Source organism: Symphalangus syndactylus, chromosome 12 (assembly GCF_028878055.3).
Source record: "Symphalangus syndactylus isolate Jambi chromosome 12, NHGRI_mSymSyn1-v2.1_pri, whole genome shotgun sequence".
Lineage (NCBI taxonomy): Eukaryota > Metazoa > Chordata > Mammalia > Primates > Hylobatidae > Symphalangus > Symphalangus syndactylus.
The window spans coordinates 23766637-24920069 of record NC_072441.2 but is presented as its reverse complement, the minus strand read 5'-3'; the positions used below and the strand labels follow the sequence as shown (position 1 = coordinate 24920069).

Here is a 1153433-nt window from a genome sequence, read left to right as displayed (position 1 = left end):
GCTTACTACAGAGGGCTGAGAAGTAGTGCAGATGATATCTAAATACTGTTTAATGTTTTATCGGACATGAAAAAGACAATAGAAAAATCTTTACTTGTTCTCTGTCCCTTGGTGTCCTGAAAATTATTGCAGGTCAAGCAAAAAAAAAACAGAGAGAGAGGCATGCCAGGTTTTGACACAGTCCAAAAGTATACCTTTCTCAAGTATTTTAACTTTTCTCCTTGATATCTAAAAATCTAATAAAAAAATGATAATCTGTCTAATAAATTGTGAAATGTTTTGGAAAACACAAATATAAAAGATACAAAACACTACTGATAGTTATGTCAAATAATTTAGATGGTTTCAATCTGACTGATAGATTATTGGATTCTGACTTAAACATCAGACCTCTGGAATCAGGGCTATCCCAAGATGACAATTATTTTACCTGTACAGTCCGTTTGCATTGGCCTATGGCTCAAGCGTAGCCACCTTCACATCTATCATCCTAGAACAGTTTTCACCTTTTTGTTAGGCGACATGTAAAATATCTCATCTTGGTATGCATCTGAACATGGGTAAAAGATCCAAGTGTCAATGTGTAGAGTAAAATCCTGATCCTTCAATGCTTTAGGAAATACTCTATTATGAGGGGAATGCTATAAGACGCTCTGTCTCTGAGCTTCACATGTATAAGAGGCCTCAAGTTTAAACTTTTGGAATTATCTCCAAATGAATGTATACATGTGGCTATTTGATTTGTATATGTGTTTTAGACAAAGTAACTTTCACATAAACCACGATTTTTATAAGTTTGACTTTTTTGTGTGTTTTCCAACTCCCTGCGAGCCACCACTGTTGATGTGTGGAAGATTGCAGGATCCCATAAGCATGAGGGGGGGCCCCCACCCCAAGACAAAGAGTGAAATTTGATAAGTCAAATTGATTTACCCTATCTCTCCTAAAATGTTCTATCTAAACCACTGACAAAAATTATAGGTAGCAGTAGTATTCTGTCTAGAGAAAGGAAAATATATTGTAATGATGTACTAGAAGGAGGGGTTTACTTGAAATTTTAAAAATGATTTTTACATATATACCTTTGAGACAGGTTTAAAACATCATATTGCCATTATCCTATGTATTTCTTGCAAAATACACTGATTCTTGTCTTCTTTCTAATTACCCTGGAAAACTAAAGGGCCATAAAATCACATATAATTTTCTTGATTTAACTCTTTTTCTTCTATCTACTCTCTGAGACCTGCCAAGCCTGCTTTGGAAACCAAAACCTCCCTCTTGCATCTTTTTATCTCAGGAAAAAGGTACTTCCCATGACAATTCAAGACCATGGACCTGAATCTTAGGGTAATCATCCCTTCAAGAAAAGTGAAGTAGGCCAGATGAGGTGGCTCACGCCTGTAATCCCAGCACTATGGGAAGCCGTTCACTTGAGGTCAGGAGTTCAAGACCAGCCTGGCCAACATGGTGAAACCCCATCTCTACTAAAAATACAAAAAGTAGCCAAGTGTGATGGTGCATGCCTGCAAACCCAACTACTCAAGCTGAAGCACAAGAATCGCTTAAACCCAGGAGGTGGAGGTTGCAGTGAGCCAAGATGACACCACTGCACTCCAGCCTGGGTGACAGAGCAAGATTCTGTCAAAAAAAAAAAAGAAAAAGAAAAATGAAGAAGTGACAGCATTTATAATTAAGAAATTTGAAGAAAAAATTAAGACCTACAAGTAAACAAGATAATCAAAGGAATCTGAAATCACAACTGAAGTAAAGCAATATTATTTGAAATTCTTGTACAGCTAACAGGACTTTTGACTATTGCACAGGAATAATCTCAGGATAATTATATAACAGAGAGAAGGGAAGATTTTGCATTCCAGATTAAAGCTCTGGAAACTAGATAGGGAGCATGACAAAAAGGAAGATATAGCTGAGAGATACAAACATGATTGTTAAAAGTAAATATAAAATTTAAAAGGGATGAAGTAAAGGAGGGAGGAAGAGAGAAGCAACAGAGAAAAGGAAGGAGGAAGAAAAGTAAAGGAACATTACTTTCAAATAATACTGGAAGCAAATACCTGGGACCAATGCTTTCATATTTCTAGGGCTTCATATGTGAAGTTACTACTCCTATATTTATAGGTATATACAAACTCTGGCCTTGTTTCTAGGCACCATTTTTGTCTATTACAAAAGTGGCAAATATGTGCCAACTCTTTTTTTTTTATATACTTTAAGTTCTAGGGTACATGTGCACAACGTGCAGGTTTGTTACATATGTATACTATGTATACATGTGCCATGTTGGTGTGCTGCACCCATTAACTCTTCATTTACATTAGGTATTTCTCCTAATGCTATCCCTCCCCCCTCCCCTCATCCCACAACAGGCCCCAGTGTGTGATGTGCCAGCTCTATCTGGATTATCAGGTTGAGTAAGATAGTAATATTGAATTCTACTTTGGCAAACAACAGTGAGGGTAAAGGTGGGGTTGGAGATAATTGGCATTCCATTAACTTTTGGTTCCTCTTATGATGGGACACATAGGCAAGATGACAGACTGAGGATAGAAATTCAGTCTGCAGTCGTGGTTGGTGATTCCGTGTGAAGATAAATCATCCCCCTAGATACTCGTCTCTTTAGCCTCATACACTGACACTGAGCTGGTGGTTTTCTTCCTATAACAATGATTGATAAGACATATTTAGAGACATATTAAGTCAGTCACCATTACAGAAACAAACTCCTCTTCTTTATGTGCACTACAGCAGTGATTCCCAACTTGGAATGACATAGGGGAGAGAGATCCATGAGAATTAACTGGAGAGCATCATCACCTACAGCTGAAAAACTGCTCCTAGCCCTCTAAATTCCTCTTGCATTTGCATGACTACATTATGACAGAGTGCCCTAAAGGAAATTGCAAAACTCAAGACTCATAGCAAGAATTCTTTTTTCTGTTTTAGAAATTTTTTAAAAAAGAGTGTGTATTAGCTACACTCAATATTATAGAAAAAAAGCCCTATAATTTAGACAAGGAGCTTGTCTGAGTCAATTTTGTACTGCTACTACAGAGTATCTGAAACTAGGCCTAAGTTATAATGAACAAAAATTTATTGGTTTATGATTCTAGAGGCTGGAAAATTCGAGATTGAGGGGCTAGCAACTTCCAAGGGCCATCTTGCTGCATCACCCCAGGGCAGAAGGACAAAGAGAGGGCAAGAGAGAGAAGCAAAAGGAGGCTGAACTTGTTGTTTTATAAGGGACCCACTCTGTGACAGGGACAATCTATTCATGACAGAGCCCTTATGGCCTAATCACCTCTTAAAGGTGCCACCTCTTAATATTCTTACAGTGGCAATTACATTTCAACATAAATTTTGGAGGGAATGAACATTCAAACCACAGCAGGACTTCCCACCTAGCTGTACATTAGAATCTCCTAGGAAGCTTTTAAAATACATTCATGCCTAGTCTTTATCCCAAACCAATTTAATCAAATATCGTGAGCGAGCTCTATAGTTTTCTAAAACTCTCAGATGATTCTAATATATAGGCAAGATTGAGAACCACTGAATTAGACCAAATAGCATAAGGAAATGAGCACTTGATCATAAACTCGATCTATATTCTAGTCCCAGCTCTACTATGAATTTGAGACATGACCTACATGGTAGGTTACCTAATCTCTTGAGTGCTTAGTTCTTTTCACAAAATTAGAGTGAGAGAATCAGACAAGATGATTCAACAAATGTTTTCTTTTTAAAGGTACATCAGACACATCTTAACATGCCTTATAAGATCCCCTGTCTTCTGCACTGTTTTGGACCAGGTCTGCCACTCAGCTTTCCTCCGTTCACTGTAGCCCTACTGAACCTATTTTAGCTCCTTGGCCCCCTGCAATGTCTTCATTACTTCCTAGTCTTCATACACTGTAGTCTCTCATTAGGAAATACTCCTGGACCCTCTTCCTCACTCTACCAGTCAACAGCATCTGTCTAACCACATACTCTTTTGTCTTAAGGCTGTTCTTCTTACGGTCATAGATGTTTGCCCACAACAACTGAGTCAACATGATTCCTTGTTCATATCCACTCTAGTTCTTTCCAGAAACCTTGAGGAAGCCTCTTCCTCATGTTACCTTATATTGGCTAAGACAGGCCAGTTTGTGAATCAATCTGTCCAAGGAAGGATGGAATTACTACGACCAACTTATATTGATCGTCTGCAGTGGAGTAGACGTTAGTGAGTCAGTAACAATGCCTACCGAAAGGGTTATGAAATATTTGTTTAATGAATGTCAGAATGAGCTGAACTAGGATGTACAGAGAATACAAAAATGAATAACTCAGAGTTTCTGCCTTTGAGGTGTTTGCAGTCCTGTGGAGGTATTAAAAATGTGAACAGTTTACAGGACAAATGGTAAGTTCTATAATGAAGCAAGAAGAAAGTATTCTGAACACAGAGGGAAAGAGCAGCTAAGGTATCAGAAGAAAGAAGGATAGTTGCTCAGAGAAGCAGGCATTTGAACTGGCATGTAAGGTCTCTTTTTTCGGATTCTACTCCACCAAACATTTGGCCAACTCCAAGATATATAAATAAGACAGGTTAAAGGCTTCCATTTTCCAAATATTCAACATATAAAACAATAATATCAATAAAGTAAATTTGCTGAGTCTCAGTAAAATAATTTCTCATGTTTAATAACTCAATTATGTCATTAGATGTTTTCCTGTGTTTTTCCCCATAATACTGTTCTATATCGATCAACTATTAAAACACACTAATACAGTAAACCTTTATGTGCTGATAGTGCTTGAGCCAGCAGTTGAAGTCCTGTGGCTTCTATTAAATATTAGCTATAAAGAAGAACAGCATGGTGACTTTTCAGTGAAGGGCAGAAAAAAATTCAGAGTTAAGACAGTAAGAAGAATGTATGAACATTTAGAACAGTCTGTTAATTGTGCTTCCCTCAGGAAAAGGGGCCATTGACTATTACAGCAATAGTTACCAAACTTGCTGTAAATCAAAATTATCCGAGAGATTTTTAAAACATGTATCCCTTGGCTCCTCACCTCCAGGTGAATCAAACCTGTGGGATAAAACTGAGGAGTCCTTTAAAAAGACAGAAGATGCACATTGATGGATCCTTGCATAATACATTAATATAACTATGTAATAAAGAGTACTCAGAAATAGAAGTTTAAAGATTTGTGTTCTACCACCAGGTTCTGCTCTAATTAGAAAGCTGCCTGCAAGTATCCCAAGTAATTCCAATAACTTAACCTCTTTCAATCTGTTATCCTCCTTATATGACTCATAAAGTCATTTTCAGAATGAAAGGCAATCATAGATGAGAAGGCACTTTAAAAGATTTTAAAATGTGAACCTAAAATATCATTAACACATACTAGAGGAGATGAGATAGAACACAGACCTTTTTAAGTAATGCTTTACAAGGAATTCTGGCAGCCATAATTCCCCTCCATGGCTAAACCTGTCACAAGAAGAGTCTTTTGAGGGATGACTGTGAGGCTAATTTTGAGGCAGAATGTGGTAAAAAGTTTTTGTCCATAATACTTCCCATTCCCGACAATTATTGCTTCTGAAAGGTCACTTTTGAAAGGTCAGGAAATGGAAATACATGCATCCGAACAGACTGAAAATGGAGAATCTCCTTTCCCATAAATTCTACAAATGAGTACTTCAAGGTCCCAATGAGAAAAGACCTTTAAACTCCTTCTGCCTCCTACATCAGGATAATAACTGTGGGAAGGAGGAAAAGTACAGATCTTATTTTAAAGAGACAAGGGTGCCTGTACGGACAAGGAGAAGAATACTGTTATACTTTCCCACAAATGCTTGATAATTTTAGCAGGAAAGCATGTTATCTAATTATAATATAGATGAAGGGCCAGCTCTCAGAACATTTGAGAAGCAAAGGTGTATTCATATCCTCCCTCTCTTCTTTCCTATCTGTTTTTCCCTTTATGGAGCCTTCACGGGCACAGAGTGACACTGGGTTACCCCAGCTGCCCACAGCAACATATTGTGATGTCCATATGGCACCACCCATTCTTCTCCAGCTTACTCAATCCCCTTGCTATCATACTCAACAAGACAGAAAGCAAAAGAAACTAAAACAAACAACAAACAAACAAAAAAACAGCATTGGCCCAGCTAGAGTGTTACAATCTGTTTGTGATTGAGAAAAAGAGATATGAAGAGCCAGTGTGGGAAATGCATGGCAGACACGTCAGGTGGCAAGTGTAAGGTTTGGCCTTAGGTAGTGGTAGAAGAGGTTTAGTGTTGTGAGAGAAAAAGAGGAGCATATGGATAGGAAGGAGGTTACAGTGAAAATTCGGTAGTGGAGAGATAAACTAGTTGTATTATGGCGGTTCTTATTTCCTCAAGAAATTCATGAGTTCACCACAGGGGAGTAGAAAATGCATAACTGATATTGGGGGGTTAATGGAGAAGTAAGGTGTGAAAGCACTTCAGAGATGGAAAACAAACTTGTTAGGGAACTCTGAGGAGATGGCTGGAGAGTTTTGAGGCCCCACTTGAGATCTGTTGTCATAGACTCAAAGTGAGATCAATTGGCAAATGTATGCCTCAGTAACTGCAGCCATTTTCCAGGCTGATTAGAAACAGTATGCAGTGAGCAGAGAATTTGTTTTGTCAGTCAAGTGAAATGGAAGGAAAGAGCAACAAACAGCTACAGTCAATTATAATGATTGTGACAGACCTTGGAGAGCAGAAAAGTAGGAAGGAGGAACAACTGGAAAGTAGAAAGTGTTGAGATCAGTGAGTTCCTCATGGAGTGATAAAGTGTTCAGATGGGCCTATTGGAGTAAGGGAGCTCCAAGGGGAAGGGGCAGTGAAGAAATGAGTCGGTTAAAATTGAGATTTCAGAGGCGATTAAGTTATTAAGTCATATTTAACAAACTTTTAGACCACAATCCTCAGAAAGGAATTTTACACAGACATTTAATGGACATACACAAGCGTTCACAAAACAATACTTAAACGCACTCTGATACCTGATATGTTTAATTCTGCTCCATTCTTATTTAAAATGTTATTACTAAATTATTAAGACCCACTGATAGGTCCCAATCTGGAGCCTGAAAAACACTGGTCTGGAATAGATCCATTGCGGGTAGCTCAAGTGGGATAGAATGAAAGAACTAAGGAAGTCATGGACCTCAGAGGCCAAAGTGTTGAACTGACCATTTTCACTGATATTGAAGTTGCCAAAATAATGATAGATGTAGTGGAATAAAACAGTCACATGTGAAAATTTTACACTTGATCTTAACAAAAAGGCCAAGAAGTGATGCAGATGTGAAAGCTTTCTAATGGTTGTTTCAATAAAAATAATCTTCATAATAAATGAATGAGTTAATTAATTAATTAATTAATTATACATTGCCCTTTATCCACTTCTAATCCTTTTTAAAAGTTGGTATGAGTAAATACATTAAAATTAATTAGTTAATTATTTTGATGTTCATTCACTTAAGAAATGTTTGAGATCCTTCTTTGGGGAAAAATGACTTGATTTCTGTATTTCCATTCTTATATACTTTGTAATCTAGTGTGTGATACAGACATTGAACAAATAAACATATTAATAAATATGGAGTTACAGCTTGCAATAACAGCTCTCTGCTGTGAGAGATAACATGGAATAAGGAAATAGGTGTCTCAAAAATCCTCTTCGAAGAAATGATGTATTAGCTGAATCCCAAAAAGATGAGTAAGGGATGACCATGACAGAATTAGCAAATCTCTTTATCTTTCTGTACTTTAGCATCTTTATCTTTGAAATAAGAGTTAAAATAATAGCAAATAACAATGTAGTAGTGTATATTTCAAGATAGCTAGAAGAAATGATTTTGAATGCTGTCACCACAAAGAAATGATAAGTGTTTAAAATGATGGCTATGTTAATTATTCCTATTTGGTTATTATACAATGTATACATGCATTGAAACATCACACTGTACCCCATAAATACGTACATTACCATGTGTCATTTATAAAGTTACAAATTTATTTTTTAAATTTTTCAAAAAATAAAATAGAATCTCAAGGTGGGATGGAGACTTAAAGTCCATCAAATCCAACAACTCTTTCAATTCTTGAATGTTTTCCAAAATATTTCTGCCCAAATGTTAATATTGTGGTGAACTTGCTCTCTTTCAAGGGCAGGTAATGAGAACTTTTCCTATTTTTACTTTAGATATTTTCTTACACACTCACTCATTCAATTCTCACAACTACCCTATGAAAAGTAATGCCATCTCTAATTTGTAGAGGAGAAAAACAAATGGGTTTGGCCTTGATACACAATGGTACTAGTATCTACCACTTCCCAATTCATCCGTTGGGCTGCTAATAGTGGCAGCATTTTTCCCTGATGCACCAATACACACTAGCAGCTAGTTAGGATGAAGGGGCAGCTGCAGGGTCATGGGACAGTATCTTAGAGTAACCATCTGGTACTGCTCCAGCCTGAACTCACATCTATGACCTCATTGGCTTCGTGTCCTAGCCAAGTCAGTGATAGATGTTTTATTCCTTACTTGACCTTGTTCCTTCAGTCAATCCCTGTTGAGCGTCCCTAGCTACTAAATGTGAGAATAAAGAGATAGGGTTATAAACCATCTCCTCTTTAAGGGCCTACAGATTAATCAGGGGAAGAGAAAAACCAAGCAGAATTGTCCATACCATATGTTGTGAAGAGTGCAATGATAAAAGTAAGTACATACAGGCTGCTTACGGAGCAGAGAGAAGGAGCATATACACAATTTTCCAGTTCTAGGGGCAAAAGCAGTGTTTTACAGTCTCAAACACATGTTGGCTTTTGATAAACATTTAAATTTCAAGCTCCTCCCATAAAAAAAAAGAAAAACAGTTCTAGGAAACCCAGAAGGAGCTTGCCTCCACTGAGAATTGCAATGTTTGGTTTTCCTAGCAGCATTTACTTTTTGTAACTTGAGTTACACTAAAAATATAATTTTTTGTTTTCCAAATTTTAAAAAAATGTTGATTATATTTAATATATTTTTTAACTACCTGACCCACCGTCACACCATATTTCCAATAGAAAATTCCACTAAGCTTCTGTGGCAGGAGAATCTTACGTGTCCTCTTGCTAACGATACCTCCTGGAGAATCACTGGGGATGTCAAAGAAACAGCAACAGAAGAAATAGCACTTAAACCAGTGATTTTCAACCTTGACTGATCCTTAGAGGTTTCAGGAGTACATTTAAAATATTTCAATACCCTATTCCACAACAGATCAAATGAAATCAGAATGGTGGGGTGAAATGTATACAATTATGATTTGTCAAACAAAAATAATACTAATAGTAAAATAAATATTTTTTAAAAGAAAGAATGAATGAATGGTGGGATGAGGGTGGTGCCAGGAAAGGATGTTGGATTTAACACTCTTGCTGATTTTAATGTGCAGCCAAGATTGAAAACCACTGATGGAAATATAAGGCTAGTTTTTTTCTTCAACTGGTTCTTGGAATTTTTCCAGTGGTTCTCAGACTCTCCTGATTTGATTCATCTTGGGAGAAGTTATTCATTTCTACTTACCAGCCATCATCACCTCATTGATGATCTATGGCAATTACCACCTGTCCGATCTCTTTGTTGTACATCTTTCTGCCTGCACCTGGCTGTTCATTTATTCATTTATTCAATACAGCAGTCAACAATTCAGTATCAGTTGGGCACCTGCTTTCTATACAAGGCAGTGCTAACAACATATAATGATGAAAGTCACAGTCACTAACCTTTGGGACTCCCAGTCTAAGAGGAAAGGCAAAAAATATAATAGTAGGATTAAACTCTGATAGAATATGGGAAGTATGTACAAGGAGGTATAGGGGCAGAGGAGGGAAGCATTAACTGTACCTGGACACCTCAGGCTTACCAAAGGAAATGATACATCAGTTGAGTATTATCAAAAGTGGACATGGGTTGCCAATTGTCAGTGTCCTAAATGTCAACAGGAAAAACCTGTAGATCAGGCAAAGCTAAACCTGCTAGATTTCCTGCAGTGAGATAAAACTGCCTCAACAAAGCCTTAGTAGTGAAGGCAGAAGAAGATGGAGGATTTTGAGACCTGGGCTTGATGACTTTAAGGTAGGTTTAGCAAGAGAGAAACTAGGTGGAAATGGGATGAGTTTATTACATAATGATAGTGGACTGGTTTTGAAGCCAATCTAGGGGATGCCCATTTGTCTTGGTAAGTAAATTATTTTAGCTAGTTTTATAGTTTTATATTCCAGGCATATATATTTCCTGAAGCAAATGGCTAATTATTTTTGTTTGTTCTCAGTATTATAGAAAATATACCCAGTCACAGTATTGTTTACCAAGTGTTAGGTTCTGATTGAGGTCTGAGGGGAGTCAGTGGGGTGACAGGTAGCTGGAAAAGCACTTGAGGAATTGTAGACAGTTTTGACATGGCTTTACTCTCTATCTCTGGGCACAAGTGAGCCTGGATGCAAGCCGTAGTCTGGGCATGAGCGAGCATGGGTGTGAGCCTGCGTGCAAGCCAACCCAGGTGCAAACCACATGTACAGCATCAGCAGGGTAATTAGACATTTTATAGACAATAGTGGCTCCGAACCAAGCATGAGCTTATGTGAGTGGTTACATAATGCACCCCGCGTGGCGTGGTTACATAATGTGCAGAGTTGTGTGCCTGCACCCTGAACTCATTGAGTCATGCTGGACTGGATATCTGCCTCGGCCTATTCTTGACCACAGTATATCCATTTTCCTTACAGTCCACCTTCTAGGCCAACGGAGGCATAGGCCTTGAACACACAGGTTTGGACACATCAGTTTTGGGTATACAATCCAACATGGGCTTGACTCATAGGTCTGACACATAGGCCCTGGGCACATAGGCCTGATACACAGGCCCCAGACACACAGGTCCAACACATGTGGGCAACCATCCCATGGTGACGTTACCCCAATGTTGCTTTACATATTAAGCCAGGATTTTTGTTCCCCTACTTTTAGGGGCATTGGGGGAGACAACAAGAAGTTACCATTCATCCCTATACCTGGTCGGAGGAGGTCATCCTTCCTCCCATAGGTTCTCGCCACATGGCCTGCTCCCACATGGGCAGGTAATCAACTAGCCAATACTGTAACTTCCAGGTAGTTAACCACAAGGTTAAACCTTAATAAACTGCCCAGCTATGGGTGCAGACTAACATAGGTGTCACCTCCTTGGTGATCACCCTGTATACTGCTCTAACTTCAGCCCATTGGCTACTTTGCCCACACCCAGTTTCAAACCATATGCTGTCAGTACTAGGGTGGAGTGCGACAGTGGTTCAATCAAAAGTGGCACTTTGGCTAGACCCATCTGTGTATCATGCTTCATCAGGAATGTGGGGACAACCTTCCTTAAATGGTGAAGGCTCAGGGTCTAGAGGTGCCTCAGGCCCCATGGCCTTATCTTGCATTAGGACTACGGTTCCCAAGATCTCTTGCAACTCTGCTGCTAAGGGACTTATACCCAGCATACTCTCCTGCTCTAAGTAGGTGCCTTACTTTGCTAAAGTGGAAGTCTGCACCATCCCAGCCTGAGGGGTCGTTATCCATGAATGCACCCCTCCCACTTTCAAGTAAGTCATCGGCACAACGACTGTAGCCCGTCCTGCCATGCTCTCATGAGCCTAAAGGGCAACATACGCAGTTACTAACTCCTTCTCTATCAATGAATACTGGAACACAGCTCCTTTGCAAAGTTGGGACTGAAAGCCTATTGGCATTCTCAAGCACTCCATGCACTGCTATAGGCCCCAGCCAAAACTATCTGTGGTCACATGAACATCAAGTTTAAATGGATGCCCTCATTAATTAACCATAGGGCTTGTGCCTGCTGAATAGCCCGCTTGGCTGCCAGGACAGCAGTCTCAGCAGCAGCACCTCAATCTCAGGCCAGAGGAGTACTGCAGCTTCTAAATCTGCAAGAGAATCAGAGGTTAGCATAATATCATTAACAAGACCTCGAATAATATTAACAAGACCACAACATACGGTGTGGCTATGCACATAGTCCTGCAGCAACACTGTGAAAGTCTACTGTCATCCTGCCATAAAGGCAAACTGTTCCTGGCTCTCTGAAAATGCATTATCCAAATCCATTATACAGTGTTACTGTCCCAGTTCTGTCAAGCAGTGTATCAGGTCCATAATAGACAGCACAGCAGCCAAGCCATGTAAAATATCCACCCCCAGAATGTATTCCGGTATGGGAGAGACATACACAATGCATAAGCAGGGAGTCGAGCAGCCAATGCCAAGGTGCAAAGATACAGGTTTCACTTTCACTGACTGGTTTTCATAACCGTCTATGCAGCTTTGCCCAGAAACTTATACAGGTGCAGGAACCAGTCCACACGTGGCCTCCAGTAATCCGGTGTCCCCCCAAGCCAAGCACCTTGGCCAGTTCCCTAATCAAACAGAAAAGGCTCTACATTTCCACTTGGCTGCAGTATGTAGTATTTGAGCTGGAACACCCAGGCAAGACTGTGTCACACAGCAATGTCCTTCTCTCCCTTTGGCATTTTCTGGAATTGCCTCTCTGGAGACAACTGTCTCCACAAAGTTAAGGGTACTTCATTGAGCTCCTTTTCAATTTTCTCTCAGTCAACCCCAGCCAAAATAAAATCTATCCACATCTGTGAGTGTGTCACTCATTGGGGCCCACTTTTCTCCCTTGGGGGGCAGCCCCTGCAGGTGGGGCATCTTCCCCTTCTTCACAGTGTGAACCCAGACCAAGTGGGGGGTCTCTGGCCAAGAAGACATACCCAGGCCTGCATTCACAGCAGCCTCTAATTCCTTTTCCAAGCTCTGTAGCAGGACCAGCAGGCACCCCACCTGCACCTGAAGGTCCCCATTCATGGCAGCTTCTCTTTTGCTGAGCTGTGTAGCCGAGCCTCCAGGCACCCCACCTGTGCCTGGAGGGCCCTTACTTTTCTCTTGCATCCCTCAGGGACTGGGTGTGTACTTCTTATGGTGAAGTCAAAAATGCCCATCCAACTCTGGCAGCAAAGGCTTATTCCTTCTTGGTGATCTCGTGCTTCCAGCTGCTCCAGAGCCTTCTCCATGCTCACAGGGAACCCATCTACCGCCGCCCCAGTTTCCACTAGAGCCCATCCAAGCAGCAGAGCTGCCACCAGTTACCACAACCCATGTTGCAGCCACATGGCCAACCCAGAATCAGTGGGGACCGAAGGCTCACCCACCTTGGGATCCTGTTTGTGATGCCAATTGTTAGGTTCTGAAGTCTAAGGGGAGTTGATGGGGTGGCGGGTAGCTGGAAAAACACTCAAGGAATCATAAACAGTTTTGACATGGCTTTATTCTATCTCTGGGCATGAGTGAGACTGGGTGTGAGCCCGGGCATGAGCTGACCTGGGCACAAGCCATATGTACGGTGTTAGCAGAGTAATTGTACCTTTTATAGACAGTAGTGGCCTTGAGCCAAGCACAAGCTCATGTGAGTGGTTGCTTAATGCACTTCACGTAGTGTGGTTACATAATGTGCCTCACATGGCATGGTTACATAATGTGAAAAGTTGTGCGCCTGCACTCCAAACTCACTGAGTCATGCTGGACCGGATGTCTGCTTCAGCCTATTCTTGACCACAGTACATCCATTTTCCTTACACCAAGAATACAAAATCTTTGTTTCAATACTCACAAAAGCAGGCAAACAAGTGGAGAGATGGGAACTGGCAATGAGATAAGCCTGTGCAAAGACAAAGCTCTAAAACCAGAGTATGCTCTAGAAATCTCTCCTGCTTTCCAAATCAAGTCCACACTTCTCAACTTGGCATTTAAGGCCCTCTAGTATGTGAAACGCCTTGCCTTGTCTCAGCTGACACTTTGGACTTGGACTTTGGGTTAATGCTGTAATGAGTTAAGACTTTGGGAGACTGTTGGAAAGGCCTAATTGTGTTTTGAAATGTGAGAACATGAGATTTGGGAGGGGTTAGGGGCAGAATGATATTGTTTTGCTCTGTGTCCCCACTCAAATCTCATCTTGAATTGTAATAATCCCCACATGTCAAAGGCAGGACCAGGTGGAGGTAATTAAATCATGGGAGCGGTTTCTCCATGCTATTCTCAGGATAGTGAGTGAGTTCTCATGAGATCTGATGGTTTTATAAGGGGCTTCTCCCTTCACTCAGCACGCATTCTGTCTCCTACTGCCCTGTGAAGAGGTGCCTTCTGCCATGATTGTAAGTTTCCTGAGGCCTCCTCAGCAATGTGGAACTGAGTAAATTAAACCTCTTTTCTTTATAAATTCCCCAGTCGCAGGCAGTTCTTTATAGTAGTGTGGGAACAGACTAATACAGGGACAGTTTTCCTCATGCTGAGGGAGTTCTCACAAGATCTGGTTGTTTGATAAGTGTCTAGCGCTTCTCCCTTCTCACTCTGTCTCTCTCCTGTCACCTGTGAAGAAGGTGCTTGCTTCTCCTTCACCTTCCTCCATGATTGTAAGTTTCCTGAGGCCTCCCCAGCCATGCAGAACTGTGAGTCAATTAAACCTATTTTGTTTATAAATTACGCAGTCTCAGGTAGTATCTTTATAGCAGTGTGAAAACAGTCTAATATAATCATTGAATCTGTACCTTGCTGTGGGCACTGTGGCCATTTTAACAATATTGATTCTTTCTATCCATGAACATGGAATATTGCTCCATTTGTTTGTGTAGTCTCTGATTCCTTTTAGCAGTGCTGTGTAGATCTCCTTGTAGAGATCTTTCATCTGCTTGGTCAGCTGTATTCCTAGGTATTTCATTTTCTCTGTGGCTACTGTAAATGAAATCATGTTCTTGATTTGACTGTCAGAGTGGATGTTATTGGTGCATGGAAATGGTATTGATTTTTGTGCATTAATTTTGTATGCTGTAACTTTACTGATGTTATTTATCAGTTCTAGGAGTCTTTTGGTGGAGTCTTTAGGGTTTTCTAGGTGCAGAATAATACCCTCTGCAAAGAGAAATAGTTTGACTTCTTTTCCTATTTGGATGCCTTTCATTTCTTTCTCCTAACTGATTGCTCTGAATAAGACTTCCAGCACTATGTTGAATAGGTGGAGTGAGAGTGGGCATCCTTGTTTTGTTTCAGTTCTCAAAGGGAATGGTTCTAGCTTTTGCCCATTCAGTATAATGTTGGCTGTGGGTTTGTCATAAATGGCTCTAATTATTTTGAGGTACATTCTTTCAATGTATATCTGCTCAATGCCTGCAGTCTGTTGAGGGTTTTTATCATGAAGGGATGTTGGATTTTATCAAAAGCTTTTTCCACGTCTACTGAGATGATCATATGGTTTTTTATTTAATTCTGTTTAAGTGGTGAATCACATTTATTGATTTGTTGAACCAGCCTTACATCCCAGAAGTGACATCTATTTTATCAAGGTATATTAATATTTTATGTGCTGCAGAATTTAGTTTACTAGTATTTCGTTGAGAATTTTTGCATCTATGTTCATCAGGGATATTAGCCTGAAGATTTCCTTTTTTATTGTGTCTCTGCCAGATTTAGGTATTAAGCTGATGCTGGCTTCATATAATGAGTTAGAGAGAAGTCCCTCCTCTTTGATTTTTGGAAAAAGTTTTGGTAGGATAGGTACCAGTTCTTCTTTGTAAGCCTGGTAGAATTTGGCTATAAAGCCATCTGGTCCAGGGCTTTTATTGGTTGGTATGCTTTTTATTACTTACTCGATTTCAGAGCTCAATATCAGTCTTTTTCAGGATTTCAATCCCTTCCTAATTCAATCTTGGAAGTTTGCGTGTTTCCAGGGATTTGTCCATTTATAGATTTTCTAATGTGTGTGCATAGAGTTCATAATATTCTCTGAGGATCTTTTGTATTTCTGTGTCTACTCTCCAGGCAGATCCCTCTGCCAGCTAAAACATTCATAGGAGATATGGGGTCCCCTGGAGCTAAAACCTCAAACATCTGTAGCAAGAGTGGGCAGTCCCACAGTCCCTTTACTCCCTCCTTGCCCAGGAACTGTTTGGGACTGGGAACTAGCCCTGGCTTTGGGGTACTCTGTACAGGGTTCCCAACTTCTTCCCTCTTCAGTCTCAGTGTCTGTGTTGCATCTCCCCTTACTCTTGGCATTTTTTTTCTGAAGATCTTCTCAAATTATATTGGTTTACTAGAAATTCTGGTCTTTATCAGTGGAAGTAGTACTTCCTGGCTGTGTCTGGTTATCTATCTTGTCCTCTCTCCTGATGTAAGGTCTAAGTGGAAAGTTGGGCTCAGAATAAATTATTGATAATAAGAATATGCCATTATAATTTTTAGACAAAAATTAAATGTAGAAATAAGATTTGTCTCTGAGAAGTTATTGTTAGGGCCTTCTGAAGGAGGCTTATCCTGCTTATATAGAGAGGGCTTTCTTGTTCCTGAAATCAATTAAGAATTATACAACATTTAATATGTTCCAAAAAAGTTGATGCAGTGTGTACTCTCTCTCTCTTAGGCTTACACTAAGAATTAATAGTTTTGCATTCACAGAATGGGCAATAAGCTCATTACTCAAGATGATTTTTCTACCCAAAGGGAAGAATGGTAGAACAACTGCATTCACCTTCTGCCAAAAAAAAAAATTACATGATGTAGAATGTGTCCTTGTGTTTGCCTGAAGACATCATCTGGTCAAATGACATCAAAATAATAAAATCTGGCTTCAATATAAATTCTAACGATTTTTCAAACTCTGCAAAAAAATTAATTTGACTCTACCAATTCTTTCCTCAACTTTACCCTGATAACATACTTTGTGTGTGTGTATATATAAATATATAAAGTATATATACAACTACATAATTACTGAGTTATTATTAACAGTAATGCTAAACACTTTACTTATCTAATTTCATTCCCACAATAGCCTTAAAGGATATACTATTTTATTCTCTATTATAGGTAAGAAAACTGAGGCCCAGCAGGACTAGTTACCCTATATGCCTGAACATAAAACCACCCAGAATACAATGTGATCCTTCGATATCCATATGGGAAGACATATACAATAAAAAATGATGATAAGAGCCTGACTTGAAAATATATACTAATAAAAAAATAAATTTTATAAGTTAAATATGTACACATTTGATTTAGTTGCATATTTATTTTAAATAACACACCCTGTAAATGAATGCATTACATTTAAAATATTACTTTTTTCCATCCTCAAATTTTATGAAATAATTTTATTCAAACTCTTCACGTGCCTCTTAACATCAAAATCTTATTAATTACTGGAGCCGCTTTTCTGAAACAAGTAACAGTTTTCCAGAGTTACCATTTGTATTGATCAAGGGTTTTCTGGAGGAACAATTAATGTATATATGTGTGTGTGTATATACATGCCTATGTGTGTGTATGTATGTGTGTGTACATATACACATATATACACACATACACATATATGCATACACACACATACATATATATATATATACGGAGAGAGGGAGAGAGAAAGATTTATTACCAGAAATTGGATCAGACAATTATGGAGGATGGTAAACCCAAAATCTGCAGGGTGGGCCAATTGACCCAGGGAAAGCCAAAGTTTTAGTTCAAAGACCGTCAGGCAGTAAGAGTCAATATTGCAGATGAAATCAGAAGGTAGTCAGCTAGAGAATTATCTCTTACTTAGGGGAAGATCAGTGTTTTTGTTCTATTCAGGTCTTCAGCTGTTTGGATGAAGCCTGACATTACGGAAGGCAATCTCCTGTGCTCTGCTGATTAAAATGTTAATCTAATCCAATGTTAAAGTCTACCTATTGAAGTATTTATCTCATCCCCAATGTTTAGAACATCCTCACATAAACACCCAGAATAATGTTTGACCAAATATCTGAATACCCCACGGTCTAGTTGACACACAAAATTAACCATCAGAGCATCTTACCCTCTAAGTCATTAGAGATACACACTTTTTTAACATATGTGTGATACAATCAGAATAAATCTTATTTCAAGGCATAAAAACACATTTATATAATAATACTACTTTCTTTCTATTTAAGTGCAGGTAAATGATTGTGATCCACAAAGTAATCACTCAGGGTATTATTTTTAAGCTGTGCTTCGCAAACTTGGTTGCATTTTGAAATGGCCTGGGAAGTTTTTTAAAAGATGCTGTTTTCTAGGTCCCAGTCCCAGAGAACCTGATTTCATTGATGTGGAGTGGGACCTGGACATGGAATTTTTAAAAGCTCCCCAAATAATTCCAACCATTGTTTCAAAGTAATCTTTAAAAGATTCTTTTTACCACATCCACCACCTGCAATTATGAGGTCATGCCCTAAGAAGAATCCAAATATAAGTTATTTTTTATCTTTTTTTTAGACACTAGAAGTGTGTATTGAGTGAACTCCATAAGATTCCAAAAGTAGCACTGATTGAGATCATATTGGGTTAATGTGCCTCAATCCAGGAGCCATAAAAACACCAATATTTTTGATGTTTTGCCATCTTTGGCTTCTACTAAATTCATAGTGGAATAGACCTTTTACAGACTCACTGACTCCCATGAGAGAGTCTTCCCACTCAAAGGCCTGTAAGTTCAAGGAATCAGACTGAAGTCCAATGTGAAAATGTAGTGCTGTGCTCAGTAGCCTTCACCTTTTAACAGAAGCACAATTTCTTAGGTCTAAACTTTAATACTTACATTTTCTCTCCCCTAGGCTCCCATAAGAATTCCATGGAATTCCCTCCCATGAGGATCCCTGGTTCCCTATGTAAATTGAACCTTGGTTGTGACAGATACAGTTGATGCTCTGCCCAGACCCCCTCAGATCTCTCTTATCGGCAATATGTGTCCATCCCCAACCCCTGCATGCTCTGCTACGAAGGGCTATCACCCGGGATCCTCAAAGAATTGCCCGTGGGCACTAAAGCCTCCTTGCCCACATGGAGAACAGAAGGATCTGGGACTTTGCATCCCCCACCATGCTGGCCCTTAACCAGTGACGGACTGTTGTGAAATACAAAAGCCCAGCTCTTGTGAGATGGGGAGAGGAAGGGAACAAACTCTGAAATGTCATTTTCTCTCCAAAGCCTCCTCAGAGTCAGGCTGAGTCTGAGACATCACATGAAATTGGACCTTTGCTTGGCTTTGTCACATTCCTTCCTATCCTGCTTCTTTTACGCTTTTACTGGTTTCTACTGGGAGAATTAATATATTACTTACACCTGAACCCTTGGCCCAGCATTTGCTTCCAGGAAACTCCAGCCTAAGATAATGTTTCACACCACTCATCTTCCACCATTCCTCAAGACCTAAAAGCTCTAATTTTAAAATGAGCACAGGTGAGACATGGGCTATGCGGTGGTGGTGGCGGGGAGGGGTGGGGAAGAGTGGGGAAGTGGCAAGCAAGAGAGAGAGGGAGGATGGGAAATAGGAATCATCTTTCCATTCTTTACTGTCTGCCCTCCTATTCATTTCCACATTACCTTCTAAAACCCACTGTGTACATGTCACCTTCTCTTCTACCCATTTTAGGGTGCTCCGTTACTTAGAAATATAGTAAAAATTCCATAGCCTCATGAATGTTGACAAAATGATTCTAAAGTTTTTATGGAGAGGCAAAAGACCCAGAACTGCCAAATCAATGTTGAAGAAGAACAAAGGTGGAAGACTGACACTACCCAACTTCAAGACTTACTATAAAGCCACAGTGATCAAGAAAGCATGTTATTGGTGAAAGAATAAACAGATCAATGGAACAGAATAGAGAGCCCAGAAATAAATCCATATAAATATAGCCAACTGATATTTATTTTATTTATTTATTTACTGAGACAGAGTTTCATTCTTGTTGCCCAGGCCGGAATGCAATGGCACGATCTCAGCTCACCGCAACCTCCACCTCCCAGGTTCAAGCAATTCTCCTGCCTCAGCCTCCCAAGTAGCAGGGATTACAGGCATGTGCCACCATGCCCGGCTAATTTTTGTATTTTTAGTAGAGAGGGGGTTTCTCCATGTTAGTCAGGCTGGTCTTGAACTCCCGACCTCAAGTGATCCACCCGCCTCGGCCTCCCAAAGTGCTGGGATTACAGGCGTGAGCCACTGCTCCCAGACAGCAAGTGATATTTAACAAAGAAGGAAAGGCAGCCGGGCGCGGTGGCTCACGCTTGTAATCCCAGCACTTTGGGAGGCCGAGGCGGGCGGATCACGAGGTCAGGAGATCGAGACCACGGTGAAACCCCGTCTCTACTAAAAATACAAAAAATTAGCCGGGCGTGGTGGCGGGCGCCTGTAGTCCCAGCTACTTGGAGAGGCTGAGGCAGGAGAATGGCGTGAACCAAGGAGGTGGAGCTTGCAGTGAGCCGAGATCGTGCCACTGCACTCCAGCCTGGGTGACAGAGCGAGACTCCATCTCAAAAAAAAAAAAAAAAAAAAAAAAAAAAGAAGGAAAGGCAATACAATGGAGCAAAGATAGTATTTTCAACAAATGGTGCCAGAACAACCAGACCATGCAAAAAGAAAAGAAAAAAACCTAGAGCAGACCTTATACCTTTTACGGATCACAGATCTGAATGTAAAATACAAAACTACAAAACTCCTAGAAGATAACAAAACGTAGATGACCTTGAGTGTGGCAATGATTCTTTAAATCAACATAAAAGGCACATCCATGAAAGAAATAATTGATAAGCTGGCCTCATTAGAATTTAAGATTTCTGCCTTATGAAAGATAATACCAAAAAAATGAGAAGACATAGACTGAGAGAAGTATTTGCAAAAACACACCTGATAAAGGACCATTACATAAAATATACAAAGACCTCTTACGACTCAAAAATAAGGAAATGAACAACCTGATTTAAAAAATTCACAAAAGACCTAAAAAGACATCTCACCAAAGAAGATATTCAGATAGCAGGTAAGCATATTAAAAGATGTTCAATATCATACATCATTAGGGAACTGCAAATTAAAACAATGAGATACCACTACACACCTATGAGAATGATCAAAATCTAAAACACTGACAACAAAAAATGCTGGCAAGGAATTTGGCAGAGAGAAACAGGAACTCTCATTCATTGTTGGTGGAAATGCAAAAGAGTATGCCCACTTCGGAAATCAGTTTGGCAGTTTCTTGCAAAGCTAAATACAATCCTGCATAGATCCAGGAATTGTACTCCTTGCTATTTACCCAAATGAACTGAAAATATCTCCACACAAAAACCTGCACACAGATGTTTGTGGCAGCTTTATTCGTTACTGCCAAAACCTAGAAGTAATCAAGATGTCCTTCAGTAGGTGAAAAGATAAATAAACTGTGGGACATTTAAACAATGGGATGTTATTCAGTACTGAAAATAAAAAGAGAGAGAGAGCTTTCAAGCCATGAAAAGACATGGAGGAAAATTAAATGCATATTATTAAGTGAAAGGAAGCCAATCTGAAAAGGCTATATGCTATATAATTCCAACCATATGACATTCTGGGAAAGACAAAACTCTGGAGATCGGAAAAAGTTAAGTGATTTTTCAGGGTTAATGAGAGTGGGAGATATGAATGGGCAGAGCACAGAAGATTTTTGGGGCAGTGAAGTTATTCTGTATGATATAATGGTGGATCCATGTCATTATGTATTTGTTAAAACCTACCAAATGTGCAATAACAGCGAACCCTAATATAGACTATAAACTTTGGGTGATAACGATGTATCAGTGTAGGTTCATCAATTGTAACAAATGTACCACTCCGATGGAGCATGTCAATGGTCAGGGTGAAGCTTGTGCATGTGTCAAGACAGGAGGTATGTGAGAACTCTCTGTACTTTTCATTCAAGTTTACTGTGAACCTCAAACAGTTCGAAAAAAATAAAGTTTACTAACTAAAAATAATCCATGGTCTCACATTCTCATTAGTTTCTATTGATTTTTTTCTTCTGGCAATAGGTCACATTTTCCTACTCCCTTATATGTTGACTAGCACTAATTATCCATTGCCTTCTGATTATTGTGAATTCTGTATTGCTGAAAGCTTGGATTATGTTGTCTTTAAAGAATCTTGAGTTTTTTACTTACTATTTATAATGCTCTTCATTGCTTTTTATATATCCAGATTTCCATCTGCTATCATTTTTCTTTAGCCTGAAAATGTTCTTTTAATATTCCCTGTAGTTTAGGCCTGCTGGTGATGAAATCCCTAAGGAATTTTTTGTCTGAGTAAGTCTTTAATTTTGAAGGGTGTTTGCCTAATATAAAATGTTAGGTTAAAGGTTTTACTTTGTTTTCTTTTAGCACTAAAGATATTGCTCCATTGTCTCTGGCTTGCATGATTTCTGAAGAGAAATCTGTGGTAATTCTTTTTTATTCCCCCATATAAACTTTTCTCTGGATGTGTTTAAGTTTCTCTTTGTTACTGATTTTCAGCTATTTGATTATGATTATCTGTAGTATTGTCTTCTTCCTTTTTTTTAATGTAGTTTCCTTAGCTTTTTGAGCCAGCAGATTTATATCAAGGAATTTGGAAATATTCCTACCATTATACTTCAAATGTTTTTGTATCTCCCACTGTCGCCAGACAGGTCTAGGACTCCAAGTACATGCATGTCAGACTGTTTAATATTATCCTCTAGTCAGGACCAGCTACATAGTTTGGAGGGTCAGTACAAAATAAAAATGAGAGACTCCTTATTCAAAAATTGTTGAGAATGTTAAGATGCAATGACACGGCACTAAACCAAGTGAAGGCCCCTCCTGAGTATGGAGCCTAGGTGACTGAAAATGTGCATGCCTATAAAGGCTGTTCAGAGGTAATTGAGGCTTTTTTTCATATTATTTCAGTCTTTTTTTAAAAGGCTTTATCTTGGATAGTTTCTGTTGCTATGTCTTTAAGATCACTTATCATTTTTTCTTCAGTGTCTAATCTGTTGTTTAACTCATCTAATGAATTTTCCCTTTCGTTAATTGTATTTTTAGCTCTGTGAGTACCATTTGTTTCTTTTTTACTTTACCCATTTCTTTCCTTATTATATTTATTTGTTCCTATAAAATTTTAATCATATATATGTACTTTCTAAACATATATATATACTATTTCTATATAAGCTTTTTCTAATGATTCCATCATCTGTCATTTCTTGATCTGTTTATATTGACTGATTTTTCTATTTATTATAGGTCACATTTTTCTGCTTCTTTGAATGTTAACTATCTTTTAGGAGACGCCAAACATTGTGAATGTTATTGCTATGGTGTGAATGTTTGTTTCCCCACTTCTAAAATTTATATATTGAAATCCTAATTCCCAAGATGATGGTATTGGGAGGTGGCCTTTGGGGGCGATTAGATCATGAAGGCAGTGCTGTCATAATTAGGATTAGCACCCTTAAAAAAGAGACCACATAGAGCTAGTTAGTCTCTTCCATCATGCAAGGACACAGCAAGAAGTCACCCTTCTATGAACTAGGAAGCAGGCCTTTGTCAGATACTAAATTAGCCAGTACCTTGATCTTGGGCTTCCCAGCTTTTAGAACTGTGAGAAACAAATGTCTGTTATTTATAAATCACCCAGTTTATGATATTTCATTATAGCAGTCCTAATAGGCTAAGACAGTCGGGTTGTTGTGTGACTGAATCATATTAAATGGTGTTGAGTTTTGTTTTGGAAGGCAATTAATTTACTGGCAAGTCAAATTGACAGTGTTGATGCTTTGTTTTAGCTTTGCTAGAAAAGATCAGGAGTAGCCCTTATTCTAAGGCTGGAGTAAACCTCTTAAAGTATGGCCTTTCTGGGGTTTCAACTAATGTTTCTGGTGTTCTAGCTGGTCAAAAAACCAATGTCCCTCAGCACTTTGCAACCTATGGAGTCTCTCCAGCTCAAAAAAAGAACCCTGTAGCTATTCTTTGGAAGACCTCATGGAGTCACTCTTTGCATGTGCAGCTTAGCATTCAGCCAAAATTCAAGGGACCACTATAAAGATTCTTGAAGCTCTACTATACAGAGAAGGACCCTTCTCTGGGACTCTTTCTGACAAATTCTAAATATATCTGCATTCCCAAACTCTAATCCCTGCTTCTCTGCTCAGTCAGATTATTGCTTTTTGGGATCCACTTCTTTGTGCCATGATTTGGAAAGGCAGAAAACCTTTATGAATGTCAAGCTCACCTCTAGTCTTTACCTTCTCTCAAGGATGGCTACTCTGCTCTGTAGGTTGCTCAGTTCCTGAAAACATTGCTTTATATATTTTGTCCAGTTTTGCAGTTGTTTATTACAGGAAGGTAAGCCTCATCCTATTGCTCCAACTTAGACCATTTCTTCTTTTCATATGCCATCTCCCAGCCTGGGATCACCTTCCCAATCTTTTCCTCTTCACCTTTATAGCTCAACTCTAATCCTTTCTGTTCTTTCACATAAGTGTGCCTTTGCTCCCTGATATGATTCAGCTCTGTGTCCCCACCCAAATCTCATGTTGAATTGTAATTCCCAATGCTGGGGGAGGGAGCTAGTGGGAGGTGATTGGATCATGGGGGCCAATTTTCCCCTTGCTGTTCTCATGATAGTGAGTTTACATGAGATCTGATGCTTTAAAGTGTGTGGCACTTTCCCCTTCATTCTCTCTCTCTCTCTCCTGCCACCATGTGAAGATGTACTTGCTTCCCCTTCATCTTCTAACACGATCATAAGTTTCCTGAAGCCTCCCAGTCATGCTTCCTGTTCAGCCTGTGGAACTGTGAGTCAATTAAACCTCTTTTCTTCATAAATTACCCAGGCTCAGGTAGCTCTTTATAGCAGTGTGAGAACAGACTAATACACTCCCCAAGCTCACTTTACTCTGTCCCTGAACACCAGTAGTTCTTGTTATATTATCATTTGACATTTATTACATGTATTAGAAACGGAAATCCAGAGAGCAAATATAAAAAATAATAGTACTACAATTTTTTAGAAGAATATTATCTTTAAAAATTTTCCTCAAGATTACAGAAGTCAGAATAACTTATCTACATCTTTCTTTATAATAAATATCATTTCCTGGAAAAGCAAAACACATGCTATATATCTGTGAAAATGACAGTTCAAATCAGGTACAATATATGTAATTCTTTTCATTTTTAGAGAGTATATAAATGTTTGATTATATTTCATTTATGCATCATGGATAGTATATGAATATATTTTTAAAGGTTTGCTCAAATGTGTTATGCATCTATTTTCAAACATATTAGAGAATGTAGCTTAACAAGGGCTGCCAAGCTAACTTTTCTTTGTTTAGAGGCCAGAATACAACTCTTCCTGCCAACTTTATGCACATACTTAACCTTCTTTTAAGTGTGTCATTGATTAGCCTTTGCACTGTTCCTTTTATGAATTGCATGTTTCCTCCTATAAAGCTATATAAACATGTTGCTATTACTCACTGGGAGGAATCAGTTGTTTCTTCATACTCTACAGTATGAGAAATAAAATGGATGCTGAGACTTAACATTAGATGGCAACTATCATCCACAAAACCTAGTGTCAGGTTATTCATTTCATCAAAACTCTCTCACTCTTATTAATTATTTTAAGTATGTGTTAAGAATCTGAGTTTGCCAATTCAAGCATTATTAATAAAATACCACTTTATATATTTTATAAGTTTTATATATTAGGAATCCATATAAGACCTCATTTTCCATTAAAAAGATTTCTCCTTACAAAAATCACTTTTAAAAACCAGTATTTAAGATAAACAAAAAGCTTCAATGTCCAGAAAAATCCTAGATTGATAATGGCTTAAATGATTTGCTTTTCCCTGGCCCTCGCTGTCTTTATCTTTTTTACCTTTCTATAGTCTCTTTTTCCTCCGTTTCTACCCCTGTGATATGCAGAAAGACTCTCTTCGTGAATTTTTATAACCATCACTTTTAATAACTGCATGAATAAAATTTAATTCACATGTCATCTACTGATGAACATTTTCTGTGTTTTCAATATTCATTATAATTAACACTATCATTAAAATATTCAAGATTATCACTTCATATTTTGAATTATTTTTCAATAATTCAACTGAAGAACACTTACTGTATTTTTAATATTCATTATAATTAACACTATTATAAAAATATCCAAGTTGATCAATTATTTTAAATTTTCAATTATTTTTCTATGACAGATCCAAAGTAGTGGAGTATAGGATAAAACCTATGATTATATATTTCTTAAGAGCCTTTTTTTTCCTTTCTCCTGTCTATTTTTTTTTTTAAATTATACTGGGATACATGTGCAGAACGTGCAGGTTTGTTACATAGGTATATACGTGCCATGGTGTTTTGCTGCATCCATCAACCCGTCATCTACATTAGGTATTTCTCCTAATGCTATCCCTCCCCTAGCCCCCCACCCTCCAGCAGGCCCCAGTGTGTGATGTTCCCCTCCCTGTGTCCATGTGTTCTCATTGTTCACCTCCCACCTATAAGTAAGAGCATGCAATGTTTGGTTTTCTGTTCTTGTATTACTATGCTGAGAATGATGGTTTCCAGCTTCATCCATGTCCCTGCAAAGGACATGAACTCATCCCTTTTTATGGCTGCATAGTATTCCATAGTGCATATGTGCCACATTTTCCTTATCCAGTCTATCATTGATGGGCACTTGGGTTGGTTCCAAGTCTTTGCTATTGTGAACAGTTCTGCAATAAACATACGTGTGCATGTGTCTTTACAGTAGAATGATTAATAATTTTGGGGATATATACCCCATGAGATTGCTGGGTCAAATGGTATTTCTGGTTCTAGATCCTTGAGGAATTGCCACACTGTCTTCCACAATGGTTGAGCTAATTTACACTCCCACCAATAGCGTAAAAGCATTCCTATTTCTCCACATCCTCTCCAGCGTCTGTTTCCTGACTTTTTAATGATTCTAACTTGTGTGAGATGGTATCTCATTGTGGTTTTGATTTGCATTTCTCTAATGACCAGTGATGATGAGCTTTTTTTTCATATGTTTATTGGCTTCATAAATGTCTTCTTTTGACAAGTGTCTGTGTGCTTCATCTACTTTTTGATGGGGTTGTTTGGCTTTTTCTTGTAAATTTGTTTAAGTTCCTCGTAGATTCTTGATATTAGCCCTTTGTCAGATGGACAGATTGCAAAAATTTTCTCCCATTCTGTAGGTTGCCTGTTCACTCTAATGAGAGTTTCTTTTGCTGTGCAGAAGCTCTTTAGCTTAATTAGATCCCTTTTTGTTTTTGTTGCCATTGCTTTTGGTGTTTTAGTCATGAAATCTTTACACACGCCTATGTCCTGAATGGTATTGCCTAGGTTTTCTTTGAAGAATTTTATGGTTTTAGGTCTTACATTTAAATCTTTAATCCATCTTGAGTTAATTTTCATATAAGGTGTAAGGAAGGGGTCCAGTTTCAGTTTTCTGCATATGGCTAGCCAGTTTTCCCAACACCATTTATTAAATAGGAAATTCTTTCCCCATTGCCTGTCAGGTTTGTCAAAGATCAGATGGTTGTAGATGCATGGCATTATTTCTGAGGCCTGTGTTCTGGTCCATTGGTCTATATATCTGTTTTGGTACCACTACCATGCTGTTTTGGTTACTGTAGCCTTGTAGTATAGTCTGAAGTCAGGTAACGTGATGCCTCCAGTTTTGTTCTTTTTGCTTAAGATTGTCTTGGCTACATGGGCTATTTTTTGTTTCCATATGAAATTTAAAGTAGTTTTTTCTAATTCTGTGAAGAATGTCAATGGTAGCTTGATGGGGTTAGCATTGAATCTATAAATTACTTTGGGCAGTATGGCCATTTTTCCCAATATTGATTCACAGCCAATATCATACCAAATGGGCAAAAGCTGGAAGCATTCCCTTTGAAAACTGGCGCAAGACAAGGATGCCCTCTCTCACCACTCCTATTCAAGATAATATTAGAAGTTCTGGCCAGGGCAATCAGGCAAGAGAAAGAAATAAAGTGTATTCAAATAGGAAGAGAAGAAGTCAAATTGTCTCTTTTTGCAGATGACGTGATTGTGTATTTAGAAAACCCCATCGTCTCAGCCCCAAATCTCCTTAGGCTGATAAGCAACTTCAGCAAAGTCTCAGGATACAAAACCAATGTGCAAAAATCACAAGCATTCCTATACATCAATAATAGACAGAGAGCCAAATCATGAGTGAACTCTCATTCACAATTGCTACAGAGAATAATATACCTAGGAATACAACTTACAAAAGATGTGAAGGACCTCTTCAAGAACTACAAACCACTGCTCAAGGAAATAAGAGAGGACACAAACAAATGGAAAAACATTCCATGCTCGTGGATAGGAAGAATCAATATCATGAATATTTCTTAAGAGACTTGTAAAAACTTGTTTTAGTAGATAGTAAGAGCCACCTTAAAATGAAAAGTAAATACTACCTTATGATCATCTGCTCAAATTTAATTTCACTAAAGATTCACTGCCTCTTAAATTGTAGAAACTAACCTATTAGACATTTATCTTTCATTCCTTGCTCAAGGAAGCCTTCATCTCCCCAAAGCTGGGGTTGGGTGTCCTTTCTGGGTCTCCCTTTGCTTTTTCCTTTTATAACATTTATAATACTATTTCATAATTGCCCATTCAGATGTCTGCCCCATCTCTAGACTGTATATTTCTGCCAACAGAGACTTCACCTTGTTCACAGATATATTCCTCAGAACCTGGAATAATGTCTGGCACATGGCAAGGATGCAAAGACACTATAATTTGTGGTAATTAATTAGTTATCATTATTAAGGTATTGATATATCCTTCTCTATGTCCATAAAATGTATTATTATGCTTTAATTTTTGTCCTATCAAGTTCAGTGATGCTTAGCAGCCACTTGATGGCATACAGACAATAATTACAAGTTTTGAATGCATGAATTAGCTAGTTAGTTCATTAGTTTTAAAAGGACAACACAATATTTCAGAACAAATCAAATCTAATCAAGTTTACTATTTCAGAAGCTGGGGTCTAGAAATAAATTTAGCAGCCAGGTTATGTATTTGCTATTTATGTCCCTTTTCCCTCCCATATCCTTTGAGAGGTGGGTGATAATCACCACCAGGCTCACAAATTCACTGGCCTGTGTGGTCCCTCTTCTTCCATGTTACAATCTGAAGCAAGGCATGACAGCAAGAACAAGAGCCTAGAAGTCATCATTCAACCTGCAAGGGATCCTGAAGTTTAGGTGCTGAGAAGGTTTGTAGAACATGAATACTGACTGGCCCTCCTGGGACTGTCAATGGCCAGTAAAATTACAGATGATGGGAGAACAGGAGGTACAGGAGCCGTAGGATGGGAACCTGAAGGAATGCCCTCCAGGATGTCTCCTTCAAAATGTACATCTTTTACACTTTTCTTTCCATAGTTAACATATTTAAAACAGCTAAAATCATGTCAATGACTAGCCAAATGCAAATAAACTTAAATACAGAGGGTAATTGAAAAAGAGCTAAATTCCTTGCCTTAGTAGTGAGGATCCTCAACACTCTGGCTCCAGAATAATTTCTCAGGTTTATTGACCTCTACAATCCAAAGATATTCAGTTCTCTAGGGACCTCAGTAAGTATTGAGAATTCAAACATAAATGAGACACAGGTTCTATACAAAGGGAGGTTTCCTAGGGGAAAAAAAAGACCAATTTACTGTACAGACTATCATGCCCACACTAGCACCACCCCATTGTCACACCTCATTACCCTCTAAGGTAGTGCCGTTATAAAGTACACTTTGTGGGTTATGTTTCCAGAATCAGGGAAAAATAGTCTAATTGGTAGCTGTGTTCATGCTAAACTCTCTCTCAACTTTACTCTTTCTTAACCCTGCATTGACAACAGCTCCCCTTCAGGATAATCTCTTAAAAGTTACTGCACTTTTACTTTTAAAGTTGTTCTAAGAAACACAAAGGTCTGAACATACCGTTGTGCTAAGAAAGAGAAAAAAACTCTTAATCTAAGAGGTTTTACTTCTTTAAGTCTGGAAGACACCTGAAGAGCAATATGTTATTACAGGGAGGACTGAAAAAAAAAATAGATGGAAGTCAAGAAGAAAACAAAAAAGTAAGAAAGACTAGATTCACGTCAGGATATCTGCATTTGAGGTTTGACCCTACCAGTGTCTGTAGGACCTTGAGTAAGTCTTTTACTCTTCTCAGCTTGTTTCCTCATATGTAAAATTATAAGGGTAGACCACATGATCAGTATATTTTCTTCCAGTTCATTCTTACCTTGGAAAGAGATTTATTGAATTGCAATTAAGACAATACAAAGCACAGAGCTTAATAACTCTTTATTCTTCTTGTTCTGATTTATTTTGTTTTACTATAATTTCTTAATTAAAATATTCCTTTGGAAAATCATGAACTACTTATGAAAGCCTGAGGTAAAGATTGTCCACTGATAAGAAATAGGAAATCGTTGTGCCCCTAACGGTCATCAAATATATTATTTGGGCCCAGAATATTTCTTTGTTCTGGTAGGGGGATTTGTTATGGTTGTTATTGTATAAGCAACCGACATTAAAGCTCAATGTAGCTTTTCCAAGATTGTTGTTGACTTTTTAAGCATAGGGAGGAAAGAAACTTCAAGCACCTCCAATCAAAATAAAGACTATCTACTCATGTGACGAAGGGCTAATATCCAGAATCTACAAAGAACTCAAACTTACAAGAAAAAAACAACCCCATCAAAAAGTGGGTGAAGGATATGAACAGACACTTCTCAAAAGAAGACATTTATGCAGCCAACAGACACATGAAAAAATGCTCATCATCATGACCATCAGAGAAATGCAAATCAAAACCACAATGAGATACCATCTCACACCAGTTAGAATGGCCATCATCAAAAAGTCAGGAAACAACAGGTGCTGTAGAGGATGTGGAGAAATAGGAACACTTTTGCACTGTTGGTGGGACTGTAAACTAGTTCAACCATTGTGGAAGAAAGTGTGGCAATTTCTCAAGGATCTAGAACCAGAAATACCATTTGACCCAGCCATCCCATTACTGGGTATATACCCAAAGGATTATAAATCAGGCTGCTATAAAGACACATGCACACGTATGTTTATTGCAGCACTATCCACAGTAGAAAAGACTTGGAACAAACCCAAATGTCCATCAATAATAGACTGGATTAAGGAAATGTGGCACATATACACCATGGAATACTATGCAGCCATAAAAAAGTATGAGTTCATGTCCTTTGTAGGGACATGGATGAAGCTGGAAACCATCATTCTCAGCAAACTATCGCAAGGACAAAAAACCAAACACCGCGTGTTCTTACTCATAGGTGGGAATTGAACAATAAGAACACTTGGACACAGGAAGGGGAACATCACACACCAGGACCTGTTGTGGGGTGGGGGAGGGGGGAGGGATAGCATTAGGAGATATACTTAATGTAAATGACGAGTTAATGGGTGCAGCACACCAACATGGCACATGTATACATATGTAACAAACCTGCACGTTGTGCACATGTACCCTAGAACTTTAAAAAAAAAGAAAGAAAGAAAGAAAGAAAGAAAGAAAGAAAGAAAGAAAGAAAGAAAGAAAGAAAGAAAGAAAGAAAGAAAGAAAACTGCCCCAGGTGGGGTCTCCCATGCTTTTTTTTTTTTTTTTTTTTTTTGAGATAGAGTCTTGCTCTGTCACCCAAAAAATAAAAATAAAATAGAAACATAAAGCCTATCTGCTCCTAGGACACAGCAAGGTCCTGTAGTCTTACCTACTTGGAAGGCTGAGGTGGGAGAATCACTTGAGCCCAGGAGTAGTTTGAACAGATATGGTTCAAGTCTAGCTTGAGCAACATAGGGAGACACTGTCTCTACATAAAAATGAGAGGATCCAAGGTCACTTTTCCCTATAAGAATTGGGAACCCAACATCTCTCACTCATGGGAAATTTGGAAGCAAAAGTAACACATTGAAGATTCAGATTCTTATTCAAGATTGTGTGGCACAAACATGAGTGCCACATGGGGTGTTGGGCATAGCTTTCCTATTAGAAGGGAATAATTTTCTCAAGAGAAGTAGTGGAGTTTCAACTAAATTTGAAGTAGCTCTTTTCCCCTGAGCCCACAAAACCAAAGCGAGAGGATCCAGATTAAAAATAGGAAACTACCCACACCCCTCTCCTTTTGAATGGTCTAAGTCATTTTGATGCCTTTTAAGACTCCAGGAATAAATTCATATTATCTAGTAATTTAACAGTTTTTCTCCTACACTGTAATTCCCTTTTCAAACTGCACTAATTCCTCAGTAGAGCAATGGATATGTATTATTGTGTATGAATGTGCTAGTCTTGGGAACCCTGAATGAGTAAATATACTCCTCCATGTGCCCCAGGTTTCTCATAGAGATAAGGCACAAATATATCACATGAAGTGCAAATTAGTGATTAGTGGCACACAGTAAGTCAGGAATTGCCAGATAGATCCATGTGCTAGAGGGGCACTCCAGAGAGGGCACAAGGAAGGAAGGAAAACTAAGCATTCTGCTTATCATAGATTAGAAGACATTGCCCTTTGAAAGGAGAAAAGACAGAGAGGGTAGCAAACTCCACATATGCACATTATTATAGTTACCATTATTATTATTAAAAGTGTGTGCCTCTGCTCCAATGGCTTGAGAATGTGACTAGAATATATGTACTCTGATTATTGAAGAAGGTGCCTCAGATTTCTTCTATTCCTCTCCCTCTTTACTTCCTCCTCATTATTATGCTTTTTTCCACACCTCTCCACTACCATCTGACATAAAGTTCAGTCTATTGATTTAGTTATAGCTTTTGGATATTTTGTATGCAGATTTACAGCTTTGTTCACTATTTTTTATCTTTTTTTAAAAAATAACGATTGCTTTTATAATCATATGGGCATTTAAAAATATTTTTATCTTATTTTTATTCTAAGTCATTTGTTTACATTTGTAACCAGGAATTGCCATGATAAAGGGAAATATTAATAGCTTGTCCATGTCTCAAGTAGCAAATCATAAATGCCTTCTTTCTTCCAAGTTAACACCTCAGAGAGACATATACTATCTCAAAAACACTTCCAATCTGTCTTAGATGGCATAAAGAGCCCGAGAGGGGAGGCTAATGGCTTCACACTTAAAATATTCTCCTAGCAACTCTGGAAATTCAGGTATGTTTCAGGTAAAATTTCTCCCCTAGGAAGCTATAAACCTAGGCCCAACTTGTCAGAATTTCAAAAACAAAATAATTTTATCCAAATCTCTTTTCTGCTGGATCTCTGTTACTGCCTTCTTCAGCACACTTACTTCTTAATCAAAGCCTCTCTCTTGTCATACGAATGGCCCAGGAAGCCCTCAATTGTAAAGAAGCCCTTCTCAGTACATACTGGTCTGGATGAGGTAGGCTATGCTATAGCAACAAATAACCTCACAATCTCATTTTTATAACACACTGAAAGTTTAGGTATTGCTCACATTAATATGGGTTGCTCAGCTCTCCTCCAAAGAGTGATCCAAGGGCCCTCATTAGGCATTTTTTAGCGGCACATGGAGTTGACATAAAGGGCAAGAGAGAGCTGGAATAAATGACGTTTTTAAAAAGTCAAGTCTAAGAAGTGGCTTACATAATTTCTGCCCGCATTCTATAGCACCAACCTAACTGCAACGGATACTGGAAAATACAGCCTTCCTGTATGGGCAGAAACAGAAATTTATGTGAAATTGTCACTGTCACACATTTAATTTCCAGGATGCAAACATGGAATTTCATAACCACAAGCCCCAAGAGACACATAATTATGGCTTTTATTAACTCTGAAAGGATTTGGAAATCAATTTCCCAATGATTTCCCTAAAGGCTGGAAAGATGAAAAAATAAATGTATTTATGCATACATATATATATACATACACACATATATATCATTATTAATCTACTCATTCAGTCATTCAACACCATTTTTTTAGCAAAAGCAAAAACATGTGTTTTGTGGTCTGGTTGGTTTTTTTTCCGTGTAACAATACATCTTAAAGATTGTTCCATATCAGTACATATATTAGCATGTGCTATAGAGCTATATCATTCATTGTTATAGCTATAGTCACTCACCATACTCCTATACTGAAAAACAGATTGTTTCCACAGAACATACTTAAATATATCTCTTTGAGTACACATGCAATTAGATCTTTGAAATAGATTCCCAGGAAGGACTCCTTGGAAGAAATTTAAATGATGTTTTCATATTATTTTTCCAAAGCAGAATAACATTGATACCAAAACATAATAAGGACAGCATGAAATAGAAAACCACAGACTAGTCTCACTTGGGAAATTAACCCGAAAATCCTCAAAGAATTATTGGCAAATAAAATCCAGCAACATATTAAATAATCGTTTTCCACAACCTAGTGAGATTTATACTACTATAAATTCAATACCTAGATTTCCTAAATACCTCAGCATCCTTAAGGGTGTACCTAGAATAGAAACAGTGCTTTTCACTTTGAGTAAATATGTATTAAGTTGATGAATACATGAATAAACATAGAAAACATTTGACATAATTCACCATATTAATAAATATAAAGAGAAACTTTATGTGATCATTTCTATAAGTTGCCGAAGAGGCATTGGAAATTCATCATATGTTCCTGATCTTTTAAATTTTATATAAAAAGGAATACTTTCTTAACATTATTTTAGATGATTGAGAGATCAATAAACGCACACACATACAATATCTACTTCAAATCAAGTCAGTATCATGTTTAAAAATGAAACTCTAGTCTGTGCGTGGTGGCTCATGCCTGTAATCCCAGCACTTTGGGAGGTCGAGGCAGGTGGATCACCTGAGATCAGGAGTTTGAGACCAGCCGGGCCAACATGGTGAAACCCCCATCTCTATTAAAAATATAAAAATTAGCCGGGCATGCTTGCATGTGCCTGTAATCCCAGCTACTTGGGAAGCTGAGGCAGGAGAATCACTTGAACCTAGGAAGTAGAGGATGCAGTGAGCAGAGATCGTGCCATTGCACTCCAGCCTGGGTGACAGAGCAAAATTCCATCTCAAGAAAAAAAAAAAGAAGCACTAATGATTTCATGTTAAAGTAATGAATAAAATGAAAACACTAGACAATGTAATAGGGGATATGAGTCACAAAAATTATAAAGGAATAAGTAAAACTGCCATTATCTTCAGATGGTATAATTTTACTCCTGAAAACACCAAGAGAATCCATTAAAAACAACAAAATTCGGCAACATGGATGCTACCACATTACTATAAAAAATCAATAGTTTTATAAAATATAAATAAAACTAATTACAAATATGATAAAAGAAAATATCTAATTTACAATAATAATAAAAAGATAAAATATTTTATCTTTGTATCAAAAAGACAGGCAATAAATGCTGGTGAAGATGTGGAGAAAAGGGAACCCTCATACACTGTTGGTGGGACTATAAATTAGTACAACCACTATGGAGAACAGTTTGGAGGTTGTTCAAAAAACTAAAAATAGAGCTACCATATGATCTAGCAATCAGCAATCCCACTGCTTATATACTCAAAAGAAGGGAAAGCAGGATATCAAAGAGAGATTTGCACTCCCATGTTTATTGTAGCACTATTCACAATAGCCAAGATTTGGAAGTAACCTAAGTGCCCATCAACAGACGAATGGATAAAGAAATGTCATAGATATACACAATGGAATACTATTCAGCCATAAAGAAGAATGAGATTCTGTCATTTGCAACAACATGGATGGAACTGGAAGTCATTATGTGAAGTGAAATAAGCCAGGCACAGAAAGATAAACTTTGCTTGTTTTCACTTATTTGTGGAAGCAAAAAGGTAAAACAACTGAACTCATGGAAATAGAGAGTAGACAGATGATTACCAGAAGCTGGGAAGGGTAGTGGGGAGTGGGGTGTAGGGGAGTGTACAAAAAACTAGTTACAAAGAATGAATAAGACCTAGTATTTGACAGTACAACAGGGGGACTACAATCAGTAATAATTTAATTGTACATTTTTAAATAACTAAAAAAGTATAATTGGAATGTTTGTAATGCAAAGGATAAATGTTTGAGGGGATGGATACCCCATTTACCATGATGTGATTATTACACATTGCATGCCTGTATCAAAGAATCTCATGTACCCCATAAATAGATACACCTACCACGTACCCACATAAATTAAGAATTAAATTTGAAAAAATAAAATATGTGGCCCCACCATTATACATGTCATTACGCATTTGTTCAAATCCTTAGAATCTACAACACCAAGAATGAACCCTATTATAAATCATAGACTGTGGGTGATAAGGATGTGTCAATGTAGGTTCATTGTGTGTAACCAATGTAACATTCTGACGAAGGATATTGACAATGGGAGAGGCTATGCATGTGTTAGGGCAGGTGAGAAAGGGAAATCTCTGTTCCTTCCACTCAATTATGCTATGAATCTAAAACTGCTCTAAAAATAAAGTCTATTTTTAAAAAAGTAAAATACTTAAGAATGCCTTTAACAAATAATGTATAAGACTTCTATCACTGAAAATTTTAAATTTTTATGGGGGCATTTTAGAATATTTAATAAATAGAAATATGTACCCTGTTTTTGAACAGAAAATCTAACATTATTATTATGAGAAAACAATTTTTAAGCCACCCTAATAAAATTACATATATTACATATATACATATATATGATGGTAGTGGTGGTAGAAAAGGGACTTCAGAGACTATAGTATGTTTCAAAAATATATATGAAAAGATAACAAGAACAGTCAGAAAATTACTGGAAAAAAAGGAATAATGATTAAGGCCTGCTTTTATCAGATATTGAAACTTACTATCCAATTACTACTGCAGCATAACAAACCACTCCAGTTCTAATGGTATAAAATACCCATTTTGTTATGTCCATGAAATCTGTGGGTCAGGAATTCAGTCAGGGCACAGGGATGGTGGAGGGTTTCTGTGAAGCCTCAGTTGGGGTTGCCTCTGTGGGTGGGGAACAGAACAGGGGCAGCTTCACTCACGGGTCTGCCGCCGGAGCTGGGATGACTTGTAGATGCAGCTCAGCTGTAGCACCTACACGTGTTCTCCATGAAGCCCAGCTGGACTATTCCTAGGAGGAAGCCACCAAAACAAACTGGTTAGAGGAGTTGCCTGTGAGAGGAGCAGAATAAATGGTAGAGATGGGAAGAGTAGGAGAAGAGGAAGCAGATGAAGAATATGAGTCTTGAAAAAGATAGACAATCATCCTGTTTATGTATTAACTTTTAATTTTAAAAATAGCTAATTTTGTAAAATAAGCCTAAGTGAAATTTTATTTTTATTCATGATATGCTAGATACAAAAACATCAAGATTCTTGATGTTTGGCTGGAATTTTTTCAGGATAGTATAGTGAAAAGAAAGTATTTCTTGATGATCAGAAGCTCTAATTTTTTTAATTTAATTTTTTTTTTTCTTTTTCTTGAGACAGGGTCTCACTTTGTCACCAGGCTGGAGTGCAGTGGCACAAACACAGCTCACTGCAGCCTCAACCTCCTGGGCTTAAGCAATTCTCCTGGCTCAGCCCCCCAAGTAGCTGGGAATATACATGCATGCCACCACACCCAGCTAATTTTTGTACTTTTTCTAGAAATGGGGGTTCACTATCTTGCTCAGGCCGGTCTCAAATTTCGGAGTTCAAGCAATCCGCCTGTCTCAGCTTCCCAAAGTGCTGAGATTACAGGCGCGAGCCACTGCACCTGGCTTGTTGTTGATTTTTAAGATGGGAAAAGAACTATTGTTTAATTTTTTCCAAATGTATGATGATATTGTCTGTGAATGTTCTCACTCCTCCTGCTGCCTATGGATTTCATTATAACTGCCTTCCAGGAGAGACCACAAGAACACACTCATAGTCCAACACCAGACGAGACATGAACTCATCAAGTAGGCAATGTGCAAATTTCATGGATGAATGTAAATTCTAATACACAGAGCAAGCTGAAGGTTATATGCTTATTATATGGGTAAAGTCAAAGTAAATTTTTATTATTGCTTCCAAATATTCATGCTCAGAACCAAGTAAATGCCATATTTTTCCCACTTAAGTTAACAAATTTGATAGCAATGTTTTTCTCAGATTTGTTTCATGGTTAACACTATTGCTTCTGGTTTAGCCCTAGTAAAGGCCTCAACTGCAGGTGGGACTGTATATACAACATATAGAGATACTAATCAGAACTTTCTATCTAATGCAGAGTCCAAGTCATGATGGCTTTAGCAACTGAAAAAAAAAATCAGAAAGTGAACAAGGCCTAATAAATAGGCTCAAGTTGGTAAATTGGGGGGCGTTTGAAGACAGACATCAAGTCATCACATTTTGGGTCTCTAGTGTCCAGCATGGTCCCCAGCCCACAGAAGGCACACTCTATTAACTTTTGTGCCTCTACTTGCATTAGACACTGACCACCACCTATTATAAACCTAGCCCTACCAGATGTACCACCTATGCCAGTCACCTGTCCTGGCTTTTCCCAGCTGGACTGCCTAGTCTGCCTCAAATGCGTCCTAGACTAGCAGCTCTTTCTACAGACAAGGTCTTGAAATACTTTAAACTCGGTTAAGCCTAGATTTTTAAAGAAGTCCAACCTGGTGTTTTGAAAAACATAGGAGTCTCTTGGTTACTACCGCATAATTTGTATATTTCCTATGTGATTCATCACCATCTGAAATGCAATAGTAACAGTCTACATTGGTTTATCTCTTAATTATTCGTTTATCTTTGTTTCAGCCAATAAAAATGACATTATCTGTATGCTCTATGCCTCTCAAGTTAGTATTTGCCAATTCAACACATTTTTTTTAAGTTCAATCAATTAGCCAGGCACTAAGCTGGGCATTACAGGTGATAGAAAAATGAAATAAACACAGTCCCTGCCTTCAGGGAGCTTAAAATCAAATTATAAGACACCAAAAAAAAAAAAATCGAAGTAACTATAGTATAAATATAATGCTATAATTATAATAAGTAGTATGCCATGGAATTATGGAAATTTTACAGCAAAAGTAGTCTTTGGATTACTCAGGGAGGCATTCAGAGAGACAGGAAAAGATACTCTATTTCCCTGAAAAATTTGGGAAGAAGGTGAGAATAAATGAACTAACCACCCAGTTAAGACAACCCCAATTACTGGCAACCTTCAAATAGCAGCAGATGTAAGTAGAATGTCCCCAGAAGATTACTACATGAGCCTCAGGAAGGCAGCAAGTGGAATTTTTAAAAATTGAAATTATAAATATACAGAGATTTAGCCTTGGGGTCAAACTCACAAGATCAAGAATTTAATGTCATAGGGTTTCCTAGTTTTACATATGAATGCCATAGTCGTGTTAAATATTAATTATATTTATGAATATCATTCTGTAATGAGTTTCAGTCTGTGTTTCAAATTTCCAAAGAGCTCCAAAGGAGACTATCACAAGAGTAGAAATTTTCTACAAAATGATTACCTAGAAATTGTAAATAAGCACTAATATATCAATTACACAAGCTGTGATATAAATTCCATAACAAGTATCATGAAAGGTCAATAATAATTTTGTTATAAAAATGTCAAACCCAACCTTAGTCTGGGCTTATAATTACTTTAGCCGTGAGGTAAATAAAAGCCATCTCCACTGGGCTCTTTTTGGAATGAGGAGGAGAGTGAGCCATTCGGAAATTTTCCAAATTACAGCATCCTCAGAGTTCCCTTTGTTCAGTCCTCACCACTGTTGCCATCTGGGCCAAAAGCTCTCTTGTTTCTATATTGTTCACAGTCATATCCTGAAGCTGAATACAGTGCTTGGCACATAGTAAGCAAAAAAACAAGTATTTATTAGTTGAAATTAATTGGAATATGATGATAAAACTTAATTTCCTTAAGGGCAAGTCTAGAAAATCTGTTCTTTGCTATTACCAGGAATTATGCCAAGCCCTATGTATTTACTATCACATGTTACACTCAATCGTAAAAAGTACTTATGATCATTTCCATTAGACAACTTCAAACAATTGAGGCTTACAGAGGTTAAATAACTTGCCCACATATATACAATAAATGTGACAAAATTTGAACCTCTGCTCAAACTCCTATGGTTCTTCTCCACGGGGCTCTGTACAGGACTATGTACTGTCTATAAGCCCACAGTCAGCCTTCCAAATCCAAGTACTTACATTAAAGGTGACAAACAAAAACTACTAGATAAATGCATATAAAAGAAATCTCATGAATATGTATCAGGCTTTTTAGAAATGCTGACTCCCCTATTCTAAAAATGGCTCTGCATTATCTGGCATCTTCCCATTAATGACTAAATTTTTGCTTCTTAATTTCTACAAGGAAATAAACATGGTGCTGCTAGAGCACCAGCATCAAAATCACTCTGAACTTTGAGCCTAGAGGGAGAGGCCAGCAAAGGTAGACTGTCTTCCAAAGGGTAATGCACTAATCACTTCTTATTTTATGCTTATTATTATTTTCCTAAACTAGGTTATATAAGAAAAAGAAAAATAAGATTTTTGTATTAAAATGAAATGACTAATATGCTTTTATGCATCATTAAAGTTCTGGAGCTATATCGTTACCTCTGGCTTGTAAGCTCCTTCAGCTTCTTTGAACCAGAAAGCCACAGAAAGAGATTTCTGTGTTGGTTCCCAGAGAGAAAGGTAGTAAGGCCCAGGAAGGACCATGGTCAAAAAGCATGCTCTCAGGACACACTGAAAAACAAATTCTAGTGGTTAGATCTATTCTCCTGCTCAGGTGCGGTTTTACTGGTGTACGGCCCTCAGAGTGGTCAAGGGTCAAGAGAAATGAGAATCTGGGAATTGGTGCTTGATAAAGTCACCTCTCACCCGATTTAGTTTGTAATACCAAATAATCATTTACAAAACATTATTTGAATGCTTTCAATTCATTCTGAGTGACAATATATTTGCATAGCTAGGTCTTTTTGTGTAACATTTACCGATGTTGCTGTAATGGGGTTTTGGAAAAGAAGTGCTACTTTTCATTACATAAAGGTTAATACCTTCATTAATAAAGGTTAGTGCCACGTCTCAAATTTTTTCTGACAAACCATGCCTAAAAGCGAACTAAAGTAGGCAGTAAAGTTAAACCATCTATTGCCTCCTGGGACCTAAACATCAGTTTTCTGGCACCTCATATTTACTGGTGAAATTACATTAAGTGGCAAGATGTTTGCTTTCTTGGCTTTCACTTGCTTCCTACAATGTAGTGCTGAAGTACTAGATCACTTAGCCTGCTTTCTTCCTTCTACCAAATCCTTTTCTAAGTGTTTCTGGCAGCACCGAAAGGATGTAGCAGAGATGATTACTTTCATGGGCCTCGTGTGAAGAGACCACCAAACAGGCTTTGTGTGAGCAATAAAGCTTTTAATCACCTGGGTGCAGGCGCGCTGAGTCTGGAAAGAGAGTCAGTGAAGGGAGATAAGGGTGGGGCCATTCTATAGGATTTGGGTAGATAAAGGAAAATTATAGTCAAAGGGGGGTCGTTCTCTGGCGGGCAGAGTGGGGGTCACTAGGTGCTCAGTAGGGGAGCTTTTCAGCCAGGATGAGCCAGGAGAAGGAATTTCACAAGACAATGTCATCAGTTAAGGCAGGAATCGGCCATCTGGATGTGTACGTGCAGGTCACAGGGGATATGATGGCTTAGCTTGGGCTCAGAGGCCTGACATTCCTGTCTTCTTATATTAATAAGAAAAATAAAATGAAATAGTGATAAAGTGTTGGGACGGTGAAAATTTTGGGGGGATGGTATGGAGAGATAATGGGCGAAGTTTCTCAGGGCTGCTTTGAGCGGGATTAGGGGTGGTGTGGGAACCTAAAGTGGGAGAGATTATGCTGAAGGAAGATTTTGTGGTAAGGGGTGATATTGTGGGCTTGTTAGAAGAAACATTTGTCGTGTAGAATTATTGCTGATGGCCTAGATATGGTTTTGTATGAATTGAGAAACTAAATGGAATAAGAGAAGGAGAAAAACAGGTATAAAAGGTCTAAGAATTGGGAGGACCCAGGACATCTGATTAGAGAGTGCCTAAGGAGATTCAGCATAGTTCTGCCAGCAACGATTATTTATTTACTTCAAGAGTTTAGAGTGGCAGTTTGGGGATAGCACAAGGAGATATCAGCTGTGATGGCTTGGAGAAATAGTGTAAACCGGCAGTGTAAACAAGAGCAGGGCATGTATGAGTAGTTGAGAATGGTGAATAGGAGTATGACTAGACAGAAGATAGTAGGGATGAAAAGTTTTTTGGCGGCACAGTGTAAGTTGGTCTGGTGTCTGGAATGAGACTGGGGCCTAATAAAAAGGAGCATTTATACAGGAGCTCAAATGGGCTGTACTCTGTAGCATTCTGAGGACAGGTCTGACTTCTGAGAAGGGAAAGTGGTAAAAGTATTGTCCAGTCTTTTTTAAGTTGGTGGCTGAGCTTGGTGAGGTGTATTTTTAAAAGACTATTAGTCTGTTCTACTTTTCCTGAAGACTGAGGACTTTAAGGGATATAAAGTTTTCACTGAATACTAAGAGCCTGAAAAAATACTTGGCTGATTTGACTAATAAAGGCTGGTCTGTTATCAGACTGTATAGAGGTGGGAAGGCTAAACTGAGGAATTATGTCTGACAGAAGGGAAGAAATGCCTGCGGTGGCCTTCTCAGACCTTGTAGGAAAGGACTCTGCTTATCCAGTGAAAGTGTCTACCTAGACTAAGAGGTATTTTAGTTATCTGACTGGGGCATGTTGAGTAAAGCTAATTTGCCAGTCCTGGGTGGGGGCAAATCTTCAAGCTTGATGTGTAGGGAAGGGAGGGGGCCTGAATAATCCCTGAGGAGTAGTAGAATAGCAGATGGAACACTGAGAAGTTATTTCCTTGAGGATAGATTTCCACGATGGAAAGGAAATGAGAGGTTCTAACAGGCGGGCTAGTGGCTTGTACTATAGCATAGCGTGCCTTTGCTGGTGTGTGGTGATTAGGCCTGGTGGAACTGCCATCAACAAATCAAGCGTGATCAGGGTGAGGAACAAGAAAGAAGGAAATATGGGGAAATGGGATGAATGTCAGGTGGATCAGAGAGATACTGTCATGGGGGTCAGGTGTGGTATCAGGAATAATGTGGGAGGCCGGATTGAAGTCTGGGCCAGGAACAATGGTAATTGTGGGACTTAACAAAGAGTGAGTACAGCTGAAGGAGCCGGGGAGCAGAAAGTATATGCATCAGGTATGAGGAAGAAAATAGATTTTGGAAGTTATGAAAAATTTAGAGAGTGAGTTGAGCATAGTTTGTGATTTTTAGGGCCTCTAAAAGTATTAAAGCAGCAGCCGCTGCACACAGATATGAGGGCTAGGCTAGAACAGTAAGGTCAAGTTGTTTGGACAGAAAGGCTACGGGGTGCGGTCCTGGCTCTTGTCTATGAATTCTGACCGCACTAACCATGCCTAGGAAGGAAAGGAGTTGTTGTTTTGTAAGGGACTGAGGTTTGGGAGATTAATCAGACATGATCAGCAGGCACAGCACGTGTGTTTTTATGAGAATTATGCCGAGATAGGTAACAGATGAGGATGAAATTTGGGCTTGACTGAAGTAATGGGGTCTGTCTGTGAAGCCTTGTGGCAGTACAGCCCAGGTAATTTGCTGAGCCTAATGGGTGTCAGGGTCAGTCTAAGTGAAAGCAAAGAGAGGCTGGGATGAAGGGTGCAAAGGAATAGTAAAGAAAGCATGTTTCAGACCCAGAACAGAATAGTGGGTTGTGGAGGGAGGTATGAGGATAGGAGAGTATATGGGTTTGGCACCATGGGGTGGATAGGCAAAACAATTTGGTTGATATGGCACAGATTCTGAACTAACCTGTAAGCCTTGTCTGGTGTTAGGACAGGTAAAATGGGGGAATGGTAAGAAGAGTTTATAGGCTTTAAAAGGCCATGCTGTGGCTGGGCGCGGTGGCTCACACTTGTAATCCCAGCACTTTGGGAGGCCGAGGCGGGCGGATCACGAGGTCAGGAGATCGAGACCACGGTGAAACCCCGTCTCTACTAAAAATACAAAAAATTAGCCGGGCGTGGTGGCGGGCGCCTGTAGTCCCAGCTACTCAGAGAGGCTGAGTCAGGAGAATGGCGTGAACCTGGGAGGCGGAGCTTGCAGTGAGCCGAGATTGTGCCACTGCACTCCAGCCTGGGCGACAGAGCGAGACTCCGTCTCAAAAAAAAAAAAAAGGCCATGCTGTAACAGGCAAGTGATAACAGGCTTTAATCCTTTTAAAGTGTGCTGTGGGATGGGATATTGGTGTTGAGTGGGATAAGGGTGATTAGGTTTTAATGGGATGGTAATGGGCATGTGATCGGTTGCCAGGGAAGGAGTAGAAATGTCCCATACTTGTGGGTTAAGGTGGGGGGATATAAGAAGAAGACGCGAAGGAGGCTTTGGGTTGGGGAGAAGGGCAGCAATGAGATGTGGCTGTAGTCCAGGAATAGTCAGGGGAGCAGATACTTTAGTTAAAATGTCTTGGCCTAATAAGGGAACTGGGCAGGTGGGGATAACTAAAAAAGAGTGCATAAAAGAATGTTTTCTAAGTTGGCACCAGAGTTGGGGAGTTTTAAGAGGTTTAGAAGCCTGGCCGTCAATACCCACAACAGTTATGGAAGCAAGGGAAACAGGCCCTTGAAAAGAAGGTGATGTGTAGGCCGGGCGCGGTGGCTCACGCTTGTAATCCCAGCACTTTGGGAGGCCGAGGCGGGCGGATCACGAGGTCAGGAGATCGAGACCACGGTGAAACCCCGTCTCTACTAAAAATACAAAAAAATTAGCCGGGCGTGATGGCGGGCGCCTGTAGTCCCAGCTACTCGGAGAGGCTGAGGCAGGAGAATGGCGGGAACCTGGGAGGCGGAGCTTGCAGTGAGCCGAGATTGCGCCACTGCACTCCAGCCTGGGCGACAGAGCGGAGACTCCGTCTCAAAAAAAAAAAAAAGAAAAGAAGGTAATGTGGAGTGGGTAGCCTCCGTATTGACTAAGGGGACGGACTTACCCTCCACTGTGAGAGTTATCTAGAGCATCTGTGATGGTCCTGTAGGCTTCTGAGGCGATTGGGCGGCGTCAGTCTTCAGCTGCTAAGCTGAGAAGATCTGGGAAGGAGTCAGAGAACCTTGGGCCAGAGTTTCAGGGCCGCTGGAAATGGCTGCCGGGTGAGTTGAACAGTCCAATTTTCAGTGGGGTCCCGCACAGATGGGACGCGGCTTAGGAGGGATCCCGGGCTGTGGGCATTCCTTGGCCCAGCGGTCAGATTTCCGGCACTTGTAGCAAGCTCCTGGGGGAAGAGGTTCTGGAGGAAACCCTGGCAGCTGCGGTTCAGGCGTTTGGAGTTCTTGTGTGCTGGAGATGTGGCTGGGGTTTGTCTCACAGTGGAGGCAAGGAATTGCACCTCAGAAATACATTGCTACTTGGCTGCCTCTACTCTATTGTTGTACACCTTGAAGGTGAGGTTAATTAAGTCCTGTTGTGGGGTTTGAGGGCCGGAATTTAATTTTTGGAGCTTTATTTCATGTCGGGAGTGGATTGGGTAATAAAATAAAATGCATATTGAGAATAAGATGGCCTTCTGACCTTTCAGGGTCTAGGGCTGTAAAGCATCTCAGGGTTGCTGCCAAACAAGCCATGAACTGGGCTGGGTTTTTATATTTGATGAAAAAGAGCCTAAATGCTAATTGATTTGGGGAGAGGTCAGATAAAAAGGAGCATTAACCTTGAATATGCCTTTAGCTCCAGCCACCTTTTTAGGAGGAAATTGCTGGGCAGGTGGGGGAGGGCTAGTCACGGAAAGAAACTGTAAGCTGGACCGGGTGTGAGGAGGGGAGGTGATAAAAGGATTATAGGGTGGGGGAGCAGAGGCTGAGGAAGAATTGGGACCTAGCTCGGCCTGGCGAGGAGGGGAGAGGTCAGATGAGTCTGTAGAAAAGGAAGATTAGAAAGACTCAGCGATGCTTGGGGTTTGGACTGAGGGGACAGGCAGGAGGGAAAGGAGGAGGATCTGGGATGAGTCGCATTGGGAACAGAGACTAGGAAGGGAGCAATGTATAAAAGAATGCTGGACATCAGGCACCTCAGACCGTTTGCCCATTTTATGACAAGAATTATTTAGATCTTGGGCCGGACGTGGTGGCTCACACCTGTGATCCCAGCACTTTGGGAGGCCGAGGTGGCTGGATCACAAGGTCAGGAGATCGAGACCATCCTGGCTAACACGGTGAAACCCCGTCTCTACTAAAAATACAAAAAATTAGCCGGGCGTAGTGGCGGGCGCCTGTAGTCCCAGCTACTCAGGAGGCTGAGGCAGGAGAATGGCGTGAACCAGGGGGGCGGAGCCTGCAGTGAGCCGAGATCGCGCCACTGCACTCCAGCCTGGGTGAAAGAGTGAGACTCCTTCTCAAAAAAAAAAAAAAAAAAAAGAATTGTTTAGATCTTGTAGGATGGAAAAATTGAAAGTGCCATTTTCTGGCTATTTGGAACCACTGTCGAGTTTGTACTGGGGTCAAGCGGCATTGCAGAAGAAAATAAGATGCTTAGATTTTAGGTCAGGTGAGAGTTTAAGAGGTTTTAAGTTCTTGAGAACACAGGCTAAGGGAGAAGGAGGGAAGCCCAGAAAAAAGAGAGAGTAGAGACACAGAGGGAAGGGGTTCGGGGGTTCTTACCTTCCAGGAAAGCGGGAAAGGGGTCGGGGTGCAGAAATAAGGGGTTGGGGCGCAGAGATAAGAGGTCAGGGCATGGAAATAAGGGATCAGGGCACAGAGATAAGAGGTCGGGGTGCAGAAATAAGGGATGGGGCACAGAGATAAGAGGTTGGAGCATGGAAATAAGGGATTGGGGGTTCTCATCCCCTAGAAAAGCGGGACTTGCCGCTAAGGGTGAAGGAGAAGGGGTTGAGGGGGTCTTGCCACTACCTCAGAAAAGTGGAGAAGGGGTAGAGACATGAAGAGAGGGGGTTGGGGTTCCTGCCTCTTCCCCAGAAAAGCGGGACTTGCTGATAAGGGTGAAGGACCAAGGCAGGCATCCCTGCGTGGTCTGACACCCCTGAAACGTGGGTGAATAATCAGAGAGGTGTCCCTGCAATGATTAAACACCAAGGGAAGGCTGCCTTCCCAGTCTGTGACAGGCGCCGGAGTTTTGGGTCCACAGATAAAACGTGTCTCCTTTGTCTCTACCAGAAAATGAAGGGAATGGAAATTAAGAGAAGGGAGAGATTGAAGAGTGGCACCAAGATTGAAAGGAGAAAGAGGTTGAGGGATAGTGAGGGAGGTTGGAGAAGAGAGTAAAAAGAGGCTGCTTACCCGACTTGAAATTTGTGAGATGTTCCTTGGGCTGGTGGGTCTGAGGACCAGAGGTCGTAGGTGGATCTTTCTCACAGAGCAAAGAGCAGGAGGACAGGGGATTGATCTCCCAAGGGAGGTCCCCAGTCACGGCACCAAATTTCATGAGCGTCCGTGTGGAGAGACCACCAAACAGGCTTTGTGTGAGCAATAAAGCTTTTAATCACCTGGGTGCAGGCGCGCTGAGTCCGAAAAGAGAGTCAGCTAAGGGAGATAGGGGTGGGGCCATTTTATAGGATTTGGGTAGATAAAGGAAAATTGCAATCAAAGGGGGTTGTTCTCTGGCGGGCAGGGGTGGGGGTCACAAGGTGCTCAGTAGGGAAGCTTTTCAGCCAGGATGAGCCAGGAGAAGGAATTTCACAAGACAATGTCATCAGTTAAGGCAGGAACAGGCCATTTTCACTTCTTTTGTGGTGGAATGTCATCAGTTAAGGCAGGAACCGGCCATCTGGATGTGTATGTGCAGGTCACAGGGGATATGATGGTTTAGCTTAGGCTCAGAGGCCTGACAATTACTAATGTGTTAGATTATTAAAAATTAAGTCCCGCAGAGTTCTCTTTTACATTCATTTTCTAGGAGGATAGTCCAAGGCACCTGATTTACTTTCTGACCATCTTATCCTTGAATTGCCTCATTCTAAAGACTAAAGTTTTATTGCACAGTCTAGGAGTTTTAACAATGATATAAATTACTGACTGTAAACAAAGAACCAGTTTTACAAGGAGCAGCTGACTGAATCTTGGAATAAATTAGACTCAATGTTAAAGACATGTGATAGCCGACAACCAATGACTAAGCGTTCAGTCTCTGCATCACATATACTGTATCTTCACCAAAGGTAATTTTATCATGGTAATTGGCCTGGGCTGAGTAAAGAGATTTAAAAACAGATGGATAAAAACCATAATAAAAGCAAAAATGAATTACAAAGCTGCCCTAAACATAAACATCTGGAATTTAGCCCTTTTATTATGCCCTAGGGAAGGTAGAAGATCCCAGGATACGCATAACAAAGATGTTTAATATTCTCCTCCTATAGTAGAAATCATCAAACAGCCTCTAGTTCATGTTCTGACATTAATTGGGTGACCTTGTAGGAAGTTACTTAAGCTTAAGACTCCAGCCTGTCTATTTTGTTGCAAAATTAGGGGATTATACCATTTCTTCATCACCATACAGCTATAAAACTGCAAATTTCAGGCGATGATTACACTAAAAGCCCAGACATAACCACGATGCAATCTATCCATATAACAAAACTGCACTTGTACTCCTTAAATGTGCACAAATTTTAATAAAAAATACAACCTTACAAATTAACAGAATAATTCATTATGAGGCATGTAAAATAGAAACTTTTTTGTTCATTGCTGAATTTCAGCATCCAGAAGAGTGCCCAGCACATAGTAGATTCTCCCACAACTATTTCTTGAATTTAGGCATCAAATAAGTGTTTATTGTGAAGAATGTGTTGTGAACATGTACTGAAAATTTTTATTTATATTGTGAATATATTGCAATGACTATATTGTGAAAAATGTTTGAAAACTCCCAGAGTACCGTGAACTAAACTCCATGGTATTAAAAACAAATGAATAAGGACAATGTTCTCAACCTTTTTTACTCCATAATGGGCCAGAAATTAATGTATGACCCACCACTTGCAGTGTAACAGGCCAAGATCAATGAAAATGGATGAAAGTTGAGGAAAAGCTGAACTTTTAAGTGTTTGAATCTTTTGGACAAATGTTGCCCAGACATGTGTCAACCTAAAATAATCGAAAGGGTCAAAATCTAATTTAAAGAGTTTATTCAAGTGCAAAGTGTGAGGATGGACCACCTAGAAACACCAACTCCAAAGGAATGGGGTGAACACTCTGAAGTAGGGAAGTTAAGATTCCATTTAGATAGGCAGGGACAGGTGTTTTAGCAGGATCACATTTTTCATACAAAGTTGGCACATAGTTACAGCAATTCAATTGATTATAGGCAGTTTCTTTTTGGGAAGGGTACATTAAATATAGACCTTTTATAGAGGATATAATGGTCCTGGGTTTTCTGCCATCTGGTCTAGCAAAGCAGGACAACAAAGGAGAAGTTAATCTTTAGCAAGAGTCATTAACAAAAAGACGAGAGGTTTTTGTCCCTGACATCATTTAATTCTCTCTAGTCATTGTGAACAAGAAAAATACAAAAGTAAGCTAATCGATAATTTGAGAACAGAAATGGTAACCATATGTGGCTCAGATCACAGTCACATCTCTCTCAGGGCTTAAAGCACTTTTGGCAGGGGTGGGGGTTCCAACAGCTTTTAAATTTTACTTATTTTTACATATTGAAATGAACACATTTTGAGATAGATATTCAGGCATCTAAACTGCAAAGGAATTTTACCATAGCTTTGGGAATATCTATTTGACTCCTATTGCCCACTTGCTTCATATATGTATTCCAATCTGAAACTAGGAATATGATGATGTAGGAGAAATATGTAACCACAATAGGTTCATTGCCTGATGTCCACAGCAAGTCAGTGTGCTGAGAAACTGGGTTGCAGCAGACAAAGAGGTTTAATCCTAGGGACGCTGAATGAGGAGACAGGAGGAAACTTCAAATCCATCTCCCCAAGGAGTTTGGATCTAGGGTTGTTAAGGGTTTTGGAGTTGGCTGAAGTGTAGCTATCATTGATTGGTGAGAGTACAGGGTGAAGTCATAAGACAGAAAGATGAAGACCCTGCATTCTCAGGCTGATTCAGTTCCTCTGTGGGGGTCTTCAGACTGGTTGGTGTCAGCTGTTCTTCTGGAATTCAGGATCTGAGAAACATCTTAAGCAATTCATAAGGAAATGTTTTATGTTATAAGGAAGTGGACCAAAGTGCAGCCTGATTAATGCTTAATTATAACTATATTTCCGTCCAGGATTCTTGTCAACCCTGTGAGGATAGCTTCAAAAACATCTTGTTCAAGCTGGCAGAATGAGCTAATTGTTGGCTAAATGAGTTCATCTTTTGAGTGAAATAACTTATACTTGTCTATCTAAATGTTAGAAAATGCATCCCAAATGTTGGTTTCAGTAGAATTAATATCAGACTTTTGTTGCTGACAATAAATAAATCATACATTCACCTTCCACTTAGAGCCATTCCTTGTTTGTAATTATAAAATGTCATGTGTATAAAAGAGACAATTTAGAAAAGAAGGTGGTAGAAATGATGCAAGAGGGGAAAGTAGAATGTCAATGTGAGAAAACATCATAGAGATTAGAAAGGCAAATGAAGAGACAGAAAATAATAGTCATTGTCGAATACCTACTATGTGCAATAAATTACACAATTATCATAATCATTAAATAATAGATATCATCACCATCTTATAGGTGAAAGAGTTGAGGCTCAGAGAAAGTAACTTGCCTAAGGGCAGACAGTAAGTCAAAATTTAAACTAAATTTTTTTGATTCCATTGTCCACACTGTCAGGTATATCCAACTTCTAAGAGAGAAATTTTGAGATATTAGTGATATATTCACAATGCCTTTTTGATGAGAAACATTGAATTTGAGTTTGATTTACATTTTACAGTCAGGGCTGATCATTGGTCTATTTTATTACATATACTACATTTATGAGGCCTTAAGTCAAAATGTGCTTAAGTTTCCATATATCTCAGTATCTCAGAGCAGACAGAACTTTCAAGAGTGAATTCCATTTTTTAGAGCTAAGTTGAAAATGTGCCTTTTAATTCCTTTCTCTACCTTTTAAATCACATTAATTACAATATTAAATCCATACTTCTCAGAGGTAATAAGCTCTTACAACACAGCGCCACAGCTTGCCTGCATATATCTCATGTTTTAGAAATAAAAATTCACTACATTCTTTTGAAGAACCCATGGTTTTTTATTTCTAATTTGTCTTCTTTAATTTTACTTCCTTCCAACTGAATTGAGGTCCCTGGACTTTTCGAATGATTTTTTTTCTGTATTTTTTGCACGCCCAACTCTCTTTCCATGACCCCTCTTACCTCCCTCTGCATTCCCTACGTCCCTCAACCTTTCTCACTCAGGGGTGGCACCCCAGCCTTCATGCCTTTCCTCCAACCTGCCAGAGCACACATGCCTAATGACTTTTGTATATATTGCTTAATTTTAGCTTTTTTCCTGGAATGCTTTTCTCTCTCCTACCAGATGTCATAGCTATGTGACTAATTCCCTCACCACCTTTAAGAATTTTCTTGGCTGGGCACGGTGGCTCACGCCAGTAATCCCAGCACTTTGGGAGGCCGAGGTGGGTGGATCACGAGGTCAGGAGATCGAGACCATCCTGGCTAACACGGTGAAACCCCGTCTGTACTAAAAAAACAAAAAATTAGCCGGGCATGGTGGCAGGCGCCTGTAGTCCCAGCTACTCGGGAAGCTGAGGCAGGAGAATGGCGTAAACCCGGGAGGCGGAGCTTGCAGTGAGCCGAGATTGCGCCACTGCACTCCAGCCTGGGCGACAGAGCGAGACTCTGTCTCAAAAAAAAAAAAAAAAAAAAAAAGGATTTTCTCAAATGGAAACTGCTCAATAGAATTTCACTAAAAACCATACTTACTTTTATCAACTGCTTCCCATACTCCCTACTTACCATGCTCTGCTTTTTTCAAGCATTTATTACCTTATAACCCCTAAATAATTTACTTTCTATTTTGTTTATTGTTTACTGTCTGTCTGCACCCTCTTCAATGAAAGCTCCATGAGAGCAGAGACCTTGGTTTTCTTTCCTGATATATTCTAAGGGCCTGAAACAGTGTCTGTTGCGTAATAGGCTCTCAAGCATTAGCTCAATGAATAAACATCTCATTAAGATAAATCCTTAGGGTGAAATGTTTTAGTCAACAAGTAGGCAGATTTTAAATTCAGATGCTTATTAGTAAATTAAATAATTTATACTTATTATAAAGATAACCTAAGCCAGGGGTTTCCAATCTTTTGACTTCCCTGGGCCACATTGGAAGAATAATAATTTTCTTGTACCACATATAAAATATACTAACACTAACAGTAGCTGATGAGCTAAAAAGAAAAAAAATTTGCAAAAAAATCTCAGAATATTTTAAGAAAGTTTACGAATTTGTGCTGGACCGCATTCAAAGCCATTCCAGGCCACAGATTAGACAAGCTTGACCTAAGCCAATGATTAACTTTAGCCTTAAAATAGAAGTGCTTAAGACACTACAGGCTTCCTAAAGGACTCAATTCCTCTCAATAGTTACCCCTCCTGTAACCACCAGCCACAGTCCATTATATATCTATACTTTACCTCAGTAGAAAAAAATTTAAAAACAACAACAAAAAAAAACACTTCAGACCAAGGAAAAGGTAAAGATTACCCCTGACTGAATGGTGATTACTAAAAAGTCAAAAAACAACAGATGCTGGAGAGGATGTGGAGAAATAGGAGTGCTTTTACACTGTTGATGAGAATGTAAATTAGTTCAACCATTTTGGAAGACGGTGTGACAATTCCTCAAGGATCTAGAACCAGAAATACCATCTGACCCAGGAATCCCATTACTGGGTATATACCCAAAGGAATATAAATCATTCTATTATAAAGATACATGCACACATATGTTTATTGCAGCACTATTCACAATAGCAAAGAGATGGAACCAACCCAAATGCCCATCATTGACAGATTGGATAAAGGAAATGTGGTACATATATACCATGGAATACTATGCAGCCATAAAAAAGGGATGAGGTTATGTCCTTTTCAGGGACATGGATGGAGGTGGAAGCTGTTATCCTCAGCAAACTAACACAGGAACAGAAAACCAAATACCACATGTTCTAATTTATAAGTGGGAGCTGAATGATGAGAACACATGGACACATAGAGGGGAACAACACACACTGGGGCCTGTCAGGCAGTCAGGGGGCAGAGGGGGAGGGAGAACAAAGAACCAGTTTTACAAGGAGCAGCTGACTGAATCTTGGAATAAATTAGACTCAATGTTAAAGACATGTGATAGTCAACAACCAAGGACTAAGCATTCACTCTCTGCATCACATATACTGTATCTTCACCAAAGGTAATTTAATCATGGTAATTGGCCTGGGCTTTTTTTCTTTTTAGGATGAATAGCTAATGCATGCTGGGCTTAATACCTAGGTGATGGGTTGATCTGTGCAGCAAACCACCATGGCACACGTTTACTTATGTAACAAACCACGTCCTGCACATGTACCCCAAAACTTAAATGTTAAAGGAAAAAAAGATTGCCTGTGACTAAATCAGCACGGCCTATTTAGAATATGTAGATAAGGTTGTATTCCGTAAATCATATTAAAAACAGAAACTGCAACCAGATCGTGTTTAAATTTGGCTTTTTTTCTTGTTATGCTTCAATAGCAATATATCTTGCAGTAATTAGGATTTGATACCATTTACTTACTTAACGCTGTCTGAGAGTCACCTAGATACAAACCTAGTTCCACAGTTACCAGTGACAAAGCTGACTTTCTGTGAGAACTTGCGGAAGTTGTTTACCCTTTCTCAGCCTTAGTTTTCTAAACTGCAAAATGGAAATAGTGACTGTAGCCTTTGGAGGCCGAGTAGAATTTAACGAAAAAAATGTACAAATGTACAGACAGAGTTTAGAGAATGCAAGGGGGTGAAATGCAGTGCCCAGTGTTATTAAAGGCAAGAGTCCCAGCTATCCCTTGGCCTAAAGTGGCGAAGAGAGTGAGCAGTTACCAGAGCCCTGAGGGAGGGCTGAGTGAGGCCTCAGTTGGAGGAATGCACCCACCCATTGTAATCTAGCAGAAAGAGAGCTGGCAAATAACTATACTGACATCACTTCCCTCCCTCATTCCAGTATCTTGCCAGTGCTCCCCTTGCCTGAACCCAGCTAAGCTAGAAGGCAAAGGCATCCATTTGATGTTGTCCATAAAAGTCAGCCTCCTGAAGCACCCAAGCAGGAATGGAGGGTGGAGCATAAATCTGAAGGAGCAATAATAGGTTTCCATCTTAGTCTACTCATTTTACTCCTCAGCATCTACTCATCATTTATCTGGGTGGAAAAAAAAAACCCATTCCCTAACATAGATGACAAACAAACCATTAGTTACTTCACTATTACATTATTACAGAATGAGGTCATACTCTTACCTAAAGTATAAAACATTAGCCATGAACAGCTCTCTAAGGAGGCAGGAGGAGGCAGAAAAAGCAATAATTAACATAAAATGTAGCTGCTATGATCACTGCTTTTCTAATGAGTTATGAAGCCTACATTGACAATTACAACTTCCTTTTTCCACCACCAATTTCATGTTTATCTTACATTCTGCGACACCCCAGGGTGGAAGGTGTGACCTAAGCTTCAATTTCTGTAGGATCTCAGTCCTTAGGGGGCAACTTCTTAAGTTGCTAGAACTTTCTATTGACCAGGACTATTGGGCAAGAGAACATTAAAGGACACTCTACTGAATCCCCTGGGTTCAGACATAGCCCTCCTTGCCTTGATCGTGAAAAAGAAACCCACGTTTTCCTTGGTATTTGGGCCAAATCATCCTAGTAAATACACCATAATCAATATGACAGTGCCTGGCCCTGCAGGGTGTTCTCTCCCAGCCAGTACTGTAACTGCTTCTGGGCCATTGAAGTAAGTGGTAAAGTCAGAAAATTCTGTGGTCATGAACTCATTGCTACACTTTATTTGCTGCAAAGTATGCCCCCAAATGGAGGCAGTGTTTTGAAGCATGGTGATGGGCACAGCACTCTGTAAACCCATGGCTGGTAGGGCTGGTAGAAGCACAGTGGGCAGGGAAGCGATTCTTTACCCAGAACATGTGTCTAATCGAGTGGGAACAAAGCACCGACCCTTCCTGTTTAAAGAGGGTCAGTGTAATCAATATACAATTGTCGGGTATCCCTGGGGAATGATACCAAGTCAGGGATCTGCCTTGGTGAGGGAAAGTCTATGTTTTGGGCTATGTGGAGCTTCCCACACTGCTGTCATCGCCACGTTCGTGCCAGGATGTAATAGTTGAAGAAAGCAATGATGGACAGCCATCTTGCCAGTCCAATAGCTGAGGGCCTCCTCCACAGTGGATGCATGGGAGTGGAACACAAATATCTCCCCATTCTGTGCCCACAGTGAGAGTTACATCACTTACCTCTCTCCCTTACCTTCTCACTATCAGACTCCAGCCTTGGAGTTCATCAAAGCTGCCCCTCAGCATTTCTGATTTTGCACTTATTCCAGAGTTGGGCATCCAGCCACTTCAGTTTCTTCCTTTTCTCATTTCCCATGACCAGAGTTTATCTGTGAATGCTGGATGTCAGAATCTCCTTACAGGGATGTGAATTCTGGAGCCCCTCCTGGAATCAATTACTTTACCAGACACAATCATGCCGGGTAACTAAGTCTGTTTAACAGGATCACTCTGACTGCTTATTGAGAATGCATTGCAAAAGACAAGGGCAGAAGCAGAGAGACTAGTTAAGAAGCTATAGAAAATACACACACACACACGCACACACACACACACACACTAGTCTACTTATAGAAGTTTCAATCATTCATTTATTCATTTTTATCATTTAATAGACTTTTTTGAGAATTTATTATGTGCAAAGAACTATAAGTGATACATGGACCCTCTGCCCCACTGCCCACCCGTACCCAAGAACTTGAATAGAGGACACCTAGCAAGTATTGCACAGGCATCTTGCCTTCCAGGAAGACTTGACAAAGCCTAGAAATAATTCTCGAATCTTTAATGCTAATCAAAGTAAAGATACCAACAAAAGAGACCAACTTTCTGAGTTGCCACACAATCAGCTTACTGCATTTGATGTTCTCAGAACAGCTGCATGTTTCCAAAGAAAAACTGTAGTGTTCATAAAAGGATAACTGCAACTCTTAAAAAGACCCAGATAATGTCAGCAATTATTTTTATGGAAAGGGAAGATTTCCACGGAATTTAAGAAAGAACTGCAGTAATTTTCTCTAATAGAAAATATACACAACATTATTCAAACTTTGTTCATCTTAAGATTCCAGGAAAATGAGCTTTGTTTTTAAATACCACTGAGATGATCTGAAGGCCCAAAGATCTTCAATAATCCTGACACTACCCAGGGTTGAGGTTATATAACAAGAATATCTAATCAGAAAGGAAGATCAGAGAAGCATGTGTTGGAGTCTCTGGAATTCTTGGCTTTAACAGGTTTCCTGTATTGAAATATCATTCTGGAAAAGCATTGACCTTAGAAACTGTGTATACTCTCACTTCTCCTGTGATCTTAGGAAAAGGAACAAATCATTTCTATATTTGTCTCCTCCAACTTTGAAGTAAGAGGTGGAAAGGAAATAAATAAGGTTTTGGGAAAAGGTATGGATTTGGAGGTTGAGTACCACCTGTTTCACATCTTAATGCCTTGTTAATGCAATTTCCTTTCCTATCTCTTCTCAACTGGCTCACCCTTATTTCACCCTCAGGACTCCTCTTGTGCACATTTCCAGCAGAAGTCTTCACTGAACACTGAACCACCCTGAATCTCTCTACCACCTTGTACATTTCTGTCTTATCACTACCGTGAATTGTGTTTGTCTTGCCCAGGACAGTATAAGCCTCCTGATAAAAGGGATTCTGTCTGATTTATCTTTGTGCTCCTAGAAACCAGCCTGATAACCATTAAAGAAAAAATTATTACAGACACTTGTTAAAGCACAGTAAGGCAGACTATTTTCAGGACCAGGAAAATAGATTTAGGGACCACTCCAATGAGGTTTTGCAGTGAGGGAGAGAGATTGTGCTCAACTTCAAATACAAGTAGGAAAAGTGGGAATTGATAGCCAAGGAGCCAATTGGTAAGGGGAGAGGTCAGTGGATGGAAGATTACCATGAAGAAATATCAGGAGTACGCAGAGGTCTCGGCTAAACTGACCTAATAGGGTTCTTGCTGAAGGCAGGCTGTGGTGATTAGACCTCATCTGCAGGATGATGGAGGATGAGGAATCCAATCAGATATCGAGGGTGATCAGATATCTAGGCTGAAGGATTATGGTGAAACTGACTTAGAAGGATTCTTGCTAAAACTGGACAATACAGAGATGAACATGAAAGCCTAAAAGTCAGGGATTTGTTGAGAAAAAAGTTCAGAGCATCCTGACTAGAGTTGGGCCATGGAGAGAATCTTTGTCAGTCCTCCCATTTTCATTCAAGGAAAGAAGAAACACTCTTCTTTCTTTTGAACAATTTAAGTCCGTTTTCTTGTTTGGTCATCCTTTGTCCATTAAGGACGAGCTAAAGCATTTGTTGGGTCTTGGTAGTAGAAGATATTTGCTGGATGGTGCAAGTAGTCAGGCATTTAATGAGGGGAATTTCTATGAAAATAAAAGAAAAACGAAGATTCATTGTTGGAAATCCAGTTTCTGGGTCTAGAGGTCAGCCAGTTGAGAAGATTTCTAGATGTTGGGCCCAATAATGACAGTGGCAATCTGACAGATTTCCTGGTTGTTTGCAGTTTGAATGCTTTTGGCAGTGGTATCAGATATTTCTGTGAACTTTCTTAGTGGCCCACACAACACCAGGCATAGAGGTTGCCCATACACGATCTATGGCAGTGACTGCTTTGAAGTTCATACCAAGTTATCTAGTTTCAGCTTACAGGGCTTTGGGAAAGGATGGTTTTAGTTATCAGTGATGCCAGATTTGGAGGGTGGAAAAAAGTTTAGAAATGTAAGTTTAGAGAGTTAGAGCCAGATGTTGGAAGAAACTAGAACTGAGAACACACAAGAATGAGCTACAGTTTTCCATTGAACCAAAATGTCTATACTCACAGCCTTCCCTGCTTTTTGATCATAGATAACAAAAGTAAGGTTATGATTATTCTTGTTTATAAACTAAATCTGGTCTCATTGCATCTGACTTGATTATTTGCATAAATGCCACAAGAATGCTAATTGAACACATAGGCCTTTTTGGGTTTACTTTGCTAGAACTTTATAAGATATCTCAGATTAAACTATTAAAAAACCTCTCAAGGCTAGAAAACTAGGACAAGAACTTACCACCAGATTTCACTTTTAGTACTTACAAATTTGGATAAATTCCTCTATTCTCAAGGTCCCCAAGGTATACTGAGGTTCTCGGGCCTACCAGAAAGTAACCTTATTTACCTGTAAGGCTGGGAACTCTACAGCTAGTTATCAGGCAAGATGTTCCAAGAGGGTTTTGGAAGCATCTGCTCCATAAAGTCAATTTTAGTTCCTTAAGTCAGGTTCTATGCACATCATTCTCACATATGACATTTAGGTTAGAGCCTCAGGCATATAACTAATGTCTCCAATGAGGTCCTGTTACAAGGAGAACAGATTCTTATTGGGTTATGCAAACAGCCATATTGCCATGAAAATAAGAATATGCAATAAGAGTTTCTAAATTCTAGAGGAATCTGGTAGGGAGAAGAAATAAACTTTTCACTTCCATTGATAAAAATGTAAGCTATTAAATTTTTGTAGCTTATAGATAATTTAAGAGAAAAGGTAAAAGGGTACCTTAAATCTAGAAAATAGAACATTAAGGAACCAGCAATGTTCCCAGTCGAAAACTATAGTCTCATGTAACTAATTCTCTTTCTCCTTGAACTTCCATTAGCAGTTTTGTGAACTCGTCAACTTCTAAAGATCCGATAAGAGATCACTGACAAGATAAATTGTTTATTTCAGTTTAAAGTAATAACTGATTAAAATTGATAGCATTATACTGAATATATCATGGACAGTGAGAGTATTGATGAATTTCTACAAACTTCATATATTATTGAAATAATGTTTAGAAATTACTCAAACAAATATAACTTCAAGAAGGTTAAGCAACACTTACTTGATAATGTTTCCTAGGCAATTTAGCATATCGAATGAACCAAATTATTTTTTATTTTTTATTTTTATTTTTATTATTTTTTTTTTTTATTTTTTTTTTTTTTGAGACGGAGTCTTTCTCTGTCCCCCAGGCTGGAGTGCAGTGGCGCGATCTCGGCTCACTGCAAGCTCCGCCTCCCGGGGTTCACGCCATTCTCCTGCCTCAGCCTCCCGAGTAGCTGGGACTACAGGCGCCCGCCACCGCGCCCGGCTAATTTTTTGTATTTTTAGTAGAGACGGGGTTTCACCGTGTTAGCCAGGATGGTCTCGATCTCCTGACCTTGTGATCCGCCCGCCTCGGCCTCCCAAAGTGCTGGGATTACAGGCTTGAGCCACCGCGCCCGGCCCCAAATTAGTTTTTAACATTTGTCTTCACAAGATTATAGAACAAATCCTTAGATATTTTCTGGGGACCCTCTGGGAAATCTCAAGGTCAGTTTGAGAACGAAAATATTTCACTTAGGACTTTATTTTGGAAGGTCTTCAAAAATGTCAAAAGGTTTGAACACTTTTAAATAAGATCACAGATAACTATGAAACAATACCTAGTTTCACTTAAATAATCAAGAACATGATAAAGTTTAACATAAAGCACGGAAATAATTCTGATATAGCACAAAATCTTGGTTTTTGTAGGCAAATTATTTAAAATATTTTTTAAAAACTCTTTTACATCCTCTCATTAAGAGCAGACCAATAACCCAAGAAAAGTTTGTTGTTTTAACAGAGAGAAAATGAACTTACAGTTTTCCACCAGTTTTTTTTTCTTTCTTTTTTTTTTTTTTTCTTTTGAGACAGTGTCTTGCCCTGTTGCCCAGGCTGGAGTGCAGTGGTGCGATCTTGGCTCACTGCAACCTCTGCCTCACAGGTTCAAGCAATTCTCATGCCTCAGCCTCCCGAGTATCTGGGATTACAGGTGCGCGCCACCACGCCGGGCTAATTTTTGTATTTTTAATACAGACAGGGTTTCACCATGTTGCCCAGGCTGGTCTCCAACTCGTGATCTCAAGTGATCCACCTGCCTCAGCCTCCCAAAGTGCTAGGATTACAGGCATGAGCCACCACACCTGGCCCAGTTTATTTTTTCATGTTAAAGCTCGTTTCTAAAAACAAACAAACAAACAAAAAAAACTTATAAATAAATCAGTTCGAATCTTAGCCAGCTTTCCTACTTAAGATTTCTTTTCCCCAAACCATTTACAACTTCATAAAATCCATTCAGTTTTTCTTCCCTACATTTTCCTCTTTCTCATTCTGGCACAACCAGTCATCTTACTCTAGAAGAAAATTATTCACTTAACAGGACAAAACTCCCTCAGCAAAACACATTCTGCATGTTTTGGTTAGCTTTTATACACATTTGTCTCCCTTTACTGTTATTTTTTCTAATAGTTTTAATTACATGTGTTGATTATAATTTTTAACAATCAGTAACCTTTCTTTTACAAGAAAACTAGGAGGTAGACAATTACGAGCTCTCACATACCAGTAATGGATAGCAGACTAGCAAATGTATGAACACATCATTTTGCAATCTATAAAATCAATAGATAGTATAATTTTTCATGCTTATAAACAGACCCAAATATATTTAGCTTCTCTACACCATGTAAAAACAAGATGTCAAAAGAATATAAACTTAAACTTACTGCTCAGTATAGAATGTTTCAGTAGCTTAGTTTACTTAGAAATGATTTAGATATTTAGTGAATATCATATAAATGACTATTTAACTTACAATAACTCTAAAGTTGCAAGCTGACAAAAAGGTTTTACAAACTTTTCAAGTAGGCATACTCTAATACCAAACAAAGCTAACCATTATCTCAAATTAATTCTCTGTTAACTATTTCTATAGTACATGTGAAAAGTTACTCTGTTTTTTTGTTTTACTACAAGTACTTGATATGAAGTAATGAATAGCAAACAATTTCCCTTTACTGAGTCTTTACTTACACATTTGTTTTTTATTGTATGCATAATTGTTATAATCTTAAGTATCCAGTAGATAAAATATTGTTGAATGAGTAAACCCATGAAGAATAAAATGTATGCTTATATTATACTTAATGCTGATAACTCAGGAGATATAGCTGCTTTTATTAAACCAACAATATTAAACTAATCTTATTTGCTAAAGATTTACTCAAGTCATATGAACTTAAAAAGTATTTGGGTTAGTTTCTGTATTTCTGGGAGTTTTAGGAATATTTAACTTGTATAAACTGTATGTAAGCATCCATTTATCTCTAAGCCAATCTGAGTAGAACTCCTTTAAGAAGTTTTATAGATGAATTTGGTAACACCATCTGAAGGTAGAAAAATATCACATATATATAACATAGATATATAGACATATAAAAACCTATAGACAGCTGCAAACAGATATATTATAGCTTTCATTCTAAAATTTTAGCCATGAATCAGGCAACACAGTGATACAAAACTCACTCTCCACTTCCTATTTTTATCTGAATTGTGCCTCTGACCAAAGTGGGACAAGTTGAGGTTACCTACTGAATAGGGGCTAAAGCTTTTTACCAATATTTTTGGAGAGGATTTTCAGAGTTTTTATTTTCCCTGATATGTAATCTTGTGGAAACCGGACTACACTTTGGGTGAGTGACTGAAGAGACATCAAGAAGCTGTCTGAATGTCTCCAAAGCCCATTTCAATGGATATAATATTATCTATTTCCAATTATCTTTTTATCCCTTTCTCTTTTCTTTCTTTTCAGCCTTAGGTTGCTTTGGGGGAATCTCTGAGTCCCTTGAGAACCCTGATGGGCACAGGGGGCCTAAAGTTCAAGTGACTGAGGGGCTGGAGCAGAAAGGGAAACAGCCTGGCAGGGTGACAGAGGGATGGAGGAGGCAGGAGTTTGAAGGGAGACATATCAAAAAATTCACAGGAGCTAAGGAGAAGATCAAAAGTGGTAAAAGGAGGAAAGAGGAACAGAGGTAACAAGAAAGAAGAGGTCTTAAAGATGCCAGTTTGAGGATATCTTAAGTTTCCCAAAGAGCTATTGAAGTTCCAAATTATCCTCAGCAAAATCATACCAACAAGGAGGTGGGCAGAGTTACTGGAGCATATCGTGAGCAGGGGTTCAAGAAGCGGTGTTGAGTCAACTGAGGAGCCCCATGGGAGACACAGCATGAAACAGGGAAAACAGAGAGGCCTCACAAAGTGCCAGAAAAAAAATTCAGCCCAGGGAGTCAGGAAGTAAATTCCTACTCAACAGAAACAGCCAGGAAAAAAAAAATCTTCCAGTACTGCAGATACCTTTCTAACAAAGAAGCCCAGACCTCTAACCCAGCTTCTGCTTGTCTGAGACTCTATGCTAACTTCTTACAAACAGAGAAACCTAAGACCCTAACCCCATACTTAACAAATAACACATACCTAATACACAAACTAATATGGCACTTGTATTCCCACGTCAATATCCTAATATATATTTTATAGATGATGATAATATTGTGTTCTTGGGCTCTTTCTACTTATCCTTTCATTCGTCTTACCTCATAAGGCTGTTCTGATGATACTATGTAGCAATTAATGTGAAGGAGTGAGAACAATTGTTAAACATGTAATTAATGCTCTTACTGCAACATCAAACACTAGATCAGTGAAATAGCCAAAAAAAGATGCAAGATATTATAGGCATTACTAGCGTCTGTCTAATATATATAGTATTGCTCTCTGAATTAGTCAGAGTTCTCCAGAGAAACAGAACCAATAGGAGATAGATAGATGATAGATAGATAGATAATTGATAGATAGATGATATATAATCATGGATAGATAGATAAGATAGGTAGGTAGATATAGACAGATAGATGATAGACAGATGGTAGATAGATAGATACAGAGATATGAGATGCTCTACTGTGGGTACAACTATGGAGGCTCAGAAGTCTCACAATCTGTCACTTACAAGTTAGAAAACCTGGAATTCAAGTTGGCACATACAATTCACCATCTCACATCCTTTCCCAGTTGTTGTAAGAACATCCCTCTCAGTCTGCTTGAAGTTGACTATAGTTTTAGTCAGTGGGCTATGAAGTGACATGTGTCACTTGCAGGCTATGGTGGTGAAGTTTCACATATAATCTCTCCAGTCTGTTTTCCCCTCCAGTGTGATATGCCCTATGTTGAGAGGTTCAAAGAAGATTAAATCTCTGAGTTACCACAAAGAGGAAAACTGTCTACCAGAGATCCCATCAGTTTGCACAAATAACACACATTCCTCTATTGCATTAAGATTAGGATATGGAGACATGTTTCTTACCCCAGCACAGTTTGGCTTAACCTGATTAATACACAAATTCAGGGGATAATTCATTTCCTTCGCTATCCATAGGCAAGACGTCTTTGAAGGTATGTGACAGGAATTCATAGACTTTGTTTTTTTCCAAATTTTTTCCAAGTCTTAGAAAGAGACTACATGCATTTTGTGAAGCCACAGCCTTAAAGCCTTAAGAAAACACCTGAAGGTAAATGTCTTGATCTATGCCACAGGAGATTGACCCAGATTCTCTCTAAAGTTTTTTTTTATCTGTGAGATTGTCAAGAGAGTTTGAAAAATTCATTTTAAAGAATATTTGCTCAGCCAGGCACGGTGGCTCAAGCCTGTAATCCCAGCATTTTGGGAGGCCGAGGTGGGCAGATCACAAGGTCAGGAGTTTGAGACCAGCCTGGCCAACATGGTGAAACCCCGTCTCTACTAAAAAAAAATACAAAAATTAGCTGGGCACGGTGGAGCGTGACTCCATCTCAAAAAAAAAAAAAGAATATTTGCTCAAAAAATACTGTATGTAGACAGTAATCAGTTTGAAGGTGACTGCTGCCAATTCACTTTTCTTAAATCATTTGTGTAAAGTAGACAAGTCAGTTCTATAAGAACAAGTGTTGTATATGTTAATTGAAAATGTCTTTTATTCCTATAAAATCCAGTGAAAAGGATAAGAGCCTTATAATATCAGAAACCTTATTTTCCCCTTTTATAGAACATATTTGGGGCTTAACACTGACCTCTCAGATTAAAAAATTGAAATCAGAATAATTCATAAAATAATTTACCTGGAAATCAGTGACTCCCCTATCATTTAATTCTCTCTAATGAGTAGCATTAGAGGAAAAAAATACTGTATCTAGCTGGTCTTTAGAGCATCCCAACTTGCCTTCACGTGTGTGGCCACTGAGATACTCCTCTTAATGAGGTATTACCACTAAAGATGTTTTTCAGAAGTCTCTTTTACAAGGTTAATCTTCATATAGCACTAAAGCTTTTAGCTGCATCTGACAAATTTCCTCATACATTTTGTCACTATAAAAAAATGATGCACATATATTCTAAACTGGCTAAAATCCAAATTATTTTTCCAAATTAATACCTGCCTAATTTAAGCCAATTATTTTAAATTACCACAATAGCCCACTCCCTCATCTATTTCAGGACTTCCCTCAAATGTCACATGTCTCAGCAATGCCCATCTACTTAAAAATTACAGCCTCCAGCATACACATTTTCCCTTTCCTGCTTTATTTTTCTCCATAGAATTTATCACATTCTAGGAATATACTACGTATTTTACTTATTTATTGTCTATGTCATTCCACTAGAATGTAAGTTTCCTGAGGGCAGAGCTCTTCGTTCACCATTATAACTTCTGAACCCCAAAGAACACCCAGCACATAGTAAGTGCTCAATAAATATCTGTTGAATGAATGAGCAAAGAAATGACCCCTCTTCCAGGAGACCCTTAAATACAGACCAGACAAACCACTGTGTAATAGATTCTCTGTTGGCTAAATGATAAACACCCAGAAAAATGAACTGGCACACCTCTCGGCACATTTTAGCTCTTCCATACAAATTCCAATAGACAGCAACACAGATGCCAGTGAACATAGGATGATATTATCAGACAATTGCTTTATAAGTAGATCTTGGAATGAGAAAACAGAGATGGTAAGTTAGCCAACTTCAATATATGCAGCGTCAGATAATATCTGACGCTGCATATTTTGAACAACAACAAACCATTACCCAGAATTTGACAAAGACAAACTGCTTCGGAATCTGGGCCTTCTCTCTCAAAAGAACTATGTCTGACACTTTTCCAAGCTGTACTTGGTGTAAATTCTTTGGATAACCTAATCATGAGGTTAATGTGTAGAGCTATCAATCTTATAGTGCCCTAGAAAAAACAATAAATGAATTTCTCACATGATTACAACTAAGTTTAAGAAAATCTGCTTTGCCTTAGCAATTTCTATATGCATGTTTTCAAGAACTTAAAGATTGTGTGTAATAAACTGGGTCTTGTGACTTTGCCTAGTCCTACCTATTACAAGTCCCCCTATGTGCTATGTTCTGGCAGTACAGTGGTGAACAAGTTTCCTGGTTACCTGTTTCTTAAAAGAATAATTCCCCCAGATAAGCTTAATCAGGGTCAAATTCAAATCAAGTAAATAAGTTCCAGGCACTCCAAAAACGTTAAGTAAAGAAATAGGAAAGGGGCTATAAGAATTAAGGCACAATGAGCTGGGCGCGGTGGCTCACGCTTGTAATCCCAGCACTTTGGGAGGCCGAGGCGGGCGGATCACAAGGTCAGGAGATCGAGACCATGGTGAAACCCCGTCTCTACTAAAAATACAAAAAAATTAGCCGGGCGTGGTGGCGGGCGCCTGTAGTCCCAGCTACTCGGAGAGGCTGAGACAGGAGAATGGCGTGAACCCGGGAGGCGGAGCTTGCAGTGAGCCGATATCGCGCCACTGCACTCCAGCCTGGGCGACAGAGCGAGACTCAGAAACCAATTTTTTTAACAAGAATTGAAAATGAATCAGAAGAATCTCCTTTCAGGAAGAGGAACTTTCCCCAGGCTTATTATTCTGAGTTATTTGTGTGAGACTAAACATGACCACAGAAAGATTCACTTGCTTTTTCATATAAAATTGACCACAGTTTCTTCACTGTTATCCATTTATTTGACTTAGATGTTTTCTCCAGAAGCTGTCCTCTGAATACTTGAAAACTGGATTTAAACAAACAAATTCATCTTAGTTTAAGGAAGATTAACGCAACCTTCTTCTAACATCTTCCTATTATTTGGTCTCTATTAATAGGGTGTTTAAAATGTATTTCAAAGAAGATCACATTAATCCTAATAACAACTCTTAAGACTGATTTTAAATGAATTAATAAATAAATAAGGAGTGCCCAACTGGCAATACCCATGTGAAAGCAGCAACTGTGTGACAATGCTGAGGGGTGGAACTGAGGGGACGAGAAGGCTTGGATAGGAATGTCTTACTAAACAGCATCAGTTACTGCTGAAACTATACCCTTGTCACATAAATGTCCATGTACTGGGTTGTTGCATTACTACCTTTGTGATTGCACTGTGTTCCCAGCACTCAAATGCTCAGATCATACTTTAAGTGGGCAACGGACAACTCATAGACTTCAAACTCTTGATTGGTGATCCAAGGGTTTTTGTTATCAAAGCAGATTTCTCTAAGAGCTAATAAGTGTTAGAAGATAATTGTCCATGTATATCTTGCATTTCTGTATATCTTGTAAGTAAGGCATTGACTGCCCTTTGTTATACACTATGTTGATATAGGAGTTGTACAGATAGTGGCTCCCTCCTAAGCAAAGGGCGGGTTTGCTTATAGCCTTGGAAGATAGAGATAGCGTCTCTCACTGAAGCAAAGGGCAGGTACGCTTTCTGCCCACTATAAAAGATGCAGTTCCTAACCTGATGTTTCCTCTCCTGCAACGTAACCCACTGCAAATGCCAGTGTCATCCAGCACTCTTGTCTTGTCATCAGTGTGTGGAAACTAGGGCTTCAGGAACCAGCAAAGAAATGTTGATTGATATTCTAGCTACTGATATTGCTGTGAGTTATAAATTGTTCTTTTTCTCTAGTCCAGTAGTTTTATGTCTTCTGCTATCATCCTTGAGAATGTGGCAGGCTAACTTGTTAGTTATAGAAAGGGTAAAACCTCAGACTCTTCACAGTTCCTGAAAATAAGATGGGCAAGAATAAAAATAAATATTCTTTATTCATTTCCATAAAGTATTGCTAAAAATACAGGTATAACTAGATATGTTTTGATATATTAACTCTATTACCCTGTGACTCTTGCTAAGACAACATGAGTATAACGATGCCTTGTCTCAGGGAAGGTGATAAATCAGCTGAAAGACAGAAACATGACTTTTGAGGTGTGAAACCCATGACATTTGACTTTTAAATATTCGAGTTTCTTGGGTTCCAAAATCTAAGCCCTCAAAAAACATAAAATGGATTATTAAAATGATAGATTGGAAAGAATAAAGGAAAAGCCAAATTGCATCACCTCCAGACTAGATAAAGACTCCCTTTGACAGTAGGGATGTGGGGCAGAGGGACGAAGAAGAGAAGAGACAGTGAAAACAAGAAGGCTCTATGCTGGTTCCCAAAGAAAGAGGTGGGACACAGAGAAACCCTGGATGGATGTTTGGAGTCTGAGAGGAGAAAGTATCTGTGTTCTCTGCTTTCACATAAAACAGAGAGGAACTGGACAGCTATGTCCTCCTTCCACAACACGTTAGGAGAATAGTAGATAGAATGGTTGTGAGGCTTGCGTAGATGGAGGGAGTTTCCCCTTCACCATTGGTGTCCAGGAGCAGAGCCAAAGGTTTTTTTATATACCAAGTGGGGTACATACAGTGCTATGTGACTGACAGGAGAATACAACAGTGACACATGTGGACCAATTGCTGCTGCAAGTAGGGAAAATACATGTCAGCTAATATCACAGTAGATAGATGACAATAACTGAGGATGAGAAGTCCCCCTCTCAGCACCCCCTTAAGCCCTCTGGAACTGAGATACATCTGAGAAAAATGTATAGGAGGGCGGGTACACCTGAAATGACTAAACTGACTAAGATTTAATCTTCACCAGCAGGCAGAATGAGGGTTTACAATAAAAATTGTTATGAAAAATAAGGCATGTAGTTTTTTTGGTTTGCGGTACTGTGTGTGGCCTGAAATATGTACTTGCTAGACCTGCATTCCTAAAGCAATAGGATTTTAGGAATGCATATGCTGTGCCATCATTTTTAAAATGGGAAAATCATGTCTTCTTTTATGTTCTTGGCCAGTCTCCTGAATTGTCCAGCTTTCATTATTTATGGGTTCCCAGAACTGCGGGGAGATTTGAAACTATGATGCAGTCCACCTGACATTATTTCTACAGCTAAAGCATTTTTTTAGCTACCTCTAGCTAAACAACTAGGAGTCATATAAATAATGAAAACTACCCCTCATTCCAACCTATCCTCCTCTAACTATTACTACTTTGCAGACACAGGGAACTGGCAGGTGATACGCTGTATAAGGAGAAGGTAAAAGAAATTTGACTTCAGAAGTCTCAATTTGCATGAAAATTAATACCTGTATTGTATTACTCAGATCCTGGAGAACTTTAAGATCACATATAGTTTCTAAATCTGTGCATCCTTCCAAAATAAGGCCTTAAGGGGTTAGTTTATATCTCAATATATTCTCATAACAGTTCATGTTAAATGAAATTGGAAAACTAGATAAATTTGTGATCTTCTATAAAACTTTTCTATTTCAGAAAAATTTAATCCGTTTTTGTAACAATCAAGCAGCAATTCCAAAGGTCAGATTTCTAACAAGATTCTAAGTCAAGACATGCTAAAGAGGTTGCTCATTTAGCTACATCCACAAAGGAACTCAAGGTGACCAAATCAAAAGAGAGAGATATATATGATTTAACCAGGGCACTTGATAGAAAGCAGCTGTCAATCCCAGATAAAGTTATGTCTGAGAGACAAAAAGAGAGAGAGAATAAAACTGTACTACTCCAGCACAAATCGTCCACAAACCAGCCTTATACAGGAACCTCTTGCCTAAGTATCTATGATATTCCTGCATCACACTGATGTTGTAACCGTAAAATCCTCTTTGCACTTGCCCCAATTCTGACCTTATTATACATGTATACATTTTAATAGTCTCTTAACACCTAAACCAAATACATTTCACACAGACTTCAACCCTAATTGATTTCTCCTCACTGATAAATCCAAAAGAGCTCTATAGTTCATTGCCAGGCCTGTAACACCTTTTTTATTCTCCTATCTGTCATCTGTGTCTGACTTATCCAATGGACCTTGACTCTCTTTCAGGGTCGGGAATGTGACTAATATGATTTTCTTTTTCCCAAAAGAGCTCATCCCCTTATCAGTACTCAGTAAAGCACTTGTTGAATTGAAGCAATCTGACAGTTTCCAGAGTATAAAAATTAAGTTCCTTGACTCTGCCAAGAAAGTGTCTTGCAGTCATCCATCAAGAAGAATTCACCAGAAGAATGACTCCCGTTTAAGTTATTGACTATGGGTATGAACTTTATATAAGCATTTACTTGAAGCAACACCCATAGATAAAAATAACAATTTTTTTTTTGTTTAGGGCTTTGAAACTCTGATTTTCTGTGTTTTTCATTATGACAAGTAAAGGAAAACTGATTTTAGCTGTTCATGAAGCCTTCTATTTTGGAGATTAAGTTGCAAATAAAATAGTAAGTTGATGAGTAGGTGGAAATAAATCAGAAACAGGGATGATATATCCCTCAAAATAGACATAATTTTTAAAGTTTAAGACAAAAGTGGTTGGCAAAAAAGCAGGATCCTGAGCATATTACTTGCCAGAAACTTGTACAAGATGTCTTCATAGCACAAAATCATTTGGTCTCATCCATCCCTGACAAAAACAAATGCATAAATATAGCCTGTAATATCTTTCTTCTTTATTAGCCTTCAAGATATGTTTCTCCTTGAGCAAATGCACATTCTTCCCTTCTAATCTAATCTCTCCAACTCTTTCCCAATTGTACATTTCTTGCGCTTAGCATCTTGACATCTTGGTAACCAGTTTTACAGAGAAAATAAACTTAAAAAATTTAAAAGCCAGAGATTTTTTTTTCTTTGTAATTTGATTTCAACTGCAGTTCCGTACAAAAAACTATGTATGAAGGTCAATTCAATCCACATAGGCTTATTCTGACTCCAGCTTTTGGGTAAAAAAAAAGTGTATGTTCTCTCATATTTTAAAAAATATCTATCACAAGTAAAAACAACTATTCATGTTCACTGAAATTTATGTTAAGAATTCTTCTTATCTTGGTGAAACACTTCTAGTGCAAACATGATAATGAAACAAAAAAATAATGCTATCCCTGTAACAACACTAATAATGGTGATGATTATATGAGGTGTCAAAGACCAGGTTTCATAACCAAGCTCCTCTGTATAATAGCTGTGCACACCTACTCTGGATACTTAATTTCTGAGTATCAGTTTTTTCACATGAAAAATGTTGTTAGGAGAAATAGATAAAATAATATATGTGAAGCTTGTAATAAAGAATTGTTGATAAAAGTTTGTCTCCTTTAGTATCAGTTAGAGATTGCTTATGGTCTTCTGATATAATATCATGGTTTACTTAAGTAGAGGTTTATTTTTATCACATAACAAGAAAGCTGGAGGCATAAAGTCCAGAGCCAGTGCAGCTCTTAAGGACATCATCTAGGACCCAGGCTCCTTGTGGCTCTCTAATCTACCAACTTTAGTGAGTGGCTTTCATCCTTATGACCACAAGATGGTTGATCTCATCTCCAGACAACACTTTTGATTCATGTTAATACAGTATATCTTTCTCCATCCCTTTACTTTTATTCTATCTGTGTCTTTGTATTTAAAGTGAGTTTCTTGTAGACAACATACAGTTGGGTCTTGTTTTTTCTTCCATTCAATAGTCATTGTCTTTTAATTGGTATATTTAGACCATTAACATTTAGACTATTAACATTAATGGTCTAAATATACCAATTAAAGTGAGTATTAATGTAGTTGAATTAATATCTACCATATATATTATTTGTAACTGTTTTCTATCATAGCCTTGGATATTTTTGTTGTTATTTGTTTTGCTTTGTTTTTTGCCTTTTGTTTTATGCCTCCTCTGGTTTTAATTGAGTATTTTATATTTTTTCTCCTTTTTAGTAAATCAACTATGTTTTTTAACTTTTTATTATAGTTATCCTTGAATTTGCAGTATACATTTACCATGAATCCAAGTCCTTTTTCCAATAGTGCAAGTGACTGATAATACTATTCCCAGTTCCTCCCTTCTGTCCCTTACAGCATTATTATTATTAATTTTACTTATTCATAAGGTTTAATCACTGAACACATTGTTACTATTCCTATTTAGAGAAACTTATCTGTTATATGAATTAAAACATTCAAAAAATAAAATATTTTAATTTTGTTTGTTCTCTAATGTTTTTCCTTTATTAGATCCAAGTTTTTTTTCTTTTTTTAATTATTATTATTATACTTTAAGTCTTAGGGTACATGTGCACAACGTGCAGGTTTGTTACATATGTATACATGTGCCATGTTGGTATGCTGCACCCATTAACAAGTTTTTGACCTATATCATTTTCCTTCTTTCCGAAGGATTTCTTTTAACATTTCTTGTAAGAAAGTGTCTCTGGTAACAAATTCCCCCCTCAATTTGTCTGACAAAGTCTTTTTATTTCTCCTTCAATTTTGAAGGATAATTTTACTGGATACAGAATTCTAGATTGGTAGGTGTTGTTGTATTTTGTTCTCCAACACTTGAAATATTTCCCTCAACTCTCTTCTTGCTTGAATGTTTTCTGAAGAGTAGACCCAAGTAATTCTTATTCTTGCTTCTCTAGAAGTAAGCTAGGTTTTTATTTTCTCTCTGATGCCTTTCAAGATATTTTTCTTTTTCTTTGACTTTGTGGAGTTTGAGTTTATGTCTTGGTGTAGAAGTTTTTGGTATTTATCCTGCTTGGTGTTCTCTCAGCTTTCTGGATTTGTGATTAGGTGTCTATCATTAATTTTGGAAAATTCTTGGTCATTATTACTTAAATATTTTTTCTATTTCTTTTTTTTCTATTCCCATTATATGCATGTTACACATTCGGTAATTGTTCCACCTTCTTGAATATTCTTTTCCATCTTTCATTATACTTTTTCTTTGTATTTTAGCTTTGGAAGTTGTTATGATGATTTCAATGTGTTTCCCAAATTAAGTGTTGGAAACTTAATCCCCAAATTCACATATTGATTAGAAGTGGGGCCTTTGCGGGGGTAATTAGGATTAGGCAGTCATCAGGGTGGAATTTCCATAATGAGACTGGTGGTTTCATAAGAAAAGGAGGAGAGATCTCAGCTGACATGCACTCTCTTACCATCTCACCATGTGATGTCTCCCACCAAGTTATGATTCAGTATGAACACTCTCACCATATTCTGCTGCCATGACCTTGGACTTCTCAATTCCAGAATGTAAACAAATAAATTTATTTTCTTTATAAATCACGCAGTCTGTGCTATATTTTGTTATAGCAACAGGAAACAAACTAAGACAGTTGCTACTGAAATTTCTTCAAGCTCGGTGATTCTTGATTTGCCTGTGTTCAGTCTATTGATGAGCCCATCAAAGATGTTCTTCAGTTTTCTTACAATGTTTTTAATTTCTAGCATTACCTTTTGATTCTTTCTTAGCATTTCCATCTCTCTGCTTAGATAATTTATCTGTTCATGTATGTTGTCCACTATTTTAATTAGAGTCCCTAGCATATTAATCATTGTTTTAATGACTTTATGTGTTTATCACAGCCATATATGAGTCTGGTTCTGATGCTTGCTCTGTCTCTTCAAACTACGTTATTTGTTCTTTAGTATGCTGTGTGATTTTTTTTGTTGAAAGCTGGCCATAATGTACTGGGTAAAAGGTATTGACATAAATAGTTCTTTAATGTGAAGTTTTATGTTTACCGGGCTGCAAGTTAGGCTTTGTTTACTGTTTGCTGTGGCTATTGGTGTCAAAGGCTAAAATTTTCTTGGATGTCCTTATTTTTGTCTCCCCTGTTATGCGTAGGGCCCTCCAGAGACTTGTTAAATAAGATCTGAGATGTGCAGTTCTTTCAGTTGTATTCCCATGTTATTATACCAGAGCCCTGTTGATATGACAGTAAGGTATGGGGTGAGGGGAAGGATTCTCTAGTTTTATCACTAAATCTCAATCTTTTCATGAGCCTATGCCCCTAGGTAGTGACCTTCACAAGCGCTTCTCAGTACCTCCAACTTAAGTGAGACAGGAAGGCTAGAGGGAACTATAGTTGAGTGTTTCCTTTCCCCATGTGGAAGGCTATGAAGGGCTTGTTATGGCTTAAATTGTATCCCACTGAAATTCATATATTAAAATCCTAGCCCCTGTACCTTGGAATGTGACCTTATTTAGAGATTTTATCTTTACAGAGGTAATCAAGTTAAAATGAGGTCATTAGGATGTTCCCTAATCCAGTATGATTAGTGTACTAATAAAAAGGAGGAAATTGAACAGAGAGATATGCATTGAGGGAAGATGATGAAGACACATGGCGGGAGATGGTCATCTATAAGCCAAGGAGAGAGACCTGAAACCAATTCTTTCCTTAAAGCCCTTAGAAGGAACCAACCTTGCTGATGCCTTAATTTTGAACATCTAGCCCCTAGCGCTGAGACAATAAATTTCCATTGGTTAAGCCACTAAGTCTGTGGTACTTTGTTGCAGCAACCCTAACAAATGAATATAGGGCTAGAGTTGAGCATTTCCCTTATTCCACTTGGAATGCTAGAGAAAGCTACAGTTGGAGAGTTCCCTTTCCCTAGGTGATTTAGACAATGAAGCTCTAAATCCCCTAGGCTGGTCAGGCTCTGGTAAAACCTCAGTCAGTTAGGTTCTGAGGAATTATTTGCTGTTGAGGACCATCCTTGTTAAAAAGAACAGAATATTCTGGGCAAATTTCAGAATGGCTACCCTTCCCCTCTCCTTGCAGGAAGCACATGAGGATTTCCCTCCAATCACTGTGAGAATTTGGTAGAGCTCCTAGAAGCAAAACTCACAAAAATGTGAAAGCCCCTTTAAGACTGGGCTCCCACGAAGTTTCAACTGTCCATACTAAAACAGTTCATCCATTACAGTTTAGGCTTTCCTACTTTCACTGTTTCCCATGGGGGTTTCTGTCCATGAGCTTTTGTTCCAGTAACTTGTGATTCTCTGAATCTGCTAGTCTGTCTCTCCAATTTTGGAAACAGTAGTATGCCCTGCAACTTCCATTCTCTGATGGATCTAAGAAGAGTTTTTGATTTCCAGCCTGTTCAGCTTTTTTTTGTGTAGATGGGAGCAATATTTCTAAGCCCCTTATATGCTGGACTAGAAACTGAAATTCCCCCTCCAGACAACTATATTCTATATTCCAGTCGGGAAGAAGTACGGACAAAGGAACTGTGTGCCATCCAAGCACATGTTTCTTTTTAATCAGTAAAACAATCATTTTCCCAGAAACTACATAGACTTTCACTTACATCTTGTTGGCCAGAACTAGGTCACATCACTCCCCTTGTTGCAAAGGAGGCTTAAAGCATATGTATTTTCTAACTGAGCATGTGATAACTCCATAAAAATTAGGGGACTGGTAGCAAGAAAAGTGAAGGGAATGGATACATAGCAGACTACAGTGTTTTCCTCAGTTTAGTATTTTGGCTGTCCAATATCCATTCATACATGGCCCATCACAGCAAATGCTTATCCTCTCTCCTATGGAAAAATTTCAAAGTCTCATCATCTTCTTTTTTTTTTTTTTTTTTTTTTTTTTTGAGACAGAGTCTAGCTGTGTCACCCAGGCACCCAGGCTGGAGTGCAGTGGCGCGATCTCGGCTCACTGCAAGCTCCGCCTCCCGGGTTCACGCCATTCTCCTGCCTCAGCCTCTCCGAGTAGCTGGGACTACAGGCGCCCGCCACCACGCCCGGCTAATTTTTTTGTATTTTTTTAGTAGAGACGGGGTTTCACCGTGGTCTCGATCTCCTGACCTCGTGATCCGCCCGCCTCGGCCTCCCAAAGTGCTGGGATTACAAGCGTGAGCCACCGCGCCCGGCCTCATCTTCTTGCACCCAGCTGAAGCGAGGGGATTGCTTGGAGATATTCAATGATCTCTGTCAAATATAATGACTAGTGAACTAAGTGCCTCTAATAAACTAACAGATGAGTCAAAGAAGGAATAACCAAAGTCAAAACACTCTAAAGAAGGGAAAACAGGAAACATACAGCAGTCACTTATCCATAGGAAATATTAAATTATTCTGAGTAAGAATAGCAAGAACTCCCTGTTCTGCAATAGAGTAAAATTTTGAATATTCAATCTACCAGTTCTACATCTAGTTATGCTGTAAGTCAGCACCGTCCAAGAGAAATATAGCATGAGCCACAAAGTCCAGCCTCATATGTAATTTCAAATTTCCTAGAATTCTCACTTAAAAAATAAGTTGGTATATTAACATTAACAATATATTCATCTAACCTAGGATGTCAAAAATCTTAATTTATAATCAACATGATCAAAGTATTAATTATATATATTATATCCTTTTTAATACCAGGTCTTTGAAAGCTAGTGTATTTTTTACATTTATAGCACATCTCAATTTGGAATAGTCACATTTCAAGTGCTCAATAGCTGCATATAGCTAGTGACTACAACAGCTATATAGACAATGCATCTTTAAATCCTCTCTCTGTCCACTGCCCTCCACGAATCTTAATTCTACTCCCAAGGGGATTCTGTTCATTTCTTACCTTTCCAGGCTGTACATGAAGTATACATTATGGAAAATGCCTTAACTGGAGCTGCACGATTTTCACAGCACACCTGCACATGGTGTATGTTTGGCAGGCCCACAGACAGCCCTAGGGGTTGAATAATCAGACTGTAACTTGCCAAGTTTGTATATTGTTGGCAGTGGAATTCCCTCAAAAATCAAGCATTAGTTCTGTTCCATGACTTGTAACCACAACCAAAGATTATGTGTAGATGTCACCTTAAAATGTCTCCAGAGAGGCTTGGGGCCCCAGTATAATCTCTTGCAAAGAGTGCAGCTTTGCCTGCGTTGACCTTAGTGATGGGCACAGAAACAGTGGCATTTTTATCCTTGAAAAGCTCTCAGTCAACATAGATTGCAGGCCTGAGCAAATGCAGATTGCAGGCCTGGACAAAGAGTGTCTCCTTTATTGAAATTCTAATTCCTTCTACCCCTACTAGCAGTAAACTGACAAAGGATCTCATTTGCCCAAGACTAAGATGGTTCCCAGGATGTAGAGCTTTCAATTTTAAGACTGGAAAAATGGTTCTAGGAAAATGGATGAGTTTGCCACTCTAGCTTACAGATAGGCCAAATCCAGACCTGGTCCCTCTCTCTCAGAATTTTGCTTTCCAAAGCTCCATTTTCTCTACATTTTAGGATCTGTTATTTGCAGCAATCCATTTCCAGATTTCAGCTTCTTTATTATGGATTGCATTTGGCTGCATACATCAGAAAACTGACTAGAAGTTTAATCAAATAGAGAAATATTTTTCTCAAGAAATGGAAGTATGAAAGTGGGTAAACTGTCTGACATAGTAACTCCATAAAGTGGAAAGAACTCGAGTTCCATCTAGCTTTCATCTTACTCAACTTTAGCATGTGACTTTTGTCCTTATAATCAAAAAATGATTCATCTATCTGCAGAAGCTGCATATTCATTTTAGGCAAGATTAAGATTAAGGGTAACGTACAAGAAAAGCAGCACACTAACTGAGGCTGAGTTTAATATCAACCAAAAAAAAAAAAATGGCCTTCTCAGAAGCCTTCCATCCAGTAGAATTCCACATACATCTCATTATTTTGGTTGTGTGGCTACTCCTAACTTCAAGGGACTCTGAGAGATGAGTATGAGTATTTTTCATTGATTTATTGATGCCTCAAAAGAATAAGGCTGGCCGGGCGCGGTGGCTCACGCTTGTAATCCCAGCACTTTGGGATGCTAAGGCAGGTGGATCACGAGGTCAGGAGATCGAGACCATGGTGAAATCCCGTCTCTACTAAAAATGCAAAAAAATTAGCCGGGCGTGGTGGCGGGCTCCTGTAGTCCCAGCTACTCCGAGAGTCTGAGGCAGGAGAATGGTGTGAACCCGGGAGGCGGAGCTTGCAGTGAGCCGAGATTGCGCCACTGCACTCCAGCCTGGGCGACAGAGCGAGACTCTGTCTCAAAAAAAAAAAAAAAAGAATAAGGCTGTTGTTAGTAAAGAAGGAAAGAGAAAGGTAAATCGGTGAATGCTGAATAATATAGATAAAATATATATTTTATTGGATTTGAGAGAAAATATATAAACTTCTTTTTTTTTTTTTTATTATACTTTAGGGTTTTAGGGTACATGTGCACAATGTGCAGATTTGTTACATATGTATCCATGTGCCATGTTGATTTCCTGCACCCATTAACTCGTCATTTAGCATTAGGTGTATCTCCTAATGCTGTCCCTCCCCCCTCCCCCCATCCCACAACAGTCCCCGGAGTGTGATGTTCCCCTTCCTGTGTCCATGAGTTCTCATTGTTCAATTCCCACCTATGAGTGAGAACATGCGGTGTTTGGTTTTTTGTCCTTGCGATAGTTTGCTGAGAATGATGTTTTCCAGTTTCATCCATGTCCCTACAAAGGACACGAACTCATCATTTTTTATGGCTGCATAGTATTCCATGGTGTATATGTGCCACATTTTCTTAATCCAGTCTATCGTTGTTGGATATTTGGGTTGGTTCCAACTCTTTGCTATTGTGAATAGTGCCGCAATAAACATACGTGTGCATGTGTCTTTATAGCAGCATGATTTATAGTCCTTTGGGTATATACCAAGTAATGGGATGGCTGGGTCAAATGGTATTTCTAGTTCAAGATCCCTGAGGAATCGCCACACTGACTTCCACAATGGTTGAACTAGTTTACAGTCCCACCAACAGTGTAAAAGTGTTCCTATTTCTCCACATCCTCTCCAGCACCTGTTGTTTCCAGATTTTTTTAATGATGGCCATTCTAACTGGTGTGAGATGGTATCTCACTGTGGTTTTGATTTGCATTTCTCTGATGGCCAGTGATGATGAGCATTTCTTCATGTGTTTTTTGGCTGCATAAATGTCTTCTTTTGAGAAGTGTCTGTTCATGTCCTCTGCCCACTTTTTGATGGGGTTGTTTGTTTTTTTCTTGTAAATTTGTTTGAGTTCATTGTAGATTCTGGATATTAGCCCTTTGTCAGATGAGTAGGTTGCGAAAATTTTCTCCCATTCTGTAGGTTGTCTGTTCACTCTGATGATAGTTTCTTTTGCTGTGCAGAAGCTCTTTAGTTTAATGAGATCCCATTTGTCGATTTTGGCTTTTGTTGCCATTGCTTTTGGTGTTTTAGACATGAAGTCCTTGCCCACGCCTATGTCCTGAATGGTATTGCCTAGGTTTTCTTGTAGGATTTTAATGGTTTTAGGTCTAACATATAAGTCTTTAATCCATCTTGAATTAATTTTTGTATAAGGTGTAAGGAAGCGTTCCAGTTGCAGCTTTCTACATATGGCTAGCCAGTTTTCCCAGCACCATTTATTAAATAGGGAATCCTTTCCCCATTTCTTGTTTTTGTCAGGTTTGTCAAAGATCAGATAGTTGTAGCTATGCGGCATCATTTCTGAGGGCTCTGTTCTGTTCCATTGATCTATGTCTCTGTTGTGGTACCAGTACCATGCTGTTTTGGCTACTGTAGCCTTGTAGTATAGTTTAAAGTCAGGTAGCGTGATGCCTCCAGCTTTGTTCTTTTGGCTTAGGATTGACTTGGCGATGCGGGCTCTTTTTTGTTTCCATATGAACTTTAAAGTAGTTTTTTCCAATTCTGTGAAGAAAGTCACTGGTAGCTTGATGGGGATGGCATTGAATCTATAAATTACCTTGGGCAGTATGGCCATTTTCACGATATTGATTCTTCCAACCCATGAGCATGGAATGTTCTTCCATTTGTTTGTATCCTCTTTGATTTCATTGAGCAGTGGTTTGTAGTTCTCCTTGAAGAGGTCCTTCACATCCCTTGTAAGTTGGATTCCTAGGTATTTTATTCTCTTTGAAGCAATTGTGAGAAAATATATAAACTTCTTAAAGATAAGGTAATAATAAGAGGGCCTACTTTACACATAATTCTTCACAAATAAATTTTGCTTGGTGATTCAATTAAGTTCATGGCTTACACATTAAAACTTCAAGGCCGGGCACAGTGGCTCATGCCTGTAATCCCAACACTGGGAGGCCAAGGTGGGTGGATCACCTGAGGTCAGGAGTTCGAGACCAGCCTGGCCAACATGTGAGACCCCGTCTCTACCAAAAATACAAAAATTAGCTGGGAGTGGTGGCAGGTGCCTCTAACCCCAGCTACTCGGAAGGCTGAGGAAGGAGAATCACTTGAACCCGGGAGCAGAGGTTGCAGTGAGCCGAGATCATACCACTGCACTCCAGCCTGGGCAACAAGAAGGAAACTCCATCTCAAAAAAACAAAAACAACAACAACAAAAAAAACTTCAAAAAATATGAATGACCCTAATGGAAATTAGACTGAGCCGAAGAGAACATGGGTAACTCCAGCCCTTGTTCCTTTTTGTTAGTTCTTGAGAGTCTGTGAATTTTTTTAGGCTTGCTCTAAAGCCAAAATCATGAACTCCATCACCAGGCAGGTAACATAAATCAGTGAAAAATATTGGTATAAGGAATACTATTTTTTTTTTTTTTTTTTTTTTTTGGTGAGACACGGTCTCGCTTTGTCACCCAGGCTGGAGTGCAGAGGTGCCATCTCGGTTCACTGCAGCCTTGACCTCCTGGGCTAAAGCAATCCTCTCATCTCAGCCCCCAGAGTAACTGAGACTACAAGTGTGCACCACCACACCTGGCTAATTTTTTGTAATTTTTTTCAAGGCAGGGTTTCGCAATGTTGCCCAGGCTGGTCTCGAACTCATGGTCTCAAGCAACCCACCCGCCTCAGCCTCCCAAAGTGCTGGAATTGCAGACGTAAGCCACTTTGCCCAAAGGCACACATTTTGATTGCATTTTAAAGATTGCTGAATATTCTGTATATCTAAAGACAAATATGCTTTCTTCCATTTTTTTGAAGGACATTCACCTTTGGGTCTATATTTCATTTTCCTTCTCTTGAAACATAATATAGAGAAAGACTTCTCTACAATGAGAAACTAACAGTGTACACACAATATGAATGATAACTAGCATTTGACCTAGAACTGGAAAGTCAATTGCGAGTGATATGTCTACAGCAAACGAATAGGGGCTCACCCTATCTAAAGGAGCACCTACTAAGTAGAGCTAGGCCACTATTATAATAGCATGCAAAAGTTTAGACCCGGTGCTGCCAGATTATGATTAGGATCCAGATATTTTATATGAAATATCCTGGGTTTGAACTGTTGGCTCAAAAAAAAAAAACTTACAAACAATATACAGAGTAAACATATCAGGTCTGTAATTTATTATAGATTTGGATAATGGACCATCAGATGGATACTTTTGCTCTAGGAAAAAACCCAGAAAGTTTCCCTAATGTCAAGTCATTGAAAGCAGTACAAGAGCATAAGATGTGTGGACATGGGGCAGAGAGAAAATAAAACTGGTAAACCAGATTTGGGGGGAGAAGAAAAACAGAGATTATATATGATATGCCCTGATATCATGAAGGTGTATTAGGTGTTTTAATTATATTGTGCAAGGATTCTTTGTATAGACTTCAGACTCATTTTAAATACTTTTCAAGTAATAGTAGCTATCAAAACACATCAGTAGAAATAGGGCCATCTAGAGTAGTTGGCACCAATAAATACTAATGAGGGTCAGTAAGTGTTTTGCAGGTCAAAATGCCAAGACTTAACTTTTGATCTGCAAAATCTCCAAGGCTATGAATTAATTAGGAGAAAAAACATTGTGGGAGCAGAAGGAAGGGTGAACTACAGTTAGACTAACGTAATTTTAAACCTTATAGCAGGATGGCTAAGAAGATAGGCTTTGAGGCCAGGCACAGAGGCTCATGCCTGTAATCCCAACAATTTGGGAGGCCAAAGTGGGAGGGTTGCTTGAGGCCAAGAGTCTGAGACCAGTGTGAGCAACACAGCTAGATCCCCGTCTCTACAAAAAAATCGAAATATACGTATAGCCAGGCATGTGGAGGGTGCCTGTAGTCCCAGTTACCGGGGAAGCTTAGGTGGGAGGGTCGCTTGAGCCCAGGAACTCAGGGATGCAATGAGCCGTTATCACAACACTACGCTCCCAGGCAACAGAACGCGGCCCTATTTCCAAAAAGAAGTAAAAGAAGAAGATAAGTTTTGTAATTAGGCAGATCTGATTTAAAAGCCAATACCAGCCACTTAATAGTTCTGTGAAATTGAATATGTTGTTTTATTTCTTTAAGCATCAATTTTTTCACCTGCAAAATCTCACTGATGATAGTCCCTATTTCATGAGTTGCTGTAATGTTTAAATAAATGCGTAAACAGCACCGTACATGTAAAGCACTGAGCAGTCGCTGGTACAAAATAAGATCTTCAACACCTGATATATAGAAAGACTTTTATGAAGACATGTGTATCTTTTGTATATATATTTTTATATACAATATACAGGAAAGCTACCATGTGCAAGGAAATGCCACCAGTTTTATTTTACTCACACCTAAAAAAAATAGTGTTATAATAATGTATGAGCTCAGCTCAAATTATCTTTTCTTGATTAAGTATTTGTAGTATATTCATTCTGTAGAACTTAGTTTTAACAGCAGGGTATTGATTTAATATAAGTTTTCCCTAGTTACACCAGAATTTTTTTCACTTTAGAAGAAAAATATGTGCCCTGAAGAATGGCATAAGTTTACTGTGTTTTAACCACAATCTCATTTTTGCATTGATTTAATAAACCAATTGTGTTTTATTCAAATGTAGGATGAGAACCTGAATGGGAGCATTTGACAGATGTTGAGTCAAATGCCCCTTCAGGCCTGGAAATCAATCACTCATGTTTCTCTCACTGAGCAAACACAGACAAGGCAGAACATGCCTACAATCACAGGTCTCCCCTTCAGAGTCTCCTGAGCATAGAAGAGTACATTAGTCGTCGTCACTTTTTTGACATCTCAGAAATTGCTTCCAGTAGAAGACACTATTCCCTCTAAAACTCTTTTCTATGTTTTTTGCAGCATCATATAGGCAGGTACTATCTCTGTGCTGTTCACAACTATATCCCATAATTGATGAGTGCTCACCACGCACTTGTTGTGTGAATTAACCAAAGTCCAATCTTTCCATGTTGATAATTCTCCTGGTTGACCAGAGAGAAGTTAAGATGTCCAGAATAGCACTTAGAGTTAGCACCATCAAGTTGAACAATTAATTACTTGTCAGTTTTGAGTAAAATATGCAAAAGCATTTCTTACGGTTCTTTTTCCCTCACAACAGTGAGCACATATTACATATTCAATAAATGCTGACTTAATTTCTAATCTTTCCATTTTCTTTTGGTAATAATTAGCAAAGCCAATTTTATTCAAATATAATCTAAAGGGTACATAGCTTGTTCTTGAAAATAAAGTGGCAACGTAATGAATTCATGAGACTGGAAATCTTCAGGTCATGACAGCAGAGCTAATTCTAATGAAAGAGGCAGAGTACAAGTTTTGAGTTGAGAAAGAATAAAACATTCTTCTAGATTAATACTCATTTTCCTTAACTGTGAAGCAGATTGAAAAGAAAAGATAACGAGCCCATTTAGTTTAATGTCCAAAGTGATTGCATTACGTAAGGGTACCAGAATATTCTATGACTGCAAAACTCATTCTGTTACCTATTTTACAGCCTTCAATGGCAACCTATTTTGAGCCATTTGAACAAGGGAATCAAGGTTCTATAGAGGAGAAAATGACAGCAATTCCAGTTATATAAATGTAACTAACTCAATAAAATACAATCTTTCCCCTAGAATTCATCAGCAGATCAGCACCTAGATGAAATAAATCCACACAAAGACAGTTCCCATTAGTAACCTTGCTATTTATAAAATAGATGGCAGTATTCTTCATAATGTCAAAGGCTTGGCTATTTAAAAAAAAAAAAAAGCCAGCGTCGCTTCAAAACAATAAGGTACAACTAAACAAAACCTGAACCCTGAAATTTAAGAAAAATGTTATTTATTAGGTACATTCCACCAATTCTTGTATGTATATCTGAAACATACCATACGTGGTTCAACTCACACTAAGCAGGAATTTGGTTTCTGGTGTATGCTTTCTACTTTATTTCTCTATGAGCAATGTATTATTTTGAATTAAATGTACGTATGTACATTTATATTTAATTTAGCCTTCATTATTTTGTTTTGACTTTGTAGTAGGACGGGCATGCTTAAGAAAATGCAGTAGGAAATTTATTTACTACATAAGCCATGTGAATCTCAATTGTGACAATATTTTCTTATTTGTCAGAATGCAAGCTAATGGTGGAAAGTAAAGAAAGGAATACATCTATATGATTAGACAACATGATAACAGAGACTAAACGTATGTGGAAAAATTCTGCAACCCATCTCTTCGAATGCACCTCTCTATATTCTTTCCACCTATGACAGAGAATTCATAAGACAATATTTTATGTATACAAAATTTTATAAATACAGTCTAAATCTTAATTAAGAACCAGCTTTTGCTTTTGTTGATTCTCTCTGGTTCCTAGTTCATTCATTTATCTTATCTTTTTTCTTTCCTCTTGTCAATTTTCTGTAGTTTTTTGTGTTAATGCTTAACCCAATTATTTTCAAATTAAGCTGTAAATGAACCTCTACATAGCTTTTTTTGGCAACTTTGATGAGTAAAACTTTCATCATCATTCAACTCTAAATAGGTTGCTATTTCCATTGTTATTTCTTCTTTAACTCTCGTGCAGCGGTACTTTTTTAGTTTACAATACAGAGAGTCTTTCTAAATGGCTTTCTATTCTTGACTTCGAATTTAATGTACTGTGTTCAGAGAGCACACTCTGACCTTCACAGGGACTTCTTTTGAGACCTAACACCTGGACAATGCTATAACTTTTTCATGTATCCTTATAAAAGAATGCATATTTTCTATTTTGAGGTCCAGGTCAAGCCATTAGTTTTGTTCAAGATCATTACACTATTACTTGGTCTACTAACTTCTGATAAAGGTTTATTTAAAATATCCTATTATGATTATGAATTTGTCAAATTTACTTATAATTATGTGGAATAAGATAATTATAAGATAAATTTGACAAATTCATAATCACAATGGCTTGGTTTTATATATAAATATATACTTATATTTATATTTAATAAATATATATTATATAAATACATATATTTATATTTATGTGAATATATAAATACTTACATTTAAATTTATATAAATATATAAATTCTTTTTCTGAGACTGAGTCTTGCTCTATTGTCCAGGCTGGAGTGCAGTGGCATGAGCTCAGCTCACTACAACCTCTGCCTCCTGGGTTCAAGCGATTCTCCTGCCTCAGCCTCCCAAGTAGCTGGAATTAAAGGCACCCGCCAAGCAAATTTTTGTATTTTTAGTAAAGATGAGGTTTCACCATGTTGGCCAGGCTGGTCTCGAACTCCTGACCTCAAGTGATTCACCCACCTCGGCCTCCCAAAATGCCGAAATTACAGGCATGAGCCACTGTGCCCAATCGGTTTTATTTATGTTGAGACAATATTGGGTACATAGAAATTTATAATTTTTATATCGAAAATTATTATTATTATGTAGTGGCCTTTATGTCTACTAATGTTTTTTGCCATATTTTCTACTTTGTCTTGTTTTACTTTGCCAGTTTTCATTTCGTTATAATTTTCTTGATATATATTTTAGTTATTCTTTTGTTATCTTTCTTTGGGGTTTAATTTCATATTTGGCTCTTGGATATATCATATAGCTGAATTTTGTAATATTTGCCCAACCGAGTTATCTTTTAATAGTGATAACCTATACACATTTATTGAATATTCATGTGTAACAAAATGATCATCTTTCCACCATTTTTGTTTTTGTTTTCATTTTCTTCCTTGGCTGAATTCTGTAGGATTGATAGTTTTAGATAATAATAATTAACATTGATTGAGCATTGAGTAGGGCTAGATATTTTATCGGATTTACACGTATGATTTTATTTAACCTTCACAACAACTCTGTAAAGGAAGACACTATTAATGTCTCCACTGTATATTTGAGGAATCTGAGGCACTAAGAGCCTAAGTAACTTGATCCAGTTTTATGACGAGTAAGAGGTAGAGATAGAATTGAAATTGGCAGCAAAATTCTAGAAATTATGCTCTTAACCAACATATTGTACCCTTCTTAAAGTACCTTCTACAATCATTTTAAATGACTTTTTGTTTTCAAAAAAATTTATACTTGCATCCATAAGTGTTTCTAAAACTTTAGAATCTGACATCAACAATGGAAAATAAGCAAAAACTTTCTGAAAACCTGCTATATTATTATTTTTCTATTTATTGCCTAAAACTGAAAAGAAATTACTTGAGGAAAAAATCAACACAAATAATGTTCTAAGACTTCCTAGCCTAGCCATTGAGAGGTCTAGCCATCTTCTGCTTTCCTGCTCTTTGGACCCTAAGCTGGCATGTAAGAAAGCCAACTTACCCTGCTAGAGAGAGAGGCCATATGGAGTGGCCATGAAGGATGGGATGCAGCATGGAGCAAAGGTCAGATGAAGAAGCAGCACCAGGTGCCAGAGATGTGAGTGAAGAAGCCATCCTGAATATTCCAGCCCCTAGTCACTGTAGGCATCCCAGCTAAGGCCCCAGACATCACGTAGCTGAGATAAATCATCCCCACTCCATCCTCTTGAAATGCTTTACAGAGTCATGAAAAATATTTGACTGTGTTCCTTTAAGCCACTAAGTTTTGAGGTGGTTTGATATGTAGCAATAGATAACCAAAATAGGAGGAATACTTGGAATTGGATGAGAGATTAAAATTTTTATTTAGATCTGATTAAGACCTTTAATATCTGAAGATGAATATTTCCTTTTAGATCAAAGTAACTAGAAAAGTTACGAACCCAACCTAAAATGTCATCAAGGGGAGGAGAAAGGATTGTCAATTTCATGTCCTAAAGGCAGGGATAAGAAAGGAATAACATTTCTTTCACATTGTACACTACTGAGTACCATTCATCGATAATTCAATTACAGAAATATAAGTATCTGTATAATAACCATATCACGCTGTTTTATATCTGTAGATAATCATAGGTTACAGATAGAAAGTAGCTCACAAGAATTATAAGGATTTATAAATGTTTATCTCTTAATCTTTTAAAAATGTAGTTTTGGCTTTCTGCAATGTATAATAATACATATACCATCAATTCTAAACTTATTACTAGGCACAAAGATGTTTATAAAATTTTTATGGGTTTCTCAACATTTATTTCCTCAAAGAATTTTTTATTTCTTGAGTGTTCACTTACTTGGTCAAAACATTAAGTGTTTTAAGAAGTTTTAAAAAATCTTGTGGAAGAAATCTGAGACTCAATAGAAGAAATGCAAGCAATATATTAGAGAAAAAATATAAATTTTAACATGAAATAAAAATTTACCAGATGAAAATAGAGCATTGAAGAAAACAAGAATGATTAGATAGAAGAGGGTAAAACAAGGCAGACTAATCCAATAAAAATATTAGACACAGAATGGCTATTATTAAGTCAAAAAATAACACATGCTGGTGAGGCTGTGGAGAAAAGGGAATGTTTATACACTGCAGGTGGGAATGTAAATTAGTTCAGACCCTGTGGGGAGCAGTTTGGAGATTTCTTAAAGAACCAAAAATAGAAGTACCATTCAACCCAGCAACCCATTACTGAGTGTATATCCAAAAGAAAATGAATCATTCTGCCTAAAAGACACCTGCACTCTCATGTTTATTGCAGCACTATTCACAATAGCAAAGACGTAGAATCAACCTAGGCACCTGTCAATGGTGGATTTGATTGAGACAATGTATATAACTCTCATGGAATACTATGCAGCCGTAAAGAAGAAAATCATGTCCATTTTAGCAATATAGATGCAGTTGGAGGCCATTTTCTTAAGCAAATTAACACAGGAACAGAAAACCAAATATTGCATGTTCTCACTCATAAGTGAGAGATAAACATTAGGTATACATGGACATAAAGATGGGAACAATAGACACTGGGAACACCAAAGGGGGAAATAAGGAGGGAGAATGGATTGAAAAACTATTATTGGGCATATATTCACTATTTGGGTGACAGTTTCACTTGAAGCCCAAACCTCAGCATCACACAATATATCCATGTAACAAACCTACACTTACACCCCACAGATCTAAAATAAATATAAATAAATATGTATGCCCAAATTAGGAATAGATCATATTCAAAATTCTGAGAGAAAAAATATTAGACACAAAAATAATACACTGCATAAGCACCCTGTATTAATCCATGTTTTTAACTGAATCCCCCCAATTACGCAGAAAAGTATTTTATTAAAAGACTGAATTTTGGAAGGCCTGGAAAACCAGAATGAGGTTAATCTTTCAGGAAGAATGTCCAAAACAACACAACAAAATTGGCAAATTTTATCAATGATTAAATCCCCACTACCGCTGCTAATCCAAGTACCAAAGGAAGTCACTCTTGGAACTAATGAAAAATTGCTGCTGTTTCTGCTTTGGTCACCAAAGACAGCCAAACACTAGCACTGCCAGAAAAATAACAGAAATGTCAAGTAAAACCTCCTCCTCCTCTGTCACTTCCACATCAAATTCTCACTCTCATACATATAAGTAGCGAAGCCTATGTCACATGCCTCTGTGGTAGCTGCAAGGGTGTCTGGGAATCTGCATCCTGCCTCCTCCATTAGAGGGTCAGACATAGCATGGAATTGTCTCCAATATGTGCAAAGATAATGCCCCTCCCCACCCCCAGAATAAGACAGATGAGCACTATACCTACCAAAAAGCCATGATATGGAAAATGTGTGTGATGAACAGTGGACAGTGCAATAAATGTGGATGCTACTTGAGAACAGGGACTTTATCTTCCTAGTTTGCCTAGAATAGAATCTGGCAAATGCATAGCAGAAATTAAATGAATGACTCAGTTATGGAATGCTGGCCACATTTTACATATCCATCATTCCAATGTATATTAATATGCTTTGTAAATTGAGAAGAGTTTCCTATATACTTTTTCTTTTTGATGACTATAATGGGGTGGGGATGATGAAAGTAGTAAAAGCTTCCAGACACTACTGATTAAGTGCATGAAATGAAAATGAACATAGAATAATTAATATAGCCTAATTAAATTATTAAATTTCAAGGACGCAGAAATAATACTTCAGTAACCCAAGGGAAGAAAACAAACCACTACAAAGAAAAAACAACATCAAGCTGACCTCAGACATCTGCATGGTATTTGAGTCTAGAGGGCAACAGAGCAAGTGTCTGAAAGAAAGAAATTCAATGTCTAGAAGGTCTGGAGAAAATGCAACCCAAGTTCATGTGCTGCTAAGTTGTTCTTAAAATATAAAAGTAACAGATATCTTCACATGTGCAAGACCTCAGGAACACAATATCTGTGAATTTTTCTGGACAGAAAAAAAAAACTACTTGACATTGAAACCTAACCAATAGACCAATCAAAATAAAAATGTTCTTAGAAAAACTGTGGAGAAACAACTAATGACAAGACTCATGGTTCCAGAACAGAATCGAAACGTCACTTGCTTAAAAACATGAAAGCAGTAACTCACCTAAAAAAGACTGGCCGGAGAAAAAAGGCAGATGTGGTAAATGTAATAGTACAAATATTCTCATTTTCTTAATAGCTAAATAATAGATAATGTTTTTAAATGACACACATCATAGAAATATGACTCCAAAACCTTTTTTCATAGGCTTATTGTTAGCCCTAGTAGGATTTTGTATCTTGTAGATACAATTTTGTATCTCTTTTGGTGGAGAACCACTCGTTTAAATTTAGCAATTACTTTGGTTTCACCTATTTCTTTTTCTTTCTTTAAAATTATGTGAGCTTAAATGTAAAACTTTCAATTTAAGAAGTAGTGATGTAATCTTATTATAAAAATTCTTTCTATCTCCTATAGCTAAGTGTGCATAAAAAATTGGGGGAGCAATTTGTTGTTTCTGAGGGAAGGAAAGTGTCCTCTAAAAACATCATATTCCACCAAAATGTTTTCCAACTCAAAAAAAAGCAATGAACATTCTCAACCATGAAATAATCCAAGAAATTTAACAGACCCAAGATTTTGCTGGGGGAAACATATGCTTTCATTTATGCCAGTAAAATTAAACCAATAAAGAAATTACTGGAAAATATGTATGATTCAAATTATTTTTATTCAAAAAAGTGAGAGCCAAAATCATCTTCACTCACACAACTTACTGTCTACATTTACATGACTTCATTTCCCCTAAAAACATCATATTCCACCAAAATGTTTTCCTCATTAAGAAAAAGCAACGAATGGCCGAGCGCGGTAGCTCAAGACTGTAATCCCAGCACTTTGGGAGGCTGAGGCGGGCAGATCATGAGATCAAGGGATTGAGACCATCCTGGCCAAAATGGTGAAACCCCGTCTCTACTAAAAATAAAAAAATTAGCTGGGCATGATGGTGCGTGCCTGTAATCCCATCTACTCGGGAGGATGAGGCAGGAGAATTGCTTGAACTGGGACCCAGGAGAGAGAGAATGCAGTGAGCCAAGATCGCGCCACTGCACTCCAGCCTGAGGTAAAGAGAGAAAGAGAGAAAAAGAAAAAGGAAAGAAGGAAGGAAGAAGGAAGGAAGGAAGGAAGGAAGGAAGGAAGGAAGGAAGGAAGGAAGGAAGAAAGAAGGGAGAGAAAGAGCAACGAACATTCTCAAGCATGAAAGAATCTAAGAAATAGTACAAACCCAAGACTTTGCTGGGGGAAAAATGTGCTTTAATTTATGCCAGTAAAATCAAACCAATAAAGAAATTAATGGGAAATATGAATGATTCAAATGATTTTTATTCAAAAAAGTGAGAGCTAAAATCATGTTCACTCACACAACTCACTGTCTACACTTATTTACATGACTTCATTGTTCCACTGTTGTCATCGATAGAATTCTACTCTTCCAGGAAACTCTTACTCAGAAAGTTAAAAGTTGAAAATAACTTTTTTGTTAATTCCAGGAATTTCATGAAAGACACAGCAACTCTTCAATAAAAAGCATAAACAAGAGTTTACACCTCCAGACTCTCTAAACTCCTCACCTCAAAATCTACCAGTGTTAAACTGTTATACCATGTCCTTACCGAATTCTAAGCAAGTCGCCATGTTGAAAGCCCAGGCTTAACCTAGACTTTAAATCGCTCATAACTATAACCTGACTTTGGCCCACTTCCTCTGTGATGCTAAGACACTATCAATACAGTGCTCTTCTTACCATGGTAAGAACAAATTCAGCTTTGTCTTTTCGTTGCTTTGGTAACATTTCTAGTGGAGCTAGCATTCAACAAAAGTCAAAACTGGAAAGAAGAAAAACAACATAAATCAAGACAAGAAAATACGTGAAAACCCAAGCATACCTCAAAAGGTCAGAATAGGGGAGGAGGAGTATGGTGTATAACAGCGAGAGGCAAATAAGACTATGAAGAACAGCTGGGCGCGGCGATTCACGCCTGTAATCCCAGCACTTTGGGAGGCCGAGGCAGGTGGATCACAAGGTCAGGAGATTAAGACTATCCTGGCTAACACGGTGAAACCTCATCCATACTAAAAATACAAAAAATTAGCCAGTGTAGTCCCAGCTACTCGGGAGGCTGAGGCAGGAGAATCACTTGAAACTAGGAGGCAGAGGTTACAATGAGCTGAGATCACCCACTGCACTCCAGCCTGGGTGACAGAGCAAGACTCCATCCACCAGACCAAGATTCTGGTCTGGTCAAGGTCTGAGATGGACCTGGCTCCCTTAAGAATATGGTCCTGCCAGATCTGGTGGCTCACACCTGTAATCCCAGCATTTTGAGAGGCCAAGGCAGGAGGATTACATAAGCCCAGGAGTTCAATACCGGCCTGGGCAATACAGAGAGACCCCCATCTCTATGAAAAGTAAACAAATTTGCCAGGCATAGTGGCGCACACCTGTAGTCCCAGCCACCCAGAAGGCTGAGGTGGGAGGATCACTTGAGGTGGGAGATCAAGATTGCAGTGAGCTGTGATCACGCCACTGCACTCCAGCCTGGGCAACAAAGCAAGACCCTGTCCCAAAAATTAAAAAAAAAAAAAAAAATATGGTCCTAAGAGGTAGATATTGCATTCCTACTTGAGGAACTAAGGAAAAAAGACCAATATTATACCTTTGCCTTCTATTTTGAGGAGTTATTCACCAAAAGTGTAGATCAAGGACTGCCTACTTCAGAAGCATATTTTTCCCTGGGCCCTATCCTTAATCAGAATCTCTGGGAAGAGGTATGGAAACTAGCATATTTAATAAGTCATGCCCTTTAATAAACTCTTACACCAATGTTGGAGAATCACTGAGAAAAATGTCCAATCATCATATTAAATTACCCTTTTCAACACTGGGCATCTTGACTCTAATTAAAACAGCTGCGTGCTTCTGGATGGAATAGATAGCAGTAAGGTAATTCAGTAAATCAAAGGCTAAAACTTTTTCTCCCTGAATCCAACCCCTCTTCTCAAGTTCATGTACTGCATTCCCCCGTCCACCCTCCCCTTAATGTATAAGTTGACTGATTAGATAGAAATATTACTAGTAATGCACAGCAACCTGACTTCTTCTTTGGAGCATTTATCACAACTGTAATGCCTTTCATTGTTCAATTATTTGCTTAAAGTCTATTTTCCCTGCCATATTGTAATCTCTATAAGCATAGGAAACAAGTCTGTCTTATATACAGTCATAGCTCCAAATCCTACCACAGTGCTAAGATGATAGATCTTCAATAAATAGTTGTTCAATTAATTAGCAAAATAGTGGAAAATATCAGTCAAATACAATAATTTCAGTTCTAGTGAAATCGATGGTGAGATATTCTCTCTCTAACAGTAATCAGTCAACAAGTTGTATTGTTTCCTAGGATTACTCTGTGAAAATAAAGCCATCAGCATGAAAGAGAAAGTCTGGGTAGGAATTAGCACAATGGAAAGAGTAAATGGTTTGGAACCTTATAGGAACATTTTTAAATCCAAGATAATACATTTGTGTAACCTCAGGCTCTCTGTGTAACCTCAGGCAAGCTGATCCTTCTGAGATCCCAGTCGTCAGTAAATTGGACATTATATTAGCTACTTCACTGACTTGTGGGCTAGAAGGATTGACAGACTATGACCCATCGGCCAAATCTGGCCTAGAACCTGTTCCTGTACAATCTGGGAGCTAAGAATGGTTTCTGCACTTTTTTTTCAAAAGAATTAAGCTATTTTATCTGACATGTAATAGACAGTCATAAAGCAGGTCCATGTATTTAGTTTTCTGATATCCTAATGTATTTCCACAAACCTTCTAAGTCTACAATTTCATATAATTTTCCATCAGGGAAGCAAGATATATATAATTTTTTTATATTTAACTAGTTAAAGGTTTTAAGAGGGTTTAGTCTCTAAATCAGGAACAATTTAGTCATAACACCATACAGACACATTTAAATATTCAGGAAAGAGATTTTTAAGATTATTGCTTAGTCTTATAAAATGGTGAATTTTAACCAAATTGATGCCTCTGTATTCTTATTTATGTCTCCTCTACCCTTACATCATACTGCTTGGCAAGTAATGTAAGTTTTGACGTAATTTAAAAATTAAAGTAGGTGTAAACAAATTCCAATTTGTTAAACAATTCATATATTCCCCTTTACTTACCTCACTATCTCAGGATTAATTCTCCTTAAAAAACTAATCATCCCACATAGAAAAAAAACTACAGAGCTTCGTCTCTTCCGTAAATATTTTCAAGTACTTTAAGAACACAAATCCATAAAAAACTGATTAAAATTTAACATTTCATCTTGCTTTACTAATTATGTAATAATAGAAAGACGTAAAAAACATGTTCCTTAATACGTATCTACTTAACAGAGAAATAAAAAGAAACACTGCAATTATGGTTATGGGCTATTTTCCAGCCTCTTCAAGTGCAAGACACAACTACGGTTCCTACCAGTAAGGAGAAATGAATAATCAATCTCACATAACACAAAAGAAAGATGAGAGGCACAAAAAGACAAACTGACTTTGGCTTTTAAGAACCTAATATAAACCCTGAAATGCCAGATTCAGTAACACAACAACAAAACAAAAGATTACGGCAGCAAGCCACCACTTCACACGGTATTAAGAATTCTGAAATACGTAATAGCCTTCCGCCCACCTCCCACTCAGTCTGTTGGGTCGTCTTTTTGCTTTTCCTGCTTTTTCGCTGCAGGCAGTTCGAGGCTTGCCCACTGCATCGGCTCAGCTTTTCTCATAGTAATCTCAATCTTTGTTGCAGTCGTAGTTACGTAACTTCACTTTACATCAATCACACCCCATATTTTCACATTTTGATCAAATTCCTTCTCTCCTTCAAATACAACGTGCACATTTAACAATGTGCTATTTGCTTCTACTCGACTAAGTTCTGAAAGTGAATCTTTAGCATGTGTTGAAATGGTAACTTCACCTCCAGTCTGATGCCAGTTATGTCTACATGGAACAACTTTTTTCCCAGCATCCTTTTGAGTCCACATGTGTTTCCCTGTTGTACAGCCCTCTTGTGCTAAGAATGTATTAACATCAGAAGTTTTTCTTCTACGACAGCTTAGGTATTTCATTCCCTCATGGAAAATAGGTACTCCAGAATGATATACACAGACTTCTTCTAGACTTTCTAGACCTCGATATGTCTTTGAACACCCTCCATTTCACATGAGGTCCCAATCTTAATTTCATCATTGCCTTCTTCTTTCTTCTTCATTCCCTGATGACGGTTTATCAAGAGCTTGTTTTAGAGAGGCAGATATTTTTAGTTCCAAATTTGTCATTGGTTCATCTGGGCTTGGCCTTTTTATTGCTTCTACTGGCTTAGGGGCTTGAATGATGTGTTCCTGAAATTTGGGTTTCAATTCAGATAGTTCCTTCTTCTCAGTAGTCTTGACTTCAGGTTTGACTGGCTCAGGTGGTTTCTCACTATCATGTCTACCTTTGGTACAGCCTACAATGCTTAAGAAATCAGAAAAATCCGTTGTTCTTTTACAGCAAGACCAACCCTTTAATGCACCATGAAAGACTGGAACACCTGGGTGGTGTGTGCAAGCATCGTCGGAATTGGTCTCAGGGTAGAAGCGCTGACCACAGCCCCAGCTGTAGCATAGCAAGGCCATTTTCTTCTCCCACCATCACAGGCAAGGCCCAAACACTGGGAACGGCAAGAGGATGCATTAGCCACTCCCGTGTCACTAGCACCAGTCTGACAACTGAGGAGGCTGCCAGCTTCTGGACTACACTTTTTTTTTTTTAGTAGAGACGAGGTTTCACCATGTTGGCCAGGCTGGTCTTGAACTCCTGACCTCAGGTGTTCTGCCCGCCTCAGCCTCCCAAAGTGCTGGGATTACAGGCGTGAGCCACCATGCCCGGCCGGTTTTTACACTTTTAAAGCATTCAGAAGAAGGAAAAGAAGGAGGACATAAAGGAGGAGGAGGAAAATGAGGTAAAGTTTATGAGGCCTGCAGAGCCTAAAATTCTATTATCTCGTCCTTTATGGAAACAGTTTATTGATCTAATGATGATAAAAGGCTACAGAGTGGATATAGGTAGTTGGCGTAGGATAGTGAAGGTGCTAACTCAAAGCAAATTGGTTTTGATGGTCTTTATTAACAAGTATAAAGAAAAAATATTCACTAGGTCAATAATTGCATACCAAGTGCCAGAGAGAGTGTTTTCTCCAATAACGAAATCTCCTCCAGAAAAGTAGCTGTAATTGGAGTCACCAACAGCTTAAGTTTACAGTGATCCAATTTTATTCTCCAAGCTCTGGCTGTCTTCTGAACAGGCCGAAGATACAAATTAAGAGGGGACATAGTATGAATTATCATCCCTGCATCTGCCAAGTCCCCAAAGGCTCTGATTTCTCTAATCAAGTCAATGCTGTCATAAAACAGTTCAGTGAATATAAGTTAGGTGACCAACTCATCCCCGTTTACCTGGGACTTACTCAGTTTTAGCATCTGAAGAACCCCCTCAGTTGTAGACAAACGAGGGTCGTTGCTCACCCTAATATACAGAGTATAAAGGAGTGACTTAGCTGCTTCCAGATGAGCTGGAGAACTTTGCAGAAAAAATTATAAGCTCAGGATTTTAAATTCCCCACCTAAAGGGAAAGGACCTGAAGCTGTCTATGACTGCTCAAAATGAAAGTTGTGCCTTATATTGGCATTGGATTACAGGTGTCTGCAGATGATAAGTAACTGCTTTGCCGTTGCATGCTATAAGCAAGTGTCCTCCTTACCAATGCAAACACAGCTATTACTGCCTGTAGATTTAACCTCATCCAAGAACCAATTCCAGATAATCCAGAACCAATTCATAATAACCATCCTTAAGATTTTGTTCTCATGGAACCATTACAAACCTCAACTCCTAGAGCCATCAGAGTTCAATTAGAGAATCAGAATCTCCATGAGTGATATAAAATGGGGAATTTATTAAGGAATTAGACGTTACACGATTCTAAGAGTTGGTGGTGCTGCAGGATACATTCAAAAGCAGAAAACAAAATTGTACTGCTTTAAGAGTGGACTCATTCATTCCAGGTTAAACACAACAATTTAGTTTGTCACGTTCTGCCTTTCTCCCGGAGATGGCATAGAAGTTCCTGAAGAAGGGTCATGGCAAGGAGCAGTGGTGGGAAATGTGGGGTTGGGGGTAAAGGGAAGATAGCTGATCATCCCTTCATATCCTGGGCCTTACACTCTGCTGCCATCTAGTGAGATTACGATCGCACTCAGTGCTCAGAAGATGGTCCACACAGGCATTCACTGAGTTGCTTCCCTTCCTACACATCTCTTGTCTTATGGTCCACACCTTTTTCCTCTATGTGTCTCTCATCAAGAATATGAGACTTTCACAGGTCCACCAGGACTCTCTGTCTCTCTCTCTCCTAAAAGCAGTGCCCTTCTCAAGGACATGGGAAAAACCGGCAGCTCTTCCATGCCACCTCTCAGGGCAATCAAAATTCCAACAGACCATTTTCCCTTTGACGCTGTATTTTATGGTCCTTCTTTCTTAGTGGCATAGGATCCTCATATCATCATGAAACACCTCCTTGTGTGGTTTCAGGCAGAAATTCGTTACAGGACAGATGTTCATGCTTCCTGGGACTCTGTCCCTCTCCTTCAGAGAGCACACAGGGCTCCTCCTCAGAGACGTTCGCACACGTTCAGCTATGTCTCTACCTCACCAACCCCTCCCCCTTTTCCAGACCACACAAGGTTTATGGCTTGTGTTTTGTCTTCTTTTTTGTTTGTTTTTGCTAGATTCATGTTTCACAACTTTGGTGGAATATTCTGGCTCTTCTGTACAGATGGGAAAGACTGTATCATGTTACTAACATGTAAGAGCAGGCAAGGCTGGAGCGTTCTCTACAGAACATGGTCACGGTGTCAAGGTAGTGCTAGAGCTCTGCTGACAGACTGGTGTCATGTCCTTTGACGTCATGCATGTCAGTCAAGAAACAAGCTGCCCCAATCTAGGGCTTCTGAGACAAAGTAAATAGTGAAACCAAGACATGAGAGTGCCACTGATAAAAACAAGACTTTATAATACAAAATTGAAAGTTTATACTTTCCGCTCCAAGCTTGCCAACACTAGTTGAGAAATCAAAAAATTAACAAATCCTGGCAGGGCCCAATGGCTCACACCTGTAATCCCAGCACTTTGGGAGGCCAAGGCATGAGGATCACACTGTCAATAAAACTTGCTGCAGTAAGGACTGAATCGCCAGGCCTACAGTCCTGACATACCCATTGTAATGTTTTCAAGCCCAGCAGAGAAGTCCTTGTTTGTCCTGCTGTATGCATTTAGCAGGCCAAGTTGCTTCTTGCTAGAAATGTGTGAAAAGAAAAAAGTCTCACTTTATAATAAATTAAGCTCCCTCTTCTTATATACCTGCCATATCTCATTATGGGTATTTGATATCCCAACAATGGGAAAAATTAGATGGTCAAATTTTGTTAGAGAAAGAAATAAGCTAAAAACACTGAAACATTTCAATTTAACTAGCATAGAAAACTCTACTACCTTAAAGTTTATTTATCAAATATATCATATCTTAAACCTCCTATGGGAATTACTTCTCAGGTTAAACACAATGCAAATTTCTAACACAAACACAGAAGAAATCCTCATGAAGAAAGATTTCAGCAGAAACAAGCAGACATTGGTACTGTTATTTAACTAGGAGAAAGGACAAGCTGCCAGGTTTAGAGCTAAATAATGTTTGAGGCATCCGATGTTTAAACCTAGTATCAACTTTCTTCTTTGTCTACCAGAGTCAACTATTCCCTTCACTCCCAAAGACACCTCAGGTCAAACTCAACAAACATGCCTCAGCAACATCCTTCAGGGGGAGATCAAAGGAAACAAAACCAAATACTAAACTTTATTATTTTCAGAGAAAAAGCATTTAGGAAGCTTCTCCACCTAATTCTTTCATTTTTTATTGTTAGATATTGTTTTAGGAGGTGGAAAATGCAGTCTCACCTTTGGGATCTAGGTTTCCTCAAGTGCAGAGCGATGTATTTTGTGTTTTGAATTTTTGAAGTCCTGGTAGAAAAAGAATTAGGGAGATGCATATGAAATATTCACTGCTTTGCATCCTCTTAGATTTTTATATTCCTTGGTTATTTCTACTTTATTTATTTTTAAAAAGTAATAAAATGTATCATTCTATGAAACTAACATTAAAGACAATCAACCACAGAATATCATAAAATTAATTTCCTCTGAAGTGAATCTTTAATTTTTATTGGTTAAGAAGCAGTGCTGAAATACACATGACACGTGAGACTCAGATCAGCCTAAAACAGCTCTTCAAGGACCAGGAACTCAGAAGAAGGCTGTAACTCTAAATGAGCAAAAATGCACAATAAATTTCTCTTTCACGCTGTTTCTGAGTCTCTGTGCTGTTTTAGTCACCTAATTCCCCAAACCTGAAATTTAACTCATTCAAGTTCCTGAGCATAAGAACCTGAAAAGCATAATTGTGTTCTTTTTTAAATATTTAATTAATACATATTTCATCATTTTGGTATTTTTATGACCAAATAAGGATCTTTATCTTGCAGCAGTTCTGTTTGATCTACTCTTTTCTTTCTTCAAGAGCACAAGAGTATAGTTTACTTTAAAAAAAAAGGGGGGGTGGGGGAAGAGAATCATCACAGAGTGAAAACACTAACAGAAGTACTTTAGGAGGATGGTATAATGGAAGAAAAAATATCTAAGTAGATAGTTTCAATTTGCCATTTTTGTCCTCTTATTTAGTAGAAAAGATCCTCAATCTCCCAAGAATAAGTTTTTGTGTATCAAGCAGATAAACAAAAGAATCCAAAATTTATTATGTAAGAATGATAGCAATAAACTAAAATGCCATCGTGTGTGTGTTCCCTGTGGCATTATTTTTATCTAGCAGTTGGCTCCTCTGTCTCTGCTAAGTCTCAAAAACGAAAGTTAATCTAGATAGTCCTCTTATAAATTATAACATATTTCTGGGAACATAGGAAAATTCTTAGCTATGCTGCAATTGGTGTCACAGTATATATAGTAAGAAAATTATTATATTTTTGTTAACTTCCTGGTAACTGTTGGAATTAAGTCAGGCTTATTTAGAAATCACCCAAAGATATCAAATTATTAAATTACCAATTGAATAACTAACCATAAATTCTAATTTTCTTTAATATTCTGCTAATTTTTTTTAAAGAATTAACACCATATTGCTGGGCATCAATGGAAGCACTTTGTAGTGCTTAGGAAAGCACCTGATAGACAGTAGACATTCAGTAAACTATTTTTAGTATTATTATTATTTTTAATACAGACCAAGTCTCGCTCTGTCACCCTGCCTGGAGAGCAGTGGCACAATCATAGCTCGCACAGCCCAGAAGCCCTGGGCTCCAGCAATCTTCCCACCTCAGCCTCCGTAGTAGCTGGAACTACAGGTGTGTGTCACTTTACTCAGCAACGTTTTTTAATTTTTTTTAGAGATAGAGATCTGGCTTTATTGCCCAGGCTGGTGACAAACTCCTGACCTCAAGCAATCCTCCTGCCTTGGCCTCCCAAACCGCTGAGATTACAGGCATGAGCCACTGTGATTGACCAATAAATATTTTTAAATAAATGAATAATGAAAAATATATTCCTGACTTTTCTTCATCATCTACTTTTATGCCAATCAAAGTTGCATTTTCTCCTTTTAGGTATAATAGAATACTTGAAATTTTAATACATTCTGCCTGATTTGAACCATTGGCCCTACCCACAAATAATCTGAATCTTTAAATATAGCCACTGTGATTTGTCCAGATCTGTCACATATTTATTGAACGTTGATCATGCAGAAAACAATTCAGGGATATAATAGCCCCTGCCCCCAAAGAGCTTACAAAATAGAAAAGACAAGTACATTAATAGTTATAAGGAAAGGTATAAACATCGGAAGACTAGGAAATATACAACTGTTAACTGAAAGACAAATTTTAAAGAGAGACATCTGCTGGGCGTGGTGGCTCATGCCTGTAATTTCAGCACTTTGGGAGGCCAAGGTGGGCCGATCACTTGAGGTCAGGAGTTTGAGACCAACCTAGCCAACATGGTGAAACTCCATCCCTACTAAAAACACAAAAATCAGCCAGGTGTGGTGGCAGGCACCTGCAGTCCCAGCTACTTGGGAGGCTGCAGCAAGAGAATTGCTTGAACTCAGGAGGTGGAGGTTGCAGTGAGCCAAGATTACACCACTGCACTCCAGCCTGGGCAACAGAGCAAGACCCTGTCTCAAAAAAGAATAAAAATAAAAATAGAGACATCATATTCAACTGGGAGCTTAGGAAAAGTGTCATAAAAGAGGAGACACTTGAGATAAACATAAAAAACGATAACAAGGCTTTGACAAATGACATTAGAGAAATAGGGAATTCCAAGCAAAGAGAACACAATATACTCTTTTATGTCTATCTGGGGGATTGCGATTAACCCAATCTCACTGGAGCAAACAGTCAATGTAAGGATGAAATAAATGAGTAGCTTGAAACTTGGTGTTCAACTTGAGCTTGGGAGTCTATACTTATTGGGTAATTAAAAGACATTTAAGGTTTATTCCAGTCGGGGTTTGAAGAAAGTAGTCCATTCGAATGGGATCAATGAGTGGCATTTAATGTGTCCACAAAGGTGTGGACAGAGTAAGTGACACCAACAAGAGACAATGAAAACATTCTGCCAGCAACAGCAGGAAGAGTTACCATCACTGAAGCAGGAAGGAGAAGCAGGGAAGAGGAAGGAAACATTACTGGAAGCCACAGAGAAAAGCTAGAACTGTAAGAAAGTGGCCCCGCACATGAGGGAAGGCCTTCTGTGGAGGAGCACAGCTAACCTATGGCCAAGCAAGGAGACAGCCAGAGGAATAAATACTCAGCTTAACTCCTGGCTTGCTCCCACCAGTGCCCTGCTAGAGCTCACTATTGGCTGAACGCAACTGGAAGCCAGAAGGCAATGAAGCCAAGGAAGGATACAGTTTATCTAGGTTCTCCTCCCAGGGGACAGAGCAGGGCAGAGAAATGTAGGGAGCAGACCTGAAGGGGGAAAAAGAATAAATATTCAGCTCAAGGGTTGTAAGCAAACAAGAGACGTACCTCTCCTTAGAAAATTGTGTCCAACAATAATGGAGAGAATCAAGAGAAGGGTAGATGATAAACCCAATTAAGAATATAATGTACCAGGCACGGTGGCTCACGCCTGTAATCCCAGCACTTTGGGAGGCCAAGGCAGGCGGATCACGAGGTCAGGAGATCGAGACCATCCTGGCTAACACAGTGAAACCCCATACTAAAAATACAAAAAGATTAGCCAGGCATGGTGGCGGGCACCTGTAGTCCCAGCTACTCGGGAGGCTGAGGCAGGAGAATGGCGTGAACCCGGGAGGCGGAGCTTGCAGTGAGCCAAGATTGCACCACTGCACTCCAGCCTGGGCGATGGAGCGAGACTCTGTCTCAAAAAAAAAAAAAAAAAAAAAAGAATCTAATGAACATGTCTGGTGAAGGTGAGGAAAGTGAAGTGATCATCTGTCTATGAGAAACATTACAGAGATAAATTCAGGGATTTCTAAAGGATTAGATGTAGGAGAAAAAGAACATTAAAGTCCAAAATTTTGAATCTGATTTCTGGAAGAACAAGGCCATGATTAAAATCATAAACAGAGCCAGGCTTGGTCACTCATGCCTGTAATCCCAGAGACTCTGCAAGCTAAGGCAGAAGGATGGGTTGAGGACAGGAGTTTGAGATGAGCCCGGGCAACTTTTTTACAGATGAATGTCTCTAAAATGCAAAAATGTCATCCAAAATGGAATGCAAAAAGGTCAGTCATAGAGGGGGACGAGTGACAAGTATCAAACCCGTTCTAACACAGAGTGAAAACCAAATGACTGTAGTAATTGTAGCTACAAAACAGACTGCATGGTTCAATATTAACATGAGATTTAATATCAGTGCCCTTATAAGAAGAGAAACAAGAGAGCATCCTCTCTCTCTGCCCTCTGCCATATGAGGATGCAACACGAAGAGGACCCTCACCAGACACAGTATCTGCCAGCATCTTGATGTTGAACTGTGTAGAATAAATGTTCCTTGTTTAAGTCACCCATTTTATGGTAACTTGTTATAGCAGTGCAAACTGACCAACAGAGTTAATTAAGAATGCCTTCATTTGCTAGTAGGAGAAACTTCAGCTAGCTGTTGCTTAAATAAATAAGGGTTTATATGGCTCGTCAACAAGAAGCCTGGAGATAGGCAGTTCAGGACTGACAATGGCTCAGTGACATCCTCCAAGACCCAGATTGTTTGTCTTCCCACTCCACTGTCAGTACCATGCTGGCGTTTGTCCTCATGCCTGTCACCTCAGGATCTAGATGCCTGCTGATATCGTGACCTCGTGACATCAAACCTGTGTCCTAGGCAAGAAGAAAAGGAAAAGGAAAAGGGCAAAATGGACATTCCAATCACACATATATCAAAATTTTAACAGTGGTGGTATCTGGTGACTGGATCATTTTTAGTTTTAGTTTTTTGTGTCATTTAAAATTTTTACAATGATTGTGCATTGAATTTTAACTCAGAAATAAGTTGTGAACCTGTTTTCTTTGTGCAGAAAGATTAATTGATCAAGGAAATCATAAATTCCCTTGTAAATCAGTAGGCCTCTATTGCTCTGTGATTTCCAGTATTGTGAATCATCTTAAATTTTATTTTTAGACAGACCACTTACTAGATTTCTTCTTGTATTAATAGAAAATCTGTACAGAAAACTTACTTTTATTTCCAGAACCCCTGGGACACAAAATTATACGTTGTCTCAGCAATAGTGCTGAGTCAATAAGAACATTAATGCATTTAGGTAAGCTTTGTATTTTCAAGAATCTAATTGAAACTGTTAAAAATCATTCAGCATGATCTTCCAAGAAAGAGAAGATGTGGGGGTGAGAAGAGAAAAATCAGCCAACAAGAGACTTTTTAATACTTATCTCTGTTTTCAGATATTGCTAAAATGTTCTGTTCTACTCCCAAAATCTTTCCATTTTTGCCATACAAACATAATCTTCAAGAATCCAATACTAGAGTCTCAAAATATTTCTGAATTTTGGTATCAAAAAGATAGCGTCTGTGCTTGAATCAGAAATAAATCTTTACTGTTCCCTAAACTAAATAATTTCTCTGGTTAACTTGTATGATATACCAAGAGTTTTAATCAGGTTAATTACCTTTCAGTGTTTAGACTAATCATATTAACATTGTGGATGCAAAAGCAATTAATTTTGGGTAACAGATTTTTCTTCATTTCTGGTCTTCAAAGTACTAGGGAAAGCTCATTTCTACATGCCATTTGTTAATGAGTTAATATGCAACCCTTTAATAAACTCCTCTCAACATCCTCCAAATTCCTAGGAAGAAATCACCAAGTGGTCACCCAACCAGGGTGCACTCCAGCCCCTAATGTGTCATTCAAAAATCACTCCTTAAGAGTAGAAAGAGGGTGAGAACTGACATTTCTTTTCTCTCTTACTCTCTTCTCTACCTGTGGGATTGCACTCATTCATAAAAGAGCAATTTACTACATTATCAGAAGCTAGTTCTGTTACATTCTACATTAGTTTGAATCCTATCTCTCTACTCAGGCGGTGTTTGATCTTTAACAAGTCATTTAATCTGTTTGACCCACAGTTTCCTCATCAGTAAAATAGATGTCATTATAAAAATTAAGAAAGATTATGCTTCATTAGTGCCTTGCACATAAGAAGTACTCAATATATTTTAGCTGTAATATATCTTATATATTACATTAATTATATTCTGTCCATTTTTCTTTTTTAAACAATTTTTATTTTGTTTTTAATTGACACATAATTGTACATATTTATGGAGTACAGTGTGAGGCTTTGATACATGTTTACATTCTGTAATAAATCTAGGTATTTAGCATATCCATCACCTCATACATTTATCATTTCTTTGTCATGATGACATTCAAAATCTTCTAAGTGTTTTGAAATATACAATACATTATTGTTAATCATAGCCACCCTACTATATAATAGAACACCAGAACTTTTTCTCCAATCTAACTGTAATTTTGAAACCATTGCCCAATCTCCCCCTATTCCTCACTATGCTCCCGGCCTCTGGTAACCACTATTCTACACTACTTCTATGAGATCAACTTCTGTAGATTCCACATATGAATGAGACCATGTGATATTTGTCTTTCTGTGCCTGGCTTATTTCACTTAACATAATGTCCTGCGGGTTCATCCATGCTGCCTCAAATGTCAAGATTTCATACTTTTATAGCTGTATATATATATATACATACATATATATAGCTGTATATATATAGCTATATATACATATACATAAGTATATATAGTTACATATATACTTGTATGTATGTATATATCTAGCTATAAAAGTATGAAATGTATATATATAAATGTATATATAAATGTATATTATGTATATATATAGCTGTGTATATATATACATACCTATGTTTAGATATATACAGCTATATATGTATGTATATATACAGCTATCAAAAGTATGAAATCATATATATATATAAAATATATACACACTACATTTCTGTATTCTTTCATCCATTGATGGAAACTTAGGTTGCTTCCGTATTTTGGCTATTGTGAATAATGCTGTAATAAATATGGCAGTGTGGCTATCTCTTTGGCATACTGACTGCATTTCTCTGGGGTATATAACCAACAGTGGGATTTCTGGGTCACATGATAGTTCTGGTTTTAATGTTTCTAGTAGCTTCCATAGCGTTGTCCATAATGGTTACGCTAACATTTCCACCCACAGTGTGTAGGTGTTCTTTCTCCACATCCACATCAGCACGCTATTTTTTCTTTTTATAATAGCCATTCTAACTGGAGTGAGGTGATACCTCATTACCTAGATTTTGACTGGAATAGACTTAAAGCAGCGCCATCAGACAGTGTCCAGTTTACATTAATGTTAGTTTCTTTGTAAGAAAAATGACCTCTTCCAGGACCATGAAACAAAAAATAGATTTGTGGTGAAGATTGAAAATAACCAAAGTTCAGGAACAAAAAAGCAGCAAAGTCAGTGATGTAGTCAGATGGGCTTTTTGTTCTGGGGGAACTTGATTTCCACTGTGTTTTGTGTAATATATAACTACAAAATAGTACATTTTGTAGCAATTCAAAACCAATTTTGCTAGCATCATTTCACTGTCATGCCGGTTAATCATAGAATCCCATTAAATGTGAATACACTGAAAACATCAAATATAGAAGAAACAGTCTGGTAAATAACATCCCAGCAGGAAAAGAAAAGAACGATGCTCCACCTCTGAGCTTCATCACTTCTACCCTGGCTGGACCAGTCCTGGGTTTCTGTCTTTGACTGGTGGAGTCCTGGCTTGGCTTCTCGGATTCCTAACTTCTGGCATACAGTAACTGTTAAATAACTCTTAAATAACTTAATAACTATTACATAACAGTTATTAAACAGTAATTTACTGTTTAATAACTTTCTCCAGGATATTTTTCTTCTTGTTTCATAAATAATCATGTTTTCTAGAAGACACAAAAACAAAGGGAAGAATATTTAATCACTGAGCAGAAGTAAATACTATTGATATTTTGGTAGGTAACTTTCAAATTGTTGTATGCATGTTCATTATTTTTTAATTTTTTATCAAAAATTAAGTCATCCTCTACCCACTACTTGTAACCAGCTTGTTTTATAACACATCATTTTCCTGTGTCATTAAATAATTACATGAATTTTTAAGAAAATTTTGATTTGCATTCCTCTGATAATTAATAATATTGAGCATTTTTTCATATATCTGCTGGCCGTATATTTTCTTTTGAGAAACGTCTATTTAAGTATTTTGCCCATTTTTTAATTGGATTATTTGTGGGGGGTTTTGTTGTTATTGAGCAGTTTGAGTTCCTTTTAATTGTGGATATTAATCCCTTGTCAGATGCATAGTTTGCAAATATTTTCTCCTATTCTGTATGTTGTTTCTTCACTCTGTTGTTTCCTTTACTGTACAGAAGGCTTTTAGTTTGATATGATCCCATTTGTCTGTTTTGGCTTTTGTTGTCTATGCTTTTGAGCTCATCTCCAGCAGAGCTCTTGGATGACCAAGCACATTGCCAATGAGCAGTAATATTTTGAGATGAGCCTTTTTTTTCTGAGCAGTAGTTCTTAACAGTGGACTTAAAATATTCAGTAAACCATGTTGTAAACAGATGTGCAGTCATCCAGGTTTTGGGGTTCCATTTCTAAAGCACAGGCAGAGGAGATTCAACATAATTCTTAAAGACCCTAGGATTTTAGGAATAGCAAATGAGCATTGCCTTCAACTTTAAGTCACCAGCTGCATCAGCCCTTAACAAGAGAGTCAGCCTGTCCTTTGAAGCTTTGAAGCCAGGCACTGACTTCTCTCTAGCTATGAAAGTCCTAGATAGCATCTTCTTCCAATAGAAGGCTGTTTTGTCTACATTAAAACTGTTGTTTAGTGTAGCCACCTTCATCAATAATCTTAGATAGATCTTCTTAATAACTTGCTGCAACTTCTACATCAGCACTTGCTGCCTCACCTTGCACTTTTATGTTACAGTGATGGCCTGTTTCTTTAGACTTCATGAACCAATCTCTGCTAGCTTCAAACTTTTATCTCATTCTTCATAGAACTAAAAAGAGTTGGGACCTTGCTCTGGATTAGCCTTTTGTTTAAGGGACTGTTATCACTGGTTTGATCGTCTATCCAGACCACTAAACCTTTCTCCATGTCGGCAATAAGGCTGTTTCACTTTCTTACTATTCACGTGTTCACCAGAATAGCACTTTTCACTTCCTTCCAGAACTTTTCCTTTGCAGTTACAACTTGGCTAACTGGCACAAAAGGTCTAACTTTCAGCCTGTCTTGGTTTTTTACATATCTTCCTCACTAAGATTAATCATTTCTGGCTTTTAAAGTGAGCAACCTGTGACTCTTCCTTTCACTTGAACACTTAGAGGCCAGTGTAGTGTTATTAATTACTCTAATGCAAATATAGTTGTGTCTCAGGACATAGCAAGGCCTGAGGAGGGGATGGTGACTGAAGTCTCATGCTCATGTTTCTCTGGGCCTGATAAATTTTGCACACCTCACATTCCTCAGACTGCTCTGAGCCGCTTTTCTTTCTCAATCCCATCCACTTTCAAGACTCCTACATTCCCATCCGGATTCTCAATAACGCCATCATACCCATAATGTAGCCTCAGCGATCTATTCTTGCTGATTCGTTCTTATATAATAAGACACTTTGGCCAGGCACGGTGGGTCACGCCTGTAATCCCAATACTTTGGGAGGCTAAGGCAGGCGGATCACGAGGTCAGGAGTTCGAGACCAGCCTCACCAACATGGTGAAACCCTGTCTCTACTAAAAATACAAAAATTAGCTCAGCGTCGTGGCGCTCATCTGTAATCCCAGCTACTCGGGAGGCTGAGGCAGAAGAATCACTTGAACCCGGGAGGCAGAGGTTGCAGTGAACCGAGATCATGCCACTGCACTCCAGCCTAGGTGACAGAGCGAGACTCCATCTCAGAAAAAAAAATTAAAAAATGAAAAATAAGAACGTTATCTGTATTACTTGAAAATTTAATTACATCTTGCTTATAAGTCACACTTTAGCTCTCTTAGTCTTCCAGGATGGGACTTTGTTCCTACAGGGTCTAATGTCCTGCCCTAATTCTTACCAAATCAGAAGAAGAATACACTGCAATCCAATAGTCTCTGTGGTCTGGAATAAGTCTCAGATTCCTTACTTTGTATACATGGGTGAGACCCATCCAACTTGCTTATCCATTGTGCAATTTTGTGTGCGTGTCAAGCCTCAGTTTCCTTGCATATATACCCAGATATCCAAAGTCTGGTATCCTGCCTTGAACCCAGCCTCTTCCTTAGCTTGGATCTGTCCACTATCTCCTGCCAGTCTTCTCCCCAAAAAAAGGATGGAGTTATTTCTCCTTCCTGCCCCCACCAGACCCCCAGCCACAAGTAAGGATTATGTTAAAAATGTACTGATCACTTAAGATTAAATATATATCCTAGCAAAGCCTATTTAAGCTTTTCTTGGTTTCTAAGTTCTTTTTGTCACACCCTATCCTCCCAATTGGTTCTCCCTTAATCAGATAACTTGTAATGTCATCCTCATGACCTTTGGGCACTAGACATGTAACTTGTCCACAAGCTCACATAAGGCCAGGCCCACAGCCTGACAAGAAGCTGTGATGGAGGATTGAGATTATACAGGTCCTTGAGGACAAGTAACAAGGTTTATACTGTATCATAATGAGAAGCCCCTGGGAGCAATAAAAGGGAAGGGACAGGATCAGGTTTGCCTTTTAGAAGGCTGAGTGCAGTGGGAAGACATCTGGATAGTATCTTTTTATTATAAACATCAAACCACTTATGAAAGGAAGGAAAAACCTTAGGGCAGGAAGCCCTAAAGAGGCTGAGAGAAAAAGGCTTGACGTAGGAAAGTAATTGTACAGGTGGAGAGAAACGGAAGGAAAATGTTTCAGAGGTAGAATCAATAGAATTTGATGGTTACTTTAATATGTTGTGGGATAAGGAAAATGAGAGCAGTTTAAATAAGTCACTCAAGGTCAAACATTATATGTATGTTTCTTGCCTCATCAACTTGTTTATATATTTCTTAATGGCAGAAACTATCTCAAATGTTTTCATGTACACTTTGGTACACAGTAAACAGATGCACAATTAATCACATAAATCTGCCATGTGATTTGTCATAAGCCTGTCTACAAAAAAATATTTTATGGAAATCTAGAACCTAAGCTGTCAGGCAATTTTAACCATTTTTTCCAGGTGCACATATAAAGCAACACTAACAAAAATTGCACAAATGCCTGAAAACTAGAATACGAATTCACTCATAGTTTTAGAAGCTAATAATGCTGACCTGATTTTTTATGTTATTAATCATTAGAATTACTTTAGATAAGTACTAACTAATCTTATGTAATTTAACCCAAACAAATTACCTAATTTAAGATTTTAGCAGTGGTTCTTAAACTTTAGTGCATATCAAAATCACTTGGAGGGTTTTGTTTGTTTGTTTGTTTGTTTTTTGAGACAAAAGTCTCGCTTTGTCACCCAGGCTGGAGTGCAGTGGTGAGATCTCGGCTCACTGCAAACTCCACCTCCCAGGTTCAAGTGATACTCGTGCCTCAGCCTTCAGAGTAGCTGGGACTATAGGCGCATGCCACCATACCTGACTAATTTTTTGTATTTTTAGTAGAGACGGGGTTTCACCATCTCAGCCAGGCTGGTCTCTATCTCCTGACCTTGTGATCCGCCCACCTCGGCCTCCCAAAGTGCTGGGATTACAGGTGTGAGCCACCACCACACCCGGCCTGTATTTTTTTAAAGTGCCTCATGTGGTTCTTACAATTCAGCCAAGTTTGGGAAGCACTGCCTTGAAGCAACAGTATGCAGTAGATACTATTATTACTGTTATTTTACAAAGGGGAAAACAAAGGCTTAGGCAGCTTCAGTACCATCAAATGTATTTAACTCCACCCCCACCCCCAACTAGAGGGCTTAAGTCATTGTTCATGCTCAAATATAAAATGTTTCTTATGTGAGTATAATTACTGAGAGCGTTGTGATGGCAGGTACTTGCTCATCCTAGTATCTCTAGAAACTGACAAGCTGCATACTGAAACCAGCCCTGTAAAATAATGCTTTACCTACATAAAACTTAAAACACAAAGTACTAACAGCAAATAGACAGACAACATAATCGGTTCAAACAACTAGTGAAATGGAGGAAGGCAAAGTAAAATCATTTAAATGAATTGACTCAATAATTAAATCAAAATTCTCAACTCAGTAACTATTGGTAAGTAGAGGAAAAAAAAATAGTTACTAACTTTGATACCAGAAAAGGTATTTTACTATATATCTTATAACTGGTTTGATATTTATAATAAAAAGATATTATCCAGGTATTTAAAACTTTAAAAATGTCTTGTAAATTGTTTTCCTAGATATTCAGTAAATGAAACATTGCTGTTTGCAACAGAGGTATTACAAATGCAAACTGTCCATAAAATTGTTTCCTCTGAAATGTCTCACAATTAGATTAAATGACCATTTAAGTATACAGTATTTATTTGATTGTAAACTTAGGTAAATTATAATGGCTACCATTTATTAAGTGCTACATCGATTAACACATTTAATCCTCATAACAAACATTAGAGGTAGTTACTATTATTTTCACCATTTACAAAGAAGGAAACTTAGACCCAGAGAGATATTAGTTGCCCACTGTTCACATAGCTAGCAAGTGGAAGAGACAGTCAATAAAGCCAAGCAGACTGTTTAGAGTTCACACACTTAACCATAGTATTATGGCCATCCCCTATATATCAAATATAAAATAGATATCCTAATTTTACTTGCTTATTTGAATTTGCATTTGCAGTTATTATCTGCAATAATAAAAGCAGGTACTAGATGAAATGGGGGCAACAAGGAAGAAATGATAAAGAATTACATCTCAGAAGAGGTGCTTAATTTGGGCCATGTCTAATCAAAGAAGGGACAAGTGGCCATTACAGTTATAGGGCACAGAAAACTGGCTGCCAACTATTTTTCAAAGAGCAGTTCTACAGGGAATAGCAAATTCTGCCAAACTATTTAGAAATGTTTCACAATACAAGGCTTGCTATGATGCTTTCCTTGAGAATCTATTCAAATGATCCCGTTACCAACAGATACTGATCTTCAGTGTTCAGCCCTGCACTCATTTGTCCTTTGAGTTGTGGGATCACAGTGGAATCTGAAACCACTGCCTCTCAGAATTGGAATGGAAAATTTGAGTAAATTCAAATGATCAAAGAATCTTAAATTACCAAGCCCACTGTGCTTCCCTTGCCATCAAAAGCAGTCTTTCCATCTAAAAAAACCACTTTCTCTTACTTGAAGACCCTGAAATGTCCCCCATCCAGAGGATGCCACTCCTTGGTTTCTAATTTCCTCACTGAAAACACACTGACATAGGTAGAATAATATCTTAATAATAGTAGTACATTTCATTAGCTTTACAATGCCAGGTATTCAACACAGTCACAATAAATATTTGTTGAATAGACTTAGAACCTTAGATGAGCCCACGTGGTATCAAATTCCAGACTATGGCAAGGCATATTATAGCAAGATTCTGTTAGTCCCCAGTATTTTTTTCTAAGCTTATTTTTCTAAGTCCAATCTGATTGAAGAGAGAATAATTACACTAAATTTATAAATGTCAGATCTTCTTTCTGATCAAAGAGCTTTCTACTTTCAATTAATAAAGAAAAGAATTAAGACAGATTTTCCTAATATAAGAAAATTCCTACAGTAAAATTTATTCATTCAACCTACAGCTGCTTTTTTTTTTTTTTTTTTGAGACAGAGTCTGGCTCTGTCACCCAGGCTGGAGTGCAGTGGCATAATCTCAGCTCACTGCAGCCTCCGCCTCCTGGTTTCAAGTGATTCTCCTGCCTCAGCCTCCCAAGTAGCTGGGATTACAAGCATGCACTACCACACCTGGCTAATTTTTGTATTTTTAGTAGATACGGGGTTTTGCCATGTTGACCAGGCTGACCTCGAACTCCTGACCTCAAGTAATCCCCCTGTCTTGGCCTCCCAAAGTGCTGGGATTACAAGCTTGAGCCACCATGACCATCCCTTTTTATTTTATTTTCTAAAATATTTTTTATTTTTATCAAACTAATATATGAATATAGTTTAAAAATGAAATGGGACCAAAGGCTCATAAAGAAAAGCAATATTCTTCCATGAAATCTCTCCTCCCTCATCTACCTCACTCTCTAAAGGGAAACACTTGTTAATTCCTTGATTTATTTTGGTTGTTTACATCAATTCTCAAAATATTTCAGGCTGCTTTTTTTTAATCTTGCCATTTATTTTTACTATAATATATGAAAAAGTTAGATCTCTTCTACTATCTTCCAACTGCTCTCCATCTTCCTCCCAACACAGTTATAATAAAATTTTTGTTAAAGCCGTTAACCTCCGTTTACAGCTTTAGGAATTTGTGAAGCTAAGAAGTTTACAATTATATTTCCTTTCCCCTATAGATTTCCTGGAGTTTCTCCTTGTTGTTCTTTTGTTCATACAATGTATTTTTCATAATACATTGAATAATAATAATCCTCCTTTTTTTAGGTTTATGGGATCTGATTGTCTATAAAATCTTCATTTTTTCAGAGACCTCCCTTCTGGAGGCATCTTTTTTTTTTTTTTTGAGACGGAGTCTCGCTCTGTCATCCAGGCTGGGGTGCAGTGGCGCAATCTCGGCTCACTGCAAGCTCCGCCTCCCGGGTTCACGCCATTCTCCTGCCTCAGCCTCCGAGTAGCTGGGACTACAGGCGCCCGCCACCACGCCCGGCTAATTTTTTGTATTTTTAGTAGAGACGGGGTTTCACCGTGGTCTCGATCTCCTGACCTTGTGATCCGCCCGCCTCGGCCTCCCAAAGTGCTGGGATTACAAGCGTGAGCCACCGCGCCCGGCCCACTTCTGGAGGCGTCTACCTTCCTGTTAGAAGCCAGGCTTCTTGTCAGGCTTCTTGCATGATTATCATCCTAAGGACTTTCTCAGACTGCCTTTCTGCATCCCAACCTTTGTCCCTGTTTACTTCTTCATTTTTCTGGAGTATATTTTCATGAAACTTCATTGAAAAAATAAGTCATTCAGGGCAGATACACTCTTACATACCTAAAAATGCATTTGATCTACCACTGCACTTGAATTACAGTTTGATTGTGTATAGGATACTTAGTTGAAAGTCATTTTCCCTCAAACTTTGAAGACTATTGCTGCTATCTTCGTTGCACCTCCTAGAACAATTCCTTACACATATTTGCACCCAATAAAGATTTGTTTCATGTATGAATGGATTTGATATGTTTCAAACCTCTTTTTAATTCCCTTCGGTTTCCTGCCATATCTCTGGCTTTACTTTTATTTTATTTTTTCTCTTTTATTGTTGAAGTCCCCTCCTGATCCTGCCCCACCATATATATAGTTATTCTTCTTTGCCTTTTCTGTTTGTGGAAGAAGGTTTTAAGTTTGTGGTTCTCAAAATATGCTTACCCCCACCAGAAGCATCAGCATCACCTGGTAATTTGTTAGAAATGCAAATTTTCTGGCTCACCGGTCTTAGTGAATCAGAAATTCTGAGGATAGGATGGAGAAACCTGGTTTAATAAACCCTTCAGGTGACCCTAATGCACACAAAAGTTTGAGAACCACAGAGACTGAGCCATGACTTGCAGGCTTTACTTTGGCGTTACCTGGAGAGGAGTGAGCATTCACGCAGTGAGATCTTTTCTATGCGACTGTTTCATTTCTCCAGAGAAGAAATCTTGGGTCTCTTGCCCAGAGGGCAGGTATCTAACTGCTAATGTTGTGTTGGAACATTGAGAGTGGGACACAATGACCCATATCTCTGATAGGAAGACAAGATAAACAAAGTGACTTTTAGATCATTAGAACTGCTATAGTTCTGAACAGGAAGCCCTTGTTTCAATTCTCTAAAAGGCCTGGTTATATGGCCACTAATTCAATTTCCCACATTTCCTTTCTTAGGCATCCTTGCCATAAACTCTTATCACCTGAGGTCACTTGAGTGTGTCTCTGTTCTTGCCACCTGCAAGAACCTGACAAATACAGTTTGAAATTACAAACACTTTATTATGATGTGCACGATACGAATTACTTGCAACTCAAAAAAACTAAGCAAATGGCCGGGCGCGGTGGCTCACGCTTGTAATCCCAGCACTTTGGGAGGAGGCCGAGGCGGGCGGATCAGTGGAGGTCAGGAGTTCAGACCAGCGTTTCCAACATAGTGAAACCCCGTCTCTACTAAAAAATACAAAATTAGCCAGGCGTGGTGGCGCACACCTGTAATCCAGGCTACTCCGGAGACTGAGGCAGGAGAATCGCTTGAACCTGAGAGGTGGAGGTTGCAGTGAGCCAAGATCACGCCATTGCACTCCAGCCTGGGCAACAGAGCAAGTCTCCATCTCAAAAAAAAAAAAAAGAAAAGAAAAGAAAAGAAAAAAGAAAAAAAAAAAGAAAACTAAGCAAATGTGGCATAAAAGTTTAGAAAATAAAAAAAAAATTTCAACTCTGCTTTAGGAAGTACATTTTATATATTTCCCTCAAGGACCACTAGATGGCACTTTCTGCTCTGTTTATAATCACTATTGACTCTTCCCCTGGAACAAACCATTAATGAAGTTCCTTGGGCTTCTTGCAGAACTTTCTCAAGATCTTGCTAGAGAATGATTGTATTTTAGTGACTCATTCACTTAGTTTTGCTGTAATAACAGATAATTGCATAATGTCTTGTAATTGTTCACCACTCTGTCACCAACTGCATCTATTTTTATTTTGCCCAGTGGGAAGTCTAAATACGAAATTCCAAATTCAAAGAACACAGCACAGTTGTCTTAGTCTAGGGTTTCAGTAAAAAGTAAACTAACCTTACGGCTCTAAGGATAATTTCCCCCTTGCAATAGGGTTCAATAAAATGAAGTCCAAATTAAAGATGGTTCCTGCAATGAATACTAGAAGTTCCCTACAGAGTAGTAACAACGATTCTTTGAGATTTATAGAAATTTTATTCTTGAAAGTTTAAATAATATGCAAATAAATATTTCAAAGACCAACGGAGGAATTTTTTTCTTATTTGAGAGGATTTCCTGAAAATTTGTCTTCAAAATTCTCCTCTAAGTTTTACTGCTCCTAAAATCAGTTTATTGTCCAGTCTCAGTGGCTTAAGCCTATAATCCCACACTTAGGGAGGCTGAGGCAGGAGGATCATTTGAGCCCAAGAGTTTGAAACTAGCCTGGGCAACATGGTGAGACCTTGTCTCTACAAAAAGTAAAAGAAAAAAAAAAAACGTAGCCAGGCTTGATAGTGCACTCCTGTCGTCCCAGATATTCAGAAGGCTGAGGAGAAAGAATCACTTGAGCCCAAGAGGTAAAGACTGCAATGAGCTGTGAATGTAACACATTCTGCAGTGAGCTAGAATGTGTTACATTCTAGCCTGGGCAACAGTGAGAACCTGTCTGAAAAATAATAACAATAATACTATTTAAAAAAAATAAGTTCATGCTTCATGCCATCTGGCCAATCTTTATCCAACCTCCATCTTAAACTGAATCAGGAACAGAAAAGTATTCACAAAGAAAGGCTCAGGACCAGATGGCCTCACTGATGAAATTTCCCAAATATTTAAAGAGAAACCAACTCTACTCCTTCACAAACTCTTCCCAAAAATATAGAAGAGAACATTTTTCATTTTATAAGGCCATTTTTAAATTAATACAAAAATCAAACACTTCAAAATAAAATATGAATGCAAAAGTTCTCAAAATTTCCAACAAAATACTAGAAAAACAAATCCAGCTATACGTCAAAAGAATTATACATCACGATCAAATGAGATTTATTCCATGAATACAATGTTGGTTGAACATATAAAAGAATCAATAACATGTAATGCATTATATTAATACAATAAAGGACAAAATGCACAGGATCGTCTCAAAAGGTGCATAGAAGCATTTGAGAATACTCATTATCCTAAAAAAATAAATAAACTGAACAGGGGACCCCTTTTCAGTGGTCTGCATACCTCTCTCATGGCACGTATCACACATTGTTTTAGCATATTTTTCAGTGAGTTATGTTATTCCTTCTTTAGAGAGAGCAGCTGTCATAATTTCTATACCTCATTTCTGCAGTGGACATTTTTATAGTGCACAGTAGAAAGTCTGGCACAGAATAGGTGTGCAATAAATATTTGCTTAATGAAAGAGTGAAGTTTTTCTTTACCACTTTAAGCAGGGAGAAACCAAGGCATAAAAAAATTGAAGAGCCTTTCTTCATTCCAGATTCTGGAAGCCATGATTTCTAATTGCCCAGCTAAAGCTATCCCAAGAAACTGCAATTCCTCATAATGGATTGAGGAGAAGGCTGTACTTATTATGTTCAAGCTACTATAGAAAAGCAATCCTGGCTAGCAGATTAGGGTCCAACATCTCTCAACAAAGAGATGTTAGGATACCACCAACTGTAGGAGTTTTGTTTTGGTGTTTGTTTGTTAGAGACCTGTTTGTTTGAGACAGGGTCTTGCTCTGTCACCCAGGCTGGAGTGCAGTGGTGCAGTCTCAGCTCACTGCAGCCTCGAACTCTTGGGTTCAAGGGTTTCTCCCACCTCAGCCTCCCAAGTAGCTGAGACTGTAGATACAAGCCACCATGCCTGACTAATTTTTATTGTTATTTATTTATTTATTTATTTATTGGTAGAGACAGGGTTTCATCATGTTGCACAGGCTGGTCTCAAACTCCTAGACTCAAGCAATCCACCTGCCTTGGCTTCTTAAAGTACTAGGATTACAGGCATGAGCCACCAAACCCAGCAACTCACTGTTTACCTAATATGAACCTGGCATTATACTAATGTGGGTTGGTATATAAAGATGAGTACATATACTAAGCCAATTTGGCTAGATGAACAACTACTCACTAGTTATTCCTTTGATCATCTTTTATATACCAATGTGAATAGTCATCTATCTCATAAATAAAGATATACACTTGATTCCCATAGCTTGATAGGGATGGTGGGGTGGACTGGCCTGTCATGAGAATTCCTCCAAATCAGGTTATCAACAGAAAAGGTCTCCTACCCACAATCATGGATTTTTGGATCTACGGGGCAGTGTGAAACTGTGACTTGGATAGACCATATACATTTAAAGAGCCATAAGTGGAAATTACTAACACCACAAATCCAAATGCCCTTCCTTACGGAGACAAGGTTTTTCTGAGTTTGAATTGTCGAGGCCCTAACATAGTCTGCTATAATCATAACGTAAGATGAGTTTCTGTTCCTATTCCATCATCACAGATGGTTCCTTTCAGACGGTGCTGCTCTAGAGTTTGAATTTCTGGTCTTTGACCTTGAGCAGTTTTCTGTTTTGTGAAACATGGATAATAATAGTGGTTTCATTTCTACAAGGTTGCCGTGAGGATCAATTAAAACAATTGATACAAAGTGCTTAGCATAGTGCTTACATAGTAGAAAACTTTCAATAAATGTTAGCTATGATTGTTATAATTCCCATAGAGTCAGGCATTGTGATTGGCATTTATGGGAGTTCAGTACCATTTCCACATCAAATTATATTTCTTGCATTAGCTATTGGGGCAGATATTGAGGTAGGGATAGAAGGCCGCCCTGTGAGAAATTGGGACAGTGGACATGAACAGAACAATTGAAGCCAGAAAATCTTTGAGTTGATAAATGCATTGTATTGAATGCTCCCAAAAAATGATTCTTGTCATATGACCAAGGCCACTAGTTCATAAAATAGTTCAGGAAAACAGATAGTATCTCTTGCTTGTATATCCTCAGCTCCTCAGTGGCAGTCAACAAAGAAAGTGTTAGAATGCTGGAGAGTAGCCTAGGTCTAAAATGCCAGGAGGGAACCAACCATGAGAAAACCTGGGAGAAGAGGTTCTGGGAAGGGAGAAGAAGAGACAAACTCCCTAAGGCAGAAATAAGATTGGCATGTATGATGAAGAAAACAATTCCAGCTTGGCTAGGGTACATTAAGTGCGTATGGAGTGGGATAGATGGAGTTGGAAAAATTGTTAAGGGACAAATCATTAGGGCCACGTAGGCCAAAGTGAAAAGTTTGGATTTTATGCTTAAGCACCATGAGAAAACTTTGCAGAGCTTTGGAGTGAAATAATCTAATTTTTTTAAATGACCCTACTGGCTGTTATGTGAAGAAGGGATTCATGCGGAAGTAGTAACGATAGAGAGATGTGAGTAGATTTGAAGGTTTTTGCTGATGAATTGGATATGCGCGTGAGGAAAAAAGGAAGCCATCTAAAACACAAAGGGCCCTGTCAAACTGCATCCATTTATTTCCTACCTTATCTACCATAACTGCTTTGATCATTTCCTAGACTGTCTGTACTTACAGTACATTTCTATCCGGACTTGCACCTATTGCTGCCATTTGTTATCTGACTACATCTTCACCAAAGTAACCTCTTTCTATAACCTTGCCTCACAGACTCCCCAGGTTTGCCTTGTCTGTTGCTCTGGCTCTAACTTCTACCCAGAGACGGTTCTGTAGCCTGCCAACCCCATGTTCTACTTCTCTAATCATACTCACCCTGAGTCCAATCCTTACCAAGATTCTAGCTAGAGTATGGCTTACTGGCTTTTCTCTAAGTTTGGATTTTATGCCTGACCCAAGAAAGGGTAATATGGATTAGCTCAGTCTGTAGTCTGTACTCTGGGTTTTTAGAAATCTAAAGCTAATTAGATTTAATTTGAAAAGCAGTACAGGTCTTTAATATTTCATCAGAATTCCTTAAAGTTCTTTTTTTTTTTTTTTTTTTTTTTGAGACAGGGTCTTGCTCTGTCGCCCAGGCTGGAGTATAGCAGCATTATTACAGCTCACTGCAGCCTCGACCTCCCAGGCTCAAACAATCATCCTCCAACCTCAGCTCCCAAGTAGCTAGGACTACAGGCACGTGCCACCATGCCCAGCTAATTTTTTGCATTTTTTTTGTAGAGACAGAATTTCACCATGTCGCCCAGGCTGGTCTTGAACTCCTGGGCTCAAGCAATCCACCCACCTTGGCCTCCCAAAATACTGAAATCAGGCATGAGCCACCACATCCAGCCCATTCTTTTTCTTGAAAAGGCAGCAATCCAGTTAATTTAAAAGGTATATTACTAAGCAATACTAGTTAATAGAGGGTGGAACTGGGCAAGAAGAGACAAGCTTACTGGAATGCTAGAGATGGCCAGAAACAGACTCGGATCTTGCATAAGTGACAGGTTATTTGGTTGCTTTCTATCTCTAAAATGTGATGAGAGACTCTTTTTAAGACAAATATAAGTCCCAGTCTCTTTGGCTATTGTTCTTAAAATTCTTACTTTATGTCATTCATTTGTAACTTACTTAAATGACATAACATGAAGTATTGTAATACACTCATAAAATTGCCACAGTTTTCTAAAAATTCAATGTCATTGAAAGGTCAGATATATAAATTATCACCCACTGGCTGCTTCATAAAGTAAAATGTAAATGCACTTCTTGTGAACTTCAGCTAGCTATCTATTATTGGATTGGAGGATCCTATCTATTTTTAGGGAAATGTATAGAGACATTCAAAGCAGAGATAGTGAGACCTGGTCTCAATATAAAAGAAAATTTTTACAATGAATTATGTTTTAACATCTCAGAGGATTTACTGTTAAAAAAAAAAAAACCTGACCAAATGACTAAGTAAAAGGAGAAAATATTATTAATTACTCCATCTCTGTCTTGTCCAATGAAAAATGCTGAGCCTGTCGGAAGAGATGCTAAAGGAAGACAAGACAGTAACCAGTCTTCTTTTTTGGCCAGAAAAATCCCTGATTTCAGTTTACAAAAATGTGTGAAAGTGACCCAGAAAAGACCCTTGGACTGGAAGGTAGCCCAGCTTTCCACCTCTTATGCCTGCTTCCAGGCAGCCTGACAGCAACACTCGATGAGAACCAGAACTGAGCTGGGGAGAAGAAAGAATGAAGAATGTGAGTGATCAGAACTTTACTTCTGTTTACATAAAATGTCCGTTTCTCAAGTTCTTCTCAACAATATATCTAGTATGAACCTACATGGAGTAAAACTAAGTAAAAATAAATAAACTCCTTATTTGGTATCAATCACATCTTCTCTAAGAGGCTTAGACAGATTTAAATATCATTTAATTTCATTTCCCTGAATTGTGCCATTTGGAGGGGAGACAAGGATCTGTATAATCCCAATTCTGCAATGGACTTTGATCTCCCTAGTGACAGCAAAAGCCATCTCTTTTAATGATATGAGTCACACAGCCCACATATCATGAGTTCCAGTCCGGGTGTTGACATGACTTTAGACTTGCGCAAGTCATTCCGTAAGTTAAGATCTCTCTAAAATGGGGATGATGAGAATAACTACTTCACAGAACTACTGTAGGTGTCAGAAAAAATAATAAAAACAGCCAAAATTTATAGTCTAAATAAATCTCTAAAGAGTCAGATGGTCAAGGTAGCTCACGCCTGTAGCCCCAGCACTCAGAGGCCAATAGGGAGAATTGCTTGAGGCCAGGAGTTCAAGGCCAGCCTGGGCAACATAGCAAGACCCTGTCTCTCCAAAAAAAAAAAAAAAAAAAAAGGCGGGGCACGGTGGCTCACGCCTGTAATCCCAGCACTTTGGGAGGCCAAGGCGGGCAGATCACCTTAAGTTAGGAGTTCAAGACCAGCCTGGCCAACATGGTGAAACCCCATCTCCTACTAAAAATACAAAAATTAGCCAGGTGTGGTGGCACACGTCTGTAATCTCAGCTACTTGGGAGGCTGAGGCAGGAGAATCACTTGAACTCGGGAGTCAGAGGTTGCAGTGAGCTGAGATCGTGCCATTGCACTCCAGCCTGGGTGATAGAGTGAGACTTTGCCTCAAAAAAAGGAGGGGGGGGTAATTATTCATTGAGATTTGGCATTATAGACTGCTCTAATTGATTTAGTCAAGAGTTCCCTTTGACAACAACTTTTCTTTTTTGTAGAACAGGAAAAAAGATGAAGGACAAAAAAAGGTTGATGGGATTTGGTTATACATATAACTAATGTACCCAAAACAGGGGTAGGCATAGCCTGGAAACAAAAGTCACAGAAAGTCAGTGTTTTAATAGGGAAGAATAGGATAAATTACAGCTTTGGGCTTTCTATTCAAAATGTATGCCACTGGATGTGCACTGCTGAAACCTGACCTACAAATTTATTCAAAAAGTCTTAAGCCCCACCCTCTACTCATATTGACCACTCAGAGAAATTAGTCCCTTGTGTCAAAGGACTAAGGAGTCAAAACTAGATCATCCAGCGCCCCAGAGGCTTTAACCATACAGAGATGACTAAGATTTCCAAAAGAAAACTGAGACCTTACTTAAGAGTGCTGGTATCCTGTGGCGTATGAATGTTTACCTGAAGAGATGGACAGCAGAAGATGCTGGTCTTTGAGATCCTTTACTTGAGTAGTTTATACCTGAGTGAACCTGGATGAACTAGCATCTTCTGTTTCACTTCTTAACTTATTCCTCCCATTTCCAACAATTTAAGCGGACAAGAAAAACTTGGAGGCTTCTTAATCCTTAATCCTTCTTGTTTTCCAAGGTAAAATAAACTGGAGTAAATATCAAACTAAACCAAGCATCCCCTACCAGCCCAACATACATTTTCTCTCTTTCTGGGTCATCTGTACTATTTCAGAGACAGGTTGAGCTGGAAATCAGAATCAGTCACAAGAGAGGACATTTTTTGTCTAAATAGTAAGTTCCATTTGGGAGCTCTTAAATGACAGCTGTTGCTAATCTCTTCATATAAATTATCACATTTTAATTTTTACAATCCTGCATGGCAAATGCTATGATAATCCCGTATTACAGATTTTAAAGATCTGAAGCACAGATTTTTAAATGTTAGATGTTACTTGCCTAAAACCTCAGAGCTCTTAAGTGGGAAGGCTGAGATTTATGCTAGGTCTGTCTCTTTGCAAAACTTATACCTTCAAATGGCAACATGCTAATAATTGTTTTGTAAGAGTGTTGAAAGCCATTTTGTTATTTGTAATATTTTTATTTGCTAACTGTAATAATATTTTATTTTGGAAATATATGTATATAGAATTTCTTACATACTCTCATTTTGGTGATAGCAAAAACTATCCCAGCTGTGCCCCCTCTCCTCTGGGGCTTGGGCAGTTTCTCTCCTCGGTGTGACCTGAGGATGCGACACTGTCTATCTGAAATGTATCGGTAATAACCCCCATCAATTTCAAATCTTCCAGGTTTGTACCTGCATCCAAAGAGAAATTTAAAAGTAAAATTACAGTCATCTCTTTGTAGAAGGCTTTCTGCAGACATAATTCAATTTATTCCTGATAGACTTGAAGGAAATAGAATTGTCACCAGGAGCCTCTTTTTTATCACTTACTTTCATTATTGATGAAAGGTGAGGCGTAAAGTGAACACTGTTGATTAAAAAACAGCCTGAGTCACACAGAACAGTACGTCACACATTCAGTAAAAATACATTGTTTAATAGGCTGTATTGATGCAATGGTTCAAGGTACCAACTGCAACCCTGACAAGGCTTCAGCATGTAGAACTTACTACAATGGACTGGTATCATAGAGAGCTATTTGGTCTCTGTCTCTGGTTCTCTAACACCCTTGGAGCTTCATAAGTAATAAGGGTAATAGGAGCATCTTTTGTGCTAATGAGGGAACTCTTGGTGAGCCCCTAGATGGCTTCAAAATGGTGGCTGATTACCAGGAAAACCAAGCCTTGTTTAGAAGCTTGGAAATTTCAGTCCCACGTCCCAGCCTTCAGGGTTGTAAATGGAAGAGGGACTGGAGATTTAGTTAATTAACAGAAGCCAATGATTTGATCAATCACTCCTACATAACAAAACCTCCATAAAAACCCCCAAATGGGGTTCAGAGACCTTCCAGATTGGTGAAAACATCAAGGTTCTGGGAGACTGGCACATCTGGAGAGAATATGGAAGCTAAGCTCCACACCCCTAATTTCCCTAGCCCCTCTTCCCCACATACCTTGCCCTCTGCATGTCTTCCATTTGGCTGTTCCTGAGTTATATCCTTTCTTTTTTTTGAGACAGGGTCTTGCTATGTTGCCCAGGCTGGAGTGCGGTGGTGCTATCTCAGCTCACTACAACTTCCACCTTTTGGGCTCAAGCAATCCTCCCACCTCAGCCTCCTGAGTAGCTGGGACTGCACGCCACCATGCCTGGCTAATTTCTGTATTTTTTGGTAGAGATGATGCTTCGCCATGTTGTCCAGGCTAGTCTCAATCTCCTGAGCTCAAGTGAGCAACCTGCCTCAGACTCCTGAGCTCTAGCAATCCACCTAGCACTTTGGGAGGCTGCAGGACTGAGGACTACAGCCTCCCAAAGTGCTAAGATTAAAGGCATGAGCACTGGCACCCGGCCCCGAGTTATGTCCTTTCTAATAAACCGGTAATGGTAAGCAAAATGCCCTCTTGAATTCTGTGAGCCATTCTGGCAGATTATCAAACCTAAAGAGAGGGCTGTGGGAAGCCCCAATCAATAGCTGGTCAGTCAGATGTACAGTGGCCTGAAACTTGTGATTGGCATCTGAAATAGGGGCAGTCTTGTGAGACTGACCCCTTAAACTTGTAGAGTCTGAGGCTAATTTCAGGTGGTGTCAGAACTGAATTGAGTTGTTCAACACCCAGTTGGTGTCTGGAGAGTTGGAGGATGGTTAGAGTGAGGGAATAAAACATACACATACTTGGTGTAGTAAGTGTTGTAAGTAAAAACAGCTAGCTTGGTCAGTAAATTTTTAAGGAAAATAGTGTTTAATATTTTGGAGCTTAAAAATAAGGTTTGAGTGGAAACTTTATGTGCACATAGAAACCTGTACATGAATGTCCATAATAGCTTTATTTGTAAGAGCAAATACTGGAAATCCAGATGTCTTTCAATGGGTGAATAATTGAACAATGGAATATTGCTCGACAATAAAAAACAGTAAACAGTTGTTACATGTAACAACCCAGAAGGTTTTAGAGGGTAGTATGCTGAGTGAAAAAAAAAAGTCAATTTCGAAAGGTTGCATTCTGTACAACTCCATTTATAAACGTTCTCAAAATGGCAATGGAGAACAAATTAGTGGTTGCCAGGGATCAGAGAGTGTAAATATAAAAAAATAGTATGATGGAGTTCCTAGGCTGATGGGACAGTTCTGTATTTGATTGTGGTGATAATTACATGAATCTATACATGGGATTAAGTTGCACCAAACTAGACACACACACACACACACACACACAAGCAAAGGCACACACACAGACAAGCACAGTCATATGTCATTTAACAACAGGGATACATTCTGAGAAATGTGAACATCATAGAGTGCACTTATACAAACCTAGATGGTATAGTCTACTACACACCTAGGATACATGGGACAGCCTATTGCTGCTAGGCTACAAATCTCTATAGCATCTTACTGTACTGAATCCTATAGGCAATTATAGCACAATGGTAAATACGTATCTAAGCCTAGCTAAACAGAAAGGTACAGTAAAAATATGGTGTAAAAAGTTTAAATGGTATTCCTGTATAGGGCACTTACCATGAATGGAGCTAGCAGGACTGGAAGTTACCCTGACTCAGTGAGTGAGTGGTGGGTGAATGTGAAAGCTTAGGGCATTGCCACACACTACTGCAAACTTTACAAACGTTGTACACTTAGGCTACACTGCATTTATTTAAATTTTTCTTTCTTCAGTAATAAATTAACCTTGGCTTACTGCAACTTTTTAACTTTACAAACTTTTTAATTTTTTAAGTTTTTGACTCTTCTGTAATAACACTTAGTATAGTATAATAAATATGGTAAAAATATATTTAAATCCTTATTCTATACTCTTTTTATTTTAAAATATTTTTATTTTTTACTTTTTCAACTTTTTTATTAAAAACTAAGGCACAAATGCACACATTAGCCTAGGCCTACAAGGATTAGAATCATCAATATCGCTTTCTTCCCCCTCCACATTTTATCTCACTGGAAGGTTTTCAGGGGCAAAAATATGCATGAAGCTATCATTTCCTATGATAAAAATGCCTTACTCTGGAATAATTCCTGAAGATCTGCCTGAGTCTGTCTTACAGTTAACTTTGTTTTCATAAGTATGAGGAGTACACTCTAAAATAATGATAAAAAAATAGAGTAAAGTAAATACTAGGGAATAGGAATCTTTCTACTCCATTGTAGTCTTACCGGACCAACATCATATATGTAGTCTGTTGTTGACCAAAACATCGTTATACAGCACATGAGTATAAATGCAGGTCAAACACTGGTGATAGCTAAATAAGGTCATGGTCTAGTTAGCAGTACTGTATCAGTGCCAATTTCCTGGTTTTGCTATTTTATTGCAGCAATACAGGATGTCACCATGTATCTTCCTCTGTTTGTGCTGCTATAACAAAATGCCACAAACTAATTTATAAATTATAGAAATTTATTTTTCACAGTTCTGTAGGCTGAGAGATCTAGGATCAAGTCACCACAGGTTTGGTATCTGGCTAGGGCTGATCTCTTTGCTTCCAAAATGGCATCTATTGCCACGTCCTGTGTCCTCACACGGTGAAAAGCAGAAGGGCAAGAGAGCACTCTCTTCAACCCCAAGCCCTTTTATAAAGGCACCTCATCCCGATCATGAGGGTTCCAGCCTCATGACTCTATCACCTCCTAAAGGCCATACTTCTTAATGCTATTGCATTGGTATTAAGTTTCAACATGAATTTTGGAGAAGATAAAAACACTAAAAGCATAGCACGACAGCAGCTGAGTGAGGTGCACAGGAGATGACTATTCTGCAACTTCTCATCAATCTACGATTTTTTCCAAATACAAAATTAGTGTTTAATAGTTAAAATAATATTTATATCAACAGAAATTTTCATTTTCATCTTTAGTTTGTTAACATTTGCTTTTAATTTAATTCCTAAGAAAATAAGGATTTTTTTATATGTTACACAAATATGGCTATCTTTCTATAAACTCTCTGATTTCACTTCATTCTGAGCTAAAAGTAGGATATAGCATTTCATTGACTTTCTCATGTTTTTTTAAAACTTCAATTTCATGAAGCATTGGTGAATAACACAAATTTTACTAAAATATTCATATGGGAAACATTGCATAGCAGGAGTTTTACTAATCTCTCTCTCACACACACACACACACACACACACACACACACACACACATGCCCCTTCTCAAGTCAGCATTCCCTGCGGTCCTTACCTGCTCATAACCCAGCTTGTACTCACACACCATGCATCAATGACTGTGGCCCACGTATGGCCCGGTATAAGTCAGCAGATTTAGTTTTTTTCCCCCACAAGTAGTCCAATCACACTTGTAAACTGTGTAATTTTTGTAGTTTGAAAGTTTCTAATTTTATTAAAAATTGAGTTGTTAGATGGATAGTTTTATATGCCACATAGTCTTTAGCCAACTCACTAGTTCTGCCCCTCATACTTCACTTGCCTTTCCAAAGCCAAGTTTCCCACACAAGTCCTTTCCTGTAGCCTGTAACAAACAGCCTGGGAAACGCCATCTTTCTTGAACTCGTTCTCATATTTTTCTCTTGGGAAAAGCTGTGCCATGTTACGTGCCACTCCAATCACTCCTGGAATTAAAAAAAAACACATTTTTCTCCATCTTATTTCACATATAATTCAGGTCTCACAAGTTAATTTATCAATTTAATTCAACAGGAAATATCAAACTCACAATTTTCACATGTGGCATTAAATCTCCAAGGAACTTTAGAGTTAACATGTCTATTCAGTAAGCTAAAACAATATTGCGTCATATATTATGCTATTACCTTAAGTTTTAAAAATGAGTAAAAACACATGATACGAAAGGGAAATTATAGTATTTATTATACCATGTAGGCTGTGCTAGACACATTGATTTCTTTGCCCAAAGTATCCTGCCTTCATAAGAAATGATCTCTCATCCACATAGTTACTACGGGAGTAGCCATTATCAGAGCTGCCTCATATTATCTTACAAAAGTTGATCGTTAGCACCTCTTCCAACCCACATTCAGTGATATCATGCTGGTCTCTTGAAATCAGCCATCGTGAGAATATTTACACCTCAAATTAGCAAATTGGTGCACATCCCCTCTCCTCACCCCAAGAGCCAACTGTTACACATTGTCACCACATCACTGCATTAACATGCTGTGACTGTCCCTTAGGTTATAATTACTTACACAGAGTTAGACACTGGACTCCTGCTGAACCAATCAGACCTTTTCATGTAATTTGTGAAACTGGAGCTGAGAATAAAAGCCAATTTCTCTCCAGTGGCAGACACTTTAATAAGTAAATTTTAGGAGATGTTGGAGAGGAAAAGGGGGATTTTTTTTTTTTTTTTGTCTTTAGATCAGAGAACTAAAAACAAAAAGAGAACAAAATAAATGTACAGAGGTGAGCAGAGATGAGAGATGATGATATAACTTTGGGATATTTAAGTCCCTCCTTCTATTTATTCCAGAGTAGCACCTGCATTTCTATCCATGGGTTCAAATAGACACTTCATTTTCATTAGGACAAATTCCTCTGTGCTAATCAAATTTAATTACAATTTCAGAACTGTTATCTGAAAGATTCCTAACTAATATTTGAGTCCTCAAATATATGCTACTTTAATCTGAACATCTCGCAAAGCCTTTCATATAGTGGTAGCTGAAAAAGGTTTCTCTTGGCTTTGGCAGCAGTCGTGGCTATCGAATGGGAATTTGATTGCAGTGTGTTTCTGTGAATCAGATGGAACCAATCCTACCTCTTTGCAATTTGATCTCTTATCATCTTTTTACAAAATAACACATTAATTTTCTCTTACTTAAAAATGTTCTTTTATTAAAAGTATTTTTAATTTTCTAAAATGTAAATAATGTCTTTTCTATGCTTGAAGTGTTACTCTTTCATATCATAAACACACCAACTGGATTACTAAAAGGAGGAATAATTTTTATAACCCTTTTGCTCAGCTCAAAACTGCTGTTTACATAAAGTCATTACCCAAAGCCAAGACTATAGGGTACAGTTGTGCAGGTTGTGCCCTGTACAAAGGTATTTAGCCCATGGAGTGAGTAAAAGCCAGCCATGGGGAAAGGTGCTCAAGCTCTCCAGCTGTGGCAGGGGCCTAGCCGCCTGCCTGATACTACCCAAGAGTGAAATTTCTCTCCTGTGAATTCTTGTGACTCATTTACCATCCTTTATAGCACATTCATTTTGCTAACTTTCTTATCTCCTTTATTACATAAAAAAATATTTTGAGGTGGGAAACTGCATTATACTATCCTTTCAAGTGCCCCAAACGAAAACATTTGATTTGGCCAATGAACACCTGATAAATGACATAATGTGTTTATAAGTGAGACTTTACATGCCAAAGTAGCACAAATCTTAAAGTTTCGTATTTTATTTAATGTGTAAACTTCACTTTCACTACAACTGTAGAGGTCTATATTACAGCAATATCTATGAGCCAAAACTCTGAGCTAAATAGGCCATAAAAAATGGTTTCAGGAAATATCCAACTTATAAAAGAGTAATGCAGACACAAGTTAACCCCAAACTGAGACCAAAATATAATTAGTTATTTATTGAAACATGAAGTAATTTGTCTCTTGCATATATAAGTGAGCCAGATAAGGGAAATGAGCATTCTAATGAAACAGCAATGCAAGATTAGAGCAAATCAAAAGAAAGAGCAATCATTTGTGAATGGAGGTAAATTAATTCTATTAAGTATGCCACAGAAATCTAGCATTAAAAAATTCAAAAATTCTAGCTTTGTGAACTTGAAAGATATTTAGAATCATTGTTCTAAGTATCGTGAAGCAGAAGTGGGCTCCAAATCATGGCCTACATTAAAACCAGCATGTGTTGATTTAACTCCAAAGATTAGACTACTGGGAGCCATATAATCAATAACCTCCAGGGATCATATTTCAATATCTCTGCCAATTTAATTATCGTACTCAGGTGCCAGCTTTCTTGTTAGGTATATATTTCTGTGACACAGCCCTCGGGAGATCCTGAGAACATGTACTCCTATATTGCACAGTTTAAAGCCAAGAATTAGCTTGAATGCAGGTGCGCAGAGTTAAATTACCTAGTTTGTATCATTAGAGTAGTTGAGAATCAAAGTCCCTAAAGTTATACCATATCAATTTCATTATACAGTTGACTCTTGAACAACACAGATTTGGACTGTGTATGTCCACTTATACCGAGATTTTTCAACCAAACTTAGATCGAAAATCCAGTATTAAAGAAATGCAAAAGCTACCTATATGGAGGACCAACTTTTTGTATATACTCAGGTTCTGCAGGACCCACTGTGGGGCTTGAGTATGCAAGGATTTTGGTATGAATGGGGGCCTGGAACCAATCCGCTGCATATACCAAGGGACAACTATACTTAAGAGCAAATAAACATATAAAACAAATAATTTTCTAAGTACAAATAAAACTTTTCCTGCAGGGGTCACAGCTGGGCCCTAAACTCAATTCCTTGATATGTGCCAGTCTGTCACAAGCAGTAATCAATGGTCCATGGAGTCCGGTCCTACTTATCAAAGAAGTGGGTGAAGTTTCTCTATTATTCCTTCCTTCTTTCTGCAGTCTTCTCTCACTGCTCACCCCTTTTTAGAGATCCTTCTTTCTCTAAATGCCTGGATTTTGATGCCCAGGACATGGAGCAAATCAATACATAAATGAATTCACATTAAGAGGGTAATGACTAGCTCTTTTTACCAAAGTTGCTAGACTTGCGTCAGCTTGGCTCCTCCAGAAGGAGCTCCCAGCCCTCTGAAGGCACCTGTACGTAGTCTGGAGTTTCTGGAGATATCTTACATCTGACTCATCTGTAAGAGGCTGGTTCTGCCCTGCTCCAGTGGAGTCTCAGCAGTGTGAGAACTGTCAGGTACAGAATTAGAGGCAAACTGAGTGAGAGGAGATTCCCAGGACCCAGAGACACCCATCTCAGCATGAATAACACTCTGCAGTTTTTCTCTCTGTAACATTTGTCATCTTATAGGCTCAATTCCTGTGAACTAATTTTTTTTGAAACCCTACCCCTAACCTTCCTGCCCCTACCCCTACTCCCATAAAGGCAAAGTGTCTGTCCTTGCAATATACTAAGAATACTCTTTTTTTTTTTTTTTTTGAGACTTAGTCTCACACTGTCACCCAGGCTGGAGTGCAGTGGCGCAATCTTGGCTCACCGCAGCCTGGACCTCCCGGCTTCAAGCAATTCTCCTGCCTCAGCCTCCCGAGTAGCTGGGACTACAAATGCATGCTGCCACACCTGGCTAATTTTTGTATTTTTTTAGTACAGACAGGGTTTCACCATGTTGGGCAGGATGGTCTTGATCTACTGACCTCGTGATCCACCCGTCTCGGCCTCCCAAAGTCCTGGGATTACAGGCGTGACCCACTGCGCCCAGCCTAAGAATACATATTTTAGAAAACTCTTTCCTCCTAGGAAACTATGATCCTCAAGGAAAAGAACCAAGTCTTATTTTTTTCTTAATGCCCCATTTTCTGACATAGTACCTTTGATAATTATGTGCATAATAAATGTTTTCTGGCTGGGCACTGTGGCTCATGCCTATAATCTCAGCACTGGGAGAGGCCAAGGCAGGAGGACCACTTGAGCCCAGGAGTTTGGGACCAGTCTGGTCAACATAACAAGACTCTGTCTCTACAAAAAAAAAATAATAATAATAATAATAGTTTTCTGAAATTTTGAAATCTCAGAAGTATTTGCATGTTTAGAGGGCAATATTTAATGTCTTTTTAACCCTTCATGCTTAATTATTAATCAAGATTTAGTTCAAATAGTCTCCTTTCTATGAAAGTTTCTCTGGCTCCCTACAATGCTTTATTCACACCTTCATTATGGCAATGCAATCTTTCTTACAAGTTGTTAGACATCCTTTTGCCTGACTAGGCACTGAGCTCCTTAGGAAAGAGAACTATGTGTACTTTATTACAGTACAAAGAGCTCCCCAACTCTTACGTTGCTGGATTATAAAAGGCATTCAGTAAATATTTATAAAAGAAAAAGTGGAATACAGGAAAGAGGGAGAGACAGTGGGAGGAAAAAGAAAGGGGAAGGGAGAAAGGAAGGGGTGGGTAAGTGAAGGAGGAAGGAATTAAGAGGTTGTCATATTGGTTCTTTCCGGTAGCATTTGACATGGGAGGTGTTTAGGAAAAGGCAGCTTTTTCAAGGCTTTAGAAATCAAGTCATATTGCTAACTACTTATTATGTATAAAAATAACTTCAGTCTGAAAGTTGATTGCTCATTTAACTTAATAGAAAAATATATGTATTTCGAATGCAGAATTTTCATGATAAGCATCTTGAAATAAAATCTCTATCCAGTTAACTAAAACGAGATCACTTTTTAACAACACACAAACACATACAACTTGAGCAGAAGAAGGCAAATGGACTAAATGTTTGGCAGAATTAAGTTGGTGTGCCTGCCTTATACCAAGGCACCAAAAAATATTTGTTAATTTAATACGAGAAACTCTTTGATAAAGCTTATGTGTAGTATTAACTGAAAATTGTGCTACTGACATGCCACGGTAAAATGTACCATTTCTATTTCATTTATAGGTTAGAAAATAATTTTCTCCCTTTTTGCAGTTCTCACATCTCAAATTTTAAATTGACAATTTATGCTACTATTTGTTAAATGGTGTCACATGAACCAATCTCTTCGTTTAGAAAACAAGAAATAAAAGAAAAAAGAAATAGAAATGTGGCTACCTGGTTTTGTCATTTTGCATACATTTGCATAAATATTATACTAACTCACCAAAGATGTACCTTGATTAAAGAAACTCAGTAAATAAAAGAAAAATGCACATTTTGTCCAAGGGTCACCACTCTTATTGGGTCCTGAAAATAAAGGGTAAGAGTCAGGGCTCTGAGAGACATTACATTCTGGTCCCAGCACTACCACTTACCAACTGTATACAGCAATCGGGACAAATTGCCTAACCTTCCTAAGCTTCTATTTCTTCATCTATAAAGATAACAGGCCGGGTGCTGTGGCTCACACCTGTAATCCCGGCACTTTGGGAGGCCGAGGCGGGTGGATCATGAGGTCAGGAGATCGAGACTATCCTGGCCAACTTGGTGAAACTCCTTCTCTACTTAAAATACAGAGTGAGACTCCATCTTAAAAATAAAAATAGAAAGATAACAATAATATTTATTTCATAAAACAGCAAAGAGAAGTCAGTAAGAAAATCCGTGAAAAGTTCTTAGCACAGAGTGTAGGTAATCAACAAATGCTAGCTATTATAATAATGGTATTATTACTTCATTATTATCATGATTCTTGTAACAATCTCTTGATTAGGCTCCTTAGGGCTGGCCTCACCCACCTTCACTACTCAAATTATCTTAAATTCCACTTCCAAGTTAATATTCTTAAATTTGTCCTTTAGACTTATCACTCTCCAACTCTAAAATCTTGAATGAGTCTAAATGATTCATTGAATAAGTTGTAACACTTCAGACTAACATTTAAAATCTTCACTATGTGGCCTGAAACTGCCCTTCCAGGATGGCTAATTACACTCTGCATACTAAACATGGGCCTTCCCTCTTTGCCCTTAGCGTCTATCTGCCTCCATTTCTTTGTCTTGTTTTATTGATGTATAGTACTTGTACATATTTTGGGGAGAGCTGATACTTTGACACAATGTGTAATGATAAAGTCAGAGTAATTGGGATATCAACCACCTCAAACATTGATCTTTTCTTTGTGTGGGGAACGTTACAATTTTTTTCTAGCTACTTTAAAATATACAATAAATTATTTTAACTAAAATTTTTCTGTTATCAAAAACTAGAACTTATTCCTTCTAACTATATTTTGTACCCATTAACCAACTTCTCTTCATCCCTCCTTTCTCCCTTCTCTTCCCAGTCTCTGCTAACCATCATTCTACTGTCTACCTCCATGAAATCCACTTTTTGACCTCCCACATATGAGTGAGAACATACAAAGTTTGTCTTTCTGGGCCTGACCTCCATTCCATCCAAGTTTCCACAAATGTTAGAATTTCAGGGTTTTTTGATGGCTAAATAGTATTCCATTGTGTATATATACCACGTTTTCTTTATCCATTTATCCATTGATGGGCACTAGGTTGATTCTAATTCTTGGTAATTGTGAATAGCGCTGCAATACACACAGAAACACAGATATCTCTTTGGTATACTGATCCCTATCTTTTGGGTATATATGCAATATTGGGATTGCTGGATCATATGGTAGTTCTATTTTTAGTTTTTTGAGAAACTTTCATACTGTTTTCCATATGGAGTCTACTACTTTTTTGTTGTTGTTTGTTTTTGAGATGGAGTTTTGCTCTTGTCTCCCAGGCTGGCGTGCAATGGCACAATCTTGGTTCACTGCAACCTCTGCCTCCTGGATTCAAACAATTCTCCTGCCTCTGCCTCCCAAGTGGCTGGGATTACAGGTGTGTGCCACCATGCCTGGATAATTTTTTTCTTTTCTTTTCTTTTTTTGTATTTCTAGTAGAGATGAGGTTTCACCATGTTGGTCAGGCTGGTCTAGAACTCCTGACCTCATGTGATCCACCTGCCTCGGCCTCCCAAAGTGCTGGGATTACCGACATGAGCAACTGCACCTGGCCAACTTTGTTTTTGTTTTGTTTTGCATTTTAGCAGTCGTAGTATAATATATTCAATAACGTATTTCTGTTAATACATGATTCTCTTTCACATATGCGCTGAGTTATCCTAAAGACGAAGCTGCTAGGGGAAAAGTTACCTTTCCCACATAACTGGGGAAAAATTCACGTCTTTTCTGGGTTTTTGGTTAATTTAAAAATAGAAAACATTAACCTTTATTTTTGTTTTATAGCCTACTTCTCAAAATTGTTATTTGTTTGATTAGTGACAACAGGGGAATCTACAATGCTCATATCACAGAAAATGACCACTGACTTAACAGGATCTTAATAGTCTCACAATCCCAAACAAAAAACATACTCATTTCACTGATGCAGTACCAGCACTTTTTGAGAAGGTTATGGTTCTCTTATGAGGTAAATCACACAAATATAGTGACGATTTTTTTTTTTTTGAAACGGAGTCTCACTCTGTTGCCCAGGCTGGAGTGCAGTGGCACAATCTCAGCTCACTGCAACCTCCACCTCCCGGGTTCAAGCAATTCTCCTGCCTCAGCCTCCCAAGTAGCTGGGATTACAGGCACCCGTCACCACACCCAGGTAATTTTTGTATTTTTGGTAGAGACAGGGTTTTACCATGTTGGCTAGGGCTGATTTCGAACTCTTGACCTCAAGTGATCTGCCCACCTCGGCCTGCCAAAGTGCTGGGATTACAGGCGTGAGCCACCACGCCTGGTCTCATAGTGACAAATTTTTTTAAAATGTTTTCTAGAAATAGAAACTTGACTTCATCCTTTTCAAAAGCAACTAGAGGAGATTGGGGAGGCTTTGTGCCGGTCTCTTTCCTAATTACACTCACCCTGACAGGGGCAGTTCCTTGATGTGATGATTGAAAAGACTACTGTCTGCACAGGTCCTAGGGGTGCCATATGAGAACTTGTCGCCTTTATAAGGCACTAACTCTTATTTTTCTAATAAATTAGCCCATTTCCCCTTACATTGATCAGGTAAATATTTTTTTTAATAATTTGTTTCAACCATCCCCAAATGCATTTAGTGCTAATGTCAAAATGGAAAAAAAAAAAAAAAGCCTCCGAACTACAATAGAAGCATCACGTCACGGTGGTGCCCAATGCAGGATGGCACTGGAGAGCATCATAAGGCAAATAAACACACAGGGGCAAGACAAGGGTTGTACTGCTTTGCATTCCCACCAACAGTGTATGCGTGATCCCCTTTCTCTGCATCCTCTCCAGCATTTGTTATTTTCTATCTTGTTGATAACAGCAATTATAACTAGGGTGAGATGATAGTTCACTGTGGTTTTGATTTGCATTTTCCTGATGATTAGAAATGTTGAGTATTTTTTCATATACCTGTTGGCCATTTGTACATCTTTTTTTAAGAAATATCTATTTGGGTCTTTTGTCCATTTTCTAATCAGATTATTTGTTGTTTTCCTATTGAGTTGTTGAATTCTTTATATTTTCTGACTATTAGCCCCTGGTCAGATAGATAATTTGCAAATATTTTTTCCCATTCAGTAGGCTGTCTCTTCATTTTGTTGTTTCCTTTGCTGTGCAGAAAATTTTTCGCTTGATATACTCTTAGTTGTCTATTTTGGTTTTGTTGCCTGTGCTTTTGAGGTCTATCCAAAAAAAAGTCTTTGCCAAGACTAATGTCCTGAATTGTTTCCCAATGTTTTCTTCTAGCAGTTTCATAGTTTCAGGTCTTACATTTAAGCCTTTAATTATCTTGAATTGAGTTTTGTATATGATGAAAGATGGGAATCTAGCTTAGTTCTATAGATGGACATCTAGTTTCCCCAGCACCATTTATTAAAGAAACTGCCCATTTCCTGCTATCTGTTCCTGGAACGTTTGTCAAAAATGAGTTGACTGTAAATGCATGGATATATTTCTGGCTTCTCTATTCTGTTTCATTGATCTGTGAGTCTATTTTTATGCCAGTGCCATGCTGTCTTGCTTACTATAGCCTTGTAGTATAATTTGAAATCAGGTAGTATGATGCAACCAGCTTTGTTCTTTTTGTTCAGGATTGCTTTTGCTAGTTGGGGTTTCTCATGGTTCCACAGAAATTTTAGGATTTTTTTTTCTATTTTTGTGAGAATGTCATTGGTACTTTGATAGGGATTGTCTTGAATCTGTAGATCGCTTTGGATAGGAAAGACATTCTAACAATATTAATTCTTCCAATCCATGAACATGGAATATCTTTCCATTTTTTGGTATCCTCAATGTTTTTCATTACTGTTGTGTGCTTTCTCTTTTATGGAGATCCTTCACTTCTTTGGTTAATTGATTTATAGGGATTTTTAATAGCTATTGTAAATAGGATTGCTTTCTTGATTTTTTAATATTGATTCCTGTTAGCCTATAAAAATGCTACTGATTTTTGTACACTTCTTTGTATTCTGCAACTTTACTTAATTCATTTGTCAATTCTAAGAGTTTTTTGGTAGAGTATTTTGTTTTTTCTAAATATAAGATTATATCATCTGCAAATAAGGATAATTTGACTTCTTTCTTTCCAATTTGGATGCCCTTTATTTCTTTCTCTTGCCTGATGGCTCTGGCTAGGACTTCCAGTACTATGTTGAAAAAAAGGGGTGAAAGTGGGCATCCTTGTCTTATTCCAGATCTTAGTGAAAAGGCTTTAAATTTTTCCCCATTCAGTATAGTAGATGTGGGTTTTTAATAGGTGGCCTTTATCTTGTTGAGGTATGTTCCTTCTGTACCCAATTTGTTGAGAGTTTTTATCATGAAGGGATGTTAAACTGTATTCAATGCTTTTTCAGTATCTATTGAATGCTCACATAGCTTTTGTACTTACTCTGTTAATAGAATGTATCACATTTATTGATTTGCATATGTTGAGCCCTCCTTTCACCACTTGGATGAATCTCACTTTATCATAGTCAATGAGCTTTTTAATATATTGTTGAATTTGGCTTGCTAGTATTTTGTTGATGATTTTTGTATCTATTTTCATCAGAGGTATTGGCTTATACTTTCCCTTTTTGTTGTGTTTTTGTCTGGTTTTGGTATTAATATTGGCACTGTAGAATGAGTTTGGAAGTATTCCTTCTTCAATTTTTTGAAACAGTTTGAAAAGTATTGGTATGAGTTCTTTTTAAAATGTTTCGTAGAATTCTACAGTGAATTTATCAGGTCCTTGGCTTTGCTTAGATGGGAGAGCTTTTGTTACTGCTGCCATCTCATTATTCATTTTGGTCTTTTCAAGTTTTCTATTTCTTCATGGTTCAATCTGGATAGGTTGTATGTGTGCAGAAATTTATCAGTTTCTTCTAAGTGTTACAATTTCTTGATGTATAAATGTTCATAATACTCTCCAATGATCCTTTGTATTTCTACACTATCAGTTGCAATGTTTTCTTTTTCATCTGTGATTTTATTAATTTTGGTCTTCTTTTTTCTTGGGTTTGTCCATTTTGTTTATCTTTTCCACAGGAAACTTTTTGTTTTTGTGATTTTTTGTATTTTTTTAGTCTCAATTTCATTTATTTCTGCTCTAATTGTTATTATTTCTTTTCTTCTACTGATTTGGGGTTAGGTTTGTTCTTGCTTTCCTAGTTCCTTGAGGTGTGTGTTAGGTTGTTTATTTGAAGCCTTACTACTTTTTCGATGTTGAAGTTTATTGCTATAAACTTCCCTCTTTGTACCACTTTTTCTATACCCCATAGCTTCCTGTATGTTGTGTTTGCATTTTTATTTGTCTCAATAAATTTTCAAATTTTCTTCTTAATTTCTTTATTAACTCATTATTCTTCAGAAACGTGTTTAGTTTCCACATATTTGTCCATTTTCCAACATTCCTCTTGTTATTGGGTTCTAGTCTTATTCCATCATGTTCAGAAAAGTTAATACGATTTTGACATTTTTGAATTTATTGAGTCTTGTTTCATGACCTAACATACCTTCAAGAATGTTCCATATGCTGATGAAAAAAATCTGTAATCTGCACCAGTTGGATGAAATGTTCTGTAAATATCTGTTAGGCCCTTTTGGTCTAAAGTATAGTTTAACTCCAACGTTTCTTTTTTTTTTTTTTTGAGACGGAGTCTCGCTCTGTCGCCCAGGCTGGAGTGCAGTGGCGCAATCTCGGCTCACTGCAAGCTCCGCCTCCCGGGTTCACGCCACTCTCCTGCCTCAGCCTCTCCAAGTAGCTGGGACTACAGGCGCCCGCCACCACACCCGGCTAATTTTTTGTATTTTTAGTAGAGATGGGGTTTCACCGTGGTCTCGATCTCCTGACCTTGTGATCCACCCGCCTTGGCCTCCCAAAGTGCTAGATTACAAGCGTGAGCCACCACGCCCAGCCCAATGTTTCTTTAATGATTGGTAATCTGATTATTGCCAAAAGATGGGTGCTGAAGTTTCCTACTATTATTGTATTGCATCCTATATCTCCTTTTAGATTTTTTAATATTTGCTTTATATATTTGAGTGCTCTGATGTTGAATGCATACATGTTTACTATTTTCATATCATTTTGCTGAATTGACCACTTTATCGTTATATAATAACCTTCTTTGTCTCTTACAGATTTTGATTTAAAGTCTATTTTATGTAATATAAGTAAAACTACTCCTGCTCTTTTATGATTTCTATTTGCATAGAGTATCTTTTATCATCTCTTCTCTTTCAGTCTATATGTTTTTAGAGGTGAAATGAGTTTCTTGTAGGAAGCATATAGTTGGATCTTGCTTTTTAATACATTCAGCCATTCTATGTCTTTAATTGGAGAATTTAGTTCATTTACAGTTAATGTTATATTGATAGATAAGGCTTTACTACTGCCATTTTGTTACTTGTTTTCTAGTTGTTTTGTAACTCCTGTCTGTCTTCCTTTTCTTACTGTCTTCCTTTGTGGTTAATTGACTTTCTCTAGTACTACGTTTCAATTTGTTGCTTTTTATTTTTAGTGTATCTATTATAGATTTTTGCTTTGTTATTACCATAAGACTTGCAAAAAAAATAGTTATAACAATCCTATAGGCCAGGCACAATGGCTTACGCCTGTAATTCCAGCACTTTGGGAAGCTGAGGCAAGAGGATCACTTGAGCCCAAGAGTTCAAGACAAGCCTGGGTAACATAGTGAAACTTCATCTCTACAAAAAAAAATCAAAAAATGAGGCAGGAGGACTGCTTGAGCCCAGAAGTCGAGGCTGCAGTGAGCCGTGATCTCACTGCACTCCTGCCTTGGCGACAGGAGTCACACCCTGTCTCAAAAAAAAAAAAAAAATCAAAACTTATCATTATAACAAGTTATTTAAAACTGATATCAACTTAATTTTCATTGCAAACAATAATAATAATAATAAAGACAAACAATCCTCCCCCAAGAAAAACTTGTACACATTAAATCCCTTCTCCCACAACATTTAAAATTTTTGATGTTACAATTTACATTTTTTATATTGCGTATCTCTTAACTGATTGTTTCAGTTTTTTGGTTTTTGTTTTTGTTTTTTGAAATGGGGTCACGCTCTGTCACTCAGGATGGAGTGCAGTGGTGTGACCTTGGCTCACTGCAATCTTTACCTCCTGGTTTCAAGCGATTTTTATGCCTCAGCTTCCCAAATAGCTGGGATTACAGGTGGGATTACACACACCACCATGCCTGGCTAATTTTTGTATTTTTAGTAGAGATGGGTTTCACTATGTTGGCCAGGTTGGTCTCAAACTCCTGACCTCAAGTGATTTGGCCACCTCGGCCTCCCAAAGTGCTGGGATTACAGGTGTGGGTCACCGTGCCTGGCCGTTAATATTTTTAGTAGTTTTCTTATTCTTTTAGTCTTTTTACTAAAGATATCCATAGTTGAAACACTATGATTTCAGCATTAGTACAACAATCACATTAGCATCCTTTCTGCTCAGATTGAAGAACTCCCTTTAGTGGTTTCTTTTAGGACAATTCTGATAGCAATAAATTCCCTCAGGTTTTGTTTCATTTGTTCCTCTTCATTTCTGAAGGATAGTTTTGCTAGGTACAGTGTTCTTGGTTGACAGGGTTTTTTTTTTCTTTTAGCACTCTGAATATATTTTGCTTCATCCAAGCCTATAAGATTTCTGCTGGGAAGCCTGTCGCCAAGTGAGTTGGCTCTTCCTTATATGTTATTTGCTTCTTTTCTCTTACTGCTTTCAGAATCATCTTTTTGTCTTTGACCCTTGAGAGTTTGATTATAATATGTCTTAGGGTAATCTTATTTGAGTTTAATCTGATTGGTGACTTTTGACCTTCCTGTACCTGGATATTTATATTTTTCTCCAGATTTGAAAACTTTTAATTGTTATTATTTCAATCTTCCTATTAAATATCTCTGATTAATTTCTGAATTATCTCTATTTTCTTGAAATTTGTTGATCTTCCTAAAAACAGCTTTTTTAAATTATTTGTCTGAGAGATCATACATCTCTACCACTCTAGAGTCAGTCTCTGGCACCTTATTGTCTGGGGAGGTCATATTTTCCTGAATGTTCCTAATACTTGTGGATCTGTGACAATGTCTGTGCATTCAGGGATTGGATGTTTATTTTAGTCATTGCAGTCTGGCTTTGTTTGTGCCTGTCCTTCTTCAAAAGACCTTCCAGGGATTCTAAGTATACTGACTGTATCAGTTCATTCTCATACAGCTATGAAGAACTGCCCAAGACTGGGTAACTTATAAAGGAAAGAAGTTTAATTGACTCATAGTTCCACATGGCTGGAGAAGCCTCAGGAAACCTACACTCATGGCAGAAGGCGCCTCTTTACAGGGCAGCAGGAAGGAGAAGAGCAAGCAGGGAGAATGCCAGGCACTTATAAAAACCATCAGATCTCATGGGACTCACTAATTATCATGAGAACAGCATGGAGGAAACTGCCTCCGTAAACTAATTACCTCCACGTGGTCCCGCCCTTGACACGTGGGGATTATAGGGATAATGGGGATTGTGGGGATTACAATTCAAGATGAGATTTTGGGTGGGAGCACAGCGAAAACTTATCATTGACTGTTGTGTTTTTTGAGACTGCGGCCATTGCAACCGTGTCAACACTAGAGGATGCTCTAAGCCCAGGTTTGCTATGAGTCTCATGAGAAGTTGGCATGACTTTTTGGCCCAGATAGACCCAGGGAAGACCCAAGGAGGGTACTGGGGCTGTATGGGAATTCTGGCCAAGGTCTTGAGTCCAGAAGACTGCCCCGGTGGCCCAGACAGGTATGCCTCCCAGCATGCCTGTGCACAGTCAGTATGTGTCCTGATTGCAGCGTGAGGGACTGGTGTTGAAACTGGGCCTCTTTGGGATCTGCTGGCAGGCCCAATTCATTGACTCTAATGTGCATGCATTACCCAGAAGGTCCCTACGCGACTGGGGTCATTCGTCAAATACAACAGCAGTGGCTGGAGATGAGACTGGGCCCCAGCGTGGAAGGGATAGCACGCCTTCCACATTGACTCAGACAGGCATGCATCTCTCAGCATGTCCCTGCACAAACAAGATAGTTCCTGGCTGCAGCAGGAGGGGCTAGAGCTGAGACCGGGCCCCCTTGGGATCTGCTATGAGACAGATGCTAGAGAGCTCCATCTTAACTCAGAGGGGTGGGTGTTGCCCAGCAAGTTACTTTGCAGATGCAGTATTTCCCTGACTGCAGCTGGAGGGGCCAGAGCTGAAACTTGGCCTCCTCAGGTTCTGCTGTGGGATAGAGGCTGAAAAGCCCCAGCTCATTGGCTCGGAATGTGCATGTGCCTCAGAAAAACCCTGAACAGATGGAATAGTTCCCTGATTACAGCAGGAGGGGTCAGAGCTGAGACTGTGTTTTGGCAGGAGCTCCTGTTGGACAGAGGCTGGAGAGCTCATCTCACTGGGCCAGAAAGGTGCTTGTCTCCCAGCAGGTCTCAGTGCAGGCAGGATAGCTTCCAAACTCCAGCAGGAGAGGCTAGAACTAAAACTGGGCTCCCTCAGGGTCTGCTGTGAGGCAGAAGCTGGACAGCCCAGTCTGTGACTCAGAGGCGAGTGTGTGTGTCTCCCAGGAATTCCCTGCACAGATGAGATAGTTCCCTGATCGCAGAAGGAGTGCCCTGAGCTGGGACTGGCTCAGGATCTGCTGTGGGATCAGGTTGGCAAGCACATCAGGGAGGCTCAGACTCCCAGGCTGCAAGAGATGGGCGAGTATCCCTCTGGGCCCTTTTATAAGCAGCTCTGAGCTGGGACCTCAGCTGAAGAAGGCTGGGCCAGAGCCATACAGCAACTTTCAGGTTCCATGCCCAGACTGATATCAGCAGGCAGACTAACCTTTCTGCCAAGGAGCTAGTGTGCTCAATTCCTTCTGGACCCCTTGGCAGATGGTTTTGGTTGCAGGCTCAAAGCCAAATGGAGCTAGAGCCAAGCCCCTTGGAGGACTAGGCCACGTCTGGGCTTGAACCCAGGTGCAAACTTTATGAATCAACCACTTGACGGCACTGTCAGTCTGGACTCTCAAAATGATCCTTCTAGGTCTTGGCCTCCATCAGGGTTTCACAAGCGTCTACCTGAATACTGAGGCTCTTACAGAGTGACTTTTAACTGTGTCTTGGTATAGATTTCTTGTTGTTGGGAGGATATGAGAGGGTTACCTTCTATTCCACTATCTTGGTGATGTAATCTGCCTCCCTTTTTGCTCATTGTTTTTTTGTTTGTTTGTTTGTTTTTTGACACATGGTCTCATTCTGTTGCCCAGACTGCAGTTCAGTGGAGTGATCTCAGCTCACTGCAACCTCTGCCACCTGGACTCAAGCAATCCTCCCACCTCAGTCTCCCAAGTAGCTGGAACTACAGGCATGTGTGACCACGCCCGGCTAATTTTTATATTTTTTGTAGAAACGGGGCTTCACCATGTCACCCAGGCTGGTCTCAAATTCCTAGACTCAAGTAATCCGTTTGTCTTCGCCTCCCAAAGTGCTGGGATTACAGGTATCGACCACCACACCCGGCCCATTTTTGCTTGTTCTTATCTTTTCATCAGACATACCACCATCCCCACAAACACCTGCTGGTTGAAATGTTGTTCATACTAGTTTTTTGTTACTGCTGAAATAAATGACTGCAAGTTTAATGGCTTCAAAAACACAGATATATTATCATAGATTCTTTAAGTTCACAGTCTTACATGGTCTCACTGGGCTAAAATCAAGGTGCTGCACACCTTTCTGAAGCTCTGGAGGAGAATCCACTTTCTTGCCTCTTCTGGTTTCTAGAGCCTCCTGCATTCCTCAGCTTATGTCCACTTTTACTCTCTTCTAAGCCAGCAATGTCATATCTCTGTGATCCTACTTCTGTCTTCTGCTGTCACATCACTCTCTGACCACAGCCTCTCCCCGTCTCAAGGTTCTTAACCTTAATCACAAAGTCAAAGTCCCTTTCACCATGTAAGATAACATATTCACAATTTCCAGGCATTAGGATGTGGACATTTTTGGGGTCCACTATTCTGCCTACCATACTGCCCATTCATTTGCAGCCATAACATTCTAACACATAGTTAGTGGAATTATAGTTGGGAAATTGGATGATAGTTCTGAACATACTGAAATTAAATGTATACATTCATTTTAACTCCATGTAACCTCACATCTATGAAGTGTATGCCACAGAAATACTTAGACATTTATTCATTTAACATACTGAAAATATGTTACACTCCAGGTATTTTTCCAGTTGCAAGGAAGAAAGAGAAAGCCCTTGACCTCAAACCACTAGTGAAAGAAGGCAAAGAATAAGCAAATAAATATGAATTATGTTACATGATTATAATAGATACTTTTTTCAGTTGATGAGACCAAAATATTTAGTTTTTCTTGACTCCTCTTTTTTCTTCACAACCCATAACTAATTCATCAGCAAATTCTAATGGTTCTATTTTCAAAATACTTCAGAATCCTACCATCTTGTGTGTGCCAATATACATTTACAAAAATGTTTTCCCAAGTAAATCAAGGCACTATTACCAGATAAAGGAGGATGAATGATCAGAAGGAGAAAACAAACCAACAAACAAGATCTCTACTATAACGTCTTCTACACCTAACGTGTAGCAAACACAAAGTCTAGCCAAATAGTTAGCAGTTATAACAATACACTGGCATATTGTAAATTCTTCACAGCTATCTAACAAATTTGTATTGTTGTGTAAATACTTTTTTGTGTGTGTATGACAGAGTTTCTGTTCTGTTGCCCAGGCTGGAGTGCAATGGTACAATTTTGGTTCACTGCAGCCTCCACCTCCTGGGTTCAGGCAATTCTCCTCTCTCAGCCTCCCAAGTAGCTAGGATTATAGGCGCCCACCACGACGCTCAGTTAATTTTTGTATTTTTAGGAGAGATGGGGTTATACCACATTGGCCAGCCTGGTCTCCTGAACTCAGGTGATCCTCTTGCCTCAGCCTCCTAAAGTGCTAGGATTACAGGAGTGAGCCACTGCATCCGGCCTAAATGCATTTATACCCTACCTGAAGATACATTCCACTCTAATGCTATCTGTTGAACAGGTCATTAAGCTGAGTAGATGATGGAGAGCAGTATCCATGTCTCCATCAATGGCAGTGTATAAATTGCTGTATGTAAAACTAGACTGAAAATGTGATTTTAGGCTTTCCAGGTATGGATTATATGGAATCTGACGAAATGCCCCAGCCCTGCCATGATAGCATAAAAGTTGCTATGGACAATACATACACAACTGAGTAGGATATATTCTGATAAAATCCCAGATATCATATCATTTTATCTAGAAAAAATTTTGCATAGCTTTCTAAAAGACTCACTTTTAAAAACATAGTTGTGTTTTTGGTAGACAGCCGGCCAGGCCTAGAGTGTGCTGATTGTTGTTTTATTCAAACAACATAATATTGAAAAGCATAAAAGTACATAGTCCAACATGGGTTAAATGCAATTTAATCACATCATGTGCCTTAAGACTTCCTATATTTAAAAGTATGCTGTGAATGCAGTGCAGAACCACTCCAGCCCACATGTGGCCTCTGTTAATGTAATCTTCTTTCTTTTTTTTTTTTTTTTTTTTTGAGACGGAGTCTCTCTCTGTCTCCCAGGCTGGAGTGCAGGGGTGCGGTCTTGGCTCACTGCAACCTCCACCTCCCCAGTTCAAGTGATTCTCTTGCCTCAGCCTCACGAGTAACTGGGATTACAGGGGCCTGCCACCACACCCAGCTAATTTTTGTATTTTTAGTAGAGACGGGGTTTCACTATGTTGACCAGGCTGGTCTCAAACTCCTGACCTCGTGATCCGGCCGCCTCAGCCTCCCAAAGTGCTGGGACTACAGGTGTGAGCCACCGCACCCAGCTAATGTGACCATCTTTCTAAGGACTTGCTGCTAGAAACCAGAACAGTTAAGTGTCACCAAGTAAGAGCAGGCTCTAATCTTCCGTCTAAATGCAAAACAAAAATACATTGGCTCTCATCAAAAGAACGTCCTTTTTGAAGCTCAGTAATTATCTGCAAAGTACTTTACTTTAATATAAGTTCCCAGTTGATGAATAGCCTTAGTTGACACTAAGGAAATGTGTTTGAGATTACGTGTACTAATTATTCTGGAATCTGGATTCTTAACTGACTTTTCAGAGTAATAGGATTTAATTCCCAGATATGATGGGGATCGTGTGGTAGCTAGAGGGCACGCAAGAGCCTATAAAAAAATTTTGGATAAAAGTTGAATTTTTACTTTATTCAATAGCTCAGACTTATTTACTATGATATACTAATTTAATTCAAACCATAATTTGCCTACCAAATATGGGGCAGTAAAATTATTTTTATTTAATGACAAGACTGCCAAGTGAAAGGATTAAGATATTTAATCGACTTCCACAATTTTGGCCTAACAGCTAGCTCAAACACAGATGCACCAAGATAAATTACACAATTTAAGTCATTAAAGTAATTAGATCAGGATCAAAGTATCTGGAAAGATTCCATATTAATTTTATTTTACTTAAAGCGCATTTCAAAGCAAACAGGCATTGAAAGTAAATATCTCTACGGAATGGCAATTGAAATTTTCCACGGAAGTCATTGCTAAGGCCCTCAGAGTCCATTGTTTGTCTTCCTTTAGTTTGGTGTGAGATAAAATGAAGGCCAAGTGCCCAGGGAGTATCACGTTTGAAAGAAGGTCTCTTTTTTTTTTTTAATCACCTACCTTGAAGCTTTTTTTTTTTTTTTTTTTTTTTTTTTGATACAGTCTCACTCTGTTGCCCAGGCTGGAGTGCAGTGGCACAATCTCGGCTCACTGCAACCTCCGCCTCCCAGGTTCAAGCGATTCTCCTGCCTCAGCCTCCTGAGTAGCTGAGATTACAGGCGTGCACCACCACGCCCAGCTAATTTTGTGTTTTTAGTAGAAACGGGGTTTCACCATGTCGGTCTGGCTGGTCTCCAACTCCTGACCTCGTGATCTGCCCACCTCGGCCTCCCAGAATGCTGGGATGACAGGTGTGAGCCACGGCTCCTGGCCCACCTTCAAACATTTTCTATCCTCTCTTCAGAAGCACCTTTTTGGGGCTTCCCTTCCCCGTGGTATCTCAGGCTTTGATGTTGCCCAGGACTCTGACTCCTTGCTTTACATAATACAGCAGCTGATAACCCACTTCCAGCAAAATATTGGTGACTTAAATACATTAGCTTCATCCTCCTTGTTGACACAGGTAATACCAATTTAACCTACATGTCAGCATCCCCAACCTGGATCCTTCCTTCTAGAACTTCTGTGCAGTCTTGAAGTTAACATTCTCATGGCACTAATGCATGGGAGTTCTTACTCCCAAGAGTCCTTCAACATCACCTCTCATGACTAACATGTTCCATCACGTGGAACTCAGGTTTATTTTCTTGTTTTCTGCAAAAGGAAAAAGAGAAAATGAAAAAAAAAAAAATGACAAATTATATGTGTGGCAGCCTTTTGTGAAGGTCCAGGGGCAATGGATGAGGTTATATAACAACACCACAAACAGCCCCACATGATACCCACCAACTCGACAGAGCATCGCAGAATATCACTCAGCTCATTCTCACACCCTCTCCCCCGCTCCATCCCCTTTACAAATACCAGCGTTTCAAAAATATGCCTCTGGGCTTCCCTTTATATATCCAAAGACTCATCCTTATGCTCTGCTAAACACAGTTCACCTTGTCTGAATCTAATTTTTCTCCTCCCAAGTCTTTAAAGAGAAGGAAGCTGTGTAGAGATTTTTTACTCACTGATATGAATTATGTACACTCCCTACTTAGTAGGAGCAGTTAAGTTCTTTATTTTAAAGAACTATTATTTTATTCTGCAACATTATGTATCCTTTCATATTGGGTTTAATGTATTAAAACTATCTCTTAAGAGACCTCTCTTCTCAAGAGACTATGAGCTCTTCAAAGTTAGGAAGCAAGTCTTATTTTTTTATGTTAATTATGGAAAATACTCTATTCATAAGTGAAACCTCTTTTTTACAAAAAGGAAGTAAAGAAAGTATTCTAATGAACCCTTGTTACTCATCACCCAGCTTTACCAATTATCAATATATGGCCAGTCTAGCCATCTATACCCACCCCCATGTTCCCCCCACACATACATCATTTTATTATTTTTTTATCCTGTTTAGTGTAATAATTTTTACTACTATACCGCTTAATCCACAAATGAACAAAAGAGGAGTCAAAAGTTTATCCTGTTTAGTGTAATAATTTTTACATTAAATATATAGCAATTCACTTCTCAAAATGGCACTGGTAACTTTTAGAAGAAAGAAGTTTCCATTATTCATTGACTAAAAAATCTCAAAAACAGCTAAGCAGCTATGCTATAGCTCAGTAAGTACCATTAAACTGTTCTGGGCTAGTGTACATTTCAGGTCAATAGAGAACTATGTTGTGGGTTTTAGAAAGGCAGCAATAATTATATTTTGGCTTTTAGTCTAGATGCTTGGCATAGTTAAGGCGACAGTTCAAGCATGTTAAGTGAAGGTAGTTAAAATGTAAGAACAACCATCACAATCTCTTGCAACGTAAATACACTCTTTAATGCTTACATGGAATGAAACCAGTGTTTTTAATTAACATTTTACACACACACACACACACACAGACACACACACACAGAATTTTTTAACAAATCAAAGACAATCATTCGAAATGTACTATGGTAACATGTTAAAAATGTAAATACCAACGCATAATTTTAAAGAACACCTCAAATGTTCTATAATTTTATCTTTAAAAATGTAAAGGTAGTATAGATCTCTAAACAATAAAGACTCACTTAAGAAAACATAACCATAATACCACTATCACAAAAAAATATTAAAAATAATATCTCTATTCAATCATGATTTGTTTTTTAAGTCTCCACTCTCTTATACAGCCACTAGCTCATGGAAGTGCCCAATCACTGTGTCCCAAACTACTGGACTTTCAGAAGTTTTCATGTTGAGGAGGTAACAGTCAGTCTCTCCTCTTCGCTGACAAGTTCTCCCATCTGTTCAAACCTCAGTTCAGTATTACCTGCTCTGTAAAGACTTCCTTGATTCTCCCAAACACAGTTAGTCATCTCTTCTTGAGGGCTTTCATGATGCATCATTCATATCTCTAGCACGTATCTAAATATTTGGTATTATAATTATTCATTTTATTGTCTGTGTCCCCAAATTTAGGCATGCCTTTAATAAACATTGTAATCAGTGCTTATTACAGTAATCTCAATTCCCAGAGACGCTGCTGATAAGACAGATCATGTATATGTATTTGAAGAAAAGAAGGAGGAAGGGAGGGAGAACACAGACAAGAAGCTAGCCATCAATTATGGTCTCTGTAGTAGGAAGTCTGTGGGCACATTCTCATGGTTCTCACATTCCCCTCTTCCACTTCTAGGTTATGTTTATATGAACTGGGAATTTTCTCTGTTTTACTTATTGTTTTATCTTTAGCACTTGAAACATTACTGGGCACATAGTAAAAGTTTCATACATGTTTATGGAAGGAAAGAAGGAAGGAAGGGAGGGAGGGAGGAAGGGAGGAAGGGAGGGAAGGGCGGGCCTTGGCCCCATACAAAAGATTGATGACTTGAATGTTCATAAGTTAAAATGTTTACTATGTTATCATTCATTTATAATTACCTGCTTTCACAAACTTTTATGATAGATAAACATTTATATAAGCAGCCATCATTTGTGTCCAAACCAGGATATATTTCTCTCAGAATAAATCTATGCCATTTACTGCCTTAAAGAACTGCCTAATAACCAGTGACCTACTAGGAGCTTTATTTCAGTGCCATCGATGTAAACAATGCTTTGATTGCCAGATCCAAAAGCACAGGATACTTCTGGGAACACTGGTCTTTATGCAAATGGTGACTTGGCCAACAGAATTCTTGTTCCTTATTTCAGGGTAACTGGACCGGTTACCCAGACCTGGCTAGGAGAGCATGTAGCAGGTGAGCAAATCAGGATAACTCAGTTTACTGAGATGGAGGCTACACTCTGCTTATCCTCGGCTCGATAGCTCAGTCTGATTTACTCTGACCTGGAGATGTTATTTGTGTACCTTGGTTGTCAATGTTATAGATGCTGGAGGCCGGGCGCCGTGGCTCAAGCCTGTAATCCCAGCACTTTGGGAGGCCGAGGTGGGCGGATCACGAGGTCAGGAGATCGAGACCATCCTGGCTAACAAGGTGAAACCCCGTCTCTGCTAAAAATACAAAAAAAAATTAGCCGGGCGTGTTGGCGGGCGCCTGTAGTCCCAGCTACTCAGAGAGGCTGAGGCAGGAGAATGGCGTGAACCCGGGAGGCGGAGCTTGCAGTGAGCCGAGATCGCGCCACTGCACTCCAGCCTGGGGGACAGAGCAAGACTCCGTCTCAAAAAAAAAAAAAAAAAAAAAAAAATGTTATAGATGCTGGATATTAGACCTTTGTCAGATGCATAGTTTGCAAATATTTTCTCCCATTCTGTAGTTTGTCTGTTTACTCTATTGATAGTTTCTTTTTCTGTGCAGAAAGTACTTTAGTTTAATTAGATCCATTTTTCAGCGTTCACTTTTGTTGCAGTTGCTTTTGATGTCTTCATCATGGGATTGTTGCCCATTCCTATGTCCAGAATGGTATTGCCTAGGTTGTCTTCCAGGGTTTTTATACCTTTGAGTTTTACATTTAAGTCTTTAAGCCATGCCGAGTTAATTTTTGTATATGGTGTAAGGAAGGGGTCCAGTTTCAATCTTCTGCATACGGCTAGCCAGTTATCCAAGCACCATTTATTGAATAGGGAGTCCTTTTCCCATTGCTTATTTTTTTTTTTTTTTAATTATACTTTAGGGTTTTAGGGTACATGTGCACAATGTGCAGGTTTGTTACATATGTATCCATGTGCCATGTTGATTTCCTGCACCCATTAACTCGTCATTTAGCATTAGGTGTATCTCCTAATGCTGTCCCTCCCCCCTCCCCCCACCCCACAACAGTCCCCGGAGTGTGATGTTCCCCTTCCTGTGTCCATGCGTTCTCATTGTTCAATTCCCACCTATGAGTGAGAACATGCGGTGTTTGGTTTTTTGTCCTTGCGATAGTTTACTGAGAATGATGTTTTCCAGTTTCATCCCATTGCTTATTTTTGTCAGCTTTGTTGATGATTACATAGTTGTAGGTGTGTGGCTTTCTTTTTGGGCCCTCTATTATGTTCCATTGGTCTATGTGTCTGTTTTTCTACCAATAGCATGCATTTTTATTACTGTAGTCCTCTAGTATAATTTAAAGGCAGGTAGCATGATTCCTCCAGCTTTGTTCTTTTTGCGTAGGATTGCCTTGGCTATTTAGGCTCTTTTTTGTTTCCATATGAATTTTAAATTAGTTTTTTCTCATTCTGTGAAGAATGTCATTGGTAGTTTAATAGGAATAGCATTGAATCTATAAATTGCTTGGGCAGTATGGCAATTTTGATGATATTGCTTCTTCCTATCCATGGGCATGAAATGTTTTTCCATTTGCTTGTGTCGTCTTTGATTTTTTTTTTTTTTTTTTTGAGCAGTGTTTTGTAGTTCTCCTTGTAGAGCTCTTTCACCTCCCTGATTAGCTGTGTCACTAGGTATTTTATTATCTTCATGGCAGTTGTAAATGAGATTGTGTTTCTGATTTGGTTCTTGGCTTGATCATTCTTGGTGTATATGAATGCTAGTGATTTTTGCACATTGATTTTATATCCTGACACTTTGCTGAAGTTGTTTACCAGATTGAAGAGCTCTTGGGCAGAGACAATGATACAGGATATTCTAGATACAGGATCGTGTCATCTGCAAACAGATAGTTTGAATTCCTTTCTTCTTCTTTGGATGTCCTTTATTTCTTTCTCTTGCCTGATTGCTCTGACCAGGACTTCCAATACCATTTGAATTGTACCATTTTTCAAGGGGAATGTTTCCAACTTGTGTCCATTTAGTAGGTTGTTGACTGTGGGTTTGTCATAGACGGCTCTTATTATTTTGAGGTATGTTCCTTCAATACCTAGTTTATTGCGAATTTTTAACCTGAAAAGATGTTGAATTTTATTGAAAGATTTTTATGCACCTATTGAGATAATCATGTGGTTTTTGTCTTTAGTTCTGTTTATGTGATGAAACACATTTATTGATTTGTCTATGATGAACCCACCTTGCATCCCAGGGACAAAGCCGTCTTGATTATGGTGGATTAGCTTTTTGATGTGCTGCAGGATTCGGTTTGCCAATATTTTGGTAAGGATTTTTGCATTAATGTTCACCAAGTATATTGGCCTAAAGTTTTCTTTTTCTGTTCTGCCTCTGTCAAGTTATGGTATCGGGATAATGCTGGCCTCATAGAATGAGTTAGGGAAGAGTCCTTCCTTTTCAATTTTTTGGAATACTTTCAGTAGGAATGGTACTGGCTCCTCTTTGTACATCTGGTAGAATTTAGCTGTGAACCCATCTGGTCCTGGGATTTTTTTTTTTGGTTGGTAGTCTATTTATTACTGCCTCGATTTCAGAGCTCAATATTGGTCTGTTCAGGGCTTCAGCTTCTTCCTGGTTCAGTCTTGGGAGGGTGTATGTGTCCAGAAATTTAGTCATTTCTTCTAGATTTTCTAGTTTATGTGCATAGAGGTGTTTATAGTATTCTGTGGGGTCAGCGGTAATATCCCCTTTGTCTTTTCTAATTGTGTTTGTTTGGATCTTCTCTCTTTTTTTCTTTATTAGTCTAGTCAACATTTTATGTATTTTATTAATTTTTTCAAAAAACCAGCTACTGGATTTACTGATCTCTTGAGTATTTTGGGAGGGGGTCTCAATCTCCTTCAGTTCAGCTCTGTTTTTGGTTATTCCTTGTCTTCTGCTAACTTTCAGGTTGGTTTTCTCTTGGTTCTGTAGTTCTTTTTGTTGTGATGTTAGGTTGTTAAGTTGAGATAGATCTAACTTTTTGATGTGGACATTTAGTGCTATAAACTTTCCTCATAACACTGTCTGAGCTGTGTGCCAGAGTTTCTGGTATGTTGTATCTTTGTTCTCATTAGTTTCAAAGAACTTCTTGATTTCTGCCTTAATTTCATTATTTATCCAAAAGTTATTCAGAGCAAGTTATTCAATTTCCATGTAGTTGTATAGTTTTGAGTAAATTTCTTAGTCTAGATTTCTAATTTGATTGTACTATGATCCAAGAGATTGGTTGTTATCATTTCAGTTATTTTGCATTTGCTTAGAAGTGATTTATGTCCAATTATGTGATCAATTACAGAGTATGTGCCATGTGGCAATGAGAAGAATGTGTATTCTGTTGTTTTGGAGTGGAGAGTTCTACAGATGTTGTATTAGTCCATTTTCACACTGCTATAAAGAAATACATGAAACTGGGTAATTTTTTTTTTTTTTAAAGAGACTTAATTGGCTCCCAATTCTGCAGGTTGTACAGAAAGCAAGGCTTGGAAAACCTCAGGAAACTTACAATCATCACAGAAGGTGAAGGAGAAGCAAGCACTTCTTACATGGCAAGAGTAGAAGGAAGAGAGGGTGGGTGGAGGTGCCACACACATTAAAAAAAAAAAAAACAGATTTTTGTGAGAACTCACTCACTATCATGAAAACATCAGGGGGGGAATCTGCCCCCATGATTCAGTCACCTCCCACCAGGCCCAACCTCCAACATTGGGGATTATAATTCGACATGAGATTTGGATGGGGACACCGACCCAAACTGTATCAGATGTCTATCAGGTCCATTTGATCCAGTGCTGAGTTCAGGTCCTGAATATCTTTGTTAATTTTCTACCTCAATGATCTAATACTGTCAGAAGGGATGTTAAAGTCTATATTGCAAAGGAGTCTAAGTCTCTTTGAAGGTCTCTGAAAACCTGCTTTTTTAATATGGGTGCTCTTGTATAGGGTGCATATATATTTATGATAGTTAGGTCTTCTTGTTTAATTGAACCCTTTACTTTTTTTTTTTTTTCGAGTTGGAGTTTCACTCTTGTCACCCAGGATGGAGTACAGTGGCATGATCTCGGCTCAATGCAACCTCTGCTTCCTGGGTTCAAGTGATTCTCCTGCCTCAGCCTCCCAAGTAGCTAGGATTACAGGCACATGCCACCACATTGGTTAATTTTTGTATCTTTTAGTAGAGACAGGGTTTCACCATGTTGGCCAGGCTGGTCTAGAACTCCTGACCTCAGGTGATCCACCTGCCTTGGCCTCTCAAAGTACTGGGATTACAGATGTGAGCCACCACACCTGGCCAAACCCTTTACTATTATGTCATGCTCTTCTTTGTCTTTTCTTTAATCACTGTGGGTTTGAGATCTCTTTTATCTGAAGTTAGAACTGCAACCTTTGCTTTTCTCTGTTTTTCCATTTGTTTGGTAGATTTTTCTCCATCCCTTTATTTTGAGCCTATGGGTATCATTGCATGTGCGTTGGGTCTGTTGAAGACAGCATACCACTGGGTCCTGGTTGTTTATTCAGCTTGACATTCTTTGCCTTTTAAGTGGGTCACTTAGCCAATTTACACTTAAGGTTAGTACTGATATGTGTGGATTTGATTCTGTCATCATGATGTTGGGTGGTTGTTATGCAGACTTGTTGATGTGGTTGCTTTACAGTGTTACTGGTGTGTGTACCTCAGTGTGATTTTGCAGTGGCTGGTAACGGTCTTTCCATATTTAGTGCTTACCTGAGGAACTGTTGTAAGGCAGGTCAGGGGTGACAAATTCCCTCAGTATTTGCATGCCTGAAAAGGGTCTTCTTTCTTTTTCGCTTATGAAGCTTAGTTTGACTGGATACACAATTCTGGGTTGAAATTTCTCTCTTTTTTTTTTTTTTCTTCTTGACAGAGTCCTGCTCTGTCGCCCAGGCTGGAGTGCAGTGGCACAATCTTGGCTCCCTACAACCTCTGCCTCCCGAGTTCAAGCAATTCTCCTGCCTCAGCCTCCCAAGTAGCTGGGACTACAGGCTCACACTGCCACACCTGGTTAATTTTCGTATTTTAGTAGAGACAGGGTTTCACCGTGTTGCCCAGGCTGTTCTCGAGCTCCTGAGCTCAAGCAATCCACCCACCTCGGCCTTCCAAAGTGCTAGGATTACAGGCGTGAGCCACCATGCCCGGCCTGAAATTTCTTTCTTTAAGAATGTTAAATATTGGCCCTCAATCTCTTCTGACTTGTAGGATTTCTGCTGAAAGGTCCACTGTTAGTCTGATGGGCTTCCCTTTTTACCTGACCTTTCTCCCTAGCTGCCTTTAACATTTTTTCTTTCATTTTGACCTTGGAGACTCTGATGATTATGTGCCTTGGGGATGATCTTCCTGGGGAGTATTGTACTGGGGTTATCTGCATTTCCTTAATCTGAATGTTGGCCTCCCTAGCTAGGTTGGGGAAGTTCTTGTGGATGATATCCTGATACGTGTTTTCCAAGTTGCTTATACTCTCCTCATCTCTTTCAGGGATGACGATGAGTCATAGATTTAGTCAGTTTACATAATCTCATATTTTTCAGAGGTTTTGCTTTTTCCTTTACATTCTTTATTCTCTATTTTTGTCTGACTGTCTTATTTCAGAAAGCCAGTTTTCAAGCTCTGAGATTCTTTCCTCTGCTTCATCTGTTCTGCTATTAATACTTGTGATTGCATTATGAAATTCTTGTAGTGTGTTTCTTCAGCTCCATCAGTTTGGTTATATTCTTTTAAATGCTGGCTATTTTGTCTGTCACCTCCTGCATTGTTTTATTGTGATTCCTAGCTTCCTTGTATTGGGTTTCAACATACTCCTGCATCTCAATGATCTCTGTTCCTATCCATATTCTGAATTCGATTTCTGTCATTTTAGCCATCTTAGCCCAGTTCAGAACCCTTGCTGGAGAGATGGTGTGGTCATTTGGAGGAAAGAAGGCGTTCTGGCTTTTTGTGTTGTCAGGGTCCTTGAGCTGGTTGTTTCTCATCTTTATGGGCTTATCTACCTTCAATCTTTGAGGTTGCTGACCGTCAAGTTTCCATTTGATGACCTTTAGAGTTTGTTTGTGGTATAAGGTGGATTCAGCCAACTGCCTTCATATCTGGAAGATTTTAGGGGACCAATGCTCACCTCCCAACTCCTGTTCTACCTCTGGGGAACTTGTATTGGACCAGACTTTGTTCTCTGGCTCCTCCAGGTTAGAAATCCACTGTGTTGTGGGGGGACCCTAGGTGCTTCTGGATCTCTGGTCACTACACTCTGATGGGTGGTGTCAGCCAAAGCGTTTGTAGTATAATGACAGTGGGATCCCTCTTCATTTGCCCTTCTCATTGGGGCAGGAAGGCCCTGCTGGCAACTGTGTGTGCAGTCACACTGGTGGTGGTGTTAGCACAGGGGCGGGGTGCTGGTGTGTGCTTTTTCTGTGCATCGCATGCAGGGGCAGTTGTTAAGTGTTGGGGAGGGTCTGCTGTTCTCCGTGCCTAGTTTTGCTCCCTTGGCAGTGTTGATGCATGGGTGGGGTGCTGGTGGGGCTGGGGCTGGCAGTGTTGATGCATGGGCAGGGTGTTGGTGGGGTTGGGGTGGGCCCTCAGTGCCCACCAAGGCTCTGACTGCAATGGCAGTCAATAGGGGGTTGGGGAGAGGACTGCACTTCTGCTGCAGCAGTGGCAGGGCAGGGTACATGCACACAGCTGCATCAGCAGGGCAAGGAAAGCAAAACCCACTTATGCACATACTGCCAGCAAAGATGTGGGGCATTGCCATGGGCTGGGGGGAAGCTGCAATGCGGGGAGAGAGCAGGCAGGCTGGCTTGTGGCTGTGGGGGCCACCCCGCTGGAGTTCTCTGCCAGTCAGGCACAGTGCACCAGCACAGAAGCTATGATGCAGGCCCCCAGGGTGCTCTGGATCACTTGCAAGCCGGTGTAACCAGGCTGGAGCTGCAGGAGAGACCAGCAGATCAAGGGCTGCTCAGGTCCGACCAACCCCATCTGATGGGCAAGACTGCTTTGCAGAGTTCAGGTCCAACAGTTCTCCTAGGGCTGAAGTCTCCTATGGGAGCAAATCAAGCCTAGGGGGATGGGTGTCCCTGGCCATGCTCCACTACTGACACTCCCACACCAAACCCTCTGGGCTTCATATTAGCTGGCCTGCTGCCCCATCACTTCTCTAAGCAGCTTTCCCTGCCAACTCAAGTGTCCATGGTGGTCAAGGGGTCACCTCCTGCCAGGATTCCAGAGGCCTGAGGGGACAACAGGTTGCTTCTTGCCAGTTCAACTCATCTGTTGCCCTAGAGTTGCTGGAGGCCAGGAACAAGTCCTGGTGTGTGGTAGCCTCATGCAAGATTCCTGGTTTCCTTCCCCTTCAATTCAGCTTCTGTGTTTTCCCTCCATCCACTCTTGGTGCCTTCCCTCTGAAGATTTGCTATTTTTGTTCCCTAAATGATCTAATAACCCTATCTGAAAAACAGAGACAATATATATCCGTAGTTACACAGAATTGGGCCCAAAATATCTTTATTTGTCTTTGTTTCTTCTACTCCTAGCACAGGCACAGTATGTCTGAAAATTTTATTACAAGTCTGTTATATTAACCTAGAGACTGAAGGGATTTAACCATAATACTAAGGAACTACAGCTAGCAAAGGATTTTTAATCTCATGACATCTGTGATTTTTACATAGAGACAGGATTGTCTATTTTCAATTCAGAATCCAAGCAGAATTTTCCAAAGAAAATTTAAAATAAGCCCCTCACTAACACAACATGTAGAACAGAACTGTAACATCAGGAAGTCGTTTCTATATGTTAATGCAAATAAAAAGGCAGCCAGTGGTTTTGCTGAATATATTAGAATAAAGCATATCTTTTTATAAAATACTTTTTTTGATACTTTTCTTTACAACACGTCATTGCTATGACTGATCCTACAGTCCAAGTACTCATCTTTAAATTCCATGAACTGCCTGGATCCCTACACACTTTTCTTTTTAACTACCCAGGGAGTGTAGTATGGATTTGTTAATTAATATTTACAATGTACTTCAAGATTCCACCAGAAACTAGATTCTGGGTACAAACTACAGAAAATAAGGGTGTTTACATAAGAAATTTATAAGACTGTTTCATTTCAAGTGGTTTCCTTATTTTTTCTTTGTTTTTTTTTTTTCATTTGTTTGTTTTGTTTCTTGGGTTTTTGTTTTTTTGGGGGTTTTTTTGGCTTTAGCTGTGGACAAGTTTCCTTTGTACAGGCATTTTAGAACTATCACTACCACTTTTATAATGTTACTCAGCTAACATTTATTTTGTGTGGCTTGTAGTTGGACCTTACGCTGTTATGGAAATAAGTTCAACATTAATCTTCTGATTCTGTGTACATGTAGGTCAATTGCATGATGAGATGCATGGAAAGAAGAGCTTTTTATCTGGATCATGAAAACTTAAGAAAACAGATGCTGTTTTTAAAAAATGAAAAAAGATAAATAAAATAAATAGTTAAGCTGATGTCCTTCATAGAAAAGTATTCTATCTTAAAATAAGATTTGTGATCTCAATGTATTAATTATCGAGATCTGAAATAAATATGGGAATACTTGCATTTAAAAATAAATAAATAAAATAAAAGACTTTTTTTCCTTTAAGCTCTGTTGGACTTGAAAAATAGACTGTTAATAAGAAGCTGATACTTGAAGACTGCACTTTGAGTAAGTGAGTAATCAAAGACTGGCTTTGTAATAAAAGCCCTAGAGGAGAAAACTGACAGATCATATTATGTGGGATGAGACTCACATGGGACATACAGTACAGAACAGAATAAAGATAGCACTAGAGTGGAAATTGTTTCTCTGCTACAATAGGTACTAGGTTCTCAGCAAGAAGAATTAGGGATTATTTCTAAAATCACTGAAAATTCTTTAAAATCTGTTAGAGTAGTCTTTCCTTATCCATGAGGGGTACATTAAAAAAACCCTCCGTAGATGCCTGAAACCACAGATAGCACCACACCCTAAAAATAATATGTTTCTTCCTATGCATACATACCTATGACAAAGTTTAATTTATAAATCAGGCACAGTAAGAGATTTACAACAATAAGTAGTAATAAAATAGAGCAGTTTTAACAATGTGCCAACATCACCACTCTTGCGCTTTGGGGATATTATTAAGTAGTATAAGGCTTACTTGAAAATAAGCGCTGTGATACATTGACAGTCAATCTAAAAACTAAGAGGGATAACACAGTGGGCTACTAAGTGACTAAGGGGAGGATTACAGACAGCATGAAGATGGTGGACAAGGAATAACGCATATCCTAAGCAGGACAGAGTTGGGTAAAGTGGGGTACTGTGATTTCATCACACTATTCAATATGATGTGCAATTTAAAATTTACAAATTATTTATTTCTGAAATTTTTTATTTAATATTTTTAGACTGTCATTGGCCACTAGTAACTGAAATTGGAAAGTAAAACCACACATAGGGGAGGACTATTGTATATGTGTATGTAAGTACATGAGATAAGCATTTCTTGTTACTTAATCTGGGTTTATTTATTTGCAACAAACCATTTTATTATCTTTATGTTCCCTGTTGGAGTTAGCAAAATAATGAAAGTCATCTTACTATGTGGTTGCAATCAGGAAACAGCCTATTTTGCAGTATCGTCTTGTAATATAGCTTATTTCCATCTTGAAATGGAACATGTAATGCTAATTTACATTTTTTCATAGTGTATTCTTTAGAAATGTGTCATTTGGTTTCAGGATAAAAGAGACAGGGTCTACGGAGAAGATGGGAAGTTAGATCCATGGTCCAGTAAATGCTTATTATAGCCCTCTCATAGAAATTGATAATGCACAGTTGCTTATTAAAGATGGAGAGTTGCTGGAGTAAAGAAACCTCTTTAACTTTAGCATAGCATTTCTCAAATGTAATTGCTCAAGGAAAGGTTTTTTCACATAGTATTATATAATACACCCAAAGACCTAATATGCATATTTAAAAAAAAACAAGGTTTGAAAAGAGTGTACTACATTGTGGTAATTATATATGGAGTAAGATGTGTGGAGTAAGACCTCAATAAATGGGAACTATTTTCTCCCACCCCAAATTATAAACCTATTGAAGATGGAGACTGATGGTTTAATAACCAATATCTAGGATCAGGAGTATAATTTGAAATATCTTGATAGGATGACTTCTTGGGGGAGTCTATTTTCTTTTTTTCTTTCTTTCTTTCCTTCTTCTTTCTTTTTTTTTTCCAGAGTCTCACTCTGTCACCCAGGCTGGAGTACAATGGCATGATCTAGGCCTACTGTGACCTCCACCTCCTTGGTTCAAGATATTCTCCTGACTCAGCCTCCCGGGTGGCTGGGATTACAGGCGCCCACCACCATGCCTGGCTAATTTTTGTATTTTTAGTAAAGACTGGGTTTCACCATGTTGGCCAGGCTGGCCTCGAATTCCTGTCCTCAGTTGATCCACTCACTTCAGCCTCCCAAAGTGCTGGGATTGCAGGTGTAAGCCACCGCACCTGACCTGGACTTAGACTTTTGAGTTAATGTTGGAATAATTTAAAACTTTGGGGGACTGCTGGTTTTGAAATGTGAAAAGGACATGAGATTTGGGAGGGGCCAGGGGTGGAATGATGTGGTTTGGCTCTATGTCCCCACCCAAATCTCATCTTAAATTGTAATCCCCACTTGTCAGTGGAGGGACCTGGTAAGAGGTCATTGGATCATGGAGGCGGTTTCCCCCATGCTATTCTCATGATGGTGAGTGAGTTCTCATGAGAGCTGATAGTTTTAAAGTGTGGCACTTCCAGCTGGGCACAGTGGCTCACACCTGTAATCCCAACACTTTGGGAGGCTGAGGTGGGTGGATCACGGGTCAGGAGTTCAAGATCAGCCTGGCCAACATGGTGAAACCCGGTCTCTACTAAAAATACAAAAATTAGCCAGGGGTGGTGGTGGACACCTGTAATCCCAGCTATTTGGGAGGCTGAGACAGGAGAATTGCTTGAACCCAGGAGGCAGAGGTTGCAGTGAGCTGAGATCATGCCACTGCACTCCAGCCTGGGTGACAGAGCAAGACTCTGTCTCAAAAAAAAAAAAAAAAAAAAAGTGTGGCACTTCCTCACACTCTCTCTCTCCTGCTGCCATGTAAGATGCACCTTGCTTCTCCTTCACCTTCTGCCATGACTGTAAATTTCCTGAGGCCTCCTCAGCCATGTGGAACTGTGAGTCAATTAAACCTCTTTTCTTTATAAATTACCTAGTCTCAGGTAGTATCTTTACAGAGGCCCATAAAATCAAAAGCAAGTTAATTACTTCCAAGATACAATGGGGGTACAGGCGTTGGGTGAATGTTCCCATTTCAAATGGGAGAAATTGGTCAAAGCAAAAGGGACACAGGCCTCATACAAGTTCAAAACCCAGCTGGGAAGTCATTAAATCTTAAACCTCCAAAATCTGCTTTGACTCCATGTCTCAAATCCAGGGCACACTGATGCAAGGGTAGGGTTCCCATGGCCTTTGGCAGCTCCACCCCTGTGCCTCAGCAAGGTACAGGCCCTGTGGCTGCTTTCACAAACTGGTATTGAGTGCCTGCAGCTTTTCCAGGTGCATGGTGCAAGCTATCAGTGAATCTACAGTGCTGGGGTCTGGAGGTTGGTGGCCCTCTTCACACAGCTCCAGCAGTGTCCCAGGGGGGACTGTCTGTGAGGGCTCGAACCACACATTTCCTTTCCATTGAGGTTCTTCACGAGGGCTCCACTCCTGCAACAGACTTCTGCCTGGCCATCCAGGCATTTTCATACATCTTCTGAAATCTAGGTGGAGGCTTCCAAAGCTCAACTCTTGTCTTCTGCACACTGCAAGCCAAACACAACATTAAAGTTGCCAAGGGTTGGGGCTTGCACCCTCTGAAGCAACAGCCTGAGCTGTAGCTTGGTCCCTTTTAGTCACAGCTAGAGTTGGAGCAGCTGGGATTCAGGGCACCAAGTCCCAAAGTTGCAAAGAGTCATGTGAGCCCAGCCCACAAAGCTATTTTTTTTTCCTCCCAGGCCTCCAAGCCTATGATGGGAGGGGCTGCCATGAAGATCTTTGACATGCCCTGAAGGCGTTTTCCTTATTGTCTTGGCATTAACATTCAGCTCCTCAATTAATTATGCCAATTTCTGCAGCCAGCTTAAATTATTCCCCAGAAAATGGGTTTTCCTTTTCTACCACATGGTCAGCCTGCAAATATTCCAAGGCTTTATGCTCCGTTTCTCTTTTAAACATAAGTTCCAATTTCATACCATCTCTTCGTGAATGCATATAATTGAATGCTTTCAGAATAAGCCAGGTCACTTCTTGAATGCTTTGCTGCTTAGAAATTTCTTCTGCCAGGCTGAGTGTAATGGCTCACACCTGTGATCCTAGTACGTTGGGAGGCCAGGGTGGGTGGATTGCCTGTGCTCAGGAGTTTGAGACCAGCATGGACAATATGATGAAACCCCATCTCTACTAAAAACACAAAAAATTAGCCAGGCATGGTGGCGCACACCCGTAGTCCCAACTACTGGAGAAACTGAGACACAAGAATTGCTTGAACCCGGGAGGTGGAGGTTGCAGTGAGCCAGGATTGCACCATCGAACTCCAGGCTGGGTGACAGAACAAGACCCTGTCTCCACAAAAAAAAAAAAAAAGAACAGAACAGAACAGAAATTTTCTTCTGCCAGATACCCTAAATCATCTTTCTCAAGTTCAAAGTTCCACAGATCTCCACAGATCTCCAGGACAGGGGCAAAACGCTGCCATTCTCTTTGGTAAAGCATAGCAAGAGTGACCTTTGCTCCAGTTCCCAATAAGTTCCTCACATGTATCTGAGACCACCTCAGCCTGTACTTCATTGTCCATATTGCTATCAGCATTTTAGTCAAAATCATTCAACAAGTCTCTAGTAAGTTCCAACCTTTCCCACATCTTTCTATCTTCTTCTAAGCCCTCCAAACTGTTCCAACCTCTGCTCAATACCCAGTTCCAAAGTCATGTCCACATTTCCAGGTTATCTGTGTAGTCCCGGCTACTCAGGAGTCTGAGGTGGGAGGATCCCTTGAACCTGGAAGATCAAGGCTGCAGTGAGCTATGATTACACCACTGTACATCAACCTGGTTACAGAGTGAGAGCCTGTCTCGACAAAGAGTAAAAATCTCAGGAAAAAAAAAGGCTCTAAAAAGGAAAGAAGTTATTCAAGCAGCCATAAGAAGATTCCTGAGATTAGAAAGGTAAAAGTTAATTATAATGGGCAGGATATCACCAAAGAAATAAATTATATTTCACAAATGTTTACTGATAAACTGAACTTATATTTCAATTTGCACCTGGTGTCTTAGTATAACTACTAACTGCATACCCTTTTGTTCCCAGAAGTGTCTCACTTTGGATAATGAATTATGTGGGGACACCCTACCAAGTGCCAGGTGTACTAAGCAGTAACAGAAAATGAATATAAAAATTATTTATATTAATGATTTAATATTGGGGTATTGAGCCAAAAAAAAAAAAAGGCATGTGTCTTGCCATCAGAAAAGTGCTTCATTTCATTACAGAGGCAAGAAGAATATGTCTGAAAGAATCTGAAAGCAATGAAACTTTTTTTCTAATTTAAAGTCAGTGTTAGGTAGAGCAAATAAACTGTAGATAAAAAAAAAAAAAAACAGGAAAGGGGAGAGGGCGGAATGAACTAGAGGAATTAGGAAAAGCAGATGGACACATTTGCAAATTGATACCCAGAACCGAAGCTTGAATCCCTTTGTCATCGAGTGGAAAATGGGTGCATACAAACATGACTGACTACAAGCTAGTGACTTTTAGCCTGCCGCTCTGGCAGCAAGGTAACGAAGACTACATCCCTCAAAGGAGTCTTAATTTTTTAACCAGTTTCTTCAGAAGATATTTCTTAGAAGATCAGATATTGCCTTCACATAAAATATTCCCCAAGACTTTTTTCCCATCTCTTTCAGACCATCAATGTAACAAATTTGGAATTTTATTTATTTATTTCTCTAAGAACATTTTAACTTCCAGAGAAGGGCAAGTCTGGGTGTCTGCAAAACTAAACTGTAGGACCGCTTTGCACTCAAAACCCTTTCCGTGTTGAGAGGAGTTCTGGCCCTTGCTCTCTGCTTTATTTTTCAGCATTTTTCAGCAATCGCCTGCTGCACAACAGCATACTAAGTTCAGTTTGCCCAAAGTGCTCTGAGGGTTTTAAACTGTGCTAGTTTTCTAAAAAGTAATTCATTTTTAACAGGTCTTATTTCTGAGTAAACCCACAGAAGAGCAGTTATGGGCAAATAAAGGCAGATTTTATTTAACATTCTGTGAAATCTGGCAGCCTGGGAAGAAGATGCATGCTGGGCCTGGCACAGAACTTCACAGTCAGTTTCCATAGGGGAAGAAGATGAATAACTCACTGCAGTCAACCCCTCTGTGAGCACAGAAGTAATGAACAAAAGACTCATTTCATGTGGGTGCTTCATAACACTTTACACTGACTTCATGCAGCAACTTCAAAGTACTTCTCTGTTCAGAGTAATTATCTGCAATTTGCAGAGTAGCACACACAGGCTTCTCACAGATTGTACACTCGCCTTCAGACCCCAAGCTGGCTGGATGTGAACGTGACAACACTCTATTTCTAGACCAGAAACAGCTTCCTGATCCAGCCTACAAAAAGGGAAGGAAAATATTTTAAATTAAAAGCTTTCCGAAGAGCTGTGTCCTTGGTGTTGGCGTGCTACCCACCGTAATCCAAGAACCCGGGTAAGTACAACTGGAAATTAAAAGAAAGTCCTAATGATCAGATCACTAAAATGGGGTCCTTTTATAAGAGCAGCTCATATATTAACAAATCAATCCTAATGTTTTATAATATAGAATAAAGGGAAAACTGGTGGTATGAATTGAGTTATTTTTGTCACACCCAAGTGAATTGGAATCGAGGAACCAGGTGAAAAAGCACTCAGGGTACATAGTACCTGCTTCAAGAACTCTCCTGCAAGCTCAGCTGCTGAAATGGCCTGTGCAATGTTAAGACCATTTTTACCTAGCAGCTACCTAAATGACCTGCCGTGACTCTAAGATTAGTTTTTCCTACTGCCAGCATTCACCAATCAGAGCTTGCCAGCCCCCAGAAACTTCACAACTGCCAGTGAGCTTCCTTACAAAACAATATGTAACGTGTATCTTTCTAATAAAACACTCAACCTTCTCTTTGTTCTTCAGACATACCAAAAACCACACCAGTCTGTTTGTATACCACAAATTGCAATTCTATTTTCTCAAATTAAACCTTTTGTTTATAGATTTGTCTCTACATTTTTATTTGACTTTGACAAAACTAACTGATGAAACAGTAACTTTCTATCACGTAAGTTTTTTTAAAACAGCAATATTTTTAACAAACCACTTGATTTTTCATGTAATCAATTTGTCTATAAAACAAAATATGATTCACATTTTTTTCAAGGCAATAGGATGTTTCTTCAATATAAAATGTCTTTTTTTTTTTTATGAGATGATGTCTCACTGTGTTACTCAGGCTTGTCTCAAACTCCTCCCAAAGTGCTGGGATTACAGGTATAAGCCACCGTGCCAAGCTGGAAAATGTCTCAAAAAAACAAATGATAAAATATATAAGGACTTCTAGGATCCTCTCTAGTTATAATATGCTATCTGTTACATAGGAATTTTGATCATTTTAGTATATCTTGTTGATATGGTTTGGTTGTGTCCCCACCCAAATCTCATCTTGCATTGTAGCTCCCATAATTCCTGTAGGTCATGGGAAGGGCCTGGTGGGAGATAAATGAATCACGGGGGCAGGTCTTTCCCAAGCTGTTCTCGTGATAGTGAGTAAGTCTTATGAGATCTGATGGTTTTATAAATGGGAGTTCCCCTACACAAGCTCTCTTGCCTGCCACCACGTAAGACATGACTTTACTTCTCCTTTGCCATCTGCCATGATTTGTGAAGCCTCCCCAGCCATATGGAGCTGTGAGTCCATTAAACCTCTTTCCTTTATAAATTACCCAGTCTTAGGTATGTCTTTATTAGTATAAGAACAGACTAATACACCTGCTAAATGGTATGAAAAGTGTATGTTGGCTCTTAACCAACTTAGGAAAGTGTAAATTGACTTTCCTAAGATTTTTAGTTTTTACTTTTAATTATCCAGTGTATCTTTATATCTAAATTCTAAGGATAATTGTTAAATTTCTACCACCATCTATTTTAGGTAGAACTGACTTGACACTAAGCAAAGCAAAAAATTATACACAGAACTTTTCCTCAATAGATTGTTTTAATTAATACTAATTTTTGTTTGTTTGTTTGAGATGCGGTCTCACTATGTCGCTCAGGCTGGAGGGCAGTGGCACAATCTCAGCTCACTGCTGGCATGATCTTGGCTCACTGCAACCTCCGCCTCCCAGGTTCAAGCAATTCTTCTGCTTCAGCCTTGCGAGTAGCTGGGACTACAGGCATGCACCACCACACCTGGCTAATTTTTTAATTAATACTAATTTTTAATCAGAGTATTCTATTTACAAAATTTTTTTAGGTTTATGCAGAGCTAAAAGGCTTACAACAATAACAAAATAACGGCTCCAATTTCTCCTTGCCTGCCAACCTTCTTGTCCTACTTGCAGTTTTAACATTAATATTACTTTTAAAACTCTAAATAGTATGTATGTATCACTATCTCTCAATTCATCACATTTTAGTTATTTACTAACTTTCCAATATGATAAATGATTTCACTCACCATCTTCCCCTTCTTCTATTCCTCCCAATATAATTCTCTCTGTCCTTCTGTTTCTGTCTCATTTAGACCCAAACACAGAGGTTTCATTCTTATAATTATGTAAATATTCATTACTGTTGAGCCAAGTGGAGTATTATGACTACATTTACTTTCTTGTACAAATTTTTTTTTCATTTACTTTATTTCCCACACATTCCAACACTTCTATAAAACGCCTCGCATGGCCAGGTGCAGTGGCTCACACCTGTAATCTCAGCATTTTGGGAGACCGAGGTGGGAGGATTCTGTGAGCCCAAGAGTTTGACACCAGCCTGGGCAATGAAGTGAGACCCTGTCTCATTTACATATATATAGAGAGAGAACTACAGTCTTGAAGAAACCCACTCAAGACCAATGTGTTCTGTAACGTAGATTTCCTAGAGACATAATTGTTGTTAACTACAGAAAGAACCCCATAAAGATAAATAGGGGTAGAGATATACACATTGGAAGAGAACCAGAATAAAGCCATCTGGTAGTGATATTGCCAAACGTTATCTAGACAATAATTGGACCTTTGTTTAATGATCTTTGAGAGCTCCAGGGAATGGTTTTTTCTGTCACTAAAGAAGGATGTCACTAATCACTGCAAGTAGCCATGAGTATGTCCAGAGGAAGGATTTTCTAGTTAAGCAGAGAGTTTTTTGAGCTTTCACATTAAATTAGGCTTATATTAGAGGGGCTACAAGAATTAAAATCTTTGCAAATGTATAGAATACTAATCCAATCCTGCAAAAACTGTTTTATGCATACAAGACAGACAGAGAAAATAATAGAGACAGAGACAGAAGAAAAATAATAGAGATAGAGGCAGAGAAAGAAACAGAGAGACAGAGAAAATAATAAAATCTAATTTCAACATCCCTCTCCAGAAATATATATCTATCTATATCTGTATATATGTATATATGTGTCTATATATAGATGTATGTGCATATACATACATATATGGATCTATAGATATATATGTATCTATATATCTGTATATATATATGTGTTTGTGTGTATCTTTTTTTAAAGTCTTCTTTATGGCATTTATAAAGGATGGATTTGATTTTGAGAGATGGCAATAAAAGCAAGGAAGGAAAATTCTGATTCAAAGAAAAGCAGTGCTTCTCACCGGTCAAGAGATATTTCAATTTTGAGGCTCTTAATATATTTTTTAAAAGTAAAGAAATGCAAAAATACTAGTTTACAGAATAGCATTGTTTATGTCTCTATTCCATTTGAAAATAATGAAGTCTAAATTTAAAACACTTTTTGAATGAAACTCCCAGGTCAAACGGTCTTTTTGACTCCCCATCATCACTCACCCCACATAGATCCTGAGATACAAAAGCAAAGAGAGACAATGTCATAAGGCACATTCAGAGGAAATAAATGTGATCTTGATCACAGAAATAGACAACACGGTTATATGAGGTTTTTTTTTCTACATGGTTAAAAAATGTTTAACAAAGTTCTTTTAATATAAAGGATGCACAAAAAGTGTGATTTTTTTTAACTGCTTAAAAGCATTTATCTATGCCCCTCATGTATCATGTATCACTCACCTTGCCAGTTGTAATAACAATTTATCTTCTTAGCAAACTATGGTATTATTATATATGTTGGTTTTTGTCCATGGTTCCTGGCTTACAACTCCCATAGCCCTTCTTACAGTCTTTTGTTATAACGTTGGGTATGTTAGGCCTCAGAAAACAGACTTTCTCTGACTTTCTTCCTTCTTTTCACCTGCCCCAAGGCAGAACTCTTATCTGCACCCCCATCTTAAGACTGTCTGCAGACAGGATCCCACCCTATACACTGAGGGAAGGAATGCTTGTCTGGAAATTTCCATAAAAACCCACATGGACTGGGTTCAGAAAGTTTCCAGATGGCTGAACACATGGAGGCTCCTGAAGGCTGGCGTGCCCCCAGAGGGCATGGAAGCTGCGTGCCCCTTCCCACATACCTTACCTTATGAAGGTATACATGTCTTCATTTATGTCATTTGTAATATCCTTTACAGTAAACCAGCAACCGTAAGTGTTTTCCCTGAGTTCTGTGAGCCACTCTAGCAAATTAATCAAACTCAAAGAAATTGATTAATTCCAAAGAGGTGGGAGCCCAACTTGAAGCCGGTCAGTCAGAAGTTCCAGAGGCCTGGAGTTGTGACTGGGTGTAAGGAGGAGGTGGTCTTGTGGGACTGAGCCCTCGACCTGTAGGCTCTGATGCTATCTCCAGGGAAATGGTGTCAGAGTGAAATTGGAGGACACCCAACTGGTGTCTGCTGCTTAGGTGTGGGGGAAAAAACCCACTCCTACTTTGGGAGGCCAAAGCAGGTGGATCGCCTGAGGTCAGGAGTTTGAGACCAGCCTGACCAACATACAGAAATCCCGTCTCTACTAAAAATACAAAATTAGCCAGGCGTGGTGGCACATGCCTGTAATCCCAGCTACTCGGGAGGCTGAGGCAGGAGAATTGCTTGAACCTGGGATGTGGAGGTTGTGGTGAGCCGAGATCACGCCATGCACTCAAGCCTGATGGGCAACAAGAGCAAAACTCTGTCTCAAAAAAAAAAAAAAAGAAGTAAAACCAGGATTCAAATTCAGGCAGCATGGCTCCAGAATCCATACTGGTAACCTTGACTTGTTTTTTTTCAAATGTGTATTTTAGAGATAAACATAGCATGTGAGGTATGCTATGAGGTATACTTCACAGTATTACAAAATATGTAGTTTTACAAGTTAAAATCAGTATATTTTATAATGATTATATTAAAATGGTATTTGGATCAATTTTTCCCTTCTATACAATATATTTTTCAGCAGCTCGGTGAATGAAGCAAGGAAAGGATTTCCAGATCTGAAAATTCTAATATTCCCACCACAGTTATACCATTTTCTCCTTGAATTTAGGAAATCTGGCCTTTGGCATCCAGGTTAGAGAATTAAGCTGATGGTTTCAGACTGGTTTTCCTCCACCAAAATGGGGATTATAGTCTGAACAGCACAGCCCCTCCCTATCCCCAGGTGCCTTACTCAATATAGAGAGGAGGTCCTGGCTGTTGCAGATCTGACGTATAAGAAGAATCCCCCAAGTTCTCAGGCATATCTTTAGACTCAGTTGACCTTGGAGATGACCTGGGCATAGGAAGGAAGTAGTACTGCAGGCCATTAGCCCCACTTTGGTGAGGGATAACCCATCGAAAACATAATCAGCTTGATTCTGTAACTTAGAGACCAGAGGCCAGACTAGAGAATACACGGCACTTCGTAAATCTTTCCAGAAGGACCTACTGAGCCCACCTCTCATTAGCCAGAACCCCATCCCTACCTTCTCCCAGCTATTTATAGACTCCTAGAATACTCCTAGAAAAACAAAGACCTTCCAGTTTGTAGAAGCGTCGAGGGCTCCTCCAGATTATGACCTTCTGCTAGAGAAAGAACTTTGACTTATAGGTGCAGACTACTTTAACAATTGTTTCTAAGCATTTGTGAGCAAGGTGCTGTCTCTCCAAATTACCACCGCCTTACTTTTGTTCAAATTAGTTCCCATAAAATAAGAAAATATTAAAATTGGAAAGTGTGGTAAAGCAAAACAATGACTGCCCCCACCCCCTGCAAAGATGTTCACACCCTAACCCTCAGAGCCCATCGCTATGTGACCTTACATGACAAAAGGAATTTTGCAGATGTGATTATGGTTAAGGATCTTGAGATGAAGATCATCTTGGATTATCTAAGCAGGCTCAGCCTAACCACATGTGTTCTTAAAAGTGGAGAATTTTTCCAGCTGGATCAGAGAGAAGGCTAAAGGAGGAAAGATTCAAAGCATGAGAGGAAGTCGACTCATTGTTGGCTTTAAACATGGGGGAAGGAGCCAGAAGATAAGGAATACAATGGCCTTTAGAAGCTGGGAACAGCCCTCTGATAACAGCCATCAAGGTCATGGAGATCTCAGTCCCACAATCACAAGGAACTCAATTCTCCTATCAGTCTAAATAAGCAAGGCAGCCGGGTGTGGCGGCTCACACTTGTAATCCCAGCACTTTGGGAGGCCAAGGCAGGTGGATCGCATGAGGTCAGGAATTTGAGACCAGCCTGGCCAACATGGTGAAACCCTGCCTCTACTAAAAATACAAAAATTAGCCAGGCGTGGTGGCAGGCGCCTGTAATCTCAGCTACTCGGGAGGCTGAGACAGGAGAATCGCCTGAACCCGGGAGGCAGAGATTGCAGTGAGCCGAGATCGCATCACTGCATTCCAGCCTGGGGGACAAGAGTGAGACTTCGTCTCAAAAATATAAAAATAAATAAATAAGCAAGGAAATAGACTGTCCCTTAGAGACTCCAGAGAGAAACACAGTCTTGCTGATTTTAGTGCAGTGGAACCTGCATGAGATTTTCAATCTACAGAACTACAAGACAATAAATTTGTGTTATTCAAGATAAGTTTGTGGTAATTTGTTACGGTAACAACAGAAAAAAAATACAGAAGAGATTTTCAAGACAGTTCTTCAGTTCTAACACTCATTTTGCCAGTGAGAAAATTGGGTCCTAGTTATGCTGTAAAAAGTTCTTCTAACCCTATTCATTTGGCTGGTATCTAGTCTACCCTCAAAATTCAACTTGGATGTCTTTTCCTCCTGTAAGTTTTCCCTGGCCCTCCAGGACTAGGTGTTTGTATTATGTGGTCTCAAAACATTTCATGCATGCTTTAGCACACTGCCTATTTCTCTGAACTCCCTACTGGATTTTGAGGGCAAGGACTTTGTCTTACTCAACATGGTATTTTTTTAGCTTAACACATCCCAGTAGTTATTATAGCTCAATAAACACTGAATGAAAAAAAATTATCAGTTATAGCTCAACAAACATTCATTCATTCAATTCAACAAACATTGAATGTTTGTTGAGCTATAACTCAATAAAATGATATATTTTTTGAGCTATAACTCACTATAACTAAAAAAATAAAAACACTGTCTCCAGAGTACATTTCCCCTATGCTGTTAGAGTATTCTCTTAAAAGTGACCAAAGCATGGCAAACAGATTTGCAGCCCTGGAGTGGCAGCATAGCTTGTTTGCTAAGGACATGGATTTTGGAATCATACAAACCGGATTCATGCCGTGCCTCTACCAATTATTAAGTATATGGCCTTAAACAAGTTTCTTTCTTTCCTTTAGTGTTAGTTCCTCAGTTGTAGTAATAGCACCTGCCCCAAAGGATTGCATGAGAATTCACTGAAATGAGGCTTATAAAATGTTTATCTGAGGCCAGGTATGGTGGCTCATGCCTGTAATCCCAGCACTTTGGGAGGCCGAGGTGGGTGGATCATCTGAGGTCAGGAGTTCAAGACTAGCCTGGCCAAGATGGTGAAACCCCGTCTCTACTAAAAATACAAAAATCAGCCGGGCGTGGTGGTGGGCGCCTGTAATCCCAGCTACTCAGGAGGCTGAGGCAGGAGAATCGTTTGAACCTAGGAAGTGGAGGTTGCAGTGAGTTGAGATTGTGCCACTGCACTCCAGCCTGGGCAACAGAGCAAGACTCCATCTTGGGAAAAAAATAAAAATAAAAAATAAAACGTTTATCCAGGTACTTACCAAATAGTAAGAGCTAAAACAGAAAAATTGGCCATTATTATTACTAGATATCTGCAATGGCTAATTTTATGTATCAATTTCTCTAAGCCATGATGCACAGATATTTGGTCAAACAATTATTCTAGATGTTTCTGTGAGGGTGTTTTTGGATGAGCTTAACATTTGGTGGACTTTGAGTGAAGTAGTTTGCCCTTCATAATCTAGTGGGCCTCATCCAATCAGCTGAAGGTCTAAATAGAACAAAAATCAGCTTCTCTGAGCAAGAAGGTTTCATGCGCGTCTGTGTGAAGAGACCACCAAACAGGCTTTGTGTGAGCAACATGGCTGTTTATTTCACCTGGGTGCAGGCGGGCTGAGTCTGAAAAGAGAGTCAGCAAAGGGTGGTGGATTATCATTAGTTCTTATAGGTTTTGGGATAGGTGGTGGAGTTAGGAGCAATGTTTTGGGGGCAGGGGGTGGATCTCTCAAAGTACATTCTCAAGGGTAGGGAGAATTACAAAGAACCTTCTTAAGGGTGGGGGAGATTACAAAGTACCTTCTTAAGGGTGGAGGAGATTACAAAGTACATTGATCAGTTAGGGTGGGGCAGGAACAAATCACAATTGTGGAATGTCATCAGTTAAGGCTATTTTTACTTCTTGTGTGGATCTTCAGTTACTTCAGGCCATCTGGATGTATACGTGCAAGTCACAGGGGATGCGATGGCTTGGCTTGGGCTCAGGGGCCTGACAGAAGGAATTCTCCAGCAAATGGCCTTCTACTTGAACTATAACATTAGCAGTTATCTGGGTCTCTAGCCTGCTTGCAGATTTTGGACTTACCAGCCTCTGTAACTGTGAGCCAATTCTATACCCACATGTGTGCACACACATACATCCCAGTGATTCTGTTTCTCTGAAGAATCCTGACTAATACACAATACCTGTAAAGATGATGATATTAGTAGGTACAACTTGTAAAAATGAAAATTGAAAGATATGTAGATTCTTATTATCCATTATAAGTAAATGTTCCTTTAATTTCAATATCACATGAGACTCTTTCAGTTATTAAGAGCAGCAATAACAAAAACAACAAAAGAAAAACGGGCTTAATATAAGAACTAAAAAAGGAGAAGAAGAGGAGGAAGAAGAGAGAAGGAGAAGAAATGCATTGGCTCATGTGACTGACATGTGCTGGCATATATCTAGCTTCTGGGATAATTAGATGCACATCTCAAAAAGTATCACCACCAGGCCGGGTGCGGTGGCTCACGCTTGTAATCCCAGCACTTTGGGAGGCCGAGGCGGGTGGATCACAAGGTCAGGAGATCGAGACCACGGTGAAACCCCGTCTCTACTAAAAAATACAAAAAATTAGCCGTGCGTGGTGGCGGGCGCCTGTAGTCCCAGCTACTCGGAGAGGCTGAGGCAGGAGAATGGCGTGAACCCGGGAGGCGGAGCTTGCAGTGAGCCGAGATTGCGCCACTGCACTCCAGCCTGGGTGACAGAGCAAGACTCCGTCTCAAAAAAAAAAAAAAAAAAAAAAAAGTATCACCAGGGTCCAGTTTCTGTCCACCTCTCAGAGATGCCTCTTCATGGGGTTTCATGCTCAGATAGAAGTTCTTCTTGTGGTGGGGAGATAGATATAGCAGCTCCACATCACACATTTTCAGGTTCAAGTCACAAGTGAATAACAATGTATCTTTTCTGATAAGTCCCATAAAAGTTATGAGACTCACTCTTCTTTTCTTTTTTTTTTTTTTTTTTCTTTGAGACGGAGTCTCGCTCTGTCGCCCAGGCTGGAGTGCAGTGGTGCGATCTCGGCTCACTGCAAGCTCTGCCTCCGGATTCACATCATTCTTCTGCCTCAGCCTCCCAAGTAGCTGGGACTACAGGTACCCGCCACCATGCCTGGCTAATTTTTTGTATTTTTAGTGGAGACAGGGTTTCACCATGTTAGCTACGATGGTCTCGATCTCCTGATCTCCTGATCCACCCTCCTCAGCCTCCCAAAGTGCTGGGATTACAGGCATGAGAGACTCACTCTTAATGGACTGACCTAGAACAAGTGTTCATTCAGAACCATCACTGTGACCAGACTAGATATGTAGATTGGTCTTGGTTAATCTGTGCTCAATGCTGGGACTCCCCACCAAACTAGTGATTGAAAATGAGGACAGAGTAGCTTTCCACTGGATATATGTTGCCTGAAGAAGTTTAAATGGATGCTAGTCAGACAAGAACAATTGCTTAACGAAATCACTCTTTGCAATTTCTGTTATTTTGCCTTCTACAAAGGGTATTTGATTTTTGAGAACCAAAAGCACAAGAGGATACCTGGCATTAAATATTTTTAAATGTTCCATGCTAAAAACTCATGCAATATGAAAAATGTATAACAGGAAACTTCCTTTCTTAACCCTTTTATGACAGGAACAATTTCAAACCTTTCCATAATATTACAATTATCATTGTTGCTATTTGGTGATGATTAAGCTTTAAGCTTGCTTTATATTTTCAAAGCGATCTAGTATCATTTGTATTAGCTACACATATGCATGTATATGTAATTTTATGTATCAATTTCTCTAGGTCATGGCATCTAGAAACGCCAGTCAGGTCCTCTGGCATTTCTTTCTCCACTATTCAATTTTTTACAAAAAGCCAAAAAATTATCACACCAGTTGGTTAAAACAGCTTGTAGCTAGGCTAAAATAAGAACCACCCTCCAACCCAGGATAACCAGTCTGTTACTTAGTAACAACAACAGAATATTCTAAATCTAAACCACAACAAGATTTAGATGGACAGTTTTATTTGCCATGATTCCAATATTCAAAATACTGTCTATATAATTTAGAGAAAACTTAAAGTCAAATACACAAAAACTTTGACAATGGTTTTTACTAAGCTAAAGGGATAGATAACAATTATTGAGCATCCACGCTTTAAATGCATTATGTCAGGAAACATTATTAGCCCCATTTTTCCTATGAGGAAGAACATTAAAGTTTAGATAGTTTAAGTTGCTGAAAATAAGGTCAGCTAGCTGGTAAGCACCAGAGCTGGGTTTTGAACTTAGAAAGTCTGATGTCTACTTTTCTGTTATGAAAGCCTATTAAAGGCCAGGTGCCGTGGCTCATGCCTGTAATCCCAGCACTTTGGGAGGCTGAAGCGTGTGGATCACCTGAGGTCAGGAGTTCGAGACCAGCCTGGCCAACATGGCAAAACCCCATCTTTACTAAAAATATAAAAATTAGCCGGGCATGGTGGCAGGCGCCTGTAATCCTAGCTACTCGTGAGGCTGAGGCAGGAGAATAGCTTGAACCTGGGAGGCAGAGGTTGCAGTGACTGGAGATTGTGCCACTGCACTCCAACCTGGGTGAAAGAGGAAGAATCTGCACCCCCCCACCCAAAAAAAGAAAGCCTATTAAAGACCACCTTTTCCTTCTAAATCTCTAAACTCTCTAGAAAAAAAAATTACTTTTAGTTTGGGCAACATAGTGGGACTTCATCTCTACAAAGAATTAGCCAGGCATGGTGGCACATGCCTGTAGTAAGCTACTCAGGAGGCTGAGGCAGAAGGATTGCTGGAACCCGGGAGGCTGAGGCTGCAGCAAACCATGATTGCACCACTGTGCTCCAGCCTGGGTGACAAAGCAAGACCATATCTCAAAAAAAAAAAAAAAAAAAAATTACTTCTGCAAAATAGAAAAACATTATTACAGAAGGAGGGAAAGAAGGAAAGAAGGAAAGAAGGCGTGAGCAATTTCATTATAGACCAATGACCACAACATTAGAGCCACGGTTACTTTTTTTAGGCTAGTTTCTAGAAGTTGTTAGATAAAATGGGTGAGACATAAGTTACTACCTATAGTGGATGCTATAACACACCATTAAGGTTCCCTTTACCAGCCCACAGCACCTGTCTGCCCTCCACCAGAGAACTGCCATCCGCTGACTGGAGCCAGTTCACCAGTGAGGTTTCCCATGCCTCCCTCTTCAACTTCCCTGTCCCTCCCCATCTCCAGCTCATAACTAATGGTTGAATAATACAGGGCTATAAAAGGCCAGCCCCCATGTCCCCAACTCTGCAGCACATTTATTTCAGAGATCACCTCCACAGGAACAGGCCAAGGATAGAGTTTGCTTGGCTCTTTCATTCAAAATAAAATAAGCTATGTGAATAAAATATATGTCCATCTTTTACTACAAAGTCTCCATCTTAATCTCTTTCCCAACTAGAAACTAGGGTTTGCATTAATTATGATGCCTTGATCACATGGTAACAATTCTTGCAATTTAAAGAGGGTGGTTTGCTAATCTGTTTGAGAATTGTCTGTGCTGGACTAAGAATGGTGCACTAGCACACAGAAGTAAGAGGTCTGAAGTCCAACATTTTAGCCCCGCCTCTGCCACTTATTTTTGCTAGCCAAATGATGTGGAATGGTCACATAATCATTCTGAACCTTCCTTTCCTTCTCTATAAGAGTCCTGATTTTTTTTTTTTCTAATTGAAGAAACCAAGATATAAATTACTGTAAAAATAGTAATGAAGTCAGAAGACTCTAATCCCTAGAGCTATGCTATATGTGTTCTATTAAAGGCACACTATTCAAAAGACACAGAAGTTTGCAGTATCTGACAGTTCTCACTGTATCAAATATAAATTTATTTTGTGAGCAATACGTCAAAATTGAATCAAATGCGTTTATTTAAAAGAAGACATAGCAATCCTTTCTTCAATTTAAAAGCAATTTCATTTTTTCTTGCACTCATTTTTTTCTAAGTAAATGTGTATTGTGAAGTAAATGAAATCAGGGTTTCTTTTGTTGTATGGAAGTGGACATTCTTTTTTAAACAATTACTTGTCTTTGGATAATTCCTAAGAGAAGTTTTATTTTGAGTAATACTTTTGTTAGTCCTTGATGACATTTTCTTTAATCGTGTTTACCATCTTTTGTTATTTCTTTCAATAATGGCCTCCTAAGAGATTTGTTATGAAGCTGAAGGGGTGGGTTGCCCCTCCACACCCGTGGTGTTTCTCGTTAGGTGGAACGAGAGACTTGGAAAAGAGAAAGACAGAGGGGCAAAGTATAGAGAAAGAAATAAGGGGGCCCAGGGGACCGGTGTTCAACATATGGAGGATCCCGCCGGCCTCTGAGTTCCCTTAGTATTTACTGATCATTCTTGGATGTTTCTCGCAGAGGGGGATGTGGCAGGGTCATAGGATAATAGTGGAGAGAAGGTCAGCAGATAAACACGTGAACAAAGGTCTCTGCATCATAGATAAGGTGAAGAATTAAGTGCTGTGCTTTAGATATGCATACACATACACATCTCAATGCCTTACAGAGCAGCATTGCTGCCTGCTTGTCCCACCTCCAGCCCTAAGGCAGTTTTCCCCTATCTCAGTAGATGGAACATACAATCGGGTTTTACACGGAGACATTCCATTGCCCAGGGACTGGCAGGAGACAGATGCCTTCCTCTTGTCTCAACTGCAAAGAGGCATTCCTTCCTCTTATACTAATCCTCCTCAGCACAGACCCTTTATGGGTGTCAGGCTGGGGGACGGTCAGGTCTTTCCCTTCCCACGAGGCCATATTTCAGACTATCACATGGGGAGAAACCTTGGACAATACCTGGCTTTCCTAGGCAGAGGTTCCTGCAGGCTTCTGCAGTGTTTGTGTCCCTGGGTACTTGAGATTAGGGAGTGGTGATGACTCTTAACGAGCATGCTGCCTTCAAGCATCTGTTTAACAAAGCACGTCTTGCACAGCCCTTAATCCATTTAACCCTGAGTTGACACAGCACATGCTTCAGAGAGCACGGAGTTGGGGGTAAAGTTACAGATTCACAGCATCTCAAGGCAGAAGAATTTTTCTTAGTACAGAACACATGGAGTCTCCAATGTCTACTTCTTCTACACAGACACAGTAACAATCTGATCTCTCTTTCTTTTCCCCACATTTCCTTTCATGCGCGTCCGTGTGAAGAGATCACCAAGCAGGCTTTGTGTGAGCAATAAAGCTTTTTATCACCTGGGTGCAGGCGGGCTGAGTCCGAAAAGAGAGTCAGCAAAGGGTGGTGGATTATCATTAGTTCTCATAGGTTTTGGGATAGGCAGTGGAGTTAGGAGCAACGTTTTGGGGGCAGGCGGTGGATCTCTCAAAGTACATTCTCAAGGGTAGGGAGAATTACCAAGAACCTTCTTAAGGGTGGGGGAGATTACAAAGTACCTTCTGAAGGGTGGGGGAGATTACAAAGAACCTTCTTAAGGGTGGGGGAGATTACAAAGTACCTTCTTAAGGGTGGGGGAGATTACAAAGTACCTTCTTAAGGGTGGGGGAGATTACAAAGTACCTTCTTAAGGGTGGGGAAGATTACAAAGTACATTGATCAGTTAGGGTGGGGCAGGAACAAATCACAATGGTGGAATGTCATCAGTTAAGGCTATTTTTACTTCTTTTGTGGATCTTCAGTTACTTCAGGCCATCTGGATGTATACGTGCAAGTCACAAGAGATGCAATGGCTTGGCTTGGGCTCAGAGGCCTGACATTTCCCCCTTTTCTTTCCGACAAAACCGCCATCGCCATCATGGCCCATTCTCGATGGTCGCTGTCTCTTCGGAGCTGTTGGGTACACCTGCAGACTAACAACAGACAAAACAGGCACACAAGGATTAATATGAAATTTATAATCATAGTACTTATGATGGTCTTAACCCAAGTGACAGAGTTAAGATTTGGGAGGCCATCAGCAACTCCTGTGATTGCCTCAGTTCCTGGTACCAAATTTAAATGGGCTTTTGATGTTTCGAAAATTTGTTCTTTTAATTTGGAAATGTCTAAAGCGAGATTATCCTCTCTTCCCTGTAGGTGGCGTCTAACCATGTCCCAGTGATGCTCAGACTCATTATCAGCTTGGGGTGTAATACAAAAATCTGACATATTCCAGTCACACTGTAACTGGAAACCATGTGCTAAGCTCATGAGCCTGTCTCCCATCCAAATGATAGTTTGTCTAAGATCATTAATTTGATTTCCCAATTTTTGATCAATACCAGATTGTGAATTCCACAATCTTGTAGAATTTTTTTGCCAATCATTAACAAAGTTTACTGACTGAACAGCAGAGTGCAATGCAACTCCTGCCACAGCAGCCGTAGCTGTGACTGCAATTAATCCCATAATCACTGTAATTAAAGTAAAAAATGAATCTTTTGAATCTATTTAAAATGCCTTTTAATACTTCAGTCAAAATATGGACGGATGGTGAGGCCTCCCACGGTCGGTCCATGGACACAGGGATCCATAATGTGGGGAAAAGAGAGATCAGGTTGTTACTGTGTCTGTGTAGAAAGAAGTAGACATAGGAGACTCCATTTTGCTCTGTACTAAGAAAAATTCTTCTGCCTTGAGATGCTGTTAATCTGTAACCTTACCCCCAACTCCGTGCTCTCTGAAGCATGTGCTGTGTCAACTCAGGGTTAAATGAATTAAGTGCTGTGCTTTAGATATGCATACACATAAACATCCCAATGCCTTAAGAGCAGTATTGCTGCCCGCATGTCCCACCTACAGCCCTAAGGCGGTTTTCCCCTATCTCAGTAGATGGAACATACAATCAGGTTTTATACCGGGACATTCCATTGCCCAAGGACCGGCAGGAGGCAGATGCCTTCCTCTTGTCTCAACTGCAAAGAGGCATTCCTTCCTCTTATACTAATCCTCCTCAGCACAGACCCTTTATGGTTGTCGGGCTGGGGGACGGTCAGGTCTTTCCCTTCTCACAAGGCCATATTTCAGACTCTTACATGGGGAGAAACCTTGGACAATACCTGGCTTTCCTAGGCAGAGGTCCCTGCGGCCTTCCGCAGTGTTTGTGTCCCTGGGTACTTGAGATTAGGGAGTGGTGATGACTCTTAACGAGCATGCTGCCTTCAAGCATCTGTTTAACAAAGCACATCTTGCACAGCCCTTAAGCCATTTAACCCTGAGTTGACACAGCACATGCTTCAGAGAGCACAGAGTTGGGGGTAAAGTTACAGATTAACAGCATCTCAAGGCAGAAGAATTTTTCTTAGTACAGAACAAAATGGAGTCTCCTATGTCTACTTCTTTCTACACAGACACAGTAACAATCTGATCTCTCTTTCTTTTCCCCACAGAAGCATTTGTGTTCCCTTTTGTGTTTTTCTAAAGTGCATTCCAAGCTTTATTTTTTTTCTCTGAAATTTTCTTCAGATCCACTTGAGTAATTAAGTGATCATATTGTTTTCACTTTATAAAAATACTATTAAGATTTCCATATTTCTACAAAATAAATTTGTAGTTTCACACTGTTTCCTGGCCCCTCTGTGGAATCAGGTCATTTAAGGCTACTCTGCTGTTAAAAACGATGTCTTAATTTTTAAAAGATATTCCAGATTTTACTGTTACTTTCTTATTTACTCCTCACATCTCAGAGCTGGTCATTTCAGCAAAATAATCCAAAATAATGAACAATCTTACCCATTTTACTTACAACAGAATTCACTGAAAAACTAAAGGAAAATGCACTACCAGGACACTGAGAAGAATATGACGCATTTCTTTTATGTTTTATGATGTAAATTGAAAGCAGCGAGAAGTTAGCTATGTAGTGAACTCCCAGGTACAAATAGAGCAAATTGAGTCACAAACAAATGTCACACTTTACAGAGTCCACAATAAAGTTTTCTCTTACATGTCCTCTAGCTGGATCAAATACAAACATGATGCTGTGTGCCTCCTCAAGATAGTACCCACTGGCTTTGGTGTGAGACAGCAATCTCACTCTTAGAATTTCAACAGTGAATGTAGTCAACAGAAGAGCTGATGCAATTTTTTTTTTTTTTTTGAGACAGAGTCTCGCTCTGTCGCCCAGGCTGGAGTGCAGTGGCGCGATCTCGGCTCACTGCAAGCTCCGCCTCCCGGGTTCACGCCATTCTCCTGCCTCAGCCTCTCTGAGTAGCTGGGACTACAGGCGCCCGCCACCACGCCCGGCTAATTTTTTGTATTTTTAGTAGAGACGGGGTTTCACCGTGGTCTCGATCTCCTGACCTCGTGATCCACCCGCCTCGGCCTCCCAAAGTGCTGGGATTACAAGCGTGAGCCACCGCACCCGGCCGAGCTGATGGAATTTTGTATAATGTGCCTTATAAAGCAACTCAGTGAAAATAGCGTCCTGAAGGCCTGACCTCACCTAACCTGACCAGAATGTCCAGTTACGTTCCCTCTACAAAACCAGATGGACTGTGAAGAAGGTGGGCCCAAGTGTTAAACATAGAATCCTCATCTCAGTGTGAACTACATTAATGGTGGGAGACATAGTTGCAGATAGATAACCAAAAGCTGTGGATAAACCTCAAAAACCCTAATAAACATAATGGTGTCTTCTCAGGCAGTGAGGAACAGTGCCTAGAACATGGCTGTGATGGTTAATTTTATGTGTCAACTATGATGCTCAGTTGTTTGGTCAAACACCAGTCTAGATGTTGCTGTAAAGGTATGTTTTAGATGTGACTAATATTTAAATAGACTTCGAGCAAAGGAGATTAATCTCTATAATGTGGATGATGAGTTTCATGCAATCAGTTGAAGGCTTTAAGAGCAAAGACTAAGGTTTCCCTAAAGAAAGCAATTCTGCCTCAAAACTGCATCACAGAATCTCTGCCTGTATTTTCAGCTGAATGGTCTTCCCTGCAAATTTCAAACTCAAGACTACAATAGATTTTAGATTTGCCAGCCTCACAATCACGAGCCATTTCTTAAAATAAAATTCTATCTATCTCTCTATTTTTCTCTATACACACACACACACGCACAGGCCCTACTGGCTCTGTTAGTCCGGAGAACCTTGACTTAACACGATGGTAGTTACTTACTGCTCACCAGAAGCCCTAAGAGACTGAACATAGAAAGGGACAGTGGCCATGCCATATGTAAAATTAGAAATTCGACCCACAACCTGCAGCAAGCTGCCTGAGAAACCAACACCCTCATCAATAAACAACCCAGGAGATCAGCCTGCTGTAAGTCAGAGTTGCAGGAAGCCAGATTGCTTTCTTTAGTGACAATCCAGGAAGCTAAACAATAACTTGTGTAACAATTGGCCCAGAATCGTCGGGAAATGAATGACTGAGTTTTCTCTAATTTTGCCCCTGCTTCCAACTTAGGACCAGAGAAAGCCAAATATGCACCTAGCAAATCATACAGGATGCCCCATCTAGAGGCCAAAGCAACTCCATCTTAGATGCTAATCTGCCCTGTTGGCTTCTGATTAACCCTCATTCCAATTTATCTATTGCACCTTGTTTAAGAGCAGGTACTTATTGTAAATCCTGCCCTTAGAGTAAGTCACCTTGATAAACTCATACATACAGTAAATCCTGCCCTTAGGTCAAACAGCTTTGATGTTATCATAATTGTCTTACAAATTACTTTTCAACCACTCCTCTCCCTATGGCATAAAAGTCCCAGGTCTTGGGGGTAATTATGCGGGGATCCACCAACTTGCCTCATCACTGCCCAAGATATAGTCATGGCTTCTGTTCCTAAGTCCCTATTAAATGTTTCTTTCTAAGAAACTGGGTGCCTCTTTGGCCTCTCAACTTCCTTAGACTTTGATGTAGGATTACACAGACCTGCCCACTGTGAAACACTGACTCCAGTCAACCTGCTTCCGGCTTCCCCATGCCAAGTCTTCAACCAGGGCATACCTGAAGGCTTCCCTTTTTTCCACTATAAAACTTTTCCACCCATCTGCCCGCCTTTGACTTTCTGCCAAAACCCAGGTGATGGTGGCTAACTCCCTTGCTATAGTAAGCTAAGAATAGCCTTTCTTTTTCTCATTTGGTTGATCTTCATTAATTTCCACAGCCCTAAGGCCTTGAGATGGCAAGAAATCAGTTCTGGCAGAAACCATAGTGAGATAGGACCTGCCTCAAAATGCTACTGCCTCTAGAGACAGAATTTCCAGACTCAATAGATAGAACTCAAGAGTGTGGACAATACAGAAGAATGTATATTTTTATGTATTCTCCTCCTGAACAGCACTGTTATTCATCAGGCTGTATGATATTATTTTAACCAAAACAAATGGCAATATCAAGATTTATTATACGATGAAAAACCTTTAGTATAAAAATAATTTTTAAGATTTAATTTTTGACTTATGGCTCACTGATGATAACTTGCTAACTATACACTCAACTATAAAATAGTCTATTTTATTATTTTTTTTAGAGACAGGGTCTCATTCTGTCGCCCAGGCTGGAGTGCAGTGACGCCACTGCAGTCTGGAACTCCTAGGCTCAAGGAGATGCACCAGCTCAGCTGCCCAAGTAGCTAGGACTATAAGCACGCTACCACCAGGCCCAGAAGATTCTATTTTTAAACACATCTTCTTTTATTCTCAACAAATGTACTATTTCAGATAAAAATATAAAAAGTACTATTTCTCTGTAAAAAGGTGGCCTTTAACCTGCCTTGTATAGGATTTATAACTAATCTGCAAACACTAAGATTTGGGAATAATAGTTATTTAATTGAATTTATAAAAATTAACATCAAAGGCTAAGACCTCTAAGAGCAGTAGTTGGGAATTAAAAGGACCCAAGAATACAGGTTAATGTCGCATAATGTAGGAATATCACAATGGGATGCATTTGATAATTAGATTTTTTTTTTTTTTTTTTTTGAGACAGAGTCTCACTCTGTCACCCAGGCTGGAGTGCGGTGGGACAATCTCGGCTCACTGCAAGCTCCGCCTCCCGGTTTCATGCCATTCTCCTGCCTCAGCCTCCCGAGTAGCTGGGACTACAGGCACCCGCCACCACACCCGGCTAGTTTTTTTTGCATTTTTAGTAGAGATGGGGTTTCACCGTGCTAGCCAGAATGGTCTCAATCTCCTGACCTCGTGATCCGCCCGCCTTATCCTCCCAAAGTGCTGGGATTACAGGCGTGAGCCACCACGCCCGGCTGATTTATTATTTTTTTTAAATATTAAGTATAGTCTTAAATCAGTAGAATTTCACAGTAAACTTTTCAAGTATTTGATTTTCGGCTTATGGTAACTAAGTGTAAACCATTGCTTTTAATGTTCTTTTCAATGATATGCAAAAAAATCACACTTGATTTAAGAACATTCGTTTAAATTTAAATTCCTCACAAAACATCACAAATGAATTACCATTATATTATAAACATGATCAAAATAAATCTTTGACTTGAAAAAAGAACATAATCTCCCAAAGTAGCACAAATCTCACCTCCTTCAGAGGCAAACATACAGGAAAATTAACAAAAAAAATTAACAGAATTGACCTGTAATTGTAACATGACATACAGAAAACTTTTTAACAGAGATGACCCCTAAGAAGATTACAGTTATGAAAGATAATGAGGTGCCTTAAAATTTCCACTTGAAAATTTTGCAAAGGCTCGTTGTTTGTCCATTTAATTACTCAGGAAGATCTGATCTTCACAGGAAGCAGCTTCTAATAGCAGCTCTGGAATACTAGCTGTGACTTCCACTTGGAGGGTGCTATAATAACAGTGCACAAGAAAAATATGTTATTAAACGTATAGGCCATAGCTTCAACGCCTCAAGAAGTCCTTTTTCTGAATACCACCATCCTTTAAATATGCACTTTGACTGAGCCCCCTATACAGTTATTTATACACCTGGTCTATTATAGGAACAGAAAAGCTTTAGAGTTCACAGTGAGACCACTCTTTGTAAATATAGTGACCCCCATGCCCAAGATAAAGCAGACACACACACACACACACACACACACACAAAATAATAAGACTTACTGCTGCCTTCAAAGCTTGATCTAGATCTTCCAGTAGGTCTTCCTCATCCTCTAAGCCCACAGAGAGTCGAATCAGTGTGTCACTAATTCCAAGGACATGTCTGTCACTCTTAAGAACTGACGCATGAGTCATGATTGCCCTGAGAGAAGACATGAGCAAATTTTTGGTCACTATATTGTGTCAGGGGAGGCATGTTTCTGTCTCATAAACTGCAATTACCCTCAACATTTTTCTGCTCCAAATATCAAATTGTGCATACCCCTATAATTCACAGGCAAGAAAAGAGAAAATTATGAAACTTATCTTTTCTAGCTATGATTTTAAATGAAAAGCAAGATATTTTTCATCCTGTTTATACCATTGGAAAGATATGCTCAATCCAAATACTGAAAGCGTGTGTCAAGTACCCCCATGCAGTCGGGTAAGGTATAGCCTCCCCAGTGTGTATATTTCAATACCTGCCTAAATGAGGCTTTGGCCAGAAATCATGTACTCCATGACCAACCTACTGGATTGCTACTTATAAGAGGTCTCTTGGACCAAGAGCCTGTCATAATTAGTTTCCTCTGGATCAATCCAGAGCCAGACCTTCTGAGGCAGATCGGAGAAAGACCACCAAGAATCACTAGTAGCAACCAGTAAACATTCAGAATTCCACAATATAACTCCTGGCATAGAGGCCTGGAAGGAGTTTTCAAATGGTCTAGCAGCCCATTACCATCATCAACAGATGTGAAGGAAAACCACCCATAATATGTCAAGCACTGCACTAAAAATTGGGAAACCAAGAAGAATGAGATATTTTCTTTACCCTAAATAACAAAGCAGGAGCTAAAAGCAATGACAATTCACAAAACAAAATAGTCTGTATAAACAATGCCAAACAAGTATAGACAAAAAGACTGCCAAGTTCCAGGGAAGGAGAAATTTCCGTGAAGAATAATGGAGGAGAGGCTTAGCGTCTTAATTAGCCCCAGTATGTATATTACAACCAACACTCTTCCTTTCCCTGCACGCCACCAGCAAAATCAATACCTAAGCTGCTTTCTCCTCTCTTACATGAGAGCCATGGGGGAAAAAAATCTCAGTTGTGGTCTGAGTGATGGATGTCTTCCTTTATCACAGTACTAAAGTGTTTAGACACAAACATTCACCTTGAAATGTTCTGCCCTGGGAGACTCGTAATTCCTTAAAGGAGTGTGTACATGTAGAAATAAGAACTCAGGTCTCAGAGACCAACAAACTTGGGTATGAGTCTTAGCCCTTCCACATACTGGCTATGTGGCCTTATAAAAGTTACTCATCCTCAGTGCCTATTTCCTTATCTGAAGTAATAATAGATGCATCTACTGTGTGCTTACCATGAGGCAGATACTCTACTAGGTGGTTTGTGTGCATTCATTCATTTTTTTAATGAACAAAAATTGGATATAACACCTGTCTTAAAGGTTTGTCACAGGCATTAATTTGAAGGAACATGTATAAAGCACTTCTAAGCACTTGGAATGTAGTAGAGATGCCTAATAAAAGATAATAGTTCATAGTAGGTGCTAACATTTATTGGGTACTTAGTATGAATGAAGGCATTAGCTTAGAGATTTTTTTTCCCCATGTTCTCACAACAAACCTAAGGCTATGTAGAGTGTTGTTCACATTTTAAAATTGAGGAAACTGAGATTTAGGGAGGATGAGTAACTTTTCTAAAGTCACAGAGTTACATGTGTTGTGAGGCTGGGAGACTAAGCTAATACACATTAGCTTCACTTCCTTCCTCCCATATTGCAATGCTGCACTAGTAGCAGCAGAGCTGGGAGACACAGAATGAAGGGTGATAGAACAGACAAGCCCTGACCTAAATCCACTTATCCTCTGGCATCGGGGTTATAGCCTAAACCAGAGTGCCTGGGGGCCAAGCAACTTTAAACAAAAATCCCTAAATAAATCAGGAGAGATTTATTTTAAGACAATTTTTTTAAACAAGAGAACCTTAAGGTAATACACATTTCGTTACTATGAAAAACAAACCTGTTTCACATGCTGAGTGTGCCCTCTTGTGCATCCAAACTTACTAGCAGGCATCTTCCGGAAAGACTAACAAAAATCTGCATTACATGAATTATTTCAAGTCATTATTTAGACATCTTTTTTTCTTTTTTTTAACTTGGTGAGACTGCCTGACTTTTGGTCTAACTGTAAACTCCTATACAAAGACAGAAAATAGGCCTAAACTTTGGTTGGCCCTGACACTTCTGTACACAATGCTTGCAAAACAAGTTATTCCACAAATGTTTATAAAAATGAAGACACAGAAATACACCGTATACATTTAGTACAGTTAAAAATAGTTCGGTTATGACGTTGACTTAACCCTGCAATAATTACAACATATGGTCATAGTAGCATATAATAAAGGTAATATATATATATATATCAGGAATGCTTGGGGGGACAGGTAATCAATAAATGATAATCATTAATTTTTTTTTGTTGTTTTGGTTCTTTTTTGAGACAGAGTCTCACTGCATCACCCAGGCTGGAGTGAAGTGGTGTGATCTCAGCTTGCTGCAACCTCGGCTCACTGCAACCTCCATCACTTGGGTTCAAGCGATTCTTGTGCCTTAGCCACCCAAGTAACTGGGATTATAGGTGTGTACCACCACACCCAGATAATTTTTTTTTTTTTTTTTTTTTTTTAGTAGAGACAGAGTTTCACCATGTTGGCCAGGCTGGTCTCGAACTCCTGACCTCAAGTAACCCACCTCAGCCTCCCAAAGTACTGGAATTGCAGGCGTCAGCCATTGCACCAGGCTGAAAATCATTAATTATTAATCTCATTTTATGTGTTAAAAAATGGAAGTTTAAAAGTTAACTAATTGGTGGAAGCAGATCTCAAATCTAGATGCAAGCACCTTTTACCTCCCCTCGCTGTTTCTGATGCAAATCCAAGAGTGAAGCTGCTAACATGTTGTTGTGTGACACTTGAGTCAATCAGCTCAACCCTCTGGATCTTTGTTTCCTTGCCTGTAAAATATGCTGTTGGACTGTATGATCTTAGGCTGCTTCTTGTACCAATATCCTCTGATGCTTTGATAAAATTAGATGAATTGATTGGGTTAGATACCGAAGGGCCTGGTACCAAGTTAGAGTTTGGATTTATCTTGTACACAACATGAAGATATTAAAGGTTTATCCTACAGAGAACAGAAAACAAAAGATTTGACAGTATCTAGTACGGCTCTTCTCCAATAATCAAGGGCATGGAGGAGTTTCATCAGAGACACATTTTCTGTTTCCCAAAGAGCCTTGAAAACAGCTTTTCTAGTACAAAGTCTCCAATCCGCTCTAAGGCTGAGTAGGATAGAACATGTGGCCCTAGGTTAGAGGTCAGAGGTCAGAAATCCTAGAATACAGTTCCTGCTGGAATCTCTTTTTGACAGAGCAGGGAAGGAAGAAACATTTGGGAGGACACCGCTGACTAACAAGAAGCCCTCCAGGAGATTTCATCAGGGTCTCCATTCTGACAGGGTTAGAGTCCATTCTGATTAATGTCATGCTATTCTTATTGTTAAATATCTTGAATTATCCCTGATCTTATCATATTTCTTTCCCAATCATTAAAGCTGACATCAAATTTAAAATACTGAGAAAAACAGAACTATACTTACGGAAGCTCAACAAGGCTTTCGAACCCTCCCAAGCTCTCGGCCAGAGTAAATAGCTATAGCAAAGAAAACATGAATTTAGATTTTCTAGTAAAATGAAAATACTAAAATCTAAAAATAAATGTTTTTAGGCCAGGCACAGTGGCTCATGCCTGTAATCCCAGCACTTTGGGAGGCCAAGGCAGGCGGATCACCAAGGTCAGGAGTTCGAGACCAGCCTGGCCAACATAGTGAAACCCCGTCTCTACTAAAAATACAAAAATTAGCTGGGCATGGTGGCACGCACCTGTAATCCCAGCTACTTGGAAGGCTGAGGCAGGAGTATCACTTGAACCCAGGAGGTGGAGGTTGCAGTGAGCTGAGATCATGCCACTGAACTCCAGCCTGGGGAAAAGAGTGAAACAATGCCTAAAAAAAAAAAAAAAAAAAAAAAATATTGCATTTGAGACTTTGCTCTGTGGTTACCACTTAAATAAAAAAATCTCTAAATGCTTCCCAAGTTATACATACTTCCTTGTTAATATATATCACTCATGAAATACATCCTTTAACTCCCTACTGGAATAGGGGAAAAAAAACCACTGTTTTTATGTTGAGTGTGATAGTGTCATAAAACTTTACAAATGTTTTAAAAGTTACTTTGGTAAATGTTTTAAATTAAGGTGACACCAGGAACACTGACTAATCTGGCAGCTTTCTGTTAATCTATTCTGTAGTATTTAAACTGCATGAGCTCAAGGTTAAGCCCAGTGTATGGAGTTGAACAGGCGGCCTCTTGCTCAAGGCCCCTGAGAGCCGCCTCCTGGCTTTTTGAAAATTAGACAAAGGCCTCACCCCAGTCAGATGCAGCTTAGGAGGCACAGGGTTTGGAAAGCCATTCATAGGATGGATTTTAGAACAGCCCTTGTGCAGTGCACTAACTGCACACTACTTCGAGGTTTTACCTATTTCATCTGAAAAAAGGGGTTCACTTTTAAATAAATGCATTAGAATACTCTGTGTCTCCAAGTTGATAGTAGTATGTGGAGAGTTAAGAAGTGAACGTATTTAGATGTCTGCTACATTGTTGTTTAAGTCATTTTCAACCCAATGCATTTCATGATAAAGAGGTTTATGAGTGTAACCTGCAGATACAAAAACATTATCTGGCTTGAGTAGAAGTGAGAGATAGTGAACTGCTGTAGGGCCTTACCTCCTACAATTTTAAACCTATTTTGTAAGTTTACCTTTAGGTTCTTGAGGAAAATCTCAGCATGCTGAAGAGTGCCCTTAATATAAAAGGTGACCATCCCTGTACAACCTGTACACTGACGCTTCGCCAACTCATGCTGTGGATGAGAGGGCAGCCCTGTAATCATAAGGTATCATAAAAGTCTCATTTTAGAATCAAACATGTAAATTTTTTGGGGGGGGTGGTATTTTTCACTGTCTGCTTAAGTAAACTGCAAATAAGCCTAAGATGAGAATTATGCCATGCTCACATCTGACTACTTGCTCGGGCCCCTATCTCTCCAGCTTCGTGTTGCCTCATCTTTTCTACCCTCTTCAGCTTTCTTTATGCCAGCACCACTGCACTCCCTTTCATCTCAGGACCTTTGCATATGCTGTCCCTTCAACCTGGACTTCCCTTGTTAATTACATCCTGTAATTTCTCATGTAGCACCTGTCTTAGCCACCAGACTTCCTCCACGAGGGCAGATCCATTTCTTTTGTTACTAATTGGATCCCAGTTCCTAGTGCAAAGCCTGGCTCATAGCTGGCATTTAATAAACATTTCTTGAACAAACCTCCAATACCTTGTCTATGCCCTTTTAACCAATGCTGCCCATTCTTCATGGCATAGCTCAAACCTCTTCTCTCTCCCTCCATCCAAAATATATATCAATCAATAGCTCTTTACCTAAAGTACATTTAGGGCATTTAGTTTCATATGTATTTCGCTTTGGTTTCTCTAAATCCCTTGTGAATTTCCTAGTGAAATTCCAGTTTTAATTTTTCTATATATTTTAGATGCTAGAACCTTCAAAAGAATCTAAAAAGAAAAGAACTACTTAGGACCACCACAGCTTAAAAGACTGGTAAAAATAAATTCAAAAAGTAAGATGTAAGTCAGCTAACTCCACAGAAGCCTTTCTAGATGCTGGAAGAGGTGAAGGAATAGAAATACAGAAGAGAAACTCAGGGGGCCGGGCGTAGTGGCTCACGCCTGTAATCCCAGCACTTTGAGAGGCCGAGGCAGGCAGATCACCTGAGGTCAGGAGTTTGAGACCAGACTGGCCAACATGGTGAAACCCCCGTCTTTACTAAAAATACAAAAAATAGCTGGGCGTGGTGGCGGGCACCTGTAATCCTAGCTACTCGGGAGGCTGAGGCAAGAGAATCACTTGAACCCGGGAGGCAGAGGTTGCAGTGAGCTGAAATTGCATCATTGCACTCCAGCCTGGGCAAGAGTGAAACTCTGTCTCAAAAAAAAAAAAAAAAAGAGAACCTCAGGGGAATTTTGGCACTTAATATCACGTCTCAACTGGGACAAACCTCTATCAGATTAAAGTGACAGCTAATGCTGAATAGCAGACTGACAAGATTATAAGCAAATCAACTGTAAAGTCTAATGTTAAAATCTTTCAATAGGTATACACAAGCCTTCAAATCACGGACCACTACAGGAACATTTAATGCATAAAACTGATTTTCTAATATCCAAGCATCCACTAGACACCACCACAGGAACATCTAATGCATAAAAGTAATTTTCTACTATCCAAGCATCCACTAAACTAGAGGCAATACTACGGTACAGACCAGGTCTATCTTCTTTCCACCTGACCCACCACAGAGCCTGACACACGGCAGTGCTCAATAATAAATGAACATTATACGTGAAAGCACCTAACTTACAAATAAATGTTACATAAACACGATGCTCAGGATAACTACTGAAATCCTAGTGTATCTGCTTAGAAATCAAATTAACATACCAGGATAAATAACCTTTTCTACGCAAGGATTAGATTCCAGGAACTGGGCAACTGCCATTCCATTTTTGAAATGCTTTTCCATTCGGACATGTAGAGTCTTCAGACCTCGATTGCAGAGGTAACAATCAATAGGAGATGGAACTGCTCCAAGAGCTGCAAAATGAACACATCCTGGATAAGTTTGAAGGCAGGGTATGGCCGATAAATTATCTGGCTTCTCTTTTCCATTATAGTGACTCTCAGAAGCTAGGTGTAAAGCTCAATGTTTGAGTTCTAGGAGGAAAATAATATATCAAATCAGAAGCAGGAGAACAAAGCACAGAATGTGCTTAGAGAAATTTACTTTAAAACGGGGGGAAGCAAATATGCTGAAAACTAAGTAAAAGCACAATGATATAAACTTCTCAAATATGAAGATAAATAGTCCTTTCTATGATTTTAATAAAATCATAAACTGTGCATAGCCTAACCTTGTATTTCTTTGAAAAATTATTTTAACATACAGAGAAAAACAGCAGTTCAAGTCCTATTATTACTGAATATTCTACTAATATTCTATTTAGCCTTTGTGCAAAGTGGCCAATGATTTCACATGCCTTCAGGATATATACTTCATTTCTACTTTTTATAAACCAAATGACACTTATCAAGCAATAAGTTTCAGTTTCCCTCCTGGAGGACATTTTTTATGTTCTTTTTTTTTTTTTTTTATTAATTTTTTTTGCATACAAAAACAATAAACATTTTCTAAAAATACATACAAACAAAAAGATGCGTATCAAACATATTAGGAAGGTTGCACATGGGAAGTCGGGGAATAGAAATGGGGGTGGGAGTTAAAATAAATGAGAGAGGGACTTTATATGGATCAGTGATAATAACTCAATCCTCTATTTGACAAAGAAGAGGGAGAAGGAAGAGGAAGAAAAAGAAAGTGGGATAAAGGATCAGAAAGGGAGGAAAATAGAAAAAATTAGAGTATGACTCCAGGGTAGACCTGTTTTGTTGTCATTGAGTTGGTTGGTTGGTTTGTCTGTTGTATTCTTCATGTTTCGCCAAGTTGGCCAGACTGGTCTCGAACTCCTAGCCCGAAGTGATCAACCCGCCTCGCCCCCCAGAGTGCCGGGACCACAGGCGTCAGCCACCACGTCCAGCCCCCACATTGCTTCTGGCCTCCGTGGTAGACCTCCCAGACGGAGCGGCCAGGCAGAGGAGCTCCTCACTTCTACCTAGACACGGGGCGGCCGGGCAGAGGGGCTCCTCACTTCCCAGACGGGGCGGCCAGGTAGAGATGCTCCTCACTTCTTCCCAGACGATAGGTGGCCGGGCAGAGGCGCTCCTCACTTCCCAGATGATGGGCGGCCAGGCAGAGGCGCTCCTCACCTCCCAGACGATGGGTGGCCGGGCAGAGGCACTCCTCACTTCCCAGATGGGGCAGCCGGGCAGAGGCGCTCCTCACTTTCCAGACGATGGGTGGCCGGGCAGAGGCACTCCTCACTTCCCAGATGGGGCAGCCGGGCAGAGGCGCTCCTCACCTCCCAGACGGGGCGGCCGGGCAGAGGCGCTCCTCACTTCTTCCCGGACGGGGCGGCCGGGCAGAGGCGCTCCTCACTTCTTCCCGACGGGGCGGCCGGGCAGAGGCGCTCCTCACTTCTTCCCAGACGGGGCGGCCGGGCAGAGGCGCTCCTCACTTCCCAGACGGTGGGTGGCCGGGCAGAGGCGCTCCTCACTTCTTCCCGGATGGGGCGGCCGGGCAGAGGCGCTCCTCACTTCTTCCCGGATGGGGCGCCTGGGCAGAGGCGCTCCTCATTTCTTCCCGGACGGGGCGGCCTGGCAGAGGCGCTCCTCACTTCCCAGACGGGGCGGCCAGGCAGAGGCGCTCCCTGGAGGACATTTTTATTCCTAATCATGTTTATATTTTACCTGTCAAGTTACAATGGCTTAATCCTAAACTATACTGGAGATAAACTAAGCAATGTAAATAGGAAATGGTGTTTAGACATCTATTGAAAAATGTAAGTTTATACTCTAAGTGCTATTGAAAATTAACCATCATTCCTGATATAAAAGGTATCATATATGAAAGCCCTCATTTCAAATGTAATTTAAAAAAAAAAAAACCCATTAAGTCTTGAAACTAAAAATTCACTAGCGCTTTATCAAATTATGATTATAATTAGGATGGACATGAAAATTAAAAAACTCATTTCTTATATCATGTCATAAAGCCTTGCTATGCTATAGTTTTTGTTTTTTGTTTTTTGAGATAGGATCTCACTCTGTTGCCCAGGCTGGATTGCAGTGGCACGATGTCAGCTCACTGCAACCTTCGCCTTCCAGGCTCAGGTAATCCTCCTGCCTCAGCCTCCGAGAATCTGGGACCACAGGCACGTGCCACTGCACCTGGCTAATTGTTTTGTATTTTTGGTAAAGACAGGGTTTCGCCATGTCGCTCAGGCTGGTCTCAAATTCCTAAGCTCAAGTGATCCGCCTGCCTCAGCCTCCCAACGTGCTGAGATTACAGGCATGAGCCACTGTCCCCAGCCTGCAATAACTATTTTTATAACACTTTCCTCTAAAATTAGAAAAAATTTTTTTGGTTGGGCACGGTGTCTCATGCCTGTAATCCCAACACTTTGGGAGGCCAAGGCAGGTGGATCACCTGACGTCAGGAGTTTGAGACCAGCCTGGCCAACATGGTGAAACCTCATCTCTACTAAAAATATAAAAAATTAGCTGGGCATGGTGGTGGGCACCTGTAGTCCCAACTACTCAGGAGGCTGAGGCAGGAGAATTGCTTGAACCCAGGAGGCGGAGGTTGCAGTGAGCTGAGATCACGCCACTTCACTCCAGCCTGGGCGACAGAGTGAAACTCCATCTCAAAAAAAAAAATTAATAAATAAAAAATAAAATCAGAATTTTTCTCCTCTATTTTTCATTTCTTCGTAAATTATTAGAATGCCATCACTTCACAACACTTAGTGGAAATACAAATATCAAATGTAGTCATTGAGAGCATCATAGAGAATCTGGACTTTTTAATACTTACAGTTTTGCAAGAAACGAAGCCTATTATGAAGGCTTTCACAATTAACAGACACCAGGCCCATCACAACATCACTGTGGCCTAAAAACAAAAGACAAACAAAAATTTCAGTTAGAAACAATTTATGTTTACTCCTTATTTTATAACTTCCAAAATGTGATTTTCACTTGAAAAAACTCTCAGGGAAAAAGCTCTATAAAATAAGTATAAGTAAACTTTATTCAACTGGACAGTAACAAAAGCTATGTCTAAAACAATAAAATAAAAATTATATAAAAACAAAATGTTCCTTTAAGGTGTCAGCAAGATAAAAGCATAACTTTTTATGGCCAACTTTAATCCTCTTCTCATAAATCATGAGCATAGTTTTGTGTACTATTAATGAAACCCTACATTTAATCAAAGGATTTTTTTTTTTTTTACTTTCTACATGAGTCACAGAAAATAATCTATAAAATAATAAAAAAAAAGGGATCAAAAGCCAAGCCGTATGCTATTTTCACCTATCCATGAAAAAGAACATTCAAAGTATGCATCTTACCATTCATGTATTTTGTTGCAGAATACATACAAATATCAGCTCCCAGAGCCAAAGGGCGCTGAAAGAACAAATTTTTTACTTTAAATGAGAAACCATTTGAAAATATGCTTCATTACCTGCCTATTTGCAATTGTAAATTCCATTCTTATTCTAATCAATACTAACTTTGCAAAAGTATGTGCATCTTAAAATTTTCCAGGGTCTCTGATATTATTTCTCCTTTGCCTCCCTCCCACCAAAGAAAAATGTAAAGTATTGAATCCAGTATTTAATCTGAAGGCAAAAGTTTCTTGGAAAGAGCAGATAAGCCCAGGTCAACTCTTGAACCTGTTTCTTTATAGCAATTGCTGAGACTCTAGTATTTTATGACTCATTAAACATATAAAATAGTTGACATGAACATTCAGCAATTTTTATGTAGAGTAAGTATAACTCATCTGCTGAGATTTTTCACCAGTAAAACCTCATGACGCATGCTGTGATTATTCACATTTAGGGTTTGTCATGATCTTGATTCCTAATTACTCAGCCCTTCCTATGCGTGGGATTCACATCCATGGATTCAACCAACCATGGATAAAAAAATACTTGGAAAAACAGAGGAATGGTTGTGTCTGTACTGAACATGTACAGACTTTTTTGTCATTAGTTCCTAAACAATATAGTGTAAAAACTATTTATAAAGCATATACGTTGTATTAGGTATTATAAGAAATCTAGATGGCCGGGAGTTGGGGAATGGCTGACACCTGTAATCCCAGCAATTTCGGGGGCTGAGGCAGAAGGATCACTGGAGATCAGGAGTTTCAGGCTGCAGTGGACCATGATCAAGCTGCTGCACTTCAGCCTGAGTGACAGAGCAAGACTTTATCTTAAAAAACAACAAGAAAGAAAGAAATTTGCTGGGCGCAGGGGCTCACACCTGTAATCCCAATAATTTGGGAGGCTGAGGTGGGTGGATCACTTGAGGCCATGAGTTTGAACCCAGCCTGGCCAACATGGTGAAACCCTGTCTCTACTAAAAATACAAAAAAAATTAGCTGAGCATGGTGGCACGCGCCTGTAATCCCAACTACTCAGGAGGCTGAGGCAGGAGAATCACTTGAACCCAGGAGGCAGAGGTTGCAGTGAGCTGAAATGACACCACTGCACTCCAGCCTGGGCGACAGAGCAAGATTCTGTCTCAAATAAATAAATAAATAAATAAATAAATAAATTTGTCTGAAACTGGGAGAATTAAGAAAAATAAAAAAGAAAAGGAATTTTTTAAAGTGTTTTCTTTCACCTAATTTTCCTGTAAATTAATCCTTTAAGTCGTGGAGTATAATGTGATGTTCAATACACGTGTAATTGTGTAATGATCAAAAGCAGGGTAATTAGCATGCCCATCATCTCAAATATTTATCATTTCTTTGTAGTAGAAACATTTAAAATCCTCTCTCCTATTTTGATATATACAGTATCTTATTGTAACTATGATCATCCTTTTGTGCAGTAGAACACCAAAACTTATTCCTCCATTCCTCCTTCTAATTATAACTTTGTACCCATTGACCATCCTCATTCCTCCCCACCTCCACCCTCCCCTCCCCAGACTCTGGTAGCCACTGTTCTATTCACTACTTCTATGAGATCAATATTTTTTACATTCCACACATGAACGAGATCATGCCATATATGTCTGTCTGTGCCTGGCTTATTTCACTTAACATAATGTCCTCTAGGTTAATCCCGTAGTCTTAAAATGTATTTGTTTACAAGGAGAGTGAAAGGTGTAGACTTTCCACCTAATAATACATTGTCAGGCCGGGAGTGGTGGTTCACGCCTGTAGTCTCAGCACTTTGGGAGGCCTAGGCGGGTGGATCACTTGAGGTCAGGAGTTCGAGACCAGCCTGGCCAACATGGTGAAACCCCATCTCTACTAAAACTACAAAAATTAGCCGGGGGTGGTGGTGGAAACCTGTAATCCCAGCTACTCGGGAGGCTGAGACAGGAGAATTGCTTGAACCAGGGAGGCAGAGGTTGCAGTGAGCTGAGATCGCACCACTGCACTCCAGCCTGGGTGACAGAGCAAGACTCCATTTCAAAACAAACAAAAAAATACATTATCAACATCCTTCTCTTTACATTTTCCTAAACATAGAACTGTGTGTGTTTATTTCACCCTCACTAGAGCTGTTTAGTCTTTGGAAGATATTAGTATAGGTGGCTATGGGAACTTTTCATTTAGGGTATTTCAAAAATAGGATGCTTTAGGTAAAATATTGCCCAAAGCACTCTCTGCATATGTGTTTGCACATCTCTAAAGGGATGGGGTCAAAGTAGGTGAGGCCTAAGGTCTTTTCTAGTGCTAACATTCTGTAAACTCTACAGCCAAAAGAGAAGGAAAAATAAAAACCAAATCACTAACACCTCTGATCTCATTATCTTCTGAGAATCATGCTACGTACTTTATACAACCCAGGGAAGCACTGTACAAAATACTTTACCTAACTCAATAAAATCAGTACCTTAATGGCTGTCATCATACAGGTGAGGAAAGGGGACTAAGAAAAATGAGATAGATCCTTCAGATTAAAAAGCTGGTAGAGCCAGGACTCACACCCAGAATGCCTGACTCCAGAGGTGCTACTCTGAAACTTCATGTTGGTAGGTCTATTTTGCCTTTCGTGAGACTTACAGAAGATCCAGAGGACAAAAGACTGGGAAGAAAGAGAACATATTCCATTTTCATGAAGGTAAGACAATGAGAAGATTTTTTTCAGGAAGATTTGCTTCATGGAAACAACACATGTGGCTACTTAGGGATGATGTGATTCTAAGTAATTCAACTGGAATAAATCCAAATTGAAATGAAGCAAATTCCAACCATTGGCATGAGGAATGTGATGTGGGCTTCAAAAAGGTAGAAAAACTAGACCTATGTTAGTGACGGTAATAGGAGAAAGAGGGCCAGGTTTGATGAGTAACCCGGGCAGATCCACGCTACAAAACGTTTGCAATCTTTTTGGGAATATACAGGACTCACTGAGTCTCAGCTAAAGCTATCCTACGCTGTATTAACTGGCCTAATGTAAGTGGCATATGGACTAAGGAGTTGCGATAAGGAATCTTACACTGAAAACAACCTGGGACAAACAGACGATGCCAAATAGACAATGCCAGAAGATTTTTCACTTGGAAACAGACTGCTTTACCTGATAAAATCAGCAATCAAAGATACATTATGAGCCAAAGGCAGATGGCCCATGAAGCTGTCTGAATGCAATGTAGCCAGGAAGTATGCTTCAGAAAGGAAAATAAACCATGACAATGTCTTCGAATAAAATGGAGAAAGGTGAAGAGCAGGTTTATACAAACTGCCCAGGGAGTCAGCCAGTCACATGGAGGCAGCAACCTGGATCAACTTCAGGGACCCAGAACAGAAGGGGGGAAATGTAAACAATAAAACCTGTAAACATCTGCCCAATTGAAGAGCCAGAGAAAATGAGCTGGGTTTCAGGAACTCTGCAGAATAAAGATGAACTACAGGAAGTGTACTAGGTACGACAAGGTACAGGCAGGAAGAAAAGAGCAGGAAGACGGTAACTCCTAACAAGGAAAGGAAAGAGTTGGGTTACCCAGAGGAAAGAGGGAGAACCTGTGTGGAAAAGGCAGGAAACAAGTTAATTATAAAGAGATCCCAAAGTGATCTACAAAAGAAAGTGAAGCAAAAAAGAGGATGAAACTAGACACAAGACAGAGAAAAAAGGAAAGGACAGAGGATGTATGGGGGGGGTGGTCTGGGGAGGAAACAAATGCAGAGGGCTAGGTAGGGAAAGACATCTTTCAAGAGAGCTGCTATGGTCTGAACATTTGTGTCCTCCAAAATTCACAGATTGAAATCTAATCACTAGTGTGATTAGGAGGTGGGCCTTTGGGAGGTGATTAGGGTGATTTGTGTCTGATATGGTTTGGATCTGTGTCCCCACCAAATCTCATGTTGAATTGTAATCCCCAAATGTTGGAGGTGGGGCCTGGAGGGAGGTGATTAGTTCATGAGGGTGGATATCTCATGAATGGTTTAGCACCATCTCCCCTTGGGACTGTCCTCACAATTGTGAGTGAGTTCTTGGGAGATTTGGTTGTTTAAAAGTGTGTAGCACCTTCCCCCTCGTTCTCTCTCTCGCTCCTACTCTGGTCATGGGATGTGCCTGCTCCCCTTTGCCTTCCGCCATTACTGTAAGTTTTCTGAGGCCTCCCCAGAAGCCAAGCAGATGCCAGCATCATGCTTTCTGTACAGCCTGCAGAACTGTGCGCCAATTTAACCTCTTTCTTTATAAATTACACAGTCTCGGATTATTTCTTTATAGCAGTGTGAGAATGGACTAATACAGTGCCCTGATAAAAGAGGCCCCAGAGAACTGCCTTGTCTCTTCTACCATGTGAGGACACAGCGAGAAGGCTCCATCTATGGACCAGAAAGTGGGTCCTTACCGGTACTGAATCTGCTGGCACTTTGACTGAGGACTTCCCAGCCTTCAGAACTGTGAGAAATAAATTGCTGCTTATAAGCCACCCAGTTTATGGTATTCTGTTATGGCCACCCAAAGAGACTAACATAAGAGCGCTATAAATACTTACAGCTATAATGTAAAATAAATAAAGTAAAAGTTCAAAATAATAATAAGTTAAAGAGATCGAGGCATAGTATATGGAGTGCTGAAGGAATAAAAACTAGAAGAGAAATAATATATATAATATATACTGAAATCATTGAGCATCACTTTTCTTTTATAATATATATAAAAATATTCAAGGTGACTGAAAAATATGACTGATTTGTAATCAATGCATAAACATTGAAGTCCTTACTATGTATAAGGTATTAGCAGATACAATCACATAATAAGGCCATTTCTTCAGAGTTTACACATCCTAAGAGAACTGGTAAACTGGTAAGATTTTTTTTTTTTTTTTGAGACAGAGTCTCACCCTGTCACCCAGGCTGGAGTGCAGTGGTGCGATCTCAGCTCACTGCAAGCTCCGCCTCCCGGGTTCACGCCATTCTCCCGCCTCAGCCTCCCGAGTAGCTGGGACTACAGGCGCCCACCACCGCGCCCAGCTAATTTTTTGTATTTTTAGTAGAGATGGGGTTTCACCGTGGTCTTGATCTCCTGATCTCCTGATCCGCCCGCCTCGGCCTCCCAAAGTGCTGGGATTACAGGCGTGAGCCACCGCGCCCAGCCTTGAGAACTGGTAAGCTTTAATAAATAAAGAACACAAAGTAACATGCAGGATATTAACATAGGTTTGAAAAGATATTAACTAATGGTAGAAGAGGTCCAAATTTAATTCTCGGTCCAGTAAATAATTAATTATGATTAGATTTCATGAATTTGATCATGATTTTAATTTAAGCAAGTCCTTTCTTTCCTAATTACAGATATATGTGGTCTGCTAATTGTGCCAAAAAAATTATTTTCATTTACCTGGAAATATGGCGACATAAAAGTGTTATCCACGACCAAAATAATGTCTCCATGCTTATGGACAATATGTGCACAGGCTTCAATGTCAATCATCTTCTGGGTCGGGTTTGTGGGGGTTTCGATCCAAACAAGCTAAAATAATTCAGCAAATAACAGTAGTTTGTAAAAATAAACTTTACAAACATACATCTCATATATTATAACAATCTGGGAAGCTACATTATATAATGGAAACACATGGATGATGATGTTGGAGGTTCAAATGTGAATCCTAGCCTTACCTGTAAATTTCTGAAGCCATAGGTATGTAATGTAGCCTATTGATCTGTATAATTGGGTTGGTAATACCTACCTTACAGAATTTTTTGTAAAGATCAAGTGAGATAACGTACATGTAAACAGAAAAGTACTAAAGTTAATTACTGTACTTTTCTTAAAAAAGAAAGTGTATTCCAAAGACACAGCTCAGTGTCTGGAAATTTTGTTCTCAAAGATGAATAACATAGATTGTGTAAGAATACATCCTAGAATTTTAATGAAAGAGAATTATCCCTATGATGCCAAAAATATATTTAACATGAACTTAATGCCAGAAACCCTAGAAACTATAGAATAAGTACCTAAGACTTGAAGAGCATGGTCTTTAGACTAAAGAAGAAAAGTGACACCCACAACAGAAAACCTGGTTACCGCCTACTTTAAAAGTAACAATGACCTTTATATCTCAAAACCTACCACAATTCAGACACATGGTAGACGCTTGATAGTTATCAAAAAGACCAAAGAAAAGAATTCCATTTGTTGAACGAAATGCCATTGTACCGAATTACTTTTTTTTTTTTTTTTTAAGTGGCAGGGTCTCACTTTGTTGCCCAGGCTAGAGTGCAGTGGCATGATCACAGCTAACTGCAGCTTTGACCTCTCAGGCCCAAGTGATCCTCCTACCTCAGCCTCCCCAGTAGTTGGAACTACAGGCATGTGCCACCATGCTTGGCGTTTTTTTTTTTTTTTTTTTTTTTGCAGAGAAAGGGTCTCGCTATATATCTCGAACTCCTGGTTCAAGTGATCCTCCTGCCTCAGCCTCCCAAAGTGCTGGTATTATAGGCATGAGCCACTGTGCCCAGTTGATTCTTTTTTTATTACCTGTTATTTAAATGGGCAAGAGATCTGGTTTAATACTCTTCTGATTTTAGAGTTTTACTCTGGAAAAGATAAGATGGTTAAATAATACATATTCTACAAAAATCTTGAATTATTTAAAGAATCTATAAAAATTATTCCTGGTAAGAATTTATCAGTCCTACTGATAGTAAAAAAAATAAAAATTACCAAATAAATAAAAAGTAGGTTTTACATGGACTTAAACATTCTACTTCAAGTGAAAAACCTGATATTTTAGGAGGGAAAATGTATTAATTCAAGTTGGTAGAGTCTCTATATAAAATTCTGTTGACAAGACTTACTATACTCATAATTTGCTTTCCTCCCTTAGAAAGATTCAGACCAGGGCCAGGCACGGTGGCTCATGCCTGTAATCACAGCACCTTGGGAGGCTGAGGCAGGCGGATCACAAGGTCGGGAGTTCAAGATCAGCCTGGCCAACATGGTGAAACCCCGTCTCTACTAAAAATACAAAAATTAGCTGAGCATGGTGGTGGGCGCCTGTAATCCCACCTACTCGGTAGGCTGAGGCAGGAGAATCGTTTGAACCCAAGAGGCAGAGCTTGCAGTGAGCTGGGATCGCGCCATTGCACTCCAGCCTGGGTGACAGGGTGAGACTCCGTCTCAAAAAAAAAAAAACAAAAAAGAAAGGCTCGGACCAGCTATTTTAATGTGTCTTTTCTCCCAAGCAAGATAAAAAACAAGTTCTTCTGGAAACAAACCTTAATTACCAAAAGCTCAACCACGTTAATGTGCAAAGTAATTATTTGTACATGAAAAGATATTTATTTTTTAGCATTCATTGCAACATAATCTTGGGTACAATTCTAACCTTTTAATCATTAGCACAAAGTTGTAAACAGCTGACTTATAAAAGACACTGGTCCTTCTTTTATCCACACAGAATTTAAATGAAGTCCCAAGAAAGAATATCACATATGCCATTCACTCAGACACAGAACATCTTCCGGTGGCATACAAACTTCCCAGGATGGAAGCTAAAGATTGCTTGTGGCCCATTCTCTACATCTAACTAGTATCTGGGCAGCACCCCTTACAGCCCGGCAAAGCCACTGTGCTTAGAGTTTGGGGGTTTGGCAGGCTTCTTTTTCTATAATCCAATCTCTGTGATGACTTCTGTTACCAATACTATTTTGGCTATGCAGTTAAAAATTAGGTTCTCCTGCATAGAAATTCTTTTAACAATTACCATGTATCCAGGAACTACACTAAGCATTTCATATTCATTATCTCATTTGATTCTCACACTCCCCTTTCTAAAAAACCGGTATAATTATCTCCATTTTGCAAATGAAGAAATTGAGACTTGGTTAAATAATTTGCCCAAGATAATACACTAACTAAGATACAAAATTAAAATTTGAATTCTACTCCAGAAATCATGTACTACCATTATGCTATAATACCCCGGAGATGACAATCTATCTTAATTTTGTTGATGTTTCCAATGGCATATAATAAAATTTGTTATTCACATTAAATTATATCCTCTAGTAAACAGAAATGATGAAAACAAAACATCGAAGGAAAAACAGGCAAAACTGAAAACGAGCTGAGTTACCTTGGTTTCTGGTGTAATTGCTGCCTCTAGTAATTTGATTTTGGAACAATCAACAAAAGAACTCTTTAATCCAAATTCGGACGCCACTTGCCTGAAGTACCTGTTTGTACCTGAGACAGAAGGGAATCAGATAAATGAAAAGAACATTGCATTAAGAAACATTCATTCCTTTACGTATAAACACTTATAAAATATATGGAACTCTCAGTCACCAAGAAAAATGCAACTAAAAGCAATTCTAGTTTGGTTAAATAGTTTGGCTATCTGATATAGTAAAGAATAATAAGGTTTGTTCTTTAAAGTCTCAAGAGTCAAATAAAACACACTTGAGATCCAAAAGTAGCATGAAGCAAATAATGTTTCTCAAAACATCCAATCGCCACTAAGTGACATGCTTCCTGAAACATCATATCTTTTCAAACAATTTCTACCTAGTTCTCAACTCTAAACTAAATGAATCAATGTCAATGAAAGGTTCGAAATAAATTTCAATATACTTTGTAATGGAAAAGAATTGGTTACTATTCTTTGTACTTTTTCGATCTTTTTGTTATGTAGTTCTGAAAGTTTTAATCGATAAAATGAGACAATATAAATCAAAGTATCAGATTTTTACAGTGAAAGAAGGTAAATCATTTGACTTAAAATAATTTCTTTTATAAATACACCTAGATTTGATTTTTACACATAAAAACTTAAAGAAAAAATTGATATTGATACTCAATAACAACAACAACAAAAGAATATTCTGTCATTAAAGAGAAACTAGACTTTTGATGGTATGTAGACTGACCCTAGGTAATATAAAATTGAAAAATAATGTAAAAAGTTCTTTAAAATCAACAATTTTCAGGATTTTATACCTACGTTTGCCATGAGACTTTTATAATGCATTATAAAAGTATCTAAAGGTTTGAGATTTCTATAATTTCAACTCAACAAGCTAATATAAGAAACTAAGATAAAATACAAAACATTGTGCAAATTTTTGAGGGATAAAGTGATTACTAAGAATAAGGCCCTTCCTTTAAACCAGGGGTCCCCAACGCACAGGCCACAGACAGGTACAGGTTTGTGGCCTGTTAGGAATCCAGCTACATAGCAGGAGGTGAGCAGTGGGTAAGCATTATAACTCCCTGAGCTCAGTCTCCTGTCAGATCAACGGCAGCATCAGATTCTCACAGGAGGAAACCTACTGTGAATTGCTTATGGGAAGGATCTAGGTTGTGCAGTCCTTATGAGAATCTAACTTTCGAGGGATCTAGATTGCATGCTCCTTATGAGAGTCTAAATAGCGCCTGATGATCTGCGGTGGAACAGTTTCATCCTGAAACCATCCCCCTGTCCCTGGAAAAATTTTATCCTATAAAACCAGTCCCTGAGGCCGGGCACGGGTGACTCACACCTGTAATCCTAGCACTTTGGGAGGCTGAGGCAGGTGGATCACCTAAGGTTGGGAGTTTGAGACCAGCTTGACCAACAAGGAGAAACTCTGGCTCTACTAAAAACACAAAGTTAGCCAGGTGTGGTGGCGTATGCCTGTAATCCCAGCTACTCGGGGGGCTGAGACAGGAGAATCGCTTGAACCCAGGAAGCAGAGGTTGCAGAGAGCCGAGATCGTGCCACTGCACTCCAGCTTGGCAACAGAGCAAGACTCCACCTCAAAAAAAAAAAAAAAAAAAAAAAAAACCGGTCCCTGGTGCCAAAAAGGTTGGGAACTGCTGTTTTAAAGGACTTAGTGATTTAACTTTTTGTTCAGATAGGAAATAGACAAAATGATGATGTTCTAGAAATCACATTTTAATTATTTGGAAGCATCTGGAATATATGTATATGTATATTCACAAAATTCCTTGCTTTTGTTTTAAATACAAAAATCAGTGGGCTTAAAGGCAAGGGCAAGCCTGTCTTCTCCACATTCACCACTTTAAATAGCTAACATTTAATTTCTTTGGAATGGAAGTTCTTAATTTTTTTTTTTTATTATTATACTTTAAGTTTTAGGGTACATGTGCACAACGTGCAGGTTTGTTACAAATGTATCCATGTGCCACGTTGGTGTGCTGCACCCATTAACTCGTCATTTAGCATTAGGTATATGCTCATCATCACTGGCCATCAGAGAAATGCAAATCAAAACCACAATGAGATACCATCTCACACCAGTTAGAATGGCCATCATTAAAAAGTCAGGAAAAAACAGGTGCTGGAGAGGATGTGGAGAAATAGGAACACTTTTACACTGTTGGTGGGACTGTAAACTAGTTCAACCATTGTGGAAGTCAGTGTGGTGATTCCTCAGGGATCTAGAACTAGAAATACCATTTGACCCAGCCATCCCATTACTCGGTATATACCCAAAGGACTATAAATCATGCTGCTATAAAGACACATGCACACGTATGTTTATTGCGGCACTATTCACAATAGCAAAGAGTTGGAACCAACCCAAATGTCCAACAATGATAGACTGGATTAAGAAAATGTGGCACATATACACCATGGAATACTATGCAGCCATAAAAAAGGATGAGTTCGGCCGGGCGCGGTGGCTCACACTTGTAATCCCAGCACTTTGGGAGGCCGAGGTGGGCGGATCACGAGGTCAGGAGAGCGAGACCACAGTGAAACCCCGTCTCTACTAAAAATACAAAAAATTAGCCGGGCGTGGTGGCGGGCGCCTGTAGTCCCAGCTAGTAGGAGAGGCTAAGGCAGGAGAATGGCGTGAACCTGGGAGGCGGAGCTTGCAGTGAGCCGAGATCGCGCCACTGCACTCTAGCCTGGGCGACAGAGCGAGACTCCGTCTCAAAAAAAAAAAAAAAAAAAAGGATGAGTTCATGTCCTTTGTAGGGACAGGGATGAAACTGGAAACCATCATTCTCAGTAAACTATCACAAGGACAAAAAGCCAAACACCACATGTTCTCACTCATAGTTGGGAATTGAACAATGAGAACTCATGGACACAGGAAGGGGAACACCACACACTGCGGACTGTTATGGGCTGGGGGGAGGGGGGAGGGACAGCATTAGGAGATACACCTAATGTTAAATGACAAGTTAATGGGAAGTTCTTAAATTTAGAGCCATAGGTGGGCTTCAGGGGTTCAATCCATGAGAACCCTAAAATTAAAATGCTATTAATCACTGAGTGTAGTCTTAAGAACATTTTTTGGGAAAAGAGGCCCATATCTTTCAACAAATTTTTGAAAGTTTCCCTGGTGCCAAACAAAAAATAAAAAGCAAAAGGGGACGTGTGGGGTTGAGCTGTTGAGAGTAACCTGAGTTGTATTTCACCTTTATTACAGGTAAAAATTAAGTTACACGAGAACACTGTCTCTCTAAACCTTATCTTCTCTAGAGCAGAATATGTCTGCAAGTTGATCAAGTGCTACGTATTCATTCTAGCACCTTAAATACTATTCTTATTAAATAATCTCTGGCCAGGTGAGGCAGCTCAGGCCTGTAGTTCCAAAATTTTGGGAGGCTGGACCGGGAGGATCACTTGAGCTCAGGAGTTCCAGACCAGCCTGACCAACATGACAAAACCCCGTCTCTACAAAAAATACAAAAATTAGTCAGGTGTGGTGGCATACGCCTGGGGTCCCAGCTATTCAGGAGACTAGGGCACGAGAACCATTTGAACCCAGGAGGCGGAGACTGCAGTGAGCCGAGATCGTACCACTCCACTCCAGCCTGGGTGACAGAGTGAGATCCTATCTCACAATAAACAAATAAATAAATAAATAATCTCTCTTATAAGCAGTTCCAGAACATGGACCCTAAGTGTTTATGCTCCTCTTTTGCCAAGTCTGAGAGAGCACAGAGGTACCCGTCATACCTGTAAACTATAATAAATAATCAAAAATACTGGCAACATTGTTAATATTAATTCAGGGCTCACTTTATTATCTGTAAAATACAAGTTTACACAATATAAATGAGAGGGGTCACCTACCTCCATACACATCATCCATACAAATAATTTGGTCTCCTGCTTTTAAAAGATGGGTAATAGTTACAGTGGCTGCTAAACCTGAAGCAAAGGCCAAACCTAAAATAAAAATCAAGTTAGAGTAAGCTGAAAAGTCAGGCCTATAGGTTACAACACACCTCCAAGTATTTACCTGACTGACTTCAATGCAGATAGGAAGCCATCACCGCTGAGTTGCTAGAGGCCCCTGATTAACGCCATTACAAAACCTCCTTTTCTATTTCAAGAATAAGATATCTTTAAAATAAAAAATATACAATGTGGACAGATACTTTTGTGTTAAGTCAATTTTGCCTTGGTAATAATATTTCTCTGAAACACTTCAAGAAAATAATTCTTTACAAATATCTGAGATAAAAAGCCTATTGCCAGTTAAATTACAGTTTAAAAATAGCAAACTAAAGGAATTTCAGGGCAGGCGTGGTGGCTCATGCCTATAATCCCAGCACTTTGGGAGGCCAAGGAAGGTAGATCATTTGAGGTCAAGATTTCGTGACCAGCCTGGCCAACAGGGTGAAACTCTGTGTTTACTAAAAATACAAAAATTAGCCAGGCATGATGGCACATGCCTGTAATCCCAGCTACGAGGGAGACTGAGGCAGGAGAATCACTTGAACCCAGGAGGTGGAGGTTGCAGTGAGCCAAGACTGCACCACTGCACTCCAGCTTGGGTGACAGAGGGAGACTCCATATCAAAAAAAAAAAAAAAAAAGAAAGAAAGAAAAAAGAAATTTCAAACATAAAGAATAGAGCAAAGATATGATTCATACATTCATTATATGAATATGCAATTCAGTAAATATTTTAACAAAACTCGCAATCAGACCTGAGATTTGTCTGATAAGTGTAATCACAGTGAATACACAAGACTCTCTTCATGCAAAAAAAAGTTTAGGGAGTTAATCTCTAATCTCTGACAGCACATTATCAGGAGTTATTGACCACTGAAAATAACTTTAGTGCTATTCTTAGGCACAAATTATTAGGTGAATAAACCAGAGGATAAGCAAGTTTAGGCCAAGTGCAGTGGCTCACATCTGTAATCCCAGCACTTTGGGAGTCCAACGTGGGAGATCACGAGGTCAGGAGATCGAGACCAGCCTGGCCAACATGGCGAAACCCCATCTCTACTAAAAATACAAAAAATTAGCTGGGCATGGTGGCAGGCAACTGTAATCCCAGCTACTTGAGAGGCTGAAGGAGAAGAATTGCTTGAATCCAGGAGGCAGAGGTTGCAGTGAGCCAAGATCCTGCCATTGCACTCCAGCCTGGGCCACAAGAGCAAGACTCTGTCTCAAAATAAAAAAAAATATTAGCTGGGTGTGGTTGTGCGCACCTGCAATCCCAGCCACTCAGGAGGCTGAGGCAGGAGAATCGCTTGAACCCTGGAGGAGGAGGTTGCACTGAGCAGAGATCGTGCCACTGCACTCCAGCCTGGGCAACAGAATGAGAGACCCTGTCTCAAAAAAAGATTTTATATTCTAATAGGTGGTGTTATTAAATTTAATTTCCATTTATTTCTTTATACTGACAGTTTCAGATGAAGATCATTTTCACATGAATACTGCATGATAAATGTAGTATTAATAAATGTAGTATTCATGTGAATTTTTTCCTTTATTCATTTGTCCTCTATTCATATGTATTTTTACCTGATGATTACACATACGCATATTATACCAACTGAGGGAACTTGGGCAAAGAATTCAAAGTCAGTAGAACAGGAATTTTGAACTAGCAAATCTGTTTCTTTTCAGTTCCACATTCTGTGCCTCTATGGTTTTCTGTATACATTTAAAAATAGATTCTAGACTGTGAAATGGAAGTTACTTACAGTACTTAGCCCCATCCAGTGCTGCCACTGCTTTTTCAAGGCAATTCCTAGTGGGATTTCCAGAACGGCTATATTCAAAACCCTGAAAAAAACAAGTTCGAGTTCATCCTAAGAGATTTAAGTTTATTATCAGAGTCCTAACATAGACAACTATAGTTTCACCCTACCATAACGAGCTTCTATTCTTTAGTCATGATATATCTTGCTTTAATACAGAAGCAGAACAGTGCTGTGGCTATATCAAGATGCTCTGAAGTCAAACAAACTCTGTGTGAATTCTGTATCTGCCACTTATGAGCTGCATGACACTAGGTAAGTTACTTCACATTTCCAAGAGTCAATCTCAATATCTGTAAAATGGGAATAAAATACAGATATCTAGTTCATAAAATTGTTGTGAAGATAAAATGAGATAATGCACAAATTCACTACCTGTTTCCTGGCACATGCTAATCACTGAATAAATGGCAGTTTTTATTATTAGTATGTTTATTATGTTAGATTCACCTTTTGTCATTAATCTGGAAACATTAGGAAAAGGGACTTGCATGAGCCAACAGAATAAACCTAATTCTAACCTGTATTTCATTTCCTAAGAAATAAGTGATTAAGTGATATGAGTTTCTTTTTTTTTTTTTTTAAGGATAGGACCTCACTCTATTGCCCAGGCTAGAGTACAGTGGGGCAATCACAGCTCACTGCAGCCTCAAACTCCTGGGCTTAAGCAATCCTCCCATCTCAGCCTCCTGAGTAGCTAAGACTACAGGTGCACATCACCATGCCTAACTAATATTTTAATTTTATTTTTTGCAGAAGCAGTCTAGCTATGTTGCCCAGGCTGGAGTTGAACTCCTGACCTCAAGCAGTCTTCCCACATTGGTCTCCCACAGTGCTGAGATTACAGGAGTGAGCCACCTCATCAGGCTGATTCAAGTTCTATTTAGCATACAACAGGAAGTTATGATCATATCCTACCAATGCTCAACATTCATTCACATCTTGGCTCTACAGAAGTGGCTCAAAGCATAGGGAGCAATTCCTGGCAAAACAGCTCCACACAATACTTTTTAAAAATTTGCATTCCTGGCCGGGCGCGGTGGCTCACGCTTGTAATCCCAGCACTTTGGGAGGCTGAGGCGGGCGGATCACGAGGTCAGGAGATCGAGACCACGGTGAAACCTACTAAAAATACAAAAAATTAGCCCGGCGTGGTGGCGGGCGCCTGTAGTCCCAGCTACTCAGGAGGCTGAGGCAGGAGAATGGCGTGAACCCGGGAGGCGGAGCTTGCAGTGAGCCGAGATCGCGCCACTGCACTCCAGCCTGGGCGACAGAGCGAGACTCCGTCTCAAAAAAAAAAAAAAAAAAAAAAAATTTGCATTCCTGTAATCCCAGCTACTGGGGAGGCTGAGGCAGGAGAATTGCTTGAGCCCAGGAGGTGGAGGTTGCAGTGAGCCGAGATCGTGCCACTGCACTCCAGCCTGGCCGACAGCGAGACTCTGTCTCGGAAAAAAAAAAAAAAAAAATTGCATTATTCTCCTTTTACATATATGGCACCCTGCTAGCTATAGTCATCCAGTCATTCTCCTAATCCTTATGACTGGCTTTGAGGAAAGTGAAGCCAAATGTAATTCGTACCTAGGGAGAGTCAAAACTGGATTGATTGCGAACCAAGGATTTGAACATTAATTAGAAGTCCTATAATTTTCTCCCTCTGCTTCACATAACACATAACAAAACACAACCACTCTTTCACCTTTGTTTCTGATTCAGAAGCTCCCAGTATTAATAATAACTTTTAAAAGTTTTGTTGCTATGTGCCCTTGTTTATGACAAGCTGAGCAGACTTTTTTTTTTTTTTTGAAAGGGAGTCTCGCTCTGTTGCCAGGCTGGAGTGCAGTGGCGCAACCTCCACCTCCCGGGTTCAAGCGATTCTCCTGCCTCAGCCTCCAGAGTAGCTGGGACTACAGGCACGCCACCACACACAGCTAATTTTTGTACTTTTTTAGTAGAGACGGGGTTTCACCACGTTGGCGAGGTTGGTCTTGATCTCCTGACCTCATGACCCGCCCGCCTCAGCCTCCGAAAGTGCTGGGATTACAGGCGTGAGCCACCGTGCCCGGCCTGAGCAGACATATTTTATAGGGTTCCAGGACATCCTTACCACTCCCCACTATCACCTTCCTATCATGACCTGCCGCTGTACCCAGCAGATTAAAAAAAAAACAACTTTGGATTCATGTGGCTTCTGCCACAGAAAGGTACCTCACGTTTCTCATTCAGCTCTTCAAATTCCCTTTAGTGGTCTTAACTAATTTTTAAAAAGGGCCGGGCGCGGTGGCTCATGCCTGTAATCCCAGCACTTTCGGAGGTGGATCACCTGAGGTCAGGATTTCCAGACCAGCCTGGCCAACATGGTGAAACCCCGTCTCTACTAAAAATAAATAAATTAGCTGGGCATGGTGGCAGGTAGCTGTAATCTCAGCTACTCGGGAAGCTGAGGCAGGAGAATCGCTTGAACCCAGGAGGTGGAGGATGCAGTGAGCCAAGATTGCACCACTGCACTCCAGCCTGGGCAACAGAGGAAGAGTCTGTCTCACAAAAAAAAAAAAAAAAAAAAAAAAAAAAAAAAAAAGACATTAAGCAAAGTTTTTGTGGATTTAACCATCCCTGCTGGCTTCCTGGAAACATTTAATTATTAATATCACACCTGAATGGTTAACTTTTGCACTAGGTTCCAAAGCTTGGGCAGCTACACATTCATTAAACCCTAAACAAGAAACGAACTGCATGTTTGAAAGAGAGGCTGTGAGCCGGGCGCGGCGGCTCACACCTGTAATTACAGCACTTTGGGAGGCCGAGGCGGGTGGATCACGAGGTCAGGAGTTCAAGAGCAGCCTGGCCAACATGGTGAAACCCCGTCTGTACTAAAAAAAAATACAAAAATGAGTCAGGCGCAGTGGCAGGCGCCTATAATCCCAGCTACTTGGGAGGCTGAGGCCGGAGAATCGCTTGAACCCAGGAGGTGGAGGCTGCAGTGAGCTGAGATCGCACCACTGCACTCCAGCCTGGGCGACAGAGTAAGACTTTCCCTGAAAAATAAAAAAAAGAAAGAAAGAAAGAGATGCTGTGTACATATTTTGATTCTAAAATACAGTAAAGAGTATTCTAAACCAGTTGTAGAAATGGCCTTAGAACTCTATCTCACAAAACGAAGGACTGTCTATAAGGATTTTCCTCAACTTATATAACACACTGAAGTGGTTTCCAAAGCATAATCAAGGCTTTGGACTTACAGACTTTAACTAATTCTTACAAATCTCAGCAACTTTTAAATTCTCCAAGATCCATCAAGTATGCCACCAAAAGGGGGAAAAAAGCTATGTGATTAACAAAGACGGCTCCTTCATATGTTTTACAGATCATTCATGTGTGACTCTGTGTCAGTTCCTTTTCTATAAAAAGTACATCATACCTGTCCTGCCCTGTGACCCGGTTGTTGTGAGGATCAAATGGAAATAGTGTAAATGTGAACATCATGAAAAAACAAATTACCATAGAGTAATTATTGTGTACCATACAGCCTTAAATGCATCTCAACAACTTATGTGGTAGATACTATTATTATCCCCATTTGTACAGGATCAGTCAGAGGCTTTGACAGGTTAACTAACTTGCCCAAGGTCCCCCAGCTCAGAAGAAGTGGTGTCAGAATGCAAACCTAGCCTTTGACTATAAGACCTGTGTTCTCTTTTTCTGTTGTTGTTTGAGTTGGAGTTTTGCTCTTGTCGCCCAGGCTGGAATGCAATGGTGAGATCTTGGCTCACTGCAACCTCTGCCTCCTGGGTTCAAGCGATTCTCCTGTCTCAGCTTCCCGAGTAGCTGAGATTACAGCTACTGGCTAACTTATTTATTTTTAGTAGAGATGGGGTTTCACCATGTTGGCCAGGCTGGTCTCTAACTCCTGTCCTCAGGTGATCCACCCACCTCAGCCTCCCAAAGTGCTGGGATTACAGGTGTAAACTACTGCACCGGGTCATGACTTGTGTTCTTTATCACTAAGCCAACAGTGCTTAAATGATGCAATAGGCTAAATTGTTACTAGCATTATTAGAGATAGCATAGTGTAGCTGAGTGCCTAGGAATTGGTTCCTAAAGCAACCTCAAGTTTCTAAAGTTTGAATCCCAGCTCCAATACTTACTAGCCTAAGGCTAGTTACTTAACTCCGTAAATCTCAGCTGTTTTATTGGGAAAAAAATGAGAATTTGGTTCAGACTAGGATTGTTAGGATTAGATGAGACAATACATTTAATACACATGATATATACAAGCATGTATTTGGCACATAGTAGATACTCAATAACTATTAATACAGCTACTGGGAACAATCTTAATTCTAGTCAAGTTATCAGACCCTTAATATTCTCTAAGCTGACTCCATACTACATCTTTAAAATTTATTCTGCTAAAAGTAACTCAAAAAAGTTGTGACCTTCAATTTTTAATTGCAAATTTGTCAAAATCACGTGAATTTCAGCCCAAATCTATATGGCAAGATGGACAAACGGCTCCTTCCAGTCCTGCTTATCAAAAGAAATACGATCCCTAGACTATCCGATACAAATCTGTACTGCAAGAATTACAGCGTAGAAACATCTTTCGGTTGCCTTCCTAATTTATAAGTCATATTATACATTACTTACATGTCTGTCAAATTCATAAGCCATCTCTCTTTTCCCGCCCAACTGTGGACAGCCCCAGACAGACCCAGCTCACCGAGTGCTGGCCAGGCGCCCCTTGCTTGAACGTGGTGGACAGTGAGATGGGGGGCACTAGAGCTCTGGAGGTCCATTGCTCTGGTTCCTGGCCCACGTGGATGGCCTGCGTGGCGAAATGTTGGAAGTGAGGCAGGAAACCTTGTGAGGAGGCCTCTTTTTCCTGCATGCTGAACCGCGAAAGAAGGAGAGAGGAAAAGAACACCGAAGATATAACCAGAAAGCCGGGTGTCCGCGGTTGGGAGAGACAGAAGGATCAGGTGAGAAGGAGCTGAAGCACCAGGGCAGAGCCGACCGCGAGCGCGCTGAAGTGGGACACCGCGATGGTGGGGTGGATTTTATTAGGCGGCCGGCCGGCCCCTCACGAGCACAGCGGGGCGGGACCAGCGCGGCCCATTGAGAATAGGCCCGACGCGTCTCCCGCTCCTCATTGGCTGACAGCAGAGGCGTTGCCGGAAACGTCACCGCGACCGCCCCGCCCAGTGCGCAAAGTGGAGTGAAGCCGGAGTCCCCGGGTCCAAGTGGTGTTAGTCCCCGCGGGCGAACTTCCTGAGCACCTGTCCTGAGGAGTCTGCCATGCTGGCTCCTGAGAGCCACCCGGGCGTCTGTGTGACCTCAGGCCGGAGGTTCGCCCGAGACCTGGCGGAAAGCTGGCTTAGTGCTGAAACCGGGGAACTGTAAACAGACCACATAAATAGCCCTCTCTTGTTGTGGGACTTACCTCTGACCGTCATCCTTTGCCCTGAGGGCGGTGCTAAAAGACGTAAGCCACAACGTGGAGATTGGTTAAGAAAACAGTTGCCCAAGCCGCCCAGTTTGCAGCTTGGATTCTCATCAGTCACAGCTTGCGTTTTAGGTACACTGAACTCTGTAATGACCCAGTGCTTACGACGACCAAACGATGACTAGAAGTGAAGGTTAAATTGCTCTTAAGACATAACGAAGCTACTGTAGTGAGGACGTCTGTGCAGAACTCTGGCAGCTTCCTAAAAGTTAGTCAATCTTGAGCTTTTTCAAGCATCATTATCTTCTTTTAAAGTACAGAGAGAAACTCCCCCTAATGAACAGGATAATGTGGCTTTGAAAAACTTACTGGAGCCTAATATCCTTACACAAAATGCTTTTGCTTTCACACAACTAACAGCAACATCCCTGCAGGAAAAAGGATTGTTTACCACTCACCTGCGCCTAGAGCCCTACTCTCAGAAGAATCACTGCTTTAAAACAAACAAAAATCTCCCTGTTCCCTAAGCAATACAGACTTGACCTACTTACTATTGTGGCTGTTTTCTAGCACCAGGAAATTTGGGGATATTTCTGTTGTTGCAAAATATTCGCTAAAGATCTAAAACTTTATTAAACAAATTAAGAACAAGGAGAATAAGGAATAAACAGCTCTTAAAATTTACAGTTTGAAAGAAAGATATGAAGAGAAAGAATGAGGCAATTTGCTTTTCAAATTAGCTTTAGGGACATTTAACCCACTAAGCACTAGAGGAGTGGTGCTTGAGGGCCTACAAGCTTTTAGAATCCTACCAAACTTTGTATGGCTGGGGGAAAAAATGGATAGACTTCAAAACACTAATGTATATTAATACATATTTAATTAATATTTTTCTTTTAAAAATATAACATCAACTGCAACTCACCTCAATATTTATGTATAACTATAGGTGGGTATTTTTGTGTAATATGATATGGCATTTAGGGGCCAAAAGGGTCTAAAACAGTTCCAATTAGTTTTACCTTCTAATATTTGCTGACAAACCCTGAGTTGCATAAATACAGACATTTTATTTAGTGTACTGTAATAAAGAATCATTCAGAAGACAGCACCAGGCCGAGTGCATTGGCTAACGCCTATTAATCCCAGCACTTTGGGAGGCCGAGGTGGGCGAATCACCTGAAGTCAAGAGTTCAAGACCAGCCTGGCCAGCAGGGTGAAACCCCGTCTCTACAAAAAACACAAAAATTAGCTGGGTGTAGTGGTGCACACCTGTAATCCCAGCTCCTTGGGAGCCTGAGACGGGAGAATTGCTTGAACCCAGGAGGCAGAGATTGCAGTGAGCCGAGATCATGCCACTGCACTCCAGCCTGGGCCACAGAGTGAGACTCCATCTCAAAAAAAAAAAAAAAAAAAAGATAGCACCCAATACAAATGCTATAACTAAGGCCTTTTTTACTTTCTTAAACTGAGAAAACTATTGGATGACAGCTTATTATGTATCAAGGATTTAAAATATCCCCTTTCTATGACTCAGCAATTTCTTTTGTAGAAAATTTTACTTGCAGGAATTTATCCTTTAGATATATTCTTAATATGTGTACAGAGATGAGCAAGGATGCTTTTTAAACCTACCTTACTATTTTTAATAGCAAAAGAGTGAAAAATGGCTTAATTATTCATTCTTAAAAGACTGGTTAACTGGTTATGATACTACTCTGTGATGGCTACAGTATGGCCAAGAAGTAGGAAGAGATTGAGATGTGCTGGTATGTCAGAGTCTCGCTCTGTTACCCAGGCTGGAGTGCAGTGGTGCCATTTCGGATCACTGCAACCTCCGCCTCCAGGTTTCAAGAGATTCTTCTGCCTCAGCCTCCCGAGTAGCTGGGACTACAGACACAGCCACCATGCCCAGCTAATTTTTGTATTTTTAGTAGAGATGGGGTTTCACCATGTTGGCCAGGCTGGTCTCGAACTCCTTGCCTCAAGTGATCCACCAGCCTTGGCCTCCCAAAGTGCTGGTATTACAGGCATGAGCCACCACGCCTGGCCTATTGATCTCTAATATCTAAGACAGCAAAGCAAAGTAACGTATATATCATGCTTCCACTTTTTCAAAAGAATATATACTATGTTGCATTATTTTTAAACAGATATTTATGATTTAATATATAAAAAAATCCTTCTGGTCATAGAGACTATGGATCTGCAGTGGAAAGGTGATTTTCTTTACATTTTATTCTCTTTTGTGTTCAAGTTTTATATCATGGGCACATATTACCTTTTCAACAATAATAATACTACCAAAAACCCTAATTTAAACATTTTAGAAAGACAACTTTATTTAGAAAAAAAGCTTTTTGAATGATTAAATGATAGCCACTTTAAATCCAATAAATGGTATACAGTTTGAGGTGTGTGCTAATTTTTCATATAAATTAGGTTGCATACAACAAAATAACTATCATAACACTTACTGAAGAATTATTAGTTCTTCTTGGGAAGGAGGTTCAGCAAAAGCAGATATTTTAGAGGAAATGGGAGACTTCTCGTTTTTTATATTTCTTTACTGTTTGATCCTTTTATAAAACACAGAGTGCATTATTTTATAATAAGTACTTCTTAAACACTATGAAAATAGAACTGTACTTCTTGTGTATACTCACAAAGACCTCTACTACTCTCATTAAAGACAGGCTATGAATAAAGATACCGTGACTGAATATTAAAACAGTGCAATCGGGACTTGGGAGGGATGTTCATAAAATATATTATTATTATTATCAAGCATAAACATACGCAATTATTAGATCTGTTTTGTTTTACCTCAAAGGAAAACAATTTGTTCATCCTTGGGCTTTTGTCAATGAAATAATGAGAATTATGAAGCGAATTTGGGGATCAGGGGAAAGAAGATATTACAATATAAGATCTAAATTTGGTACACTTGTAGATTACTACAATGGTCCAAAGCCTGTCCGATAGCACTTTTTTTTTTTTTTTTTTTGAGACAAGGTCTCAGTCTCCCCCAGGCTGGAGTGCAGTGGCACCATCTTGGCTCTCACTGAAACCTCTGCCTCCCAGGTTCAAGTGATCCTCCCACCTCAGCCCCGCAAGTAGCTGAGACTACAGGCACGCGCCACCATGCCAGGCTAATTTTTGTGGGGTTTTTTTTGTAGAGATGAAGTTTTGCCATGTTGCCCAGGCTGGTCTCAAATTCCTGAGCTCAAGCGATCTACCTGCCTTGGCCTCCCAAAATGCTAGGATTACAGGCATGAGCCACTGCACCAAGCCAGATAGCACTTATGACACCTACCTTCACTTCCTGGTGTAAACATTTTTTTAAAATAGTAACAAAAAGATGTTATGCAATCATATTGAGAGGTGACAGCGTGCTGGCAGTCCTCATAGCCCTCGCTCTCTCTCGGCACCTCCTCTGCCTGGGCTCCCACTTTGGCGGCACTTGAGGAGCCCTTCAGCCCCCCGCTGCACTGTGGGAGCCCCTTTACAGGCTGGCCAAGGCGGGAGCCGGCTCCCTCAGCTTGCAGGAAGGTGTGGAGGGAGAGGCGCGAGCGGAACTCGGGGCTGCGCGCAGCGCTTGCGGGCGGAACTTCCGGGTGGGCGTGGGCTTGGCTGGCCTCGCACTTGGAGCGGCCGGCATGAGGGACTTAGCACCCGGGCCAGCGGCTGCGGAGGGTGTACTGGGTCCCCCAGCAGTGCCGACCCACCGGCGCTGCGCGATTTCCCACCGAGCCTTAGCTGCCTTCCCGCGGGGCAGGGCGCGGGACCTGCAGCCCGCCATGCCTGAGCCTTCCCCCGCCTCCGTGGGTTCCTGTGCGGCCCGAGTCTCCCCGACTAGCGCCGCCCCCTGCTCCACGGCGCCCAGTCCCATCGACCACCCAAGGGCTGAGGAGTGCGAGCGCACGGCGCGGGACTGACAGGCAGCTCCACCTGCAGCCCAGGTGCAGGATCCACTGAGTGAAGCCAGCTGGGCTCCTGAGTCTGGTGGGGACGTAGAGAACCTTTATGTCTAGCTCAGGGATTGTAAACACACCAATCAGCACCCTGTGTCTAGCTCCAGGTTTGTGGATGCACCAATCAACACTCTGTGTCTGGCTGCTCTGGTGTGGCCTTGGAGAGCCTTTGTGTGGAATCTAACTGCTCTGATGGGGACGTGGAGGACTTTTATGTCTAGCTCAGGGATTGTAAACGCACCAATCAGCGCCTGTCAAAACAGACCACTCGGCTCTACCAATCAGCGGGACGTGGGTGGGGCCAGATAAGAGAATAAAAGCAGGCTGCGGGAGCCAGCAGTGGCAACTGGGGCCTCCTTCAACAGCGTGGAAGCTTTGTTCTTTCTCTGTTTGCAATAAATCTTGCTACTGCTCACGCTTTGGGTCCACGCTGCATTTATGAGCTGCAACACTCACCGCGAAGGTCTGCAGCTTCACTCCTGAAGCCAGCGAGCCCAGGAGCCCACCGGGAGGAGCGAACAACTCCAGAGGCGCCGCCTTAAGAGCTGTAACACTCACCGCGAAGGCCTGCAGCTTCACTCCTGAAGCCAGCGAGACCACAAACCCACCAGAAGGAAGAAACTGGGAACACATCCGAACATCAGAAGGAACGAACAACTCCAGAGGCGGCACCTTAAGAGCTGTAACACTCACCGCGAGGGTCCGCGGCTTCATTCTTGAAGTCAGTGACACCAAGAACCCACCAATTCCGGACACAATATCAAGTATGTTTTGATATGGCATAATTGAAAATTATATGTCTTGAGAATAAAAAGGTCTAGATATTGATGGAATTATTAAAGTTAATAGCAAGAGACACTGGAGAGCAAATTGCTAGCACAATTGCTTTCTTTTAGCGACAGATACAAAGAAGATAAGCGACATACTCATAGTAATACAGCGAGTATCTAGGCTGAGAATTGAGTACAGCTTCAGACATTTAAGATGAAGAAGTAATCCCAAAATCATTTGGATGCATTCCCCAATGATGTAAAAGGAGTCAAATATGACTGAAAGACATAAATAACAACTCAGACGTAGCAGTTAAGCACCTGAAGTTTGGAGTCAGAATGCTTGGGTTTGAAGCTCACCTCTGGAACCTGCTGTCTCTGTGACTTTGAGGGAGCAATTGACTTAATCTCCGTAAGTCTCACTTTCTTCTGTAAAATGGGTAAAATAATACTTGGCAGTTCTCAAAAATAGGTTATTAAAAGCTTCTGGCAGGCCAGGAAAAGGGTATAAGGCAAGTAGAATAAATGGGAAGCACTTAGGTCAGAGAGCTACTTTTGATATTTTTCTGTCAAAACTGATATTTGCAGTACCTTTGAAGAGGAATACTATGCAGAAGTCGTGGGGTCCAATACAGAAAGTAAGCAATGTTTCTAACTGGCACAGAGATTAAAAAAAAAAAAAAAAGATAGGTAATTTGCACTATCCAGACATGCAGATGTCTTGTTCAACTAGTAATGCAGCAATTGAAAAGCTCTTGACTTTTTTTGCTTATAACTTTATATCACAGAGAAAACATTTTAGGGGGAGCAATTCTCCATGTTGCGGGACTGTTTGGCTAATTGCAGGGCATTTAACTTCCCTGGTGGCTAGTTGCACAACCCCACATCTTTCCAATCACAAAACAACAACTCCAGTTGAGAACAATGATAAAGGAATTAACGGGGTGGCTCTGAATTTAAGCTTATCAACAAAAAGAATGGATTGACAATGAAGACATATAGAGAAATCTGGGAGAAAATGAACTTACACTGAAGATTGTGGTATCTAGGAAAAAAAGCCAGCCATATAAGACATATTTAATAGACCAAACCACCCCAAACTGTGTCCCTAGAAAAGTCTGTAATGAACAAATGGCTCTGTGGCCAGAAATGTTAGTGAAACACTACATACAGGCATACCTTGGCGGTATTGCTGTTCAGTTCTAGTAGAGATCTTTGTTACCAACACGTGTTTGCTTTGAAATGTGCTTTAAGTAAAATGAAGTCAATGTGGAATCCCTCCAGAAGTTTTGACACTTATCCAACTACTTTAATGATTTAGATTGTGTAATTTAGCTTAGTGCAGCTGTGTTTGAATAGGCCCTTACGCCAAAATTGGGAAGGTTAATAAAATTTCTAAATTCATTCATTTGACAACCTCGTCATTAAAGAAAAATAATTTTGGCCAGGTGCAGTGGCTCACACCTGTAATCCCAACACTAGGAGGCCGAGGCTGGTCGATCCCTTGAGGTCAGGAGTTTGAGACCAGCCTGACCAGAATGGTAAAACCCCGTCTCTACTAAAAATCCAAAAACTATCTGGACATGGTGGCGGGTGCCTGTAATCCCAGCTACGCCAGAGGCTGAGGCAGGAGAATCGCTTGAACCAGGGAGGCAGAGGGTGCAGTGAGCTGAGACTGCACCATTGTACTCCAGCCTGGGCAACAAGAGCAAAACTCTGTCCCCGCCGTGCCCAGAAAAAAGAAAAGAGAAGATTGTATTGTTATAATAAAGGTGGGAATAAAGTATTATAGCGACTCAGAGAAAATTTCATGAAAGACAGAAAATTAAGCTAAATCTTGATGAATAATTAGGAGTTCCAAGGGTTAAAAAGACATTAAAGATTGCCCTCTCGACATGCAAATTTTTCTAAGGTATGAAAATTTTAAAACACATTTATTACGCACATAATTATCAAAGGGATGTTGTCAGGAAACGAGGCATTAAATAAACAAATAAGATTTGGTTTCTTTATTTGAGAATTATGTAGTCTTCTAGGAGAGAAGAGGTTCCTAAAATGTGTATTCTTAGGATCTTGCAAAAAGAGAGCCACTTTACCTTGATGAGAATAGGGTGGAGATAGGAAGGTTAGGGGTAGTGGGTCAGGGAAATTAGTTCGGGGAGCCAAACCTGTACTAAGTCTTAACAGTGACCAAAGTTGCAAAGGAAAAACAATGTGACATGAAACTGAAATTAACTCCAGGAGAGGGGTGGCATACTTCATATCGGCAGAGAAATAATCTCCACATTGGTCACTTTTCTTTGCACAGGTGGATGGAGGAGAGATCATGCCATGGGGAAGCAGAGCGTATGGAAGGATGAGCCTTGGGATGTGAAAAGCAAGGTCTCAGGTAGGGTAGAGGCTACAGGGAGAGACTTGGAGGCCATGAGAGGGAGGAATTGCCAACGGCAATCAAGCAGGAATGACAGAGGGAAAAGCACACCAGCTGAGCAACACAGCTAGAGACTGCACCCAAGTCAGCAGGCATATTGAGGGTACATTTTTAAAAACAAGCCTCGTAGCAATTTTAGATTATTCATGCAGCATTGACATAAACCTTATGCATTTCCCCAGAACCTCCACTAAAGTCTGCAATATAGAAATGTTTTTTAATAAAAATCAAGGAAAAGTGGCTGAATTCCACACTTGGGTTCCAATGGAGCTGAGAGGAAAAACTGTAGGGGGTAATTTGAGATTTGCTTGGTACTAGAGATTGGAGAGTAAAGTGACCATAAGAGGGTAAATCTTGGGAAACAGATATCCTGGGAAGCATGTGGCATTGGCAGGGGTGGCGCGCAGTTAAATTATCATCTGTGTTGCCAGGCGCAGTGGCTCACGCCTGTAATCCCAGCACTTTGGAAGGCTGAGGCGGGAGGTCACTTGAGGTCAGGAGTTCGAGATCAGCCTGGCCAACTTGGTGAAATCCTGTCCATACTAAAAATACAAAAATTAGCCAGGTGTGGTGGCGTGCACCTGTAATCCCAGCTACTTGGGAAGCTGAGGCAGGAGAATCTCTTGAACCCAGGAGGTGGAGTTGCAGTGAGCCGAGATCTCACCATTGTACTCCAACTTGGGCAACTGAGCCAGACTCCCGCTCAAAAAAGAAAAAAAAAGAATTAGGGATGTGAGAGGGAGATAATATGTTTTAGTTATTAATGTCTTTTTTCTTTAAAAATCACATCTTTATTTTGTTATTAGATATTCAAATTGAATTAGTAATTAAAATCAACTCCACAAAAACTTAGGAAAGAATGATAAAGAGAAGAAAATACCCCTCCCTTCAAACAGTCCCCACCGTTTTCTAGGTTTCTTTGTGATGTTATGTGCATGTGTGAGTTTGTACCTGTGCCTGTGTGTTTGTGTGTATATTTTTCTTAAGTGTCAGGTTGAGTTTAAGAGGAAGCCAGGTATGTTTGGCTGAGCTAGGGAGAGAGGGCTTGCCAGAGGGCTGTTTGTAGGGGGAACAAAAGAGGTGTAGGCTTGGAAAGTCATCCTGAGAGAGGCCCAGGTGTGCATTTGGCTCACTAAGGGAGTGCTATTCATGCTAAGGTGCGTGCTTCTAGGTCCTGGGGTCCCCCTGTCACTCACTTCAGAGGTCTGGGAGCTTCTTCCGTAATAGTACAGGGGACACAAGATCAGAAACTTTAATAAATATAATTAGTCATTACCATCTTAGTGAATTAGTTTGTTGATTTACTCTGTTTTTCACAGTATCAAGTGTCAAAATGCAGGCAATTGGGAAATGGAGGATCCCTAAAGAGGAGTGGGCAGTGAGAGAAGATTATAGTCAGAAGGAAGGAATAATAGAGAAATTTCACATATTTCTTTCATAGGTAGGACAGGACTCCAAGGGCCATTGATTACTCCTTGTGTCAGACTGGCATGTACCAAGGAATTGAGCCCAGGGCCCAGCTGTGGTTCCTGCAGGAAATTTGACATTTTTGCTTAGAAAGTAGTTTATTTGATGTGCTTATTTGCCTTTATATATAATGAAATTGATATTGTTCACCTTCAGAGACTTTGATTCTCAATGAATTACTTCTGTGACACAAACTAGGTAATTTAGCTCTGTGCACTTGGGTTCAAGCTAATTCTTGGGCCTAAACTGTGGAATTAAAATAAAATTATCTGAAAATTCAGAGCCCATTTTCTAGGCAATCTTCCCATCAGAAATAAAGTTCACTGGCACCCAAGTAAGATTCTAACCATCAATAGATTGCAGTTAGTCAACATGAAAATTTTGGCCAAGGGAGAGCGGGAGAAGAAGCTTCTATCCAAATAATTTTTATCCCAGTGACTCTCTATTGCCCATGATATCCTGGTATTATATCCTAGGAATCTAAAATCAAGATCAAGCATTCAGGTCTATCTAGAGTGTTTGATGTTCCAGTATGCACATATGGTACACAGAAGTCCGTGCCCAAGGACGTTAATTAAGTTGGCAGAGATGCTGAAATATGATCACTGGAGGTTATTGATTATATGGCTCCCAGTAGTCCAATCTTTGGAGTTAAATCCACACATCCTGCTTTGAATGTAACCACAGATTGGAGTTGTTCCTGCTTCTAGATACTTACTGATCAGAATCTTAGCATAAGACCTCAGGGAGAATGGCCTATCAGTAGAGCCCACATAAAGAACTGACTAAAATACGCCTATTTAGAACAATGGTTCTAGATATCTTTCAAGTTCACAGAGCTAAAATTTTTGAATTTTTCAATGCCAGAATTTTTGTGGCATACTTAATGGAGTTAATTTCCTCTATTTGCAAATGATTGCTCTTCCCTTTGACTTGTTCCAATCCTGCATTGCAGTTTGATTAGAATGCTTATTTCCCTCACCTGGCACGTATATATTCAATGAGGCAAAGTACTTGATGTTTCAATAAATAACTAGTTATATTTTGGTCTCAGTTTGAGATTAAGTTGTGCGTGCGTTACTCTTTTGTAAGTTGGATATTTTCTTATACCATTTTTCATGGCCTATTTAGCTCAGAGTTTTGGCCCATAGATATTGCTGTAATATAGAGCTCTTCAGTTGTAGTGAAAGTGATGTTTACATAGTAAACAAAATATAACACACCTAAAGGTTTATGCTACTTTGATGTACAATGGCTCACTTATAAACACATTTCATTTATCAAGTATTCATTGGCCAAATCAAATGTCTCAGTTCTAGGCACCTGGAGGAATAATAAAATGCAGTTTCCCATCCTCAAGATATTTCACTATGTAATAAAGGGGAAATGAAACTTAGCAAATGAATGTGCTATAAAGGATGGTAACTAATTTATAAGAATTTATAGAAGAGCAAGTTCACTATTGGGTAGTGTCAGGTAGGTTGGTAGGCCCATGCTAAAGTTGGAGAGCTTGAACCCATAACCCCATGATGGGCCTCTACTCACTCACAGCCTGAACAACTGTACCAAGACTGCAGGGTAGTCCTGTACAGGACACAAAGTCTTCTCTTTGCACAGAACACAACCTGCACAACTGTACCCTGCAGTCTTGACTTGGGGTAAGTATGGCTTTATGTAAACAGCAGTTTTGAGGTGAGCAAAAAGGTTATAAATATTATCCCTCTTTTTCTTTTTTTTTTTGAGATGGAGTCTCGCTCTGTCGCCCAGGCTGGAGTGCAGTGGCGTGATCTCTGCTCACTGCAAGCTCTGCCTCCCGGGTTCATGCCATTCTCCTGCCTCAGCCTCTCCAGTAGCTGGGAACACAGGCACCCGCCACCACGCCCGGCTAATTTATTTGTATTTTTAGTAGAGTTGGGGTTTCACCGTGTTAGCCAGGATGGTCTGGATCTCTGGACCTCATGATCCACCCGCCTCCGCCTCCCAAAGTGCTGGGATCACAGGCGTGAGCCACCGCGCCCTGCCAAAGCCAAAGTTTTTAAATTGACCTACAATATCCTCTCTGCTGTTATCTCCTACTCTTCTGTCCTCCGTTCAAAGTGGGCTCCTTGCCTATTCCCTGAACAAGTCAGGTATGCTCCTGTGCGGGGCCTTGCCACAAACTACTTCCTCATTCCTGCTACTGTGGGAACACCTTTCCCCCAAATAGCCCACAGCTGATTCCCCATCACCTCTAGGTCTTTGCTCAAATGTCACCTCCTTCTCAGTGAGACTACCCTGACTATACTATTTCAAATTTCAACCCATTTCCTTGTAAATTTCCTTTCTTGAGACAGGATCTCACTCTGTTGCCCAGGCTAGAGTGCACTAGTGTGATCTTGGCTCACTGCAGCCTCAACCTCCTGGGCTCAAGCAATCCTCCACCTTGGCCACCTGAGTAGATGGGACTACAGGTATGCGCCACCATGCTTAGCTATCTTTTAAAAAAATGTTTATAAAGATCAGGTCTCACTGTGTTGCCCATGCTTATCTTAAACTCCTGGCCTCTGGCAATCCTCCCATCTTGGCCTCCCAAAGTGCTGGGATTATAGGCCTGAGTTACCACATCCAGCCTCCTCCCCAAATATTGATGTCCTTTATTTTGCTCTAATTTCCTCATAGCACTTATTACTTCCTAGAAGACTATACATTTATAAACTACTTATTTATTATGCTTCTTAGGTGTTATGTGTCTCCTCACTAGAATTAATGTCTATAGGGACAATACCTTTTTTGTTTTGTTTCCTCATATGTATCAGCACCTAGAACAAGTTCTGGTACATAGTAGGTGTGTAATAAATATTTCTTAGTAAATAAATGTTTTTTAAAAACTCTACCTCCTGCTTGGACAAAAGGAAGGCTAGTGTTTATTCATTTATTGACTCAACCAAATGCATTGACCATAAGCTATGATTCAGACACTGTAAGTAGAAGATGAATAGAACCATGTCCTTGTCCTGGAGGTACTCATATACTAGTGGGGGAGACACATAAACATATAATTCCATTTTGTTGGATTAACTATCATAATAGAGGAATGTACAAGATACCATAGAAGCAGAAAGTGAGAGGAGCTAAGCTTTGGAGATGCTCATAAAATGCAGAGAGTTTTCTAGCTCCTAATAATTACATTCACGGTGTAGCTGTTTGTGGTGAGGTGGTATGTGTCTTGCTCTAGGGAGGCTGAATAGAATACTGATTGAGCACCTGTAATCCCAGCACTTTGGGAGGCCAAGGTGGGTGGATCATCTGAGGTCAGGAGTTCAAGACCAACCTGGCCAACATGATGAAACCCCATCTCTACTAAAAAATACAAAAAATTAGCCAGGTGTGGTGGCGTGGGCCTGTAATCCTAGCTACTCCAGAGGCTGAGGCAGGAGAATTGCTTGAACCCAGGAGGCGGAGGTTGTAGTGAGCCGAGATCACACCACTGCACTGTGGCCTGGGCAACAAGAGTGAAACTCCATCTAAAAAAAAAAAACAAAAACAAAAAACTAGTGATTGAGCTACTGATGTCTGGAATTAACACACCTGGATTCAAATTTTCGTTCTACTCCTTACTAGTTCTGTGATGTTGGGCAAATTACTGATCCTTTCCAATTACAAAACACAAGAACAATTATTACTGATCTGTACACCACAGGTCTTAGAACAGACTCTCACACATCAATTTAAAATAATGACTCTGGCTGGGGAGGGTGGCTCATGTCTGTAATCCCAACACTTTCAGATGCCAAGACAGGAGAATTGCTTGATCCCAGGAGTTTAAGATCAGCCTGGACACAGCGAGACCCTGTCTACACAAAAAATTGAAAAATTAGCCGGGCATGGTGGCTCATACCTGTAGCTCTACCTCATTTACTTGGGAGGCTGAGGCAGGAGGATAGCTTGAACCTAGGAGTTTGACGTTGCAGTGAGCTATGATTGTGTCATTGCCCTCCAGCTTGGGTGACAGAGAGGGACCCTGTATCAAAAAAAGAATTTTTAATAGGTAAATAAAATGAAATGAGGAATCTATTAAACCATAAATTTACTTTTATACATAAAAAGAAAAGGACATATTCCAAGGTTTTTCTGTCTAAAAAAGCAATATTCCCGGGCGCAGTGGCTCACACCTGTAATCCCAGCACTTTGGGAGGCCGAGGCAGGTGGGTCACTTAAGGTCAGGAGTTTAAGGCCAGCCTGGCCAACATGGCAAAACCCCATCTCTTCTAAAACTAGAAAAATTAGCCAGGCATGGTGGCGCACACCTGTAGTCCCAGCTACTTGGGAGGCTGAAACAGGAGAATCGCTTGAGCCTGGGAGCCAGAGTTTGCAGTGAGCTGAGATGGCACCACTGCACTCCAGCGTGGCTGACAGAGAGATTCCATCTCAACAAAGAAACAAAAAGGCAACCTGACTAGTATTTATTTCTTAAGAAATCACGGATGTTCATTTGATTATTATTACTCAAGATAACCAATTAACAAGTGGAACAGGAATTCAACAAGAAAAATGCTTTAGAGAATAAAGGATACATTTGCCTAATAAAGCCATAATCTTTGAAGCTCAAGCATCTCGAATAACTTATTTTTCTATCAATACTAAAAGGATATTTTTAAAGTAAAAGAAAAGTGAACAGGATGGTTGAAGGTATAAATTTTCATTCATGTCTCTATACTACAAAAGAGAAAACTGATATTTTTGAAAATGTTCTCAACTTACTGCCTTTTTAGAATCAGTAACTTCAACTAGTTTTATCTTTCAGAACTCTGTCTGCCCTCTGCAGCCTCAAAATAAAAATTATCTCTTCTTTATCTCTATAAATTCCTTTCACTTATAGTTGTTCACCAGGATGCCTTACAATCTTAAATGCCAAGTATAAGAATTCTTTTTTTTTTTTTTTTTTTTGACAGCGTCTCGCTCTATTGCCCAGGCTGGAGTGCAGTGGTGTGATCTTGACTCACTACAACCTCTGTCTCCTGGGTTAAAGCGATTCTCCTGTCTCAGCCTTCCAAGTAGCTGGGACTATAGGCACGCGCCACCACATTCGGCTAATTTTTGTAGAGCCAGGGTTTCACCATGTTGACCAGGCTGGTCTTGAACCGCTGACCTCAGGTGACCTGCCAGCCTCAGCCTCCCAAAGTGCTAGGATTACAGGCATGAGCCACGGCTCCCAGCCTTGGAATTCCTTTTGTTAACATTGAATGGTAAGTATAGAATAAAATGAAAACCTTAAATAAACTTCAAAATATATTCATTTGAATACATTTGAGATATGTCACACTTGATAAACAATTGATGAACAATTGAGATAAGTCACATTTAATCCTCTGATTCTACATTTGGTTGTTGTATTAAGTGAATTAACACAAGTAACGTTTTTAGAACAGTGCTTGGCACATAGTAAATGCAAAATAAATGTTACCTATTATAATAATGCAAATTTGTTTCCCCAAAAATACACTCTCAAAGAGGTAGAATATTGCTTACAAGCCCATTCAAAATGCTACCAAGAAGTATCAATTGTTTGCTCATCCTGATTTTAAAAATCAAGTCAAGTCAAAAACATTTACTTAGTACATATTATATACAGGGCACTGTGCTTGGCATTGTATATAATGTATCTACTGTATACATGGCACTGTGCTTCACTTTGTATATAATGAAGTAGAGATATAATCTTACCTGCCTTCAGTCCAGACATGTCTTTTAAAGTCTGGAGCTATATAGCCAAGTGATGATTCAGTACGTCCAAAGTAGGGTTCATTATCCTTTACCTCAAAACTGCAATTCTTTCTAATCTTGGTTGGAATGATCACCACCAGTCTAATAACCAAAGTCATTAATCTAAGTCACTCAGGGCTTTTCCCACTTCTTCATCCCACACCCAATTAGCCAACTAAGCCCTGCCAATTTGACATCCTCTCATTAGTCTTCTCTCTCATTTGTATCTCTTCCAGTAGTCTTCTTGTTTTCATTCATACTGCCACTATGCTGATTAGAACCCTTACTATTTGTTATCAAAGCTATTGCAGCAGCCTTCTATCTAGCTTCCCTCTCACTCCTGTGATTAAAAGTCTTCAGTATTGTCTTTCACTGACACAATATAGTCAAGGATCCTTGATAATGTCAAAGAAGTAGTAAATCCTGCTTACTTCTTAAATTTCATAATCTAGCACTTTCCAAAAACTCCTCTCCATCCTCCTCATATTCAAACTTACTTTGCTGTCTAGTAATATTCAACTGCTAATAGTCTCCTTAACAGATAGAGATGTTTCATAATTCACACCTTCGACCTGGAATGTTCTACCTCATTTTTCCACCTAGCAACCTCCAATTTTTGTTTCAAACTTCAGAGTCAACATCAAGTTATCCTCCTGCAAGCCTTCTCTCTCCATGCCCAATTCCATCCTCCTTACAAGCACCCCCTACAACAAACCCACAGATGTTATTTGTTAATCTTTTATTTGTTTCTATTTTTGCACTTACTAAACTGTATTATAATTTACTTGTCTGTATCTTTGCCTTTCTTATTGGACTCATATATCCTGGAGGTCATAGATGACATATTATTTATCTGTTCATCTTCATAGTCTGTCAGGGCCTGGCACAAAGTAAGTTCTCAACAACTGCTTGTTAATGGAGAGATGGAAACAAGAAAGGAAGGCCAGAAGAGAGGGAAGGAGAGAGGAAGTAAAGCAGAGAGGAAGGAAGGGAGGGAGGGAGGAAGGAAGGAAAGGAAAGGAAGGGAGGGAAGGAAAGAGGAGAGAAGAGAAAAAGAAGGAATTCACAAATCCTAATCTCAGGGATAGGTAGAATTTTAATAGATATGGAGGAGTAGGGACAGTATTCTAACTAAAGAGATTGAAGGGGAGAGCTCCTTCAACTCTAACTAAAGAGACTCTAACTAAAGAGACAGTCTCTAACTAAAGAGACTAAAGGGGAGAGCTCTAGAAATCTGTAGAAGGCATTTCCTTGTGTCTTTGGTTGAAAACTAAGCTGTACGTGCATTGCTTATACTCCATAAGGCTAGGTAAAGAACAATTGCTAAGTAGCTGAAAGATGAGCAGTTCCCAGAGCTCATAATCCTGGGAGACTTTTGAGTTCATACCAGGGTATAAAGACCTCAAACATCTGGGGCATTCAGCAATGACCCTGTATCTTAGTCTGCTTGTGCTCCGTGTCTGCTCAGGCTACTGTAACAAAATACCATAGACTGAGTAGCTTATGAACCACAGAAATTTATTTCTCACAATGCTGGAAGCTGGGAGAGCCAAAATCAAGGTGCCTGCAGATTCTGTGTCTGCTGAGGACCTGTTTCCTGGTTCATATAAAATTTTAAATGTTCAGCCGGGTGCAGTGGCTCACTTCTGTAATCCCAGCACTTTGGGAGGCCAAGGCGGGCGGATCACCAGGTCAGGAGTTCGAGACCAGCCTGGCCAGCCTGGTGAAAGCCTGTCTCTACCAAAAATACAAAAAATTAGCCGGGCATGGTGGTGCATGCCTGTAATCACAGCTACTCGGGAGGTTGAGTCAGGAGAATCACTTGAACCCAGGAGGCGGAGGTTATAATGAGCCTAGATTGTGCCACTGCACTCCAGCCTGGGCAATAGAGCGAGACTCTGATTCAAAAAAAAAAAAAAAATCAAATGTTCATCAATTTTCTAGTCTAAAGAAAAAGTCACCATAGAGTGAGCTGCAGTTAGAAGGCAAGCTCATTTAAAACCATTCACTTGTTCTACCTGGCTGTCTCGGGCCCATTAACCTCAAAAGAAGACTAGTGTTGGCCAATGACAAAAAAGATAAACTTATTTTTTTATCAATACTTACCAATTGAGAATACAATAGTGCATCAGATATCAAGGGTGTAGACTTTAAAAAATTATTTTTTAAAAAAGAAAATACAGTAGTACATTTCATATTTTTCAAGGGAGGAATAATTTGGTTCATTGTGGAACTCAATTATTCTTGTCAAATGAAACAGTAGAGATGAGGTGTTAATTTAGTTGAAAAAAAATTGTGTCATCAGCATGGAAAAACTGGTGCTGATGTTCTAGATTGATATACATAGCTTTTTTCAAGTGCAGATGACAGCAATAATAATTTTTAGAACCTAGCCATTTGTATAGTACTTTTAATTTTCAAATAATTCTCATGCACATTATGTTATATAATATTTACACCAATCTTTTGAGATTAGTATTATCATGATTTCATGATACAGATGGATAGCTGAGGCTCAAAGCAGTTAAGTAGCTTGCTTGAATTTATACAACCAATAAGTAAATGAATGTGTCCAAACTCAAACCCAGGTCTTGTGATTCCAAATGTTAATGCTTATCCATAATGCTTGATCTACCTATAAAAATTACAGAAAAATTAAAGAATTGAGTAAGAAAAACAAGTAGATAGAAATGTCTACTTCCCATCTGTATTTCAGGTTAGATACACAGGTGGGAAGTAGATATTTGTTTAGGAGTCAGTAAAGCGTTATACATACATATTGAATATCACATGTGAATCAGTTTTACTGGTCATCAGGATAGCTGTTCACCGGATTCCTTTCTGGTTGCATGTTGAGTCGTTAAGAATTGGCCTTAGGCTGAAAACAGAGCTACCAGACCGTGCTCCCTATTTGCCCTGCTCATCACCTTCAGCACTGTAGCCATTGACCAGTGGCTGGTATAAGATCTTTGTCTGGTTTCCATCCATTCTGTGCATATCTACCCAAACCATGCTAGAAAGAAAAGAGCACATTTCAAAATGCGGCAGGTCGTTAGACTAAGCTGAGGCAATGGTGAGACATCCAGGGGTTTTTCCAGGTTATATAGAATTATTCATAAAGGGTTTGGGGGTGACATGGCTTGGCTCCGTGTCCTCACCCAAATTTCATCTCCAGTTGTAATCCTCGTGTCTAGGGAGAGGCTGGTAGGAGGTGATTGTCTCATGGGGGTGGTTTCCCCCAAACTGTCCTGTGATAATAAGAGAGTTTTCTCATGAGATCTGATGGTTTAAAAGTGGCGGTTTTTCCATCCTGGCTAGCACAGTGAAACCCCGTCTCTACTAAAAATACAAAAAATTAGCCGGGCGTGGTGGTGGGTGCCTGTAGTCCTGGCTACTTGGGAGGCTGAGGCAGGAGAATGTCTTGAACCCAGGAGGCAGAGCTTGCAGTGAGCCGAGATTGCGCCACTGCACTCCAGCCTGGGCCACAGAGCGAGACTCCGTCTCAAAAAAAAAAAAAAAAAAAAAAGTGGCGGTTTTCTCTGTGCTCTCTCTCTTCTCCCGCCACCATGTAAGAAGTGCCTTGCTTCCCCCTCACCTTCCACCATGATTGTACATTCCCTGAGTCCTCTCCAGCCATGCAGAACCGTGAGTCTATTAAACCTCTTTTGCTTGTAAATTACCCAGTTTCAGGTAGTTTTTTATAGATGTGTGAAATTGGACTAATACAGGGGGCAAATGGTGAATGGTTGCTGATGCATACAGTATTTACTTTTGTGGTGATAAGAGTGCTCTGGGACCAGGCGCAGTGGCTCACGCCTGTAATCCCAGCACTTTGGGAGGCTGAGGCAGGCAGATCATCTAAGGTCAGGAGTTCGAGACCAGCCTGGCCAACATGGCGAAACCCCGTCTCTACTAAAAATACAAAAATTAACCGGATATGGTGGCAGGTACCTGCAATCCCAGCTACTCGGGAGGCTGAAACAGGAGAATCACTTGAACTCAGGAGGTGGAGGTTTCAGTGAGTCAAGATCACACCACTGCACTCCAGCCTGGGCAACAAGAGCAAAACTCCATCTCAAAAAAAAAAAAAAAGAAAAAGTTCTAAAGTTGATTGTGGTGATGATGATTCTCAATTATTTGAATATATGAGAAAACATTGAATGTATAGTTTAAATGAGTAAATTATATGGTATATAAATTATATCTCAATAAAGCTGTAATTAAAAACAAAGAACAAAAACCAAGAAGAATGGGACAGAGTCAGGACACAACTTTGACTTCCCAGGGATCAAAAACCCCGATTGACTTTGCAGTGACTTCATTGCTGAGCATTGAAGGCACAGATCTATAACATACTCTTAATTACTACAAAATAATGACTCCGCTGTATTTATGTACAGCCCTTAGAAACATACGCTGAGACACCTGAATGATGTTTGTGCACTGTTTGAGAGAAAGAAAGAAAATTAACATTTATTCAGTGCCTACATTGAAAGTGTCAGGCACTTTGACATATATTTTTCATTTAATTCTTGCAAAATTCTGTAAAACAGGTATTATTATTCCTGTTTTTAATTTTTAATTATTTTTTGTATCATTATTCTTGTTTTATTTATTTTTATTTTATTATTATTGTTATTATCTTGAAACAGTCTCGCTTTTTCACCCAGGCTGGAGTGCAGTGGCATGATCTGGGTTTACTGCAACCTCCAGCTCCCAGGTTCAAGGAATTCCCATGCCTCAGCCTCTCAAGTAGCTGAGACCAAAGGCCTGCACCACCACACCTGGCTAATTTTATTTTGTATTTTTGTAGAGATGGGGTTTTGCCATGTTGGTCAAACTGGTCTCGAACTCCTGGCCTCAAGCAATCTGCCTACCTCAGCCTCCCAAAATGCTGGGATTACAAGCGTGAGCCACCATGCCTAGACTTATTCCTGTCTTAAAGCTAAGAAAACTAGTGCCTATAAAGTTTACATGTTTTTCCAGGGTCACAAAGCAAGTGACAGAGTCTAGATTCAAATCCAACTTGTCTGATTATAAGTTTAGTGTCTCTCCTACAATATCATAAAGGTACCATACATTTTGCTTAGCTGTCATGTTTGGCTATCACTAACAGCCTTACTATTTGTCTTTTTAATGTACATATTTTCTCTTCATTAGTAGATTATAAGCATCTTACTGGCAGAAACCTTTTTTTAAATAAATTTTGTATCACTTTTGTAGGCAAAGGGAGATGTGTAACAATAATAGAATTATAACCTATTGCAGGAGTGCTAAACTACCCTCATAATATTGTTCTTAATAAAACAAACAATAAGTCTAGTGCCTTGACCCCATAAAATTTTATTTATTATGATGAAATGCTAAGCTTGGGATGATAATTACAAGTTTGGAATGATGATTAACTTGGGATGTTTGAGTTGATGCTATAACCTATGTATGACATATATACCACTGACGAGCCTCACAATCTGCTGTGCAATAAAAATAACAAAATGGGATTGGGGAAGACCACTCAAAACCTATGCAAATCTATGGCCAAACTACTATAAAAAAAACAAACTCAAAAAACAATTGGTCCCTCCCTACCCTTCTCCCCTGAGAAACTTTGGACAGTCAAGTAGGCAGCTCGTTGTATCTGCAAACAGCTTCAGGGGATACTAAAAATGCAAAAAAGCAATAGAGTACAAATGCTGGCATGCAGTTGTGAAGACAGTGTAGATGGAAGACCACTGAGGTATAGAGGGGCAGCTGTAAAGGTACGCAGAGGAGAAAGTACAACCTCTACAAGCTGATAGCTCAGCAAGGCTAGAGGTGCACCTCTTTGAGGAGGGGCTGTGAAACCAAGTACTCATTTTTCTATTTCTTAAAATAGAGCTGAAAGGATTCCTGCCTGTGCAGCATCCAAGCTGAGGGTATTTTATCACTCCTGCAATAGGTTATAATTCTATTATTGTTATACAGCTCCCTTTGGCTACAAAAAATTGCTCTGAATTTATTCAACTTTCAAATTAGATGTCCTATATGCCAATTGTGTATTAGCTAATTGTTGTTACATACATATGCTATGAGAATAGACTGTATCTTGCTGGGGTGAAGACAGTAATAAGCACATCACTCTGAACCCAGACTGCCCAACCCAAACCTGGTTCTACCATGTATACCTTTTTTTAAATCTTGAAGCCCAATTTACTTAACTTTAAATGAGGGTAATCATGGTATCTAACTCACAGGAATAAATGAGTTAATATAGGCAAAGCCTACGTAGTAATACCTCAATAAATGTTGCCATAAACTTGAAATAACTAACAAGACCAGTGAAAGACACAGGAACGAGTGCAAAGTAGCCCTTAGTTGCAAGGTCCTGGGTGACAGCAGGCTGCAAAAATCAAGGAGGAAGTGAGAATTTGATCTAAAGTTAAAGATTCACCACAAAAAACCTAGTAGAAGGAGAAAGTATTTAAGGAAACAGATCATGGATACATTCCCAGAGGCAACTGTAAGTGGAAGGCAGGGTTCATTGGCAAGCAGTGAACAATTACAGGAGATTGACTTAATTAAAATTTAAATGTATTTTTAGTACAGAATCCACAGTCCAGATCCAGTATGTAAAGACTGGTCAGTAACTGAATGAGAGTAATACTTTTATTTCTACAAAGAACAATGAAGATTCCCAAGTTAAGGAAAAGTTACCTACTTTTAGGGTCCTGTGATAGTGTGCTAAGGGTTGCCGCTGTCCAATCTTTTTACTTTGTTTCTTTGGTTGTCATTGTCATTTTGTTTCCTTTAAGTCCCTGAAATTATGTTATTGTAGATTTCAGGTAAGAACAACAAAACACATTTTGCCCAGATAAAGAATTACAACCCACTACCTAAGTACTCTGAAGTTCCTGAGAGTGCCTTCTTTGGAAAGCAGAGAAGATGGAAGACGGATAGAGGGTTGGAGGGTGGGGGAGCTAACTCCTGAGAAAGTTATCCGAGATGGGGAAAGAACCCTGAAGGAGAAACCTATGAAGGGCATGCCAACAGCTGAAAAAATTACACTTATCCTCTCAGTTGGCCACTAGTATTGGAATTAGGGGTGGTGGTTTGTTATTCACTGCGTGAGTCCTGACACCAGTTCAATAAGGTGTTGCATTTGTTTGCCAAATAGTATTTTCACACTCTAAGGTTGCAATAAACTTACCATATTCTTCTGACCTCGCTGCACATCCTTCAACAATCTCATATCAGTTGCGGTTCACTGGTTCTTAGTCAGGATAGAGCCTTGTATAGTCCAAGGGAACTCATATCCAAGCCATGGTCATTAGACAGACATTAGACAGAAGCTTTTTTTTTTTTTGAGAAGAGTCTTGCTCTGTCGCCCAGGCTGGAATGCAGTGGCTCGATCTTGGCTCATTGCAACCTCTACCTCCCGGGTTCAAACAATTCTCCTACCTCAGCCTCCTGAGTAGCTGGGGATTACAGGTGCCTGCCACCACACCTGGCTAATTTTGTATTTTTAGTAGAGACGGGCTTTCGCCATGTTGATCAGGCTGGTCTGGAACTCCTGACCTCAAGTGATCTGCCCACCTCAGCCTCCCAAAGTGCTGGGATTACAGGCTTGAGCCACCTGAACCCGGCCATTTGCTTAGTTTTTTTTGAGCTGTGAGTAATTTAAATAGTGCACTTTTTAAAATAAAGCTTCATGAGTCTTCTCAATGAAGCTGTAAATGCACACGGTTATACAGATTTCAGTGTTTTCAGTAAAATGTCTGGGTCTTTCCCAGAAATCACGATAGTTAACACATACTATGCACAAAGCATTATTTTAAGTGCTTCATATGTATTCACTTGTTTAATCCTCATAATAACCATATGAAATGGAAACTACTATAATTCTTTTATAGATAAGGAAACTGAGATACAGAAAAGTCAAATAACTTGCCTAAAGAAGTTAGTCTGAGCACAACCCAACTAGTTGTGAACGACAATTCCCTATTCATACAATCACTGACCCACTCTGCTCTGTAAGATGATGTCATTGTAATATACTGGATCTGGTCTGAAACAAATACTGGAAACTTTATAGGCCATATCAGAATCTCACTTATAATTCAGTAAATAGGGCCATCTAAAGGTCTTTTAAAGGTTTTTATCTACCAGAAGATCAACCTTTCAGTTAATTCTTATATTTGGGACAGCTGGTTATATAATATTTTGGAATATTATATGAATCCCCTTCGAGGTAGTTATTATGACCACTACTAGTACTAATCACTTGCTAAATCTACTTTCTGCTTGGTTATCATATATTACCAATGGGGCTGATCAGTCTATTTGATTCCGACATAGTATCTACTTTTTCAGGAAGCATTTAGGTCAGTTAGAGTTCTCTATGTAGTTATATCTTGTTTACACAGCTAGAAAAAAGTAAACACCTATATTTTATAAACAGATGCATACTTAAAATACGTGGTTTTTTCTTTTTATCATCTTTTCCACATGTTCTAGAACACCTATATATTAATGTTTCCTTTTTAAATTAATATCTGTAAAAATTGGCCTGGCGCGGTGGCTCACGCCTGTAATCCCAGCACTTTGGGAGGCTGAGGTGGGCGCATCACTAGGTCAGGAGTTCGAGACCAGCCTGGCCAACATGGCAAAACCCCATCTCTACTAAAAATACAAAAATTAGCTGGGTGTGGTGGTGCATGCCTGTAATCCCAGCTACTCAGGAGGCTGAGGCAGGAGAATCACTTGAACCTGAGATCGTGCCACTGTACTCCAGCCTGGGTGACAGAATGAGACTCCATCTCAAAAAAAAAAAAAAATCAGTAAAAATTGAATATCTCCTATTCACACTTTTATATTAAAACTAACTTTTGCACATATTATACTAATCTTTATTTTTCCAGTATAATCATTAATTCATGAGCTTTATATACGCAATTTGTTCCAATTAACAATAATGTGGTGGGTGGGAACTGCTTTAAGATGTCTCCTTTGTCCTTTAAACATTGTCACTAAAATTTTGGAAATTATCCTTGCTTTTTAGTAATACTATTAATAGACAGATGAATAGACAGATAAATAAATTTCAATTTTTTTTTCTACCCCAAGACTTAGAATCAGTCACCCTCTATGGAATCTTTTTTTTTTTTTTGAGACAGTCTCATTCTATCACCAGGCTGGAGTACAGAGGCACAATCTTGGCTCACTGCAACCTTCGACTCCCTGGTTCAAGCAATTCTCCTGCCTCAGCCTCCTGAGTAGCTGGGATTACAGGCACATGCCACCACATCTGGCTAATTTTTATATTTTTACTAGAGACAGGTTTTCACCATGTGGGCCAGGATGGTCTTGATCTCCTGACCTTGTGATTTGCCTGCCTTGGCCTCCCAAAGTGCTGGGATTACAGGAATGAGCCACCATGCCCAGCCAGGAATCTTATTTTTTTCCCTAAAATAACATGGGGGACAAAAGTCTGGGCTGTTAGGAGTGCACATGAGTTCTGATATTAGGCAAAAGTGCTACTACTGGTATAGCTGCTTTTAGTACAGAAATGGAAAATGGCATTTCTTTGTAAGGTTATGAATTTGCACTGATTTTTCCCATTCAATAGTTTATGGTGTTGTACACTACTTTTCTTGTATTGAGGTAGAAATTTAAAAATAAATATGCATTCACTCACTCCAAGAAAAGTAAAAAGCAAGGTAAGAGTTAAAAAGAAAAGAATATGTTTTCCTCTGCCTAGCAAGCTCACTTCAAGGACAGTTATAAGATAATGCTGTTTGAGAAGCCAAGGCCAAAGGAATGGGCTCCAGACACCCCGCCCCTCCAGAGCAAGGTTAAAAGAAAAAAAAAAAGAGAAAGACAAATTCCTTTACTGTTACTCCTGTCCCTGGCTTCTTAAGCATGACTATGTTTTACAAATGTCTGTATTTAGTCAGTTCTTGTTTTTCTTTCAATGCAGCTACAAGGCCACCAGCTATGCAAGGCCACAAGTTATGCTATGCTATAGATTATGTGACCTATCATATAATTAACTGCCTCTGTTTTGCTTTTGTAAGCCTGCTCATAAAAACCCTGCTCGGTCTTTGTTCAATGCTCAGCTCTTTAGATGTGAATCCACTGAGCCGATATGTACCTTAAATAAACAATCCTCCTGTTCTCCATATCGGTCTCTCAGGTCCTCAATTTCCCACAACAGTAGTATGAAGTTTCAGCAACCACCAAGGCTTTTTAACTATGCCTTATAACATTCTGTAAGTCTCAGTTGCTTCATTTCCTTCATTTATAAACTTGGGATTGTTTGGATCTTTGGATGAAATAACGAATGTAAAATTTAAAAATGTTTTTTAGGTAGGCCAGGTGCTATGGCTCACATCTGTAATCCCAGCACTTCGGGAGGCCGAGACCAGTGGATCACTTGAGGTCAGGAGTTGGAGACCAACCTGACCAACATGGTGAAACCCCGTCTCTACTAAAAATACAGAAATTAGCCAAGTGTGGTGCCTCACGCCTGTACTTCCAGCTACTGGGGAGGCTGAGGCATGAGAATTGCTTGAATCCAGGAGACAGAGGTTGCAGTGAGCCAAGATCTGCCACTGCACTCCAGCCTGGGCGACAGAGTGAAACTGTCTCAAAAAACAAACAAAATAAAACAAACAAACAAAAAACCAACATAATTGGGATTAGCTAATTAGCAAATTAGTAAATTATTATTACTTTTTCACCAGAGTAAATTACTTAAAAATCTCTGTACATTTTCTCCTAAAGATAAAAGACACATGTATCTGGCTTGGCGTTAGCTGGTTCAATCAGCCATGACTGATGAGATGGGTCAGAAGTCATGGAAGATAAAACCTGCCTTGTTTTATTGTTTAGGGATGAAAGGGAAATTTCATGAAGAGGGAGGGAGTGTTGTTGTGTGCCAACCATGCAACCCAAAAGTATCTAACACAAACTTATAAGTTAAACAAATGATCTCTAAGATAAACTATTGATATTCTAGAGCAGGACAGTCCTATAGAACGTTCTGTGAGGATGCAAATGCTATCTGTACTATCCAATATGGTAGCCACTAGACATCCATGCTTTTCAGTAATTGAAATGTCACTAGCGCAACTGAAGAAATAAAATTAGTTTTATATGATTTCAATCAATTTAAATTTAAAAAGCCATGTGTGGCTAGCAGTTAGTGGGCAGCACAAGTTTAGAATTCTTGTCGAACCGTTAAAGAACAGAATTATTATATCATGCTTATTTAAAACTTCAGAACCTGGAATCAATCCTGGGTACAAATTTGGTCTTTGCCATTAATTATCTGAATAAATGCAAGTAAGCTGGGCCAGGTGCGGTGGCTCATGCCTGTAATCCCAGCACTTTGGGAGGCTGAGGTGGGTGGATCACCAGGTCAGGAGTTTGAGACCAACCTGGCCAATATATAGTGAAACACCGTTTCTACTAACAATACAAAAATTAGCTGGGCATGGTGGCATATGCCTGTAATCCCAGCTACTTGGGAGGCTGAGGCAAGAGAATCACTTGAACCCAGGAGGCAGAGGTTGCAGTGAGCCAAGATCACGTCATTGCACTCCAACCTGTGCAACAAGAGCTAAACTCTGTCTCAAAAACAAACAAACAAACAAAAAAGAAAAACAACAAATGCAAATAAGCTACTTTACTTATCCAAGCCTCTGTTGTTGTTGTTGTTTTTAACAAAAAATAGAAATAATAATCCCGATTTTACAGGATAGTGCTACTCAAAATGTAGTTTGGACACCAGTACCCATCAAAGAACTATTTGTTACTGATCAGAAGTTAAGAATAAGTATTGAGAAAATTTTATAGAAATTTAACAGAGTAATTTTATGTCTTTTCAATCTAATACAATTTTGGGGACTGGGTGCTGTGGCTCACGCCTGTAATCTCAGCACCTTGGGAGGCCAAGGTGGGCAGATCACCTGAGGTCAAGGAGTTTAAGACCAACCTGGACAACATATAGGGAAACACTGTCTCTACTAAAAATACAAAAATTAGCTGGGTGTGGTGGTGCACACCTGTAGTCCCAGCTACTTGGGAGGCTGAGGCAAGAGAATCACTTGAACCCAGGAGGCGGAGGTTGTAGGTAGCTGAGATTGTGCCACTGCACTCCAGCCTAGGCGACAGTGCAAGACTCCATTTCAAAAAAAAAAAAAAAAAAAAAAGCAAATCAATCTAATACAATGTTGTATGACATTTAAATTTTTCATTTTCCTAGCAAAAAAAAGGCTTCAGTGAAGATAAAAGTAAAGAGATGCTGAAGTAACATAAGCTGGATGTTAAAAAAAAAAAAAAAAAAAGGTACAGGCCAGGCGTGGTGGCTCACGTCTGTAATCCCAGCACTTTGGGAGGCCGAGGTGAGCGGATCACCTGAGATCAGAAGTTCAAGACCAGCCTGGCCAACACGGCGAAACCCCATCTCTACTAAAAATACAAAAAAAATTTAGCTGGGCATGGTGGTAAGCACCCGTAATCCCAGCTACTCCTGAGGCTGAGGCTGGAGAATTGCTTGATCACAGGAGGCGGAGGTTGCAGTGAGCCAAGATCAAGCTGTTGCACTCCAGCCTGGGTGACAAGAGTGAAACTCTGTCTCCCAAAAAAAAAAGAAACTAGGTACAGCAAAACAACACATATGGTAAATAGCCATAGCATCAAACTGAAATTATGTTCAAAATGAAATAATCCTTGTACAGCAGACAATAGAGCATCAAAAGAAACAACAGCACATATCTAGGACTTGTTAAAAATTCAGAAATAAAGAACAATAGAAAATGCTTGTTAGGCCAGGCCTGGTGGCTCATGCTTGTAATCCCAGCACTTTGGGAGGCCAAGGCAGGTGGATCATCTGAGGTCAGGAGTTTGAGACCAGCCTGGCCAACATGGTGAAACCCCATCTCTACTAAAAATACAAAAATTAGCCAGGCGTGGTGGTGGGCACCTGTAGTCCCAGCTACTCAGGAGGCTCAGGCATAAGAATTGCCTGAACCCAGGAGGCCAAGGCTGCAGTGAGCCGAGATCATGCCATTGCACTCCAGCCTGGACGACAGAGTCACGCCTGTCTGGGAAAAAAAAAAAACGGGCCAGGGAAGTGGCTCACACCTGTAATCCCAGCACTTTGGGAAGCCAAGGCAGGTGGAACACCTGAGGTCATGAGTTTGAGACCAGCCTGGCCAACATGATGAAACCCTTTTTCTGCTAAAATTAGCCGGGCATGGTGGCACACACCTGTAGTCCCAGCTACTTGGGAGGCTGAGACAGGAGAATCGCTTGAACATGGGAGGTGGGGGTTGCAGTGAGCCAAGATCTCACCATTGCACTCCAGCCTAGGCGACAGAGGGAGACTCCGTCTCAAAAAAAAGAAAAAAGAAAAAAAGAAGAAAAACATGCTCGTTAGTATGAAAGGATACTTGGAAAAGATGGTGTTAAAAAATTAGATGGGGGCTGGGTGCAGTGGCTTATGCCTGTAATCCCAGCACTTTGGGAGGCCGAGGCAGGCAGATCACTTGAGGTCAGGATTTCGAGACCAGCCTGGCCAACATGGTGAAACCCTGTCTCTACTAAAAATACAAAAATTAGCCTGGCGTGATGGCACACACCTGTAATCCAGGTACTGGGGAGGCTAAGAGAGGAGAATCGCTTGAACCTGGGAGGCAGAGTTTGCAGTGAGCAGAGATTGGGCAACTGCACTCTAGACTGGGCGACAGAGTGAGACTCCATCTCAAAAACAGACAAACAAAAAACCAGCTGGATGGGGCTTAAATATTAGAGACTGATTCGTCAAACTGAAGCTATACACACATTGCAATATATTTTGTTTAATACAAATCTGGATGATTAAGTTTCTTCTTCTTTTCCTTCCCCTTTTCTTTCTGCTCTCCTTCCCCCTCCTCTTGTGTTATCTGTGGTTAAGAGCTAATTAGAAAAGCTTTAAGAACTAAGAATAATTGCCCTATATTGTGTGCATATATGTGTGTGTATATGAATGCCCATGCAGAATAGTTTAAAATATCTAATAAATATTCTAATGAGTAGATCCCATCATTAGTAATAGTCCTATTCCCTAAGATGAAACATTAAAAATATTCTGCTTTTAATTTTGTGTTTTCAGTGTACAGACACTGAAGTGAAATGCTTCCTCAAAATATAAGAATCATAGAAATAAGCAAAGTTATTTGAAAGTTAAAAATTTGAAATGATCACACAGTGAATTGGAATAGAGATCTGCAAAATCATCTAAAGAGACATAATGGCTTCCTGGGACCAACTCAGCAATAACCACACTGAATGTTCTAATACAACAAAAAGAAAAAACTGACAAGCAGATGCATATGAGATTGGGGGATGGGATGTTATTCATCCAGGAATGCAAAGAGAAAGGGGTCACAGATGCCCAAGCTGTCACTGGCCATCTGGCAAGGTGTGGTTGGTGAAGAGGGGGATGGTGCTTCTCAGGTTTTGTGAGTCTTCATCTGATTCACAGAAATTTCATTCTCATGGAACAGGACACATCAGGCTTTCAAAATGCAATGCCATTAAACATTATAATGAAACAACTGACTCCTGTTATTCTGCATCCCATGTTCACCAAGCAGCCTTCTGCTTATTTGGCTTTGTATGCAGTTTATCTACAGGGATGTGCTGATGAGTGATTCCAGTCCACTCAACCATTAATTTTAGATTGGAATTCTGATGTATTAGTCTTTTATTCTTGCCTATCTCGAGCCCATCCCTGGAAAATGGACCCATTGTTAATATGCTGACAAAATTAGATTTCTTTACTTGTTACACTAAGGACCGGCTTATGGAAAATGGTAAGTCCATTGTAGTAAGAGCCACCATATAAGTCTCTTGACTGTCAATCACTATTCTCCAAACAATAGCTCTTTGCATTCCCTGAGCCAAATGTTCATAGCAAGTCAAGGATCCACATTAGGTTTTGATTTTAGCAACAGGATGCCCTCATTAACTGTATGATCGCTTCACTTATTTTTCTACTCTTGATCATGCCTCAAAATGACCCAGATAATACCATTTTGGAAGCTGCAAAATAGAGTGTGATGAACACTTAAATGATGTGCTAATCCTAATAACTAAATCAAGATGTAGTTTAGGTGACAGATGATGTTGAAACCAAACTTTGCAATACGAATGACAGGAGAGAACTTTATTCCAAGTAGTGATTTCTAATCTACACACTATGGGATAATAGGACTTTATGATTTCATCTAAATACTGATTATAAAATGGCTTCACATTAAAAGTAAAATTATAGCTGCCTCAAGAATGTGAAATAAACCATCCCATTATTAATTAATTCCTAGAGCAAATATTTATTGAGGTCATTAGTCCAAGACACTAAGCAGGGGCCAGGGATATTAGGGTGAATAAGACACAGTCTGCATGCTTTTGACACTTATATTGTAATGGGAGATACAGAGAAGAAAGTCAGCAATTACAATATATGAATAAGTGATAAGTGACGGTTAAAGTAATGAATATTCTGGGCCGGGTGCAGTGGCTCACACCTTTAATCCCACCACTTTGGGAGGCTGAGGCGGATGGATCACCTGAGGTCAGGAGTTTGAGACCAGCCTGGCCAACATGGTGAAACCCCGTCTCTACTAAAAATACAAAAAATTAGCCGGGCACGGAGGCGGGCGCCTATAATCCCAGCTACTCGGGAGGCTGAGGCAAGAGAATCGCTTGAACCCAGGAGGCGGAGGTTGCACTGAGCTGAGGTTGTGCCACTACACTCCAGCCTGGGCAACAAGAGCAAAAAAAAAAAAAAAAAAAGAAAAAGGAAAACAACAAAAGAAAACAATGAATATGCTGGGAGTACATAGAAGTACTTAACCTAGACACAAACAAGGTGCCAGAGAAGATATTGACAATTAAGGTGAGACTCAATGAGAAGAGGAAGAGAAACAGAGCAGAGTACAGGCACAGGCTTGGAGATCTTCTGAGGAATAAATGCGAATGACCCAACTATAGTGTACAGACTGGAAGTGGCAAGATTAGAGACATAAACAAGGTCAGCAAAACTGGGGAGGCATTTGTAATCCATGTTAGATTCTTTAGAGTTTGTCTAGCGCTCTATTGAAGACTTTAAAAAAATATTATAAATATTTCACAGACACAAAATGCACAGTAATATTAAAAATCTGCATATACATTGTCATGCACGTCCAGTGAAGAGACCACCAAACAGGCTTTGTGTGAGCAATAAAGCTGTTTATTTCACCTGGCTGCAGGCAGGCTGAGTCCAAAAAGAGAGTCAGCGAAGGGAGATAGGAGTGGGGCCGTTTTATAGGATTTGGGTAGGTAATGGAAAATTACAGTCAAAGGGGGTTATTCTCTGGCGGGCAGGGGTGGGGGTCACAAGTTGCTCAGTGGGTGAGCTTCTGAGGCAGGAGAAGGAATTTCACAAGGTTAATCTCTCAGTTAAGGTGGGGCAGGAACAAACCACAATGGTGGAATATCATCATTAAGGCAGGAACCGGCCATTTTCACTTCTTTTGTGATTCTTCACTTGCTTCAGGCCATCTGGATGTATAGATGCAGGTCACGGGGGATATGATGGCCTAGCTTGGGCTCAAGAGGCCTGACATTCCTGTCTTCTTATATTAAGAAAAATAACATAAAATAGTATTGAAGTGTTGGGGCAGCGAAAATTTTTGAGGGATGGTATGGAGAGAGAATGGGCGATGTTTCTCAGGGCTGCTTCGAGCGAGATTAGGGGCGGCATGGGAACCTAGAGTGGGAGAGATTAAGCTGGAGGAAGATTTTGTGGTAAGGGGTGATATTGTGGGGTTGTTAGAAGGAGCATTTGTTGTATAGAATGATTGGTGATGGCCTGGATATGGTTTTGGATGAGTTGAGAAACTAAACGGAAGACACAAGGTCCGAATAAGAGAAGGAGAAAAACAGATATTAAAGGACTAAGAATTGGGAGGACCCAGGACATCTAATTAGAGAGTGCCCAGGGGGTTCAGCATAATTACTTGCTTGGTTGGCAAGTTTTTTGGCTCTATCCTTGAGTTTTTTATCTTGTCATATACCAGGCCAGATTGATTCAGATAAAAACAACACTTTTGATTTAAAAATATAGAGTCCCCCCCCTTTTTTTTTTAGCAGTAAGTCCAGGCCTTGGCAATTTTGGAGGAAAGAGAAATGCAAAGCCAGCAATTGTTTGTTAAAGGAGGATTAGAAACGGCTAGGAGAGAGAGAGTGACATTGATAGTGTAGTGGAGATAGCTGGGGAGAGGTAGAGGGTGGCATAAGAACTGGAACGAGAATAAGAGTGAGTATAAAAGTAAAGAACAGGACTTCATCAGGGTGAAAGTATTGGAGTGTACCCTGTCAGCAAAGACTATCTATCCACTTTAAGAGAGACTTAAGGGTGGCAGTTTGAGTTAAAACCAGGAGATAACAGTTATGATGGTTTGAAGGGAAAGTGTAAACCATCAGTGTAAACAAGGGAAGGGTATTTACGAGTAGTTGAGAATGGTGAATAGGTGTATGGCTAGACAGAAGATAGTAGGGATGACAAGTTTTTGGGGCACAGTCCAAGTTAGGCTGGTATCTGGAATGAGACTGGGGCCTAATAAAAAGGAGCGTTCATACAGGAGCTCAAATGGGCTGTACCCTGTAGCATCCCGAGGACAGGCCCAAATTCTGAGAAGGGCAAGTGGTAAAAGTATTCTCCAGTCCTTTTTAAGTTGGAGGCTGAGCTTGGTGAGGTGTGTTTTTAAAAGACCATTAGTCTGTTCTACCTTTCCTGAAGATTGAAGACGGTAAGGGGTATGAAGATTCCACAGAATAGCAAGAGCCTGAGAAACTGCTTGGGTGATTTGACTAGTAAAGGCCGGTCCGTTATTGGACTGTATAGAGGTGGGAAGGCCAAACTGAGGAATTATGTCTGACAGAAGGGAAGAAATGACCGCGGTGGCCTTCTCAGACCCTGTGGGAAAGCCCTCTACCCATCCAGTGAAAGCGTCTACCCAGACCAAGAGGCATTTTAGTTTCCTGACTCGGGGCATGTGAGTAAAGTCAATTTGCCAGTCCTGGGCAGGGGCAAATCCCCAAGCTTGTTATGTAGGGACTGGAGGGGGCCTGAGAAATCCCTGAGGGGTAGTAGAATAGCAGATGGAACACTGAGAAGTGATTTTTTGAGGATAGATTTTTATGATGGAAAGGAAATGAGAGGTTTTAAGAGACAGGCTAGCGGCTTGTAACCTACATGGAAGAGGTTATGAAATGACGACAGAATAGAATGGGCCTGTGAGGCTGGAAGGAGATATTTTCCTTGGTTCAAGAACCATTTGCCTTGTGTGGGAAAAGATTGATAGATGGAAGTTTCAGTGGGAGAGTAGGTGGGAGTGACCGATGAGAAGGAGAAAAACTGGCCATGAGGGACAGAAGCTGGAATGTTAGCTGCTTCTTTGGTACAAGCGTTGTCCTGAGCGATGGGATCTGACGTCTTTTGATGGCCCTTACTGTGAATGACCCCAGCTTCCTTTGGAAGTAAAGCGGCCTTGAGAAGAGTTTTTAGTACAGAGGCATTAATGATGGACGACCCTTGCGTAGTGAGGAAACCTCTTTTTGCCCATGTAACAGCATGGTGGTGCAGGATATGGAAGGCATATTTAGAGTCAGTATAAATATTGACACATAGTCTCTTTGCAAAGTGAGGGCCCCAGTTAAGGCAATGAGTTCAGCTTGCTGAGAGGTAGTGGAGGGGGGCAGCCTCAATGATAGATGTGGGAGATACTATAGCATAGCCTGCCTTTGCTGGTGAGTGGCTATTAGGCCTGGTGGAACCGCCATCGATAAACCAAGTGTGATCAAAGTGAGGAACAGGAAAGAAGGAAATATGGAGAAATAGAGTGAATGCCAGGTGGATTAGAGAGATACAGTCATGGGGGTCAGGTGTGGTATCCAGAATAATGTGGGGCCAGCCTAAAGCAGTAAGGTCAGGTTGTTTGGATAGAAAGACTACAGGGTGCAGTCCTGGCTCTTGTGTAAGAATTCTGACCGCACAGCCCTGCACTTTGGCTCTGTGTAATGAAAAAAGGGTTGGGATGAGTTAGGGAGACCTAGTGTGGGAGCAGCTTTTAGGGCTGTTTTTTAAGGAATGGAAAGGGGAGTGGGGAAAGGATTTAGGATTTATGGGGTCAGCTAGGGTTTTTTTGTGTGTGAGTTTATATAATGGTTTTGTTAGGGTGGTAAAACCAGGTATCCAAAGGCAAAAGTATCCAACCATGCCCAGAAAGGAAAGGAGTTGTTGTTTTGTAGAAGGGGTTGGGGTTTGAGAGATCAGTCAGACACGATCGGCAGGGAGAGCACGTGTGTTTTCATGAAGAATTATGCCAAGATAGGTAATGGATGAGGAAGAAATTTGGGCTTGACTGAAGTAATGGGGGCTGTTTGTGAAGCCTTGCGGCAGTACAGCCCAGGTAAGTTGCTGAGGCTGATGGGTGTCAGGGTCAGTCCAAATGAAAGTGAAGAGAGGCTGGGATGAAGGGTGCAAAGGAATAGTAAAGCATGTTTGAGATCCAGAACAGAATAATGGGTTGTGGAGGGAGGTATGAGGATAGGAGAGTATGTGGGTTTGGCACCATGGGTTGGATAGGCAAAACAATTTGGTTGATAAGGCACAGATCCTGAACTAACTTGTAAGACTTGTCCGGTTTTTGGACAGGTAAAATGGGGGAATTGTAAGGAGAGTTTATAGGCTTTAAAAGGCCGTGCTGTTAACAGGTGAGTGATAACAGGCTTTAATCCTTTTAAAGTGTGCTGTGGGATGGGATATTGGTGTTGAGCAGGGTAAGAGTGATTGGTTTTAATGGGCTGGTAAGGGGTGCATGATCGGTTGCCAAGGAGGGAGTAGAGGTTTCCCATACATGTGGATTAAAGTGGGGAGATACAAGGGAAGGATGCAGAGGAGGCTTTGAATTGGGGAAAAGGATGGCAATGAGGTGTGGCTGTAGCCCAGGAATAGTCAGGGAAGCAGATAATTTAATTAAAATGTCTCGACCTAATAAGGGAGCTGGGGAGGTGGGGATAACTAAAAAGGAGTGCATGAAAGAATGTTGTCCAAATTGGCATCAGAGTTGGGGAGTTTTAGGAGGTTTAGAAGCCTGGCCGTCAATACCCACAACAGTTATGGAGGCAAGGGAAACAGGCCCTTGAAGAGAAGGTAATGTGGAGTGGGTAGCCTCCGTATTGACTAAGAAGGGGACGGACTTACCCTCCACTGTGAGAGTTACCGAAAGCATCTGTGATGGTCCAGGAGGCTTCCGAGGTGATTGGGTGGCATCAGTCTTCAGCTGCTAAGCCGAGAAGATCTGGGAAGGAGTCAGAGAACCTTGCGCCAGAGTTCCAGGGGCTCTGGGAGTCGCTGCCAGGCGAGTTGGACAGTCTGATTTCCAGGGGGGTCTCGCACAGATGGGACGCGGCTTAGGAGGGATCCTGGGCTGCGGGCATTCCTTGGCCCAGTGGCCAGATTACTGGCACTTGAAGCAAGATTCTGATGGAGGAAATTCTGTAGGAATGCTTGACCGCTTGCGGCTTAGGCATTTTGAAGTTCTTGTGTGCTGGAGATGTGGCTGCGGTTTCTCTCACAGTGGAGGCAAGGAATTGTAACTCAGAAATATGTCGCTACTTGGCTCCCTCTACTTTATTATTGTACACTGTGAAGGTGAGGTTAATTAAGTCCTGTTGTGGGGTTTGAGGGCCAGAATCTAATTTTTGGAGCTTTATTTCATGTCGGGAGCAGACTGAGTAATAAAATGCATATTGAGAATAAGACGGCCTTCTGACCTTTCAGGGTCTTGGGCTGTAAAGCTTCTCAGAGTTGCTGCCAAATGAGCCATGAACTGGGCTGGGTTTTTATACTTGATGAAAAAGAGCCTACATGCTAACTGATTTGGGAGAGGTCAGATAAAGAAAAAGGAGCATTAACCTTGACTATGCCTTTAGCTCCAGCCACCTTTTTAAGAGGAAATTGTTGGGCAGGTGGGGGAGGGCTCCTCACAGAATGAAACTGTAAGCCGGACCTGGTGTGAGGAGGGGAGGTGATAGAAGGATTATAGGGTGGGGGAGTGGAGGCTGAGGAAGAATCGGAGCCTGATTCAGCCTGGTGGGGAGTGACCTGAGGAAGAGCAGTCTGGGGAGGAGGGGAGAGGTCAGATGGGTCCGTAGAAAAGGAAGATTGAAAAGACTCAGTGACACTTAGGGTTGGGACTGAGGGGACAGGCAGGAGGGAAAGAAGGAGGATTTCAGACAAGTCTCATTGGGAACAGAGACTAGGGAGGGACCGACGTGTAAAAGAATGCCTGGACATCAGGCACCTCAGGCCATTTGCCCATTTTACGATACAAATTATCTAGATCTTGTAGGATGGAAAAATCGAAAGTACTGTTTTCTGGGTATTTGGAACCATTATCAAGTTTGTATTGGGGTCAAGTGTATTGCAGAAGAAGATAAGGCATTTAGGTTTTAGATCAGGTGTGAGTTGAAGAGGTTTTAAGTTCTTGAGAACACAGGCTAAGGGAGAAGAAGGAAGAATGGAGGGTGGAAGGTTGCCCATAGTGAAGGAGGCAAGCCCAGAGAAAAGAGAGGGTAGAGACACGGAGAAGGGGTGGGGGGTGCTTACCCCCCAGGAAAGTGGTGCTTACCACTAAGGGTGAAGGATCAAGGCAGGCGTCCCCATGGTGATCAGACACCTCTGAAATGTGGTTGAATAATCAAGCAGGCATCTCCGCAGTGATTAAACACCAAGGGAAGACTGTGTTCCCTAGTCCGTGACCGGCACTGGAGTTTTGGGTTCATGGATAAAACGCATCTCCTCTGTCTCTACCAGAAAAGGAAAGGAACTGAAATTAAGAGAAGGGAGAGATTGAAGGATGGTGCCAAGATTGAAAGGAGAAAGAGGTTGAGGGATAGTGAGAGAGGTTGGAGAAGAAAGTAAAAAGAGGCCACTTACCCAACTTAAAATTGGTGAGATGTTCTTTGGGCTGGTTGGTCTGAAGACCAGAGGTCGCAGGTGAATCTTTCTCATGGAGCAAAGAGCAGGAGGACAGGGGATTGATCTCCCAAGGGAGGTCCCCTGAGTCATGGCACCAAATGTCATGCACGTCCCTGTGAAGAGACCACCAAACAGGCTTTGTGTGAGCAATAAAGCTTTTTAATCACCTAGGTGCAGGCGGGTTGAGTCCGAAAAGAGAGTCAGCGAAGGGAGATGGGGTGGGGCCATTTTATAGGATTTGGGTAGATAAAGAAAAATTGCAATCAAAGGGGGTTGTCTTCTGGTGGGCAGGGGCAGGGGTCACAAGGTGCTCAGTGGGGGAGCTTCTGAGCCAGGAGAAGGAATTTCACAAGGTTAATTGCTCAGTTAAGGTGGGGCAGGAACAAATCACAATGGTGGAATGTCATCAGTTAAGGCAGGAACCGGCCATTTTCACTTCTTTTGTGATTCTTCCCTTGTTTCAGGCCATCTGAATGTACACATGCAGGTCACAGCGGGTATGATGGCTTAGCTTGGGCTCAGAGGCCTGACACACATCACTAAGCTTAAGAAGTAAAACATAAGTACTCGTGTTCCAGTGAACCAACAGCACTCCCGCCTGGGTGACAGAGCAAGCCTGTCAGAGGTGTTCGAAACAGGGTGACTCCATCTTGAATAGGGGCTGGGTAAACTAAGGCTGAGACCTATTAGGCTGCATTCCCAGGAGGTTAAGGAGGTCGGCACAATACAAGTCACAAAGACCTTGCTAATAAAATAGCATGCGGTAAAGAAGCCAGCCAAAACCCACCAAAAGCAGGATGGCGTTAGATATGAGTTCTAAATTTATTTTCAAAAAATTAATATGTCAGCATGTTCAATTCTTTGCCTTCTACTTTTAAACTTAGCTTCCTCATAAAGCAATCTTTTTCAATCACCTCCTCCACCCTGACTCATTCTGATCACCTGCTCCACCCTACATTCCAATCACTGGCTCCACCCTAACTCATTCCAATTACCTGCTACCTGCTCTGCCCTGACTCCCGCCAAAGCACTCACCCCATCATTCTCTTTAAATTAGCCAATTGGAATTTGTTTAGGCTGTGCAGTCTAACCCTAGCCAATAGGGGAATGACACAGCAACAGGGACCATGGGCTTCAGGGATAAGAACCCCTTCCCCTCCCTTGTCCAAATGAGCGCTTACCATTGTTCCATCTGTAAGGGTGCACCCTTCTATATAGAAGTAACTTGCCTTGCTGAGAATTAAAAAGAAAATTTTATATTCGAGCGCTACTTCTTTTGTGGCACCAAAACTTTATATATAACACAAGTGACCTCTTGGTCACCTTCACCGCTCATTATATACTAATTATAATACATTAGCATGCTAAGAGACACTCCCACCAGCACCATGACAGTTTACAAATGCCATGGCAATGTCAGGAAGTTACCCTATATGGTCTAAAAAGGAGAGGAACCCTCAGTTTCAGGAATTGCCTACCCCTTTCCTGGAAAACTCATGAATAATCCACCCCCTGTTTAGGGTATACAGAAATAACTGAGTATTCCTAGTTGAGCAGCCTGTGCCGCTGCACTGTCTACGGCATAGCCATTCTTTATTCCTTTACTTTCTTTTTTTTTTTTTTTTTTTTTTTTTTTTTTTTTTTTTTTTTGAGACAGAGTCTTGCTGTGTCACCCAGTCACCCAGGCTGGAGTGCAGTGGCGCGATCTCGGCTCACTGCAAGCTCCGCCTCCCGGGTTCAGGCCATTCTCCTGCCTCAGCCTCTCCGAGTAGCTGGGACTACAGGCGCCCGCCAACACGCCCGGCTAATTTTTTGTATTTTTAGTAGAGACAGGGTTTCACCGTGTTAGCCAGGATGGTCTCGATCTCCTGACCTCGTGATCCGCCCGCCTCGGCCTCCCAAAGTGCTGGGATTACAGGCTTGAGCCACCGCGCCCGGCCTATTCCTTTACTTTCTTAATAAACTTGCTTTTACCTTACGCTACGGATTTGCTTTGAATTCTTTCTTGCAAGAGATCCAAGAACGCTCTCTTGGGGTCTGGATAGGACCCCTTAACGTCGACGACCTATCACAGAAAAAAAAAAACACATAAGTACTCTTTAAAAAGAGGAAAAACCTAAAAAGCAAAAATTGAAAATACATACACAATACAAACACACACAGTAGAATTTTCTTATATACCCCTGATGGTGTTTTTCTCCTTCGTGCTCCATTGAAACCACTATCTTGAATTTGGTGCTATTATTCCCACACATTTGGCTTTGTACTTTAACTACATCCGTAACTAAACGGCTCAAACAAATGGTTGAGGGGTGAGTAAGGTTGCCAGATGAAATAGAAGGTGTCGGAGAAAAGAGTCAAGCTGTAAAATATTAGAAGAGATTTATTCTCAGCCAGATATGAGTGATCATTGTCTGTGACACAGACCTCAGGAGGCCCTGAGAACATGTGCCGCAGGTGGTCGGGGTGCAGCTTGGTTTTACTCATTTTAGGGAGACATGAGACATTAATCAAATACATTTAAAAAATACATTGTTTGGTTCGGAAAAGCAGGACAACTCAAAGTGGTGGGTGGGGAGGGCTTCCAGTATGATTTAAACATTTTCTGGTTGACGGTTGAGTTTATCTAAATACCTAGGATCGATAGAAAGGAAATGTCTGGCTTGCAGAGCCACAGTTTTATCATATGCAGATGAAGTCTCCAGGTAGCAGGCTTCAGAGAGAATAGATTGTAAATGCTTCTTATCAGATTTAAGGTCTGTGTTGATGTCAATGTCTGAGAGGTATCATGAAGCAGGTCCGACCCCCACTTCTCATCACGGCCTCAAGCAGTCTCTTAGGTTAATTTCTTTCTTTTTTTTGAGACAGAATTTCACTCTTGTTACCCAGGCTGGACAGCAATGACACAATCTCAACTTACTGCAACCTCCACCTCCTGGATTCAAGCGATTCTCCTGCCTCAGCCTCCTAAGTGGCTGGAGTTACAGGCGCCTGCCACCATGCTTAGCTAATTTTTGTGTTTTTAGTAGAGGCGGGGTTTCACCATGTTGTCCAGGCTGGTCTCGAACTCCTGACCTCAGGTGATCCACCTGCCTCGGCCTCCCAAATTGCTGGGATTACAGACATGAGCCACTGTGCCCAGCCTCTCAGGTTAAATTTTAAGAGCACCCTGGCCATGCAGGAAGTCCATTCAGATGATTGGGGGACTTTACAATTTTATTTTTGGTTTACAGAAGTGCCCAGGTAAATGTGAATTTCAGATAAACAACAATTTTTTTTTTTTTGAGACGGAGTCTTGCTCTGTCGCCCAGGCTGGAGTGCAGTGGCACCATCTCAGCTCACTGGAAGCTCCACCTCCTGGGTTCATGCCATTCTGTTGCCTCAGCCTCCTGAGTAGCTGGGACTACAGGCGTCCGCCACCACGCCCGGCTAATTTTTTGTATTTTTTAGTAGAGATGAGGTTTCACTGTGTTAGCCAGGATGGTCTTGATCTCCCGACCTCGTGATCCACCCACCTTGGCCTCCCAAAGTGCTGGTATTACAGGCATGAGCCACTGTGCCTGGCCAACAACAATTTTTTTTTTTTTCGTGTAAGTACATCCTAAATATTGCACGGGACAATATCTCAAGTATTACAAATATCCCTGTCCTATTTGGGATACACTTATACTAAAAAGTTGTATATTTGAACTTTAAATTTAACTGGGTGTCCTGTAATTTTATTTGATACATCTGGCAATCCAAGGGATGAATGATGTGAGGTTTTGTGTGTGCAAGCACAGGTGGGAAATGGGAGTCACAGATCAGTTAGGAGACAGTTTCAAGTGACAGTAGCCTGAATCCAAATATGGCTAGTGGTATAAACCAAAAATAAAATTCTAAGATCCCCCTTCCAACCATCTATCTGAATGGACTTCCTCCTCATTCACGGCTCTTTTAAAATTTAACCGCAGAGACTGTTTCAGGTCCTGATGGGAGGTGGTGGTCGAACATGCCTCATTATACCTCTTCATCATTAACATCAGCACAGACTTTAAGTCTAATAAGAAACATTTTACAATCTCTTCTCTCTGAAGCCTAGTACTTGAAGGCTTCCTCTGAAAATAAGAACTCGGGTCTCCACAATCCTTTATCTTAAGCCAGACAATCCTTTCTATTAATTCTAGGTCTTTAGACAAACCCAACCAATTGTCAACCAGAAAATGTTTAAATATACCTATAAGCCGGGCACAGTGACTCAGCCCTGTAATCCCAGCACTTTGGGAGGCCAAGACAGGTGGATCACTTGAGGTCAGGAGTTCAAGAACAGTCTGGCCAATATGGTGAAACCCCGTCTCTACTGAAAATACAAAATTTAGCCAGGTGTGGTGGCACATGCCTGTAGTCCCAGCTATTCGGGAGGCCAAGGCAGGAGAATTGCTTGAACCCAAGAAGCTGAGGTTGCAGTGAGCCGAGATCATACCATTGTACTCCAGCCTGGGTGTCCCAGGGAACAAAACAAAAAAAACCCGTTCCTGTCTCTGTTCTAATTCTCTCATTTCTGGCCTTTGTCAATCTAAAAATAATTTTAATTATGAATGTTTTACTTTATCTTTTCCTTTTCATCTCATTGACTCAGGCTTTCACTGTGCTCCTGGCATTTTTTCTCCCTCTTCCTCCAAATCAGTCTGTAGGTTTTATCTGTCTCAAAGGAATTTCTTCCTTCAGGAACTTCCCGCTGTTATTGGCTCTGGTTTCCTTGGCAACCCCTGCTTCTCAGATTTTTTTTCTGATTACTTAAGAGAAATTTTACAAAATCACTGATAACCACTGATCAGAAACTGTAGAAGAAAGGGAAAGAGGCCGGGCGCGGTGGCTCACACCTGTAATCCCAGCACTTTGGGAGGCCGAGGCGGGCGGATCACGAGGTCAGGAGATCGAGACCATCCTGGCTAACACGGTGAAACTCCATCTCTACTAAAAGTACAAAAAATTAGCCGGGCGTGATGGCGGGCACCAGCTGCTCGGGAGGCTGAGGCAGGAGAATGGCGTGAACCCAGGAGGCGGAGCTTGCAGTGAGCCGAGATTGCGCCACTGCACTCCAGCCTGGGGGACAGAGCAACACTCTGTCTCAAAAAAAAAAAAAAAAAAAAAAGAAAGGGAAAGTGCTCTGCATTGCCTCTGAGAAAGGAAGGGGGCAGATATAGAGGAAAGAGAAAAATACTGAGACCCAGGGAGATGGAAGTAAAATGTGTGAAGAAAGTATTGATTTACATGGTTTGTTATTTTCATCTGTCAGTGTACTGCTGTGTCGTCAGATTTCAGAGACAATTACCTCATTAGTTAGATAGCTCTATCATCTATCAAACAAAATACTCCTAGATCTTGTTCAACCATTGTGGAGTGTAGGAAATCATATTCCACATTATTGTGAGAATATAAAACACAAATCTTCAGAGAAGATGAAAGAAAAAAGATGTAGACTAAACTTGCACTAATGTTTACATTAGAAACATTATTGGTATGCAATGCAATGAGAATTGAGTAAGGTTAGTAACTACAGATCCTAAATGGAAGTCTGTTGATACATTTAAAAAATATAACGAGTGAGATTTTATTTTGTACAGTACTGCTGTACTGTATTTCATGTTACCATACTACTGCTTTTGTTAAATGAAGACACCAGGACAGGGATTAGGTGCTTTGTGTAGGGCTAATACAGATACATAAATTTCTGGCAGAATTCAGCAATGATCAGCATGATTCCAGTGCTCAGAGAGCTCCAAGGATTAGTTGAGACCAGACAAGAATATGAAGGAGGCATGCAGAAGTTACAATGGGAAATCAGAAAGAAGACAAAGGAGGGACACCTAATTCAGAACGATGGGTTTGTTGGGTAGGAGAGAAAAAGAGACGAATGGGCGGGTATCATCAAAGATTCCTAAGAAGTTGCTAACTTCTGTTTTTGTGTCATTGACTCTTTGGCAGTGTGGAGAAACCTAGGGACCCATTTTCAGAACAGTGTTTTTAAATGCATAAAACATTTTGGATTAAAAGGAAATTCTGAGTATTGAAATAGCTAACAAAATATTTTAAAAGCATATTTGTAATACAGTAATGTATATGCTTCTTTATTAACTAAAGAACAAGATACAGCAATGAGCATACCTATTAAGATAATTTTAGAGGTACTAATGACTATAAATGAAATTTTGAGTTGTCTGCAGCGACTGGTATGTGAAATGAAAATACCTGTGGTTTTTTTGGTTGTGAAGTCACAGGTACTACTAACGCTAATACTATCGTGGTTGGTGGCATATGTTCATAATAGAACGACATGCTAAATTTTATTGGGAAAGTTAGTTCAACACAATTTCCTGGCTCTGAATTCTATGCCAAGTTAAAAAAAAAATACTTGTGCTAAGAAGAGATAAAATTTGATGTAATTCTTTTTTTTTTTTTTTTTTTTTAGACAGAGTCTGGCTCTATCGCCCAGGCTGGTGTGCAGTGGTACAATCTCACTGCAACCTTTGCCTCCTGGGTTCAAGCCATTCTCCTGCCTCAGCCTCCCGAACAGCTGGGACTACAAGCAGACGTCACCATGCCTGGCTGATTCTTTTTGTATTTTTCTGTAGAAATGGGGTTTCACCATGTCAGTCAGGCTGATCTTGAACTCCTGACCTCAAGTGACCTGCCCACCTCGGCCTTCCAAAGCGCTGGGATTACAGGCATGAGCCACCACCCCCAGCCCCAGAAAGCTTTTCTGATCATCCAATTTCTATTTTCCCCAAATAGAATTAATGACTTCCTTTTCTATATTGCATTGGGAGCTTATACAATTTCAATCCTTGTATTTTTCATAATGTATTACAATCATATTTCTATCTTTTTTTATGATATATTGTAATCTTACATTTCTGTCATTTTTACGAGCCCTTAAAAATAATGGATGGGGCCAAGTGCAGTGGCTCACACCTGTAATCTGAGCACTTTGGGTGGCCGAGGTGGAAGGATCGCCTGGGCCCAGGAATTCAAGACCAGCCTGACCAACATAGTGAGACACAGTCTCTATAAAAAAAAAATAATAATAATGAATGGGCTGGGGGCAGTAGCTCACACCTGTAATCCCAACACTTCAGGAAGCCGAGGTGGGTTGATGGCTTGAGTCCAGGAGTTTGACACTAGCCTGGGTGACATGGCCGAACCCAGTCTCTGCAAAAAAATACAAAAATTAGCCGGGCCCTGTAGTCCCAGTACTTGGGAGGCTGAGGCGGGAGGATCCACTTGAGCATGGGAGGTGGAAGTTGCAGTGAGCTGAGATCACGCCACTGCGCTCCAGCCTAGCTGACAAAACGAGACTCCATCTCAAAAAAACAACAAAAAATAAGTCTTGGGGTGGTGGCTCATGCCTGTAATCCCAGCACTTTGGGAGGCCGAGGTGGGCAGATCACCTGAGGTCAGAAGTTCGAGACTCAGGCTGGCCAACATGGTGAAACCCCATCTCTATTAAAAATACAAAAATTAGCTTGGCATGGTGGTGGAGACCTGTAATCCCAACTACTTGAGAGGCTGAGGCAGGAGAATTGCTTGAACCCAGGAGGCGGAGGTTGCAGTGAGCTGAGACCACACCATTGCATTCCAGCATGGGCAACAGGAGCAAAACTCTGTCTCAAAAATAAAATAAAATAAATAAAATAAAAAATAAAAAAGGATGATATTTATATATTTATTTTTAAAGACAGGAAAAAATAAAAAAAAGGATGATATTTATTTATTTATTTATTTATTTTAAAGACAGGATTGCACCACTGCACACCAGGCTGGTGTGCAGTGGTGCAATCCTAGTTCACTGCAGTCTTGGACTCCCAGGCTTAAGTGGGTCTCCCACCCCAGCCTCCGGAGTAGCTGGGACTACAAGTGTTTAGCACTACAGGTGGCTAATATTTTATATTTTTTGATAGAGGTGGGTTTTCACTATGTTGCCCAGGCTGGTTTCAAACTCCTGACCTCAAGTGATCCTCCTGCTTTGGCCTTTCAAAGTGTTGGAATTACAGGTATCGGCTATCACACCTGGCCTGAATATTATTTTTGATATGTATGGTGTTTGATTTTACTGGAGGGATACTTATGAGTTTCCACATTCCATGGGTGACATCCATGGGTGACAGCCACCAATAAAGAAATTTCAAATTCAGACTCTAGTGATAGAATACTTCACAAGTATAATGGGATATTATTTGGTGTAGGCTTTTAGTAACAGGATGCTGGCCACTTTCCCTATACACACGCTTCGAATATTGGTGTTTTCAAGATTTTGTTCTTTATAGACCTTCTTAATTTCTCATTCTATAAACTTTTCTTTGGGGAACTCACCCACTTCTGGAGCATTAATTACTGTGTAATGATAACTTCTGAATCCAGCCTAAGGATCACTTGCAAATATCTAAAATGTAGACCATCTAACTCCCTACAGATAAGCAACTTTCAACTCAATATGCTAAGATTGAACTCATTTTTAAAAAACTCTTAAACCTTTTTCTGCCTCACTGTTACTAACTTGGTTCATGCTATCATCTGATTTACTGCATACTTCATTAAAGTTCTGTTCTTGATGCATACCTTTCTAAAGTATGAGTGACTACATTTTCTTTTTATTTATTTATTTATTTTTTTGAGACCGAGTTTTGCTCTTGTCACCCAGGCTGGAGTGCAATGGCATGATCTTGGCTCACTGCAACCTCCACCTCCCAGGTTCAACAGATTCTCCTGCCTCAGCCTCCCGAGCAGTTGGGACTACAGGCATCTGCCATCACGCCCGGCTAATTTTTGTATTTTTAGTAGAGACAGGGTTTCACCATGTTGGCCAGGCTGGTTTTGAACTCCTGACCTCAAGTGATCCACCCGCCTCGGCCTTCCAAAGTGCTGGGATTACAGGCATGAGACACAGCGTCCAGCCTGAATGACTGAATTTTCTAAAAAGGTACTTGCATTATGCTATTCCCTGTTTAAAGATCTCTAAAAAGACTATTCTTTTTTTTTTTTTTTTTGGATGGAGTCTCACTCTGTCCCCAGGCTGGAGTGCAGGGGTACGATCTCAGCTCACTGCAGCCCCACCTCCAGGGTTCAAGCGATTCTTCTGCCTCAGCCTCTCGAGTAGCTGCGAGTACAGGCGCAAGCCACCACGCCCAGCTAATTTTTGTATTTTTAGTAAAGACAGGGTTTCACCATATTGGCCAGGCTGGTCTGGAACTCCTGACCTCGTGATCCGCCCGCCTCAGCCTCCCAAAGTGCTGGGATTACAGGCGTGAGTCACCGCACCCGGCCAAGTGTAAACTTTTAAGATGACATACAAAGCCCTGCGTGACCTGGCCCTTCCTCTCTCTCTAGCCTTACTGTCAGATTTGACTGTACCACATTCTAGCATTGAAGTATTGGGCAAGTTTTTTAACTGTCAAGTGAGGATATTAATGCTAATCAGGGGGAGATAACAGCATATAAAGTGCCAAGCATACTGCCTGGCTTAGCGTTAACAATAAATATTGGCTATTGTGGAAGAAACAAATATTATTGCACGTATTTGTTCAGTCTCTACTGCTGTCTCAAGAGGATGCTTTGAACTGCTGATTGGGTAATGTTTTAACATAAACGGAACTCTCCACTCCACCGAAAAAGAAAGATGAGGAAGAAGGAGATTTATCTGAACAGACTGGGAAGAAAATTGGAGGTGAAAAGTTGAGTGACCCGGGAGCATTAAGAGCGGCCCATAGAGTTGTTTGTTTGCGGAGATGAGTTAGCGGTAGTATAAACTTTAAGAAAGAAGAGATCTGGCCGGGCGCAGTGGCTCATGCCTGTAATCCCAGCACTTTGGGAGGCTGAGGCTGGCGGATCTCTGAGGTCAGGGGTTCAAGACCAGCCTGGCCAACATGGTGAAACCCCGTCTCTACTAAAAATACAAAAATTAGCTTGGTATGGTGGCGCGGGCCTATAATCTCAGCTACTTTGGAGGCTGAGGCAGGAGAATCGCTTGGACCTGGGAGGTGGATGTCGCAGTGAGCCGAGATTGTACCACTGCACTCCAGCCTGGACTACAGAGACTGTCAAAAAAAAAAAAAAAAATCTTAAGTATTTGCTCTCAGAATATAGGGGGACTTTGGAGAGTTAAATGGGTGAAGATCTTTAGGATGTTTTGCTAACTCCCATCCTTACGTCCTCAGTGGCTAGCTTTAGTTACTTTGTTAAAAGTTTTATGGTTGGCAGGTTTACGTTTCTTCAGAGTTTGACACTAGGTTGAGGTGGGCCATGAACTAATACAATTGTATTTCAGTTACATGATTCTTTGCCCTCCTTGAGTGTCCCCACCCTCATATATGTTAACTCTGACATCTGCCCGAAATTCATCCATCTAATAAATATTTGAGTGGCCTCCCCTCTTTCCGTTTGCTGGACAGCCCATCATTTTCCAAAGTCAGCACCTAAACTCTTCTATGACTTTACTGACAACTCAACACTAAAATTCGTCCCTCCCTTTTTTGTATGCAACCCACCTCCCCGCCTCCGCTTTTAATTGTTTGGCTGTCATTCCTCTTCTACAGTGCTCCTTGCAATCAGTACTGGTGCTGTACATATTTGCTAGCTTCGTACATATGGCACGAAGTAGATGCTCAGTAAATGTTGATTGACTGAGTATCCTATGCATCTCAGTGACATCACATCCTGCACTCCTCTGCGGGAGGCTCAGATCCGGAGGGTTTAAGTGGTTGTTTTTAACATGCACCGAACATATCCAACGCCGGCTGTGGTTTCCGACCGCCCACAAAAAGCGCGGTTGGCGGGAGTGCGGCTTCGGGGTTGGCTGGCAGCTGGGAGACTCCAGCTCTGGGCGGAAACACGCTGCCTCGGAAGCGCCGGCGCCTAGTGATTCTGGGAATAGAAGGTGCGAGGGAGGGAGCGGGTGGCTCACTTATCGCGGTGTTTCCTCTCTCTTCACTCCCGGGGGAGCTCTCGCGAGAGGAGCCAGAGGAAGATGGCCGTGCCCTGTTTTTCGGTGTGAGGCAGCGACGGCGAGACGGAGATCCTGGTGTCGTGGGCACCTGAGCTCTAGCTCCCCCCAGCGAGCGCGCGTCCCTTCGTGCCTAGGCGAGAGCCGGCTCTTCCCCGGGAGATGCGTTTGTCCCAGGCTCGGGGGCTCGGTGGGAGTTCATGCTGCGCTGGAGGCTCTTGGCCACCGCTCTAATCGCCTTGTGCCGCCGCAGCGCCAGCTCCGTCGCCAGCGGTGAGCCTCCCGATTCCCCCCCTTGCCCCTGGCGGCGGCGATGACCGGGGAGAAGATCCGCTCACTGCGGAGGGACCACAAGCCCAGCAAAGAAGAAGGGGACCTGCTGGAGCCCGGGGATGAGGAAGCGGCGGCTGCCCTCGGCGGCACCTTTACCAGAAGCAGGATTGGCAAGGGCGGCAAAGCTTGTCATAAGATCTTCAGTAACCATCACCACCGGCTCCAGCTGAAGGCAGCTCCGGCCTCCTCCAATCCCCCCGGCGCCCCGGCTCTGCCGCTGCACAATTCCTCCGTGACTGCCACCTCCCAGTCCCCGGCCCTTCTGGCCGGCACCAACCCCGTTGCTGTCGTCGCGGATGGAGCCAGTTGCCCCGCACACTACCCGGTGCACGAGTGCGTCTTCAAGGGGGATGTGAGGAGACTCTCCTCTCTCATCCGCACGCACAATATCGGACAGAAAGATAATCACGGTGAGGAGTGCTAGCCCCTCTCCACCTCTCTCCTTCCCCGAGCCTAGGGTGTGCCTCCCCAGGCTTCTGGAATCCTAGGCCCCCTCCAGCGGACTCTTCTTTTTGCCCATCATCCGGGCCATTCGGTAAATCATGATCGACTCAGTAATAGCGTGCCAGTGGTCAGGGGGTTGGTTCTTGTGGGTGCAAAGGAATGTATCCTCCTTGCCCACTTCAAAGTTTGTCGTGAGAAGCTGTTTTGTTTGAGACAGGCCTTCGATTTGCTGATTCTGGACTGTCAGAAATTTTAGGTTGCCTCTCACCCAACCTGATTTTCTCCCTTTGTTTATGGAGCTATATATGTTTATTTCTCTCCCTTCCCCCCACCTTGGCATTTTAAATTTTGAACACATAAATTGCCCTCCTCCCTTCATTGCTCACATGCAGATCCCGTCTTGACTGCAACTGGTTGTGATTCTGCCTGCCACCGGGTTGTTTCTTTTTTGTCTGCTTTCTGTAAACTTAGAATGTTTGATTTCTGAAAGCCACACGGTAGAAATTTGTTGGTATTTGATACCTAGAACAGTTAAAGTGACTTCTCAACAGCCGATTTTTGTTGGAGTAGAGATTTGATTTTTTGCTTGTTTTAAGTAGATAATTGCTAACAGTAATGTCTCATCTTGATGACTGTGACTAAAAATAGTATTATGATTTTTATAGTAATTTTATCTTAGTCTATATTGACCATTCCTTTTTGCCTTGTCAGCTGAATTTTTTGTTTATTTCTAAAAAATAATGTGACTGAGTTGACTTTTAAGCAACAGTAAATTTATTGTTGAAGACTAATGTGAACACTGACATTTTAACATTTAATAGGCCGCTTTAAACTGGGTAGTTGGCAAATATTGTTGATCGCTCTGCTATTAATATGAAAATTGTATACACTCAGTTAGAACACAACCAACTTTGTGCCCAGAATGATATACATATCAATGAAATATTTGCCTGTGAAATAAGCTCCCTTAATTCCATTGGATCGTAGGCTTTTTAGGACAAAAATTCAGATAAAAAAACGAGTAAGATTTCTCTTGGCTGTATAATTCTCTAACAACTGCATTTATTTTCAGAATTTACAATGTTGTAATTGTAATAGAATCACCACCTATCATTTATCGTAAATCCCCAAAAAAGTATGTTAAAGTTGCAGCCAGTTTTTCATTCCTACATTTAAATTACTTAATTATTTTACTATTATAGTAGAAGGATAATGTTGTTTGTTGATGATGGTAATTCTATGCTAACTCTTTGGAAAACAGTTGTTAGTGGGAGATGGGTTGTAGCTTCAGTTTATTAGTCAATTATTGGGAAGTTTTTCAAATTTGGTCTACATAGTAGCCATAGTTACAATACCTTGAAATATCCCTAAAACAGATAAAAGGTTTGAGAGTTAACTCCCTTTGAAAGAAGAGATGGATGAATATCACTGAAGGTATTGAATTACAGGATTATTGGGCTTCCGTGTCTTCTTCAACCCAACATTTAGGAGTACATTTGTTTAAGTTCAAATTCTGTTCAAAGTAATTAGAATCCTGTATACTCTTAAACTCTTGTCCTTAGCCCACTGAAATTCACCTTTTTTGTTTGTTTCCTTTTTGAGACAGGGTCTTGCTCTGTTGCCCAGGCTGGAGTGCAGTGGTGCAATCTCTGCTCACTGCAAACTCCACCTCCCGGGTTCACGCCATTCTCCTGCCTCAGCCTCCCGAGCAGCTGGGACTACAGGCGCCCGCCACCACGCCCGGCTAAATTTTTTGTAATTTTAGTAGAGATGGGGTTCCACTGTGTGAGCCGGGATGGTCTCCATCTCCTGACCTCGTAATCCGCCCGCCTCGGCCTCCCAGAATGCCAGGATTACAGGCCTGAGCCACCGCGCCTGGCCTTGAAATTCACTTTTTTAAAGGAAGGTTTTATTGTGTTTAGCTGACCTTATATCGTTGATGTTTCTGATTAATGTAACCAGTGGTTCACATACCTGGGGTAAATATAATTGTTTTCCCCCCTGCAATGTGTACATGCTCATCTCCTACAGTGAGGTGTCCTAGGAACTGTGGCTTCAATTTAATGTGCTTCTTATTTAGTCTTTTTTTCTCCCATAGCCTATAGATTTTTCTGATACATTATTACTTTTAGTGTTGACATTTTACTAACCTGGATGCTTTTAGATTTTTAGGATATGTTTCCTTTAAAATTATAGAAGATAAATACTTATAAAATCACTTAAAAGCAAGCTTGGCCAGGTGTGGTGGCTCACACCTGTAATCCCAGCAGTTTGGGAGGCCGAGGTGGGTGGATTACCTGAGGTCAGGAGTTCAAGACCAGCCTGACCAACATAGTGAAACCCCATCTCTACTGAAAATATGAAAATTAGCCTGTCATGGTGGTGCATGCCTGTAATCCCAGCTATTTGGGAAGCTGAGGCAGGAGGATCACTTGAACCCACGAGGCTGAGGTTGCAGTGAGCCAAGATCGCGCCGTTGCACTCCAGCCTGGGTAACAGAGTGAGACTCGGTCTCAATAAATAAATTAAATAAATAAATAAATAAATAAATAAATAAATAAAATAAATGCTGTATATTCTCTTTGGATTGTTTTAACATAAGTGCATAGCAGAATAAGACACTCATACAGGTACGTAGCAGAGCCAGACAATTATACCATGTATTACATAGTTTTACGTTCACCAGAAGGATTCCTTTCACAACATGATGATGATGACAGTGATGATTATTGTCCTTATTGTAGATACAATTTATCCAGTGGGTCAGCAGGGTGCTAAGTGTTTACATACACTGTAACATTTAATCCTCACAGCAGCCCTGCAAAGGAGTGCAGTGGAATGATCTGCTCTTGCTGTAGTCTCTGCCTCCCGGGTTCAAGCGATTCTTCTGCCTCAGCCTCCTGAGTAGCTGGGACCACAGGCGTGTGCCACCATGCCCGGCTAATTTTTGTATTTTGACTAGAGACTGGGTTTCACTGTGTTGTCCAGGCCTATCTCAAACTCCTGGCCTCAGGTAATCTACCCACCTCAGCCTTCCAAAGTGCTGGGATTACAGGCGTGAGCCACCGTGCCCAGCCCAAAGCAGATAGTTTTATATTCATTTTAAAAATAAGAAAAGTAAAGTCTAGAGAGGCAAGGAAATGTCACTAAAGTTATGTAGTATAAATCTCAAAGCTATGACTCATAGCAAGGACTCCAAAGCATATCATGAACCTCTTTGTAAGTATTTCTATTGATTGGGACCCACTATATTGCAAGGAAGTCAATTCTTATAATGTGCGTTTGGTGTTTTATAGCAAAGTTCTTTAATGTATTTTTTAAATATATTTGGTTCTCATTTGTTCCTTACAAGAGTCTTGTAAAGAGATTCTACCATTGGACAGCTCAGGCTTTTCTGTGGAGCCCAGATCTCTTAGCCCTGTTTGTTATTTCTTTTTTATATAACGGCCCAAATAAATGGGCTACTTTGTCCACATGATAGCCCTTTAGATACTTGGCAAGATTACCTTCAGGTTAAATATTCCTAACTTTTGTATCCATTCCTCATCCCATTGTTTGTAAAGTATTTAGAATAGTCCCTGAAACATAGTAAATACTTTATGTGTGTTAAATAAGTAAATGAAAATCTTCATCATCGTTTAGTAGAACTTGTTTGTTAATTCTTCCCTTAGAAGATGGTGCCCCGAACTAACTTTATTGCTGGAGATATATTAGCCTCGTGAGCCAAGACAACAGGGAGACTATATTGCTGTAAAGCAACACATACTTAGTTATGCAGTGCAAGAGTATGTTAATTCATTTATTATTTTTTGTGATGGAATCTCACTCTGTCACCCAGGCTGGAGTGCAGTGGTGCAATCTTGGCTCACTGCAACCTGCATCTCCTGGGTTCAAGCAATTCTCCTGTCTCAGCCTCCTGAGTAGCTAGGACTACAGGCATGCACCACCACACTGCCTAATTTTTGTATTTTTGTATTTTTAGTAGAGACAGGGTTTCACCATGTTGGCCAGGCTGGTCTGGAACGCCTGACCTCAAGTGATCTGCCCACCTCAGCCTACCAAAGTGCTGGGATTACAGGCATGAGCCACCATGCCCGGCCAAGAGTATGTTAATTTTTTAATTATGTTTTTTTCTCAAGTGATCTGCCGTCTTTCCATTCTATCCCTTCTTGTATTTATTTATTTTTTTAACCTCAATGCAGGACTTTAGATCTATTACATTTTATTTTGTTAGTTTTGGTCCTTTATTGTACCTGGAGAGCTTGTTGAATCCTGATTTGGTCACTGTTTAGTTCAGTTCATAAGCTATTTCAGTTTAAACTATCTCTGATTTGGTAAAATTTTTTGGTGTGTGTGTGCATTTGCAAGTTATTGACTTAAATTGAATAGAAGAAAGGATAGAGCTTTTACTTTAGTGGTAAAATATTGGTGGAGTAGGAATTTTTTTTTGAGTCATCAATTATTTTGTGAAGTATTGTATTCTGGGTCCAAACATATTTCTTGAGGTACGTTGAGTACAGTAACAGCTATAAAATCATGTATACATTGTATTCAAATATGCCAAATGATTGTGACTCATCACTTAATAACAGCTGTTTTTTGGGTGGGGAAGAAATATTAAAAGTACACAAAATTATGGAACTCTATGTCTTTGGTTATATACCACTTTTTTCTTTAGTGTAAAATTAAAAGATCGAATCTAAGCCTTTTTCCATAGTCAAGAGTGTAAGGATTTTTCTGAATCAATTTTTGCCATTGATAGTTTGGCAAAGGATCATGATGACAAGACATTTTTTATAATTGGTAATAATTTTACTTATTGAGAATTGAGAATTGAGAATATGAAACATATAGAAGATTTTCTTGGTTTGACTGTACTTCTGATTGGTTAGACTTGTAATTTTGTTTTTTCCCTTGAGTTAAATGTCCTTAAGAAGCTAAGCAGCTTCTCTTGGATGCTAGTCAGAAGCTTTTAGGTGCCAAAGTGATGAAAGTCCTGAACATATGAATTGCTCAAGCCAGCCTTTCCTAGATGTGAAAAATTTCTGATTTATTCTGAGAAATTTGGTAGTTTCTCCTGCCTTTAATTACATTGCCTGGCAGGTGACAAGCCATCTTCTCTATATATGGTTCATTTTCATTTTTCCTTGTTAATTTTCATATTTACTTGTAATATTTTCATTGTAATATGTTCTTGAAGCTATTTCACACAATGTTAGAGATTTCGAATTTAAGTTAAAATTCAGTTGAGAATATTCCTGCTGATGCAGGTACCTCAGGGAAGTGACAGTGAAATGATTAACGTGTAAAATCTCTGCCTCATGGCTGGCAGATTTCTTTAGCCAGCGATTGGAAAAAATCTCAATTTCAGTAAGATTAAAAAGGTGCAGGCTGGGCGTGGTGGCTCACGCCTGTAGTCTCAGCACTTTGGGAGGCCAAGGCGGGTGGATCACCTGAGGTTGGGAGTTCAAAACCAGCCTGGCTAACGTGGTGAAACCCCGTTTCTACTAAAAATACAAAACATTAGCCAGGCATGGTGGCACGCACCTGTAATCCTAGCTACTCGGGAGGCTGAGGCAGGAGAATCGCTTGAACCGGGGAGGTGGAGGTTGGGGTGATCTGAGATTGCACCATTGCACTCCAGCTTGGGCAACAAGAGCTAAAATCCGTCTCAAAAAAAAAAAAAAAATGTGCATTTGAGGATTGAGAAGATAGGATAATCTATTTGATGGCCATACGGTATGTTTATTTTGGTTTATTCTGTATAAATCTCGTATCTTCCTTTTGATATTTTTTTCTCTACTTTTAGTCACTAAAACCTTCATGATGGGTGGTACAAAAGAATAATACGTAATAGATCTCTTTTAGAAGAGGTGACTATAAAGCTAATCTCTGCATGGAAAAAAAAATTTAAGCTACTGGTGAACAATTTTAACCAGGAGAGGGTTAAAATTATGGCTTGTGTTTAAAAGAACATTAGTAGTTTTATGTTTGTTTGTTTGCTTTATGTTTTGTAGGGTTTTTTTTAAACTTTGTTTCTGTAGGACAGACCTCAGTTTCCCTTAGGAAGAAAGTGGTGTCTAGAGGCTCAAGTTTATAACACATTAAAGTGTGTTATACACCTTACCTGCGTGTGGGGGTGATTTGATGGTGAAATGTTACTCCATTGATGAGGGTTGATTTAGTTGATCGTCATTATTAGATGAATGTCATCTTCCTTCTTTCTTGTCTTTCTTCCCCATGTGCATCTCCAACAGAGTGGGACTGTCCTTGGGTTAAGTGGCTGTGTTTCCTGATGGTGTCACCATTAGTACTATAGAACTTCACCCACTGCTTACAAATGTTGTGATAAGAACACATCTGCAGAGCTATGTCTTAAAAGGGAGGGAGGATCCTCTTCTCCCCTTTTCTGCACTGGGCTGCAATAGGAATAGAAATTATTAGCTTTGGCAAAAAAGGTAGCAGAAATGGGTGATTTTTGGTGATGTTGGGTCCTGGGCATCCTGAGTGATGTAGGAGAATTCTAGAGGACTCATTGGAGAATTGAGTTTTCGGTAGGATAGCTGCCCCAAGTTAATGCCATTCTTAAGTCATAGAAATCTACTTTAATTCAGAGTACAATGTAATTATCAGAATGCTTGGGTTGCAGAAAATGAGTGCAGTTCCTAGAGAATTGGATGGGGGCCAGGCAGACAAACAGTATGGTTCTGTTCCTATACCATTTATTTTCTTGAGGGAGAGCTGGGTGATCAGTTTTAGAGCAACACTGAAATATGTAAAATAGGGATAGGAAAAAGGGAAAATGTCTTTTGCCTTTTCTGTATTGATCAGAGTCAGATCTGAGTTTGAGACCATGCTTCTCTATGAACTATCTTTTTTTTTTTTTTTTTTTTTTGAGACGGAGCCTCGCTCTGTCACCCAGGCTGGAGTGCAGTGGCGCGATCTCGGCTTACTGCAAGCTCCGCCTCCCGGGTTCACGCCATTCTCCTGCCTCAGCCTCCTGGGCAACTGGGACTACAGGGGCCCGCCACCATGCCCGGCTAATTTTTTTGTATTTTTAGTAGAGACGAGGTTTCACCGTGTTTGCCAGGATGGTCACCATCTCCTGACCTCGTGATCTGCCCGCCTTGGCCTCCCAAAGTGCTGGGATTACAGGTGTGAGCCACCGCGCCCGGCCATGAACTGGTTTTAATGATATTATTTAACCTCTGAAATAAGCAGATATAATATCTGCCTCTTGGAGGCAGTCTCAAATGGGAAAATGGACTGAAATATTTTAACTCTGAAGGTTCGTATGATACCAATTAATATCTGTATGTGGCTTTCATACTGGTATCATATGTTGGTATTAAGTACAATCCTTCAGAAGCTACTCTTGCTTTTTGAGGTTTAGATAGGACTTCAATTGAGGGTTTTTTGTTTTTTTTTTTTTTTTGAGACGAAGTTTTGCTCTTGTTGCCCAGGCTGGAGTACAATGGCGCAATCTCAGCTCACCAAGACCTCCGCCTGCCAGGTTCAAGCAATTCTCCTGCCTCAGCCTCCCGAGTAGCTGGGATTACAGGCATGCACCACCATGCCCGGCTAATTTTGTATTTTTAGTAGAGACGGGGTTTGCCCATGTTGGTCAGGCCGGTCTCGAACTCCTGACCTCAGGTGATCTGCCCGCCTTGGCCTCCGAAAGTGCTGGAATTACAGGCGTGAGCCACCGCTCCTGGCTGTGAAGTTGGATTCTTGGCTGCAAATATCTTATCAGGCAGTTAATGCGTGCCCTTTCTTAGCACTGTAGTGAGTTCTGTAAAAACTTGTGCTGTGTTACGTATCCTCTTATGCATATATAGCTTTTGTTTGGTTTTCATACAGAATTAGATGGAGACCTGCATTGTCCTAGTATGAAATGCTTTTTGGAGAGTAAAATCAGATTTTGACAATGCTCTTCTGGTTCTTTATAGTTTCTTTTTTCTTTTGTTTCATTCATTCAGCAGATACTAAGCTTCTAATAATATGTGATGGACAGTGTTTTATGTACTGAGGTTACAGCAGTGAACAAAACTGACAAAGTATCTATTCTCATGGAGCTTACATTCTAATGGGAGAGACAGACAAACAGACTAATAAATATATGATATGACTGATAATGATAAGTATTATAGAGTAAAATTAAGCAGAGTGAGGATAAAGAGTGTTGAGAGTATGGGGAAGGAAAAGTAGTAATTATTTCCTTGAGGTCAGAGTCAGGAAAGATACCAGTGAATAAGAAATGTAAGCAGTTACCTAGAGAAAATTGGGGAGCAGATATCTGGCAGAACAGAGTTTCAAGCAGAAAATAGCAAAAGCAAAGGTACCACATTCAAGGAAAAAAGAAGGTTGAAGTGGCTGGAACAAAGTAAGGGGGAGGGTGGTAGGAAATAAGAGATTTGAGAGGCACAACTTTTCTAGACCCTTGTTAAGGATTTGGGGTTTTACTCAGAGCAGTGTGGGAAGTTGTTAAAGGGTTTTGAGCAGAGGAGTGACACGATTTGATGGTTTTTTTTTTTTTTTTTTTTTTTGAGACGGAGTCTCGCTCTGTCGCCCAGGCTGGAGTGCAGTGGCGCGATCTCGGCTCACTGCAAGCTCCGCCTCCCGGGTTCACGCCATTCTCCTGCCTCAGCCTCTCCGAGTAGCTGGGACTACAGGCGCACGCCACCACGCCCGGCTAATTTTTTGTATTTTAAGTAGAGACGGGGTTTCACCGTGGTCTCGATCTCCTGACCTCGTGATCCGCCCACCTCGGCCTCCCAAAGTGCTGGGATTAGAAGCATGAGCCACCGCGCCCGGCCACACTGCAGACATTTTCATTGGTGGTTCAAAAGCATTGGTGAGTAAAATTGTTGACATCCTAGTGCAAGTCAAAGTACCAAACTGGACTGGTGGTCATTGTATTGTTCACTGCCATGCAAATTAATTTTTAATTTTTAAAAATTAAAACAAGCCAATTTTACTTAATGTTTTTGATGAAACTGTAAAAATTATGAATTTTATTACATCGTAATCTTGAGTACATGCTTTTTTGGTGTTTGTGACATAATTGGGATTGTGCCTTTTGCTCCTCTGCTGCATACTGACTGGGTAAATAAGGGAAAACATTGTTAAACTGAGTGGGGAAGCCAGGCACAGTGGCTCACACCTGTAATCCCAGCACTTTGGGAGGACGAGATGGGAGGATCATCTGAGGTCAGGAGTTCGAGACCAGCCTGGGCAACATAGTGAGAACCCGTCTCTATTAAAAAGAAAGAAAAGAAAAATAGAAAAAAAAGTATTAGAAAAAAGTTTGAGGGGTATTTGAGTGTAAGCTGAGCTAGCCACCTTTTTCATGGAACACCATTTTTACTTTAAAGAAGTTTGCAGACAAACTATAGTTAATCACAGTTTGAATATATGGCAAATATTTTTTGGAAAATAATGAAGTAAACCTATGACTTGAAGGAAAACAAGTGACAGTTATTTGTTGTGAATGAAAAAATTGAAGCTTTCAAATGAAAAGTAGAAATTTGAAGAACTTACTCTACCATGATACGCTTGATGGGTTCCCAGTACATAAAAGACTGTTCTAGTCAGATTGGAGGTGATACTGCCAAATACGGTTTTTTTGCTATTATACAGTGAAATATGAAAACATTTGAAGATTTCCATAACCTGGTCAACCGGTGTTTTTCAAATGATCAATGCATGGTGTTACAGAATCATGCATCAGTACAAGATCCATTCAAAGCACAAGACAGACCAATATATTTCATTGTAACACAGTACAAAAAACTTATTTATACGATTTTAGATTTCACATTGCAGTCTTTTTTTTCGAGACGGAGTATCGCTCTTCTTGCTCAGGCTGGAGTGCAGTGGCGCTCCATCTCTACTAAAAATAAAAAATTTAGCCGGGCGTGGTGGCACATGCCTGTAATCCCAGCTACTCAGGAGGCTGAGGCAGGAGAATCGCTTGAACCCAGGAGGCAGAGGTTGCAGTGAGCCGAGATCGCCCGTTGCACTCCAGCCTAGGTGACAGAGCGAGACTCCAACTCGGTGGAGGGGGGAATAAAAAAGAGGAGACGTTTACAATCAAATGTATAAATTCCTGAATATCCCTTTTTGTCTCAATAGTGGAAGAGGTAGCAATAGTTCCCTTTCTTCACTTCTCTATCTTTCAGGGTACTTCTGCCACCCGGACTCAAGCGATTCTTCTACTTCAGCTTCCCAAGCAGCTGGATTACAGGTGTGCGCTACCGCACCCAGCTATTTTTAGTAGAGACGGGGTTTTGCCGTGTTGGCCAGGCTATTCTGAACTCCTGGCCTCATGTGAGATGTTCACTTCAGCTTTCCAAAGTATGGTGGCTGTTTGGTTTTTAGGACTACTTTTAGGTCTTGGTAAATTATCATCGAATGTGAATGCAAACTTAGGAAATTTAGTTCAATATTTTGAAAAGAAGGAAGAGGACCTTATTCTAGACCAATCAAATTGGAAATTGTTACTTGCTGATGTTGATTTTTTTAACCTTATATTATGCTAAAGACTGGAGGCACTGAATAGTTTATGAATCTGACCCACAGACAGCTCCTAATCTATCAGTGTATAACTGTGTTTAAAATTGTTCTTAAGGGCCGGTCGTGGTGGCTCATGCCTGTAATCCCAGCACTTTGGGAGGCCGAGGCGGGCGGGTCACCTGAGGTCAGGAGTTTGAGATCAGCCTGGCCAGCACGATGAAACCCCATCTCTACTAAAAATATAAAAAGTAGCCGGGCGTAGTGCCACTCGCCTGTAATCCCAGCTACTCGGGAGGCTGAAGCAGGAGAACCACCTGAACCCGGGAGCAGAGGTTGCAGTGAGCCCAGATCGGCCTCTGCACTCCAGCCTGGACAACAGAAGGAGACTCTGTCTCACAAAAAAAAAAAGAAAAAAAAAAATTGTTCTTAAACATTTTCATTTTATTTGAACTGAACATATTAGTTAGTAGTAGGAGGAAAACTGTGCTTTACTGAGAGTTCCTAATGCGGAAAATTCACTTGAGTGTCTCTAACTTTATAAGTCCTTTGGATAAAATTGAAAAATTGCAGACATAGAGTTGTTTGTGAGGGGAGGGGTGGTTTCTTTAATGTCTTCATGAGATAGGTATGCAATTTCTACGTGGAAGGAGAGAGAAATCAATTTTACTAAATTCATATATAAAACTGCCTATAATGAAAGATGCTTTTCTTTTTTTTTGTGAGATGGAGTTTTGCTCTTGTTGCCTAAGCTGGAGTGCAATGGCGCCATCTCGGTTCACCGCAACCTCCGCCTCCCAGGTTCAAGCGATTCTCCTGCCTCAGCCTCCTGAGTAGCTGGGATTACAGGCATGCGCCACCACCCCTGGCTACTTTTGTCTTTTTAGTAGAGAAGGGGTTTCTCCATGTTGGTCAGGCTGGTCTTGAACTCCCGACCTCGGGTGATCCGCCTCCCGAAGTGTTGGGATTACAGGCGTGAGCCACCACGCCCGGCTGAAAGATGCTTTTGTTGGTCAGGCTGGTCTTGAACTCCCGACCTCGGGTGATCCGCCTCCCGAAGTGTTGGGATTACAGGCGTGAGCCACCACGCCCGGCTGAAAGATGCTTTTCTTCATTGCATATTTTCATATTAAAGTACTAAGTACCAATGGAAATTTGTACCTCCAGTTCTTATTTCTGAAAAACATAATGTCACTTATATCTCCAAATCCGTCTTATTTTTTTGTCCCTAGTTAAGATCAAGAGATTTTCTGTAATCCAGGGTTTTGTTTTTGGTAAAATTACTTACAGAGATGACGTTATGTTATGTTATGTTATGTTATGTTATGTTATGTTATGTTATGTTATGTTGTTATGTTATTTTGAGACAGAGTTTCACTCTTGTCGCCCAGGCTGCAGTGCAATGGAGTGACCTTGGCTCACTGCAACCTCTGTCTCCCGTGGTTCAAGCAATTCTCCTGCCTCAGCCTCCCGAGTAGCTGGGATTACAGGCGGGTGCCACCATGCCTGGTTAATTTTTGTATTTTTAGTAGAGATGGGGTTTCACCATGTTGGCCAGGCTGGTCTTGAACTCCTGACCTCAGGTGATCCGCCTGCCACTTTCCCAAAGTGCTGGGATTACAGGCGTGAGCCACCGTGCCCGGCCATGGAGATGACTTTAGTGTAGTGAATTTATTTGTGCTGTTTTCTAAATTTTGCTCAAGATAGTATTTTGCTGACTTTGCCAGCAATTCCCATTCCATTCTGCATTTAGTGAGCAAAAGTCTGTGTGTGTGTGTGTGTGTGTGTGTGTGTGTGTGTGTGTGTTTGAATCATGGCCGATGTCTTGTCAAGCTGAGAGTGCAATTTATCACATGCACATCTCTTATGTCCTGCATGTGATCCCTTGATAATGTTTCACTTATTATTTTGGTCATAATTGTTAATGTGATGACTTTTGTAAAATTGCTAATTGTGAAATTTAGCAAATTTTATTTACTGACTTTTTAATTTCAAATATTACTGTTTAATATTTAGATCATAAGTATGGCTTAGGGTATCATTTTGAAATTAAATTAGTCATTCTATAACATCAAATATAGGATGTAGTCCAAACTTCATAGCACAGCTTTCAAGTCTTTGTCTTTTGCTCATCATTCCAATATCATTCTTTACTGTTTTCTGTAACTTCTTCACCCCCACTAATAATAACTTTTTGTTTGTTTGTTTCCCAAATATAAATTGTTTCTGCACTTGAGTGGTGATTTGGATAACTTAAAAAAAAATCTGGAATGCTAGGCAGTGTTGCTTTTGTTCGCCTACAGATTTCTAACAGATTCTTTACGGCTCATTTCAGTGTGGTCCATTCTTCAATATTGAACTCTCTGCAAAGTTATGAGCGCTGCCCTATGTTCCACGGTCAGGCTATACTCCCTTCTATTTAGTAAATAATTATTATTATTTATTTTCATATTTGTCTCTAACAGAAGACTTTCTGAACAACTTGAAGACTGGGATTCAGTCTTACTGATTTTTGTCCCCAAGGATGACTAGATATTTAAATTGTTTGCTAAATGAACAAAGAATAATGTGAAAGAGAAATTAGCAGCAAAAGGAATCTATGAAATCTGTTTGAAAAATAAATCTCAAAATGGATATCCTTTTTTTGGAGGGGTTGGAGAGTACATTGTACTCAGAAATCATGGTATCTTCTGACTTTAAATTTGCTATATAAGCAATATTATTTTGCAGTCACAGTATTTTTGCTTAAAATCTGCCACTGAAATTTCTGAAGGAGCTGAAACCACTTTTAAGTAAATGTTCTTATGTTTTTACACCTTCTAATTTATTTATTTTTTTTTTTTAGGAAATACTCCTTTACACCTTGCTGTGATGTTAGGAAATAAAGGTTAGTAAATATTTTCTTTTTTATGTTTAACTTCATTTATGTATAGTCAGTTTAAAATTTTTAAGATCAATTTTGTCTTTTGAGTTTTTAAAAATCGTTTTATTTGTTAATTGAACTTAGAATTTAGTATATTGAAATTAGTAAATATTTTCTTGTTTTCCATAGCCCTTTTTAAAAAGTGTTGGTGGAAATCCTCTACTAACTTTTATGTCTTTTGAAACTATGTTTTTTTCCCCTTACTAGGTTGTTTTATCAAACAGAAATTTATAATTTTAGAAGACATTTCCAAATATTAAGATTTATTAATTATTATACTTTTCATATTAGAGTTGTATATGATTTTTAATATATGATATTTTATATATATAAAGTCATAAGTTGAGCCCTTTGTATAGTAGATAATTGCAAAAACTTAATACTTGTTTATTAAGTATTTATTAAAGTATTCATTATTTAATTAAAAAACCTTATAGGCAGGTGATTTAAAAGATACCTACTTTTATAGGTTATTCCTAAGTGCAGTAAAACTTTAGTTATTTAGATCCCTGGTTATTCTGGAAAGTGAGGATTTTAGATAGCTGAATAGCAATCCTTTGAGTACTAGATTTTTATATTTTAAATGTGTTTGGAAAAATTTTTTTTTTTGGAGGCAGAGTCTCGCTCTATTGCCCAGGCTGGAGTACAGTGGTGCAGTCTCAGCTCACTGCAACCTCTGCCTCCCAGGTTTAAGCAGTTCTCCTGCCTCAGCCTCCTGAGTTGCTGGGACTACAGGCGCGTGCCACCACGCCTGGCTAATTTTTTGTGTTTTTAGTAGAGACAGGGCTTCACCATGTTGGCCAGGCTGGTCTCGATCTCCTGACCTCATGATCTGCCTGCCTCAGCCTCCCAAAGTGCTGGGATTACAGGTGTGAGCCACCGTGTCCAGCTGATATGATTTTTTAAAGAAATATAATTGTATATTTTTAGACAGGCTAATGAACTTCTATTAAGATTTTTTTTCAATGATCTAGAAGTACCATTATGAGCATCTGTTGTTGTTATATGGTATAATGTATCTGTCAGTGTAAATGTTTGATCTGAATGTATGGGCCTAGGGATATTGCTAGAACTTGTTTTTATTTTATTTTATTTATTTATTTATTTTGAGACAGAATTTCATTCTTACTGCCTAGGCTGGAGTGCAGTCGTGCAATCTTGGCTCACCACAATCTCTGCCTCCCGGGTTCAAGTGATTCTCTTGCCTCACTCTCTGGAGTAGCTGGGATTATAGGGCTAGTTTTGTATTTTTAGTAGAGATGGGATTTTTCCATGTTGGTCAGGCTGGTCTCGAACTCCCAACCTCAGGTGATCTGCCCACCTTGGCCTCGCAAAGTGCTGGGATTACAGGCATGAGCCACCGTGCCTGGCCTTTATTTTATTTTTGAAACATGGTCTCGCTCTGTTCCCCAGGCTGGAGTGCAATGATGCAATCATGGGTCACTGCAGTCTTGAGAACTCCTGAGCTCAAGTGATCCTCCTGTCTCAGCCTTCAGGATGGCTGGGACTGTAGGCACATGCCACCATGCCTAGCTAATTTTTTCATTTTATGTAGAGACAGCTTCTCACTGTGTTGCCCTGGCTTGAACTTGTTTTGTTGAAAAACAAAGTTCTTTTGCTAGTTTGATTTTTAAGTTCAAATGTTTAAATGAAGCATGTGATCCACAGGATAATATAATTTTTATTTTAAAGACAGGGTCTTGCTCTGTTGCCCAGACTGGGGTATAGTGGTGCGATCCTAGCTCACTGTGGCTTCAAACTCCTGGGCTCAAGTGATCCTCTCGTCTCCAGCCTCCCAAGTAGCAAGGACTAGAGGCGCATGCCACCATACCTAACTTTTAAATTTATTTTTAGAAATGAGGTCTCGCTATGTTGCCCAGGCTATTCTCAAACTCCTGGCCTCAAGCAATCCTCCCTCCTGGGCCACCCAGAACACTGGGATTACAGATGTGAGTCACTGTGCCTGACCTTAATTTTTATTTTAATTCTATATAATTGGTGATTCATATCTGTATCTTCAATGTTACAGTTATGGCTTTTTTTTTTCTTCTTAACAAGGAAGATTAACTAGAGTAACTTCTAATTAAAGAAGTATTCATTAAAAGGCTACATGTTAGAGAAACTCAAGAAGTAGGGACCAGCCAGGTATCAGGAAGAGTGGGAACCAAGATGTTTGGAGGCATCAGTCATTCTCCTATTTCCTTCTCATCTTTCAATCTCTTATGGTTTGTCTGCTGTTCTTTATATACGCGGTATTCTCTTTTTTCGTGATTGACTTTTTCTGTTTACTGAAATTGAACAGACCTAAAATAATTCTTTTAGGATCCTAAGTTTTAATGACTTTCTGGCTAGATGGGTTTCTTAGGTTCCCAAATTTCTGACCAAAAAGTTTGATTGGTCCAGTTTATCTCCAGCCAAGCCACAAGTGATGGGTGATGGCAGACTTATGAATTATCTGTCTTTAAGATAGGTATTTGCTTCTGTGAAATTAGCTTTAGCTAGACTGACTTGGGTGAGATTTGCGGGTAGGAGAGGGAATCCGGAATACAGAGGAGGTATGTTTACTTTAGCAGGAATGTGGATAGGGCAGGCCATGATCGACATCTCTAGCAACCTTGGTGAAAATATGTCAGGTATAGTCAGCTGAATTTGATCAATAAAAACTTACGCTTTTTTTTTTCAGAGAACATTGGATTGGAACTTTAGAAAATAACTAGAATTTATTATTTACAATATGCCAGATGCTTTTCCTAGTTCTTTACACATATTTACTCATTTAACTCTTACAACAACCATGTGAGTGAAGTGCTATTATTATTGCCATTTTATGGAAGAAAAACATTAGCCCCAAAACTTGCCCAGAGTAAAGTAGCCAAGTTTTAATTTCAACTTGGGAGTGCCTGGCTCTAAAATCTGTTTTAATGGTGTATTGCTTTGCCCTCTTTTTCACTAAGAACCATTCAGAAAGGATATGGTCTAGATTTGCCCTCTTTTTCTCTGAGAACCATTCAGAAAGGATATGGTCTAGATCAAAGTTGGCCAACATGCAACTTGCCGAATCTGATTGCTATTCTGGAATCCTTCCTAATTTAGCACTTTAGTAGTTAATATGGATTTGAATGTGAAATGAAGCCTATCTGCCATCTCTGTTTTAGGGTTCTAATTTTATTTTATTTTTCCACTCAAATATATTCTCACAGAGGGTATTCTAATTTTAGATAGATGTGCTATTATGCTTCATCATAGGTTTATATCAGCCTGTTTTAAAATGTATTTCAGCCAGGCGTGGTGGCTCACGTCTGTAATCCTAGCACTTTGGGAGGCCGAGGCGGGCAGATCACTTAAGGCCAGGAGTTTGAGACCAGCCTGGGCACCATGGCAAGACCCCATCTCTACTAAAAATACAAAAATTAGCTGGGTATGATGGCACATGCCTGTAATCCCAGCTATTTGGGAGGCTGAGAAAGGAGAATCACTTGAACCCAGGAGGCAGAGGTTGCAGTGAGCCGAGATCATACCACAGCACTGCAGCCTAGATAACAGAGTGAGACTCCGTTTCAACAACAACAACAAATTAAAATATATTTCATAAAACATTAGTTTCTTTGTATCCATTGAAGTACAGGAGAAAAGCCACATTAGTTTTATGGGATATTGAAAGGTATTTAGAAGAAAATAGAGTTTCCAGAGCAAATCAATTTGAAAAATATTAGGTAAATAAAAGTTAAAAAGTTTTCTTCGTTGTGGAACTTGTTAGAAATTTGATATGCTAATATGCATTGTAATGTTTCAAGTTGGGGCATGTGTTGGACATAGTGGTCAGAGTTCCCCACAGTTATTTGATGTTTGCTCTTTTTTATAAGTATCTTGACAGATTAGAGTTCTGTGGGATGTATTTTGGGAAACACTTGGTTAGATGATTCAGGATCTGCAAATAATGTTGGTATTTGTTGTTTCTGAATCCTTTTCGAATAGAGTAGACACAAGCGATTACATACTGATCCATTAACATTTTTCCAGTTGTGCACCCTTTTTTTGCTTTTTTTCTTATGATCTTTATGTATGTGTTTGTATAATTCTCTTTTTAAAATAAACAAACTTGAAAGTCTGTTGATATTTTTTATATTTGGTTGCACAAGAGTGAGATTGGAATATGTAGTGGAAAATAAAACATCTACTTTATACTTAGTGTTCTTTTTCTTTTTTTGAGTCGGAGTCTCACTCTGTTGCCCAGGCTGGAGTGCAGTGGGACGATCTCGGCTGCAACCTCTGCCTCCTGAGTTCAAGCGATTCTCCCACCTCAGCCTCCCTAGTAGTAGCTGGGATTACAGGCTATTTTTTATATTGTTAGTAGAGACAGGGTTTCACCATGTTGGCCAGGCTGGTCTCAAACTCCTGACCTCAGGTGATTTACCCACCTCAGCCCCCAAAGTGCTGAGATTACAGATCCACTGTGCATGGCCTACTTAGTGTACTATACATTGCTTTTATATTATATCATTGTTCAGCCTAGATAGCCTATTCCCTTTTGTCTTCTTTTAAGATACACTGTAACTTCAGTGATTTCATTTAGTAGTAGCTGGGATTACAGGCATGTGTTACCATGCCCGGCTAATTTTTGTATTGTTAGTAGAGACAGGGTTTCACCATATTGGCCAGGCTGGTCTCAAACTCCTGACCTCAGATGATTTACTCACCTTGGCCTCCCAAAGTGCTGAGATTACAGGTGTGAGTCACTGCGCCTGGCCTACTTAGTGTTCTATACATTGCTTTTACATTATATCATTGTTCAGCCTAGATAGACTATTCTCTTTTATCTTCTTTTAAGATACACTGTACCTTTAGTGATTTCATTGTTGAAGGGCACGTTCTGTTTCTGTACTTGTCTGTAAACACAACAAAATTTCCCAGGGCCTTCACATAATATTTTGATTGAGGTAAAGAGAATCTTTTATACTTCTACATGCTTTCCTTATCTCACTCATCTTAACCTACTGAATAACGTTAGTTTTTCACCACAGAAGACTGATTTTTTTCTGAATTTCTGAGTCCATTGACTAATATTAGTGATGTCATGTGGGAGATTATTGAACTGTGGATTTGGATGGAGATGAAGAATATTATACTTAATTAAGGAAGGTTTCAGGAAGTTTTACGAGATGATATAGAAAAACTAATCTTTAATTATTATCCTTTTGGTTGAAAATATGAGAGAAAGATTTTTCAAACCAGTTGCTGCAACTTTTAATTCATTTTCAGTCTTTTTTGGATCTGCAATTTTTTATTTTTTCCTAAAGTAACTTTAGAATTAATATGGTTTCTAACTTTAATAACTGTAGATATTCTGTTGTTTCCAACTGTCCTATTTTTCTCACTGGTTCTCTCTATATTTGATTATCTTTATAGTTCTTACTTATTAATGTGTGATTTCTTTTTTTTTTTTTTGGTTTGTTTGTTTTTTTTGAGACAGAGGCTCACTCTGTCACCCAGCCTGGAGTGCAGTGGCATGATCTCCGCTCACTGCAACCTCTGCCTCCCAGGTTCAAGCAATTCTCCTGCCTCAGCCTCCTGAGTAGCCGGGATTATAGGTGCATGCCACCACGTCCAGCTACGGTTTTTATTTTTAGTAGAGACAGGGTTTTGCCATGTTGGCCAGACAGGTCTCAAACCCCATACCTCAGGTGATCCGCCCACCTTGGCCTCCCAAAGTGCTGGGATTATACGCATGAGCCACTGTTCCCGGCCTAAATGTGTGATTTCTATTCCTCATAATTTGCATTTTTCACAGTCCTTTCCTTGAGTTCTTCCTGGCACATTTATGCATTCTTTAAGCCTTAGTGCCTAGTTGTTAACTACCTTCTTTTAGTATTATGCGTTGTTAACATTACTGAGAGAAGACATTCGATTGATCTAGTTGTTTTTTTTTTTTTTTTGAGACGGAATATCGCCCTGCCACCCAGGCTGGAGTGCAGTGGTGCGATCTCGGCTCATTGCAACCTCTGCTCCCTGGTTTCAAGTGATTCTCCTGCCTCAGCCTCATGAGTAGCTGGGACTACAGGCATGCGCCACCATGCCCAGCTAATTTTTTTGTATTTTTAGTAGAGACAGGGTTTCACTATGTTGGCCAGGCTGGTCTCGAACTCGTGATCCACCTGCCTCAGCCTCCCAAAGTGCTGGGATTACAAGTGTGAGCCACTGCTCCTGGCCCATTTTTTTCTTTAACGATTTTTTTGGTTACTAATACATGCATGTTGAAACAGTTGAAATCATACAATACATAGATATATAAAAGCATCATCTCTCTACTTTTTTTTTTCTTGATGTAGTTAACATTAACGCCTCATGGATATCCTTTCATATTGTACTCTTTACTTACAACACAGAGACTTTGTTTGTTTTCATGTAAGTAGAATCCCTACAGATGGTAATTTGCCATATTTTTCCTTTCTTTCAAAAGTCTACCATGAAATAGCTATAGAAATTTGTAGATATCTTACATGTTTACATTCCCCTATGCATGTATACATACAAACATATTTACAAAACCCAATGGTTTTTTGGGAGATGGGTCCGTTTGTTTTTATTCTTTTAAAAAAAATTTTCTTTTTATCTTGGCTATCATGCCCTCTTCTTACTAATCCCCTTCCCAATAAATACGGTAACGCATGTTAAAACCTGCTGGATATTCTTACATACATTTCTCTATGCTTATTATTATATAGAAATACTTGTGCATGTGTCTGAACATACACATTCATGTATGTAGTTTTTTACTCATTCCTTTTATTTATTTATTTATTGACTCAGAGTCTCTCTCTGTTGCCCAGGCCGGAGTGTAATGGTGCTATCTCAGCACACTGCAACCTCTGCCCCCGGGGTTCAAATGATTCTCCTGACTCAGCCTCCGAGTAGCTGGGATTACAGGTGTGTGCCACCACACCTGGCTACTTTGTGTATTTTTAGTAGAGATGGGGTTTCACCATGTTGGCCAGGCTGGTCTTGAACTCCTGACCTCAGGTGATCTGCCCACCTTGGCCTCCCAAAGTCCTGGGATTATAGGTGTGAGCCACTGCACCTAGGCTTACTCATTCCTTTTTAAACCATGCAATCATTATATACTTCTGTGTTGAGCAGATGAATTGTATCACTTAGCAGTACACCGTGACAATTCCTTTAAGCCTGTTGGGATGGCTCTAATTGATTCCTTTTTAGATTTATTTAATTCCTTTGTTCTCAATATTTTATTATAAAAAAATTTAAATATACCCCCAAAATTGAAAGATTATCACAACAAACACTCAAATGCTTTCCACAGACTCAATAATTAACATTGTTTCATATTTTATCTTTGTATGTTTTATATATATAAATTTTTCTGTTGTTATTTGTCTTATTTGTTTGTGTTTTTGAGTCGGAGTCTCGCTCAGTGGCACAATCTTGGCTCACTGCAACCTCCGCCTTCTGGGTTCAAGCAGCTCTCCTGCCTCAGCCTCCGTAGTAGTTGGGATTACAGGCCAGTTCCAACATGCCTGGCTAATTTTTTTGTATTTTAGTAGAGACAGGTTTCACCATGTTGGCCACGTTTGTCTCGAACTCCTGACCTCAGATGATCTACCCCCCTCAGCCTCCCAAAGTGTTGGGATTACAGGCATGAGCCACTGCACCTGGCCTTTATTTCTATATATTGTTTTTGTTATACCATTTGAAAACTAAATATAGATATCATGATACTTTACCCCCAAATACTTCAGCATGCACCTCTAAGAATACAGATATTCTCCTTCATGAATAACCACATTATCATGATCACACCAAGGAAAATTAATGATATTGTTAAAATACCATCTCATACCCAATGCATATTGAGATTTCTCCAGTTGTTCCCAGAATATCATTTATAGGTTTTTTATACTGAAACATGACCCAGTTGAGGGTCACTCATTGCATTTGGTTGTTATGTCTTATAATCTAGAGCAATTTGCTCACCTTTTCCCCACCTTTGTGCCCAACTTTTTGAAAAGTCTTGACCAGTTAACTTGTAGAATGTCCTTTCTCTCAGATTTGCCTGATCATTTTCTCTCCATGTTTCTTAACCTGTTCTTTATCCTTTGTTTTTTCTGTGAATTGAAAATCAGCTATAGAGGCTTTATAGATTCAGGTTAAACATTTCTGGATAGAATATTTCATAGGTGATATTAGGAGCTTTACATATATCACATTGGAAACACAATATCAGATTTTTTCATAATTAATTGCCAGTAAGTTAGATCATTTAAGTGATAATCTTCAAATATATCCATTGTAAAGGAACATTTTTCTGTTATTAGTAAATATTCTTGGGACAGTACCTTGGTTCCATGTGAATATCCTATTCCCAGCATAAAGCTTTTTACCTAGTGGCTTTAGCATTCAACAAAGACCTTTGCCTAAACCAGTTATTACATGGGGTATTATGTTAAATTTTCTAATTTTATCATTTCTTCTACATTTATTAGGTAGCATTGCATTATTCTGTAAGTAAGAACTTATTGCCCTCCCTTTTATTTCTTGATGTTGTTATGGGCTTATCAGTTTTTTTTTTTTCAGTGTGTTATAACTAGTCAGCGATTATTCTTTTTGATGCTAAATTTCCCAAATTTGGCTAACCATTCAAGCTGCCTTCTCTGTACTTTTGATATGACTCCAGCCTTAAAAAATGACTGTATATTATTACTGTAATGTAGATGCAACATGTCTATTATTGCCCTACTGTGTACATTCACTTCGTTTCCAGTATAATCGCCATACAGACAACACTAAAATAAACATTCGTGTACTTATATTCTTATATAGTGTTACTGGATTGAAACACTGCTATGAAATTTCTGTATTTATTTTACATGATTGTAATAAAGTTCCCTGCTAGTATATTTATTTCTTCTATCACTAGGAATAGTGCTAAAGTATAAAATAGTGCCATTTGCTCTCCACCTTAGCCAACCCACATTACACTATCTTAACACTCTTATTTCTTTTAAAGCACTTATCATTATCTTGCATTAGTTTTCTTTTCTAGTTATTAATTTACATGCTATATTCCAACATAGGAATTATGCTCTTCGATAGCAATACCTTATCTAGTACCTGGTATTTAGAAATTGCATATAATAGACATTTGGTAAATATTTGCTGAATTATTGATTGAATGAATGGATGGATGGCTGTCTTTTTTTTTTTTTTTTTTTTTTTTGAGACGCAGTTTGGCTCTTGTTGCCCAGGCTGGAGTGCAATGGCGCAATCTCAGCTCACTGCAACCTCCACCTCCCGGGTTCAAGCGATTCTCCTGCCTCAGCTTCCGCAGTAGCTGGGGTTACAGTCATGCGCCACCATGCTCTGCCAATTTTGTATTTTTAGTAGAGATGGGGTTTCTCCATGTTGGTCAGGCTGATCTGGAACTCCCGACCTCAGGTGATCGGCCCACTTCAGCCTCCCAAAGTGTTGGGATTATAGGCATGAGCCACTGCGCGCAGCGTGGGCCTCAGTTTTTTAACTTTTTTCCTGTTAAATAAACTTTTTATTTTTTAATTTTAATTTAATTTAATTTTATTTTATTTTGAGATGAAGTCTCACTGTGCCATCCAGGCTGGAATGCAGTGACGCAATCTTGGCTCACTGCAACCTCTGCCTCCCGGGTTCAAGCGATTCTCCTGCCTCAGCCTCCCAATTAGCTGGGACTACAGGCATGTACCACCATGCCTGGCTAATTTTTTGTAGTTTTTAGTAGAGATGGGGTTTCACCGTGTTAGCCAGGATGGTCTCGATCTCCTGACCTCGTGATCTGGTCGCCTCGGCCTCCCAAAGTGCTGGGATTACAGGCGTGAGCCACCACGCCCGGCCAACTTTTTATTTTTAATTAAAGAAAAAGTTTTCTCAACCTATAGAAAGGTCTATACATTAGACTTCTTTTGATTATTTGAATAACTATCTAGATTTGTCATTGTATCATAAGCTGAGTTTTGCCCTTTATCTGAACATTTTTCCAAACCATAGCAATTATAAAATTTGAAAAATAAGTGTTTATTGGAAACATTACTGACTCTTTTTGAAAGCACTTTTGTTTCTGAAATAAAAAATGAACTTTCTATTTGACATTGTGGGCATACAAATCCTCTTTTGGGTCTTACTAGCTGACAGGTATTTGCATGTAAATCACTCTTGAAGTTCTTGAGTTATCTTTTAGAGTATGAAAACATTAAAAAAATACTCTTGGGAATAATTATTAGGGAACATGATACCTTCTTTGCAGAGAGATCCAATTTATTTTTAGGTAGTAGAATGGATACTTTTTAAATCTAGGGATCTGAAATTACCTGATTTAGTTAGATACATAGAAATTTTTCAAATTACGTAGTTCTACATGGTACAGTGTTTATTTCATCTATTTATGTTAATTTGATATATTAAACTTTTATATATTTATATTTAGAGATTCTAAAAATTGCATGATGTTTCATATTATTACTACTTTATATTGCAGAATGTGCCCATTTACTTTTGGCTCACAATGCTCCAGTCAAGGTGAAAAATGCTCAGGGATGGAGCCCTCTGGCGGAAGCCATCAGCTATGGAGATAGACAGATGAGTAAGCAGTATGAATTACTGTTGTTGATATATCTTCTAAAAATATGAAGTGATGCATTTGAAATATTCTTCATTCATTGTAACTTGTCATAATATGAGCTTTTGCAATTATGTATAAACTTACATGTGAATTATTCATGACTTAGGAACTTGAACATTGAGTGGAACACAGAATTGAAGAATCATGTTTAAAATTATGAATTTTTTTTCTTTTGCAGCATTCTACCTTACTGATGTTCTCTGACTTTTTTTTATTCATCCATAATACAAGACTTTAAAAAAAAATTGATACCTAACTGTCCTTTTTGGCAACTGCTTAATTATTTAGGCCATTATTAGAACTAAAAATAACCATAGTGTTACAATAGTTATCTGCTTTAGTTGGTAGGTATAGATTTTGCTGGAAGCAAGGAAGAAGACTGTTTCTATTTTTAGTCATTAAAAGAGTATTTCCAAAACATGTCATATTATTTTTGATAATATGCTGAATGTTGAGTTATTCCACTCTCCCTCCTCCTACCCATAATTTTTTTCAACTTCACATACAGATCTTATTTTTGTCAAGTATATCTCAATCGTGGAAAATTTTATAAAACTTAATCTGGATGAATGGGAATATTATCTTGCTGATAATACTATCTTTATAGTTTTAGGCTGAAAATGATCAATTAAATCTAACTTTGTGGAAGGAAATGAAAAAGTTGGCAGTTTTATTAAAGAAATGCATAATGTGGAACTCTCCTAGGATGTTACATAGATTCAGTCTTATTTTGATGCTACGTTTTGGGCTCCTCTGGGCGCTTTCTTAAGATTTGGCAGGCTGGGTGCAGTGGCTCACGCCTGTAATCCCAGCACTTTGGGAGGCCGAGGTGGGCGGATCACCTGAGGTCAGGAGTTCACCACCAGCCTGGCCAGCATGGTGAAACCCTGTCTCTACTAAAAATACAAAAAAATTGCCGGGCATGGTGGTGGGCGCCTGTAATCTCAGCTACTCGGGAGGCTGAGGCAGGAGAATCGCCTGAGCCCAGGAGGCAGAGGTTGCAGTGAGCTGAGATTGCGCCATTGCACTCCAGCACGGGCGACAAGAGCAAGACTCTGTCTCAAAAAAAAAAAAAAAAAATTATTTAGCTGTATATTGTACCGCGCATACATTTCTGTGGACTTCCTGAACTTTATAAACAAAATTTTTTTTTTTTTTTGAGACGGAGTCTCGCCCTGTCACCCAAGCTGGATGGAATGCAATGGCACAATCTTGGCTTACTGCAACCTCTGCCTCCTGAGTTCAAGGGGTTCTCCTGCCTCAGCCTCCCAAGTATCTGGGATCACAGGTGCCTGCCACCACGCCTGGCTAATTTTTGTATTTTTAGCAGAGACAGGGTTTCACCATGTTGGTTAGGCTGGTCTTAAACTCCTGACCTCGTGATCCGCCTGCCTCAGACTCCCAAAGTGCTAGGATTACAGGCATGAGCCACCGTGCTCAGCCTATAAACAACTTTTAATGGTGAAGTTATATTTGGGTCTAAGATTTACTAAGATAAAATTGTAATATTTTAACAACTAAAATGAGTGTATTTTTTTTTTATTTGTTACACACTGACAGTTGTCCTTTCTGGACAAATATCAGGAGACCCTTATGAGAGCAAGAAACAATGCTGAACCTAGAATTATTTCAAGGAAAAGATAAAAAATGTGCAAATCCAAAAGAAACTGATAATAAGAGTTGCAACAACTGGTGTGAAGAAACTTCCTCTGATTTTTCTAACTAATTAACAGAGTGGAGAGGAAATGAGATTGGCTTCTGGGTTTCTGTCTAGTGTGACTTTTGTGGCTTTCAATTATTCTTTTTTTTTTAAGACGGAGTTCCACTCTTGTTGCCCCGGCTGGAGTGCAATGGCACAATCTAGGCTCACCCGCAACCTCTGCCTGCTGGGTTGAGGCGATTCTCCTGCCCCAGCCTCCCAAGTAGCTGGAATTACAGGCATGCATCCCCACGCCCAGCTAATCTTGTAGTTTTAGTATAGATGGGGTTTCTCCACGTTGGTCAGGCTGGTTTTGAACTCCTGACCTCAGGTGATCCACCAGCCTCGGCCTCCCAAAACGCTGAGGTTAGAGGTGTGAGCCACTGCGCCTGGCCTCAAGGATTCTTTTACTCAGAATCAGTATTTACTGAGTCCTTACTATAAAGCATGTGTGTATTAAGATGTAGAGAATAAAAGACCTGGTCTCTTCTGTTTAAGAATTCATAATTATTGGGAAGGCCAGTAAACAAAATTTTCCTGGAAAATCAGTTAAAGGATATTTAACAATCAATTTAAAGGTAAAAGATTGAGGCTCAGATAGTTGAGGTCTGTTCTTAAAGTGATTTTCTTATGTAGAGTGATATCTAAGCCATTCTAAATAATATCCCATTGTCCATTATTATGTAATTATATAACCATAATTGCTCAGTGCTTTTATTTTCATTACTTTCCATCACATGAAACAAATACTTAACTGCTAACTTAAAGGATAATTAATTGAATATCTCTTACGGTTTATTAGAAATATTAATATAAATGTATAATGGTATTAAACGTATGTCTGTACTTATTTATTAATTTTTTTTTTGAGACCGAGTTCAAGTGATTCTCCTGAGTAGCTGGGACTACAGGTGCCTGCCACAGTGCCCAGCTAATTTTTGTATTTTTAGTAGAGATGGGGTTTCACCATGTTGGCCAGGCTGGTCTCGAACTCCTGACCTCAGGTAATCTACTTGCCTCGGCCTCCCAAAGTGCTGGGATTACAGGCGTGAGCCACCATGCCCGGCTATGTCTGTACTTTGAAATTATCTTAAGCACTGTGATTTAAGTTTTTGATTTTTTGACTTGTGTTACGTTAACATTTTCTGGGCTCAGAAAATTATGTTTTTTGAAAAATCAGAGGTAATCTAATATTATTATTGGCAAAAACTTTGTGACCTATTTGTCCATTTTTTCTGATTTCTGATAATTTTGCTAACATCCTTGTACCACAAGACAGACAATGCAAACTACTTGTCAGAGACTGTTTAGAATCATTTCACTAATTAGTAATAAAATTTCAAGATTATGTTGCTTTTCTGCCTTACAGTGGTTACCTGGTAAACAGTGATCAGCCCAGACCAGTATGAGATAGAGATATGGATACAACTAAAAAGCCTTTTTTTCCCACAATTTATCCCTCACCCATGGTTCCTAGCTTTCTCTGATCTAGACAGCTCTGGTTTCTTTATGCAGTCTGGGATCTAGTTGTCTTTTGTCTCTCCAGAAGTTGCTCACAGTTTGTGCAGATTTATGTCATGGTATACTTATGGTAGTTTTGGGAATTCTGTCGGCCTTTGTCTTATTTCCGTGGCACATCAAAAGTGTTAATGTGGAGGGAGAGACAGCAGTTCGTATTGGTTTGCCATCTTACATTGAACTAGAAGTCTTCATTTAGCCTTCAATTTTATATTTCTTTTTGAGAGAAGGCTTTCCTCAACTTCTAGAGTAGGTTAAGTTCTTGTTGTACATTTTCATTGTGGTTTACTCTTTTCCTTTGCAATATGTTGCATACTTCTAATTAATTTTTCAGTATGTGTTCCCTACTCTGTATCTTGATAACATAAGCTTTGTGAGACTTCAAGTCATGTATATGTTGTCTTATTCACCCCTTTATCTCTGGTACAATATTTGTTTAATGAATTAATGAAGAGATGAATAAAAACTGCAAAGAAAATTCGAGACTGTGTATCAAGAATCAAAATTTTTCTTAAAAGTATTATATTAGATGCCAGTAATCCCAGCACTTTGGGAGGCCGAAGCAGGCAGATTGCTTGAGCCTGGGAAACATAGGAGGATCCCAACACTACAAAAAGTACAAAAATTAGCTGGTGTGGTGTGTGCTTGTAGTCCTAGCTACGTGGGAGCCTGAGGTGGGAGGATTGCTTGACCCTGGGAAGTGGAGGTAGCAGTGAGCTGAGATCACGCCACTGCACTCCAGCCTGGGTGACAGAGTGAGACCCTGTCTGAAAAAAAAAAGAAAAAACTAAGTATTATAGTAGGACTTCTATTTATCACAACTCTCCTGAGTTTTCAAAACTTTGTAATGTTTTTTCTTATAAGAAAATGATGACACTCATCGTAGAAAATTAGGAATTATAGGAGAAAAAAAGAAAATAATATCACTCAAAGATAACCACTGTTGGGTCAGGTGTGGTGGGGCATGCCTGTAATCCCAGCACTTTGGGAGGCCGAGACAGGTGGGTCGCTTGGGCCCAGGAGTTCAAGACCAGCCTAAGCAGCATGGCAAAAACCTGTCTCTACAAAAAAGTACAAAAATTAGCCAGGCATGGTGATCTGTGCGTGTGGCCCCAGGTACTTGGGAGCTGAGATGGGAGGATCCACTTGAGCCTGGGAGGCTGAGGCTGTGGTGAGCCGACATTGTGCCACTGCACTCCAGCCTGGAGCCTGGGACAAAGCGAGACCCTGTCTCAAGAAAAAAAAAAGACGACCACTGTTAATATTTTGTTATATTTTAGTTTCGTCTTCTGGTCATATTATTCTCTGTGTAAAATTCTTTAAAACCTCCTGTTCTGAGGACAAAGACCAAAATTGCTAACTTTGTTTATAAGGTCCAGTATGATAGTATCACTTCTTTGTCTCCTTCCTCATCTTGTTCTTTCCATCTGGCTTTCTATGTGTCAGCTCTGCTGGCTTTTTGGTTTCTCATACTCCTCATACTTATATATCCCCCTCTTTTTGTCACAGCTCCTTAAGATTCTTCAGATCTCAGCTCAAGTACAAGGAAGTTTTCTCTGCTCATATACTGTGTCAGAACTCTGCCCATTCCCTTTAGGCAGAGTGTATGAGGCCAGGAATTGTCTCTTTGTGTTCTGAATACCTACTAGATGTGTCAGAAACATAGTCAGGATGTGCCATTAACTTTGATGTTGAAGAAGTCATCCTACTCTAGGGAGAGAGACCAGTGAATATTCTGTGGCATTCTGAAGTATTTACAAAGTCCCGGGGGAAACAGATGAGTGGAAAAGTTATTCAGGTTCTTAGCAAGGTGTTTGGTTATTAAAGCTGTTTCAAAGGATTTTAGGAGTTAAAAAGGTGGGTAAAGGCATTCTACTGTGCGAGAATGGAATGTGTATAAAGCATGGAAATATAAAAAAACAAGGCATATGCTAGGGAACAATATGTATTTGGTTTCTTTCTTTCTTTTTTTTTTTGTTTTGAGATGGAGTTTTCCCTCTTGTTGCTCAGGCTGGAGTGCAATGGCGCGATCTTGGCTCTCTGCAGCCTCCGCCTCTCAGGTTCAGGCAGTTCTCCTGCCCCCGCCTCCCGAGTAGCTGAGATTACAGGGACCCGCCACCACACCCAGCTAATTTTTTGTATTTTTAGTAGAGACCGGGTTTCACTATCTTGGCCAGGCTGGTCTCGAACTCTTGACCTCAGGCGATCCACCCAGCTCGGCCTCCCAAAGTGCTGAGATTACAGGTGTGAGCCACCATGGCCCTCTGTTTGGCTTCTTAATGATACATGGCAAAGATGGATGAAGGGGCAAAGACTAGTGTTGGGAAATGAAGTTGTAATGATAAAAGGACCAGGTTGATAACAGCTTTATGTGCTATTCAAGATTTTAATCCCAATTTCCAGTCTCTGGAAAACCCCAGAAGACTTCAAAGCAGGGATTGATATTATTAGATAAGTGAAAAGACTTTCTAATTAATACAGTGGAGTCAGGGAGGCAAGAGATATTTAGAAAAAAACATTTTTGGAACAAATGAGGTAAGCTTGACTTAAAGACATAGTGTTTTTAGAGAAGGAAGGGATAGATCAGAAAGTAATTAAAAGAAAGATTTAGCCGGGCGTGGTGGCTCATGCCTGTAATCCCAGAACTTTGGGAGGCTGAGGCGGGTGGATCACCATGTCAAGAGATCGAGACCATCCTGGCCAACATGGTAAAACCCCGCTTCTACTAAAAATACAAAAATTAGCTGGGCATGGTGGCGTGCGCCTGTAATCCCAGCTACTCTGGTGGCTGAGGCTGGAGAATAGCTTGAACCCAAGAGGCAGAGGTTGCAGTGAGCCAAGATTGCGCCACTGCATTCCAGCCTGGCGACAGAGCGAGACTCCATCTCAAAAAAAAAAAAAAAAAAAAAAAGATTGATTTAACCGAATGGATTATCTCTTGGGTATGGGTAATGATAGAATGATTCAGAGTAACTCTAAGGTCTCTATTATGGATTAATGGTGATTTCATTAATTAATTGATATATAGACTATAGGAGCAAGAGCAGTATGGTCTTTAATTTGTGTTAGATTTGTTGGGTTTGAATCAACTGTAGTACATCAGGTAGAACTGTCCAAGTGGGAAGCAGGAAATAGATTGGAGCTTAGAAGGAAGAGGAGCACAAAAGATAACAGATTTAAGTAATACCTGGAGCAGTAGGGCATAGTTCCAAAAGCTTTAGGTCAAACTGTAAACTTCAGTCGGAGAAGGAGGAAGGAGAAAGTAAAATTAGTTGTGGTTTATGGACTTTTGCATTTGAGTCTTTGTATGAATTCTTTTATCACCTAAATCCTCTAAAGCTAATTTTAATCTTCATTATTAATCAGTATTAGTAAAATTCTTACAATATGGGAATACAAATACTGATCCCTAAAAAGGATACTGATAATTTTGTGTAATTGCTTTCTGAATGTGCATCCATAGGAAGTTTGAGTTTATGATATTTTTCAATATGAAGCCTTATATAGAAAAGGGAATCTCTTTGCATATGTTGTTATACTATGCTATATACAGTGGTTGCCATTACCTTTTTAATGACGTTTGGTCGTTATTTATTGAATGCCTTCAGCTTTTTTAATGATGTTTGGTCATTATTTACTGAATGCCTTCAGTCAGTTACAATTATATTTAGTTAATAAAATCAGGCTGATAAAAAAATATGTAGTCTCTGCTTTTTATTGAAAGACCCTTTTATCTAGGAATTGAATTCTTTTCATTCTCTACGTTCAACCGAGGTCCATTTCAATCTGAAGGCAAGGTAGATTGAATAAGATTTATTAAGGTACTTGAGCTTATAGTGGAAAACAATGACTATTAAAAAGAATTGTACTACATTTGGGTAATATAACTTTGACATTAAATTATAATGAACAGGAAGGTTTGTCAGATTCATACTTGAATCTTTAAATGATTATCTAAGTCATTGATTCTCAGACTTTTTGGATTTCACAGACCAGAAAAAAAATTTTTTACTGGTAATTGATATAAGGAATCTAACTTTTCCATTTTAGACTATCAGAACTTTATAAAAACGGTAACTACTGTCTTTTGTGATCCACATTTTATTTTTAAAAAAAGATATTTGAAACCAAAAGTAGGAAGAATAGTCTTTAAAAAAATTTATTAAGAAAAAACTCATTCTAGTACACATTTTTTCTCATTTTCTGCATATCATTGGAAACTCAAATAATGGGGCACAGAAATGTAGGTTCGTATTTGGGAATTATTGATTTAGGTCACCGAGCTAGTATATGGTAGAACTGAAACTAGGTCCTGTGTTTCCTGATTTCTGTGTCTCAGTTTTGATTATTTTGAGATACCTTCAGTAATTTAAACATTGTTCTTTGATTTTTGGCTGTTTAAAATATACTGGAATTTAGTTAGACCTGTGGTTAAAAATAAGAATAGCTCCTACTATTTTTACATGCTTCCCTAGATTTTTCCTAATTTTGGGCCTATGTGGACAAAAAAAAAATCTAGTCCAAGCTTTCACTACCTTCTTTTTTTATTCGCCTTCTGCTTCTGCATTCCACATGGGACTTGAAGTGGTTTATAAGAATGCATACTGTGAAATAGTAAAAGTGATTTACTGATTTTTAAAAAGCCCTCAGAATGCATATGTATATGTATGTATATGAAAAATATGTTAGAATCAGGAGGAAATTAGCATGTATAGATGTGTATATTTCCCCCGATGCACATTTTTCCATGTTCTTATTTTTTCCTGTGCTTATTTCATTCAAGTCTAATATTTTTTCTTATTTTGACAAATATTAAGGATTAATTGATTGATTTTGCCAGTGAATTTTACACCTTCATTCTAATAGATAAAAATCGTATTTAGTTAATTACAGGCACAGTGTCTTGCTCTGTCACCCAGGTTGGAGTGCAGTGGTCATAGCTCACTGCAGCCTCAAACTCTTGGGCACAACCAGTCCACCTGCCTCAGCCTCCCAAGTAGCTAGGATCACAGGTGCACACCATCAAGCCCTGGCTAATTTTTTTTTTTTTTTTTTTAATAGAGATGGGGGTCTCACTATGTTTCCCAGGCTGGTCTCAAACTCCTGAGCTCAAGTGATCCTCTCACCTTAACCTCCTGAGTAGCTGGGACTACAGGTGCAGACCACTGTGCCCTTACTTCTATTCTTACTTGACAAAGGAGAGGAAAAAAAAAGGAAGTTTAGAGAAATTAAGTAGTAACTTGTCCAAGTTTACACACAACCACTAAGTGGTAAAGCTGGGGTTTGAACTTCAGCAATGTGCTTAAATCTCAGTAATTGAAAATACACTATGGAGGACTTTAGGTTTTCTTAGATTCAGAAGTTCTTTTTCCAGGTACAATAAGATTCATTTTTGTATTTTTTATACTGTGCTGGTAGTATGTGAAGGTATATCCTCCAGTGATAAAACAACAGATACACCTGGTAACAATTGCAGGTAATTACATGTTTTTAGAAAAGTGGCTTCCAGTGGGATTTTTGAGATCTGTTGTTTTTGAGATCTTCCTTGAGGTCAGTGTTCTATTAGGACATTGCATCATTTGAATGAGTTTGGTTATCTTGGCACAGTTAGGTAAATCGTTACTGATAATTAAAAACTAGTAAAAGCTAGTGTGAATATGGTGTAGGTTGATGTTGAAATATCTCTTCTCATTATTCTTTGGGGATCATACCAGTTTTATTAAACTTACTAACTTATTCTATCTGTATAGGTCCCATGTTCTCTGACTTCTATGTCTCAGCTTCTTTTACTGTTCCAAGAGGCCTTCAGTAATTTAAACATTGCTCTTTGATTTTTGGCCTTTCAAAATATATTGTAGATGTAGATACACACACACACATACACACACACATGCACATGCACATATGTGTACGTGTATTATCTATATGTATAATAAGCCAGTGGTGTTTTTATTGCATGATGAAAATTTAAATTAGTTATTTTTAAAATTTAAACTTTAGTTACAGCTCTTTTGAGGAAGCTTAAGCAGCAATCCAGGGAAAGTGTTGAAGAAAAACGACCTCGATTATTAAAAGCCCTGAAAGAGGTAAGCTATATTTCTTTGTTAATTTTGCACCTTGGGAGTAATTATAAGTGAGTTTTAAGCATTTTTTTCTTAATACAATTTAAATTCTCACTTATTAAGGGCCAAAAAATGGTAAAAATCATGCTTAAATTAAGCAATAATTATAGTGTATGAATGTGATCTTAGTAGAAGCACCTCACTTTGAACTAGGAAGATAAAGATTTATTACTTTCAATAAATTAGGTAAGAGCTCTAAAGAAAAAAAGCAGGTAAGTCACAGTTAATGGCAATAATTTTCCTTTGCCTTTGAATTAGAAGATTCTCTACAGCTAAAGCCATTGCTACGAGAAGTGGCAGGTTTTTTTGTTTGTTTGTTTTGGAGATGGCGCCTCACTCTGTCACCCAGCTAATTGTTTGTATTTTTAGTAGAGATGGGGTCTCACCATGTTGCCCAGGCTGGTCTCAAACTCCTGGGCTCAAGCAGTCCGCCTGCCTCAGTTTCCTAGAGTGCTGGGATTATAGGCGTGAGCCACCGTGCCCGGCCTGTATATTCTTTATGTAACAAAAACTCTTTTTATCTGTCCTATCTCCTTGTGCTAAGAGCTGGGTATGCTGGCACACAAAAGAGAGTGGTTTGTTTTCTATTGTTACTCTCTTCCTCTGTATTTCTGCTGCCTGAAAGAACTGTGGGAGAAAGAAAGACCTGTCATGATGATATGATGATAGCTTGTCTCTGTTAGTGGTGCTTTTTTTTTTTTTAGATCTGAAGAAATAGAAAAAGCCAGAAAAATGTTTTACTCATATTGCAGTGATATCTAATATTAATATTCACTTTTATCACTTTTTGAAAGAGACTAACTTGTTGATGTTGCTGTATTTGTAATGCTCTACTTATGTTTAGAACATATACTCTTAACAGTTATAATCTTTGGTGTCTAGCTTCTAATTTGCAAAATAAAATTTTTTTTCGGCCAGGCATAGTGACTCATGCCTGTAATCCCAGCACTTTGGGAGGCCGAAGCGGGTGGATCGCCTGAGGTCAGGAGTTCGAGACTAGCCTGACCAAAAAGGTGAAACTCCGTCTCTACTAAAAATTAAAAAAAAAAAAAATTAGCCAGGCATGGTGGCAGGCGCCTGTAGTCCCAGCTACTTGGGAGGCTGGGACAGGAGAATTGCTTGAACCCAGGAGGCAGAGGTTGCAGTGAACCGAGATCGTGCCACTGCACTCCAACCTGGGCGATGGAGTGAGACTGCATCTCAAGAAAAAAAAAATTTTTTTCATAGATATTATATGATGACATGTTTCAGATTTAATAAACTTGTATTATCCCTTTACAGAAAAATATCTTCTATTACAATGGGCCATTTTTTAAATGCCATTATTAGGTTATACAAATAGTCATTTTGGTAGTAATTTTTAATAACACTTCTAAAGTTAACTATTTAAAAAATATTTATTATTGTTATTTTGTTTATACTGGGAAGTGTAACATTTATTGATACAAATTTAAAGGCTTACCAGTTTCAGATATGTTACTATGTAGTTAAAATATTCTTATAAAATATACAGGTGCATATTTTCCTTTGTAATTAAGTATAGTAATGCATGTATTATAATGTTTTAAGGAATAGCCATATTTTTAAAGCATAAGAGCTTTTAACTAAGGTGCATTTAGTAATTATTCATATTTCATTTTTCAGCTAGGTGACTTTTATCTAGAACTTCACTGGGATTTTCAAAGCTGGGGTAAGAATATGCTATGTTTTACTATAAAATATGTACTCATGCAGAAATGCAAGTACAAAAATACCTATCATATAGAAATGTTAGGATAATAAATTTAATACTTGCTGTGAGGAAAAGTATTTTTCATGACATTGACTGTAATCATTATAAAGCCCTATAATATTTAATTATTCCAACTTGATTAGTAACTTTAATAAATCTTTTTTTTTTTTTGAGACAAGTTCTCACTGTTGCCGAGGCTGGAGTGCAGTGGTACGATCATAGCTTACTACAACCTCGAACTCCTGGGCTCAGGCAATCCTCCCCGCTCAGCCTCCTGAGTAGCTAGGACCACAGGCACATGCCATCACACCTGGCTAATTATTTTTATGTTTTGTAGAGATGGAATCTCACTGTGTTTCCCAGGCTGGTCTAGAACACCTGGGCTCAAGCTATCCTCCTACCTCGGCCTCTCAAAGTGCTGGGATTACAGAAGTGAGCCACCACATCTGGCCAATAGTTTATATTTTTAAGGTTGAAAATGGTACTTTTAGTTTTAAAAATGTTTTACAAACAGCATTTAAAATTTAATAATAGAACGCAAGGAGTTTTCAGAAAAGAAAATAATTATGGGATTATGGGACTACTGAATTTAAGGACGTTTGAAATCTAGTACTTAGATCTCTGAATGTGGAGAATTTAGTTAACATTTTTTATGTATATTTTGTTGTCTTTCCGTTATTTTGCCTCTTGCATACTTTATAGCCACTTTCTTTACATACTATTTGGTTGAACATTGATTCCAGTGACTTATGAAAAACCCTAATTTTGCCCTAGATTTTTTTGCAGTCATTTATTGACTTACCTTAACAAGGTTTTTCTCCTTCTCATTTTAAACATGAGTCCACTAGAGAGAAAACTTTCATATCCAAATATGAAGTTTGATTCTAGTGACCTTTATTTTACTAACTAAACAACTAAATTTTGTTGTTTTTAAGTATTTAAAAAAATGTAATCTCTAAAGGTTTAGACATAATGAGCTTATTATGTGAGTTTTTGTTAAAGCATCTAAATTAATTTTTTTTTTTTTTTTTTGAGACAAAGTCTCACTCACTCTGTCGCCCAGGCACGTATGCATATTATACCAAATGAGGAACTTTGGGCAAAGAATTCAGTCAGTAGAATAGGAATTTTGAACTAGCAAATCTGTTTCTTTTCAGTTCTACATTCTGTGCCTCTATGGTTTTCTCTATACATTTAAAAACAAATTCTAGACTGTGAAATGGAAATTGCTTACAGTACTTAGCCCCATCCAGTGCTGCTACTGCTCTGCCCAGGCAATTTGTAGTGGGATTGCCAGAGTAATAGAAATTTCAGTTTTAGGCCTGGTCTATGGGAGGTCAATAAATGCAACTTAATTTAAAACATTACATTCTGACATTTGTTAACCTTGAGGAAGTTATGATATTCTCACAATACAGTTGAGTTTGCAAATTCAGCTTCAACTCGTCAGTAAGAAAATAGGTTATACAATATACCATATAGCAGTAAAATGCCTAGGAAGTTACCAGATTTAAACTTTAATTAACAATTATGCTTGTGATTTCTTCTAATTCTCTTACATCTTCTGATTTCTTCTGAAAAAGTAAATGCAGCCATAAATCTGAAGTCCATTAACACTTATTTCTCTCTACTGTATGAAAAAAATAGTAGTTTTCTATTGTCTTGAGAAAGAATCTGGCCTCTTTTCAACAAGTAATAATTTTCTACAAATTATATTTTTGATAAACTGCCTTCTTTATTTGGAGCTTTTAGATACAAATCAGACTTCCTCCCCAGCTTATGTAAATTACAGCTTATGTAAATTTTAAACATTGATTTTATAACATCTGTGTACATTTCTAAAAATTGTATTATGCTTTTTAGTTAGCTTTGACTAATACAAGTTATCATTTAATACTAAAATTATCCTCAGTTTACTAAGATTTTAATCTATTTTTAATAGAATATTCACTGTAAAAGTTTTGAACATTATAGAAAATTAATCCGGTATTTCTAAGTTTCCCTGTTACCACTTTCCAGAGGTGACTATTGTTAACATTTGGTATGACTACTTTCAGATGCTTTTCAGTGCTTACTAAAGTGTTTGTGTATATATCTATGCACACACAACCCCTCAGAATTAGGTTTTTTTTCTCCTGTGGAATCATACTGTTATATCATTATGCAAGTTGACATAGTTATTTATTTATTTATTGAGAGGGACTCTCACTCTATCACCCAGGCTGGAGTGCAGTCACGTGATCTCAGCTCACTGCAACCTCACCTCCCGGGTTCAAGTGATCCTAACACCTCAGTCTCCAGAGAAGCTGGGACTACATGTGTGCGCCTTATGTTTTTAGTAGAGACAGGGTTTCACCATGTTGGCCAGGCTGGTCTCGAACTCCTGACCTCTGATGATCCACCCGCCTCGGCCTCCCAAAGTGCAGGGATTACAGGCGTGAGCTACTACACCCAGCCGTCATTTTTATTCAACCCATAATAGGCATCTTACCATATTTCAGGTGGAAATACTTCACTAATTTTAACAGCTGCATAATACTTTATGGCATGGATGATTAAGGGTTTTCTAGTGTGTTTAATCCTTGTATAGAGAATTTTAAATTCTAAATGTAATCAGTTTTTTCTGACATGTGTATAACTCTAGCTCATCAGGATAGTTTCTCTCTATTAAAGATGATGCAGTCTTGTTACTCTGATAGTGCCATCTTGCTTTTATACCTTCTGTATCATTCAGGAGTCCTGGTGTCCTAGAACACGTAGAAGAACAGGTTGACAGTAGCCTTGTGTAGTAAAGGAGCTCCAAGGTAGATTGATCTAAAACCTGAATACTATCTTTTTTACCCCATTTTTTTCCCATCTGGGGAGACCCCAGTCCTGCTTTGTGATCCTAAACTGGGTTGTCCCTTGAGTATTTTGGCTCTTTAACTGATTCTCTTAGTAATCATTAGTGGTTTGAATTCTAAAATAGTCAATGTATATTGCTGAACAAAATGTTATAAAATGTTTTAAAAGTGGTATTTTAATTATACTAAAATATAAATACATGCAATCACTTCTAAAATTCTGTATATATCTACAGTTATAAACAATACATTATAAATGTTGCATAATTGAGTTCCTGAAGTAACCACTGAGACAGCTGTCCAAAGTATTTCTTCTTTGAGAACTTCGATGCAAAAAGTCAGCACATCTGTTTCATTGCTAGTAAAGGATTATACTGATTTAAAGTCACAACTATTAATACGTGATGATTAGATGTCATGTATAATTCTAAAACGAAACCCATTGGCTTATACATAGCCTAGATCTTTTATTAGATTTTATGATCAAACTTTAGAGTTTTGGCATATTTCTTTCCCTTGTCAAAACACATAATATTTTTTAAAAAGGCAAGCGAGAAATAAGGGGAAGCCAAGAAATACTGATATCAGGGTGTTTTCTTTTTTTTTTTTTTTTGAGACGGAGTCTTGCTCTTTTGCCCAGGCTGGAGTGCAGTGGCACAATCTCGGCTCACTGCAAGCTCCGCGTCCCAGGTTCACGCCATTCTCCTGCCTCAGCCTCTCCGAGTAGCTGGGACTACAGGCGCCCGCCACCACGCCCGGCTAATTTTTTGTATTTTTTAGTAGAGACGGGGTTTCACCGTGGTCTCGATCTCCTGACCTTGTGATCCGCCCGCCTCAGCCTCCCAAAGTGCTGGGATTACAAGCGTGAGCCACCGCGCCCGGCGGGTGTTTTCTTTTGAGATAGTAGAGCACGCTCTTTTTTATGCTGTTACTTATATTCAGACTTTGGAGAAAATAGCCACAGACTTACTAACAAGTTTGAAGGTAACTGAAATATTCCAGCCTGGGTTTTTAGGTATAGAAAAGCTTTGAATTGGAATCAGAAATACCGGCCCCTAAGTATTTGACGTTGCAAATCACATATTTTATATGTTTTCTGAGCTTGGTTCTTCATTTTTAAAATGAGGATAATACTAACTACCCCACCTGTTGCAAACTTTCTTTTGGTGTATATGAAATAAAATTTTTTGAGAAAGCCCTTTGTATACTATAAAGTGTCAAATAATTTATAATATGATCACTACTTTAAATTTTGCATTATGCATATAGCATGTTTTAACTAAAAAACTAATTTTCTATTTTTATTCGTTGTCTGCAGAATCAATCCATCCTGTATTTGAGACTATTTGTATATTATTATTATTATTATTATTATTTTATTTATTTATTTATTTATTTATTTTGAGATAGAGTCTGTCTCTGTCGCCCAGGCTGGAGCGCAGTGGTGCGATCTCGGCTCACTGCAAGCTTCACCTCCTGGGTTCACGCCATTCTCCTGCCTCAGCCTTCCGAGTAGCTGGGACTACAGGCGCCCGCCACCACGCCCGGCTAATTTTTTGTATTTTTTTTTTTTTAGTAGAGATGGGGTTTCACCGTGTCAGCCAGGATGGTCTGGATCTCCTGACCTCGTGATCCGCCTGCCTCGGCCTCCCAAAGTGCTGGGATTACAGGCTTGAGCCACCGCGCCCTGCCTATTATTTGTGTATTATAGATGGAAAACATTAATCTTAGAAACTCTTCTGAAAATTGGGGAGTAGTCTGGGCGTGGTGGCTCACGCCTGTAATCCCAGCACTTTGGGAGGCTGAGGTGAGTGGATCACCTTAGGTCAGGAGTTTGAGACCAACCTGGCCAACATGGTGAAACCCAGTCTCTGCTAAAAATACAAAAATTAGCTGGGTGTGGTGGCGGGCGCCTGTAATCCCAGCTACTCAGGAGGCTGAGGCAGGAGAATCACTTGAACCTGGGAGGCAGAGTTTGCAGTAAGCTGAGATTGCACCACTGCATTCCATGCATTCCTTGCATTCCAGCCTAGGTGACAGAGCGAGACTCTGTCTCCAAAAAAAAAAGAAAGAAAGAAAGAAAGAAAATTGGGGAGTAAGTGGTAGCTAAATGAAAATTTAAATATAAAAACTCTCTTTTTATTTTCTGTTTAGTGAATTATGCTACTCTTGGAATACTGTGCTAAACTTATACTGAGGTAACTTAGGAGATAGGTTGGTTGTTTAACTTACGTGGGGGAGAAAAAGAGTTATTTCGGACTTGGGAAAATATAAATTGATATGTTTTGGAATGCATTAAAATCTATCAGAAATCTTTTTTTTTTTGGCTCAATAATTTAACTTCTTTAATTTTTTTTTTTTTTTCTTTTTGAGATGGAATCTCGCTCTGTTGCCCAGGCTGGAGTGCAGTGGCACAATCTCGGCTCACTGCAAGCTCCGCCTCCTGGGTTCATGCCATTCTCCTGCCTCAGCCTCTCCGAGTAGCTGGGACTACAGGCGCCTGCCACCACGCCTGGCTAATTTTTTCTATTTTTAGTAGAGACGGGGTTTCACCGTGTCAGCCAGGACGGTCTTGATCTCCTGACCTCGTGATCTGCCCTCCTCGGCCTCCCAAAGTGCTGGGATTACAGGCGTGAGCCACCGTGCCCGGCCCTTTTCTTTTTTTTTCTTAGCTTTTGCTCTCAATCCTCAACTTGTTTTCTCTCTGCCTTACCATTTTCCTCCTTTCCTGACTTTTAATAAAAGTATAGTGTATGATATTAAATTCTGTTTTTGTAGGGTGTTATAATTACTTCAAAAGATATAATAAAGTTGGCTGGGTATGGTGGCTTGTGCCTGTAATCCTAGCACTTTGGGAGGCTGAGGTGGGAGGATCGCTTGAGGCCAGGAGTTCAAGACCAACCTGACCCATATAGGGAGACTCCCATCTTTAAAAAAATAAATAAGTAATGAGATATAATGAAGTTAAATTAACTTAAGTTGGAGTGCTATCTACTTTTAATCATCTTTGGTTCATGCTACAGCAAATACTTCAGGATAGATCTCAATTAATGAGCATGAAAGAACTTTGATCATTTATAGAATTACACTATTATTGCTCTTCTCAATTTTTGTTGCAAAAAAGTTTTTTCTTTCTTTCTTTTTTTTCCAAAGAGATAGGGTTTTGCTGTGTCACCTGGGCTCGAGTGCAGTGGCATGATCATAGCCCACTTCAGCCTTCAATTCCTGGCCTCAGGTGATCCTCCTGCTTCAGTCTCCCAGGTGGCTAGGACTACAGGTACCTGACACCACACCTGGCTAATTTTTCTATTTTTATTTTTGTAGAGACAGGGTCTTGCTATGTTGCCCAGGCTAGCCTCAAGCTCCCGGGCTCAAGCAGTCCTCCTGCCTTGGCCTCCCATATGGCTGCAGTTATAGCCAAACCGTGCCCAGCTGAGAAAGGAAAAGCTTTGTCAGAAGAAGATTTCTTATATTCTTTCACTAGGGCAACAATTCGTTGATATTCTCTCTGGACAATAAACTTTTCTTATTTTTGCACTAAAATTCAGAAAACAGTTTTCAGTGCTGAAAGTCATTTTGGATTAAATGGTTCCTAAGGATCTAAAGGAGTCATGAAGCATTAGTTACTTTTTTTTTTTTTATAGCGTTTAAAATTTTTTTTATTTTAAAATTTTATTTATTTATTTATTTTTTTAAGACTGGTTTATGAGACTGGCTAATTTTTGTATGTTTGATAGAGATGGGGTTTCGCCATGTTGCCCAGGCTGGTCTTGAACTCCTGGGCTCAAGCAATTTATCCGCTTTGGCCTCTCAAAGTGCTGGGATTACGGGTGTGAGCTGTCATACCGAGCCTGCATTAGGTATTTATCTTTAATGTTAATTAGAAAATGTTGATGCTTTTGAAAAAGTTAACTATGAAATTAGCCTTTAATTTTCTCTACAATCTTTGTTTTTAACTCAGCTTAATTTATCACCCATTTTAAAAACACTTAATTTTGTAAGATATATCTGCTATATCTTATACACACACAGATACACACACACTTATGTACACATATACCTCTGATATGGTCTTAATTTCAAGAATTTTGAGCTTCACACTTTTTTCATTTCTTTGTACATGGTAGTTTATTATAGCCTGTTATGCAGCTTTATTTATCTGTAGAATAACTCATATCTACCCAAAATAGCAGATAATAAATAATAAAAAACTATAAGAATATGGCTTATAGCATGTATATGAGCTATAGATAGCAACATAGGAGTGTAGAAATCTGTAGATAAATAGTATGATTCCCATTTTACAGATTTTGAAACTCAGGTGCATTGAGTCTAAATAACCAAGGCACATATTTGGGATTCAAACTCAAATTTAACTGTCTCACTTCCAAGATGTCTCTTTCTATTATACACATTACTTTACTGCAATTTTTCCAAATTTTATTTACAAAATTAGATAAGGTTCAGGTCTATCTGGTTACCCATTCAGGAGGGTTTAGTTACCATACGGTATTGTTTACTCATCTGTAATATGCAGTCTGTACCTGAGTGGCATCATATTGACTCTGCTACCGTTGTTTGTGGGTGGGATGGGAGTACAGTAAACTATACAGAAATTACAAGTAAATAGTAGATATTTGAAGTTGCTCAAAATTACCTTTTATATTTTTTTATTTTTAAATGGAAAAATACTATTTGAAAGGAAATTATTATAATTTGATAACAAAATGTCACATTACTCTTTTAATTTAAAAGTTTGTAAATATCTCAAAATTTAGGTAGTTATTTTTTACCTTTTGTTTTTAAAAATACAGTGCCTTTACTTTCCCGAATTCTGCCTTCCGATGCATGTAAAATATACAAACAAGGTATCAATATCAGGTAAGGTGATTTGATTTTTTTCTCAGTAAAAGTTGAGATTTAGAGGAAGATTTTTTTCCCTGTAATCATAACTTACATGTGTTTTACGACGTTAAAATGCTGTAACAGAGTCACAATATTTTATCTCGTTTGAGACATAATAGATAAAAAACCAAAGACATAGAACCTTTTTTTATTTTTTTATTACTTAGAGAACAAACTCAAAATGGAAAAGATACAAAATCTTGACTAAAGCAAAGATCCTATTCTTATTTAACTACAGACTATCTAGAAGGCAAACAGTGAGGATCTTGATGTAATATTAAGAAGATTTACAGTGGTTACCTTCCTGATCCTGGATTTATTAAGGAATAAGGGACACATAAGGAAGACCCAATTCTTGCCTTTTTCTCCATCTCTTTCATATCTTTCCTTCCCCTGTTTACTCATCCATGCATCCGTTCATCTGTTCATTCATTGATCTATCCATTCCAGTGAATACTTTGAGGCTAATTTTAATTTCCTTCTATTCTTTTCCTTTTATAACTAAGATTAATGTTTGAATCTGATGGAAAATACGTCTATTTAACTTACATGAGAATTTTACATTTATCATTCTTTATTTTGCTTTATAATAATAGAGCCATATCTATAAATTATCTATTTGTAAAGTATATATAATGCTAGTTAATATGCCAACTTATATATATGTGCATATATTGATATATTTATAAATTGTATACATGTATATATATAATTTTGTGTAAGTGTGTGTCTATATATCTCCAGAATATTAATTTGAATGTTTAAGGATCTAGAACTAGAAATAACTTGAAGGATTATCTCATATAAAGTCTTCATTTAGAGATGAGAAAGCTCAGAGAAGTGAAGTGATTTTTTTTACAAGAGCATTTTACAAATTAATGGCTGAACCAGGACTTCTGACTTCTCGTTCTTTGTTCTTCTCACCATGACACAAAGCAGAAGTTTTTAAAAATCAGCTATTTCTGAGAAATTTATTGTTTAGTATTTTGAATTAGTGAAGCAATAACTTTTACTTGGAAGTAAATTCTAGGGTAATTATCCTTAAGCAATAGAATTTGGTTAAGGTAGATATTTGGTTTTTGTTTTTTTTTTTTCTTTTTTTAGATAATAAAGATAGGGTCTCACTATATTGCCCAGGCTGGTCTTGAACATACAGGCTCAAGTAATTCTTCCACCTTGGCCTCACAAAGTGCTGGGATTACAGTGTGAGCCATCACACCCAGCGTATGTTTTATAAAACGTCTTCAGGTGTTTCTAATTATAAAAGTGCTCATGTACCTTAAATGCATTGTCATTACAGAAAACTCGGAAGATACAGAAAAATAGAAGAAAAATTAAGTAGAAAAGGATTTTTGATGTGGATTTAATTCAGCAGCCTTTTGTTAGCAATTATTATGGTTTCATTAACTTAGACATTTTTAATATAGGCGCTTGCGAAAGATAGTAGGCAATTTTGGAGGATACTATTATCTTCCATGTGATAGTTTAAAAAGTTAGTTTTAGGCCAGGTGTGGTGACTCATGCTTGTAATCCCATTACTTTGGGAGGTTGAGGCAGGTAGATTACTTGAGTCCTGGAGTTCGAGACCAGCCTGGGCAACATGGCAAAACCCCATCTTTACAAAAAAATATTAACAATTAGCTGGGCATGGTGACACGTGCCTATAGTCCCAGCTACCTGGGAGGCTGAGGTGGGAGAATCACCTGACCCCAGGAAGTTGAGGCTGCAGTGAGCCGTAATCACAACACTGCACTTTAGCCTGGGCAACAGAGTAAGACCTTGTCTCAGAAAAAACAAAGTTTTTATTCTGTTTGAGTCCTAGGTTTAGGCAAAAAGGAATCTCTTTGAAAAAAATTGTTTCACATTTATATGTGACTTTTTAAAGTAAATGTTTTGGTACACATTATATAATAACTGTAGGTAATAAAACCAAAAAGGTTAAAACACAACCTGGGCAATATGATGAAATCTTGTCTATACAAAAAATACAAAAAATTAGCTGGGCATGGTGGCACACACTTGTAGTCTCTGCTACTCAGGAGGCTGAGGTGGGAGGATCACCTGAGCCCAGGAGCTTGAGGCTACAGTGAGCCGAGATTGTGCCACTGTATTCCAACCTGGGTGACAGAGTGAGTCCCTGTCACACACTCACAAAAGCTAAAACAGGAACATGAGGGCAAAAGCCTGGGGGAGAAAAATTGTGACAAAGGTTGTAGGTTAAGGGGAAGTTAGTAACTTAGCAAGATACTAGACATAGGGCTTACTAGTAACTAAGGATGAAGGACAAATGTGATAGGTTCTAAAGCTCTCATCAAACAAGGCTTACCAGATTAATGGAGAGGATAGCTTTTAGAATGTATGACAAAAGGTTTTTTGCCTAGGTGATAAGAATCTAAAGGAAAAAACCTGTTAACATTAAATAAAAACTTGCTATTTTAAATATCACAAGACAATTTTTTAGCACCATTTCAATAAAGCTAAATTTTAAAATATATTCAAAGAGAAATCTTTAAGTTGACTTTTATTTCATGGCAGCCATGTAATCATTTGAAATGTCTTCTCTGGTATCAAAGAGAAACTAATACTTGAGTAGAAATAGGAGAGTGTGAGCACCATTACTCTTGAGAGTACTAACAAAGATTTTGACCAGAAATACAAATAATTAAGAGGTAATCTGTAACCACTGATGCAAAGTATATTTGCACACTTTGTCTTACTTCAGAATTTTCTTGTCTGAAGTGAAGCCTTTAGTTCCTTTCTTCAGTGTTATTTGGCATTTTTTCAGGCTTTCTTCTTAAAAATAATACTTTCTATTCAAATCTTTGCATTTGTATAAAGAACTTATTGTTCTTCATGGCTAATTACATGGGAAAAATTAAAAATATTTAGGTTCATAGGCTTAAAGCCAAGGACTAGTGAGGACTTTAAAATGTCATCATGATAATTAACATTATTTATTGAGGCATATGTGATGCAGATTACCAGATCATCTAATATGTCAGGGATATACAGAAAATGTATTACCCTTTTTATTGCAAAATTGTAGAAACACAGATGAAATTAAAATAGGCTGTATTAATTTATATAACTGGGAAGTTTCTATAACTAATTTTACATATCGCTAGATCTAAAATCTCAAAGGTCACCATGTCAGTCTGTCTTTGTCTTTCTTTATCTGTCTTTCTGTGCATCTCTTTACTCACCTTTTCATCCCCACTCCTGACAACCCACTACCACTTTCACCTACGATGGGCAAGCAGGGAATGGAGGCAGAAGACTATTTTAGCCCATTTCTTCTTTTATGTAGAGCATTACATTCCCTGATAGCTGAAGCTTGGAGCCCAAATAGTGCACTTACATATAAAATGATCTGTTCCTTTTTGGTATTATCAGGAGCCCACATCTTATAGAGATAGGGGAAGAGTCCCTTTTAATACTATTTTCTTTTAGGACACATGCTCAAGCAATGGTAGGTGTTATTTAATAGTATAGCTGAATTCTAGCTTCTGGGAGTTGACTAAAAGCTAGAATTCAGCTATAAAGCAACAGGCAGGCCCCCACCGCTGCCCCCGTGTAAGTTGATGAGTTACTTTTTTAGGGCTTCTTGATACATAAGGCAACCATACTTCCCTCTTTGCTCTGGCTCACCCCTGTTTTCCTGGCAGAATTATCAGTAGTGTCACTTTCATTCTTAGATTTATTAATTTTGATGATAAATTCTATGTAACCCTAGTTATTATTTTCATGCAGCATGTGAGGCATGTTTTATTTCTGTTTTTCCTGTCTAGGGAAACCAAGAACACCAACTCACTTTGCCTTGTCTGTGATGAGAACTGAAAAACGTACAGAGTAACGAATTCTTACAGTTGCATTAGAAATTCAGTAGCCAGGGTGGATCTTTCACGGAGCCTTAAAGGAGCTTCCTGGGGATGTGATCAGCATCTCTTGACAGCAGGGCCAACCAGTTTCTTGGCTTTAGGACAGTGTGTTTTGAGCAGCCATTAGCTGGAGTGATCCTGATCTGGTGATTTATAAAGCCGTGTGCAAGATTGAAGCACGTCAGTGTATTGTAAACTTTTTATTTTCAGTATTTTTCCTAATTTCAGCAAGTAGTGCTTTGTGGAATACTGTTTGACACCAGCACATTAGGCTAGACCACGACAGGTCCAGGTTACCAAAGAGCACAGTAAACACACAAATGTGTGAATCCACGAGTATTAGATACAGAATGATCTGTAAGGTTTCCAGGGTGTGGAGATATTGGCTGGGAAAGAGAGTATTAGTCCAAATCTGAGAAGTCAAATAGAAAGGCCAAGAATTTAAATGGTTTATCAAGTTGAAGGATAAAGCAAGGTTTGGTATCAGATGGTTAGGCATAAGGTATGGGTGTATATCAAAAAGAGGAGTTCTCAATTCCAAGAATGTGGTCCATCCATTGCTGTCTGGTCTTAAATACTCTGCTGAGCTAGCAACCTGGTCTTAAAGGAATCGAATAATGTCAGACAGGTCTGCGTTCCTTTTCTTCCTTCCCTGTTCACTTTTATTGAGTAGCTACAGTAAAGGGAAATGGTAGGAAACAAGGGAGCAGAAAGAGAAATACCCGAAATATGGGGAAACATCTTTTTTTCTGGGTCAATGAAATATGTGTGTGTGTGTGTGTGTATATTCAGAAAATATATATATATATTCAGAAAAGTGAAATATAGCTAAAATGGATTATATCTTTAAGTAGTTTTTTTAATAGAATATTTTACATTTAATTTTTATCTATAAATTTGTTTTTATCTATAAATCTGACTTTGCAATATGGTATTAGCATCTTGGTTTGAGTTTAGAAGGAACAGCTTATTTAATTATTAGTGAAGTTTTATCAAAATTATATTTGTCAGAGTTTTTCATCTACCCATGTTTCACAGGCTTGACACAACTCTCATAGACTTTACTGACATGAAGTGCCAACGAGGGGATCTAAGCTTCATTTTCAATGGGGATGCGGCGCCCTCTGAGTCTTTTGTAGTATTAGACAATGAACAAAAAGTTTATCAGCGAATACATCATGAGGTGAGCATGTTGTCCTATCAATATTCCTTTAAATCATTAAAAAAAAAAAAGTACAGGTTTTTAGCCAAACCTCAGTATAATTTGCTTAAAAGCTCAAAGTATAATTGAGATGGTTTGTTCCTAAAGCTATAGTTTCCTGACCACTAGCTTTCTTTTCTTTTTCCTTTTTTCTTTTTCTTTTTTTTTTTTTTTGATACTGGAGTCTCGCTCTGTCACCCAGGCTGAAATGCAGTGGCGTGATCTAGGCTCACTGCAACCTCCGCCTCCCAGGTTCAAGCAATTCTTCAGCCTCAGCCTCCAGGGTAGCTGAGACTACAGGCGCCCGCCACCAAGCCCAGCTAATTTTTGTATTTTTAGTAGAGGCGTGGTTTCACCATGTTGGCTAGGTTGATCTCAAACTCCTGACCTCAAATGATCCACCCACCTCGGCCTCCCAAAGAGCTGGGATTACAGGCGTGAGCCACTGCGCCCGGCCTATTTTCATTTTTTATATTTCTATCCTCTGGTCTCCATCTTGACCAGTCCATTGAGCCTGCTGAGAATTCAACTGATTATCTCCTAGATCAATGAACTCCAGCTTCTCTTCATTCTCATTTACAGTTTTCATTTGTTGAACCTGTGCTGGACCTTTACCATATATTATCTTTTTATCTTACCTTCTTTTAATGTTGTTGACCATCTTTATTTTATCTCCTTAATATGAATACTTCTTTTGGCTCTGTCTGCAGTCTTACTTTTCCTAACTCTTTGGCTGCCTTTCCTTTCTCTGTCCTTTCCCTCTTTGAGTATGACATGATTTTCCTTCTCTCATGCCATATCTTTGTGTTAAAAGACCATTGATATGCCCTTGATGTGGTTCTCATTTTTACAAACTGCCAGAATAATCCCTTCCATTCCCACAGTCCTATAGGTTGATGATTTACAAATATACGTTTGTGTCCGGACAGTTCTGAGTAGAGGCTTATCTGTTTAAATGCCTAATGGATATCATGTGTGTCTCCCAGGTACCTCAAAATTCACCTTATTTAAAACTAACCTTACTACTTTTCCTCCAAACCTGCTCTTTTTCCTGTTTTTCCTCTTTTGAAGAATGATGTCATTCTTTATTCAGTCAGAAACCTAGGAGTTATTTTTGATATCTTTTCTTGTACTCTATGTTTTCTCATCAGAGCACATATCTGGTCATTTCTTTCTCCTTAATGTCTCATTATTATTCCTCTTTTATTCACACTGTCACTACTGTAATTTAAATATTCATTATTTCTCAACTGGACCATTGGAAAGTCTTATAAATGATCTTCCTGGCTCTCTTCTCATCTGCTTCTAAATTATCCCACATGTTGGAGATACATTAAACTTTAGAAACACATTTATGAAACCTTACTTACTTAAAGATACTTAAAAAGTTCCCCCTTACCTAAAGAGTGAAATCTAATCTCCTTAGCATGGCATGGTTCCTTTGGTCACCTGAGTTTTGCTCACCTTCCTAGCCTTTTTCTTACCTTGCTATTTTAGATATCCTCATACTGCACTCTTGGCAGTTTGTCAGATGTGCCAGGCTATTTGGGCCTTTATTCCTTTGTTCATGTTCTTTCCACTTCCTGGAATGCTTTTCTTTTTGCACCCTCACACCTGTAGGGCATGCACTTGGTGTTACTTTCTCTCCTGCCAAATGACTTTTGTTGTCCTTATGCTCCTATTAAATCTGGAACCATAAAGCTTCCACTGTTATATTTACTGACATGGCTTTTTTCCCTTCTGTTGGTCTAAGCTCCTCAAGGGCATAGGGTTCTTTTTGTTGTATTCCCTGGTATCTAATACAGCATCAGTACATTCTACGCTATAGGTTGGTAAACTCTTTCTGTGAAGGAAGAGATAATAAATATTTTTAGATATTAAAATATATTTGTGGGCCATATGGCCTCTGTCACAACTACTCAACTCCGCTGTTGTTAAAAGCAGCCACAGACAATATGTAGATAAATGAGTATATTCCATTATGATTTTATTCGTAAAAACAGGCAGCTGATTATAGTTTGCTTACTCATGTGTGAGACTCTCAGATATTTATTAAATAATTTGACCTCTTACTTAGGAAATGACAACAGGATAGCCAACTAGGCAATAAGTGAATTGGAAATAGGGTCTTGAAAGAGAAGCTAGAAGTTAAGGCTAGTAGTGCATAAGTATTTGTGGATGTCATAGTATTACCAAAGAACTGGTATTAAGGGTACCAGTTTTAAGGTATTAAGGTATGTATGTACTGGTATTAGGGTATGTATGTATACATACATATATGTATTATGTATTTTATAATGCCTACAATACAGGAAAGATAGATTTTGAGCAGTATTCCTCAGGGCAGAGAATACTTGTTGTTTATCCTAATATGTATGTATGTATAAGTAGTAACTTCATTAAATGTTGATGCAATGTAATTAATTAAAACAGCAGATCTTTTTCAGTGATGTGGTTAAGAGATAGTCTCTGATTTATGTAAGAATTCCGTTCCAAAAGTTTATTGAAAATAGGATGTTTGAAATGTAAGGCAAATTTGCTCACAGACAATGGGTTATACAGTGTTCAGTTTGCAAGCTAATATATAAAATTCTAGTTGATTCATAATACATTTGAAGTATAGTGTTTAACAGTTCTGTTTAACTACTGCAACCTAACTTTTTTTTAAAGAAAATTGTGTTCACGCCGGGCGCGGTGGCTCACGCTTGTAATCCCAGCACTTTGGGAGGCCGAGGCGGGCGGATCACGAGGTCAGGAGATCGAGACCACGGTGAAACCCCGTCTCTACTAAAAATACAAAAAATTAGCCGGGCGCGGTGGCGGGCGCCTGTAGTCCCAGCTACTCGGAGGCTGAGGCAGGAGAATGGCGTGAACCCGGGAGGCGGAGCTTGCAGTGAGCCGAGATTGCGCCACTGCACTCCAGCCCGGGCGACAGAGCGAGACTCTGTCTCAAAAAAAAAAAAAAAAAAAAAAAAAAAAATACAAAAAATTAGCGGGGCGTAGTGGCGGGCGCCTGTAGTCCCAGCTACTCGGAGAGGCTGAGGCAGGAGAATGGCGTGAACCCGGGAGGCGGAGCTTGCAGTGAGCCGAGATTTCGCCACTGCACTCCAGCCTGGGCGACAGAGCGAGACTCTGTCTCAAAAAAAAAAAAAAAAAGAAAATTGTGTTCAGAATTAATTTGGGTTACCAGGAATACATTTTCACCTATTACGGCTTTAGCAGTAATACCAAGATTTTGCATTCTTTACTTGTAGGGGTAGAGGAAATGGTACTGTCCCAGGCCCAAGCCATTGCTATTTTTTTGTTTGTTTGTTTTCTGTTTTTTTGAGACGGAGTCTCTCTCCGTCTCCAGGCTGGAGTGCAGTGGCGTGATTGATCTCGTGTCACCGCAACCTCCACCTCCCGGATTCAAGTGATTCTCCTGCCTCAGCTTCCTGAGTAGCTGGAACTACAGGCGCGTGCCGCCATGCCCGGCTAATTTTTTGTATTTTTAGTAGAGATGGGGTTTCACCATGTTAACCAGGATGGTTTCTGTCTTCTGACCTCGTGATCCGCCTGCCTCAGCCTCCCAAAGTGCTGGGATTGCAGGCGTGAGCCACCTAGCCTGGTCGCCAATGGTATCGTTTTTGGAAATTCAGAAAGGGACTATATGGGCCGGGCGTGGTGGCTCATGCTTGTAATCCCAGCACTTTGGGAGGCCGAGGCGGGCGGATCACGAGGTCAGGAGATCGAGACCATCCTGGCTACCACGGTGAAACCCCGCCTCTACTAAAAATAAAAAAATTAGCCGGGCATGGTGGCGGGCGCCTGTAGTCCCAGCTACTCGGGAGGCTGAGGCAGGAGAACGGCGTGAACCCAGGAGGAGGAGCTTGCAGTGAGCCAAGATTGTGCCACTACACTCCAGCCTGGGCAACAAAGCGGGACTCCGTCTCAAAAAACCAAAACCAAAACAAAAACAAAAAACAGAAAGGGACTATATGTAGGTTAAAGTTAGATGGTGAAGAATAGAAAATGGGCCTCTTGGGAACCTACAAATAAGGAGGTTTGGAGAATGGAGCCTCTAACTATTGTAAACCCTAGGGACAGTTATTATTCTCCAGACAACTCCCTAGGTTTTGCCTGTTTTCTTCCTTATAACGTCTTAAATATTAGGGTATCTCTCTTGGCCTTTTATGGAATAGAATCTCATCTTATACCTGCTCACTTACTCTTCTATACTTGATCATTTACTCTTCTGTCCCTGAAGCAAGCACGAAACTTTCCTTTTTTCTCATATAAAAAATAATTATTGCTCAATTATTATATACCAGCACTAGGGAATAGGTACAGGATAAAACCTGAAGCATGGCTGCTCATTAAGTTTAGAAATCACGGTTGATATTTATGGATTCCTTTCCATTTTATAAGGAATACAGAAAAGAGTCCTTCTTCTTTTCCTTCCTTCCCTCTCTGCTGCTTCCCTTCTTCTATCCCTCCCTTCTGTTCTCTCCTTCCTTTCTTTCTTCCACTTACAATTTATTGGGAAAGAAAGGCTCAAATGACAGTGGTGGATCTTTGCATTAAAAAGAACTAAAGTAAGATTAATCTGTATTGAAAGAAAAATATCCTTTATCTGGGCTTTTTTCTCAGATCTGTCAACTTAATTCTTGAAGTTGTTTTTAAAAATTGCTCTATGGACTATATAGTTTTATAATGGGTAATCTAGTACTGCTTCCATTACATATCTATAACAGGGTAATAGTACTGTATTTCATGTGTCCTGCTTTTATAGATTCATAATTAGTCATAATGCTAACTTAGAGAAGATATTAATATGTACAATTTAAACATCTAATTCTTTTTAGAGTAACACTTCACACTATTTAGAAACTATCCTTTTTGTCTTTAAAAATTGGTAACATTATAATTGTTGATATTTTCGTATGTAGCACTAAGAACTTTTGAAAAACCTAGATTTTTATATTTAACTTTTGCTCCCATCCCAGGAATCAGAGATGGAAACAGAAGAAGAGGTTGATATTTTAATGAGCAGTGATATTTACTCTGCAACTTTATCAACAAAATCAATTTCTTTCACACGTGCCCAGACAGGATGGCTTTTTCGGGAAGATAAAACAGTATGTGCAAATCTAGATTTTTAAGCTTTAAGCATTGTTCGGTATTTAATATTTCCAAAATAATGTGATGGAAATGCAAGAAGTAGCTTACAGAATTGTCTCCAAGTAGTTTTTTTCTCTCTTCCTTGAATCCAGATAAGGGATTATAATGGATGGTTAGAGTCAGAATGTGTCCTTGGAGAATTCAGGAAAGAAAGCGGAGCTCATTTGAATTCTGTGTCAGGAAAGACTCTTACTGCTAGCTGCTTTATTATTATACAGGGGACAATGTTTTCACATGATTCCATTATATTTCTAGTGCTTTATTTGATAAGAAGACTACAAAAAGGGATAAATTTGACTTCATTTCCCTGAACCTGTTTTTCTCCCTATTTCAGACTTCTCATTTACTTAATATTTGTTTCTTGTATTCTATACATATGACTAAGATTAAATAACCTTACATTTCTGCAACACTGTAGAAATGTTAAATCAAATCTCAGTGGAAGTTTCCCCATTAGTGTAAATTATTTCCATAATTCCCATTGTATGTCAGCAAGAGGATATATAAGACTATTCAAATATATATTCGAAAAATTTTGAGGCTAGGCACAGTGGCTCATGCATGTAATCCCAGCACTTTGGGAGGCCGAGGCCGGCAGATCATGAGGTCAGGAGTTCGAGACCAGCCTGGCCAACATGGTGAAAACCTGTCTGTACTAAAAATACAAAAATTACCCGGGCGTGGTAGTGCATACCTGTAATCCCAGCTACTTGGAAGGCTGAGGCAGGAGAATCGCTTGAACCTGGGAGGTGGAGGTTGCAGTGAGCCGAGATGGTGCCACTGCACTCCAGCCTGAGACAGAGTGAGACTCCGTCTCAAAAAAAAAAAAAAAAAAAATTGAATGAGCTGTGTGAAGAAGCATGTTTATAAAATTCTAAATTTAGCAATAAGTGACCACATCAAGTCAGGGTCATGATTGACTTCTATTAAAAATTATATTTATTTGTATTATACACAGTGAAATGAATATATTCTCACTGGATAAATAAAAAAATAGCATTATTAGGGTTCTCTGAGAAACAAAACCAATAGATAGAGAGAAGGACAGTGGAGAGAGGAAGAAAAAAAGAATAAGGGGGAGAGGAGAAGGAGGAGGGAGGAATTGATTTATTTTGAGGAGTGGTTCCTGAAATTGTAGGAGTTGGCAAATCTGAAATGTAGAGCGATCTAGCTGGCTGGAAATTTAGTCAAGAGTGGATACTGTGCTCTTGAGTTAGACATGTTCAGGCTTGGCCTCCTGGGCAGCATAGCAAGACCCTGACTCTACAAAAAATTTAAAAATTAGATGGCTGAGGTGGCACAAGCCTATAGTCGCAGGTGCTTGGAAGGATGAGGTGAGACGATTACTTGAGCCCAGAAGGTTGAGGCCACAGTCAGTGATCACACCACTGCACTCTAGCCCAGGTGACAGAGTGAACCCCTGTCCAAAAAAAAAAAAGAAAAAGAAATATGCAGGCTGGAAACTCAAGCAGGGTTTCTTTGTTGCAGTTTTGAGGCAGAATTGTTTTTTTTTTCCTGGAAACCTCAGTTTTTGCTCTTAAGGCCTTCAAACTGATTAGATTAGGCCCACCGACATTATGCAGGGTAATTAGCTCTACTTAAAGTCCATTGATTGTTAATCACATCTAAAAAACACCTTCACAGCAACATCTAGACTGGTGTTTGACCAAACACCTGGCATCATAGCGTAGCCACGCTGACACATAAAATTATCATTTAACTTTATACATAAAGCTAAAAAGCCCTCCTTGGCCACTGCCCACTGTCCCACATCCCCTTGCAGAACGTCACCAGTTTTGATATCCTCCAGACCTTTTTTATGCTCTCCATACATAAATATGAGCTCATAATAATAGATAGCCTTTTGTTGTTGATGCTTACTTTTTCATAAAGTGTCGTGTCGTATCGTATCTACTGTTTTGCAGCTAGCTTTTTTCCTTGTTCTTTAGTATGTCGTAGAAGTCTTCTCTTACCAGTACATGTAGTGCTAGTTCACTCTTTTTAGCAATTGCATAGTATTCTGTATGATGGGTATACTGTAACTTATTCAGTCTTGTTTTTGGACATTTAAATGAATAGACACATTTGTGTTCAGTTTTCTGCCATTATAAATGACATGTTTATCATCCTTTTACATGCCTTTGCCTATTGTAAGTAGCAAGAAATTAAGTGGCTGGATAATGGGGAATACACACTTAACATTTTGTTGATATGACAATTTACATTTACTAAGTGGTTTTTCATTATAAGGTTTCAAAAACCGATGATTACCACCTGGTTATTTCCCAGCCACAGATAAATTCCGTTAGGAAATCTAAGCTCACTGATTTTCCTCTCTAAGCCTAATGGCATTATAGCATTCTCAGTTGTGAGGTCCTACCTTGCAGTCCATTTGTTGGCTTTAAAGTCTTACTTGTTTGTACTTTGTTCTTCTGGGCAGCATTAGATGGATCACTTCAAGAGAAGATAAAAATTGAAACTGCTAATCATCTAGTACTACTGCTAAGCAGCTCAAAGCTCTTGAAGCATCTAGGTGATCTTCTTAAATCTTTGACAGGTAAGGAGGGAGTCAGTAATACTTATGGTTCCCATTTTGTAGGTAGAAACAGGTGCAGAATGCTTTGTTTTTTTTGCAACAACTCTGAACATGTAGTTTTGTAATGTCAGTAAACAGCAGCAGGGTGGAGACATGTGATTTGCATGCAGATAGAAATGGGAAGCTTGTTTTCAGTGAGTTATTTATCTTTTTTTTTTTGTTTTTTTTTTTTAAGTATTTCAAACTCTGAATACCTGTGGGTCTGAAAAAGGTAAAAGTTAATGTTGAAGGTTTAAGAGGACTTTATTGAAAGAAAGTAATGACTTTTCTTGATGTCCTTTACACCACTTGAGTTTCCCTAAAACACTTTAAGTGTGTTGGTGAGCAAGGGTACGCTTTTCTTTGTTGAAAACAAGCAGCTATAACTTGAAGTTTGGTGCCTGTTAGAGGATAGAGAATTTGAACAGGTCATCAATTCTGGTTGTACTAGAGATTCTTATGTGACGTGGGCTATTTATTTCTTTTTATTCCACTTTTTTTCTATCTATAAAATGGGAACAGTGTTATCCCTGACCCCTCCTTGTTACTCGTGATATTTGACTGCCAGCTTAATGGTTTTGAGATAGCTTTGTGCTACTTGGGAGTAGGATCTAAAGAAATGCTATGTGGCAATTTTATTTAAAATCATTTGCAAATGAACTACCATACATTTTTGTGTATTTTAAATTTCTCTTTACTGATTTGAAATGTATGCTTTTGTGTATTTTTTAACTTATTGAATAACTTAGATGTATATGTTGTATAAACCTAGAAAATGTAAGATAATTTGATAATTTCAAGTACCAAAGGAATATTTATTTTCATCTACATGTTACATAGTTATGGAAAAATATATTACCTTGACGCTTTTTTTAACTTAGAAATTTTACTTTTAAATATTTGGTTTTGTTTTAGGAAAGAGTAGGAAACTTTTTGGCAGACTTTTATCTGGTGAATGGACTTGTTTTAGAATCAAGGAAAAGAAGAGAACATCTCAGTGAAGAGGATATTCTTCGAAATAAGGCCATCATGGAGAGTTTGAGTAAAGGTGGAAACATAATGGAACAGAATTTTGAGGTATAATTTTTAATTCTCCTAATTTGTAGTTTTCTAAGAAGAGAGGGGATAGATTTCATTCTTGGTGGCATTCAGTAAGTATATAAATATACTCACAGCTTTTATTTGCTATGTGTTAACTTTTTCTGTGAATCTTCATTTCGTTGATGTCGTTATTATGAAGACGGCGAAAAAGAAAAAAATGTCCTTTGGGATTTTTTTGTGAATCTGTACTTTATCTTTGAGTCTTCATTAATAAATAGATTAAAAGCATGAAACCTAATGTTATTATTATTATTTTGAGATGGATTCTTGCTGTGTTGCCCAGGCTGGAGTGCAGTGGCTCGATCTCAGCTCACTGCAACCTCTGCCTCCTGGGTTCAAGTGATTCTCCTGCGTCATCCCCCCCAGGTAGCTGGGATTACAGGCCCTGCCACCAGGCCCGGCTAATTTTTGTATTTTTAGTAGAGACAGAGTTTTACCATGTTGGCCAGGCTGGTCTCAAATTCCTGAGCTCAAGTGATCTGCCTGCCTCGGCCTCCCAAAGTGCTAGGATTACAGATGTGAGCCACCGTGCCTGGCCCCTAGTGTTATTTATTTATTTATTTATTTAGAGATGGAGTCTGCCTCCGTCGCCCAGGCTGGAGTGCAGTGGCAAAATCTTGGCTCACTGCAACTTCTGCCTCCCGGGTTCAAGCGATTCTCCTGCCTCAGACTCCCGAGTAGCTGGGATTACAGGTGCTTAATTCTTTCTGCTTTGCTAATCAAAACCTGCTGCTTTGAAGGCCCAGCTAAAGATCCACCTACTTTATGGTGTCATCTCTGACTTATACCTTCCCATATATTTCTTGTTTACCATATGTTTACTGAAAGCATGCTATATGCAAAGAATTGTGTGACAGTAAGGAAAGGGGAGGAGAAATTAGGAGATAAAAGATGTATGAGACATGGTAGCTGCTCCTTAAATCTTATTCCTCTGTGAAGTGAATTAGATGCATTCTTAAGTTCATTTTTTATTTGTATAATTTTATATTTCCAAAAAAATACTAGAGTCATACAAATAATTCTTGGACACCTTCATCAAGATTTTCCAGATGGGCCAGGGCGCTGTGGCTCACACCTGTAATCCCAGGACTTTGGGAGGCCAAGGTGGGCGGATCACCTTAGGTCAGGAGTTCAAGACCAGCTTGGCCAACATGGTGAAATCCCACCTCTACAAAATTAGCTGGGCATGGTGACGCATGCCTTTAATCCCAGCTACTCGGGAGGCTGAGGCAGGAGAATCGCTTGAAACTGGGAGGTGGAGGTTGTGGAGCCGAGATTGCGCCATTGCGCTCCATCCTGGGCAACAAGAGCGAAACTCCGTCTCAAAAAAAAATTTCCCAGATGTTAACATTTTACTGACATTTGTATAGCACTCTTTTTCAAACTGCAATATAGGGATCTTTTAGTAGATTATAAGAAACTAATTTAGTGGGCCATGACTACTTTTTTTTTCTTTTCCTCCCTCAGTTGTTGGCAATACTTAAAAAAATTAGTGTCTAAATAAAAATGGTAGGCCAGGCACAGTGGCTCGCACCTGGAATCCCAGCACTTTGGGAGGCCAAGGTGGGAGGATTGCTTGAGTCCGGGAGGTGGAAACCAGCCTGGGCAACAGAGCAAGACCCTGCCTCTACCAAAAAAATAAAAATTAAAAAAATTAAAAATCAGCTGTGTGCAGTGGCATGAGCCTGTAGTTCCAACTACTTGGGAGGCTGAGGCAGGACGATCACTTGAGCCCAGGAGACTGAGGCTACAATGAGCTATAATCATGCCACTGCCACTGCATTCCAGCCTGGGTGACACAGTGACATCTTGTCACAAAAAAAAAAAAAAAAAGAAAAATCAGAGCACATCACACGTAATGAGAGTCATTACTACATCATGAAACAATAGTTTCAAGAGTGTGTGTGTTGTATAAACATGCTTATGTTTGAGTGCCGGATTGTAATATAAATTGTGAGTCACAGTTATAAAGAGGTTAAAAGGCTACTACGTACTACAAAGAGGCTTGAATTCCTGGAATGTTTTGTCCTTTCCCTATAGTATTGTCCTGGATTCTATGTTTTAGTGATGGTCAAAGTTTCCAGAATAGTATGCCAGGTTTCAACTAATTCATGGTAATACTGTGTTTGTCAGTAAAACATTTTAATATTTAGAAAGATTGTATGTTGAGGGAATCAGCCATAGTTTAGTTGAGTACATTATGTAAAATGTTTAAAATTGTGATCATGCCACTTCAGTGTGATCCTATCCCCTTCCTGCCACATCTCATTTGTGCTCCTCAGTTTTCTTCTGACTTTGGGATAAAGCGTCACCAGACTTCGTTTTTCCAGTCTGCTAGTATTTACTGATCTCTCAGTCAGTAGGAAATACTGGACAAAATGCACTCAGGAAATAGAAATGGAGATGAATTAATAGCGGGAATGCTGAGCTCAGTCTTTGACAGGGCTGCTATCTTCTCCCATTGTTGACCAGACAAAAGCCCATCTCTTTGGACTTATATTGTGATTTAAATTTTATTAGAGTTCTTTTGAAAAAAGTGATTTTGTTGTGTTGGTGGTTATTGCTACTTTTTAAAAAATGTGGGCAACACAGGCTGGGCATGGTGGCTCAGGCCTATAATCCCAGCACTTTGGGAAGCCGAGGTGGGTGGATCACAAGGTCAGGAGATCGAGACCATCCTGGCTAACATGGCGAAACTCCGTCTCTACTAAAAATACAAAAAAAAAAAAAAAAATTAGCCAAGCGTGGTGGCGGGCGCCTGTAGTCCCAGCTACTCGGGAGGCTGAGGCAGAAGAATGGCGTGAACCCCCGGGAGGCAGAGCTTGCAGTGAGCCGAGATCGCGCCACTGCACTCCAGCCTGGGTGACAGAGCAAGACTGTCTCAAAAAAAATAATAATAATAATTTGGGCAACAAACTAATTTGGGATAAGTATATGGAAGTAAGACTTTATAGAATGCCGTTTCATGGACTGTTTGCCAGTTGCCTCTTCTGGTCTGATTTATGTACCTTTAAACTTATGATAGACAACTTGATTTTCTTAAGGGCAGAGATTGTAACCGGATGTATTTGAATAGTTAAAGAGGTCTTTAAGTAGCATTTTAAGCAGCTGTACTTTGCAAGTTGAAATTAAAACATAGTTTAATGCCAGACAGCCACATAATGGAACAAATTAATATTAATTAAGTTAAATAATTAAGCTTTCAACTTCTAATCAGAAATTAAAGGAAACACTTCCCATATGAACCACAGGATTTTGAACTTTATAGTTGATGAATATTTAAATTCAATTTGTCAGTTTCTATGAAAGATAAAAACTAGTGGGATTTTGATTGGGATAATGTTGAATCTGTAGATAAATCAGGTTCAATGTAAAAGCCTGTTTGGATTTTTTTTAATTAAACTTTTTATTTTGAAATATTGTAAATTCACATACAGTTGTATGAAATCATACAGGGATTCCATGTATGCCTCCCCCAGTTTCCCCCAATGATAACGTCTTACCAAAGTGTAGAACAGTATCATGGCGAGGATATTGGCATTTGTAGTCAAGACACAGAAGATGTCTACCATCATACGATCCCTCATGTTCCTCTTTTATAGGCACATTTGCTGCCCCCTTAGCCTCGCTCTGTCCCTTATGCCTGGCAATCACTAATCTGTTCTTCCATTTCTTTAGTGTTGCTGTTTCAAGGATGTTCTATAAATAGAATCATATAGTACTTAGCCTTTTGAAATTGGCTTTTTTTTTTTCACTTAGCATAATTCCCTGGTGATTTATCTAAGTTGTATGTATCAATAGTTTGTTCTTTTTTTTGTTGAGTAGTATTTCATGGTATTAGTGTACCACAGTTTGTTTAACCATTCACATGTTGAAGAACATCTGGGTTGTTATGGGCCATAATGAATTAAACTGCAAAAAACATTCACATGTATTTTTTTGTATGAATGTAATGTAAGTCTTCATTTCTCTGAGATAAATGCCCAAGAGTGCAGTTTCTATGTCATATGGTAGTCGAATGTTTAGTTTTGTAAGAGACTGCCAAAGTGTTTTTCATTTTACATTCCCATCAGCAGTGTATGAATGATCCAGTTTTTCTACATCCTTGCCAGCTTTTGGTATTGTCATTATTTTCTTTGTTACTCATTCTATAGTGTTTAGTGCTATCCCATTTTGATTTAATTGCGTTTTCCTAATGGCTAATGATATTGAATGGTCATCTCTTCATGGCTTATTTGCTATCTGTATATCCTCTTCTGTAGCATGTCTCTTCATGCCTTTTGCTCTTTTCCTAATTGGATTTTCTTTTTTTCATTACTGTTGAGTTTTCAAAGTTGTTGTTTCTGAGACAGGGTCTCACTGTTTTGGCCAGACTGTGGTGCAGTGGCACAATCTTGGTTCACTGCAGCCTTGACCGCCTCAACTCAAACAATCCTCCCACTCAGTCTCCTAAGTAGTTGAGATTACATGCATGCATCACCATGCCTAGTTAACTTTTTATTTTTATTTTTTATTTTTTTGTAGAGACAAGGTCTCACCATGTTGCCCAGACTGGTCTCAAACTCCTGGGCTCAAGGGATCCTCCTACCTCAGCTTCCCAAAGTGCTGGGATTATAGGCATGAGCCATTATGCCTGGCCCAAAGTCCTTTATATTTTCCAGATGTTAATTCTTCATCAGATAGGTGTTTTGCAAATATTTACTCTCACTCCATAGCTTGTCTTTTCATCTTCTCAAAGTGGGCTTTCATTGAAAAAAAATTTATCGCTGGCCGGGCGCGGTGGCTCACGCTTGTAATCCCAGCACTTTGGGAGGCCGAGGCGGGCGGATCACGAGGTCAGGAGATCGAGACCAGGTGAAACCCCGTCTCTACTAAAAATACAAAAAAATTAGCCGGGCGTGGTGGCGGGCGCCTGTAGTCCCAGCTACTCAGAGAGGCTGAGGCAGGAGAATGGCGTGAACCCGGGAGGCGGAGCTTGCAGTGAGCCGAGATTGCACCACTACACTCCAGCCTGGGCGACAGAGCGAGACTCCGTCTCAAAAAAAAAAAAAAAAAAAAAAAAAAAAAAAAAAAAATTTATCGCTTTTATGACATCCAATTTATCATTTTTTATCTTATGTCACATGCTAAATCTGAGAACTTTTTGCCTAGCTCCAGGTTCCTAGAATTTTCTCCTGTGTTTTTTTCTAAAAGTTTTATATCTTTATATTTTACATTTAAGGAAATGACCATTTTGAGTTAATTTTGTGGAAAGTATGAGGTGTAGGTCAAAGGTTTATTTTTTTTTTTGCCTTGGATGCCCAGTTGCTCCAGCATCATTTTTTGAGAAGTCTGTTCCTCCTCCGTCGTACTGCCTGCTGAGATTTGTATAGGGATGGTGTTGAGTCTATAGATCAATTCCATTGTACTGCCTGCTGAGATTTGTATAGGGATGGTGTCGAATCTATAGATCAATTCCATTGTACTGCCTGCTGAGATTTGTATAGGGATGGTGTCGAATCTATAGATCAATTCCATTGTACTGCCTGCTGAGATTTGTATAGGGATGGTGTCGAGTCTATAGATCAATTCCATTGTACTGCCTGCTGAGATTTGTATAGGGATGGTGTCGAATCTATAGATCAATTCCATTGTACTGCCTGCTGAGATTTGTATAGGGATGGTGTCGAATCTATAGATCAATTCCATTGTACTGCCTGCTGAGATTTGTATAGGGATGGTGTCGAATCTATGGATCAATTCCATTGTACTGCCTGCTGAGATTTGTATAGGGATGGTGTCGAATCTATAGATCAATTCCATTGTACTGCCTGCTGAGATTTGTATAGGGATGGATTGAATCTATAGATCAATTCCATTGTACTGCTTGCTGAGATTTGTATAGGGATGGTGTTGAGTCTATAGATCAGTTCCATTGTATTGCCTGCTGAGATTTGTATAGGGATGGTGTTGAGTCTATAGATCAATTCCATTGTACTGCCTGCTGAGATTTGTATAGGGATGGTGTTGAGTCTATAGATCAATTCCATTGTACTGCCTGCTGAGATTTGTATAGGGATGGTGTCGAATCTATAGATCAATTCCATTGTACTGCCTGCTGAGATTTGTATAGGGATGGTGTCGAATCTATAGATCAATTCCATTGTACTGCCTGCTGAGATTTGTATAGGGATGGTGTCGAATCTATAGATCAATTCCATTGTACTGCCTGCTGAGATTTGTATAGGGATGGTGTCGAATCTGTAGATCAATTCCATTGTACTGCCTGCTGAGATTTGTATAGGGATGGTGTCGAATCTATAGATCAATTCCATTGTACTGCCTGCTGAGATTTGTATAGGGATGGGTTGAATCTATAGATCAATTCCATTGTACTGCTTGCTGAGATTTGTATAGGGATGGTGTTGAGTCTATAGATCAGTTCCATTGTATTGCCTGCTGAGATTTGTATAGGGATGGTGTTGAGTCTATAGATCAATTCCATTGTACTGCCTGCTGAGATTTGTATAGGGATGGTGTCGAATCTATAGATCAATTCCATTGTACTGCCTGCTGAGATTTGTATAGGGATGGTGTCGAATCTATAGATCAATTCCATTGTACTGCCTGCTGAGATTTGTATAGGGATGGTGTTGAGTCTATAGATCAATTCCATTGTACTGCCTGCTGAGATTTGTATAGGGATGGTGTTGAGTCTATAGATCAATTCCATTGTACTGCCTGCTGAGATTTGTATAGGGATGGTGTTGAATCTATAGATCAGTTCCATTGTACTGCCTGCTGAGACTTGTATAGGGATGGTGTTGAATCTATAGATCAATTCCATTGTACTGCCTGCTGAGATTTGTATAGGGATGGTGTGGAATCTATGGATCAATTCCATTGTACTGCCTGCTGAGATTTGTATAGGCATAGTGTTGAATCTATAGATCAATTTGGGGAGACTTGATATCTTAACAATTGATATAGCAATATCAAACAATTGAATCCTCTGTTTGATGAACATGGTGTATCTCTTCATTTATTTAGGTTCTCTATAATTTCTCTCAGAAGTGTTCAGTGTATAAATCTTACATATATTTTATTAAATTTATCTTGTAAATTTTTAATATTTTTGAGGCTATCATAAAAGATTATCTTTAAATTTCATTTCCCAGTTGGTTTTTATATATAGAAATAAATGTAATTTTTATATTTCTACATTTATATATTCTATAGTTTTTATTTTATTTTATTTTTATTTTTTGTTTTCTTGGAGACAGAGTCTCGTTCTATCCCCCTGGCTGGAGTGCAGTGGCACAGTCTCAGCTCACTGCCACCCTGCCTGCCATGTTCAAGTGATTCTCCCGCCTCAGCCTCCGGAGTAGCTGAGATCACAGGTACCCACCACCACACCCGGCTAGTTTTTGTGTTTTTAGTAGAGACGGGGTTTCGCCATGTTGGCCAGGCTGGTCTAGAACTCCTGACCTCAGGTGATCTGCCTGCCTCGACCTCCTAAAGTGCTGAGATTATAGGCATGAGCCACCGTGCCTGGCCTATTCTATAGTCTTTTGTATATTACTTAGGATTTTCTACAAATGCTTATGTCATCAGATAATAAAGATAGTTTTACTTTTCTCTTGCCTGTTCTTATTTCTTTTATTTGTATTTCTTACCTCACTGTACTGGGAAGTAACACCAGTATAATAGTGAATAAAAATGGTATGAGCAGGTGCACATGGCTTTTTCTTGATCTTAGAAAGGACTTTTTTATACTAACATGAATTTTTTTATTTTTTATTTTTTTATTTTTATTTTTTCCATTAATTTTTTTTTAAAACTTATTCTTATTTTTCAACCTGACTTAAGTCATTTAATAATTACTAGGAACCAAGATTTTGTTGTTATTTGTCAGCATAGTAATCCTTTTAAGATTATATTTTAAATTTTTTTAGAATAAAGAAAATGTGCCTTGTTATATGTTATTTGGACTTTTGATAAGGAGGAATCGAAGAATTGCATTTGAGAATCTTCTCAGAGTTCAATTATAAATCTTTTTAGAAGAAATTTAAAGAAAATAATAATAGTAATTCTATCAGATATTCATCAATACATATAATTTGATTTGGTTTAATTAGGTAAGGTATAGGATGCAAGAGCAACAAAATAGAATTGATAGGTCTGATTATAGAAAGATACCGGTAGCTGTATGTTGTTTTTTCTCTTCGACACAGACACAGAATTTAACACCTGGAAAGCAGCATGGAACTGTTAGCAGTTTATATAACAGTGGGCATTAAAGAAGAAAATAAATGTTTGTATGCATTTTGTTTATAATTTTAGGAGTACAGTTCTTTTAAGCCTACATAATAAGCTTTTTAAGAAAGGTATATATAAGTTTAACTTGGGCGGCACGGCGGTGGCAGGCAGATCACTTGAGGTCAGGAGTTCGAGACCAGCTTAGCCAACATGCTGAAACCCCGTCTCTACTGAAAATACAAAAATTAGCTGGGCGTGGTGGCACGCTGTAATTCCAGCTACTCTGGAGGCTGAGGCAGAATTGCTTGAGCCTGGGAGGCGGAGGTTGCAGTGAGCTGAGATCACTCCACCCTACTCCAGCCTGGGCGACAGAGCAAGACTGTCAAAAAAAAAAAAAAGTTTATTATTTAATGTAAGGTTAAACAATAGGGGGTGAAAGAGGAGAGACCTATCAAATAAATTCAAGAGACATTCCCATTTTAATGGTGAACTAGATTTAAAAATTTAAAGTTTTAAAAGACATCATAGCTGGGTGCGGTGGCTTACGCCTGTAATCCCAGCACTTTGTGAGGCTGAGGCGACTGGATCATTTGAGGTCAGGAATTCGAGACCAGCCTGGCCAACATGGTGAAACCCCATGTCAACTAAATATACAAATAAAATTCATGAGCATGGTGGTGCGTGCCTGTAATCCCAGCTACTCGGGAGGCCGAGGCAGGAGAATTGCTTGAACCCAGGGGGCAGAGGTTGCAGTGAGCCGAGATCATGCTACTGCACTCCAGCCTGGGCAACAGAGTGAGACTCCATCTCAGAAAAAAAAAAAAAAGATATTATAAATCAGTATTGAAAATTGATGTTTTCAAGGTCGCAGCTGACAATATAAGAACAAATCAAGTGTAGAAATAGACATATGCTCTATTCATTTTTAAGTCATGGTGAATTGTAGGTTAGTAACTCAGATGTATTTAATTAATGACAGTCGTGTGGAAAGCATTATATTTTATCAGAGAGTAATGAAGGATTCTCCAGTGGCCTACTCTGAGTTGAGTGCCATAAGCTCAATTTCAGCTTCTGCAGGTTAAAAATGACATTTATTGGATGTCTTTCGTAGCTGGCTAAAAAAAGAAAACAACAGCAACAAAAACTGAATTCATATACACCTCAACAAAGTTTTCTTTCTTATTGATATTGGCTTAAAACATTGAAGTTGTTAGCATGGGCCTTGTACTAAGTACTGTCCATATATTATCTGGTTTAGTTATTGTAATGACCTAAAGAGGTGAATGCCACTGCCCATTCTACAAAAAAGAGATTGAGGTTTAAGTAAGTTAATTAGTGTGAGTTACGAAGATAGAGAAGCAGAGATGGGCTTTTATGTTAGGAACCTGACTGCAAGCCTGTTCTTGCTCTAAGTTCTTGGCTTCTTAGTCTGTCTTTGTTATAGTTTCTTCTTTCTGTATATCCAGGTATTAACACATCTTAGCAATTCTTTCAAAATACTGGCAAGTTGAAGTTGGGAAAGAGTGAGGAAAACCTTAAGAAATAATCCTGGGAATATGTTATTGGTAAATGTAGTAAAAACTAGTAGAGCACATAATAGTAAAAAATATATTTTTGATTTTGGAGAATTAGTAAAAGTTTCAAAAATCTGGAAAATATATGTGATTTCTTATTTTTTTCAAAATACATTAAAATTATGTATTTTAAAGCCATGTTTTAATAGAATTTCCATTCTTGAAAATAAATGTCTACTCCTTTTTGGAATGAATTTATATGCTTTATTATAAATAAATAGGTTTTGGGTTTCTTCTTGTCCCCCATCCCCAGCCAAAATTTTATTTCAATTTCTGTAAGAAATGGCTTATAGGTAGTATTTAGAAGGAATTATTTGCCATTTGACTACTTTTACTGTGCCTCTTCTGCCTTTTTTTCTCTTCCTTCCCAGATGTGGTTCTAGTATTTAGTATATATTTTTGACAAAATTTTTGATAGCAAAATTTAAGTGCTCAGAAATTCTTAAATCATGGGTAGTTGCTCTTGTATTTTTGGCTCCTTGTTGTAACCAGTTATCATTGGAGTAGGGAACAATGCTCCGTTTATACCTTAGAGTCATTGATAATAGCACTTTACTGTGCCAACTAGATGTTCAGAATATTGGGTTAAGCCCTATTCATGATTAAGGATTTTTTTTTTCTTTTTTGAGATGGAGTCTCGCTCTTGCTGTTGCCCAGGCTGGAGTGCAATGGCATGATCTCAGCTCACTGCAACCTCCGTCTCCTGGCTCCAAGCAATTCTCCTGCCTCAGCCTCCTGAGTAGCTGGGATTACGGGCACCACACCCTGCTAATTTTTGTATTTTTAGTAGAGACGGGGTTTCGTCATATTGGTCAGGCTGGTGTCGAACTCCTGACCTCAGAATCCACCCGCCTTGACCTCCTAAAGTGCTGGGATTACAGGCGTGAGCCACCGCACCCGGCATGGATTTTTTTTCTTTATTTAAAAATCTAAATAGGAATACATAATAAAATACATGAATATCTTAAACTTTCAGAAAGCTTTGCCGTATAAAATATTAGAATAATAACAAACGTAGAAATAAAGTATTTCCTATATGCTTCAAGGAAAATAGTCGTCAGAAGTTTTACATTTAATTATGAGGGAAAGGCTTGAAGGCATTTCAGTTACAGAGCCAGTTGATTTGGCAAAATAACATTAAAGAGTTACCTGGTATCGCACCAACCTTTATGTCTTCCTGTTTCATTAGATAGCCATGGCATCAGTATAGAGGAGGCACTGAAGGATTCAGCTAGAAGTGTCAGTATATAATAAAGGACTTTGAATCTATTTGGGATTCCTTGAAAAAAAAAAAAAAAAGACTAGTTAGAATAAACTTAAACTAGAAAGACATTTTTGGAATATGATAATTGATATTTATAATGATGAGATAAAGTGCTCAATAAAAGGTTAAATTACATTGATTACAGTCTTTACTAAGATGGGGAATGTATAATTTACTGTTTAGAAACAATTTATTTGGAAATGGTAGAAACTTACTTGGAAAAGTTATTACCTGAAAAAATATAATGATGTGACATGCCATGTTATCTAATCATGTGACAAATGTGTCTTTACCATGAAAATGTTATATATGTAATATTAAAAATATTAATAGATAGAGATTTCAGTGGGTATGGGATTAGTCTTTGCTGTGGTTCTAGGTTGGAGCAGCAATCTTAAACGTTTCCAACGGTTTCCCCTAAAATTAAAGGTTCTATTAACGCATGTCTCTCTGCTTTCTAGCATATCACTAAATACTATTTTACCTAATGTTTTGCCACAGCATTTGTGAGGGTCATTAACTAGGTTTTAAGCCTCTTCATCGTTCTACTGATAAGCCATTGCTACATGTCATAGGATTATGTATAATCTCCCACTGTAAATTTGGAATTTGGTATTGGTTATGGTACAAGTTTGGCTGCTTATAAGAAATCTCAAAAGAACAGTCACTTAAACAAGATAAAAGATTATTTTTCTCTCATGTAAAAATCTGAGTTTGTGTGGTTTTTCTCTGCTCTGTGAGTTAATCCCAGACAGCTTTTTTTCTTTTGTCTTCTCTGCCATTCCTAGGATGTGGCCTTCCATCCACATGGTATAAGATGATTTATATTGCCGGGCGCCGTGGCTCATGCCTGTAATCCCAGCACTTTGGGAGGCTGAGGCGGGCAAATCACGAGGTCAGGAGATCGAGACCAGCCTGGCTAACATGGTGAAACCCTGTCCCTACTAAAAAATACAAAAAATTAGCCGGGCGTGGTAGCGGACACCTGTAGTCCCAGCTAGTCAGGAGGCTGAGGCAGGAGAATGGCGTGAACCTGGGAGGCAGAGCTTGCAGTGAGCCGGGATCACGCCAGTGCACTCCAGCCTGGGTGACAGAGCGAGACTCCATCTCAAAACAAAACAAAACAAAAAAACAAAAAGATGATATGTACCAGTTTCATATTCCAGTCAGCAGGAATAGTAATTCTTTTTTTTTTTTTTTTTTTTTGAGATGGAGTCTCCCTCTGTTGCCCATACTGGAGTGCAGTAGCATGACCTCAGCTCACTGCAACCTCTGTCTCCTGGGTTCAAGCGATTCTCCTGTCTCAGCCTCTTGAGTAGTTAGTAGAGACGGGGTTTCACTGTGTTGGCCAGGCTGTTGTCGAACTCCTGACCTCAGGTGATCTGCCTGCTTCGGCCTCCCAAAGTGCTAATTAGAAAGGAGAAGACATTCCTATTCTGTTTGAGAACCCATTCTGAAGTTGTACACATCACTCTGCTCACATCCCATTGGTTAGAATTTAGCCCGGGCGTGGTGACTCATGCCTGTAATCCCAGCACTTTGGGAGGCCACGGTGGGAGGATTGCTTGAGCCCAGGAGTTCAAGACCAGCCTGGGCAACATAGTGAGACTCTGTCTCTACAAAAGAAAAGTAAAAACAAGCTGAACATGGTGGCATGCATCTGTAGTCCCAGCTCCTCAGTAGGCTTGAGTGGGAGGATCACTTGAGTCTAGGAGGTCATGGCTACAGTTTGGTGTGATTGAGTTACTGCACTCCAGTGTAGGTGATAGAGCAAGACCCTGTCTCAAAAAAAAAAAAAAAGAAAAAAATTTAGTCACATGATAACACTTAGCTGCAAGGATGACTAGAAGTCTATTCTAGGAAGTCACATGCTCATCCAAAAATTTGGAAGAGAGGTTCTTTTACAAAGATTAATGGGAGAACAGATACCAGGGAGACAACTGGCAATCTCTGACATCTCATCAGGGAGTACATAAACACTGGTAACTCTCAACCAGATATGTACCTTTAACTCTATTCTTCCTTCATATCACCACATCTATAGTGCTTTTGCCTACCTCTACTTGGATAAACATAGATGTCTAAAATTTAGTGTGTCTAAATCAGATAATGCTTTCTTTCCTCCTTCCTCTTTTTTTTTTTTTTTGAGACAGAATCTCGCTCTTTTGCCCAGGCTGGAGTGCAGTGGCGCTATCTCGGCTCACTGCAAGCTCCGCCTCCCGGGTTCACACCATTTTCCTGCCTCAGCCTCCCGAGTAGCTGGGACTACAGGCGCCCGCCACCACGCCCAGCTAATTTTTTGTATTTTTAGTAGAGACGGGGTTTCACTGTAGTCTCAATCTCCTGACCTCGTGATCCGCCCTCCTTGGCCTCCCAAAGTGCTGGGATTACAGGCGTGAGCCACCGCGCCCGGCCATCCTCCTTCGTCTTTTCTCTGACTTAGGTAGTAACCCCATCATCTCCCTATTTACCCCAGCCGGCCACCTGAAATTTCTTCTTAGACTTCTTAGCTTTCCTGTTATCTCTATATCTGATCAATCACAAAATCCTAAGGATCTCTTGAGTCTATTTAGTCTATTTTCTGTCCTTCCATTTTAAAACAACATACCCTTATCATTTCTCATTTGGATTACTGAGATAGCTTCCTAAATACACTGCCACCAGAGTGATCACCCAGAAATAGACTGAATCATGTACTGGCTATGCTCAGTAACTAAAATGTATACAGTACTTGCTATGTGTGAGGCACTGTTTTAGGCACTTTACATTTAACAGCCCATTTTTATCGTCACAGTAAACCCTCTGAGGTTATGTAGTTGACTGAACTGAGGCAAAAGAGGTTGAATAATTTGTTCGAAGTCAGCTAGTCATTGTCAAAGTCAGAATTGGATCACTCTGGCTCCACAATTGGTGCTTTAGCTACTATATTGTGTTGCTCAAAATATTTGTCCATTGCTTCCTGAGTAAAATGTGATCTACTTCATATGTAAAACCCTTTCAGGCTACTTTTTCTCTTCTGTGTCTGGCCACTTTTATCTCTTACTACTAATCTTCATGTATACTACTCGTACAACTAGATACACCACACTTGCAATTTCCCAGTATGTCATGCTTTCTCTCACCATTCTCCTTTCCCCAGTTCCTTCAACGAGTTATTTTATTCTTTTAGACTCCTCAACTCAGGAGTCAACCAGTCCACGTCTTTTGGCTACCCTAGTCTGTCATAAACCTCTTCTGTGCATGTTTATATCATTCTGTAGCCCCTATCACCCTCAATTGTATCATAGCCCCTGCCACCCTCAATTATAAGTATTTACTTTTTGTGCCTCTTGTTAAGCTTCTCAGGGAAAGAGCATTGTCTTTCATCTTGCCTGATACTCAAAAACTCTGTTTCCTTTCTTTCCACATCCCTCAGCTGCTGCTCAGAGATCATCAATGACTTCTAACCAACAAAATGTATGGCCTTTTTCAGGCTTCTTGCTCCTCAAAGTCTCTGTAGTGTGATATTGAAACAGTCTTTTCTTTTGGCCTCCATTATACTGTAAGGGAAACTAAACTTTACCTCTTCTAAACTTAGTTCTTAGTTGAGATGGACTCTCGTACCAAAAGACAGATTTGTAAGAGAAAAGCAAACAAGTTTGTTAATGCGTGCTGCACACCACACAAGAAACCCCAGTGAAAAGTAACTCAAGGGCTGGGCACAGTGGCTCATGCCTGTAATCCCAGCACTTTGGGAGGCTGAGTTGGGCAGTTCACTTGAGGCCAGGAGTTTGAGACCAGCCCGGCCAACATGGTGAAACCGCATCTCTATTAAAAATACAAAAATTAGCTGTGCTTGGTGATGCACACTTGTAATCCCAACTCAGGAGGCTGAGGCAGAAGTATTGCTTGAACCTGGGAGGTGGAGGTTGCAGTGAACCGAGATTGTGCCACTGCACTCCAGCCTGGGTAACAGAGCGAGACTATGTCTCAAAAAAAAAAAAAAAAAAAAAAAGTGACTCAAAATAGTGGCTTAGAACTCTACTTATATAGCATCTTCAACAAAGAACAATAAATTTGTAGAGAAATGACAGGACAAATGAAAGTGATTTTAGGTTTCCAAGGACAGGAAAGGAGTAAGGTTTGTTTGCAGGTTCCTCTGGTGCTGTCACTGGGCTAGTAAGAGTATAGAGTTATCTCCAGTGAAGCAAAATTTATATTCTGTAGTTAGGCAGAAAATGGAGGGTAGAGAAAAAGCTTTTCCTCCATTTACTGCTTCTCTCTCTTTTTTTATTTTTTTTTATTTTTTTTGAGACAGAGTCGTGTTCTGTCCTACAGGCTGGAGTGCAGTGGCATGATCTCAGCTCACTGCAGCCTCCACGTCCTGGGGTCAATTAATCCTCCCACCTTGGCCCTTCAAGTAGCTGGGACCACAGGTGTGCACCACCACGCCTGGCTACTTTTTTTTAATATTTTTTATAGAGATGGGGTTTTGCCATGCTGCCCAGGCTAGTCTCGAACTCCTGAGCTCAAAGGATCAACCTGCCTTGGCCTCCCAAAGTGCCGGGATTATAGGCATGAGCCACCACACCTGACCTTCACTAAGCTTTTTACCTATGTTATCTCCATTAATTTTTAACTATGAGTTAGTGGCCCAGTTCCCATTTTGCAAGTGAGTTAAGTTGACATAATAGAAAGTAACTTGCCCACATTCACACAACTACCAGGTATTGGAGCTGGGATTCTAACTCAATTTTGTGTCTTAACAGTCCTTGATTTTAACACCTCTAATGTATGGCTCATTAACATCTTACACTAATTGTATGTGAAACCAGGTTTCTTGAATGAGACCCTCTCAATGTTATTAACATCTTATTATTTATATTAGTCTCTCGCTTATTGTCTTTTTCTCCATAGTCCTGTTAGGTTTTCATTAGCAATTGAAAAAAATTTTTTTTTTTTAATTTATGAGGTTGTTTTTTGTTTTGTTTTCTTGAGACAGAGAGTCGCTCTGTTTCCCAGGCTGGAGTGCAGTGGCGTGATCTCAGGTCACTGCAATGTCTGCCTCCTGGGTTCAAGTGGTTCTCCTGCCTCAGCTTCCCGAGTGGCTAGGATTACAGGTGCGAGCCACTACGCCTGGCCAATTTTTGTATTTTTAGTAGAGATGGGGGTTTCACCATATAGGCCAGGCTGGTCTTGAACCCCTCACCTCAAGTGATCCACTTGCCTTGACCTCCCGAAGTGCTAGGATTACAGGCATGAGCCGCCACGCCTGGCCTGACCAGTTCTTTTTTTTTTCCCTGTGAAGCAGCTTCTTATTCTGTCACCCGGGCTGGAGTGCAGTGGCATAATCATGGCTTACTGCAGCATCACTTCCAGGGCTCAGGTGATCCTCCTGCCTGAGCTTTTCAAGTAGCTGAGACCACAGGCATGCACCACCACACTCAGCTAATTTTTTTTTGTGTGTCTTTTTTTTGTTTGTTTTTGAGACGGAGTCTCGTTGTTGCCCAGGCTGGAGTGCAGTGGCATGATCTTGGCTCACTGCAGGCTCCGCCCCCCAGTGTTCACACCATTCTCCTGCCTCAGCCTCCCGAGTAGCTGGGACTACAGGTGCCTGCCACCACGCCCGGCTAATTTTTTTGTATTTTTAGTAGAGACGGGGTTTCACTGTGTTAGCCAGGATGGTCTCAATCTCCTGACCTCGTGATCCGCCCGCCTCGGCCTCCCAAAGTGCTGGGATTACAGGTGTAAGCCACCATGCCCGGCCTTTTTTTTTCTTTTTTTTTAAAGGAACAGAGCCTCATTATGTTGCCTAGGCTGGTCTCAAACTCGTGGGCTCAAGTGATTCTCCTGTCTTTGTCTCCCAAAGTGTTGGGATTACAGGCATGAGCCACTGCACCTGGCCCAGGAATTCCCAATTTCCATTTCTGCTCCAGAGTTTAGTTCCTTATTGCCAGTTCATCTTACAGTGATTGAAATTCTATTTGGCAAAGATAGGGTGAAAGTTTTAAAATCTGACCTTTGCAATTTTTACCATATACTGTTGATCTCCATTTTGAACTTCCCATCTGAGTTTAAATCAGTCTTCTTGTGTTTTTTACCTTTAATTTTCTCTGTCTTAAAAACACTCGGTTTCATCTTCATTTAAATCTGAAGTCCAACTGCATAGTCTTGATCATTACCCACAGAAGATTGCTCTTTTCTGATATATTTTCTATTTTCTGTAATCTCATTTGGCCTTTATTAATATGCTCTTTTATATTTCTGGTTAACTGTTCATGTCTGTATTTTTTTTTTCTTTCCAACTGAATTGTAAATTCCTTGAATCAGAGTTTTTTTTTTTTTTTTTTTTTTGAGGCGGAGTCTTCCTCTGTCGCCCAGGCTGTAGTGCAGTGGCACGATCTCGGCTCACTGCAACCTCCACCTCCTAGATTCAAGCAATTCTCTGCCTCAGCCTCCTGAGTAGCTGGGATTACAGGCACTCACCACCACGCCCGGCTAATTCTTTTGCATTTTTAGTAAAGACGGGGTTTCACCATCTTGGCCAAGCTGATCTTGAACTCCTGACTTTGTGATCCACCTGTCTTGGCCCCCCAAAGTGCTGGGATTACAGGCATGAGCCACTATGCCTGGCCCAGAGTTAGTTTTTACACTTATCTGTAGTTCCCATGTTCAGCAGCTAGTATAATGCCAGGAACATTTTAGATGATTGAAACATTGAATGAATGGGTGTTATTATTTTGATATTTGTCTTTTTGGGATTTTAAAAAAATTGATAATAAATATTACCAATAGAGCTTAAACCACCATGGAACGATCTTGGAAGGAACCTTTTCAAGTATTATATTGAAGAGATTAAGTAAATTGTTAGTTTTAATAGTTTACAATGTATTTTAATCTTATATTTAAAAAATAACATTTTTCTTTCTTCCCCACCCCACTTTCTTTCTTTCTTTCTTTCTTTCTTTTTTTTTTGGCAGCCGATTCGAAGACAGTCTCTTACACCTCCTCCTCAGAACACTATTACATGGGAAGAATATATATCTGCTGAAAATGGAAAGTAAGTTTTTTTCTTGTTTATGTATTATTTGGTTTTTAGAAAGAATAATTTGTAAAAACTGATTATGTGAATATTTTGGAGATAATTATTGGTATATTTTTGACTGAAGCAGTTCTTCTACCTTTTAAAAATATGGATTAAATATGATAAGGGCAAAGTGTCCCAAATTATGTACCCTCTTTGCAAATGGTTGTAGATCTTTCTGTATGCCTCCTGTTAATTTATACACACCTAAAAAACTAAAGGACACTGTTCTAAGGAAATACGATGTAGGAAATTGTGCAGGACAGTTGCTTATTTGAGATTTCCCGTTGTAGGATGAGCTTTCTATTTTGTGATTATCCTGATTTTTTAGCATAGCGTGCAAGGCCATTCATTATTTATCTTCTTTTTGCCTTTCCAAGCTCCTCACCTGTCATTATCCTTTACTTTCAACCTGTGCTAGACTACTTCTCACTGTCCTTCCATAGGACCTTTGCTGAAGTAATTTACTAACAGTAGAGTGCCTACCACATGGCTCATACTAAGTTTATATTTATTGACTAAAAGAATGATGAATGAATAAAGGGTTTATTTTTAATAAATAGATAAATAGATAAGTAAATAGATAAATAAATAGATAAGTAAAAAAAAGTATCCTGGCCAGCCATTATTTCCTTTTGGTGGAGAATAAAATGTAAAATACGACTTTCCTACTCCTATTTATGAAGAAGTTGTCATTTTTTTTTTCTTATTGAAAGTTTTGTTGTATTTTTCTAAATTCTCCAAGATGTTTCCATCTTAATATTTTTATAGTTTTTTTTTTTTTTTTGAGATGGAGTCTTGCTCTGTCGCCCAGGCTGGAGTGCAGTGGGTGTGATCTCAGCTCACTGCAACCTCAGCCTCCCAGGTTCAAGCCATTTTCTCACCTCAGCCTTCCGAGTGGCTGGGAATACAGGTGCACTCCACCATGCCCAGCTAATTTTTATATTTTTAGTAGAGACAGGGTTTCCACCATATTGGCCAGGCTGGTCTCAAACTCATGGGCTCAATGATCCACCTGCCTCGGCCTCCCAAATGCTGGGATTACAGCTATGAGCCACTGTGCCTGACCTTAATATTTTATAGTGTTAAACAAAATTTATGAGGGTATTATTGTATTAGATTAGCCTCCTGCATGCACTAGGCACCAGCAGGCCATACCAAACCAGAATGTAGTTACTTCTGCTAAGTTCTTTTTTTTTTTTTTTTTTTTTTTTGAGACGGAGTCTCGCTCTGTCACCCAGGCTGGAGTGCAGTGGCACAATCTTGGCTCACTGCAAGCTCCGCCTCCTGGGTTCATGCCATTCTCCTGCCTCAGCCTCTCCGAGTAGCTGGGACTACAGGCGCCCGCCACCACGCCCGGCTAATTTTTTTGTATTTTTAGTAGAGACGGGGTTTCACCATGGTCTCGATCTCCTGACCTCGTGATCCGCCCGCCTCGGCCTCCCAAAGTGTTGGGATTACAAGCGTGAGCCACCGCGCCCGGCTACTTCTGCTAAGTTCTACATAATTAAACTGAACTTTGAAATGGGCCAGTTTAAAATGAAAAAAAAAAAAAAAAAAAAAAAAAAAAAAAAGGACATTCCAGGCAACCTGAGTCAACATAGTAACTAAGTCTTCTGTTTTTTTTAACTGTTTGAGGAAAGCAACTTTGAAATAACCAGATCACCTTTTTTCCCCACTGTTTCCACTTCAGCCTTTTCGGTCTATAAAGCTAACCTCCTCTTTTCAGCTTATTGGAACACTCATTCTATTTTACAGAATTAGGTATTGTCCTGTGATAGAATTGCAAATAAAAGCCAATTAGATCTTTATGCTAAATTGATAATTTTCTTTTGATGATAGTTAATATAGAATTCCTTATTCTTCACAATATTTCTTATTGATCAATGCAGAGGCTGTAATAGTAAAGAAGATTGAATTGAATAAGTGACTTTAAAGATATACAATGATACCTTAAAAATTTTTTTACTAATGATTTTCTTTATTCCTAAAAATAGTGATTATTAAAATTATATTCAATGTGAAATTAGTTTAGATCTGATAATTTCTGAACTTTTACTCTTTGCTATTCTTTTTTATTGCCCTTGTCTTAATTTCTTATACATATCTTATTCCCTTTTAGCATAATTTTATTTCTATAGACAGAGTAAGAAAAATTGAAATATTAATGAATGTAATTGAAAGATGACAGATGCTTCTTAGGAAGGTGATAGACTATGGAAAAAGTTTCCTAACATTTTTTTTCCTCCCATTTTAGAGCTCCTCATCTGGGTAGAGAGTTGGTGTGCAAAGAGAGTAAGAAAACGTTTAAAGCTACGATAGCCATGAGCCAGGAATTTCCCTTAGGGATAGAGTTGTAAGTTTGTTACTAACTACAAATGTTTATGAAAGAAACTATTAAACCCTAAAGGTTGTAATAATATTTGCACCCCAGTGGTGCATTTGAGACCTTTGAAATGAAAAGCAAATAGCCATTGCCTTGATAGTGTGTGCACCGTTCTAGAAATTTTCTGGTTCACAAAAGTAATGATTTTTACTACTTTCACCAGATAAAGTTTTGAGTAGATTTTTTTTTTTTTTTTTTAAGATGGAGTCTTGCTCTGTCTCCCAGGCTGGAGTGCAGTGGCGCGATCTCGGCTCACCACAACCTCCACCTCCCAGGTTCAAGCGATTCTCCTGCCTCAGCCTCCCGAGTAGCTGGGATTATGGGTGCCCACCACCGCGCCCGGCTAATTTTTGTATTTTTAGTAGAGATGAGGTTTCACCATGTTGGCCAGGCTGGCCTCAAACTCCTGACCTCAGGTGATCCACCCACCTCAGCCTCCCAAAGTGCTGGGATTACAGGCGTGAGCCACCGTGCCCAGCCGAGTAGGTTTTTAAATTATAAAAAGTAATACGTGAATACATGCTTGTTTTAAAAAAATCCAAAAGTATGGAAATTTACAGAATAAAATGTGATATTTTAACACATCAGTATTAATGACTATTTGTTGTATTTTTGTCTAGAGTTATCCATGTTTTTGCATTTTTAAAAATAAAAATGGGGGAATGGTTCATGTTTTCTTCTGTGTATTTCTTGTTTTCATTTAAAAGTGAGTGTATCTTGGCCGGGTGTGGTGGCTCACTCCTGTAATCCCAGTGCTTTGGGAGGCCAAGGTGGGCAGATCACCCGAGGTCAGGAGTTTGAGATCTGCCTGGCCAATGTGGTGAAACCCTATCTCTACTAAAAACACAAAAATTAGCTGGGCATATGGCGTGTGCCTATAATCCCAGCAACTAGGGAGGCTAAGGCAGGAGAATCGCTTGAACCAAGGAGGCAGAGGTTGCAGTGAATCAAGATCGTGCCACTGCACTCCAGCCTGGGGACTCCATCTCAAAAAAAATTAAAAAAAAAAAAGAAAAGAAAAAATGAGTGTGTCTTGAAGTTTTACAGTGATTATATTTTCGTCTATTCTTTTTCCTTGGTATTTTGTAGTGTTGATATACTGTTGTTTATTTTATCATTCATCTACTGATAAACATTTTGGTTATTTGTAGTTTGTCACCATTTTCAACAATATTGTGGTAAACATATTGAATATATCCTCTCAAACATGTACTCATTGGATGCTCCTTTTTAAAAATACTGAATTTGGAGAGATGGCTGGAGTGAGAGATGGGTAGCAAGAGCTGACTGATACAACTATAGTTTTAGGCTCCTCACTAAAGTGGGAGGGAGGATATGAAGCACTGGGCGATTTTCTCTTACTAGTTCCTTCCCTTTCAAATCTGGCCTAATGCATTAATTTTTTTTAACGGCCTAATACATTTTTTAAAAATGATCGGAGAAGAGAGCAGGGTGCATATTTTTTTAAAAAGTACATACATACTTGAGCTTTCCCCATATCTAGGCTTTAGATAAGTAGATAGGTTGTTCTATACAGCCCTCAAGTTATGTCAGAGAGAGATAAGTCTCAGAAAATGTGGAGAGTTAGCCACACATAGAGATCTGCCAAAATTTGTCATATCTAGGACCCAGTTGACTCAATGATGCACCTATTTTATTATTTATTTATTTATTTAATTAATTAATTAATTTTTTTGAGACAGAGTCTCACTCTGTTGCCGAGGCTGGAGTGCAGTGGCACAATCTCAGCTCACTGCAACCTCTGCCTCCCAGGTTCAAATGATCCTCCGACCTCAGCCTCACAACTAGCTGGGACTACAGGCATGTGCTACCATGCCTCGATAATTTTTGTATTTTTAGTAGAGATGGGGTTCACCATGTTGGGCAGGCTGGTCTCAAACTCCTGACCTCAGGTGATCTGTCTACCTGGGCCTCTTAAAGTGCCGGGATTACAGATGTGAGCCACCACACCTGGCCAAAGATTCACCAATTTTATATTCTACTTGCTAATAAAGAAGAAAACTGCAGCTAATATTAAGATGTCATCCATTTTAGGAGTTATCCTAATTTCAGATATGTTACATGAAAAAAAAGAATATCTTAGAATTTATAAAATGTGGCAGTTATAACCACTACTCTTGAAAAAGAAAATGAAATAAGGAGCCAGGCACGGTGGTGCACGCCTGTTATCCCGGCACTTTGGGAGGCTGAGGCAGGTGGATCACCTGAGGTCAGGATTTCGAGACCAGCCTGACCAACATGGAGAAACCCGGTCTCTATTAAAAATACAAAATTGGCCGGGTGTGGTGGTGCATACCTGTAATCCCAGCTACTCGGGAGGCTGAGACAATCACTTGAACCCGGGAGGTGGAGTTTGCATTGAGCCAACATCACGCCATTGCACTCCAGCCTGGGCAATAAGAGCAAAACTCCATCTGAAAAAAAAAGAAATACAGAACACAGCATATAAATGCCAGACAAATAATTTCTTCTAAAAGGTCAAAAAAAAAAAAAAAGAAGAAAATTGCCTATAAATGCCATAGTAAACAAGAAAGAACACGAAATCAGTAAAGTAGATCTTTCTGAGATGAGAATATAAGACAGTAAAATGAAATGAAAAGGAGATTGTAAAGCTGAGGAAATAAATTGAGCACTAAATGGCACTATTACGAAACAAATACAGTAGAAACAATAATGAACAGAATAGATGTAACTGAAAATTAAATTTTGACAACTCTTGGTGAATTCAGTAGAAGAGATTAAAGAAATTACACAAGCAATAGATATGGTTTACAAAAATGATTCAATATGAGTCATTCATTCATGTTTTACTTAAAAGGCCTCCAAGTATAACCAAAATAATATTCAAAATATGATAGAAGAAAATTTCTCTGTAATGAAGAACTAAATCTATAGGGTGACATTAGGTTCCATGAAAAATTGATACAGAATGATTAGTAACAAAAATTATCCTGATCAAACTATTGGGCTTCAGTCGTTGATAAAGAAATCCAAAGGCATCCGGGCAGAAAAGGGGTAAAATCAGCCTGGCCTTACATTTTTACATATATCTTTATTTTTCTGAAGTAACAAAAGTGTGATCTGTCAGTATTTCTAACTTTCATTTATGTATGGAGGCAACTGAAGATATTCTCAGGCACAAAAGAATTCAAGAAACGTAGCAGTCATAGGACTTTTTTCAAAGAAAAATACTACTACTTAACAAAGAAATCCATCCAACCGAAAGATGAAAGAAATTATAGCACGACTAATATGATATTGAATGCTAAGAGATATTATGAAATTGTAGTTCAGAGGGAAAGATAGTATAACCTGAAATTTTATGTGAGTCAAGTTTCCCTTTAAATATAAAGATAAGAAGCAATCATTTATCAAATATGCAGGAAATCAAGGAATATTAAGCACATAAGAGCCTTTTACACACACAATAAATTGACAGTGGAAATCAGCTACCCAAACAGTGAATATAGTTACTAGCTTTGAGACCATCTAAATATGGGCCTAAAATCAAACAATTGTGAAAATTATGGCTGCACAATCAAAAGTTATAAACCATTATAGAGTAAAAAGTTAGGAGGAATAAAGTCTGTAATTTACTCATCCTTAATATCTGGAAGTCAATACTGCTGCCCAGGTTTGAAGCATGTAGTTAAAAAGCATAAGGACCCTAGGCAATTTGAACAATGAAAACATTTTTTTCTTCTTCCATTTTTCAGGTTATTGAATGTTTTAGAAGTAATAGCTCCCTTCAAGCACTTTAACAAGCTTAGAGAATTTGTTCAGATGAAGCTTCCTCCAGGCTTTCCTGTAAAATTAGGTAAGAGAAAAATTTAGATGTAATTTTAGTGTCCATTAGGAATATGGAGCTGTTTATTAGCATTTAATAAGCAATTTCTTTTAAAGCAGGAGTCCCCAACACCTCTGCTGGTTCGTGACCTTTTAGGAGTGGGGTGCACCGCAGGAGATGAGCTGAGCGGCAGGCTAGTGAGCATTGCTGCCTGAGCTCTGCCTCCTGTCAGGTCAGTGGTGGCATTAGATTCTTGTAGGAACATGAACCCTATTGTGAACTGCACATGTGAGGGATCTAGGTTGCATGCTGCTTATGAAATCTAATGCCTGATCTGAGATGGAACAGTTTCATTCCAAAGCCACCCCCGACCCCCACCAGTCTGTGGAAAAATTATCTTTCACGAAACAGATCCCTCGTGCCAAAAAGGTTGGGGGCTGCTGTTTTAAAGGAAAACAGATTTCATAGTTGCTTACATTTTCGTAAGGTTTTTGAGTAATTATATGCATTTATTTATGTTTTGTCAAATATTTAAAGTACCTGATGAGAATTCTTATTCTACTTGATTTAAATTAAATGTAAGGGATCTATTTCACACAAGAAAAGTGTGGGTAAACTAATGATGTATTGTAGTAATGTCTTTCATGTGAAATAGGGAGACTAGAGATTAGCCCAGATTTTCAGCTATGCTTCGAGTTTCTGTGCAGTGAGAATGTTTCTGGAGTAAGCAGTTACTGTTGATGGATAAAGTAATACTCATACATTTTATTTTTCAGCCCTAAATGTTTAATTTCATCTTAAGCAATGATCTTTAGAAATAGTACATTCATTTTTGCATATAGTTTTCTTTCTAACATATCAGAAACCAAGGAAGAAGACACTATTAAAAAGTGTTTTGGGTGTTTAGATTTAGATTTAGCATTAATTCAAGCTTCAGGAGATCCTTTAACACTATCCATCAGTTCAACCACTCAATATTTAATGAGTGCTATAATTCTTCAGATGTATCTTGTTTTATTCAATATTTTTAAAACCACATCTCAGAATACTTAGGCCAAAATGTTTTCATTGCTAAAAATTAAACCTGATCTTCACAATTTTGCACACTTGGAAATAAATATTTTCTAGATGAAAAATGACTTTTAAATAAATGATTTTCAAAATGTCACTCTAGTTGCCCTTTGCAGTTCAAAAGCACTAGGAACCCAGTGTCTGTTTGGAGAAATCAGTGTTAAGATCTTAGGCAGAAATGGTTAGAAAACTAATGCAATTCAGAGCTGTGTGCCATAGCCATAAGGGATCTTTGTGTTAGCATTTCTGCAGAAGTTTAGAACTCCACTGCCATTTTCTATGGTGAGGGAAATATTTCAAGTTTTAGACTCCCTTCTAGGTACTGTTAAGAGACCCATGACAAACCAGAATAGAGAATAGGAGTTAAACAGATGAGAATTTCAAACAATCTCTGTATTCACATCTACTTTTAAGTTCTAATCCCAAATCAAACCCCACAATACATTTATTTTTATGCAAAGGAAATATTTTCATTATATGAGAAGAAAAATATCTGCAATCCTCTTTTTGCAGGCATTTCTTTGATGTAGAACCACATTTTTAACAAGGAGTAATCTTGTATGGGGTATTTGTTTAACTATTTCTCTTTTGTTTCTCTGTCCTTCTTTTGAACCAACCCTGTAAAACTTCCTCCTGTGTATGTTTAATCTTTCATCATTTCTTTTTCTACATTCAGGTTAGAAAACACAACTGGGATAAATTATAAAAATTTGGAAATTATTGTTAACACAATTACACGTTTTCAGAATCAGCCAGAGCTTTAAGTGCTGATTGTGAATGGTCTTTTCTCTGCTTGGCTTCTTCTCTCATTTTGCTCAAAGACTAAATTTGACCCTCTTTCATCATCAAATCTTCATCTTCCCCCACCACTTCCTCCTACAACCTAAGCGCAGATGATTTTTACTTCCTTTGATACAAAAAGAGAATATCAGAAATGGGACCTCCCTTACTACTTCCAACACCCCATACAGATTTTTCTGCCCCAAGCCCAACCTTTTCTTTCATCTTCTTGTCTCACTGGAAGTGGCACCCCTCCTCTTAGCTTGAGTAATGTCTTCATTTGTATTATGGTTCTATTCACCTCCCAGCTCTTTTAAAAAGCTAGCTGTATCACCGGGCACGGTGGCTGACGCCTGTAATCCCAGCACTTTGGGAGGCCAAGGCAGGTGGATCACTTGAGGTTAGGAGTTGAGACTAGCCTGGCTAACTTGGTGAAACTCTGTCTCTACTAAAAATTAGCCAGGTATGGTGGCGGGTGCCTGTAATCCCAGCTACTCAGGAGGCTGAGGCAGGAGAATCACTTGAACCCAGGAGGCAGAGGTTACAGTGAGCCAAGATCACGCCATTGCACTCTAGCCTGGGCAACAAGAGCAAGACTCTGTCTCAAGGGAAAAAAAAAAAAAGCTAGCTGTATGAGTCACTTCAGATTTCTCGTTTTCCTTCTACCTCTCTCTACTGCATTTTTCCTCTCAGTTGTTAGGCTTGCTCAGGTCTCTCCCCTTTTAAAATCAAACAAAAAACTAAAAAGAAAAAAAAAAAAAAACACCTGTAATTCCATCAGCACTTGCTTTAATCTTTGCTTTTCACAGCCAAGCTATTTGAAAGCCTACTTTTGTCTCTCTATTCTTACTTTCTATTTACAGTTATATTTTAAATGAGGGGAAGGTATAGGGACATAAAGGGAGATAACTTTACTTCACTTGAGTTGGTAAAATTATGACACCAGGAAATTGTGATACAGACACACACACACATACACACAATAATGTGTACCACTATAGAAGCTGTAAAAAGAGATACCTCAAAAACACCATAGATAAATTAAATTCTAAAAAATAGGTAACCTAAGGATGGCAAGAAAAAGAAATCAGAGAAATGAAGAACAGAGAGAATGAACAGAAAACAAAAAATAAAATAGCAGACCTAAGCCCTAACATATTAATAATGCCATTAAATGTAAATGGTTTAAATATACCAATTAAAAGACAGTGATTGGTAAAGTGGATTAAAAAACATGATCCAGGCTGGGTGCAGTGGCTCATCCCTGTAATCCCAGCTACTTGGGAGGCTGAGGTGGGAGAATTGCTTAAACCTAGGAGGCTGACGGAAGTTGCAGTGAGCCAAGATCGCGCCACTGCACTCATTCCAGCCTGGGTGACAGAGCAGGATTGTTTCAATAAAAAAACAAAACAAAACAAACAAAAACCATGATCCAATTGTCTGCTATTTTCAATAAACTCACTTGAAATATAATGATATAGGCAGATTAGAAGTGGAAGAATGGAAAAAGATATATCATGCAAACACTAATCAAAGGAAAACAGGATTGGCCATATTAAAATTAAGGCAGATATCAGAGCAAAGAAAATTATTAGAGACAGAGAGGGACATTATTTAGTGATAAAAGGGTCAATCTATGAAGAAGATGTAACCATTCTAAATGTATATATACCAAGTAACAGAGTTGCAAGATAGATGAAACAAAAATTGAAAGAATGGAAAGGAAAAATAGATCCACAATTATAACTGGAGACTCAACACCCTTCTCTCAACAATTGATACAACAACAGACAGAAAATTTGCAAGGATGTAGAACAATCAACAGCATCATAAGCCAAAGGATTTAATTGGCATTTATAGAATACTCCACCCAACAACAGCAGAATACACATACATTTCAAGTGCCCATGGAACATATACCAAGGTAGACCATATTGGCTATAAACAAACCTGAATATATGTAAAAGAACTGAAAATCATACCGAGTGTGTTCTCTGATTACAATGGAATTAAACTAGGAATTAATATTAGAAAAATAACAGGAGAATGTCCAAACACTTGGAAACTTAAAGAGCACTCTTCTAAATAATCTATATGTCAAAGGGAAGTCTCAAAGGAAATAAAACAATAAATTGAACTGAATGAAAATGAAATTGCAACATATCAAAATTTGTGGAACATAGCTAAAGCAGTGCTGAGAGAGAAATCCCAGCAAGATATTTTTATAGACATAGGCAAGATTATTTTAAAATTTGGATGGAAAGGCAAAGAAGCTAGAATAGCTGTATTAGTTTGCTAGGCATTTAGATCAGACAAATGAAGAGTATGTTCACACACACACAAAAAGTACACAAATGTTTATTTTATATCAGCTTTATTTGTAATAGCCCAAAACTACAATTTTCAACAGGTAAATGAACAATGGTACACCTATACCATGGGATATACAATTCACCAATAGAAAGAATGAACTGTTAATACATGAAACAACCTAGATGAATTGCTTGCGAATTATACTGAGTAGAAAAAAGCCAATCCCCGAAATTATATACTGTATGATTCCATTTATAGAAAGTATTCAAAGTGAAAACAACTGTGGCAGTGAACAGTTGAGTGGATGCCAGGGACTACAGGAGGGGTGAGGCATAAGAGAAGCAATTGGGGCTATAAAAGGGCAACACTGGGATCCAACATGAGGACAACATGTGGTTATGGAAATATTCATCATGTTTTACTATACTGTCAATATCCTGATTTTGATATTGTATTATTTGTAAGATGTTACCATTGGGGGAAATTGGATAAAATTGAATAAAGGCTACAGGAAATCTCCCTTGCTTCCTCCTTTCTTCCTTCCTTCCTTCCTTCCTTCCTTCCTTCTTCCCTCCCTCCCTCCCTCTCTCCTTCCTTCCATCCTCTTTCCCTGCCTCCCTCCCTTCCTTCCTTCCTTTTTCTTTTCTTTTCTTTTCTTTTTTTTTTTTTTTTTTTTTTTTTTTTGAGGCAGAGTCTTGACGCTGTTGTCCAGGCTAGAATGCAGTGGCATGATCTCGGCTCACTGCAACTTCTGCTTCCCAGTCTCAAGCCATCCTCCCGCCTCAGCCTCCCAAGTAGCTGGGACCACAGACATGAGCCACCACACCCAGTTAATTTTTGTATTTGTCATACAGACGAGGTCTCATCACTTTGTTGCCCAGGCTGGTCTCAAACTCCTGAGTTCAAGTGATTTGTCCACCTTGGCCTGCCAAAGTACTGGGATTACAGGTGTCAGCCACTGTGCCTGGCCTGTATTATTTCTTAAAATTGCCGTAAATCTGTAATTGTCTCAAAATAAAAAGCATACTCACTTCCTTAGTTCATTACAGATTCTCTTTTCCTGTTTATTTATTATTGATCCTTATTGTTAAATGTAGTAGAAACTTTTCTGTTTTTATATTAATCTCTTCAAGATTTGACTTTTCTTATTTTGAAGTCCTTGGCTCAATAAATAATTGAGACAAGTCATTGCACTTTCCTGGACTTCTTTGATAGACTCTCTCTTGGTTTTCTTCCTCCCTCTCTGGCTGCACCTTCTGGAGCTCATCTCCCTCTTCACTCTTGTCACCTTGTATTCTATTCTCACTACATCTGCCAAAACTCCAGTTATAGTACTACCCCGGTCATACCCTTCCATTGGCTTTCCACCTCATCCAGAGTAAAAGCTGAGGTCTTTTTTCTTGGCCTAAACCCCACCTGATCTGGCAGCCTATTTCCCCACTGACCTCATCACCTGCTAATCTTCCTCTCATGCATTTGGCTGCAGCCACATTGGCCTCCTGGCTGTTCCGAGAATAAACCAGATACTTCCTTTTAGGACTTTTGTACTTTGTGTTCTTCTATTTGGAATTTTCGTCCTCCAGGCCACTGCATGGTTTGTTCTTATCTCAGGTCTTTACTGAAAAGTCCCTTCATTGAGGTTTTCCTTTGGCCACCCTATTCAACAGCTCGTACCCCCAACACTGAGACTCCCTATTCTGCTGTCATGTTTTATTTTTTTCTAGATACTCGTCATCATTTATTTGTTGTCTGCCCCTCCCAACCAGTATAATCTCTATAATTGCATGAATTTTGTTTCTTATTTAGTGATGTGTATCCAAAACCTAGAATGGGGTCAGCAAACTTTGTCTGAAAGATAATAAATATTTTAGGCTTTGTGGGCTCTATGGTTTCTGTCACAACTGCTCTTTTTGGAGAATGAGAGCAGCCATAGATAGTAAGTAAATGAGTGGGCATGTTGTGTTCCAAAAAAGCTATTTACAGACACTAAAGTTTGACTTTCATGTAATTTTTTTTCTTTTTTTTTTTTTTTGAGATAGAGTCTTGCTCCGTTCCCCAGGCTGTAGTGTAGTGGCACAATCTTGGCTCACTGCAACCTCCGCCTCCTGGGTTCAAGTGATTCTCCTGCCTCAGCCTTCTGAGTAGCTGGGATTATAGGCACCTGCCACCACACCCAGCTAATTTTTGTATTTTTGTTAGAGATGGGGTTTCACCATGTTGGACAGGCTGGCCTTGAACTCCTGACCTCAAGTGATCCACCTGTCTCAGCCTCCCAAAGTGCTGGGATTACAGGCGTGAGCCACCACGCCCAGCCTAATTTTCACTTCGTGAAATACTACTCTTTTTTTTTCCCTAAACATTTAAAAATGTAAAATACTTTCTTAGCTTATGGGCCCTACCAAAATAGGCCTGGCAATAGGACTTAGTGTACAGACCCCTGGATTAGGATAGCATCTGCATGTAGTAGGTACAAAGGAATAATTTTTTCCCCCAGAAATAACTGGAAACTCGGCCGGGCGCGGTGGCTCACGCTTGTAATCCCAGCACTTTGGGAGGCCGAGGCGGGTGGATCACGAGGTCAGGAGATCGAGACCATGGTGAAACCCCGTCTCTACTAAAAATACAAAAAATTAGCCGGGCGTGGTGGCGGGCGCCTGTAGTCCCAGCTACTCGGAGAGGCTGAGGCAGGAGAATGGCGTGAACCCAGGAGGCGGAGCTTGCAGTGAGCCGAGATTGCGCCACTGCACTCCAGCCTGGGCGACAGAGCGAGACTCCGTCTCAAAAAAAAAAAAAAAAAAAAAAAAAAAAAGAAATAACTGGAAACTCTATAATTGTTATGTTGATTATTGTGTTTAAATCTAATTAAGGTATTTTGTTTTCCTTTTGACATAAGAACATAACTTTCTGCAATAAAATACTAGCTTATATCAGTTAGACTTAATTTACTCTGTGTCCTTACCCTAGGCAGACACTTGAATTAGCTTTCATACACTCATTTCAGAGTTTTTTAAAAAATTATTTATTATTATTATTTTAAATAGAGACAGGGTCTCCCTATGTTGCCCATGCTGGTTTTGAACTCCTGGGCTCAAGTGATCCTCCTGCCTTGGCCTCCCAAAGTACTGGGATTATAGGTGTGAGCCACCACACCCAACCTCATTTCAGAGTTTTAAGGGAATTTCGGAGTTTCTTTATTTTACATATGAAATCCCTGAGGCTCATGAGTAAAATGATTTATAGGAATCTGAATCCAGGCTTTATGATTTGTACTCATGTCAGTAACTCATATGAGGAATAAAACTAAACATTTAATTTAATGTATTTGTTCATTTTATTTATTTTACTCTTTCTGATTCTTATGTAATCATTAACTTGCTCATTTTAATTGCTAGATTTTACTTACAATTTCAGCTAGAAATATATTTCATTTGGAAGATTAGGCTGTGGTGGTATGATATTTTTCCATTTCTGATGAGACTGTTTTTATCCCACGTATTTAAGTGATAGGTTGTTTTTAATGTTTTAAAACAAAAAAGGATTAGAGTATTTTACTTGGGCTAGTAAGAATGAAAATAAATCAGCTCAAAGAGTCAGAATAGTAAATATACTATAATCTGAAGAGAAGAAAGTCAGAATGCAAAAAGTACAAAAGTAGCTGTCCCTCTGCCCCAAGAAAAAGAAAAAAAGACTGGTAGAATCTGGCATTATATTCTTAAGACTTCTTAAGAAGGCATGGGATCTTGAGTTTTCATATAATGCTGGATGCCTGAATGTCTTTTTCTCCTCACTAATCAATACCCAGAACTCTCCCTGAAACACACACTCAGTACTATGTATATTTGAATTCTTCTAGCTCTTGAGTTTTTTTTTTTTTTTACATTTTAAGGAGTATGGACATCTCCAATAGTACTTTGTTGTCTATGAATATTAACATTTGATTTTACAGTGTTATCATTGATGTTCTCTCTGTAGATATACCTGTGTTTCCCACAATCACAGCCACTGTGACTTTTCAGGAGTTTCGATATGATGAATTTGATGGCTCCATCTTTACTATACCTGATGACTACAAGGAAGACCCAAGCCGTTTTCCTGATCTTTAACTGACGTGGAAAAGGATGCCGTCTAACCAAGGAAAGAAAATTCAGAGACCCTAGAAGTGGATCCAAATAGAAGGGACAAATGCTTTCAGTGAAGAAAAGGGAATTGCACATTGAATCGACACATCAGTAATATGATACAGTGAAATGGGCCTCTACTAAGAATTTCAGCGAGTTTTCTGATGTGCCATTTTTGGTCTTTTTAAAAATATACATATTATAAATGTAATAGTTTGACACATTAATGACCCTAAGACCTTCGTATGTAAAGCAGCTATGAGTGCTGTGATTTGTTTTTAAAAATTTTTACACTTCTTGTTGAAATATATATGCATATAAATATATCTATATCTATATCTAAAACACTCCTGGACCATTAACGTAAATTAAATGTCTTAAGAGATATGGAGCCCTTTTAAATTTGTCATCTTTATGCAAGGTGACATTTATAAATATTCCTTCGAGCTTTGTTTTCATAAAATGTAAACTATGTAACATTATGTATAGTTCAGTAATTTGAATGTTTGTTCAATATAATGAACTAGAAGGAATGCAATTTTCTGTAGATGAATGAACCAAATGGTAACCATTAAACAATTGCATTTATATGTTGCAATACATTTCAGAAGGAGCGTTCACTCTGCAGGGAATAAGGTACCTCCTTTAGCACCTTAGTGCAATTCATTGTGGTGCTATTTGTTTTTACCTGAATGTTTGTTACTAATCTTCCTTTCATAGAACCTCTATTTTTTTTTTTTCTAAACTCGAGTTTGAGTCCTTGTTACGTTCATCATAAGGTAATGGTTAGCATGTTTAAAGTATTCCTCTTCCAAATCTCAGCACTTTAAAAAAATTCCAAATTTTTAAACTTGCTTCCTAATAAGTGCACATCAGTCTGATTATTTTGTTTTTAGTAGAATATGGATGCATTGGTGTCAGTTTTAAAAAACAATACACATATTTTAGACAACCCTACATATTTAATCACTTCAAAATAAGATAAAAACATTTTATATGCTAACAGAATATATTTGTTACAAGTTAAGGTCCAGAAGTATACACAAGATTGATTACTCCTATTTTTTTTTTAAATCAAGGAAAATATTGATTTCATTGTCTCCAAAGTGATAAAAACATGTATTACTCATTTTTGCACTTAAAATTTTTATTATTTATGCCAAGATGGTTTGAAGGTCCAAGTATGAAAATAAATTAGGGGGATTAATGTATAACAGTTATAAAGTATCATGTATTAAAGAGCTTTCTTAGATCGATGTTTTTAAAATGTATCCTGATAAATGTCTTAAGAATGCATCTGTCAAGTTTTTTAGACTGACCAGTAGCTTAAAACTTTTTCCAGGATTTCAGGTAATTTGAAAGGAGTTTAGAGACCCTTACTGAAAATATGACTTAAGAATCCAAAGCATAAACCGTAAGAAAAATTTTAAATAAACATCTTTAAAGCTGCATCTTCCATACTGATACATGCATTGCATATGTTGACATTAAATACATTTTATAATGAAGAAAAATAATCATAGTTAAAAACTGAAAGACCTAATTACTACCTTACATGGACCTATTGAATTTTGGGGGAACGTGTTAGTAAACCCAGACTAGCTTTGTTGAATAGAAGTTGATCCCTGTTATTTAGGAAATGGGTAGATCAAATGACTGAGTTATCCTATCAGTGGTTACGTGGGGTTGGAGACACTGAAAGGCAGTGATCACTGTTGCTTCTAGGCTCCCTTACTTTGTAGGAATATGGTATACTTTCAGGAATATGCTATATATGTTTTCATAAGTACAGACACCTTAGGGAGGAAAAAAACGTGGGTAATTGAAGCTTGTGATTGATTAATTTCCTAACAGCACAGCTATGAATATTTTGCTGGGGTACACTGGAGGTAGGAAGACTACTGGAAATTTTTGCACTTGAATTTTGTCTTTAAAGCTTTTTTCTTTAAAGAATGGTAGAAACAGATTATCCATTCCAAAATGTCTTTTCTCTGATCACAAAGAGCAAACAAATGTCAATCTCTCTTATGATGGTGAAAAAAAGGAATTAATCGATGCAAATAAACTTTTCACAGTATTACTTTTAATGAGGATTTTTCGAAATGTGCCTTTTAATCCAGTTAATGAATGAAGCTATATGCAGTGTTTCAAATGAATAAGTCAAAACACCATATGTTTTCATAATACCACATGAAAAATCAAGGTTCTGCAATATAGGTACACAAAATTCTATGTTCTCCATTTGTGATTTTGAAACTGTTTAAATTGGGAAGGGGGACCATTGTATAGTCATCTTCAGTGGCCATTTAGAAATGGTTAATACTCTTCCCCACTGGTATGGTATCCAGAGAAGATACGGTTTCCATCTTTGAGAAAATAATTCTCTGATGAGACAGTTTGCCCTCTGTAGACATTCACATACAGAGAATTGCCAAACTTCATAAAAGGGTGGTATGAAGTAGATGCCCTGATTTTTGTGAGTATAAGTACATATGATGGTTTGGAAACTGTCACATCTGTCTGCTGATACATGTTTGTTAGTAGATGAAAAACTAGTTTCCTTCTGCTCAGAACTGGAATTAAGCCCCACTCATGCTAATAAAAATGGGTTTTTATAGTATTATTCACATACGGTTTATTATTCACACCCTGGGGGAGGGTGATGAATAATGATTATTTAATGAGCCCTCTTCCTAGTTTTCCCTAAGTCTGCAGAAGACAAAGATCCTGTTTCCAGGCCATGAAGGACTGAAGTAAATACCGTAAATAAGTACAGTGGACCCTTGAACAACGTGGAGGCTAGGGGTTCAGTTGAAAATCTGCATATAAGTGGACCCGTGCAGTGCAAACCTGTGTTGTTTAACTGCCGAATTAAAGGTGCTTCCTTCTGCTCATTGATATTACCCATATTTACAAACATGCTAGAGAAAAACAACTGGTGTAAAACTTGCCCCTATTAGAGAAATGGACAGGAGGTATTAAGTCACTTGTAAAGATAGCAGAACTAAGCTTGGTAAAAGCCCATGATTGTTTGTATACTATAAATTAGCCGAAACTACTCTTGCAAAGCATTTTATGTCAGAAATCTGGGGCAATAGTAACTCTGGTTGCCACCTAAAAATTTCATAACATGTTAAGTATCACATCTTTTACATCATGCAAACCATCCTTACGGAGTGAGCTTACCTTGTGATGAGCTTTTTAATTGTTATAGTTCATTTTAGAAGAGTAATACTTTCAGTCATAATGGTACCTATGGTACATAGAATTACAGTTTTGCTTTTTCCACACACTGAAAAATATTGAAGCAAAATCTTAAGAACTTCTGAGAAAGGTGCTTGTTAATCATTCTTGGTTTTCATCATGTTTTGCAGTGACAAGTGATTCTCCTGCCTCAGCCACCCAAGTACCTGGGATTACAGGTATGCACCACCACACGTGGCTAATTTTGTATTTTTTTTTATTTTTTTATTTTATTTTTATTTTTATTATTATACTTTAGGTTTTAGGGTACATGTGCACAATGTGCAGGTTTGTTACATATGTATCCATGTGCCATGTTGATTTCCTGCACCCATTAACTCGTCATTTAGCATTAGGTATATCTCCTAATGTTGTCCCTCCCCCCGCCCAACCCCACAACAGTCCTCGGATTGTGATGTTCCCCTTCCTGTGTCCATGAGTTCTCATTGTTCAATTCCCACCTATGAGTGAGAACATGCAGTGTTTGGTTTTTTGTCCTTGCGATAGTTTACTGAGAATGATGTTTTCCAGTTTCATCCATGTCCCTACAAAGGACATGAACTCATTTTTTATGGCTGCATAGTATTCCATGGTGTATATGTGCCACATTTTCTTAATCCAGTCTATCGTTGTTGGATATTTGGTTTGGTTCCAAGTCTTTGCTATTGTGAATAGTGCCGCAATAAACATACGTGTGCATGTGTCTTTATAGCAGCATGATTTATAGTCCTTTAGGTATATATACCCAGTAATGGGGATGGCTGGGTCAAATGGTATTTCTAGTTCTAGATCTCTGAGGAATCGCCACACTGACTTCCACAATGGTTGAACTAGTTTACAGTCCCACCAACAGTGTAAAAGTGTTCCTATTTCTCCACATCCTCTCCAGCACCTGTTGTTTCCTGATTTTTTAATGATGGCCATTCTAACTGGTGTGAGATGGTATCTCATTGTGGTTTTGATTTGCATTTCTCTGATGGCCAGTGATGATGAGCATTTCTTCATGTGTTTTTTGGCTGCATAAATGTCTTCTTTTGAGAAGTGTCTGTTCATGTCCTTTGCCCACTTTTTGATGGGGTTGTTTTTTTCTTGTAAATTTGTTTGAGTTCATTGTAGATTCTGGATATTAGCCCTTTGTCAGATGAGTAGGTTGCAAAAATTTTCTCCCATTCTGTAGGTTGCCTGTTCACTCTGATGGTAGTTTCTTTTGCTGTGCAGAAGCTCTTTAGTTCAATTAGATCCCATTTGTCAATTTTGGCTTTTGTTGCCATTGCTTTTGGTGTTTTAGACATGAAGTCCTTGCCCACGCCTATGTCCTGAATGGTATTGCCTAGGTTTTCTTGTAGGGTTTTAATGGTTTTAGGTCTAATATTTAAGTCTTTAATCCATCTTGAATTAATTTTTGTATAAGGTGTAAGGAAGGGATCCAGTTTCAGCTTTCTACATATGCCTAGCCAGTTTTCCCAGCACCATTTATTAAATAGGGACTCCTTTCCCCATGTCTTGTTTTTGTCAGGTTTGTCAAAGATCAGATAGTTGTAGATATGCGGCATCATTTCTGAGGGCTCTGTTCTGTTCCATTGATCTATGTCTCTGTTGTGGTACCAGTACCATGCTGTTTTGGTTACTGTAGCCTTGTAGTATAGTTTGAAGTCAGGTAGCGTGATGCCTCCAGCTTTGTTCTTTTGGCTTAGGATTGACTTGGCGATGCGGGCTCTTTTTTGGTTCCATATGAACTTTAAAGTAGTTTTTTCCAATTCTGTGAAGAAAGTCATTGGTAGCTTGATGGGGATGGCATTGAATCTATAAATTACCTTGGGCAGTATGACCATTTTCACGATATTGATTCTTCCAACCCATGAGCATGGAATGTTCTTCCATTTGTTTGTATCCTCTTTTATTTCATTGAGCAGTGGTTTGTAGTTCTCCTTGAAGAGGTCCTTCACATCCCTTGTAAGTTGGATTCCTAGGTATTTTATTCTCTTTGAAGCAATTGTGAATGGGAGTTCACTCATGATTTGGCTCTCTGTTTGTCTGTGATTGGTGTAGAAGAATGCTTGTGATTTTTGTACATTGATTTTGTATCCTGAGACTTTGCTGAAGTTGCTAATCAGCTTAAGGAGATTTTGGGCTGAGACAATGGGGTTTTCTAGATCTACAATCATGTCATCTGCAAACAGGGACAATTTGACTTCCTCTTTTCCTAATTGAATACCCTTTATTTCCTTCTCCTGCCTGATTGCTCTGGCCAGAACTTCCAGCACTATGTTGAATAGGAGTGGTGAGAGAGGGCATCCCTGTCTTGTGCCAGTTTTCAGAGGGAATGCTTCCAGTTTTTGCCCATTCAGTATGATATTGGCTGTGGGTTTGTCATAGATAGCTCTTATTATTTTGAGATACGTCCCATCAATGCCTAATTTATTGAAGAGTTTTTAGCATGAAGGGTTGTTGAATTTTGTCAAAGGCCTTTTCTGCATCTATTGAGATAATCATGTGGTTTTTGTCTTTGGTTCTGTTTATATGCTGGATTACGTTTATTGATTTGCGTATGTTGAACCAGCCTTGCATCCCAGGGATGAAGCCCACTTGATCATGGTGTATAAGCTTTTTGATGTGCTGTTGGATTCGGTTTGCCAGTATTTTATTGAGGATTTTTGCATCAATGTTCATCAAGGATATTGGTCTGAAATTCTCTTTTTTGGTTATGTCTCTGCCAGGCTTTGGTATCAGGACGATGCTGGCTTCATAAAATGAGTTAGGGAGGATTCCCTCTTTTTCTATCGATTGGAATAGTTTCAGAAGGAATGGTACCAGTTCCTCCTTGTACCTCTGGTAGAATTCGGCTGGGAATCCATCAGGTCCTGGACTCTTTTTGGTTGGTAAGCTATTGATTATTGCCACAATTTCAGAACCTGTTATTGGTCTATTCAGAGATTCAACTTCTTCCTGGTTTAGTCTTGGGAGGGTGTATTTGTCGAGGAATTTATCCATTTCTTCTAGATTTTCTAGTTTATTTGCATAGAGGTGTTTATAGTATTCTCTGATGGTAGATTGTATTTCTGTGGGATCGGTGGTGATATCCCCTTTTTCATTTTTTATTGCATCTATTTGATTCTTCTCTCTTTTCTTCTTTATTAGTCTTGCTAGCGGTCTATGAACTTTGTTGATCTTTTCAAAAAAGCAGCTCCTGGATTCATTAATTTTTTGAAGGGTTTTTTGTGTCTCTATTTCCTTCAGTGCTGCTCTGATCTTAGTTATTTCTAGCCTTCTGCTAGCTTTTGAATTTGTTTGCTCTTGCTTTTCTAGTTCTTTTAATTGTGATGTTAGGGTGTCAATTTTGGATCTTTCCTGCTTTCTCTTGTGGGCATTTAGTGCTATAAATTTCCCTCTACACACTGCTTTGAACGTGTCCCAGAGATTCTGGTATGTTGTGTCTTTGTTCTCATTGGTTTCAAACAACATCTTTATTTCTGCCTTCATTTCATTATGTACCCAGTAGTCATTCAGGAGCAGGTTGTTCAGTTTCCATGTAGTTGAGTGGTTTTGAGTGAGTTTCTTAATCCTGAGTTCTAGTTTGATTGCACTGTGGTCTGAGAGACAGTTTGTTATAATTTCTGTTCTTTTACATTTGCTGAGGAGAGCTTTACTTCCAACTATGTGGTCAATTTTGGAATAGGTGTGGTGTGGTGCTGAAAAAAATGTATATTCTGTTCATTTGGGGTGGAGAGTTCTGTAGATGTCTATTAGGTCCACTTTGTGCAGAGCTGAGTTCAATTCCTGGATGTCCTTGTTAACTTTCTGTCTCGTTGATCTGTCTAATGTTGACAGTGGGGTGTTAAAATCTCCCATTATTATTGTGTGGGAGTTTAAGTCCCTTTGTAGGTCACTCGGGACTTGCTTTATGAATCTGGGTGCTCCTGTATTGGGTGCATATATATTTAGGATAGTTAGCTCTTCTTGTTGAATTGATCCCTTTACCATTATGTAATGGCCTTCTTTGTCTCTTTTGATCTTTGTTGGTTTAAAGTATATTTTATCAGAGACTAGGATTGCAACCCCTGCCTTTTTTTGTTTTCCATTTGCTTGATAGATCTTCCTCCATCCCTTTATTTTGAGTCTATGTGTGTGTCTGCATGTGAGATGGGTTTCCTGAATACAGCACACTGATGGGTCCTGACTCCTTATCCAGTTTGCCAGTCTGTGTCTTTTAATTGGAGCATTTAGCCGATTTACATTTAACGTGAATATTGTTATATGTGAATCTGATCCTGTCATTATGATGTTAGTTGGTTATTTTGCTCATTAGTTGATGCAGTTTCTTCCTAGCCTCGATGGTCTTTACAATTTGGCATGTTTTTGCAGTGGCTGGTACTGGTTATTCCTTTCCATGTTTAGTGCTTTCTTCAGGAGCTCTTTTAGGCAGGCTTGGTGGTGACAAAATCACTCAGCGTTTGCTTGTCTGTAAAGTATTTTATTTCTCCTTCACTTATGAAGCTTAGTTTGGCTGGATATGAAATTCTGGGTTGAAAATTCTTTTCTTTAAGAATGTTGAATATCGGCCCCCACTCTCTTCTGGCTTGTAGAGTTTCTGCTGAGAGATCAGCTGTTAGTCTGATGGGCTTCCCTTTGTGGGTAACCCGACCTTTCTCTCTGGCTGCCCTTAACATTTTTTCCTTCATTTCAACTTTGGTGAATCTGACAATTATGTGTCTTGGAGTTGCTCTTCTCGAGGAGTATCTTTGTGGCATTCTCTGTATTTCCTGAATCTGAATGTTGGCCTGCCTTGCTAGATTGGGGAAGTTCTCCTGGATAGTATCTTGCAGAGTGTTTTCCAACTTGGTTCCATTCTCCCCGTCATTTTCAGGTACACCAATCAGACGTAGGTTTGGTCTTTTCACATAGTCCCAAATTTCTTGGAGGCTTTGTTCATTTCTTTTTATTCTTTTTTCTCTAAACTTCCCTTCTGGCTTCATTTCATTCATTTCATCTTCCATCGCTGATACCCTTTCTTCCAGTTGATCCCATCTGCTACTGAGGCTTCTGCAATCTTCGCGTAGTTCTTGAAACTTGGCTTTCAGCTCCATCAGCTCCTTTAAGCCCTTCTCTCCATTGGTTATTCTAGTTATCCATTCTTCTAATTTTTTTTCAAAGTTTTTAACTTCTTTGCTGTTGTTTTGAATTTCCTCCCGTAGCTCAGAGTAGTTTGATTGTCTGAAGCCTTCTCCTCTCAACTTGTCAAAGTCACCCTCCATCCAGCTTTGTTCCATTGCTGGTGAGGAACTACGTTCCTTTGAAGGAGGAGAGGTGCTCTGCTTTTTAGAGTTTCCAGTTTTTCTGCTCTGTTTTTTCCCCATCTTTGTGGTTTTATCTGCTGTTGGTCTTTGATGATGGTGATGTATAGATGGGTTTTTGTTGTGGATGTCCTTTCCGTTTGTTAGTTTTCCTTCTACCAGACAGGACCCTCAGCTGCAGGTCTGTTGGAGTTTACTAGAGGTCCACTCCAGACCCTGTTTGGTTGGGTGTCAGCAGCGGTGGCTGCAGAACAGTGGATTTTCGTGAGACCACAAATTCAGCTGTCATAGTTCCTCTGGAAGTTTTGTTTCAGAGGAGTACCCGGCCGAGTGAGGTGTCAGTCTGTCCCTACTGGGGGAGTGCCTCCCAGTTAGGCTGCTCAGGGGTGAGGGACCCACTTTAGGAGGCAGTCTGTCCGTTCTCAGATCTCCAGCTGCATGCTGGGAGAACCACTACTCTCTTCAAAGCTGTCAGTCAGACAGGGACCTTTAAGTCTGCAGAAGTTCCTGCTGAATTTTTATTTCTCTGCGCCCTGCCCCCAGAGGTGGAGCCTACAGAGGCAGGCAGGCCTCCTTGAGCTGTGGTTTGCTCCACCCACTTCGAGCTTCCTGGCTGCTTTGTTTACCTAAGCAAGCCTGGGCAATGGCAGGACCCCTCCCCCAGCCTCGCTGCCGCCTTGCAGCTTGATCTCAGACTGCTGTGCTAGCAATCAGCGAGACACCGTGGGCATAGGACCCTCCGAGCCAGGTGCGGGACACAATCTCCTAGTGTGCCGTTTTCCAGGCCCGTTGGAAAAGCGCAGTATTAGGGTGGGACTGACCTGATTTTCCAGGTGCCGTCTGTTACGCCTTTGTTTGACTAGGAAAGGGAACTCCCTGACCCCTTGCGCTTCCCGAGTGAGGCAATGCCTCGCCCTGCTTCGGCTCGCGCACAGTGCGCTGCACCAACTGTCCTGCACCCACTGTTTGGCACTCCCTAGTGAGATGAAACCGGTACCTCAAGCAGAAATGCAGAAATCACCCGTCTTCTGTGTTGCTCAGGCTGGGAGCTGCAGAGCGGAGCTGTTCCTATTTGGCCATCTTGGCTCCACTTAATTTTGTGTATTTAGTAGATGGTTTCACCATGTTGGCCAGGATGGTCTCAAACTCCTTACCTCAAGGGATCCACCCACCTCAGCCTCCCAAAGTGCTGGGATTACAGGCGTGAGCCACTGCACCCAGCCCTAACTAGCTTTTTTAAAAAAAAGACATCATGGTACTAATTTTAGTGACAGTGCATTGCAAAAATAACCTTTAATAAATTGAGAAATCTGAGAATGATGTTAATGTGTCACTTCCATTATTTTTGTAAGAACATTTTATTGGTCACCTAAAAATATTAGTCATTATCAGACTGTCTTAAGACTGCTAAACATCGGCCGGGCACGGTGGCTTATGCCTGTAATCACAGCACTTTCGGAGGCAGAGGGGGGCGGATCACGAGGTCAGGAGAGGAGACCATCCTGGTCAACATGGTGAAACCCCCTCTCAAGTAAAATTACAAAAATTAGCTGGGCATGGTGGTGCATGCCTGTAGTCCCAGCTACTCAGGAGGCTGAGGCAGGAGAGTTGCTTGAAATCGGGAGGCGGAGGTTTCAGTGAGCCAAGATTGCACCACTGCACTCCAGCCTGGGGACAACCATGACAAAACAAAACTCCGCCCCCCCCCACCAAAAAAAAAAAGACTGCTAACCATCTTCTATGATAAACCTTAAGTACATTCTAAAGAATACTACCACTGATAAAAGAATTGTCATGGTACTCACCTAAGATATTTTGCTAAGAATGTCTAAATAAATTTCATATACTTTGACATAAAATGAAAATGGGAATAGAAACAGAACTGAGTCAAACAGGTTGAAATTTGAAATATCTACCGCTCCAAAAATTGTCTCATTGAGAAATTTGGAAAGGTATAATGACTACTTCTGCTAATAAAACCTTAATAGACATTCTGAATGCTTTAAAAAGTACGAGTAACAATTCCATTACACCCATATTTAATTAAAACACAACTACATGTACTTGATTAGAAAAAATAGTTGAAGCAGGCCGGGCGCGGTGGCTCACGCTTGTAATCTCAGCACTTTGGGAGGCTGAGGCGGGCGGATCACGAGGTCAAGAGATCGAGACCACGGTGAAACCCCGTCTTTACTAAAAATACAAAAAATTAGCCGGGCGCGGTGGTGGGCGTCTGTAGTCCCAGCTACTCGGAGAGGCTGAGGCAGGAGAATGGCGTGAACCCGGGAGGCGGAGCTTGCAGTGAGCCGAGATTGCGCCACTGCACTCCAGCCTGGGCGACAGAGCGAGACTCCGTCTCAGAAAAAAAAAAAAAAAAAAAGAAAAAATAGTTGAAGCAGCACAGGGATGAAATGCAATAGCTGGTTTTGAGGCAGACTGAGGGAAAAGAAATCTCAATTCCATTGGAAAAGTGCCTATTTACATTTTTCTGTCTTCCATGTATATAGAATTGCCACTAGGAAACTTACCTAAGATCCATCTTCATGAAAACAGTAAGGACAACACAGCCTTTTCAATAAAAGGTATGCAATTTATTTTGTGCTTTTAACATTACCCCCTACACAAATTATTAGTTACATAACTTTTAAGGGCCCCATAATCAAATAGTAGCTATCATTTAATGTCCCAGGCACCAAAGGCTACATTGAAAAATTAGTTTTACAGATACAGATAGGGTCTTGCTGTTACCCAACCCGGAGTGCAGTGGCATGATCATAGTTCACTGCAGCCCCAACTCCTTGGGTTCAAAGTGATCCTCCTGCCTCAACCTCCACAGTAGCCACAACTACAGGTGTGCACTACCACACCTGGCTATTTATTTTTTTTGTGGACAGGGTCTTGCTATGTTGCCTAGGCTGGTCCTGGGCTCAAGCACTCCTGCCTTGGCCTCCCAAAGTGTTGGGATTACAGGCATGAGCCATAGTGCCCAGCCAACAACTTTTGTATGCACTGCGAAGCCAAAAAAATTCATGACCTGCTTTATTGCAGTAGAGTCTGGAACTAAACCCACAATACCTCCGAGGTATGTCTGTATTTTGCAAGGTAGCAATCACTTCCATTTTACCCGTAGGAAACTGAAGGTAAGGAACACAGTTATCTCCAGCTCTATGAAATAAAGACCAAATGCATGACTGGACTCCATCTTTCCATTTAAAAAAGCTCATTGTATAGCTACCACCTCTCGTTCACTCCTAAAGGATTTAAGCAAATAAATAAGGACAAAACATTTTTCTAACAAAAACCACTTTTATTTTTAAATCAATTTACTATCAAATACACAACAGAACTCGGTGTGGAGGCAGTGTTTGATTTCAACTGGTTATCTGTTAAAAGGCTTGTGTCCCAGTGCAACACTACCTTTGTGCAGAAAATGTTCACTGAAAATAAATATCCTAAGAATGGATAATCTTCACTGCAGCATCTTGTCAGTGGCACTACTTTAAAAAAAATGATTCCTTTTAGAAAAGCTAGTATATTTGTATTCAGAGATTACAAGAGAAGGAACAGACTGTGAATGTTACTAGGTTTACCATATGTGAAATGTGTGACTTACAAAAATGGCCATGTCACATGGTTCACTTTTTATCTACTAAAATTTAAAACAAATGTCATTTGTGTTGAACTTTGTTTTTTAAAAATGCAGTGATTAGGACCATTATTAGAACTTCTTTTACTCACTATGGACAAAATTCTTTTCTTTTTGATAAAATCTTTAAAAAGTTACTTACTACAAACTGTAAAAACAATGCTGTTTTTCTATGTGGCATTTCAGTTTTTAGGTTAAAAAACAAAACAAAACCCTATTTGTACTCAAAACTTGGACAAAAGCTACAATTCCAAGTAAGTCTCATTTTCCCTTAACCCCAGCCACCCAAACACTAATTTCATAAATGAATGCTATTTAGTACTGTACAGTAGATAGATACATATCGACAGCTTCTATACTACTCCAGAAAAGGCAAATATCTATATTTCACCAAAAATATAAATTTGCTAGATATAGGTGGGATTTATTTATACTAAAGTTCATTGCTTTGTCCAACCCCATTCCCACACAAAAAATAAGCAATAAAATGATACTAAGCTAAGAAAAGACTATTTTGATGGCAATTATCACTACAGTGATAGACTTCCTCTTTTTACTATACTGAGACGTGGACAGAAAGGGAAAGAATTTGTAAAATGAATGAGGTAAATGTCATACATTCAATAGCGTAAATAAATACAAATACGGTTTTACAGGAACATGAACATAAGTTTAAGGGTTTTATTATCAAAGTCTTGTAAAACAATTTCAGAAACTGTACATCAACATGGCACAGACTATAGCCTACTTTTGTTTCTACTGCACAAAAGTGAAGCTTGAAACTTCTGTAACTAAGAAAACAGTTGCCTAACTACTTTGCATATATAACATGAAATCACCGTGTGCATAAGATTACTACTGCAGTAACACAAATTTATTGGTTTTATACAACTTGAGATCAAATAAAGGTACATTATCAAGTAGATTTGTCTTATTTTAAAAGCCTATGAAGGTCAATTTAAAATGCACTACCCCTTTTTTCCAACATGGAGCTTAAAACAAATTAATGAAAGAGTGGAAAATTCAAAATAAGGGCAAGAGATAAGTTTTTTTTTTTTTTTCTTTTTTTCCTTTAAGATAGATAGATAGACTCAGGATAGGTAGATAGCTTTCACTGATGTAAATGTGGAATAAATTATTACTTCAGGAAAAAAATTCCCAAACATCTTATGAAAAAGTATACAACTCTACTTCAAAATATGCTATTTACTCACTGCCAAAGACAGTTTTATTTGAAATTTTGTTTCTGTATTTAAACCCTAATTAGCCACCAAAAAAGGTTAGTGCATAATAACCTTTCAAAGTTAAACAAAAGCCACAAAAATTTTGCCACAAGGCTTAAAGGATTATCTATTTCAAATGCTCATTTCCAGATGTAACTATAAGAATGTTAATTTGTCATGTCAACGAACAAGACCATAAGTAGATCCATCATGTTGGAGGATTTTAATGATATTTAGGATATTCTTGCCACAATAACATGCAATCAGTGCATTTCCTACATGGCTCTATTACGGCAATGAATCAAATTATAGAAATACTATAAGTGAACTTACTTAATAAAGGATATCATACGACATAAACAATCCATGCCTGCTGTAGATGCATGCAGCTTTTCATTTTTGTTATGAAGCAGCACCAGAATAGTAAAACTGCTTGGTTACTCAATCAGATTTCACCATGACAAGAATTGGTTACCTCGTACCATTTTCTAAAAGCTTTTTGATGTAAATAACTAATATCAGTAACAGGAGCTTTATAACCATTTATAACTCAGAGCTGTATACATCTAGGTTTGAGATGAACAAATACAGCATTAAGAAATCACACAAAGGAATGACACTGATGCAGGTATACAGTTGGATTCCCTCAGAGGCAATATTCAGTCACTCATATCCATATCTTCTTCATGATGATCATCCCCATTCACTTTGGATTCTCTTAGTGAATCAACAGTTCCCTTTTCCACAGAACATTCCTTTGTTTTAGGGGAACCTGTGTCTATTGGTTTCTTCTCTTCTTTTTTCTCTTTCTCACTGTCATACCCCTGTTCCTCTTCATCATAATCCCGTGTAACCTGCTTTGCCAAGGAGAATAATAAAAGTAAACTTCTCCAAAGAAAAATAACTTCTGAAAGTACCAACATCAACCCAAATATAAAAATAAATCAATTTGTAAACATACTTTTACATCTTTATCACTCTCTGATTTTCTTTCCCGGTCCTTTTCCTTATCTTTACTCTTCTTCTTCTTGCTTGTTGATCGTTCTCTTTCATCCCTGCTTCTTTCTTTGTCTTTATCTTTCTTCTTCTCCTTTTTATGTCTAGAATGACAGTAAAATGTACAGCAACAGGTTTAACTTGTTTAGATGATGAGCCTGACTCAACTTCACAGGATATAAGTAGTACAGCAAAGATCCAACTTCAAAACCTTGGCTGGTCAAAGCACACAAGTAACATAGGCTACAAAACTAACTTGTTTATAGGACTAAAATGTTGAATCCTTAATGGTGTTTAAGTCACAAGTCAGAAAGAGAATACATTAAAACATTCTTAAGAACTGTAACTGCTGAAAACTACCGGACAGTTTTAAAATGAAAAACCTCTGAAAAATATAAAAAATACATCTAAATGATTAACATTCTTACCTCCTAGGGGATGGTGAGCGAGACAATTTTCTTTTAGGAGACCGAGGCTTTTTAGGAGATCTTGTTCCACTCCTGCTTCTTCGTCGTCGTCTCTCTCTAGAATCACAAATGTGCAAACTAGGTTTTAAAATACAGTGTGATCTTAAAAAATGCAAACACATCATAGATGATTCTAACAATGAAAGATGTGGCCAGGTATAGTGGCTCACGCCTGTAATCCCAGCACTTTGGCAGGCTGAGGTGAGGGGACTGCCTGAGCCCAGGAGTTCCAGACCAGCCTGGGCAACATGGTGAAATTCTGTCTCTACAAAAAATACAAAAAAATTAGCCAGGTGTGGTGGTGCAAGCCTGTAGTCCCAGCTACTCAGGAGGGAGAGGCAGGAAGATCACTTGAGCCTGGGGAGGTTGAAGCTGGAGTGAGTTGTGATAGGGCCACTGCACTCCAGCCTGGGCAACAGAGAGAGACCCTGTCTCAAAAAAAACAGAAAAATGAGAGATTGTTTCACAATACTGGTATAAGCTAAACAATTAAATGAGTAATATAATCATCTGCAAACCATGCATCTTTCCCTTTACTATCCTCAAGAAAACTCCTAATTTCTAGCAATTCTTTTAATTGCTGACAAAATGTTAGAAATATTAAGCTTGAGAAAAAACTGATTTAACAAAACTAATGCGAGAGGGGCGACGTGTGAAGTAAACTATAAAAGAAGTTAGTTTTTGGTTCAAACATTCAGTGTTCAGAGTAAGTACAGAATAATTCAATGTGATACAGAAGGTAGTTACTAATAAAACATCCCCACATTCACCTTTAAATCATTAGATGAAATTCAGAGAACTAGTTAGTGGAAAGGTAGAAACCTTATACTCTAGCAAAATCGCCCCCCGCAGTCCCCCAACAACCCTGCTTTCACCAATTACTTTGAAGATACACAGCCGATATACAGCCTTCCCCTACTTTTTACTGTAACTTAAAAAAAAAATTCTGTTCCTGATTCTCAAAAGTTATCAGACTTAAAAAACCCTGTACTTAGTTGTCTAGTTTCCAAATGAAGCTTTTTTTCTACTTATATAGCCCTCTGTGACCCTTGTCCTGGAAACATTACACATATCTGAGCATTCACTTATCAAACATTGTCACGACTGTGCACCTTATACTTTTTGCTACTGTCTTATGTAACTGAAACTCCAAATTCTCTAGACGGAAGAAATATTTTATATTACATTTCCGTGTCCTTCAACAGACTGTAGCACAACTACAAACAGTGGGTATTTAATAACTCACAGAAGATGCCTTAATTTATGAGTGATCCAATAATACAGCATGAGAAGGCACTTACAAGTACATTATATAAAGCAACAGGTAAAAAAAAAAAAAGCTTCAACAGTTTTTAAGGTAAGAAAATACATGTAGTACTTTCCATCTTTTCTATCTTTTTGCCACCTATCCCTCAGGCCTGATTCAGCATTTCCTTCTGTACTTATATTTGGTTTCATTTTCATTCTTAAAAATTTAGTTTTTAAGAAAATTTTCATCACCCCAAAAACTCCCTACCCTTTAGTTATCACTCCAATCCTCCCTATCTCCCCGGCAATCAGTAATTTACTTGGTATCTTTATGGATTTGCCTATTCTGGGCATTTCATATAAAAGGAATCATGCAATACACGGCCTTTCATGGATGTTTGCAAGTTCCATCCATACTGTAGCATGTATCAACCTTATTTATTGCTGAAAAATATTCAATTGTATAGATATGCCATTCTGTTTATCCATTTGTTAATGGATATTTAACTTTTTGGCTATTATGAAATAATGCCACAAACATTCACGTAAAAGCTTCTCTGTGAACATGTTTTCATTTTTCCCCAGGAGTATAACTGGTGGATCATAAAGCTCTATGTTTAACATTTTTAGGGAATGCCAGACGGTTTTCTAAAACACCTGTACCAGTTTATATTCATACTAGCAATGCACAGGGTTCTAATTTCTCCACATCCTCATCAACACTTACTATCATCTGTCAGGCTCAGCGATCATCTGTCTTTTTGATTTATAACCATCCTAGTGACTGTGACATATCTCACTGTGGTCTGGTTTGTATTTCCTTGGTGACTAATGATGTTGAACAGATTTTATGTACTTACTAGATATTTGCATATCTCCTTTGGAGTAATGGCTATGGATTCTTTGCCATTTTTAAATTGGGTTGCCTTTCTATTGCTGAGTTGTAAGAGTTCTTAATATAGAATATATAAAGAAATTTTCTATCTAGCACTCTAGGTTTTTACTTTCTTGATAGTATCCTTTGAAATACAAATGTTTTAAATTTGGCGAATTCCAAAATTTGTCTTTTCTTCTGTTGCTTATGCTTTTGAAGTCATATCTAGGAAACCAATAAGCTCATGGTCTTAAAGATTCACTTTTGTTTCCTTCTAAAGGTTTTATAGTTTTGGTTCTTACATTTAGGTCTTTTATACATTTCAGTTATTTTTTTTTTATATGGCATGAACCTCCTAGTGAATGTAAGTAATGCTGATGAATAAAACAAGCACTGCAGCAAAACATGTGAGTGAGATCTGAAATGGAATGAAGTCCAGCCCTTACTAATATCATACAAGTCCCAAATTAAGTATGAAAATGTGCTTTTTGTGCAGTAAAGTCTGCAACGTTTCAATTTTCACTGACGGCTTAAAGATAGAATTAGTCTAAGAATGACACAAACCAGAACCTGAATGGCTTCCCATTAATTCAACAATCATTAAAAGGGATAGAAAAATTCTCAAGTACTAACATGCAGATGATAAATATAGCTTACTATAATAAGCTTACTTAATGGAACAATTTGGTATGGTTTAGCCATTATAACTTAAACTATAAAGAGAAAAACTCACCTCTCTTGAATTCCATGTTACTTCAAATATACTCTAGACCATAAAATATTAAGTAAAAAGAAAAATAAACTACATTATTCTTCACAAATTGCCTTTTAAAAACTTTCAATAACGGCAAAATGTAACTTTTTTCAACACTGAAATACTTATGTTCTGGAAAAGACTTCATATTGACAGCGTACTGATACTGTTAGAAGCAAAGTTAAAAAAATAATTGCCAAGAATTCACAATGCCACCTTACCTGCTTGCACTTCTAGAACGTCTGGCTGTGCTGTAACTTTTTGGTGGTGTTTTAGAACGTTTCTTTTCTTTGTCTTCTTTCTTTTTGTCTCTAACAAATGAACACAATTTATGAATGCATTAGAAGACTCAGCTGATGCCAATTTATATAGCACTACAAACACAAAAGTATAATCAGATCTAATCCCGTCCTTAAAAGCATAAATGTTATTCTGACAGAAACTGTTTTAAAAATACTTTATGTGGCATATCTGAAGTACAATAACTTCTTTTAAAATCCTATTTTCCTAGGTTTTCTCCCGAGCAGACTAAAGTAGACTATGGGTGAGAAAATAACTAGGATGTTGGCTTGAAATATGCTTGGTAAACACCAATAAGTTAGCTGTCTCTAGGCTCCTCAAGACTCCTTTTTCTCTCAGCTGATTACCACTTTCCCAACCCACCTCTCCTATCAGGCCAAAACCCACAGAGCACTACCAAAATAATCCATCAATATCATGAATATTCTTCCAAGACACACATCCCATGTCAACCTCTATCATGGATCAAGCAAGCTTCTATCTTTTTCTGCTGTTATATATTATGAACTTTCAGGGCTTATTAGAAAACATCAACAGATTGTGACTACAGCCATAACTCAATTTTTTTTTTTTTACAGATTCCTATAAATTTTTACTCCTCACAATATTTTTTCCCCAAGATCATCATTCTCCCCAAGACTCTAAGCAAAGAGTAGATAAACGATATATATTTGTTGAATGAGAAGTCTCATAAACAACCCCCCCCCTTTAGCTATTCTCTAATTTTAGGAATCAAGTATCCCTCTCTTACCGTTGTAAGCTAATCTTTCCATTCTATATTCTGTATTTCATTTTTTTCCCTTCTCTGGTCATCCTCGGTTCCCTCTTCATTCGAATCTTCATCATCTAACTCCTAGATTACTAGAAGAGTCCCCTAGTAGGTCCCAGTCATGTCTTCCATAAACTGATTCTGTACTCTCTGTCAGAAATCTTTTAAAGTACAAACCTGAAAATATTAATTCCCTGTTCACCATTTTCAACCCATTCCAGTTGCCTCCTGGATCAAGTGCATAGTGTGAACAAAGCCTTCCACAATCTGTCTCATTATATTTTTCTGACCTCATTTTCTAGTCCTAGTACATCAAAATGTTGTCATTTCAAGAAACAGCATTCTCCACCTGAAAGCATGGCCCCCGTTGAGTCTAGTAAAATCTTTCAGAATTTAATACTTGAGTCATTCTCAAACCTCTTCCAATATCAGCAAGTAGCAATCATCATTTAACAGTTCCTCTCCTGTAATTAAATCCATCACTCCTCTCCTAGTAATCAGAAAGTCCTTAAAGAAATGCTTAATTCCTTTGTATAACTGTTCTATTAATCTACCTTGTTTGATTCACTCTGTAGCACATAAGGACTAAAAGCCCCAATACAGGTTTAACAATGATAGTAAAGCTACCCCCACTCTTCTGTTCTCATCAGTTGAGTTTTATGCTTCCCAAGAGTAAGTTATGTTGTGTCCCCAGCTGTACTTACTTTAATGACATGATTTAACTAAATATATAAATAAATAAAATAATGCCAAATATAGAGTTGCTTCTAGAAAATTAAGATAAATGTTTTAGCAAGAGATAAAAAGCAGTTGCTAACAAAATTAAATGCTGTGAAATTGTATGCCTCACAACTATAAATGACTGGGGGCATACTAATTTAAAAGTGGCTCTACACGAAGAGACTGGTTTTTGAATGTATTTTTAGATGGAAATAAAACGTTAAGCTGTTTCTTATGAAAGAAGGTAGCAGGACAGCTAACAATTCCTACTACTAAGAAATTTTACTTAGGCCCTCAGCTAAGGGCTGTATTTCATTCAGTAAGGGCTGGACTTCATTCCATTTTTCAGATCTCATTCACATGAAGTTTCAGTTTACAAGGAAGCACCAGAAAACAAATGTCAGCCTCCTCAAACTCAAATATTGACAGTTTCTTCCCCTGTCTAGCCCTATTTCTCTGCCCCCCACCCCAACCACCTCTTTTGTTACTAAGTATCACCGTACTAGGGGTATTGGGAACCCTAAAATTTGCTTTCTCACCCAATGCTATACCTTGTTTTTGATGTGCTCCTTGACCTTCTACCTCTTTCTCTGGAATGAGATCTTCTCCGTCTTGGGCTTTTGGATCGTCGCCGACTCCTAGACTTAGAATGTGACCGCCGTCTCGATCTGCTTCTTGACCGCCTAATAATGTAAAAGGAAGCCAGTACATGCGTAGAAATGTAAAACGACTATAAATTTTGTGCTTAGTATCAGACAAAGATTCACACATACGGACTAAACAATTAAATGGGGGATAATTCCCTTCCAGTTGCTGCTATTATCTAGCCCATAGAACAAACATCTTCAACATCTTAGAAATTAGTAATACCTTTTAACACTTGGAATTCCTCACCTTTTAATGATTTGTTCAACCTGTCAGATAGGTCCTTCTATGCCCACTGTACTTACAACTCCAAGGTTAAAAATACTACTAGATCATGAAGGAGAATAAAAATATGACTTATTTGCATTATCTTATACAATTATATAGCATTTTAGCATGTATTTCTTATTTGATTCCTCATTAGTGCAGCTTAAACCTTCCTCATCACAAATCAAATACTTATATCATGCTATATATAAACTACAAATTGGTCTCATAAGTCCGTAAAGTAAATGCCACTATTATTCCTATTTTATAAAGAGAAGCCACTTATTGTGTTGCCATCTTCTATTCCAAATTTTTCTCTGAAACAAATTCCACTCCTTTAATCCACAATTTAGGAAACTCCAGGCAATGCGGACCTTTTATAGATATATCCAATTTGTATAAACTGCCTCTTTTACTCTCATTTTTCCCTGACATATCTGTTTCTCTACTCCCTGCACCAAGCCCCCATCCATTGTGTTCTGACCTGGCTCTTGCAGGACATAAGCAGCACAATTAACCTTTAGATGTTGTCATCCGCCCTACTGCATTAAACTCATTCTCCTCCATTTTTTAAGCGACGGGGTTTTGCCATGTTGCCCAGGATGGTGTTGAACTCCTGGGCTAAAGCCACCAGCCCACCTTGGCCTCCCAGAGTTGGGATTATAGGCACTCACCACCACACCCAGCCCATTCTCTTCTATTTTAAACATTAAAAATAAGTTGCAATCCTTTGCTTAGTCTTGATCACTTAACTTCTAGTGACCATTCAACTTCTTTCTGTGCAACATTTCAAATATAGTCTAAATTTTCTGCCTACTTTTCTTTTCAAGGTACGAGAGCATGGACATCTTAAAGACTTGTGTTAAGCTCTCATTTATAAGCCAGGTAACTTAAGAGTATTATCTAACCTCTCTGACCTTGTTACTTCAGCAGTCAAGGATAGTAACACCTCCATCACCAAACAGTGACAAAGATTAAATGCAGTAACAGAGTCTAGCTCGGTGCCTTAGTGTAGGCACACACAAGTGACCCTTGAATAACATGAGCTTTAACAGCATGGGTCCACCTACACAGTTTATTATTATTATTTTTTTTTTTGCCACCAACCAAATGTGGATTAAAAACAGTATTTGAAGGATGAGGAACCCATGTATAGTCAGGAATGACTTTTCCTATATGTGGATTCCAGAGGACTTGAGTATGCATGGATTCTGGCATAGATGGATCTGTAACCAATCTCCTGCATATACGGAGGGACTGTACATTAAATATTGATGTCCTTCTTTCCTCTTACTGATGTACTAATATAGCTTCTGTTGCCCTAACTCCCTAAAACAACTGCCTCAAAACCCATAGTAATGCCTCAATAAACTATTTGAGTTATTGAACTCAATTAACTTTAATTTTAATCTTTTATTTTCAGCCATATTTGAAACTATTTACTAACAACTCCCTGCAATAACACCTCCACATCCTAAGATGCTTTTATGTACTTAACTACCCTACCACAGGCTCCACAAAGACATGGGAAGTAAGTCTTTTCATGACTGTATTCTTGAGCAATTACTACACTGCCTGATTTAAATAAAAGGCACCAATAATATACTTTGAATGAAATATAGGCATATAAAGGCCGGGCGCGGTGGCTCACACTTGTAATCCCAGCACTTTGGGAGGCCGAGGCAGGCGGATCACGAGGTCAGGAGATCAAGACCACGGTGAAACCCCGTCTCTACGAAAAATACAAAAAAAAATTAGCCGGGCGTGGTGGCGGGCGCCTGTAGTCCCAGCTACTCGGAGAGGCTGAGGCAGGAGAATGGCGTGAACCCGGGAGGCGGAGCTTGCAGTGAGCCGAGATCGCGCCACTGCACTCCAGCCTGGGTGACAGAGCAAGACTCTGTCTCAAAAAAAAAAAAAAAAAAAAAAAAAAAAAAAAAAAAAAAAAGAAATATAGGCATATAAAATATCAGAATCATAACCTTAAGAGATTAAACAGTTGTTTTTCACGGGGAATGTACTACAGTCACTCTTCTACACTTACTAGTTCATATGAGCTTTTAACAGCCAGCAAAAGAGATTAGTGTAACATATTTTTAATAAAGTCAAAAAGCTTGTGAAAGTCACGGTCATTTAAAACACTGTGTGATGCTTGATACTACAACTGGGCTGGACTCAGTGGCTTGTATCTGTCACCCCAGCTCTTTGGGAGGCCGAGGTGGGCAAACAGCTCGAGCTCAGGAGTTCAAGACCAGCCTGGGCAACATGGCAAAACCCTGTCTCTACATTAAAAAAAAAAAAAAAGAGGTGCAAAAATTAGCCAGGTGTGGTGGTGCATGCCTATAGTCCCAGCTACTCAGGAGACTTGGGTGGGAGGATAGCTTGAGCCTGGGGGGGTGTGGAGAGTGTGTGTGTGTGTGTGTGTGTGTGTGTGTGTGTGTGGTGGGGGTTACCACAACCCACAACAATCATCTCTGTTACGATGTATTACAAGTATCTGGATTCAGGGAAATATTTCACTTCTACTTTTCACTGGTCATAGTAAAGTAATTAATATTAAAATGAGAGAGTCCCAGTAAGATTTAATATAAAGAAAAAGACACAGGCTCTCCCTTTTTTTTTTTTTTTTAAGACGGAGTCTTGCTGTCACCAAGCTGGAGTGCAGTGGCGCGATCTTGGCTCACTGCAATCCCCGCCTCCGGGATTCAAGTGATTCCCCTGCCTCAGCCTCCCGAGTAGCTGGGATTACAGATGCGCGCGCCACCACACCCAGCTGATTTTTGTGTTTTTAGTAGAGATGGGGTTTCACTATGTTGGCCAGGCTGGTCTCAATCTCCTGACCTCGTGATCCAACCACCTCAGCCTCCCCAGGTGCTGGGACTACAGGCGTGAGCCGCCCCGCCCGGCCCAGGCTCTCCTTTTTAATAAGAGTTCGGTAAAGGGAAACACATATAAATTGTAGTCATCATATTATGAGGTATATCCTATTGCAGAGGTTAAACTAAACTATGAGGGCACTGTCATGGAAGATTAAGACTGCAAGCATTGTATCTTGAAGAAAGAAAAAGGAGCTCCTCAAGGTGGAAATGAAGATGTAGGAAAGCATTAGGCAGAAAGGATTGTGAGCAGAAACATGAAGACATAAAGAAAATGGTATGTTGAGGCAATTAGTCCTTAACTTTTGGAGTGGCAAACGACATGTGTAAAAAGATAAACCAGACAGAATAGTAAAGAACCCTGAAAGCCATTCTAAGGTTTTATCTATCACCTTATCAAGACAATAAGGAGCTTCTCAGTATCTGTTACATGATCTACATTTGGGTTTCTGAAAGACAACTCTAAGAATGAGACAGAGTGGGATAAGATGGGTGACAGGGAATAAACAGACATAGCATACAGGATAACCCCTGTAATACTCCAAGAAATGACTTAAAATAAGAAAATGATATTAGAAGATAATAAAAACAGAGTGAAAAGGTCATCTGAGACAGAAATGTTACTTTTTAGATATTTTATAAGTGCTTTTAATAGAGATGTGACAAAGTCTAGGATTCAAGTCACACTGCTCATTCAAAAATCCTGACAATAAACAGGAGAAATGGTTTTACCTAACCTTTGGTAAAAACTAAGGGGTAACAGACACTAAGAAAAGGCAGACAACTGACAGAACTAGGTTCCAGAAGAGATGAACCCAGGAGTGAAGGTTTAAGAGTCAAGTGGTGACTGGCTGGGCACGGTGGCTCACAGCTGTAATCCCAGCACTTTGGGAGGCCAAGGTGGGTGGATCACCTGAGGTCCCGGGTTTGAGATGAGCCTGACCAACATGGAGAAACCCAGTCTCTACTAAAAATACAAAATTAGCCGGGCATGGTGGCACACACCTGTAATCCCAGCTATTCGGGAGGCTGAGGCAGGAGAATCGCTTGAACTCAGGAGACGGAAGTTGTGGTGAGTCAAGATCGTGCCATTGCACTCCAGGCTGGGCAACAAGAGTGAGACTCCGTTTCAAAAAAAAAAAAAAAGTCCAGTGGTGGAGGGGTATGTAAAGTGAAGCTGAAACTAGCTGAAGTAAATGACCACAACTGGAACATCCTAGTTCTGAATGTCAACCCTAAAAGGTTCTGACTAGAACTAGGATGCAATTAAGGTCAATTAGGATTGAGTTTGGAAATTAAGAAAATCGAAGAATGGCTGAAATAGTTGGTGAATAACCTAGGGCAATGGCTTTCATATTGTCGTTTGCGCAGATGCTCTAAGACCCTTTTATGGGGTCCATAAGGTCAAAATTATTTTCAAAATAATAACAAATATTGCCTTTTCCACTGTATTGACGTTTGCACCAATGTCACAAAAGCCATAGTGGGTAAAAATACTGAACTCTTCAACACAAATCAACGTAGGGGCTATTGAACTGCCCTAGGAGTCACCACCTTCTTCACTGGCATTTCTGTATGCGCTTGCAGTAAAAGAAAAAAATAATGCCACTTTTATAAAGATGTATTTGATGAAGCAGTAAAGTTAATTTTATTAAATCCCCCTTCAGTACTATTAACATAGTAGCAGGATTAAATCTAGTCTCTTGAGTAATATTCTGTGTGGAAATGGAAAGTATGCATAAGTCACTTCTGATGCTTATGAAGTATAATGGCTATATTAAGGAAAACACCTGTGTGAGTTAGGAGCTGAACTAACTGCTTTTTCATTATCACCTTTGAGAATCTACAATTATGATTATTCAGACTTGAGTATTTGGCAGACAATTTTTTGAAAAATAAATGAAGTCTATTATATAAGGAAAACAGATGAATCTGTTGCCAATGATAAAAATCTGAGAAAATGCCGGGCACAGTGGCTCACGCTTGTAATCCCAGCACTTTGGGAGGCCGAGGCGGGCGGATCACGAGGTCAGGAGATCGAGACCACGGTGAAACCCCGTCTCTACTAAAAATACAAAAAATTAGCCGGGCGTGGTGGCGGGCGTCTGTAGTCCCAGCTACTTGGAGAGGCTGAGGCAGGAGAATGGTGTGAACCTGGGAGGCGGAGCTTGCAGTGAGCCGAGATTGCGCCACTGTACTCCAGCCTGGGTGACATGCTCCGTCTCAAAAAAAAAAAAACAAAAAAAAACAAAACCAAAAACAAACAAACAAAAAAATCTGAGAAAATTAAATTTTGGAAAATGACTCCATTGCTGTGAGCATGCCAGATTCCTAGTACTTGCGTTTTACTGATGAGATCTAAGGTGATATTACCAGATGTCATTTTTTGACACTAGATAACAAATACAAGTATTTGGAAACTTGTATAATTCAATGAATCAATTATTTTTCATTTTGTTGCTCTAGTTCCAAGGCTTTCCTACCACCTCTGAATTTTTGGGGGTTTTAAAGTATAAATCATCTATTTCGTCTGTACCTTTTCTTACTTTTTACATGTGTGAACAGTCATTCACACACTAACAGCAGAGGTTACTAAAACACTTTAACCAGAGGATAACAGATTAATAGCAAATTAAAAAAGATGTGACATATATAAATTATCTTTGTCTAAGGTATAATTGACTAAAAAGCAATCTAACCTGTGTCTAGAAGATGAGGGAGTCCTCCTCCTCCTAGAACGTGATCTTGATCTTGAATGCCTTCTTTTTTCTTCTTTCTTATCTATATTTAGAAGAAAAGGAACTTGCATTTAGAAGTCATTAAATAGGGGCCGGACGCAGTGGCTCATGCCTGTAATCACAGCACTCTGAGAGGCTGCAGTGGGAGGAGCAATTCAGTCCAGGAGTTCAAGACCAGCCTGGGCAATATAGTGAGGCCTCATCTCTACAAAAAATACAAAAATTAGCTGGGCATGGCAGTGTGTGCCTGTGGTCCCAGGTACTTGGGGAAGCTGAGCGGGGAGGCTGAGCTGGGAGGATTGCTTGAGCCTGGAGATGAAGGGTGCAGTGAGCTGTGACTGCACCACTGCACTCCAGCCTCGGCAACAGAGTGAGACCCCTCAAAAATAAAAACAAGCAAACAAAAAAACACATCAAATAGGAAGATTATTCCCTTTCAGAAGTTACTCTAATAATTTTTCACCTTAGTTTTCAGCTTTTACATACAACCCTTGAATGTCACAAGTAACCATTTTATAATCACGATTTTGAAGCTTACTGAAATACTATAAATTACAAATCATCCAAGCTTTTGGTAGATCCACATTAGACTTCTAATTCTCAGCTAGCTAAAGGTTCCTTTGACTATTTTACTTGCCAGACTTAAGAGGCTGTGAAGTGTTTTCTATCCAGCAATCTATAAAGAGGGTACATTTCTCTTTCTTTGGCTCTGATTTACTCTTGACAAGGTTCTAAGTGAGGGTCCCCTTTCCTTTCCTTGGTTCTTCACAGACTCAATATTTGGACCCCAAATGCAGAAAGTCATGGTTCACTTACTGATTTTAGTCCACTTCTGTGACAGAATCAGATTTTAGTAAGCTAGCTCGCTTCCTATTATCTGCTCATCACTCCTCTTCCCTACCTATTTTCAATTGTGTAAGTATAGAAAGGAGATCTGGAACTACACATAAGAAATTCCTTAACTGAGGACATAACAAGAGAAATAAAGCCACTGTATTCTACATTCATTGACTATCATCAAAGTGAGATTGAATTTCTTTTACATTTAAGTCATTTCATGAATAGCGTTTAATTTATTGTGAATGTCATTATAATAAATTCATAAAAATATTGGTAAAAAATCAGTTCATAAACTACATTCAGTCATTTTAATCATATATTTTCAATATAAACAGCAGTTAGAACACGGTGTGTCGTAAACTTTACATAGAGCCAGCTGTGCTATCTAAAAGCTCCTACTGCTTGCCATGTGACTGTGGCTAATTATTTGACATTTTCCTGGTTAAATAACATAATACATATAAAGCATTTGGTATCAGTTTATCCACTATTATACTTTAAAATTACTTTCCTAATAATAGGCACATTAAAAAACATTCCCATTTATTAATGAATAAGATATTTATAAGAAAGAAAATCCAGGGCCATAGATCTAGATATATATGGGCAGATAGTATGATATCTATTCATTTAATCTCAAAAAGACAATCTGCAAAGAAGACAACTAATTTTCTTTAAAGAAATATCATTTTAAACAGAAGCATTTTCACTAGGTTCTCTTGATCAATGAAAAAATTTAAAATTAGGCTATCCCAACTTAAACATAAAGAAGAAAAACAAAATATTATATCAAGTATTAGATAATCCTATTGACATTTTGGACTAGATTAACCACTGCTGTGGAAGGCTGTGCTGTTTGTTGCAGGATATCTAGCAACATGTTGGTCCTTTGCCCTCTAGATGCAGTTGGTACTCCTGTGACCACCAGGATTGTCTCCAAATACATCTGAGTGGCACTCCACTATACAATCTTTTATCAGAATTTACAACATTTTAAACAACTAGGGTGTCACTCAACACAATACCACATTTATGTCAAAATCATTTTTGCCAAAATCCACACAACAAAATCGCATAAACATTGTTTACCTGGTTCTATAGCAGCAGAAATTAGGGACTGTGCTTCTCGTACTCTTTTCATAGCTTCCTCTATTTCTTTACTAGAGGTATCTGATTTCAGACTTGGTGAAACGAGACCAGCAGCTACATGATTCAACCTGAAACAGAATGAAGAGATGGGATATGAAATATTTTAAAATGCACACCAGCATTTCAAATAAATACTTAAGTATATAACATCATTTTAGCAAAATATTCCTTCAAAAAAAGGGAGGGGAGGACTCCATGATAACTTTGGTAAACAACATATAGTACAGCATTGTTTTGAATATTTACAAGTATTTGTTTTAATAACTAAGAGTCATCTGGAATTAGAAAAATACCTATTTTGCTGAACATCCATTAACTTTCCATAAACAAACACATTTTTAGAAATGCCAGTACACACCCATCGTCTGGGAAGTGAGGAGCGCCTCTGCCCGGCCACCCACCGTCTGGGAAGTGAGGAGCGCCTCTGCCCAGCCACCCCGTCTGGGAAGTGAGGAGCACCTCTGCCCGGCCGCCCCGTCTGGGAAGTGAGGAGCGCCTCTACCCGGCCGCCCCGTCTGGGAAGTGAGCAGCGCCTCTGCCCGGCCACCCCGTCCGGGAAGAAGTGAGGAGCGCCTCTGCCCGGCCGCCCCGTCCGGGAAGAAGTGAGGAGCGCCTCTGCCCGGCCGCCCCGTCCGGGAAGAAGTGAGGAGCGCCTCTGCCCGGCCGCCCCATCTGGGAGGTGAGGAGCGCCTCTGCCCGGCCGCCCCGTCCGGAAGAAGTGAGGAGCGCCTCTGCCCGGCCGCCCCGTCCGGGAAGAAGTGAGGAGCGCCTCTGCCCGGCCGCCCCGTCCGGGAAGAAGTGAGGAGCGCCTCTGCCCGGCCGCCCCGTCCGGGAAGTGAGGAGCGACTCTGCCCGGCCGCCCCGTCCGGGAAGAAGTGAGGAGCACCTCTGCCCGGCCGCCCCGTCGGGAAGAAGTGAGGAGCGCCTATGCCCGGCCGCCCCGTCCGGGAAGAAGTGAGGAGCGCCTCTGCCCGGCCGCCCCGTCTGGGAGGTGAGGAGCGCCTCTGCCCGGCCACCCATCGTCTGGGAGGTGAGGAGCTCCTCTGCCCGGCCACCCATCGTCTGAGAGGTGAGGAGCGCCTCTGCCCGGCCACCCATCGTCTGGAAAGTGAAGAGCGCCTCTGCCCGGCTGCCCCATCTGGGAAGTGAGGAGTGCCTCTGCCCGGCCACCCATCGTCTGGGAAGTGAGGAGCGCCTCTGCCCGGCCGCCCCGTCTGGGAAGTGAGAAGCGCCTCTGCCTGGCCACCCTGTCCGGGAAGAAGTGAGGAGCGCCTCTGCCCGGCCACCCATCGTCTGGGAAGTGAGCAGCGCCTCTGCCCGGCCACCTATCGTCTGGGAAGAAGTGAGGAGCGTCTCTGCCTGGCCGCCCCGTCTGGGAAGTGAGGAGCCCCTCTGCCCGGCCGCCCCGTGTCTGGGTAGAAGTGAGGAGCTCCTCTGCCTGGCCGCTCCGTCTGGGAGGTCTACCACGGAGGCCAGAAGCAATGTGGGGGCTGGACGTGGTGGCTCACGCCTGTGGTCCCGGCACTCTGGGGGGCGAGGCGGGTTGATCACTTCGGGCTAGGAGTTCAAGACCAGTCTGGCCAACTTGGCGAAACATGAAGAATACAACAGACAAACCAACCAACCAACTCAGTGACAACAAAACAGGTCTACCCTGGAGTCATACTCTAATTTTTTCTATTTTCCTCCCTTTCTGATCCTTTATCCCACTTTCTTTTTCTTCCTCTTCCTTCTCCCTCTTCTTTATCAAATAGAGGATTGAGTTATTATCACTGATCCATATAAAGTCCCTCTCTCATTTATTTTAACTCCCACCCCCCATTTCTATTCCCCGACTTCCCATGTGCAACCTTCCTAATATGTTTGATATGCATCTTTTTGTTTGTATGTATTTTTAGAAAATGTTTATTGTTTTTGTATGCAAAAAAAATTAAAAAAAAAAAAAATTAAATTAAAAAAAAAAAAAAAAGAAATGCCAGTACAAGAAAATATGCTGATGCTAAGAACTTTTATTCATATAAATTAAAAATTTTTGGCCAGGTGTGGTTGCTCACGCCTGTAATCCCAGCCCTTTGGGAGGCCAAGGCGGGCGGATCACGAGGTCAGGAGATCGAGATCATACTGGCTAACACGGTGAAATCCCGTCTCTACTCAAAATACAAAAAACTAGCCAGGCATGGTGGCGGGCGCCTGTAGTCCCAGCTACTCGGGAGGCTGAGACAGCAGAATTGCTTGAACCCGGGAGGCAGAGATCGCACCACTGCACTCCAGCCTGGGCGACAGAGCAAGATTCCGTCTCAAAAAAAAAAAAAAAAAAAAAAAGAGGCCAGGCGCACTGGCTCAAGCCTGTAATCCCAGCACTTTGGGAGGCCGAGGCGGGCAGATCTCGAGGTCAGGAGATCGAGACCATCCTGGCTAACACTTTCACCCCGTCTCTACTAAAAATACAAAAAATTAGCCAGGCGTGTTGGCGGGTGCCTGTAGTCCCAGCTACTCTGGGAGGCTGAGGCAGGAGAATGGCGTGAACCCAGGAGGTGGAGGTTGCAGTGAGCCGAGATCGCGCCACTGCACTCCAGCCTGGGGGACAGAGAAGGACTCCGTCTCAAAAAAAAAAAAAAAAATGACATAGTAATTTTCTGGGGAAGAGCATTACCTTTTACTTTGTAGGTGGGGAGGAACTGAGACAGAGGCCAAAGGCCTACCAAAATTACACATGAAGTCTTGAGTGGAAAGGCTAAAGATGCCCCTTACAGGTTTACACACGTAAAAAAAAAATTAAAGGCCGGGCACGGTGGGGCTCATGCCTGTAAGCCCAGCACTTTGGGAGGCCGAGGCGGGTGGATCATGAGGTCAGGAGATCGAGGCCATCCTGGCTAACACGGTGAAACCCCATCTCTACTAAAAGTACAAAAAATTAGCTGGACGTGGTGGCATGTGCCCGTAGTCCCAGCTACTTGGGAGGTTGAGGCAAAAGAATTGCTTGAATCTGGGAGGCGGAGGTTGCAGTGAGCCGAGTTTGCACCACTGCACTCCAGCTTGGGCAACAGAGTGAGACTCGTCTCAAAAAAAAGAAAGAAAGAAAGAAAGAAAATTATAGACACAAAATTTAGTAGTTATTTGTGGGCAGAATGGGAAATGTAGTAAATAATGGGTACATAGGAAGCTTCAACTTGTATTGGTATTATTTTATTTTATAAGCTGGGTGATGGGTACCAAGCTGGTGACTGGTTTTATTTTTAGATAATTTCTAAGAAAAAAGGCCACTAACTACTGAAGTCGAATGATTCCGTCCTTTTCATGCTCTCTCACTTACTGACAGTGACTTTCACCAAGTTAAGGTGAAAAGGTATAAAGTTCAAATTTATTATGCCAACAAATAACCAGTGAAAAAAACTGATGAATTTGTCACATCATCAAGTCGGAAACAATTTCTGTGACAGCATGAAGAGCACTTATCAAAAGCACCTAAAATAAAATGTTGGCTATTAATTATATAATATGTAATACTACTTTGCTCTGGGATAGTGATTCCCTCAGCTTTGCCTCTAACTCCTACTATCCTCAGGACTCAGCCTCTGATCTTCAAACGAAGTTGTCCCCTTATTAGCTCTTTTGCTATCATCCAGGTATAAGTCATTTACAATTACTATTCAAGACTTAAATGACACTAAAACAAAATATTTTAGAGGACCTTACTTCTGTATTTCTCTCCTTGTTTCTAGGTAACAATATATATTGCTTGTCTTGAGAAAAGATAACTTGATAACTTTCTTATAAGCTATCAAACTCTTTTTCTTCTTTTTTTAAAATTTTATTATTATACTTTAAGTTCTAGGGTACATGTGCACAACGTGCAGGTTTGTTACATATGTATACATGTGCCATGTTGGTGTGTTGCACCCATTAACTCATCATTTAGCATTAGGTATATCTCCTAATGCTATCAAAAAAACTCTAAATTCTGTAGACATTCAGATACCACATCACCAATGAAAACAAAGAAAAAACGCTTACTTGGGATCAACAGTACTCATAAGCTTCAGCAACTGATCTGCAGCAAGAGACTGCAAAAAATAAAACATAAGAACAATGAGAATACATAAAACACTAAATGACCAATATTTTCTAGGCAGAAAACTGAACAACAGAAATCCATGCAGGCTACATGCCATGAAACATATATTTTATAGTAGCCACATTAAAAAAGAAAACAAAAACCGGTGACATCAGTAGCTACAGTATTGGATAGAGCAGCTTTAGCAAGTTATCTAAAGATTATGAGGCTGAACAGTCTAGATATTATAGAATTATGTCTCCTTTAAGACTTTTTGACATAAACATGTAAAACTCAAAACAGCTTAGCCAATATAATACAAAAGATCTCTACAAAGAACTTCAGAAAAAAAGGTTAGCTAAATTAAAATAAAAGAAAAATTTCCATGATAGAAAAATTATAAACCACATTCCTATCTTTTCATGACTATTTACTCTGACTCTATGACACACTGATAATGTACTGGCTTCTCATGAACCTATTTTCTATTTTGAACTATATAAAAGAAATCCATTAATGGATAAGGAATTAGTCATTCAGTGACTGTTTAAAGCTCTGACAAGTTTAAACAAGAAAAAAAATTACTACAACACAGCCATTAGCTTCTGCTCTTGAAATGCAAACCAACAGTTAATGAAACAGATCTTCTGTAAAAATGGGTGAAAAGCTTGAAGTTACTAAGTTATACCTGAGAGTTCAAGTTTGCTCCAGGAAGCCCAAGTGCAGCAAGGGCAGGATCAAGAGTAGGAGCCCCCAAAGCAGCCAGTGGAACAGCGCCAATCTGTGAAATGTCAAATTTAATTTATTTAAAACTTCATTTCAGTTCCTTATACCAGGGGTTAATACTTTTTTAATGTAAAGGGTCAGATAACAACTTTTCAGGCTACACGGTCCCCGTACAACTCCTCAGTTGTACACAAACCATATGACTACTGCCATCATAGCTTGAAAGCAGCCAGAGACGATACCTAAACAAATGGCTGTGGTCCAATAACAATCTATTAACAGAAACAGGGGTCTTGCTCTATATGACACCCATGTTCCATCCATTACATTTCCCCCCTAAATCGTAGATTAAGAAAAAAAGACAAAATATTTCAACATATTCTTGTGCTGATTTTAATTATTTATTGCTTCTCAGGATCCAAATCTACTATTCTTTGCCCTGCTGTTGTGTGATACTGGAGGCAGGACCTTTATAAAGCATTTCTCCTTTGACAGTTGCCATGATATAAGACTTCATTTGGAAAGAGTGCTGGAAGGACACTGACTAAGGAAGGGGCTCTTCCTGGCTCCTGTGTCCCCTGATTATTCCTGCAGCACCATGTCAAACACCCAGTAGCCCTCACCTCTCAGTGAGTTTTAGTACCAACTACTTATGCAGCTCCCCAGGGCACCCAAGAGAACTTATTTAATAGTCACCCTTCCAAAAACAAATCTAAGTTTCAGCATAGATGGGGAAAGAGGAGTCCCCTGAACTAAATGGGTGTTCCTTCTGCTTCAGCCTCAGAGGTAGTGGTTGTTTCTTACACTTGTGATTCCTGTATTCATTAGAATTCCCCTAGTAATCTCCTATCACTAGTTAGTAATTCCTTAAATGTTCCCAGTTCAAATCACTGCAGGGTTCTGCCACCTGCTTGACACAATTCTGATTAATCCATAATGTAACAGACACAAACCATGAAAGTGAGGCTACTTTAAAAACATCTGTAGCTTTTGAAACAGCCTCACTTTCTCCACACTGTGCTACAAGTTCTCCTTGTTTCAATTTATTTAGTAAATACAAACTATCAAACTTTCTATAATTTAACTATTTATTCAGTACAGGCAAAATACTGTGTTAATACTATTTTAACTTACTGTCCAATATAGCTATTGCATAGCTTTATACATTAAAGGAATTTAGAAAATTACCCAGATCTGGACTGGACGCGGTGGCTCACGCCTGTAATCCCAGCACTTTGGGAGGCCAAGGTGGGCAGATCACTTGAGGCCAAGAGTTCAAGACCAGCCTGGCCAACATGGTGAAACCCCATCCCTACTAAAAATACAAAAATTAGCCGGGCATGGTGGCGCGCCTGTAGTCCCAGCTATTTGGCAGGCTGGGGCAGAATCGCTTGAACCAGGGAGGTGGAGACTGCAGTGAGCTGAGATTGTGCCACTGCATTCCGGCCTGGGTGACAGGGCGAGACACTGTCCATCTCAAAAAAACAAAAACAAACAAAAAAACCCAAAAACACAAAAAACAAAACAAAACAAAGAATAAAGAAAATTACTCAGATCCTGATTTTATAGGTTAAAAAAAAAAACCTAGGAGTTAAGTGATAAAAGTCACACCCAAAAAGCTTAGGAACTCCTAATCTTTCATTCTACAGTGCATTTCACAGTTAAGAGTCAATTAGTCAATTATTTACGCAGGCAAAATGATATACTAGAAAGAATGCTTTTATAAATTTGCAGTTGAGGCTCATCATTCACTACAATCTTTGAAACTACTGACCAGTTACTATCTCAGTAATTAGAATACACAGTATTTAAAGTGCCTTTTAGTTCTAAAATGATAAGCTTCATACAGCATTGTCAGTGTTAGAAGCACTGTTGCAACCAATTTTCTTTCACATTCCCATATCAAACATCTCCATCAAGAACTGCCTTTGTTTTCAAGCCACTTATGTAATTTAAAACCCCCCAAATAACAGGAAAAGATAAAGGGGAAGGAAAAAAATGAAGGGTTCACTTGTGAAATTTTAACCTCAGTTTTCTTTCCTGGTCCAAATGAACCTATTTTTAACAGTGTGTTCAGAGAAGTGTTCATGCCTCACGAGACTGTTCCAAAACTACTTATGGGTTATTTTGAGAGCCAATGGTCAAAGTGATACAACAGATATTTTATGATTTTTTCAGAATGTTCCTAAAATACAAAAGTCTAAGAGATCTTCTATACTATTTGTGATTTTAATAAAGACATGTGATAATGCTATCTGAACTAGAATCTTATGAGTACTTACAAAGCTCAAATGTTTAGCTTTATCCACAATTCTGTTTTTTTCCCCCACCCTTTAAGAATTCAATAGAACTAGTACCTGGGTAAGTGGGTTAGGGGTAGGCAGGAGTCCACCACCAGGCAGAAGACCTGCCACTGCATTAGCTGGTGCCAACAGAGACAAAGCCTTAGCTTCATCAGGAATAACTCCTGCAGAGAAACATCCTTGCATTAGAACACATTCTTTTCTAAGACAGAAAACACACAAAAACACCCAGAAAATGTCTCCCTGATACACCACCTGAGTTTGTTGAAAGTACTTATGTTCGCTAAAATACAAAGCTTGATTTCTATGATTATTTATCATTAATTTTATGTCAGAATGAACTTCAATGTGTGAAAATTTGTTTCCTTTTTCTCTACAAATGGTTAAGTTTCTAGAGTAAAAAAAAATAGCACAATACACACTACTTTTTTGTTAACACTGCCAAGATTTCATCACCTGTACTCGATTTTTAAGTCATGAACCAAACGTAAGCAAGCACAGTCGGTTCTCCAGGGGTGTGCTCTCAACTTTCAAAAGCTGTTTTATGAACAACGACTCGTGTCGGCTGCTTCACTATAAAGCACACAGAAAAATCAAGATACACAAGACAAAAAAAGTTTGATTTAGGGGTTAATAATATGGTACAGTTACTATGATTTTCTTTTACACCTACCATACAAATTTTGTAAAAATTAAGAGAAGAAAGTATGTAAAGGAAATATTCTGTTGGAATCAAGCGTAGGGCTTTTGCTGACTCATGAAAATGAATATGAATGTTTCTGAAGGTCTCTGAATACACACAAGATGTGTGCATGGGAGTGAGAGAGAAAGAGAGATAGGTAAAACAACATGGCACATTCCTTACCTGTAGAGTAAAATGCTTTATGTTTCGCCATGTGCCATGCTAACCATACCAAAAAATGCTGCTATACAGTGCCAGTTGAAAAGCTAACTTAGCCAAACTCCTTAAGCCAAAAATGACATATATATCTGTTTTTAAAGCCTAATCTGTGTATTCAGATAAAATCTAAGGGTCCTAAAACAAATATTTATGTAGACAATTTAAATTCTATCCAACAGCAAAAGCCCTATACAGATGGATTAATCTGTTAATGTGCCCAAGCCCCCAAAATGAGAGTTCAATAATACAATTAAACTACATATTTGCAAATACCAGTAGTATTTCTGTAATACATATTAAGAAACTGCATCTCATCATAAAACATACAATATGTACAGGGCACTTAAGAGAAACTGGATAAGCTGCAGAAGAAAACTGTTGGGTGGTATTTTCAGCAGGGCCTGGTATATAGTTCAGGCTGAACCAGGGAAAAGAACTGTAAAACACAACAACAAAAAAGAAAAACCACTGTTAAATAAAGGTAATGGTTCCTTCCACCTATACTGAGAAGTGCCGATAATATAAACAAATGTATACTACACAGCACTGTTATCTTGCTTGTGTCAGAGCTGTCATCAATTTAGATACCAAGAGTTATGGAGGGGAAGGGGGAGAAGATCATTTAGATATAGGGCAGTAATGCATCAATATTAACAAACCTACAAAGATTATGGGATAATTTTGCATGCAAAATTATGTCTCAAGAGGATATATTCAGTATCAACATCTTACTCAAATTAGTGCATTTGCAACATTTCTGGCAAACTAAAATCCTCTTGAATTTATTGTGAGACACCTGATAGAAGATCTGCATCCATTAAAAAAAAAAAAGTCATGCATCTGATCCTCTGATTAAAAAAAGACTATTTAAAAATAAAACTACAATTTAAAAATAGCAATGAGGCCCCTCACCAGTTAATTTTCATGCGTCAAGAGTATTTTTTTTACTGCTGCTTTGATAGAACCATGAAATACTGCATGAATGTGTAGAAATGAAAGAAAAAGAAACAGACAAAAGAAACAAACATTAACCAAGGAACCTAAAAAATCCCCAAATCCATTACTATTAAGAGTTCCTTCCAAATTCAGCTATCTTAGTTTTACCAATTAAGACTATTCCTTACCGTAGACTATGTCTACTGTTCTAAAACACTGACCAAGAGCTAACACCGAACTGTAATAGCTAAATCTGGAGGGAATTGTATTTACTGGAGATAACATTAATACAGCATATCATACCAGAATTAAATTCACCAACAATAGAATTCTGAATGAAATATTCCCCTAATTCTATATACTGTATATTCCTAAATAGTTCACTTCCAAAAATAGGTCTAGAAAAATTACTATGGCCTGAAAATATTTATGAAAGTCATTTATATGATATACTGTATTATGTTCAGGGATTGGGAACTATAATACTTAGCCAATAAAAAATTTAAATTTACAGGCTAACCAAAATGTTTTACGTATTACTCACATGATTTGACCCTTGTTCCAAGACCTATACTCTATTTTATTCATCCTGAATTTGAATTCTGTAAATTTTCTGTTGATGGTCTTATCCTATAACAGGCACACTGACATAAAAGAAATTGCTTAACCAAGACACACTAACTCAAAAATTTATCTATCTATATATTACAAAACCTTAAAACTGGGCTCATACACTTTAATATCATGGAGACAGAGGTACTATCACATAACATGCCTTAACCCATTTATAAATATAAGTTAATTTCTTTAGAAAACCAGAGGCAATTTCTGTTAAGTGTTAAGGACTAGACATTTCACAACTTTTACAAGGTATGGTGTAAATGTTCACATTTGTATTCAAAGATTTCAGATAGCATCTAAAATCAACAATATTAAGATTCCACTTCCACTGACCAGTTTATTAAGGAAAGGGGAAAGCATTTAAATCCTGGTCAGCATATTAAATTATTAACTTAAAATCCAGCAGTTTTATCATATTTCAGTGATTCGAGTAAAATTTATAGTTACCAAAAAGCAAATCAAGTAGCAGTACATTGGGAACAAACTAATTATAAAATACGCCTTAGAAAATTTTACAAAATGGTATTAAAATTTCTTGTCACAGTGGCTTTTTAGATCCAAAAAACCTGCTCATTTTTTTCTGTCAAATTACTTTAACAGCCTAAAATGTAAAAAGAGAGAAAATGTAGTTAACAAATGGTTACACCAGGAAAACACTTGGGGCACTTGAGTGCTTGCTGGCCTTTAGTTAATGTCTAGAATCCCCTGTAGCTGCAGAGGACCCACTGTTTTTCAGGCATCTGGAAGGGTTTTGCATTTGCCTTCTCCACTATAAAAATCACACACACAAATAACAGAGAGAAGAATTTATTATTTAGAGATATTCTAGAAATATAGCAAGAATGAACAAGAAAATCTGGCATAAAATAAAACACCCAGTGCCCATCTGGCACCTAAGCTACAGGAAATCTTGAACTTTCATGAAAACCAAAATCACTGCAACCCTTGGTATACTGAAATTCAATGTTTTTTTTTTTTTTCCAGATTATCAATGTGAGGAAGCTTTAAGAAAATAAAATCAACCTACTCATTTATTTAAAACAGAAATAACATCATGCATTTATTTGAAGGTTCTGTAAGCATACATGGAGTGAATCATTTACCTTCAGGGCTTCTTCATAAAACTTAACATTAAATTAACTAAGTAGATGTATCTCAGGGAGTTACAATAAGGGACATGGTTTTAAACAACTTAAAAATGTTTTAAAAGAAAACAAAAGGTAAATATCTTATAATAACAGACCTAATTTCTAATTTTTAGAATTAAAAAAAAACTGCAAGCAAAAATTACGGACTGCAGTATAACAAGGGTTTAAAAATGTTAATAGCTTAGATTTAACATGCTACTAATGCTCACTCTACATCTACTGAGGTAGATGGTCATCTTAGGATGCCCACATAGGTAGTTAAACAAAGCACAAACCTTCTGCATATGGTACGACTATCAAAGCTCTGTCAACGAATACAGTGTTTGTCAGATGCTGTGCCACAACTGCTGAGTCTGGATCATGGAACTTAACAAAGCAGACACGAGATGAGACTGGCAAAGGTGAATCACTAAAAATAAACAAATAACATAAAAGAGAAACAGAATTATCAGTTAAAACAAATGCTAACTCACAAACCAACACATTTCAAAAGTAAAACAGATTAAAAAACCTAACTGTATACTAATGTAAATTCAAAAGAAAACATTCTCAATAATATACTGTTCACTGAAATAATGTAGTGAATTGCAGTTCAGATAAAAACTTATAATCACAACTTACATTTACAGTGTATCAGGTTAAAAACAGTTTGGTACTAAAGTCTCAGAGACTGAGAGGACCACAAAATTGTCAACAGTTTCTTTCATAATACTAATACTAGCTATTTTTAGATACAGGTAACAGGTAACAGTAGTAGTTCGGGGCTCAGAAACTTCCTTATGGCTTTCTCAGAGTAAGAAAGATGAACAATTTTTATGTCAGGGACAAATGAATATCATGAGCAAGAACATGTACTCAATCATCAGTGAGTTTTCTTGAACTGCATAGAATAAACAGGTTCCATGCCCTGCACTCTTTTACCCATAGCATATGAGAACTCTTATGCACTGTACATAATCAGTGATTTCTGGCTGGGAGCACTTTCAGATAAAAGAAAAAATTCAGGCACACATGGGGATAGTACTACGCTCCACTAGTGCTACCCTGCAAAGTTTCAATAAGCAAAAGGGCTAGTTCCCTCAGCAAATTACTTCCTTAGGTAAAAGAAAGATAAGTGCTCAACTGCAAGCTATGGCAGTGTAGGTAAGACAGATAACACAGGAAGCAGGGTTTTTTTCAACGTTAAGTTATAGGGTAGATCAAATTTCTGCCTTGAAACTGTGCATGAACACAGGGATGGCTCAAGCCCATACCAAAAGTTATTTGGAAAGCTAGTGCCCTAAGGCAGAAATAAACAAACCATCCCTAGTTAATCCACTCTAATGTGTATTAGAGTCATGGGGTGGGGGGTTGGGGGTAATCCACACTTTTCACATCAATTACATCAAGATCTCTGATGAAGTTTGAGCTCTTTCTCCTTTAATTCTCTCTGAAAACTTTATGCACCTAGGGTACAAAACTACTTCATTGTAACATCAATATAACACTTATATCGTAGGACTCATTAATGAAAAGGAAAATCCTATATTTTAACACTATCTGAATGAGGCTCCACAGTTTCTAAAAAATGAAACACTCATGTGTACATAAAATTGTAACTGCATCAGATTTGGTTATACTAAGAATTTCAGATTCATTGTTGAAAAGAAAAATAATTTCTTTTAATTTAGGCCTAACAAAAAAACCCACAATTTTTATCACAACTCAAACACTAACATGATGCTATATATGGCCTGAGAACTCAAACCCATTAGAACTTCTGATACAAGTTTCTCTACCAGGATCTCCTAGGCTAAACACAGACCCTAACCCAAGTTCAAAGCAAAATTAACAGGATATCCACAAGCAAGTTAAGCCACCTTGTTATACAGGCTCACTGTTGAATGTTTCTTGAAGAATACAGTGGTTTTTAGATGTGAAACGCTGCTGGTATAAAATTTAACAACGTTGCACCCGCAGTAGTAAAAATAATGTTTAAGCAATTTCTCCTTAAAGAAATGGGAGGGGTCTTACTATGTTACCCAGCCTCCCACTCCAGCTTCCCCAATAGATGGGGCTGCAGGTGCGCCTCACTGTCAAGTACTTTAGCAGGTTTAGTAAGCTACGGCACTTCACATTTCTTTGCTGACATCCATGTTTCCATCACTAAATTACAAACCTCTTTTCATGCTATCATCTTATATTCTTAACACCCTACACAATGCCCTGGGAAAGAGGCACTTAACACTTCTTAAAACTGACCTCTACCAATTCTTTAACACTTTTTATTGTTATTTTATAAAAAGAAATGACTCCCAAATATGATATTTTTAATGAATAGTTCTTTAGGAAAAAAAGTACTGCCTCCGTGCTCAAATTGTATTCTTTGTACTTGGCAACCTTAAAGTGACTCATATTTTTTTTCCTACTCATTAATGGCATAGGAATGCTCCAATTATTTTGGCTACATCAAAACCTGTTAAGTGATGGTAGGGTACAGATAAAATATGAATTTGAATACCGTGAATAAGAAATATAATTTCATCTCTCTCCACTTCAAATGGCCTCCTTTAGATGGGTTTAAAACAAGTTTTTGTTGGTATCTGGGCCCACAATTACATTCTTACATTTCTTTGATTAGAATTCCTTTTTTTTTTTTTTTTAAGATGGAGTTTCACTCTTGTTGCTCAGGCTGGAGTGCAATGGCATGATCTTGGCTCATCGCAACCTCCACCTCCCAGGTTCAAGTGATTCTCCTGCCTCAGCCTCCCAAGTAGCTGGGATTACACGCACGTGCCACCAAGTCTGGCTAATTTTTGTATTTTTAGCAGAGATGGGGTTTCACTATGTTAGTCAGGCTGGTCTTGAACTCCTGACCTCAGGTGATCCACCTGCCTCAGCCTCCTAATAAAATTTATCTTAATATGATAATATGTTAATATAAGACAGAGGACTGATGCCTGAAATTAATTTTTGTGCTCTAAAATTCTGTGGAAGTACTGCTTCCAAGTATGACATGTATTTTACTCCGTATCTCTTTAGAATTAATATAAAGTAGGGAGAAATGAAGAACAAGATAGGGTAAAGTGAGTCCTGCATGCCACTTCTGTCCTCCAACTAAGAGTGGTGGTGTAGTTTTTAACAGTTCTTACGTGTCCTCTGAGGGCTATTTCAGAATCTTCTAGGCTCCACAGAGAAAACCTGAGATTTCTGTCGTTCACCTAAGGGTCTGTAGAGAATCTTTTTTATATGAAGGCCCAGATTCTTAACAAGGTGTTCATGCCTACTAATGTATGAGAACTTCAGGTTTTAGGCTACTGATATCAGCCTTCCAACTTCCACCTTAATAGTGTGCTAAGTGGAGAATTTCGAGCTCATAAATAAAAGTATCTCCGAAACCCACAAAAGGAGGTGTGTGACAAAGACGACATTAACCTGAAAACTTGACTGCTGACCTCATGTGCCCCCTTCTCACTATGTAAAGAAATATACAACAAAATGGTGCATCGATTAAAACCATTTTTTCTTTAAAGGTGCACTAAACTCTTTCCCTTACCTAATATACTAATTTATACTTATATAACCATTAAAGTATCCATGTTGGGTCACCGAAAAGTTACTAATGAACTTCAGTGTATCTCCATATTACAGCAGCCTTAAGTTACTGCATAACTGTGACATACTTCACTGGGATCATCACCTGATAAGCACTTTGCTGGGCAATCCCACTAAAAGAAAGCATATGAAGATCTTACAAGTTACTTGGCTAAATAAACAAACTCCTGATCAAGTGGTAAAGGAGAGTCACAACTTGGGTTCAAGTTCTAGTTCTGACACTGGCAGTATGGCTTGGGCATACAAAAAATACCTGTGAATTTCAGTTCACGAACTTGTAAAACAGGGTCAAAAACATTTTTTCCTCTGGGTTTGTAAGGATTAAGATACATTTAGAAAGCAACTCATACACAATAGATATTCAAACAATGCTGCATTTCCAATACGCATTTCAGAAACAACCAGAATCAAAATAACAGTTTAACAAAGAGTATATGTGGGGTACACTGACAGATGCTTTCAAATAGCTGCAGAGCCATCATGCTGTAGAGATGGTTAGAATATCACCTATTGTAAAGATAGTATTTCTATTTCTCAGTGAAATTATAGGCCAAAAATTCTGGTTTAAAAAGAAGGAATAAACAGATGGACTTAACAATGACAATGCAGGCAACCTCCTTGAGCAGGCTGTCATTGAAATGTGTGTCATAATCCCAGAAATGTTTCCCCAAAATAGGCATTCAGAACCCAAATGAAGAGTTTCAGTAGGTGTGGGCGAGGTTCAGTCATCTATGTATTTTAAAGCACCTCATATTCTACAGGAGAGAAGTTGTTAACCTGTCAACTGGTGACAGGCGCTATAGAAAAAAAGTAGTGTTAAGGAGAATTAAGCAGCAGCAGAGGTGCTCTATTTTACATAGGGTGGTTTGGGAAGGTTTCTCTGATTAAGGTGACATCGGAAAAACAAAAGTAGTTAAGCATGTCACAGATATGTCTAGGGGAAAAAGAGTTACAGGTACATGTCACTGCCTTCTTGGGGGAAATCATATAGTTTTCCCTCAGTATCCATGGTTTCAGGACTCCCTGCAGGTAACAAAATCCACAGATGCTCAAGTCTCTTACATAAAATGACATAGGGAGGGGGAAGAGGTGGAGGAAAAATAAAATCATGGCATATTACCTGTGCACATCCTCTTGCATACTTTTAAATCTCTTGATTACTTATAATACCTAATACAACATAAACAGTTGCTATACTGTACTGTTTAAGGAATGACGACAAGAAAAAAGTCTGTATATGTTCAGTACAGACGCTCTCTCCTTATATTTTCAATTCACAGTGGGCTGAATCCATGGATGTGGAACCCAGAGATGAAGAAGGCCAACTGTGTAGATAATAGTTACAATCAGGTGACCTGTTCACAACAGATAGAATTTTATGTAATCTGAGCCATTCAATGTTATGAGTAAACATTTTTGGAATGATGAACCCTGTGGACCACTGGGAAGTATATGCAACTTGTGCAAGTCAGATTAGTTTACTGAAACATAGTTAAAAAAACAAAATGCAACATCAAGTAAATAAAAGTAGCCATCTACATTACTATCAAATGTAGAAGGCCACTAGTAACATTTAACTTATTGTAACCTTGTACATTTTAAAAGACAAAATGATCTTGTATGTGGGAAGATAAATGAAGGAGTCAAGTGTAAAAATGTGTCAATTTATCTCTCTCTCTCCCAATACAGGGAAAGGAGTCCTTTTAATGCAGAGTATCCCAGATCATATAGTTGAAGGAGACATTCTCAAGCACACACTAGCTGTCCTGGTTATGAAGGAACGACTTATTTGACTATGAAACAAAAAGACTCTGGTCCATCACAACTTCCTCTAGGATACTGGTCACGCATTACGTAAAAGATGAACCAGTATAATGCGTACATCTCTCTTACCTTTTTTCTAAATGCATCATAAAACTGCCTCCAGAGAATAAACAGCATTTAAAAGTCAGCAACTATAATAAAATTTTTAACTTGTAGGATTGGAAAAAATTGTAGTAAATCGAATACCTCAAATATCCCACTAATAGAACTATTAAAATCATCCAATGTATCACTATTTTCTGCTATTTTACTGTTTATTAATTTTACAAGCTTAAAACAGTAAGTCTTGAGAAAACTGAAGAACAGCAAAGCATCTATTTTTGTATGTTCATGTTATGAAAGCTATTTGTCCTTCATTACCAAATCAAGTATCTGTCAAAATAACAGGAATAAAGATATACGTGTTTGTTCCCAGAACTCCACGTCATGCAAACTAAGTAAATCCTCTCTCCAAATGTACATTTCTCTAAAAATTAGAAACATACCAATTTGAAAACACCAACAATCTTGTGAAAGTATTTTAAGTGGAAAGTGATGAAATATGCTAATACTTAACAAATATCTCATTATGATAAACTTTTGTCAATTATTTTATTGAGCAGAAAGTTAATGGTTACATGTACCATAACAGTAGATTCTTAGAGGATTCCAATTTCCTGTTTAGTATTTAAGTGACGTCATAAAATTCTCAATATATAGTCTTTACTGATAAGGACGTTTCAATTGTCACTTCTCCACCAATAAGTCTTCCAAAAAGCACAAGACTATTATTATTATTCCAATTGTCTGTTTTAATAGTACACCTTATCTTACTTCATAGCTTCTTTTAACTAGTTTTTCTTTACAATTAATCCACTTATTTAATATTCTTGCGATAGAAATAATTTTCAAAATAAAAGTGAGATAAAAAGGATAAAAAGTCATACACTCTAATTCAAATTTCAACATTTATAAAAATCCTTCTCAAGAACTGTGAAATATCACAAATCTGTATATTATTCAAACAAAGGAAAATCTCTGGTTTATAACCCGTTTTTTGAAATTATAAAAATTAAGTAATCAGGCTCACTAAACTAAGCGTCTGTCAAAAAGAATATGATCTTTGAATTATATTGCTGGGCCAGAACCACATAACGGCAATAACAATAAGTGAACAACCTACAAAGTTTAACACCAAATTAACACAGGCATGAATAATTTTGTTACCTTTCTCCCAAGAACGCAAAGAACAAATACTCAAGTTTTTTAAAAAAGGGATTTAACCTATATACGACGTACAGAGTGCAGTTAGTCTTGCGTTAAGTCCCCAAAGCCAAACGACCACGTTGGCACAATTTAAGGCGGAAAAAAAAAAATTTCCCTAGAATAAGAGCCAGTGTTTCCTAATCCCCAAAAGCCCTGGCCCTGCCTCTCTGTATTTTTTTGTAGGCCTAGAACACAACCGTCTTAAGTAAATCCACCAGCCACCAGCCACTCAAGTAGCCTGGCTCGGGGAAGCAGCGACAGGGGCCTAAGGAAATCGTGTGTTAGGCCCGGGCTGAGGCGGCGTTAGCAGCAACAGTGATGGTGGACGATACTCACTCCGGCGGGAAGAGGCGCAGTTCGTCGATCTTGCCTAGGAAACCGAAGAGAGTCCGCATCTGCTCAGAGCTAGCGCTCGGGGAGACATTAGTCACCTGGATTACCTCGGTGCCGCCGCCTCCGCCGCCACCGCCTCCGCCACCGGGCCCGCCGCTGGGGCCCGGACCTGCAGTGCTGGGGACGACGGCAGTGTTGCTCATGGCGCTGCTCGGGTTCTCGCTCCTGCTTTAACACATCAAACACACAACAAACAGTGAGAAGGAGGGGGAAGAGGAACCGGTTCGCGGGAGAGAGGAGGGTGTCCGATGCTACAGCCTCTGCTACTGCTGCCGTTGCCGCCGCCGCCGCCGCCGCCGTTTCTCCGCCCCGCCGCACGCCGCGGGGGAGGGGATGAGAGCGCGCGAGCTCGAGACCACGAGAAAACAAACGGCCGCCCCACCTCGCCTCCAACCACGACACTAGCGGGCCCGAGCTCCCACAATGCCTTGCGGCGCAGGGCGCGTCAGCGTCGGCTCCACCCCGCGCAGGCCCAGCAGCCCTCGCCTGCAGCCCGAGAAATGCGAGGCACCGCGGTCTAGAGGAAGGTGTTATCCACCTTCGTGTCTCGTTTTTTTCTTCTTTTTATTCTCCCTCTCTTTTTTTTTTTGGAAGACAGAAGAGGCACGTATAAACTTTTTTTTTTTTTTAAAAGCATTCATCCTCCTGCAAAAAGTCACTTCAGCAACTATTCTTATTAAATACTGCTCACGATATGTCTTTATATAATGATAATCATCTACAGATCTACCCGATTACTAATGATATTTAAACCCAAGCTAAGATGCCACCCCACCACCACCAGTATAAAATGTCCCGAAATCTTCAATGTACATGAATTTTGGTAACATCACATCTGTAACTAATTTGTCACTAAAACTTTCAGAAAAGATATATATTTTAATATTACACTTATTAATAAGCGTTTTGTACATTCATTCACAATGGATGACTTTTTTTTTTTGAGACAGAGTCGCCCTGTCGCCCAGGCTGGAGTGCAGTGGCACCATCTTGGCTCACTGCAACCTCCGCTTCCCCTGTTCAAGCCATTCTCCTACCTGGGCCTCGCGAGTAGCTGGGATTACAGGCGCCTGCCACGACGCCAGGCTAAAGTTTTGTATTTTTAGTAGACATGGGGTTTCACCATGTTGGCCAGGCTGGTCTCCAACTCCTGACCTCTGGTGATCCACCCGCCTTGGCCTCCCAAAATTCTGGGATTACAGGCGCGTGAGCCACTGCACCCAGCCAATTTCACAATAGCTGACTTTGGAAACAGTTTACAGTACTTAAATATATTCAAGTATGTATTTCTAAAGAAAATACTGCAATTTCTCAAGAAAAACTTGTTTCACATACATATTCTTGCTTAAAATAATTTTGAAAGTTTTGACTATTAAAAAAATCCTTGCCTTAGTTTTCAACCTCATCTGAACTATTCTCTCAACTGCATCCAGTGTGTAGTCCAGTGACTTGTAGTGCCCCAAACATGACAAAAACCATAATATCTCTGTGCCTATATACAAGTTATTAATAACATCACTCATCTCATCTGTCATCTTCTGTAGAGCATTCCTTCCCTCACTGCTATGACTTCTGCAAGCTGTTAGGGCTTCCTCTTTTCTGCTAAGTAACAGAAGATACATATATTTATTATTGACATGTATCACTCAAAGTTGTGAGCTTCCTGGGTCAGTCCAGAACCTGGCACAATATCTGTCACACAGTCCCAATGAATGTGCTGGACACATGCACAAATACACCTTAATGACAATGTCATTTAAGACAGTACACTAAATAATTTACTTGACCTTGAATGTTTTTAGAGGTAAAAACAACCAACCAACAAACTTGAAGCCTTACAGAGTATCTACATTAGTGAATACCTCTGGGCACAATGCAGTCAAGATGCAATATGTGAGAAATTAGAGCACAAAGTTATTGAGATCTGGATGTAGAGCCAACTGGCTAAGTGACTTTCACTAGTGCTTATACAGAAAATGGATGGGTTGATTGAATGTCAGCCTCAGCAAAATTACAAATTATGGCCTTCATAGAAACCAACTAACGTTAGGTAGAGCCAAGACTTTTCAGAATTTTAAAGAAAAGCATATAGTTGTCCCTCAGTATCTGTGGGGGATTGGTTCCAGGATCCTCCCACAAATACCAGAACCAGAGGATGCTCAAATCCCCTATATAAAATGGTGTTGTGTAACAGAGCATTTGATCTGTATCCATGGGTTCCATGTATGTGGATTCAACCAACCTGGGACTGAAAATATTTGGAAAAAAATTGATGGTCTAAACATGGACAGACTTTTTATTTCTTGTCTAACAACTATTTACACAGCATTTACATTGTATTATTATTAGTATAGAGACGATTTAAAATATTTGGGAGGATGTGCACAGATGATATACAAACACTATATTATTTTACATAAAGAATTTGAGCATCTGTGTATTTTGATATCCTCTGGGGTCCTGGTATCAATTCCCCATGAATACTCACCTCAGGACTGGTACGACTCTATTTGTATGTAATGTAAGCACATACCTTCATACTCTTGAGTAACCCTTATCTAAAATGCTTGGGATCATAAGTGTTTTGGATTTTGGAATTTTAAAAAAGATTTTGGAATATCTGCATTATATTTACTGATTTAGCATGCCTAATCCTGACATTTAAAATCTGAAATGCTCCAATGAGCATTTACTTTGTGCCACGTCAGTGCTCAAAAAGTTTCAGATTTTGGAGCATTTTGGATTTTGGTTTTTTGGATTAGGGATACTCAACTTTAATACTGAATACAATGTAAATACTATGTAAACAGCTGTTATACTGTATTTCTAAAACCTTTTATTTTTAATGTCATTATTTTTTATTTTTTGAATATTTTTGATAGGGGTTGGTTAAACCCAAGTATGTGGAACACATGGTTATGGAGGCTGATTGTACAACTAACTGCACGTCACTCATAAATGAGTATCTGTGAATACAAAGAATGGTAATTCATTTTCTCATTTTGAATCAGACATATGTAACTGCCAGTTACAGATACTTAATAGTTTAACATTTATTGTGAGTGCCTACCATATGCCACGCATGCTAAAATATTTGATGATAAAAGGACAAATAACAGAAGGTCAGGGTTCATGCCTTTTTCTTTTTTTCCTTAAATGTTAACACTTATTTATTCTCTGTGATGGGTACACATAAATCTTTTATATGGCTATACATTTTTCTGTATGTTTGACACATTTCATAATTAAAACTACAAATTCAAACCAAAGAAAAAGGTAGTTGTAATAAAATCCTTTAAACCACCAGAAGCCAATTTATGTACAATAACTTACTGAACAAATAGATGATACTTTGCTATAGAGAAACTAAGTGGCAAAAAGTTTATTCAAATGAAGAGGATTTTAAAATATTTTCAAATCATTTAGCAGCTACCAAAAAAAAAAAAAATTACTGAATTTAAAGTTAGAAGGCTGGCTTAAAATACCAGCCCTGTCAGCCAGGTGCGGTGGCTCACACCTGTAATCCCAGCACTTTGGAAGGCCAAGGCAGGCGGATCACGAGGTCAGGAGATCGAGACCATCCTGGCTAACACAGTGAAACCCCGTCTCTACTGAAAATACAAAAACAAAATTAGCTGGGTGTGGTAGCAGGCGCCTGTAGTCCCAGCTACTCGGGAGGCTGAGGCGGGAGAATGGCATGAACCGAGATCGTGCCACTGCACTCCAGCCTGGGCGACAGAGCAAGACTCCGTCTCAAAAAACAAAAAACAAAACACACATGCACAAAAAAACAAAGAAAACCCAGCCCTGTCATTAAGCATGTGATTTGAGAAAATTTCATTTCATTTCTAAGAACCTATGTCAGTTTGTCAGTCAAATGAAGAGTTGAATCATAATTTTGAAGATTCTTGTAGATCTAACAGATTAAATAATTATGTTAATATCTGTTTTACATAGGAACAAGACATATACCTAAAGACAAATGACGGATATATTAAAGCAAATAAATATAATCAATCTATGACAGTTTTAAATCACTTCAGATTTATTTAGGCTCGCAAGTTAACAAGACTATAGAAAATATAGAATCTGGAGACAGGATTCATGCCTGTTTTATTCACTGTATCTACAATATCATTAAGAGGCAGTCAAAAAACTCACAAATTTCTTCAAATATTATGTACCTAAATCTGTTCCAAGGATTTTCCTAGCTGCTGGAAATACAGTAGGGAAAAGGAAGTGAATGTCCCTGATATCATAAAACTTCAGGTCTAGTATGGCAGACTTTCAATAAAAAAACAACACAGCCAGGCGCGGTGGCTCACGCCTGTAATCCAAATACTTCGGCAGGCCGAGGCAGGCAGATCACCTGAGGTCGGGAGTTGAGACCAACCTGACCAACATGGAGAAACCCTGTCTCTACTAAAAATACAAAATTAGCTGGGCATGGTGGCACATGCCTGTAATCCCAGCTACTCGGGAGGCTGAGGCAGGAGAATTGCTTGAACCTGGGAGGCGGAGGTTGCATTGAGCTGAGATTGTGCCACTGCACTCCAGCCTGGGCAACAAGAGTGAAACTCCATCTCAAAAAAACAAAAACCCACACACACAAAAAAAAAAAACCACAAAAAACCCCACAAAGATGAAAGGAGTAATGTGTTGTGAGGAAATGAAATAGGACAGGGGATGGCGGAAGAAGTGTTACCTGCTGAGACCGTACTAAAAGGAAGAAGCAAGCCATTTGAATTTCTGGAGGAAGAGTATTCCAGACAGAGGAAATAACAAATTAGAAAGACCCAAAGAATAAGAACAAGTTTGAAGCTTTCAAAAAAAGAAGACCACTCTTTCTGAAGTGAATGCATTCCAGTTTATACTTCAGAGAGAGACTTAGAAATCTTGTCATGTGGAAAGCAAAGTGAAAGAAGTATGCACAGAGAAGGTTCAATTAGCTCATCTTTGGATATAAGTAAGGGAAAGCTTCTAGTTATACATAAATGATCATTATTATCAATTTTATTATGAGTTAATGCAGCTGGGTTATGGTGGCTCATCCCTGTAATCCCAGCAGTTTGGGAGGCAGAGGTGGGTGGATTGCTTGAGCCCAGTTGTCTGAGACCAGCCTGGCAACGCAGAGAAACCCCATCTCTACAAAAAACACAAAAAAGTTAGCTGGGTGTAGTGGTGTGCACCTGTGGTCCCAATTACTTGGGAGGCTGAAGTGGAAGATCACCTGAGCCTGGGAGGTCAAAGCTGCAGTGAGCTGAGATCGTGACACTGTAGTCTGGGTGACAGAGTGAGACCTTATCTCAAAAAAAAAAAAAAAAAGTTAAATAACCTATCATTTGGCCTATAAGGTCACATTATGGATAAGTGCATGATTTCTGATAGGCTTTTGAAACACAAGAAATAACTTACAGGTTCCCCATAATACTTTGAAGATTCACAGGTAGGACACGTAGGGAACCACTACTGCTACATTGAAAAAAAAAATTAACTGGTGCGTGATATTGGCAGGAAAGCATGTCAAATAATATTAGACAATGAGGCTTTATACACATCCGTAAAACAATACTAATCCTCTTAGTCCTAATGAACAAGTTTAGTTCTTTTCCATCTCAAGCTTCTAAAAAGATCTTTGTATTTAGATGGAAGGTCTTTTAGATAAAAAAGAGCAGACAGGCCACACACGGTGGCCCATGCCTGTAATCCCATCACTTTGGGAGGCCGAAGTGGGTGGATCACCTGAGGTCGGGGGTTTGAGATGAGCCTGACCAACATGGAGAAACCCTGTCTCTACTAAAAATACAAAATCAGCCGGGCGTGGTGGCGCATGCCTGTAATCCCAGCTACTTGGGAGGCTCCTCGAGGAGGAAGAATTGCTTGAACCCGGGAGGTGGAGGTTGTGGTGACCAAAGATTGTGCCACTGCACTCCAGCCTGGGGTAACAAGAGCGAAATTCCGTCTCAAAAGAAAAAAAAAAGAGCAGACACAGGTATGCATAATCCCTCTACCCACTGGGAACCCTGTTTGCAGCTGGATAAATCAAGTCACTTTTTGTTAGCCACTTTTGTTCACACTAATGGAAAAGACAGCGGAGTCCTCCCAATTAACACAATTATGCAAATCTGCACAAGGAACAGGCCTTTTATGAAAGTAGTTGTTAAATAGCTCTTCCCTCCACCCCCAAGCAAATACATTTTTTGAGGCTAGAAAAGGCAATTTATCAGTCTTGGGGTTTCTGATGCCTAACAATATTCTACTGGAACAAGCCCAGCATTAGAAAAACATCGACCATCACCTATGTGCTAGAAACCACAAATGCCTCCTACAATCTACTCAACTCTTGTAAGGCAGATGGCTCATCACTGAAGTATACTAAGGGAATGCATGCAGCAAAGGCTTTGTGAATGAAGATGGTATGTATTTGTTCCATTTACAGAGAAATTTGGTTGAGCAAAGTATTTGGCTACAATTTTTTTTCCCCTTTAGCTATAGAGAGCAATAAGAAGAACCTAGGAAATAAATTGCTGGTTACAAATCCGTAAGTTTTAAAAAACTTATCTGCAGGCCAGGAGCGGTGGCTCATGCCTATAATCCCAGCACTTTGGGAGGCCAACGTGAGCGGATCACTTCACGCCAGGAGTTCAAGACTAGCATGGCCAAAAGGACGAAACCCCGCCTCCACTAAAAATACAACAATTAGCTGGGCGTGGTGGCATGCAACTGTAGTCTCAGCTATTCGGAGGCTGAGGCAGGAGAATCACTTGAACCCAGGAGGCGGAGGCTGCAGTAAGCTGAGATTGTGCCATTGCATTCCAGCCCAGGCGACAGGGCAAGACTCTGTCTCAAAAAAAAAAAAAAAAAAATCTGCAGATGTATTTTGATTTCTAGTTCTATAAATTAGATAATATTTCTATTGTATTTCTAATTCTATAAATTTACACAATTTTATAAATATTAATATCTATTTAAAAATCAAATTGTAAATCCCACACTCCTGTTCTTCATCTAAATGAAGGGGAGAGGATAAGGATGAGTTAGCACTAGGGGACTGACTGACAGACAAAAGAACACATGGACACACATACCAGGACAGAAAAAAAGTCTACCTATGTTTATTTTCAAATACTTCTTTCATATCGTTTAATATATATTGTCTTCCAATAGCAAGGATTTTATATGTATGTTTTTAAATTGACAGAGCCGGGTCTGTGAACACCCTAAAATTATAGGCAAAAATCTATTTGTGACTATTTTTTACAACTTTGTTTTATGATTAAATAGAGGAAAAAGTAGTAGTCAGAGCATTAAGATTCTGGTGCTTGCAACACATGCACAGTATCCTCAGCTATAGTGCACATGTATTGCTTGGAAAATCAGAATCAATTTATTCGTACAGATTTGCTTGGCTTTTTTATTTAATCGGCTCAAAAGAAACATTTGGCTGGGGAAGCTCCAGACACTGATTACTCAATACTATCTTCTACGTTATAAAAGATTCTTTTGGAGTCTTAACTGACAAAAAGCCATTGGAGGGAATGCTTCACAATCTTAAAAAATAAAAAAAAGTTCAAGGCAAGAAAATATCCAGTAGAGTTATATGTATCTTTACCTCTAATAGTTTCATGCATTTTAATATGTTTTTTGTAATCAAGGAATTAAACATATGCACCATTTGACCTTTTATGTTTTTCCCCCATGCAGTAAAATTAACTTACTCTTCATGAAGGAAAATTATTTTTAAAGACTTACTTAAAACTGGAAAAAAAGTGAAAGTGTACTCAAATCAGTACATTTCATTAATAAGACTGAATTACATTAATTGAAGGCTTTTAAAATGACCTTCAATCCTCATAACACTTAAAAGGTGCTAGAGTGATTAATAATGCAGGCCCTAGAGTCAACCTGAAGGGACTCTACCAATTAAGATAATTGTGTGAACTTCAGCTCATTACTTGGTGCTTCAATTTCCTTATTTAAACTAAGAGGGTAATAATAATGCCCATCTCACTGGGGTTGTTATGAGGATAATAAGTGAGAATACTAATACAAATGCTTAGAATAAATTACTATTATAATGACTATTCTATAAATAAAGAAACTAAGGCTTAGAAAAGTTAAGCAACTTGTCTAACATATAAAGCAGGTAATAGTAGAGCAGGGATTAAAAAAACCAAACCAGGTACTACATCTCACTCCAAAGCCTGTATTTCCACTACGTTGTACTGTCTCCTACTAGGTCTTGTCATAATAAATCCAGAAAAATTTAAACTCACATGAAAGATATAACTCAGAAGAGTTGTTTACACAGTGAGAACAGTTTCTTATTTATATTTCACATTTTAACACAGGTTTTTTGTGGAATGTTAAAAATTATAAAGCAATAAGTTTAATGCTAAATACTCAAACTACATAAATGTAAAAAACATAAGCGGCTTCTATTCTATTCCCTGATTCTACTCCCCCATGTGTGTTTCCATCTACTGTAATAAATACTTCCTCTAATTAGCCACATGAGCTAATGTGTCCCTTATGCGAAAAATGGGGATAATGATGCCATTTGAAGTTTCTAAGATTAACAATATGAATACAAAGCACTTAGCAGAGTGCCCAACACATAGGCACCCAACAAATGTTACATGTCATTACAAGAAAGTCGGAAAAAACTCTCCAATTTCCTCATCTTTTCTTTTTAATTTTTTTTTTTTGAGGCAGGGTCTTGTTCTGTCACCCAGGCTGAAGTGCAGAGTTCACAGCAGCCTCAGACTCATGGGTTCAAGTGATCCTCCTGCCTCAGCCCCTTAACCCCACCTCTCCAGCAGCTGGGACTACAGGCTCACGCTGCCACACTCAGCTAATATTTTAAACTTTTTGTACAGACAGGGTCGCCCTATGTTGCCCAGGCTGGTCTTGAATTCCCACCAGGGCATCCCAAAGTGCTAGGATTACAGGCATCAACCACCACACTTGGCTTTCCTCATCTTTTCAATTGATGACTAACAATAGTAATACTTGTCTTACTTTACAGCATTATTGTAAAAATTAAATTGATAAGAACCTACCCTATAAACAGTTAAGTTAAAGATATGAATTATACCATTATTAGATGCCCCTTCTCCTTTAAGAGGCTACTGCAATGCAAACATGACACCAACATGAAAAGACACAAACAACTGTACCTATCTTTGATTAATATTAAATTAAAACCAGGCATAATGGCTCACACCTGTAATCCCAGCACTTTGGGAGGCCAAGGTGGGTGGATCAGCTGAGGTCAGGAATTCGAGATCAGCCCGGCCAACATGGCAAAACCCCATCTCCACTAAAAATACAAAAATTAGCTGGGTGTGGTGGTGCGTGCCTATAATCCCAGCTATTGGGGAGGCTGAGGGAGGAGAATCGCTTGAACCCAGGAGGTGGAGGTTGCAGTGAGCCAAGATCTCATCACTGCACTCCAGCCTGGGCGACAGAGTGAGACTGCATCTCAAAAATGAAAAAATAAATATTAATTAATTGATTAAAAGTACCATGACGTGGGTCAGAACAAAAAAATTATCAAATAACCAAAGCATAAATTTTAGAAAAGTAAAATACTACTCACAACTTTACTAAAATTAAACAATTGTTTCCTAAAAATAAAGTACAGTAAGTAGTTTTTAAGGGCCATGTTTCTTTCCCCCAATTGCCACCCCAGTCACTTGAAACAATAAACTATTGTTAGTTTCAAGCCACAATTAGCTCAGGCTGAAGTCTAAAGCACTTGGAGATATTGATCAAGTAATTATTTTAGGGGAGGGATGAGATGGCAGAGATGTAGTATTTCTAGGAAATGAGTTAAAAAGAAAAGCAAAAATGTCAGCACCTCTAAGATGGCCATAAATTTGTATTGATGGCTGATAAATTTAGTATTGAGTGAAAAACATGTACCTCTAGAATGATGATGGCTGGGTTCACAGATTTGCATCATAGGTACCAAGTATTTAAATGTCCACTAGTATTTCAACACTCTGATGATGCATACCTTTAAAATATTTAAGTATATATAACTGTGATATTGCAAAGGATAGAAAAAAAACAACCTCAAGTAGAAAAAAAAATTGTGAGCAGTCTTGAAGGTGTTCTGAAAGCTAAACTAGCACTTACCAAATTGTGAGTATAAATATGTGGCCTACAAATCTAAGTATCACATTTTAAATTAACAATCTATTGATTGTGATTGTTAACAAACTACCAAATTGTTCAGATTTTTCTCCTTAAGTTGACATTAAGGATAAAGTCTCAGGGACCATATCGTGTCTTACTAAAACTGCAGGCGAGCTTTGCTATAGAAACAGTACTTGCCATTTATAAACATTTACTGTGTCTCCCTTTTTAAAGTAAATGAAATTGCAAGCAGAATCCTATTGAACAAAATTGTGGGTGGGAGGGGGTGGATATAAAGTCAAATTTTAAAATAGTGGATTTTGATTGAAATTGTTTTTAAAACAGACTTAGTAGTGTATGTGTTAACATAAACATAGGGTTTGGTGCCCTAACTTTACTTCTGCATTACTTTACTAGTTTAAAGCCAAAAAAAAATCATAAAATCCATACAATTAATACAAAATCTGAGACTTTAAGTCAGAGAACATATTAATCTTGGAAAAAAGAGCAAGAATACTGCACTAGCTTTTAAAGGTTAGGAGTAATAATCACTGTGAGTAATAGGAAACACTTCCACCTGATTTAAGAACAACTGATAAACAAATCTCAGTATTATACTGCTTTTTTGAAAATGACATAAGCAGGATTGGTTTACCACCACTCTTGTTTCAGTTTCTTTTTATAATATAATGAAATAAACCAGAAAACCCCTAAATTAAAAGCATTTTTGATAATTTTTTTTACTAGTTCTTCCACCTTCAAGTAAGTAAAACTAACATTTAAAAAAAGCCCTCATATAAGAGGGAAAAAAAATTTTCCTAAATCTGGGGATTAAAATTTTTTTGTGTTGAAAGTGGAGAGAGCTGGGCGTGGTGGCTCATCCCTGTAATTCCCTACAGGGTCTCGCTCTGTTCTCCAGGCTGGAGCACAGTGGCACAATTTTAGCTCACTGCAACCTCCGCCTTCCAGGGTCAAGCCATCCTCCTACCTCAGCATCCTGAGTAGCTGGGATCACAGGTGCATGCCACACCACGCCCAGGTAATTTTTGTATTTTCTGTAGAGACAGAGTTTCAAGATATTGCCCAGGCTGGTCTCTAACTCCTTCCTGAACTCATGGGATCTGCCTGCCTTGGCCTCCAAACTGCTGGAATTACAGGCATGAGCCACCGTACCTGGCCAATCCCAGCACTTTGGAAGGCTGGGGATTGCTTGAGCCTGGGAGTTTGAGACCAGTCTGGGCAATATGGGGAGATCTTGTCTCTACAAAACATTAAAAAATTAGCTGGATGTGGTGGCATGAGCCTACAGTCGCAGCTAATGGGGGGCATGGGGCGGAGGTTGAGGCAGGAGGATCACTTGAACCCATGAGTTTGAGGCTGCAGTGAGCTCTGCACTCCAGCCTGGGTGACAAAGCGAAACGCTGTCTTGGAAAAAAAAAAAGTCGGGGGGGGACAGAAAATATTAGAATCAAATATTAAACCTCCTAGAGGAAGCTGTTTCATGATTCAAAAGTATATAAGAGAAGCAGAGAAAACAAAGAATATACAAATGCATTATTCCAAAGACAATGCACTCTCTCCATTAGAAAAAATTACCACATACGACTCCAATAACAACATAATACAAATTTCAAAGCCACATTTGAAACTATCAATAAAATGCAAAATATGTACTGCCTTCACTGAAAGGAAAAGAATGTCTTCTTGGCCAGGCATCGTGGCTCATGCCTGTAATTCCAACACTTTGGGAGGCCAAGGCAGGTGGGCTGCTTGAGCCCAGGAGTTTGAGAACAGCCTCGGCAATATGGCAAAACTTCATCTCTACACACCGCCCCCCCAAAAAAAAAAAAGCAAGGTGCCTGTAGTCCCAGCTAGTTGTGAGGCTGAGATGCAAGGATCTCTTGAGCCAGGGAGGTCAAGGCTGCAGTGAGCCTGGGCAACAGACTGAGGCTCTGTCTCAGAAAAAAAGGAAAAACAAACAAAAAAGAATGTCCTCTCCCAGCTACTCTTAAAGTTGGCAATGATAGCTGTGAAGGGAAAACAAATGTGAAATTGCAAGTCTAAATTTTTGAAGAAAACTAAAATGTTCTCTCAATAAATAACTTTTACCATAAGATAGCAGCTCTCATACATAAGGCAATATTCTGAAAGATAAACATAATACAATTTGAAATAGGCTAAATTTGTTACTTTACACAAAAAGAAACTTCCTAGAATGTCTGCAAAACAAATACACTTTGCTCTTACTTGACTCCATTTTATAAACAAATGTGCTTGCAAATCTGCACAAATTAACTCAATTTACCCTTACTACAATTTCAGACTTCAATAACCCATCCCATCAATTGTACCTTTCATCTGTGTCTTAATAAATTTTAATGGTAGAGACAAGCTGCTCTATACTTTGATAACAGTCCTACTTTCTGTTATGAAACAAAACTGCACCCTTTGGCCAATGTGATTTCTAGGCTTAACAAAAATTTGGTTTCTTCACTTTCTTCTCTCATTTAGCAAAGAAACTTGAAGAGGGAAGCCTTTCATCACTTAAATAAAACGAATATAATAAATACTAGCTAGACAATTCCATTACAAAAGGTAGCTGTGCAGTAGTCTCCAGCCTTGACACAGGAGACGTTCATTTCACATTATTTTAGTAATGTATATAAAGTCAATTTTTCTAAAAAAGCAAATACTTTGACTTAAATGCCAGTGTTGAAAAAGAGTTAGAATTTTTGCTTTCAATGTATTCTCCTTAACACAATTGAAATGGGGCTAATTCTCACGTAAGTATATATAACTATTTTTTCATGAAGAAGCTCAATTGAAGTTGATTAGCTTTCAGTTTCCATCCATTTGAGACAAAACATGTTATTTTCTCTATTGCATTAGGTAATAATTTTTACTGTAACTTGCGCAATTTGCACTTACTACATAAATACAATATAGCAGGCTGAGTGCGGTGGCTCACACCTGTAATTCCAGCAATTTTGGAGGCCGAGGCAGGTGGATCACATGAGGCCAGGAGTTTGAGACCAATCTGGCCAACATGGCGAAAACCTGCCTCTACTAAAAAAAATACAAAAAAATTAGCCGGGTGTGGTGGTATATACCTGTAATGCCAGCTTCTTGGGAGGCTGAGGCAGCAGAAATCACTTGAAGCTGGGAGGTGGAGGTTGCAGTGACCAAGGTTGAGCCATCGCACTCCAGTCTGGGTGACAGTGCGAGACTCCATCTCACACACACACACACACACACACACACACACACACACCATACACTGTATTACAGTAACTAGTACATTCTTACATATGTCAGTTTGTATCTATTGGAGTTTACTACAAGCATATGGCCACTGGGATTTTTTTTCAGAATTACTCTTTGCCATTAAACAGAAGATACTTTCCTTATACAAGATGAAACAATGTTTTAATACAGTATCATTAAATGTCAATAATGAAATACTTAACTTCAAGAACAACAAATTTAAAAATTATACCTTGCTGTTATTTTTTAATAAATTGAACTAGGCAGGGTGTGGTGGCTCATGCCAATAATCCCAGTGCTTTGGAAGGCCCTAGATGGAAGGATTGCTTGAGGTGGCTCATGCCTGTAATCCCAGTGCTCTGGAAGGCCCTAGATGGAAGGATAGCTTGAGGCCAGGAGTTCAAGGCCAGCCTTGGCAACACAGACTCGTTTCTACAAAAAATAAAAACAATTAGCTGGGCATGGTGGTGTGATGGCTACTCATGAAGCTGAGGTGGGAGGACTGCTTGAGTCCAGGATTTTGAGGTTGCAGTGAGCTGTGATCGCACCACTGTACTTCATCATGGGTGACAGAGTGAGACCTAGTCTCTTAAAAAAAAAAAAAAAAAGAACGAAAGAAGAATCTATTGTAGGGGGAGGGGTGGTTACTGTAAAATTTTGTACTCGAGCAATTCAATTCTCCAAAGGTGGGTTGTTACTTCCCCAAAGGTAGGCTGTTACTACGAAAGAGAAAAAGGTGGTTCTTTAATAAAGAAATCTTCTTAAAAACAACTGAAGTGTCTCTTACAATGATTGCAGGATTAAAAAAAAAAAAAAAGCAAGTTGGGAATTATGAAAAGCCACTAGGGAAGTCATGGTGATTAAAAAGAAAGGTTTTGGAGACAGATCCAGGTTCAAATTCGCAGTCATGCTATTCAGAGAAATTTGTGAGGTTGGGTAAGTTTCTTTACCCCTTTTAGCCTCGATTTCCTCATCTGCAAAATTAGTCACTGTGTTAAATAAGAAATAGCAAATAGAGGTATTATTAGCACTGAGCCTGGTATGGGACCAGTAAGGCAGCTATTTCCATTACTGTGAAGACACGCTGACCAGGGACCTCATTAATAATCTTGCAAAAGCTGCTATGGTCATTTTCTTTTAAAACTCAGGCTGGGCATGGTGGCTGACACCTGTAATCCCAGCACTTTGGGAGGCCGAAGTGGACGGATCGCTTGAGGCCGGGGGTTCAAGACCAGCCTGACCAACATGGCGAAACTCTGTCTCTACTAAAAAATACAAAAATTAGCCAGGTGTGGTGGTGCGCGGCTATAATCCCAGCTACAGGAGAGGCTGAGGCAGGAGAATCACTTGAACCTGGGAGGCGGAGGTTGCAGTGAGCTGGGATCACGCCACTGCACTCCAGCCTAGGCGACAGACAAGACTTTTGTCTCAAAAAAAAAAAAAAAAAGGACAAACAAAAATCCACTCTTTGCTTTTTTAGTAGGGTAACAACTATTGGTAACTTTCTCTTGTTCGATATTAATGTAAAGGACTCTACAGATATAAGAACAAAAAGAGTAGAGTTAAAAACCGAATTTTACAGGTAGCAATAACCTGGACTCAGGTAAAAGTGCGTGATGAAGAATTTGTCAAAGGGCCTTCATCCTAGCTTTCAACTATTCTACCAATCCTCAGTAGACTTGATGGGGGTTAGAATTGTATTCCCTGGCATATGCTTTTAAAACAAAATCATTTCAGGCAAAAGAAAAGTCTAGCACCCACGATAGTACATACTAGGCACGATGAATCTTAATAACTACTTGTTGAATGAATCAGTAAGTTGTACATTTCAGATGAAAACTTTAATTTCCTAGGAAACATCGACTTATATTGAACAAAATTTTCATTTGCTATTATTCTGGACTCACCAAGAGCTCAAGATTCTAGTTTTTACCTTCACTTATTTCAAAAACCTTATGCGGTAGGAATTATCCCCAAAGTAATGAAAAAAAGGAATGAGCTTTAAAAGCGGTCGAGTAAACTGCCTAAAGTTAAGTTTCTAAAGTAAAGAAGCAGCTGAGATTTGAACTTGCTTTTTAGGGCTCAAAAATCCAAGCTGTCTGAGCTTCACTAAAGCTTGTACCACGACTTGTCTCCCTAAACTGTCTGATACACAGAACATTTATTAAATTTTAAGGATTTTTGTTTTTGTCTTCTATGTTGCCAGTCCTTCCATTTCACATTACCTCCTTTGCCGGGTAAGCTATATACCCTCAATACAACGAGAATGGTGTCAGAGTACAGGCCTTGAGAACAGAAAATCTGTTTTACTCCGTGCGCCGGAGGTCTGGCGCCACCACCACAAGCGACAAACACAGGCTGGGGTCCAGAAAGGCTGCCGACCGCGCCCAGATCTCAAGTTTTAGTCAAGGCCCACGTTCAGACTAGAGAGGGGAGAAGAGAGGGTTATCTTTCCCCACACCCTCGCCACGGTGGAAGCACAGAGGAGAAGGGTGGAGTCGCAGTGAACAGTGCAAACAATAAACCCGAAAGCCCCTCTTGAGCCCGTTAAACGCACTTACTTGATGGAAGTAATTCCAGGACGCTAGGCCGGCACCGGCAACGGAAAAGGCTTCTCTGTCCTCCAGCCCAGGCGCTGGTGCTGACGACATCTGGCCTGCGCCGCGGAGAGTGAAGGCCCAGCGCGAGGCCGCGAGCCCAGCGCCCAGAGCGCGCGCTCACGAAAGGAGCGGGGCGTCCCGACGGCGCCACCTTTAAGCGTCACGGGTGGGGCCGCAGCCTCTGGACCTAGGACTCTCAACATGTCGCGCCTGAAGCGGATGGCGGGGCAGGATCCCCGCGCTGGTTTCAAAGCCGGTGGAAGAGACTGCGGTACCTCGGTACCCCAAGGGCTGTTGAAGGCCGCGAGGAAGAGCGGCCAGTTAAACCTGTCGGGCAGAAACCTCACTGAAGGTAAGACCCAGAGGTACGACCCTATTGTGTCTCCTGTCAGAAAGCCTTTGGCCCAGGCAACCTCCCTTTTCTCTGGGCTGGTTTGGCCCCGTTTCTCAGACTGCTAGCCAGAATTTCTGTGCTTGATCTAATCCCTGTGCTCATTTCGACCGGTTTGGTTAGCCCAGTTCAGTTCCTTCCCAGGTTCCCGCAATCTCTGTTAAAGGGACTCTGCTAGAAATACGGTCTGAATTTAAATGGGGCGCTTTCTGGGATTCCCACATTCTGTGGGATAAGCAACATAATACGTGACGAAACTAGCTATCAAATTGCGGGCAGATCTTTTGTTTCTTTGGCCCTTATTTTCCTCCTCTTATTTTAATCTTCAAGGGCAATTACCGAAGCTAAAATTATGTATTTTATCGGCCCCTTTGTGAACCTGCACTGTTCCCTGCGAGACGCTCTTCTGTATGCAACTGTGCAGAGTCCTAATTACGAGGAATAATGAGTATATTTTCATCTGACAGATGCCACACAGAGTGTTTGAATGTGGGGACATCCTGAGAAACCTGTTAAAGACCAAGAAGCACAAATCTGGATACCATGAATGAATGGTCAGATGCTCTTCTGATTGTCGTGTGTGTGTGTGTGTGTGTGTGTGTGTGTGTAAGAGAGAGAGGGAGGGGAATGGAGAGATGGAGAAATAGAGCATTTTTCCTGTAATGTTTTTCTTCATTTACATTTAGGTTTTAAGACTGATTAAAACCTTCCGTTTTCCTTCTAATGATTGCTTTCTTATTGTGACATGTATAAAGTAGAATAGGCAAGCAAATGCTTGCTGAATGAATGAAAGGACATATGACATAGAATCCCTACTCCACCTAAAAGAGTTTTTGATCAACGGGAACATACGCATTTTCAAACTACAGTTGTGTATATATATATATATATATACTTGGCTTCCCCAAAACCTGAAACATTTTTCTCTGAACTTGCATACCTAAGTATCATGCTAACATTCTGTTCTCTTACCTGTTTAATTTTTTAACAGCATTTATCACTATCAGAATGTATATCATTTGTGTTTTTTGTTTTCTCTGCCCTCCAACCAAAAGGTTAATACCATGAAGTCAGTGAGCTTTGTTTTGTGCTTTGTTGTATTTCTATCACTGAAAATAGTGCTTGGTATATAGTAGAGTCTTATTAAATTTTGCGGAAGCAATAAGTAAGTGAATGAATATTCTCAAATCATAAGTGGTGTGCTAGAATGTACTTATTGACTAGACTCAGGTGGTTTCGTCTGTTAACCTTTAAGAGAGCACATGGATTCTGACTCTTAGGTCCGTGATGATATGGATTAGAACTGCTTAGGTTATTGCTGTATAACCAGAACCTGACACTTTACCTGGTACATAAAATGATTTTAAATGAGTGAATAAACAGTATTTCATAGGAGGGAAAAATATAAATGGCAAAAACTCGTGGTATTTGTAGCTTATATATAAAAAAGGAATCCCTGTTACTATAATACAGAAGGTCTTTCTCTGTCTGGCTGTATGTAGCCTTCAGTTTCATCACTTGTCAGTGAAACTTTGATAGGCAAACCACTATAATTCTGAACTATTTGTAGTTCGTTACGGAGTCATGCTTCTTATCTTCCTATCTTTGCTCACATAACATTGAGATGGTTAATCACTCTGTGCCCTAATTTCTCATTTATTATGCAGTAGTCATAACGGACCTATGAAGGTCTAAATGAGATAAAATGAAGTGCCTGGTACGTAAAAAGTACACAGTAAAAATTCACCACTGCTGTTATCATGGCAGCACCTTCTAGTTGGTTTCCTGGAGTTTTTACTTTACATCTCACTCTTGCTACTCCAGAGGCTGAGGCAGGAGGATCACTTGAGTCCAGGAGTTTAAGGCTGTAGTGCCTTATGATCGCACCTGTGAATAGCCACTGCACTCTAGCCTGGACAATATTGTGAGACCCTGTCCATAAACAACAACAACAACTACCCTCACACTCTAAATCCTAGTGTCATTACCAAGAGTCATTTTTCCAAAACAGATCTTACATCACTCAAAACGTTTAATGATTTCCCATAGCCCAGAAAATACAGTATAGGTAAAGTTTTTAGCACAGCATACAAGAGCCTTTCTAAACCTTTCCCATAACTATTTACTTTGTGGCCTCTTTTCAGCATCCTATACTTTAATAAGGATAGTAGCTCATACCTGTAATCCCAGCACTCTGGCAAATTGAGAGGCAGGAGGATCACTTTGAGGCCAGGAATTCAAGGCCAGCCTGGGGCAACATAGTGAGACCCCATCTCTACAAAAAATGCAAGAATTAGATGAGCATGGTGGCGTGCGCCTGTAGTCCCAGCTACTTGGAAGGCTGAGGTGGGAGGATTGCTTGAGCCTGAGTTGGAGGCTGCAGTGGGTGCTATGATTGTGCCATTGCACTCCAGCTTGGGCAAGAGAGTGAGATACTGTCTCTAAAATAATAATAATAATGACACTAACAAAAATTACCTTTCCTCCAAACAACCATACTTTAAAATTTTTTAAAGAACTGTTTTGATGAAAGTTGAGCAGATGGACATTATATTCTCATATACCCTCTGTCTCCAGCTTACAGTTTCCTCTGTTATTAACATCTTGCATTAATGTAGTACATTTATTATAATTGATGAACCAATTTTGATACATTATTATTAACTGAAGTTCATAGGTTTGTTAGGGCTCATTCTTACTGTTGGACAGATCTATGAAATTGACAAATGCATGTCATATATCCACCATTAGAGTATCATACAACATAATTTCACTGCCCTAAAAATCCCCTGTACTCTACCCATTCATTCCTTACCCATCTTCCCCTGAACTGTGGGCAACCAGTGATCTTTTTCCTGTTTCTATAATTTTACTTTTTCCAGAATGTCTCTTAATTCAAGTCATACCGGTACACAACATTTTCAAACTGATTTTTTAACTAATCAGTATGCATTTAAGGTTCATCCATGTATTTTTGATGACTTAATCATTTATTTTTTTTTATTGCTGAGTAATATTCCATTGTATGGCTGTACCATTTTGTTCATTCACCTTTTGAAGGACATCTTGGATACTTCCAGTTTTGGGCAGTTATGAATAAAGCAGCTATAAACATTTATGTTCAGGTTTTTGTCTGGATATATGTTCAACTGATTTGGATAAGAGCCTAGGAGCATGATCACTGGATCATATAAGAGACTCTGTTGAGCCCTGTAAGAAACTGTCAGACTACTAATGTGTACCAGTTCACATTTCCACAAGCAATAAATGAAAGTTCTCTGCCCCACATTCTCATCAGCATTTGGTATGATCAGGTTTTTGGATTTCAGCCATTTTAGTGGGTTATTTTGTTATTTTATTTTATTTTATTTTTGAGACGCAGTTTTGCTCTTGTTGCCCAGGCTGGAGTGCAATGGCGCGATCTTGGCTCACTGCAACCTCTGCCTCCCAGGTTCAAGCAATTCTCCCGTCTCAGCCTCCCAAGTAGCTGGGATTACAGGGATGCGCCATCACGCCTGGCTAATTTTTTTTTTGTATTTTTAGTAGAGACGGGGTTTCTCCATGTTGGTCAGGCTGGTCTCGAACTGCTGACCTCAGGTGATCTGCCCACCTGGGCCTCCCAAAGTGCTGGGATTACAGGCGTGAGCCACCACGCCTGGCCTGTATTGTGTTATCTTATTGTTTTAACTTAGTATTTCCTAGTGACATATGGTGTTGGGTGTCTTTTCAGATGCTCATTTGCCATCTGTATATCTCTTTGGTGAGGTGTCTATTAAGAACTTTTGCCTGTTTTTTAATTGGGCTCGTTTCCTTATTGTTGATCATAGTTGTCTTTTTATGCCACTTGTTTCTGCTCAGCAACTGATTGTTCAATGAATAAGTGACATATGTAAATAGGCTGGTGGCTTGTTGGTTATGATTCTTAAATTTTGTGTCATATGAAGTCTAGATAAATGCGGCGGAGGTGTTTTTTGACCCGGTCAAAAGTAATTGCAGAAAGTGATTATTATTTTCTTTTCTGATAAACTTACTAACTTGTCCCTTGTACTAATGTTGTATTTTTAATATATATCAATCTAAAAAAAGTCTTATTATCTTTGTTTTTAGCCCAAAATATTAGTACCTCAAATTATGAATTACATTCAAAATATATTAAGGTGTTGTTTTTTTTTTTTTAGAGACAGGGTCTTGCTGTGTCACCCAGGCTGGAGTGCTGTGGCTCCCTCGTGGCTCAGTGCAGCCTCAAACTCCTGGGTTCAAGCCATCTTCCCTCCTCAGCCTGTCACGTAGCTAGAACTACAGGTGTGTGCCACCAAACCCAGCTGCTTCTTTTATTTTTTGTAGAGACTGGTATTGTCCAAGCTGGTCTCAAACCCGTGGCCTCAAGCGATCCTCCCACCTCAGCCTCCCAAAGTGCCTGGATTACAGCCGTGAGCCACCATGCCCAGGCCAAAAGATACTTTAAAACATGGCTTCTTTCAGATTGCGCTTTCTCCCATGCCCACTCTCTTGCACGCTCTCTTTTTCTCTCTCTCTATACACATATATAGAAGATATTTTATGCGAAATGTATGAGATAAATGTGAAACTATTTTGTATGCTATAGGGAGTTACACAGATACTTATTCAAATAGCATTTATTGTTTATCTACTGTGTTTCTCCCAGATATAGTTCTAGAGGAAATAAAGATTAATGACACCTTCAAACAATTCATAGTCTCATAAGTGTTTTAACATAAGCTTTATTATTAAGAATTGTACTTGTTAAACAAATAATAATTTAAATTTTCATGTTATACTTTAATTCTTTCTCTCTCTCTTCACATTTACATAGTCATATTTGTAAAGTAGAGTCATTTCTGTTCCTTCTTTTTTTTTAGAGGTAGGGTCTCATTCTGTTGACCGGGCTAGAGTACAGTGGCATGATAGTTTATTAGACCTTGAACCCCTGGGCTCAAGTGATCTCCCGCCTCAGCCTCCTTAATAGCTAGGACCACAGGCATGCACCACTGTGCCCGGCTAATGTTTAAATTTTTTGCAGAGATGGGGTCTTGCTATATTGCCCAGCTTGGTCTCAAACTCCTGGTGTCCACAATCCTCCTGCCTTGGCCTCCCGAAATACTGGGATTATGGGTGTGAGCCACTGTACCTGACCCCATTCCTGATATTTCTACATTGGGAAAACAAAACTTAGTCTTTAATTTTTACATATATAATGAAAAACAGTTAAAATTCTGCTGATTCTTGCTCTTAGATGGTAGCCTCCTTAAATAGAAATTTTCTTAATGGAAGCCATACAAGGGCAGTGAGAGATTTTATTAACCTGATAGGATTGTTAACTAGACTATTAACTTAGTCCAGTACAGTGATAAAGAGGTTTACTCTACCTAAACTTATTTGGGTAGAGTAAGTCTTGAGGGTATTAACTTTTACCCATAACTGAAACCTGGTTACTCTTTGGGGTGTTTAGGTATACAGTTGACCCTTAAATAATTCAGGGGTTGTGGGGCTGACTCCCTTGTGCCATCAAAAATCCATGTATAACTTTTGACTCTCCCGAAACTTAACTACTAATAGCTTACTGTTGACTAGAAGCCTGACTGATAACATAAACAATTAACATATATTTGTATATTATATGTATTATATACTATATTCTTACAATAGTAAGCTAGAGAAAAGAAAATGTTATTAAGAAAATCATAAGGAAGAGAAAATATATTTACTATTCATCAAGTGGAGTGGATCATCATAAAGGTCTTCATTCTCATCTTCACATTGAGTAGGCCGAGGAGGAGGAGGAAAAGGAGGGGATGGTCTTGCTTTCTCACGGGTGGCAGAGGCAGCAGAAAATCCATATATAAGTGAACCTGTGCAATTCAAACCCATATTGTGCAAGGATAAACTGTACTTTCTTTTTGTAGGCTCTAGATCTTTTTTGAAAAGTACCATTTATTATCTCCCTATTCATAAAAGCAGGTCTGCTGTAGAAAGATTAGAATCTATAGAGAAAAGCATAAAAAGTGAAGAAGCCAACCAGGGTTAGTCACTGTTAATGTTGTGGAGGTTTTTCTTCTAATACAGTGTGTGTGTGTGTGTGTGTGTGTGTGTCTATGTATAATTTGACTATTTTTTTTTTTTTATCTAATTTAGTTTATTTTTTGATTGAGACAAGATCTCACCCTGTTGCCCAGGCTGGAATGCAGTGGTGAGATCACGGCTCACTGTAGCCTTGACCTCCTTAGCTCAAAAGTGATTTTCCCACCTCAGCCTCCCAAGTGTTTGAGACTACAGGGATGTGCCATCATGCCTGGCCAATTTTTATATTTTTTGTAGAGATGAGGTCTTGCTATGTTACCCAGGCTGGTCTTGAACTCCTGAGCTCAAGCGACCTGTCCACTTCAGCCTCCCAAAGTGCTGGGATTACAGGCATAAACTGTTGTGCCTGGCCCTATTTTTTATTTTTAACAAATTTAGAATTGTACTGACTCCTGTTTTTTTGACTCCTGTTTGTACATTTTCCTTGTCATTTGAAAAATCTTAGTATTTTTAGTGGCTGTATAATAATAGTACATCTTATGACTACTATAATTAATATGTATTAATATTTAAACATTCAAATTTTGTTGGCAATTTTTAAGTAATCATTCTGAGTGTCAGTTCTATAACTTATTTAGAAAGATATTCTCAAATAGGAATAATTGTTAATAACCAACTTCAAAGAAAAATACTGTACATGTAAGTAACAGCTCTTTTTATGAGCAGCAACATGAGAATATATTGTCAGTTTGGTTCAATATTGCAGCTCTTTTTCGTCGGACTAGATAAAATGAAGATGGAGTTGGAGGTGTTGATTGTTACTTTCCGGTTGCATGACCATGGTAGAACAGTAGTACAAGAATGTTATTGGATGATTATCTAAAACTGAGGAAAAATAAAAGGTGCCAGAGTTTGGAACAAAAGAATACTGTAAATTCTAATGGAAACTGCACTGTTGATCTGAAAGGCAAATTAAGAGGATAATTCATTAAATAAGCCAGTTAAATTAGCTTGGAAACCAATTATTTGAAAGGGAAATATGGGTGTAAGGCTATCCTGCCTTATCTTGAAGAGAGCAGTTTGGTAGCTTTTATTTGTGTGATTAAGTAATTGGGTCTAGGGCACCTAATCATCAAGAAAACCTACTATTTTAGGGTAATGAGAATTTGCCCTATTCAATATGTGTAGTTTGTTGGGACAGAATAAAAAATGTGACACAGGGTCAGGTGCTATGGCTCACACCTTTAACCAACACTTTGGGAGGTCGAAGCAGGCGGATCACTTGAGCCTGGGAGTTCAAGACCAGTCAGGGCAACAAGGCAAAACTTCGTCTCTACTAAAAATACAAATTTTTGTATTTTTAGTAGAGATGGGGTTTCACCGTGTTGGTCAGGCTGGTCTCGAACTCCTGACCTCAGGTGATCCACCCGCCTTGGCCTCCCAAAGTGCTGGGATTACAGGCATGAGCCACTGCACCCAGCCACATTCTTTTATCCTTCTGTGCAAACACCATTTTAAGCATGTTTTTTATTTCTTCTCTGTCTCTTTATCTACCCATATCATATAAGTGTCCTCCTCAAACTAGATAGTTCTCTGTGATCAACCCATTTGTGAGTCCTCATTTCTATAGTTAGCTGTTACCAGTGGGAAAAAGAGTAAGACAGTTTGCTTAAAAAATAAAAAAAAGCCGGGGATTCGGGGGGCCAGGTGTGATTGCCCATGATTATAATCCCAGCACTTTGGGAGGCCAAGGTGGGAGGATCTCTTGAGACCAGGAGTTTGAGACCAATCTGGGCAACATAATGAGACCCTGTCTCTACAAAAAATTTAGAAATAAGCTGGATGTGGTGGCACATGCCTGTAGTCCTCATAGTTCTAGCTACTTGGAAGACGGAGGCAGGAGGCTCTCCTGAAGCCATGAGTTCAAGGCTGCAGTGAGTTATGATCACACCACTGCGCTCCAGCCTGGGTGACAGGCTCTCAAAAAAAAAAAAAAAAAAAGAAAGAAAGAAAATACATCTATACATCTTCCCCGCCCCTGCCACCCAGTATCTCTAAGGGCCATGTTGTCCATCGTGGAAGCCTGTACTCATGTTGGCTTTTTAACTTTTAAATAATCTAAATTAAATAAAATTAAAAATCAAGTTCGTCAGTTACTTTAACCACATTGCAAGTGCCCAGTAGCCATATGTGGCTAGTAGCTATCCTATTGAATAGTGCCAGTGTAGGGCATTTACGTCATTGTAGAAAGTTCTGTTGAGCCATGCTGCTTAAGGATATTGTATCTACCCTGTGATACATATTATATGTGTATATTTTTCCCATAGAATTGCCTTGATGTGTTACATCACCTATATTTTAAAATTATTCTTTTTTGGGGTTAACTTTATTTAAGTATCATTTACAAAGAGTATGTTGCATCCATTTTAAGTGTACAGTTCAATGACTTTTGACAAGTATATACCATCATGTAACCAGTACTACAATCAAGATATAGAACATTTCCAACATCTTGAAAAGTTTACTTGTGCCCCTTTGCTGCCAGTCCTACTGTTGGCTCTACATAACTATGGATCTGCTTTTTGTCAATGTAGATTAATTTTACTTCTTTTAAAATTGCATGTAAATGAAATAATACATTTGCAATTTTTTTTTCGCTTACGGCTTCTTTTGTTTAGAATCATGTTTTTGAGGTTCATCCATGTTGTTTACATCAGTTGTTCTTTTTTTTTTTCTTTCTTGAGACAGGGTCTCCCTCTGTTGCCCAGGCTAGAGTGCAGTGGCACAGTCGTAGCTCACTGCAACTTCAAACTTCTGGTCTCAAGTGATCCTTCTGCTTCAGTCTCCCAACTATCTGGGACTCATGGTGTATGCCACCATGCCTGGCTAATTTTTTTGTTTTTAATAGAGACAAAGTCTTGCTCTTTTTCCAGGTTGGTCTCAAACTTCTGGGCTCAAATGATCCTCCTGTTATGGTCTCCCAAAGTGCTGCAATTATAGGCATGAGCCACCACACCCAGCCAGCAGTTTTTTAAATTGCTGAATAATAGTCCATTTGTGTATACAATTCAATTTATTTATCCATTAGTCTGTTGATGGACATTTGAGTGGTTTCCAGTTTTTGGCTGTTATGAATAAAATTGCTATAAGCTTTCTTGTATAGTCTTTTTTTTTTTTTTTTTCTTAGAAACATTTCACAGGTCTTACAAACAGAAGGTATGTCTGTGTCGTGGACAGTGGTGAGATAAGATGGTGGATCTCTGTGCCTCATGTACAAGTCTTTGTGTGGACATACCATTTCTGTTGAATCCATACCTGACAATGAAATTGCTGTATTGTATAGTAGTAAGTATAAGTCCTGGCATGGTGGCTCACGCCTGTACTCCCAGCACTTTGGGAGGCCGAGGCGGGTGGATCACATGAGGCCGGGAGTTTGAGACCAGCCTGGCCAACATGGCGAAACCCCGCCTCTACTAAAAATACAAAAATTAGCCAGGCGTGGTGGCGCATGCCTGTAAGTCCAGCTGCTGCTCCGGAGGCTGAGGCAGAGAATCGCTTGAACCCGGGAGTCGGAGGTTGCTGTGAGCCTGGACCGCGTGACTGCACTCCAGCTTGGGTGAGAAAGTGAGACCCTGTCTCAAAAAAACCCAAGAAGTATTTATTTAACATTATAAGAATTCACCAAACTGTTTCCCACTAGCAACATATGAGAGATTCAGTTGCTCCACCTCATTACCGGCACTTTGTATTGTCAGTCTTCTAAATATTAACCATTCTTGTGGCTGTGTTGGCATTTTTTTTGTGGTTTTAATTTGCATTTCCTTTAAAACTAATGATGTTTAGCATCTTTTCTACTGCCTTTTAGCCATTTGTATATCTTCTGTTAAGTGTTTGTTCCAACTTTTGTCTCTTTTTTTTTTTAAATGGGTTTTTACTCTTGGGTAACAAGACTTTGTGTATATTTGACATACAACTCCGTCTCAGATATCTGTGTCAGTATCTGTCTAATGTTTTCTCCCAGTGTAGCTTATTTTCTTAATGGTAGCTTTAGAAACATGTAAGTTATAAGTTTTTATGAAATCTAGTTTATCAATTGTTTTTCTTTTATGATGAGCTTTTTCTGTCCCAAGACATTTTTTGCCCATCTGAAGGCTGTGAAAATTTTTTCCTGTTTCTTTTAGAATTTTTCTAGTTTCATCATTTACATAGAAGTCTGTGGTCCATTTGGAGTTAATTTTTGAGTGTGTCACAAGGTAAAGGTTGAGGTTCATTTTTATAGTTTATTTTATAGTTATTCCAGTACCATTTGTTGAAAACATGATTCCTTTTTTATTAAATTATATTGGCACCTTTGTTGAAAATCAGTTTTCAATATTTTATTGTATGGAATTTTTTCTGAACTCTTTTTCCATTGACCTATATGTTTATCCTACACTGTCTTGACAAATGTAGCTTTATGGTCAGACTTGGAATCAGATACTGTAAAGCCTCCTGTTTTGTTCTTTTATTTCAAAATTGTTTGACCTAATTTAGTTCTTTTGCATTTCAATACACATTTTAGAATTGGCTTGTTAATTTCTACAGAAAAGCTTTCTGGGATTTTTATTAGGATTGTGCGGAATCTATAAGTCACTTGGGGAGAAGCGACATGTTTATAATATGGAGTCTTCCAAGCTGTCTTATGTTACATTTCTTTACTTATCTAGACCTTCTTTAAGTTTTCACAGCAATGTTTTGTATTTTCATGTACAGATCTTGTACGTATTTTGTAAATTTAATACTATTTCATGGTTTCGAATGTCTTGTAAATCTTTTAACATTTAAAAATTTTTTTATTTGATTGCTAATACGTAGAAACACAGTTGATTTTTCTATATTGAGCTTGAATTTTGTGACCGTTCTAAATTCATTGATTGCATTATAATTTTTTTGTAGATTCCTTAGCACTTTGTACATAGATGATATATTGTCTGTTAATCGGGACAGTTTTACTTCTTGTCCAATCTGAATGCCTTTTGTTTCTTTTATTTATTTCTTTTTCTTCTTTTTGTCTTACTGCATTGGTCAAGACTTCTAGTAAAATATTAAAGTACTGAGAATGAACATCCTTGCTTTGTATACTCTTAGAAAGCACTGAGTCTTCTCTTTAAGTTAGTTTTAGGTTTTTCACAGATGCCCTTTGTAAGGTTGAAGGAGTTCCCTTTGATTCCTAGTTTTCTGAGTTTTTATTGTTGAATTTTGTCAGATGCTTTTTTTGTATCTCAGTAATCACATAGTATTTCTCATTTTTTCTGTTAATATGGTAGCTTGTATTGATTAATTTTCAAATGTTAAACCAGCCTTGCAGTCCTAAGATAACTCGCACTGGATCATGATATGTTATCCTTTTTATATAGAGTTGCAAAATTTTTTCAGGAATTTGGGTCTATAATCATTAGATACATTGGCCTGTAGTTTTTGTTTTATTTTCTCTTTTAATATATTTATCTGCTTTTGGCATCAAAGTAAGACTGGCCTTATAAGATGAATTGGGAACTGTTCTTTTCTCTATACTTTGAAAGAGTTTATGTAGAATTAGTATTATTTTTACTCTAAATGTCTAGTAGAATTCAGCAGTGAAAATGTCTGCCTGGAATTTTCTTTGTGGGGAGTTTTAAGTAGCTAATTCAATTTCTTTAATAGATAGAAAGCTACTTTCTACTGTGGTTGTACCTTTTTTTTCTATTGTAGGGATTTATCCATTTCATCCAAATTGTTGGATTTGTTGGCATAAAGTTATTCATAATATACCCTTATCCTTTTAACATCTGTAGGATCTATGACATTCTCACTTTGATTCCTGACTTTGATAATTTGTTTCTTCTTTTTTTTTCTTCATCTGTCTAGCTAAGGGTTTATCAATTTATTAGTCTTTTTAAATAAGTATTTTGTATTGCTTTTTCTGTTTGTTTCTATCTCATTGATTTCCACTTTTATTTCCTTGCTTCTGCTTTCTTTGGATTTAATTAATTCTCTTTTCTGGGTTCCTAAGATTGTAGCTTAGATCATTGTGGGCTGGGGTTATAGATGAAGCAACACTAGACATGTGCTGATAATTGTTAAAACTGGACAATGGATACATGGAGTTTTATTCCATTATACTGTTTTTTTTTAAACATTTATTTTAGGTTCAAGGGTACGTGTATAGTTTTGTTATATAGTTAAACTTGTGTCAGAGGGGTTAGTTATACAGATTACTTTATCACCCAGGTACTAAGCCTCATACCCATTAGTTATTTTTTTCTGATCCTCTCCCTCCTCCCGCCTTCCACCCTCAAGAGGACCCCAGTGTCTGTTGTTCCTTTCTTTGTGTTCATGAGTTCTCATCATTTGGCTCCCACTTATAAGTGAGAACATACAGTATTTGGTTTTCTTCTGTGTTAGTTTGCTAAGGATAATAGCCTCCAGCTCCATCCATGTTCCTGAAAAAGGCATGATCTTGTTCTTTTTCATGGCTGCATAGTATTCCATGGTGGATATGTACCTCATTTTCTTTATCCAGTCTGTCAGTGATGGGCATTTAGGTTGATTCCATGTTTTTGCCATTGTGAATAGTGCTACAATGAATATTTGCATGCATGTGTCCTTATGGTAGAATGACTTATATTCTTTTGGGTATGTACCCAATAAGAAGATTGCTGGGTCAAATGGTAGTTCCGTTTTTACCTCTTTGAGGAATCGCCATCCTGCTTTCTAAAATGGTTGAACTGATTTACACTCCTGCCAACAGTGTGTAAGGGTTCCCTTTTCAGCAAAGTTTCAGGATACAAAATCAATGTACAGAAATCACTAGCATTCCTATACACCAACAACAGCCAAGCAGAGAGCCAAATCAGGAAGACAACCTCATTCACAGATGCTGCAAAAAGAATAAAATACCTAGAATACAGCTAACCAGGGAGGTGAAAGATCTCTACAATGAGAATTACAAAACACTGCTCAAAGAAATCAGAGATGATACAAACAAATGGAAAAACATCCCATGCTCATGGATAGGAAGAATCAATATCATTAAAATGGTCATACTGCCCAAAGCAACTTACAGATGCAGTGCTATTCCTACCAAACTACCAATGACATTCTTCACAGGATTAGAAAAAGACTATTTTAAAATTCATGTGGAACCAAAAAAGAGTCCTAAGAGCCAAGGCAATTCTAAGCAAAAAGAACAAAGCTGGAGGCATCACACGACCTGATTTCATTATGCTACTCTTTAAATTTATGTATGTGTTTGAAATTTTTTATAATATCCAACTCCATAGTAATTTTTTTGATATTTATATGCTATTGACATTCATTTTTATGGAGGTAGTTTCTATTTTAGATATTGGTAAACTACTTGTAGGATAGCTCCACAGAATTTCTTAATAATTAAGACTGTATATGCTTTTTAGTGGTTCTTATGGGACAGTTGCAACAGTGACATGAATCTTGATGCTGTAAGCTCTGGAAGAAATTGGGATACCTCAAAAACGATTCGTGGGGAAAAGAATGAGTAGTAAGTAATTATTTATGGAAAAGCAAATTGATACATGTTCAATAATAGTACAATATCAACATGTATCTGCCCCTTGATAGTTCCCACAAAGGCCAAGTTTGTTAATAAAAATATCTGAATAATAATAATAAAACATTAATGCTCAGTATAGTTGATGGGTAACAGGTATTTTTATTATGTTGTGTATAAGTTTCTTGTTATCCCCACCTTCTTCCGTCCAAAAAAAGACATTTGTTATTACATTGCTTTTTAGGTATAATGGCCTTAATATACCTATGTATAGATGTTAGGAAAAAATGCATGCACAAATGTTCTATGTCTCCTCTTTAGGAGTAGAATGGTGCATCTCACATAGCTTTTTCTACATACTTCCTTAGTGTTTTGTATTGTTTTATCTTGCCTTTTTTAATCTGGAGCTTTTTGTTTGTGACTCATACTATATGGCACATTAGTAGTTTTTTTTTTTCAATAGTCACATTTATTTTTAGTAAAATATATATGTGACCACATTTCTGTTGGCTGCTTTTTTGTGAGGACATTCACATGCCAGTTGCGTGGCTGATCTCCTTTTCTCTTTCCTCCTTAACTAATTATCCATACCTACATACCAAAATAACAATGATGATGATAAATTGTATGGTGCTTTGGCTCTCAAATCAGTCAAGAATGGTAAAGTTATTTTATTTTGCTTCACTTTAAAAGTAAACCTCCATCCACAAACAGAAACACAGGTGGATTCATATTCTGTGTTGTTAATACTTAATGGAGATTCAGTGGTAGAAGAGTAGAGAAGCAGAGAATACCTAATCAGATGTAAGGAGTAAGAGAGAGACCTTATACTTTATTTTAATATGAATGTAGATAGCTCAGTTTTTTTCTTTTTCTTTTTTTAATTTTTTTTAGAGACGGAGTCTCACTCTGTTTCCCAGGCTGGAGTGCCATGACGCGATCACAGTTACTTACTGAACTTCAAAGTCCTGGGCTCAGGCAATCCTCCTGCCTCAGGCTCCCAAGTAGTAGGACTACAGGTGTGTGCCATCACACCAGCTGATTTTTTTTTTTTAAGAGATATGGTTTTTCTTTGATGCCTAGGCTGGTCTCAAACTCATGGCCTCAAGTGATCCTCCCACTTTAGCCTCCCAAAGTGCAGGGATTATAGCCCTGAGCCACTACACCTAGCTAGCTCATTTTTTGAGTGAGTATGAATCTCATGCCTTTCAGGGGCTTGGCTTTGCTTCTGTAACACCATTTTATCTGATTAATCATCCAAAACTGCACGTAAGTGTCCTGAATCTGAAACTTTGACTATACCTTTTCATTTAGTCTCTGATGGTTTTGAAATGATAGTCTGTGGCAGCAAGGTATAACCAATTTTTGCCTTGATTAATACCAGCTTGAAGTCCTACATCATTCCTAAATGTAGTTCTACTTTTAACGAGCGGTGAAGGACTCTATTTGAAATAGTTTTGCTACAGCACTACAGCATTCTACCTTCTGGAGCTTCAAGTTATCCCTGCTCAATTTGTACAGTTTTATTTTCTATACAGGTGTCGTCACTTGCTGCAATAGCATAACACAGTGTTGTATGGTGCCATAAGAAATAAAATTGTATGTCAGATAAAATAGAGAGTAGCTACCAAAGTTAGATATTTCTCCCAAATGTTAATAGAAAGCAAGACAATATAGCACTGCCAGGCATTGAATCACATCTGCGGTACTTGTCTAGCTTTGTAACCTTGGCCAAATTATACATTTTCTTTGTGCTCTATTTTTCTCATCCATCCGATGGGAATAATAACACCTACTTTGCAGAATTGTTCCAAGGTTTAAATGAATTAGTATGTTAGAAATATTTATAAGTGTTAGCTATTATTACTAGTTCTTTCTGAGCCTTAGTATATACTTCTGTTATAAAAGTTTTTACATATACATGTTGATTTCCATGCCTTCTCTGTTAATCTGTTAGCCTGATGGTAGAATGCGGTCTTTGTCTTACATATTTACCACAATGTTCTGTGCAGTGTATGTGCTATTCAGTATATGTAAACCTAGTAAATATAGTTGAATGAAGGTTAAAGTGAGAGCTAATGTGTAGAGGACATATTATTGATATATAGCCTTTTTAAATAAAATCAACTTCCACTCTAGTTACATTTATTGCTATTTAACTTATTTTTTGTTTTAGAAAATGTTTTTCAGTAGATAAATGGAATGGCTATTATAAAAGCATGTCACTTAGTATCTAGTTCTTGTTTTCATCTTTTTTTTTTTTTTCCTGGTGTGGTGCTGATGGAACTAGTGCCGCAGTGTGTCTGGAGAATAAATGTGGATATCCCTGAGGAAGCTAATCAGAATCTTTCGTTTGGTGCTACTGAAAGATGGTGGGAGCAGACAGATTTGACCAAACTAATAATATCAAACAATAAACTTCAGTCACTTACAGATGACCTACGACTCTTGCCTGCACTGACTGTTCTTGATGTAAGTTGACTGACTATAAATATGGATTATTAACTGAAGAGACACTAAAGCTAAATTTAGGCTTTGATAGCAGAAAACCTTTCATGTTGAGTTGGTAATGCAAGGACAGATAGTAAATTATCATGCTAGGCATAGCATAATGGTTAAAAGTGCAGGATCAGAACACCAAGTTTCTAATTCTGACGTCTGCTACTAAATGGCTGTGTGACCTGGGGAGAGTTACCTCCCTGTGCCTTAGTCTCTACATCTATAAACCAAGACTGATACTACTACCTATTTAAACATTTTGTTTGTAGAATTAAATAAGTTAATGAATACAAACAGAATCAATATTCAACAAGTGGTTATTTCTGCTCATCTTTTTTTTTCTTATTACTATTTTGCACAGGCAAAATAGTGGCGTGATTATGGGTCACTGCAGCCTTGAACTTATGGGCTTCAGCAATTCTCCTGCCTCAGTCTCCCAAGTAGCTGGGACTATAGGTTCATGCCACCACACCCGGCCATTTTTGTGTGTGTGTGTAGAAATGAGGGTCTCACTATGTTTCCCAGACTGGTCTTGAACTCCTGTCCTCAAACTCTCCTCCTGCCTCAGCCTCCCAAGTGCTGGGATTACAGGCATGAGCTACTGCGCCTGGCCTATTGTTACTATTTTTATCATTATTATTCTAGATATTAAAGCAAGTCTATATGTATATATATATACTTGCCTTCAACCTCATTGAGTTAAATTATTGAACTTAAATTTTTTGTGTTTTTATTCAGGGATTCTTTTTAGTCCTTTGTTGCCATGTCCTGTGGTAAAGTGAAGCATAAGTAGTATATTTCAGAATCTGCAGGCTTCACAATCTGGTATACTTTACTTATCAACATAAAAAATCCTCCAATTCATGTGTTGAAAAGTAGAATCTAAATAGATCAATTTTTAGGGAACTTTTTATTTTCTTCATTTGTAAAATGAATGGGTTGACTTACTCTAAGCTTCTTTCTACCTTAAAAACTGTGATTCTGTGAGAACATGAGAAAAGTCCCGTTCTCTTTTCTCATATAATTTTTGTATATATTGACATAAATCATATCATCAGAGAGCTGTTTTTAGTTTCTAACCCCCTCATCTCTTCTTTGAAATTGAAACTCTGATGAGTTGAAATTTTTCTTAATATAATATTTAAAGTGGATGACTTAACACTTCATGACTTCTCGTCTCGTCTCTTCTCTCTTCTCTCCTCTCCTCTCCTCTCCTCTCCTCTCCTCTCCTCTCCTCTCCTCTTCTCTCCCCTCTCTCCTCTCCTCTCCTCTTCTCTCCCCTCTCCCCTCTCTCCTCTCCTCTCCTCTCTCCTCTCTCCTCTCTCCTCTCTCCTCTCCTCTCCTCTCTCCTCTCCTCTCCTCTCTCCTCTCTCCTCTCTCCTCTCTCCTCTCTCCTCTCTCCTCTCCTCTTTTCCATTTTTTGAGACAGGGTCTCACTCTGTAGCCCAGGCTGGAATGCAGTGGCACAATCTGGGCTCACTGCAGCCTTGACCTCCTAGGCTCAAGTGATCTTCCCACCTCAGCCTCCTGAGTAGATGAGGCTACAGGTGTGCGCCACTACGCCTGACTAATTAGAATTTTTTTTTTTTTTGTAGAGACAGGGTCTCACTAATTTGCCTAGGCTAGTCTCAAACTGGGTACAAGCAATTTGCCTTCTTTGGCCTCCCAAAGTGCTGGGATTACAGGTGTGAGCCACTGCTCCTGGCCTTACTTGATGATTTCTGAACAGCCATTTGGTCATCTTCAAACTGTTCTACATACAGAACAAGTATGTTGAACAGTAGTTCAGTAGTTCAACTTGTTGCCATTGAATTTGAGGAACAGGAGATTACTGACTAATAGTTTTGTAAACTGGCAAAGCTTATATATTGTTAATGATAAGACTAAGAATATTGACTTTGTCTTTTAAAAACTTTTAGATACATGATAATCAGCTGACATCTCTTCCTTCTGCTATAAGAGAGCTAGAAAATCTTCAGAAACTTAATGTCAGGTAAAAATTAAGCTTATTTACTTCTATTATTGCCCTTATAATGGTTTAAATCTAATATTCTTTAAATTTCCTCAACATTAAAAAATATCTTTGAATTATCTCAGAAAGTAGTTAAAGCAGAATAAGAATTTTAAGTTTTTTAAAGCTTTATTTCTTAGTTTGTATGTTTTTTCTTTGTTTTAGCATTAACCCCATCATTTCTGATTTTACAAAATGCAAGGCTAATTGATTTTTTTTAAATGCTTAAATTTTTTTTTTATAAAACAATTCTTAGTGGTTTGTTATTGTAGTAAACCTCTTTGTTGATGTCTCAACTTTTAAGTTACCTTGATATTCTAAAAATATCTAAACAATAAGGAAGAAATGTAAAACAATCTTTCATAAATGAAATACTTCATAGTTTTTATTAGTAGTCGTTTTTGAACTTCTCCAAGGACTCCTGGGGTGCTACGGATATATTTTTGTAACTGTCATGGACATACTGGTACATGGGATGTTCAGTGGCAAAGATTGTAGCTAACTCTGTTTGCTTTCTGATACATATCCAGACTTTTAAGAAAGAATAACTTTGCCTTATGTTTGTTATATACATATAGGCTATGGGAAAGGAGATTTAAAGAGGTCTTATTTTGGAGTAGAAATAAATGGTTTAAGAACTTAAAGCATAGTTTGAAAAACTGTGGCTTATAAAATAGATACGGTTACAGATCTGTGTAACGTAGTATAGTCAAATTTGTTTTCTGGAGATAAGCTAACTGGTTCGAGGGAAAATAGTCCCTCCCAGTAACACTCCTCATTTGGTGGAAAACATAAAATTACCATTGGCCAGTGAAAACATATATACATCAAAAGGTGCTAATTATTTAGAACTCCATCAGAGTGTCTTCCCCTTACAAGTCAAAGGCATAGGCGTGGCCTGTAAAGACAAGAGTGGGGATTGTTGAGAGGAAGAGAGGAAGCAGTAAGTGTTGAGTGACATGGCTTAAGCTTTAGGTTCTATACTTAAGAGTATGTAGGTGTGTCCTCAGTGAAGAAGTTTAAAAAATTAGCTAAGAAAAGGAGATGGAGGAAATCTATAGCTAAAATTATATCTCTGCCCAGTTAGATCCCTATCAAGTGTGCAAAGATTTCAGCTAGGTAACCAATAACAGTAACCGACTTAACAATATTATTGGTTCTTGTTTTAGAAGACATCTTTTGACTTTTTTTGTCCCAACTAGTTTTATTTTACTGTAATTTAGGGTTATTGTAAGCATCTTATATTTCCCATTTTCCCCCTGTTATTTGTTAAGTAACTGTATATGGCATGAAAATAGCATGGAATTCATAAGTGAATATTTAAGTTGTGATAAACCTGGGAACTAGTTCAGTCATCTCTTAATTATCACGGAATGTATCATCCTCCATGATTTGGGACTTCTAAACCATTACACTGAATATCTCTACAGAAGGGCTTAAGTGAAAAGACCAAGTATGAAGAAGAGTGGAATTGCATATTACATTCAACTTGACATCCTAGGTCCTCAAACAGAAATAGCTATTTTTGCCTTAAAACCGAACATATAAGATGTAACTCCATTGTGGTATATGTGTGCATATAGTTTCGTCAAAATTCTGAAAGTCAGTTATAGTATGTATTAGTCCATTTTCGTGCTGCTGATAAAGACACACCCGAGACTGGGAAGAAAAAGAGGCTTAATTGGACTTACAGTTCCACATGGCTGGGGATGCCTCAGAATCATGGTGGGAGGCAAAAGGCACTTCTTACATGGCGCAGCAGGAGAAAAATGAGGAAGATGCAAAATTGGAAACCCCTGATAAAACCATCAGAACTCATGAGACTTATTCACTACCACTAGAACAGTATGGGAGAAACTGCTCCCATGATTCATACTATCTCCCACCGGGTCCCTCCCACAACATGTGGGAATTATGGGAGTACAATTCAAGATGAAATTTGTGTGGGGACACAACCAAAGCATATCACAGTATAACAAATTAAGAGTCTAGTATGTCCTATCACATTGCATGTCAAATCAAGAGTTGATTATAAGCATGCAATCAAAGCATCACAAATTATTTATGTTTGGCTAAAAGCCTTTATTTCTTTGTTATTTTTCTTTGAAACCCCAATGTGGTTACTTTAGATTACTATTATTTTAATGAGTACATATTTTTGGATATGAATTTTGATAAGTATTTAAAGTTAGTAACTGTATTTGATTTCATGAGTCCAGTGTCATTGGTTAGCAAGAAATGTCTTTGATAAATATTTATTGTATTGCCACTAAATCATTCATCATTTATTTTATCAACCAATAGCCATAACAAACTGAAAATACTCCCTGAAGAAATTACAAACCTAAGAAACCTGAAGTGCCTGTATCTCCAGCATAATGAATTAACCTGCATATCAGAGGGATTTGAACAACTTTCCAATTTAGAAGATTTAGTAAGTTGTGATTTTCCAATTTTTGTCTAATTTGGGGCTGGTGGGATTTTTCTTCAGGCTGAGAAATTAGATATGTGAGTGAAACTGTGGGAACATGGACAGCTGATTTTGTGATTAGATTATCAGAAATGTGCATTTCAATAAGATAGCTAAATTTGTCATTGTAAATTTGGTTTTCCTGTATTATGAAATCAACTTTAAGTTTTAATTTAGGAAGAGTTTGGGAAAGGTGCAGTGAAGATTACTTTGTTATTCAGAGGCTTTACAGCGTAGCAGAATAGAGGAAAGTTGTCTTTAGCATATACCAATTCTCTTTTCTGTGCCCATTTCCATTTCCTTCTTTATATTACCTGTGGCCCTTCTGCCTTCCAAATGTCCAGGTAATTCATTGAAGGTCTGTCTTCTCTACTTTTCAAAATGGCCACACTTCCTGGCAAAATTTTAGTTCTATTGTTTCACTTATCTTAAATAGAGATAACTATAAAGCAATACAAATATTATTTTAGTCATATTATTATTATTATTTTATTTTTGGGGGGACAGGGTCTTACCCTGTCACCCAGACTGGAGGGCAGTGGCGCGATCTCGCTCACTGCAACCTCCACCTCCCAGGTTCAAGTGATTCTCCTGCCTCAGCCTCCCAAGTAGCTGGGATTACAGGCATGCACCACTACTGCCCGGCTAATTTTTGTATTTTTAGTAGAGACGGGGTTTCACCATGTTGGCCGGACTGGTCTTGAACTCCTGACCTCAAATGATCCACCTGCCTCAGCCTCCAAAAGTTCTGGCATTACAGGTATGAGCCACCACTGCTGGCCTAGTTGTATTATTAGGAATAATAAAAACAGTAGACATTTATCTTTGAGCATTACATATGGCAAGGTAGGCAGTTTCATCCCTTAATACAATAAGAAAGTAAAGCTGATAAAAAGGAAATTCGGAGCTGGGTGTGGTAGTTCGTGCCTGTAATTCCATCACTTTGGGAAGCCAAGGTGGGTGGATTTTTTGAGCCCAGGAGTTCGAGACCAGCCTGGAAAACAAGGCAAAAACCCTGTCTCTACAAAGAATACAAAAATTATCCAGGTGTGGTGGCACGTGCCTATAAGTCTCAGCTACTCAGGAGGCTGAGGCAGGGAAGTTGCCTGACTCAGAGAAGTTGAGGCTTTAGTGAGCCGTGATTGAGCCACTGCACTCCAGCATGGGTGACAGGAGACCCTGTCTCAAAGAGAGAGAGAGGAAAGAAGAAGAAAGAGAGAGAAAGGAAGAAAGAAAGAGACAGAGAAAAGACAATTTGTCAAAAGTAACACAACTAATAAGTAACAAAATTAGAATTTGAGTATAAGTCAATTTGACTCCAAAGTGTATTTGTCTTTTTTTTTTTTCCATTTTACCACCAAAGGAATAAGATTCCACTGTAGGCTATACCATCTGAAAGACTTTAGCTATATTAAATCAAAGGTACTAATATATAATATCTACTCCACATAGTTAAGTCATATTGCATTGTTATTCTTTTCCCTTTTACATGTTTTGGAAAACTCCTGTCATTTTAGCTTGCTTTTCATTAAAGGAAGAAATTACTCCTTTTCTATTTTTGCTGTGTGTACATCCTCCTTGATTATTTCCCTCATTTGCTCTAGTGTTTAAAAGTCAAAATATATACTCTTCTCAACCATTCGTTCAGTGTCTTCTTGTCTTTCCATATGATCAAATGGGAAATAAGGTTTGGATAGTAAAAGTCATAGGTAGATAAAATGAATGGCAAAGGAGGAAGCCATCAGATTTTCTTATAAAAATTGGTGGTAAAAGGTAGCAGTTGATTTAAAAGAGTCCATTTGGAGTTGAGAGCTGAAAGGAAAAATTTAAAATAAATAAAATTTCTACTATCCACCCACATGTTCCCAGAGACTTATTTGCATAATGAAAGGATGTTTCATTTCAGAATTGTGTTCTACAGAGTCAGTATCAAATAAATAATAAATGTGAGCAACAATATATTAAAACAGATTAAACACCTATAATTTAAGCTAGTAATATTTCTTAAACTTATATAAAAACTGCTTAGCACAATGCAACTAATTAAATATTTGTTAAAGGAATGACTTGGCATAAATATGGATTAATTTATATACAGTGTATTTATGTTTTATATCTAACAATTACTAACTGCAGTAATTATTTAACTTTATTAGTAATTTTATGTAGAATTTACAAAGGAGTTTATTAGAATTATTTGGGTTTTTAAAAATGCTTTGACAATTTCTGAATTAAGTTTTTTGTTAGTAACTTTTCATTTTAGGCTTTTTATTTTAGAATAATTTTAGGTTTATAGAAAAGCGAATATAGTAAAAGAGTTCTCATATACCCTACATCCAACTTTCTTTAATGTTAATATTGATATAACCACAGGAACACTCAGATGTTCATATTGGTACACTACTAATTAAACTGCAGACGTTATTTGGATTTTCCCAGTTTTTCCACTAATGTCCTTGTTTTTGTTTCAGAGTCCAATGCAGGATACCACATTGCATTTAGTGTTAGTAACTTTTGATATTACAAAATATGTATTTATTAGCAATCTTTTGATTCTTAGAGTTTTTAGTATTAGAGTTGTAGAATATGTTATGTTGTATGTTGTAGATTATGATAATATATTGTTATAAAATAATTATAACAGTATGTTTTTTAAAAAAAGATTTGATCCAGTATTTTTACCTTTTTCTATCTTCTTGGTTTCTTCAGAGTTACAAAATATCACTGTTAGATTAAATGAGTTGTTTAGTGTTAGGTTGTTTAATGTTATATTAAATGAAAATCTTACTCATTGTTGCCATTGACACTACGTAACACTTTGCTGTCATGTAGTGGAGCAATTTACACCTAATTTGAGTGTTATAAAAATTACCTGGTTCATAACAACATCTTTTAAAGGGAGTTTCAAAAAAAAGTTCTCTTAAAACTATTTAAAGAAAAAGCAAACATAATCACTTAAAGAAACATTGAGGTATAGCGATTAATTAAGCAATCTTGAGTGAATGAAGAGTAGAGGGTAGACTTCTGGTACCAGTCAGATCTGACTTTCTGAGGTCAGCAGAAGAACCAACAGAAAATATTTTTTTTTCCTCAATAATGTGAATGGCCATTTTTTTCAGCTTCATTTTTCCTTTTCTCAGGAATTTTTCTTTCTTGCAAAGATGTTTTTCATTTCACATGACAGTTTATTAATAATATGCCTAATTCTTCTTAGGCACTTAATAAATACTTGATGAATACGTGAATTTTTGCATGAAAATATGATGCATAATATGGCATGACTTAGTTTTAACAGAATCCATTATGTAAAATATTTTTGAAGTTAGAATTCATTTATATCCTGTCTACTACCATTGATGAACATATAGTGAGTGGGCCTGCAAATATTGAAAAAGAATCTTGAAATGAATGATGATGTGTGAAATTTTCAGTGAATGAGGGTTACACAACTTGTCACATCTTAAGTAGTCTCTTTTATGTTGTAATTCCTTCAAAAATTTGAAATCCTTTTTAGGGCATTATTTATTTATTTTTTTACTTGTTTATTCATTTATTTTGTCTTTCTCTTTTTAAAGGATCTTTCAAACAATCATCTTACAACTGTTCCTGCTAGTTTTTCTTCTCTGTCCAGTCTGGTGCGACTCAATCTTTCTAGTAATGAACTGAAGAGTTTGCCAGCAGAAATAAATAGAATGAAAAGTAAATATTTTCTATTTTACATAATACATAAATTTGAAGTTGGTGCAACTTACATTTAGAAAGTAATTTTTAATATAGTTACAGAGAACTAAAGTAGTAGATTTTTATAGTGATAAATGCAAACAATAGCAACTAGTCAGATTTTCTCCAGACCATTATTATGTATCAAGTGTCTAAAGAAATACCATCATAAAGATACTTAGGCATATGAAAAAGAAGAAAATATGATTATTAGTTGTAGTAGGATTATATACCTAAGCTATACTGTCTTTCGTTCATTCGTTCAACATTCATAAAGAGGTTAGTCTCCTCTTACTGGTGAATCTACCTATGATATGTGGTTGTATTGTAGCTGTAGCCTCCTCATGGTCCCTAAGTAGTAATGTTGAGAAATAAGTCTTGTTTTGTCTGAGGTCCCAGGTTGTCAATCTTTTTTAAAAAAACCAAAATGTCAAAATTTATTGGTTTTATTAAAGTTTGCCATCAAACCATAATGTTTGAAGTATTGTAGAACTAACATTAAGGGATTAAAAAAGTCAAGGTACATTTTAGTACCTTTTAAATTAGTATACTTCATTATAAAATTAAGACTCTAAAATCATTAGTGATTTTTTTGTTTGTTTGTTTAAAGAAACTGTTATTACCAAGCACTGTGGCCTGTGCCTGTAGTCCCAGTTACCCAGCTGGCTGAGACAGGAGGATCACTTGAGCCCAGGGAGTTCTGGGCTGTAGTGCACTATGCCAATCGGGTATCCACATAAGTTCAGCATCATCATGGTGACCTCCCATAGTGGGGGACCAGCAGGTTGTCTAAGGAGGGCTGAACCAACCCAGGTCAGAAACAGAGCAGGTCAAAACTCCCATCTGATTCATAGTGGGATTGCCCCTTTGAATATCCACTACACTCAAGCCTGGGCAACATGGTGAGACCTCTTCTCTCTCTCTAAAAAAATAAAATAAAATAAATTATTTAAAAAAACGGTTATTTTGTTACTATTTCTTGGTTGATGGTTAGCCTTTTTTTTTTTTTTTTTTTTTTCTGATCATTTGTAAGCCTTCTTCAATTGAAAAAACCTCCCTTTTGTGGAGCAAGTCGTAGAAATGATTGCCTGCATTCAGTTGCAGATAGTTTTGAGGTAAATTTCTAAAATTGTGTTGTTTTGCTTTAGATTAATAGTTATTTGTTTTTTAAAATTGGAGTTTTAAAATGAGTTAAATCTGCCCTAAATCAAATTGACATTTTAGGGGAGTCTTTACCTGGGATACCAATAGTTAAGATTTTGCTGTATTTGTCATTTTTTTCAATAAGGATATTATAAAGAGCAGCTAAATGTAAAATTATCTAGAACGAAGATATAAGCAGCATGGACTTTTTTCATAAATTGAGTGGAAATATCTTGAGAGATAGGAACATATAGATAAATCAACTGAAAAATACATTTAAGTTTATAGTAATTTTTCTAATATCCAATGTTATTAATGACCAGATGCTTTCTGTTTCTCAGCCATGACAATGATACTTTTAAGATGTTACACAGAGTACATTTAGTTGTACTTTAACAGAGTACCAGAACTTTATTTTTAAATGTGTTACAGAAATGACCGGGACTGTTGTTAAATTGCCCAGGCTGGGGTGCAATGAGGTGATCGTAACTCCGTGCAGCCTCCATCTCATCTCCCAGGCTCAAGCATTCTTCCTGCCTCACCCTCCCAAGTAGCTGGGACTACAGGCATGCACCACCATGCCCAGCTAATGTTTTTTTAATTTTTAGTAGAGACAATGTTTCACTATATGTTGCCCAGGCTGGTCTTGAACTCCAGAACTCAAGTGATCTGCCCACCTTGGGCCTCCTAAAGTGCTGACATTACAGCACAACTGGCCTAAATAATAATTTTTATGTTACTATTTCTCTTTAATTATAATTAAATGTAGAAAAATTTACATTTGTGTTTGAATATTCTTGATTATATGGCACAGGTTCATAAGTCCTCATAGCTGTTTCTTACACATTCTTTAAAGTTGTATACGATTAGAAACTAATTTTTTTCTCTATTTTTGTTTTTTACCGAATGTATATTACAGGGTTGAAGCATTTGGATTGTAATTCAAATCTCTTGGAAACTATACCTCCTGAATTGGCTGGCATGGAATCACTAGAATTGCTTTATTTGCGGAGGAATAAGTTACGTTTTCTACCAGAATTTCCTTCTTGTAGTCTATTGAAGGTACTAGTCGATTATTAAATAACTATATTTTCCAAAAGCTAATTATTAAAATGCATTTTTAAAGGAGCTAATCTTGTTTTACGTTGGGAGTGTGTATTAGTTATAAGTACTGTGTTCTTCCTATGTTAATACTTTTCAGAATTTTAATATGATTACTTACATTAGTGGTATTTTTAGTAATACATTTTTTAAAAGAAATAATTTAAAAAATAGAGATTTGTCCATTTCATCTGACAAGTAGTTCATAACTGGAGAAGTAGTAGATAAAGAGGCTAAAATTGTAAGTTAGGAGACCTGGAATACCAACCAGGATTATGTACCTAATTCTATAAAGTGTCACCTCTCACCTTTACCTAATCATAATCAAGTATGTTTAAAATGAATTACATTCTTTTGGCTTTAAGTATGTAGAATTAATGCTGTCTTCTAAATATGCCATGATTTGCCTTTTTTTTATATATACCTTTAAACTCTAGTGTTAAAAGTTTATTTTAAACAGAACAATGACGTATAAAATGAACTGAAAAAGTTTTCCTTTAATAAGAATAATTTTCCATCTGATAATTATAGTTTCTATTAATGGCAAATCAGTATATAAAATAATCACTAATGAAAATGTTAAATAACAAACTGATGACAGTTGATCCTTGAACAATGCAAAGGTTATGGGCATTGACCCCCACGGAGTTGAAAATCTGTGTCTAGCTTTTGACTCCCCAAAAACTTAACTAGTAGTAGTCTCCTGTTGACCAGAAGCCTTACCAATAACATAAACAATTGATTAACATATAATTTGTATGCCATATGTATTACGTACTATGTTCTTACAATAAAGTAAGCTAGAGAAAAGAATCTTATTAAGAAAATCATAAGGAAGAGAAAATGTGTTTACTATTAATTAAATGGAAGTCAGTCACATAAAGGTCTTCATCTTCATTGTCCTCATGTTGAGTAGGCTGAGGAGGAGGAAGAGAAGGAGTTGGTCTTGCTGTCTCATGTGCAGTTCAAGCCTAAAACCCATTGTTATTCAAGGATCAACTGTGTTTATAGTAGCATGCTGTTTTCATACTGTAAGTTTATATCATCTGCTTACAAGATGAATCATCTGTCTGAAATGGTGAGCAACTTAAATCTGTGGTATATGTCAAGCAATTCGACTTTTCTTGTAATGTCATGACTTTTCTCTGCTTCTTGGGAGAACTTGCAGCATCACTAGTGGCACTTCATGTTAGTCCCATGATGTTATTTGAAATTTATGGTTTTGCGCTAAACACTGTGAGAAACACATGAGAACTGCAAGAGATCATTTTTTACTGTGACATGCAATTTACTGGAGAGGTGAACTGCTCACCTGGAAATGATTAGCTTCATACAGGTTTTAAGTGGATACTCACAACATAGGCTCGCCACAGTACCAACAAGAAGTGGCAACAAAATTATTATAGTGGTACAGTATGTACTAGTTAATTTTATGTAGTTATGATTTTTCTTTTTTTGAGGCAGAGTCTTTGATTTATTTATTTTTTTTGAGGCAGAGTCTCGCTCTGTCATCCAGGCTGGAGTGCAGTGGTGCAATCTCAGCTCACTGCAACCTCTGCCTCACGAGTTCAAGTGATTCTCCTGCCTCAGCCTCCCGAATAGCTGGGATTACAGGTGCCCACCACCACGCCCAGCTAATTTCTGTATTTTTAATAGAGATGGGGTTTCGTCATGTTGGCCAGGCTGGTCTCCAACTCTTGACCTCAGGTGATCCGCCTGTCTCGGCCTCCCAGAGTGCTGGGATTACAGGCGTGAGCCACCGTTCCTGGCCTAGTTTTATGTAGTTATGACTGCATCTTCACATTTGTTTACATTTCTCTGTAAGTTGTATGTAAGTTTTGATAAATTTTAATTTTTTATAATAGATTTGTATATATTTTATAGTAGTCAGTGATAAACTAGTATCTACATATATTAAATGCATTCATGACATATGTAACTTTTTTTATTTTTTAAATTTTTTAGTCTACACAGTTGGTTTGCAAGTGTTTTCAAATTGTCACAAATCTCCAAATAAAATTTCAATATGTCTTCTGAAAAAAAATTATATAAAAGTGGACCCTCACAGTTTAAACCCTTGTTGTTCAAGGACCAACTGCATAATATAAATAACTTTTTAAAATGATATTACTTTGTTTTGCAAGTAGTTTTTGGATTTATATTTTTATTATTTAAATGTAACTACTAAATAATTATGTCTCTACTTTAGTGTTTTTTTTTTTTTTTTTTGAGATGGATTCTTGGTCTGTCATCCAGGCTAGAGTGCAATGGTGTGATCTGTGCCCACTGCAACCTCCGCCTCCTGGGTTCAAGTGATTCTCCTGCCGCAGCCTCCTGAGTAGCTGGGACCACAGGCACGTGCCACCACGCCTGGCTAATTTTTTGTATTTTTAGTAGAGACGGGGTTTCACCATGTTGGCCAGGCTGGTCTCAAACTCCTGAACTTGTGATCTGCCCGCCTCAGCCTCCCAAAGAGCTGGGATTACAGGCGTGAGCTACTGCACCCAGCCTACTTTTGTTTTATAAACTTGATGTTTCTGCCAGATTCAACCTTTAGTTATTTTTAAATTGCCAAAAAATTTTCTCACTTGCCATTCTTCTTTAGCTGAAAGATAGCCTAAATATAATTGAAAATTTAAACATCTTGATATTTATAAAGTTAAATTTTTTCTATGTTTTTCAATCACTTGAAATTAAGAGTACCTACAATTTTATTTTCATTATCTACTATAAAATTGAATACAGAGACACACATAACTTATCTTTGATTTTGTAGGAATTGCATGTAGGTGAAAACCAGATTGAAATGTTAGAGGCAGAACATCTTAAACATCTGAATTCAATTCTTGTGCTAGACCTGAGAGATAACAAGTTAAAATCTGTTCCAGATGAAATTATACTACTACAGTCCTTGGAAAGGCTTGACCTAAGCAACAATGATATTAGTAGGTAAGTTTAAATATCAAATGAATAGAAATTGTGTTTGTATTTGGTTATAATTCATAACTTGAAATATTTGTTTAAAAACCAAGAGGTTCCTTTTTTCTAAATTGAATTCACTAAATATTGATTGAGCAGTAATTATGTACAGATAAAGAAAGATTAATTAGGTTTTGTCTTTAACAGCAAGCTTGATATGATAATAGAAGCAGACATATTTATGACTTACTCTAACTAGACTATCATTAGTATTATTATTATTACTCTTACTAGAGTAAAATTTAGTTCTAGTTACCCCCTAGAACTAAATTCTAAGAACGCTGGAATGTATTTACTTTAAAAGCATTGCCATAGCACTGTTTCCCAAATATGGGTACGTATTAGAATCATTTGAGAAACATTAAGAAAAAAAAAATACAGATTCTGGGACACTAATGAATCAATCTCTGACGACGGGACCCTAGAATTTTTGTTCTTTGTTTTCTTTAAAACAGTTCCTACAATTTGATGCTTCTGGTTTTCCAACCAGCAATTAATTGGGAACCACCATATAGTAAGATAAACTCTAGACTTTTTAGCCCGACATTCAAGGGTGTCTTAACAATCAGACTTAATTCATCATTTGTCATCTTTTGCTCATACAGGTGTCTTGCTCACTGACTACATTGAGCTATAAATATACCAACCTTTTCTTTGTTTTATTCCTTTACCGTAGGATGCTTTTTTTTTTTTTTTTTTTTTTTTTGCCTGATAGTATTTGATTTTTCACTTTAAGCCCAAATCCGGTTTTTGCTACTCCCTTCTCCCCCTTAAAGCCCCACCAGTGTCTATATTTCTACTCTCATAGCAACATGACTTGTTTAGCATTTGTCTTATTATATATGCTTTTTATATCATATTCATTTGTTAATATGTAACGTATATACAGTAAAATTTACCAATCAAGCATACAACTTGATGATTTTTGGCAAAGGTATATATTTGTGTAACCATAATCACAGCCATGTATCTCCCTGAAAAGTTTCCTCATACCTTTTGCAGTCAATTCCCTTTCCATACCCCAACCCCTGGCAACCACTGATGTGCTGTTACTATAGTTTTGTCCTTTTTAGAATGTCACATAAATGCAATTACATAGAATGTAGTTTTTGTGTCTGGCTTCTTTCATGTAACATAAAGTTTTTGTGATTCATTGATGTGGTTGTATGTATCAGTAGTTTTATTTTTATTGCTGAGTGTTATTCTGTTGTACAGAGATAGATATACCACAGTTCACGTGTCTTTTCAGTAGTTGATGGACATTTGAGTTGTTTTTGATTTTTTGCTATTGTAAACATCTGTGTGCAAGTTTCTGTGTGGACATTATTTTCATTTCTCCTGAGTAAACGTGTAGCAGTGTGTTTGCTTAGTTGTATGGTGACCATATGTTTAAAAGACTCCACTTTCGAAAGTTACTGTACTATTTTATATTCCCACCAGCATTGTAAGATAATACTTATTATGTTTTAGTTAGCTGTATGTGTTTTTTTCCTTTGTTTAACTGAGGACTTGAGAACAAGAATCTTGATATCGCTATACCAGTGCCCTATATTTTGTAGATGCTTAATAGATTTTATTGATATTGAATTTTTATGTGTAAATGGTTTTTAAAATGTGCCAGAGATGAAGATGACTTTCTTTATTGAGTGGAAACATGAACTGGACATTCAAAAATTATCTTTTTCTATTTGTCATCTTTTTTCAATTAGAATTTTGTTTCCTTCCTCTAAGTGCAAAATCAAAACATTTAGTATCAGTGAGGATGTCTGTCTTGAATCACTGATTCATTCAAATTTATGTTTAACATTTACTTTTTTAGCAAATGTTATAATTTAACAAATGTTTTATAGCTCACATTTTTTTAAATTAATCTCAACATGACAATTTTGAAAACAAATCTGATTTTTCTTTTATATGTTTAGCATTTATCTTGAAAGGAAATGTTTTAGGTCTGCATTGCTTGGCCTTTCTTTGAGACTATTCTGTGATATGTTGTTTGCCATATCATGTTTTATAGTTAACTATGGTTGGAGTATACTTATATTTGATGCTTTCCCTGAAATCAATTTAATCTTTTATAGTCTTCCCTATTCATTGGGGAACCTTCATTTGAAATTTTTGGCATTAGAAGGAAATCCTTTGAGAACAATTCGAAGAGAAATTATAAATGTAAGTATATTTGGAATTCAGCGCTTTGTTAAATTGAAATTCAGACATATATGTTGATCTATAAAACTGCAAGACATGTCTTGGTGAATGTCTTTGTCTCCACCCTTCTAGAAAGGAACCCAAGAAGTCCTAAAATATCTACGAAGCAAGATCAAAGGTACTTTAAAATGTTCTCTTATATTTTGAAGGATTCATAAAAAGTAGTGAAGAATTAATAGTACATAAATTTAAATGTCTTTTGGGTATACATATTTGGAAGTAATAGATCCTGGCATGTATGGCTTTAATTCTAAATCCATATAGTCTGTAAGTATGCTCAGGTTATAAAAATATCTTTAAACTCACAATAATAATGTTCTATCTGTAATCCATTTGAATTGTGTTAAGTCTGCCAATTAGAAAATTTAACAAAAAAGATTCAGTAAGCACTTAGTACTTCAACTTTGAAAAAGGAGTAAAACTTGACTTTCAGGATATATGGGTTCTATTGACTAGAAAGTATATTGACAAGTATTTCATTATCTATTTTTCGTGCACAGCTTTGCTAAACTCTGACAAAATTAAGACAAAACATACTTTTCAGGGTATGTTAATTTAGCAAGAACATGTACCCAAAGTGAAAATAATACAATAAACTTAATTTTTAATAATTCACTAAACATGTCATATACCCAGTTTTTATTTCATGTCTATCATTATAGAATAAACTAAAACATTTTGAAAAAAAATAGTTGTACGAGTCCTTTGCTGAGTAACAAACCACTCCAAAACATAATGGCTAAATGCAGTAGCTGTTAATTTAGCTCACAACTCTGTTGGTTATGCATAGCTTAGCTTAGCAATATGTTGCCAGTCAACATATATTAAATGAGTAAGATAATTGCATAGTTTAGCTATTTTTCCTACTTTATCCTTCAAGTGAATTATTAAAATAATTTTCTAAGACTCTTATTTTCTACCAAGGAAAGTGTTTCCTTCTCTAAATATGCTTTCTCGTCCAGAACAAATTGATTATTCTGTCGTGAATCAGTTAGAGGTCATGTCAGACTGATCAAAATTTTATGAACAGAAAGCCAAGATGAACTTAGTGGAAGTTACAGTTATGTACAAACATTTCTGCTAGACAGCTTCTATCCAAAGATGGGAGAGTGAATCCATGCATATGATTTTATTCTTTCCAGAAACCCCACAAAAAGAAAATTGGTCACGGAAATGTTTTAAAGATATACTTCCATAAAGATAGGGAGAATGGGGGAAAAATAAAATAATAAACATGTGGACGTTGGAAAGTGAGTTGTTTAGTCAGTTTGGGCTACTATAACAAAATATCTTAGACTGTAATTTATAAAGAACAGAAATTTATTGCTCATGGTTCTAGAGAACTGTGATCAAAGCACCAGCAGATTTGGTGTCTGGTAAGGACCTGTTTCTCATAGATGGCACCTTCTCCATCCTTTCACATGGCAAAAGGAGGTTAACGAGCCCCCTAAGCCTTCTTTTATAAGGGCGTTATTCCCATTTGTGAGGGTTCCGCCCTCAGTATCTAGTTACTTTACAAAGGCCTACCTCTTAACACTGTTACCTTGGCGGTTAGATTTCAACAGAGGAATTTTGGGGTAACACATACATTTAGGCCGTAGCATAAGTGAACAAATGGTCACTGAGTTAGTAGATCAGAAAGACCTTTTGGCTATTACGGATAATGCTGTAATAAACATTCATGTATAGGTTTCAGTGTGAATGTATGTTTTCATTTCTCTTGGGTATATATACCTAGGAGTAACATATTTCTCGGTCATATGATAACTCTATGTTTAATCATTTGAAGAACTGCCAAACTTTTCCAAAGCAGCTGCACCAATTTACATTCTCACCAGCAGTATATGAGGGTTCTGATTCCCCTCATCAACGTTTGTCATCTGACTCTGATTCTAGCCATCTTGCTGGGTCTGAAATGGCATCTCATTGTGGCTTTGATTTGCATTTTTCTGATGAGTAACAATGTAGAGCATATTTTCCTGTGCTTTATTAGTCATTTGTGCATCTCTAGAGAAAGGGCTATTCAGATTCTTTGTCTATTTTTTAATTGTTTTTTAATCATTGAGCTGTAAGAGTTCTTTACATATTTTAAATACAAATCCCTTGTTAAATATATGATTTGCGGATACTTTATAGTTCTCTGTGGGTTGTCTTTTCATTTTCTTGATGTTCTTTGAGTATAAAAGTTTTAATTTTGAGCAAGTCCAATTTTTCATTTTTTTTTCTTTTTTTATTTTTTTGTTAATCTAAGAAAGCTTTACAAAATCCTAGGTTATAAAGATTTGGCCTATACTTCTAAACATTTTATACTGCCATTGTTTTAAAATTTAGGTCTTTGATCAATTTTGAATTACTTTTTTATGCAATGTGAGGTAAGGGTCCAATTTCATTGTTTTGTACATGGCTATTCAGTTTCTCAGCACCATTTGTTGAAAAGAGTATTCTTTCTACTTTGAATGGTCTTGGCATTCTTGTAAAAAATCAACTGGCTATAAATGTATTGGTTTATTTCTCTACCATCAGTTTTATTCTATTGATCTATATGTCTGACCTGTGCCAGTTCCACGCTGTCTTGATTACCATTGTTTTGTAGTAAGTTTTGAAATCAAATCAGGAAGATTGAGGGCTCCTACTTTAGGAGGGCTCCTCTTCTTTCTCAGGATTGCTTTGGCTATTATGGATTTCTTGCAATTCCATATGAATTTTAGAATTAACTTATGAATTTCTACAAAGATAAAGTTATGCATTTCTGTAGATCAGTTTGGGGAATATTATCCTAACAATATTAAGTCTTCCATTCATGAGCATGGAATGTTTTTCCATTTTAGATCTTTAATCTCTTTAAACAGTGTTTTATAGTTTTCAGACTATAAGTTTTATACTTCTCTTAAGTTTATTTCTAAGCATTTTATTCCTTTTGATGCTATTAGGCATATAATTGTTTTTGTAATTCCATTTTTGTGCTGTTCTTTGCAACTGTATAGGAATACAATGATTTTTGAATGCTGATCTTGTATCCTGCAACCTTGATGAAACTATTAGTTCCAATAATTTTTTGGTGTATTCCTTTGGATTTTCTATATATAAGACTATGTTGTTTGCAAATAGAGATAGTTTTACTTCTTCCTTTCCAATCTGGATGCCTTTTATTCCTTTTCTTGCCTAATTCCTTTGGCTAGACCCTCCAGGACAGTACTGAATAGAAGGACTGAGACTGGACATCTTTGGGGGAAAGCTTCTAGTTTTTCATCATTAAGTAACATTAGGTTAGCTGTGGGTTTTTTGTAGATGCCCTTTATCATGTTAAGGAAGTTCCCTTCTATTTCTGGTTTTTGAGTGTGTTTATCCTAAAAATTTTGTTGAGTTTTTGTCAATTTTTTTTCTGCATCTGTTGAGATGGTTGTGTGATTTAAAAAATTCTGTTAATATGCTGTATTACCTTAATTGATTTTCAGATGGTAAATCAACTTGCATCGATGGTTAAATCCCACTTAGATTTCTCTTTTGATATCTCTTTGGCCCATTGGTTGTTTAAGGATATGTTATTAAATTTCCATTATAATGTGCCCCTGACATAAAAAATGTTTTAAGTCTGTTTTTTCTGATACTATTATAGACACTCAGCTTTTCTGTAGTTGTCTTATTCCTTGGTTCTCTCCTGTGAGCTAGCTTGTGTACAGTCTGCTTGTATACAGTCTAGGCTGTATCTTCAGTAGATCCAGGAATTTCATCCCAACTGCCTTTTACCATAACCTTCATTGTTTTTGAGAGCTTTCATGCTTTGTTGTGAGTGAAGTCAGTTCCCTTGGAAGAGATTAGGAACCGTTTTTATGACCTGTTTCTCCCCCAGGCAAAATCTTTGAGCACAGGCTGTGAAGCTGGGAATATGGAAGATGGCAAGCTTCTCTAAGAGTAACACTCTCCTCTAGGAGCTGAACACTCAGTAGAAGGAGTCAGCAGTAGACTTAGGTTCTCTTGGTTTGCCTCTCCTTTCTCTGAACCATGAACTTATGAGCCGGGGGAAGAGCAGTCAGGGCCCCAGTATTCTCATCATGCCAAGCTCAAGGTAGGGCCTTCTTTCTGTGCATGGGACCGGAGAGGAAGAAGGGAATCCTCACCCTCCTCATCAGGGATTTAGCATTAGCAACGGGAAGCTGGTGGCAGGATGAGAAATGCTGACACTCCTCTCAGGAGGAAAGCTCTCTGGCTGGGAGATAGGGTTTGGGGCTGGAGGGTTGGGGGAGAGGGAACCCTGTGTTCTCAGTTGTAGCCTTCTGGAGTGGAGTTTCTGCCTCTGACCTAGAAGAGGGGAGAGAGGGAGCAGTCTAGGTTCAAATACCACAGACTCACCTCTTACAAAATTTCCATAGATTTTCTTGAATAGCTATTTCTTCATTTGCTGTTTGCTATTAGAATCATTTCCAAGGCCAGGCATGGTGGCTCACGCCTATAATCCCAGCACTTTGGGAGGCTGAGGCAGGTGGATTACTTGAGGTCAGGAGTTCGAGACCAGCCTGGCCAACATAGAGAAACCCCATCTCTACTAAAAACACAAAAATTAGCCAGGAGTGGTGGCGCACACCTGTAGTCCCAGCTACTCAGGAGTCTGAGACAGGAGAATCACTTGAATCTGGGAGGTGGAGGCTACAGTGAGCTGAGATTGTGCCACTGCACTCCAGCCTGGGCAACTCAGAGCAAGACTCCATCTCAAAATAAATAAAAATAGAATCATTTCCAGAGGCTTTAAATTATTATTATTTTTTGTTTTTGTTTTTGTTTTCAGAGTCTCATTCTGTCACCCAGGCTGGAGTGCAGTGGTGCAATCTCGACTCACTGCATCCTCCGCCTCCCAGGTTCAAGGAATTCTGCCTCAGCCTCCTGAGTAGCTGGGACTACAGGCACCTGCCACCACGCCTGGCTAATTTTTTGTATTTTTAGTAAAGATGGGTTTTTGCCATGTTGGCCAGGCTGGTCTTGAGCTCCTGACCTCAGATGATTTGCCTGCCTTAGCCTCTCAAAGTGCTGGGATTATAGGCATGAGCCACTGTGCTCAGCATCCCCGTCAACCTTTTTCTTTCTTTCTTTCTTTTTTTTTTTTTTTTTTTTACACTTTTTAACCAGCTTTTCTGCGGAGCAGATTAACAGAGCTCCTCTTGCTGTCACGATGGACGTTGATCTCTGGGAAGTATATTTTCTATGTGAAGTCTATGCAAAAGGAGAACAAAAATTGGGTAAACTAGCAGCCTGCCACAATAAGCAATAATTGAAAGCCCATTGGCCAAATGTCAGTAGAATCTTTTACTGAGAACTTCATATATGTATCTTTCCCTTCTTCTCAGTTTTTCATAGCTCTTTTATCTTTCAACCCTTTATGTTGTCTCTTTCCCTGTTTCTTTTCTTTTTTCTTTTTTTTCCTTTTTTCTCCTTTCTTTTGGGGATGGGGAAATTTTTTTAGAACAGGATTGTAAAGCAAGGGAAAACCAAGCCAAAAACAAATGCATGTAAGGAATGGCCTTATTGTTTAAGAAGTTCAGAAATAGAAAATATCCAGCTCAGCTACTTTAAAAAATAATAAGAGGAATATCTCAATATAAATATTCAAAGCCTGAGAGAGTAATTTACTTAAAAAGAATTTTTAAAATTTTTGATTTTTGTTTTTTATTTAGAAGCGAGGTCTTGCTCTGTTTCTTGGGCTAAAGTACAGTGGCACTATACTAGTTCTCTGCAGCCTCGAACTTCTGGGCTCAAGCAATCCTTGTGCCTCAGCCTTCCAAGTAGCTAGGATTACAGGTGTGCACCACTACACCGGGCTATTTTTATTTTTTTGTAGAGACAGAGTCTTGCTATTTGCTCATTCTGGTCTTGAACTCCGAGACTCAAGTGATCCTCCTGCCTCACCTCCCAAAGTGTTGGGATTTACAGGCATGAGTCACCATGCCCAGGCCATATTTATTTATTATTTATTTGTTGCTCTGCTTCTTGCCAATAATTGGTCATATTATTAACATCTTACCACTCTTCCTTCTGTCCCTGGTTGTTCAATCACATTTAAATAATCCCTTGGTATTTCCTGACATTTGTAGTTTCTGGGGTTTAATTATCTCTTCCATTTTTCTTGGTATTTGTACAGGTACACATACTTAGAAGATACATACTTAGAAAATCCCTTTGGACTTCAAAATAGGTTGAATTATTCAAAGCATGTATTGGCAAGACTTTTAAAATTGTGATATCACGTGGAGAACAATTGTGTGTGCATAATCTAAGGGGAATTTCAAATAGAACTGAAACATTTATTTTGAATTAATACTTAACTTTGCACATACATACAAGGGCCCAAGACTTTTTCCTTATCAAAGCATAACTTTATTATTTATAAGTAATAAGTATTTTCTCAGTGAAAAGATGCTCAGTGAAAGAGCAATCTACATACATATTTAGAGGCACATAAGAATCACCTGTGGAGCTTTTTAAACACTACATACCCAGACCAGACTTTAGCCCAATTAAATCTGAATTTGGGGGTAATGGGGCCTAAGTATTTAAACAATAGTTAGAGTGGAATTGCATTTAATTATCTCTAAATTTTCTGGAGCTCTTTGAGGAAAAAGTTGGGACACTTCATTGCTTCATATTTTTTTTTTTCCTTCAGCTTTTCTTTTTTTTTTTTTTTTTTTTTTTTTTTTTTGAGACGGAGTCTCGCTCTGTCGCCCAGGCTGGAGTGCAGTGGCGCAATCTCGGCTCACTGCAAGCTCCCCCTCCCGGGTTCACGCCATTCTCCTGCCTCAGCCTCTCCGAGTAGCTGGGACTACAGGCGCCCGCCACCACGCCCGGCTAATTTTTTCTATTTTTTAGTAGAGACGGGGTTTCACCATGGTCTCGATCTCCTGACCTCATGATCCGCCCGCCTCGGCCTCCCAAAGTGCTGGGATTACAAGCGTGAGCCACCGCGCCCGGCCATTCCTTCAGCTTTTCTTCTCTGCTTTTTAACTACTCTTTTCTCAGTTTTAGAGGTAGAAATTGATTGGTGAAAATTGAAAACAGTGCCGATCATTTGATTCAAAGGATGCTGGTAAAATGAGATAAAAACTTTGTGCTGAAGTGAGTAGAGACTACTAACTTTAAAGAAACTGAACAATCCAGAAACATGAAGTTATGTACCAGTTTAAAATAAACTTAAACTTTCATTAAAAGGCACTTGTCTGTGTGATGCTTCAAATGTAGAAACGTGGTCCACAGATTCCTCAGACTCTACTGTGTCAGAAAAATCTTGTTCTCTTTTAAAGCTTATTAAATTTTGGTTGTGATTAATTTATATTCTTCCCAGTGTCTAGCAGAAGTGCAGTAATTCATGTAGGATTTAGATAAACTTTCTGCAATGTACTGTTATTTATCTTTTGCTAGGAAGAGTAAATATACAAGTCCCAGATATCCTACAATATAACTCTGAAATTGTTATCATTTTTGAAAAATTAATCTTTTTCTAGAGTACTTAAATCATTCTCCACAGATGATCATTATTATAATTTTTACATTTTAATTGGTGTGTTGTTATGTTGAGCCTACACATCTCTATCTGTAGAATGCAGATAATACCTTTTTGAAAGGTGTGTTTTGAGGATCACAATTTCATGAGGTAGCATTGTGTGGAATTACCCTACAATGTCCTTGATTCATCTAAATAGTATTAAACCTTCTTATTTGGTTATCACAGACTTTCAAATAATCCTGATAGTTATTTACTTGTTCTCTGTTCTACATCAATAGGCTAGGTAAATATCAATGGACTATAATTTAAAAATTTGTTTTTATTGTTTATAAAATATGTTTTTAAGGACTAGATTTGAGGTTTGCAAATTAGCAATCTGACATGCAAATCTTACACTCATTACAGTTTGTGATAAGCTCAAAGGATCGATTTTAGATTTAAAAAAAAGACCCTTGTAAGAAGAGCATCTCAAGTTGGAGATGTTGAGTGCAGATTCTAAAGCCTCCCCAGTTTATTGGCAGGAGATATGTTCCAGTGGTGATGATACTGTGCCTGCCGAAGGTGAGGTCCTGCCAGATTGGTAAAGTTCCCCAGTGGGTGCTGCTGTGGTTTCAGTGATGGTTTCCCCTCTACAATTTTGTTGAGACTTAATCCGCAGTGCAACAGTACTGAGAACTGTGGTCTTTGGGAGGAGATTTGAGTCTTAAGGGCTCCACTCTCATGAATAGGATTGGCACTCTTTTTTTTTTTTTCTTTTGAGATGGAGTTTCACTCTCGTTGCCCAGGCTGGAGTGCAATGGCGCGATCTTGGCTCACTGCAACCTCTGCCTCTTGGGTTCAAGCGATTCTCCTGCCTCAGCCTCCTGAGTAGCTGGGATTACAGGCATGTGCCACCACGCCCGGCTAATTTTGTATTTTTACTAGAGATGGGGTTTCTCTATGTTGGTCAGGCTGGTCTCAAACTCTCAACCTCAGGTGATCTGCCCGCCTCGGCCTCCCAAAGTGCTGGGATTACGTGTGTGAGCCACTGCCCCTGGCCGGATTGGCACTCTTATAAAAAAAGGGTTTGAGGTTGAAGGCAGTGTTCTCTTACACTTATGCCTTGTGCCATATGAGGACACAGCAAGAAAGCCCCCACCAGAGACCAAATGCTGGGCCTTGATCTTAGACTTCTCAGCCTTCCCAACTGTGAGAAATAAATGTCTATTGTTTATCAGTTACCCAGTTTGTGGTATCTTGTTATAGTAGCACAAACAGACTAAGACAGGTGCCAACCCCAATTACGCCATCATGGCATTAAGCTTAATTACTTTATTTGATTGCAAACATTGCCTTTATTCAAGCTCTATCACCTGATTCTGATCTGTGTTCTGAGTTTAATTTCTTGCTGTGTCACCAGGATCACCTTGCTATGCTACCTTTGATAGACATAATAATGACCCTTCAATCATGGCCACACCCTAATCCCTGAAACCTGTGAATGGGTTACCTTACATGGCAAAGGGCAATTAAGATTGCTAATTGACTGACTTTAAAATAAGGATATTATTATGAATTGTGTTGGCCCAATATAATCACAAGGATTCTTAAAAGTAGAAGAGAGAAGCAGAAGAGGAGGTCAGCGTAATAGGATGTGAGAAGAAACACTGTTGCTGGCTTAACATGGAGGAAGAAGGCCATGAAGCAAGGAATATGAGGTGGCTACTAGAAGGTGGAAAGGGCAAGGAAACAGATTCTTTTTAGAAAAAGGAAGGCAGGCTGGGGGCAGTGTCTCACGACTGTAATCCCTGCACTTTGGGAGGCCGAGGCGGGCGGATCAGAAGGTCAGGAGATCGAGACCATACTGGCCAAGATGATGAAACCCCCTATCTACTAAAAATACAACAATTAGCTGGGCATGATAAAGTTCCATGGTGGCGCGTGCCTGTAATCCCAGCTACTCGGGAGGCTGAGGCAGGAGAATCGCTTGAACCAGGGAGTCGGAGGTTGCAGTGAGCCAAGTTGGTGCCACTGCACTCCAGCCTGGCAACAGAGTGAGACTCCGTCTCAAAAAAAAAAAAAGGAAAAAGGAATACAGACTTGCCAAACCCTGATTTTAGCCCAATGAGACCCATTGCAGACTTCTGAACTACAAAACTGTAAGATAATGTTTGTGTGTTTTAAGTCACTAAGTTTGTGGTAATTTGTTAAAGCAACCATAGAAAACTCATAAATTGGGCATAAAATAATTTATGCCAGTAAATTATATATTAATGAATTGGAATTATATTTTTAGTTTCTTTGCAATCTTATACTAAGGAACAGTCTTTGGGCAATTATTGTCTCTGTTATCAGGCTTAGGATGGACTCTGCACAATAGGCCTGGCCATAGTTTATCACTCACAGTGTCTTACTCATTTTTATATCCCCAGCACTTAGTACAATGACTGCCCGCAGAGTAGAAGCACAGTAACAGTTTGGGGGATAAATGAATACATTTGTAGTAATTAGATCTAGACCCAGGGATTGCTACTGGTTATGTATTATCAATTTATGTTCATCATCTTTCATGTGATAAAAGTGGGGTACTTGACTAAAGAAATAGGTTTGGATATTTAGTGTCCATTGGCCTCACCTGGAGGGCTTGGTGAACCAGATTGCTGGGCTCCACTCTTAAAATTTATGATTCATACGTTTGGGGTTGAGCCTGGAAATTTGCATCTCTAACAAGTTCCCAGGTTAGGGTGATGTTGCTGTTCTGGGGACCACACTTTGGGGCATTTTACGCCTCTGTCCCTCTCAGATGTCTTCTCAGGGGATAAACTAGCTCTGCATGTTCTCCAAGAACTATCTGCTTTTTTTTTTTTTGTAGCCACCCACTCCATCCTTAGGGGTTATACTCTACAGGCCTGGCTAACATATTTAGCAGTTTTCCTAAGGTTCGTTCTTCCAACTCCCAGCCTGTTGCTTCAGAAAATGATGGTTCACTTAGTTCCTCTCATTGTAAGAGTAATACAGGATAATAAAATAAAACGTTAAAAAAAATCTAAAAAATGAAATGGAGGAGTTTAAAAGATGGCAAATTCTTTTCAATTCTTCTACTATTGACAAGAACTTGTAATTTCTCACTCCATTCTGAGGTGGTTACTCTCTTGGGAATTACCCTAAACACGTACTGCTCCCATAAAAATACATTCAACATACATATATTACTGTACTTACCATACTGTTTTGTAATTTTTGTTTATCTTGTCCACTAGATCGAGTTCATCTTCTGTCTTCGTCTCTTACTTATAATAGTACCTACCAGTTTATGTGTGATGGATAATGTTATAGAATGAAGGAACAAATAAATAACCAAATGCACTCTAGTTTTTTACTTTTATTTCTAAGACACAGGATCATCAGCTTTTCCAACCCCTTCTAAACCTTCTGGAGAGGCAGAGTGATCAGTGCCTATTTGCTTCAAAGGGATAAATTGAAGCTCTGAAGACTTCGTTCTACGTGACACTCGTTCAACTAAATCACCCATCATGCCCTCCAAACTCACCAAATGAATACATTTGAAAATTTCTTTTTTTTTTTTTTTTTTTTGAGAGGGAGCCTCGCTCTGTCGCCCAGGCTGGAGTGCACTGGTGCGATCTCGCACTGCAAGCTCCGCCTCCCGGGTTCACACCATTCTCCTGCCTCAGCCTCCCGAGTAGCTAGGACTACAGGCGTCTGCCACCAGCCGAAAATTTCTTAAAAAGATATCTCCGTGGCCGGGCGCGGTGGCTCACGCCTGTAATCCCAGCACTTTGGGAGGCCAAGGCAGGCGGATCACGAGATCAGGAGATCGAGACCATCCTGGCTAACATGGTGAAACCCCGTCTCTACTAAAAATACAAAAAATTATCTGGGCATGGTGGCGGGCGCCAGTAGCCCCAGCTACTCGGGAGGCTGAGGCAGGAGAATGGCGTGAACTCAGGAGGCAGAGCTTGCAGTGCAAGATCGTGCCACTGCACTCCAGCCTGGGTGACAGAGCGAGACTCCGTCTCAGGAAAAAAAAAAAAAAAAAAAAATGAGATATCTGCATTCTTGCTTATGTGATTGACCTCTTATTTGGCTGTGTTCTTGTCAGTCACTTGTACAGTTACAACTTTTTTTCTCTCTCTCTCTGGAAACTTATAGGATCTTCTATTCGTTGCCATTGTTTGAAATTTTATGGTAATTAACTTTGGTGTGGTTCTACTTTTATTTATTGTGTTTGGCACTTATATGGCCCTTTCAATTTGAAATTTTGATGTTTTTAAAAATTATGTGGTTTTTTTAATGAAAAAGTAAATGCACATGGTAAAAAAAAAATCAACAATATGCAAAGATATATAAGGAAAGGAAATCTCTCTCGCAACAGTCTTCTCCCCAGAGACAATAGACTCTCTCCTTATATTCTCCTTGATGCTAATTATTAAAAGGAGCTCTTTGGAAATTGTTGAGAATACCCCATCTCATTATACGATCATGGTAGCATACATAGATATTTTAAAAACAATGCTGGATTTTGTTGCTGGTTTAATACTGTCTCTCTGCTTATTTAATTTTGGCACTGTATTACATATTATTTAAAGTAACTTAACCAAACTGCTAGGGGAGTAGTACTACTACTAGAGCATTAACTTGATGTTAATACTTTCCTTGATGTCTTTCATTTCTGTTTGATATTCTGTCATTTATTCTGTGCTACTTCTGTGAATAAAGTATTCATATGATACTTGCCTGGGAAGCAATAATAGCTTAATCATTATTGACTAGTGAATAACTGATGAGCTCAATGCAAGAGAAATATACTTAGTAATATTCAACAAATGTTTATTGAATGCCTACTGGGCTGAAGCAAGATCAGGTATACTACTAATTTTTTTTGTTTTCTTTTGGCGTGCCTTCTGCTCTTATGTGTTAATGCTGGGACTGTTTCATCGTTTTCACGTTGTTGAAAAGTGATAGTCTTATTTTACTTCTCTATCGTTCAAGTCTTCTTTGCAAAATATAACACAAAGCCATTTCTTTTAAAATGTGTATTTTTAAAAATATATATACCATATGATGACAGTGTTAAACAGTCTCTGGAGATTAGTAATGTGGTTGATGGTGTGCATGTGTGAGTATGCGAGCATGTTAGGAAAATATCTATAAAAAATAAAGTCTTGCATTTGCTAGGAAAAAAATCTTAACATATAAAATGTACCAGGGACTTCCCCAGTTATGCAGGTTGTCAAATTTTAAGTGATTGAGGGTAATCAATTTTGTTGTCTCCTAAACTAAAAAGCGTATGCTTATTTGGTAGACATTTGAGGGAAATAATGGTTTTCTTTCATTAACAAATTTCTTCTAGTGGACCATATTATTTTACTTAAGAGGAAGGATTACTTGTGATTTGTTTCTTCTTATAACATCATAGTTATTCTATGAAGGTTCTTTCTTACTGCTAAATTTCCTTTCGGTAGGATTCATTAAACAGTTTTGAAGCCATGCTACAGTAACTTTATTTTCTATTAATTAAATATTAAATTCCAGATTGAGATTTGAGTCATTGGAAATAAAGCATATGACTAAAGGCATTCTCACCAATAATATCTAGAAATCACGTACACTATTTTAATATATTATCAAGAATTTTAACAATGACTTTGTAGTATAAATATTGGCTTCATAGAACTTTTCTTTTGCCAGATGATGGACCTAGCCAAAGTGAATCTGCTACTGAGACTGCCATGACACTACCAAGTGAATCCAGAGTCAATGTACATGCCATCATTACATTAAAAATATTAGACTATAGGTATGTAATTTATTATTATTATTATTATTATTTTTATAGAGATAGGGTCTTACTGTGTTGCCCAGGCTGGTCTTGAGCTTCTTGGGCTCAAGCCATCCTCCTGCTTTGGCCTCCCAAAGTGCTAGGATTATAGGCTTGAGCTACCATGCTTGGCCTAATTTATTTTTTTTTTTAAACATTACCAAACACATAGGAAACTTTTCGGAAAGAAACCCTTCAGTAAAAAGGACAATTGATGAGGAAAAATTCATCAGAGTACTTGACTTAGAATAATAGTAATTGCAAAAAGCCATGATGAAATAGAAGGATATTAAAAGTATAATAGAAATAGAAGGATATTAAAAGTATAATAAAAATAGAAGGATATTAAAAATATAAATGACCTTCAGTGTCTATTCCTTCTGCAGTTTGTGTTTTACTATGCTTGAGAGAGAGGTGGTTTTGTTAATAGTGATATTTTTATAATGGGAACATTTTATTATTATAAAAAAAAAGAAAGACAGTATTAATAATAAAGTTCTTTGACTCAGTAATCAGCATCCAGAGAGAATTTCATATTAGTGGGTGTCTATGTTAGTAAATAAGAAACTAGTATCATTTAGTTAATGAAAACCTTGACCAGCAGGCAAAGCTTGAGAGGTTGTACCCTGCTACTTTATCTGAACATAAGTCAAATAATGTATCATAGTAATAACGTGCTGTGGTAGCAAATATTCCAAAACTGAAAAAATTACAACATTAGTATATAAATTGAGACAAAGCCAAAAAATTTTAAATATTTTTTTTGGAAGTATATTAAATTGGGAAAAGAAGATACCTATGCAGAGATTGAAGGTAGTTGTAAAGTATCCTTTCAGTACTGTCTAAGGCAACAACAACAAAAACATAAGCAATAGTGTCAAAATTTTTGTAGCAATTGGTTCATTTATGGGTATTGTAGCGAAAATACAAAAGAATATAGACTGAAGTCAGATAGGTGACTAGATTTATTCAAGAATCTACACAGCCAACATCAGTGTATGGTCTTTTATCGTTAATGTATCAGTAGGAACTATCTTCTTAGCAGTCAGGATACAGTCTCCATTTCACATTTCTTGTGTTTCATTCATATTGTTCTCACCTCTTGCCTGCCACTCTTAGAAATCACTACTCTAAGCTAAGTTTCTTTTGCCACACTAACACAGGTAGCACTCTTTTGTACTTATATTTGACTCCTTCTTACAAAGCATGGCAACTTAGCTTTTTTTTTTTTTTTTTTTTTGAGGCAGGGTCTTGCTCTGTTGCCCAGGTTGGAGTACAGTGGCGTTATCTCGGCTCACTGTGGCCTCAACCTCCTGGCTCAAGTGATTCCCCCACCTCAGCCTCCCAAGTAGCTGGAATTGCTGCACGCTATCCTGCCCAGCTAATTTTTTTATTTTTTGTAGAGATGGGGCCTCTCTATGTTACCCAGGCTGTTCTCGAACTCCTGAGCTCAAGTGATTCTCCTGCCTCAGCTTCTCAAAGTGCTGGGATTACAGGCATGAGCCACCATGCCTGGCCAACTTAGTGTATCTTATCTTCCAAATAATATGCCCATTTATTCAGTAGATATTTTTGGAGTCTACTAAGTATCAAATTCTGTGCTAGGTATCATAATAAACTGATTGATGAGACAGACTGCATTCCTGCCTTAGGCTTTTTTAGCTTAGAATTTCTTTTATGCCTGACTTCTGGCTTCCATTCCCTCCTATACAGATATCATTTATTGAGTCTCTATTCTAAGGGGACCTAGGGCGTTGTACTGGGTACATATGCTGTTGCTTTTAATCATGCAGACAATCTATAAAGTAGTATTGGTCCAATTTTATTTGGGATAACCATTTCTACTTCTTAAAGGCACAGATATCACAAAAGCATAATCTTAGGTTGCTTTGATTCTAAACTTATTCGAATTTGTTTTTCTTAAAGACTTTAACTGGAAAGGAGTGTCCTATTTAAAATATAAATTCTCAATCTCAAGACATAAATGCTTTCAACTAAAATTTTTAAATAGCATGAATCTTTTAAGTCTGACTAGCATGGGTCAGTTCCCATGAACTTGAGCATTTGTGATTGAAGAGATGAAAATGCTGCCATCTACACAGAAGAAAATTGGATGCTAAAGCAGAAGTAGAAGGCATAATAACTGTGAAATGTAGCCTGTCTTTTTACATATTTGTATTACAATGCGTTTCTTATACAGTTCTTCCATATTATACATTATATGTAATGTTTTTCTGTTCATAGTCATTCATTTGGCATTCCGTTGAAGTTTCTTGTAGGTGGATGACATTGTGTTAAGCACTAATAATTTTAAAAGAAGAATGTAAGGATAATGGCTAATAATAACATAAGTACTATATAGAACTCTAATATTTGCAGATTTAACTGTTTTTTTCCCGCTTATCCACAGTTTCACTTTCTGCAATTTGGGTTAATTGTGATCAGGTGCAGTCCGAAAATATTAAATGGAAAATTCCAGATGTAAACAATTTATAAGTTTTAAATTGTGCACATTCTGAGTAGCATCATGGAATTTTATGCCATCCCTCTCTGACCTGCCCAGGACATGAATCATCCCTTCGTCAGCATATCCATGCTGTATATGCTACCCATCCTTAGTCACTTAGTAGTCATCTTGTTATCAGATTGAAAAAATATGGTATATACTGTATAGGATTCAGTCCTCTTAGAAGATTTGGGCATTCCCGGGGGGTTTGGATGAAGGGGAACTACTGTATTTTCATTTAAGATTAAATTTATATGTTATTGAAAACCTTACTGAAAATTTTAATAAAGAGGAAATTTATTTATATTTACATTTGAAAACGTGGCATAAATAACAACAAATCCTTCAGATTCTAATGTCACAGAACTGAGATTCAGGGGAGGTAAGTTATAAAGCTCATTAATGGTAGAAATAGGAATAGTTTAATCTCAGTCCACTGCTCTGTCTACCTTGTCATATACTAAAGGAGAGAGAAATTGGTCTAGGTTACTAAACTAAAATTAAACTAATTTTAAACTAATTAAACTAATTTTAGTTAGTTTAGTATAATGTTGAACTTTTTTAAAAAGTTATTATCTTGCAGAAATTATATACCCAAACAAATTTGATGGAAAACTCCTCTTATAGATTAAGACGGGGCAACAACTAGCTTTTAAAATTATAGATTTAATTCTACTCAGAGGTAAAGGAATGGGCTCCATTTACTGTATGACTTGTAGATATCTTAGACTCTGAAGATAAATATCTATTTTTATTCACATTGAGTATATGAATGCCCAGAAAATGTAGCACAATATGTTATAACACAATATGTTGTCTGAATTCTTAACAGTGAACCTTTTATGGCTTGGTAGATTATGTGGCATATGTTACAAAATTTTATAATCAATGGCTTTGAAAAATTTCATAAAATCTTTAAACACCTTTAAAAATGAAGAGTAATAATCATATCTTTTTGGACTGCTAAGAATGGTTCGTTTTTTAAAACCATTTTTCATTTAGTGATAAACAAGCAACTTTGATTCCTGATGAGGTGTTCGATGCAGTAAAAAGCAACATCATCACTTCTATTAACTTCAGTAAGAATCAACTATGTGAAATTCCAAAAAGGTAAGAACTATTTATAATGCCATGTCTATAGATCGTGACTCATTCTGTTGTTTTTCCATCTTGGTTGCCATCAAAATTATTTTTATTGGTTTTTAAATTTAAAACTATATGTAAAAATTTTTACATTATTAATATTAGAGGGATTTAGCAAAATGTCATTAAGTATTTACTGACAATTTTATCATTTGTTGTGAGAGGTATAGAGGTTTTTAAAAAGTTTGTTTCTTTTATATTTAAACTTGGAAAATGGGTAGAAGAATTATTAAAAACATTAAGTTATTTTTCCCATATAATGAAATATAGGGAATATATATATATATATATATTCTCATGTAATGAAATATTAGGGAAAAGTGTTAAGAGACTGTCTAACATCAGGTCCATGTGGATTAATAGGAATTTCCATTGGGGGCTTTATGTTAATGAATTGCCAAGCCACTAATTTTTCCACTGATAGGAAAAGCAGAATTAACTGAAGCCTGTTAATATTTTTCTCCTAGAAAAGGATTCTTCACATGCAGTCATTTGCTTTATACATTGTACTGTTAAATACATTTTTTGTTGTTAATTACAGCAAAATCTTTAGATTATGAGAGTTAATTTAGTATATCGTTGAACTTTAAAAAAACATTTGTTATCTAGCAGTAAACTATTTACCCAAAGAAAGCTGACAGATAATCTAGCAATTAAAACAACCCAATGTGAGACAGGATAGGGTACTGGTAAGGAACTTGAGCAATAGAGTCAATTGCTTATACCATGTCCCAGACCTGCTGTATAGTTTTTGGACAGGTTAACTAGCTATTCTTAGTTTTCTCACCTGTGAAATAGGGATAATAATAGTGCCTGTTTATAAGAATTAAACTAAATGACATAATCCAGACAAAGCATTTAACTAGAGCCTAATGCTTTTATGCATGTAAATACTTAAAAGGAAAAAAAAAGGTGATGTCATGGAGGAGAGTGATGTGATGAATTGAGAAAGTTGAATGACTTTCATCTGACTATCAAAATTTTTTTAGATGTTTAAAACTTTTAAAAAGCGAGACAAACTATAATTTGCTTTCTATTTCACAGAGCATAGTTTAGGGAATGTAGATCTTAAAAGACGACAAATTTAAGATAGTCCATGGCAAAAGGGATCTCTAGTCCATCTTCTGGTTCTCTCGTGTTTTAAAGGACTGAGAGGATATTTGATAGAACTGAGCATTTAGATTTACTCTCAGATAGGACAGGTTTGCTTTCGGGGGTGGGGGTCCTGGATCAAATAAGTTAATTGGGAATAAAGATATACTTAAGAGACATTACATATTATTTACTGCCTCATTTTATCTCACTATCTGACTCTTCTTTTGCAAAACAATGTCATTCTGTTGACACAGCTATTATATCACATTTTGAGCAACTTAGAATGTCAAGAAAATAATCAAGACATGCCTTATTATGTGGACATGTGGCATTAAAAAAGCCATGCTTTTCTCTAGAAAGTTCCCAAACCACTTTCCCTTTTTAAAAAAATTTTTATTAACAATTCATACTTTTCACCAAAGATTATAAAAATAATACATATTCATAAAATTTGGGAATAAATAAAGGAATAGATCAGTTGTAGTTTCATCACTGATTTACTCTGTTAACTTTGTGGCATACTGCATATTTTATTTCAAGCTATTCTCCATTTGCAGTTATACATGCAATTTGTGTCTTTTTTTTTTTTTTTTTTTTGAGACAGGATCTCACTCTGTTGCCCTGACTGGAGTTCACTGGCACAGTCGCGGCTCAGTGCAGCCTTAACCTCTCAGGTTGAAGTGATCCTCCCACCTTAGCCTCCCTAGTGGCTGGGACTACAGGCATATGCCACCACACCCTGCTAATTTTTGTAGAGACCAGGTTTTGCCATGTTGCCCAGGCTGGTCTCAAACTCTTGAGCTCAACTGATCCACTTCCCTTGGCCTCCCAAAGTGTTGGGATTACAGGTGTGAGCCACCGTGCTTGGCCATAATTTGTGTCTTGACTGGTTTATTTGTCATAAGTATTTTTCTGTTTATAAACCATACTTTAAAAACGTAATTTAACTATATACTATAAGGTTGATTATGACAATAAAGGAAACATATTGTTTCTCTAGGCCAGATTTCTAGAAAAATTATTAAGTCAGAGTTTGACTCTTGATATATCAAAAAAAGTTTTATCAAGTTTTATCAGTTACACATTGAAACTCATTTTCTTTCACTACATCTTTTTCAGCACAGCATTTTATATCCTTTCTTTTTTTTTTCTTTGCTAATGAGATAGACTAAGTTGTAATTTAACTTTCATTTTGTTGTCTTTTTTTTTTGAGACAGAGTTTTGCTCTTGTGTGCCCAGGCTGGAGTGCAGTGGCGTGATCTCAGTTCACTACAACCTCCACCTCCCAGGCTCAAGCAATTCTCTTGCCTCAGCCTCCCAAGTAGCTGGGATTACAGGTACCCGCCACCATGCCTGGCTAATTTTTTGTGTTTTGAGTAGAGGCGGAGTTTCACCATGTTGGCCAGGCTGGTCTTGCCCTCCTGACCTCAAGTAATCCGTCTGCCTCAGCCTCCTAAAGTGCTGAAATTACAGGTGTGAGCCACTGTGCCCAGCCAACTTTCATTTGTTAGTAAATCATATTAATAACAGGAATAAAACTATAAACCTTGATTAGGCTTACTTAGAAATGTTTAATTCTTCCTCTTTAAGTTTTAAACTAAAGCTCCTTAGTGGTGATACACCACTTATGTAGTAGAAAACTACTATGTTACAGGATGTCTATTTAACAATTTGTTTTATGGATTCAAGTTATTAACAGAATAAAGTATAAAAGTTTTCTAGATTTGATTTTTCTCCTTCATGCCATAGTTGGTTTATATATAAAATAAATAGTTTTTTAAGTGAAACTTTAATGTATATCTAAAGCCAAATAGAAACTTTAGGACAGATAAGAGTGAGTCTTTTTTAAAAAGTTATTTTTATTAGTTACATATCCAAACTCATTAATGTTCCTGTGAAAAAGTAAAAGGTACAAAAAGTCATAATTAGCAGAAGTTAAATATAGGAATTTCCCCCTTTGATCTGCTTACAGTTTTGAAGTTCTGGCAGTGAATTCAAGTGCTAACGTTTATTTTTGTTTCAGGATGGTAGAACTGAAGGAAATGGTTTCTGATGTCAATCTCAGTTTTAATAAACTTTCCTTTATATCCGTGGAGTTATGTGTGCTTCAAAAATTGACTTTTTTAGATCTCAGGTATTTATTGATACTATTGCTTGACTTTTTAAAAAGTTATAACTTGTCTTTGAGTTTTGCCTAACTTATTCTTTTTACCTCATATTTTCCTAGGTATGTATGGAAACTGGCCTTTATTTATTAACAATAGTTTAGGAGAATCCAAAAATAGTGTTTAGGAAACCCAAGAAAGAATTTAGGAAAAATACTGTAATCAGACATTTATAATTTGTAAGTAATTTACAAGTTATGTGATAAGACAAAATTACTGAAAATATTAACCCATTCTAAGCAAAATTACAAATAAGACATGGAAAGTATTTTCTTCACATTGTTTCTTTTCTGAAAGTAAATAGTATAAAACCAGCTGAGTGGGTTATTCAACACCACTTAATGCAGACAATAACTGGAGGAAAGTACAGAGAATGTAGACATGGAAAAAGAATATAGATTGTACTGTAGAAAGTATGACTTTGCGTATTAGGCTTGACTTCTGAACACAAAGAAATAGGTTAGAGAAAAGTAATTATTTGTAGTTGGGAATAATTTTCTCAGGTATTTTCATTATTAGTAGTTATATTGGCTCTAAAATCCTTTTACCTTTTTGTTAACTTTTCTTCTAACATTGCTCCCAGATCTTTCCAACAGTAAATGAGATTTTGTTTATTGCCATGAAACAATAGTAAGAGCTAAAAAAAAATAGTCATTGTGTAAATTTAAATTCTCAACTTAGAGTAGGAATAGATTTGCTTTATACCTATGGAGTAGAAAACTCCAAATCTCTTAATAGAATCTTTTTAACTTCCTGGTTCATTTTTAAAATAATTCTTAAATTCCTCTTAGAGTAGAATTTCATGTCTGTATCATATATATTAACACCAATGGAATATTTATGTGGTATTATAGACATGGGGGAAATATTAAAGACCCCACTTTGAAGGAGTTAATTAGTTTACAGTGTTTACCCTGTAATCACTATTAAACCTGTAAACAATTCATTGCATTATCAATTGGTTGCATATTGGTATTATTAGAATTTGGCATACTAACCTAATAACTGCGGTAGGTGACTGATTCAGAATTCTCAGAACGCAGCCTTTATAAAGTCAGATCAAGGATTGACAAACTGATCTACATATTTTTTTTCCTGCTCAACATTTTAATTATAAATTAAAGTTGTAAAATTTTTCAAACTTTGTAAATCTTCTGTTTTGATTTCCAATTTAGGAACAATTTTTTAAATTCTTTGCCAGAAGAAATGGAATCACTGGTAAGACTGCAAACGATCAATCTTTCCTTTAATAGGTAAGAGAACAGACAATTCTAATTGTTATTCTGTGGAAATATGTAGATCTTTCTCATTGGAGAAAACAACTAAAAGCCAAGTAAACAAAAAGGCCCCTTCTACTTTATTTCAATATCCAGATTTTATTTTCACTTAATTCTTCTTAGAGTTAAAAATATTATTTTCTTAGAATTCTCATAGTTGATGTCTAACATATTTTCATTCCTTTTTACCATTTTGAGAAACCTGTAGCCTAGAAAGACAAATAAAATAAATAATTACAATTGCTCTAATGGAAGAGAGCAAATGTCTTCTGAGATTACTTCAAGGTAGAGGAGATAGCATTGAAACCCAGGTTTGAAAAATAGACATTTGCCAGCCATTCAGGTAGAGAGCATTCTAGTTAGAGCAAATAGCATATGCCAAGGCACAAAGATGTGAGAACATATGGGGTGTTTGGGAAACTTCAAGAAGTTCAATGTGCTTTGGACAATAAAGCAAGCAGGTAGAGGAGTAGAAGGAACAGATAAAGTTTGGCAAGTAAGCAGTAGCCAGACGTTGAGCTTTTTATGCACAACGAAACTTAGATTTTGTTCTGCAAACACTATCAAGATACTGCAGATAATTAAGAGCAACTAGTATTTATTGGGAGCTTATTATTCTGTTGGTGCTGTACTAAGTACTTTACATGTAATAGCTCATGCTCACAAGAACCCTACATGGTAGGTTCTGTTACTGTGTTCATTTAAAAATCAAGGATTAGAAGCTAAATAATTCATCTAAGGTATGCACAAATAGTAAATTATACAGCTGAGATTTGAGTCCAGGTGGTTTGGCTCCAGAAGTTGGGCTCCTAACAACTATGTCACATTGTTTCTTATGATGAAAATGGATTCTAAAAACAAATTAAAATATGAATAACTGGCCAGGTGCAGTGACTGACACCTGTAATCCCAGCACTTTGGAAGGCCGAGGTGGGCGGATCACCTGAGGTCAGGAGTTTGAGACCAGCCTGGCCGATATGGTGAAACTCCATCTCTACTAAAAACACAAAAATTAGCCAGGCGTGGTGGTGGCCTGTAAACCCAGCTACTCGGGAGGCTGAGGCAGGAGAATCGCTTGAACCCCAGGAGGTGGAGATTGCAGTGATCCGAGATTGCGTCACTGCACTCCAGCCTGGGCGACAGAGCAAGACTCTGTCTCAAAAAATAAATAAAATTTAAAAAATAAAATATTAGCAGCTAATATTTAACCCAGATAATGTCCTAAGGTCTTCAAATATATTCATTTAATCCTTATAACAAGTGTATATGTTTAGTACTATTATTATTCCTCATTTATAGATGAGGAAGCTAATGCATAGTGATGTTAAAATATTGCTCATTTTAATTTTTCTTCTGTCTGCTCCATTACTTGTGCTTTCTAGTATATAGATTGCACCATTATTGTCATTATTTTGAAATATGTGCACTTCTCAGATCTCTCCTAATTTTTACTTGTGAATTGAGCTATCAGTTTTATATTGTGTTGTCAATTGAGCTAACAGTTGCCTTGCAAGTAATGTCTTTGGGGAAGTGCCAAAAGCTAGCCTAAACTTCTGTGTTATCAGGTAATTATCTTGTTCATGGGTTGCAGGGAGGGAAGAGAAGAACCTATTAAGGGGTCATGTGGTCCATCTGTACTCTTGGCTATTGCTTCTTTAGTCTCACTGGAACTTCGGCACTGCCTTGAGTTTACACTTCACTATTGCTTTTTTTCATCAAGGCAGCAAAGGAAGGGGGCGGTATGCGGAAGTGAAAAGGCAAAAGCTCTCCTTCCTGCCCATTCTTGTGTTTTCTAGTCAAGGCTGCAGTTTACCTCAAGCTAAAACTGTGCTAGCCTTTGTGCCCTGCGGGGTCCTCAGCCATTTTATGTTAATTGCAAGTATTGCTTTGAGAGCTATTAGCCTTCCCATATCTTGTGGCATCTTCAGGGTTGCTTGGACAAGAAAGCCAGCAGTCTATGCTAATTTGTTGTCTTTTTAAGAACCCAAAGTGTACTCATTTTGGAAGCCTCAGTCAAAGCAAAATATAAATCTCGAATTTTACTTAATATATTGGGAGTGATTATGTTTCATAAGAAGTAAAAGTGAAAGGAAGAATACCTACATGGATACATTTAGAGAAGATTTCCTCTTGAATGGGAACAGAAGAACATGGGAGAATTTACTCTGAACTTTTGCTGATTTTATACAATAAATAGTAACCGTTACAAGTCTGTCTGTTTAACATGTATTTCAAGGTTTTCAAAATTAACCCTTTCTCTTTATTTTTTTGTAAAATTCAAATACAGGACTTAATGCCAATTACAGATAACATACACTAAAGAAAAAACTGTCATGTCAAATTTAAGATAATATGTTTTAAGGAATGATTTTGGTCTGATTCCAGTATATTTAGGTGTTCTCTTCATGTATTAATAGGTTTAAAATGCTACCTGAAGTTCTATATCGTATCTTCACACTTGAAACAATTCTGATTAGTAATAATCAGGTTGGATCTGTGGACCCTCAGAAAATGAAGATGATGGAAAATCTGACCACGTTGGACCTTCAAAATAATGACCTCTTACAAATTCCACCAGAGCTCGGTAATTGTGTGAACTTAAGGTAACCACACCATTCTACTGCATTGTTTCATTTATTTTATTGATTTGTTGAAGTGATTTGTTTTTCTTTTTGAGATAAATTTGCAAGAAGTTAAAGTAACAGATTTAATATCCTGTTAAAGATAACAAGTAACAAAACCCAGAGTCCCAATTCTGTTTTTCAGATTTTACCAAATGCATATTTTTAGTTTTGCTTACCTGGTATATGTGTGAATATAATAACTAATTGTTTCGAGTGGCGCTTTGCTTATCACTGTGTATGTGTATAACCTGAATCTCTACTGCATACAAATGTCAGGGAAATATTAACTCCTTAGCTTTGAATACAGGGTTTTTTTTGGAAATCGATTGCAGATTACCACCATTCTATTTCGAGCCCAGTACAGTCTTTCTCACTCTTTACATCTGCTGTTCCCTCAGCATCAGGTACTTTTACCCTGTTTTCATCAATAATTGGCCTATTGAATGTCACCTTTGAAAGCCTTCCCTGTCCTCCAAGCAGAATTAGTCCCTGATTTCCCGTCATGCTTCATTTGGACTTATTTATACAGTTTTTGGGTCTTTCTTTGGAAAAGAGTTGTCCCAGTGCCTAAAACATAGTAAATAGCCAGTAAGTGCTTATTAAGTGAATATAAAGGAGATTTGAGATATCAACAGAAAGCCAAGTGCTTAAGCAGAATGTGTCAGAAGTAATTTAATTGCTGAAAACTGCATATTAATGATTTGGTATATTTTACTTCACTGGAGCAACACTGGTATCTGCTCTAGTACCTCATATTAGTAAGTTATAGGAGACAAATACAGTTGATTCCTATTCTTTGTGGCAGTTATGTTCTGTAGACACTCTGAACACTGTGTCTACACACAGTCAGTGAATACTGACCTGTTGCTTCTGGGGGAAATACAGGGGTTAGCTTCTTGCAAGAGTCTAGTCACAACATTTCCGGCACCCAATCAATGTATAACTTTGTTACATGTGTGTTTCTGTAGCAAGATACTTCATTTAATATTATTGTGATGTCATTAACATTGAAATCATGGCCAACAGCACTATAATTCATGCCTGAACAAAGCTTACCTGACTCAAGTATTTTTTTCGTAATCCACATTTGTCCTTAGGAAGACTAGACAGTACTTTAGCATTACACTTGGTGACCATTTAACACAGTGAAATCACCAACAAAGGTATGAAAATTTGAAAAGCGTGGCACTAAATGAACCACCAAAATGACCCGTTTACAGTATAAGAGCTGAAACAAGAAGACAAAGCATCACCTTGTTCAACCTCACCTGGGAACATGCCCGTGGGGTGACTCCAATTTTTTGCTCCTCTGTGCATGTTTATGAATGACCTCGAAGTGCCACACATTGATTTGGGGGTGCAAACTTTAGTGAGTAGGCGAGTTTGCAAATATAGCACCCACGAATAATGAGGATCAACTGTAATCAACTTTTTTTCTAGAAATTAAGAAAATAAGTCTTTAAAAGAATTCCCAAGAAACACAGAAATATTTGAAGATATAATTTAGATCAACAATATGGTATGAGTCCTTTGATTTTTGTTTACATAAACACTTAACTGTTAAAAAGTAATATAAAAGGCTCTCTTAATTGAAGATATTTTATTATATAATGAAACAAAACAAGCTCTTAAATCTTAAGTTGAACTCTCAGAACATGTAAATAGACTTATATATGTATATCTGCTCAAAGGAGGGAGAGGGCAGAATGTGTTAATGTTTTGGGAGGCGGGGGGTAGAGCAGTGGTGGTGACACATTGATTACATTGCAGTCCTTGGCTTGGATGACTCATGCTGATATTTGTTTAAATCTTACTTGACCATTTAGTATACAGTCATTTAAGAAGGTTGAGAAGGCTGGATAAAAGGGTGGTTCAAATCACAGCTCCACCATTTAGTAGCTGTTTGATCTTAGACAATATTTCTTACCTCCCTAAATTTGTATTTCCTCATCTATTAAAATAGAACTATTAATGGTACTTACATCATAGGATTGTTGAGAGAATAGGATTGTTAAGAGTGACTGAATATAAATTACTTGGCTCAGTACCTTTCACAAAGTAAGTATTCAATTAATATATTTCAGGTTATTAATTAGTTATAATTCTAATGTTTAAATGCTCAGATATGAAAAGGGGCAAACAGCTTAGGCATGGTGGTTCACTCCTGTAATCCCAGCACTTTGGGAGGCTGAGGTGGGCAGACTACTTGCGGCCAGGAGTTTGAGACCAGCCTGGCCAACATGGCAAAACCCCCTCACTACTAAAAATACAAAAATTAGCTGGGTGTGGTGGCACACACCTGTAATCCCAGCTACCTGGGAGGCTGAGGCATGAGAATTACTTGAACCTGGGAGGCAGAGGTTGCAATGAGCTGAGATTGCACCTCTGCACTTCAGGCTGGGCAACAGAGTGAGACTCTGTCTCAAAAAGAGAAAAATAAAAAGGGGCAAATAGAAAAAAAAAAATACAGAAATTTTATTTATAAAATTGCAAATGAAATTAGACGAAAAACCTTGTTAATGGAAAATGTTTACATTCTTAATTTCTCTCTTTTGTTTAGAACATTACTACTGGATGGAAATCCATTCCGAGTTCCTCGAGCAGCCATATTAATGAAAGGAACAGCTGCTGTACTTGAGTATTTGAGAGACCGAATTCCTACTTAACATGGAGTTGCTTTATAACCCTTGTCATGTATTATTAACCCTGGTTAATTCTAAGGAGGATATAACATTTGTTTTAGTATCATCTTAAAAGATGATTGCTATAATTGATCTTGTAGTTTCCCAGTATCACCTACCCGTTGGTATAATTAGCCTGGGCCATATTCACTGCCAGTAAATATTTTTACATTTTTATTTAAGATTTTTGTAACGTGTTGTATACATTTGTAATGGTGATAACCACAGTGTGTTCATACATTTGTTCTAAATGTTTTGCATAGGATTTATCCTACTTTCATTTTCTTATAGCAAAAAGTTTTTTCAAAAATGAATTTTTATTTAATGTGGTTTAGTATTATAATAACAAAGCATTTTTGTAGAACTGGTTTTTTTTTCTCATTTCTTTTTGTATTCCATACAATGTGACCAATTGACTTGAATATGACTAGCCAGTTTCTATGTTTTTGTTAGATATAAAATTAAATTGAATTTTGTTGAATACTGTTCTTTGGCATTTAAAAAATAAGACCTTCTTATCTTGGACCACATGTCAAAAGAAAAAGGAAACAAAAATATATTAAAAATAAGACTTTTCATTACCCGTGAAAGGACTTTTGTGATATGGCTAATCTCGGTACACATTTCAACTGAAAACTTTTTTATTTACAGCACCATAATTTTAAAATTTACTTGCAATCTTGGTAAGACTAAACTTGCAGTGTTTTTCTAAAAGGGAATTTGATATAGGTAAACTTGATTTAATAAAAATTAAATATCATTTTTGTTTACACCAAAATTATCAGAAGTAGGTTGATTAGTCATTATAACACTTACCATATGATTCTATTAAGAAGTCAATTCAGTAGCATGTATATCAATTTATATAGATAGGTAGATAGATAGCTTTTGGATGATTGAGGCATGCTTATATTATGAAAAAAATTGCTAATAAAGATAAATACTACATGTTCAGAATAAAAGTTACATTTTTCAAATATTGATTACAATGTTTATGTTTTCATTTTAAAAAACATGCCTTTTCGGCTGGCTGCAGTGGCTCACGCCTGTAATCCCAACACTTCGGGAGGCTGAGGCGGGCAGATCACTTGAGGTCAGGAGTTCAAGACCAGCCTGGCTAACGTAGTGAAACCCCGTCTCTACTAAAAATACAAAAACAAAACAAAAAAAACTGTCTGGGCATGGTGCATGTGCCTGTAATCCCGGCAGGAGAATCACTTGAACCCAGGAGGTAGAGGGTGACAGAGTGCCGAGATCGCGCCACCCTGTACTCCAGCCTTGGGTAACAGTGAAACTCCATCTCAAAAAAATAAAAAATAAAAACAAAAACATGCCTTTTTCTTATTACAGCTCTGTTGCTGACTACGAGGTCTGCTTTGATAGTAAACAAAAGACACTTTACAATAAGGTGACATTTTATTATTTATACAATAAGGAGACTTTTATGTTATCCAAAACACTTTTTTAAATACTGAAAAAGTTGAGTACACCAAAGCCGAAAAATGGCTCTGCTATACACTGCACAGCATTATTTTAGTCCCTGTATTTTGTATCTGTACAGAAAGCATCTTCAAAATGCATTCTAACCACATTGTACACCTTTACCAATTAGTGTCAATACATAAAATAAAACTGGAGAATACAGCTTGCATTTTCAAATTAACTGACAAAGTAAGTAAGTTCACTGGTTCGGTAAATTTAAAATATAGATTCATAGGACTTCTTTGCACATAAAATGAAGCAGCTTTCAAGGTTGTTATGGTGTCATACTGCAAAAAAAACCAGTAAGTACATTCACGATCTATGTTAATAAAGTAGTAAATATGTCTTCATTCAGTTTTATTTACATCAATATGTAGTTCAACTAAAAAGTACTTTTAATTGTGATATAGTAGTCTTTTTAACACATACAAAAATGACAATTTTTTATATATAATTTAAGCTCAAAATCACAATTATCTCAAAATATTAATTACAATACAGCCATTTCAGTTAAACATGTTGTGATTTAATTTTTTTATAAAATGGTAAAATTGTATTATTAAAGTAAGCAATTTGTTTTGAATTGGCTAGAGTACACCCAAGTAGAAAACCTTAAATGTGAAGAGGTGTTTCCTGCCCCCTCCCACCCGAATTTGTATATAGCCACCTAGGCTAGCAAAGAGACAGAAAAGGCCCCAATTTATAAAGATTAAGCCTCTTTTGCTATACTGCTGTGGCTTGTTGGTTCTTCCATAAAAGCTTTACAAGGGGAGTGTCAATAAACTATGCAGTGAAATGCATGCATTAATATACAATATGTCTGTAAAATGTCAATGTTTACTATTGCACATTAAAAGGTTCACAAAGACTGCAAAAGAAGGTCATAAAGAAGCACTTTCTCTACCAGTCGAATATTGTAAATTTGAAAACGACTTGATAATATAATGGGATTTCTTTGAAATCAGATCCCAATTCAAGTTCTTTCTCTGGCTAAAGGAGCTCTGGTTACTTGGCCTTAAGATGTCACTGTTGTGCTGCACATATGGTAGTGAAGTCAGATATCTTTAAAAAAAAAAAAAGTCTAGAGACTGTCTTCATTTTACTAAAATAGTGACCCAAAGTTGTATCACTGCTTAGAAATTTTTCTTAAACTTACAGAAGAGTGAAATATTTCACTAACTGAATTATATGAGCCGAAATGAGAAAAAGAAAATTTATGTGTGTGTGTTGTTTGGCATATGGGAAAATACAAATTCATATAGGTAGAATTAGAACTTCTTTATAGAGTAGTAAAAGGATTATGCCCCAAAATAACTGATATCGAAAGTAATCAATTATCAAATAGTTTAGGAAAAAATAATTTTCATAGATACTTTTTAAAAAACATCCAAAACATAATATCTAGTATCCTTTTACATATAATTCTTAACAAACCATCTGAAAACCTACCACTGTCTTCCTTCAGAATTGCTTATGTTAGTTTAATACTTTTTTTGAATAGAAAGAGCCTAGTTCATGTTATGGTTTTCTTATATACAGCCGGTTGGGGGAGCCCTTGGGCGGTTATAAAGTGGAAAGAATAAAACTGTATTACTTTCAATAACCGACAGTAATCTTGCAGTAGTTTCACTTTTTTTCAAGGTCTTTTGTGGTGGTCTTTAAAATTTACAGACAGAATTTGGTAGATTTACTTCTAATTTTCCACTAGTAAAAAATTGCTTCTTCATATGAAGACAATGTCATTATTCCTTAAGCTTCCTTTAGTCCCTACTGAGTATAAAGAAAAACTTGATTGGCTCTTCAAACAAAAACTAGCTGTTTATCTGTCTGTGAATTACCTTTCTCTTCATTTCAAACAGAAAATAGGCTTGTGTTTTCAAGGACGAAAGTGTATTTGAGGATGTTAAAGAGAAATGCCCAAACATTATAAAGCCGAAGTATTAAGCATTCATTGCATTCCACTGACGCTAGGTGTCATCAAAGCTAAAACCAAATTTTCTAGAGTAAAACTTAACATACAACAGTCCTTACTGACCTGAACCAGATGCCTTTTCCACATTCAAGACAAATAAGAGTCCTCTGAGTGGAAAGACTACAAGTATTGAAAACAAAAATTATTTCAACAATATATTCTGAAAATTAATGACCTTTCTAGCAGATATGGGAGCTGCTTTATGTTGTCTGCCTGAGAGTTTCATCTTGCTTTTCCTATGGACTTCCCAAAAGTATTACATAAGATTTCCTGACTAAATAAGACATATTCTTCAGCAGAGGGTTGGGGAAGGGTAAGAGGAACGGAGAGATACAAAGAAATACAATGTGATTTCTTTTGTCCATTTGTCAAATGCTTTCGTTTAAGCTATTAAAAAGGTCAATTGGCCTGCATACCTGGGCATTATTTAACCTCATTATTTTAGCTGTGCAAAACAAATGTGCAAAGAAAAACACCTCCTATTTATGTGTGCCTATACATAGACACAAAACCTGAGTCACAATAAAAGTTTTTAATATAAGAAAGCTTTTCTTAATATAGGAAAATAACCTTTAAAGAGCCAAAAATATCTTTGTACAATATAAGCAGCTAACTTTAAAACTTCAATGTACTTAAGTATCACATATTTTATAAGATCCAGCAAAAAAGGAATCATTTACATTTGATAATTTTCTTAACTATAGCTGAGATAACCACATTTTTATTTCTAACATGTATTTTCATTCCCCTGGATTCATTGATTTTTTTTTAAAGCACATTCAAATAAGTCCTGTTTAATTTCTGACAAACAGTTCCTTCTTGTTTCTAGATATTGAGGACATAGGAGGTTTAGGATTGCTAGGCCTGTAATTTAGTGCCAAGCCACAATGGAATTCCAAAGTTCAAAACAAAATATATCACTTTATTAAGAGAAACATTATTTGCAAAAATATTTGTAGACAGAGTTGGGCCAAAGTCTGCATGAAGCTATTCTCTCATTTGCAGGCTCCCTTTCTACTGACTGTTAACTCTTAAAAACCCTTTCTTTCTCCTTGCTCCATTTCCTTATTTTTCAGGAGGCTTCATACGTTTTTCCTACCTGAACCCTGAATTATCCCAACTGAATGAAGCTCCCTTGCTCATTTGCAGCCACCAGTTACAATGTCCTCTTTCCTTATCTACATCGTTGTTATCTCTTCCTCTTTATGAGCTTAGAACTCTGGGATGACTCCTTGGCCTCTCCTCCTGTGCCACTTAACTACTCATTAGGGGAAAATCTGCTTGAGTGTTCCCTTGCCTTATTAGACACTGATTTAAGGCTCAATTCAGGACATACTTATTCCCTGGGCTACACCTCAGATGCTAACTGAGGAAAGTTTATAGAAAAGTGACCGAAAGTTGCTTCTCGATGCCGCTCCCAGTGGTCCTTGTCATCAATTATGCATTTATGTCAGTTAAGTCGCTGACACTTAGGGAGAAGGGAAAGCCATCTGAACCAAAATATTCAGTCTTTGCAACTGTGATTGGATAGGAGGGCCTTTGAATACTTGTATCAGAAAAGAGATAGTGGGCAGGGCCCTTGAATGCTTTTTTCCTCAAGCCTGGTTTGGGAATAAGGTGGAAAATGCATGCCAGAGAGTAAAGGATTAGAGGCATTAGCCGAGGGAACTGTAGTCAATTCCTGACTTTTTATATGATCCTTGCCTGAGGATCACCAGAAGGATTTTGTCTTGTGCAGAAGACTAAAAGCAGAGTCATACTTTCTCTGCCAACAGACTTGTTGCCATGGGAACCAGTGCAGAAAAATGAAAATATGACAAGAAGCCAAGGATTAAATGTAGAAAATTGATAGGGAGTTGATTTCTACATGGCAATTTAAGCATTGAAGATTTAAAGAAACAGGATGTTCCTTATGTGGCCAGATCAATGAAAATGGACACAATGCCTTGCCAGTAGCTGGTCCTAGGGGGCTGAGGTGTGGAAAACGCAGGGAGAAAGTGGTAAGCATGCTGTAGTTTGGATAAGGGGAGCTTTGTAAAATCTAATTCCACTCCTGATGAGGTTAAGCTTGCAGCCCAATGTTAAAATTAACCGTAGGATCAAATATACCCTCTGGAAAGGCATGCCCATGCTTAGCTTGATAAAAGCAGCCTGATGGAACAACTTTCTTTTCACCTTTCCAAAACCAGCACATACTACTCAACAAGATTATTGCACATCTAGTGTATTATTGCTTGATGTATCTTTTCAAATACTCCAAAACAAAAAAACCAAAAAACCCACCATTTGCAAATCTATGCCTCCCTTCCCCCAATAAGGCAGCTATTGTAAGTACCCTAGAATTAAGTTTCTCATTAAGGAAATAATTATTTTCCTTCATGTGATACAAATCCTCCCTGTGTACCCTTCTCTGTCATTCTGTACTTACTTAATAATAAACTGATCAAACCAGACTGTAGGATTCCAGGAAAACCTTTAACAAGGATTTGGAGTTTCAGCATAATCTGAGAAGGACCTACATGTTGTATTTTTCAAAGGCTGTAGGGAGACTGTACCTGCCGTGTCTCCGAAGCTTTCCTGAAAACCTACAATTAATGTCTCATTCCTACGACTTCAGCTTTGGCCTATTTTGAAATGCAGTTGCTCTAAGGAGACGTAGGAACGTCACCCTGTAAAGGATTTGATTTAACCCTTCCTGCAGAGTTAGTTTTCAAATAGTAATGGCACCTGATGTCCCCTTCTTCCCTCACCCACAAAGGAAAGACTAAAAACGTAACGTCCACCTGGGCAATGGGTAGGGCTAGAGGCCAGGAAGTAGGAGACAAGCCATTATAGCGTAGTTGTCTTTAGGGTACATCTGAATGCAAATGGTCTGAATAAAATATGCTCTTTGTGCGGTGTTGTGTACACTGGACAGATTTCACTAGACATGCTTGTTTTCCTTCTCACTTAGGACTTCCGGATCTATCTGTTAGAGTTTCCTACTGAAGCCTTTGACAATCTCAACAAGTTCTTGACATGTCAAAAGCTCGTTAATTTCCGTTATCCCAAGAGTACTCAATTCTGAATCTGAATTCTGAAATCCAATAAAACACCTGAATTTTCTATCACTTGCTGTTTGGAGGCCAATTTGATAATACATGCAGGACCCTAAACAGAGGTTTCAAAACTGAGATACTGCTGACACTTACAGAATTCCTTATATCAATATTCTAGTGACTTTTAGGATTGGACACTTATGTGCTTGGTTTTTGCAGTAGGAAGCATTAGAATAACCTGATGCAGGACTAATTGAAGCTACATAAAGCACTACTTTTTCCTGGAGACAGGTAGGCAGATCTCTTTCTCAGATAGGCAAATAAAACATAATAGGGTCTTCACAAGCAGCTATGCCTTTGAATTTAACATATGATAGAGACTGCTGCTTTTCATTTCTAATATGGTCTCTTTAAAATCAGGTAGCTGATGCCTGGAGGATGACTAGCTGGTCAGGATTAAACTAAGAGTGATTAGCTTTTGCTGTGACCTGGCACTGATCTCACTGGTAGATCATACCTTGGACAAACGAGCTGCTCCACACAGAAAGGCCACCAGATACTGGTTTTACTAATCTATGCATTCTTCAGATAAGAATCTAAAATAGTTACAAAAAATCTCATAGGGTATTGAGAATTTAAATTTGGCTCCTTAAAAATTTTTAAACAATTTGATTCATCCTCTCAACTTTCTATGAGGTTGTATAAATGATTATTTGCTATATCATGTACCTTAAAGAGTTAATAGACATAACTTCTGTAGTTTTCCTTAGTTTATCATATAGCTCAGTCACAAAAGGACCAATATCCCTCATTTTAGAATATTTATTGCTTTCTAGTACCACAAGTATTTGGAATTTTTAAAAAAGACTTTTAAGTAGAATAATGACATCTGTGTAGTAGGCATTATGCCTTACAGAACTGATCTTTTTTAAAAGGTGGCTTCTCCATGTTGACAACTGAATATACAAAGATACAGAGCTTTTTTTCAATACCTTTCAACCTGGATCTCCAGTAATATGCCCAAACTGGTACTTGAAGGTCAGGAGTCCTTTGATTAAGTATTTAAAGGCACAATCTCCATTTTCAAATGTAAGCATGCTGCACAATCCATCACATATTTTTAATAAATTCACATTTTCTAAGTTGATGCTCAATGACACTGTTTCTACAAGGAAAAACCAAACACTTCATCACAAAATGGCAGCTAATTTTCCAGACCATAACTGAACTCATACACTTTTTGAATTCAACTTTATTATACAGTCGCTGTTCTACATCTAGGCTAATCCTGAGTGAAAAATCTTTGATTTTAACCTCAAAGAGCAAGCAAAACTCTGGGATTTTGTTGGAAATAAAGCCATATGGACTATTAATATTCTCTTGCTGGTGTAACGTAATCTCTAAAGAGATTCTTCCCTTAGAATAAGTAAGTTGTAAGGATTTAGATGGCTACACTTCTTAGTGCTCAGAGAGGCTGCTAGGGCAGCTGAAATTGTCAACATTGAAGAACTCTTAAGTGAAGGCTCTGGCTGGACAGGCCATGTCAGCATTTCGGCTATCTGTCTAAATGACATGCATGAGACTTGATCTATGTCTGCATAGTTCCAGGCATTCTTTAGTTTTTATACTTCCTAGAAAATTTTATCTTAGGGGCTGTTCAAGTTGCATTTCTTACTGAACTCTAGTGGGTCCTATTAGGTACTTAAACATACAGCAACGCCCAGTGGTGGAGTGTTTGCTAACAGTAAAGAGTGTCATGTTTTCCTTGTATGTAGGTACATGATAAGTGTTAAAGATACACAAGTCCACCAGATGTATGTACATTTTTCTTAGGTGTTTAAAACACAAAAGAATTATTTTAAAGCTTTCAAGGGGCACTAAAGGTTAACTTCTCTTCTTCCCTCAAACTGATTCCTTTAAGTGGAACAGTAAGCCTTTGTTATCAAGCCTTAAGATGAAGTTCCTTCCTCCAGATAGGAGGAGCTGCCCTTGATTCCTGCAAGCCCCCTCTGACTTTGACCCAGAAAGGCTACTCCTTGGAAAGACAGAGTCAAGAAAAGTGAAAAGCTAGAGATTAGCTCACCTGTGACTATCTCTCCGTGATATGACTTATTCAGGATGATATTGCAGTTATTTACGTCCCCACTGTCACCTGAGCCTTGTCCTTTTTGACAAGATATATATATATATATACACAAGGGACAAGAACTTTCCTTCCTGAGATAACAGAAAAACGTTCCTTAGGTCATATTATAAAAGCAACAGAGCCGAGGATGGTGGCTCATACCTATCACCCCAGCACTTTGGGAGGCCGAGGTGGGAGGATCACTTGAGCTCAGGAGTTCGAGACCAGCCTGGGCAACACAGCAAGACTCTGTCTCTGCAAAAAATAAAAAATTAGCCAGGAGTGGTGGTACATGCCTGTAGTCCCAGCCACTCAGGAGGCTGAGGCGGGAGGATCACTTGAGCCCGGGTGGTCAAGGCTGCAGTGGGCCATGATCACGCCACTGCACTCCAACCTGGGTGACAGAGCAAGACCCTCAGAAAAAAAAAAAAAAGCATTAAAAAAGCAACAAAGCAGAAAGCAAGCATTTGCCATTTTATTAAACAGTGAGAGAAAGTGACAATACTGTGTTCTCTCCTCATATTTTGTAGCTACACAATAGCATTTATTAGACTTCTTGTGTGTCTCCTCACTAGACTGTGTTTCTTGAGGGGTAGGACCATGGCTTATTTATTTTTATATCTTCCATTGTTCTTATAATAGAATTTTGAACATAACCCTTTGTTCATTAACATTCGTTGATTAAATTGAATGCACAGTGAGAAAAAGACAAACTGTTTTAACAGTTAAATAATTTTTTAAAAAAGAATAAACATATAGACTGGCTAGAGGATAAACCTTAGAATGGTCCAGAGGCAGACTTACAAGAGAATTACTTAAACATCTCTCGATTCAAACCTGCAGGTCTGGATGAATACTCGAAATATAAGTATATATTTTGGAGTATAGGTGAACATGCGGGGCATATTTATGGCAAGACCAAGCAAAAGAAGAAAATACAGTCCCTTCACTTTGAGTAGTTTATGATGACCTAGGGCCCTAGGTGACAGAGATAGTAACTATCATTTTTTGGGAAATATGTGGAAATGCAAAAAAAAAAAAAGGTGCCTGATAAGATATATAGACATATATACACACACACACACTCACACACAGACACACACACAGAGAGATATTAATTCCCAAGTTTGAATTTCTCTGGGAAATGGCCACAAACAAATGCCTGAACTGTTTGCTAGCAACATTCATGGTTTGATAAAGAATATACAGTGATGTCCTGCTAGAATATCTGTCTTGATCATAAAGAGACTGTGAGAGCCTATGAAGTGCAAGATACCTGTTGCTTAGTTGGACGATTCTGCAAGTATGGCTGAAGATTCACATCCCAAAACTGGCTATCAAAGATGGCTGGTTTAAAACAATCAAGACAGACAGTATAGACAAATATTACAGGGCAAGAATAGTTTGGATGATGATATCCTGGAGAAAAAATCACTTTCAGAGAATGGGACTTGTTCACTAACAACTTTCTCTTTTACAGATTCTAGCTAAATGATCGTCCATAAAAGCGAAGTCTTAGTAGGACGGATATTCACTTATCTGTCAGGGCAGTGACACAGTCGGACAACCAGCACCTTTGGAGTTGGGGTTGGGGAGGGGTGCATGAAATGTTTCAAAAGGATCTCAGTGCATTTTAAGTGACAGCTTCTCCTGCCCTCTTCTCTTCCCACAGCTGCTGGGGGTCCTGCACCCCAGCCCGGCCTAGATGATACTTCCATTTGTTGTACCTAAAAGCAGAGCTTCTCAACCTCTTTACATCATGACAGAACTAAAAAAATGATGTTTGTTCTATGGTATGGCACGGAGATGGGTAAAAAAGTGAAAAGAATAAGCCACAAGCCCCCGTGCTTTGAGGAGATCATCATAGCCTCCTCCTGGGGAACTATGCTAGTGGCTGGATAGCAAGCACTGACCTAGAGGTGGCTCCTAGGAATAAAAAATTAAGATTATCCATAGAAGGCAAAGAAAAAAATACTTTGATAATAGTGGATACCAAAAATCTGAGGTAGCGCAAAAGAAAAGAAAGGAAAAAAGAAACAAAAAGCACAATTGGAATACATACATAGAAACTTTCAAGACGTTCTCTCTTATACTCTTCAATAAAATTCTATCTAATTTTCATTCTAGTATTTAAATAGTTCTGGATTTTAGAACCAAACCTATCATTAAAAGGTTATGGAAAACAGAAAGAATAAAAAAGATGAAATAGAAAATCAGGCAAATCAAAAACTCAAAAGCTATATCCGAAACAATGGTGGACACCTGCCGTATTTGCTTTAAAATGGGTGGCACTGTTGTGTACAATTTAAATTTGTTAAGAAGATATTTAACTTCTCTGAAAAGAGAGGAAGAACACTTGGTAAACAAACCCAAAATGGTGCACTAAAATTGGCAGGCTTGAGGTCAGAAAGAACTAATGAAATATTAACCCCCAAAGAAGGTTAAATTGAATTTGCTAAGAAAGAGTATTCTGTATTAGTATCTGGTGATCATGTGGCTAGAAGGAAATTGTTTTTCTGGAGGAAAACACCAGAGGATATAAATGGCTTCACATAAACTTTGGGAAAGAACACCTTGTCTTCCCTCTACCTTTGCTCCGGGTTGGAAGAAGAAAAGATTCAATGATTGGCAGGGGAGCACCTGAAACCCATATAAGTAGGGCTTTGATGGAATTAGCAAAGGAGAAGCTCAGACCAGGAGGCTGGCTAAGCTGTGAGGATGACGATATAATTAGCTTAGAGGAAGTAAACAAAAACATTTGGCCTTTTTAGCAATGATCCAGCCATCAGAGGCCCTGGAATTTCAAATGACTAAGAAGAACCAAAATAGCTTGAGGACACATGTCAGCAAGGCTGCCAGGGGTTCTCTGCCTTCAACACCCAGATATTCCCACTGAAAGGAGAGAGGCTGGGGAGATTGCAAACTACCTTGGGAATCCAATGATCACTTTGTGAGAGACATTTTGAAATACATTTCTTATTCACTTCATAATAAAATAAAATCTGATTGTCATATTATGCTGATTACTCATACACATAAATAAAATGAAAAATTAGGCGTTTATTGTAGATGCCTAGTTATTGCCAGATGGAAATAAAGCTATACCCAGATACACACATATTCAGATTGGACTAGTTTTAGAATTACATAAAGAAGGCTAGGCAAACTTAATCACAGTTCCTAATGTGTAAGTTTTGGAAAGTTAACTTTAAAAATGAATTTTGAGTAACTTGAGACAAATCTATTCCCACATACTTGGAATGGGCATACCTGAAGGAAGTTAGAGGAGAACTCTTAAGCTGGTGGGCATAATAATTAAACTGAACGATTAAGGAACATCAAAACTTTAAACACTCAAGACTTACTGAGAAAGTGGTTTCTGTCTCATGAGGTTTTGGGTGATTGATACAACCTGAGAGGTTTAGTAAAGAAACACATAAACTGCTTAAAATCAGCTCAAAGCTCTTTTTTTTTTCTTAAATCGTGTAAATTTAGAGCATTGTTTCACATTTTCTCAAAAGAGAAAGGAAAGGGGTGTCGTTAGCAATTGTATCAGCACAAGGGACATAAAAACGGACTGTGTAAGGCCATCCCAGCACTTTGGGAGGCCGAGGCGGTCGGATCGATAGAGCCCAGGAGTTCAAGACCAGCCTGGGCAACATGGAGAAAACCTGTCTTTACTAAAAACACAAAAATTAGCCGGGCGTGGTGGCGCACGCCTGTAGTCCCAGCTACTCGGGAGGCTGAGGCAGGAGAATCGTTTGAACCCAGGAGGTGGAGGTTGCAGTGAGCCGAGATCGAGCCACTGCACTCCAGCCTGGGCGACAGAGCGACACTGTCTCAATACAAACAAAAAACACCCACGACAACAAAAAAAATCGGACTGCGTAGAGCCTGCGCTCACCCAAGCTAGAGAATTGCCAAGGCTGGGATTTAAAATGTAGATATGAGGCCTCCATCTAGTGGTGGCTCTTCTGAACTGCAGACACATGTTTCTTTAAATGAGTATGTGGATGTGTACGACTCAATATGAGGAGGGTATTTGTCAGACGTGAACGCAGTAATTTAAACGAGAGGATTTTATTGAGATGAAACACAATTTGTTGCTTTATAAGGGTGGGTTACACAGGGAAACGTTCACCCCTTCTCTCCAGTAATTTAAGAATAGCACGAATCCTGCCCTGAAGATAGACAGATGAACCAGATCCTCTCCAGGTCCCTTTCTGTCTTATGATAGGACAGTAATTTTGCTCCTTTCTCCACAGACCTTTTACCTATAGCCACACTGTCTGACAGTAGTCTTTATTTAAGAAAAGTACGGCCGGGCGCGGTGGCTCACGCCTGTAATCCCAGTACTTTGGGAGTCCGAGGCGGGTGGATCACGAGGTCAGGAGTTCAACACCAGCCTGGCCAAGAAGGTGAAACCCCATCTCTACTAAAAATACAAAAAATTAGCCGGGTGCAGTGGTAGGCACCTTTAATCCCAGCTACTCGGGAGGCTGAGGCAGGAGAATCGCTTGAACTCGGAGGGTGGAGGTTGCAGTGAGCTGAGATCGTGCCACTGCACTCCAGCCTCCAGCCTGATGACAGAGTGAGACTCCGTCTCAAAAAAGAAAAGAAAAGAAAAGAAAAGTACTCTGGTAATTTTTAAAAATGAGATAACTTTTTTCCTTGTTCTGAGAAGCTGTATGACTAAAGCATTACCTATGACATTAGAAAAAAATAGTTTCTAGAAATGAATGGCAATTAAACTAAATATATTTCTAATATGCACCTTATTTTTCACTGTAAATTCTTCTTTTGACACCTGGAAGAGCAAGAGGGAAGCCAGAAATCAAGAAGAGCTGAACAATTACTCCTCTGGCCAAGAAAGAGCAGAGAGAGAGGAAGGGAATTCAGGGCTGTCTGAAGAAGGGCCATGGTCACCAGAACCAGGACTGGAGGATATGCCTGAATCTGATTTCTTTCATCCAGTTCCTCTCTGATTCTCTGTATCGGTCCTCTATCGCCCTTCTTTTGTCTTTCTCATTCTTTCTTCCTTAATAACTTATTAATTCCCCTCTTTCCCAGCCCTAGTCTGTTCTTGTTCCTACTCACTCATTATTCTCATTATTCCAAAATGCTCTTACTTAAAAATATTTCATAAGTACTTACTATGCTAAAATATTCTTACCATCCTAAGATAATGTCACTCTCTCAATTAATATTTCACTTTTCCGTTCATTTTTCATTCATTTTTGTTCAAAGAGACATTGGCATTCTTTTACCCACGTGAATGTAAAGACACTGGGCTATAAGATACCAAAGAGTAGGCCCCTGGGGAGGTTGAGGCATCATGCTATCAAAGACAGCAATGGTAGCTGTTTCCTTCAAGGTATACTATGACTTTATCTAAATCTTTCTAAATCAAAAATTTTATGAAAAGAAGACATAATTAACTTGATAGTTATCAAGTTCTCTTTATACAAAGAAATTAAAAAGCAGAGGTAGAATAGTCTGTGGACAGACTATTCTTTTACCTACTTACAGGACGGGCAGCATTTGGCAGCAGTTTAATTAAAATTTAGAGCTAAATAGGGGGGTGGAGACCCCTTTCTCTCAACTACACTTCCGTAGCCTTGTCTCTCTCATGACATCTTTTATTCTTCCCTCCACCTCCAAATTGTAAAAATTGCTCAGGTAACGTAATCTACCAAGTGACAATGTGCACGACTTCTTCTCAAAGAGAAATGAAACCCAAGCAAATCAAAAGGATAGATATGATGCGCTCCAATTCAATAAAAGCCACTTCTTAAACTTTTTGAATGGTGTTACTTTTTGGATAGTGTTAAGGTCCTTAGAACACATAAAAGGAAAATTAAATGTAACTGCTGAAACACAGCAGAAAAGACCAAAAATGTCTTAAAAAAATGCTGAAGAGAGGAGGAAGGCTGATTTAGAAAGGAGAAATTTTTTTAACTGGGAATTGTGAGTCAACTGAGAAGATGAAAGTTTGGTAGTTTAAGGTCACACAAATTGAACATCAACTCGCTGTTTAGTTCAATATTTAGAAAGTGCAGTATGTGCCAGGCCTGCCATCCACTTAATAATTACACATGTATTTATTGAGAACCTACACTATGCTTCTGACACTATGACGGGCATTAGGATATATGGTAAACGAAACTGCAGGTGACTTTACCTCTCCTGGGGCTCTTCTGTCTAGAAGGTCTTTGTTAAGTATTGTCTGATCCCCTCTCTCAAAAAGCTGAGAGTTCACAGGAAAAACAGACATCAAATAGCCATGATATCAGGCAGAATGGGAAAGACACTAAAAAATATAAGAAAAAATTCGTATGCTAGTGCTGAGTACAGAAATTTTTTCCCATGGAGATTAGGGAGGGTTTCATGGTTCTAGTGCTATTTGAGCTGGGCGCTGAAGGCTGAATATGATTTTAATAATTTAGAAAGGGAATAGGGAGAGGAAGGCATTCCAGTAGAGGGACAGTGTGGGCAAAAGCTGAAATATAAAACACAGTGAATACTTGGAAAGTAAGGATTTATATGTGTCTAAAACACTGTGTATGCACAGGGTGAAGAAAAGAAAACAATTTCCAGATTTAGAGGATCAGAATTCCTTAAAAGAACAGATGTTGATGATATACGGTATGTGTGATCCAATCTCATGCAAACAGTATTTTCAGATCACTTGAGCAGTGTGTAGTGAAAATGTTCTCCGCCCCAAAAGTGAAGTCAATAAACATGAAATGCAGCCAGCTGAATGATCGTTCAACTCCTTGCATTTCAGAGTGGGTCATTCTAATTTTGGACAGCATGGATTCCCATGCTCCCTGACAGTGGTCATAGGAGGGACTTTTTGGGGCCGCTGAACCTAGAAGACTCTTTTCAAGCAAACCCCCCACACTTTCTAAAGTGTTGAATTCCATCTCCTTCTTCCATGTCAGGGGCATCCAGACATAGTGCTGGACCAAGTTGAGGGGCACCATTCTTCATTTCCTTTCCTCTCTAGAACAAACAAATTGGCAAAATTCTCGCTCCCCTTCCAGAGATTCAAGAGATTCTGGTTGCTATTTATCCTGCCTAGTAAGACATTCACACTTGCCATGTTTAGCCTATCAAATGTTGCCCTAAATCCTGGCAAATATTCATCCAGCTCACACTTTTCGTGACATTGTTTTTTTTTTTTTTTTTGAGGTGGAGTCTCACTCTGTCACCCAGGCTGGAGAGCAGTGGCGCGACCTCAGCTCACTGCAACTTCCGTCTGCTGGGTTCGAGCAATTCTCCTGCCTCAGCCTCCCCAGTAACTAGGATTACAGGCGTGCGCCACCATGCCCGGCTAATTTTTCATATTTTTAGTAGAGATGAGGTTTCACCATGTTGGTCAGGCTGGTCTCCAATTCCTGACCTCAAGTGATCCACCTGCCTCGGCCTCCCTAAGTGCTGGGATTACAGGCATAAGTCACCGTGCCTGGCTTCGTGACACTCTTCATGTGAGCTGTATGAAGGTCACAAGAGCCAGCAGAAGACCTACCTGTAGCTCCAAATGGAACAAACCATGCTCAGACCATAACAGATTTGACTAGATAAAGACTCGACTTCCTTTTGCAATAGGACGGTTGAGGGCAGGAACAAAGGGACTCACCACATTGCCTTGTACTGTCTTTGATGTGGAACTTCTCTCATCTCTCCTCTTGACTGTGAGATTCTGTGCTGAGGGGACCACATTACATCCCTTGTAGTACCTGATATGTAGTTGATGCCCAACAAATATTTATTTTAATAATTATAATCATAATATTTAATGTTTTTGTTATATTCTTCAATGAAATGTCTCCAAATGTTTTGAGTTTATGAATAATATACTTTAGGCCTCAGAGATTCAGCTACAGTAAATGTTTTCCTGTGGAGGAAATACAAGAGTTTGCTATGAAAATAAAGGTCCCTGTACTAAGATACTTTACTCTGGATGTAAAGATACTTGTCTATTTGTTAGGCTGCTTATTCAACCTGTTATTTTAAAGAAGGAAAAAAATAAGCACAAACAATACACTTGTGCAACAGTGATAAAAAAAATACACTTTCAAAACTCGAGAAAGATTGGGTGATTCATTTAACTTTCTTTCAACACCAATTTCTACACCCAGTGAAATCTATGCTAGCTTAAAGAATGAAAAAATGCTGGGCACAGTGGCTCACGCCTATAATCCCAGCACTTTGGGAGGTTGAGGCAGGTGGATCTTTTGAGGCCAGGTGTTCGAGACCAGCCTGGCCAACATGGTGAAAACCCCGTCCCTACTGAAAATACAAAAATTAGCCCAGTGTGGTGGCACGCACCTGTAATCCCAGCTACTCAGGAGGCTGAGGCATGAGAATTGCCTGAACTCGGGAGGTGGAAGTTACAGTGAGCCAAGATAGTGCCACTGCACTCCAGCCTGGGTGTCAGAGCAAGACCCCGTCTAAAAAAAAAAAAAGAAAGAAAAGAAAAGGTCACATAAAAGTCTTTTTTTCAAAAAACAAGAGAAAATTATGCTAGGTTTCAAAATCTCACCTGTGGAAATTTGGCCCAGACCTTGTCTTTGGGTAGGAGTACATAGTGGTTCCAACCTAGACTAGTAAGAGTCATGGAATTTTTACATAAATGCTGCGTGAATTTCACAACCTTCCACCCTTTGAGGTGCTGCCATAACAAAATTGGGCACAAAAGGGGTGTTTTGCAGGCAATTTGTGGAAGTACTGACAGAGCTGCAGAGGTGTCCTTCTCAGTTCTGCATGCCTTAATCCAGGCCCGTTTCTTACATTGCTTAGTGTTCAGTGTGTCGTTACAAAGAGCATGAGCTCAGAACCCACCTGGGAAGACTCTGCGAGCTGAAGAAATGCCTCTGACGTTGACCAGTAAATTTTCTCCTCCCTCAGGTCTTTTCTCCTTACTTCCTATAGAACTGTTCTTAGGGAAGGTTGACACAATCACACGGTTAAAATCCTAAGGGACTCAGTATTCCTGTACTTTAACTGTACGTTTTTTCAATAAAAACTTAGAGTAGACTTGCACCCTCGGTTTTTCAAAAATCTCTGAATTCTCCAAAGTAGAAGCTGCGCAATTTACATCCTTATCAGGGAGTGTTGCCAAACCATTCTCTTGCAGGCAGTGTTGAAAGTAAGGAAGATTGGAACCTGTCTCAGTAAGAAGCCAAGAGGCTTAGAGAAAGTTCCTCAATCCAGCAAAACCCAACATTTTAAAAACAGAAGCGGAAACAGTTTTATAAAGGCATTGCCACCCCCACCATTGCACACAAGCTTTGTTTGTTGTTGTCCGTAACATTATAAGCACTCCATCTTTGGGCCTTGGTTAATGCTACTACTCCGGGTTCCTTCATCACCCAAGAAAGTTCCTCCCAAATTGGGAGCTGTAACCATCTGTTGATACTCTGCTCTCCAAACAGCTAACACTCTAAGAGGGCCTCTTATCTTTGTTTCGGCAGGATAGAAGCAGACATCCACTGCCTTTGGAAAAACGTGGGGAGTTGGAGGGATGGATCTATAGCAGCAACTGCAGCAATAAAGACAGGTCAGTTTTACACGCTGGAAACAGAAATGCCCTCAGAAGGTTCAGGATATGACTGGAAAACTTGATTGCATCTACCTTAGTTTGTACAAGTGGTGCATCTTGGAAAATAGATCTCTTGAATAGTTTAGATCGAAATGGAGCTGACACTCAGGATCTCCTGTAAGAGTGACCCGCGTGCTTTCCATACACAGCGCACATCTATTTGTCCACAGCCCACATTCTGTTTTCTTGCTATAATGTGTTCTTTGGGTATGGTGTTGGTGGGTGATGGGAAATATTCTGAGCCAAGGCAAGATGCTTTCTTAACAGAAGGTGGTTGTATTGCTAAGGAAAAATGTTCATGCAAGTGATCACCAACCTGGAGATTCCCCCCAAGTCCCAGATGATCAGGTAGCTACAAGTGTGAAGAGAGGACACTTTACCAACCCAGAGTTTGAACATTTAATTAAGCTCGGTAAGACTTAGCATTTCTGTGAGAGGAACTATAGTGGAACTTCAACCCCGCTTTTCTTTATATTAGATAAAGGACCCATCTTCTTACCCTATTGGATTTCATTATTTGCATAACTTTTTACTGACCCAGTGTGCCAATAAACTTGCTGTTTGGTCGGCATATCAAGAATTAGTTAAATGTGTTGTTTGGTCGAATTTTTGAAAGACTTTGAGTGGTAGTCCTACCTCAGTGTGGCTTTTGACCTGGTTATGTTGTATTCTTGCCTCTTGATAAGAATGTATTCATCAGACATATTTGATCGGTGTGCTAACGAGGGGTAGAAATTAGTTAAGGACAGCGTTAAAACTGTCCTTCACAGTTAGTAAACACACTAAATGGAAAGACAAGGTGGCAAGCACACTACATTTTCCAAAGCTTTACATTGGAAAGCTTAAATATTAATAGATATTAAATATATATTAAGTAGATTTTATGATTAAAAATAAAATGTTTTTTTTGGTTTCTTTCATCTAACCATTTTGACAAATTCAGATACTTTTCACTTAATATTTGAATATATAAATCTAATTTCTTCCATGTTTTCTCCCCTCTGAATCTTCTCGCTCTTTAGCTCACCAGCTGAAAGATATGTCAGTCTTATTTTTAAATAAGCAATTACATTAGTGATATGCGTGCAATCATCTTTAAGATTAACAGCAAATTAACATTGGCTTGTCAGTCTCTCCTTAAAGCTGTTTCCCATCTCAAAGGTAGTGATCCAAGGTAAGGTCCAGAAACAACTGAGATTGTTTTACATCTATGTATTAGGTTGGAACAAAAGTAATTGTGGTTTTTGCCCTTACTTTTAATGGTAAAAAGTGCAATTACTTTTTCAGTAACCTAATAATTACAATTCTAAGTAATGGAGATACATATCTTTTACAGGCTTCAATGAGCAATACATTAGCATAATGTTGTATTTCATACTGACTTCGAATATTCCTTGTCAAAAATGCACTTATACTTTGAAGTTATTATGTATGTTTCGGTTATTGTGTTGTCAGAAGGCTGGAGTTATCACAGCAGAGCTTTTATGACAAAATATTATGAGCCTTGTAAATAGTTTTAAAAACTGTCCACTAATGTCTATTTGTCTTGCAAATTTTGCAATTTTACTAGTAATTTTCATCACTTGCTCTTTCTACCTCTAATGTTTCTCAGTCTCCTCCATTAGATCTTACTGACTCATCACATATAAACACCTTCCTCAGAAACAGTCCAATAAAAATTAAAGACCAAGAGGTAGAATCTACTGGAGCCATCATGAATTCCAGTCCTTTTTGTTGTTATTGATTTTTCTTTTTTTTTTTTTTAAAGGCACACCCTTGACTTTTTTTTATTGTTAAAATAACCAGATTCTAATTTCAGGCAGCAAAATCAGTTACTGCAAAAAGTCAATAATCAAAAATCAATGTATAATTGGTTTTCATCACCTATAGAATTAGTTAGGTTTATACCCCTCAAGTGTTTAGTGATTCTATTCAGTCAACCTAAAAAAAATTGCCTCTTTTCTACTTAAAAAAAATTATTTATTTATTTATTTTGAGACAGAGTTTCGCTCTGTTGCCCAGGCCGGAGTGCAGTGGCACAATCTCAGCTCATTGCAACCTCCGCCTCCCAGCTCAAGCGATTGATTCTCCTGCCTCAGCCTCCCAGATAGCTGGGATTATAGGTGCCCGCCACCATGCTCAGCTAATTTTTGTATTTTTAGTAGAGATGGTGTTTCACCATGTTGGCCAGGCTGGTCTTGAACTGACCTCAAGTGATCCGCCCACCTTGGCCTCCCAAAGTGTGGGGATTACTAGCGTGAGCCGCCACGCCTGGCCTGCCTGTTCTCAGTATGCAACATGGCAGTACTGTTGACAATGAGGTGCTTTGGCATCAGATAACTTTTCCCGTTGGTCAATGATCCCTTTTCTCTCTTCCTCATTTCTGCACTGCAGAACAGGAAGTACTAAAGAAGTGGCTAAGGACAATGTTGTCACATCAGGCGTGGCAGAGGTGTTTACTAGGATTATGATCCTTTCAGCTGCGTGTCTCAGAAGGGATTTCCTGAAGCCCTGGGTTTGGTATAGAAACCATACGAAAAAGACTTGGGGCAGTTCTATAGCCGGCTCTTCCCCCATTTCTCCCACAAAAGATTAAGAAAAACTGATGGGATGATTTCAGATGTTTCATTGCCACCAAACTACAGCCATGAGTTTTTTTCTTTATGTGATCTTATGAGGCCGGTAAAGGTCTCTGTCTTGATTAATGATGATCATCCTATAATATCTGGATATGGTGGCTTGACATGAGTTTTCAACAAAGAAAATTAGTCTCTGAAAGACATTTCTCATCTGAAACTCTCAATATATTAAAATGCATTTAAAAGTTACTTCTGGGAAACATACTAAGTAGGCCAATCATTTAATCATTAGCTAATTGTCAAACCCTATAAAATCATGGTATAATGTCACCCTGACATAAAGCAACATCAAAATTAGTGCATCATCTATAAAGTGAAGTATTATCTTCCAAGTGACAAATTCTATTGCCAAAAAATACCACTGTACTTCTAATAAGTGACACTCATTTTAATAGACCCTACAAAAATACAATATTTTCAATGTCCCCATAAAACAGTTAACTTACAAATATTATTCTCAGAGCTTTGGTGACATCGTTCGGTGATACTATTGTGAAAATCCTCATACAATACTTGAAACACTGGCACGTAAATTCATTATATAACAAAAGAACTATGTAAAATTATGAAACAGAATGCATGCAACCAACTCCGGGAAATTATCCTGGAAATTCAAATTAATATTGTAATTAAATTAATGACTAATATGAAAGATAAATATTTTGAGGGATTATAAAATAAATGTTGATCATTTATGCAGGAAAATAGTTTCAATGGAAAAGTAAATAATTCTACATTAACCATGCTTGTCTTTCTCTCCAGTGAAAAAGCATTCAGGATTTTACACACCTTGAAACTGTTTTTGGAAAAAAAAGTATTTTATCTATTTCTGCCCAGAAAAACAGCCATTGAAATTAATGATACAGGTAGACCACAGCTCTGAGAAATTATATTTGAAGTTTCATATTTAAATACCAAGGATTTAAAATCACCTACCATAACTTTCTAACAGCAGTCTTTCATAATGATAAATTTTATCAATTTCCAAAACTCATTTTAAATAATTTAAAAAGTAGCAAATTAGATTAAGCAACACACAAATAAATTCCACATTTACAAGTAAATAAATCACAGGGGCTAAAGTTTATAATCAACATGAACTTGAAAGAAATAAAGCAATACCTTTCCTGCCACCCATCATCCACTGCTTAAATTTGTGGTGAAAAAGACTTAACTACAATGACCTTTAGTCTGTTTCTAAACTCTGCATGTATTGTAATTAGCTAAAGGCATTGAACAAATTAGTTCATCCTATTTTTATTCGGGTACCAGAGATAAATGGCTAATTTATGAAATATTTCACTCTGTGTCATGAGAATTTAGCAAATGAATATGGAACCAAATATAAACACTTTATACCATATGTACAGTTACTTTCATAAGGCATTATCATGTAATTTTTATTGAAAAAGATTCAATATAGTAAAGTCTTATTTTAAGATATATTTTTTCTCTATCTGAGATGTTTAGTTTATGAAAATATTGTTTTTCTCTATATTCTTTTTGTATATATGCCAACATATACCTTGTGCTAGAAATATTTTATGGGAATTACAATTCTTTATATTTGTATTTTCTATATAAAGGCATATACAACTTTGAGGCAGTGTTTCTGATGGAGAGCAGAATTCATAAAGAGCTTGTGTGTGCTTCCGTGCTCCGAAATTATATGAAATCCACTTTGAGAAGAAACTTATTTGATTAAAAACAAAAACAGAAACAGAAACAAAACTGCACCAATGCACAGCCAGAGGCTGACAATTAAAACTAATACATAACCACATGAACATCGTATTTATAGAGTTAACATTTTTAAGGATGGTCAGTGCTAACATATAGTATTATACATTTGGCACTAATGTTTGCCATTGGTCCAGCAATTGGCAAAATTTGTTTCTATGTATAAATTTATTTTTGAACATTAGGTCTGGCTAGACGTATCTTCACTATTTATAAAAAATATTTAGACAGTAAGCTCACGTTGAATAACTAGGTCTACTGTGTTCTGGAAACTCTTCAGTAGTAATACAGCTTTTTCATGTTCCATATGTACAAAACTGTGTCCATTTGCCTGTAAATACACAAATAAAACAGGGCAATCAATGCAAACTATTATCACTGTATCATTGTTTCTATTCATAAAATTCACGGGAGCATTGAGCAACAAAAATTATCAGTTTTTATAATTCACAATGGAATCGTAATTATGGAAGCAACTAATTTTATCCAGATTCAACCAAATTTATCAATTCAACAAATATTTATTAAGTACCCAGTATGTCTTTGCCACTGTGCTAATCATCAAGATACTCTGGTAAATAACAGATAGATGTACTGGTGACATAGTTGTTCAGTTCCATTGTTGTTGTCCTGATTTGTTTTTGCAGGGGCTGATTGGGGTGGTTTGGAAAGGGGCATATGGCCATTACCTTAGTGTTATATAAACACTAATATAAACGCATCAGCATGACCAAATATTTCAATCATGCCAAACATGACTGGACACTTACAGTACATTTAAATCTTATTTTGACTCACTGGAAAGTTCTTGGTTTATACAATTTTATATTAGAGAAATATTTTTTATTTCCCTTATTGCTAAATGCAAGTATACTTATTATCTAAGCAGTGGTTCTCAATCAATCCAGTGTCCCTAAGGAGTGTGTCCCTTGGGGATAAAACACATTGATATTAGCAACAGAGGACGTGTCTGCCGTCTTGTGTTTAAGAATCACTGATACAAGCAATTGATATTCAGTTTAACCATAGCCTAAGGTTACAGTTTCAGAGTCACATCTGTCTATTATGTGATATTTAGGTCACAAAATGTACATTGTTCTCTGTATTGAGTGCTATGGGTCTCTGATTTTCTCTACATTAAGTTGCAGATTGTCTTGGTTGGAATGATTTTTATTATTAATACAGAAAGAAGTGTATCCCATAAGCCTTCACTGCCATAAAGGCAAAACTAAATACAACCTTATTGAAACTTGATAGAAATAAATCTTGGCAACTGAATGACTGATGATTATGTAATTGTCTTCTTTGCAGTTTGAGACTCAGTTGATTAAGAAAAGAGTCAGTCAAGTTGACAGCTTGGCTGAATAGAGGTAATAGAGCCAGTTCATTGGTTGACTTTTTCAATTTTCTTTTTCTTTTTTTTTTTTTTTTGTGACAGAGTCTCCCTCTGTCGCCCAGGCTGGAGCGCAGTGGCGCGATCTCAGCTCACTGCAAGCTCCGCCTCCCGGGTTCACGCCATTCTCCTGCCTCAGCCTCCCAAGCAGCTGGGACTACAGGAGTCAGCCACTGCACCTGGCTAATTTTTTGTATTTTTAGTAGAGACGGGGTTTCATCGTGTTAGCCAGGATGGTCTCGATCTCCTGACCTCGTGATCTGCCCGCCTCGGCCTCCCAAAGTGCTGGGATTACAGGCTTGAGCCACCGCGCCCGGCCTCTGACTTTTTCAATTTTCAATGGACTGATACTTATTTTGGTTACACATTGCCTTTTTTATTTTACTATTTTTATGCCTTCTTAAAATATGATTAATATTTCAGATAACCAATCACTTAATAATTAGACTCTTTCATCGACTTTGGCTTTTTCAGATTTAAACCAGCATTATATCTCTAGAAATACCATACAGCCTTTAAAACTTAGTTGAAAGTTATATGATACATTATATCTCATCACTAGTTCATTAAAATTGATTGACTAATGATGTAGTAAAGAAGATTCCAAAATATTACACTTGTAAACCATAGTAAATCTGCCAGTAAAAAAATACTAGATGATAGAATATAAATTCTTGGAAATTCATGTAATTAGAAGTAAAAATTTGCTTTGAATTAAAGAAATCTTAAATACATTCCTTAACAACATTTAATAAATGAAAATGCCCACAGAAGTTGGCATTGGCTGTTTCAGTGTGAGGAAACAGTAGTTGAGTAGAAGTTTGGGTGTGTTACACAGCTCAAATTTCTTGTTCTGTGTTATACTAAAAATCAGACAAAGAGGTTACATTTGATGTTATTTCTGATCAGTTGGTGATGAAGAGTAAAGAATACAGCATGGTCCATTCTTTTTTCTACTCTCAACCCGTTTCAGACATCAGGAACATAGCAAACTTGCATGAAATAATTATTTATTCCACTGTAGCTTTGAGGGATGTACTGACTACCTTAATGCCTTCAACTTGACCAAAAGTTATAACTTAATTGTGGAATTAAAATTGAACTTTAATAATGGAGTTCTTGAATGTCAAACCATAATAATGACTTTGTGAGTGCTCAGATTTCTCTATCTTCAGACTTAAACCTAGAATTGCAATGAATTAAAAATCCACTGAGAATTTTCAGGGAATTGTTCAAAATTTAAATATCTCACAGTTACAGAAATAAAAAATTTTCTAGGATTTGGAGGCCACAAATGGTATGTTGTTCATCATCATACTTGACATTGTATCAATGTTAAAAATATCAGTGTTAAGGGCAAAATTGGTATAAAACTTGGCAAATTAATCATAGCTGTTAATTTTGAGTGGTACTTCTATCATGAAAGATCTTCAAAGAAGGTTAGTCAGCTCTCAATGTGATTACTTTAGCATTTTTTTTAAATCAAAGAATGTCTGTTTTGTACTCACGTCCGCAGGCATTGTGCTAGGCACTGGGGGTGGGTAGTAAGAAACAGATGAAACAGGAAGGCTCCCATCAAAGAAGTAGCCATTCAGGAGGGGAAATAAGTCATGCATGTAACTAAAAATAACATAAAATGCCACATGTGGAATGAGCCCTCAGTACATATATGCTGAACTGAATTAGTATCTGAAGAGGGAAATAAAGTGTAGAGTAGTTCAGAGGAGGGCAAAGAGAGGGACATCTTCTCTTTGCTGTTTCACTGAGGCATAGAACAAGTGTGATTCCCAAAGGACCACAGTCCTTGTCTTGGCTCATTCCTAGAGTCTCCTTGAGCCCTCAGTATGTTAACAGTTGTTTTTTTGGTCAGGTAAATTCTGTGACAGTATGTGCGGAATAAAGCGTTCAAAAATGGTTCACGTGTGGAATCATTTTTCTTTCTAAGAAATAAAAAAAAAAGCACCAAATCCAAAACATGTGACTTTAGACCATAAGCTTTAGCATGGGAAGCAACCATAAAAATAAACTTATGTAGAGGGGCTATTTTTTTTTTAAACAAGGTGTTAGTTCAAAAAACCTCTTCTTCAAAAGGAAGAGAGGTAGCCCAATACGTAGAACATTTAGACAGATCTTTTTAGAGAGAGACAGAGAAAGGGAGAGAGGTGGAAGAAAGATTGAACCCAGCGAACCAGCTTACTTGCCAATACCTTCCCACCCCAGCATTGCTCATGAAAGCCCAGTGTGAAACCTGTTGGTTTAGACTAATCCTGTCATTTTATAAATGAAAGACCTTCATTTTAAGGAGGACAAACAACTTGTCTGAGGTCAAATAACCAGGGAAAGGGCTAAGGCGGAATCACCTGATACCGTAATATTCCTTCTTCTTGTTTCTTTCATTACTTCACTGAAATAATAAGACCACAATCATGTCAAGTAATTTGAGCTGACATTTCACTGGACAGGATAAAATAATGAACATTTTTCCCTTAAAAAATTGTTGCTATATCACCTCCAAAGATAATTCTGTTCTTTACAGTGGTTGCCAAACTGTGATTCCCAGATTTCTATCACGTTTAATTTAACTTATTCTAAAAACATTGGTAGAAATAACATTTAGTCCTAAATTAAAAATCTACAGAAATGCTGAATCTCCATTTTTTTTTGAGTGGAAGGAGATAATAGAATAAATCTCAGTTCCAGAGAAACTTACTCTTTCATTCTTAGGACAGAAGAGCAAAACGAATTGACATTGTATTTGTTAACATGAATGTGGTTATCAGGCTTACAACTTGGATAGTTCAGACAGGGAATCAAACAACTATGTTACTATATTCGTGTAGGGCTTCTCCAGTTAAAATAAAGACCAGAAGAATCACAATATTCCAACTAATGGAGCTTTGCATTTTTGTGCGTGGGCGCGCATGCGTGTGTGTGTGTGTGTGCGCGCATAGAAGAAGAGGCTGAGGAAATAAATGGTGGTACTATGCAATGTTCATTGCAGGGTATAAACCCAATGATGCTTTGAAAAAATAAATGCATATGATTTACATGTATGTATATTATATTAACAAATATATGCATACTATGCAAAAGATGATTTGAAGAATAAATGCTAAATTAATAAAAAATTTAAATTTTATTGCCGCATTTGGCTACCTTTATGTTTTATATAAACACACTATCATAGATTTGAATAAAATGTGTACAATTTTGAGGAAATTGCAACCTAATGAAAAATGAGAAATAAATGGCTTCTTAAGTTGAAATGAAGTTACCAAGAAAACAATCTAAAAAGGGAAAAGATATTCTGAAAATTTAATCCTTAAAAAATATGTAATTAATGGGTTTCTAGATTTAGCTGAGTTGAAAGTATGAAGGAACATTTTACTATAATCATTACGTTATTTCCAGAAGCTCTCTCTCCTTTATTTAATTTTTTATTTGATATCTTCTGTGCCACAAAATGTTTTTTAATTGTCTCTTTTCATGATTTAGACATGAAAAGATTGAAGGTTAATGAAAATAGCATTTGCAATTCCAACAAAAAGTAGAGCTTTGCAATTACAGCTCATCAATCTATCGTAAAACACACTTGGTTTCTGAATTTCCTCTCTTGTTCTCTCCTGGATTTATGTTTGATTATCTTCTGGTAAATGTTTTGTTAAATGGATAAATTATGGATGTTTACATTGCAGAAACAGTCCAGATGATGTTGTAATTCTCCCAGAAATTCTGTTGCATTCTTATTATCCAAAGTTCTAAGCTTAAAAACTAGCCTCAGAGAAGGCCTGGCCACAGGGTTGTTGGGATCATCCAATAGGGAGGACAGCACAGATCATTTTAAACTCCAAAAAAAGAAATCAGCTTAGAGATACGGGCATGTGATTTCCGGTTGATTTAAATTCACCCCCCAAGGGATAATCCTTTTTAAAGGACCAGTACACATAAATTTTGTATGTTAGAGAAATATTAGTACATTGATATCTTGCACTTTGAATGCCTACAGCTCTTAGAATGAGGGAAAATGAAATAATGCAGTGACCAAATTAGTGTCTTAAGCACTACCTCAGCCTCTTGAGTAGCTGGAAGTACGCATGCGTGCCATCGCGCCTGGCTAATTTTTAATTTTTTTCATAGAGACGGGGTCTGCTACGTTGCCTAGGCTGGTCTCGAACTCCTGGCCTCAAGCAATCCTCCTGCCTCTGCCTCCCAAAGCACTGGGATTACAGGTGTGAGCCACTGTGCCTGACCAACACAGTTTTTAAACCTATTTCTAGTTCCCTTCTAATCCAATTGTATTCAAATCTTACTCTTCAATGTATTATATCATTATAAGCAATTATTTACCTAAACACTAAAAGTTATGTAATTATTCCTCCAGAGTCCCCCACCCTCAGTGTCTCTGGTGCTTTTGATTTTTAACCATAAATAAGATAAACGATAGAAATGTGGAACTTCCTTGGCCTTGTCGGGAAATGCTTTAGTACAATTTTCAAATACTTTAAGTTTATTTCTTTAAGGGTCCAACACTTCATTTTAACCATAAACAATTTCTCACTCTTCAGGTTTCTTTTTTTTTGGAAGATTTTCTTTTTTAGAAATTTTTTAAAATTCAGAAAATGAACATCAACCCTTTCTTAATGATTTACGGTAATAATTGTGAACATCAACACTTTCTTAGGCACAGCCATGGCCCAGTTAGTTTGTTTCTGTAACAAACATTTCCCAAAATGTGTTGTGTGGAAGTGGTTAATTGATGCTTTGGTACAGAGGACTGCATGGTTAAATATGTTGAAAAATATATCTGTAAGATTTCTCAGAGTTCTTAGCCTGTTTAGTACAGTGTAAAGTCCTGAAACAAGGGATACAGTATGAAGTGATTTCAAAACTTAGTTGACCAAGAACTCTTTTTTTCGAAGATATGTCAAAAAATGTCATTGAGACAACTGTTCTATACTGAAAGTACAAAATTTTCTTTTAAAAGCCAGAAACAAGATTTTAGAAGTACGATCTGCTTTTACTTTAAAAGTACAATGTACTTTTAAAATCTTGTTTCTGGCTTTCAAAAGAAGTTGTTCTCTTCTATTTCTTGCTTTTAAACGAAGTTTCTCTCTTGCTGCAGAGCGAAGCTGTTGGCTATGACTTCTTGCTTCTGGCAATGAGCCTGGAGCCAAAGGCTTTTCACCTTGGTGGTCTGGACAACTAGATAGAAGACTCCCAGGTATGGTATAAATTCTCTCTAATGAGTAAAGGAATGAGATTTAGTGCATGGGCTTTGTGACATTCATTATGGATCCTCAGAAGCACTTTCTTTGTTTTCTAGCTTACTTATAGCTGAGGCTGTTGAGTAAGTGAGCTTTACCTAAGCAACAAAATTCTCTCAGCAAGCTGATCACACCTACTGGTCATTAAGAGAGCCAGCAAATTTCCATTCAGACAAGGAAGCATTGATTCAGTGTTTGTATATATATCTGTGTACAACAGATCCAGTCATAAACAGACATTTCATTTAGACTTCTCTGTGGAGTCTGAACTTACCTCTCCCATTCTGAGCCTTGAATGCCATATCTTGCTCGCTGTCTCCCCCTATCGCCATCCTGAGCCTCACTGCAACTCATCTCCATGTCTGAAATTCTCCCAGTCCACGAAAAACTTATTAAAATCCCAGGGTTTCCTTTCTTCATGACTCTAACACATGAGTCTGGGGTCTTCCTCTCCAATATTCTCTCCTTTATACTCCATACTCACCCTTTCTAGCATAAACCTCTTACCCCTGCTCCTGAAAACTCATGCCAGTCTAGCCCACAGGTATTCCTCCTCCTCCTTTTCTCTCTGTTAAGTCTGGAGGAACTTCCGCTCCACCAGGAATAAACTCCCTTCTTTTGCCTCCCTCCACAACCAGAGATCTCCATGATCCCCAGTGCACCCTGCCACACAGGCCTCCTCTGCCTTTCCCTCAGTGATTCACTGGAGGAGGTAAGAAGAGGAGGGTCTTACATCTTGTATTTTTGTTTGTGAGTGGCCATCCTCTCTGCATCCCAGGATACACACTTTTATATTAATCACTCCATTCCCTTAACAGAGCTACAACATTTATTAGATACATCACAAAATCGAGTACTTTATTAGTTTCCTAACGAGTGCACACATTCCCCTTGTCTCTCTAGCTATTAGCTCCCTTAGGACACATGACTTCCCTCCTACCTGTTAAGGGGCTTCTAATGACATTCCCTTATAAGACACTAATCAGGAAGTGGAGCGGAATCGTCAGTGGTTATAGAACAGAGCAATGATAATAGGTCTAATGGGCATCAAACCCCATGATTTTGGCCAAGATAAGATGCTCTGAGCTGAACAACTTACCAAAAACTAACTTTAAAAAAGTAAAAAAAGTGCAATAATAATGACTCTGCTAATAGTCCAAGTATTTGTTGATAGACTTATTGTTGACAGTAGTTTCTGTCTATATGAATTGCTGGGCCAAGCTTCTAAGACAAGAAAAAAAGAAAAATATCTAGCTTGTCTGAATTATTACCTCATTGATTATTTTCTTTTAGCATCTTGAAATACAGCCATAGACAAAGAATATGTTTGGATTGCAAATTCCAAAACCCTTAAAATGATAAGGTAAAAGAGACTATAAAATTATCTTCAATTAAGTACCTTATTTATATATCTCATATTAGAAAAATCTGTTTTGGTTATTGGCAAAATCTGGATGTCATCAACTAAATCTCTGTAAATTATATAATTTCTCTTTCTTGCCAAAATTAGGCTTATGTATGGAGATGGGGGTGGGTAAATGAAGAGGAGAGGGTTTGGCTTCCCTGATTGAACAGGACATACTTGCGAGTGAGTTTTAGGTTACAACTGTGAATCATGTTGTTAACTATCAGGTACAGTATATATTTTTTTCCAGTCTATTCATCTTTTCAACAGAGTAACTGTAATTACTAGATTTTCTGTATGCATATATATTTTGAATTATAAAATGTATAATGAATTAGACTGAATTTTTAGCTGGAAAGAACATTTGAAAAAAGAAACTATGACGATAAGTTAATGAAACTGTCATTTCAAATATTGGCAAATTCACATGGCTCATTCTAGCGTAGTTTTATATTCCATATGCTTTCAGTTTTTTCTCTTACTGTTACATAATTGAACTTAACAGAAGGTGAGTCTATGAAGGGTCAGTTGCTCTTTCCATATGCCACACTGTCTTAGAGTAATTATAATGTGTCTATTCCGGGAAAATGGATAGCACAACAGAAAAATGATGTGAATATGTTTTAATTAACATCATCCCTTATTGCACACATCTTCATGTAATTCAAATAACATGCTCATAATATCATAACTGAATAAGAAAAGAGGGGATGGTATAAAGAGTTATAGAGAAAGAAAGAGATCGAATAAATTCTGGGTTTGGGAAGAGGGATTAGGAAAAATATATCTCTTGTGCTCTCTCATATATCTTTTGCTGTTTGCTATTGGGTTAGATTAAACCCCAAAAGTATTGTCACTTAGGGATGGCCATTCTTTTCTTTTTTCTTTTCTTTTACTTCAATTCTCCAGGTTGAACATTGCCATTAAGCTTTGTAAATAAATTCGCTCCGTTGAAAACACATGATTCTGATCTTTTAAGTGATAGATAATTCAATGTTATTAACCCATTTTTTCCCAGCATTCTTTAAACTAAGAGGCAATAGTATTATAAATAGATAAATATATAGCTTGCCTTCTTAGCATCTGATATTGCAAACAATTTCATTTTAGAATTAGCCATTCTCGTTTCTTTCAGAAAGTATAATTGGCCGTGTGTGCTTTTTAATTAGTATGAATGAAACTGTAAGTACGTAATTTATTTGATTAAAGTCCATGTACTTTTTCCTTTATTGAAAATGGGCTTTGATTTTTATTGGACTAGGTACAAGTGAGTTCTATGGCAAAAATAAAATGTCACATCCTTGATAGTCATTTGTGGAGAGAAGAGACATCTTGGGTGCAGCTTTTCTGCAGTATTCTTGGCTGAAAATTTCTTCCTACTTCTTGCGTGAGGAATCCATTTCCTTGCACTTTGCTGTTGTTTTTACCTCTCCAGGATTAGAAGTACTGAACCCTCATAACCCTCACGTCCCCACATACAATTCTAGAATTTCATAGCCAGAAAAGAGCATTCTAATACCTTGCAAGAAGACACTAATGTCTTTATGTTTATGTTTTATTTTTTTGAGACAGATTCTCGCTCTTTCAGTAAGCCTGGAGTGCAGTGGCATAATCACAGCTCACTGCAGCCTCCAACTCCTGGGCTCAAGCACTTCTCCCACCTCAGCCGCCCTCGTAGCTGGGATTCCAGGTGCTTGCCACTGCACCTGGTTAATTTTTAAATGTTCTGTAGAGATGAGGTCTCACTGTGCTGCCAAGGCTGGCCTTCAACTTCTGGCTTCAAGCCATCCTCCTGCCTCTGCCTCTCAAAGTGGTGGGGTTACAGGCGTGGGCCATCATGTCTGGCCTGACACTAACCTATGTTTCCATCTGCAAGATATACTGTGTATAATTTTGTTATAATACTTACGTATACATTTCTGAATTCTAGCAAAAGGGAAAAATCTTTATTTTGCTTCTGTCATGGAGGAAGGAACTCTGTAATGTTGGCTCAAGCTATAGCATACTTCTCTACCCAGCTTCACATTCTAGTAGGTAAGAGATCTGAGATTAATTGGCTATATATTTTTTCAGACTCTAGGATTTAAAATAATTTCTTTGAAATTCAGTGGAGAAAAAATTAGCCATTTCCTTTGCTAAGAGCAGCATTTACCAAATGTTAGAGAGTTATATTGTTAGTTTATTCTCAGCTGTTTTTCGCTACAAATCATACAATTTTCAAAGAGTTGAATTTTTGAGCTAGGAGGGATTTCAGATATAATATAAACAGCAGTTCATTTTACACATAATGAATTTGAGGCCCATAGACATGATGTAAAATATCTAAGATCAAAGGACTAATTAGGCTATCCAAAAATACAGAACTTCCATAATAAAGTGGTAAAGGAAAATTTTAGATTATTATATGTGTGGTTTTCATTGTTTCTCAGCTCTAGCTCAAAAGACCAACTGTTGTTTACATCTTCTGCCTGAATAGAATGAACTCAGGCCTGCTGGGTGTGTTTCTATTGTGACATTGGCACAGACTGAAGCAGCTTAAACACTTTTCAGAGAACCATCATTTTTGAAAACTTGAGTAGCTGATTGTGATCTTGCTAATTAGTTTAAAATATTTCTGAGAGGTCGGGCGCAGTGGCTCATGCCTGTAATCCCAGCACTTTGGGAGGCCAAGGCGGGCAGATCATCTGAGGTTGGGAGTTCGAGACCAGCCTGATCAACATGGAGAAACCCTGTCTCTACTAAAAATACAAAAATTAGCTGAGTGTGGTGGCGCATTCCTGTAATCCCAGCTACTTGGGAGGCTGAGGCAGGAGAATCGCTTGAACCCGGGAGGCAGAGGTTGCGGTGAGCCGAGATCGTGCCATTGCACTCCAGCCTGGGCAATAAGAGTGAAACGCTGTCTCAAAAAAACAAAACAAAACAAAACAAAACAACAACAACACAAAACACCACCACCAAACAACAACAACAACAACAACAAAAAACCAAAAAACATTTCTGAGAATGAAATGTTAAAGCAATCTCAGGATTTCTACTTTTCTAGGACTTTCTGAGAGAACACAGTACATTGGAGATAGAAGATCTCCTTGGAGCTGACTTGAGGGGATCCTTGCATTTTTTAACTGTGTTTGTATAGCTGATCTAAGGTTCCTTTTCACATGGCAACTGTGTTTGTATAGCTGATCTAAGGTTCCTTTTCACATGGCAACTGTGTTTGTATAGCTGATCTAAGGTTCCTTTTCACATGTTCTGTCTTCTCAGTGAATCTAAATCTTCAGTATATTATGTTGAGCCATTTCATAATTGTTGCAGATGGTCAAATATCAGCAGTATCAAGTAGTTCCACCTATTTATATAATGGGAAATTTCTGGGGTTCTAAGTCAAAATACTGAATCTTAAATACATCGATAATGCTTAAGAGCTTTTCCTTGGAATGTAGAAAATGATTATGCACCTCTTATATAGGAAGTGAATTAATGAGCTTCAAATCACGGATAAGAAACAAAGCAAAAAATTAAAGACAGTGAATTCAGAGAGAAGGACAAAAAAAGTCAAACAAATGAGTTTATGTAAAGTATTTGCTTAATTGTTTATTGGGGTGAACCTCTTGTGATATGCAGAGCTTTAAGTTAGTGAAAGTCATTTTCCATCACACAATGCATTTTAAAAAGTCACCTTATCAGCTTAAGGAGATTTTGGGCTGAGACAATGGGGTTTTCTAAATATACAATCATATCATCTGCAAACAGGGACAATTTGACTTCCTCTTTTCCTAATTGAATACCCTTTATTTCCTTCTCCTGCCTGATTGCCCTGGCCAGAACTTCCAGCACTACGTTGAATAGGAGTGGTGAGAGAGGGCATCCCTGTCTTGTGCCAGTTTTCAAAGGGAATGCTTCCAGTTTTTGCCCATTCAGTATGATATTGGCTGTGAGTTTGTCATAGATAGCTCTTATTATTTTGAGATACGTCCCATCAATACCTAATTTATTGGGAGTTTTTAGCATGAAGGTTGTTGAATTTTGTCAAAGGCCTTTTCTGCATCTATTGAGATAATAATGTGGTTTTTGTCTTTGGTTCTGTTTATATGCTGGATTACATTTATTGATTTGCGTATGTTGAACCAGTCTTGCACCCCAGGGATGAAGCCCACTTGATTATGGTGTATAAGCTTTTTGATGTGCTGCTGGATTTGGTTTGCCAGTATTTTATTGAGGATTTTTGCATCAATGTTCATCAAGGATATTGGTCTGAAATTCTCTTTTTTGGTTGTGTCTCTGCCAGGCTTCGGTATCAGGATGATACTGGCTTCATAAAATGTGTTAGGGAGGATTCCCTCTTTTTCTATCGATTGGAATAGTTTCAGAAGGAATGGTACCAGTTTCTCCTTGTACCTCTGGCAGAATTCAGCTGTGAATCCATCAGGTCCTGGACTCTTTTTGGTTGGTAAGCTATTGATTATTGCCACAATTTCAGAGCCTGTTATTGGTCTATTCAGAGATTCAACTTCTCCTTAAGCTGATAAGCAACTTCAGCAAAGTCTCAGGATACAAAATCAATGTGCAAAAATCACAAGCATTCTGGTACACCAATCACAGACAGAGAGCCAAATCATGAGTGAACTCCCATTCACAATTGCTTCAAAGAGAATAAAATACCTAGGAATCCAACTTACAAGGGATGTGAAGGATCTCTTCAAGGAGAACTACAAACCACTGCTCAATGAAATAAAAGAGGATACAAACAAACGGAAGAACATTCCATGCTCATGGGTTGGAAGAATCAATATCGTGAAAATGGTCATACTGTCCAAGGTAATTTATAGATTCAATGCCATCCCCATCAAGCTACCAATGACTTTCTTCACAGAATTGGAAAAAACGACTTTAAAGTTCACATGGAACCAAAAAAGAGCCCGCATCGCCAAGTCAATCCTAAGCCAAAAGAACAAAGCTGGAGGCATCACGCTACCTGACTTCAAACTATACTACAAGGCTACAGTAACCAAAACAGCATGGTACTGGTACCAAAACAGAGACATAGATCAATGGAACAGAACAGAGCCCTCAGAAATAATGCCGCATATCTACAACCATCTGATCTTTGACAAACCTGACAAAAACAAGCAATGGGGAAAGGATTCCCTATTTAATAAATGGTGCTGGGAAAACTGGCTAGCCATATGTAGAAAGCTGAAACTGGATCCCTTCCTTACACCTTATACAAAAATTAATTCAAGATGGATTAAAGACTTACATGTTAGACCTAAAGCCATAAAAACCCTAGAAGAAAACCTAGGCAATACCATTCAGGACATAGGCATGGGCAAGGACTTCATGTCTAAAACACCAAAAGCAATGGCAACAAAAGCCAAAATTGACAAATGGGATCTAATTAAACTAAAGAGCTTCTGCACAGCAAAAGAAACTACCATCAGAGTGAACAGACAACCTACAAAATGGGAGAACATTTTTACAACCTACTCATCTGACAAAGGGCTAATATCCAGAATCTACAATGAACTCAAACAAATTTACAAGAAAAAAACAAACAGCCCCATCAAAAAGTGGGCAAAGGACATGAACAGACACTTCTCAAAAGAAGACATTTATGCAGCCAAAAAGCACATGAAAAAGTGCTCATCATCACTGGCCATGAGAGAAATGCAAATCAAAACCACAATGAGATACCATCTGACACCAGTTAGAATGGCCATCATTAAAAAGTCAGGAAACAACAGGTGCTGGAGAGGATGTGGAGAAATAGGAACACTTTTACACTATTGGTGGGACTGTAAACTAGTTCAACCATTGTGGAAGTCAGTGTGGCGATTCCTCAGGAATCTAGAACTAGAAATACCATTTGACCCAGCCATCCCATTACTGGGTATATACCCAAGGGACTATAAATCATGCTGCTAGAAAGACACATGCACACGTATGTTTATTGCGGCACTATTCACAATAGCAAAGACTTGGAACCAAGCCAAATGTCCAACAACGATAGACTGGATTAAGAAAATGTGGCACATATACACCATGGAATACTATGCAGCCATAAAAAAGGATGAGTTCATGTCCTTTGTAGGGACATGGATGAAACTGGAAATCATCATTCTCAGTAAACTATCGCAAGGACAAAAAACCAAACACCGCATGTTCTCACTCATAGGTGGGAATTGAACAATGAGAACACAGGGACACAGGAAGGGGAACATCACACTCCAGGGACTGTTGTGGGGAGGGATAGCATTAGGAGATATACCTAATGCTAAATGACGAGTTAATGGGTGCAGCACACCAACGCGGCACATGGATACATATGTAACAAACCTGCGCATTGTGCACATGTACCCTAAAACTTAAAGTATAATAATAATAAAAAAAAGTCATCTTATATACAGCTAAACTTTTGTTTATCTAAGCAGGGGGAGTAGAATGATGTATTATGTATTTCATAGCATTCAAACAGTAATAAGCCTGTGGTTGAGAAATTAAATATGGACCAGTTCCTTCTCCCTCATGAAAGTCACACACATACGGTGTTTGGGCACTTACTCTTACTTGATAACTATGCATAGATTCATATATATATATATATATATATATATATATATATAATATATATTTCTTATATTATCAAGTGATTCCATTCAATTCAACAAAAATATGCAAAACATCTGTCATGTGCCAAGTACTGTGTAACGTGCTAGGGATATAGGGTTTGTCAGACTGAATTGTTTTTGACTTGACTTTCAGCCCCAAAACAATAAAGGCAAATAAGCAATGTGAGGAGGACTTATTTCCAATCATTTAATTGAAATCATTTAACTTGGTAACATGGTTACATATGTGTTTCAGTATTGGCATTTGCATGCATTTCTTTTATCTGTCTTACCTGAAGGATCTTATCACCAGGCTGCAGTAGGTTTGATGCTGGCCCATCAGGCTGAACCCTAGTAACAAAGATACCCTATAAGTCAGAAGTAACAGAGGTTAGGATTCTATTACCAAGAGCCAGGCCTACTTAAACAAATCTTCATTCACACAGAAAACAGTGAAAACAGACCCAGAAACAGTTTATACATGTAGGCTTCAAATATTATTACAGTATTTTAAGCAAGGCAGCACTCTCCAAGCCAAGTTTAAGAGAAGCAACACTTTTGCTTGCAAAAAGAAGCTTATCTTGTTTTGAAAGTGCAATTATGATTTATAAATTGACCTCATGGCATATTCTTAATGATTTTTTTTTCTAAAATCATTTGAAATGTGATGCTGAATCATTTTTTGTATAAATTCTGAATTTGTCTTAAGTTATTCTACTTATGTCTCCATTAAAGGCAGTTGAAGGTATTTGAAAAAGTATCTTCTATTTGATAGGTTATAAGTTCATTGTATACTTTAAAAGCTTTACTAGAATTATATATACATTCTGGTTTATTTTAATGCTTATTGTTTCATATGTTACTGAGAATTTTAATATAAAATGTATATGAACAAATTAAACATAAGCAAACTGGAACATGCATTTTAAATAAAGTTTATGACTATATGGTTATAAAATCCCTAAATTGATTAATGCAGTTCATAAGAAAGTCAAATTAATTTCATTGACCATGTATAGAAAAAAACATATATTGAATGTCTACCACATGCTAGGCCTGGATGGCTCATGATATAGAGATAGACAGAATATAGTTTCTGACTTTAATGAGCTCACAATCTAGTGGAGGAGAAGTCAAGAAAACCAATAATTATAAACATTATGACAAGTGTTATGATAGAGGTATAATGGATTGTAAAAATATGTTGCACCCAGCTTATATTTGTGTGTTAGGTCTTCCAAGAGGAGAAGATACCTGATAGCTGAATAACAAAGAACACGCAAAAGTCATCCATACAGGTGAGGAGAAGAAGGATATTGCAGAGAGAGGGGACAGCACATAAGTGAGTGTGCCTGTTATATCTGGGAAATTTCAAGTGGTTCTGCTATGGCTGGAGTGCTGATGAAAGGGTGGTAGTGGATGGGGTTGGGAGCGCAGCAGAGGATCAGGCCAAAAAGTAGGTTAGGGCACGATTAAGATGGCCTTTCATAAACCTTCTTACCAATTTCAGGTGCTACTGAAAGATTTTAAACATGACTGTGATAAGATTTTAATTGACATCCAAACAATAAACTGATGAATGGATAAACAAAATGTGGTATATATCTATATAATGAAATATTATTTGGCAATAAAATAGAATAAAGTATGGAAACATGCTACAACATAGAAGAAAACATTATGAAAACATTATGTCCAGTGAAAGAAACAAGTCACAAAAGGCCAAATATTATATAATTCCATTTATGTGAAATATCAAGAATAGGCAAATGCATAGAAACAGAGAGCAGATTAGCATTTGCCAGTAGCTGGGGAGTAACTGTTAACATGTACAGAGTTTCTTTTTGTACATAGTAAAAACGTTCTGAAATTAGATAATCATGGTGGTTGCACAACTCTGAACACATAAAAATCACTTAATCGTACACTTTAAACGGGTGAATTTTGTAGTATATCAACTATATTTCAATATAACTGTTAATAGTTTTTTATTCCTAAGCATTATTAATTAAATAGAAGACAATATTTTGATATTCTTGCCTGTTATTGAGAAAAGCATGTTATTTGCTGATCTGTAAACATAATGACTCACTTAAGCTCATAACTTTGTGTGTGTGTGTATATGTGTGTGTATGTGTAAATGGTTTAACAGATCCAAACTAAAATACTTCTACTTGTGTTTTCACTTGGCTTTTCAGAAGTTTATGAAACCTATTTAGACTTTTGAATGATTTTTATCTTTCATATTTTAATCTGTTTTCCTTCTTATTTAGAGATGAAACTACAGATAGGCATCAAAATTTCTAGAAAACTGTATAACTTTTAACCAAGTAATTAGACTTCTAGGACTTAAGGATATAACTGGACAAATATGCAATATACATGTGCTAATATGTTCATCATAGTATTATTTGTAATAACAAAAATTACAAACTATACCTAACAGTCTAATAACAGGGCATTGATTAAAGAAATTATACTAAATCCATACAGTAGAATGATACGTGGTCATTAAAAGTGAAGTCCTAAATGGCTGATGTAGAAGTACACAAATGTTTAATGAAACAAGCAGGTGCCGGGCGCGGTGGCTCACGCTTGTAATCCCAGCACTTTGGGAGGCCGAGGCGGGCGGATCACGAGGTCAGGAGATCGAGACCACGGTGAAACCCCGTCTCTACTAAAAATACAAAAACAAATTAGCCGGGCGTGGTGGCGGGCGCCTGTAGTCCCAGCTACTTGGGAGGCTGAGGCAGGAGAATGGCGTGAACCCGGGAGGCGGAGCTCGCAGTGAGCCGAGATTGCGCCACTGCACTCCAGCCTGGGTGACAGAGCGAGACGCCGTCTCAAAAAAAAAAAAAAAAAAAAGAAACAAGCAGGTTATAAAACATTGTGTGTGGTAGGATGCTATTTTTGCTGAAATGTGTTTATATATATATTTGTGTGGACAAATATCTGCAAGGATATCTTCTAAACATTAACAGTTTATATTTATAACATAAACATTAACTGTTTATATTATAAACAGTTAAATACAGTTTATAAACAGTATTTATTACCCAATACTGGGTAACGGGACATCAGATCTTTTTTTTTTTTCCTTTTTTCTTATTTGTGTTTTCCTATTTTTCTACAATGATGATGCACTACTTATAAGATTAAGAAAATAAAACAAACTTAAAAAATTTGGGTTAATGGTGGCACTCAGGAGTGATGCTTTAACAGCGTTGGCCAATTCAGTTGTAAAAATGGTCAATTCAAAAGAAAAAAGAAAACTAGTTGTTTGAAAAAAGACAAATAAGGCTCAATGATTAATCCACCAGGCCAGTGAATGGCACTAGTTGTGACAACAAATATAATCCCCATGGTTCTTTCCACACTGGGCAAATAGCTCTCATATTCCATCATTTGAAGAGACTATATATACAATCAGCTCCCCTGGTAGCCCCTCCTTTGCTACTGGGGTCTCTGTACAATAGGCAGAATGACTCTTTTGCCCAAAATAAGCCACTACATCTCTGATTGCTGGAAGTGAAGTTGTTTTGGCTATTATTTTATCTCAGCAGTCAAAATGTCTGCTACCCAGTTAATTTTGATTGCCTTTCTTTACCTCATTGTACAGGAACAGTTTTAATAATGTTTGTATGAATCCAGATCACAGAAGCTGAATTAAGGCCATCGTATCTGCAGTGCTGGGAGGGACTAGCAGCACTCCTCACCTGACTGCTGAAAGAATACAAATGTGGTGTCTGTGGCAGGTTTAATTTCACTCATCACAAAGCTCTGGAGGATTCAGCCTCTGTTCTGAAGACTTGCTTTGCTTACTCCTGTGGTGGCCTGAGTCTTCCAAAGCATGTATTGCTTTTTTCTGAAAGCTTTATTATTTCACTTTATTATGTCTTTTCAATCAATAAACTCATTGGTATAGTTCCCTATTCTCCACAGATAGCCTCTCGGCCAGCGCACTGCCACATTAATCCAAGCAGAAAGCAGTGACTGCTCCATTTGATCACGGTCTGTGGCATTCACAATTTGTGGAGGTGGAATGTTTCCCAAGACTGCCTGCAAAGGTCAGTGCCCTAATTTTAAATTGTATTTAGGCATATAAACATTGCTATATGAAAGAGACCAGATAAATCTAAACCCATTTCATGGTCTCTTTTATGATGAATATTGATGAGAAATGTGAAAATGTTGACCCTGCTTTGAAAAAGCTCATTGTAGCAACCTGTCACCCTTTTAACAACTCATTTTATCCTGAGATTTTAAAGAATACTTTGGCACTGGTGACAGAGTTTGGTGGGAAATAATCAGTCTGTTTGTATTCTAAAAATTAGAAGCAATAACTTCCTACTGTTTGGTGAAAAGCTATCTCCTAACTTCCAAACAACAAGAAGCCAACTTGTGTGTATCAAATATCCAAATAATGGCATCTTACAAATCTTTCAACTCTGCTAGCGAGATCTTAAATGTGTTCAGTTTCCTATAACATTTGGCAGAATGCTAAATGAAGGACAAATTATGATGCGATACATTTAAAACTAGCTACATAATGTACTAATGTAAGTCAAAATGAAAAATTATAATAGCTTATTATTGCATAGCTTTATCATAAAACTTCATCATAAAACTGCTGTTATATAATAACCCATAAAACCAGGAGCTAAAAGTAGCAGCAACTTTAATTTCAAGTTTAATTTCCATACCATGAAGCATTCTCTCTGCTTCTGTCAAGTCCCCAGGAAGGGAATCATTAACCCTCTTTTCCAATAAGGCAATATGTATTAGTTTTCTACTGTTGCGTAACAAAGTTCCATAAACCTAGTGGCTTAAAACTTCACAAATTTATTATTTTACTGTTCTGTAGGTTAGAAGTCCAACGTAGGTCTCACTGGGCTAAAATGAAAGTTTTGGTATGGCTGCATTCTTTTCTGGAATCTTCAGGGGGAGAATCCATTTCTCTGCCTTATGTAGCTTCTAGGAAATGTCCACATCCCTTGGCTCATGATGATCCCATTCTTCCATCTTCAAAGCAACCAATGGTGAACCTCTCTGACCATTTTTCTGCTGTCACATCTCCCTCTGACTGCAGCTAGGAAAGATTCTCCATTTTTAAGGCCCATGTGATTACACTGGGCCCATCTGAATAATCCAGGGTAATCTTCTCATCTTAAGGTCCTTAACTTCATCCAATCTGCAAAGTCCTGTTTGCCATGTAATGTAACATATTCACAGTTCTGAATAATTAGGTTTTTTTTTTTTTTTTTTTTTTTTTTTTTTTTTTTTTTTGAGACAGGGTTTCACTCTGTCGCCCAGGCTGGAGTGCAGTGGCATGATCATGGTTCAATGCAGCCTTTGCCTCCTGGGTTCTGGTGATCCTCCCACCTCAGCCTCCTGCGTAGCTGTGACTACAGGCATGTGCCACCACACCTGGCTAATTTTTATATTTTTGGTAGAGACAGGGTTTTGCCATATTGCCCAGGCTGGTCTTGAGCTCCTAACCTCAAGTGATTTGCCCACGTCGGCCTCCCAAAGTCCTGGGATTACAGGCATGAGCCACTGTGTCCAGCCTAGGATGTTTCTGAGAAGCCATTTTTTCTGTCTACCACACTGTGCAAGTAGTGGTCAAGAGCATAGCTCTGGAGTTTACCTGCCTGTGTTCACCATTTACAATTGGTGACCTTGGGCAAGTTAACTTCTATGGACTTTTCGTCATCAGTACAATGGGTTAATAAATGGTACATACTTTATAGAATTGTTAGATGAAGTGACTGAGTACATAGAAAATAGAACAATGGATGACACTCAGTATAGCATCAATAAATGTTACTTTAATTTTCAAAAGTCTGAAACTGTGCCAGACATGGTGGCTCACTCCCTTAGTCCCAGCACTTTGGAAGGCTGCAGTAGGCAGATTGCTTGAGCCCAGGAGTTTGAGACCACTCTGGGCAAAATGGTGAGACCCCATTGCTATTTTTACTTTTTAAAAAAGTCTGAAATTCAATCTACAACTCAAGGTCTTTAATCCAGCAAAGCCCACATTGAGAGTTTCTGAGTCTCCAACTACACCAGATTCACTGGCAGAAAAAATTCTTTTCCCCTCTGTTTAGAGTATATTGAAAGGCCAATATTTGCCATCTTTCCTTTGAATTCCTAACAAATAAGGGGACATTGACACCTCTTATTTAGGGAAGGAGATGAGAAGGGGCTGGAAAGTTCCTCCTGCCTCATCCATGGTTTCCTGGTTGTGGCTAACAGTGATAATGGCTCCAGTTACTGTTCACTCCTAGTAGTGGACATCAGTCCCATCTGGAGGGCTTTCTAAATGATTTTTTATTAACTTTCAGGAACTACTTCCTTCAGTAGCTCCAAGTCAGGAGTATCAGCCCTTTATAGTAATAGCTAATAGAATCCACTGTAGTTAGTGGCTTGTGGCATCTCTAAGTGGGTTTTTCTTCTGTCTCTCACCTCAGGTTCTTTAGTGACTTGAAAGCACAGTGGTTTTCCCTCAGGACCACCTCTAGAGGGTATCTCACAACAGAGCAACATGGTAGGTACCGCAAGCTCCTTTCAAAAGAATGAAATCTTTGCTCTTCTCAGTCACCAGCATTCGGACGTGTTTGAGACAGGCACAGATCCCGTGGATTCATGCATCACAGAGGGACTCCTCTAGGTTTGAACCAAAGCTCATCTAGAGAGGGCTAGCTGCATGAGCCACATAGGCATGATCTGTTGCCATTTCCTATTTCCACCTCATTTAAAAACTATTAATAGTCTTTATACAAGTCATAAATGATTATTCCAGAAGTACTCATAATGGGCTTATAAAAAGTTTTGCTTCCACAAGTAATTTTGGAAAAGGATAAGTTTGGGAGGCTTCTTGCATTATTAAGATCTGACCTTGCCTTACTGGTTACCTAGCTTCTACATCCCTGGACATAAAACTTAAAGGACTCAGAAAGTTAGTTTACAAGGCCAACATTTAACATTCTAAGTTTAGAGGAGAAAGGAACTTTATTTGGCTTTTTAATGATGAAGGTGAACGATTGTGACAGTCTCAGCCATTGTAAATGTAGACACCAAAATAGAACTTGTCTTAAGGGACCTACGACTTCAACGTATGAAATATGCTTTTCCTTAATTTTCTGAAAAGTCTTGGCTCTAGCTGATGCTGAGAAATTGGTTTCTAGAAAGACCATATCTCAAGTAAAAATTATATACAATTACAACTCAGAACATATTAGTTAAAAATAGCATACAGTATTTCATGCTTTCATATAACTATGGAAGTTCAAAGAGTGTTTCTAGAGGCAAAACTGACTCATGAAAACAGCAAACAGAGCCATAGATTCAATTTTTAGGGGGAAACTTTTTTTTCCAAAAAAGTAGCAAATATTAATTTTCTTTCATAATGTGGGCAATGTCAATATTGAAGCTATATTGTGGCTTGTAGAAGCAACATTAGATATACATAGAGCCTATATTTACTTAGTCCCTATGATTATTAGAACACTTGACATATCAAGAATAAAGGTATTATCAATAGTGCTCCTCTCCATGAATCAAAAGTGTAATGACAAAGTATTTTAAGGTTAATTGCTATGCATCAAGTTTTAGGCTTTGAATAATTTGCTACCTTAGCAACTGATAAATTTATACGCATCAAGAGAAGTGATTTATCCTATAGCCATTAGAAGTTAAGAGAGAGGAGGAGTGAGGGAAGAAGAGAGAAAGAGGGAGAGAGAAAGAAAAGGACACTGACAGCTGAATATGATGCTTCCATGAATGGCCGTACTTAGCTCACAAAACAGTTAAGTGTAAAATCTGTAAAAGATGAACAGAAGGATTCTCCTTTATTTAGAAACAGAAAATTTAAGGCAGAGACACAAGTAAAAATTCTGCAACCGACTAAAGTCTTCTAAAAATTTAACAAAAATTTTATGCATAGAAAGGAATTTCAGTTTCATTAATTTTTTTAAAAAAATATTACAACGGAAATCACTTGGTTGCATTTGTACAAAAATTTATTAATAATGCATGAGAGCAACAAAGAGACTAGTGCAACCCAAAGAAATGGACTCCGGGATCACAGATCTCTTAGTGGCAATATAATGAAATGTAATGTTCTAGCAAAATAAATACACATTGTTTGCCTTTGGACTTGCATCATTCTTTTAGGTCATTCTAAAAGTTTGTTTAGTAGCATATATATATAATTATAATATATAATATATATTATAATATATCTGTTCTTTTTTAGATAATTTGAACGTAAGTGCTAAAACTGTGTTTGGTTTTGGTTACTTTATATGTTTTAACTTTTATTAATTGCTTAGTATTTCTATTGTTTAACAATTAAGCGTGTCTGGGATGTCTGTCTATTGTGACTGAAAGTACATTGCACCCTGTTGATTTCTTAGTGAAATTCTTGACTTTTCTTTTACTTGCTTGTCATATGTTCTTTTAAAAGTCCATAATCATATTCATTCACTTACAATCCTTTTGGATTTCTGGACTCTTAGGAAAAAATAAAATAAATATTTACCATTTATTTTATTTTATAAATCCTGTAAAGCCTGTATTTAATATGGGACCCCAACTTGTGGTGAATATTTGAATTGCTAAGCTTTGTACAGTTTACTGATCCAGTCAGCGTCCCTCATGGCTTTTCCTCTCAGCTTCACAAATCACATGAAATAGTAAAAATGATTAAAAACAGGAGTGGGAACTGTAGGAGGCTGTGGATCCTTCTTTTTAGCTATTCTTAAAATAGTATTGATAATCAGGTTTCTGATTATAATTCCTGAAGGCTCCCTCAAAGCCCCTCTGGTTGTATAATTTTTTGACACTATCTGCACTATTTTAAAATCACAAATTGAAAAGTGAAGAATTCAGTGAAACTTTCTTTAACCAATTCTGCTAAAATAAGGTTTTTGAAGTGAAAAATTGTTTGTTGTAAGCTATATTCAGTCAAACTGATTCTCATAGGTTTAATATGGTTTTATTCAATGGCTAATGCATCATTATATGGTCAGAATATGCTAGAACATTTCTTAGAGGTGGCTCAGTTTGTCAGAAAGGCTGGGGGCAAGTGCCAGAAGACACTACAGTTGTGAATTCTTGATATGTTGACGAACAAAGTGGCTCTTAAGGCAAGGCTGTGCATAGGTGGCGTAGAGTAGAATGAAAGGGGTGGGTGAATCATATTTAGTCTTGATAGTTCTATAATTACCTAAAATTTTACAGTGCTGATATTTTCACTCATTACCTATGTGTTTTTAAAAAGGCATAGGTTAAAGAAAAAGGACACTGTAGTTGTACACATCTGAGACTGACAGTGTATTTAAAGGAGGATGATTACGCCACCCAGAGTAAAAGCATTGAGACTGCCTGTGGCTGATGAATGAAGGGGCAGCAGTTCACATTCAGCAGAACCAGCAAAGATTTAGAAGTAAAAGTCATTCTCGATTTCTCTTTGTCTCTTTGGCCACTCTCATTTTATGGCCCAGAGATGAACACCTTCAGGGAACTGAAGCCACCTCAGCTAATGCCACCACCCCAGCGGAAGCTACTCCAGTTAGTGCAAATCATACAAAACTCGAACATATCATGGGTCTTTTTTTTTTTTCAATGTAGGAATAAGCAAAGGTTCCCAAGTCTAGGTACTCCATTAAGTTAGTCATTCTGAGTCAAGGTAGAAACATTCGTTGACAGAGAGGACAAAGGGAACATGTGATTTTTTTTTTTTCTCTTTCAACAGAGAACTCAGTATACCTCAATGAACAAAGAAAGACAAACAAATATGACTTTTCTTTAATCATTTTAATGTTTAATTCCACACTAGAGAGATTGCTTGTTTTCTATTAATGAATGTCCTCAGGGGTTAAATGATAGTCCCTTTTAATGGAAATGTGGTTTGTGCATGGCGATGGGTTTATTCAACACGATTTTTAAATATAGGAAGCCGTTTTCCTTTCCGCTGTACTTAGAATCAGACACTTAGACCATGTATAACTATTCTATTTATATTGTAAAGCTAATGAATAATTAAATAAATGCATAGGCCAAGCACGGTGGCTCACGCCTGTAATCCCAGTGCTTTGGCAGGCCGAGGCGGGTGGATGACCTGAAGTCTGGAGTTCGGGACCAGCCTGCCCAACATGGTGAAACCCCGTCTCTACTAAAATACAAAAATTAGCTGGGTGTGGTGGCAGATGCCTGTAGTCCCAGCTACTCAGGAGGCTAAGGTGAGAGAATTGCTTGAACCCGGGAGGCAGAGGTTGCAGTGAGCCGAGATCACATCACTGCACTCCAGCCTGGGCGACAAGAGCCAGACTCCGTCTCAAAAAACAAAAAAACAAAAAAACAAAACAAAAAAAACCATGCATATACGTGTACTTTGGTACCTTATTCAGTAATCCTAAACTACTATTACTTACGCTTTACCTCTGGATTTATTGGTTATTCTTTTTAGTAATTATGTAAGATCTTATTGATAAACTAATTTTAAGTGCTTTCATATTTTGATTAAAAAAGTTTAGGTTCCAAAGTACACATCTATGCATTTATTTAATTGTTCATTAGCTTTACATTGATACTTTTTAATGACCTCACTTTTTCACATTTATGCCCCAGTGAAAGTTTCCCGAAGAATTAATGGTAATTTATTTGCTTTCATAAGCTGAAATTCATGTCTCCTTTCTATTATAATGTCTAGATAACGACATTTTTCAATTGGCTAAAGCATGCTACCATACCTTTTAAAAAAAAGCTTGGTCTAAGTCGTCACACCTGTAGGAATACTATTTGTTGGAGATTGTGAAGACTACATTTCATTTCTACCAATGTTTCTGAATAGATCTTGGACTTTTTACTCCAACATTAAGACAATGAACTGAAAGGTGAAAACTTATTTTTTATTAAAGAAAGAACTCATCTTACTGTTAATGTCCTCAAACAACCTAGTGGCATCCTGAACCTCAAATTGCAATATGACTAAGATGCAGCTGAAGTAATCAGTTATGTTTATAAAATAATTTATGCTTGAAATTTATTTTTAAAAATCATTTTATATATAAAATAAAATCTGTTTCAGCCTCTTCCTAAATTTAGTCTGAAGTACAAAAGCAATTTGATCTCTATCCCTTGCTCCTGAATTTTATTTTCACATAATGCATAAATTTTTTCAAATTACTTTGCCTTACATAATCACTGGAAGTAGAATTAAGGATGTGACACATATATAAATTATATTACTTACAAAATGAATTTAGAAACATATACAATAAATTGTACTTGTCTAGTAGCTGCACAAAGTTTAGGAAATGTGCTAAAAGTAGTTTAATATTTATGTAGTAAATATACATCTTGTGCTATATGGAGTTTTAAATAAATATGTTTGCTATTCTCATTTTTTATATCCATGGAGAAAACCTGACAGGAAATAGGCATATGGTGTGTACCTTTTTTATAAGTTAAAAGCATATCTTTAGCAAGCTTTTGTTTATGGATCACCCAGTGTCATGAAGTTGAGCAAAACTGGGACATTATTCTTGTGCATTTTTGAACTTGCCATTGCCCCGCGTGCCTCTGAGTATTGTTATCCTTGGATAAAACTATTAAATAAAAGCTTCAATTCCGCATGTCTAAGGGTCCTTCTTTTCTTCATATTAATCATGTAAAAACTTTTATTTGATGTAATATCCATATCCACACAAAAACGATGGAATGAAAAGAGGAGGAACTTAAGTCCTGTTGCAGGCTGTTTGGGCATCTGGAGGCAGTAATTTAAATGTAACGTAAATAATTTATCGTAATTTATTCTGAAATTCTAGGACATTTATTTAGAGTTTATTGGTGATAACAATTTACATTTTCTATGCTCCTAATATTCTTTCAATGGCTTGGAATTTTACTTGTACCATAGGCAGATTAAGGCATTTTAAAAAAACCATGAATTTGTATTTTTCTATCCTTTCTATGGCTACATTTAGATGGCCCGACTTAGTGGAAATATGAATGGGCTCTCTGGCATCTGTTGAGCTTAGACACTTATGACTATTCTCTACGTAAATGGTGGACCGTGGAGGATAACTGATTCTCTGGCCCCAATGCCCCAGTATGTGTATTTGCTGCTGTCAGGTCCTTTGAGGATGTGCTGAATCCATAAAACAGCTTTCATTTTGATACTATGAGTAGATAATTGTTCACGGGACTGTTCAGTGCAACACCTTTACACCATATAGGGAAAGGGGCTATGAGTCTTCTTTAATCTCATTAAGATCCAGGAGCTTAGTTCTTCTTCCCTCAGACGGAGCAAGGAAGAATATGAATCCCTGAATGATGAGTTTTGTGAATGCATCATTAAAAATTCTCGTTTGCAGGGTGCTGGGTTGCCTTATAAAATATTACAACAGCATGGCATCAGTTATCTATTAATGCAGTTTCCTCTTTCTGACAACATCCTGTGGAAATTATACTGGTAAATTCCTTAAATTTTGCAATCAGAAATTATTATTTTATGAGTGCTTACATACAAGCAAAGAATATTGTGGCTTGCTCCACTGGCAGAATCACCACTGTAATGATACCTTAGTCCACAAGTTATACAATAGCTTAGCAATCTTCTCTGTACAGTATGCTCCTAATTATCTAGGTTCAATAGAGAATACATGCTGACTCCCAAAGACTTGTTGAAGCAAATATCTAGACTATGACTAATTAGAGGGCTCTGTAATACTCTCAATATTAGAATATCATATTAGTCTCAACTCTACAGGGTATAAATTTGTCATGTGGCTCTTCTGCTAAGTGACATTTGCAGATAGAGGCATGTATTATAATGCTTATTAAGAAAAGCATTTGGCGTCAGCTCAGTTTTGTTTCAAATCTTGTCTGCCACAGATCAGCTAAATGACCTTGGGCAAGTTAATTAACCCCTCTGGGCCTCAATGAAATGGGGAATAAAAATACTACTCAACTAACAGAAATTGTTATGAAGATCACATAAATTCATAAATTCATATATATAAAGAGCCTTATACAGTGCCCAGCATTTTGTATATACTCAATAAAAGGCTATTATTTTTATTGCTTTACTATCAGATTTGTTGGCTCAAAATCTTTCATCTCTGCAGTATCTTGACAGTTTGACAGCAATGTTTCTTTATTGTAATAAAACAGATCATGGCTATTATACACTTCATTGAGAGGACAGAGGCAACTAATTTCCATCCAGTGTTCTACTGCTTTCTCTTTCCAAGTATGTAAAAGCAGTTTCTGCTTGACAGTGAACACTGAAATAACGAGTTCAATGGTGAATGAACTGGTGTTTTTCACTACTAAAAATCGTTTTGACAATATCAACTGCAGGGCTAATTGTGCTCTATCCCTTTAACTGGAGGAGACAATATTTGATCAAGACTATCTTGGATCTTGAAGGGGAGTTAAGTTTGCTAGATGAGATGCTGTTCTAAATGCTCAAAGTCTGGTAAAAATATTCCCTCATATTTGGCTTAATCCTGATTCCTCCATAAAGCCTCCCAGTTAACTTTTGGGCTGCCCTAAGTGTTTTTCTGCAATAATCTCACACTACCCCAGAACATAGATCAGAACGTCTGCCAGACTGAACAATATAGCTCACTTTTGCCTCAGTTGTGGCTCTCAGCTTTTGAGATGACTGTTTCAGTCTTTCCCTGGCTGACTGTAATCGTTTTGGATGCTGTCTCACATTGGTCCTTGACATTTCTCTGAAACTAATTTCCATCAACAATAATGAAGAGAACGGAACAAGTGTATTAATTAACTTCAGTACAGAAAGTCCTCAGTACCTGTAAGACATTCAGATGTTCTTGGATACTTAGAATTTTGAGCAGCAAAACATTCAAACATCCATGAGCAGTAAGGAAAATAATATAGTGTATTTCTGAGAATATTCCTAATCAATGACTTATTTATTTGAGAGTATGTATCATATTAAAGTTTAAACTTTTGCATGACTAGACTCCTTATAAGTCTACCTCAGACTCAGGCAGTATTTGTTGATCTTAAACATTTGTTTAACTTGGTTCCTCTTACTTCTAGCTGTAAATCAGCCATTTCATGAAAAACCAATCTGTTTTTCAACATTTTCATTTTCTTACTGTTTAATATTTTTAGGTAGTTTCAGGCACTGGGTTCTACCCTAAATTTTATGCAACACTTTCAGAATAGGGCACTAGAGCTAAAAAAAACACAGCTGAATTTCCAATAGATTAATCTCTTTCCTTGTGAGTGGACTAAATTCTTATGTAAATTGTCAGTCAGTATCTTTAGATCCTCTGAACAGTTAACCAAAGTGTCCCCATATGTTTGGCATGCCACCAAAACTGGTCAATAAATGAAAGGCAGTATTGAGATTCTTCTGTAGATTTGGAACTCCTAGTTGCTCCCACCAATTTTATAATAATAGAGATTTACTTTTCAGATTATGAATGATTTTAGAGTGTAATCAGCCAAAGAAAAGTGCTTCTGAGGGGAAATCTTTCAATGGACACATTATATAATTCAAGTGCTTTATCTGTTATATTTAACCAAAAGAGCAAATTATAAGATCATAGACATAGTTCAGTCTCACTAGAGTCATCAAAATGTTACAAATGAGAAATTAAATGAATAGCTATGAAGTGTTCATATTCATCACAGTGGAAGAATTGCAGGCAATGATTTGAAAGCCTGAGATCTAGTCTCTTTCAGTTGAAAAGAGCAGAAATGCAACAGTATTTTGACATTTTGACTATTTTAACAATCTATTCATCCTTTTTTTTTTTTTTTTTTTTTTTGAGATGGAGTCTCGCTCTGTCACCCAGGCTGGAGTGCAGTGGCGCAATCTCGGCTCACTGCAAGCTCTGCCTCCCGGGTTCACGCCATTCTCCTGCCTCAGCCTCCCGAGTAGCTGGGACTACAGGCGCCCGCCACCACGCCCGGCCGATTTTTTGTATTTTTTAGTAGAGACGGGGTTTCACCGTGGTCTCGATCTCCTGACCTCGTGATCCGTCCCCCTCGGCCTCCCAAAGTGCTGGGATTACAAGCGTGAGCCACTGTGCCCGGCCTCATCCTTAATTAAAAAATTTTTTTTACCCTGTCCCTTCCAAAAATATAGTGAAAAGATTTATATGCTGGTGAGAAAGAACAGAAAAATATGTCTTGAATTTCAACTCTCTTAAGTATCATAAGGTTATTGACTTTTCATTGAAAGAATTTATGAAAGAGATGTAAAATGAAAGACAAAAAGAGTCAAGATAAACAAGACATAACGATTTGAGGTTTTAAAAAATGCCATCATGTTTCTGATAATTTTGAACTTTTATGCTTCTTTAAGATGTATTAATAATTTATTAAAATGAAGTAAACAGTTGGACTGACTAAGCCATGAATATTTTAATTGTAATAAATCAATGGTATCCTCAACATCATTTCAAAATGGAAATATGATAGTTACTTATGAACAGATGTTTCCAACTGGCATTCCCCTAATTCTAGGATTGCCTCATATACATTCCTTTTACATGAGCAGCTGCTCCAGCCTGTTGACCAAAAGAGCTCCCATCCTTGGCCACTGGAGATTTTCCTCTGGTCTCTTCATTCCTAATGTATATAATCATGTGAACAATTCTTCCTTTTGGACCAACCTCTTCTCCTGACCTTCCCCAAAACGGAAAGGAAGAAGGGTAGGAAGAGTGGAGGAAGACGAGGAAAATGTGGTGTTAAAGGCTCTGTTTCAGGCTACAGAAAGCTCCCGAGCAATGGCATCCCAGGTTTTCCAGAAGTAGGTCTCATAATCAGAAGTTAATCTGTAGGTTTTTATAATTGTGATGAGTTGAGAGGGTGTGGACCAGGTTGTGACTCAAAGGTAAGTACAGAGCCTGTGGAGGTTTTATTCATATTTAATTTTTGTCCTTCTTCATCATCCTACAGTTTTATGGGGTCACTTAATGCAATTTGATGAGGTCAAAAGTAGATAGCTTCAATTATCATTGAATAATTATTAATTGATTCAAAGCTGAGAGTATTAAACACTGATAGTAGCAGGGCAGGTTCTATAGCTCCAGGTAAACATTTAAAAAATAAAAAACCAGATGGTTCACACTGGCATCAGGCAGGTCACATGTGAGCATGGGCAACATCTTGAATGTCCAGGAAATGGTTGAGGTTAGAGTTGGCGTGCCTTAATTCCATAGTTTGACAAGCAGGGGTAAGTATGAGAGGAGGACCTAATTCTTCTGCTAATGCTAACTGATTTTCTCATAGAAAATTTGTTTTCTGTGGTTTCTCAATTCTACAGTTCTATTAGCAAAATTCTTTTTTTTTATTATTATACTTCAGGTTTTAGGGTACATTGAGCAAAATTCTTTACATGCTTGATGAATTGAAGAGATGGCAATCAGCTTGCCTTTGCATTGAATTACTATGTAATCATTCTGCTACTGTGAGAAAACAGTTTCCTAAATAAATGACTTACAAGTTAACCTTTGGAAACAACTTGTTAGAAACTGTTTATATACCTTTCTTTACAAATATAGACAACTGTGGAGCAAAAACAAAAACAAAACACAAAGCCTCCCCACAAAAATATAAAAAAACTCTACCTTTTAAATAGAATGTTTAGAGACTTTTCCCTTTATTCTTAGTATGTGTCAAGCGCTGCAGTAAATTCTCTTATCCCTGTGCTGAAAAAGTTTCTAATTGGCTTCAGAGTTAGCTAGCTCATGAAAACACAGCAAAAACACTTGAATTTTTTTCTAATCTTTGTTACTGTAGGAGATAGTATTTTTCTAAGTAATATTGTCAACAAGATATTCATTTCTTACCTTGTCAGAAGGTTTGAATGGATTTCCTTGTCCACTGATTCCACCACTGATACTAAATCCAAGGCCAGGGTTCTTTTCTATTCTCACACAAAACTATGTAAAAAAGATATAAAAAGGTAAGTACATAGTTATCAAAGCTAAATATTTTCAAATAACTGTATTTCAGTAGAAAAGATTCACATTTCACTTGATTTCTTAGGGTTAGCCTATGTTGACTTGATACACAAAAGACAATATAAACTTTGACAAAATGTTTAATGTTTCAATATGCATCAGTTATGATGGAAACTAGCTTGAAATTACCTGGGCAAGAAGATATTAGCAAGTACTTATCTGTTACCATGTACAAGACTAAATTTTGATTAGCCATTTTTAAAAGTTAAAAGTCTTATAAACACTTAAAATACTATGCATTATCCTAGCTATCAACCATAAATGCACTTGTATTCAGGTTGATTAGACAGGACTGTCTGAATAAGTGAAACAAAACGTTAAAATGTAGAGTGAAAGAAAATATGCCTATTTAAATAAATTGTGCCTGCTTTGTAGTAGGCACAATAATTCATCTCCTTGTTAGATAATTCTTTGTTTAGGAATATTAGATCTTTTAGTTTGAGAAAGTAGCCACAGCTTGTGTGAGGGTAAAAAAAACGAAAAACGAAATGCCCAGTGAAGAGTTTCAAGTCTAGCAGCAGCTCCTGGAGTAGGAGTTAGGAACCTTAGAAGAAAGGGGAGAATGGTGTGATGAGGTCTAGTTAAAGAAAGAGGTCAACAGTATGGAGACATTGCTAGGGAAAGAGAATAGCCAATATGCAACGCCAGGGCAAACATTCTAATGTTCTGTGTTATGTTACCTCCCCAACATCCCAAATCATCAATGAAAGTCTATTAAACATGACTTTTGTTTTATAGTAGTATGGGGGAATGATGGCATTAGGAGTAGGGTCCGCCTTGGAATAAGGCTGTAGTAAAAATGATAGCAACAATAGAAGTTGATAAAAAGAGGGTAGATCAAGAACTCAGCAGAAATGACATCAGTGCCAGGGATGACCTAGAGAAACTCTAACAAACCTAAGAATTCCTGGAGACCCTGAGCAGGAGATGTGTGTGTGGGCTATGGTAAAAATGTTAGTTCTCCAGGTAAAGTGGGACAGGGTGATCCCAGATAATTGAAAGATTTCAGACCAAGGGGCATTATACATTGGTTACATAAAGAAAAAACACTTTGTAACTTTTTATTTATTTATTTATTTATTTATTTATTTATTTATTTATTTATTTTAGTGACAAGGTCTTACTCTGTCACCCAGGCTGTAGTGCAGTGCTGCAATCAGTTCACTTGAACTCCTGGGCTCAAAGTATCCTCCTGCCTCAGCCTCCCAATAGCTAAGACTTACAGGTGTATGCCACCATGCCTGAATAATTTTAGTTTGTTTCTTTTTCTAGAGATAGAGTCTTGCTGTGTTGCCCAGGCTAGTCTCGAACTCCTGTCCTCAAGTGATTCTCCCACCTTGGCCTCCCAAAGCACTGGGATCACAGGTGTGAGCCACTGTGCCCAACTCTTTTACAACTTTTAAGTACAGAGTAAGTATTAGGTGAACCAAGTGTTACCAAAGGTTAGCAGGCAAAAGATTAATAAAGAGTTAAGAAAAAAACATGAGATGACACACTTTGGCATATATTTTGTATTTACACAGCTACATACTGGAAAAGTCCTTAAACATGATTGTAAACATTTGCTTTCTTAAGTAGCCCATTTTTACCCCCAGAATTCTTGCTTAGCCTGTTAATTTGCTTATGGCAAATGTAAATGCCCAAAACACTCTTCACATTTTTATTGTGAGCTTTCAATCCCTACCTCTTAGTTCAAGGCAAACTGAGTCCTATTTCTGACTTAATTAGCACATATTGTCACTGGAACCTGGATCAATTAGGTTTGTCTGTTTAATAATCCTATACTTAATTCACTGTCATATTTCATAATAGAAAATATAATGTTTAAATATTAGATAGTTTACTGGCAACACAAAGATGAAAAACTATGCACTAATGTGATTTTTATGTAGTCATTAATGAATAGTTTCTAAATTATGAGTAAATGTACTATAAGTACTGTCCCTTATTTTATTTTAAAGATGTTTAATTACAACTTTTCATTCAATTGAGCTAGATTTGTTAAAACTAGTTATCATAGGTAGTAGAATTTACAGTTTATAATACTTTGTATTTTTATATTGATCCTAGTTTATGAATATAAACTTATAATAGCCTGATGTAGCTGAAAGAAATATCTTAGCTTTATTCAGTATGCTAGTTGATCTCTTTGTTATTATTTATTAATTAGAAAATGAGAAGAAAGCAACCAATATGATGAAAACATTTTTCTTTTGTGTTTTTCAATGCATTTGCAATTACATTATTTAAAATTGGGGTTATATCTTTCTAATGTGAACATTTCATATTGCCACAACATAATATCCGGAAGGTATATGCACTTCTGGCTTTCTCCAGGCCAGTATAAAACTCAAAGGAAACAAATGTAACAGGTTTAATTTACAAAGTAAATTGCTGAGAGTAGTTTCCAGTTGTTCTCTTTCAAGGTAGTGACTGTATCTATTTTATATTATTGTAAATCCGGAAGGCACTAAAAATCCAAGAGAAACAAATTTCACATGTGCCAAGTGTATGAAGAACTGCCTTAATATTTTTTAATAGTAGAAATAATGATGACACTGTAGTTTTACAAATGTGACAAACAAACATAAATTCTGATCTGAGGCTAGACTGCTCTTGGGCATGCTAAGATATGGCTAATAGGTTGTATTGTGACTACTGGGTCTCATAAAGCATGTCAGAGAGAGTATTCCTCTCACATGTAAGTAGTTCCACCTGCCTGCTAAGGCCCAAAGAAGCCATAAAATGTAAGAGGACAGAATACCTTCCATCCAGGAAGCAGTGTGAAACTAAAGAGGATCAGCAAAGAGGAAATGCAGTGTTCTAGTAAAGATTAGGTCTAGGAAGCTAATAAATAGCTTATTTAATGAGAACCATTATTTTAATTTTCTTTTAATTTATTTTTTATTTTTTTGAGATAAGGTGTTGCTGTTTCTCAGGCTGGAGTGCAGTGGTGTAATTTTGGCTCACTGCAGCCTCTGCCTCCCATCTCTGTCTTTGGAGTAGCTGGGACTACAGGCACGTGTCACCATGCTTGGCTAATTTTTAAATTTTCTTTGTAGAGATGAGGTCTTGAACTCCTGGGCTCAAGCAATTCTCCCACCTCAGCCTTCCAAAGCGCTTGGATTATAGTCGTGAGCCACCATGCCAGCCTCAGTTTTCTTTTAAGAGACTGGTTTTAAAGAATGAATGGTTTGGCTGAAAACATATGCAGTAGTAGTGCAATCAGTGGTCTTTCAGAGTCTGCTTCCATAATTCTACTTTACTTGATACTTCTGGTCTGTGTTAATCTTACTGTAATTACAATACTGGGTCTTATTTTGGAAAGGCTATTTTGATAAAATGGATTGTTACAAAAATTAGCTTGGCATGGTAGTGCACACCCGTAGTCCTACATACTCGGGAGGCTGAGGCAGGAGGATCACTTGAGACCGGGAGTTTGATGCTGCAGTGAGCTATGACTGTGCCACTGCATTCCACCCTGGGTGAGCCCTCTCACTAAAATAAATAAATAAGCAAGTAAGTAAATAAATAAATAAGAATAAAGGCTAAAATTCTCCCTGCCTTCCTTAATAAAAAGTATATGATGACTCCTTGTTAAAATACATGATGAGTTTTAGAAGGAATGTCAGTTATTCAAAGAGTGCCTCAATTATCAATGACTTTGAAATAAACTACTCTGGAAAACTGTCATAGCTTTGAAAATAAAAACTGTTGCCAAAATAATGATTTATGACTTTATTCCACAAATATTTATTGATTCCCTACTAAGTACCAGGCAGATAAAAATATCCTTGACCTCAAAGAACTTGCATTCTAATGAGGAAGATAGATAGCAAACATAAACAACAAATAAGTAATTTCAGATAGTGGGATGAGCTGTGGAAAACAGCAGGAAAGGTAGTAGAGAGTAACTGAAATGGAGTGAGGAGTTATTCTACTTATTTATTTATTTTAAGCTTATTCTTGCCTCAGGAAAGAGCTATTTTCGATAGAGCAGGTAAAAAAAACCCTCTCTGAGTATGTCACATTTGAGCAGAAATGTGAATGATGCCAAAGATCAAACAATGAACAATAAGAAAAATGAAACACTATCCCAGGCAAAGGGGACAGCAATTATAAATGCCCTAAAGATGGATTGGTCTTTATAAAGTCAAGAAACAACACAGATCAGTTTAATAGAATAGAGACTCCAGAAATAAATCCTAACATTTATAGTCAGATGATTTTGACAAAGGGTTCAAGGTAATTCACTGGGTGAAAGAAGAGTCTTTCAACAAATGGTGCTGGGACAAGATACCCACATGCAGAGGAATAAATCTGTACTCATATCTCACACCACACACAAAAGTTATATAAAGTAGACCAGAGGCTGAAACATAAGACCTAGATTATAAAACTCTTTGATGAAAATACAAAAGGAGTAAAGTTCATCACCTTAGATTAGGCAATGATTCTCAAATATGAAACCAAAGACGATATAAGAGATTGATATGTTGGACTTCATAAAAACTAAAAACTTTTGTGCTTCAAAGAAGACCATCAAAAAGTGAAAAGAAAACCCACAGAATGAGAGAAAATATTTGCAAATGATATATCTGATTAGGGTTGTATATCCAGAATATATAGATAACTTTTACAATCCAATAATAAAAAGACATCCAAATTTAAAAATAGGCAAAATTTTTTTAAAGACATTTCTCCAAAGAAGATACATAAACATTCAAAAAGTATATGAAAATACACTCAATATCATTAGTCATTACAGAAATGTAAATCAAAATGACAATGAGATACTAATGAACAGGATGGCGATAGTACAAAAGACAAACAATAATAAGTACTGGTAAGGATGTGGAAAAGGTGGAACCCACATTCACTGCTGTTCAGAATTAATATGTTGTAACCACTTTTAGAAAAGAATTTGGCAGTTCCTCAAAATGCTAAACATAATTACCATATGACTCAGCAATTTCACCTCTATGTATCTACCCAAGAAAAATGAAAACGTGTATCTCCACACAAATTTGTACATTAATGTTCATAGCAGCATTATTCTTAATAGCCAAAAAGTAGAAACAACCCAAATGTCCATCAACCATCAACTGATAAATGCATAAGCAAAATGTGGTATATCCATACAATGGAATATCATTTAGCAATGACAAAGAATGAAATACTGATACATGCTACATTCAGTTCCTTATGCTAAGTGAAAGGAGCAAATCACAAAAATACATGTATTGTATGATCCCATTGATACTAATTGTCCAGAATAGGCAAATACATAGAGACAGAAAGTAGACGAGTGGTTGTCTAGGGCTGGAGGGAGTATGTAAAGTGACTGCTCAAGGATGCAAAGTTTCTTTTTGAATGATGAAAATGTCGTAAAGTTAGAGTATAGTGATAGTTACACAACTGTACAAATGTAATGAAAACAATAAATTATACACTTTAAGCAGGTGAACTTTATTGTATATAAATTATATCAATAAAGCCGTTAAAAAACAAGGTCACCATGACAGAGCTAAGGAAAGAATAGAAGGAGAGGAAGGTGAGGCCAGATCTGCAGGGACGCTGTGCCATAGTAAGGATTTAAAATTTATTCAGAAATTTTGAAAGCCACTAGAGCATTTTAAGAGGAAGAATGGTGTAATATAATTTACGTTTATTAAAAAAGATCACTTTAGTAGTGGAGAATAGACAAAAGGGAGGTAAACTGGAAGAAGAGAAAGCAATATGGAAGCTTTTGAAGTAGTCAGGGGTGAGGTTATGGCCAACTAAGATGGCAGCTGTGTGGGTGGTGAGAAGTGGTGGGTTCAAGACATACCTTGATAAAATTGCTGTGGATTGAGTGTAGGCTGTGAGGAAGGGGAATCAAGGATGTTTGGTCATATCAAAAGGGTGATAGGCCATTAACTGAAATGGGGAAGTAGGTTTGGTAGAGTTGGCAGCAGGAAATGGTTTTTTAAAACCATGCTAAGTTTAAGAAACTCATCAGACATCCAGGTTGAGATGTCAACAAGTAGCTAATTGCATATAAGCTTCTGGAGTGAAGGAGAGAGACGAAGGCTGGGGATACAAATTTTGGAGAAAAAGGTCAAACTACATGGCTGAGAGGTCAAATGAGATGAGGATGGAGATTTGACAATGGGACTTGACAAAAGCAGAAAGAATGCTTTATGGTATGTAAATTAAGCTTGAAATTAAAGTTACTGCTACTTTTAGCTCCTGGTTTTATGGGTTATTATATAACAGCAGTTTTATGATAAAGAGTGCTATGCAATAATAAGCTATTACAATTTTTCATTTTGACTTACATTATGTGCCTTACTTAGCCATACAAAATACACATAAAACTTCTCAGTATTTTCCAAAATTTCTAATAAGCCCATGAAATAGGCTCAAAAAGGAAACTGATTATAAAAATGTATACGTGTTAATATTCAAGGATAATTAATATTTTTTGAAGTACAAATTCTTCTATATTCAAATCTCTTCCTGTTGTGAATGAAAGATTCAAATCCAGCTCAAATTCCTAGTTAAATCTTTCAAAAAGATGTATTGGTCAGCTGGGTGCGATGGCTTACACCTGTAATCCCAGAGCTTTGAGTGGCTGAGGGCGGTGGATCACTTGAGCCCAGGAGTTCGAGACCAGCCTGGCCAACGTGGCGAAACTCCATCTCTACTAAAAATACCAAAATTAGCTGGTGTGGTGGAGCATGCTGTAATCCCAGCTACTCGGGAGGCTGAGGCAGGAGAATCGCTTGAATCCAGGAGGCGGAGGCTGTGGTGAGATTGCTCCACTGCACACCAGCCTGGGTGACAGAGGCTTTGCCTCAAAAAAAAAAAAAAAAAAAAAAAAAGAAGACGTACTGGTCTCAAGATTGACTAATAAAATCCCCTGATGTAACATTTTCTAGGTCTTTCAGAAAAAATTAGCTGATTCTGTATGTATCTAGGAAACAGAAACTCAAATGCATTTTTAGTCTGGAAATAAATTTTAAAGATTAGTCATTTCATTTCCTTCATTTTGGGCTTAAGGAAACCAACAAGATAATATGTATTTAGTGCAACATTGAAATAAATCTTTTTATTCCCACTGCAATGTTTACTGCATTCTACCATATGACTGCACACGACTTATAAAGTCAATTGATAGAATTTCTGATGTTGAATTACACATTCTCTGTGTCAAACTATGAATTAGGAATTCAGAACTGAGGCATTATTTTGATGACTGGAGAATACAATTCTATGGGAGAAATATTCACAAATAGCAATTCATTAAGTGGGACAGGATAAGGCACAGGATGTCCCTGAAATAACTTGAGTAAATAACATAGATTAAAACTACATTAATACCTATTTTACAAATACCTTTATTGAAATATTCCCTTTTAATTAAAAATTTATAATTTAAATAAAACAAATATCTCCAAATGTTTCTTCTTACACCACTCAGCGGAATGTAGTTTTCTTCACCTGCAAACAATAAACGAAGTCCTCACCTGGAACTCTTGAGTGCTCTTTGGGCAGTTGACCAGAGCATCTAATCTAAAGAGATGTCTGAAGTCCTGTCTCTCAGCTAACTGTTTTATGTACTCCACATAATATTAAGTATTAAAATGATTTCTTCCAGGATAGACTACAGCATCTCCTTGTGAGTATGTTTTGGAACTTTTTTCCCCTTAAATATGATGGATGCACATCATTTTTTATAACTCTCTGAGGCTGATTCTAACGTGAGCTTACAAGCTCTCTTTCAGGCACAAACTTTAGTTGCATGTATACTTGCAGGCACTGGCAGGAGACAGCCATGGAGCTCCTGCTGTTCTGATGTCTCAGGTTGGTTGGGCTCCTGCCATTTTGATATGTTAGGGAGGTCCTCTTGTCCAGGGCAGACATGGAGTGAGGGGTGTATGTTTCCATCGTTTCACTCTTCTAATGTGAATTTACTCTTGACTTGTGTGCTTGGCTACTCTTGACTTTTCCGTCATTTCACTCTTCCAGTGTCAGTTTACTCTCGACATGTGATGCAGGCTGCAGCATGTAATGTGGTAGACTCATGAGACTGGGTTCTAATCCCAGCCCAGCTTCTAAATTGTGTGACCACAGGCAAGACATTTAACTTATCTTAGTCTTAGTTTTGTAGTCTATAAAATGGCAACTGCTCTACCTATATCACAGCATTATCAATTAAATTAAATCAGTGAATACATTAAAGGGTTTTGAAAGGTTTGAAGCATCATGCTGATGTTTTTCCTTCCTATTTCTGCTTTGGCATCTACATTATCTACTTATCTGAATATACTGTGTCTTGTATTACACATTTGCAAAAGGGAGAGACAAAGCTGATGTTTGTTTCTTTTAAAAATATCCAACAGCTTATGGGCAACTTCTGTATGCTTTTAAGTAGTGATATTCTCAATATATTATTCAGCTGATAAATTGTTGCACTATAGAACATCTAAAGCAGAGCTCCTCAACCTTGGCTACACAACGGAATCACCTTGGGGAGTTTTCAAAAGTCTCACTGCCCAGGTCACACGCAGACTACTAAAATCAGTTTTTCTGGGGATGAGAGGAAGACATCAGTGTTTCTTAAAGCCCCTCAACAGATTCTGCAGCTGCAGTTAAGAACAATTTATATAAAGCATTACCATATTGTGACGGGGAGGATACGGTGGATGGGATCTTTAAGCTTCTTCAGTCACACTGGGACACAAAGGAAAGATCTAATAGGATGAATATTCTAATGAAGGGTTTGCCATGTGGAATGGGAGTCAAACCTCCACTTTCTGGCTGTTTTATTCAGTTCACTACTTAATACAACTCTGACTCTTACCCTCTGTTACGTTTGTAAGTAATCTAAATGGTTTATGCATTAAAATCTCCTTTTCAAGTAAAATCCCTTGATAATGAACTTCAGGTGACATGCACATGGTTTTTGCTGCAGATATTATTTGAAGTCAGATTTATAGTCTACAGAAATTAATACATTGAATCTAGGTAACATTTTATAGTTGAAACATAACTTCCATATATTTAATTTAAACCTAGAGTTGAAAACAGACTTGATACTCATTATTTCTGAAAAATAAACGTGAAAAAAAGTGCATTAAACTAGAAGTTTAGGTTTTTAGAGTTCTTGAATATTTTGTCCTTTTTATTGTGATGGGTGGTTTGAAAGTTTAGATGGTTTTATCACTGAAGGGGAACCTCAAAACTTACTAAATGCTTCTTTATGGCTAAACAAAGTTCAATACTCTGCTTACGTAACAAATGACACTCATTCTAATTCATTCAATGTCGTCAGTTTTGGCATTTATTATATATGTTCACATGGAACTTATTTTAATCAGGTTAAAAATACACTAGTTCTTTGGGTGACATTAAGGGATACAGAGGTATGTTTTCATTAATAATAAAAGTTTCCATTTGTTCAGTAGCTTTTTCTTTTCAAAGCAATTGGAAGAATTCATGTGAGTTCACTTGAACAATCCATAGGCAGTTCTATAATTCTGAGTTATAGTTCAGGCAGCTTTAATTAATGTCATTTGACAGAGAGGGCATTGAGATCATGTGGTGAATTTTACAGTAAGATTAGGACACAGGACTTGGATTGGGGTCAGAAAAAAACCTGACTTAAAATTCCAGCTTGGCCAATTACACTTTCCATAAATTATTTTCTCTCTGCCTTGGTTTCTTCACTTGTAAAAAGAAAATAAGACTATTATGAGGATTAAATAAAATAGTATATGTAAGCAGGACCAGTTATATAATTAGTTGGGCCTGATGCAAAATAAAAAAGTGGGCTCCTTGATCAACAATTACTAATAATTACAAGATGGTGACAGCAGGGAATTAATCCAAATGTGGGGCCCTTTCAAGTGCAGGACCTTATGCATCTCTACAGGTCACATGCCTCTGATGCCAGACCTGTGTGTGAGAAATAGAGTGTAAAACACATAGCAGGTGCTTAATATATGGTAACTGCCATCCCTTTCTTTGCAATTTTCATTCAGATTTCCTTTCCTTGAATCGAAAAATGTGTATTCACTGTAATCAGATTTTGTTTTACCTGTAGTATTTCAATAAGTGACTACTGTTTAACTAAAGTTTCCAAGCTTTACTTTAACAGAAATTATTGTGTTTTATTATACTGAGTAGACTTTCTTTGTACCACATTTATTGTGTCTCCTTGCTCTTAAAAATGTTGAATAATTTAGGTTTTTTCCACATTGTACCTGACCAAATTTACCATTGTTGTTAGATAATTTAAGTTCAACTTTGCTTTTCTCTTTATGGCTCTTTTATAGCACCACTAGAAATGTCTTATTAAAATAGAATGTTTTGATTTATATGCCCCAAATCTACATTAGAAATTTTATGTTACCTCACTGCTCTTTGCACTTAAATCATTACTCCATAATTTTCATGTGAATCTCCATAAAGTCTTTACATGTTTTAACTGTTCTTCTCCATTTTTTTCCTGGTTAAATTTGGAATAAAAGTCTTCTTTTAAAACACACAGCCACATACACTTATTAAAAAGGTCTGAATTTTCAAAAGAAATATAACTTACGAAAGTAAAAAACACATGAAATAATTTCATTATGAGAGTGAAATATATAACCTTTCAGCCTCTTTTAATGTTTCTTGGTTTTTTTTCTATCTGTAGATGAAGGAGGCTGGGACTGATAAAATCATTAAGTTTCTTCAAATATTTGAATTCTTAAAATATTCTATTTCTACTGTTTTCTGTTTCTATACCCTCAGTGCTAAGCTTACGGGGAGTGTGTGTGTGTGTGTGTGTGTGTGTGTGTATGTAGAACTGTATTAGTTGACTCTCACAAATTCTTTTTGAATGTTGTTGGTGGGTAGCAATGTTCTCATTTGATCAGGAGAGAAACAGACGCTCAGGAAGAGTTAATAACTTGGCCAAGGACAAGTGGCTAATAAACATAAACATGAAACTAGAACTCCAGATTCTGAGACCTACTCCTAGTATCTCTTTCTTGAACACTAAGCTAAATGAAAAAGTGGAGAGGTTAGAAAAAGAAAAAGAGATGAAAGAAATCAGGGTAGTAGTCAGTGGTGTGCTGGAAAATATTTAATAAACAGCTGGTTGGGGTTGGGAGAGTGCCCTAATTCGGAGTGTTTGCTGATGTTCCTGGTATAATTTTTCCCACGACTTCGACCTATTAATATGATGTCATTGAAGGTGTGGTTGGGAAGAGGAGCACATGACAATGTGCCAATATGAGCTGGCCAGTTGTGAAAACAGCTTTAAGAAACTGACTCACGATTTATAATGGGATGAGAGGTAGCATAGTTTGGGGACCAGAACTGGTTGTTTAAATGCCTTTAGGCTTTCTTTCACTCCAAAGTCTTTTTTACTGATACATAATGATATTTGTATATATTCATGGGGTGCATGTGATATTTTGTCACATGCACAGAATGTGTAATCAAGTCAAGGCAAAGGCATTTAGGATACCTATCACCACGAGCATTTACCATTTCTTTATGTTGAGAATATTCCAAGTCCTCACTTCTAGCTATTTTGAAATGTACAATACATCCAAAACCATTTCAGCCTGAAACCAAGGCAGAAAAAACTGGGACACCAAAAGGTGTTATATTTAAGTCCCTTCCTTAACATATAGGCAGTTCTACAATTCTGAGTTATAGTTCAGACAGGTTTAAGCATTCAATTGAATGCTTAAATTTTATCTCTCAGTTTGAAATGTACTTGATGTTATCAAGCTGTGAATGAAAACATTTGAGAGCTACTATAAATACATTTTTCTGAAATAATCATAATGTTCTAAACTCAATACATGTGTAAACTTTAAAACTTAGTAATCTTCTTACTAGCCAAAATTTATATAATTTACATTTTTTGGGGGAAATACTATTAAAATAGCCTTAAATTTAGGGTGTTCAGAATAACTGCATGCTAACACTAAACCTACTTTTCAATGTAGGCAAAAACAGATAGCATTAATCTCAGTGGGTTTTCAAATGCATTGATTCTGGGAGGAAAAAACCATGTAGCTATTAATAAGAATAACTAAATCAGAGAACTGGTTTGAGTTATGATACTTGTGGGCAAGTAATATCTATGAACAATTTTTTAACCTCCTAAGATGCCTTTGGTAAAGCATAATTTAAAATTGTATTAACTTTTTAGAGTACCTGGAGAATTAAAAACCCCATATCATTATCTGATTAAAGGCACCTGTCTGGTTTATGATACCTTAAACTCAACACTTGACCTAGATTAAGGCAGGAGAGGGAGAAAATTTTTACAACATACCTATGATTCTGAGAATGACTAGCACATAATCTAGGCTTCAAGAAGGATATTAAGAAATAGAGGAGATGTTTAAAGCCCTTGGAATCCAAATGATAAATGGCTCTTAACAATATAAAGGGAAAATCTGGAGAATGAAGTTAATTTTGATATGTTTAGAAAGTCAGGTGGGGTGATACGTAAAACTTTGATAAGTAATAATAAAATGAAGCTTTTATAGACCATATTACAAGTCAGAAAAGTCAGTAGGAATGTTGCCTATCTGAATAATGAAATAAGAGAAATTAATTTTAACAGTGTATTAAGATCTTAATGTTTCACTTTCTAAGATTAATATAGTTCAATAGATGCAATGCCATTCAATTTTCCAGTTCTAAGGAACTAAAACAGATTCTACAATGGAAAAGCAAATCCTAATTTTAGATAGGTTTGAAGGGTGCAATTCTTTGCGCTACATGGCATTTATCAGTAACTTTTGAAGCACGTCAGAAACATTTCCCTTCTAACTGTTCTTTATAATTATCTTCGTAGCAAAGCTTTATCTCTGCACCATTCAACAATCAGAAGATAGGACTTTTAAAAGATATTCCCGCAGATGGGGGAAATAATATAGTTTACTTTCACACTGAAGGTTTCACCAGAGGACTTGGTAAATATACCTAATCCATTGAAGTCCTTTATAACGTTCAAAATCTGTACTGTAGAGCTAAATTGGAGTTAGGAGTGGGTAGGAGAGGGTGTAGGATAGTACTGGAAAAACTACTCTGCCCCATCAATTTTTCCTTTTGTAAAATGGGTATTTTACCAACCACAAATTCCTATATGTTGTAGTCCTTAACCACTGGAAAGAATGATAAAATCCCCACAAAGAGGGCCCTACCCCATTCAACATGGTGATGGCATTGTGTCCTGGACCACGTTAATGAGGGAAGGCAAACTCTGGACTCTTTGGACTTTTCTCTCCTGAAAATTTGTCAGTAATAAAGAAACACTTCTCACCTGCTCTGGATATCCATCCATACTCCTCTGCCCTTTAGTTTGAATTAAGCACCGTCCAGGCTGAGGTCCCCGGGTGGCCTGTGAAGAGGGGATCTGAATAGGCAATGGTGACTGAAATTGCTGGATGGTCACTTTGTTTATATTTCCTTCATATGGCTGCTGCTCCCGGCTGCGATGCTGAAGGCTTTGGGACCCCATCAACGTCTGGATGTGGCTGCCTGCCTGTGGAGAAGATAATCTGTCAGGCAAAGATTCATGGTGCTGAAAAGATGTGATTAAAGTAGAAAGCACGTACAGAATACCTCTCTGGTAAAGCGGCACCATTTGGGCTCTCAGCCATGGCCGGAAAGGATAATGAAGAAACAGCAAGGGTCTGTCTACTGTGGTTTGTGAAAATGTTAATATTGCAGCAAGGTCACATTAAATACATTCATAGTCATCTGCTGGTTTGCCAGAGATAATTTTCACCTCACTTTAAAGGAACAAAATTCAGTTTGAAAAATCTCAGGAAGAAAATTAAGTCACAACTTAAAAATAAAGGGGAGCTGTATCTGGTATTTCATCTTGAAATATACCAGAGAGAGACAGAGAGATGTTAATATATGTAACACCATGGGGAAAATGATGGAAACAGTTTTCTGATTCTGAAGCAAGTAAGTTTGTTCAGATGAGTAAAACCAATATTTATCGATTATCACCATTATTCAAATACAGCCTTTGAAATCTTTAAGTTACAATAAAACTTAATCATGTGATAAATTCCTATGGGGGCACTAGCTATGGAACCGTCTTCAAAATGAGCTCTCCCTGCAGAAGATCATCTAGTCATGAGCTTTCAGACAGATTAATCAGTGCCCTTTATTTAAACCAATAATAATCATTTCTGAATTCTTAAAGGTGGAGGAGAGAGGGTATGCTTGCTGCGGTCTCTCATCTTTAAATGATATGATCATACCCGTACTTCTTTGTTGACTCCTGTTTTCTCACCTTCATTTTAGCACCAGCTCCTTGCATCATTCTATCTGATGTCTTTTCTACCAACCAAGCAAGCAGTTTTGTGTGTGAGCTGGTAAGCCAGAATATGCCTTTCTAAACTGAGAATGGTTTAACATGGAGGTCCAACACAGAAAATGAATGCTGATCATGAATAATTTTAAACATATATTTTAGTGCTGTGCTTAGTACTTCACCCATTACTATTGAAAGATGTGGGGATTTATTTCCTGAATTCATTTTCTTTCCTCTTGATCTTTTAAGGATAGGTGACTTGAATTCAAAAGTGAATGTCATCTTTGAATTCATTAGCTAGGAAAGCTTGTGAAAGCCCTGACTAATCAAGATTTTTGATTACTATGAAAACGTTAGGTTGGAGTAATAAAAAGATAATTACTAAATAAGTATTCATGGAAGAGATTAAATTTAATTAAAGTTTTTAAAGAAGAGCAACATAAAAAACACTACAGTGATAATGAAAAACCATTTGCAGAGGAAAAATATATTGCTGGATTCCAAACAAGAACAACTTCAAAAGAAAATATGAAAAATTATTATTTGGCAATATGTAAGGCAAAATAAACAACCATTTGATTATATTTTAGATGTCCAATTGACTGTCTTAGTATAATTTACAATTGTTTACATTTGAAAACAGTAAAGATATCTCAGACATGAGAAACGGGAGGAAAAGATGCAAAAAAGGGCTTCAGCCTATGCCAGCACAATGTGAAATCAATTATCAATCCAACCCTGTCCAACGCATATCCAGTGATTACAGATCTATAACCTCATAAATACAACGAAGATAATCTCATAAAGGGCAAATCTGTATTTCTCTGTTGTATCTATTCCTTTCCCAGAAATCTTAATGAAAGAAGATATTGCAGGCTTTTCAGCCATTCTAGAAGATGAAACACCCTTGTGGTCGAGTTTTTCCTTATTGCAAATTCAACTCTTGCTTGCTGCCATGGAATATTTTTTCTTTTTTTTCCAGAGGGTGTAAGTTGCATTGTGTTCTTTTGTTTGGAGGAGAAGGCATCCATGATAAGCTCAGTATCACATTTTGATCTGCTGTATTTTTTTTTTTTTTTGGCAACGGAGTCTTTTTTCTGTTGCCCAGGCTGGAGTGCAGTGGCACGATCTTGGTGCACTGCATCCTCCGTCTCCCAGGTCCAAGTGATTCTCCTGCCTCAGCCTCCCAAGTAGCTGGGATTACAGGCCTGCATCACCATGTCCAGCTAATTATTTGTACTTTTAGTAAAGACAGGGTTTCACCATGCTGGCCAGGTTGGTCTTGAACTCCTGACCTTAAGTGATCCACTGGCCTCAGCCTCTCAAAGTGCTGGGATTACAGGCTGGAGCCACAGTGCCTGGCCTGTACTGCTGTATTCTGAATGAACTCACTGACATGCCCAGTTACATAGCTACAGAAAATGATTTCAGGAGTCAGAGGAGCCAGGGGTGGAACTATCTGACTGAGGGTGACTGGCCTGGCTACTGATAAATCAATTGATTTTTAAGTTTATATCTGCTTCCATTGGCAGAATATTCATGGGTCTTCAGTCAGTGCTTGAACCAGTGGAAGTGACAACTGGCAGTTTAATTGAAAGTGATCATATAGATAAGCAAAGCATTTTTCCACCCAGACAAACTTAGAAGGATCCAGAACATGGCTTGATTCCATGAAATATAATCTACATGAGAAAATTAATAACTGCTTATAGATTACTTTGTTGATTAGAGTATTGTAGTACTAGTCTATTCAAGGGTGAAAAGCTAATGCTATATATTGGAGAACTATAGTAGCCTTTGTTATTTGAATTGAGTTTTAATTTTTATTTTTAGAGACAGAGTCTTACTCTGTAGCCCAGGCTGGAGTACAGTGGTGTGATCACAGCTCACTGCAGCCTTGAACTCTCGGTGTAATAGCCTTCAGACTTACCTTTTGGGTGTATTTTTTCTTCTGATAGGACAGGATGTGAGCTCAAGATTATGCTGATTTTGAACTCTTTGAGAGCAAGCATCATATTCCACTGTAAGTGGCATTTTAATGACTGACACAGTAACTAGCATTTAATAAATAATAGCTACCACCCAAACACTTAGTGTAAATATGCTAAAACACCATATACACGTTACCTCTTTAAACTTCACAACAGTGTTAAGAGGTAATTTTTATTATCCAATTTTGCTGAGGACAAAACTAAGGGTGGAAGAGCTTAAGTAAATTTCCCAAGTGATACAACTGGTAACCTGACAGGACCATCATTTGAACCAAGTCTGTCTATCAAAGGTCATCCTTTTAAACACTACATTATACTGCCACCCTTCCCCCGCAAATTGACACCCACCCTCATTAGTTGAACCATGAATTGAAAAGGAACCACGAAAAGGAACAAAAGGATCAAGTTGTTGAGAGAGGATATATTATTCAATTTCTTTAGCAGCTCTTTAATTTGCCAAAAGGCAATTCCCTACTTAGTGAATTAGGTCTATCATCTGTTTTAGATGTTGTGCATGTGACTTCGAGCTTTAGAGTTAAGCAAATAGGATGATGCTTTTGTATTTAGTAATCTATTACTATGAAGTAATTAAGCTCTGCTCTTAGATGGCTTGGCAAAACAAACAATGGGCATGAAAATTACAGGCTGTAAAGTCATTCTGTTTGCAGCAGCAGCAGCAGCAGCAGCAGCAGTTTTTTGTCTCTCTTGGGCTACAGGCTGTGATGAATAATGTTGGGGAATGACAGCTGTAGAAAGCAAAGAATTAACACAATTTTTAAAATAAAGTTAAACAAACATAAATGACGAGGCATCTAGAGGGACAATAATGGTTCGGAAGGACTGTAAAGAGGAAGTTGTTTTTGACTGGCACAAAGGCTTGAGAAAAGTAACAAGGATGTTCATGATGAAGTTCAAAGAACTCATGAAAATGTAGAAAATATAAGAGACTAGACTTATTCATGCAGAGGCTTAGCTATGAGAACACTGACTCATACTGAAGGGGAATTTGAATATGAAGGTTTCCGTAAAGCCTGTGCTACACATTTTGAATAGTAAAAAGAAATAGAGAAGATTTGACATTTGTATGGAACTTTCAAGGGGAGGTTAGTTGTAAAAAATAACATGTGTTTGAGGAGAATAGTGATGGAGTATGTTGTTTTGAAGTTGATCCCCTAAAAAACTGTCAAAGTTTACAGGCAAAACTCTAATATCTATAAGACTCAAGAAAATATTTACATCAAAAACCACAGAAAAGAATTGTTGATTTGACAGCAAACGACACTGTTCATGCAAAATTCATCCCACAGCGAATCAGGCTTATTATGTGAAAGGTGGAAGTATTTGAGAGGCTTTGTATAATATAAAAGACATGGCTTTATCACTGTAAAAATGATTTGGTTTACGCGGGTCTTTTAAAAAACAGTGTTAGACTAAGAAGTGTATTATGTTACTCAATTTGGTCATCTGTTTCATTATCCATCTTGGCTCTTCAACCACCTGGGCTTGCTTCCAAAAGTCAAACACCGCCTTAAAAGATTACAATTTATGCCACTGAGAATGTTCAAAAGAACACAATTCATTCTCTAAAATTAAATCCAAAAGAGTTCTTAAAATGTTTGGAAGCAGAATCATCTCCAAAGGATAACTTACTTTCTGATTTCGAGGAATTAGCACTTGTATAAATAAGTCAGTACCAGTAATATTATAAAACAACAGTAATAACAAAAACCCAGTCCTATTACTTTCTTTTCACATCATGTTTTCTGTGGCACCCCCACTTTTTTTTTTTAATGCAGGTTAGTTGTTAAAAATTAGGCCAGTGGGACACCTGCTTCCAGGTAGATGGGGTAGATGTATTTTGCCCTATTTCTTCCATTAAGTACAACTAAAAAACCTTGGGCATTAGACATAAATAAATGCAAGAAGACTATGAATAATAAAGACAAGGCAGACTAGCTAGGGACCTGTGGAACAAGTCACAGCATGGTGGTAAGTTCTTTGGGCTTATTTTTGTGTCATATATCACAGACTTGGAGCTGAAGAAGCAGACAATCTGAAAATGCCAATAGGTATAAACAATGCTTCAACAAAAGCCTACTCTCTCTAACCAATGGATAGGAAAGACGCAGTCTAACGAGACCGAATGCTTTTAGACAGTAACTCCTCCACTACAGCTGAACACCATAAAAAAAAACCGTAGCCCCACCCCAAACAATGCCAGCAAAAGCCAAGTGTAGAGCCTAGATTTCTACCCTTGTGAGGATATCACAAGGCATACAAACACTTCTGCTAGAGTGATGTTAGAGAAGGCAAGTAGGTGCACAGCACTCATTCCCATCAACTAGTAATAAGCCCCTCTTCTCCAGTGGTGTCAGTGGCGACCACACAAGGAGATTGGACTTCCACTCCTACCCAGAAGTAATGAAGCACCATTTACCTTACTAACAAGGTGGTGTCAGAGAAGGCCTAGGAGAGAGTCAAGACTTTCCCCATCATCCAGTGGTAATGATGCTACCCCCACCAAGTGGAGACCATGTGGGGAGATGAAACTTCCATCCTCACTTAGCAATGATGAGAAGCCTTTACCTCAACTGTCACTGGAAGCTGAATTGGAAAATTGGACTTCTACCTTTACCTGGCCATAACAAGGCAGCACCCCACCCTTCCCCAACTGGAGTGGTGTCAGAGAAAGGCAGCTGAAACAGAAGCTTTAAGTAAGATACAGAGTTTTATAACACAATATAAAAGTGCCCAATTTTAATTAAAAAACCACTCATCATACGAAGAATCAGGAAGATCTCAAACCAAATAAAAAAAGACAATCAATAGATGCTCATACTGAGAGGACAAAGATGTTAGAATTATGATACTTTTAAGGCAGCCACTTAAAAATGCTTCCATGATCAAGTACGCACACACACTTGAAACAAATGAAAAACTAGAAACCATCAGCAAAGAAATATAAAGTCTCAGCAAAGATCCCGGGCATTGTAGCTCAACCCTGTAACTCCAGCACTTTGGGAAGCCAAGGCAGGTGAGTCAGTTGAGGCCAGGAGTTCAAGATCAGCCTGGGCAACACGGCGAAACCCTGTCTTTTTAAGAAATACAAAAAATTAGCCAGGTGTGGTGATGCGTGCCTGTAGTCCCAGCTATTCAGGAGGCTGAGGTGGGAGGATCACCTGAGCTCAGGAGGTCCAGGCTGCAATGAGCTCTGATCACATCACTGCACTCTAGCCTGGAAGATAGAGTGAGACCACGTCAATAAAAAATATACAAAAATTTAAAAATGTCTCAGCAAAGAAACAGAAGATATAAAGAAGAAACAAATGGAGATTTTAGAGCTGAAAAATACAATAACAAATCAAAAACTCAGTGAATAGGTTTAACAGCAGATTGTAGAAAACAGAGGAAAAAAACAGTGAACTGGTAGACAGGACAATATAAATTATTCAATCTGAATAACAGAGAGGAAACACATTGACAAAAATATGAGCAGAGTCTTAGGGACCTGTGGGACTATACAAAAGTTCTAATAATCATGTTATCATGAGGAGAAGAGAAAGGGGTTGGGGCTGAAAAATTACATGATAAAATAATGGCTTAAAAATTCTGAAATTTGGTAAGGAGAAATAAACTTACAGATTCAAGAAGCAAGAATTCAAGAAGCAAGCAAGAAGCAGATTCAAGAAGCAAGAGTTCCACATAGAACAAACCCAAGGAAATCTATGAATAGACTCTGATATAGTTTGGCTGTGTCACCACCCAAAATCTCATCTTGAATTGTAATCCTCATAATCCCTATAATCCCCACATGTCAAGGGCGGGACCAGGTGGAGGTAATTGGATCATGGGGGCAGTTTCTCCTATGCTGTTCTCATGATAGTGAGTGGGTATCATGAGATCTGATGGGTTTATAAGCATCTGGCATTTCCCCTGCTTGCACTCACTCTGTCCTGCCACCCTTTGAAAAAGGTGCCTGCTTCTCCTTTGCCTTCCGCCACGATTATAAGTTTCCTGAGGCCTCCCCAGCAATGTGGAACTGAGTCAATTACATTTCCTTCCTTTATAAATTACCCAGTGTTGGGTATTTCTTCATAGCTGTGTGAGAATGCACAATACAGACACACTATAATTAAACTTCTGAAAACTAAAGACAAGAAAAAATCTAAGAAGCAGCCAGAGAAAAAATGACACCTTACATATAGAGGAAGAAGACTTTGCATAACAGTGGGTATCTCATTGAGAACCATGGATGACAGAAGTAGTGGCATAATTTTTTTCAAGGGCTGAAAGAAAATAATTGTTAGCCTGAAATCCTATACCTGTGAAAATATTGTTTAGCTATGAAAGGGAAATCAAAAGACACTCTCAAGTAAAGAAAACAAAGACAATTTGTTGCTACCAGACCTATCTTAGAATAATGTCTAAAGGATGTTTCCTAAACAGAAAGGAAATGGTAAAAGAAAAAACCTTGTAACATTAGGAAGAAAGAAAGAACATGGTAAGAAAATATACAGGTAAATGCAATGAGCTTTTTTTCCCACTTGAATTTTTGAAATTATGTTTGATGATTGAAGTAAACATTATGTCACCATCTGATATGACTTTAAATGTATGTAGAGGAAATATTTAAGACAATTATTCTCAGAGGAGGATGAACATAAGAACATAATGGGTTTCTATACTTCACTTGAACTGGTAAAGAATGACACCAGTAGACTCTTGTAAGTTATGTATGTATAATGTAATACCAGGAGCACCCACTAAAAAAAGCTACAGAAAGAGATATACTAAAAATGCTATAAATATAAAATACTCAAAACTAAATATATAACACTAAAAACACTATAAATAAAAATGGAATTCTGAAAAATGTTCAGGTGGCCCACAGGAAGGAAGAAAAAGAAAACAGAAAAGCTAAAAAAAACCAAGCACAAACAGAAAACAAAAGATTAAATTGAGACTTAAATCTTAATGTATCAATTCTTACTTTAAATGTAAGAAGTCTAAATACACAAATTCAATGATAGATTTTGGCACAGTAGATTAAAGAACATTACTTAACTATATGCAGATTATAAGAAATCACTTCAAACATAATGATATGGGTAGGTAGAAAGTAAAAGAATCTAAAAAGATATATCATGCAAATATTAATGAAAGAAAAGGAAAATGGCTATATTAACACCAGATAAAGTAGACTTCAGTGCAAACAAACCTTTATGAGAGACAGAGAGGGATTTTATATAATGAAAAACGATTCAGTTCACCAAGAAAACGTAGCAATCCTAAATGTGTACACATTAAACAACAGAGCTGCAAATATTTGAAGCAAAATTGATGGAACTGAAAGAGAAATAGAAAAATCTAAATTTTAGTTGAATTTAACACCCTTCTCTCAATATCTGATGGAAAAACTAGGATGAAAATTATAAAAAATGTAGAATTCAACAATATCATTAATCATATCCAATTATCACTTATAGAATACAGATTCTCTTCAAGTTCCTATAGGATATTTATGAAGATAGATCATATCCCGAAACAGACAACAAAACCCAACAAATTTAAAATAATTGAAATAATATAGAATGTGTTCTTTAACCCTAATGGAATCAAACTAAAAATTAGTAACAGAAAAAACAAAAATCTTCAAACAGTTGAAAACTAAACACACACTTCTAAATAATCCACAGTTCAAAGAGGAGATCTCAAGGGAAATAAATTAATATTTTAAATTCTAAGTAGGTGAAACTACAACATATCAAAATTCATGGAACAGCTAAAGCAGTGCTGAGGAAAATCAATAGCACTAAATTGCATGTATTAGAAAAAAAGATGTATCGAGTTAATCATTAAGCTCCCACCTCAAGAGCCTAGAAAAAAGAAAAGCAAAATAAAACCAAAGTCAACAAAAGGAAGGAATTTAATAATCAGAAGAGTAGAAATCAATGAAATTGAAAATGAATAACAACTGACAAATTAATGAAACAAAGAGTTGTTTCTTTGAAAAAATCAATAAAATCAACACACTTCTAACAAGACTGAAAAGAAGAAAAGAAGGAAGACACAAATGAACCAAAATTAGGAATGAAGAGAGGATATCACTAAAGACCCTTTAGACGTAATAATAAAAAGGTAATACCACAAACTACTACATAGATACATTTGACAACTCTAATAAAATGGGCTACTTCCTTGAAAAGTACAACTACCACAACTCATCCAATATAAAATATAGGTAATTTGAACAGCCCTACAACTATCAAGAAATAAAATCTGTAATTTAAAACTCCCAGGAAAAAAATATCCAGGCCCAGATGGTTTCACTGGACATTTCTACCAAATATTTAAATAAGAATTCTCCAGCTTAGGCAAAATAGTAAGACTCCGTCTCTAAAATTTTTAAATAAAATATTAGTCAGTGTGGTAGTGCACACCTGCAGTCTTAGCTACTTGAGAGGCTGAGGTAGGAGGATCATTGAGCCCAGGAGTTCAAGGGTACAGTGAGCTATGATTGTACTACTGCAATCCAGCCTAGGCAACAGAATGAGACTGTTTCAAAAAAAAGAAAAAAGAAAAATTCATACCAATTCTACACAATCACTTTCAGAAAACAGAAGAGACAATACTTCTTTATTTTATGAAACAAATATTACCCTGATACCAAAAAATAAAAAAAACAAAACAAACAAATAAAGGAAGAAAGGAACAAAGGAAGGAAGTAGGGAAGAAAAAGCCACTATAAACCAATATCCATCATGAATATAGATGCACAAATCCTTAATAAAATATTGGCAATGAAAATTTAGCAATATATAAAAAGAATTATATACCATGACCAAGAGATGTTTATTCTAGTGATACAAAACTTGTTCAATATTTGAAAATCAATCAGTGTAATGCACCATATTCATGGGCTACAGAAGAAAAATTGTGATCATATCAATGGAAGCAGAAAAAGTATTGGACAAAATTCAACATCCATTCATGATGAAAGCGTTCAGAGAAATAGGAATAGAGGAGAACTTCCTCTACTCAATAAAGAGCATCTACAAAAATGTATAGCTAATATACTTAATGGAAAAAACCAAATGCTTTACCACTAAGATCAGGAGCAGACGTAAATGTATACTCTCACTACTCTTATTCAGCATAGTGCTGAAAATTGTAGTCGGTGAAATAATGGAAGAAAAGGAAGTAAAATGCATGAAGATTGAAAAGAAAAAAGAAGCTGTTCTTATTTACAGATGACATTGTCTAGATAGAAAATTCAAAAGAATCAACAACCAAAAAATCTAAAACTAATGAGTGAGTTTAGCTAGGTCATGGGATACAAGACAAACATACACAAATCAAGTGTATTTATGTATGATAGCAATGAACACATGGACACCAAAATTTAAAATGCAATACCATGTATAATCATTCAAAAAATGCAATACTTGGGTATAAATTAAGCAAAGCTTGTATAAAACTTATAAGCTGAAACTCTACTTATATGCTGATGAAGATATCCAAGAAGATTTAAACAAGTGGAGAGACAGACTATACTTATGGAATGAAAGTCTTAAAAAGTAAAGATTCTCTCCAAATTGATATACCAGTTTAATTCTTATCAAAATTCTAGCAAGATTTATATCTAAATACATATGATTATCCTAAAATTCAGAAAGACAATGAATCTAGAATAGCTAAAACAAGTTTGGAAAAGAAGTATAGAGTGAGAGGAATCAGTCTATCTGATTTGAAGTTTATTAGAGTTGTAATCAAGAAAGACCATGTGTTACTGTATTTGCAGAGGGATAGACACATAGACTAATGAAATAGAGCAGAGAACTGATAAATAGATTGACAAAAATATGTCCAAATGATTTGAGACAAAGATGCAAAAGCAATTTAATGTAGGAAAGAATCTTTGCAACAGATGGTGCTGGCCCAGTTTGACATCCATAAGCACAATAAATGAACTTTGACTTATATCTTATATCTTATATCAAAATTAACTCAAAATAGATCACAGACTTAAATGTTAAATGCTAAGAGAATGAAAAAAACTCAAGCTACTGAGTTGGAGAAATATTGTAAATCATGTATCTGATAAAGGATAGTACCTAGAATATACAAAGAACTCTGAAGCTCAATGGTAAAAAGCTAAACAATCCATTTAGAACATGGGCAAAAGATACGAAGAGACATTTTACCGAAGAGGATATACAGATGGAGGCAAATAAGTACATAAAAAGATGTTCAACTTATTAGTCATTATGGTAATTGAAATTAAAACCACAATATTTGCATAATTCACCTCATAATCTGAGTTAATTTTCACTAAGTGTATATATCACTACACACCTAACAGAATGACTAAGACAAAACACAGTGCCAACACCAAATGCAGGAGATGATGAGGAAAAACTAAATTACTCACATATTGCTGCTGGCAATGTCAAATGGTAGAGCCACTCTGGAAAAATGTTTGGTAGTTTCTTTACAAATTGAACATGCAAGTACCATATGATCCAGCAGTTGTATTCCTGGACATTCATCCCAGAGACTTATGAAGACTTAGGTTCACACAAAAAGGTGTGCACAGATGTTTATAGCAACTTTCTTCATAGTAGCCAAGGATGGAAAATAACCCAGATATTCTTCCATAGGTAAATGATAAACAAACTGTGATATATCCATACTACGGAATACTACTCAGCAATAAAAAGGAAAGAACTATTGACACATACAACAACCTGAATGAATCTCCAGAGAAGCACGCTGGAAAAGCCAATCCCAAAAGGTTACATACATACAGACCCCATTTATATAGCATTCTTGAAATGGAAAAATTAAATAAATGAAGGGGGTAATAGAAATGCCAGGAGTTAATTAAAAAATAATTATACATGCACTACAAATAACATAGTCTTTGGAGTCAAATGAACCTGAGTTTTACTCCTTGCTTTGTCAGTTTTTAGTTATGCAATCTTATGCAAGGTACCTAAGATTTCTGCTTATCAGATGAAAATGCAGATATAATAATTAGTGCTTAAGAGAAAATTGTGAAGATGAAAGAAGATAAGGCAATACACTGAGTGTATTGCTTGGGATATAGCACTGTAATGGCAATGAGAACAAAAAGTTCTTATCTGCAGAGCAAAGAGTGAAGGTCTAACTGCCTGGCCATAGCAATAAATAACCACTGGAAAAAACTGATTTTAAACCTGTTGTAATCAATCAACAACAACTTGCTTTAGAAACTGCACTTGAAGGTCAACCAGTCAGCAACAGTCTGAGTCAATAACTGTGCTTCTCCCAGTGAAAGTTTTGCCAACTAACTCCTAAATATTCTAACTTCTGAAAATCCACCAATCACTGAACTCCTTGCTTCTTTAAATCCTGTTTAGCTCAGAGAGGTTGTACCTTGCAAGTTATTTGTATGCAAGCAGTAGATTACGCATTTTGTTTCAGATGTTGAGATGTGGCTTCTTTTATGGATGGGGACAGAATATACAATAACTAACTAAATACATTCTGCCATAAGTCAATATGATACTACTTACTCTGCACTATTAACATGACTAATATTTTAGGTTGCTGTGATTCATCTTTGTTTTTTCACCCCTAGATATCTCCATCCCCATTATTGTATATGTTTTTAACACAACCATCTAGGTAAAGAGAGGAGTCTGTATTCATGGATAACTAATTCAAAGAGATGCTAACTCATGACTTTGGTCTCATTAACAACCTATTGTTAGGAACAAAGCTAAATGAAAGTTAGCTTATCCATAATTCACATAGATTTTTATCCAAAATAATAAATATTATGATAGCTACCATTAATTAAACACCTATATAACAGGCACTGTGATAAGTATTTTACATCATAATCATGGTTAATTTTCAAACTACTCCATAAGATAAGCATCATTATCCTTTCTTCTTAGATGGGAAAACTGAGAAGCAAAGTTTAATATGCTCAAGGGCCAATAAAGACAAAGTTAAGGTGAACATTTCTCCTGAACTTTTGCTTAAAAGAAAACAAAAGACAAGATCTTAGTAAGAACTAAAAAAAAGGCTGAGGTTTTTTTTGCATTACAGTTTACTACATAGTTTAGTGTATCACCTATACAAGGTACCCTGTATTAGTGTAATTATCATTTTGCTGGACGTGTCAATATTCAGTGCAGTTGTATCACTTTCACAGGTAGTTTTGGTGACAGAACTCAGGTTATTTTGTGGAAAACGGTGACAGCATCAACCGAGAAGGGTTAACAGAAATCGCAGAGAATATACTCAAGAAGTTTGGTGTACTATGTTATTGAGAAACAAAATTAACAAAATTCAATACGAAGAAAAGGCCTCTAGTGCTTGAGACCTTTTAAAGTTTAAGTTGTGCTTAGTGCTCCTGATTCTTTTTGTTCTGAGATTCACAAAGGTCACTAAAGAACTTGTATATGTTTCAGATTGAAGAACATGAAGGTTTGGAAAACAGATGCATTTCAAAATCTCTAAAAATTTTGATTTGCGTAGACCAATAAAAACAAATTGAAGAGGATTCAAAAATTCTTTAAAAAATGTGACTAGTGCTTGAGTTTCCCTCTTTTGAAAATGTAACAACAACAACAACAACAAGAAATACCAAGCAGTGCCAAAAAGTACTAGCTATATATATATATCAAATATATTCCTGGTGTTGAGGTTATTTAACAGTGCAATGGGCTATGCTATAATGTTTTCTGATTTTTTTTGTTGGGTGGGGTGTGTGGGATAAAATATATGAGGGGAATAGTTAGTGGGTAGAGTAGGCTGTATACCCAGACAACACTGGATTCCAATCCCATATCTCTCAATTTCATACCTCTAACGCCTGGTCCCATAAAGTTGTGAAGATGATACAAGAGTGTTTTGCAAGTTAAGCATCTTAGTACAGTGCCTACTGTATGTACTGTAGATATTCTTTTTCTGATTATAACAACCTATTAAGCTGAACCTTTTCATCCTGTTTTATTTGTATTTAGGCCAGCTTGATGCCAAAATCTATGTTCTCCCATTTCAGTGTCAGAAGACAAACTTGCACAAATATATGGAAGGAATCTCTGCAGCTTAAAATAAAGGGGGCAGGAAGATGTTCCTTCTCCTGTCCTGGGGTTTTGGTGACATTGCATTCTGGTGGCATACTGCAGTAATTTTAGAGGGCATTCAAAATACTTGCTGATCTTGAATTTTTTGGAGTCAGATACTGGTAATATACTTCAGTGTCTGCAATGACAGATAAAAAGTGAGGTGCTAGGACCTTTCACTTCATTGTAAGTGTCTTAGCATAGCAGCTGGCTGATATACAAAGGCAGTCATCTCTGGCATATTGAATCTCTATAAGTACATTCTCCTATGATTAAATGTCAACCAACAAAACATAGCTATGGATTTAGGAAATTATTAGCCAAAATTAAAAAACAATGGAGTATCCTTAATAGCAGAATGATGAAACTGAGGATGAGTCTACACTTTTCAACCTATGGTTTGTTTTGTGATGATGCTGACATGTATTCCCAAAATGGAAGATGTTAAGAGTAATGATAACAGTTTGACAACAATTTATTTCACCCTTAAGATTTCTAAGAACCTACAGCTAGTAGAGTAAGTCAGATAAAGATCAAGTGGCAAGAAATGGAATCTTAGCATTTTGACATCTCTATCTGGCAACTACCCTTGATCTCTGCCAGCTGTCATGTTCTGTAGAACTTCAAGTTACATATTCAACCAGGAACATTTTTATGGCATTGGATTAATTCTGCATTTTTGCTTTTAGATTTCTCCCCAAAGACAATATAAATGCTATTGAGTTATATCCATTTTCTGAAGAACAGTCATTTGTTTTAAGGAACATCTATGTCAAATATTGATGGAGTAAGTACTTTAATCTGCCCGTTTTCCTATTGCTTTAATCTGTGGCAAGTTTATTTTCTACCTGTGACTTGATAGCTTTTTGACAGACATTTTTGGGTTTACATTTTTATTAAGGAAATAATTTAGAGTGAGACTGGATGAGAACAATCCCCGATTTTGTGACAGTGATGTCCTTCAATACTGCAGACAGCTGTATTGTTGCACTGGCATTAGGAAATAAAGATATGCTTTGTGAGTTAAAGAATAATGTTGTCTTAAGAAAAATCCAGGCCGGGCGCGGTGGCTCACGCTTGTAATCCCAGCACTTTGGGAGGCCGAGGCGGGCGGATCACGAGGTCAGGAGATCGAGACCACGGTGAAACCCCGTCTCTACTAAAAATACAAAAAATTAGCCGGGCGTGGTGGCGGGCGCCTGTAGTCCCAGCTACTCGGAGAGGCTGAGGCAGGAGAATGGCGTGAACCTGGGAGGCGGAGCTCGAGATTGCACCACTGCACTCCAGCCTGGGTGACAGAGCGAGACTCCGTCTCAAAAAAAAAAAAAAAAAAAAAGAAAAATCCAATACAAAGTGACTGTAAATTAAACAATATTTCATTCAGCTGTCATTTTTGCTTTTAGAGATTTTTTTCCATTCAAATTTTCACAACCTCCTATCCCCATTATTTCTGAGAACAAATCTAACAACATAGAAATAGAGTAAGCTTTAAAAACACCTATGAATTAAATAATACTAAAATCAATCAAATAGAAATATATTATCCTAGCTCTTCAGATTAACAAAATACATATTTGAAATGGATCATTAAATAAATTATTTCATTGATTTTTCAAACCCTTTTTCCTGATTCAGCTGCTATTACTAAGTCATGGAGCTGCCTCTTGAAAGGTCTTATTTTCATGGAATTTTTGATTTCCTCCAGGTCATGTACTTTGGTTTATTTGGAATTGGCTAATAATTCTTAACAAGCAAGTCTACATATGTATATACCATCGCTATCTTATATCAATAATTTGCAGTTGGGGGGACAGTGACTCTAATTGGACGTATTTAGTCTTATTTTCCTAGGTATAGCAAAAGGCATGGCTCTATTGATTTTCTGGAAAAAATAACATGATAATATATAAATTAGGATATGTTTTAAAAGAGTATATGGAATTCATCTGAATAAGATTACTGGCAAAGTTACGTAAAAGGAGTGCAACTTGATTTGAGCCTGCAGATACTCATATAATTGTTCTTTGGATCGTTCTGCACAATATAATTTTTACAACCTCAACAGTGCATTTTTACTCTGTTCCAGAACAATAACTAATGTTACTGCCATAAAGACCATACTGAAACAAGTTCGGTAGGGATACAGGCATAGATTTGATAGGCAGGGAAAGTAAAGGAGTGTCTTAATATATCACTAATATATCACTAAATATAAGCATCAGAAATCTCAAAAGCCTCCTATTGGTGTTTGGTGGGTGCCTGACAATGTTGTCAGTAAATGACCGCTAATCAAAAGTTCTATAAAGTATAATTTTCATCTACCTACCTCTCCTTCTCCTAACCTGTCCTAACTTGGAGGATGTTTGTGTGATACTGGTTGACTGCCTCTGAGGTGACCGGTATGATTGTAACTACTACTTAAAAGTTCCTTTTCAACCAGAGGCGAAATTAAAGAGTAGGTGCTTATTAGTCACACAAATAATTCAGTTCTAGGTTATTTCTAGTAGATACCAAAACTCCAAGGAGGGCTGCATCTAGTAGATACCAAAATACTAGATACTAGATATCTAGTAGATACCAAAACTCCAAAGTAGGGTTGCATTTCTGTAGATCTAGAGAGTAATTTTCAAAGTCTCACTGGAGATGAAGGCTCTTTTTATTTGGACACATTTGATATCTTCCTACTTTTCCATTTTTTATGTCCTGAAAAAAATGGCTTTTGGTCAAGAGAAAAACTGCATAATTTCTGTTTAAGAAATGTCTCTCCAGGGGCTACATATTGTGCCAAACATTTTTTAAATTAAAAATTATAATTATATGATTTAATCAACCTGGCCTTTCACTGAACTCATTTCTCGTTTCTGGGCAGAGCTTACCGACAGTGAATGCATTTGGCTGCTGTCTCTTGAAGCTACTTTTCCTCAGCAGCCTCAGCAGAATATGCTGTTACCACAGATACCAATGCAGTCTTTATACTGCTTGACACAAAGTTCTAAGCGACACCACCAAAAGCAGGGTAGGGGAATAAGATGAGGGAAACAGAGACTCTCCATCTACCTAATGACTCAAGAGATCCCTTTTCCTAGCATTTAGAAAGCTGTTTGGGATTGAGAATGACTTTCTATAAGGAACTCCAATTTGTTTCTGAGTTTTAGTGACGGCCTAGTCTACCAGAAACAACAGTAACTCTCATCAGTGAAAACTTTGCTACTCTCGGAGGAGAAAAATGAGGCTTGGGAAAGAGAACCAGGAAAGAGAAGTGATGATTGAGACTGGTATTACTCCCAGTGATGGAGAAGATTGTTCTCATTTGCTTATGGACCAATGAAGTAAAGATATAACTCTTGGGGGTTCTTCACTGTTAACAACAGGCATTTCTTTGGGAGGGAAAAAATACAAAGCCTAAGGCAAAAAACAATTCTACTTCATATATTTGCTTCTGTACAAAAGGAGAATTTAGTTACAGCATTGACAATCCCTCAGGTTTTAGAATCATTTTTCAATTTCAATTTTACTCTAAACCAGAACAGATATTCAAGACTTTGAGGTTAACAGAAATAAGAAACAATTCCATTTCCGCATCTCTGATATGTGATGTTTACCTGGTTGATTTTCACATCTGCTTCTTCCACATCTTGACTTGCTTGCTTACAGCCTCATGCTCTACTCTACTTTCTGCCATCTATTTTTTTTCCCAATATTTAAATACTCATCTCTCTCTCTCTCATCTATTTCAGACTTTCTTCTATTTCTATTTAAATAAGCTACATTCTCCCCAACCTTTTGCTGGACCTCAACAGCACAATGCCTACTCTCAGTTAAATTACAAAAACCAGAAATTACAGTTACTTTTGTTCCAGTTCTACACACATAAAGTACTGATAGCAATATTTCTTTTCAGTGGAAAACAACTTCAATAAATTTACTTTTCAGTGACTGTAATTTAATGATTTTTTTTGGGGTGGGGTGGGGTTGGAGTTTTGCTCTTGTCGCCTAGGCTGGAGTGCAGTGGCATGATCTCTGTTCACTGCAACCTCCACTTCCTGGGTTCAAGTGATTCTCATGCCTCATCCTCCCCAGTAGCTGGGACTACAGACGCACACCACCACACCTGGATAATTTTTTGACGTTTTTAAAGTAGAGACGGGGTTTTGCCTTGTTGGCCAGGCTGGTCTCAAACTCCTGGCCTCAAGTGATCCACCTGCCTCAGCCTCCCAAAGTGCTAAGTGCTGGGAATACAGGTGTGAGCCACCACAACTGGACATGATTATCTATTTTAGATATTTGTAAAATAATAAAATGTATTTATTTAAATTTCCAGATATATAGGTTAAGGTGATTTTTCTTAAGTTGTACTTTTACATATCTTTTAAATAAGTTGTACTTATTTTAAATGACATTGGTTTACTCTGATCTTCTGAAAAGTTTTTATAATAGACTGACTTACATTACCAAGTGAAATCCCAGTAGAAATTTGATCCAGTTATTTTAAAGCACAAATGATGATTTGGCCATATGGTTGACAGAAAAACAATTTATGATTTTCAAAAGATATTTTAGATCTTACCTTTCTAAATTTTTATAGAAAGAAACATTGAAATGTATTACATTAAAAAACATGACAAATACCATAATTAAAATAAGAAATGAATATTCCTCCTGAGAAACTTAATAAAAAAAGCTTTAAAAAAGTATTTTAGAAAAAGCAAAAATTACAATTTGGGGTTGGGGTGGGGTGGGGTAAAGGAAGAATAATAAGAACATGAAAATGACCACACACACACACACACAGACACACACATTTTTCTAGTTTCTTCTTCTTCTGATAAATTCCTAGGCATGTCTCAGAGATGATAATCCTGGCAATCCTTAAGTGCTTAATAGCTGAACTGATATTGTAGATGTAAGGAAATCACAGGCAAGTTCAGCATAAGAGGTAAGTTTGTGAGCCAAAACTAATCAGCAAATTTTTAAAGCCTTCCTCTTCCTCTGTGTCCATCCTGATATTGACCCTTGTTATCCATCTTTATTAATCCAACTGCCAAGTCATTATGCACTTAACCTAGAACGCTCAGGGAGGGAACAGACACTCAGGGTGGAAAGAGTCACTGATGCTAAAGGAGACCTTTGAATGCCTAGTCTTTTGTTACTAAAGAATTTTCAGATTTTAAAATGCTAGGATTTTATAGTTCCTTGGTTATCCATTCCAGAAGCGCAGTGTTTGGTTTCATTGGTTTTAATATGTCACGGTAGCCTTTTGGCTGCAATGTTTTTCTGCTCCCTCATTCTAACATACCCTTGCAGATACTATCCTTCAATTTTACATTTTACAGATATTCAATGTGTTTAAGACTCCTAATAATTTTAAAAGAGTATCATTTTAGAATTAGGGCAAAACAGCCTTGTCATCCCTATAGAGGATTTGACCAAATCGGAGTGCAATGTCTGAATTTAAAGTAACAAGTTTTTGCATTTATCTTTTATAATATCACCTTCATATTATTTTCTGTTACATACAGGAGGGAAATATAAAATGATAAGTTACCCAGGTGAGCTTGGCAAGTAACCTAACCTCTGAGTATGAGTTTCTTCTTTAACAAAATAATAGTGCTTACTTCATATAGTTGCTGTGAAAGTTAGAAAAAGAAATACATTAAAGCATTTAACACAATGCCTTATGTAAAGATTTAATACATGGAACCAAATATTCTGACTATAGTGACTGTGGCATAATCCGATAGACTGTAGGAGTAAGAGAAGTGATGTGATAGGACTCTAAAATACAAATTCTCCTTCTGAAACCATGGTTGTTTTCAGCAATTGCAAAAGTTTTAAACAGCAGTTCTTAAAGTATTCATATAATACTGCCTGGAATTTTGGGGTGGCAGATTTACATAGCTATAAAACGTTCTTCTAGCAGTGAATCCTACACTTTTAATACTAATAGACATCAAAATTTGAGATTTTGGGCTGGGCACAGTGGCTCTCACCTATAATCCCAGCACTTTGGGAAGCTGAGGCGGGCAGATCACTTGAGGTCAGGAGTTTGAGACTAGGCTGGCCAACACAGCAAAATCCTGTCTCTAATGAAAATACAAAAATTAGCCGGGCGTGGTGGTGAATGCCTGCAATCCCAGCTACTTGGGAGGGTGAGGTGTGCGAACACTTGAACCCAGGAGGGGGAGGCTGCAATGAGCCGAGATCACGCCACTGCACTCCAGCCTGGGTGACAGAGAGAGACTCTGCCAAAAATAAATAAATAAATAAATAAATTGTGAGTCTGGGACTGCACAGCAAGAGAGGAATAAAATCTACCACCTACTTTTACTCCATTAAAAAAAAGACAGCATTTAACACTCTTGGCATTTTTCCATCACTTTGCCACTCTCAGGTGCACAGGACAGGGACAATAGATACAGGAGCAAAATTCTGAGAAATAAACACTTCTTGTCCAATTACTTTATGTATCTAAGGTTTTGGATCCACAGCTTGGAAGATACCCACATTTGTTCTCTGTAGTGCTTGAAGTACTGGCTGGCATGGCCATGAGTAACCAAAAATCTATGATAGCCAGAACAGAGAGCCACAAGTTCAGTCAAAGACTTTCCATAATTTCCCTCCAAATCCCTACAGCATTACCGTGGTTTCTGATGGCTTAGTTAGAGGGATGAGATTTTTTAAAAAAAATCTACAGAGGCTTGGAGAAATAGACTCAAATCGGACACTGGCTAAGAATTCTTCACCAGTTATTCTCCTCTGATTCCCCATTCAATTTATAGTTCAGTTTCTATCTTTCCATCCCCATTATGTCTAGCCTAACTACTCACTCCGTAACAACTGCAAAAATCATAGTAACTTTTAAACATGTCATCGTAGAGTCAAATAGAAACCCAGTAACTAATAGTATAATTATCGCATCTATTTCAGTAAATTTTGCAGCCCAGGCTAATGCTCCCAGGACCATTTCTCTTTCCTTAGGTTGAGTCTCACTGAATATTAACTTGACTATTCAACTAATATATAACATATAATAAAAACTAAATTTTAATATTTAAAGTGGTCCTTATTGTCTCTACTCTGAGAGGTGATAGGTGGACATATCTATTTATAGGTTCAGAAATCTCAGATTTTAGGCAAAATTGCTATAATATGGGATAATCAGAACCTGCTTATCATAATAGTAGGAAGAAGACATGGTACATTTAGTACATTACTTCTTTTTTGAGTTTTATAGGTTTCTTTACTTACCCCTTAATGTAGATTCCTATGGATTCCACCCCGTCATTTAAGCAAATTGCTTTTGCTGAGATTACCAGTGACCTCCTTGTTGCTGAATCCAAGGAGCCTTTAGTCATACTTATCTTGCTTGACGTTTTTGTGCATCATTTGACAGTTGACCATTCCCTCCTTAAAACATTTTTCCCTCACTATTTCCAAAGTGTTACTTTCCCTTGTTTTTCCTTTACATGTTTCTTGCATAATTGAAATTGAGAGCCCCGTCTACTCTACGCCAACTGATCAGCCAAAGCCAATCATATAACTCCATTTCTTTTTCTAGGATAGGAAGTCCTTAGCTCTTTTGGGTCAATGAGATGTAAGATGAGGCTTGTTGAAAGACTCAGGGAAGAAAGGTTTTGCACATAAGAGAGACCTATTGGAAGCTTGCTTCTCTCTCTTGCAGGATTTGAAAGAGGAAGCTCATATTACCAATCGTCATTGGTAGTAATCTTATAATTATGAGAGAAACCAGTTTTAGGATAGAGCCAACAGCGTGAGGGCAGAGTGGAATGGGAAAATAAAACTCTTAGTATTTAATAAGAGAGAACAAAGTACTAAAATTGAGGCATAGTATAAATCTCAACTACTTCTTATGTTTAGTGAAGTATTTCCTTGAAGTTCAACAATGCTTCCCTTGAATTTTCTACAGCTTGCAGTAAAATCACTGTATTGATCCCATCTTTATTTATTTTCTGCCTATTCTTCCTATGTACTGTACATGTCTTAGATGTTGGTGTTCCATGGAGTTCTGTTCCATGGAGTTCTGTGTCATCCTTCTGCCTCACTCATGGCTCAATAATACATGTTCTGACGATTCCTAAATTTGAATCTCCAGCTAAGTTTTCTCTGCTGAACTTAGGATAAATATATCCAAACATCCACTGAACATTTCCACTCGGATGCCTTAAAGCGACCTCAAATCAACATGTAAAAACCTAAACTCTTCTCTCTTCCTCCATTTCTACCTATTACTCTTTCTGTATTTCCCATCTTAGTGAATGGAACATCATCACTCACTTGACCAAATTAGAAGCTTGGGTATCAACCTTGGAACTTTTATCTATCTCTATGCCCTATGTCCAATCACAAGGTTGTTTTGGCTCTAACATTTATCATGATATTGGATCTATGAATTTGTTATGGTTTGGCTCTGTGTCGCCACCCAAATGTAATCCCCATGTGTTGAAGGAGGGACCTGGTGGGAGGTGTTTGAATCACGGTAGTGGATTTTCCTCTTGCTGTTCTTGTGATGGAGTTCTTATGAGATCTGGTTGTTTAAAGGTATATAGCGCTTCCCCCTTCTTACTTTCTGTCCTACCATGATGTGAAGACATGTTTGCTTCCCCTTTGCTTCCACAATGATTGTAAGTTTCCTGAGGCCTTCCTAGCTATGCCTCCTGTACAGCCTGAGGAACTGTGAGTCAATTAAACCTCTTTTCTGTATAAATTACCCAGTCTCAGGTAGTTTTTTATAGCAATGTGAGAACGGACTAATACAGCATTTCTTTCCACCACCCATTGTTTCCATGGACTTTCACCTGAATTACTATAGAATCTTCCTAACTAGTTCCATTGCCTCCAGTCTTTCTCCTCGCTAATTCATTCTCTGAAAAGCTGTCAGAGTGCTCTTTAAATAAAAATTTGATCATGTCCTTTCTCTGTTTAAAATGCTTTATATTCCCCTTCTCATTTCCCACAGGATAAATCCCAGCATGATCTGGCTTCTGCTTATCCCTCTAGTCTTATTTGACACCACTGCTCTTAGTTTCCTCACTAAACAGGTGCCCTTTCCAGGTAGTGTCATAGCCCTGTATCCCATCTTAGCATTAACCACATCATATTATATTTACCTGTGGTGCTGAATATTACCCAATAGTCAAATTAATAACATGCATAAAATAAATGCCTGTAAATCAGTGGCATTACAAAATATTTTGGATAAAATAAAATTTGATATTTAATGCATTTTTGAAAGTACTCATCAAGGGAAAAATCACTTAAGTTACAAAGAATGTAAGTATGTAATACATATGTAGGTTACAAAGCACAATTATAAAATGAACACTCATGAGCTTAAAAAGTAGAGTGTAGGCCAGGCGCAGTGGCTCACACCTGTAACCCCAGCACTTTGGGAGGCTGAGGCGGGCAGATCAGGAGGTCAGGAGATCTAGACCATGCTGGCTAACACGGTGAAACCCTGCCTCTACTAAAAATACAAAAAAATTGGCCAGGCATGGTGGCAGGCCCATGTACTCCCAGCTATTCGGGAGGCTGAGGCAGGAGAATGGTGTGAACCTGGGAGGTGGAGCTTGCAGTGAGCAGAGATCACGCCACTGCGCTTCAGCCTGGGCGACAGAGCAAGACTCCGTCTCAAAAAAAAAAAAAAAAAAAAAAGTAGAGTGTAAAGAACCATAATTCAATTTCAGAATTAGAATAGTTCCAAAAATAATATCCACTTTCTCCCTGATTCCATCCCCTACATTACCTTTAGAGATAACCACAATTCTGAATACTATATTTACCATTTACTTATAACAATAGGTTTCTTATGTACTTATGCTTAAATAGTATATTTTGAGTTTTGCTTGTTTTGGGATTTGTAAACATGGTATTACGTATGTATGCCATCTCCTGAAACTTTTTTTCCGCTCAAATTATGTTTCTAAAGCTAATACACATTATTGTAATTATAGTTTACTAATTTTCATTGCTTTGAAATATTCCTTTGTGTGATTAACAGAATTTATTTACATACTCTCCTGGTGGTAAACATTTGGCTTTTTCCAGTTTTCTGGTATTGGAAACATTTCAAGTACCCTGAATGACACGTATGATAATTTTTCTAGTTTAATACCTTACGAGGAGAATTGATGGAATGTCGGGTATGTGCATATTCAGCTTTGCAGGAAAATTTGTTACCAAAGTGATGATGTTTCATATTCCAATAAGAAGTCTAAAAGAGTTTCCATTGCTCTTATACCTACAAACGACTTGTATTTTTCAGATTTCTTAATTTTTGCCAGTCTAGTAAATGTAAATGGCATCTCTTTTGCATTTCCCTGATTGATAAAAAGGTTCAGTTTTGTTTTAGTATTTATTTACCCACCTGATTCCCCTTGTATTTTACCAGTTTAAAAAACTGTATTGTATGTCTTCATTACTGACTTGTAAAAGCTTTAAAAAATATATTTTAGAATACAAATTCTCCCTTCTGTCATATATGTGGCAAGTATCTTATCCCAAGTTGTGGCTTTCTTTTTACTCCATTGTGGGGATCTGTTATGTAATATTATAATTACCTACTTATCACTCAGCACACCTTACTAGATAAAAAGGCTCTTGAAGTAAGAAACTGTGTCTTTTTCATTTTTGTTTCTCAATATCTAGCAAGTGCTCCACACATAGCAATGTACATATAGTTGTTCACTAAATGTTTGCCAAATCAATTGTCATAACTTTAGAAGTGGTGAATCAAATTTTCTTTTGATGCAAACTGGTTATAACACACTGTTAAAGCCAAGAGAGTCAGAAGTATGTCACTTATCATTCTATATGTGCCCTTCAAAGGTGGGTGGTAAGAGGTAAGAGTATCTGTAGAGAGGTTGCAGGATGTTGTTTATAAACATTCATTACCAACTTTGAACAGTTGGCGGTGTTTATTTTCCATTCATTTCAATGTACTTACAGTTAACCAAACTCTTGTAGTAGGATAATATTTACCTTAAAGTTATCACAAACTTAGAAATGATGATAAGACACAAAATATTATATATTGCAGTAGATTGTGCAAGGTTCATGGTTTGTCTCGTTAATTAAAAATTGGTTACCTTTTTAGTAATGGTGTCCGGAGGTACATCCCGCCTCCCAAGTGGATAAGGATTCCATTGGCCACTAGGAGATACATCTTCTTGTCCATTGTCTAAAATGTTGCTTTGCTGGGACGGGGTCTATTGCAAAAATGGTATGGCATTCTTTAGTGATGTAGTAGAAGTTTACCATAGTTTTCTGAAAAGAGTCCCTAATGATCATGGTAAAATTAATTTTGTTTAATTGCAGAAAAACATACATCCTGAACTGGAAATATCGTATACTATTTACCGGGTAAGAACTGTAAATTGAAAGCTTTTTGGAAGCAATGAAAAATGTAATTAAAATAACCGTCTTAGAGTTGTTCACTGAATTTTAAGGAAAAATTTAGATTATTTACAGTACCTGAATAAAAATAATCAGAATAAAATTAACCAATTGTTACAATTGTTAAAAACCACAGCACTTAAAACTTGCTTAATTTTAGTATAATCTCACCATTTAGAATAGAAATTGAAACCACATAATACATAGAATATAAGTTCTAATATTCTAAGCCATAACCTAAAATAAATTTTATAAGTTTGTATTGATTCTGGGAGACTATGCCTTGCACTAATCCCAAAGAGTGCTAACACTGGCATAGTGCAAGATTTATGGTACTATGGCGTTATCAACAAATAGCTTTTGGGGGGGCATCAAAAATATGCTATTAAAAATGTGCTATTAGAATTGTAGTGTAAGTAAATCATGAGTGTTTTGATTACCAAATTTATTTATTTATATAAATGATATATATTAAAATTTAAACTCTTCATAAATATTTTATTTTGGCTGATTTCATGCTTATTATTTTTAACAAATACTAATACCTGCCTGTCTTTATTTTGGGTGATTTCATATTCTAACCTGAGTAATAGCAAGCAATCACATACCATCAGAAAGCCTCCAGTGGAGGGATGTACAATGGTATATTTACATATATTTTCACAAAGGCTCCTTTCTTCCCTAGTGTGTAAGATACACAAGTACTTCTTGGTTTCCTGAGGGTATTCTTCTGTGGTTGAGCTATTATATCCAGTGTTTCCTACGCCATTTTCTGCACATGTTCTAAAGGATCCCTACTGATAAAGCCCAGCTAGAGAGTGTGCAGCTACACTTTGTGTAAGGAATTGTCCACCTACCCTAGAAAGGGAGAACTGGGCTATTCTCATCAAAACATGTTAAAAATGGGCTGTTTGCTAAGCCTTATCTGGTTATATTGAGTGGTCTTAGTTTGTTTTCTTCTGAAAAACAATGATAGAACTTCCTTACCTGCATTCTGACCACAAGCATTTTTTAAAAGCATTGCTTGGAAAATTTCTAAAATAGGATATATTATGATACTAGATGAAGTCTTCCTAGGATGTAATGGATATAATGAAAATTAACTCAGTTTTCTTCTTGTTCTTTGGTTATGTGAATTCTTTTTTCATAAGCCTATCAAAAAGTATGAAAAAAAAGAGAAAAAAGATACTGAATTTAAGCTCCCGAGTTAGGAAGGAATTGATGTGTGTTTATTTGAAAAATTCAATCTAGACAACACGTTTAAAGTATGTGTTACTTCAAAATAAGCAGGTAGCTGTTCAATGACTGTCTGTTTTCCAGCATCGCTTTTCCAGTGTGTACCTTTTCCAGATTCATATGTTTACATATGCCCATACCCAATTTTTTCTAGATATTAAAATATGGTAAATAAAAATTAAAATTAAGAGTTAAAACATAATTATTCGGGTTAAGCATTACTGGCCAGTGTTTTCTTTTTGAATTTTTAGTATCTGTCTTTTCTGACTTAGTTTGTTTGCTAGTGAAGTGGGATAATTAGTACGTTCATTTGGCCAGGTCTGTGCAATGTTGATTTTTAAGAAGTGGCCAGAATTTAACACAGGTTTCCTTTTTCTCCATATCATCCCCATCTCCATCTGTATTTCCTCCACCCAGACATGGTTCCAGTTACAGAGAAACTGAGAATTACAAAATTCTTTTTGGTGTTAAAAAAATGCGAAATCCTTTTAGTCAAAATCCTAATATAATGGTGTAGGTGCTTCATTAGTTTATAAATTAATCTATTTCTTTTTAAAATTAGAATTAACAATCACACCAAGTCACTATTACAGGGGCCAAAAGGAACATAAACATGCAGATACATTAAAAAGATACTTTCACTAGGTAGCAAAATTAAAGGAAATTCCTGAAAGCAGTTTGCTTTTAAGAATACTCTGGCCTTTTTGTTTTTCTTACATGAGACACCTTAGGGATGGCTTAAGTCTGCAGAAATAGAAAGATCATTAAAAACAATTTATTGACATTTGGTGGTGGTGGTGGCGGTGGTGGTGCAGACCAAAAAGAGAATCACGTGCACATTCTTTCCCAAAGGAGTATAGCTATTGTATATAAACTGAGTAGCTTAGCAGTTAAAATTCTATTAAAGGCTAAAAGGAGCTACTGAAAAATGTTAAAAAAAATGAAGCTATCACTGTTGAAATTTAATATTCCAGAGAAAATAATTGAACTGAGGTTCAGCTATTAATTCAATTATTTTTTATACCACATTCTTGATATTTTCTTTGGATATTTTAAGTAGTAAGAATGAGCTTTATTTTCCTCATCATATACAGCTAAAGATAATAACATAGAAAATCATCACAATGCACTATTTCCTTAGCTTCTAAATTCTGCAGGTCTTTAAATATTTCAAAATAATACAGAAAATGGCTGGTGTGATTTAGTGAAAAATCAGAAATTGTATTTGATAAGACATGCAATAATGCTGAGTAGAAGTCTTGCTGAACAGATGCTATGCCCAAAGATGAGTGTGGGTATTTGTGGATTTAACATTCATAATTTTGACTGCTATGAATGATCACAAGTGTCTATTTGATCAAGTAATTTCTAATTTTGCTGAGACATAAATGTGCATGCATACGTATGCCTCTTTATATCTATATATGTCTGCACATTTGTATGAGTAAGTGCATGCATGTGTGTTCTTATGTATATATGTGTGTATAAACGTGTGTGCACGGTAGTCACATAAGTGAGTTAAATAAGCTTAGATGGTACAGCAGCTTTGCTAAGTGATGGGTGTACAGTATGCCTGTGAGATTACACTTATTATTATGATTATATGAGAGTGGTATTGGAATTTGGCAATTTGCAAAGGTCTCAGGGCACATTCCTTAAGAATACAAGGATCTCTTTTGCTAAGTAATTGGCACATGGTTCATAAAGGACATTACCACAGATTCAAAAAATCTGCAGTAAAAATTGTTAAAAACAATCTTCCCCAAAGTTTTTCCAGTGAAATTATTGTTATATTATTCATTTTCATCATATCTTTTGGAAAAAATAGGAATTACAAAATATGCCAAGCTTGGATCTAAATGATAGTGATTTAATGGGCTTCAATCTGAAGGTGGTAATATAATGCCCAAGTTATTTTTAAACCAGAATTCCATTATAACGAAATTCCACATGAGTACTAAATTATTATTTTGGTAAATTTAGTCACTGTCTATAAGAATTTATTTGGATTTATAGGCTGAAAGCTTTTTTTCATAATTAGAAAGGTAAGTGAATCTTTCTTGAGGGACAGGTAGCCAATAATAAATGCAGCAGAATCAATAGAAATTATAGGCATGAGTTGCCCTGAGGTGCAGCATAAATCTTGCTTTGCCTTCAGCAGAAAAAACTGCATTAAATAAGCCAATAAGCCTTGGCACTAGGGTGAATAAATGCATACCAAATGTCGGTACTATCTGATACTGAGTCATTTGCATATATCCAGAAAGAAAGGACATTAGACATTTAAAAATAGTTTAGGTGCAAATATTGCTATCTAAATTTCTCTAACTCAAAATCTGGTAGGATGAATATCAACTAACTAATTTCAATCAACTTTAGTAAAACAGATAGTGAGGCCAATTTCTTCCACGCAAAATTCTATGATAAGATAATTTATTACATATATTTCTACTATTTTAGCCTTCCCTCACCTGAAATTATAATTAATTTATATTAATGCCTAATTCAATAAGCCAATAAGCAGTGGATGCTATGGTATGCTGTTATGGTGGTAGAAATTAAAAAATGAACAAGAGAAAATTATCAACTTATCCATTATAGAAGAGACCACACTATTCATACTAGCAGCCGGCCACTTGCAGACATGGGGATAGCAAAGGCCAATGATTTTCTCCCCAGCCCTGCTTGTGTCTAGGGCTGCAGTAGCCTGGATGATTAATAAGTTATTTTCTCGGGTTCATAACCTTAAGCCTTTCATTGCTACCAAAAATAATTCTTGGTGATACTGAGTGCTCAGGAAATGCAAGTGGATCTGAAAAAGCACAAGATAATTACTAGCATTCATTAAGCTCAGCTAACTAAGAAAGCACTAGCCTGTAGCACACAGGGCATGATTGGGGTCACGATATGTTTTGGATTAGTTAATATATTCTACTTGTGCATTCTTTTCTCCATCCTATAATATCTACTTCTCTAGATTATTTTGAAGATGACGTGAGGTAATAATGCATATGGAAGAGCTTTTTAACCCATGAGTCATGTTCTATGAAAATGTTAGGTTTTACAAACATTTGAGAAAGCATCATCACAGAGTAGAAAGAGTATGTACGTGGGCCCCAGGCAGAAGCAGATTTAAATTCTACCTACTACTATGCGAAGGGCAGGAGTTACGACAGTGAAACAGTGACAATACAGGTGAGTTCTTTCGTGTGACACATGAGCCTCAGTTTCCTCGTCTGTACAATGGAGATAAATATGTCCTTTGAGGGTTTTATGAGTTGCAAGACAAAATATAGTTAAAGTACCTCATAGCACCAGGTACATAGTAGATTCTCAATAAATCCTTGTCTTTATTTTTCTCCCAGTGGAAATATCTATCCATTCTACCATTAATTTTGATATTAAAAATGGTAGTTTGAACTGGCATTTTACAATTTGTATTTCTCTATGACAACATAAAATTTCAAGACGATAGCTAAGCTTAATTACAAATAAAACACATCCAAAGAAGCACATGGAACCATTAATAACATCATAGAAAGTTGCCTTATATGCTTTTTGGAAAGGCAGTAAATAAATGATAAATGAATAAATGAATGACTGAATGAATAAAAAATCAATAGAAAATACTAATAATTCTATAATTTAATAAAAGATTTATATGTTCGAAATGTTCTGGTTCCTAAGTATTACTAAATTTTCTGGGAAATTAGCGTAAACATCTAAATAAATGAATATGTTAAGGAAATTAAATTTATTAAACTAATTTGGTTATATTTGTTGGCATTTTCTTAATATCTTAAAGAGTTCTATAAAATTATAGAAGATGTAATTTACTCTTTATAGTATAGAAAGCCTATATTTAGCTTGTAATACATGAAAAATGTACCATACTTGATCTGACATGTAATAAATATGAAAAAACGAAAAATATTTAGAATACATTGGAAAATCTTGAAGAACGTTCCCTTTTTGTTCATATAAATATTCACTATGTAAATAGTTTATCAAGTGCAGAGTTCTTCAGGCTTCATTCACAAATAATTATATCCTTTAATTAGTTTATTACAAATTTGTTTAAAGACAGCCTTGGTGCAGGACAAGAAATATAAAAGTGTCCTCTTTGTCCTAGCTGCAAGAGGCAAGCCTTGGCAAACAGAGAGGGTGGGGACACGTTTCCTTCGGAGAGCAGCACCTGCACAAATGGATACTACAACTCCACTTCCAGTGCTTAAATTCTAACAGGTGAAAACATTAGATTCCTTAGGAAATTTCCTTCATTCTTTCTAGGACACCCCAGAGTCATTTCCACAGCATCTAACTAGAGATAGCCAGTATTATCATTCAATAATTTTATGAATAAAAGAGACAGCTCCAGAATTTCCACAGAAGAAGAAACATTGATGTCAATTTTATTTACTGAAAATGTTTGTTTATAAATTGGTCTTACCCTATAATTTAGTGGAGTTCTTATGGCTAATGAGTATTTAGGGGCTGCAAAGAAGTCTTAAGGACCGGAGACAGTAATTTTTACTAACTTAAGTAGAAAGATAAGCATGTTATAACAGATTTTTATGCATTTCTAAATCAAAGTTAAGTAATTTTTGCCTATCTCCTCTCCTGGGGAGAAGGGTTCAGGGAAATTAAACCTCAATCATGGGACCTGTTAGCAATGGTCAGTGGAGCCCAGGAGGAATAATTGGAGAGATTGCATTTTAAAGAGAGTCTGACTCCAGAGTGTGGCAGAAAAACCTAACAAATTTTCAAATGAAAGCTCTGTACGAGAGACGTATCAGGGTACAAAACTGAAGGGACAGAGGCTTAGACTGGAATTCGTGGGAGGAAGCAGAACCCAGAGCTATTATTGCAGCTGATTAACTATCCAGTGCCTGATAAGGTTCCTGCTTTGGTGACAGGGTGGGAAAGCTGTCCCAGATGCCTAAATGCTTAAAGTTTATAGGACTTAAAGTGGTAAGTTTTGGATCATAAAATCTTTTGGAGTAATGCATTACTTGCCCTGCCTATGTATCTTTTTCCTCCCTTGCCTTCTCTATTTTTCTTCTTTTTTTGGTGCAGATAATAAAATATTGATGATAATTTATTTTGAGGTGGATTCTTTCAATACTTGAATGATTCTTGATTTGCAATTAATGTAGCTTCCAAAGAGAATTCGTTTTGGTCATCTCTGTTCAATTGAGGATTATTGAAAGTCCCCAAATATAACTCTGTATTATTTCTCCTTAGAGCTCGCAGTAATAGTGAGTCCATTCTCTAAGGTACCCCAAATGACATCAGAAATTAATATGCTAATACAGTGATACCTAATTTATATCTGGAGAGTAATTTAGATGTTAGGAAACACTGTTTCAAGTGTATTGGCATTTTCAGATACTGTGTATATCTATATTGTCATACAGATTGATAAGTAAATATGGCCAAAAATTCAGCAAAATAGGGGTATCTTCATATAACTTCAGGGGGGTACAGGGAATAGCTTCCATCATGCCAAGATCTCTTTAATTTGTTCACTGAATTTTGAAATTCCATTTTTTTAGTTTAAAGGTTTGATATGGTTTGGCTGTATTCCCATCCAACTATCACTTTGAATTGTAATAATCCATATGTGTCAAGGGTGGGGCCAGGTGGAGACAATTCAATCACGGGGGCCGTTTCCTCCATACTGTTCTCGTGGTAGTGAATAAGTCTCACAAGATCTGATGGTTTTATAAATGGGAGTTCCCCTGCACAAGCAATCTTGCCTGCTGCCATGTAAGATGGGACTTTGCTCCTCCTTCGCCTTCCACCATGATAGTGAGGCCTCCCCAGCCATGTGGAACTGTAAGTCAATTAAACCTGTTTCCTTTATAAATTACCCAGTCTTGGGTATGTCTTTATTAGCAGTGTGAGAGCAGACTAATACAAGGTTCTATTTCTATTTAATTAGCAAGCCCTATAAGAAAGGTGCCTATTTAAAGTTGTGATATCTCATCTATTCCTTAAGGCAGTTAAGTTTCAAGGTCTTTCTGAAAACTGGTTTTGTTAGGGAAGAGGATGAGAGTCTGGGGCATCTGAGAGGACATGAAGAACAGGTTCCATTAAAGTAGGAACTCAAATAAAAATAGTTATGCTGATGGTGTATTGGAGCCAATTTGTACTGGCTCACGAGAGTCAACTGCACGTGAATCTTCCCAATTCTAAGTTCAGTGACATTAAGTTGGTACCTTGAAATTAGCCATAGGGAGAGTATTTATATTGCTGACATTGGCAGATACCACAAATCAAGGCCTTGTCTTTCTCCTTGGAGAGAAAGTTCCCAGCACTCCACTGGTCCTGCAGTACAGACCGGGCACACCAAAAACAACATTCAAAAGTTTTCAATTTAGTGTTTTTTTTTTTTTAAGTTATGGTGAGTGATAAAAAAGCTGTGGCTATAAATGTCTTCTTGATTTTGTTATTCTACTCACAGTATGAACCAAACTGTCCACAGTTTGGGAATGTTGTTAAAAAACTAGATTAACAATAAAACAGGAATTCGAGGTCTTATGACCCTCATTTTGATGGGGTGAGTCATAATGTTCATTCATTTTATTAAGAGGGAAGAAGTGTTTAGAAGTTACTGTCATTCTATTATCCCTACTTTGCACTGCTTTTTCATAAAAACTTACTAGGCTAATGACTATATAAATATATAGGCATAATGACATACTGTGAAAATGACTCATTGGTTTCCACTAAAATGTAACTAAGACAGAAGGCATTAATCGATCTAAATGTAAAATGTGCATTCTCAGTTTTGGCTGAATTAAACAAACAGAAATTTCCCTTTAACAATGGAAATGTTTCCTCTTTCAGTATATTCCCTTTCAGTGTTCCTACATTTTCATCTAATACCAAGCAAACTTGCTACTTTTCCACTAACCTAGTTTCCTAAGCCACAAACTTGTTTCTCATATTTTTCTTCTGTGTTATAGTTCCTGCAAAAAAATGGGCTGAAGAAGCCCTTATAAGTACCAGCTACTTAATTCTAATTTAGGAATCTATGTCTTTTCCAAAATAATCAATTGAAATACAATAATAATTTTGAGCTCTGTTCTCAGAATGCATCACCAGGACGATAGGACTATCTCCAAAAAAGTAAAAAACATATATAAACACAAAATAAAGAAAAACAAAGGAGGAAAAAAGGAAATGAATAATAAGAAAAATGAACCTTGAAGCAACACAAAAAGCCATGTACCTGCTCAATCCAAAAAGCAAAGCTCAATCCAAAAAGCAGGAACCTGATAATCAGTCCAGCTACAAATACTCATTTAGTGGCTAAGAGTTCAGGCTCTACGTTATTTGCCCTTGTGCTTTTTGGACTCATAGGAGCCTATAGTAAGCAGGGTTGTATGTACAGCCTAAACACATTAAGTGAACAAACGACATTAATTGGCTTTGGTATGCTGACACATGTAGGGCAGTCCATACTTACTTTCTGAAGAGGTAGTTCTTGATGATCAAATTTAGACTTAGTCTGCAAGTTTAAAGTCATGCTTCTGCCTGCATGCATTGCTGAAATACCTCCATAGGGCAGCATGCCAAGGTTAACTGTATTGTGTTTGTAAGCAGCATTCTGAGTAGAGGAAATAATCATGTGACAGGGTGTGAACACATGCTCAACAAACTGATAAATTACATGAACATGTTTAAATTTATAACATTTAACTTTAGGCAGGCAAACAGTAACTTTTTTAAAAAACATGCACTTGATCAGACAGAAGCATACAGTAAACAGTGTTAGTTATGCACATAATGAGTACCATCCAAAACTACAGAAAAGACAAAAAGCAAAGAAGATACATTCTGTTTTACATCTGCTGCTAACTCAACGTCATAAATTCTGTCTCTTATACATCGTGGTAGTAGTGACTTTGGACAAGTATTATTCGTCTGTGGTAGTCTATTCATTTAAAAATTCGAACAGTGAGCTCTTCAATTTTACCAGCTGCAGATCTTTGTTCTCTTTCACATTGTGAGATCATCACTTGTGAAAGAGAAATATTAGTTTCTAATTCTGTCTTAAGCTAATGCATTGCAATGTTAAAGCCAAAATCAGTCTCCTTCATTGCTCAGTCTGTAGGCATAATTACAGAAACTCAGAAAAACAGCTGGTCAAAATGTCATTTGAGCTTACCATAGGCTTGATTGAACTTACTTATTAATTCAGCTAAACCAATCAAATACATTTTATGTGGATCCAAATATTCTATTTTTTGTTTCTTAAAAATTATATTTTAAACTAAAGAAATTTCATAGTAATATTAAAGCAGTCATAATTTATTGATTTATTAATGCTAATTATCTAATATATGCAAATACCTATAGAACACTCTGGTGGTATTTGCGTTTAAGTGACTGATAATTTTCTTCCTATAAAACTTTATTTAAAAATTAAATGTAAAATTTTAGATACCCTGTTATCACATTGTTTCCACCAGTACAATCTCCTCCTTCAATCTACAATGGAAATGTAATCATTGACAGCATTTGGCCCCTTTAAGTAATTCTCTCATTTTGGAAAAAAAAAATCACAGAAGTTAACTTAGCACACTTTTTCTAAGCCAAATATTACTGAACATTAATACCAGGCAGCTATTCTATTCTCAGGGCAATATTATCAAAGTAATGATTTTTAGCATCAAAGTTTCATTGAGTGAAGCTGAAGGATTATTATACTCCTGATGGTGTGCTTGTCTACCAATCATATTTGTTATGGATTCATTATTATTTCATATAGAGATTTTCCATTGCCGCCATGCCAAAATTGAAAAAGACACTGAGCATCTCAATCTAGCACTTGGAAAATTCCTTAAGGTTTAAAATTCCTCCAGTCTAGTGCTCTCTCAGCTTCCGCAGAACAGAAGCAGTCTCAGACATATGGGTTCATGTTTTAAATTCCCTGTCATAGTGTGGCTCTGCAGTGAAAACATGGGCCTTGTGGTTAAACTAAAAGAAAAAACAAGCATCTTTTATCTAGGGTAGTTCTTGGAGCCGCCTCTTCAAGGTCAACACTTAGATTTTTCACCAACATTATGTTGAACTGTTAAGCTTATCCAATGTCCAAGTCTCTAGGCAATTGTCTTTTATGTGGAATGGACAGAGATCTTGTAATTTCTTGTGTAACTATTTGATTTTCAGGGTTCAAATGACTCAATTAAATTTCACTGGGAAAGAAGCACATTATTTATCTGGTGCAGTCTGCCTTTGGACAGAATGTTAAGTAGCACAGCTATGTCGAAACTGGTTTTACATAATAAGTCTGTGCTTCGGTACCCTGAATTCATCTGGTTGAGTAGCTGGGAAGTTTTATGAGAGATATAGCCTGAATAGCTCAGTAACTCAGCTGAAAGACAGAAAGAAATGTGACTTGGAGAAAACAAAAGAAAGAGCTTCTAGGATCTGATGACTCAAAGCAATACTCTAAGGTAAGTTAATTTCTTGGAATTAAATGAGAAGAAGCTATTGAATGTACATTGAAATTGCTTTGAAAAGTGAAAGACACCTAGGGAACTGTACACAAACAGAGGTATATGAAGATCAACTAAGAAGCCAAGTGTCATCATAGCAATGAAAAATACATGTTTGCTTTTTGTTATCTGGGATAGGCAGGGCCTCCAAACTTTTGCTGATTCAAATCTCTCTCCCCTAACCCTATATTCCTGCTTAAAATTCTTGCTTCATCTAGAGGAGTCGCCTACTTTTCAGTGGCTGGGGTCAAAGGAGAGGAATCATTGATCTGGGACACCAGTAACTAAGTGATGGAACCAAATGCTTAGAATTTTATCTTTTCCTTTTCATTAGTTGTTTTCACTCATTCCTCTGTTGCCTCAAATTACTAGTCATTGTACATATGCTCCAAAAAGCTTCTTATAACCTTTCTTGACTAGTTCATCTTACCCTGTTACGTATGGTCGTGTCTACACGAGGCCAGAGTTCCCAAACTGTACTGTATTATTTGGCCCCAAATATTTTCTTTCGCCCTCCAAGTTATCTGTCTACATGGAGGGTATACTTGAGGTAAGGCATGGTGACAACCGACCAGGTGTCTCCCACTGACAGCCAGTCATGAGGCTTTGATGAGGCTCCCTTCAATGGGACTGAGCAAACCTATTTGAAACAGACATTCTGATGAAATATTTTGCAAGGCAGAACCAATTTCCACATTGAGAAACTAACACCCACACCCACATTTATTAGTTCACTCTTTCCCTAAAAAAATTGTTTTCTTGTCATGTAGACACGACCTACAAGCAATGTAATTATTTGAAAAGAGTAAACCTGTAAACATAAAATTCAGTATTAAAGAAATACATAATAAATGCAGTGACCTGTGCTTTTAGCAGGACACCAAACAAAATAATAAAACTATTGAGTGAGACAATGCGATAGTATATTACTACCCAGATCCCCAATTTACACTGAGCATTCAGCCCTAGAAAATGAGAACAAAAAGACCCATCTTCACAAAAAGGATCTTTAAGATTCTAATGTCAATGCAGAGCACATTAAGCCCTCTAAACTAAAAGCCATAAAGTACACTGAATGACGATGGTCAATTGAAGATAGTTCTAGAAAATGAGTACCAGGTTTCTCTTACAGAGATTTGAACAGGCAACAAAATGTAATTCTAGGCATCATGATTTTTTTCTGTCCCTGATCCCTGTGTATTACACGCTTTATTGTGGACTCATTTTTTTTTTTTTTCTAAGACCGAGTCTCACTTTGTCACCCAGGTTGGAGGGCAGTGGTGTGATCTCGGCTCACTGCAACCTCCACCTCCTGGGTTCAAGCAATTCTCCTGTCTCAGCCTCCCCAGTAGCTGGGATTACAGGCGTGCGCCACCATGCCCGGCCAACTTTTTTTTGCATTTTAAGTAGAGACAGGGTTTTACCATGTCGGCCAGGCTGGTCTCGAGTTCCTGACCGCCCGCCTCGGCCTCCCAAAGTGCTGGGATTACAGGCATGAACCACCATGCCTCGCCTATTGTGACTCAATTTTTAACTGAACTAGAATTAATTTTCTTTTTTGCTGCAATATACATACTAATTTTTCGTTTGTTGTCTTCATAAAGACATCAACTATTTTTGTTGTCTGTAGTATAATTTGAATTTAAACATTTCTTTCTATATAAAAACCAACATTCTACATGGCAGGATTTTTATTAAATAAAATAATGTGTAGGAGGGCATTTAATCCCTGCTTATTTTTCTGTTTCTTGCTGGGAAAATTATTGCTCATTAGAAATAATAACTAGTAGTCCCATAGCAGTAACTATGTGCAAATTTTGTAAACAAATTAGGCCTGACTTTAATATGTGAATCCATTCAGAAACGGGGGAAATATCCACTTTTTATAGGTTCAATAAAAATCATACTCTTTAGGTCACTAGAGAAAAGTTTTGTGTCCTAGGAGAGGCATTTTGCCTTAATGGCTAGAAAGCAGTTGAAGCACCGTCCCCTCTAATGGAGTCGAATTCTTTCTTAACAATATTTGGGTTCGATTTGATGAATAATTCACCTGCAGGTTATGAACTCTCAAAGAGCATTTAGCCACATCCATGAAAAACTATTATGATCCATTTTCCCCACAATGTAAAGATAAATAAAATACTGATCATCTAATTCATTCATGTAGTTCATGCTTCACTACATGTGCTTAGAAATGCCAACAAAGTAACACTAAAGGCAGGAGGGATATTCTTACAGAGAAACGCCAGACATACCCTGTCTAACCGTCTAGCTTCTATATGTCTAAGCAGCTGTTGTCTCCAGTCTGCAGGCATTTTACCACAGCTCTCCTCTCCCTTCACAGGAGTAGGCCTCGTCTTTAAATCACTGTTATCTGATGGCTTGTCACCATAGTTACCCAAGTTATAGTCAGATGGTATTTTTTCCAAAAGAGCTGCCATAGTAGGCCTAGCTGAAACTGGCCTGGTTTGGGAGGCACCGTAACTCTCTGTACTGTAGCTTCTTGCAGACAATGGCCTCCTTTGGGTAAGGTTTTTAACCGGAAAACTGCCCGCCTGAGCTTTCACTTCTTGATATGAAGGGTGTTCGTCTTCATACCTGCCATTCCTTTTCAGGAACTGGGACTCAGTCACTGTAACGCTGCTTTGGCGATCCAGCCCTCCCCTATACGGGGGTCTGCCGTACCTATCAGTTGGGGGCAGCTCGTGAGGCTCATTGACCCTTCTGAACATGGCCATTTCTGTGGCGCTCACCAGGGAGTCGGCCCTTCTCAGGAAGCCTGCCCTGGCCCCTTGGCTTGCGAACTGGGCATTCACCACAGCATCGTCACTCACAGATGGCTGAGAAAACGAAAACATTTGCTCCACGGGTGGGTATCCTCGGTAAGCTCTGGGACTGATCAAATCCTTGGCGATGTTTTTGCTGGCCTGTTGCACGTACTCGGGATTGTGTTGAAAAGGGGGTGGTATCCTCTTTTCGGCTTTCACTTCCACTGATCCTTGAGGATTGAAGCTTTGGTCAAACTGGTAGACTTTTTTTGTCATAGAAGCTTTTTGCTGTTGTGGCCCTTTACTACTTCCGTAGGTGAGCATCTCGTCATCCAGCATCGGGACTGACTGGCTTCGAGACATACTGGACATACCATGCTCTGGCCCCAGCATCTTATCTGGTCGTTCATGGCTTCCTAAGTGATCACTCCCAGAAGCATAGTTTTCTAATGGTATGTTATACACCTTATATGTACCAATGTCAATCTCATCGATACTCTGTGACTTTTTGAATTTATTAGACTTGATATCTTTCATTAGGGGGGAAAGCCTCTCTGTGCTTTTGCTAATTGAAATAACACCTTTAGAAGATTCCGGGCGGCAGTGGATTTGAGAAAAGACGTTACTAAGACTCGTGTTGGGATTGGAATCATGGTACTCCCACGGTACGCCTGGAGAAAAAGGACTAGGTATTTCAGTAGATTCCTTTATATGTTCTTTCCTTTCAGGCAACGGGCTGGTAGTGGGGGTTGTCTCTAATTTGGAAGGAAAAGCGGTCCTGTCTTCAAACGGACTAGGGGTTCTGGTCCAATTCTGCCAAGGATTGGAAGGAGGCACTTCTGTTTCTGGTGTGTGTCTGTGTGTAGACTGCTCGAGTTCCAGGGGAACACCAACAATCCTGTCTTGCCTGATCAAAGGCCTGCGTCCATGCGAAGATGTGCTTCTAGATTTCGAACTTAAGAGAGGATTACTGTTGGCATTCTCAGCTGTGGTTTCCTCAGCAACAAACCCTGTGTTGTCATAATGCGAGCCATCAGTCCAGTTGTCAGTGAAAGTATCACTCATGGGCAGCCGGTCAGGACGCTGTGGTATATTGCCTGGGGGAACAGCCTCCCGCTGGCTGAGTAATGGCTTTGCATCAAGAGGCTGTGGGAAAGATGGTGCAATCCTGTGAACACAATGGGAAGGAGAAATTGAAAAGGACGAAGTTGGGTCTTTGGCAGAAAGAGAACAAGCAGCAAAGAAGGCCATCATCCTTTGTTTAATGGATCAATAATCCTCACCTGACTTATGATTAAGATAGCATTATTATTTCATATTTTAAAAATCCATCCCTTTACCTTGCTTTAACTTCTATTTTTTCCTAGTGATAATCACCTTCTAATATACTACATAATTTACTTATCTATTACGTGTATTCTATCTTGTATCGTGTGCTCTGCTAGAATGTCAACTCACAATGGTAGAGATCTTTTTCTCTGCAGGCCTAGACTAATGCCTGGCACATAGTAGGTATTAAATACACGTTTGTTGAAGGAATCAGTGAAGGAAATATGTAGTTCTTAAGTAATGGTCTTGAAACCTGACTGATAATTAGAAGCATGATTCCCGATACCCATTCCTGGAGAGTCTGATTTGGTACATTTCAAACTATTGGCTAAGAGTACCTTTCTTACAAATGCTTGGTGTATCTAATGAATCTACATTGTCTTCAGATAACTTTTATTGGAAGGTCAGGTTTTGAAGACACTAAATGCTATTGCATAGGGAGCATATTCAGGTATGTTCTGTAGAATGTAAATTACATTATGACTTTAGATCATTGACATGTTTGTACCATTGACTAAGTTATTTCTAGCAGATACTGAAATAATGCAAATAATGAATTTACAAACTGAAAGAGTTAAGATTTTTATTATGAGCACCAATGAATTGGAAAAGTTACTCATGAGTTACTAAAGAAGACATTGCCAACAGTGGCAATATTGTCAGTAAAATATGAGTAAAAGTTATTGACTACCTATATCATATAATAATTTTAATTTGCTATTTGTAGTGTAAAACATAGCAACAAGTTACAAAATGGAATTAGAACTCGGAAAACACTGCCTTATTGATTGACTTTACTGTGCTCTGTGTGTGGTTTTTGTTTTTTCATCTGTAAAATTAGAGTAATATAGAGGACGAGGCATTTTGGAAAGATTAAGTACTTTAAAATACATCCTGACTTTTCCAGGTGGTGATAAAATTATGATGAAGATAGCAATGAAAATTTATTGAACACTTACTCTGGACCAGACACATAAGTGTTTTACTGGCATTTTATTTTAATTCCTAATGCCATTTTGCATGGTAAAACATCCATGTCTCATCAATAAGTATCAGTGGGCAAACACATTTTTTTTGATTTTTTTAAATTTTTTCTTCTACCAGCTCATCCTGTTAACTCCTACCATGTCTTCCTTAACCAATGGCTTCTCCCTGTAAGGGGATTCATCTGTTCTGGGCAGTCCCAGGTGAACAACATTTGCTTACCTGCCCCCTCTGTCTTCTATGCCACTTGTGTGCCAAATACAATTCCAAAATTAAGAAGATTCCATTTTTTAAAAAGTTGCTGAAAATAAACGTTTGGGAACAAAAGGAGGGAATTCCAAACACACCTGTTACCCCACAGAGAATTATGTACTGCATCTTTAGCTGTTGTCTGCAAGGACCCCACTTTAACCCGCGTATTAGAGGATCCTGAGGAAGCCTGGGAAGGCGAGTAGTCTGAGTAAGTGCCTGAGGAAACACTGTTATTCAGACAGTGAGTTTTGTCAACTTCAGACTCATCAGTTGATTCTGAAATTTAAAGGGGAAAATGTTATAATGCTATGACACTGACAATTACACGGAAAAGCAAGTATGAAAAATGGAAACCATACCGATTAAGGTTAGAAATGCATATTTGTAAAACATTTGTATAGAATATGGTGTATCATCTACAACTGGCGATTCATCATGCACATGCATTTGTAGCATATTTTCCACACTGGGTTCACAATGTTACCTTTTTTGTCCTTCCCTAGCAGAACAAGTTTGGGTGGGTACAGAGGGGTCTCAGCTAATGAAGGGTGAAGTTCCCCAATCCTCATTTCATTAGCTGGATGAACAAAAGAATCCTGAGAGATATAATAATACAGGACAAGGAAAGTAAACATTTAAACAATGGTTAACCAAAGTGGCAGTATCTTTATTTGGCTCAGATTCAAAAATGTGATTCTAGAATTCAGTTCACTGTGGGGCACTGGGAGAAAGAAACCATATGTATCTCTGAGTTAAGCATTAAAATTTTTTTTCTAATGTGAGTCCATTTATTCATCAATTTTTTTTGCATGTTGTTTATATGCCTGGCACTGTGCCATGAACTGTGGAGTTTCTAAAGAAAGACAAAATGTGGCTGGTGCCCTCTGGGAGTTTATAATCTAGTTGGAGAGATGAGATATAACTCATTAGAACACCAGACTGAATTATGATAAGCCATATATGAGCAGTATGATTCACACAAATATGATATATACACATGTAATTCTTCTAAGTGGTGAACTCTAAGAGTTTTAAGAGGAAAGTATATCACTGACCAATTAATTTTTTTTTTTTTTTTTTTGTGCATCCCTAGCCACATTAATTCACTGTCGGGTCCTATAAACCCTGCTCCTCCCGCCGCTTTCCTCCTAACTTTCTACTGTATCCCAGTGATCATCTCCTCAATTTCTCAGGTTCTACCATGTGTTCTTCCAGAGGTTCCTGGTTTTCTCACACTTAATCTAGCATGCTACATCTTCATTCTACATCCCTTCTTTGAGTGTAACGAGCAACACTGATACATGACTATAACTTCATAACAACAAATAAACATGTAGAAAACCCATGAATTTTAAATTTCCACAATTCTAATTACTATTCTCAGTAAACCAGGCAGTGTGGAGAGCATTAGGAGAGGGTAAAATACCAAATTCTCACTTTCTTCTAGATATAAAAATGCCTTATCTATCCCCATAAGTAGTGATATATATTTACGTACAGCAGCTATCATTATGTCTTCTTTTCCCTTAAGATTAATTTTAATTCAAATAAGGATTTTTCAGCTTTTTAATTCATTAGTATCTTGTGAGTTTGGAGCACTAATGTAAAATATTTAGAAATATTTTGTTAAATCAAAGAAAAAAATACACTTGAGGACAAAAATATTGTAAATTTTAAAAGTCCTGTCTTAAAACTAATCGGTTGGTATAATGAACAGGCAGAAACCCTTACTATAAATTTTATATATTGCCAAGGACCCCCATAGCGACATGCTCAGGTCTTTGGTTATTGCAGAGAAGCACCTCTTGGTTTAAGTTCTATCTTTTGGGTTAGGTTTGTATGGAAATATTTGCCTGAAAAACCTGGGTATATCTGTTACTTGTTAATTTTTTAAATAAAATATTTCAATAAAAGAAAAGGGAAAGATCATTTAGTCCAACACTTTTGTTTTCTAGAGGCGGGTTCTGAGACTCAGCTTAGGCCTAGGTTACACAGATGATTAGACGAAGATCCGGCACTGCAGCAGGATTCTCTTGGGCTCCATTCCAGTGAACTTTCCTTACCTTGTGCTGCCTTCTGGTGAGCTCAGCTGTGAGCACACAAGGAACTTAAGATGAGGTATCAGATTGCAAAGAGGAACAGGAAAAGGAGTAGAACGGAAAATTCAGTAGTTGAAGAGGCTATATTTGCTACTCAAAGGTGTTCTATGTGATACTGTGTATGCCATATTGCCTATCCTAAGAAAAGCTCATTTTTCACATAGGCTTCACAGAGGAAAGATAATTACTCAACAAAAGAAATTAATCGCTTTGTTTTTTATACATTCTTTTATAGAGGCCATATTTTCTTTGAATGATTTTGAAAATTATTTCAGACGGTACATATTCTTCATTTTGATTGATTTTGAAAGTTCAAAGATTTAGCATAAGAAATGTATGACAGTTTTAAGGTGACAGAATGGAGGATAAAAGCCTTTATATACCTTTGGAGAAATTTATAAGAAGATATGAGTTTGAGAAACAGTACCATGAAAGGCATACAATATGCTGACTTGCCAAAAATTTGTTACAAGGTGTCATATTTTCATCCTATTTCTATTTTTATATTTTATTAATCAGGTCACCTTGGGCAAGTCAGTGTACTTCTCTGGGCATTATCATCATTAAAATAAAGGTAATCAGTAATAGGAATTAGTGCCAATTCCTGTCTAGTACTAACATTCTATGAATCTAAAGGTAAGTTATTTGTTGAAATAATAATTTAAAAATATTCCTATGATACCTAACTACAAGAATGGGAATTTTGTTTTATTCAAAAGAAAAACAAAAATAGAATAGAAACACAAAAAGCAAACCAAATAGTTGTACAAGTACAGAATGTTAACATAATCATGGGTTTTGCTTTTTTTCCCTTATGTTCTACACATTCAGTACTCAGGTCATCTTGTTTGTATTGATTAGACTTTCACACTTGTATACCAAAATTATGACCGGAACTCTGCATGGTAGCTCTGGTTTGACTCAGGTTCAAGTTTCTAATCCTGTTCAAGAATTTCTATTGTGAATCAAAAACAGCCTTAGCGACCAGGAAGACAGGATGATTATCAGCTAATTATGAACTTGTATTTCTTCTTAGAAGGACATTATTGAAACAAGAACGATGAATTTGCACTGATCCGAGTAGATTCTCTTACCCTTATGAACAAAGTGATGATGATGATGGTGACAATGATGATAATGGCCATAAATTACATGGTACTGATTACATCTGCTGTGGTGCTACTATGCTAAACACTCTATCTATATTATCCTTGTTAATTATTTAAAAGACAATCTTATTTTTTATCATTATGTGGTATTTATTTATTATCGTCATTTTTTGTTCTGCAGATAAGGAAATGGAGGCTCAGTGAGGTAAAATCATAATTCTAAGTCACAAACCTAATAAGTGGTAAAGCCAAGATTTGAACTGGGATCTGTGCTACTCAAAGATCTGTGTGATACCGAGTATGCTGCATTGTCTATCCTGAGAACAGCTCATTTCTCACATGGGTTTCCCAAAGTAAAGTTAACTATCCAACAAAGGAAATAAATCACTAATTTTGTTTCTATAAATTCTTTTATAGAGGCTAGAGGAATTGAGTTCCTTTTGGAAAAGTGGGCAAAGTTTTGGGGACTACTTCTAAGGGCAATGACAGAGGAAGTTTTTGGTAGAAAACAGAATTTAGTGGGGATTCCACTGTAAGTACATTGAACCATATTTTCTTTCTGGTGAGGAGACAGAAGTGGGAGGGAAAGAAAAGGTAAAATGGCCTTTTTCGCACAATTGCCCTTCCACTGTTCAAACTACATCTTGGCTTGTACTGCCATAAAGAAAAGAAGCCTCAGGAAGAAGTCAAAGGAAAGAAAGCAAGCTTATTTCTGAGCTTTTGAGAGTCTAGGCCTAGCATGAATAAAACTAATTTAAGGAAAATTTTGAGGGTAATTGACAATTCTCTGTTACTGGAAGAAAGATGTTCCTCCATAGAAAAAAATTGGGCTGAGTCTCCTAACAAAGGGAAAAATGCAGAACATTTTTGGATGGTGAACAGATATCTTGGTAGTTACTTGCAGAAGGATTAAAGGAGGATGGGGAAGGAATTGGCACATAATTCTCTTGAAAAAGAAGAGGGAATTATTTACTCTAGCCTTCCTCTGTGTCAATAACTGTGCTTGGAGCTGTCTATAAATAGGTGTTATCATATTTTCTGTTTTGTGTGTTTTTTTTAAGATAAAGAAACCAAGGATCAGAAAGGTTTTAGAGACTTGACTTGTCAAGGTCACAAAGTGGAGCCAAGATTTCAATTCATGTCTGCTGGATTTAAAAGCCCTACCCCTTGATTCTCAAACTGTACTCTGAGGCACCCATGGGTGTTGTTGCAATGAACAGGGACACTGTGAGTTATATTAAATGTTTGAGGGAAACAAAGCAATACTCGACATTAGACAGACACTGTGCAAACGGCTAGCTTGAGGTAGCTCTCAGTTATAGCATTAGATTGCACATTCTTTTTGATGAAAATCCTTGGCTGGGTGCGGTGGCTCACACCTGTAATCCCAGCACTTTGGGAGGCCAAGGTGGGTGGATTATGATGTCAGGAGATCGAGACCATCCTGGCCAACATGGTGAAACCCCGTTTCTACTAAAAATACAAAAATTAGCTGGCTGTGCTGGCACGTGCCTGTAATCCTAGCTACTCAGGAGGCTGAGGCAGGAGAATCACTTGAACCAGGGAGTCGGAAGTTGCAGTGAGCTGAGATCGCACCACTGCACTCCAGCCTGGCAACAGAGCGAGACTCCGTCTCAAAAAAAAAAAGGAAAAAAAAAAAAAAGAAAATCCTTGTGAAGCTGGGTTTTTGGTGGTTGCTGTGATAAAAAACCAAGTGGCATTTGAAAATCAATGATAAACAGAAATTAAAATTGTGGTGTGTATTACGATTCCTAGCTGTGAGAAGATAGGTGGTGTTTAACAGGTGCATGTATGCCATTAATATTTTGGCTTTGATTTCTTAAGAATAAGGTAAAAATATTATTTTCTCTTTCAACTTATGTACATTGATTTTTGCAAATGACCACAAAGTAGGGCATAAATATTTACTAAGCTGTTCGGATATAACAACTTAAATGAAACTCCTAGGTATTTATTTTGGTCTAGGATCACCATAACATCACTGAGACGCTGTGGGCATTTATATACCAAGAGTGTATTGAACACATAGGTGATGAAGCATGGATAAGTATCAATTAATTATTAATTAAAAAAACTCAGAAATTGTCCTTGATTTCAATGAATATCTAATTGAATGGAGAGACAGACATGTTACCAGTGTCATTATACTAGACTGTATCAATCATTCATTTATTCAACAAATATTTATTTTGCTCCTGCTCTATCCTAGGCACTGTGCTAGACTCAGGCAATACAAGGATGGACAAGAAAGCAAGCACCGCTGCCTTCATGAAACTCACAGTCTGAAGTCAATAAACAAAGTAATCATAACTGTTCATCATATTTAATGTGACAATGTGACATGATAGAGAATATCAGAGGGTCCAACTGATCAGGGTGATCAGGGAAGGCCTTCCTGCTGAGGTGACCTTTAAGCTGAAACTTGAAGGATGAGGAAGTGCTAGCCATATAAAGAGATTTGGGGAAAAGGCAAATGTAAACTGCACAAGGCATTATAAAGGAAAATCTCCCTGTCCTCCTTCTTCTTATGGCTCTGCCAGCCCTGTTCTTTGTCTGGCATAATTTATGTTAAAACTATTGGCATCTAGTTGGCAAACTGAAAGTGAGCAATAAATATTTACCTTTCCTTTTTCCCCTTAGTTGCATTTGTAATCTGTTTACCTTATTTATTTTTTCTGTTTTCCACTTCTGGTCCTGCCTACCTTTATTCTTTTTTGGGGGGTTTTGTATATTTAATCACATGAATAAATATATCGTGAAGTGTATAATACCCTCTTCCATATCCTTGGCGGTGTGAACTAATAACAATGATCCAAAAAATGGCATACAAGTGCAAAACATATTATAAATGTTTAGTATGCACTGATCAGCTAAATGCTTGGTTATCTGCATTTATTAAATCTGGACATTGAAAAATAGAGTGTGACCCTTTAGTTTGGCTGCAGTTGATTTGAGACAGGAGGATAATACAGAAAGCAACAGTTCCTCTTTGCTCTAGGATGGTTAAAAGTTAGAGAAGATCTAGAATCTCAATTTTAGATAAAGTATTGAAATTATCAGTGAAATTTCTGTTCAAGAGGAAAAGACTAGTAAAAGAAAGCTAAGAAAGGGGTGGTACAAATCACACAGACAAATTTAAAGCTGAAAGTTGAGCTTTAATCTTAGCCTTAGCAATAAGAAGTCACTGTAGTGTTTTTAAGGAGGGCAAGGAAATAATTAGAATTCTGTGTTAGAAAGATCACTGACAAGGCAATGAGGAGGCTGGGGACAAGGGAAGCCAAAAAATGGGTATTTTTTTATAGTAATGCAGGACAGAGTTGACAGCTTGAGGAGGTAGAAATGATACACTTAGGTGAGAATGCACAGGCTTTGGTAATTATTTGGAAGAGACAGGAAGTGGAGAGAAAGAAGGAAAAAGAAATCAGGACATCTCTCAAATTTCTAGCTTGAGTGAAATGGAAGATAATGGTGCCAGTGAGATCAGGATCAGGAACATGAAAGCAAAAGCAAGTTTGCAAAGGAAACATTAAATTTAATTTTGGATTTGTTATGTTTGACCTGATTTTGAGACAGTTTTAAGATTTATTATTAAATTCATGACCACAGTCTCATCTATCCCATCCCTGCATGAAGACATTTTAGACTCTTATTTTATAGTAAAATTATCCAGTTTATAGATTTTCATGACCACCAGTTATTTTGATGTTAAACTGTGATTACAGGATATTTAAATCTAAAACGTATATGTATGTATTTAGTGTGTATCTACTAAATGTTAGTTTCCTTCCCATTTATATTGCAGTGAGATCTTTGAGATAAAAGAACAGTCTGTTGCTTTACTATAATATGTGCATAATATTTTGGAAAGGAAAAAGTAAAATGATACTGATTTTATAAGCAAAAAACAATGAAAATGAATGCTAATTTTTTTTCCCTTAGAAATCTAGGGTAGGTTGGTACCTCTGCTGGCAGATGTGCACACTACGCTTATTTTTCCTCAAGATCTTCCCCTTGCTTGGAATGCCCTCCTCCCTTTTCCCCTTTAACCGAATCACCTTACCTTTAATATACAGTCTAAACTAAACTTGGAGCATTATATTCTCCATCACTCAACTAACCATGTGATCATATTTTAAATAATATGCTCTTTAATTGTTTCATGTGTCTTAAGTGTATCTGGGTCGGCTTTAAATTATTGGGGGATTATAGACACATTTTATATTTCTTTTCTCTCACAGTGTTTGGCACAGTGTTACACATGCAGTTGGTGTTTAATAAATGCAACAAAATGATGCTCTGAAATGCAGATTTGTAAAAGAGTTTTGCCACTCTAGATTTTGGAGAAGTAGTTATGTGAACTTACAGACGTACTCAGATCAATTATGTTTCTAATGAAGATAAAAATATGATAACCAAATTAGCTGAAGAGTTGATGAAATAGTAGAGGTGGCATAAGTGTAGTTGAATTCTTTTCAGACCACAAAATCAATAAGGATGGATTTCTAACTCATTCTAAAATATAGGAATTAAGCTTCACATGACTAGATTCCATAAATCTAAATTTCAAAGTTATATCCTCTTTTTATTGTTAATCAGTGTTTCCTAGAAAAGTTGTAACTCAAAGATAAAAACATTTTAAAAGTTGTGCTCTAGATCTAATTAGGAATTTTATGAGATTTGCATAATAGAAAATCTTGGATTAGTCTTTCTTAATGATTAATACAATAAAGTTTGGGGTAGTCAAAATAATGTCACTAATATGATATAATGCACTCACTGGCCAGGCCTTGCTGGGTGATGAACTTACTCATTCTGTGTGTATTGGAACTTTTGGAGCTATGTTAATGATTTTAGGCCATGAGGGTATCATTCTTCTATGATTGATCAAATGCAACCCTCATAGTTTGAAAAAGTAGAGAGATCATTTCTATTTTAGGAAAAAAATGCACTTATCAAGGAAGATCTATTCAGTTAAAAAAGATATTTAAAATTCCAAAAAATCCAAACCATACTGGCAATTACCAATAACCTTCAAATACCTCCACTGTAATCTCCTTTGGGGCTACCGGCCACTTGTGTTCATATTTTTCTTTCACAGTTTGCTCCGTGTTAGCAGTTGGATTTGAATTCTCAACACGCACTCCATGGCTTGGCTTACCCACCAAATTTTGAACAGATTTTACCATATTCTTTAAATCCTCTGGGTAAGGAGTTGGATATCGTTTTAGGTTTATTTCAACCTAGAAGTTTACAAAAAGAAATTTAACATAAAAATAACTTCAGCAAGCATGTTCACAAAACTATCCCATTTTATATTCAGCAGTATAATCAAATGCAATACAGTGAGTGTTGAGCTGGCTGAGAAACTCTGTTATAGAGTGGGATGCACAGAGTTCTCATCTTCAGCCTTGTGGGACTTCCCACCCCTTCCCACCCTTCTAGATTATAAACTAATTTTGGATCATATTCTGTCTTTAGACCTACCCTATAGATGGCAGAAATAGCAGTAGGTCAAAACACTTAAGTGATTGGTAATTTGAAAAATTTAATCAAGTTATAGCAGCTGCTTTTTTACTTTAGACACTGTTCTCTTCACTATTTTAATATTTATAAGTAATAATGTTGATATTAAGAGTATCTTTTGAGTATCAATGCAGGTGATGGGAGGAGACCCCAAAAGCTTTACAAGTAGAGTTGCATATTAAAAACTGGGGAGTTGACAATATCTGCTGCCCGAATAGGCATTAGCCTTCTGTTAGTTAGTGTGTTATATCAAAAGGTAGGATAGCTAATTCTCGTTAATCCCTAAGGGAAAAAAATGCTTCAGGGTGGTTTTTATATTTACTTTTTACCCTAAGAAAGTAACATGCTTCTTGAGTAATATCTTATAATGAAGAGAAATTAAAAATTGGGATCACTTTGTACGATATTTTAGGTACATGTGTAAATTTTGGCTTTTATCTATCCAGCTACTTATTTCCATTCTTGAATTCATGTTAGGGTATCAATCTAACTTTTGGGAACACATGTTAATGACTATTCTTAGCATTAAATTTAGAGGGAGAAAATATGAGACATTCCATGCAGAGTATTTCATCATCACGGTACTTGTTATAATATATTTAAAATAGAATAAGTACAAGTTGTGCATGCTAATTAAAAGGGACTGGGAGAAAAAGGATTTACTTGGCCTGGCTTGTTCCAACAATCCTGTTTTGCATCTGAGTAGAATCAACTTTATAAAATGAAATGATTTATGTGATTGTGGTAGGTATGTATCTGTGGAAAGTGTGTGTGGGGGTGGGAGGGTAGGAGGAGAGAAGGTGAAAGAGAAGCAGTGAAAGGAAGAGGAAGAGTGGAAAAGGCAGAGAAAAAAAGAGTGAGGGGCACATCCACACCCACCCCCACACACCCATGTAATTCATGGGATGTAAGAAACTATGATGGTGATATAGATCTGAAAATTATGAATATGAATTCAAACACTTTTGCCCATCTGCAGTTTTAGCAAATCCACCAACTGTGTTATTCTTCTCAATATTTTGTCTTCCTTGTGGCTCATTTTTCTCATCAAATACTGGAATTGGACTTCACTAGATGACTTCTAACATTCCTTTTAATATTAAAGATATAAAATTATTATTCCAGTAAATATTGGGAAAACAAATGAAAAACCAGATAATTTTGTTAATGTAAGTGCTGTTTAAATGTAGTTTAATCTCTTTAAACTCTCAAATAAATAAGGATGACATTGATAATATATAGAAATATAGCTACAAAAATATAACCCAAGACAAAGTTAGAATTGACAGAAAAAAAAGTGTAAGTTGTTAGATTATAATATAAATAAATCCCAGGGTACTTAATTTGTAATGTATTCTTAAACATAAAAGGAATGATATGACTACTAGACAAAGTCCATTGAGATGCATGCATTCTTAGATCTGTTGTTTAAAGTGGTATTAGAAATGTTAATCACAAATTAAGTATAATTTTTAAATTATATCATTGAACTTGTTTAAAAGTACTTGACATCAAAGTGCTAGAAGTAAAAAAAAATTACATTAAAAATGTAAGTTGTAGAATGCTATGACTATCATGCCAATTAAGAACATTTTATTTTTTATAACCAGCTGTATGTGAATAAAAAATAAGCTAAAGTAGGGCATTAAATTAAAATTCTATGCAACTTAAAAAATCCCCAACACTAAAACTACACTTATAAATTGAATGGAAGGCAAAAGAAATGTGAAGTGTTCTTCCTTAATTGAATTAAATACTTCATTGAATAATGTAATGTATTTTTTGTTAGATGCTATGTCCCATCTGACACAATTAGATCACTATTTGGCATGGTACTAATATTTTCTGGTTATTTTATAAGCAGGTACATGTGATATTTTGGTCATATCACCAGAATATGTTTGAATATTTTATTCCTGTGACAACATTTAAATCTAGAAATAGATTTACTATGCATTCATGAAGCTTAAGCTACACACCTCGTCCAAAGTCTTGTGAGGGGCCCTATTATTTACATAGTCATTTTATATTCTTTTCCTGAAAGAGGACCTCCACTTAAATTGAGGAAGTTCCAGGTCTTATAAAGCTTGGATTTGTTTCACCTAAAAAATAAGCTCCTTGCTTCTCACTTACTAGCCTACTAGCAGAATTTACTGGCCTTGGAGTCAGAACATTTAAATTTAAGACACAGATTTATTCCCAACTAGCTATCATCCACTAATCTTTCTGTTGTTTCTACTCATGTAAAATGGAAATGATAATATAGTTCCTACAAATCTGAGTTACTCTGGAGCTAAAATGTGAAAAATCTGAAAGTTCTTGGAAAATCTGTAAGTTCTATGCAGAGATGAGATACTATTTCTAATGTCACATTTTACTTAATGTATTTTAAAAATCTGGATTCCTTTGGTGATCTTGACTCTACTCTGTATATGTCTAAACATAGTATCTGTAACTGTCTGGGATCTTTTTTCAATTATACATAGAAACAGTTATTTAATTCAGTATCTCCCATGTTCCAGTCACCATGATAAATGTTTTATAGGGATATTTAATTTATTATTAATTATTTACATAAACATTATTATTAATTCTATAGGTTTAAATATAAATTAATATTTATACACTAAATAATAAATGATTAATAATTAAATATTATATAATTAATCATTATAATAAAATCTCACTCAAGTTTCACAACCCATTGCAGCAGCTGTTGCCACTTTACAGAAAGAAAAGTGTGGCTCAGACCATGTAAGTAACTTGCCTAAGATTACATAGCTAGTAGATGCAATATTCAAACTTAAGTCTTTTGACTCTGATGCTTATGCTACACAAGTGTTACTTAGCTCAGAGTATGGGTGCAGCATATATTTGTACAATATTGTGGAAGAAACACTGTAAGTTTAAAATGTGAATTTCTCTGAGTTAAATGGCAAAATAATTTCTATTTTTTAAATAAAGCTAAGTAACACAATATTTTATAATTTTTAAAGATGAAACTATATTTTATCATTGTATTATGTTTGGAAGCTCTATTCAAGCATATTTTATGCTCATTTATAGATTGCTTTGCTTTATTTTTCAATGGATATATGCAGTGCATCAGAAGTGAATAAACATGATCATAAACCCAGTTATACTAATACTTAAGTAATACCCAAATATAAGAGCAATTTCTCTATATGTCTAAATATATAGACTATAAATGTTCTCTTATTCCACTATGAGATAAAATATATAAATTCATTTATTATACACATAGGTAGGAAAATCAATTATAATCTTGCAAAACTGTGTTGTGTTGATCACTCACTATAAAGTATTTGCTCAGTTCACGTATACATTTTATTAAAATGCAAGATTTTTACTAAAATATTACTTTAATTTTGAAAAACAAATGTTTCACAACATTCTTTGTATCTTAGATCTAAATAAAGTGCAGTAAATGCAAATAGCAGCTGCAAGATGTTGGAGACCCCCAAAAATTTAGCAATAAAGAATCACTTAAGGTTAATAGCTAGGGCATTTAGAAATGATATCTTGAATTCACACGGAACTTTTTTTAATATATTATAATATATTATGTAATATAATATATTATAGTTCACTTCATGATCAAACTCTAATTGGATTTGATTGTAAATTCCAGTAAGAGAAATATTAGTTAATACTTTGATCATTGATTGTTAAATATTATATTACTTTGAGAATTAGTTGGAATGTTATACAAAGAAAAGAAACTTATAGCAGTTTTAGTTAGGAAAATGCATTCTCAGCTTGCCTTATATTGTAGCAAAAATATAAGACAATGGATAAGTATCTAGTCCATTACATGTGGATAGTAAAGTTTACAAGACATGCAGTGTTCTTTCACATTCCAGTAAGACATGTTATTCCCCCCATTAACCTCTTAAAACACCCAACCACAGAGATAAGGAAGCCCTATTTGCCACAACTCCCAATTCAATCTTCTCTTACAGGAATTCATACGATCTGTGTCTTCAAATTAAAGGAAATTGATGCTTTTCAACAGATGTCTATCTTTGTGCTTAAAGGCCACTCTCAGCAAATCTCAATTTAAATCTGATGCTATTTTAAGAATTAAGTTTTAGCTATTTAATCTCCCCCAGAATTCACATTATAAAAAATGTGCATATACGTGGAGGGGACAATTTAGAATGTATCAATAGTGTCATCAACATTCTGCCCAACTATTGGTATTCCCACACTTGAAATTAAAGAAAAAAAAATAAAGCACCCAACTCAAAAACCATGCCAGATATCCCACCAATAGGCACCTCACATTGATATTCCCTCCCCTCTGACTTAGTCCTCCCCACCCCATTGCCAATGTCAATAAACAAAATGTTAAATTGAGATAAAACACTGGCAATTTGAAGGTTTCTATGTGATCGACATTTCTTACCCCAAATCATGCAGAACATACCCCATAAACCACTGTTCCAAGGTTGCCTCTACATGGGAGATTCTCCTACCCCAGACACCTAGGCCTACCTGTCTGCCACTTAGAGAGGGAAGAGTGGTGGATTGTGCTGCAACTGGCAATGGAGTACACATGCTCCTTTCCTGCTGGAGGCCACTTATACAACCCCATGCCAGCTGTGGGTCATTCTGGGGGACGGGCATATCTTGGATCTGCTGATCACACCTGGCCCATGGTGTGCAGCAATCGCCAGACAGTCTGGCAGGTTGGAGAGTAATCCCACGCTGGCCCCTTTCCCAGGGGGCTTGGCAGGACAGATCCTGTGGGAGAAGGAACCTCCATTTTCTGGGAGAAAGAGGAGCACTGTAGCAATACTTTCACTGTATCATTTTTCTACTCTCTTTTTCTTTCACTCTGAGTTATGCATTTAAAATAATGATCATAAAGTTAGTTTTAAATCCACGTATAAAATGGTACTAATCTTATATGATGCTTAAGGGTCACAATTTCTTCACACAATGCAGCATTCATACTACACTATACAGACTGTAAGTAGGGCATTATACTCTAGTCCATTTGAAAGTTGAAAGCATAGGTCAATGGTTCCTTTTTAAATTTCATGTAAATTAAAGGTAAAATGGTGCTGAATTTAATGTACATGTAATGAACCAGAAAGGTGTGATTAATTTAGTGTAAGATTACAATATATTCTATTCATCATACTTCCAGGATGATTTATTTAGAAGTTTGTTTGTGCTCTAATTTGTCCAATAGCCAATGGCATTGGAAATATTCAAATTAGTCAAGACTGAGTAGTTTGAGATTTTGAAACACACATTGTTTCATTAATACATAAATAAACCAAATGTAAATAAACACAGAGAAAAAACACTCTAAAGTATAATGAACCTACTCTGATTATAAACAAACTTGAACACATAACACACAAACAGGGCTTCTAAATAACTGTAAGCATTTACTATATTTTATGTTTTCATTGACACATATACCAGAGTATATTAAATGCACTTTCTTCTTGCATTCTTTGAATATAGAATTTCAGGAAGAAGCATGTAAGTTTTGGTAATTCAATGAAATATCAAGATGAATCAGAAGTCCGGTATAGAATGCATCATCCATTGGTTATGGATTTAACATACGAAATCCGTAAAAGAACTGAAATGTTCTGAAGGTTTGTTTTCAGTTTAGCATTATTTTTTCTAGGAATTCACAAGTTCAAAAAGATGTCTCTTTGGTTGTTAGACAGCACTAATCAACTATCGAGAGACATTTTTTTTTTAAACCCAAATCTTTAACAAAATTGTTATTCTGGATTTGGGAATCCATTTTGGGTTCTCCGTAATGATATTGGTAGGCCTTGCCAGTAAGGGCTCATGTGCTGATTTAAGGAATAAAGTTTAGAAAATGTGGAAAGGAGAGGACAGAGACAAACATAACACACAATCTAGCCTTATTAATAGAACGTATATGCAATTATAAAGGTAATTAGTCACTAAGAGAGCTGTTAGTAGCCATGATAGAAAAAGTACACATACAATGTTATAAAAAGTAAATGAGAGATTCAAGATGATGTCATGCCAACATGAAAATGTGATGTTGAGAAAATCTAAATCAATTCTGATGATAATTAAAAATTTAAGTAATGGAGAAATACACATTTTAAAATTCAATCTTGTTACTTGACTTAGTAGTCCCTATAAAAGATCTTTTAAATATACTTTGAGGTGAAAAAAAATTGAAGTTATGTTCCCTAAGGAACATCACCTGCCATTAGGCACTAATCTTCCTTAAAATTGTCCTCATATTTAAGGAAACTCATAAACTCTTCTTGAATAGCCCAAGGACACAGAACTTTTCAGAGATTTTAATGCCAATGTAACATATTACTCTGTTGGCCCTTCCAGAAATGTTTATTTTGGCCTCATTCAGTCTGCATGACGCTTTGCTCAGTGATTAAAAAAAAATCATCGTAGCGTGTCAACAATGAAATAAGGTTCTTAGATGAAGTCTATCACACAGATTTTTTTTTTCTACTTTCTCTCAGCTTGAATCTCTCTCAGGCAGTCATTCTGTTGGATGAAGTGGCATTTCAAATTTGCTCACTCAGATTTGGGACATTAGTCTCATTCTGAAGCACACCAATGCTTCCAGAACTACCAGCATGCTGTAATCAAAGGTACCGCCATGAGACTTGAAGAGGTATCTGACTTTGTCCCAAAATCTATCTGAATAAGAACAATGGACAAACAAAAAGATAAGGAGAAGAAAGACGAAACAAAAGCTAAAAGGTTCACCTTAACTTTCCCGGCATTTTCATCATCTTCTTTTTTGTCTTCAAATTCAAAGGCAACAGTCATGCGTTGTTGTCTCTGCTCTTCCCACAGTGTAGGGTTAAAACTGTCACTGTCTGACTGGAAATCTACAGTTAGATTCCAAAGTATTACTGCTTTTTTAAAAAACAATTTTACACAAAGTATTTAATACAGTATGCAAAAATGGTGATCGATACTACGAACAAATACAGAAATAAAGAAAAAAAGAAAGAGAAAGAAGGAAAGAGAAACAAAAGAATAAAATTCCCTTGATATTTATTACATGGTCTTTTGTAATCTTAACTCAAATTCAGTATTCCTGAAATACTCGGGATTGGGAAATTTTCTAGTGTAGGAAATGGGGTCCCCATAGGACAATACTAATAATATAGAGAGTTAGACCAAGCATTTTAAAGCGTTATCTTTTTCAATCCTTACAACAGCACAATGGTACTACTCATCTCATCCTTACTTTAATAATGAGTTTTAAGTGACTTGCTCAAAGTGTTAAGAGACTTCTCAGTGGCTAATGCAGGATTCTGTTCCTGTCTAAATAGAATCCTTATTTGTAACTGCTAAACTCTCTACAAATTTCTTTTATAAAAGTTACCACATAACACTGACTTTGCAATAAGGTATCTAAGATTGCAACCTTTTCCTTTTATTGTGGGGTCAATGAGGGGAGCTTGTTTTTATGGTAGAGAGCGTGGAAAATTTAGTCTCTTTCAGTTAGTTTGAACGTGTCAAATTAACAGGGAAATGGCTTATAAATCTTTAATTTACATAAAATGTTGGCTAATGATAATATCTTCTTTGCAACATTATGGCAAAGATCACATGAAAATGCAATAAAAGTACTTAGTTAAGGCTAAATTCTTTTCCAAAGGAGGTCCTTTATCATACATGTCTTTCTTTGTTACAAGGGATTCTGAAAACTCATTTATTACACTCCTGCCTGGAAAACCAAAGGATGACTTGCTTTAAGTTCAAGGAAACTTTTCAATTACCAACCTTTCTTTTCTCAAAGAAAAAAAACAAAAACAAAAGCAAACTCAGCTAGGCTAATTCCTTAACACTACACCCTACCTAACTGAATATACCTTGGGACAAATTAGGGATTCAATCTGTGAGATCATATCTCAGAAATGACCAGTGAATATGAGATACTTTTCATTTTTTCCCTATATTCTTTTGAAGTTAAATATTTTGATAATGTAGAGCTATTAAAATGAAAACATAAGTAAAGCTGCATGAATATAACATAATCCTTACTTAAGATGTCTCATAAAATACGTAAACATGGTGGCTTTTCTTTTATCAATTCAAAAGGTTAATTTTATTGACTTATAAAAATGCATATTAAAACAATCTTTTCCTACTTCTGTAGACAAAATTTAAAGAAAAATATCCTAAAATATTCCAAAATGATTCACTTACATTTGGAGGTCAAAGACTAAAGTCATTTATTATAATTATCCCTGGAAATAAGAAATACACAAACAAATGGTTTCTTTTACAAGTTGGCCTCATTCACATGGATTGGGTAGATTTCATCCATGGCTGGATTAAAATAAGTTTACTCTTCCAAGAATTATTGTTACTCTATAACTGTGGAAAATGTGCATATCAGCTTATGTTGGCTTGGGCTAAGGAGCCTATGCTAAGTTTCAAATAGCAAAGGACAAAGCTCTTTTAACCTTTTTAAATGAATAATGTGATCATAGAAGAGAAGATTTAATTATTGAAAAAGGATTTAGGGATATTGGTTAGGGAAACTCAACTTGAAAGAATGGTCTTATTTGCAAGTATCTATTTATGGTTGACTTAGACCATGAAATAATTTGAGTCCAGAGATCATTGGACTAGATGTTTAAATTGTGTTCATGCAATAAATGAACACAGCAACTAAACCAGTTCACTGAAACTTCCTTAGGATCTGACTGCTCTTAGCTCATTTTGATTAGCTGGTTACTGGATTTGCTTTACTCATCACATGTCTTGCAAAATCCATAAAGAGCAATAGTTGCTCCTAAATATCAACATTATTTTTATGTAAGATATAACGATGAGGAGTTTTATTTTGGAAGCTTATCTAAAATAGAGTAGAAAATAGGACTTATGCTTAAAGCATATCCCCAAATGATATTTGTGTGTCATGTAACTATCTTTATAAGCTTGTCCATGTGCCAGTACTCCTGGCCAGAGAGCCGAATAAAATTAGTCATTTCTATCCATAATCATTATACGTAGAGAAGAAATTTCTACTGACAGTTTACCTTCATCACCACGAGGCTGCTGGGGAAACATGTAGTTAGTCAATACTCTTTGCTTTGTTTCTGGATGGGCTTCTGTTTGTAAAGGGATAAGGGCTTTGGACTAGAAGCAAAGAACATACAAATTAGATGAACACAATTGCAAATATATAACAGTCAATAGTCTGGTCTCACTCAGATAAATAAACATTGGGGGGAAAAAAGTGAAAAAAAGGAAATAAAATAAGAAATTACAACATGAAATAATACTATTACTGAGGAATATTTTCATATTCTAAGATTTTCATAATAAAGTTTTCCTCTTCTTTTGTATATCCTTTTACAAAACTTATCAAAACCTATTCAACTGAGCAATGTCAGATTTAATCCTGAAGAGATCAAAATGTGTTAAATTGTTTCAACTAAGTAAGCTTTTGGTATGGTTCTATACGCCTATTCATTTTCATGGATTGTTGCCCTAGAAAGACAAATGGAATTTGCTATCAAATTTATGCTATACAAGATCATCTATGAATTTAATTAGGTTAAAAGAGCATTCATTTATTTATAAGAGATATTTTTATAGCCAAAGACAGGGTCCACTTTATAGATAAGCAACTGTACTTGTGCCTGATATATCATAATATATTGACCTCTGTGCGTATTTCATCCTGTTATTAATTTGATTTCAGAAATACTCATTTTGAAGGGGTATTCTAGAACTCTGATATTCCATGTCAGAAATATATTGGAAATGATATTATCTAATATACTAAAAATCTGCTTATTTAATGACATTAATAGCAGTGAAACACAAAGGGGATTTTTGATATCAGTTTGTCTCATGAAACTGAGTCATAACCACATTACATTACTGTTCTAAATAAAAGTTAAATGATGCAGTCACTGCTCTGTTCATTCTCCCACAAGAATAATAAATCATATTTTTTTCCCACAATGCAATATTGTGGAATATACTATTACATTAGCGTAGTTCACATTGATTCCAGAAATTATTTATGATGATATATTGATGCCTTGAAAAATCTATAGTTTATTGATAAGATTTGAATTTGAATTACTAATTTTTGACTCAATAGATGGAAGCAAATGCTGTAATTACTGTAGGAACACAAACTATTCTTATATTTACATTTTATAATTTGTAAAGGTTACATTAAATTTTCCACAAGTGTCCAATGACTGTAAGTATGAACAATTCACGTACCAGTAATGCTACTTTTATGCTCGGAAAATAATGATGAGCTAAATTCAAGATGAATTGTTTTCATTTAGCCATTCATATCTGAGGATAGGTGTTTCAAAATTTAAGGATCACAAGAAAAAAGAGGACTAATAAACTATATAAAAATTGTCTATCATTTGTTCTTCTGTAGGCAAATCAGATATCGTCCATGGTTTCTTGTTATTTTCCAGTTAATAAAATTATTTACTAATGCAATATTACTGATTCAATTAAAATCTGTTTTCAAGAGGATAAAAAAATACCAAAACAATTTTACAGAAAATACTAATAATTGCCAAAAAGATATTGCAAATTCCTTTTTTTTTTTTTTCTGAGACAGAGTCTCGCTCTGTCACCCAGGCTGGGGTGATCTGGGCTCACTGCAACCTGTGCCCCCCGGGTTCAAGGGATTCTCCTGTCTCAGCCTCCTGAGTAGCTGGGATTATAGGCGTGCACCACCGTGTCGGGCTAATTTGGTATTTTTAGTAGAGACAGGGTTTCACCACATTAGTCAGGCTGGTCTTCAACTCCTGACCTCAAGTGATCTGTGTGCCTCGGCCTCCCAAAGTATTGGGATTACAGCATGAGCCACCGAGCCCAGCCTGATATTTCAAATTTCATGAATGAAGCTTTTGAAGTAAGTTGATAATAATTAAAAGGATAAGAAGAAAAAGGAACATAGAGGATAATAATTCCCTGTTGTGGGGATTGTGGTAACAATTTCTTATTCTTTACCTTCAGAGATATAATTAAAGTATATCCTCTAAGGACATACGTGTACCACCTAGAGGTTAAAAAGCTATAAAAATGATCATTTTGTATATTAGATCTCAGAGAATGAAGTAGATGTTAAATAGAAGTATTCAAGGAGGGTGGGGCTTACAGTACTGTTTTGACTTCAGCAATGTTTGAATTGCTATCTTTACAAAAATCTCTCTTTCTGGGGATAAAAACAATCTACATTTTATAGTTGCTGTCAAAGGTATCTATTGGGAATAAATTAGTAATTCAAACTTTCAATTATAGTTCATCTTAATAAACAAATCAGGCAATAAAACCTTTTACCTGATTGTCAGAAAGCCACAAAGCTGCAAGCTCTTTAAGTTTGGTAAATGAGAATGGTAAATTCTTCAATCTGCAAAAACACAAAAAGTCTAATAGCATGGGTAAAGATGGATAAAAGTTCATTTCTAAGACTTATTTAAAATACTCTAATTCGTTGGTTTCATTCTTTTCTTGAATCCCTTTGCCATTAAGCAGTCTGAACGATATTTTAAAAAATGAAAATATCCTATTTACAACCCTTCAAATACTTCCCATTATATCTGAATACAAATAAAAAAATTTTAACATGTATGGTTTGAGCTTAAAAGGTCTGGCCCCTAAAAATCCCTCCAGAAGTTTATCTGCAACTCTTTTCCTGACTCAGTCCTGTCAGGACAACTGGCTCTATCCGCCTGCTCTTTTCTCTGGAATACTCTCTCCCATACTTCACTTTACTGAATCCCACATATGCATTCATTCTTGGCTTAAATGCCATCTTCTCAAAGAGGCTTTTCTTCACTCCTCATTTAAATTACTTCCCTCAATCTGGTTTCAAAGCACCTTGTATTTTCCTTCATGGAACACATTGCAGTTTTGAATTATACATTTATTTTTGTGACAATTTGCTTACTCTTTGCTATCCCCTGAAAACTGTAGGCTCCATGAGGGCAAAGGACCATGCTTGTTTTACTACTAAAGGAACGTACAGCTCCCAGTATTATGTTGACCTTCAGCAAGTATGTTCTTTTGACCTTCATGCAATGTGTAGTAGATATTCAAAGGGGTAATCTTTAAAAAATTAGCACTTCTAAGATGTATAACTTGATATTAGCCTTGGTATTCAATCAAAATTATATATTTAGCTTTGGCTTCAGCCTTTGGAGGGCCAAAGTACTTCACACTATCTGATATCCTTCAAATTGTGCATGATCAACACATCGTGATCACATGGGTTACCATCAAAGCTAGTTAGCAAAGTGAGTAGTACAAACAAGGCATGCCAACGAGACTTATTACTAACTTCTGAATATTCACTTTTGAATACAGATAAACATTTTAGATATAATATAGAATGAAAATTGCCTTGTCTTTAATGTATTAGAATTCTGTCAGCCAACAGACAAATAAATTTATTTTGATAATGGAAGTGGGCAATCTTATAGTAATTAAAAATTAATTTTATAGTTAATTTTATGAGCAAAAGCAGTTAAACACTTCTTAAAAATCTAATAAATATGAAAAGAGATTGAAAGGCAATATAAATATTAAAACTGCATTATATAGATAACTTTAGAAAAAATATAATAACCTTTCTGAGCTAATAAATATTGATAAAATATAAACATGAATATAAATAACTGATACTAAATTATATCGCAATTCTTTTTTATATAATTGTTACAGTGACATTTATAACTTTAAGCCAAATTATCCCTAAAAGTTATTCCTAACTAAAAGTTATTTCAATTCACTTAAGCCAGAAATTGTGAAGTAAGATCTTATTGGGAGAGTTTTTCACATCGTATGGGGTATATTAAAAGCAGAATGTCAATTCTGCTGCATTGATATTACATGAGTGCAAAACTATCCAGAATCATGTAAGCAACATCCATGATATCATCATCAATCCAGTCATAAATGCAGAATATGAAGAACATGCTAGAAAAGGGCAAGGTACCCTTGTTTTTCTTTCCTTTTCCAGTGACCTCTATTGCAAGTGAGCTCCTATTTGGTAACATAAATGTGCAGTACATTGACCACAGGAGCGATCTTGCAGCTGACAAGGCAGAGGAATCATTGTTCCTAACTATAATGTCAAACTTTAACAATCTAGTACGTTTTAAATATGAAATTATAACAATCATTACTTTCGGATGACATTTCTTATTTAATCTTTTCTCCAAACAGTTCCTTCTCTGGTGGTAATATTTAACTTTGGCCTAACTTTAGCTGAATATTGATTTTTACCTCTGCTTGATTTACTGATTGATTCATTAATTTAAAAATATTAATTTGGCTCCATAGTATGTTGCAGCAACTGTACTAGGACATAACTTAAGCTTATATTTCTGTCCTGATGAAGTTATTTTAAACTTCTGATATTGTGAGCTCCTCTATGTATTATTCATAAATTTTGCCCTAGCACCTAGCAGTGTGTCTGGCTCATCGTAGGTGAACTCAAGTCTGCTACAGTTGTTGAATAAGTATCTTCAAAGTATTAATAGAACTTCTAATTATGATATATATTGATATTTGCTAAGTATATTTTGCATATTATGAATGAATTATTTTCATTCATAATACCAAGAATTTCCTAATCTTATTTATAAGAATATAATTAGAGATCTTAAAAAATGTCTTGCCAAAAGTCAGAAAAAACTTTCAATGCATTTTCTTCATTTTCCAGGCTAGTAACACAGTCAGAAGACAAAGCAAGGTTGGTTTGACATGACTTGCTCTTGATGCATAAAGCTTTGGTGCTTCCTTGACACCTGATACTATAAATAACATTCCAAACTTTTTATTAAAATGTTTTATTCCCTTGTGGGAATATTATTAACTAGTAAATGAAGTTTTGAAGTTCACATTTTTCCTTAAACTAAGAAACAAATGAGAATTCCAATGCTTATCCTGAAACTTCCAAAATCTAATTATTCTTATGATTCCATAAAAGCTAATCTTTGATCATTTCTTCCAAGTTCTCTCAGTTCCTTGTATTATCAATTGTCTAGTTGAAACTTATTGAAAACATAGAGCTCATGCATTATATTCTGTGATCATTTTATTTTCTTAGCAGTTATCTCTAGTCAATATTTGTTTTTATCCTTTCCTATTTGAGGATAATTATCTTTTATAGAGTAGGTGGAAACAAAGATAAATTGAGGTTTGCACTTTTTCTTTTTACCCATCTATCAATATAACGGCATTATTAGAAGTAAAGGACCTATCCTTTCTTCGTTCATCCTGCTCTAAACATGACTAAATAGCCATTTCGTTGTCAGTATTCTTACAAGCACTTTGACGGAATTGAAAATATACACATTGCCCAGTCAATTTGTTGGAGACCAAAATATAGACATGAAAACACATATGTGTGCATACATACATACACAGATATGCACACTTTTATTAATATATTTTATGTATTTTTATTATAGTTATTTTCCATGTCTTCATATTATTATGCTTTCTGCATATGGGAAGGCTTTTGTATATAAATTTGTGATTCATATTTATATAATTTTAATACATGACATATTTTAATACATTACATTATTTATATAATTTTAATACATTACATATTTGATATAATCACATAACAAAATTTAGAAATACTTGGTTTAAAAAATAATTTACCTTCTGCTATTTTAAAGAAAGTATCAGTATTTGCATTCCGTATACATCGAAAGGCAGAAAATGTTATCAAAACTATAGGCAAAAAAAACCTATAATTTGCTTTCAGCAAATAACTAATATGTGATTGTGAAATGTTGCAAAAATACCTGTTGTCACTCAAATTTAGGACTCTTAGTTTCTGCATCTGTCCAATCTCTTCAGGAAGAAATTCTAATTTGTTGGAGCGTAGAGACATGACTGTTACATTCTTACAACTTCCAATCTGTATGTAACAAAAGAAAATAGGCAAAAAAATCAGAGCACAATACTATTTTTTATATTAATTTTTCTAATTTTTAAAACAATTTAAGTAATAGATTTTCTTATTTTTAACTTTCTTTTAATATGTGCATTGTTTTGTTTTAAAATGTAGCTCTTTAAAATATATGTATATTATATATATTATTTTAGATATTAAGGGAATTTATACCAAATTTTCTTTTACATATTAAAAGTGAAGAATTTTCTTTATAATTTCATGCTTAAAATACTTGCTAACATTATTGTTTTCATATATCATATAATTTTGTCTGTCGAAGTGAGTACTAATATATCTTTGTTTATAACAGAAGATCATACACACTCAAAAATACAATATTGTTGACATTTCCTAGGCAAAGTTAGTTTTGCTTCACATTAGAGTGTTTTTTGTCATTTTTAATAATATATTTTGCCTCTAAAATAATTATACATTGTTTATTGTTGCATCATTATAAGAGTGTTTAGTAGAAAATGCTCATTTGAAAATGTACTTCACATACAGCAAACTTGAGCACAAAGTAAATTAAAAAAATATACTTTATACTTTTTTGATATTAGTAACTAAAATCCCACTTAGATGTAAAAATTAACAGAATCTCCTGGTGGATCCAGAAGTTAAAATAATATTATAATGCAACATGATACCTTAAAAAGCATATGTACGTTTAAAAAGTTTGCTACAGAAATAAAAATGTAATTACTCCAAAATATTATTTATAACTATTCTGAAAACCAAAAGATATAAATTAAGTGACTTTAAATGATATTTCCTAGCATTAATTAACTTATATTTTCTTACTTTTATTTGCATGCGAGATTTAAGTCAAATGCATTTTCTGGGTCAAATATAAGAACTTGTCATTTAAAATAGAATAATTAGCAAATATATATGTAGATAATTCCTATATATATTCACAGCTCAACTCATGAATCTACATTGCTATTCTACCTGTTAAGATTTTATTCCAAAACATATTAATTAAAAGTTAATAAAGAGAAAACAAGTTTATTTCTCACTTCTCTGGGTAATTCTGGAAGGAAATTCTCATCAACGGCTAATGTCCGAAGACTATGAAGGTAGCCAATAGTAGAAGGTAGTGACTCCAGTTCATTACAGCTACAGTCAAATTCTTCTAATAAAGATAAACTGAAAAGTTAAATACATTAGTTAGACATTTTAAAAGTTTAGATAGCAAAACGTTTTGAAAAAGCCACATATCCAAAATTCACCAAAAGTTATTCATGTGGTGACAACATAATAGTATATAAATTAACTTACCAGTTCAAATGATTTAATACTATCAAATAAATGGTTTAACTTGGTAAAATAAATATAGTTTACTTTTTCCCTTTCTAAATTTACCTGTTATTTAACAGCCATTGAAAACGACAAAATGATTTTTCATTTGTTTACAACTTAGGTGCTCTTTGTAGCCAGATGTTCAGAATGTGTATCCTTGGAATGAGTGAATATAACTGTCATGGGGTAAGGAGAAGGGTGGAGAGGGCACGTCCAGGGGATGATTGAGTTGGGAGAAACAATAAAAACAAAACATTGATAAAATGTTAGGTATTTTACTAAGCATTTTAGAGATTAAAGAAAAAAACACCAATTGTCTTCCTCATAAAAACTATTTAAGATATGTAATATTTTAAAGTCCATTTTACAGATAAGAAAATTGAGGCTTAAAGGGGCTAACTTCTTCAAGGCCACACAAAATAACAACTCTGGGAATTAAATGCAGACAGTATAGAACCACTGTATTATCCTGCCTCTTAGCAGGTGCTACAGACAGGGATCATTTCAGCCTGCAGATGTGTTTTGTTTGATTTATATAGTGGTATTTTAGGAAGTGTTAAATTATTTAAGTATTTAAAATTTTACATAATGATCCAGATTTTTGATGCCTCTTGAAACAGAGAAAGATCTGTCAATACGGGGTCTGTATTCTTCCATGACAAGTAATGGAAATGGGTTAATAGCTGCTGCCTTCAAATGGGCGTAATTCTTCAGTTTGTCTCCAGTTTGTCACAATCCCTACCAGTCCATACTTAGCTGGCTTTACTCCAGATCTACAGAAAGGAATTGTATAGATGTACATTGAAGTTATCACAAGGCAACAAGATACTTCAATGCCCGGTTTGAGATAGCTGGGAAAAAAGGGCCTGGCACAGAGTAAGCACCAGATACACTGCAGTTGGTGTTGGCATTGTTGAAATTATTATTAAACTGCTCTTACTATTCCTATTATATTGCTATTATTATAATAGGAAGGAACCCCCAGGGGTGAAGATTCTACCAATGTAAAGGGAAAAATGAATTTGAGTTAGGTGGCGTAAGGTTGTAGAATTAGCATCCTTTTTTTTTTTCTTTTGTTGAGATGTAGTCTTGCTCTGTCATCCAGGCTGGAGTGCAGTGGCACAAACTCAGCTCACTGCAACCTCCACTTCCTGGGTTCAAGCGATGCTCCTGTCTCAGCTTCCCAAGTAGCTGGGATATAGGCTCCTGCCACCACGCCTGGCTAATTTTTGTATTTTTAGTAGAGATGGGGTTTTGCCATGTTGGCCAGGCTGGTCTCAACTCCTGACCTCAAATAATCCACCCTCCTCAGCCTCCCAAAGTGCTGGGATAACAGACATGAGCCACTGTGCCTGGTCAGCATCCTTTTTTATGTTAAAACTAGTTAGCTTGAATGCAATTTGCTTCCATTATTTATTTAACAATTGAACACAGAAATTAAGCATATGGGTTGAAGTCAGTCAGAATGGATTTGTGTCCCAGCTTTGTAATTTACTAACTGTATTATCTTGGGTATCAATAAATTAAATACAGACCACCACAGCTCAAAAAACAAAGCAGATTTTACTTATCTGATAGGCAAGGGAATACATCCGGGAAGAAATTCACTGAGTAGCACTCTGAGGCGAAAAATCAGTGACAAAAGGGGGGCTGGTGATAGTGGGTCATGATGATTATACTCACTAAGGGTTGAAAATTTGCATTATAGAGGGTGGGATGAGCGCACAAGTCTGTGTGCAGCTATGCAAATCAAGTACCACTGTCCATGGGTCACGAAAAAATCTAATGCAATTAGGATCAGTCTAACTCTGACTAGGGTCATTCACACTTCATCACCTTAACAGATTCAGCTAGTTAGAACGAGTTGTGGTGAAACACAGCATTCAATTTTGAGTAACAGCTCTTAGGAAAGTATTGCTTACGTAAAAATTTTTCCTTTTATATTGACAAATCATAGAAATTCTCTCTAAGCCAGAGATTCTTTATATTTACAAAGAGGATACTAATAATGCCTGCCTCATGCAGTTGCTCTAAAATGAAATGTTGTTAAGAACTTAGCACAGTACCTGTCATAAAATACATGTTCAGTACATTTTTCCTCTTATTATCAGTAAACCGGTTAAATTTGTTTCAACATCCTCTGAGGCCCCTCATTTGCAGGGATGGTTATGTTGCTGGGATGCCAAGTGTACACAACTGTGTTACTCTGTGTATGTGTGTTTGTGGGGGCAGGAATCCATATATGTGAGGGATCTAGTCACAGAGTTTGTTTCTCAAAAAAAAAGAAAGTCTAGCACTGGGTCTTACATATATAATGCACTCAATAAATTTTTTAGAATTGCATAAAAGAGGTCTCTATCAATAGTCTGGGGTCGTGTACTCAGCAAGGAGTCATAAGTACTAGGAATTTTTAAAAATAAAAATTAGATTTATGTTCAGAGGCAGAAGTTAAAGAAGGTATTTAATGAAAATAATATGACTGGATTAAGAAAATGTGGCACATATACACCATGGAATACTATGCAGCCATAAAAAATGATAAGTTCATGTCCTTTGTAGGGACATGGATGAAACTGGAAACCATCATTCTCAGTAAACTGTCACAAGGACAAAAAACCAAACACCGCATGTTCTCACTCATAGGTGGGAATTGAACAATGAGAACACATGGACAGAGGAAGGGGAACATCACACTCTGGGACTGTTGTGGGGTTGGGGGAGGGGGGAGGGACAGCATTAGGAGATATACCTAATGCTGAATGACGAGTTAATGGGTGCAGCGCACCAACATGGCACATAGATACATATGTAACAAACCCTCACATTGTGCACATGTACCCTAAAACTTAAAGTATAATAATAATAATAAATAAAAATAAAAATAAAATAAAATAAAAAACAAATCAAAACAAAAAGAAAATAATATAATTAAGGTTTCTCTCTTTTTTTCTTTTTTTTTTTAATAAAAACATGTATTGAAGTTAATCTTGGTCTTGGTAAGGTGGTTGTCACCTTGCACAATTCCAATCTGTGAACATTTCAGCTGTCATGTTTCATTCAACAACACTAGTCTCTCCCAACAAACTGGCTCAAATTTCAGTTTCCTTGGTATTTTAACCGAGTAACTGCATCTCAGTTTCTTCAGTCCGCATATCACAATGTGAATAACAGATGTACATTGTGATCAGTGACCGGTCACATCACTTCCTTCAAAGTCTGGCAATGATTGGTCACTGCCCATCTGTTACTTGGCTCACACACAGACAGCAAAACATGTGTTGCCTTCCTGTCTCTCAGCAGTAGACAGATACTATAGACCAAATAATTTAACCATTAAAGCACTGCAACTATTGGATAACGCTCTTGGTCACCCTAATTCTCTTGGAGATTGAAATTAAAATGTGAAAATTTGCTTTATATCCCCAAGAAAAATGTCATTAATCCAGCCTACAGCCCAAGGAGTTATTTCAACTTTTAAAGTGTATTATCTTAAACAGACTTTTGAATAGGCTATTCATGCCACAACTGGTGATCATGAAGTTTCTTTACCTGTGTTCTAGATGAAATATGACATAAAACATACAATTTAAAACTTTCAAGCATCATGGCAGAAAGCAACAATAAGTAACATGCATACATCATAGAATAAACTTTTAGCATTGTGATGGATAATACTGAATGTGAACTTGATTGGATTGAGGGGTACAAAGTATTAATCCTGGGTGTGTCTGTGTAGCTGTTGCCAAAAGAGATTAACATTTGAGTCAGTGGGCTGGAGAAGGCAGATGGGAACAATCTAATCAGCTTCCAGTGAATGTAAAGCAGTCCGAAAAATGTGAAAAGGCGAGATGGGCCTAGCCCCCCAGCCTACATCTTTCTCCCGTGCTGGATGCTTCCTGCCTCGAACACTGGACTCTTCAGTTTCGGGACTAGGAGTGGCTTCCTTGCTCCTCAGCTTGCTGACAGCCTATTGTGGGACCTTGTGATCGTGTAAGTTAATACTTAATAAGGTCATATATATATATCTCCTATTAGTTCTATTCCCCTAAGAGAACCCTGACTAATACAAGCACATTGTACAAATAAATTTGAATCTAACGTAAATGAAATCATAGAAGCAATAGTTTGCCCATGGGAATGCTGACACTGCTACTACTAGAAAGACTCTAGATAAGCTTCCAGAGGACTTAGTGAAGGCAAACTTATATACCCAAATGAGGAAAGTGTGATGAAAAGAATGAAGATGTCCCAGAGGAAGCTGCTGGCAATAAACCTCACATTAAAGGAACTTTCAGAGACATCCCATGACACTGAAAGCACAAAAGATAAAATTTTGGAAGTGGATCTAAACTTAAAAGGAACATAACAATTCACTAATGCAAAGAAAAGATGTTGACACTGTTCAACAACATATCATGAAAAGAAGGCAAGCATTGTTCAAACTAACCTTGATATGTTTTTAAAATTAAAATAAGCCTTAATTCTCAGTGTTTCTAATGTTTAATATTACAGTATACAAAAATAACTATTAGTTTTACTATTTTTTTTCGTTTTCCTATACATTTGTACATTAACAGTATTTAATGCTTGGACAAAAGGTTTTAAAGACCTTTTGTAAGAACAATCATAATGTTTCCCATTGATTATTAAGACTGTTTTGCACAGTTTCAGATTGCATGGTCATTTTTATGATCCCTGTGAAATACTGTGATTTATAATAAGAAATACGTATTTGACCTTCATCCAGTTCTTGGCACAGAACTCCTAAAACCCTTGGAATTGCCAAAGTGATAAGCGTCTTTCTATATGCTAATGAAATGACTTATGGCTAAGGGCTCTGGGCTAGCCTCAGAATGGGGGCTGGTTGCCAAGGGAACCACCTTGTGATTAGAGGGCTGGAACTTTCAGTCTCACCCCCTGACCTCTGGGGAGGGGAGAGAGGCTGAAGGTTGAGTTGATCAGCAACGGACAATGATGTGATCCATCAGGGCAATATAATGAAGACTCCATAAAAACCCAAAAGGTCAAGGCTTGGAGAGCTTCCATGTTGCCAAACACACAGAAATGCTGGGCGGGTGGCACACCCAGCAAGGACATGGAAGCTCCTCATCCCTTCTCACACATCTTTGCTTTCGTGCCTGTTCCTGTGGCTGCTCATTTGTATCCTTTGTGATATGCTTTACAGTCAACTGGTTAATGTGTTCTCCTGATTTTTGTGAGCCATTCTAGCAAGCGATTAAGCCTCAAGAGGGAGTCATAGGAAGCCCCAATTTATAGGTGGTCAGCCAGAAGTACAGGAGGCCTGGACTTGTGATTGGCATCTGAAGAGGGGGGATAGTTTTCTGGGACTGACCCCTGAACCTATGGGATCTGATTCTAGCTTCAGGTAGATGTGTTGAAATTGAGTTAAACTGTAGGGCACCCAGCTGGTATCCACAGAGAACTGGAGAATTGCTTGGTGTGGGAAATCCCATACACATCAGCGATCAAAACTAGTCTGTGTTGAGTGTTGATAATTCAGTAGGAAAAACACATATTGGTGATTTCTTTCTTTTTTTTTTCTTTTGAGACTGAGTCTTGCTCTGTCACCCAGGCTAGAGTGCAGTGTTGCGATCTCGGCTCACTGCAGCCTCTGCCTCCCGGGTTCAAGCGATTCTCCTTCCTCAGCCTCCCAAGTAGCTGGGAATACAGGCGCCCACAATTGTTTGGTGATTTCTATACACTCCTGCACTACTCTGCAGAGCAAGGACTTCCTGTAAAATTAAAAAGACACTTTAAAATTAAAAAGACATTTTGACTGCACCACGGGCAATAAGGAATTAATAATTTAGAGCCTGAAAGTATTTTACATCTTTGGGTTGCAACAAAGATCTTCCAGACGCAAAACACATATTCCTCAATGATCTCTAAAATTCCAAAGATTCAAACTCATAACCTACAATTCCAGCTGACCTTATTGGTGGCTATTTTGTTAAAAATCATTTAAGATGTTTTAATACAAAATCCTGTATTAAAACAGTTATCACATTTAATCAGATTGCCACTGACATTTGTAATGAAGTAAAAAAAATAGACCAAAGGTTACCTTTATTTTTTCACATGCATTATTTTTATAATTGTGGAAAGTAAAAATAAATTGCAAAGAATGTGTGAAGTACTCTAAAGCAGTGTTTCCCAAACTTCAGTGTGCATGCCAGTCACAAGGAGAGCTTAATAAAATGGAGATTATGATTCAGTGGTTTGGGGAGAGGCCCAGGTCCTGCATTCATCACCAGCTCCTAGATGCTGAGATGCTGCCAGTGCAGGGGCCACACAGTAAGTTGCAAGGATTTAAATAAAAGCTTTCCAAATCTATCAAGAGTATCATTTAAACACATAAAATAGACATATCAATAAATGCTAAACTACATATAAATATTACAATAGCTGTGTTTAGGTCATGTATGCTTCAGAATGAACTGTGCTACTGGGAGTAATAATGTTTGAAATCAGCAGTATTGACTTCAGTTTCTAAAAATATTCTGTACAGTTTTCTCTAGTTTCATGTTCATGAGTTGCTCTTGGATAGGAAAATAATACTGTATCATTAACTCTCAATTACCTAGCTAATAGGGAAGAAAGATTATGAATATACTACACAGACAATTTATAATTTCACTTTAACATCACTGGTGACCATTAGATATAATTAATCTATGATCAATGTAGATGATAATAAATATAAAAATAATTGGCTTTGGGCTTCACCTTCTTAATTCACTTTTAATCCTTAACAGAAGTAATATAATTCAGTGGAAAATATTCAGACAGGCGTGGGCTCCAATTCTAGTGTAGATAATTAACAGCTGAGTGATCTTTATCTACTATTAACCCTTGTTTTCTCACCTATAAAATTGGTTGATAACATCTAACATATAGCATTTCAATGAAGATTAAATATATGCTAAACCCCTGAATGCTAAATGGAATAGATATCACATCCCATTAAAGTGGACTGTTACGAGGTAGAGTACCCTGAAAGAAAAAACAAATCTTGAACAATCTATTTCTGAAACATGTCAAAGTTGTCCTGCGATATTCCCTTGTTAAGATCAGTTGTTTCATAAAATAAAACTGCCTTCTATTCCACAAAATGTAAAATTGTTTAGTAATACATGGGGGAGGTAAATTTCAGATGACTCTGAAGAACTTATTGTATTAACAAAGATTTAGTAGAGAAGTAGAGAGAAATATAGGAGAGAGAGAGAGGCAGGGTGGTAGAGGCAGGGAGGAAGGGAAGGAGGAAGAGGGAGAGAGAGAGAGAGAAAGGGAGAGAGAGCGGGGGGGGAGAGAGAGAGAGAGAGATTTGTTTGGCAAAGGTGAGCTGCTTAAATATTCACTGTCTAAAAATGCCAGTATAACCCAAAGTAGACACCCAACTGCAGCCAGGCAGCTGGGATTGGAGTCTAGACCCTAATAATTACTAGTTACTTAATTACTGTGTACCTCAGTTTCATCACTGGGCAAAAGTGGGTGACAGCAGTACTTAACCACATGTCATAAGGCCTAAATACACATAAAGGAATTAATACATGTAAAACACTTAGAATGGGCACATAGTAAATGTTAAGTAACTTTTGCTATTATACTCATTTTCAGAGATTCTACAATCGATTTCATTTAATTTAGGCTAGGAATCAAGTTTTAGGTTCCACTCTTAATTTTCTTTTTAACATTAGATAAGTTGCTTGGGCTGCTTCTAAATAATGGTAGGAAATTTGCAAACTTTAGTCAGACTAATTCTTTTCTATACTGTTTTCCAAATAAAACACACCCCATTTTAGTACCAAATCTCACAGCCTATGCTGAATTCAGTGAAAGTATGACGAAAACGCATTCATTAGAAATACAACCAACTAGATTTTACCTCTGAAATGTTGAGTGATTTTAAGCAGCAATCATTATCATACAGATAATAAACTTTTCATTTGAACCCAATTTTCCCATCTGTCTAAAACAACTAGAAACCTTTGCTTTCCTTTTCACTATTTAGATAGTTGATTAGACTGCTTGAAAATAAAATTTGCAAAAAAATTACATTAGATTACTGGAGAAAAATATTACCCAAATGTGAAATATTGTTTAAAGTATTTTTTAGTGAACAGATCTGCAACTGATGAGTAGAGAATAGCTTCATTCATTAGCAAAGACTATTTTTTTTTTAAGATAGTATATGTTCCAAGTTGGGAGACTGAAAGATTTCTTAACTAATGAAAAATATGGAAACATTTCATGCATGCAAGAGTAAGTACTGCAATTAATATTTGCCCACAGGACATAAACAGTCACAATTCTGAAATGCTGGGGAAGGAAGTGGAGGAGGAAGCAGGCAGTGAAGGAGGATGACTCTTAAATGGATATCATTAGTGGTTTTGTGCTTTAACTGAAATCTTATACAATCATCAGTGAAATTCCATTTGATCATTTCTTTGTACTTTTCTCAATAACTTTGTGTGTGCAGATGTGAAGATGCATTTATTACTCTGGCAAATGCATTATTTTTTTTCTTTTCTTTTTTAAATTGCTCTAAGTTCTTTGACTTGAAAACCAACTGCTATGATTCAAAACAGTTTATTCTTCAGGACTCTGTCACAAAGCATGGAAACAATTTCAAACACCTCATCTCCTAAGAGTAGATGTTGTAAGTTTAAAAGATATATGTTCTGGACTGAATGTTTCCTTCCAAAATTCATATGTTGAAGTGTTAATCCCCAATGTGATGGTATTTGGAGATGGGGCCTTAGGGAGGTAATTTAGAGTTGGATAAAGTCATAAGGGTGGGGTCCTCATAATGGGATTAATGCCTTTACAAGAAGAGAAACCAGGGCTTGTTCTTCCCTCCGACAACCAGCCCACGCAAAGAGGAGGTCATGTAAACTCACAGCAACATGGTGGTCACCTACAAGCCAAGAGAAGAGGGCTCAGAATAAAACCTACCTTGCTGGTGCCTTGGACTTGGACTGCCCAGCTTCCACAACTGTGAGAAGTAAACATCTATTGTTTACGCCACCCCATCCATGATATTTTGTTATGTTAGCCCGAGCAGACTAAGACATTGTACTATTACTACATTTGCAAATACTTATATTTTTCTTTTTTAGAACCAGATATTTCATTCATGTTATATCACCAAACCTCACATAGATGAACATAAGCAATGATCAGTAAATAAATGTCTTTTTGGATTTTACTATTAATAAAACAATGACTGTAATAACGTATTGAAGGCTATCTAGTTCTAAGTGCCACAACAATTTCTGACAATTATTATTATTTCCATTTTACAGATGAGAAAAATGTGGCTCTGAGACATGAAATGACTTGCCCATGGTCAGTTAGTGAACGGGTGGAGGAGCCAGGATCAAAACCGAAGTCTAGTTCCAAGGCTTGCAAACAATCCTCTCGGCCATACTGTCTTGGCACAATGAAGGAAATGAGAAATGTTCAAGACATGATCCAGCCCTCAAGGAGCCTATATTCTAGTTGAGAAGACATGGCAAAACCAGCAACAAGTTAAATGATGATACAAAAGATAAACATGAGACTGATATTACATCTGGAAAAAGAAATGATAAGTTAGCAGTGTTTCTTTAACTTGTATACAGAGTCCTCCAAAATTATTTGTCCGTGAAGCTTGCTTTTATGTCATAGCTATTAATGACCTTTGGCAAGTCACTTCACATCTCAAAACCACATGTATTACCCTTCAGGATTCTGACGCCCATAGAGAAGAAGGGATTTATCTAGCTTTGCATAGACACTTAGATTTTTTGATTCCTAGTGCAGCAGTCTTTCTGTTTGACCATACTCTATGAAGGAATAGCTTTTAAAAACAACCATTCAGATTTCTAAGTTTTCATTGCTTTTACCCAAGACTACAAAGCTAAGAAGATAAGGCTCAGTGTGTGGTATCTCCTTTGCAGCTAGACTTATGGGACCCACTGAATGACCAAATATGAAGTTATTTACAAAATGGGTGACTCAACTATCACATATATAAAGAGGCATCACATATAGTTCAGTTAACAGCTTGGCATTGAAGTCTGGTGACTTCTCTCTGCCTCTGTTTCTGTATCTGTTGATACGGACATAATACATATCAAATAATGCTAATGAGGCCTGTAAGTAAATAAGATAATACCTGTACAGAAAGCACCAAACATGAGGTCTGGAACACTGTGAGTACAAAAAACGGCACTCATTATTATTTGATATTCAACTCTTAGAGCTGCTGAAACTCCTAGGCACATAGTAAGGTTCAGCAACAACAAAATAACTAATTTTACAAGTCATTTGGCACAAATGTCATGGAATCCATTTTAATTATGAAAAATGAATTCTTCCAGGAGTTTTTAAGGTCAGTCTGAAATATTGAAATATTCCGTGTGCAGAATAAGAATATTTTTGGTCACTGAGTCTGGTCTTCACATTTCTAGGCTTTCATTGCCCCAAGTTACAGATAGAATGTTTCATTAATAACATAAATCATTTGGCCATTTATGAAACTTTTATTTTTGATAAAACTTTTTAACACTTTTAAGATAATTATCCATTAAAACTAAAATGAAAATAAAACGAAATATGTGAATAACCTAGCATCCATATTCACTTGCATAATTTCTCTATCTCTTATTTTGTATTTTAACTCTGAATCAAGGCATTCAGTAGGAAAGTAGGTGCATGACAGTTCTAAATATGAAGCCATACTCACTACAAACATAATTAATGTTTGATATCCTCATCCTCTTACTAAAGAACACTGATTTCGATTTCTATATAGTTGTTCTGATTACTATACAACAACTATAATGGAATCAAAAACAAAAGTAGGTTAGGATCTAGTGTTGATAATTTTCAGAAACTATACAATTCTGGAGCGGGGAAACAAAAATGATCTTAATTGAGGTGAGGTATATACATTATGAGACAGAATAAAATAATGAGATGACATAAAATAAAAATTATAAGTTGTGAAAAGTATCATGAAAGAAACAGCCAGAACAGGGACGGGAAATTTGCTGGTGATTATATTGGTGGAAGGTCATTTAGGGAAGGCCTCACTGTGGAAGATATATTTAAATCTAAATCTATAGCCTTGTTATTCACAATGTTTCTCGTGAATCTGCAGCATTTTTAACATCACCTAGGAGCTTGTGACAAGGGCAGAACCCAGGCCCTTCAGGTCCCAGACCTACTGGATCAGAACCGGCCTTTTAAACAAAATTCCCAGATAATTTGAATGCTCACTGATGTTTAAGAGTATGGACCTAGAGGATGTGAAGTAGTCAGCCTTATGAAGAGTGGGGAAAGAATATTTCAGGTAGAGGTAACAACAAATAAGAAAGCCTTGCGACAGGGAAAAGCCCAGCTTATTGGAGGCACAGGAGAAGGGCCAGTGTGGCTGAAGCCTAGTGAACAAGAAGAGTGGTACGATTACTGAATGGCAGATGTGATTCATTACAGTCATGCGTCACTTAATGACTGGGATGAATTCTGATAAATATATCATTAGGTAATTTCATCACTGTGTGACCATTACAGATGTACGTACACAAAACTAGATGGTGTAATCTATTACACACCTACGTTATATGATATAGCCTATTGTTTTTAGGCTACAAAACTATACAACACGTGATTTACTGAATACTGTAAGCAATTGTAACACAATGGCACCTATCTGTGTATCTAAACATAGAAAAGGTACAGTAAAAATACAGTATTATAATCTTATGGGAGCACAGCCGTATATGTGGTCAACTATTGGCATGACCATACTATCACTATCATCAGGCCTGTACAGGCTGTTTATACGTTTTATAATAAAATTTCTGAACTTTGTAGCATGAATTTTTTGTTATATTCTGGCAATGTTTCCCTAGTAATTACTAGGAAAGCCCTATAGCAAAGATCCCTAGACATTTGTGTCCTCGAAGGCAAGTAGGGTGGGAATTGAAAGGACTCCCCTACTCTGAAGCTATTATTGAAGAAAGAGTCCAGAACTGGAGTGGGTCACAGCAGCAGCTTTCTGGGTTCCCAGGGCCTACAGTGAGGAAGAGCACAGTGTGCCAATAAGTCTGGAAGTGGAACAGGAGCTTTACAGAAGAAGACCTGGGCCTATGGTCCCACACTTTTAGATACTCTATTTCTCAAGTAGTTACATCCCTACTTCAGATGATTTCAAAAAAAAATTTCTGGAAGATGTACATCCCAAATTTCTTCTGCTTTTTCTCCTATAAATCACAGTTCCACATCTCTCATGCTGGTTGCCCTCATCAATTCATATAGATGATGTCTAGAACTGACAGAATCAGAAGTGTCAGAGAACACCTGAACTATTAGTACCTATTAATTTTGAGTGGATACTTCTGTCTACCCAGCTAATGCTTCGGTGGTTTTCTGGACAGTTCCATTATTATATTGGCTATACTGATGATGGCCAATTGAAGCACTGATTTCTCCCTACTTCCCTAAGAATCTCTATTAAATTCTACTGGGTCTTTCAACAAAGCACCCACTCTGTCCAGCTCTTTTGAAATACTGCTTCTGTCACTGAACATAAGTATTTTTTTCTGGCTTTGTGGCATCTGAACATTTAATGAGAATGAGCAGCTTTCAATAAGAAGCTTCCCTATTCTGCCTTCTCAGTGTTCATAGATGCTCTAATTCTCAGTCATTCACCCTGCTTTTCTGGAATAAGCCTTTTGTCCACGCAAGTGAAAGCTGCTGACAGCCAACTGATGTTTCCAAATCTGTTCCTTTTGAATACAGTAGTATAAAAGCTTATACCAAGTCACTATTTAAACAGCTCAGTTTTCTCAACATTTACAATTCAACTACCAGGAAGATTTCAAAGGACATGACTAAATTCTGGTGGTAACATACAAACTAAGACTGACTGTAGTTTAGGCTGTGTGTGCAGAGCCAGGGTGCAAGCCCCACTTGGCTGCTGGGGAGGAGACAGAGTTAGAGCTTCAAGTTGCCTGTTCCTGAGGCAAAGTCTGGCATGAGGTACTGCTGGTGAAGGTCAGAGGCAGGAACTCGCTCTGGGATGTGATGGGAGCTCAAGGCACACATGTATCCAGTGTTGGTCATGGGCTGATACCAGACTCCAGAAAAAGCTGGGAGGTCCTCACCTGGGAGGTCAAGAGGCCAAAATTCTGGCCAAAAATTACCAGCAAAGCTAGTTCTCAGGATGACCAAAGTCAGGATTCTACTTCCTACTAAAAAAGCTACTTTTCTTTGTCTATTTTTAGGCTACTGATGCTTTTTAATTTGTCTTCAAAGAGCCAGAGTAGTTTTGTAAGAAATGTGAACGTAAGAGGCAAATACCAATCATGACATAAGTAGGGATAAAAGAAGTTGAAATCAGTTTCCCCTGAGTATTGACCCAAAGAAGAAAGACTAGTGCCTCTCTTAGTGCCTGCTTTTAAAAAGCATCGGGCTGATCAAGATAATTACTTTTGTGTACCCCTAAAGTTAAGTTCTCTCTGCTCTATACTAGAGAAAATGCAAGTAACAGTAGAGAGAAACACACTGTATAGTGAGGGCATTAAAATAAAAAAAAACGGCTGAGACTTTTACTACTCTTCAAAGTCTGAACATCTGAGTTTCAATTTTAGCAAGTTGTTCTACTCTATAAAAGTGAAGCTTTCTAGATGAGGGGCTATATGCTGACTTGGCAGGTGATGAGGGAGTGATGGGGAGAAGGATCGGGGGAGAGGTAACAGACATTTTCGCTGTCTTCATTGCAGTGGTGATAGTTTCAAGGCTTCTTAGCTATGTCAAAGCTTATCAAATTGTAGACTTTAAATATGTGCAGTTTTTTGTATGTCAATTATACTTAATAAAGCTTTCCCCTCTTGAGAATACCAAATTTGTTACATTAAGAATTTATATGACTCTTCACACTGAGATGTAGGGCAAGATCTCAATAAAATGCCCTTACATAATTTCAGAATGAAGACAGCCTCTATTGATTTCTCACTTTACACAGATTGTAAACAAAAGCACTTCAATGGAACATTGATAATATATATAGTTCTTAAAGAATTGTAAACCAAATGTTAATGACAATATAAAATTAGAAATAAATTGTTATCAAATAAATGGAGTATATTTTATCTTTAAAAGGCAATGTTAGACTTTCATTTTGAAGTTTTAAAAAATGCTAGCTAAAGCAGATGCTTTTCTCTTTAGCTTCTAAAAATACATTAAGATTCTATAAATATCAAATGTTACTAATAGTGTAATGGTAACATATACATATTGCAGAGCCTTATAAAAATTGGTTTAATTTTGCAAGAAACAGTCAAGTGAATTCAGAGCTGCTACTCAGTCAAAAACATCAAACTAATAATATCTGAAAAATATCAGCAGGAATATAATTGAAGGTCTGGGTAATCATTTTGCTTGTGAAAGATTCATGGGTAAACATTTCTCATGATATTATAAAGTTGGATGTCAAATGCAATGTTTAGATATAAAATGAAATTAAGATATACACAAATATATATAAATAAAATATGGTTTAAAATAAGCTGAAAGATGAACAGGATTATTGGTATCTTTAGTAGAAAATGTTTTGAAGTAGAAAACTCAATATATCCTTTAGTTTCTGGCTTTTGAGAGGCTGACTGGTATGAAAAGTTGGCACTTACTTTCCAATTGTATTGGGTAGCATTGTAAGTTGATTGTCATCTACTTTTAGAGTTGTTAGTTTTTTCAAAAGTCCTAAAACAGAGAAGAAGGTTGATTAATACATAAGAGCAGATTATGACAGGAAATGTGATATAAAAGAAATCACATGAATCACTTGTGTTGAATGCGTGGCATGCTAATTGGCCACACTCTGCTAATACACACTCATAAAACTGATGTTTGTGTGTAGTCTAATTTTGACCTTTTAGTTGCAAAAAAATTGCGTACATCAATGACAGTTCAAGAATATAAATGCAGAGAAATAAACAAAACATACAGCTCCACATACACCCCAGTTGACACTAATACTACTACATCTCCCTTTTGTATTCTTCAGCAAATGGACCCGTTGAAATTTTTCAAGCCAGCTGTGATTTAATATTTAATTAACTCCTAAGCAGTAATAACTAACATCCCTGTTGTGATACAAATTGAAAACAAATCTGAATTAAGCCCAATAATCAACGAAAATGAATACTGAAGTATTGCAATGCAGCAGTTATAATTATGTTCTTGGAAATTTACAATGTATGACCTCATATTCTTTTTGGCACCATAAATCCTGCCTTGGACCAGCAATAAGCACAAAAACTTAGAACTGGCCAGAATTTAAGTTACAACTATTTGTGTTTCATTATCTGATTTATGGCCTCCATACCCTTAACGGCTTGCTCTCTTCCCAGGGTTTTAATGCGCAATAGCCACACAGTAATTGAAGAACAGCTGCATTGGCATAATCAACTTCCTTATCCAACCATAAAATAACCTACAATATTGATATGGCTTAAATAGTCCAAATCCAAGGACAAAGCATTAACACTTAACAAATTTTGTTTTACATTGGAACTACACATGTACATTATAGATTGCTGCATTCTGCAAAAAAAAAAATTTCTAATTGACATAGTAAGTTTCATGATCATATATGTTTTGAGAGATGCCAAATTAAACAAAATTAAATAGCTTTCTTTAATAGTTTCTCTAGGAGCTTTTAATATACTAATGTGACACTCCAGATTTATTACGGAGTTCGTGTGTGTGTGTGTGTGTGTGTGTGGTGCACAGTATGTTGTTGAACTAGTGTTTTGTGAACATGTTTTGAGAAACTGGCTATATATCATGCCCATATTTCTCAAATATTTTGAGGGTTCCTTAAAGGCATAGAGTAAGTCACAAAAAGTCTGAAATAAAGCTGTGGCTGCACTTCACATTTCAGTATGCTCTGTTACGTATTCTTCAGAAGCACTCAGAATCTCTACTGCAGTAGAGAGAAATGTTATCACTATCAGACTGTTATGAGCAAGTACCTGGGAGCTGAATACATCAGCTCGAAAACAACATCCCATGGAAAAGGGACAGTTCACACTGTGGCAATTTATCACTGAAGTTTGAACATCCACTGCCATATCCGTCTATGTTCAAAAGGTGATTGAATCATTTTAGCTTCTCCAGAGCATATGTTAAAATATCAGTCTTGGAAATATAAAAGAGCACCTGAGCTTGTTTTTGAGTTGTGGAAAGAAAACAGGAAAGTAGGAATTATAGCTAAGTATTTTGTGACTTGGTAGCCTGGATCAGACGAGTGTCCTGCCTGCCAGTGGAGCTGGAGGTGGGTTGATGGTCTCAACATCACTCAATCGGGTCACAGGAAGCTTGGGAGTGGGTTACAGACGACTGAGCAAACATCACAAAGTCAGGGTGCAAAGTACTTTCAGAGGATCATAGTCTCCAGCTCTGAAGTAATGGAGAGAAAACCTTGAGGCAGGTTGGGGCCTAAGGCTAAATGCTGATATGACAGATTCTCCTGAAGACTGGAGTAGTGGCTCTCACAAGAAACTTTTGTTAAGTGCATGTTTTTCAATATTTTTAGAGGTTGAAGCAATTTAGTTCCTGCTCAGCTCCAAGTCTGTGGGTTTCAAGGAACCTCACTCATTTGTGATGTGGCTATTTTGTCAACACTCATATTCCATCCAAGAGGATACTCTTCGGACAGAGTCTGGAGCTTCTGTAGAATTATGATTGCCCCTGGGATGAAATTAGGCTGCAAGCCTCACCCTTGTTGCTCATGTCTTCCTCTGGCAGATAACATCTTTATTGCATTTCTGTATCATATGTGCTTAGACTTTTTTCTCTAGAGTAATCAAAGGTATTTTATCCTATTCCTTCTCTCTACTTGTGCCCTTCTCCAAGTCTCCATCTCTTCATCCTATATTCCCAACTAAGAAATACTGAAGAGATAGAAAAAGAAGGCCTTTTCCTACAATTTTAACTACATACACATATATACAATCAGCATCAATACGTTAAACATTAATATAATTTGCTAATATTTACATTTACAAATATATAATAGAACTTTGAAAGCAAATAGTTGTGCACTCATCAAATCTAAGATTATAATAAATATTATATTGTAACAATAGTTGTTGACTATATGTCAGGTACTGTTACTACTATCACTTAATAGATGATGAAACTGAGGCAAGATTAAGTAACTTGTCTAAGGCCACACAGCAAGCAAGGTAGAAAAGCCAGAATCAGAACTCTAAGTAACTTAACTACAAAGCCCATACCCTTAACCTTTAAGTGAGTAAATTATTAAGCAAAAAATTTTTCCTTTTCTTTTATTTTTCTTTATTGAGTTTCTCTGCTATCCAAAGAAGCTGATTATGAAAACTCTCCACTTAGAAGAGGAAAAGAGTCCCCTTCATTTGCCCTGGAACCAGCACAGGGAAAGTGACTCAGCACACATGGCTTGCTGTTGAGTATATCACTGCATTCAAATACCCAATAGCTGCAGAGGAACTAGAAAAGGCATGAAGAAAGTAAAGATTTTATTTAAGTTGCCATATCCCTCTATTAATACTATGAAGATTCTTATCTTTTATTCTTTTAAATGTTAGTAGTCCAATAGATAATCCATGCTCCAAATAAGGAGGATACGATGCAATTCGCCATCCAATTATCACTAATGAACCATTCTAGGGCCTCAGAACAGAGCTCTCAGTTTCCTATTCCAGATATTTATTTTGACCAAGAAAGGGAATTCTCTGAGGAGAGTCAGCTACTCTACATTTAGAATCAGGGACTGTGGCAACTCTGCAGAGGTATAAATACAGATTTCCCTGACAGGTCAATAAGGTCCAAAGATAGTTCAAGGAGTAAGCTACTACAACAATTACTTTGAGAACTATTCAGGTCATAAATGAAGGTGTAAAATATATAATACCACCTACCTATCCTAGTCTGTCATATGCCAATCCAGCGTCTAGCTTGATATTCTCTGTTACCTATTACATGCTGACTTCTTCAGCCCAGAAGGCTAATTTCCTAGTTTGCTTTCTTAAAGGAAACTATTTTATACAAACAATTATATCATGTTAATAATAATGCTTCATTTTCTACCAGTTTTTTTTTTTTTTTTTTGAGGAAAGGTCCCATTCTGTCACCCAGGTTGGAGTGCAGTGGTACTATCATAGCTCTCTGCAACCTCTGAACTCCTGGGCTCAAGCAATCCTACTGCCTCAGCTTCCTGAGTAGTTAGGACTGCAAGTGTGTGCCACTGTGCCTGGGTAATTTTTTAACTTGTTGTAGAATTGGGAACTTGCTATGTTGCCCAGTCTGTTAACCAACTCTACTGCCTTTGTAAAATCAAACTTTCTGTGTTTTGTTTTAGATATGTCTCATAACCACAATATAGCTGAACTTGAAATTCTGGATCTTTTAATAGAGTAAGTGTAATCTATTAAATCTATTACATTTGTTGTGATTTATGACAATTTGAATTTATTTTTACCATCTTATAACTTCTATTTTATCATTTTTACATTTTATTTTTCTTTCTTCCACCCTATGAATATTTTCTTTCAGAACTTTTCCCCTCCTCTCCTGGTTTGGAAGTATCAGTTTCATTTCTATTAAGTAGATACATTTACATTTTTAACATGTCTATTTAACTGAATATTTCATGCAAATTCTAAAGTTATGCAATATTTCTAGCCTCTGCTTGAATAAGGTAAGGTCCTTCACATTCCTTAATTCTGTCTAAACATTTTAAATATAAAATATTCCTCTTTACAGGCACTAATTATTTAGATATAACAACTTCATTTACCAAATTGAGTAATCTAATTAATTTAATTTACCAAATTAAGTTCGTAAATAACATCTTCATTGCATTTCTGTATCATATGTGCTTAGACTCTTTTCTCTAGAGTAATCAAAGGTATTTTATCCTATTCCTTCTCTCTGCTTGTGCCCTTCTCCAAGTCTCCATCTCTTCATCCTATACTCCCAACTAAGAAATACTGAAGCGATTTCTTTCTTAATTTCTACCAAATTAAGTTGGTAAATTAAATTACTTAATTAAATTATTTAATTTACCAAATTAAGTTGGTAAATTTGGTAAAGCTTTCCATTGCTTTATGCATTCACTTCCTTCTGAGTTTGTTTTTGTTTTCTGAGTAAAGTATATCTTTTAAGAGCAGATTCTCTTATTCTTGGTATGTGTTCAAATATATTTGTTGTGTGCTCACTCCTGAATGAATGTTTACTTGGGTACAGAAATCTAATCTGCCTGTAATTAACCTTCAGTACTTTGAAGATATTACTCCGCTATCCAGAGGATATTGTCACTGATGACAATGATGACATCTCTAATTATTATTATGTAGATAAGCTCTTTTTGTTCTATGGCAGCTTTAAACAATATTTTTCTTTGTTCTTGCAGTTTCAGAAAAATAAGCCAATGCAAATTTATTATATTTATCTCTTTTAGCACTATGTGTATGCATTTAGTATGATAAATTAGTTGTGTATTTAATGCTGAAAAATAATATCAACTATTTTCTCTTTGAATAGTTCCTCTTTTCCATTTATTCTGTTTTGTTTTTCTGGAATTCTGTACATATTCCTGGAGAAGGTAATTTTTTTTGCTTTTTCATTTTTAGAATGCAATTTCTATTCTATTCTCTGTGTCTCTTAACTCATTTTTAATATTTCTTATTAACAAATTTCTATGTGCCTGTTCTGTTCCTCAGTACTGTCTTCCAACTTACTTTCTTCGTTACAGCTGTTGTATTTTAAAATTTCCCTATGTGGTATTTCATACCTAATGTGGTATTTTAATTTCCAGGATTTCTTTTTCAAAATTTATTTTTGAAAACTTTTTGGTAAATTAACATTGTATATAATTATCAGGTACATAGTGATGTAGTGGTATCACTTCAGAATGATTGAATCAAGCCAATTAACATATCTGTCAATTTAAATACTTATCATTTATTCCTCCTAACTGCAACTTGGTATCCTTTGACCAATATCTTCCTTTTCATTTTCAGGATTTTTAATTGATGCATTTTCTTAACCATCTTTTAGTCATAGCTCATGTTTTTGTTTGATAAGTCTTATTATTTGTATTCCAGCATTTTAAATATAAAAGATTCCTTTTTCACTGGCCCTAATTATTTGGCTGTAACACCTAATTGTTATTCTTTTATCTATTTGAGGGTCTATACATACTTAAAATAATTTTTATATTGGTTGATAACTTTTGTTTCACTTAGGGTAAATTCTCCTATTTGGTTGAATTTTTGGTTGTCAAAGCAACGTTAGTTTCCTTCAACATTTTTGTTTGCAAGCTTATTTGTGAGGGTGAATGTTTCCCCCTTCACTATGCTCACTTCTCCCTGTCTGGCAGTTTTCTGGTTACCTCCACCTGACCCCCATGTTTCTGGAGTTCAGAACCAGTCTTATATTAGCAATGCTGGTGGTCTTATCCTTTGTGGATACCGCAGATTCAGTCCAAGCCAGCTTCTGACTTGCCATAGGTTTCCACAGGGAATTTTCTGTTGTTTCCCTTTTCTCTAGCTTCACATACTAGTTGTAAATTTTTCAGTCCCTTTTCACAGAAAAGAGGTCCCACCTTAATCTTTTGTAAGTTCTGATTCCTCTGTTGTGCTTAAGGTCCTTCTATTTCTTATTTCACTGTAAGAACTGAACTTACAGCTGCTGGTTGTGGTTTGTAGCCCATCAGGCCTGGGGATATTGCTGGATTTCCATTCTATCACAGGTTCAGGTTGATGTTCATTCTTCTTAAGCAAAGATAATTTTTCTTTTTTAAAAATCAGAATCTTTTTTTCAGAGATGGAGTCTTGCTATGTTGCCTAGGGTGGACTCAAATTCCTGGGCTCAAGCAATCCTCTTGCCTCAACCTTTTGAGTAACTGGGACTGTTGGCACATGCCACCATGCCTGGGTGAGTGTGGCTGAATTATTTTATTTACTAAGTGTTCAAACAGCATGTAGAATATGCCAGGCACAGTTCTTGGCACTGAGGAGTCAGTAATGAAGAAAAATACATTCCTTGAATATATAGAGTTTTTATATTTTCAAGATATATTTAAAATGGTATGGAATGGTGGTGAGTAGGAGTGTAAGGTTATATATTAAGTTGCTCTGTCATCTTGGCCAGTGGATGTTCTCTATAATCACACTTCCTTACCTGTTACAACATAAACCAGTATTTCCTAAATTTGTCTGATCACAAGTTTCATCTAAGATGTTTAATAAAAATACAGATCAGGGGGCTTGTCACATTTACTGAATCAGAATCTTAAGAGACAAAGCCTGGAAATGTGGAAGTGTTCAATAAAACTCTCAGTTAAGACCCGTGATTGAGCAAGTTAGAGAAATATCATTATCAAATATGCAATTTTGTAAATAAAAAGTCAACAATTCCAGGAAGAAAGAAAAGATGGACCACGATTTTGCTAAAACTAATGTTCTTTACCAGCTTCAAAGAATGGCTAAGTAGAAGTAATAATGTATTGAAGAAAAATTTGGAAAATTGCCTCATCTTCAACTGGATTACCTAGGATATGGCTTAATTTTTAAAAGTGATACGTTCTGGAACTTAATAGTGATTAAAAATTTACAACTTATATGTGGAGCTAATGAAAAGGGAAACAGAAAATCCACTGTGGAAAACTGTGGCAAGTCACAAGCTGGCGTGGATTGGATCTGCAGCATCCACAAAGGATAAGAGCACCACACTGCTAATATAAGACGGATTCTGAACTTCAGTCAATCTTAATAATGATTAAGTTCCAGAACGTACAACACATCTGTTCCAAAGAGGTTAAAATCTATGTTACAAAGTTCAGTAATTTAATGATTACCCTTTTCGTAGAGTTCTCTTAGAAATACTAACAGCAAGATACCTATACAAAAAAGCTTACACAGTATTTAAATGACTCTTTCACTATTTTACTCATATAAACTTTGTTTGTTTGTTTGTTTTTGAGACGGAGTCTCCCTCTATTGTCCAGGCTGGAGTGCAGTGGCATAATCTCGGCTCGCTGCAACCACTGCCTCCTGGGTTCAAGCGATTCTCCTGCCTCAGCCTCCCTCCCGAGTAGCTGGGACTACAGGCATGCACCACCATGCCCGGTACTTTTTGTATTTTTAGTGGAGATAGGGTTTCACCATATTGGCTAGGCTGGTTTCGAACTCCTGACCTCGTGACCCACCCACCTCGACCTCCCATAGTGCTGGGATAACAGGTGTGAGCCACTGTGCCCGGCCCATGTAAATATTCTTAAACAAAAATGTATGAGTGCTTTTTATATACTAACAGGCAAATTATTTGATCTAATGAATCTTAATATGTTAAAGACATGTGACTTTTTTAAAATAATAGAACTAAGAAGACATTTTATGTTTATACTTTTTATATGTTATTCCTACATTATACCAATGTTACAACAATATTACAAATAGAATATAGCAACATCCTATGGATGGAAGCTATTGTAATTCTATCATAATATAAGGACACATACATGATTATTAAATTACTCTAAAGAAAACATACATACTCCTTATAATAACATTTTGCAACTTTGGAGATATAACAATTTTTAAATATCAATTTGGTAGGATCATTTTAACAGAAGAGCCTTCTTGAATTTTGAAACTAGAGTTAATATTTCACTTAAGATATTTGTTAGATACTATTTAATGATTTCCATAGCACATTTTAAAATTTATTAACATCAGGCTAACAGTATATTACCTATATCTATAGACAAACTATACTTCCAAAAAAGAAAATGGTATATTTGACATAAATATTTGTGACAAAATATTATATTCTCACCTATAGAATCAGGCAATTGTTGCAACATATTGGATGACAATAAGAGGTCCTCAAGGGCTTCACATCCAGAAATGTCCATGTCAACTGTTTCTATTCTGTTTTTTGACATATCCAGGTATACCAACATCTTTAACTTCCCTATAGACTTGATGACATTGCATAAACTCAGGGTTAGTTGAGAAACTTTCACAAGACATTTTAAAGTTGTAAGAACCACTACACTGTAAAGTTTATTTTAAAAGCAACCACAACAATAACAAGTGTTGGCAAGAATGTGGAGGAATTGTAAACTTCAAACATTGCTAGTAGGAATGTAAAATGGTATAGCCACTTTGCAGAACTGTTTGGCAGTTTCTCAAAATGACTCAACAATAAATAGGTTTATACCACTATAGGTATATACCACTGAGAATAAAAACATATGTACACACAAAAACTTACACAAATGGTCACAGATGCATTATTCACAATGCCAAAAACTGGTGACAACCCAAATGTCCATCAATTGATGAACACATAAATCAAATGTGGCCTATACATATAATATTACTTGGTAGTAAAAACGAATAAAGTATTGATACATGTTATACAATGTATACACCTTCAAAATACATGCAAGGTCCTAGATGCCAGTCACAAAAGACCACATATTGCATGATTCCATTTATATGATATGTCCAGAATATGCAAATCGATAGAGATAGAAAGTTGAGTAGGGTTTCTAGGAGCTGGGTGGATGGCAAGTATGGGAGTTACAGCTAATAGGTTCAGGGTTTCTTTTAGGGCTCATGAAAATGTTCTAAAATTAGATTGTGGTGATGGTTGTACAACTATGTGAGTAGTCCAAAAACCATGGAACTGCATATGGTATGTGAATTATATCTCAATGCAGCAGTTAGAAAATACACAATAACCTTGAAGTTGGCACTGAATAAAATAAACAACTCCCAGCTAAATAAGCTGCCACTGAAACAATGACATTGATATGTTGATCCTTAAAATTTCAAATGCACAAGAAAGGTTTTAAATTATAATTTTGGAGATTACCCTATTAATTAGAGTCAATGTTTTGCTCATTCAATGGCCCTTTCTGAAGGATCTATTATGCACCAGTATCTGTGTTATGTATTCAAGAACAATCAAGAATAAGACAGCTAAGTATGGGGACAGACTTGCCATGATGAAGACAAAGTTTTTATCAATAAGGAGTTCTCAGTAATGAAGGAAACTTTCAAGTAAGAAATAATTATAATACCCTGTGACAAGTGCAATAAAAAAGCATGTAGTGAATGCCACAGAACAGGGAAGGGCTGCAAATGGCCTGGAGGATGCTGCTCATCAAAAGAAGAGAACCTGTACCTGGAAGGAGAACAGCTCGTGCATTTATAAAGTGTGACAAAGCATGCTATGTTTGAGGAAGAGTGGGAAATTCAAAATGGCTGAGTATAGTGATGAAGTTGAGATTACAGGGAGAAGCCAGCTCCTGAAAGGGTTTCTATGTCATGTGAAGAAATGCGAACTCTATTTTATAGGCAAGGAAAGCAAAAGGATTGTAAGATGGGGAATGACATGAACAGATTTATGCTTAGAAGAAAACTTCGGGGAACTTTCTAAAGCTGGAGTCAAGGAGATCTGTTAGAGGGATATAGAAGTATTTTAGCTGTTAAGGCAGCAGAAGTGAGGATGAAGAGGGGATGGACTCCAGAGAAAGTCAGAAGTGGAATGATTGGATTAGTAACTGATTTCTGAGGAGAAGGAATGATCAACCCATATCTTGGGCAAGGAGTGAACACGTGGGTGGGACAAGGACTAGAGGAGTTAGGGCAGGGCAAAGGTCTTCATTTTCCTTTTCCTTTAGGGCATGTTTTGTAAATAAATGTTCCACACATTTCAGTTACTCAATGAATGGTTCATCTGTTTATCTGGTCTACCTGTGCATACTTTACCATCTCTAATTACTTGACAGAGTATAAATAAACAAACACACAATAAATACATAAATTTATTACATACACACAAGCTCGCACTTGGCACTATGCTAAGTACTTTATATATATTATTTGATTCAATATTTTATATTTTTGCTACCCAAATGTGTTCGGCAGACCAGCAGCATTGACACCACTTGGGAGCTTGTTAGAAATGTGTAATCTCTGCCAGGCGCGGTGGCTCACGCCTGTAATCCCAGCACTTTGGGAGGCCAAGCTGTGCGGATCACAAGATCAGGAGTTTGAGACTAGCCTGACCAACATGGTGAAACCCCGTCTCTACTAAAAATACAAAAATTAGCTGAGTTTGGTGGTGGGCGCCTGTAATCCCAGCTGCTCAGGAGGCTGAGGCAGGAGAATCAGTTGAATCCTGGAGGCGGAGGTTGCAGTGAGCTGAGATCATCCACTGAACTCCAGCCTGGGCAACAGAGCGAGACTCCATCCAAAAAAAAAGTATGATGTCAGACCCACCCCAGATCTGCTGAATCAGAATCTGCATTTTAACACATATTAAAGATTGGAGATTAAGTCATGTCACATGTTGGATTCCTTGGGAAGCAGAGACAAAGACAGAAGTTTTTGAGAGTGTTTAGGATCCACACCTGTAGAAAGGAAGGGACAGGAAAGAAAGAGAGCAGGATTGGGTAGACAAAGAAGTTGGGCTGTGATGAAGTCTTAAGAAAGTCCTTGGCTGGCACTTCAAAGATCACTGAAGTTGGGATTGCCCTGAAGTTGTTCTGAGTAGAGGATGAAGGGCTGAGCCTTTATATACCTGCACTGACTGATCATTGGATGGAGGTCTCTGGCAATGGGCTTATGACCGTGGATAAAGATGTTCTCTTTACGAGGCAATTTCTGAAGAAGGCTGGAGAGCTGCAAGCAGCATTTCCAGAAGCTGGGGGAATAGAGTAAATTCTTAGGTCCTGGAGAAGGATGCATGAGAGCATCTACTACAAGTAACACTCCAAAGTTATCCCATTAATATGGGGTGGAGCTGATTTCAAACTCAATTTTATCAGACTACAGGCTACAAAGCCCATTTGGAGGGCACATATCCTTAACTAATCCAGTGCAAATCTCCAGTCCTGCTCCCTCAGCTTCCCATGTGGGTGCAGAGTGTGAGCACAGGCTTGGAGTGACTGAATATTTGCTAGCTAGAATCAGAGTACTTTGGATGAGTCAGAGTTTCTCCTCATGCTTGGAAATGTGTCACTTGGAAAAATATTGTCACTTTACTCATAGCTTTCCATCCCAAGGAACTATCATGTTACCTAAGTTCACTCTTCTTTTCCATTGAGCAATGAAAGAATGATGTGTGTGTGTGTGTATGTTTCTTTTTTGTTCCTTTATCATGAGATATCATGAGAAAATTTATTTTCTCCTTGAAGCTTCCAGCTTCCTTCATTGCTATCTTCAGCATAATTTAGTATTTTGGTGTGCAGTTCCTAAACATTCTTTTTGGAGTAACATTTTGATGCTGAAAACACTGTATCAAACCAATCATAGCCTGAGGACTGTAAAGGCATAAATTCTTACAGTACTTGAGGATACTGAATGTTGATCCCACATCCTCTGGGCATAGCGGGGTCTATAGGTGAGCAGGGCAGCAAATGGAAAGAGTAGAAACCACAAGTAAAAGAAGATACTATCTGATCTTTGACAAACCTGACAAAAACAAGAAATGGGGAAAGGATACCCTATTTAATAAATGGTGCTGGGAAAACTGGCTAGCCATATGTAGAAAGCTGAAACTGGATCCCTTCCTTGCACCTTATACAAAAATTAATTCAAGATGGATTAAAGACTTAAATGTTAGACCTAAAACCATAAAAACCCTAGAAGAAAACCTAGGCCTTACCATTCAGGACATAGGCATGGGCAAGGACTTCATGTCTAAAACACCAAAAGCAATGGCAACAAAAGCCAAAATTGACAAATGGGATCTAATTAAACTAAAGAGCTTCTGCACAGCAAAAGAAACTACCATCAGAGTGAACAGGCAACCTACAAAATGGGAGAACATTTTTGCAACCTACTCATCTGACAAAGGGCTAATATCCAGAATCTACAATGAACTCAAACAAATTTACAAGAAAAAAACAAACAACCCCATCAAAAAGTGGGCAAAGGACATGAACAGACACTTCTCAAAAGAAGACATTTATGCAGCCAAAAAAACACATGCAAAAATGCTCATCATCACTGGCCATCAGAGAAATGCAAATCAAAACCACAATGAGATACCATCTCACACCAGTTAGAATGGCCATCACTAAAAAGTCAGGAAACAACAGGTGCTGGAGAGGATGTGGAGAAATAGGAACACTTTTACACTGTTGGTGGGACTGTAAACTAGTTCAACCACTGTGGAAGTCAGTGTGGAGATTCCTCAGGGATCTAGAACCAGAAATACCATTTGACCCAGCCATCCCATTACTGGGTATATACTCAAAGGACTATAAATCATGCTGCTATAAAGACACATGCACACGTATGTTTATTGCGGCACTATTCACAATAGCAAAGACTTGGAACTAACCCAAATGTCCAACAACAATAGACTAGATTAAGAAAATGTGGCACATGTACACCATGGAACACTATGCAGCCATAAAAAATGATGAGTTCGTGTCCTTTGTAGGGACATGGATGAAACTGGAAATCATCATTCTCAGTAAACTATCGCAAGATCAAAAAACCAAACACAGCATGTTCTCACTCATAGGTGGGAACTGAACAATGAGAATACATGGATACAGGAAGGGGAACATCACACTCTGGGGACTGTTGTGGGGTTGGGGGAGGGGGGAGAGATAGCATTAGGAGATACACCTAATGCTAAATGACAAGTTGATGGGTGCAGCACACCAACATGGCACACGGATACATATGTAACAAACCTGCACATTGTGTACATGTACCCTAAAACTTAAAGTACAATAATTAAAAAAAAAGAAGATACTGGAGTTTGTTTAAAATAAATGTGAATTCAATACATGATTTAGTCATATTTTGGTTGATTAACCTCAGATTGATGGTCACAAGATAGAACTATGTAAAAGACTAAATATTTGATCATTATCTATTTGCTTCTCTGATTTGTGAAAAACACAGTGGAAAATAATAGCCCACACTATTCAAAAGTATTCACAAGGTATATTAACTTTATTATGATACATGAACTAAGAAAAAAATGAATGTGCTTCTTTTCCCCATGGCTAATGATATTAAATGTTTTAATTATTCTGTGAAACTGACAGACAGGCTGGAGACCACACTCAAGATGAACCATTCAAAGCCAAGTATTTTGGGGCAACTGAAAAGCAATTCTTTGCCAGCACCAACATCCAGAAAGCCATGGCTATTTCTGGCAGGGAGGTGTAGGGTATTCCCACACAGCGTATAACAAAATACCAAGTGCAAGTATACAAAATAAAGTAGGGAATCTATATAAAGCTGGCAGTACCTGTGAAAAATCTACTCTCGAGACAGACAAATTAGGCAGCATTATATGTTTTATGGAAGATTTCATCCCTGCCTTTCCACTTAAATAACAAACTTATTGAGGAGTTTGGCATGTGAGTTGGTTTGCACAGTGGATTTTGGGAATGTAACCATTGTGAAAAGTAAAATTCTCATTTGTACCTTCTATTGGTTCCATAGAGAGCCTTTGGGAGCTTTACAGTCAACAGCAGCCTCTGGTGCTGGTTTGAATTACAGCTCCCTGGGGTACTGGCTGTGTTATCTTGGGCCAGTTACTTTTTTTGTGTTTTAGTTTCCTCATCTATAAAATGGGGATGGTAGTAGAACTTACTTCATAGGGTTGTTGTAGGGATTCAATGAATCAACATTTGTATAACATAGAGAGAATGCCTAGCCCATGGTAAATGCTATGTAATTTTTAATAAATAAATATATTGAAGAAGAGGTATAAACTTTTAGCTGGCATACATTCTGATTCTTCAATCTTTGCACAGGGATTGGTAAGTGTCTTACCTGTGTTGCCTCAGGATTTGTACATACCTTGACTATAGCACAAATCAGGCTCTGCTATGAGTAGTGAAATCCAGATCTGTTTATCCTGCTATGTGTGAGCTTCTCAAACAAATATATTCAAGGTCATTGAATATATTATCTTTGTAACCCTGACATTAGCATAGTTTCTGATTCATAGAGCTTTACTGGTACATGATTTTTAAATAAATCAGTGAACAATAGATGTGCATATTTTTCTGTTTTGTGTCTTTGATGGTACAAACGCATCTTTTGATAAAAGCATTAAGTATTTTTCCATAATCTTTGTTTCAGATTTTCTCCTTTATGTGGTCTTATGCTTATTCAAAGACAGAATAAATGTCTTGTTCTTGTTGGTTTTCCTGTCATTTTAAGTAATTTTTAATGTCAGTTCAGAAAAGAAATAAAACTGGTTTTGAGAAGACACATCTAAACCTCTGTATTGGCTGAAGATTTATTACATATTCACCTGCTGTGGCTACTTAGACTGATGCCAGGAGTTTGGAGTCGTACAAAACAATAGGGAGACTTGTGTTTGCTCTCTCTCTCTCTCTCAGTGTGTGTGTGTATGCAAGTGGCAAGGGGCAGTGTTTTATGGGAACATTCTTTTGTTAGATGGAAAAAGTAGGAATAATCACACTCAGTGAGTTGACTGGTAAACCTATACTCAGGAGATAGTACTGGGCTGGCCTTTAGTTGAGGAAAAAATTTGACTCTGGTTTAATTTTCTGTTTTTAATACTGTATGATCCTTGCCATTTTCAAAAATCACATGGATTCTACTGAAAATCACCTGAACTGAGAGAGATTTTTATTTTGTAGAAGAGCTCTAACAAAATGAATAAAAACCATTGTCTAGTTATCTGTAAGAATAAGGTTGATTTTGTAAAAATAAAACTTGGTATTATATATGGTATTTTGCTTTTTAAAAATATAACTATAAATTCTTTCAGCTTTTAAAGAACAGTAAATGTGGGAAGACATGGCAAATATACTCCAAAAGGAATAAGAAAAATCTTTCTTACATTTTGTACCCTATAACACTCACAAAAAGATACCTCAAATACTAAAAAAAAATGGTGAAAACACTTCGTGACTGAACACTCCTAATGAGTATTATTTTACTTTGAAACACAAATACTGAAATTTAAGAGTTGAGGTTATGATCAAATAGAACAAATGCATAACATAAACATTAGACAACATGGTAGAAAAAAACTTACATACCCCAGGTAACACTTGTAATGCATTATTATCCATCCATAACTCCCTCAAATTTTGTATTTGATCCAGAACTTCAGGCTGGGAGAGAGGTAGGGAGGAAGGAGAGAGGAAAAGAAAATTAAATAAGTTTTTACTTATCACAAATATAGGATGTAATTTCTTGGATCTTGAGCTTTTATTTGGGATCTAGTGTTAAGCATCTAAGAAATTCCACCTTTAACAGACCTCTAGGAAAACTGGTATTCCTTGATAGGAATTTGGAATTGATCTGGAATCAGTTATAACAATAACAGTAAAATTGAAGATCTATTACTCACATACATTCTCCCTGAATACCTTACAATTATTCTTTGGAGCACTGATTACACTCTATTTGATAAGCATCTGTCGTTGTCACTAGAGTATAAACTTTTGAAGACCTGGGGAATGTTTGTTTTCTAATCACTACATTCTCATATCCCTGTTGCTTCCCATGGGCACATAGTAGCTTCTTACTGGGTGTGTATTAGCACCTTGCACATAAACATCCATGCACATACAGGGGTTACAGAACTGTGATGAGATAATACTGGGTTGGTGCAAATGTAATTGAGGTTTTGCCATTACTTTCAATGGCAAAAACGGTAATCATGTTTGCACCAACCTAATACTGTGCGTAAGATGAATAAGACCCATTGACTTTTAAAAAATCAGTTCCCAAGCTACCACTTGAAGACCCATGGACTTTTAATCCTTTCGTTTTGTCAATGAATAATTATTTGTTGAATAGTCAGGGATGCCTACTACATGTAATGCACAATGCAGAATGCACAGTCATATAACCACCAGTACTTGCCTTGAAATAGCTGATGATCTAGATCTAGATCTAGGGGAGAGAAATATTTATAAATAACTAAAACCAAGGCAGCATATAGGAGAATACTTTAGAATATGTTTTAAAAGTTCAGAGAAGGGACAGAGAGAATATGATCAAAGTGTAACATGTAGTATATAAAGAAATATTTTCTTTCTCTACTTAGATGCTGTCTCTAAATTCTAGCTCCGGGCAGCAGACTGTATAGAGAGAATAGAGGTTGCTATTGCTGCCAACATCATAACCTTCCTGGTGGTAGCCTAATTTTTCTCCAGAAATTATCCCCTTCCCCATTCTTAGGCCTTGTGCTTCCTTTGAAGCCCATTCCTTTTTTGTTTGTTTTTTACCGCTTTGGGAGATGATTAAGGCCTCAGCTAACTAGTGCATTGTATCCACCTGGCCACAGAGCTTGGTCCAGGATGGGAACATGGCGCATTCAGAACACATACAAAGCAGCGAATCTTTGTGACTTCTGGGGAAAACACTTTTGCTTTTCTCTGCAGCCCTGGGAACTTCACGCATGACAAAAAAGAGCAGAGCCTGTCTGAGGATGGAGCATTTCTACAGAAAGTAGAGCTAAAGGATAGATCCTGGTAAGATTATGTAAGCCTGGAAGGCAGATTTCCTGTTCTTTTTTGTTTTTTTGTTTTTTTCCTAACTGAAAGAATTATTACTTACTGAAACAACAAAATACAAAACAGTTCCATAAAATTTGGAACCTAATTAGGTTCCAAAATACAAAAGCAGTGCACTTTGTAGAATACTTTTTTTTTTTTTTTTTTTTTTTTTTTGAGACGGAGTCTCGCTCTGTCACACAGGCTGGAGTGCAGTGGCGCAATCTCGGCTCACTGCAAGCTCCGCCTCCCGGGTTCACGCCATTCTCCTGCCTCAGCCTCTCCGAGTAGCTGGGACTACAGGCGCCCGCCACCACGCCCGGCTAATTTTTTGTATTTTTAGTAGAGACGGGGTTTCACCGTGGTCTCGATCTCCTGACCTCGTGATCCGCCCGCCTCTGCCTCCCAGAGTGCTGGGATTACAAGCGTGAGCCACCGCGCCCGGTCACTTTGTAGAATACTTGTAGAAAAGAATGGAATTATATCAAAGTTACCATGAGAATATTAGTAATTGTAGGTCAGTGGAGATTATCTACACATCCTTAACAAATCGGGAGGGCTTAAGGCTTCCAGATCTACTTTGGAGATAGTCTCCGACTCCTTTAGCCTGTGCTCGCAATAGAACATGGTACGATTCTTGGGAGAAGTTTCCTTTATAACAAAGATTGAAATTTAAAATTAGAGACATGGCATTCTGCTGTGAAATCAAAGGCATCCATGAGGTAGTATGGAGGATGTGTGTGTGTGTGCATGTAGAAAAATACTTCTACTGTCAGATCCTGGGGAACAGGCAATGAACTGCTCTGCCTTGCTGGGCAAGGATGGAAAACATAAATCATGTGTAGGGAGCACACTCTGATATGCAAAGGTTTTGGGACAGAGGGCTGGCTAGCAACAGGCAGGTGAGTGGGAAAACATCAGTCATGTGTGGCTCCCCTCCCCTTCCCTCCCCTCCTCTCCTCTCCGACGACGGAGTCTCACTCTGTCACCCAGGCTGGAGTGCAGTGGTGCGATCTCAGCTCACTGCAACCTCCGCCTCCTGGGTTCAAGCCATTCTCCCGCCTCGGCCTCCCGAGTAGCTGGGACCACAGGCACAGGCCACCACGCATGGCTAATTTTTGTATTTTTAGTAGAGGCAGGGTTTCACCATGTTGGCCAGGCTGGTCTCAAACTCTTGACTTCAGGTGATCCACCTGCCTCAGCCTCCCAGTGTGTTTTTGTTTTTTTTGTTTTTTTCCTATGCATTATGCACATGTAAGGAGAAGCAAACGGGCTGCCCACTAGGCAAGGTTCAACAAAAGCTCATATGAATACAATAAGACAGAGACTGATGTATAAACTTGTAACAGTAAACATTATTATTATTCAGGGTGGATTAGATTATGTTGTTTTAACAAATGAACCCTGAAATCTCAGTGATTTAACACAAAAGGCTTACTTTCCACTATTCCTACTACTGTATGTCCAGCATGCGTTTCTGCCCCATTATCTTGTGATACCATCTCAAGATTGTCAGGAGAGCCAAAGCAAGGGAAGAGAGAGTGTGGAAAATTCACCATTGCTCTTAAAGATATCGGGCTGCAAGTGCCATGGAGCATTTATGCTTATAGCTCAATGTCTAGAACTATTTATATGGCCTCACCCTTAGCACAAGGAAGGCTGGGAAATACAGAGGGAGGATGTGGATTATTTGGTAAATAGTATTGTCTCTGCCACACAGTGACACTGTATGAAAAAAGAATGGGAAGAATGGATACACAGCACTTCTATAATTTATTCGTCCCTTCATTAAGTAAGATCTAATTAAACATTTTCTAAGTGGTAGGCATTATACAAGTCACAGTGCATGGTATGGTCTCTGCCCTCAAGACCCATTGACTTTTAAAAAATCAGTCCCCAAGCTACCACCTGAAGACCCATGGACTTTTAATCCTTTCATTTTGTCAATGAATAATTATTTGTTGAATAGTCAGGGATGCCTACTACATGTAATGCACAATGCAGAATACACAGTCATATAACCACCAGTACTTGCCTTGAAATAGCTGATGATCTAGATCTAGATTTAGGGAAGAGAAATATTTATAAATAACTAAAACCAAGGCAGCATATAGGAGAATACTTTAGAATATGTTTTAAAAGTTCAGAGAAGGGACAGAGAGAATATGATCAAAGTGTAACATGTAGTATATAAAGAAATATTTTCTTTCTCTACTTAGATGCTGTCTCTAAATTCTAGCTCCGGACAGCAGACTATATAGAGAGAATAGAGGTTGCTATTGCTGCCAACATCATAACCTTCCTAGTGGTAGCCTAATTTTTCTCCAGAAATTATCCCCTTCCCCATTCTTAGGCCTTGTGCTTCCTTTGAAGCCCATTCCTTTTTTGTTTGTTTTTTACCGCTTTGGGAGATGATTAAGGCCTCAGCTAACTAGTGCATTGTATCCACCTGGCCACAGAGCTTGGTCCAGGATGGGAACATGGCGCATTCAGAACACATACAAAGCAGCGAATCTTTGTGACTTCTGGGGAAAACACTTTTGCTTTTCTCTGCAGCCCTGGGAACTTCACGCATGACAAAAAGAGGAGAGCCTGTCTGAGGATGGAGCATTTCTACAGAAAGTAGAGCTAAAGGATAGATCCTGGTAAGATTATGTAAGCCTGGAAGGCAGATTTCCTGTTCTTTTTTGTTTTTTTGTTTTTTTCCTAACTGAAAGAATTATTACTTACTGAAACAACAAAATACAAAACAGTTCCATAAAATTTGGAACCTAATTAGGTTCCAAAATACAAAAGCAGTGCACTTTGTAGAATACTTTTTTTTTTTTTTTTTTTTTTTTTGAGACGGAGTCTCGCTCTGTCACACAGGCTGGAGTGCAGTGGCGCAATCTCGGCTCACTGCAAGCTCCGCCTCCCGGGTTCACGCCATTCTCCTGCCTCAGCCTCTCCGAGTAGCTGGGACTACAGGCGCCCGCCACCACGCCCGGCTAATTTTTTGTATTTTTAGTAGAGACGGGGTTTCACCGTGGTCTCGATCTCCTGACCTCGTGATCCGCCCGCCTCGGCCTCCCAGAGTGCTGGGATTACAAGCGTGAGCCACCGCGCCCGGCCACTTTGTAGAATACTTGCAGAAAAGAATGGAATTATATCAAAGTTACCATGAGAATATTAGTAATTGTAGGTCAGTGGAGATTATCTACACATCCTTAACAAATCGGGAGGGCTTAAGGCTTCCAGATCTACTTTGGAGATAGTCTCCGACTCCTTTAGCCTGTGCTCGCAATAGAACATGGTACGATTCTTGGGAGAAGTTTCCTTTATAACAAGGATTGAAATTTAAAATTAGAGACATGGCATTCTGCTGTGAAATCAAAGGCATCCATGAGGTAGTATGGAGGATGTGTGTGTGTGTGCATGTAGAAAAATACTTCTACTGTCAGATCCTGGGGAACAGGCAATGAACTGCTCTGCCTTGCTGGGCAAGGATGGAAAACATAAATCATGTGTAGGGAGCACACTCTGATATGCAAAGGTTTTGGGACAGAGGGCTGGCTAGCAACAGGCAGGTGAGTGGGAAAACATCAGTCATGTGTGGCTCCCCTCCCCTTCCCTCCCCTCCTCTCCTCTCCGACGACGGAGTCTCACTCTGTCACCCAGGCTGGAGTGCAGTGGTGCGATCTCAGCTCACTGCAACCTCCGCCTCCTGGGTTCAAGCCATTCTCCTGCCTCGGCCTCCCGAGTAGCTGGGACCACAGGCACAGGCCACCACGCATGGCTAATTTTTGTATTTTTAGTAGAGGCAGGGTTTCACCATGTTGGCCAGGCTGGTCTCAAACTCTTGACTTCAGGTGATCCACCTGCCTCAGCCTCCCAGTGTGTTTTTGTTTTTTTTGTTTTTTTCCTATGCATTATGCACATGTAAGGAGAAGCAAACGGGCTGCCCACTAGGCAAGGTTCAACAAAAGCTCATATGAATACAATAAGACAGAGACTGATGTATAAACTTGTAACAGTAAACATTATTATTATTCAGGGTGGATTAGATTATGTTGTTTTAACAAATGAACCCTGAAATCTCAGTGATTTAACACAAAAGGCTTACTTTCCACTATTCCTACTACTGTATGTCCAGCATGCGTTTCTGCCCCATTATCTTGTGATACCATCTCAAGATTGTCAGGAGAGCCAAAGCAAGGGAAGAGAGAGTGTGGAAAATTCACCATTGCTCTTAAAGATATCGGGCTGCAAGTGCCATGGAGCATTTATGCTTATAGCTCAATGTCTAGAACTATTTATATGGCCTCACCCTTAGCACAAGGAAGGCTGGGAAATACAGAGGGAGGATGTGGATTATTTGGTAAATAGTATTGTCTCTGCCACACAGTGACACTGTATGAAAAAAGAATGGGAAGAATGGATACACAGCACTTCTATAATTTATTCGTCCCTTCATTAAGTAAGATCTAATTAAACATTTTCTAAGTGGTAGGCATTATACAAGTCACAGTGCATGGTATGGTCTCTGCCCTCAAGACCCATTGACTTTTAAAAAATCAGTCCCCAAGCTACCACCTGAAGACCCATGGACTTTTAATCCTTTCATTTTGTCAATGAATAATTATTTGTTGAATAGTCAGGGATGCCTACTACATGTAATGCACAATGCAGAATACACAGTCATATAACCACCAGTACTTGCCTTGAAATAGCTGATGATCTAGATCTAGATTTAGGGAAGAGAAATATTTATAAATAACTAAAACCAAGGCAGCATATAGGAGAATACTTTAGAATATGTTTTAAAAGTTCAGAGAAGGGACAGAGAGAATATGATCAAAGTGTAACATGTAGTATATAAAGAAATATTTTCTTTCTCTACTTAGATGCTGTCTCTAAATTCTAGCTCCGGGCAGCAGACTATATAGAGAGAATAGAGGTTGCTATTGCTGCCAACATCATAACCTTCCTAGTGGTAGCCTAATTTTTCTCCAGAAATTATCCCCTTCCCCATTCTTAGGCCTTGTGCTTCCTTTGAAGCCCATTCCTTTTTTGTTTGTTTTTTACCGCTTTGGGAGATGATTAAGGCCTCAGCTAACTAGTGCATTGTATCCACCTGGCCACAGAGCTTGGTCCAGGATGGGAACATGGCGCATTCAGAACACATACAAAGCAGCGAATCTTTGTGACTTCTGGGGAAAACACTTTTGCTTTTCTCTGCAGCCCTGGGAACTTCACGCATGACAAAAAGAGGAGAGCCTGTCTGAGGATGGAGCATTTCTACAGAAAGTAGAGCTAAAGGATAGATCCTGGTAAGATTATGTAAGCCTGGAAGGCAGATTTCCTGTTCTTTTTTGTTTTTTTGTTTTTTTCCTAACTGAAAGAATTATTACTTACTGAAACAACAAAATACAAAACAGTTCCATAAAATTTGGAACCTAATTAGGTTCCAAAATACAAAAGCAGTGCACTTTGTAGAATACTTTTTTTTTTTTTTTTTTTTTTTTTTTGAGACGGAGTCTCGCTCTGTCACACAGGCTGGAGTGCAGTGGCGCAATCTCGGCTCACTGCAAGCTCCGCCTCCCGGGTTCACACCATTCTCCTGCCTCAGCCTCTCCGAGTAGCTGGGACTACAGGCGCCCGCCACCACGCCCGGCTAATTTTTTGTATTTTTAGTAGAGACGGGGTTTCACCGTGGTCTCGATCTCCTGACCTCGTGATCCGCCCGCCTCGGCCTCCCAGAGTGCTGGGATTACAAGCGTGAGCCACCGCGCCCGGCCACTTTGTAGAATACTTGTAGAAAAGAATGGAATTATATCAAAGTTACCATGAGAATATTAGTAATTGTAGGTCAGTGGAGATTATCTACACATCCTTAACAAATCGGGAGGGCTTAAGGCTTCCAGATCTACTTTGGAGATAGTCTCCGACTCCTTTAGCCTGTGCTCGCAATAGAACATGGTACGATTCTTGGGAGAAGTTTCCTTTATAACAAGGATTGAAATTTAAAATTAGAGACATGGCATTCTGCTGTGAAATCAAAGGCATCCATGAGGTAGTATGGAGGATGTGTGTGTGTGTGCATGTAGAAAAATACTTCTACTGTCAGATCCTGGGGAACAGGCAATGAACTGCTCTGCCTTGCTGGGCAAGGATGGAAAACATAAATCATGTGTAGGGAGCACACTCTGATATGCAAAGGTTTTGGGACAGAGGGCTGGCTAGCAACAGGCAGGTGAGTGGGAAAACATCAGTCATGTGTGGCTCCCCTCCCCTTCCCTCCCCTCCTCTCCTCTCCGACGACGGAGTCTCACTCTGTCACCCAGGCTGGAGTGCAGTGGTGCGATCTCAGCTCACTGCAACCTCCGCCTCCTGGGTTCAAGCCATTCTCCCGCCTCGGCCTCCCGAGTAGCTGGGACCACAGGCACAGGCCACCACGCATGGCTAATTTTTGTATTTTTAGTAGAGGCAGGGTTTCACCATGTTGGCCAGGCTGGTCTCAAACTCTTGACTTCAGGTGATCCACCTGCCTCAGCCTCCCAGTGTGTTTTTGTTTTTTTGTTTTTTTCCTATGCATTACGCACATGTAAGGAGAAGCAAACGGGCTGCCCACTAGGCAAGGTTCAACAAAAGCTCATATGAATACAATAAGACAGAGACTGATGTATAAACTTGTAACAGTAAACATTATTATTATTCAGGGTGGATTAGATTATGTTGTTTTAACAAATGAACCCTGAAATCTCAGTGATTTAACACAAAAGGCTTACTTTCCACTATTCCTACTACTGTATGTCCAGCATGCGTTTCTGCCCCATTATCTTGTGATACCATCTCAAGATTGTCAGGAGAGCCAAAGCAAGGGAAGAGAGAGTGTGGAAAATTCACCATTGCTCTTAAAGATATCGGGCTGCAAGTGCCATGGAGCATTTATGCTTATAGCTCAATGTCTAGAACTATTTATATGGCCTCACCCTTAGCACAAGGAAGGCTGGGAAATACAGAGGGAGGATGTGGATTATTTGGTAAATAGTATTGTCTCTGCCACACAGTGACACTGTATGAAAAAAGAATGGGAAGAATGGATACACAGCACTTCTATAATTTATTCGTCCCTTCATTAAGTAAGATCTAATTAAACATTTTCTAAGTGGTAGGCATTATACAAGTCACAGTGCATGGTATGGTCTCTGCCCTCAAGACCCATTGACTTTTAAAAAATCAGTCCCCAAGCTACCACCTGAAGACCCATGGACTTTTAATCCTTTCATTTTGTCAATGAATAATTATTTGTTGAATAGTCAGGGATGCCTACTACATGTAATGCACAATGCAGAATACACAGTCATATAACCACCAGTACTTGCCTTGAAATAGCTGATGATCTAGATCTAGATTTAGGGAAGAGAAATATTTATAAATAACTAAAACCAAGGCAGCATATAGGAGAATACTTTAGAATATGTTTTAAAAGTTCAGAGAAGGGACAGAGAGAATATGATCAAAGTGTAACATGTAGTATATAAAGAAATATTTTCTTTCTCTACTTAGATGCTGTCTCTAAATTCTAGCTCCGGACAGCAGACTATATAGAGAGAATAGAGGTTGCTATTGCTGCCAACATCATAACCTTCCTAGTGGTAGCCTAATTTTTCTCCAGAAATTATCCCCTTCCCCATTCTTAGGCCTTGTGCTTCCTTTGAAGCCCATTCCTTTTTTGTTTGTTTTTTACCGCTTTGGGAGATGATTAAGGCCTCAGCTAACTAGTGCATTGTATCCACCTGGCCACAGAGCTTGGTCCAGGATGGGAACATGGCGCATTCAGAACACATACAAAGCAGCGAATCTTTGTGACTTCTGGGGAAAACACTTTTGCTTTTCTCTGCAGCCCTGGGAACTTCACGCATGACAAAAAGAGGAGAGCCTGTCTGAGGATGGAGCATTTCTACAGAAAGTAGAGCTAAAGGATAGATCCTGGTAAGATTATGTAAGCCTGGAAGGCAGATTTCCTGTTCTTTTTTGTTTTTTTGTTTTTTTCCTAACTGAAAGAATTATTACTTACTGAAACAACAAAATACAAAACAGTTCCATAAAATTTGGAACCTAATTAGGTTCCAAAATACAAAAGCAGTGCACTTTGTAGAATACTTTTTTTTTTTTTTTTTTTTTTTTTTTTGAGACGGAGTCTCGCTCTGTCACACAGGCTGGAGTGCAGTGGCGCAATCTCGGCTCACTGCAAGCTCCGCCTCCCGGGTTCACACCATTCTCCTGCCTCAGCCTCTCCGAGTAGCTGGGAGTACAGGCGCCAGCCACCACGCCCGGCTAATTTTTTGTATTTTTAGTAGAGACGGGGTTTCACCGTGGTCTCGATCTCCTGACCTCGTGATCCGCCCGCCTCGGCCTCCCAGAGTGCTGGGATTACAAGCGTGAGCCACCGCGCCCGGCCACTTTGTAGAATACTTGCAGAAAAGAATGGAATTATATCAAAGTTACCATGAGAATATTAGTAATTGTAGGTCAGTGGAGATTATCTACACATCCTTAACAAATCGGGAGGGCTTAAGGCTTCCAGATCTACTTTGGAGATAGTCTCCGACTCCTTTAGCCTGTGCTCGCAATAGAACATGGTACGATTCTTGGGAGAAGTTTCCTTTATAACAAGGATTGAAATTTAAAATTAGAGACATGGCATTCTGCTGTGAAATCAAAGGCATCCATGAGGTAGTATGGAGGATGTGTGTGTGTGTGTGCATGTAGAAAAATACTTCTACTGTCAGATCCTGGGGAACAGGCAATGAACTGCTCTGCCTTGCTGGGCAAGGATGGAAAACATAAATCATGTGTAGGGAGCACACTCTGATATGCAAAGGTTTTGGGACAGAGGGCTGGCTAGCAACAGGCAGGTGAGTGGGAAAACATCAGTCATGTGTGGCTCCCCTCCCCTTCCCTCCCCTCCTCTCCTCTCCGACGACGGAGTCTCACTCTGTCACCCAGGCTGGAGTGCAGTGGTGCGATCTCAGCTCACTGCAACCTCCGCCTCCTGGGTTCAAGCCATTCTCCCGCCTCGGCCTCCCGAGTAGCTGGGACCACAGGCACAGGCCACCACGCATGGCTAATTTTTGTATTTTTAGTAGAGGCAGGGTTTCACCATGTTGGCCAGGCTGGTCTCAAACTCTTGACTTCAGGTGATCCACCTGCCTCAGCCTCCCAGTGTGTTTTTGTTTTTTTTGTTTTTTTCCTATGCATTATGCACATGTAAGGAGAAGCAAACGGGCTGCCCACTAGGCAAGGTTCAACAAAAGCTCATATGAATACAATAAGACAGAGACTGATGTATAAACTTGTAACAGTAAACATTATTATTATTCAGGGTGGATTAGATTATGTTGTTTTAACAAATTAACCCTGAAATCTCAGTGATTTAACGCAAAAGGCTTACTTTCCACTATTCCTACTACTGTATGTCCAGCATGCGTTTCTGCCCCATTATCTTGTGATACCATCTCAAGATTGTCAGGAGAGCCAAAGCAAGGGAAGAGAGAGTGTGGAAAATTCACCATTGCTCTTAAAGATATCGGGCTGCAAGTGCCATGGAGCATTTATGCTTATAGCTCAATGTCTAGAACTATTTATATGGCCTCACCCTTAGCACAAGGAAGGCTGGGAAATACAGAGGGAGGATGTGGATTATTTGGTAAATAGTATTGTCTCTGCCACACAGTGACACTGTATGAAAAAAGAATGGGAAGAATGGATACACAGCACTTCTATAATTTATTCGTCCCTTCATTAAGTAAGATCTAATTAAACATTTTCTAAGTGGTAGGCATTATACAAGTCACAGTGCATGGTATGGTCTCTGCCCTCAAGACCCATTGACTTTTAAAAAATCAGTCCCCAAGCTACCACCTGAAGACCCATGGACTTTTAATCCTTTCATTTTGTCAATGAATAATTATTTGTTGAATAGTCAGGGATGCCTACTACATGTAATGCACAATGCAGAATACACAGTCATATAACCACCAGTACTTGCCTTGAAATAGCTGATGATCTAGATCTAGATTTAGGGAAGAGAAATATTTATAAATAACTAAAACCAAGGCAGCATATAGGAGAATACTTTAGAATATGTTTTAAAAGTTCAGAGAAGGGACAGAGAGAATATGATCAAAGTGTAACATGTAGTATATAAAGAAATATTTTCTTTCTCTACTTAGATGCTGTCTCTAAATTCTAGCTCCGGACAGCAGACTATATAGAGAGAATAGAGGTTGCTATTGCTGCCAACATCATAACCTTCCTAGTGGTAGCCTAATTTTTCTCCAGAAATTATCCCCTTCCCCATTCTTAGGCCTTGTGCTTCCTTTGAAGCCCATTCCTTTTTTGTTTGTTTTTTACCGCTTTGGGAGATGATTAAGGCCTCAGCTAACTAGTGCATTGTATCCACCTGGCCACAGAGCTTGGTCCAGGATGGGAACATGGCGCATTCAGAACACATACAAAGCAGCGAATCTTTGTGACTTCTGGGGAAAACACTTTTGCTTTTCTCTGCAGCCCTGGGAACTTCACGCATGACAAAAAGAGGAGAGCCTGTCTGAGGATGGAGCATTTCTACAGAAAGTAGAGCTAAAGGATAGATCCTGGTAAGATTATGTAAGCCTGGAAGGCAGATTTCCTGTTCTTTTTTGTTTTTTTGTTTTTTTCCTAACTGAAAGAATTATTACTTACTGAAACAACAAAATACAAAACAGTTCCATAAAATTTGGAACCTAATTAGGTTCCAAAATACAAAAGCAGTGCACTTTGTAGAATACTTTTTTTTTTTTTTTTTTTTTTTTTTGAGACGGAGTCTCGCTCTGTCACACAGGCTGGAGTGCAGTGGCGCAATCTCGGCTCACTGCAAGCTCCGCCTCCCGGGTTCACACCATTCTCCTGCCTCAGCCTCTCCGAGTAGCTGGGACTACAGGCGCCCGCCACCACGCCCGGCTAATTTTTTGTATTTTTAGTAGAGACGGGGTTTCACCGTGGTCTCGATCTCCTGACCTCGTGATCCGCCCGCCTCGGCCTCCCAGAGTGCTGGGATTACAAGCGTGAGCCACCGCGCCCGGCCACTTTGTAGAATACTTGCAGAAAAGAATGGAATTATATCAAAGTTACCATGAGAATATTAGTAATTGTAGGTCAGTGGAGATTATCTACACATCCTTAACAAATCGGGAGGGCTTAAGGCTTCCAGATCTACTTTGGAGATAGTCTCCGACTCCTTTAGCCTGTGCTCGCAATAGAACATGGTACGATTCTTGGGAGAAGTTTCCTTTATAACAAGGATTGAAATTTAAAATTAGAGACATGGCATTCTGCTGTGAAATCAAAGGCATCCATGAGGTAGTATGGAGGATGTGTGTGTGTGTGTGCATGTAGAAAAATACTTCTACTGTCAGATCCTGGGGAACAGGCAATGAACTGCTCTGCCTTGCTGGGCAAGGATGGAAAACATAAATCATGTGTAGGGAGCACACTCTGATATGCAAAGGTTTTGGGACAGAGGGCTGGCTAGCAACAGGCAGGTGAGTGGGAAAACATCAGTCATGTGTGGCTCCCCTCCCCTTCCCTCCCCTCCTCTCCTCTCCGACGACGGAGTCTCACTCTGTCACCCAGGCTGGAGTGCAGTGGTGCGATCTCAGCTCACTGCAACCTCCGCCTCCTGGGTTCAAGCCATTCTCCTGCCTCGGCCTCCCGAGTAGCTGGGACCACAGGCACAGGCCACCACGCATGGCTAATTTTTGTATTTTTAGTAGAGGCAGGGTTTCACCATGTTGGCCAGGCTGGTCTCAAACTCTTGACTTCAGGTGATCCACCTGCCTCAGCCTCCCAGTGTGTTTTTGTTTTTTTTGTTTTTTTCCTATGCATTATGCACATGTAAGGAGAAGCAAAGGGGCTGCCCACTAGGCAAGGTTCAACAAAAGCTCATATGAATACAATAAGACAGAGACTGATGTATAAACTTGTAACAGTAAACATTATTATTATTCAGGGTGGATTAGATTATGTTGTTTTAACAAATTAACCCTGAAATCTCAGTGATTTAACACAAAAGGCTTACTTTCCACTATTCCTACTACTGTATGTCCAGCATGCGTTTCTGCCCCATTATCTTGTGATACCATCTCAAGATTGTCAGGAGAGCCAAAGCAAGGGAAGAGAGAGTGTGGAAAATTCACCATTGCTCTTAAAGATATCAGGCTGCAAGTGCCATGGAGCATTTATGCTTATAGCTCAATGTCTAGAACTATTTATATGGCCTCACCCTTAGCACAAGGAAGGCTGGGAAATACAGAGGGAGGATGTGGATTATTTGGTAAATAGTATTGTCTCTGCCACACAGTGACACTGTATGAAAAAAGAATGGGAAGAATGGATACACAGCACTTCTATAATTTATTCGTCCCTTCATTAAGTAAGATCTAATTAAACATTTTCTAAGTGGTAGGCATTATACAAGTCACAGTGCATGGTATGGTCTCTGCCCTCAAGACCCATTGACTTTTAAAAAATCAGTCCCCAAGCTACCACCTGAAGACCCATGGACTTTTAATCCTTTCATTTTGTCAATGAATAATTATTTGTTGAATAGTCAGGGATGCCTACTACATGTAATGCACAATGCAGAATACACAGTCATATAACCACCAGTACTTGCCTTGAAATAGCTGATGATCTAGATCTAGATTTAGGGAAGAGAAATATTTATAAATAACTAAAACCAAGGCAGCATATAGGAGAATACTTTAGAATATGTTTTAAAAGTTCAGAGAAGGGACAGAGAGAATATGATCAAAGTGTAACATGTAGTATATAAAGAAATATTTTCTTTCTCTACTTAGATGCTGTCTCTAAATTCTAGCTCCGGGCAGCAGACTATATAGAGAGAATAGAGGTTGCTATTGCTGCCAACATCATAACCTTCCTAGTGGTAGCCTAATTTTTCTCCAGAAATTATCCCCTTCCCCATTCTTAGGCCTTGTGCTTCCTTTGAAGCCCATTCCTTTTTTGTTTGTTTTTTACCGCTTTGGGAGATGATTAAGGCCTCAGCTAACTAGTGCATTGTATCCACCTGGCCACAGAGCTTGGTCCAGGATGGGAACATGGCGCATTCAGAACACATACAAAGCAGCGAATCTTTGTGACTTCTGGGGAAAACACTTTTGCTTTTCTCTGCAGCCCTGGGAACTTCACGCATGACAAAAAGAGGAGAGCCTGTCTGAGGATGGAGCATTTCTACAGAAAGTAGAGCTAAAGGATAGATCCTGGTAAGATTATGTAAGCCTGGAAGGCAGATTTCCTGTTCTTTTTTGTTTTTTTGTTTTTTTCCTAACTGAAAGAATTATTACTTACTGAAACAACAAAATACAAAACAGTTCCATAAAATTTGGAACCTAATTAGGTTCCAAAATACAAAAGCAGTGCACTTTGTAGAATACTTTTTTTTTTTTTTTTTTTTTTTTTGAGACGGAGTCTCGCTCTGTCACACAGGCTGGAGTGCAGTGGCGCAATCTCGGCTCACTGCAAGCTCCGCCTCCCGGGTTCACACCATTCTCCTGCCTCAGCCTCTCCGAGTAGCTGGGACTACAGGCGCCCGCCACCACGCCCGGCTAATTTTTTGTATTTTTAGTAGAGACGGGGTTTCACCGTGGTCTCGATCTCCTGACCTCGTGATCCGCCCGCCTCGGCCTCCCAGAGTGCTGGGATTACAAGCGTGAGCCACCGCGCCCGGCCACTTTGTAGAATACTTGCAGAAAAGAATGGAATTATATCAAAGTTACCATGAGAATATTAGTAATTGTAGGTCAGTGGAGATTATCTACACATCCTTAACAAATCGGGAGGGCTTAAGGCTTCCAGATCTACTTTGGAGATAGTCTCCGACTCCTTTAGCCTGTGCTCGCAATAGAACATGGTACGATTCTTGGGAGAAGTTTCCTTTATAACAAGGATTGAAATTTAAAATTAGAGACATGGCATTCTGCTGTGAAATCAAAGGCATCCATGAGGTAGTATGGAGGATGTGTGTGTGTGTGCATGTAGAAAAATACTTCTACTGTCAGATCCTGGGGAACAGGCAATGAACTGCTCTGCCTTGCTGGGCAAGGATGGAAAACATAAATCATGTGTAGGGAGCACACTCTGATATGCAAAGGTTTTGGGACAGAGGGCTGGCTAGCAACAGGCAGGTGAGTGGGAAAACATCAGTCATGTGTGGCTCCCCTCCCCTTCCCTCCCCTCCTCTCCTCTCCGACGACGGAGTCTCACTCTGTCACCCAGGCTGGAGTGCAGTGGTGCGATCTCAGCTCACTGCAACCTCCGCCTCCTGGGTTCAAGCCATTCTCCTGCCTCGGCCTCCCGAGTAGCTGGGACCACAGGCACAGGCCACCACGCATGGCTAATTTTTGTATTTTTAGTAGAGGCAGGGTTTCACCATGTTGGCCAGGCTGGTCTCAAACTCTTGACTTCAGGTGATCCACCTGCCTCAGCCTCCCAGTGTGTTTTTGTTTTTTTTGTTTTTTTCCTATGCATTATGCACATGTAAGGAGAAGCAAAGGGGCTGCCCACTAGGCAAGGTTCAACAAAAGCTCATATGAATACAATAAGACAGAGACTGATGTATAAACTTGTAACAGTAAACATTATTATTATTCAGGGTGGATTAGATTATGTTGTTTTAACAAATTAACCCTGAAATCTCAGTGATTTAACACAAAAGGCTTACTTTCCACTATTCCTACTACTGTATGTCCAGCATGCGTTTCTGCCCCATTATCTTGTGATACCATCTCAAGATTGTCAGGAGAGCCAAAGCAAGGGAAGAGAGAGTGTGGAAAATTCACCATTGCTCTTAAAGATATCGGGCTGCAAGTGCCATGGAGCATTTATGCTTATAGCTCAATGTCTAGAACTATTTATATGGCCTCACCCTTAGCACAAGGAAGGCTGGGAAATACAGAGGGAGGATGTGGATTATTTGGTAAATAGTATTGTCTCTGCCACACAGTGACACTGTATGAAAAAAGAATGGGAAGAATGGATACACAGCACTTCTATAATTTATTCGTCCCTTCATTAAGTAAGATCTAATTAAACATTTTCTAAGTGGTAGGCATTATACAAGTCACAGTGCATGGTATGGTCTCTGCCCTCAAGACCCATTGACTTTTAAAAAATCAGTCCCCAAGCTACCACCTGAAGACCCATGGACTTTTAATCCTTTCATTTTGTCAATGAATAATTATTTGTTGAATAGTCAGGGATGCCTACTACATGTAATGCACAATGCAGAATACACAGTCATATAACCACCAGTACTTGCCTTGAAATAGCTGACGATCTAGATCTAGATTTAGGGAAGAGAAATATTTATAAATAACTAAAACCAAGGCAGCATATAGGAGAATACTTTAGAATATGTTTTAAAAGTTCAGAGAAGGGACAGAGAGAATATGATCAAAGTGTAACATGTAGTATATAAAGAAATATTTTCTTTCTCTACTTAGATGCTGTCTCTAAATTCTAGCTCCGGGCAGCAGACTATATAGAGAGAATAGAGGTTGCTATTGCTGCCAACATCATAACCTTCCTAGTGGTAGCCTAATTTTTCTCCAGAAATTATCCCCTTCCCCATTCTTAGGCCTTGTGCTTCCTTTGAAGCCCATTCCTTTTTTGTTTGTTTTTTACCGCTTTGGGAGATGATTAAGGCCTCAGCTAACTAGTGCATTGTATCCACCTGGCCACAGAGCTTGGTCCAGGATGGGAACATGGCGCATTCAGAACACATACAAAGCAGCGAATCTTTGTGACTTCTGGGGAAAACACTTTTGCTTTTCTCTGCAGCCCTGGGAACTTCACGCATGACAAAAAGAGGAGAGCCTGTCTGAGGATGGAGCATTTCTACAGAAAGTAGAGCTAAAGGATAGATCCTGGTAAGATTATGTAAGCCTGGAAGGCAGATTTCCTGTTCTTTTTTGTTTTTTTGTTTTTTTCCTAACTGAAAGAATTATTACTTACTGAAACAACAAAATACAAAACAGTTCCATAAAATTTGGAACCTAATTAGGTTCCAAAATACAAAAGCAGTGCACTTTGTAGAATACTTTTTTTTTTTTTTTTTTTTTTTTGAGACGGAGTCTCGCTCTGTCACACAGGCTGGAGTGCAGTGGCGCAATCTCGGCTCACTGCAAGCTCCGCCTCCCGGGTTCACGCCATTCTCCTGCCTCAGCCTCTCCGAGTAGCTGGGACTACAGGCGCCCGCCACCACGCCCGGCTAATTTTTTGTATTTTTAGTAGAGACGGGGTTTCACCATGGTCTCGATCTCCTGACCTCGTGATCCGCCCGCCTCGGCCTCCCAGAGTGCTGGGATTACAAGCGTGAGCCACCGCGCCCGGCCACTTTGTAGAATACTTGTAGAAAAGAATGGAATTATATCAAAGTTACCATGAGAATATTAGTAATTGTAGGTCAGTGGAGATTATCTACACATCCTTAACAAATCGGGAGGGCTTAAGGCTTCCAGATCTACTTTGGAGATAGTCTCCGACTCCTTTAGCCTGTGCTCGCAATAGAACATGGTACGATTCTTGGGAGAAGTTTCCTTTATAACAAGGATTGAAATTTAAAATTAGAGACATGGCATTCTGCTGTGAAATCAAAGGCATCCATGAGGTAGTATGGAGGATGTGTGTGTGTGTGCATGTAGAAAAATACTTCTACTGTCAGATCCTGGGGAACAGGCAATGAACTGCTCTGCCTTGCTGGGCAAGGATGGAAAACATAAATCATGTGTAGGGAGCACACTCTGATATGCAAAGGTTTTGGGACAGAGGGCTGGCTAGCAACAGGCAGGTGAGTGGGAAAACATCAGTCATGTGTGGCTCCCCTCCCCTTCCCTCCCCTCCTCTCCTCTCCGACGATGGAGTCTCACTCTGTCACCCAGGCTGGAGTGCAGTGGTGCGATCTCAACTCACTGCAACCTCCGCCTCCTGGGTTCAAGCCATTCTCCCGCCTCGGCCTCCCGAGTAGCTGGGACCACAGGCACAGGCCACCACGCATGGCTAATTTTTGTATTTTTAGTAGAGGCAGGGTTTCACCATGTTGGCCAGGCTGGTCTCAAACTCTTGACTTCAGGTGATCCACCTGCCTCAGCCTCCCAGTGTGTTTTTGTTTTTTTTGTTTTTTTCCTATGCATTATGCACATGTAAGGAGAAGCAAAGGGGCTGCCCACTAGGCAAGGTTCAACAAAAGCTCATATGAATACAATAAGACAGAGACTGATGTATAAACTTGTAACAGTAAACATTATTATTATTCAGGATGGATTAGATTATGTTGTTTTAACAAATTAACCCTGAAATCTCAGTGATTTAACGCAAAAGGCTTACTTTCCACTATTCCTACTACTGTATGTCCAGCATGCGTTTCTGCCCCATTATCTTGTGATACCATCTCAAGACTGTCAGGAGAGCCAAAGCAAGGGAAGAGAGAGTGTGGAAAATTCACCATTGCTCTTAAAGATATCGGGCTGCAAGTGCCATGGAGCATTTATGCTTATAGCTCAATGTCTAGAACTATTTATATGGCCTCACCCTTAGCACAAGGAAGGCTGGGAAATACAGAGGGAGGATGTGGATTATTTGGTAAATAGTATTGTCTCTGCCACACAGTGACACTGTATGAAAAAAGAATGGGAAGAATGGATACACAGCACTTCTATAATTTATTCGTCCCTTCATTAAGTAAGATCTAATTAAACATTTTCTAAGTGGTAGGCATTATACAAGTCACAGTGCATGGTATGGTCTCTGCCCTCAAGACCCATTGACTTTTAAAAAATCAGTCCCCAAGCTACCACCTGAAGACCCATGGACTTTTAATCCTTTCATTTTGTCAATGAATAATTATTTGTTGAATAGTCAGGGATGCCTACTACATGTAATGCACAATGCAGAATACACAGTCATATAACCACCAGTACTTGCCTTGAAATAGCTGATGATCTAGATCTAGATTTAGGGAAGAGAAATATTTATAAATAACTAAAACCAAGGCAGCATATAGGAGAATACTTTAGAATATGTTTTAAAAGTTCAGAGAAGGGACAGAGAGAATATGATCAAAGTGTAACATGTAGTATATAAAGAAATATTTTCTTTCTCTACTTAGATGCTGTCTCTAAATTCTAGCTCCGGGCAGCAGACTATATAGAGAGAATAGAGGTTGCTATTGCTGCCAACATCATAACCTTCCTAGTGGTAGCCTAATTTTTCTCCAGAAATTATCCCCTTCCCCATTCTTAGGCCTTGTGCTTCCTTTGAAGCCCATTCCTTTTTTGTTTGTTTTTTACCGCTTTGGGAGATGATTAAGGCCTCAGCTAACTAGTGCATTGTATCCACCTGGCCACAGAGCTTGGTCCAGGATGGGAACATGGCGCATTCAGAACACATACAAAGCAGCGAATCTTTGTGACTTCTGGGGAAAACACTTTTGCTTTTCTCTGCAGCCCTGGGAACTTCACGCATGACAAAAAGAGGAGAGCCTGTCTGAGGATGGAGCATTTCTACAGAAAGTAGAGCTAAAGGATAGATCCTGGTAAGATTATGTAAGCCTGGAAGGTAGATTTCCTGTTCTTTTTTGTTTTTTTGTTTTTTTCCTAACTGAAAGAATTATTACTTACTGAAACAACAAAATACAAAACAGTTCCATAAAATTTGGAACCTAATTAGGTTCCAAAATACAAAAGCAGTGCACTTTGTAGAATACTTTTTTTTTTTTTTTTTTTTTTTTTTGAGACGGAGTCTCGCTCTGTCACACAGGCTGGAGTGCAGTGGCGCAATCTCGGCTCACTGCAAGCTCCGCCTCCCGGGTTCACACCATTCTCCTGCCTCAGCCTCTCCGAGTAGCTGGGACTACAGGCGCCCGCCACCACGCCCGGCTAATTTTTTGTATTTTTAGTAGAGACGGGGTTTCACCGTGGTCTCGATCTCCTGACCTCGTGATCCGCCCGCCTCGGCCTCCCAGAGTGCTGGGATTACAAGCGTGAGCCACCGCGCCCGGCCACTTTGTAGAATACTTGCAGAAAAGAATGGAATTATATCAAAGTTACCATGAGAATATTAGTAATTGTAGGTCAGTGGAGATTATCTACACATCCTTAACAAATCGGGAGGGCTTAAGGCTTCCAGATCTACTTTGGAGATAGTCTCCGACTCCTTTAGCCTGTGCTCGCAATAGAACATGGTACGATTCTTGGGAGAAGTTTCCTTTATAACAAGGATTGAAATTTAAAATTAGAGACATGGCATTCTGCTGTGAAATCAAAGGCATCCATGAGGTAGTATGGAGGATGTGTGTGTGTGTGTGCATGTAGAAAAATACTTCTACTGTCAGATCCTGGGGAACAGGCAATGAACTGCTCTGCCTTGCTGGGCAAGGATGGAAAACATAAATCATGTGTAGGGAGCACACTCTGATATGCAAAGGTTTTGGGACAGAGGGCTGGCTAGCAACAGGCAGGTGAGTGGGAAAACATCAGTCATGTGTGGCTCCCCTCCCCTTCCCTCCCCTCCTCTCCTCTCCGACGACGGAGTCTCACTCTGTCACCCAGGCTGGAGTGCAGTGGTGCGATCTCAGCTCACTGCAACCTCCGCCTCCTGGGTTCAAGCCATTCTCCTGCCTCGGCCTCCCGAGTAGCTGGGACCACAGGCACAGGCCACCACGCATGGCTAATTTTTGTATTTTTAGTAGAGGCAGGGTTTCACCATGTTGGCCAGGCTGGTCTCAAACTCTTGACTTCAGGTGATCCACCTGCCTCAGCCTCCCAGTGTGTTTTTGTTTTTTTTGTTTTTTTCCTATGCATTATGCACATGTAAGGAGAAGCAAAGGGGCTGCCCACTAGGCAAGGTTCAACAAAAGCTCATATGAATACAATAAGACAGAGACTGATGTATAAACTTGTAACAGTAAACATTATTATTATTCAGGGTGGATTAGATTATGTTGTTTTAACAAATTAACCCTGAAATCTCAGTGATTTAACACAAAAGGCTTACTTTCCACTATTCCTACTACTGTATGTCCAGCATGCGTTTCTGCCCCATTATCTTGTGATACCATCTCAAGATTGTCAGGAGAGCCAAAGCAAGGGAAGAGAGAGTGTGGAAAATTCACCATTGCTCTTAAAGATATCGGGCTGCAAGTGCCATGGAGCATTTATGCTTATAGCTCAATGTCTAGAACTATTTATATGGCCTCACCCTTAGCACAAGGAAGGCTGGGAAATACAGAGGGAGGATGTGGATTATTTGGTAAATAGTATTGTCTCTGCCACACAGTGACACTGTATGAAAAAAGAATGGGAAGAATGGATACACAGCACTTCTATAATTTATTCGTCCCTTCATTAAGTAAGATCTAATTAAACATTTTCTAAGTGGTAGGCATTATACAAGTCACAGTGCATGGTATGGTCTCTGCCCTCAAGACCCATTGACTTTTAAAAAATCAGTCCCCAAGCTACCACCTGAAGACCCATGGACTTTTAATCCTTTCATTTTGTCAATGAATAATTATTTGTTGAATAGTCAGGGATGCCTACTACATGTAATGCACAATGCAGAATACACAGTCATATAACCACCAGTACTTGCCTTGAAATAGCTGACGATCTAGATCTAGATTTAGGGAAGAGAAATATTTATAAATAACTAAAACCAAGGCAGCATATAGGAGAATACTTTAGAATATGTTTTAAAAGTTCAGAGAAGGGACAGAGAGAATATGATCAAAGTGTAACATGTAGTATATAAAGAAATATTTTCTTTCTCTACTTAGATGCTGTCTCTAAATTCTAGCTCCGGGCAGCAGACTATATAGAGAGAATAGAGGTTGCTATTGCTGCCAACATCATAACCTTCCTAGTGGTAGCCTAATTTTTCTCCAGAAATTATCCCCTTCCCCATTCTTAGGCCTTGTGCTTCCTTTGAAGCCCATTCCTTTTTTGTTTGTTTTTTACCGCTTTGGGAGATGATTAAGGCCTCAGCTAACTAGTGCATTGTATCCACCTGGCCACAGAGCTTGGTCCAGGATGGGAACATGGCGCATTCAGAACACATACAAAGCAGCGAATCTTTGTGACTTCTGGGGAAAACACTTTTGCTTTTCTCTGCAGCCCTGGGAACTTCACGCATGACAAAAAGAGGAGAGCCTGTCTGAGGATGGAGCATTTCTACAGAAAGTAGAGCTAAAGGATAGATCCTGGTAAGATTATGTAAGCCTGGAAGGCAGATTTCCTGTTCTTTTTTGTTTTTTTGTTTTTTTCCTAACTGAAAGAATTATTACTTACTGAAACAACAAAATACAAAACAGTTCCATAAAATTTGGAACCTAATTAGGTTCCAAAATACAAAAGCAGTGCACTTTGTAGAATACTTTTTTTTTTTTTTTTTTTTTTTGAGACGGAGTCTCGCTCTGTCACACAGGCTGGAGTGCAGTGGCGCAATCTCGGCTCACTGCAAGCTCCGCCTCCCGGGTTCACGCCATTCTCCTGCCTCAGCCTCTCCGAGTAGCTGGGACTACAGGCGCCCGCCACCACGCCCGGCTAATTTTTTGTATTTTTAGTAGAGACGGGGTTTCACCATGGTCTCGATCTCCTGACCTCGTGATCCGCCCGCCTCGGCCTCCCAGAGTGCTGGGATTACAAGCGTGAGCCACCGCGCCCGGCCACTTTGTAGAATACTTGTAGAAAAGAATGGAATTATATCAAAGTTACCATGAGAATATTAGTAATTGTAGGTCAGTGGAGATTATCTACACATCCTTAACAAATCGGGAGGGCTTAAGGCTTCCAGATCTACTTTGGAGATAGTCTCCGACTCCTTTAGCCTGTGCTCGCAATAGAACATGGTACGATTCTTGGGAGAAGTTTCCTTTATAACAAGGATTGAAATTTAAAATTAGAGACATGGCATTCTGCTGTGAAATCAAAGGCATCCATGAGGTAGTATGGAGGATGTGTGTGTGTGTGCATGTAGAAAAATACTTCTACTGTCAGATCCTGGGGAACAGGCAATGAACTGCTCTGCCTTGCTGGGCAAGGATGGAAAACATAAATCATGTGTAGGGAGCACACTCTGATATGCAAAGGTTTTGGGACAGAGGGCTGGCTAGCAACAGGCAGGTGAGTGGGAAAACATCAGTCATGTGTGGCTCCCCTCCCCTTCCCTCCCCTCCTCTCCTCTCCGACGATGGAGTCTCACTCTGTCACCCAGGCTGGAGTGCAGTGGTGCGATCTCAACTCACTGCAACCTCCGCCTCCTGGGTTCAAGCCATTCTCCCGCCTCGGCCTCCCGAGTAGCTGGGACCACAGGCACAGGCCACCACGCATGGCTAATTTTTGTATTTTTAGTAGAGGCAGGGTTTCACCATGTTGGCCAGGCTGGTCTCAAACTCTTGACTTCAGGTGATCCACCTGCCTCAGCCTCCCAGTGTGTTTTTGTTTTTTTTGTTTTTTTCCTATGCATTATGCACATGTAAGGAGAAGCAAAGGGGCTGCCCACTAGGCAAGGTTCAACAAAAGCTCATATGAATACAATAAGACAGAGACTGATGTATAAACTTGTAACAGTAAACATTATTATTATTCAGGATGGATTAGATTATGTTGTTTTAACAAATTAACCCTGAAATCTCAGTGATTTAACGCAAAAGGCTTACTTTCCACTATTCCTACTACTGTATGTCCAGCATGCGTTTCTGCCCCATTATCTTGTGATACCATCTCAAGACTGTCAGGAGAGCCAAAGCAAGGGAAGAGAGAGTGTGGAAAATTCACCATTGCTCTTAAAGATATCGGGCTGCAAGTGCCATGGAGCATTTATGCTTATAGCTCAATGTCTAGAACTATTTATATGGCCTCACCCTTAGCACAAGGAAGGCTGGGAAATACAGAGGGAGGATGTGGATTATTTGGTAAATAGTATTGTCTCTGCCACACAGTGACACTGTATGAAAAAAGAATGGGAAGAATGGATACACAGCACTTCTATAATTTATTCGTCCCTTCATTAAGTAAGATCTAATTAAACATTTTCTAAGTGGTAGGCATTATACAAGTCACAGTGCATGGTATGGTCTCTGCCCTCAAGACCCATTGACTTTTAAAAAATCAGTCCCCAAGCTACCACCTGAAGACCCATGGACTTTTAATCCTTTCATTTTGTCAATGAATAATTATTTGTTGAATAGTCAGGGATGCCTACTACATGTAATGCACAATGCAGAATACACAGTCATATAACCACCAGTACTTGCCTTGAAATAGCTGATGATCTAGATCTAGATTTAGGGAAGAGAAATATTTATAAATAACTAAAACCAAGGCAGCATATAGGAGAATACTTTAGAATATGTTTTAAAAGTTCAGAGAAGGGACAGAGAGAATATGATCAAAGTGTAACATGTAGTATATAAAGAAATATTTTCTTTCTCTACTTAGATGCTGTCTCTAAATTCTAGCTCCGGGCAGCAGACTATATAGAGAGAATAGAGGTTGCTATTGCTGCCAACATCATAACCTTCCTAGTGGTAGCCTAATTTTTCTCCAGAAATTATCCCCTTCCCCATTCTTAGGCCTTGTGCTTCCTTTGAAGCCCATTCCTTTTTTGTTTGTTTTTTACCGCTTTGGGAGATGATTAAGGCCTCAGCTAACTAGTGCATTGTATCCACCTGGCCACAGAGCTTGGTCCAGGATGGGAACATGGCGCATTCAGAACACATACAAAGCAGCGAATCTTTGTGACTTCTGGGGAAAACACTTTTGCTTTTCTCTGCAGCCCTGGGAACTTCACGCATGACAAAAAGAGGAGAGCCTGTCTGAGGATGGAGCATTTCTACAGAAAGTAGAGCTAAAGGATAGATCCTGGTAAGATTATGTAAGCCTGGAAGGCAGATTTCCTGTTCTTTTTTGTTTTTTTGTTTTTTTCCTAACTGAAAGAATTATTACTTACTGAAACAACAAAATACAAAACAGTTCCATAAAATTTGGAACCTAATTAGGTTCCAAAATACAAAAGCAGTGCACTTTGTAGAATACTTTTTTTTTTTTTTTTTTTTTTTTTGAGACGGAGTCTCGCTCTGTCACACAGGCTGGAGTGCAGTGGCGCAATCTCGGCTCACTGCAAGCTCCGCCTCCCGGGTTCACACCATTCTCCTGCCTCAGCCTCTCCGAGTAGCTGGGACTACAGGCGCCCGCCACCACGCCCGGCTAATTTTTTGTATTTTTAGTAGAGACGGGGTTTCACCGTGGTCTCGATCTCCTGACCTCGTGATCCGCCCGCCTCGGCCTCCCAGAGTGCTGGGATTACAAGCGTGAGCCACCGCGCCCGGCCACTTTGTAGAATACTTGTAGAAAAGAATGGAATTATATCAAAGTTACCATGAGAATATTAGTAATTGTAGGTCAGTGGAGATTATCTACACATCCTTAACAAATCGGGAGGGCTTAAGGCTTCCAGATCTACTTTGGAGATAGTCTCCGACTCCTTTAGCCTGTGCTCGCAATAGAACATGGTACGATTCTTGGGAGAAGTTTCCTTTATAACAAGGATTGAAATTTAAAATTAGAGACATGGCATTCTGCTGTGAAATCAAAGGCATCCATGAGGTAGTATGGAGGATGTGTGTGTGTGTGCATGTAGAAAAATACTTCTACTGTCAGATCCTGGGGAACAGGCAATGAACTGCTCTGCCTTGCTGGGCAAGGATGGAAAACATAAATCATGTGTAGGGAGCACACTCTGATATGCAAAGGTTTTGGGACAGAGGGCTGGCTAGCAACAGGCAGGTGAGTGGGAAAACATCAGTCATGTGTGGCTCCCCTCCCCTTCCCTCCCCTCCTCTCCTCTCCGACGACGGAGTCTCACTCTGTCACCCAGGCTGGAGTGCAGTGGTGCGATCTCAGCTCACTGCAACCTCCGCCTCCTGGGTTCAAGCCATTCTCCTGCCTCGGCCTCCCGAGTAGCTGGGACCACAGGCACAGGCCACCACGCATGGCTAATTTTTGTATTTTTAGTAGAGGCAGGGTTTCACTATGTTGGCCAGGCTGGTCTCAAACTCTTGACTTCAGGTGATCCACCTGCCTCAGCCTCCCAGTGTGTTTTTGTTTTTTTTGTTTTTTTCCTATGCATTATGCACATGTAAGGAGAAGCAAACGGGCTGCCCACTAGGCAAGGTTCAACAAAAGCTCATATGAATACAATAAGACAGAGACTGATGTATAAACTTGTAACAGTAAACATTATTATTATTCAGGGTGGATTAGATTATGTTGTTTTAACAAATTAACCCTGAAATCTCAGTGATTTAACACAAAAGGCTTACTTTCCACTATTCCTACTACTGTATGTCCAGCATGCGTTTCTGCCCCATTATCTTGTGATACCATCTCAAGATTGTCAGGAGAGCCAAAGCAAGGGAAGAGAGAGTGTGGAAAATTCACCATTGCTCTTAAAGATATCGGGCTGCAAGTGCCATGGAGCATTTATGCTTATAGCTCAATGTCTAGAACTATTTATATGGCCTCACCCTTAGCACAAGGAAGGCTGGGAAATACAGAGGGAGGATGTGGATTATTTGGTAAATAGTATTGTCTCTGCCACACAGTGACACTGTATGAAAAAAGAATGGGAAGAATGGATACACAGCACTTCTATAATTTATTCGTCCCTTCATTAAGTAAGATCTAATTAAACATTTTCTAAGTGGTAGGCATTATACAAGTCACAGTGCATGGTATGGTCTCTGCCCTCAAGACCCATTGACTTTTAAAAAATCAGTCCCCAAGCTACCACCTGAAGACCCATGGACTTTTAATCCTTTCATTTTGTCAATGAATAATTATTTGTTGAATAGTCAGGGATGCCTACTACATGTAATGCACAATGCAGAATACACAGTCATATAACCACCAGTACTTGCCTTGAAATAGCTGACGATCTAGATCTAGATTTAGGGAAGAGAAATATTTATAAATAACTAAAACCAAGGCAGCATATAGGAGAATACTTTAGAATATGTTTTAAAAGTTCAGAGAAGGGACAGAGAGAATATGATCAAAGTGTAACATGTAGTATATAAAGAAATATTTTCTTTCTCTACTTAGATGCTGTCTCTAAATTCTAGCTCCGGGCAGCAGACTATATAGAGAGAATAGAGGTTGCTATTGCTGCCAACATCATAACCTTCCTAGTGGTAGCCTAATTTTTCTCCAGAAATTATCCCCTTCCCCATTCTTAGGCCTTGTGCTTCCTTTGAAGCCCATTCCTTTTTTGTTTGTTTTTTACCGCTTTGGGAGATGATTAAGGCCTCAGCTAACTAGTGCATTGTATCCACCTGGCCACAGAGCTTGGTCCAGGATGGGAACATGGCGCATTCAGAACACATACAAAGCAGCGAATCTTTGTGACTTCTGGGGAAAACACTTTTGCTTTTCTCTGCAGCCCTGGGAACTTCACGCATGACAAAAAGAGGAGAGCCTGTCTGAGGATGGAGCATTTCTACAGAAAGTAGAGCTAAAGGATAGATCCTGGTAAGATTATGTAAGCCTGGAAGGCAGATTTCCTGTTCTTTTTTGTTTTTTTGTTTTTTTCCTAACTGAAAGAATTATTACTTACTGAAACAACAAAATACAAAACAGTTCCATAAAATTTGGAACCTAATTAGGTTCCAAAATACAAAAGCAGTGCACTTTGTAGAATACTTTTTTTTTTTTTTTTTTTTTTTTGAGACGGAGTCTCGCTCTGTCACACAGGCTGGAGTGCAGTGGCGCAATCTCGGCTCACTGCAAGCTCCGCCTCCCGGGTTCACGCCATTCTCCTGCCTCAGCCTCTCCGAGTAGCTGGGACTACAGGCGCCCGCCACCACGCCCGGCTAATTTTTTGTATTTTTAGTAGAGACGGGGTTTCACCATGGTCTCGATCTCCTGACCTCGTGATCCGCCCGCCTCGGCCTCCCAGAGTGCTGGGATTACAAGCGTGAGCCACCGCGCCCGGCCACTTTGTAGAATACTTGTAGAAAAGAATGGAATTATATCAAAGTTACCATGAGAATATTAGTAATTGTAGGTCAGTGGAGATTATCTACACATCCTTAACAAATCGGGAGGGCTTAAGGCTTCCAGATCTACTTTGGAGATAGTCTCCGACTCCTTTAGCCTGTGCTCGCAATAGAACATGGTACGATTCTTGGGAGAAGTTTCCTTTATAACAAGGATTGAAATTTAAAATTAGAGACATGGCATTCTGCTGTGAAATCAAAGGCATCCATGAGGTAGTATGGAGGATGTGTGTGTGTGTGCATGTAGAAAAATACTTCTACTGTCAGATCCTGGGGAACAGGCAATGAACTGCTCTGCCTTGCTGGGCAAGGATGGAAAACATAAATCATGTGTAGGGAGCACACTCTGATATGCAAAGGTTTTGGGACAGAGGGCTGGCTAGCAACAGGCAGGTGAGTGGGAAAACATCAGTCATGTGTGGCTCCCCTCCCCTTCCCTCCCCTCCTCTCCTCTCCGACGATGGAGTCTCACTCTGTCACCCAGGCTGGAGTGCAGTGGTGCGATCTCAACTCACTGCAACCTCCGCCTCCTGGGTTCAAGCCATTCTCCCGCCTCGGCCTCCCGAGTAGCTGGGACCACAGGCACAGGCCACCACGCATGGCTAATTTTTGTATTTTTAGTAGAGGCAGGGTTTCACCATGTTGGCCAGGCTGGTCTCAAACTCTTGACTTCAGGTGATCCACCTGCCTCAGCCTCCCAGTGTGTTTTTGTTTTTTTTGTTTTTTTCCTATGCATTATGCACATGTAAGGAGAAGCAAAGGGGCTGCCCACTAGGCAAGGTTCAACAAAAGCTCATATGAATACAATAAGACAGAGACTGATGTATAAACTTGTAACAGTAAACATTATTATTATTCAGGGTGGATTAGATTATGTTGTTTTAACAAATTAACCCTGAAATCTCAGTGATTTAACACAAAAGGCTTACTTTCCACTATTCCTACTACTGTATGTCCAGCATGCGTTTCTGCCCCATTATCTTGTGATACCATCTCAAGATTGTCAGGAGAGCCAAAGCAAGGGAAGAGAGAGTGTGGAAAATTCACCATTGCTCTTAAAGATATCGGGCTGCAAGTGCCATGGAGCATTTATGCTTATAGCTCAATGTCTAGAACTATTTATATGGCCTCACCCTTAGCACAAGGAAGGCTGGGAAATACAGAGGGAGGATGTGGATTATTTGGTAAATAGTATTGTCTCTGCCACACAGTGACACTGTATGAAAAAAGAATGGGAAGAATGGATACACAGCACTTCTATAATTTATTCGTCCCTTCATTAAGTAAGATCTAATTAAACATTTTCTAAGTGGTAGGCATTATACAAGTCACAGTGCATGGTATGGTCTCTGCCCTCAAGACCCATTGACTTTTAAAAAATCAGTCCCCAAGCTACCACCTGAAGACCCATGGACTTTTAATCCTTTCATTTTGTCAATGAATAATTATTTGTTGAATAGTCAGGGATGCCTACTACATGTAATGCACAATGCAGAATACACAGTCATATAACCACCAGTACTTGCCTTGAAATAGCTGATGATCTAGATCTAGATTTAGGGAAGAGAAATATTTATAAATAACTAAAACCAAGGCAGCATATAGGAGAATACTTTAGAATATGTTTTAAAAGTTCAGAGAAGGGACAGAGAGAATATGATCAAAGTGTAACATGTAGTATATAAAGAAATATTTTCTTTCTCTACTTAGATGCTGTCTCTAAATTCTAGCTCCGGGCAGCAGACTATATAGAGAGAATAGAGGTTGCTATTGCTGCCAACATCATAACCTTCCTAGTGGTAGCCTAATTTTTCTCCAGAAATTATCCCCTTCCCCATTCTTAGGCCTTGTGCTTCCTTTGAAGCCCATTCCTTTTTTGTTTGTTTTTTTACCGCTTTGGGAGATGATTAAGGCCTCAGCTAACTAGTGCATTGTATCCACCTGGCCACAGAGCTTGGTCCAGGATGGGAACATGGCGCATTCAGAACACATACAAAGCAGCGAATCTTTGTGACTTCTGGGGAAAACACTTTTGCTTTTCTCTGCAGCCCTGGGAACTTCACGCATGACAAAAAGAGGAGAGCCTGTCTGAGGATGGAGCATTTCTACAGAAAGTAGAGCTAAAGGATAGATCCTGGTAAGATTATGTAAGCCTGGAAGGCAGATTTCCTGTTCTTTTTTGTTTTTTTGTTTTTTTCCTAACTGAAAGAATTATTACTTACTGAAACAACAAAATACAAAACAGTTCCATAAAATTTGGAACCTAATTAGGTTCCAAAATACAAAAGCAGTGCACTTTGTAGAATACTTTTTTTTTTTTTTTTTTTTTTTGAGACGGAGTCTCGCTCTGTCACACAGGCTGGAGTGCAGTGGCGCAATCTCGGCTCACTGCAAGCTCCGCCTCCCGGGTTCACGCCATTCTCCTGCCTCAGCCTCTCCGAGTAGCTGGGACTACAGGCGCCCGCCACCACACCCGGCTAATTTTTTGTATTTTTAGTAGAGACGGGGTTTCACCGTGGTCTCGATCTCCTGACCTCGTGATCCGCCCGCCTCGGCCTCCCAGAGTGCTGGGATTACAAGCGTGAGCCACCGCGCCCGGCCACTTTGTAGAATACTTGTAGAAAAGAATGGAATTATATCAAAGTTACCATGAGAATATTAGTAATTGTAGGTCAGTGGAGATTATCTACACATCCTTAACAAATCGGGAGGGCTTAAGGCTTCCAGATCTACTTTGGAGATAGTCTCCGACTCCTTTAGCCTGTGCTCGCAATAGAACATGGTACGATTCTTGGGAGAAGTTTCCTTTATAACAAGGATTGAAATTTAAAATTAGAGACATGGCATTCTGCTGTGAAATCAAAGGCATCCATGAGGTAGTATGGAGGATGTGTGTGTGTGTGCATGTAGAAAAATACTTCTACTGTCAGATCCTGGGGAACAGGCAATGAACTGCTCTGCCTTGCTGGGCAAGGATGGAAAACATAAATCATGTGTAGGGAGCACACTCTGATATGCAAAGGTTTTGGGACAGAGGGCTGGCTAGCAACAGGCAGGTGAGTGGGAAAACATCAGTCATGTGTGGCTCCCCTCCCCTTCCCTCCCCTCCTCTCCTCTCCGACGACGGAGTCTCACTCTGTCACCCAGGCTGGAGTGCAGTGGTGCGATCTCAGCTCACTGCAACCTCCGCCTCCTGGGTTCAAGCCATTCTCCCGCCTCGGCCTCCCGAGTAGCTGGGACCACAGGCACAGGCCACCACGCATGGCTAATTTTTGTATTTTTAGTAGAGGCAGGGTTTCACCATGTTGGCCAGGCTGGTCTCAAACTCTTGACTTCAGGTGATCCACCTGCCTCAGCCTCCCAGTGTGTTTTTGTTTTTTTTGTTTTTTTCCTATGCATTATGCACATGTAAGGAGAAGCAAATGGGCTGCCCACTAGGCAAGGTTCAACAAAAGCTCATATGAATACAATAAGACAGAGACTGATGTATAAACTTGTAACAGTTAACATTATTATTATTCAGGGTGGATTAGATTATGTTGTTTTAACAAATTAACCCTGAAATCTCAGTGATTTAACACAAAAGGCTTACTTTCCACTATTCCTACTACTGTATGTCCAGCATGCGTTTCTGCCCCATTATCTTGTGATACCATCTCAAGATTGTCAGGAGAGCCAAAGCAAGGGAAGAGAGAGTGTGGAAAATTCACCATTGCTCTTAAAGATATCGGGCTGCAAGTGCCATGGAGCATTTATGCTTATAGCTCAATGTCTAGAACTATTTATATGGCCTCACCCTTAGCACAAGGAAGGCTGGGAAATACAGAGGGAGGATGTGGATTATTTGGTAAATAGTATTGTCTCTGCCACACAGTGACACTGTATGAAAAAAGAATGGGAAGAATGGATACACAGCACTTCTATAATTTATTCGTCCCTTCATTAAGTAAGATCTAATTAAACATTTTCTAAGTGGTAGGCATTATACAAGTCACAGTGCATGGTATGGTCTCTGCCCTCAAGACCCATTGACTTTTAAAAAATCAGTCCCCAAGCTACCACCTGAAGACCCATGGACTTTTAATCCTTTCATTTTGTCAATGAATAATTATTTGTTGAATAGTCAGGGATGCCTACTACATGTAATGCACAATGCAGAATACACAGTCATATAACCACCAGTACTTGCCTTGAAATAGCTGATGATCTAGATCTAGATTTAGGGAAGAGAAATATTTATAAATAACTAAAACCAAGGCAGCATATAGGAGAATACTTTAGAATATGTTTTAAAAGTTCAGAGAAGGGACAGAGAGAATATGATCAAAGTGTAACATGTAGTATATAAAGAAATATTTTCTTTCTCTACTTAGATGCTGTCTCTAAATTCTAGCTCCGGGCAGCAGACTATATAGAGAGAATAGAGGTTGCTATTGCTGCCAACATCATAACCTTCCTAGTGGTAGCCTAATTTTTCTCCAGAAATTATCCCCTTCCCCATTCTTAGGCCTTGTGCTTCCTTTGAAGCCCATTCCTTTTTTGTTTGTTTTTTTACCGCTTTGGGAGATGATTAAGGCCTCAGCTAACTAGTGCATTGTATCCACCTGGCCACAGAGCTTGGTCCAGGATGGGAACATGGCGCATTCAGAACACATACAAAGCAGCGAATCTTTGTGACTTCTGGGGAAAACACTTTTGCTTTTCTCTGCAGCCCTGGGAACTTCACGCATGACAAAAAGAGGAGAGCCTGTCTGAGGATGGAGCATTTCTACAGAAAGTAGAGCTAAAGGATAGATCCTGGTAAGATTATGTAAGCCTGGAAGGCAGATTTCCTGTTCTTTTTTTTTTGTTTTTTTCCTAACTGAAAGAATTATTACTTACTGAAACAACAAAATACAAAACAGTTCCATAAAATTTGGAACCTAATTAGGTTCCAAAATACAAAAGCAGTGCACTTTGTAGAATACTTTTTTTTTTTTTTTTTTTTTTGAGACGGAGTCTCGCTCTGTCACACAGGCTGGAGTGCAGTGGCGCAATCTCGGCTCACTGCAAGCTCCGCCTCCCGGGTTCACGCCATTCTCCTGCCTCAGCCTCTCCGAGTAGCTGGGACTACAGGCGCCCGCCACCACACCCGGCTAATTTTTTGTATTTTTAGTAGAGACGGGGTTTCACCGTGGTCTCGATCTCCTGACCTCGTGATCCGCCCGCCTCGGCCTCCCAGAGTGCTGGGATTACAAGCGTGAGCCACCGCGCCCGGCCACTTTGTAGAATACTTGTAGAAAAGAATGGAATTATATCAAAGTTACCATGAGAATATTAGTAATTGTAGGTCAGTGGAGATTATCTACACATCCTTAACAAATCGGGAGGGCTTAAGGCTTCCAGATCTACTTTGGAGATAGTCTCCGACTCCTTTAGCCTGTGCTCGCAATAGAACATGGTACGATTCTTGGGAGAAGTTTCCTTTATAACAAGGATTGAAATTTAAAATTAGAGACATGGCATTCTGCTGTGAAATCAAAGGCATCCATGAGGTAGTATGGAGGATGTGTGTGTGTGTGCATGTAGAAAAATACTTCTACTGTCAGATCCTGGGGAACAGGCAATGAACTGCTCTGCCTTGCTGGGCAAGGATGGAAAACATAAATCATGTGTAGGGAGCACACTCTGATATGCAAAGGTTTTGGGACAGAGGGCTGGCTAGCAACAGGCAGGTGAGTGGGAAAACATCAGTCATGTGTGGCTCCCCTCCCCTTCCCTCCCCTCCTCTCCTCTCCGACGACGGAGTCTCACTCTGTCACCCAGGCTGGAGTGCAGTGGTGCGATCTCAGCTCACTGCAACCTCCGCCTCCTGGGTTCAAGCCATTCTCCCGCCTCGGCCTCCCGAGTAGCTGGGACCACAGGCACAGGCCACCACGCATGGCTAATTTTTGTATTTTTAGTAGAGGCAGGGTTTCACCATGTTGGCCAGGCTGGTCTCAAACTCTTGACTTCAGGTGATCCACCTGCCTCAGCCTCCCAGTGTGTTTTTGTTTTTTTTGTTTTTTTCCTATGCATTATGCACATGTAAGGAGAAGCAAACGGGCTGCCCACTAGGCAAGGTTCAACAAAAGCTCATATGAATACAATAAGACAGAGACTGATGTATAAACTTGTAACAGTAAACATTATTATTATTCAGGGTGGATTAGATTATGTTGTTTTAACAAATTAACCCTGAAATCTCAGTGATTTAACACAAAAGGCTTACTTTCCACTATTCCTACTACTGTATGTCCAGCATGCGTTTCTGCCCCATTATCTTGTGATACCATCTCAAGATTGTCAGGAGAGCCAAAGCAAGGGAAGAGAGAGTGTGGAAAATTCACCATTGCTCTTAAAGATATCGGGCTGCAAGTGCCATGGAGCATTTATGCTTATAGCTCAATGTCTAGAACTATTTATATGGCCTCACCCTTAGCACAAGGAAGGCTGGGAAATACAGAGGGAGGATGTGGATTATTTGGTAAATAGTATTGTCTCTGCCACACAGTGACACTGTATGAAAAAAGAATGGGAAGAATGGATACACAGCACTTCTATAATTTATTCGTCCCTTCATTAAGTAAGATCTAATTAAACATTTTCTAAGTGGTAGGCATTATACAAGTCACAGTGCATGGTATGGTCTCTGCCCTCAAGACCCATTGACTTTTAAAAAATCAGTCCCCAAGCTACCACCTGAAGACCCATGGACTTTTAATCCTTTCATTTTGTCAATGAATAATTATTTGTTGAATAGTCAGGGATGCCTACTACATGTAATGCACAATGCAGAATACACAGTCATATAACCACCAGTACTTGCCTTGAAATAGCTGATGATCTAGATCTAGATTTAGGGAAGAGAAATATTTATAAATAACTAAAACCAAGGCAGCATATAGGAGAATACTTTAGAATATGTTTTAAAAGTTCAGAGAAGGGACAGAGAGAATATGATCAAAGTGTAACATGTAGTATATAAAGAAATATTTTCTTTCTCTACTTAGATGCTGTCTCTAAATTCTAGCTCCGGGCAGCAGACTATATAGAGAGAATAGAGGTTGCTATTGCTGCCAACATCATAACCTTCCTAGTGGTAGCCTAATTTTTCTCCAGAAATTATCCCCTTCCCCATTCTTAGGCCTTGTGCTTCCTTTGAAGCCCATTCCTTTTTTGTTTGTTTTTTTACCGCTTTGGGAGATGATTAAGGCCTCAGCTAACTAGTGCATTGTATCCACCTGGCCACAGAGCTTGGTCCAGGATGGGAACATGGCGCATTCAGAACACATACAAAGCAGCGAATCTTTGTGACTTCTGGGGAAAACACTTTTGCTTTTCTCTGCAGCCCTGGGAACTTCACGCATGACAAAAAGAGGAGAGCCTGTCTGAGGATGGAGCATTTCTACAGAAAGTAGAGCTAAAGGATAGATCCTGGTAAGATTATGTAAGCCTGGAAGGCAGATTTCCTGTTCTTTTTTGTTTTTTTGTTTTTTTCCTAACTGAAAGAATTATTACTTACTGAAACAACAAAATACAAAACAGTTCCATAAAATTTGGAACCTAATTAGGTTCCAAAATACAAAAGCAGTGCACTTTGTAGAATACTTTTTTTTTTTTTTTTTTTTTTTTTGAGACGGAGTCTCGCTCTGTCACACAGGCTGGAGTGCAGTGGCGCAATCTCGGCTCACTGCAAGCTCCGCCTCCCGGGTTCACGCCATTCTCCTGCCTCAGCCTCTCCGAGTAGCTGGGACTACAGGCGCCCGCCACCACACCCGGCTAATTTTTTGTATTTTTAGTAGAGACGGGGTTTCACCGTGGTCTCGATCTCCTGACCTCGTGATCCGCCCGCCTCGGCCTCCCAGAGTGCTGGGATTACAAGCGTGAGCCACCGCGCCCGGCCACTTTGTAGAATACTTGTAGAAAAGAATGGAATTATATCAAAGTTACCATGAGAATATTAGTAATTGTAGGTCAGTGGAGATTATCTACACATCCTTAACAAATCGGGAGGGCTTAAGGCTTCCAGATCTACTTTGGAGATAGTCTCCGACTCCTTTAGCCTGTGCTCGCAATAGAACATGGTACGATTCTTGGGAGAAGTTTCCTTTATAACAAGGATTGAAATTTAAAATTAGAGACATGGCATTCTGCTGTGAAATCAAAGGCATCCATGAGGTAGTATGGAGGATGTGTGTGTGTGTGCATGTAGAAAAATACTTCTACTGTCAGATCCTGGGGAACAGGCAATGAACTGCTCTGCCTTGCTGGGCAAGGATGGAAAACATAAATCATGTGTAGGGAGCACACTCTGATATGCAAAGGTTTTGGGACAGAGGGCTGGCTAGCAACAGGCAGGTGAGTGGGAAAACATCAGTCATGTGTGGCTCCCCTCCCCTTCCCTCCCCTCCTCTCCTCTCCGACGACGGAGTCTCACTCTGTCACCCAGGCTGGAGTGCAGTGGTGCGATCTCAGCTCACTGCAACCTCCGCCTCCTGGGTTCAAGCCATTCTCCCGCCTCGGCCTCCCGAGTAGCTGGGACCACAGGCACAGGCCACCACGCATGGCTAATTTTTGTATTTTTAGTAGAGGCAGGGTTTCACCATGTTGGCCAGGCTGGTCTCAAACTCTTGACTTCAGGTGATCCACCTGCCTCAGCCTCCCAGTGTGTTTTTGTTTTTTTTGTTTTTTTCCTATGCATTATGCACATGTAAGGAGAAGCAAACGGGCTGCCCACTAGGCAAGGTTCAACAAAAGCTCATATGAATACAATAAGACAGAGACTGATGTATAAACTTGTAACAGTAAACATTATTATTATTCAGGGTGGATTAGATTATGTTGTTTTAACAAATTAACCCTGAAATCTCAGTGATTTAACACAAAAGGCTTACTTTCCACTATTCCTACTACTGTATGTCCAGCATGCGTTTCTGCCCCATTATCTTGTGATACCATCTCAAGATTGTCAGGAGAGCCAAAGCAAGGGAAGAGAGAGTGTGGAAAATTCACCATTGCTCTTAAAGATATCGGGCTGCAAGTGCCATGGAGCATTTATGCTTATAGCTCAATGTCTAGAACTATTTATATGGCCTCACCCTTAGCACAAGGAAGGCTGGGAAATACAGAGGGAGGATGTGGATTATTTGGTAAATAGTATTGTCTCTGCCACACAGTGACACTGTATGAAAAAAGAATGGGAAGAATGGATACACAGCACTTCTATAATTTATTCGTCCCTTCATTAAGTAAGATCTAATTAAACATTTTCTAAGTGGTAGGCATTATACAAGTCACAGTGCATGGTATGGTCTCTGCCCTCAAGACCCATTGACTTTTAAAAAATCAGTCCCCAAGCTACCACCTGAAGACCCATGGACTTTTAATCCTTTCATTTTGTCAATGAATAATTATTTGTTGAATAGTCAGGGATGCCTACTACATGTAATGCACAATGCAGAATACACAGTCATATAACCACCAGTACTTGCCTTGAAATAGCTGATGATCTAGATCTAGATTTAGGGAAGAGAAATATTTATAAATAACTAAAACCAAGGCAGCATATAGGAGAATACTTTAGAATATGTTTTAAAAGTTCAGAGAAGGGACAGAGAGAATATGATCAAAGTGTAACATGTAGTATATAAAGAAATATTTTCTTTCTCTACTTAGATGCTGTCTCTAAATTCTAGCTCCGGGCAGCAGACTATATAGAGAGAATAGAGGTTGCTATTGCTGCCAACATCATAACCTTCCTAGTGGTAGCCTAATTTTTCTCCAGAAATTATCCCCTTCCCCATTCTTAGGCCTTGTGCTTCCTTTGAAGCCCATTCCTTTTTTGTTTGTTTTTTACCGCTTTGGGAGATGATTAAGGCCTCAGCTAACTAGTGCATTGTATCCACCTGGCCACAGAGCTTGGTCCAGGATGGGAACATGGCGCATTCAGAACACATACAAAGCAGCGAATCTTTGTGACTTCTGGGGAAAACACTTTTGCTTTTCTCTGCAGCCCTGGGAACTTCACGCATGACAAAAAGAGGAGAGCCTGTCTGAGGATGGAGCATTTCTACAGAAAGTAGAGCTAAAGGATAGATCCTGGTAAGATTATGTAAGCCTGGAAGGCAGATTTCCTGTTCTTTTTTGTTTTTTTGTTTTTTTCCTAACTGAAAGAATTATTACTTACTGAAACAACAAAATACAAAACAGTTCCATAAAATTTGGAACCTAATTAGGTTCCAAAATACAAAAGCAGTGCACTTTGTAGAATACTTTTTTTTTTTTGAGACGGAGTCTCGCTCTGTCACACAGGCTGGAGTGCAGTGGCGCAATCTCGGCTCACTGCAAGCTCCGCCTCCCGGGTTCACGCCATTCTCCTGCCTCAGCCTCTCCGAGTAGCTGGGACTACAGGCGCCCGCCACCACGCCCGGCTAATTTTTTGTATTTTTAGTAGAGACGGGGTTTCACCGTGGTCTCGATCTCCTGACCTCGTGATCCGCCCGTCTCGGCCTCCCAGAGTGCTGGGATTACAAGCGTGAGCCACCGCGCCCGGCCACTTTGTAGAATACTTGTAGAAAAGAATGGAATTATATCAAAGTTACCATGAGAATATTAGTAATTGTAGGTCAGTGGAGATTATCTACACATCCTTAACAAATCGGGAGGGCTTAAGGCTTCCAGATCTACTTTGGAGATATTCTCCGACTCCTTTAGCCTGTGCTCGCAATAGAACATGGTACGATTCTTGGGAGAAGTTTCCTTTATAACAAGGATTGAAATTTAAAATTAGAGACATGGCATTCTGCTGTGAAATCAAAGGCATCCATGAGGTAGTATGGAGGATGTGTGTGTGTGTGCATGTAGAAAAATACTTCTACTGTCAGATCCTGGGGAACAGGCAATGAACTGCTCTGCCTTGCTGGGCAAGGATGGAAAACATAAATCATGTGTAGGGAGCACACTCTGATATGCAAAGGTTTTGGGACAGAGGGCTGGCTAGCAACAGGCAGGTGAGTGGGAAAACATCAGTCATGTGTGGCTCCCCTCCCCTTCCCTCCCCTCCTCTCCTCTCTGACGACGGAGTCTCACTCTGTCACCCAGGCTGGAGTGCAGTGGTGCGATCTCAGCTCACTGCAACCTCCGCCTCGTGGGTTCAAGCCATTCTCCTGCCTCGGCCTCCCGAGTAGCTGGGACCACAGGCACAGGCCACCACGCATGGCTAATTTTTGTATTTTTAGTAGAGGCAGGGTTTCACCATGTTGGCCAGGCTGGTCTCAAACTCTTGACTTCAGGTGATCCACCTGCCTCAGCCTCCCAGTGTGTTTTTGTTTTTTTTGTTTTTTTCCTATGCATTATGCACATGTAAGGAGAAGCAAATGGGCTGCCCACTAGGCAAGGTTCAACAAAAGCTCATATGAATACAATAAGACAGAGACTGATGTATAAACTTGTAACAGTTAACATTATTATTATTCAGGGTGGATTAGATTATGTTGTTTTAACAAATTAACCCTGAAATCTCAGTGATTTAACACAAAAGGCTTACTTTCCACTATTCCTACTACTGTATGTCCAGCATGCGTTTCTGCCCCATTATCTTGTGATACCATCTCAAGATTGTCAGGAGAGCCAAAGCAAGGGAAGAGAGAGTGTGGAAAATTCACCATTGCTCTTAAAGATATCGGGCTGCAAGTGCCATGGAGCATTTATGCTTATAGCTCAATGTCTAGAACTATTTATATGGCCTCACCCTTAGCACAAGGAAGGCTGGGAAATACAGAGGGAGGATGTGGATTATTTGGTAAATAGTATTGTCTCTGCCACACAGTGACACTGTATGAAAAAAGAATGGGAAGAATGGATACACAGCACTTCTATAATTTATTCGTCCCTTCATTAAGTAAGATCTAATTAAACATTTTCTAAGTGGTAGGCATTATACAAGTCACAGTGCATGGTATGGTCTCTGCCCTCAAGACCCATTGACTTTTAAAAAATCAGTCCCCAAGCTACCACCTGAAGACCCATGGACTTTTAATCCTTTCATTTTGTCAATGAATAATTATTTGTTGAATAGTCAGGGATGCCTACTACATGTAATGCACAATGCAGAATACACAGTCATATAACCACCAGTACTTGCCTTGAAATAGCTGATGATCTAGATCTAGATTTAGGGAAGAGAAATATTTATAAATAACTAAAACCAAGGCAGCATATAGGAGAATACTTTAGAATATGTTTTAAAAGTTCAGAGAAGGGACAGAGAGAATATGATCAAAGTGTAACATGTAGTATATAAAGAAATATTTTCTTTCTCTACTTAGATGCTGTCTCTAAATTCTAGCTCCGGGCAGCAGACTATATAGAGAGAATAGAGGTTGCTATTGCTGCCAACATCATAACCTTCCTAGTGGTAGCCTAATTTTTCTCCAGAAATTATCCCCTTCCCCATTCTTAGGCCTTGTGCTTCCTTTGAAGCCCATTCCTTTTTTGTTTGTTTTTTTACCGCTTTGGGAGATGATTAAGGCCTCAGCTAACTAGTGCATTGTATCCACCTGGCCACAGAGCTTGGTCCAGGATGGGAACATGGCGCATTCAGAACACATACAAAGCAGCGAATCTTTGTGACTTCTGGGGAAAACACTTTTGCTTTTCTCTGCAGCCCTGGGAACTTCACGCATGACAAAAAGAGGAGAGCCTGTCTGAGGATGGAGCATTTCTACAGAAAGTAGAGCTAAAGGATAGATCCTGGTAAGATTATGTAAGCCTGGAAGGCAGATTTCCTGTTCTTTTTTTTTTGTTTTTTTCCTAACTGAAAGAATTATTACTTACTGAAACAACAAAATACAAAACAGTTCCATAAAATTTGGAACCTAATTAGGTTCCAAAATACAAAAGCAGTGCACTTTGTAGAATACTTTTTTTTTTTTTTTTTTTTTTGAGACGGAGTCTCGCTCTGTCACACAGGCTGGAGTGCAGTGGCGCAATCTCGGCTCACTGCAAGCTCCGCCTCCCGGGTTCACGCCATTCTCCTGCCTCAGCCTCTCCGAGTAGCTGGGACTACAGGCGCCCGCCACCACACCCGGCTAATTTTTTGTATTTTTAGTAGAGACGGGGTTTCACCGTGGTCTCGATCTCCTGACCTCGTGATCCGCCCGCCTCGGCCTCCCAGAGTGCTGGGATTACAAGCGTGAGCCACCGCGCCCGGCCACTTTGTAGAATACTTGTAGAAAAGAATGGAATTATATCAAAGTTACCATGAGAATATTAGTAATTGTAGGTCAGTGGAGATTATCTACACATCCTTAACAAATCGGGAGGGCTTAAGGCTTCCAGATCTACTTTGGAGATAGTCTCCGACTCCTTTAGCCTGTGCTCGCAATAGAACATGGTACGATTCTTGGGAGAAGTTTCCTTTATAACAAGGATTGAAATTTAAAATTAGAGACATGGCATTCTGCTGTGAAATCAAAGGCATCCATGAGGTAGTATGGAGGATGTGTGTGTGTGTGCATGTAGAAAAATACTTCTACTGTCAGATCCTGGGGAACAGGCAATGAACTGCTCTGCCTTGCTGGGCAAGGATGGAAAACATAAATCATGTGTAGGGAGCACACTCTGATATGCAAAGGTTTTGGGACAGAGGGCTGGCTAGCAACAGGCAGGTGAGTGGGAAAACATCAGTCATGTGTGGCTCCCCTCCCCTTCCCTCCCCTCCTCTCCTCTCCGACGACGGAGTCTCACTCTGTCACCCAGGCTGGAGTGCAGTGGTGCGATCTCAGCTCACTGCAACCTCCGCCTCCTGGGTTCAAGCCATTCTCCCGCCTCGGCCTCCCGAGTAGCTGGGACCACAGGCACAGGCCACCACGCATGGCTAATTTTTGTATTTTTAGTAGAGGCAGGGTTTCACCATGTTGGCCAGGCTGGTCTCAAACTCTTGACTTCAGGTGATCCACCTGCCTCAGCCTCCCAGTGTGTTTTTGTTTTTTTTGTTTTTTTCCTATGCATTATGCACATGTAAGGAGAAGCAAACGGGCTGCCCACTAGGCAAGGTTCAACAAAAGCTCATATGAATACAATAAGACAGAGACTGATGTATAAACTTGTAACAGTAAACATTATTATTATTCAGGGTGGATTAGATTATGTTGTTTTAACAAATTAACCCTGAAATCTCAGTGATTTAACACAAAAGGCTTACTTTCCACTATTCCTACTACTGTATGTCCAGCATGCGTTTCTGCCCCATTATCTTGTGATACCATCTCAAGATTGTCAGGAGAGCCAAAGCAAGGGAAGAGAGAGTGTGGAAAATTCACCATTGCTCTTAAAGATATCGGGCTGCAAGTGCCATGGAGCATTTATGCTTATAGCTCAATGTCTAGAACTATTTATATGGCCTCACCCTTAGCACAAGGAAGGCTGGGAAATACAGAGGGAGGATGTGGATTATTTGGTAAATAGTATTGTCTCTGCCACACAGTGACACTGTATGAAAAAAGAATGGGAAGAATGGATACACAGCACTTCTATAATTTATTCGTCCCTTCATTAAGTAAGATCTAATTAAACATTTTCTAAGTGGTAGGCATTATACAAGTCACAGTGCATGGTATGGTCTCTGCCCTCAAGACCCATTGACTTTTAAAAAATCAGTCCCCAAGCTACCACCTGAAGACCCATGGACTTTTAATCCTTTCATTTTGTCAATGAATAATTATTTGTTGAATAGTCAGGGATGCCTACTACATGTAATGCACAATGCAGAATACACAGTCATATAACCACCAGTACTTGCCTTGAAATAGCTGATGATCTAGATCTAGATTTAGGGAAGAGAAATATTTATAAATAACTAAAACCAAGGCAGCATATAGGAGAATACTTTAGAATATGTTTTAAAAGTTCAGAGAAGGGACAGAGAGAATATGATCAAAGTGTAACATGTAGTATATAAAGAAATATTTTCTTTCTCTACTTAGATGCTGTCTCTAAATTCTAGCTCCGGGCAGCAGACTATATAGAGAGAATAGAGGTTGCTATTGCTGCCAACATCATAACCTTCCTAGTGGTAGCCTAATTTTTCTCCAGAAATTATCCCCTTCCCCATTCTTAGGCCTTGTGCTTCCTTTGAAGCCCATTCCTTTTTTGTTTGTTTTTTTACCGCTTTGGGAGATGATTAAGGCCTCAGCTAACTAGTGCATTGTATCCACCTGGCCACAGAGCTTGGTCCAGGATGGGAACATGGCGCATTCAGAACACATACAAAGCAGCGAATCTTTGTGACTTCTGGGGAAAACACTTTTGCTTTTCTCTGCAGCCCTGGGAACTTCACGCATGACAAAAAGAGGAGAGCCTGTCTGAGGATGGAGCATTTCTACAGAAAGTAGAGCTAAAGGATAGATCCTGGTAAGATTATGTAAGCCTGGAAGGCAGATTTCCTGTTCTTTTTTGTTTTTTTGTTTTTTTCCTAACTGAAAGAATTATTACTTACTGAAACAACAAAATACAAAACAGTTCCATAAAATTTGGAACCTAATTAGGTTCCAAAATACAAAAGCAGTGCACTTTGTAGAATACTTTTTTTTTTTTTTTTTTTTTTTTTGAGACGGAGTCTCGCTCTGTCACACAGGCTGGAGTGCAGTGGCGCAATCTCGGCTCACTGCAAGCTCCGCCTCCCGGGTTCACGCCATTCTCCTGCCTCAGCCTCTCCGAGTAGCTGGGACTACAGGCGCCCGCCACCACACCCGGCTAATTTTTTGTATTTTTAGTAGAGACGGGGTTTCACCGTGGTCTCGATCTCCTGACCTCGTGATCCGCCCGCCTCGGCCTCCCAGAGTGCTGGGATTACAAGCGTGAGCCACCGCGCCCGGCCACTTTGTAGAATACTTGTAGAAAAGAATGGAATTATATCAAAGTTACCATGAGAATATTAGTAATTGTAGGTCAGTGGAGATTATCTACACATCCTTAACAAATCGGGAGGGCTTAAGGCTTCCAGATCTACTTTGGAGATAGTCTCCGACTCCTTTAGCCTGTGCTCGCAATAGAACATGGTACGATTCTTGGGAGAAGTTTCCTTTATAACAAGGATTGAAATTTAAAATTAGAGACATGGCATTCTGCTGTGAAATCAAAGGCATCCATGAGGTAGTATGGAGGATGTGTGTGTGTGTGCATGTAGAAAAATACTTCTACTGTCAGATCCTGGGGAACAGGCAATGAACTGCTCTGCCTTGCTGGGCAAGGATGGAAAACATAAATCATGTGTAGGGAGCACACTCTGATATGCAAAGGTTTTGGGACAGAGGGCTGGCTAGCAACAGGCAGGTGAGTGGGAAAACATCAGTCATGTGTGGCTCCCCTCCCCTTCCCTCCCCTCCTCTCCTCTCCGACGACGGAGTCTCACTCTGTCACCCAGGCTGGAGTGCAGTGGTGCGATCTCAGCTCACTGCAACCTCCGCCTCCTGGGTTCAAGCCATTCTCCCGCCTCGGCCTCCCGAGTAGCTGGGACCACAGGCACAGGCCACCACGCATGGCTAATTTTTGTATTTTTAGTAGAGGCAGGGTTTCACCATGTTGGCCAGGCTGGTCTCAAACTCTTGACTTCAGGTGATCCACCTGCCTCAGCCTCCCAGTGTGTTTTTGTTTTTTTTGTTTTTTTCCTATGCATTATGCACATGTAAGGAGAAGCAAACGGGCTGCCCACTAGGCAAGGTTCAACAAAAGCTCATATGAATACAATAAGACAGAGACTGATGTATAAACTTGTAACAGTAAACATTATTATTATTCAGGGTGGATTAGATTATGTTGTTTTAACAAATTAACCCTGAAATCTCAGTGATTTAACACAAAAGGCTTACTTTCCACTATTCCTACTACTGTATGTCCAGCATGCGTTTCTGCCCCATTATCTTGTGATACCATCTCAAGATTGTCAGGAGAGCCAAAGCAAGGGAAGAGAGAGTGTGGAAAATTCACCATTGCTCTTAAAGATATCGGGCTGCAAGTGCCATGGAGCATTTATGCTTATAGCTCAATGTCTAGAACTATTTATATGGCCTCACCCTTAGCACAAGGAAGGCTGGGAAATACAGAGGGAGGATGTGGATTATTTGGTAAATAGTATTGTCTCTGCCACACAGTGACACTGTATGAAAAAAGAATGGGAAGAATGGATACACAGCACTTCTATAATTTATTCGTCCCTTCATTAAGTAAGATCTAATTAAACATTTTCTAAGTGGTAGGCATTATACAAGTCACAGTGCATGGTATGGTCTCTGCCCTCAAGACCCATTGACTTTTAAAAAATCAGTCCCCAAGCTACCACCTGAAGACCCATGGACTTTTAATCCTTTCATTTTGTCAATGAATAATTATTTGTTGAATAGTCAGGGATGCCTACTACATGTAATGCACAATGCAGAATACACAGTCATATAACCACCAGTACTTGCCTTGAAATAGCTGATGATCTAGATCTAGATTTAGGGAAGAGAAATATTTATAAATAACTAAAACCAAGGCAGCATATAGGAGAATACTTTAGAATATGTTTTAAAAGTTCAGAGAAGGGACAGAGAGAATATGATCAAAGTGTAACATGTAGTATATAAAGAAATATTTTCTTTCTCTACTTAGATGCTGTCTCTAAATTCTAGCTCCGGGCAGCAGACTATATAGAGAGAATAGAGGTTGCTATTGCTGCCAACATCATAACCTTCCTAGTGGTAGCCTAATTTTTCTCCAGAAATTATCCCCTTCCCCATTCTTAGGCCTTGTGCTTCCTTTGAAGCCCATTCCTTTTTTGTTTGTTTTTTACCGCTTTGGGAGATGATTAAGGCCTCAGCTAACTAGTGCATTGTATCCACCTGGCCACAGAGCTTGGTCCAGGATGGGAACATGGCGCATTCAGAACACATACAAAGCAGCGAATCTTTGTGACTTCTGGGGAAAACACTTTTGCTTTTCTCTGCAGCCCTGGGAACTTCACGCATGACAAAAAGAGGAGAGCCTGTCTGAGGATGGAGCATTTCTACAGAAAGTAGAGCTAAAGGATAGATCCTGGTAAGATTATGTAAGCCTGGAAGGCAGATTTCCTGTTCTTTTTTGTTTTTTTGTTTTTTTCCTAACTGAAAGAATTATTACTTACTGAAACAACAAAATACAAAACAGTTCCATAAAATTTGGAACCTAATTAGGTTCCAAAATACAAAAGCAGTGCACTTTGTAGAATACTTTTTTTTTTTTGAGACGGAGTCTCGCTCTGTCACACAGGCTGGAGTGCAGTGGCGCAATCTCGGCTCACTGCAAGCTCCGCCTCCCGGGTTCACGCCATTCTCCTGCCTCAGCCTCTCCGAGTAGCTGGGACTACAGGCGCCCGCCACCACGCCCGGCTAATTTTTTGTATTTTTAGTAGAGACGGGGTTTCACCGTGGTCTCGATCTCCTGACCTCGTGATCCGCCCGTCTCGGCCTCCCAGAGTGCTGGGATTACAAGCGTGAGCCACCGCGCCCGGCCACTTTGTAGAATACTTGTAGAAAAGAATGGAATTATATCAAAGTTACCATGAGAATATTAGTAATTGTAGGTCAGTGGAGATTATCTACACATCCTTAACAAATCGGGAGGGCTTAAGGCTTCCAGATCTACTTTGGAGATATTCTCCGACTCCTTTAGCCTGTGCTCGCAATAGAACATGGTACGATTCTTGGGAGAAGTTTCCTTTATAACAAGGATTGAAATTTAAAATTAGAGACATGGCATTCTGCTGTGAAATCAAAGGCATCCATGAGGTAGTATGGAGGATGTGTGTGTGTGTGCATGTAGAAAAATACTTCTACTGTCAGATCCTGGGGAACAGGCAATGAACTGCTCTGCCTTGCTGGGCAAGGATGGAAAACATAAATCATGTGTAGGGAGCACACTCTGATATGCAAAGGTTTTGGGACAGAGGGCTGGCTAGCAACAGGCAGGTGAGTGGGAAAACATCAGTCATGTGTGGCTCCCCTCCCCTTCCCTCCCCTCCTCTCCTCTCTGACGACGGAGTCTCACTCTGTCACCCAGGCTGGAGTGCAGTGGTGCGATCTCAGCTCACTGCAACCTCCGCCTCGTGGGTTCAAGCCATTCTCCTGCCTCGGCCTCCCGAGTAGCTGGGACCACAGGCACAGGCCACCACGCATGGCTAATTTTTGTATTTTTAGTAGAGGCAGGGTTTCACCATGTTGGCCAGGCTGGTCTCAAACTCTTGACTTCAGGTGATCCACCTGCCTCAGCCTCCCAGTGTGTTTTTGTTTTTTTTGTTTTTTTCCTATGCATTATGCACATGTAAGGAAACGCAAACGGGCTGCCCACTAGGCAAGGTTCAACAAAAGCTCATATGAATACAATAAGACAGAGACTGATGTATAAACTTGTAACAGTAAACATTATTATTATTCAGGGTGGATTAGATTATATTGTTTTAACAAATTAACCCTGAAATCTCAGTGATTTAACGCAAAAGGCTTACTTTCCACTATTCCTACTACTGTATGTCCAGCATGCGTTTCTGCCCCATTATCTTGTGATACCATCTCAAGACTGTCAGGAGAGCCAAAGCAAGGGAAGAGAGAGTGTGGAAAATTCACCATTGCTCTTAAAGATATCGGGCTGCAAGTGCCATGGAGCATTTATGCTTATAGCTCAATGTCTAGAACTATTTATATGGCCTCACCCTTAGCACAAGGAAGGCTGGGAAATACAGAGGGAGGATTTGGATTATTTGGTAAATAGTATTGTCTCTGCCACACAGTGACACTGTATGAAAAACGAATGAGAAGAATGGATACACAGCACTTCTATAATTTATTCGTCCCTTAATTAAGTAAGATCTAATTAAACATTTTCTAAGTGGTAGGCATTATACAAGTCACAGTGCATGGTATGGTCTCTGCCCTCAAGAAACTCAAAGCTTGTATTTTTTTTTAAAGGAGATAGACTTTTTTGCATAAGTGAAGGAGCATAATTAAAATATTTTTAATGGGAAGTGATTTTGGCAGATTGGTGTTCTGTATATATACTCTATCCTATTCGAAAAAAGAAAAACAAAAACAGGAAACTTAACAGGGCTGGTAATGAAAGAGGTAATGAGGAATAAAAAGCAGCTGCTTCAGGAAACATTTAAAAGATAAAAATGGTAGGACTTGGTGACAGGATATGGGGGCGAGGGAGTGAGTCATGCACAAACATGTCTTCTAGTTTCCCAGCATGTGGTGATGTCACCAATGGAGATGCAGAGTATTGGGGTGGAAGCAGATAAATGGGAGAGACTGAAATCAGTTTTGATCATAATTAACTTCAGGTTCCTGGAGGACATAGGTGGAGATTACCAGGAATCAGCTGGCATCAAAATGTGAAGCTTAGAGAATAGGTTTTAGCTGGAGATGCAACTTACAAGTATCACGGAAGGAGAAACTCACGTGAATGAGCTCTCCAAGGGGAATGTGAGGGGAACTAAAGTCAGTTGACTGAGGACAGTACCTCAAGGGACACTAATACTTGAGGGCTGAAAACAGGAAGAGCAACAAGAAGGAATGGCGTCCAGAAGTGTAAGGGTGACTAGAGTTCAATGAATAGGGTTGTGTTAGGAAAAAGGAAGTGAACAAGAGCATCCTACACAGGAAAGGTGTCCAATGAAATAAGAGATCGAGGATACTCACTCCATTTTAAAAACAGGAGGTCACTAGTAACCTTGGTGATAGACATTGTGATGGTTAATAGTGAGTGTGAACTGGATTGGATTAAAAGATGCAAAGTATTGATCTTGGGGTTGTCTGTGAGGGTGTTGCCAAAGGAGATTGATATTTGAGTCAGTGGGCTGGGGAGGGCAGACCCACCCTTAATCTGGGTGGGCACAATCTAATCAGCTGCCAGCAAACATAAAGCAGGCAGAAAAACATGAAAAGGGTAGACTGGCTTAACCTCCTAGCCTACATCTTTCTCCCATGCTGGATGCTTCCTGCCCTCAAACATCTGACTCCAAGTTCTTCAGCTTTGAGACTTGAACTGGCTTCCTTGTGCCTCAGCTTGTGGACGGCCTATTTTGGGGCCTTATGATCATGTGAGTTAATACTACTTAATAAACTCCCCTTTATATATCTATCTATCCTATTAGTTCTGTCCCTCTAGAGAACCCTGACTAACACAGACATTTCAGGTGATAACTATCTTACAGTGGGCTGAAGATAAATAAGAAGAAAATAAATAGACACAATACAGGTAGAATATTATTTGTAAAGCCTGAATGAGAGGAGAGGAGAAGTTAAGGGGCTATAAAAAAACTGAGGGGTCAAGGGAAAGGAAAGCTGACATGAAGACACTGGCAAAGAGGAACAGGTTAAAGAGAGGTAAGATGGTACAAAAAAAAAAAACACTGAGTACATTCCAAGAGGGGACAATGAAGAGGAGATTGACAGCACAAGGGGAGGGGCTGACACTGAATAGCAGTGAGGCATCTCATTTGTTCAGATTGGAGGGAAGACTGCAGGGATGGTATGGGTGTAAGTTGGCATGGTGGAAGGAGGGCTGGTAGTTGAGGGAGGCATTTCTGAAGATCTCAGATTTTCTTGATGAAGTAGGAAATGAGGTAATCTGTTAACATAAGGGAACAAGAATTTTGTACACATCAGCAGTTGGGGAGAATGGTCCATATTGAAGTAGTTTGAGAGGAATCACTCAGAACAATCAAAAGAGTTATATCAATGATAACAATTATAACTTTTTTTCTGGGCCGGGAAGGGAATTGAGTCTAGGAGAAAATAGAAGAAACAAAAGATTTCAGGTTTCCATAGGTCGGAGAGGAGTGTAGCAGGAGCGAGGGGACAGACAGAAGTGGAAGAAGGAAAAATTAGAATTTGTGGTAGAATTTAGGGATTCAAGATTTCTGAAGTTGTTTTGGATAATGGCAAAATTCAAACTAACTCTGGGGAGAGTTGGCTAAGGTACAAAGTATAAAATCTTGGTGTGTAGGTGGGGGAGGATGCTGTGGGAACATAAGGCCTTTCATGATTTCCAAGGATTTGGGCAACCTGTGATGCACTGCATAAATTGCTCTCTTGGCTGTGTCAGGCAAAGTGGCAGAGAAAGATGATCAATCATACCTCTGAAATTTCTCTAATTCTGGGTTCTACTGGGGACTTTAGGTACCTATGGCTACTTGGAAAGAGATCAGTGATTCTAATCTATATTTCTACTTTATTTTAAAGGATCTCATTTAATCTATTTAAGAACATAATAAGGTGATAATAATCCCACTTTATGGATAAATAATCTGATAATTTCCTGTGGAAAATGAGAATAATTTGATGAAGTTTGCATAACTGCAGATGATATTGCTGCTCAGGTCTTCTGGCTACAAAGATGACATCATCTTAGAGCTTAAAACTGAAATTCCAAAATAATGAAGAGAGTTGATGATCACAAATACCCAATAAAGAAAGTAAAGCATATGCTTGATTTCTAAAAAAAGATATCTTTATTACTGGATGTTATAATAAAATGTACTACAGAGGAAGCTTCAAAAACTTCCTAAGAATAGCACAGATAAAGCATAGCAGATCCATGGCCTTTCTGAAAAGAAGACAAAACCACAACATAAAATGATACAATAGCATTTCATAATCAATAGACGATTTTAAAGTGGATCTTGGAACTTAACTAAATGGCTTACATCCAACCAAAACATTGATCACATTTTTCTATGCTACTTTTTTTTGTTATTATACTTTAAGTTTTAGGGTACATGTGCACAATGTGCAGGTTTGTTACATATGTATCCATGTGCCATAGCCACTTAATTTAATCACAAAGTCAGTTGTTTCCATTAAAAATGAGCGAATTAACTCCAGAATAACTTGGAATATTCAATGCTAGTGAAAGTGCTATAAGATGAGCACTCTCATAAATGGGTTTTGAGATTATAAACTGTAATTTTTTTGGAAAACATTTTCAAATATGAATCTCACACCTCAAAAAACTTTCATATCTACTTCTAAGCAACTATCCTACCTAGATAATCTAAAATATAGAAAAATCAACATAAAAATGTTAATTACAGAATAATATTAAAAAGTTGGTCACAACCTAAATAAACAACAATATATGGTAAATTATGAAAAAGTAATATGTTGTTAAAATGAACAGCAATGAAAATGAATTATCTATATTTTTATGTAGGAAATATGATGAATAGATCTTGCAACCAATATTGTGTAAGTAAGCAAGTACAGAAAATTTATATAGCACAAATCAATTTACACAAGTCCAAAAAACTATGCTATATACTGATGAATACATATACATGCATTTCAAAATAGAAATATGGAATAGATGTATGCCAAATTCAAAGAAGTAATTTCCTTGGTGAAGGAGGGATTGGAATACGACTTGGAGCGGGAACATAGAAGATGTCTACTTTACAGCTGCAGTGCTTTTTCTCTTTAAAACAGAGATCAAAATCAAACACAAAATGGCTGGGCATGGAGGTTCATGCCTGTAATCCAAACACTTTGGGAGGCTGAGGCGGGCGGATCACCTGAGGTCAGGAGTTTGAGACCAGCCTAGCCAACATGGCGAAATCCCGTCTCTACTAAAAATACAAAAATTAGCCAGGTGTGGTGTTACATGCCTGTAATCCCAGCTACTGGGGAGGCTGAGGCAGGAGGATTGCTTGAACCCATGGGGCAGTGAGCCAAGATTGCGCCACTGCCCTCCAGCCTGGGTGACAGAGTGTATCCTTTTCAAGGTGATTTTACCATGATCAATCAAATGGAGCTATGAAAATGGTTACATCAATATTAACACAAAGAAAATATATATTTTGTATGACTGCAACAAATTCCAATAACTCCTGCCATGTATATGCAATTTTAGGCGGTTCCATTACTTTGTTTTTATTTTTTTTATTAAAATTTTTTTATTTCCATAGGTTATTGGGGAACAGGTGGTGTTTGGTTACATGAGTAAATTCTTTAGTGGTGATTTGTGAGATTTTGGTGCACCCATCACCCAAGCAGTATACACTGCACCCAATTTGTGGTCTTTTATCTCTGACCCCTTTCCTACCCTTTCCCCACCGAGTCCCTAAAGTCCACTGTGTTATTCTTATGCCTTTGCATCGTCATAGCTTAGCTCCCACATATGACTAACAACATACGATGTTTGGTTTTTCCATTCCTGAGTTACTTTGCTTAGAATAATAGTCTCCAGTCTCATCCAGGTTGCTGTGAATGCCATTAATTCATTCCTTTTTATGGCTGAGTAGTATTTATATATATATATATATATATATATATATATATATATATACACACACACACACACACAGTATTTTATATATATAGTATTTTAGATATATAGTATTTATATATAGTATCATATATACTATATATAGTAGTATTTATATATAGTATATATATAGTATCTAGTAGTATTTATATATATATATAGTTATATATAAACAGTTTCCCTATCCACTCATTGATGGGCACTCGGGTTGGTTCCATGTTTTTGCAATTGCAAACTGTGCTGCTATAAACATGTGTGTGCAAGTATCTTTTTCATATAATGACTTCTTTTCTTCTGGGTAGATACCCAGTAGTGGGATTGGTGGATCAAAGGGTAGTTCTATTTTTAGCTCTTTAAGGAATCACCACACTGTTTTCCATAGTGGTTGTACTGGTTTACATTCCCACCAGCAGTGTAAAAGCATTTCCCTTTCACCGTATCCAGGCCAACATCTATTATATTTTGATTTTTTGATTATGGCCATTCTTGCAGGAGTAAGTTGGTATCACATTCGGGTTTTGATTTGCATTTCCCTGATCATTAGTGATGTTGAGCATTTTTTTCTTATGTTTGTTTGCCATTTGTATATCTTCTTTTTAGAATTGTCTATTCATGTCCTTAGCCCACTTTTTTGATGGGATTGTTTGTTTTCTTGCTAATTAGTTTGAGTTCGTTGTAGATTCTGCATATTAGTCCTTTTTCAGATATATAGATTGTGAAGATTTTCTCCGATTCTGTGGGTTGTCTGTTTACTCTGCTGTTTCTTTTGCTATGCAAAAGCTCTTTAGTTTAATTAAGTCCCAGCTATTTATCTTTGTTTTTATTGCACTTGCTTTTGGGTTCTTGGTTATGAAATCATTGCCTAAGCCAATATCTAGAAGGGTTTTTCCAACATTGTCTTCTAGAATTTTTAGAGTTTCAGGTCTCAGATTTAAGTCCTTGATCCATCTTGAGTTGATTTTTGTATAAGGTGAGAGATTAAGATCCAGTTTCATTCTCCTACATGTGGCTTGCCAATTATCTCAGCACTATTTGTTGAATAAGGTGTCCTTTCTCCACTTTATCTTTTTGTTTGCTTTGCCAAAGATCAGTTGGCTGTAAGTATCAGGGTTTATTTCTGAGTTTGCTATTCTGTTCCATTGGTCTATGTGTCTATTTTTATGCCAGTACCATTCTGTTTTGGTGACTATGGCTTTATAGTATAGTTTGAAATCAGGTTATGTGATGCCTCCAGATTTATTCTTTTTGCTTAGTCTTGCTTTGGCTATGTGGGCTCTTTCTTGGTTTCATATGAATTTTAGGATTGTTTTTTCTAATTCTGTGAAGAATGATGGTGGTATTTTGATGGGAGTTGCATTGAATTTGTGGATTGCTTTTGGCAGTATGGTCATTTTCACAATATTGATTCTACCCATCCATGAGCATGGGATGTGTTTCCATTAGTTTGTGTCATCTATGATTTCTTTCAGCAGTGTTTTGTAGTTTTCCTTGTAGAGGTCTTTCACCTCCTTGGTTAGGTATATTCCTAAGTATTTTGTTTGTTTGCAGCTATTGTAAAAGGGATTAAGTTCTTGATCTGATTCTCCGCTTGGTCGCTGTGGGTATATAGAAGAGCTACTGATTTGGGTACATTAATTTTGTATCTGGAAACTTTGCTGAATTCTTTTATCAGTTCTAGGAGCTTTCTGGAGGAGTCTTTAGGGTTTTTTAGGTAAACATATCATCAGCAAGCAGGGACAGTTTGACTTCCTCTTTACCAATTTGGATGCCCTTTGTTTCTTTCACTTGTCTGATTGCTCTGGCTTCAACATAATATTATGTTGAAGAGGAATGGTGAGAGTGGGCATCCTTGTCTTGTTTCAGTTGTCAGAGGGAATGCTTTCAACTTTTCCCCATTCAGTATGATGCTGGCTATGGATTTGTCATAGATGGTTTTTATTACATTGAGGTATGTCCTTGTATGCTGATTTTGCTGAGAGTTTTAATCATAAAGGGATGCTGGATTTTGTCAAATGCTTTTTCTACATCTGTTAAGATGATATGTGATTTTTGTTTTTTATTCTATTTATGTGGTGTATCACATTTGTTGACTTGTGTATGTTAAACCATCCCTGCAACCCTGGTATAAAACCCACTTGATGATGGTGGATTATCTTTTTGATACGTTGTTGGATTCAATTAGCTAGTATTATGTTAAGGATTTTAGCATCTATGTTCATCAGGGATATTGATTTGTAGTTTTCTTTTTTGATTATGTCTTTTCCTGCTTTTGGTATTAGGGTGATACTGGCTTCATACAATAATTTAGGGAGGGTTCCCTCTTTCTGTATCTGGTGGAATAGTGTCAAAAGATTGACATCAATTCTTCTTTGAATGTCTGGTAGAATTGTGCTGTGAGTCTGTCTGGTCCTGGACTTCTTTTTGTTGGTAACTCTTTCATTAACATTTCAATCTTACTGCTTGTTATTGGCCTGTTCAGAGTATGTAATTCTTCCTGATTTAAGCTAGGAAGGTTGTATCTTCCCAGGATTTTATCCATCTCCTCTAGGTGTTCTAGTTTGTGTACATAAAGGTGTTCATATTAGCCTTGAATGATCTTTTGTATTTCTGTGATGTGAGTTGTAATATCTCTCGTTTCATTTCTAATTGAGCTTATTTGGATTTTCTCTCTCCTTTTCTTGGTTAATCTTGCCAATGGTCTATCAATTTTATTTATCTTTTCAAAGAACCAGTTTTTTGTTATATTTGTCTTTTGTATTTTTTTGGTTTCAATTTTATTTAGTTCTGCTCTGATCTTGGTTATTTCCTTTCTTCTGCTGGGTTTGGGTTTGGTTTGTTCTTGTTTCTCTAGTTCCTTGAGATGTTACCTTAGATTGTCTGTTTGTGCTCTTTCAGACTTTTTGATGAAGGTGTTTAGGGGTATGAACTTTCCTCTCAGCACCGCCTTTGCTGTATGCCAGAGGTTTTGATAGGTTGTGTCACTATTGTTTTTCAGTTTGAAGAATTTTTAAATTTTCATCTTGATTTTGTTTTTGATCCAATGATCATTCAGGAGCAAGTTATTTAATTTCCATGTATTTGTATGGTTTTGAAGGTTCCTTTTGCAGTTGATTTCCAGTTTAATTCCACTGTGGTCTGAGAGAGTGCTTGATATAATTTCAATTTTCTTGAATTTATTGAGGCTCATTTTGTGGCCTATCATGTGGTCTATCCTAGAGAAAGTTCCATGCACTGTTGAATAGAATGTATATTCTGTGGTTGTTGGGTAGAATGTCATGTAAATATATGTTAAGTCTATTTGTTCTGGGGTATAGTTTAAATCCATTCTTTCTTTGCTGACTTTCTGTCTTGATGACCTGTCTATTGCTGTGAGTGGTATATCGAAGTCCCCCACTATTATTGTGTTGCTGTCTATCTCATTTCTTAGGTCTAGTAGTAGTTGTTTTATAAGTTTGGGAGCTCTAGTGTTAGGTGCATATATATTTAGGATTGTGACATTTTCGTGTTGGACAAGGCCTTTTATCATTACATAGTGACCCTCTTTCTCTTTTAACACTGTTGCTTTAAAGTTTGTTTTGTCTGATGTAAGAATAGCTATTGCTGCTCGCATTTGGTGTCCATTTGCACAGGGTGTCTTTTGCCATCCCTCTACCTTAAGTTTATGTGAGTCCTTATGTGTTAGGTGTATCTCTTGAAGGCAACACATAGTTGGTTGGTGAATTCTTATCCATTCTACAATTATGTATCTTTTAAGTGGAGCATTTAGACCATTTGCATTTAATATTAGTATTGAGATGTGAGGTACCACTCCATTAATCATGCTATTTATTGCCTGTATACCTTGGTTTTTTGTTTTAAATTGTATTTGTGTTTTATAGGTTCTGTGTGATTTATGCTTTAAAGAGGTTCTGTTTTGATGTGTTTCCAGGATTTGTTTCAAGATTTAGAGCTCCTTGGCCGGGCCAGGTGCGGTGGCTCACGCCTGTAATTCCAGCACTTTGGGAGGCCGAGGCGGGCAGATCACGAGGTCAGGAGATCGAGACCATCCTGGCTAACACAGTGAAACCCCGTCTCTACTAAAAATACAAAAAATTAGCCGGGCAAGGTGGTGGGCACCTGTAGTCCCAGCTACTCAGGAGGCTGAGGCAGGAGAATGGCGTGAACCCCGGGGGCGGAGCCTGCAGTGAGCCGAGATCACGCCATTGCACTCCAGCCTGGGCGACAGCGAGACTCCGTCTCAAAAAAAAAAAAAAAAAGCTCCTTGGCCAGGCGTGGTGGCTCACGCCTGTAATCCCAGCACTTTGGGAGGTCAAGGTGGGCAGATCACAAGGTCAGGAGATTGAGACCATCCTGGCTAACACGGTGAAACCCCATCTCTACTAAAAATACAAAAAACTAGCCAGGCATGGTGGCAGGCACCTGTAGTCCCAGCTACTCGGGAAGCTGAGGCAGGAGAATGGCGTGAACCTGGGAGGCGGAGCTTGCAGCGAGCCAAGATTGTGCCACTGCACTCCAGCCTGGGAGACAGAGCAAGACTCTGTCTCAAAAAAAAAAAAAAAAAAAAAAAAAGATTTAGAGCTCCTTTTAGCAGTTGTTTTATTGCTGGCTTGATAGGGGCGAATTCTCTCAGCATTTGCTTGTCTGGAAGAGACTGTATAGTTTTGCTGGGTACAAAACTCTTGGCTGATAAGTGTGTTGTTTGAGGAGGCTGAAGATAGGGCCCCAAACCCTTCTAGCTTGTAGGGTTTCTGCTGAGAAATCTGCTGTTAATCTGATGAGTTTTCCTTTATAGGTTACCTGGTGTTTTTGCCTCACAGCTCTTAAGATTCTTTCCTTTGTCTTAACTTTAGATAATCTGATGACAATGTACCTGGGTGATGATCTTTTTGTGATGAATTTCCCAGGTGTTCTTTGAGCTTCTTGTACTCAAATGTCTAGTTCTTTAGCAAGGCTGGGGAAGTTTTCCTCAATTATTCCCCAAAATATGTTTTCCAAACTTATATTTCTCTTCTTCCTCAGGAACACGTTATTCTTAGGTTTGGTCGTTTAACATAATTCCAGACTTCTTGGAGTCTTTGTTCATATTTCCTTATTCTTTTTTCTTTGTCTTTGTTGGATTGTGTTAACTTGAAAACCTTGTCTTTGAGCTCTGAAGTTCTTTCTTCTGCTTGTTCAATTCTATTGCTGAGACTTTCCAGAGCATTTTGCATTTCTATAAGTGCATCCATTGTTTCTTGAAGTTTTGATTATTTTTTATTTATGCTATCTATTTCATTGAATATTTCTCCCCTCACTTCTTGTATCATTTTTTTGATTTCCTTACATTGGGCTTCACCGTTCTCTGGTGACTCTCTGATTAGCTTAATAACTAACCTTCTGCATTATTTTTCAGGTAAATCAGGGATTTCGTCTTGGTTTGGATCCATTGCTGGCGAGCTACTGTGATTTTTTGGGGGGTGCTAAAAAACCTTGTTTTGTCATATTACCAGAGCTGGTTTCCTGGTTCCTTTTCATTTGGGTAGGCTCTGTTGAAGGGAAAAGTCTAAGGCTCAAGGCTGTTGTTCAGTTCCTTTTGACCCATGGGTATTTCCTTGATGTAGTACTCTCCTCCTTTCCCTAGGGATGTGGCTTCCTGAGAGCTGAGCTGTAGGACTGTTATCTCTCTTCTGGATCCAGCCATGCAGCAAGTCTGCCAGGCTCTAGGCTGGGACTGGGGCTGTCTGTACAGAGTCCTGTAATGTGAACCATCTGTGAGTCTCTCAGCTGTGGATACTGGCACCTGCTCTGGTGGAGGTGGCAGAGGGGGTGAAATGGACTCTGTGAGGTTCCTTAGCTTGGGTGGTTGATTAGTGCACTATTTTTGTGCTATCTGGCATCCTGCTGAGAGGTGGCGCTTTCAAGAAAGTATCAGCTATGGCAGTATGGGGAGAAACAGGTGGTGGGTGGGGCCCTAGAACTCCCAAGAGTATACTGCCCTTTGTCTTCAGTTACCAGAGGGTGTAGGGAAGGGGCATTAGGTGGGAGCAGGGCTAGGCATGTCTAAGCTCAGACTTTACTTGGGCAGATCTTGCTGTGGCTGCTGTGGGGGATGTGGGTGAGGGTCCCAGGTCCCATGGAGTTATGTTCCCAGGAGGATTATGGCTGTCTCTGCTGTGTCATGCTGGTTGTCAGGGAAGTAGGGGAAAGTGGCAGTCAAATACCCCACCCACCTCTCACACAATTCAAAGGGCTGGTCTCATTCCCACTGTGCCCCTTCCAATAGCACAGAGTCTGTTTCCAGGCAGTGGGCGAGCAGGGCTGAGAACTTGCCCCAGGCTACCTGCCTCCCAGCTGCGAAAGTAGGGCTTTCTTTCTTCCCCAACTTGTGGAGTCTGCACACCAGATTCACACCTTCCCCTGAGTTCTGGCCAGGAGACTTCTTGATCAGTTCAAATTGTTACAAAGTTCAACTGGAGGTTTCCTTCTCCCTGTGGCCTTTGCCCAGTGCCTCTGGCAGCCCTGCTCAAGGACCCCTGTGAGGCCAGGCAGAAATGGCTTAGGGATTTTCCCACTGCTTCCTCTACCCCTGTATTTTGCTCGGCTCTCTAAATTGACTCAGCTCCAGGTAAGGTCAGAATCTTCTGTGATCTAGACCTTCAGGTTCCCTGGTGGGTGTATGTGCTCGGGGTGGACGATCTCCCTTTCCCATTTCATGGTTTGGGCACTCACAGTATTTGGGGTGTCTCCCAGGTCCTACAGGAGCAATCCACTTCCTTCAGTGGGTTCTCCTGGCTTTCCTAATGTATTCCTACCCATTTATTTGACTATATGAATTACTATTATTCTACCAATTTGGATGATAGAATTTGATTGTATTTATTTTTATACCTGGGAGGTTAAGATGAAATGAGGTTAAGAGAAATGTTACTAATGAAAAACATAACCTGCCATTTATCTAATTTTATCAAAGTAAAACTAGTAAAATATAAGAGACCTTTAAATTTTAAAATTGTGTGAGATTACATGGTAGATACTGTAATTAAAAAAACTTGTTATTCCCAGAAGCAATATACAACTGAAGGCAACAGAATGACACCTGTTTTAAAATTAAAATTTTAATCTGAATTAATGAAGGTGAAGGTGTTTTCTCAAATTAATAAATGCAAATCAGCCAATAAAATTTTTAAAGCTACATTCTCTAATCAAAGTGACATAATTATGATATTTTATTGAGATATTCCAGTTATTACATTTTTTTCTAAATTTTGAGATCATCAGTATTTCAGGGTATAACTTTTTATTTCTTTTTAATTTTACTATCTTTGTTTAGTAACATTTAGATTTTGCAATCCACCAAGGAAGTATGACTTCATTTTAAGAAACTTTCTTCCATTTTTATTTAAATCTTTTATTCAACAATACACTTGGTTTATTACTAGCCCTTTAGTTCTCACAAGTGGGAAATCTTTTATTCATGAATTTCATAGTACCTGGTTGAAATTCTGATACACGAAATTAGATGACTAAAATTGTTCACCTTTTGATGACAATCCTACTTGTACATTCTCCCAATAGTAATGTATTACATGCCTTGAGACTGTTTAGCTTTTTCAGTTAATTTCTTTGATGATGAAAAGGTTAGCACCATAAGGTCTGACCCTATTTTCAGTTTACATTAATTTCATGTTTTTCAAATTCATTTCAGAAGCCCATCACATTAAAATGTTCATAAATTTTTAAAATTAAAAAAAAATTTAATTACTCAAATTTGGGTGATATTTTGGAAAAAATATTTTTATATTTTAATAATTATTGAATGAATAAATAAGAAGATATTCTTAATGACAATTCATGATAAAATGGACTGCTAAGATATGATTGATTTATAATTAATTAAAACACTTTAAGCCATAAGCCCTTATGAATATTTTAATAGAATATGAGCATAATATATTCCATTTAAATACTCAGAGGATTGTATTAATGGCCCAGAGGAGAAATCTACAGATGACATGATGTTTGGAGGGAATGACAATACACGAAATGACAAAATTAGTATCCAAGATGATCTGAAACGTTGGAAGACTGGATAGCTCAAACAAAATGAAGTTTAATAGGGACTAATATGATGTCCTACTATATGTTTCCCAAACCAATCACAGAAGTATAGCACCAGAAGCAGAAGTACATGTGAACAAGAATGGAGATTTAAGTGAAGAGTAAGCTCAGGGCTTATTAACACATTTGTTTATAAGTGAATTCATTCAGTCAAGAATTACTACCTACTCCATGCAAGGAAGGCACCATAACTGTCTCTGAGAATATAATTCAGACTGACAGGACTATCCTCAAATCTTTTCTTTCAATGTCCTGTTTTATATGCAGCTATTACTCCACATATGAGCTATAATATCTTGTTTTCATCTAGATGGCCAGGTATAAGGGTGTCTGCATCAAACCAGAATATCTGGAAACCATGCCATAAGAGAAACAGCAAGTGATTCAAACTGCTTAGACTGAAGAATGGACTGTAGGTGTCAAAAACACTCTCCTTTGAATATCTGAGGGTTGCCTCTCTTTACCCCCAGTTCAGAACTAGAAACAATGAGGAAAGTCGCAGGAAGTTAAGTGTAAGTGAGCATCAAACCAACAATGACTTTTTTCCCAATTAGATCTGTCTAAAATGAAATAATCTGATTTTCTTTGAGAAAAAGTGACTCATCTATCAATGAACATATAAGATCCTGGAAGCTATAAACAGAGTAAAACAATAACAAAAAAAAATCTAACTTCTATTGGGTACTTACTATAGTAAGGCCCTTTTCTAAGTGTTTTTATGTAGATTGTTCTCATTGAATCTTCACGACTGTCCAATGAGCGGGGTAGCACGCCTGGACAGGCAATATGCATAATGGTTAAGAGCACGGTCTCAGGAGGCGGACTGAGTTCAGATCCAGGCTTTGTCACTTACTTGTTGTGTGACTTATCTTGGCTCAGGTTCCTCATCTGTAATAGGTGAATGACAGTAGTATAGCCCACATAGGAGGATACTAAGGATTAACTGTGTTAAGGCATTTAAAGTTTTTTAGGACAGTGACTGGTTCTAAGTGTTAGTGCTCAATGCTCAATGGGCATTAGCTACTATCTCTATTTTACAGAGATTTAGGCATAAAAAACCAAATGAATGTGCCCAAAGTCATACAGCTAATATATGGGGAGGGCAAGAGCCTGATCTTGGTTTTGTAAAATATGATGAGTAAGGTTCAAAAGTAAAGGGGTATTCTGGGGAAAAATTACAAGTGGTTCACACCTAGCATGATGTTACTTAAGCAGGAGGCCTTAGAATGATGGTAGCATAGGAGGAGATCAGATACTAAAGATAGACCTTATTTCCTTCAATGATTTTATTCAGTTAATCTTTATTAAGGGCCTATCATGTACTGAGTAGTGGAGAAAAAGCAAACAAAATAGACAAACCCTCATGGATGTTACATTCCAGTATTTTATGTTCCTGGGCTGGGTTCTACAAAATGTTAACAACTGGACAAAAGAAGCCATTCAGGTTTCATGATCTGCACTTTAATGCATTACTCTCCACCTATACCGCAAACTTTGGTGACTTCGTCTGAATCTAAATTTAAGAGTAAAGACCGTGTAACACATGCACTCTCATTTTATAATTCAAACTTGTCTTATTTTCTTTCTCCAAAAAAAAAAAAAAACAAAACAAAAAAAACTGTGGCTACTACCTTCCTCCATCTTCTATCTACATTGTAGCCTGTGGGCCATTTCAGTATAATTACTCCTGCTTCAAACAGTCTTCCCATTATCCAAAGAATACAAAGCCCCCACTAGGCCTTTGCCATATCATACAAAAAGTCTCTTATTTGACCCTTGCTTACTTCTTGGGCTCTCCTTTCAGTGTACCCTCCAGCCTTAAGGAAAACTCAACTGTCTGCAGTTCATAAAGGCATCATGCTTGATCTTGCAATCCGGTCTTTGCAAATGTTTTCTTTTTTTTTTTTTTTTTTGAGACGGAGTCTTGCTCTGCCACCCAGGCTGGAGTACAGTGGCCCAGATCTCAGCTCACTGCAACCTCCGCCTCCTGGGTTCAAGCAATTCTCCTGACTCAGCCTCCCGAGTAGCTGGGATTACAGGCATGTAGCACCATGCCCGGCTAATTTTTGTATTTTTAGTAGAGACAGGCTTTCACCAGGCTGGCCAGGCTGGTCTCAAACTCCTGTCCTGGTGATCCGCCCGCCTCAGCCTCCCAAAGTGCTGGGATTACAGGCACCGTGCCCGGCCCTTCTTCTTCTTAAGTTCAGGGGTACATGTGCAGGATGTGCAGGATTGTTACATAAGTAAATACGTGTCATGAGCACTTGTTGTACAGATTATTTCATTACCTAGGTATTAAGCTTAGTATCTGTTAGTCATTTTTCCTGATTCTCTCCTGCCTCCCACCCTCTGTCCTCCAGTAGGCCCCAGTGTGTGTTGCTCCCCTCTATCTGTCCATGTGTTCTCATCTTTTAGCTCCCACTTGTAAGTGAGAATATGTGGTATTTGGTTTTCTGTTCCTGTGTTAGTTTGTTAAGGATAATGGCCTCCAGCTCCATCCATGTTCCTGCAAAGAGATGATCTTGCTGTTTTTCATGGTTGCATAGTATTCCTTGGTGTATATATACTACATTTTCTTTATCTAATCTGTCATTGATGGGCATATAGGTTGATACCTTGTCTTTGATATTGTGAACAGTGCTGCAATGAACATACGTTGTATCCATCTTTATTATAGAACAATTTATATTCCTTTGGGTATATAGCTAGTAATGGGATTGCTGGGTCAAATCTTAGTTCTTTCTTTAGGTCTTTGAGGAATTCTCACACTATCTTCCACAATGGTTGAACTAATTTACACTTCCACCCACAGTGTATAAGTGATCTTTTTTCTCCACAATCTCACCAGAATCTGTTGTTTTTTGACTTTTAAATAATAGCCATTCTGACTGGTGTGAAGTGGTATTGCATTGTAGGTTTGATTTGCATTTCTTTAATGATCAGTGATGTTGAGCTTTTTATTCATGTAATTGTTGGGTGCATGTATGTCTTCTTTTGAGAAGTGTCTGTTCGTGTCCTTTGCCCACTTTTAAATTTTTTTTTTTTTTTGGTAAACTTTAATTCCTTATAGATGCTGGATATTAGACTTTTGTCAGATGCATAGTTTGCAAAATTTTTCTCCCATTCTGTAGATTGTCTGTTTACTCTATTGATAGTTTCTTTTGCTGTGCAGAAGCTCTTTAGTTTAATTAGATCCATTTGTTAATTTTTGCTTTTTTTTTGCAATTGGTTTTGGCATCTTAGTCATGAAATCTTTGCCCATGCCTATGTCCTGAATGGTACTGTAGCCTAGGTTTTCTTCTAGGGTTTTAATGGTTTTGGGTTTTACATTTAAGTCTTTAATCCATCTTGAGTTGATTTTTGTATATGGTATAAAGAAGGGTTCCAGCTTCAACTTTCTGCATACAGCTAGCCAGTTATCCCAGCACCATTTATTAAACAGGGAATCCTTTTCCCATTGCTTGTTTTTGTCAGGTTTGTTGAAGATCGGATAATTGTAGGTGTGCAGTCTTATTTCTGGGTTTTCTGTTCTGTTACATTGGTCTGTGTGTCTGCTCTTGTACTAGTACCATGCTGTTTTGGTTACTGTAGCAGCCCTGTAGTATAGTTTAAGGTCAGGTAGCGTGATGCCTCCAGCTTTGTTCTTTCTGCCTAGGGTGGCCTTGGCTATTTGGGCTCTTTTTTGGTTCCATATGAATTTAAAATAGTTTTTTTCTAGTTCTGCAAAGAATGTCAATGATAGTTTAATGGGAAAAGCACTGAATCTATAAATTGCTTTGGGCAGTGTGGCCATTTTAGTGATATTGATTCTTCTTATCCATGAGCATGGAATGTTTTTCCGTTTGTTTGTTTCATGTCTGATTTCTTGGAGAAGTGGTTTGTAGTTCTCCTTGTAGAGACCATTCACTTCCCTTGTTAGCTGTATTCCTAGGTATTTTATTCTTTTTATTTCAATTGTGAATGGGAGCTCATTTGTAATTTGACTCTCAGCTTGACTATTGCTAGCGTATAGAAGAGCTAGTGATTTTTGCACATCGATTTTATATCCTGAGACTTTGCTGAAGTTGCTTATCAGCTTAAGAAGTTTTTGGGTTGAGACAATGGAGTTTTCTAGATATAGGATCATGTCACCTGCAAACAGGGATAGTTTGACTTCCTCCCTTCCTATTTGAATGCGCTTTATTTCTTTCTCTTGCCTGATTGCCCCGGCCAGAAATTCCAACACTATGTTGAATAGGAGTGGTGAGAGAGGGTATTCTTGTCTTGTGCCAGTTTTCAAGGGGGATGCTTCCAGCTTTTGCCCATTCAGTATGATATTGGCTGTGGTTTTGTCATATATGGCTCTTATTATTTTGCGGTATGTTCCTTGAATACCTAGTTTAATGAGAGTTTTTTTTAACATAAAGAGAGTTGAACTTTATTGAAGGCCTTTTCTGCATTGATTGAGATAATCATATGGTTTTTGTCTTTAGTTCTGTTTATGTGATGAATCATATTTATTGATTTGCATACCAGAAACTCTGGGACACAGCTAAAGCAGTGTTAAAAGAGTAATTTATAGCACTGAATGCTCACATAAAAAAAAAAAACTAGAAAGATTTCAATTTAACAACCCAACATCAGAACTAAAAGAACTAGATAACCAAGAGCAAACAAACCCCGAAGCTAGCAGAAGAAATAATGAAAATCAGAGTCAAACTGAAGGAGACAGAGAAAGGACAAACCATTTGAAAGATCAACGAATCCAGGAGCTGGCTTTTTGAAAAACTTAATAAAACAGATAGCTGTCTAGCTACATTAATAAAGAAGAAAAGAGAAGAATCAAATAGACACAATAAAAAATTATAAGGGGGGTATTACCACTGGCCCCACAGAAATACAAACAACCATCAGAAATTATAAACATCTCTAAGCACATAAACTAAAAATCTACAAGAAATGGATAACTTCCTGGACTCATACACCCTCCCCCAAGACTGAACCAGGAAGAAATCGAATTCCTGAAGAGACCAGTAATGAGTTCTGAAATTGAGACAGTAATAAATAGCCTCCAACCCCCAAAACCCAGGACCAGATGGATTCACAGCTGAATTCTACCAAATGTACAAAGAAGAGCTGGCATCATTTCTACCAAAACTATTCCAAAAAATCAAAAAGAAGGGACTCCTCCTTAACTCATTCTATGAGGCCAGCATTATCCTGATACCAAAACCTGGCAGAGAACAACAACAACAAAAACTTCAGGCCAATATCCTTGATGAATATCAATGCAAACATCCTCAACAAAATACTGACAAACTGAATCCAGCAGTACATCAAAAAGCTTGTCCACCACAATCAAGTAGCCTTCATCCCCAGGATACAAGGTTGGTTCAACATACACAAATGTTGTTTTCTAAGCTCGTTCAGCTGATCCCTGATTGGGTTAGGTATCCTTCCTTCTGTGTTAGTATCCCTACTGTAGCACTTTGCATATATATATTGAGCTCCTTGAAGCAGGGGACTGAATCTTGTTCATCTCTGTGTCTCCAATTCCTTCCAAGGTAACCTGTGCATGCTACTGCTCCAAGAATTAGATCTAAATTGAACAAAATAAACGATCTATGTTCATAACCAATCTGTTCTTCTTCTCCACCTCAGTAACTTATTCCAAAGATAACACTTAGATTTGTCAACACAATGATCTATATTACCTTTGAAATCTCAATTGCAAATATACCACTGGCTGATCGTCCCCTCCTATACTTTCAGTTCACTTATTACAGTATCCTAGAATTCCTCTGCCACAGCTATTGATATATCACTGATATGCTACATTTACCTTGTCTCTATTTACCTATCTTTCCTTCCTTCCTAAGCTGAGATTCATTAACAGTCCATCGTTACGAACAATTTCTTGCAAACATCACTTAGCAAACTGTTTCTTTTGTTACATTTCCCTAGTTGAACTTATCATTGGTTGAATCCAACATTCTGCCTTTACTGCAAATGCACGAAGATTTGTTGGAGAAAATCACAGTTTGGCTGACTGCTTTAACTTTAAATTCCAGACAAATACCTGAAATGGGGATTGAATAATGCTTGCAACTTTGCTACTTTTCCTCAACTTGCTTTTCAGCTCTCTGAGACTCTTTCATAATTCTTCAATCTTGTCAAAACTATCCTCTTTTTACCACAGCTCATCACTTACCCTATTATTTACTGAAACAAACACAAACAATAATAGGTAGGTTTACTCCAAAGGTAATAAAGCTTGGGCTTCAGCCTCCTCACATGCATAGTTAGAGAATTTGCAAAGGAATATATTTTAAGATTTTAAGACAATTGGTTAAGACTGCCGTATTTTGCTACGTTCACTTTCTCTTCATCATACTTCCTCTGACAAAATGTGGCACATTTAGGATCTGGCTTAGTTGAAGTTGAATTGGGGATACAATTAGTCTGAATTTAGTGCAATACATTTATGTGTTTTGCGGTCACTTCAGTAGTTTTCTCTCACTAACTACCTCTGGCTCTCCCAAATTTGTGTTTCCTTCCTGTCCATCTGAGATCTAAATCTCTTCTTGTCTTTACAGGAACTCTAGATCTGGACTTATTTCCTACACACTTTCAACCTCTGTCTCTACTAGGTCACCTTCAGCAGCACACAAACATGCCTTGGTTTCTTCCATGATTAAAAAGATACCATTTTTATAGAGCTACAGATCCTTCCATCTACTTCCCTATTTGTTTGCTCTGTTTTTCACAGGATCACAGTAGAAATAATGTGCCCAGCTCTTTGCCTTTGCTTCCTTATCTCCCATTCACACTTCAACCCACTCTGATAGGGCACTGAAAACTGCTCTTGTGGAAGTCTTTATGACCTCCATTTTGGAGCTAGGATCCCTGAAATACAGCTACGTAAGTCAGACTAAGTACTTAGCTAGTAAAGTCAGCCAATAAAGGGCAGATAGCAAATTAGAGAAGAAAAAACAATTTTAAATGTCTAAATGCAAAACTTACATTAAAGTCCAACTGATTAAAGGAAATTTTATGGCTGTAAATATTTTTAAGATATAGAGAAAATTTGAAGTTGCCAATGCAATATTTCATTTTAGAATCATTAGATGATATATAGGTGTTCATTAACATAAATTATAATTATAGTAAATTATATAGTTTCTACAGTATATCTATTTTCTCTCTTATTAATATTTGAAATGTTGAAAATACATATTTTTTTACATGCATCACATTCTATTATTATGCATTCTTATGAGCTAACCTCTGAAAATATCCAAAAATGTTTCATTTCTTCTGGAGTAGATAAATATTTTTTCCAATTTAGATAGTTCACTGAATGGAAAACAAGGTCATTATTTTTTATTGGCAAACCAGTAACCTGAAATTTCTTTTTACTGATAATTCTATAACTATTGTGAGCTTTTAAAGTAGAACTCGAATCTCTGAATCTCTGGTACTCAGCAGTGTGACTGTTGCAAAAAATGTTGGCAATAACATTCGGATCATAAAGATGTACTGCAAAACTGAAATACCTTCTGAATCAGAAAAGACTACTTCTGTTCAGCATGATTTCAATGTAATTCAAAATCTGAATTCTTTGAAAGTTGGTAATCAATATCTAGTATAGGAGCATTCACTCTCTACTAAACTACATAATAGCCAATTAACTAAACAGAAAATAACAAAAAAATTATATCACCAATCTGTTAAAGTGAGCATTTCATCAAATGAGAAGTTAAGCTGTCAACTGTACATGCATTATCTTTTCTGCCTGAAAGTCAGTAAATGTTGAGGTAGATAGTCTGCTTTTTATGTCAGTACCTTACGTTTGTTCAATGGAAGTGAGAATCTATATTAAAAAAATTGTAAGTCTTTCCAGGTAAAGACCATTTGGTTGTGTGTTTGGTAGAAAAATACCTCGTTAGAGGCAGGCAAGAACCGAGTCATAACAAAAACTCATTCATGTATCAGTTCCAAAGTTATCCTGTTTTCAATTTGTGGTAGATAGAAAATGCTAAACTGAGTCATCACCTGGCCTCTACCTAGTGGATACCCAGTGAATGTTTAATAAATATATGTTAAATGAAAAAAGAAGATTAGTGTCATCAGTAGAAACCTTTAATTTTGCTGTGCTTTAATTTATCCATTAGAGAAGTAGGAATACTTACACTTATCCTACTTGACTTCACTGCATAGTAATGTTATGTAGAGCAATAAAATCTCATGTGTTATACATCATGGGCTTTTAAACTGCATTTTGAAAAAATGCAAAATTTTTACACACTATTAGAGTTTGATGGATTATTGTAAGTGGAAAATGAGTTATTCATTTTTCATATTTGTTTTATTATTTCTAAATATATTACAGTTAGTTTTATTACCCTGAATATGTTATATCCTATTTTTACAATATATTCTAATTTTTTTTTTTCCACTTTATCTTTTTTTTTTTTTAATTATACTTTAGGTTTTAGGGTACATGTGCACAATGTGCAGGTTTGTTACATATGTATCCATGTGCCACGTTGATTTCCTGCACCCATTAACTCGTCATTTAGCATTAGGTATATCTCCTAATGCTGTCCCTCCCCCCTCCCCCAACCCCACAACAGTCCCCGGAGTGTGATGTTCCCCTTCCTGTGTCCATGAGTTCTCATTGTTCAATTCCCACCTATGAGTGAGAACATGCAGTGTTTGGTTTTTGGTCCTTGCGATAGTTTACTGAGAATGATGTTTTCCAGTTTCATCCATGTCCCTACAAAGGATATGAACTCATTATTTTTTATGGCTGCATAGTATTCCATGGTGTATATGTGCCACATTTTCTTAATCCAGTCTATCGTTGTTGGACATTTGGGTTGGTTCCAACTCTTTGCTATTGTGAATAGTGCCGCAATAAACATACGTGTGCATGTGTCTTTATAGCAGCATGATTTATAGTCCTTTGGGTATATACCCAGTAATGGGATGGCTGGGTCAAATGGTATTTCTAGTTCTAGATCCCTGAGGAATTGCCACACTGACTTCCACAATGGTTGAACTAGTTTACAGTCCCACCAACAGTGTAAAAGTGTTCCTATTTCTCCACATCCTCTCCAGCACCTGTTGTTTCCTGATTTTTTAATGATGGCCATTCCAACTGGTGTGAGATGGTATCTCACTGTGGTTTTGATTTGCATTTCTCTGATGGCCAGTGATGATGAGCACTTCTTCATGTGTTTTTTGGCTGCATAAATGTCTTCTTTTGAGAAGTGTCTGTTCATGTCCTTCGCCCACTTTTTGATGGGGTTGTTTGTTTTTTTCTTGTAAATTTGTTTGAGTTCATTGTAGATTCTGGATATTAGCCCTTTGTCAGATGAGTAGGTTGCAAAAATTTTCTCCCATTCTGTAGGTTGCCTGTTCACTCTGATGGTAGTTTCTTTTGCTGTGCAGAAGCTCTTTAGTTTAATTAGATCTCATTTGTCAATTTTGGCTTTTGTTGCCATTGCTTTTGGTGTTTTAGACATGAAGTCCTTGCCCACCCCTATGTCCTGAATGGTATTGCCTAGGTTTTCTTGTGGGATTTTAATGGTTTTAGGTCTAACATTTAAGTCTTTAATCCATCTTGAATTAATTTTTGTATAAGGTGTAAGGAAGGGATCCAGTTTCAGCTTTCTACATATGGCTAGCCAGTTTTACCAGCACCATTTATTAAATAGGGAATCCTTTCCCCATTTCTTGTTTTTGTCAGGTTTGTCAAAGATCAGATAATTGTAGATATGTGGCATTATTTCTGAGGGCTCTGTTCTGTTCCATTGATCTATGTCTCTGTTGTGGTACCAGTACCATGCTGTTTTGGTTACTGTAGCCTTGTAGTATAGTTTGAAGTCAGGTAGGGTGATGCCTCCCACTTTGTTCTTTTGGCTTAGGATTGACTTGGCGATGCAGGCTCTTTTTTGGTTCCATATGAACTTTCAAGTAGTTTTTTCCAATTCTGTGAAGAAAGTCATTGGTAGCTTGATGGGGATCGCATTGAATCTATAAATTACCTTGGGCAGTATGGCCATTTTCACGATATTGATTCTTCCTACCCATGAGCATGGAATGTTCTTCCATTTGTTTGTATCCTCTTTTATTTCATTGAGCAGTGGTTTGTAGTTCTCCTTGAAGAGGTCCTTTACATCCCTTGTAAGTTGGATTCCTAGGTATTTTATTCTCTTTGAAGCAATTGTGAATGGGAGTTCACTCATGATTTGGCTCTCTGTTTGTCTGTTATTGGTATACAGGAATGCTTGTGATTTTTGTACATTGATTTTGTATCCTGAGACTTTGCTGAAGTTGCTAATCAGCTTAAGGAGATTTTGGGCTGAGACAGTGGGGTTTTCTAAATATACAATCATGTCATCTGCAAACAGGGACAATTTGACTTCCTCTTTTCCTAATTGAATACCCTTTATTTCCTTCTCCTGCCTGATTGCTCTGGCCAGAACTTCCAGCATTATGTTGAATAGGAGCGGTGAGAGAGGGCATCCCTGTCTTGTGCCAGTTTTCAGAGGGAATGCTTCCAGTTTTTGCCCATTCAGTATGATATTGGCTGTGGGTTTGTTGTAGATAGCTCTTATTATTTTGAGATACATCCCATCAATACCTAATTTATTGAGAGTTTTTAGCATGAAGGGTTGTTGAATTTTGTCAAAGGCCTTTTCTGCATCTATTGAGATAATCATGTGGTTTTTGTCTTTGGTTCTGTTTATATGCTGGATTACATTTATTGATTTGCGTATGTTGAACCAGCCTTGCATCCCAGGGATGAAGCCCACTTGATCATGGTGGATAAGCTTTTGATATGCTGCTGGATTCGGTTTGCCAGTATTTTATTGAGGATTTTTGCATCAATGTTCATCAAGGATATTGGTCTGAAATTCTCTTTTTGGTTATGTCTCTGCCAGGCTTTGGTATCAGGACAATGCTGGCTTCATAAAATGTGTTAGGGAGGATTCCCTCTTTTTCTATCGATTGGAATAGTTTCAGAAGGAATGGTATCAGTTCCTCCTTGTACCTCTGGTAGAATTCGGCTGTGAATCCATCAGGTCCTGGACTCTTTTTGGTTGGTAAGCTATTGATTATTGCCACAATTTCAGAACCTGTTATTGGTCTATTCAGAGATTCAACTTCTTCCTGATTTAGTCTTGGGAGGGTGTATTTGTCGAGGAATTTATCCATTTCTTCTAGATTTTCTAGTTTATTTGCATAGAGGTGTTTGTAGTATTCTCTGATGGTAGATTGTATTTCTGTGGGATCGGTGGTGATATCCCCTTTTTCATTTTTTATTGCGTATATTTGATTCTTCTCTCTTTTCTTCTTTATTAGTCTTGCTAGCGGTCTATCAATTTTGTTGATCTTTTCAAGAAACCAGCTCCTGGATTCATTAAGTTTTTGAAGGGTTTTTTGTGTCTCTATTTCCTTCAGTTCTGTTCTGATTTTAGTTATTTCTAGCCTTCTGCTAGCTTTTGAATGTGTTTGCTCTTGCTTTTCTAGTTCTTTTAATTGTGATGTTAGGGTGTCAATTTTGGACCTTTCCTGCTTTCTCTTGTGGGCATTTAGTGCTATAAATTTCCCTCTACACACTGCTTTGAACGTGTCCCAGAGATTCTGGTATGTTGTGTCTTTGTTCTCGTTGGTTTCAAAGAACATCTTTATTTCTGCCTTCATTTCATTATGTACCCAGTAGTCATTCAGGAGCAGGTTGTTCAGTTTCCATGTAGTTGAGCGGTTTTGACTGAGTTTCTTAATCCTGAGTTCTAGTTTGATTGCACTGTGGTCTGAGAGACAGTTTGTTATAATTTCTGTTCTTTTACATTTGCTGAGGAGAGCTTTACTTCCAACTATGTGGTCAATTTTGGAATAGGTGTGATGTGGTGCTGAAAAAAATGTATATTCTGTTGATTTGGGGTGGAGAGTTCTGTAGATGTCTATTAGGTCCACTTTGTGTAGAGCTGAGTTCAATTCCTGGATATCCTTGTTAACTTTCTGTCTCAATGATCTGTCTAGTGTTGACAGTGGGGTGTTAAAATCTCCCATTATTATCGTGTGGGAGTTTAAGTCCCTTTGTAGGTCACTCAGGACTTGCTTTATGAATCTGGGTGCTCCTGTGTTGGGTGCATATATATTTAGGATAGTTAGCTCTTCTTGTTGAATTGATCCCTTTACCATTATGTAATGGCCTTCTTTGTCTCTTTTGATCTTTGTTGGTTTAAAGTGTATTTTATCAGAGACTAGGATTGCAACCCCTGTCTTTGTTTTCCATTTGCTTGATAGATCTTCCTCCATCCCTTTATTTTGAGTCTATGTGTGTCTCTGCACGTGAGATGGGTTTCCTGAATACAGCACACTGATGGGTCCTGACTCCTTATCCAGTTTGCCAGTCTGTGTCTTTTAATTGGAGTATTTAGCCCATTTACATTTAAAGTTAATATTGTTATGTGTGAATCTGATCCTGTCATTATGATGTTAGTTGGTTATTTTGCTCGTTAGTTGATGCAGTTTCTCCTAGCCTCGATGGTCTTTACAATTTGGCATGTTTTTGCAGTGGCTGGTACTGGTTGTTCCTTTCCATGTTTAGTGCTTCCTTCAGGTGCTCTTTTAGGGCAGGCCTGGTGGTGACAAAATCACTCAGCATTTGCTTGTCTGTAAAGTATTTTATTTCTCCTTCACTTATGAAGCTTAGTTTGGCTGGATATGAAATTCTGGGTTGAAAATTCTTTTCTTTAAGAATGTTGAATATCGGCCCCCACTCTCTTCTGGCTTGTAGAGTTTCTGCTGAGAGATCAGCTGTTAGTCTGATGGGCTTCCCTTTGTGGGTAACCCGACCTTTCTCTCTGGCTGCCCTTAACATTTTTTCCTTCATTTCAACTTTGGTGAATCTAACAATTATGTGTCTTGGAGTTGCTCTTCTCGAGGAGTATCTTTGTGGCATTCTCTGTATTTCCTGAATCTGAATGCTGGCCTGCCTTGCTAGATTGGGGAAGTTCTCCTGGATATCTTGCAGAGTGTTTTCCAACTTGGTTCCATTCTCCCCGTCATTTTCAGGTACACCAATCAGACGTAGGTTTTGTCTTTTCACATAGTCCCAAATTTCTTGGAGGCTTTGTTCATTTCTTTTTATTCTTTTTTCTCTAAACTTCCCTTCTCACTTCATTTCATTCATTTCATCTTCCATCGCTGATACCCTTTCTTCCAGTTGATCCCATCTGCTACTGAGGCTTCTGCAATCTTCGCGTAGTTCTCGAAACTTGGCTTTCAGCTCCATCAGCTCCTTTAAGCCCTTCTCCCCATTGGTTATTCTAGTTATCCATTCTTCTAATTTTTTTTCAAAGTTTTTAACTTCTTTGCTATTGTTTTGAATTTCCTCCCATAGCTCAGAGTAGTTTGATCGTCTGAAGCCTTCTTCTCTCAACTCATCAAAGTCATCCTCCATCCAGCTTTGTTCCGTTGCTGGTGAGGAACTGCGTTCCTTTGGAGGAGGAGAGGTGCTCTGCTTTTTAGAGTTTCCAGCTTTTCTGCTCTGTTTTTTCCCCATCTTTGTGGTTTTATCTACTTTTGGTCTTTGATGATGGTAATGCACAGATGGGTTTTTGGTGTGGATGTCCTTTCTGTTTCTTAGTTTTCCTTCTACCAGACAGGACCCTCAGCTGCAGGTCTGTTGGAGTTTACTAGAGGTCCACTCCAGACCCTGTTTGGCTGGGTGTCAGCAGCAGTGGCTGCAGAACAGCGGATTTTCGTGAGTCCACAAATTCAGCTGTCTGATAGTTCCTCTGGAAGTTTTGTCTCAGAGGAGTACCTGGCCGAGTGAGGTGTCAGTCTGTCCCTACTGGGGGGGTGCCTCCCAGTTAGGCTGCTCAGGAGTGAGGGACCCACTTTAGGAGGCAGTCTGTCTGTTCTCCTATTCTAATTTTTATTCTTGAGTTTTATACTTATTTTCAATTAGGTATCAGGTTAGAATAGAAATGATGTAACTATTGCTGGATATTTATTATATTTATTTTCCATATCCTACATAAATAATATAAACTGGTAAGAGACAATTAATTTATAACATTCCTCAACATCTATCCCCAACCTGACTACTCAAATAATAATAACATTAATAAACTAAACTTACTCAGAACTTAAAATACTTCTCATTATTACTGTTAAAACTTGTGATATTTATTCACAAGTATTCTAACTGTCCACTCCTGAAAATTTAACAAGTACTTACCAAGCACCAATCCCACATGCAGCTCTGTGTTATGGGATATATGAGTGTGGGTGTGGAGAAAAGGGAAACTCAATATTACTATAATATCTCAGACAAAATATTGATATAGGTTAATGGACAGAGATATGTATCCAGAGTTAAATGCTGTGGTAAAAATTATACTAGGATACAGGCAAAAGGAAAAACTAAAGAAATTGTGTAAAATAATATTCGTCTACCTGACCAAATACTTTATAATAACTACTGAGACAGTAAAGTCAGCTATTTCTTTGGTTATATTTTAATGTCATTGTTTCCACATTCCACAACTGCTCTTTAAGAGTCTCAGCTTTACTTTTCTCTGCATAAATTCTAACATGTGAACTACATCAATAAATTAGGTATTTTTTATTAGTCTTACACAAAAGTTGAATGAACTGTTTGTCAGGGTATATTAATTTGTCAATATAGTTCTACATCAGTACACCCAAATTATTTTTATGGTACTGTGTTGATTTTGTTATTAACCCTCATTTGAGGGCTAATTGCTGCTGTGTAATTTAGTAAAATTATAATATTATTGGCTCAATGTACAAGGGCCAAGGTTATGTAATTTGGAATTACATGCTCAATTGTTTTGCTTGTCACTGAAAAAAAACTGCTTAGTTTCATCACACAAATTTTTCATTTATATTACAGATGAGCAATGAGTTTTGAGGTTTTAATTTTAACCAAATGTCTATTGCAAACATATCAATTTTATCAAACTGATTTGGATTTTATCAACTTTAAACAATATATTTCCTTATTTATATAATCTTGCCCAATATTTATAAACTTGAAGTCCCGAAGAGTTGTCTTTACACACTTTCACCCTAGCCACCTGCCTTTCCATTCCCATTTTTGTGACTCTCCTCTCAATCTGCATGGCAGCCACAGTGGACTCATCATGCTCTTTCCTGCTCCCTCTTCTGCCTAAAGCACTCCTCCTCCTTCTCTTAGCCTGGTTAATTTCCACTTTTTTTTAGGTTTCACTGCAATATCATTTTTTCAGGAAGTCTTTGTATGTTAGGCCAAATCTGATAGAGGCTCCTCAACACTTGGCATAGCTGAAATTTTACATTCCTGAGTGCACATGATTAATATTTGTCTTCCTCACTAGACTATGAACTCACTGAGGGCAAGGACATCTCTGTTTTTACTTTACTTTTGTATATTGAGAACCTGAAAAAGTGATCAATACAAGTATTCATACAATAAATATTTATTGAGCACTTATATATCAAGTGCTAGGCTCAGTGTCTGGCATATAACAGAGAACAAAGCAAAGTCATGGGCTGTATTCATTCATCTAAGAGTTGTTGAATGAACAAAAAAAATGAGTAATAATTTGATCCTAATTATTCTAATCAATCTTTCTTCTCTCTTCCATGTAAGAATGATCTTCAATTTGTATCATGCACATAGTGCTTTGCCATTAACATCTGTGTACAGCTTTGCAAGCAGTAGATTGCTAATAACTATTTATCAGATCAGTGAATGAGTAAATGCCCACGTGAATTAATTATAAATGTATAAGTTGGTGCTGACAATGTCATAAGACAGCAGGAATATATTTTAACTACAAATTTATTGTCCTTTTTGTAACAAGTTAATATTTTCTTTATGTGTGAACAGAATGCTTTTCTTAAAAAACAGTTTTTCTTTATAATTATTGTGGTTATCTTATATTTGAATTCACATTACCCAGTCAGTAAGAGATTTTGCTAAAAATGTGAATTCCTATCAACATGATATGAAAAAGAAGTTGTTGAGACTTTAGCTTATAACATATGCTTTGGTCTATTTTTTCTTTTTCATATGGATTTGTGAACAGATGCTTGGGCAAGTTAATTCTATACTAAATCTTGTGTTTCTACATGTGCCATGAAGGTGGATGCTCACCAAGTCAGCACCGTGGACCCGTTATCGGTCATTAATTACATCAAAATCACTTATTTTTGCTTTTATTAAATTAAAACAAAAATGAGAGCTCTGCTAACAAATGTTTATTTTATACAGTGGGGAGGCAGCCTCATCTTTCATTCCTCTGCCACAAGAATCTCTTGCTCTTGTTAAACTAATTTAACCATCAACCCACAGCACGCTTGTGTTTCCTCCACTCCTTTCCTTTGATTATGTCAATCTCCTGACCAGGATGCTCTCTCCCCTCCCCACCTATCCAAATCCAACTCATTTTTCAAGGCTCAGAAAATTCTGTGCCTCAGGGAAAGCTTTTCTTAATTACCCCAGTCATAAGTCACCCCATTAACATAGACTGATTCCACAGTGTTTGAGAAACTACTATGTTCAAATGGCTGGGCCAGGTACTTAGTAGAACACATGTCCTTCCTTTAAGATGCTTATAGTTTAAGAGAGAGACAAAAAAGTAAGCATTTATTCAACAAATTCTATACTTATTAACTGGTGACTATTTTCAAATTTATCAGATAAGAATCATCTAGAAAATTTGAAAAAATGCAGGTTCCTGAGCTCTGCGCAAAACTCACTGAAACAGAATTTCTACAAGTGTGGCCTAGAAATAAAACTCTGTAACAAGTGTTGATGGTAATCTGCGGATGCTTCTTTAACATACACTGCTTGGACACAGGAGTCACTAAGATGAGTGCTCTTCAAGGATCTCCTCAAGGAGCTCCCATCCTAGTTAGTGCAGTTGGTTAATCCCAATACAGATATATTATGTAATTATTACATGTGAAAAAATGAAAAGGCTTGTGAGATGGTTTCAGGGAAAACAGGAAATGGAAAGAGTCAACAGCACTTGATGCACTGAAACCACAGTGGGTTCCCAAAGGTTAGAATCTGTTATGGGCACTATTCAGCAAACAGTAGAGGAGGGAGAAGGGAAAGATGTGTGCCATGATTATGCACCTCCATAAATAGGCACAACTAAGACATAAGGCAAAAATAATGGGTGCAGTACAGATCTCGTTGTAGAGGAGTTTAGAGGAGGGGAAGATTATTTATAGCTAGTAAAGTCAAGGAATTTTGGAGAAGGTGCTGTATTTGAGCTGTTCCTTGAGGAAAAGATAAGATTTACAAACTATAGCATACAGTTGCTGATAAGAAAAGCAAGAGTATTCCAGAAGGAAGAATTAGTAAAAGCAAGAACACAGAGGTAGGAAGCACATTGCACATACGAAGGACATCAAGCAGTTCAATTTAGGTTAGTAAAGACTACGAGAAGAACAATTGTCCTTGTAGCGGTGGATTGAAGGAAATACTCCAGAAAGGTAAACTGGGCCAGATCTTAGGAGACCTTGAATACTACACCACAGAATAGCATTTACTCCTTTGACAACTCATTTGACAATATATACTTTTTTTTTTTTTTTTGCCTTGTCTCTCCTACAAACATACTTTTCCTGAAGGCATGGGCAGGCTTCACATTTCTTTAGAAGCCCTACGGAATGTAGTGCAATGCCTGGCAAACAGTAAGAGTTCAAAAAATTTCTGTTGACTGATTAATGGAGGTTGTTTTCTTCTCCAAAGGAGGGCTCCCACAGCATGTAGGAGGACCACGCACCACTGGTTTTCTCTACTCTGTTGGCACTAAACTAGAAGATTGTCACTGTTAACGATCTTCTAGTCATGCTGTGAAGACACTGGAGGTGCCTGAATATGAAGAATGCAGTTCTAGTTCATTGGGAATCTTACTATGGATGTATGCTTCTTTTTCATTTTCTCCACATTAACTGTAAATATTTTCTTAAATTTGTACTTCTGTCTTATTAACATAAGACAAAAATGTGTACTTGGAATGGAAAAAATAATAATTACCCTGCAAAGCCAACTGTTTGAACATTTAGGAAGTAATGACCGATTTCTGTAGTATTAATTGGGCTATAAATTTAAGGAAGACTTTTTTTCAGAGTTAATGATCTGGCTTTACAAATTCAACAGTGTAGCTGTGGAAGAGAATTGTTAGAGCTCTCATGGGGAAATGTCATGACTCCCAATCCACCCATATAATAAATACATATGTCTAAGGCATTCAATAAATGCATTTGGATAAGGAATAAATATTTACTAAAAACATATCACATGTTTGACAATATTCTATACATTCTGGAATATACTGGTGAACCAGGGGGACAAATTCCTTGATTTTGTGGAACTTAAATTAGATCTAGTAGTTTGGTTCAATTGTTCAGAAACAGCGATAATAGTTATAGTATATAACATCTTAAACTTTGTAAAAATTTTATGTATTTGTTATGTTATTTTCTACAACCCCTTTTTCTTCTGATTCTGTACATTTTATTTTCTGTTTTTATCCATTTTCATAGGGTCAATTTCATCAGTGATTCTCAAATATTTATCTAGCTCAGTCACATTTACTAAGTTTCAAATCTATATTTCTAACTATCTTTTATTTATTATTATTAATTTATGTTTTAAACTTTTATTTTAGGTTGCGGGTACACTTGAAGGTAAATTCATGTCATGAGGGTTTGTTGTGCAGATTATTTCTTCACCCAGGTATTAAGCCTAGTGCCCAGTAGTTATCTTTTCTGTTCTCCCTTCTCCCACCCTCCATCCTCAAGTAGACCCCAGTGTCTGTTGTTTCCTTCTTTGTGTTCATAAGTTCTCATCATTTAGCTCCCACTTTTAAGTGAGAACATGCAGTATTTGGTTTTCTGTTCCTGCATTAGTTTGCTAAGGATAATAGCCTCTAGCGCCATCCATGTTCCTGTAAAAGACATGATCTTGTTCTTTTTTATGGATGCGTAGTTTTCCATGGTCTATATGTACTACATTTTATTTATCCAGTCTGTCATGGATGGGCATTTAGGTTGATTCCATGCCTTTGCTATTGTGAACAGCGCTGCAATGAACATTTGCATGCATGTGGCTTCACGGCAGAATGATTTATATTCCTCTGGGTATATACGCAGTAGTGGGATTGCTGGATTGAATGGTAGTTCTGCTTTTAGCTCTTTGAGGACTTGTGATACTGCTTTCCACAGTGGTTGAACTAATTTACACTTTCACCAACAGTGTATAAGTGTTCCCTTTTTTCTGCAGCTTCGCCAGTATCTTGTTATTTTTCGACTTTTTAATAACAGCCATACTGACTGATGTGAGATGGTATCTCAGTGTGGTTTTGATTTGATTTCTCTAGTGATCAGTGATATTGCGGGTTTTTTTTCATATGTTTGTTGGCCGCATATATGTCTTCTTTTGAAAAGTATGTTCATGTCCTTTGTTCTCTTTTTAATGGGTTTCTTTTTTTGGTAAATTTGTTTAAGTTCCTTATAGATGCTGGATATTAGACCTTTGTCAGATGCATAGTTTGAAAATACTTCTCCCATTCTCTGTGTTGTTTGTTTACTCTCTATTATTTAGATATTTCCACCTGGGTGTTCCAAAGGCAATTCAAACTCAGTGTGTTCAGAACTGTTTCATCTTTTCCTACTCAATTTCTTTGTCCTCCTATATTCTTATTTCAATTCTAACATTATGCCCAAAGCATCCAGATTACAACTAAAAGCAACATAGCAGATTATTTCTCTCTTTTATCCATCTCCCTTGTGTTCTTTCAGTTCTTTATTTTTTTATTCTATTCTTTTCCTCCTCTGTTTCCACCTTAGTTCTGGCTGTATCATATTTCTGAAACTATTATAATAATTTTCAATTATCATTGGTTTCAGTCTGTTTCTATTAAAATTTTAGCACTTACCACAATTTCTGACACTTACTTTACAATAAAAATGTTGATTGATTAACTCATCTTTCATGTCAGAGCAAATTTTAAAATGTAGGCCCTAATATTTATCTGCTTATAATTTTTGAGACTATTTGTTATTCATAGGATAAATACCAAATTCTTAGCATTCTTAGCATGGCATTCAAAGACTCTGGTAGTCTTACTTCAGTTTAATTTTCTGATCTTGCCTCCCTTTATTCTACAAAATGATCTGTAACTCCAGCCTACATGATTTCTCCAAGCTTTCCAGGCCTTGTCTTCTGTTATCACTCCTCATGTCTATGAGTTGGTATCTCTTCCTTATTTACCTTTCAATTATTTCTTCACCCTGGACCTCTCTGCCTTTCCCTCCAAAAGTCACTCTGCAGTTCTCCTATATTATCATCTATCCATCTATCCATCCATCCATATGTCTATCCTTCTATTAACTGTGGTACTTTCATTTTCATTACTATTATTAGGCTTGGATTTCTGAATGGCAAAATTTGTGTTTTACTAAGTTTTGTATTCCCAGTTCTTGAGAATAGCTACATAAACACAGAGTAAACATGTGGTGAATGGAAAAAGAGTAAGCTGATTCAGATTTTCTTTCACTGAAAACAAGTGAAAGGAAAAAATGCTGCTGCTAGTGGACAGAAAAGGAAAAAAAAGAGGCCATAAACGCACAGAATTTTGTAGAAGAAACGAAGTAGACTCAATTCGATTAAAAAAATCAGTGTCAATCGCCTGTGATAACACAAACCAAAATGAGTCCCTCTGGGATGTCAGAATTGCTTGACTTTTTTAATGAGTTCCAAAAGTTTATATAAATTAGTAATGCTGTTGGAAGGAAAAATTTACTATCATCTATTAAAGTAAAATATGCACACCCAATGATCCAGTAGTTCTACCTGTAAGAATCCATTCTTTGCAAGTATATGCATGTATACATAAAAAGTTGTTTATGGCATTGTTAAAATACCAAAATACTGGAAACAACAAAGATGCCCATCAATAGGTTATAGATTAAATAAAAGAATAAAACTAATAAAAGATATACAATATTTATATTCTCTCTCTCTCTATTTTTCTTTGGGACTGGGTCTTGCTCTATCACCCAGACTGCAGTGGAACCACACAATCTCTGCTCACTGCAACCTGTGCCTCCCAGGGCCAAGTGATCCTCCCACCTCAGCCCCTGGAGTAGCTGGGACCACAGCTGGCTAATTTTTTGTATTTTCAGTTGAGACAGGATTTTGCCATCTTGGTCAGACTGGTCTCAAACTCCTGGGCTCAGGTGATCTGCCTGTCTATGCCTCCCAAAGAAGTGTTGGGATTACCCGTGTGAGCCACTGCGCCCAGCCTAATATATTTTTAAGTGAAAAAGATGCACATATATTTAAATGTAAATGCATAGAGAAAGAAGTGGCATGGTAGACATTAAACTGTGCCTACCTCTGGGGAGTGGGACTGGGAGATTGGTGAGGGGACCACTCTTTTTCCTTTTTTTTTTTTTTCTGTATTGCAGCTACTTTTGTAACTAAAGAGCAATATAATCAGCTTAACAATTTAAACAAAATCTCCAGACTTGAAACAGCAGGGGCTGAGAGCAAAACAGGCCATAGTTAGTCCATAAGGAGAGACTGAAAGATTTCTAGACAGTTACAGCTTAGTACTTAGGGTTATCTCACTAGCTTAGAATTCTCATTAAATGTCTGCTCCCACTGACTCCTAATATGAGTAATAGAGTCAGATATAGAAGGAGTCAGTGTTCTACCTAACTTCAGGTTGGTGCAATCGAAACAACACTCAAAGTCTATAATGTGCTTGTCCTCATCAGTAATTCTTCATCCATGTCTTGCTGTCAAGTAAAGCTTTAGGCCTTAAGAATCCTATATCAATGGCTGGAGGAGATGGTGGGTTGGGGAGCTCTCTTCATTTGGAACTCAGCTAAAGTGCCTCGTAAAAGTAGCTGGCACATCAATCACAACATTGATTATTCAGTCGTGCAGAGGAGGCTATGAATTGGGAATTGGTCATATAAAGAAGGGCCCTCTACTGCCATCCACATTTCTTGAAGGACCCAAATGATATGTGCTTGTTTGTAAATCTGCTTGCTCACTCACCATAGACAATATGTAGCACTCTGCTTGAGTGCCTAGGAAGACCGGGGCAGGGGAAAATCCACTGGAGGAAGTAGAATTGTGTAAAATATAATTACTTTACAGTTGGAGTGGTTCAGCTGAGGGAGTTTACCACTAGACTTGCCTTACAAGAAATGCTATAGAGAGTCCTTCAAGTTGAAACAAAAGGACACTAAACAGTGACACAAAAGCATATGAAAGTATAAAGCTTACTGTTAAAGGTAAACGTATCAACAAATACACAGTATGTCATTCTGTAATAATCTCCTGCTTATCCACAGTTTCATTTTCCACAGTTTTAGTTACCAGTGTTCAACCATAATCTGAAAATATTAAATGGAAAATTCCAGAAACAAACTATTTATAAGTTTTAAATTGTGCACTGTTCTGAGTAGCAGGATGAAATCTCACACTGTCCTGCTCTGTCTCTCCTGGGATGTGAGTCACCCCTTCGTCCAAAGTATTCATGCTGTACCCACTACCCACCTGATTAGTCACCTAGTAACCTTCTCAGTTACCAGGTTGACAGATCACAAGAAGAGTTAGTATACCACAATAAGATATTTTGAGAGAGAGAAAGAGAAAGAGGGGGAGAGAGAGAGAGAGAGATCACATTTGCATAACTTTTTTTTACAGTATATTGTTATAATTGTTCTATTTTATTGTTAGTTATTGCTGTTAGTCTTTTACTGTGCCTAATTTATAAATTAAACTTTATCATAGGTATGTATATGTAAAAAAATAGTATATATAGGTCTGGTACTATCCACAGTTTCAGGCATCTGTTGTGGGTTTTGAAGCATATCCTCTGCAGATAAAGGGGGAATATTGTAGTAGTGCATAAACCATTGTTAAGTCTGGTACAGAAATGAAAAGGCAACAGTATATAAATATAACTATAAAAATAAGTTGATGGATATACAATATAAAAATATATAAGCTGTGACATTAAAAGCATGAAGTGGCCTTGGGGAAATGTAAAAGTGTAGAGTTTTTGTATATGATTAAAGTTAAGTTGTTATCAGCTTAAAATAAATTTTTATAAGTATATTTTATGAGTGCCTTATGGTAAGCCCCAAATATACCTACTGATGATACACAAAAGAAAATTAAATAGGAGTCAAAACAAATAAGTATAAAGAATGAATGAAACACAAAGGAAAACAGAAAGAGAAGAAAAATAAGACAAAAAAGTTATAAGACAGGGATAAAATAATTAAAAAAATGGCAATACTAAGTCCTTCTCCATCAATAATTACTCTAAATGTAAGTGAATTGAACTCTCCAATGAGACAACACAGAGTTACTGAATAGATATATAACAAGACCCAACTATAAGCTGTCTACAAGAGATTCACTTTAGATTTATTTATTTATTTATTTATTTATTTTGAGACAGAGTCTCACTCTGTTGCTCAGGCTGAAGTGCAGTGGCATGATCTTGCCTCAGCTGGAGTGCAGTGGTGCGAGCTCGGCTCACTGCAACCTCTGCTTCCCTGGTTCAAGCGATTCTCATGCCTCAGCCTCCAGATTAGCTGGGATTACAGGTGAGCTCCACCATGCCTGGCTAAGTTTTGTAGTTTTAGTAGAGATGGGGTTTCACCATGTTGGCCAGGCTGGTCTCGAACTCCCAACCTCAGGTGATCCACCCATCTCAGCCTCCCAAAGTGCTGAGATTACAGGCATGAGCCACTGCACCTGGCCTATTCACTTTAGATTTAAAGGCATACATAGGATGAAAGTGAATGGATGAAAAAAGATATTCCATGCAAATGGTAATGAGAAGACAGCAAGACTGGTAATATTTATATCAGACAAATTACACTTTAAAAACTGTCAAACTAGATAAAGAACATTATATAATGATAAAGGGGTCCATTCACCAAGAAGCTATAGCAATTATAAATATATGCAAACCCGATATCAGAATATCTAAATATATGATGCAAATGTTGACAGAATTGAGGGAGGAAATAGAAAGCAACACAATATGAGTAAGGGACTTCAATATTCTACTTTCAACAATGGCTAGAACATTCCAGATCAATTAAAAAAAATACCCAAAAAACAGGACTTGAAAAACCCTGTATACCAATGGACTTAACAGACATGTACAGAATATTCCACCCAATGACAGCTTAATAAACATTTTTCTCAAGCGCACACAGAACATTTGTAAGTGGGATTTATCTCTGGAATAAAGGGATGGTTCAACATGTGCAAATCAATATTTGAAATGCACCACATTAACAGAACGAAGGATAAAAATAATATGATCATCTTATTAGATGCAGAAAAAGTATTTGACAAAATTCAACATCTTTTCATGATAAAAACTCTTAACAAATTAAGTATAGAAAAAACGTACCTCAACATGCTAAGGGTCATGTATGACAAGCCCACAGCTAACATCATGCTCGACACTGAAAAACTATAACCTTTTCTTCTAACATCAGGAACGAGACAAGAATGCACACTTATTACCAGTTTTGTTCAACAGAGTACTGGAAATCCTAGCCAGAGAAATTAGGCAAGAAAAAGAAATAGGCATGCAAATAGAAAAGAGATGTAAAATGTCTCTGCTTACAGATGACATGCTCTTGTATATGGAAAGCCCCAAAGGTTCCACCAAAATTAAAACTAATAGACAAATTCAGTAAGGTTGCGGGATACAAAATCAACATAAAATTAATAGAGTTTTTATACAGAAAAATGAGCTGTCCAAAAATAAATCAGGAAAATCCCATTTATCCTAGCATAAAAAAATACTTAGGGATAAATTTAACCAAAGAGGTGAAAGATGTGTACACTGAAAACTATAAAATGTTGATGAAATAAATTGAAGAAGATAGATAGAAATAAGTAGAAAGATATCCTAAATTCATGGATTGGAAGAATATTGTTATAATGCCCATACTACCCAAAGTGATCTACATATTTAATGCAATCCCCACACAAATTCTGACATTTTTCACAGAATTAGAAAAAACAATTCTAAAACAAGCATGAAATCACAAAAGTTCACAAATAGACAAAGCAATCTTGAGCAAAAAGAACAAAGCTAGAGGCATCATACTATCTGATCTCAAAATCTACTAAAAAGTTATGGTAATTGAAACAGTATGGTACAGGCACAGAGAACAGACATATAGACCAATGAAATAAAACAGAAAGCCCAGAAATAAAACCACATTTATACTAATGAACTGATCTTCACTAAAGGTGTCAACAACACCGCAATGGGGAAAGGGTAGTCTCTGATAAATAATTTTGGGAAAGTTGGATATGCTAAAGTATGAAATTGGACCATTATTCCACCCCATATGCAAAAATCAACTCAAAATGGGTTGAAGACTTAAGTAATGTATGTCTCGAAACTGTAAAACTTCTAGAAGAAAATACAGAAAAAAGTTTCTTGGCGTTGTTCTTGGCAAAGGCTCTTTGGATATAACCCAAAAGCAGAGACAAAAGAAGTAAAAATAGACAAGTGGGATTATAGCAAACTAAATCTTCTGCAAGTCAAAGGAAACAATCAACAGAGTGAAGAGACAACATATAGAATGGAAGAAAGTATTTGCAAACTACATATCTGATAAGGGATCAATATCTAAAATATATGAGGAATTAAAAAGACTCAATAATAGTAAAACAACCTGGTTAAAAAACAGAAAAGAACATTAAGAGTCATTTCTTAAAAAAAGACATACAAATAACGCACAGGTATAAGAAAAAATGCTCAACATCAGTAATAATCAGGAAAATGCAAATCAAAACCACAACGAAAAATCACCTCCCACTTGTTATAACGAACATTATAAAGAAAAGAAAAACCAAAATAATAAGTGTTGGCAAGGATGTGGGGGAAATTGGAACTCTTATGTACTGTTGGTGGGAACGTAAAATGGTGCTGTCATTATGGAAAACAATATGAAGTTTCTTCATAAAGTTAAAAATAAAACTACTATATGATCCAGCAATCATGCTTTTGGATACTTATCCAAAAGAACTGAAATAGGGACTTCAAAAAAGTTTGTCCTTATGTATTCATTGCAGCATTATTAACAATAGCTGGGATGTATAAGTGACCCAAATGTTCACTGATGGATGAATAAATAAATGTCTTACATGTCCACTGATGAATGAGTGGATCAACTGATGAGTAGCATATGTATGTAATGAAATATGATTTGGCCTCAAGAAAGAAGAAATTCCTATCATGTAGAAACATGGATGAACCTTGGAGATAGTTTGGTAAGTGAAATAAACCAGTCACAGAAAGGTAAATACTGCGTGATTCTGCTGAAACGACATATCTGAAAAAGTCAAACCCACAGAAGCAGAAAGCAGAATGGTGGTTCCAGGGGTTGGGGAGAGGAAAACGGGGAGTTGCAGTTCAATGGGCAAAACTTTCAGTTATGGAAGATGGAAAAGTTCTAGAGATCTGCTGCACAACATTGTGCTTATTCACAATAATGAAATGGCTATTGAAAAATTTGAGAAGAGGGTAAATCTCATGGGGTGTGTGTGTGTGTGTGTGTGTGTGTGTGTGTGTGTTTACCATGATAAAAAATAAGAACTGAAAAAAAAACCTTCATTTTTTATTGTTTCCTACTTGGAATTAGAAATTTCATTGTTTAAGTTGCTTAGGTCTCAAATCTTGAAGTTACACTTAACTACTCTCCCTCTTATTCCTGATATCTGATCTGTCAACAAATCCTGTTGCTTCTACCTAGAGGCAGGTTTACCTTGAAGTTAATGAAGCTTAAGCTTTAAAGCCCTATTTGCATGAATTCCTTTCTAGATCCTGGGAGGCAGCCTGGAAAAGTGTTCACTTGGCCGTATGTTTCTGGAATATTTGCAAAAGTAAGATTGTTTTATTTTTTAAGATTTAAAACATTGAAATATAACTCATATATCATAAAATTCACCCTTTTAGAGTATAAAATTAAGTGGTTTTTAGTATATTCACAGAGTTGTCAACCATCACCACTATCTAATTCCAGTATATTTTCATCATTTCCCAAAAAACCCATACCCATTCTCCTCTCCCTCTGGACCCTGGAAAGCACCAATCTACTGCTTGCCATTGTGGATTTGTCTATTTTGGACATTTCATATAAGTAAAATCATATAACACATGGCCTTTTGTTTCTGGCTTCTTTTAGTTGGCATAATGTTTTCAAGGTTTAACCACGTTGTAGCACATATCAGACCTCTAATCATTTTTTTGTTGCTGCATACTATTCCATTGTATGGATATACCACATCATGCACATCCATTCAACAGATGATGGACATTTCTATTGTTTCCACTTCTTGCCTATTATCAATAATGTTGGTTTGCATATTCATGTATGTGTTTTGTGTGAACATAGCATTTTCAATTTTCTTGGGTATTGTAGTAGACTAGGGCTGTCCAATCTTCCAGCTTCCCTGGGCCACACTGGAAGAAAAACAATTGTCTTGGGCCAGATATAAAAATATACTAACACTAATGATAGCTGATAAGCTAAAAAAAATTGCAAAAAAATTTCATAATGCTTTAAGATAGTTTACAAATTTGTGTTGGTCTGCATTCAAAGCTGTCCTGGGCCACATAGTGGCTCATAGGCCAAGGGCTGGACAAACTTGTAGTAGACTGAATAATGACACCCCAAAGATGTTCACATCCTAATTCCAAGAACCTATAAATATGTTACCTTACATAGTAAAAGAAATTACAGATGTGATTAATTTAGGGATCTTGAGATGGAGAGATTATCCTGGATTATCTGAGGGGACCCAGTGTAATTACAAATGTCCTTATAAGAGAGAGGCAAGGGGGTCAGAGACGGTAGAGAAAATGTGATGATAGAGGCAGAGATCAAGGCGATGTGAGGAAGGGGCCACGTAAGGAAAGCAAGTGGCCTCTAGAAGCTGGGAAAAGAGAAGAAATGGATTCTCCTCTAGTGCCTTTAGAAGGAGTGCAGCCCTGATGAGACCTGGATTTTAGGACTTCCGACCTCCAGAACTGTAAGATAATAATTTTGTATTGCCTTTATACACTGAATTTGTGGTAATTTGTTGCCATTCAGAAATAGAAAAGTAACACAGGTATATATGCAGGCCTGGAATTCTGGATAAAAGTAAGGTATTTTAACTAGAATTTCTATTTCGCTTCCCCTCTGTTGCCTCTGTTGCAATTTCTCTCATGTCCTATGGTGATTGAATGGACCCAGGCATTTTGCAGAGCTTGCTAAAAGGAAGTTGTATGGGGATACCCTTCATACAGGTTTTGTGGAATATGTTTATATGATTGGCAATAATTTCTGTGTGTACTTAACTTGTGCTAGCTAGCCATTTTATTTAGAAATGGCTTCTGGAAAGCCTCCTGCTGCCCACTGTGCCCACTCACCTGACCATCAGGACATGAAGGTGCAGGGCCAGAGCATGTACTGAGACATAAACCTGTTCTTTGGTTCCTGGCACCATAAGTACATAGACGGTGGAGGAAAAAGAAGGTTTAGAATATATGGAGGCAAATGTTTTCCCAAATTTGACAACAATCCTAAAAATTTGCAAGGCATATCAACGAAAATTGTAAGCATTTCCAAACTATCAATATTAAAAATCATGTTAGAGGAAAGACTGGATTGTTTTTCTATAATCTCCAAAGAAAATACTACACGATGTTTGTCACATGGAAAGGCTGTCAAAGAGCATGAAACCAAAATGTAAGGGGGAAGGAAGCATTATAGATGTGTGCTATTATGTTATTTTCCTGGATTTTATGATGTTTGTGGCATTTTGTCAGCTTTCAAAATTATATTTTATGATTTTTATTTGTAATTTAAAATTTGTAGTTTCTTTTTTTATTCTGAATAACATTCCCTTTTGTATCTAATTATGTATTTCTAATTGTGTATTAATTTTTGATAGGTGTTCCCAATTTACAAAATTCAGATCCTACCATATCTTCTTCTAGCTATACTTTAAAAATTTACCCAGAAATTGGTTTCTTACCACCTCCATTGCTACTACCCTAATCCAGCACGCTAATATTTCCTGCCTAGATTACTGCAATAACTTCCTAACTGGTTTCCCTGACTCTACCTTGACACTGCCTGACCTGTCTATTCTCAACATAGTAAAGTGGTCCTGATAATGTAATTAATTAATATGACCTACTGTAATATAAAGTAACATAATTTGATGTGAGTTAGATCGAGGTTCTACTTGCTCAAACCCTTCCAAAGAGCTTCCCATTTTACTCAGAATAAAATCCTAAATCCTTAAAACGTCTTACAGGGTTCTCTCCCACTCCACAAATTAACTTTTCTCCTGTTACTTTTCTCATTTGGTCTACTGCGTCCTTCTGGGCTTCTTGCTGTCCACAGGTCAGGCTTGGTCTCATATCAGGTGTTGGTACTTGCTGTTCCCCCTGCATAGAACAATCTTCCAGCCAGACATTTGCATGGCTCACTCCCTGACTGCCTTTCAGTTTTTACTAAAATGCTACCTTCTGAGAATGAAGCTTACCCAGCCAGACTAACCAATGACATCTCCCCACCCCATGTCATCTTTTCCATTCTTTGTAGTTCTCCTCAGTGTTTTTACTTTTAGTTTTGCTTTGTTGTGAAACCTGAAATCAAATAACATTTGTTTTCTATTAATTTGATTTTAGGCAATACATCCAGATATTTCCGTTTCAGCATATAAATGAAGATTTTAGTTTGAATTACTTTAAATATAATTTTACTTGGTTTTTTGGGGTGATTTACAACTCCTATTCACAACTCAAGTATGTTTTCTTTTTTTTTTTTTTTTGAGACGGAGTCTCACTGTCACCCAGGCTGGAGTGCAGTGGTGCGATCTCGGCTCACTGCAAGCTCCGCCTCCTGGGTTCACACCATTCTCCTGCCTCAGCCTCCCGAGTAGCTGGGATTACAAGCGCCCGCCATCTCGCCCGGCTAATTTTTTTTGTTTTTGTAGTAGAGAAGGGGTTTCACCGTGTTAGCCAGGATGGTCTCAATCTCCTGACCTCGTGATCCGCCCGCCTCGGTCTCCCAAAGTGCTGGGATTACAGGCGTGAGCCACCGCACCCGGCCAACTCAAGTTTATGTTTTCGAGTTGTGAATAGGAGTCGTATATAGGGTTTACTCCTTGGTTGCAGAATACTTTTATTTTCTTTGCAAAGTCTGATTTTCTTTATTTTTGCAGGGGGAGATTCTTTGTAAAGTCTTGATTACACATTTGAACTCCTATTTAATATGCTTTACTCTGGTTCCATCAGGGAGCTTTTAATTAATTTACATATTATTCCGCCTTCAGTTTCTCTGGTAGAAACCGTTGACAGAATCACCAGGGTATTTGACTGCATGGAGATACATGCCGTTCTCAGAAAAATCCATTTATGGAAACGCAAACCGAGCTAATTAATTTCATTCATAGTGCCCAGTCATGATACTTTGTTAATGAGAAATGGCAATGAGGGAAAAGCTGCTTCCTTGGAAAACAGAAGCAAAGATGATTTATTTTACTGCTAGCAAAGGGGAAATTCAAGAGCAAGAAAAGGAGTTTCTTTACTTCTATGTATGACAGTGGAGTCTGATTATCAAAGCCATAGGTCAAGAGATGTTGCACTGATAAAAGTGGAGACCCCAATTTGATCCTCCTCTGAAAGAAGTATCTCTGTAATTAGTTTCAGCCAGAAAGTTCATTTTAATTGAATGACTCTTCAAGAATTCCTTTCAAATTTCAGAGTTAGAGGGACTGCAGATTTATTTATTTATGTACATATGCATATTTGCATGTGTGTATGTATTTATTGGTCACAATTTCAAATTTTGTACTTTAAAGTTTCATCAAGAAACTCATTTGGAAGTATGTCTCAAAGTAAATTGGGATTGATGCTTCAAAAGACAGCTAATTATGGAATGATTGCTTTTCAGACAAATGAAAGTATTTTCTCTACCTCTACTATTGTTTAGAGTTAAAAATTTGTTTTTATATAGGCATGATTCTGATGATGAGAATTGACTGATCTTTGCTTTTAAAATCAAATGATTTGTTCTACAAATGTCAAAATGTCAAGTACCAGTTGGGAGCTGGGTACTCTGCTAGGTGCAAGGAAAACTTTCTGGAGAAAATGATGTCAAAACTGAGTCACAAAAATCAACACTTCTCTTGTCTATTGTTTTCAGGACACAGTACCGACTCGCTGGTTATTAAACAGTGGCTTTTCAGCTGTGAGGTGACTCTTCCAATTTCTACTTTGTAATTCTGGGGTTAGCCACACCGCCATTTTGACAAGGGCCTCCACGTTAGGCTCTAACAATTGAGTGTCCTGGGGAGAAGCTGGAGGAGGAAGAGGGACTTGCTCTTTTTATTTACGTTTGGCTTCTCTTTGCACTTCCTCAGCAATACTTCACTATGGTGACACTAGAATTCAGTAACAGCAAGTGTTTCCAGTGTGTAGTTTTTCCACATAACTAGAATCAGCCTCTTCATGTGAGAGACACCAGCACTAGCCTGTGGGTGCCCCTCCTTAGAAGTCGAAGACCCAACTTCACCTTCTCATACTTCCTTTTTCAGTGTCCCCCCCTTTGCTCCTTCAGTTCTCTCATATACAATAAACCATCTTTCTATTAAACTTTCTTTGTTAAATAATCAGTATAGTTTTCACCTGCTGACTGGACTCATATGTCTGTGATACATATATATAATCTATGGCCTTGGTGGCTTTACAAATGCAGAAAAATGGAGGAGTAAATTAGCATGTTTCAACTGTTTTCCTTAAAATTGGGTGGCCAGTTACGTGATGACAAATCATACTTCATTATTTTGCTCTTTTTAAAAAGTGAGTACAACTTGAAGAATAAATTACCCAATTTGAATAGTAGGTGTGGCAAACCTATGCTGTAATTGCTTATAAGGAAATTACTGGCTATGAAAATATAGCGCTTGCCTCAGGTATACATGCATTTTAGGTAATTAAAAATGAGCACACCTTCGGTGAACTAGGGAGGTGAGACTATTGGCTGCCATGCTTTTAGTAAAATGACTTTAATTTAATTCTAGTCAATTTTAGTTATAAGGAAAACATTAGCATAAGTACTTGACTGTCTCAAATTTCTATGAAAACGCATTCATATCATTTATTTAGCCCAAAGCATCTATTTCTTGTCAACTGTATCACTCAGAATATCTCTATTCTAGGAATTTTTGTTTAATTCATTTCTCTGAAATTTTTGTTTGACTCTATGAAATAAAGTGAGTAAAGCCAACAGAAACAAATTCTATTTGAATATTGAGATTAACAATTCTTGCTTATTATAATCTGTAGCCTTACTGAGCATTTAAAATGGTGATTTGTAGAGTGCAGGATTTTTTTTAAAGCTTTTCTATAAAGAAGTTTTATAGAATACAAGTCTTCTAATACAGTTCGTGGATGGCTGAATTTATGAAATGTTTTTATAAAGACTGCCTGATTTACTGTTTCAAATGTTAGTTAAAATGATACTACTTATTTCCTGCTGAATTTTTGAACTTTTAAATTCAATCCAACTTTACATTGTGTTTAAAAAATTAAATATTGTTTTCTTTTTCACATAGAATAACTTTTCTTGCTCTTTAAATATTTTTGGTGCTATCATTTTGATGTTTTGTTTTTAAAATTATATTTTGTTCTTTAATCCAGAAATTGAGTAGCCTATAATTTAGAAATATCTTTGTGAGTAATGAGTACATTAAGTAGTTAAAAAAGTTGAAAACCCTCTCAAAATGACCTCATCATCAAGTCTCCAAGTTCTGGGGAAATTAATACTGTATCATTTTATGTAAAAACATAAGAAAGCCTCTCTTTAAGGATATGAAAGAAATATTTTAAAATTTCCTCTTCTCTGATTGATTGCTTTTTCAGGAAAAAAATATAAAATAATTAATAAAATCAGCTAGTGAGTCCTAAGCACTTATGATTTTATATTCATATTTCTATTTAATCCAAATTCCAGCAGGAGATACAGAGCAAATAGGTAAAAGGAAACATTTAAAGAGACAGGGCTGATAATTTTCCAAAATTGATGAGTAATATGAACCTACAGATAAAGTATGCAAGAATAATGTATACAAATCTCACTAATGAGTACAGATTTTTACAAATTCCAAGCAGGAATGAACCAAATAGTTTATATAGAATATCATGATCATGTATGTATTTCAGAAATGCAAAAGTGGTTTTACATTAGAAATGTTGTATTAACAGAATAAAAGAGAAAAAATGGAATATCAATAAATGCAGACAAAACATCCCATAGAGTTTAGTACTTGTTCATGCTAAATTCTCTTAGTAATCTAGAAGCAGGAAGGGATGATATGAACCTGATAAAGAATATCTATACGAAGCTAATGGTAAAGGGATTATTAATGACAAAACATTATAGGTGTTCCCATTAAAAACAGGAATCAGACAATGATAGTTGCTTCACTTCAACATAGTACTAGTCACAAATAAAGCAAGAGAGAGAAATAGTGTTTAAAAACTGAGGTGCAGGTGGAGCCAAGATGGCCCAATAAGAACAGCTCCAGTCCACAGCTCCCAGCGTGAGTGGCACAGAAGACGGGTGATTTCTGCATTTCCGTTTGAGGTACTGGGTTCATCTCACTAGGGAGTGCCAAACAAACAGTGGGTGCAGGACAGTTGGTGCAGCGCACTGTGCGTAAGCCAAAGCAGGGCGAGGCATTGCCTCACTCGGGAAGCACAAGGGGTCAGGGAGTTCCCTTTCCTAGTCAAAGAAAGGGGTAACAGACGGCACCGGGAAAGTCGGGTCAGTCCCACCCTAATACTGCGCTTTTCCAACGGGCTTAGAAAATGGCACACCAGGAGATTGTGTCCCACACGTGGCTCGGAGGGTCCTATGCCCACGGAATTTCCCTGATGGCTAGCACAGCAGTCTGAGATCAAACTGCAAGGCTGCAGCGAGGCTGGGGGAGGGGTGCCCGCCATTGCCCAGGCTTGCTTACTTAAACAAAGCAGCCAGGAAGCTCGAACTGGGTGGAGACCACCACAGCTCAAGGAGGCCTGCCTGCCTCTGTAGGCTCCACCTCTGGTGGCAGGGCACAGACAAACAAAAATTCAGCAGGAACCTCTGCAGACTTAAAAGTCCCTGTCTGACAGCTTTGAAGAGAGTAGTGGTTCTCCCAGGATGCAGCTGGATATCTGAGAACGGACAGACTGCCTCCTAAAGTGGGTCCCTGACCCCCGAGCAGCCTAACTGGGAGGCACCCCCCAGTAGGGACAGACTGACACCTCACTCAGCCAGGTACTCCTCTGAGACAAACTTCCAGAGGAACTATCAGACAGCTGAATTTGAGGTCTCACGAAAATCCACTGTTCTGCAGCCACTGCTGCTGACACCCAGCCATACAGCTTCTGGAGTAAACCTCTAGCAAACTCCAACAGACCTGCAGCTGAGGGTCCTGTCTGGTAGAAGGAAAATTAACAAACAGAAAGGACATCCACACCAAAAACCCATCTGTACATCACCATCATCAAAGACCAAAAGTAGGTAAAATCACAAAGATGGGGAAAAAACAGAGCAGAAAAACTGGAAACTCTAAAAAGCAGAGCACCTCTCCTCCTCCAAAGGAACGCAGTTCCTCACCAGCAATGGAACAAAGCTGGATGGAGAATGACTGTGACAAGTTGAGAGAAGAAGGCTTTAGACGATCAAACTACTCCGAGCTATGGGAGGAAATTCAAAACAATAGCAAAGAAGTTAAAAACTTTGAAAAAAAATTAGACGAATGGATAACTAGAATAACCAATGGAGAGAAGGGCTTAAAGGAGCTGATGGAGCTGAAAGCCAAGTTTCGAGAACTACGCGAAGATTGCAGAAGCCTCGGGAGCCGATGCGATCAACTGGAAGAAAGGGTATCAGCGATGGAAGATGAAATGAAGTGAGAAGGGAAGTTTAGAGAAAAAAGAATAAAAAGAAATGAACAAAGCCTCCAAGAAATTTGGGACTATGTGAAAAGACCAAACCTACGTCTGATTGGTGTACCTGAAAATGATGGGGAGAATGGAACCAAGTTGGAAAACACTCTGCAAGATATTATCCAGGAGAACTTCCCCAATCTAGCAAGGCAGGCCAGCATTCAGATTCAGGAAATACAGAGAACACCACAAAGATACTCCTTGAGAAGGGCAACTCCAAGACACATAATTGTCAGATTCACCATAGTTGAAATGAAGGAAAAAATGTTAAGGGCAGCCAGAGAGAAAGGTCGGGTTACCCACAAAGGGAAGCCCATCAGACTAACAGCTGATCTCTCAGCAGAAACTCTACAAGCCAGAAGAGAGTGGGGGCCAATATTCAACATTCTTAAAGAAAAGAATTTTCAACCCAGAATTTCATATCCAGCCAAACTAAGCTTCATAAGTGAAGGAGAAATAAAATACTTTACAGACAAGCAAATGCTGAGTGATTTTGTCACCACCAGGCCTGCCCTAAAAGAGCTCCTGAAGGAAGCACTAAACACGGAAAGGAACAACTGGTAGCAGCCACTGCAAAAACATGCCAAATTGTAAAGACCATTGAGGCTAGGAAGAAACGGCATCAACTAACGAGCAAAATAACCAACTAACATCATAACGACAGGAACAAATTCACACATAACAACATTAACTTCAAATGTAAATGGGCTAAATGCTCCAATTAAAAGACACAGACTGGCAAACTGGATAAAGAGTCAAGACCCATCAGTGTGCTGTATTCAGGAAACCCACCTCACGTGCAGAGACACACATAGACTCAAAATAAAGGGATGGAGGAACATCTACCAAGCAAATGGAAAACAAAAAAAGGCAGGGGTTGCAATCCTAGTCTCTGATAAAATAGACTTTAAACCAACAAAGATCAAAAGAGACAAAGAAGGCCATTACATAATGGTAAAGGGATCAATTCAACAAGAAGAGATAACTATCCTAAATACATATGCACCCAACACAGGAGCACCCAGATTCATAAAGCAAGTCCTGAGTGACCTACAAAGGGACTTAAACTCCCACACAACAATAATGGGAGACTTTAACACTCCACTGTCAACATTAGACAGATCAATGAGACAGAAAGTTAACAAGGATATCCAGGAATTGAACTCAGCTCTGCACAAAGTGGACCTAATAGACATCTGCAGAACTCTCCACCCCAAATCAACAGAATATACATTTTTTTCAGAACCACACCACACCTATTCCAAAATTGACCACATAGTTGGAAGTAAAGCACTCCTCAGCAAATGTAAAAGAACAGAAATTATAACAAACTGTCTCTCAGACCACAGTGCAATCAAACTAGAACTCAGGATTAAGAAACTCACTCAAAACCGCTCAACTACACAGAAACTGAACAACCTGCTCCTGAATGACTACTGGGTACATAATGAAATGAAGGCAGAAATAAAGATGTTCTTTGAAACCAACGAGAACAAAGACACAACATACCAGAATCTCTGGGACACATTCAAAGCAGTGTGTAGAGGGAAATTTATAGCACTAAATGCCCATAAGAGAAAGCAGGAAAGATCTAAAATTGACACCCTAACATCACAATTAAAAGAACTAGAAAAGCAAGAGCAAACACATTCAAAAGCTAGCAGAAGGCTAGAAATAACTAAAATCAGAGCAGAACTGAAGGAAATAGAGACACAAAAAACCTTCAAAAAATTAATGAATCCAGGAGCTGGTTTTTTGAAAAGATCAACAAAATTGATAGACCTCTAGCAAGACTAATAAAGAAGAAAAGAGAGAAGAATCAAATAGATACAATAAAAAATGAAAAAGGGATTATCACCACTGATCCCACTGAAATACAGTCTGCCATCAGAGAATACTACAAACACCTCTATCCAAATAAACTAGAAAATCTAGAGGAAATGGATAAATACCTCAACAAATCCACCCTCCCAAGACTAAACCAGGAAGAAGTTGAATCTCTGAATAGACCAATAACAGATTCTGAAATTGTGGCAATAGTCAATAGCTTACCAACCAAAAAGAGTCCAGGACCTGATGGATTCACAGCCGAATTCTACCAGAGGTACAAGGAGGAACTGGTACCATTCCTTCTGAAACTATTCCAATTGATAGAAAAAGAGGGAATCCTCCCTAACACATTTTATGAGGCCAGCATCATCCTGATACCAAAGCCTGGTAGAGACATAAACAAAAAAGAGAATTTCAGACCAATATCCTTGATGAACATTGATGCAAAAATCCTCAATAAAATACTGGCAAACCGAATCCAGCAGCACATCAAAAAGCTTATACACCATGATCAAGTGGGCTTCATCCCTGGGATGCAAGGCTGGTTCAACATACGCAAATCAATAAATGTAATCCAGCATATAAACAGAACCAAAGACAAAAACCACATGATTATCTCAATAGATGCAGAAAAGGCCTTTGACAAAATTCAACAACCCTTCATGATAAAAACTCTCAATAAATTAGGTATTGATGGGACATATCTCGAAATAATAAGAGCTATCTATGACAAACCCATAGCCAATATCATACTGAATGGGCAAAAACTGGAAGCATTCCCTTTGAAAACTGGCACAAGACAGGCATGCCCTCTCTTACCACTCCTATTCAACATAGTGTTGGAAGTTCTGGCCAGGGCAATCAGGCAGGAGAAGGAAATAAAGGGTGTTCGATTAGGAAAAGAGGAAGTCAAATTGTCTGTGTTTGCGGATGACATGATTGTATATCTAGAAAACCCCATTGTCTCAGCCCAAAATCTCCTTAAGCTGATTAGCAACTTCAGCAAAGTCTCAGGATACAAAATCAATGTACAAAAATCACAAGCATTCTTGTACACCAATAACAGACAAACAGAGAGCCAAATCATGAGTGAACTCCCATTCACAATTGCTTCAAAGAGAATAAAATACCTAGGAATCCAACTTACAAGGGATGTGAAGGACCTCTTCAAGGAGAACTACAAACCACTGCTCAATGAAATCAAAGAGGATACAAACAAATGGAAGAACATTCCATGCTCATGGGTTGGAAGAATCAGTATCGTGAAAATGGCCATACTGCCCAAGGTAATTTATAGATTCAATGCCATCCCCATCAAGCTACCAATGACTTTCTTCACAGAATTGGAAAAAACTACTTTAAAGTTCATATGGAACCAAAAAAGAGGCTGCATTGCCAAGTCAATCCTAAGCCAAAAGAACAAAGCTGGAGGCATCACGCTACCTGACTTCAAACTATACTACAAGGCTACAGTAACCAAAACAGCATGGTGCTGTTACCACAACAGAGACATAGATCAATGGAACAGAACAGAGCCCTCAGAAATAATGCCACATATCTACAATTATCTGATCTTTGACAAATCTGACAAAAACAAGCAATGGGGAAAGGATTCCCTATTTAATAAATGGTGCTGGGAAAACTGGCTAGCCATATGTAGAAAGCTGAAACTAGATCCCTTCCTTACACCTTATACAAAAATTAATTCAAGATGGATTAAAGACTTACATCTTAGACCTAAAACCATAAAAACCCTAGAAGAAAGCCTAGGCAATACCATTCAGGACATGGGCATGGGCAAGGACTTCATGTCTAAAACACCAAAAGCAATGTCAACAAAAGCCAAAATTGACAAATGGGATCTAATTAAACTAAAGAGCTTCTGCACAGCAAAAGAAACTACCATCAGAGTGAACAGGCAACCTACAAAATGGGAGAAAATTTTTGCAACCTACTCATCTGACAAAGGGCTAATATCCAGAATCTACAATGAACTCAAACAAATTTACAAGAAAAAAACAACCCCATCAAAAAGTGTGCGAAGGACATGAACAGACACTTTTCAAAAGAAGACATTTATGCAGCCAAAAAACACATGCAAAAATGCTCATCATCACTGGCCATCAGAGAAATGCAAATCAAAACCACAATGAGATACCATCTCACACCAGTTAGAATGGCCATCATTAAAAAGTCAGGAAACAACAGGTGCTGGAGAGGATGTGGAGAAATAGGAACACTTTTACACTGTTGGTGGGACTGTAAACTAGTTCAACCATTGTGGAAGTCAGTGTGGCGATTCATCAGGGATCTAGAACTAGAAATACCTTTTGACCCAGCAATCCCATTACTGGGTATATACCCAAAGGACTATAAATGATGCTGCTATAAAGACACATGCACACGTATGTTTGTTGCGGCACTATTCACAATATCAAGGACTTGGAACCAACCCAAATGTCCAACAACGATAGACTGGATTAAGAAAATGTGGCACACATACACCAAGGAATACTATGCAGCCATAAAAAACGATGAATTCATGTCCTTTGTAGGGACATGGATGAAACTGGAAAACATCATTCTCAGTAAACTATCGCAAGGACAAAAAACCAAACACAGCATGTTCTCTCTCATAGGTGGGAATTGAACAATGAGAACACATGGACACAGGAAGGGGAACATCACACTCCGGGGACTGTTGTGGGTTGGGGGGAGGGGGGAGGGACAGCATTAGGAGATATACCTAATGCTAAATGACGAGTTAATGGGTGCAGCAAATCAACACGGCACATGGATACATATGTAACAAACCTGCACATTGTGAACATGTACCCTAAAACCTAAAGTATAATGATAATAAAAAGCGGGTGAATCACGAGGTCAGGAGATCGAGACCACGGTGAAACTCCGTCTCTACTAAAAAAATACAAAAAATTAGCCGGGTGTGGTGGCGGGCGCCTGTAGTCCCAGCTACTCGGAGAGGCTGAGGCAGGAGAATGGCGTGAACCCGGGAGGCGGAGCTTACAGTGAGCCGAGATCGCGCCACTGCACTCCAGCCTGGGCGGCAGAGCGAGACTCCGTCTCAAAAAAAAATAAAAAATAAAAAAAAAATAAAAAAAAATTGGGTGCAAGAAAACAAACTGTGATTATTCACAGGCTATTTGATTAGTTACATAGAAATCTCTAAATAATTTATAAACGAATTATTCATTTTATTAAGAGGGTTTAGCAGATAGCTAGATATAAGTAAAAAAAACCTGCAATAACTTTTCGTGATAGCCAAGACATAGAATCAACCTAGATGCCTATCAATGGTGGACTGGATATAGAAAACATGTTACATATTCACCATGGTATTCTATGCAGTGTTAAAAAAGAATTAAATCATTTCCTTTGCAACAACATGGATGCAGCTGGAGGCCATTAACTTAATTAAGCAAATTAATGCAGGAACAGAAAACCAAATACCACATGTTCTCACTTATAAGTGGGAGCTAAACATTGAACACACAACGACACAAAGAGGGAAATAATAGATACTGGGGTCCTACCTGGAGGTGCAGGGTAGGAGGAGGGTGAAGATTGAAAAACTACCTGTCAGGTACTACGCTCTCTACCTGGTGATGAAATCGTTTGTACACCAAACCCCAGTGACACGCAATTTATCCATGTAACAAACCTGCACATGCACCACCTGAACCTAAAATAAATTTGGAAGAAAAAAACCTGCAACAAGCAACTGGAAACTATAATTTTTGAAGAAGTACATTTATAACTACAATTTAAAAATAATGTGCTTGGGAATAAATTAAGAATGTGTGAAATCTTTTTCTGAAGAAAATTATAAAACTTAGATATTAAAATAGAAAAAAAATGAAGACGTATGTCATGTTGATGCCTAAAAAGATTTGATATGATAGAAATGTCAACTCTTTATTATCGTTCCAATAAAAAATTGAGTTACAGGGTCAATGCCGTTGTAATCAAGTCCTAACATTTTTTCTTTTTGAGAAACTTCATCAGCTAATTCTAAATGTATACAAAAAGTAAATGTCCAGATGCCTAAGTTTGAGACACTTGCCCTATCCACTGTCAAAACTTATTGTTTGCGCTAATTACAATCATGTAGTTTTTGTACCTAGAAAATGAGGAAAGTAACTCATAAATGCACAGAAATCATATTTTGTTAAGCGGTGATACTCATATCCATGTGGAAAGGAAATGCTACTTAATAAATGGTGCTTGGAAAGCTGAGTCTCTGGAATAAAATACACAGTACACAGTATAAATAATTAAGCCCCCCACAGAAACCAATTTGATTATGAAAAAATTAAACCTTCAAACATTTAGAAGAAAACATATGAAAAACATGTTTTGGCTTTGAGGAGGGAAGGACTTCTTAAGCAAAACAGAAAATGTGCTACCCCCCAAAAAGTATACAGTTTCTTATTTTACAATTAAGACCTTCTATCCATCAAAATATACCAGGTAGAAAATAAAAAGACTTTTCAGAGACTGAAAAGAAATAACTGTAGTACCTACAGACAACAAAGGATTAGTATGTGAAATATATCAAAGATCTCCATAAATCAACAAGAAAATGACTACCAATAGAAAAATGAGCAAAAATACATAAACTGGCATTTCACAAAAGAGGAAACACAAATTGCCATAAACATATGAAAAAATCCGCAATCTCATTAGAAATCAGGGATAGACAACTTAATTTAGTGTTTATTTTGTATCCATTATTTGGCAGTCTTTCTAGTTCAGCTACAAAGAAAGGTTATATATTACAATGCCTGTAAGGAATCTAGATTTTGAATTTGATAACCATGCTTTAAAATAAAATAGAATGCACATTATAATTCCAATTTGGTAGGTAGAAATATCTGTGCAGACACATATAACCAGTATGTATTATGCCATACTTACAGTAAAATTTTAAATCTATTCAAGCACTCCCTGCTTGAATAGCACAGGATAAGGAAATTGGGTCCTTCTTGAAATAGCCCTCCCCAGTTATTCTTTTTAGGAGTCCTTTGGAGGGGTTTGGTGGGGGCAAAGACAAGGGAGTTTCACATAAGGGGAGACGCTGCTCCAATCACCATTGTACTCCCTGCGTTCCTTCCCTGCTACCCATTGATACTTTGTGGTTAGTGGGTCCCTACCCACGCTGCTTTCTTTGAATTCCCGAACTCTAAACCACATATAGACTACTTCTCACTTAGTTTGTTAGTCTTCTCTGGGCTGGGCTCTTCTTTCTTTCTGGCTTACAAAAAAGCAAGTTTTGCTTCTTATAACTGACTCTTCTGATGAAGGCTCCCATGGCAAAGTTGTTGGGGCCTTAAGTGACACTCTCCTTTATAGAACAGCCCTCTTCTTTCCAGCACAGGGAGGGGAGAGAGGCCGTGAAGGAGGCTTGCAGCTGGAAGCTGGGTCTAGATTAAGGGGAGGGTTGGCCATGGTCAGCAAAGACGATGATCCTAAGGGTTGATGTTATCTGGTTCCATACATCAGCCTAATAGTGTTCCATCTCTGACCTGACCCCAGATAATACTTGTTTGACTTCATTAAAGAAAATGAGAGTAAAGGGAAGAATATACTAAAAAATATTAATAATGGCTATATATAGGATGAGATCATGAATGATCCTTACTCTCATTTTTTCACTTTTTAACTTTCTATTTTTTAAAAAATGAACATTTATTCATTTTATGTTCAGCAAAACAATTCATGAAAGAAACAACAAAAAAACCCCCAAAAATATCTGTTATGTTCTTAGAACTTTGTCCAATATATTCTGGGGATAATTGCAATTAAAAATATAAAATAATTCCCTTTGTTTAGAATTTTTCATTATTACAAATGCTTCTATAAGTAGATATTTCTACTCTGAATCTTATTTGGGACATTTACATTGCTTCTCAAGCAAGCCAACTTCTTTTCTCATTAGGCCTTCACATTTTATTTTTAAAATTATAGTCATCTACTCTCCACATTGTCTCTTTAACATGTCATGCAAAAATAAATCACCTAATGATAATCTCCTACGGTGTCAATATCTAGCTACAGAATAGAATTTGATCTCCTCTCCTCCACATGACATTGTTTCTAGAGGTCTCTTATCAGAGCAAAATCTCTTATTTTCTCATTCAAAGTTGTTACTGTTACAACAACAGCCTGTTCCATGCATATGACTAGTAATAGTCAAACTATGATTAAAAGTGAGTAACATCAGAAATGTAAAGTTCCACAGTTATACTCTTCAAATACTTAAGCACTACCAAATAAAATCTCCTAGAACAAATGCCAAAGTAAGAAAATAGAAAAAGAGACTTATTTTGTGCCTAGCATGAAATACCAGCATAACACAAAATAAAAGTTATTTCTGCTCATAGGATTTCTTAGATACCATAAATCATACGTTATTAAAATAATTTAAAATTTACTTTTAGTACATCTAGTTTTGAAAAATAAACCCACCCTTTTCATCATTGTTGACCCAAATCTTTACAGTAACATACTGATTCACATATAGTCATATGAAACACTTGCAGAATAATATACCTGACAGAATTGAAATTCATTTAACATACTGAATGTTTGTTGTAGATTATCTTGCATGAAATTCTCTCAAAAAGCCTGTAAGATAGGGGAGATTGATGCCCTTACTATATTGATAAGGAAGCTGAAGTTAGAGAGTGAGCTATAGACCCAAAGTTACCCTCCATGTTTTTCAATTATTAGGCTGACCTACATGTCTTAATAAAAGTGTGGGCAGATCTTAGGTCTTTAACAACTTATTTTTAAAACAATAAGTATAAAACTACTAGTTTTGCCACTATCTGTTATTTACCACCCTCTCCAATCTCTCTACCTACATTAATAAATATCTCCTTTAAAAATTCCTGAGGTGCATTAAGCTATGTATTTACGAGGTACCCTTGCCTTAATATCTGTGTTGAGGCCACCCTGCAAACTGCTTTGTAACAACACTAGGTATATCCAAAGCAGAGTAAACTTGACAGTGTAATCTGACAGGCAAAGAAGTCTCTGGAGTTCAGCTTTACTTGGTGTCTCTGAGTTTGTATGTTATGTGGACTCTCAGAGCCAGCAGACAGGCCATGGGGCCACTACTGAGGTCATGGCTGGTGAGGGCCCTTCACAACACAAACTGGGGATGGACTGCTCATCCTGTGCCGGAGGGAGGACAGGGCACAGCCTCATTCATTTACAGCCAGTGAGAGCTGAGTATAGCAATGCCCAAAGAGGAAGATGGCCAATGCTCTAGAGAGTCTTGTCTGAGCCCGAAGACTGGACTGCGGATTCAGAACTGACGATTTAACACAGAAGGCAGCATCAGCTGCAGACAGCAGCCCAGAGACCAGCAAGTGCTGCCAACCTACTTCTGAAAACTAGCTTGAGGCCAGAGAGTCCTTATTGCCCAGGTCACAAGGAAATTTAGCCTCCTCTGCACACACCCAAATTCCATCTTAGGGAGGAAAGCAGGGGATGGAGAGAGGAACATGAGAGACTAGGAATTTTTATGCAAGAAAGATGAAAACAACCTGAAGGGACTACCTAACTTCTTAAATCAGATTAAACTTAATCACAGAAGAATAAAACTCAGTTTTTATCCTTAATAAACAACTGATGGAGGCTGGGGTAATGATCAGATTAGCTATGGTTGAAGTAAAACAAATTAATTTTCTTTGTGCATTCAAAATACAGTGTGAGTTAAGCCCTTTCACCCTTGCACGCTGGCATTTATTAGAATAACTTTTGCCAGGTCCCGTACATACATTATCTCATTTAATTCTCACACAAGCCCTGTGTGAGGGAGAACATTATAATCCCCATTTTATACATGAGGAAAATAAGGCTAAAAGAGGTTATGCAACTTGCACAAAGTCACATAGCTAGTAACAGACCTGGGACAGGGAATGGATTGCTTATTTAAATGTTTTAATTTTGAAATAGTTAAAATACACTTTAGATGAATTGAATTTTTTGAAATTTGAGATATTCAAGTGGAAGACTTCTGGATAGAGAAAGCTGAGTCGTCTTGTAAAGAAGTATACGCTTTCGGATTTGCATTTGAGATTTTGGTCTTCAGGCAAATTTTAAACAAAATGGATGCTTAAAAGGAGCAGGCAGAATTCTGCCAGTCTTGCCAGCAGTGAAGTAGTAATATGGGTTCACTAGAAAGACGCTTTCAATATAGTAAGAACCAGAATGCCATTGGTGACTTACTTCTCTCATGCAATGGCACCAAGAAGCCTCCAAAGCAGGTTTTCAAGGTACAGTCTTTGCATTTAAACAAGTCTGGGTTTAATCCCTGTTCAGTCACTTAATAGCTATGTATGACAGTGACCATTTTAAGTTCATTTCCATTCGGTTAAAATGACAACATGTCTAATCAGGATTAAAAGAGATAACATATGTAACATACTAAGCATGGTACCTGTCACATAGTTGGTCCTCAAAACTATCAATTTGTATCTGGCTCGATTCCATTTTTTTTCCAAAAAGTGAAAGCTAATGTTAACTTCCAGTTTTTTACTTTTACATTTAGCAAATGCAAATGTGCAATCGAGTTAATACCTTGGTTTACAAAGAGCAAAAGAAAGAATCTCCTGAAGGGTATTTATCAAGTTTAGAAAATGCATTTGCTTACCAGCTCACCGAATTCATTATTGCCTAGGTCAAGTCTTTCCAACTGGGCCAGTTTGTGCATTGACCTACAACAGATGGAGAAAAATACTATTGTGAGGCAGTGCATGATACATTGCTCTAAAAGACATTCCAACCACCTTCCTGTCAGATTTACCTGATTGTGTAGTGCACAAAACTGGGGGTACTCTTCAGCAACAAGTAAATGTCAAATACACAAAATCTATGCAAACTGCCATCTGAAAAGCTCCAGCATCTGTTCACAAATGCCAATATGGTTGGCATGCAGGGCTGGCTGCTTAACAAAAATCCAAGAAGCTTATTAAATATCTACACCAGTGGGAGGTGTAGGGTGGGGCCCCACTTCAATATTTTTAAGAGTCACCACAGGTTTGGGAATCAATGGCTGAAACCAATTCTCAGCAAACCATTCTAAAACCTCATAATATGGCACCATTTCATCATCAGTCTTATTATTTTCTACTCCCTTAAATGAACTTCTGTTATAGACAAATTGTAGTCATTGTCTCCAAAACATATTGACTTGAAAGCTGCTATAGCTATGAATAGTTGTCAAACTGATACAGTTGTGGTCTGTGTCCTGACCCAAATCTCATCTTGAATTGTAATCCCCATAATCCTATATTGAGGAAGGGACCTGGTGGGAGGTGATTGGATCATGGGGGTGGTTTCTCCTATGCTGTTCTCATGAAACTGAGTGAGTTCTCATGAGATCTGAAGGTTTTATAAGTGTTTGACAGTTCCTCCTTCACATGCTCTCTCTCGCCTGCCGCCATGTAAGATGTGCCTGCTTCCCCTTCAGCCATGATTTTAAGTTTCCCGAAGCCTGCCCAGCCATGTGGAACTGTGAATCAGTTAAACCTCTTTTCTATATAAATTACCCAGTCTGGAGCAGTTCTTTATAGCAGTGTGAAAACAGACTAATACACAAACCTTGGGCAAGAGTTGATGTCAAAGGTTCAGGGAACCCAAGTATACTCCATATGCAGTCAGCATTTCCCAAAGCACTCTCAAATAAACATACACTATGAGAAAATAGTGTTTTTCTGAATGATTTTTTTTTATCTCTCCACTAATAAGAATTCTGTCCTTAAGTTTGGCCTATACAGGAATTCTTGAGACACCACTGATTGAAATCTTACAAATTTTAGTTTTATCACATTTAAAATGGATGTAGAAATTACCTTACAGGGCTTTTATGAACCTTAAATATTACTGCAATCCAGACACTATCAGATACTCAGAAATGCAAAAAAGTGTGTACTCTTTCTTCACTCAGCAACTATCATTGAGAGAGTATTATGTGCTGATCTGGGGTATGGCAGAGAACAAAACAGATAAAAATTCCTACCAGAAGGACTTTACATTCAGTAGGGAAGAATGAGAGTAAACAAAATAATTAAATAATTAAATTAAATAAAACAACATATTAAAAGGTTACAAGTGCTACGGAGAAAAGTTAAGCAGAGGAGGTAGACAGGGAGAATTCATACAAGGATTTAATTTTTAGTAGGGTGATCAGGTAAGGCCTCAATGAGAATACGAGATTGGAGCCAAGGCTGAAAGGAAATGAAAAAGCATGCTAATATGGAGATTCTAAAGCAGGGACATTTTACTTGCTTGAAGACATCCTAGGAGACCAGTATCGCTAAAGAAGAGAGAGAGAGGGAGAGGAGTAAAGAGATGATGTAATGGGGAGTTGCATAATATACGATCTTACAGCACAATGTAGAGACTTTGGCTTTGATTCTGAGTAGGATAGGGGGTCACTGAAAGGTTTTTTTTATGAAAGATGTTTCTGAAATGATTTGTTTTAGAAGAATATCTGTGATTGCAGGCTTATAAACAGACTGAGGGGGACAACAGTAGACGAAGGAAGATGAAAGAGGAGGCTAATGTAATAAGTCAAATAAGAGGTGATGGTGGCTTGCACTGAATCCATTTTTCTTATTTCTTATTATAAGAAATTTAAGGCCACAGTGGTGGCCATAAATAAGGCAATGGCAAAGGTGTTGAGAGGTGGTTGGGTTCTGGATATAGTTAAGATAAAAACTAAATGTCTTGATGAGTTAGCTGTGGGGAATGAGCGTTGAATGTGACTAAAGATGTGTTTTGGTCTGAACAACTACAAGGATGGAGTTGCAAGTGACTGATGAGGAAGACCAGGTGGAGCAGGGTTTTGGGTAGACTGGAAGTTCAGTTTTAGGTATTCAGTTGGAAATTTCTACTCTAGAGTCAACTAGACATGTTAATCATTCAGTTGCATAAACAAGCCTAGATATTAAGAAAAAAGTCTAGGAAAGACATAATTTGAGCATGGTAGCATAGAGATGGCTGACCAGCTCACTGAATTCATTATTACCTAGGTCAAGTCTTTCCACCTGGGCCAGTTTGTGCATTTACCTATAACAGATGAAGAAAAAATACTATTGTGAGGTCTTGAGAATACAGATCATCAAGGGCATAAATGTAGCTAAAAAGAGAATAGGTCAGGTGGAGCCAAGATGGCCGAATAGGAACAGCTCCAGTCTACAGCTCCCAGCGTGAGAGACACAGAAGACAGGTGATTTCTGCATTTCCATCTGAGGTACCGGGTTCATCTCACTAGGGAGTGCCAAACAGTGGGTGCAGGACAGTCGGTGCAGGACACCATGCGCGAACCAAAGCAGCACGAGGCATTGCCTCATTTGAGAAGCACAAGGGGTCAGGGAGTTCCCTTTCCTAGTCAAAGAAAGGGGTAACAGACGGCACCCGGAAAATCGGGTCACTCCCACCCTAATACTGCGCTTTTCCAACGGGCTTGGAAAACGGCACACCAGGAGATTGTGTCCCTCACCTGGCTCGGAGGGTCCTACACCCACGGAGTCTCGCTGATTGCTAGCACAGCAGTCTGAGATCAAACTGCAAGGCGGCAGTGAGGCTGGGGGAGGGGGCACCTGCCATTGCCCAGGCTTGCTTAGGTAAACAAAGCAGCTAGGAAGCTCGAACTAGATGGAGCCTGCCACAGCTCAAGGAGGCCTGCCTGCCTCTGTGGGCTCCACCTCTGGGGGCAGGGCACAGACAAACAAAAAGACAGCAGGAACCTCTGCAGACTTAAATGTCCCTGTCTGACAGCTTTGAAGAGAGTAGTGGTTCTCCCAGCACGCAGCTGGAGATCTGAGAACGGACAGACTGCCTCCTAAAGTGGGTCCCTGACCCCCGAGCAGCCTAACTGAGAGGCACCCCCTAGTAGGGACAGACTGACACCTCACTCAGCCAGGTACTCCTCTGAGATAAAACTTCCAGAGGAACTATCAGACAGCTAAATTTGCAGTTCACAAAAATCCGCTGTTCTGCAGCCACCGCTGCTGACACCCAGCAAAACAGGGTCTGGAGTGGACCTCTAGCAAACTCCAACAGACCTGCAGCTGAGGGTCCTGTCTGTTAGAAGGAAAACTAACAAATAGAAAGGACATCCACACCAAAAACCCATCTGTACATCACCATCATCAAAGACCAAAAGTACAAAAACCTACAAAGATGGGGAGAAAACAGAGCAGAAAAACTGGAAACTCTAAAAAGCAGAGCACCTCTCCTCCTCCAAAGGAACGGAGTTCCTCATGAGCAACGGAACAAAGCTGGATGGAGAATGACTTTGACGAGTTGAGAGAAGAAGGCTTCAGATGATCAAACTACTCTGAGCTATGGGAGGAAATACAAACCAATGGCAAAGAAGTTAAAAACTTTGAAAAAAAATAGATGAATGTATAACTAAGATAACCAATGCAGAGAAGGGCTTAAAGGAGCTGCTGGAGCTGAAAGCCAAGTTTTGAGAACTACATGAAGACTGCAGAAGCCTCGGTAGCAGATGCGATCAACTGGAAGAAAGAGTATCAGCAATGGAAGATGAAATGAATGAAATGAAGCGAGAAGGGAAGTTTAGAGAAAAAAGAATAAAAAGAAACAAACAAAGCCTCCAAGAAATATGGGACTATGTGAAAAGACCAAACCTACGTCTGATTGGTGTACCTGAAAGTGACGGGGAGAATGGAACCAAGTTGGAAAACACTCTGCAAGATACTATCCAGGAGAACTTCCCCAGTCTAGCAAGGCAGGCCAACATTCAGATTCAGGAAATACAGAGAATGCCACAAAGATACTCCTCGAGAAGAGCAACTCCAAGACACATAATTGTCAGATTCACCAAAGTTGAAATGAAGGAAAAACTGTTAAGGGCAGCCAGAGAGAAAGGTCGGGTTACCCACAAAGGGAAGCCCATCAGACTAACAGCTGATCTCTCAGCAGAAACTCTACAAGCCAGAAGAGAGTGGGGGCCGATATCCAACATTCTTAAAGAAGAGAATTTTCAACCCAGAATTTCATATCCAGCCAGACTAAGCTTCATAAGTGAAGGAGAAATAAAATACTTTACAGACAAGCAAATGCTGAGTGATTTTGTCACCACCAGACCTGCCCTAAAAGAGCTCCTGAAGGAAGCACTAAATATGAAAAGGAACAACCGGTACCAGCCACTGCAAAAACATGCCAAATTGTAAAGACCATCGAGGCTAGGAAGAAACTGCAACTAACGAGCAAAATAACCAACTAACATCATAATGACAGGACCAAATTCACACATAACAATATTAACTTCAAATGTAAATGGGCTAAATACTCCAATTAAAAGACACAGACTGGCAAACTGGATAAAGAGTCAAGACCCATCAGTGTGCTGTATTTAGGAAACCTATCTCACGTGCAGAGACACACATAGACTCAAAATAAAGGGATGGAGGAACATCTACCAAGCAATGGAAAACATAAAAAGGCAGGGGTTGCAATCCTAGTCTCTGATAAAATAGACTTTAAACCAACAAAGATCAAAAGAGACAAAGGAAGCCATTACATAATGGTAAAGGGATCAATTCAACAAGAAGAGCTAACTATCCTAAATACATATGCACCCAACACAGGGGCACCCAGATTCATAAAGCAAGTCCTGAGTGACCTACAAAGGGACTTAAACTCCCACACAATAATAATGGGAGATTTTAACACCCCACTGTCAACATTAGACAGATCATTGAGACAGAAAGTTAACAAGGATACCCAGGAATTGAACTCAGCTCTGCACCAAGTAGACTTAATAGACATCTACAGAACTCTCCACCCCAAATCAACAGAATATACATTTTTTTCAGCACCACACCACACCTATTCCAAAATTGACCACATAGTTGGAAGTAAAGCTCTCCTCAGCAAATGTAAAAGAACAGAAATTATAACAAATTGTCTCTCAGACCACAGTGCAATCAAACTAGAACTCAGGATTCAGAAACTCACTCAAAACTGCTCAACTACATGGAAACTGAACAACCTGCTCCTGAATGACTACTGGGTACATAACGAAATGAAGGCAGAAATAAAGATGTTCTTTGAAACCAATGAGTACAAAGACACAACATACCAGAATCTCTGGGACACATTCAAAGCAGTGTGTAGAGGGAAATTTATAGCACTAAATGCCCATAAGAGAAAGCAGGAAAGATCCAAAATTGACACCCTAACATCACAATTAAAAGAACTAGAAAAGCAAGAGCAAACACATTCAATAGCTAGCAGAAGGCAAGAAATAACTAAAATCAGAGCAGAACTGAAGGAAATAGAGACACAAAAAACCCTTCAAAAAATTAATGAATCCAGGAGCTGGTTTTTTTGAAAAGATCAACAAAATTGATAGACCGCTAGCAAGACTAATAAAGAAGAAAAGAGAGAAGAATCAAATAGACTCAATAAAAAATGATGAAGGGTATATCACCACCGATCCCACAGAAATACAATCTACCATCAGAGAATACTACAAACACCTCTATGCAAATAAACTAGAAAATCTAGAAGAAATGGATAAATTCCTCGACAAATACACCCTCCCAAGACTAAACCAAGAAGAAGTTGAATCTCTGAATAGACCAATAACAGGCTCTGAAATTGTGGCAATAATCAATAGCTTACCAACCAAAAAGAGTCCAGGACCTGATGGATTCACAGCCGAATTCTACCAGAAGTACAAGGAGGAACTGGTACCATTCCTTCTGAAACTATTCCAATCGATAGAAAAAGAGGGAATCCTCCCTAACACATTTTATGAGGCCAGCATCATCCTGATACCAAAGCCTGGCAGAGACACAACCAAAAAAGAGAATTTCAGACCAATATCCTTGATGAACATTGATGCAAAAATCCTCAATAAAATACTGGCAAACCGAATCCAGCAGCACATCAAAAAGCTTATACACCATGATCAAGTGGGCTTCATCCCTGGGATGCAAGGCTGATTCAACATATGCAAATCAATAAATGTAATCCAGCATATAAACAGAACCAAAGACAAAAACCACATGATTATCTCAATAGATGCAGAAAAAGCCTTTGACAAAATTCAACAACCCTTCATGCTAAAAACTCTCAATAAATAGGTATTGATGGGACGTATCTCAAAATAATAAGAGCTATCTATGACAAACCCACAGCCCATACCATACTGAGTGGGCAAAAACTCGAAGCATTCCCTTTGAAAACTGGCACAAGACAGGGATCCCCTCTCTCACCACTCCTATTCAACACAGTGCTGGAAGTTCTGGCCAGGGCAATCCGGCAGGAGAAGGAAATAAAGGGTATTCAATTAGGAAAAGAGGAAGTCAAATTGTCCCCGTTTGCAGATGATATGATTGTATATCTAGAAAACCCCATTGTTTCAGCCCAAAATCTCCTTAAGCTGATAAGCAACTTCAGCAAAGTCTCAGGATACAAAATCAATGTACAAAAATCACAAGCATTCTTGTACACCAATCACAGACAAACAGAGAGCCAAATCATGAGTGAACTCCCATTCACAATTGCTTCAAAGAAAATAAAATACCTAGGAATCCAACTTTCAAGGGATGTGAAGGACCTCTTCAAGGAGAACTACAAACCACTGCTCAATGAAATAAAAGAGGATACAAACAAATGGAAGAACATTCCATGCTCATGGGTTGGAATAATCAATATTGTGAAAATGGCCACACTGCCCAAGGTAATTTATAGATTCAATGCCATCCCCATCAAGCTACCAATGACTTTCTTCACAGAATTGGAAAAAATGACTTTAAAGTTCATGTGGAACCAAAAAAGAGCCCGCATTGCCAAGTCAATCCTAACCCAAAAGAACAAAGCTGGAGGCATCACGCTACCTGACTTCAAACTATACTACAAGGCTACAGTAACCAAAACAGCGTGGTACTGGTACCACAACAGAGACATAGATCAATGGAACAGAACAGAGCCCTCAGAAATGATGCCGCGTATCTACAAGTATCTGATCTTTGACAAATCTGACAAAAACAAGAAATGGGGAAAGGATTCCCTATTTAATAAATGGTGCTGGGAAAACTGGCTAGCCATATGTAGAAAGCTGAAACTGGATCCCTTCCTTACACCTTATACAAAAATTAATTCAAGATGGATTAAAGACTTAAATGTTAGACCTAAAACCATAAAAACCCTAGAAGAAAACCTAGGCATTATCATTCAGGACATAGGCATGGGCAAGGACTTCATGTCTAAGACACCAAAAGCAATGGCAACAAAAGCCAAAATTGACAAATGGGATCTAATTAAACTAAAGAGCTTCTGCACAGCAAAAGAAACTACCATCAGAGTGAACAGGCAACCTACAAAATGGGAGAAAATTTTCACAACCTACTCAACTGACAAAGGGCTAATATCCAGAATCTACAATGAACTCAAACAAATTTACAAGAAAAAAACAAACAACCCCATCAAAAAGTGGGCAAAGGACATGAACAGACACTTCTCAAAAGAAGACATTTATGCAGCCAAAAAACACATGAAAAAATGCTCATCATCACTGGCCATCAGAGAAATGCAAATCAAAACCACAATGAGATACCATCTCACACCAGTTAGAATGGCGATCATTAAAAAGTCAGGAAACAACAGGTGCTGGAGAGGATGTGGAGAAATAGGAACACTTTTACACTGTTGGTGGGACTGTAAACTAGTTCAACCATTGTGGAAGTCAGTGTGGCGATTCCTCATGGATATAGAACTAGAAATACCATTTGACCCAGCCATCCCATTACTGGGTATATACCCAAAGGACTATAAATCATGCTGCTATAAAGACACATGCACACGTATGTTTATTGCGGCACTATTCACAATAGCAAAGACTTGGAACCAACCCACATGTCCAACAACGATAGACTGGATTAAGAAAATGTGGCACATATACACCATGGAATACTATGCAGCCATAAAAAAATGATGAATTCATGTCCTTTGTAGGGACATGGATGAAACTGGAAACCATCATTCTCAGTAAACTATCGCAAGGACAAAAAACCAAACACCGCATGTTCTCACTCATAGGTGGTTATTGAACAATGAGAACACATGGACTTAGCAAGGGGAACATCACACTCTGGGGACTGTTGTGGGGTAGGGGGAGGGGGGAGGGACAGCATTAGGAGATATACCTAATGCTAAACGACTAGTTAATGGGTGTAGCACACCTACATGGCACATGTATACATATGTAACAAACCTGCACATTGTACACATGTACCCTAAAACTTAAAGTATAATAATAATAATAATAATAAACAGAATAGGTCTAAATGGATATGAAGAATAAATAAATAAAACTGAAAAGTGACTAGGGACATAGGAGAAAAAATAAGAGCGTAAAGTCCTGGAAGCCAAGTAAGAATAGTATTTCGAGGTGGATGCTATGAGCAGTTATGACAAAAACTGCTGATAGATCTGAGAACTGACCACTTAATTCGACAACATGGAGATGAGTGGTAATTTTGAGATGATTAGTTTTAGAAGTTTTAAGCTTTTGCCAATGCTCTTTCCTCTATTCAATATGCTTTTTACCCATTTATCACTCAAAATTACTTATTCAATAACAAAAATATATTGATTTTCTATTTTCTCCCAAGTTTTAGGGTTTTAAAGACGAAAGGTGTTGTCCCCAGTATTAAGTAGTTCATAACCGAGAGAAATTACAAGTGGAATGAAAAATTTCTACCCAATATGGCATTTGCCGTAAAAATCATACGTGTAGGTGCTAGAGAACAAAAAGGAGAGGTACTTTTTCAGCCTTGGGGGAGGTAGGAATAGAACATAGAAGGCTTTACTGAAGCTTTACTTTGGAGGAGCTGATGAGGTTAGAGAGTCAGGGGAGATGGTCATTTCAGGAGAAAATGTCAAAGAGGTAGGATGGAAGAGATCATGGTCCACTCAAGGAACTGCAGGTTAGCAGGAATAGTAAGAAAAATGTGCCGGGCATGGTGGCTCATGCCTGTAATCCCAGCACTTTGGGGGGCCGAGACAGGTAGATCACCTGAGGTCAGGAGTTCGAGACCAGCCTGGCCAACATGGTGAAACACCCGTCTCTACTAAAGATACAAAAATTAGCCAGGCATGATGGCAGGTGCCTGTAATCCCAGCTACTCAGGAGGCTGAGGCAGGAGAATTGATTGAATCTGGGAGGCAGAGGTTGCAGTGAGCCGAGATAGTGCCATTGCACTCCAGCCTGGGGGACAAGAGCGAGACTTCATCTCAAACAAAAACAAAAGAAAACAAAACAAAGAATCTAAGAATTGATAAGAAATAAGAAAAATGGTAGGAAGTAGTAAGAAATAATATGTAGGTGAGCACTGGATCATGAGGTTATCTCCTGTGTCAAGCCAAGGAATTTGAGTTTTAGCTTGAAGGCAATGGAAGGCTTTAAGGTTCAGGTAGGAAAAAGATACCAGGTTTCTATTTTAGAGAGCTCCCATCAGCAGCTTGGAATGATGTGGGCAATGGGGAGAGGATAGCCAGCCACAAGGCCAGATAACAGACTGTTTTGAAATTCATGTGGGATATAATTGGGGCCAGAAATAAGGCAATGGCAATATGAATAATGTGGTGGCAGATAGGAGAGATGCTGTGGAAAAAGACATGACTGGATTAATGATGATGACTGATTGGATGTCAGATGTAAAGGAGAGGAAAAAATTAAAGATAGTCTCTTAGTTGAATAGGAGTGAGAGAATATTGGAATGGAATAAATCTAAGGTGGAGATAGGTTGAATGTAATGGATTGTATGTTAAATACTATATTGGCTTTGAGGTGAATCCAAGACACTTATATTAGGAAAAACTGTGTGTGTGTGTGTGTGTGTGTGTCTGGAGCTCAGGCAAAAAGTCTTCACTGGAAATAAAGACTCGAGGAATAAAATCTTCTTATCTACGCTACCTGAAAACGAACTCTCCTTTTTAACCCACATTCCATTTTCTTCCTTTTGCATGACTTACTTGGAGTTTACCACACACTTTCTTGAATTGTTACTTTTTTCAAATCTATCAGTCTCCTTTCTCCCCCTAGATCTTAAAATATGTTTCAAGATGCCCAGAACATCCCGTGTGGGACCACCAGCAGCCCAAAGATGGTTGTGAAACCTTGGCCAATGTTGTAAGGAGAACATCTGCTACACCTCTCACTCAATCTATACCACTGAATAGGTGCTTCTAGGGAAAGGGGGTTGGGGAATAGTTGGGGCCCATGAGGAGAGAATTAAATTGTCTTCTGAGCCTGGGAATATGGAGTGGCAGATTCTCTCAAACCTTACCCTGAGACCACATACGCAACAAACAAACAATAAGCACCAAAGTATTGGGGGCCCAGGTGCGGGACCAAGTAACCAAGTGTGGCAAGTGAATAAGAAATGCTTATAGGAATAGTAGGTCACCTGCTTTTGACTTGACTGTGTAGTTCTAGGCAACATATATTCTAGTGAGAACCATAATGAGCTAAAGACCAGAGGTCTTTCTGCAATTTCTAGGATTCTATGAATTCTGTAGTTCTCACTGATGTCCCAGGAGAGTATGATATAAAGCTCAGAGTAGATTTTTGCCAGTCCAGCGGTTGAGGCCCAAGACAAAACTAATTTTATTAAAAGAAGAAATGAGTGATTTCTTATGCTTCAGTGTCTTAAGGAATATTTTATTGGTAATAGGACTTATCTTTATATAGGATATTAATGATCTCTTAAATCCCTTGTATAATAGTGTTTCCAGACTCCTAAACACATTGATTATTCAATTTAGACCTGCTAAAATTTGCCAATGTTTATCTATCTTCCAAAACAGAGCAGGCTCAAATCTATCTGGCATTCTTGGTGTTTTTTTTTTTTGGTGGTTCCGGATTTAATTGGGGGTGAAAGGGTGCTGCACAGTTGCTCAGAGGGCCCACAGCTGGGCCCACGAGTGTTTGCTTTCGCTACTGAACAGAGAAGCCTAGAAACAACTCTGGGCCCTCGCATCTGCCGCCAGGACCTGGTGGGACACGGGGCGGCTCTGCTGACCAGATCTTCTCTTTGGAACCCCCACCCCACCACCCACCCACCACATTGCCCTGGGTCTGCGAGCCTCCCACCCATGCTGAAGTCAACTCCTTAAGGGAGAGTCTGGAGGTCGCAGCCCCAACTGGGGACGGACAGGCGAGTGGGGAACCCCAGGGCCCCCAGTCTGGAAGGGCCCCCTCTCAGCCATTTTGGTAACAATAAATACTGTGTGACGGTGGCAGGGAGTGGGGGGTTTGGCCACTGGCCAGCAGGCAGCGGGGGAACCCCGAGGCCAGGCCTGGGCCCCCAATCCTCACTCCGTGCGGACAATGACGCGGATGCCGGAATCCGTGAACCCTGTCCCGCTCATCTCCCCCGTCCACCGCGCAAACCAGGAGTCTTCAAATGGCTGCAGCATCTGACCTTTGCTGAAGGCACCCAGGTCTCCCCTGGCCTTGGCCGAGCTGCAGTCGCTGAATTGTGACGCCAGAGACTCAAAGTCCTTCTCTCCTGCCTTGATCTTCTGGATGTAGCCGCTGATCAGCTCCAGGGCCTCCTCCTCGGTCCGGGTGATTTCCTGCCGCCAGGTCGAGGGCCGCCCTGACTGGCTTCACCAGCAGGTGCGAGCGGCGGTCCCTGGCGGGCTCCCCCTGCCAGATTTTGCCGCCACTGCTGCTGTTCCCGCTGCTCCGCTCCCACTGGCTGGCATTAGAGATGTGGTTGAAGTAGTACCCTCGGCCTGAGGGGCGGCTCATGCACTTTTCCCAGCCAGGAGGCAGTTTCTCCTCTCGTCAGGAGGCAGTTTCTCCTCTCGTCAGGAGGCAGTTTCTCCTCTCGTCAGGAGGCAGTTTCTCCTCTCGTCAGGAGGCAGTTTCTCCTCTCGTCAGGAGGCAGTTTCTCCTCTCGTCAGGAGGCAGTTTCTCCTCTCGTCAGGAGGCAGTTTCTCCTCTCGTCAGGAGGCAGTTTCTCCTCTCGTCAGGAGGCAGTTTCTCCTCTCGTCAGGAGGCAGTTTCTCCTCTCGTCAGGAGGCAGTTTCTCCTCTCGTCAGGAGGCAGTTTCTCCTCTCGTCAGGAGGCAGTTTCTCCTCTCGTCAGGAGGCAGTTTCTCCTCTCGTCAGGAGGCAGTTTCTCCTCTCGTCAGGAGGCAGTTTCTCCTCTCGTCAGGAGGCAGTTTCTCCTCTCGTCAGGAGGCAGTTGTTTCTCCTCTCGTCAGGAGGCAGTTTCTCCTCACACTCTTGTTTTTGTAAATAAAGTTTTATTGGAACACAGTCATATTTATTTGCTAATGTATCTAGCAAATACATTTGGCTGCTTGTGTACTACAACCACAGAACTGAATCGTTGAGAATGACACCCTATGGACTGCAGAGCCTGAAACATTTCCTATCTATCTCTGAGGGCCTGGTGGCACTTAGAATTAAACTCTACTCTCTAGATGCTTTCTGACCCAGACAATGTATTAAAAAAATTATTTCTTACCTTTATATTAGTGTAGTTTAAATTTGATCGATTCCTTTTGTGGGGAGAAAGGTACACTCTATGCCACCTCTAAGTCTTTTTCTATTGCTTTTGAAACCGTTGGTTCATAACTTCATGCCCGGGAAACTATATTTTAAAATTCATAATATAGCTTCCTACTATTCCTTTGACATTCTTTTGAATAGGCAACAATTCTTTTGTTTTGCTCGTTCTGGGGGAAAGAAAAGCTGTTCCATAGGGTTTTATGACCCATTTCCTGAAGCTTATTTATTTTATTTAAAATACCATCTCTTCTATTTTAATTTTATCTCATTTTATTTATATGACCCTACTTTCCATCAGTTTTCAATTATTATCACTATAGTTTCATTCTGTCATTACATTTCCCACTTTTGAAGTTGTCTTTCTGCTGTTTCTCTACATTTTGTACCTTTAAAATATTATATTCTTATTGCTGTTTTCAGAGATGGCATTCAGTATTATTTGCTATGTTTCACTCTTCCAAGTTTGACTGTCTTCACTTACCCACAAGATTTGAGACAGTTCATAACACAGTCTATTACTTTTCTTGTTCATGTGCCAGTTGCTAAACTCTAATCATTCTGTCAAATTGTCCAAAAAAAAGTTCCTTTTAGATGAACATATGTAACAGGGTTTTTAATTTCATGAGCATACAAACAAGTAAGATTTTCTCAGAAAAATAAAATAGAACTCATGGTATTTTTATGTTAGTATTGTTCTTTGTGAGCAATCATTCATTCATTCATTCCTATAACGTGCTTCTTTGTGGCAGGTGCCCTGTGGGCACTGGAGTTACAAAGATTTCAGAGACGCAGGGTTTCTCCACCTCAGCACTACTGACATTTTGGACTGGTTAATTCTTTGACACAGGGGGCTATCATGTGCATTGTAGGATGTTTAGCACATCCTACACAGCCTCTACTCTGAAAGGCTTATTTTCTAAATGGGAATGACCTTTAAATGAATAATTACTTCATAGAGTGATAAGTGCCACGATAAAAGTATGGATAGATTGCTATAGGAACACAGAAGAAGGAACAACAAACAGTTCAGTAATTAGGAATAATTTTAAGAAGTGACATTTGAGCTAGGTTTCAGAGAAACTTGTTATAAAAATCACATGTACTTGTAAATGTAAAGAGAAATAATGAAAATACTGAAAGAGTAATTCTAAAGTTGAGATATAATCAACAGACTTTTTTGAGATTGTAGCTCGAGATAGTGTTATGCACATAATCTTATGTATGTAATACATCCCCAAAGGATGTAAAAGATTTTGGTCCAAAGTGAAGAAGCTCTAAAAATTCCCATTAGAGTATGTTGCAGGAAAGTCTATTGTCCTACTCTCATGAACGGAAAAGGAAACTTCTGGGATGTAGTGTTTGTCAACCTTGGCACGACTGACATTTTGTATGAGATAATTGTTTGTTGTGGGGGACTATCTTGTGCACTCTAAGATGTTTAGCAGCATCCAAAGTACCCACTAGATAGCAGCAGCACTCTTACAGTTGTTACCGTCAGAATGTCTCCAGACATTGTCAAATGTCTCCTCTCTTTACTGATTGTCAGAAAAGTAAGCATCTTACCTCCATTTGTTACCTCCTTATGCTACTAGGTGGGTTCCCACGTGGCTTGCCCTTAGCTATTCAAACTAGCCTACTTGAGGAATGCACTCATTGGCTCTACTCCTTCTTCATGAAAGTAAGCACGGGTGGGTCTGGGCCTATCTCCCTTTCCCCACGTGGAAGGCCATCGGTGTGATTTCCCTATACAAATAGCTGAACCTGAAGATATGATCACTACCGTAGGTCAGGGAGCAAATATTAGGACTTGATCACAAGTTTGGCACACATTCTCCGTCAGTAATGGTAACTATTTGAACTTCATCCCTCTGAACCAAATATCTTGCTGATTATTTAGACTCATTTGCATATTAACTCAGTTATCTTAAGGAGAAAGTTCTAATAAAAATGGTGGTATTAAATATTTACCAATCTATAGCCACATTATACATGTAAAATTGTTGAAATGTGTAAAATTTCTAAATCGTTACTTTTATTATTGCTGTCGCTCCTGCCTGTAATATTCTTCCTGTAAATCTTCTCATAGTCAGTCCCTTTTCCTTAGCTCATATGTTAGTCCATTTTCCACCAACCAAAATAAACTATCCTTCTTACCTTCATTTTATATATTACCCTATTTTATTTTCTTATTAACACCACTGAAAATATCTTAGTTTTTATTTGTTTATTTGTTGTTCCTCTCCCTCTGCTAGATTTAAAGTCCATCAAAGCAAGTAACTTGCCAATGTTATTCACAACATAAATAGCTTCTCAACCAGTGACGGTTAAATGAAGACATTTACACAGGCATGAATGAATGATTCTTTACCAGTAAGAAGCTGGAATTCTAGAATATTTACAAAGAGAAATCACTCAATTTCTGTCAGGCATCTATAGTTAATTGATAGTTGCCAAGGAGGCAGCTACAATTAATTAACAGTGGTCAATGAGAAATCCTGATAAGCCTATTTTAATGAATACTATAATGAGGATACATTAGTTCACTTATTGTAGAATATGCATGGAGCTAAAGGCAGATAAGGCAAGGTGCACCAGTCTCTGTATTTTCAAATTTTGTGTTAACTTCCTGACATTTCCAATAATAGGTTTTTTAAAATTCAAATAATAAAAGAAATATTAGCTGAGATGTTTAGGTAGTTTTTACTTCTCTGAATATCTGAAGTGCAACAACAAAACTTTAGAGATGATTGTCTAAGAAAGTGTTTTCTAAAGTTTTTCCAAGGATTTATAAGTGTTGCATGATTTTTAAAAAATTTCAGATGGCCAGTACATTTTGGCAAAGCTTGTTGAAAAAAATGTTAGGCTTCTTATTGGCAGGACTTCTCAGGCAAAATATACAAATGATCGTTGTGAATCTCTAACAGATGGAAATGGTTTAGACTATTTCCTGTTTATGTAACCAAGGAACTTTTTCTTTTTTTCTTTCCTGCAGGACATTTCTTAGACTAGAAGCACACTTTGCCAGAAGTTTTTCTATCAAAACTTCATTTTGCAGAAGATGAAACAGTTCTTGTGCATCTCAGTCTATGAAACCATAGACATACTTAATTTACGAAAACACAGGCCTAGGTATATTTAAGTAGGTTATTGTGAGTATTTAAATTAGATTAGATCATCCTCATTTGTCTGCTTAAAACTCTGACCTGTTAGGCTCTGCACCTCCGCTCCCAATATTCACTTCAGGCTCTCCTTGCATTTGCGATTCTTTTGGACATAGCTCTTTGGCTTAGTGTCACTTTCCCCTTAAAGATGATGTAGTTTTGCCATTTGGCCTTATGCACTGTAACCTCAGCAAAGGGAGACACTCTCTTCTTACTAGAGGAGAATTGGTGACTTGCTCCATATCACACAGAAAATTAGTGACAGTGCTGACACAGGATCTTCATCTATTTTCCAGCACTGGCCAGTCATCTGAATCTGGCCTGTTTTGTCTGGCTTGTCCATTGTTTAAATATGAATGATTTTATGTAAAATATGTGCTCTGCACTTCACTATATTCTATGCCAGGAGTCAGCAAACCTTCTCTGTAAAGGGCCACATTGCAAATGTTTCAGGCTCTCCAGTCCATATGGTTTCTGTCGCTACTCAATTCTACCATTGTTGTATTACACAATATGTTAAAAAATAGACACGGTTTTGTTCCAACAAATCTTTATTTATAAAAACAGACTTGCCAGATTTGGACAAGACATAGTCTATCAACCCTATTCTATACCTGTTCATAAAGTCTAAGAATATTTAAGTTTCCAGACCATGAATAAAGATGTAACAGATAAATTAAGGATTGAGAATATTATTATAAAATTGTCAATAGATAACTCTTTATATGTGTGTATTATTTGAAACCCTTAACTATTTATATGTATGTATTATTTCAAATAATGAGGAACACTGCTGGAATCCAGAGACATTTGCTCTCAATGCTGTCATTTTGGTTGCATTTATTAAAATTAAGTCCTTCCTATCATGCTATCTCTTTACAGCATTTATCCAATTGCAAAGCTGGAAAATATTCCAGTTGAAGCAGTGATGGAATTTCTGCAATATTTTGGTACATCTGTCACTTTGACAAAATTGTACAATCTATGATTTTCTTTCTATCAGATTCAGAGGTTTTATCCATTTAAATGTACGATTACCTCTGAAGCCACATAAATTTGGCTGGAATGTTGTTTTCCCATAAATTTCCAGTGCAGCAACTTGGATTTGCTGACTCAGGCTTCTGCAAATTTTTGGCATGGACTTATGCATTCCAGTTTTTAACTTGTTTTTCAAATGTGCTCACTCTTTCCAATTACTGGCTATTCATGGCACAAGGACAGGAAAACTTCTCCCAGTTATTGCTGTCTGATGTCTCTCTCTTAATGACACTTAAAAAAAAGAATTTTTTCACTTTGCTTAGTCTGTGTCCTGTATTTAATGGATATTTGGATTTTATGATTTAGACCTGTCAATTTTATCACATAATCATGTTCTTCTCTTGTTATTAATTCATTTCTTTGAATAAACTGCATATTACAAAATTTTAGAAATAAATTGCTCTTTACAGCACAGTTACTGAAGACTGCAAGGCCCAGGATTTTATATTCTTTAAAAATGCAAACTCAGGCCAGGCACGGTGGCTCACATCGGTAATCCCAGCACTTTGGGAGGCTGAGGTGGGTGGATCATCTGAGGTCAAGAGTTTGAGACCAGCCTGGCCAACGTGGTAAAGTCCCATTTCTACTAAAAATACAAAAAATTAGCCAGGTGTGGTCATGGGTGCCTGTAATCCCAGCTACTTGGGAGGCTAAGGCAGGAGAATCGCTTGAACCCAGGAGGTGGAGGTTGCAGTGAGCCGGGATCGCACCATTGCACTCCAGCCTGGGCAACAAGAGTGAAACTCCCATCTCACAAAAAAAAAAAAAAAAAAAAAAAAAGGAAACTTCTGGAACACCTCATTATGAGAAAATGTAACTTGTTGTTATAAACCAGGAAACATTAAATACCTAGTGTCTGATGGCATACTTAATGCCATAAAACATAATTTCTATGATCAAATGTTTTCTTTAGTTAATACTATATCTTAAACCAAAGTCACAGCTGTGATTGTTTGTACTTTTCAGCATTTCAACTCAACTTCCCTCAAGAACAACAAAAAGTCAAACTGGCTTATGGCATCTTCCAAAAGGATATGTGACCAAATTAAACATCTATTATTTTGTAAAAGAATATTGGGAAGACCTAATTTTTTAAACCACTTTGTTAATGTCGATCAGTTAAGGTATTCCTCCTTGCAGTATTTAAATTATTAGGATAAACTTTGAAAATATATAATTTGCATTAAGCTGTCACATATTTTGAGGACTTCCTTAGGAAATATTTTTTCCTTTTAGATATTTAACATTGAACAGTTTAGGTTAATTTTGTGATGTCTTATTGAGAAAGTTTTCTTTCCTATGATTATCTCTAGTTTAATGCAAAATATGAAAAAAGATTCTGTACAAAGAAGTAACTTCATTAGTAACCTTTTAAGAATATATCTTGTTTATACAGTAAGGTATGTTTGTTAAATAAAACAGAAAGATTAAGTAGTAAAATTGTACCTTAATAACAGCAACTGGCTATAGGACAAATACTGCACTACTGCTTTTAATGAAGGGTTTAATTAGACTGAAGAGAAACCTGAATTTCATTACTTTCTATATAGTCTTCTTGAATTTATAACCAGAACCAATTATTCATTCATGCTGTACATGAATTTTCCACTGACTGAAAATTATTGTGCAATCCTAACTCATGATTACACAGCAAAGATATAATCATGCTTGATAGAACTTTTGAGCTCTCTGTGGGGGAAAAGGTGCCCTATAAGCAAGAACAATGACATTATTTCTGAGGGCGGGGGGCTACTCTGTCAGAGCTGAAGGTCCTAGAATGCATGCAGCAGCAGTCTAATCAAAAGGTAATGAGAAACATAGTTACTAATATGCCCATTTTCATTAGAACATATTGCACCCTACATTATATGCTCATGAAAAGATGTTGAATGTTACTGAAAAAATAGTTCAGCCAAGTTAAGCTGTTTCAAAACTTTTATAGATAACTGGGCAAGTACCACCACCACTACCACAAAGTTTCTTTTCTAAAAGAGCCCTTTAACACGTACATATGCATGTGAGCATACACAGGGTCACACAGACAATGTGTCAGGCTCGTTGTTTTCTGGCTCTATTTCATTGAAAAAGTTATTACGTGTTATACTGGGGTTTCTGAGTATTAAGATTTATGTACAATCGTTGCTCAGTATCCTTGAGGGAATTGGTTCCATGACCTTCATGGATATAAAAAATCCACTGACACTCCAGTTTCTGCAAAATGGCATAGTAGTTGCACCTAACCTACACACATCCTCCTGTGTACTTTAAATACCTAATACAATGTAAATACATAATACAATGTAAATACATAATACAATGTAAGTGCTTTGTAAAGAGTTGTTATATTGCATTGTTTTCTTGTATTTTTAAAATTATTGTAGTTATTATTTTTTTCCAAATATTTTCCATCTGCAGAGGTCTAACTGTGCTTTTACATAGTTTGGCCTTAGATTGTTGATACCCTGACGGGTGTATCATATAGGCATAACTCCGTGACTAAGCTGTCAGCGAATTTAAACTTTAGAGGCTAAGGACCTTTAAAAGTAATCTGTCAAAGTAGCCATGGCTCTTTCCCATGCAACTACCTTTCTTACATGCCAGCAGAACCTGCCTGCATCAGAGACGAGAAATGTCATATAGTCACCATCCAAATTTCTTTTGCAACTAGGACATGAACTTATGATCTAGTTCTGGCCACTGGAACAGGAAGAGGACTCTGCTGGAGGAGATTCCGAGAAAGATCTCCCTCCATGATTTAAGAGGGAGGAAGCATGCAATTCAAAACAATAATAAGATACCATCTCACACCAGTCAGAATGGCTATTACTAAAAGTCAAAAAATCACAGATGATGGTGAGGTTGTGGAGAAAAGGGAACACTTAAACACTGTTGATGGGGAGGTAACTTAGTCATCGTGGAAAGCAGTTTGGCAATTTCTCAAAGAACTTACAACAGAATTACCATTGATCCAGCAATCTCATTATTGGATATATACCCAAAGGAATATAAATTACTCTTTCGGTGGAGCCAAGATGGCCGAATAGGAACAGCTCCGGTCTCCAGCTCCCAGCCCCAGCGACACAGAAGACGGGTGATTTCTGCATTTCTGCTTGAGGTACCGGTTTCATCTCACTAGGGAGTGCCTAACAGTGGGTTCAGGACAGTCGGTGAAGCGCACTGTGCGCGAGCCGAAGCAGGGCGAGGCATTGCATCACTCGGGAAGCGCAAGGGGTCAGGGAGTTCCCTTTCCTAGTCAAAGAAAGGGGAAACAGACGGCACCTGGAATATCAGGTCAGTCCCGTCCTAACACTGCGCTTTTCCAATGGGCCTGGAAAACGGCACACTAGGAGATTGTGTCCCGCACCTGGCTCGGAGGGTCCTATGCCCACAGAGTCTTGCTGGTTGCTAGCACAGCAGTCTGAGATCACGCTGCAAGGCGGCAACGAGGCTGGGGGAGGGGCGCCCGCCATTGCCCAGCCTTGCTTAGGTAAACAAAGCAGCCAGGAAGCTCGAACTGGGTGGAGCCCACCACAGCTCAAGGAGGCCTGCCTGCCTCTGTAGGCTCCACCTCTGGGGGCAGGGCACAGACAACCAAAAACTCAGCGAGAACCTCCACAGCCTTAAATGTCCCTGTCTGACTGACAGCTTTGAAGAGAGTAGTGGTTCTCCCAGCACGCAGCTGGAGATCTGAGAACGGACAGACTGCCTCCTAAAGTGGGTCCCTCACCCCTGAGCAGCCTAACTGGGAGGCACCCCCCCCAGTAGGGACAGACTGACACCTCATTCAACCGGGTACTCCTCTGAGACAAAACTTTCAGAGGAACTATCAGACAGCTGAATTTGTGGTCTCACGAAAATCTGCTGTTCTGCAGCCACCGGTGCTGACACCCAGCCAAACAGGGTCTGGAGTGGACCTCTAGTAAACCCCAACAGACCTGGAGCTGAGGGTCTTGTCTGGTAGAAGGAAAATTAACAAACAGAAAGGACATCCACACCAAAAACCCATCTGTACATCACCATCATCGAAGACAAAAAGTAGACAAAACCACAAAGATGGGGAAAAAACAGACCAAAAAAACTGGAAACTCTAAAAAACAGAGCACCTCTCCCTCTCCAAAGGAATGCAGTTCCTCACCAGCAACGGAACAAAGCTGGATGGAGGATGACTTTGATGAGTTGAGAGAAGAAGGCTTCAGACGATCAAACTACTCTGAGCTACGAGAGGAAATTCAAAACAATAGCAAAGAAGTTAAAAACTTTGAAAAAAAATTAGAAGAATGGATAACTAGAATAACCAATGGAGAGAAGGGCTTAAAGGAGATGATGGAGCTGAAAGCCAAGTTTCGAGAACTACGCGAAGAATGCAGAAGCCTCAGTAGCAGATGCGATCAACTGGAAGAAAGGGTATCGCTGATAGAAGATGAAATGAATGAAATGAAGAGAGAAGGGAAGTTTAGAGAAAAAAGAATAAAAAGAAATGAACAAAGCCTCCAAGAAATTTGAGACTATGTGAAAAGACCAAACCTACGTCTGATTGGTGTACCTGAAAATGATGGGGAGAATGGAACCAAGTTGGAAAACACTCTGCAAGATATTATCCAGGAGAACTTCCCCAATCTAGCAAGGCAGGCCAGCATTCAGATTCAGGAAATACAGAGAACGCCACAAAGATACTCCTTGAGAAGGGCAACTCCAAGACACATAATTGTCAGATTCACCAAAGTTGAAATGAAGGAAAAAATGTTAAGGGCAGCCAGAGAGAAAGGTCGGGTTACCCACAAAGGGAAGCCCATCAGACTAACAGCTGATCTCTCAGCAGAAACTCTACAAGCCAGAAGAGAGTGGGGGCCGATATTCAACATTCTTAAAGAAAAGAATTTTCAACCCAGAATTTCCTATCCCGCCAAACTAAGCTTCATAAGTGAAGGAGAAATAAAATACTTTACAGACAAGCAAACGCTGAGTGATTTTGTCACCACCAGGCCTGCCCTAAAAGAGCTCCTGAAGGAAGCACTAAACATGGAAAGGAACAACCGGTACCAGCCCCTGCAAAAACATGCCAAATTGTAAAGACCATCGAGGCTAGGAAGAAACTATAGCAACTAACGAGCAAAATAACCAACTAACATCATAATGACAGGATCAGATTCACACATAACGATATTCACGTTAAATGTAAATGGGCTAAATGCTCCAATCAAAAGACACAGACTGGCAAACTGGATAAGGAGTCAGGACCCATCAGTGTGCTGTATTCAGGAAACCCATCTCACGTGCAGAGACACACATAGACTCAAAATAAAGGGATGGAGGAAGATCTATCAAGCAAATGGAAAACAAAAAAAAGGCAGGGGTTGCAATCCTAGTCTCTGATAAAATAGACTTTAAACCAACAAAGATCAAAAGAGACAAAGAAGGCCATTACATAATGGTAAAGGGATCAATTCAACAAGAAGAGCTAACTATCCTAAATATATATGCACCCAACACAGGAGCACCCAGATTCATAAAGCAAGTCCTCAGTGACCTACAAAGGGACTTAAACTCCCACACAATAATAATGGGAGATTTTAACACTCCACTGTCAGCATTAGACAGATCAACGAGACAGAAAGTTAACAAGGATATCCAGGAATTGAACTCAGCTCTACATAAAGTGGACCTAATAGACATCTACAGAACTCTCCACCCCAAATCAACAGAATATACATTTTTTTCAGCACCACACCACACCTATTCCAAAATTGACCACATAGTTGGAAGTAAAGCTCTTCTCAGCAAATGTAAAAGAACAGAGATTATAACAAACTGTCTCTCAGACCACAGTGCAATCAAACTAGAACTCAGGATTAAGAAACTCAGTCAAAACCGCTCAACTACATGGAAACTGAACAACCTGCTCCTGAATGACTATTGGGTACATAATGAAATGAAGGCAGAAATAAAGATGTTCTTTGAAACCAACGAGAACAAAGACACAACATACCAGAATCTCTGGGACACGTTCAAAGCAGTGTGTAGAGGGAAATTTATAGCACTAAATGCCCACAAGAGAAAGCAGGAAAGATCCAAAATTGACACCCTAACATCACAATTGAAAGAACTAGAAAAGCAAGAGCAAACACATTCAAAAGCTAGCAGAAGGCTAGAAATAACTAAAATCAGAGCAGAACTGAAGGAAATAGAGACACAAAAAACCCTTCAAAAAATTAATGAATCCAGGAGCTGGTTTTTTGAAAAGATCAACAAAATTGATGGACCGCTAGCAAGACTAATAAAGAAGAAAAGAGAGAAGAATAAAATAGATGCAATAAAAAATGAAAAAGGGGATATCACCACCGATCCCACAGAAATACAATCTACCATCAGAGAATACTACAAACACCTCTATGCAAATAAACTAGAAAATCTAGAAATGGATAAATTCCTCAACAAATACACCCTCCGAAGACTAAACCAGGAAGAAGTTGAATCTCTGAATAGACCAATAACAGGTTCTGAAATTGTGGCAATAATCAATAGCTTACCAACCAAAAAGAGTCCAGGACCTGATGGATTCACAGCTGAATTCTACCAGAGGTACAAGGAGGAGCTGGTACCATTCCTTCTGAAACTATTCCAATCGATAGAAAAAGAGGGAATCCTCCCTAACACATTTTACGAAGCCAGCATCGTCCTGATACCAAAACCTGGCAGAGACATAACCAAAAAAGAGAATTTCAGACCAATATCCTTGATGAACATTGATGCAAAAATCCTCAATAAAATACTGGCAAACCGAATCCAGCAGCACATCAAAAAGCTTATACACCATGATCAAGTGGGCTTCATCCCTGGGATGCAAGGCTGGTTCAACATATGCAAATCAATAAATGTAATCCAGCATATAAACAGAAGCAAAGACAAAAACCACATGATTATCTCAATAGATGCAGAAAAGGCCTTTGACAAAATTCAACAACCCTTCATGCTAAAAACTCTCAATAAATTAGGTATTGATGGGATGTATCTCAAAATAATAAGAGCTATCTACAACAAACCCACAGCCAATATCATACTGAATGGGCAAAAACTGGAAGCATTCCCTCTGAAAACTGGCACAAAACAGGGATGCCCTCTCTCACCGCTCCTATTCAACATAGTGCTGGAAGTTCTGGCCAGAGCAATCAGGCAGGAGAAGGAAATAAAGGGTATTCAATTAGGAAAAGAGGAAGTCAAATTGTCCCTGTTTGCAGATGACATGATTGTATATCTAGAAAACCCCATTGTCTCAGCCCAAAATCTCCTTAAGCTGATTAGCAACTTCAGCAAAGTCTCAGGATATAAAATTAATGTACAAAAATCACAAGCATTCTTGTACACCAATAACAGACAAACAGAGAGCCAAATCATGAGTGAACTCCCATTCACAATTGCTTCAAAGAGAATCAAATACCTAGGAATCCAACTTACAAGGGATGTGAAGGACCTCTTCAAGGAGAACTACAAACCACTGCTCAATGAAATCAAAGAGGATACAAACAAATGGAAGAACATTCCATGCTCATGGGTAGGAAGAATCAATATCGTGAAAATGGCCATACTGCCCAAGGTAATTTATAGATTCAATGCCATCCCCATCAAGCTACCAATGACTTTCTTCACAGAATTGGAAAAAACTACTTTAAAGTTCATATGGAACCAAAAAAGAGCCCGCATCGCCAAGTCAATCCTAAGCCAAAAGAACAAAGCTGGAGGCATCACGCTACCTGACTTTAAACTATACTACAAGGCTACAGTAACCAAAACAGCATGGTACTGGTACCACAACAGAGACATAGATCAATGGAACAGAACAGAGCCCTCAGAAATGATGCCGCATAGCTACAACTATCTGATCTTTGACAAGCCTGACAAAAACAAGAAATGGGGAAAGGATTCCCTATTTAATAAATGGTGCTGGGAAAACTGGCTAGCCATATGTAGAAAGCTGCAACTGGATCCCTTCCTTACACCTTATACAAAAATTAATTCAAGATGGATTAAAGACTTATATGTTAGACCTAAAACCATTAAAACCCTACAAGAAAACCTAGGCAATACCATTCAGGACATAGGCGTGGGCAAGGACTTCATGTCTAAAACACCAAAAGCAATGGCAACAAAAGCCTAAATCGACAAATGGGATCTCATTAAACTAAAGAGCTTCTGCACAGCAAAAGAAAACTATCATCAGAGTGAACAGGCAACCTACACAATGGGAGAAAATTTTTGCAACGTACTCATCTGACAAAGGGCTAATATCCAGAATCTACAATGAACTCAAACAAATTTACAAGAAAAAAACAAACAACCCCATCAAAAAGTGGGCAGAGGACATGAACAGACACTTCTCAAAAGAAGACATTTATGCAGCCAAAAAACACATGAAGAAATGCTCATCATCACTGGCCATCAGAGAAATGCAAATCAAAACCACAGTGAGATACCATCTCACACCAGTTAGAATGGCCATCATTAAAAAATCAGGAAATAACAGGTGCTGGAGAGGATGTGGAGAAATAGGAACACTTTTACACTGTTGGTGGGACTGTAAACTAGTTCAACCATTGTGGAAGTCAGTGTGGCGATTCCTCAGGGATCTCGAACTAGAAATACCATTTGACCCAGCCATCCCATTACTGGGTATATACCCAAAGGACTATAAATCATGCTGCTATAAAGACACATGCACACGTATGTTTATTGCGGCACTATTCACAATAGCAAAGACTTGGAACCAACCCAAATGTCCAACAACGATAGACTGGATTAAGAAAATGTGGCACATATACACCATGGAATACTATGCAGCCATAAAAAATGATGAGTTCGTGTCCTTTGTAGGGACATGGATGAAACTGGAAAACATCATTCTCAGTAAACTATCGCAAGGACAAAAAACCAAACACCGCATGTTCTCACTCATAGGTGGGAATTGAACAATGAGAACTCATGGACACAGGAAGGGGAACATCACACTCCGGGGACTGTTGTGGGGTGGGGGGAGGGGGGAGGGACAGCATTAGGAGATACACCTAATGCTAAATGACGAGTTAATGGGTGCAGGAAATCAACATGGCACATGGATACATATGTAACAAACCTGCACATTGTGCACATGTACCCTAAAACCCTAAAGTATAATAAAAAAAATAAAAAAAAAATAAATTACTCTTTCATAAAGGCTTATGCATGTGTATTTTCATCACAGCACTATTCACAAAAGCAAAGACATGGAATTAGACATGGAATCAACCTAAATGCCCATCAATAGTAGGTAGAATAAAGTCTACCACTGATGACATAACTGAGTTCTTTTTCATAACTGTGTAATATTCTATGATGTAAATGTAGAATGTTACATATGTAATTATACATAATGGAGGGCATTATCTTCAGTGAATTAATGCAGGCACAGAAAACCAAATACCGCATATTCTCACTTATAAGTGGGAGATAAATATTGAGTATATATGGACAAGAAAAAGGAAACAGACACCAGGGGCTACTCAAGGGTAGTGTGTGGGAAGAGGGTAAGGATAGAAAAACTGCTTATCGGGTATGATGCTCATTACCTGGGTAACAAAATAATCTGCACATCAAACCCCTGTGACATGCCATTTACTTATATAACAAACCTGCACATGTACCTACCCCTGAACCTAAAATAAAATTTTAAAAATGTAAAAAACCAAAAAGATCAGGAGAAAGTGCATTTAAATAAGTTAAAAAGAAATATAAAATATATAGCAATATATTTGCATAATTTTTTACATTACTTAAAATACTAAAAAAAAGAAATTTTTATAAGTCATTTAGGATTCAGAGTATCCTTTCTGTTTTTTCCTTCCCACATTTAACTTTCCAATATTCTAGGTTTCCATTTGCATGGTTTTTTCATCAATTATGCTGTGGATATCAGAGTGATTTCCAATGTTTATAATTTCTTCTTTTCAGAAACCATGTCTATGATTCTACATGCATTGTTTCTTTTTCTTTTAATTACTTCAGAATTAAATATGTTAACATTTTTCAAATTAGTATTCTTTTTCAATATTTACTATATCTTCCAAAAATTACTCAAAAATTCTTTTTCTGTATGTTGTTTCTTCTTAAAATAATATAGCATTGGACTCAACTTGTTTCTGACTCAACACAGTTATTCCTTCTATGTAAGATATTCCTAGAGATTATTCTCTTACCATTTGAATGCTAAAACCTATAGTGCTGGTATATTTGTGAGTAGTGTCTATACGTACGGAAGGAATGGTACCAGTTCCTCTGCCAGAATTCGGCTGTGAATCTGTCTAGTCCTGGACTTTTTTGGTTGGTAGGCTATTAATTACTGCCTCAATTTCAGAGCTTGTTATTGGTTTATTCAGGGATTTGACTTCTTCCTGGTTTAGTCTTGGGAGGGTGTACGTATCCAGGAATTTATCCATTTCTTCTAAATTTTCTAGTTTATTGGCATAGAGGTGTTTACAGCATTCTCTGATGGTAGTTTGTATTTCTGTGGGATCAGTGGTGATCTCCCCTTTATCATTTTTTATTGTTTCTATTTGATTCTTCTCTCTTTTCTTCTTTATTAGTCTGGCTAGCGATCTATTTTGTTGATCTTTTCAAAAAACCAGCTCCTGGATTCACTGATTTTTTGAAGGGTTTTCTGTGTCTCTGTCTCCTTCAGTTCTGCTCTTATCTTAATTATTTCTTGTCTTCTGCTAGCTTTTAAATTTGTTTGCTCTTGCTTCTCTAGTTCTTTTAATTGTGATGTTAGGGTGTTGATTTTAAATCTTTCCCACTTTGTCTTGTGGCCGTTTAGTGCTATAAGGTCCCATGTGGTATAGGCACCTGATGGAATCTACTGGTCTGTGGGTTGTGAAGACTGTGGGAAAAGTGTAGTATCTGGGCCACAGTGCACCGTCCCTCACAGCACAGTCCCTCATGGCTTCCCTTGGCTAGGGGAGGGAGTTCCCTGACCCCTTTCATTTTGCAGGTGAGGCAATGCCCCACCCTGCTTCTGCTCACCCTCTGTGGGCTGCAACCACTGTCTAACCAGTCCCAGTGAGACGAACCGAGTACCTCAGTTAGAAATGCAGAAATCACCTGCCTTCTGTGTTGGTCTCTTCTGGGAGCTGCAGACTGGAGCTGTTCCTATTCAACCATCTTGCTCAGCTCTCTGGTGCAATAGCAACTTAAGAACAAATTTCACTTAGGATAACTTTCTGATTGGCTCTGACCAGGAATAACTTTTTCCCATGGTTATAATTTGTCATAAAGACTATCATGCCAAAAAAATGACTATTATCCATCAGCACTTGGAAGTTGTGAAATAAAATATAATAGGACAACTATCAGAAATAATGGACTGTACAATAAAAATAACAATGGATAAGAAATCTACTCTAAATGAGAACATGGTGAAATGTGCCTCATAATGAAAACTCACTTCAAAGAACTATAAAAGACACAAAGTCTAATTGCATTATTTCTTATGGGTAATTATAGTTGCATAAGGCAAGTCTTGCATCAACCATTGCTTTTCACATACTCTCATAAAAAAGTATGTTTCTGAACTTGAATTCTATTGAATAAAGATTTTTTTTTGTCAATGTGATAACACTTGGCTAATTGCCCAAAGAGCAAGAAAAGTCTCATTCTTCAAATTATTTTTATCATGTGGACAAAACAAGTTGATTATCAATTCTCTTTACTTTTGTACTATACTGATACTTCACTTTATAACGTCCTTGAAAATTAAAGCTTTTTTTGTTTTGTTTTGTTTTGTTTTGAAACAGGGTCTGGCTCTGTCACCCAGGCTGGAGTGCAATGGCGATCTCAGCTCACTGCAACCTCCGCCTCCTGGGTTCAAGCAATTCTTGTGCCTCAGTCTCTTGAGTAGCTGGGACTACAGATGCATGCCACTATGCCTGGCTAATTTTTGTATTGTTTTGTAGAGATGAGGTTTCACCATGTTGCCCAGGCTGGTCTCCAACTCCTGGAATCAAGTGATCTGCCCACCTCAGCCTCCCAAAGTGCTGGGATTACAGGTGTGAGCCACCACACCTGGTCCCAATTAAAGCTTTTTAATTTCATCAACCAGATAGCTACTTTTAAAATCAATTTAACAAACATCATTTGAGTACGTATTAGATTCTAGGCACTGGGCTAAGGATGGGGATTAACATGTGGCTGTTGCTTTCAGGTCCTCACAACCTAATGGAGTAGTTATAAAAGCTTCCAATTAGTAATAATAATGGCTACAATGAAGTCTTATTATGTGTGTCATAGCAATTCAAGGATTAACAAAGCAGACACAGTTCCTGCCCTGATGGAGCATACATTCTACCATACAATTTAGATATTAACTTATTATGAAATTAATATATTAATTTATTATAGTTGGGAATCATGATATGCAGAAGTCAGAGTACTATGAGAGCTTGTAATCAGGGCTTGATCTACAGATGGCTTTCTATAAGATAACACTGGAATTAGGGCTTAAGAAATAATGAGTTCACCAGATGGAGAAGGTAGAATGGGAATCCCAAGCAAAGAAAATGACACTAGATATAACAAATTTGGGGTTGGAGCCAAGACGGCTGAATAGGAACAGTTCCGGTCTACAGCTCCCAGCGTGAGCGACGCAGAAGACGGGTGATTTCTGCATTTCCATCTGAGGTACCGGGTTCATCTCACTAGGGAGTGCCAGACAGTGGGTGCAAGACAGTGGGTGCAGCGTACTATGTGTGAGCCAAAGCAGGGCGAGACATTGCCTCACTCGGGAAGTGCAAGGGGTCAGGGAGTTCCTTTTCCTAGTCAAAGAAAGGGGTGACAGACAGCAACTGGAAAATCAGGTCACTCCCACCCTAATACTGTGCTTTTCCGATGGGCTTAAAAAATGGCACACCAGGAGATTGTGTCCCGCACCTGGCTCAGAGGGTCCTACGCCCACGGAGTCTCGCTGATTGCTAGCACAGCAGTCTGAGATCAAACTGCAAGGTGGCAGCTAGGCTGGGGGAGGGGCATCTGCCATCGCCCAGGCTTGATTAGGTAAACAAAGCAGCCAGGAAGCTCGAACTGGGTGGAGCCCATCACAGCTCAGGGAGGCCTGCCTGCCTCTGTAGGCTCCACCTCTGGGGGCAGGGCACAGACAAACAGAAAGACAGCAATAACCTCTGCAGACTTAAATGTCCCTGTCTGACAGCTTTGAAGAGAGTAGTGGTTCTCCTAGCACACAGCTGGAGATCTGAGAACAGGCAGACTGCCTCCTAAAGTGGGTCCCTGACCCCCGAGCACCCTAACTGGGAGGCACCCCCCAGTAGGGGCAGACTGACACCTCACTCGGCCGGGTACTCCTCTGAGACAAAACTTCCAGAGGAACGATCAGGCAGTAGCATTTGCGGGTCACCAAATTCTGCTGTTCTAAAGCCACTGCTGTTCTGCAGCCACCACTGCTGACACCCAGGCAAACAGCATCTGGAGTGGGACTCTAGCAAACTCCAACAGACCTGCAGCTGAGGGTCCTGTCTGTTAGAAGGAAAACTAACAAACAGAAAGGACATCCACATCAAAAACCCATCTGTATGTCACCATCATCAAAGACCAAAAGTAGATAAAACTACAAAGATGGGGAAAAAACAGAGCAGAAAAACAGGAAACTCTAAAAAGCAGAGCGCCTCTCCTCCTCCAAAGGAATGCAGCTCCTCACCAGCAACGGAACAAAGCTGGATGGAGAATGACTTTGACGAGTTGAGAGAAGAAGGCTTCAGACGATCGAACTACTACGAGCTACAGGAGAAGATTCAAACCAATGGCAAAGAAGTCAGAAACTTTGAAAAAAAAAATTAGATGAATGGATAACTAGAATAACCAATGCAGAGAAGTCCTTAAAGGAGCTGATGGAGCCTAAAGCCAAGGCTCGAGAACTACGTGAAGATTGCAGAAGCCTCAGGAGCTGATGCGATCAACTGGAAGAAAGGGTATCAGCGATGGAAGACGAAACGAATGAAATGAAGCGAGAAGGGAAGTTTAGAGAAAAAAGAATAAAAATAAACGAACAAAGCCCCCAAGAAATATGGGACTATGTGAAAAGACCAAATCTACGTCTGATTGGTGTACCTGAAAGTGACGGGGAGAATGGAATCAAGTTGGAAAACACTCTGCAAGATATTATCCAGGAGAACTTCCCCAATCTAGCAAGGCAGGCCAACATTCAGATTCAGGAAATACAGAGAATGCCACAAAGATACTCCTCGAGAAGAGCAACTCCAAGACACATAATTGTCAGATTCACCAAAGTTGAAATGAAGGAAAAAATGTTAAGGGCAGCCAGAGAGAAAGGTCGGGTTACCCACAAAGGGAAGCCCATCAGACTAACAGCTGATCTCTCGGCAGAAACTCTACAAGCCAGAAGAGAGTGGGGGCCGATATTCAACATTCTTAAAGAAAAGAATTTTCAACCCAGAATTTCATATCCAGCCAAACTAAGCTTCATAAGTGAAGGAGAAATAAAATACTTTACAGACAAGCAAATGCTGAGTGATTTTGTCACCACCAGGCCTGCCCTAAAAGAGCTCCTGAAGGAAGCACTAAACATGGAAAGGAACAACCGGTACCAGCCCCTGCAAAAACATGCCAAAAGATGTAAAGACCATCAGGGCTAGGAAGACACTGCATCAACTAACGAGCAAAATAACCAACTAACATCATAATGACAGGATCAAATTCACACATAACAATATTAACTTTAAATGTAAATGGGCTAAACGCTCCAATTAAAAGACACAGACTGGCAAACTGGATAAAGAGTCAAGACCCATCAGTGTGCTGTATTCAGGAAACTCTTCTGACATGCAGAGACACACATAGGCTCAAAATAAAGGAATGGAGGAAGATCTACCAAGCAAATGGAAAACAAAAAAAGGCAGGGGTTGCAATCCTAGTCTCTGATAAAACAGACTTTAAACCAACAAAGATCAAAAGAGACAAAGAAGGCCATTACATAATGGCAAAGGGATCAATTCAACAAGAAGAGCTAACTATCCTAAATATATATGCAACCAATACAGGAGCACCCAGATTCATAAAGCAAGTCCTTAGTGACCTACAAAGAGACTTAGACTCCCACACAATAATAATGGGAGACTTTAACACCCCACTGTCAACATTAGACAGATCAACGAGACAGAAAGTTAACAAGGATATCCAGGAATTGAACTCAGCTCTGCACCAAATGGACCTAACAGACATCTGTAGAACTCTCCACCCCAAATCAACAGAATATACATTTTTTTCAGAACCACACCACACCTATTCCAAAATTGACCACATAGTTGGAAGTAAAGCTCTCCTCAGCAAATGTAAAAGAACAGAAATTATAACAAACTGTCTCTCAGACCACAGTACAATCAAACTAGAACTCAGGATTAAGAAACTCACTCAAACCACTCAACTACATGGAAATCGAACAACCTGCTCCTGAATGACTACTGGATACATAAAGAAATGAAGGCAGAAATAAAGATGTTCTTTGAAACCAACGAGAACAAAGACACAACATACCAGAATCTCTGGGACACCTTCAAAGCAGTGTGTAGAGGGAAATTTATAGCACTAAATGCCCACAAGAGAAAGCAGGAAAGATCCAAAATTGACACCCTAACATCACAATTAAAAGAACTAGAAAAGCAAGAGCAAACAGCTAGCAGAAGGCAAGAAATAACTAAAATCAGAGCAGAACTGAAGGAAATGGAGACACAAAAAACCCTTCAAAAATTAATGAATCCAGGAGTTGGTATTTTGAAAAGATCAACAAAATTGATAGACTGCTAGCAAGACTAATAAAGAAGAAAAGAGAGAAGAATCAAATAGATGCAATAAAAAATGATAAAGGGGATATCACCACCGATCCCACAGAAATACACACTGCCATCAGAGAATACTACAAACACCTCTACGCAAATAAACTAGAAAATGTAGAAGAAATGGATAAATTCCTCGACAAATACACCCTCCCAAGACTAAACCAGGAAGAAGTTGAATCTCTGAATAGACTAATAACAGGCTCTGAAATGGTGGCAATAATCAATAGCTTACCAACCAAAGAAAATCCAGGACCCGTTGGATTCACAGCTGAATTCTACCAGAGGTACAAGAAGGAGCTGGTACCATTCCTTCTGAAACTATTCCAATCAATAGAAAAAGAGGGAATCCTCCCTAACTCATTTTATGAGGCCAGCATCATCCTGATACCAAAGCCTGGCAGAGACACAACCGAAAAAGAGAATTTTAGACCAATATCCTTGATGAACATTGATGCAAAAATCCTCAGTAAAATGCTGGCAAACCGAATCCAGCAGCACATCAAAAAGCTTATCCACCATGATCAAGTGGGCTTCATCTCTGGGATGCAAGGCTGATTCAACATACGCAAATCAATAAATGTAATCCAGCATATAAACAGAACCAAAGACAAAAACCACATGATTATCTCAATAGATGCAGAAAAGGCCTTTGACAAAATTCAACAACCCTTCATGCTAAAAACTCTCAATAAATTAGGTATTGATGGGACATATCTCAAAATAATAAGAGCTATTTATGACAAACCCACAGCCAATATCATACTGAATGGGCAAAAACTGGAAGCATTCCCTTTGAAAACTGGCACTAGACAGGGATGCCCTCTCTCACCACTCCTATTCAACATAGTGCTGGAAGTTCTGGCCAGAGCAATCAGGCAGGAGAAGGAAATAAAGGGTATTCAATTAGGAAAAGAGGAAGTCAAATTGTCCGTATTTGCAGATGACATGATTGTATATCTAGAAAACCCCATTGTCTCAGCCCAAAATCTCCTTAAGCTGATTAGCAACTTCAGCAAAGTCTCAGGATACAAAATCAATGTACAAAAATCACAAGCATTCTTATACACCAATCACAGACAAACAGAGAGCCAAATCATGAGTGAATTCCCATTCACAATTGCTTCAAAGAGAATAAAATACCTAGGAATCCAACTTACAAGGGATGTGAAGGACCTCTTCAAGGAGAACTACAAACCACTGCTCAATGAAATAAGAGGATACAAACAAATGGAAGAACATTCCATGCTCATGGGTAGGAAGAATCAATATTGTGAAAATGGCCATACTGCCCAAGGTAATTTATAGATTCAATGCCATCCCCATCAAGCTATCAATGACTTTCTTCACAGAATTGGAAAAAACTACTTGAAAGTTCATATGGAACCAAAAAAGAGCCTGCATCACCAAGTCAATCCTAAGCCAAAAGAACAAAGCTGGAGGCATCACGCTACCTGACTTCAAACTATACTACAAGGCTACAGTAACTAAAACAGCATGGTACTGGTACCAAAACAGAGATATAGATCAATGGAACAGAACAGAGCCCTCAAATATGCTGCATATCTACAACCATCTGATCTTTGACAAACCTGACAAAAACAAGCAATGGGGAAAGGATTCCCTATTTAATAAATGGTGCTGGGAAAACTGGCTAGCCATATGTAGAAAGCTGAAACTGGATCCCTTCCTTATACCTTATACAAAAATTAATTCCAGATGGATTAAAGACTTACATGTTAGACCTAAAACCATAAAAACGCTAGAAGAAAACCTAGGCAATACCATTCAGGACATAGGCATGGGCAAGGACTTCATGTCTAAAACACCAAAAGCAATGGCAACAAAAGCCAAAATTGACAAATGGGATCTAATTAAACTAAAGAACTTCTGCAAAGCGAAAGAAACTACCATCAGAGTGAACAGGGAACCTACAAAATGGGAGAAAATTTTCACAACCTACTCATCTGACAAATGGCCAATATCCAGAATCTACAATGAACTCAAACAAATTTACAAGAAAAAAACAAACAACCCCATCAAAAACTGGGCGAAGGACATGAACAGACACTTCTCAAAAGAAGACATTTATGCAGCCAAAGAACACATGAAAAAATACTCATCATCACTGGCCATCAGAGAAATGCAAATCAAAACCACAATGAGATACCATCTCACACCAGTTAGAATGGCCATCATTAAAAAGTCAGGAAATAACAGGTGCTGGAGAGGATGTGGAGAAATAGCAACACTTTTACACTGTTGGTGGGACTGTAAACTAGTTCAACCATTGTGGAAGTCAGTGTGGCGATTCCTCAGGGATCTAGAACCAGAAATACCATTTGACCCAGCCATCCCATTACTGGGTATATACCCAAAGGACTATAAATCATGCTGCTATAAAGACACATGCACACGTATGTTTATTGCGGCACTTTTCACAATAGTAAAGACTTGGAACCAACCCACATGTCCAACAACGATAGACTGGATTAAGAAAATGTGGCACATATACACCATGGAATACTATGCAGCCATAAAAAATGATAAATTCATGTCCTTTGTAGGGACATAGATGAAACTGGAAACCATCATTCTCAGCAAACTATCGCAAGGACAAAAAACCAAACACCACATGTTCTCACTCACAGGTGGGAATTGAACAATGAGAACTCATGGACACAGGAAGGGGAACACCACACTCCGGGGACTGTTGTGGGGTGGGGGGAGGGGGGAGGGATAGCATTAGGAGATATACCTAATGCTGAATGACAAGTTAATGGGTGCAGCACACCAACATGGCACATGGATACATATGTAACAGACCTGCACGTTGTGCACATGTACCCTAAAACTTACAGTATAATAATAATAAAATTAAAAAAAAGAAAATGGCACTTTTATCAGCATTCAGTTAGGTGTAAAAAGTATTTTGCACGTTCTAGAAATAGCAATGTATTTTTTTCAATCAAGTTCCCTGCGACATGAAGGAGATCAAAGATGATTTTTGTTTTCTTAACATTAATGGCCAAGGAAGAGATAGACAGTTATTTCTCAAGAGCAATTCACTCTTGGAGAGGCCTGGTTCAGACAATTATTTCCCTATCAGGCTACAGTAGGTCATGTTCCCAGAGTAATACTGTGCTGAAACTTTACACTGTGAGCAGGGCTTCATTCTTAGGAATGGAGAACAACCGTTAGCACTAAAACTAGATGAGGAAGCCCACTTCCCCCATAAGAAAAGGGAGGAGTTCAAATGAAACAAGGAGAAATAACTTGCTTCTTCTCTATTTGCTATTTTAATGAGTATTACTACTATGCTCCCAGTAGCCTTTAACAGAAACATGGAAGCTATTCTAAACTTTTTTCTCTAGCATTCTCCAATTAGTTACAAACACCTGTGTATTCTATTTCCATTATGCTCTCTTGAATGTGTACTCTCTTTTTATCCCCTCTGCTACTGTCTTAGTTTTGCCCTTCTTACTTCTTGGATGATGGCAACCCAGGCATTTGTAACAGCCTCTTCACTAGTCTTCCTGCCTCCACTTTCAGCTGCTTCCAATCCATACATCGTCACCAGAGTAAACCTCAAAATAATTTGATCATATCATTTCTGGGCTCAGAAATACAATTATTTAAAGAAAAAGTCTAAATTCCTCAATATTGCATTGAAGGAACCTTATAATTTGAGACCAGCTTACCTTTCTGGTTTTTATCGCCTGCAAAACCACCATATACGTTGTAATTTACAGGCGTATTGAACTATTTATAATGGCTAAATGAATTTGGTTCTCTCATGGGAGTCATTCTCTGGTAGATTTAGTTTTGGAGATCATGAGACTAAAGCTATCCATTTTAAATACATCTTAGAGGACTACTCAGATTAAAAACACGCAATTGAGAATACAGGTTGAATATCCCTAGTGTGAAAATCTAAAACCTACAATGCTTTAAAATCTGAAATATTTTGAGTGCCAACGTGATGCTCAAAGTTGCTCATTGGAGCATTTCAGAATTTGGATTTTGAATTTTCATATTAGTGATGCTCAACCAGTAATTGCTTTTTAAGGTAGAATTGTTGGGGAGAATATTTATTATGATTTGGCACCTTAGAAGAATATTGTATGCTACAATAAAACTCATAATTTTTATAGATCAAAAACAAGAAAACAGTATCAACACTCTTGATTTTTATGCAACCGAGAGCTCTCCTCTGAAGCTGACCAATAAATAATACTTTTTAAAAATGTATGGTAAGAAGTTTATCCTAGAATACAAAGAAGAAAAATGAAGTGTTAGTTTATCACTATTTCTTAATTTAAAAGCTATTAAAATAGATGTAGATTCTGGGTTTTATGTGAAGGACCAAAACTAAACGGAACCTCTATTATGCTGACTTCTCTTCCAAATCCAGACGATGTGTTCTTGTGATCCCATAAAAACTATTGACTCTCTTTCCATACCTGTCTCACAGGCAACAGACTCCTATCAGCAATATTGTTTCTTAGTTGGAGCAAGGGTTTGCAGCTGATAGCCTGCAGGCCAAATCTGGCCCGCTGTTCTTTTTATACAGCCTACAAATTTGGAATGGTTTTTACATTTTTAAATAGTTGGAAAAAAACAAAATAATAATATATATGAAAAGGATATACATTTCAAATGTCAGTGTTCATAAAATAAATTTTATTACAGCAAAGCTATTAAGTCTGTTTGTGCTGCTATAACAGAATACCACGGACTGGGTCATTTATAAAGAACAAAAGTTAATTTTCTCACAGTTCTGGAGGTTGGGAAGTCCAAGATCAAGGCACTGCCATCCGGTGAAGGACTTCTTGTTGTACACTCCAAGAAGGGAGGAAGGCTAAGTCCTCATACGGCCGAAGAGCTGCAGGAAGCCGCTTTTAAAACAGCCTGAATCTTATTAAGGGGTGAGCAGTCCTTACAGCCTAATCACATCTTACAGGCCCCACCTGTTGAAACTACCGCATTGGCAACACCTGAATTTTGGAGGGGCCACATTGAAACCATAGCAATGGTTTTATTGGAACACAGCCATGATCATTTGTTTACATATTGTCTATGGCTGCATTTATGCTTACAATGGCAGAACCGAGTAGTTACAGTGGAGACCTGATGGCTCACAAAGGGGAAAATATTTACTATCTGACCCAATTTGCTGACTTCTGAGTTACAGTGATACGGAATAGTTGGAAATTGTAGGCTTTAGTAACTTTTTCTTTTTATTGGCTCCCTGGCATCTGGCGTTTTGTCAATTCTCTACTTCAGGAGTCTTGTTAGGAGGCAAAGTTTCCTCTCCAGAAAGGTAAAAGCATCCCTGACAGGGAACAGCTGGTAGCTGGTCTGGTTACCACCACCTATGCTATGGTATTTCCTTGCTGATCATAAATAATTCCATGAAACATCGTCATTGATTGACGATTCTTTGTGACCACAATGATACAAAATAAAAACAAGACAACTTCATAATTATGCCTGAATAGAGATAAAAGCAAAGACTTTGTGCTTCTGCTAATATGAGAGAGTACTGCTGCTTCTCCAATAAGAACTCTAATTCCTTTCCATTCCTTCTGCTCACGGGTAAAAAATACTAAAATCTCCAATAGCCAAATGTCCCATTTTCGGAGAATTCCCAATCCCGAAGTGATAATCCCCATTTTTTGAACACTTTCAACATAATCTATAGGTTCCTTCTAGCTCCCTGTTACTGAGATGCTGCATGGTTCCCCATGGTATACGATCTCTGTTGCAGCAGCAATGAATAAACCTAATGTTAACTAAGTACATTTGGTGGTATCTTCTTGGTGGGTCTCAACTTTTAACCCTCTTAGAAGCCAGATATTTGGCTTTTAAGCCTTGCTGGTGTCAGTGAATTGGGCACTCAGGCGATGCAAGTCAGACACATGCTCCTTACCCTCCACAGATACTATCTACAGAAGTTCCTGACCACTTAGAATTGATTATCATTTGAGCAGCAGCAGCAGCAGCAACAGTGATGTGATGATAGCAACAGAAACTGCAAGCTGATGATGCAGTAGCAGTGGCCAGTGCCCAGCGCTGGCAGAGTACCAGTGCAAACTGTGGCATTCCGTGTTCAGTGCTGTTGCAATGGTATTACACTGTAGTGTTCTTTTTAAATTGCTTTTGTTTAGTTTCTAAGTTTAACTTGTCTTGCCATCAATTATTTCATTTATTCAAGGTCCTCCCATTAAAGTCTTTTTCAGCTAAAATCACAGAGTTGGTTATTGTGTGATACATATAAATCCAATCGAACAATATTCTTCATAATCTCCCTATGTAACTTCAGGCATTTGATGACTTTGAAATATAGCTCTCCAACCACAGGTGCGAAGTTCCAGGTCTAAATTTCTTATTGTCTACTGACTGGCTCCACTTGAATATACCACATACATTTCCAATTTATTATGTTGAAAACAAAATTCATCATCTCCCCAGACCTTCCTTATTTTCTGTCTATGTAGTTGATATTCCCTAAAACAGAAACCTGGGAGGTATTCCTTACCCCATGATGAATTATTCACCAAGCCCTATGAATTCTACTCTCTCTGAATACATCCTTTCTCATCTACATAGCTACTTTATAGTTCTAGTTCAAGGCTTCAGTTAATTCTCCCATGGATTAACACTACAACTTTGTTAACTGGTTACCATGTGTTCCACCGTGCCCGCTATAATCCGCTCTGCACGGAGCAGCCATTGAAATCTTTCCAAAATGCAAGTGACAAAATGCAAGTAATATAAAAACTCTTTCAACTCCCGTTTGCCAGAAGAAAGTTTCCCCAGAATACAAACTCACATGACACTGTATCTTCAAAGAATCTTCAAAAATGGCCTTGCATTAAGGTTGACACATCATGTTCAACCGTGCTACATGGAATATGTGTTGGTATCCATGTTTCTGTCTAATAAAGATCCATTTTAGTTTATAAGCAGAAAATGATTCTGCTAGAAGGTATTTTTTTTACAAACCTTTGCTGTTGCTTTGTACTTAGCACCACAATGCCATAACATAAATTGATTCTATGAAGCGTTCATGCATTCGTTCAACAAATATTTATTAAACACCCATTATGTCCCAGGCTTTATTCTATGAGATAGGAATACAGTCAAAAGCAAAACAGATAAAGTCTCTGCCCTCATGGAAATATCATTCTTGTGGGGAGAAATGTACAAGAAGGAAGTAGAAATAAATATACAACATACAGAGTGGTGGTAAGTGCTGGGAAAAAAATAAAGCAGAGTAAGAATGATAGACAGTATTGTAAGGGATGCTACTTCATGTAAAGTGCCCAACGAAAGCCACTCTGAAAAGCTAATATTTTACTGAAGTTTTAAAGGAAGTGAGGAAACATAATGATATAATATAGCATATATACACATAAAAGACTAAACTGAATAAAAGCATGAGTTCTGAAGTGAGATTGTCTGGAATCAAATTTGAGTTCTGTCACTTACTAGCAATGTGATATGACATTCTACTTCTCTATACCTCAGTTTCCCTGTTTATAAAATGGGAATATTGTTGGGTTGTGCATCTTCAAAGAGATAGCAGATGTAAAGTGCTTAAACAGAGTACATGGTAAGTACTCAACAACACAGATTATTATCGTTGGAAAAATGATGCTGAAACAAAGCATTACATTTGGAAGAAAATCTCTCAATATCACAAAACCTACTCAATAATTTGTAGACAATAGGAGAACTGAAGGCTCTAGTAGAAGTCAAATAATGAAGACTCAGAGGCTAACCTCTGAGCAGAAGCATAAGCAACCAACAGAGAAGGCTTTACAGTATTCATCTAAGGGTCCATGGAATATCTACTCTGCACCAAGCACCATGCTGTAGAATAAAAACAAAGCTGAAAAGTTAGACATTCTCTCTTTTTTTTTGTTGCAGAAAATTTACAGTGTAACAAGAAAGACCTAAACTAAAATAAATAATTACAGTACAGGCTATAAAGGCAGAGAGGATACTGGGAGTTTATGAGTGGAATAGTAATAAGGCTATGAAATAAGAAACAGGCATACCAGTCAGGCAATGTATAGAGAATCATCTAGATCTAGCCACAACCATTTCATCAGCCTCACTTTTAATCTATGTATAAGATATCTATAAAATAATAAATATCTAAAATATGCTCACTGAATTTTCATATACTGACTGATAATCTGTGTAATCAACATCAAGATGAAGAAACAGGTTGATTAATGGGTACAAATATATAGTTTGATAGAAGAAATAAGATGTAGGGTTTGATAGATCAGGAGGGTGAGTATAATTTATAATCATCTATTGTATATTTCAAATAGCTAGAAAAGAATAATTTGAATGTTTCCAGCATAGATAAAAGAAAAATATTTAAGGTTATAAATATCTCAATTATGCTGATTTGATCTTTACAAATTATATGAATATATGAAATTATCACATGTACCCTGAAAATATGTACATCTATTATGCATCGATATAAAATAAAATGTAAAAAAAGAAGCACATTATTACCAGAGTCCAAAAGCAGCCCCCCTTCAGGCATGCTTTTAGTCTCTATCATACTTCCCAAAGGATAACCACTACTGTAACTTCTAATACAATAATATCATACTTCCCAAAAGATAACCAGTATTGTAATTTCTAATACCATAGAGTAATTTTGCCTCATGTTGTATTCTATATAAATGAAGACATATATTTTCTTTGTGGCTTCTTTTCCTCAACATTCATACAAAGACTTGTACATAAATATTCATAGCAGCCTATTTGCAATAGCCCAAATCTGAAAGGAAGCAGCACAAATATTCATCACTAGGTGAAAGAATAAACAGCCATGGAATATTTCTACAATGGAATATTATTCATCAATAAAAACTGATAAACATTACAACACAGATCAATCCCAAAATAATTATGCTCAGTGAAAGAATCCAGGCAGAAAAAGAGAATATACTGTGTAGTTACATTTACATAAAACTCCAGAAAAGTCAGACTCATCTACAGTGAGAGAAAGCACAACAGTATTTGTCTGGGTGGGGAGTGGAGTGAACAGGGCCTTGGGGACACCGTTGGGGCTGATGAATTTTGTTCATTATCTCAATTACAGTGATGCTTTCACTGGTATGTACATATTTCAACACTTGTAAAATTCTACACATTTTTCTGTTTTATTTAGAGTTTCTTAGTATACAAAAATTTCATATTAATATACACAGTTTGGTGAGTTTGTATATGTTATAAATTCAAGTTACTATTGCCACCATCCAGATAGGAGGTTTACATCATCTCCAAAAGTTTCCTTGTGTACCTTTGCTTTTTTGTTTTCTGGGTTTTTGTGTGTGTGTTCATTTATTTTTGTAGTAAGAACACTTAACATGAGATCTACCTTCTTAATTATTTTTTTTTTTTAGATCGAGTTTCACTCTTGTTGCCCAGGCTGGAGTGCAATGGCGCAATCTTGGCTCACTGCAACCTCTGCTGCCTGGGTTCATGAGATTCTCTTGCCTCAGCCTCCCGAGTAGCTGGGATTACAGGCAAGCACCACCATGCCGAGCTAATTTTGTATTTTTAGTAGAGATGTTCTATTTTAGCAGCGGTGTTGGTCAGGCTGGTCTTGAACTCCCGACCTCAGGTAATCCGCCTGCCTCAGCCTCCCAAAGTGCTGGGATTACAGGCGTGAGCCACCACCTCCGGCCTAAATTTTTATGTACACAATACCTTATTGTTGATTATGGCCACTGTTTGTTGTACAGAAGATCTCTGGAACTTACTCATATTGTATAACTGTAACTTTATACCCCTGACATCTTCTGGTAACCATCATTCTACTACTTCTATACCTTTGATTATTTTAGGTGCCTCATTTAAGAGATATTATGCAGCATTTGTCCTACAACTGACTTATTTTAGTTAACATAATGTCTTCCAGGTCCATCCATGTTTTTAAAAATGGTAGCATTTTTGTCTTTTTAAAGGCTGATTAATATGTCATTGTGTGTAATGTGTATAAATGCCACATTTTTTAATTCATCTGTCCATAGACATTTAGGTTGCTTTTCTTTCTTGAATATTGTGAATTTGTATGTGTTAAGTATGTCAGTTTATTAGATGGTGATTGTACTTCAATAAAACTGTTTTCAAAAACGAAAAGGAGGCTAGGATATTTTACTAACAAATGTGAGGAAATGAATTCAATATGTATTCAAACCTCTAACAAAATCATCACATATCCTCATATCAATTCAGTTTGGGTGGTCTCTATTCAGCTGTGCCATAGTAATTAAGAACAAGGCGAGAGTCACGCTGCCGGGGTTCAAATCCTTCCCCCACACTTTACCAGCTTCCTGACCTTGGGCAAGTTACTTCTTTGTGTTTTAGTTTCTTTATTTGTAAAATGGGGATAATAATAATACCTACTTCAAGATACTATGAGGGCTATGTGAATTAATACATGTAAAGAATTTAGAACTCAATAAATATTAGCAACTATATTACCTATTAGATTCTGGTCCCTAGATTAGGTAAAATAAAATGATCAGTATTTCTTGAAAAATCAACGCAATGAGGTTTATTTCTCTTTGTTGATCTAACCATTATACTGGAATATAAAACCACTTTTGAATAGGCTCTGTTCTATTGCTCAAACCTCATGTCTTGACATTCAGTAGCCAGTGCCTCCCACACCAATGAATCTCCTTGTATCCTGCACAGTTCATCAGTTTCTCATTCATCTCCCTGCTTTTGCACATGACTTTCTTTGGCCTAGAATATCTCTTCCTCAAAACCAAGAGCTCATTGAGAGGACTAAAAAAAATTTGGTTTTCAAGTATAAGAAATTTTATATTAAAAATTAAATTTAAAAATCTCTTAAAATAGCATATGCCTTGATATTATTAGAAGCTACATGGTTCCCATAACTTATATCAAGGAATACTGAAAATACCTTACTCAGTGGTTACATATAGAAACATTCTGAGCTATTTACCCATGTTTATGGTAATTACTACAGGAAATAATTTACATTTCAAAGTTTTACCAGTTTGTATAAAATTCTTCTACAAAGCTTCTACTTATAATAAAAATTACAATTCCAAACATTTTTTCAAGAAAAAATAATATAGAGTGTATTTCAATACATAGCATAAGCTGAAACACAAATTAGTGTATTATCCATACCAAATGACATTAAAGTTCTTATTAGTTGAATGGGAAATATTTTTTATGCTCCTCTTACGAGGCTAATGCGTAGTTCAAAAAACATATCTTTTAAAGCATTGTTTCATGTGCTTTGAAAAGTTTAATACATGTTAGCTGTCTGAGATTTTGTTACATTTTCAATCTTGAATCTCAGGAAATGCAAAAGAAACCACCTTGATTTTAAAAGGTTGGAAAAATAAAATTGATAGCTAAAGACATTGAGTCGTAAATTAAGGGCAGTATTACATTATTGCAAAGAAACTGATACTCTTTTAACCATATGAAATCCACTGATTATTTCTTCAATCTCCCATTGTGAAGACTGAATAGTTAATCTGCGATTCAAGAACCCAAAATGTACCTGAATGTATTTTTAAAAATGAAAAACACCTCAAGAGAATAAGCAATTCTTGTAACATGTGATGAATATCTATCATTCACAAGAAACATTCATATAATTTAATTCTTAATCAAGTGCCTTGGAGGTAAATCAAATAAGCAACACTAGCATAAGTAATTTGCTTTCTTAAACAGAATTTAAGCAAAACTATACTCTGTAGGCAAAACAATCAAGTTGATACAAGATAGAGTACTGGAGAGAAGGGGTTTGAATCCGGTTTCTGCCACTTTCTATCAAAGCGATCTTGAGTAAATTGTTTAATTTCTCTGAGACTCAATTTTCTCATGTGTAACAGAGTGACAACACGTACCTCACTCAGTTGTTACAAGGGTCAGTGAAATAATGCATGTAGGTAAAGAGCTTGGCATGTCCAGTAAATAAATATTATCTACCCCTCATTGTTATGGAATAAGGGACAACTTATAGGCTAAATCAGTTTTGTCTGGCTTACTGTTTTGTTAGAGGGATGACAGTTTGAGTCGTAATTCATACGACTTCATGTATCTTCAGGTCAATTACAGTACCAGAAGGAATTTTAAAGATGTGTATTGTATTGTATCGTATTTAAATACATCATTGGATTTATCTGCGTGGTGTTGCTCCCACATTTTTTTCTCATTTGAGTTTTTTTTTTTTTTTTTTTTTTTTTTGAGACGGAGTCTCGCTCTGTCGCCCAGGCTGGAGTGCAGTGGCGCAGTCTCGGCTCACTGCAAGCTCCGCCTCCCGGGTTCATGCCATTCTCCCGTCTCAGCCTCTCCGAGTAGCTGGGACTACAGGTGCCCGCCACCACGCCCAGCTAATTTTTTGTATTTTTAGTAGAGACGGGGTTTCACCGTGGTCTCGATCTCCTGACCTCGTGATCCGCCCGCCTCGGCCTCCCAAAGTGCTGGGATTACAAGCGTGAGCCACCGCGCCCGGCCTCTCATTTGAGTTTTTAACTCATGCCTTGAGTACCAACTGTGTCCTTGCTACTCACATAGGTAATCTTTAAGAGTTACCACGTAGTGAGGTCCAAACTCCTCACCCTACCTTCCCACTTGTATTTCTACCACTGTTTTTAACTTACTTCCCTGATCAGAAAACCAGGCCACTCCTCATTCAATAAATATATGTCAGACTTTCCCACATCCACTGTTTTCTCTGCCTGATATGCCACTGCTGTCTTTCCAATAGTTGAAATATAACTGCTCCCCTTTTATGATACTTTGGAGTTTTCCATTTATTCAGTTTTACTGAGTTATAATTGACATAAACAAATAGTATATATTCAATATACAGAGTGATGTTTCAATATATGTATACATTGTGAAATTATTACCACAATCAAGTGAATTAAGACACCCATCACTTCCGGTTTTGTTTCTTTTTTTGTGATGAGAATACAGGCACGTGTCATTTTATTGCACTTCACTTTATTGTGCTTCACAGGCACTTCACTTTTTACACACTGAAGGTCTGTGGCAACCGGTGTTGAGCAAGTCTACTGGCACCATTTTTCCAAAAGCATGTGCTCACTCATGTCTTTGTGTCACTTTTGGTAATACTAAACTTTTCCTTTATTGCTGTATCTATTATGTTTATTTGTAATCAGTGATTTTTTTTCTTTTTTGAGATAGAGTCTTACTCTGTTGCCCAGGCTGGAGTTCATTGGCATGATCTCGGCTCACTGCAACCTCCACCTCCTGGGTTCAAACAATTCTCCTGCCTCAGCCTCCTGAGTAGCTGGCACTACAGATGTACACCACCACACCTGGCTAAGTTTTGTATTTTTAGTAGAGGTGGGGTTTCATCATGTTGGCCAGGCTGGTCTTGAACTCTTGGCCTCAAGTGATCCGCCCACCCTGGCCTCCCGAAATGCTTGGATTACAGGTGTGAGCCACCATGCCCAGCCAATGATCAGCGATATTTGATGTTACTACTATTGTAATTTTTTTGGGGAGCCATGAACCATGCCCATATAAGATGGAAAAGTTAATTTGATAAGTGCTGTGTATATTCTGCCTGTTCCACCAAAAGACCATTCCTCTCTCCCTCTCCTTGGGGGTCTCTATTCCCTGAGACACAACAATATTGAAATTAGGCCAATTAATAACCCTATAATTGTCTCTAAGTGTTCAAGTGAAAGGAAGATTTGTGGGTCTTCCACTTTAAATCAAAAAACAAAATGCCTTAGTGAGGAAGGCATGTCAGAAGCTGGAGTCAACCAAAAGCTATGTCTCTTGTGCCAAACAGTTAGCCAAGTTGTAAATTCAAAGGAACATTTCTTGAAGGAAATCAAAAGTGCCACTTCAGTGAACACATGAATGATAAGAAAGTGAAACAGCCTTACCGCTAATATGGACAAAGTGGTAGTGGTCTGGACAGAAGATCAAACCAGCCACAACATTTTCTTAAGCCAAAGACTAATCCAGAGCAAGACCCTAACTCTCTTCAATCCTATGAAGACTGAGAAAAGCAAGGAAGCTGCAGAAGAAAAGTTTGAAGCTAGCAGAGGTTGGTTTATGAAGTTTAAGGAAATAAGTCATCTTCATGACATAAAAGTGCAAGGTGAAGCGACAAGTGCTGATGTAGAAGCTGCAGTGAATTATCCAGAAGATCTAGCTAAGATAATTAATGAAGGTGGCTACATTAAAAAACAGGTTTTCAATATAGATAAAATAGCCTTCTATTGGAAGAAAATGCCATCTGGGACATTCAAAGCTAAAGAGGAAAAGTCAATACCTGCCATCAAAGCCTCAAAGGACAGTCTGACTCTCTTATTAGAGGCTAATGCTGTTGGTAAATTAAAGTTAAAGCCAATGCTCATTTACCATTCGGAAAATCTTAGGGGCCTTAAGAATTATGCTAAATCTATTCTGCATGTGCTTTAGAAACGAAACAACAAAGTCTGGATGACAACACCTCTGTTTACATGGTTTACTGAATATTTTAAGACTACTGTTTAGACCTACTGCTCAGCAACAAAGATTCCTTTCAAAATATACTGTTCATTGACAATGCACCTAGTCACCCAAAAGCTCCCAAGGAGATGTACAAGACGAGTGTTCTTTTCACGCCTGTGAATACAACATCCATTCTGCTGTTAATGGGTCAAGGAGTAATTTTGACTTTCAAGCCTTATTATTTAAGAAATACATTTTGTACAGCCAGATAGTGATTCCTCACATGGACCTAGGAAAAGTAAATTGAAAACATTCTGGAGAGGATTCAGCATTCTAGATGCCATTAACAGCAATCATAATTTATGAGAGGAGATCAAACTATCAACATTAACAGAAGTTTGGAAGAAATTGATTCCAACCCTCATGGATGACTTTGAGGGGTTTAAGACTTCAGTGTAGAAAGCAATTTAAATGTGGTAGAAAGAGATCTAAAATTAGAAGTGGAGCCTGAAGATGTGACTGAATTGCTGCAATCTCATAAAACTTTAACAGACAAGAAATTGCTTCTTATGGATGATCTAAGAAAGTGATGTCTTTCCTCCTCCTTCTCCTCCTCCTCCTCCTCTCCTTCTTCTTCTCCATCTCCTTACTCTTCTTTTAGACAGGGTCTCACTCTGTCATCCAGGCTGGAGTGAGTGGCACAGTCTTGACTCACTGAAGCCTTAACCACCCAAGCTCAAGTGATCCTCCCACCTCAGCCTCCTGAGTAGCTGGGACTACAGGTGCATGCCACTACACCTAGCTAATTTTGTATATTTTTGTAGAGACAGAGCTTTGGCATGTTGCCCAGGGTGATAGCAAACTTCTGGGCTGAAGTAATCCACCTGCTTTAGCCTCCCAAAGTGCTGGGATTACAGGAGTGAGTCACTGCACCTAGTGAAAGTGGTTTCTTGAGATGGAATCTACTCCTGGTAAAGATGCTGTGAACATTGTTGAAATGACAAGAAAGAATTCAGAATATTACATAAACTAATAAAGTAGCCACAAATGTTTGAGAGTATTGACTCAAATTTGGAAAGAAGTTCTACTGTAGGTAAAATACTGTCAAATAGCATCACGTGCTACAGAGAAATCTTAGCATCTTAAAGAGAAAGATGTTCTAGAGAAATCTTTCATGAAAGGAAGAGTCAATCGATGCAGCAAACTTCATTGTTGTCTTATTTTAAGAAATTGGCGGAGCCACCACAACCTTAATCAACCACCACCCTGATCAGTCAGCAGTCACTAACATCAAGGAAAGACCCTCTATCAACAAAAATATTACTACTTGCCGAAGCATCAGATGATTGTTAGAATTTTTAGCAATAAAGTATTTTTTCATTAGGATACGTATATTGTTTTTAAAGACATAATGCTATTGCACACTTAATCGACTACAGTATATTGTAAACATAACGTTTATATGCAGTGGAAAGCAATAGTTTCATTGCAATATTTGCTTTATTGTGGTGGTGTGAAACTCAGCCTGCAATATCTCTGAGGTATGACTGTACTTAAGATCCACTCTCTTAGCATATGTCACGTACTCAGTATATTCTTATGCTGTGCATTAGGTCTCCAGCATGTATCCATTTTATAACTGCAAGTTTGTTTCCTTTGGGCTACATCTCCCCATCTTCCCTACCCCCAAACAGCTGGTAACCACTGTTCTACTCTTGGCTTCTGTCTGTGTTGTTTTAGATTCCACCTATAAATGAGATCATGTAGTAATTTTCTTTCTGTGTTTGGCTTATTTCACTTAGAAAAATATCCTCTACTTTCAGTCATGTTGTTACAAATGGCAGAATCTCTGTTTTTAAGGCTAAATGATATTTATACAGTGTTTTATTTGTGTGTGTGTAGGTACGTACATATATGATGCAATTTCTTTATCCATTCATCAGTCAATGGGCATTTACACTGTTTCCATATTGTGGCTATTGTGAATAATCCTGCAATGAACATGGGACTGCAAATCTCTCTTTGAGGTACTTGTTTTATTTTCTTTGGTTATAATATACACAGAAGAGGAATTGCTGGATCATGTGGTAGTTTTAACTTTTTAAGGAATCTTCATACTGTTTTCTGTAATGGCTGTACCAATTTACATTCTCAGCAATTTACCTTTTCTCTACTCTCTTTCCAATATCTAGTTGTCTCTCGTCTTCTTGATAATACCCATCCTAACTGGTATACCGTGATAACTCATGGCTTTGATTTGCATTTTCCTGATGATTAGTGATGTTGAACATCTTCTCATACACTTGTTGTTATTCATAAGTCTTCTTTGGAAAAATGTTTATTTATATCCTTTGTCGATTCCATTTTGTAGACTGGGTTATTTTTTGTTTGCTTTTTTTTTTGCTATTCGGTCATGTGAGCTTTTAAAATATATTTTGGATACCAACTTCTTATTAGATATATAGTTTGCAAATATTTTCTCCCCATCTATAGGGTGCCTTGTATTTGTTCTTTTTTTAGTCTGGAGACTGGGTCTCACTCTGTCACCCAGGCTGGAGTGCAGTGGTGCGATCATGGCTCACTGTAGTCTTGACCTCCTCGGTTTCAGTGACCTTCCCACCTCAGCCTCCCAAGTAGCTGGGACCACAAGCATGCACTACCACTCGTGGTTAATTTTATTTTTTTTTTTTGTAGAGATGGGGGTCTTACTATGTTGCCCAGACTAGTCTTGAACTCCGGCCTCAGTGATCCTCCCGCCTTGGCCTCCTAAAGTTCTGAGATTACAGATATATATACCCAGCCTGCCTTTTTACTTTGTTGACTGTTTCCTTTGCTGTGTAAAAACCTTTTCGTTTGAGTTAGTCTCATTTGTTTTTATTTTGTTGCCTGAGCTTTTGGTGTCATAATAATTCAAGAGGAAGTGACAGCTATACACATATTAGTTGAATGAGGCTAACAATTTCAAACTCAACAATGTTCTAGCAGCATGATTAGAACTAATAGCACATACAAGTACTGGTTTCATTGGAAATTTTGATAGGAATAATATTGGAAATAGTTTCATTTTTTATAGATGCAGGGACTGATTTTAGACATTTTAATTTTGTTGTTATTGCATATAATAGTACTTCTGACACTCAGCAGAAGATTGCATTTCCTCTGATTGCCATATCTCCTCTATTCATTTAACAAATCTAACTTTGGACAAAGCACTTTTCTATCCAGTGGAGATATAATGATGAATAAGACACAGTCCCGCTTTCAAAGAGCTCAAGAAAGCAGACCTTCAAACAACTAATTAAAATATGATGTGATAACAGTTTAGAAATTTTAAATCCAAAGTCCCATGTGCACATGTTTGGGGATCCAGGGAAATCTTCAAAGAGGCATTGACATTTGGACTGGATCTTAGTCAAACTAATAAACGGAAGCAGATTTATAAGTCAATCGAAGACAGTTATAAATGCAAGATGCATTATTCTGGCTTTGCAATTTGTTGCTAGTTGCTTTGAACATGGCTGTGTCTTTTTTTTCTGGAAAATCCTTTTCAAATTAAATCATAAAGCCACAGAGTAAAGCCCTGATTTAAGGGACAATCTAGAAGCAGTTTTTGTAAAACTTCTTCTTTTTTTCCTTATATATGACAAGAATAAGCTACACTCTGAGGAAAGTCCTTTGAATTTTACTTCCAAAAATGTCCCCCAATTCTGTCAACTTTTTCTTCCCTATGATTATACTCTCCTCCTGTTGCCATGATTACAGCAACTGGTGTCCCTGTCCTTCACATTCACTCCCATGATACTTCCATCAAGGTTACTTAGAGAAACATAGACCCCAAACGGCAATTTCTGTCCTATGGTTGTTGTCAACATTTAAGGGGATCTAAGAACTTGTCTCACAGCACTTCTTACTGCTATTTTCCATCCTACTGCATAGCACCCCAAAACTCCTAGGAAAACCTTACTCTCCCACCCAAAGAACTCTCTTTCCTGACATCACGCCTACCCCATCTTCTGCCCTGACCATCCCGCTTGCTCAGTGCTAAAGTCCTGCAGTGCGAGCTCCTGATGTCCCCTCTCCTCCAGCTCCCACACGGAACCCACGAGGGAGAATAATTCTCCTCCTTTGACTTTTAGTTGAGAGCATCTTGCAGTGACAGTTGTCTTTTCTTCTCTCAGGAAGTGGAGACAGAGAACAAAGCTAAGTGGGCAAGGATGAAGGAAAAATACAAACATCTCCATTTTATCCCATCCCATTTTAATTTGCATCTTTTTCTCCCCTACCCAGAGTATGCAGACATTTCTCCAGTGTCTCGGAGCATTTCCCGGAGAAATACCAACTTCTTGTAATTAAAACACATTCGTATTAGTAGTTAACCTCCTCTCTTTTAAGGAATAGAGTCTTAGTTTTATGCGTGGTAAAATAGCTCCTTGTTACTTTAACAGCAGCAAACAAGACCAGCCATCAGGGTTCTCGGTTTGTCCCGTTCACCCTGACCAAGGCAGGGGACCCTGACTCCATGGCTTGGGGAATGAATCTGCAGTCCTTAACCTGGGATTGTTCCTGAGAATTTCTGTTCAGCATGGAAATTTTGACCTGCTCCGTTTCCGACCTGAGTTGGTTCACCCCTCCCAACCCAAATGTCCAACAACGATAGACTGGATTAGGAAAATGTGGCACATATACACCATGGAATACTATGCAGCCATAAAAAATGATGAGTTCATGTCCTTTGTAGGGACATGGATGAAACTGGAAACCATCATTCTCAGTAAACTATGGCAAGGACAAAAAACCAAACACCGCATGTTCTCACTCATAGGTGGGAATCGAACAATGAGAACTCATGGACACAGGAAGGGGAACATCACACTCTGGGGACTGTTGTGGGGTAGGGGGAGGGGGGAGGGACAGCATTAGGAGATATACCTAATGCTAAATGACGAGTTAATGGGTGCAGCACACCAACATGGCACATGGATACATATGTAACAAACCTGCACATTGTGCACATGTACCCTAAAGCATAATAATAAAAATAAAAAAGAGAAAAAAAATGATGAATTCATGTCCTTTGTAGGGACGTGGATGAAACTGGAAATCATCATTCTCAGTAAACTATCGCAAGGACAAAAAACCAAACACCACATGTTCTCACTCATAGGTGGGAATTGAACAATGAGAACTCATGGACACAGGAAGGGGAACATCACACTCTGGGGACTGTTGTGGGGTGGGGGGAGGGGGGTGGGACAGCATTAGGAGATATACCTAATGCTAAATGACGAGTTAATGGGTGCAGGAAATCAACACGGCACATGGATACATATGTAACAAACCTGCACATTGTGCACATGTACCCTAAAACCTAAAGTATAATAATAAAATTAAATTAAATTAAAAAAAAAAGAAAAGAAAACCGAGTGGTCCCCGCTCAAGGAAGGTCACCATATTGATGCCACACTTAGTGTTGCCACCCGATCAGCGTAAGACACTACAGCCTAGAACTCCTGGGCTCAAGAAATCCTCCTGCCTCAGTCTCCCGAGTAGCTGGGACTACCGGCGTGTGCCACCCCGCCTGGGGGTTCTGCAGTATTTCCAACCAGCGCTGAGAAACCTCTCATTCCTACCGAGGTCACAGCGGGCCACTGGGCCCTCTAGGAACTGTGCTTGGCAGGACCACTTCCCACTCCTAGGGGTACGGAGATGTGGCTTCTCGAAAGAGGGTCCTTTCAGTAGCCTCTCAGAAACCGTCTTTGGTGCTGTCTTCTGAGACTCCAATTTCATTCATCAGAGAGTTCTTGGCCTGAGGCCAGTCATGACATTAGGCCTGAAAATTTTTGTCAGATTTCCTCCTTAGTGGGTTCTTTGTTTTTGAGTTTGTCCCTTCCTGGTAACAACTAAGTGGCAGGCATATTCTGACCAGTGTGCAGTCTTTTTTTTTTTTTTTTTTAGAGCAGTTTTAGGTTTACAGCAAAATTGAGAGGAAGGCACAGAGATTTCTCATATACTCCCCACCCCAACACATGCGTAGCTTTCCCTAATATTCACATCCCCGGCCTGAGTGGTACATTGTTTCAACTGATAAACTACATCTACACATCTTAGTCACCCAAAGTCCACAGTTTACATTAGAGTTCACTCTCAGTGTACATTTGATGGGTTTGGACAAATGTACAATGACATGTATCCATCATGGGTGGATTATAATATATATTTGACGGGTTTGGACAAATGTATAATGACATGTATCCATCATGGATGGATTATACATTTCATTATACATTTGTCCAAACCCATCAAATTACACCATATATAAATATATGTATATATACATTTTATAATATATATTTATATATAAATATTATACATAGCAGAGTAAATATATATCACACACAGCTTGTTCTTTTTTATATATATATACATTTATTTATATATATAGTATCATTATCCATCATGCAGAGTGTCTTCACTGCCCTAAAATCAAAGTCTGTTTATCCCATTAGCTGCGCTATAAACCTGTGATTTTTCTAGTAACTAGTAGATCGCACAAACAACTCCAAAATTCGCTTTATCTTCAGTTCTACAGTAACAGTCAAATCAGCAAGGCAGCCATTCTCAGTTAGTGGGGTGGATCTTGAATATAGACTCAGAAAATCTGCCAGAAGGCTTTTGTCTTCTCCTGCAGAAAGAATTTTTAAATTTTTGTGACTTGAGTGACCTCATCATGCCACCTAAGTCTGTTTCTTCATCTGAACAAGCATTCTTAAATCAGTCGCGCATTCTCCAAAAACACTGTAACTCCAATCTCAGTGTGACTGTCAAAATGAACCGTTGGTTCCACGGTGCTTTTTCAAAGATAACACAGCTTGCTCTAGATGCACTTTTGCCCCTTTATGTTTTAACTGCAGATGTCAGTCTGTCACTATTTAAGAGCATTCTTGTTTTTTTTTTTCTAAGATAAGCATTCTTTGGAGAAGTGACTTTACTTCTCCAAGAAACTAATGAAGCTTGTGATACCTCTAGTATCTAGAATCTAGTAGTAATGACAAACAGCAAGTCCAATCTTTACAAATACCTGTTTGAAATATTTAAGGTGGGGAGGCAATACGGTTCAAATCTTTAGTCTTCAGCAAATTTTATTAAACTATCTTGACCTTTTCTTCTACTTTCACGTAACTGTGCGCTTCTGATTCTTTACTCCAACTGGCTCTTTTTCCCTGCCATCCTGCCCTATCTTGGTCCCTCAATTTCTTGTCTCCTCGACACCTTTGATAGTCTCACACCACATCCTTATCACACGTGTTTTCCCAGTGTTCACAGTCGCTTTAGGAGTAAAGTATGTCTATTCTGTTTGTCTAATAATAATCTGGCAGAAACCTCACTACAGGTTATGCCAGATTATTATGCGTTATGCTAAGTGTTATGCTAAGTGAAAGCAACCAGACACAAAAGATGTCTACATGAATAATTCTACTTATATGAAATGTTCAGAAAGGAAAATTTATAAAGACAGAAAGCAGTTTAGTAGTTACCTGGGGCTAGGGTAGGACAGGAGATTAGAATGGGGATTAACTGTGAATAAGCAGGAGGGACTTGGGCATTGGGTAATAGAAATGGCCAAAATTAAATTGTGGTGATAATTGCACTTCTCTATAAATTTGCTAAAAATATTGAATTATACACTTAAAATGAGTTTGTTCTATGGTATGTATTTCACACACCTCAATAAAGCTGGTTTAAAAAAAAAGAATTGTCTAAGTAGCTTTAGAGACAGGGTCTTGTTCTATTGCCCAGGCTGGAGTGCAGTGGTGTGATCACAGCTCATTGTAGCCTCAAATTCTTGGCCTCAAGCGATCCTCCTGCCTTGGCCTCTCAAAGCAATGGGATTATAGGTGTACACCACTACACTTGGCCCAGAGTGGCTTTTGTTCTTTGCTTGCTTAGCAAGGAGTTTGAATTCTTACTTAGCCAATGTTATCCCATCACTTACAAATCTAACTTGTCATTCCGCTGCTTAAAACCATTTCATCAAAACCTCTCTATTGCCCAGAAAATAAAGTCCAACCATGTCATCACAGCCCCTTCACAGTTTCTCCTCTGTCTAGCTCATGGTTACTCCTTCATCATGCTTTCTATTTTGCATATTCAACCCCTTTTGACATGGGTTTTTTTCTATGAGCAACACTCATTCTCCTTTTGCCCATTTTAAAATTCCAATTTATGGTTTGAAAGACTCCTCAGGCTTCACCTGGACTTTACAGATAGGACTAATAAATAGAACTTCTCTGTACTCTTTCTGGGCCTGCATCACATCTCCACAATCCTGTGTACTATGCTGTACTGAATATAATGCTTCACTTGTCTCTGTTCCTTATCAGACCTTAAGCTTCTGAACAGCAGGGCCTCCTTGTACATGGGGTCTCTGGTGTTAATCCTTGTGCTTGACACACAGTCAGTCCTCAACAAATGTTTATTGAATTGGATTGAATTAAAAGTTTGTATTTCTCTAAAATTTGCCCAAGCACAAGAGGCGATGAAGAGTTTGGATTTCAGATGTTCTATCTATATGTAAAATACAGCTGAAATCAAAGCAAGCTGTACGTGTGTGAAGGTTGGAAGAATTACCGGTTGGATACAAGATTTTTACCTCATTGAGATTTGAGCAAGATGTAGTTTCCACATTCTCTTGCTGTTCTAAACCCATCTGTTCTGGAATTATTATTTTTACTTTACTAGACCTCCAGATGCTACATTGTTGCCCTGGTAATAGTATTTTTTATGCCAATGAATAAATATAGACAATCAGTCTTTATTAACTTATATTGATTGCTAGTGGCAGAAACAAGTGACACAAAATAAAACTGACTATGCCTAACATGCCTTCTTTTAAAAAATTGATAAAATAATCATAAGTTTTGGTGACAAAATTTAGATCTGCCAGTTTTGGCTCAAGAAAAGTTGATTTGATTAAAAAGAGAAGACAAAATTGCAGGAACCTTAATTGGCAAAGATTGATATGGACAAAAAATACGGCTGGTAGAGCACATTTATGGAATTCTTAATGAAGTTCCAGAAACCTGTAACTTCTAAGAAACATACAGGAATACGTATTCTATTCTCTGAGGCACTCCTAAAAGGCATAACAACTGGCTTCTCTTCATGAGATGCCAATAAAATGATGAAAGGCAATATAGTGTGTTCACATCATGCCCCAGGTTCCTGAGAGTAGTCTAATATTATGAAGAAGGAAAGGGCTGTATGGTATTTGTATCATGGAGAATGGGTAACCACATACTCTACTGCCTTCTTCTTAAGGGGTCATTTTTCTTTATTGAATATGTTTAGCCAAATTCTGGCTTAATATGCATATCCTACTACTCATGAATGTAAAAATCAATAGAATATATTTATAAAAGACAGTTCAATACAATTGTTTCAATAAGAATAAATGCATATAAAATATTTCATCTTATTATCATTTTACCTGTTTTTTAAAAAAGTATATATTGAGGCTGAAAATATATGAAACGTCACAGATAAACACAGTCAGTATTTTGTTAAACTAGCATGCATGATTTCTCTTAGAATAAAAGATCAGAGTCACACAAATATTGTGAATGAATTTACAATCACTTATGATTGTTGGAGCACTAACCAGGACATATAACATGGACAGTGGGAAAAATAAATCATGTATTATATTCGATTGTATTTATTTTAGCCTTTTACTTTTATAATCACTTCTGCTGATTAAGTTTTAAAGAGCTGAACTTTGATAACAGTTATTCCACTTACTTCTTAATTTCTTTTCATTAAGAAAAGTTTCCTTTATGCTACACATACAAGTTTTCAATTGTTATATATTATCAAGACCAGAAAGGCAACATGGTTTACTGTAGTAAGGTTAATTATTCAACAGTCTGCACACTGATGCAGACTTTTATTGCCGCTGTATAAGATTTTTAAGCTTTAATAATGAAAGGTCCAGTTTCTTACTTAGAACATCATAAAGTCAAAACAGCAATGTTTCTTTAATCTTTAAAGCTACTTTCACACAGAATGTTTTAAGTAATCTCTTTTTAAGTAATCTCTAAAATAAATTTCGGAAAGCTAAATAAATTGGCATTTGAAGGGCACTGAGAATTCATAAGAACATATTACAAAACTACACTAAGATAGTGCAACTTATTCTAAAGCAATGTCAGGAATTTACATTTTTTATTTTTAGAATAGCAATATATCTTCTAATTTTTGAGAGATATATGCAATATATGTGACAATGACAGAAGTCAATTAGCATATAGTATACACAGCTAAAAACAAGGTGGTACAAACACAATAAGCAGACTTAAAATTTTTACATCTAGATCTTCATAAGTACACATGGAAAAATCAGCATTTACACAATTTTAACAAAAAATCAACATCTACTTTCAGATATATGTTTTATACAAAGAGTTATGCATTCTAAGACAATTTTACATTTATATATTTCACATAATTGATATTCATAAGACAGAATAGAAATATTCAAGAAAGTACATTTCAGCTCCATAGCATAGGTTTTACAAAAAAATGTGTTTCTTTCCTAGGCAGTAAAATGAAATAGAAACAAAACAATAGGAAAAGCCTGTAAGCTCAATGTGTCCTGCTCATACCTGTTTTATAAAAAGAATCTTTGAATTGTATTTAATCAAGCAATAGCTCCAACACAATCATTGTAAATTATTTGTATTTTGCCTTGTTCCGAAAAGCAGTTAATATGGGATGAAGAATGAATTTGCTGTATGGCATTAGGCATCAGCAAGATGGTGACCTTTGTATGTTGAATTTCAAGCTTTTCAAAATTTCAATATGAAATATATCCTACTTCTAAATTATATGTATAAAATGTTAAAAGCAAATGAACCCATTATGTCGATTGTTATTTATTTAGCAAAAGTATCATTACAGAGACTCATTTTCTATGCAAATTGAAATGCTATAAGCCATTGAACTGCATGAAAAGTCAATATGGTTAATTAACAAATGTATTTTAGAGCTACAAAATAACTCTTTCACATTAAATTACATAAGATCAAAGGACATATAAAATCAATCAATCACCAGCATTTCATATTTTGACTTGTGCCATCTGGGAACTTCGCAAAATAAGTCCACAATGGAACATCATCACGGAGTATGACAGAAAAACGGCAATTATATTCAGTCTCTGAAGAATTTAACAAACTAGAGAAATTATCTTATTTACTGCATTAGGATGACTTTTAAATTATGGCTTAGTTTGATCCATTTAAAACTATATACAAAAATTATACATGATAGCACCTTAACATAATAGTGAAATCAATTAGATAAAAATATGGGTATTAATGTTTTTCCAAGACTGATAAAATTTCATATTCATTGAAAGTTATGGCAACTGAACACACTTGGAAAAAAATCAGGTCTCTCTATATGAGTCAGAAATGTCATTGTTAAACTTTAACAAAGACCAAACATTTTGTAGATACTAGGCAGTAAGAAGGCAGCCCCCATCAGCAGGTAGCGCACCAAAAATGTTTGGTTTCATAATATAGTTTGGGAGAACTACCTCTACAAAGTCTATTCGTGCTGATGCTCCTGATGCTGCCATTTCTGGTGCCCGAAAAGCTGCTCCCTCCACATCCTCTGTTGTAGGTGTCACTGTATAGTCTCAGGCGATTGGGTAAGGGGCACACTCTGGATCTTCAGATGCTAAGATGAAAAAAATCAATTTCAATGCCCAAAAGATGGAACTCCTAATGCAGAAGGTGACTAAAATAATTACCAATTGGTTTACAGTACAGGGAGGTAGAAAGTTTACTTGTTTTAATGTAATTCTGTAGAAATAGGTTTTAAGGAATATTTTTTGTAAAGAGGCATAGTTCTAGGATTAGGAAAAATGTTAGATAAAATAAAAACAGAAAATTAAACTCAGAGTGGAATTGGACCAGATGACGAAAAACATGCACACCCCTGACAGGAGCAAGCAAAACTTTCATATGATGATCATCAAGTGATAAGCCATTGTCATGAAAATAACTTGCTTACACTATCACTTCCAAGCTTCTACTCATTTCCAGTAACTCTCTGAGATAACAAGCATGATTAAGGCATACTGTTTAAGGCATGATAGAAATGGACACGTTGATATTTTACTATGAATTTTAATGTCCCCTACACTCTCTGAAAATGACAAAATTTATGAATTTCCCTTCTATGAAATTTTCTTCTCCAGTATAGCAGCTCAAATCATATTAAGATAATTCAGCTTAATCTCCGTAGTGTTTGAAAAAGATCTCATATGAGAACATCACTGAAAGACACCAGTGAGAAAGGTATATGTAAATGGACATACTGTAGAAGAACACATTTTATTACATTAAAAGAATTTTGATTGAAATAATGTTTTGGGTTGTAAACAAATAATTATTCTTCCAATTTATTTTTCTGTTAAATATTTAAACAGCAACTTTTGCCAGGCATCTCCATGTTTTAATGAAAATATGTGTAATTTGGATCTTGAGAGGAAATTTTAAAAACCATTGACTTGAATGCAGAATGATAAATGTATATATGAGAACAAAATCATTTATAAAGATATTTATCATCTCTAGATACAGCAATAGCTCAAATTAATAAAAGTATGGCTATTTGAAATTAAATCATTTAAGTAACCACCTTTTTAATTTAAGAAATTGGCACTTTTATAATACTTGCTTTTACAGCTTGTGCACCTGACTCCATTATATTTGATATACTGTAGAGTAACAAATGATCATAAGTCATGACAGATTTTTACTGAACATAATTTTTCAGCAGAAACCATCCTGAATCAATTAATCATGCTATTACTCTAAGTTTCTCCCCATTTCTTCCAGAAAAGCCACCAATCACATTTCAATTAATAACTTACACATATTTTGTTTACAATTTTTTATGTACTACATTTTATTCAAACTAATTAAATGCTACAATTTTACCAACTTGTACTAATTTAAACGTTGGTTATGCTCAGACAAATGCAATTATGGCTACACAGAATATTAAACGATGATTGAATACATTAGCTGCATTAGAAATTTCTTTTTGCTCCATCTAAAGAGACTTTTATATTTTCCATTAAAAAATGATAATATAATGTTTCATTACAGTATTTTTGCATACAACTGAAATTAGTGTACATGGATCTTAAAATATTTTCACAATAGAATGTAAGAAGTGTAGTTCTAAAATCCACATAATTATTACTAACATTAGAAAAATTTGGCAAATACTCTAAAGGTTGAACAATTTCATGTATATAATAGGTACAATGGGAATATACATAGATTATGTGAACAAAAATTACTTAGCTTCATGTTTAATTGACAGGCAATACATAAACAGATTCCTTGTGAGAATATTTTGTCTCATGGATTTTGCTATAAGTTGGGTTTTATGTATTTATTTTTTGGATGGAATATTAAATAGTCATTTAAAAGAGATGTTTACAGATTGATATAGCCATTTCACATGATTATCTTAACTCTCAATGCATGTTTATAAAGTTCACATTCTTATTTTGCTGATGTAAGGAAAATAACAGCATGTGTAAAATATTACAAAGAATATTATATTTTTATATTTTAAATACTCGACTATATAAATTACACATGGATCATGCTACATCGCTCAAATTCAAACTCAAATTGAATATAATTATGCATTCGGTGCATTTCTGAACGATTCTGAAATGTGCAACTTGATCGTGCTGAACTTAATACAATTGAATCTTAGTGTTTTGTCTCAGATCTCTCTGCCGTATCATTTGATCTTCTCATAGGGCATATAGATTATTCAAAAATAAAATTGTCTAACAGAGCAGTAATATAGCAATCAATATTCTCAGCCCACTATTGAACCAGCCAAAATTTAACACCAGCTGAAAGCTTAAGGTATTACAGCATACAATTTGGCTTTGAAGATAGGGCATAAGTATACATCATTTTCTTTAAACATCAAAGTGATCAATACATAAATCTTTATAATGGCAAGCAACATTTTATTCTTTAAATACATTGTATAAATTTTCCCAATTTATGCATCATTTGTGGTATAACATTATTAAAAGTCAACGAATTAGGAGTATATTTTTATTACAAAATGCAGTCATCTGCTAGAGTAGTCTTTAGCTAACCATTAAGAAAATTTACATCATATAATTGTTGGCATATAAAAGTTCGAGCTAAATCATGCAATTGTGTTCAAGCTAAGTTATGCTTGCTCTAAGATATACCTTATAACATTTTCAAATGTTTTGTTGATATGTTAAAGTGTTTCAAAAGGCTTAATAAAAAATGGAAGCATAATTATCTACGGCTTCCAAGGCTCTACAGAAGAGGGAGTGAGTGCTGTAAGAGGTGGAAAACGGAGGGAGTGATAGAATGTTGGGAGAATTCAAGAAACAATTTTAAGAGCTAACTTATAATTGGGGTCTTTATTTCTCCATAAGCATTTACTATACAAAAAAAGAGAAGGAATTCTAGGCATCAGGAATTGCATGTATACATTTATTAAAACTTTAAAGGAAATAACTTATTAGGAATGGTGAGATATTTTTTTCATAAGGGAGCTTAATATGGAGGGGATTGTTGGGAGATGAAACAACTTGCCTTTGGTACACCTATTTCTATACCTCACTCTTTTTTTATTCAATCTCAAAGAAAGAGTCCATCTACTCACGTAAAATTCTTGCCTCTATACTCGATACCAGGCTGAATCAACCTCTTCTATGAAGGACCTGGTTTGCTAAATTTTCCCCTTTCTTCTTTGGCATTGTTCTCTCTACTGGCTCCTTAATCTCGGGCTGTGTGTACTCAACACCTCTGCTACCTCCTCTTCCACACCTAATATGTAAACCTGATAGCTAGCACATGTTGACGTTTATTTCTTGTTCACTGAACTAAAATTTATTGAGCATCTACTGTGTGTAGGCAATGTACTAAACCTTCTCCCCTGCCAAAAAGGGCAGTCAATCTTACTTCCTCACCAACTGTTCATTCATTGCCCCACTGCTCTCTGAATTTTGAGCCCCTCCACTTATCACACCTGCTTTGGTAACGTAAGATGAAAGCTGGAACTGACTCCCACATCTGCTGTTCTCAGGCTGAACTTCGGCAAGGTATTTGACTGTCTTGAGCTATAATCTTTGCAATCTGTAAAATGGACATAATGACACTTTCCTCAATCTACTATAATGAATCTCAAAATGAAATATCATACACATGCCATGCTTTATCCATTGTCTAGCACATGAAAGCCTAAGGAATTGTTATTAGGTATAAATGTCCAAAAATCCTTCTGATTTCAAATCCAGCTAACATTTGTCAATCTTTACCTTTGGGATCTCTTTGCTGTCTTTCACTACTGATTATTCCCTATATCAAAGCCCTCCACTCTCTTGGACTCTATGACAAGTGCCTTTCCTGCTTCATCTCATACTTTACTGTCTCTTTCAGGGGCTTGTTCTCTGCCTGTCCCACAGATGTTGGTTTTCTTTCCTTTTAAGTACATTGTTCTTATCATTCAGTATGTGAGGATGTGCTCCCATAGTTTCACATAACATATGAGAATAGTAAAGACAGAATCTAGACTTCCGGCCCAATTATCTGTCTTTGTGCTTCAGAGTCCTCTATCTAACTGTATTTCAGGTAACTCTAATTGGATTCCTCAAACTGAATTCATCGTTTCCTCTCTGAACAAGTTTCTTACTTTGGATTTTTTTTAACCTTCATTGATGATGTCACCATCTACTGGGTCATTCACATCAGAAATCCAGAGACCTAGATTAGGCTTCTCCCTCTCATTTCTAATATCCAAGTAACCTTAATCCTGTGCCAATTTTATTTCCTAAATATTTCAGTAATTTGTCCCTTTCTCTCAATCTGTTAACAAAGTTCTATAGAATAAATCCAAGTTTTGCCTTGATTATTACAATAACCTGTTGATTTATCTCTTCTTCCTCAAAACTCTACATGACTACGAAATGAAATTTAACCACATCATTCCCCGTTGTGGGCTGAGTTGTGTTCGCTCAAAATTCATAGGTTGAAATTTCAATTCCTGGTGTCTCAGAATAAGACTATATTGAAGATAAGGTATTTAAAGCAGTATTTAAGTTAAAATGAGGTCACTAGGGTGGACCGTAATCCAATATGAGTGATATCTTTATACAAACAGGAGATTAAGATATACATATAATATGTAATATATATATTAAGATATATAATATGTAATATATATATTAAGATATATAATATATAATATGTAATATATATTAAGATATATAATATATAATATGTAATATATATATTAAGATATATATTATATATATTTTTTATATATATATATAGAGAGAGAGAGAGAGAGAGAAACCATGTAAAGGCTTGGGGAGGAGATAGCCATTCATAAGCCACGGAGAGCGCCTTCAGAAGAAACCAACCTTGCTGACACCTTGATATTGGACTTCCGGCCTCCAGAAGTATAAGAAGATAAATTTCTATTGTTTAGTCCAACAAACAAACCTATAGTGTGTTCTCACAAACACCTGAGGGAATCAGCCCAAGTTTTCTACTTTACATCAGTGCTTCTCAGAAAACTATATTGTGATTATTACTTATGAGTCTGTGTACCTGATTCCATCCCAAGATGGGAAATTTGATAGAAGAATCTATAAAAACTAAAAATATATAAAATGTCTAAGTATCTGTGTTGGCAATATCTTCACTATAGGTCTGTGGCACTTTGTTATGGCAGTCCTAGCCAATGGATACATGCTTTATGTATATTTCTTCAAGAGTTTCCCAGAGCACATAGGATATAATTTTAATGGAGCAAACCCCCACAGTGTGACCATATCTCCCTATTCAGCTTCCTCTCTGATGACTCTCTGCCACCATGCTATACTTCACCAACTCTTAACTGCTTACAGTTTGAAGTACACACTATATTCCTCACCTTTGTACCTCTGCTAACACTGCCCTCTTCATCTGACTCAACTCTTTCAGTTCTTTAGACTCAGTTTAATCAATATCTTTCCAAGACCCTGTCCTTACCCTAAAATGACTTTTAAGAAATGCACATAGAAAACTTGTAAAATATTGATACATAGAAAAAAAAAGAAAAATTACCATAAACTCTTAACCCTAATGTAAGCATTTTAACTGTTTAATGATTTTCCGTCCATCTTTTTAAGGCCTATTTTATTTAAACAATAGAGATTTTATTGTACAAAATTTTGCATTCTGTTTTTTTATTTGATTTAATATTATCTTTTGAGCATTGTCCCATCTTTAAAAAACAACGTTAATGGCTTCATAATATATTCCACCTTGTTGGCTTACTTCAATAATTCTAATTATTCTTCTATAACCAGAAATTCAGAAGATGTTTTTGATTGTTCTGGGCGTAGAATAATAAATGGTATGGTATGATTCTCATACCTCTAACTCTAGACCTCTGTCTGGTCTCTGGATCTGTGTATCTCTTGGACCTCTTAACCACGGAATTTTACTAAAACTTCATATATTCAAAATGAAACTCATTATTCTAATCTAGTACCTGTCCCATCCTCTAATTTTCTTCAAACTTTTTGTACCTGTTTATAGCATAATAGTTCACCCAAGCATCAAGCACCAAGTCTTCCAAGTTAACAACCAGTGTGTTATCCTTGACTTCCCTTTTCCTACAAGCTTTCCCGATTCAAACTCAGCCATTTACTAAATGTTTCGACTCTATCTCCTAAGAATACCTTGTATCTTTCCCCTGTATTCCACATTCCACTGTCATTGATTTAAATTGGTTCTCGTAAGTTGCAGGCTATTGAAATGGTCTCTAAACCCATCCTTGTGTCTTTAAACTCCTCGATTCCACCTTCCTCAGATTTGCTTCATAACTGTTTGTTACCCTTGAAAAATGCAAACCTGATGACATCACTCCTAGCTTAATGTTCTTCAGTGGATCATTGGATACTTCAAAACCAAGTTCCAATCCTTTGGTATGGCCCTGTACTAGGTACCTTATATATAATGTTATTCAATCTTTCTCACAAACACCTGAGGGAATCAGCCCAAGTTTTCTATTTTACATCAGTGCTTCTCAGAAAACTATATTGTGATTATTACTTATGAGTCTGTGTACCTGATTCCATCCCAAGATGGGAAATTTGATAGAAGAATCTATAAAAACTAAAAATATATAACATGTCTAAATATCTATGTTGGCAATATCTTCACTATAGGTTCAATGTAGGAAGAATATTAAAAGAGAGAGGAGACTAAAGAATAAAGAATTTGTAATAAAATCATAATCAGAATGAAAATAAAAACTATTTTTTCGCATTTCTAAATTCCTTTGACATTGAGGTGTATGATAATTTTATAAAGTTCTCTGTAATAGAGACTTTGCTAGTTTATTCATTCCAGTGTCTCAAAGAGTCTGAAAAATATATGACATTTTACTCCTACTGTGAGCTTAATATATATAAACTTTTCAAGGCTTAGTTGATTATGAAATGTTGGAAAAACAATAGATACATTGCTAAAAATATTATTTTTCTAAAAATAACTCATAAAATCACAAGCAGTGATAGAGGTACACATTCATCATTTCTAACTGGAAATTTAATGGAGCCTTGGCAGTGAGTAATCATTACCAAAGGAGCACTAATGCAGAATTGACATTCAGTGCTAATGAATTAATTTTGAGTCTAATTGAGGGGAAACTTTGCTCTGAATGACACCACTATGAGGCATGCTTATTGCTATGATTTTTGTTATTATGATGTTTAAGAATGTTCTGATGCTTTCATTGTATAAGATGTAAATGTCCTCTTATTTAGGGCACAATTATAGCAAGAAGATTTAGGAATAGAAAATGATAAATAACCCTTGGAATCAGAAGGTCCATGCTTGCAAAGTCTGAATGCCATCAGATTCTAACTTCCAAAAATTCTTTAGGTTCACTTTGGGAGGGTAAAAGGATATGCCCTTTCATCACCAAGCCTGCTACTGAGTTCACACTTCGCTGGTTCTCCACTTTCCCTCAGTTTGATGCTCCACTTGCAGACCCTAGTCCTCTTCCACCTTTGACACAACAACCCTGTCTCCTTTCAAAACCACAGCTCCCATCAAGAGCTCTTAGCCTTAGTGGAGATAAAGTAAGGAGCAGCTTCCACTTTCTCTCACTTTCACCACCTATTATTGTTTTCTTTTCAGGTGTAGTGATTTTAAAATAGACAAACACAACAAACCTTTGTCATTAGAAGACTCACCCTCCTGGGCTCTTCCTTTCCACCATTTGAGTGTTAGAAATAATAATATACTAAAGCAAGAGCATTGTGTTGAATTTATCTTGGGCTTCATTCTTTTGCCATTTGAGAATGTTTCATCTTGCCAAATGGTAACTGATCCACTACTGAAAGTTACAGGTGCCTTCAGACATAGTTAACTATTTCTTTCCAAACTTTCTATCTGCCACAAAATGTTATTTTCCATTTGGCAGAGACACCTAGGGAGCTTTGTTTTCACTCATTACTGCTGGTGAATCTGAGGTTATCCTGGCCACAGGCTGGTTGCCAGGTCACTCCTGAGGTGACTGGTATTTGTTCAATAGCGCTGTTTATCACTTACATAAAAGGAACGGTCAGGCCGGGCGCGGTGGCTCACACCTGTGATCCCAGCACTTTGGGAGGCCGAGGCGGGCGGATCACGAGGTCAGGAGATCGAGACCGTCCTGGCTAACACGGTGAAACCCCGTCTCTACTAAAAATACAAAAAATTAGCCGGGCGTGGTGGCGGGCGCCTGTAGTCCCAGCTACTCGGAGAGGCTGAGGCAGGAGAATGGCGTGAACCCGGGAGGCAGAGCTTGCAGTGAGCCGAGATTGCGCCACTGCACTCCAGCCTGGGTGACAGAGCGAGACTCCGTCTCAAAAAAAAAAAAAAAAAAAAAGGAACTGTCTTCAGCAGCTTTTGCTTATTCGGATGCTCTGAAGGGCCTTAGTTCCTTAGCTGTAGGAATCTGGTGCCTATTAGTGTTGGTACTTCAAAAGTTCACCTTAGCTCTATTCTTACAGCTACCCTTAGCTCTTTTTTTCTGATAGGCATCATGCAACCGAGTGCCTGAAACAGAGTACATTTTAAACGAATACTGGCTGCATGTTGTGCAGATGTCGTATTGACCATCTTGTCAACTGAAGCCTCTACTGGAACCATCGCTGATATATAAGCACCTGCCCTGGTGCTTAAGTTACCCTTTTCAAGCAAGGAAAGTTGTCTTCTCTAGGTTCATTGCGGGTGGGGTGGAAGTAGTTCCCCTCCACTGGGATGTTCTCAGGTGAAATAACCAGAGTCACCTTATTTTTATGGCTTTTGTTGTTTACTCATTCTGTCCCTAAAGGCTAAAGGCAACAAACAACTTTCTGATGGCAAACAGATGCTGAGACTTTTTCAAGGACCAGCAATCTTTGTGCCCTCATGCTCCTCTTCCCTAGAAATAATTGTCATTGTTTTCCTAGGACAGCAATAGTTGTCATATATTCCCAGTTGCCACAGTAAGACCCAGCCAGCATTATACCTTATTTACTGGCTTAAATATTCAGCGTTCCTTAACACATGATAGGGTATTGACTCTATTTGTTAGAAATTCCTTATATCCAGTGACAAATAAATTGTAACCATGTATTTTCTTCTTCAGTTACAAAGTTCCTTACTGAAGACTAGAGAATGTGGATACTCTTTGTTTTAATCAGTGTGTCATTACTAGTAGAAATATTGCAAATTGTCTTTTAGTCTGCTGATTTAATTGCCACGTTACCCTATCTTCTGACACTTCAGACACAGGGCTATGGATAGTTGATGTCCTCTTCTTAACATTAACAAACATGAAATAAAGTTAGTGACCAAATTACTGAGCGCTGACTGTCACCGTATTTGAAACATCCAAATGGGCTTCACTAGCCTTCTTTTCTGGCCAATATGCTTTTCACACACATTTTAATAGTGCATGTTTGAAGCTGTGTTATTGAATATCATTATAGACATTTGTTTTTAGTTTTATCAAGCAAATTCCTCCATCCATCTATTCATCCAACTATTCTTCCAACTATTTTATTCTACATACTTGCTACTGCTCTAGGCAATGGAGATAGAAATATAAACGACATTCATATTTCTATCTATGAGTCCTCATAAGAGAATTCATAGACCTGCAAGGGAAACAAGCAAATAAATAAACAATTCTAGCACAATGAAATTATTATTATTTTCTTCTTTTTTTGCTAAGAGAGCACATAAGAGGGATGGCAGAGCCAGTTTGAGTGGGTCCAGAAAAGGCTTTCTGAAAGAGCTTTTCTTCATTGAGCCATAAAGGATAAGTAAGTAAGTTAATCAAAGAGTAGAAAAAGATGTATCAGGCAGAAGGAACGATATATACAAAGGCCCCAAGATAAGAGCGTAATTTAGGGTGATTGAAGCATACAGCATGAGGAGAGGAAGGAGAGGCAGATGATAGGCAGGTCATGAAGGGCCATTATCTTAAGGAGTTTAGAAACATTTTCTTGAATGTCATTGAAGTTATTATGGTTTTTAAGGTGGAAAGTGACATTGAATTTGCATCTTAGCTTTGGAAAAACAGAGTGGAGTGTGGCAGAGTGGAGGCAGAGAAATAGTTGATTTTAACAGTTGAGGCATGAGATAATGATAACCTGAACTAATGCAATGGTAATAGAGATTAAGAGAAAAGAGTAATTACTCATAGTTGCAACTTTACATTTATTTATGTAGGTATTCTGTTAATGTCTGTCTCTCTGATTAAATGTAAGCTACATACGGACAAAGATAGGGTTTACTTTTGTCCATTACCGTATTTCCTATGCCTAACACGATGCGGGGCATACAAATGTCTAATAAGTGTATTTGTTGAGTGAATGCTCTAATGAATGAATTTAAAAAGTACAAACTATTAATGCATACCATGCACTGTGCAGAATACTAGGCAATGAGGATACAGAGATAAACAAGCTAGGCAAGATTCCTGTTCTCAAGGTCAAGTTTTTAAAATGGGAGAGACAAGTAAAAAATAAGAGAATTTGTAAAATTAACCAGTGTTATATAGAAGTTAAAATAGTTTTTGGAAGGTGCCTGGGGTCGGAATGGCTGCTTTAGATTGGAGGGTCATCAAAGACCTTTTGCAGCAAGTGACATTTGATTTGAGATTTAAATGATAAAAAAGGAGTCAGCCTCTGGGGGCTGAGAGTTCCAGACAGGAGGAAATGAATAAGCGAAATAGACAGATTTGACAGAACTTGTTGACTGATCAGATGTGGGAGTAAGAAATAGGCCTAAGATGATTCATAGGATCTAAAAAAATGTTATTTCTATTAACTGAGCTTGGAGATACTGGAAAAAGTACAGATAGTGATGTAAATGATGAATTCAATACTGAAACTGTTGACTTTAAGGTACCTGTGATGCGTTGAAATACATGGATGATAATTCACCTCTAAAATATACTTTCTTTCATTCTCACGCATAGTGGGAGTTGAACAATGAGAACACATGGACACAGGGAGGGGAACATCACACACAGGGGCCTGTTTGGGGGTGGGGGGCTAAGGGAGGGATAGTAGGTGATGGGTCGATGGGTGCAGCAAACCACTATGGCATGCATATAACTATGTAACAAAACTGCACATTCTGCACATGTACCCCAGAACTTAAAATATAATAAAAAAGATATGAACCATGACTCTAAAAAATTATTACAATAATGTTCTCTAGGTGAAACTCCTTAACTGGCAATATCTTTACTTAACTACATTTGCTGAAAATTTTCCAAATACTTGCAGCTATTCAGGGCAAATAGACTCTGTTCTGATGATTCAGAATTTTCTGTTAAAGTGGACATTCAAAGGTAACATGACTATTAGTTCTTGGCAGGCTTTCTCCAGGACTAATTATTCCCAGGCAGAAATCTGAATATCTGGGGTCTTTTACTGTACTTCTCCCTATAATAATCGGTGAAAATACTCAGTTTTAATTTTTGATTTTATTATAAAAAGTTTCATTTCCATTGAAAGAAGCCTGATTCTTTTAAGATCCCACTCTCTATTTTTGCCCATCATAATAATCTATGTGTCATCTATAAGAACACACTACCAGTTTTCCATGTTCTACCTAGACTTGAGGGTCTGGTTGAGAGGTGGGTAGTTTACTGCAAATATTTTTCAATATTATCTTGGGCCATAGATGGTTTCCTTTATGTTATAAATGAGAAGGGTGATGATTAGACTTCTTTAACAAGGATACTTTTGTGGTTAATTTTGAAAGGTGGTGTGCTAATGACCATCCAAGCTAGACAGTGCTCTTTGTGTACAGACAAGCCAGAGACTACCCTGCTACCCTCACACGCAGCTACCGTGGATCTGAAGAATTAGCTTAACAGAGAAGACACAACTGTAAGTAATTTGACCTGATAAACTTACCCTGTTTTTCAGATAACTTTTAAAAAGTACCAGAAAGCTACACTGTAGCAACTGATTTTATGACGTGTGGGTGGAGGGCTTGACAGGCACTTGTCTGTTTGAACTGCAAGAACACCTGTGATTTCCAGCTCCACCCCACACAGACACTGCAGAGCATAAGGCATAAAGCAAAGAGCCTCGGGTTTAGAAATAAGATTCTCCATTAGCCTTTTCTGTCACAGCTATTCTAGTTGGATACCTGTATGGACAGCTGAATCCTGCTGTTTCACTTCTATGGCCCAGCTTAACACTTTATTCCCTAGCATATATCCTTGAACTTGATTTACTTTTTATTAATTTATTAATTTATTATTGTACTTTAAGTTTTAGGGTACATGTGCACAATGTGCAGGTTTTTTACATACGTATCCATGTGCCATGTTCGTGTGCTGCACCCATTAACTCGTCATTTAGCATTAGGTGTACCTCCTAATGCTGTCCCTCCCCCCTCCCCCCACCCCACAACAGGCCCCGGAGTGTGATGTTCCCCTTCCTGTGTCCATGTGTTCTCATTGTTCAATTCCCACCTATGAGTGAGAACATGTGGTGTTTGGTTTTTTGTCCTTGTGATAGTTTACTGAGAATGATGGTTTCCAGTTTCATCCATGTCCCTACAAAGGACATGAACTCTTCATTTTTTATGGCTGCATAGTATTCCATGGTGTATATGTGCCACATTTTCTTAATCCAGTCTATCGTTGTTGGACATTTGGGTTGGTTCCAAGTCTTTGCTATTGTGAATAGTGCCGCAATAAACATACGTGTGCATGTGTCTTTATAGCAGCATGATTTATAGTCCTTTGGGTATATACCCAGTAATGGGATGGCTGGGTCAAATGGTATTTCTAGTTGAACTTGATTTTCTACCTCCATGGATGAACTCAACTTTTATCAGATCTGTTTGCGAGGTTACTCCTTTTTGGTCTGATTTCTGCTCCTATGTCTCTGTAGGCTGGACTTGTTAAATTGCTTGTCACATTCAGCAGGACTCAAAATGTAGATTGAATCTGTTACTCTTTAGGAGTCAAAATCCATTAAAAAGTATTTGAGATTCTTTTGTCACCACTGCAATATTTTTCACTAACATTCTCATTTTTCTAAATCAATATGTTGATACAAGGTCATATTACGTTGTGTCTGCTAAATTGTTTAAGAATACCATTTGCTGAATTTATCTAAAGAACATTATCCGTGAACATTATCTAGAAAAATATGAATGTTATTAATGATGTGGCAGATAAGAATGCAAAAATTTATAAATTGCCAATAGCAATTGAAGTAATTAAATGGCAGTCCTTTTCAACTTTTCTATTTAAAAATGCTTTGTATATACATAACATTAAAATATAGCTTTCATAAATTTATAACTGATTATTTCATATATGCTTTTTCATTGTAATTTTAATTTTTACAATTGTACTTATAAAATGAGAGTGCTTTCTTCCTCTTTCTCACACTCTTTCACTTACTTCTCTCCTTGACCTGAGCCTCAAGTGACCCAAATATATAACCTATAATGTATTTTGTCTCCTACAAACTCTAAGATTATTTCATTTAATTAAAAGCCTTTGGAATTCTAACGAAAGTTGGTTAGACAAATATTTAACTTCATTCATGAATAACTTGGGAAGAGATAACACTTTTATGATATTAAATCTTTCCATATAAGAAGTTATATATGTCTTTTCATTTATTCAAATCTTCTTTTATGTCCTTCAGTAAGAATTTATAGTTTTATTTCAGAAGCATATGCCTTCCTTGTAAAACTTATTCCTAAATATCACATACGTTTTGTTGCTCTAGTGAATGGAATATTTATTTCTGTTTCTTTCATCAATGCTTTTTTTCTAGAATGAAAAAACCTATTGATATTAATCTACTCATTTTATTTCCAATCATCTTATAAAATATTCTTATTCATTCTAGTATATATTAGGCCTCAGATTTGCTAAGTGTACATAGTATGGCCATATGGTTAGCAAAGAATATAACTGTCACTCATTATTGTTTCTACTCAGATTTATAAGTAAGACAGATCTGTCTTTGAATCCCTAATCCAGCTTTAAGGATTGTGCAATATTGGTCACGTTGCTCAGTCTCTTTAAGTCTTTTTTTCCTCATCTATACAGTGGGAACTGATAATGGTACCTATATTATAATGATACTTTGTGAATTTAAAGTATTAATACATATAAAGTACGTTAGTCTAGTATCTGGCAGGTATAAAGCACTGAGAAATGATGAGGTGAAGAGATTCTCCAAGCAACATGGAAAAAAATGATACAAACAAAAAATACAATGCCAGCTGACTCTTTAGGAAAATAGAATTCAACACAGAATGTATTTCAGCTAGCAGTAAACTTTTAAAAGTTTAAAAAACAACAAATAAAAACAAAAACCCTGATGAGAGTATTGATATGTGCATAAACAAAACAATATATAATAGGAATAGAATGGTGAATTAAATTTTGGGAATTTTGGAAACCACTGGAAAAAAAAGAGAATTGAGCTCATAAGTTGGCTGTAGTAGAAATAGAGATATTCAGTGTAAATCACATCACTTAGTTCACTTTAACTTACTAATACTAAAAGATTAATATAATTTCTACAAATATTAACACATATTATTAAAACCTAAGTTAAATAATTTGAGTAGGTTCTCTAGGAAAGTTTTCTTGTTGGTTTTAAAATGGGTCAAAATGAACATATCATACTGTCATTTAAAGAAACTTTTTTTCACTATTTTGAATTCCTTGTTTCTTTCTCAACTTTGTTAGCTCTTAACAAAAGCATTACCTTTACACAAAGGTTAACATTTAAATTTATACAATTTAGCTAAGAAAAGCTTCCCCACATGTGATTAATTTACACTTGTCAAAAGAAATGGACTTAAATATATATCAGAATCCATTAACGCTAATTGCCATCAGAGCAAAATAAAAGGGAATAAAATCTCTTGGGTCAGCTAATAATAAAAATCTTCACTACCTGACAAAGGAAGAAAGAATATTCAAATTAGCTGTCTGTCAATGGCATATTGGATTTTGGGATCATAAATGAATATAATAAAGTTTTGATACCACCCATATAGTAAGCCTACTATATAGGTGTGTGATGCCAAAATAATGTGTTAGAAAAGTTGTTGAATAAACTTCAGGAATCGTGATGCATGTACTTACTGTTTTCAAACTGAGATGTGTTAAAATTAGTCTTCATTCTACTTGCTGAAAAATATCAAGACTCTCAATTCTAATGCATTTTTTAATATAATTCTCATATATACAGATGATACACAGCTTGTCACACTCAGCAAAAACATGCAACATTATAAGTTGTATATGAAGCAGTAGATTTGGGTTCTAGATCCATGCAAAATTTTTTGGGCAGAGGTGGCAGGGGAATTTATTTCTCTTTATGAATAGTGACATTCATTTTCTGATCAGATCAGTTACCTGGGATTAGGAATGAAATTTATTGTATTGCTGTCAATTGCTCCTTTGAGATCTGTCAATATTTGCTCTATGCACTTAGGTGCTCTGCTGTTGAGTTCATATATATTTGCAATTGTTACATCTTCCTGTTGAATTGACCCTTTTATCATTATGTAATGACTTCTTTGTCTCTAGAGACAAGATTCTAGGCATTGAGGAGGTTACCAAGATATATAAAAGGACTCAAAAGGCCATTCCTTGAGAACTAGAGGTCAGATAACTCAGGAAATGCAAAATGAGCACAAGCACTGTGGGCATTTTAGAGCAAATATCTTATGACTCATAATCTGGTGGATAGGAAGAGTTGATTCTGATATAAATATTTTGACTTCCTGAGCAGTTGTCATCTGGATCCTGCTGTGTAACTGCCGCTGTGAAGCAAAGCAGGCAAAGCAAGGTCAGAAATGGTAAACCTTGAATCCAGAGGTCCTGCCACAATTCCCATCTCAAAGGATGAAAGGAAAAAGAACAAGAAAGAAAAAAGAGAAAGAGACCTTCTAGCATGCTAATATTGGTGTAGCCTGGATGGCCCTTGTCTCTCTGGATTTATTTTTTTATTATTATTATACTTTAAGTTCTAGGGTACATGTGCATAATGTGCAGGTTGTAAATTTGTTTGAGTTTTTTGTAGATTCTGGATACTAGCCCTTTGTCAGAAGGGTAGATTGCAAAAATTTTCTCCCATTCTGTAAGTTGCCTGTTCACTCTGATGGTAGTTTCTTTTGCTGCGCAGAAGCTCTTTAGTTTAATTAGATCCCATTTGTCAATTCTGGCTTTTGTTGCCATGGCTTCTGGTGTTTTAGACATGAAGTCCTTGCCCACGCCTATGTCCTGAATGGTATTGCCTAGGTTTTCTTGTAGGGTTTTTATGGTTTTAGGTCTAACATTTAAGTCTTTAATCCATCTTGAATTAATTTTTGTATAAGGTGTAAGGATGGGATCCGATTTCAGCTTTCTATATATGGCTAGCCAGTTTTCCCAGCACCATTTATTAAATAGGGAATCCTTTCCCCATTTCTTGTTTTTGTCAGGCTTGTCAAAGATCAGATGGTTGTAGATGTGTGGTATTACTTCTGAGGGCTCTGTTCTGTTCCATTTGTCTATATCTCTGTTTTTGTACCAGTACCATGCTGTTTTGGTTACTGTAGCCTTGTAGTGTAATTTGAAGTCAGGTAGTGTGATGCCTCCAGCTTTGTTCTTTTGGCTTAGGATTGTCTTGGCAATGCGGGCTCTTTTTTGGCTCCATACGAACTTTAAAGTAGTTTTTTCCAATTCTGTGAAGAAAGTCATTGGTAGCTTGACGGGGATGGCATTGAATCTATAAATTACCTTGGGCAGTATGGCCATTTTCACGATATTGATTCTTCCTATCCATGTGCATGGAATGTTCTTCCATTTGTTTGTGTCCTCTTTTATTTCATTGAGCAGTGATTTGTAGTTCTCCTTGAAGAGGTCCTTCACATCCCTTGTAAGTTGGATTCCTAGGTATTTTATTCTCTTTGAAGCAATTGTAAATGGGAGTTCACTCATGATTTGGCTCTCTGTTTGTCTGTTATTGGTGTACAAGAATGCTTGTGATTTTTGTACATTGATTTTGTATCCTGAGACTTTGCTGAAGTTGCTAATCAGCTTAAGGAGATTTTGGGCTGAGACGATGGGGTTTTCTAAATATATAATCATGTCATCTGCAAACATGGACAATTTGACTTCCTCTTTTCCTAATTGAATACCCTTTATTTCCTTCTCCTGCCTGATTGCCCTGGCCAGAACTTCCAACACTATGTTGAATAGGAGTGAGAGAGGGCATCCCTGTCTTGTGCCAGTTTTCAAAGGGAATGCTTCCAGTTTTTGCCCATTCAGTATGATATTGGCTGTAGGTTTGTCATAGATAGCTCTTATTATCTTGAGATACATCTCATCAATACCTAATTTATTGAGAGTTTTTAGCATGAAGGACTGTTGAATTTTGTTGAAGGCCTTTTCTGCATCTATTGAGATAACCATGTGGTTTTTGTCTTTGGTTCTGTTTATATGCAGGATTACGCTTATTGATTTGCATATGTTGAACCAGCCTTGCAACCCAGGGATGAAGCCCACTTGATCATGGTGGATAAGCTTTTTGATGTGCTGCTGGATTTGGTTTGCCAGTATTTTACTGAGGATTTTTGCATTGATGTTCATCAGGGATATTGGTCTAAAATTGTCTTTTTTGGTTGTGTCTCTGCCAGGATGATGCTGGCCTCATAAAATGAGTTAGGGAGGATTCCCTCTTTTTCTATTTATTGGAATAGTTTCAGAAGGAATGGTACCAGCTCCTCCTTGTACCTTTGGTATAATTCGGCTGTGAATCCATCTGGTCCTGGACTTTTTTTTGGTTGGTAAGCTATTAATTATTGCTTCAATTTCAGAGCCTGTTATTGGTCTATTCACGGATTCAACTTCTTTCTGGTTTAGTCTCGGGAGGGTGTATGTGTCCAGGAATTTATCCATTTCTTCTAGATTTTTTAGTTTATTTGCATAGAGGTGTTTATAGTATTCTCTGATGGTAGTTTGTATTTCTGTGGGATCGGTGGTGATATTCTCTTTATCATTTTTTATTGCGCCTATTTGATTCTTCTCTCTTTTCTTCTTTATTAGTTTTGCTAGTGGATCAATTTTGTTGATCTTTTCAAAAAACCAGCTCCCGGATTCATTGATTTTTTGAAGAGTTTTTTGTGTCTCTATCTCCTTCAGTTCTGCTCTGATCTTAGTTATTTCTTGCCTTCTGCTAGCTTTTGAATGTGTTTGCTCTTAAGAAACTGCATCAACTAATGAGCAAAATAACCAGCTAACATCATAATGACAGGATGAAATTCACACATAACAATATTAACCTTAAATGTAAATGGGATAAATGCTCCAATTAAAAGACACAGACTGGCAAATTGGATAAAGAGTCAAGACCCATCAGTGTGCTGTATTCAGGAGACCCATCTCACATGCAGAGACACACATAGGCTCAAAATAAAGGGATGGAGGAAGATCTACCAAGCAAATGGAAAGCAAAAAAAGGCAGGGGTTGCAATCCTAGTCTCTGATAAAAGAGACTTTAAACCAACAAAGATCAAAAGAGACAAAGAAGGCCATTACATAATGGTAAAGGGATCAATTCAACAAGAAGAGCTGACTATCCTCAATAAATATGCACCCAATACAGGAGCACCCAGATTCATAAAGTAAGTCCTTAGAGACCTACAAAGAGACTTAGACTCCCATACAATAATAACGGGAGACTTTAACACCCCACTGTCAACATTAGACAGATCAATGAGACAGAAAGTTAACAAGGATATCCAGGAACTGAACTCAGCTCTGCACCAAGTGGACCTAATAGACATCTATAGAACTCTCCACCCCAAATCAACAGAATATGCATTCTTCTCAGCACCACATCACACTTATTCCAAAATTGGCTACATAGTTGGAAGTAAAGCACTCCTCAGCAAATGTAAAAGAACAGAAATTATAACAAACTGTCTCTCAGACCACAGTACAATCAAACTAGAACTCAGGATTAAGAAACTCACTCAAAACTGCTCAACTACATGGAAACTGAACAACCTGCTCCTGAATGACTACTGGGTACATAATGAAATGAAGCCAGAAATAAAGATGTTCTTTGAAACCAGTGAGAACAAAGACACAGCATACCACAATACCACAATCTCTGGGACACATTTAAAGCAGTGTGTAGAGGGAAATTTATAGCACTAAATGCCCACAAGAGAAAGCAGGAAAGATCTAAAATGGACACCCTAACATCACAATTAAAAGAACTAGATTTATTTTTATCTTAAGGACTACTACACTGTTGAGAACCTGTGAGAAGCTTCTCTTGGCTTCATTTGCACTCCTTCCCTCTGCAAACTTAACAACCACTTTCACTTATCATGCATCAACCATGTAAAGACACTATTGGTATAATACATATATCACATTACATATAATGCCTAAATACATAATACATATCAGAAAGGCTAAATGCCCTGCTCTAAGGTATGAAAGTAGTAAGAGTTGAAAAAGATTTGGAATCATGTTTGCTGCAATCTAAAGCAAGCTCCCCTCCACTTGGCCATGATGTTTCTGCTAAAGGCAGGGAACCAAAGGCTAAGTTAAGGAAAATGAATCCAGATTTTATTTTGTAAACTTAAAAAAATCACCCATAGAACTGTTGATTTTTAAAAATGCTGGCATATTTTTAAAACTTGTATTAGATTTTAATACTTTTAATTTTGCTATTAAAATGTTGGAACAGCTCATCTAACAGCTGTTTTTCCCCCAAAGGAATACTCATTTTTACTATATAATTTTCAAGTAATAACTTCATTCTATATGAGAGTGTAAAGATATCTGGATATCTGGATTCCCCTTGGATCAAGTTACCCTAAGTAAGTTGGCTTAAAAATAGGTAGTTTACCATTACCAAAAAATTCATATTCCTGCTTCTCTCTCTGTCTTTAAATTTAGAGACAGAGTTTTGCTCTGTTGCCCAGGCTGGAGTGCAATGGTACAATTTTAGCTTATTGCAGCCTTGATCTCCTGGGCTGAAGAAATCCTCCTGCCTTTGCCTCCCAAGTAGCTAGGACCACAGGCACACATCACAAGGCTTGGCAAATTTTTAAATTTTTTTTTTTTTTTTAGCGATGGGATCTTACTACATTGTCCAGGCTAGTCTCAAACTCCTGACCTCAAGTGATCTTCCCACCTCAGCCTCCCAAAGTGCTAGGATTACAGACCAGCCACCATGCCTGGTTCCATGTTCCTGTTTCATCTTACTTGTTCAGTAATACAAGGGTGAAGAATCAGTGTGCATTTCTATTTAAAACTACAGATGGAAAAATATGATGGAAAACAATAAAAGAAATTTTAGAGAAGTTAATTATCCTTGTTTCAAATATATCCAAGGATCTCAACTAAAAAACAGGCCACAGTTGGAACTATGCTGATTTACTTATTTAATGCTTATTCTGCAGATAAACTGGGACTAACAAACATAATCATAATTTAATGAGACTCTGCATCATCTATTCAAAACTTTGTCAGTGAAATATCTGCCAGGCTTTCCAAGGTAGTAAATTTTACTTATGAACCAATATTGAATGCTAATCATTATACTTAATATAAACACTACAAAATATTTATATAAGTGACTGAATTTCAACCAAAGCAAGGATTTCAGATTTCTCATTGTTATTATGAAGGGAAAAAGCTGTCTGCTTCCCTAAATCAGCTGAGTTCATATTTCTCACCCATTTTCTCCTACCATTTGCTCAGTGTAGCTCTGCCTTCATCTTGGATTACACTCTTTCACATGTTTCTTTCTGCAACAGTCTAAAACTTATTTCAAATGCAAAATTTTCAATCAGAAATTATTTAAAATTATTTAAGAGGAACAAATGGGCAGGGCGCAGTGGCTCACACCTGTAGTCCCAGCACTTTGGGAGTCGAGGTGGGCGGATCACAAGGTGAGGAGTTTGAGACCAGTGTGGCCAACATGGTGAAACCCCATCTCTACTAAAAATACAAAAATTAGCCAGGTGTGGTGGCACACGCCTGTAGTCCCAGCTACTTGGGAGGCTGAAGCAGGAGAATCGCTTGAACCCAAGAGGCAGAGGTTGCAGTAAGCTGAGACCATGCCATTGCACTCCAGCCTGGGTGACAGAGTGAGACTCTGTCTCAAAAAAGAAATAAAAAAAAAAACAAAGAAAGGAAAAAGAGAAACAAATGGAAGGTGCTAATTTCTTATTAAGAACTCAAGTAGAACAGAATTCCAGTAAAATACAGCTTATTTTATAATTTTAGATAGATCATAAATCAAATAATTATTTGAACATAGTATTTATCATTTATTAGTTTTTTTTCTCACAATATCAGCCTTATAAGGAGGATCTACAGTAGCTGCATTTGGGCATCAGGGATGACTTAAAGATTTTGTAAAATTTTCAGGCAGGATACATTTAGTAAGCTACAGAAGCTTTGGTAAAAGCTACCTATAGCAATTATAATCGCATTATGGACATTCTGATACAAAGTGTTTTACACAGTGTGCTCACCAGGCAACAACATTTGGCAATCTAGAAAAGGCCACATTGCCTTATGATACACTGTAACTTCTTCGTCATTTCTTTCTTTAAACACATTTTCATTCTTCATAATGTTATGGAAATTCATTCCATCTAAAATGTACTGTAACAAATTTTCCTATAAGGAAATATCACCTAAGAATATACCAAAAGTTGATATTTATTTTTTCAATTAAAATTGATAATATGTTCAATTAACTAACTTAAGAAAGCAAAGTCCACATATAACCGGAAAGTGTCAGTTTAAGCCATGTTATTACACTGTCAACATTTTTAAAAAAGCAAAAGATACTAAAACAATTTGGCATCTGTAGTGAACTCTCGCCAAGGATAGTGATGGATGCAATGGCTACAGGCATGCAGGTGAAATGAGAAGAAAGATAAACAATGAACATTGTACTTGAGTTATTAAGTTTCCAATAATCAAGAGCCAGCTGTTGTATAAGAAAATATCACAGAGCTTAACTTCCTATTCATTTCTGCTCCTGCCAATCAGTCAAGTACTCACAGGATTCCATCAAGTGCCTGGCATGAGTCTAGGCACTAAAGCACTTCCTTTCATACCACACTGTAAACATTCTTTGCAAGCCTTCTTTATGCGCCACATTGTTGCCAAAATAAAGATGAATGAATAAGATATATGTAGTTTTTCCCTTTACAAGTTACAGTCTTCTTGGGGATATACTGGTAGACAGCAAATTCAACATAATGTGATAAATGCTCCCATCGAGAAATGTACAAAAGGCAATATAACAAAGAGAAAAGAATAATTGTTTGTCTGAGGTGTCATGAGACACTTTGTAGAGAGAGTAGCATTTGGATTGCACTTTAAAGACTTATGGTATATCAAAAAGGAAAGAAAGACAAATAAAACGTTTCTTCCTGACCTTTTCATATCTTCACATTTACCTCCCATCTTAAATTTTGTAGTTCTAGATCCCAGTCACTATCCCATAAACAACCTGTGTTTCCTTGTCCCCTCCTCCTCCATCTGGCTAATTTGGCAAACTCCAGCTGTCTGGCTGTCTCCTTCTATGCCTGCAAAGTATCTGACCTTCTGAAGAAGATTGCCTAACTTTTCTGACTGGATTTTCTTCAAATGTATAATCTTAAATCACAAATAGGTGGTGAACACGGCCAGAAGATTCTAGGACACCACCCTTGTCCATTAACTTTCCCACTCTCTCAGAGTTCTTTCATGCTGTCTCTTGTCTCCTCAAATCTCTAATATTTTCTACTTTTGCTCAGGTGATGACTCTTCATCCTTTACAGAGAACCTCAAAGAAATCAGTTGAGAAGATTTTTATCTTTCCACTCCCGGGCCACCAGTGTTTCCATGTTAGAAGAGTCCCTGCTTCTATGGCTGCCTCCTCCATTTGTGCTCTACATCCCATTCCCTCACCTCTTCAAGCATTTCCTCTGGTAATTACTTCCCTTCTCTTCTGCATCATTAATTCCTTTCTTTCTACTGGGTCATTTTCATCAGCTTGCAAGTATGCTCCACTAAAATCTATCTTTAAAAAGTACTTTTCATGATGCGATGTTCCTGTCCAGTTACTGACATCTTTGCACTGCTGCATCTTGCAGTTAAAATGGAAGAAATTGTGCTTGTTGTCTCTTTTTGCTAATCCCTATTTGCTCCTCAACTACTCTAATAAGGCTGCACATAATGCACTACTAAAATAGCTCTTATCAAACTCCTCTCAATGACCTGTATCTTGCTAATGCCAATGCTTAGTTTTCTTTTTCCTTCTTAATTGACTTCTCAGTAACACTTGGTACAATTGACTCCTCCCTCTCACATTTTTTTCCAGACTTCAATGGCACCACCTGCAGTTGGTTTTCTTCTTAACTCTCTGGCTGCTCACTCTCATAATCTTTTATAGGCTCCTTTTCCATGCTCAAACTATAAATGTTCCAAGCTCAATTCTGCCTCCTCATCTCTTCTCTATTTGTGTTCTCTCCCTTGATAACTTCAAAGAGTTTCATAATTTTAAATATAATCTATACACTGATGACTCTTAACTTATTTCTCTATCTCCCGGAGCAGATGATTTATGTATCTAGCTACCAACAGTTGATTGTTTAATAGACATCTCAAGCTTTCCATTGCCAATATCAAATTCCCAATTCCCCTCATCCACTACTCTTCAAAGTTTCTCTATATAGGAAATTGTGTCACCATATCCAATTAGTTAAACCCAAAATTTGGAAATGTGCCTTGATTCCTACTTTTTCCTTTCACCACGTATTCTGTCCATCAGCAAGGACCTACCTCCAAAATGGATCACAAATCTTCCCACTCATTGTCTCCATAACTACAATCTCAGGCAAAGTCACCAACATTACTCATCTTCACCATTGCAATCATCTCCTGATCGCTGTCCCTTTTTCAATGTTGCCTCCCTAAAATCCCTTCTCTTTAGAGAAGTCAGACTGTTCATTGTAAAGCTAAGATCAAAAATCACATGTCTTCTTTGCTCAGAGTCCCCATGGCTTCCCATTACGATCAGAATACAATCCTAATTTTCCAACATGGCTCACAAGGCAGCTCATAAATTTACCCCACTGTCCTTTCATATTCCTTCACCTTGCACTGGGCATGTTCAGCTACTCTGGCCTTGTGCTTCTTAGACATCTCAAGCTTGCTGCCATCAGAAGTTTTGTACACCTGATTTTCTTCTTGGTTTCTTTGGTTATTTTTGCTCTTTCTCTTTCTTTACAACTTCATCATTCCTACCATTCAAATCTAGATGCAAACTGGACCTGTTCATAAAGGTCTTTCTGGACCAGCCTAGAAAAAACAACAAAAAAACCCAACTCCCACCCCAAATCATCCAACCTCCCCATGAACCCTCAAAAACCCACCTCTCTCTATAACATCATCCTGTGTTCTTCATAGCAGTTACCAATCTTACTCATTTATTTGTTTATATTTTATTATCTGTCTCCTTCCACCACACTTAAAAGTCATTGAACAGTGGAAAATTGTTAGATTCCTTGGCACCGAGAATAGTGTCTGACACATATTAGGTACATGATCAATTAAAGTTATTTTTAACTGACTTGTTCATTATACAAAGTGAGAACTTATCAGTATGTCTTCAGAGGCACAAACTTGGGAGTCATATTTAGGGAATTAAGTAGGCAGTGGTAGGAGGAAAAGTTGGGGTCAGATTGCGAAGAGCCTGGAATGCCATGTTTTGGGGTTTAGATATTATTGTATGAACAATAGGAAGCCAAAGATTTTTCATTTTATATTCTCTCTTAAGTAAAGATTAGGTCTTCCTTTTATAAAACTAAAGTATATATTTTAAAATGCATATATTTTAAAATGTGTTTTATATTTTACAATGTATATCCCTTAAGATGGAAGTAATAATTTAAAAGACGCTCTCTAAGATTATATTTAGTATAAGAAATGCTGTTCCATTTTCTTCTGAAAATTCAGTGAAACATTTAAGCAAAATGAAGTTTTTGCATTTAGAAATATGTTTAATTTAGATGTATTTCAGTATAATCCAGAGCCAATAGATAGCCTTAATGACATTTTACTATAATTAAAATACAAAATAATTCATTTATCTACAGTGCCACTGAACATTTCCTGAATAATGCTCCTACTTTTTAACCAATTCATATAGTGTGAGATCTTCTATCCCATCATTTTAGAATGAACATAAATGTAAACAGCTAATGCTTGGTAAGATTCATAGCTTTGTAATCTAATTAATTTTATTTCTAATCTTGCTCATAAAATTATAGTGCATTTATTTTATAACTAGAAAAGCTTGCTGTTAAGTAGTAAATGTGAACAGGAGTCCTATTAAAGTTACAGGAAAAGGTTAAATTTAAAGCAAAAGGAATAGAAATGCAAAGTAGTTAGGTAAAGGTTTGGGGTATATGCAATATAAATAATATAAAACTAAACACAATGGAAAAATTAGTTTGGTAAGAAAATGATTTTGTAAAAATCCACGAAAGGACAAATTATAACCTCATATTACCAAAAGAAAATATTAATATCATGAAGTTAATTTCTTATGTGAATTTTTATTTTTAATATTGCTCAGCCACTTATCTTAAATGTCACAGAAACTGTGGCAAACTATAGCAATTTAGAAATATTCCCCCTTGCATCTGTTCGACAGAAAAGCGAGCTTTTTAAAGATGTATTTTGCATATCGAAAGACCTGAAATAACCCTGACTTGAGTAGAGAGGAGACAGGAGACCTGAAGAAAGCAGAAAATCTATGGAGAGTTAGATACATTTCAGCGGTTTTAGTGTGTCTTACTGAACCAACTAGCAATAATGGGGTAGTTTGTTGTTTACACATGAAGGGTCCTTTATAAAAGTAAAAATCAAAGCATAGGTGGTAGGGAAATCTTTCAAGATGCTATAATAAAATATATCTGATGAAATTCAGGGTTGTTTTTAATTTTTTTTTGCACCTACCAAAATATCATAGAAGAGAGCCCGGCAAAAGTCAGTCCCTCAATACCTGTTACGTGTCCACTGTTGCGGAGACTGTGCCATTCCAAAATCTGCAGTTGGGTAGGAAAAGCACACTGCTCCCCAGTTGCTTACTTGACAGTTGAACCATGGAGTTAAAGCTTCAGATAATATATTCAAGATAACAAAAAAAGCCTCACAGAATTAAGCTTATTATATTTCTGAGTAAAACTATAATTAGATCCAAATTCCCATGGAAACTTTGCCTTGCTAAAACTCAAGAAGAATTTCTAAGCTGCCACTCAGAATGCAAAATCTATGGCTAATTTCATGGCAAGAGTGGTGGGAAAGGTAAGGGATAATTTGAAGTTTTTCAGACAGAAAAAGGGAATGTCTCAAGAAAGATGCTTAGAGATAGAAAGGTGCATTGTATATTGGATGTAGCAGAAACCTCATGAGGTTGTGAAAGTGTTGGGAGGCAATGAAGTAGAAGTGTTGACTTCAAGCTATGACAATTCTTGACATTTTGTCTTCTGAAAGCTGTGAGCAGTCATTCTGTGCTTTCAAATTGACATGTGCCTTGGTATGTTTCAATAAGAAAGCTCTGACAGCAATAAGGAAGATGTATTCCAATGGTAGAGATGAGAAGGGGGAGGAATTGTTGAAGGCACAGGCAAGCGTTATTAAGAAACTCAAGTAGGGCAACAACATGGGAAGAAGAATGCTCAGATGTGACATAAGTTGATGGCTAATGATTTGGGGCTAGTAGGAGAGGAAAATGTGATGGATAGTTCTACCTTCTGTGATTCTGTGGGTAGTGCTGTCATTAGGCAGTGTATAATAAGAAACAGGATTTCTGTTTGATTTGGTTTAACCGAGTTTGGTTTTGTTATGGGGTGGTGGGTGGAAAAGAGCAATGAGGATGATTTCCATGTTAACATATGGTGAATATTCCATTTGAGATTGGCAATTGGAATATGGAATTGGAATTCAGGTAAAAAGTTCAGGTTGGAAATAAATGTCTTCTGCTCATCAGTACAGAGGTAGTACCTGAGGCCACAGGAATATATCTGTTAACTAGGTTGTTTGTGTATTTTCTGGCCTGAGACACTGAGACAAAAGTCAGTATTAGTATAATGTTTCAGAACATTCATTTAGGAAAGATACTACATTTATTTAGAGACCATAAAGGATATAACAAAAATCCACAAGAATGAATTTATAAGATACAGGAAGATACAAACAATGGATGTATGCCTTTCCTAATCCTTGTTGAGTGTCAATTTCTATCACGTGATTTAGTTGCTAAGTTCAATATTTGCCTAAAGAAGCTACCAATTTTAAAAGCAAAAACTCATGAAGAATCAATAACTAGATCACTTAGTTAAACATTTTCTATATTTTTTATTGAGAATGACAGAAAATGAATTGTGTAAGTTTTCATTAGAGTACTGCTGGTGAAGTAAGAAAGGCACGTTAGCATCACACATTATTTTTAGGAATTTATTATAAAAAAACTAAAAATAACATTATTTCATTTATAATAAAGATATTTTTATGAGATAAAATGAAAAATATCTAGAACTCATGCCAATCTTTTCTTGCACACACCCAGATTTTCTAAGTGCCAGTGTATACTAAATTTATTTAAAATTTTTCCTGGGTCTAAATGATAATAAGACTTATTTTCATCAACTGTTACCCAAAATATATTTCCCAGCTTAAAAGAGGTAATGATATCCAGCACTCTTTACAAATAAGGACATTGAGATTCAGAGAAGGTAAATAACTCATAAACAAGCAACAAGGGCCTTTTGACTGCAAAGTACATTCCCACTCAAGTACTTTACAGCTCTTCTCAGCGAAACAGAAGTCAGAGTGTGGGCTAATTGTTCCACTAGAGACTAAGCCTCCGAGATCTTATAAAACTGAAGCTGAGTGCTTTCAGCCTCACTGTTACTGCAGGCAGGTTTTATCTTTTGGTAAACTCATCGTCAGGGATCAGAGTAGCTATTGTTTGAAGTAGTCTGAGAAGAGCAATTTGAATACCATGGTGTTACTTGGCTTTTGTGACCTTTTCCAAGCTCCTCCCATTGTCGACACATCCTTAGCTAGCCATAATATTATCATTCTTAATTTTGTGTTGAGAGTATAAGTTTAAAAATAAACACAATTAGTTCACAAGGCAGAACTCAGTGTTTCCTTTGTGAGGCTATGGAAAGCATATGTTTGATATTTTAGAAGTGACTCTAATAATTACTTTGTTATAATGCATTATAATTATAGAATACTCTTGAATATAGAATGTCATAATTATCCACTTATTTTATTTGAATTGAAAATATAGCACCAAGTGAGAAGATGTAAAGAAAATATCTATTTCTATGTATAATTCTCTAAAAGCAGAGGGCACTAATGTGGTTCCCTTGGTTAGTTAGCTGTCAAACTGGGGGTTTTCATAAAGATAATCCTGAGGAGCATGGTACCATGGGTTCAGCAAAAACACTGTACCTTGTAAATTGATATAAATCTGTAAAAGCATAAGGTAGTATGATTACACAATCACACAGTATCCAATTATATATTACAGTTACAAAACAGAATTACAAATACAGAGTTAACAGAAACATCAAAAAGCCATTCTGTAAGCTGTCCCTGACAATGGAATTTTCATTACAATGGCACTAAGGAACCTATTGATGTATTTCATTAAAATAGCTAGTAGGGTAGCATAATGCCAAGCGAGATAAATTCATTAATAGGACACTGAAATGAGAATGGAAACACGACTTCGTCACACCTGTCCAGTTAAGAATACATATTAATCTATGAGCTTTCTTCATTATTTTGATAATAACTGCTAGTAAACTAGATAACAAAGGAAGGAAGAATTTTAGAAAAAGAAAACATAGCAAATCTATTATATTTTAGATAAGCCTGTCTATGGAGTAATCTTATTAAAAAAGAATAAATGAACTTATATGGAAAATAAAAACACTGTATTTGGAAATGAATAGTTTAGAAATTTGAGTGCTAATTATAAATATGTAGCACTTATTGCCATTCAGGTTAGGAAAAAAAATACACAGTGCATATATTACTCACATACATAGAACCTTTACTTCTAAAACGCTGAGTTTTACACATATTTAAGCATTTTATTTGTTTATTTGAGAGCGGGTCTCACTTTGTTGCCCAGGCTGGAGTGCAGTGGCATGATTAGAGCTCACTGCAATCTCTACCTCCTTTGCTCAAGTGATCCTCCCACTTCAGCCTCCCTTGTAGCTGGGAATACAGGCACACACCACCAATCCCAGCTAATTTTTTAAAATTTTTGTAGAGACAGGGCCTCGCTCTGTTGCCTAGGCTGGTCTCAAACTCTCGGGCTCAAGTGATTCTCCCACCTTGGCCTCCCAAAGTGCTAGAACTATAGGCCTCACGGCCTTAGCATTTTAGTACGGAAGTGCAAATTCTTCTCTTAACCTATGTATTGACAAATATTTCATACAGTTAATAATTTTATCTGTGTTGAAAGTGCTTTTCTCTTTATTTTTAAGGAATTTATCTTTGAAAATATATTTCTAGAACACATTTATTTTTATGTTCCCTTTGTTACATTGGAAAATGGTACAGCTCCTATGGAAAACAGTATGGTAAAATATAGTGAATAGTTTCCTGAAAACATTTAAAACAGAACTACCATATGATGCAGCAATCCCACTTCTAAATGTATATCCAAAGGAATTGACCCCGGGACCTTGAAGAGATGTCTGCACTCCCGTGTTCATTGCATCATTATTCACAGTAGCCAAGATATGGAATCAACTTAAATGTCCAACAACAGATGAACGAATACAGAGAATGTGGTATGTATGTATACAGCGGAATATTATTCTACCTTAACAAAGAAGGAAATCCTGCCATATGTGACAACATGGGTGAATCTGCTAAGTGGCATAGGCTAGCCACAGAAGGACAAATCCTGCACGTTCCACTTACACAAGGTATCTAAAATGGTCAGACTCACAGAAACAGCATCAAACGATGGCTGCCAGGGGCTGAGGGGAGGAGGGAATGGGGAGTTGTTCAATTGGCATAAAGTTTCAGTTATACAAGATGAATGAGTTGCAGACGTCTGCTGTCCAACATTGTACCTATGGCTAACAATACTGTATTGTATGCTTAAAAGCTTGTTAAGAGGGTAGATCTCATGTTAAGTAGTCTTACCACGATAAAAAATTAAAAAGGAAATCGAAGAACACAATAAAAAATAGAGTGACTTCTGTGTTGAAATAGTTATAAAATTACAAAAATGTTTAAAAACTAAAAATCATGTTTTTCTGAATTACTTGAGAGTAAAGCGCTAATCTGGTGTCCCATCCTCCCAAATACTTCGGTATTTCCTACACACAAACATTCTACACAATCAAAATACAACCAACCAAATGAGGAAATTAATAGTGATACATTACTACCATCTCATCTTCAAACCCAAATTTTGTCAGTTGTCTCAAAAATGTCCTCTATAGCAAAAGAACCAGTTCAGAATGACATTTCTTTTAGTCTCTTTAGTCTTCTTGAATCTGTAATAGTCCCTTAGTCTTTTTCGACTTTCATGATCTAATACCTTTCCTTAACAGTGTGCAGCTGTCGGTGTAGCTCTGGTTTTAATTTACGTATGTAATTTAAAGTGAATCTTTTTGGAAGAGTATGTCCAGTTAAGTTTTAAGGTACTGGCATCTTCTGTGAGTATATTTGTGTTGTGTACACGTCCTTGGGTATTCACAAAGGTGGTACTACAGAGTTCCTGAACCTCTGTTTTCAGGGGCAAAGTCACTTAATAAAAGCAATGATGCCTGAGGGATAAAATCATATAAATAATAGATACACCATTTACGAGATATCTAGCATACATAGTTTAGTAGTTTAAAAGTATCATTTATGCTTGTACTTGGGAGAATCTTTCTCTTAAATAATTCCTTAATAATTTCTACTATGAGAAATTAAAAAACTTCACAGATGATAATGAAATCTAATCCTATTAACAACCCAAAATAAAATTTACTCAATAAAATATTCTCGTCTTAAAAAAATCTTCTTCAATGAACATACTAGAAACGGTTATGTGACTAAAATTATCCATTTGACAAATTTGATCCCTAAAATCGGGAGGGCCCTCTTTTTGGTGCTCTATACTGGGTTTTTTTTTTTTTTTTTTCAGATGGAGTCTTACTCTGTTGCCCAGGCTGGAGTTCAGTGGCATGATCTCTGCAACCTCCGCCTCCCAGGTTCAAGCGATTCAGTTGCCTCAGCCTCTCGAGTAGCTGGGGTTACAGGTATATGCCACCATGCCTGGTTACTTTTTGCATTTTCAGTAGAGACGGGATTTCACCATGTTGGCCAGGCTGGTCTCAAACTCCTGACCTCAAGTGATCTGCCTGCCTTGGTCTCCCAGAGTGCTGGGATTACAGATGTGAACCACTGCTCCTGGCCGATACTAGGTGTTTTGATGTGGCTTATGTTACAGAAAAGGCAAAATAGTCTACTTCTAGGTGAAAATAAGAACATGTATATTCACAATAGGTTATTCATATACTGAAAATAGATACAACTTGCATTTTAGAATTAATACTTTTCTATATTCCATAGCTTTTTTCAGATTCTCAGAAGGGTCACTGACCCAAAAGATACTGTCACTACTTCAGATTTATCTTTCCACTTAGAACTTCTTCCAACAACTCTTAGCATTCTTCATCTACCAAATCCATCCACTTGCCCAATTTTGAATATGTTCATCAGGTTTTACTGTATTTACTGATATTGCCCCAGTAATTCTGTTGGAATATATTCGAAACATTCCTCTCTTAGGAAGTGTTTATGACAGCAAAGTGAGGTATCATGCTTCATGCCTTGTGCATCAGGAGACATGAATATTTATGTTACCTTAATTTATGTTTCTTTTTCTTCATATTACTTCATAGTTCATAATTAACACATGCATTTACATAATATATTTTAACTCTAGTTGAAACAAAGTTAGTCATGGCCTTGATAAATTATTAATGAATGAGGCCTTATTTTAACTTTAGGGTATTAGAAAAATTATTCTCATCATATGGAAGAGTTTTATTTAAAGTTAAAACCCACTATTATTACCAACCATTTATATGATGTTATGTTACTTCTGTGGAAAATATTTCTAAATTTCATTTAAAAAATTGTTTTTATCCCTTCATTTTTATCTTGACATATATCTTGTTTCTTGATGAAATATGACACATTTTAATAAAAAGCAAAGATGTTATACTATTTTCGTATTTTATTTAGTTATTATAAATATTAATGATATGAAGTTATTTTTCTCCCTGTCATGTCTTAACTGTTATGCCCAGCTTGAAACCATCTGGAGAGAGAGAAAATGTGTGTAGGGTTATAAAATCCAAGTCTGGGCTATCAGCTATTGAGCCCAATCATTTGTCCTTGTCTGACTTCATGCGCTCTCCAAGACTAATCTGATTATAATGTTGGGCTTCCCATATAATTTTCTAGGGAGAAAAATAATCGAGTGACGCAAAATGTCCAGGTCACATGACAGATACTTGTCATTGTGAATCCATAGCTCAGCATTCTGGTTTGGAATGTCTACCGTGTTTAAGGCACTGGAGAGTCCGCAGTGGCCGAGTGGAAACAACCTCTCAGTAATGATGCTTACACTGTCTTGCGGAGATAATCTCCAAGTCAACAAAGAGTCGAAATCGAATAGAGAAGGGTAAGTGCTATGACGAAAATCAAACACAATAATGAAGTGCTATAAAGAAGAAGGGAGACTATCTTATATGACATAATTGGGGAAGGCCCCTGAGGAGGCAGTATCTGAAGAGAGACATGAATCATAAGGAAGACCTAACAATGCAAAGATGTGTGGAAAGAAAATTCTAGACAGTGTAAAGCCTCCAAAATGGAAACACACTTGTTTTGTTCAAGAGGAACACCAACATAGCTGGAGTTCTGGAAAACAGAGTGTGTTGTGCTGACATAAAATCCCCTGTGCCTTTGATTTGTGTGCGTCGGCCTCCTGCATCTGATGCATCTAGTATATGTCAGCACTGAATTTCTAGACTAGCAATGCTGAGAACCAGACCTGTGGTAGGAACCTCTACAGTGGACTCCATGAATCCCTGTCTCCTGGTATTTATAGTCTTAACGTTGTTTTCTTCCATACTTTGGAAGAAATGGTCCACATTTGGTCTCTGTGATGAATAGCATATGGTAGACATCATAGTATATCACTTCTGAGATTAGATTATAAAAACACCAAGGCTTCTGTCTTAGATGCGCACTCTCTCTCAAATCACTTGCTCAGAAAGAAGCAAGCAGCCACATTGAGAGTAGCCCTATAGAGAAGCACACGTGAGCTTCCATAGGAAAAGAATGGAAAGCTTCCAGTCTATCACCGGTGAGAAACCCATTTGCCAACCACCACTTGAGTGAGGTTTGAGGCAAACCCTGGCCCATTCAAGCCTCAGGAGACACCCTGAGACAGCATCACCGAGAATCTAGCTTCTCTTCAATCCCTAACCCTGAGATACTCTTACACAGACAAATGAGGTAAGGAATAAATAAGCAAACAAATAAGCAAACAAAGGCTTGGTTTTCCCTTGACATTTAACATTCATTTGAATTCTCTCTACCATTTACACATTTTCTGACTATCCCTCAAAAAACACAGTTAGGAAGATAATTCTTGTGTAAGGAAACACTGTATCATATAATCTAAAAATTTTTCCTTTTGGCAATCTAGTTATTTTCAGAAGTTCACTGTCTTCTATTATTACAAATAATCAAGACTTGACTTTCAATGAGTTTTAGGCAAATGCATATCCAAAGGACTTAATTTTATTACTCCTTGATGTATCTAGAGGAATGATCATAAACATTATAAGGAAACTTACAATACTAATTTGTTTCTGTAACTGAAAAAAATTATCCTAGAATTTGCATACATCTAAGTGTCTCCATCAGTTTGCTTAAAGGATGTACATCTTAATGTATGTTATATTATAATTCTTGCACACATTCACATTTTGCACAGATTGCTAAGCATATAAACTTAAAAGATGAAAAGAAGAGAAAAGAACTAACGATCCAACATCTTGTTTGTATCCCTAAGGAAATCATGAGTTATCTCTTCTCAGAATAGTTATTGTTAAACTAAAATTGTTTTTCCTAAAACTATGTTTTTACCTTTATTTTTATTGGGCGTGCAAAATAAATGCTACTATAATGCTCTCATGTAGCTTTAAGTTACATGAGATATAGACTGGCGATCAAAAGGTATAATACATAGTGAAAACGAAGTTTATTTTTATTCAAAGAAGAATTTCTTTCTGCAGTTCTCATTCTATAGACCCAAAACTAAAGTTATCTATATTTTATGCCTGAATTTGGTTCTTTAGATTTTGGCCTGTGAGTTATAAAATGAACACACTAGATTGCAAGTAACTTTGAAAATGTTTCTTAAAACATAAAAGCTGTAACAGCTATATAAGTTATATATGTATGAGTCTATCAAAGAGACTCGACATCAGTCCTAATATGTCTTTACAACATTTTTCTATGTCCAAATTGGTTTATGCATATTATTCTACTTAATTTAATTCTGTTTAATACTGGGCCACAATCTCAAAGCCTGCACAATTATTGTTGTTATTATTGTTCCTCATCACTCTGATTTATTCACACAACTATTTCATATAAACTCCACATTATCAATCTATATCAGGTTTTAATTTATATTTAAGATTCATATTTAAAGATATATATTTAAGATTCGTATTTAAAGGCATATATTTAAAAAGCTAACAACCTATGTCAGGTTTACTTTGTACTTCAAATGAAAGCCATTATTTGAGAACAGAGGGAAAAGGATTCTCCTCTGCATACTCAATACTTTTTCCTTGACCTAAATGTATATATTTAGGTGAAGGGGACAACTGCTTTTCTATCTTGGTTTAGCTTTCAGTTGGCAATGTTTCCACTTACTTTAAATGTGGCAGACAAAAGCATGAGGGATGGACTCAGTGGCACTAGCTGCATTTGCAGGAAATTTCCACTTGAACAATGAACACCCTCAACCGTATTTCCACCAGTTTATGCACCCAACCTGGGAGGGGTCCCCTGGGTTAGGCCCATACCCAGTGCTTTAGCTTAGAGAAAGGCATAATTCAAAAGTGCAGGATGGTGAAACATGCAGATGTTTCCTCACTTCTATGCTCTCTCCTTGTCTTCTCTTAGGGCCGATTAAGTAGGTGTTTTATCTTTATGTATATATTCAAATTAAATCCATATCATTATTGAAAGTTATTTTCATAATTGTGGCATTACATTGCAATGACAATTGTAATACACAATATCGTACATAAAATGCACTTGAAGGTAAGTTGTTGAAATATTAGTCAATCCAGTTTGCTTAGGAAAAGGATTTAATAAGTAAAAAATAAGGTTACATTTTGGTCCAGCAGATGAATCTAAGTACTACTGAAATGTTTAAAAAATTAGTCACTGTACTCAATATTTTTCTATAATACTGCAGAAGGGTGATAATAGCAACATAGTACTTTAAATATTTTCATCATAACATATACCAGTCATACTGATTTAATTGAGTAAAATCCCATTTTGACTTTCAAATATAGTTAACTCTGTAAAACACAAAATTCTATTGTTACACATGAATAAGGCAAAGCTGGGTGAAACAAAGCATTTTATTATGGTAAACATTGCATAAAATTTTAGGGATCAGTTTTTACTTTAAAATATCCTATATTTTTATATAAGCCAAATTTTAAATAGACTAGTAAAAATGAACAATTTGCAAGAATATATAACTTTTAGCTAAACTACTTTACGATCTCTTGAAAACTTTTAATCTTTTTTCCTAAAAATTTCTGGCATATTCTTGATTTAAAAACTGAAAGATATACTACAATCCATAAATTAACTTGAAGAATTAAGCATCTTATTAGGTTGAACCTTGTGGCACTATTGTTTTTAGCTATAAGAATGACAATTTCATATGTTTTAGTGCGATAATTTTCTGGCATGTATCTTCAGCCACGAGAAGAAACTTAAGTGAACTGTTTCCACCTTTATCTGTAATTACAGTTTTATAAAACAGAATACATTCTCATGTAATATGAATTTTTTACAGTATACCATAATTTTTGGCCTTTAGGAAAAATGTGTAGATAAATTAACTCAATTAAAGTGCCAAAACACAGATAAAATAAAAGTAGTTATTTTTCTTACTAGTGAAAAAAATCACAGTTCAAAATTCAGAAAATACACAGTCACTTACTTTGGTAGAGTTTTCAAGTGATTTTCTCTTAACTCCAAGATCCGCAATTTGACAAGTCTACAGAAATGAATTTTAAAAATTTCCTCTTAGTATTTCTGTCTAAAAAATTATTGAATAAGATCTAGTATTTGGTAGCACTATTAGGTGTCTATGGTTAACAATAATGTATATTTAAAAATAACTAAAAAAGTAGAATTGGAATATTTCTAACACAAAGAAATGATAAAAGCTTGAAGTGATGGATGCCCCAATTACCCTGATTTGATCATTACACATTGTATGTCTGTACTAAAATATTGCATGTACCTCATAAATATATACAACTATATGTACCCAAAATAATTAAAAATTAAAATAAAAATAAATTTTACTATGGTAAACTATCATTATCACTATTCAAACAGCTATGTCCAAATATTTTTTTTTACTATGGTTATAGATTTTAAAGAAATATACATATTGATTATGAGTAGGGTTACATCAATACTGGGCAATGACAAATATCGTTTTCCTAAAATTAACTGAGATATTTTAAAGATATCTTTGGATTCTGGCCTTCTAAATTTCGTATGTTTTATGCAAACATATTTGTTGTTTAATTTTATGCATTCAATAGATAATTGAATGTATACTAAATACCAGATGCTGTGTTCACTGGAATATGGCAATAATTTCTCTCAAGAGATTATAAATAAACCAAAAAGCAAATACTATGGCATAGAGTTAAAAAAATGGGACTTTGTTAGGAAGACAAACCTGGGTGAAATCCAAACTTTCATACTCTGCCTCTCTGACACTGGGCAAATTAATTAACCTCTCTTAATTCAATTTCCTTATCCATAAGTGTGTGACAGCAGTATCAAATTTATATGGTTTGGAACATTAAATAATGTAATACATGTAAAGAATAATTTCTGGTATATCACAAGTTTTAATAAGAATTGGCTATTATTATTTTCATCACTTACACAATGGGAGAAGTGCTGCAATATACCATATTTCACTGACTCTCAGGTGCATATTTTAACATTTATGAAAAGGTTACGCATTTAAAAATCTGTCACATCATCTGTCCCGTGACAATGCTGGGGTTGGGGAAATCACGTGAAAAGAAATGAGAGGTATTCATAGTTTCTGTTGCTTGAGTAACATTTGTGATTAGGAATGCATTTCACACTTAGTTACTTGTTAAGTTTTGCAGTCTAGGACACACTATTGTTATTCATGTCCATATTGAACATTAAAATGTACCCAGATGAAGCTACTTTAGAATAGATATTAATTGGATTCTCTGAATTCTTCATGTTTTGGGAAACATTTTACTATTTGAAGTTTTTCATCTACGTCTCCCATATTTACTGTACGTTTAGGTTTTCGTGTAGGTATCTTTCCCTTTCTTTTTTTTTGCCTCCTATCAAGCTTTTTATTTACTTTTAATCTTACAACGATTAATCTGTATATGAAATAAAGTGATTCAGTTCTTCACAGCATGAGTATATTGCTAGTAAAGGAGATTTCTTAAACATTTGCATGTCTCAAATCTTGTCAACAATTGTACTAGTAGGATATTTTGTACTGATTTTGGCTTTTAGGAGCACAGAATCTCAGGTTTTAAAAGGAATTTTAAGTGTCCTCTTGTTAAACTATCCAGTTGAAGGTTAAAGACCTTTTTAGATTACAATAATAAAATAGAGCATATTTTTTGTAGGCAATTTATTCAAAATTAAATTCTATTTTCAAATGGTTTAGGTATTGGTATTATGTTTTTCACTTGCCCAAATCTTTTTCTCACATTAGGACTACTTACAGAGAACTGATAAAAGTTCAAGAAAAAAATGTATCTTAAGATAATAATTAAATATTTTCTGATTTGATAAATCCAAAGTGTATTGTAAGGCTGTGTTCAGAAGCAGAAAGGCCAGGCTAGTTTCTATGGATGACTGATGAAATGCCAATTCATTTAGAAGCCAAGCAATGCTCTTTGGACGCTCTGTGAATTTTAAAACTGCTCAAGTATATGCTGTTCGTAAGTGTTGTGATGGCATGATCTGCAAAAGTAAAGGAACCTGGGAAATGTTGATGTGCTCTCAGTATGTAAATGGAGGCTGTCACATGTTAAGTGACTTCATTATTCAACTGAGTTCTGAATGTCCTGTGCGAGCTTCAGTCAACAGATTGGTGTCAAGCTATACTTGGTCTATTATTTGAACAATTTCAAAGACGATCATTTACATAAATGCAGTTGACAGTAAACTTAAAAATGTCCTAGCTATTGAGATATATCTTTTGCACAAAAAAGTTCATTGTAGAACACCTGAAAAATATTGAAAAACATGTCAAGATGACAAGAAAAATTATTCATAATTTTACTTCTAAGATGCAGTCTTTTATTTCATACAGAGTCATATTCATATTGGAAACATCTTAAGAATTTTAAAAAATACTTCCTTAAGATAATATTGTTATTATATAGTATTATCATATAGATGAACCATAATATATTTAACCAATATCCTAGACAGATGTGTGATTACACTTTTTTCACATCGTAAATAACAATAAACTTGTCCATAAATCCTAGTGGGATATCTGACAATGGCAATAGACATTTCTAGAAATGATTCACAAAGGCAACGGTTGTAAATATTTTCAAAGGTTTTAAAGGCATACTGCCCTGCATGAAGGTCATAACATTCTGCAGTCCTATCAGAGGGCATGACATCATCTCTGTTCTTATACTCTAAAAAAAAGGTTTTGCAGTATGTTGGAACATAAAGGTCTTTTATTATTTTAACTTGTATTATATTTATTATTTGTGAAGATAGACATTTTTTATGTGTTCCCCAGCCATTTATATATGTTATTATGAATTGTTTTTTCTTGTAATTCGACCAGTTTTCTCTAAAATCTTTGCTTTCATGTTTATATGTAAGAATTCTTTCTATGTTAAATATATACAATTTGTTTTTCATATATAATGAAACTATTTTTTCAATTTATTGTTTTACCTTATATCTTTGATTTTCTGATACTTTATGTTAAAAGTATTTAGGTCATCATATCTATCCATTTATGATATTTTTCTTTGCTTCTATGCCTATAAAGGTATTTCTCAACAAAAGAGCCATAAATATTCATCTCCTTTTTTTCCCCCAGATAATTTCTGCCTTTATTTTTTTTATATTCAACTCTTTAATTCATCTAGAATTTATTTGACTATTAATGTCATGTAAAGGCCTAATTTTACTTTTATTTTTTTGCAAAAGTTTCATTAATTAACAGAGTTTCATTTATTGAATAATAATGAGGCCTATCTTTAATCACAACTGTCACTTTTGAAGTCTCATCAACTGGCACTGGTAAAGCACATACCTAAGGTGAAATATAATTGCCTAATTTAAATTTCTTATTCTTACCTTCCAAAATTGGCTGGAAGAAATTCAAGAAAGGCGTCATTCAGGTAGAGCTGGGTCAGGTTTAGGAGCTGTGTGAAGCCGTCAGGGAGTCTAAAAAGGAGTTAAAGTTTTAGTCACCGCATTGATGTTGCCATAGAAACAGAACAAAAATATGTATCTCTGAGGAGAAAAAATAGAAATGTAATACATTTTTCAACTCTCCTTTGGTATTACAGTAGTGAATTTATTGAGCATGTTGTTACAGTTAGAAAATTTTGCCTGTCATTAAAGTAAATAGCATTTATCCACTTCCATGCTACTCTCCTATACTAAGATTTATGTCACTGCTAAAATCAGCAACATCATCTCTTATTGCTGGCCTAACCTTATGCACGCTAGCCAGGACATCTTTCATGGAAATCTCAAGTTGTTTGGCTTGTTTGTAATTTTAAAACTAATGTTCCTTTTTCAACGGAATATTCACATATATAGTCGGGCAAGAGTATCCAGTTACTATTTCACTTAATCATCAAAATTTGTCTACAATTTGTTACAGCGATGACTAAATTGCCCAGTATGAAAAGTGAAGGAATATGTTGTCCCCTTAATGAATAATTTCTGTAATGCCTGCTCAACATGTATGTAAATCATGATTCAAATTGGTCTAATTCATATTTATTAAAAATGACAAAGAACATTGAAAATATAATTAGACAATCATAAAGGCTATAAACCGCATCAAAAAATTAAGAAAGTAACCTTTGGAGAGTTTTAGAAATTAGACAAAATAATTATTTTAAATGTAAAACGATTTAATTCAAGGATTTCTCAGGAGACGTGTTTTTAGAGGAATATTAATTTTTTATTAGTAAATTTCTATTTAAACATTTTTAATGCTTTTATGTACAGTCTAGTCCAGATTATGTTATTTTATAAAATACTCTTAAATAGCCTTCAAATTTGCCTTCTCCTCAAATTACAGCCTATCTTCCTCCTTGCATTTACTTATTTAAAAAACTCCCTATACTCATTGCTTTTTATTACTACTCAAGCCATTGTTTTCTAGCATCTACCTCCACTCTATTACTGCAAATGCACTTACCAAGGCCTCCACTGACCTCCTAAGTTCCAATCTCATTAGCCTCATTTTATTTCAGATCCTACACTGCCTAGCAACAGTTGCCATCACTGCTTGTTCTCTCCTTCTTTGCTTCTACTACAATTTCCCTGCTTCTCCTCCTGGGACATTACAACTGAGTTTCATTCCATGGTTTCTCTTCCTATGTCCAATACATTCTTATATGTATATATAAAACACTTATATATATACATATAATGTTTGTATTTGTATGTGTGTGTGTGTGTACATACATATACATATAAAAGAACATATGTGTACCCACAATAGAATGAAGAAATAGAATCAGTATCTTTGAAACCCTCTGGGTGTCCCTCCCTGTCTACATCTTCCTATTTGCCCCACAAATTCCTGAGTCATGTTTACTATTCTGTTTTGAAACAGCTTTACTACAAATATTTAATTCCCTAAAACAAAACATGTTGTATGGTTTTGCATGGTTTTGCACATTATATAAATCAAATCATACTAATTACATTTTCCCAAGGCTTTAAAAAATTTAGTATTAGATTTAAAAATCCATCCATTTTTGATGTGACTGATTGGCCATCATAGCATAGTATTCCATTGTATGAATAAAGAATTTACCATTTTCCTTCTAATGAATACTACGGTCGTTTCTTCCTCTTTTTTTTTTTTTTTTTTTGAAATAGAGTTTCACTCTTGTCTCCCAGGCTAGAGTGCAATGGTGCAATATCGGCTCACTGCAACCTCCACCTCCCAGGTTCAAGTGATTCTCCTGCCTCAGCCTCCCAAGTAGTTGGGATTACAGGCACCTGCCATCACGCCAGGCTAATTTTTGTATTTTTAGTTGAGGCAGGGTTTCACCATGTTGGCCAGGCTGGTCTCGAACTCCTGACCTCAGGTGATCCACCCACCTCGGCCTCCCGAAGTGCTGGGATTACAGGCATGAGCCACCGCGCATGGCCTACAGTTGTTTCTAGTTTTTCATTTTGCTATTATAAATATTGGCTTTTGTGAATATTTTTGAACACAGAGTATACATTTACAAAATATTACTTAAGTTATATCCTTAGAAGTGACATCATTGGTCACAGGGAATGCAATTCTATGTTTACTAGATGTAGCCAAATTTCATTCAAAATAGTTCCACCTTTTTTCCGTGTCCTTCCTAACCCTTGGTTTTGTTAGCTTTTTTCATTTTTGCCAATTTGGTAAATATAAAATAGTAATAATAATCATTTCACTGGTTAGTTAGGAATAAAAGTTTATTAGCAGTATTTGTTTCACTTCCTGTGAAATACATGTTTACTTATTTTACCTATTTTTCTATTGGTGCCCCAACCAGAGAACTCCTTGCCTTTATAATTTTGTTGTACACTGGAACAAATCATGATTGCCTGCCCCTTTCCTTCCTGTTTGAAGGCTTTCTTCAGCGGCTAAAGCCTGGTCTGTTCATGCACCTGGTAGCTCAAGTTCTATGGAATTAATGTCCCTCTCAGAGACAGTACTTAACTAATGACAAGTAGGAATATAAATGCCTCTGCTCCCTCTCCCATTGTGTTTGATAACTCCGGTATGTGTTTTACACTGTTACCCAGAGTTCCCCAGAAAGTTAAAGTCCAATGGCCAAATACTGTAAAGAGCTTGAAAAAACACTCTCAACAAGTATTTCCTGGGTTTATCTCCTAAGTACACTGCTTGTATTCTTTTCTAAACATCTGCTTCTGGGCAATCTAAAACAAACACATTTATATATTTATACTGATTTATGGCAATTCCTTACATATTCTTAGTAATAAGTCCTCAATGTCATTGATAGGTTCCTTGAAACTGCAACTTTAAGTGAAACTATGTATAACAAAACAATTTTTTTATCTTCTCTACGACATTATAATGAAATAATGTTGAAGGAAACAACATTATTTGAAGACCCGCTGTATGTCCTTTCACTTAAAGTTGCAGTTTCCAACAACCTATCAATGGCATTAAGTGAAGACTTACTGTATATTAATCTGATATTGGTTATTTTCACTGTAAACATATTGTTCTAGTTTGTATTTTGGAGTTGAATTGTGTGGATATGATTTCACAGAGGATGTTGCCATAAATTTGCTTTTAAGAGACATAAGATTTATGAAAGTAGAAAAGAAAGAGAAGGGAGGCAAGTGAAAAATGAAGGTTTTTATAGTGTAGAGGTAAGAAGACACTTGAGATGTGTAACAAAGAGAAGATGAGCTCTGTAGCATATACTTTACGTATGAGAGTATCCGAAGTTAATATTTAAGATTATCAGCAGAGGGCAGGGTTTACAGTCCTTGAATGCTCAACTCAAAGGTTTGAACTTGATCTTATAGAAACGAAAGTCTATGGTAGGTCATTAATTTTCTCTGTGTTTTACTTTGTTGTAATGCATTACAGCTCACATCCTGATAGTATGACAGTTGTTATGAGGATGGCACAGATGTTAAATACATTTCAATTGGAATTTAACTATTATCTTTGATGTCTTGTAATTCAAAACAACTAGTTACATACGACTTTTCAAAAAAGATGATCAATATGATACATGTAAAATTAGACGAATGTTAAAACCATTAATCTAATAATTTAACAGTGTCACTACTCAGTAAAAAACAGCTCTTAAAATACTAATTTTCTATTGGTAGGGACAAATAGTTTTCCTATATATCAAAACTATCCAGCTTCTCTCAGTCTACTATTCTCCATACGTATGTAATACATGATATTGTACTACTTCTTTGATCAAAAATATACTTCTTTTTTGCTTCTTCTTTGGTAATGCTTATGCCCTAGAAGAATCTGGCTTATTACACAGAACATTTTGTTTCAGAGTTTAAGAATCGACCACATTTTTCAGATTCCAATAAGAAAACTGGACCAGCAAAAATAGGTTATATGAAAAACCAGCATTTCAAAGTAAGTCTGTTTTTATCAGCCTGGTTATAAAAAAAGATGTATTGGCATTTTCTATTGAACTTTCCTTCTTAAAAATGTAGAGTTAAGAATATGATTACATAGTATATCTTATTTAATGACATCTATGTTTTATTTCAACTCACTTCAATGTGAATTTATTGAATGGTTACTCTGCACTTAGATTCAAAATTAATGTCTTCTTGATTTTCCTCATAGGATTCTGTTCATAGATTTAGTTGAATGTTTATACAATAATGCTTTGTACGAGTATTGGAAATTTTCTATTCCTGGGAAAAAATATAAATTATTTGGGGATAAGGAATTTTTAAAATCTCTTAAACTGTCCGTTATTGTACTTTGAAAATAACATACAATGAAAAATGGATTCGATGTTTTTGAAAAATCATCTATGTACAGTCAGTAAGTCTGCCAAAAAAGATTTTCAAAGAATTTATAATTCAAAGTAGGACATTTGTGAGAGTGAAGAGGCAGCTATTAATAAATATGCCAAATCAAGAATAGTAAACAGAGACGATTTGGGCAAACAGAGACACTTGGTCACTCTACTTATAACTTTCATATCCACCCCATAGATGTACTGTAATTTAATAGTAATTTCTTCATTGTTGAGCATTCAGAATGTTTCAAATTTTTGAGAATGTATCCTATAGCAAATAAAAATACGTTATCAGATATGGTGAAATATAGTGAAAGAAACTTAGGAATTTAAATACTGGCTTCATGCATTTCTCTCTATAAAAGGTAATAATATTTATCTACAGAATGAGGTTTCTGTAAAAATTAAAATGAAATAATGTATCGAAAAGTTTAAGACATCGGTTCTCAATAAATGTTAGTTCTTGCTTTTCCTATTGAGGAGTTATTTATCATTAATTTTATGGTACATTTTGTAGCTTCTGATAGAGACAAGGGCGTGACTTGTCAATAGAATCACTTCCAGAACAGTGTATGAGGAACTGTGAGGAAGAAAATATTCCATAGCAAGCTGGATGCAATTGATGAAGATGACAATCATAAGTTGCCTTTACTTTCCTGCAAAGTATTCAGTGAAATCCAATATTTGACATTAAGTAAGGAACTCTCAATAATGAAATGATTTTACTATCTTAAAATAACTTTGTGGCTTTTCACATGTGATTGATTTATTTAAAAATTCAAAGAATATATATGTTTTATAAATTAGCAAATTATTCATTCTGATAAGTAAATACTTTCCTTTTATTAATTGCTTAAATTAAAAGTGGTATGTATAAATACATAGTTACATAGAACAAATGAGATATGGTGTTTGATAGATCAGTAGGGCTACTCTAGTTAACATTAATTAATTTTACATTTCAAAATAGCCAGAAGAGAATTAGAATGTTCCTAGTGTAAAGAAAAGATAAATATTTAAAGTGATGGATATCTCAATTGTCCTGATTTGATTATATGAATGTATCAAATTAGCACATGTGCCCACCCAAAATGTACATCTATATATATCAGTTAAAAAACTACAACAAAGATGGAATAACAATAGACCCAGACACTCATACAGTTTAGCAGTTGAGCACATGTATTGATGTCAGAAGACCTTGCTTTGAATCACAGGTCTTCAAATTATTTTCATGTGACCTTTGCAATTACTTAAATTTGCAATAGTTGATTTCCTTATTTGTAAAATGATAATACTAATATCTGCTGCTCAGATTTGCTCTGATGATTGAATGACTACCTATCCCATAGTAAGAATCAGCAAATCAAAGCAATTTTACTACTTTTATTTAGTACGAATTTTATTTTGATGTTTCAATAAACACTAAATAGAATACTATTTTAGATACTTCCATAATTGCTAATTTTTACTATTGGAATAGGCAAATTAAGATTAGTTTCAGTCACCCTTATTTCACCATTTTTATCTTTTCTAATTGCATTTACTCTAGAAGTTTAATGAAAACATATTAAACGCATCTGACCTCTAATAGAACTGTTAAACCATATAAAATTCTAAGTTTTTTATGTTGTGAATAAGAACACAACGTACAAGTTTCTACTCTAGCTGGGAAGGCATTTTACACCCAAACATCTTCATTTATGCAGCTTAAAATTATAAAACGAACATCACAATGTTAGAGAACATTAGGAAAATAAAGATAAAAGTGTAACTAATAATTTTACCTCCTTAGCACAACCATGATTATCATTTCATTTATTTCTTTCTGATCTATTAATTGTTTTAACAACACTGCAAACTTGTATCATTATATTTCCCTTTAATGTATAATTGTCTTTTAATTTTGCTGTATAAATCGCGTGAATACATAATTTATAATTCAAACTAGGACATTTGTGAGAGTTAGAAGACAGCTATTAATAAATACGCCAAATCAAGGCTAGTAAACAGAGATGCTTTGGGCAAACAGAGACACTTGGTCACTCTACTTATAACTTTCATATCCACCCCATAGATGTACTGTAATTTAATAGTAATTTCTTCATTGTTGAGCATTCAGAATGTTTTAAATTTTTGAGAATGTATCCTATAGCAAATAAAAATACATTATCAGATATGGTGAAATATAGTGAAAGAAACTTAGGAATTTAAATACTGGCTTCATGCATTTCTCTCTATAAAAGGTAATAATATTTATCTACAGAATGAGGTTTCTGTAAAAATTAAAATGAAATAATGTATCTAGAAGTTTAAGACGTAGGTTCTCAATAAATGTTAGTTCTTGCTTTTCCCATTGAGGAGTTATTTTCAATTTTTATTGTAATAATTTTCACCAATAACTTGGTTAAGGCATCTAGCTTATAGTATAAAGTTCACACGTAAAAGTAAAACTAAAATGGTAACATTGAAAACTAACTTTTATATTAAAGGACTTACATTACTTAATACTTCATAGATTTCTTAGAAAATAACAGAAAAGCAATACAAAAAAGTCAATGAAACAAAAATCTGGGTTTTTTTTTGTAAAGATCAACAAAATTTATAAATCTCTAGTCAGATTGATTAAGCAAAAAAAGAAAGAAGACACAAATTCCCAATACCAGATATGAAAGAGAGGGCATCACTAGAGAAACCACAGATATTAAACGACCAATAGATAAAGAAATTCTATGAAGAACAATATGCCAATATTTGAAAACATATGAAATGTACAAATTTCTGAAAAGCACAACTACCAAAGGTAACTCAAGAAGAAATAGTTTGAATAGTCCAATTGTTATTAAGGAAATTAAATCTGTAATTTAAAACTTTTTCATAATGAAATTTCCAGGCTTACATGGTTGCACTTCCATATTCTACCAATATTAAAAATAAACCCCATCAACAAGTGGGCGAAGGACATGAACAGACACTTCTCAAAAGAAGACATTTATGCAGCCAAAAAACACATGAAAAAATGCTCATCATCACTGGCCATCAGAGAAATGCAAATCAAAACCACAATGAGATACCATCTCATGCCAGTTAGAATGGCAGTCATTAAAAAGTCAGGAAACAACAGGTGCTGGAGAGGATGTGGAGAAATAGGAACACTTTTACACTGTTGGTGGGACTGTAAACTAGTTCAACCATTGTGGAAGTCAGTGTGGCGATTCCTCAGGGATCTAGAACTAGAAATACCATTTGACCCAGCCATCCCATTACTGGGTATATACCCAAAGGATTATAAATCATGCTGCTATAAAGACACGTGCACATGTATGTTTATTGCGGCACTATTCACAATAGCAAAGACTTGGAACCAACCCAAATGTCCAACAACGATAGACTGGATTAAGAAAATGTGGCACATATACACCATGGAATACTATGCAGCCATAAAAAATGATGAGTTCATGTCCTTTGTAGGGACATGGATGAAACTGGAAATCATCATTCTCAGTAAACTATCGCAAGGACAAAAAACCAAACACCGCATGTTCTCACTCATAGGTGGGAATTGAACAATGAGAACACTTGGACACAGGAAGGGGAACATCACACACTGGGGACTGTTGTAGGGTGCGGGGAGGGGGGAGGGACAGCATTAGGAGATATACCTAATGCTAAATGACGAGTTAATGGGTGCAGCACACCAACATGGTACATGGATACATATGTAACAAACCTGCACATTGTGCACATGTACCCTAAAACTTAAAGTATAATAATAAAAAAAATCACCAATTCTAGCTAGACTGTTATGTAAGATAGAAAATAACATTTCTCAACTCATTTTATGAAGCCAGTGTTACCCTGATAGCAAAACCAGACAAAGAAATTACAAGATAAGAAACTTCAGACTAATATGCTCCATGAGTATAAATGGGAAAATTCCTCACAAATATTAGCAAATCAGAGCCATCAACATAGAAAAAAAAAAGTAATACTTCCTAATCAGGTAGCCATGATCCCTGGAATGCAAAATTGGCTGATAATCAAAAATCGATCAGTGTGAGTCACCATAGGTTCAAACTAAAAAAGACAGACCATATGATCTGGTGTTATAAAAAACAACTTTGACAAAATTCAACATCCATTCGTAATAAACTCAGCAAACCAAATATCAGATATGTGGAAGACACATTCTAAATGCCCTGCCGTGATCCTCACCTCCTGATGTTCATGCCCTTGTATAATCTTCTTCTTTTGAGTGTTGGTAGGACCTGTGACTTGCTACTGATCAATAGAATGTGGCAAATATGACAGAATGTTGCTCCCACGACTAAATTACATTATATAACTCCATCAGGCTAAGAGACTCAAAACTGCCTTGGGAGAGAATTATATGGCAGGGAACAGCACACAGTCTTCAGGTCCCATGAGTGGTTTCCAGCTGACAGCCAGCAAAAAGTACAGCCTGGTGAAATTCTGAAGCAGGGGACCCAGATAAGCCATGCCCGAATTCCTGACCCACAGACATTGAGAAATAAATAATATGTGTTGTTTTAAGCTGATACGTTTGTGGCGATTTGTTTCAGAGCATTAGAAAATTAATAAAGATTTTTGATGCTTGGAATTGGGGTTCTGCTATAACTAATTTCTAAAAATGTGCAGTGGCTTTGAAAGCACTCAGTGGTCACAGACTGGAGAATGTTAAAAAATCATGATAAAGCGTACATTTTCTTGAAAAGACTTTTAGAAGAAATCTAAACTGCTAGTGAGGGCTCAAAAGGAAGTGAATGTCAAGTTACTGGAAATTTTCTCAATCTGATAAACGGTATATATTTAAAAAACAAGTAACAATCACACATAATGGTGAAACTCTAAATGCTTTCTCTCTAAGATTGGGAACAAGGCAATGATGCCTGCTTTCACCTCTGATGTTCAACATGTACAGGAGGTCTTAGCCAAGACCAAAAGGTAAGAAAAACAAACAAATAAATGGCATATAGATAAAAAATGATAAAATAAAACTGTCTTATTCACAGGTAACATGATATTCTACATAGAAAATTCCCCAAAAATTCATATATGCAATTTAATGGAATTAGTGAGTTTAGTAAGATTACAGAAGATCGGATAAATATTAAAAATCAATTGTATTTATACATGCTGGCAGTAAACAATTGGAATAATAAAAAATCATTCACAATAGCACAAAAACAATAAAACACTTAGAATAAAAAGAACAAAATTTGTATGCTGAAATCTATAAAATATTGATAAAATTTAAAATACCTAAATAAGTATGGAGCTAAATGATACTCAGGGATGAGAATATTCAATATTTTTGAGATGTTAAGTTCTATCCAAATTAATCTACAGATTTAATGCAATCTCTATCAAAATTCCAACAGGCTTGTAGATTTTTGTATAAATTAGCAAGCTAGTTATAAAATTTACTTAGAATAGCAAAAAGCATACTAGCCCAGACGATTTTGATGAAGGACAAAGTTGAAGGACTCATATTTTCTGATTTCATTACTTACTATTATATAAAGCTACAATAATTAATACAATAGGGAATTTGTGTAAGGACAAACATATAGATTAACAAAAATCAAAAATCCAGAAATAAACTCAAATATATGTGATCAATTGTTTTACAACAAGGTACACAAAATCAACTTTAAATGGATCATAGACCTAACTGTAAAACCTAAACTATAAGAGTTTCAGAGGAAGGCACAGGGGAAAATGACTATGGCTATACATTTAGCAAAGATCTCCTAGATAAGAAAGGACAGCAGAAACCAGAAACAATTATTAAATAGAAATTCATCAAATCGAAAACCTTCTCTTTGAAAGGTACTACTTAGAAAATAAAGAGATCAGCCATTGAATAAGAGCAAATCTTCACTTCCAAATATCTTCTAAAGGTCCAGAATATATATACATAATTCTTGTAATTCAATAATAAAAAGGCAAGCAAATAAAAATGAACAAAAAAATTGAATCTTTACCAAAGGAGCAATACAGATTATAAATAAATACATGCAAAGGTGCTAATTAGACATTAGAAATATAAATTAAAGCCATAATGAAATACCATTTCCACTACACTGGCTAAAATGGAAAAAAATAAAAAACTGATAGAACCAAATTCTGGCAAAGATGAGGAACAGCTGAACTCTGAACAACTGAACTGGTGTAACGCACAATTGAATAGCTTTGGGAAAGTGGTTTGGAAGTTTCTTATCATGTTAAACATACACATACCATACTACTCAGAAAACTACTCCTAGGGGTTCACTCAATAGAAATGAAAATATATGCTCACACAAACACTTGTGCATGGTTTGTACCAGCTTTATTCATAATAGCCAAAAACTGGAAACAACCCAAATGCCTATCAACTGAAATATAGATACACAAATAATGTTATATCCATACAATGGAATACTACCTGGCAATAAAGGGGAATGAAGTACTGATTATTGAAAAATTACAAATAAATTTCAAAATCTTTATGTTAAGTAAAAGAAGTCAGACACAAAAGTATGATATCATTTATTTGTCATTTTGAAAAAGACAAAGCAATGGGGATAGTAATCGTCAGTGGATGACTGGGCTAAGAGAATTCTTTGAGATGATGCAATAGTCTGTATCTTGACTATGGAGATGGTCACATGACTGTATACATTTGTTAAAATTCATTGAACCATACACCTAAATAGAATTAATCTTACTTTTCTTGAGACAGGGTCTCACTCTGTTGCCCAGGATGGAGTGCAGGGGCATGATCATGGTTCACTGCAGCCTTGTCCTCCCAGGCTGAAGTGATTCTCCCACCTTAGTCTCTCAAGTAGCTAGGACTACAGGCACACACCACCACACCAGGCCAATTTTTGGCATGCTTTATAGAGATAGGGTTTCACCATGTTGCCAGGGCCAATCTTGAACTCATGTGATCCTCCTGCCTTGGCCTCCCAAAGTGTTGGGATCACAGGTGTGAGCAACTATGCGTGGCCAGAGTAAATTTTATTGTATAGAAATAACATTTAAAAACCTGACTTTAAAATTTGATAAACAATTATATTGACTTTTCATAATTTTTATGAATTTCAAAACTGTTTATTGTTTATAGTGTTATGCATTTTTGCTGAAATAGGTCATATTTATCTTTTAAAAAGTTAAACATATGAAGGGAATTAGACATATCCAATAAAACCATAGACTTGAAATTTCTCGAAGATGTAATTTCTAATCTGGCTTCCACTCCCAAAGACCTACCATGATTCCTAAATAAGATGAGCTACTGGAATTAAATAATTAGGGAAAAAAAAGCAATTTATCGTCAGCACTGGATTGTTTTGACTCAAGTCAAGGACATGACTGTAGTCCTGGTGGGAGAAATTAGTAACATCTATTTCATTGAGATGTTGAAAAAATTGCATTTTGGTCTAAGAGTTTTCGGAAAAGCTTTTTAGGGTTTTGTTTTCTCTTTTTTTCCCCTCCCTATTTTCAGGAAGAAAAACTGTAATTTTTTCAGGAAGAAAAACCGTAATTTTTAAACACATTTTGTTGCTTGATGTTTTACATTTCCTACAAAAGGCCTCAGATTATTTCACAAACCATCCACTATAAAGATCTCCATCTAAACTTCGATCTCATTCTTTTACATTCTATTCCACTTCTCACCTTGTCTAGAGCCTCTTCCCATCATCCATAGAGAACCACTTTCACTACTCCCTCTCCTCAACTCTACTGGTATAAATTTCCCATCAACTTCCCTTTGACAAATTTATTTATGTCTTCTTCTGAAAACACTCCATCCATTAAATGTCTTTCCAATGGGCTCCAGTTTCCCCCAGCCTCCTACACTTCATCAGACAAAAGATTGAGGAATTTTTCTCAAATCCTGCTGTCAGCTTTGTATAATTAAAATGCCAGTCTTACTCTGAAGCTCATTTTTTGCAGCCCAATACAACTGACTTGTTTCAACCTTTTCTAAATATTACAACTGTCAGGAGCCTCTCTAGAGTTTATTTCCACTTCCATTATTAAGTGACTTTAACATTCAGGTTCATGACTCCTCCAATCAATTTATTTTATTGCTTCCTGACCTACTTGATTCCACAGACTTCTGTCACTACACCATATCCTCAATTTACCAACATGGTCACTTGCCGGGTGTCATTTTTCTATAGCATTTCTTAATTAACACATCTTGGACTACAAATACCCATTTTCTGATCACAGCATCTCTATCATCCATGGCTTCCATTCTCCTATTCTCCTAGGGTTATCTCTCTGCTCTTGCTGCAATCTCTGGTATACAAGTACTTTCTAGTTCTGGTCATACTTAATTTCCTTGAACTACATAATAGGTTTTTTTTATGCACTTGTCAATACCTTAAACTCTTGGAGTATCTTGAACTTCTGGCAGTCCTTGATACTCGTTTTTCACCATGACCATAACTAATAACTGTTTTATTAGTTTCAACTCTTATCTGTGGAATGTTACCTGAGAGCTGTGGAAATGGTGACAAAGTTTGTTTCAAAGCAATACCATCTTTTGCCAATTGGGTCTTCCTTGCTACCCGGCAACGTTTTTAATCATCTTTTGTCAAACTATTCTGACTAATGTTGCCCATTCTTCAATTAAATGCTATGTCAATGCTACATTTAAATTTAAATTATGATGTGCATTTCCTCTATTTTGGTACAGTATTATACAATGGGAATATAAATACAAATAAAATTTAATCACTCATACTCACTTAGAAATGGGATTGACACTGGCTTCAATAATTGTTAAACACTTACAGCACTTTATGTTTTCTGGAAATTCTTGTACACCTAAAATGTGAAAAAAAAAGTACATGAAAATGTTCCAACGAATATTCTTTAAACTGTAGTTCTAGTATTTAGATAATTATTAAAACTATGAGTCAGTACATGGTGTAAACACCATTTAGGATAACCATTTAAGTAGAAATAAAAACTTCATAACATATCAATATTATTAATTGTATATACATGATTTTTAATAAAAGTTGAATGTTAAATAATATTTTATAATAAAAGTTTAAAATTGTATGTAAAATTGAGGACAATTGTGTATTTGGCCTAAGATAAATCTTTGATCTTTGGTAACCTAAAGAAATAAAAATAGCTCAAGTTATTAAGTTATAGTGCCACTACTGAGAGAAGGGAGAATAAGTAGATGTAAAGACAACAGAAGATAAAATCTTTACTCCAATAATCATTTTATAAGGTTAGGAAGGTTGAACATATACATGTGAAAAATACTTAAGAATACACCCAAAACTGATAGATATTCCCAAACTAATACAGGGCTCTGCTAAATTTTATACAATTCTTTTTTGTTGGCTGTACAGAGTGCAGCTCTGCATCTGCCTGAAAGCGTGAAGAGACAAGCAGCTTTCCTTGGGTCCCCCCTGGAGTCTCTGAGGTAGCCAGCCTGGCTGATTGCCCTTGGAGAATTGCTCATCTGCTGTCACAGCTGTGCTGCTGGCTATGTGACAGAAAAACACAGATTTTTCTATGAAACTGAAAATGCAAAAGCTGAAACCTAATCCATAAATGTGAGGGTCAGAGGAATAAAAGATGTGGGGGACATTTCAATCAATTGACAGCAATGGATCAATGTAGAAGGTCCTGCAAAAGTTAGAAGGGAAGAAGCTATATGAAGCTGTTATTATACGACATGCCTGCAGTACCACTTTCACTCAATTTTTGAAACTATTATCAAGGATGCAAACATTTTCAAAAAGAACTGGCCATTCCCAGTACTCCATATCTGACAGAAGGATAAGGAATGCTTTGTGGCAGGATATAATTGAACTTTTTGATGATGGACACTCAAGAAACAAAATATTCCACCTTTTTAGATTCCATTCATCTAGACTATCATGTCCACAGGACTTCAAAGCCCTTGAAGCAGCAGGAGGGTAGTCAAATCCAGGACAGGTCACTTATCCACTGCCAAAGAGGGGTACAAAGGGGGGTTTGCAATGTTTCTCACCCCATTTCTCTCCATTTAAAATTTCACCAGAAATCATGCGGTCCTAAAATTATTACCGAACTATTCTTACTTCTAAATAAGAGCCTCCAAAAGTTTGGGAGCTCCATTATGCATGAATTTAATGAAAAAGCCTGTTCCTCTTGTTTTTGGAAGGCTAAAACACCTAGAACTTCTTCCATTAAATGGTCACTAAAAAAGGGCAGCCAGGTCAATAATCTAAGTTGTGAATAATTCTTAACATTTTCCTGTAAAATTCTTTACTTTAAATATCTTCAACCAACAGGAGTATAAATTTCTCCTTTTCTCCGTTTAGCTTTTTCTGTTCACTCTCCAATCTGGGCTCATTGCATGCTGGTATGCATGATGCTTTATTTCCACAGGTCCCTGCCTTAAAATGATATATCCTTAAATTATGTATAAACCAGGACATGGAAGCAGAAGTGAGTTAAAATATGATTTTAAGAACAAGATGACGTCTCTTTATCTTCTCCTGAAAATGGAATTGCCTACTTTGGTGAAAATGGTGCTATATTATTTGTTTAAAAATTCGTATTACATTGTTTACAGTTTAAATTTAAAATAAGTCAGAGGACAATCTGTTGGCTTAAGATGGAATCCCAGCTATATACTTTCTGGCTGGTAGCCCTAGGCAAGTCTTTTAAACTCCCAATGCCTTGTTTCCTACTCTGAAAAATAGTGATTATATGAATGGTGTTATCATAGAGTTGTAGTGAGGATTAGAAGAGATTATATAGAAAAGCAATTGGCACAAAGTGCTGTAATAATGTTATCTATAATTATTAGAAATAACAAAGAACCAGAGGATGTAAGTAAAAAAAAGAAGCAAAAACATATCAGAATTATCTGGCTTCAGGCATAAATGTATAAAATTTATCTATCTTAGAGAACACAGGAAAAAGAATCAGTGTGCTGAAAGAATATAATATATATACTGTGAATATATACATTATTAATGTGTGTGGATGTGTACACACACACACTTTTAAAGCTGCTGTTCTTTGAGGACTCAAAAGTGCCAGACATTGTGCCAAGATTACAGACATAAAAAATGGGATGAAAAAGACTTCATGACATTTTTCTTAAATTGATGTTCTAACTCAGAAGAATGATTGAAAGAAAAACTATAGAAGAATCAAAAGATAAATGTGAAGAAGTCTTCTAGAAAATGTGGTAAATTAGGCAAAAAGACAGTAAAGATGAATTTATAATAGTTGAGACATTTAGTATCTGAGTAATAGAAGTTCTAAGAAGAGTAAACTGAGAACACAAAGGATAGAAAATATTAAAGGAACAATTCAAGAATATTTCAGTAATTTCAAACAATGAACAAAAATCAACAAAATGGCAATAGTAAGTCCTTACCTATCAATAATTATTTTAAATGTAAATAGGCTAAATTATCTAATGAAAAGACATAGAGTCGCTGAATGGGTGAAAAAAACATGACCCAACTACACGTGCTTGAAACACACTTTAGGGACCTATTAGGCTGAAATAAAAGGATAGAAATAATATTTCATGCAAATATAAACCTAAAGAGAGCAGGAGTAGCTGTACTTATTTCAGACAAAACAGGCTTTAAGTCAAAACCTGTCACAAGTGACAAAGAGGGTAATTATATAATGATAAAAGTGTCAATTCAGCAAGAGGATATAATTTAGATATATATGCACCCAATACCAGATAACCTAAATATATGAAGCAAGCATTGACAGACTGAAAGGAGAAATAGAATAAAATATAATAATAGCAGGGACTTCGATACCCTGCTTGCAACAGGGTAGATTATGCAGACAAAATATCAACAAAGAAACACTGGACTTCATAGACTTAATACACACACACGCACACACACACACACACAGAGAGAGCATTCCATTCAACAGCAGCAGAATACACATTAATCTCAAGCACACATGAAATATTCTGCAGGAATATTATATGCAAGGCCACAAAATAAGTCTTAAAAAATTTACAAAGACTGAACTAATACCAAATATCTTTTCCAACATCAATGATATACATAAAACCAGAAATCAGTAGCAAGAGGAAAACTGGAAAATTCACAAATATGTGGAAACCAAATAGTACCATCCTGAGCAACCACTAGGTCAAAGAAGAAAGCAAAAGGAAAATTAAAAGAAAATCTTGATACAAAAAAAAAATAGAAATACAACATACCAAAACTTATGGGATGGAGCAAAAGCAGTTTTAAGAGGGAAGTTTATAGCAATAAATGCCAAATTAAGAACAAAGAAAGATCTCAAATAAATAAGCTAACTTTACACTACAAGTTATTAGAAAAATAAGAACAAACCCAACAAATATCAGAGCAGCAGTAAATGAAGCAGTGACAAGAAAAAATCAGAAAAGATCAATGAAACTAGAATTTGTCTTTTTGAAAAGATAAAACTTACAGCCTTTAGCTACACTAAGAATAAAAGGGAACCTGCTTAAATAAATAGAACCAGAAATGAGTAAGGAGACACTACAACTGATACTACAGATATACAAATCATAAGATACCACTACAAGAAATTATATGCCAACAAACAACTGAATAATCTAGAAGAAATAAATTCTTATTGATACAGAGCCTGCTTAGACTGAATCACGAATAAAAACTTTGAACAGACATAACTAATAAGGAGATTGAATCAGTAAACAGAAATCTCCCAACAATGAAAAGCCCAGTACCCTATGACTTCACTGTGAATTTTACCAAACATTGAAAGGAGAATTAATATCAATCCTTCTCAAACAATTGAAGAGAAGGGAACACTTTCAAATCCAGTTTCTAAGACCAGCATTACCTTGACACCAAACCCAGACAAGAAACCACAAAAAAAAGAAAATTACAAGCCAACATCCCTGATGAACATACGTGCAAAAATCCTCAACAAAGTACTAGAAACCCCAATACAACAGCACACTAAAAGGATCATATAGCATAGTCAAATGGGATTTACCCCGGGGATGCAAAGATGGTTTATCATCCACAAATCAATAAATGTGATACACCACATCAAGAGAATGAAGGATAAGCATCATATGATCATTTTACTAGATGCAGAAAAAAGCGTTGAACAAAATCCAACATCCTTTCATAATGAAACTCTCAACAAATTAGGTATAGAAGAAATGTACATTAACACAAAAAAAGCCACATATGACAACCCTACAGCTAACATCATACTCAACAGTGAAAAGTTGAAAGCTTTTCATTTAAGATCAGGAACATGACAGGGATGATTATTCTTGTCACTTCTATTTAACATAGTACTGAAAGTCCTAACCAGAGGGTTAGGCAAGAAAAAGAAACAAAAGGCAACTAAGTCAGAAAGGAAAGTTGAATGGTCCCTGTTTGTGGATGCCAGCATCTCATATATAGAAAACCCTAAACAGTCCACCAAAAGGTATTGGAACTATTAAGCAAATTCAGTAGAGCACAAGCTACAAAATTAACATTTAAAAGTCAATTTTGTTTCCATACACTCACAACAAACTATGTGAAAAAGAAATAAAACAATGCTTATAATAGTGTGGGAAAGAATACCACACTTAGAAATAAATTTAACTGAGGTGAAAAATCTGTTATCACTGAAAACTTCAAAAGACTGATGAAAAAAATTGAAGACAAAAATAAACAGAAAGTGCCACAATAAACATACGTGTGCATGTGTCTTTATAGCAGCATGATTTATAGTCCTTTGGGTACATACCCAGTAATGGGATGGCTGGGTCAAATGGTATTTCTAGTTCTACATCCCTGAGGAATCGCCACACTGACTTCCACAATGGTTGAACTAGTTTACAGTCCCACCAACAGTGTAAAAGTGTTCCTATTTCTCCACATCCTCTCCAGCACCTGTTGTTTCCTGATTTTTTAATGATGGCCATTCTAACTGGTGTGAGATGGTATCTCACTGTGGTTTTGATTTGCATTTCTCTGATGGCCAGTGATGATGAGCATTTTTGCATGTGTTTTTTGGCTGCATAAATGTCTTCTTTTGAGAAGTGTTATTGCGGCACTATTCACAATAGCAAAGACTTGGAACCAACCCAAATGTCCAACAACGATAAACTGGATTAAGAAAATGTGGCACATATACACCATGGAATACTATGCAGCCGTAAAAAATGATGAGTTCATGTCCTTTGTAGGGACATGGATGAAGCTGGAAACCATCATTCTCAGTAAACTATCGCAAGGACAAAAAACCAAACACCACATGTTCTCACTCATAGGTGGGAATTGAACAATGAGAACTCATGGACACAGGAAGGGGAACATCACACTCCGGGGACTGTTGTGGGGTGGGGGCAGGGGGGAGGGACAGCATTAGGAGATATACCTAATGCTAAATGACGAGTTAATGGGTGCAGCAAACCAACATGGCACATGGATACATATGTAACAAACCTGCACATTGTGCACATGTACCCTAAAACCTAAAGTATAATAATAATAAAAAAAAAAATAAACAGGAAGATATCATGAATTCATGGAGTGAAATAATTAATGTTGTTTAAAATTCCATACTACCCAAAGTAATTCACAGATTAAATGCAATTCCTATCAAAATCCCAATGACTTTTTTTTTTACAGAAATAGAATAATCCGAAAATTTATATGAAATCACAAAAGATTCTGAGTAGTTAAAGTAATTTTGAGCAAGAAGAAAAAGCCAGAAGCCTCACCTTTCTTCATTTCAAGTTATATTACTAAACTATTATCATCAAAACAGGCTGATATTGGCACAAACACAGACTTAGAGATCAGTGGAATAAATTAGAGATCCCAGAAAAAAAAAGCCACATATATATCAATCAACTGATTGTTAACAAATGTACCAATGGGGATAGTCTCTTCAACAAATGGTGCTGAGAAAACTAGAAACCCACAGGTAGAAGAATGAAATTGGACCCTTATCTTAGATAATACACAAAAATCAACCCCAAATGGATTAAAGACTTATATATAAGACCTGAAACTTTAAAAACTTATATATATATAAGACCTGAAATTTTAAAACTTCTGGAATAAAAAGTAGGGGTAAAGCTCCTTGACATTGGACTTGGAAATGGTTTTTCTGAATGTGACACCAAAAGCACAAACAACAAAAGCAAATGTAAGCAAGTAGGACTATATGAAATAAAATGTTTTTGCACAGCAAAACCTACGTACATATAATATATGTATATCTTATCTATACATATAATATATGCACATAGTATGTATGTGCACCATGAAATATTATTTGGCCTTAAAGCATAAGCAAATCCTCCTATTTGGAACATCATGGATGGGCCTGGAAGACACGCTAAGTGAAATAAGCTAGACATAGAAAGACAAATATGGCATCATATCACTTATACGGGAATCTAAAAAAGTCTAATTCTTAGAAACAGAGTAGAATAGTTGTTACCAGGTGCTGGGGAGTGGGGGAAATGAGGAGATGTTGGCCAAAAGGTATGAGCTTTCAGTTTTAAGATGAAGAAGTTCTGGAGATCTAATATATACTATGGGGAATATAGTTAGTAATTATACTGTGTTGTATACTTGAAAAAATTGTTATTTTTTAAATTAAATAGAAAATGGAAGTTAAATATTTACATTCTACCTTTCAGTTAAACATAGTCAAATGCCAACTGTGGAACAAGGACACTGTCAAAAATGTTTCAACACCTTTTTCACTGGGACACTTCAGGCCTTCCACTAAAATAGAAAGATGATAAGAAATGCCCATAAAACCATGCAATTGCTAAAACAACTTTTGGGGAAGAAATACTGGCTGCAGATTTGTCAGAATGTGCCTGCTACGGTTTGAATATTTGTATCTTCCCAAGTTCATGTGTTGAAATCCTAGCACTCAAGGTGGTACATTTTTTAGAGGTGAGGCATTTTGGAGATAATTAGGTCATGATAGCACAGCCTTCATGAATAGGATAAGTGCCCTTATTAAAATGGCCCCCGAGGCTGGGCACAGTGGCTCGCGCCTGTAATCCCAGCACTTTAGGATGCTGAGGCGGGTGGATTGCTTGAGGTCAGGAGTTCGAGACTAGCCTGGCCAACATGGTGAAACCCCGTCTGTACTAAAAGTACAAAAATTAGCTGGGTGTGGGGGTGGGCGCCTGTAATCCCAGCTACTCAGGAGGCTGAGGCAGAATTGCTTGAACCCAGGAGGCGGGGATTGCAGTGAGCTGAGATCATGCCACTGCACCCCAGCCTGGGTGACACAGCAAGACTAGGTCTCAAATAATAAATAAATAAATAAATGAAGGTTCTAGAGAGCTGTCTTGCTCCTTCCACCAGCTGAAGACATAGTGAGAAGGGGCAAGGCTGCTCCCACTGGCCTTTTTAATAAGGACACTATGGGCCACATGTCAATTGAGGTACTGTCTATGAGGAACAGGCCCTCATGAGATAGCTTTGCCAGTGCCTTGATCTTGGATTTCCCAGCCTCCGGAACTGTATGAAACAAATGTTTGTTGTTTATAAGTCACCCAGTTTGTAGTATTTTGTTATAGCACCCTGAGCAGACTGAGAAAGAACTTCTTGGAGTATGTTTTTTTTTTAAAGCCATATTCTCTAAGTTCAGAATAATTTTGATAAATGAATGGCTGTCATTGAAAGAGCTTTCTGGTGTCAAGCCTAGCTGTTTTGGGGACTGTGAAGGGGGATCAAGCTGTGCTGCGCATTGGGATCCCTGCCAAATAAATGACATTTCCTAAGAACACAGAATTTTTTGAAGTTGACTTGTCCTTACTAAACAGGTGGAAGGGTATTCCAAAAAAAAAGACACAGCCAACCTTCTGAGGATACTAAAGAGAAAAGCTAACAAAATTTTAAACTTAACTGAGCTGAAAATAAGCTGTCTGATAGGAAGTAATAACCTCCTAGATTTTTTTAAAGATATTTTCAGATGTTCAAGTTCCCCAAATTTTTATTTTGCACACACCGTTTTCCAAAGATCTTCTGTAGGATGTTTGTCACCAAAATGATGTATTAAGGAAGAAATGTAACCAGGAACCAGATGGTCCAACATAAGAGAGGCAAAGGGAATCCCCAGAATGATGGTGGCGGTTTCACAAGGCAAAGGCTCACAGCAGGCCTGGAGAGCACACAGTCCAGATTGCATTAGCTCCAAAAGCTCCTGGAGAAGTTTTGCCCAATGAGATATAAGTGAAAGAACAACTAATGTGTTTGAACATATTGACAGGAAATTTACACAGCTTACGGAGAGTTCTGGGTTGGACTGATAAAAAACTCACAAAAAGCTAAGCAACAAAATCAACAAAACAAACATTAAATTCAGGAAAAACAAAATGTGGCAAGAAAGTAAGAGTATGATTTGTTTCAGCTATTGAGTAGGTGGAGTTTTTGCTCAGCAACGTTTTTGCTGAGGCTTTCATGGTTATCTTAATTTGCTTAATTTCTTGGAGCACATTTAGAAAAGTAGGTTACCAGTGGTTCTTCACCATGTATATTAATATATGAGTTCTAGAGTTTAGGGAAAGTTCTTTGAGCATATCTTCACCTAGGAGTTCAACCCAAACAGAGAAATAGTAGTAGTTAAAAGTATAGTGGTTAAAAGCACAGGTGGGAAAGGTGACCAAGTACCAGTTTTGTCACTTAACTGAGCATTTAATCTTAGATGACATTATAATATTTGAATGAATTAGTCATTTCTTGTTTAATTCAAAGGGTTATCCTGAGTATTTGATGATATGAATGTAAAACACTGAGTATCATGTCTGGCCCTTAATAAGTACTTGAAAAATTCTAGATAAAATTATTGTATGAATAAGAATTTTAATTAATAAGTATAAGGTAACTTACACTTCACTTTGTCACTGTGAAAAAATCATTTAATTCTTTCAATAATTTTGAAGCTGTATTAAGCAATATGATTTTCATTTTTCAAATGAAGAACCACACATTTACAAAGAGTAGAAGGTTTACTTAAATATCTAATGGTTGTTTACAGATGAGAATAGATATATATGGGATTTAATAAAATTTTCAAAACACCATATCCTTTTTTAATCCATTATGCAATCACCTGTTAAAATTGTTAGATTTGTCATTAGACAAATAAAGCCCATACTTTTATTAATCAACTTCTGTAATCTTCTGTCTGGTCCTCGGAAACAACTGTTTTCAATTTATAAAGAAATTTGTATGTACATATAGTTAATTATATATGTTATATCTATTGGTTGTACATATACATACGCATATTTTCTAAGATATAACTTTGTTTTGATTTTTACATTTATTCATTCAGACATGGAATAAATAGCCTTACTTTAGCAATATATCTTATTCCAAACATTCTGACTTGTGATTTAACAGGGTCAAGAATTTGTAGACCACGTAATCCAAGCTCTGATCTCTATTTTTCAGCTGTGATATCACTAAAAATTTCTATCACAGGCCTACAGTGAACTCTCTTCTAAGGGAACCCACAAGTTCACTTCTTTTGATTTCCCTGGAGACGCAAGCTTATTATATTTAGGCTATATTCAAACCTAGGCTGAACAACCATTTACAGTAAGGACTGTATTCTAAAGTAATTATATGGGAAGCATTATGTTTTATAGGCAAAATGGTATATTTAATTTAAAAAACGGAAAATTGCCGTATTCACAAATAGCAAATGAGACATGTTTCTTCTCTGAAGTGAGCTTTAGTTTTTTCAGAGGAGTAGGATGAAGATGGGAGAGGAGGTATGGATGGTTTAAAGCCAGAGAAGATATGAAATTGTCCCCAGAACAGAGGGAGAGTCAATGGACTAGGGAAGTATGAAATGATCACTGGTAAGCCTCAAGACTGCACTTCAGATTTGCAACCATGAGTTCAATCAGTTGGTATGGTTGAGTCTTTTTGCTAGTTCCTTTCAGCACTACATAGAGAGTTGAATTCAGCCAGGGTTGTAATTTTGCTGAGCACGCACAGTGACATGAGAGAGAAGAAAGGGTGTCAAGGGGGTCCACGAGGGAGTAATCTGATAACTGACTATAGAATTTGAACCATATAAAGAGGGCAGAGAAAACATCGATGTTGTGGAGAAGTGCATGAGAAGATGCCAATATAATGGATTGGTGGTTCTGATGGGGTAAAAGATGGTTGAAGATAGGGAGGGTTCTGGAAATGGGAGAATGGGGTCAGATATTTGGGGTTATGGATTCATCAACTGACACTTAGTTTCTTGACATTCCTGAAAGTACCTAAGTTAACGCTAGGAAAACAATGGAAACTCAGCCATTGCTTGTTAAATTGCATCTAGTTACAGTTTCACATCAATAGCTTGAGGTGATGATCTAGAACACTACCAGACAGACATAACATACTTCTTTACAAATACCAAATTTTGAATGACTTAGTGTTCTCTCAAGTGCATAAAAATTGTTTCTTATAAATTTTTGTATAAATCAATACACATATAATAGGAATAATGCATATTGAATGCTTATGTTTTCCGAATTTTACACATATCATCAGCCCAAATGGTTTACTCTGTGATATAAATGTTATATGCTAATAAAGACGAAAGTCCTAATGATACATCTCATATGAAATAAAGACAGGAAGCATGTTTATAAGATTTCAGTATCTACATCTGATATTTTAATTGCTATAAAATTTTTGTAATTTTATTTTTCAATTTTGAGAAGGCAAGTCAGATATTAGTATATCTATTAAATTGGATTAAGCTTAAAGAATAGAAAGAACAGAGGGTATTGAGAAAATGTAATAAGCACTTTATTCCATCTGCACAATAATTTTGTAAAGTGATTCATTATTCCCATTTAACTAATTAAGAAACTGAGGCTCAGAGGCTACCCAGAGTTTGAAACTAGGCCTAGCTTATTTCAAACGCTATCATATTAACCTGTGTTAAACTGCTTCCATCAAATCTAGGATCTAAACTACGTTGGGATATAAGTTTTAGCTACACAAGACTGGTGATGCAGCATTTATAACATTTGTCCCATACGTACTCTTCAGGTCAAATACAAACAAACTTAACTTTCTGGAACTCTGTTTTTAAAGCACAACCAAGGTTGACTATGTAGCATCCTTAAAGCATCATTGTAAGCTCCATTTGTTCTATAGCTTTCTTAGGCCAAATTTCAGATAGTATAAACTTTCTGGCTTTTTTGAGTGTTACGCTCAGGTAATAAAGTCCTTTATTTCTGAATCATTTACTGATGCGAAGCACTGGAAACTTAGTTCATAGTCTTTGTACTCTTTTTAAAAATTTTTTTGATTATACTTTAAGTTCTGGGATACATGCACAGAATGTGCAGGTTTGTTACATAGGTATACATGTGCCATGGTGGTTTGCTGCACCCATCAACCTGTCATCTACATTAGGTATTTCTCCTAATGCTATCCCTCTCCTAGCCTCCCAACCCCCAACAGGCCCCCGTGTGTGATGTTCCCCTCCCTGTGTCCCATGCGTTCTCATTGTTCAACTCCCACTTATGAGTGAGAATATGTGGTGTTTGATTTTCTGTTCCAGTATTAGTTTGCTGAGAATGATGGTTTCCAGCTCCATCCATGTCCCGGCAAAGGACATGAACTTATCCTTTTTATGGATGCATAGTATTTCATGATGTATATGGTCCACATTTTCTTTATCCAGTCTATCATTGATGCACATTTGGGTTTGTTCCAAGTCTTTGCTATTGTGAATAGCACCACAATAAACATATGTGTCCATGTGTCTTTATAGTAGAATGATTTATAATCCTTTGGGTATATACCCAGTAATGGGATTGCTAGGTGAAATGGTATTTCTGGTTTTAGATGCTTGAGGAATCGCCACACTGTCTTCCACAATGGTTGAACTAATTTACACTCCCACCCACAGTGTAAGAGCATTTCTATTTCTCCACATCTTTTCCAGCATCTGTTTTTTCCTGACATTTCAATGATTGCCATTCTAACTGGTGTGAGGTGTTATCTCATTGTGGTTTTGATTTGCATTTCTCTAATGACCAGTGATGATGAGCTTTTTTTCATATGTTTGTTGGCTGCATAAATGTCCTCTTTTGAGAAGTGGCTGTTCCTATCCTTCACCCACGTTTTGATGGGGTTGTTTTTTTCTTGTAAACTTGTTTAAGTTCCTTATAGATTCTGGATATTAGCCCTTTGTCAGATAGACAGATTGCAAAAATGTTCTCCCATTCTGTATGTTTCCTCTTCACTCTGAGGATAGTTTCTTTTGCTGTGCAGACGCTCTTCGGTTTAATTAGATCCCAGTTGTCAATTTTGGCTTCTGTTGCCATTGCTTTTGGTGTTTTAGTCACGAAGTCTTTGCCCATGCCTATATCCTGAATGGTATTGCCTAGGTTTTCTTCTAGGGTTTTTATGGTTTTAGGTTTTATGTTTAAGTCGTTAATCCATCTTGAGTTAATTTTTGTGTAAGGTGCAAGGAAGGGATCCAATTTCAGTTTTCTGCATATGGCTAGCCAGTTTTTCCAACACCATTTATTAAATAGGGAATTCTTTCCCCATTGCTTGTTTTCATCAGGTTTGTCAAAGATCAGATGGTTGTAGATGTGTAGTGTTATTTCTAAGGCCTGTATTCTGTTCCATTGGTCTATATATCTGTGTTGGTACCAGTATCATGCTTTTTTAGTTGCTGTGGCCTTATAGTTTAGTTTGAAGTCAAGTAGCGTGATGCCTCCAGGTTTGTTCTTTTTGCTTAGGATTGTCTCGGTTATGTGGGCTCTTTTTTGTTTCCATATGAAATTTAAAGTATTTTTTTCTAATTCTGTGAAGAAAGTCAGTGGTAACTTGATGGGGATAGAATCGAATCTATAAATTACTTTGGGCAGTATGCTCATTTTCACGATATCGATTCTTCCTATCCATTAGCATGGAATGTTTTTCCATTTGTTTTTGTCCTCTCTGACTTCCTTGAGCAGTGGTTTGTAGTTCTCCTTGAAGAGGTCCTTCACATTTCTTGTAAGTTGGATTCCTAGGTATTTTATTCTCTTCGTAGCAATTGTGAATGGGAGTTCACTTATGATTTGGCTCTCTGTTTCTCTGTTATTGGTGTATAGGAATGCTTGAGATTTTTGCACATTGATTTTGTGTCCTGAGACTTTGCTGAAGTTGCTTGTCAGCTTAAGGAGATTTTGGGCTGAGATTATGGGGTTTTTAAAATATACAATCATGTCATCTGCAAAAAGAGATAATTTGACTTCCTTTTTTCCTATTTGAATACCGTTTATTTCTTTCTCTTGCCTGATTGCCCTGGCCAGAACTTCCAATACTGTGTTGAAAAGGAGTAGTGAGAGAGGGCATTCTTGTCTTGTGCCAGTTTAAAAAGGGAATGCTTCCAGTTTTTGCCCATTCAGTATAATATTGGCTGTGGGTTTCTCATAAATAGCTCTTATTATATTGAGATACATTCCATCAATAGCTAGTTTATTGAGAGTTTTTAGCATGAAAGGCTGTTGAATTTTGTTGAAGGCCTTTTCTGTATCTATTGAGATAATCATGTGGTTTTTGTCATTGGTTCTGTTCATGCGATGGATTACATTTACTGATTTGCATATGTTGAACCAGCCTTTCATCTCAGGGATGAAGCCAACTTGATCGTGTGGATAAGCTTTTTAATGTGCTGCTGGATTCGGTTTGCCAGTATTTTATTGAGGATTTTTGCATCGATGTTCACCAGGGATATTGGCCTGAAATTTTCTGTTTTCTGTTGTGTCTCTGCCAGGTTTTGGTATCAGGATGATCCTGGCTTCATAAAATGAGTTATGGAGGAATCCCCCATTTTCTATTACTTGGAATAGTTTCAGAAGGAATGGTACCAGCTACTCTTTGTATCTCTGGTAGAATTTGGCTGTGAATCCTTCTAGTCCTGGACTTTTTTCGGTTGACAGGCTATTAATTATTGCCTCAATTTCAGAACTTGTTATTTGTCTATTCAGGGATTCAACTTCTTCCTGGTTTAGACTTGGGAGGGTGTATGTGTTCAGGAATTTATCCATTTCTTCTAGATTTTCTAGTTTATTTGCATAGAGGTGTTTATAGTATTCTCTGATGGTAGTTTGAATTTTTGTGGGATCAGTGGTGATACCCCCTTTATCATTTTTTATTGTGTCTATTTGATTCTTCTCTCTTTCTTCTTTATTAGTCTGGCTAGCAGTCTATTTTGTTGATCTTTTCAAAAAACCAGCTCCTGGATTCATTGATTTTTTTGAAGGGTTTTTCATGTTTCTGTCTCCTTCCGTTCTGCCCTTATCTTAGTTATTTCTTGTCTTCTGCTAGCTTTTGAATTTGTTTGCCCTTGCTTCTCTAGTTCTCTTAATTGTGATGTTAGGGTGTCGATTTTAGATTTCCCGCTTTCTCCTGTGGGTATTTAGTGCTATAAATTTCCCTCTAAACACTGCCTTACCTATGTCCCAGAGATTATGGCACATTGTGTCTTTGTTCTTATTGGTTTCGAAGAACTTATTTATTTCTGCGTTAATTTCATTACCCAGTAGTCATTCAGGAGCAGGTTGTTCAGTTTCCACGTAGTTGTACAGTTTTGAGTGAGTTTCTTAATTCTAAGTTCTAATTTGATTGTACTGTAGTCTGAGAGACTGTTTGTTATGATTTCCATTCTTTTGCATTTGCTAAGTGTTTTACTTCCAATTATGTGGTCAATTTTAGAATAAGTGCAATGTGGTGCTGAGAAGAATGTATATTCTGTTGATTTGGGGTGAAGAGTTCTGTAGATGTCTGTTAGGTCTGCTTGGTCCAGAGCAGAGTTCAAGTCCTGAATACCCTTGTTAATTTTTTGTCTTGTTGATCTGTCTAATATTGACAGTGGGGTATTAAAGTCTCTCACTATTATCGTGTAGGTGTCTATGTCTCTGTGTAGGTCTCTAAGAACTTGCTTTTCAATCTGGGTTTTAACCCAATGCAAGGAAGCTGAAAACCTTGAAAAAAGGTTAGATGCATTGCTAACTAGAATAACTAGTTTAGAGAAGAAGATAACTGACCTGATAGAGCTGAAAACACAGCATGAGAACTTCGTGAAGCATATACAAGTATCAATAGCTGAATTGATCAAGCAGAAGAAAGGACATCAGAGATTGAAGATCGACTTAATGAAGTAAATCATGAAGGTAAGTTTAGAGAAAGAAGAATGAAAAGAAATGAACAAAGCATTCAAGAAATATGGGACTATGTGAAAAGACCAAACCTTCATTTGATTGGTGTACCTGAAAGTTACAGGGAGAAAGGAACCAAGTTGGAAAGCATGCTTCAGGATATTATCCAGGAGAACTTCCTCAGTCTAGCAAGACAGGCCAACATTCAATTTCAGGAAATACAGAGAACACCACAAAGATACTCCTCAAGAAGAGCAACCCCAAGACACATAATTGTCCGAACCACCAAGGTTGAAATGAAGGAAAACATGTTAAGGGCAGCCAGAGAGAAAGTTCGGGTTACCCACAAAGGGAAGCCCATCAGACTAACAGTGGATCCCTCGGCAGAAACCATACAAGCCAGAAGAGAGTGGGGGGCAATAGTCAACATTCTTAAAGAGAATAATTTTCAACCCAGAATTTCATGTCCAGTTAAACTAAGCTTCATAAGCGAAGGAGAAATAAAATCCTTTACAGACAAGCAAATGCTGAGGGATTTTTGTCACCACCAGGCCTGCCTTACAAGAGCTCCTGAAGGAAGCACTAAACATGGAAAGGAACAATCGGTACCAGCAACTGCAAAAACATACCAAATTGTAAAGACCATCGACACTATGAAGAAACAGCATCAACTAACGGGCAAATAACCAGCTAGCATCATAATGACAGGATCAAATTCACACATATCAATATTAACCTTGAATGTAAAGGGGCTAAATGCCCCATTTACAAGGCACGGACTGGCAAATTGAAAGAGTCAAGACCCATCGGTATGCTGTATTCAGGAGACCGATCTCACGTGCAAAGACACACATAGGCTCGAAATAAAGAGATGGAGGAATATTTAACAAGCAAATGGAAAACAAAAAAAGCAGGGGTTGCAATCCTAGTCTCTGATAAAACATACTTTAAACCAACAAGATCAAAGGAGACGAACAAGGCCATTACATAATGGTAAAGGGATCAATGCAACAAGAAGAGCTAACTATCCTAAATATATATGCACCCAATACAGGTGTATTTTTTATATGCAATTTGACCAATAGCTATTGGAGCAAGTAAGAAGAGATGCCTCCTTAAAACTGTATCAGCCTGAAGCAGTTATAGCTGATGGTATCATTTATAGAGAAGATGATGGAAAAAATGACAAAGCTGACACCAGAAATCTTCATGTCTACCATTCTTATTTTGGTGTAGAGGCAAACAGCCACACACACTAAAAAGACGGTTAATACCAAACCTATGATGAACTCAAGTCAACATAGATACGTTAAATTTCATTGATTCCACTCATTTAACTATGGTAATGCAATAAGAAACATTGTTAGGATAATTTATGACCACAGTGATTAAAACAAAATTAAAAATTTGATATATAAAATGATAAACTTTAATTTTATTTTGAAAATTAGTTTGTGTGTATACCTGTACAACTCAAGGATATTTGGCAAATGGGACAATACTCCATTGAGTAGGAAGTGCAGATTATAGGGAGATTTCAGAAGGGCAACACATCGTACACTAGAAGAAAAATACATACAGCTATCAGGTTAGTAAATTTGGGAGAAATTGTGTAGGCCAGTCAGATCTTATGGACAGAGAGAGAGAGAGAGAAAAAAAAAAATAGCAAAAGAGGAAACAGACTAAAATGGTTTGCTTTACCTCTAACCACTCCAGTAAAGGGAGCCAGGAGCTCACTGGGAATCTCAGCAAGAAGAGTTAAAAGACCTACTGCAAGACTCTGCCTATTTTAGTAGCATTGTAAAGTGAAAAGCCAAATGCTGGTGATCAATAGAGAGAGTCATACAACTGATTCTGCCTTACAAACACATCTGAGGAAAATTTTGAGGGGTGCTTATGACCTTGGCCAACAGTAAGTTCACATGGGAATGAATTTGACTTAGTCTAAATGACTTAATTTAAGTGACACTTCAATTCCTCTTGTTCTTGCTCTCTTTCTCTCTCTCTAGTTCAACAACAAACACATTGAGTCTTTTATGTGAAATGAACTGTCTAATAATCTTGCTTCATACTTGACAAATGAATTTTTCCTTCCTTATCAATGTACCACTTTCTTGAGCACTCACTATGCCTGGACATCGACAGGGCCTATTGTGGATCTGGAAACAATATAACGTTCATTCTTGTTTTTGAGGCGTTTACACTGAAGCTGCAAGGGAGCATGGCATTGTAGAGGAAGGACTCACAATGCTTCATTGTCCATTTAAGCTTGTTATTTTAATTGTTTTTTAAGGATCTACTGAGACATGGAGGACAGGTTCATCACTTAGCTCGGCTGCAACTCTAGGAAAACTGATCAGTTTACGTAAAAGAGCACAAGACAGACCTCAAAAGGGTGAGGAAGTGTTCTTCCTTGTATTTAGTACATAACCAGATTGTAAGTTTTACCTCCCACGGAGTAAGTGCTAGTGAAACACATAAGGCATTAGTTGTTTATTTTATGTCCTAATGAAAATATTAGAAAGAGTTAAAAGTTCCAGCATCAAGCTGAAAAGGTGGCAGGAGGAAATAATAATAATAAAAAACCTAGGTTTTGTTACCATCATGTTCTTTAATGGAAACAGAAGGAGTCAATCCTCGGTTTACTTTAACACCATAACCCAGGGGAGAAGTAGATTCTGTAGAAAGGGAAAGTAGTCTTAAAGGGAAAGAAGTGCTAGTGATCACATTTCAGATAAATAACTCATTAACAGTGTTGAAAGTGAGGTATTTAATAGAATAAAATAATGAGCTTTACTCTAAATAAATGGTGTAATGGTTTGCCAAACACCAGAGAACACATTTATTGCTTATTGAGAACAATTGCATGGTACCATTTTTCTCCCTGACACAGGCGTCACCGAGTAGACCCCTTTATGAATTTATAATATATATCCTACTAGAGTCTCAAGAGTAATGTGCTCAAATGTTTAAAGATTTCTATCATTTAACTGATTACACATCTATGCTTTTTCTAGCCCATTTGAGAGAAAAAAAGTGACCCTCCTATCCTTCAAGTAGAGGATATGATTTGTCTTCAGTGTTTTGCATGTATTTGAGGGAAGGGGTGGAATAGTTGGCAAGTTGGTAAAACACATAATAATGCCTTCAATTCTGATTGCATTTCATTATAACTAACAATAATGATTTTTTTTCCCCACTATGATGCTGTGCAAATCCATTCTTGTATAGAAATGAGTTTTAGTGCATGAGAGAAAAATCACTTAATTGCTGCAGAATTAGAAGCACTTTCAAATTAATTCATTTTCATTAAAGTCCTTAAATTATAGTGTCGCAGTTTCTATAAAGCAATGACAAATCAACAATCAGACTTGAAATAGAATCACTGCCTAATTAAATCTTATAATTCATTATCTTGCTTTATCATACAAAACAATTTACTTCATTATGACCAGGTATCGTCTCCACAAACACGCATGGACTATTTGTTTAGAAATCATAATATCATGAAATGTATTCATCTCTGATGCACATAGGAGTTTTATTTTACTGTTGAATTAAGATGAGAGGAATCATGGACAAAAATTCATTGGCATAGAAAGCCGATGCATTTACTTATAGATTGCTGCATATAATTAGGGAACAAAAAGAATTTAGAAAGGAAGAATAATTTACATGCAATGCAGATATTTATATATTTCCTCTAGATAGCTGGCTAGCTAACCAGGTTTTAGTAAAACTAACCAAAATTTCTTTAGAAAGGTCAATGTTAATATACTTATTTTTTCAGAGAAAGAATATGTTTTACTGAAGATAAGAGATTAAAACCTCATTTTCCAGTTAATTTATTTCCGGCTCATTAGGTGTTTTTAATGTTCCAAGTAGGTAAATATTTCAAGTATTGGGTACTCTCAATGTTCCAAGTATGTAAAAATCATAAAATGTGGTATTTGTCTTAGAGAAGTTTATAATACAATGGAGAATAGAGTGTACTATTAGTAGATCTCTAGCCTATACCTAATAATAAAAGAATATATATTTTTATTACAAGCAAGAAGAAACATTTAAAAAATTAACAATATACTTGGCCACAATGTGAAAGGCAATAACTAATAAGAACTCAGTATCATCAAAACCATGTAGTCTGCAATGTATTTCCATAAAAACAATGGTGAGTAAAAAGGTCCCAAATGTATTAGAGCAGCAGAAAACTATTTACTAAACCATAAGAAAGTAAAAGAAGGGACATAATAATGATAGCTGCTGTAGAAAGCAGAAATTAATGAGTTGGAAAACAAACAAATAAACAAACCAAATAATAGAAAAGACCAACAAGCAAAAATAGTATTATTTGAGAGATTAATAAAGTAGAAAAACCTCTGGAAAGGTGCTAAAAAGACTAAAAGATAAATAGTGTGAAACAATGTTAGGAACATAATGGAGAAAACAGTCACAGATGTAGTAGAGATTTATGAAAGAGAAGACTGTGGATAATATGTGAAAATAAATTTAAAAAACAGCATGATGAAATAGATTATTTCCTAATTAGATTGTAATTTATGAAAAAGTGACTCAAGAAGAATAAAGGTATAGGATTAGAAAGAAAGGATATTGTCACGAGTAGATAAAATGATTTTATAATAAAGATTCAAAAGAATCTGCTGGTTACATATTAGAACTTATATTCAGCTCTGTAGCTCAATGTACGATCAAAACATCAAAATTAGTAATGTTTTTACATAGAATCAACCAAAATTAGAAAATGCATTTCTTAAAAAGTGATACAATTTGTAAAGCTAACAACTTAAAGTACTTAAACATAACTCTAACAAAATGTGTACATATTCTTGATGGAAGTCACAAAGTTTTATTGAACAACACATAGTAAGACCTAAATGAAGGGAAATACCATGTTCACGAATTACAACTTTTACTATGCCAAAGATATCAACTCTTCCCAAATTAATCTTTCAATTAAAGCCAATTTTAAAAATTCCAATAGATTATGTACCTCAAGTTGAACCTAACATTCCTGTGGAAGAATTCAGTATCAAGAATGGCAAAACACTTTTGAAAATTAAAACCAAAAAAAAAGTGGACTTGTATTTTGAGATGTTAAGACTTAATATTAGATTATAGTGATTACAGCAATGTTGTAATAGCACAGGAATAGGCAAATAAGGCAACGGAGCAGGATGAATAGTTTGGGAAAAAGCTTTTTGTATATAAAAGAGGTAGAATTACAAATCAGTGGGGGCAACGAAGGACCATACAATGTTGTTGGAACAATGAATCATCTATTCACATGGAAAAAGATAAATTTGGATCATATAGAGCATAGAAATAAATTGCAAATGAATTAACTATCCAGATGTGAAAAGAAAAACAAACAGTTTTAGAAGAAAATATAGAAAAATATCTTTGTGATACTAGAGTAGGGAAGATTTTCTTAAATAATTTGTAAAATTACACAATAAAGAGTAATACGTTTTACTACATTGAGAGAAACAAAGAACCACAAAACAACCAGATAAAAACATTACAACAGGAAAAAACCCTCACAAATCAATATTAATCTTGGATATAAATGAATCAAATGTTCCTTTAAAAGACATAGATTAGTAGAATGGATTAAGCAACGTGAAGTAACTATATGCTGCCTATAAGAAATTCACCTTACTGGTAAGCAAAGACACTTAGAAACTGAAGGTAAAGGGATGAGGAAAGATATTCTACACAAATGGAAACTAAAAGAGAGTAGGAGTAGCTATACTTACGTCAGATAAAACAGACTTTAATCAAAAACAGTGAAAACAAAAGAGAAAGATGTCATATAATAAACGAATCAATTACAGAAGAAGATGTAATAATTCTAAAAATATATGCACTCACCACTGAAGCTCCCAGATTTATAAAACAAACATTACTAGACCTAAAAAAGATATAGATGCAATACAATAATAGTGGGGGGCTTCAATACCTCACTCGCAACACTTAGATTATTGAAAATAGAAAATCAACAAGGAAACAGTGGACTTAAATTGTACTTTAGACCAAATGGGCCTAATAGACATACAGAACGTTCGATTTAACAACTGCAGAATATATATTCCTCTCATTAGCACATGGAGCATTCTCCAATATAGATAGACCATACGACAGGCCATAAAACAAGTCTCAATATATTTTAAAAAAGTGAAATCATATTAAGTATATTCTTAGACTACAGTGGAATAAAACTAGAAATCAAAACCAAGGAAAACTCTCAAAACTACACAAATAAATGGAAATTAAACAATATACTCCTGAACAATATTTGGTCAATAATGAAATTAAGACAAAAATTAGAAAAAAATCTTTTGAAATGAATGAAAATGGAGACACAACCTACCAAAACTTATGGAATACAGTAAAAGTAGTACTAAGAGGGAAGTTTATAGTATTAAATGCTTACATTAAAAAAAAAATAGAAACGTCACAGACTGACTTCCAGGCTCATCCCAAGGAACTAGAAAACAAAGGCAAACCAAATACACAGCAGAAGAAAAGAAATAACAAAAATCAGAGCAGAACTAAATGATACTGAGAACAACAACAAAAACAATCAATTAAATTAAAAGTTGGTACTTTAAAAGATAAAAAAAATTGATAGACTATGAGCTAGACTAATCAAGAAAAGGAGAGAGAAGATCCAAATACACACAATCAGAAATAAAAAAGGAGACATGATAACTGATGCCACAGAAATACAAAAGATAATCAGAGACTACCACGAATAAGTCTTTGCTCACAGGCTAAGAATTCCAGAGGAAATGAATAAATTCCTAGAAACATACAACCTCCGAATATCGAACCAGGAATACATAGAAATCCTGAACAGATCAATGATGAGTGGTGAGATAGAATCAGTAACAAAACATCTTCCCAAAAATAAAATCCCAGGATCAGATGAATTCAGAGCCAAATTCTTCCAAACCTACAAAGAAGAACTGGTACCAACCCTCATGAAACAGTTCCAAAAAACTGAGGAGGAGGGAATTCTCCATAATTCATTCTAGAAAGCAAGTTATTATCCTGATACCAAAGCCAGACAAGGACACAACAATAAAAGAAAACTATAGACCGATATCCTTGTGAACATAGATGCACAAATTCTCAACAAAATACTAGTAAACCAAATCCAACAGCACATCAAAAAGATCAAGTTGGTTTTATTCAAAGTGTGCGAAGATGGTTCAAAATAGGCAAATCAATAAATGTAATCTATTACATAAACAAAAGTAAAAACAAAAACCATATGATCATCTCAATACATAGAGAAAAAGCATTTGACAAAATTCAGTATCCCTTCATGATAGAAACCCTCAACAAACTAGGCATAGAAAGAACATACCTGAAAAAAATAAAGATCATATATGACAAACCCACAGCCAACACCACAATGAATTTGGAGTAGCTGAAAGCAATCCCTGTAAATCTGAAAGACAAGAATGCCCACTTTCACTACTCTCTTCAATATAGTATTAGAAGTCCTAGCCAGAGTATTCAACCAAGAGAAAGAAATAAAAGGCATTCAAGCTGGAAAAGGGAAAGTGAAATGATCTCTGTTTACTATTGATATGATCTTATACCTAAAAAACCCTAAAGACTCTTCAAAAAATGCTTAGATTTGAAAAAGGAATTCAGCAAAATTTCAGGATACAAAATTAATGTGCAAAAAATCAATAGCATTTCTGTACATCAATAACAAGCTGAGAAACAAATCAAGAAAGCAATCCCATTTACAATAGCTGCAAACAAATAAAATGCCTTGGAATCTATTTAACCATGGAGGTGGAATATCTGTACAAAGAAAACTACAATACACTGGTGAAACAAATTGTAGATGACCCAAAGAAATGGGAAAACATTCCACTCCCTTGGATTGGAAGAATTAATACTGTTGAAATGACCATACTGCCCAAAGCAATCTATAGACTCAATACAATCCATATGAAAATATGCATGCTATTTTTCACAGAATTGGGCAAACCAATCCTAAAATTCATGTGGAACTAAAAGAGAGCCTAAATAGTCAAAACATTTCTGAGCAAAAAGAACAAAGCTGGAAACATCAAATTACCTGACCCCCAAATTATACTACAAGGCCGTAGTTACAAAAACAACATGGTACTTATATAAAAATCAATGCAGAAATCAATGGAATAGAATAGAAAAGTCAGAGATAATGTGACATATCTTTGCCAGTGGATCTTTGACAAAGTTGACAAACATACATGGGGAAAAGGACACCCTCTTCAATAAATGCTGCTGGGAAAACTGGATCGCTATATGCAGAAGAACGAAACTCACCCCGTCTCTCACCGTATATGGAAATCAACTCAAAATGTATTAAAGACTTAAATGTAAACACGAAACCATAAAAACACTAGAAGAAAATCCAGAGAAAACACGTCTGGACATTGAACTAGGCAAATAATTCATGACTTAAGACCTTTTGAGCTTTTGTGCTCTAAAGCACAATTAACAAAACCAAAAAGAGACATTGAGACAATGAAACTAAAAAGCCTCTGCACACTCAAATAAATAATCAACAGAGTGAACAGAAAGTCTGCAGAATGTGAGAAAATATTTGCAAACTATAGCAAAGAGTTGAAATCAACCTAGGTGTCCATCAATCAATGAATGGATAAAGAAAATGTAGCACATAAATACAATGGAATATTAGTCTGCAATTCAAAAAAGAATGTAATCGTGTCTTTTGCTGCAACATAGATGTAAGTGGAAGCCATTATCTTAAGTAAAACAACTCAGAGACAGGAAGTCAAATATTGCATGTTCTTGCTTATAAGCAGAAGCTAAACAGTGTGTACACATGGACATAAAGTGTGGATTAATAGACATAGAAGACTCAGAAGGGTGGTCAAGTGGGGTGTGGGGAAAAGGATGAGAAATTACTTACTGAGTACAATGTACATTATTTGGATGACGGTTATACTAAAAGCCCAGAATTTACCACTATGCATCGTATGCATCTAACAAAACTGTTGTATCCCTTAAAGATATGCAAATAAAATTTAAAAATAAATTGGCAACTTCTTTATGACAAATGGCATCCCAAAGTGAAGACAAGCCACAAATTGGGAGACAATATTTGTAGCCCACATAACTAAAAAAAAAAAAAAAAAAACAAAACTGGCATTCAGAGTATATAAATCTTTCAAGTCACCAAAAACCTAAAAGACAAACATTCAAAATTAAAATGAACCCAAAGAGATAACTGTAAAGAAAGAGACTCTAAACTGGCCAATAAAAACAAAAAAAGAAAAAAAATGCCAACTTCACTAGTGATTAGGGAAATACAAAGTATCAAGCTACTCTTATATAGCTATCTGATTGGCCAACAATTAATATATTTAATAACCCTATGTGTGACACAGATATGGGGCAATGGGGACATTGGTAATTTTCTGGTATAACTAACACCAAAGACAAATCTTAGAAAATATAGAATGAAAAACTTGAAGAATAATATATACAACGTGGTAGCACTTCACTGAAATTTTAAAGACATTAAATCTGAGAGGGAGGAAGTGGGAAGGGATTGAGATGAGCATTTACAAGTTTCTCTAACCTTTTATTTACTAATAAAACCCCTGAAGCATGAAATCTATAATAAACATTAACATTTCAATTTCCATGATGGGTACATTGGTGTCTCATGTTATTTTCTTCATGCTTAAAATGTTAAAATAATTTAAAAATTAAAGATGCATAAATATTTTAATAACTATCAAGCATTTTTAACACAATATTAAGTGTTAGGATAGACAATACACAGGGTGTATTAGTACAGAGGGGAGACCCTTGACTTAATTTAGTCAGGTCAGAGGCCACGTGGAAACAATAACAACAGAATTGAGTTTTGAATAGTAAGTATGATTGAACCAGGTAAAAAGAGGTGTAAAAAATGATTTAGTCAGAGGAAAGAGGAAATAATGTAAATAGAGTCACCAAGATTCACTATTTGAGGAAGCTCTTCAGTATCTAGGCCATAAAGTTAAAAAATGCAAATCAGCCGGGCACAGTGGCTCATGCCTGTAATCCCAGCACTTTGGGAGGCCGAGGAGGGCAGACCACAAGGTCAGGAGTTCGAGACCCAGCCTGACCAACATGGTGAATCCCCATCTCTACTAAAAATACAAAAATTAGCTGGGCGTGTTACAGGCGCCTGTAATCCCAGCTACTCAAGAGGCTGAGGCAGGAGAATCACTTGAACCTGAGAGGCGGAGGTTGCAGTGAGCCAAGATCATGCCATTGCACTCCAGCCTGGGTGACAGAGCAAGACTCCATCTCAAAAAAAAAAAAAGAAAGTGCAAATCATGCGTGGTGGGATTGGCAGATGGAATGTGGGAGTTAATAGAGGTCAATTGCGGGTACTTTTAATTCTGTGTTAGGAACTCTACATTCTACCCTAGTTCAAATGACATATCTTACAATGGAGAGTAATGCAGTCATATTAGCAATTATGAAACAGTGCTAAAGCTACTTTGTGGAGAATGGGTTTGGTAATTGTGGTGGCAATAATGGAGATGAGACCAGTCAGGAGGCTATCAATTAATCTAGGAAAGAGATATGGGACTAGTTTATGAATGTAACAATGGGAACAGTAAGAAGGAAAAAGACCTGCCATATATTTAGGAGGTAAATTTGGCAGGAGTTGAAGACTGAATGGATATGGAAGTTGAAGAAGAGAATGAATTTTTGCCTTGGAAACCTGAGTAGATCACAGTAACATTAACAGAGAACTGGGCAATGGAGGAAAAGCAGGTTGGAGAGAATGATGAATTTGGCTTTCAATACTTTATATTGGGAGTGTTTGTGGAATAAATATAGTGATGCCCAACATGAAGTTGGTTATTCTAGTCTGAAGCTCAGGGGAAAGGCCAAAGCTTGATATGAGGTAGTCATTATTCTAAGGAACAAAAACATTAAATATATTATTATATGGCAGGTTAGAGCCGACTTTAGTGGCTACTCATTACTTACTGGAGCGTCACTTCTATCTTTTCCAGCACTCGGTTAAAACATTTGGATGGGGACCTTATCCTATGTTGGATCCCTAATGTAATTAAATACACATTATATATTTTTAAAAGAATGTCTCTATATAATTCTTATGTACCTGCCAAACATTTGATGAATGCCTACCATGTGTACTGGGTATTGCGCTAGTAGTTCCAAACAGAGAAATAAATGAGATAGCCCCTAATCTTTTTTTTTTTTTTTTAACATTTCCATCAGCCTAATCCTTTAATAAGTGTCTATATTAGCACTTGGTTCAAATGCTGAGACAGTGCTCTGGCTCGGCCTTAACTTAGGGGTATCAAAACCACACCCGGTGGGGTCCCTAGCAGAAGCCCACCAGACGGAGGGTGTTGGGGTAGCTCTTGTGCATGCCATGCATGTTTTCTGGTCGATGTACAGGGAATTGGCTTTGACAGCCAGGTCATACTCGAGGATGGCTTTGGTGTTGACCAGCGACTGCAGGGTGTCCTCTGCATCCCTCAGGCGCTGCTGCAGGGTCTGGATGGTGTCGCCAACCTCGTGCACCTCGTGAACAAGGTGTAGCTGAGCCATGTCTCGGCAGAACCCAATGATCGGCCGTCTCCTGCGCTCGTCCAGTCTGGTCCGAGCCACCTTCAGGAAGGCAGTGTTGTCCTCGATGGCCTTCTTGATGGATTCTGTGGTCATTTCAGTCTGGAAAACCTCCTGCACGGCCTTTGTTAAGGGCATCTGAATCTTATTCTTAGCATCTACAGTCTCAGCAAGGCGATGGGTGAAAGACAGGTTCACTTTGTTGAACTGACTCCACATCTCATTGGCAGTCACAACCAAGAGGTGTTCAATGTCGTCTCTAAGTCGAGCGGCAGCTGCCCGTTCGCTCCGGGAGGGGAAAATACTGTCATCTGTAAATCTGGCCCAGGACCCGGGCACTGAGATGGCTGCATCGACCCTCTGCACTCCGCGGAAGGAGCCGACACCATCTGACGTGTTGTGCAGGTGGTGGCTTTGTCGTGGATCTGGAAGGTCATCTGCTTGTCACTCAGGTCCTTCTCCAGCTGACGCTGGGACGCTCTGTCGGCCGCAAGTTGGGCAATAGCATTATCCAAACTATCTTCGTTCTTTCTTGACAAAACAGAATAGTACCAAGTTCCGTCAGCAGCTGTGTTTCCACTTCATCCTGGACTGGATCGATTCCCATTCTCTTTTCTCGCTGAAATGGACATTCTCGGGCCACCTGCAGAGGGGTTCAGTCTTCATCAAAGCCCGCTGCAGTCTTTTCTTCACATCAGTGCGTGCATTTGTCTCTCCGATCATTTCATAGTTGCATGAATTTATACATCTTTTATACATGAATGATTTCAGACTTGCAAAACCCTATGTCACTGACACGTTCTCCCAGATTTTGGGCTGTGTCTGCCTGGGTTTTTCTTGTTTGTTGGTATTTGCCTTCAATCAGCCGAGATGTATCCGCTCTTAGTTTCTCTGAATTATGTCGGCAAGTGTTGGACTCTTGATAGTTGGTTAAATTGGACCTGTCCCAGTCATCCGGCGTGTATCTTGGGAAGAAACTGGTTCCGTCGGAAACAAAGGGAAGCGTGGTATTCTCGGACATCCTCTGTGACCTGGTGCAGTTCGGGGCCACGCTTGGGGAACTGCAGGCGACTTTGTAGCATGTGTTCAGTCTGCAAGGAAGGCTCAGGCTACGGGTCAAACGGGAGTGGGGAAAGCGGTCCCTGTAGCTTGAGGCCATGGTACTGATGGCTGGTAGAAATTTGGCTGGTGTTGGTCTAGGGTGGGCGTAAGTTGCTGTTCAAGTACAACCTACGCGTTCCATGATGCCAAAACACTATTTGTAAATCTCTCCTGTGACTCAGCAATTCAATTTCTTGGTATGTACCTGTCGGGTCGAGGGGCCGTTAGGATAGCCTTTAATCTTAAAGGTCTCACAATCTAGCCAAATATATAGAAATTAAATTAAAAAGTGAAATAAGTTCAAAACAAAAACATATACAATGTAAAAAAGTATCACAGAGGAAGAAGGAATTAATTCTCCTTATGTATACAGTGTCAGGGAAGTGACATCCGAAATGTCTGGTGTTTTTTTTTTTTTTTTTGAGATGGAGTTTCGCTCTTGTTGCCCAGGCTGGAGTGCAATGGCACGATCTCGGCTCACTGCAACCTCTGCCTCCTGGGTTCAAGCGATTCTCCTGCCTCAGCCTCCCGAGTAGATGGAATTATAGGCGTGTGCCACCACGCCTGGCTGATTTTTCTTCTTTTTGTATTTTTAGTAGAGACAGGGCTTCTCCACGTTGGCTAGGCTGGTCTTGAACTCCTGACCTCAGGTGATCCACCGGCCTCAGCCTCCCAAAGTGCTGGGATTACAGGCATGAGCCACCGCACCTGGCTGAAATGTCTTTTTAAAGGTGAAGAGGACTCTGTCTGGTTGATGGGGTACAGCAGTAGGGAGGAAGGGGTATTTTGGGTAGAGAAGACAAGAAGATAATATGATTCCTTGTGTCACAAGCAACCAGCTTGATGCATTTGGAAATTAGAGTCTGGTGCTACCTGGGCATGAGATGGAAGAGAGACAACCAGCTGGAGTTGCGTTAGAGTCATGTCCTTTGTAGGGACGTGGATGAAGCTGGAAACCATCATTCTCAGCAAACTATCGCAAGGACAAAAAACCAAACACCGCATGTTCTCACTCATAGGTGGGAATTGAACAGTGAGAACACATGGACACAGGAAGGGGAACATCACACTCTGGGGACTGTTGTGGGGTGGCGGGAGGGGGGAGGGACAGCATTAGGAGATATACCCAATGCTAAATGATGAGTTAATGGGTGCAGCACACCAACATGGCACATGTATACATATGTAACAAAACCTGCATGTTGTGCACATGTACCCTAAAACTTAAAGTGTAATAATAATAAAATAAAATAAAAAAAAAGAAAAGAGAAAGAATACATTTAGGAAAAAAAACAAAAAAACAAAAAAAATCTGTTTACTCAAATTGTGCAGATATCCTTCTGTACACAATAGTTCACTTATCTAAAGGTTTTAATATAAAATAGTATTTTTGAATTATAGAGAGGAAAAATGGTGGATCAAGATGACAGGCAGTAGAATTGGACATGAAAAATAAAGGCAGGAGGTCACATCAACAATCAGGATCAGATTGAATCTCGACCTTAGAGTGAATTAATTTCATTAAGGGGTCACTCATCTAATTTAAGCACATTTTAGGTAATTTTAACCTAGATTGACTAATATTTGAATGAGTCTCTGTCTCGAAACAGTCTATTATGTCCTGTCCCTAAATACCAATACTGCTTGCATTCTCTCAGGTCTGGCCCCTTTATCAGCAGGGCTATTCCAACCTTGTCAGCTGTGATTCTGACACTGCAGTTACTTGTTGCTATCTACTCTTTCTTCACTTGACAGATTCCCAAAGGATATATTATGTTTCTTAAGTAACTGTCTAGTTTTCTGTCACAGAATCAGTGATAGCTTTTTCTTTTCGAGACGGTGTCTTGCTCTGTCGTCCAGGCTAGAGTGCAGTGGCGTGATCTCAGTGCAACCTCCACCTCCCAGGTTCAAGCGATTCTCCTGCCTCAACCTCCTGAGTAGCTGGGATCACAGGCGTGTGCCACCACATCTGGCTAATTTTTATATTTTTAGTCAAGACGGGGTTTCACCATGTTGGCCTGGCTGGTCTCAAACTCCTGACCTCGTGGTCCCCCGGCCTGGGCCTCGCAAAGTGCTGGGATTACAGGCATGAGCCACCGCGCCAGGCAGTGACAGCTTTCTTAGGTATGGCTTTCCGAAATGGCTGATGTGATGAAATCTTTTACTGTTTGTGTAAGTTCTAGCAATGGCTGCTATCATTATACTCATCAAGCCTATAGTACTATACCAGTATTGCAGAGTGGTTCGCCATCTTTTGCATGACTTTTTGCATAAATATTTCCAGAATATACAGCATCATAAACATAGCTAAAAGCCCCGAAGTAATAGTTGCAAAAACTTCTAAGGATGCTTACAGATACTTCTGAGTTGAAAAAATATAACCTGTGGTTCACCTTCTAAGAGCAAACATTTCTTGATGTAAGAGGGCCACCAGAAACTTTTACATGCTCACAAAAATTTCAAATTATTTAGGAGTTTCATGTTTATATTGGGCGATAAATTATTTTCAGATCTTCTTTAAAAATAAGGTAGATTTTTCTTTACTTGGAATATCCAGCTAATCCTGCCTGAAAATCAAGGAATATGATAATTGTCCATATACTATTTCTCAGAAATTATAACAAAAATACAATTTGAAGTGTGAATGTATATAAATAAAGAGGTAGTAGTTTCTGTTTTATTGTACAGAAATACAAATCTATACAAATAGGTAAATCTATTCTCAAAGCATGGTAGCACCAAAGTCATCTTTCCATGGGTCAAAACCTAGCTGTTCTTCTCTTCACACATCTGTATATGGTACTTTTAGAATTGTCTTCCTGAAAACCCTCTAAGTGGCAAGTCAAGTTGGTGTAGAAAGAGATCTGTGTCCCCTGTTTATGTTCTGATTGTCTCCTTCAGATGAAATACTCTCTTTATTCAGATTTCATGGAAATCTTCAGGAAACATCTTTTACTTGAACTCTTCCTGAAAACCCTCTAAGTGGCAAGTCAAGTTGGTGTAGAAAGAGGTCTATGTCCCCTGTTTATGTTCTGATTGTCTCCTTCAGATGAAATACTCTCTTTATTCAGATGCTACAGTGTTTCATGGAAATCTTCAGGCAACATCTTTTACTTGAACTCTTCCCTAATAATACAGCAGTCTTAATTAATCTTCCATTGTCTAAGAATTTATCATTGTAACATGTGCTTTATAATTAGGTACTTCATTGTATAGTATTTTATAATTTTCACTGATTATTTGAGAGTGTCAGTCTTATCCACAGTGATTCTATTAACTTCTCAATTACTCTCAAAGACTTGAATTAAGAAAATCACTAGCACTTCACACTGGTAAATTTCAGCAAGTTTTCCGTGTTTTGGAACAATCATTCATTCATGAATTCATTGAATAAATATTTACTGGGCTCCTAAAATGTGACACACACTGTTTTAGGCAATGGAAATAGAGCAGTAAACAAAAGAACAACAAAAAATTTAGGGCATCATTGAATTTTAATTCTAGTAAGGAGATTCCAGACAATAGATAAATAATTTAAATACACATTGGGTCAGTTTTTCATATAAGAAAAAAAAAAAGAAAGAGTAGAATGTGCTTCTATTGAATAATAATATAAGTATCTTATTTTTAAATAAGGTGGTCTGGGAAGTCTTTGTTGACAGTACATTTAAGAAAAGGCCTGAAGGTGATAAGGAAATGAGCATTGCAGATATTTGTGGAGGAGAGTTCTGATCAAATGAACAGAGACAAGGCTACTGAGATATTGTCATGGAGCTCTAAAGGCACCAAATTTCTTAGGAAAGCTATATTTACATGTGACCAAGATATTTTTCTGGTGGCCCTTCACAAAACAGATCCTTATTTCCCAGGATGTCAAGCCAATCTTACCTAGCTTCTTTTGGTCCTATCTGGTTATCACTTCTTAGGAAAACCTTCCCTAACTACAAAGATTGGATTGCATCCTTCTCTAGGCATGCCCTTCATGTTGAATGTATCTTCACACAAAATTGCTTATTTAATCATCTACAATTACTTGTTTAATGGGCAACCCACTTGAATGTAAACTTCAGAAGGGCAGGATCTGTTTTGTTCATGCCTGCATTCCTGTTGCCTCGGCACTAAATATAACCAAATAAATAACCAAAGCACTACTTGTGCAGATATGGTGCACACACAGGAAGTTTAATTGACTACCTTAATGATGAAGGGGTCCTATTTTATATCCTCATTGTACCCAGACATAACCCCTTTTGACTGATTCTTGCTAATAAAAGGGAGAGCTGAGTTCATTTGGAAAGAAATGAAGATTTAATGAATGAACAAAGATGCAAGAGACTTTCTGAAGCTCTAAGTCACTCCCATAAATACTCAGGAGAAAATATAATCAACCTGAATATCAACATCAGCATCATCATTGACAAAAACACCAGATATACAAGTCTGTCCAGAAATGTGACAAAAACTACTAAATTCCTATTATTTATTAGGCATTGCTGTAGATGTTTGGGACATATTAGTGACCAAAACAAAGAAAAATTGTTCCTGTTATGAAATGGAGTTTACATTATCAGTTAGGAAAAAAATATACCATAACCATAGGAAATAAGTAAAGTATACAATATTGTGAGGATGGTTAGTGCTAGGGGAAAAATTTGAAGCCCAGTAAGGGAAATTAAGAGTATATTTTCAAATAGGGTGAACAGGTAAGGCCTTGTTATGCAGGTGATATTTGACACATGTTGAGAAAAAATTTTACTCTGAGAATGAGAGAAGCCAGCTTTATGAAGGCAGTAAACTATTCTAGAAAAGATTAGATCACATATCTGAATGCAGAGGGAAACAAGGCTTGAATGAGTCAAGCACGTTAGTTAGAGGAGGAGAGAGAGGATGTCTGTCTTGGACTTAAAATTTAGGATTTAACTTTACAAGACCTTTAAGCTACAGTTGCAACAAAATCAAAGAAAAAGTTATTTTAGATTATTTGCTAAGAGAAGATATTAAAGCAATTAAAGCACATTTTCAGTTAAAAAATTCCAGATATTTTATGATGAGAGAAAAATCTTACCATTTTTACTGATGTCGAGTTCTTTAAGATTAACTAAACTAGCAATAGTGGTTGGCAGATTTGAAAGGTCATTATCAGGAATACTTAGTTTTCGTAGAGCTTGACAGTTGAACAATTGCTGTAATAGAAAATAATCATTAATTAGATCTCAATTTGGTTAAATTCATTCATAAACTCAGTAACAAAATTAAAGTCACCATGTTTATATGGGTAGCAGTAAAAGAGCCAGTCATAAGAGCCTCACTTTCCTCCAAACTCATCTTCTCAATTGTTTCTGAATGGCTTCACATTCTATTCCCATGTTAGTGCCTCTATTTTTGGCCACCCAGACTCAAACCCAAGATATTCTATTTTGCCCCTTCTTTTACCACTCACATTCAGTTTACCACTGAATCCCCCACTGACTGCTTTTTCTTTTAAGTAGCTTCTGGAGTTGTCCCTTCTTTTCTATTCTGACAGCTACCAGGATTACCTCAGTTCTCTTTTTCTGTGACCACATTAGATTTCATGAGGTATTATTTTAATGTAATCACATTGAACAGTTGTTTCTCTAGTATGCAAAAACTGCAATACACTGGAATACTTGAGCTCACATTTCTTTTGTGCTCCCTCTCCCAACTGTTTCATACATATTTGGTGCATGAGACATTTAACCTCTGATATTTGGTGAAAAAAATCACTCGTAATTGCTTCATTTCTGCCATCAGTCCAAAGTATTAGGTGGGAAAGAGCCAAGTGTTAAAGTCATAGCTGTGAAATCCAGCATGCTTATATTCACTGGTTGAGGTAGATGCTTCTTTAAAATGTGAATTATTGAGCTTTACCCAAATCGGTCCTGGAAGGGGGTCAACAATCTGCATTTTTAACAAGCACACCAGTGATCTGGAAACTTTGACATAGGTGTTTGCCGTATCATATTTTGAGATGCAATAAATTAGATGGTTTAGCTCTGTCCAATCCATCTTCACTCCTGCCAGATACGAACATCTGGGACAGAATCTTTGATTCATTTCTGGAAGAATTATCTTAATGAGATCTTTTCTGTTTGACATTTCTAATTCTGTTTGGCTGAATTTCCACAGATGAAGTCTGGTATCCATGACTATGAAACTGGCCTACAGTACATTAAACTACCATTTGTTCTCCCATGTAATTCGTTATTTATAGGCAAAAACAATGTAGCACATGGTCGTTATGTCTTAACTCATTAGCCTTTAAAAAATAAATTGGGCTGGTTGTTACTTAATATGAAATATGCAGTTTCTTACTTTGGGTCATGTTTGGTGCCTTACAAAGACTATTCATAACACTTCATGTAGTGTAGAATTAATTGTCAATATCTTAGACATAAATGTTGCTATTTATTTTTATGAAACCTCAAAAAGAGAACTCGGATGCATACTTTGATGGATAGTTTCTACTATTAAATTTCCTTCTAAATAAATAGGAAAACAGATGCCTACACTCCTGGTATAAGTTAATTTATACTTATTCCAGTCTCTATCATTCTGTTACAACTATTACCTCTATATCTGCATGCAGTGTGGTCAGTTATAGATTCATAGATTTAAAAAAAGCAATTGTCTTATGACTGATTTTGATAAGATTTACTAACAACTCTCTAGTCTGATCACTATTATATAACCATTTCAAGCCATGTTCAAGCTAATGATTTTCAAAACACAATTTGTTTGTTTTATAAATTTGTCTCAACTAAATTCTGAAGTGAGCTCAAGAATTAATAGTCCCAGTATTCTTTTTCAACTTTAAATGAAGTGACATCAGAAAGAAAAGACACAGAAACTTCTGAACAGCCTGTAACAAAAGAATCCAAGATCTCCTTGATGTAGAAGCTAAGAATATGGTATGTGGAATCAGATTGACGTGTGTTCAACCTCCACCCATCTATTTACTAGCTGTGCAATCTTGGGCAAGTTACGTAATATCTTTGAACTCATCAGTTTCCTTGACTATAAAATGAGAACAATATATTACCTAACTTGAAGAGTTGTTGAGAGAATTATTTGAGTTAATAGATTCATCAGTTCTAAGTCACACATATTTTCACATGTTAACATCTTTGATATTTGGAATGCATCCTGCAGTCAGGAGTAAGTTATGATTTTTAAGGAGTCTTTTCTTCTTCCTTAATGGTACTACAATATTGACGTGTCTTATAATCAATGGCCTTGAATATTTGATGAAATAAGGTACTTGTGGAAATGTAAGACTGTGTTTGTCACATAGTAAAGCATGATAACTGTAAGCCATTATTAATATTTATGTACCAGATACAGAGGCACACCTATATAATAATCTATTTTTTACTTTTCTAGATGATGGAGGCAGGAATCATGCCTCATCCATCTTGGTATCAACCTGTTTCTTCTTTCTATACACCAAAGTGACTGGTACAGTGTCCTGTACATAGTATATATTGAAGAAATATTTTTGAAATTCTGCATAGATAATTAAAAGGGAAATAAAGCGAGTGCTATATTCCAGCTAAGAGTGGTAGTTCACTGGATTGGGAACTTCAGTAGGTAAACAGTCTCAGTGGAATCTAAGTTTCAAATATAAAACTGAACTTCTTAATATAACTATGAAGAATACAAATTGGCAAAGAAATTAAAAAAGCATTTTAACAGCTCTTTCAAGATTCAAAAGCTTTGAATTAAAATAAGGAATGCTTATAAAATGCCTGTAATTCTTCAGTATAGTAGAATACGGCAAATATAATTGATAGCTATTATAATTAGAGTAAAACTGTTAGTGGTCATGGTAAACTTCTCAATGATTCTCAAAGACTTGAATTGAATTAACGGCATGGTTATCCTCTCTTCATTTGCTAATGGTATTTTGCATTTCAAAAATAATAAAATTGTTTCGAGTCTTAAAATATTTGGGTACTGAAGTGTTCTTTTTTCTTGGGCTAAAGGAAGCAATTTAACTCCGAAAAAATTGGTTTGAGTATACAATATAAATTGCTGACACCAAAGTAAACATTTAGAACTGAAACACAGCAGTTAGATGTCTTCCGTGAGAGCTGACAAAAAGAAAAAAGCCTCAAAAGTTGAAAATAAAAATACATTTGGAGCTAAAAATGTATATTCCAAAATATTTCATTCATTCATTCATTAATTCATTCACAAAAAAACATTATTTTAGTGCTATAAGCTAGAAAAACCATTTATTTTAGTGCTATAAGCTAGACACTATGCTAAGTGCAGGGGAAGCAACTATACTTGAGCCCAGATTCTTTATACTTTAATATTCAGACAATATATTTTCATATTCAGGCATTAATGTACCTTATTATTCAGATGTTTAAGTTTTAATTAATTTAATTGAAATTTATGTTGGGGCAAATATCCATTGTAATGAAAATGCACAGGTAGGAAGGATATCTGTACCAGATTTTATTGTTGATGGTGCTGGAGTTGACTTATGGAAGTATCTCTAGGAAAGGTGTGAAAAAATGGACATGAGCGAGCAATCAGAAGTTAGCCAGATGAAGGCTAAAGAGGCAACAATGTCACACCTTTGTTGAAACATCTAAAGATAATCTCAACTCAAAGAATATGTAGCTCAAACTAGTTTCAGATATTTGCTTGATAACATGAGGAGACTTGAATCTTGGAGTGAATGGTATGAGCCTACAACATCTATATGCATCTAAAATATATTTATTGAATGTCTATTATGTGCTATGATTTGTCTTCAGCACTAAAGATAAAGGTATGAAAAGAAATCAACTTCTGTTTCAGAAGTAGGGTGAACTAAATATTTAAAGAGTAATCTTTTGGTACAGCAAAACTAAACACCCTCACACTCACCCACTGCTTTATTGTATAAAATGAGCTCTGATTGTAATTTGAGGCAATTATTTGAATTCCAGGATAACAAGAAAAATAACACATAGACTTACATGAGTCTGGATTTAGCTTTTGTTCTGGTGGAGTCTGTTGGTCCTTGATGGGTTAAGCCTGAGTTAAAGATATTGCAAGTGGAAGCATAGAAGACTGCTCGGAGTCTGAACAGAGTGGGAGATTGGCCTAGAGACCACCCCCAGTGACTGAACTAGAAAAAACTGGGCCAGTAAAGGGATTTAGCAGGGGATACATGTACTTCTCAGCCTTGGCTTTGAGTGAAGAGTGAAAAAGGAAGAAAAGAAGGAAGGGAGGAAGGAAGGAGGAAAGAAGGAAGGAGGGAAGGCAGGAGGGATGGAGGGAGGGGGAAGAAGGAATAAAGAAAAGAAAAAGAATGAAGAAAGGGAGTGATATAGTTTGGCTGTGTCCCCACTCAAATCTCATCCTGTAGCTCCCACAATTCTCACATGTTGTGGGAGGGACCTGTTGGGAGGTAACTGAATCATGCGGGCAAGTCTTTCAAGCTGACTGCAGAAATTTGCATAAATAACGAGGAGCTGAAAGTTAGTCACCAAGGCAATGGGGAAAGTGTCTTCAGGGCATGTCAGAGACCTTTGCGGCAGCCTCTCCCACCACAGGCCCAGGGCCCCGTGCTGTGTGCAGAAAGGGGCCAACATAGAGCTCAGGCCACGGCTTCAGAGGGTGCAAGCCCCAAGCTTTGGCAGCTTCCACTTGGTGTTGAGCCTGCAAGTACACTGAAGTCCAAAATTGGGGTTTGTGAACCTCTGAGTAGATTTCAGAAGATGTATGGAAATGCCTGGATACCCAGGCAGAAGTTTGCTGCAGGGGCGGGGCCCTCATGGAGAATCTCTGTGAGGGCAGTGCAGAGGAGAAATGTAGGGTCAGAGCTCCCACACAGAGTCCCTCCTTGGGCACCTCCTAGTGGAGCTGTGAGAAGAGGGCCACCATCCTCCAGACCCCAGAATGGTAGGTGCACTGACAGCTTGCACCGTGTGCCTGGAAAAGCTGCAGACACTCAATGACAGCCCATGAAAGCAGCTGGGAGGGAGACTGTACCCTGCGATGCCACAAGTGCAGAGCTGCCCAAGGCTGTGGGAGCCCACCTCTTGCATCAGCATGACCTGGATGTGAGACATGGAGTCAAAGGAGATCATTTTGGAGCTTTAAGATTTTGGACTTGCATGAGGCAGCCCCATTGTTTTGGCCCATTTCTTCTATTTGGAATGGCTGTATTTACTCAATGCCTGTACTCCCATTGTATCTAGGAAGTGACTAACTTGCTTTTGATTTTACAGGCCCATAGGTGGAAGGGACTTGTCTCAGATGAGACTTTGTACTGTGGACTTCTGAGTTAATGCTGAAATGAGTTAAGACTTTGAGGGATTGTTGGAGAGGCATGATTGGTTTTGAAATGTGAGTACATAAGATCTGGGAGAGTACAGGGGCAGAATGATATGGTTTGGCTGTGTCCCCACCCAAATCTCATCTTGTAGCTCCCATAATTCCCACGTGTTGTTAGAGGGACCCAGTGAGAGGTAATTAAATCATAGTCTTTCCTGTGTTCTTTTTGTGATTGAATAAATCTCACAAGATCTGATGGTTTTAAAAAGGGGAGTTTCCCGCACAAGCCCTTCTCTTGTCTGCCGGCGTGTGAGATGTGCCTTTTACCTTCCACCATGATTGTGAGGACTCCCTAGCCACGTGGAACCGTAAGTCCAACAAACCTCTTTCTTCTGTAAATTGCCCAGTCATGGGTATGTCTTTATCAGCAGTATGAAAATAGACTAATACAGGGAGGAAGGGAAAGAGAAAAAATAAGAGGGATGAAAAAGAAGAAAAAAAGGAAAGGAAGGGAAAAATGGAGGACAGAAAGGAATAGCAAAGGAATGAAGGGAGAGAGGGAAGGAAAGGAAGAATGAAGAAAAAAATAACAAAAAGACAGAGAGAGAGAGAGAAAAAAAGTCTTCTAGGAATTGCCTGGCCTCTCTTGTGTTAGAGGCTGGAATTCATGTATTTATGGGGCTTCTTTAAACCCACTTGAGAGTTACAAGTGGTCCTGTGTTAGTATTGCCCCAAGTGCCAGGTAGAAGCATACACAAGTCTCCTCTAAAGAACTCAACTTTAAATTTAGGCCTTTGTCTCACAGATAACATAGCAAAAAACATAACATCATTTAAAAAAAAATCACTAAATATATAATAAAATAATTGACTTGAGTGAGATGTTATAGAAAAACAAAGATTCAAGCCTGCAAATGGTGGATATAATGGAATTATGAAACATAAAATGTAAAATAAATGCATTTAACACGTTTAAAGAAATAAAAGTAGGATTTAAAAGACTGCTTAAATGACATGGAGGACACAGTAAGAAGGTCTTTTTGGAATTTTGGGAAACCGTAGAAAATAAAATGAGTGAGGTAGTGGAGGAATTTCAGAATTGTTGGAAAGCACTCATATTCAGATTATTATTATATTATATTACAAACATTTTCAGATTTTTTTCATTGTTCGGGAGGAACGCAAAGATACTGATTAACTTTAGATCAAAGTTAAATATTCATGTTAAGTTACAGTGGTATGTTTACATTTCTAGAATAACAAATTAAAAAACAGAAATAAAGTGTATGATTTCTAGTTGATAGAGACAAAATAAATGGAATGAGATAAAGAAGTGGAAAAGACTTTGATAAATATAATGAAAAAAAGACTCAGAAGTAGCAACACAGATAAAAATAAAGAACAGAGTGAAATACATTAATACAAATGCATCAATAATTGCCTTCAGTAAATATGGATTAATTTCTCCAATTAAGAAACAGACTTGACCGTCTGAGGGGATTAAAATTAAAAACAAGCAATCTCTATGTTGTTTAACAGTGGCGCACCCAAAACTTGATGCAAAATTATAAAACTGCCAAAATTAACTAAAAGAAAGTATACACGGCAATACTGATTTAAGGCAAAATACATTACTAGAGAGAGAGTGACCATATAATGATAATCACTTCAGTTCACCAGGAATGTATAACAATTATAAATTTATCTAGTATAGTAGCATTAATATATTTAAAGGAACATTTGACAGATCTTCAAGGAGATATTATAAAACTGTTATCATAGCAGGATATTTAACACATTTTTCAATAATTGACTAAAAACAGACAAAAATACCAAAAGCTATAGAAGAACTAAAGGCTACAATTAATGAGCTTGTTCTACAGGACACATAGAGAACACTGAGCTCAACTACTACACAGTATTTTTTAAAAATGCATATAAAAATTTACAGTTGATCATGTGCTACACATAAAGTAAGTCTCAACAAAGACCAGAGAATTCATAACAAAAGACCACATTCTTGGTCAATAATGCAATTAAGTTAAAAATTTGTAACTAAAAAATAACTTTAAAAACACTTATATTGTGTTCTATATTTACAAACTAAAATTTAATAACTCATGCACCAAAGAATAAATGATAATGGAGATTACAAAACAATTAAATAATAAAATGTTACATAATAGAAATGCCACGATATAGCCAGAAAAATAGGTGGTAAATGTGTAGCCTTAAATGCTTGCATTAGAGAAGACAAAGGGCTGAAAATGAATGAGTTAAGCATGCGACTTAGGAAAATTAACAACCAAAGGCAACAGAATAAACCCAAAGGACGTAGAAGGGAAACAATAGTTAAGAAAGGGGCCCTTCACAACAATCTATGGAACAAGGAGGACACAGGAACTGAAGCAAACATCGAACTGTGAGCTCCTCAAGGAGAGGAACCGTGTCTTTTGTGAGTCATTGTATTTATTTTATTATTGTTTGTGTCTTTTAAAATGTCTTATTGTGAAATACACATACCCAAGAGCCTATATAATATGTATTTTTTTAACTATAATAAAACTAAGACCCATATTTCTCAATCCAGTTGAAGAAAGTTCACCTATGCTCCTCTCTATCATATACCTTTGTCTTCTACCCACCACCACTGAGAGGCAACCAATTTCTTGAATTTTATTTTACTAATTCCCTCGCTTCTGTTTATGCTTTTGCAACAGGTTTAATCATCTTAAAATTATATATTGTTCGGATTTGTGTGTTTATCTTTATATGGATGGAGTAATACTGTATATTTCCACCTGCAACTTTCCTTTTTCATTTGATATGTTATTAATAGTATTCAATGTTGATGTATAAAATGTATTTATTCACTTTCACTGCTTTATGTTTCATACAACACAACTTTCTTATACGTTCTATTGTTCATGGCTTTTGGGTTCTTTCTCATTTTTTTCTAACATGAGCAATGCTGCTAAGAATATTCTAATATATATTTGCTAGTGCACATACACAAAAGTTGGAAAATAAAATAATTTACCTTTCTTCTAAATGTTTTAATGCTTTGATTTGACCTATCTGAAATTTATTTTTGAGAATGATGTGAAGTAAGGATTTATTCTTTTCCCCTTATAGATGACCAGTTATTCCAGCATCTTTTTTTTTTTTTTTTTTTTTTGAGATGAGGAATCTAGGTCTGTCATCCAGGCTGGAGTGCAGTGGCGTGATCTCGGCTCACTGCAACCTCCTCCTCCCGGGTTCAAGCAATTCTCCAGCCTCAGCCTCCCGGGTAGCTGGGATTACAGATGCTCGCCACCACACCTGGCTAATTTTTTGTATTTTTAGTAGAGACAGGGTTTCACCATATTGCTGCTCTTGAACTCCTGACCTCAGGTGATCTGCCTGCCTCGGCCTCCCAAAGTGCTGGGATTACAGTTGCTAGCCACTGTGCCCAGCCTCCAGCATCATTTTTTAAAACTTCATTATTTCTCCACTGGTTTGCAAGACAACCTTTTTGTATATCCGATTTCCACTGAAGTGTGGGTTAGTTTCTGGATTTTCTATTCCTAGCCTACTGGTCTATTTTTCTATCCCTCTCTCACTCTAGCGAGGTCACCAGAATTCTATAACTTCGATTTGTGCTTTTCTTAAAAAATGGGAAAGAAATATGAGAGAATGCCAGGAGAAGCAAGAAACACTTCAACCATGTTTAGAGAGAGGGGTTGTTTTCTGAGTAGAAGGTGGGGATGGGGAGGTAGGGGAGACTGGAAAGTGCAGAAAAGCCCGAGAGGCTGTACATGAAAGAAAGGCTCAGAAGCGTATTCAGAATGGCAACAACAACAAAAGCAAGTGGCTGTATTCTAAGCTGTGTGGAGAGGAATGAAAAATGTGGGTTTTAGTCAGAATGTAAAAGGCTGTAAGGGTCTGAGCTTTATCCTGTAGGAAGTGTTTGGACGGTCATTTTTCACAATTTTGAGTTACTCTTTTAGTTGCTATCTCCAGAAAAATGTTTATGAGAACACACATATGCACATGTGCATGCATCCACCCACACAAATACACACATTTGCAACCAATCTGAGGGAACCCGAAAACCACCTGAAGCCCAGGCATGGATCTGTGGGCTGGGTTAATGGCCACCGAGAAAGGAAGTGATGGCATGTTCCTTCCAATTAAGCAAATGCGATTGGGCCCATCTCCTCCTCATAATTTTTCAGTAGTTGTCTGCTCTCTTCAGGACAGTCCAAATTCCTTAATGTGGCTTTCAAGGCTCTTCGCCTCTCCAATTTCTCATCTTGCCATTTCCCTTTTCCCTGTCCCTTCTCCGTCCACACCTCTCCCCTGCTGTCCTGCATTACCACAGCTCCAGCCACACTCAGCAGCTGTGTTTCTGCACCTGCTGTACGCTGCCTTGACTTTACAAATGCCAGTCTCCAACTGGAGCTCTTTCCACTCCACCCTATCCCACCTCCCCTCTACTCTCTTGTTCAAGTTGCAGGTCACAGATTAAGACCTGTTTACATGTTCCACCTGCATACCTCTGTAGCGTTCTGTACGGTTATACCTGTTGAAACATGGATGTCTGAGTTTTGTGATTACAAGACTGTAGTGTAGTTTCTCCAGTTCCCGCAGTATGGGAAGTGTGGAAAACAATGCTTGGCACATTGTACCTTCTCAGTAAGTGGTTATTCTTTCATGAATATTCTATGTAGGAGAGTGGCGTAATAGCAAGATAGTCACCATTTTGTGTGCGTGCCTATTTCATAGGTCTTTCTTTCTTTCTTTCTCTCTCTCTCTCTCTTTTTTTTTTTTTTGACAGAGTCTCACTCTGTCTCCCAGGCTGGAGTGCAGTGGCATGACCTCAGCTCACTGCAACCTCCACCTGCCAGGTTCAAGTGATTCTCCTGCCTCAGCCTGCCGAGTAGCTGGGATTACAGTTGTGCACCACCACACCTGGCTAATTTTTTATATTTTTGGTACAGACGGGACTTCACCATGTTGGTCACCCTAGTCTCGACCTCCTGACCTCGAGTGATCTGCCTGCCTCGACCTCCCAAAGTGCTGGGATTACAGGCATGAGACACCATGCCCAGACACAAAGCCATTTCTATACCAGAACACTATCGCCTCTGAATGATCAGATCTGGGCTTTGGAAAGATAATGGTGAGAACTGACAACAGTCTCTCACAGGCTTTCTGGGAGGGGAGAGTGGATAAGACAAGGATCCAGTGAGCCCTCACAAAGGCCGCAGGCCCCAGAAGAATTCCAGAGGACTCAGACTCGACAACTATCTACTGACAGAGAGGAGCTTAGAGTAAATATGAGTATATGTTACAGCACTTTGGGGTTAGCAAAGTGCCATATAAATGCAAAAATCATAATTTGGATTAGCATTTTATTAACATCTTTATACTCATGCTTAGAAAATTAAGAACATTATAAAAATGGCATAAATGTAGATGACTATATCTCACACATAGCTTAGTTTCTTAGAAAAAATAAGCTGTGTAGTTTTTCACCACAAATACAAAAGTATTAGTTGTGTGTGAATTTTCAAAAGATAAATCCTTTTCCTGAAAAGCTTTATATTAAATCATAAATATTCAGTGAGAGGCTTACTGATGCCATACGTAGGTACATGGAGATTTCACCAGGGAAAAGAAATGATTGTCTAACGAGTTGGCCTCACTGAATGGCTGGTTTCTTAGAAGTTCTTCCTTTGAATTCCTTTAAAGATGTTCAGTTCATTTGAAAGTTGTTTCAAAGAAATAATTATACTGTGCACATTATAATAAAATATTTTAAAATTTCCTTTGTTTAAAACAAGTGTTAATAATTTTTTTGTGTTAGAAAAGAGCCAACTGTAAGTAATAAGAGAGTAAAAATGGTTTTATATATATACTTGGTGAAATTGTAAGCTTCCAATCGTGACATCATTTACCCTTCCTTTCCCTCCTTTTTTTCTCCCTCCCTTTATCTCTCCTTTTCCCTTTCTTCCTCCCTTCTATCCTTTCCCTTCCCCTAGACTGCTTGTGTTCAGTGAGCACCTGTTCTACTCAGTGACAGGCACAGGGCCAGGATTCAAAGATGAATAACAAAGAATCCCCTTCCTCATGTATACGGCTAACTAATGGTTATAAATAAAATTCAATGTAATAAATACTATAGCACAGAGATGGCTTTGCAAAGAACATTTTATTCCCAAAGAAATATCCCTAGACTTTTTTCCTTGATGTAGAGAATTTAAATACATGGAATTGTGTGCTTTTAAAAACTGTTCTATGCTACTCTCCCACACTAACATCTACCCCTTAAATATTCATATGCAGGGAAGTGACTTACTCAGATTTTTGCTTTTGAGAAACAGTTGACACCTTTCAACAGACAGGCAGGTGGGAGATTAGAAAACATCCAGATGAAAAATAATGAGTCTTCATTAAAGCACTGTTAGTAGAAGTGAGCAGAGTGACACAGTTAAGAGGAGAAGTCATTAAGAGTTGGTACCAGCTGTGCATGGGCAAAGAAGAGAAGATTTTGTAGTCAAACAAGACTTTAGTGTGTCCAGTAGTGGTGATGGTGTAGGGTTGGTGGGACAGGTATAGTACTGGACAGATGCTGGTAGTATCAAGTAACATTGGAGCTATAGGAAAAGGGAATATTATAGTCCTTTCTAGTACATTTTAGCAATGCTGAATGTGCTGCAGAGAAGAGCTCTTTTATTTCCTTCAGAAAGGTGGTGACTATGATAGATACCTAGGGATTTTATGCTAGAAAACAAATATCACTGCTGTTGTTTTTAAAATACAGAACTTTTAAACAACAATCTGTACAAAGATATTGTTGTACCATTTTTCCCTTTGGAAGAAGAAGGTTATTTTAATGTTTGTCATTGTCTTAGAAGGAACAGAATATATCTGTTTTTATTGGAATAACAGCTGTTGCTTTGAATGTACAAGGCATAGTACATTGCCATACCTACTCTATTCAATAATAATTTGCATTAAAAATATTTAAATGAAAATGTTATTTAACTTACATATCCTTGATTACTTATGTGATGGTAGCAAGCTAATAATACCCAGAATGAATTAGAAAAATGTGAAAGTTGAATTTAAAAGCATAGCTTTAAATGTTCTTAATTTCAACTCAGCTTCATTGTTTCTGGGTATTTGTGGTAAATTCCTGATGTCTCTATTAAGCTAAATTATAAAGGATATGTGTGTGTGAGCATGCTTGTTCATAGGTGTGCCTTTGAAGGGGGTTCTTTTTGTTGCTTTTTTAGTAATTATTGGTTGGTAAAATTTTTGTTAGTTGACATGTAAAAAAATACTGGCTTCGAATACCCTTTATTTCCTTCTCCTGCCTGATTGCCCTGGCCAGAACTTCCAGCACTATGTTGAATAGGAGCGGTGAGAGAGGGCATCCCTGTCTTGTGCCAGTTTTCAGAGGGAATGCTTCCAGTTTTTGGCCATTCAGTATGATACTGGCTGTGGGTTTGTCACAGATAGCTCTTATTATTTTGAGATACGTCCCATCAATACCTAATTTATTGAGAGTTTTTAGCATGAAGGGTTGTTGAATTTTGTAAAAGGCCTTTTCTGCATCTATTGAGATAATCACGTGGTTTTTGTCTTTGGTTCTGTTTATATGCTGGATTACATTTATTGATTTGCGTATGTTGAACCAGCCTTGCATCCCAGGGATGAAGCTCACTTGATTATGGTGGATAAGCTTTTTGATGTGCTGCTGCATTCAGTTTGCCAGTATTTTATTGAGGATTTTTGCATCAATGTTCATCAAGGATATTGGTCTGAAATTCTCTTTTTTGGTTATGTCTCTGCCAGGCTTTGGTATCAGGACGATGCTGGCTTCATAAAATGTGTTAGGGAGGATTCCCTCTTTTTCTATCGATTGGAATAGTTTCAGAAGGAATGGTACCAGTTCCTCCTTGTACCTCTGGTAGAATTCGGCTGTGAATCCATCAGGTCCTGGACTCTTTTTGGTTGGTAAGCTATTGATTATTGCCACAATTTCAGAACCTGTTATTGGTCTATTCAGAGATTCAACTTCTTCCTGGTTTAGTTTTGGGAGGGTGTATTTGTCGAGGAATTTATCCATTTCTTCTAGATTTTCTAGTTTATTTGCATAGAGCTGTTTGTAGTATTCTCTGATGGTAGATTGTATTTCTGTGGGATCGGTGGTGACATCCCCTTTTTCATTTTTTATTGCATCTATTTGATTCTTCTCTCTTTTCTTCTGTCCCTGTTTGCAGATGACATGATTGTACATCTAGAAAACCCCATTGTCTCAGCCCAAAATCTCCTTAAGCTGATAAGCAACTTCAGCAAAGTCTCAGGATACAAAATCAATGTACAAAAATCACAAGCATTCTTGTACACCAATCACAGACAAACAGACAGCCAAATCATGAGTGAACTCCCATTCACGATTGCTTCAAAGAGAATAAAATACCTAGGAAACCAACTTAAAGGGATGTGAAGGACCTCTTCAAGGAGAACTACAAACCACTGCTCAATGAAATAAAAGAGGATACAAACAAATGGAAGAACATTCCATGCTCATGGGTTGGAAGAATCAATATCGTGAAAATGGCCATACTGCCCAAGGTAATTTATAGATTCAATGCCATCCCCATCAAGCTACCAATGACTTTCTTCACAGAATTGGAAAAAACTACTTGAAAGTTCATATGGAACCAAAAAAGAGCCCGCATTGCCAAGTCAATCCTAAGCCAAAAGAACAAAGCTGGAGGCATCACGCTACCTGACTTCAAACTATACTACAAGGCTACAGTAACCAAAACAGCATAGTACTGGTACCACAACAGAGACATAGATCAATGGAACAGAACAGAGCCCTCAGAAATGATGCCGCATATGTACAACTATCTGATCTTTGACAAACCTGACAAAAACAAGCAATGGGGAAAGGATTCCCTATTTAATAAATGGTGCTGGGAAAACTGGCTAGCCATAAGTAGAAAGCTGAAACTGGATCCCTTCCTTACACCTTATACAAAAATTAATTCAAGATGGATTAAAGACTTAAATGTTAGGCCTAAAACCATTAAAATCCTACAAGAAAACCTAGGCAATACCATTCAGGACATAGGCGTGGGCAAGGACTTCATGTCTAAAACACCAAAAGCAATGGCAACAAAAGCCAAAATTGACAAATGGGATCTAATTAAACTAAAGAGCTTCTGCACAGCAAAAGAAACTACCATCAGAGTGAACAGGCAACCTACAGAATGGGAGAAAATTTTTGCAACCTACTCATCTGACAAAGGGCTAATATCCAGAATCTACAATGAACTCAAACAAATTTACAAGAAAAAAACAAACAACCCCATCAAAAAGTGGGCAAAGGACATGAACAGACACTTCTCAAAAGAAGACATTTATGCAGCCAAAAAACACATGAAGAAATGCTCACCATCACTGGCCATCAGAGAAATGCAAATCAAAACCACAGTGAGATACCATCTCACACCAGTTAGAATGGCCATCATTAAAAAATCAGGAAACAACAGGTGCTGGAGAGGATGTGGAGAAATAGGAACACTTTTACACTGTTGGTGGGACTGTAAACTAGTTCAACCATTGTGGAAGTCAGTGTGGCGATTCCTCAGGGATCTAGAACTAGAAATACCATTTGACCTAGCCATCCCATTACTGGGTATATACCCAAAAGACTATAAATCATGCTGCTATAAAGACACATGCACACATATGTTTATTGTGGCACTATTCACAATAGCAAAGACTTGGAACCAACCCAAATGTCCAACAACGATAGACTGGATTAAGAAAATGTGGCACATATACACCATGGAATACTATGCAGCCATAAAAAATGATGAGTTCATGTCCTTTGTAGGGACATGGATGAAACCGGAAAACATCATTCTCAGTAAACTATCACAAGGACAAAAAACCAAACACTGCATGTTCTCACTCATAGGTAGGAATTGAACAATGAGAACTCATGGACACAGGAAGGGGAACATCACACTCCAGGGACTGTTGTGGGGTTGGGGTAGGGGGGAGGGACAGCATTAGGAGATATACCTAATGCTAAATGATGAGTTAATGGGTGCAGGAAATCAACATGGCACATGGATACATATGTAACAAACCTGCACATTGTGCACATGTACCCTAAAACCTAAAGTATAATAATAAAAAAAAAAAGATTTAAAGAAAAAAAAGATTGAAAATCAAGTAAAAAAAAAATACTGGCTTTGTCTATAGAGCGTAATCAATGTGGTATGTGAACAATTAGCTTGAATGGCATTAATCTAAAGTTCCATACTAGTGTAAGCTGGTTTGTGTATGTATCTCTGTGTGTGTGTGTGTATATATGTTTGTGTGTGTGCAATATATATATGTGTGTGTGTGTATATATGTTTGTGTGTGTGCAATGTATATATATATATGTGTGTGTGTGTGTATATATATTTGTTTTTGCCCTTCTTTGCCCTGATCAGTTGTGAGTGACAAAAGGCCTAACTTTGCTGACTAGCTCTGCCCAGGTCAGTGAACCAGAGAGAAGATGGCTCATGGTATAACTGGAGATTTTCTCCACTGGTAGTGCTAATAAGTGGATTATAAACTTTGGAATCAGATAGACCAGGATTTGAATTCTGACTCCATTCATACTTAGCCACGTTATTGAGCTAGCTCCATGTTCTCTAAGGTTCCATTTCTAATCTAAAAACCCAGTTAGATTGTGCTCTAGTCTTGTCTTCAGCAATGCACTTCTGCCAGGTGGACCTCCCTGACCCCCAAGCAAAGCAGGATTGGTTGTCTCTCTACTGTGTTTGCATATACTGTTACATATACATTTCTATAACCCACTGTTACAAAATTGTAAGTATTTATGCAATAAATATTTAGTGAAAAGCTAGCTTTGGACTAAACACTGCACTAGTTCCCATGGAAACAAAGATTAAATAGACATAGTTCAGTATTCTGGTAGGGGAGGCAGACACACATTAGTGTCTTTCTTCTCCACCTTTGTTTCCCTGAAACAGAGTAAGCATTCAATAAACATATAGAGAATGAATAATTGCCACAGGTTTGGCAAGTACAACTATGGAATTGTATACATGGTAATACGGAGGCACAGAGGAGAGTGGAACAAATGTGCCAGGGAGTGAATAATGAAGGCTGTGGGAGGAACTGACAGTGGAGATGAATCAAAGTAGCATGCCAGGCAGAGGAAACAGCATGAACCTACAGGCAAGAAAAGCTTTGTGTTTCAGGAACACTTCCTAAGAGAGCAGAAGAAGGAAGAGATTGCAGCAATAGGCTGTAGCCAGACTATAGAGGCCTCATGTCAGCATTCCATGCTAAGCTGCATGGTTTTTTTCCCCTGAAGTTAGAGAAGAGACAGGTAACTTCCTTAACTTAGGTTACAGTCTGGTCATATTTATATTTGGAATGGGTCACTGTTGGCTGTGTGAGGAATAGAATGGGGGAAAAGGCTGGTTTAAGGTAACAACAAGGAGACTATTCCATTAGTCAGCTGCGAGATGAAGGTCTGACGTAGGCTTCAGTCATAGGGTGGAGAGGTGAGATAGATTTAAGACATATTTAGGTAACAAAATCTTGGCCGTTGATTTGATGTGGAAGCTGAACAAACAGAAAGAGTAAATGATGACTGTCTTGGTAACCAAACTGAATGGATAGTCACCAACTGAAACAGGAAATACAGGACAGGAGATAGGTTTCAAGGGGGAAATTACACTTGTTGAGTGTGAATATTCAAGTAAGACAAGCAAGTATGTACAAGTTTGAAGATTGAGAGACTGGGCTGAGCTGGCATCGTAGATTTGTGAGTCTTCACTGTGGCACTGAGAACATGAGAATAGATGAAGGTGATAACCCAGAGAGAACAGCAAGATCAAGGAGCTTTCCCCTTTGCTCTCCTGAAGTAGGCATTGTAAAAGATACAAATGACACTTTATTGCCTGGTCGAATGGATTATACAGTTCTTGCCTTTCTTGGCCTCCCTATTCCATTTAACAATGTCATCCCTCCCTTCTGAGAACACTCCACTCTGACATCCCTGATTTCATTCTTCTAAAAGGAGTTCCAACTGCTGTTGGCATCCCGCATACCCTGCCTCTGTGTGCCCGGGCTCTGCCCCATTCCTCCTAAGTGTTAGGGTTCCTCTGTAGGTAGGCTGGTGGCAGTGTTCCACTGGTGATGACAGAAGCAAATATCATTAATGTTAATGAATAAACATATACTACAAGCTTTTATCAGTCAGCTCTTGATTATTTAGGGCTCTTGGTAGCAAGCTAAAATTGAATCCTATTTAACGTCACTCACACACAGGAAAGACTCCATTGAGGGCCATGGGAAATTCACCATAAAGAATCTCAAAAAATAGGAAACAAACAAATTCATCCACTTAAAATTTAAAGAAAACAGAACCTTAACTGTCTGAGCAATAAATATCAAACCCACACACCCACACAGACCCACACACCCACACAGACCCACACCAAAATGAAAAATCAATAGCAAGGTAGCGAGGTTGCATTGTTACCAGGAAAGCAAGAAGCAGTAAATATCACACACAGACATGCACACCCACACACACACCCACACACACCCCAAAATGAAAAATCAATAGCAAGTTAGTGAGGTTGCATTATTACCAGGAAACCGAGAAGCAGTAAAATGGTTCTAAAGAAAGAGGTAGAATACTGGTGTTTCCTCTAATCTCTGACTGGTCTTAACTCTCTTAGTGCTGTTTCAGGTTCGTTATAGAAACAACAAATTGCCTCTATGCATAGAAGGGATACATATCTCTAGGATTTTATTAAAAAATAATTTCCACATACATTTTGGAAGAAAAAGCATCTGCAAAAGATTTGTTTCATTTTATACCACTGTTAATTTGGAATAGAAGATAACTTCCTTTCTGGAAAGTGCAACTATCAGGTCTCATTTTATAGGGAGAGGGCAGCTTTTTTGTATTCTTTACTGTATTGTAGCTCATAGCAATTACTGTCATTTGTTGAAAGGTTATGTTCTGCAGACACCATACTCACACTTCACATATATTATGTTATATAATATGTAACAGTGAAGAAGAATTACCAGAGTCAGTAGATGATAAAAATAAGATGCGAGTAAGACAGTCTTTCAAGGTAGATGCTATTTTCTCCAGTTTACATAGGAGAGAAACTGAGGCTGAGAGCCTTCCCCAAGCTGGGGTTCAAACTTAAGTCTGCCCAACTCTAAGACTTTAGTGGTTTTCCCTACCCCAGACATTTCACATCGGGCTGCTCTGTCTCTGTAATTAGAGGCTCTGTCGGGATTTTGGAGCTGACCTTTGAAATTAAATAATGCTAGCTAGGAGGCAATAAGGGTGAGCTTACATTATTCATATCCTTTGCTTCTTTTCTTTCCCATCATTTCTCATAATCTGGGGAACTTCTCATTATCTCTGAAGTCTAGCCCAGGGTCTCTTAAACTTTTCTGCCACTGTATCTCTAACAACAGAATACAGTAAATATGATTTTTCATCTTCACAATTCAGGTGAATTTTGCATTTGATTCTGTAACATATTTATGGTTCTCTCTTAGAAATCATTTAATTAATTGTCATTATAGAAAGACGCAGTACATATTTGCTATGGTAGAACCTGACTCCTGGCCTTATATAGCTCTCCTAATTTTTGAAAGCAAATGTCCATACATGAATTTTACGTATGACTAGAAGTCAGTTCTATGCAAGGTCAGCTTCATAATCTCTTTGAAGTAATCTTACATTTCTGTAACAAGTTAAGAGTGGCCTGACTTTCTAAGAGTGCCTGGTCAAGAACTGGATCTCAAAGTGGTTCTAAATCAGAGAGGGCATTCTACTAATGTGGCAGTTTGGACTCACTTCTAGAATGAAATCAGCCTTTTGGAGTTGATAGGGGATTAATTCTCTAGAGTGTAACAAACTGTCAAGTCACATACTAAGGATTAAGCTGGAAATGAATAATATTAAAACATGCAATAACCAAGTAACAACTATTAAAAGCAGCAGTGAAAAGAACAGATAGCAGAAATTGAAACACCTTAATGAAATTACATTTTTACTTTTTACCTTATTTAATTTGCTCAAATCATGTTTTATAATGTACTTGAGCCCTGGACATATATTTTTATCAGTGTGGCTTTTATAAGACACATTGATAAATCATTTTCAAAAGGAAGTGCTATTATATTGTCAGATTTGATCAGCTCTCCCAAAAGACTAATCCCTGTGTTTTTCTTTTCTAGCTCAATTCTCTTTTTCTCTTTAAAATTTTTTAAATAAAAATATCTCAGTTCTTTTTCCTCTTCTTCACATCCCACAATCTCTCTTCCACAGATAGTTGCTTTCAACTCTTTTAGCTATTACTTCTTGTATTTTCTTCTACATTTCTAAAGATGTGCATGTATTTCTTTGTCTTTTTCTATCAACTGTAGAGATTGTGTATTTATTTCATATTATGGCACTTGAAAAATCATATCATCTCTCACCACCAAAGCCACCATCAGTTTTTTTCCTAATCTTCCCAGCATACTTACATCCAAATCTTCAGTTAAATCAGTAGTAAATGTTGACATTAATAATGTGGATTAGTTCCCTGTGTTTGCTTTACTCATAAAAGTTTTTTTAAACATAAATATAATATGTATATTTAAAGTATGTAACATGATGTTACAGAATACACATAGATAGCAAAAAGGCTACTGTAGTGAAGCAAATTAACATATAAATCACCTCACTTTTCTTTGTTTCTGCGGCAAGAGTAGCTAAAATCTACTCATTAAGCATCAATTTCATACAGTGCAGTTTTATTACCTATAGTCCTCATGCTGTACATTAGATTTCTAGATTTGTTCATCCTATGTATATGCTACTCATAAACTTTTTTTGTTCCTGAAGTTGCTTAATTTTTTAGCTTGTTTTTTTTCTGTACATTTATCCTTAATTTTCTCCAAATGCTCAAAAAGCTTTGTCAAATGTCAAGCAATTATATTTCTAAACATAAAGCACATCGGATAAATTGCTAGGTCTACATTTTATTCTAGACCAATTCACTCCTGTGCCCTGTATAGCCGGCTGCAGCATGGGAAGATTGCTCTCTCAAGGTGATGAACACCTGGCTTTGTAAGATATTCCTTCACTGCTCTTCTGAACCGGGCCCTGGTGCCTGGATTCTATGCCTCCCTTCTTTTTGCCTACACAGATATCCTGTAGCAGAAACCTAGGAGTCACCTGTGACCCATTTTGCTCCTTCCCCCAGTATCAAGATGGCCAGTCCAGTAAAATTAGGTGTCACTCTGTCTCTCAGGCTGTAGAGGTGTGATCATAGCTTGCTACAGTCTTGAACTCTTGGGCTCAAGCAATCCTCCTGCCTCAGCCTCCCCAGTAGCAGGGATAACAAGTGCAAGCCACCATGCCCAGCTCTATTTTCTAGTTGTATAACCTTTAGTACATTCTTTAACCTCATTGTGCTTTAAGGCCCTTAAATTTAGTGAAGATAACAAAACCTATTGGGCAGGGTTGTTCTGAGGACATAAAAGCTATTGCATATGAAGTCCTTAGCACAGAACAGATGATCAATAAACTTTTGTTGCATTTCCTGCCTTCTTAGCTGTTCATTTGTCTTTTCGGTTTCTTCTGGTCCAGGTATATAGGCCAATAAAGGAGATTTTAGGAGAACTTGCCTTTGGTATCTGTTTTTCAACTACCCACCACTTTAAGAAGAAACTTTATAAAATACAACTAATTTATACATTTAAGGCCCTTAATTCCTTATAAGTGATAGTCCTCTTTAATCCCAAATTTCATGTACCCCACTCTCTCACCCTCTCGGTTTGTCACTTCCCGTCCTTTCAGCTCACGGCATTTCTTTCACACATTGGAACCTCTATGGTTTGAACCAAACTTCAGTGTCCATCATGTCCCTCAAGTCCTCCCAACCATCATCATCTGCACCCATATTTTCTTCTTTCTCTTTCATTACAATGAATGAAGTACGTCTATTCCTCCCCTTTATGCATTCTGAGGATCTCCTATCCTTTTCCCTTCAGGACTTTGCTCCTGTAATTATTCCATCAATTTCCTGCATCTGGTTTCTCCCCCTTTCTTCTTATTTAATTCTATTCATGAACAAATGTGCCTTCATGTCACTGATCTTAAAACAAAATGTACTTTGACCTCATGCACTTTTCTAGCTGGTCCCATTTTTCTGCTTTCCCTAACAACAAAACATTTTAAGTAGAGATGTTTATATCACCATTGTCTCTTTAATCGACTTCAATCAGGTTTTCACCGTACTGCTCTTACTAAGCTCACCAACGACTTCCATACTAGCAAATACAATGGTCTCTCCTCTATCCTCTTAGCCAATCTCTCTCAGTTTATACTCCCTCTTTTTAAAACACTTTCTGTTCTTTTCTTGGTTTTCATGACAACATAAATTTTCTTCCTATATCCTCAAAAACCCTCCTTTCCTTGTTTTCCTCCTCTATCAATAGCAACTCTTTCTAAATTTCCTTTCTGGTCCTAATCCCCTATCTCTCAAATCCATTTCATTAGCAAATTTTGTTAACTTTGCCTACAAAACATAGTCTGAAATTCTTGTCTTCACTATCATCAGTCTAGTTGAAGCCACCAACCTCTCACCTGAACAACTGCAATAGCCTCCAATCTCTGTCTCTGCTCTTGACATGCTACAATGTATTTCCACTGCAACCAGAGTGGTATTTTTAAAATAAAAGTAATTTCATGTTATTGTTTCTCTTAGAATTCTTCAGTGTCCCTTCATGTTACTTAGAAAAAAATCTTAAGACAATTCCTAGCGTATTTGAACATGTATGATTTAGCCCCAGTCTTTCTCCTGCAACCTCTCCCACCTGCCTCTCCTGTGGCGCCTTGTACCACTTTTCCCTTCATTCTTTACACACCCTCCTTCTTCCTGTCCTGTAAATATGCCACACTCCTTAGAGTGTCCCCTTTGCCTAGAATGTTCTTTCTCTGAGCTTGCATGACCTTGCACAGTTGACCCCTCGCTGTCATTCCGAACTCAACACAAAAGATCCTTTTTTAGGCATTTACTTCACTTTCCACCTCAAGTACCCTCTCAGGAATTCCCCTCCTTTATTTTATTTTCTTTCTTTTTTCTTATTTATTTATTTAGAGACAGAGTTTCGCTCTTGTTGCCCAGGCTGGAATGCAGTGGCACAATTTCACCTCACTGCAGCCTCCACCTCCTGGGTTCAAGCGATTCTCCTGCCTCAGCCTACTGAGTAGCTGGCATTACAGGCGCCACCATCATGCCTGGCTAATGTTTTGTATTTTTAGGAGAGATGGGGTTTCATCATGTTGGCCAGGCTGGTCTTGAACTCTTGACCTCAGGTGATCCGCCATCCTCGGCCTCCCAAAGTGCTGGGATTGCAGGTGTGAGCCACCACGCCTGGCCCCCTGCTTTATTTTCTTAATGGCGTTTGCCATCACCTAACACTTTCATTTTAAATTGTTTGTTGATTTACATGCTCCTTTTGGAGCAAGATAGATTTTGTGAGAATAGAAACTCGTTGATCTTCCTCAATAATATATCTCTGGCACCTAGAACAATGCTTGCACAAAATTGGTAATCAAGAAATGCTTGCTGAATGAACAAACAAATCAATTGATATATTTTACCTAAAATCTTGAGTTTTTTGTATCATTTATCAAAAATTGGCAGGAAAAATCAGGAAATTTGTTGTTGAATCAGATTTTAATGAGATTTGATATCTGGGTAAAGGTTAGAAATAAATGATGGCATGAGTAAGTCATCTTACTCATAAACTTGTAGAAGATTATAAAACTGCTTAAAAAATGACTGGGATACTACAGATGTCAGTTTCTCATTGACTCACATAATTAAGAGTTGCTGATACTATAAATTTTCAAATAATAAAACATTTTAAGCAAAAACAAAAATCTAAGTAAGCAAAAATTATTTACTATTTTCCACATTCAAACTATGTTTTTGCTAATCTTCATGTCCTTCATCTCATTCTTCCTTAGGGCTTTAGAGAGTTAATCTACATTATTTATTGAAAGAAATAATGGCATTCATTTAAATGCCAAAATAATTGCAATTAAAGATCATATATGAAAAAAAGATGCTTTAGGAAAGAGATTAAACAGAGTCAAATTTTGATCATTTATGTATCACATATGCATATATATGAGATAGTTTTGTCCTGGATGTAGTTTTATATATTCAGAAAAATTGTATACATTTGGCGCTGGGGGACAAAATCATGCAACCTTGTTAGTTATAGGTTCTCGTATTTCAGGAAACATTAATCAAAAGTGGATACATGACTTAGGTCAGGTGAATCTAAGTTTTCTACTGGAGGATAGAATCATGCACCAAAATCACTGGTGAGAAAGTGAGACATTTTAAAAGGTCATTTTTTAAACCTTTATTCAAACCCAGGATCTAAGGAGAGCCCTCCATGGATATATGTGGGGCTACTTATGCCAAGGCTACAGAACATTCCTTGTTTATGAAAGACAAACCCTTAAGGGAATTAGTGTTCACAGAAATTTTAAAACGGGGCAACTTTATTAAACAAGTGGCAATTTTTTTATTCTACATTCGCGAGTTTAGGCTGTGTTAAATCTCGAGCAACATATTTCATATTCTCAATCATGACAATTGTTTAAGCAGCAATTATAGTGATAGAAGTAGTTTTTTCATTTCAAAATATTCCTTTTTAAGTAGGAGGAAAAAATAATCAATGATCATTCAAGTTTTGATAAACTACAATCACAACCATGAAATGGCATTTCAAAATTTGTCACCCTAAGATCTTTCTCCTTTGATCTCATTAGATCTCACACAAAATAAGTGTCCTTGTTTTCAAATAGTTTTACTTAAAGTTTTAAGAAAAACATGGCCTTGAACTAATACATCTTAAGTTAAAAATACCAGTGAATGAAAAGAAGCATCAATTGAAAGCATATAATATGCAGAATATTAGAGGATGCTTTGTTTTTGTTTATTTTGCTTGTCGGACATCCATTTCCCCTTATTCCATTAGAACCTTGATCTTCCTTTTAATGACATCCCTCATTGTACATTGTGGAGACAGCAGGAATTTGAATCTTGAACAACTGTCACGGTTACATGGGGGTCTTTGTAAATTGCCATCCTCAGAAGATCAGCATTGTGTGGCCCAGACCATCACCGTTCTGTGAATTCTGAGCAGCAGTCTAGAACTCTCTTGGTTCCTGTCCTTTTTCCATGTAAAGTTCATCAGGCTCCTATTAATTCTATGAGCCTGGATATATTTCCAGTAAGTGTTCATCTTTACCTAAAATGGCCAGTTGGTTTTTCTGGCCTACAATAAAAAAAAACTAACTGACACAACTGTAAATCCATATTAAATAGTAATCTATAGCCATTGGTTAAGCAACTAAAAGAGCTTTCTGTTATTTTAGTGTTATATTTGTCTTTATTTTAACTATACCAAGCAACTTCATTAAACAACTCTTGTTTCTTATTAAAATAAGCCATTTCTCTTAACTCAACAGTTATACATGTTAAATATCCCTTATACTTGGAACCAGAGTGTTTTGGATTTCAATTTCTTTTCTTCAGATTTTGGAATACTTGCATATACATACTGAGATATCTTGGGGGTGGGACCAGAGTCTAAACACAAAATTCATTTATCTTCATATAAACTTTATACACATAACCTGAAGGTAATTTTATACAATATTTTAAAATCACTTTTGTGCATGAAACTAAGTTTTGACTGTGACCTGTCATATGAGATCAGCTGTGAAATTTTCTGATTGTAATATTATGTCTGTGCTCAAAAAGTTTCAGATTTTGGAGCATTTCAGATTTCAGTTTTTCAGATTAGGGACGCTCACCCTGTAGATTACTTTGCTGTTTTTAAATTACTTTCACATACTTTATATTATTTGATCATCGCCACAATTGTAGGAGATGGGCAAGAACAAATCTAGATGAGCAGCTACTGCAAATGAAGATGCTAAGGCTCAAAGGAGTGAAACAATATGTCTGAAGTCACATGACTAATTAGTGGCACAACTTGTGTTAAACCTAGGTCCTCTCTTGCTGGAATTCTTTACATTGTACTGTAGTACATCTGTGATAATAACTGGTAACTATAGTTACTACGCTGTTTGTCAGAATGCTTCCTTCTATTGTTGGTTGTTTTTGTCTATTTAAAAAGAAGCTTATACTAGTGAATCACAAAATATTGTTTGGAAAGAATTTTAGAAAACCTATTCCATCCCACATCCCCAAACATAAAAGCACGTTCCATGACATCTGACCTTTGACTGCTCTTAGACTCAAACAGCACATTCCTTTACTTGAGCGAACATTATGTGACAGCTCTAATTTATATGGATAAAAGTACTAAGAGTTTGGGAGGAAGGAAAAATGCAAAGAGTGTGTTGTATTAGGTCCTGTCTTATGGAGGAATCACATAAACTATCCCATATCATCCCAACTCCCAGGATCAGCATCAAAAATATAAAAACTGCTACAAGAGAGTTATATTTTCTGTGTTTTATGCATATGCAGATATGTTCCTACTTTCCCCTTCCTTCCTCACCTATGGCCACTGTCAAAGCTCCCATTCCTTGTAAAATAACACACAGCATATCAGAGGGAGATCTTTACGGTGATGTTTTATGGCCATGATAAAGTAGTTAGGCAGTATCTTAATACTGGTTAACACAATCAGGTTGTATGAGATATCTCTTAGAGACACAATGAGGCTTAAAATTTTGTCCAGGCTGAATAAGTGGTGGTGATAGTGGGTGTTGTTATTTTGTATGAGATAATGGGGAAAAGCTTCTCCAGTGATGTTTGAGCGGAGATCTGAAGGAAACAAAGGAGCAAGCCATGGGGCAGAGCAAGCCTGGCAGTGGAAAAACCAAGGGGAAAGTCTCCGAGGAGAAACCTGCTTGGCATTTATGTGGTCAAACTGCTCCAGCACAATTGTCGGAGCCCATTTGCCAGTCGTGAACATGGAGCTCTAGCTGGCATGACTCAGATGCATTTTTGTTGTTCATTTATTTTCTAAAGAGTTGGGGAGGATTTCTGCTATTTCATGGGCCAGTGACTGAAGCCAGCCCATGATAAAATTTTCACCAGCCTAAAACATACCTTTGTGATAAATCCCTGACTGCGTTATATTGAATGATCGGTGTTTCAGCTACAAAGCCCAGCATGAGTGGCCGGCATGGAGTAGTGAGCATCATACAGCTGTCTTCCTGCAGCCCTCACCTGGACCTGGCTTCTTAGTGTCTGCTTTTTTCCCCTCACCTAGGGCAAGCAACTGTGGATATATGGAGGCTGTTTCTTTCTGGCACCTCACAGCTTACTGACAATATTCTATATTGAGTGTAATATTGTTAAAAATTTACCTTCATTTTCACTGCATACTTTTATGAAATTGAATTTCAACCAGTGCCTAATTAAAACAAAATACTGGATTGGCCAGGCGCGGTGGCTCATGTCTGTAAATCCAGCACTTTGGGAGGCTGACGCGGAAGGATCACTTGAGGCTAGGAGTTTGAGACCAGCTTGGGCAATATACATAACAAAGAACATAATACCACTTCTCTGTAAAAAATTATCTCGGCATGGTGGCACACACCTGTAGTCCCAAATACTCAGGAGGCTGAGGAGGGAGGATCACTTGAGCCCAGGAGTTCGAGGGTGCAGTAAGCTACGACTGTGCCACTGCATGCCAGACGGTGCGACAGAGTGAGACTCTTGTCTCTTAAAAAATAAATAAATAAAATTAAAAAACAAAACTCTAAATACTGGAGGAAGTTGGGTATTGGAATTCAATTTTATGTATACTAAAGACATAAAGCTCCAAACTGATGGATTTGTATTAAGAAAATAGTTACACATATGTGTTACAGAAAAATAACATTTTGTAACAAAATTTCTGCATTTATAAAAGTGTCATTCTATTTTTTAAAAAAATGACATACGGTATATTCATACAAAGGAACATTATTGTCAATAAAAAGGAATGAAGTACTGACACATGCTACAGCATGGATGAACCCTGAAAACATGGTGCTCAGTGAAGACAGTCACAAAAGGACCCATGCTATGTAATTCCGTTTATATGAAATTTCTGAAATCGGCAAATTGATGGAGAAATAAGTTGCCAGGGGCGAGGAGAAGCAGGGAACATGGAGTGACTGCTAATAGATATGGGCGGTTTCTCAAAGGGTGGTGAAAATGTTCTAGAATTAGACAGTGATGACGGCTGTGCAATTCTGTGAAAATAACAACTGAATTTGTAAAAATGAATTTGATGGAACGTAAATTACATCTCAACAAAACTTTTAAGAAAAAAAGACAGTGTAAGTTTATTGCCTGTTTTTTCTTGTAGAAGGATGCCATTTGTTTCGTGCTTATGATTGTTTTCTACCTTTGGGTGTGAAAGCATTTACAATTAAATAATAAAAGTCATATATGAGTGTTTTAAAAATGTTTACTTAGCAAAAGAAAGAGAATGTCAGTTCCCACAGTTTGCTGGATTTTTCAACCCAGAAGCCTGGGATCAACTGATCTGCGTCATGCTGAGGTAAAAGCAGCATCAAATGAAGACACCATCAATGTGCCTCCAGGAAATGAGTAAGTTTTAAGAACACGTAGCTTGGTTTTCCTGCTAATTACTTTAAAATATCTGTATAACTTTTCTACATCTCACTGATGTTGTATCCACTCTGAGTGTTTTATGGCACTCTGATAGGAAGCAAGAACTTCACCCTTCAGACACAAAACAGTTAATTTGTGATCTCTATAAGTGAAATGAGCAAGACCTTAAATCTCAAATGTCTTAGTGGATTGAAAATATCTAGAATTAGCTTTGAAAGTGCTACACAGTAAATTGCTCTCTTTGTCTTCTGTTCATTAGAGCAAATAGGTTTTATAAGTTATAGAAACCTAGATCAAAATCAGTTGGGATGTTGCATTCCTCTCACCCATGGAGAGATTTTTTGGCTTCATGAGCATAATAAAATTTCCCAATTTTGCCTCTCTGTGCAAAGTTGTCATGACTGCTGGGGGAAACACAAATAACTTCTGGTCAAGTTCCAGCAGTGAGTTTATACTATCATTTCACTTTTTAAAGTTTAATATTTTTTTCTCTGTAATTGTCTTTTTCCTTTCTAAGGACTTTTTTTTTTTTTTTTTTTTTGTCTGTTGATTTTTACTAACTTCTTGAAAGGATGACTCTTAAATATCTGTCTCCAACTATGACTCCTCTCCTGAGTTTGTTTACATTTTGTTTATTGCTTTTTGGGGTACTTTCACGTGGATAAATATTTTTATTTGATAATGTATTATCTAAAACCAAGCTAACAACTGCTATCTGTGCAGAAGAAAGTAACTATGATGGTTAGGAGTCTAGATAGCATGTCTGAAAAATAGTCAAGAGAAGTTGGAAACTTGTCTTAGAAAAGAGAACCCTTAAGCAAAGTACACGAGTTTTTAAAAATACTTGAAGGATCAAGACAGTGATGATGGATGCATAGTTTCTTGTTCAGTGAAGTCGTCCCTTAATAATCTGTATCACCCTGAGCTCCTAGCCAAGTGCTGAATGGACAGATAGATGGATGGAAATAGGGAAACATCATTAACATATTACAGAGTTTTCTAAACATTAGAACTTTCCAGTAATATAATGGTCTATCCTTTAAATTAGTGATTTTTTTCCACTGCTAAAAATGTTCACAAAGAGCTTGGGTGACCATTGCAAGAGAAATAATAAGCATACGATTCTGCATTGGGTGGAAAGTTGAACTACTTGTTAGGATGGGCTCGCGAAGAGCAGTGGTCCCTGCCAGCACTAATGGACAAAAAGCAAAATTTCTGTTCAGTTATCCACTGAGATTCTGATTTGTTTTTACTGCAGCATAACTTCTCCTTTCCTAATACGTAGTCTTTGGTAATAATTTTGGATAGGACTCTAACATGCCATGTGGCCCAAGGAAAGTCAATTAACTTTTCCCTTTGGATTTACTTATCAGTAAAAATTGAGGACTAAATTAAATAATCTCCAGGGTTGCTTCTAATAAAAATAATGTAATATTGTTATTGTGTGAGTCAAGAAAATTCTCTGGGGAAGTAGTGGTATTATCACAAATGTGTTGATGTAACTGTGTAGGGTCAGAACCCTATCACGTTTTATGGACCAGGGAATGTTTTCCTACAAGAGGTCTTTGAAGATTTCAGATAAAGAGAATGTCATGCCACAATATTTTTTGTCGAACAGTCAACACTAGAACTATCCTGAGATGTTACATAATCTTACTTTTGTTTGATTCAGGGTAAATTAAATGGAAATCATATTTCAGCTGTGATAGAATAATAAATACCAGTTATTGAATATTTTTCTATTCCAGGTATTCCACTGACATCATCTTGCCCAGTTATCGATCTATCTATCTATCTATCTATCTATCTATCTATCTATCTATCTATCCATCCACTTACCCACCCACAGAAGACAGCGTTGTTACTTCCCCAGTTTTACTAATGAAGAAACAGGTTTCCAGGAAAAATACTTTTCTAACCAAATACCAACGCTAGGATATAATTCCAGATTTGTCTGGGTCAAAAGCTCTGGTTCTTGATCTCTAAAATATTTTTGGAGTGGGTTGTAAACTTTTAAGCCAAGAAAATGATGAAAGTATGGTGCTTAAAATTTAGTCTCATTTCTTTTACATGTGGTTAAATTGATTTCATCTACCAAATTCACTCTCCAGGTCTTTCAATTTTAGTCATATGTTGGCTTTTCCAAAATTAATTATAATCTCTTTTTTAAAGTTCTTCAGTTTCAAGAAGTTTTTTTGGCAGATTTTCCTCTTTATTGCTTTTTTGCAAATTTGCCATCCCACACTACTTCATATATAATATGCACCTGTTATGGTCTATTACTCTGTCTATAATTTTAAGTTCCTAATTCAAAATAACAAGCAGAACAGTACTAAATTATAAGCTGCGTGGATTTCTATCATTGTGTGAAAGGCATGTCATTTTGTATTTTTACCTTTCACTACAGAAAATTAAGACACACAGATTGAACTATTCCTAATCAAAATACTTCCTGTTCTTTCATATCTATTATTGTATCTTTTCTGACACACTCTTGATATATCTTCCTTAATGCCTTTTACCTTGACTTTTTGTTCTCTACCCGTTGTATTATATAACATCCTATAGTAGAGATTCATGACCAATTATAATATTCTCTGTGTACAATATCAGAAAGCAAAGAATAAATACATATATAAAAGATAATTCTTACTTGATGTAATATCAAGAATAAAAATGGCTATCTTATTATTCAACAAATCTGAATAACAACTCAAAGAAAACCATAAAATAAAATGGCAGACAAAAGTAATTTTTATTTAATCTAACTTTAAAGATTTAAATCCTTGGCCGGGCGCGGTGGCTCATGCTTGTAATCCCAGCACTTTGGGAGGCCGAGGCGGGCGGATCACGAGGTCAGGAGATCGAGACCACGGTGAAACCCTGTCTCTACTAAAAATACAAAAAATTAGCCTGGCGTGGTGGCGGGCGCCTGTAGTCCCAGCTACTCGGAGAGGCTGAGGCAGGAGAATGGCGTGAACCCGGGAGGCGGAGCTTGCAGTGAGCCGAGATTGCACCACTGCACTCCAGCCTGGGCGACAGAGCGAGACTCCGTCTCAAAAAAAAAAAAAAAAAAAAAAAAAAAAAAAAAAAAGATTTAAATCCTTAAAGAGCTCAATGCTCTGCCTATAGGCCATTAAAAACTTTATACATAGTTTTTTATTTTGAGCCATTTTTCCTCTTGAAATAATTATTTTATAGCAGTTTCTTTATAGTGCACATTATGGTTATCTCTGCAAGAGCTGTTTTACCCTTTCCACCCCTTCCCCTTGTACTGCTGCCAGCAGCCAGAACTCTACAGAGGTGACCCGTTATTATTTAGCCCAATCACAGTAATCCCACTTTTCTTATAGTAGCTTATTCTGTACTCAGATAGCAAAGGAATTACATCAGCAGTAAACATGTGACACAATTAATGCTAATGAGATCTGCAGACAAATTAGTTGAAGAACTTTAGGTGAGACATTTTGTGTCCTTCTCAGAAAGAGTTTTAAGGAGTCAGATATTTCTGTTTTTGGATGCTGTGGAGGTGAACTCTAGAACTCCTGCAGCCATTCTGCTACCATGAGAAAAGTCAGCTTCAGAATAAATTTGTTCCTGCCAAGGTGAATAGAAACACATCGCCTCTGATTACTGCCCTGAGATGCATCTTCCACTTACGAGAGCCAATCAAACCTATTTCTTTGTAAAGTCAGTTTGTGTTGGGTTTTCTGTTACGTGAAACACATATAATGAACTCTGATACATTATTCCTTTCATTTTTGTATTTCCTATTTTTTTCCAATAATGCACAAATACATCTATGTACTGTTTGGATCATACCTCAATATCAGATCATTAGATCATATTTCAATATATCAGATACTTTAAGGGAAACTAGCTTACATGGCTGTTTTATGAAAGTAAAAAATTCAACCTTGAAACTCACAGAAACCTTAAAAGATTATGTAAAACTTCTTTGAAATGTATAAGGTAGGTCAATGATAAAGGATAATAAATTCTCCTTAACTGTAATACACTGGTAAAATATATTAAGTGTTTGGTGTACTTAAATTATTTTTAATTATTGTTAGTCAATTATTTTAACTAACCAAACAGACAAAATATCTTAAAATTTCTCTTCCAAGCCCACTTAGGATCCTAGTGAGTTCCTTGATGTATAAGACTTTTCAATGGAATTATCTTATCAATGCGTTAAGCCAAACAATACTATGTGACTTTCAAGAACTTTCATAACCTGAGTCCTCCCCCAGTCTCCCTACATATTGTCTGCATCCACATCCATGCACCTGCAGTTCCAGACCCTTCACAACTCTGCTCCCTTCAAATCTTTTTTTTTTTTTTTTGAGACAGAGTCTTGCTCTGTCGCCCAGGCTGGAGTGCAGTGGCGCGATCTCGGCTCACTGCAAGCTCCGCCTCCCGGGTTCACGCCATTCTCCTGCCTCAGCCTCTCCGAGTAGCTGGGACTACAGGCGCCCGCCACCACGCCCGGCTAATTTTTTTTTTTGTATTTTTAGTAGAGACGGGGTTTCATCGTGGTCTCGATCTCCTGACCTCGTGATCCGCCCGCCTCGGCCTCCCAAAGTGCTGGGATTACAAGCGTGAGCCACCGCGCCCGGCTCCCTTCAACTCTTGATGCATCTTAAATTTTCCATCTGTGCTTTTTGGTCAAGCTCTTCTTTTACTTCTCCAAAAATGGAGCTCTTCTCTATACATACGCTCTACAGTGGTACTTGGCTCTTTAGCTCCGATTATACATCACTGAGCACTTGCCTCTAATGCTTCAGTTTTTCTCTGTAATTAGGTTGTCAGATCTGGAAGGGCAGAGATTGAGATTTATTTCTCTTGTAAGCCCCCTAAAACTTCAAGTATTGTGTAGTAGAGTGGATATTAAATAAATACTTGCTTGATAAATTACTCACGTTTTTACTACCTATCTTACAAAATTCGTTGCATAGAAATGGAAAAAGATTTAAAATGACCAGATTGGCTTAGGGTTGCTAGATTTAGCCAATAAAAGTACAGGATAAGTTAAATTTGAACATCAGGTAAATAAAAAAATTTTTAGTGTAAATGTATCCCATACAAAATTTGGGACATAATTTTACAAAAATGTTGTCTGTTTCTGAATTTAAAAGTAAAATATAACTGGGTGTCCTCTATTTTTTTCTGGCAATCCTAGATTGGCCTGATCTAGAAACCCACCACCCCCCATGTCTATTTTCCTAAATTAGAATGAGTTACCACATTTATGACTTATTCAACCTTATATACTTTTGCTAATCAAGTCCTGTGGCATATAAAGTTCTCTGCATTGTTCTATCAGTCAGGGACAACAGAGACTCAGTATCTATTATGTGAAATTCATCATGCCTGCCCATGTACCAGGAAACAGAGATGAATACGGCGCCATCTTTGCCCTCAAGTAGTTCCTCATCCGGTCCAACAGACAGTCCATTTCAGTCCAGGCTTTAGTTGATGTGCAATCCTAGTGTGAATCCATGTAGTCAATAATATTTTTTATAGGCCTGACCTACCCCTAAAAAATACACTATACCTGTGTATAGTGTCATCTAAGGAAATATCCCAGACGACACAATACACAGGTCATCAAAAATGAAGTATATTGTTTTTGAAGTACATGTTAAAAAGTTCTTAACTTTGAAGTGTTATGTAAACAGCATAATTTATAATTCTACATTTGATCTTAGCCAAAAGGCTGGCAAGTGATAATTTATAACTCTAAATAAAAATAATTATTCATATTTTGATCAGCATATTGAAATATCAGATTCTGATAATTAATTTCAAGTTTTTATTGTGGAAGATTCTTTTTCTGATTACTGGATATTTAATATACATTTTTACTTTTTAGCATAAGCAACAGAAATTGAGTTCATGACTTTTTTTCCCTTCTCAGCCGTATAAATACTTCACAGGTAAATACCATGCTAACTACATAATCTGGGTTACTTACTTAGGTGACTGTTAGGATTCCTTGATTTAGATTTTGAACTTCTCTGCTGTGTGGTCTTCATCTGCTTTAGCTAATCTCTTATCATCCAGTCTTTTTAGCAACAAGGAATAAGGTCACAGGAGACCTGGTTTTCTTTGCATGGCACAATGCCATAATGGCAGTGTGTCTGTGCAGGTGTGCACGTGTGTGGGTGTGTGTGTGCATGTGCACAAAGTTTGATAGTTTCAAATTCCTAGTAAACCTTTTACTAGTTATATGCCACATACATCCAGTGCTACTTGTAATAATCAAATATTTTACATACAGGTACAAAAACATGTTTTTCATAATGGCATTAATGTGTGTAAAAGCATTTCTTAGACTTAGAGCATACAATTCAAGGTTGTAATATAATGTCACCTTAATATACAACATACAAATTTTCAGTTCTGGAGTAGTGTCATACTTTTCCTTTCTTTCTAAACATAAACTATTGATCTCAACCCTCTACTCTATATTTTTATAGAGGTCATTTTAAATGAAGATAACGAGGCATAATCCATCAAATGGTGGTTTCCATAGAGCTCAATTTGTTATTAACAGAGGCCTGTGAAATCATAAATGGAGTAATATTAAAAGGTAATGAGAATATTGGGGGAAGTTATATCAATTTCAATGACTTGTCAGTTACCTAGATAGGAGCCCATAGTTCACATTATCATTATAATAAAGTCTTTGAAAGTTATGAAATACTCATTTACATCGTATATTTTAGGTTGCCAAAAGTTACCTTGGGTAGTTCTTCAATTTGATTGGCATCTAGATAAAGCTCCTCTAATGTTCGTTCGAAGTTAAAGACCTCCTTTGGCACCTGCTGAAGACTGCAGTGGGAGTAATCTAAAACGGAGATGATTTCTTCTTCACCTCGGAAACATCGGCATGGCACCAGACGGCCGATGATTTTCTGTTTGGTGGTCATCTCCAGGCACTGCACTAGAGAAACGCAGAAACAAAACAAAAACAAAACAGCTTATCCAGTGCCCTCGGAAGGCATTCTTGTAATATTTAAAGCTTAGAAATTTAATTTTGGTATATAGTCTAGAATACTCTAAAGTAGGACACACACATGCATTGTATCATTAAATCCTTAAACAGCCCTGCGAGGTATGTGAAATAGGTTTTATTCCCATCTAGCAAATTCGAAAATGGGCTCAAAAAGTGTAAGAGATTTCCCATCATCACACAGCTTTGGCATGGCAGAATCGAATTAGGATGCAATCCTGTTTCAGTTCTAGGCTACTATGATGCTTACCTCCTCACTTGAAACATGGAGCTATGTTTTCTATTTTTACACAAATTACAGTGCAGAAGAGAAACTTCCAGAATTTGTGGAAAAAAACATTTCTCCCATTTCTGTAAAAATACTCATGTTTCAATCCCAAAGTTTATGATGTACTCTTTTTAGCCCACAGATTTCATCAGTGAATAGATATTTACTGAATAACAGCTGTTTCAGGCACTGCTCTAGTGGAGACAGCGATGCATTGAACAAAGACCCTGTTTTCATGGAGTTTTTATTCCATGGGAACTACAGATTATAATTGGACTGGTTATTCACTTCCAAATGGGGATCTATCTTTATGAACCTTGTAATATGGGATAAAACAACTTGTAATTATGGTAGAAATTCCTGTGACACTCCTGACACACCTTTCTCCTATTCCTCTAGGTTAAACTGACCAAATACCGTGAAATTTTGCAAAGACTTTTGTCATGGCACCTTCAACATTTTATTCAATCTACTGTTTTTCAAGTATTTTTTCCTCCTAAGCAGTAAGGCCTCTTCAGGGCAGTGATTATTTTGTTCATTCTTGTATTTATCTTGGTACTTGATATATAGTATGTATTTAACAACAACTGTAGAATAAACAAATGAAAGCATGAATGAATAAATGAATATATTTGGGACTCTCCTCCTAATCACCATCAGCTACTGATAATTGCTTGAAAAACTTATTTTAACGAAAAGGTCACTATCTCTGTGAATGTCTTCCCAGGAAAGATGAGTAGCATCTTCCTCTGAGTTCCCAGACCACTAATCATATTGTTTTCCCAATTGTGTGTGCTATTTCCCCATGTATCAGGCAAGTTCTCTGAGGAGATCTTGTTTCACTTATCCTTAAATTTACAGTACACAGTACAGTTTGCCAACCACAGAATTAAAACTTCATAAACATGAATTTGAAACTTGCATTTAACTTGCCAATATATTTTTACGTAGTAACACAAATTTATTTCTTACACAGAAATTAGTAACACTTATAAAAACAATGTAGCATTTTGTTTTTAAAATTGCTCATGTTAAGTCAAATTTGGAGACAATCATTATCTAGCAAATTAACGCAGGAAGAGAAAACCAAATACTGCATGTTCTCATTTAGAAGTGGGAGCTAAACACTGCACAGACATGGCCACTAAGAAGGGAACAAAAGACACCGGGGCCTACTTGAGGGTGGAGGGTGGAAGGAGGGTGAGGATTCAAAAAACTACCTGTTGGGTACTATGCTCATTATCTGGGTGATGAAATAATCTGTATATCAAAATTCTGCAACATACAATTTACCCATGTAACCGATGCTGCACATGTGCCCCATGAACATAAATAAAAGTTAGAAGAAAAAAATATTTGGTGGCAATCAAGTAGAACATGCTTTAAGAGGTGTTAGATGTTCAGCCTAAAGTGATCCTTTTTCATTGTTCAACTTCTGACATTAATAAAAGGATATTCTAGGGACAGGTTCATGAATAAATACTTATAGATGATTGTTTGCACATGGTAATCTGTAGAAGGCTGAATAAAAACATTTAAAAAGATGACCTTTCTTCTCCATTACTTTCTGTCTCTCCAACTCCTGTTCTTTTCATTTCTGGGAACCAGAATTGCAAGATTTTGTAACTATTGTTTTACATAACCTTACTTGAAATTCTTGATTGTAGGACTGATGTCTTTCATGTCATTACCTGGCATCTAGCACATAGTAGGCACCCAGTAAATGCACCCTCATAAGTATCTAACATATTATATATAATAGGCACTTAGTAAATGTTTGTTGTGATTATTGCGGTTGTAAAGGGAAGTGGTGATAGCATAGACTATGGTAGTGGCAGCGAGGATAAAAAGAAGTGATGGATTGGGAAGATATTTAAGAAGCAGAATCTAAAAGTTGATGATAGATTAAATGAGAGGTGGAAAGAGAGGCTGTGGGAGAGAGGGGAGGGTCTTGAAAGATTTCCAGGTTTTTAATTTGAGTATCTAGTAGTCACATTAACCCACTCCCAGTGATGCAATAGAGCTGACCCAAGGCACACACCCATTCGCTTCTGTATCCACAGAGGAATAATAAATCAATTGTTCATGCTTCTTGTTGCCCAACATCTCTCACTCACTGTGGCTATTTCTTGATGTCTGTGTTGCTGTCATTGCACATTTCAAATTATGAACCAAGAGGAAAAACAGAATATCCAGCCCTGAACCTAAACCATTTGGCCAGTGTCCACTGTCTACCAAAACTTTTGAAATTTTATTCACTTAGGGCACTTTCCCATTCATTAACTCAAACTCTTCTAGTCATCTTTTTTATTTCTTTGCTCATCCCACAACAGGCCGAACTACTTCCCTGGCCCAGCTTCTTCTCTCCCTGCTGCTCCATGGGAATTCTTCAGTTGTGTCTATACCATGATAAACATCCTTATTGAGGCTCAGTCTCTCTTCATTGAATGCTCCTCACTCCCATCCTCATAGACCCAAATAGAACTTGGTTCTCCCTTAAGGTAATTAGATACCTTACAGCCTTTAAAAGTGGAGCATGCTGATTTTCTCACATCACATGCTGATTAGCCAATTTCTGGTTGGAAGGTGGTATTGCTGTCCCCCTTGCACTCTAAAAACTGTGACTCTTCTCTCATCTTGTAAAATCCCTGTCCATTTGATGGTCTCATGCTCTATTAATTAGAAAGTATTAAGTAGAAAGTATTAATATCTTTCTACTTGTCCTCACACCTTTCCTTTACCAATCTCTTGTACATTCCCATGCTCTCATTGATGACTCTGGCTTCTAGTTTACGGGCTTGCAATCACAATTTCTTCTATTCCTGATTTATGCTCCCCATACGTGATAACTTTCAACTTTGTAGGGGATTTTCCCCCTGAATTTCTAAACAACTTGATTGTAGTGCTACTCCATGACTCCCCTTAACCTCCACTCTGGAGTAACCTTTGAGGAATAACATATCTTTTTGATTTAGTCTGGAGTGGTTGCTTTTCCAGCTGTCATCCTAGAATTTCTCTTCACTATCATCCTGTGAATTTTTCATTTCTTTTCTGTGTTATATTTCCCATTTTCTTGACCCCATGTCATTTTCTTTCTAGATTTATTCCTTCATTTGTGGAACATAACGTCTGTTCACTTGCTGAAAAAGGATTTATGGTAGGTATATTTTTTGAGGACTTGCATGTCAGAAATACCTTTTCTTTATAAATAAAAAATTTTTTATTTATTATATTTTCTAGTTTCCAGGGAAACTAAGTTCCATTCTTATTCAAAATCCTATTTCACACCCACATTCTTCTCCACCAGAAAATTTTAGAATTTTATTTTTCCTCACTCTTGAAAATTCATGAAAATATGCTTTGATGCATTTTTTTAATCTATCATACTAGGTACTTGATAAGCCCTTTCACTCTGGAAGCATTTATCCTGCATTCTGTTAAATTTTTGTTATTATTTAATTGATAAGTTCTTCATTTTTTTTAAAAAAAATCATTTTTCTGTGATTTCTATTAACTGGATGAAGGACCTATCTCTTGGACTTATCCTACAATTCAAGTACTTTTTTCTTTTGAAATTTCCATGTTTTTGTCTTTTTAGTCTATTTTCTGTGAGATTTTCACAACTTTATCTCCTAAATACATGTCTTGACTTACCCTTTATCTAATAGCGTATTTTTACTTACAAGAGTTGTATGTTGTTTCCTGAATGATCTTTTTTCATAGTATCCTATTTGTGTCTCAAGGTGCCATATCATTTTCATTTTCTCAGAAGATATTAACTGCAGACTTTCTGTCTTTTTTCCCTGGCTTCCTGTGTTATTTGAGTTCTACTTTCTGCTTGTTTCTTTTGATTTTCATTTTTCATGGTCAAGGTTGTCCACAAATATCTGGTGATCCCTGACTGTCTTCCTATACTGAAGAATGAAACCCTCAAAAGCTAACTGGAAGTTTTGCAGGCTTGATAGGTTTTAGTCCAGGGTAATCTGGCAGCAAGCCAAAAGATATTCCAGAAAAATATTCTGGAGAAAAATATTCTGGTCTTCTGCCTGGGGTATAGCCATGTTACTATGTATATAGAGACTTTCAGTCAGTTTTCCTATTTTCAATACTAAGTCTCTTCAATTTCTTGCCTGGTACCCAATATTTCCAAGATTCTAAGAAGGTCTGTGGTATATAATCTATTTTCATATCCCTTTGTGGGTACTTTGTTATAACTTGCTAATAATGTGCTTTGCAACTTGTACTATATATGTATATGCATGTATATATGTACACACATATATATGCAATGTAGATATACATTGCATTTATATAAACACATATACATCTTTCTTGTATTCTAAAAATTTCTGAAGTTTCTCATCTGCTGATGTCTCCTTTTATATTTTCTCTATCCTTGCAAAATATATATATATATAAATTTTTGCATATATATAAATATATATACTTTTGCATATATATAAATATACTTTTGCATATATATAAATATACTTTTGCATATATATATTTTATAAGGATAGAGAATATATAGATATGTGTATATATATATATATATATATTCCTTTTAGTTTAGTGGAGTCTCCATTATAACAATAGATATATTAGGAAAGTGAGAGATTCATTTCAATGTTAGTGGAGTCTTTGTTATAAGAATAGATACATCAGGAAAGCAAGGGGTTAATTTCAACGTTTAAAGGAAGTTTTGATTTTAGTTCCTTCTACCCTCTTAATCCTCCCTTAGTTGACGTATTAGCAAGTAGTTCTGGGCACAGAACTATATTGTCCCTTTAAAAACACTCTCCCTTTGGCTTCCCTGACATCGACTCTTCTGACATTTATCCTTCCACTTTGGTTCTTCCCTTTCAATTTTTCGCGGTGTCACTTTCTCTACCCAGACACTGAGAGTGACAGTGTTAGAATTTGTGCCCTAGACTGTTACCCTTCTAATTGTACCCCTTTTTTCTTTACAATATCATTCAGCTTTCCCAACTCTCACTTCATCTATCGTAAGTTACATGGTAAGTGGATGACTGTACATTTTTTTAAATGTCTAATGCAGATTTACTTCCCTCGTCGTTTCTACTTTATGTTTTATGGGCATCTCACAATTTACAAAGATGCGCATTTCTCAGAAGTTGTATGTCACCTGCACATAATTGGCATGATGCTCTTGAGAGGTCCGGAGCACATTATCATTTTCAGGAGCTTGGACGCTGGAGCAAACTGCCTGGCTATGTGACCCAGGGCACATTATTTTACCTCTATCAGTTTCCTCATCTGGAAAATACTAGAATGCATACAAAACACTTAAAATTGTATCTTCAAGTTGTAAGCATTTACTTAGTGTTAGCAATTACTGTTCTACCCAAACCTCCTCCTCCTGTGTGACCAATCTCAGCAAACAGCAGAACCACTGACCTAGTTTCCCAAGACAGAAAGCTTGGCATCAATTTTGATTTCTCCAATTCTCTCACTTTCCACATTTAACAATCACCATCTTCTAAACATTAAATACCCTAAACATTTCCTGAACCAGACTGTTTTTCTTCATCTCAACTACCTATTGACCTAGTTCAAACCATTATCTTCTCTTGCATTTATTCCTGTGTTTCTCTTTCTACTGTTCTCATTCCACAGCATAGCTAGATGACCTATTGAAAACACAAATATGATTATGTCACTCTTTTGCTGCAAATACTTCCGTGACTCCTCTCTGTCCTCAAAGCAAAGTCCAGAATTTTTCCTATGACCTACCAAGTATGATATGATCTCATTGTCTGACTCTTGTGTTCCAGATTCACACCCAGCCCCGTTGCACAGCCTGGCCAGGTACCACTCTTCTCATTGCTTTCTGTGCACTTTACACCTATGGCTTCCTTTTCATTTTTAAGATTATATGACCTCTCCTATACTAGAGCCTTCAGATGTATGGCTGCCTCTGCATAAGGCACAAAGGTATATTTCCCTTGCTTTAAAAAATTTAAATTAAAAAGGGAGAGCGGCTTCTTTCTGTTCATCAAGGTAGGTTATGATTCTTGGGACTATATTACCATATGCTATAATTAACCTTGATCATATTTTAATTACTCCACTCAATATCAATCTTCTTTACTAGACTGAAAGTTTTATGAGGATAGAGAGCACGCCTAGACTGTTCAAAAATATGTATTTCTGGTAACTTGCCAAGTCTATGATTTAAAGTAGATATATTAAAATATTACCTGTATAAGCAAATGAATATGGGTGTAAAATATGACTAATTACTTTTTTTTATACAATACTTGCAAAAATTCAAACCAACTTACAATCTATCACCTTGTTTTTTTTCATGAGAAATAGATCATATATTATTTTCCACATTTTGATGATAAACTAATTTAGGTTTAGTGAGTCTATGATGTGCATAGGGTCACACACAGAATAATTAGTAGACCTAGGCTTGGATCTCACTATCTTCACCCTAAAGCCATTGATTTTCTTGTTAGCAGACTCTGCATTACCTTGATAGCAATATTTATAGATCAGCATATAAGAATTTATGGACATGAATTTACCAGAAGTAGTTCTAACGCACACACGCACACACACACATACACACACACACACACACACACGACAATGATTTATGTAAAGAATACTTTATAGGTACAAAACAGAATGAGGAAGTAGCAGGAAGGGAAACAATTTGCTTATCCAGTTATCCTTTAATGTCAAAAGGATGAGCATACCATATGGCAGAATGGAGAAAGTGTTTCAGAAACGGAGTTGAGCATATACACAAGAAATCACGAATATGTTACACATATAATATATGGAAGTACCTATCTACCTTTTCCTGAAACATGGCCACTGTCCAGTATACATTAGAGAACACTCTGCTTTATACCCAGTATTTGGACTTGAGTCAGTGACAGTCCGGTTTCCTGTGTTACCACACGTCTGCACACAGCCAAAAGAGGAATTCTTAGATTCGCAGTTTTTCAAAGGGATTAAAAAAGGCAAGAAGAAAACACGTATTCATTTCTTTCTGTTAAGGCCCTTCTAGTAAATTTCTTAAAATCAAAGATAAGGACATCCTTTTCTGGTTTCTCCACAATGCTGCATGGATTCCCTTCTCTCTTGAATGACATTGTTTTCAATTTAAATTAAATATCTAATGAGGATTTTTCTTTTTCTACAACTGCAGTGTGCAGTCAATAGCTTCCTTTTCAATACTCTCCCACAGAGTCAAACATATTTGAACAGCAGTGCTTGCCAGCATGGCCTAACCTAGGTGAATAACAGAGAGACTCATCTTGCTACTTTCTTCAAATCCTTCCCTACTGACAATTTAAACCAAAGATAATTCCAACCACTTGAGAATTATGCCTGTAGCAGATAGAAACAATGACAATATATGTATTAAGAACATTCAACTTTCAATACTTATGCATTCTCTAGAATTTTAGACCAATGCTCATTTATGTTATCTTTGCCTAATATTCCATACCTGGAAGGAGAAGAGACAAAGGAAAGTTCAATCTTTCCAAGATTTCCTGTGACAAATATCCTGGCTGTCCTCATTAGTTGGCACAGTCTTGCATTTTTCAAATGACAAATGTATCTGATTTATTCATTGAGAAACCTTTTTCCTCATTAAGTGTGCCACAGGGATATGGAAATCTGCCAGCCTCGTTCCATGTCTTACTTCAAGAACATCTTTAAAATCATTACCTACCCTCAAGTGCATCTCTGAAACCCCTTTATCAAGAGAATATACATGGGGATTCTGGTACTCCAAAAGAGGCATCTGAGGCTTATTTGATATTTTGACTCTTGAAATGATCACATTTGAAAACTACTCAGATTTCATGGGTTTGTTTTCATCTTATCACAATATTGGAAAGTCTGTAATCCTTGTCCACGGTTTGATTTGCTATCAATACAGGGAAACCAATTTTTCTTCACCAAGATCAATGGACTGTTTTTGGGACAAATCTCCTTATGGTCTTTAACGCCGATGTATCATGTCAGCAAATAAACATGAGTCAAGAAGAAAAGCATAGTACCTGTTATCAAGAAGGAGCTTATTATGTATTTTAAGTTCTACTTAAGGCAAATTAGTTCCTTTTAAGAACAACCGTGCTTCTGTTCTTTCTCTACATGGTCTTCATAGGAATTTTCATGTCCTGACTTCAAAGAGCTTCGTTCTATGAATGATTCTTACTATAGACCGTCATCCCTGATTTTGCCTCTAACGGCTTAATGAGATGCCAAATTTAAATAAAACTCCGCTTGTCCAAAGCAGAGCTTGGACATATTTACTAAGCTCCTACTCCTTACTGGACATTGTGCTTTTCCTTCATAATTTGTTGCTTTGATTCATTGTACTTTAATTATCTTAGTTCTGTAGTTGCAGTCCTCTTTTGCTTTTCCTTCTTTCCTTTTTTCCTTCTATATTAAATATTTTATGTTTCTTTTCCTTTCTTTACCATTCAATCTAATTCAGACCCTTTCCATCTTCTAGTAGTAATGCCAATGAAAATACTGTACAAAAGTACACTATTTCTAGACATGTAATAAATACTTATCAATTGTCTACTATATGTTAGGTACTGGTTTATATGTTGAATAATACAAATGAGTTAAAAAGCTATGGTGCCTGCTCTATTGAATTTATGGGATAGTAAGAGAGATGAACATCAAATAAAAAGCTATTTAAATAAATCCATAATTGCATATTATAATTGCTACAAAAGCAAATATTATTTATCCTTTTTACATATTGACACATACATTTAAGATATTAATTAATCTCTTAAAATGCACATCCATTCCCCAGTTTAAAAGCTTCACTGAGTCTACATTTTCAATGACAGTATTTCCCAGACCATGCTCCTGGGTTCCACCTTCCTCTTCGACATAAGCTGAGAGGAGATCAGAATCCCATAAGCATTAGCATATTAAGGACTCACGGAAATTGCTATGGTTTGACTGTGTCCCCTTCAAAATTCATGTTCAAACTTAATCCCCGTGTGGTGATATCAAGAGATGGGGCCTTCTGAGAAGTGACTAAGTCATGAAGACCCCGCCCTCATGAATGGATTAATGTCTTACAAAAGGGCTAAAGGAAACCAGTTTAGGCTCTGTTCTTCTGTTCCTTTGCCATGTGAAGACACAGCAACAATTCCATCCAGTGGATGCAGCAATAAGACATCATCTTGGAAGGGGAGACTGGGCCCTCAACAGACTCTGAACTTGCTGGCACCTTGATCTTGGACTTCTAGCCTTCAGAACCGAGAGAAATAAATTTCCACTGCTTATAAATTACTCAGTATTTCATTATAGCAGCACAAATGAACTAAGGCAGAGGTCTTGTGATAAATTAAAAAGCTACATTTATCTTTGTTCAAATCAATGTTTTCTAGATACATTTTTAATTAAAAATTTAATGATACATATGGTTGTACATATTTATGGGGTACATGCAATATCCTAATACAAGTCTACAATGTGTGACAATCAAATCAGAATAATTGGGATATGTATAACCTCAATAATTTATAATTTCTTTGTTAGTAACATTCTAAATTCTTCTAAATATTTCAAAATATGCAATACATTCTTGCTAAATAAGAGTTTCCCTGCTGTGCTACTGAACACTATAACTTGCTCCTTCACTCTTAATTGCATCTTTTTACCCATTAACCAAACTTTCCTCATTACTATTCTGAATTACCCATTTTATGAAAGGCTGCTCTACAAGATTCTTTAGCTTGACATTCAAGTTCTCTTTAACCTAACTTTTCAGTTATTATTATTTATTTATTTTATTTATTTATTTATTTATTTATTTTTGAGACATAGTCTTGCTCTGTTGCCAGGCTGGAGTGCAGTGGCGTGATCTCAGCTCACTGCAACCTCTACCTCCCGGGTTCAAGCGATTCCCCTGCCTCAGCCTCCCGAGTAGCTGGGACTACAGGAACATGCCACCACGCCTGGCTAATTTTTGTATTTTAGTAGAGAAGGGGTTTCACCATGTTGGCCAAGATGGTCTCGATCTCCTGACCTTGTGGTCTGCCCACCTCGGCCTCCCGAAGTGCTGGGATTACAGGCGTGAACTTCTCAGTTTTTCTACCTTCTCCTTTCGTGAAGACACTTTCCCTATTCTATGCTCTAGCTTACACTGCTCCCAAAACTGAATATCTTTCACCCATTTTCTTCATCTATGTCAACCCTACCAATCTATGGTAAAACTTACATTTTTAAAAAATAATGTTGAATGATTTTTGTTTGTAATTATAATTTGTAAATCTTAAAACATCACAGTAGCTGATGTTACAGAAACCTGAGAATTGGAACTTTTTGGTTGACAGAATATTCCGTTTCACTCTTTAATGTATTTAGGTCATTGTCTTCTAGTCATATTGTGCATTGTTGAACAAAATCCACAGAATTTGAGTTTCAAGCACTTATTGAAGCTTAAATTTGTCTTCTTTTTAAAAATCTTCTGTTCCATATTTATAAATAATGCTGCTTTCCTGGTCTGTCTGCTACTCTTCACCATTATTACAGTCATTGTAACACTAAAGAACATCAACTTATGGATTATAGGATCAAGCTAGAAGCAGTTCCTTGAGAGAAGGTTTGTACTAAGTAGTGGCATACACAAACTCACTCAAAATCTGTCCTCATCACATCACCTGGGTGAAAAACTACACTATAGTACTTTTGTTTTTCTCTTTCCACACATTCTGTCTTGAAATTTTTGTCTACTAACTTATTTAAATATGCAAATATACATGTAAGGACAGTAGAAAGAAAATTACAACATCAGGTTAAAATTAGCCAAAGTTCAGAGACAAGTTCTAATTCAGTAATAAACTATTCCACCTATGTTTCTTGAAGAGTTTGGCTTCCAGGCAAGTTGTAAACCTGACCCAAGAGCACAACAAAGAAACACATTTCTAAGCATTAGGATACTCTCAAAGATCTAACTTTCATAAGGTAATAACCTAAAGTAATTGGTTTCTGGAATAATATCTGAAGGCTTGACCCAGAATAAAAGAATAAAAAGACACAGAATAAAAGAGTGGAGCAGAAGTAGTCTTATAGAGGCATTTTATTGACAGACTCTCAAGTTTGGAAGGACCCTCAGTCTAATCACTTACCTGATCCTTGAACATATTACTCAGAAGATGACGTTCTTACACCTTAAGATCTCCTGAGAAATTTTCATATTGTAGTACAAGATTTATGTTCTTAGTGATGAGTCAGTTATCAAGACAAAGATCAATGACTTGGCATGGTCTATTGAGAAGCCAGAGGTGTGTATAGTACTTTTAAATGTGTTTTAATCAACTACTTTATTTAATAAAACTTTGAGTATACTGATGGTCAAAATTTATTTTGTTAAAATTTCCACTTTATGTGAAGCATTTTACCCCACACCTTCTTCCAGAGATTTGAGTAGGAGCTTTAGTAAGCACTAGTAGGAAATCATTTTCTATGTAGTTGTCTCATCCCAGAGACTCCTTGCCTTTTGTGATGAGACACAATGTTAATTTGGTGCCCTTCACAACACATGATAAGAGACCCATCTTTTCTGTCTGATATAAACAATGTAGAGAAAGCATTTTAAAATGATATTTCATGCTGTTTTATACTCATTCTTCAATCATAACTATAGATAACTTCTGATATCTCCTAAGTTTATTAGTATTGTAATTAATGCTAATGATGGCTGTACTTGTGCCTTCGGGATACTTAGAACGAATGCTACAATTTTGAGACTCAACTAAATAACCAGGGTTTTGTTGTGATAATTTTTCAATAAACTAAGTTGCTTTGGGTATAAATTTAGGCAGTTACTTTATAATTAGAAAGATTTGTAAGAGATTCATGAAACATACAAGCCTGCTTAATGTCACCCGCAGGGTGAAAGAAGAGTTAAAATAAAAGAATTAATTTAAGAATCCTTCTACAAGGAAGTTAAAAGCATGTGTGAATGCATTCACAGATTTAACAATTGTTAAATGAAAGCTTCATGAATGCTTGAAATGGAAGAATCAGAAGCTCATTTAAAAACGGAATGATTTTGCTACCATTTTGAATTTTTTCTTTACTATTAGTCTATGATATGGGATCAAAGTACAATTTCAAAAAACAATTTACAATATCCTGAATATTTAAATACTTATCCTGATTCATGTTGTAATAAGTGCCATAAATGAAATTTATTCATTTCTTCCCGAAATGAAACGTAATTGTTACTGAATTAAATTATTTAGAAGATGATGAAAGGCAACAACATTTGAATGAATTAAGAGAATAGAATGAAAAAACCATGCTCAGATAATGGGGTCCTGCTGGTGGACAGAATTTAATCAAAAGAAACCACGGTGCTACCAGCGTAATTGTTTCTAAAATTCCACTCTGAACATGCATACAATTCTTCACTGCCTCTCTGCTACCTTTACTATAATCACATCCTGCTGAGCTGGACATACAAGCCTCTGGCATGACATCGGTCTCCTCTGGGACCACACCCATACAGGCACCATATGTCCCATGCCTTTGCACATTTGTATTTTCCTATTTCTTCTCCTGAACTGTCTGCATGTTCATGTTTCCCGAATTACCTTCCTTATCATTTTCAATTAAACTCAGTGATTAACTTCATAGAAAAATTTCCCTCCAATCCCTGTTACAGGTTGAATGGTGTTCTCCCAACATTCATTTGTTGAGTCCTAACCATCAGTAGCTCAGAGTGCGACCTTATTTGGAAAGGGGTTGTTGCAGACGTCATTAGTTAAGATGAAGTCATCCTGGAGTATGCTCCAATGTGATTGATGTCCTTCTAAGAAGAAGGCCTTGTGAAAAGACCGAGGTCCACAGAAGGAAGATGATGGGAATAGGCACAAGGAGAAGATGGCTATCTACCAGCCAAGGAAAGAGTCTCAGAACCACACATCCTTTTCTCACAGGCCTCAAAAGGAGCCAACAGTGGTTCACCTTGATTTGGGGCTTCCAGGCTCCAGAACGTGAGATAATGAATTTCTGTTGTTTAAGCCATCCAGTTTGTGGTATTTGTTATGGCAGCTCTAGAAAATCAATACGACACCTGTCTTCAGCTTCTTCTCTGACATCTGTAGAACCTAGGGCCCAGCTCTGGCATAGATTAATTACCATTGTTTTCTTGTCAAACTCTAGAGGTAGCATGAGCTGTTTAGTAGACCACAGACTATCTTTCATTTGCACTCCTAATAGATGGCACAGACTATCTTTCATTTGCACTCCTAATAGATGGCACAGACTGTCTTTCATTTGCACTCCTAACAGATGGCAGACATTGCTGGGCAGACATACAATACGTTCTCAGTAAAATTCTGTTTTGTACAGATAAATGAATAAATAAATAAAGCAAATGTATACATTTTGTTTGGAATTAGATTCACCAATCTGTTGAAGAGGATTTAAAACTATATTTTCAGATACAGGTACAAAAATGTTCAACAAGATGACAAAATTAGGTACTCTAAAGAACACGTATGATTCCACAGAGAGAACAAACCCAGTAAGGTGCCCACTCATGTTCCGAAATAAACATCCAGAAGAAGAAACAACTCCCAGTGTTTTTGAGCCATGCACACGGTGATTATAACAAACTACTGGAGCCTAAAAACTTGACCCAAAGGATCAAGTAAAGATTTCAAAAATGTCTTGAAAAATGGATATAATGGACATCCTGTGAAAATGAATGGGTGCATCTCATTCAGATGAAGCAGAATGAGATACAGTGGAAAAGAGAGAGCGCTTTATGTTAATATGGATATCCTAATTCATCACGGATGTAAATTGCAGAGTTTTTGAGAGAGGATAAAAATAGAAGTTATATAACCCTAGAACATACACTGTTAGCCACTAGATCATGTGAATTACATTTGGGTGATATTTTACTAATGAGTATTAGTACACTGGCACAGAGACAAAAAATAAGAGTACTGACAGAACTATTTAGATATTTTGGACACATAATTCTACTCAATCAGAATTTTGTTATTTAAATTACTATTTATTTTCTTCAGAATATAAAAATTATATATGTTTATTATTAGGAATTTTGAAATTATAGAAAAGTATAAATAAGAAAATAAAATTCATAATATTACTATGATCTGGAAATAAAGCACTATTAATGTAGTAGAGTATTTCCTGTCATTCATTTAAGGTTACACCACCAATAAATACATACACAAACACACACACACACCAACACACAAATGTATCATTAAGAATTAAGACATTGCTTTGTGTCATGCTTTTTAATTTAGCATTATACTGTGAATATTTTTCTCATATCATTAAATATTCCTTGAAACATATTTTTTGAAGACTGAAATATTCTGTTGTGATATGTCTACTAATTTATTTGGCCAATCTTTTTCCCGTATTAGGAAATTATATTATCATTTTTTTCCAAATTAAAATGCCTTAGTAAACAACCTAAAATACAAACTTGTGTACGTTCACTAGGTTGAAAGGATTTGAACGCCTTTCCTGATTAAGTATTGCAAAATTGCTCAATTATTTTTACCAATGTATACTCCCCAGATTATTATATATGAATGTCAATTTTCTTGCACCAGTGCCAACAGATGGTAGGTTTATTTTCAATCCTTGTCAGTTTAGTGAAGCAAAGTGTAATTTAAAGTGTTTTAAGTCTATATCTTTATTTGTTGTGCCTTTGATTTATGCTTATAATATTAGTTTGTTGATTTAACTCAATGGACTACAAATAGGAAACTATTGTTTCACCATTCTCTGCCTTTAAACATCATTTCTGGGAATTCTCGTCTCATCTCTTGAAAAAGATCATCTGCCAATGCCATAGCTTTGCAATTTTAGTTATAGGAACTGTCTCATTTTGATAATTAGGCTAATTCTCAGGTACAGTTCCAGCACAGTGTATAAACAATCCAGATATTTTTGGAAGTTTACTACTGGCCATGGTTTTTGAGCAGGTGGATCCATTATAAGAGAACCATGTAAATGATTAAATAAAGGGCACATCTTTACATGTTGCAGACTAATGGAATTTACAGCATTTTACCATGTTATCTTTTATTTGGTTGTGTATTTTTAGGGAAGTGTATTTTTTTTTTTTTTTGGAGACGGAGTCTCGCTCTGTCGCCCAGGCTGGAGTGCAGTGGCGCGATCTCAGCTCACTGCAAGCTCCGCCTCCCAGGTTCACGCCATTCTCCTGCCTCAGCCTCTCCGAGTAGCTGGGACTACAGGCGCCCGCCACCACCCCCGGCTAATTTTTTGTATTTTTAGTAGAGACGGGGTTTCACCGTGGTCTCGATCTCCTGACCTCGTGATCCGCCCGCCTCGGCCTCCCAGAGTGCGGTGATTACAAGCGTGAGCCACCGCGCCCGGCCGGGAAGTGTATTTATAATAGCATGATAAATGGGAAAAAATATTTATTTTTGTTTTCCGTTAGTGACAATGGAAAACAAAATCTTTTCAAATGGAAACGTCTCTTGGTAATGGGAGCACTTCTGTTGAGTGGGCTTGAAATTTTGCACTAAGCCTTAGATCAAGAGTATTTGTATATCTTACTGACATAGAATGCCACACACCAAATAATTCCTTAGCAATTTAAATTCAATGTTTCACATTCTTTCTTGAACCCATTTAGAACTCAACCCACCTCCGGCAATTATAGTGAGATTAACATATGAATGCATTCAGGACAAATCTTTTTTTATTTCACATTTTCTAGATATATGGAGAACAAAACAAGGTACAGAAATGAACATCGATGGAGACAAAATGCGCCTGATTTCTCATTAAGTAGTGACAACTATTTTGCTAGACTGTCTCTGAACCAAGAGCCAAATCTACCCTGAAGCAGAAAAGTAACATAATTCCATCATTCGCCTGCACCACCTACTGAGTCTTTAAGGACAGTAGAAAAGCAATCATTAAATGAGTTTATATATATTGTACATGTGTATGTATATACGTGTGTATTGCAGTTGAGAGCATATGGTTTTGAAGCAGGGGAAAAGATTGGCACTTGGAAATAGGTAAATATATTAGATAATATATAGTAGTCATTTAACCTTCTTAGGTTAAGCATTTTATTTATATTTTAAAAATATATTTTTCCCAATCATAGTAAAGGAAACATATTTAGTATAATAAATTTTTTTTTGCTTGCTTCTGAGTTATCATGAGTATTAATGGGCTGTTTGGTAAAAAATTACAATAGAGAGAATTGGGTAGAGAATAGTAAGTAGTTAACGGGCATCTTAGCATTTTAAAGAAATTTTCCACTTTAAAAAGAAGTATAGTGAATATATACAATCATACAATCTCAATATCAGAGTATCCGACAAAAGGCTTTTTTTCTTGTTATAAGTTGGCATTTCAAGTAAGTCTCATAAAACTGTTTCCCTCAGTAAGTTTTTCCCTCTGTACAGACTCTTAGCCACTGCTGTTTTCACTGTACTTTAAACTTCTAACAATGTTTAACATATATTGTCATTATTTTATTCCCCCAAACTGACCTTAAGGTACTTCCACCTTCTAGCTAATGAATCAACACTTTTCCATCTCCTACACTAAACCTTTGGAAGCATCATCCACTCTATATTTTCTATCATTTCCTACTTTCAATGTCACAAATAAGTCTGATTTTTAAATGTGGCTCCTTCTTTTTTAACAATGCTGGAATGTTGGACGTTGTCTTCTTCTCTTGCTTTGACATGTTAAATCACTTTCTAATTGGTTTCCTTATGGCCTACCCTACATATATGGTCAACTTCTTCCTGCCCAACACACATCCATGATGCCTTTGCATTCTTCCATGCTTTTGCAAGTGTTTTTCTCTGCTAGGAATAATCTTCACTCTTGGAGAAATCAATCATCATCTTTAAGACAGTTCAAATGTCACTCCTTCTGCAGATCTTTCCCAACTTCCTCAGGATGTAAGTTACTCTCTTCTTTTGCTCTTAGAGCACTTTCTAACATTTATTGTGGTAAGCTGTCAAGCTGTATCTGGGGATTTATCTTCACCCTAACCTGCTCATTCCTGACTAACACAGACAATTCTAGAATTCTTTGCTTTGAAAATAGCCATTCCTAGCCAACTGATAATTCAAATTTATTTTTAAAGTTTTATCAGAAAGAAAAGTCCAAGCATATTCATACTTTACTAGACATTACATATAGGTGACTTCCAAATGACAACACATCTTTCTAATAAAATATCCTGTATGGTGACACTTATGTTCTAAATAATACAGTGGTAGGTTATAATAAACATGACCAGACACCAACTCTGCTTCCTTTAACAAGAGAGTATCTTGTTATTCTTAGTAAATCTATGGCTCAGAAATGCTTTTCTGTTCTGAGTAAAAAAGGAATATATAACATTAAAAATTATTTGTCATTTATACATTACAATTATGCTCTATAAACAATAAGGTCAGGTTTAATAGAGCTAAAGGCACTAATATAATTATATTTGCAGTCACAAAGATTTAAAATAACTAAGGTCTATGGTATATCTCTGTGAAATAATAGTTACCCTATTTTTCTGCTTTAATCTCAGAATGGTTGATCATGCTACTGCAAAATTTAGTAAACATTATTAAATAAATGTCTCATATCCCAAAGTTTCCAAAGCTGGTTGCTGAGATATCTCACAGTATTTACACACATGACTGTGTGCACACACACACAAAAAGACACACACATACACACACATAAATATCTTCTAATGAACGTCTAATCTAAAGATGCTAAACACACCCAACATAAAATATATGATTATATAAAATTATTTTACTCATAAAATGTTTGCCACTACAATTATTGGTTTGCAAATCTTTTCACTGAATATTCTGTTACTTAGTTATATATAACTTGTATAAAGCAGGATGATTATAACTATGTTAAGATGTCAAGAAACCCTCATTCTAACCCTAATTCTGATGCAAACCAGTAAGTGTCCTAAACTATTTGATACTTAGTTTTTCACATGTAAAATAATAATTTTTGACTGGGATTGTTCATATCTTCTCCAAAAGTAATACTTACAATTCCAATTATTTCATGTACTCAATGTACTTTATTCAGTTTATAACCTTAAGGATTTTAGGCTGTTTTTCTTTTGAGTTTTTATGTCACATAACTCACATAAAAACACACACCTACACACATAGTTTTTAGATTTCTGTTCTTGCTCTTTTAAAATTATGTTGCAGTCTTCATTCACTGTGTAAATCTCAGTGCCACTTTCTGAATAATTTATATGGGCTTACACACACGATGGAAGGTCATTTTGGAATGTGGTGAGACTTCTAAGTGGGAGAAGGGTCTGATCAGGTTTGCATTTGTATCTTGCTGCTCTGTGGAGAATAGTTTGAAGAAGGTCGGGAAACTAATTAGACTCCTGAAGAAGCTGTGGCCAGAAAGGAGGTACAGAAGAAAGGAGTGAACACAGTAAAAAAAATCCAGTGAATAAATGACTAAATTAGAGTCGTAATCAGCAAGACTCGGTGACTGGCTAGTCATGGTTGGTAAGTCTTCTTTAGCTTGCCCCTATTCTGAATACTTTTGGAGGCTAGTAGGATTTGGTTATTAATTCTTCCCTCTCTTCCTCATGCCTGTCTCTGCGCTCTCTTTCTATGCTAATCACTGTCAAATTTCTGCTTCTCATCACTGGTTTTCATCTACACTGCCTTTGGTGGTCTGGCCTCTAGCTCCACTTCTAGTCTCTAGTATCTCTCTTTTGTCCATGATTCTTTTCTTTTCTTTTCCTCTTCTTTTCCTGCTCTTACTCTTTCACGTCTTAGATTACATGTCACCTCCTGGATTCTGGAGGTGCCAGATTTAGCGAACAAACAAAATCAATCAAACAAACAACAAAAACCTCAGGATACCCAGTTACATGTAAATTTCAGATAAACAATGGAAGTATAGGAATGCTCCATGCCATATTTTGAACATATCTATATTAAAAAAAACTGTTTTTTTTAAATTTAAGCATAACTTGGCATTGTATATTTTATCTGCCAGTATAGACTAGGAGCCCCTGCTAAATGCTCCTGCATAGCTCAGCTCAGTGAGCTCTGCGGTTTACATGTCATGTAGTAAAATTGTTGACACGACTCCCTTACCCACTAGCCTGTAGAACAACATGCAGGTTTGCCTTTGGTCATTGCAGTTCCTCTAGTACCTAGTACATATAATGGATACTTAATAAATATTCATTATTTATCCAATAAATATTGTATATATTTATGAATGAATACTTCCACTAGTCTGCTCTGTTCAGGGCATTAGCTGTTGTTATGGACTGAGATATGTTTTCCCCAAATTCATATGTTGAAGCCTAACTCGCACTGTGACTGTATTTGGAGACAGGGCTGTTAAATCAGTTTAGTCTAAAGCTGCCTCCTTACATATTTAAGTTTGGCCTAAAGGTTTTCTGTACACCGTGAACTGTAACAAGTGGAGATGTCAACCGAATGTAGCCCACACCTGTGCCAATCGCTGAGTTTTGGCCAATCACATGTAGCCAACTGCTGGAACCCTGTTCAAATAAGGCAAACGCAGAGCTGTAATCAACCCAGTTGTTTCTGTACCTCACCTCTGTTTTCTGTAACTCACTTTCCTTTTGCTGTCCATAAATCTTCTACCACGTGGCTGTGCTGGAGTCCCCCTGAATCTGCTGTGATTCTGGGGGCTGCCCAATTTGCTAATCATTCATTGCTCAATTAAACTCCTCGAAATTTAATTCGGCTGAAGTTTTTATTTTAACAGAGCCTTTAGAGAGGTCACAAAGTTGGGGCCCCAATATGAAAGGGTGGGTGTCCTTATAAGTAGAGGAAGAAGGAACACTAGGGATGGGTACACACAGAGAAAAGTCCCCGTGAGGACACAGCAAGAAAGGAGCCATCTGCAAACCATGGAGAGAGGCTTCAGAATAAATTAACCGCGCCAGCACATTGTTCTCGGACGTTCAGCCTCTAGAACTAGGAGGAAATTAATTTCTGTTGTTTAAGCCACCCAGTTTGTGTTTTGTTATGGCAGCCCTGGAAGACTTATCCAGCCATCCATGGTCTGTAGAGCCATCGTAAATCATTGTATTTCTTTCCTTCTATTTAGAAAACTGACCAATCATATAGTAGAACCTCTAACCTCTCATTGCCTATTTCCTCCATTTGGTTGCTTTCTTCAGTAGCCTTCTGTTGTGATGCTGCTCATATCTGTAAATGCTGGATAGTTATAAAACCAGGTTCTAACTAACAGAAGACCTTTTTTTACTGTAAACTTAAGTGCATTCAGTTTGCTTAATGATAATTCTTTGTTTAATAGCATAAATCAGCCGCCAGTTTCTTCTCTGGTGATTGACGTCTTGAAAATTCAAGTTTGTAGCTGCCATTGTACACAAATTAAACTTGTTTTTGGCAAAATATGACTTTGTATCTTCAGTAACTAGCTACTCATTAAATTAAATGAGATGTAAATTACCTAGCACAATTAACCAGTAAATTGTCCAGTTAACCAGTAAACAGCTCACTTTTCCTTTGATAATAAAAATGTAAATCCTATTCGGAGCAATTGAAAAAAATGAACACAAAGGCCTACAGTCAAATCAATTAACTTTGTAAAAGTGTGCTCCCAATCTTATTACAACCTTCTGCCTTTTGATGTTGTATTCATTCTGAGGATGCACAGTTTAAATCATCCTACAGCTGCTAAGCAGGCTTGGCAGTAGTAGAAAGATGGCCTCTTGCTGTTCTGATCCTTGGTGGGTAGAAAGCATTTCTTCTTCTACATTCCTGGGCTGACAGGGGACCAGCTGAAAGCCCTATGGCTGCCCCCTCTGTGACTAGTATATTTAATTACTGCGCTTACCCTTAGCTTGGCCTGCCTTCTGCTAGCCCCCAGCAAGGCCAGGAAAAACTATGTGGTTTATATTATGATATTTGCTAGCTAGTACCTATCCCCCCTCTATCTCTCCTTTTCTAAGTCACAGAAGAATATATGGAAAAAGCAACTTGATTTTCTTTCTCTATGTCCTTGACACATACGCTCAACCCAATCTTAACAGTGTCCTTGCCCATCAGCATCGTTTTACCTCTGGTTCTCATAGTGACCAGCTACTGTTATCTTGCTTTTAGTCAAGCCTCTCAAATCCTTTTTATTGTTCAATACAGGAATTTTGTATTATACCCGGTAACCTAAAAGCTGCTATTTTTGCCATAATGATAGTCCTATTTTCCTCTTTAAGGGGTTTCTCACTTGGCCACCTTTTTCTAGGTCCTGTTTGTTTCCAAGTTGTAAAGAGTCTTCAAGAACTTGCTCCTGCCTATCTACTTTTTTCCATCTCTGGGGTCCACTTAAGTTTTTTTCTTCTCCGTCTGCCAAGACTCAACTGTATAATTCCTGATAGTCTATTAAATAAAGCAGTTTAGCTCTTTCTGTGTCTTATTTCTCTCACATAAACTCTCCCTGGGGGCCTTGCCTTTACAAGGAATAGAACCCCCAGTATGTTGTTTTTGAATAAAAATAGTCTTTCTTTTTCTCTCTCTCAAAGGGGTACTATTCAGTCTCCCTAAGCAACAGGCTCATACAGCAGCCTACTGATAAAGTAACACTTTGTGTGATAAGAAAAACACACAAAGGCAATTTTTCTAAAAGTAGGATTTTTATTTTAAAGAGTTTCAAGTTTCAATTTTATAAGATGCTTGATGAATTGACAATAGAAAAACAAGGAGTAAAAAGATGAAGAAAAAATATTAAAAAAATAGATTTGTATCATTTCCAAAGGTCCCGTGAACTACTTAGTTGTAGATCAGTACTAGCTCTGGTGCAGGAAAGCAGGATGACAAGAGAGCAAGACCCTGGCTTATGAGATGACAGGGTCGGGGTGCAAATCCCAGCTCTGCCAATTACCAGCTCTATCATTCTAGTTACCTTCCTAATAAAAGAGAAATGTTCCCTCTAAATAAAGCTGAGTGAAGTAATCAATGCAATATTACTTATTAGAACTTGGTACATGGCCCTTTTTGGTAGTCTCAGTGAGACACAGATGGTCCTCCTTAAGCAATTCAGCCTTCATTTGACACTAAAACCGGTATCAGTAAGCCCAGACAAGATGTGTCATCCTCTGGAATAAGATTAAGCCATTTCTGCCAAATAGTCAGATTCCCTATTTGACAAGTGCAATAGAGCCCACAATCAAATTCCCTAGGATGAGGTTGTGAAATGAACGTAGACCAAAGCCCATCCTTCCCTTTGCCTCCTGTCTTACAAAGCAAAAGAGTAAAGTCCAGCCCTAATATTTATTAAAAGACTCTCAGCTTCTTAGTCTTTGATCCAAAACTCTGGTATGAGACTGTGGTGAGTTCAAGGATTTTGGGGCTAATCAAGGAAAAGACACCACCACAAGATGGCAGTATTGCACAACAGTCTCTATTAGGCAGCACTTGGACAGGTTTGCAAGAGTTCTGGGAAGTGTCTAACACTGGAAGACCTTCCAGATACAGTAGCATGGGGGCCACTACATAGAAGTAAACTAGGGCAAGGAAATTCTGGGAAAGCAGGGAATTGGACAGGGGGTTTATATGTCTAGCTGATGTCACTCAGCAGCCATGTGGGGGAGTTTCTGGGTCAAAGCTATAAAGGGTAGCATCAAATAGTTACAGGGTGTATTAGTCCATTTTTCATATTGCTATGAAGAAACACTCGAGACTGGGTAATTTATAAAGAAAAAGAGATTTAATGGACTCGCACTTCTACATGGCTAGGAGGTCTCACAATCATGGCGAAAGGTGAGGGATCTTTAGAACAAAGGCACTTCTTACATGGTGGCAGGAAAGAGAGCCTGTGCAGGGGAACTGCCCTTTAAAAAAACATCAGATCTCGTGAGACTTACTCACTATCACGAGAACAGCATGGGAAAAACCCATCAGCATGATTCAATTACCTCCCACCGGCTTCCTCTCACAACACGTGGGGTTTATGAGAGCTACAATTCAAGATGAGAGTTGGGTGGGGACACAACTGAATCATATCACAGAGTTTGCCTAATAATCTCTGGCTAGTGGATGCTAAGTGAAGTTTAGTAAAGAATGCAAAGCAGGCAGGCTCTAAGCAGCTTACAATATACTAATTTGGGCTATATGTAAACCAATCGGAGGTGTAAGAATTTGAGGTTGGCACTGGCAGGCTTGGAACAAGCTATGAAGAAGCAAACAGTATAAACACCAATACAAAAAGGTCACCTTTAACTCCTTTCTATAAAAAAGACTCATACTTTCCGAACCTTGGTTTACAACTTATTGTCTCAAATTAATCCAAAGGCTGATAATATCAAAGGCAGTGTAAAGATAATGATGGTGATGATAATAATTACAACAGCTACATTAAATAGGCAAGGGCTTACCGTGAGCCTCGACACGGAGAAAGAAGAGAAAGAACCCGCAGGCTGGTCCCCTTTCTACAGATAAGGCAACAAAATCTCAAAGCCATGACTGAGTGAATTCATATTCAAATAGGTGATGGCTTTACTATAAAAACTGTATTTATTCACCACACACACATTTATATTAAAATTAACCCAATTTTTCTGTAACTTTCCCAGTAAAAATTTTTATCTCTCAGAAGATGTTTTGTTCCTTGGAAAGAGAATCATTACCTAACTTATTCCCAAACACTGATAAATTATTGTTAAAACCTGCTTTTGATGATAAAAATGTCTCTTTGTCATTCAAATACTACTGGATTCTGTTAAAGTCTGAAGAAAACATGAAGTAATTTTATTTGTGTAAAAAGCTAAAAATAGAAAAGCAGTAATTATAATATTCCTTGTTTTCTAAGAGATGAAGTACGGCCAAAAGACTTAGCAAATGTTAAAATTTTAAACCTACTTGGTTTACTGAATAAATCAATAATTTTCTATTCTTAGTGAATTGGTCAGAAAAAGTAGTCAAATCTTATGAGAATTCAGAAAGTACATTATATAATACTTTTTCTGTAGTGTTTAATCTCCTAAATTTCAAATGTTATTTTTGGAAAGGGAAATTGTGAAGTAATTGATTTCAACATGTTATCGTTAGACTTGTAGGAAAGCATCAAAATTATTATTAAAGATAGAACAATGCTAATGTTACTAAATGTATCCATTTTTCTCAGCACCATAATTTTGAGCATTTTAACAGCCAAAGTGAGCTAGACTTACAATGAAATTTCTATTGTTTTATTGAATTTAAAACATCATTTAATTAAAAATAAATTCATGACCCCATAGTGATAAGGTGTGGGGTGGTGACGGGAGACAGGCAGAGAGAGGTAGAGAGAGAGATTGAAAAGGAAGTTTTGCAAGGAAGGGAGTGAGACAGATAGGGAAGGGAAGGGAGTGGGAGAGAGAAAGAGAAAGAGGCGAGCAATAAAAAGGAAGCTTCTTGAAAGAATGCTAAAACCATGTAGAAAAATGATAGGGTATGTCCATCTTGCAGTCCCAAATAAGAATTCAGTCAAGGACCATCAGTGGAAGTTATAACTATTGGGTAAAAAAACTGTTAGAGTCAGGGTGTTCACACACTTTCCAGACCCACTCATTATTTACTAATTACAAAGGGGGAAATGCACTATGGAAGAACTTAGCATCACTTCCACTAAGTGGTCAAATTTAGTATCACCAGTTGTGGGACAAATTGATATAATACGCCTTCTGATGTGATAGAATAAGAAGCACACAGAACTAACAATCTAGTGGTCTTGCCCAAATGGATAATCTAAATACAATAATGAAGAAATAATTAACAAATCCAGTATATGGGACCTTTTAAAAGATGACTGGAGAAGACTTTTTAAAAAGTCAGTGTCATGAAAAACAAACATATTGAAGAAATGCAGAGAAACTACTGTAGCACGAACACTGATTGGATTAAAAACAAAACAGTCATAAAACACATTTGTGGGACCACTGGGGAAATTTAAATATGAACTATATATTAGATATTATTATGGAATTATTACAAATTTTCTTAATCCTGATAACGTTGTTACAGAAAACCACCTGATAATGGTGGTTATAGAAAAGACTGTCCTTAATTTAGGAGAGGGAACATGAAATATTTAAAGAGGAAGTATCATAATATCTGCAACTTCATAAAACTAATGCGGCCCAATGTTGGCAATTGGTGAATCTAGGTAAAGATTATATAGGTGCTTTTTTTCCTATTTTTAACAGTTTTTTATAGATACTTTCTGAAAAATCTAGAAACATTTTATTGTTTTCATGTTTATTGTATATTGCCATTGGATAAACATGCTATTTATCTATGCAAGTTAAAAAAAGTATTTATCAATCATTTTGTCTATATTCCACTAAAATTGGAGTAAAAAATGTCCGGAAGCATAAAACCAAATTAAATTTCTATTGCTAATTGCTTCCTATTTCTTATAGAAACAGGAAGTAAAGAAATAGGAAGTAAGGAATTCAAAACTCTTATTCAGAAATTTTACCTGAAGAATAATTCCACTCATAAAAATCTATCCAGAGTTAAATATGTATAAAGTCATGCACAATCATTTATAAAAGCAAAGAAAATTTAGAAGAACTTAAAATTTAGCCATAGAGAACTGGTTAAACAAATATAAAATGCACTTAGAATGAAATACTATATAGCCATTAAAATGATATTGTAGATAATGATAAGATGTTCATATTGTTTATATTAGTTCACTGGTTCATATACCTCTTATTCACTCACAAATAATGGTCATGTAAAACTCACATACTGTATTATAATTTTTTAATTAAACTGATATTTATTTAAAAAATCTTCGCTATATATATATATATTTTTTTTTTTTTTTTGAGACGGAGTCTCGCTCTGTCACCCAGGCTGGAGTGCAGTGGCACGATCTCTGCTCACTGCAAGCTCTGCCTCCCGGGTTAATGCCATTCTCCTGCCTCAGCCTCCAGAGTAGCTGGGACTACAGGCGCCCACCACCACGCCCGGCTAATTTTTTGTATTTTTAGTAGAGACGGGGTTCCACCGTGTTAGCCAGGATGGTCTCGATCTCCTGACCTTGTGATCCACCCGCCTCAGCCTTCCAAAGTGCTGGGATTACAGGCATGAGCCAGCGCGCCCGGCCGCTATATATTTCTAAGAGTGAAAAAAGCTCAACAAACTGCATATTCAAAATTATCCCTTCTCATGGGTCCGTGGTATGTGTATATGTGTGTGAAAGGGTGTTCAGATAGAGGTAACTGAAGTTTAATAGACGTAATCTATGATGGCATATGGATGCTTTAAATTTTCTTTATTTTGACTTTATTTTTTAATTTTTCTATAATGTCTGTGTTTTGCTTTAGTAATAAGATAAACAAACTAATATAAAACAAAAAAAGTTAAATAGGAACTTGGATTGCTGATAAATATATGTGACACTCCCAACCTTAATCTTTTGCTATTTATGTCATTTCAAGCACAGCTCTGACTTTTGAGGTTTCTTATTACAAATAAAAGAACCACCTCATCAACTCAAAGTCCTATTTATAATAACCTAAAAACTACAGTAGGATTATTTAGGAGACACTAACACTAGCTGAGTTGGTTGGTGGGCGATCGGTACAATTAACAATAAAAAGAAAGTATGATGACATGATTTCTGGGATGGAAAACTTTGGCTGTGATGGATGCATAATCTAATGCAGAGAGAAAATGCCTTTGAACAAAATGACATTTTTAGCAAAGGCACTGTTTTTCTGCACAAAAACAGGTGCAGTATTGAGAAATAAGTGGAAGAGGGTTTTAGTGTTAGCAAAGAATGGTTTGATAGTTTAAAGAAGAGCAATGTTGGGCATGACATATAGCACCAAAATTCAGGGGAAATTTGAAGTTACAACAGGAGAGGCCCCAATTTACAACAATTTTATTTTAGCATTCTTCAGAACTAAAATAAAAAATAAATTGACAGTCACTTGTAGCTAACAAAGATGAATCAGGTACTCAGTTAATGCAAATGAGGAAACATGAGTTGAAAATAACAAATAATCAAATCATGTCATTTTTCCTCCTTTCCTGGAGGACTAAAATAAAATTACTTCACTGACTTAATTTTACACTCTCTTCTCTGTCCCTGGGTGAATAATGTGCCATTTCATATAATCTGAAGAAAGTCATGTTCACAGAGAAGTGGAACAAGGACCAATTATAAGCTTAATTGCATGTCTAACAGGGAACATCAAGTATCATCAGGAATCTTGCCAGAATTCCATTAAAGAGCTTTGAATTAAGAGTCAAGAGAAGTGAATTCTAGTCTCAATCCTGCCATTAAGTAGCCACACCATCTGAGTCAAAGCACATGTCCTCATTTATAAATAGAGTACATTGATCCTCATTTTTGTGATTCTCTAACTCTGAATGTCTTAAATAGATAAGAAAATACATGGTCTATGTATTTTTTCTTAAATTGTCTTCTGCAGAAACACATCTAGACTTCTTCTTACACTGAATCTCTTCTAGTAATTAGATATCCCTATCACATCTGCCTGGCACAGAGCCTCTGGATCAATTCCTGAGCCATTGATTAATTCTCACTTCCTCAGGAATGTATGGAATCCCTATTAACCATAAATATGCTTTATATCTAAGGTGTTAAAGTGGTTTACTCTATTGAAGTATCTTCAAAAGTGTGTCAGTTGCAGTCCCATCTTCATTCACATTTAATTTTTAGTTCAAGTAAACTATTTTTGCATAGAAAAAGGAGACAGATGAGCTCTTCATTTTGTCAAAATTTAGAATCAAAATATTGCAAATATATATTAAGCCCAATTGAGGATTGAAGAATTCTGTTTTCTTCAATATGGGACTTTATTATTATATTTACTTAAAATCTAATCTTTCTAGATTATTGTCCCTACTTGTCAATATGAAACTTAAAAAAAATTCCCTTGCAACAGAATGTTAACACACTGGCCTTTAAATAATTGCTCTTTTAAAGTTCTGTGAATTTGGGAAAACTATTGGATCCTTTATTTCTAAGTTTTCAGGGACTTTTTTTTAAACCTGACCAGAGCTTTTGGAATTTCTCACTGACTGCATATTTTAGTCATAACAGTGTTCATCTTTCTTTGAGTAATTAGCTGTATGTATTTTTTTCCTATTTTTCATTAGATTGTATAAATCTATCCAACTTCAAAAAATTCTAAACAACCTTTAAAAAATCTTTTTCTGCCCTAGTATTAAATATTTCCTTTATTTAAAAAAATACTTAGCTTTTTCTTGAAGTTATCTTCCAGACATTTAAAAATAAAGTCAGTATTTTAAAAACTAGCTAATTATTATTACTACTAAATTGGAATTACTTTTGTAACATGTAATACTTTTTTAAATTGAGAGACTGTTTTCCTTTTTTCATTTCATTTTCTAGGCACTAAATGGCTCAAATAATCGCTCCATTGGTATAAAAGAAATCAAGCAAAAGACTTTGTCTAGTGTTTTTAATATATTAACTAGGTAGCAATAAACATGTTATTTTTGTTCTATAAGGAGAAAATTTAGAGACAGTAGAGAGGACATTTTCACATTTTACTTGGAAGTACCCAAATAACTTCTCACTAATAATAAGCAAGATCTTGTAATAGTGTAGCTCCTAAGTGCTTATAAACTGCCCAGAACATCTAATGATATTCTCCCACTTTCAAAATTCATCAATAGAGAATCCTTGTATAGATTTTCTCACATTCATAGATGGAGACCCCTTTTAATACGTTGGACATTGAACATTTTGTCCCAGATAATGTTTTTCAAATTGGTTCTGCAATAGCAAAGTGAACACCTTTCAAATGTACAAGGCAAACAAAAAGCTACCTTTGAAGAGGATGTCTAAATACATTTATCATTCTGTTTTTCAGAGGGATAAGTTAGGAACAGTTTATTTCCTGTTAGCACCCTCCAAATAAGCACATTTTCTTGTGTTTCTTCCACATTTTGATAAAACAATAGTAAGTTTATACTTGATATGGTTGGGCTGTATCTCCACCCAAATCTTATCTTGAATTGTAAGTTCCCATAATCCCCGCATGTTGTGGGAGGAACCTGGTGGGAGGTAATTGAATCTTGGGGGCAGTTACCCACAGGTTGCTGTTCTTGTAACAGTGAGTGAGTTCTCATTAGGTCTCATGGTTTTTTGGGGGGTGGGGGAAATGGAGTCTTGCTGGAGGGCAGTGGCGCGATCTCGGCTCACTGCAAGCTCAGCCTCCAGGGTTCACGCCATTCTCCCGCCTCAGCCTCCTGAGTAGCTGGGACTACAGGCGCCCGCCACCACATCCAGCTATTTATTTTGTATTTTTAGTAGAGACGGGGTTTCACAGTATTAGCATAGGATGGTCTTGATCTCCTGACCTCATGATCTGCCCACCTCAGCCTCCCAAAGTTCTGGGATTACAGGCATGAGCCACTGTGCCCAGCCGAGATCTCATGGTTTTATAAGGAGCTTTTTCCTCTTTTTCTCGGCACTTCTTGCTGCCGCCATGTGAAGATAGATATGTTGGATTCCCCTTCTGCCATGATTGTAAGTTTTCTGAGGCCTCCTAAGCCCTGAATTGTGAGTCAATTAAAGCTCTTTCCTTTATAAATTACTCAGTCTCGGGTATGTCTTTATTAATAGTATGAGAACAGACTAATATAGTAAATTGGCACCAGGTAGTGGGGTGCTGCTCTAAAGATAGTTGAAAATGTGGAAGCTTCTTTGGAACTGGTAATAGGCAGAGGTTGGAACAGTTTGAAGGGCTCAGAAGATGATAGGAAAATGTGGAAAAGTTTGGAACTGCCTAGAGACTTGGAGGGCTCAGAAGACAGGAAGATGTGGGAACGTTTGGAGCTTCCTAGAAACTTCAATGGCTTTGACCAAAATATTAATAGTGATATGGACAATAAAGTGCAGGATGAGGTGGTCTTAGATGGAGATGAGGAACTTGGGAACTGGAGTAAAAGTCACTCTTGCTAAGCAAAAAGACTGGTGGCATTTTGCCCCCGCCCTTGAGATCTGTGGAACTTTGAACTTGAGAGGGATGATTTAGGGTATATGATGGAAGAAATGTCTATGCAGCAAAACATTCAAGAGGAAGCAAGGAACAAAAGTTTAAAAAATTTGCAGCCTGACAATGCTGTAAAAAAGAAAAACCTATTTTCTGGGAAGACATTCAAGCCCACTGCAGAAATTTACATAAGTAACCAGATGCCAAATACTAATCGCCAAGACAATGGGGAAAATGTCTCCAGGGATGTCAGAGACCCTCATGGCAGCCCCTCTCGTCACAGGCCTGGAGGCCTAGGAGGGAAAAATGGTTTCTTGGGCCAGGTCAAGGGCCCCCTGCTGTGTGCAGCCTCAGGACTTGGTGCCCTGTGCCCCAGCTGCTCTAGCCTTGGCTAAAAGGGGCAAAAGTACAGCTTGGGCCGTTGCTTCAGAGAGTGCAAGCTCCAAGCCTTGGTAGGTTTCATGTGGTGTTGAGCCTGCAGGTGCCTAGAAGTCAAGAATTGAGGTTTGGGAACCTCTGCCTAGATTTCAGAGGATGTCAGAAAAGGCCTGGATGTCCAGGCAGAATTGTGCTGCAGGGGCAGAGCCCTCATGGAGAACCTCTGCTAGGGCAGTACAGAAGGAAAATGAGGGCTTGCAATCCCCACACAGAGTCCTGCTGGGGCACTTCCTAGAGGAGCTGTGAGAAGTGGGCCACTGTCCTCCAGACCCCAGAATGGTAGATCCACTGATAGCTTGTACTGTGTGCCTGGAAAAGCCACAGGCACTGAATGCCAGCCCATAAAAGCAGCCTGGAGGGGGGCTGTACCTGCAAAGCCACAGGGGCAGGGCTGCCAAAGACTATGGGAGCCTATCTCTTGCATCATCAGCCTGACCTAGATGTCAGACATAGAGTCAAAGGAGATAATTTTGGAGCTTTAGGATTTGACATCCCTGCTTGATTTTGGACTTGCATGGGGCCTGTGGCTCCTTGGTTTTGGCCAACTTCTCCCATTTGGAATGGGTATATTTACACAATATCTGTACCCCCATTGTATCTAGGAGGTAACTAACTTGCTTTTGATTTTACAGGCTTACAGATGTAAGGGACTTGCCTTGTCTCAAATTAGGCTTTGGACTTGGACTTCTGAGTTAATGCTGGAATGAGTGAAGACCTTGGGGGACTGCTGGAAAGGCATGAATGTGTTTTGAATTGTGAGGACATCAGATTTGGAAGAGGCCAGGGGTGGAATGATGTGGTTTGGCTGTGTCCCCACCCAAATCTCATCTTGAATTTTAGTTCCCATAATCCCCACGTTTTGGAAGGGACCTAGTGGCAGGTAATGGAATCATGGGGGCGGTTACCCCCTTGTGCTGCTCTTGTGATAGTGAGTTTTCATGAGATTGGATGGTTTTATAAGGGTCTTTCCCTCGCTTTCGCTCAGCACTTCCCCTTGCTGCTGCCATGTGAAGAAGGACATATTTACTTCCCTTTCTGCCATGATTGTAAGTTTTCTGAGGCCTCCCCAGCCATGCTGAACTGGGAGTTAATTAAAGTTCTTTCCTTTATAAATTACCCAGTCTCAAGTATGTCTTCATTAGCAGTGTGAGAATGGATTAATACAATACTGTTGCCATTATCCAGCTTATGTGCACACTCTTCAGCAATTTATTCCTTTTCCTTTAGGCTCAGCTGCAAAACTTTAAGTTCACTTCTTTCAATTGCCAAATGGGTAACAGTATGAATGAAGTTGAAGCTTCCTTTGTTGCAAATAAGTTCTATTCTCTATTAGGAAAAGTTGATCCAATTGCATAAAATGAAAGAAAATGTAATTAATTTTCACATTTCCTTGGCTCATGATCATGCAAAGAGCTGGGATTAGGAGTCCCCTTTTCTTTTTCCAATTCTCTTACTCTCCATGGCAGATATTTTGATGTAGCAATAACTATCTAATCTGTCTTGTTCACAAGGAGTACACTGCACAGTAGGTGAAGCCAATGAACTGCAGGATAGCTTTATCCTTCCTTCCCTTGCTGCATATTTTATGGCCTTTAATGTAGCCTCATTCCTTGTTAAATGCATTCTCCAGGCAACTTGACAGATGGGAATGACTTTTTTGTTGTTTATATGGTATTTTCAAAGCAAGAACAAATCTGCCCATTTCAAACAGTTTCTAGTTAGATCTAAGTAAAGATGTTACATGATTCCCATTTTTTTTAATGGGGAGGGTGTGAGCGGGGGTTATTTTTGGTTAAAACGAATTTAATAGACTAGAAGTTTATACTTTCCAAAAAACCTGTCACTAATACATCTTAAATATTAACCTATTCTATCAATACATTAAAAAGAGAAATAAATATATGGTATGATACATTCTGAAAAAAGTAATAAAACTGCCAGTAAATACACATCTCAGGTGACTGCCAGAAACAGCTGGATATTGTATTAAGCACCTGCAGGGAATAGGAAGATACAGGGTGATAAAAATGGTTGACACGAGGATATAAGTTCATGTTGATTCAAATCCCTCCTGGGAACTATTTTTACACCATCCTCGCAGAGCTCCCATAAATTAATAATTGCCAAAATGATTAACAGCTTTTATTTAATCTTTTTCTATATTTATGAACGTAAGATTATGGTAAGATTTCATAGTTATAATTGTAGCCTATTTATTTAGTGTTTTCTTCTAAGGAAATGTAAAGTCCCACGGAAAATATGTAAAACCAGACTCTTCAATACAGTCAGAGCCATCAAATCATACATCAAGTCTTGGTTTATAGTTTCTAAATTCCTTAACTTAGAGCTCACACAGAAAGCCTCCTTTCTAATGAAAATTGATCTAGAAAAAGCAATTCTGTAAAGTATGGTAATTTTGCACATCAGTATTAATGGGAGTGGCTATAGGAATCCACTTAGACTTGTACTGTCCCCTATGGTACTAGTAACAACTCAGTGAAATCGTGAAAGAAAAGACAGCTACTTAATTGCAGGACATATAAGTAAAAGAAGTAGCTATCTAAGAAGAAAATCTGTCAGTAAAGGAGTCAGACGGGTAAAAAGATGATGGCAGGGAAAATTTGGAAGAGAGAATTAGTGGCTACAATTATAAAAACCCCTTACAGCAAAGCATCCTTCACATTCATTTTCTTCACTCTCTCCTGGGAAGCTGTGAGGTGCTGACCATCCCAGATCCCTTGCAGGATGGAATCATTCATTCTCCCAGTTGCCAGAAGGTGCACCGGTGCATCCTCTCTGGGCCCTGCCCTTGACTGCAGGGAAATACCTCATCCAGGATACATCCCTCCAATGACAGGCTGGTTTGAAAGCCCAGCTACCTTGCCTCATTTTGGCACAATACTGAAGGGCTTTCCCAGCTCCAGTGCTACCCTTAGGTTCCATTGAGGCCTGTGTTGCAACCTCACTGTAGTTCAAATTCTCTCTACCCAGAACCACCCAATAATTCTCCTGCACACACATTTTTACCTTGGAGTCTGTTTCCAAGGAATCCGACCTAAGATACACTCAGTAGCTTAACCCACATGGTTATAAAGTTCTGCAGGTCCCCAAATATCTTAACCGCCAGAGTCTATGAACTCAGACTTTCTTTTCTTTGCAGTTTTTTATTTAATTCTGTTATTTTTCCCTTGGTATTCTTTTTTTTTTCTTCTGTGGACATAGTTGACTCTGGCCCTTTTACATCTTCAAATTTTAAAGAAATTTAAAGGCAAGTTTTGCTCTCTATTCTCTTCTTACCTTGCTTCTTGCTTTTCTTGGTCAACCTCATTTATACCCTTGGCTTTAGTTCTGATCTTCATGGTAAAATCTCCTGAATCCACATCTTTAGCCCAGATCTCTGTTCATTTCAGAAACCCACTTACCCACTTAGTATTGCTACCTGGATATCCAATGACTGTTCCTGGTAGCCATTCTCTCTACCTTCTGCCATAATCTCCCTCAATCTACCCTTTACACTATGACCAGAGGCGCCATATTTAATGACATCAATACCACTACTGTCATTGTTCCATTGTTGTCGTTTTAAGGAATTTTTACATTTCTATCTAATAAGCCTATAACTCTATAGAGGTTTATTATGGTGATAAAATTTTATGATAGCTTCTTCATCCAATTTCTCTCAAGGAAACTCTTTCCTCCTGGCAATACAGTAGAAATAGAATGGCCCTTCAAGTCATATAGAAATAGACTGCAATGGTTTTCCCTTTAGTAACCAGGATAACTGTCAAAAAGCCACTTATGTAACTTCTCTGCATCTCAGTTTCTCATATTTCTTATAGAGATAATATGAAGGCTAAGTAAGAAAATGTGTGTATGAATGTATTTCGACTACATAGAAATTACTCAATAAATGTGAATTTTACTCTCTTCTGCTGTTCCATCTTTCTCTAGGTTAATGGTCACAGCTTTAGTTTAAACAACTAAACTCAGTTAGTCAATTCCAGCTAGAGAGTGCTGTCTAGGCTACAGGTAGGGTCCGGACCCTTTGTTCAGCACAGATGATTTAGAAATATAGTCAAACAGACATGGCAGCATCAAAACCTGATTTCTTGGTATCAGAACACTCAGGGAACAGAAACCAAGTTGCTGGGTCATGCAGGGCTCCCCAGAGCAGCACAGGTCTGGACAGGAGCCTGGAGTGTGAAGCTGGTTGTAGTCTCTCTCTGGCCATCATGGCCTTGAGAGACAAGCACAGTTTGACAAGTTCCCTTCTTGCCTCCAATCCCTCTTTCCTGTGTTGACTATTTCTAGCTCACCCCAGAGTTCCAATAACTTCCTCTAATCATATTAAAAACGTTTAGGCACCTTGAGTGTATGTTGGCATTTCGTACCTATACAGACTCTGAAGAATCTTGTCGTCAATTTCATTCTTTAGATTTTCAATTTCTGCCCATATAAATGCCACCTCTAACCTGTAACAATTGGTTTTCAGTTTTAGGTTATTCTTCATGGACAATATTATATTATTTAAAATTTATCTTTGGCTTCCTAACAGAATGAGTGATATACTTTCAGTAGGATATGAACTTGGAAGTTGTTTGGAGTTAGTACAGTTGACCCTCGAACAACACAGGTTTGAATTGTATGGGCCCACTTAAATGTGGATTTTCTTCCACCTTTGCCACCCCCGAGATGGAAAGAGCAACCTCTTCTCTTCCTCCCCCTCCCCCTACTCAATGTAAAGACAAGGATGAAGACCTTTATGATGATCCACTTTCACTTAATGAACAGTATATGTATTTTTCTCTTCTTTATGATTGTTTAAATAACATTGCCTTTTTTCTGGCCATATCATAAGAATACAGTGTCTAATATACTCTCTAATATACATATATATAAGACATATATATATATATTAATTATGTTATAGCTAAGGTGTCCAGTAAACAGCGGGTATTAGTAGTTAAGCTTTTGTGGAGTCAAAGGTTATATTAGGTTTTGTGATTGCTTGGGAGTATTGGTGCCCCAAACCCTTACGTTGTTCAAGGGTAACTGTATTTGTAATAATATAAGCTTATCACACTTTAAGAAAACCAAATATATGAACCAAATAAATGTCTAATTATTTATAGTAACAGTTGAAAAGGATTTATTCTAAAGTAGCAAGTTCCTATCGTACAGTGAAATGATTTTATTGAAAAAAATTCAATAACCACACAATTGTATAATTTTCTGGAGTTTCTGGTTACCACCCACAAGTATAAGTCTCTGTGACTTCTCATCTCATTTACTGCTAGATTTCCAGCACCTGGAATAGGACTCAGCAGGTAACAGATGCCCAATAAACATTAGTTGCATAAATAAATCCCAGTGTTAAAAAAGCATAAATTTGTCAGTTTTTTGTATAATTTATCATATTTTATTCTTCTTTACAAATTGTGAGCAAGAACTTCTTTTCAAAAATAAATTTGTCTAATTTGATTTATATTTCTTGATTCTCAAATAATTATCACAAGCAATGTTTACTGCATGTTATGTGCTATGTGTCCTGTTGCTTGCTATTCTAATCCATCTCTCAAACTGCTCTCACATTTATATTCCATATGAATAGCCCCAAATAACTCATTCACAGAGGCATAGGTTTTCATGTGTTTGAGATGGAGTCTCGTTCTGTCGCCCAGTCTGGAGTGCAGTGGCATGATCTTGGCTCACTGCAACCTCCGCCTGCTGGGTTCAAGCGATTCTCCTGAAAGGCACAAGTTTTATCAGTTTTGTTTGCTGCTTTATTCCCAACACTTAGACAATATTAAGAGATGAGTACAATTATATCTATTTTTTTTCACAGATGAGGAAAAAGAAGCAATGAAAAATGAAGAAATGTGCTCAATTTTAAACAGTCATAGAAGATAATGCTAGATTTTAAACTAGACAATTCAACTCTAGAACATGTGGTTTTAACCACTGCATCCTTGACTTCTGTGTCTTTGCTAGCCTTGAGTACTACTTGCAATGAATGGAATGTTTTCATCCCCAAAATTTATATGTTGAAATTTTAACCTCCAAAATAAAGTATTAGGAGAAGGGGCCTTTGGGAGGTATTGAATTCATGACAACAGAACTCTCGTAAATGGGATTAATGTCCATATAAAAACGACCCCAGAGACTCCCTTGCTCCTTCTACCATGTGAGGTTACAGTGAGAGCACAGCTGCTGATGAGGAAGGGGACCTCATTAGACACTGAATCTGCTGGCACTTTCATCTTGAACTTCTCAGCCTCCAGAACTGTAAGAAATAAACGTTGACTGTTTATAAGTCACTCAGTCTATGGCATTTTGTTGTAACGACCCAAAAGGACTAAGATACTTTTTCTACCACTGTAACTTGTAAAGAATAGAAGGGTCTCTAAATATCATACGAAATGAATAGTCATGAAAATGAAAGTTTTAATTTCCCAATTCTCTTATTAATAATTTCTGACAACTGTCCAGTAAAACACAAAGGAAAACAAGAAAGAACTCAGAAGGACTTCTGGCCACTTATTTACTGTCAGAATGATAAAAAAATCAGCTGTATGCCTTTCCCATTTTTGGTATTTTGAGACAATTTTTTCTCTTAATATGTTAAGTCTCAAATGAAGTTGTACTGCTTTCCATTTATTGACATCTCTTATCTAGGAAATGACTTTTTCAGGATAGCCGTACAAAAAACGTATGAAGTCATCTATGCATTTCCTAGCAGATGTTGCATGTTCCCTAATTGTAAAAGTGAACTTTTTCACAATCATAAGTGGGTCAAAATAAAAATAATTAAATAATTTAGGAAGACAGACATCCTGTCAATATCTATAAGAATTACCTAACTGCTTCAAGAGAATTAAATACCAATATACATTATATATAGAAGAACCACATATAATAGAATTAAATAGTTAATTCCATTACAAAAACAAAAGATGCCTTTTACCTCATATGCCTCTAAAAATAATGGTAAAAACTAACATAAAAATGGCAAAAAACTAACATAAAAATCAAATTTTAAGCTGGGGAAAATACTTGCAATACATTTGAAAGAAAATGCATATATATTACATACAAAGAGTGTATGTATGTGTATATATCACATACAAACAGTATGGTGTATACCATATATGGTATATATTGCATACAAAGAGTAGTTACAAAGTGAAAAGAAAAAACCAACAATAAAAAAAGTCAAAGAATATCAATATACAATTTATAGAAGAGTATATGACTAATACACATATGAAACAATGCTGAATCTCTCTAATAGAAAAATGCAACTTGAAGTAATTCAGACATTACTTTATGCCTGGCAGAATGTGAAAAATGAGAAAAGTAATCACACCCAACTTCCGGGTAGCAATGTGGGCAAAGGATATTAAATATATAATCCAGTGGAAATGTAAACCATCACAGCTTTTGAGTGCAGTATCTATCTATTAAATTTAGAAAGTCCTATTCACTACACATTATGGATAATGGCAAAAATTTGGAAGAAGCTCTATGCAAGGCAACATTATAAAATCTAGCAAAATTACAAAAAGGCATACCATTGTATACAGCAATTTTATTTCTTCTAGATATGCTTACGTAGAGGCAAAACAGTCCTGCAGATGCTCATTTAGAGCAGCTATGTTCATGATAGCAAAAGACTGGTTGCAAAAAAAATCAATACAATGTACGACACTAAGGAGCTGTCAAAAAATAAAATTAGAAAGTTTTTTTGTGAGCATATGTGAAATTATCTCTAATATTTTCTGTTAAGTAAAAAAGTTATTGAACAGTGTCTAAATATGCTAAAATTTCTATGGAAAAGGAGAAAAAAATATATACGTGTACATAGGCTTACATATGTGAAAACTATTTCCGGAAATTTATATAAGAAGCTGATAATGCCAGTTAATTCTCCCTAGAGAGGGAAATTGGCTAGGGACAGAGTTGGGAGAGACTATTTTCAGTTTATCATTTAGAAGCTTTTTATTTTTGAATCACATGAGCTGTTACCCATTGATATTAAAGATGATTTTTTGCATGACAGTGTGAATGTACTTAATGCCACTGAAGTATACACTTAAAAAAAGGTTAAATGGTAAATTGTATTTTATGTATATTTTCACACAATAAAATACTTTTAAAAATAGTAATTTTCTTAAAGTACCTGTTTCTCAACAAGTCTGTACCTAAGGATGTATATATCCTTTGAGAAATGTAAGTAAATAATGATAGATTCAATTTGGCTCACATACCATTATTTTACATGGCAAAAAATTGAAAACAGAAGAGTAAATTATCCCTAATTAAGAGATTTTTGATAAAAATTATCCAGATGTAAAATCGAATGCACCCATTAAAGAGAATACTTTATGAATGAATAAATAAATTGTGATATATTATATAATGGCATATTATTCAGTGCTAAAGAGAAATGAGCTATCAGTCAATGAAAGGACATGAAGAAAACCTAAATGCATATTACTAAGTGAAAAAGTCCAATCTGAAAAAACTACACACTGTTTGATTCCAATTATATGACATTTTGGAGATGACAAAATTATGGAGACAGAAAAAAAAATCAGTGGTTGGCAGAGATTAGGGAGGATGGAGCACAGAGGAGTTTTAGGGCAGTGAAACTATTCCGTATTATACTATAATTGTGGATATAAGTCATTATACGTTTGTCTAAACCCATAGAATATACAACACCAGGAGTAAAACCTAATGTAAACTACAGACTTTGAGTAATAACTATATGGTAATGCAGGTTCATCGATTATAACAAATATAACACTCTTGTGTGGGATGTCGATAGTGGGGGAGTCTGTAATGTGTGGGGATAGATGGCGAATGGGAATTCTCTGCACTTTCTGCTCAAGTTTGGCAATTAATCTAACACTACTGTAAAAATAAAGTCTATGTTTTTTCAAATAAAAAGAATTCTGAGTAAAAGAAAAGAAAGGATACATTAGTCTGTACTAGTTGACGTATAAAGATTTCCATGATTATTTTGAAGAGTTCTGGAGATGCATGGTGGTGATGGTTGCAAAACAACCTGAATGTAGTTAATGTCACTGAACTGTACACTTAAAAGTGGTTAGACGGTAACTTTTATGAGTATTTTATCATAAGTAAAAAAATTAAAAAATATTTAAACATTATTTAAACAATAAAACCAATAAGCATCAAAGGAGCAACCATAAGATGAATGATTGTCCCTAACGGAGAGGATGAAAGCTAGAAGACAGTGGAATGTAATCTTTGGTGCTGAAAGAAATTCTATAACCAGCAAAAATAAGGTTTAGAAACACAGATACAATAAAGAATTTCCAGAGAAATAAAAACAGAAAATGTATTTCCAGGATACCAGCACTAAAAGAAATCCTAAAATGACTCCTTCAGACGCAAGGAGAATATTTTCAGATGGAAACACAGATATGCAAAAGAAATGAATGACAATGGAAAAGTAAATGTGCAGGTAAATATAAATGGATATTGACTATATAAACACGAACAGAAATGCTCCAAGTAATCCTTAAACAAACTGTGAAAAATGTCTTAATAATGGCACAAGATGGAGTTAAAATTTTCTAAGATTCTAGCAATATCAGGGAATTGCTAGTAGTAATTATTTGTGTTAGACTGTAAAAGTTGAGGATGAATGTGAAATCTCTAGAGTAACCACTATAAGAACAGTATAAGAATGTATATCTAATAAATAAATAAAAATGGAATAACAAGAAGTATCTGTTTATTTCCAAAATCCAAAAGAAATGAATAAAGGAGAGAAAAACATATAAGTAGGTGAGTTAAAGAGAAAATAAATAGTAACATGATAGATACAAACCCAAGTTTATTTTAATATAAATGTAAATGGACTATATAACCCAAGTATATATCAATACTATCAGATTAGTATTATCAATATTATCAATATTATCAGGTTTTTAAAATAAAGGCTACTATAAGATGCTTACAAGAGATCATAAATATAAGAACCAGAAGGTTGAAAAAAGGGTGCACAAAGAAAAGCCATGCAAATATTAACCAAATGTAAGTTGGCATTGTTTGTGCTAAAAACAGAAAGAGTAGATTTTAAAGCAAAAGGCATTATTAGAGATAAAAAGTAACATTTTATAATGATAAAGTGATCAATCCATAAATAATGTAAATGTTAATTGTGGTTATCTTTGGAGTGGTTTTTAAAGTGATTTTTACATTCTTCATCATACTTTTTTGTATTGTTTGAGGTTTTTACAATAAGCATGAATTATTTGTATCACCTGAAATAAAACAATAAAGCCATTTTTTACTGTAGACAGAAAAAGAAATAATGCAATACAAAGATTTAAGAGTAATCTTTCTAAATAAAAACAGTTTAAAAAGATTTAGTGGTTATTATGCTCTGATTACAGTTATGAAAATTAAGTCTATAATGCTAGGTCAAGAAAAGTAAAAATAGAGCTAGTGAGAATCAGGTGGAAAATCGCACATGAAAGTGTTATGTAATCTCATTTTCTTCTTAGTCCTATTTATTTAAGGATTAGAAGATAGTTAGATAATTCTGAGTGTATTTTCTGCAAGTAGATGATATAGGAGTACTTAAAAACAAAAAGAATGTGGGAATGATCCAAAGAGAGGAAAGAACTGATTCATTCATTCATTCATTCATTCATTTATTCATTGAATAATTACTTATGAGTACTTAGTCTGTGCCAAGTACTGACTGAAATTATCATTTCTGAGGCTAATAGAATATTTGTCAGTCTAGCGTGGGAAATTACTTTTGAGATTATTAGATGGAATAAGTCATACATAATTGATGGGATTACCCAAGAATAACAGTTCCTTAACTAACATACTTTAAATTGAATTTGCTATTCAAATTATGGGAAGACTTAAAGTGTTTATAACAACGATATTTTGAATGATATTCTGAGAATAAGTAAATCTGACTTACAAAAATAAAACTACCCATAGATAAGTCTGAAAAACATAAATGAATCATTGGGATTGATATAGGAAAGAGATAAAGATGCTGTTGAAGAGGATTCGAAAAACCATCTGGCATCAAAAGTTGGGTTAGCTCTGTTGGGGTTCCATTACTGACTAATTGCAATATCCAAAAGCTTTTCTCCCTCAATCGTTCTCCTAGAATTTTCAGGAGCATTTAACACTGTTGCCCTCTTTGAATCTCTTGGCTTCTTTGGTTTCTTTTAACAAAACAAAGACACTAGAAGTCAGTTTTTCTCTTATTTCTAACTATCAGTTTCTGTGGCTAATTCCTCTTTCTTCGAACAGAATTTTGAGGACTGAACACTGATGATCCTAAAAGTTCTACCGGTGGCAATGTTTCCTTTTCACTCAGTACATGTTTTTTGCCTGATAAAATTCTGGCAGCTTCTATCAGCATCTCTATTCAAATAGATCAACCCATGCTTTATCCAATCCTAGAGCGCCAGTTCTGTGTTTTCACTATCCCTGTGATCATCCCCCATTTTGCTACGCAGGAGACACACAAATGTCACGTTCTAAGCTAAAGTTACCGTTTTAATATCCTCTATTGAAGTTAACTGTTATTCTTTTAGTGTTCCAGGTCTCAAATAATTAGATCACAAATGAAGTTCCTGCGGAGTCTGGCAAAGAAGATATTCCTTTCAAATCAAGTTCTTTGCTTCTCTATCTCTACCACATTCCTGAGCCTGGCTTACAACAAGCCACTGATTTCCCTGTTTCCCAGCACCAAACTCCCTGCAGTCTAGTCTCACACTGCTACCAAATGTTTCCTTCCTTCCTTCCTTCCTTCCTTCCTTCTTCTTCCTTTCTTTCTCTTTTTTTTCTCTCTTCTCTTTCTTCTCTTTATTTCATTTCTTTCTCTCTTCTTTCTTTCTTTTTTCTTTCTACTCTCTGTTTCTCCCTTTTTCTTTCCTTCTGTCCCTCTTTCCCTCCCTCCTCTTTCTTTCTTTCCTCTTTCTTTCTTTCTCTTTTGTCTTTCTCTTTTTCTTTCTTTCTTTCCTTCCTTCCTTTCTCTCTCTCTCTCTCTCTCTTTCTTTCTTCCTATATTCCAATATCTTTTAAATTATGGCCTTCTAGAGTTCCTTCTTAGCTAAAGCTAATATTGACTATTACCAAGGTATCTATAAACACAGTTTTACAATTTTCCCTCCTTCAGTATGAAGTTGGCCCAACTGAACTTTGAATTTTGAAGGTGTTTGCCTTTCCACCCCCTCATAGGATAAGCATGTGCCACTTTATGGCAATCTAAGATGAAGAGTGTAATTTTATAAATCAAATACACTAAGGACTAATAATTTTCATTATAAAAATGTTTTTCATCTCTATTGAGTCATTGCTTAGTATTCCTCTTATCAAAATGTGTGGTTCCAATTGTATAAATATATGATAGAGTTATCTGTGAAGTATTTATCATTCATGACCTGTCATTCATAAAGCCATCAAAGAAGATTGAAAAGGAAGAAACTTCTGTTGGTTTATATAATTTTTTTGGAATCTGTACTGCTAAGCAATTGAAACACAATTTTACACATTTTCTGTGGTTATAGAAATATCTACTACTATAAAATTTTAAATATAAAACATTTATGCACAAAATTTTGATTATGGATACTGCCATCATTTTGTATACATTTTTGTTTGCACATATATTTTAATCATTACTATTGAATAAGTCCTATTAAATTAAGAACTAGCTGTATTAAGTTTTATCTTGAAAAAAGTGTATGTAGATATGTAGATATGTAGATATACATGTAAAATCAGTTTTTAAGTGCAAACTTAGTTCCCTTCTCCATACCAGTGAAATATTTATGTAAGTACTTTCTAAAATCCTTTTAGCTTTAGTATTTTCTAATTCTATTACAATTTTCAAGATACATTTGTGGATAAAGAATCAACTCTGACCACTTTAATATGAAGCAATGAGATTTTCAAAGATTCTTCTTGCTGTTCAAATAATCTTATTTACTCTTCCCACATTCTTAAGTTCATTTTTGATCCATTTATCTAAACATTGCATGCTTTTATCATTGAACCTCCTATTTCATTTCTTGAAAATGTCAGGAAATACTGATAAATGCAAAGCTCCCGCTTTGTGCCTGGATTTCATTTGATATCACCTTGAATTTTTGAAATGTAACCTTCAAAAAGGAATATAATTTCACTTTATTTCTTAGGAGCATTATTATAAAATAATATTTATGAATGGCTTATGAGAGGAATCAATGCATTTACATAGTGGATAAATATGTCACAAGACATAGGCAGATTCATTTACTCTTTTTATGAAGGAATAAGTATCGAATTAGGGGCTCTAAAAATAAGACCTGAGAGAGGATACAGTATTTAAATTCATGTTTCTTATGAAAGTAATTTCATTATTACTGACAGAAAATGAGTTTCCTGAGATTCATAGTTACCATGTTTCTTCCTAATTATTTTTGTGATGTGATATAGGTTAACATGAAAACTGCTAAGTATAAATTTAAAATTACAAGACTATTTGGTAATTATAGAGTAAAATTCCCATAACACTACTGAATTCTATATACTTAAGCATAGTAAAATAATATAGTATCTACTTGCTAGTTATTCCTGTCTCTGCAGACTTCTAGGTTGTGACCACTTTGACTTGCATTTTTTTTCATGTAGCGGGCTCCTTTAAAAAAAAAGAAAATTTAAAAAATTTCAATTAACTGCAATTATAAATTGACAAATGCATCTAAATGAACATAATAAGCAAGAATGGAATGTGAAGAGCTTAATTAGATGCTTCCCTAATTGTCAGGTTACATATCCTATAAGAATAATTCCATAAACACTACCACTAAACATTAGAGATGTGGGTATATAAATCCAGGGTGGAATAAAAGGATGATACTGTTGTCCAACATTCTTCCTTAAAGCAACACTTCGATACCTATAAGCAAAAATGCTTGGTATAGTGCTTTTCCTTCTTGCCTATTTTATTTCTAATAACTAAATAATAAATGTAAAATGTATTTTTTCTTATCTTGAATTTATAAAAAAATTTAAAAAATATTTTATAATTTAGATTCATACAGGTTAGCGTTGCCTTCTCCTCTAATTATTCTGAATCAATAAAATTTTATATCTTGCTATTATACCTTAAACACTGATTTGGTGATTCCCAGTGATCACTAAAACAAAACTAAATGCTTTGACGTTGTTAGTTATTATATGTGCATATAGTCATAGCTTAATGCATTCAGTATATTATAACTAAAATAATTGAGCCCCAAATCCCCAAATGCATTTGTAATTAAGTGTATTTTAGAAAAGTGACTTGCATGAGACTGATGGAGATATACACATTAACTTAGTGTTGCAATTTGCATTCTATACATTTATTATCCCATGGTTGATATGGGAAATAAAGAAAAGGTACTTTAAATTTATTAATTTGAATACTCAATATAGAGCCTTTATATCTATATCTATAAAACCCAAGACTCTCTATATAATCATTAAATGTATAAGTCAGGACTATAGGGAATTTCCATTTATCAGTGGGACAGAGAAGTATCTAGCTCATGTCCAGAATCAGGCAGGGCCTGGTATGTCTTAAGAGTCATAAAGGGAGGATTCATTATCATTATTACTTAGTGCAATGGTTCTATTAAAAATTTTAAAAAGGAAATCAAAAGGACAAAAACTTAAATATCTACTTAAACAAGCCAATTTTACACAGTATGACTTAGATACTAAAATCTTTTCTTGAATTTGGAACTCTAAAGGATATTTTGGAAAATAAAAGCTACAGTGACAATATATAAATAGCAGATAAAATGCTGAAGATTATGTTTAATTGATACAATTCTTTATTTGCACAAAATGCATAGTCTTAGAATCAATAAAGCTTAGCAAATGGTGTGTTTAGGCAGACATAATTTTCTGATAATAAATGCATTATTAAAATGAGATAGAAATTATGGTTTCAACGTGATAAAAATGCTCCTTCTGGTCTTGCCATTGTTCACAGAATAAATAAAAAACAAAACATCAGATTCCTAATCTTGGTATTCAAGTTAAAAAGTGATTCTCTGCCCCTGACTTGACCCACGAAAGTTTTTCAATATATACTTCAGGAACCAGGAAGACTGAAACACCTGGAGGAATCTTCCCCACCCTGGCCCCCACTACATCTTTGTTCATGTTGTTCCTCCCGCTAGGACTGCCCTTCTACTGATTTCTGCCTGTGGTTTCATTACTGTCATCAAAGTCCAGATAATGAGCTTCCTCTTCCAGGAAGCCTTTCCTGATTCCTTTCAATTGTATGTAATCTTTCACTGTCCTCTAAATTGCCATTTCTCATTTCCTCTTGTAATACTTTTCAATAGATTCTAATTATTTATGTTTCATCACATCAAATGACTAAACTGTAATTTTTTCATAAGCTGCTTTCCTCCATGATTTATCTTTGCATTTCAACAAATTTCAGGGATGGTATATTGTAGAGTATAAGCACTTCATACTTTTAAAAATTTTGATAAATATTGCTTATGTATTAAACTGGACAAATTTTTGTTGGTAAGAGATTTCCTCCTAGAGGGAGACTAGATATTGTTGGAAAAATTCCTCAGTATGTCCTCTTGGTGTAGAAGAAGTAACTCAGGGGAGCTGAGTGTGTCTGGGAGTGGCAGAAGGAGAATCTCATTCTGGGAAGAGGGAAGGCTTGGCGAGCAAGGTGAATTGGTGTAAGGCTGTGGCCACTCCATATAATATACCTCTCTGCATATGATTCTTTTTGCAAATTGTACAAAATATTTGTTATGAGGGTGCTGGATGAGTTTAGCTTTGGGATTAATAAGATACAGAATAAGAAGAGAGAGAAGAAGAAAGTCCCAGGAATTAGCAAGATTACTGGGTAGATTTTCTAAGCACAGCTCTTAGGTGTCTGATACACAACAAGCATTCAGCTATGGTGATTAACATTTTGTGACTGGAAATTCTTATTTGGGGCAAAAGTCTGTATTAATGTTAAACAATTATCTCTATTCCCCAGAATTCAAACCCTTTGATCAGTTTCATACCAGATGCCATGCAGATTCCAACTCTGTGTAATTCAAGTAACTAAGGTTTAGCTGAAATGATCATAAACGTAGCTGGAAATTAAGGAAACAGTCATTCAACAGTCTGATTAAATACCATTTGATATAGCATAGGCCTACAACTTAGAAAACAGGAATCAGATAATTTAATTTCTTTTTCTGTAAAACGGCAGTAATCATCAAACTTAACATCTCATAGTTTGAAAAAAAAAGTAAAATAAGCTCCTTTTGTTTGTTTTTGAGAAGGGTCTCACTTTGTCATCCAGGCTGGGGTGCAGTGGCACAATCACGGCTCACTGGTGGCCTTGACCTCCCAGGCTCAAGTGATCATCCAACCTCGGCCTCCAGAGTAGATGAGGTTACAGGTGAAGGCCACCACACCTGTCTAATTTTATATATATATATAATTATAAATAAATTATATATAATTTATATATATATACACTTTTTTTTTTTTTTGAGAGACCAAGTCTTACTGTGCTTCCCAGGCTGATCTGGAACTCCTAGGCTCAAGTGAGCCTCCTGCTTTGGCCCCCCAAAGTGCTGGGATTACAGGCATGAACCACCATGCCTGGCCTTAAAATAAGTTCTTCTTAAGAGCAAAGACTCTCCTTAGAAGAAGGGTATTTGTTGTTATTATTATTTTTTATTACAATAGGTAAAACTATATGCCTAAAATATATTATTACAGTATCCATGAAAGTGATATCTTAAAAATAAACTATTATATTCTTGTTGTCTGTAATCTTGTCATTTTGTTGAAAACAAAATGTGACCCTCCACCTTCAGGGAGATCCACCATTCAATACACTGGAGGGAATATGTGTCTAAATTTAGAACAACAGATCTTTGTGTTACATAGGCAGCAGTTATTATTTTAAGTATGCATAGACTTGCTTTTTTCCCTTGCAGATAGCTGAAACTGGGCCTTTCCATGGTTAATGCAATATGGACATCATCACCCCACTCCTTCATACAAGAGAAATAAAGCCAGCAAGGCACACATACTTTTAAACACAGTATTTTATTATTCTTTTATAAGAGACCAAATGCATTTAGTCACTAGTGATATTACATTTTTAATGCTGAAAGAAAAAATAAAAATAACTTTTGGTTATAATAGAGACCAGAATACTAGCCCTAATGGTTCTTTTTTTGTTGTTGGTTGGTTTGTTTGTTTTGTGAGACGGAGTCTCACTCTGTCACCCAGGCTGGAGTGCAGTGGCGCAATCTCAGCTCACTGCAACCTCTGCCTCCTGGGTTCAAGCAATTCTCCCTGCGTCAGCCTCCTGAATAGCTTGGATGACAGGCGCCCGCCACCAAGCCTGGCTAATTTTTATATTTTTAGCAGAGATAGGGTTTCACCATGTTGGCCAGCCTGGTCTCAAACTCCTGACCTCAGGTGATCTGCCCGACTCGGCCTCCCAAAGTGCTGGGATTACAGGCGTGAGCCACCGCACCTGGCCCTTTTTTTTTTTCTAAATAAAATACTTAAAAAAATTAAATTTTAAAGCACTTGTGCACGTGCACGTGTGTGTGTGTGTGTGTGTGTGTTCTTTTTCTCAGTGCTACCACTGTCCTCATTGGTTGGGGGTACACTTAGCTAAGTGACTGCGCCTCCAGGTTAAAGTCTATTTTAAACGACTTTATGAGATAACTTATATATGAAAGTATTGTTTGAAAGCCTTTTGAAAGGCTCCTTGCTTTGGGCCATAACTCTTTTTAGTGGCATTTCCGGTTTCTAGATTTTTAGTCAAAATTTTTGAAATACATTTTTTGAAATACAATCTCCTCATGCAGTGCTTTGATTATATGTAAATGATGACACAAGACCCCCACTCACTGTGTATAATAGGTACACGCTAATTCTCACCAGCATATACTACCTGAACTTTCTACATCTTTCTGTGGCCCAAGCTGCATTTGATTCCAGTTTGACCTGCCTCCGACATGCTACTCAAAAGTGGAAAGTACGGTTAAAAGTCCTTAGGGTATAAGCTCCTACTTAAATCATGGTTTCCCAGGGGCAAAGGCCTTCTTCAGTTATGCTTATAATCAGTGTTTATGACTCTAGACACTGTAATATTTATCAAGTGTTGCTACAGCACTTGAGCCATGACGACACGGTAAATAGGCCAGATTTGAATGCCAAGCACTACAACTACCCAGCTTCACATTTCAATTATATTTAAATGAAATTGCCTAATGCAAGTGTTTAAAAGTTCATTAAAATTAACCTTTTGAATCTAGAGGGTGCAGTGGGCACTCGTGATAATAACACAGTTTTAGATTTAGGTTTTCAATTACTGAATAAATGAAAAATTCAGGGGATTTGAAATGTCAAGGATGCTTTGAAACGGATATTGAATTGGCTAAGAACTTTAACTCAGTCTCATGGTCAATGTTCTCTAGTGTTTTGTGACATGATCACTAACAGTCATTGATTATTTAGTGCCAACAGTGTGCTAGGAGCTGTTGAAGTACAGGCACTGCACATCAAAGAAATGTGATAACCATGATTCCAAGCAAGAATTATGATAGAGAGCATATTTAGATTGAATTACAGGTTTGACAGAAATTTTAAACGGCCACACTCAGTTTATCATTTTAGGAAAAATTACACCACAGCCATCCTCAGCAAGGGAGAATTTACTATACTTTGAAGGTCACCAATATCTTCAGAGATTCATTAGGATTTGTTGTTACATCTTACAGGTGCTCATCCTATAAGAATCAGAGTTGGAGGGCTTTCCAGAAAGCATGAGGCCATACACTCAACACAGGACTTGTGAGATCTGAGTGGAGCAAAGAACGTTTTTGCAGCAAGCCCTATGAGTCACTTAAATTTAAAAGCAGGTCTTTAAAGTCTATATATAAATGTCTTCGGAAACTAAAAGGGAAAAGAGAATTCCAAATTGAGACTAAGTTCTGGTTATCTAGTCAGTGTGGGCTCTGGGATGCAATATGAATAAGCCCTGCAGAAGAGCTTATCTTTGAGGGGCAGGGATCTAAAACAGATTTAAATATAATCTGAGAAGCGCTATTTTGGATGTGTACACACTGTATCATAAGAATCCAGGAGAGGGGCACTCAGCACAATCTATGGGTTCATAGACTGATGGGTCACTGCCTTAGATATTCCAAGCATTTTATCCACTTTACTACATTTTAATTAAACTTCAGGAAACAAAACCAAGATTCTTCAAGTTTCTTTCATGCACATGGTTTTGCCTTAAGCCCAGTAAGAAAAAGACAGAAAATAAAAACAACAGAGACTAGATATCTATAAAGCTTTCATTGTTACCTTTAAACATGCACCCATCTCCAAATCTGTAAACCCCTACAGGGAGGAATAGACAGTACAAAACTGCTTTGCTGGTTGCTGCTGGCAAGAGAAGGAAGCCCTGAAGCTGTAGTGAAGACTCTGGGCTAAACTGGGCCACTGTTTCTGCCTTTCTCTGCTCTGGGTCTCTTGTCTTGACACTTTTTCTTTCTTTCTTTTTTTTTTTTTTTTTTTGAGACAGAGTCTGGCTCTGTCGCCCAGGCTGGAGAGCAGTGGCGTGATCTTGGCTCACTGTAGCCTCCGCCTCTGGGGTTCAAGTGATTCTCCTGCCTCAGCCTCCCAAGTAGCTTGGGACTACAGGCGACCACCACCACACCTGGCTAATTTTTTTGTATTTTTAGTAAGGACGGGGTTTCACCGCGTTAGCCAGGGTGGGTGGGCTTGATCTCCTGACCTCATGATCCACCTGCCTTGGCCTCCCAAAGTGCTAAGATTACAGGCGTAAGACACCATGCCCGGTTGACTTTTTTGCTAGATCATCCCTACCATTATCATAAGAAATGAAACTTAAAAGTCTTGCTTCATATATCCATACACATAGTTGCATAAATCAATAATTTTCCCTCTCCCTACCATTATCATAAGAAATAAACTTAAAAAGTCTTGCTTCATATATCCACACACATAGTTGCATAAATCAGTAAGTTTTCATTATTATTACAAACTATAACTCCCACTCAATATTTCTTATGCATTTTTGAAACAGAAGTGAAGTCATAAACTAAAAGAGGGCCCAGAGAGTCCGTCTTTCCTATAACACAACTCTCTATCATACGGAGTGTTTCTTAAATCTTGGTAATGATTCTGTTTGTTAGGCATGTATCTTTATTCTCTTTTCATAGATGTAAAACCTGACTTTCGAGTCAGATAGCATTCATTCATTCCACGAACAAATTAAGAGCTTCATTTGCCAGGCACTATGGAGCTAGAGAAGACTCTTGTCATCAAAGACCCCGTAGTCCTGACAAAAACAAAGCCGTGTTCACCACACCAGTTTTTCTCCCCTAGCACATAAGAAGATTGATTCTTTCTGCCCCCATCTCCTACTACAGCTAGACTGTGGCCATGTGACTGAAAGTTTGGTCAATGATGGGTGAACCTAATAAACAATATTTCTAGGCCTGACCCTGGAAAAATATAATCTTGTGATCTTTTTATCCTCTCTTTCCCTGGTAAGCTGCAAATACCCAGTTGGCATAGCTACAAACGAGAGCCTCTCAATCTGCATTGAACTGTGACATGAAGGAGAAATAAACTTTACTATGTTATTTTGGAGTTTAATTTCTTATCACTGCATAGTCTATTCTTTCCTGTCTAATACAAAGTTTCATGAGCAAGACAGACACTAACCAAATAGTTACAGAAAATACAATTGCTTTGAAAGAACAATCTGAATGCTCTGAACTGAAGTAACAGGGGAGACTTTTTGTAGTAGATCGGATAATATTTCAGAAATATTTAATCCCCCCCTTATTTTCATAGAAGGAATATACCAGTGATGTTGGTTGGGTTTGGCTTTGTGACTTGCTTTAGTCAATAAAATAGGTGGAAGTAATGGTGGACCAGTTCTCAATTTATCCCTTAAAAGGTCTTGTGTGTTTCTGCTCACATTGTTCCATTTCTGCCACACATAAAGGCTATAAAAGAAACCTGTCCAGGTTAGCCCACTGGTCCTAGGAGGAATATGAGCCACATATGGAGCTGAGTTGTACCAACAGAGACTCCTTAGATCAGCTGACCTCAGGACGTGAACATGCCTATATGAGATCAGCACAACCACTGAGTCTATCCTGACCATCAGGCCCCCAACCAATGCTCACACATTTGGCCTAAACAGATGTTCAGAATTGCATACCACGGAAATTTTGTTCTTGATATACACACTATTAAAGTAATAACTAACTGACATATCTTCTCAGATAAAGACCTCAATGAGGGGGTAACATTTTAGTGAACACCTAAAGGAAGAAAATTCTAGGAGAAGAAACAACATTCAAAAAGGCACTAAGGTATGTGGCATATGTTGAGGAACTTAATGATGGTCAGTATGCCTAAGCCTAATAAGCATGAAGGAGGGGGGTTCAGAAATAGACCGGGGAGATCAGTCCTTGTGGACTCTGGTAGGAAATTAATTTTTAAATTTTACAACAGCCAATAGGGACTGTTGAAAGATAGCTTAAAGGTGGGAAATGAATTGGAAGAGAAGACAGAAATACTTGACTTGAAAATTCACTTATATATATATAGCAAACACATTGTTTTTACTTAGGTTTTATGTGTCATATGTATATATTGTGGCTTTAAGGGCGCTGATGGACATGAGAGGCCCTTCTACATTTCTACTTGGTACTTCTAAGAATACCAGATATGGCAGGAGGACTGATGAAGCTCTGACCAATTTTACTGAACATGACTGATCTCTCAGCCTGCTTTTGTTAGCCTAATAGTGTATATAAAGGATACCCAAGGGTTTCTTTGCAAAACAAGTACTCTCTTATACCACCCCTTAGAACCATGCGGTCCAGCAGACTATATAATGTGCAGTGAAGGATACAGACGAGTCAGAAACTGACCATTATAACTAAATGAAATCTGCATCTCACCTTGGTCTGTCTGGGTCTTTATTGCACTTCATTAGTTCTAAAGCAAGAGTCTGCTTCCTCACGAGTCTCTATGACTCTAACTTTACCTACCTCCAAGACTATAATCTAGTCTAGAGATGACTTTCTAAAACATTTTTATTATGCATGTTTGACTTGGGGGCAAGGAAACAAGAGGGAGGAAAAGGAAAATTAGCATTTAATGAATGCATATTTTATTCTAGATATTATCCTAGGTGATTAGAGATTACATCTTTCTCCGGTTGGTTTCCCCTGCGTCAGACTCTGCCTGAGACAGAGTTGAGAATAAATAATTTGTTTGGGAGGGAATACCAGGAAACACCAATAAAAGAGTAAAGAAATAAAACAGGGAAGGAAAGGAAGCCAGAAATTGGCACGTAATGAAGCAGATTACCAATCTGGGTAACTGAGGCTCTATTCTGCGGGCAGATGCTGACAGACACTGTGGAATATGCCTCAGGGTGACTCAGCAGAGGGATGAAGAGGGCTGGCTATTTATTCTTATACTCCTATCTGTCAATGATGGAAGGGTGCATCTGGGGGCATTCTCTCCTCTGTTCTTACAGGCTGCATTGAACACAAGCTGAAAGACTGTTCTCAGGCAAATATGACAGTGCCTGCACTTACATGCCACGGCATGACTGGAATAACAAGGATCAAATGGGCATGGCAGGATCCTCAACAGCTACAGAAACTTTTGCTTATTTATTCCTCATTAATCATCATCATTTTAGACCCTTAATTCCCTTATTGCTCAACTTGAAGACACATCCTACCACACTCTATCACTTGTTTCTTTCCTTCTGATCCCTTATCACAACTGTTTACTGGTAATTTTATCCTTTTTTGTATATTTTCTATATTTGTCATTAGACTGTGAGCATGATAAGGCCCAGAACTGAGTTTATTTTATTCACCAACATCGAATACAAAGTAGGAACCACTTGAGATTTGTTGAATCAACGAATAAAAACATCTCTATGACATAGGTAGTGTGTTCTTCGTTAATAGGTGGGAAGCTATGGCCACACTGCTGGTGACAGAATTCCAATACAGGAAAGTCCGACATAAATCCCACGCTCTACCATACTGTGATAATGACACCATGCTGTGTTCCTGCTTCCTGCCCCAGAAACTCAATTATTGTCTATTTCCTACATCATTAAGTCTTAACTTCTCTGCCTGACTTTCAAATCCTTCTATAATCGGGCTAGTTAGATTAGTCTTGTAGCTTTAAAAAAAACCAGTACACAAATACATTATAGGATGAATGAAATATTTCTTAAGGCCATGTGTGAAAACGACTTGCAGGTCGCTGATTGTCAACAATTAGTGTACTATGAGAAAACAGTGTGATCTAGTCTCTAGAAAGTCCCATGTGAAAAGGCTGCATGAATGGGAATATAATTTCTAGAGCTGTCCGAAGGTTGGGTGTAAGTGATGGTGAATGCTAGACTCTGTTTCTGAAGTCAAATGACTGGAACACCCAAGAGTAACTGAGGACAGGGCAGTAAAATTCCTCTTATCCATGCACAGGTGAGTGATTTTGCTCAAGATAATTGGACCTGAACATGAACCACAGAACTGTGTAAGCAAAATGGAATCGGTAAGGTTGAAGCTGGAAACAAAAGAACAAGAAATAATACATACCTACTTATATTTGCTAAGGGTGTGTAGATGCCTTCATTGACATTATTTCATTTAAGCCTCAAGACGAGGCCATTAACTTGAATATAGTGCCAGACAAATGCATGAAAATAATTCAGCATTCAGTCGGGCAGCAAAGAAATTACCAAAAGAAGAGAGTTGCATCCTGTGTGCTAGGTTACAAATTCATATAAGAAATAATCAGGTAATGATATGACCATTTATTTTTTGGAGGGAAGATGTGGTAGAATGCATTGATTGATCAAAAATATTTGAAGCATTTCTTTGTACTATCAGGCTAATCTGTACGGATGTTCCTTCCTCTGGGAGTGTTAAAAATTAACCATACAAATTAGGTCATTCTGGTCATGTCCAAAATCAGAGTCTAGGGGCCTGGGAGATAAAACACTAGGGGCATATAGCACCATCTTCAATAACTGAGTTTTTCTCAAGCCCAGCTGCTGAAATGGCCTGCTGTAACCCAAATACCAGTTTTATGTAGTAGCTGCTGAAACAACCTGCCATGACCCTAGAGCTAGTTTTACCTACCACCCTCACTTACCAGTCTTCTCTAATGTCAAGATTTCTTCCAAAATGCTTCTCTTTCTAATAAAACTCTAAACCTTTTCTTTGTTCTTCAGACATACTGAAGATAACCCTCATCTGTGTGTATGCCCTGGATTGCAAGTCTGTGACTCTCAAAGAAAATGTTTAATTTAGAGGCCTGTCTCTGTTTTATTTTGACTTCAACAGAAGGATTACACTTCCTGTCCCGATGATGTTAGCTAGGCAATGCAACTCACTTTGGCTAATGGAATACAAGCCAAGGAGAAGCTTTAAGAGCTCTCCTGTGCTTCTACCAGTGTTCTCTTCCCTCTGTGGCAAATCACAGCTATGGGCTTCATTTTCCTTCTAAATTCTGGAACAAACAGAAGGTAGAGCAGAGCCCTAGCCAATATAGAGCCAAGTAATTGTAGTGAAAAATAAACCTTTGTTGTCATAAACACTGAGTTTTGGGGGTTACTTATTATTACAACGGTAAAAGCTGTTTAAGAAGAAGTGGGTAACAGTGTCTTTCGAATTTTGGGAAAGTTTACAAATTAGAAATTGAGATAATAAAGAAAACATTTTACAGAAATAATTTTGGGTTTAATGTAGGAACAAATCTATAAACGGTGTTTTAAAGTGTTCATAATATTTAAAGGAATTTGGTCTTAGGGTATGAGGACATGTGATTACAAATGAAATGAGAAATGAATTATTGAATTTTGATTTGTAGTTGCAATATGTAGGAGAATTTCATTTCATTGGCTAATAGTAGTATTGTAATGCTTGAGATAATTTGAAATTTACTACATTTATACATATAATTGATTAGATTTCCAAGAGTGGTTTTAGCCCTTGGGGATATTTTGCTTTGTTATATCTGGGCTTGAAGGGCTTAATAAATAGATACAATGTATTAGATTTAGGAAGAAAATAAATTTTTTTTTTTTTTTTTTGGAGACGGAGTCTTTCTCTGTCCCCCAGGCTGGAATGCAGTGGCGCGATCTCGGCTCACTGCAAGCTCCGCCTCCCGGGTTCACGCCATTCTCCTGCCTCAGCCTCTCTGAGTAGCTGGGACTACAGGCGCCCGCCACCACGCCCGGCTAATTTTTTTTGTATTTTTAGTAGAGACGGGGTTTCACCGTGGTCTCGATCTCCTGACCTCGTGATCCGCCTGCCTCGGCCTCCCAAAGTGCTGGGATTACAAGCGTGAGCCACCGTGCCCGGCCTAAAGTGATTATTAAAACTGATCATTTATAAACAGAATAATAATTTAGTATGTTCCCTGTAAACATACTAAAATACTAGATTTCAGTTATAACTGTTAACTTTCATGAAATAAAAATTAAAAATTGTGAAGAGCCATAAATAGTCTATGCACAAAAACCATTCTAGAACATTAAAAACTTACAACAGAAGTCACTAGGAAGTACTAATATATTTCCCATTTTATTGATGAGGAAATGGAGGCTGGATGGATTATTCCTTAAGATCAGAAGAGATTCAGTCTACATAAAGAATCTAATTAAAAACTGTGCACATATCATGGGGTAACTGCCTACTGAACTAATGAATAAAGTGTACACACAAACAGACATTTTATTTTGTTATAATTGTATTTCCCTTTATCTCCTTCAAAAAATTAAAGAGACATAATAAAAGATAGACAAAAACTAGCTTTAAGTGAAAAAAAGATCTTTTATAAACTAGTTTTAAGTTAAAAAAGAAAAGAAAAAGATACCTTATCATAAAACTTATATATCTATTGTGACTTAGCACTGAGTGTATATTTGTGGTTCCTGAAAGAGAGGCAATGAAGGAAAAGTATAGGTTATAAATTTTCTTTATCTGTTACAAAGAAGTGCATTAATTTTGTTACAAAAATCTTAAAGGTATTTAATCTGTTGATGTATGTATCTTGGAACCTAGAACAACTATAAATAAGAACGCTGACCAAATCCTTTTTCAAGTTTCTGAAAGAAATGGTAAATCTTTAGGTAAAATAAAGAACTGTGATAAAGTTGACTACATTATTATATGCACTATCTATCTATGCATACTTTTTTGTTGATATTCTTTAACTAGGAAGGATTGTTAATTAAAAGGCAAACCTCAAAATGAAGCGAATACATATTAATATAAACATTATAAACATCATACACATGCTATATGTACACACACCGGCAAACATACTTAAATAACTTATGAGTTTGAAGCAACAATTACGGAATCTGTTGAAGGTTTCCCAATTTCTGATTTATAGAGCAGAAATGCAAATTTGTTCTTAGAATAGATATATAGCTATATAACTAATACAAATTATAAATAGCTCTAAAGTGATATTGCCTTTGATAAACTAGCCAGCAAGTACAGTATAAGTGTAATACAATCTTCTTCCTCAATTCTCATGGTCCCATTACTCTGAATAAAAATATGAAATGAAACAAAATTTTGCTAAGTCTTAGAGTAAATTAGTTCTAGGAAATCTAAAAATTTATCTAAAATACTTAGATTTGTCATAGAAATGTAAAACTATAGTATTACTTTTATGAAATGAAGTAAAACTAGATTTATTTATTTTTATCTTGAAATATTGAACAATCGTTGAAAGTAAATAATCTATTTAATTTTACTACTTATAATTTAAGAAAATGATCCCAGGAGAGACTCAGTCCTGTGAGATTTTTCAAGATAAAATAAGTCAGAACAAGGTAAAAGTGAAATGTGTTTTCATTGCTTGATGTAAAAGTAAAATGTATTTTGAGGTAAACCTCATATAAAATTTTACTGTTTTCTCTTCAGACTGTTCTAGGGTCTCATAAGAACTAAAAACATTAAGTAATTAAAGGCTGGACTCTGCAGACAGATCAGTGAGCCGGAGAACAAGTCACCTCCTGAACTTTGCTCAATTACGTCCATGTAATAAACAGTGCAATTTATCCTAGGAGAGGAAAACACATCTGAATAATGGTTTGTCATAAAACTGCTCATCCTTTCCTGACTGCTATTGATTAAAGAAAAAAAAACACATAAAAGTCCTTATGGCTACTAAGTAACATTATTTTGTGCCTAGGATACTATCTGTATTTCACATCTCATCAAAAATATTCATCTTAATAATAAACTCCCCAAATGCTAGAATTGTATATTCAATCAAAGATCATTTTTCCATCATTTATATTTGTCCCCCAGGTCCACCTCTCTACCACACTTATTCTTGATTGGATACTTCCATACACATTGTGGCTCTTAAAAGTTGATGAATAGCCTCCATGTCAAGAATTAAAAAGTTAGTCTTAATGGTCTCTTTCCCACTTTTTCCCCTTCCCAATTAATTTTATAACAAAGTTAGTTAAGAGTTTGGCCAAAGAGAGAAAAAAAATCTGAAAAGAAAAAGCCTCAGAAAAGGCTTAAAAATCATTTTGTGGTCAATGATGCAGGAACGATTGTTCTACCATGGATTATCCCTGGAAATACTGTCTAGCCAAAGTGTTATTAATAACAAGATGCCAGCAAAAATGTTGCTGATCCCAAAAGCTGTCATGTTTACTGTCATCTGCAGTGCTGCGCTCCAAAAGAGAGCAGTAAGAACTGATGCACTTGATGATGTGTTTTATCTTGCTTGACAGTAAACTGATAGGCATGTGACATGTCTAATACTATAGGTGAAAATATGTTCTTGATTAAATACCGTGTGTGATGAGCCACGAGCAGATAGGTAACATTATTCACTCTCTGGGCATGTAGCCAAGTGGCACAAATGCCACATATATTTTTGCTTTTAAAATTAAAAAGGAAGTATTTGGTTTTGCTTTTGACTAGGAGGTGTTCAAAAGAAAATAAAACACAATGCCTTGTTTTTGGATATTGTTATAAAAATGTAAATAAAAACAGAATTTAAAAATTATTAATGTAAAGGTTTTCTGAACTTTATACCACACGGACACATCATCAATTCAAGCATTTTAAATACGTAAAATAGAATCTTTCCTTTAGCTTGTATAACACTAGTGATATCCTCTGTGCACTAATTTGAAAGTAAATTAAGTCAACTGTTTCTAAAATAGCATGCTCTGATTAAATAGTTAAGTTTTCTTTAATTTAATAAAACCAGAGAATCTTCCAAAGAGGCTAGAATGCATTCCTTGTTTTCAGGACTTTTATTTCATAGGAACACTTACATATTCCACATATAAAAACAGCCTCATGTGAAACAGAGTTTTAGTCATTAGTGGGTTCATGAGTAAATGTCAAGGAACATGAATTCATAAATATATCTGACTTTAAAATGCTATCATTATAATGACTTTCATTTTCATTTAATATGGGAGATGAGAACAAAAATGGAAGTGTATGTTTTTTTTTTAAATGAAAATGTCTTCTGCCCTATTCACTAATTCAGTCATTCAATGAGCAAGTATGTATCAAGCATCTCCATGTGCCAGGCACTGGGCTCAGTGTGTGTGATACAGATGGATGCAACAGATCACAGCCCGTGTTTCCACTGACCTAAGAGTCTAGTGAAGAAAAATGAACAGCACAACATTCTATGAATAGTAGTTCTCCTTGGGGTGGGTGGGAATTTTTATACTCATTTACTTCAATGAGCCTGAAACATCTGAAATGTGTTGATATCCTAATTGATATGTTCTTCTAGGGTACTTTTTAGTACCTTATATGTAACATCTGATTTGACAATTTAGAGAGGAGTTTATTGAGGTTTGGTCTGTACCTTTCATCCATAATTTTAAGGCTACAAGTACAGTTTTATTTAGTAGAGTTTAAAAAATATCTTGAACCTAATGCAATCACTTGTAGTTTCATAGCTAGGGCTGGTGCAGGTTTGAAATTAAGGATGCGTAAGGTTAACAACAGCGAGGAAGTCACAAGGGGGCGCAGGACAGTCATGTGCTCAGAGCTACAGTGGACTACTGAAGGGTTGTCTGACATGCAAGGATTTCTTCTTTCTGGAATGGCCTTGATATACAGCACAACATGACCCTGGTCTTGGGCTGATCAAATTATTTCTCTGCTGAGAAATAAACTTGAAATGGAGACATAGTAATTTCAAACTTTGGAATTGAGTCATATTAATGGTGGCAACTGAGAGAGAATAAACGCAAACTCCTATAACCAATTTCCCTGTAATTTTCTGGATCCCTGTTCCTTTCTTCCTCTCTTGGTCGTCTCTTCCCCCTTGGCTTGAGTGAGGTAGCTGGGTGGGTTTCTAAGCTCCTACGTCATTTTCTGTTGGGGCTAGCATTGCTATTCTGTAAAATAGCGAAGCCAGCCTCACAGTAGATGGAAATCTTTCACATTCCTGTCCTATGCTGTGAGGAAGGAGACATGAAGGCTAACGTGGGCTTCTGCTAGACCAGTAGAAGAACAGGATACTCATAAGTATTACAGGGTGTTAAAATACAGATTTCAATAAAGGGAGCAAAAAAGCCAGATCAATATATGAAGAATTTACAAAGGAATACTAACAGCACATAGTTACATAGTGTTTACTATATGCCAGGAATTGTTCTAAATGCTTTACATACATTAACTCAATCCTTACTGTTGCTTCCAAAGAGGAAACTGAGGCAAGGAAGATTAAGTGACTTGCCTGAGTTACACAGCTAGTAAGTAATAAAACTATCATCCAAACACAGACAGTTTGGCTTCAGGATCTACAACGTAAAGCACTCCTGACTGTTTTGTGCTAGCTAAGTTCAGGTCCGCACCTTTTGGATCCCTAGATCTGCACCTTTTGGACCCCTAGATCAGTGATTGAAAAGGGATCAGAATGTTGAAAAAGAAGGTGAATTTGTGAAGGAACATCTCCCCAAAATCTATTACCATAACCTGAGTACCTTTTCCACCCAGGGGTGAAGTCAATGATGCTACCCTCTATTACTTCAGTTTAGTGAGAAAGGCTTCCATAGCACCCCTCAGCCAGCTGGAAATGAATTCCCTGCAGTTGAAAACATAAAAGACTGGTGCTTGGCTCCCACTTAGAGAAGTAATTCAGGATGTCAGCAGGTTATGGGAGGCTAGCTGGCTGCATCAGGATTTATCTGCAAGCAGAAAGCAAAAAGTGTGCGAGTTTTCCTGTCCCTCAGAAGTAGGCCACACAGAGGAGATAACTTGTGTGGGGCCATCTTTGGCCGTGTTCAATAAAGCTGCCTGGAGGGACAGATGAACCCCACAGGCAAAAACTTGGAGACACATATTGAACTTCTAGATGCTACTGAAGGAGTTGCAAGGACATTCAAAACAGAGATGTATCTGCAGACGTCAGGAAAGAAGTTCTGCCACTGAAGGGATTCTCTCTCTTTTTTTTTTTAGATGGAGTCTTGCTCTGTTGCCAGGTGGAGTACAGTGGCACGATCTCGGCTCACTGCAACCTCTGCCTCCCGGGTTCAAGTGATTCTCCTGCCTCAGCCTCTCAAGTAGCTGGGATTACAGGCATGCACCACCACGCCCAGCTAATTTTTGTACTTTTAGTAGAGACGGGGTTTCACCATGTTGGCCAGGATGGTCTTGATCTATTGACCTCGTGATCCACCCGCCTCGGCCTCCCAAAGTGCTGGGATTACAGGCGTGAGCCACCATACTCGGCTGGGATTCTCTTAAGAAAAGCCATGATAATAGCTCACAGTAGTTTGAACTTTCTCTCAGAGATGGGCAAGTCCTCTAGCCAGGTAAATTCTTCCCTTTCTCCACAAAGTGTCTCCAGCTCCTTCTCAAGGGGCATCGCCACAGTGTCTTCCACAATGGTTGAACTAGTTTACAGTCCCACCAACACTGCATGTTGTGCACATGTACCCTAGAACTTAAAGTGTGTGTATATATATATATATATAAATCTCAAGGGGCTCTGACATGGTAGCGAAGAAGTCAGAGAGAAGGTGAAAGGGATAGGAGTAAGTTTGACTATACTTTATAGCCTAAAGTCAGACAGACAGAGAGTTACAGATGGGATGGTGAGTGAAGTAGGAAAAGTCTAAAATTTGAATGAAGACTAAAGCATTGACCAATAATTTGGACTGAGATAGTCTAATAACAACATTGAGACCATGTTTTGTGAATTAAAGCAATCACAAGGCTGTTTATTACCTAATGATGGGTTCATGATATCAAAGCAGGGTAAGACTATCCCCCTTTCCATGCACAGAAGGTAATGAAAATACAGTTACATCTTAATTGTGTCATGAAATATGGTTGTTCAAACTCTCAGTTATACATACTGGGATGTCTAGAATAGAAGGAGAATGCCATGAGCCTGGCTGCAGGGGTGAGGAAGGGTACTAGAAATTTTGTTCAGTTTTCTGGATATTCCTAGGAAGCAGACATAATAAAAGGAGATCTAGATGGGTTTCTCTTTAAGATTAGGGGAAGCTCCTTGTTCATTTAGTTAATTGTAGCTTTGGTGAGAGCCATTGCATTTGGGGGCATGATATGGAAGACATTCTGGATTACATGTTTTGGCAACGCATCGTTTTTGTCAAATATCAGATAGACTGTCATCAGTATAAGAAAGTGCTGGGGGTTGAAAACTAAATTAAGCTAAAATAGGGCAATCTTCATGAAATTATGTGCCTTGAATGTATGCAAGTCTTATCAAGAGAGGCTCTCTCGACTGGACTTTAATCCAGAACGGGTGTTCTAGATATTGATGTGCAGTCACATCATGGAAGACTGAGTCCACAGAAACTTCTGTCAGAGCTTGTGGATGGTTGTAAATGCCGCTGGAGTGTGGTTGGAGAGGACAGACTTGTTGCTCACTTCTCAGCTTTCAAGAGGAGGCATTTTCCCTAAACTTCTTGAACTCTTGCCCCATTTTTTCTTTCTTACAAATGTTTAAGGAATTGTCTGATTGGCAGGGTCTGAAGATGTGAGCACAGATGCAAAGCTCAGACACTTCCCGTATCTTTCTTGTGGAGTCTACCTGAGGATATTTGGTTTTGCCTCCAAGGCCTCAGTTGTACAGCAGTAAGCCCCATGGGATGAGGCTAGATGCGCTAAGTCTTAGGAAGATCCTTGTAGCCATGCATTTAAACCACCTCCTCCGATATCAGTTTTATCACTACTGAACATAAATAGACACAAAGTAGATTTTGGTGACTCAAATAACACCTGGAGACATTTTTAATGAAACTAGGGCATGGGGCTATGGGCTGTCAGCTTTAGCTATGCAAGATTTTGACTTTGGGGTTTATTGTAGGGCATAGCAGTTTTATTCCTAAGCAAATAGTTGTTTTGGGGAAGATGGGACAGTTTTATCATTAGTGTATTGGCCCTGCTGGCCTGAGTAGATACTGGCTGAGCTACTGCAGTTTGATCTCGATCTTTGAACTGTGTTATCACACAAGCAGTGTCCATGGTCTTATAACTCAGAGAACACTTATTATGGTTTTGCCCACAGTGGGGTAGTGAATCTGATTAAAAAACAGGAAAAGTAGTTGCAAGTGCTTACTATACAGAGAATCTACTCTGTCTTCAGTGGAATTGAAAAAGTTAACAAACAAGTTATTAAAATTATTGCACACTTAAAGGCTATGAAGAGAAAGAATAAAGGCTGTGTTTGGAGCACCTGGATTTTAAGAATTGAGTTTGTGTAAAATATCCAGGAGGAATTGCAGTTGTGTGAAAGAGGCATGTTTTAGTTTTCTTAATAGAACAGAAGAAATGGGAAAAAAAAATAGAAAAACTGGTTGATTACTTTGGAGGAAAAGAGAGATTTCCTTATGAGAAACATGGAGATTTTATGAGACAAATTAGATAGCCATGAAATAGAGAATGGAATCTTGATGCTTGAAAGAAACAGATATTGAAAGCAAAAGGATAGACCCAGATCTGATTGATCTTAAACAGGAAGGTAGAAAAGCAGGTGTTTCAGCTATTATCGGATGTGTTAGTCCATTTGCATTCTTATAAAGGAATACCTGAAGCTGGGTAGTTTATAAAGAAAAGAGGTTTATTTTGGCTCATGGTTCTGTGGGCTGTACAAGAAGTGTGGTGCCAGCATCTGCATCTGGCGAGGTCTTAAGGAAGCTTATAATCATGGCAGAAGGCAACATGAGAGCTAGCATATCACATGACGAGTGGAAGCAAGAGAGAGTGATTTTAAACAATCACGTCTCACATGAACTCAGAGCAGGAACTCATGCATTATCACGAGGACAGCACCAAGCCTCATGAGGAATCTGCCCCATGACCTAAACACCTCTACTAGGCCCTTGTTAAACACTGGAGGTCACATTTCAACATGAGATTTGGAGGGGAGAAAACATCTAAGCCATATCATTCCACTCCTGTCCCTCCACATCATCTCTTGTTCTTCTCACATTGCAAAATACAATCATCACTTCCTGATTGTCCTCAAAAGTCTTAACTAATTCCAGCATCATTCTAAAGTCCCAACTCCAAAGTTCAAAGTCCCATCTGAGACTCCTATGAGCCTGTAAATTAAAAAAACGTTATTTACTTCCAAGATACAATGGTGGTATAGGCATTGGGTAAACTTTCCCATTCCAAAAGGCAGAAATCAGCCAAAAGAAAGGAGCAGTAGGTTCTACACAAGTCTGAAACCCAGCAGGGCAGACTTAAAACTTTAAAGCTCCAAAACAATCTTTGACTCCATGTCCCACAACCTGGGAACACTGCTGTGCCGGGCAGGCTCCCAAGGCAACTCCTTGGGCAACTCTACCTCTGTGGCTTTGCATGATGCAGCTCCTGTGGGTGCCCTTACAGGTTGGAGTTGAGTGCCTATAGCTTGTCCAGGCCAAGGATACAAGCTGCCAGTTGCTCTAACATTCAGGGGTCTGGAGGGCAGTGGCCCAATTCCCACAGCTCCACTAGGCAGTGCTCCAGTGCAGACTCTGACTCCACAGTTTTCCTTGGGATTGCCCTAGTAGGGACTCTCTGCGGGGCCTCTGTCTCTGCAGCAGGTTTCTGCTTGGGCACCCAGGATTTCCCATACATCCTCCGAAATCTAGGTGGAAGCTGCCGAGCTTCCTTCATTCTTGGATTCTGTGCAGCTGCAGACTTTACACCACATGGAAGCCACCAAAGCTTATGGTTGGTGCCTTCTGAAGTGACAGTCCAAACTATACTTGGGACCCTTTAAGCTAAGGCTGGAGCCAGAGTGGCTGGCATGTGGGGAGCTGTGTCCTGAGGTGGCACAGGGCAGCAAGGGCCTGGGCCTGGTCCCTGAAGCCATTCTTTTCCACTAGGCCTCTGGGCCTATGATGGGAGGGTCTGCCTCAAAGATTTCTGATGGCCTTTCAGGCCTTTTCCCCATTTCTTGGCTATTAGTGCTTGGCTCCATTTTAGTCATGCAAAGCTCTCTAGCAGGTGGTGGCTTTGAATCTCATTTCAGTTCGTCTCCTAAAAATAGCCTTTCCTTCTCTATCACATGGCCAGGCTGTGAATTTTCTAAACTTTTATGCTGTGCTTCCCTTTTAATTATAAGTTCCAAATTTAAGTTATTTCTTTGCTCCTTTATCTGATGATAGGCTGTTAGAAGAAGCCATGCTACATTTTGAATGTTTTTCTTCTTATAGATTTCTTCTGCCAGATACTCTAAGTCATCATTCATAAGTTCAAACTTCCGCCGATTCCTAGGGCATGGACACAATGCAGTCAAGTTCTTTGCTATGACATAACATAGGTGACCTTTATACCAGTTCCCAATAATTACCTCATTTCCATCTGAGACTTCATCAGCTTGGATGTCACTATCCATATTTCTATCAGCATTTTGGTCACAAATACTTAACAAGCCACTCAAAAGTTTCAAATTTTCCCTTATCTTCCTGTCTTCTTTCAAGGTCTCCAAACTCTTCCAACCTCTGCCTATTATCCAGTTCTGAACGTATATTTATAGCAATGCTCCACTCCTCAGTAACAGTTTTCTGTTTTAGCCCATTTGTGTTGCTATAAAGGAATACCCGAGGCTGAGTAATTTATAAAGAAGAGAAGTTTATTTTGGCTCATGGTTCTGTAGGCTGTACAAGAAGCATGGTGCCAGAATCTGCTTCTAGTGAGGGCCTCAAGAAGCTTATGATCATGGTGGAAGTCAAAGGGTGAACTGGCATATCACATGATGAGAAGGAGGAAGAGGAAGTGGGGGGGTGGGTAGGGGTACCACACTCTTTTAAACAACCAGATCTCATGTGAACTCAGAGCAAGAACTCACTTTTTATCATGAGAACACCCCCAAGCCATTCCTGAGGGAGCTACCCTCATGAAGCAAACACCACCCACTAGGCCCACTTCTAACTCTGGAGGTCAGATTTCAACATGAAATTTGGAGGGAAGAAAATATCCAAACCATATCACCAGGTCAAAAAATTGTGACTGAAGCCGAAAGATATCTAACGGAAGCTGAGAAACAGAAATTCAGAGAGCAGTGTGGAATGTCTGGTGCAAAAAATCAGGGAAAATCAGCCTTTTAAAGCTATGCATAACAAGACCAGAGTGAGAGCAATTAGAGAATTACAGCATAAAGAATGATGACACTATACCAAATGTCCAGGAAACTCGAGCAGATATAAGAAGGCAAAAGATAAAAAAAATTTAAAGCATTCTGAGATGAGTTTCAAAGTAATAAAATTATTACAGGTGAGGATACACGTAATTGCCTTGCCCTAAGGGAACACTCTAGATCTCAGGAATTAGGGGAAATGCAGCAAGATGAGGCAAGTTACAAGAGGTCTTGGAAAAGGCAGGCAGAACAATAAGAGATCAAGTCCAGGCTTGGGTTTGATGGTGACTTGATCAGAAATTTTTTCCTGGATGGGATTATCGAACCCAGGAAGGAGAGAATGGACATGATTTGCTTGAGCAATGAAGGCCTTTGGAAGACTCGGAACTTATTGATTTCATATCTCTCATATGTGAAACCTCATGAGACATATAAGAAAATATGTTTAAAAAATATATGCTTGCTTCTGAAAACAACAGAAAACTAAAACACAAAGTACTGTTAAATAGTGCCGGTTTCATATTGTTAAAGAAAGAAAGAGATTGACTACGGGAGCAATTTAAACCCTTAGCAACTCAGTTCAGACCCCCTAAAATAGAGTTGTCAGATTTAGGAAATAAAAATAAAAGACACTTGTGATGCTAATTTTATGTGTCAATTTGGCTGGGCTATGGAGCCCATATAGTTGGTCAAATCTTATTTTGGATGTTTCTGTGAGGGTGTTTTTGGATGAGATTAACATTTAAATTGGTGGATTTAGAGTGAAATAGATTGCCCTGCATGATGTCAGTGGGTCTCATCTACTCAGTTGAAGGCATTAACAGAAAAAGACCAGCGTTTCTATAGAAAGTATTTCTGCTAGCACATAGCTGTTAGACTTGAATGGCAATGTCAACTCCTCCCTAGGTCTCCAGCCTATCAGCCTATCCTGCAGATTTTGGACTTGCCTGTCTTCAAAATCATGGGAGCCAATTTCTTAAAATAAATCTCTCTATATACATACACACACACATTCTATACGTTCTGTTTCTCCTGAGAACGCTGACCAACACAGACACTCGGTCAAATTTGAGTTTCAGATAAGCAATGAATTTTTTTTTAGTAGAAATGAGCCTAAATATTGTATGGGATATATAGATGTCTATATCTATATCATCTATATCTAATATCAACTTATATAGAGAGGGGTCAATGAGATTTATTGTAAGGAATTGGTTCATGCAATTATGGAGGTTGAGTAGTTCCATAATCTGCTGTTCATAAGCTGGAGACCCAGGGAAGCCAGTGATGTAGTTTGAAGGCATGTGAGACACGGAACCAACAGCGTAGACTCCTGTCCATGTCTGCGAGCCTGAAAACCAGGAGCACCAAAGGCAGGAGAAGATGGATGTCCCAGCTCCAGCAGTGAGCACAGCCACACTTTTTTTCTATTCACGTCCTCATGGATTGGATGGTCCCCACCCACATTAGGGAGGGCTGCCTACTTTAGGGAAGGCCCATATTAGGGAGGGCCACCAACTTAAATACTATTTTTTTTTTCTGAAAACATTCACATAGACACACCTGGAAATAATGTTTAGCCAGATCTGTGCATACTGTGGCCCAGTCAAGTTTACATATAAAATTATCCAACATGCTGTGTATGACAAGCACACAAGAGGGACAGCCATACAGCTGACATTAAATCAATATTTGTTGAACAAATGAGTGTAATTTGATCATCATATTTTGGAAGATTCAAGAATAATGTAAGACACAATTTGAAATGACAGGAGAATGTAAAGTGTCAAGGCCTTGGTTTAGAATGGTCTTGGAGTTAAATCCACATTGCTTCTCCTCTCTGCTGTCAGTAATCTCAGAAGGACCCACGAAAAAGTAGGATTGATATCTGGGTAAAGGCTGCCCTAAAAAATGCCTCTCTAGCTGTCTAAAGGCTTAATATTTAAGCCTAATGGCTTAAGAGATAAAGATTTTAGGGAACATTAGAAGTGAGATGCTTATCATGCAGTCATCTATTTTCTGTGTGGAGGGATTTCCCCAATACTCTTGACTTCTTATATCATTTCTAACTCCGTTAGGAAGTGAGGTGATTCACCCAGTTAATAAATATTGGAGGAGAACTGGGCATAAGTAGCCCAGTACCTTCCTCCATCTTTCTTTGAGATGGAACTGCTTCAGGTAAGATACACTACATTAATCTGCTCTTCACTGCTGTAAGTTTTGTAGGAGGAATTCCCCAAAAAAGAAGCCCTGTGGTTTTTTGTACTGCTGTGTTTAGGTGGATAGGTATGCCCATTTCTAGAGTATATTATGAAAAACCCCATGGTTGCCAAAAATCCCAACTGTGTTCTCCAATCTAGCCTTTATAAATAATAAAGATCAAGCATCACAAGGATCTTTATTACTTAAAAATAATGTCTGATATCTTGTCAATATTTTAATTGGTTTAAAAATTGTTTTGCAGTATGAAAGTTATCTATTGGATGCCTTTAAACTCCAACTGTACTTTCAACTACAACTACTGTGGCTTAAATCAAGCTGTTTCTTTTCTTTTTTTTTTTTTTTGAGACAGGGTCTCCGTCTGTTGCCCAGGCTGAAGTGTAGCAGTGTAATCACAACTCACTGCAGCCTCGACCTCCCAGGCTCAAGCAATCCTCCCACCTCAGCCTCCTGAGTATCTGGGACTACAGGCATGTGCCACTACTCCTGACTAATTTTTGTTCTTTTTGTAGAGACAGAGTTTTGCCATGTTGCTCAGGCCGATCTCAAGCTCCTGAGCTTAAGCGATCCACCTGGCTTAGCCTCCCAAAGCATTGGGATTACAGGGGTCAGCCACTGTACCTGGCCAAGGTGTATCTTTTATAATTCATTCCTTTTTATTTTTTCAAACTTTATTAGAGTGATGACTGTATACCAAATGCTGTGCTTAATGTTAGTGACAGACAGATAGATAGGATGTGGCTGTTTGCCCTTAAGCAATTTACAACTCACTGGGGAAGAAACAGACATGCGAACAACAAGATAAAATACAATTAGATGAGTGCTACAGTAATAATCCTTTTGTAATGTTTCAGGAACAGATAGAACAGAGGTCCTGAAACCATCCCTATAAACTTCATAAAATTATTCAGGTAAGAAGGGAGGGGGAGAAACAAGAAACAAAAATAAACCAAACTTTCAGCCCATTCAATGTTAAACACTAGGCCAGCTTGCCCTCTGACCTGCTTCCTCACGGTTGTTTGGGGCCTACTACCTAAGAATCACCCAGACCCCATTACGAGAATATTTCCCCTTAGCTGCTCTATAGATAACTTCCTGAACATTATGAAACATTGTTTTCCCTCTGAGATATTCTTTCAGGTCCTGCGTACTAGTAAAACTGCTGATGTCAGCTGCTCTGTAGGATCCTATGACACAAACTGGTCTGAAAGACCCCACAAGAAGCTGAGTCACCAAAGAATGGGTTTCCATGCATTGATGACTTCATTCTCCTTACCTCAACCAACAACTCCAATTTTCCAGCCCCTTACCCTCTATGATTCCCTTAAAAAGCCCAGCCCAGAACTTCGGGATGGGGAAATGGATTTGAGGGTCTCCTTCATCTCCGCACTTGGTGCTCTGCTGCTCTGTGATCATTTAACTTTTTCTCTGGGGCAAATCCAGCTGTCTCAGTGTATCTGGTGTGTTATTGCATAGTGGGTATATGAACCTGTTGGTCCTTTAACAGTTCTGACGTCTGCCAAGAAGAGGAGGAGAGGCATCAGGGAAGCTTTCATAAGGAAGGAATGAATAACAAAACAGTTACTGCTAATAGGAAAGGAAGGGTGTAAAAAGGGCTGAAATTTTATTCAAAAAAATCCTCCATCAGATAACAAAACTAACCTTTGTCAAAAATATGTAGTAGTTGAAATTTGCTTTTCAAATCCCTCACTTAAATATTTTTCTGACTTTTTCCTACTTCTTCCTGGGCATCCAAAGATCTCTTGCTACCTGATTCCTTCTAGTTATTGAGGCCATTGATCTGAAAACACTTTCATGTTGAATGAAGAGTTTTATGACTTGACTACAGTTACTCCTCAGAGACATTTGCATTTTTTAAACAGCCCAGTGGGAGCTCAAGTCCTGACACAAATGACTGATTTGCTAAGCCAGAGGTGCTAGGAAAATAAGTGGCAATTGATCTTTAAAAAAATTATATCCTATGTAGCATCTCAGGAACGGTTTGGCTGCAAAAATAACTATGGAGGCTGGAGCAAAGCTACGGACCTTCCATAGAGGAGCTTACGATGTACTTTTGGTAAGTTATTTGCCTGAAGTTTGAATGGAAAAACCACCTAAATATACCTAAAATACTTCAACTTGGTACCAAATTTGCATTAACTTGATTTCAATTTTCTGAAGGTCTAAGAATATTCAGGCTGTGAATCTAATTTGATGTAATCCTTTAATCTTATTTTTATATTATGCTAAAATAATCAACTGTATTAATTTTGGATGTGCAGATAAAATTCAACTGAGTACAACTTCACTTTTTAAATTTATTGTTATGACACTGTTTAACTGGAACCCAAGATATTAATAGAAGCATAATATGTAATAGGATTTTCTAGCTTACTATTAGAGATAATGAGGAATCACTGACCACTTGTTTCTCTTGAGCCCCTTTGTACTAAAATCATATACGGTATTCTTTCAGCTTTGTTGTAAAACTTAGTAATAGTCACCTTAATGATGAACCTAAGCAATGAGGAGTGGGGAAGACTGGAATGAATGCACCTGACTAGAGATAAGCAGAGCAGGGTAGGAATGTTTAGTTCGGTGTCTCCGATACTGCAGCATGAATATTAATTTATAATTTGTGAAACTATACACACATGTTATATGCATTTCTTTGTAGGTATGATGTTTTATATTTTAAAAATTTAAGGGTTAAGCAGAAGATGAATTCCAGAGAGGGAAAATGAGGACATAGCATGGTATAAGCAGATAGCATAAACCAGTAGGACTAAGACAGCTTTTAGAGTTAAACTTAGGTTTATATCTCAGCTTCAGCACTTACTAGCTATGTGACATTGCATAAATTACTGAACCTTTCTGAGCTCCTGCAGCCCTTTCTGTAAAATCTGACTGACAGTTGTTTAAGGTTGAAAGGAAGAAGGGCTGACCATAGTGTGTGAGAGACGTAGGGGAAGTGAGTCTGGTTTTAAAATGGAAAGAAACTGGATTAAGGAATTTAAAGGAGAAACTGAAGATGATGACAATGTAAACTGCTCATAAACTACAGGGCTCAAATAGCAAAAGAGGGAACTGAATGACTTATAGGTGCCTGGAAGTCACTGTGACATTAGTGCCCTGATTCCTGATATCCCCAGTACCACCTCCTCTATCCTTGCTCCAATTCACAACCGTAAAATATTTTGGGATAGTTGAGTATGTATAGACAAATATGTAGTATATGCAAAATGAGATATAGTGTTGAGTAATCTTACCTGCTCCATTACTGATGCTAAGCCAAATAGCAAATACAAACGCTGAGATTACTTCTAATATTAAACCAGCTCTTGAAAGTGATTGGTCCAGTACAATAGGGTGAGGCCAATGAATGAGTACACAGCATTCTCCTGGTGTACAGTAATGATCATGAATAGGGATGTAACATCATTTAGGCCAATAAAATGATAAAATAGGGAGTATTTTCCTAAGGCTTCTAAGAGGTTTTTTTTTAAAATAAATAAATAAATAAAAAGAATCCAAGAAACAGATAGCATTTCATCCTCTGCAAATTTTCATGCACATGCATGACGTTCATAACTGCAGAACATCGCTGCCAGCCCAAGAATAAAGCTGACACCCAGAGAATGGTGAAGTTCTGACGCCTGTCTTATTTCTAAACTTCCACCAGTTATGCAAACCATCAAATTTCTTTAGTAGATATGAGATTTTTCCCCACCCCCTGTTGCATAAGCTCCTGACCACAGTAGCACCAGGTCATCAACATCACAGTTGGGTCATTGGGACATGGCTTAAGAAAAAAGAACCGATAAAGAACACAAGTATCTGGGGACTCAGTACAGACTTGAGGTGAAGTCAACTGGAAAAGGGGTGGCTCCAGGATCTACTAAACAAATGAACCCTACTCCTTACATTTCACTAATGTTCCTTACTTCTTTTAGCTGATTTACCATATAGCATCTGAAGCGTGATTAATTTTCAATCCCCGATTCATTGACACATGTTTAATATACAATTCGTAACAAGAATGGTTTGTCAGACTTCTCGGTTCTTGAAGGAGAAAACTAAAATGGAAAACAGAATGTCAAAAGAAGAGGTAGTTAAAAAGCAAGAACAGTCACAGCAAAAGTAACAGCTGACAACTTGATATGGAGGGAAGCAAACAGAATTCCATTATCACACTTTATAATAATGGCAGATTATAAAACCATCCTTGAGTTATTAGGAAAAGGCTAAATCATATTCAGTGGCTTCCACTATAAAAGTAGGAATGTCACTAATCATAATGATTTTTTACCAACCTGGTTAATATTAGAATATTTTCACCTTTGAAAGCGTAACATTCAGTTATATAAACACAAAATAATTTTAAGTGTTATCTCTTGCTAATATTAAAGAAATTCTGTTAGAAGGGTAAAAAAAAGGACCAAAACCCTTCAGTGAATTTCTGTTATTATTCAAAAACTCATTAGACAGGCATCGTGTATTTTTAGTGTACATAATACTGACTCAGGTTGATTTCAGGAAAACGTTACACTGTCATAAATATTTCTCTATAAAAATAATAATTTCTCTTTTTTTCTTTTCTTTTCTTTTTTTCTTGAGATGGGGTCTTGCTTTGTAGACCAGGCTGGAGTGCAGTGGTGTGATCTCGGCTCATTGCAACCTCCGCCTCCCGGACTCAAGTGATTCTCCTGCCTCAGCCTCCTGAGTAGCTGGGACTACAGGCGTGTGCCACCACACCCAGCTAATTTTTTTGCATTTTTGTAGATACAGGGTTTCGCCATCTTGGTAAGACTGGTGTCGAATTCCCGACCTCTGGTGATTCAATCTCCTCAGCCTGCCAAAGTGCTGGGATTACAGGTGTGAGCCAACGTGCCTGTCCTAAAATAATAGTTTTTTTTTAAGCAGACCATAACCACAACTATGCTAACAAGAATTTATTTGCTATTGACAACTAAGTTGGGCTAAGTAAAAGATAAATCAATAAAAAGATACAGCAAAGCTAATGGAACAAAGTTTAACAAAATACATATTTGTAAAATTAAATCGAATACATACAATTTTATGATTGTTAAGTCCTCTTGGTGAACTGACCTTTTTTATCCCTTGTAATATGTTTTGCTCTGAAGTTACCTTTATCTTGATATTAATATAGTCACTCTAGCTTTCATTTAAATAATTTAGCATGGTATTTCTTTTTCCATTCCTTTATATTTAACCTTTTTGCATTTTTGCATCTAAAGGACATTTTTATAAGCAACATATAGTTGGTCTTTCTTTTTTATCCAATCTGACAAGCTTTGTGTTTTAACCACGGTATTTACACCATTTACACTTAATGTAATTATTGATGTATTAGGACTTAAGTCTAATACATCTAATTTTATTATTTGTTTTCTGTTCTGTTCTCTTGGTTTCTTGTTTCTATGTTTCTTTTTCCTTTACATCCTCTAGGTTACATGAGTATATTTAGTTCACCTTTGATTTACTTATAACGTTTTTGAGTGTATTATTTTGTAGTCTTCTTAGTGGTTGCTCTAGGTATTACAATATACATACGTAACTTATAACAGTCTACTGGTATCAGTGTTATACCATTTCAAGTGAAGTAGAGAAACCTTATATCAATTTAGGTCCCTTTACCCTTTCAACTTTTTAAATATTAATTGACTTATTTCATGTACATACATGTGCACCACATCAGATGGTTTTTGCTTCAACCATGAAACATAAGGTAAAGAAAATTCTATTATTCATACTTCTATTTTTATTCATTCTACTGTTCTTTACTTCCTGAAGGTACAAGTCTTCTTTTGTGAAACTTTTTCTTTGTGTTTGGAGAGTTCTGTGTAGCCATCGTTTTGGGGAAGGTTTGTTAGCAACAAATTCTCTCAGTTTTCTTTCTTCTGAGAGTGATTTTATTTCTCCTTCATTGCTGAAGGATGGTTTAGTTGGATATAGAATTCAGAGTTGACAATTCTTATAATACTTGAAAATCTTGTGTGTCATTTCCTTCCAGCCTCTGTGGTTTCAGATGAAAATATACTGTCATTTTAATTGATGTTCCTTTATATGTAATGTGTTATTTCTGTTCCTTTATATGTAATGTGTTATTGCACTCTGGCTGTTTTAAAGATTTTTCTTTATCTTTGGTTCTCACAAGTTTAATTATGAAATGTCCTGTTGTGGATTTTTTTTTTTTGGTTTATCTTCTTTGGAGTTGACCCAGCTTCTTGAATATCTAGATTTATGTCTTTTGTCAACTTTTAGAAGTTTGCAACCATTACTTCTTCAAATACTTTTTCTGTCCCATACTCCTCCTCCTCTCCTGGGACTCTGATGATACAAATATTATATATTTTATTATTTTTCCACAAATCCCTGAGGTTCTGTTCATTTTTGTTTAGTGTATATTCTCTTTGTTGTTCATATTGGGTAAATTCCACTAATCTACATAATTCATTTAATCTCTTTTCTGTAATTTTCACTCTACTATTGAGTCCATTAAGTGATATTTTTATTTTGGTAATTTTGGTTTTCAGTTACATAATTTCCATTTGGTTCTTTTTTATAACTTCTTTTTTTTTCCCTGAGATTTTCTGTTTTTCTTCACTTGTTTCAAGAGATTATATAATTGTCTCCTGAAGCATTCTTATGATGGATGCTTCAGTAACCTTCTCAGAAATTCCATTATCTAATTCGTCTTAGTATTGGGGTCAGTGGATTGTCTTTTCTCAGACTGTGGTTTTTCTGGTTCATGGTATGATGAGTTACATTCAATTGCATTTTGAATATTTTGATTATTATGTTAGGAGACTTTTAACCCTATTGAAATCTTTTATTTTAGCAGGTTATGTATCCTGTTTAGGTTTAGCTTATAGGTTTTGGACTAATTTTGTGGGCTTTAGTTCCAATGGCAGTTAGTGTTCTGATTTTTTATAATGCTAATGCTCATCTGGTCTTCTTCATTCTTCTGGCACTGTTGGGGCTTCTGCTAAAACTCTGCTGGTGTCATCTGCTAGAGTTAAAAGTGCTGCTCTGGATTCTCTAATATTCCTAGGTAAACCTCTGGGAAGGCAGACAAGCCACTGAGCCTGGGTCTCTTTATGCCACTGGGTGAAAGATAGGAAGACACAGGGCTTTACTGCTGCCACCATTACCACCAGATACGTCTGCCCACCAGGGAGAACAGAGCAGGGATGGCCTGGGGCCTTACTGTTCTGTTTCTGCAGGTGAATTGAACTGCCTGTCAATCAGGATTATAGAATAAGATATTGGTGGCTCTCTTCCAAACCTCTGTTGTTTTTCTCTCTCTTGGTCCTCTGGACTGAGAGAGTAGGCTTCGCTTTTTTTTTTTTTTTTCCTTCTTTTCTTCATGCCTGTTGACAGTACCAGATTGCAAGCCTCTCTGGTATGCATCCAGGGATATGTATGAGATAAAAAGAAAATGCAAGAAGCATACCATGATGTCTTTCTTCAAGTCCTGATGTCCCAGTCAGTTTGCCTTCGTCTCTGAAGCTTTCAGAGTCCTTTCAAAATGGTCTGTTGAAGAATTTTTCCAAAGTGTTTAGTTTCATTTAGAATTGAGTATCAGGAAAGGTGAGTCTATGCCATCTGTTCCAGAATCAAAAGATTGGCCTCCCCTCCCCTTCTTTCACCTTCCTTCCAACTCTCTTTTTCTCCCTTTCTCTTTTTCTTTCCTTATGGCTTTCTTTCCTTCCTTTTACCCCTTCTCTTCTTTTTATCTCCCCTACCCATCTCTTTCTTTATTTCCAGCAGATTCTTGTGATACATTTTCATTTCTGAAGTTAAGTAATTAATTACTTCACTCATTCTCATTCATTCTAAAATATCTGTTGAACACCTACTAACTGCCAGGCAATATGTCATGTGTTATTAATATAGCGAATAAGAGGGAGTTCTTGCTGCTCAGAGAGTTGATAGTATAATTCTAAAATATCTGTCTGTAGGTATCTGGGTATGGATCTTATATAACTGATTTTTATACAGTATATCAGAAAACATTTTAATATACAATCAGATATTTTAATAACTTCAAAAAGTACATTACATTAAATCTTTTATCATTTTTGTTTGAATTGTTCTGATTCCTTTAAGACAATTTATAATTCTTAGGTTGGATTTTCATTCTCCATTTTTCCACATGTAATTGTTTCCCATCATTATTTATTATTTCATCATCTTTCCTTTGTATTCATGGAGTGCTTCCAGTTCCAGTTGTTCCAATTTCTGATATTTTTACATGTAAATTATTCTATTGACTCCAGTAAAGATTTTAATTTTGATCTTCATGTTTAGTTTTTTATAATTCCCTGCTCAATAACGTTCATTTTTCTTTTTCTTTTCTCTAAAAAGTTTTTCCACATTGTTTATTTTGCAGGCATTTCTTAGAGTATTTCTTGCGACTATCAAAAATTTAATATTTTTAATTTTTCTTCTAGTTTCTTCATTTATTATTTTTGAAGACAAACTCTTCCTTTCCAGGTTAACTTCTTCCCTCTAGTTCTATATTATTTCAAAATACATATTTTTTCTCTTATCAATGAATATGATCAATAATTATAAGAAAGCCAGGTTGGTTGAAGCACAGAGAGCACAGGAATGGAGTATGAGATGAGGCTGATTGGGTGGGTGGAGGCTAGACTCTGTAAAACCTTATAATCCACAGTATGGCTATTGTCGTTCTTGAATGAGCAACGGAAAACCATAGGGTTATTTTAAGATAAGGAGGGTTTTCTAACAGTATGTAGGAAAGCCACTTTGGGGAGCATTTGGTAGAATCTTACACAGAATATTTGCAAAGGTGATTTGTGAACAGATTCAAAACATATGTAGGAGGTCAAGTTGAGAGGCCTTGAAATTAGAGTGAACACAGGAGAGAAAAGGGGAAGAAATGTATGAAAGAGGACTCCTGGGCTTATGAATTTTGAACCTAGATGATTAACAGCATCATACACTCAGACAGAAAACACTGGGGGAAGCTCAGGCTTTGAAAGATCATAGTTTTGGTTTTGGATTTGTTGAGTTTGTTGCATTGTTGAAACATTCAAGAATGTGTCAAGTGCACATTGGGATGAACAGAGAGACATTTGGTCTAGAGACATCAATTTGTGAGTCATCCGATTATAGGAATAACTAATACTGCATGTAATGACATTGTTTGTGGAGGAAGTATATTTGGGACAAAAAAGAAGACCTCAAACTGTCTTCCAAAATTCTAATATATAATGGCTGGAAAGAGAGAGTTGAGCATGCAAAAGAGTAACCAGAGAGACTCTAGAAAAATCAGGGAAGTATTCTATGATGGTAGCCAAAGCATTAGATGATCTCTTTCTATGGCAGCCTATTCATGCTGCCATAACGAAATTCCATGAACTAGGTAGCTTATAAACAACAAAAATTTATTTCTCACAGTTCTGGAAGCTGGGAAATCCAAGATCAAGATGTTGGCAGATTTGGTAGATGGTAAGTCCCACTTTCTGGTTCATAGATGGTTCCTTGTCATAGATTACCTCCAAAATGCCTATCTAATTTGGCATTGGGTTTTAACATATACAGTTTGGAGGGATAGTAATATTAACAGCATTGCAGTGTTCAAAAGGACAAAATGGTCAACAGTATTGATCCCTGCTAAAAAGTCAAGTAAGATGAGCATTGAAAACAATGCTTGATGGATTAGCAAATGATAGGTTGACTTCTAAGATGGCCCCATGATCATCAACATACTCCTTGATGCTTGAACCCTGTATAATCCCCTCTCCTTGGATATAAGCTGGACTTATCACTTTCTTCTGGACAATAAAATATGGCAAAGGCAATGGTGTAATTATGATCCCACATTTTGAGTTAATCAAATTGAAATTATCTTGGGTGTGCCTCACTTAATCAGGTGAAAGTACTTAAAAGAGAGGTAATTCTCCCTGAGAAGAGGGAGTAAATTGGCTAATTTAGAAAGTCCATACAGCAAGGAGCTTCTGGAGTCCTCTAGAACCTAAAAGTGACTTCAGCTAGCAGCCAACAAAAAGCTGGGACTGTTTATCATACCACCACAAGGAAACAAATTCTGCCAATAGCCTAAATGAGTTTGGAAGTGAATTATTTCCCCAGTTGAGCTTTTGATAAGACTTCAACCTGGTGAGACCTGAAGCAGCGAACTCTGGAGTCCTGACCTTCAGAAAATGTGAGATGATATATGAATGTGTGCTAATTTGTTACATAGCAATAGAAAACTATAATAGCAACATAAAAATTTATTGGTGCTCTGAACAAAAGCTGTTTCAGTAGAGTGACTGGACAGGAACCAGACTGGACTGGTTTGGAGGAGTGAGTGGGAGGCAAGTAAATGCAGCGAGTATAGATAACTCTGAGATAAATCAAAAGATTTTCCTGGACAGAGAACAAGAGTGTAGGGCTATAGTTGAAAGGGGCTGTGGCTTTGAGGACAAAGTTTTTATTTTGTATTTTAATGGGGAATACCTTAAACATATTTAAAAATCTGTCTTCCACAATAATCCATTTTTACCGAAAGTTTATTTGACTATGCCAGATGCAGCATAGGTAGATATAATACCCGTTAAAGAACTTAGATCTACGTCTGGTGACCTTATGTTGATTTTAACATTGCAAATACTGTAAAGTGGTATAGAGAATTATAAAAGAAAAAACACAACGTATACTATTTAGCAAAACCTTCCCGTACACGGTATCTCCAAATGAAAGAGTGATTTCCTTACTCTGGAGGATCCTATGGTCTGAACCAAGTTTCCTTATTCCTTTCAATTCTTAGTGCAGAAAAGCTACTACGATTTGACTTTCTATGATAGTTTTCGAAGGTGGCACCTTTGTATGGGAGTTGACCAACAAGTCTCGGTGTAGATCTATACTGAATCTGTAGAATCACAGAAAAACAACTAGGGCATTGTGTTAAACTAATATCAAACATGAATTACCATCTAACATTGCTGCAAGAATTTCAGCTTTATGATATTTACTTAGAACCTCTTCTTTGCCATGCATTTGTGTCTAAAAATAGTGGTGGTAATATGTGTGCATCTGCATTCCTGATCTCAAAACAATGCCTTATTATCCTCGAATGTTTAGTTTGAAATAAGAGAACAATAATAACAATTAAAGAAAGAGAAAAAGAGAAGAGAGAAAAGAAAACTCGCTACATCCTAGGTTCTGTACCAACGGCTTAATATAAATATCTCCCTTAACTCTTAAAATAATTCTATTAAGTAGGCTCTAGCATATCCTCATTTTCTTCAGACAAATAAACTAAATTTTATATTTAAAATAACTATTCATGGTCCTGCATCTGGTCAAATTAGAGAATAAATCCTTTTGTGTGTCTCTAAAGTTAATAGTTTTAACTACCATGATATGTTGCTTTCATTACGAAAAAAAAAATTGTGGCTTTTTTTCATGGAATTCACACTAGCCTGTCACAGAGCAAGTAGAACTGCTCATTGTACTAACAGGGGAAAATAAAGACCTCTCTGGAAGAGAAAACAATTTTATAGATTTTGCATTTTTCAATACATCTTTTCATGTTCAATAACATACTCCAGCTGAATTTCTGTGGTGACACTTCAAAGACTTCCCTGATTGTCACAATCCAATCGATGAGAATTTATAACACAAGTGACGGTTATATCATGTACCTTGTTAAGTCTCTGTACCAGAGACTAAACTGATGGTCTCCTTGAAGCATAGAGAAGAAACCCCGAACCGTTTCTATAAACCCAACAGAAATATGCAATACTTTTATGCAAGAGTCTGCATCTTATAAATGCCCATGAACTCTATCTTTAGTTTCAAGTTTTAGTTTTAGTTAAATATTGTTTATGGTGTTATAAGCCATAAATCTACCAGGTTAAAGAAGGCCAAAACACTATTGAATGACATATATGTCAGCTCAGTAAGGTTATCTATTAACTTTATAATAAACCAAACAAGAACAATTCATTTGCCATGTGTGCCCTGCTTTAATATAGTTGGTCTTTACCGAGAGGAGTATACCTCAAACTAATTTAAAAATGCCAAGATAATCTTAAAATTCTACTAACTGTATACTTCAGTGAACCCACTACGTTAGCTTTATCCTTGTAAAATGTGAGTTCCTGTAAAAGGACAAAATTCTGACAAATTTTTATCATAATGAAATGTGATTTAGTTCCCTGAAAATAATTATATGCAAATACCATGAGGAAACTTAGTATTATGGATCATTTTATAAACTTAAAATGTGAATATTATGTCAAGAGTCTCCAACAATCTACTACATGCTACAGATAATAAATAAATATAATCCCCACAGCCAATGGCATATTCTAATATTTAATAATTTGAGGAGGAACTAAAATGACTTTATACTGAGATTCATGGTATCTATCTTTCAGAACATTTTCCTAAATTCAATTAAATCAAATGTTTCCATTTGGCAAACAGGTTTACATTTACCGGCAGATACCTATTATTTTGTCTAACGCAGTGGTTTTAAAAAGTTCTCAGTTAAAAAAAATGTTAAAAGAACCCTGCGGCTAAATGGAAACTGGGAAGTGTGGATTTTAGATGCATTTCAAAAGTTTCTTTACTTCAGGACGTCTCACAACCATTACCATGCATGGTATAAACATATAAGAAAGATTTGTCAGACTGTACAGCCTTTTCCCATCTCATTTGAACATGGAACTTGATTATCAGTAGAACATCTTGAAGTACCAGAGAAATATTCTTAAGAAAGCAATGTTCTAAGTAAGCACTTACATTCAGATAACATATGGTAAGTTATTTTAAAAGACCAACTCGACTCAACAAATATTCTACTACTTGACCAACCATTTAAAGGTCACTCATTTCATTTTACCATGCTACTCACCAAGATCTATCTAGAACACAGAGAATCCTATTAAACATACTTACACTCCTCTTCAGGCCTCTTCCGCAGTGCTGCACGAACCTCTTTACAGGGACTTCTCTGGTATTGTGGGGGATTCCTTCCCCTTATTAGGTTCTCCATCCTGTAAGAGAGAATCGGAAGAGTATTTTAATACTCTTTTATTTTGAATAAATGTTTGCAAGTTAAATGGTCTAAAATTCAAATACCCATAGAACTTTGCTGGACAACACCATGAAGATGGTCTGGCAAGGAGCAAGCTGGCAGGGAGCATCGGGGACATAGTAAATTGAAGAGTGCTTGACTTTTCCGGCATCCCAATTAAAAAAAAATTAAAAACACCATGTGTATGAAACTTATGTACATTCTCTAATTCGAGACTGCCATGGACTGAATATGTCCCCACAAAATTCAAATACTGAAGCACCAGCCCCCAGTGTGATTGGAAGGTAGGGCCTTTGGGAGGTAATTAGGTTTAGAGGAGGTTATGAAGGAATGTCTATGATGGGATTAGTGTCTTAATAGGAAGAGAGAGAGATAAAAGGGGAAAAAGGTAGACCTCTCTCTCTCTCCACCATGTGGGGACACACGGAGGAAGCTGTCTTCAAGCCATGGTGAAGGCCTCCGCAAGGAACCAAATTTATCAGTACCTTGACCTTGGACCTCCCAGCCTCCAGAACTAAGAGCAATAGTCTGTTGTTTAAGCCACCGAGTCTATGGTATTTTGTCATAGCAGCCCAAGCTGAATAAAATAAAGACCTCTCGACTAAAGAGTAACTACTGGCAAAGTAAATAAATTTAAAAAAATAAGGTCATCATTCAGAAAGAAAAAGCATATCTCTCACCAATATTTCAAATATCAGTTTTTCACAATGAGGTACCACCTTACCCCAGCCAGAATGCTCATTATTAAAAAGTCAAAAAACAATAGATATTGGCATGGATGTGAAAAAGGAACACTTATACACTGCTGCTGGGGATGTAAACTAGCACAGTGTCTATGAAAAACAGCATGGAGATTTCTCAAAGAACTACAAGTAAATCTACCATTTGATCCAGTAATCCCACTGCTGATTACCCAAAGGAAAAGACACTATTTTCATAAAAACACCTGCACTCATATGTTTATTACACCAGAATTCACAATTGCAAAGATATGAAATCAACCTAACTGCCCATCACCCTATGAGTGGATAAAGAAAATGTGGGATATATATGACATATATGATATATACTATATCATACATATCATATATGTCATATATAATATATGTGTTATATATTATATATCTATAAATGTGGGGTATATATATGTAGAATATATACACAAGCACACATATATCTACACACACCATGTATATGTGTTTATATATATATATATACACACACTACACATACACACACACACATACACACACACCGTGGAATATACCACTCAGTCACAAAAGGATGAAATAATGTTCAGTAACTTGGATGGAAGTGGAGACCATTACTCTAAATGAAGTAACTCAGGAACAAAAACCAAATACCATGTGTTCTTACTTTTAAGTGTAAGAACTAAGGCATGAGTATGCAAAGGCACACAGAGTGGTATAATGGACACTGGAGACTCAGAAGGGAAAGGGTGGGAGAAGGGTGATTAATGAAGAACTACCCATCGAGTACAATGTTCACTATCCAGGTGACATGTGCACTGAAATCCTAGACTTCACCAATACGCAATTCATCTGTGTAACCAAAACCCACTTGTACCCCTAAAGCTATTGAAATAAGAAAGTTTTTTAAAAAGTACCAGTTTTCAAGAATGGAATTGCTGATTTCATTCCATACTAATGACTGGATCAGAATGTTTTTAAATTCTAATAATTGTGATTTCTTGAAAAAAGTGGTTAATATAAATTGTACCTTTCAGTTACTAGTTACACAGCGATGCTGACAACCAGAAAATAATAAATTAATCAAACACAACTTGGGTGAGCATCTTAGTGGTGAGTATTTTCTGTTTTCAGTAAAGTTTACAGTTTTGCACATCAATGTGCACTCCACTAACTTCTATAACACTAAAAAAATTGAATGCTCAGGATTTGAAACTTCGGAACTAAATCATAGTATTTATCATTTTGAAAATATAAACATGATTTCTTGATATCTATATGATTATCCTCAACCAGGGATATCACTGGTTTTGATAACTGTCCTGGTTGATTGCATGCATACCATTGAAATCAGTGTGATTGTTACGGGTATACTGGCAGAGGGTCTCCTAGGATTAGTAGTATATAGAGAGGATTATGTTCCTTGTGTCTGGAGGGGAAATTGACAAAGAATCATCCCACAAAAGCACGATGTTAAGTGGTGGAAAATATGGATAAAAAGGCTTTTTGTGGTGGAATAGTAACATAATACTACTCCTATGGGAACTTATCATTGGGGCTTAAAAAAAATCTTCCACATATACTTCCTGAAATCAATCTATTCATATGTAGAGGCTGCTTTATGTGCTTGTGTGTGTGTGTGTGTGTGTGTGTGTGTGCATGCACTCATATGCCTATCCCTATGTTTCTAAAGTATAAGAAATTGTTTTTTAATGTGCAGTGATAACTTGAATCTTAGTTTCACTCAAAATTAATGTCAAATGAGAAAATGTTATTTCTCTCAAGATAGATAATACAGTGACAGGAAACCAAGTGGAAACTTGAAGAATAGAAGACATAAATTGCTTCAACATTATATGTGTGCGTGTGGGGGGCGGGGTGAAGATTAAGCTTCTAGGTCTGTCCCTGCAGTTTCATCATGAAGATTAGCTATGCGAACTAAATTATATCAAATTTTCTAGTTTCTGACTCTTGAATTAATTCATCGCACAATTTTGATTATGTGTTTGGGCAAATGCAGAAATCTCCATGATGATCTAATAACAATTTAAGTGAGCTTGTAATTATTCACTAGTATTTACAAGCTTAAGATAGTAAATTATAGCAAACAGAACCTGCACATGCAAATGCCTACATAAAATTGTAGTGTAATTTTTAAAAACACTTTTACTCATTGTGATTACACTCTGATGGGGAATGACAAGTTATGTTGGGTGGGGAACACATGAAAACTACTCTCTTGAATAGGCTATTATTTTTCCTTTTTATCCCTATCAAATATGTGAAAACGAAAGTGGTCTACTTGATTTCCATGTAATTATGGTTCAGGGTATGTCAGAAAAACTCAAAAACAGATTAGAAAGTACTTTCAAAGGCTTTGGGAGGATTTAAATGGTTACTATTGGTATCCAAGACCCTCAGGTGAGCCTCCCAGGAATCATGGTGTTCAGCGGTTGTATTCTGGGAATACTCACGGGCAGATAGGCAAGAGATTATACAATGCATGGCTTAAATGTAATGTTCCTCAGCTCTGGAATCAGAATGCCTGGGCTTAACCTCTCTTTTTGTTTCTTAAAGGATGATCTGAGGTAAAGTTACTCACATACTTTGTGCCTTACTTACATGCTTACATACATGACAGGATTGTTGTAAGGATTAAATATGGTAACACGTGTAAAATGCTTTGCGTTGTGTCTGTCACAATGGAGAGCTCAGTAAATTAAGCTATTATTAATAATGATCACAAATAAAAATGTGATCATATACTAGTATTTAAAATGTTCCATATATTTGGAAAAATATTACAACTGGTCTTTAATAAAGAAAATGAAAACAGATAGTACTGTTGAGGAAAAAAAAATTTGGCTTAGAAATTTTCTGATTATTAGGAAACACAAAATATCCGGGTATATAAATGGCCAATTTTCATAGATGAAGAACTTAATTAAATATACTTCATTTTTTTATCAATAAAATTTAAGGGATTACTAACGACGATTTTCCGAGGACACTAACAGGGATAAAAGTGGGTTGTCGTCATCATGAATTAACTAAAGTTCTACAAAATTACAGGTTTTGTAGAGAATTTAGAAAATATTTCAAAATTTTATAGTTGCCTTGGACCTTAGAAACAATTAAAATATTTTGTAATATATTTACCATTTACTTTATCACTTCGTGAAGTAAATTACTTCATTTACTTTACCATTTACTTCATTAATCCTTTGAACAACCTTATGAAAGAATATTTTAAAGATGAAGAAGTTAAGCTCAGATATGCTCAGTGACTTGCTCATGGCCACATCAGAAGTAGAAGGCGGCTCAACTAAGATTTAACCAATCTTTTCTGGACTTTTCTAGTTGCTTCTTAGTCCATTATTTCCATGAGTTCATGATTATAATTCCACTAGGGGACTGAATAACTGAGATTCAAATATATAATGTATTTTTAATTCTAGTAAAATTATCATTAACATAATATTAATACTTATATTTTAATATCTATACTCAGGAGGCTGAGGTGGGAGAATCACTTGAGGATGGGAAGGTGGAGGCTGCAGTGAGCCTGGGCAATAGAGCGAGACCCTGCCTCCATATTTATATGTTATAGATGTAAAATATATATAAATATGATATTTATATTCAAATATGTTTTTAGTATTAATCTGTTGATTACATGTTGATTTCTTATCATTTTTCTATTGTCACTGAAGTTTTTGCTTCCATCAGCGACATTTTAAGTTTTTGAGAACTGCCAAAAAGATAACTGGGGCCAAAACAATTCAACATAAATTACATGAACGATACACTAATAGGTGAAAAAATAAAAAAAAATACTAAAAGTCGTTTTGTTCCTTGGAATGCTAAATGTGGTGCCCACTGGAAACATACTTAAAATGAAGTTAATAATTTTGCAGTGCAATGTTTGTGTGTAAATTATTACATAACTGAAACTTCCATCTTCTCAAGATTACACTTCTGGTTACTCTTTCACCACCATTATCTATCATCTACAGTTTGCATTAAATAGTCAGACAAAATGACCAAAAATGAAATCTTGGAGCACAGCCAGGTCACTGCAAAGGAGCTGTTCTAGCTACTCGCAAGCTTGGCAAGCCACCAGTGGGAGTGTGTTAACAATTCCAGCAAGGAGAGATTAAATGTAATGACCACAGGTGAGACAGACGCTCTAACAATTCATTGAAGGGCTCTGAAAAAGTGCAGCCTACGTGTTCAACTGCTAGGAGGAAATAAGGGCAGCCAGGTTAATATCAAACAGCATGAAATAGCAATCAGCAGTTATAAGCAAAAAGTGTCCATGACATTCTTGATGGTGTCTCCCAAATTTGGCTAAGTCTCAAAATCACCCAAGGAGTGATTTTCCCAGTACTAAAGATTATCGTGCAGTAGGTTGAGGTCAAGTCCTAGTTGATTTTGTTTTGTTTTGTTTTGTTTTGTTTTTTAGATTAATCAGGTGCTTCTAAAGTAGCCAGCCAGCTGTGCACTTGTTTAGATCCTGGCATTTGGGAACCTCTGTAAACAAAAAATATATACTTGGAATTGTAGGGAAGACAAGTCCATTGAATTCATTCAGGTGATAAAGTTGTCTATTAACACAGAAGTGTAGGGCCTGAGGAAGAGACTGAAGTTAGGATAGAAATTATCAAAAATGAAAAGAGTAGCCAGAAAAGCACAATCAAAGGCTTGCCAAGTTGCCTGGAGGTCACTCACAGGAAGCGACACAGGCTGCTCATTTACATTATCAACTCACTGTTGATAATCTCAATAGTGAAATGATATCCCTTAACGAGGTTTGGCTGACTCAGTTGGATCAGGGAGTATGTTTGGACTAATCTAGAATCATGGACTGGGATGGCAGTGTGGCTAGTGAATGAAGGATGTGAAGTCTGGATGAAAATCTAGTTGAAATACATTTATACTTGATGGAGGAGGAAGTAGGAGAATGATTGGCTCACTGGAGGAAAAGGGAGTTGGGATAAGAGAATAAAGCTTTCAAGTATAAATATTCTCAAATGCCTATTATATGCCAGGTGCTTTGTTAGGTTCTTTATATGTACATTATCTATGTTATCTGTATTTTATCCATGGTTAACCTGAGTCTAAGAAATATAAGTGACTTGCTTAGGATCACACATAACTGCAAAAAATCAAGATTTAAATCCAGATCTGTCTGACCTCAGATCTATTAACTATGACGTGGGCTGTGCAATAGAACTTTCTGCAATGATGGAAATGTTCAATATCTGTGCTGTCCAATAAAGTGGCTGCTAGCCATATGCAGCTATTGAGCACTTCAAATGTGGCTAGTGTGACTGAGGAACTGAACTTTACTTAATACAATTTTTTTAAAAAAAATGTATGAAGTAGAAGGGCAGAGGAAGATGGCCAAATAGGCTCCACCAATCGTCACCATACCCACCCTGCTAGGACACCAATTTAACAACTGTCTACACACACAACAAAAAGTGCCTTCATCTAATGTAAATGATGAGTTAATCGGTGCAGCATACCAACATGGCGCATGTACACATATGTAACAAACCTGCACGTTGTGTGCATGTACCCTAGAACTTAAAGTATAATAAAAAAATTTTTAAAAAGTGACTTCATAAGAACCAAAAATCAGGTGAACACTCACAGTGCTTGGTTTTAACTTCATATCACTGAAAGAGGCATTGAAGAGGGCAGGAAAGAGTCCTGAATTGCAAACATCACTCTGCCCCTATCCCCCAGCAGCGGCCACATGGCATGGAGAATCTCAGCACTTGAGACAAGATGAATGCAGCCGTTGCATGACATCACATTGAACCCAATGCTGCCCCTGTCATAGCAGAAAGCATAACTAGGCTGAACTCAGCTGATGCCCAACCACAGAGGGAGTTTTGAAACCAGCCCTAGCCACAGGAGTATTGCCCATCCCAGCAGTAGGAAATCGAGCTCCAGCAAGCCTCACCACCATGGGCTAAGATGATCTGAGGCCATAAGTAAACTTGAAAGGCAGGCTAGGACACTAGAACTGCAACTCGAAGGTAAGTCCTAGGACTGAACTGGGCTCAGCGCCAGTGGACTTGGGAGCATATGTGGCCTACTGAGATACCAACTGGTTGGCTAAGGGAATGTGTCTGCCACTTCACCTCTAACCCCAGGCTGCACAGCTCATGGTTCCAAAAGAGACTCACTCCTTCCTCCTGCTTGAGGAGAGGAAAGAAAAGAGTAAGAAGACTTTGTCTTGGTTCGTTGATACCAGCTTAGCCACAGTAGGATAGGGCACCAGTCAAAGTCATGAGGCACCCTTTCCAGGCCCTACCTCCTAGATGATATTACTAGACACATCCTAGGCAAGAAAGGAACATGCTGTCTTGAGGGGAAGGACCCATCACCTGCTGACTAAAGTGCCCCTGGGCCCTGAATAACCAACAGTGATACCCAGGTACTATGCTGTCGCCTCAGGTGAGACTCAGACTTGCTGGCTTCAGGCGAGACTCAGCACATTCCCAGTTGTGGTGGCTGGGAATGGGAAGAGACTCCTCTTGCCTGAGAAAAGTGAAGGGAAAAGTAAAGGGGACATTGTCTTGCACCTTAGTTACCAGCTTTGCCACAGAGGGAAAGAGCACAAAGCAGGCTCCTGGGGTCCCCAGTTCCAGGCCTGGACTCCTGCATGACATTTCTTGACCTATCCTGGGCCAAAGGGAAGCCCGCTGCCCTGAATAGTGAGTCCCATGCCAGGCAACATTCACCACAAACTGAATAAAGAGCCCTTGAGCCTTAAGGGAATATTGGTGGTAGCCTAGCACTAATCCCCATGGGTCTGTGGAGATGGTGGCCATGGGCTAAGACTCTTCTCCCAGTGGAAAGAGGAAGGAAGAGTGGAAAGGACTGTGTCTCATGGTTTGACTGCCAGCTCAGCTACAGTAATTTAAAATACTAGGTATACTCCTAAGGCTTTTGATTCTAGTCCCTGGCTCCTAGATGGGACCTCTGGACCTCCCTGGGGCCAGGGGGAGCTTGCCATCGTGAAGAGAGAGACACAAGCCTGACTGGCTTCACTACCTGCTGATTTTAGAACTTCAGGGCCTTGACTGAACATAGGTGGTAGCCAGAGAGTGGTTACAGTGAGGCCCAGTGCTGTGCTGGCTTTAGGTCTGGTCCAGTGCAGTCCCAGTAGAGGTGGCCACAGAGGTGATTGTATCATCCCACCCGCAGCTCCAAGCAGCTCAGAAAAGAGAAAGAGACTCTGTTCGGGAGAAAGTAAGGGAAAAGATCTGAATCTTACGCAAGACAACTAAGGTAGTACCTCTGTGTTTGCAAGAACCACAGCATTAATGAACTTGGGGTTCTCCCTAATGCAGATACGGCTTAAATTACAACACCCATGTCCTTTTGAATACCTTGAAAGCCTTCCCAGGAAGGATGGGCACAAACAAGCCCAGACTTTGACAGCTACAACAGATATCTAACTCTTCAATGGCCAGACACAGATGAATATCTATAAGCATCAAGACCATCCTGGAAAACATGACCTCATGAAATGAACTAAAAAAGGCACTAGAGACCAATTTTGGAGACACAAGAGATATGTGACCTTTAGACAGATAATTCAAAATAGCTGTTTTGAGGAAACTCAAAGAATTTCAAGATAACACAGTGAAGGAATTCAGAATTTTATCAGATAAGTTTAACTAAGAGATGGAAATAATTAAAAAGAATCAAGCAGAAATTCTGGAGTTGAAAAATCCAATTGGCATACTGAAGAATGCATCAGAGTCTTTTCATAGCAGAGTTGATCAAGCAGAAGAAACAATTAGTCAGCATGAAAACAGCCTTTTGAAAATATGCAGTCAGAGAAGACAAAAGAAAGAAGAATAAAAAAATACAGCATGACTACAAGATCTAGAAAATAGCCTCAAACGGGCAAATCTAAAACTTACTCGCCTTAAAGAGGTGGTAGAAGTAGGGGTAGAAATTTTAAAGGATAATAACAGATAACTCCTCACCTAAGAAAGATATCAATATCCAAGTATGAGAAGGTTAGAAAACATAAAGCAGATTCAATCCAAATAAGACTACCTCAGTTCATTTAATAATCAAACTCCCAAAGGTCAAGGGTAAAGAAAAGGTCCTAAAAGCATCCAGAGCAAAAAAACAAGTAACACACAATGGAGCTTCAATATGTCTTGCAGCAGACTTTTCAGTAGAGAGTTTATAGGCCATGAGAGAATGGCATGACATATCTAAAGTGCTGAAGGAAAAATATTTTACCCTAGAATACTATATTCAGTGAAAACACCCTTTGAACATGCAGATAAAGGCTTTCCCAGACAAACAAACGCTGAAGGATTTCATCAACACCAGATCTATTCTGCAAGAAATGCTAAAGGAAGTACTTCGATCAGAAAGAAAAAGACGTTAATGAGCAATAAGACACCATCTAAAAGTACAAAACTCACTGGTAATAGTAAGGACACAGAAAAACACTGAGTATTATAACACTGTAACCGTGGTGTATAAACGAATCTTAAGTAGAAAGACTAAAGGATGGACCAATGAAAAAGACCATAAGAACTTTTCAAGACATGGACAGTATGATAAGATATAAATAAAAGTTACAACAAACAACCCTATCAAAAAGTGGGTGAAGGATATGAATAGACACTTCTCAAAAGAAGACATTTATGTGGCCAAAAATCATATGAAAAAAAAGCTCATCATCACTTGTCATCAGAGAAATGCAAATCAAAACTGCAATGAGATACCATCTCGCGCCAATTAGAATGGCAATCATTAAAAAGTCAGGAAGCAACAGATGCTGGAGAGGATGTGGAAAAATAGGAATGCTTTTATACTATTGGTGGGCATGTAAATTATTTCAACCATTGTGGAAGACAGTGTGGTGATTCCTCAAGGATCTAGAACCAGAAATACCATCTGACCCAGCAATCCCATTACTGGGTTTCTACCCAAAAGATAATAAATCGTTCTACTATAAGGACATATGCACACATATGTTTATTGCAGCACTATTCACAATAGCAAAGACTTGGAACCAACCCAAATGCCAATCAATGATAGACTGAATAAAGAAAATGTGGCCTATATACACCATGGAATACTATGCCTCCATAAAAAGGGATGAGTTCATGTCCTTTGCAGGGACATGGATGAAACTGGAAACCATTATTCTCAGCAAACTAACACAGGAACAGAAAACCAAACACCACATGTTCTCACTCATAAGTGGGAGTTGAACAATGAGAACACATGGACACAGGGAGGGGAACATCACACACGGGCCTGTCGGGGGATGGGGGGCTAGGGGAGGGATAGCATTAGGAGAAATACCTAATGTAGATGACGGGTTGATGGGTGCAGCAAACCACCATGGCACATGTATACCTATGTAACAAACCTACACGTTCTGCACATGTATCCCAGAACTTAAAGTATAATAAAAAAAGAAAAGAAACACAAAATGTTAAAAAGTGGGAAGGCAAAGTTAAGGTGCTGAGTTTTTATTAATTTTCTTTGTGCTCATTTGTCTTTGCAAATAGTGTTGTTGTTACCAGCTTAAAATAATGGGTTATAAGACAGTATTTGCAGGCCTCATGGTGACCTCAAATAAAAAAACATACAATGGGTACACAAAAAATAAAAAGCAATGAATTAAATAATATCACCAGAGAAAATTACCTTCACTAAAAGGAAGACGAGAAGGAAGAAAAGAATGAGGAGATGATGACAAAACAACCAGAAAACAAATGATAAAAATCCAGGAGTAAGTACTTACTCATTAATAATAACATTGAATATAAATGGACTAAACTCTTCAATCAAAAGATGTGGAGTGACTGAACAGATTAAAAACAAAGACTCAATGATCTGTTGCTTTCAAGAAACACACTTTGCCTATAAAGGCATACATAACTGAAAATAAAGGGACAGAAAAAAGATATTCCATGCCAATGGAAACCAAAAAGAGCGGGAGTACCTATACTTATATCAGACAAAATATATTTCAGGACGAATACTATAAGAATAGACAAAAGTCACTATATAATGATAAAGGGGTGAATTCAGCAAGAGAATATAACAATTTTAAATAAATATGCATCCAGTACAGGAGCACATAGGTATATAAAACACATACTATTAGTGCTAAAGAGAGAGATAGACCCCAACACAATAAAAGCTGGAGACTTCAACACCCCACTGTCAGCATTAGGCAGATCTTCCAGACAGAAAATCAACAAGGAACCATCAGACTTAATCTGCAGTGCAGAGAAAATTGACCTAATAGATATTTACAGAACATTGCATCCAAGAGCTACATAATACATATTCTTTTCCTCAGCACATGGATCATTCTCTAGGATAGACCATATGTTAAATCACAAAGCAAGTCTTAAAACATTCAAAAAATGTGAAATAATATTAAGCATCTTCTCTGACCACAAAGGAATAAAACTAGAAATCAATAAAAAGGGCAATTTTGGAAAATACATGAACACATGAAAATTAAATGATATGCTCCTCAATAACCAGTGGGACAATGAAGAAGTTATGGAGGAAAATGAAAAAATGTCTTCAAACAAATTATAATGGAAATACATACCAAAACCTATGGGATAAAGCAAAAGCAGTACCAAGAAGGAAGTTTATAGCTATTAGTGCCTACATCATAAAAGAAAAACTTCAAATAAACAACCTAATGATGCATCTTGAAGAACTAGAAAAACAAGAGCAAACCAAACTCAAAATTAGTAGAAGACATAATAAAAATCAGAGCAAAAATAAATGAATTTGAAATTAAGAAAACAATATGAAATAACAATGAAAAAAATCATTTTTTTTGAAAAAGCAAACAAAATTGACAAACCTTTAGCCAGAGTAAAAAGGGAGAGAAGACTCAAATAAATAAAATCAGAGATAAAAAAGGAGACATTACAACTGATACTACAGAAATTCAAAAGATCTTTAGTGGCTACTATGAGCAAGTATATGATGATAAATTGAAAAATCTAGAAGAAACTGATAAATTCCTACACACATACAACCTTCCAAGATTTAACCATGAAGAAATCCAAAATCTAAACAGACCAATAACTAGTAATGAGATTGAAGCCATAATAATAAGTCTCCCAGCAAAGAAAAACCTAGGACCCAATGGTATCGCTGCTGAATTCTACCAAACACTTAAAGAAATAATACCAATTCTACTCAAACTATTCTGCAAAATAGAGGAGGAAGGAATACTTTCAGACTCATTCATAAGGCCAGTATTATCTTGATACCAAACCCAAAGATACATCAAAAGAGAAAACTATCAGCCAATATCACTGATGAGTATTAATGCAAACATTTACAACAAAATACTAGTGAACCAAATTCAACTATACATTAAAAAGATCAGTCATCATGAACAAGTGGGATTTATCCCAGGGATGTACAGATGGTTCAACATATGCAGATCAATTAATGTAATACATTCTATCAACGGAATAAAGGTCAAAAACCATATGATCATTTCAATTGATGCTAAAGACGCATTTGATAACATTGAACATCCCTTCATGTTTAAAAACCCTCAAAAACCTGAGAACAGAAGAAACATACCTCAACATAACAAAGATCCACATGACAGATCCACAGCTAGTATGGAGTGGATCCATATGACAGATCCACAGCTAGTATCATACTTAATGGGGAAAACCTGAAAGCCTTTCTCTAAGATCAGGAACACAACAAGGATGTCCACTTTCCCCACTGTTTTTCAACATAGTCCTGGAATTTCTAGATAGGGCAATGAGCCAAGAGAAAGAAATAAAGGGCATACAAATTAGAAAGGAAGAAGTCAAATTATCCTTGTTTCCAGATGACATGATCTTATATCTGGAAAAATCTAACATCTCCACCAAGAAAACTATTAGAACTTATAAACAAATTCAGTAAAGTTGTAGGATACAAAATCAGTAGTATCCTCTGTATGCCAACAGAGAACAGTCTGAGAAAGAATTAAAGAAAGTAATCCCATTCACAATGGCTACAAATAAAGTAAAATACTTAGAAATTAACTTAACTCAAGAAGTGAAAGATCTCTACAATGAAAACTATAAAACATTAATGCAAAGATTTGAATAGAACACACAAAAATGAAAGATATTCCATGTTCATGAATTGGAAGAATCAACAATGAACAATGAACAAAGAATCAATCAATGTAAAAATGTCCTTACTACTCAAAGCAATCTACAGATTTAAGGCAATCCTTATCAAAATACTAATGACATTCTTCACAGAAATAAACAATTTTAATATTTATATGAAACCACAAGAGACTCAGAATAGCGAAAGCCATCCTGAGCAAAAGAAGGAAACTGAAGGAATCACATTACCTGACTTTAAATTACACTACAGAGCGGTAGTAAACAAAATGGCATCGCACTGGCATAAAAACAGACATATAGATCAGTGTAACAGAATGGAGAACCCAGAGATAAATCCATATATCTACAGTGAACTCATTTTTGATGAAGGTGCCATGAACACACATTGCGGAAAGGACAGTTTCTTCAATTATTGGTGGTAGAAATACTGGATATCCACTGGCAAAAAAGATGAAACTATCTCTCACCATATGCAAAAATCAAATTAAAATGGATTAAAGACTTAAATCTAAGACCTCAAACCATGAAACTGCTTAAAGTAAACATTGGAGAAACTCTCCAGGACATTGATCAGGGCAAAAATTTTTCGAAGAGTACCCCAAAAGCACAGGCAACCAATCCCAAATAGACAAATAGGATCACATCAAGTTAAAAAGTTTCTGCACAGCAAAGGATACAATCAACAAAGTGAAACAACAACCCACAGAACTGGAGAAGATATGTGCAAACTACCCATATGACAAGGGATTAATAACCAGATTACATAATGAACTCAAGCAATATGATAGGAAAATATCTAATAATCTGATGAAAAATGGGCAAAATATCTGAATAGATATTTCTCAAAAGAAGAGATACAAAAGGCAAATAGTTATATGAAATGTGGTCAACATCATTGAAAATCGGAGAAATGTAACTCAAAACTGCAATGAGATATCATCTGACCCCAGGTAAAATGGCTTTTATCCAAAAGTCAGGCAATAACAAATGCTGGCGAGATGCGGAGAAATGGGAATCCTCGTACACAGCTGATAGGAATGTAAATTAGTACAACCACTATGGAGAACAGTTTGGAAGTTCCTCAAAAAACTAAAAATACAGCTACTTTATTATCCAGCATTAACACTATTGGGTATATATATCCAAAAGAAAGGAAATCAGTATATCAAAAAGATATCTACAGCCCATGTTTATTGCAGACCTATTCACAACAGCCAAGATTTGGAAACAACCTAAGTGTTCATCAACAGATAAATGCCTAAAGTAAATGTGGTACATATACACGATGAAATACTAGTCAGCCATGAAAAAGGATGAGGTCCTGTCATTTACAACAACATGGAGGGAACTGGTAGTCATTATGTTAAGTGAAATAAGCCAGGCACAGAAAGACAAACTTTACATGCTCTCACTTATTTGTTTGAGCTAAAAATTAAAACGACTGAACTGATGGAGACAGAGAGTAGGACGATGGTTACCAGAGACTGGGCTGGGTAGTGAGGCTATAGGGGAAGAGGTAGGGAGGGCTAATGGGTATCAAAAATAGAAAGAATAAATAAGACCTAGTATTAAATATTTGCTAGTACAATAGAGTGACTGTAGTTGAAATAATTTAATTGTGCAATTAAAAAATAACTAAAAGAGCATAATTGGATTGCTCACAACACAAAGGGTAAATGCTTGAGGTGATGAATACCCTATTTATCCTAATATGATTTGTATGCCGGTATCAAAATATCTCATGTAACCCATAAATATATACACCTACTATGTGTCCTTAAAAATTAAAAATTAAAATTAAAAAATGTACTGAATTTTAACTTATTGAATCTAAATAACCATGTGACAACTGTATTACATACTACAGCACATCTAAAAGCCTCTACTTAGCATGACTGTTGAACATACATATGACTCACACTTCTGTAGGTCTAAAAATTCAACAGAAATAATTCATGGGAAGCAAAAATAAAAAAAGGAATTAAAAATGAAAGTAGGACTAACCATTCTATGGAAAAAGAAGAAATAAGATTTCTATCTTATTGTTGGAAATAATAATAAATGTCTTCTCTGTCCTGCCCAGGGAAAAAGAAGAACAGGGCAGCACTCTGACCATCCAACCTCATGAAACCCTGAAACCAAGAAACCTCTTCAGAATTCTAGATTTCCTTATTTGGCTCTGAATTCAAGAGAAATGAGAAAATTGTTGAAGAAGCAGTGACACATGCCTTGCCTTATCAGTAAGGTACTAAGTTTTTTTCCAAGGAAAGTAGAGTTTGAAGCACAGTGAACCAAATCCCAGACCAGGACTATGCTGAAAGCATGCATATCAAGCTTTCAATAGCCATTGATAAAGTCTCAAGTGTTTATAAAGATCCAATTTGAACTGCAAATGACAGTGCAAAAATAATCGATACCCAATTATCTCAGCCAACTATGTTGAGTTGATAGTTAATAAGGACAATCTAAAGTTTAACGGCAAGATTAGTGTGAAAAGAAACCACATGTTAACCAAAGCTAAACTGCTTAAAAGAGAGTGAAATGCTTAACAAAACAAAAAGATATGTGAAGTCCTGTCAAGTTGAAAACTAAACAAAATTCCTCATTTGTAAGGGCAGCAATGATTTACCAAAAGAACAAAGACCAGCAATCTTTCAGCAAAGAGAAACTCATTGCCATGTCACACATTTAGGAAAATAGCAAACACAATAGTACATTATTCTCACTTTATTTTCAAAGAAATAGAATTCAGAATAGATTGGTATCACGAATGTCTTGAAAAATCTAGATTTTACCTTTTGTAAACAGCACGGACCACAGCAAACATTAAATATTTATTTTTAAATGATTGAATGGTTTTAGCAATAAATGTAAGCCCTACACAGTACTACTAAGCTTATGGTTATAGAGCATCTTTACATATATTATTTATCTTCATAAAGATGAGGATAAGACCAGTGGGTTTAGTCTTTTAGAGATGAAGAAATTAAGACCCACTTGTCCAAGGTCACTGCAAAGCCAGATTCAAGCTCAGGTTTTCTGATTCCTACAATCTTCCCACCTGAGCAAAATTGCCTAAATGAAAAAACTGTTCTGCTCGTGTTCAGATTATTGCACCTTCCCCTGGAGCCTTCTTGTGTCTCAGGGAAGGAACTACTACCATATATGGCAGCTGTTAGATGCAGAATAAAAGATGTGTGTGGAGGGAATGTAATGCTTTTGTAAGAAAAGCGTGCGTTCCTTCCTCAAAGTGAAATGAGGAGAGTCGGCTAATATGAAAAAAATGTCATTCTTTTCAAAACGCTCATAAATGTCTAAATATATACCATACATAGAATATAAATGACCTTCATTTTATAATCCGGGGAAGTAAAGACCAAGTGGTTCCCTGGACTTCTGCCTTCAGCTGCTCTCCTTCCAGGTCCTACCCATGGTGATTGTCTCTGAGCTGTAGTTATGATTATGAGGCAATGGTTTCTAGTCACTAGATCAGGGGCTTTTTGAGTATTGACACAATGTTCTCCTGGAAATTCTCTAGGATTGTTGCAGATGGTGCTGACCACTCAGAGTAAAAGATACTCAGCATTTTTTAAAATAAATGAACTGTTACGATTAATCAAGTGAGTACTGTTTGATGGCTATGACTCATTGATGAGAAAAATAAATCATTATGATCACACTCATGGTTATAATTTCTGGGATGTTGTAAGGCATAAAATACTTTTAATCTCTTAGGATTTTACACTGAGATGAGAAAATGGAATATGCTGTATCTTTTACTAGGGAAAGAAGAATCAAGATGACTCATTTATTTAGGAAGATAGGTTCTTGGGAAAAATTAAATTTTTATTTGCGATTGAGTGAATATACTAGCAGCTTGAAGTGGTCAGTGGACATCACATAGTTCTATGTTAGTTCCAGGAGCATTAAAAAATCTTTGTTCTTTTTTTTCCAAAACTTTGTGGAGTCATGAGGAAGTATCACATCTCTGGGACGTAACACTTCCCCTTTAAACCCTGAACCTGGCATTTCATTTTCAAGTTCCTTACCCCAACATGGCCAAGGACTTTTCTTTTTTCTTTTTGGCTATCTTCTACTGGCTTCTTTTGTGCATATCTAGATAAGTTATTTATGTTAATGTAAATATATTAAATATATAACACATTAAAGGAATGTTAGAGCATACGTGTACAGCCTCTATGCTACAATCCATCTCCGTCATTATCTGTTCTCAATTCAACAGCCAGAGGGTCCTTTTAAATCATGAGTCAAATTGTGTCACTGCACTGCCTCCAACACTCTAAGGACTTCCTATTTCACACAGAGCAAAAGACATCTTTACAAAGGCGCTTTATGTTTGGTTGCCTGTGACCTTCCCTCAAATCTTTTATTTCCCCTTCTAATCAACTTGAGCATATACAATATTCACCCGCCTTAGGCCTTTACACTAGCAATGTCTTCTCTTTGGAATACTTTCATTAAGTCCTTATTCAAATGTTACTTTTTCAGGGGCCTTTCCTGAGAACCAGTTAATCCTATCTTGGCATACCACTCCTACATCAACATTCTTCATCCTCCTTACCAGGCTGTACTTTTTCTTTTACCTTACTGCATATCAACATCTAACATCGGCTTTTATCTACTTTTTTGCCGAATTCATTGTTGAGGTGTGCTTTGGAAAGAATGTGTATTAATTCGAAAGTTGCTGATTTTGTTTCTGGTTGTCTATTAACTAGTGAGAAAAGCATAAACACTGCCCCCAATATGATAGTTAATTTGTCTATTTTTCCTACAGTTCTCTCATTTTTTTGCTTTTTGTAATTTGACTATATTGAGTATACAGAAGTTATAATATTCTGATGGATTGAACCTTTTATCATTATGTAGTGATTGTAAGAGCTAAAAATAATAATTGCCTTAAAATCTGCTTATCTGATAATATAGTTGCAGAACCCCTCATGAGTATTAATTGCCTGGAATATCATTTTCCATACTTTGGCAATAAGTTGTTTTGGGGTTCTTACATTTAAGATATGCCTGTTGAAAAAAAATATGGTTGTGAATTATAAAAGATTTTTTTAAATTCAGTTTTAAATCAGATTATATTTGCATTTATCTGATTTGCTGATAACTTGAATTTAAGTCTACTATCTTATTTTGTGCTATTTATACAGATTTTCCATTTTGCTTTTCTTCTCTTCTTTTGAATTGGGACCCTTTTTCCTTGTTTCATTTTATTTTTTATGTTTTCTACTTTGGAAATCATGATTTTTCTATGTTTGGATATATCTACATATGTAATATTTGTTTACTATTCTTTATCGCATCTAGTGCCTTTTATCTTTATTTTGTTTCTTTCTGAACTTCATCCTTTAGAATTTTCTTTAAAGTGTGTCAAGACATTTTTTAAACCCTCTCTGTTGTTCTTCTGAAAATGTCCATATTTTGTCCCTCTTGTTGAAAAATGTCTTTTGCTAGATGAGGAATTAAACGTATATAGTTGTATTCTATGGAGTCATTGCAGCTGTTGAGATATTAGTTATTAATTCAACTGTCCTTCCTTGAAAGGTAATCTTTTTTTTTGGCTGATTGTTTAAGGTCTTCTTTGTTTTTGGTGTTCTTCAGTTTCACTATGACATTGTCTATTTATACATTTTTTTACTGGTTTTATTTTTTGGATTAGAGATGTATTGTCTCTCAGCAATTCTGAAATGCCATCATCTATTTTATCTGTGAATATTTGTTTTTTTCCTTTTACAACTCTGTTTGTAGCTTATGCCTTTTCACTCTATCCTCATTGTTCTCCTGTGTTGGGAATTCTTTTATCCCGCCAGATTCTCTCTTCTCCATTCTGCTCTATTTTCTGGCTCAGCAACCTCTCTGTTAGGCATCCTCTAAGTTTTCCTGCTTCTGGTGTCCAGGTGTGCTTGGCCAATGAAAAGTACCAGCAGGACATTTGAGTGTGGGGAGAGAAAGGAGTATTTATTTCCCAACCTGCCTCCTTAGTAGGCTGTGGGTGAGCAGAAGCTGCATTCTTCTACCAAAGTTTGCAGTTCCTCTTGGACAACCCTATCCTATAGCTCCAATTACGGCTACCTCCAATTTCCTGTAACCTCTCCTCTTCTATGCTCCTTTAGACATGCAGGCGAAAATGACTTTTTGCTGTTGCTAACCTCAGGATGTGTCATCATACCTTGTTGGTTTATTTAATTGTACCTTTCTTATTTTCAGAAATCCACCCAGTTATTGTTGTAGACTCTTGTTCTTTTCTCACATTTCCATTGTGTATTTCCTGAAACACACACACTTTAGAAGGTTCTAGTATTTAAAAACTTTGCGATGTGATTCTTTTGATTCTTGTTACTGCTGACTTTGATACAGGGTGTGGTTCCTTTTATGGTTTCTTGTTTCTTTGTATGTTTTATATAAGGAACTTACTTTTCTGGACATTTGTCTTTGAGGGTTGTTTTTAGTTTCTCATTAGTGTATTCCACTCCAAAGAATATCTAAGCTTTATTTCCCGACTCCAAGACCATTTCCAGCCACCAAAACAGGAGCTCAAGGTCTACAGTTAAATCTACCTTCAATTCTTACCTACCTTCTAGGAGATTCTCCTTGATTTAGCTTCTAGCTACCTCCTAATTTTTTAGCCATTGTGGCAACTCACTAAAAAATATATCGCTTGTGTTTTATCCAGATTTTTTAGTTGTTTTTATGGAAAGGTACTTTCAGGGTGTTTGGTGCTTCATGCTGATGATAATGGAGATCCCATTTTAAAAAACAAATAAATTCAGTTGTCATGATGATATATTTTAGAAGAGATAAAACAAGCTAATATGAATTATTTAAAATATGTTATACTAAAAATATGATGTAATGGAGCCTTAGAAATGCCGTCTCTAAGCTGCCAGAAATGACAAAGACAGGAAGTAGCAAAGATAGGATTCACATTTCACTCATTCCAAAATCTCTAACGCTTCTGTTAACCCTAGTTTTTTTGTATTACATCAGAATAATATTACTAAGAATACATATTGTTACTTTAGGCTCAAGTAAGAGCCATTAAATGCTGATTCTATGGGTTAAAAATGATGAATTGAAAAACAGCTGCTAAGAGATACATTGGAAAGAATCAATAAAATAGTATATGGATTTTAACCAAAAGGCTCCCATCATTTTTGATAGTATTAAATCAAAGGAATTTATTTGACTGGTGAATGTTCTATGAAAAAGCACAGAGGATAAATAAGTCTGTGACTGTGGTGACGAACCTGAAATAAGGAACAGCCTGAAACATGACAAATACTGGTTATTTTAGCAGGACTATTCCTAGACAAAACTTTAAAATAGGAAGAAAATTCATCTGCATGAGCCCTCGAGTCTCCTTGGATTAATTTTCCTTTCTTCCTATGCTTTCTCTGCCTTTATCCCTTCTACATTCTCTGCAGACCTAGGTAAGTCAATAACATCATAGGGTCAATTAATTCAATATTATAACTTTTAATACTTTACATACGGAAGACACATCGGGGAAAAATACAATGTATACATTTTACTTGTGGCAGTTCAGATACATAGCACCTGGATGAAGAGGATCCTTGGGAATCTTATACTTTTCAAATTGGATGATACGGATAAACTTATAATCTGCTTCCATATATGATTTTATATGTCATTCTGAAATAATTCTACCTATAATAAATATCTTGAAGCACTGCTAATCCTTGCATGAAATCATCTATGCAAAAGATAGTGCTATTAAAATTCCAATAAATTGTTGTTTTAAATAATTATAATGCTCTTAGCTGGTCACTATACTTTTAAAATATTATTCTTTTAGTCTTCCAGATTAATCATAGAATAATGATATGTTAGGAATGTTTATCAATTTAGTAACATAGAAATGCTGGTGAGAAATTAGGTCAGTGTGAATTTAGGTCAGTAACCAGTAACACACACACACATACACAGACACACAATGTAAGTATCTAATTTGGGGTTTATAACAGACTGTGGAGGTTTACAATAAAATGAAACATTATAATGTTTTGCTTCTCATTAAATATTTATGTCTTGTCCTTTCCTTTAGTTTTCCTTTTCCTCTCCTTTCCTTTTTTTTCTATTCCCTTTCTTTTCCTTTTAAATAATTATAATATAATAAAGGATTATGGTAGTCATTTCTTGATAGTTCCCATTACATTGGTGCTAAAATTGTTTATTTCTACTATTGTTATTGTTGTACCCAATATAACCAAGCGGTTAACCCAGAGCCCTCTCATTACAATAACACGGAGGAAGCATCTTTCAAGCATGAATTACCACTGGCATTCACTGAATCAGACTATTAACTCCTTGAGGGAAGAAATCAAGTCATGTTCACCACTGTAGCCTCAATGTCAATTAAAGTGGTTTGAACAAATCAGTACTCCATTTGATGAATGTTAAATAAACATATGCTGCAACAGAGTTTGATAATATAACACCTGCAGTTTTAACTATGAAGTCTTAAGTTTATGTGTATTTTGGAGAAGGTTCCCCAAAATATGTGAGTTAGTAAAAAAGAAATAGTTACCATTCCACATACTGGAATTGAACCAAGTACTACAATGTTTCAAAACAGCATTAGTCTACCTTAGTGCTACAAACTCATATGACAAATGTGATATAATATAGTCTATTTGCAGGATCACTCATCAGGCCTTGCTAACAATTATTAGAGAGTTGCAGTTTTGTTCATGTTATTACATGGCTTATCATTATTACAGAAGCCAGTATGTCAAACTGACAATATACCATCCAATAAATCTAAGAACTCAAAATTTTCAGGAATTTCCTTAGAGTAATGTTTGTGGGGAAAATTTTAAAAGCTGACAAAAAAGTAAGCATGTTTCCATCTTGGTGATTATGGTACTGGTAATGCTTCAAATTCTTACTATTTTTTTCTACTTGAAAAAATATACTAACTGGCTCTTTTGCATCCCATTTCTGTGTATATCAAATCTAAATTAAATAACCACTTATTGTTTCTTTGACAAAAGGCATTCTTATCAACATATGAAACAGCCATAACTGTATGTGAGAATGTAGGCAGTTCAAATGACTCCTTATCTGGAAAACAATGTAAATATGAAAGATTAATTTCAATATGTAGTCCAATATTCAAATTAACATACAGGCTTTTCAAATAGCTAATATTAAGTCGGGATATTCTTATTTACAATGTTGGGCCACACTGAAGATCTGATGGTTTGACTTGCAGGAAGCATTATTAACATTAGGAACAAACTATGTTTTAAATCATTTACATGTAATGTGATACAATTCTAGTATCTATAGCTCAAGAAACAAACCATAAAATTTCTTGCATTTATCAGGTAATGTACAAGTAAAAGTCAAAGATTTTTCTTTAGGCATGTTTTGGAAGACGTTCCTTTTCTTTACCAATAGAGCCCCAATTTTGTACATAAATGTTAAAATCTTGCATTTCCCAACTTGCAATGACTGTAAGAGTGGCAATGTGACCCAATACAAGCTAAAATGATATAAAACAAAGTTACTAGGAGTCTTAGGGAAAGCTCTTTAAAAGGAAAAAGGACAGGTTCTACTGGCTTCTCTTGGCAGAAAACTGCAAGGAGCTGTACTCTCCAGGGTGTCTCTGAGCTACCTCATCAGCCTCCTGCATGATAGTAGAGATAATTACAGAAAAAATAAAACACAGGTTGGTTTGGGACAGTTTTGGGCGGTTTATATTACTAGCACTTGAATGTAACCCATAACTTATCAACTGTCTTAGTAGTAAATATATTCAACCATACCTGTAAGGTTTGTGAACTCTTTTATTTAACTTCACTAAATATTTATGGAGTAGTAATTTATCACAGAACCTGAGCAAGTTCATAGCTTTCTTGAAGTGCCTAAACTTGGTTGGATAAGACCAATTAGCTTTGAGATATAGAATATTACACCAGCTTAAGGGAAAACCTCAATTATGATGAATGACAACAGGGCATCCAAGTTGAAGCCAAACTATTTGAAATACTGGCCAACATATTTGGAATGGGTAATTTTGATAATTTATCAAAATGCATATTTTAAAAATTAATTTCATTTCTGAGAAGCACAGCCAGTTTGTTATTAAAACAATTTATCATTTATTAATGGTGAATAAGTAGCAGGCAAGTTGCCATATTCATTATTAACCTGTCCCAACTTTTCTCTCACTTGTTTGCAGAAAGATAAGTCGTATAACTTCCCTTGAAACCTAATAGCAGTTATCATCTTTGTAAAAATGAACTTATAGAAAAAAGATTCAAAAATGGGTTTTTAAAATTAAGAAGCTGGATTTCCTATATTTAGAGTAATAACATTGCTTCTTCATCTAGCATAACTACATAAGTGCATCGACACAGAGGCATCTTAAAGTCTATTTGGCACATGATTTGTGCGACAAGACTGGCAACTTCAATAGGGTTATCATGACTTGTTATCACAACTCTAATTTTGGAAGCAAGGATCTATCAGGAATTAAAATGGAGAAAAAGCAATTATGATATATTTTCGCTCACTTGAATTTGTTGAAATAAAAGGTAAACTATCAGCAGTTCACATTATTATAATTCACCCAAAATTTCATTTGCGTTTTATACATATAATTTCCATTGGTAAGATGAAAGTATAACAACATAATTAAACCAATGGCATAAGTTTTAAGTTTCCCCTTTTTTGATATTTTTATCTAAAGTTTCTTGTACTTTCACACTTTGATATTTTCATTTTCTTCCTAACATAAATGTAAGGTGCTTAGTATCATGTCTATCTTAGTCCTATAGTGCTTTTGTTTGTTGTGGTAAAATAACATGAGATCTAACTTCTTAACAAATTTTTAAGTGTACATTACAGGATTATTAATTATATACACATTGTTGTGCAGCAAATCTTTAGAACAATTTCATCTTGCATGACTGAAACTCTATAGTTATTGAATGGCAATTCCCCATTTTCTCCTCCTCTCAACCCCTGGAAACCACCATTCTACTTTCTGTTTCTATGCGTTTGACTATTTAGATACCTCATATAAGTATAAACATTTAGTATTTGTCCTTCTGTGATTAGCTCATGTCACTTAGCATAACATCCTCAAAGTTCATCCATGTTTTTGCACGTGACAGGTGCAAAGTAATATTCTACTGTGGACACTCAAGATGTTGTCACCTCCTGGCTATTGTGAAAAATGCTGAAATAATCATAAGGGCATAAATATATTTTTGAGATCCTGATTTCAATTGTTTTGGATAAATACCTAGAAGTGGGATTGCTGGATTATATGGTAGTTCTTTTTATACATTTTTGAGGAACCTCCATACTGTTTTCTAAAGTGGCTGCACATTTTACATTCCTATCAAAAATGCAAAAAGGTTCTAATTTGTCCACATCCCTGCTAACAGTTTTCTTTTTTTTATTAGCACGCATACTTGCTAACACTTAAAAAAATTGATTATGACCATCTTGACAGATAAGAGGTGATACCTCACTGTGGTTTTGAGTTACATTTCCCTAACTATTAGTGATGCTGAGTATCTTTTCACAGATCTGTTGGTCATTTGTTTTTCTTCTTTGGAAAAAATTTTTAAATTATTTGCCCACTTTTAAATTGGTTTATTTTGTTTTTGAATTTTAACAGTTTCTTGTATATTTTGAATATTAACCCCTTATCAGATATGTCATGTGTACATATTTTCTCCCATTCTGTAGTTGCCTTTTTATTCTGTTGTTTTGTTATGCAGAAGTTTTTAGTTTGATGTTATCCCACATGTCTATTCTTACTTTTGTTGACCCTGTTTTTGGTGTCAAATCCAATAAATCATTGCCAAGACCAAGTGGCAAGAAGCTTTTTCTGTGTTTTCTTTTAGGAATTTTATGGTTTCCCATCTTATGTTTAAATTTTTAATCCATTTTGAATTGATTTTTGTGTGTGGGTATTCAGTTTTCCCCACACTATTTCTTGAAGAAACTATCCTTTCCCCATTGTATAGTCTTGATGCCATTGACAAAGATCATTTGAACATATTTGAGTGAGTTTATTTCTTGGCTCTCTTCTGTTCCATTGGTCTATATGTCTTTATGGCAGTAATATAATGTTTTAATACTGTAGTTTTGAACTCGAGGGATGTGAAGCCTCTATTTTGGTTATTATTTTTTTTTGAAGACTGTTATGGCTATTCAGAGTCCTTTGAGGTTCCATGGGAGATAGGGGAGTTTTTCCAAATTATAGAATTGAAAAAACAATTATACAATTCACTCTAAAAATGCCATTGGGATTTTGGTAGAGATTGCATTGAATTTGTAGATTGCTTTGGGTAGCATGGGCATTTTAACAATATTAAGTCCTCAAATCCATGCACACAAGAGCTTCTTCATTTATTTAGGTCCTCTTTAATTCATTTAATCAATATTTAATAATTTTCAGTTTACAGGTCTTTTGCTTCCCTAATTATTTTTGTTGGTGTTACTGTAGATGAGATTAGTTTCTTAATTTCCTTTTTGAATTATTCATTGTTAATGTACAGAATGTAATTGATTTTTTGTGTGTTGATTTTGTATCCTGCAACTTTGCTGAACTGATATATTAGTTCTAACAGTTTGTGAAATCTTTAGGGTTTTCTACGTATAACATCATGTCATCTGTGAACAGAGTACCTCTTTATTTGTATGCCCTTTATTTCTTTTTGTTGCCTAATTGTTCTGGACAGTTCCTTGAGATGTAAGGAGAGTTGAACTCCAAATCCAAAGTATTCTGGCTTCTAATCAGGGCTCTAAGTAAGGCAAGACAATTACCAGTTGCTTGAGTAGCCATCCCAGGAGCTGAAATGCAGGATACACTCTCCACTCCTCTCCTTTCCTCCTGAAGGGGAAGCTTCAAGTTGTGTACCTTTTCTATTCACACCAAGTCATGCTGATTGGACCAAGCCATGCCCTCCTCTTCTTGTTCTCAGTGGGCCTCCAGGAGTGCAAACTCTGCCAGTTCTGTCAGTGCTCTGAATGAGGTACTGACAGAAACTATTCCCCCAGACAGCCCTCCAAAGAGCTAGAACTTTACATGCATGTTCCACTCTTCTCTTTTCCCTTGACAGAGAAGCCGGGAGCCAGGACATTCTCTCTTGGTGTTGGGAATGGGCTGATGCAGGTAAAGTAAAATTGCTCTTCTTACCTGTTTTAATGCAAGTGTTCCCAGCTTTGTGCTCACCTGGGATACTGCAACTTTTTAACTGGATTCTGGAATTCTCATAAAGGTATTTCGCTCCATGTATTACTGCTTAATCAATATTTCTGTGGAGGGGCTAGGACTTCTTATGATGTCATTTTACTGATGTCAGTACTCCCACAGTGCTTTTCTTTTAACTTTTAAATAAATTATGCTAATTTTATCTGCCAGTGCTTTTAAAAATAACTTTGGTAGATAAAGCAAGACGAAATGAAAACTCTTTGAATTGGCAGATATAATTGGATTTGCAAAGTTCCATTATGTCCCAAAGGATGCATAATTTTGCTCTCAACTATAGAGAAAGTTATAGGTGCTCTTGCTTCAAATGTAGTGCACTTTTTTTTTTCTAATCAGTACCGTAGGATGATTTGTAAACCAGGTTAAACTTGCCTCAGTTTTTAAAAATATATTTCTTTAAATAATAAATAAAAAATATATTTAATATATTATATATATTAAATAAAAATATATTTCTTTAAAAATGTATTTCTTTAAATATGCAGATTTGAAATTATTTATACTGTATATGAATAAAATATGGAAAAGTTAACATATTTATGCCTCTAAGTTCATGCCAAAACTTAGCTGTATTCATATGGTACCTCCAGCATGTCACCTAATTAGAAAGAGTGACATTCGTCACTTATTTTCATGAATCTAGACATGCCAAACTGTCTCAGGGAATAATTTAGCTCAATGCTTCAGTCCATAATTTTGAAATTGACATCTATACTTGTCACTACTGCTGTAACTTTCATGTGAGGATAGCATTTATATCAGTGGCAGCTATAATCAAATGAAAAATGTGCTAAAATATACCCAGTAAATTAGGTAAGCTATCGACAGTGCCAAACCAATGATGCTTGCAATATGCTCCCAAATTCTGCCAAGGAGTATCTGAAAATTTGAAGCACTCAGAGTATATTTTAAAAGAAATGATTAAAATTTTCTGATTATAAGAAATTGCACAACATTATATTTTGTTTAGGAGGCTATGGCTAAAAACACTAATTTTATACAAAGCTTAAAGGTATGCATGTATGAAACACAGACAAAGACTTCACAGATAGCCTACAACGCATGCTTAATGAATATTTGCTACATGTATGAAGCAATGTATTCTTGTGTAACAAATGCCAAAGGTGCTTGGCTTTTTTTTTTTTTTTTTTGAGACGGAGTCTCGCTCTTTCGCCCAGGCTGGAGTGCAGTGGCGCGATCTTGGCTCACTGCAGGCTCCGCCTCCCAGGTTCATGCCATTCTCCAGCCTCAGCCTCCCGAGCAGCTGGGACTACAGGTGCCCGTCACCACGTCCGGCTAATTTTTTGTATTTTTAGTAGACACGGGTTTTCACCGTGTTAGCCAGGATGGTCTTGATCTCCTGACTTCGTGATCCACCCATCTCAGCCTCCCAAAGTGCTGGGATTACAGGCGTGAGCCACCGCGCCTGGCTGATGCTTGGCTTTTTATGAAAATGTTTTTCAATAATATTCCAAAGAATATTAAAAAACAAATTTGCTCTTCTTTTATGAGGAATAAATAAAATTAATATGTGCCAGGGAAAGAATTTTCCTTGAAGAAAAAACCACAAAATTAATAATGGAGTAAGATTATTACTGTTGTGCTATGTCCTTGAGTTTCATTAGCAGAAAGAGTCACACTGACTTGAAATTAATATTTGTTTTAGAAAACATTGGTGGATTCTCTAACTGTATCTTACCGTCTCTTATCGCATCCTTGCCTGTCATTATCCATAAAGTATTCACATCTGTTAAATCTCCTTGAGGAGTGAGCCTAATCCTTATGTAACTGTCATTGAAGGCCAAGAATTACCCTGTGAGGGTGGTTTTTTTTTTTTTTTTCAATCACTTTGATTCTTTAAGCCATCTTTACCACCCTTAAGCCCTTTTGTAGTGTCTAAAGCTGCTTGCACAATAAGCGGAGGCAGTTTGTGAACTGCATAAAAGAACCAGGCTTATGAGCCTGTCTACCAAACCATATACTTCTGCATGGAATTGCATGTGCGTGGAGGAAGAGGAGTCATTTTTCAATTAGCAAAGGTGCCATATGGGCTAGTGGTGTCTTTGTTGACATCTTTCCTGGAGGGTTACCAGAACTTTCCAAATTACTTCTAATCTCTATTATCACTTCCTTCCAATTTCATTATCTAAAGCAGACTCAGGATATTTTTGAATGCTCTAGATATTTAATTACCTTTTATATGTCATACACAAATCTTCAAAATCTGAAGCCTAGTAACATTTCCAGATTTCACTTCCTTTCTTCCATAGTACTGTAGGTCTGCTTAAAATCTTGGTTAGGCAAAGCACATATACCATCCTCACTTCCCATAGCTTTCTCTCCCTTCAAAATTGAGGAAAAAAAATAAGAATAAAACAAGAACTAACAATTTGAGAATACTCACTATAACTAGGCACCATTGTAGGTACTTTATGAAGTAAATAAGTTACTATTATAATTTCCACTTTATGTGTGAATAAACTGAGGCAACAAAAAGTAAAGTAACTTGTACGTCATGTAACTAGTGAGTAGTGAAGCCAAGTACTGAAGTGTATAGTGAGTGAGACAGAATCTAATAATATCTGTTTGTTCACATTCCAATAGTAATAACATTTTAGAGAATGGGAAATCTTGAAAAACTGCATCGTAATGTTTAATAAATCTTTAAAAAATCTTCAATTCTGTGTCAGCACACGATTACTTTCTCAAAAGAATATTTTCTCCACATTTTCTGGTGGCTTTCTAGAATCCATAAAAATACAATCCCGTTTGCCTCTTCTCATAGTGAGACCTTTAAATATACTCTTTGTGCTGTCTACAACATATCTCATCACCTGTTTTTACCTAGTGCCTCACAGTGTTCCTAAAAGTCAAAAGCCACTTCAAATATTTGTCACAGAGAGAACTGAGTGCAAGGAAGTTGGTTACGCAGGAGGTGGAGGAGCTGAGAAGCCCAAGAGAGGGCAGAGAATAGCAAGAGCTGGAAGCCAGTGTGTATGAAAACAGGAAGAGGCATGTTTCTGAAGCCCAGGGCCTTGATTCATACAGCAGAGGTTGAAACCATAGTAGGCTTATTGGGCAGGAGCCAAAAACATGATGGAGGAGAAGTAGCTGCTGCTAGTGAAGGCCCCTGTGGTGGGAGAGAAATACTCTGGCTTTTCCCATTCCTCTTTCTTCTCCAACCAGTGTCTCCCACTGGTTAGTTGCAGCCAGAAACCAGCTAATAGGCCTTCTCCCTGGACATGGAGCAAGGCAGAAGAAGGGCAATAATTGGTTTTCAGGATTAATAGGCTCCATCCTTGCTCATCTAGTGGGTATGTCGTTCTTAGGCCTTCCTTAGGAGACCTCCCTGTTCGTCTTATAGACTCCCACAGAACCATACAATTCACTTTTCATAACACCTCGAGTATTATTTTCATACAAATTAATAATAGTTAATTTATGAACAATTACCAAGAGACAGACACTAAATGTTACACACATTCTCATTTAAACCTCCAAACAATCATAAAATCAAGTCTGTATTTTTTCTTAAAGGTTAAGTTCCATGAAGACAGGGTCCATGTCTATTTACCTCATTTGGTATTATTAACCTAGCATTCCGGAAATCCATACTTTCTTATTGAATCATTAAAATTCCTAGAAATAAATCTGAAAAAAAAAGGATTACTAGATAAACTTTTGAAAACATTTTATATTAGCCAAAGGCATTTTCATTTGTATTTAGAGAAATCTATTCAAAGAATCACTGAATTTTACATGTGTTGATCTGGAATATATCTAGCTAGCTAGCTATCTCAGATAAATTTGGAAAAGAAGCAAATAGCAAGTATACACTCAATAAAATAATATATCAATTGAAAAAATCATCCCATATGTAGCATGTAGTCTAAAGTAGATAGAAAATATGAGAGAAATATTAAGAAACATGTATGATTGCTTGTGCATACTTAATATACATATAATGGGATTTTGAAAACGAGAGAATGAGTTAGTATTTGAAGAACTGACAGATATTTTTCCAGAAGTAAATAAAAATATAAGCTTCAAATTGAAGGGGCCTATAGGCTTTAGAAAAAAATAAGTAAAAATAAATCTACATTAAATAAATTGTAGAAGGAATGGAAAACCTTAGATACAAAGATAAATTCTTGAAAGTTACTAGGGAGCCTACAGAGCATCGAAATCAGAATCACGGCCAGCTGATCCACAAAGATGGTTGCCAGAACCGAAAATATCTTCTGTGTTGAGGAAAGTAAGCAAAAAATTAGCACTTTACATCCACTTGAGTTCTAGCACTCAAGACTGAAAGCAAAATAAAGGCACTTTAATTTGAAAATTAGACGTTCTTTTGTTTCACAGAATCGTTAAAGGGTGCGTTATGAAAAGAAAGTTAAATCCGGTAGGAAAGTAGAATTCCAATACCCACCCCATGGACCTTATACACATCTAGTGCTGGCTAGCAAAGTATGTGGATGACTTGGCTAATTTTCTGCCCACTTAAGTACAAACTCATTTGCCACTGAAGACCAAAAGACCTGAAAATGCGTTATATATTTTTTGGCATTAATAGCAGGAATCTTTTGGTTTGTGCCTATAATACATTTCTAGTGGGGACATATATTCTAGGATTCTGTTTCCTACTATGACATTTTTTTTTTCTTTCCAGGATTTTCCTCTAGATGTTGTCATCTTTAGAATGATGTAGGCCAGCTCTGATATGTGGTTGCTGGACCCAACTTCTGGCTGCCTCTAAAAGCAGCTCCCATGATGCAGGGTACTCAATCTGAATAGCCAGTCAAACCTCTTAAGAATAGAGATCCTTAAGCCCTATTTCAGATTTATTAAAAAAGACCGTGTTGGTGTCAAATCATTTAACAGATGTATTAGTGCAGCCAGGATTGATAAGCACTACTACAGAGGTTCGGCTGCACTGGTTTTAAATTGATACAGATTTTTCAGAACCAAGGACTAGATATCATAGGAAGCAGGGAATGTGTACTGAAGCCATGAGAAGATTGCGTAGGAATGCTCAAAGACCAACATTCCTGTCTTTAATGGCAGCAGCTTCCCTCTTTGTGACAGCATAGCACATGCAGCCAAGGAGTTTCATCAAGGACTCCAGCTAGATTAGAAGTGTTGACTTTCAAATTAGAAGTCAACATTTAACTTTGATTAGGCATGAAACTACAAAGCCAAATATTGGTAAGTTCCTAATATCCCTTTTTATATTAGTGCTATTCTAAATGTTACATATGTACCACATACTATTATAACTGTTTGAAATATGAATTTACTTATTTACACTATTTTATTGCCTTATTCCAAAAAGATGAAGAAAAATGTAAACAATGGCTTAAGTAGAAATCTATGCAAAGATACTCATCAGACTCTCATGTCTATTTAAAATATCCCTTAGCAGATGGAAAAAATAATAAAGTAAAATAAATATATAAGGCTCTAGCACTTTAATAGCAATTTTAAGTTATAGTTACAAAAATGAGTTTAAAAACATATGGCATGTATTATCCATACTTTCAGTTTCAAAAAAAGGGAATAAGCTCTGAGCCTAATTATAAGTATGCTGTCCAATTAGCCATTAGGTACATCTTTTTAATCATTCATATAAATAACTTGACTTCCAAAATTTTAGAATATCAGTGATAAGTCATCTATAACAAGCTATTATTCCATTCTGAGATATACAACTTAATATAATATGGCCTTTGACCTTGAGGAATTTGCAATCTGGAACAAGAAAAAATTCCAGTTCTATTTTATTGTAAATGTTTACTAGAAAAATCAATTCAATATCAAGATTTATCATAGTTCCAAACCAAAACAGTTGGAACCTTTTATGGTATCACTTTTATAAAACCTCATCTTTATATTTTCTCATAGTATTATGAATGCATTGTAATATCTTTTTGTGGCTTCTCTGCCCTATAGGATACACTTATTAAACATCAGGTTATTCATTACAAAAGCATTTTCTAAAAGAAGCAGTATTGTGTAGTCGCTAAAGTCATGTGTTCTGTTTCCAAAGAGCAGTTCAAACAAAGATTAACTGAGTGATCCTGAAGAATTACCCAGGTTCTCTGTGTCTCATTCTAAAAGTGAAGAATGATGAAAAATATAAAGAAAATGTTGAGAGTTGAACAAAAAGGGAAAAGAAAATTCACGTTATTAATTTAGGAGTTCAAGTATCTTAACTAATTGCAATTCCATAAAGCACATACGAAATGAAGGAAACATTACAGAAAGACAAGGTCGTTTTCCAGAACTGAAGCCCTGAGCCTCTATGTGATGAAGGCCTCTACCATATGAGTAAGTATTTTATACTTATTGATGCTATAGTTAATGCAGTTTTAAATTTTTCAGAAATACAATTGATTATTTTATGTTGAACTTGCATATTTAGAATCTGTCAGTCTTAATTAGTTCAGGTAGTTGCTTTATAGATTCCTTTGGGTTTTGTATAAAATTAATTATGTCATCTGTGAATAAAAAAAAAAAAAGATTTTACTTCTTTTCCAAACTTTGTGCCTTTTCTTACTGCACTACCATTGCTGGACCTATTGATACCATGTTGGGTACAAGTTACAACAATGAATATTCTTGCTTTGTTCTCTATCTTGAAGAATGCACTCGATTAATTAAGTCTAACATTAGCTATAGATTTTTGTAGGTACTCTTATTAAATGGAGGAAATTTTTTTCTATTCTAGACTTGGTAAGGGTTTTTATGACTAAAGATTATTTAATGTTGTCAAATGCTTTTTTCCGCATTTATTGTGATGGTCACAAGATTTTTCTCCTTTATCCTGTTAATATGGTGAATAAAATTGTTTGATATTTCAGTGTTAATCCTCAGATAAGCCTAACTTGTTAATGATGCATTTTTTTTTATATATTGGTAGATTAAATTTGCTAACATTTTGTTAAAGCCTTTTGTGTCTATTCCTTAGCAAAAAACTTGATACCAGGTTTTGGTATCAAGGTAAATTGGGAAGTGTTTACTCTTCCAGTATTTTTTGAATGTGTGTGTTTAATATTGGTAATATTTCTTCCTTTAATAGTTGATAGAAGTCACCAGTGAAACCATATGGTTAAAAAAGCAAGACCCAATTTTATCTGTTTACAAGAAGTACAGTGAAAATAAAAGGATGGAAAATAATCTATCACGCAACTGGAAGCATATGAAAGTTAGTGAGGCTACAGCTTTATCGGAAAAATGTAAAATATAAGACAAAGACTTTAAAAAGAGAGACAGAGATTTTTGATAATGATAAACAGGATAATTCATCAGGAAGATGTATCAACCCTAAATATGTTTGCACCAAGTAAGAGATTCTAAATGTACGAAGCAAAAACTCACAGAAAAAAAGAGAGAAATAGAAAAGTACGCAACCGTACTTAAAAAACACAATACCTCTCTCTTGGAAATTGAAAAAGGTTAGAGGAAATTAGTAAGAATACAGAAGATATGAATATCACTCTCAATCACCTTGTTCTTATTGATATTTATAGAACGCTATATCCAACAAATGCAGAACAGACCATCTTTTCACATGCACATAGAATATATTCCAAGATAGACCAGATATAGGACATTGAAACAATGAAATCCTTTAAAACTGAAAATTTTGCCAGGCATTGCATTAACTGCATCCCACAAATTTTGCTACATTTTTATTTTTATTCAGCTTGAAATATTTTTAATTTGTTTGTGACTCCTTCTTCAATGCATGGGTTATTTTTAAATACGTTGTTTAATTTAGAACATTTAGGGATCTTCTAGTTTTTTTTAAATTCCTAATTATGCTGTTACCAGAAAATACACTTCACAGGCCAGCAGAGGGGTTACTTGGCCTTCTTTTCCAATCAAATAAGGGAGTGGAGGATGCCTCAAAACAATCATACAATTTTGGAATTTCTGTCAACTTCCTATAGTAATCTGATATTAATCCCTCAGCCTGATGAGTAAAGAGAGCAAAGAAGTTGAGAGTAATTTTAAACAGAGAGAGGGATTAGGGTAGTTTATGTGCATGCGTCACATGACCTGGCAAGGAGCAAAACTTTCCCATGGTTAATAAGACATATTGCTCATCGTTGGGAAAGAGGACTTGAACTGCACAAGAAAGTGGGACACACCATTAGGAAAACAGCTGAAGGAGGCTGGAGGAGCATGTGCTGCAGAGGAATTTCTGTTTTTGGAGAATAGAGTTGTTTTGTTGGGCCCTCGTGTGATATTGGCTGGCAGTTGGCCAGGTTCTGCAGATACACATTTGTACGTACAAGCACTCTTTTTTTACTGACTGTGAGAGTTAATTTTATATGTTAACTTAACTGGGCTAAGGGATGCCCAGATAGCTGGTGAAACATTATTTCTCTGTGTGCTTGTGTGAGTATTTCCTGAAAAGATTAGTATTTGAATCAGTAGACTAAGTAAAGAAGATCCAAGCTCAACAATGTGAGCAGGTATCATCTCGTCCATTTAGAACCAAGAACAAAAGACAGATGAAGATCGAATTCTTCCCCTATCTTCCTGAGCTGAGGCCCACTGTCTCCCGCCCTTGGACACAGGAGCCCCTGCTTCTTGGGCCTTCAGATTTCAGGACTTACACCACTGGCTGCCCCCATTATTCCCATGCTTTCAGCCTTGGACTGAGAGTTATACCGTCAGCTCCCCTGGTTCTAATTCAGACTGGATTACACCTCTGGCTTTCCTGGCTCTCCAGCCTGCAGGTGGCATATCATGGGACTTCTCAGCCTCCATAATCACATTAGCCATTTTCCACAATAAATCCCTTCCAATCTATCATATAATCTATCTATCTATCTATCTATCTATCTATCTATCTATCTATCTATCTATCTATCATGTCATTAGTTCTGTTTCTCTAGAGAATACCAACTGATACAATGACTTTTGCAATTTTCATAAAGTTTTCAGTCTATTTAAAACCTCTACTTAAACACATGATGTTTTCATATTGTCAGCCATATGCATATCTTTTTAACTGGCATGATTTTATCAGGGAAAATCTGAAGTTGCACTGGCTATTTTTAGAAAACTTTGACATTATTGTGTTTGAGATGCACTTTAGAGCAAACAAGAAGAAAAAGAAAAGACGAGAACGAAAGAGAAACTCCTCATGAACAGATTCTGTCTTGTCTGCCTAAAAAGTAAGTTATTATATTTACTATAATAGATCTCCTTACTTTTGCTTGAAGGTAATTTCTTCTCATATTTCCTTTTATACCTTCCTATCCTTATCTTTTCCTTTTTTCTTGGGAAATATTACACATTAATTGATCATAACTTTTTGATATTTGAATATAATGGTTTATTTGCATTAGAAAAATTTCAAGCAAGATTTGTTATATTTTGAATAAGTTAGAGTGATTTAATTTAAACTGTAAAATGACTACATTTTTCTCTCTGATATGGTAACTATGTAAAAATAGCATTAGCATAATATTTTTATTAAAAGAATTTAGTTATAACATTTCATGATTTAAACTTTATAAAATTATCATAATAGCAATAGGCCTTGTAAACTATTATTGCTTCCTCAAAGGTTTTCAAATTACAAAAACATAAAATTGTATTCAACCACATGAAATAATATTAAGCATCAGTTAAATGGTTTAGTGTTCTGAATTATGTTAATGCTACCATGCTACCAACCATGAAGCTCTAATGGCTAGCTTAAATTATACCTTCCAGATCTTTATTCAACTTAAAACTTTTTACTATTATTAAAACGAGTTAACTAATAAATGATATTTGACTACTTGAATAATTTTAAGAAAAAGATTCAGGCATATGTCACCATAGAGTTTTAAATTAACTTTTAAAATTTTTATATGTAGAATGGCTATCAAGCAATGCTATGTGCAAATGTCTTGATGATTATGTATTTTAAAATTTGTTAAAGTTCTAAAAAAAAGTGTGCTTATAGAAAATGTAGCCACAAAATTATTAATTTTTCATCTTCTAGTTCTCTTTTGCCCAAAAAGCGAGTTATTTTGGTCAAAGGTGGTAATTAATACAAAAAATTGAGATAATGCTAGCTATAATGCTTCCATAGGAATAAAAATATGCATACAAATTATAAGTAGTTTGTAATTCTAATAAGCTGTAAAGTTTATTAATATGATAAATTTAGTAATATATACATGAATGCTGATTAATTTATTTCTTAAAGCTGATGTTTAGAGTTTTCATTTTACCCTTTATTTCCCTCTACTTATATATATTTGAATATGTCTAAATGAATAAATATGAGTATTAAGGATTAATTGAAAGATTTATAATAAAAAGAAAATAGAAGACAAACTTAAAGCACTGTCCATGTCAAAGGTCTGAGATAGGTAATTTCAGTTTGTCTAGGTTTCTAGTGCTGATGGAGAATGAATATATGAAATGTATGAGAAATATATGAGTGGAATAAATATATGAATTGTCTTCAAAATTGTTTTGAGTACTGTTGTTCCAGAGTGAGTGAATTTATTCCTAATGTAAAAAGTTTATAAAATATTACTATAACTTGTTAAATGGAAAAAATAAAGGAATAAATTCAGAATCTGGGATGTCTTGTCATAAAATGTCCACGTTCTCTATCCAGGAAAAAGAATTTCCTTGTATCACCAAAAATATTTTATTGACCCTCTGAACTTTTTTGTTTCCTGAATCATTTTGACAGAAAATTTCATTATTTTTGAAAGAAAGGTAATCTCCTAATAAACATCTTAATTATGTTTATGAAATATTGCCAATAACGACTTTGTAGATATTATGACTTATGTTAGTATTTTACTGCATTAACAACCTTTATTGATTTTTTCTTTCCCAAATTCAAGTAGCAACTCAAAATAATAAAACTTTGAAGATTTCATTTAAACCTGAATTGTCTTTGCCCCTCCATATTACAAGTGAAAAGACAATGAAACTATTTGTGATTCATTTCTCAAATTTTAATTAACTCAAAATTACAGGCACTTTATTTACCAAATTTAGAATTAAAAAAATGACAAAAGAGAAATTCAGTCCTCTTATATTAATTAAATATAACAAAATAAATATTTATTTATATTAACATAATAAATTAAAATATCTATGTTTAATGATTGTGTATTTCTCAGAAACACCCTTCTGTTCTCTACAAAGAATAATGCATAATGATTCTAAAAAGTGACTTTGTTTCTGAGTTATTAATTCATTATTCTTACTAATCAGGAACAATCATAGTGCTCACTATTATACAAGTCAAAAAGTATCTATTATACAAGTCGAAAAGTTTACACTGTTTATAACATGTTCTTCCTCCCAGGACAATCATGGATTACATCCTCAAGAATTAATTGTGTGTTATATGTAAATAGAGGATTTCAATTTCTACCATTATAACGTTCTGAGAGATTTCATCTTGTGGAAAAGATATCAGAAAAAAAATCTCCCTTAAGACAGTGAAAGGGATGTTATCTGGTACTGTTAAAAACTAACAACAGTAAAATGCTAGAATGTTTTTCCTCAGACCTGTATCCTTCTGGAGACTTCAAGCTGAAGACATTTAGGAATCCTCCAGAGTGGACAAACTTTGAGAGTATGATAAAGTTTTTGCCAAAGACCCTCAGATCAAGTAGACAATTGCAAGAAGTAAATATCTTGCACCTAATGCCAACAGAACAAGAACCAGATATCTAGAGTCACAGACAGTTATGGTTCAAACTGCACGTTTTTATTTTCCTAGCTATTTTCTTTCCTCTTTCCTGTTTTAAAGTTGTGGATTATTAACCGATTTTTTTTTTAGCTGGTAACTGTGATTCTTGAAAGTTTCTATCCTTAATACTGCTTTTTGCATTTGTAGGTATTGATATAATTCAAATACTGGCAGCAATTTAATTTATGATTTAGCTAAAACATATAAGCAATCTAGCCACTGAGTTTGTTTCTACTCAGCTTCCTTTGATACCAGTTTATAAAAGTAAGTGACTTGGTTTCCTGGATATTTGATCTAACTACTAAAGCATTAATTGAGGGCAAACAACACCACGGGCCAGAGAGCCAGAAATCTAAAACCTCTTTAAAGATGTCCTTATACAGGAAATCTCCTGTCTTCACAGAATCACCACTTAGAGTCCTTTCATAGAGCTTGTTTGGGTAGTAAAATTTTCACAAAATTAGAGTTTGCAGAAAAGCTAAAGAAGTACCGGTGTATAATTGTGAGGCTGATGTTTCACTTTTACAGAAGTGATTAGAAAACCATACCACTTAGGCTCATCTCTAAATTTTTGCTTTAGGGGTACCTGATGATCTATATACTGAAAGTTTCATTATCTACTGCATGATAATTCTTGATGAGTCATGACAGAACATTAAAATACTATTCAAAAACACCATTTGGTTATTGTGGCTGAAACAGATCATTGGGTAGCCTTTAATAACTCTTACTAAATTTGGGACACAAAAGCCCATTGGTTACTACCTATAATTTAGACAGGATCTGTTACTCAATAAACTGATACCTGTCATTAAGTTAGTCTTTGATATTATCCAGAATCCTGTTTGGACCATCAATTTTCCTCCTTTGACAAAAAAATAGAAAAATTAATTTTAGAAAGAGAAAACTGGGTTTCAGTTTGAGTTAAAAAACTTAGATACGAAAAGGAGTTTTGGATTAGATTAAATTTTTCAGCCCAAGCCTCTTTGTTCACACTTTGTTTCACTCTTTATACTGGAGGTCTGAAAACTGGGCAGATGGCTACCTGCTGTAACAAAGTACAGTGCAAAGACTAGGAGGATAACAAGTGGTGATTCAAAACAGAGTTGCTTTAAATATAATAATAATCTTGAAGTGGAATATGTGTCGTCTTAGGTGAAGAACATTGTACTTTCATTTGAACAGATCTCTATGGTTCCAAAAAACAAAAATAATGTCATAAAACAAAGAAATAGTAAAATTAGATAATTTATTTAATGTACCCATATCTGGTTCTACAGATTCTTCAGATTAGGGGTGAGTGCTCTTGACTTAATTGATATACCCTCGGTTCTTAACTTGCAAGCAGACTACAAACTCCAAGGATAATAATCCTCTATTGCATCCATTATAGGAATCAAATTGTGATCTCCAGTTTTAAGTGCTGCTCCACGGTCACTGTTCTGTCTCATTAAAAATGCAACAAATGATTTTCCAATGAAAAGAACAAGAATATATGCCACTTTCAGAAACTGCAATGACTACCATCAGAAATTCTACACTTGATCATGACGTATCAAACAGAAGTACAGATCTGAATTAATTATTCCCAGACAATAATAGTCTGTATTCAGGCACAGGGTTAGAAATGACCAAATGAATGATTAATATTTAGAACTAAAATGAATATAATTTTTGACACAGTGTTAAACGCTACTGAGAACTGGATTACTTCCTTGTATTTAAGCAACATTGAGACAGTGCATACTTTCCCATCTTTATATTAAAATGGAGAACAAACAAAATAAACTTGGCTATTCTCTAGGAAATATTTGCTTCTGAAAGATAATTCCGTAAACTAACCCAAGATTTCTTTTCTTGACACTAACATATTGCTTATCAAGACTCACTTCATTGTGCCCTCCAATCCCATCCTTTCTCTCTCTTTGCAAAACTGGCCTTAAAATCTCAGGCGAGGCTCTTATACCCTAAAAATGTGTCACCTTTCTATTCTGGACTAATACTAAGATTATCTCAAGGTGGCATTTTCTTTTACTGCACTAGGCTTAAGAAATTCAGCTTTGCTTCATCAAATCTCTGCTTATCTTTAAAAAACATTCTTTGTCCTTTAGAAAATCAACAGTTGACATATTAAAATGATTCTGTGTAATTAAGTAAAATATGTTAGTTACAGGGAGATGGATTACATAAGGTAAAGCTATTTAACAGAATAGGTGTTTACAAATAGTCATGAAAGAAAAGAAAGGGAAAGAGAATTAACATGTATTTCATAACCCTGAGGAATACTATTTGACTTTTAAATAAATTATCTCATTTAATTCCCAAAAAATGCAGTCAATTTTCCAAAATTTTCGGTAGAAATAGAACTGGTAAGATTAAATATCTTGCCTTAGCCTCCATGTTTAGTTGTGATAAGTGGGTTGTGGGATGTGATAAGAGATCAGGTCTTCTAACTAGCAGTCTTGTATTGCTACTCTTTTGTCCAACTCGGCAATGCTCAAATATTTATTTAGAATTAACTCCAAGACTTAGAACAAAGTTATTTTTAATATGAAGATGTAAAGACAAAAATACTTTTTATGGAAAATATAAAAACAGTGTGAGATATTGATGTGAAACAAACTCAAAGAAGAATTAGAAAACCCCCTAAATTTATTTAGAGCTATTAAAGACATTTATTAAGCAGTTTAAAACCTACCTCCACAAAATGAAACAAATGCCACCCTAAATCCTCCCACTGAATCTAGGTGTTTAGTTAACCCACCTTATATAGCTCTGTGTGTGTGGGGGTGGGGGAGGGGGAGAGAAAGAGAGAGAGAGAGAGAAAAAGAGAGAGAGAGAAGGGCGAAGGTGAAGGAAGGGAAGAGAGAGTTTCCCAACTAATACGAAGTCACTGTAACTTTTATACCAAAGAACACGACAAGGGCAATATGAGAGAAGAAAATTAGAGTCTAATTTCATTAATAAACAAAGTTGAAACATCATGAATAAAATATTAGCAAACTAAATCCGGTCAGATATAAATATTTATATCTTTTATGATCAATATAAGTTTCCAAGTATTCCAGACTGCATGGTTGGTTTAACACTAGGCTGTCCATTGTAATTCCTCCAATGACTATATTAAAAGATAAAAATAATACAACCACCTCAATGTGTGTGAAATATTTTAGGTGAATTTCAACTCTGAGGTCTTTATTTGTTAACGAATGAGGAATACCGAAATTTCTTTGACCTGAGAAAGGTTAAAGAAGCAAATATCATGGTTAATGGTGAACATGAGAAACATTCCCTTTATAGCCAAAAACAAAATAAATGAATCCATTATCGACATTTGTATTTAACATTTTGCTGGAACTTCTGAACAGCCATAATAAGAAAAAAAATGATTACAAGATTACGGAAGGTGTTTAGATAACCATAGCCTTTAATCCTCCTACTTGCTAACTACAAAATTTGTCTCTCTCTCTCTCTCTCTCTCTCTGTGTTTGTGTGTGTGTGTGTGTGTGTCTGTGTCTGGATGTAAAATCCTCTGGATTTGTAGTGATAGTAGAACTCATTTTTTGAATTTATTGGTGAGGAGAATATATTCTAAAATGTAGCTGGACTTTGAATTCTCATTTTGCCTAAGAAAAATGCCTAACAGATGAAACTGTCATATACAAGTAACACAAAAATTTCTCAATAGATTTAGAATTGAACAGAACTGAATAGAATCACATATGTGGTTACATGACCTGAAAACACAAATCTGGCCATTCTTTTTTCAAGAAATATATAACTCTACACTTATCCTAGGTAGTATTGAATTGATGCATAGTAGATTCTTTGAAACCAGGAAGTAGGTTTGATATTCATTCACTTATCCAATCATTCAATGAATATGTCCTGAACAAATTTATTCAATTTAATATTTTACTTACCAACTTAAAAAGATGAACAAATCCCATTTATTAAGGGAAATTGTTTAATTTATTTACTAATATCTGCATGATTTAGGTAAAAATTGATATGTGTTTTGCTCATTTTCACTAATTTAATATCCGCTATTAGACGATTTTATATGATTTATGTCATTAATATTGAGATATTATTTTTTTAAAAAAACATCAGTAACGTGATGTGTATCTTATTTTGATATATCTTTACTTGCATTAGTTTCATAGGTACTGGAGTGTACTGCTAGGTTATGCAAGCACACTATCAACTTTTGGTTGTTTTCTGTGAGCAAACATTATCCGTTGTTCTAAATTGTTATTATTTTTAAAATCCAGACATCATAAAAAGATTATATTGAAAATGTAGTCTGTAAAATAAATTTCAACAGGAAAAATTCCAATTGTTTTTATTACAAAAGCATTTTAGATGGATAAATAATGAAAAAAATCATTTTTTTGTCAAAAATACAAATTTGCATTGTTTGATTACCTATACCATTATTACCTCTAATTTTGGCTTTTTGACCTTATCTATTATCTATTTTAGATTCTCAAAATAACTGCATTATCCTTTTAAATTCAATGCACCAAAATTATTACTGCCATAATAAACATTGTTAAAAAGCAGTTTTAATAGAATTCTTTTTAGTCTTTTGGTAGTTATGGATTAATCACATTCACTAAGCTTAAAGCAAACACTAAATACACCATGGAATACTATGCAGCCATAAATAAGAATGAGATCATGCCCTTTGCGGGGACATGGATGGAGCTGGAGGACATTATCCTTAGCAAACGAACACAGTAACAGAAAACCAAACACTGCATGTTCTCATTTATAAGCGGGAACACAAGGACACATAGAGGGGAACACATGCTGGTGCCTTTTGGAGGGTGGAGGGTGGAGGGTGCAGGAGGGAAGAGATCAGGAAAACAAGTTATGGGTATTAGCCTGATGAAATAATCTGTACAACAAACCCCCGTAACACAAGTTTGTCTATGTAACAAACCAGCACATGTATCCTTGAACTTAAAATAAAAAGCTTAAATAAGCAATTTTAAATACCTGAATGTCAGACATTTTCTGCTTCTCACTTCTCAACTTTCCTCTCAGTCAAATTTTCTTTTATGTGTGCTTCAGTCTGCGGCCCAGTCTGACTCTGTCATTAGGATCACTGGCTTTCTGGAATCGTCTTTAAGTTTAAAAACCATCCCAGAAGCTGAGATGCCAGTGGCTGCATTGTGCCATGTCCAAAGTACCCTAAGAAAGGTGGTCACAGGAATTGTGTACATCCAACCAGAGCTCAAAGCTAAGAGAGAAAGGGTAATTTGGATTTCATAGACATAAAGGAACAGAAATCTAATGGAATTCATAGTTAGGTTGACAGAGTGAGCATCTGCTTATCCGGAAAACATAAAAGTTACAAAGTTTCAATAGAACCATAAATCAGGTATGAACAGCATTATTCTTCCAGAACCAAGAAGTATTTTTAGGACTCAAAGCATAGATGAAAACTGTCACAGAAGAGCTGGGCCACATGGGAAAACAGATTTTTAAGAAATCTATCTGCAACATTTTAAAATGATTATCTCAAAGATCTTGCAGACCACATGAATATATAATGTATTATCCAAAGTTTTCAAAATCAACATAAAATTAGATGACAATATAGCTTGTAGCTATAGAAGCTCTAGAGCCAGACTACTTAGGAATACTTCATGGCTCTTTTACTTTTTACCCTTGTGACCTTAACAAATCACTTATAATCTTTTTATGTCTCAGTTTCCATATCTGTAAAATGAGTATATTCATACTCTTTATCTAGTTGGACTATTATAAAAATTAAATGCATTAATAGATAAAATTAGAGTAGCACATGACAGATTGTAAGTGCTTTCAAAATGTTAATTGTTTATTAAATATTAGCTTTAATGTCACTAAGTATAAGTGAGTTAAATTCTTCTAACATGTTGAAAAGACTCAGACTGGATCAGAAAACAAAGTACAACTATAAGCTATTTATAAGGGTCACACTCAAAACAAAATGACAGGAAAGATTAAATATAAAGTTTAGACAAAAATATATCAGTAAACAAGAACAAAAAAAGAAATCAAACATTAAGATAATATTATTTAAGAATTATTTCCCCTTGCCAGGGTGAGGGGTCTGCCAGCCCCATGGCAGGCCCTAGATTAAAAAATAAATAAGTAAAACAATAAAAAGAGTTTTTATAAAATATAACATTTTAAAAGCATGTTTGGCCGGGCACGGTGGCTCACACCTGTAATCCCAGCACTTTGGGAGGCAGGGTCAGGCAAATCACTTGAGGTCAGGAATTCATGATCAGCCTGGCCAACATGGTGAAATACTATCTCTACCAAAAATAGAAAAATTAGCTGGATATGGTGGCACATGCCTGTTATACCACCTACTTGGGAGGCTGAGGCAGGAGAATTGATTGAACCTGGGAGGCAGAGGTTGCAGTGAGTTGAGATCGCACCACTGCACTCCAGCCTGGGCAACAGAGGGAGATTTTGTCTCAAAAATTAAATAAATAAATAACAAAAAAAATTAAAAGCACATTTTAAAGCAAATCACCTTAAATTGGACAGATACAGTAACATAATTTTGATAAAAAGATAAAGTTATTCCATAATCATTAATCTTTACCAAAAACAAGACATTAACATATAATCTGCATAAGTGTTAGAATCAAGAAAATTAAAATAAAAAGGACGGTAATTGTAGATTTAACTCTTTTTTTTTTTTTTTTTTTTTTTTGATATGGAGTCTTGCTCTTTCTCCCAGGCCAGAGTGCAGTGGCGCGATCTCGGCTCACTGCAAGCTCCGCCTCCCGGGTTCACGCCATTCTCCTGCCTCAGCCTCTCCGAGTAGCTGGGTCTACAGGCGCCCGCCACCACGCCCGGCTAATTTTTTGTATTTTTAGTAGAGACGGGGTTTCACCGTGGTCTCGATCTCCTGACCTCGTGATCCGCCCGCCTCGGCCTCCCAAAGTGCTGGGATTACATAACTCATTTTTTAAGAAAGCATTTTACAGAACTTGTAAACAAAAAATATATAAGGAATGACACCTGGATACTATATTATTGTTGATTTACTAGTTCCAGGTCAGACTTGGTATCTTACGGAAACTTTATAAAGTAATCATGGAAGATTTAAAAATATTAGTCAGCTATTATCCCACAAAGAAAGACTTGACAAGTTTTCAATAGTACAGTTGTAAATACTCTATTTCTGTGATCTCATTGCATTAAAATTACAAAGTATTAATACAAAGCAAAAAGGAAAGAAAAAACTTTCAATTATTTGGAAATTACAGAAATGCTCTACTTAACTCTTGGGCCAAAGAGAAAATTAAAACTATTTAATTTTTAATTAATTTTAATTCTAAAATTAGAAACTACTTAGCAAAATGGTAGTCATAAAATTACATATTTATTCATTAATCCCATATATAGTCTTTATTCTAGTCACTGAGACTCCAATAATGAACAAGATGAATTCGGTACTTGCTTGGATGGCACTTAGTGTCTGCTTGGGGAAAAGTGAGAGGCATTTACTCATTAACTCAATCACTCACTCACTCAATAAACCCAAGTCATCAAATAACCGCAGTGGGGCAAAACACTATGAGAGGAGAACAAAATATGATGATAATAGAACAGTGATTTGGAGTACTAAAAGACGTTAAAGGGAAAAATTAATGTAAAATAGCCTCTTGAAAAATAAAATCAGTAAAGTGGGCTTTCTCTCTCTAATTACATAAAATGATTAATCAAAATTATACACAATTTAGAAGGAATGATAGAGAAAATTTAAAATGCTATAAGGGAGTACTTGGCACTCAGCTAACTGTAAATTTAATAAATATTTATAAGCCATATATCACACTGCAGGTATTATGCTAGGTGCTGAGGACAAAACTGTGTCCTATCCTTACATAGCTCAGAGTCTAGTGTGGCAGCTACAATGTGAAGTATCTGGGGAAGTATAACATAATGTGATCATTGCTGGAGGGATGGAGGGAAACAACGGCTGCTGTGGGCACACGGGAGTGACCACTTGCCACAGGAAGAAATGCATGGGGTCCTAGCCAGAGGGAACAGCTTGCACAAAGTCACTAAGGTTATAGAGAAGACATTTTATTAGATAATCTAAAGATTCAGACTGGCTGATGCAGAGAGAAGAAAAATATTTAAAAATTTAAAAGGAGGCTGTATTGGAGAAGGAGGAAAGACTTTAAATCAGAACGTCTTGTAAGACATGATACAGGTTTTGTATTTAAACCTTAAGTCAACAAGGGAGGCTTTGGAGTGACATGAGTAGGAAACAGACATGATAAGATTTAAGATGAAGATGTGTGCTCTGGCAAGAGAGCTGAAAACAGACTCTGAACACACCGAGCAGGATGATTATGAGTTTGAGTTTATCAAGCAGCCAGCTAGGGTGTAGTAAGATCCAAAGGTAGAGACTGGGCTTTTAGGAGAAGTGGTAGAAGAAGCCTAAACACTTCACTATTATCTAATTGAACAGAGCTCTGCATTGAGAGTTATCTCACACCAGCCCAGCTTTGATAACAACATGGCATTTTCTCTTTACTTTTTGGCAACTCTTGCCAAAAAAGCTCTCACGCGGCTTTATGGAGAGAGGAAAGAAGAGACTGTCGGGGGAGGACCTTGGCCTCCCTGGGGCCCTGGCCATAATGATGTCAAACAAAACTAGAACATCACCCTCATCCACGATCAACAAGATGACATCAAACCTTGAGATAAACCTTGTAGCTACAAGACAGAGTTTTGAGAAATGAGGAGGGATGTGGTCCGAGGGCAAAACTCTGAAGAATATCAACAATGAGATGACTTGAGTTCAAGGCGTGTAAAGACGGAGGAGTAGTCAGAAAGCAAGGACCAAAATGAGTAGGATATGGTATCATGTAAAAGAACAGAAAAAAAATTTCATAGAAAATGTGCTTACTGTGGTCACTTGCAGCCTTGATAAGGGCAAGTTAAGTTGAGAAGTGAAGACAGAAATCCATATTGCAGTGAATTAAGGTATAATAGGGTTTCAAAAAGTGCAGACATAAAGATATTTAAGGTGATAGATATTCCAGTTACCCTGATTTGATCTGTATACATTATATGGATGTATAAAATTATCACAGGTACTCTGAAAATATGTACTTCTATTAAGGTTCAATAAAAAAATGAAAAAAAGAAGTGCAGGCAGTCAACGTACACAATTTCCTCAAAAGGAGTGATTTTTAAAGCACGTAACCCAAAAGCCAAAAAGAAAAAGTTACAGATCTGGCTATATAAGCAACTTTTACAAAATTTTTACAAAATTGCTTACACATCATGTATTTTGCCAGTATTTTCTCCTAGTTTGTTGCTTGTCTAATTCTTTTGACAGTTTCTTTCACACAGCAGAAATTTCAAATTTATTGGGTATATCTAGCAATTAAAAAAGAAAAAATTATAATATTTATTCACAAATGGCTCCAAGAAATATAAAAATAAAAAGGTAAAAGAAAATAGGCAACTAATAGAAAAAGAAATAGCCAATGAATATTTGGAAAGGTGCCCAATGTTATTAATCGATAAAAAATTGAAACTATGAAGTAAAATGATTAATCAAAACTATGTAAAATTAAAAATGATTGGCAGAAAATTTCAGATTTTAGATTAAAATATTTAGATTTTAGATTAAACAATATTCATTACTAATGAAAAAATGAAGGTAGCAAGTATAGGTAAACTGAACTGTAGATGGGTTGGCAATCGTTACAGACATTTTATAAGGCAATTTGGCAGTAAGTATCATGCCTTTAAACACTTAACTCTCAACCTATTAATAGTAATTCTATAAATCTACCCTATAGAAATATGTGCTAATTTTACTATTGTTTGAAATAGCACAATATTGAAAACTGTCCACCAATAGGGAAGTGGGCAACTCTTTTAAGAATGTTTGAAGTGGATAGGGGAGAAATAGATTATATATATGGAAGACATCCAAAGTTGTTTGCTATTAATAGAAAATTATTGTAGAAGTTAAAATGAGGAAGGAAGGAACAAGTAAATAGAGAGATGTTGGAGATACAGAAAATATGGATAAATGCATGGATGGAAGCAGAATACAATGTAATCTAATGCACAGGCAGAGAAATCACCATTATAGGAAGCAGGATACCGCAGGGAAAAAAGGAGGATCGGTGCACATGCCAAGACGATTACATATTTGGTGACATGAAATTGATAAATTTCACATCTGATGATGTCTATATTCTCTGTGATTTAAGAAGAAAACTAGCTCAGCTGTTGAGAGTTGAAAGTGTGATAGTGAAGTTAGATGTGGGGGAAGTGACAAAGAAATAGTTACTGAATAAAATGGGAACAAGAGATTAATAGTAAAATATAGAAATATTAACTTTAATAGCATCAATCTATGCATTATTTACTTTCCTCTACAGTTAACATAGGCAGTTACCCATCTGACAAAGGGTTAATATCCAGAATCTACAAAGAACTTAAACAAATTTAAAAGAAAAAAGCAAACAACCCCATCACAACGTGGGCGAAGGATATGAACAGACACTTCTCAAAAGAAGACATGTATGCAGCCAAAAAACATATGGAAAAATGCTCATCATCACTGGGGGAAAGAACATGCCAGTAATTAAGAATAACAAAGAGAAAGTCATTGAGAACATATTGGAGATACATTGGATAAAGTGACATACTGAAGAGTCAAAACTATGTCAAAATAGAGATGACATAAAGAGAATCTAGAGAGAGAAAGTGTAGTCATCCTGGGACTAGAATCTCTGTGTGTTTGAATAATAGGTTACAGACCAAGTGACTGAGCTTGGAGACGTGCAGGTTGCAGAGTGCGATGCTTAAGCGTAAGGTTACAAAGAATTGGTATTTCCAGCTGATAACATGGTTCAAGGCAGGCATAACATACTCCTTCATGGAAATACTGTCTAAATACTATAAAGATTTTAATACTTCTTAATTTATGTATTCTTATTTGTAGCTTCAAACAAAATCTCTATTCAACTAAAAAAGTTGCCAAAGTGGTATCTGTTCACATCTTTTTAATCAGATAATTCATTTTCTTATTGTTGAATTTTAAGGGTTGTATATTTTGGATAACAGCCTTTTATCAGTTACATTTTTTGCCAATATTTTCTCCCAGTTTGTTGCCTAATTCTCTTGAAAGTTTCTGTCAGAGAACAGAAATTTCAAATTTTAATGAAATCTTGCTTATCAATTATTTCTCTCATTGATCATGCCTTTGGTGTTACAGGTAAAAAATGCATTTCCAAACCCAAGGTCATCTAGATTTCCTCCTACGTAATCTTCTAGAAGTCGTATGGTTTTAAGTTCTGCCTTTAGGTCTATAATCCATTTTGAGCTCTTTTTTTGTGAAGGGTGTAAGGTCTGTGTCTAGATTCGTTTTCTTGCCCATATATATCCAGTTGTTCTAGCTCCGTTTGTTGAAGAGACTGTCTTTTCTCCATTGTACTGTTTGTGATTCATTGTCAAAGATCAAGTGACTATATTCTGTGAGTTAATTTCTGAGCTCTCTGCTCTGTTCCACTGATCTATTTGTCCATTCTTTGCCCATACCACATTCTCTTGATTACTATAGCTTTATAGTAGTTGGAGTTCAGTACTTTCATCATCTGGGCTTGGTTCTTTTCCTTCAATATTGTGTTAGCTACTCGTGTGTTTGCCTGTTCGCATAAACTTCAAAAACACTTTGCTGATATCCACAAAGGAATGTGATGGTATTTTGATTGGGGTTACACAGAATCCATAGATCAGGTTGGGAAAAACTGAGATCCTGACAATATTGAATCTTCCTATCTATAAATGTTAAATATCTCTGAGTTTACTTAGTTATTTGATTTCCTTTATCACAGTTTTGTAGTTTTCCTAATATTGATCTTGTACATATTTTGTTAGACTTACACCTAAGTATTCCATTGGGAGAATGCTAATATAGATGGTATTGTGTTTTAATTTCATATTTCACTTGTTCATTGCTGTATATAAAAAAGCCACTGACTTGTGTGTGTTGAACGTCTACGACGTTGGTATAATCACTTATTCCAAAAGTATTTTTTTTACTCATTCTGATTTTTCATATAAATGACTGTGTTATCTGCAAACAAAGACAATTTTCATTCTTTCTTTCCAATACATATACCTTTTATTTCCTTCTTTTCTCTTATAGCATTAGCTAGGACTTGCAGTACAATGCCGAAAATGAGTAGTGAGAGAGACATTTTTGCCTCATTCTCGGAAAGCTTCAGTTCCTCCCCATTAAGTATGGTATTAAGGAAACAATTTTGAGAAGACAATGCCTAGTGAAAAGAGGAATATACCAAATATATTAAGTATAATATAAAGCTAACAAAAGTAAACTGTGGTATTTGTAAAAAAAAAAAAAATAGAATATGAGCCAAAATATAAAGCTAGAAATATAACACAATCTGAAAATAAGTAAGCACATATAAAATCAAAATTTAAAATCACTAAAGAAAAAAAGTCAAACTAATTATGTTGGAATAATTGGTTAAGCTTTTAGAGCAAAAGGAGTTAGATCTTTATCTTACATTATATACCAAATTATATTCCAATTCAATTGAAGACTTAAATAAAAAACAGATTGAAACCAAAACATATACAACAAAAATTAAGAGATAATATACTCATGATATTCTCCGAGTGGGAAGACTTTTCTAATGATAAAATTTTAATGTTAGACCTAAAACCATAAAAACCCTAGAAGAAAACCTAGGCAATACCATTCAGGACATTGGCATGGGCAAGGACTTCATGTCTAAAACACCAAAAGCAATGGTAACAAAAGCCAAACTTGACAAATGGGATCTCATCAAACTAAAGAGCTTCTGCACAGCAAAAGAAACTACCATCAGAGTGAACAGGCAACCTACAGAATGGGAGAAAATATTTGCAATCTACCCATCTGACAAAGGGCTAATATCCAGAATCTACAAAGAACTTAAACAAATTTAAAAGAAAAAAGCAAACAACCCCATCACAACGTGGGCGAAGGATATGAACAGACACTTCTCAAAAGAAGACATGTATGCAGCCAAAAAACACATGGAAAAATGCTCATCATCACTGGCCATAAGAGAAATGCAAATCAAAACCACAATGAGATACCATCTCACACCAGTTAGAATGGCCATCATTAAAAAGTCAGGTGCTGGAGAGGATGTGGAGAAATAGGAACACTTTTACACTGTTGGTGGGACTGTAAACTAGTTCAACCATTGTGGAAGTCAGTGTGGCGATTCCTCAAGGATATAGAACTAGAAATACCATTTGACCCAGCCATCCCATTACTGGGTATATACCCAAAGGACTATAAATCATGCTGCAATAAAGACACATGCACACGTATGTTTATTGTGGAACTATTCACAATAGCAAAGACTTGGAACCAACACAAATGTCCATCAATGATAGACTGGATTAAGAAAATGTGGCACATATACACCATGGAATACTATGCAGCAATAAAAAAGGATGAGTTCATGTCCTTTGTAGGGACATGGATGAAGCTGGAAACCATCATTCTCAGCAAACTATCACAAGGACAAAAAAACCAAACGCCGCATGTTCTCACTCAAAGGTGGGAATTAAACAATGAGAACACTTGGACACAGGATGGGGAACATCACAAAGTGGGGCCTGTCATGGGGTGGGGGGAGGGGGAGGGACAGCATTAGGAGGTATACCTAATGTAAATGACGAGTTAATGGGTGCAGCACACCAGCATGGCAGATGTATACGTATGTAACAAACCTGCACGTTGTGCACATGTACCCTAGAACTTAAAGTATAATAGTAGTCATCATAATAAAATGTTAAAATAAAGTACTGTAAGAAATGTCTACACTAAAGTAAAACTTCTAGCGGAAAAAATCATAAGCAATATTTAAAAATCTGCTTTCATTAACAGTGATGAAAGTAATTCAGACCAACCCTTCTAACTGAAAATACATTAAAAAAATCTGGACAATTTTTTTTTTAGATTCTTAGTAAATGCATCAGAGAGCTAACAAGGCAGTAAAGAAATACAGGGTCAAGATCCAGGACAATAGATACCCAGAAAGCTGAGTCTAGCCTTTTCCTCAGGGGCATCTGGCAATTCTCAAAACATAGCATAGAATCTGACGGTCTTTTGGGGCCAAAATAAGATCCGTCCTCAAGCAAGATGTCCCTGAGAGTTACACCCTAGAAATAAGAATGAATCAGATATTAACGGGTCCCAAGATGGACTGAAATCCATCTCAGAATAATCTCAGATGTTACATAACTAATAATGGAGCCTCATATAAGTAAAAGTTGATTGAATTAAAAGCAAAAATAGATCATTTACAATCCTAGTGAGAAATTTTCATTGAACAATAACAAAATTAGTAAGAATATAGGACATTTGAACAATATGATTTAAAAAAATTATCTTATTTACATCTATAGAACACCAGACCGATGGCAAATTGCACATTGTATTCAAACACACATGGAACATACGAGTTTCTTCAATTTTCAAATATTTGGAATTTAGCAAGAAATAACTGGCATATAGGTAACTAGAAAATTCCAGATGCTTAGAAATTCAGAAAAAAGTATTCTAAACAGCCCCCGGATCAAAGAAGAGCTCAAAATACAAATTAAAACATATTTTTGAAACAACAATAATGGAAATGCTACATGTCGCATTTGTGGGAAGTTTGTAGCTATATTTGTTTGGAGCTAAAATCTGTTTATAGTCAAACTTGTGAGGTGTTTATAGCTATAAATGAATGTATTAATTAAAAATAAAGTATGGATATAAGTAATCAAGCATTCATTTACAATTCTTAAGAATAACAGTAAATTAAACATCCAAAAATATAGGCAGGTGGGAAATAGTAAAGTTAATAGAATAAATTAATAAAATATCAAGAAAACATGTAGTGCAGATAATTAATGCCCAAACTTGGCTCTTTGGAAAGACTGACAAAATTGATAAAGCTCCTAAGACTGATTCAGAAAAAAAATAGTGGTGGTATAAATAACAGGAATTAAAATGAGGCCATCACTATAGGTTCAACAATATAAAAAATTGTTAAAGAATATTATAACCAAGTTTATGCTCATATATTAGAAATTAAAAGACAAATTCCCATAAAATACAGCTTACTAAAATTGACGTAAGAGGAAAAAAACCAAAATACTCCTTTTAACTATTAAAGATACTTAATTTGTAATTAAAATCTCCCCACAAAGAAAACTCCTTGCTCAGATGGCTTTAGAAATGAATTTTGTTGATCATTTAAAGAAAAAATAATGCCAACCTTACACAAATTTTCTCAATAAAAATCACAATTTTTTCAGGTCCTTGACAAATTGTTTCTAAGATGTATATGAAAATGGGGATGGTATAGCTTAGGTTTATGACAGTATTGAAGAATAAGGAAAGGGAATATTCTCACAAATGGTATAAATTAATGTAAGTATAAGGTTACAGTAATAAAGATATATGGTAATGGCTTAAGGATTGAGAAACAGATCAATGAAAAAGAAGAGTCCAAAAGGAGACTAGGCATATGTGGACCTTTGATTAGTAACCAAGATGACACTGCTAAACATTCAGAAAAGGATGAGCTTTTCAGTAAATGCAGCTAGTGAATTGGGTAGTCACATTAGACAAAATGAAATAAAACTTGACATCCACATCACACCATATACAAAAGTAAAATTTAGATGAGTGTAGATTAAAATGTGAAAATCAAAGAACTTTTAGAATTTTATGCAGGAAAATATTTTCATGACTTTGGTTATCTAAATATTTCTTAAACAGGATACAAAAAGCATACCCCAACCAAAAAAGATTAATAAATTTGATATTAAAAAAACTTAACCCTTCTGCTTGTTGAATGATAAGTGGAAAAAACAAACTATGGAGTGGGGGAAGATATTTGCAAATAATCAATATAGAATATTTATATGGAACAAAGGATTTCTATTAATAAATAAGACCAAAATGAATTGTGATGTGTGTGTGTATATATATATATATATATATATGTGCATCTTTAACAGGTACTTCTTAAGTAAACGTATGTGAATGGCTAATAAACATATAAAAAGGTGCTCAATATCATTAATTATCAGGAAGATGTTAATTGAAACAGTGAGATTCTACCAGAGGTCCACTAGAATGTCTACAATTAAAAATTACTAATAGTACTATGCATTAGGGCTGATATATAATAGCAGAAATTCTATTCTGCAGGGACTGTAAACAGTACAGTAAGTTTGGGAAACAATTTGGCATCATCTCCTGGAGTTGAGTATATGTTTCTTATTATTCAGCCATTCTACACCTAGGTATATATAGCCAAGAGAAATGTGTGCACATGTACACGAAATGAATGTTCACTGAACCATTATTACAGTAGCCCCAAATGAGAAATATACAGTGTTCATCAATCATTACAAAAACAAAGAAACAAGCAAATGGAGGTGAATACGGCCAAACAATAGAAGCTATACAAAAATGAACACGGATAAACTGAATTTCATAAATACAATATTGACTGAAAGAAGGAAGACATAGAAAAGCATGTCTTGGCTGGGCGCGGTGGCTCATGCCTCACCTATAATCCCAGTACTTTGGGAGGCCGAGGTGGGTGGATCACCTGAGGTCAGGAGTTCAAGACTAGCCTGACCAACTTGGAGTAGCCCTGTCTCTACTAAAAATACAAAATTAGCCAGGCGTGCTGGTGCATGCCTGTAATCCCAGCTACGCTGGAGGCTGAGGCAGGAAAATTGCTTGAACCTGGGAGGCAGAGGTTGCGGTGAGCCGAGATCATACCATTGCACTCCAGCCTGGGCAACAAGAGCGAAACTCTGTCTCAAAAAAAAAAAAAAGGCGGGTGGAGCCAAGATGGCCGAATAGGAACAGCTCCGGTCTCCAGCTCCCAGCCCCAGCGACACAGAAGACGGGTGATTTCTGCATTTCTGCTTGAGGTACCGGTTTCATCTCACTAGGGAGTGCCTAACAGTGGGTTCAGGACAGTCGGTGAAGCGCACTGTGCGCGAACCGAAGCAGGGCGAGGCATTGCCTCACTCGGGAAGCGCAAGGGGTCAGGGAGTTCCCTTTCCTAGTCAAAGAAAGGGGAAACAGACGGCACCTGGAATATCGGGTCAGTCCCGTCCTAATACTGCGCTTTTCCAACGGGCCTGGAAAACGGCACACTAGGAGATTGTGTCCCGCACCTGGCTCGGAGGGTCCTATGCCCACAGAGTCTTGCTGATTGCTAGCACAGCAGTCTGAGATCACGCTGCAAGGCGGCAACGAGGCTGGGGGAGGGGCGCCCGCCATTGCCCAGGCTTGCTTAGGTAAACAAAGCAGCCAGGAAGCTCGAACTGGGTGGAGCCCACCACAGCTCAAGGAGGCCTGCCTGCCTCTGTAGGCTCCACCTCTGGGGGCAGGGCACAGACAACCAAAAACTCAGCGAGAACCTCCACAGCCTTAAATGTCCCTGTCTGACTGACAGCTTTGAAGAGAGTAGTGGTTCTCCCAGCACGCAGCTGGAGATCTGAGAACGGACAGACTGCCTCCTAAAGTGGGTCCCTCACCCCTGAGCAGCCTAACTGGGAGGCACCCCCCAGTAGGGACAGACTGACACCTCATTCAACCGGACAAAACTTTCAGAGGAACTATCAGACAGCTGAATTTGTGGTCTCACGAAAATCCGCTGTTCTGCAGCCACCGGTGCTGACACCCAGCCAAACAGGGTCTGGAGTGGACCTCTAGTAAACTCCAACAGACCTGCAGCTGAGGGTCTTGTCTGGTAGAAGGAAAATTAACAAACAGAAAGGACATCCACACCAAAAACCCATCTGTACATCACCATCATCGAAGACAAAAAGTAGACAAAACCACAAAGATGGGGAAAAAACAGACCAAAAAAACTGGAAACTCTAAAAAACAGAGCACCTCTCCTCCTCCAAAGGAACGCAGTTCCTCACCAGCAACGGAACAAAGCTGGATGGAGGATGACTTTGATGAGTTGAGAGAAGAAGGCTTCAGACGATCAAACTACTCTGAGTTACGAGAGGAAATTCAAAACAATAGCAAAGAAGTTAAAAACTTTGAAAAAAAATTAGAAGAATGGATAACTAGAATAACCAATGGAGAGAAGGGCTTCAAGGAGATGATGGAGCTGAAAGCCAAGTTTCGAGAACTACGCGAAGAATGCAGAACCCTCAGTAGCAGATGCGATCAACTGGAAGAAAGGGTATCGCTGATAGAAGATGAAATGAATGAAATGAAGAGAGAAAGGAAGTTTAGAGAAAAAAGAATAAAAAGAAATGAACAAAGCCTCCAAGAAATTTGGGACTATGTGAAAAGACCAAACCTACGTCTGATTGGTGTACCTGAAAATGATGGGGAGAATGGAACCAAGTTGGAAAACACTCTGCAAGATATTATCCAGGAGAACTTCCCCAATCTAGCAAGGCAGGCCAGCATTCAGATTCAGGAAATACAGAGAACGCCACAAAGATACTCCTCGAGAAGGGCAACTCCAAGACACATAATTGTCAGATTCACCAAAGTGGAAATGAAGGAAAAAATGTTAAGGGCAGCCAGAGAGAAAGGTCGGGTTACCCACAAAGGGAAGCCCATCAGACTAACAGCTGATCTCTCAGCAGAAACTCTACAAGCCAGAAGAGAGTGGGGGCCGATATTCAACATTCTTAAAGAAAAGAATTTTCAACCCAGAATTTCCTATCCCGCCAAACTAAGCTTCATAAGTCAAGGAGAAATAAAATACTTTACAGACAAGCAAACGCTGAGTGATTTTGTCACCACCAGGCCTGCCCTAAAAGAGCTCCTGAAGGAAGCACTAAACATGGAAAGGAACAACCGGTACCAGCCCCTGCAAAAACATGCCAAATTGTAAAGACCATCGAGGCTAGGAAGAAACTATAGCAACTAACGAGCAAAATAACCAACTAACATCATAATGACAGGATCAGATTCACACATAACAATATTCACGTTAAATGTTAATGGGCTAAATGCTCCAATCAAAAGACACAGACTGGCAAGCTGGATAAGGAGCCAGGACCCATCAGTGTGCTGTATTCAGGAAACCCATCTCACGTGCAGAGACACACATAGACTCAAAATAAAGGGATGGAGGAAGATCTATCAAGCAACTGGAAAACAAAAAAAGGCAGGGGTTGCAATCCTAGTCTCTGATAAAATAGACTTTAAACCAACAAAGATCAAAAGAGACAAAGAAGGCCATTACATAATGGTAAAGGGATCAATTCAACAAGAAGAGCTAACTATTCTAAATATATATGCACCCAACACAGGAGCACCCAGATTCATAAAGCAAGTCCTCAGTGACCTACAAAGGGACTTAAACTCCCACACAATAATAATGGGAGATTTTAACACCCCACTGTCAGCATTAGACAGATCAACGAGACAGAAAGTTAACAAGGATATCCAGGAATTGAACTCAGCTCTACATAAAGTGGACCTAATAGACATCTACAGAACTCTCCACCCCAAATCAACAGAATATACATTTTTTTCAGCACCACACCACACCTATTCCAAAATTGACCACATAGTTGGAAGTAAAGCTCTTCTCAGCAAATGTAAAAGAACAGAGATTATAACAAACTGTCTCTCAGACCACAGTGCAATCAAACTAGAACTCAGGATTAAGAAACTCAGCCAAAACCGCTCAACTACATGGAAACTGAACAACCTGCTCCTGAATGACTATTGGGTACATAATGAAATGAAGGCAGAAATAAAGATGTTCTTTGAAACCAACGAGAACAAAGACACAACATACCAGAATCTCTGGGACACGTTCAAAGCAGTGTGTAGAGGGAAATTTATAGCACTAAATGCCCACAAGAGAAAGCAGGAAAGATCCAAAATTGACACCCTAACATCACAATTAAAAGAACTAGAAAAGCAAGAGCAAACACATTCAAAAGCTAGCAGAAGACTAGAAATAACTAAAATCAGAGCAGAACTGAAGGAAATAGAGACACAAAAAACCCTTCAAAAAATTAATGAATCCAGGAGCTGGTTTTTTGAAAAGATCAACAAAATTGATGGACCGCTAGCAAGACTAATAAAGAAGAAAAGAGAGAAGAATCAAATAGATGCAATAAAAAACGAAAAAGGGGATATCACCACCGATCCCACAGAAATACAATCTACCATCAGAGAATACTACAAACACCTCTATGCAAATAAACTAGAAAATCTAGAAGAAATGGATAAATTCCTCGACAAATACACCCTCCCAAGACTAAACCAGGAAGAAGTTGAATCTCTGAATAGACCAATAACAGGTTCTGAAATTGTGGCAATAATCAATAGCTTACCAACCAAAAAGAGTCCAGGACCTGATGGATTCACAGCTGAATTCTACCAGAGGTACAAGGAGGAACTGGTACCATTCCTTTTGAAACTATTCCAATCGATAGAAAAAGAGGGAATCCTCCCTAACACATTTTACGAAGCCAGCATCGTCCTGATACCAAAACCTGGCAGAGACATAACCAAAAAAGAGAATTTCAGACCAATATCCTTGATGAACATTGATGCAAAAATCCTCAATAAAATACTGGCAAACCGAATCCAGCAGCACATCAAAAAGCTTATCCACCATGATCAAGTGGGCTTCATCCCTGGGATGCAAGGCTGGTTCAACATACGCAAATCAATAAATGTAATCCAGCATATAAACAGAACCAAAGACAAAAACCACATGATTATCTCAATAGATGCAGAAAAGGCCTTTGACAAAATTCAACAACCCTTCATGCTAAAAACTCTCAATAAATTAGGTATTGATGGGACGTATCTCAAAATAATAAGAGCTATCTACAACAAACCCACAGCCAATATCATACTGAATGGGCAAAAACTGGAAGCATTCCCTCTGAAAACTGGCACAAGACAGGGATGCCCTCTCTCACCTCTCCTATTCAACATAGTGCTGGAAGTTCTGGCCAGAGCAATCAGGCAGGAGAAGGAAATAAAGGGTATTCAATTAGGAAAAGAGGAAGTCAAATTGTCCCTGTTTGCAGATGACATGATTGTATATCTAGAAAACCCCATTGTCTCAGCCCAAAATCTCCTTAAGCTGATTAGCAACTTCAGCAAAGTCTCAGGATACAAAATTAATGTACAAAAATCACAAGCATTCTTGTACACCAATAACAGACAAACAGAGAGCCAAATCATGAGTGAACTCCCATTCACAATTGCTTCAAAGAGAATCAAATACCTAGGAATCCAACTTACAAGGGATGTGAAGGACCTCTTCAAGGAGAACTACAAACCACTGCTCAATGAAATAAAAGAGGATACAAACAAATGGAAGAACATTCCATGCTCATGGGTTGGAAGAATCAATATCGTGAAAATGGCCATACTGCCCAAGGTAATTTATAGATTCAATGCCATCCCCATCAAGCTACCAATGACTTTCTTCACAGAATTGGAAAAAACTACTTTAAAGTTCATATGGAACCAAAAAAGAGCCCGCATCACCAAGTCAATCCTAAGCCAAAAGAACAAAGCTGGAGGCATCACGCTACCTGACTTTAAACTATACTACAAGGCTACAGTAACCAAAACAGCATGGTACTGGTACCACAACAGAGACATAGATCAATGGAACAGAACAGAGCCCTCAGAAATGATGCCACATAGCTACAACTATCTGATCTTTGACAAACCTGACAAAAACAAGAAATGGGGAAAGGATTCCCTATTTAATAAATGGTGCTGGGAAAACTGGCTAGCCATATGTAGAAAGCTGCAACTGGATCCCTTCCTTACACCTTTTACAAAAATTAATTCAAGATGGATTAAAGACTTATATGTTAGACCTAAAACCATTAAAATCCTACAAGAAAAGCTAGGCAATACCATTCAGGACATAGGCGTGGGCAAGGACTTCATGTCTAAAACACCAAAAGCAATGGCAACAAAAGCCAAAATCGACAAATGGGATCTCATTAAACTAAAGAGCTTCTGCACAGCAAAAGAAACTACCATCAGAGTGAACAGGCAACCTACACAATGGGAGAAAATTTTTGCAACCTACTCATCTGACAAAGGGCTAATATCCAGAATCTACAATGAACTCAAACAAATTTACAAGAAAAAAACAAACAACCCCATCAAAAAGTGGGCAGAGGACATGAACAGACACTTCTCAAAAGAAGACATTTATGCAGCCAAAAAACACATGAAGAAATGCTCCTCATCACTGGCCATCAGAGAAATGCAAATCAAAACCACAATGAGATACCATCTCACACCAGTTAGAATGGCCATCATTAAAAAATCAGGAAACAACAGGTGCTGGAGAGGATGTGGAGAAATAGGAACACTTTTACACTGTTGGTGGGACTGTAAACTAGTTCAACCATTGTGGAAGTCAGTGTGGCGATTCCTCAGGGATCTCGAACTAGAAATACCATTTGACCCAGCCATCCCATTACTGCGTATATACCCAAAGGACTATAAATCATGCTGCTATAAAGACACATGCACACGTATGTTTATTGCGGCACTATTCACAATAGCAAAGAGTTGGAACCAACCCAAATGTCCAACAACGATAGACTGGATTAAGAAAATGTGGCACATATACACCATGGAATACTATGCAGCCATAAAAAATGATGAGTTCGTGTCCTTTGTAGGGACATGGATGAAACTGGAAAACATCATTCTCAGTAAACTATCGCAAGGACAAAAAACCAAACACCGCATGTTCTCACTCATAGGTGGGAATTGAACAATGAGAACTCATGGACACAGGAAGGGGAACATCACACTCCGGGGACTGTTGTGGGGTGGGGGGAGGGGGGAGGGACAGCATTAGGAGATACACCTAATGCTAAATGACGAGTTAATGGGTGCAGGAAATCAACATGGCACATGGATACATATGTAACAAACCTGCACATTGTGCACATGTACCCTAAAACCCTAAAGTATAATAAAAAAAAAAAAATAAATAAAAAAAAAAAAAAAAAAAAAAAAGTATGTCTTTTTCTAAGTTGCCTTAAGGTAGGCAAAATCAACTATTCGTTCTTAGAAGTTAAATTGATAATTTCCTTAGGTTTATGTGACCTGTTTTTTTTTTTCTTGTAGCAGAGCTATGTATCTTTGGAATTCAGATTAAAATGTTAATTTTCTCTCAGTTGATTGAGATTTCTCTGTGCCAATAGATGATCACTCCATTTCCAAGTCATGGAGGGCTACAGAAAATTCATCTTGTGTCTTACAGTACCATTTAAAACTCCATAACCCCAAAGGTATTGATTTAAGTCAATTCAATTTTAATTTAATTGTTCTTCACAAGGTTTCCTAAGGTCATGTTCCTGTGGTTGGAGTTGGAGTTTCCCTGAAGGAATATCAATTTTCACTGTCAGTTATACAGGGAAGAATTTTATTTTCAGATAGGATCAGAACTTAGGATATGGGTAAAAAGCTTTTTCTCTCCCTTCTCCAAGATCCAAGTGGCGGAAAACCTGAACTCTGATTTACAGGGATACTCTGAACATCCCCAGCAGTAGACAACTTGGTTCTTGTCCAGAGGAAACAGACAAGGAAGTAGGAGCTACTCAGACACAGTCTTAAGAAGGACCTGAGGCCATCATCTCTTAAGAGTAGCCACCTCAAATAGACGGGTAAGCTTCTTATCCTGGCCTATATTTAGTAACTTGAGTTTTCACTTGCCAAGTAACTTGAGTTTTTACTTGCCAAATTGAATAATAACACGGTTTCTGATACATTATAGAGAATTATTCAGAAGATCTCTCCTATCCTTGGACAAGCAACACATATGATTAGAGGCACTGCTGTTTCTCCTGAGACCTTGAGTCCCGTAAAAATTCCCTATTGTTCTTCTAACCACCACCACCACCCTCAAGGTGAGTTTCTATATACTTCTCCAGAATCTCTTAATTCTCGACATTACCTCAGGCTTGTGTTTTCGCAAGAGCCGGTACTTCCTAAGAGTTCTACATCTTTGTATGTCAATATATAAAGTCTATGATGTCTTCTTCCAGTTTTAGAATAATCTTGGGTTGTCCTGAAGTCCGTATCAGAGATGGTAGGGCCAAAATAATAAATTATCTTCAGGCTCTTAGGAAAGAGACAATTTTCATCTTTTCATGACCTTTCTGAATAGATTAGCATGTAGGAAATGGTCTGAACTAATTTAAAAGCCATAAGTACACAAAGTCATTTGTAGAATAATTAAAATGAAAGTGTAAGCCACATATGAACAAGAAAGTTTCTGTCCCAAAACTAGTGTCAAGAGAATTATAATCTGGAAAACCATTTACTTTCTTTATGATGTTAAAACTCAGAATTTTTTGCCTATTAGTGGATAATTAGTAAACTGAGAAGGGGAGAAATAATATTCACCTATAGTCACACAGAATTAACAGCTGTTATGTATAAGGCATTATTAAGACAGAAGATGAGTAGCTAGCATTTCTTTGTTCGAGGAACTTACTAGTCTAATTTCAGGATAAGCCAAATATGCAAACAGAGATAAGGTAAAATATATAAGAGTCTCTAAAAAAGATACAAATAGAAAACTTCAAGTTCAGAGAAGGAAAATATTATAGATAATAATCTGGTAAAGCTTTGGGAAAGGTCATGGTTCAGAGGGACACTGAATAATCAAAAGCATTGAATAGAGTGAAGAAGACATTACTGAAGAAAGGAAATGGCTGACAGAATGCAATACAAGTCAGAAAAAGAGTGATCCAGTCCAGTAAGGGTTTAGGGAGACTACGTGGCAGTAAGGACAGAAAGGCCAAGGCATAGACAGAAGCTCTGAATACAATTCCAGTTGCTACTAGACCAGCTAGAAAGTCTGGTATGGGCATACTTTCACAAATAAACATAATATAACCTGACAAGGCAATTTGCAAGCTAACACTCTGAGAGTAGGAAAATAAAGACCTTAGTAAAGAGATTGCATGTGATTATTAAACAACTATGATATTTCAACTAGGAAATTTTCTAGGGAGAGAAAATCTCCTGTATGCATCTGAGTCAAGAACATGATGTAAATTCAGTTCTAAAGATTCGCTAATGTTTTAAGATCCAATCTGAATTAGAGAATATATAAGAACTAATAGAATCTGACAGAAGATCAAATGGTCAGACTCCGATGTGGAACAGTCATTTTTCTCTATAAAGAGATACAAGAGGCTGGGTGCTCACGCCTGTTACCCCAGCACTTTGAGAGGTCAAGGCGGGTGGATCACCTGAGGTCGGGAGTTCGGGACCAGCCTGACCAACATGAAGAAACGCTGTCTCTACTAAAAACATAAAAAATTAGCTGGGCGGGGTGGCACGTGCCTGTAATCCCAGCTACTCGGGAACCTGAGACAGGAGAATCGCTTGAACCCAGGAGGCAGAGGTTGCGGTGAGATGAGATCGCACCATTGCACTCCAGCCTGGGCAACAAGAGTGAAAGTCTGTCTCAAAAGAAAAAAAAAAAAAAGAAGAAAGAAATATAAGAAAGTAGAAAGAACAGAGAAAAGGCAGTGAGATAAACTTAGATTTGAATTCCAGTTCCAGGGGATGTTGGGTAAGCTATCTCAGTCTTTTACCCAGACTTCTGTGAAACAGGGATAACAAAACTACCTCATAAGATATTTGTGAGTATTACTTTAAATAATACAAGTAAAGCATCTTGTCAAGGCCAACTCATGGTTAGGGTTCAACAAAGTGCATTTACATAAAAGGAGGACATATATTTACAAGACAGGCAAATATCCAGTAGAAATGAATAGGAGAAGAGAAGAACAATATCCTATGAAAGGAGGAATATCGTTAAGAACTTTCCAATTATAGTCACATGAAAAGTATAGTCATTACAAACTTCCAGTGCCATGTCAGAGACGGCCGGTGCTCACTAGTATTCTTCTCTTAGTTCTGGACATACACCTAGACACTGTCCAGCTCCCTTGCAGCACGATGTAGCTGACTGAAGTCTAGTTAACGCAAATAAATGAGAGTGATATGTGTCAATTTGGGGCCAAACTATTAAAACCTGCACTTGTAATACTTAGTCTTATTCTCCATTACCAGTTGAAAGAGTACGATTCTAGAGCAGTGGTTCTCAAACTTTTTGGTCTTAGAATTTTTATATACATTTAAAAATTAATTATTGATCATCCAAGGAGCCCAAGGAGCTTTGTTTTAAAAAATGTGGATTATATCTAATATATTTACTGTATTAGAGTGTAAAAGTAAAAAAAAATATAAAGTTATTTATCAATCCATTTAAAGTCATTAAATGTTAATTTAAAAAACAGTTAAATCAAAGTGGCTATGGTTTCTAAAAGAAAAAACAGTGAGAAGAACGTTGCAAATTTCTTTAATATTGTCTTCATATAAGATAGCTGGCTTATCATATCTACTTCTACATATGAAGAATCCAGGTTCACACAGATAAATCATTGGGAAAGGAAGCAGTGTCTTCAGAATATTTTGGATATTCTTCTTTGATATGACACAAAAGTTCATTGTTTCTTAAAGTCTCTTTGCAAGATAGAATCTGCAATCAAAGCAATGAACTCTTTATATTGTTATATTAAAATCCATGACTCTATCTTTCATTTTTAACGGACTGTTAACCAATACATAGGTTTGCACTTTCATGCATTGGTCATTTGGAAACTACCGGTTCACTGAGTTATACATATTCTCTAAATGTTGACACATTTCATTATACAATGTCAATCTCACCACCAATCTTATCAGAGAAGTTTTTAAATACTGAGAAGTTTTCAAGCTTCTGATGGCAGATACAAGTTTTCCAAAATTCCAATTTTCACTTGAACCCATTTGCCACGAATACCTTCTGTTTGTTGTCCTTTAAACGATTAGCTCACTCTGTTAATTTTTGGGGGAAATTAATGCCAAATATCCAAGTCCAAGCTGTCTGTTCTTTCAAGCAAAAATAGTATTTCCGAGGGGAAAAAAGACAAATTCGGGTTGAAATTCAAACTTTTCAAGAGATTTTCCTTGAGAAAACCATTGTACTTTTGTGTGCAGCAGTTCTTTATATGTAGTTCCCATTTCTTCATGCAGAATATGAAAAAGATTTGAACTCAAAAGTCAAGATCTATTAAAATTAGTAATTATTCCTTCTTATCAAGGACATTCTTAGTAGAAACCAGTGGTGTTTTGACAGTAAGCAAGCTGCAGTGAAGAACAGAAGTACTAGTATTACAGTTTGATGCCACGGCTTTGATTTGTGTTAAGATAATAGTAGTTTTACTCACCATTGTTTTTTTATTATCAGTGCCAATGTCAATATACTGAAAAAGACATATAATGTTCAAATATTATTAAGAAAATAGTTTTGATCTTGCAGAGCACTCCATTTCAGGTCCATGGACCAGAGTTTGAGAACTGCTGATCAGAAGAAAGTGAAATCACAGATGAATGGGACATACATTTTGATGGATTGGAGCAAAGCCCTCACACATGCTGACCCTTCCACCAAACACAGATCTACACTGGACTGAGACATGATTCAGAAATAAGCATTTATTGTCTAAGCCACTCACTGTCAAGGTTGTTTATTGCAGCAGTAAGCCCTTCTAAATTTGATAGTTTGAAGTTGGGTGCAACTATGACACAAAATTAAAATACTGGGCATTAAGCTAATACTAAGTGTCTGAAACACAGGTGGCAAGGAGACAGAAGCTATGAGGCTAGAAAGCCTTATTCTGCCTTTTCAGATATTTGGTAAAACTATTACTAGCGATAACTTGGAAAGCAGTCACCAGTTTACAAGATCCTATAGCTTTAGGCAAAGGGATGAGAAAATATCAACATGATCATGTGTGTTAGATGGTATTGCTGTTTTAAGTAGAATACTACCAGAAAGAGTTGAGCTCAAACAAGAATTGGCAGGTTTCATTAGCAGAAATGATAGGGAAGAAGAAGTTCATAAATCTGAAGCCTTGAAGGAATGTTAAAACCAACTACTTGTAGGCTTCTTGCAATAAAAAATAAGACCAAAAACAGTTGTCTCTGAGAGTCTAACTCGACTAAGACAGCCTTCATAGCAAAGATGGAACAAAGGATATAGCCTCTCCAACTATGTCTGATGGCCTCATGTAGCAGTGATTAAGCAGAGAGACACTGGAATGAAGATGAAAGAACTTTGGGTATAGTTGCTGAAACAGAATTGACTGAAAGAGAATAGATCAAAAGCTTACTAAGTTCTCAAGGAAACTGTATGGCCAAAGAAACTAGGAACCTGAAACTTTGGTATTTATATAACTCTCTGGCCTCAATACCGGCATGAATCAGAAGCGGGCTGTGAATATTAGGCAGCCCTCAAGAAAGGCACAGCCCCAGGGCTTCGATCAGATCTGGTAATGGAGAGTAATGGAAAAAGAAGAAATTCCCAGAGCTTGGAGCCAGAGTTCCCGAGGGGGAAAAAATGAGATGTGTTCTTACATAGCAGAATTGAACTCTAATTAAGGGACACCACTCCCTTAAACCACCACCACCATAGTAGGGATCTTCCCATTTTGTCTAGTCAGATTTCATAATTGTTACGGGCCAGTGTCTTCCACTATTTCTCTATCTTAGAGAGACTTCCTATTATATCCCTCTGATTATGCCCCAATGCTGTTTATTGTCATCAGGTATGGGGCTTTGGATTACTTCTCTTTTTAGTTTGTGGGCTGCAGGCCCCGTTCTGCCAGTTCTCCATAAGGAGAACTGCTTATTATCCAAGTAGCTCTATGTTGACCTGGATCCAGTGGCTAAATGCAATCTTGGATTAACTTCCTTGAGGAGGAGTGAGTACACCCTACGTGTGGGAAGAAGAGTAAAACAGATACATGAAGTTAGGAAGAGCAGACTGCAACAGGTACTGTCAGTGCTTATACCATGGATGAAGTTAGGAAGAGCAGACTGCAACAGGTACTGTCAGTGCTTATACCATAGATGAAGTTAGGAAGAGCAGACTGCAACAGGTGCTGTTAGTGCTTATACTATAGATGAAGTTAGGAAGAGCAGACTGCAACAGGTACTGTTAGTGCTTATACTATAGATGAAGTTAGGAAGAGCAGAGTGCAACAGGTGCTGTTAGTGCTTATACTAACCGACTACCGTAAGGGCCCAGATGCTAACTCCTGCAGACAAATCATTTCCTCCACTTGTAGGCTGCAGCTCCCACAAGGTCTCAGAGTAGTTCTGATTTTTTTTTTTTTTTACTGTAAGTATATAACAACCTTCAACTCACAAAGATTTGTGCACCACAGTCTATCCTTGTTACTAACACATTCTTCCTATAAATGACTCCCAAAATGATTCTAAACTTTTTTAAAATTGGAGATTCAAAAACTGCTGATTGTGAAACTACTAGTGCCAGGCATTGTAGCAAGTGCTGGTGATACAATGGTAAGCAAATCAGATGTGGTCCCTCCTCTCATATAAATAATGTGATTGCTTTTGCTGACATATTTGCATTTGACTCGATTTGCATTATATGCCATACTAGTCCTGCTTAATACTGAACCCCAAATTCTAACTGCTGCTGCTCATATTCCAATATAATTTGCACATCCATTCAATTATCACAGCTGTGAGTCAAATGTTTGAAAGAGAGAGGCATTAACAATGAAAGTGACCACTACAATTCTCAGCTATGTTATGGATTAGAAATTGAATTTCTTTGACATGCAGCTTGGGATATATAGTTGTAGGATTACAAATGCAAATATGTTATGGAAATTAAATTCTTCTCAAAGGACAGTGAATAACCCTGACTTCTAACATTTGAATTTTATCTAGTGATATAAAGTTAGGCACAAGTTCTGATAGAGTTTCTTCATGAACATACGTTCCTCTCACTTTCCAGTAGTATATTCAATACATCGAAGTTTGATTGGTTGTAAATAAGTGATTTATTACAGGACAATTCCGAAGTTACTCTCATTGTCCTTACTGTAGCCTATCCCTTGCCATTTTGAATCTAACCTTCTCCTGTGAAATATACCACTTCATTTCTCTAGAGGCCTAGCAAGGTGGACATTTTTGACAGCGTATCTTTAAGGCAGAGCCTAAACTAAGCTGGTCACTCATGAGCAATGTGGAATATTTTAAGTGAAACTTACTTTCTAATAGTAGTCTGTCTGAGCTTTACATTATTATCTTTCCTCATCATAAAGTCCATAAATGTATCAAGTCATCAAGCCATTGGAAAGAAACATTTTACATTAAGCTTTCTATAATATAATAATAACTTTAAATAAAAGTTTGCTGAAACATTGATTGCTTAATTGAGGAAGCAAACTCACAAAAAGCTTGAAGGCTTCACTATGCTATCTTATAGAATACTTTTATTTTACTAAAATTTTTATTATGAGGGTACTATTATGGATTTATGTACAGTATAGTACTAGCAATTTTAATTTTAATAGAGAATAATTGATCCACTAATCATTTTCAAATGTAAGTGCAAAAGTTAGGCATATTTGTTTAAAGCAACCCAAAAGACCTAGGTTTTACCAGTGAAAAATTAACTTCCCAGACATTTAAAATTGACATTAAATTTTATTTATTGCATTATGATTACAACATTCAAGACTATTTTAAGTAAATGCAATATTTACTTAAAGACGGGTATTAAGAATTGTGCTTTCTTGTATACTTCACAATGCTAACATGACATTGGATTCATAAATGGTAGTAGAGAAACAGTTGTTGAATTTCTTTGATAAACACATTTAAAATTTGCCTTGTCTTTTTCATTAAATTAATAGAAATCTGGGTAATACATAATTCATGATTAAGTTCCATCCTCTGACCAGCCCTGAAGGAGCAAAAATTCATGTCTCTCCTATGGTGGAGCGTAAGTGGGGAGTTTAGCCATAGGAAGGCATTGCTTCCTGATCATTTGAGATTTTCCAGTTCAGTATGTGATTCGTTATGAACTGTATAAATTTTTTAATCTTCAATTACACTAATTATGCTAAAGTAGTGATTTTCATTAACCTCACAGTAACCCAAATCTGAATTTTGTACAATTGAATTTTTTGAACCCTTTCTTCTCAAATTTCTTCCTTTATTAACAATTATATGTATATGCATGTATATAAAATTGCATGTATATGTAGACTCTTTCATCTTGTTTCAAGACTGTGTTTAGCTTAAAATAAATCCACTTACGGTGGCTTACATTTTACAAAGGCTTATTTTTCTCACATGATTAGAATTCTGAAAGTAGAAAGCTGTTGGCATTGATTGAGCAGCTCAACGACGACGTCAACTCCATGTTGTCTGTTATTACGCTTTTTTCCCCCTCAAGATGGCTAATGCAACTTTCTTTCAACATGAGAAGGGAGAAGACACCTTATCACCAGTCCCTGCTTCTATTACAAGGAAAGCAAAAACATTCTAAGGAACTCCCAGTAGTCTTCTGCTGAATTTCCACTGATCAGAACTGTTGTTGCAACCCCGACCCTAGCTCCAAGGGAAGCTGAGGAAATGAGGAATTAATCTTTATACGAGGAAAGGGAGATAGAAATAAAAAATTCTTAAAAAGAAATTAATTTTCAGTCCCTAAATGGAAGTGGCAAGGGAGAGGGAGGCTAAGAGTGTTTGCTACAAAAGTGTTTATAAATTCTTCATAAAAGGGATTATTGGTGATAAAATTTAACAATAATTTTAAAGCAGAGATAATTGCATGGATTTATAGTTCAGCATATTTATATTTAGTCTGATTGTTTTATGCCAAATATTTGGCTCAGAGATGGAAAAAGTAGAAGAAAATTATCCCAGGTTCTTGCAAAACCACAAATAAAAATATACTTCAGCTAGTTTTATCCTGTTAGGTGGGGTAGGTTGTGAAGGTATCTATATGTCACACAGAGAGACTTTTTCTAGAACCCACGCCTGGTCTGTAAATTTGGGGCAAATTATTTCTAGTCAGTCAAGAAATTACAGTTGCCTGGTGTCGTTAGGAATTTCACACATTGCCACAGTAAGTAGATTCGTTGCATTCTGCAAATAAGAGAGATCACACATGTCGTTAAATTTCTGTATCCCTCAAGTCACACAGAAGTTAACAGGAGAGCCAAGATAAGTAAATCAGTGCCAAGAAAGGAAACATGAATGAAGACAATGAAAGTTGCCTAAGGGTGATTTTAAATTGCTCCTGTTTTGCACAAAAGAGCACAGTCCAAATTGGTGTTTGGTCAATGACATCAACGTGCCTCAGAGGCCAGGGCAAATGAGAGCTTTATCTGCCTACGGTACTAACAGGTAAAAATGAACACATTCCCCAGCTGATTTGCATTCAGTTTTAGTGGCAAAGAAAATAGCGATACACAGTTATCGTGTACTCTAATTGTATTTGATGTTGCTTGAAATAAATGGGACTGCCTTTGGAAATTGTTTTTCATAATGAACAGTTTATTATGCTCCTGGTGTCTGTCTTTACAACAAAATCTGAGGAGGGGACCTGTGTCTGTCACATTCATTTTCCATTGTTATCACATGTGCCACTTCAAGCACAAAGGTGATTAACAAATGCTCCTGGCAATGAAAATAAACCAATAAAATTTTTCAGTGAAGAGTTTATGTTTGTATATGATATATCCATGTGTATTTCTTAATGAACATGAAATGAAAAGTGGGCAGATTTGTCAAGAACATAGCTAGTAGATGTATGATTAGATGAATATTTTCAAAATTCTGAAACTTTATGAATGATAATTATCACAATTGTAGGATAAATATTATTATATTTTCTTATTACTCCTTATTGTTTTCCAGGCTTTTAATAAAATCCGTAACTGTCTTTCATTATTTTCGTTATTTGATATGTACTTTTTCTGCCATTTATTCTGCAAGTGTAACCTAATGGCACAAAGACATATTTCCAGAATAATTCTTTTCTAACTTCCTCCCATAAGCCAGTTATAATGGTTTGGGGCAATTCATCAGTAGTTATCAAAATGCTTCTGCTTGCCAAATCTAGAAACATGTCGCTTTGCCCAACATTTGAAATATACATCCACTTAATGAGCAAATATTTCAAATCAAATGTTCCCACTGTGTGCCAGTCACAGTGCTATGGGCTGAGAATACAGCAGTGAATGACACATGCTCTTTCTGACCTCACCAATTGGAAGTGCAGGCAAAGAAGGCTGCTTCATTTAATACACTGTGGTAAATAACAACAGATGCACTGAGCATTCAGCGGTGTCATTTGAGAGGCATCTCATACAGACTGGAAGAAGATACTTGAGGTGAAAATCAAAGGATAAGTGCTATGGACTTAATGTGTCCGCCATAAATTTATATGTTGAAATCCTCACCCCCAATGTAATGATACTAATATCTAGAGGTGAGGCCTTTGGGAAGTAGGTAATTAGGTCATAGGATGGAGCCCTCATGAGTGGAATTAATGTCCTTATAAGAAGAGACCTGAGAGAGCTTGCTGGTTCTTTCTCTGATCTCTGCCAGATTAAATCAGATAAAATGAGAAGATGGCCATCTGCAAACCAGGAAGGAAGCCCCTCACTAGACACAGGGTCTGCTGGCACCTTGACCTTGGACTTCCCAGTGTCCTGGAACTGTGAGAAATGTTTGCTGTCTACGCCATCTAGTCTATGCTATACTTGTTATAGCAGGCCAAACTGGCTAAGACAGTGATTGAAAGTTCATTAAGTGAAGATGGGTGGGGTAGGCAAGATTGTTTCAGGAAGATGAAGCAGCATGTAAAAAAGTCAAGGAGTGAGAAAAAACATGGCACATAGAGAACCTGAATTTGTTTAGTGTGTCTAGAGCTTGTAATAAGGGGAGTAGAAGGATGAGCTTTGGCGTTAGCACTGTTTGCTATGTGATCTTGGGCAAGCTACTTGACCCCGTTAAATTATTTGAATCCCTAAGCCTCAGTCTCTTCATTTGTATAGCAGAGATAATAATATATTGAATACAGAATTGTAAAAATGACTATATAGGTATATACATATGTTTCCATTACAGTTACAAAATTAAGTCGAAACATTAGAACTTATTTAGGTAAATTACAGTATATGGTTTAAAATACACAAATTAATTCAAAAAAGACACTTCTTCACACCAATATCCAGAAATTCCTTACATGTTCCTTCACCATTATGGGTATTCCCTTAAGTCAAAAGAAAGCTTCTATGACAGTAACAAGAGTTTTAGAATACACCTAATCTGCCACCTTCCTTATATTGAATATAAGAATATTATATTGTTCTTACATTCATACTAGGCTGCAGCCACTTTCTAGTAATAAAACCTAGTATATTAAAGCATACAGCAGAAGGTCCAATAACCTAATTGTCTTTAATTCATCAGTATTCAAGTATTTTCAAGTTACTGGGATACTAAGTCTAGCAAAATGAAATAGAAAGTTATATAAAATGTAATTATTGATTGCAAGAAAGTATGATGATTTTTAAATTTCATATCAGATCAAGTTTTGATATAGTAGCATTAATTCTTAAGTCTGAAAAATTTATAGTATACTATTTTATTGCAGAAAACACTGGTTTGGTGTATTTTTAAATTTCAGTTTGCTTAAATACATTTATTCACTCTTAATGCAATATAAGTCAATGATATTAGGGTAGCACAGGAATTATTCTAAGACATCATTAAATGTGGGTGACATAGAAAAGCAAAGGGAAAATCACGAAGGAAATTACAGTCGATCCTCAATATGCATAGTTTACAAATTTATGTAGCTTCCTACTGGCAAGAATTAATTTGTACCTCAAAATCAATGCTTGTGACACTTTCATGGTCATTTGTGGACATGTGCATGCAAAAAACGGTAAACTATTTGAGTCATTCGATGTGCACACTTCCAGCTGAGGTTGGCTAAGGTGATGCTTTGCTTTCTTGTGTCATCATGTTATAAACACATGTCCTTTTTGAGATCTTCAGTGCCACGTTGTTGCTTCCTGTGCTCTTTTTGCTGGAGATGTGCTGTTGAAAACAGCTATCAAACATAGTGCTGAAGTACTGTCTAGTGTTGCTAAGAGCAAAAAGGGTCCCATGTGCCTTATGGAGACAATGTGTGTGTTGGGTAAGCTTGATTCAGGCAAGAGTTATAGCATTGTGGGCCATGAGTTCAACATTAATTAATCAGCAAAATGTATGAAGTGAAGTGTCTTTAAACAGAAACACATAAAACAAGATTAGGTTTTGATCAGTTAATGAACACGTTGTGGCTAAAGGCTTGCAGGAAACTAAACTTGTATTTCCTCTAAGAGCAATGATTCAGCACTCATTAATTCAGTATTTCCTGTAGCAACATTTCAGACTACAACTACCACTTTATGAAACACAACTTGATAGAACACGAATTAGAATTAATTGTACTGACCCATACTATCTCACATATCAAAAAAATTAATATAAAACCACAATAAGGTAAATAAGGTAAAAGGCAAATGACAACCTAGGAAAAATATTTATAATACTTAAGAAAACGGAGGTTTAATATTGACGATATATGAAAAAAAGATAAAGGTGGGAAAATAAAGTATATTAAAGTGGAGTGACTTTAAGTTAGCTTTTGATAAATTGTAGTTAAAATCATTGGTCAAAAGTTTCAAAAGTATTAGTGGGAAACTTAAAGTTTAAAAAAGCTGTTGACAAAAGTCTTTTGAGAATGAAAACACAATGTTTTTACTTGCCTTTTGTTGAATTCAATTTAGCAAATACTATGTGTATTTATAAAAATACTTTAATTAAATTTATATCTAGTTTGTGTCTTGTCATCATAAAGTTGCATTTTGCCTTAGTGTGTTTAATAAGAAAAGCAACGGTCCTTCCTACAATAGATTTAATTAAGAAATCAAGGACTGTTGGTATGTAATTCTCAGTTTGCAGATGTTCATTATTGAAAACCGTATTTGTTAAAACATTCGGTGTAGAAAAGTATTTTTTTCTTATGTTTGTGAAATATTTTTGCCCTGGAGGTGAATATACTTACCAATCTTGTATGTGTTTTCTTGTTACATTAAGCATATTTTTAAAAGGACTCTCTCTTAAAAATGTCCTATGTAAAAAATTAAATATATCACTAATTTAATAACATTAAAATACAACAAAAATATTTATTCTTCCACAACAGCAAATATTATAATGAACAAAAGACAAAGAAGCTATTTACAAAGGCACTTTAAAGGCCAATAAGAATGATTAAAAAATCAAATTACTAGTAATCACAGACATAGAAAACAACAAGAAGTCATCAATTTCAGGCTAAGGGGAGAAAAAGGAAGTGGGAGACACAGACTAAAGGACATGTGCCTGAACCTAGTGACCAATCTTGTCTCACTGAAAATGGTTATGCAATTATGATACTTCCTGACATGGTGCACAGCACCATAGATAAAATATTCTTGCCAAAGAAAAAACTGATTTTGAATCTCATTGAGCTTTTAGATCTAACCGTCAGTTCACAGGAGAAAAGGAGGGAAAAAGGAACAGGTTGAACACTACCATGAAGGATTAGTCATTCAGGGTATTGAATATTTTTTAGAAAAAAAAGATCCTGTTTCTTCAGCAAATAAATTGCAAGAAAGAAAGAGACAAGAACCCATTATAGAGTTCGGTTCTTATCCGTCAGAGATACACACTGAAACACTTGTTGGTGAAATGATATGGTATTATAACAGGATTTTTCTTTAAAATATTATAGTAAGCAAAATAAATACCAACATACGTGAAACAAGAGTAATAAAATGGTGATCACTACTGAAGATAGCTGATTGGACATAGCAGGTCCATTTTAACATTCTTTCTTTTTGGTTATAAATATAAAAATTGTGAAAAACTTTCTGAAATACAGCTTACAAAATGCCAGTTGTATGAGTCACCCCATTTCTAGGCATTATTCTATGTAAACAATGGGCAGGAATGTTCAATGTTTTATTGTTGCATTGTATAATTAAAAGAAACAATCAAATATTAGAAAATACAGATAAAATAGATATATATTACTCATTAAAAATTGTAACTTAGAAGAGCACTTCTCACATTGGCTAAAACAGGGCTTTAAACTTAAGCAGACAGGTTCAAATAGCATCTGTTCCATGTACCAGCTGAGCACCATCACATATATTAAACTCATTTAAGCATTAACTCCTTAATCCATAAGATGGTAATTATAATAGTACACATATTAACAAGATACCTTTAGAGTTCAGTGTCATCAGTATTCATTTCTGATAAACAGTGGTCATTTTTATTTTTTTCTTTCTACCTTGCACTTTTACTTTATTTCCTCTATGTATATATATGAAAAAAATTAGGATAAACTAATAAATTTATTTCATCTCAATTTCATACAATAAAACTTTTCATCAGCTGAGATTAGAATAATATATAGATTAACATATTAAATCATTTTCTACCACTGTTCTAATTAATCACCTTTATGAATACATAGACGTGAGTCAGATTTAAATAACTGGAGTATAACATAGTTTCTGATGAAAGATCAAAAGCAATATTCTAAGAACTGTAATAAACAAATTAGGCCAAGGTCAAAGTGTGGAGTCCATAGTCTTCCTCCACTCTTTCTCTTTGCTTTTACAGACTCGTTTTTCTCCCGTCCAAACTACAAAGCTGGGTGCTCTCAAGCTGCCTCTGCTCATCTTTCAAATATCCCATTATCTGGACATTTTTTCCATGGAGAAATGCCAATTTCATAAAATCATATCATGTTAGGTAATATGAACATATTTTCTGTTAAATATATCTTTTTCTGTATAAAATTATATATATAATTTTATATGTGTGTGTGTGTGTGTGTGTATATATATATATATATATATATAGAGAGAGAGAGAGAGAGAGACAGAGCAACTTATAGGAGATGCCAGTTCTTACTTTAAAGTTACTTAGGTAAAATATTTGGTAAAATATAGGATTTTTAATGTCAGAGTTCTTACACCTCTTGTCCACTTCTGTATGTCAATCACTCAGCAAAATGTCCAGCCTGTTTAAGCACTTAACAAATATAACTGAATTTGTTAAAGAAGCTGTACAGAAATTATATTAGGAACTGAATATGGCAAGGTGACTGGTCTGTGGTACTTTTTTATTAAGTGATTTTAAGGTGTTATGGGACACTGAGTTAGGCTCTGCCTGCACTGGCTGGCAGCATGATCTTCTCATGTGACTACCTCTCAGCCAGCCAGAGGGCAACTGCAGCAGACAATTCTAAATACCCTTGCAGAAGTCATAGGTGACTGGAGACGATGCCATAGTCTTGGGGCCCAGGGCCATGCTGATAGGCTTGCAGAGCCTTGGAATATAAAGGAGAACAGGACTGTGGCAGAGGTGGTGGCCAAGAGAAAATAGCCAGGAAGAGGTGCCTTAAAAAGCCCTTTGAGATTAGCCTTGAAGACTAAAAGAAATGAAGAAAAACTTGGCAGAAATTGGTAAATGACAATTTTTTTTGTAGATATGCTATGCTAAATAATCACCAACACTTGTATATTATTGAAAGTCAGCTGGACAACAATAGAATGTTAGTTTGAGATTTGGGAAATGAAAAACCCAAAGTGAGGTAAGTCCAAGATATCATCCAACGTGAGAAAAGAATGTTACTACCTCCCACATCAGCTATTTGCTTTAAAAGATAAACGTATTTCAGAAGAAATAGAAGATCGTGCTCAAAACCAGGAAATGTGTCCTTTTGAAATGGACTCCAACAGTAATGACAACTCCAAGGTTCATTTGGGAAGGGTTTACACAAGTTCCTCTTCAGGAAACTGACCTTCTAGGATAAGGAATATCATTCCAAATGGAAGAGTCAATACCTGCTATTCCTCAGGACAAACTAAAAATTGATATTGACTATTCTAGTTGAACATAATCTACTGACAATGTCTTTGATAGAACTGTACCTGATCTAATCATTTGGCAGGAAAATCTTTTCAATGGGAAAAAAATTAGATTTGCTGGGCTTCTAGTAACACAGGCACACTAGAAAATGTAGAACAAAATGTTTTTCAGTGAAATAAGGACAAAATTAACCCATCATCAAGGCTGATTCACCTAGGAAGACCTATAAATCAAAAGTAGTCATTTTTGATCCTAAATATGAACAAGCTAAAGCTAAGCTTAGAGATGCATAAGGCAGAAAAAGTAACAGTAGGCACAAATCAAAATGTGTATCAAGGTACAAAGGGAAGAAAAATGAAAGTTCAAAAACCTTTCTAAAAATATTGGGAGGGTCCTGTCATTTTTAGCAATGCTTAAAATTTTAATTTTGTGTTATATCACTCCTTTATAATAAAATAAAATGAGAAATTATTCTAAAAGAGAAGAAAGTAGCAATGAGTCTGAGATGAGCCCTAGAGAACCAAGTCCAGGAGATTATTATGATGACTTTTACTTGCCTTCCAAAAACATAAACAAGTACACTCAAAATCTTGCCAAAGAATCAGACAGGAGCCCAATTACCATGCTTCCATCCGGAACAGCACTAAACCGTACTTCATTTGGGTTTTAAAATATAGAAAACTAGACTGAATATTCCAAACCAACAAAAATTCGCATAACTGGACCACCTGAAACTCTTCAGTCACTTCATTTCATTCTGAAGAGTATCACCAATGTCTATTTATCTCCTATAGTCAAATCATAAAACCAAATGTTTCTCCAAAAAATAATGAAGCCCAGCATTGACAACCTAAGTGTAGGTGCACAGACAGCATGAACTATAAGGAACCCAAACTCACTTTGAAACTGACAAGATGGCACCTGTTAAAATTTGTTTCTTGAAGTCTTCTATTTCCCAATAAAAAAAGAAAACTCTAAAAAAGAAAGTATTAACCAAATGCAATGATGCTTTTGTTGGCTGTTGTTGCAATTCATTCTACACCTACCCCCTCCCGCATATTGCTCAAGGAAAGAATCTGTAAGATAGTACACAAGTGGGTCAAACCGTCATGGACTCCACAGCTCATGAACACTTCATCAAAACTATACTTTACCTTAAGCCTTTAATAAATCTAGGTTTATTTTTCCTCTGGAATATAAATAGCTGGACTTGTGCACTATAATAGAGATTTCATATACTAATTTAAAACTCTTTGTTTTAGTAAAAATGCATATTACAGTGACATCATTGGAAATTAATAAGATATTTTAATTATCAGCTTTTGGTATCTTATTTTTTTCTTTTGGTGGGATATAGGAGAGTGGATGATTTTTGAAGATAGGAGATTTTTTAAAACTCTTTATTATGATATTTGAGCAAAGTAAATCCTTGACATTTAGAGGAGGATTCATGCCAAGTTGCTTGTGAATCCCTTATACCATTGTTACATTTCTCAGACAAAATGTATGACATCATAATTAGAGAACTGATGGTTTTCTAGGCTAGGGGTGTTCTGAATAGCTTTGAACCAGCTCTAAAGATACACTGTTCAGTGTGATGCCTCAGGAAAACCAGATTATTGTGTTGTGGAATTTCTGAAGAGCTCCTTATTTAGTAAAAAATCTCAAATGCTGAATGTGTGAATGCTAAGGGCATTTTGTACTTGCATGAAAGGGAATTAGTTCAGTCCAGAAAGTTTGAGATATGTATAAACATACATGCATTTAAAGCAACTGTAGTTTATCCATTTAAAAAGAACAACACAATTATTTGAAAGATAAAAAAGTGACTTTTAGTTTGACTTAAGTTTTTTAGATAATATTACTCTAACTTTCTGGCATAGCATTAGAATCATTCCTTACATCTGGCACACTTTATTTTCCAGTCATAAGTCTCACTGAGTCCTAAATAACCCTACAATCTAGTCCAAGTAGATTTTCATTCTAAATAAATACATAAATAAATAAAAACTCATGTCCTTTTACCTGAGTGTATGTATGTGTGTTTTCTGTAGCATATATTTATTTCTTCTTGGTCTATTAAAATACTTTCTATATTTTAAGACCCAAATGAAATGTCTCCTTTTCTAGGAACTGTGCTCCAGTACCTGAGCCAGTCGTGGATTTTCTACATCTAATCAAAACTATCATCACATAGCACTTACCCAGTAGCATCAATCATGATTATCCATATATACATTGCATGTCCCTTAACAGAACTACTTCTAAAGAAGAGATTACGCCTTATTAATTTTTGCATCCTCTATGACATGCAGTAAGTGCCCTGCACAAAGCAAGTTCTCAATAGCTTTGTTGAATACATTTTATGTATTTAATAGAATCATCCAGGTCAATCAGGGCAATCATCCTGTATTAGTCTGTTCTCATGCTGCTAATAAAGATATACCCCAGACTAGGTAATTTATAAAGAAAAAGAGGTTTTATGGACCCACACTTTCACGTGGCTGGAGAGACCTCACGATCATGGCAGAAGGCAAAGGAGGAACAAAGGCACGTCTTACGTAGCAGCAGGTAAGAGAGCTTGTGTAGGGGGACTCCCCTTTATAAAACCATCAGATCTCCTGAGACTTACTCACTATCACGAGAACAGCATGGAAAAGACCCATCCCCATGATCCAATTACCTCCCACAAGATTTCTCCCATGACATGTGGGAACTATGGGAGCTACAATTCAAGATGAGATTTGGGTGGGGACACAGCTACACCATATCACATCCTCACTAAGGTGAGAAGATACCTGCCTATCCAGCCAGCCTAGCCAATCACTCTGATGTTCAATGAGGTATTACATGTTAAAACTAGATTGTTCTCACACATTTGCTGAAAGACGAGTTTTAACATTTTGTTATATGTGCCTGAAGTGTCTTTTCTAGTTTAATTGTATAATGTCATTAGTAGTAAATAGCTTAACTTTCTTTTACGGAGTGGACACTTTTTAATTTTTATTTTCTTATCTTACAAATCTTAACGTGGCAAGAAGTTCCTTAGAGCCACCCTAATATATGCTACCAGCTAAAACCTAATGTAAGCAAACCCAGGGGAATGTGAAAAAAAAAATGGTAGATTTAGAACTACTTAAAAATAATTACAGCAAAACTCATAAAACAATAAAAAGTGATGCCAAAAACATCACATTCCTTCATCAAAACTCAATCTGTCATGTGTGTTACTCCCTCGGGGTTCTGTTCTCTGCTAGAGCTAATCCAATAAACCAAATCACTAAATCAAGTTAAGGTATTAGTGAATTAATGTTTTTCTAGTTTCATGTTTTGAATATTAACAGCAGACTTCTATAATTCATCTGCCTCTCGCCAATCAAGAGAACTATTTGGGGATTTTACAAGCTGTAAATTCCTTTAAAGGGCCAATACATAACTTCACATTATTTTTTATTGACACATTTAAAATGAAGAATCATTTTGTTTTGAAGGCCAAAAATAAAATGGTAGCATTTAACTTTGTGTGCTAGGATAGAATATGGAATGACTCGGCCAAATCACGTAAAATTAGCAAACTATACAATTTTTTAGAGGTTTGGAGTTTTAGATTTTGAATTTGAAAAATTCATCTTTGTAAATTCCCAGAGAAAACAACATAGAAGCCACAGCTTGTCTTTTTAAAAAGTCCCAAGCATACAATTCATTTCCGCAGTTCCGAAGAAAAGGAAACCAAATCTTAAAATATTCAAGAGTTTGATAAGGTCAAAAAAAAGCAATTTTATAAATTTGATATTTGAATTTTTTACACTATTCATATATTTGAAGAATTATTCATTTATTTTTTATTAAATTTTTAGGAATAAAAAATAGAACTATCTTTTAATATCACAAATATATCAAACTACTAAGGATAAAGGAAGAAAAAGGCACAAGCAAAGCAGCCACAAATGGGAGTGGTTATTGTGCTTCCTAACTTGTCATCTACATTCTGGTGTTTCAAATAATATAAAATAAATTTAAAAGAAAATAAGAAATTGGAAGGTTATCAAAGAGTTATTACAAAAGAATACAATTATTTTTCAGCTACCGCATACAAATTATCTAGCCTCTAGGACCTAAAAAGCAATAATTAAAGTAAGAATTTCTACTTATATTTTTCTTATAAACTTACATTTCTATTAGTTTTCTGGATTAAGATATTTATAATGTCTGTAAAAAAGATCTAGCAGAATGCTACTTCAGTAATAAAAGTTAATATGAATTACAATATATGTAGAAATTATCACTTTACATAACAAAAGCATTATAAAATGTAACAACTGTAACATACTAAATTATTTGCAAAATACTTCTTACTTAAACTCTTTTCCTAACATGCAAGGGAGCACTTGTTTATCACAGCCATCATTAGCATTACCAAATGTCACCAGGATAACCTAATTAACAAAATGTATTCATGAATTCTATCTAAGCTATGTATCTGTAGTGGATTGAATAATTGCCTCAAAAAATCTGATCAAGTCCTAACTTCTGGTATCTGTGTATGTAACTTTATTTGGGAACAGCGTTTTTAAATCTTGGGATGAGATCATGCTGGATTTATGGCGAGTGCTGAATCCAATCATAAGTATCCGTGTAAGAGAGAAAAAGAGAAATGACATAAATGGGAAAAGCCATGTGAAGACAGAGTTAGAAATTGGAATAATGCATGTATAGTCATGCTTCACTTCACACTGGGAGTACAGTTGAAGAAATGTGTTGTTAGGCAATTTTGTTATTGTGCGAACCTCAGAGTAAAGTGTACTCACACAAACCTAGATCGCATAGGCTACTACACACCTAGGCTATAAATCTGTACAGCAGGTTACTATACTGAATACTGCAGGCAATTGTTACATAATGGTATTTCTGTATCTAAATTTATCTTAACATAAAAAGATATAGTAAGAATAAGGTATTATAATCTTATGGGATCACTGCTGTGTATGCTGTAAGTTGCTAACCTGAACATCATTATATGGTGCACGACTGTAAGCCAATGATTCTCGAGCCACCAACAGCTAGGAGAGAGGCATGGGACAGATTGATTCTCTCTCAGAGCTTCAACCTGCTAACACCATAATTTCAAACTTCTGGTCACCAGAATTATGAAAGAATACATTTTTGTTGGTTTTAGCTACCCAGTTTGTGATAACTTGCTATGATAGCCCTAGAAAACTAAATACTATGATAGCATAGAACAGAGATTTGACGTTAGTAATAAACACCAATACTTTTAAAATCAACTTTATTTTTACCAAATTTTATTTTATTTAAAATGTTCCATTTTAAGGTTTTGTAAAATAATAAAATATGTATCATAGCATTAGCTGTCTGCCACTTGAAAGAGTCATTAGTTTATTCCAAAGGACATTTACCGTCTTATAGTTTACTTTGTGTACAATATTCTAATGCAAAGCTACAGTCAACCATGCACTGCTGTTTAGGAATGTTACTTTTGTCATCAATACCGTCGGGTGACTGTGAAAGTGTAAAAAAAATGAAATGTGTGTATTAGATCGAATCCATTTGGAGAAAACAGAAAGATTCTGGAAAATTTATAATTGAATGACAGAAGACAGAGCATCTGGGTTCTGTTCTTGTTCTGACATTTTAAGGTCATGTGAATATAAAAGTAACTGAGTCTCAATTTATTTATTTGTAAAGTAAAACTGATAGAATTTGCCCTTCCAACTTCTTAAGATTCTCTTTGAACTAAATAACAGGTATATAAGAATGTTTTATACATTGTTGGAGTTACACACTTCAAAGTTTTCTTATTTAAATAATGTTTTTATCATAAAAACTACAAAGAAAATACACATGTGAACCAGTGGAGGTACCCTTACAAAACTGAATTCAGCTGTCCCAAAGCAGCAGGGTACAAAAAATAATACTTTAGACTAACAAATTTTAAATTTGAAAATGGTGTGGGCCTCAAAAGAGCACGTATATTCACTTTATCCTTGTTAATGAGCAAAAAAGGGGATAGTATAAAAGAGGTCAGTGGCCTAACCCAATATTTTTATTTTCCCATGTTGACCTGGAAACAGTTTTATATATTGATATTTGTTTTAAACATATTTATCACTAACAAATCAAAGATTAAATTGTTAAACTAAAAATGGCATTATTAATGGGAAAAATATGATCTAAGTAACTTTGTAAATGAAAAGAGCCTATGTCACTAAAGGCACAAGTAACCACACAGAAGCATTATCCTCTAGTTGAGAAAATAAGTTCCCACAAGGATATGATTGAATAGTTCTGAAACCATTATACGTGTATATTCAGATTTAAATATTAAAAGTTGGATGGTAGATGTTGGAAACCAGTTTTCTTACTGTTGGACGGGGAGGTTACAGAGAAGCAAAAGGGGGAGGCTAGAATGATCCATGCAGTCATGGATTAGAGTTGGAAACAGTATGAACTCATGTTTGGCTGATACAGACACAGATGGTTACAAACAGAAGTATTTCTGAATATGTGTATCTATACATTTTAGTATACACACATGTATTTCCTTGCTTTGTCAGCGAAGAGGGCCTGGAAGCAATGACACCCTTAGAGCAATAGTACACCTAGTGTGCTGATCTTGGCTTTTAATACAATTCTTTAATAAAAAGAACCAGAGGCCAGGCTCGGTGGCTCATGCCTGTAATCCCAGCACTTTGAGAGGCCGAGGCAGGTGGATCACCTGAGGTCAGAAGTTCAAGACCAGCTTGGCCAACATGGCGAAACCCCGTCTCTACTAAAAGTACAAAAATGATTAGCCGGGCATAGTGGCAGGCGCCTGTAATTCCAGCTCCTCAGGAGGTTGAGGCAGGAGAATAGCTTGAACCCGGGAGGCGGAGCTTGCAGTGAGCCGAGAGCTTGCGATTGCGCTCCAGCCTGAGTGACAAAAGCGAAACTCCGTCTCAAAAAAAAAAAAGAACCAGAGATCCTTGGAGAAATGGCTAATTCTAAGACTGGAGCAGAAAATAAATACAAGATAAGCCTGGAGTATCTTGTACTGTCCATGAAGTAAGAAAATTATTACAAGAAAAAAGCATGGGGAAAGTCAAAGGGGCAGAGGAGCCAAATGAAGAGCAGTGAATAGCAAAAGCCAGAACAAGGTGTGCTATACAATAAACAAAGTAGTATTGGATTATAACTCAAAATATAAAGTCAACATCAATGAGTCCATACTGATATAGAAGGTACTTTATCTCTCTCGTCTTCCTCTCAAAACCCTAGTCTAATTATGAGAACAAAAATAACACAATCCCGGTTAAGGACTATTCTAAAAAAATACCTGCGCAGTACACATCACAACTGTCAAGGTCATTACAAATATGCAACATTGAAAACCTGTCAGAGCCAAGAGGGGCCTATGGTAACAAGATGACTAAGGGCAATGTGGTATCCTGGATGATTCTCTGGGTCAGAAAAAAGGATGCTAGGTAAAAACTAAGGAAGTCTGAATAAAATATGGACTTTAGTTAATAATATCTCAATAATAGTTCATTAATTGTGACAAATGTATTATACTAATACATGATAATAAAGGGGAAATTGGGTGTAGGGTTATATGGGAATACCCTGTAATATCATTGCAATTTTTCTATAAATCTAAATGTATTTTAAAATAAAATTTAATAAATTTTTTTAAGAATTGTTTTGCCTGACCTATAAGGTAAAGCCTAGAGGTGGAGTGGCTCTAGACTTAGTCTAATCTGTGTCTCAAAATATCACAAGGAACTAGGTAGCTTCTATCTGCCCATTCCGCTCAAAGTGGCAGTTTATTTTCTATGTGTCTTCTTAGGAGTGAGTAAACGTGTTTTGCAGACCTCCTTTCATGTCTCAGAACTGAGTTTAAACCAATCTTTGGCAAAGAGACTGGAATGGCAATGTTTGAGCTAGAACAACCATGATTTATCCTGGAGGTGAAAATAGATTTATCCTTCCCCAGGACTTGTGGGGAAGGAAAGATATCCAAATAAAATCGGAGCTCTGCCAGCAAGGAAGAAAAAGGGACTGGATGGCAAGCAGATAACCAGCTATGTCTGCTGCCATCCCAGAACCAAGGAATTGGGAGCCAAGGCTATATAACCCAAGCTTCAACTTCTATTAGTTTTCACTTATAGTATGTTGCTTCTAATTTGTCACATGTGACTCCCTGATGAATATTATTTTCTAAAGCTTATATAATCAGAGATATTATAGATTTTATTTATAATGAGTTTTAAAGATACTGGCAAATGGCTTACAAAATGGCTTAGGACATAAAGACTAGAGTTCATTTTATGTTCTATCTACTCCCCTGTTATAAATTACATAAATTATCTCATGAGAATAGAAGGTTTCCAGTTGAAAGCCTGCACATATGCTCACAGACTAAAAGAAAACTGCAACAAGATAAGTGGCAAGAAAGTTGCCAGTCTGCATCTTCAGGTATACACAATTATTTTTGGCACATGGAACAAAAGGAAAAGAACATGTACCACAAAGAAATGAGCATAAATCCCAACTATATTCCATCCTACTTGTGTGATCTTAGACCTATTACTTACCCTATCTGGCCCTTTTTTTAATTGTAAAACTGAGATAATATCTACCTCATTCCTGTGTGGCATACATCAGCTAGTGGTACACATACATGCTGTTTTTCTTTTTTCTACTTTATAGGGATTCTTCCTACAGCTTCAGTCACATTTGAGCCAATTATTATGCTTCATTTGTCATGTTAGGTCAGGCAGGGTATGTATGAACAAAATATATGAATTCCTTGATGACCTGAAATAGTCTGAAACGTGGATATTTAAAAAAAGTAAGAGCCTCAAATGGGACCAAAGTGAATAATGTTCAGTAGAAATATTTGGAACATGAAATCTGTAGAATGTTGGATTACTGACTTTGCTGATGGGATCTTTGATTTAACTAATTGCATCCAATATCCTTTTGTACTGAGAAACATTTTTGGCTGGAAACATGTTGGAATGTGCGATGGTTAAATTTATGGGTCAACTGGCTAGATCATGGTGCCTATATATTTGGTCAAACGTTATTCTGTGAAGTTGTTTTTTGGATGAGATGAACATTTAAATCAATGGACTTTGAATAAAGCAGATTACATTTCATAATGTGGGTGGGCCTCATCTGATTAGGTGGAGGGCTTCGTAGAAAATGATTGACTTCCCCTAGCAAGAAGGAATTCTGCCAGTAGACTACCTTTGGACCCACACACTCTTCCCTGAGTCTCCACAACCTATCCTATCCTGTGAGCAAAACCTCCACAATCATGTGAGCCAATTTCTTAAAATAAATCTCTCTCTAGATAGATAGATATATCTAAATATACATATTCATATATCAGGCCATAATTGTACTACTGATTTTGCCCAAGATCCTGCCATCACTACTTATTTTAGTTTATTTACACCAGATCAAAACATACTTTCTGGTATTTTAGCATAGACTATATTCCTGAAAGTTTAGTCTCAGGATCATAGGTAAATGAAGCTTCATTACCTGACACTCTATAGCAGCAGAGTAGGAAAAGCCCACACCTCATTAGAATGCCGGAATTTAGTTACCTGTGACTAAACCCATCTTACCAGATATGCATTAGCAGACGGGACAACACATTCGGTTTTAAGTTGATTCAAGTATATATTAGCAGGATTTTGCTCAACAAATCATTGTATGTCACTTTAAAAACTGTTTGGTAGATGAATGGAGGCTCTTAGAACATTCTCTAGTGATTATTTTGAGAGGTAGTTGAGTCTTTCTTGTTTCCACTCTCCCTATTTTCTATTACTATGATTTAAATGAGATCACAAATACTTGGAAAGGTGCAAACTGCAAAGAAGATGATCATATTGCTGCATGGTATTGCATGATGCTAATTCTTTGAATTAATATCCTAGTACTCTATTTTGAAGTTACAGGTAAATGGCCATCATGTGAAATAGATGTCAGTCTAGAAGAATGTCCCACGGATAGTTCTACCTTGTATCTTCATATCCATTCTGCCTGCCACTTTGGGGTTTCAAATCAATAAATTTTTTGAGTCAACAGCAATTTATTGAGATTTGTTATGGATCATGCATTTTCTTAGGTGCTAGAGACATTATGCTTGATGCCAGGATTCAAATTCAATCTGGAAGATGTATTGCTCAAATTATAGCTAGTGAGACCAGTCTCATTTAATGGAAATTTTTTATTTATAGCATATGGTAGAAACCTAGAAGAATGGGAAAACCGTATGTAATAGTAGATACTATTTATTGGTTTTTTATTTCGTTTTAGGCAAGATATTAAGGACTTTACATATATTATCTCTAACTCATGTAATGATTCTTCAGACAGGCATCCTTGTTCTATAGATAAAGAACCCGAGATTCAGCAAAATTGAATAACCCATCCAAGGTTAGCTAGAATGTGGTGGAATAAGATTAATTCCTAGGCCTATCTAACCCCTGTCTTTCACTCCTTCTCCTAGTCCTCCCCTCTATTAATATAGACCCTGAAACTATGTTTAAAATTGAAAGATAAACCTAAAAGTAAATGTCATAAGACACCATCACATATAGACTTATTTTTATTTGATCATTCATTTGATTACTGCTCCAATAAGAGGGGAAATATTAGAAAACGGAAACTTGGAAAGTGAATATTTATTGGCTTTGATTTTTCAGTTATATAAAATAATCAGTAAAAATTTGAATATCTGAAGTTAATCATTCTCTGCATGCCTCATCAACACAGTGACTGACACCAGATCGTTCTCACTCAATACACTGAAATTAGCTCTATGTATACCAAATGCAACCAACTGACGCCAGTGAAAGAGGAGAAAGAGGAACACGGCTCACTTTATAACCACACACCACACAATGAATGTGAAGTCCATTTGTGGGTGAACTTGTGGGAATTCATTTGATATCATCTGCCATCCATTTTGCTCTCAAAAGAGGTACAAGGAAATGTTTAAAAGTAAGTTTTAATTCTAAAGGAGAAGATAAGTGGTTTAGCTTTTAGCTAAATCTTGTGACAGATTTTTCCAGTATTCAAATGATTGACTTCCAGTTCACTTAAGATGAAAGAAAATAGTTTGTCCCACTTAAAGCTTAACATGTATTTACAACCACAATTTAGTTACAAAACAGGTTCTTTCTGTGACACATCCGTGGATACTATTGTTTACATCAGGTGGTTTATCGTCAGAATTTCGAGCATGTTATTATGTACCAGTTTGCTTACGCCTCAACTGACCTCTGTGAAGAAATAAGTATTATCAGATGCAGGAATCTAGGCACAGGGACATCACATTATGGTGAGACAGCTGTTGTACAGTCGTTAACAATAAAGGCTCTGGAGCCAAATTTCCAGGGTTTTGTTCTGGTTTAATCGCTTAGTATGCTGTGTGACCTTGATCAAGTTATCTAACCTCTCCAGATTTTTAACTTTTTGTCCAAAAAGGGTAGTGACACTAGTGTTGCTGCAAAGAGCAAAGGAGATAATCTTCTTAAACTAGTTAGAATAATGCCGGTGCTCTTTTTATAATGGACTTGCCTGCGAACAGAAAACAAGAAGTCTTATGCTTTAAAGCACCTGGGCAGTCCTTCGTCTGCAGATGTAGACTCGCAGGTATCATCGTCCTGTGAGTGATTAAGGATAATTATATAAAAGATTCACTTAAAAAGTAATTAAATTCTCACATCAAATCACATAAGCTACTTTATATGAGACAGTTTAACAGTCTACGAGTAGGCAATCACTCACTGGGTATGTTATTAAATGTTTTTTTAATAAAATATGTGCTTTATTGTAAAAGCTAAGGAAGTTAAGGAAAAGTGACTGGAGACTTAAATGGTATAATTGTAGTTAAGTATTTTCAAGAGGTAAATGCTGGGATATCTGTACAGTCTTCGTAATACACCGTAATGTATTATTGAAGTGCCATCTGGCAGACTGAATTGTTGTCGAAATGAGGAATGCCATGCATCATTTCACCACATCTGACATGCTGTGAAGTCAGTACAAGTTAAACTTTACTAAGTGTGGTGGTGTCCATTTGCACAGTTAGGAAAGCCAAGGCAGGGAAAATAAGGTTGTAAAGTTAGTGCTTGCAGCAGAGTAACCACTATTGAAAAAAATATGAGTTACTAGGATGCTGTTGTTTCAGTAGTGGCTGAAGGCCAGACTTCCCGGGTTTGAAACCCAGCCCCATCAGTCAACAACTGCAGATCTTCAGCAAGTCGCTTAACATTATTTGTTTGCTTGTTGGTTTTTTGAGACAGAGTCTCTCTCTGTCGCCAGGCTGGAGTGCAATGGCGCGATCTCGGCTCACTGCAAATTCCACCTCCTGGGTTCAAGCGATTCTCCTGTCTCAGCCTCCCGAGTAGCTGGGATTACAGGCACCTGCCACCATGCCTGGGTAATTTTTGTATTTTTACTAGAGATGGGGTTTCACCATGTTGGCCAGGATGGTCTCGATCTCTTGACCTCATGATCCACCTGCTTTAGCCTCTCAAAGTTCTGGGATTGCTTAACATGCTTGTGTCTTAGTTTCTTCTTTTGAAAAGTGGACACATTGATAGTGCCTGTCTCATAACACAGCTGTGAGGTTTAAATGAGTTGGTCTATATTCAATGTTTAAAGAAGTTGCCTGATATACAGTAAACAGTAAAAAAAAAAAAAAAAAAATCATTTTTACAAAACACTAGGTATAGTAATGTCATCTTCTACGTATGTTAATAATAAAAGGGACTGATGAAAAACTCTTCATTTTTTCATATAGTTTAGGTAGCATGTCTTCCAGGTTGAGTAAGAGTCAGTCAAACAAACAGGTAACAAAGTCACCGACCAGAGAAGCGGCATGAGCGGATTCAATGCAAGGTGATGATTTGACCACATCTAGGTTTTAGAGAGACACCCATTAGCACCAGAGACTACGACTTGGAGGGAAAAAATGTGAGTGGCAGAGAGATCAGTTAAGATGCCACTGGAATATTTCAGCCTAGAGATTATGAGGATCTGGACCAGTATACTCATAACAAGATAACAGCGTGAGTGTGAAAGTCTGTATGGATGGAGTATGAACAAGACTTAGTATAGAATATAGGAATGCAAGGAGAGGGAAAATTCAATATGAAGCCCCAAGAGGCAGGTAATAAAAGTAATTCCAAAGCCATTTCAGAATGGTTGGGAGCTGTAACAGAACTGTTAGCATCAAAGCAGAGCCATCCTAGGGGCTACTTTGAAGAAGAAAACATGAGGTACTTATGTGATTGTTTATATCTGGAATGCTTGCCAAATAAAACTGGTCCCAATAAACACTAAAAAGTTTTTGGAAAATAAATTAATGGTACATATAAAAAGTCATAAAATTGTTCATAATCTAACATGCTAGAGTTTTTCTTCTAATAAATTATCTCAATGAGTTTACAGTAAGGGGATAAAGAGCGGCATACACAAAGATGTAATTTGGTAATTACTAATAACAGGGAAAATGTCTGTGTATATCTGTTTAGACTAGATGGGTATGTAGTATGTCAACTTCATTGAATATTATACGGACAGTAAAAATTAATATTTTAATAACTCCTACCAATTATTGAGTTCAATACATTAGACACTCTATTTTATCCATCCATCTCAATACACCACAGTATGAATTGTCATCTCCATTTCAAAAGGAAAAAAAATAGCTGCAGAAAATTAAGAAAATTTCCCAAGGTCTCTCAGCTTGTGAGTGGCAAAGACTCAGGAGATACTGCCCAGGGATAGATTGTGTTAAGGGAGTTAGGGTCAGTTGTATGTATTCATGGTTGTAAGAAGTTCCCAGCCTCTGTTTCCACAGATGGGAAATAACAGAACATAGATTCAGACTCAGATCAGGTTACTTGACTACAAAACCTGTGTTCTGAACATCCAGCTCACAAACTATTGTTTAAATGACAAAAGATGAAAATCATGCCCAGTCTCTGATTTCAACTGTAAATATGTACACCTAAAAGGCAAATAAAAGAAGACTACATGAGAAATGAAAACTGCTGTGTTTTCTCAGTTTTAAACATTTCCTTATTGTTGCAACTTGGTGTTACAAAAACAGAGCATTTAAAAACAAGAGGATATTAAGGTTAGGAAAAAAATGAGAATTGTATGAGAATACTTACGTATTTTATAGTATATCTCACACACTCAAATCTTTTGCTGACACCTTAAACTGTCAGTATATTTTTGAAAATCAATATCTTCTATTTGCTTAGGAATAAATCTGAAATATCCCTTCAACTGTTCGTGAATTGGTTCTAAAAGCAAAACTATAAAAACAATAAAAAACAATACAAAGCACGTGTTACATGTCCAAATATTATTTTGTTATTACTAAATACATTTGGATTCTACCGTAGGTTTTTCATGACCTTACTTTATTTTTCATGAATTTGCTTATAACAGAATATCACCTTTTAATTTCTTAATTAAATTCTAATAATGAGATTTCTTAATAATTCAAATTTTTAAATGCTCTTTTTTATGTTTCATTACTCAGCCTGTCTTCCCTGCTATACACTACAAATTCAAACAAACTTAATTCTCTGGAACTGATTCTCTAAAAAACCTATATACAGAATTAAACAAATATTAATTAGAAACATTTGTTTAGAAGTGAGATGCATGGCCAGGATCAGCTATATTTGAACTTTTACAATATATGAGAATTAAACTTGCATTGTGTGGGTGTGTTTAAAATATTTATGTAAAAAGAAAAAATGCTAAAAACTTTGAGACATTAGAAGGTAGCATTCAAGTGTCAGGAGTCCCAGGTTTAGATCCTAGCTTTGCCTTTTAAGACCTGGGGAAAATTACTCATCTTCCCCAAGCACTCATCCACATGTTCCTTATTTGTAAAATTGGGAATATAAATTTTTCTTTTTCCCAGATATGTTGTGAAGCTTAAGTACTTGTGTATGTCAGGCATATACTGAATTATATCTGGTAAATGAAAATATTAGCTGTTATCGCTAAATATAAAAGTGAGAGGCTTAGCATTTCTACTCCTATGATACGTTCTTAAATTTCCACAATTTCCCCTAAATGCTCAGCTATGCTTCAGCCAAAATATTAACAGAAAGAAAACAGACATAAATTCAATCCTGCACTCAAATCAGGCGATCTTCGCCAGCTAGATGGAACATTTACAATAGCGTTTGGCTAGCATTAGGTACTTTTAATGTAACGACTTAAAGCTTAAAAGTTATGAAAATATTCAAGTGTTTCTAAAAAGTCAGCTTTTTTTGAGTAAAAAAAATATATGCACTCACTCTTTCTTTTCTAATTATTTTGTTTGTCTGAATTACAATACGATCTGCCTGAATTTGAGAGGCAGATCCATTTTCGGCAATGTTCTTATGTTCTTTTGAATCAGCAGACTTTACGTCATAATTTAATTTCATTTAAAATTTTTATTTAAATGGAATGTGTGCACTTTTTACAAACTAAAGAGATACAGTACATGTGTTGTGGGTGGTATGTGTATATGTGTGTGAGGGAGGGGAAAGAGGAAAGATAAAACGAGAAAGTTAGGACTAAATTTATGGCAGAGTTCTGTTTACTTGTGCTATCCTACAGCAAGCGGCACAAAGTAATGTAATTGCCTTTCTTCTCCTGCAGACTATAAGGCAAATGAGACTAGAGATCAATTCCTTCCTTAACACTGGACATAGTGCCTTGCACATAGGGAACACAATTAGATTAATATATTTTTGAATAAATGTATACAAGGCAAAAAGAATTTAAAAAAGAGGAAATAAAAGAAGAAATGAGACGGGGGAGGGAGTTTTTGTATTACTGAGGTAACACAGTAGACCAACCTTAAAAAGAGCGTCTACAGATGGATGTGATAAGCTTGCTAATGACTTATTAATAAGAATAAAAAATGGCCACTTCTTGCTTCATCTATTCTAATTGGATGAAGAAATGGATAGGTAAGTACTCACCTGATCATCAATCCTGAATCACATATTAGATTTCTGGTGAATTTCCAGATAATATAGAAAAATAAAAATATTTATCTTGGTGATATTGGATTATGTAAAACTGTGCAACCATAGAGTTGTGAAAACACTAAGGATCAGATTTATAAATGCCTTTAGAGTAAATCCATCATGGAAGCTATCGGTTTTACTACAATTTTCTATAGGGAGATTATTTGAGGATCATATGGCCTTCCTTCGAAGTATGTGTGATTTATGTTTGCAGGGCAGAGAGATTTTTCCTTTTGACATCTATGAGGAAACCACTGTTCTGCCAAATAGCTTCTTATTCCCATCCTTTTTAAGAAGTGGCAACAAAAAGTAATTCTCAGAAACGTTAGATGCTGATAGGAACAAATTGAACTAAAATGTATATTCTGTGGAAGCTCTTCCACAGTAACTGAATATCTCACGTTTGTTTGGCATTGATTGTCACGTTTTTGTTTCTCCCTGCTTGTTGTCAGGAAATCTTTGAAAAGTTTCAAGAGATACAGCAAGCAAACTCCTATAATTGGCTTGGCACAGGGTATTCCTCCGGTATGTAATCCAAAATCAATGATCAATGTTTTAATAGGATTTTTTAGAAGTAATTTTTCCAATTTCAATTCATCATCATCATCGTTATCGAAAATTAAACTTTATGTGTAGCTAAGGTATTCTATATTTAAAAAACAGTTATCGTTTCCAATAATTGCTTCTCAACATAATAGTAATACTTGTCTCTGGCATTTTATAGCATGTTTTATATTTTTAAAACTTTTTTCACATTATTTCTCAATCCTTACCTCTCTGTGAGATTAAGGAACTCAGAGAGGCTAAATTTCTACAAAGGTTCCTTCCTGTATTTTTTTTTTTATGTCTAAAGCTCATATTTGATATCAAGCCTGGACTAAAGAACTGGCTGGAACCAGAGACTACCTAAAAGAGCCTAATAATACAATATAGGCAGATGCAATTAGCCTACGGCTGGCATTAGTTGGACGTACCAATTAGAAACCTACTACTTTCTTTTTTTTTTCTTTTCTTTTCTTTTATTATTATTATACTTTAAGCTTTAGGGTGCATGTGCACAACGTGCAGGTTTGTTACATATGTACACATGTGCCATGTTGGTGCGCCACACCCATTAACTCGTCATTTAGCATTAGGTATATCTCCTAATGCTGTCCTTCCCCCCTCCCCTCACCCCACAACAGTCCCCGGAGTGTGATGTTCCCCTTCCTGTGTCCATGTGTTCTCACTGTTCAATTCCCACCTATGAGTGAGAACACGCGGTGTTTGTTTTTTGTCCTTGCGATAGTTTGCTGAGAATGATGAAATCTACTACTTTCTAAATGCCTCAAAGACATGAAAAGCTATTTTTATGTGATCCTACAGTCTCTTTTATATGTGTTTCACTTGTCACGGTAGTGAGTTGTGGTACAGGCTTTCCAATCCCCATTGCTGCTGACAATTTTTGGAGTACAGTAGGGCTTACTTGGCACAGGATATAATTGCGAGCTGTTGCATTTATTGTTAATATTATTAGATTTTGCTGATCCTGGTTGCCAACTAATTCTTTTAAGTACTTTGGAAGAATACAACATAACATCATGAAAGTAAGATTAAGATGTTAACTTGTTTGAGCACTTACCACGTGCTATATCACGTTGAATACTGAATAACTTGATGATATAGACATTATTAGCCCCAGTTTATAGATTAGGAAACTTAAGCATGCCTCCTGACTTTAGCTTATAATCCAGTTGGAGATACACCACACAGAACAATGAAATTTGTTACTTATATTTTGGGGAAATTTTAGGATATTATCAGTAGCTTAAAGAAACAGTGGAATCTTCAAATTGCAGATGATTATACTAATAATATTATGAACAGAAAATATTTGTAGATATTTCCTGGATAATATTTTTTCTACATTTTCTTCCTTACAACTGTGGAGGCAGTGGCTTTCATTGCAGAAGGAGAGGATAAATATAGCTGAGGACAAAGAAGTTATTGCTCAGGCTTGAATTTCAAAATAGAGTGTTTAATGTCATTCTCTGACATAATAGTCAGAAAGCCAAACACTTGCTGAGAGATTTTTCTTGAAATTTCAAAAGCTGGACATTATGTATGAAGCTAGGAGAAATAGGCATAGATTGTGATTATTAGCCACAGACTACAAAAGAGTGGTTGATGTAGTATCTGATTTCCCACCCCAAGGGAAACAAGTGTTCCACCATCTAGAAAGAGAGAATGATTCAAAGTAAGCCAAACTATAGTATGAATCCTAGTGGGTGCCTAATAAGGGGCGCATCACTCGGATTAAAAGTTCAGGGTGGGTATGGCAGAAACATCCAAATATTAATAGCTTTAATAGCATCTCTTATTCAAGTTTGTGCTTCTCTTCCCAAAATACAACCCTGGAAGTCTACAAACCTCTAAGAACATCTCAGATTCACAATTGGACTGAGCAACAAAGTGTCCATTTAGAGACTAAGGGAGATCCCCACAGACATGGGCCAGAGGACTCACTCCCCACTGGATTCTTTATGCCCTAGTGAGACATGAGTCTGAGCTAAATGTTCCTGACATGAGCATGAAGTGCTGAAAGGGTGGAAGGATTTGAAAGGATGGAGAGTTCAGATAAGAACATAAAGTATAGATACCTGAGTGATTAGTAATCCTGGCAGATGTACAGAAATTTTAAGGACAGTTTCAGTGAGGGCAGTTGATCCAGTGGTTGGACACCTCAGCAGAGGCCAGAGACAGCAGAGGAAGAGGATGGCACAGGGAGTAAGTACCCCTCCCACAGCATCACAGCATGTCTGTCTCACACACACACACACACACACACACACACACACACCCTTTTTAATGGAGTGGTAACGCGAAAAATTCTCAGAAACCTTAGATATTGATATGAACAAATTGAACTAAAAATGTATATTACATGTATATTAAATCACATGCACGCGTGCGCGTGCACGCGCGCACACACACACACACACACACCCCAGCAGGAGCAGCGGCACCAATTGCATAGGGAAGAAGGAAAGGAGAACATACTGTCTCAGACATGAAACAACTTGATAAGTTTGTCAAGGAAACAGAAATTTAACAAGTACAGAAATCAGGCCTCGTGAAATACCTTGATATCAGTTATAGATTTTTTAAAGTTACATTTTGTCACATCAGAGTTTGTGACAGTGACTATAAATTTAAACCTACTAAACTATAAATTAAAAACCTCTAGACTTTAATAGTTATATAAAATATTTCCATTTATTTATCTCATTTGATTCTTATGACCAAATGGTGAGATAGACATTAATATTTTTTGTTCATACAGATGAAAGAAACAAGGCTTACAAAAATTATACAGCCTGTTTCAAATTTCCTCACTATTACTTGGCATGGTTAGAATCCATATTTAGGTTTTACAATGGCAAAGCTCATACTTTATCCACTATATTGCATTTGTTTTATTTTATATTATCTATTCCATTTACAAAACTACATGCTTAATATATTATTTCATATAATTTAGAATATAAGCCTGATCACATTATGCCTGATAAAGTATGATGTGTCTATAGGTTAGTCATTAATTTCACATCTGGTTTATTCATTTTTTTTTGCTATTCATTTATTCTTCGAATAAATATTTACTGAATAGATAATGTATGTTAAGAGCTAGGTATGCAAAAAATAAGATGCCATTTCTGATAAAATAATGGTCATCTTACTGAAAAAGAGACACATCAACAATTAAAATATAACATGGTCAGTCTTACAGTAGAAATGTATGTAAATCACTTTCAAAACACAGAGGAAAAAAACCACTAACTTTCCCTGGGATGGAAGGAGGCAGAAGGTATAGAAAGCCTTCATGGAGAAAATGGCATTTGGAACTACAACCTAAGGAATGAATAGAAGGAATTTTTCAGTATTTCTGGCAACTAATAATGCTTGGGCAAGACAGGGTATATTTTTAGGGCTCCTAATAGCTCAGCGTGGTCAGAATATCGAATGCACACAGGAGGGTGCGTTAGTCCGTTCTCACACTGCTATAAAGATACCTGAGACTGGGTAATTTATAAAGAAAGGGGTTTAATGGACTCACAGTTCCACATGGCTGGGAGGCCTCAGGAAACTTACAATCATGGAGACAGGTGAAGGGGAAGCAAGGCACGTCTTACATGGCAGCAGGAGAGAGAGATAATAATAGGGAAACTTCCAAACACTTTTAAACCCATCAGCTTTTCCAAGAACTATCACAAGAACTATCATGGCTCTCCCTCACTATCACAAGAACAGCATGGGGGAACCACCCCCACGATCCAATTACCTTCCATCAGATCCCTCCCTCAACACGTGGAGATTACAATTTGAGATGGGATGTGGTCGGGGACACAGAGCCAAACCTTATCAGAGGGTGAGAGCAGAACCACTGTGTGAATGTGTTATCCACATCAAAGGGCTGGGGCACAAAGAGTCAGTGAGGTTTAATCAGGAGAAGTGTCCTACATAGGCCTGTATTTCACAAAATCTCAAGGTGGGAGGACCCCACAGAGGTGAGATTGAAGGAAGAAAAGTCCAAAGGAAGTGAGGGATCAGTGAGGTCCACTCAGGGCCCACTGGAATCAGGCACAGGAGACATTAAAGAGTCCTGAACTGGGGAACTGTTGTGGGAGCGATGAGAGAAGAGGAAAATGAAAACTATTTAGGAACTGGAGAGCATAAAATTAGAAGAAAAAGTGTATGCTCATAAGGGAAGAAAGAAGTAGAATATTTTAAGTTTGGATGAGTAAGTAATATAAAGACAAAGAGAAGGGATTTAAGAAGAAAGCCATTTCCTATCAACCAGAAAAACACTCTGTTATACCACATTTTACTACTTGCATACTTACAAATATTCCAAGGGCACAGCAGATATCTAGATATGCAAACATGGACAACATATTTCTTCAGGTAAGTATACTGAATGCAAGAAAATACCTCCACAAATGTCATTATTTACATATAGATGTGAAACAGCAAGAACATTTTGGGAGTTACTAGGGTCACTTGAATTCTATATTGTTCCTCAGAATTCGGAAAATAGAAAATCCAAAGTTTAACAATAAATGGAATTTCTTAGAATCTCAGCTTTTGATGCTAAATAATCAACAAAGGGTAGTATTTTAAAGAATTGAGGTGGCCGGGCGCGGTGGCTCACGCTTGTAATCCCAGCACTCTGGGAGGCCCAGGCGGGCGGATCACGAGGTCAGGAGATCGAGACCACGGTGAAACCCCGTCTCTACTAAAAATACAAAAAATTAGCCGGGGGTGGTGGCGGGCGCCTGTAGTCCCAGCTACTCGGAGAGGCTGAGGCAGGAGAATGGCGTGAACCCGGGAGGTGGAGCTTGCAGTGAGCCGAGATTGGGCCACTGCACTCCAGCCTGGGCAACAGAGCGAGACTCTGTCTCAAAAAAAAAAAAAGAAAAAAGAATTGAGGCACAAATATTACAGCCTTAACACTCAAAATGCCTAGAATAAACTTTGGTAAAATGCCTTTTTTACATCAACAGTTCAGTTTTCAAAATCGACACTGATATCTATTCAGCTGATTTATTTCATTCTTCAGTTATGATAATAATAAATAACAGTTATCAAGAGTTACTGGAATAATTTTAAGTAAATGGTATGCAGTACCTCACTGAATTCTCCCCCTAGGATCTCAGAAAAAGAGAGAGGCCCTCAGCTGCTGGTGAGTCCCTGCTGCATCCAGTCCTCCACCACATTGAAAATCTCCCCAACTCCCAGTTTTCATGCCAGACACCCCGAAGACTGGAAGAGGCTTAGGGAGCCCCATTTTGCCATGTACCATCAATAAAGTCATCTGTCCCTGCCCCATCCCCCACCAAAATGAGAATTTTTTTAAGTCAAGGGGAACCTATTGGGGATCTTCTAAAAGGAAAATTAATTCTACAAAGAAGGCATTTACAAAGATTAGTTTGACAGATGGTGACAGAGACTAAAGTCAGAGAGACTAATTACAATAATATTTAAGTTCTTACACATAAGGAAGGAAGGACAAGGAAAGAATAGTCTTTTAAGTAGGTCAATATTTTAAATTGACAAAAATTTAAATTAATTTTATTTCAGTATTTTGACTTATCCTCTAACATCTGGCGGTAGTAAAGCTGGCTGAGTATCAGACTAGCTCTTGGTACTTTCACTATTTAACAACAGTAGATTTAAGTCTACAGTAAACCTCAATTCTTTACAGATTTACAAAAATTTATAGTCCTTTCATTTTAAGAATCATTTTTGTAAGCCAGATTTTTAGTAGCTGATTTCGTCTGTGACACAAAAGAAGCAAAAGCAGTATCTTGTGCAATGTTTAAGATAAACAATGGAACAGTTTGCTAATTAACATTCTTACAAGGATATATTTCTTGGTAATAGTTTATGTAGTTCTCTCTGAACTCTGGTGGCTGGCTGTGTCATTCTGACAGGGTCCGTGGCCCTCATTTAACAGGCTGCAAGTGTTTTATCACATGTTGTACTTCCAAGAAATGTTTACTGTGATAGCTCACAACTTATTCTTGACATCTGCAGACTCTTTCAGAGTATCTCTTTTTGTGTTTATGTTGCAAATTAGTATTGGTATCATAGATACTTATACATATGATGGGAATTATTTTCATAATGACACAATTTGTAAATATGTTACACTACGTGCAAGTTATATACTATTTATCAACTTTTTAGAAGCTTTGAATTTCATCTAGCCTGATCTATGCAAATGGTAAAGGCATCTTTGGAAAGATTAGAATATTCTACAACACAGAATTTTTCTGATATAATAAAACTTTCCTGGATTCCTCTATCTCTTCAACAAAAGAGAAAGGTACTTTTTTAGTCTATAAATTGTATATGCTTCCCTTTTGCTCCTTGAATTGGCACAAAGATCTTTAATGATTACATATGTTCATTCTTTGTTAAAAAATCATATTTGCTCACAGAGTAAATATGGTGAGGATTACATAAAGCAAAGTGTATATATTACACCTAGATGGGTTCCTCACGTAATAGTAGGCCCCCAATAAATATTGACTCACTTCTTCTCCTTTTATTCCATTTGAATACAAATTCATTTTGAAGTAGTTTTGTAAATGTTTGAGATAAAGCATTTCAAAATGTCAGGAAGATAGAACTGTGTAACAGTCTAGCAGTTCACAATCAATGAACATGGATGAAACATTTTGTATAACATTTTGCTACATGTACAGTGCTAAAAGAGAAGATGATAGCAGAGGCTTCCTCCAGGAAGTGATCACTGAGTTGAAATTGGAAGATAAAATAGGAGTTAACCAGGTAAAAAGAGAAGTTAATGAGAACAACACAGGCAAAGGGCCTGAGGTGGTAGGAAACAAAGCCATTTCTAGCCTGAAAGAACCCTCACATTTGTGGACATCGAGGAAGTGAAGCTGGAGTGTAGATAACAGCTAGACTTACAGGAATCCATATGTTTTCCTATGCCTCATAAGAAAACATATTAATTTTGGTCTTTATCTGAAAAGAAATTGCAAAGCAATAAATTGTCTTAACTGGGGAAGGGGTAAGATGATTCAATTTGTATATCTAAAGTATTATTTCTAAAGAATTATTAAGGTAATAGTGTGCTAGATTGCTTTTCTTAATTAAAATTACTTAATCTTCACAATATTTATGTGAGATGGGTATTATGTTCACTTTTAGGATGTTATGATGTAGAGAGTTAAAATAACTTTTCTGAGGTCACCTAGCTAAAAAGTAACAGAAAACAAATTTAAATCCATATCTTTGGTATTACTGAAATTCAACTATGCATGCTACTAAACCACAGCTGTTGGCAAAACACAATTTTGAGAGACATTTGATAAAATAAAATTTTGAAGGCCAGGGTAGCAGATGGCAAGGGAGTAACGGAGGTTAGGCAACAAAGAGTAGTAAAACTTCTAAGTCTTCTAGAATGGAAGACCCCCAAAATAACCTCAAATATGTTTGTCTAATGGGATAACAGAAAAATAAATTTTAAGGAAATAATAATTCTTTCCACCTTTGCCTCTGAAACTATTTTTTGCTGATCAGCCTGGAGTTCACTTTCACAAAACTATAGCCGATGTCAACTGGATATTTAGGATGAGAGAAGTAAGAGATTCCAAGCATTGACAAGTACAAAACCAGCCATCCTAATGAGCCATATTCATCAAAATGAGTAAGTCTTTTCATCTGCTGCAGATTACCCTAGAGTTGTGTTTTTCTCTGCCGTTTTGCTTATTTAGCTGGGCACAGAAGATATTCATTAAGAGGCAGAACTGGCAGTCCCAAATACCTTTCTGTCTTGGAGAGGCCTTGCATATATACTGATAATTGGTGTGATGAAATGAACCCCTCCGAAAGTCTTTGTGTGGATAATATCACCCTTTGTCAATCAAAGAAAAAAACTGGGAGATCGTGCAATGCAGCCCTATTTGTACCCATAAAACAATTCAAATGACTTTGCTCAACCCCAAGTTTGTTGACAAATCTGTAGCTGAAAATAACAAATAATGCCTATATTTTTATATCATTTCCCCAACTGAGGGTAAGTTGTTTTATTGTTAAAAGAGAAAGTGAGAAATTATAAAATAATTATACATTGGCATAATAATTCTTGAACATAAAACATAGTCATTTTAAACACAGCAGTCTTACTTGTCTCTGTTTTATGTACTGGAGTTCTTTGTAATATTTTACTGGATAAAAGCAGTCCCCAATTATAAAAATGTTTGAAAGCCACTGACCTAGTGGTGACTGTGTTACCCTTGAAAGTAGGGGTCCAACTAGTTTCCCAAGAACACCTAAGGAAGTAGCAACATAAATAATCTAACCTATTTACTTCTGAAGAATTAATTAGATATATTTCATATTTTAGTGATTCCATTTATTAACAAAACGAAAAAATTTATTTGTAAAAGTATAGTTAATTTAATAAATAATAGTTATAATCCAAAGTTTTAGATACAGTAGATCTGAACAAAAATAAAATATATAAGGTTTTGAATATGAAAGGGAATTTCAGGCTTTATGAATTGATAGTTATCTCAAAAATTCTTAAGTATGTCCATTCCTAAAATATAAAATGCTCCATAAATCCTCCAGATATTATAAAAAAATAAAATTTTATTTTATAACTACAGTGCTTGAAAGAAACCGTTTAACCAAACTAAAACTGACTTGTTTAGATATTAGGTATTTAGATTAATATCTAAATTTTAATATGAATGTTATTTTTCCCCAAATGTCTTATAACTTAGGAAAATAGGGCAAAAGTAATTTACTCGAGAAATCTGTAAAATACATTTCAAGCTAATCAAAGCAGAAAAAAATCAAAACATACTCAAAGTACAACTGCATTAAACAGACTTGCATGCTGGCCAGGATACAAGAGCCAAGGAAGAGACCCAGGGAACCCAACAGTTGGCGGATATCCATTACTGCCATTCCTTTGGTGCCAGTCCACTCAGAGGCAGTTATGTTAAGAAGGAAAAAAACTGTCTTTCAAAGTATAAACGCTAAACTACTACCAAAGAAACAGATAAAGATTTGGAATGACTTGGAGTTCCTGACGGCGTCACTGAGCCACTCTTACCAAGATGGATGCCTAACCATTTATGCAAATGGACCTAAATATGCTATGTGTGAGCAGAAGCTTTCATTGAACTTCCGTCGGCCGGTTTGGCCTCTGGCTCCTCTCCTCTACCAGGAAAACAGTACATCTGAGATGAAGGCTGCTCCTTCGGCTTGGATCCTGGAGTGAGAAGATTGGGTCAAGAGAGCTGAGTGGAGCTGCTGCTGTCCCACAGGTCTGTAGGGGAGAAATGAATGTTTGTGGTGTAAGCCACTGAGATAATCTGAGATTATAATTACCACTGCAAAAGCTAACTGGAAGAAAGGGTAAAATAAGTATTTTAGTTAAGCTACGAATCATTAATACTTCTTTTATTTCCAGCTAAATACATTCCTAGATTATGAATCCATGAGCAAAGGATTCTCATTCTACTTATTTGTACACCCTCTGGGCAACAATTTACAGCATGTCTTCAATGACAGAACTCAGCAGTGAAAAACATTTTGAAGATGAAGGGCTCTAGGAAAAGGTACCACGCATGGGACAAGTTGCAAATGGGTGTAACCTTGCCCAGAGAATCCCACAGCATGGACCCCTTGGTAGCAACAGTGCTGCAACAGGCTAAGGAAGTGCCTGAGATGGGTGGCTTAAAACAAACACTATCAATGGTTTACACTCTTCTACTCATCTTAGGAATCCAAGTATAAAAGGACCAGGAGTAAATTGCCCTTCCAAACTGTAAAGCATAGTGAGTAAAGATGGAAGAAATTAGTATTTTCTTTTCATGCCAAAAAAATAATTAAAACGAAGCCAAGATAGCAATATAAGGTGAGTCACTCTAATGCATACCCAATTTTCATGTATTTAAAAACTTTTTTCTTAAAAAGAGGCTTTAATTACTTTTCCCTATGGAAATATTCAATTCATTTCCAGTAAGTTTATATAGGAATAAGTGTTTACAATTACAAGTTGATGCTTCTTCAATGTCAGCGTTATTCAGTTTCCTTCATTCTGTCAATGTTCTAGTTATACGTGAATAAATTAGTTCCCTCTCCAGATTCTCCAGTCAACAAATTGTACCTATACGTATCTAGTTTCTCATGCCAGAAATCTTGGAATAATCTTTGATACCACACTTTCTTTTGTTAGCCCTCACTGCTGTCAATTCAGCAGTGAATCCAATACCTTCTACAAAGCTTATTTCACTTTCGTCTATCTCTTTCCATTTCCACTACCAAAATTCTAGCCCAAGATAATTTATTGTCCAACTCACTGTAAACACCTCCGAATTCGCGAATCCCTGTTTCCACTCTCACCTTCATCTAAGTAGAAGCTACGTAAACATAGCAGCCCAAGTAATCATTTAAAAATGTCAATCAGTTCACACCACCTTTGTGTTCATAAATGCTTAATGACTTTGCACAGAATGTAGGCTAAACAACTTAAATTCTTAACCTGGTAAGTCCTTGGATGTCTGGCTCATGTCTGCCTCATAACGTGCCAGTCTACCCGTGCTCCTCATATCCAGTCACACTGACCTCCTGCCAATCACATTCCCCTCCAATGTACCATCATCCTCTTCTGATGTAAAGTTTTTGAATTTGCCATTTGCCCTGACTAGAATACTCCTGTCCTCTTTCTTTGTCTGGCTAACTTCTATCATCTTAGAGGTTTTATTTAAATAGCAGTTCATCAAAGATGCTACTTCTTCTCAGAACTTCAAAATATTCACTCTAAGTAACTTGGTCTTTTCCTTCTTAGCTTTTATCATAATTTCTAATTATATATCCCTAGAATTATTATTTATTTAAGGTCTGTCTATACCATTAGACTGTAAACTCCATGAAATCTGAGAGCAGGTTTGTACTCAGCTGTGTCTAGCACAAGGCCTGGCACACAGTAAATATTTAGAATGAATGAATGCAGGCAGGCAAGAACTTAGTAAAATTTATTAAACTGAAAACGTTGCAGATTCCAGTAGATATGGTAGATTTTTATTATAAAAGTTCTCCTAACAATATACAGAATGAAAAAGTATGTTGCACCCTAGTTTCTTTGATTTGTTCACAAATTCGAGGAGCGATTCCTCAGTTGTACAAGAACAGTAGCTTAGTTTTTCGACTTCTGGTGTATTAAAATATGCTTGTGCACAAAATTACCAACTGAGAAAGTCGAAGTGCTTAAGACGTATAAAATTTTCTCAAATAGGTTGATTTATCTTTTAAATAATATCTTTATGTATTAAATAATAGCTTTGTTAAAAATTATATCTTTAACCAGTCATAAAATGTAATATGTTGTAATATTATGATCCAAATTAGTAGCATACTTATTTCTGTAGTTGTGACACTGTAAACTGGAAATTAGGATTCTACTTTTAATAGAATAGGATTTCACTTATCCTTTGTCTTTCAAACTCAATAAATTTGAGAAGGAGGGAAGAGTAGGTTATTCTCTATTAACAAACAACTCCCCAAATCCCAACATATCAATGCTTTATTTCTCACACCACATGTCAAATACCTATTGCCAGGAGGTCTTCATTTAGTGTAATTGTTCCTGGACCAGGATGATGGAGGCTCTATCATGACATGTGCTTCCACAATTACTGTGTTAGGGAAAGAGCAAGCAGTGCACTGGGTCATAAACACTTCTATTCAGGCCAGGTGCAGTGGCTCACACCTGTAAGCCCAACACTTTGGGAGGTGAAGTCAGGAGGACTGCTTCAGCCCAGGAGTTTGAGACCAGCATGGGCAACATGGGAAGATGCTGGCTCTATAAAAAAAAAAAAAAGAAAAAAAAAAAAAGCTTCTATTCAAAAGAGACACTCCTTACCTTTTGCTCTGATTGCCTCAACCAAAGCAAGTCATATGGCTATGGCTGGGAAGCACAATCCTATGATATTCTCAGAAAGGAGGAGAAGAAGGAATTGAGGGAAACTGTGCTAATGGCTACAGGAGTCATTTAGAGGCATTCGGAAGAATAAGTGGAACGATTCATTCATTGAAACATTCATTCACACAACATGCATCTTTTTCTGCACCAGGCTGTGAGCTAGTTTGCTTGGGATAAAATATCCAGTGAGTCTCTACATATGTGCTGGTTTGGCAAACAGTCATTTAAATAATTATTTAAACAGTGATGCTGGGAATGAATGAATGGTCCATATATTGAAGTATCCTAAAAATACCAATATAAAGTGACCTTTGTGTGATCACACAAATCACACAGTTTAAAGGTTTAACCTTTTTTATTTTTTAAAAAAAGGTATGTGGAGAATGTAACCAAGGGATTCTGAAGTTTCATTAAACTATATTCCTATTCAACCTAACGGTGATCTTTACTCAGTATGAGGGTGAATTTCTCACTTGACTCACATCCAGAAAAAGAGAATATAAAACCCAAGTAACATTTTAGGGGTTTTTTGTTACCTTCCTTTTTAATATAAATACTAGAAGCTGTCATATTACATTTTATTATGTTGATTCATTAAATTATAACTCTTGACACCCAATAAAGTTTCTATCTTCTACACGAAAATACACTATTTTTTCCACTGTTAAGCAATAATATTAAAACCATTAAGTGGCATTTAAAACAAGGAAGTATTAATCCATATTACCAGGACTAAAATACAACTTTTTTTTCCATGCATTTCTATCTATTTTTCGCACATGATTATACAAAGAAATTCTACTAGGGAAGGGGGGAAGGAGATTAACAACATATTCCTTTATATAAATTATGGATAAGTTTACCCATGATTTTTATATGGAACTTAAACATGCATAACAGTTCTAGTAGTTTCTTCTTGTACCAAAGTACAAAAGCACATCAACTTTGCATCCAGCCCCCTGTGTTCACATCCCACATTGATGTCTACTGCGTTTGAGTTTCAGTGGCTTGCTTTTTGTCTGCAGGAAGCAAACCTTAGATACGACGAGGCAGAAAAAGCAAGTAAACAAACAAAAAACGTCCATCCTCCTTATATTACATGTGTAAATAACCGCTCATTAAATAAAATTAGATAGTGCAAAAGATAAAACAGGAATTATTATGGAGTAATTAGAACCCTGGACTGGGAGAGGTTGATGTCTTGTATTACTGTTAACACCTAGACTTAGGACATTCAGATTTTGTCATGTAAAATGGTGTGTGGGATTACATTCACAGATGCAGAAATATGTTCCGTTCCATCACACCCACGAGCCTCTGAACAGTACACTGAAAGCTGGCATGAATAAGAACCATTTTACAATTGAAAAGCATAGCTAATGTGCTGATATGTGATGCATTAATTTAGTCATCATGGTGTTTCTCCAATTTAAAACATTATTTCCTTACTAAGGAGTTATGTCTTTTAAAAAGGGTTATTAGATAGGACTGTGTAGGTATGTAGGTATCTTGTTTAATCAAAACTTTTCTTTGTAAATATTTCTACATTTCATTGTTTACAACCCAAATACGTATTTTAAGAGATTTATACCATAATTTCAAAAATGCTTTATAATCATTGCTAATATGGTTTGCTGGTGGGTTATAAAACATCTTGCCTTAAGTTTACCTGTAATCAAAGCTTCTAGATATGGTGGACTAAGAATTTTAGCATTAGAAAAAATATAAATGAAACGTTTATTTCAAATTTGTCTTGTAACAGAAGAACTAAGTCATAACAGATGTATCACCAGATATTTAGAAGAAGGAAGGATCTTACTATTTTAAAGGACCTTCCAAAGTAACTTTTTTTGTTTTTCAGAGTGTCACTCTGTCACCCAGCCTGGAGTACAGTAGTGTGATCTCAACTCACTGCAACCTCTGCCTCCTAAGCTAAAGCAATCTTCCCACCTCAGCCTCCTGAGTAGGTGGGGCTACAGGTGAGCACTACCACTCTTGGCTACTTAAAAAAAAATAAAAAAAAAAAAGTAGATACAACGTCTCACTGTATTGCCCAGGTTGGTCTCACACTCCTGGACTCAAGCAATCATCCCACCTCAACCTCCCAAAGTGCTGGATTACAGTCGCCCAGCCCAAAATGTAACTTAATAATGCGAAAAACTTCTCAGAAATGAGTCTGTTTTACAAATTCCAACCGTATTGTATTTTATTTTCCTGATTCGAATGGTTTCCTAATTCATATTTGAAGTTATAGTTTATAGAAAGCCCTAATAGCACTTAAAATCCTTCTTGTTTTTTGGTGAGAAAACTCATTGGTTGACCCCTAATACAATTAGCAAATTTAGAAGAGAATTTATTTATTTAAAATGAATTGAACACTTCTTCGTCATCCAACATTCATTTAGCTGGCATTATCCTAAAAAGATCAATGATTTAAAAAGAACATTTTAATTTTAATATTTTAAGAAAGGATATAGTATCCAAATTAAGTGCTTCAATATTAGTGAAAATTAATTCCACATTTCTTAAATAAAGATATTTTAAAAATAGAATACTTAACACATGTTAAATTTATAGCATGGGAGTCTGCCTAGACAGTCAAGTCAAAGTGGAGGATAAGGCAATTGTCCAAAATGCTTAAGCCAAATAAAAACTCAGGGCATAATTAAGGCCAAAAATTAAACTCAGATTGAAATTCAGGCCAAAAATTAAATGAAAAAGAAATGCTTTTTTGGATAGTGTCATCAAATTGGCTAGATATATTAATTGGATCGATTGAATTAAGGTTCCTTTCTCTCTTCTACTTTGCTCGGGTATAAGAGACCCCAGTAGTTCCAAGGGTGTGGTTTTACTGGCAGACAGTGGGAGCTACGAGACCTGGTTTTATTGCTATTTCTCCCATTAACAGCTGGATGACCCTCAGCAAGAAAGTATACTTAGTGGGGCTTCAGTTTCCTCTTTTTATAAAATGAGACCCTCTAAATTCCCTTCCAGCTCTGACGTGTTATAAACTCCTGAAATATTAAGATTACAGCTATGTCTGTGTGTGCATATGTGTTGTGAAATAGAACAATTACAGCTGTATGTGTATGTGCGTGGTGTGCCCAGTGTTCAACAATACGATATTACCCTAAGGACTTCGCTAATATTTAACACTCACTCTAAGTTTAACTAGGTATTTGATTTAATTACAATAGCTTTTATAATTGTCTTAAGAAATTAATCACACTTGATATAGGGAAGAAAGTTTTTTCATGTCTTGAATTACACTGATCAGAATAACACTGGATAGTAACTATTTAATTTTATGAGTGCTCAAAATACGTGGTCCAAGGTATATCTCCATCCAACATGGTTCTGTAAGGTGCCTACTGGTGGTAAGAACTACAATGATGAATACTTTTGATGCAGAACACATAAGTAGTTAGTATTTAGAAGTCTATTATTTGCAATTTTTAATTGTTTTAGTTACACCATCTGTAACACATTAATTCTTTAAGTTCAGCTGGCATATTTTAGCTTTGTGTTCATTACTTACCTTTTTAGTGCAACAAATGTCTCATAATACTTAGGCAGTATCTTAATAAAGTTCATTTCTTACCTTTCCTTCCATTATTGAATAAATTGACAATACAGCCAAGCATCTATAAGGTATTTTGCCACTATGCCAGAGTATTCTTATCTTTTTCAATATAATAACATAAAATCCTGTAGTTTCTCAGTGACTTGTCTAACAGCTCTTTTCCAATTGTTTGTCCCATATTTTCCTCTGTTAGCTCTGTTTTTCTGCTTTTCACAGTACCATTTCTTTTTACCTATGAAAAATTCATGATGATAATGATAGTACTTATGCTATTGTTTTGTTTTAAGGTCAGCTACCTCTTTTCTATAATTGAAATCAATAGCTTCTCACTTGTTCTCATACTACTTTACTTCTTGAGTACCACAACATTTAAATATCTCCCTCATCTGACCCACCCCGCCACACACACAAGTGTCCTACAGTTCCATTGTTTTTAACTTAAGCCATTTGTTATGATACTACCTTGGGCATACCTATCCCCTCGTGTTAAGTACGCTTTCAACCTTACTGAACTTCATGTACAGCAAAAATATCCTGGCACAACTGAAGAAACTGCATCTTTCAGAAGTCTACAAACGAATTCTTTAAACAATGTAAACAACTGCTCCATTGTTAAAATATTTAAACAGATCATGTCAATGTCAATAGACATTTCAATGCTTCATCCCTGACAACTACTATTCCTTTCAGGTGTATTGAAGTAAAATAATATTTTGTATAGAGATTTTAAGTAGTTTATTAAGCAACGAACAATAAAATGAGAATGAGTATACACAGGAAATCCTTTGGGTTATTAATGTATTTAATATTTTTCCCATGTCTTTGAATGACAAATGATAATGTTTCTATTATGATTAATAATTTAATTAGCATATATGATGCCTCCCCAGGGGCTTAATTATCAAGTGCATCATCATAGTTTCAAAATGGACATGACAGCTATTGACTCAAAATTTGCTTTATTGAAAACTTCCATAATGTACTTTTATATGACAGATTCTACTAGGTTATTAAATTTCTGTCGTGAATGAATTATTCCAAGATAATAAGCAACAGTACTTTCTATACCTACATTAAATAATAGTCCAAAAATAATAGGGTGTACTATCACCAAATATGCAGCTTTCAAAAGCTGGTTCAAAATCTTAATTTTTCTTTGTACACCAGGAAAAACTTCCGTAATCTACAGATTTCAGTTATTTACCGAACTTCAATCTATGCCATGAAGAAGAGAGCACAGAATGGGGAAAAATGAACAGGGGCCAAATCTGGGCTTAAATCTTGGCCCATCACTTTCCATGTGGCATGGATTTGCCACTTGCTGTCTTTGAGTTTCAGTTTTCTAATCTTTAAAACAGTGAGAATCATGCTTCCTATAGGATTATTTTGAAGTAAAGCACATGACTCATGGTAGGAATTTAGCAAGCGGTAACTTATTATAATTATGATTACAGTTCAGGTACTATGGTAGGGGAGGCAATATGACAAGTGATGTTCATGGACTTCTGAGCATATTCACTTTTTTTGAGATAGGAAATAGACATATTTGATTATTTAAATGGCATGCTTTTAATTACACCATTATATAATATACATAATTATACTATGCTGTCACTAAACACAACCCCCCACACACACACACCCCACACACACACACACACCCCACACACACATTACTACACAAAAACTAATCTGTACAAAAAAGTTTATACTTCACTCTTCTAAAATTTCCGAACCACATTTCATGTACCCCTTTTTCTTATTTGGTACGTCCTACAGTTATAAAATAGTAATTATTGCCACCTCTATTTTATCTTGTTAAAAGAGATGTATTACCTGAGACTGCATATTACTTCTAGACGTTCCTAAGTTTTTCTTACTCCTCTTTCACTATCTCAGGGTAATACCCTACCGTTGTTTCTACAAAAATATAATTATTTCGAATGATTCAAACCTGAGTCACATAAATAACATGGTTGAAAGCCACATAAAGAAAAAATACTATTGATTTGTGGCAACCATCATTCAAACATTGTTGATTTATAGTGCCACTTTTCATTTTGAGTTTTTATTGACAATTCACAAATAAGTTTTTTTAAAACACATGTGAAACCTGTCTATGAATCTCCTTTTTTTGATTTAGGTATTTGATTTAATTACAATAGCTTACATAATTTGCTTCTTTGTTCCGTCAGAATATAATATAATTTGCTTCATTATACGTTTAAATTGCTATCTTTATATTAAAATTTTATTTCTTAATGTTGAAACGTTGAAAACTCTCTATTGAAGACTGATGTTGACTGCTAAATTAAAGAAATTCAGAGTGAAAACTTCAAGGTTCTCCAAAGAGCCTAGAGTCATCTCCAATGATACCTTTCCGTGGCAATAAAAATTAGTTAATGGTAACTCGGCTTGTCATAAACTAAAAGTCTGTTATATGTCACCGATTTGAATTAACATTCCCCTAAAGTCATCTTGCAAATTTACACGGGTCCAAAAAAGAATGTGGATGATACTCTGCAAAGCAGTCATTGTTATTTGAGACCACAAAATACACCAAATAATGTCTTTCAATGATAGTTTGGCTATTATAACTATTGTGCTCAACAGCATATATGTTTGAAATAATTTTTTTCAAAAAACTATGAAGTAATTTATATGAAGAAAGAAAATGTAATAAGAATCCATAAATAATTCAGATGATAATTCGTCAATAATTGGTTACTCTTCGTGTAGTCTGTTAATCTGAGTAAGAAATGAAGTTATAATCTCGTGGAATGTGTGATTCCTTTTTATATTGGGGCCACAGTCATTCAGAAAATAAAATTTTAGTATCTATAAGTGTAATTTTGATACATCAATTAAAACCTAACATCAATATTTTACCTGTTCTAAAAAGTGAATGTTTTAAGATTGTGATTAGCAAGACCAAGTCTTTGTATCCAATATTTAATCGTGTACTATGTGCTGAAATAAGAGAGATCTACAAGTACCATTGGAATGAACATCATATAGATAATATAGTTTATTACTTTCATAAGCAATAACATTCATAATATTAATTTATATCTTCGTGATTTTTTGAAATCCAAAGCAAAGAAAAATGCAGACACACAAAAACACTTTAAGCTTATGTTCTGCATTTTATAAAGGAATTAGAAAAATTAAAAGCTTATAAAAAAAGTGGAATAAGAATTTAATTGGGAAAATGTTAATGACAGCCTAAAGCTGCACTAAAATTCTGAATAAAACATGGCTACTGCAATTGGACCAGGTTTCTTTATGAAGTTGTTTCTAATTCTAAGCTGCATATGTGCAGACACAAGTGATATAGAATGTAAGTGTTGCCATGGTAAGTACACATTTTTTCTTGGATAGTCAATTTTTTCTTAAAAATGTATAAAGAACTCTCACCTCATAATAAGTCATGAAAATTGACTGTTTTTCTTATCATTACATATTAGTATGATGCAATGCAGCATAACACATAAATAAACCACCTTTTAAAAACTTTAGCCTACTAAGATGGATTATAAAACATTAAGTGAAAATGAAATAAGAAATCTCCAAGTCAGGTAACTCTAAATGTTGGGTCGTAAACAAGTTATATCTCCACTAAATTAATAAATCTTCTAACCTCAGGACATTTTTCACAGGCCTGAGACACCTCAGAAGTCCAAACGCAATCACTAAACACACCCCCAATATACTTTAGCCCTATGACTCTTAAGGAAACATAAAGTCATTCCTACATCCCTACTTTCTCATTTTTCCCCCTGTGCAATCAATGATTTCTAAAAAGTAAAGACTTCGTTGCTTTACTGTCTTTTGTAAAAACAAACAAAAAAACAAACAAACAAACAAAAAACACCTCATGGTAGTTCCCTTAAGTCCTTCTTGGAAGCCAACTCAAGGAAGCCTGGACGGAGGCGTGACACTTGGACTGGGAAGGTGGTGTAATCTGTTGCGAATCACAGCAGGTTCTGAAGTGCTGGAGAACCCACGTGTGCAGGGGCTGGAGAACTTTTCCACCGTCTCCCAGAGGAAATGCCTCATTTTAAAATAGGGGGCTGGCTGGAGCAAGGGGTGGGGGTGAAGGCTGGGCGGTAAAAAAAAGAAAAGGCAGAGGCGAAGCTTTCAAACCGTTCACGCATATCTACCTGTGCTTATTTTCCCTCTATTTCGCCTCCGATCAACTTTATTATTATTATTATTTTCCTTCTGTAGGAGGACTTAAGCAGCCTGGATGCTGAACATCTCATAGGCTCAGGCTGGAACAAAGAAAACCGAGTTCCTAATACTGTATCTCTCCCTTGCAGGGATCACGTGTCCTGCTTTCGCTGGAATGCACTCTTGTCGCCCACGCTATAAAATTCTCTATTGTGCTTAGAAATTTCGCCTAGGTTAGAATATGCTCACATCAAATTGCTTTTCATCCATCAGCAGAGCCACATTTCGACATATACAGACACGAATCTATTTACCTGCTGACCCAGTTACCACTGCAGGTACATTCGATGTGTTGAAAGAGTATTGGGGAAGTAATCGAACAGAGCAGGGGGAGGACCCACCCCCCATCGCTTTTTTTTTTTTTTTTTAATTCCTTTTGAAGGAGAACTTCGAAAGGAACGTGGGAGTCGCAGATGGTTCCTTTCTGAAGCCGATTCCTGGCAGTTGCGAAAGTGACCCCGTCTCTTCTCTGCCTCGAGCCGTGCCCTCTCGCCCAACCCGCTCGCTTTGTGACTTGATGGGGAAGAAACAGCCAGAGAAGAGCGGGAGTAGAGGGCGGAGGCGGGTCCTTTATTCAGCCCTGATGGCCGAGAAGTAGTGTAAGGAAGCAATCTTGCAGCCATCTCCGTTATTATGAAGTCACACTATTTTAAAAGGCAATCTAGACAGTCCCCCAACCCCCGCCCCCATTCTCGACTCTGCAAACAGTCAGATTACAGACCACTGGTAGCCAATCTAACAGTCCACGAGCCAGGGTGCCATGATTACCTTAATGCTAATGTGCTTCCCTCCCTCTTCCCACGTCGAATCCGAAACACGTCCTGCATCCTTAATAACTCGGAGAGGAGGACGCAGGATCCTCAAGGGGACCCAGCGCTGGATTGGGAATAGGCAGGTTCACCAGCTTCTCGTGCCACACAAAGGAGATGTGTGGGCAGGAGTTGTCTAGCTGACGGGGAGGGAGGCAAGGTTCTCCCTGACTCCCAGGGAACACGCTCCCCCACTTCTTTCCGTCCTCCAGTCTTTCATGTTCCTGCGTCCCCTCCATCCCCCCAAACCCCACCCTTTCCCTGCAATCCCAATCACATAAAAATCTTCTAATTCTGTTTTTTCAAACAGACATCGAGACATTGATACAACACCTTCCAAGATAAAGAGACAAGTGCGTCCTGCCACAAGTGTGTGAGTGTGAGTGTGAGTGTGTCACGATCAAACACGCGCTTCATCCCTCAGACACCTCTTGGGAAAAAAGCTGACTGGAGATGCCCAAGATAACAACGAGGAGCTAAACCTAATTTCAGCGGAACCAGCGGTCCCAGCACCAGCGCCCAGCATTTACCTTTCCTTTTCGCAGTATGTAACCCTTTAAGGTCTCTTGCCAGCTCACGCTACTCGGTGCTCCCATGCACCCGCCCAGTTAGCACCCCATTTCCAAATGCTCTGCAACCTACCCCATCATCGCCGCCTCCATCGGCCACCGCACAAGCCGCTCCCCGCGAGCGCCGAAGCCTCCCGCCCCGCCACCCCCGCCCCCGGCCGGCCCCTGGGGTCCCACACCTCGCGCGCCTACGGCCCCCGCGACACCCTCCGCCACGGAGCGAGCGTGCCTTACTCACATCGCCGGCGGGAGAAGCTGCCCATGAGGTTTCGGAGAGCGCAGTCGTGCAGCTGCCAAGGGTTATTCCTTAAGTGTTCAGGGGTCCGCGGCGGAGTGGGCGCCAGGGTCCTCGGAGCAGGCGAAGAGGAGGGAAGGAGTAGCAGGTAGGAAGAACAGGAGACAGAGGGGAATCCAGGAAGGTGCCACGTTAGACCATGATGCCGGTGCCCTTCAGGTGGACGGCGGGAGAGGTTCCCGCGGGAAGCGGCTGAGTGGAAGCCCGAAGCGCCGGCGGGGGAGGCAGGAGCGCGTCCACTCCCCAGCCTCAGCCTGCCCAGCGCGCCGCGCTAGCGACCGTAGCAGCAGCAGCGGCGGCGGCGGCGGAGGCGCAGCTCCCTCCCCGCCCCCAGAAGGCTCCACAGACAATAAATCCTGGGCGGAGAAGAGCCGAGCAGGAAAGGCGAATCCTGCACCCAACTCCGTAACAACCCCTGCCCGTGGCCGCGCCTGTGCAGGGCGAAGATCCCCGGGGGCCAGGGCGCAGCGGGCGTCTCGGAGGGGCTGAGCGCTCCGCAACTGCAGGAGGCGGTGGCGGTGGCCCGCGTGGGCGGCTGCAGGTCCCGCCGGCGAGAACCCGCCGCACAGGGGCCGGGTGTCCGTGGCTTCAAGCCCGGTGCTCACCCGGAGTAGGGTCCTCCTCGGTGCAGTGGCTGGGCGCACAGGTGCCAGGATTGGCAGGCGAGGAGGCGCCGCTCATGGCTCTCGGCTGTGTCTCACCGCTCTCCCCGCCCCCTCTCTTTCTTCCCACCCCCTTCTCCGACGACACCAGCTGCAGCTGCTTCAAAGTGTGAAAAATGTCAAGGAGCTTTTCCAGTGGTGGGAGGGGGTAACCATGTTCACAACCCTCGGTCCCTTTTTGAGGTCCTCGCCTGTCCCTCTGACCTCTACTCCGGTTCCCCCAGATTATGAGAAGAAGAATCCCAGTCCCGCACGGAATTGAAACGCTAGCCTTCTCCCGGCTCCGTCACGATAGGCTGCTTTTCGAGAACGGGACGAGAGGCCGAGCTCTCTGGCTTCCTCTCGCCTCCGTGGTGTTCGAGGCAGGTGGCGCGAATCTCCGCGCCGGGCGGAGCGCGGCTGCCGGCTCCTCCCGCTCGCGGGCCAGCCCCGGGCGCTCGGGCAGCGGGGCGCGGTGTCCTGCAGCGCGGCCGCCTGAGCGGCAGAAGTGGCTCCCGGCCTGCGCGCCCGCCTGCGCGTCCCTGCACCCGCACCCGCTCGGTGACGCCGAGCTCGTGGCTCCTCGGGCTGCTGCTCCTGCTATCTCAGCAAAGAGGCGGCCGGGAGCGCCTCCTCGGGGTTTCCTCCCCCGCCCGCCTTGCCTGCTGCAGGTTGTTGGCTGCCAAGGAGGAAAGTCTCTGCTTGTGCGTCAGGTCGCTTCGCTTCGGTCATGGCAGCGGACCTGGTGCCTGCTCTCAAGTCCTCTCCGCATTCTGGGGTTGCGGCTGCTGCCCTGGGAGTGCACAAAAAGGGAAGGGGTTTCCCAACTTCCCTTCATATATTCACCGCCCCTCCTCCTGCCATGAACATTCTCTCTCTGACACACACACACACTCTCTCATATGCTCCCTTACGTAAAGGCACACACACTTTCTTCTTTTTTCTTCTCATACGCTTCTCTAAAGTCCCATAAGCAGCAAGACATATTGATGAAGCTAGTACTATATTTACACTTTTTTTTTTGTTTATTTGAAACGGAGTTTCGCTCTTGTTGCCCAGGCTGGAGTGCAATGGCGCGATCTGGGCTCCCTGCAACGTCTTCCTCCCCGGTTCAAGCGATCTTCCTGCCTCAGCCTCTCGAGTAGCTGGGATTACAGGCGCCCGCCACCACACCCAGATGATTTCTTTGTATTTTTAGTACAGACGGGGTTTCACCATGTTGCCCAGGCTGGTCTCGAACTCCTGACCTCAGGTGATCCACCTGTCTCAGCCTCCCAAAGTGCTGGGATTACAGACGTGAGCCACCGTTCCCGGCCTATATTTACACTTTTATTCTCTATACACGTCTAATGAATTACATCTTTAAAAATGGATATATTATGCTGGTATTCTTTTGTGGAATATAGGCTATGTGGTTTTTGTTTCTTCATTACAAGAGAGAAAGAATCTTGTCTTTAGTTCTCTAACCTCAAACACAGTCAAGACTATGCACAGCATTCAAATGCCACTCTGGGGGTGTGTGTAAGCTCACACTTTGCCGCAAGAAAACACACCTGATTGTATTCTTAGATATGGAATGCTAAAGTCTTCAAGGTCAAAAATTACGTTTCCTGGCTGCTAGAAATTGTCTAGGAAGAGACTTGAGAGACTGGCACCTAATGTGCAGAGGACCTAGAGAGGAATTATTGCCCACTTTATCTGGGCCATGAAGGTGGGCTGACTTTTAAGGACAACTTGCCAGTGTTTCATATCATTTGCATATAGAAAGGAAAAGGGGTATATTTTGAAAAGCCAGATCTTTTTTTACATTGTTACAAAACACCAAAAGAAAGTGTTCTGAAAATGGCAAGGAAATGGAATAAAATCGTTAAAAGAATTTTTTTTTGAATTGACTGCTGTTGTGCCCTGTTTTTCACTTGTAGTGTTGTCCTTTTAAACATTTTACCACATCTCAATGTCTCAGCTGGATGGAGTGACATGAAATATTTTAGGTGTTGATTAAACAGGTATTGACAAAATAACCTGGCGCAACAATTACACAATTTTAGCGGTCCTTTATGGGTTTCCAGTTCTTTTTAATACAATCAACACAGTACTTTCACATATATTCTTTCATTTAATCCTTTCTTAAATCCAGGTGGTGGATAATCTAATCCACGCTTACAGGAAGCGCACAAAGGCTCATCTCATAAGGGTATCCAGTTGCCTAGCACTTGAGCCCAGAATTTCTTATTTTAACTTCAGGCTTCATTCTTTTGTATCAAAATATTTGACAAAAATTATTCTGTTGAAAAACACAGCCAGTTATGAGTAACTGCAGATCCTTGCACACAGGCAGCATACCTACCAATGAAGTTACCTTCTGTGTGTTAAGCAGAAGTAGTTTCCTACGTGAAAACAAACGTATTCCTTTCCAATGGAGAAAAAGATAATTTTGGAACCCCGAATTAAAAATTGATGGTGCTGATATAACGCATTTCAAACTACATGTCCTCCTTTCCCATTTATCTTTTCCTAGAATCTTGATTTTGGACCATAAAAATCCAATGGATAAAATATTTTAAATATGTTCAGATGTCCACCTAATGATTATGGGTTTTAACAAACAGGATTATAAGGTGTAAAGAGAAGGTATTCTCTTTAGAATAAGCTTTGAATACAACGGCTCCATATTTTTGTAAGATTATGAATCTTGAACGAAATCTGGCCACCCTTACTATTTAAACAATGAGATGTTGAAGAGATTTCAGTGGTTTCATAGAATTATGGAACTATTGAAATGCAAATGCAGGTGCTGTCTTTAAACTTCAAGCTGCCCTGTCATCAACCCTCTGGAAATGCAGATGACTGTCTAAAAATTGGAGAAGGGAATGCTAAATATACTTTGGATGTTGTTCAGGCAGAGGCCCAACACCAAAAACTATCACCATTTTAAAAATTAGATCAAGGCAGTTTTACCAGATTTGATGGTCATATTACATCTATAAATGGTTAGACATTAAGGCTATACAATTTTGCAAGTTGTTAATCAATTTCTTTGACCCACACTACTAAAATCTTTGAAATAATGATGCTTCTTAGGATAAGCAAGACTAACCTTATTTCAAAATAAAACTCGTGGCGATATTAAACAATAAGATGTCAAATATCTTTGAATATTTCTCTTTGGATGCCTGAAATGCTACCCTTGTCGTAAAAGATATCCCCTTTGGCAATTACTCAGTAAAATAAAACTACATATAGAAAGGATAACATTTTTGGTTTTTGAGTTGTTAGTATCTTAACAGGATTGGCTTAATTAGATACTGGTAATTGGGGAAATAGAAAACATTACTGAATTTTGATGCATGAAGATGAAGGTCTGAAAACCTCAGAGACAGTAGACCTTAGTAAGACAGGATCAGTATGAGTGGGGTACCGTAAGGGTGGAGAGTGATGTTTTGTTGTGGTTAGTTTTTGAAAAACCAGGCTGAGGTTCTGAATAGAAAATGGAGGTAGGTCATTAAGATTTTTCTTCAAATGAATTTGTTAGAGGGGTTTTACTATGAAACTGGCCTCTCAAATTAACAATCTGTTCTAGCTAAAGAAAATGCTTCTTTATTGTGGATTTTAATTCATTTGAATAATTATTCTGTAAACATTAATTTGCCTGTTTAAGGTGAAAAAATCCAATGACCACTGATATACCCATTATGCCCATTAAGAAAGCATTATGGATATGACTGAAGCCTCCTCTCCCATTCCTCTCTCTGTCCACCCCATTCCCCCACACCAAAAGATAACCTCGTTTCTAAATTTTGTATTTATTTGTACATTTATACATTCATATATTTTGTGCACTTTGAGTACTAACAATATTTTTGTATTGCTTAGCATAGGTAACTTATATAAATGATATACAGTATGCATTCTTTTGCAAATTGCTTTTGATTTTTAAAATATCAACATTATGTAAATGAGAATGATTCATCTTCATATGTGTCACTCTGGTTGACTGATTTTTAATGCTGCATAATAGTTAATTGTATAAACTCATCACATTCACATTCTGATGACAGTTTTTACTATTATAAGTAATACTGTTGGGAACATGTTTGTTTATATCTCCTTATGAATGTGCATAAAAATTTTTCTAGTTGATGTATTACCTAAGAGTAGATTTCTGTTTCAGGGTATAATACAGTCAATATTAAATTGTTTTTCACATGGTTTACAGTTTTATTAGTATTTGTAAGAGTTTTTCTTGGTCCACACTCTGGCAATACTTGGTATTATCAGACATTTTCATGTTGTCCAGTCTAAGGGGTGTAAAAAGGTACTTTATTAAGGTTTACATTCACATTTCCTTGCTTATTTATGAGGTTGAGCACCTTTTAATAGGTTTATTTACCATTCCCATTTTCAATATGAATTGCTTATTTATATATTTCACTAATTTTCATTGGGTTTTCTTGATTTGTATATCTATGTCTGTGTGTGTAGCCTAGATTTTAATCCTCTGTCAGTTGTATCACTTCTTTGGCTTTCAATCTTCATATGGTGGTGTATTTTTATAAAAATAAGCTTTAATTGATAACTTTATCAACACTTTCCTTTATGGAATGTGCTTTATATCTAGCTTAAGGAAACCTTTATTACCCCCCCAGGTTATGAATGTATTTTTCTATGTTGTATTCTAAAAGCCTTACAATTTTAATGTTTTACCTTTCAGACTTTAAATCATCTGAAATTGATTCTTTGTATGGTGTGAGGTAGGGATTCATTTTACTTTTCTACTTTCCTCCCCATGGAATGAATGCTTGCATTACTGCATAGCATATCATGTATCAGTTCACTGGTTTATTTTTGGGGATGTGCAATTTGTTCTTTCTATTCTATGCAAGTTGAAAACTGAAAAAACTGTCCTGATTACTCAAGCTTTATAATCAGCACTGATATCTAGGGAGAACAAGGAGCCTCATCTTGTTCTTCAAAATGTTTGACTATTCTTCATCCTTTCTTTTTGTACTATTAATTTTTAAGCATGGTACAAATTCATAATAGTTTTTAAAATTTTTCTCACACCACAAGTCTTTTAAAAACAGATTGTTATTTCACAAGACCTTGTTCTGTGTAGTGTTATAACAAATTAGCAATTCTGTCTCACAAGAAATTCAGACTAAATTTATCATGCCAGTACTCCAACAGAAAGTTTATCTTAGATAAAAACTGAGTAAAAAGACTAGTCAAGAATGAAATATATCTTTAAAAACAATGTAGATAACTTCACCAACACATTACCGTATACAAATATTCTGAAAAAGTCTCTGCCATCTCTAGGTGGTTTTATAGGTATACAAAAATTTTAAATGCTTTTTTTCATTCTAAAATGGGTATTATGTAGTTAAAGCAAGCAAAAGTTTTCCTAATTCTAAAATTGTGTTATTATATTAAGAAATTGCATGCTCTTAATTTTTTTTAATTTTAACTTCCAGGACACATGTGCAGGATGTACATAGGTAAATGGTTGCCACAGTGGTTTGCTGCACCTATCAACCCACCACCCAAGTATTAAGCCCAGCATGCGCCAGTCATTTTTCCTGATACTCTCCCTGCTGCCCCTGACAGGCCCCTGTGGGTGTGTTCACCTTCCTGTGTCCATGTGTTCTCATCGTTCAGCTCCCACTTAAAAGTGAGAACATGTGGTGTTTGATTTTCTGTTCCTGTGTTAGTTTGCTGAATAATGGCTTCTAGCTCCATCCATGTCCCTGCAAAGAACATGATCTTGTTCCTTTTTATGGCTGCATAGTTTTCCATGTGTATATGTACCACATTTTCTTTAGTCTATCATTGATGGGCATTTGGGTTGATTTCATGCTTTCACTATTATGAATAGTATTGCAATGAACATAAATGTACATGTATTTTTTTTTTTTTTGAGATGGAAACTCACTCTGTTGCCCAGGCTAGGGTGCAGTGGTGCAATCTTGGCTCACTGCAACCTCTGCCTCCCGGGTTCAAGTGATTCTCCTGCCTCAGCCTCCCAAGTAGCTGGGACTACAGGCATGCATCACCATACCAAGCTGATTTTTGTATTTTTAGTAGAGACGGGGTTTCACCATATTGGTCAGGGTGGCCTTGAACTCCAGACCTCATGATCCGCCTCCCTTGGCCTCCCAAAGTGCTGGGGTAACATGTGTGAGCCACCACACCTGGCCTACATGTATCTTTATAATAGAATGATTTATATTCCCTTGGATATATACCCAGTAATGGGATGGATATGTCAAATGGTATTTCTGGTTCTCAATCTTTGAGGAATCACTACACTGTCTTCCACAATGGTTGAACGAATTTACACTCTCACCAACAGTGTAAAAGCATTCCTATTTCTCTGCAACCTCAATAGCATCTGTTGTTTCTTGACTTTGATAATCGCCATTCTGACTGAGATGTTATCTTACTGTGGTTTTGATTTGCATTTCTCTAATGATAAGTGATTTTGAACTTTTTTTCATATGTTTGTTGGCTGCATGAATGTCTTCTTTTGAGATGTATCTGTTCATGTTCTTTGCCCACTTTTTAATGGGGTTGTATGCTTTTTTCTTGTAAATTTAAGTTCCTTGTAGATTCTGGATATTGGCCCTTTGTCAGATAGAAAGATTGCAAAAAAAATCTCTCATTCTGCAGGTTGTCTGTTCACTCTGATAATAGTTTCTTTTGCTGTGCAGAAGCTCTTTAGTTTAATTAGATCCCATTTATCAATTTTTGCTTTTATTGCTATTTCTTTTGGTGTTTTCATCATGAAATCTTTGCCCATGCCTATATCCCGAATGGCATTGCCAAGATTTTCCTCTAGGATTGTTATACTTGTGGGTTTTACATTTAAGTTTCTAATACATCTTGAGTTAATTTTTATAAGGTGTAAGGAAGGGGTCCAGTTTCAATTTTCTGCATATGGCTAGCCAGTTCTCCCAGCAACATTTATTAAATAGGGAATCCTTTGCCCATTGCTTGTTTTCGTCAGGTTGGTCAAAGGTCAGATGGTTGTAGACGTGCAGTCTTACTTCTGATTTCTCTCTTCTGTTACATTGGTCTATGTGTCTGTTTTTGTACCAGTACCATGCTCTTTTGATCACTGTAGCCTTGTAGTATAGTTTGAAGTTAGGTAGCGTGATGTCTCCAGCTGTGTCATTTTTACTTATGATTGTCCTGGCTATTTGGGCTCTTTTTTGGTTTCATGTGAATTTTAAAATAGTTTTATTTTAAATTATATGAAGAATGTCAATGGTAGTTTAATGGGAATAGCATTGAATCTATAAATTGCTCTGGGCAGCATGGCCATTTTTACAGTATTGATTCTTCCTATCCATGAACATGGAATGTTTTTCCATCTGTTTGTGTCCACTCTGATTTCTTGGAGCAGTGGTTTGTAGTTCTCCTTCAAGAGGTCCTTCACTTCCCTTGTCAGCTCTATTTCTAGGTATTTAATTCTCTTTTTAGGAATTGTGAATGGGAGTTCATTTGTAGTTTGTTTCTCTGCTTTCCTGTTTTTGGTGTATAGTAGTGCTTGTGATTTTTGCACATTGATTTTGCATCCTGAGACTTTGCTTAAGTTGCTTATCAACTTAAGCTTTTGGGCTGAGATGATGAGGTTTTCTAAATATAGAATCATATCATCTGCAAACAAAGACAATTTGACTTTGTATCTTCCTATTAAATAAGTTTTTTATTTCTTTCTCTCACCTGATTGTGCTGGTGAGAACTTCCACTATGTTGAAAGGAGTGGTGAGAGAGGGCATCCCCAAGATACATCATCATCAAATTCTCCAAGTTCGAAATGAAGGAAAAAATGTTAAGGGCAGCCAGAGAGAAAATCCAGGTCACCTACAAAACGAAGCCCATCAGACTAACAGGAGACCTCTAAGCACAAACCCTACAAGCCATAAGAGGGTGGAAGCCAATATTCAAAATTTTTAAAGAATTTTCCACCCAGAATTTCATATCCAGCCAAACTAAGCTTCGTAAGTGAAGGAGTAATAAAATCCTTTTCAGACAAGCAAATGCTGAGGGAATTCATTACTACCATGCCTGCCTTGCAAGAGCAGCTGAAGGAAACACATAATACGGAAATGAAAAGCCATTACTAGCCTCTACAAATCACACTGAAGTTCACAGACCAGTGACACTATGAAGTAACTACATAAACAAGTCTGCAAAACAACCAGCTAGCATTACGATGACAGGATCAAATTCACACATAACAATATTAACCTTAAATATTAATGGGCTAAATGACCCAATTAAAAGATACAGAATGGCAGGCTGGATAAAGAGTCGAGACCCATCAGTGTGCGGTATTTAAGAGACCCATCTCATGTGCAAAGGCACACATAGCCTCAAAATAAAGGGATGGAGGAATATTTACCAAGCCAATGTAAAACAGAAAAAAACAGCGGTTGCAATCCTAGTATCTGGCAAACAGACTTTAAACCAACGAAGATCAAAAAAGACAAAGAAGGGCATTACATAATGGTAAAGGGTCAATTCAACAAGAAGAGCTAACTATCCTAAATATACATGCAGCCAATACAAGAGCACCCAGATTTATAAAACAAGTTTTTAGAGACCTACAAAGAGACTTAGACTCTCACACAATAATAGTGGAAGGCTTTAACGTCCCACTGTCAATATTAGACAGATCGTTGAGACAGAAAATTAACAAAGATATTCAGGACCTAACTCAGCTCTGGATCACGTGGACCTAATAGATATCTACAGAACTCTGTACCCCAAAACAAGAGAATATACGTTCTTCTCGGCACCATATGGCACTTACTCTAAAATTGATCACATACTTAGAAGTAAAACACTCCTCAGCAAATGCAAAAAAACTAAAATAATAACAAACAGTCTCTCACATCACAGCACAAATTAAAACTGAAGATTAAGGCACGCACACCACAGAACTACATCATAATGGAACAACCTGCTCCTGAATGACTCCTGGGTAAGCAATGAAATTAAGGTAGAAATCAAGAAGTTCTTTGAAACTAATGAGAACAAAGAGAAAACCTACTTGAATCTCTGGGATGCAGCTGAAGCAGTTTTAAGAGAGAAATTTATAGCACTAAATGCCCGTATCAAAAAGCTAGAAGATCTCAAATCGATATCCTAACATCACAATTAAAAGAACTAGAGAATCAAGAGCAAATGCCAAGCTACCAGAATACAAGAAATGACCAAGATCAGAGCAAAACTGAAGGAGCTAGACACACACACACACACACACACACACACACACACACACAAACCCCTCAAGACATCAAGGAATCCAGGAGGGAGCTGTTTTTTTTTAAAAAAATAGTGAAATAGACCACTAGCTAGACTAATAAAGAAGAAAGGAGAGAAAAATCAAATAGACACAATCAGAAATGATAAAAGGGATATTACTACTGACTCCACAGAGTTACAAACAACCACGAAATAATAGTATAAACATCTCTATGCAAACAAACTAGAAAATCTATAAGTAATTGATAAATTCTTGTACACCCTCCCAAAATCTGAACCAGGAAGAAGCTGAATCCCTAAATAGACCAATAAGGAGTTCTAAAACTAAGGCAGTAATAAATAGCCTACCAACCAGAAAAAGCCCAGGACCAGACAGATTTACACTGAATTCTACCAGAGGTACAAAGAGGAGCTGGTACCATTTCTTCTGAAACTATTCCAAACAATTGAAAAGGAGGTACTCTTCCCTAACTCATTTTATGAGGCCAGCATCATCCTGATACCAAAACCTGGCAAAGATACAACACAAAAAAAGAAAAGTTCAGGTCAATATCCCTGATGAACAGTGATGCAAAAGTCCTCAAAAAATTTTTTGATTTTTTTTCAAGAAGTTACATGCCAATTTTTTCTAATCTTTTCTGAAAGCATCATGTTCCTTCCCCATATTTTTGACTTCACTCCTTCAGATATAGGAGTGAATTGTATATGCTGTATATAGCATATTTCATGCTGTATCTGATTTTATTATCTGAATTCCAGGGGATCTAATTTGAGGTACTAATTTATTTTCTTCTTAGTTTTGCTTATGCAGGTATGTTTTCTTGGATTTTGGGTCAGATTTTATCTGGGGAAATTACGTAAACCCTTGGTTGTTTCTTTCCAATGAGGATTTTTATTTGTTTCTTCTAGGTGCTTCAGGGAGCTAACTACCTAAACTGTTTCAACTTAAGCTGTGGACTTCCCAGATGACTCAGATAAACCCCGAGTGCTGAAAAGGACACACCTGTGATGATTAATCCTTAGAACAACTTTCTTCCCCACCTAGAATCGAGACTGAAGCAGACAAGTGTCTTATAATCTGTATTTTCAAGAGGGTAGATATTTTCTAAATAACTCATTTAGTGAAGATGTAACCCTTCAAGGATCTCACATTTAAGTAGAGATCTCAGTTATCTCCCACCTTTCTTAGGTTAGAAGTCTAGGATCTTGTTCAGCTACCACTTTGTAGACAAGTTCTAGATTACGAAAATGGACAAATTCCTTTAGCGGAATTGTAAACTTAATGTTTCTTACCTTTGTGGCTTCCTGTTTTCTCTTAATTTTGGTCTCCAAACATTTCCCTTCTTTTTTGGAAGTTCACTGTTCACAAAACAATACAAAATGTAGTTTGTTATTTTTTTCTCCAGCATTTCCAGGTGTTTTGTCCTACAGGTATTTTCATGGTATTTAGCCTGCCATATTTTGGAAGTAGACTAACATCTGTTTACACTACAATTTTTGAGGTGATTTTTTTTTTTGGTGTAGAAATGTTGAAGTTAGCTAGGTTAAGTAGCATTTTGTATATTGCCTTTCTGTCAAGCATGGTATTTTAAGAGATGGCAGTGGAAATAAGCCTTGCCACCGTGATGCTGTTACACAGGACATAATGGTAACTTTACTTACCAATAGCATTTAAGTGAAACAAACAAAAACATATTTTTGGTTGTTTTCTTAATGACCCTAATATGTTTTCAGGGTCAGTGTAAGCAAAAATCTCTTTTAAATAGTAGTTATTTCCATCAGCTGGATGCAAAATTTGTTACTTTTTTATTGTAGGGCACACTCATGGTTAGCATTAATGGTAATTACTTGATTGAAATCTCTTCATATTGTAAACACAAAATGCATAAACAAGTTGAATCATGAAAGGTGTTCTGATGTTCAGTTAACAATTAACACTGAGACCTAAAAAACTGAAAGCCAAGCAAATTCAGCTCTTTTTAAACTTTCTGATAAACACAAGATAATTCAATAAACTAGAAATTATGTAATAAAAATACTAGTAGCACTAGAGCATTGTTCAAGAACAAAAATTACCTAATTATTTCTCTGACAGTTTTTATATTTTTTATATTTTCTGAACATAGAAGTAATATATTCTTATTGTTAAGATCCAAAGCAATATAGACATTTTACATTGTGAAATATAAAAGCTCTGTATAATTCATATCCCTGAAATAACTGCAGTTATTAATATCGTATACTTCTCTAAATTTATTCAGTGTATAGAAACATAGTTATATTAGTGGTTTTATCTCCCAGAAATGTATTCTTATTATATATACTGCCTTATAACTTGCTTTTTATTGAATATATTGTGAAATATCCTTCTATTTTACTACCAAGGTACTAATATTCCTTCTTTCTATAGGCTTCATAGAATCTTATTGCATGATGTACTATCATGCATGTTACCTCTTTCTTATTAATGATTATTAGATGGATTCTAAATTTTTCACTATTGCAACAATTTTTGCAATGAATATTTTTGTACATATGTCTTTGCATTCTTGTGTTACACTTTTATAGCATATGTTTTTTAGAAATAATATTGACAATATAAAAACTACACATTTATGAAAATTTGATAGTACCTTTCCTTCCCAAAATATTAAACTAGTTATTGTTCTTAATAACTGTGTATCAGAATTCCTGTTTTCATACCACCAAACTGTGTACCAATCATCATTTAACTATTCCTTGTCTGATAGACAAACACATTTCATTTATTTAATCTCTATATCTACAACAACGAAAATTTGAAATACAGAATTATATAAGCTTGAAATGCAGAGGACTTACCTTATTATTGATAAATGGTCAAAATTTTGTTGTCACCATATTTTCTATCTGTGGCAAAAAAATACATGAAAATTCGGTATCAATATAGATATAAATTTTTTCCCATAGAAAATCAGTTTTTAGTTAAGTTCCATGATACCTCATAGTATTAAAAGGAAAACGTGTTGAAGTTTTGTCAACTCATTATATATCCCCACTATCCCATCGTCCAGCTCCTTCTCGTTTCTATCAAGAAAAGGTCACAGAGCTGAGAATCTCTGATATTCTCTAAGATTTAAACAATATCAATAAACTAACCTTACCCCAGTTGAGTTAAAGAAATGTTTTAAGATTCATACAGGAATTTGGCATTACACAGGTACAGCCAAAAGGTTTTTGATAACCGAATTCTTGTCATCACACACTGATAGTTCACATTGTGTAATTTTCTTTTTTTTTTTTTTTTTTTTTTTGAGACGGAGTCTCGCTCTGTCACCCGGGCTGGAGTGCAGTGGTGCAATCTCGGCTCACTGCAAGCTCCGCCTCCCGGGTTCACGCCATTCTCCTGCCTCAGCCTCTCCGAGTAGCTGGGACTACAGGCGCCCGCCACCACGCCCGGCTAATTTTTTGTATTTTTTAGTAGAGACGGAGTTTCATGGTGGTCTCGATCTACTGACCTCGTGATCCGCCCACCTCGGCCTCCCAAAGTGCTGGGATTACAGGCGTGAGCCACCACGCCCGGCCCACATTGTGTAATTTTCAACTCAATAACATTGTTTTAGTATTTTTTTTTAGTTTCATGGCATGAAAATGCCATATACCAGTATATCTGAGCCTGACTTATTTAGTATATTTTTTCCTGCATAAGAAAATAAAATTAAATACAGTTCAGTCATTTTGTTTTAAGCTTGATATTTGATTTCAAATAAAAATGAAGTGTCTTTTTCTCTACAGTAGTTTATATAATACAAAGCGCTTAAAAATAGTAAGAATCTGAAAAGTTTTGAGAATGAATAGATAATATGAAAATCATTATGAATGCAATTTATTTGCAGTATTAAACCTGTGGAAGTGATTGACTTTTATTACATAAGTAGATACTGGATCAGAATGCTGACACTATCTTCTAAAATCTAACAGGTTATTTTATGATGTTAAGCGCATATCTAAGAGAACCAGGAAGCTCTTACCATTTAACCTTTAGGGATTGTGTATATCTAAATATGTCTAGATATATTCCTGCTTCTCTAAAGTACACATCTGATTAATTTAAGATCTTCAAGCTATGTTAACATTAAATTTAAATAGATAAGGTTACTTTCCTAGAAATAAATGGAAACTGTATAAAGGTAGAAGAGCTATTACATTAAAAATTTCTTAATTTAAGATGGAATTGCCTGCTTATATTAGCCACAATGTACGTTCAAATATCTTTGTAACTGTAATCTACATCAAAATGATTTAAGTAAAAATTCCTTTTTATTTATGCTTCCACTATTATGTTGTTTCTGTGTTCAATAATATGCCTATTTTCTTTAAATTATAGGATATTAGCTGATTTCTATAAAATTATAATAAAACTTAAGCCTTTTAAATTTCTGTTTTCACGTTTTACTTCTACTGAATACATGATTAATTGTATAAAATATCGTTTGACCCATTTAATGAGCACATACTATGGGCAAAACACTTTTAAGTGCAATAAAAAATATAAATTACAATAGCAAGACTACATAACTTGGCAGTGACTGGCTTAGATATTTGGGTGTCTTAGAGAATAGAAAGAAGGTAAAAATATCCTAGCCGCATAATACAACTTATTCAATAATCCATATAGTTGATGCAAATATATGGTACCTTGCTCTCACGTGATGCTGAGAATTTCTTTGCATCCAGAAGGTAGACTCCATTTTAAATTCTCTTTTTCCTTTTCCAAGGAGCGTATTATTTCCACCACTAGCCAGTTTCTCTCTTAATGCACTGCACCACCTCCAGAGAGCTGTTCCCTGAGGATCTTACCACAAGAGCACAAAGCCTTTTTGCCTCAAACTTGCAAACTCGTTCTCCATCAAGATAACTCCAAGTGCAACATAGATAGGCTCTTAAACATAGGCAGAACATGTACATATACCCTTGCAACCCTTGTTTTCCTATCTTTGTTCTAGTTTCCTCACAATATAGCAGAGCAGCTGTGCACAGCTGCTGACCTTCATCTTATGTTTTATAAATCTCATCCATTATAGTCAGTAATTCCTGATTCTCAGTCCCCATGACCTTTCACAATGCAGATGAAATAGACCAAATCTCTAGCCTGTAGGCGCTTGAAGTCCAGTGGGTTCACAGATGTTGTTTGAAACCCTCCTGACAAAGTGGACTACTGGATTGTCTCTTTCCGGTAACATAAAATCCACTGACACACCCCTTCCCAGAAATGTTGGAGACCAGAAAATCTTTCTTTTACTCATTTATTTTCACAGCTGATATATTCTGGGGAACTAAACCAACAACATATATTAGAGTGCCTAGTGCAAAAAACTTTAAATGACATAGACAATTACAAAGCAATCCCTTGAAGGATGTTCAAACTAGTAAGGGGGTTAAAATATACAAAAATCTTTTAGAATTGTTTGTAACTCTCATTGTTTCCTAGGATGTGACCATTCATTGTAGCTGAAATTGCTTATTATTATTGTCTTACTTTCGGAGGACTAAAATGGGCATGAGTGTGATAATTGAGGGTAGAAGGTGACACTGGATACATTATTCTGCAAAATCAAGTGGGCAGTGGTAGTGCTGACAATTACCATGAAGAGAAAATCAAAGAAAAGGGTAGAGGCTAGGATACTGGACACTATTTGGTGTAGAACTAGAGAAGAAATCACAAGGAATGAGAAAGTTTGGAAAATCACGTAGTGAGATTAAGGGAATCAAATGCCAAAATGCGATTCTGCCCTGTAACTTACCAAATCTTTGCAAAAAAGACTAAAGTGAGAAACGCTAATTGTGTTTAGAATCTTATTGCAACAACGAGGCCTCCGAAGACTCTACCCACCAGCTTCCGAATGGGTGACAAAAACCTGCCTATGAGAATGATCAACTTCCATGTGGGTTATACATATAAAAATGCAGTAAGAATTTATGGCAGAGCATGACTAGTTCTGGATGAATACATCAACTGGAAATATTTTATGAGTTCAACAGTGGGATAATCAAGAATTTTTTCATAAAGGACAGGAGATGTCTAAGTCCTTGCTAGTTTGTGTTGAAAATCACCCCTGTCTAGTAATGCAAGCAACAGTTTTCTGTATAACTCACAAAGCTCAGGGTATCTTAAAGCTCTTAAGAAGAGCATGCAAATGTGCACTTGTGGATAATGCTCATATCAGAAAATGACTATATGTTTCAGAGCTTATGACAATAGGTTCTAGTCCTGTTCTTAGCCTGGGCAGTGAAGTCTAGATTATGATTGTTTTACAGTACATGGGACAAATTATCTATCAGAGAAATTGTTATTAACTCTCTCATAAAGCTCTGACATAAAAGCAATTCCTTTGAAGCTTTTGTCAGTTCTCTGCCTACTTTATGGGACAGAGGAGCACACTGCATCTTTTGGAGTTCTCAAAAAAGATATGTTGTCAAATTATTGATATAAGAGTTAAAAAGAAATTATTTAGGCAGACAGTGAGGGTAAGGAATCCTTGGTAAGGCTTTCCTTTTAATGAAAAGCAGCCCCCAAATCATTTTCTTTTCTAACAGAGAGCAGCCTGTAAAATCGAGCTGCAGAAATAGACGAGCAAGTTGGAAGTTGGCAGTTGTGCCAATAGGAAAAGGTTACCTGGGACTAGGCATGATCAAAATGGCCGCTCCATCTTCTCTTCTCTTGGCCAGCCACATGTGCAGTAAGGATCAGACAAGACGGTGCTGGCCAACTGGAAAGACTATTTGCATAACAAGATTAGGGTGGGGCAACCAGCCTTCCCCACATGCTACGTAAATGTCACATCTGTCAAACCAATCTGTGGGCCCTGTGTAAATCAGACACCACCTCCTCAAGCCTGCCTATAAAATCTGCTACAGTCCACTGCAGGCCAGCTTTTCCCTTTTGGATTCCCCTCTCTCACAAGACAGACAGAGTGAGGTGCTCTCCTTTCTCTTTCATTTGCCTATGAAACCTCTGCTCCTAAATTCACTCCTCATGTGTGTTTGTGTTCTTAATCTCCTTGGCGCAGGACAATGAACCTTGGGTATTTACCCCAGACAACGATGCTGCTTCATTATGACACGGTATCTTAAATTGCATTCTTAAAATTAGCTCAAGCAACCATGAAGTGTTTGTGAAGAAATATACAAAAAATCCTCGAAATAACAACTAATTAGAATAATTAGGTATTACCTTCACTAAGAATTAATATGCTTGGGCTATCTTTGAGTAGTCCTGAATCCTACTTATACTCTTACTACTCTCCTTATGGTCACTCACACACTAATTTTCAGTATCACATGAAGTAACATCTGATAACTTGGATATTGTAAAGACATTTACAGTGCTCAGACATTATGAGAAAACTGTTATGGGAAGCCCAAAATTAACCCATACTTCTCCCTGACATTTTGCCATACAAAAGTAATTAATATATACAAAACTTCATGTAATACACTAAAGAGGTAACTGGTTAGAAACACAGTCTATGAGGGTAAGAGTAAGACATTGAAGTTAGGCAGATTTAGGTTGAAATCTCAGTTCTGCAAAACAGTCTGTATTTTGGAAACAAAATTTTACAACTATCAGTGCCTCAGTGTTTTCATTTAGAAAATAGGAATGATATCTACCTCTCTAGATTGTATGAATATTAAATAGAGTAATATCTATAAAGTATTTCACACATGGTTGGCACACATAAAAGCTCTATAAATGGTAGTTGTTATTTACCATTAACCTTCATAGTTAAACGTTAATTTAGTCTAGAAGCAAAAACATTCACTTTCATATCAGAAGCATTACAACTACAAAATTGAACGTTTTCCCCACTGGAGTGTAAGTTTTAGAGAACAGAGATAATGTCTATCATATTGACCACTGTATCCTCATAATGCTTGGCATGTGGTAGTCATTGAATTGCATTTGCTGACTTATTGAATGAATATGTACCATCTAGGCAACTTGTAGAGAACATTAATAGTCTCAAACAAAATTTGGAAAAGTACATATCTACATAGGATCAATCATCAGGTGTTTGGACTGTGACTAAATAAAACTTGTAAAATTTCAGTGAATCCTTCTTTGGCTGATGTGAGGTTGAGCCATGTTTATGGCCATTTTTCTATGATAAAAACACCAGTAAAGTTCAATTAAGTGATTCGGGTTTTAGTCTCATAACTTTATGGGCGGCAATTTGTTCAGTGTAATGTTGAAAGGTACAAAATGATAAGTAAGATTTAATCTTATGATCTGATAGAAAAGAATAGCCATGAATGCAAGAAAGAGAATGATAAGGACCATTAAGGAGGTACCATTAAAGTGCACTTTGAGTGCTCAAGTAGGGAAATATTTATTGTTAATTATAAAAACTAATTGCTAATAACCAATTGGTGTATTTGATAACTGAGTCCTTATATAATCTACATATCTGATCTCTTGACCTCGTCCTGTATTTGTTACTCCTCACTCATTTACTCTAGCCACACACCTACTCACTGTTCCTCCAATATTCCAAACACAAGTCCTCTTTAGAGAATTTTGTACTTTCTTTTTCCTTTGCCTGGAGTTCTTCTTTGCCAGATCACCACAGAGCCCACCTTCTTACTTACTGATTGTTAATCAAAAATCACTTTCTCGATGAGACCTTTCCCAATTATCCTATATAAATTTTAACCACATACACCTATCTCATATCACTCTTTTCTGTTTAATTTATTCTCCTAAGCATTTAGCTCTGCACACAATACATTTTACTTACATTTTTAATTGTTGGTTTCTTTCACTATAATGCAAACTTCACGAGAGATTTTTTGTCTTTTTCTTAATTAGTGTTATGTCCAGTGTCTGGAAAAATGAACGCTGATACATGGTGGAAAATCAAAATTTGTTGAAGAATGAATAAACTAATGGTTGTTTAATATTTACAGTTCAGAAAGTGCGCTCACATGAATTTGTTCTTTACTCTTCCTAACAATTCTATGAGGTAGGTAGGATTACGTTTAGCTAGAGGAATGACTGAAGACTTCTTAGAAGAGATGGCACTTGAAGCACGGGTCAGACAACTGGAGAACAATATGAAAATATACCACATTTCAAAAATAAAAATACTATTTAACAATTCTTATGAATCCCACTATTTGAGTGGAAAGAAATCCATGTAACTGTGATCATTATTTTTATAGTTCAGATGTGTTTTTTCATGCATGCATGCTTTCAATCCACCAGCTTTCACTCCGTGAGCACTGGACATCATAAATGGCCCTGATCACCCTTTGCATGACTCTGTCCGCTTTCAAACTCTTCCCTCTAGCTTCTCTATTTTCTCTCTGACTTCTTAACAGGAATGAATTATATAGCTTGGATTTAAAGCAATTTCCTCATGTTCAAGTTTGTTTAAAATATTGAAAGAAAAATAATGTCTGGAGAGTGATACGGATGAATGGCTGGGCACCATTTTTACGGGTTTTATAAATCAGATTCAACTTTTTAAATGTAGTCAAGTAAGTTTCACTGTACCGTAAGCTCCTTGAGAGCCTAAGCTTTAACTCTCCATTACCTGACACATAGCATGTGCTCATTCAACCTTTATACCTGACACGTAGCATGTGCTCATTCAACCTTTGCTCAATAGATACTTGTTGCTTTGGTATAAACCAACCACTGACAGTGAAAAATGAAGATAGCACTGAATTGGGTTATGAATTCATTCGTTAGCTGAAACTGAGTGGTAGCTAACGAATGAATAGCATAGTTAGCTGAAACTGAGTGGTAGCTGCCTGCTTTAGATTATGTGGACTCTTAAAAATCCCCACTACTCACTCCCGTCTTTCTGACACTGTTTGCTTCCTCTCAGTATACTTGCCCTGTAGTTTTTGTTAAGGTTACTCTGGGGTGTTTCTGACACCAATCATCTTACTCCAGCTAGGTGTCCAATCATTCAATTCAATTTTCACACCAACCACCTGGAATTAGCATTAGATTCCATACATTTGAAGGTTCAGTTCCACAAGGCTGCCCTCATTTCAGATGCCAGTCACAAGTCCCAGGCCACCTGTAGTTCTCAACCACTGGCTATAAATTGGAGGTTTCCATGACCCTTTCCTGAGATTTGGCAATTTGCTAGAATGGCTCACGGAACTCAGGGAAACACTTTATTTACATCTATTGTTACAGTAGGTAGTTAGTCAGACATAAACAGGGCAGGAGAGCCCCTGGCCCTCAGGAATGCCAGGCAACCATCAGGTGATGGGCAGGCAGTTGTTAAACCGCCTCTCTAAAATAATAACTGGTTGGAGCTGGTGCAAGGGAAAGGCGGTCTCCCAATAGATAGAAACACCTAAAATTGGTGATCGGCAGCTTCCTGATAAAATCTCAAGGGTTGGGTAAGTGGGCTCAAGCATGCACCCCTCAAAAATAGCAGAGTTTAACTGGTACATGACCTTCCCCTGAGAAAATTCAAGCAGTAAGGAAAGAAGGCCTCAAGTGAGCGTATGCGTGATTTTGGTAAACACATTGCACGTGCTCACCTCCCACGTGCTGGCAGGCAACTGTGCATCCAGACAGCCCACCCCAAGGGAAGAATCAGGTGAGAAGTAATGCAACCTCAGAAGCACGCTAACCCTGAGTCAAAGGTCAAACCACGCATTTGATCTCCCAAGTCGCCTGCTAGGACCTCTTCCAAGTGTACTCTACTTCCTTTTGTTCCTGCTGTAAAGCATTTTAATACACTTTCATTCCTGCTCTAAAGCTTGCCTTGGTCTCTCACTCTGCCATGTGCTCCTCAGTCAAATTTTCTTCTGAGGAGGCAATCATTGAGGTTGCTGCAGACCCATACCTATTCACTGCCACTAACAGACTTTAGTGCTATGTGATCAGATACATTCCCTAGTGCTAACATTACCAGTTTATTATAAAGGATCCAACTCAAGAACAGCCAGAGAATATAGATGCATAGTTCAAGGAATGGGGCATGGTGTGTAGGGCTTTCATGACCTCTCTGAGCTCACCATCCTCACGGTGTCTATGTGTTCCCCAGCCTAGAAGCTGTCCAAATCTCCTTGTTTACAAGTTTTTATAAGTCTCAATCTCTAGACCCTCTCACCTCCCCAGAGCTCATGTGGTACTGTAAGTTTCAACCTTCTAATCCCCTAGGTTTTTCTGGTGACCAGCCCCAACCTGAGGTTATCTTGGGGCTACACCTTAAGTCACCTTCTTGGCATAAAATCATGTGTGATCTGAACTCAGTACCTTGTTATGAATAAGAAAAGACACTCCTATCACTTAAGAAATTCTAAGGGCTTTTAGTAGCTCTGTGCCGGGAACTGGGGACAAAGACCAAATACATTTGTTATTACAGCACAGTTACACTACTTCATGCATGTACATTATATGTCCGGTTGTTGTGGGCATTTGAGTTTGTGACTTTTGCGTGTCAGATCCATGATTCTTACCTGAAGCTTGCTGCTTTATGATGACACATATTTCCAAATTTTCCTTTACCAAGAAACCCGACAAAAAAAAAAGTCAGTTAAAAAGTATTTAGTTGACATTTTGGCATCTTATTGTGCTTTCACTTAAAAAACACTTTATTTTTTATCCAAATAAAAAAGTACATAGTTCAAAAAATACTAAAAGTCTAATGCAATAGGATAATAAATAGGGACTTCTTTTTTAGTTTTAGCTGATGCCTAAAGGCCAGGAGCAAAAAAATAGCTGAAAAATACCCCTGCATTCTGAAGCTGGTCTGTTGTAGACCTATGTTATATAGACTCAGAAATTGTGAAACATTCTTCTAGCCTTCATAATCACCCACATTCAGCAATAAGATGGGAGGCAGTGGAAGAGAAGATTCCTGGAAAGTATTGTCATCTGCTATGTGGTTTTCACTACTATAAAGTGGAGAGAGAGGAATGACTCCCTCACATCTCAAGATACATGAGAGGAATCTTAGAGGATCACTATAACTTGCACACATCTCTTAGATTTTAAAGGAACATGAGAATAAGCAACTCACATCTGGAAAGGCTAAAGGTGAAAATTAGTGAGTGCAGCTGCCTGCCTGGATCAGAGCAAAAGTGGGAGGCTGCCTTGTAAGGAAGCTACTTTGCCTGGCAGGGATATGAGACTTTCTCCCATGAGCCCCATTGACCCATAAGATGTTCATGGTCTGGAGACAACTTAAAATAGTCTATATAGGCTGAAAGTGTTATCCTTGAATTCAGAGCCGGAGGTTACCATCCTAGGAGGACAGGTGACCAATGGCGTGCCATTATTGTCCACAGCAAACAAGCTTCAGTGATGAGAACCTTAGAAAAAGTATCCTGGGCCAGGTGCGGTGTCTCACGCCTGTAATTCCAGCACTTTGGGAGGCCCAGAGGGGGGTGGATCACCTGAGGTCGGCAGTTCGAGACCAGCTTGGTCAACATGGAGAAACCCCGTCTCTACTAAAAATACAAAACTAGCTGGGCGTGGTGGCTCATGCCTGTAATCCCAGATGCTCGGAGGCTGAGGTAGGAGAATCGCTTGAACCCGGGAAGCGGAAGTTGCGATGAGCCGAGATCACGCCATTGCACTCCAGCCTGGGCAACAAGAGTGAAACTCCATCTCAAAAATAAAAATAAAAATAAAGTAAAATAAAAATAATAATAATCAGCCAGGCGTGGTGGCGGGTGCCTGTAATCTCAGCTACTCAGGTGGCTGAAGAAGAATTGCTGAAACTCCGGAGGTGGAGGTTGCAGTGAGCTGAGATCGTGCCATTGCACTCCAGCCCCGGCCGACAGCAGCAAGACTCCGTCTCGGGGAAAAAAAAAAAAAAAAAAAAAAGACAAAGTGTCCTGGAGAAACTCACAAAAGTGCTCTCACCACAGAAAAGAAATCAGGAGGTCAGGGAAAAGAAAACACACTAAATAGAGAAGAAGGCTTTCATTCTCTCCCATCAGCACAGCCAGCCTACAGCAATACTGAGGCAGGTTCCAGGAAAAGCTTTAAATTGGGAAAGAATATGGATTTTGACTATTATGACCTGAGTGTGGACAATGTAGTTACTATGCTGGGTCTAAAAATGAGCAGAGGATACTTTATTGTTTGAGGATAACCTAAAATAGTTATTGCACCTATTAGAAATTTTACGCAAAAAAACAAAGAACAACAACAGAAGACCATAGCTAATATTGGAAACAGCAGAGGAAGCATCAATTTGTTTTCTACTTGCACATTATTAAATTTTGTCCATATAATAAAATATTACCCTTATATTAAAACAGAAGCTGTGTCCAGCACTTACTCTCTATCTTTTAGTCATGCTTTCTAGAGGAAGCCACTTTCCAATTTTTAGCTGCTGCTTCTGGTGTTTTCTGGTGTTTGCATCCATAAACCTAAATATGACACATATTCTGCTCTTTATTGATTTTTTTTTGAGATGAGTAATTGCTATGTTGCCCAGTCTGGTCTTAAACTCCTGGGTTCAAGGATCCTCAGGCTTCTAAGTAGCTGGGATTACAGCCACAGGCCACTATGCCTGGTTTTGATTGATTAATTTTGACAGAATCTATTTAATTTTATGTTATAGTAGTTAAGAGTTTGGATGAGCTAATATCCCTCCTCACCTCTCCATATCAATATATTGTATTTTTTGGCGAAATCAATAGTCAGTTTTTACATTACTAGGACTACGCAAATTACAGAGCCAAGTGATGGGGTTTGAACTGCATGGGCTCACTTATACATGGATTTTCTTCCCTTTATTCCACCTCTGAGACAGCAAGACCAACCCCTCCTCTTCTTCCTCCTCCTCAGCATCTTCAATGTGAAGATGGTGAAGACTGACTTTTATGATGGTCTACTTCCATTTAATAAATAGTAAATATATTTTCTCTTCCTTATGATTTTCTTAGTAACATGTTATTTTCTCTAACTTATGTTAAAGAATATAGTACATACAATACATATAACATACAGAATGGATTAATCAACTATGTATGTTATCCATAAGGATTCCAGCCAACAGTTGGCTATTAGTAGTTGTGTTTTGGGGGATTTGAAAGCTATGCACAGATTTCTGACTGTGCCAGAGTGGGGAAAGGGACCTCTAACCTCCGTGTTGTTCAGGACTCGGCTTCCTTTTTAAAAGAACAGTTAATTTTACCTGGAGTTAATTATTGTCTCATTTTATCCATTTGTTTAGTGTTACATACAGCAGTTGCTATTTTTTTCCTAAGTACTACCAAGTCTGCCAAATACCTTGCAGTAATATTTTCAAAGACTGCTAAACATCAGATGATCTATCATTCCCATGCTTTAATTTCTTCCACACCCCAGTCTTCCTTCATATAACTCTTCATGTTTTTTGCTCTAATTTGGACAGATTTCTTTCTCACCCTGGCAAATAGCAGCCACCCAAAGACTTCTTTTGCCCACATTTTGGAAATTCCCTTTGCCTGTCTTTTTTGTTGCTGAGATCTTTCTTTCTTTATTCCCTTATCTTGCTGAAGCATACCATTCATTAGTCACGTAGTAAGGTGCATGACAGGCAGTATTTTTTTACTCTTTATATGATAAATATTTCACCCTCACCATTGGTTAAGAGTTTGGCCGGACATAACATTTTAAGTTGAAACTCCTTTTTTTCTCAACATACTGAAGGCATTGCTAATTGATTTTTAGCATCCGGAGTTGCTCTTGAGAAGTCTAGTGACGTTTTGTCCTCTTATTCCTTTGAATCTTAACTTTCTCCTGTCTGAGTTTTTAGAATTTTCTCAGCATCCACATTTTGGACTTCTTAATATTCTGAAATTTTATAATGCTGCCTTGGTATGAATCCTTTATATTTAATGTGGTGGAGCCTTGCTGGGTCTTAGGAAATATTCCTTTATTACTTCTTTTATAATATCGCCCTTCTTTTTCTCTGTTCTTTCAAAAACTTTCATTATTCAGATATATGATCCCTTATATTGGCCATTTAATTTTTTAGCCTTCCTATTTTTGATATCTTTTTCTTCTCCAAAGTGATGTCATTTTCCAACATTTTCAACTATTTTTCTGAATATTTTTATTTTGGTTGTAACTTTAAAAATTTTCAAAATCTAATTCTTCTCTGATTGTTCCATTTTTATGACACTATCTTTTACCAACTCAATGTCTTATCATTCTGATGATTTTAATTTTTAGTTTTTCCAAAATAAACTGGTCATGGGGCTCTGTAAATTAGGGTTGATTTCCACTGTGATATTTTCTTTACACTTTGTTTCTTTCCTCCAAAAAATAAATAAAATGTACCCAGTTATTAAAATGTCTACTTTCTTCATTCTTTTTTATTAAACTATGGAGCTATTTGTTATTATGTAGGCAATGAAAGTAATAGAAAATAGCTATTTTTTACATCATTTAATACATTAGAAATTATTTCTTCTATTGATATTTATAGTGTTTGTAGATGAATTCTGGTCACAAAAATACCAGCGTAACGAATCAAGATTGAAAATTAATGTTCATTCAGAATCTTCATTTTGAAGTCATTGATAATATAGGATAATAAACTTCTTTTGCTGATTAGCATATGTGTAGAATTACTTAAACTTACATTTATAGAAAATCACAACTGTTGAAATTATATATGGTTTTTGTGTTTTGTTGCAGTTGATGCAAATTTGGGGATTATACTTTCACAAAAAATATGCAGAATTTTCTTCTTGGAGCAAAGAGCAGCATATATTTGCCTTTTGCTGCAGTGTGCCTGCAGCAGTCTGTGCCACATGCACTGCAGATGCTGCAATGGCCGTGAAGTATTCATGATGTGTGCAACTGCATTTTTACAGGAGCAGTTGCCAGATGTGTTTACTCAACTTCTGGCCTTTCCAGGGAACATAAATATAGATTAGTTCATATAATATGCATATCCATCAAATTTGAAGTAGAAAAGACCCATACAAATGGCGATATAAAAATCCATGGAAGTGATGGGGAATCAAGTAACAAAAATTCCATTCAATACAACTTGGACTCTGACAGGTAACCTATGAAGTATTTGTCATTTGGATGGAGAATGTCTACTTAATTCAAAGAATTTATGCTATAATCTGCTAGCCCAGTATTTCAACAAGTCAAATAATATTCCATATAATATCTATAGCTAAATATGAGGAAAGGTGGATGAGGCCCCATCCTAAGGTGAATGTGGTTCTTTAAATAGTGTATTAGTCAGGGTTCTCTTAGAGGTACAGAACTAACAGGATATATATATATATATATATATGTGTAGATATATATATATATACACATATATATATACACACACACACACACACACATATATATACATACACATATATCAAGGGGAGTTTATTATTAACTTACATGATCACAAGGTCCCACAATACGCTGTCTGTAAGCTGAGGAGCAAGGAGAGCCAGTCCAAGTCCCAAAACTGAAGAACATGGAGTCCGATGTTCAAGGGCAGGAAGCATCCAACATGGCAGAAAGATGCAGGCTGGGAGGCTAGGCCCGTCTCTCCTTTTCATGTTTTTCTGCCTGCTTTATATTCACTGGCAGCTGAATAGATTGTGCCCACCAGATTAAGGGTGGGTCTGCCTTCCCCAGCCCACTGACTCAAATGTTAATTTCTTTTGGCAACACCCTCACAGACACACCCAGGATCAATACTTTGTATACTTCAATCCAATCAAGTTGATACTCAATATTAACTATCAGAAATAGTTAATAAAACTGAAGTTTATATATCAGTAGAGCTTTAAGCAGTTTATAATTGACATATTTTGGTTATTGGAATTATAAAGCTTTTTTAAAGAAAGTTTGATATAGACACTCAATTTTCCCTCGTATTTCTTCATTCCTTTTCCAATGTAATAGCAATTAGCTAGGTAGTGTGCAACTTGTTACAAAGGTTACACTTCTAAACCTGCATTTGCAGCAAAGTTGGCCATGTGATTAAACTTTTGACCAATGGAATGTAAGTAGAAGTGATGAGTGTGATTTTCAAGTCTGCCCTTATTAGAAAGGGGTAATGATCACAACCTTCTCTGGCCTCTTTCTTCTCTTTGCAATGCCTGCGCAGTGATGAGACTTCTTAGACTACTCAGGCAAAAGCAACCCTTTACAAATTATGAAGGCTTTCATTAAATCATGTTGCAAGGTCAACAAATAAACTCACACTTTTACATAAACACAAAATTAACCCCCTTTGTAAAGATCAGCTCATTTCCCATGCCTTTCACAAAATCTTGCTTGATCTACCATATCTGAACTAGTCTCTCCCATTCCTATGCTCGCTTGGCATATAATTATTCTCATATTTTGATCTTATTCTTTTTGGATTGTTTTATACGTGTGTGTTTCTGTCACCCTCATTATATTGCGACACAGTCATGGTCTTACCGTTCTCATTTCTACCAAGAAGCAATGATCACACTGTACTCCAGTCCTACTAGATTTATTGAATGAGCCAAGCATATTCTTTACTTGGAGATTTTATACTTGCTATACTCACTATGTGGAATACTAGTCTTCTACATATATAATAATATAATAGTAAATTATATTATATTAAAGATATTATGGCTCATTTCATTCAGGTCGGTGTTCAAACACCATCTCCCCAAAGGTCTTCCCTTACTTTATTTTATCTCTTTTTTTTTTTTGAGAGGAGTCTCGCTCTGTCGCCCAGGCTGGAGTGCAGTGGCGTGATCTCGGCTCACTGCAAGCTCCGCCTCCCGGGTTCATGCCATTCTCCTGCCTCAGCCTCCCCAGTAGCTGGGACTACAGGCGCCCGCCACCACGCCCGGTTAATTTCTTGTATTTTTAGTGCTCTGCTTAAATGAAATCAGTAAGGACACTAGATCAGAAATTTCAAGGAATTGCTGAGATAAAAAAGTAGAGAACATCAGCAAAACTTTCCTGAGGTGATGGGAGTGATTTGTGGAAACTGAGTTCAGAGAGCATGGATAGAAGTGAAGGGACGGAAAATGATAGGGTGATCGCTTGGTGATCTGCTTTGGGAGCAGTTGGATGGTTGTCCCTTTCTTTCCTCATAGTTGACTGAATAGTGAATAGCTGGTATATTTGCTTGCAGCTTTAAATGAGTAAAAGTCTACGTTGAAACCTGGGAAATCAGATAGGGCTCACATTAGCTAATAACTCTAGCAGGGATAGGGGGCACCCGAACGCCAAACACAACTTACTAGCCCACTTCTCCTCATAATCCTTCACAAGAACCAGAGGCAGGAGGGCAAAGAGGGAATCTCAGTACAAATATGGGAAGATAGCCAATAATCTTTGACAATTTTAAAAAAGGTACCATGAAAGAGAGACACTAACTAAACATCAATATTGATAAAATAAACAGGGCAGGGTGCGGTGGCTCACACCTGTAATCTCAGCACTTTGGGAGGCTGAGGCAGTCAGATCATCTGAGGTGAGGAGTTTGAGGCCAGCCTGGACAACATGGTGAAACCCTATCTCTACTAGAATACAAAAATTAGCTGGGTGTAGTGTGTGTGGCTGTAATCCCAGCTACTCGGGAGGCTGAGGCAGGAGAATCCCCTGAAGTGGTGTTGCGGTGAGCCAAGATTGTACCACTGAACTCCAGCCTGGGTGACAGAATGAGACTCTGTTTCAAAAAAAAAAAAAAAAAAAAAAAAAAAAGAAAAAAATAGTATTTATGAAGATAGACTATTTCTGAGGATGCTGTGTGTAATTTTAAAACTAGAAATACTAGAAAAAAATGTTGACTATCTGGGAAAAAAATCAATAGGTTAGTAGAAGAATGAGATAAACTAAAGAACTATAAGCAGAAAGTTTGAGCTAAAATATTTCCTCCTAAATGCAGTTGAGGTGAGGTATTTTGAGGTTATGAACCAAATTTTCTTTTCTTCTTACTGTCTCTTTTCTTATTGTTCTGTGGCCATTTACCCATGAAACCATTCACTGTATCAGAGAGAAGACAGATACTGACTGAACAAAGAAGTCACTGCTCAGCTTTGAGTTTCAAAATAGAGACTGTAAGTTCCGAGATCGCGACAATGGCTTTACTATTTATACATTCTTTATTTTTATTCATTTCTCCCAAAATACTTTAAACATTTTTTTTTATTTTTGAAGGAGGATACAGAGGTGATGCTTTCAGAGTCCTGGTGTATTTGAGAATGTCTCTATTACCAATACAAGTAAATGACAATCTTGATGGGGTTAGGTTCTTGATTTGTACCCTCATTGTTCAGCTTTGGACACTGCTCTATTGCTCACATCTATAGTTGCCAGAGAAATCTGAGGTCAGCCTACTTTTTATTCCTTTATAGGAGACCTAGTACTTCTAACTAAATGTTTCTCGGAGAAAGTAAATATTTTTAATGTAATTATGTATTATACATATATAATTATAAATATAATGTAAATAATAAAAATTTAAAATATAAAATTTATGACAAAAATTTGTAATTGTCAGGCTTTGTTATTTATTTTTTACTGCCAAGTAGAGTCAGTGAGTCACTTTGTAGATGCAGATTTACGCCATCTTTCATATCAGCAAAGTTTTCTTTCATTTATATTTTGATTTTGATTTTCTTTGTGTATGTTTGCTAGCTCAGTTCTCTTCTCCAGGCACACCAATAATCTTTTTGCTGGATATCTGTTGTCTTTCTCATTTATTACCTTTTCATTGATTGTTTTTCAGTGTATTATTTGTGATTTTCTGAAGTCTCCACCACATGTCATTGCTTGGTCTTCTGAAAAGTCGACTGCCTTCTTTCTTTTACTAGGTTTATACATAAGTTCGGCACTATCATTTTTGTTCTCTATAATTTATTGCCTTGTTCTGTTTCAGTCTCTTTCATTTAATTTATTATCATAACTTCGGCTTCCTAAAACCCATGATTTCTTTGCTGTCCTTGATTGCAAAATATATTTTTGGTCACATTTTTGTTAAGGTCCTATTTTTTTCTATTTACTTATGTTTAAGTAGAATAAATGCTATTTAAGTTCACTTGTCATGAAATACTACAGGTGAAGTCTCCTTGACTCTCTCTTATGTTTATCTGTGCAATCAACGAACACATATTTACTGAATTTACAGCTGAGCTGTATATTGGTTATTAGCATCCTTCCTTAAGTTGGTCCAGACTATTTTGTATCAGATGAGTTTTCACTAGAAGTTGTGGCAAAATATTGAGTTCTATTCTGGAATCAGAGTAGACAATATTTTTTTCTCTATTTGGGCTTTTTTGTTATTATTAAAATCCTTGGTTTTTAAAGATGGTGATTTGGAAATAAATGTATTCCAAAATTTTCACAATATTTGTTGGGAGTCCTCCTTAGTGTTTTCCACAATGCATTTGGAATATTTGTTGTTCATTATTTTGTACTTCATATACAAAGTATTCTTTCTAACATTTACTCACCAAAGTATACCTGTAGGTCACATAAGAAGAAATACGACACAAAAAGTTTGTCCTGTCTACAAAAAACTCAGAGATTACTTGTTATAAGCTGTTTCCATAAGCTCCAGGAAAAAAATTTGAAGAAACAGAGAACATAAACCTTTTATGGTAATGTATTTAGTACAGTAAGTCCTCATCAGCTTTTAGCAGAATGGAATATAAAAGTACACATACATGTATGCATACTGGAAAAGCTATAGTTTTCAATTAACATGTATTTTGCATGGAACTATAATGAATAAAGTATAAGAGAAGACTGGTTAGAAGAAAAATTTTAAAAGTACATTTTTATTTTCTGCACCCTTAGCACTACAAACTTATCACTCATATTTTAAATATAATGAGCAAACTCAAGCTTCACATTTCTCATGCCTTCAGAAAGTGGTTAATTTCCCACTACGAATAATACAGAAAATATTCTATAGAGAATTGTGGCATGCTCTGACTAATACTGTGAGAATATCACCTGTATTATTTAGTCTTTTGTAATATGTCAGGGCAGTGGTTTCAGGAAAATAAATAGAATAAAATGTTATTCTAAAACAACAACCAAAAAAAGAATACCAAGTTTTGTTTATAATGGCCATCACCAAACGGAGGTGATTACATCCCAAAAGTACACAAGATGATCTATTGGATTAAATAAATGAACTATTAGAACCCCTAGTTATATTTTTATACTTAAAAATGCTGTAGCTTGTTTATGGTCTCCATATCTTGGGATTCAAACATTTTTGTTAATAGCATACGTAATAAACAAGGCTGGGTGTGGTGGCTCACGCTTGTAATCACAGCATTTGGGAGGCCGAGGTGGGTGGATCACCTGAGGTCAGAAGTTCGAGACCAGCCTGGCCAACATGGTAAAACCCCCCACTCTACTAAAAATACAAAAAAAATCAGCCAGGCATGGTGGCATACACTTGTAGTCCCAACTATTCAGGAGGTTGAAGCAGGAGAATGGCTTGAACCTGGGAGGCACAGGTTGCAGTGAGCTGAGATTGTGCCACTGCACTCCAGCCTGGGTGACAGAGCAAGATTCTGTCAAAAAAAAAAAAAAAAAAAAAAAAAAATCAGAAAACAAACCACCAAAAAAAAAAAAAGTAAAGAGAAGAAATGCATAATAAAGAAAAAATGGATATCACTGGATGCAGTTCATACTCCCCCTCCATCCTCCATTGAATTGCTTTTGAACCTTTTTCAAGAATCATTTTGCTGTATGGACTAGTGTTGGCCTATTTCTGTATTTTCTGTCATATTTTTTGTGCACTTATTCACTGATATCACACTTTCTTGATCAATGTAGCTATATAATAGCCTTAGTATCAGACAGAGTGATTCCTTTTCTTCTACTTTATTGTTTGTCATGATTATTTTCGGTATTCTAGAGAGTGTGGCTTTCCATATATATTTTAGAATAATCTTGTCTATGTCTGCAAAAGACTTGCTGGTAGTTTGAAAGGAATTTTATTAAATTTAAATTTATAGATAAACTTGGGGAGAGTTGATATTTTTACTAAGTTGAGCCTTCCATTCCGACCCATGAACACAGTATTAATCTTCAAATATGTAGGTAGGCTGTTCCTTGATTTTTTTCATCTGTCTTTTGTAACTTTCAGAATACAGATTTTGTGCATGATTAGTGAAGTTTATAACTAAATACTTAGTGTTTCGCTTTCTTTGGAGTTGTGGTAAATGGCATTGTGTTCTAATTTTGGATTGCATACGTTCATTGTCGGTATATAGAAATGTTATTGATTTGTGAGTGTTAATATTGTATTAACTTTTGGCCTTGCCAAACTCACTTATTAGTTCCAAGAACTTATTTTTGTTTTAGTATATACTTTGGAATTTCCTACATAAAAAATCATATCATGGTGATATAGGTATAGTTTTATTTTTTCCTTTCCAATCTGTACAATTTTTACTTCTTTTCCTTGCCTTATTGTAAGGGCTGGAACTTGCAGCACTATATTGAATAAAAGTGGTGAGAGTGAACATCCTTACCTTGTTCCTGATCATGAAGGGAAAGCATTGAGTTTGTCATCATTAAAGATAGTGTTTGCTGTAGGATTTTTGCAGATTTTGTCAGGCGAGGAAGTTTCCCTCTATTCTTAATTTGTTGAGAGTGTTTTCTATTATGCATGAGTGTAAGATTTCATCAAGTGCTTTTTCTGTATCAACTGATGCCACAATGTGCTGTTTCTTTTTTAGTCTATTGAGATGGTCAGCTACGTTGGCTGATGGATTTTCAAATATTAAACAAGCCTTGCATACCTGGAACAAAGCCACTTGGTAATGGTACATAATTCT

General features: G+C 37.6%; 5 protein-coding genes, 2 long non-coding RNA genes and 3 pseudogenes across 35 annotated transcripts; 4 read left to right on the top strand and 6 right to left on the bottom strand.

Moving 5' to 3' along the window:
• Positions 1–93863: 93863 nt before the first annotated feature.
• LOC134734608 (cysteine and histidine-rich domain-containing protein 1-like) lies at positions 93864–94858 on the bottom strand (annotated as a pseudogene).
• Positions 94859–177667: 82809 nt separating this feature from the next.
• On the bottom strand, positions 177668–217853 carry CTH (cystathionine gamma-lyase). 9 transcript variants are annotated; one of them, XM_063625323.1, is made up of 14 exons: positions 217581–217826; positions 213542–213646; positions 208935–209117; positions 208768–208849; positions 206898–206993; positions 202941–203050; positions 200198–200329; positions 194726–194783; positions 194188–194265; positions 191139–191291; positions 189387–189508; positions 188164–188216; positions 184499–184637; positions 177668–178308 (listed from the first exon to the last, which is right to left on the bottom strand). In XM_063625323.1, exons 3-14 carry the CDS (start codon positions 208935–208937, stop codon positions 178252–178254), a joined length of 1083 nt encoding a protein of 360 aa, XP_063481393.1. In that variant the 5' UTR covers positions 208938–209117; positions 213542–213646; positions 217581–217826; the 3' UTR covers positions 177668–178251. The 9 variants fall into 9 exon arrangements, with proteins under 9 accessions (XP_063481393.1, XP_063481387.1, XP_063481385.1 ...); XM_063625320.1 differs by lacking the exons at positions 177668–178308; positions 208935–209117 and adding exons at positions 183755–184223; positions 216742–216843 and having other exon boundaries at positions 213542–213710; positions 217581–217850; XM_063625324.1 differs by lacking the exon at positions 177668–178308 and adding an exon at positions 183755–184223.
• A 43530-nt stretch (positions 217854–261383) lies between these two features.
• Positions 261384–353988, top strand: ANKRD13C (ankyrin repeat domain 13C). The gene is made up of 13 exons (XM_063625288.1): positions 261384–262423; positions 275815–275856; positions 286409–286513; positions 295770–295855; positions 297536–297581; positions 305281–305347; positions 310288–310432; positions 315436–315567; positions 319101–319262; positions 337322–337401; positions 339683–339781; positions 343549–343649; positions 351756–353988. Exons 1-13 carry the CDS (start codon positions 261994–261996, stop codon positions 351884–351886), a joined length of 1626 nt encoding a protein of 541 aa, XP_063481358.1. The 5' UTR covers positions 261384–261993; the 3' UTR covers positions 351887–353988.
• A 10760-nt stretch (positions 353989–364748) lies between these two features.
• SRSF11 (serine and arginine rich splicing factor 11) lies at positions 364749–413818 on the bottom strand. 13 transcript variants are annotated; one of them, XM_063625293.1, is made up of 14 exons: positions 413658–413737; positions 411329–411528; positions 397633–397854; positions 390909–391042; positions 387082–387191; positions 384687–384779; positions 383959–384008; positions 379885–380012; positions 377917–377998; positions 371984–372115; positions 369865–369954; positions 366729–366845; positions 366266–366404; positions 364749–366161 (listed from the first exon to the last, which is right to left on the bottom strand). In XM_063625293.1, the coding sequence occupies exons 3-14, from the start codon at positions 397830–397832 to the stop codon at positions 365964–365966; spliced, it is 1473 nt and encodes a 490-aa protein (XP_063481363.1). In that variant the 5' UTR covers positions 397833–397854; positions 411329–411528; positions 413658–413737; the 3' UTR covers positions 364749–365963. The 13 variants fall into 13 exon arrangements, with proteins under 13 accessions (XP_063481363.1, XP_063481370.1, XP_063481373.1 ...); XM_063625300.1 differs by having other exon boundaries at positions 366729–366824; XM_063625303.1 differs by having other exon boundaries at positions 364749–366158; positions 366729–366824.
• On the top strand, positions 413768–473578 carry LRRC40 (leucine rich repeat containing 40). 3 transcript variants are annotated; one of them, XM_063625276.1, is made up of 16 exons: positions 413831–414048; positions 429963–430144; positions 432091–432164; positions 434487–434616; positions 438228–438351; positions 440435–440577; positions 441533–441694; positions 443393–443565; positions 445677–445764; positions 445876–445921; positions 458981–459089; positions 462619–462726; positions 465878–465988; positions 467195–467272; positions 469714–469899; positions 472481–473578. In XM_063625276.1, the coding sequence occupies exons 1-16, from the start codon at positions 413898–413900 to the stop codon at positions 472584–472586; spliced, it is 1971 nt and encodes a 656-aa protein (XP_063481346.1). In that variant the 5' UTR covers positions 413831–413897; the 3' UTR covers positions 472587–473578. The 3 variants fall into 3 exon arrangements, with proteins under 3 accessions (XP_063481348.1, XP_063481346.1, XP_063481347.1); XM_063625277.1 differs by lacking the exon at positions 413831–414048 and adding an exon at positions 427559–427663; XM_063625278.1 differs by lacking the exon at positions 441533–441694 and having other exon boundaries at positions 413768–414048.
• Positions 473579–479900: 6322 nt separating this feature from the next.
• Positions 479901–1123423, bottom strand: LRRC7 (leucine rich repeat containing 7). Of its 7 annotated transcripts, XM_063625216.1 has the most exons (28): positions 1120525–1120669; positions 1005677–1005774; positions 923728–923930; positions 889001–889118; positions 855758–855836; positions 842575–842664; positions 839159–839215; positions 743647–743710; positions 636975–637049; positions 629747–629891; positions 621550–621622; positions 606568–606697; positions 605397–605512; positions 601915–601984; positions 599628–599727; positions 597334–597458; positions 595090–595338; positions 590088–590288; positions 582304–582415; positions 581915–582095; positions 578742–580422; positions 574452–574592; positions 565435–565554; positions 540211–540432; positions 526716–526808; positions 510165–510239; positions 495445–495535; positions 479901–491107 (listed from the first exon to the last, which is right to left on the bottom strand). In XM_063625216.1, exons 1-28 carry the CDS (start codon positions 1120542–1120544, stop codon positions 490908–490910), a joined length of 4929 nt encoding a protein of 1642 aa, XP_063481286.1. In that variant the 5' UTR covers positions 1120545–1120669; the 3' UTR covers positions 479901–490907. The 7 variants fall into 7 exon arrangements, with proteins under 7 accessions (XP_063481286.1, XP_063481288.1, XP_063481287.1 ...); XM_063625217.1 differs by lacking the exons at positions 479901–491107; positions 1120525–1120669 and adding an exon at positions 1119842–1120406 and having other exon boundaries at positions 495440–495535; positions 510165–510222; XM_063625218.1 differs by lacking the exons at positions 839159–839215; positions 842575–842664; positions 855758–855836; ... (2 more) ...; positions 1005677–1005774; positions 1120525–1120669 and adding an exon at positions 755465–755559.
• Positions 579253–587649, top strand: LOC134734055 (uncharacterized). Its single transcript, XR_010117460.1, has 3 exons — positions 579253–579368; positions 579571–579706; positions 587258–587649. It is a non-coding gene; the product is annotated as an uncharacterized lncRNA (long non-coding RNA).
• On the top strand, positions 580416–585224 carry LOC134734056 (uncharacterized). The gene is made up of 3 exons (XR_010117461.1): positions 580416–581034; positions 581929–582027; positions 585209–585224. It is a non-coding gene; the product is annotated as an uncharacterized lncRNA (long non-coding RNA).
• On the bottom strand, positions 755355–760862 carry LOC134734905 (peptidyl-prolyl cis-trans isomerase NIMA-interacting 1-like; annotated as a pseudogene).
• Positions 882587–884077, bottom strand: LOC134734607 (tektin-3-like; annotated as a pseudogene).
• Positions 1123424–1153433: the final 30010 nt, after the last annotated feature.

Bases quoted from the DNA above. Each gene is read 5' to 3' on its own strand.
- CTH (XM_063625317.1), bottom strand. From the start codon at position 213,709: ATGCAGGAAAAAGAGGCCTCCTCACAAGGTTTCCTGCCTCACTTCCAA. The intron at 194,266-194,725 runs GTAAGATGCATA...TTTTGTTTTTAG, and splicing joins TGCAACAAAATACATGAATG to GCCACAGTGATGTTGTGATG. The intron at 178,309-184,498 runs GTAAGTCTTATT...GTCTGTTGTTAG, and splicing joins ATCAAGCTTTGAAGGCAGCA to TCTGCAGGTGTACCCAACAG.
- ANKRD13C (XM_063625288.1), top strand. From the start codon at position 261,994: ATGACCGGGGAGAAGATCCGCTCACTGCGGAGGGACCACAAGCCCAGC. The intron at 337,402-339,682 runs GTAAGTTTTTTT...CTCCCATTTTAG, and splicing joins ATATCTGCTGAAAATGGAAA to AGCTCCTCATCTGGGTAGAG. The intron at 343,650-351,755 runs GTAAGAGAAAAA...TTCTCTCTGTAG, and splicing joins AGGCTTTCCTGTAAAATTAG to ATATACCTGTGTTTCCCACA.
- SRSF11 (XM_063625304.1), bottom strand. From the start codon at position 397,832: ATGAGCAACACTGCCGTCGTCCCCAGCACTGCAGGTCCGGGCCCCAGC. The intron at 372,116-377,916 runs GTTAGATTGCTT...TTACATTATTAG, and splicing joins CCCTCATCTTCTAGACACAG to GCGGTCAAGAAGCAGATCGA. The intron at 369,955-371,983 runs GTATAGCATTGG...TTCATTTGTTAG, and splicing joins AGGAGCACATCAAAAACAAG to AGACAAAAAGAAAGAAGACA.
- LRRC7 (XM_063625216.1), bottom strand. From the start codon at position 1,120,544: ATGGAGGCGGCGATGATGGG. The intron at 637,050-743,646 runs GTAAGCAAATGC...CCTCTCTCCCAG, and splicing joins ATAATGAATTCGGTGAGCTG to CCTGAAGTTCTGGATCAAAT. The intron at 510,240-526,715 runs GTAAGAAATGAA...TCTGACTTATAG, and splicing joins CATTCAAACCTTCTGACAAG to GGTATCTTTGTTACTAGGGT.
- LRRC40 (XM_063625276.1), top strand. From the start codon at position 413,898: ATGTCGCGCCTGAAGCGGATGGCGGGGCAGGATCCCCGCGCTGGTTTC. The intron at 445,922-458,980 runs GTACTTTAAAAT...TTCTTTTGCCAG, and splicing joins TCTACGAAGCAAGATCAAAG to ATGATGGACCTAGCCAAAGT. The intron at 467,273-469,713 runs GTAAGAGAACAG...ATGTATTAATAG, and splicing joins ATCAATCTTTCCTTTAATAG to GTTTAAAATGCTACCTGAAG.